The sequence below is a fragment of the Mustela lutreola genome, chromosome 2 (genome assembly GCF_030435805.1).
Source record: "Mustela lutreola isolate mMusLut2 chromosome 2, mMusLut2.pri, whole genome shotgun sequence".
Taxonomy (NCBI): Eukaryota; Metazoa; Chordata; class Mammalia; order Carnivora; family Mustelidae; genus Mustela; species Mustela lutreola.
In genome coordinates, this window is record NC_081291.1 from 24,388,127 (window position 1) to 25,412,055 (window position 1,023,929).

At 40.5% G+C, this 1,023,929-nt stretch overlaps 1 protein-coding gene and 1 long non-coding RNA gene across 10 annotated transcripts; both read right to left on the bottom strand.

Moving 5' to 3' along the window:
- Positions 1-19,859: 19,859 nt before the first annotated feature.
- On the bottom strand, positions 19,860-952,412 carry ERC2 (ELKS/RAB6-interacting/CAST family member 2). 8 transcript variants are annotated; one of them, XM_059161217.1, is made up of 21 exons: positions 951,885-952,412; positions 950,154-950,228; positions 920,135-920,928; positions 768,360-768,383; positions 767,297-767,713; positions 662,940-663,014; positions 633,644-633,799; positions 619,317-619,484; positions 556,514-556,681; positions 508,581-508,718; positions 502,641-502,781; positions 499,132-499,272; positions 494,977-495,012; positions 483,810-484,003; positions 445,879-446,014; positions 374,181-374,341; positions 240,021-240,168; positions 205,918-206,052; positions 190,676-190,741; positions 121,265-121,453; positions 19,860-22,834 (listed from the first exon to the last, which is right to left on the bottom strand). In XM_059161217.1, the coding sequence occupies exons 3-19, from the start codon at positions 920,789-920,791 to the stop codon at positions 190,715-190,717; spliced, it is 2,922 nt and encodes a 973-aa protein (XP_059017200.1). In that variant the 5' UTR covers positions 920,792-920,928; positions 950,154-950,228; positions 951,885-952,412; the 3' UTR covers positions 19,860-22,834; positions 121,265-121,453; positions 190,676-190,714. The 8 variants fall into 8 exon arrangements, with proteins under 8 accessions (XP_059017200.1, XP_059017201.1, XP_059017203.1 ...); XM_059161218.1 differs by having other exon boundaries at positions 121,236-121,453; XM_059161220.1 differs by lacking the exon at positions 951,885-952,412 and adding an exon at positions 950,679-950,759.
- LOC131824049 (uncharacterized) lies at positions 913,851-916,412 on the bottom strand. Of its 2 annotated transcripts, XR_009350738.1 has the most exons (4): positions 915,217-916,412; positions 914,964-915,131; positions 914,612-914,703; positions 913,851-914,052 (listed from the first exon to the last, which is right to left on the bottom strand). It is a non-coding gene; the product is annotated as an uncharacterized LOC131824049 (long non-coding RNA). The 2 variants fall into 2 exon arrangements; XR_009350737.1 differs by having other exon boundaries at positions 914,964-916,412.
- Positions 952,413-1,023,929: the final 71,517 nt, after the last annotated feature.

A 1,023,929-nucleotide genomic window follows, 5' to 3' on the forward strand; every position in this document is an offset into this window, starting at 1 on the left:
GCCTGCGGCCCCAACACGGAACCTCTGGGAGCACCTCCTCCTCATTCTTACCCCGGGAGAGGGTCCCTAAGCCCCGAGGCTGGAGAACAGGGCAGACGCGCACATCCTGCACCGCCCCAGTGTAAAAGATTTGGGGACTGGGGCGCACGATTCAGCCTCTGGCTGCGACCCAGCGCACCCGGATGCGACGTGTGGTGCTGCCGGGTGGATCTAGGTGGTTGCCCTCAGGTGAGAAGCTTGCGAAGTTCCGCAAAACCGTATTCCAGACACTGGAACTTCTGGACACTTACAGACACCTGTGGTCGTCCCTGTAGGGACGCGGTTGGCGGATGTGTGCCCCTGAAGCCCAGCATGCCAGGGAAGCCACCCCCAAACCATGCCTCCCACTGGAGCACAGCTCTTGTTCTCAGTCCTCCCCATCCTCTAGACATCCCAGGTGGAACACACTCACACTCACACACACACACACACACACACACACACACACACACACACGATTCAATTTCCACCATCCAGCAGCATGCATTTGACCTTAAGGCATACACTCCACAGCCTGGGTTCTTGGGGGGAGGGGGTGGCTGTTCTGTTTTGTTCTTCCATCCCTGACTCCCACCTTGGCTGACCACTACATCGCGCAGGGAAAGACTGCTGAGACTCTGTCCCACCCTCTGCAGCCCCTTCCTGGACCTTACTTGTCTCTGCTGACGGGAATCCTCCCCAGCCCTGGCCTCCTTTGGCCACCCGCACCAAAATGGCTGTGTGGGCTTCCCAGGAATTGCAAGAGATGCCCTTTCTCCCTCTGGCCCTGCTCTCTTTAGCCAGGGCTTCAGGAAGCCTTAAGGAGGAGGAGCCCAAGGTCATCAAAGCTCCTCTCGAGACATCTCCTGTTCATCTCCTGAGTTCCTCGTCCCCTTACATTCTTTAGGCCTTGCCCACTTAACAATAATGACTTGTGGGCATTTTCCAGTTTTCCGATCTAGTCTGAAATCTGCCAGTTCCAGGGGAGGGTCTGAACATGAGAGGTCTGTGCCGGGAGAACCGCCCCTTGGCAAGCCCTCCCTGGTTCCCTCTGTCCTTTTTTGCTTTTGACTGCCTCTGCCTCAGGGCCGGCAACCCAGATGCCCAGAGGCACTGGGCAATGGCAGGACAGGAGTTCAAGAATAGAGCTCTCAAAGGGTACTGAAACCCCTCCATACCCAAGTGACCCTGAGTCCCTTTAGATGATCTTACTGCTAAAACAGAAGGGCTAGTCACTTGCTCTCACCCCTGCAGCCTGTCCAGAAACCCTGGCTACCCAACACAAACCTTTTTCTAAAATTTGTCGAATTCTGAGTTATCTGGATTATTGCCTACTTTTCTTCACTTGCCTTTGCTTATGTAGACACAGCCCCAATCGTCTTTATTTCCTGCTTTCTTCTTTTCTCTAGAAGGTGGTGTTAGGTAGTGGTTTAGGGAAGACTGAATTTCCAACCCTCCTGGGTTACTTTCTAACTGTCAGGTCTTGGGCAAGTCATTTAGCCTCTCGGGGCTTCAAAATCTTCTTCAATACACATATAAACTCACAAACAAACAAAACACGGAGAAATACAATAACCTGTGGCAAGGGTGCCGTGAAAAGGAAACAGATGACCTTGAAAATCAGGCAGGAAGCAAGAATGAACAGGGGGGTCATGGAGTACTCAGCGTGGGTCACTTGCCAGGCACTCCATACCCTTGATTTTTTCCAGTCACAGGGAACAGTCACACTTTTCACTGAAGAAATATAAACAGCAGGGAATTGTTGGGTATCTCCCCAGATTTCACTGGCGCCCTTTGCAAATTAAATCATGATATGCCCCCCAATTTTATAATTCCACAAAATCCCCAAACTTCTGACATACCGATCCAGCCCCAAAGATTTCAGAGAGGGGACTGTGAATTTTCTCTGAAGATACTAATATCGGATGTGGTGAGATCTCACCCCACAACGATCCAGGAAGCTCCCTAACAGCATCTTCCATGGCTAGAACACCAGCACTCAGGACAGGCCTTGGCAACTAGTAGGTGCTCAAAAATATCTGTTGAATGACCAGATGAGTACATGAATGGATGAAAGGATTATTTCCAGAGAAAGATGAACCAACTCGAAATCCACTTTGAGTCCTCAGCCAGAGGTGCTTCTCTGGAAAACCAGGCTGGTTTGCAAGAGCCAGTCCACCCTGGTGTTGATGGAATTGGCCAGGAGAAGGGACACTGATGCCTCCCCATCGGTTAAGGAGGCGGAGCCCGAGGTTCTCAAGGGTTCCTGTCCCGCAGACCCCTTGCAAACCGTGTGCATGGGCGCATGCGCGCTCAGATTGAGTCATCTGCAGACACACCGTGGAAGGCATCGCGGAGCTCCACTCATTAGAAATGCTTTTGAGTCCATGGAACCAATAAATCAATATTCTTGGCTGCTCTCCCAACAAGATTATTTCACAAAACAGAGCGCAAGATGAGGAATTTATGAACGATCGCATCCCTGGGCTGCCTTTCCCAGTGGGAGAAAGCAGGGTCTGGGTTGTCATTCTGGGAAAATCTACCCCCCTTTTATGCCCGGCAAATAATATTTTATGGCCCTGGGTTTATGGTGGTGTTTTAATGATCCACCGTAGAAAGCGGTTTTTCTCTCCAGTCGCTAGAATTTGTTAAGAAGGGCTGGAGGCCATAAAAGAGGGATGGGCCCCAGGGACAAACAGGCTCCATCTTCTGAAATAAACTAATAAAGGACCCCGAGATGTTTACTCCTTCACCTCAGAGTCAAGACCAGCCGGGATGCCCGCGAGGGGCCCACAGATGGGGCACTAAACAGGACAAAGAGGCCGGAAGGGGGTTGGGGCTTCCTCACCACCGCGTGGCCACAGTCAAAGTAATTCCGTCAGGTCGTGACTGGGCTGGGAAGGACAGGGCCTCCCTTGCAGGTTGAGGACATTTTTGGACACTGGGCTGACTCAAGCTTTCCTAGCGCTGTATTCCCCTCACTGAGGGCCCTCTTTATTTTTTACCATCAGTGGTGCTTTGGCAGGGGGGGTGGTCTGAATGGATGTCTTTCTTTCTTTCTTTTCTTTTTTTTTTCTCTTTCTCCATTCAGTGTTAGTTTTAAGGGACATCAGGGTCAAAAAGCCTCGAGTCTGCCCCCCAGTTCTACCTCTGGCTGACTGAGTGGTCGCTTCCCCTTCTGAGCCACCCTTTCCTCATTCCTACACTGGAATAGATTAGGGATCTTCTAACAATTGAGATAAGGTTCCAGAGGCCTTGGTCCAGCCTCTGCCCTTGGCAATAAGTGTTGCGATTATTTCAACACTAGGAATGTCTGTGCCTGGGTGCCCGAGTCCAATCCCGAGTCAAATAAGTTGCCTGAGGAGGGTAGGGGCAGGGGTCCAGGGAAAGAAGAGAAAAGAGGGAGGCAGTGTGTGTGTGTGTGATACGGTTTAGTAAGTAGGAGGCTGCGAAGTGCCTGACCTGATGGTGACCAATGAGTAGTAGTAATGATTGCTGTTAACTTTGCTGTCCTTACTAGGAGCCCAATGCCAGCCTGTTTGAACTAATATTCATTGTCGTGTTTCATTCTTACTACTTCATGAGGTAAATCCTTCACTATCTGCATGATAGGGAGACAAGGAGAAGTTCGAAGAGGTCACAATTTCTATAAGCTCAAGCTGTTTTAGTGTCCCAACCCCAGGGTATGAACCCCGATAACCTGACTCATAACCGAGGCTTTATGACCGTCCTCTATCTACCTCTAGAGAAAGACAAAACTCATTTTCAAAAGGGGTCTTCCTGGTTCCTCAACCTTACCACACTTTTCTCCCCGGCTTGTCCCACACAAAGCTTACTTTAAGTGGGAAGAGTCTTTCCCGAAAGCTTGGGAGTTTACTCCACTAACACCGAACACGAAGACCAGACCAGCAGAATCGGCCACACCTACTGGCCTGGTTGACATCTCATTCGACAGAGCCATCGAAGATTTGTCCTTCCTTCCTTATCTGGCTTGCAGGGAAGCCCTCACTCCACCACCACCATCAGGAGCCATGGCCTCTGCACTCAGCAAACCACCTCGAATTCTGAGCTCCTGCGGGACAGCGTCCTCTGACTTTCCAGGCCTCTGAAGAGGTGGGTCTGGGGCTCCCCCCGTGTTATCCCTGACATCATGGTCCATCCCTCAGGAGCACAGCTCAGATTTTATCCCCCTGCCTCAAGTCTTTCAGCGACTCCCTCCGTTATCAGATAAAGTCTAAACTGGCCCCCTCCTGCCTGCAAGGCTCATGAGAATGAACCCTGTGCATTTGCTGTTCCCTCAGCCTGAAAATCTGTTCCTCGGACCTGGGCACTTCCCCCCTGTTCAGGTCACCACCTCCGTGTCCATATTAACTTCATTGAACCCCCGCTCCCCCGGCCGATGAGCCTTGTATGATAGTCTTTCATCCTGATCTAAAATTACCTGATTCTGTTTGCATTCACGTTTATTTACTTTCTGCTTTCCCTTCCCTAGAACGTCCACTCCAGGAGAGCAGGGGTCCCAGCTGTGCGGTTCAGTCCTCTAACCTATAGTAACTGGCATGGAGAAAGTGCTCGATAAACCAACGGAAGATCATACCCTTGGCATATAACTGCTAAGCAAGAGAGCTTGAAAAATGCTGGAATTTTCATTTTGTCTTATTCTGCTTATTTATTGTCCACGATTTTTTAGGCACAATTGGGCCTAAATCTGTGTGTTAGGATTTGGGAATCTGATTTAGTATTCTCATTTAGTAACCTGACTTTAAATAGCAGGGGCTTAACCACCATACTTTAATCTACCTATGAAGAAAGGGAAACTGTTTTTTAAAAAGTGTCTCCTGGGTTCCCTGAATGTGCCCACACTTTTTCCTCTGGCCTCTCCCACAAAAGGCTTACCTTAAGTGGAAAGAGTCTGATAAGAGAAATAGTTTTCCTCTGAAGAAAGACAGTCTTCTGTTCCTCTCCCTTCTTGTCATACTGATTCTTCTGAAAAGTTTTCTCTTACTGGCTTTTTTTTTTTTTTCCATAAAATACAGCTGGTGTACTCAATCTCGTTATCCATCCCACATGTGTTCACTGTGGGTCCCTGCATCTAGATACTGGGTTTAGAAAATAGAGTAAACATTTCTGGGGAGACACAAGTCCAGTTACTAACATGAAAGAAGCTTTCTCATTTGAGAGATGGGGAAAAATGCTGGAATTTTCATTTTGTCTTATTCTGCTTATTTATTGTCCACGATTTTTTAGGCACAATTGGGCCTAAATCTGTGTGTTAGGATTTGGGAATCTGATTTAGTATTCTCATTATTATTTTTGTTCCCAAACAACGCATTATCTAGTCACACTCCTGGGTATATAATAGCATGTCTGTAAGCTCTTTAGCTAAGTTCCTTTCGCTGAAAGGGGGATCTAGAAAAATGTGATTATTTTTCAAAATTTTTCAGACTTAGGCATGCCGTGAAACTGACTGGCAGACAAAATCTCATTAGACAACATCTAGATAATGAGCAGATTTTGTTCTTTGTTTTTAAGATTTTATTTATTTGAGAGAGAGAGAGAGCACACATGCAAACACAAGCAAGGGGGAGGGGCAGAGGGAGAGGGAGAAGCAGACTCCCCACTGAGCAAGGAGCCCAACGTGGGAGTGATCCCAGGACCTGGGATTGTGAGCAGAGCTGAAGGCAGACGCTTAACCAACTGAGCCACCCAGGTGTCCCAAGCAGATTTGGTCCTAACTAGATGCTATTATAGATCAAATCTTTCCTTTCCAGATGAGAAGCAAAGATCAGCCTTCCTTTCATGACAACCTGGAAAGCCTACCATAAGGACACATTTGGGTGAGTGTTAAAAACAGATTTTGCCCAAAGAAGAAAATACATGCTGGTATCTCAAAACCATCTAACAATATGAACACCTTTCTTTGTTAATTTCAGCTCTGTGACACTTGCCATTTTACTATCAAACCAATGGTGGAGAAAAATTTTAAAGGAGAGATATGTTAAACAAAATACCTAATTACAAAAGACAGAGTCTCACCATTACTACTTGTCTTCCTGACCCCAGACTCTGCACAAACCATCTAAGGGCATTTTTAACTTTTCAGAACTGACTTACAGTTCTGACTTACAGTCCACATCTTATTGCATTTTAACTGGAGTGACTCTAATATGATTTTCTTCTTCCATGCAAATATTCTCGACCTCCTTAAAAGAGACCGCAAATAATGCTAAAGAGCAGAATTAAATCCCAAGTCCTTTTAATTTTGTATACTTTGCCAGTATAATCTTCCATGCTTAATAAAGTGACACTGTTATGACTTCCCAAATCTGTCTCAATAAATCAGTGAACTTCAGATAAAAGTTTCTTTACTCAGTTTAATCCTTAATTCAGTGATCTATAAGTGTCCATGAAGGTCAAGTGACAATTCATTGACTTTAAAACGCATGAGAAACACTCCCAGGGCAAAAGATCCCAATGTCGCTGAATGTATTTAAAGTAAGTGGTTTTGACTTAAGCAAAGATTTCTACTTAACCCAGAAGAAAAGCAGTCACTCCTTAGAAATACCACAGAATTCAGGGAACTGAAATGAATAATGGCAAAGGATTAAATTCACCTATTCCAGTCGGTACATATATCTACTGAGTATATACAGGAACATGATGGCTTGACTCACATGTTGTCCATGGACGACCCCCTTCTTCTCAGCCCAGGAGCACAGTCCTCTCTGTCATGCACATATGTCATAACAGAGATTAGTGGGTCCATAAGCACCATCCCTCCCTGGTTCTGCTTGTTCAATTCAAGGATGCTTGAAAAGATCTCTTTGCCACTGAAATGGAATTCCGTCCATACTGATAGCAGGATCTATTTCAAAATTCAACAACAGAAAATAAAAGATCATAAATTTAGAGTCAGTTTGTTGGGACAAAATTACAGCTACAGAACACAAACCAAAGAGCAGCTTACCACATGCCTATGGAATGAATTCATTCATTTGCATTCAATACACATGAATTCATTCATTAATTCATTCACTCGGTTCACTCCTGGAACGCATATCCACGGATTGTCTTCTATGGACCATCCATCATGCGTTTAATAAGCATTTATGGCACACTGTAATCAATTCATTTATCAAATCAGTACTGTATGTGCCAGGTCATGTTGCTTTGTCCAATGTAGCCCAAAGATGATTACTGGGTCCTCACTAAGTGTTAGACCTTTGTAACTTCTAGAAAAAAGGCTCAAATGAATGGGTGAGATGGAAGCCCACACAATGTATAAACATATCCTGGATGATACTGTCACTTGGGCGATGTCGTTGGGCCTGTGGCTTCTTAGTGTGCTGGGAATAAGGCTGAGAGGGCTTAAGGACCAAGTTCAACATGAGGAAGCCCTCCTTGTGCTGGCTGGCCACCCTAGACATCCCAAGGCGGTCCAGCGGGAGAGAGCGGTTGATCCCGGTCTAGCAGGTCGCCAGCAGGAGACAAAACGCTCTGTAGCCACGTCATTGCCAGGGCTCCCAAATATTGTCTTCTCCTAGGAGGCTTTGAGAGCCGAGGCATATTGGCCTGGGTCGGGGAGCCTGGTTTGAAATCAGGTGAACTTGTAAACCAAAATCTCTTCCAGAATCTTGATTACCCCGCAGACACAGAACCTGCTCGGTTCCCTCCCGAAGCACTCACTCCAGTCTGTGTCGAGCATCTTCTAATGCATAATAGCATCGAACTTGCCTGGATAATAGTAAGGGCTGTTATGGTCCTGAGGTCACAGACAGGGAAAGTAAGCTTGGAGAGGACACAGAGCCAGGATTTAAACTCAAGCCTTGATTCCTCAGGGCAAGAGCAGAAGGTAGAGCTGGAAAAAGAGGCAAGAAGGAGGGAGGAAATCAGAGGAGAGGGAGGTGGGAAGGAGAAGAGACAGGGAGGAAGAAGAAAATGACACCGAAAGGTGCTGAGTCAATTCCCCCAGAAGCAGAGAGAAAGGATTATATCTGCTCTCTGTTCTTTGTCTACCGAGGATTAGCCTCAGGATAACAAACCCCCATATGCAAATCAAAATTCTAATCACAGCATGTTGCCATAGACCCCAGGAATCGGTCACAAGGCCAAAGTTGACTGTTTCTTTTTCTGAGCCGTCTCATAATGGTACATTCTTCCGTGGGCTTCCAGACGTCACTGTGTCACTGTTCGTGATAGAGAGGTTTCCCTCGGGCCCTAAAACAATGTCGGTACCTTTGAACGGGATCACCCACCCAGGGGGTTGATTCCCAGAGGGCTCATCATTTTCTTCCTCTTTTGGCAAACTTTCCCCCAGTTACCCACTGTGCACCGGGGATCATGCTAAGCATCGGTGTTGCAGAAATGAATGAGCCACGGTCCCTGTTCTCAAGGGCTCACGATAAAGCCGGATATCCAGGCTCCTGCGATAGTGATGCTGGACGTAATGTTTATTCATGTGACACAATAAGGTATCTGGGAGACAGAACAAGGAGAAACGGCAGGCATAACACTAAAGAGAGGAGACAAGGGCTGTGTCCACAGATAGAGCCCCTAGTCTGGATGCTTAGAGCTTTTGTCTGTCCCACACTGACTTCTCCTTCTCTGACTTCTGATTCTCCTTTAAGGATTCACCTATACTCTCCTTGGAGGCCAGATGAGTCCACCCTCAAACTCAAGGTACGGGCGCGGGCACGTGACTCAAACGTGGCCCAGCCGAGAAGGGTCATGTGACACAGCTGAGACCAATGGGAGATGGACTGTGTTTGGGCAACAATGCAGTAGGGGAACTGACCTTCCCTGGAGGTTGTGACCCAGGTTGGCTCTACCTGTGTTTTCGGGGGAGGAGTTGGGAGGTCCCCCATGACACAAACAGCGTGGAAAATGAGGACAACAAAGAGGTAAGCAGAACCCAGACATGGAGGAAAAACTAAGACATTAGCCTGAGCTGGTTGGAGCCCTTGGGTGCCGTTGTGCCTGAGGTCCTATTACCCTCCTGACTTTTCCTTCGTGAAATCATTTTAAGTTGGGTTGTATCACTCGTAATTCAAAAAGTTCTGACGATACAATCATGTTTGGTTGTTTTAGGGAAATACATGTTTGAGTGAAAAAGGCAAAGTCAATTTTACGGTTAAATGCCAAACACACATTCCATTCACTGCTGGGTTTAGACCAGCCCTCCGGAGCCTACAGGAGACTTGACCTGACACTCTCCTCTGGCTTCTTTGAGACAGAGCAAGTTGTCAGCCTGGAAAAACCACAGGGGGTCACCACTCATGTATGGACAGTGTGGACGGGGAGGTGAATGAGTCTATGAACCAGGCAGAAATCTTGGGAGCGCTTTGAGGATAAGCCAATGAAGTCCAAGCCAGGAAGAGAGCACGTGAGGGGTTTCTCTTGGAGACAGAACACTGCAGCTCAGTGGTGGATGATACAGTCTGTGACCTATACCTGCATCTCTGGGACATCTGGCTTTGACATCCTTGGGACAATCAGTGGGGAAGTCAGCAACTGCCTTTTATTTTATTTTTTTTAGGATTTTATTTATTTGACAGAAAGAGTGAGACACAGTGAGAGAGGAAACACAAGCAGGAGGAGTGGGAGAGGGAGAAGCAGTCTCCCCTCTGAGCAGGGAGCTGATGTGGGGCTCGATTCCAGGACCCTGGGATCCTGACTTGAGCCGAAGGCAGACACCCAAAAACTGAGCCACCCAGGTGCCCAGCAACTGTCCTGGTCTCTCTGATGCTACTTCATTTGGAAACATAAATTAATTGGTTTAAATAAGCTAAATCCATTGGGGTTTGATTTAGGGTCTTAAAATCAAAATACATGGGGTGTAGAAAGGACTTTAGTTTTATGTCCATTAGGAATAAGATTTTAGATACCTACTTTCTCTGTGTGGATTCGTCAATATAGTCCACCAAAAAAATGCTTTTTGCATCTGCCGGCAGGGCTAAACTGCTGGGTCTGAATCAGATAAGGTTCTATACCCTCAGGAAGCCTACACATCTTCCCTGCCTACAAGCCCATCGTCTTCTATGGTAGTGAGTCGATTCGCTCATTCAGTCAGTTAACAGTTTTCCTCTTTGTGTACGCTTGCACACCATACACGGCAGAGATAAAGCTCAGAGAGCAGGGTGTTCCAGGAAAGAGCTCTTCTTTGAGGGGGAATTAACTGTTTGATTAATAGAGAACTAAAAAGTCACCTCCTAGACTCCCGCTACACTTCTAAACCTCCCCTTCTTACTACCTTTGTTCAAACTGGAGAATCTACGATTTGCTTCCTCCGTAAATGCGATTGGATGACCCTGTCGGACACAATCCTCAAAGAGTCAGGCATGATGGTGCAGTGGTTAGCACCCCCCCCCTGTGCGGTGCCGTGACCCTGAGTCCAGGTGGCTGCTGAGTACTCGGAAGACAGCTAGTCCTAATTAAGTCAGGCTGTAAGTGCGAGATACAAATGCATTTCAAAGCCTTATTATGAAAGCAAAAAAAGGTGGTAAATTTTCTTATTAATAATCTTTACATCGGGATGCCTGGGGTCTCAGTGAGTTAAGCTCCTGACTCTTGGTTAGCCTCAGGTCAGGATCTCAGGGTTGCAGGATCGAGCACCTGGTCGGACTCCATTCTTGGTGCAGAGCCTGTTTGAGATTCTCTCTCTCCCTCCCCCTCTTCCCCTCCAGCTGTGACACTTGCTTTCTCTTTGTCTCTGTCTCTCTCTCTCAAAAATAAATAAGTAAATCTTTAAAAAAATGATCTCTATATTGACTGTGTTGAAATGATAGTATTTTCAGACATTTTGGATTATAGACATATCATTGAAATTCATTTCTCCTGCTTTTTTTTTTTCTTTTTGGAGACATATGGCTACAGCAAATTTTGAAATTACCTACAGGGCTCACGATGTTTTCCGTCAAACAGCAGTGGGTCAGAGCAGGACTCTGGAGTCAGAGGGAAGATTAAAATCTGGCTTCTCTGTTTAATAACTGTGTGGCACTGAATAACTTACCTTCACTGGGCCTCAGGCTCCCCCTCTGTAAAAGGGATTTTTGACAGTCCCCACCTTGTGACCATGATGCAAGAAAGGAGATGCGTTGTGTCCACACCAGGCCTGGCACTGAGCTGCTTTCTAGCAAATGCTACCTATTCTGGGCTAACCCTCCAGCATCCCCCCGGGAAAGTCGGGGGACTAAGCTAGATGGGTAGCAAAATATACGATGGGGATTTGGGTAAGTCTATGACAGAGTTGTTCCCTTTTGATTTGCTATTTTCCCAAATCTAAAGTTTGCTCGTAAAACGACAGTATTGTTAGTGGATAGCAGCGGCTGGCTTCCTGAAGAAAGACTAGTCCTCCTGGTCGTTCTTTGTGGCCCCAGAGGGTACATGCGGTTACTGTGACACATACTGTTAATGTAGGTGGTTTTTCCTGCGAGCCGACCATGGATCAGACCTTGTGCTAAGCATATTATCTGCCAGTTGTGTTCCCAACAGCCAGCCCAGAAGCACAGGAGGGCCAAGAGATTTGCTCAGGGTCCCCCAGCCAGGAATTGGCAGAGACGGGACTCGACCCATGTCCGTCGGACCCCAAAAGTCAATTTACATATTGACCGGAGCGGACACATTCTGGGTAATTCCCTGTGGCCGTGAAATCTCAGAGCCTTCCTCAGAGCCTCACAGACTGTTTAGATAGAGGAGCAAATGAGGTTTGCCGCAGGAGTTCCAGATTGTTGCCCCAACAAAAGGGAATCAGAGATTTTATAGGAATGAGAAACTGTGCTTTGGAAAGGTGTCCATTCTTTCATTAGAAGGCAGCAGAGAACCATCTGCTGTCAGGACCCCACTCAAGGCAGTCCTTCCCATCCATGGCTCGAAAAACAGGACCAGCCAGAAACAAGGAAGTAGTAGAACTTTGCCTCTGGAGAATTTTCCGGGACCTTACACACATGACCCCATTAATCCACTCCATACCCGGATGAGATAGGTAGTTGCAAGTTATTACTAGTCTCGCTTTCAAGATAGAAAACCTGAAGCCAAGAGAGATTAAGCAGTTAGTCCAAGGTCAAGTAGTGAGCTAGACCGATCTGGAAAGGAAACAATTATCTTCTAAAATTCCACTCAAATACACGAACCAATTGGCCAGTTCCTATGGCGTGCTGATACCCGCTTAGATGCCCTTGCACTAGAATGACAGGCTTTTGCCTAAGATATCTGCATCTGCCTTTGGTCGAATTTGTATGGATTGGTTTAGTATCAGTGTCCAAACTGACATCAGATTTTTTCCCAAAATATTGGCTCAAGGCAAATACAGCTCCCAGCTCCAAATGTGGTATCCATTTTACCTAGCTCCATTACATTTAATCACACCTACACAGCTTTTGGAACATAAAGGGAGAATTGTTCTACAAAGAAGTCCTTCTTGTGTTTTCTTTTTCTTTAGAGATGATCTGTAGCGCATAAAAAGGTTTAGGGGCTTCTGCAGTTTTACTGTGATGTCTACCCTGGGGAACGAGGAGCATACACTGTCTCCAAATTGTACAAAATCTGGAATCCAGTGTGGCTCACCTTTGAGCTTACTGTCACTCTTCAGTTCAATACCCCTTACTCTTTCAGCTGTGTACCTCTGACAGCAGGTAAAGTTCCATGAACCAAAGTCACGCATGGGCTGGGGAAAGAGGAGACATTCAGGGGAGCTCGGAAGAATCTTTGCTGTGAGCTGACATTGCAAAGGCAGTCCCACGGAGAAAGGGTCCCCTGGAGACAGCACTGGTTGTGATTCCTTGTGTCCAATTTTGCAAAAGGCAACCATTCTGTTATCAGTTTTGACCAGTCTGGGGCAATGTGAGAGAGACATCAATGCACCTGTTGCTGTCCGAAGGAAAACAAGGCCCTGTTTCATGAACGGGGGAGGAGGTCGTCTACATATTTGGAAATGACAACAGGCTGCACTGAGCTCGCTGGTGAAGAATTCACAGTGGTTACTTTGGGATGTGTTGGATTTCAGTTCCTTGGACCAGCCAAATGAGGCACTTAGAGAAATTCCTCTTCCATGACTTCCTAATTTTCCGAGTCCAGGAGATGCGGGATTGGTCATCCTAGGAAATTCCAGTTTGGTCTCCCGAGCTGGCCAACTTGTTCAACCTTTCCCGACCCCTTTGCTCCCGTGCTGGCGTGGACAGCTCCTTCCAGAAGATCGAACTCAATCTAAGCCAGCTTGTTACCTTGCTAATAATGCACAGATACTGCGGGGCCGGTAGAGGGGGGTGGTAATAGCATCATTTACAAACAACCACGCTATAAAAGGAACTAAGAAAGCCAGGGCATTTACCAAAGGAATGCTGAAAACCAAGGCCACAGATTGTGGCCAGAGGCCAAGGTCCTTATTCCCCACCAACCTCAGACTAATCCTAGAGCCTTACCTCTTCTTCCAGCTGTGTGCAACATCTGGGAGGGAAGGAGAAGTGGTCCCTCCCAGTGGTGCTACCTTGCAATTACTCCTTGTTCGTTCTTCATCACTAGGCCCACGTTTCCTATCATATAAGTTGGTCTGCCTGTGCTCGCTCTCTCTCCCTCTCTCTCTCTGATAAATAAATAATAAATAAATAAATAAAAACCCAGGGTTTTATTGTCCCAAACCCTTGCTCTTGACTTGAGTTCATGTGTTTTGTGGAAGTACAAATGGTAATTACACAAGTCTTTCCTGCCCTGTCATTGGCAACAGTCACCAGGAGAATTGAGAGCCCCCAATCTCCAGATCTGGGAGCTGGTTATTAAATAAGGTCGAGGGAAACCCTGATGTGGCAAATGGGATCTGAACGAGGACCTGCTTGGCAGTAATTCCTGCGAGAGAATGGCTGGGAGTTAGGGACCATCAATTTTATTTCATTAAATATTTTTATCATTTCTGACAATATTGCTACTACTAAGAGTTACCATTCCCATTCATGCAGAATCTATTAAGTGGCTGGCATTGTGTTAAGTGCCTGTTTGATCCTTGTTAAAAAGAAGGAAAAAAAAACCCTTCTAGGGGAGGCGCCTGCGGGGCTCAGTGGTTAAGAGTCTGCCTTCGGCTCAGGTCATGATCTCAGGGTCCAGGGATTGAGCCCCGCATCGGGCTCTCTGCTCAGCAGGGAGCCTGCTTCTCCCTCTCCCCTCCCTCTGCTTGTGTCCCCTCTCTCAATGTCTCTCTCTCTGTCAAATGAATAAATAAAATCTTTTAAAAAACAACAACAAAACAAAACAAAACAAAAAAACCAAAACCCTTCTGGGAATGTATTATCCTCTTAGGATGAGAAAACACAGAGAAGCTAAGGAAGTAGGCCAGGGTCACTTCTTAGGATGTGGTGGAGTCAGGGTTTCACATTCCCAGAGCCTGCAAGCCCAAATAGGTCCAGGAGTCAGGCAGGCAACACCCCGGGGTACGGCTGGCCAGGTGTTGCCGTTCAGAGAGGAATGAGGACAGTGGAGAAACGGAACTATGACTAAGCCTTCACCAGAAAACCTTTTTCGTGCCTTACCGGTTACCTACTCCCAAAAGTTAGCCAGTTATCTTGACTCCTAACCCCATAGATGAATTTTGTCTGTTTCTGTGCTTCGTATGAATGAAATCACACAGCCTGTTCGCTTGTGTCCTTCTGCTTTCACCTAATATTCTGTGACATTCATCTGTGTTGTGGCATGTAGCAATACTTAGCATGACTTAACGTGGCAACTTAGATTTTGGTGGAAATGATGATTGGTTGCCCATCTGAGGCTGAACACACATCCTGTGGCTCCTCTCTGGGTCAAAGCTCTATTTGAAGGAAAAATAAACCAGTCTCTAACGTCATTTCATTTCGCTGTACATCCTACTCCCCTGTGCATTTGATGTTTGCCTCCTGTCTTATTTGAAAATTTGCATTCCCTTTGTGACGAAGAGAACATGAGTGCTTCCTCCAGGGAGAGGGATTTAGGTTCTAGGATCTCACTTGCAACCTTGGAAGTCCTCCAGAATGGATGAACACCAAGAACGTGAAACCAAGAGAGGGGGAGTAAGATGTTATTTGAGCCCCTGGAACAAGCCACATCTGAAACCCACTACCTCTAAACCGTTGGTTGCATGAGGCACTTGTGTGTGTGTGTGTGTATCTATATTTATTTTTACTAAAGTTATCTTGTGTTCATTTTTGTTGTTGTTCTTTATTTGGGGGGGGGGGCTACTTGCAAAGGAAAAAAAAATCCTAACTGATAGCTTTATTTGAATAAGCATTCATATTTCTCCTCCCCACCAGCCACACTGCCTTTATCCAGTGAATCGCAGGTATGCGGACATAGAGGTTTTGTCTTGGATGTATGCAAGGGTTTTCTGAGTCCTCTTCATGTGGAATCACAGCAGTTGGCACAGACAACATCTGTTTTTAAACTAGAGTACACCAGGCTTTGCCTTAACCCTGGGAAAGGGTCTTCTCTGCCCACATGGATCATTTCTGCTGTCAATGCCTAAGCCAGTCAACAGGGGGAAGGCAAGGCGAGAGAGAGCAGAGGTACTTTCAAATAGAAGAAAAAAACGGTCCAAAGGTTGAAGCTGCTGATTCAATAATTTTGGTCCAAAAGGCTTTTGGAGCTGTTTTCTTCTCTAGCCTGCGTGTCTTCTACACTGAGACAGAGATCTGATCATCTCTGGACATCTACATTTCAAAGTCTGTCACAAAGAGGCGGGTAAAACGTAACTACTGTGGAGAAACCTGCCAAGCACCACCTCACCCAGGTGATCAAGGTCAACATCGAGAGTGAGAAGTCATGTTGATCATAGGTACCGATGTGGTGAGAATGACATTCTACCTCGGTGGTCTTCCTCCTAAAACCCATACCCCTGGTCTGATCCTGAGGGAAAAAAAAAATACCAGGAGAGGGGCAACCCACAATATATCTGACCCATACTCTTCAAAACTGTCAAGGTCTTTATCAGTGTGAGAAACGCATGGCCAAGAGGTGCCCAAGGAGACCTGACAAGTCATGAAATGCACTGTCTGGATTGCGATCCTGGAACAGGAGAAGGACATCAGGAAAAACTAAGGAAATTGGAATGCAGCACAGACTTTAGTAAATAGAATGACATAGAGATATTTTGTTAATACCATTATATGCATGTTGGTTCAGTTAGTGCACAAGTATACTGTACTAATAAAGTATGTTAATAATAGAAAAACTGTTTGTGGGAAGGAAGTTTATATGGTAACTCATGGTACTATCTGCTCAAGGGTTCTGTAAACCTGAGACTGTTCTAAAAAATAAAATCTATTGGGCTCCTGGGTGGCTCAGTTGGTTGGGCAACTGCCTTCGGCTCAGGTCATGATCCTGGAGTCCCATACTGGGGCGGGGGGGGGGGGGGGCGGTCCATGCTCAGTGGGGAATCTGCTTCTTCTTCTGGACCTCCCCCTCTCATGCTCTCTCTCTCTCTCTCATTCTCTCTCTCTCTCTCAAATAAATAAGATCTTTTAAAAAACTACTAAAAATGATGTTTATCTTAAAAAATCTATTACTGGATTTCTTTTTTTTTTTTTAAGACTTGATTTATTTATTTGACAGAGAGAGAAGTCACAAGTAGGCAGAGCAGTAGGCAGAGAGGGAGGGGGAAGCAGGCTTCCTGCTGAGCAGAGAGCCCAATGCTGGGCTCGATCCCAGGACCCTGAGATCATGACCTGAGCCGAAGGCAGAAGTTTAACCCACTGAGCCACCCAGGCGCCCCCATTACTAGATTTCTGTTGCAGCAGGAGGGTTACCTAAAATTCAGAGCTCAAAAGGGCCCTTGAAATGATTACAGTGGTCCACCCACAACATCTTGAGTAACCATGAGCCATGCAGTTAAATATGCCTTCATTGATCGTTTTTCAGTCCTTCTGATTGGTAACAAAGAGAAACTCTTGGTTTAGCCCTGGAAACACTTCTCCAACCATTGTCTATCTCCCTTTTTAACAAAGAAAGGGAAAGTCCAAGGCTCAGAACTTCATTTTTATTATTTTTACTGTTCTTCTATTTGGTGAGGCCCATAAATAGAAAATGATCCTACTTTTGCCTTTATGATAATGGCATTTTTCTTATACTTATTTATTTACTTACAAGGTTTTTTTTTTTTTTTTTAAGATTTTATTTATTTATTTGACAGAGAGAGAGATCACAAGTAGGCAGGGAGGCGGGTAGAGAGAGAGGAGGAAGCAGGCTCCCTGCGGAGCAGAGAGCCGGATGTGGGGCTTGATCCCAGGACCCTGGGACCATGACCTAAGACGAAGGCAGAGGCTTTAACCCACTGAGCCACCCAGGTGCCCCATATACTTATTTAGATAGAAAAACAAGACCACTTAAATTTAAGAATTACTATGTAATTCTTATTATACTATACTATATAATACTTATATATAATAATACTACATAATATTTAGAATATATATAATAATACTATGTAATACTTACAATTACTATGTAAGAATTACTGTATAAGACCTACTGTCTTTAGCTATAGCAAGGGTCAGGAGAGTGGTATTTACATGACTGACGTTGAGACCCCATGTACTAGTCTATACCCTTCAGCGTCGTGCTCAAGGCCCTCTCCCACTGGGGACACCTGTCCACTGTCTTGTCACCAGATCCCCCACCATGCAAACCCAAAAGCTCCTAGGTCAAGGGTGGTGATGCCCAGACACTTGGGGCATAGAAGAAGTAGAGAGGCCCCTGGATAGCAGGTGTAAATCCAATGTACTGTCGGGGCTCTCTTTTCCCACAAGGTTTGATTTCTACTGGGATCCACGGCCTCGCTGAGCAGCCATCGGTTCTCTCCCAGTATTGGCCAACTGGGGCATTCTTGAAGAACCCAATTCCTTCAGGTCTCTGTGAGCCGAATAGCCACCCTGGAGCCCAAATTTGCAACACAGATTAACTGGCAGGTGGGAACGATTAGGATCTGCATCCAGGCCAGTATGTCCCTGGGGCTTGATGCATCCCTGGAACCAAGGGGCTCGCTAAGTATTGGGTTCAAAGCCCAGCTCTACCACATATAATCAGTGGGACCCTGGGTGAGGTACATAAGCTCCCCGGGGCTCCCCTTCCTTGTCTGAGGAGAATGATGTTTCCTGCCTCATGAGATTACTGGGAGGACAAGTTCCCATGGGCACAGCATTTAGCAACAAGGCCATGCATGTTAGTCTGAGGGCCATGGCCTGGTTCCTAGCAAATGCTCAATCACACCCAATTATTTTGATCTGTGTTCATTTACTAGTAGTACAATCATTATTGTGGATTAGCACTTCTAAGAATTAGAACAGCTCTCCAGTTTTTTGTAAGAGCCATTCACAGATACAGGCAGGGCAGGTTCTTAAGGTCAAAGCCTCACGTATACCCAAATGATGTCATACATATCAGTGGAACTAACGTACAGATTGACCCGCAGAGGAGTCCAGCAGTGCGCGGGCTAGTACCTTTCTTAGCAAAAGGAGTGTTTTGTGAGGAAAGAAGCAGAGGCTCCATCTGGCCGGCTGGGTTTACATAATCAAGCTTGAATGCAAGCCGGCTGCTTCAGGAAGTTCTACGAAAGAAGAAATTCTTGTCCAACAAAAGTTCTTTCTCTACAAAAAGGCAACATAATGAAAAGGGCACGACTGCAGACTGTTCCAAAATGCTCCGGACTGTGGGAGAATTTCACACATAGTGGCCGTAAGCCCATAAAGCAAATGGTATGTCCCCTATGTCATTAGGGGCCAACTGGGGGGATATTCTGTCCGATCATCTCCTCCCCAGAGAATCTTTGGGGATATATATTTCTGTTTTGGAGCCTTGGGGACAGTCTTGGTTTGCAGTGAACTTACCATACATGCTGGAATCGGTCACGTCCTAACTGGGCCTCAGTTTTCCCATCTGCAAAATGAGACTATTGGACACAGGGCATCTAACATACTTTCTAGCTTTGATAATTAGCTACTGTTTGATTTCAATAAGGGTAAGATTTGGTAGTTCATTTCTTGGAATACAATTCAAACCTTTAAAGAAATCAGGAGATGGCTCCCCACCATGATCCCAGTTGGGCTGTGAAGGCTGGTGAGCCCTCACATGGATGATTTGTGTGTTTTTCGGGATGATTTTGTGTGTGCAACCAAGGGTATCCAGGGTTAACTATTATTGCTGCCCGCCCAGCTTTCTTGTCCCTCTCTTCTAGAATAAAGCCCATTTTTTTTTCCCCCTTTGGAGAGTGCCCTGCCCACATCAGTGAGGCTGTCAATCACTGGGCCTCTCCTTCCCAACTGCCTTGAATAAGGTCATTGGAAGCGTGATCCAAGAAGGACAGGAAGATTCCCTTTAGGGACCTAATGTGGAGGCTTGAAAGGAGAGGGTTCCTGCCCTTCAACCCCAGAATGCTCAAAGCTGTTGGGAGTCATCTTGGCCACCAAGTAGAAAGAACCCAGCAGGGACTGACATCAACCCAAGGAAAGTTAAGAGGAAACGGGAAAAAGAGAAAGGGAGGGAGGCAGGAGAGGAAGAAAGGGAAAGAGAAAAGGTGGGAAGGAGGAGAGGAGGGAGGGATAGGAGAGAGAGGCAGGGGGAGGTTGAGAGAGAGAAAACCAAGGGCATGGGATGGTGGGAAGGAAGGAAGAAGGGAGATCCCGCCAGTGACTTAATTTCTTAATATGAACCTCCGGATTCAGCCTCGTGTCAAGGGAAATTTGTGCCTTGCTCCCTCCTGTGAAGTGAGTATACAACTTTCCTCAGCCATCCTTTTTTTCCGCAAGACCTTAGGTTCCTCAAATGAACACCCGTGACCCCCAAAAGATTAGAAACCACCACAATCGGAACATTTATTAGAGATGGAATGAACTCACTTCAGAAAGAAACAAAGTTTATTTGATGAATATAAATAAGGCGATCAGCACAAAGTACTCCTCATACACATGATAACAAAGTTATGAACTGTACATACCTTGTATGCTGTTGTACTTCTACTAGACACGAGGTTACAATGACTGGCTAATACATGCCCACTGGTAGTTTCTGAGGGTTCCTTAGTTTTATGTATTGTTTTCATATCGAAGTCCATAATCACATGGTCAATATTCACAACCCACATGCCACTCACTTGGAGAAAAATTACAAGAAGCACTATCAAACAAGGGTCTCCGGGAATTAGATACACTGACCCCTGGTAGCATTCAAATGTTACTCTACACAAACACATCTCAGAGAGAGCCTATGTCAACACATTTGCGGTCTCATCATAAACACTGTTTAAAAAGTAAATTGAAACCCATTTTCAAATGAAAGTTGACACGCTGTTAACGTGCATACTGGATACACAAAAATCATTAAATACAAAATCGAGACTGTACATCAAAACTAAATGGGGTATAAAGTACAAGCCTGTTTTTGCACAGAGCAAGAAGACCAACTTCTCCTAAATGTTAGCCTCCACTTTTTTTTTTCCAACTTTATTATGATTAGAAGGGTACCTGCTAATGTTTGCGCAAAGGAAATATCTCCCCAACATCACAGTGTTTGTTGTAAACCCAGAGACTCTTTTTGTGAAAAAGGGAATTTTTTTTGGTAACCCCCAAAACATCAGAGAATATTACACGAAATGGGAAAATGTGCTATGTCAGATGGAATTTAATTTTTAAGGGACTAAGTAATATGCCCCCATAATGGTGAGATTGGTAATACTTTAACCCAACAAAAGTAGGGCCAAAAAATGCCCCCTCAAACAACAGCTGTGATAAAATTGGCACATACTGAGTAATAGCTAACTATATGTGGTTGGTTGCTTTTTCTGTTTCGAGGACCCTAGTTTTCCTAGTGGGTTTCCTACACCTGCTTCAAGTATTCAGTCGCAGAGTTCAGGTCAGGATCGGGCTGCAGGAGGCGGGGAGGACCGCCTTTTTGAGGACATCCAAATTGTTCATGGGGACACGCTTACGTGCCCTGGGTTTTCAGTGCGACATCATGTCAAAATGTGCTATAAACGTTTGCAAAGAACTCTGCTCTCTTCTCCAGTCGAGATCCTAAAACTCTTTGATAGTTAAAGGACAAACTTTTTAAACATGAATGTATTTGGATTGTTTATGTGACACGAAAGCTTTACGTAGTTCACTATACTTACTGACGACAAGAATAAAGCCAGAAGCAAGAAACCTGCTTGGATATATTACTCCTAACGCACCAAGGATGAACAGTGCAACTCAGACACAGTTTCATCTTCCCCGACAAATAAGGTGTCTGTCTTTTAAATATCTCTATGGCTCACGGGAGAGGTCTGGAGTTCATTGCACCAACATTTTGAAAAGTGATAATAACAACTAAATTCAATGCAAGACTTCAGGAGCATCTGTGTGGAATCCTTCCCACAGCAGCAAAGAAAGACAACTGTATTTATTAAGGCCACTCATGCTTTACTTCACTGTTTATCCTCGTAAGAATGTAGATTTTCGTCTCCCACTTGCGTACCTGTGGAAGGCTTTCTTCCATTGACGAGAAAGTGGATCAATGCGAGAGTCGCACATGTTTGCCAGACTGGTTGTGAGTTTTATGCAGTTAAAACAACCTTCCTTATTGTTTCATTTTCAGAGAAAGCAGTAGGAGTTAAATCCTCCTTAGTACCATGTAACGTTTGGAAAAGACCTCCAAATTTGGTCTCTTTCCCTGGCATGTGCTTTACATAATGACTCTGTACCCATACACGTGTTGTGTAGAGCTATATACAGATACACAGCTTTTGTGATTATTCCTCATTCATCAATGTTTTCATGTTTGATGCTGAAAATGCTTTGGAATCCATGTTGCAGACATTAAAAAAAAAAAAAAAAAAAAGAGAAATGACCCTTCATTTCCAGAAGATCTAAGCTTACACAGCATTTGAATCTGGAAATGTGAATGAGTCCCAGCTTCTCCATGGAGACCTGCGCGTATGGGAATGGTAAGAGCCTGAGGCTCGGGTACGTCCCCGCCACGGGGATGTGTGGGCCACATGGAATAGAAGGGCGCGGGTGCCTCAGGCTGTTGCCACTCTCCAGCACAGAAACAGGGTAGATAGGATCATGAATGATTGATTTGGACATGCCATGCTTTGTCAGAGACACACACCATGTTCTCATAAGGCGATTTCTTGGCAAGTATTAGTGGTTTAAAAAATTGATTTCATTTCCAACCTGGCCCAGAGGTAACTACTGGTTACACCATCAAAATACGGTTCTTCAAACAGCGGATTAAAGAAATAGAGGAGGATAAAGGCTCACCATTTTTGGTGTTTTGGTTTCTTCGTCAAACACTCCATGCATCCTGGTGTACAAACACTGCCAACACCACTCACTCACAGAATTTACACTTTTTGATAATCTGATGCCTTAGGAATGACCACTTCGACTGAACCAGCAGCAGAACCGGAGATGAAGCAAGTGGTCCAAAAGAAGCTGAAGCCACAGTTAAAATCCCACGGAGTTCAAGTTTATCCCACGATGTTGAAGGAACATAAATAAAATGTATCAAAGAATGACATTCAGAAGAGATGATCACATTTTGAACACCCAAATCCAGACCCCCCTCCCACCCAGAAACGGAGGATCTGTCATTTTCCTCCTCCTCCTCGTTCTTCCTGCCCAACATATCTGAATCCGTGAGAAATGACGTGAGATGATAAAGGAAATAGCAAGTCGAACAGAACTGTGCGCCGTAATGAAAATGAAAAGCTCCGCTTCGGTCCTGATGCACGTTCCAGGTGGTGATGGCCAGTGATGGGAGCCACGCTGCAAGAGATGATCAGAACATTGCTGCAGAGCTGTATTTCCCCTTTAGTTAGCTCTTCTGATAGCTGCAACAAGAAAGCACAACATTTATCAGGGAAAGCAACTGCCACTGAAGAGGAGATTACAGATAGAGCCAGATAGAGCTGATAGGGCCAGCCTTCCCGTACCCCACCCCTGCATGGACCCTCTACTACTCGCTTTGGCTGGGGTTGGTTGGCATGGGGAGGAAGCACAGAGGAAGGACAGAGTGAACACGAAGTTAAATTACGTCTTGTAAACACCTTTGAGAAGAGGCCTCTTTCAAAAGATGTCGCATACAGGTGTAGAAGTCTCTTGATAGGCAACAAGAACGTGAAAGGAAATATACCAGAATGTTCCAGGGATCACTTCTACGTGATCAGAGTATATGTTTGGGTTTTTTCTCTTCACGCTTTTCAACAATGAGTAAGGTTCTTAAACTATTTTTAACTTCATGTTATAGACACCAGAGAGTTAAGGATGGTCAGGACTCCAGAAAACTTAACATTTGCTTCCAAACCAGCTGAGACCAACAGGTTCGAAGAATACTGGACCTAGCCATTTCCACTGCGAGGTGTGATGCAGAGCAATAGGAAACAGGGACTCAGAGACTGGCACACAGATGTTCACAGCAGTGTTGTTCACAATAACCAACAGGGAGAAAAAAAAAAAAAACCCACCAGGCATCTATAACCAAAAAGAATGGATAAACAAATATGGTCTATACATACAGTGGAATATTACTCAGCTCTAAAAAGAAATGAAGTTCTGATTCACGCCACAGTATGAATGACATTGGAAGACATCACAGCAGCGAAATCAGTGAAAGGAGCCAGACACAAAGGGCAAACACTGTGTGATTCCACTTACATGAAATATCTCAAAGAGATACATTTGTGGATGCAGAAAATAGATTAGAAGACTGCCAGGGGCTGGAGGGGAGGAGAAATGGGGAGCTATTGCTTAGTGGGTATAATTAAGCGATCCTTTGGGATAGTGAGAAAGTTCTAGAAATGGACAGTAGGGGTTGTACAATCCTGTGTAGGCACTGAATGCCTCTGAATTATGCTTAAGTTGTACACTTAAATGGTTAAAATGGTGCATTTTAATGTATGTTTTGCTACAGGGAAAACATTTTAAGAAAGGATATTGAATAGAAAAGAACAAAACAACGTTGGCCTCCCCCCTTCCCCCCTGCACGCAAAGACGTGCGTGCTTGACCCTAAACATAAATGGAACAGCCAGCCATCCGCATGCGTCATGCTCTGGGGACAGAGAAGCAGGAGCACCCCATGCTTCCTCACCGCCCCATCAGGAGGGCCAGGGGTGGAACACAAGTGCAGCCTGGGAAGAATCAGTAAAATGGGTGGGAAGAGAGGCCTGGCCCAGAGGACCCTTCAGGAGATGACTGGCTCCCCCGGCCGATACTCATTATCATTCACATATGGCCTTTGAATACTCGGGGAGTTTCCGGGCACATGGCAATAGAGCAGCTCTCTGGGGAATATGGCAGTGAGAGGAAAGATCAAACACACGCACACACACACACACACACTCACACATGTGTGAGCCACCTTTTGTATAGAGCCTGCGCTGTCTGAATTGGTGGTCAATGCACAGAATTTCTTGAGCCACACTGACTAACGAGAGCGCCGGAGACCCCGGTGTCCATATAGGTAGGCGGTTACTCCCAGCCCTGGTTAAACAGTACAAACGAAATATGTGGCTTGGATGAACTCTGCTAATTCATACTCTGAGGAGTTTGGTGTAACCCTTCTGGTTAAGAAACTTGAATCGGGGCAAAAAAAAAAAAAAAAAAAAAAAATGACTTTTGCAGAGCCAGAAAGCTAGGGAGTTCCTAGAGCAGATCATATTACTTATTCTGGCACATAAAATCTCTGCAAACTTTGTATGAAAATTGTAAGTCAGAGCACGCTTTCTGCTTCATGAGCTGTGCATAGCTCTAATTCTTTTGTGCATTAAGCATTTCTTAATCATCCTTTTAAAGGGCTGACCAATATATTAAAAGGCCACATGATTAAAAGGTAAAGAGAAACCCAAAGTAGTACTAAAATGCACCGGTCATATTTTACAGATGGGGAAACGAGTGAAAAATAATTACAGTGAATGCCTGATGTCCTTGATGTTTTTCCAAGATAAAGTAGCAAAGAACAATCATTTATTCAGTTGAGAGAAAGATTTCCAGCTGGGTAGCAGGTCACTAGGCAGAATACAGTGCCTCATTAGGGCCGTGCGCGGCTTTGGGGCGAGGTTTGCACTGTGGAAGAGAGAACACTCAGAAACGGTTTGCCGCTCCTTCCACTGGACAATCCATTCACCGGGAGCCGAAATGGCTTTGAGAGAAAGACTCAGATGACGGTTCCCAGCAGTTAGAAATGCAGATGATCCCTTGCTGGGGGACAAATAAACCTGTGCTTTAAAAAAAAAAAAAAAATGAAAATCAGGAATGAGGCAATCCAGGCAGCCCCCCACGGCGGGATAATCTCTGGCCAGTCCCGCCTCACCCGGAGGGTCACAGCTGCCCACTCTGTTTCCGAGCATCTTCTCCTGAAGCACCCGACTCGGGGTGCTCACCGGTGCCCCCGACAGCCTTGTTTCTAAGGACGTCACCTCCATCTTGGGTTCCCTGCGTGCAACCTGCAATTACCATCCCACTGCCCTCAGGAGGGAGGAAGGATGCTAGCCGGGCCGGCCCCTCTTTCTCCAGCCCCACGCGCCCTGCTCCACCTGTGCTGGACTTGCTTCTGCTCGAAGCTCTCCTTTCTCCTCGCCTCACAGCCCAGCCTGTCTGATGAGCGTTTACACCAACCCTCCATGCGCCTGATGCCCACCCACTCTCTGGTCTCAGTTTAGGCATCACTTCCTCCCTGGAGGCCTTGCCTGACCCTGCTGAGTGTGGGATGTAGCACAAGAAGTCTCACGCACGCTTCACTGTCCCCTTGTGGTGATGTGTCTGGACTTGAACTATCCAGCATGGCAGCCACCAACCACACGTGGGTACCTTGAAATGTGCTGGTTCAAACTGAGATGTGCTCTAAGTGTGAAATATATCCAGATGTCCAAGATTAAGTAAGAACTTATTTTTTTATATTGATTTTAAATGATTATAAATTAATATATTGAATTTTAGATTCAGTATGAATTTAGTTTTTTTAATTTTCCTCTGAGTTTATCTAATTTTTAAGTGTTTCTCAAAATTCCTATTAACACACAGTGTGATATTGGTTAGTATGAATTTCATTTTGTTAATTTTGATTTCATATTAAAATAATACTTTGGACATATTGGATCAAGTTAAGTAGAGTACTATAATTAATTTCTCCTGTTTCTTATTGGTATTTTTTTTTTTTTTTTAGATTTTATTTATTTATTTATTTATTTATTTATTTGTGAGAGAAAGAACGAACACACAGTCACAGGGGGATCAGCAGGCAGAGGGAGAAGCAGGCTCCCTGCTGAGAAAGGAGCCCCATGCGGGACTCGATCTTAGGACTCTGGGATCATGACCTGAGCTGAAGGTAGCAGCTTTATTGACTGAGCCACACAGGCCTCCCTCTTATTACTATTTTTAATGTGGCCACAAGAAAACTGAAAACTCCTGATGTGGCTTCCTTTATATTTCTATCTGAATAACCCTGATCTGGGCTATAAGATCTAGGAGGGAGGGGCCAGGCGGGTCTTGCTCATTTATCATCCCCTGTCCTTTGCACAGTTCATGGAACCAATTGCTTCACTCATGCATCCACAGGTATGAGAGGGCATCCAGAGTAGGCAGAATCCCACCCCCTACCAAGATTTCCTGCTCTGACCAAGACTATGAACATCTCACCCCATGATTATGCCAGCTTGCAGAAGTCCCTGGCCGCTGGTAGCTGGTTTTAAGTTAATGAAGAGGGACGATCTGAGGGGACCTAATGTAATCGCAGGAGCTTTCAATAGCAGAGGCTTTTTCTCTAGCGAGTAGTGGAAGAGAAAGGGAAACTTCAAACATAATTGGGGTTTGCTGTGTGGAGATGGAGGGGAATCATGGGACAAGGACTGAGAGTGTCCCACACAGTCAAAATGCAGCCCGCAGCCGACAGCCAGCGAGAGAACGGGGCCCTCAGTCCTACAACCACAAGGAACAGAATCTGCCGGCAACTTGGATGAACTTGGAGGCGGGTGCTTTCCCCAGGGCCTTGGTTGGGTCAGCGTTGTCCAGCTCGGTCAACACCTTGACTTTGGCCTCATGAGACCCTAAGGGGAGAACCCAGAGGAGCGCGACTTGGCTTCTGATATATAGAAACTGTGGGATAATAAATGGGTGCTGTTTTCATCACTGAGTTTGTGTTAATTTGTTGTGCATGGATAGGAAACGAACACAGCTTCTTTCTGTGTCAGGCAGTGTATCTGGTGCTGAGGGCACAATAGTAACAAAGACTGACGGAATCTGCACCCTCATGAAGCTTGTATTTTTAGGAGTAAGATAGCCAATAAACAGATACACAAATAGATAAGAGAATAAGGATTTAAAAAAAAAAAGTCTGTGGCTCAAAGGAAATGAACAGGGATCTGTGTGACAGGCCTCCTTAAGACTTACTGATCAGGGGTGCCCGGGTGGCTCAGTGGATTAAGGCCTCTGCCTTTGGCTCAGGTCATGGTCCCAGGGTCCTGGGATTGAGCCCCACATGGGGCTCTCTGCTCAGCAGGGAGCCTGCTTCCTCCTCTGTCTCTGCCTGCCTCTCTGCCTACTTGTGATCTCTATCTGTCAAATAAATAAATAAAATCTTAAAAAAAAAAAAAAGACTTACTGATCATATAACAATTATGATATTTTTCTTAACATGGAACGGTGTCCATAATTTTCCAGCAAAGAAAGCAGATTTCAATTCTTCATATGTAGTTCAATCTTATTTTTTGCAGCAACACACTCATAAACATAAACATTTGCAAATGTCTATACCAGCATATTGTTAATAATGATCTCTGGGTGGTGGTTTAAAAGTTTCTTTAGAAACTTTGTTGTTGCTGCCCTTCTTCGATTTTTTTTTAAACCAAAGAATGTGTAACTAGTCTCATAGTAGAAGTCTATTTCCATTGTGAAAAGTCCTGACTTGGCTCTGGGGAGGGAACCAAGCCTGCAGTTGGTGTGCCCGGGTGGGGGGGCCTTCGGGGGTGGGGTGGGGGGCCTGCAGGGGTGGGGCGGGCAGGCTGAGGCCAGCAGTGAGATTCCGGCCCAGGACAAGCGCCCCCAGGAGACCAGGCTATAAACGTGTGGTGTCTCACAAATATTCCTTCAGACTGTTTTTCTTTGGAATAAAGACACCTGCCCGATTATGACTTTCTTCTCCTGCCCTTTCAGTAGTGATTTGCAGAAACTGGCTGGGAGAAAGGGGTCTTTGGTAAACACGGAGGGGTTAAAGGGGAAACTGTTTAATAACAGTAGTAAAACGCAGGCTATTTTTGACATCTGGGTTAATGTCCATTACGCTCCATGTGCTTTCCAAATGTGTGCTGTGCCCCCAGGTACAAAAACAGACACCCATTCACCAGGGCTTTGGACGCCCCTGACATTGCTCACGGTGCCCACGTAACAGCAAGCCTCACAAGCTCATTAACAGCTGCCCAAAGACAAGAGATGCTCATTGTCGGGGGGGGGGGGGAGGGGGTGGGCAGCAGGCATCCTGCAGAATCACTCCACTAAGTAATTCTGCTCACAGGAAAACCCAATAGAGTCGTTTCTGCTCAAAAAAAGAAAAAAAATTCTATAACTACATCTGTGTTATTACTTAACATCTTTTAAAACGGGGCGGAATGGGTTTCCCGTTTTTCTCATGAAGATTTATTTATTATTGTTGTGATCAAAGTGGCAACAAATTATGTTAAATCATTTAATTTTCTTGATAGGAGCAACCACCTTGAAGCCATAATTCAAAAATATGAGTGGAGAGCAACATTTTACCTTGCAAGTGGCCTCCTACAGCTCCACAGGGCAATAAAATGTAACACTTGAGAGCCCGAAGGGCTGGGGGGTGGGGGGCGTGGGCCCAGCCCGCGCTCAGCTCAGAATTGCAAACTGCTGTTCGGGATGGTAGAGCCTTCTGGACAGGGCAACAGAGAGACTCTGGATTTGGATTTCAACGGCTGGTTGTATGTGCTGAGTACGACTCATCCACAGCGTTTTAAAGAAAGGAAATCAAATGCATGGTAGCATAAACTGCTAGGTCTCCTTAGGACTTATTTCTGTAGTTATTATTGTAGTCAGAATTACTCATAGCTAATGTTTGGTGCGCGCCATCTGCCGTGGAGCCCAGTGATTTTGCTCCAACGATATCAAACTAGAGAGTGCCACGGTTCTAACTGGTGGGACAGCCCCTGAAACGGATGAGGAAACCGAGGCCTCCAGGGACTAAATGCTTTAGGTCAAATTCCCACCTCCTGGGGTCTGACTTGAACCTATATCCTTTTTGCTTTTAGAGCCCATTCTCTTTACTATGATGCCAGAATTTTCTAGATCTTGGTCCTTTGTTTTCCATCTTCCCAATTTTTGTAGTCTTCGTAACACCTGTCATGTTTAATTGATAATTTTCCTTAAAATTTTTTCTTTTCTAAAAATTTAAATGTCCCTTTTAAGAAAGGTTTGCTTTTATGTAAGCGCTTGTTTATATCATTCTAACAAATAAAGCTTATGATTGAAAATTTTTTAAAAAAAGATTTATTTTAATACTGTAACAGGGTCAGTATTTGTCTAATACTCCTTATAAGAATTGCCTGTTTAATTAATTCAAGTGTCCAAGAAGTACCTAAAGCTATCTTCTCGGGGACATGCAGGGCCCTGCCTGTGCCTAGCCGGGTCTCAGAGACCATTCCCGCCGCCTAGCAGCGGCCTCCTGCTGGTGGCACCTGGCTCGAGTCATCGGACTCACTCATTCTCATCCCCAGGGCCACCAGCCATTCTCAGCACCGCCTCAGTTGGAATTTTAGGCCAGGCTAGGATGGGCCAGCTTTTCTCTTCTCTTTTCAACGCAGACAGCAGCAGAAGGAAAGGTCAGAAAACTGCCACTCAACACCAGCATTAGGCACTCTGTGCAATTTTTAAAACACTGATTGAATAGAAATGTGCTTTTAGCTGTAAGTTTCCTTAAGATAATACTTCCTCAACCTAAGGCAGTGCCCGTATGCCAAAGGGCTTTGTTACTTTACTCCAGGATTTCCTGATGGGATACCATGGACACTTGGGGCTGAGTCATTCTTTGTAATGGGGATGCTTTCCACTATGGCCTTGACTCCTGACTCCTCCTCGACACTAGGAGCATCACGCACTCTCCCAGGTAGGACCACCAGAAATGGCTCCCAATATTGCCAATTAGCCTCTGGGAGGGCGGTGGAGGCGGGGGCGGAGGGGGGTGGACAAAATCTCTCCCTCTAGATGAGGACCCTGGTCGAATCCATTGTTTTTGTATTTAATGAGTTAACCATGCTGTTTACATACAATTATATTTTTGGTAAGTCACGTACCGCATACGTGCCTCTACCAATGCATATAAGATGGGAACATTTTTGCAGAAATAAACATCTATTCTAAGATGCCCCATATTATTTCAGACACGGTGGACAGATTTAGAAGTCCCGTGGAAGAAGGTACAACCTAAGTAATAAAAATAATGAAAATGTACAACTTATCCGACATAAAGTAGAAATGCCACAATCCTGAGATAGCGAGACACCTAAGTCACTCGCTGAGCTAAGTGAAAAGGTAAAATCTAGTTTAAATTTATAGCATTCCTTCGGTGTCCCTCTAGGAGTTTGGCACCTTGCCAGGGTTCCTTGTTAAAAATTTGTTAAACGTGTTTGGCATTAATGCAAACACAAAGTGGTCATTTGTTACAAATTCTATTGGAATGCATTCATTTAAGGCAATGAAGTAGTTACTAGAAAAGAAAAAAAAAATGTTCATTAAGTAACATTTTAAAAATACAATGATGTATGCAGTGTGCAGCTACGGGCGCCCCGGCGGCTGTACGGTCGCTGACAGAGTAACCACACATTGTGTTTGGTTTGAAATTGGAATCTTTCAAACATAAGTGATAGAACAAAAACTGGTTTTGTTTGTTGTCAAAACCGATGTTAGTCTTTCTTTCCTGAACTAGTTAAAATAACCAGAAGTTTGGCATACGATTTCTAACATCTCAAATCAGCGAAACGTCTAGGTTAAAATAATGCTTTGGGAATCTCTGGGAGTGCCGAGAGTGACATCGGAGACAGGGACTGTTTCAACAAACAGAACCCCCCGGGGCCCGGGGCCCCTGGAGAGAGGGGAGATTGCCCGAGTCATCCCGGAGAAGCCCGCATGGGGAGGGCCACTACCTCCGTGCTTCCCGCCTGTCTGAGGTTATTAGGTTACCTGGAGAGGGAAAACCAGCGGCTTTCATCACGGAGACGATGGAATCCTATGAGCAAATATCCTACGCCTTGTGTCCACCTTCCTGTGCCACCCTGAGCTGCTCACACAAAGGAGTTAGTGCCAAGTAACGGTGACTCCCTAGCTCCCCCAAGAAAGGGCTCTGAAGCTCAGCTCTGGGAGAGAGGGATTATTTGTCACCACAGGACGTTTGGCCCCGCTACACGGCTGGCTGTGGATGTCCGCAGAGAGCACGCCATCTCAGAGTCCCCGGATACTTGCCAGAGCCGGTCCGAAAGGTGAATAGAAAATTCCCACCTCACAAAAGTGTTCAGAAATTATTCACTGCTTTTTTCCCTCCCCCCTCTCTCTCTTCCTCTGACGTGTTTGCTGCCAGGAAAGTGTCCAGATAATAAAATCTCAGTGGTCTGGAGCGTCACGAGCCCAAATCCCCACATCCCCCAAACCTCTCTTTAGGTTGGTCTCCCTTGTGGTCTGAGTTTGGTGTTAGTGAGTCTGCCCTTGAAGGGCATGGATCCAGGGTATCTTGTCCCTAAATTCTTGAAATCTTCTCCTAGATCAAGAATAAACTTAGACAAAATGTAGCATCCTACGTGTGGCATGGAGAAGTTTGCCTTTCCCTTCCCAAGTGCCTCAAGGACCAAGAACCAGCAGGTCTAAGAACAGGGAGAAAATACTTCCAGAAGTCACAAGAGTACCTGATACAAACGGTAAGACACTCGCTCTGAGTACTACTACAGAGCACTTCTTGGTTTCATACCATTCGGCGGGTCCTCTTACAGAGAAAGAATACACAAATAGTCCCCAGCATTAGGGTCTCTCCCAGGGGCTCTGGAAAAGTCTTTCTGCTTGAGGGGGTCCAAAGCTCAAGCCCCATTAGCTTCAGGATAAATTCCTCGGCCTGCAATTAAAACTTGTTTCTGAGATGGCATTTTCAAATTCAATGGAGAATAAAGCAAAACATGTTTTCAAATCCCTTACTGACAAGAATTCAGAACTTGCCCTACCCAACCCAGCAGACCACAGGGAAACGTCTCTTCAGCCTGGGCGCTGAGAAGGCGGTCAAGGGCAGGAAGGAGGCGCTCCTCCTAGAAAGAGGAGCCGCCAAGGCCTTCTGCAGAATTTGAAACATGAAGGAACAATTTGATATCCCAAGTTTGCCGACGAGAAGTGGCTCAGATGACAAGCGTTTACAACAGGATCTTCATAGAGCCAATAATGGCAATTAGTCCCCAGAATTTGAAGGCTCCCTTCCCGCCTCGCTGAGGTGGAATGCCATTTACTCTTGGGCTGGCGACTAATTAGGGGTCTCTTTTGAAGATCAAGGTTTTGTGATCCCTGCTTCTTAATAACATGGTTTGCCTGTCGGCCACCTGGGTCCAGGCGAGACCTCCCTTTCCCCCTCCCCAAACAGCAGGCACTGCCTTAGGCCAGGAGCAAGTGTGGGCCGGAAAACACAGACCCAGCCCGTTGAGCAATTTAACCTCTTCACCGCCGAGGGCCTGCAGCCCAGGGCTTGATTCGGCTGCGTGGAAACAGAGAGCGTGGACCTCGTTTCTCAGACAGGGCGGAAAGGCTGCATGCAGTGCAGAGAACCCCCCTTCGTGGTGCAAACACTAGGCAGCGTGCTTTCTTGCGCAGGAAGAGAGGCAGGAAGACTCCACTTTTCCAAATGAGTGGTAAATCAAGAGGCCCTTTGCATTCGCTTCAGGCAGAGCTGTTTCCAGAACGGATTCTAGAAGTGACTGGCATAAAGGAGGCTGGAGGTTGAGGACCGTCAAGTGCACCTTCTGGAGCTCTAATCTAACCAGTCATCAGGCCCAAGAGGCTGAGGGGTCTGCATCAGCAGAGCTCTTGCCAGGGTCCCCATGGCCTTGCTGTGCGCTCCTGGGCTGGCAGCTTCGCTCTTTAGAGGGAGAAGCAACACTGCAGGAAAAGTAAGCTGCAAAGAATTAAACTTGTAACAACTTGGGCAAAGCACTGGAAGCAAGCAGGGCTGGTCCTTGGGCTGTTGACACACTCTGGCCTGGGTCGGTTGTGGTCACTAAACCCATTAGCGTTCCGATGTGGCAACAGCTAAAGCAGCAAGTTCAATGTGTTTTTGTTTAATTTTTAAATGCTGGGTGCACGCTGGCAACGACAGCCGCCGAAGGCAGTCAACCCCACTGCCATAAACACAGTCGTCATTGTCGCTGATCTGAAATTCACATTTTCAACTATTTATTTTTGGCAGATAGGGGCTGAATGGCGTTTTGCATCTGATTAACTGTGCTTTAATTTCAACTTTCTTCAAACTTTTCTGTGTTTTCGAAGCAACCACCAAATCAGAATTTTCCTGCAACAAAAGGTACTAGCTTTTCATGGGGGTGGGGAAGAACTCTGTGGTAGGTGGAGAGGAAAAGAGGAAATGTATAAACCCAAGCCAGCAACCAGCTGAGCGAAGGTGGACCTTTTGGAGATATGCAGGGGCTCTGAGGGCCCTCAGAGACCTAATCCACAGCCACCTGCCAATAAGGGACTAGACAAAAAGCTACCTCAATTTAGTCGGCAGAATTGGAAGGGATGTGGTCGGCAGAGTTGTGTCTCTTAAATGAGACATGAAGGCAGATTCAGCTTGAATTTGAATTGGTCTTCAAATTATGCTTATGAAAAGTATGAGACTCTTTCCATCCCTTACTCACTCCCTTCATTCCTTCATTCCTTCTCTGCCTCCTACAATTTTTATAAAGTATCTATCAGGAGCCATGTTAAGTCCTGGGGACATGTGGCCAAACGAGATAGATGCTGACTTCAGGGAAGGCACAACTAGTGAGCATGTCAGACATTACGTTCAAAAAATAATTAAAATGAACATACGATTAACTAATTAAAAATTCGGTAAGTACCAAGGAAGAGAATGACTCCCCAAATTCACTGAGCACAGTCACTTTCGATCAGTGGCATCCGGTCCTTACACTGCTGGAGAGTTTGCAATTATTAGCCCATTACACCGCTCCAGAAACAGGAGCAGAGAGGTCAAGTTACATACTCAGTGTGTAACAGCTAGTCAGTGGTGGGGCCCTGGTGCCATTTTGCACACTGAGACATCCAACCCCAATTTATAGGAGCACATCGGGTCTGGTCTGTTGGGAGGGCTGGAGAGACTTTCCAAGGAAGTCACGTAACTAGTGGGTTCAAACATCAGCTGGAAGGGAATGGCTACTTCTCCCTCTCTTCCTCCTCTTCTTCTTCACTGTGCTAACAGAAAAGAAAGTCTGTAGATTTCTATGCATTCCTAGGTTTTGTCCAGACTCTCTGCCCTTTCAAGTTGGTGCTTTTTGTCTCTCACCAAGAGCTCAACTACAGGCTCCTTCAAAAGCCTCCACTTCAGAGGACCGAGGTGCATGCATCATGGCCTTCCAGCGTCATGGCACTGGGGATGATTAATCACTTTTAAATATGAAAAAAATTAACATGTCCGAAGCATTCTTCTCCACTGTCGAATGTTTTGCTTTAACGTAGATCCAGAATGGCTCCCTTTCCCAGCAGTTCCAAAGCAATACATTTTCAGTTGGAAACTCAACTGCAGAAATCCCATCCAGAAGCCCCAAGCCATATATCTTAACATCTTAATTTCATTTAGGAGGAATGCAGTGATTGATCATTTATCATTCTGAGATTGAGTGAACTATCTAGAGGATTCCAATCTATTGCTTCTATGCAACTGATGGGATATTCACATGTCTTCTGTCTGCATGAGGGCTTCGGGGTCCAAGCTGTCTTTGAAGGAGTGGAATGCTAAAAAGATTATTGAGGGAGGGTCTGCCTTTACCGGCAAAGTATAACTCTACGGCTTTACTTCTTCCAAATTAGAGCCTCCCCCAGTGATAGCCAGGATGTCTGCTGCTGAGTTACTCCCACTCCTCCATCCCCACACAGGGAGTCTTGCCTTCCTGACCTTATCCTTTGATAGGTAACTTTGAAAGGCCTGGGGAAAACCTTCCCAGGAAATCCATTGGCAATGGTGGGACTTGACTTGTTTTCCAAGAGATTTCTATTTAACCGAAAGCTGCTTTGTCACAAAGGCATTTTTACTGTGGCATAAACAAAATGGCACCTTCCTGGGGCATCTGGGCCAGGCCATTGGCATCACAGCTGCTATGCTGGCTTCCACTCAGGGTACCATGATAATCTCTTCATGTTGGGTAGGGATGCTTGGACAGCAGGGAAATGGCCAGAATATTATAGAACAAGATTTCTAGAGTGTCTATAGGACCACCGATCTTGAGCTAGATGTGTGGGCAGGAATGAAAACATGGTCCTTAAGCCTGAGCATGTTTTCTATAGTGGTGGATCCCAACTGAGAGCCTACTATGAGTTTCACATGGTGTGAGTTTTAAGAATACACACAGAACATGATGACTCTAAAACTGCAACCCTTCTCTGCAAACATGCACACACAGAGTTTGCTCAGGAAGCCCACTGCTCAATAGACAGTTGCTCAAAGGGAAATGATGATGTCCATGCCCAACAAGGAAAGCAGAGGCGATTTCTGAGGAAATCCAAGGCTGGTCACATTTGCACAGCATTTGAAAAGAGACAGGCTCTCTGGTTTGAATTTACATTTAAAAAAGTGGTACCACCTCACACCAGTTAGAACGTCAAGAATTAACAAAACAGGAAACAACAAATGTTGACGTGGATGTGGAGAAAGGGGAATCCTCTTCCACTATTGGTGGGAATGCAAGCTGGTGCAGCTACTTTGGAAAGCAGTGTGGAGGTTCCTCAAAAAATTAAAAATAGAGCTACTCTGCGACCCAGCAATTACACTACTGGGTATTTACCCCAAAGATACAGATGCAGTCAAAAGAAGGAGAACATGCACCCCAGTGTTCATAGCCGCAATATCCACAGTAGCTAAACTGTGCAAAGAGCTGAGATGCCGTTCAACAGACGAATGGATAAAGAAGATGTGGTCCATATACACACCAGAATATTACTCCGCTATCAGAGAGGATGAACACCCACCATTTACATCAACATGGAGGGAACTGGAGGGGATTATGCTGAATGAAATAAGTCAAGCAGAGAGAGACAATTATCCTATGGTTTCACTCATGTGTGGAACATAAGGAATAGCATGGAGGACCATAAGGGAAGGGAGGGAAATCCAAAGGCGGGGAGAAACCAGACAGGGAGATGAACCATGAGAGACTATGGACTCTGGGAAACAGTCTGAGGGATTCAGAGGGGAGTGGGGTTGGGAGAAGGGGTAAAAGGGTGGTGGGTACTGAGGAGGGCATGTGCTGTGATGAGCACTGGGTGTTACACTTAACTAATGAGTCACCGAACACTCGTCAAATACTAATGATGCACTCTACAGTGGTTAGCTGAACAGAATAAAAAAAAGAAATAGAAAAATATTAAAAAAGATTAAATAGAAGTGTCTGTCTGTCTGTCCTTCCAGGTGTGCATGTAATCCAGGGCCCAGCCCTCGGTCTCACCTCCAGCAACTGCTCAGGGAGTCTGGGAACTCTAGAAGGCCACCGGGACTGATGGGCTCCGGGTAATGGCAAGCTAGTAAATACAGGGCCCTTCAGGCAGACCCACACTCCCACCTGTTAGGGGGCTCCTAGCTATCACAAATGTTTCCAACTTAGATGTGGAAGGGCCCTGAGAGGCAATTCCTGTGCTGCTTTTGTAGCTGGTCACTTTGAAGATTAAAGAGGGAAAAACGCATTTTCATAACATAGGAACTGGCTGGAAATTTCCCTATTAAATTCCACGGTCCTGGCAGGCAGAGGCTGGGTTTAACTCTTCCAAGACAGGCCTGGCAGCCAGAGTGAGGGCCAGGGAATGTCTTGAGGAAGAACTAGGCCAGAAATCAAGGAGTGCGGCACCAAAAAGTGGATACAGTCTGCACCAACGACATTGCAGGGTTCTAGGGGCATTTTTGGAGTCGCTTCCAGAGACCCACACAGTACGCCTTCAAAGTACTCAAGTGGTCCCCGTGTGACCCAGGGGTACATACACCAGTGGCCTTGGCTTTGCTACAGAGACGAATTGCCCGAGGACCCCGTCCTGTGGGATGTGGCAGACCCCTGCAAAAACACTCAGACCTCCTCCCGGGCCGTGCCCAGCTGTGCAGACAGATTTGGGGCGGGGGGGGTAGAAGGAGCCACAGCACTGGGTCCCCATTCAGGGCTTTTGCACCCACAACCCGCTCCTCCTGGAGTACCGTCCCATCACCCTTTACCTGACGGGGCCTTCTGCTGTCCTCAGATGCCGGCTTAAATGCCACTTCTTCTGGGGGGGCCTTCCCTGACTCCTGTTCTTGGTCACATCCCCTTGCCAAACACTCCCTCCACACTCTCTCCCTCCTCCCCCCTACACACTCCTGTCTCGGAACAAGCTGCAGTCCTGCTTTTGTGCTAGCATCTGACTCTCTTCTGACTGCAGCCCTCGCCGCCTTCATGAGGACAGGCTGGGGATGCCTTGCTCACTGCGGTATTTCTTACAGGCCTGCCACACGGTGGGCGCTCGACAAACATGGAAGTGGATTAAGGCGACAGGGGAACCCGTCAATGATAACCAATAAGTACCGGATGCTCGCTATGTGCCAGCAATATTCCTAAATGCTTTGCAGCGGGGATTTTCAACTCATTCTTGTTTGGGGTCTGATAATTCTTTGTTACGGGGACTGTCCTACGCTTGCACGATGTTGAGCAGCAACCCCGGCCCCTCCTCACTGGATGCCGGTGGCACACGCACTCCTCCCCGAGTCACGACAATCAAAACTGTTTCCAGACATTGCCAAACACTCCTAGGGCAGGCAAGCCTCCCCCTCAACCACCCTGCTGAGAAGAACTGATGTACACAGATTAACCCACTCCTGTGCACAACCACCCATGAACTGGAACTGTTCTTTACCTCGTGTCAGAGTTCAGAAAACTGGGGCCCAGAGTGGGTAAGTGACTTGCTCCAAACCTCACATCGGGAGCCCCGGGCGGTTCGGTTTCTCACTCTGAAGAGGTGCTGGAATGAAAAAGGGCTGGCTCCAGGCCATGTGGGTAAAGATGTGGCCAGTGAAGGTCCTGGTCTTTCTCGTCTTTGCTCAGTGAGCTTCCTTGCCATGGCCCTGGGCTGCAATTTCAGATTGTCCCAACCCAGGGCCCTTTACCGGGATTGGGCTGGATTTCTGGAAGGACTCCTCGTAGATCGGAAGTGGCTACACATCTTCTACTCACTGACTGCTTCTCTTTCCTGGGTCAGTGGCCAGGGATGCCCAGACCCTCTGGGAGCAAGGCTGTCAGAAACTAGCAAGGTGAGGCCAAGGGTACCTCACTTAGGCATGCAGAAGGCTCGATGGAATGTTACTGGGAAGGTGGGCCTCAGATCCAAGCCTGTCTGCAACTCACCATGGCAGGTCCTTAAGCCCTGGACCACGGTTCAGCCAAACTTGGTAGCAATCCTAATGTGCGGACCGCCTACCTTTCTGCACCTGCTCAGGTGACTTCATTTGTGGACCCTTGGTCTCTCAGCCAAGAATGGAGGAGGAGGATGACACTGTCCACCCCAGAGGGTTACCATGAGACAGGGCCAAACAGAAGCTCTGCACACGTGAACTACCTATCACTTTTTTCCCTTTCTAGTTTGGCTGCCCTCAAGTAAATCACTTAACCTCTCTGAGCCTCAGTGGTTTTTTTCAGTTTTGCTTTTCATTTACAAAATGAAGGTAATAATCCTAACTTTTCCAGGTGGTTGAGAGGATGAAATAAAATGAGTTTGTTTATAAAACCCTACACCCGTCCCTGACACATAGTAGATGTCCAATTACCAGTACTTCTTTTCACCTCCTCCTCTACATTCACCCATAAAGAGTAAAGAGATGGGCATCAGGACCAGTTTGATCAAGAGGCTGAAAGTTCCAGCATGGGGTGTTTATGCCTAGGTTATTCATGGGCTGGACAAGGGCCTGGTCACCTTCATGAAAGGAAGTATGTAGAACAAAGAGGGAGCACATCACAGGGGTCCGGAAGGAACAGTGCTAGACGAACCCAGAGCATCTCTCAAACTACAAATTCCATGCCTCCAACCTACGGCACCCCTGGCAGCCAGCCTTGTTGGCAGCTCACCCTTTCTCTTTGGGCCCTTCCTGTTGGCACAGCCGACCTGCTTTCCAAAGCTTCGGTAGGACTTTTTTTCATGTCTCCAGCTGGTAGATAAACTTTGAAGGATATTTCTGTGGCAGGTACAAACCTGGACAGGAAGCCTCAGGAAGAAATCCTAAATTAATTATATGTCAACATTTAAGCCACAAGAAGGAGCAGTTGTCATAAATTTTGGGGAGGTTAGAATCCAATTTTAGTTGTAAATGCGAGCGAGCTCACTGACTCACTTGTGAACTGGTGCCAACAAAATGATATATTTTACATTCTTTCACAGCTTGTTTTGGCTAAACACAATGAAGAGAAGGGTGGGGGGCGGATTGCAGTTCTTATTCTTCACCAGGCCGATACGGTCAATCATGCAGAAGAACTACACCACGCATGTGCCAAAGCAGAAGAAATAAGCTCAGTTTATCCACTTTTTCGGTTGCCTTCCACCCTCATTGAGAAAGGAAATGGGGCTGAAAAGTCAAAAGAAGGTCTTAAGGACTGTGGTCACCTTGAGCATGGCCCAAGGCTTGACATTCTTGACAACACATCAGGATGCCCCCCAGGAGTCTTGTCCAATTTCTTCAGCCCTGAGCAAACCCTGGCATGATAATGTCTTCTGAAACATCATTTCTCTGAGCATTGGTCATTAGTTAAATCTGGTGTCAGGTAGTCATTGGAAGAAAGGCAGAAAAGTCTCTCCAATCTTCGTAAAATTTAGAAAGTGGGAGTTTCGGGGTTGGTGACCAAGTGGAGATTTGGGGAGAGCGGCGTGCCTGCGGAGGCCATGGGAGCTCGGAGCCTTTTCCTTCTGCCTTGCCCTACTCATCTCTTCCATCTGGCTGTTGTTGAGTTATTTCCTTTTATAATATCCCTGTCATCTAGTTCAAAAGAACAGGAAGAAGAAAGAGAATGAGGAGGAGGAAGAGGGGGCGAAGGGGAGGCAGTGGCAGCGGAACTTAGGCTAGGCTACTGCTGTGGGTTTTACTTTCTGCTGGCTTTCTCATTCATTCATTCAACTGATTCTTCCAGTAGCATTTATTTTTGCTGAGCTAAGACTGGGGATATGGTGGGGCGTCGGACATGGGCCTTGATCTTAAAGCTGGGCAGCCAAGTCAGAGCCTTAGGTGAGGAAGGAGACAAAGGCAAGACAATGTGATGTGTGAGCTAATGCGGGTAGGTAGGAAGGGTGCCCCAGGAGCCCGGGAGGCACCGGATACAGTCAAGGAGGGTCCACAATGACCCTTAGAGATGACTTCCATGTTGAGACTTGAGGAGTAATAAGCAGGACTTAGCCAGAGAAGGAGGACGGAGAGGAGTTCTCTGATTACAGGAGAAGCCTATGGAAAGGCCTAATAGAAAGCCAGACCAAGGTCCCCTCAGAAGTGCAAGCACTAAGGACAGCTGAACACAAAATGTGAAGGGAGAAGGGTGCTGACAGGGCAGTGAGGAAAGCAAGGCCGGCCACACAAGACTTTTGGCTACACTGAGGAGACTGGATGATTCCCTCAGGGCCGTGGGATACCATGGAAGGGGCGTGATCTGGCCAGATGTGTGGCTGAGGAGCGTCCCTTTGGGGCAGTGTAGAGGCTGGGTAGAGGCAGCTGGTGAAGCTGTGGAGAGGCCTTAAGGGACAGACAACTCCGTGGGTGGTAGTGTGGGCAGAACTGTGCCCCCTAAAAGCAGACATTCAAGTCCTAACCCCTAGGACCGGTGAATGTGACCTTATTTGGCAACGGGGTCTTGGTAGAAGGAATCAAATTAAGAGGAGGTTCAACTGAATTGGGGTGGGCCTTAGTCCAATGTCTGGTGTCGTTCGAAAAGGAGGGACATGTGGACACAGAGACACAGAGAACCCACACAGGGAGAACGCCCAGGGAGGGTGGAAGCAAAGACCGGAGCGACGGCATCTTCAAATTAAAGAACACCAAGGACTACCAGCAACCACCAGAAGCCAGAAAGAGACAAGGAAGCATCCTCCTCTAGAGCATGGCCTTGTGCACACCTTGATCTTGGACTTCTGGACTCCACATGAGAGAAGGCGTTTCTGCCGTTTTAAGCCACCCAGTTCACAGTACTTCGCCATACCGCAGCTCCAGCAGACAAACCCAGGAATTGTCGTGGAGCCTCGCTGCGCTGCTCCCAGCCGCACCGAACCTCCACACGGCCTGTGTGCTGAGCCACCCGCGCCCATCTGGGAGAGGGTCATCTGAGATCCAAGAAACCTCTATCCTTCACGCCGGCTCCCTCTGACCTGGTTGAGCAAGCAGCGCTTCGTGGCCTGCGAGGGGCCTCTCCCAAGCGTGGCCATCCGTGAGAGAGTTAGCACCGAAAGTCAATATTTGTCCCTAGGCAACAGTTGTGTTTGCACTATGAAAGCCTCACCGGGTTTTTTCGGAGATTTCAGTCCGTGTGGTCTTTAGGCCATGAGGTAACCTTGTCCCGAAGAAACCCCTGAAGACGAGCCAGGAGGGATGCGAGTCCCAAACAGTGGGCTTTGGCAGGAGGAGCTCAGGAAGCACGAGGGGACTGGTCCCAGGGCCAGGGGCTTCGGGGGGCTGCAGTACACAATCGCTGTGTTTGTGCTATTAGCAGGACCGATTTCCTCCTGCGGCTCGGTGGAGCCTCCCCAGGCCCTCCCTCAGTCCCGATCAGCTGTTCCCAGCTGGAAGCACTCCTGTCATCTGCTTCCCAGGAACACCAGCTGACACAGCTGATGGGACCGTGGGCTAGGCCGCAGGAGTACACGTGTCCCCACATCTCCTGCACAAGGAGGAGACGACGTGCTACCCAGGTTCTGCCTGGGTAGGGTTGGGGGTTAGGAAGCAGCAACAGGCCCCTCAGGGCCCAGTACAGGGCCTGGCACTAGAGGGGTCTTCATAAATGCACATGCACATACATGAAGACGATAGGCTTTTGATCCAACAGAATCTGAGCTCCATCCCGGCCTGGCCCAGTTGTGCAACCTTGAACACGGAATTGTACTTTTCTGGGCCTCAATGGCCTCGTCTGTGAGAGGGAGACACTAAAAATACAGAGGTGTGGAGAGGATTAAGAGAGATCATACATGTGAGTGCTTAGTAGAGAGTCTGACAGTAATAAGGGCTCCTAAACGTTAGCCATCACAGTCACGTGCCAACATAACAACAGTGTTGATTTTCGCCATTTCGAGACGTAGGGGAAGAGGTAGGGGGAGAGAAGAGAGGGTCAAAAAAACCTCATGAGAATTCTGTTTGCAAATTCCTTCTATTGCTTTGATCACTATTGGCTGCCATGACAGCTCTATGACATAGGTCAAGGGTTGTCATCTCCACTTCTGATAAGAGAATCTGAAGTTCATGGCAGTTCAGTAACTCAGGCAAATGCTTTCTAGTGATAAGTGGCAGAACAAGACCAGGACCCCGAAGTTTTCCCACCACATCTTGACAGGGCACAGAGGCGCTTGACGACCCCTCCTGGAATGAATGAATGAATGAATGAATGGTAGATCCAGTTGGAAAATAATCACAGGTGGGGAAACAGGGGCAGAAAAAGACAGGATGGAAGCATCTGGAGACCTGCTTGGGCACTCATCTCCCCTTCTCCAACCTCTGTCCCGGAACCTCTGCCAATTCTCAAACCCTAGGATGGGTAAAAGGAGGAATGAGAAGCTACTGACTAGCAGTCCTTTAATTTTTTCCCGAGCCTCAGTTTCCCCATCTGTCCGGTGGAGATGACCGCACCCCCACAGTCTTGTTCGGAGGCTCGTTCATGAAAGGGCTCTGTGAGCAGCACCGGTACTTAAAAGGATGAAGCAAAATATGATGGCAGATTGGAAGAGAGAACCGGAAGGAAGTGGCCCAAGATAAAAATGCATTAATATTAACCAACAGGTTCCTTCAGAACAACAAAGCAATAAAACAATAATTTTAGAGAAACAAAACCCAGCCTAGGAAAAGTCTGCCAGAGGGAGCGGAAATGAAGGCACAACCAAGTGGCCCTTGGCTTACCTATCTGGAAAACACAAGATGAAAAAGATTCTTTGTAAACCAATATTTGAAAAAGCCCCACTGGGCTTTCTGCCTGCACAGACTGCCTATTATCTTGGCAAAGGATGAAAACAAGGGAATTCTTATTTAAAATGAGCATGAAACAAATTCAGGTTCATGTTATCGGCATCATCTGGAGCTACCATTTACTGAATACCTACTGTGTGCTGGGCACTGTGCCAGGAACTGTGCCTAGACGCTAGCTTCAGAAGAAAATTGTTTAGCACTCCTACAAAGCAGACATCGCATTCCATCATTCACATATTCATCTATTTTCACAAGTTTATTTGTCGCACAGATATGTCTGGAGTGTCCTGTATGTGCCAGACATAATACTGTTTCAAATAAAATGAGAAACTGGGGCCAGTCGCTTTCTGTAAGTCAAGGCTTCTCAGTGACACCACTTCTGACTTTTTGGGCCAACGCTTTTTGTTTGATAATTCTTGGGGCGGAGGGTGGGGAGGGGGCGCTGTCCTGTGAATCGCATGCTGTCCAGCAGCATCACTGGGCTCTCTTCATAGAGGTGTCCATCTGACAGAAACATCTCCAGAACGTGCTGAATGTACCCCAGCAGGTGAAGAGTACGGTTGCTCCCAGTTTAGAACCACAGCCTTAATAACGTGCTGGAGGGACTCCCAGAGAGTCTAAGTCCAAGGCTGCAGCGTTAGTAAGGGAGCTGTATTAAGCAAAAGCCAGAGCTGATCTTTGCCGACCTTGACTTTGTTTCTGCATGCTGAGATCCTGGAGGTGGGGTTTCCCAAGCCAGAGCCGCTGTGACCTTGTTTACTAACAATGCGCATCTACCCCTCAACTCTCCCTTTGGATTCTTTGACTTTTCTTTCTCTGTCTGCCACATCATATCAGTCACAGACATTTAGTTCCCGAACGTTGGAGGAGACTCTAGGTAACCAATGTGCTGAACCCAAGACATCCCTGAGTATTGTTATCAACATAAGCCAGTTCTCCAGTGAGCCCCTGGCTGGACCTTTGGAGCAAAGTTCATGTTTCAGCTCCTTAAACAGCAACTCCGTGGGGGTGTACAGAAAGTCTCAGGAGAGAATTGGGATTATTATATTCCCAAAATATCTTGAGATTTTTAAACTTCAAAGTTGTATCTCAGTTTCAAGAGTAGCCTAACCTTTGGAAGGGTTACTCTGCAAATATACGCAAGTTAAAGAATTCCCTGGGAGAATGTCTGCCAGGATCCTAAGCCTACATTCATATCTAATTTATAATCGTGCTGAAAAAAACAGGTTCCTTTTTCAAGGAGCTCAGATTACCCCTAGTTTGGCATTGTGCACAAGAGTGACAGGTGCAATTTATGTGAATAATCACTGCAATCAGCTGCCCTTAAGAAGGAACCAAGGACATGCCCTTCAGAGGGAGAAACTGCTGAGTCATACCATCAACCATCGCCCCCCCAAATGGTGCCAAAGCCACTGGTTACTACTGACCCAACTGAGAGGACACTGCTGAAGCAATATAGTCGTCTGTTGTGATCGAAGTTCCCCAGCCTGGGCAACCACGGCTCTGGTTCCAACTCGGCCAGTAAAGCATCCTGTCCCGTGGAGCAAGGCCTCTCCCTTCACTGAGTCTCAGGTTCCTCATCTGTAAAATGATGTCACTGGACCCCATGAGACAAAGGATTCCCCTGGCTTTATCAGTCAATGACTTCCTTCTCCACTGTAGTTGTGGTCTGTGTATAGGCTGGGAGGTCCTCCGGGAAGGAGCCAAGAGATGATGCCTTTGATAATAATAGCTCCCAGCAAAGCAGGGCTTGAATGAATGACTCAGTGAATGAGCGTGGGTGTGGTTTTCCTGCAGCCGGGGCGCTGAGCCTCCACGATCATCATGTGCGATCCCAAACCAAGGATAACTCACTTTGGGACAGAAGCGATTTTCAGGTTTAGGAAAACCATGGTATGGACCAGGGGTTGGCAAGATAGTAAAGGGGCAGAGTCACTACTTGAGGCCTTGCGGGCCTTATGGTGTCTGTCACAACTTCTCCCTTCTGCAATTGTGGCAGGAGAGCGGCCATGGACAATAAGTAAATGAATGGGTGTGGCCGTGATCCAATAAAACAAATATAGGCGGTGGGCTGGATTTGGCCAGGGGCTGTTGTTTCCCCTCTCCCCCACCCCACCCGACCAACCAACTCACACGTGTCCGCTCTGTCTCCAGCAGCCCCCCTGGCTCTCTGGGCCTGGAGAGCTGCACGGCCACTTCCTGACTTAGCTGGCATCACAGCAGCCCCATCCCTCCCTCGGCTCATCTTCCCGGAGTCAGAGCCGACAAAAATCTTGTGAGAGCCAAGTGTTCAGCTGAGGAGCAGAGATCTCCAAGATGATTGGCATCAAAGCCACCCTGTCTCCCTGCATTAGGCTGGGACCTCAAGAGCAGGGAAATGAGACAGAAGGGATGGATGGAAATGCAGCACCCATGCATGGGACCTTGGCTTGTCTTCCCTGGAAAATCAAGTCCAAGTGTTAAAAGAGTTATGATGCCCAATTATCGCAGGCAGCAGTTGAAGGAGGAGTGGGCTTTTTGCTCCCACCAGAACACCTTTCCGGCTCACACATGAGCACAATTTGGATTCTAACAGGACTACGAAGGAATAGTTTGATCGTGAGGTCATCACATGGGGCTCCAGAGCCCAACTGACCTTTTGAAGTCTGCTCAGGGAACCTCATTATGTTGCATTTTTGAGTGATCCCTTCTCTGATTTTTCCAAGTCCCTTTGCCCCTGCATTCCTTTGATTAGATTTTTGCCTCGATAGAGAGGCACAGGATGAGGGGAGGGAGAGCCGTGGAGGGAACCAGGAGGAAAGACCTGATTATTAAGTGAATAATCTCCCCGGGGGCCTTGGCCTGCTACTCCGTGGGCTGGGCTTGCTGGCGAGGATGTCTTTAAGGAGCAGTAATTCTCCAGAAGGCAGGACTCCCATGGCTTACCAACACAATTTGGAATGAATTGATGCAACCCTCGAGTGGCAAGCAGGAGCCCTTGCCAAAGCACACACAAAGTTTCCCAGCTTGTAAAGCAGTCACTGGGAGTAGCTTCTAGAGAAAGGAAGCTGATCCTGCCCCGTGACAAGCCACCCCTTCCTTGCCCCTTGAACATTAATGTGTTTGCTCAGCCCACTGTCTGCCCCTGATGTGCATTTGTGTCCTTGTTGCCATTTTTCATAGTAATGACTCCTGACTTCTTGCTAGCAGAATGTCAGAGCCCAGAGAGGTCCCCGAAGACTCTCGGTTCCCTTTAAGCAGATGATAAAGGGTGGCTTAGTGTATAACCGTGCACAAATCACCGATACTCAGGATCTAGTCAGGAAAGGAGGTGATTCTCCCCCTGATTTCAACCTGCCGACGGGAACTCTCAGCCAGGCCCAAGCTTCCAGCTCAGCGATAGACACAACTTCCCTGGTGTGGCTGCCTTTCTTAGAATGCTGGGCTTTCCCGGGACCACCCCCGGCATTGACAGAGCACGATCCCTACTCTTGTCTCTCCAGCTTCAGCATATTTGAAGTCACCAAGCAAACCTGGGGCACTTCTCTCAGTTGTTTGAATGAGAGGCTTGGAAATTTCACAGTCATTCATCGTGGTTGTAAAAGGTCAGCAAATACAACCCAGGGAACTGTCCTCCAGGCTTCAACCTTTCTGTGCCGACACTGCATCTCCCAGGCTGCTGCTTAACAAGACTCTGGGGCCATACAAGACCTTTGCTTGGATCATATCATTCCTTCCACAGGAGTTCTAGAAACTTTTTTTTTTGTATGGTTTAAAGGTAGTGAGGGCCATTTCAAAGTAACTGACTTGGAGAAGCCCCCATATGAATGGAAAGACCACAGGGCTAACTTGTGGTCCTGCCTGGACCTGTGTGCTTGTCCCAGCTTTCACAGTGACACACAAAGGTGACCTGGATTAAGTCACTCAACTTTCCAGCGCTTTGATCAGGGCCCCTGAGCTGTACAGGTCTCTCCCTCTGACCTATAGACCAACACGGGATGATTACTTTCCCTTTATCAACACAAACCTCACCAGCACTAGGGGCTTCTAGACGTGTGCCAGGCATGGGCGATACTGGGGTACGAAACTCATCCCTGCCCTCAGACAGTCAAGCAGATTAACCTCTCTAAGATGTCAAGTGTGTCATCACAAGGACAATACCTACTACGCACCAACCAGGTGTCGAGTGTAGTTTCTAAGGCCCATTATATACATTAATTCATCACTTCGCCTCAAGTGCTTCTATTTAAAAATTTGTATTTTATTTAAATTCAATTTATTAACATACGGTGTATTATTAGTTTCTGAGGCAGAGTTCAGGCACTCATCAGTTGCATGTAACACTCAGTGCTCCTCCGAGTTTGAGAGGTGAGAATACCACGGACCTAACAGGTCAAGACAATCGCTCAGGGTCACACAGGTACTAAGCGAAGGAGACAGCAGGAGCCTAGACTGACCTGAGGGCCTTCTCAAGCTGCACATCCACCGCAGGGCCATAGACGGGCTGTGGGGCTCCTTCCTCCTCTGTGCCGCGCTCCCAGTGAAGCAAGTCACCTTTCCATTTATTCCAAAACCTTTTAATGAACCTGAGGGAGGAGCCTGACCCTATGCTGGGTGCTGGCATTAGGGGGTAGCTGAGAAAGCTGCTTTCCCCGGGCTCACCGTGGAGCAGGAGAGACCTCCTCCCTGCGCACCTACAATCCTTCCTCACTGGTTAAGACCCTTCGTCCCTAGACCCCTAACTGACCGAACTCACTAAACCTCGGAGATAAGAGTCAATGCTGGAGGAGCTCAGTACATTTTTCACCGAACATGGCATTGTCTCAGTCAGCAAAAGATCTGTCTCTCAGGGGACACTGTGATAATCTGGCAGGTGCATCACAGGCAGGAGTGGCCAAGGTGACACAGAAGCTTTCTGGGCCTCGAGGCTGAGCACAGAGAGAACCTCAGTGCTTTCGTGATCCTGGAGGCCGGGCCGTGGGGGTGGGCAGAGGGAGAAGCATGGGACTGGAGATTATTGCCGGGGCTCATGACTCCTCCCGTGCTCTCTCATTTCCATCTTCCCTCTGTGTCCTTATGATAACGGCAAGATCCGTATTAATCCTGTTAGGACCCACCATTCCTCCAGAGCCCTGTGCCAGGCTAGGGGCTGAGCACACGACTTGGAGTTTGGCATTTGGTCTGCCCAGCCACGCTATAGGTGGGTGATGATAGCCCAATGCCGGCCCTCCTCTCTGCGTGGCCTCTACTGTTGGAGCTGTGGGGTTTGAACCCCAGCTCTGCTGCTTACTGGTCTGGTGCCTGGGGCAAGTTCTATGATATCCCAAGACCCAGTTCCTTCCACTGTTAGAGCGTTAAGAGGAACGCCTTACTGGTTATAGGGAAGGCTTTGGTGAGAACATGTACTAAAAGGACCTGTCACAGGGCCTGGCACAAAGCAGTAGCTCAATAAACAGTAGCAAGTATTTTAGTTTCCTTCAAATTCTGACTCTTATTCTTAGAGTCAGGCAAGTCAGCACCAAACAATGACATGAGGTCCCTCAGTCCTTTCAGAATGGGGACCCAGACCGAAGTGTGTGGTCCTCATGGCTTTGGAAGGAAAACAGGTAAGCAACATGGAAGACAACGGTGGAGAGATGTGGTGTCCCCACAGAACAGTGACTGGAGTGCAGCCCCTGCAACAGTCTGGGGCCATGTGGGGGCATAACTCCCCGCAGGGGGCGAGCAGACCTCAGTATCTCTCCTGTGTGACATCAGCATGTTATTTCGGTGACTCAGCTTCGTTTCCTCACTGCGCTTCAGAACCGGGCTGAGGCACATTCCCTCTCATCTTGCCTGACTGGGTGTTCCACTGGGCCCTGCTTCTAAATGAACTGTCCCCTGGAATATCTGAAAGCAGGAAACTGCAAAAATAGAAGGGTACCCTCCACCAGCCTTCCCGGAATCTACAATACACATCAAAACAAAGCAGTAGTTCTCAGTCCCAAATTCCAGTTTGTTGTCCCCAGTACAGCCAGTGTGAACCTGCTGGAACATAAAAGTGACAAGGCTCTCCCTTGTGCAAGAGCCTTCAGGAACTCCCTGTTGGCTTTTGGGGAAGAGGAAGGTGACCATTCACCTCTTCCTTTGTCCCCACTGCTGCCACGTTCTGATCTAGCTCTCTCCCTTCCCGTCACCTCACCCACACAAACTCACCCTTCAGATCTCAGCTTAGACAGAAGCTCCTCCCTCAGGAAGCCTTCCCGGAGCCCCTGCTCTGAGTCAGAGGACCCTCCCCCTCGTTCGCAAGGCCCCCGCGCCCACCACCCGCTCCTTCCTGGTACTTGTTGCACACGCACACATCTGTCCTCCCCGTCCTGGTCTTCCCGGATACATGGTGAGCTCCGTGGGGACAGAGCACTTGTGCCCAACCAATGTTTGTTGAGCCACTTAGCTGACGATGTTGAGCCTGGAGTAGTCTTATAGAATCCAAATGTATCAGTCTCTGAATTGAAGTCCTAAATGGACAGATTGTGAAATGTAAAAATGGAAACTTTCAAAGGGTTCAACAGTAATGAATCTGAACTTCCTACCATGGAGGGCCCAGCCTAAACATGGGTGGGGGGTGGGCAACGACTGAGGTGGGGGAGGCCCCTACTATCTGATTCGGTTATGGAGAGACACTGCTTGAAGTGGGGGCAGGCCCTAGGTCGCCCTCAGTAACATACTGATGGTCTCCCAGCCCCCTCTGTCAAGCCTCCACTCTGCCCTACAGGAAGGGACTGTGGAACCTCAAGCTTTTGCCTTGAAATTAGAGGCATCTAAACCTCCAGCTTAAGAACTTTTGCCACATGTAATTATTGACCTGAGACATAAGTCACCTTCAAAAACTCTGCGCTGACAGAGGGCAAAAGAAAAGCGTCTAGAATATCAAAAGGTAGAGGGTCCAGATTAAAAAGGGCAACGCAGGGAGGGCTTTTCCCAACTTGTAGCCTTTAATTGACTCCAGTCTCTGCCAAGCACCCTGGCCTCCTTTGTGAGCATGCTGGGAGGTGGGATGGGTTCCCCTGACACCGGAAACGAGTGGCCCGCAGCCACATTTCCCGGAGGAGTCTCTCCTTGCTGTCGCACTGGGTGCCACAAGCCATCAATGTCTGCAACAGACAAGTGTGCTAAAAGAACAGTCTTAGTAGCCAGACTTAGAGCACAGAGGCAGAGGACCGTTCTGCCTGCCGTTCCTAGCCCCACCCCATGGGACAGACTCCAGAAAACCTCTGGAATATCAAAAGGTGAGGTGCCAGGCTTGAGACCTGACCAAGTCTGGGCCAAAGGTAGGCAGGCTGGCTGGCATTTTTAATTCAAAGGTCAGTCGAGGAAATTTCATAGTCAGCTCATTCCTCTGGGTCCAGGCTTACCAATCTGTGAAGTGGTTCTAGAAATCTTCCTGTGCCTCTGCCCCACCCCCTTCCCACCTTAGAGCAGAGGCACACTTTTAGTAAAACAAGGCTCCCCTCTTGTCACAAAGGATGCATGTATCAGCCTCAAGTTCAGTATGAGTGCAGCTTTGCGCTGTCCCAACATAAAGCAATCGTAGGCTGTCTTGGAAAAAAGCTCCAAAGACGAACCGGAGTAATTCGCACAGAAAGCTTTAGAAACCAAAGTCCTGCTTATTCTGCATGGAGAACCCAGGGAATGAGGACACATATTTCAGCCTCTTTTTTTTTTTTCATGTTTCATTAGCATTTTACTTTTCTGCAAAGAAGTCCAAAAATGAACCAAAGGGCTTTTGAACCGTCAAGGAAGGCTGTGCTTTCTGGTCTCTCAGGACACTGCACCCCCGCCCCCAGCCCCTGCCAGACTGGGGATGAGCCCCATCACCTTGCATTTGTCTCTCTGGTAGGCATGGAGGAGGCAGAAAGGAGGAGATGCTCTGTAGGACTGGCCTGTCCAGGCCTTTGAGTTCAGTTAGGATTAAAAACTGATATCAAAAGGAATGTCAAGCAGAGAAATCTAAATATTTCAAACCTGGTTAGTGGCCACAGACAGCCCATCATCTCCTTCTCTTTGGGTTTCTGTCCTTCGCTTTTTCTTTTTCTCTGAATTCCCCACCAACCCGTGGGACTTTGCTGGGTAAAACCCAGCTCTCCTCTGGTTGCTGGGCTGTGCTTATTAAATGGGGATGAATGTCAATGTCACCCAGCTCATTAATAATTGATTTCCAGCCCTGTCTCTATTTGCAGAGCAGAAGCCACTTACAGAGTCTATTATTCCAACTCTGTGTGTGGGTCACAGGGCCAAAGAGGTTCCAGCAGGGGTAACCTTTGTTGACAGCCATCACCATGGCAACTCCACACATCTCCAGCCTCAACCTCGATGCCCAAAAAGGTACTGTGTCTTGCCCTGCACTGGGGACTGGGCTGGAGTTTGCTGAGCTCAAATACTATATGAGCAACTCCGCTGGCAAAATGGGATTTTTCCGTTTTAGTTTTTGGTCTTTGTCGAACAGCATCACATTCTTTAACCACCCCTTTTCGGAATCTGGAATCTGGCTTGGAAAAGGGCATTTTCGAATTTAAAAAAACAAAACCCTGCTTTCCTTTCTGTCTCCTCGGGCAAAAAATAAAGACAAAGTAAATCCCCTCTGGTTGCTTTTAGGTCATTTTAAGTCCAAGAAACCTATATGATCCCAGAATAACCGATTGTTTCGTTTCCACCTTACCAAAGACAGCAAGCTTAGACCAGAAGAATTACTGTTTTGCTTTTAACCACCTATTAATATTTTGTCCTACCAGCCATACTTCCTCTACCCCTCTACCCCTCCTTTGAAGATTCCCCCCCTCCCCGTAAATTAATGTTTAACAATTAAATGAAGCCAACGGAAAGTTTTTGAAAGATCCACACAATTACGGATTGGGTGGGCAGGCAGAGCCTTTAATTTAAGTGGGAAATGTTTCCCAAATTATGGCCTGAGACCTCACAGCTAATTACATAATTTTCTGCATCTGAAAAAACATAAGCTGAGAAAATGCAAACAGAATCACCCTGATAATGAGAGAGAAAAACCTGGAAGTGGGTCCACCTATTATCTTAGAAAACAGAGCTACTAGGTATATCCAGGAAGAGCCCACGAAAGAAGCCCAGCGCTAGACTTGCACATGGTTTGAGATGTCATGTCTCCTGTGTGTCAACCTGAGCCACGGTGCTGGACTCAGAAAGACCAGTGTGGCCAAATGTGTTGGAGAAATAGTAGCTATTCTGTCTGTGCTTGGAGATTTTTCTAAGGCACGTTTTCATACGGAAGGCTCTACTAAGTCCCTCAAGGAAACAACATATTTAACCTTGTTTTGTCCAGAATTGGCCAAATTCATGTGATTTTCTTAAAGGAATGTTTATTGAAGTAAGTGAAAGATATATTTTTTTTTTTTAAAGATTTTATTTATTTATTTGAAAGAGAGACAGTGAAAGAGAACATGAGTGAGGAGAAGGTCAGAGGGAGAAGCAGACTTCCCATGGAGCTGGGAGCCTGATGTGGGACTCGATCCCGGAACTCCAGGATCATGACCTGAGCCGAAGGCAGTCGTCCAACCAACTGAGCCACCCAGGCGCCCAGTGAAAGATATTTTAAAAAGCCATTTTAAATAAATAATGCTGATTTAATTCCTCTTTGGGGGATTTTTTTTTTTTTTTAATAAATGTTTTATGGTCCCATGAACGTGGGAAACTTAGGTCCCATGTTCTCAGAACAGACTTTGGGGGCGCCTGGGTGACTTAGTCGTTAAGCAGCTGCCTTTGGCTCAGGTCATGATCCAGGGATCCGGAGATCAAGCCCCCACGTCAGTCTCCCTGTTCAAGGGGGAGCCTGCTTCTCCCTCTCCCTCTGCCTGCTGCTTCCCCTACTTGTGCTCACTTTCTCCTGTTCAAATAAATAAAATCTTAAAAGGAAAGAAAGAAAGAAAGAAAGGAAGCAAGGAAGGAAGGAAGAACCAAGAGAACACACTTTGGGAGATGCTAATCGAATCCCATACCTCATAAATAAAGATACAGAGTCCCAGAAAAGGATTTGCTCGAGGTCCCAAGGGTGTCTTAGGGTGTTCTTAGAAGAAAAGGACAGTGGATCCCTGCATTCCCAGGCCAATGTCCTGTGGATTAAAGGTGCCCTACCTTGGAGGTGAGAATACAGCATGGAGGCACAGACTGGATGGCCTTCAAGTCCATGATCAGGATAAGCCAATGCACTTCTCTGTGACGTCTCCCAAGAATCACACTTTTAAGTGACAACTCAGAATGCATTTGGGGAACTGGTGCTTTGGGAGACTGGGGGACCTGTTCTTCGGAGGAGGTGCCCACTGAGCATTCCTGTGAATCACTTCACACTTTGCTCTTCTGCTCTGGCTGATGATAGCTTGGTACAGTAGGAATGTTCCAGACCAAGAGCTAGAAGATGAGACTGGTGCTATTTCAGAGGGATCCTTGCTACAAAATGTGCACACTGGGGTGTCTGTGGTTGGGGAGCAGTGGTAGGGGTCAGAGGTAGCCTCTCTTCACTTGAGGGCAGAGACTATAAGATTTCATGAAAGCTGGGTCACTGACTTCATGCTTGAGCTCAGGACATGCCTCCTTATCGGAGGTCTGAGAACCCCCATCTGTAAAACGAGGGAGGGGAACCCCAGTAGTATCCTGAAGTCCCTTCCCAGCTTTCACATTCTTTACCCTATGCTCCCTCCTGGGAGGGAGTGACACTCAAAGCCACATTCACACAATGACTGTATCATGAATAGCCGCTTTTAAAGTCAAAATCCTCTTCTCTGGGAAAGAATCTTCTTTGTTCTTTCAAAAAGCAAGGTCAGTTCAGACCAGCACCCCACAGAACAAATGCTTATGCAAAGCTTGTGCCATTTCTGGGAGGCACCTGGGGTAGTCTTGGGAGGGTTGGCTGTCCTCACTCCCCAGGGCCAGCAAGATCCCAGAGAACAGCTTCTCTTGTCTGGCTCCCACCCCCTAAGAAGCAAGCAGGAGGTACAGATGCGCAGAAGCCAACAAATATATATATATATATATAAAACATATTTTATATATATATAAAACATATTTTATATATATATATATATATATATATATATATATATATATATATATATAATTTTCTTTGGAAGAGAATTTCAGAAACTCCGAAAACTTAGGTCCCATGTTTGGGTTCAGCTCAGGTCTTCCTCCTGATCAAAAGTCTCCATTCCTGAAATGCTATCCGAGTGAAAACAACTTCATTCAGGATATCAAGCCGTGAAGTCATCAAGTTTTGAAAAAGATCAGCCTCCCAGACCACCATCTGTTATGCAAGCTATATGCAATGTACAAAGTTGCTAATTTTTTTGGCCAGGACTTCAAATTCCATGCTTTTAAAAATTAAGATGACAAACAACTTATTTTTACAAAGACCTTGAGCCAGCCAAAAACAGTCCGGCCCCCCCTCAGGTCCCAGAAAAAACACAGTTTTGACAAGAGCTCTTAGATTGTCAAGTCAGGCCACTGGTGTTTGCTGGGATTTGGACCCTGTGTCTTAGCTGACAGGAGCCCTGGGGATGGCGGTCCTAGAGGAAAAGTCATCAGCTTTTCATTGTAAATAAAGGCAAGGAATGGTCGTTCCCATTCTTAACCCTTATCTGGCACGCACATCTGACTATCTCTGGGAAGGAAAAGGTCACAGGACAGTTCAATGATTTATCGAGAGCAGCTTTCATGATCTTTATATTACTTTCTCCAACATAAAATTTGGCCATTTCGCAGCACATAACATCCACAGAATCCAGAAATTGTGCAGCTTTGTGTCTCTGCAAAATGGGTTATCTAGAAAGCCGCACAAGAACTGTCGTTAGATTCTAGATAATCGCACAAACAGGAATGTTTGTGTGCTTCCTGGTTCCAGAGATGTTGAAAGTAGTCAAGTCAATGTGCTAATGAGCTAAGTCACTGTTATTTGAATCAACTCAGTCCCCCACACACTAAGTTGAGGAACAGACTTGAAAGAGTTTTAAGATCTTCCTCACTTTCCAAGCGACCCTTTACTGGACATTGTGAACAAGCACTGTGAACAACAATGACACATAAGGTACCCCCTATAATCTTCCTAGCAATCCTGCATGATTAATAGTATGAAACCCATTTGTAGTTGGGGGAAGTTGAGACTCAGAAAACCTCATAATTTTTCCAAGATCATGGGGTTTGTATATGATGAAGCCGGAGTTTGAATTCAAGTTTGCCAAGCCGGGTTCTCTCCCTCGTCTCCTGTAGAAGACGGCAATTCTGATTCTTTGAGTAAAGCTGTCATGATGGTCACCTTTCCCTTTGCCACCCTGACCCCCAAATTCTAAGACAATGGAAGGTTGTATTAAAAGAGAACATTGCCCAAGATGGCAAGTATGTTTCATCTAGAGGGTTGACTGAGATAAGCCAGCCCTGGCTGCCTGGAGAGCTGTATTTACTATGTATTTACTCTGGACCCATGAGAAGAAAGCTGGGAATCATCACAGTGTCTAGCCATGGGAGAGGAAACATGTGGTGTATTTGTGTATTTTCTGACTCGGGGCTGTAGGATGCTATCATAACCAAAATCCATCTCTCTCTTTCTCTGTGTCTCTCTCTCTTTCTCCCCTCCCGTGCCTTCTCTCATGCTTTGAATAAGCAACACTTAGTGTGACTCCATGACATATGCCACCAAATTTCAGTCCCCCAGGAACTTACTCCTGCAGTGAAATAACCAAGAACAGAAAAAAGAAAATGGCAGGGATGCCTGGGAAGCATCTGCCTTCTGCTCCGGTCATGATCCCATGGAGTCCAGTGTTGGGCTCCCTGCTCAGCAGGGAGTCTACCTCTTTCTCCCCCTCTGCCCCTCCTCTCTGCTCATGCTCGCCCTCTCTGAAATAAATAAAATCTTAAAAAAAAAAAAAAAAGAAAGAAAAAGATAGCACACATCTCCTTTCATGGAAAAATGAAGAGTCCTCAGTGTCCCCCAAACCATTTCTCCTTTTGCCCCTTCTCATTAACAGCAGGTCTGGGTCACTTCTTTCATCCAAATTTTTGTCAGCTTCAGGGTGACCCACAATTTGCCAAAGAGCAGACTAGATAGCTCTTGCCTGACACCAACAGGAATGTTCAAAGTCTTCTCCAAATCTTCTACTGGATTCCACTACGGCTAGTACTTCTATTTCTTTGGTTTCCTACATCCACCCAGAAAGGCATCTGGTTTTCCTACAAAATCATATCTAGTCACACTCAGTTTCTGCCCCTCGGGGAAGGGGAACCTGTGTGGAGATCCCTCCTGGGCTCTGGCTGCTGGGTGGTCTCCGAGGTCCCATATCTGCTCAGAGCTTCTGCAGCCCCAGTATCCTTCTGCAAGCCCCAGAGGACCCCTTCTCCTGGCCTGCCTTCCTGCCTTCCTGCGCCTGCTGTGTTTAATCTGTCCTTCCATCCGTCCCTGAACTCCACTGGACCTCTTCTCTGGGAGGATTGGGAGAGCAGGGCTGAAAAAACACAGGGCTGTTGAGGAGTTGTCTGGGAGAGGAGCAGCAGCGATGGGCTGTCCACGCGTAAGCAGTCAAACATCTGAACTTGGAGGGAGAGCTTCAGGGAGACAGAGCTTCTATCAGCCAGTAATATCGAGGGCCAGAGCTTAGACTAATAGGAAGAAATAAAAAATGAGAATGTTTCGGCTGGACATCAAGAAAAACATCCTGATGAAAAGGGAAGGCTCCCACGTGGGGGCCGTTCTCAGAAAGAGGAGTGAGTGGCCAGGTCACTGCTGTGCTCCCCCAGCTCGGCTCCGGCAAGGTTATAAACAAGGCCGTGCTGCCTCGGGTGGGTTGGAGCCTGGCCCCCTTCCAGTTTGCCTTCCCTTGGAGAAGCCCCCGGAGGTGGGGCATGCAGATGAGGTCAACCTGGGTTGTAAGAATCAAGGAGGCACTTAAGCTACGCCATGACCATGGGAGTTTGGGAAAGTAGTTAGCTGGTCCGGAGGAAATGGGCCAGCTTGAAACTCCTCCCTCCTGCTTGTGTTGTCTCTGCGTGGCACTAGGTTCCCTCTGCTGACCCTCTTCCTCTGGTTCCTTAGGATTTCTTTGTCCTTGCAACTTTTGGTTTGTCTGTCATGGTGGACCTGTCCTCTCTCACCTTGCTAGCCTTGACGCTTTGTCTCTCTCAGCTAACCAGCGCTACCTCTCCACATGGTTCAATTCAGCTTCCTGAGAATAAGAACCCGGCTGACCCGTTTCATCAGTTCCCGGAAGGCCAGGTCACTGGTCACCTTTTGGGCAACAAAGTTGGCTCGTATGGGTTCAGGTGCCTGATCTTTATCCAATCAGCGGTGGCTGGAGCTGGGCTGGGCCGCTGGGGCCTCCCATGGCCATGTCTATAGCAGGAGCTCAGGACTGGTGGAGGTTTCTTTAAAAGTGATGTGAGCCCCAGACCTGTCTGGGCCCTTCCCTCTCCCCTCTGTCACGCACAGAACTCCGTCTTGCAAACTCCATGTTTCAGCCTCCGAGTTAGAGGGCGACCCCCTCCTGAGCTCCAAGGGCCTCCTGCTTGGGTTGGGTGAGTGCTCAGCAGATGGAAAAAAGACGACCTTCCTATTCACACATATGGCCCCGTGACTGACTACCAGGTTTACTGGGCCTCCACAAGGGCCTTTTATCAGTGACTGATGTGCCATTTGTTCCCCTCCTCCCCAACTCCCCCCCCCCCCCTTCCAGTTCTACCACACCCAGCCCCTTTGCTTCTGGCTGTGCAGAGGCCAACCCCTCCCCACCTGTGATGTCCCCCATTGCCCCTTCCCTCCTATCAATGACATGGGGGAAGCGAGGGGCATCCTTCCATGAATTGGCCCCTAGGGGGTTATTTGTTTTCCTCTCACTTATCAGCGTCATTTAGGATAAATCTGAATTCCAAAATGTTTGCCAAATGCCGGCTCCTTGCTTGCTACTCCTTGGATGTGCTGAAGAATTCGGCCTCACACGGGGCAGCTTAAAGTCAAGGGACTACATCTGAGACCCTTACCAGGCCTGGGGTGGGAGTGGGGTGGAGAGACACAACCCGACAATCAGCATCACTCAACACAACAATCTACAAATCCCCACAGTGTGCCAGACCCAGCTATGGCTGTCACCTCACCGGCTCCCCGACCGATCCTGCGAGAGAGGACTCAGCATCTCCATTCGACAGATGAGAAGACATGGTTAACGACGGTGCCCAAGGCCTGGTGACTGGTGCCAGGCATGAGATGCCTGGACACCCAGGGACCGAGAGGCGAATTTTGAAAGGCCCCTCCCTTTGGGGTTGTCCTAGTAAGATGACCACCAGTCAGCACAGAAGATCCCCTGCTTTTCTCCTAGGCCGTGTCACACCCTCACTTGTACCGTTGGTTTTTCTGGCTCTATGAGGGCTTTCACCAAAGGACTTCTCCTTTCCCATTTCATCAGTCATCAAGCCCTGCTGCTTTTTTCTTTAGAATGTCACTGGGAAGTGGCGCCTCTTGCCCATCCTCACTGCCACTGCTGCGACGGTCCCTCTCCCAGATTCCTGCCCTGGGCTCCCCGCCTCCAGTCCTGGCCCCTCCTTAGCCACACTCCAAAGGCCAAATGGCAGCTGAAGGGCTTCTCCTAAGAGTTACCTCAGTTGTGCGACTCCACTGGGGAGGGACTAGAAGGTTGAGTGGTGACAAGCAGCAAGCAGGGCGCCCCGGGCACCCTGGTGTCCTCCTGAACTTCTGCAGAGCACGGGGGTAGGTCACAGAGCACACTGGGCCTGAGGCTCTGAGAAGCAGTTTGCCTTCTCAGGGAGAGCTCCTCGGGAGTCTGCTGCAGTTGGGGACTTTCTTCCCCTAGAAGCGCTCAGTATCAGCAAATCTCTCCTCTCCGGGAAAGAGTTTCTGACTCTGGGGCATGCAGGAGAACTGGATAAAGTGCTGGATGAAGAGGAAAGATTCAAAGGAAGAAAAAATGGAGCTGGGGGTGGGAGTTGGGGTTTGGAAGCTGTGCTCACACCTGCCTCGCCGAGGCAGTGTGGCAGGAACATCCCACTGTTCCTGGAGGGATTCGAAGGGCAAGGGACTTAGAGAAGCCCATTCAGGGGGCCCCGCGTTCTGCCACCCTGTCCTCTAGGGCCCTTTTTAGCCTCTCTGCACTCACTGGCTCAGGGCTCACACGGGGCACTCAGTAGTTCTTTCCTAAGTGAGTAGATAGAAGGAAGGTTCAGCAGGAAGGGAGGACCCGGTGGCCAGGAGCCAGGCGGTACCACCCTGTAAGCAGGTAAGGGGTTGGTTGGGCAGAGCTTCAGACAGGTGTCAGGGGTCCAGATCCCCGGCTCCACTGTTCATTAACACAATGAAAACACGAATAACCAGGGAGCCAGGTGCCGTGCAAGGCACGCCACGGTCGTCTCCCTCCCAGACATCCTGGCCTCACTGCTGCTCCTGCAGACCTGCCTTACTCCCACCTCAGGGCCTGCCCTCCCTGTGCCTCTGCCAGGAACGCTCTTCCTTCATCTCTGTCGACTTGTTGCTCGAAGTCCCATTCCAATGAGAGCTTCCTTGGTCACCCTATTAACCCTGTTCCTCAGCCCTACTCCCTACCCCTTCTGAGCTGTTTTTCTCCAAGCTATTTACGTCATCTTCTGACACATGGCATCATTTCCGTATTTATCATGTTTATTGTCTCTCTCTTCCACCGGAATCCAGGTCCCACGAGGGTGGGATTTTAGCCTACTTTTAATGTAACATTGTTCACGGCTACGTCTCCAAGGCCGAGCAAGCTCGTGTCTGGTACATGGAACTTGCTTGATAAACATTTGTTGAGTGACTCTGAACCATCACAATGACCCTAAACAATGACCCTAATCCAAACTAGGCATTTTGGCTCTTCCCATTTCATTGCTGAGCAAATTGAGGCTCAGCAAGGGTGGGGAACTGGCTAAGAGCCCAGAGCCAGGGTGGGGTGAGGGTGGAAAATGTGTGTGTGTGTGTGTGTGTGTGTGTGTGTTCGCGCGCGTGCCTGGGTGTCTCTGATACCAAGCAGTTTCCTCCCCACCCCATGTCTGTCACTTCCAACTTAGGTGGAAAACAAAGACTGTGTCTGATGCCTTCGGAGGCTCTCCCTCCTGAGTTCTGTAAGTCAGTTTAAGTCCATGACCATTTTCTCAGAGGAGGTGGAGCGGCAGGGGTCTGGAGCGCTGTCTTTGGAGAGCTTGAGCACTGTTTTTTGTCACTCTCGGCCCGCAAGAACGACTCGGAGACTCACGTAGCGGCGAACCTTCTTCTTTAATCGCTTTTTTCTTCTTCTCCCTCTACCCTCGGCGCATGCATGTTTATACAGGCAGTGTTAACCAATCAAAATGCAGTGCTCATGCACCTCCCGGGAGAGTGGACCTAAATGAACAGCCAATCATATTCAGTCCCTTACAGCTCTTAGAGTAGGCCTCCTGTACTGGCTCCCGACAGTTTTTCCCACTCAGCCCTGGGAGCTGAGTGACATCTTGGAGCTCTTCTTGACATCTGAGCCTCTGCCTTCCCTGCTGCAAAATGGGGATGATGACAATGCCTCTCTACAGGGGCATCAGGGAGCCCGCGTGCACGTCAAAGGCTCCTCGGTGCCTGGCCCTCTGTTAACATCGTGGCCGGTTCCGCTGACAGTCAGGACCTTTCCCCTGTTACCCCAGCCCTGCTTCCATCCGGGTCCCCCACCCCTGAGCCTCCTGGGTGGGGAAGCTCCCCTGACTCATGTTATCCTCTAGATCAGCCAGGACCGGCGGTTCCGCCTCAGAGAGGCGGGGTAGGGCCCAGCGGGCCGTGTTTGCAGCCCAGCAAATGTTCCTGGAGCCTTGTTTTTTGTTCTGTTGCTGGGCCATTTGTTTTTATAGCTTATCGTTTCTGCAGGGGGGCTTTGAAAGGCTGCCATTGCTCCAGTGGATGTTTCCGGTTCGCCTCCATCAAGCCACATTTAATGAAAACCAGTTTAAGGTCTTCTTTCTCATAAAATGTCTCATTGTTGCTCCGGCAGCTCCTCTTTGGAAATAATGAAGATGAACGCTCCCTCCGTGGGGTAGCACACAAAACCCCGGGCCGCAGGAGAGCTTTGCTCAGTCCCCGGGAAGTTTTGGAGACTGGAGGAGAAAAGCAAGCCAGCGCAGCCTCTCCTGAGAAGGAGGAGTAGAAGCAGAGGCCTGGGAATTCGGAATGCTGCGGATGGAGGAAATGGAATCTGGGTTCCTTGTCCCCTCGAAAGGAATTGTCAACTAGAGAATTTTTGCCGCGGAAGGGGGCTTTCTACATGCCCTTCAACAAAGGCTTGCGGTCCAGAGAAGTGCCTTTTCTGCCAGGGGACCTCCTTCAGGCTTGCCAGGCCTAGGCCAGGGTCAGGGGTGCCTGATGAGGATCTGATGGTCTGCAGTCAGGAGGTTGGGGGTGAGGGGAGGGGTTGGGGGAAGGGAACAGCTTGTGGCAGTGTCACCGACAGCAGGAGGCTTTCTCAGAATGCAAAACACAAAGGTTTTAGATGTGAGGGCCTGGATGCCCGGGGGTCCGTGGTTACACTGATGGGAACCCCCAACGTCCTCTCCACACACCACAGGGTGGGTCCTACAGAGCGGAGTAATGCTCTTCTGAAGATGCCGCTGGTTTTCTCCCTTCAGGATACCTTTGTGGTAATAAAACATTCTGGAAATCTTCTACCAATTGATTATTTTGTCAGTTGTTGCAGGGGATAATAGGGTTAAGTATAGTCGATCGGCCTGGGTCCTTTGCAAAAGGGACTTTCCCCTCTATGCGTGTTTGCATGCTTACTCCTTACTGACACCTCAAACCACCTGCCTCGCTTGCTCTCACGGAAGCCTTCCTCCTCCGGGCAGGAAGGAGAGCAGAAGTGGCCACGCAGGAGATTTTCTTGTGGACTTGGCTGCCCTGTGTCAGCAAGGAGGTGACGTGAGGCGTAAGCAGGGCAGCCAATCCTCTCTCGCTACCCATGCTTGCCCCCACAAGCTGTGTGTCCTCTGAGAGGTCACCTGGCCTCTCCAGGACTCAGTTTTCCCATTTCAAAAGGAGGAGGTTGGTTTCGAGGAGGGGGTCACAATTGTAGAAGTGTTTACTTGGGCCCCAGGCCAGCCGCAGTCCCATGGCGGGGGCGGAAGGGAGGGAAGCAGACTGGGGACGTCCTCGCCCCGACTCGGGGCAGCCACCATTCCATTCCAGCCGGGGTTGTTTTTCAGAAATGGAGATCCTCAGCAGCCGGATTCTCCATTTCTCAAGAGAACCCGGAACGCTTGGTTTTTATGTGAACCACCAAATTCTTAAATCTTGGCAACGAAATCAGATGTTTAAGACAGTGTGCATGCAGGTAAAAAAAAAAAAAAAAAAATCGATTTGTTGATCCCTAAAGTAACCCCTGGTTTAAAACTCTATGATCCATACTTATTTATGACAGAAGAGCGGAGTGCATGTAAACCAGAGAAGCGCCTGGCTGCCCCAGACAGGAGCCGGGGCCCGGATGCAGCGCTGACTCTCAGTCCCGAACACCAACGCTCTTGCGTCCCTTCGCCTACGAACTGGGAGGAGATCCCAGCGCCGTGTGAGGATTCAGTGGGGTCCCTTTTGCAAAGGGGTACATTGAGGGAGGGTAGAGTGCCATGCCCTGGTTATTCTCATCATGTAAAAATTCTTCTCACCACTGGGGACCCTGAGGCCCAAAACCTGGAACTAAGCTGTCTCACATCTCCGAGGCTGCTCTCCCGAAGCAAATGCCTGAGACGATATGGAAACCAGATGCGGAGCAAACACCGCCTTACCTTTTTTTTTCCCCCCTCAGTGCTTTTGTAACTTTTTAAAGTCGTTCCACGTTCATGAGCTCTGATATCACCGAACTCACAGCTGCCCGGCCAGGCTGTCAGTTCAGGGATTATTATGTTCCATATGGGGAAACTGAGGCTCAGAGAGAAGAACGACTGGGTTGAGGTCCCAGAGAATGTGAGCGGCATGAGACAGAAGCCCTGTGGGCTGCTGCCTGCTGGCAATCCTTTCAGGGTAGCCAGCTGCTTGCAAAGCACATAGGTTTCCAGATACAGGCTTAATGCAGAGGGCCCTGCCGGCAGCCAGCATCAGGACAGCCGGAGCCTCTTGGTCAGTCCCGTTTTCAGTGGCAGTTCTAAGGACAGTAAAAGTGGCAGCTGCTTCTAGCCACTATCACTCCTCCCCGGGGAAAGGCGGCAGTTGCCCACGGGGCTCCCTCTGCGGCTTCACCATCCCACGAAACCATGAAGTCCAGGGTCATCTTTGCAGGAATGCTTGCTTCTTCTCTCCCCTTCAAGGCCTGTGCACAACCTGTTTCCCCTCGGTGCCAGCATCATTGCCCTCCGGGTGCCCTCCAGGAAGCCCCTTTCCAGTTCATATTCCTTTGCTCTCAGGGAATTGTGGTTCTTTACTTCAAAGCCTTTATCTCAATTTGGGATTGTATGTCCTATACGTTCAGAACTGTGATGATCTCATTTAATTCCATCTCCTCCAATGAAGTCAGTTGGAGGAAGAGATCTCATCTCTTTGCATTCAACGTCATTGACTCCAACACCAGAGATGGTAAACAGGAAATATTTGTTCAGTGCATAAACAGATATGGAAAGTACGTGATACCCACCATTTCATGTAATTCCCTCTAAACTCCATGAAGTAGATATTAGGAGGAGTCCCTTGTGGTAGGTGGGGAAACAGAATCTCAGAAGGTCAGTGACTCGCCCAAGGTCACACAGTTAACAAGAGATGGAGCCTGGATTCAGGCACAGGTCTGCCGTATTTCCAAATTTTCAAAAATACACTAAGAAAATAATTGAGTGAACCTCTCTTTTAGTAAATGTTCTCCAGAGAAACAAAACCAACAGGGTGTGTGTGTGTGTGTGTGTGTGTGTGTGAATGTGTGCGCATGCATGTGTATGGAATGAGAAAGAGAGGTGGGGGAGAGAGATTGATTTTAAGGAATTAGCTCAATCAATTCTGGAAGTTTGGTAATTTTACAGTCTGATGGGAAAGGCCAACAGGCTGGAGACTCAGGGAAGAGTTGCAGTTCAAGTCCAAAGGCAGTATGCTGGCAGAATTCCTTCCTGCTCAGTGGAAATCAGTGTTGCGTCTGGAAGTTCTTTGACTGATTAGATGAGGCCCACCTACATTATGGAGGGCAAGTTGCTTTACTCAAAGTCCACAGATTTAACTATTAATCTCATCCAAATAACACCTTCATAGAAACATCCAGAGTAATGTTTGAAAATCCCCAGGCACTATGGCCCAGCCAAGTCAACACACAAAATCAGATGTTACCACCTCCATATACCCATCATTCAGATTCAACAATGATCAAGAAGTTGCTATTTCAGGGCACCTGGGTGGCTCAGTCGGTTAAGTGTCAACTTTGGCTCAGGTCATGATCCCAGGGTCCTGGGATCAAGCCCCACCTTGGGCTCCCTGCTCTGCGGTAAGTGTGCTTTTCCCTTTGCCCATCACCCTGCTTGTGTTCTCTCTCTCTCTCTCTCTCTCTCTCTCTCAAATAAATTAATAAAAATCTTTTTTAAAAAGGAAGTTGTTACCCTGCTTTAACTAACCGCCTTTCTCCTTTTTCCTCTGTTGATGAAGTGTTTTGAAACATACCCCATATTTTCATATACCAACCTACTTTTGAACTCAAGACTACCAACCACAACACACACCCTTAATTCTCCATACCTCTAAGAGCAGACTCCTGCCCCCCACTTGGGAGAAACACAGGCTCTCAAAATGCAGAGAGGGGGCTTCCAGTGCTCAGGGCCCAGCCTCCACTGCCTGAAGGGGAGGTCTGATTTGTGGGACGACTTTCATGGTCTCAGTGAGACATTTCCTCTGCGCTCCAGCAAGTCGGCATCTAAGGTGACCTGCTCCAGGGTGGGGGTGGGGCAAGCCGCAAGGCATGCAGCTTCCACTTCAGAAAATCACTCTCCGTTTTTCCACAGCCATACTTTTGTTTTCATTTTCACGTTGCGCCTGCCTGCTCCCCGTCTGTTTATTGCTCTCTTCTCCCTCTTCCTCCCTGGCCTCCTCCCCCTCATTCTCCATCTCTGCCTTTGAGGGGTCTGGATTTTTGCACACTAGAGAAAGGGACCCATTTAATCTACCATATTTACAAGCTTTGTAAACAAGGTACAGTGAAATCATGGAAAAAATGCATTTTATGTGAAAAAGTTCATTATACGACTTTGTTCTATTAAAATTGCCTGGTAGAACTAACCCCACCCCGTGAATTTGAAAGAAAAAAAAATAAAGAGAGAGAGAGAGAAACAAAAGGACCCCTAAACAAAATGCCCCAGTCGGCATTTATGTCCCGTAATTTCAAATCAATATTCATATCATTTCTGTGTTTCAAAACACTCGAGTGGAATTTTCCTCTAAGCAAAAGGCACAGGGACTCATTTAATGTGGCCTTCCAATAATTTTCCTTTAAAATATTATTTTTTAAGTTGTCCAAATGGATTTAGGAACTAGGATTTAAAAACCAACCAACCGAATAAATTCTCTTTTTGACGGCTGAATAATTTGTAATCACTCTACTTTAGTGTCATTTTTTTTTTTTTTTGGCTTTTGTAACTTAATAATTTTGTGTTGTTATGATTGTGGGGCTTCCAGATTTTTCTATTTTTTCTTATGATGATAATAACAGCCAGCATATTAAAATGTACCAAGCACTCTGCCAAACACACTAGATTAATAATTTTGTTTAATTCTCACAAAAGCCCCACCAGGACGGGAAGGCTTTGTAGCGTTAAGTGACTGGTCCAGGGTCAACGCGAGGAAATGACAGTCCTAAGACTGAAACCTCACAGCCAAATCTCTGCATCATTTAAAGTCTAATTTTTTTTTTAAGATTTTATTTATTTTTCAGAGGCGGGGGGAGAGAGCGAGCACAGGCAGACAGAATGGCAGGCAGAGGCAGAGGGAGAAGCAGGCTCCCTGCTGAGCAAGGAGCCCGATGTGGGACTCGATCCCAGGACGCCGGGATCATGACCTGAGCCGAAGGCAGCTGCTTAACCAACTGAGCCACCCAGGCGTCCCTAAAGTCTAATTTTCTAAGTTAAAAAAAAAAAAAAAAGAGGACAGGAGACCAAGAAATACTAATAGTAATAGAATTGTCTTTAACAGGTAGAGACATGGGTGACTATTAATTTCTTCTTTAAACTTCATTAAAACTTTTAGCTTTTCTATAATGAATCATGGAATAGTGCTTATATAACTGTTTTGTGGGGGAAGAAATGTAAAACCTGCCTAGCCTTATCTCAGGAAGACTGAAGGTCTTTTATGAAGTGTTTAAATACACCGGAGAGTGTCTGAATACAAAATTTGCTTGATACTTTGTATACTGGATAGAATGCAGAGTTCCCAGAGGACCTGGGCTGTGCGGGCTGTCCAGCTCCTCCTCTGTGATTATGTGGGCGAGCCTCTCCCCTTCTCCGGCCTCATTTGTCTCATCTGTAAAATGGGACCAGTAGATTGAAATGCTTTTAAGGGCCCTTCTGGCTGCAAACTCATCTGACCTCTTTGATTGCTTATGAAATAATCTAGATGGCCTCTTTGTCACCAAATATTCAAAGACACTGGTTGGCGCGAGATCATGATATCCTTTAAGAACATAGAAAGGGCTCTTGGGCATTTTCTGTCCTTTTATTAGGGCTTTCAAGACACAGGTGCAGAGAAGGTCTGAAGGGATTAGTAGCCAGGCTGTAGATGGCCTCTTAGGGACTGCGACAGGAGACGTAGGCCTATTTTCAGAACATACCAAATGGGTGATACCCTCTCCTAGGATATGGTGTGTCTCAGGCTGCTATGATCAGCCCTTTTTTCTTCCGTTCCTGAAGGCACAGACTTGGAATTGATATCAAGGACAAAGCAAAGCCACCTGGAAATTGCATGGCTGTGATTTTTTTCTCTGCTGCTTCCCAGGGACTGGGTTTCCATGTATGTGCCCCACATTACAAGCCACCCTTGTTTTCAACCAAGAGTTAGGGCTGAGACCAAGGGCCTGGCCAGCCTCATCTCTGAGCACCTGGGTTCTCGAGGCAGGCAAACATCACTCCGCCTGGGGCCTCTAGAGAGGCCACAGCTGCTCTGTCTGTCTTAAGCCTGCAGCTCACACACATCCCTGGAAAGGAAGGGAGGGAGCCTTGGGCTACACAGAGGTGAAGCCCAAAGCCGGCCCAGAGCCCTGGCTCCCAGACAGAAACTCCACCAGTGATTCTGAGGATCCCATTTCCCACCACCACAGCCAGCCACCGTAGGGAAGGCGGCACCAGGCGCCTTGGACAAGAAATCAAAATGCAGGCACAAAAAAATAGGAATAATCCTAATAATCTGAGACCTGCCGCCCTCGCTAACAGGACCATAAAGGGCATTTGTTTCTAATTAAACACCAAAACCCTAAACCTTTCAACTCTGCATCCACAACTACTGTAAATGTTTATGAAAAACGGGAAATTCTCGTTTAATTCAAACCATGCCAGAAATGCGTTTTCGTTGTCTCAACTGGTGGAGAAATCCTATCGGCCCCAGCTTGAGCACATCTGAGCTTTAAATTAAGAAAGGCAACAGTCCTGGGAGTACAGGGAAGTCCTGGGGAGGACCTATGTGAGGCAGCCATGGGCCTCATCACAGTCAGCTTTTCAAAGGACCCTGGAGCAAAAGCCGAAGTGTCTTCCAGAAAGAGAAATGGGTACCAGAGGTGCAGGGGAGGGTCACAGACACCTCAAAAATGGATCAACCTGCCCAGAGAAATGGTTACAAGTGAAAGCACTAAAATCAGACAACATGGGTCAACTTCTTACCACCCGGGTGCCCCAGGGCAAAGTTGGTCAACTTTCCGAGACTTGGGATTGTCACAGATCCCCATGACAATGAAATGAGAGGAAGTGCTAGGCATGGCAGCTAGCAAATGCCTGGTCCCTGCCCCCAGAGAAGTAGCATTCATGGGGTACTCAGGTCCACCCAGCTCCGGGGGATCTCTGGGCAGCGCTTCCCTACCCTCATCAGTAAACCCTCGGAGTTACTGAAATCGTAGCCCTTGCTGAGCTAGACTGTCGGAGAGCAGAGGTTTCAGCAAGAGACAGCAGCCCTTGCAACAATACCAACACAGCTTGGCCCCAGGACTTGTGGAACCTCTTGAATGCCTCTCCTCCAGATCCCACGATGGAGATCATATCCCCACACAGATAACCCCACGGGGCTGCAGAAATTCCCAGAACGGGAGGAATCTCTGCCTTCTTAATCAGAGGATGAACGTCCTCCCTTGGAGACAAACATTTCATTTTGGCTGGGAGAGCAGGAAAGAAGCCTTGGGGACTTGCTTAACTGCATTTCCTAACGTTTCATCCAGCCTTAAAAATTGGGGGATTTCCTTTGCAGGTCTTTGGGGAGAAGGGTTAGGACCTCAAATCTGGGGCTGAGTCATCCTTTCTCTCACGATGGATACTCCCACTCTAACAACGTCAGCAGTAGCCTTCCCAAAGCAGGGAGGGTCACCCTCCCACATTACTGCCCTTTAGGCAGGACAGAGGAGGCATCGGGTGTTGTCCCACAGTGTCCAGCTACCCTACCTCCGGAAAGGTAGCCCAAATTCCTATGTCCTCCACTTCTGTCCACAAGGTCTACCCCAGGCCCAGCCATAGAGCGCGTGACTCAGCTTGGCCAATCACACTTTCACATCCCCTGGCCACTGGGTCTCAATTGGATCCAATGAGGTATATCAAAGAGTTTTGTGGGACTATTAGAAGAAAGGTACCTTCTCTTTGCCAACAGACCTGAACCTGGAAGGATGACAGATGATAGCCCTTATGTTACCAAGTGGAGCCTGAGGAAATAACCAACCCACAAAGAAGTACAGAGACGGGGTGGAGAGAAATCAAGTCCTTATCCTATATGTTGTTTTAGCCGCTGGGGCCCACCATGCCTGAAGGTAGGATCTCAATCTTCCAATTCCACAAGCCAATACTTTCTCTCATTAGTTTATTTAATTTTGAGCTGCTTTGTCAAAAGACAGCAGCATCCAGCAAGGACTTCCTGAAAGCCTACCATGTGCCTGGATCTGGGCTGGGTACACTACAGGATACCGGGACTCAAATACACACAGAGATCTGGAGCCTCTTAGGAGAGAATGAGACATGAGCTTGAGTGACGGTAATAGTAAAAAACCGCTGTGACAAATGCTGCAAAAGGGGGACATAAAATCCTGATGACATATGAGGAGTGAGGAGAGCCCAAGGGCCAGGAGGAGGTTTATGGAGATGGCATTTTAGCACCATTTTGAAAAGAGTCACACTGACAAGCAGAATTTGAGGTGGAAAGCAGGAAATAGGACCCCCTGGTAGAGGCGACAGTGTGAGCCACGCTGTGGGACACATGTTTTAGAATGAGGGACAAGGAGTGGGGAAAACACTGGGCAGACCCCTGGAATTCTGTGGGGGCGTGGCCAGGACACGCTCCCGCCCCCTACTGCCCCCCACCACCCTTCTGATATCTTCTCCCCGCTCTGAATGGTCTACCATCCCCAATTTGTGTAACAGCTCTCAGCCTGCAAAGAAATCTAGCTTTTGTTTGTTCGGCTTATTCAGGCTACCTCTGGCGGGAATCCTTTATTTACTGAGTCGTTGTCATGTGAGCTCTCCTATCCCCAAAAGTTAGCCAGTTCACTTTGCACTCCCCAAAAGTGCTTCCAGCATCGAGCCGTGTAACGTGGGCAGGAAACCCACTTGGGAGAAGCCTGGGAGGAGCACTCCAGTCAACGCCTTTGCAGAGTCTGGTTCTTGCCAACCTCTTCTCACAGGCCACCAGCCCTTTAGCTTTCCGCATTCCCCATGGCCTCCGGCCACAGAGCCTTTGCATACACTGTTCCCTCCTCCTAGAACACCGTATCCCTACCTAATCAACTCCAACTTCTCCTTCAGATCAAGACTCAATTGCCATTTCAGCATAAAAACCCTCCTGGACTCCCAGGGCTCTACTCCTAGTATATATGGGTTGAGGGCCAGCATTCCAGAGTCAAAATGTCCGGCTTTGACTTTGGCTCCAGTGCCTCCAAAGTGTGTGATGTTTTCATGCCTCTGTTTTCTCATTTGTAATGTCATTATCATGATGGAGAGGCTCAATAACACCAGTAATGTTAGCACATAGACACAGGAAACAAGCACGAGCCATTGTCCTCTAACTTCAAAGCACCACATCCTTCTGCCTCCTACCTCTTCACTGATGTACTTTTATTTATTTGACAGACAGAGATCACAAGTAGGCAGAGAGGCAGGCAGAGAGAGCAGGAAGCAGGCTCCCTGCTGAGCACAGAGCCCGATGTGGGACTCGATCCCAGGACCCTGGGATCATGACCTGAGCCGAAGGCAGAGGCTTTAACCCACTGAGCCACCCAGGCGCCTCACTGATGTACTTTAATGTATTCACGTGATCTTCTGATTGGCATCCGTCATTGCCAATTGACTGAAAGCCCCCCGGGGCAGGGGTGATATCCGGGTTTGCCCATTGTTCTATCTCTAGCACCTTAATACACGCCCTGGCACAAAGTAGATACTTAGTAAACATTTCAGGAATGCAGGGATGAATAAAAGGATAGAGGCAGAAAAAAGTAAGACCTCAAATATTCTCACCATTTTCAGAAACTCTGATCTAAAGATGTCCCTCCAAGTAACTCAGGAGCAAGATCTTGAAGTTGCAAACATCTGTGGTTTCAAAGATGAAGAAAACAGATTCCAGAAGATGCTCCGGCCACTGAATTCCGCTTTAGCTATTCATTTCCTCCTTAAAGAAGGATACGAGGCCCAGAGTAAGCACAGCCAGCCAACCAGATGCAACACTCTGAAGTCAGCAGAAGATTGTCTGATGTGCATCAAATGACTATAATTCCTCTTCTAGCATCCCTAACGGTTCCAGGGAAGTTTCTGCATTTGTGACCTTTGGCCCAGATTTTAAATAATATTATGCTTTCCTCTGCAATGCTATTGTCTGAGAGTTTACATATTTGGGGTATGTTTTTAATATGTGTCTCATACCATATAATGGGCCAAACTCTCCTCCGAGATCCATGCTAGATCTCCAAAGTATGGAATACGTTATAGATTGAGGGGTAAACGGCAGTTTCAATGCCAAACTTTTGATCCCTCATTTTTCTGTGGCCCTCCAGAAAGGACGGCTCAGTTGCGAATGACCAAAAGTGGGCTTGAGGTTTGCGGTAGGGACATTCAGCATTTCTCTCTGCAAAACTCCTCAAATCAGCCCTAAAGAAAGGTTGAAAGAGGTGGATGTGAAGGCTGAGTACTAATGGGAACGGAGGCGGGACAGCCAGACACGGGAGCCTCGCCTCTGCACTGAGCAAGTCATGCAGCTCTGACTGGGTGCTGGTTTCCCTGGAGCAGGGCTCCTGAGGCCTCGCTCCCTTTATCCCACTCACCTGAGCCAGCCTGGCTCACTTAATGTGTCTCTCAACTGGTCTGAACCACAGAGATGTTTTCCTTCCCGGACTGTGGACCCTTCTGAAAGTTTTTCTGCATATTTCTTCCTTCCCCCAAAGAAATGGTTCTCCAACTCTGAAGTTCTGATCCCATGAAGCAACAATGGAGTGTAGTTCTGAGCCAAAATCCTCCCCTCACAATGGCTTCTTACAAGGAGAAAGTGCTAGAGGAACAAAAAAATGCAGGCATATACCCAAAACTCACACCCCTCACACCGGAACTGAAGTCACACCCCTAAAATCCGCCCTCCCACATCTTACCAACCTGAACTCCCACCTTTCTGGGGGTCTTAGCTCAGTACCTCATTTTAGGTCTGAATATCTACTTGTTCAGCAACGAAGTGGCTGGAAATCTATGCTAGAAACCAAACTCGCCTCCTCAAATAAATTTGTGTCCTTGCATGACCCAGCCGGTGAAATGAGGCTGGGTGGAACTCTCCGATGGTTGGGGCCTGAGCATGGCGGTGGGCTAGGTTTTCAGGGTACAACCTAGATCCCTGCAAAACTCTACCCAAAGAGGCCACAGAGGACAACACCCTCAGTCTATTCATCAACGTCCTCCTTGCCCTTGGCCTCTCTCCATTGGAGATGGTGAACAAAGAGAGAACAAGAGAGATTAATCTCTTTTTAATCCTTCCCTCTGAGCGGGGGGCCTGACCCCGGGCTTTGGCCTGTTTCAGCTCCATCCTGGGCAAGGCCATATTTCACACCAAATCATTAGTTTCTAGCGGAACAAGGCACCACCCATGGGGTATGGATGGCTTCCTATCTCGCAGGAGCCCACAGGGGCTGCTCAGACATGATCTCATCCATCCCCACCCTCCAGAGCAAGGTGGGGGCAACGAACATTCTCTTGGCTCTGCTGCTGAAGGAACTCTGGCCCGGAGGTGAGGCGCCTCTCTCCAGCTGTGCGTGACCAGAGGCGATGCCCACGTCAGCCCTCTTTAGCTCCAGGCAAATCCCCCGCAGCCCAGCTCTTCCTGGGACAGCACAGTGGTGACGAAATCTGTACCACAAAGCAAGTCCAGGTAAATGAATGGCCATGGCTGTATTCCAGCAGAACTTTATTTCCCCAGACAAGCAGTGTTTGCTCTATGGGACACAGTTTGCCAACCTCTGTCTTAGTGTAAGGCCTGACAGAGCTTCCTGCTCAAGAAATGATCTTAGAACGTCAGATTGGAGCAGAGTTCCTCAACCTCAGCACTGCTGACATTTTGGGCCCCATCAATGTTGGGGGGCAGTTTGTGTGTTGTCCTGTCCACTGTCTAGCAGCACCCCTGCCCTCCAGCCATTAGATGTCAGTCGCACCACCCCTAAGTCATGACAATCAAAAATGTCCCCAGACGTTGTCAAATATCCTCTGAGGAGGAAAACTGCCGAGAAGTTGAAAAGTACTAGGTTGGAGGGAACTTAAAGAGATTGTGACATTTGTGTCCCCTCAACTGTTGTCCTGGCCCAGGGTTACCCAGCTCAGTTTGCACACCTGCCGACAGGAACACGTGAGGCTCTCAACCTCTTTGGTTCAGATGCTGCAAAGGAGCACTCTCTCTCTTGCTTCCTGGGCATCTCCATGAGCCCCGTTCGCACCCTGCTTCACAGGCATCATCGCAATAACGGCATCATGTGGGCGTTGCCTTACTCCCACAGGAGAGGAAAGCTAGATGGGACCTAGATCTTAGAGCCAACAAGTTCAAAGGCCAGGACTCAAATCCATAGCCCATCTGCCCATGCCGCCAGCCCCTGAATCATTCCCATGCTGATGTCCGCTCTCTTCATCTGCCTTCCTCCCTCAGACTTTCTGACACTGGCCTGTCAGCCCAGAATGGAGACTTTCCCCTCTGTGTCTGGGCAGGGCAGTGTAGAGACTAGAGCTAGACTCCTCCAGGTCCACACTGAGTGGCCTCCTCTCAGCCATGCCCCAACCTCCAACAGCCTCATGTTCCTTGTCAGAGAAGTGGGGATGATAACAGCACCACCTTCAAAAGGCTGCTGGGAGACCAGAAAGATAATGCAGAGGAAAGGCCTGGCAAACCTTGAAGGCCTAAAGAAACATCAGTATTGTTACTGTGACTGGGGCCAATGGTCCTTTGCCAGTCTGCTATTTCCAGACTGGCTCCCTCTCTAGCTTCCTTCTAAGTTTGTAGGTTTCATTTTGGGGTCTGGGCCCCAAGCCCTTCTCGGAGGTTCTCTTGGTCCCCTCTGGAGCATGGCAATTCATCAGGGGTCCCCCCAGGGTACCGGGGGGTCCCCTTGTGCCACTCTCTTCACCCAGAGCACCTACGTTTTTATTTTTGTAAATACTGAGCCTCAGCTCAAGATTCTTTTCGTAAAATGGGCTCAGCTGCAAAATAGAGCTAAAAATCATCACTCAAGGGCTGTTTTCTAAGTGTGACTCTTGAATGAGCCCATCAGCATCAGGCTTTCCTGAGAGATCGTCAGATATGCTGAAGGTCAGGTCTTATCCCAGACTTACTGTCTCAGAATCTGCATTTTCACCATATCCCTCAGAAAAACGATTCCAGGTAAGTCTGAGTAGCTCTGCTCTAGGGATCCTCTGATGCCAAAGTTCCCATTGTTGCACCTTCCTGGGAGTTCCTGCCCTGAAAAGGGGGCACAGCGTTGGCTAAGTCTATTCAGAGCTGCAGTTACAAAATCCTTTGGGAAGGCAGAGCTTTCTGTAAAATGCACCAGGGATTGGATCCACGGTGAATTGCTGCATGGAGTAAAGATGGCCTCAGAAGTGAGTTGTTTTTTTCACCCCTTAAATCTGCTCTAGTCTGTGACTGCTTTGACCAGTAGGGTATGGCAGAAGTGATGCTATCACCCAGCCTCTGCAAGGACTCCCAGCTTCTGACTTGGTCTCCTGGAGCCCTAAGCCACCATGTAAAGAATGGGTCTACCTAGATGGAGAACCCACAGGGAAGGCTCTGAGAGGACGTATATGCAGAAGAGAGGCCCAGCTGAGCCCAACCTGTAGTCGTGACCAGGGCCTTCTTGGACTCTCCAGGCCAGCCCAGCCCAGCCCAACCCAGCAAAGCCACCTGTGGAATATCATCAGGTCACATGGAATCAAAGTGTCCAGGTTGGCCCTGGTGGAATTCCTGACCCACAGAATTGTAAGACATAAGAAAGTGAGTATTTCAGCCACTAAATTTTGGTGTAGTTTGCCATACAACAGGAAATAACTGGAATGATTTCAAAGGAAAATCTGTCATTTGGGTTAAAAGTCTTACCAAGTCAGGTTAGAGGTAGGATCAAGGGGGGAACCAAATGATCAGAAACTCACTCTTGCGGCAGAGTGCTGAGGTCACCATCTTGGCAGACTATCAGACTGTTAGCCCCTCGCCTCCCTCTTCTGAGCGCACTGAATCTTATCTCCCAGCAACACTCATGCACCAAAGGAGGGATGGTGATCCAGACCTCCTCCCCAGGGCTTGGGATGCAAATCTGGGAGATTCGCTCATCCACATTATCAGTGGCTGAAGGCAAATATAGTCTCATCAGAAGGTTTAGATGATGTCAGCATGTTCCCACTAGAAAGTTCACCAAGCTATTGCTTCTTCACTTAAAAAAAAAAAAAAAAAAAAAAAAAAAAAAGAAAAAGAAAAAAATGAGAGAAAGGAACTCTGGGCTAGAAATCAGACACCCTAGGATTTAGAACCGGCTCTGTTACTTTGAACCATCACTGTAAACTTGGAAGGTGACGAGCTTTGCAACCTTGGGCAAAATCCTTTGTATCCCTGGTTTTCAATACTCCTGTATGTCCATTATGGTTCTGTATAAGTTTTCACCCACAGTTCTTAGAAGTTCAAGGATGATCCTAAGAAACTCCACGTGTCCATGGGGGTTAGCAGAGGTAAGAAGGACAACTCAGAAAACTGAATGCTGGGTCCTCCAGCTGCATTTCAACCAGAGGAATTTATTGAAATTTGGCAGAATTCTCAATTTGAAAATGAAAACAAAAAAACATTCCTGAATAACACCCGTCTTCATTATTTGTAAGGCACCTTCTAGAACTCTCATCCCTGAGTTCTCTATTCCTAATTTTGAGGGGGAGTGGATGTGGCAGTCTGTGCATTGATTTCCCCCACTCCATACTTCCGAAAGGTAGGCATGGTGAGTCACTCTTTGTCTTGTTGCATGGTATTCACCCCCCCTTCTTTTAATAATAGCACCCCAAATTCCCTGGGGAAATCATCCCTCCTCTACTCTCAGTCTAGGCCCCATCTTAGTGGGAGCGTATGACCAGACATGGTCAGTCAAAATGCAGTGTCCAAATGCAGGCCAAGACATACTGTTCAGTTATAGATGAGCACAGGTCCCAAACCAGTCCAATGAGAGTCTGCCCTGTCGGAAAAAGTGGCCTTCCCTTTACAGAGTTGTAGAATGCCAGGTGGGAGCTGCCATTAGTTATCTTACCACCTCTGTGTGAAAGCCAGCCAAAGAATGACTCCAAACCAGAGGAGAGCAGAGCCAAGAGATGGAGTGAGACAGGACCTGGATGATATCGTATAAGCTTCTGGATCCAGCTGAACCTGAGGTCAAAAGATCCAGCTGAACCCCTGGACCTTTTAGTTATTTAAGCTGAAAATTCCTCTTTCCCTCTTTCTTTTTTATTTTTTTTCTTTAAAGATTTCATTTATGTATTTGATAGAGATAGCGAGAGAGGGAACACAAGCATGGGGAGTGAGAGGGAGAAGCAGGCCTCCCGCTGAGCAAGGAGCCAGATGTGGGGCCAGATCCCAGGTCCCTGGGATCTGGCAAAGGCAGACGCTTAATGACTGAGCCACCCACACGCCCCTCCCCCTTTCTTTTAATTAAGCCAATCTGAGTTGGGTATTCGTCTCTGAAACCCAGAGTTTCAGCTCACAGAATAGGGGTAAATATAGCTTACTTGAGTCTGGAGATGTCACATGAGAAAAACCTAAGTGTTTTGCATAGCCTGACTGCAGAGAAAGCAACCTCCCAGGTTAGAGGCCTGAGAGTTTGTGCAACACCAAAGAACACCAAGCTCGCCCAACGCAGTCACCCTCCCATCCGTTTTTGTATTTCCTTCCAGCTGCACCTTCTTTTACGGAGCTTATCTTTCTCCGGCCAAGACATCCAAAATGACATGCTATTGGAAGACATTTCTGTCTATGCTAATACCTGTGTTTAAATTTTTTTGTTGTGGTTTAAAAAAAAAAATGATCATGATGTGATAGCAAATGAATGTTGGCAAATTACCAGCTGACAGGCGTAAAATTTTATGAACATGCACATTCCAAAGGAATGTGGAAATAAGCCATCCACTGTAGTCCAGTTTGGCAGAAATATTACAAAAATATAAGTTTGGCATATATTGTAATTCATTTAAAGATGCTTAAAAGCCCATCCATCAACCTTGCATGGAAGGTCAAAGAAACACATGAATCCCAAATAAACAATAACTGATGTATAAGGAAAAGGCCTGAATATCTGCCCCGAATACCAGAGAAAACACACACGTGCGGAAAAGATGGTGGTGAGATTTGAAAGGCTGAGCTTCTAAAACCTTCATCAATGTTTAAAAAAATAATAATCATTTCTTAGCAATAAGGAAGGTGGGCTGTTTCCCCTGAACGGCCATCTGAATTCTGCTCCTCAGAGAGAATTTTGCTAATGGACTGATGGGTATATACCCTTCAACCCTTTACATTCTTGCTTCAAGGACCATGTCTATAAGGAACAGAAAGAGCACAATAGATTGCTCTTGCATATCTGAATCCAGACTCGCTCTATGTCATCAGAAACCCAGAGGGCCTGCTTGACCCCTTCCCAATCCTCAGATGTGGATCTGAGATGTGGATCTGACTGGATCTGGCCAGTCAGATTATTCGTGGTCATAGTGATTGGCTCAAGGATGGCAAGTTCCCCATCTGAGTCTTCCCTAAGATCTGATAAGTGAACATATGAGTGAGAGAGAGAGAGAGAGACCCATGATTTTCCTCCAGGATCCTGGGGAGAACGGACCATGGGATGTGGAGAAATTGCTACTTTACCCCCAGCCTTTTGTAGAAGAAGGGAATGAGGCCAACATGCTCAGAGAAGGAGAGAAGAGAGATATATTCAAGAGAGGTGGGAGAGATAGATAGCTAGATGGATGAATAGAGAGAGAGTGTGTGTGTGTGAGAGAGACGTAGATAGATAGATAGATAGATAGATAGATAGATAGATAATAGATAGATAGATGGATAGATAGGAAGACAGAGGCAGAGAGATATGAGATCTAGCTATGCCTGCAAACAGAACCACCACCCCTGCCTGGACTTCTCAGTAACATGAGCTAATAGATACTCTTTTCCATTTTGGCCAGTTTGAGCTGGGCTCTGCTACTTGGAACTGAACTAATTTTGACTGATACAGTTAGCCACAATATTTGCAGCAGAATCAAGACCATAAAAGAAACTGGACAAAGGAGAAGGATGATATGGTTATTACTTCAAAGAAACTCGCCATTTAATTGTGTTCAGTTTGGTAATGGTTTGCTCATCATCTATTCCATTCCAAAGTCTGTACGAGGTGCTGGGTGATCCTAAGATGACTAGGACGTAAGCCTCACCCTAAAGGATCTCCCTGCTGAGCCAAGCAGTGGGCTTTCTTCTTGGTATTTTGGAGATGGGGAGATGTGTGGCTATTTGGAACTAGGAAGGCACCATTCAGCACTTGAATAAGGTGGACAAAATCTGGGGAGAGATGGAAAGTTTGTACGATATGGACTCAAAAGACCAGTTAGAGTGTTTAGGCACAGTGGAAAATTGTGAAAGGAAGATGCTTCCCTGATGTCCTCCAAACCTCCCATTCTAAGTGGCCTATTTTTTTTTTTCACATTTTAACTATTTGTGAAACTGGCTTATGAGTATGGCTGTATGAGCCATACTCATGAGTATGAGTATGAAACTGGCTCAGGTATTCAAGATGCAGCTTTCCCAATGGTCATGTGGGAATAATACCTAAGTTGCAGAATTCCTGGGACAGAAATACTGCTAGTTGTCTATCTTACATTTTGTTGGCCATTTATCTTAGTCACAGGCTCTCTGACTTTTAAATGGGCCTCTCTTGCAGCTGTGTGACCATTTGTCTAAATTCTGACTGATGAAAATGTAAGCAGACTGCAATTTCTAGGCTGTGTCCATGAAGGGAGAAGAAGGACTCTTCTTTGATCCTTTTTCAGTCCTGTTGCCTAGAATACAGCCATGAAGGCTGGAGCTTTGGCAGCCATTTTGAATTAGAAGGCAGAAGCCATGTCCAAGGACAGGGATCAGCAAATGTTTTCCTTTCAGGGTCAGGTATCAAGTGCTCTTGGCTTTGCAGGCCATATGTTCTCTGTGGCAGCTACTCAACTCTGCTGTAGTGCAGAAGCAGGCACAGACAACACATAAATGAATGATCATGGCTGTGTTCCAATAACACTTTATTTACAAAAACAGGCAGTGGGCTGTAGGCCATAGTTTGCTAGGATAGAAGAGCAGCAAGTTAAAAAAAAAAACAAAACCAGGGTTCCTGATGACATCATGGCACCCATTCCCCAGAACATGGACTGCATCTTCCCAGATTTACTTTATATGAGGAAAAAAAAAAAAAAATTTGTGATTTTTTTTTTTTTAAGAATTTCTGTCATTTGAAGTTCCAACGAAAATAGTTGTTTAGGAATGAATAAACAGTGCATGTGAAATAGCTAGAGTACACATTAAAGACAAGTGCTTATAGCACCAAATAGGTATTCCATAACAACAACCAGATAGCTCTGCTCAAAAAAGCTTTAACCACCTGCAAGTTGTGGATCTGGTGGCCAACAGATCTGAAATTAGCAGGGATGAGAGGGAAAGAGTCTGCTCCACAGGCAGAGAGTATGGATAAACCCTTCCTGACCTTGGCCATGCACCCCTGCTCTGCCTGGGGCCCAGGATCCCACTCTCCTCCTCTGCACAGTCCTCTAATTCTCCTGCACTGGTATTCCTTCCCACTTCTGAGATGTTCCCATCAGCACAACAATAAACCACTCAGAAAAAGAAAACATGCTAACCTTTATTGACTATAATAAAAAAGATGACGGCCTAGGCTCATGTAAGCTGACTTGGGTTAGAGTGCCCAGGCTTGGCCATAAGTCACCTTCTGGCAACTGAAACCACATGAAGCACAGTGTTGAAAACTTGCTAAATCATTTGTCACTCACTTTTAAAGTAAAATACTTTCTGAAATAATCATTTGATTTCAGCCTCAGCTGGATATAAATACTCTCTCTTCACAGGCACATCCAATAGCAACTGAAATCAAGGCCAGTCAAAAGGCTTTTGCTGTCAAGTTTCAAATCCATAAATACACTACTCTCAAATTCCAAATTTCTTCTTCCTTATGCCTCAAGTGAAATTATTACATCCAGTGGGGATGCAGAGGTCTCTAAGCTTGGGGGATAAAAAATGTCCTGGCTACTGAGTTTTCTGGCTCTGGATTTGCGTAAATTTAACTTTCATGCTATGAGATCTACTCATTGAATGTCCTACTGTGTGTCAAGAGCATCTGCTATATTCTGACTGTGTGGGTTCAAATCCCGGCTTCACCACTTAGCAACTGTAAGACTTTGGGCAAAGGTGTAACCTCTCATCTGTAAAATGGGTTACATGAAGAATTAAATTCATTCATTCATCATGAAAAAATTTTTGAGCACCTACTATGTGCTGGGCACTGTTAGATGTACAGGGAACAAAGTAAACAATGCCATGCATATATTTATGCCTTATGCGAAGTAATTATTCAATTAATTCTCATTGTCATTATGTTGATCATTCATATAAAAAACACGAATGTATGTACATTAGACCATATTCTAGATGCTGAAAATCCAGAAGGAAATGAGAGTCCATCTTCTTATAGCACTTAAAGGCAGGCAATATCTAAGTATACAAACAAGATCCTTTACTATGGTTATAGTTGCCATGAAAACTACTAGCTTGGGTTATATGCTAGAGAGTAATCAATGATGTTGTGGGCAGGAGAGGTCAGGGGAAGATTGCTTGAACCACCATCTGCAGATCTGGGAAAAAGCACTCCGGGGAAATAAGGTGGGTCTGTGTAAAGGTCCTGAGGCCAGAAGGGGCTTGATGTGCATGAGGAATAGATAGAAGATAGATAGATAGATAAATAGAAGACCAATTAAGCAAAGGGAAGAGTGGGATAAAGTACAGGTGGAGAGGTGGGCAAATCCCTCATTGTATGGGACTTTGAAGCCCTGCTAAGTCTTTCAGATTTTATCCAAATGAAATTAGATCCTATTGGAGGGTTTTAAGGGAGCACTTAATCTGATTTTCATTTTAAGGCTTGATCCTTTTGAATGTGTAGAGACCAGGGTGGAAGCTGGATGATGGGGGAGGCTGCTGAGGTCCAGCCAGGAGATGATGGGCTGCATGGTGAGATAGTAAGAAATGACATAGTAGGGCCACCACGTTGGCTACATTTGGAGAGAGAGAAGGAAGAGATGACGATGATCCCCATATTTTCAGAAGGAGGTCTAGAGCTGGAACGAGGGTGAGAAGATACTGTGAAGAATTACCACTGGGGACAGAGACAGCAGTCTGGAGGCCTGCTCTAGGCCTCAGAGTCATCACCCATGGATGGAAGATGAAGCCAGAGGGATGGATGAGGTCACCCCAGTGATTAGTGGAGCAACAGACAGCAGCCTGGAAAGTTTCCTTCCGGCCTTGTCCCTCACAACTGTTTTATTGCTATCTGGTGAGTTTCACTTCTGGTGGTGGCTTCCCTCTTTGGGCCCTTCTAATCTGTTTCTCTTTAGAAGGTGGCTGTGTTCAGTGGTTTTTCATTTCTTTCTCTGGACTAATTTTATTGCTCATAGCCCTCTCTTCAGCTGCCTTGGCAGGGGGATGCTGTATATTAAAATAGTTATTATTTTATTTTATAGCTCAGTTGAATCTATATTCAGCTCATTATAAGTGTATGGGTCCCACTAGCCAAATACATTTCATAATGGTAAGCTCTTATTGAGAGAGAAATCTCATGTTTTCTTGGTATCTCCCAAAAGGCTGCCCCTAAATTGTGATGAATCATATGTGGGCATACCATGCTCCTGGTTCAACTTGGCAATATTTATAACACTGGGGCCCATGTGGTCCAAGGTCAGAGTGGCAAGGAGGTGGGAGAAGAATTATACAACATCTCAAAATTAACATTTCCCAAACCGACTCCTGATCATCATTAATTCATTCACTTCCATAATCTTCCCTATTCCAGATGGTGGCAACTCCACTTTTGCAGGCTCTCAGGCTGAAATGCTAGCACCATCTTCAACTTCTGTCTTTCACACTCCGTATCCAATCCTTCAGCAAATGCTGTCATTTCTTCCTTTGAAACCTATCAAAATCTAACCAATTCTTTTCATCTCCATCATAACCATCTTGGTCCAAATCCTCAGTATCTCTTTCCTGGATTATTTTACCAGCCTTCGTGGCCCTTGCCTCCTCCTGTCTATTCTCAAGTGGGCTAGAGAATTCTCATGAAAATAAAGTCAGATCATGACATGCATCTGCCCCAAACCTTCCAATGACTTCCCCTCTCACTCACAGCAAAATTAAGTCCTCACTGTGGCCTATGAGGCCTTACATGGTCTCTCTGACTCCTCCCCTGCTGCTTTCCCAGTGCTCACCATACTCATGTCAAGTGTCATGAACACAGGTCATCCACATTCTACTTTAGGGCCTTTGAATGACTTTTCTGACAACCAGGAATGTTCTTCCCCCAGATATAAGCAAAGGGCACTCTCTTACCTCTTTTAGGACTTCACTCAAATAGGACTTCCCCACTGAGGCCTTTCAAGCATCTTTATCTAAAATTTCAATAACTTGGCCAGAATAGGCCACGTTATACCATAGGAACAAACAAACTGAAATCACAGTGGCTTTACACAGCCAAGTTTATTCCTTTCTCGTTCTATGTGTCTACTGTGGGTCAGCAAGGGATCCTGCTTGCAGTCTTTCCTTGGGCTCCATCTCGGCACATGCTCCCACAGCCAGGAAGGCAAGAGGAGAGAGCAAGGTGAATGACACATGGCTCTAAAAGCTTCTGTCCAGAAGTAACACACATTACCTCTGTTCCTATTTCATTACCCAGAGCAAGACACAAGATCGAGTCTGACTTCAGGAGGAGAGGAGGTAAAATCCTGCCTTGTGCCCAGAGTGGGATTGGGGAAGGGCCCAAATGACCACCTCAGTCCAGAAGAGCAGAGTAAAACCCCCTTCATCTGTCTCTACTTCTCCTTCCCTATAGCTTTCCCAGTTCCTCCCATCCCTTCACTCCCAAATCTCCTTCAAAAAATTCTTCTTCCTTCTTTAAGGAATGCCCCTCTCCAGCCCTAACTCTTCCCTGAACATAGACACATATAATTCCCCAGATGCTGTATCACAGAAGCCAAGGACCCAGTTCTGCCAAGCCAGCCTCCAGAGAGGGTAAAGTCAGTGAGGGTACTTCGGCTGGCAAAGCCAGAACATTTTCAGCAGGCTGACTGAAGGGCAAGGCTGGAAAAGCTCCCAAAGTGATGAAGCTTTGTCCAGTAGCTCAGGGCATGGCACTCTGCCCATTAGACAGAGCACAGCGCTGGCTGATTTCCACGGGGCTGACACCAAGATTTTAGTGATCAGAGGAAGATCCAGGCTTTTGGCATTCTGTGCTTTTAAAAAAAAAAATGTTAGATTTAGACTATATTTAAAAATGTATGGAATCCATGAGGGCTAACAAGACTATTTGGCTTGTCCCTGACAACTCCTTTCAATACAGATTTAATATGTCAATAATTTTGTGAATACTTAAATCTCCATTCATCATTTCAATGATTTCTTTACTGAGTATCTACTATGTGTCAGGCCCATAGTAAGCAAGACAAATTCTCCTTGCCCTCAAGGAGATTAAATTCCTCTGAGGGGCAACAGACAGTGAACGGGATATATGAGTAGTTGATGTGGTACTGGAAGGTATAAAGTGACATGGGGGAAGTTGAGGTGGAGCAGAGGAAGGGGGCTCTGGAATGTGGCTGCAGGTAGATCTGTTGTTTCAGCCCCCTGCTCCAGCAAACACAGTCACTCTGCAAGGAAGTTCATGTGAGATTCTGGTAAACTGTCAGGTCACCTGTAGCCCCCGCAAGCAGAATGGAAAGCTAGTGTCGCAGAGACACTGTGGGTGGCTCTCATCACCCCCTGGTCTGGGGACCATTGCTTCTTTTCCTCCTCTTCTTTGTAGAGTGATGAAAATGGAATGGGTTCTCCATTTTCCTCACCTTCACTCATCTCTCATTGGGACCATTCCAGGAACTTCTGGGTAATGTGATTGAGGGAGAGGAGCGAAAAGTTGCCTCTGGACCCACTTCAAGGAAATGTCACTGAAACCCCAGAATTCATCCCACTTCAGTGAGCAGGTACCCCTGTCTCCAAGGAGCTGAGTTGGCAGCAACTTTCCAACCTAGCTGATTAAACAAATACAAGAGAAGACCACATTTGGCAGCAACAAAGGATTAAAAAAATCCCTCCATGATTATCTTGGGCCAAATCTGAAGAAGGAATCTGCATTCATCCTGATAACACGTTAAAGTTCAGTGGCTGAAAACTGCAGAACAAGTTGGGTCTCGGTGTGGAAGGGGCAGGGCAGGAGCACGCACTCACTAGCTCTGCCAATGAGGAGGAAAAAAATTTTAACGAGGGCAAGATAAGAGCCAGACGTGTGGAAATATTTCTCTTTGAGGATATTCTTTGTACCAATTACTCTTCAAAGATATCACGTTAGCGTTTTTGGCACAACTTGACAATTAAATTAGACGAATGGTTTTCAATGTTTTCGCATCTGATGTGCCTGAAACTCTTCTTAACGCTAACATTTTCAGCCCGTCACACACATTCTTAAAACTTTGGCAACTCGCATAAACACTGATTTCAATCAAGTCAAGAATTCAAAAACATTTCACTATTTGTCTTTTTTAAAAAATGACATGACAAGTAATTAATTGGGCTTGATTATCATTTTGTAGTGTCTGAAGTTTGAAGGAAACACAGGCAATAAATTTCTGCTTTTAGATGATGACTTCCAAGATGGCTTCATTACTTATATTCATGGACTCTCCTTTCCTCCCAAGGATGAAAGGTGCCTTGAATCACACCCTCCCCTGTTCAATTTCATGGTCCCAAGTGATTCTTGTCCTGGTCGGCTGTCATTGTCAGTTGCCCAGGAGAGAAGGAGAATGCTGTGCTGGACACTGGGAAGGAGCAGAGTAACAGTGTGGTCAGAATATGAACCTCAGCCAGAGGAGAAGCAAATTCCAGGTCTTATATCTAGGGTTATGGTTTCCCACTTGCTGATGTGACAATGTAACTTGACGAGATAATGACTTCCAGGTTGGTTCCAAATGGTCTGGGATTGGAAGGTGAATGTGGATGGAGGGCTGGGGGGAGCTGTAGCAACCAGATGATGCATAGATTGAAAGAGGTGGCCATTCCGCAGGACATCTCTCCCGGGAGTTCAAAGAGTCCTGACGATCTTCTCTAGCTGGTTGCTGACATCCCAGGAGAAGCACAGATGGCCGATGGCCAGATAGGCCAGTAGGGCTGGCACATGATAAGGAAGTTCGAGGAAAACTCCGAAACCTTGCAGCTTCCTTTTCTTCTCCGTTCTTCTCTTACTTCCGGTCTTTCCCCTTATGCTGGTCATTTTTTCCCCTTTACTTTTGAGATGCACCAATGTTTAATCGGTTTAGAAGATTTTGATCAACATCAGTAAAGAGAAGTGGTGTGCCCTTTCCATACCCATTCTCTGTGTAGAGGGCTCTTTTAGGCCATCAGGGATATTTTGAAAAATCCCACAGAAACCTGCTCTTTCCCTAATTTATCTCTCAACGCATTTTTTTAATTATTTATTTTTTACAAACATATATTTTTATCCCCAGGGGTACAGGTCTGTGAATCACCAGGTTTACACACTTCACAGCACTCACCAAAGCACATACCCTCCCCAATGTCCATAATCCCACCCCCTTCTCCTAAACTCACTCACCCAGCAACCCTCAGTTTGTTTTGTGAGATTAAGAGTCACTTATGGTTTGTCTCCCTCCCAATCCCATCTTGTTTCATTTATTCTTCTCCTACCCACTTAAGCCCCCATGTTGCATCACCACTTCCTCATATCAGGGAGATCATATGATAGTTGTCTTTCTCTACTTGACTTATTTCGCTAAGCATGATACGCTCTGGTTCCATCCATGTTGTCGCAAATGGCAAGATTTCATTTCTTTTGATGGCTGCATAGTATTCCATTGTGTATATATACCACATCTTCTTGATCCATTCTCTGTTGATGGACATCTAGGTTCTTTCCATAGTTTGGCTATTGTGGACATTGCTGCTATAAACATTCGGGTGCACGTGCCCCTTTGGATCACCACGTTTGTATCTTTAGGGTAAATACCCAATAGTGCAATTGCTGGGTCATAGGGCAGTTCTATTTTCAACATTTTGAGGAACCTCCATGCTGTTTTCCAGAGTGGCTGCACCAGCTTGCATTCCCACCAACAGTGTAGGAGGGTTCCCCTTTCTCCGCATCCTCGCCAGCATCTGTCATTTCCTGACTTGTTGATTTTAGCCATTCTGACTGGTGTGAGGTGATATCTCATTGTGGTTTTGATTTGTATTTCCCTGATGCCGAGTGATATGGAGCACTTTTTCATGTGTCTGTTGGCCATCTGGATGTCTTCTTTGCAGAAATGTCTGTCATGTCCTCTGCCCATTTCTTGATTGGATTATTTGTTCTTTGGGTGTTGAGTTTGCTAAGTTCTTTATAGATTCTGGACACTAGTCCTTTATCTGATATGTCATTTGCAAATATCTTCTCCCATTCTGTCAATTGTCTTTTGATTTTGTTAACTGTTTCCTTTGCTGTGCAAAAGCTTTTGATCTTGACGAAATCCCAATAGTTCATTTTTGCCCTTGCTTCCCTTGCCTTTGGTGTTGTTCCTAGGAAGATGTTGCTGCGGCTGAGGTCGAAGAGGTTGCTGCCTGTGTTCTCCTCAAGGATTTTGATGGATTCCTTTCACACATTGAGGTCCTTCATCCATTTTGAGTCTATTTTTGTGTGTAGTGTAAGGAAATGGTCCAATTTCATTTTTCTGCATGTGGCTGTCCAATTTTCCCAGCACCATTTATTGAAGAGGCTGTCTTTTTTCCATTGGACATTCTTTCCTGCTTTGTCGAAGATTAGTTGACTGTAGAGTTGAGGGTCTATTTCTGGGCTCTCTATTCTGTTTCATTGATCTATGTGTCTGTTTTTGTGCCAGTACCATGCTGTCTTGATGATGACAGCTTTGTAATAGAGCTTGAAGTCTGGAATTGTGATGCCACCAACGTTGGGTTTCTTTTTCAATATCCCTTTGGCTATTCGAGGTCTTTTCTGGTTCCATATAAATTTTAGAATTATTTGTTCCATTTCTTTGAAAAAGATGGATGGTACTTTGATAGGAATTGCATTAAATGTGTAGATTGCTTTAGGTAGCATAGACATTTTCACAATATTTATTCTTCCAATCCAGGAGCATGGAACATTTTTCCATTTCTTTGTGTCTTCCTCAATGTCTTTCATGAGTACTTTATAGTTTTCTGAGTATAGATTCTGTGCCTCTTTGGTTAGGTTTATTCCTAGGTATCTTATGGTTTTGGGTGCAATTGTAAATGGGATGGACTCCTTAATTTCTCTTTCTTCTGTCTTGCTGTTGGTGTAGAGAAATGCAACTGATTTCTGTGCATCCATTTTATATCCTGACACTTTACTGAATTCCTGTATAAGTTCTAGCAGTTTTGGAGTGGAGTCTTTTGGGTTTTCCAACATAGTATCATATCATCTGCAAAGAGTGATAATTTGACTTCTTCTTTGCCGATTTGGATGCCTTTAATTTCCTTTTGTTGTCTGATTGCTGTGGCTAGGACCTCTAGTACTATGTTGAATAGCAGTGGTGATAATGGACATCCCTGCCGTGTTCCTGACCTTAGTGGAAAAGCTTTCAGTTTTTCTCCATTGAGAATGATATTTGTCTCAACGCATTTTGTAACGAATAATCTGATGTCCTCTTCCTTGCTGGATAGAAAATTCCATGAGGACAGGAGTTGGGTCTGTTTTGTGTACCATGTACCTCCTCCCAACCCTAGCTGTATCCAGCATGTCTTTATTCTGATGTCTTGACATCAGGGGGCCTTACTGATCCTTAGGGAGACTGATCATCTGGGGATTCAGCCAGTTCTTAGAGATAGCACATGACTCGCATAGCTTTCATACGCAAACCAATCAACCAAAGCCCAGGCCCATCAACTACTTCCTTTACCAGGCACTCACAAGGCTCTTTAACACTCCAGGCTAATATTCCTCTGCCCTAATCACCCCTGGGCCAGGTTACATCCACCCTCTCCCCACCCAGGGACTGCCAAAGTTATTCAAACTAGTCAATCCTAAGCCTGTTGACTCTCCCTTCTTTTTTTTTCCCCCCAGCGGAAACCATAATAAAGGTTCTTGCCCACTTTCCCCTTATCTCCTCTGCCTCCTGACTGACCCCGCTGCTTTCCTGTGTGGCCCTGAGGGGCATGGCGTGCCTCCTCTTCTGATCTGTTGGTCTCCCCATACCTGAATAGTAGAACCTCTACTCGAACACTAGCGTAGTACCCAGCACACGACAGATGCTCAATCATTATTTGTGGAAGACTGACCAACTAAGTAGATGGCTCTCGCAGCCGTGTCTCCAAACTTCAAAGTCCCCAAAAAACTCCCTGTCCACTGTTTCCTCAACCTTCTTTCCTGGCACCAGCTCACTGCCTTGGCCAAAATTCAGGTGGTCCCTCCCACCCCATGGGGTGCGTTCTTCCTGCCACCAGTAGGGTTAGTGTGGCCCAACAAGGCAAGCCTGATGGTGTTGCTGAAGGGAGAGCGGGTTGGGACATTGTGGGGGCTTTTCTTGGCTGCCTGTCATGATGAGATATTCCAGCTAGCAAAGGAGAACAAAGACAACAGCCAGGAGCCTCGTCTTTTATGGTTCTGTCCTGGCAACATTTCAGGAACAGTCCTGGACTGGGGGCCAGCCAGGCTTTGTCACCTTCCTTACGTGCACCACGGCCACTGGTCCTCTAGCTAGAGGAGTACCAGTGCAGAAGGCACAGGGATCTGAAAGTGAGCATGTGGTGGTGGAGGGGACACCTTCCTCGGGTCCATCCCCAGCATCTCCCATAAACACCTAGGCTGGCATCAGAAAGAAACAACTGAAGTTACCCATGCTGAGATAATACCAGTGGGAAAAAAAAATTTTGGGGGGGGGGGTCTCCTGGGGATATTTGAAAGCTTCTATAAAATAATAAGTAATATTTATTGAGCAGTTACTACATGCTGGGCACCATGCTGGGCAATTTCTATGTGAGAGAGCCATGCCTCACAGTAACCCTGCAAAGGGGTATCACTGTCTCCATTTTCAGATGGGAACACAGAGTTTGAAGTGAAGGGACTTGCCCACAGTCACACAGTGAGAGTTGGGCCAGACTTAGTCTTGAGCATACCTTGCTTGAAAATCTCTCCACTACCCCACATGGCGTCCTTCAAACAGTCAAATTCTGTTAAGCATTCAAAAGCCTCAGCTGGGTGACTACTCAAGGCCTCAGTTTCTCTCCCTCTGTTGTGAAGAGGTCGCTCCAGATAATCTCAGTAAAAGGCTTTCTATGCTTTGTTATTTTGACCCAGCAAGTGATACTTCCAAGCAGTGTAGATGTCCTCTGGGAGCTAAGGAGACTGCAGGGCATCTGAAGCCACTGGTATAGGCTTTGCGACCTTAAGCAAGTTGTTCAACTTCTCTGAGACACAGAGAAGGCAACAAAATGGTCCCGAAGCAGGTTTGACTCCAAACCCCCAAGCTCTTTCCAAGAATTCTCTACCTGTACCACTTCCTTCCTCACCAGTATTCCTGTCTCAAAGCAAATATTTCTGGAATGTGATAGAATTACAGGACACGACACATAAAAGTGTGGGTAAGGAATGAGCTTTGATGTTGGGCAGACTGAATTTTACTGACACTGCTTACCAGGAAATATTTAGCTTTCTCTGTGACTCAATTCTCTTATCTGCAAAATGGTCACCGACAGGTCATGGTTCCATAGACTTATCTGAGACTTGCCCGAGATGATGCATTTTGCATGGAGCTGGGCAGCAGAAGCATCTAGTAAATCTTAGCCATTAATATGATCACTGAACTTTATGATTTACTCTATTCTTTGCCTGCCTCCCACATCTGGAATGGTGACGTGAAGAGCAACAGATGGAAGGGCAGGCAGGACAAGGGGGGGCCAGAGCCGCCATCCGGGTAGCGAGCTGGCAGGCAGCGCCAAGAGGCAACGGACAGCTAGCTGGCGGCATTCTATGAAAGGGAAGGCTGGGGTAACCCGACAACCCACTGGGCTACCCCTTGTGTGAGGAGTCATTGTTCTTCACAGTCTTTACCTCCTCTGTTCGCACAGTCAGTGTCTATCGGTCCTCTGCTTGCCAGAGTCAGCGGCCTGGACCTGCTTGGGTCCATAGGACCCGCCCCATCTTTACTTTGCATGCATCCCAAATTCAGGCACCCAGGAAGCCTGCCACAGGCCATCAGCCTCAGTAACGGTGGTACTGTCCACAGACTTTTTGGCGCGAGGAAGTGCTCTGAATTTCCAGTCCTAAAACGCATAATTTTCCTACCTTTAAGGTTTTCCGAAATGAGAATAGAGTTTACATTTGATGAATGCATTTGATGTAGTGTTTCTCCTCATCACCCAAGAGCTGTTGGTAAATGGGAGGGGTGTTCTAGAATTGAGGGAATACAATCATTTGTCCTCGCATTTTGTGCAGAGATTAAAATACCATCCTGCTAGGGCTGGTAGTAGTAATTATAATAATTATCATTGCTATTAATAGCAGTTACTTTGTGTTGAGTTCTTACAAAGGCCCAGGACTTTGCGTGTACTATTTTCTGTCCCTATAAATAGAGCTCTGAAGAGTAGCTTCAGTTATTCCCATTTGACCAATGAGGGAACTATGGTCCACAGAGGACCTCTAACTCTCTGAAGCAAAGTGACTCTCTCAAGGCTTCAACACTGTGCAGCCAAAGGGCCCAGATTCAAACCCAGACCCAAATGGTTCCCAAATTCTTCCTGTATCATCTATGCTTTTTGGTAGTGTTTCTCTCTCAAATCCCCAATGAAATCTTCGATAGGAAGTTCCTTTGCCAAAGTCCGTTGATGACATACTGCAATAAAGCAAAAATTTCTCTCCCAAATCATTGGGCCAATGTATGAACTGAAGTAAAACAAGGTAGAGGACAGACCATCTTATGGGTGAAGTGGACTATGCTACTGGATATGTCCAAGAGGAAAAAGATGCTTCATGATAGGTGTGTCAAGGAGAATTCCTGTGGTCTTGGTCTGTCACCCATTGCTGTGCAACCTGGAGTGAATCACTGTGCCTCTCTGAGCCTCCACTGCATATACTGTGCATATGTGCAACGAGCACAGGAGTCTTCTAGAGTCATTTGAGGATTTAGGATGTTCACAGGGTGACACTCACAGGAGAGCTCAAATGATGCTGACTTTGTTACCATGACTGTGATCATCAAGTCTGGTCCCTGAAGCTCCAAAGTCCCATAATTCTCTCCAGACAGTCAGACAGAGATTAACTATATTACCAGTCCCTACCAGACATAGGTCAGAATGGGTTCTTATGTTTCCCTGACCAGTTTGAAAGCCCTAGCAGACCCCTACCACCACACAAGCACCACCTTGTCCGTGACAGAGAAACCACACACCAAAGGAGTGGTAGCTTTTGGGGCCCTCTTCTGAACTATTGGCTCATAAAAAGTCAATAAATGGAAGGGCATTTTAGAATTGTGAAAATACACTCATTTATCCCTCAAAAATTGGTACACCTAAAATCCTTCAAGGGAGATATGTCTACATCTATATGTGTATTTATATAGCTAATTTTACAGATGAGGAAACTGAGGCCCAGAGAGGTGAAGGGGTATGCCCAAGGGCAATGATGCAGCAGGCCCAGAATCCAGGTCTGCTGGGCTCTGAGCACTGGCCCTTTGGCATTTTCTATGTCACCACCCTGTATCTCAATCTCCAGAGCAGACACAGGAGATGGGCTTCCGCTCTCGAGCTCTCAGTCAAGATGATACGTAGTGAAATAAGGTTCCCATCTTGTGGGCCTTCCTGCTGGCTGACAGTTCTTTCAGTCAGTCACCTTATAGCTTCAGCCGATAGCCTCATCCTGGTTTCCTGTCCCACTGAACCGTGTTGTAAAAGTACAGCTTCGAAGTGGTGACAAGCATAGTCCCACAGCATGACGGGATGCTCAGGAAGAGAATGTTCTTGGGGCTGATATCACACCCTCAGAGCCCCCTGGCCTTTTCTGACTCTGATTCAGAGTCCCCAGACCATGGCTCTGTTCTCTCTGTCCAGAAGAGGGACTTGTCACACTTGGTCCTAGACATTTCAGGTGATAAAAGATCAAAAGGCGAGCCAAATCTTGTGGCTTGCCAACAGGCCATTGTCTGCCTGGTCTCCAGATCTGTCCTCCAGGCTCAGAGACCAGCAAGCATCCCCTCTCTACCCAGCCACCTTCTCTTTCACAACTGCTTAAAAAAAAAAAAAAAAAATCCCCTCCTGTTCTTAATTGCATGCTGTGTGTTCAGATTTCCTGAAGTTCATGAACTGCTGTGAAATTTAAGACAAGTCTGCATTCCCACTGCTTTGCTACTTTTTAATTCTAAATTCCACCCACCTCCCTAGGAAAAAAAGAAAAAAAAAAAAAAAAAAAAAAAAGCCAAGCTGAGTCAAAGAAAATTTATGCCAGTTGAAAGGAGAAGGCCAGCCCCAAATAATTCTACTAATAAAAGGGCAGTGAGAGACAGGGTAAAAATAATAAGGTTATATCCTCATAAAGTTCCTTTATTTGTGATTCCCAAGGCACTTGGGGAGCACTAGCTCATCGGGGCAGGGTCCCAAATGTAGCATCTCCTCCCAGTGGTTGCCTCCATCACTCCGGGGGGTCCGTAAACACGGGATTGTAGCACTTGAGAGCCTTCGAGGTGGGTTGGTGGGAAGTGCAGACCAGAAAAATTTTATAGCAGGAGAAAGAGGTGCCAAAAACCCTAAAGACTTCCCCATAGTCACTCGATGAATCAGGCTGAACCCCAAACAGAGCCCAGGCACGCACTGTTCTCCAGGCCTTGGAGAGGAACCCATTGGGCGGTGGCCACAGGCCATTAAGAGATGCTTTGCAGTAAAAAGACCATATTCCGGAAGCTTCAGGGGGCCTCCACAGTCCTATGAAAGAGGAAGAGCACCCCTCCCAAGCCATGGAGTGAAAGGAAACAGAAGAGATTGCACAGGACATCAAGCCTGAGTTAGGATCCAACATGCAGAGCAGAGCTTTCCCAAGGCAAGCACTTACTCGGGCCCTACTATGTGTGAGGCACTGGAGATGGGGAAACGAAGGAGCCATGGCCGCCTCATGGAGTTCATCATCGCCCAGTGGTGGCTCCCCTGGGTAAGCAGCAGGCTCTGAACAAGGAAGCCCCTGGTGAGTGCTGTAGCAGACATAAAGGTGGTCTGCCAACTTAAGGCCATCCTCCTCTAAGCCCATCTCCTGTCTGATTCCTGCACTGGTGCCCCCACTGGGTTACTGCAACCAGAGGGTGAGCACAACACCGTCAACCCCCACCCCCCCATCAAAGTCCTCCGTGGCTGCTTCCAGCTAGTGAGCCCAAATCCACACGCCATAGCTTCTAGGCCCTGCCTCTCTCCCAGACCTCCTCTCCTGCCATTTCCTTCCTACTTAATCATTCCCGGAACACCGCCCCACAGCCTTCGTCCCTGCTTCTCTCTGCTCCAGAACAGCTCGTGCCTGAGCTCCTCGCACGGTCAGCATCCTTGCCATCCTTCACGGGTCTGCTCACCTGTGTCCTCCTCAGAAAGGCCTTCACCGGATTCTACAAAGTAGCCTGCATAAGTCCCTCCCCATCATGTACCCTTAGTTTACTTCCTTCAAAGCAGTTGTCTCTTTCTGAAATGAGACACAAGTTGTCTCTATGTATTTGTTCGCATAACATATGGCCAATCTTCCTGTACTACTTAGCCAGGTAACAAAGCACTCCGAAACTCAGTGGCTTAAAATAGCGACCACTTACTCTTACTTACGAGTTTACAGGTCAACTGGATGATTCATCTGGTCCTGTTTAGGCTCACCCATGTGTCTACGTGGGGTTATTAAAGGGCTCTGCTGATCTCAGCTGGGCTATCTCACATGTTCGGAGGTTGGCGGGCTATGACCTAGTATAGGCTGGTCTTGGCTGGGACAACTACACTCTCCTACACTAGGCAGAGCTCCAAGAGGGAGAGAGGGAGGGTGGGAAGTCAGGAGAAAGAGAAGGAGTTCACAAGGCCTCTGAAGTCTTAGGCTCAGAACTGGCATGCTGTCATTTCCACCACACGTTGATCGCTAAAGAAAGTCTCAGGACTAGTCCAGGTTCAAGAGAAGGTGAAACAGAATTCCACTTCTTTATGGGAGGAGCTGCAAAGCCATATTGCAGTGGGTACAGATACATGGATTCTGAAGAACTAGGGACATTTTGGCAGTCTCCTTCTACATTCTCCTTCTACAGTGTAAGTTCCACGAGAGGAAGGACCTCAAGGAATACTCGCCGAGCAGCACACACAGAATTAACTTTCCCCTTGCAGAGTGTACATAATTCACAGTCTGTGTTTGGCATGCTCATCGATTTTTTAAAAAGTGGCACAAACCCCTTTATAACACTGGATTCTGGGAGAGGGTTATATTCTGGCCTAGACAAGCTACAACAGGCATCTGCTGTATGGAGCTGTTCTACACTGGGAGACATACCTGCCCCATGGGATACCCAAATCCACGTAATAACAGGTCACGTTATAATGAGGTTTCGCTGCACATGCCTGCTCTCCATTTAGACAGCAGGCCCTGCCAGGTCTTCCTCCAGCTGCTGGCTTCAGACCTCTCTTTCCAGAAGGATAAGAACTACCTGTCAAAATGCAAAGCTCTAACAATGAAATATACAGCGCACGCTGTGGGAAAGCCCTCGCTTTACTTCCACAGGCTGCAGCTGCTGTGCACGGCTGAAATGATTCATTCCTCCTCCCAGCAAAACAAGTCCGTTTACAGGGTCTCCTAAACAGAACACATCCTCTATCTTTCACATGCTCTACACTCAGCTCATGATTTAACCACCTTTTCACTGAAGAGCGGCAGACTCAGCGCTGAAGCGGGAGGCTCCTTCCTGCATTGCTCGCCACTCCAAGGCAATATACTGTTACATTTCTAGGAAATCAGAATGTCTTCTAAACCCTGCTTCGAGTATCTACACATTCCATGCTAAGCTGCAATGCTTAATTTAATATCTCCACAGCAGTGGTTGGGGTTTCAACCATAGATCCCACTGCCTCAGGGACATAGGAAGAAAACTCAAGACGTGATAGAATAATTTGGAAATGATTGTGCATTTGAGATGAGGCAAAAAGACCAAAAAGCGAGAGGTTTTCACCACAATTGCTAAGAGTGGATGTGAATGCTGCTTGATAGCAACGTCAACAGCATCTTTTTTCTTGGGGAAGCTTGACTCCTAGAGGGTTCCATTTGGGGAGTGGGCAGTGCTGCCGTCACCGGACTCAGAGAGTCCAAAGGGAAGAAAGGATTTCAGTCACAAAAGGAGCAATAGCATTTCAATGTCAGGGAAATATGGAAGAAAAGACAGAGGATGGAGACCAAAAGAGGCTGAATTCATTTCCTTTGGAAATCGCTGCCTGGATCGGGGTTCCTCAGACTGTTACCTACTCCCATGAGAGCCTTGAAATCTCTTCTCCAAATCAAAGGTGCTAATTGCTTTCATAAGGGTGCTGGCTGGAGCAGAACCCAGGAGGTTGGTGAATGTGATTTTCTCATTTCTGGGATTTTCTCATTTCTGGGCCTGAGGAATGCTTCAGTTTGGGAAGGTAGGCCTCTTGATTCACTATATATAATTCTGATCCCTGAGATGCTGGTTTGCCTCAAACCTGCCCAGGACATTAGTGGTCCATTGGTTCATTAAATATGGATTGAATACCCCTAATGTGTGCCATAAACTCTTCCAGGCAGAGCGAACAAAACAGCCTATATGCTTGCCTGTAGGGGGCTCATAAACAAAATCTATGGTGAAACACAACAGTATGTTTGATGATGGTAAGTACCAGATAAACCAGGGAAGGGTTTGTTTGTTTGTTTGTTTGTTTTTAAGTTGGGTGGTCAGATGAGGTTTCATTGAGTAAGTGACATTTGAATAAGGACTTGAATGAAGTGGTGTGTGAACCTGTGGCTATCTGGGGGAAGAGAATTACAGGCAGAGAGAATAAGCTGTGCAAAGATCCTGTGGCAGTAGGTCCCTGGTTTGTTGGAGACGTCTCTATGAGGTCAGTGGTGGAGAGGAGTGATGGCAGTATGAAAGGGATACTTTGTAAAGGGCCTTTTGTAGCACCAGTTTAAGGATGTGTTCCTCTAACTGGGAGGCAGGTCTGCATGATTCCTATCAGCCCTCAAAGGAGTCAACTTCAGGAGGAGCAGGGTAGAGGGGAAACAAAGGTACTATCAGTCTTTCTCTTTTCAATACTTGAGCCTTAGTTCTCCCACTGCCCCTTCCTTTAAAAAGAAAGTAAGTATGGGAAAAGAAATAGCATCTGTAAAAGTAGATGTATAACAACATCATTTAGTCCTGCCATGGGCAAAAGGCGAGATGTTTAGAGTCATCCGTCAGGGTGAGTCTATAGACTGTGTAATCACTGAAGGCTGATTAACCCAGGGAAGTTACCCAGAGGTGGGGACTTTAGATGTGTAAGCAGAAGTCCTGCATGACAGGAAAGATGGCAAGGTTGGACAAAGGACATTCAATGCTTGTATCCAGCATTTGTTTCCAAGCGAAAGTCAAGATGATAGCAGACACAACAGGGTTCCCGGCATCCTTACTTCATGGGGAGGCTTCAGATGGTACCTGTGACCCTTCTGAGATGGTAGACATCTTCTATATGTTTTGTGCTCTTTCCTGGGAAAAGGGTCCAGGGTTTCTCAGAAATTTTCATGACCTCCTCCAAAATGAAGAACCGCTGACTTGGTATAGAGCAACTTCAGTTTTTCTAGGTCAGTAGATGATCCCCCAGGAGAACTCTGTGATCAGGAAGAGCTGAGCCAACATCTTCATATTATACGGGTCTTCATTCAGGGTCATGGGCAGCTCCATTTTGAACTCAATACCCAAGAACTTGGATAGTCACATGCATGTTGTCCCCTCCATACTCCCAAATCCAACTGTCCTAAATAATGTCCAGTCATTCAACTGAACACGGACTCTCACTCCCCTCCTAGCTCTACATATGCTGTTCCCACTGCTTGAAACACTCTTCTCTGCTTTTCATATTAGCCAACTGTCACATCACTCAAGTCTCAGCTAAAATACATCTCCTATGGGAGGCAACTAGATGACATGATGAACCCACATAGCATCCTACATGTCTTCCATCATATCCCATCAGAGCTTATTGTGCGCTCTGGTTTTATAGAAGCTTTCCCAGCTAGAACACAAGCTCTGTGAGGGGAGGAGAGGGGGTTCTCTCCCTCTGCAGAGAGCCCTGGATCTAGTAGGCACCCATTTTTTCTAGATGTTTCTAGATGAATGGATGGATAGGTATGCTGAACAATTACTCTTCTCAGAAAGGCCAGTTCTTCTGGACACTAACTTGCTCCCCTCCCCAACCAGTGGCCAGGCTCCATAGAAGAGTCTATCACAGCCTTCAAATGCCTGTTCTTACAGACCTGAGTAGTTATACCCAAAAGAAGGCTATCAATCCTTTGAGATATATATATATATATATATATATATATATATATATATATACCTCAAAATAAAAATATATATATATTATTTTTATTTTATTATCTATATACATATTTTTATATATATTATTTTTATTTTATTATATATATATATATATATATATTATTTTTTTTTTTTTTTCTTAAGAAAGGGGTAGAGGGGGAGAGGCAGAGGCAGAGGGAAAGAGAGAATCCTAAGCAGGCTCCACACCCAGCATGGAGTCTAAGGAGTGGCTCAATCTCACAACCCTGAAATCATGACCTGAGCTGAAGTCAAGAGTCAGACACTTTACTGACTGATCCATCCACCTCAGAGGCAGAATCTTTAAAAAAAAAAAAAAAAATTACTGGTCTAGCTCAAAAACTGAATTTTACCCAGTTGGATGATTCCCATTTCAGGTGAGGGGTTTTTTGTTTTTTGGTTTTTTTTAATTAATATATAATGTATTCTTTGTTTCAGGGCTACAGATCTGTGAATCATCCATCTTATACTTTTCACAGCATTCATTCAGGTGAGTTTTTAAGCAAGCCAAACTACCGACTGCCTGGCCCCACATCAGTTTTCACAATTCCTTGTGGTGGTCCCTCTGCAGGCTCCACACCAAGCCTTCTCTTGTCTGAAGAAGTGAATGCAGAGCCTGACTTTGAGAGCATTTGTTAGAACAGACAGGATGACCTACGTAACCTGAGTTCAAATTTATACTTTATCACAAACCAGTTAAGGGCCTTGGCAAAACATTGACCATCTCTGGGCCCCAGTTTCCCCACCCTTAATTGACTCAGTGCTCTGAATGGTGGTTAAGAGTAGAGGGCTTCAGAGGCGAAGCCCTGAGTTTGAATTCTGTCTCGACACTTGCCAGCTAAGTGACATTTCACAGGTTATCTTTAGGGGCTTCAGTTTTATCATCTGGCAAAATGGAACTAAGAAAGGTTTATTTGCAAAAATATCAACCAAGGCTCAACATAGTAAGTACTAACTAGGTACTGTACCAATATCATTATTGTATTACCCTCATAGCTATTGTTATGCTATATAGAGCGGAACATAATCGGTACAGCTACTCCTATTGCTAAGCCAGAGGAAGAAGGCTGGAGCCCTTTAGTCAGGCCTACTCAGTCTTTAGAGTCAAAGCAAAATGCTACATTCTTACCCACAAAAAGCTGGACTTTTAGTCTCTTTACCTTAGTGAATATGAATCTAGAGAAAACACATGTGAAGTCAGGCATCTGTTAACTACTGGCTAGTTTCCAATTCATTCATTCATTCATTCATTCAGGGAAGAAGGCAAGAAGTCACCAGGTAATATCAGCTTCCCTAATAGTTAACTGAGAATGGTTCCAAGTCAGCAACTGTGTGGTACTGTGCTGGTGTCAGACAACATGGGCCGGTGGAAACTGGGAGCCATGGGAAATCCTGGCTCTTCTGAGTATCCAAAGATTCACTGAGCTGCTTCTCTCACTGTGGCCCTCAAAGGGCAGCAGAGGGCCAAGTGGGAGTCGTTGCCAGCAAATCCAACCATACTCCCATTCTCTAGCCCCTCCGTCCCAATATAGGCACAGGGATCAGAAGTCCAAACTCTCAAGATCTTCTGGGCTAGAATCTTGACCCCTCCTCATATTAGTTATGCAACTCTGCAAGTCACTTAGCCTCCCCAAACCTTAGTCTTCTTACATGGAAAAGTGTAATAAGCACTGTATCAACCTCAGAGTGACTGCAAGGATTACAGGAGAAAATCCAGGAAACGCATCTCTTTAATCGTGCCTGGCAGAGGGAAAGCACTCAGCAGGCAGTGGTTCTTAGTAGCAGTCACGGGAGCCTCAGAGACCCCATGGTGTAGTCCACCACAGCAGAGGTCACGCCCTGGAGACAGATGACTAGGGTTTGAAGTCTAGGCCCTGTCTCTGGTGGTGCGCCACCTGGGGCAAGGTACTTAACCTCTCACAGACTCAGCTTCCCCATCTGCAAAGTGGAATCAGTAACAGCACCAACCTCCGGGAGCTTTGATAAGGACTCAGTGAGTTAATGGGCAGGAAGCCCTCCAAGCCAGGCCTGCTTTCTATCAATGCTCACTAAAGACGGCTGTGATTACTACTAGCTGGTCGTGCCAGGTGTTCTGGGCTTGGTTCCTGGCTCTCCCCCAGCCTCGCTGAGACTCAAAGGAAAGGCAATTCTCCTCATTTACTTGAGGTTTTAAAAACCACACCTTTCTTACCTTCCCGCTGAATACGAAGACCCTGAGGCCCCAGGCAGACATTGTTTGCAAAAGCCCCAAACTGCCACATGTCACTTAAATGGATGATTTCTGCCCCTACTCTTACCAGTATCCTATCCTGGTGAGTAGAAGCAGCCATGGCCCATCTCTCTCTGCCAAAGCTGGCTTTTTCAGGAGACCCCCAAAGTGGAGTGGGACCGACAGACATGCGAGGGAAGGATGACGTAAGACAGAGCGTGGCGATTCCTTCCTGAAGGAGAATGACTGACAGGAGGAACTCCACCGGCCGACTGGCGTCACTCGGGCATTCCCACCCCAAGAGGTTGGTATCCAAATGAATGGCTTGTCTCAAGCTGAGCAGAGGCCCGGATTTTATCACCCAGTCAGTGGACAACGAGAACCAGACTTGCCTACAAGATGCTCGGGGATTACAAATCCAAATACGGTCTTGTCTTTGCTATTTCGGGAGCCTGATGTGTGTCAGTCCCTATGGTGGGGAGGGGCTCAGGCAAGAACTGGGGTCTTTGGTGCTGGCTGTGCTTCTGCCCGGGTCCCTGAGATTCGGTTATTCGAGGTGACCCCATTTCCTGCAACGCTGAAGTGCTGTCATCTACTTGGTTTAGGTTCTCTAGTTTGTTTGGAGATAAAGAGCTCCCAGTACGGTCTGTTTGTGCGGTCAACCGGGCAGCAGTTGGCAGGATGAAGGAACAGTTTTAGAACTCAGCTTCTAAAAAGAGTCTTCATTGGGTCTCCAGTTTCTCCTGTGTTATGGCTCAGGGTTTTTGGTCCTCTCATGGCCCCTTAAATGGCTAGGCTTACCATCGCTGAACTGGGGCTCCATTCAGCCAAATGCTCCTCCACCAAGCACCTCGACCGTTTGGGACCTTAAATCCAACCAAGGGTCCAGTTATTAAATTTGGAAGAAAATGCCTAGCATACCTGTCTTCTTCCTATAACTGCTAGAGCTCTAGACTTCAAAAAAATGAGATCTTTGTCATAGGGTATTGCTCCAAGATAATAAGTAAGATTTCCACTTGAATTCCCTTGTTAGAGACAGAGCTCCCTGGGGACTTCACCCTGGAAGATAACAAAACCCCAAACTGTATCAGTACATCTAACTTATCCCCAGTCATCCAGGCCAAGGGTAGGGCTACTGAGGGGCCTCTGTGGGTTTGAGGTTTTTTTGACCCCAGTCTTTCCTTTGTGGCCATGTGAACCACCTTCTTGATTATTAAGAACACAGAATGACCTAGAAAAATCCACAGGTTTCATGGAAATGAAAGATCCACAAACAAACACAGCTGGTTTCAGCTTTGATGCTGATAAACAAAGCAAGGCAGAGCAGAACCGCAGAACGAAAATCAAAAAACCAGACTGAAAACAAGAAAAGAAAATCCTTCTTCTCAGCCTGTAGACATGGGAGGGAGACTCGAGGAAGCTTTGCAAAGGGTAGTGTTTGAGAACAGGGCTTCCCGGAGGGGAGTCTGGGAGCCCCCAGGCTGGGCCCTGGTTCACACAGAGGCATTGGCGTCAGGTGCGAAGTCCGGGGCACTGGTGCATCCAAGGTGACCCTGGGCCAGAGAAAGAACAGGATGATGTGGGGGCGGGGGAGGGGTGGGAAGTAGGGGAAGAACCAAGACAAAACTAAGAGGGGGGGGGGGTTGATACTTCCCAAAAGAAAGCAGATCGGGTGGATGGGACCCTATTCTAAAATAGGAGAATAAGGGGCGCCTGGGTGGCTCAGTGGGTTAAAGCCTCTGCCTTCGGCTCAGGTCATGATCCCAGGATCCTGGGATGGAGCCCCATGTCGGGCTCTCTGCTCCGCAGGGAGCCTGCTTCCTCCACTCTCTCTCTCTGCCTGCCTCTCTGCCTACTTGTGGTTTCTCTCTCTGTCAAATAAATAAAATCTTTAAAAATAAATAAATAAATAAATAAAATAGGAGAATAATGTGTTTATAAGAGGGAAAAGCAGATGCCCACAAGCTCTCCTCAGATGCGAGAGGATGATGCTGGGATTTAAATGCCCAGAGAATCTCTAGAAAGCCATGTGTGGACTGGCTCTTGGACTATGGGCATTTCCCTGCATTTTCAATATTAATTCCAAGCCCTTGTAGGCCAGCATGAAGGTGGATTCCAGCCGTGATGCTTAGATAAATGCTTTTTATAGATCCCACTGTACTCTGGGAAAAGATTTATAATTATAGTGTAATTCTATGTTACTGCATTTGACCATCACCACCAAAAACACATTACGAAAAGCATCTTACCAAGAGATTTCCCCATTCTGTGCTCACTAACAGAAACAGTTGGTGACTGAGTTGGTGACCTATTTAGCTGTTAATAATTTTTTTTTAAGTGCATTTAAAACTAATTTGGTTCTGGGGCGCCTGGGTGGCTCAGTGGGTTAAGCCGCTGCCTTCGGCTCAGGTCATGATCTCAGGGTCCTGGGATCGAGTCCCACATCGGGCTCTGCTCAGCAGGGAGCCTGCTTCCTCCTCTCTCTCTCTGCCTGCCTCTCTGCCTACTTGTGATCTCTCTCTGTCAAATAAATAAATAAAATCTTTAAAAAAATTAATTTGGTTCTAACTGCTCTCTAAAAAATCGTATATTTTTAACCAAAACTGAAAATTATACTTAAAACACCTAAATACCCACCATCTAGTGGAGTAAATAAATCTTAACATTTTGCCATATTCCTTTCAAATCTTTTTTTCTTTAATTTAAGCCCTTTTCTTGATTTTCTCCCCCTCCCTCCCCTCTTCTGAAGTAAATACTGAAGTTGGAGAGTGTTATTCTAGTACATGTTTGTTAAATGTTTAATACTATGTGTGCTACATATTCATTCATTAATAAATGTAGAATAAATCTGCAACTTTAAAAGTTCAATGTTATCGTACCACATTTATCACTATCAAACATGCTGCTTTCAGTCAACATTATGTTTTTTGCAATTTATCCACATTAATGTAATTGGTTCGAGGCATTTTAATGCCGTGATGTATGCTAAGGCATAACATACCAAAATTCTACTGATGCATATTTGGATTGTGTCCAGCTTTTTGCCATTACAGAGCTTCAAGGATGCTAATTGCACATGTCCTCTTGTGTGGAGATCCAAGCAGTTCCCAAGGGTCTACACCTACAGGTCGAATTGCTATGTCCTCGTGAATGTCTGACTTAAACTTGACTAGATACTGCCGAGTTGCACTCCAAAATGATTGTAAAATCCACACCAGCAGTCAGGGCAATGTCCTTTCCCTGTGGTGCAGGGTATTATTTACCTTGTCTGCTGAGCTGGTGATAATACTATTCACTGGTTTCTCTTGCCAGGCGTTGGGCTAAGCTATTCACACATATTATTCCATTAACTATCCCACGTAATCCTAGCAATGATCTTATAAAACAGGTTTTATCAATCCCATTTCGCAGACAGGAATCAGAGGCCGGGAGAGGGAAACCACTTAGGGTCAACCTGACAGCGAGTGGTGGGCTGGTAATAACAACCAGCTGTGTCTGGCTCCAGAGCTCTTAAAAAGTAAATATCATTGCCTTCAAAACTGCAAAAACATCCTTTTTCATTGAGCAGACACATGACTTGAAGCCACAGAGACAATAAAGTTCCCCAAGTGCTAAAAAATTGGTACACATCCCTAGGCTGAACCCAGAGCTCCTGATGCTTTACTCTCCAACCTGAAGCTGGCACAAAGGTCAAGGTGGTTTCCTCGGCAGTTTTCCCCAAGGAATCAGCAGAAGGTTCCAAGCTGGGTGGCATCAAGAGCAGACATCCTTGCTTCCGGGCCCGGCTGTAATGGTGTTCACAGACCCCAGCCCCTCCTCCCAGGAGCAGCCCTCCAGCCCTGGACCCCTCACCATCAATCAGGGCTCTGTGGAGCGCCTCAGTCATTTGGAGCATTTGGAGCATTCTTCCAAGAGAGGGAACAACCTCATAAAGCCTCCGCAATTGAATCAGAACAAATGGATCCTAAAGATGGCTTTCGACTCAGGCCCCAGTAAGCCGACGGAATGTTAAAAAGACACATGAACCTCAGAAGTGAAAGCAGAGAGTGCGAGGGAAATCCCCTTGGCCTGATGAATCAATTCCAGAAAAACCCTTTCACCTGGTCCCCATCCATCAGCACCAGAGTCCGGAGATGGGAAATGGTGGCTCTCACTCTTAGCACCCCTGTGTTACAGTTATCCGCACTCTGAGTGTGGTCAAAGAAAACCAACCCTGGGACAGAGACCAGGAAATCCTGACTTAGGATTTAGGAAGAATGTACAGCAAAAAAGAAGTGGGTCTCTCCCTTTCCACAGGAGATCCAGGGATGCTGACCCCCTGCTCAGATTCCCTTGGGGCAGGCACTATTCTCTGATGCTTTTAGTTCACAGAAAGACACTGCTGGGCCATAAGGGTCCCTGGGTGCATCCTGGCTGCAGGAGTAGTGCCCACTGGCCATGTAGCCTTTCCAGAATGTTGTAGGAAGACCGTGGTGGACAGGCTGACCAAACCCGGTGCCTGTACCATCACCATGGCTCAGGCATATGTCAGGGGACTCTTTGGGGACAACTGGATCCCAATACGGAGGAAGGGAAGAGCAAAACCAAGACACAGGCTTTGGGGGCAGCCGGACCCAAGGTTGAATTCATCTATTAACTGTATGACTTGAGCAAGCAATTTGACTTCTTTGAGACTCAGTTTCCTCAGCTTTAGAGAGGGAGGTAAAATCACCAAACTCAGCAGGCTACTGGAATGATTTTTTTTTTTTTTTAATGTGTTCAGGGTGCATAGCACAGTGCCCGGCACATGGTTAAGACTTCTACTTGCAATTATAATGACCCTATTTTATAAATTAGAAGTAAGTACACTTTTTCAAGACAATTGACTGCCATCTGATAAAAATCCTTCCACAGATCTGTGATGACTATGCAGTGAACGGTGCCCCTAGAGGTGTGCAATGGACAGTTCGCACCACACCATAAGTGCTGGCTTTGCAATTGGCAAGCGCTCAATAAGCAGCAATGAATACTTTACCAGTAAGAATAAAAATACCATCACCCACAGACTCCATGAGGAGTCTTTCAAATGGCACTGAAGCAGGTTATAAATGAGTTCCCAGGACCCCAGGAAGTGTGCAGAGCTCATGGGTGGAGGATTTGGGAGGGGTCGTGCGCAGAGGGCAGTGGGAGGCTGTCAGGCAACAGTCCCAGCAGGAGACGAGCAAGTGGAGGCTTCAGAACGCTCAGGTCAACCCTGAGAGGCAAGCCTCATCAGTCAGGGGCAAGTTGAAGGTCTGACAGGCATAAGGTCATCCAGAGCGCAGACTACCTCCCAGAGCGGCACTGGGAGCATCTGGGGGCAATACTACGTGAGAGGAAAAGCCCGTGAGCTGCATGGGACACTGGAGGAGCTCCACCCCCTCTTGCTCACCGATCTCGGCTCCAAGAAACCCTTGTTCTCCCAACAGCCTTGGGCGGGGGGGCTGTCTCATGTTTTCAAAGTACCTTGAAATAGATCACTTTATTGGTTGGTTTGTTTACTAGTTAAAATTTTAAGACCATATAGTTTTTTTTAAAAAGACAACAATTTCACTCAAAAAATGGGCCAAGGACACAAATGGGCAATTCCTAGGACAAAAATGACCCATGAACAAATGGACATAAAATCTGAGAGGAAATATTTTAAAACGAGACAGTTTTCTTCTCATCAGACCAGGGGGTAGAAATGAAGACTGATAATATCCAAAGCTGTTAGGATTACAGGGCAATGGATGCCTTCCCATTCTACCAGTGTGTGTAGAAGGTCCTTTTGAACATTGTGGGAACCAATCTGGAAGTCTTCATTAAAATTTAAAGACCCTCTGGCTCAGAAGTCACCCTTCTAGGAGTTGATTCTACCAAAATAAAAGCGCTAGAACATATAGGAAAGTACACAGTAAGTCTGCAGCAGCCTTCTCGGCAGTACCAAACCCCCCCACCAAACAAAAACAACTGGAAACAACCTATTGCCCAACAGAAGGTTATAACCGAATGACTACAGTTTTTCTATGGTGTGAACATTGGGGTGCATTAAACACAGAAGGTAGATTTATTTATACTGACCTGAAAGGATGCACTCAATAAGCTATCAAGTAAATTGCCAGTTGCAGGTTAAAATTTATGTAAATATGCATGTATATATGTAAATAGGAATATGTGCTATAAACTCAGAGGGAAAAATGGGGAGGACATACACTAAACTATGAACGGTTGGTAGCATCTGGGGCGTGTGATGATATTGCCAAAAGTCGGTGGGTACAGAACACTGACTTTCTACTTTGTATCCTTGCATCTTGAAGGGGTAGCATTGTGAAGATTCTCACTTGAGCATAGCTAATTATATAGCAGTTGGGAAATACGAACAAGAATTTTTTTAAATTTCGGTTCTTTGTTTCTCCTCTTCCTCAGGGTTGCGTTATATCCCGAATGACTGCACCGGGGCACCTTTGAGGGACCCGCCACTGGGAGCGGGTGCAGGACACTCCGGTGCAGAAAGTCTAGTAGAGACTTCTCAGACATCAGAGACAGAACGGCACCCTGAAGCTGGTTCATATTAATCGAAATCAAGTTTGCGCCCCTCGTGTTCCAGGTGCAGACACTGAGATCCAGGGCGCAGGCAGGGCCTGGAAGATGCTGTTAACTCACGCAGGCCAAAAGCTATTTACAGAGGGAATGAGCACTCAAAACACAAGCCTGTGTGTGGTTCTGTTTGAAAAAGCAACTGACCAAGGCCCAAAGCAAACATCCACAACGGTAAACAAACAGGTCTTGAATAGGTCCTAGGGGTCTCTCCAGCCAGGTTCACTGCCCACTGCCGACTTCCTTCTCTTTGCCAGACCCTCTGACAGGCACCTTGTCTTCATTATCCTCGTCTTCCCACACCCTGTGAGGCAAGTTTGACTTACCCCATTTTACCAGTGAGGAAACAGAGGCTCAGAAAAGAAAACTCAAGTTGCATCAGGTCACACAGCATGCAAGTGGCCGAGGCATATTTTAAATCCAACCATGTCTGTCTAATGCTCTGACACATAGCTTCTCAAGAAAAAATGACCCCCCCTCCCCCCGCCAAAGGCCTTTCTGTGAGAAACATTTGTGGACAAGAGCAGTGCCCCCCAAAGACGCTAGCCCGAAGCGGGATTGGTGACGGGCAGCTCTTCAGTCATGCGGGCTGTGAGCCAAGGGATGGCTGGTGAGGCTTCCTCGGGCTGTTCCAATGTGTAGGCAGGGCAGGAAGTTGGGGTTCTAGGTGACCTAGCGGAACGGGAAGGATGGCCAGGCCAGATGCAGCCTTCCTGGAGCTTATGGGGAGCTCGCTGGCGAGTTCTGCTCACACGCAGGCTGCCTGCTGCCTGAGCAAAGAGAACAAAAGCCGCTCTTGCTGACTCAGTAGCTCAGGCCACTGTGGGCATGTCCCGGAGCCCAGGCACAAGCTCTGCTTATTCCATTTTTCTCATCTGTTGAAAAGTACGTGATCAGTAAGCTTTTGTTTTGAAAATAAACACCCTCTTGGATTCCACACTCTCTAGGCCAATCCCTTCAGCCTTTTATTGATGATTCCATCTCTCCCATCTGCCCTCTCCTTCTGAAGAGATATTTTTCTTTTATTCTTTTGGGATTTGGCTGACAATTGATTTCTCCATGCTGGTGGAGTCATGGGGAAAGGTAGAGAAAGATCTTATTTGTGTGTATGTGGTGGGGGGAGGGTAGAAAGAGTGGGTGAGAAGGAGGCTCTGCTTCTTTGTTTAGATCCCATTTTCATCTCTCTTTGCCTCCACCTCAGCTTCTTGTTTGTAATGACAAAGTGTATGCCTGGGTATATATTTATTTTAACAGCAAGAATGAAAAATGACTAATCACCTTGGATCAGATTACTGAAGGGATAGGAGCTAATTTTCTATAAGCCAAACCAATAGATGTAGACATGGAGGTAGTTAAATGTGAGGATTCTGGAAAGCCTCCACCCAGTTCTGCTGGAAGTATTTCCTTTTGCCTGCCTACCAGTGGTGGCTGACAATTCTATTATTAGAGAGTCACTCCTGGGGCTGATACTGTGCTTGTTAAAATGCATGTCAGAATAGTAGTCCCTCACATTTGCATAGAATGATGGGTGTTTGGAGATCTTTTGTATCTTCTCCATTAACCTAGTCAAATAAATTCTACAAGCCCCTACTGTATAGCAGGTGCTAGATAACATGCTGGTGTTGCAATGGCAGGCAAGAATGGCCTGACATTTTGTGCTACAGGAGGGCACAAGAACAGGTTAACCAAATAGACCTGGGACTACACTCCATGCTCTTGACTCCTGATCCCGTGTTCCTTCCATTTGACTACCTGTCACACTAATGCCTGGGGGGGATGAGATACTACACCTTTGCAATCTTGGTGGGAATCAGTCCACCAGTTCATTTCTATGCGATAATCCTCTGAGCATGGGCAGAGGAAAAGGGAAGGCCCCATAATGGGGAGTGGGGATACTGAGGGCCACCTGTGGGATTCCAGGGCACTTATGTTACCCAGAAGATCCTAGGGACAGAAACCAGGGTGAGAATAGTATAGGAAGATCCAGAGACACACCTCCTCCCCTCCATAGGGCTCCCTGGCAAATCTTTTAATCATCACTGGTTGACTTCCCATCCATTTCAGACAGTGGTTCTTTTCAAACTCTCCCCAGCTCCCTATGCCTGCAAAGATCTCTGACTCTCTTTGGAGACCTTACCTTCTTTTAAGAGAAAGTCAAGGTCATTCAACATAAGTCTCCCAGGTTATACTTTTTCTCTCCTATTGCTATCCCCTGAGTGCTCACTGGAGATGTGGCAGGTGGTTCTATGGGCCAATGAATTCTTGCTTCTACTTCTCCCACTTCCTGTAGGACCAAATGCCTGAATCTTTCTGCATTTGTATCTTCACACTCAGCTTCCTCTGGCTCCCTTCTCTTGGTCTACAAATAAGCCTGATTCTCCCTTATCATGCCCTCCCCCCAAAGTCTGTCTACTATACAACCTCCTCTTTCTTTAATTTCTATTTCATTTCTTTAATTTCACCTCGTCACCTCCCAGATATTCCTTTACTTTTCTTCTTTCACCACCTCAGTGATTTTGTGTTCAATGCCAACTCTGAATGTCCAATGCCCAAAGAAGTGGTCTTGCCTGGCCTTCCTCATCCTCTCTATTGCCCTTATATTAAAAAATACTGACCTTTTCCCTCAACCTGGAACTGTCCCCCTACCCTGCTTCTGTGATACGATACTCAGATTCTGTCCCAACGTCACCGTACACCCTTCACTTTCTCCTGCATTGCCTTCTCTGAGTTCCACCCTCATGTATCTCAGTGGCCCCAGAAAGACAAGCTGGCAAAGAGATGACCAAGAAATGCTCAAGGAGACCAAAGAAGAACTCCAAAATATCCAAGGACACAGAAGCCAAGAAACGAACAAGGAAGGAAATGGATACCAACAGCATCAAATTACTCAGGGTAACATTTCTTGGCTTTTTCTAAGACAAATCCAGGTCTGAAAACAGAATTGCATGAATGAAATAGGCTTCTGTGGTTTGCAGTCTACAGTAGGATTTTATTCAGAAAGGACCTTCTAGTGACTGGAACTTCCCAAGTAGAAGGTGGGGGACCATGGGTCAGGTGGGTCAGTATTAGACAACTCTATCTTTTCTCAGATTCTTTGATTATGTGATACCTTCCCTCAGACTTTTTCAGGGGACTTCTTACATCCAGTTATCATGACTACCACTGCCATCATCATCATCTCCACCATTATCACCACCGTCATCAACATCCTTATCACAACCACCACTACTGCCACCATCATCTTTATTATTATTCTTCCCACCACCATTAGCATCACCATTATCAAATATCACTGAATGGTCCCCTGAGTGGTTTTGTGCTGAGGACTTCACACACATTCTCTTATTTGATGACCATATCAACTCTGGAAAATCAATTATTTCAGTTTTATAAAGGAGAAATCCTAAGCTCAGGAAGGTTCAGTAACTCTTCGATTATTACACAGTTAGTATGTCCTAGGAGGAGAATTTAAAGGCTAATCTGCCTGATTCATGCCAGGCTCCCTCTCTTGAAATGTGAAAGAAGACAAACCTGTCAGTGACATATTCAACAAGCTAATACAGAAGAGGGAGTTCTTTTAAAAAATAAGCAAGAAACTTTGCCATAGTTGCAAACATGTTGATTCCAGGAAAGTTAACATTCTCAGGCCCTGGTCATATTAAGACAAGTCTGTCTTTCAACACACACATTTTCCAGCTTGTTAAATTGAGATGACTCTACATTTGTTCATAGAGCTTGGCATCTTCTGCAAAAAATGTTAAAAATCTAATGGAATGATCAGAAGATAAAAGCCCTCTCTTTTCTTATTTGCTTAGAAGGACCCAGCAGTTTAAAATGTTTTCTCTACTAATATACACAAGAGAGTTTATTAATCCAAAATCAAGATATCTGTTTAAATGTAGAGCAAAGAATTGAGGTCAAAAAGACATAGATACAACTTGCTTATCTTTAACAGGATACATTGAAACTAAATAGTGGTTTAATAGCATCTTTCCAACATTTTGTCTCCTAATGGGCTTTGCAGGATTATTTTACACTGCAATTTTTCCTGTCCAATACCAAAGTTCTTCAAAGACTCTATTCCCATCCCTTACCCTTTCGGGAGATGGCAGGAGAAGGAGAGGGGGAGGTGAAAAAAAGCCCTCTTGCAAATCCCTTTCCAAAAATCTTTGGCTGAACAAAGACTTTCCCATTTAAGAGCAGGTGACAGTAAGATCTCTCCCATAGGCAGCACATTAAGACTCTCTGTAGAAGTAAACAAATCTGTTATGATGAAAGCCGGACATTCCTCAGGACCAGGATCTAATGAAAATGTCAGTGTTTTATGCAGTTTAAAAACTGACAATTCAACAGTTTTACAGGAGCTATTTAATGTTTATCATCACTTACAAGAGCTCAAATGCAGACAAGGAGAAGAGCAACAGAAGAAACCAAGTAACTTCTTGCTTAGAAGCTGCTATGTTACCCATAACCCATGAGGGTTTTACAGTTTGTCAAGTACCAGAACCCTCAGGCACTAGGGCACAGGTCTTGGCAAAGGTAAGCTGGAAATCCACACTCTAAGATATAATCATCACAGCGACCATGCTCTGCACTTTCATTTACACCCTTCCCCATTAAAGCCTCAGCCACTGGGGAGTCAGGATACCAGAGAAAGCTGTTAAACCAACACAAGGCAATGCATTAAGAGTCTCTGAATGTTTGCCAAATTCTGCCTTAGATACTATTCAAATCACTGAGAGAAGAGAAATAGAATATGTAACTTCAAAACTAGTAGGGGGGAATGTAAAAAGAAATAAAGAAAGCACAGTCAATTCAAACAGGCCAGTAAGGGAGAGAAAAGGAAGAAGAAGAAGAAAAGAGCACCTATAATAACAGAACATACAAAAAAGAAGACAAAGTTAAGTCAGGTAGATTAGTCACAATAAATATAAATAGTTTAAATTCACCCACCAATGGCAGAGACCCCAGATTTAAAAAAACAAAAAAATCAGCTTTATAGGGCTTATAAAATGGACCAGTGACACACAAAAGCTGAAAATAAAAAGACAGAAAAAGGCTACACTCCCACAAATTAACCAAAAGGATGTTGCATTAGCAATATTATCAGACAACATAGTAAGTAAGTAAGGGTATTAATAGTGATAAAGGGGGTTGTTAATGACAACAAGAACAAACCATCAGTAAGTTATAACATTAGATAAAGAAATTAAATACATTTAAGATCATAGCCTAGAGACACCTAGGTGGCTCCGTCAGTTAAGCATTTGCCTTTGGCTTAGGTCATGATCCCAGGGTTCTGGGATCAAGTCCTACATCACCTTCCTTGCTCAGCAAGGAACCTGCTTCTCTCTCTGCCTGCTGCTCCTCCTGCTTGTGCTCTCTCTCTCTTATTCGTTCTTGATTTATCTCAGGCAAATAAATAAATAAAATATTTTTTAAAAAAAGATCATAGCCTAGCAATAGATAAAACAAAAACTAATAGAATTACTAAGAGAAATGACCAAATCTGTAATCATCAGGAGTATCTGAATGCTTATCTCTCAGAAAATGAGCAGCTAAACAGCTAATAATAGAGGTATACAAGATTTCAGTTACATAATTTATAAGCTTTGTCTAAAAAACATACAAAGAATATGAATTCAAAGAGAAAATATACATTCTTTTCAAATACACATGGAATGTTTACATAAAATTGAGCATGTACTTGGCCATAAAAAAAAAATCTCAACAAATCCCAAGAAGTGATATCACATGCTTGACATCTGAACTTCTCTGTTGAAAGAATACTGAAATTTTGGAACCTTACACATCAAGGCTGTTTCACCCAATTCTTTGCGTAGAACTTTTTTTCTCATTTTCCAAGGCTTTCACCTCCTCAAAGAAGCCTTCTCTGATTAAGCTAGAGTAGTGCTTTCCATCCCCTGTCATTCTATATATCACTCTACTATATATTCTTCATGCTATTAACTGGCCTTTGAAATCACTTTATTTGTTTGTTTACTGGTTTACTGTCTCTCCCCACCCCAGCCCTCCAACTAAAATGGACTGCATTTGCAATCTCTTGCTTCTGGAATGGAGCTAGATACATAGTAGGCACTCAGTAAACACAGGCTGGGGTCAGCATGCCTTGGCAGCCTGCAGTACTCATAGTCTCTCATAGAGTACAGATCTCTCCCCTAGAACAGATCACATTACATTAGAATTATTTGTATGACTGTCTCAGTAAGAGATAGTGAGCTTGTCATCCTATCTGTGTACATAATTGATGCCAAATAAATGGTTGTTGAATAAACTATGACCTCCCTTGTGTGCCAGAAGAAGTTTGAAACCTTGAGAAGCCAAGTGACCTGTTTAAAGCCACATTTTGTGCCTGATTCTTGACTGTGAGCATGTCTCTGATCCCCTCCAAGTGACCTCTGTATCACACCCTATCATGTGTTGAGGCCACAAATGAGGACAAAGGAGAAAAGTTGGAAATACCTTTTTCAACAAACTTGGAGTTTCTGTTACTATTACACATATCTTAGCCTTTGCCAATTCTATTACAATTGACTCAAATCATTTCTTTCTTTCTTTCTTTTTTTTTTTTAAAGATATTATTTATTTCAATCTCAAGTAGGTGGAGAGGCAGGCAGAGAGAGAGAGAGGAGGAGGAAGCAGGCTCCCCACTGAGCAGAGAGCCCGATGCGGGGCTTGATCCCAGGACCCTGAAATCATGACCTGAGCCGAAGGCAGAGGTTTAACCCACTGAACCATCCAGGTGTCCCGACTCAAATCATTTCTTATGATAACTACATATCTCTACAAGGACTGGATTTTCTGATTTAACAAGGGATAGAGCTTAAAATAATGGCTTGTTGACTCAAGATCAATAGTGTGGCTGAATTATCAGCCAGGTGGTTAAAGAAAAAGGAAATACTGTGTGACCTTGGGCACACCATTTAGTGGATCTAAGCTCCAGTTTCCATATCTATGAAATGGTCATAGTATCATTACTTAAATCATAGGTTGCTCTGAAGACTAAAGTAATTCAACTAAGCACTGAACATCTAGTATGTGTCCCAGTGTGCTCAATAAATGTTGCGAAGATTTCAGACCCTTGTGAGTCACCTTGATTACTTGGCATTAGTGGTTTGAGAGTTTTGCTCAAGAAACTGGTTTTTGATAATCCGTCTTTCTGAGCTCTTCCAGAGATGTAAGACTTTTGCAGAATGGGTCTTGAGGTTCTTTTGAATCTTATTAATTCCATTTCTTATTGTGAGAGCTGAGCTAGAGAAGTCCCGGCCAATGCCACATGTATTGGTTGAATGGCCCTTTTACTGAAGATTTCAGGAAGATGAGGCTGCTAGAGGGGCAGCCAAAGCGACAGCATTGGTTAACAAAGGGGCATATTGTCTGGCACATTCTTCTCTGACCTAACTCTCCTCCTGCCTCAGAAGGAACTGTTCTAGAATGGAAAATTCCCACCATGAACATCTGCTTGCCAGATCTGCTCCAACACTGTAGACACTGGAAAAAGCCATCAGACATTAAGGATTTTCCCTTGGATTGGGAGCTACTTGACCAAGGGCACAGCCAAACTTCAAATTTATCATGGAAGACAGGGACAGCATAATTGAGATGAGCATTCCTTTTAAAGATTAAAAAAAAAAATTTTTTTTTACATAGCTCTCCACCTGAGTAATTTTATTCCTCTTATTTTTTGATTCAAAAAAACACTGGTTACAAAAAGCTACTAGGAACTCAGTAAATTTGTAAGTGAATTATTTTAGAAGTCACAGTAGTCTCTAGACATATGTCAGAAATCATCACTTGTATATTTACGAAGCATTCTATTCTGGTCCAGGATTGCTTATGCGTGTGTGCCAGGAGGAAGGGTCAAGGTATGAGGCCTCCTGAGGGGCTTTAGTCCAGGGAAACTGTAGTTCACAGACGGGAGATGTAGAATTTGTTCCCTTGAAATCAGGGTTTTTAAACCTCAGCATTATTGATATTTCAGGCTGAAAAATTCTTGGTTGTAGAGGCTGTTTTCTGCCTTGTGGGATGTCTAGCATGGTCCCTGGCCTCCACCCTCTAGATACCAATACAGCACCCTTCTCCCACCTAACCTGAGCTGTGATAACCAAAAATGTCCCCTGGCGGACAAAAGTGCCCCCGACTGGAAACCACTGCTTTCAACTTTCTCCACATTCTAGCTCTCTCTGATGAAAGTAGCTTATTGAGGCAGGCTCTGCTGTAGAGGAAAAAGACTGAATACGGGGTAAACACTTTTCTTTGGAATACTCACACTTAATAGGTATGAGATTTGGTTAGGCTGAGGATAGTGATGATTTTATCTAAATATTTTGTACCTCAGAATCAATCTTGCTAGTGGAGTCTTGGAAATAAAAAAAGCCCTGGACTGCAGGAAACCGGAGTTCTCTTCCCACCTCCACTGGGAGCCAGCTCTGTGACCTTTGGCAAATCACATCCTTCTCTGGGCCTCAGTTTCCCCGGAAGTCTAACACCTCATAAGGGGCACTGAGGCAGAAGGCCACAGCTAGGATGGAAAATGGAAGGGGGTTCTATCACCCACCACCCACTAAGAATGCAATAATGGACCCACCGTTGACATCAGAAGCAGCTAAGACCTGAGTCACCATTGCAGAAAATACCGTCAGTGAAACAACACATAAATTTGCCAGGTTATCCCAGAAAATAGAGATGTAACCTAGGAGGGACAAAATGAGGGACATGGGCCTTAGATAGTGAAGAGCCTGAGACTAGCAGATGCTCCAGAAGAAAAGGCTAAAACTAAGAAAAGAATCAATACATGCATGCAGATGTAGCAGGCTAAAAGGGCTTAGTGAACACCAGGAATATATAAAGGAAGCAAAAAGTAGACATAGGTTAGCAAAATTATTGGCTTGTCTGTATAAAGAAAAAACAATCCACAAGCATCTCGTAAGAAAATAACAGGTTGCCTTTAAGAAACACACATCAGGCCGGCCTCGGGAACCACTAGACACAGCGGGACCTCCCACGTGTATGCATAAGACAAGGCAAGCATTTGTGTCTACCATCTTCCCCACCCAAGTCCCAATTTTTGTTGATATATCTGGGATTTCAAACAAAAACATTTTTGGTTTTGGCATTATCTCTCTTTTCTTTCAAGAGCCACTTCGGACACGTGTGCTCTGGCTTTGAATCCATGTTTATGACAGTGGTCTGGGATGCTCAAGACTAATTCAGAAAGGAGACAGGGGCTTCCAAGGGGGCTGATGGGAGCAGAACACCTGTCAAGAGAGCAGGTGGGCTGTGCACGGGTCATGCTGTGGGCTCTCCGAAGGTGTCCACGTGGACCCGGCACCAAAGCCCCACCCAGCCCAGAGCAAATGAGTCAGAATCCTGAGGTGGGGCCTGGGTAAGTGCCCACTGCATTCTGACGAGAAGCTCAGGTTGAGGGGTGATCCGCTGACATTGACCCAATAAGCCCTGCCACATTGTGACCTTTGGCAAATCACATCCTTCTCTGGGCCTCAGTTTCCCCAGAAGTCTAACACCTCATACGGGGCACTGAGGCAGAGGGCCACAGCTAGGATGGAAAATGGAAGGGGGTTCTACCACCCACCACCCACTAAGAATGCAATAATGGACCCACCGTTGCTGCCCTTCATGTTGCTGCCCACCGTGAGGCTCTCTTCTTCATGTCCTAATCAGGGTTGTAAACCGTGCTGCCAGGAGCAAGGGAGGTAGCAATGGAGGAGGGATGCGAGCCTGGTATAAGCAAGATATCAGTGGCTGGTAAACCAGATAGGGCAGGCTCGGATGCCGGGGCAGGATTGGGGTGGGGATGGATTTCTGTAGCCATCTGTGGGACTACGGCCCAGGGCAGCGAGATCATCCGATTTTTTCCCCAAATCCAGAATGCTGGATTATATGTGATATTTGCAGGTTTGGGGAGTACCCTGTGTGGGCCAGCCCAACTGCCACCTGGACAGACTTGACTCATAGGCTCTGCTTGGGACTCCAGCCTCAAATTATTCAGGTCTTCAGACATGCTCCCTTCTTTCCACCAAAGAAAACATCTGTCTCCTCAGAAAGAGGCTAATAAGCCTTTTTCAGCAAGTAGAAACTCAGATGCCCCCAAGTAAGTGTCTTCATTAATTTGATAATTTTTTAAAAAAGATTTTATTTACTTATTTGACAGAGAGAGATCACAAGTAGGCAGAGAGGCAGGCAGAGACAGAGAGAGAGGAGGAAGCAGGCTCCCCACTGAGCGGAGAGCCCGATGCGGGGCTCCATCCCAGGATCCTGAGATCATGACCTGAGCTAAAGGCAGAGGCTCAACCCACTGAGCCACCCAGGCGCCCCTGATAATTTTTTTTAAAGCCACTCAGACCACCCTGAAGCTTAACTGCTCTCTGTCACTTCGTGCTTGCAGGCTTTGTCTCAGAGCTCATGCCATGAACTCCCTCCTATGGGAGAGTCCGGTCTCTCTGAAGAGCCGTAGATGCGCTCAGAACCTGGTACGCGGCACTGTCACTCCCAAATGACAGGAGAGGGATGCACAGCTGCAAAATTCAGGGGGACAAGAACGCAAAAGTATTGAGAACCCAGAGTTGGCTTATTACTCCCTCTGTAATAACCAGTATCGACTGTAGGCTTACTGTGCCCCAGGCATCATGTTCCAGACACATAGTCAATGAACAAATGAATGAATCGGTGTCTTTTTTATTTCACACTGCTCAAATCGAGTTTCAGCATTGCAGGGTATTTGGACTGGCAGAATCTATTCTCTCATTTGTCAGTTAGCTCAGAGAGCCAGATCCATGCAAAGTCAGCATGTTGGGCATGTGTGAGTGCGCGCACGCGCACACACACACACACACACACACACACACACACACACCAGACAGAAACCTGCCCTCGAACCGTCCGAAATATCTCCCTTAATGCCACTCAAGAATCTTCCAGAGTATTATAAATGTCCCTGACACTGGTAGGGCTGGAGGCCAGGTGCTGCTGTCAGGTGTAGGCACAGTGGTGTGAGTACTGTCACTGCACCCTTGGAGAGGTCTCTCATCCTTTCAGGAGGAAGAGCTCCTCCCCTGCGGCTCAGTCTTGCAGACAATCTTTGGGTATTTTCACCCAAGTCATTGCTCAGAAGATTCTCTGCTGTGGCAGCCTCTGTGGGCAGAATCCTAGCTAGAATGGGAGGTGGAGCCAGGTCCTCAGGGACACTCCCCCAACCCTCCTGCACCACCTCCCCTCTCAAGGTGCCACCAACCTAGACACCTACCCAAATAAACACCTGCTCATCCTTTGGTTCTCAGCCTCAAACTCGGGTCCAAAGAGAAGGCCTCCCAAGGCTAACCAAGAGGGAACCTGCTTCCCTGCTCTCTGCTCCCCTCGCTCTCTTATCCTGCAGAGCACCTTTCAAAGTGTGAAAACACGCCTTTATTTGAGTAGTTATTTGCTGAAGTCTTCTGGCCTCCAGGCCGAGGGCTCTGGAAGGACAAGGACAGGCTGTGTCTGTCTTGTTCACACGTGCATTGTCAGCCATCTGTGGTAGCCCAGTTTTGCCTTCTAAGCCAGGAAGGGCTTCCTGGTGGGTTGGAGTACTTTTGAGGTAGGAGACTTTCCTCTGTTCTGTGGGAGAACTCCACAAGCCAGGTGAGGCCATAAGGCAGCCAGGAGCACTTTCCACCCCCTCCCCTCCTTGAGGACTCCTGCAAATCCACTTTCCCCTCCTCTGCTGAAGAGCTCAAATGGGAGGTTTTGTAAAAAGCAAGTAATGCACCAAACCAGAGATGCTACGCTTATACTAGTCCGTTACTGTGAAATAGTTTCAGGTCGTCAAAACAAAATCAACACAAAAAGCAAAACTAAAAAAATCACTGCCTTAGTTCCTCATTCTGAGTCCCAAATCTTTAAAAACCCCTTTGCCTCAAATTCAAATAAGTTTTTTAAAACAAATCATATTTAAAATACATCTTTCCCCTCTCTCATTATAAAGAGAATCGTAAGAGAGCACTATTTTTCACATTCAATAAAAATCCAACCTGCTGCTTTGTTCCCAAATCACATGGTATATTGACTACACCAAAGATCAAAATTGGCATTCTCAGATAACTTTATAATTTATAAAGACAAAACCTAACGATCATGGTCACCATCCTTCCTAAATGTGAAGCCAGCAAGATTCATGCCTGGGCTCCAGAATGTTCTGGTGCCATCCAGATGATTTCACACTCAGCACCTTGAGCCTCCAGCCGTGTTTCTTCAGTTCTCAGTGGTTGGCTATGCCCGCTGGGCCAACTCTCAGACAGAGAAATCATTCCAAATACATAACGCTCAGACCAAAGTAAACTACATTTAATGTTTCTTTAATGAATCAGCAACTCCTTTCAGACTTAGCTACACTACAGGATGAGGCTGCTTATATTATTATGTGAAAATATTATCACATGGATACCTACAAATATCAATATATTAATATATTAGCCAAGAGGGACATTGTGTCATATGAAAAAAATACTTCAGTGACCAAACCTATTACTGAGCCTTTGCAATTTTCTCTCTTCCTTCCCCTTCTCCTACCTTCCTGCTGACGTCACACTCAGCAGGTGTGTTTGAGGATTAGAAAGAGGGCCAGTGTGGTGTGGCAGAGCACCAGGGCAGGGAGGGACTGGCATCAGATGAAGCTGACTAGGCAGGGGATGGCGCATGCCAGGCCTTGCAGGTCTTGGCCAAGCATCTAGGTTTATTCCAAGCACAAAGGGAACTGCCTGGAGGCACTTAGGAAGTAAGTGTATGATGTAATTTACAGTTTATAAAGATCATTCTGCCAAACTGTCTGATGAATTTATGCCTTGTGCCCAAAATGTGTGCCCAAAATGGATCACGAGCTCCTGGCTGACAAGGCTAAAGGTTTTCTCCTATTAATGACCTCACCTCATATACGCACAGAACTTTTAAACCGAAAGTTCTTAGACTTTTGTGTGCAGCAGAATCACCAGGAAGTGCATTCAAACCAGCTTGGTGGACCCCACCTGCAGAGTTTCTGATTGAGTAGGTCCCTGTAGGGCTTGGGAATCTGCATTTCTAGCAAGTTCCCAGGTGACAGATGCTGGAGAGCAGGTTGTAGGCAGGGCACTTGGAGGGCCAGTGCTTAAATCTATATGCCGAATAAATCCATCAGTGAAGGGCCATGAAAATATTTTTTCAAACAAAGCAATAGAAACAATTAGTGGTTTGAGTCTGACCTAAAATGGCAGCCATTTATTCTAATTTGTCTTTTTCTGCTCTTAAATTGTTCCCCTTTACCACCTTATGCAATGAGAACCAGAGAACTAAGCCCTGTGTGCAGAAGTATTCTGAAAGGACATAAATTATTGTGATTATACAAGATGAGACACTTCAGAGACAACATCACCAACTTTAATTACAAATCAAATGTCATTAAAAAAAAATTTTTTTAAGGAAAGTATGTGATTTATTTGTGTAGGCAGTAATTATCTGCCTCCATCCAGAAAGGATATGAGGTGGCAAGACATCCGTTGGTACAATTCCAAAACTGAACCTTTTCTTGGAATTCAGGCACAAAACTCACTATGGCCCATCCCTATCTGATTCCAAGCACACAGCACTGGCGAACACACCTACTGTAAGAGGTTGTTCAAACACTCTTCCTTGAAGGGAACCCCCAAAGATACTAACTGAGGTGCTTATTACACCAAAGCAGAAATGTAACTGAAGAATAAAAACTAAATAGAGCCCCAGAACCAACTGAGAGAGAATATGCTTTAGACCTAGGGAGTGTGCCCAGAGCACTGTGGAGGAAGCATCCTGGGGCTCTGAAGGTTACTTTTCCCTGCTACGTGTGACACCACAGTTTCCACAGGCAAATGTCCATTCACCTAGAAATTGTTATCACGGCCCAACCAACAGCAGGCAGACAAACTTAGGAGGTTTAGGTCCTTAATAGGAAGCCCTTTTGCCCAAGGCCTATAAGGTCAGAGGTTCATGTTCTGCCTAGAGGAAAAGCTGGTTAGACAGCCCCCAGGCTGTGAAGGGCTATACTTAAACACTGAGGGGTGGTCTCAATGCCAGCTCATTTCTTTGGTAGTTATTCAGGATCTCATGGTCTAAGAGGATGGGGGGGGAGGGTAGGATTAAAACATCAAAAGCCATAGAATCAAAACGAGAAAAGCTGTTGAAAATCACAGACCTTGAAAAGCAAATAATAAATAGTCATGAAATAGGAACCAATGAATGAACCGTATTCTCTGTCCACATAGCAAGACACAAACAACATGAAGCCGTACGAGAATTCACATCATGTGGTTGATGAGCCTGGATTCTTGTTCTAAGTTGGGCTAATCGTGGAACCGTCTGGCTGTGATTTCAATACAAAAAGAGCCACGTGTACGTGCTAGCAAAATAGAAAGTATGTGTGAGCCCCCAAATCCAAGATCATCGCACAGGTTTCTTATTGAAACCCAGCTCCCCGTGGTGTTTGCAATTACCCACCTCCAAAAGGGTAAAAGTAAACATTGGACCTGCTCTGGTGTCAAACTGCCAGCGGATCCTCCCCGCTGTCTCCCTCCTCCTCTTCTTCTTTACAGACAGGTAAAGTTGGATCTCTTGAAGGAACTGGGGGCTCCCACTCTAGGCAAAGGTTGGACAGGTGATCAATGTACAGCATGAGATTTGACTGTGCCTCCGTGCCTCCGACAGAGCTGGATCATCTGGGGCAATGAAAATTATAAGCAACAAGAAAGCGGTATTAACAGGAAGGGTAGGGAAGCCCAGGCGTCCCACAGCACAATTCTCTAAGACACTCAGCAACCATTCTTCTCCTCATTCAGTCGTTCTGGGCACACTCATCAAGCACGGTGCCAGGCTCTGGGGATACAGGGGTGACAAATATCAACACAAGCCTCGCCCTCATGGAGCTTATGGCTTTTTAGGACAACGACACAAGCAATTAAAGGACAGTGGATAAAGGGACCTAGAGGGTCCCGGGGAGCATAAAGCAAAGGCAGGCAAACCAGATTGGGGTGGGGAGGGGTGGTCATGGAAAGCTTCCTGGAAGAAGTGACATTTAACACTGAGCCTAGAGGACCCATGGAGTTAGCCAGACAAGAGTATGGTGTGTCAGCATGTGCAAGATTCTGAGATGAGAAAGCATGGCTGACCTGAGGAGCTGTTCTCATCACACGGTGCTTCCCCAAACCCCACAATGCAGTCATGATTTGACCTCTTCTGGTGCTATGTCAGGAAAGAAACTAGAAAATAGTTTGTTTCATAAGATGATAGGAAAAAAAAAAAAACAAACCCTAATAATGCAGAGTTGAACTGCTACAGAATAGACTCAACTGCATCTGTCTGTTCTCTACCCAGCAGCATCACAGGCGAGTGAGATGCCGTACTTAGGACCGTCAAAACAAGGAACTGGACTGAAATTTGGCATCACCAAAGTGGGAGCCCCGCGGCCTCTTCCCCTTCCCTTGGGTGCTGTCTCTTTCCTTTCCTCCAAGTTCCTGGGAAATCTCAGAGGGAACACTTTGCTCCTCTTACCCTGGCTGTTGTGATGTCTGAAAGGCTGCCATAGAAATGATACCTCCCACTTGCCTAACACAAGTAAGGAAAACCGGATAGCGTCTGAAGCCAGTCTTGTCAGGGGGCTCCATGCCGGAAAACAAAACAAAATAAACAAACAAACAAACAAAAAAACCCTGTGAAAGCCCCAGTATCTTGAGTGTTGCCCAGCATTCTAGCTGCTTTTGCATTATGAAAGAGACCATTGTGAGGGATGGTTAAAGACATGGCCATAAGCACGTGGTCATTTTACCAAAATGCACAGTCCGAATATTTTCCTATTAGCATATAATTCAAAACCTGCAAACAACATCTCTGACTGAGCATGAAAAGAACAAAACCCTCACTTTTAAAAAGCGGAGCAAGCAGCTATTTTAGAGACAAAGAAAGGATGTCTTTTTAATCTATGACAACACAAATTTGTTTAGGTTTTCCCTCCACTAAGTAAGTAAGCAATTAGGTTTTTTCCAATAAAAATATCCCTGTGCATGAGCAAACACCAGAGGCAATCATATAATTACCCTGCCCAATCACATTCAATTGCTGACAGTTGAGTTCCCACTGCTCATTAACTTCAGATCGCAATGAGGTCTTTACGGAAGCCCTTTCCCGTCTCTTTACAAAGGTTCCTATGATGCTGTGAGCGGCCCCAACACTACCTCATTGCAGGATAATCATCCCAAAATGGCCGGGGCCAAGGCCAGCCTACTCTGACTTCCCCTCTGAAAAAATAAAAAGAGAAATTTGAAGAAACACTGGCTTGAACACCCTTGCTTCATTTGGGGATCTCACCTCTAAATATAATAGTAACCTTTCACCCCCACACTTAAAGTGCCATAATTATATAATTAAAACCAATTATGTCATTTAACAGAGAGACTTTTTCAAGATCCACGGCAAGCCAATTACCTCAATCATTGACCTCAGAAGATTTCCCACACTGACCTGTAACAATGGGGATTGGGATAAATTTAGGCACTGGCTTCTGAAGGCTGGCATAGACTTGCTGGGTGGGTTGTAGCTGGTCTCCTGGACTCTAGAAGCTGAAATGAATCCATTCGAATCTAATGCCACCACCACTACTTGTTTGCACAACGTTTCCAATATCCCAAAGTTGATTTTTCACAACCACCTAATGGTATTATTACTTCCATGTTGTGGATGGGATAAAGGAGGCAGGGAGGGTTATGGAATTATCTCGAGTAATACAGCTAGTTAATGGCAAAAACAGGACATTAAAGGCAAGGGCAGGGTAAGGGCCTGAAGCTTCCACCCCAGAATCCAAAGCCTCAGTGTAGCAAGTAGTGTGTGTGTGTGTGTGTGTGTGTTTACTCTCCTGGACGCCCAACCCTCCTATTTTGATTATCTTACCCCAATTTCCCTTTGATGCAATACATCTAGCCACCTACAGTTCACATGCATCGTGCCAGGCTCAGCTCTAGCTCAGGAGTGTGCTAGAACTGTGGCCTCAGAAAGTCAGCTCCCAGAATTTCCCTAGCCTTCACTGGCTCAGGGATGAGCATGTGACCCAATAAAAGTCCATGAGACACACCGAGGCTTTGCCGAGGATCTTGGGAGAGAGACTCGCTCCTCTTTACTGGGCTTGTCTCTGGGGGGAGGTACTGTCTGGCAGTGGAGCAGCCATCTAGCTATCCCTGAAGGAGTGAGGGAGGCAGGAGATGGAAAGAGAGAAAATGGGTCCAGGAAACATCCCTGGAATCCCAGGGATATTTCATTCAATAGCACATTAGAGAGAATATGAAGAATGCCACCACTTACAGCTTGGGTAGGCTTGATTACAAGGATGGAATTAATTGACCGTGGCTCTGAGCAGCAGTTCTGCCTCCTGCTCACAACACAGTTAAATGCCTCTTATTTTTAAGTTATTTAAAAAACATGCCATTTTATGGGCAGGAGGAAGCACTTTAATCTGCAAAATGATTTTTATCATAAACTAAACATCCTTGTAACTTTTTGGTCCTATGCTTTGGTCTGAGTTGTCTCTCCTTGGAGCTGAGACAGCTGTTGGAGCTGAGAAGACCTGCCTTGACCTTGCTCTTTGCCCTGCTCAGTGGTACCCTTGTGTTCTCCAATTCCTGGATCTGTGTGGGATGTAGGGATATAGGACACTTGCACTCATGAAAATGGGGCATTTTTCTTTCTTTCTTTCTTTCTTTCTTTCTTTCTTTCTTTCTTTCCTTCTTTCTTTCTTTCTTTCTTTCTTTATTTTTCCCCTCTAGTCCCAGGCCTTGAGGGAAAAGAAAAAAAGACCCAGAATTCTTCTAATGTAGGCTTTTCTACTTTGGTATTATTTAAATTTGGGGACAGACCATTCTTTGTCGCTGGGACTGCTCTATGCATTAGAGGATTTGTAGCAGAGTCCTCTGGATGCCAGTAGGCATCCTCTCCCCCCCTCCCCCAAATTGGGACAACCAGAATTGTCTCTTGACATTGTGAAACATCTAGGGGTCATGGTCAAGATGACCACCATTTGAGAACCCCTGCTTTCACAGAACATTTGAGATATTTATTGGATTTTTCTCACAGCATCTCTGAAAATATAATTCCTTGTAGTAGTATGATGTCTTCTACTTAAAGTGTGAGGAATGAGGGAACCACTACACTCCTAGAACTTTCCAAGAACCTGTAAAATACCAGCTGAGGAGAGCTGACTAAACAAAAAGACCCAAGATAACAGTATCCTCTGCTATCAGGGCCATGAAACCACAGGAGATACTGACCCATTATGGACCAAGGCGGGGAAAATTGTATTAAATAGAAATTATTTGGGGGTGCCTGGGTAGCTCAGTCAGTTAAGCATTTGCCTTCATGATCTTGGGTCCTGGGATGGAGCCCCACATCAGCCTCTCTGCTCAGCAAGAAGCCTGCTTTTCCCCCTCCCTCTGTCTGCTGCTCCTCCTACTAATACTCTCTCTCTATCAAATAAATAAATAAAATCTTAAGAAAAGAAAAAAAGAAAGAAAGAAATTATTTTTCCTAAAAACCAGAAAGAGGAAAATGATGTGGAGGAGAAAATTAGAAATGAAGAACAGACATCTACAGGATGAGTTCCAAAGTAGGTATCTGGCTTCTCATTCCCACAGGGAAAAAAATGAACAATCTTAAGATTATTGCTGGGTTTTCTGGATTCAGCTTCAGCCAAAAAGGTGGAAAAGTTTGGGCTCAAACAGAAATGATCTCTCCAACAAAGGCCTTAAACTTCACTCTGCAGAGAAAAAGCCTCAAATGGTCAAGCCTTACTTCTTTGGACAAATGTGGGCAAAGACATTTAAAATAAGAAAAATTGATTGATTCCTATAGTATTTTTTAAAGGAAGGGAATTTACTGACTTTCTTTGAAATGTCCCCCCGTAACTAAGAATGGACTGGCAGAGGTCCTTCCTGTTAGGATTGATTTGAATGAAAAGGTAAGATAAAACTTATGCATTGCTAACCCTTGAAGAAGGGATTTGAATTGGTTTGTCCTCTCAAGAACTAATTGGTTGTATCTTCACACAGGCAGCTAGAGGATGCCAGCCCTAGGCCACAGCAGTGAGGTTCCAATAAGGTTTTGCTCCAAGGCACAGACTTCTGTGAACCTTGAAGTACTGACTTCTGTCCAGAGAACCAGGATTGGTGTATGACTGGTCTTTGATGGGGTTTTGTTGGGTGAAAATGTTTGGATTCTAGCAATTTTTCTCACTGGGAGTTCTAATGCCAGAGAACCAGGATTGGTGTATGACTGGTTGACTGGTCTTTGATGGGGTTTTGTTGGGTGAAAATGTTTGGATTCTAGCAATTTTTCTCACTGGAAGTTCTAATGCCAGAGAACCAGGATTGGTGTATGACTGGTCTTTGATGGGGTTTTGTTGGGTGAAAATGTTTGGATTCTAGCAATTTTTCTCACTGGAAGTTCTAATGCCAGAGAACCAGGATTGGTGTATGACTGGTCTTTGATGGGGTTTTGTTGGGTGAAAATGTTTGGATTCTAGCAATTTTTCTCACTGGAAGTTCTAATGCCATGGGGGATAGAGAAGCGTTATCCGGGGAGTTTAGATGATCAGATCTCGGACACTCCTGCTTCCTCAGTTCCCAGGCAGCCTCCTCCTCCACCTCTCACCATGCTCCACCTGTCCCATTCTTCTGGGACATTCTCTAGTTGCCCTCTACTTCTCTCCTGCAACCAGTGAAACCTGATGGCTGGAGTGTAACCCTGTCTCAAATGGAGGAAAAGCAAAAATAAAGGAGTCCCCAGGCGCCTTGGCCCTCCCTCCCTTTGTGCTTTTAGGCTTATTGTTTTTGTTTTGATAAAGAGGTAAGATCAACAATAATGGAAAAAAATAGAAGTATTTGTCTGGAGGTTCTAGCAGAAGTCTACAAGGGACTCTGACAAGCTATATAAAGAACTATCCTTTACAGAACTTAGTAATGAAATCTCCAGGAGCTAGTCCTCAACTCTTGATACATAAAGTCAGGGCACACTCTTCGCATGGATAAGTATCTCCACCCAGCCCCTCTCTACTGAAATCATTCATCTTGGCCTACCTGTGTTTCTCAGAATACCTGGGAATGTCAACAGAGATAAAAGAGAAGAGTAGCCCATTCCCAATTCTAGCTGGCATTAAAACCACAGGATGAGTCTTGTGGGTCTTGACGAAGGTGCTTCCTGACTAAGTTTACACACTGGCCTGTGAGCATTTTGTTGGTACCAAAGGCGTTAGTCAAGGTGAAAACACAGGTCCGCTTGAGCAAGCATGTGCCTGTTTCCTAAAACAAGCAAAAACCAAGGCTGTACATATACCCTAAGACAAGGTATGCCTTCCCCATGTCCTCCTCAGCATGAAGTAGGAAGCAGGCTCTCTCACTGGGATGGCAGGTGTAACAACAGGTCATTGTCACCCTCAAAGTCAATGACCGAACAAGACTTCTAAGAGCAGCAACTCCTCGTTTTAGCCAGGGATGAACCTTACTCCAAATGTCAAGAAAAGGATCTTAACAGTGTGCAGAATCCGGGTTAAGGTAGGAATTGAGCCTCAGTATATCTAGAAATTTTATACAAAATTTGATCTAGGTGCTTTCATGCATTATTCTGAGGAGTGATTTAAGGGTTTTTTAAAATCATAGTCTTATATTAGTTTGAAACTCAGGATGAAAAATTAAATAATTGCTATAAAGTCCTCCCTTATTTTAAAAAACAACAACAGTTTTCTGAGGTATAATTAATATACTATCAAGTTCATCCATTTTCAGTGTCAATTTCAAATATTTTGATTAAATGTGTGGAGTTGGGCAGCCATCACCACAAATCCGTTTTAGAACATTTCCATCACCTCAGAGAGACCCTGTGCTTTTTTATGGTGAATTTCCTTTAATTTCTGCAACAAAAGCTCTGGAGCTGAAAGAAGGCTCTTTGCTTATCTGAAGAGCTACTCCATTTTTCTCCTTTCTCAGGAGTTCTTCTAAAGCATAAGTTGTTGTTTATCTGAAATTCAAATATAATCAGGTACGCTGTATTTTCACTTGTGAAATCCTACGACACTAATCCAGGATCAAAGCAAATTAAGCAAGTGAATCATTGTTCATATTTAGAAATAAATGTACTTTTCTAGAGCACTGTAAATAAACAGGCATTATTTTATTTACTTTGAGCCATCTAGGTTCAAATATGGCTAGAACCTAGTGCCAATTAGAATCCAGGCTAAGAACTATGGCTACAGAAACACCATAAAGAATTCAGGCCCCAACTACTATTTCCCCGCTATTTCACAAGCAAGTCTGGGACCTCAAGCATCCAAGTGGTTTATGTGCTACATTTGCCAAGAAAGGTTAAAAAAGTGAATGTAATTGTTAATCTTGCAACTTGCAATTAGAAGACTGTTAGGGGTGCAGATGATAAGTAAATCATTCTTAATTCTTTTGAGGTCCACAAACCCCTTTGAGGGAATCTGACAGAAGTTATGGGCCTTCTCCATAGAAACATTCATGCCCTTTTTCAATTGGAAGCGGTGCACAGAGTGGGTTCATAGATTCTGTGACAATGCTCATGGACATTTCAAGGGTCCAAGAATGCCAGAAAGGTGTGGGCAAGTTGACTAAAGCCATCCTGAAGTGTTTGCTATGTCTCTTCTTTTCCTCCCACTTGTATAGGAAGGGAAGACATTGGGGTGTTGATAAATGAACTGGTTAGGGCAAGAAGACACGACCAGGTTGCTCTCAGACATCAATGGTGAGAACTGTAGCATCAATTCAAGGTTCATGGTCAGTAAAATGGACAGATTGGCTTGTTTTCATATTATATCCCACAGATCCAATTGACAGTTATCTGAGAAGGACATTCTTGGATCCTGGAGCACTGCACAAGATTTTGGCATTTTAAAAAATGTTTAAAACCACTGGACTATAATGGCACCTGGGGGCTCAGTTGGTTTAGCGTCCAACTCTTGGTTTTGGCTAGGTCATGATCTTGCAGTCATGAGATCAAGCCCGTGAAGGGCTCTGCACTGAGTGTGGAGTCTGCTTGAGATTCTCTCTCTCTCTCCCTCTTCCTCTACCCCACCCTGCTCCATGTGTGCACTTTTCCCCTCTCTCTCTCAGAAAATCAAAACCAAAACCAAAACAAACAAGCAAAAAAACCTGACTGGACCATATGGTCATCAAAATTATCAAAGTTCCAAGTCATCTGATATCTCTAATTCTAGAAGCTACAGAGTAGAGGTCAGGAGACAGTTAAGGAAGATTGGGAATTCTTTTTTTTTTTTTTTTTAAGTCCAACAGAAAAAGGCAGTTGGCAGGTTTAGGAGAGAAAGACATCTCAGTCCTTACCCCTCCTCAGTTCTGCAACGTGTCTCTCCTCTTTTGTGCTTCTCTCCCTTCCTTCACATGGAAAACCAAGAAACTGCCCAGATTTCCTTTGGTAAAATTAAAAAAAAATTTTTCCCCCAATTACATGAACTTAATCAATTTTTCTTTGGGTAACAAAGATAGCCAACAACCTATTATATCATTGTATAATGTCCCTCACCATAATTGGAGCTCAAATGGATAAAGTACATGTGTGGTTTAGAAACAGTATCTTTGTTGTGCCTTAGAGCACCTACAAGATATTAGCACCCCCATTTTTCAAAAGAGAATACTGAGGGGGGAAAAGTTAAGTGTCTTACACAATTCACCCAGCTAGCCAACAACGAAAAGAGATTTCAAGTCCCAACATCTACATGAGCGACCACCTTACTATGTTAAAAGGTTAATTATATAACCTATGACTTAAAAAGAAATACAGACTTCACTCATTTCTTTTCTCTCAAAAACAATAGACCATTTTAGGGAAGCTTATTATCATGCCCAATGATTTGAACCATAAAACTGTTCTGAATGTTTATTTCATACTTATTGACATCTACGAAGCAGATCTACCATGTGCATGCTTATCATCTCAAAGAAAAATACATTATTTCGTTTTGGGGTTTTATCTTATCCATTCTTGGTCCCTGAAACAGCACAAGAAATGTGTACACTCTGTTCTTATTTGTTGTCATAAGATACTAGCGGCATGCTGGGAAGTAATGTTCCACACTTTGTGTTAAGACTTCTCTTTTTTAAACAGAGCTTGTGTAAATCACAGACAAAGTTGACAAATTTCACGGCTTAGTCATGGCTAGCATATCAGATTTCATGGTTTGACAGAGATTAACAAGAAAATCATATTAGAGTTACAACTATTAGTAGATTCTTAGATATTTGGTAAAGAAACTCCGAGCTCTCCAAACTGCATTGCCCACTGCAGGCCACCGCCATCCCCCCTCCTCTGGCTCCAGAGCTTCCAGGATTCCAGGGATCCACCAAGTCACCTCTGGGCTACAGCAGGGGTGAGCTGATGCCGAATGGGCTCCAGAGAAAGGGCTAGTGGCTTGGAATAAAGCAAGCAATTTACAACCCAATTCCTAAGAGTGCAGGGAGAAACAAACATGTCGTGTTAGTAAATGACACAGGCATTTACTCGCATCGTATGCACTAAGGAGAGGAATGAATGATCATAGTCGTTGAAACGAAGATATTTTAGGTAAAAATTAAGTTTTCACATCTTTATGAGGGGGCAATTCAGCAGAGGCCTTGTTAAAAGTGGTGGCATGCAAGCAGAGACTTCAAAAAGCCTGCTGCCTGCAGAGCCATTTGGCCCGAGGGCTCTGCATATCCTCTTTCTTTGGGGTAAGAGCCCAACTAGCTCGTCAACTTTGCATAAAAGACAGCCAATTTGTCAGCCATTTGCTTTAATTCTCTTTCCTAGTCTTCTAACGATAAACTCCATACACCTTCTGGTCTTCAACATCACGTAGCTGACTGGAGGATGGAAATTCACTTGAGTCTCAGTCCGGTTTCCTTCCCAGGCGATCCTCCTGGGTCTTATAGGATGTCCTTAATCAGAACCACATTACTCGGCTAGAGGAAGTCCTTGCACAGACGCTGGCAAGACACTAGGGCAAATTAGTTTCAGAACACGGAAGGTCAGATTGGGAATAAAAGCTGCAGTCATCTATTGTGTTTTCTTTAGTTGAGAAAATTAAGGCAGGGTGCCTGACTCGTAAGAGACAAAGATTTGGATAAGCAGTAGCCACTCAGGGAAGCAGTTCCCTGGACTGCAGAGCACAATAGTCAGTTGTGGAAAGGCAAAGTCCTCAAACATTCCAGGTATTCTGGACAGAAGCAAGGATTTTCCTCATTTTCTCCAGACAGGTTTTTATATTTCAGGAGCACCGTAGATCGGTAAAATAACACCGGCTAAGGTGTGACAAGTTTTGTCAAGAAATAACTGCCAGCGAAGCATGTGTGTGCATGTGTATGTACACATCTGTACATATATTACATGTATTGTGTCTTGGATGAATAAAGCATATTTTAATAATAGTCATAACAGCTGCTATTTATTGTGCTCTTACGTGACAGGTACTATGCTAAGCAGTTTCCATGAATTATTTCTTTTACTCTCTCAACAAAGTAGCATGGAAGGGGCTATCTTTGTCCCTAATTTACAGTTTTAAAACAAACAAAACAAAACTGAGATCAGAGGGGATTCCAGCCACAAGGTTAGTCACAGAGCCCTGCGTTGATCCCAGGGCTGCCTGACTCACAAGCCTGGGTTTTTAACCACCTCGGGATGCTCAGCCCTGCAAATTCTCATCACTTTCATTGAGATGAGTGCCCAAGCTGACTCTGAACAAAATACAAATTTCCTGGGAAGCAGGGACAGGGGTTGTATTACTGCATGAGCCATGAGGGCAAAAGAGTTCTGCCTGCAAGGCTCCGGGCAGATGGAGGGGAGTGGGGTAAGTAGAGGGAGATGTCATTGCAAAAGCCTAAGACCTGGCTGCCCGGAGAGACGCAGAGAACCAGAAGGACCAGGAGGCTTAGTGGAAATCTGTCCCTCATCCAGTTTCAAACTAGTAGCCTTCCCTTGTCATGAATGGGCTTGCCCTAGAGATTTGGGGCAAGAAGCATTTCTAGTGTGCTTCTACCTTAACTCACACCACGGGGGCAGCTAACAATTACAAAAGGAATGAACTTTTTCATCAAACGCCCTTCCATAAAACCATTTCCCAGGAAATGTAACACAGCATGGAGCTAGCCGACTGCAATTTTCCACCAACAATGAGCATCGTGGGGCACAGGTACTATATTTAAACGATTTTCCTCCAGCTTTTTGGCAAGGCTCTCTCTCAAGGAGACTTAGTCGGGCCCGAGGTCTCATTCCCCTCCGGCCAGCAGGATCGGAATGTTTAATACGACCCTGTCTCTTCAACACCCATGTGTAAAACGCCAATAAACAAGCCGGCAAAGACCTGCAGTTCTAATTGCCTTTTAACTCCGCCAAGATGATAAACTCCCAGAGCAAGGAAGGAAAGACTCCCAGGGATTTAACAAGTTTATCTGCCTGCCACTTGAACATTTTCTGTCTGCCTACACTTCAGTGAATTCACCAATAAAAGGATAAAAGGGCCCCGAACCTCAGACCCCTCAATGGCCAAGAAGCTGCAGATTCAAAACGTATGCCAGCAAAAATCGACTGGTTAACTGAGTTTTGTTTTATGTGTTTGTGAGATCTGGAGCAAGGAAGGTGGGACCACTTGCTCATTTCTTGCACCGGCCACTTTCCTTTTATTGACCGAGGCCTACAAATCTTCACCTACAACAAAGAAAACTGTCCTCACAAGGAAACTGGGAAAGGCGACTCTCTCAGAAACTTCCTACATTCAAGTTACAGGACTGTACCCACAGGGGAAAAGCCAGATGGGCATTGTCCCGTCACTCCCACAAGCACATTCTTCGGCTCTCCCTCCCTACACGGACTTTCAAGTTTAGCATTTTAGCTGTTTTGCTGGGTTTGCAGCCTACCACCCAGAAGAAAAATTCTGACAACTCAGTACCAGTTAGAGATAAATCAGAAAAGCAAAGTAAAACAAGACCGAAAGATTGGCTGGGGGGTGGGGTGGGGAGTGGGGTCCCTACAGCAAGGAGGTGCCATTCAAGACATTAAAGTGCGGTGAGGGGTGCCTGGCTGGCTCAGTCCATGGAGCCGGTGACTCTTGATCTTGGGGTTGTGAGTTCGAGACCCACACTGGGTGCAGAGAATACTTAAAATCTTTAAAAAATAAAAGTAGGGCGAAAGGACATAGACTTTCTAGAAAGCCACGTCATAGTATGTATCAACATAGATATGCAACTTCTCTTTCAGGAATTTAGTCTAAAGAAATTATTAGACAAGTGCATAAAGAGGAAGCTGAAGGAACTATGGTCATTCTAATAGGAAATATTTAAATAGAACTAAGTGTTCATTGTTAAGGACTGGTTAAATAATAAAAAACTCTGTACTCTGAAGCTATGACAATGATGCTGTAAGTATCATTATTAATGTGGAAACATGTCCAGCACACAAGGTTAAGTTCAAATAGCAAGTTATAAAAACATTTATTACATGGTTTTTTGAAGAGGCTAGATATCAAAAAAGGAAGAAAAAAAAAAGACTGGAAAGGCACATAGCTCACCAAAATGTTAGCATTTCTGGATGATGGAATTCTTTTGCAAAGATTTTTGAATTATTTGAAATCTTTAATAAGAAAAAGGCACTGCCTTTAAAATCAGTTTTAAAGTACGAAAGCTACACAATAAAATATCCCACCACCACTATCACCTGATCAATAGCAAGACAGTCACATCTGAAATAACTTATGGAAAGACCCAGCTTTCCTTTCTCAAGCAGACACGAGTACAGAACATTAAAGGATTTGGTCTTCATTTATCAGCACATGTAATTGTTGTTCAAGTGTATTCTTCAATGAGATGAGAATGAATGGCAAACCACAAGTGGGCTCAAAACCCCAGAGGGCCTATTTCCCAGGGGCCCATGCCTGTCCCGTCAGGGTACAAACACTGAGAGCTCCTCTATTAAGCAGACCTGTTCCACTCAATAAAACAACAGCAGCTCTAGAGTAGGGTGCTTGCCAAATGAAAAATCTGAAGCACTATTTTCCTATTAAAATCTCATCCATGTTTTTCCTATTGGAACCTGGAAACTGGACAAATCCTGAAGGAATCCAAAGGAATTTCTTTAGAAAAGAATTCTGTTAACACCAAAAGCTCCCCAAGCACTACACAAAGCAAATGCTAGATTGCATTACGCTGAAATGTAAAAGCAGGGATTCAAACCCAAAATGATGTGTCCTTCGCACCAGGCTTTGTGTATATCGCAGCTCACGCGTTTGTACACTTATCCTCGTACATTTCTGCATCTCCCCTTTTTTGTAATTTCATAATCAGTTCCAGATTTCCTATTTCTTCCATGTTTTAAGGCATGGAATTTTGGATTTGGAAGATGCAAGGTTTAAAGGTATAGAAGTACAGTGGAAAGTATGATAAAAATAAAACCAAAATTGAAGTTTTGTTTCATACCTCCAGAAAGTAACGAATTGGATGTGTGTCTCAGAGCTCATTTGAACCCCAGAAGCAGAACATGAACACAGGCAGAACTTTCATGTGCAAACTGGACCCTTTGATTGAGACTGTCCTTGCTAATGGATGAAGTTCTGGGAAGCAAAATTGTTTCTCCGTGCTGTTCTACACCCGTGATAAGTATGTCTGCCAAATCACTGTAATGCTACTCTCAAAATTCAGAACTCTGTCCCTAATAAACAGAGGAAACTGAAAGATCAGGTTAATCTAGGATAAACTTCATCTCTAGAGTTCAAAGACAACTGGCCTCTCTATGGGTCTTAATCGGAGGCTTCTTTGAAGGATCGTTCTCAAATTCATTAAAGAATTTTCACTGACTTCACAGACTTTGGCATTAAATAGATAACTTGAGCTCTTCATTGCCCTGCAAAATGACTGTTCACCTTTGAAGCTCTGCAAATTGGGATTAAGTTGGCTGTTTGCCTTTTACCTCAAAGATGACTCCAGTCCACTGATCACTGAGTCCAGGGCAATCACCTGGTTGAACAATGATATCAAATTTTTCCCTCCAATGTGTCTTTTTAAAAACACACATCTTCTTGTGGGTTGGTTTTGTTCTGAATTTTGCTTCAGATGTAATAGTACTGCTTGCTATCAATGCCTTCTCTTCATCCAAAACTTCAGGAAATACATAGTGTTTTAAAAACCCAAGTTTCACTTTCAAGTAACTTGAAAGACAGGTGGAGCTTTTAGATGCATAAGTTCATTTTAAAATTCTTCCTGGAATTTCACCTACTCACATGCCATACTGGCCCAGGCGTCTCATCTGATCCTGGTGCGCCCTTCGGTGCAGCATTTACTAGCTTTTCACAATGACTCTGCACATTCCAAGGAGGGCTCAGCATAAACACATACACCAACCAGCCTTCAGCTCCCACCTCTAACCCCACCGTCTGTTTCCTGCACACCCCGTAATCGAAAACATCTCTTCTTCTCAGGTATACGGTCTTGGATTTGTCACGGTGAACGCGAGACTTTACAAGGCCAATAAAATGACAGCTGCACAGAGGGGACGGGGTGGCTTTTACGGACTCTGAAACACCACTGCCTTTAACTCCCAGGGATCAGGAACTTGAAAGCACTCCGATTCACTTAGCTCTGTGTTTGTCATAAAGTTAAGGCTAATCAGATTTCGCCCAACTTGCAGCCCTATCTTAAATCCCCAAGCTTCTCCTATGCAAACTTAACTGATGGAAGATGTGATTATGCCTTCTCAGGTCATAAATTCTAGATATTTATAACATAACTGTTGTCATTTAGGTCAATTAAGATGCTTTTACTGGCTCAGAACAACTACCTATGGGGCTTGTCCAATACCCTGACAGTGGTTTATGACCCTTAGGGTGATTTTATCTCCTAAGGATATGAAAGATGGCTGCATGTGAAAATGTTCAGGAGACTCTGGAAGAATTTTCCCCGTACTGTGATCATACCCATTGCCATTCTGTTCCTGGAAGCTCAGACCCCCCCTGCTTATCCATAAAACTACTCTCTGACTCTAAAACTTCCCCTAGAGTTGGTTTCTTTGATCACCTTTTCTCCCCCAAAAGACCCGAGAGGGGAGATAACACCTCCAGAGACACTCTATGATAAAACTCCCAAGTGGTGGGCTGGCCAAACCCTCAGCTGGGAAATGCCAGACTTTTCTAGATGTATAAAATGTCCCTGAAGACTTGTGGGTTTTACTTTGCACATGGGGCCAACTGCTCCCTCATGAAAGGCAGAATCAGGTGACAATAAAGAAAGAATGGAACATATTTGGGGATTTCATGTAGATAGGTATCAACTTCTTCTTTTACCTTGGGGAGTATCACCTATCTCCCATCATCATTCCCTTGCTGTTTCTTCTTTCAGCAAGGCCCCTGTGCATCCACTATATTTCAGGCACTTACTAGGTGACGCAGAGATCGAGAGACTCCCAGGCTCACTGGAGACACAGGCACATTACTAATTAGAATACAAAGTGTTAACAGGTCAATGTACAGCAAATTCTGGAAAGCACTGAGAAGTGCCATTTCCACTTTTGGAACAAAGGGTGATGGTCAGGGAAGGTTCTTTGGGAAAAAGAATTCCTTGTGTGAGGCTTAGAAAATGCAGGCAGATATTTAAGATCAAATGAGGGGAGAAGGGAGAGCCTTGCCAGCAGGGAAAGCATAAGCAAAGACACAGATTCGAGGAGGGCCTAGGATATGTGAGAATGCCAATCGGGCTGGTGTTCCAGAGCATCTCATGCCCAACAGGCAGTGGTGAGAGCTGAGACTAGGAAGCAAAACCAGGACAAGTCCCTGTGGGGTTTGTGTTCACGTTACATAGCGATCACCTTTCTTGTTCCAAGGAGACCTGGTACAACAGCTCCCTTTTCCCCAAACTAGCTGGACGCAGTTGATTAAGAACCATGTCTTTTCCTTACCCAAATCTCTTTTCTCCACCAGCATCAACGGCTGCCATTGTAAAGTCCCCCAGTCTCATTTGACAGAGTTAACTCTTTAAAATTCTAGTCACACCTCCCTTGGTGGAAAGCACTCTGCTTTTGATTACCACACCAACTTCTGTTTGCAGAAGCCAGGGAAGACATCCAAAATTCTATCTGGTCAACATCTCCTAAGTGCTGACTCCATGACAAGACACTGCCCTGTGGATGATTCAGAAACGTGGTTCAGGAGGCGATACCTCAGCATGCAGTGTGATTTTGACGTACACAGTGACACACCCTGGATCTTAGAATTTAAAGATTTTTTATTAATATGATTTTTTCCTTGCATTTCTGACGATGATAATTTGGTTGAATTTGGCCAAAAAAACCTCACAAAACCAAAAACCATAAATAAATAGTAAAAAAATACCAGAGGACAACATCTACTTGGCAAAAGGAGAGCCCTAATGTGGAATATATGCTATAGCAACAGCATTTGCAAGTTTGTAGTATGGGAAAATGCAAGGTCCCAGCAATTTCCCCAAATTAGCTGCTTAAATGTACTATAGGGACCCACGGTCAGAAAAGACAGCCTTGACCCAGGCAGTCACAGATTTCTCAAAACCAAATTGTACTTCATTTTGAAGAGTCTTATGGAAGTTTTTACTGCTGTTAAAATGTTAAAATACTTTGTTTGTTTGTTTATATTCTACCTTGTCCCCCCAAAGGATTAAAGCATCTAATACCAATTCGAAGAGGCTCTTATTACTGGAGAAGGGGAGTGAGGGCTTGAGTTACATCCGCCATGCAAAGGTCAGGTTGGCTTCAAGTGGGATTGGACAGTGCTGATATACTCGGAATACTTCTCTAACGCAGAACATTCTGATTTAACACACAATCTGCAGCGGCTGGGTGACTGCTGGGTGACAGGGGAAGGACGTGAGAACCCAGTTCTAGAGGGAGTCTGGGAACCATGAGCCTCATTAGTTGCATAAAATCCCAGATAAAAAGTGCACACTCTCTCATTTGTTCTCTATGCCTGGATGTGTGTTTATATTTAGTTGACCCGTCAGACAGCCTAAGATGCACAGTGCTGCATGGAGACCCTGCTTCTCTGCCTGGTTTGCTTTATGATTTCACTGTCTGGGCAAGTCATCTAACCTCTCCGTCCTTTAGTTTCTTCATCTGAAAACGGAGCTACTACTTTACTTCAGAGGATCATTGTGAAGAATAAGAATTAATACATGTAAACATGGCCCGGTGCATATTAAGTGCTCAATAAATGTTAGCTACAATTCTTATTTCCTAGTCCTTGGTTAAGCACAGACAGAACAACAGAAATAAAGACCATTACTTTGTCATAAGGAACTTATGGTGTAGCTGGAGACAAGATGGCCAGAGGGGAAAAATGATCCAGAAAAGGGAATCCTGGGAAAAACTGAGTGAGGACACTCTAAAAGCCCCAGGAGGTTAGGAAAAAGAACGATAATGACATTTTTAAAATTGGGGGGGAGGCTTAAAGGGTTAATCTAGGCTGAATCCAATAAGCAGGCTTCAGACGGAAAGGAGGGCATTTCGGACAATGGCAAACAATACTCAAGAAGACGTGGAAAGAAAAATGAATGCTATATATTTTTAGAAGAGGAAAAAATATCTCATTATCTGGGAGTGGTGGAAAATTCATAAAAACTTCCCCGGGGGACCCACTTGGGAGGAATATGAGGACTGGGTAGAGGTAGTTGAACTTGATGTGGTTGGAAACAAGAGGAGCTGCCAATCTGTCATCATGGGAGGGACACCGAGAAAGCGTTTCAGGAAGGTGAACCTGGCTGAGGCCCTCAGGTTGAGTGGGCTGGGAAAGCTCTGAGTCAGGGAGGCCACCAAGAGGCCACCACAGGGGTGAGGTCCTGTGGGCCACGCCAGAGTGCTGAGAGGACAGAAGGCAGTGGAGAATGAGAAAGGCCCTCTGGTCAGTGACTAAACACCTAGACATGAGGTCTAAATGCAGAGGATGCAGAGTCCCATAGGACGGGTTGGAGGCCCAGCTCTGCCACGTAGCGGCGCTGGGCCCAGGGCACCGACTCTGTAAGTTTAGCTTCCTTCCTTGCCAAATGGAAGCAAAAACGCTTACTTCATATGGATGAAAAGCTAAGGTCCACTTAGCATGACACCTGGCTCCTTCCGAGGTGGTTAAAAATAATAATAATAACCATTTATTTGATGTTGGTGTGCTGAAGAAGGAATTAAAAATGAAAGGCAAGAAAACAGAGGTTCTACACCTGGTTCTTAAGCCACTGAAGAAGACACGGGCCTGACTGCCAGTCTGGTTCACTCTTCAGGAGACCTCATTAACACTTAACATCAGCCTTTACTACCTCAGAAACAAATAGAGGTTTCAATATGAATGGAGACTCCTGTATTGTATCCCCTTTATTATGTACCTAACTCATTTCCATCTCACCATGGAAACCAAGTCTTGCCAAAAATATCAGACCAAAGAAAAATAGTGATAACTTTGCTTCATTTAAAAGAAATAGCTTAAGATTAAAAAAAAAAAAAAGTAAGTATTTTGTACTTTATTTCATAAGAAGAGGGAGGGGAAAAAAGATGACACATTGTACCAGCGATTACCTGCCCATTTTAAGCCCTGTCAGCAGCACAAAGACTTGAAGCAAAGCTAAATCCAGGCGCATTATTCCTTTAAGCCCCTGTGATAACTCAAGGGGACTGAAAGGCATGTCTGTGTTTCTACAGGAGGCTTGTGGTGGGTTCAGAAACTTTTAAAGAAGTGCCCTATTATCTCAGCTAGGTGTGTTCCGAAGAATTTAAACTGAATGTACTTTTGTTTTAGTTCCCAAGAAGTGTTCCTCATCCACCTAACTTTCCCAAAGTCCATCTTGCACAATGCAAATTGCAGAGGTAAGATGTGCTTGACCTAATAAGTCTGGAATGAACAGCTAAGGAAGTGGGTAACACCAGGAAATTCTTCATCAGCATGCCTTTTTGACCCTTGCAGAACTGTCCTTGATGGCCTCGAGCATGCGAGACTTTGCTTCCTTGTTGGGCTGTGAGGTATTTGCCCACAAAGTTTTGAGAAAAGCTACGAAATCAAAGGGGATCAGGCGTGCGAGACTTTGCTTCCTTGTTGGGCTGTGAGGTATTTGCCCACAAAGTTTTGAGAAAAGCTACGAAATCAAAGGGGATCAGGCAAAATGACCTGCTGTTCACCAGTGCTGATGGGCAGCTCTGCTGGTCACCAGAGTAAGGACTTTAGACCCTTCAAGAAATCAGCAGGAGAGAAATGATAGAGTAACTTGCTTAGGTCTGCTAAAGCATACATTCCCTGAGGAATGGACCCGCCAATCCACACACTCTTCTGGACTATGAAATGCAGGAAAAAATGATCCTTTCTTCCATCTTTTATACATGAAACGAACTCATATTATGACACAAATGAACTTATACGACTCAGCCGGCTTCCTTACTGAATACAGCCCGAGTCAGTGTTTGCTTTGATTACGGAAGGAAATAAATGGCTTCTCAAGGTCCTTTGGATAAGGTGGCATTGGGAAAGTAACCTCGACCAGATACGTGGTACAGAAGAATTGCTCCTGCTGAGCAAAGACAGAAAACCAAAAGAGAAATACTTCTGGCTGCCGCAGAAGCTCCACAAGCATGCATGACTTGTTATCTGTGCAGAAGAACAGTACGTACAGTCTCCCAGACCTGCAGTTCTGTTCAACACCTGAGAACTATGCCACCTTGGGTAAGTAACAATATCCCTGGGCCGCTGTTCCTGGCCTTTAAAAGGAAGCCAACAGCTACCTACTTCACAGGATATCATACATGTCAACTGGACTAATGCATATGAAGCATTTAGATTATGCCTGGCATGTGGGAATCATTTTATAATATGAGCTACCACTACTAATGTAAAATCAAGAAATTCACACCTTCTACCCTCACTGAACAATGTTATTATTTAGAGCTATGAGTAAATTCTTTTCAGTGGAGAAATCGTCCCTCAATGAGATAGGAATCAATCATAATTTGGCTTCACCTCCATGATACTACTGAGTCCACAGTTTCTCTAGAAATTTCCCTTTTCTCTGGGTCTACTTTAACAATCATCATTTGCATAGCAAATCAGACTCATCATAAGATGATCTAATACTGTCACTTCAATAATCAGAAGCTGTAAATGTGTAGACAAGATTAGTGGGAGGGCAGGTGATTTAGAATCTGGAATCATAGGGCCATGGAACTGCCTAGGCCCTTGGAAACCTTTTAGTTTAACCACTTTAGGTTAAACAAGGTTAAAAACAAGAAGAAAAATGTCTTGCCTTGGGCCACAGATCATGCAAAGGACGGAGGAAGGACTAACATCCTCAATCCAGGACTACGGTCACTGCCGCTTTTAATTCAAGAGATTAGCTGTTCCTTAGAGTTTTAGTAGAACTTGACTGTAAAATTATCTTGACCTGATTTGAAGAGGAGAAAGAAGGTGCGGTCATATTTTAGCTATGGGTTTAGGTCCTTCAGTGGTTACTGATATATCCAGGCTTGTTTCTCTCTTATTTGGAGTCGGTTTTGGAAATGTTTATTTTTTTCAGGAAATTTTTTAATTGTACCTGGTTTTTAAAATACATTGGCACTAAGTTAACTATAACCCCTTTTATAATAATAAAAAGAGTCCTTACTCTATCTGTAGTTATGTCCTCACATTTCTTCCTAATGAAGCATTTTGTATCATCTCTCCTTTCTTCTTCTTATTTGCCCTGGACTAAGGTGAGACTATAGAAGAGATGTCCAACTGAACTTTCTGCCACAATGGAAATCTTCCTTTATGTGTTTTATACAATATGGAAAGAACTGCGCTACCCCAACACTGTAGCACGAGTCACTAGCTCCATGTGGTTATTGAGCCCTTGAAATAAGACTAGTGTGACTGAGGACATGAATTTAAAATTTTATTTAATTTTAATTAATTTAAATCGTCACATGTGGCTAGTGATTACCATATTGGACAATATATATATTATATAAAATTCAAAGATTCAGCTTTTGTTTTTGTGAATCATTTCTTATTATTATTGTTTTCTATTTTATTTACTTGTGCCTTTGGCTTTTTAAAAAAACTTCTTTTTGTTTACTCCTTTTTTTTTTTTTTTTTAACTCTGATTGTTTTTATGAAGATTAGTCATAGCCAAGAAACAGGCTTATGCAGGGTTCTACTGAGGCCTGAATTCCTTCCTCCCTGGATTCAAGTCCCAGAGGCTTAGTAGGAAGGTCTGCGAAAAAGTGATTGAAGAGAGAACATGAAAAGCTGAAGGCCTCTCAGATGAAAGCTAAGCCAGAAACCTGGCTGTTAAGAATATTTTCTCTCCTCCAAAAAATGAATTAGTTGAATCCAATGTGACACTCAAAGGAAAATCAAAATGCTTGAAGAGCAGGTTGTGGACTTGAACTCCCATGTAACTGGATTCCTCCTTGGGACTTACAGCTCTGACACATGATATTCTGTAGAGAGAGTCCTGTTAGCCTTACTGAAATCTGGATACCATGGGCCTTTTTTATATGGAGAATTTTTAAGATAAATGGAGTTGAGAACTGGGAGCTAAGTTTCCCGGGATTTCTGCCATTTGGGACTATGAAGTAGGGTAGAAGCAGCAGGAACAAGAAGCAGATGAACTACTGTAAAGGGACAAAAAGAAATCTCCTTTTGCCTAGAGAGAGTTAGTCTCCAGGCTTGAAGATGAGAACCACCCTTCATAAAATAAGAATTCATTACACTTCTAGTCCCCTAGGCCTCACTGCACGTTGAGCCAACATGCAATATATATCAGAGAGCTCAATATCAGAAGGGATGCCAGGGTGGTGAGGTGATGGGGAGGTCGAGTCTCCCAGAGATGATCAGAAGCCACTGGGTGAGTGATGAACTCTGGAAGGCTAGGCTGCTTCTGCTTTGATGCCGGGGGTGGGGGAAGGAGAGAGGTTTACCCCAAAGGAACTCTAAAATGCCAGTAATAGAGAGAATGAACCTGAAACACTGAGACTTATGGTGAATTGGAGAGCACTTTAGGTAAAGGTAGCCTATGATTTTGAATTTTCCTGGTGATTTTACTAGAGTATTCAACGTTTCTTATAATATTCCTTGTTTCTTATAACTTTTAGATTGTACTATAATGGAAAAAAAAATTCAAAGAGCACAAAACAGGACAATGTGATAAGGAGGGCAGGAAGGGACTTCTGATGATGTGGTCAGGGAGGGCCTCTTCCAGCTGTAACAGCTAAGCTGAGACCTGTGTGATGGGAAGGAGTTAGTCTTGCAAAGATTCAGGGGAATGGAGACAATAGGTTTGGAGGTCTTGGTGTGGAAATAAGCTTGGGATATCGAAGGGCAGAAGGAAAACCAGGCTCCAGGACCACAGTAAACCAGGGCATGTTGGTGAGAGGGATGTGGGAGAGGTGCATAAGGGCCAAGGCAGAGGGGCCCCTGAGAGTCAGAGTAAGAGTTCTGGACTAATTAAGGTTCATGAAATATTTGAGACTACTTGCCTAAAGCATCCTCAGTGAAAGCAGTTTCTATACTTTCATACTGACTCCCAAAGCACAGTAGATCCTGATGAGCGTGTCTTTTCCCCAAAGAAAGGGTAGATTACATTGGTGCATTTTGCTCAATGGGTTGGGCAAGAAACCAAGGTCTTCCAAGAGCTTTCCATGTGTCTCTGACCATTAAAGCCACTACTGTAGGGGCTTCACAGAGTTCAGGGGCCTCCTGGTGGGCACACAGTCAACTCGGGTAGACCCAAACCCCTTGGCAACCATTCCTGCTTCCGCCTCTGGGTTTTACACAAAGATTTTTTTTTTCCTTCTGCCACTGGGAAAAGTACATAAAAATAGGTGTGCCACTTGAAAATTAAACAGACAGTAAATACCCAGGGCAGCTGGGCTGTGATCTAGATAACACCAGCGAATCTAAGAGTGGGAAGTCACGTAACATAAGAATAAGAAAGAAAGAAAGAATCATGGCAGTAATGATCGGTTTGGAAAAAAAAAATAGATGGAAAGAATTTGGAAGGTAACAACTTCCAGATGGTCCTGGTGGTGAAGATAGCTATATATAGAGAAAGAGGGGCTAATTAGTTCCTGGGCCGAGGCCCCAGTTTCTGTTAAGTGAGTGATTGTTTCGTGGTGGTTTAGTTCAATGCTAGGGGACACACACCACATCGCGAGTAAATTAAGTATTTGGGTTTTTTCCCAAGCAGTGGGAATTGCCTAACCTTAATACAATTAATTAAGACTCAATGAATGTTTAATTTAGTTCTGGTGCTTGTACCAGGGACACAATGGGCTCTTTGTTTTGGCCAAGACTCCTAAATATTGGAAAAAGAGAGGCAGGCTGAAAGAGAGCAAGGGTTAGTCAATAGCTTTCTCCCAAATGCTCAGATGCACAAGTTGGTTTCCAAATGTAACAGCCAATTCAATGAAACCCAAGAGATTGCCCTAGAAGGAGGCTGTGGACCTTCCAGGAGAAAAGAAAAAATATTGCCTCACGCCTCCGGGTTGGCATCAGAAGTTACAAGCTAGTTTTTAAAACACCCTCTCCAAAACTCTCAATCTGCCAACTAAATGGACCATCTTTACAGTGCATGCTCAACTAAATTCTCGCTTGGTTTCTTCCTACTTTCAAGTCAGGAGCCCTCGGCAGTGAAAAGAAGGCTTGAGAAAATTTAGGAGCTAGGAAGAGTGGTTGGAAAGTTGACTGCTTCCAGAAGACTATGACCAAATGGACCACTTTTGGGGGGCTACCAATCACCACCTGACAGGCAGCTAGACAAATGTGGAGCTTTTTATCATTATTGAATTGACACTCATGGCTCCTAAGAGAATTCCATGAAGAATAACAATAACAACAATAACAAGGGCTTCCGTTTACTGCGTGTCTACTTTGTGTCAGCCCCATGTGTGGTGTTCCATGTAGATTATCTCATTCAACTTTCACAATAACAAGTAGTCAGTGTTCTTATCATCCCCTGTGGAACATGTGCAGGAGCTGAAGCTTTGAGATATTAAGTCCTTGCTGAAGGTCTCATAGCTATCAAATGAAGGAACACAGATTACAACCAAGGATGCGTGACCCTCCAGCCTCCACTAACTCTTGCTCACTGCTGATACTGTGCTGAGGCACTCTCTAGGTGAACTCCTATTGGGTGGATGAGCTAGAGGGACTGCCAAACAGCTGGCTCTTGCTATGCACACCAGCAGAGGAAGGTTCAACACTTTAGCGAGAGAACAAATGTGTACTCTGTGCCCATTTACACACCAACTTGCAGAGCTGGCCAGTGGTGAGAACTACTAGTAAGTCCATAGAACAATGACTTCCCATCCCAGTCAAGTCAGACAGAAGAAGTAACTGGTTCGGAATAGAAGAAGCAAAAAAGCCCAAGGCAAAGAAGACTTGAGCCATTTGACTTGACAGAGATGAGGCTCAAGCCATTTTTTCCCCCTTGAATCTGGTCCTTTTCACTTTTAATCCATTGCTGGAAGACTGTCAGGCTCTGGGAGACAGGGTGAGATGAAAGTAAGGAGGTAAGGATTATTGGGCCAAATTCCCATCTCTCTATTCTCTTAAGTCTGGTTTTGGTGGAAGCCCAAGGGTTGGCCCAAAGACATCTAGTTTGGCCATGGATTAATTATCCTTCACTTTTACCTTATCCTATAGGAGCTTTAGCAGCCTGAGATGATTGTAGTCCTAAACTAAAACTTGAATTGCTCAGAAAATGTAATTCATTTAAACTATCACTACATTATAAAACTTAGAGCAGGTAGATAGGGATAAATTAAGGATGATTTAGACCAAGATCACCTCGCTCCCAATGATCAACTGACCTATAGCCAAGACCCTTAATCTAATTCTGTGGAAGAAGGGGAGAAAAGAAAAGATGGCTAGCTAGCTAAGTTTCTAAGAGCTTAAACGACTTACGGAGCATTAGCAGGTTAGTGGCAAAACCAGGACAAGAACAGAAGCACGCAAATAGTACATGACTCTCCCATTATATCATCCTGCCACTATTTTTTCCTGAGTTTCTATAAGTTTTCCATGTGTGCATCCATTCAATCAAGAAAATCCTTATTACCTACTATCTGCTGGGCACTGGGAAATGCAAAGATGAGTAACTCCCCTCTTTTGTGGGCTTTTCTACGATTTAAGGACAAGTAACTGGTGTTTAGAACTGTGCCTGCCTGGCCGACCATTCAATAAATATTTCCTAAAGAGATGCATAAAAGTACCCAGATAACATAATACTGGGCAGACTGTAAGGAGCTAGAAATATCCCAACAGTGGGAAAGAAGAAGGTGCAAAGAAGGCATTCCACAATATTTGTTGAATGAACAAACAGATGAATAAATAAATGAAACAGAGCTGAGTCCAGCATAATCAGCACACTGAGGCTTTATGAACACTAGGTAGTAGGGTATATGGAGAAATTACTCCCTCACATGACCTTTTCTAAGGGGTCTTGTGTTAGTTCAGCACATACCCAGATCCCTGGACTCTGGACTCTTACAGGACTCCGAAAGACTTTCATTAGAATCCAGCTCTGCCACCTACTCATCAGATGTCCACCGACAAGTCAGCACTTATAGCCTCTCGCCTCTCTGATTCTTGCTCTCTAGGAGGGCAAAGCAGGAGAACCCGCCTTGTTGGCTGCTGGGAAGATTAGAACTTGGTACAGTAAAATTCTCAAGAAATACAAGCAGTGGCTACCAGGAATGCTTATCAGTCTCTGTTAAAAGCTTTTTTCTACTACACCCCTGCATCCAGGTATCTGCGTGCACTTGCTGTTTACTAAGCATTATCTTAGCACTCTAGAAATATTAATGCATTCAATCCTCACGACAACGCTAAGGGTCAGGTTTTATTATCTCTCATCTCACATACAAGGAAAACAAGGAGCAGAGAGGTCAAATGACTAGCCAAAGCCACACAGCTAGAAAGCGGACGAACTGGGATTCCCAGGGAGGCCTGGCCCCAGACTACGGGCACTTGGCCCCCATGCTATGTCGCTTGCCAACAGAGGAAGGATGCCCACTTGCTGTCTCCTGAAAACATGATAGTCTTTCCACCACTAGCCCTGCATGGCTCAAAACTCAGGGACGGTGATTTTTAGGAGACTTGTACCTTATACTTAAGAAAAAAAAAGTGATCATCCAAAAGGTCATGCCAGCTTGGCAAGATGTAGCCCTGAACTCACTCGGTGGAGGAATGATGTGGCAGACGTGGCTCACTGAGGCAAATAGCACCAGGACACCGGTGACTAGATGCTCACCTCCTAGAGCTCCAGTGGTACCATTAGACTGTGACAATATGGTTTCCCCTACACAACACAGCTGGCTTGGTCTGGGACATCAATGTGATGCCAGAAGCACAAGATGTCCAGACAACTTTGGTGGCATTTCAATCTTTGGAAGATTCCATCACTGCCTCATGCATCATCGTCTGAATTCTGTTCTATATACTCTAATTCTTCACCTTCCTAATCATATTATAGCAATAATCAAAATAATAGTCCTTATTCTTTAGCACTACAAGCCAGACATTTCACCTATCTCATTTAACCTTGTAATAACCCCATTATTAGGTGTTGCTGTCCACATTTTAAAATGCTGTGCAGAGAGTTTCCTTTATTTCTCAATCCATCCATTTGCCTCGCCCTGTTATAAGGCAGGCCTGTGCCAGGCACTGAGGTTATGAAAACCAGCAAAACCCAACCTGCTCCTGATTTCATGGAGGTAATCCACTAAATTCCACAAATCGTGATAACGTGACAAGAAAAAGATACCATGGGCTATGAGACCCTAGAGTGAAGGGACCTGCCCAGGCTTTATCCAGGGAAAACTTTCCTGAGGAAGCAGAGGGAGGGCATGAGTTGTAATTAATTGGGTCAAGGGGGTAGGAATGGGGTGGTAGATATTATTATAAAATAATTTTAAAGGGTTAATGCATTACTGATCTTTTTTTTTTTTTTTTTGGTCATTGTGTGTGATTTCTCACCCATAAATAGTAAAATTATTATCCTGAGAGGGTCATGGGGCTATGTCCTATACAATGGAGAGGCCAGAACGGCATTGTGGAAAGACTGACCTGCCTGTACTCCTGGAAAGATTAGCTTGTTAACCATGGCCAAGGCAGCAAAGGACCCAACCCTTGAAGGTCTCATGATTCTTTTTATTGCCAAGCCTGTGTGCATGTTCTTCCCATTGTCTGGATCATTCCATGCCATACCACCCCAAAGATGCCAAGCCCGGGAGTCGAGGGTCTCAGATGGGAAAGGCTACATGTTCTGCTCACCTCCCATGTGGTCTGATAGAGTTTCCATTTATGTTCCAGGAACAGGGGACCTGCCCCTCCAAAGAATCCCCTTCAGATGTGGTAAGTTTTTCAGCACTTAATATAGCCAAGATCTCTGTATTAGAACAGTTTGGCACAAAAGGGTCTGGTTCCTTCTTCTACCCAAGTATGTGGTTTTTATGGGAGATTTGAAGGGGTGGTTAGGAATCCCAGACACAAAGACGGTTTATAAGAATCTGCTCATGCTGGGGCACCTGGGTGGCTCAGTCATTAAGTGTCTGCCTTTGGCTCAGGTCATGATCCCAGGATCCTGGGATCGAGCCCCACATGGGGCTCCCTGCTCAGCGGGAAGCCTGCTGAGATTCCCTCTCTTGCTGTCGCATTGTCAAATAAATAAATAAAATCTTAAAAAAAAAAAAAAAAAAAAGAATCTGCTCATGCTGTAAGTTAACTGACAAGACCTGAAGTAATTGATTTTTTTAGAATATTACATTTTATGTATCCATGCATTCTCTCAGGACGCCCAATCCAGACTGCCTGGAAGCTACTTGGGATGTATATACACCATACACCGACGCTCCTACTATTTATTGGGACCAGCCTGCTCTATTTCTATGATCCTGCCTGTATTCTACCTATTAAAGAGCGTCGGTCCTGGCTGTAACATAATCCTGGCTGAGATTCACATGCAAGATGTAATCTTGACAAGCCATTTGGAATCTCTTCTAAAAAAATGTAAAAGCCAGCATTCTTCCAGAGAAATGAATCAGTCTGATAAAAACGTCTACAGGAGAAGCCTAACCAGTTCATATGGGAACTTGTCAGTAGACCCTTTACTTGGACTGTGAGATTAAACCATCTTCATAAATTGTCATTAGAAGCAGGCAGGGTCCCTTCAGCTAAAATGCTTTTCTTTTATTTCCACTTAGAAAACTCTAAGGTTGCATTTCCCCAGTGGAGACACCAGCAAAAGCGACCTCTAGAATGAGCACTGAAAAGATAACAAAATCTCACTTTTTCTCATGAATATGGTCCCTTTCTAACCTGGTGAAGCAGGATACCAGCTCTCTGCTCTCCCTTAGCCATTTAGAGTTCTGAAAGGAAAAACCTGTCTCACTTTACTATTTCTTTTCCCTAAACATCCTTTTTTGACCTCTTATCCAGATAATCACCCACTGATTATTTTAGAGGTATGCTAATATTTAGATGAATCCTCCAAGATGCCTTGGGTTGGAACAGGAAATGCTTTATGTCATTTTAATGTTTATCAACATTAGTGGTGAAATCATATCATTACATGGGAAAACATTTTCAGATGATTTTTTGGATATTATCTAAAGTAATTAGTGTGTGAGTTAAGATCAGGCGCAAAGCAGAACCATCTCAAAAGAGGCTCTGCCAAGTAAGTAGCAACTTCATTCACCCATCTCATTAAATTGCAAGAGTTTCTGTAGGAGATTTTTTTTTAAATAAATTCTTCTCAACATTAATACCTTTACCCCCTTCTCACAGTAATCCATACTAAGAGGAGAGAATAAGGACAAATGTAACTCCAGTCCTGGTTCTGCCTCTTGCTGGCTGAATGATGTTGGAAAAGTCATTCAGCTTTCCCCAGCCTCCATTTCACCATCTGCAAAAGGGGATAATAATATGACTGACTCACACAGCTGTTACAAGAATTAAGCATACCATCTGGGACACTGTGAGCCTAGCATACTATTTAGAGCACTTTAGATGATGGGTAATTATCTGTTTATTGAATGAATGAATGAATGAATGAATGAATCAGTCAATGAACCTATTCTTACTAAAACTGCAATGTCCTAAATCAGGGGTTGGTAGATTTTTCCTGCAAGAGCTAGAGAAGAAATATTTTAGGCATTGGAGGACGAATGGTCTCTGTCATGACTACTGAGCTCTGTGTTGTGGCAGAATCCAGCCATACACTGTAAAGAAATGAATATGGCTGTGTGCCAATAAAACTTTATTTGCAAACACAAGCAGGAGACTGGATTGGAACCACAAGCCATACATTGCAGACCCATGTTCTAAAAGCCTAGCCTGCTAATGACAAACCAGACTGACTCTCAAAATAAGTGCTTAGTCATGATTTATAACTTCAGTGTTAGATTAAGCCCTTTGAAGGCACATTAAGAGGAAGTCAGTCAGTCCCTCCCAGCTTCATTGCAAATATTTGCTGCACCCTGTCACACCCCTCCCACCACTGGCAGGACCCACTGTGGTCCCACAGGTATGCCGGGGCTCTTCTTTCCAGCTGGTGGACTCACTCATGCTCTAAACCAGCCTATTTTACCCAGTTCCTCCTTGAAACCAGGCTTCCAGTGACACCCTGGTAGGCCAAAGGCCCTCCTGGAATGCATCCCTTCTTTTCCTACTCAAACCAATGACAAATCTTCTTACAAAATCCTCAGACACAGAGATAGGAACCTCCTTGTCCATGTCCAAGAAAAGAAATGGAAATGTCCTTCCTTCTCACACTCCTAGTAATCTCAGGAGTATAGAATCATGTCGCAGATGATGGAAAGCCATGGGCCAGGATGAGTGAGGGCTTTGTTGAGATAATGTTTCTCTGCACCGAAAGCCTACTGTGTTCAAGGCTTTGCCTAGAACGTCTCCCTGCCCCCACCCCCGCCACCCCTTGCCCCCAGGGTTCAGAAGAAGTAGAGCTCAGACAGCACAGAGGACTTGCCCAAAGACACAGCCTGGAGAAGAAACTGGCCCCTAAACTGCTCTGACCCAGGTCTGACTGACTCAAAAGACCAAATTATGGAAACCCACTCTTTGCTTCTGCGTACATATGGCAACTCTAACCTACCGAGTACCCATGGGAGCCAGGCTTTCAAATTCAGCACAATTTGCAAGCATTTTACTTACTGATGTGCTCACTTTTTTCTTTTTCTTTTTTTTTTTTTTTTTTGACATCTCCCCAGCTAGATTATAAAATCCAAAGAAACCAATCTGTACCTCCAGCACAGTCCCTGGCACACTGGAAGTGATTACATATGTTAAGAATTAATTAATAAAGAAGAATAATGAAGATATTAGACAGTAGTAATTGTCTATAGGTCAGGCATCAGGCTAAGAATTTGACATACATCATCTCAATGACCACTCCTACTCCATAAGTGGTTACTATTATTTTCCCCATTTTATTGATGATAAAACTAAGGTTCTGAAAGGTTAACCCTTCTAGGCTAAGGTCAGAAAGCTAACAAACGGCAGAAGCAGTAAGTGAAACCAATTCTGTTAGGCTCTTAACCCAGATTCTCCTTCCTCCATTCAGTTTCCCCACACAATGATCGCCCTTGTCCCAACTCAGACAGAGTCCGTTGGCTGAGGGCCCTGTTCCTTCCACAACAAAAAGTCATCTTTTCTCTTTCTCCCTGACCATGTTTGTTCCTAGTGTCTGGAAATTGCTCTCACCTATAAAACCAGGATAATTTTCCATTGTCAACATACATCCCAACCTCCTCCATGGGGTTTTTGTGAGAAATAACTCCATTTGCAGCCATTAATTAAGCTGTTAAAAGTACAAGTAGCTTTTTCTCCATTTTTACATGGCTTCTCAAATGGTTAATGCTGATTTTTTTCTTGGTGCAAACACAAGGAGCTCATAACTTTTCAATGGATTATGAAAGTTATTCCCCCAGGGGCTCGGCAAGGCAGTCATCGCTGGGCATAGCTTTGACATGACGTCAGTGAATTTAGATCCTTCCCATGCTAATGGTGGTTCTTAATAATATTATTGGAATTATTATTACCTTCAATTAAAAGGTTGGCCATGAATGACTTACTACTTCAGAGAGATTCCCCAAAGAATCACATTAGAGTTTGCCGTCTTTTTGCCAAAGGGTACCATAAGAACAGGAACTAGAGTCCTTGCCCATCCCCCACATAAATACATTAATTAATAAATACGCAGTATTCAAATATTTTATGTTTTTGGCTGGTTACCAGGTTTTAAATTGACTTCCTTAAAGGTGGATAGGGCTGGCTAATCAGTACTACTTTGTTTCAAAAACTAAAAGAAAATAAAAAAAACCTGAACATTTTACCCCCCACTTTTACTCACCAAATTACATTAGAATAGTATTAACAGTGCAGCTATAGCCTTCACAAAATGGCCCATCTCTTTCTTATTTTGCCAGAGACTAGGCAGCACAGGGGCTGGTTTCAAAGCAACATAAGGAATGGGTCCCTGGAAAAAGTAATTCTTATTACATCTCTCTTCACAATACCTGGAGAAAGGCCTTCAAAGCCAGGTGAGTTGCTCATTGGATTCAGGGTCACTGAGCTGCCTGACTCTGCAGATGAGAGCTGCAGGTAGTTCTTAAAGAAAAAACTGGAACATGTAAGTTCAGTCAAAAGAGGGCTTTGGCTGTGCCCAGAATCTGATGCTCAATCATCATGGAAATATGTCATCCACCTCTGGGGAAACTAGGTCCAGGTGCTATGACAGAAATACTACCTTCCTCTTCAGAAGCAGTGTTAGCATGTACCTAGACCAAATGGAGAGAGGGGTGCCTGAGTGGCTCAGTGGGTTAAGGCTCTGCCTTCGGCTCAGGTCATGATCTCGGGGTCCTGGGATCAGGCCCCACATCGGGCTCTCTGTTCAGCAGGGAGCCTGCTTCCTCCTCTCTCTCTGCCTACTTGTGATATCTCTCTGAAATAAATAAATAAAATCTTAAAAACAAACAAACAAAACAAAAAAAAACAAATGGAGAGAGATGAGAAGTATCTCAAAGGTAAGAGGATGATTCCTGGGTCCCAGATGCAGAATTTCATGGGAAGGATCTCTGAAGTCATGAAAACCAGTGAATTCATACCCAGGAGAGGAGGAAATCTAGGGTTCCCACAGACAGGAGAGAAAGCATAAGCTGGGACCAGAATAAAAGAAGACACTGGGACACAGTATCTGGTCAACAATGGACACATGCATTTATGTTAAATAAATGATAGGGAGAGACCTAACATTCTGCTTGGCCTGAAAAGCTCTGTCAGCTTAAATCTATAGCAGCCAAGAAAGAATATCTGTGTAGCACCTAGGTTAATTTCAATACATATATTCAAGAATACGCTTCCTTGCTTTTAACCCAACCAAACCGAAGCCTATCAACTTGCATGAATTTATGGTACTTTTGTTCCTGTGGGGTGTGTGCGTATATATGTGTGTGTGTGTGTGTGTGTGTGTGTTTAATCTTTGTTTCTAATAAAATTACTTACTTAACCCCCTGGGCTGCTTATGAGTTTATCAAGGGCAGGAAGCAGATGTTTTCACACTTGGACCCAGGGTGAGAGAGAAGAGGACTCAGATGAGGAGGCAGACCACAGAAGGCCAGAGCCTTAAAGACAGCCGCGTCAAATGGAGAGGAAGCAACTTTAGGAGGGCTGCCTGGGAAGCCCATGCTGCCTGATACTGGAAGATGTCACAACTCACGAGTCCTGTGTCTGCCTTTTACCTCCCTCGGAGAAGAAATCCATGGCTGTGCAGGGGCAGCCAGGACTTGGCTTTGGTTCTCTGTCTGCCTCCTTGGTAACAAACTTGGCCTCCCTGCTTCCTTGACAGCCTGTTCCTCGTCCATCTGTCTTTGTCAATGAATGAAATTCCAGGTTTTTCAACAAGGCTCCCATTCCAGGAATGGCCATGCAGCCTGATTCTGTTCTGGACACATATTATTACTTTTTCTGCCATATCTTTCTAGAGATCCTACCTTATGCATAGCCCTGGAAGGAGGAGCCCCACAAAGAGCTTGATCTGCCCTAACTTGCTAGGGTTGACTGTACCGAGCAAGGAGTCCTGCTTCAGGCACATCCATTGAGAAGGATAGCCAGGGACCTGTAGCTTGTGGCCTAGTTCTGAGATTGACTAATGAGCTGTTTCCCCTATGGATTGAGAAAGAGGGATTCCAATGGACTGAGTCAGTCCATGAAAGGACTGTGGGGACATGCAAACTATGGGGAGAGTACCAAGAAGTTAGAGGAAGTTCCATGAGAGGGGACAGTACTGATGAGAAAGTAGATAGCTATCCTGAGTTTCCACTCTCCAGATCTAGTCCTGTGTGCTTGGCTCCACTGCCAGACCTTCAGCTCTTTGACAGTCTCTTGCAGGTGTTCAATACATCCCCTGGTTTTCTCCAATACATCTCCTGAAGGTTTTCAATACATCCCCTGCACCAGATGCTCTTTTTGCCTGCTCATTACTTGGTACAATTTCTTTTTGTAGCAGTATCTTGACTTTTTTTTTTTTTTTTTTCCTTCAGGGAATCATACTTCACACACTGTAAGACTTCAGGGGAAGGAACATAACATAGGTCTAACCAATCCAAAATATCCTATTTTTTAGCCACACAGTGGTATGTTCATGGAGTGGAATGTGGCAAAAACTGGTGGGATGAGTTTTATCTTGGGACTTTTTTTTTTTAAGATTTTATTTATTTATTCGACAGAGAGACACAGTGAGAGAGGGAACACAAGCGGGTAGTGGGAGAAGGAGAAACAGGCTTCCTGCTGAGCAGGGAGCTGGATATGGGGCTTCATCCCAGGACCTGGAGATCATGACCTGAGCCGAAGGCAGGCGCTTAACGACTGAGCCACCCAGCTGCCCCTCATCTTGGGACTTTTGTTGTAACTAATAAGAGAGTGAGGTTTCCATGCTTCTGGGACATCTATATTATTATGTAAACTTCTGGGGCTGTTAGCAGATGTTTTTCTATCTTTTGGTGAATCCTTTGGTGGAAGTCTGCTAATGAATGAAATATCTCTAGGGGAAAACAGAGCCAAGAGATGGTGAGAGACAGAGTCTTAATGATTTTTTTCTTGACCCCCCTGGATCCAGCCATACCTGAAGATATTGTACCTTGACTTTTCAGATATAAGGGCCAGTATATTCCTTTCTTCCCTTTTAAAAAATAGTTTGAATTGATACAAGATTATTGACTACCACATATTCCTTTTAGATTCAGATAGCCTGGATAGGTCACTCTTCTTTGCAGCATAGGAACCTTCCTTCTTAATCCTGTCCTCTTTTTCCTTCCACTACTTACCTTATCAGGAAAAGCTGTTAAAAGAAGAGCAGAAATTTCTACCTTCCATTAGCTTGGTGACTTTGCAAACTCTATATTCACTATATAGCCATCTTTTCCACCCACTTTTCCGTTCCATTGAGTTTTTCAGTTTGATGTTATCTATACTGTAATTAAATTTTTAAAAAAAAGTTTCTCAAATTGATTCAAGTAGTCTTAAGTGCCTTCTGAGAGCACAAGAGGATCATGAGGGACACTTTATACTGAAGAACAGAAGTAGCGCCCATCACGCCCGTCAAATTTTATTGACCAGAACCCAGCTGCATGTTGGAGAAATAGCACTGGTGATTAGCCACTTTCTGCTGCACTAAAACACCATTGGCCCAGTATTTGTTGAATGAATAAATAATGAGCAATGTGTAGAGTTAGGATTTGCAGATGACTCAGAGATTCCTTTCTATACTATCTGGAAAAAAGAAAACACATGGAACCTGAGAAGTCATATTCCATTGTCATCCACAAGTGTGAACTTTCTCTCTCCTGAGAGGAGCCTCCTGAGTTCTATCTCTCTACACATTCACCTCAATTTTTTTTCTGGCTCTCCTGCTTTCCACAGAACAGAAGATTAATGGATTAACTTTGTTTTCTACCCTGTGTGCACTCCATGAAGTTATATTGCTCCATTCCTCCTGCATCCTGAAGTGTGCCACATAGCTCATCAGATGAGGTGAAGAAGAGCGGGGCGGGGGGTGGTGTTTGCTTGCTAAATTCACATTGCATATGGATTTAGAAGGACCCAGCAGTTCAGAAATATATGAGGGTCAATATTTTCCTTGCCTGGAGAAGAATGATATTTTTGTACAGGAAGTCACATACATACAGGTGTGTGTATGTGCCTAAAGAAGAAATAATTACGAAATCTTGTTACCATTTCAGTTACCTAGGCTTAAGTTTTCAACGGCAAGATTTACTCTTGAAAATTTGGAGAGAGTCGTTGCTCAGATTTAAGAAATCTCTCTGCAGAGATGGTCCGCCTGTGCTCATTGGTGGGTATAATATCCCGATACCATGAGAGTTGGTCAGCAAGTGCACACACTAAGCAAGAAGTTCTTTTTATTACAGGTACAATGCGGGTCTGACGGACAAAGGTTTTTGGCTTTCCCTCTCCATCGATGGATGTCTTTCATTACAGATTAAGCCTTTGAGGTTTTTGGTTTTTATTTAAGAATACCGTATTTATCCCCAAAGTAATACTTGCTCTAAAGATGGCCTTCTTGTGAAGTTACATTTTTAACTTCTCCTTAAATTTTTGTTAGATCAACACAGAAGTCAAAATTATATGTATATTATACAATAAACTATTTTTCAATAGGATCAAGGTGTTTTGTTTAAAGGCATGTTATCAGAGAGACATCACAGAGAATTACCAAAGTAAAATTTAAGATTAGCAATTATCATAATCTTAGAACACATTTTTTTAAAAAAATAAAAAGCCAGGCTAACGTTGCCTCAAATTCTTTCTTGATGACTGAAATTTTTCAAAATCTTATTTTTGACTCAAGGAAATCATGAGCTTCAATTATCATGATGTGGGTACAAAATTCTGGCAAATATAATGTTAGATAAAAGAGCCTCTAATGCCTCCTTTACAGATTCTGTTTTCAGGGGACTTATTATCATATCACTGAGTTGCATTTTATGGGATTTGAAGGAGTTTGCATGCAAATTCCTTATCAGTGCTTCAATCTTGGGCAAATGACTCAATCTCTCTATGCTTCAGTTTCTTCCTTTGTAAAGTGAAGATAATAATAATTCCTACTGCATAGGATTGTTGCAAAGATTAAGCAAGTTGATACACATAAAACACTTAATAGAGAATCTGGCACAGGGTCAACTTTATGGCTATGATTATTTTCTCATTACTTTTCAACACACTCCTGGACAAGTGTATCTTTCTAGAAATTGGTGGCTCCCATTTGTAGTAAAATTAGGCTGTAGTCAGCATCTAATGTTGAAGATAAACTACTTAGAGAAAAATAAGAATGAAATTTTAAATAAAATTGAGATTCTGAATTATTAATGCAAAGCAGTCTTCACCATAAACATTATGGATCTGCGTTTCAGGATACATAGAAAAAATAATGAGAGCCAAACTCACAAATGCCTTCAGACTTTGGGATGCTAGGGTGGGCTAATAAGTGACCGTGGATATCAATGATAAAGGAATCTGTAGGGCCAGGATGAAGGAAGTCAAAGAGATGCCAAAAGTAGGTCAGGGTGAGAGAGGCCAGTGTGGGCCTATTTGTAAGCTCAGGTCTGGGCTAGGCAACCTGAGTGGGAGCATCAATGAGCTGTCAACAGTTGGCTGATCTTGGCAGGTCATTTAAGTCCCCAGTACCTCCACTTTACCACCTGTAAAAACGAGAGGAATAATAACACCTCCTGTTTCTTCAATTTAAAATGAAAAGAAAGAGAGAGAGAGGGAGAGAGACAGAGAGAGAGAATGGGTAGCACTTCCCAAATTAGTAGTTAGAATATGTAACTATTCTACGACAAACACGCATTTCTTGTGCAGTAAAGAAAATACTTTGTAAAAGTTACTTATTAAGGAAAAAGATAGCATAAAATGTGAACACATAGAATTGCCTAATGTTATAGAAAAGGTCAGGGTTTAGGCCTTAGAAAACTCTGGTGTTTGAAATGTAAGACCAGTCACTTACTATGACCTTGAGTGAGTTACCAAACTTTTATTAAGACTCAGTTTTTCCATATGTTAAAATATCATATCCAATGGGGTCACTGTCAGCAATTCAAAAGATGAAAATCTTTTTGTGTACGTGTGTGTGTGTGTGTGTGTGTCTGTGTGTGAGATCAATAAATAATATATGACTGGGAGGAGCCTAGGTGGCTCAGTCAGTTGGGCATCCAACTCTTGATTATGGCTCAGGTCATGATCTGAGGGTTGTGGGATTGATTACACTGGCTGTGGAGCCTGCTTAAGATTTTCTTTCTCCCTCCCTCTCCCTCTGCCCACTCCTTTCCTCTCTGAAATAAATAAATAAATAAATAAATAAATAAATAAGAAAGATTGGGAGACCTTGTATCTATGGATAGACATCAAGAAGGTAGGTGATCCCCTTGAAATTTATTTTGTGCGTGTGCATTTTCTAGAAAGAGAATCCTCAGTTATTATGTTTTCCATCCAAGGGGCACATGATCTTGAAAACATTAAGCATCCCTGTGTAGATAAAGAGTTAGACTGGTAGATACTTTGTTCCCATGTTGCCCACTGCCCCTAATTCAGAGTGCATAAGCAGTGGGTCACCTGGAGAACATCTCTCCCTCGCAAATATACCAGGTTCTCCTTACTGGAGAAAAACTGGGATCTGGAGGAGACTGCCTCTTTGGCAGTGACCAAAATTTCATAGTAAATAGTGGGGAAGAGATTTGGGACTTTATCTTTAAAAACGAGGCTAAAATTTTTAAAATGACTTCACATATCTTATTTTTGATAAAGTTCAGTTTGCAACATCAACAACTTGTTAGTTCTTACAAAGAACACAGAGTGAAATGTGTGGATCTATTTGGCCCATTTATTTTCCTAACCAGGTTGTATGAGTACATGATGTGACCTCCTTCCCTCCTATGAGCAGAGTTATTAGGAGGGTGGCATTCACAAATAAATCTGAGACTTTACCATTTTCCCAAGGATGGATTATAAGCCTCTAACATCCAGTCACTCACTATGAAGCCCTTGGGCTGTGGTCATGCTTATTGACTTTTCCTCTTTTTAACTGATAACACATTATCTTCATTGATTATTAAATTTGCATGTGACACAAACTTGGTTTCCAACATCACTTTCATCAACTTGATAAAATCTTGGGTCTTTTGAAAAGTTAGCTATTTCAATTTCCAGGTGATATAGACTCTATTTTCACTGTACTCCTGGCTGCTAGATAATCCAGAAAAGATAGACATCTAAGGAGCTGACTCAACACAGTGGGAGGCCCGGGCATTATGTGGGGAAGATGTCTGAGTGAGCCTAATTTGATAAGTGGTCAATTAATTCACGAATGTTTTAATGTTATGGTCACTTCGGCTTTCCTACCCTCAGTAAGTGACTTTTTAGATAAAGGGAAATCAAGGAAAACCCTTGTAAAGTTAGTACAAACTGGCAGTGGGTTGGACAAGAGGACCCTTGCAATGCGTTCTCCCAGAAAAGCCATGTTGTGTATAGTGGCTGGCGAGGGGGAAAGAATGCATTTCAGGCAAGTGTATGTTAAATAAGCCCTTTCAAGGGCCAGTCCATGAACTCCAGTCTAGTGGAAAATGAGGCCCACATTCCAAACCAATTTCACAACCAGCCCCCCTTTTTTAATAACAACTCATTTTTATGTAGGGGGTTGCTTATTCTGCAATTCTGTAATAGTGAATTTTTGCTTATTGTGTTTCTGGATAACAAGGTGTGCCTGTGTTTCCTTCTCACATATCAGTTTGCAGAAAGTAATTGGCCTGCAATTTTTAACCCAGCCCCTGCATGCATTCCTTTCTGCATTGTTCCAGTTTGTCGTGTCTGTGTTGTCACCTGAGAGCTGATCTTCCCTGACTGAAGTCTATTCGAGAAGCATCATTACCCTTCAAGGTGTCTGGTGCAAAGATGGGCTGTTTTGACTGAACTAGCAAAACATATACAGAGCATCTTTTCCAAAAGTACTCTTACGTTACTTCCCAAAGAAAATCAGTTTGTAAAATAAAACCAGTGGAATTTAGACTCAAGCCTTTGCTTCTTTTTTGGGGGGATGGGGTGGGGGGTGGGGCGGGAGAGTTGCTTTATAAATATAACCTGAAGAATAATAATATTAATATTTGCTCCTTTTTCACCAAAGTCTTACGATGTGCCAGGTGCTATGTTAGGTATTTCATATACACAATCTATTTTAATCCTTAAATTAATCCTCCCTGCATATTTTTTTTCTCTGTAGAAAGGAAGTTTCATACAGGGAAGTATTTTTCTCTTTTTGTTTATTGTTGCATTCCCTGGTGCCTAGAACAATGCCTGGAATAGGGCGGGCACTAACCCTTATTTGCCAAATAATGAATGGATCCCTATTTTCATACAGGGAAACTGAGGCACAGCGAAGCCAATTACAAGCAATTTGCCTAAGGTCACAGAGGTAGTAAGTGACAAATGGTATTTCAAACAAAATCTAATACAAAATCTACAATCTGAAGCGATACGCTCTCTCCCTCATCTGACCCATGCATGCACCGTGACCCAGTCACACCCACCAACACACAAGGACACACACACACACACACACACACACACACACACAGAGGCTACCCCAGTCCATCTGCTCCCCAGCAAACCATTGGCCAACTGCTGAAAGACAAAACCCATCCCCCCACCCCAAATCCATCTCCAACAAAAGTCCTCCGTGGGCTCTTCTGTCGGCAATTCTCACTAGTATTTGGTGACCTCCTTGCCCAGTTCTCATTGCCTGGGCCACAACCCCTCCCTCCCCAGAAGACTCCTTAATTATAACCACCACACAGTCTATACCATCCGGGAGAGAGGCTGTTTGGCAGCAGCTGCGAAAGCTGAACTAAGTTATTTGCGGATTAATCCGCTGCTGAATGTAGTCTTACAAGTATGGCTTTGGGGGAAAAAAAGATAAAAGGAGCTAATGCCGTTTGTATAAATGTGAACTTACATACAACACAGATGCAGGCACACCCACAAGTACGGGGACTAAAAGTTAAAATATGATTATCAAAGGATAAGAAGGACTTACAACTGTAATGTAAAACATTAAGAAATACGTCCTGGCCTTCTGTGTTCTGCCGGGATACAAGTGAGCTCTGAGCCAAGGAAGGTAGGGAAAAAAGAGAGAGAGCAAATTGAAATATCTTTAGGTAGACTTAAATATAGCTTCGGAGATTATAATTCAGATCAAGGCTAGAGCTCCATTTCAACATTCCTTGACTGCTGGTAATATAACAACGGCCTGCAGATTGGGAGGTACGTCTGCTTGAGGAAGGGATGCTTATCTGATCTCAGCCCATCTTTCTTCATGTTTCAATCCCAGAACAGCTGCCTTCCTCTTGGTGAGAAACTCAGCAGTGGCGGCCTAAAACCCAACTGCGATCCAGATGAGGCTGTCTTACCTCGGGTGGGTGTGCCCACTGCTGAATGGAGCAGACGCGGCTGCTGGTGGGACATCTCGGGGGGCTGCTGGCAGGCAGCTGCCATGCCCCACAATAAGGCAGTGCCCCCCTAGTCCCCTGGTGGGAGGAGGTGGCAGGACAGACAGTAACAACGTGGCCTTGAGAAGGTGGTAGCTCCAAAAGCTGTGTCCCCTCGGTGGCCAATTTCCTGAAGCTGGGAATGGGTGGGGTGTCCCTTCCACTATGCTCATTCATTCACTCACTCACTCACTCACTCACTCATTCATTCACTCACTCATTCATTCATCCACCTTCCATTCATTCAGATATTAAGAAAGCAATGCAGTACAACAATAATATGTACAGACTTGGGGGGCAGATTTGGGTGAGACTTCCAGACTTCACATGCGCTGGCTGTGAGACTCTGGGGGAGTTACCTGACCAAGCTTCAGGATCCTCACCTGTACTGTAGAAACAATAACAGAGCCACACCTCATAGGGCTCCTTCCTGAAGCCAGGAGACTGTGAGTTAGTGCATAGAAAGCTCTTTACATAAGACCTGTAGCATAGTAAGTGCTCAATAAATAGCATAAATAGCAAATCTTAGGATGAGGATGACCGTCATGTCAGAACCATTAGAGGTGTGTCACACAACCTGTGGCCTCCTTGTGCCCCTTGCATGGTTGCGGATGAGCAGAAAAACATAACATATGAACAACAAGATAAAATGTAAAAAGTTAAAAAGTCCCTAGGGAAAGTTCCAGAGAAAGTCCCACAGAGGAAGAGACACCACTGGACTTAGAGTCGATCTACCAAAAGTGGTTATCACTGTCCCACTGCCTCAGCATCAGAGCTGTGGCCGCTGTGATCTGTGATCAGGCAGAGAAGTAACCTTCAAAGGGGCGGGAGCACATAAAGGGCTCCCAGCAGGTTCCAAGGAGAGAAGCTGTATCTGCTGCCATGCTCCTTTGGAGACCGCCTTTGTGGGTCCCTGGGGGACAGCAGAGGTTGGGGAAAGAGGGGTGGAAGGGCACACACCGCAGAGACAATGAATGACCTGTTGCTCTGTGTCTTTCTTGAATGAGGCTGAGCAAGGACATAATGGAGGCTCCCTTTCACCTCTAATGTCTCAGAACTTCAGGCTCATCTGACAGACAGGTCCCCTGACAGCATCCTGAGGAGCACAAGTTCTATGAGATGTCCTCCCCAAAATTCCAGGGCCACATACATAAATGCATTTGGGACATGCATCAGATCGTACCTCCCTGTTAGACTCTGCTGGTGCTCATTAGCTGAGTCAAGGTTCTGAGAAGTCCTACAACATTCTGCTTAGCTGAGTTTAGTTCAAAATTATTCAAAATAGTTATTTAATAGAACCTATGTCCCCATCCTCTTATTTCATACATAAAGAAGGAGTGCAGGCCCACGGTGAAGAAGAGACTTTCTCAAGGTCACACCAAACAGTCGGTCAGGACAGAGCTAAACTTGAACTCGAGCTTTGGTGAACAGTTCTTTGCCTTCCTCCTCTTTTCTCCAGGGAGCAAGGACAGCGGGGGTGTGCGGCACTGCTCCTTGGAGTAGGTGGTGACAATGCTGACACTCCTTTCAAGCACAAGTCATTCAAAGTGACGGCCCTGGAGCACACTGCTAAAAACAAACCCCAAAAGGCCCCTCTGAAATGTCTAACGGAGAACAGATTTGCAAGCCCAGTCCCTGGAAGACACGCTAGAGGGTGAGGAGGCCGGGGAGAAGCACAGCAGCGCATCCCAGCTTCTGGGGGTGCGCCCAGGCCTTCCACTGCCTCAGCCGGCCACACACACCGAGTCCGAGACTTTGTTCCCTCACTGTGAAACAAAGAGGCGGCTTTCAGTTCTGTCGATTTATGAGCCTAGAGAAGAAAGGCTTGGTAGAATCCAGGTGGACTCCTTGGCATTCTGGGGAGCCCCACCTCCACACGGGAACTCACCCCACCTTGGTGATACACTTCTCTGCCTCCTCACACAGCACAGAACCTCCTGCTCCAAACCCTCCCAGGGCTCTCTAGTTCTCCTGGGAGGACACTCCGTCTACTTTCGCTAGCCTGCAAGACTGCAGATGAGCCTCTCCGAAGTCCTCTCACTGCCTTCCCTTCCTCTCTGCCTCACCTCCACCCTGGCTTGCCCTGGCTGGCTTCCTCCCAGCCTGGGGGTCCCATGTCCCCATCAGCCTTCTGGACAACTGCATCTGAGGCAGCAGCCTCCCCCTCAGGCTTTTTCACCACATTACCTCATTTCCCTCTTTGTACCTGTCACTACCTGAAATCATCTTAGGTATTCATTCAATTACTTGCTTAATTTTGACTCCTCCCAAGAGAATGTAAAATGCTTGAGGGCAGAGTAGCGCTGTTTACAGCTCTACAATTGTTTACCTGGCACAAAGACTGGCAAAACGTAGGTGCTCAGTAAACTTCAATGAAGTGAATGAATGAATGAATGAATGAATGAATGCTTTACCAAGAAACAGTTTGCCTAAGACACAGGTCAAACAAAACCGTCTGAGTCATCAGGCAGAATTGAAAAGCCACCTGCTTTGTATTCCCAGAGCCCTTTTTGCCTGCCTCTCAGAGGACAGTGAATGAAACTCTGTCATCACACCTAGAGGGCACACATCTGCTTTCAGGGCAGGGACCTGTGTGTGCTGTCCTGTAGGTCCTAGGGCTGGAGGCCAGTCCCCTGCAGGTCCTCCACAGTGCTTAGAGAATCAATGAACTGTTCTTTTAGAACCCAAACATCTCTGTACTGGCACAACCAGGGATTTGCTTCCTCTCCAGGAAAGATAAGCCACCGGAGTTTTAAAGCCTACATTTAAACTGTTTACATCTCCCTGTCCATGTGTGTCCCCCAAGAGAAAGATCATCTGGAAGCCAGGTGGTTTAGTGGGAAGAGCGTTTGGTGGGAGCCTTGCGTCTTGGGTTCTATTCTCAGGCCTTGCTGAGGCACCATGAGTCGGGTCTTTTCACCTCTCTGAAACCTTGCTACCTTGTTGTTACAGGCAAGGGGTTGAAAAACCTGGAACCTGAGTACTCCCTAGCCTTTCCTTGTCTTGACCTTGTGGCTCAGTCTCCATACTCTCCCTCTAATAGTCCGTACATACAATGTGATAAGAAACGTGTCTGATGTTTGGCCAAACAAGCATTTTGCTAAGAAAAACGTTATGGTCAAACGAACAAACCAAACCAAATCAAAACAACTGAGAGTCATTCGCTGTGCTCTAACTAGTGCTTTAATTCAGGCTGCATCTGCCATGCCCCAGCTTGAACCAAATGAGGGGATTTGCATATCTGTTAAAGGTTCGGGACTTTTCACAGATTGCAAAAAAGTCCGAATCACAGCAGCTCCAAACCCTACTGCGTTTCGTTTTACCCAGCCTTGCAGATTAGCTTCAAAGCCTGCTTGGTCAGCAAACATTTCTGCTGGCCTGGAAAAGCTCTTCAGTTCTTCCCAATCATTCCCTACCAGCCCTGGGACACCAGAGTGATGAGGAGTGGGGATAAGCCATTTTCCATTCCTGTGAACATTTCAGGGCCTGAAGCCTGCCTTCTTTCAGATTCCATGGGCCTTTGCTAATTTGTATGACAGCTTCAATGTAAATAGGACACATCTGCATGGGTTAAAAAAATAGCCACTCATTGCAAAGGGCAGTGCACTGTGTTTATTTATTATCTACAACTGGAAATCAGGTTCTGTTTCTGGTCTAGAACAGCTGATGGTTTGCGACAACCTGCAAGGCATTCTGGAATAGTTTTAGTCAACTATTGACTTTAAAAACCACTTTATACTCATTTTATTTTCCACAATTCTTTCTCAACTACCCAGCTGGGAGAAGAAAATGAGCATCTATAAAGGCGGATATTTACTGTGTATATCTCATGTATCTCAGGAGGCATACACACCTGACAGATGTCAGCTGTCTGCTGGTGATCATGCTGCTCTTCCTATTATTATTAACCCCTATTGACTGAGCAAGTACTTAGTGCCAACTAAGGCCTTCTAGGGCCTTCTCTCTGTTAGTCCTCAACCACCTTAGGAAGTGCATGTCATTATTTTGCTCTAAGAACAGGAGAAAACTGAAGCACAGAGGGAGTTAAGCATACTAAGCCTGTATGCTGGAAAGCACTGGAATTGGGATTTGAGCCCACAGCCTATGCTCTTAACCAACTTAGCACCTTGTGGTAGCCTCATACTTAGTTACCAAGCTGGGCTGCCAGTCAAGGAATACATGCAAGTCTAAGGTTAGACCTGGGTACACGTGTAAAGGAGTTCATTCAGAAAAACGTACTTCAAACTCAAGTTTGAAAAAGACTTCTTTAGTTTTAGTTTAGAAGGACCTCTTTAGTTTTACTCAGACAGTCAATTATCTCTTGAAATCGATTACACTTTATACACACACATCACATATATATGTACACATCCAAAATTGCTATTTCCGTAGTTATTTTTTCATGAATTATTCTATTGTTCACTTTAATTCTATTGAATTCAACAGACAAGATAATAAAAGATTATGCTTACTGGTAAGAATGATAATAGAGTGGCAAGTAACATTTCAGGTTATTTACCAGAGTCTGAAAATTTAGGAAGAAATCTGAGATGTCATCTTGAAAATTGTAACGAATCATTGTAATCTGTCAGCAGAGCACAACGAAGAAATGACAAAGATTCTACTGATGTGGAAAGGTGTCCAGAGTACATGAAGTGCAAAACAGCGAGTTACACAATAATTTATATAATGCAAGCTCATTTCTTATGAAAATGCATGTGTGTGTGTGTGTGTGTGTACATAAGTCTAGAAGAATCTCTGGTAAGACATAGACGGGGTGGAATGGGGGATGTTGAAGAGGAAACTTCTACTTTTCATTTCAAGCATCTCTAGTCTAACTTTCTGTATGCATGTATTTTTAATTTAAATAGAAATCAAGATGACATTTAAAAGCACTCCCAGCCAGCTGACACAGCAGCCCAGGTCACTGGTGCGCTCTACATTGTAATTCCTGCCATCGAGGCCACATCTGCTCTCCTGAGTCATCCGCCCACTAGCCTCACTTGGTCTTGGAAAGCCCACCTCATCTCAGGGTACCAGGGTTGGCTAACCCACCGAAAATAGCTCGAGCATCTTTCTGTGTGATTTGCAGCTATTTAGGTCTCCCTCTTTTTCTTCCTCTTCCTGGCTATCTATTCCCTCTGCATGCAGCAAGGACAAGGTAACCAGGATCTGTTAGCACCCCAGACAAGGGTGCTGAACTTAGTCTTCTGGATGAGTAAGGCTTACTCCAAGCCAGCTGGTCAAGAGGAGATCAAGAGAAACGAACAGGCTTTAGCCCCTCCAGCCAAGCAGCCCCCCAAGCTTACCTACCTCTTTTGCCCTGTCCTGCCCAGGTGGCCTACCTATGCTAAGCTCTCAAACTGGTGAGAAAAACTCACATGTTTGGTTTTTCAGAAGGCGCGCTGCCCGGCTTATCTGCAGGACACACTTCGGGTGCTGGGTGGCAGCACCCGCCAACCGGATGGCTTTGCCCATGAGCCTACTTCCCCCGAGCTTTGAGAACGCGGTTTCCAATCTGACTTTCATGTTTTGGGGCTGAAGTTTCAAGGACGCATCTGGACAAAATATGCTTTCCATGTAGGCCAATTTATTTATTTATTGCTTATGACATTGTACTTGGCAGCTAAGGAGATATAAAACAATTTGAACCACTCTGCAGAAAACGGTTGTAGAGTTGCCACTGGAGACCCCAGTGGAAGATAACGGAGAAGAACGGAATCTTGCAGATCTTTCTGTAATTGACAGGCAGAGCCTCGAGAGGCAAGCGTGGCCAGCGGGCATTCCTGTTAGGAGCTCACTTACATCTCTTTCCAGCCTCAACTCCTACTTTGGCACAAGCAGGAGACCAGAGGCATGTGTTGGAAGCTTCATCTGACAGAACAAATATGCAGGCAATATGAAGGCTTTTGCCATCCACCCCTCATCACGGGGGTAGACAGAATGTTTTGAAGTGTCTTTTGAACACTTGCTAATGCAGTGGCTAATGTTGACTGCTTCCTTCTGCCCTTCCTCTGCTGACGCTGTCTGTGTCCAACTGCTGACCCTCGCCTGCCTTTGACTGAGGAGTTCTAGAGCCCCCAAGGTCCTCCCTACACAAGCTTGTCACAGGGGAGGAGTATGAAGGTATTGATGCCCTGGGGAAGCAGCCCTTGGCCACTGACCACTGGGAAGCAGTGTATACATACCCCGGCTCCCTCTTCTTCCCTCCCAGGCATGTGACCCTAAGGCCTGTGTCCTACACTGGCTCCCGGAGGTCCCTTGCACAATCAAGCTCCAGTTACCAGTTACCCATAGTGGTGACCCCCTTTATGGGCTGCCTTTCCATTCCTGTCCTACTCCTCCATTGCCCTGTTGATGTTTTCCAGGATTTGTTTCTTCCCCTCTCTGTCTCTCTCTCTCTCTCCATCACTTACTCTGCTTTCCCCATGTCCCAAACATCATCATACCAGCTTAGCACTTCTTTTTCCAGAACTGAGACTCATTGTCTATCTGGGTCCTGTGCCCATCCGTGAACCAATCACTGCAACCCAAGTGATAGCTCCCTCCCAGTGATCAAGTCTGGGGGCAGAGAATTCTGAGTAGCTGACTTGAGTCATGTGCCCATTCCCAACACAGTGTGGGCTACTGGTATCAGAAAGGAAGGAGATAGATTATGGGCAGAGGACAGCAGTAGACGGTAACCATACACCACTACCAGGTACTGAACACATTTCACATACTTGCTCGTGAAAAATCTTTTTCCTCTGACACAGTTACAGGAATAAGAAGAGGACTGAAAAACCATCACCTTGGAGGGGGATCTGAGTAACCCTGACTTGTCAGCCTATGACAAGGCTTGGACATGGGGTCATCGTAGCCACAGGTGTTTAACCAAGAAAATGGTGCAAAGTCCCAAATCCATAGGCTTTTTCCAAGGTCCAGTCCCAGCCAGCTGACTGGCAGCCCTGACACAACAAGTCAAAGCCAATTGTCAGGACACCTGTCAGGTATAACAGCACCTCAGGGCATATGGGGGTGGGCAGATAATAGCTGACCCTTCAAGCCACAGAGCAGCATGCGCCCACCACCTTCAACAGAAACGCCATTCTTCCCTACAGCAACCAGGACACGGGAAAGAAAGTGAACATGTGAAACCGTGAATCATTTTCTGTTTATTAGGGGCTGGGACTTTGTTTTCTTAAAAACTTTAGTTCTGTCAGCATTTTCAAAACAACCAACAGGAGTCAGCTGCTCTGAAAGCCCCCAGATGCCCAGCCACAGGGGTGCTCTTGGCTGCCCCATGCAGCGTGGAAAGATATGCTTCCTGGCTGATCCCCCTCCTCCCCAGGCCTTCCACGAGTTACAAATTATAACCCCATCTCACCTCTGCAGACCACAGCTCTGGTCTTGTCAGGCCGGACTGATATTTGGATGATGATTTAGCCAAGTCAGGCCTGGCTGTCATCCTACCTAGACGCCCTCTACTCCACAACCCAATACAGTTGACTCTTGCTCCCAGATAGCTCTGGAATCCAGCTGCCTCTCTCTGTCTCTAATCCCGCCCTTCCTTTATATATACCACACTTCCCTAGCCTCCAACAGCATCGCTGTATTCACTCCCTTTCCCCCATCCATTCTTGGTAATGCCACTAGAGGGATCCTTCTAAAGCATCCGCATCTGATCATGTCCCTGATCAGCTTTTTCTTTCAATGGTTTCCATGTTCCCTTATAATAATAAAGTTCAAACTCCTTAAAGAGTAGAAAGCCTTTCTGACCTCAGTCCTTGTTGAATCTTCAGGCTCATCCTTTCCCATTCCCCCTCTTCGCCTTCTCCACTCCAGATATGCTCATGAACGTATATGTACGTTTCTAGATTAGATCTACATTATGATATTCCTCTGATCTGGGACATTCTCCCCTACCCCATACTGTCCTGGCTAACTCTAACTTTTCCTTTCGGCCCCGGTTTAGAGGCCACTATTTCCGGTTTCTGAAGGCATCTGGTACCTTCTCCATCTCAGCATTTGTTTCACCAGTCCACAGTTGCTTGCTTATCCATTCTCCTTTCTCTAGCCTGGAAGGGTCAATGGACTTGGAATTGGTCTTATTCATCACTGTGCCCTCAGCTTCCAATGCAAACCAGCGCACGATAGACGCGCAGTTCATATTTGTTAAGTATTGGAATATGTGACCGAATCAATGCAAGGGGTCTTGCGTGCTCAGACTTTCCACTGGTTGAATTTGAGGTCACACTTTCTGTACAGACAACTGAGATCGCTTTGGCATACCGCCCCCACCCTCAGATAAAATGTCAGTTATGTCCCACATTTGTTTCACTTAATATTCCTTTGGCTCCTGATGGTATGGTCAAGGTATTAAAATGTGTCCATCACCTCTAGAATGGAATGCCTGATGTGGGGAAGAGAGCACGGTCTTTGACACAATCTAGAGCAAGTGGACCTCCAAGGGTCTGAAGTGAAATACAAGAGTATGCACTGTGCTTCGACCTGAAGAGCCTGGGTGTGGAGCATGGACAGAAGTTCCTGTTTCCTTGATCATCCAACTTGGATTTTTTTTTCTTCCTTGCTTAGCATCTGATAGTGTAGTATTCCGAGGGCATTAAAACCAGGTCAAGAAGGCATTCAGGGATGTAACTGTTTGGCAAGAGTTTAAATATTAGTGATTTTGCCCAAGGAGGCATATAATTGCAGCGTGGTGGTGGTATGCTGTGAGACGCGGTGTTCACACGCACACACTAGGGCATGAGGGCCCGTGGATACGGGTACGGGTTTGAGTCCCGGCCCTACCATTTATAAGCCGTGTGATTCCTGCCCAGGTAGCTAGCCTCTCAGATGCCCAGTTAGCTCATCTATAAACCAGAGATAATAACACCAATCCTTGCAATTTGTAAAGAAGAAAGTAGGGAATGCACATAAAACACCTAGCATAGCACCTATCTTATGCAAACATTTAGAAAATGTGAGCTAGGATGCTAGGAAGTAAGAAACATCAGCCTGACCTATGGATCTATTTCTGCTACATCTAATACACTGACATTGGCTCAGCCCCTGTATTCATTCTCTATTGTTGTCTATGACAAAGTACTATATATTTAGCAGATTAAAAAATCCACCTGGTATCTGTCTGCTCTGGGTCTCCCAAGACCAAAATCAAGGTGTGGGTACAACTGCTGTCTTCTCCAGGGGTCTGGCATTAACCTACTTCCAAGCCCATTCAAGTCATTGGCAGTATTCAGTTCCACAGGATACTTTCCTTTCTGACGATCGGCTAGGAGTCATTCTTAGCTTCTAGAAGACTCAAGCATTCTATGGCTTGTGGAACAGTTCCTCTCTCTTCAAAACCTCTCCTCACACTTAGAATCACTCTGACCTCTCTCTCTGCCCCATCTCTTTGTTCTTTTCTCTATTATACTGTATCTGTCTGACTCTTTTGCTTTCTTCTACTACTTACTTTTAAGGGCCCGTGTCATTGCTTTGGGTCCACTTGGATAACGCAGAATACATTCCCTGCTTCAAGATCTGATGATAAGTAACCTTACTTCCATCTACAAAGCCCCTTCACCCAGAGTCTGGATTAGCTTTTGATTGAATAATGAGGGATAGGAGTCTGGGGGAGAAGTCTTTGGGTTCTGCTTATCCTGTTAGTTTTACTTTAAAATCTGCTATAAAATCCATGTCAACACAGCACACTCCCTGGGTGTTCAGTTTTGGCTGTTTTGTGCAGCTGGCTCAGCTGGGAACAAAAACATGAAAAAGTTCTTTTCAAAAAGAATAGCCCACCTTCTTTCCTGAGAGAGTAACTGCTCTGTTTAATATGGAGTTTTAAATTCACTTATTAGGGAAACTCCCTTCATTCTTCTTGTTTCCACTTTCTGCCTAATAATATCCATACTATTTTAAAGTATTTAAATGTTGCAGCTCTAAGGTTTTTTAATCTAGGAGGCTCAACTCTGGCTTTCAAATATCAACCAGCAGTGTCTAAACATAGAAGACTCTTGGGCAATTCTGAATTAATTCAAATAAGACAGCATGGGCTGAGAAACTTGAGATTCAGGTTGGAAGGTATTTGCCAATTGACCACTGATTCCATTCTCATTAGTTTACCAGACCCATTTGATGTAGAAAATTAAAATTCTGGGCCTCAGAAATACTAACAAATATGTCCTAAGATATAGACACATAACCGTTAACTGCAGCCTTGTTTGTCATAACAAACATGGCAAACAATCTAAATACCCACCAAATGTGACTGGATAAATAAATATTGGCAGGAGAATTCCACGGACTATTCCTATAGCTAACAGAAAAGAATAGAGGTAGATTCATATGTACTTAAATGGAAGGCTTACCACGACATACTGTTAGGTGAAAACTGCAGACCAGAGAAGAATCTGTATAATATGATCCAATTTGTGTTAGAAATGAACTTTGTAAATGCACATATATTTTGCAAATGTACATGAAGGGCATAGCTACCAATTAATTGGTGTATACTGCTTCTGGGGACAAGTGTGGAGTTGGGGGATAGAAGGAAAGGGGCACTGAGGTTTTAAGCTGTTTACCTTAGTATACCTTAAATCTTTGACAATGACAATTGAATCATGAATTAGTTGTAGACTAAGAACATGGGGCAAACTATACCAGGTTGAATATACCACAGAGGAGTAAGGGGCGTGTGGGACTTCTACAAATGTGACTTGAGACATGATCTTATTTGAAAGTGTTCCAGAACTCAAAGGGGTAGGCTAAAACGAATGACTTTGAGCTGAAAAACCCCTGCTTATTAATTGCTGCAGTAGAGCCAAGACTAAAATAGGCTGGACAAGAGAGGGCAGTTTCTAGATAATGCGTAGCCTGCCACAGACCTGGCACATAATAGGTGCTCAATAGAGACTTGAAGAACACAACAGATAGCACTATTCAATTTGTAGAAGTATGGTGCCTGCCTTGGATTAAGGCAAGCATATTAAAATTGTAGTAGACATATATATATAATATTCAAGCCAATCTCAAGAATGGATGGACAGAAGGCAAATGGTTCTGTTATAGAATACAGGCAAGGAAGATCTGGACTATAGGCAATCCTGATGTATTTTTAAATAGAAAGAGACAAAGAAGCCCCTGAAAAACCAGATTCCAACCCTATGCAGCCCCCCAGGAGAAAGTTCTTTTTTTAAAAGATTTTATTTATTTATTTGATAGACAGAGATCACAAGTAGACAGAGAGGCAGGCAGAGAGAGAGGAAAGGAAGCAGGCTCCCTGCTGAGCAGAGAGCCCGATGTGGGGCCTGATCCCTGGACCCTGGGATCATGACCTGAGCTGAAGGCAGAGGCATTAACCCACTGAGCCACCCAGGGGCCCCCAGAAAAAAGTTCTTAACAGGGCGCAGGTCAGAGGAGCCAGAGAAGAAAAAAGGGACTCAGAGGAGGAGGACGTTCTCCACAGTTCCTATCCCTTCATCTGTGGGATTTAGAGGCTGGAATAAATGATTGCTCACCTCCCTCCCAGCAGCAACCTTCCCCTAATCTGTAAATGGCTGCTCTGATGGCCAAGTAGCCTCGAAGGAGTTGGAATCAGTTCCTTCAGCTTCAAAGGAATAGAGGCTTGGGTTTGCTTGTCAAATGTCAGTGTAAACCTAAGCCCAGCCCCTACCTTCTCTACAGATCACCTGTCAGGGGCTAAGCTGCCAGAGTCTATGTGGCCCCTTCATTTTAAAGGGCCAGTTGGGAAGGGAGGCACATGGTGGTGAAATGTTACCCCAATGTCCTCAAGCATAAAACTGTATTATTTTAGCTATTAAAATGCCTTTTTAAAAAAAACCTATATTCTTTTTATTCTATTATGGTCATAACATCACTTTGACTTGACCATCATTGAATATGTGACTAAATAAATCCATAAAGTGAACACGAGTAACACATTGGCTCTTGGACTCAACGCTAGGGAATTCAGGAACCCTGTTTCTGGAGATGGATGCATTCTCTTTGCTGCCGTCGGCCTGTTTCTGCCAACCACTGAACAATATTTTGTAGTGTGACTATCCTGCGAGCCATCAACTTGTTTCTAAATTGTACCAGATGCTCATGCACTAGCTCAGCCTCATGTTTCCATCACATTTTTATGTTTTGATGATGTACACTCTTGCCACTCAAAGTGTGGTCCACACACCAGCAGCATTAACACTGCCTGGGAGCAGAGTTGCCAGATAAAATATAGGAAATTCAAATTTAACTGGGTACCCAGCTTCTCCGCCCGCCCCCCCCACATCTGGCCACCCTACCTGAGAGCCTGTTACAAATGCAGACTCTCAGGCTCCACCCAGAACTGTGGAATCGGAATCTGCATTTAATAAGATTCTGGGTGGTTGTAAAATCCAGGAGGCACTAGTCTACTTGGCTCCTACAATTTTAACCCTTTTACTTTTAAGTCCTGCTGGCAAATTCTGATCTCACATCTGCATCAAATGCAGATGAAAAGAATAATCCGTCAACAAGGTTGGTTCGTGTGTCTCCCTCATTGGACAGTTTTGGAATGTGTTCTATTTGCAAATGTGTGCATTTTTCAACCTGCGCACACAGGGCACCCCACTTTCAACTACTGATCAGCCAGAGCTGGTCCTGCAGGCTGAGTCCCATCACTCCAGAGGAGACGCCAGGCTGTGTTAATTGCTTGCTGGGTGGTGGGGAGGAGGGGAGGGGTTACCATCTCGCCTTTGATCAGGAGGGAGAAGTAATGGTTTTACTTACATCCTGCTTACCCTCTGCACAGGCTGAGAGCCCCAGGATCCATTTCAGGCTCTCTCTTTCTTCCTAGTATTCTGTTACTGCCTACATACCGCGGCCCAGGGCTTCAGGGGGGAAAACCAAACGCTCTTTGTGGTACACCCACATGACAGGCTTCAAAATGGAAACAATATTTAAGTTAAACCTGGAAGATCAAGTTTGCTCAAATCTTGCAACACAGGGAGCTTTTGAAAACTTCAGCAGCAGGTCTGTGTTTGATGGGGAGAGGCGAGCAGGGATGGAGAAGTAAGGCCCTGTTAACAGACAATGAATACACATGGGAACCAACAGTCCCCTTTATTCCTGATAAGTAACGAGGATAACAATAATACTCCTAGACAGAATCTCCAGAGTTTCAAGGTGTCTTTCTAGCCACTCTCTTCCTCAGCCTGTAGAATAATTTTTAGGGAAGGGGTGAAGGCGTAGAACATAGTCATCATTAGTCCCATAGGACAGAGAATGTACGACCAAGTAAACAAATTTTAAAAGTCAAAAAAAAAAAACCAAGACACTTCCCTTAAGTGGCACATTTCTCAATTCTTAAAATAGTTCTTTCCCCCTGTTGATTTATTTGGTCATCCCAAACTACTTGGACTTTCAGATCTGGAAGAAACCTTACAAAGATTCACAGAATCCTGGTATGGGTTGAATCTTGTGCCTTCAAAATTTGTATGTTTAAGTCCTAACCCCCAGTAACTCAGAATGTGACTGTATTTGAAAATAGGGTCATTGCAGATATAATTAGTTAAGGTGATGACATACTGGAACCCAAATCCAACATGACTGCCAGCCTCATGAAAGAATATTGGACATGGACGAACCCACTCAAGGAGCTAGCTATGTGAAGATGGTGCGGAAGATCTGGCGATGCATCTCTGAGCCAAGGAATACCACATGTGTCCAATAAACCAACAGAAGCTGAAGAAGAGTCATGGGACAGTCTGTGTCACAGCCCTCAGAAGGGACCAACCCTGATGGCACCCCGACTTCCAGTTTCCAAACTGTGGAACCATCCATTTCTGTTGTTTAAGCCACCTTGTTACAGCAGCCCTAACAGGATAGTACAGATCCTAGGGTGGAAGGTGCAATCTTGGCAATAATGATGATGTCAGGCAGGGGTTAGAGGGCTTCATGTGCATCGTCCCATCAAATCTGGGAGGTAGGGACTAGAAATGAGGAGGCTAAGGCTTGGAGAGGCTGAGCTGCTCAATCGAGATGACACAGCTAGCACATGGCCATGCTGAATCAACACTTGGGCAGTCTTGAGTCCAGACCCTCTTCTCTCAACCATTAAACAACACAGTCTCAGGTGGAGTGGCCAGAACAACGGACTCACGTCTAATAAGCACTTCCAGTAAGCACAACAGGCACTTTCAGGAACTCCTAACACCACTGTGAGGTAAAAATGAACATTGTCTATGTTTCACAGAGGAGGAAGTAGAAACAATGAGGTTAAAGGACTGACCCAAGGTCACATAGCTCATTGGTAGTGGAGCTGAGGTTTGAGCCAGGTCTGGGAACTCTAGAGAAGCCTAGAGAGCTCATATTTGTTGGGTCTCAGTGGCAGGTATGTGTCCCTTTCCAAATTACCATCTCCTCCCTCCCATGTCTCAGATCCATGCCATCTTTCTGTCTTTCTACCCACCTTGCACATCTTGTGATTCCCTTTTTCTATATCTTAATGCACACACAAGGACATTTTCAGAGAGTTCATTTCTCTTCCCTAACTCTACAAGAGAGCTCTTTTTCTTCTAAGTAGTCCAGAAGATGGCTTCATAGCTATGAAGTCTATGACATTGCTTCAGTCTATGGGTCAAGCTCTGATAATATTCTTAAGTCAATTCCAGGAATTCTCCTGGGCCACACATGTAGAGTGCATCTAGATGCAGAGCAGTGGTTCTTGGCCAAAGGCAATCTTGCCCCCGAGTGGGAACATCTGCAAACGCTAGAGTCCTTTTTGGTTGTCACAGCTGGAGTGCAGGGATGCTACTGGCATCTAGCAAGTAGAGACCAGGGATGCTGCTAAACATCCTACACGGCACAGCTGCACAATAAGGAAGGATTCAGCACCAAATGTCAATACCGCTGGGCTGGAGAAATCCTGACATAGCGTGTGCCCTCCAGAGGCAAATGGCCCATATACAAATTCCAACTCGTTCAACAAATTCAGCTTCCTCGTTTTACAACCAGGGGCAATTTTCTTAACTTTCTAGGGTCCGCTGTTCTTATCTTCAGAAAGAGACAAATAACAGTACTCATCTTACGGGTTTGTTTGGGTCAGGGGAGGGTGCTTGGGTTAGTCCATGATAATGCCCTCAGTCAAGTGACTGGTACAGTGTAAGTGCTCAGGAGAGCCATTCTTTCTATTGCCAAAGCAGGAAGTTAGGTGTCTGTGGGGCTTCCATAGCTCCTGCTCAAATGCGCTATTCTGCAATTTTAGCTGAGATGCGCAGTCTCGTACTTATGTATGCCTGACCCAGGCACTTACCATATGGGGCAAGGTGTGACACAGAAGGAAGTTTGTTTCCAAAGCAAAATCAGGCAGAATAAACAATTTTGGCCATCCCTCTCTAAAACCTTTAAAAGTACTCAGAAATTCCCTTTGGAATCTTCTCAAAGGTTTCCATTTATCTATGTAAGTAGCATTTACGTCACTTTGACAACAGGACAGACACTAAATGGTTTAATGGATTTAATCCTCGAAACATCCCCATGAGATGGGCACTGCCTTTCCTGGCTCTTCGTAAACAAAACCACTTCTGAAGTATCAGGCCCCAAGATCAATCACTGCCTTATTAAGTTTTCATTCAATATTATTGTTTGTTCTACCACATTATGGCTATTGTCTCCTGGTAGGCTCCCCAATACTCAGCACAAGCACAGGAATTTAAGCAGCACAACATCAGGTTTTGGGGGTTAGCACTCCGTAAGCACACTGTTTAACATATACAATACAGGTTTTCCCTGCTATCTGGAAGTTTCTTATGAAAGCTTTCCTAAGCCAAAATGGTATAAAGAAGTAATTACCCTTAATTTTGCAGAAAATTTTTTAGCATTCCCAGACCCCAAAAAATAACCACTCTTAAGCTTTTCTGATACCTTAAGACACATCTTGCAAACAGAGGCACAAAATAAATCAAGACAGATGCTCACAGACCCAAGTCAAAAGTAAGGTGACCTGATATTGGGATGCTGAGTATGGTTCCTGGGGAAGTAGCTGGTGGCTTGCTCTTACTGCACGGGGTACGTGTTGCCCCTATAAGGACTTCCTAAAAAACAAATGCTAAATGCTATTTTTGCTTTTTCTATAAAAGTGAAAATACTTCTTGGATTTCTTTTGGTTAGTGAAAACAGGTAGTAATGTAAGTCTTTTGCGAAAGCAAAGTGGTGAAATGCAAACTTTTGAAAAGTGGGGGATACCTGTATCTATTATATATAATCATGATTTGATTTCCCGACCATGAGTCAGATGACTTACAAACTTTTGGAACTTTACCCACCTGGGTAGAGACTTCCGTATGTGGTTTAAAGAGCTCGGTCGGAACAACCCCATGCTATATATGGTGGCTGGTGTGGTGGTGGATGACGGAACAATGGGGTTCCAGCCTGGGCTCTGCACCTCCCAGATGTGTGACCTCAGAGGTCTCTGGAAAATGGGGCAACCTGAGACCAACATGTTGGGGTTGAAGACTAAGTGGACTTGCACATGGACAAAGGAGATGTTTGATAATGGCTGCTCTCCACCTCTGAACAAATTCTGCCATCGTCATGACTTGGATTCCATGCCTTACTCACTCCCTACTCTGTGGGACCAGTTAACTGACAATGACCCCACACTTCAATGTTGCTGTGTTACTGTCCTATTTCCTTTAGGTCCTTCATGTGTCACCCCTCTCTGCCTCCAGCCCTGGTGTTCAGGGCACATCACACAGCCCTGTATGTCCACCAACTGAATTGTCCATGTTAATCTAATTCTACATGGACTCGATGGCAATACAGACCACACAGTGTGGAGCTGCCCTGTGCTACACTACAGATTTCTTGAGTTCTTCTTATAACTTACCATTGACAGAGACTTAAGAATATGGCTTCCTTGGGTAAAATCACTCAAAGAGAGCAGGAACCTTATTTCTGCTCTTTCCGTTCTATCACACACAGTAGGTACTTACTAAATATACGCTGAACTCATTGCTAAACAGGTGAGCATTAGTTAAGTGCTACCTAATGTGGTATGTGGCATTTTTCCTCCCAGTATCTAGTTTCATTTCTTTTCAAATAATCTGAATAATTTGTAGGCAGGAGCACGGGAGCTTAGTTGCTAATCTCATCAACAAAGAATCATCCATAGAGGAGACATGCCTTTGGCCTTGGTTGTTGGCATTTCAGATGTAATTACATTTTTCACCCTAAAATTTCCCAACAAGATTAAGAGTCACACACAAAGTCTTCTTAACCCTCTGCTCAGAAGTTTGCAAAGGAGTTCTGCCCACTTTTCATGGGGTTTCTGAAAGATGCCAGCTGCTGGCAACCATGAAACATGAAACACAAAGGACCTGTAATCTCCTGGAACACACCCTGCTTACACAATTCCTTGCAAGCCTCTCGAAGAACGTACCACGACCTGCAAGCAGGTACTTGCTTTCCTGCAGGCAAAAAAGATGCAACATGGCCTTTCCCAACAGGCTGTTCCCAAGGTTTCCTTTATCTCTTCTGGATCAGCCAAGATAAGCGAGTGCAAACCTCTAGGAAAAAAAGGCAGCTCTAGCATTTTCTTTGTAATTTCACTTGCTTTATAGTCTCTGTTGGAATGTCTCCTGAAATGTCCTCTCACGGTGGTATTTCTTGTAAGAACTGAAAAGTTTTAAGCTTCTTCATGAATCTGATTCCAGTTGACTACTCACTCCACTAGCTTTTTGGGACTATGAATTGAGGGTTTTTGCATTTGCGGGCACATATTTTTGTTGTTGCCAAGGCTGTTGGCTTGGCCCTAGGAAAATTACATCCAGTCGTTCCAGGCAAGGGACTTTTGGTGTAAAGCATGAAGATCCCAGGGAGACTGGTTCCGTCCACTCCTTTGGTATTGTGTGCTGAGGCCGAGTGATCACAGTGGTCAGACTGGTTCTCAGCACCCAAGCTGATTCAGGATGCATTCATTGAGTAAACATTTAACTCTCTACAACACATAGCAGATATTTGATACATAATTACAGAAATACGGATGCTGCCACACTGTAAGTAGTGATCAGTGAGGAAAATATCAGAGGAGGGGGTGGTGGGGAAAATTAAAAAAAAAAAAAAAAGGCAAAATAAAACAAAAACGAGGGCTAGTATTCACTGAATGCTTACTATGTACCAGCACTGGGCTAGCTAGCATTTTACATCATTGTCTCATTTGATATTCATGAGAACTCCACAAGGGAGGAAAATAAAACCGTATTTTCCCTGTTTTCCAGATGAGGACACTGAGGCTCAGAGAGATTAAATGCGGGCTGCAGGCTATATGGTTGTGTTGGGGCAGATCTGGGACACAGAGCTCCATGTCTGTTCCATGAACTTCTATGTGTGCCAGATGGACAGTTAATTCAATTCAAGGGGAGGAAAAAGAGGAGGAAGATGAGGTGATAGAAGGTATGAACAAAAGGAAAGGAAGAAGTGGTCAATGAAGAAGACTTCTGATGTGGAGGGGGGAAATGGCAGAGCCCTTGCTGGCTAAATTGCTTCCTCTCAGAAGAACAGGCCCACCTTCTCTTCCCCACGGGAGGGCTGGGCAGGGAGCTTGAAGACTGGAGTGGAGATCTGAAAGGGTCTGGGAAGACCTGAAATGAAGAAACCTATTTAATTCTGTTTAGTCTAGTTTTGTTCAAACTTAGTTGAACATACCATGTTTTTATTATAATTTTTGAAAATGGTCTCTTACTGTCCAATGCCATCAATGCTCTAAGGAAAAATTTCGTAGGGAATTGCTACTATGGGGGAAGGAGCTGGTGACTGAGAGCTGACTTTCTTACTTGGTAAAACAGGCACAGTGCTACCTGCCTGCTACCCTCAGAGAGCGGATGAGGGAGTCAGATGGAAATCAGGACGGATGTGGGGGATTTCCTCTAGACTAGGAAGGGAGCTGTGTGAGTGAGAAAGAGGTGGGAAAAGCACTTGGAAAATGTTTCCAGTGATGAGTGGACCAGGCACAAAGCTGCTGGGCCAAAGGACTCCCCTCAGCTGCCCCTGCCTTCTGTCTTTGCTGGGAAAGCAGTGACTGGCCCAGGGGAGATGGAGAGAGCCCATCTTTCCCTGTCCCTGGCCCCTGCCCATGGTGACAGCCTCCTGGTTATATAAAGTTTCCAGAAAACCTCCATGGGTGGAAGATAAGATGCTCACACTCACCCACGAAGCATAGAAACGGCTTACCAAACAGTCTGGCCTCTGCAAACATGTTAGTGCATTCATAATTTTTAAAGATAATAATGTGAAGAAAATTCACCTGGCCCCTCTCAGCCCTGCACCCTCGCAGGCGGTCAGCCATCTTCGCTGAGAGACTGGATTTCCAAGCCCCAAGCCTGTTGTGTAAGGAGGGACAAAGACTGCTCTTTGGCTCTGGAACACTTCCTCATTCTCCCTCATTCCCTTCCACATTCCACGAGCGGGGAAGGACAATGCTTTTCTGTGGCCCATTGTAGTAAATGACCTGTGAGACTGAACCGAACTTCGGATCAGCTGGTGGAGATGCGGTTACCCCAGGTACCCCAGGTAGACTGCACCCCTCGCAGAAGAAAACAGGCAAGCTTCCATTTCCTAGTGTGTCTTTGTCTTGGGACAAAGAGGAGCAACAAGGATTTCCTCTAACGTGACTTCATCATGCTCCCAGGTTGCACCCTGGCGCCAGCAGATACAACTTCAAAAAGTTAGGAAGACCAGAAAGCGACCAACAACAGCAGTAAAAAGCCCAACATGCAGAGCCTGGTCAGAATCCAGTTCCATCAGGCAGCGGCGAGACTCCCTTTTTCCATCACGGAGGGCTTTTGGTCTTCTTTTGTTGTTGAGGGATTTGTATAGAAACTCCTCTCAAATAATGCAGTTACATCAGAGATCAAGGTGCGTTGAAGGAAGAATGGTTGCTGGGGAATCGGCAGGGCTGCTAATTCGGCCACATGCTGACTCAGGGCCACCACACGCATCCGGCTCCTGGGTTGACACGTGAGTGAGGAACAATGAAGCCATATACGCTGCCAAGAACAAATGCGCTGGGAAGTGTTCATGACTCTCACACCCTGCCCCCACTCCTGCAGTGCGCCTACCCCTGCCTGCACAGGTTCTCCCCACAGCCTGGTACAGGGGAGAAATCAAACTTACAGACAGATGTCAGCTGTCTGTATGGAAAGACAGTCATGTGACAATGAGTAAATAACAACAGTTGGCCCAGGGCAGCAGCTAAGAGTGATGGGACCGGTACCTAGTTCAGGTACCAGTTCGGTCAGTGACCGGTTGGGTCAGTGTGCCTGGTGTCCACTCTGGTGCTGGAGTGTTCACCAACCACGTAGGACCGAAGCCTGTGCAAAGTTAGAGTTATCCTCCTCAAGTATACTTTTACATGATCGTATTTGTATATGCATGAAAAGGTACCTAAAAATGATACTTTCTCTCAATGAGGACTTAAATAACTTCTTTCCTGATTCTTCATTAAAAGTTCTAAGTTTTCTACTGTAAACATAAAAATTAAAAATGAGGAAAATGAAGCCATGGCTTTAAGAAGCTCAGATTTTCCAGTGAAAGTGATCTTTGTGATTTTTATTTCAGAGCCTCATTCTGTGTTTCTCTCTGAAGGATGAAGGAATAATGTCTTTCACCATTTGGGCATTTCCTTTTTATTCTGGGTCTAACAGGTTTCTCTGAGAAATGATTTTGCCTCGAACTGATTATAACAGCCTCTCTTCTTCTACATCTTTCTGGAAGCTCTCTTTGCCCCACTTTATGTATACACAGTGACTGAAGCACTAAGGAAATGCTTGGGGACAGGCAGAATCTTGACTACCAACTCAGCCATCACAGGAGGGGCCCAACTCATTTGGGCCCACAGTGGCTGGGTTGAGCCTCAGGCTGTGGAAAGCTCAGGAAGGCTGAAAGAAATGGCAGGGCTCCTCCTTATGCAGATTAAGCCTCTCAGTGATTTTGTCACCATGGAACAGCCCTGTGAGCTGGCTGGTGTGGCCTGGTGTTTGAGAGTATCAGATCTGCATGGGACAGATGGGGGCAGCTTAGACCAGGGTGTGGCAGGATAGAAGTTCTCAGTTGTATGCAATGATTCTTCGCATTTGCCTGACATTTCCTGGAAAATAAGGCTAGAGGGAATGGACATTCCCATCACAAAGTCTCTGATGGACACATTCATGAGGAAGGTATCTTGTAGCCACCCAGGCAAAATGGGTTTCATGAGATCATCTCATAGCCAAGTGGACCAGTACTTCTCTGGCAGGGATCATGTTACCCCAGGGAAGGCATATAGGCAAGAGGCCTGAGGACTGAGTTAAGACCCACTAGACGTGGCCAATACCCTACAGCCAATTGAGTCCTCAATGGCAGAAAAGAAAACAGACATTCTGGTTAATACACTCAGTGGTGGCCATAAATACGCACTCTTGTTCTGAATGTTATTGTCTCATTTTTCCATTTTGTTAGGGCTGTGGAGATGGTTGAAAAGAGATGAGGCTTGGGCCCCTCTCCCTGAACTACCAAGAAAATTCTGGCCCAGCTTTTTACCACCATCTACCAATTGGATAGCTCCCCAAAGTAGGCCTCTGAAAAGTGTCTACCCTGGGTTCCCAAATTTAAGAAAGAGACCTACGAGTCTTCTCAAGTCCACATTTAATATTCCAAGAGAAATCTCTTGTGCTTTCCCTGAAAATACCACTCTGGCCTCGTGTTTGAATGCTGACTCTTGCTGGGAGTTCGGAATCCACGTCCAACATTAAATGGTGCCTTGACCTCATTTAGTGGCTGCATTCTTTAAAAACTCCTTCTACCTTTCTGGTAATAAGGGTGATCCTCTGGAAAAGAGTGTGCACAACATTACAATGTCCCAGATGTAAGACACAATTTATGGGCAGGATTGTCACACATAGTGATGTATGTCCCTCTGGCACCTACTAATATCTGGACTGTGCTAACTGCCATTGGCACCTCTCTCTCTGCTCTTACCCATGGTTGGATTTCCTGATGTCTGCTTGGCTTATTATTTCTCTTTTAGCCTTCAGTTTTCCATAGTCCTCCCACCCATTGATATCTGTGTTTCAGATTAATTTTCGCCAGATGTGAGTGTCTGGACTGCTCCAAGATTTGTTACTCTCCCTCTATGTTCCTAACCTTCTTTGGGCCATTAGTGTAATTTCTCTGACTTTGCTAGTATTCCCAACACCTCCCAAAGTAGTGTCATCTGCAACTTTCTTTCACATGCTCTTCTCTCCCCTTTACAGATCATTAATAAAGAGGTTAAACAAGACCAGACCAGCACCGCACTCTAGAGCAAATGACAACGGGGTGGGAGAGGCCAAAGTGCTCCCTGTGCGCCAGCCCTGGCATAGGAAGGATGTAATGTAATGCAAAAACACTCCACTAGACACCTCCCGCCTCCGGCCCGCGGTCATTTATCACCACTGTTTGTTTACGATTTCTCAGCCAGATTTCAGGTCCTGAGAGTGTGGTCATATCCAAGCCAACACGTACTGCTTTGCCAGGTAACTCTCACAAACTCCAGAAAAACCCACAAGAACTTATTTACTGCATTCGATTTTGCTCAAAAGCTTCTACTCCAGCCCCTGAGTTTCATCATACTTGAGAACAGAAAGAGGTAGACTGAGATATTATTACCCTTCTTTCTCTTCCAAGTCATCAGCTCATAATTGTTTGTCAAATATTTGTTGATTTTTCATGTTATACACTCAATTTTTCTTTGAGCCGAAGGAAATCTTCCTCTAGAAACATGGACTAATCTATAGTCTCCAGCAATCAAAACTTCCTTTGCTATACCAACATGTCATTAAAATCAAAGGTAACTGAAGAGGATTTTTCTGCTTTAAGACCTGCTAGAAAATGTGTAGCTGACTTGGGTAGCTATGATCACAAAAATAGATTTCCCCTTTTGGTTTTCCTTTCTTCTGTCTTTTTTCTTATCCCCTTAATCCACCCATCTCACATTATCAACTACTTTCTTCAGCTGGCTTATAGAGTTTGCACTTCCAAGCCTGGTAATAACAATAGCAATGATATTGTGATGAGGACTGGGCTCTTGCTATGCACCAGACATGGCTAGGTGTCTTACTCACCTCAAGTCATCTAATCCTAACCATAGCCCTGTGAGGTGTACACAGTCTTCCCCAAATAAAGTAACGAAGGGATAGAGGACATTTACCCAAGACCACCTAGCCAAACAGTGCCAAGTCAGGACACAAACCCAGTACAATTTAAATGCAGAGACCACATTATGAGCCACTGTAACACATTGCCACCCAATCTCTCATAGATGAGTGGTTCTCCTTTTCTGAGTTACTGGTCCCATGAGCGTCTGTGGAGAATCATAGGTGTTCTCCTTGGAAGATGTGCACATATCCACAGATGAGTCTGTTAGCCACGTCAAAGGATCTGCAGACTCATAGGGGTTCACGGACACCAGCTTAAGAATCTGTATAGTACTCTAAATTTTTCCAAGGTAGGAAATGTACTTTGTTCACTGCCTCAACACCAGTACTGAGATGGAAGAAATATTTTTTGAATGAATTATTGATTGCAAGGACTTTGGGCAAGACATTCCAGCTGTAGCTCTGTACAACAGCTTTACAACATATCTTCCAGAGTAGCAGAGGAGGAGGAGAAGAAAGGGCGGAGGGGAGAAGAAAGACGGGGAGGAGGAACGAAGAAGAAAGAGAAGGCGAGGGAATAGATAAAGCAAAAACATCTCACTTGGCCCAGGAATGAAGTCTGTACTGGAAAGAGACAGAGTCTTTGTCATGGTCGTTCTGAAACACCTCATAACCACTTCTGGTTATATCTCGTCTAAACTCCTGAAAACAGGTTATTAAAAGTTTCTTCTACCAGAAATAATACACTCAGAATTTTAAGATGGGAATCCAATCCTTAGGAGTAGGCAAATATCCCACAAAATACGCCTTAAGTGACAGAATTCTTGATACCTCAGGGTTTTGGGGGGACTGCAAAAGCCAATGGCATCTTTCCCCCCCATCTGTAGGTCCTTTCATCCTCCTACAACATCGGGAGCTTGGTTTTTCTATAGATCATATACTTCACATTTCTCCCTATTATATGACGGCTGATTTTTCATTGCAGCCTTTGATATTCAAGTTGTCTCCTTGTCTTTGAGAGTTAAGAGGAGCTACACACCCTTGAAGTTGGACTTCAGCTATGCTTTAAACTTAGCAGTCTGCATGTCATTGCAATGAGAGGTCAAAGATTCCCATGTCGATACACAGGCAAATAGAAAAAAGGGAGATCAAAAGTCTGTTTTCCTTTGGCCAGTCTGACTGGACACCTGGGGAAAACAGAAGGGAACAAGACTCGTGCTCAGCCCTCCACCTCCAACAATGGCCTGTCCCAGCTTTGTCACCCAAGGTAGAAATTTGGAGGCAGTCTCAGGCAGTCCTTTCTCTTACCCATCTATCAAAGTCTTGCTGGCTTCATTTCCTAGTCTTATCTCCAATTTATCCACTTGTCCCCACTGGGCATCATCTTTCCCACTACTCCCCTTTGTCAGCACCATCAATTATCTCGCAAATGATGGAACAACCCTTACCTCTGCTCTTCCTGCCATGACAGTTCAGCCTCTATACCTCAGCCAGGCTCATTTTACAACATAAATTAAATTATGTCATGTTCCTGCATAAGATCCTCTAATTTTCTTCTCATGTTTTCATTTTTCTTAGATTAAAACCCAAACTCTCCACCTTGGCCTAAAAAGGCTTTACATGATCTAGCCCCTTCCCATTTCTTCATCTTCATCTCATCGTTTGAATTTTCTACCCTAGGTTATGGTCTTTATGCTCCATCAGCCCAGAAAGCCCTTTCTCACCCTCTGTCATTTGCATGTCTGCCTGGGACTGCTTCCCAAATACACATTCTGGCCTGAATGCCTACTGACTCTCCTGCTTTCAACGCTTTGCATAAAACTCACTTCCTTGGAGATATGCTTGCTGAAATCCCTTCTGAAGTAGATTAACCAAGTAGGTTCCTCTTGTTAATCTTGAGATCTTCCTGGTTTCCATCAAAGCAACAATCAAAATTTATAAGGTTTCCTCTCCCAGGTCATTCTTTATGGTCTGTTTCCAACAATACTGAAAGATCCACAGCATGGCAACCATGTCGGTCTTACTCATTGCTTTCTTAGTATATAACCAAGAATTTAACCATTTAATGAAAGAATGCATGAATAAATGGAAAATGAATGGATAAATAAATGAATGAAAGAAAATGGCACAAGGATGAGATGAACCTAATCCTCAGCCATAGTCTCCTACCAGAGGAGGATATCCCTGTACAGGAGGTATAAAGAAACTTCCATTTTGCAGAGAAAATGGGACTTCAGCTAAAGAGACTGAAAGGCCAAGGCTCTTTCTGTGACTTCTGTCCCCACCACTGGATTTCTCTTGTCCCAGTACAAGCCTAAAGCCTAGCATTTAGACCTTTCCTACTAAGAGAAAGCAAGGGAGAAATAAGCTTCCCAGCCACAATAAAGTATCTCCTTCCTCATTCTTCTGACAAGAGGCACGACAGGGAGTTCCATTGGCCTCTGAGCACTGCTCCTATGTGTAAGAAAAACCCTTCCTTGTGTCTAAGCACGCTGTGATTCATCCTTGCCCTCCATAACAGCGTCCATGTGCTGCTGGCACAGAACTACAATTCTTCATTTTGAACAGGATGCACCTACAAGCATCATGGCCCTTTGCCAAACTTGTTAATGCCCACAGCTGTATTTTTATGAATCAGGTCCTAAAAATTTGCATATGTTTTCAATCTAAAAAGACTTCTTCCTTTCTAGTGGTTTAAGAAATAAACATGATTTTGTGTTCAATGTCTGCTCCACGAAGAGAGCTCACCGTAAAAGCTTAAACGTTCAAAAGCCTTGGCAGGTGTGGCACTGGATCCCCCAAGGTGCCTAGATTTGGTCCCTCCTTGCTCCACCTCATTGAATGTTCACAGAACAAAGTACCTCTTGGGGGTCTAAGGAAAGCCCTTCCATTCAGTGGAAAGGAAGAGTTATTTGCTGACATAAATGAATGCCACTTCAAGTGGATTTTGATCAAGTGGATTTTATTTTCCTGAAGGAAAATAATGAAGACTTAGGCTGCTTGGTTTTTCTGTTTTGCAAAGCCAGATAGAAAATGCTGGAAGGGCTCCCAGAGCACATTTTCACAATCAAAAGTGGGCGGCGAGAGGACAATGATTGACCACACGTTGCAGGGAAACCCATGAGGGCAACAGCTTAGCTGGAGAATGTGACCCTACAGAGTGTCTGCAAGAAAACCAGAAAAAGAAGGCAAGCCAAAGCTCAATTCTAGGCATGGGGAAGTAGGAGTGGGGATGAGCCAGCGGGGAGTGAAAGTAGAGAGAAGCTGGAAGAACACAGGAATGTATGTTGAATTCAAGCAGCACAACTACGTATTTTGTGTGACCCATGACAAAATAAACGGTGGGGCCCCCATGTCCAAAAAATTATTAAGAACTTGAAGACAAGGACAGCAGAGCATTAGACTGAGAGTGCAGCCCTTCTAAGGCTGGGGTTCTGTGGACTATACAGGTTACACGCTGATAAGGCTGGGCTGGGGGAGATGTTTATGGGGAGAAAGCCTAGCGCTAGGGGCTGTCGAAACTCTTTAGAAAAGAAACTTTCCCCAGTTCATTTTGCTCTCAGAAAACACCATCCTTGAATGATCACAGTAAGACAAATAAATCATGCCTGGGCTAGTGTCTGGAAGTGGCAAAAGAAGGAGGAGCTGTCAGCGTTATTATGTTAATTCCAATTTGTTGTAATTTTTGGAGCCACTTTTCCTAAACTGTGATTCATTTCAGCACCAAAACACCAGATTCAAGTCACAGACTTCTGATGCTATTATGAGCATATTACTGATGGCTAGTAAAATAACTTCTTGTGATGTTTCTTTTATAAGGGCCATAAATCAAAATATTCAAAACAGTTAATTTTTAATGTGCCACTATTATCCATCTTTAGTTATAAATTTAATGTCTCCTTAGGCCCCACAGACTGTAATATGACTCAAAACATGCAACGGCTGTTCAAATACGGAAGGTCCCCAGTATCTCATTATTTAAATCCTTAAGATACGGTTTTAAAAGCCTGCGGATATCTGAGCAAACTTGTTTAAAGGAGTCATAAAGGAAGATAGGTAGTTTTCCTCAGAAGTCTATAAAATTTATTAGAACATATTAAAGTAGGATTATATATGGAATAATTTTCAGAAGACATTTGTTTTCTGGGGTACATGGTGCTTGGGGAAATTCATGGAAGAATAAAGGGGGTAAGGGCTTAACACTGTTGTCTCTATTTGCCTTGAGCAAAGCAGTTTCTCTAGGGGCATTGGCACCAATTCTCCCTGAGGATGACAGCACAGGTCCTATCTTAGAGGATGGCAGGGTGGATATCATGAATCTTGTGAAATAGCAATAAAAATCTTTATTATTCAGGAGGAGACATGAATACAGTCCAGCATCCTAATACTTATGATGGCAGAAGAGTGAGCTTCATGGAAGAAACCCAAGTAGGACCTGCTCTTCTCAAGGTAACCCCCAGACTCTTAGAGACTTCCTCTGCCTCCCCGTCTCTGCATGCTGTAGGCATGTTTCACATACTTACTTTTTAACATTATAAAACCTCCATTTCTTATCTAATGCTACTGTAGATCAAGTGACCTGTGTATTAGCCTTTCTGCATGAATAAAGGTGATGTATCCCTTAAAGCTTTTTCTACATAGGGAGAGAGTCTCCCAGATTGGATCTTAGGGATTTTTCTGGTTTCCCCACCTCTTCACACTGACAAGCTTCCCTCTGGAACCACTCTGCTTTTGGAAGAGTTGGTTCCAGAGTTGTTTTCCTCTTTACCCAGGAAAGGGAGAAGAGAGGAAACAGGTCTCATGTGACTGGGAAGCAGGTTCTACTCACAGCAAAGGGATCTAGGAGGTGTTACATCTTTACTGTGGAGAAAGATGTGTCTGAAAATCAACCCCTGTGTATTCTCCATAGGACCAGAGAAAGCCATTGGTGGCACCTGCAAAGGTTTAACTCAGCAGTGAAATGCACCAATGAAACTATCACTTGTGGGCAAAACCCACCAGTTATTGTTTTAAAATTCACCTGAAGCACCACTATCATGTAATATGAATGCAAGGCTTGGGGAACAGCACACCTGCCAAGTTATCCCACGAAATTGCCACTCTAATCACAGACTTGTGACATTTCATATTTGTTCCAGAAAAAGAAATGCACAACGAGTACTTCTTGACCATAAAAAATGACCATAGCACACAATTGACCACATTCCTTGTTCTGAACAAAATGGCATATACAGTGTCATCAGTTCAACAGCATATTCTATGGAACCAAAGGTACAGTCAACTCTGGGGAGTTTATGACTTGTTAAACAACCTGCTGTGTCCTGGGGAGGTGTGATTTGCAGCAGCAAGTCTTCAGGGCTCAGTGTCCCATTTATAACCTTGTGGTAATTACATGAGCCACTATTCAATCATAATGCAGATAACACAGAAATAAAGAGTGGGTTCTTAATGGGTAAAATATCAGCCTTCAAAGGAGCAAAACCCTCTGAAAAATACGCAATGCATGAAATTTATAGTGCAAACCTCCACAGAAACCCAACTTAAAAAAAAAAAAAGGCAACAGATAGAAGACCACTAATCTGCCAGTACTGATATTTCTATTCTAATGCATATAAAGAAATAGTTACCTATTCACCATTACTATGCCTTGGTCCTTGTGTTTTCTTCAAAACTTTGCCATAGAAGAGATAGTACAATCCATTAAATGGGCTTCTTAGAGATGATAGTTTCAGCTCCACGAAGATACACAGTTTATTTTCCTTATTCCTTGCCAAACATTTGACACAACCAGAAGGACAATGAGAGTCACACCACACTGGCATATCTGGTAAAAGCAAGCTCTTGGCTAAAAACCGCTACTGGAGAATTGTGACAATTTCTGAGTCCACAATCATGCCTTTAAAAAGTGTATATAAATCCTAGCAAAGGCACAGTTTACATCTTAAATAACACAGAAACATCTGAATCGTGCTCAACCCAGCCCCAACACGGCAGAGCAATAATGTGGTTGCGGGGAGGGGGAGTAGGAAGGTGGGGACTCTTGGGGGATGGTCACAGAACACAGAAGCAGACACGGGGCACAGTCACAAACACCAGTGAACACAATTGAGCACACATACAATACAATACGAGAATGCAATTTTTAAAGGAAAAATGATATAAAAGATGGTTTCTCACCCCTCAAAACAAAACTGGAACTTTGGTTTACAGGCCCGGCTATGCCCATATGCCCTCCTCGTCATCCTGTGGCCGGCCCGGGTAGGGAGGTGCACGGAGAGGAGAGGAGGGGAGCACCGGAATGAAAGAAGAGAAGGTTAGTTACACCGTGATGCACTGGAAAGGCACACTGATCTTCACTTAGTTTTTCAATCTTAAAGAGTGAGGGAAAAAAAAATATATAGTAACTTAAGTTCCACATCACTGACTTGTCAAATCCGTAACTGTATTTGGCATCTATGGGAACCCCCACACAAAACATCCCACACGCCCAGCTCTGACTCTGTGTCGAGACTGGATTAGAAGATTAAAATTAGTCTACATTAGCAGATGATTATATTTTTGGAAAGCATGCAGTCTGAATTGCATATGCCTAGGAGTAGATTAAACCTTTTTAGTAAGCAGAGAAGTAATTATAATAATCAAATACCCTTAATTTCTCTTAAGCTTAGAGTATCAATAAAGGCTGAAGAAGAATTAAAAAAAAAAAAAAACTCCATTTACTTGGGTGAAACAAAGTTCTGTGGCATGCAATAATTCACATTGGTTATTTCACAAAGGCTCAAACATGCTGTGATCTTCTGGATTTGTCAGGTTCTATTTTGCTCTCAGCATAAAAAAGGATGTGCGCGCCATGGAATGATTATACATTTGCATGGAATGATTGCAATCAAATAAGTTTCAAAGAGAAGAAAGTAAAACTTTCGATTCAGTAGAATGCTTGTAGAAAGAGAGTTTCTGTTTAACTTAGAATTGTGCTCAACTATGGATAAACTGAAACTTATTTGGTCTGAATTCTTGTTGAAAATGTTTCCAGAATGGCTCTGGCCACTTTCCTCACTTAGTGAAGGGCCAATAAGCAGAGCAATTGAATCTTTGAAGACAGAAGTAAATCTCCCATCCCAAGGTACTGTTCTGAACAAGAATTCTCACTTTTTATTGCAAGGATTGAAACAAAGTGTTGAAGATTGAGTGGTTCACATCCTGATCTCAAGCATAATTTGGGAGCTGTGTCTTTCAATAAATCCCCAATGAACTGGGTTTTGCCATGATTTGCTTCTTTGTTTTGAAAACCAGGAACAGGAAACAAAATAACTTGGATCATTTTCTCATCGTTTGGATTCTCATTGCATAAATTGTTGTAATATTTGTTTGAATCATATAAAAATGCCAGTATTTCACCATGTTTGATCTAGAAAAACAGCAATTTCATACAGTTCAATCGAACCTTGCCAATAGGCTATGGTAATTTTCATCTATTCAAGCATTCAGATCTGTGGTTTTTGAAGTGAGTTTTCATGTAACATGCTTCTTTTTATTTCTGTATATTTTATTTTGCTCACTTGAAAATGTTATTCTGAGAAGAGAGCCAGAGTTTACCAGACGGCCACGAGGGAATCTATGGCCCACGAAGGGTTAACAATCGTCAACTGATTTGAGTCTACCAAGGGATTTGCACAGAGTACAAACTGGACAACTCAGTGTGAATATGCATCAACAGTTTAGATAAGAATATTCTAGCAAAAAATAAAGTACAATTGATCATTTTAGCTGGGTCTTTTCATACATAACTTATCTGTGTCTATTAACCACTATAGAATCTAGCACTTGCTCCTGGCAATAAACTTCTTTTTTCCCTTCATAATTTGAGAAATATGTATTTTTATATTCATTAAACTTCCTCTCAGTTCCTGGAGAAAAGCAAAGTTAATGCCCCTTTTTATGCTAATGAAGAAGGAAAATCTACCGCCTGGGACCCTGGGGCATTCACAAATGGGTTTCCAGAGGTCTTGCCATCCCTTGAAATTCAAAGCAGAATGTTGTGGGTATGTGTGTAGTATATTTCTCTGGATGGAAGCCCTAGCTTTCATTATAAGGTTTTTGACCCCCAAAGTCACTGCCATAGGAAAACTCCAGGTGCAGAGCGAAGCTATGATTTGCTAAAGTCACAAAACAAAATAGGAGGTTTTCCCTAAAATGCAGCCCACAGCCCCTGCTGACCGCTTCTAAATGGCTGTAAAATCACTTTCCATGCAGAGCACTCTATTTCATTTTGCATCTAAAACCCAACAACATATATACATTTAGTTTGTTTCAAATCCACTCACAGAGGGTTTTAAATTTTGAAGAAGAAAGGAAGAAAGGAAAGCCACTGCCACCAAAATCTACTACTATTTTCTTAACAGTGAAATGTGGTCTAATGCAAATGACTTTTAGCAAATTAAATATATTAAAAAGTGGTAATTAATTATGATTGAAACAGACAGGAGTTGTAGGTTGAAAATATACACTGCCAATATCACTACTGTGCCTCGTCCACCATAGGAATAAAAAGGAGCTCCCAGATGTCCAGGGTTATTAAAAACCAGATGTTGAGATCGATGTCTTGTATGCTGGTGAATAAAGTAAAGAAATATGACAGTCCAATATAAACTTTGCTAACATTTAACATGGCAGAAATGTGGATAAATTCCTTTAGTGAACTCGGAATATTATGCATTTTTTTCAAGTTTTTTGTTTCTAAAGTTGAAAGTTCTTAACAGAAAATAGAAAGAGAGGTGGTGGCCATTTCTGGTCTCTCTAATCTTCAAAGCTTAAACATGAATTGACCCTAATCACCAAGTGATCTGGGTCAAAGTGAGTGTCCGCTTAGGGAATAAAAAACAAAAATGCAGGAGCTAATCAGAGGGGGAGCTCCAAGTATTTCCAAACGTTCACAGCTGTCTGACTCCTGCATTGCTTACATCTTTGTATGCAAATATTAATTTGTTCAGCAATCTTACTGCACAGAAATGTAAATTTGGGGGCCAAAAAATACGGAACAGATAAATGTCACTTGATCCCTAGCTTCATGCCAAGTTATTTAGAAATTCTTGGGACTTTCAAAATGCATCTATCAGGTCTGGGAGAGTCTATTTCCTTGTTTTTCTGTTTCTAAATCTACTTTGCAGCGGCTTTTCTGGATGTTGTCTGGTGTTACCTCCCTTGTGTGTCCTTCTTGAGTGACTGCTATGCCAGGAGTTGCCCAAATATGGAGGAAGAAAGCCTCTACTCCATCAGGCATCTGCGTGTTTTCTTCCACAGCATCTGGGGATGGGAACATCCAAGGTGGGCTGAAGCCCAGAGCCCAGTGACCACAAAACACAGCAAATTTTGAAGAGCAGGGAGGCTTAGTTATCAAATAACCTCAGGATGAATCTGTAGCTCCAGAGATTATATGAGGCCTTGATGGAAATCCTGCAGTCCCAGATGCTGGATTCTCCAAATACTAAGATAAAACAAAATTCCTCACCGGATGGACCACTCACAGGGCTGTGCTGATGACAAGATCTAAGGGCAAAGGGATGAGGCATCACTGACAAGACAGGTGACTTCCTATTGTGGGGAGGGGGGCATTTGTTAGCCCCAGCAAAGAAGGTCTCAGAAGGAATATGACATATAAGCTCTGGGAAGGAATATAATATGGCATGATAAACAGCCCAGTGCAGACTTTTAATTGGTCTCTATTTTCAAGTATTATCTGTAGTCAGCTGGCTAGCCCCAGCTCATCACTGGCTGTCCCCACCCCCCACCTCCAAAACCCCTGCATTTCTCTTTGAGTTCACAGCCAGAGTTTTTTCTTGAAATTGGAAGGCCAGATTCCTAATGGGGAACTTATCATCACACCTGTCCTAGCTGAAAATGAGAGTGAAATGATGGAAGCATCACCTTCAAATCAGCCCACCGTCACTGTGAAAATTCAGCTAGCCATCTCTGCCAGAAAGTTCACCCTGGCTTCCTTGGGGGAAGGGATGCAAAGAGATTGTCCTGGTTATTACAGCGTCTGGAATAAACAGTCACCAGACTTCTCCCTACCCCCACTTCAGCCCATGCCTGCTCTGACACTTTCTGGAAACATCAAGCTCCAGGACTCCTAACTTTGGCTGCACAATCCTGGAAGGGGGACGGTATGGGATTTATGATGTGCCCTGTGTCTGGGTTCAACCAAAGCAGCTCCTCTTGGCATTTCCAACTGCAGGTTTGGCCAGCGTCGAGGAAGACAAACACACGTGCAAAGGAAAAAAAAAAAAAAATGGGTATGAATCTGGAAAACAGGGGCACCTAGCTTTGTCAGGGCACTAGTAAGTTTACTCTCAGGATCAAGTCCAAATCTTCCCTCTGGAGACCTTCCACCCCTGCTTTTCACCTCCCCTGCCTACTGTAATGCTTAGTCCATGGATGGATGTTTCTGTTCAGGTGATGAGGGCAGGAATGCCTGTGAACTCTTGCATGATCTGTATTGTTACAGCCTTTGCGGCCCATCTGCAGACAAGTTCCCCCCAAAGAAGAAAGTTCAGATACTTCCTTTGTACTCTGTTGAAATATAAATGTTAGTTTATTTCTGACCTGGGCTAGAAATGATCCAGCAGGTATTAGCACCTGTGCAGGGTTAGAGAGTATGATAGCTTTCTGTGTTTCCTCACTGGGTCTCACCACTGCTCCATGACACAGGAGTTGGGAGGCTCTTTGTGCAGATATAAAAGGGAAGTCTCAGGAAAAAAGATCAGGTAGCTCACTGAAGGACACCTGGCCAGGAGCTGTGGAGCCAGGGTCAAATTCCAGTCTACCTGACCACAAAGGTATACCTTTCTGACATGTGAACTCTGAAGCCACAGAAGAAAGAGCTCATGTTGACCCTGAAGGCATTTGTTGGTTCTGCTTTTCTCATCTCTGAAGTACTTTGGACTTTGCATGGCCCTCTTTCCGAGCTGTTGAAGGTCCTTGTTGGAGTTGGGTGGCACAGCTTAGGCTGGGTCTCTCTGGCTCTTGGAAGAAAGAGAACCTCACATGCAAACAGTACCTGTCCTTTATGTGGGCATACATCAGCAGCACCCCAGCGAATTTCATGGTCCCTGAGGGAAAAGGCAGAGCCTTTACTCACTTCACACTGCCTCACAATGCCTCAGATGTGGGAATTTAACAAATTATTTCCAAATGAGTAAGTATACAGGATCAGTTCTTGCTTTTCTGAATGACTCAACTCCTCTGAGACAGAAGGCTGCCTGGAGTCCAGAGTTCCTTAGGGTTGCCAAGATTGTGTTTACTCATTTCTCCCAACGATGGCTCCTTCCCCCTTTGCACTGCATTAGCTACTTCCCTGGTTTATTCTTCTAACCCCAGCTGGCATAACCCTGGCTGGCAAAAAGCTGAATGTCATTGGCTGAGGGGGAATTCGACAGGAGATGTACATATTTAAACAACAACAACAACAAAAAAACAACAACACTGGGGTGTTTCTCAAGGAGGGGGTAGAGACTAGAAGCCCGTGCAGTCTGTGTTGGTTTCTTCTCAGCAAATTCATCTCACAGGGCCTGAGGCAGGGCAATCATCTGAGGCCTTTTTCCAAACCATTGAGAATATTACAGAGGTGTGTGTGGCCGGGGAGGGGGGGGGTTCTCCTTCACATCTAATGAAGTATCTTCAGGCACTTTCTTGATTTTGTGGGGGGCCTTCATTGTGGGGCAACTTGAAGAAAGTAGTTTTCTATTTCCTTCAAGCAAAAGTAATTCTGACAAACCAGTCTTTGGTGCATGGCACCAGATCTCTCAGCTGAAAGAGGCAAGGTACCCAGCTGTAGGTGGAAATGCTGGAAGGCTCTAGGTTGGCCAACAATATTGTTTCAGAGCCCAAAGTCAACATCTGTTAAAAGCTGAGCCATTGCCAGATAGTCATAAAAAAGGGGTGAGGGTGGAGACAGGCTTTATATTTGCTCCCTCATCCATCAGTCATTAACACTTGGCTTTGTTAAATACAGTGAAAACTGTGTTTTTAACATGACTCTGGTTCTGCCATTTTCTGGCTAGTGGGCAAACAAATCCCCTAGCATTTTGACTCATCATTTCCTCAGCTGCCTCAAAAAAGAAAACGGGATCATATCCTGACCCTGATGCTTCATAGGGTGCTGACTGAATTAAAGTAGAGAATGTAAATTAAACCACTGCGTAGTTGTTGCAAACATAAACTAGGCATACCACCGGTTGGTAGCATCTGATGGTTTGCTACTATTGTAACAAATTATTTGACATTGCACTAAGGCCAAAGGCAGAAAGGGTAAAAAGGACCCAAGAGGTGCATAAAATTTCATCCTTAGGCATTTTGGCATCTCTGGGCTGTTCCCAGCTAGAGGTTATTCAGATCATTCATAGAGAGATGCTGAACCAATTTTTAAAGAGCCATTACGGTGTACATAAGGTAGTTTTCAGAATTGTTGTGTGTGTTTAAACGATGTTTCCTGTTCTCTTGCCTGGGCTGCTCCCGTTATCTTCAGGGTGCTGCAACTGCCTGGTGTGCATAAGTCAAACGTGATCCTTATGACATCAGTTCCAGAAGAAAAAGAGGGGCAATGGTGTTTAGCAACAGAAAATGGATCTCTCTGCTTTCAGACGTTTCAAGGTTGGCCACCCCCTTTCCATGGGGAAGCCGAAGTGCTACCATTTCGACAAATGTGACTGGATTAAAGCAGCACGTTGAAAAGGAATCAACCCTCCAGTGTTGCCAAGATGAGTTACACCTGCAAGCTGGGGAGTACAGGCTGTGTCTGAAAACCCTTGTTGACTCAAAAGATATGGCAACAAATCTTTTAATGAAACCCTAATACTGCAAACAAGGTTTAAAAGTAAGAGGAATCAGTAAACCGGGGGACAAAAACTTGACCCAAAATAGAGTAAGACTGAAATCTTCAACAGGCTCAAAGCCTCTGTAAGGCAGAAATCCTTTTCTACCAGGAGGATCCTGCTGCATTAAGCACCTCTCCTTTTTCCCATGCATGAAGACCCTACCTGGCAGGGTTTATCAGACATGCCCTCATGTGCTTACATGTCAGGAATTAACATCACACCCAGATTAAAGAGCTTTGGTAACAACCTGATCATCTGCAAAGCCAGCTTCCCAGCGGCTGTCACCCCGCCTCCCTCTCTCTCCTCCTGTGGCTTGTGATGGTTGGGTGAGCTCGAAACTGCTGGTAGGGGAAGGAGAGTTAAACACTCCCTGAGCAACAGTTCAGACATTTGTTCTCATGTCCTTCTTTACCTGTGGCCACACAGAGAGCCCTGGCAGGGTCATTCCCGAGCTGTTGCTCCTAAAAACAAGCAAACAAATAAACTGCCCCCTTTATTTCCCAACGGTGAGAAACTGCACATTCCTCCGGTTTTAGTAGCTTCAGGGATTTTTAATAGTCTTTGAGGATAGAGAAAAAAGTGACATCTGAGCTATCTTTCTATTTCATCTACTTTTTAAAATCTGTTGGGTTTTAAACACAGCGTCTTCCAATTCACCTGTGACAAAAGGAGTATTGGCAAAGAGGCAAGGAATCCCAAGAAAAGAACTTGTAACTGTGTGGTAGTGGATGTTAACTAAACATATCCTGCTAATCATTTTGCAATATGTACATGTATAAAATTATTATATTATATGCCTAAAACTAATAAAATGTTGCATGCATTATCTATCTCAATTTTAATTTCTAATTATCTTTTTTCAAAAAAAGAAAGAGGCAAATGGCTCACAAAATTTAATTCAAAATGCATCGCAGGATATCTTTGGCTCCAACTGTGAGAAGGCCAGCCCAACAGTGGGGACAGCTGAAATCTCTGAAATCTCTCAACTTCAGCCCAACAGAAGCCTTCTTCATGAGTTTTTGAATTTGAAGCCTTCATCCCTACGCGAAACCAAAACCCAAGGCCTCATCTAAGAAGTGGGCCCAGGAAATTAGGCTTGCAGAGTAAAAAACCTAATTGCTTCTTAATCAGGCCAGCTTCAGACATACTAGCGTGGGTGGGAAACTGATATTAAAAACTGAAGACGTGGAACTTTTCGTATTAGGTTACTGTCATAGGGGACTTAAAATTTGTGCTTTTCTCTCTTGTTCTGTAACTGCACTTTAGTAAGCTCTGATACATGGTAGTTAATTTTTCTTCTATGTAGGAAACATGAAAACATATTTAATGTATTTACACACACACATATATATGTATATATAATATATATTCAAACATGTACTCAGGGGAAGTTAAGGAGAGAAATTTCCAGTTAAACATGATCTTGCGAAATTCTTCCATATGTGGAAAAGTCCTCAGTTCGTCTGACATATAGCGATACATACATATATACACACAGGACACTATGTATACATTTATCCCACATTCATTTAACCTCAAAACATAAAATAAATTCTTTTTTTTTTCCTCCCTAAGCAAAAGCTAGGAATAACAACTCTATATACAGAATCCATCTTCGGAGGCCAATGGAGCAAGTTAAACCCCTTGTCTGTTTGTTAGAATTCAAACGGCTGCACTTTGGCTAATCTGTTGGTGAAAGTACAAGGCAAGCAGGGCATCAATCACAGACCCCGTCTACCATTTCACAGAGAGGGGCTGTGGGCAAGTGGGGAATCCACGGGCCTGGAGTTGGCTTTTTGAGAAGTAACAGGGCCTAGGGAGGGGTTGCTGTGACCGCTTCGTTCCCCTGGTGGACAGTGAGACTCTACGAACTCCTTGCTGACCAAATGGAAAATGCAGGCCTCTGGAAGAAGGAGGAGGTGGAGAGGGAAGAGCAGGGGACTTTGACCCCACAGATCTGGGACGAAGAAACAGCTGCGGTTTAGAAATGTTGTCATCAGCCTCTAGCTACCACCTCAATGAGGACCTAACTGTAGGGGTAGCTAGACATTCCCCTCCTATGGAAAGGCTCTGCAGGACACTCACTAATTCTATCTGAGAGCAGGTACCTAAGGCTCAGGTGTATGTAGCATGGACAGAGGTAAAGGGGCAAGAGGTAAGAACCCCATTTTTATCTTGAGCTATCTTAGGGTCTTTTCGTCTGTAAGAAGAGGGAAGAGGGGAGATGTTTGGAGACCAGAAATCTCAAAACTAAGGTAGCAAGGGTTGCAGCCTCTGTGAAGCAGAGCATAGGTGGAGGTCAACCTCAGTGGGATCACTGAGATCATTTCACAATGTCCTAACACACAATCTGTGTATCTACCCCATATACACAGCTTGAAAAGAAGGCCACATCTAGGCTCATTAGTGACCAAGTCATTTGATGGTTTATGGGAAAATGACATGTGTCTCAAGTAAAATTCAATGGGAATTTTCAGCAGAAAGTCAAAGTGGCCATTTAGTGTTCTAAATATGTCTAGTCATACAAAAACCAGTCTTAGTGGAGAGCCAACATGTGCCAAGACCACCCAGCAACCAGGAGCAATAGAGAAAGAACCAAAGTTCACTATTTACATCTGCAGGCCAATTCTGGAAGTGGCCAAGTGGAGTAAGCAATATTTAGGACTAAGGCAACCAAGTTTCTGGGAACAGATTAACAGAGCAGTCACCCTAAAGTTAAGGATGCAAAATGGAAAATCCAACTTCTGCCACAGTCAGGTCACTACCGTAAAGTATGCCCCAAGCCCTGGCAGATCTGATAGCAGCCCCTGGCCCAGAAGAGGCGTCCTCTGCTTTGATCTGGGAGCCTGGCTTGTCCTAGGACCTGTATGTACAGACTCCTTTGTGAGTAAGCAAGGGGCAGTGGGCCTTGGGAGTCCACTACTAAGGGCCCTCTGTAATCTGGAGCGCTTCCCCTCCCCCTCTGTGCCATGCTCTCACTCTGGTAATTCCATGGAAGCGGGGCAACTGCAGAAAGCTGCATTTTCACTGGCACAGGTTTAGCAAGAATAAAGAGTAAAGGGGAACACCATACAGTACTTCATTAGTAAAATAAATAAATAAATAAATAAATAAACAAATTTAGTTAGTTAAATGTGAGAAATATAATAAAGGATTGATCAAAGAATAAAGAGGAACAGGTGAAATGGGAGGAAATGAAAGGAAAATGTCACATAACAGAAGAATGTAAATAAAGACCATGAGAGTTGGGGGAAATGGAAAGAGAACTGAGGAGATGACATTTTTTTTCAACTTTGGAAAATACATCAAAATAGGATAAAACTTACTATAATTCAATGGGAAAGGGAACAGTACATGTGCACTCTAGAAAAAGTTGGTATTATAGCCATGCAACCATATTTAATACATGTTGTGTAAATACATCCATCCTGACATCCTAAGAGGTTTGCTGACGATGTATAGCACTCGGAGATTCAGGACCTCATCTTGGGTCTGTCGATTTTCAGGTGTGTGCTTCTGAATGATTAACAACATCTCTGAGATTCAGTTTCTTTATATGTACAATGGGGATCCTTCCATCTGCCCAAACTGTTCCCCAAAGGTACTTAGAGAACAGCTCCTTCAACGGACATTTATCGAGTGCCTACTATGAGCCAGATGGGTGTGAATGTGCCTTACAATATGTAACAGGAGTATAAAATTTAACCAGCTATTCCCATAATAATTTAGTAAGTACTAAGCTTCCATGCTCCTGGACTCTGTAGCCCTCCTGTAGAAATAGGATTTCTATAAGAGGAGTATGAAATTTAAATTTTAAACAGGATCTGAAAGTCTTCAAAGTGGTTAAAAGTCTTTGAGCTTCTCAATGCTGTGAGTGAGCACTTCCATTCAAAAACAAGGAAGAGAGAAGAGATGCAAGTTTTGGGCTTGGAAGGTGCCCATGATATGAGGTTTCCAGACAAAAATGTTTAGGATTTTGCCAGTTAGGACCCTACAAATTAGAATCAGAGTGGCAGATGCTTTAACAAATGGAAGCACATTTTTCACAAAAAAGCAGTGAGATCTAGGTCCTTTAAGACCCAAAACGCACCCTAAGACCCAGGCGCAGGAGTGTCAGTCTTGGACGCCCAAGGGCAGCCCGAACAAGGCTTGGCATTTTGAGTTGGCTGAAGTGTGGAGTTCACTCTGATGGTATGCTTTTCTTCATACCTGGAAGCCACTAGGAGATTAATAAAGTGCAATTTTTCTAGGGACTATAAAAATCATTTTATGCCTGGAAAACAATGAAAAGATTTGGCATAATTGATATGACAAAGAAAGATGCTCCCTTGACAAAATAACAGACATCGGTAACAAGTACAGAGGGCATTTAGGAGAAGTTGAGTTTCCACTTAGCTTTTCTAAAATCAATCTTGGTCACTTAACTGAAAATAAAATTACGAGTGTGGTTCCAGCATGTTCCATTTATTCTCTGGTCTTTGTTATTCCTCAAAGCAGCTTATCAGTAGCTAGTGTCATGGGAATTGTTTGTTGTCTCCCCCTGGAAATATCTGTGCCCACCTCCTGGTTTGAAAAATTTCCAAAAGTATTATTACAAGGATTTGTCTGAATGATCTACTTGGACATTGGTATGGCTATGGCCATAATGGGATCATAGGCCTCCAAGTATCACATCTGCTCCTTTCTCAGGTAAGAGTCTAGACTGTTGGACTGCCACATCCCACTGGCTTCTCTTATGTGTTCTCCAGATTGTCCCTTCCCCTCATCATACTCATTTTCAACTTCTGAGGGTCTATGTATTTACAATTATCCTTACTTTCCTGTGTCCTCACTCTCTTAATGGTTTCCTTAGTTCAGATCCACTGGGTTTTTGGTGGGATGACTCATCCTCAGACATTATAGTCTTCAAAATGGTATCCTAAGAAATAAATGAAAGAGGCAATCTCATTTTCTGCTATGCAGAGCGTAGCAGAAATTGCCTCAACACTCCACCTTCTGATGAAAAACACTGCTGGAAACTGGATTAGCTATGTTTTAAACCAGGTAGTCTCTTTCTTCACCTGATACTCTGAGAACAGTATTTCTCAGAGCACAGATGTTTCTAGAAAAGAAAAGAAAAAAAAAGGTTCTATGATCAAATAAGTCTGGGAAATGCTGGATTAAGTAAAACTGGAGAGCTTTCTTTCTTATATGACTATTTTAGATCCTTTGATCTGCTAATTGCACCAAGACTCTCTAAGACTGACTTATAATATGCAGCATTTCCCCAAAATTCTTTATTCATTGAATCTTTGTTTTAAGACTTTCCTCCTGGGACTAATGTTCCAAGAGTTACTTTGGGTAATGCTCGTCTAGACTTATAACCCTTAGATTCAGTTTCTCCTGAGGAGAAAGCAAACTCATAGTAAAGGAGAAAGGGACAGGGAAGAAATGGAAAAAGAATCTAACTCTGCAAGGGCCCAGCAAGACTTAAATCAAATTTACTAAGGAAAAATGAATTTCTCTGGAAAAGTAGCAAAGTGACTGGTTTTCTTACATTTCTTTATTTTCATGTGTTCTGATCTTTTAATAAAGCTCAAGAGACAATGGCAACATTTTGTAGTCCCTTTTCCAGAAGAGGGTTCGCTGGTCAACCATCAGGTCACAGGAAAAGTCAGAGCTGGAACCTTCATGGGAAGGAAATCAGGAATCCCTTGAAAGAGACCTTTCCCCTTTAAGTCAGTTAACACAGGTACACTATGGACATTTAGTTTAAATCCCATCCAAATCAATCCATTTTTCAGACTCTTAATGCTGTCACCATAAGGCTGTCACCTTCTCCTGAGAAGTAGCTCCACCCCACACATATTAGAATATATGCTTTCACAATTATATATAGAATTTGTAATCACCTGGGAAAGATTTTCCAGTCTTCCGATGACTATGACATTCTGGAACTTAGTTTTATAACAATTTATGAGCTATTGGTGATTATAGCAGAGGGTATGGTTGTCCTAGACCTGACACTCCAAGTCAAAAAGGTCACCAGACCAGCCATTTCAATCAATGGAGTCAACCTACTCATGCAGGTCTTCTTAGTCAATTCTATTTTCTCTAATTGAAAGAGTGTAGCCAGGAAGACTTATAGCTTTGCTGACTCCAATTTAAAACCAGAGAGTTATCCTTCTGGCCAATGGTAAGTCACTTTCAAAGTGAACTTTACTGTAGAGTAAGTTCCTAAGTCATGGGCCCCTAGTTAAGTCATAACCATCTTTTCAATGTCATTTTTTGATTGACATGATCCAGGAAAAAACTGAACAAGTCTTGAATTTTTGTCTTCAGGTTAGACAGCAAACTCCCTGAAGGCCAGGGTCTATCTTGTCCTTCATGTTCTTTCCCAAGGCCAATGTAGTGGCTGGCATGGAATATGTACTCCAAGTATTAGTTGAGTGAGCAAATAACCAGAAGCAGGACTCAGATCAGTCCACCACCACCCCTCCCAGGGCCTGAATTTCTCATTTCTCAGATGAGGTTATCTGCCTCTATGTCAATAGGTTGCTTAGAGTGTCACTGGAATGAAGGATGTAAAACTGGAAGACCATCACCATCCTCCCAACAGTAGCAATCACAAAGGTATATTAGAGGTCCTGATGACACACCTCAGCCAGATACTTCTCAAGGCTAACTCTTCTGGGAAGGGCATTTCCCCTGAGCAATGATTTCTGCCCTATGACAACTGCTAGTGTTGGTAGACAAACATAAGAGGGTCAACCAAAACAGGAAGACCTCTATTTTGTGTTTAATAATGATCTCTGGAAAAGTAGCAAGAGACAAGATTTTGTGAGAAATATAACTTACCAGGCAGATAAATTTGATCTGGTATCCAGTTTCTAGCAGGACATATTAGCATATGTGTTTCTGTGATTAGACAAATCCATTTGTTATCTCAGGAGGTCCTTGTGTAAATCCCTTCCCAATTTGGGCTCCTAATCCTTCATTCTGCCTCTCTGATCCTATCTCTCCAGGGGAAAGCCTAGGGTGGCCTTCTAGCACCAATAAAACCTCACATTTACCCTTCCTGTGAGAAGGTCAAGGAACAAAGGGCAGTGTGCCAAAAGGCAGGGACCAAGAACAAGAATGAAGATGTTCGGATAGTAGGATGCCAGGTATACTAGGATGGGTGAGTGTGGAGAGGTGGTGATGGCAAGGGATGAGATTTGAAAAAATAAAGCTAAATCAAAGCAGAACCACAGGCAGACAAGATAATGACAGGAAATTTATATCTATCTCTACTTTGCTGATCGCCAAATGAAGAACCATTTTGAGAGCTAATAACAAGAATTGGTGCCTTTCTGCCCCTGGCTTCAGAAAACTAGATGTCCTAGAAGAACACCTGCAGTGTTGGAGTCTCTGAGGGTACAGAGCAGGGAAAAGCTGGGTGTCAGGGGCTGGGGGCCTCCAGGTTGGAGCTACTTCACTGTGGAGCTCCAGGGAGCACTTCTTGTGTGGCATACTATATAAACGACTCCCCCGGAGTTGTACTCCTGGTAGAACACCTTGGAGACTTGCCATCTTAACTTCTTCTTTGGGATACTAGTGACATGAGGTGCATAGAAAACAGAGCCATCTGAAAAACATCTTAGGAGCACAAAAAGCACCTCCTCCTCCACGGTTAAACCTCTCTTCACACAGGTCATTCCAGTAAGCCCTCCTCCCTCACATACCCAGAAATATATAACAAAGGCATTCACACTTATCCAGATGATTCTATTCCTTATCTTCGGCCTCATCCCTCTGAAATGTATAAGTTATACTAGGATCACACACACAAGAAGCTCACAGTATAATAAAGGAGGAAATACTGCTAATATTGACTGTATTAACTTGCTAGTTTGCATTTAATTTCATAATTTCCATGACGTTCACCTTTAGGAGTTTTAATCCTACATACTATCAACAGTTTTTATATTTGGTGGGTGAAAGCACGTAGCATTGAAGACCACAGGAGATTTTTGTTTTTGTTGATCCATCTTTTCACTTGCTTCATTTAGTCAAGAGAGAAGATAGGATCCAAATCAAATAAACCAGACCCCTTGACTTAACCAGCTAACATGCAAGCAAAACTGATTTCGCTTCATGTTGTTTTACCCCACTGTTAATTTGCATCACTAAGGAATGTTCTAGGAAAGTGCTCAGCAAACTTAAGGCTTCTCTGGTTGCCAAGCTCATGGAAACAAAGTGCTTTCTCTTAAAATTCTGAAAGACACATTCCAAAGTAACCCACCATTAGATACCGAGCCAGCAATAGACTTCATATCTATGAAAGTAAAAGGGAGGGGAGGAAAGAAAATGCATAACATAAACAAGAACAGACAAAACCTTAAAGAGGAAGGAGAAAGGAAAACATTTAGACTCCTTGAGTGATGGAAATAAATACCAAAGCTATTAGTTTCAGTTCAAAGGACGTATCACTTTATGCTGTTTATTATTTCTTGAGGATTATTTATTTTATCTTAAAATATCCAAAGGGTAAAAGGGGTCCTGGAGGTAAGCGGCAATGAAACTGACCTGGTCGGGAGAGGGCCTGTGATTGGAATGCTGCGACCTCCCAGGAGATCGGTGGTGGTGGTGGTGGTGGTGGTGGTGGTAATGGTGGTGGTCCTCATCGTAGTTGTCCGCCATCAGCTTCATTCTATTCTGGGTCTGCAGAGAACAAAAACCAGAGAAGACTCCATTAGGAGCTGGAAGACCAGCCAAAGATATTCAGGGCATAATTATAGCACCTATAGGGCTCCTTTTGTTCCTAACCCAGAAGTTTTCATTTTTAGTCAAATTGAAACTCAATAAAGAATGCACCATGCCATTTAGTAAAAGAGGCTTTGTCACATCCTTGAAGCTATGATGTTCTTGAGCCTACCTGAGATAAATGTACCCCCCCTCCACCATGTGATTTAAAAGGGGGAAAAAATGGAAATACACCCAAAGGTGCTCTGTTTTACATTAGCAAGCGATCACACATATCCAGATAAACTTGCAATCACAAACTGCTGACAGTCACATCCTACACTCTAGAGCAAGCAAGAGAAGGAAGCCCCAGACAAAGAAGATGGGACAGAGCCAAGTGGAGACACAAAACTACAGACAAGTAATGGTCTTGTGAGACAAAGCAGAGGCATCCATTCAAAAACTGCCATATGCAAAAGTAGCAATGGAGAAGGTTTGTAACTCCGATGGCTTCTAGGGAAAGGGCTCTTTGTGGACAATTTAGCTGATGGTGCCCTTTAGGGAAACTGAGCAAAAGGAGCAGAGTTGGTGTGAAAGAGCTGATCATTGTCACTTATGTCCCACTATGTCACACCAGGCAGCTAGGTGTCATGGCTTACATTCCCAGGACAAACAATTCTATTGTTTTGTTAGGTAAGGCAAGAAACAGACCAGCAATGAGTTGACTGAACAAGGTCACAGAATCTAGAAAAATGCCTGAAGACAAGGGGGAAAGACAGAGAAAAATATCCAGCGCAGAAAGCCAGGCAATGTGGAGAGTATCCAGAAAAGGAGGAAATGCAGAGTTACACATGCATATTTGGAGAGAAGACTGTCTGGATTCAAGTCCTGCTCTACCTCTATGCTGGTTACGTGATCTTTTGAGGGGTAACTATTTGTAAGCTTTAATTTCCTGAACTATACAATGGGAGTAATGGTGCCTTCCTCCTTGGGGTCGCCGTGAGGAGCAAGAGATCTGATCGCTTCAAATGTTACCATAAAAATCAAAAACTGTTGTTATTATTATTAATTTTGCTATGTTTACAGTAAGAAAACTCTCCTTCTTTACATGTTGTCTCCTCTGCCTGCGGTACTTCCCCCAACCACTATACCTCACCTCTCCCTTCTGTGTCTGGTTAATTCAGGATTTCTTTTCTCTAAGAAACTTTTCCTGATCCCACCCCTGATGCCAGGACATGCACACCTCCTGCTTATCATATGTAACCTCAGATCTATCTATCCTACTGTTGGTCGACTTGAGGCTGCTTCTTTCACCTGCCTCTCCCCAGAATCTAACAGGGCCTAGTAGATGTAAACGCACTGTGCATGCTGCTGCAGTGAGGCCACTGAAAGAAAGAAGGGCCAGAAGGCTGAGGGATGCTGCCATCCTAGAGGCAACTGCACATTTGTTCTTAGCCAGGGAATGTCACTGAGAGTTGAGGACATCTCATGAGTTGCTACAACCTTCCCACTGGCGGAATGAGATGACAGTGAGCCATCAGCACTTCAAGAAAGCTGGAAATCAAAGGCTGAAGAGCCTCCAACAGGTTGAAATTTTATCATGTAACATAAATAATACTCTGATAATAATTCTGGACCTAACAGTACATTCTTGTAGTATGTATGTTTCATGTACAATCTAAATTATCTTCAAAACTTTCCTGGGAGGAATAATTACTATCCTCCTTGCAGAAAATGAAGGCAGAGATTTCAGCTCCAGAGTCTCCCTCTTTCCACAGAACATGGAGATTTCTGGGGTCTTCCAATTCTCAATCTCAAGCCCTTTCTCTTTGCCATGCTGTCAGCAGAAAAGGCAAAGAGCTAATCAGGTACAAACAGCATTCCTTTAGATGCTTTGGTTCTGCTAAGTATTAGAAACACTTCATATCCCAATTCAATCTGCCAGAGGTTGTCTCATAATGGACTCCATTTTGTGAAATGTGTACAATATTTGAAAGTCCCCACAGTGGGTATAAAAAAATGCATGTATATGGATAAAAACAATAAAAATAGAGAGAAAGATCCATCTAACAATTTAAGAAAAAATCCCAAGCAACCTTTGGCAGCTGATAGCATTTTCATCTTTCTCTTGCCCATTTAAAGCATCGGAAGACCCAACGGACAAGTTATGGCTTGTGAGAAAGAGCAGGTCATGGGAGCTGTTGCCGATCAAGTACTCAAGAGTCCCCTCATTCAGCCTGCCCTTGTGCAAAAGATTCTGAATTCAGTGTTCACACCTAAAACTCCAGTATTGTCAGGAGTTTGTCCTTTTGAACTCGTGAACTAATAAATCTGAAATTGTTTCTTCTAATAGAACTCGGAGAGCCTGAAGGGAGCTGTAAGATCCGCTATGGTCAAGAAGGAAGGGGCTCACCCAAGACTGAACGACGAAGCCTCAATGAACAAATAATAACTCTGCTATTGTAAACATCATGATGTCCTTATCCTTTGGGGAAGCTCTTGTGATTTTATGAGATTATTTTCTTACCAGCAACAAGCCTAAAGTTCCCTACCTTTGAACTGTATCCCATAAAAGAATGTACAAGCTAAATAAGATGCTATATGCAGTCCTAAATGTGTCTGCTGAAATGAGGTGTTGGAGAATAGGCATGTCATGGGATAAAGACTGTAAAGGAATGATGTCATCTTTCCAATTTGGTGCTGAAATATAAATAAACCATGTTGTTCATGTGAATACCAGATCTGGGGGAAATGTACACATAGCAATTGTGAGCGGAAGAGGCTTCTTTTGATTAGTCTGGATTGGAAGAGAAGAGTGTGAAACAGAGATGAATAATGAGAGTTTGGCCTGATACTCTAGACCATTTTTATTTATCTTGCTTGTAACATATCCCCTAAACTGTGACCGATGTCTTACAGGCTGGTGCTAGTTTTCCCTTCTCTAAAAAAAGTTTGACCAATCCAGTCTCCTTAATGGTCAAATTGAAAAATCGATCTCTCTTACATTATTATTATTTTTTTTTTTTTAGATTTTATTTATTTATTTATTTATTTGACAGAGAGAGATCACAAGTAGGCAGAGAGGCAGGCAGAGAGAGAGAGAGAGGAGGAAGCAGGCTCCCCGCTGAGCAGAGAGCCCGACGCGACTCGATCCCAGGACCCTGAGATCATGACCTGAGCCGAAGGCAGCGGCTCAACCCACTGAGCCACCCAGGCGCCCCACATTATTATTTTTTTTTAAATCATCTTTACCTATTCTCCTCCCCACCCAATTATATTGGTTTCCTAACATACCAAGAATAGTCTGCAAGGATGAGAAGCCATGAATATCACTCCTTGAAGATAGAAGAAAAACTGCAGAAATTTGTAACAAGGATAGCATTTGTACACTGAGCAGGTGACTCCACGTATAATGGTTCATATCCCTGTAGTCGTGTGGTTGACATCTATACAAGGTGCCCACTCCAAAGCCTCAAACAGCAGCTCTTCTGGGAAGTCGTACCTGGAGTCCCAGGAAAACTAATATGGAGTTAGAGAGAGGGAGCGCTTTCCACAGCACTACACTTGGGAACTCATGAATTCACTTAGCAATGCACTGAAGCCCATTTTTATTTCCTTTTCAGTGTCTACCAAACTGCTGACCTGACACGTTTGCCTTTGGCTAACTGTGTTATATTCATTTTACTATATTATGTCATGACTGCTGAGACATCTCTAATCAGATTTCATTTTCCACTTCCTCTTTGTTCCAGGGCCACCTTATTTCTCTAGGGCGAAAGACTCCGCTAACAGCTCTCTTGTCACACTCTGGCCTCCCACTGAACACAATCTAGAGCTGGGGTGACATCAGACCCCTGTTAGTCCCTAACATCCAGCTCCTCAGAGACTCCCACTGCCCTCAGGAAAAGAGCCCCAGCTTCTCCAGGCTTATAGAGCTCTTGCAGGGCATTTCCTTGCTGTCTACCTCCCAAACTCACCTCTGATGCTCCCTGTTCCCATCCCTGGGATGTTCTATTCCCTGTTCCTGTCATGTTCTTCATCCTCTCTCCCTTCACCCGAGTTATACCCATTTCATTGTCAACACCATGACCTCAGAAACACCTTTCCTGAGCCTGCCTCGAAGGGATTAGGTGCTCTTCCACTGCCTTCCCCAGGACCCTGTGCCCACCTCCAGGCAAACCCTCTCCCATCATGACACTTATGCCAATGAAAGGTACATAATCACCTGCTTTCTCAGCTTTCTCCAACCACTAGGTTGAAATTCTCTTGAGGGAAGTGCTATGTCTGAATCACCCTTGTACTCACCACCTACACAGAGTCCGGTGCATACATAAGTAGTAAGTAAATGTGTGTCCAATAAATGAATGGATGTATGAAGGAATGAATAAAATACTTTAGAACAGATGAAAGGGAAAAGTACATCATTAGCCGCTATGATGAGTCACTTGAGTATATAACTCTTCGTGGGACAGTTTAACCCTTCCTACTGTGGATTTGTCTTTGGTTGCTGTTCTTGGGAGTGGGAGAGCAGGTTAAATGTATAGTTTTGGAGCTGTTGGAAAAATTGAATTGGTTTTCTTCAAGATATATTCCATTCTTTAGTAGAATGGAACTCGTGAAATATTCCATGTCCCTGGTTCCTTACCTCATTAAGAATAAAAGGTTTGGTGGTGTTATGGGATTCATTTCCTTACTATCCCCTAGACTTTAGAAGAGCAGGGGCCTTTGGAACACTTTTGTTAGCACCAAAAGTCAACCATGGAAAACTGAAACTTTATCCATTAACTAAAATCCCTGATGAACACCATCTGTGAAAAGGTGCCATATACTCCATCTCTTTGACATTTCTGAAGAGTTTATCCAAGGAGCTCTTGAAACAAAATGAAAATCCTTGATTGACTAGTAATAGACTCAATAGCTTAATGGCAATATGTAGCTATAAAAGTGTAATATTAAAACTGCCTTTAAAAATATTTTAGCAAGGTGGCAATAATGAACTATGCTTTGATCAGTCATCTGGATCAAGTTAACAATAAAACCTTCATGAATATGGTTTAAATAAGAAAAAAATATAATAAGATTTGTTGCTATGGGATATGGAGATAATACCATACAATAGCAATTACACTTTCTTCTATCAGAGTTTCTTTTCTCCCTCTTTCCTGCCAGGGAAATCTGAAATAGTCCAGAACTCTTCTACTGGTCTTGTTTCTGCCAAATCAGAGCAAGGTCAACAGTTCTTGTCTCAGAGCAGAAGATGGGGAAACCAGACAACAACTGGACAGTGAGGAGGAGAGGGATTTCCTGTATATCCAGCAGGCCCACATGGCAATGAATCATAATTGAGTGGGGTCTGGGTTCCAATGCTTGGGTCACCCCTGGAGGACAAAATGAAGCAGGAGGATGAAGAAGCTATTAGGGGAGTACACTGCATTGGAGAACGTTATAGGATTAAGCAAGAATCAATGATGGAAAGGCTTCCACCCTGGACATTGCACAGAAATTCATTAAAAACTCACCAACCTTCTGTAACCCTAAAGACAAGAACAGTGATATGCCAGGTGTTTGGCTGGTATGCTTTTGTTGACTCTCTGCTTTTGAAATAGCTTTTCTTATGAGCCTTCTTTTACAGATGAGAAAACCAAGCCCGTGACTGCTCAGTTGGTGAGTGGGGGAACAGGACTGAAACCCAGGTTTCTGACTCCAGAGTCCTATGATAGTGATGGGAAGGGTAAGGTCCTGGGCCAGAGACTGGGGACAAAGCAAAGCGAAACAAGACATGAGGAATTAAAGGACTCACTAAGACACAGTATGGGAAGGAAAATAAAAGTGAAGGGATTGTTTACATAAAAGCCCGGAGGCAAGAAAAGTCCTGTCCAGCTGAGGGCAAGGCCATCAAATAAGGCTCCAATGGTCAGATGCATTGAGCTAAGACTTAAAAGTTGGGGGGCCCCTGGGTGGCTCAGTCAGTTGAGCATCTGCCTTTGGGTCAGGTCATGATTCCAGACTTCTGGGATCCAGCCCTGCATGGGGTTCCCTGCTTGGCGGGAGCCTGCTTCTCCCTCTCCTCCTGGCTTGCGCTCTCTCTTGCTATCTCTGTCACTATCTTCTCTTTCTCTCTCTCTCAAATAAATAAAATCTTTTAAAAAAAAATGTTGGCAGAGTTATGGGTATAAAGAAGTGTAGGCTGGAGAGATTCATGGTAAATTCACCTTGAGAGGAAAAACAGATCAGTGGAGGAACTGGAATCCAAGTTGTGAGGGATGTGTATGTCTGTGTGTGTGTGCATGTATGTACGTGTGCTGCTTTCTTCATTCCTATATTGGAAGTGAGGAGAGCAGGAAACATATTTGAGATGATACTTCATTATTTCTTAAAAGCCCTTATCAACTTGGGACATTTTGGAAGGAATTTAAGACAGAGCCATAGTCATATGCTCATACATGTCAAACTATGGTATCTCTGGGAAGATGGGAAACTACAATAGTCTCCAGAATCTGTTGCTACAACATCAGTCCCTTGGAAACTGGTCTGATAGTCTTCAACCCATTCAGCTGATTGGTCCTTCCTGCCAACCCCCTTGGCTCCCAACTTTGTTGAAGGCCTCCCCTCAGTCTTTATAAATGGAAAGGTAGTAGGTCACTATGAAGACTTTAGAAGCTATTTTTGTTATCCAGTCACTAAATACCCTGGTGTTATTTTATTTTTAATTATTATAGAGAATGTCAGTGCCCATCCCATATCCTCTTGTTCTATCCTAGAAGTCAGGTGCAGCTTGAATGGATAGTCTTGGATGTGCTGTTGTCTTCCCACCTCAAATCCATGGACCTCTCTGCCTAAGATCTTCCTCTGGCCACAGGTGCAGGTCTGGCCAGGGAACAGGGCACTCACATTCTCAGAATAATGGTGTTTCAGTATCTCTCAGTAGGTCCTTAGCAGAGAGCAGTCCTGACTGATAAAAGCTGGAAAGCACACACTAATGCACTTTTTTGGGCATTTTCACTTCCTGTCTCACTTCTCAATTTTTTCATCATGTTTCTTGGGATCACCTCCCAAAGAAACTGTCTGCACCAAATCTTTGTCTCTGGGTCTGTTTTTGTGAGAATCTCAGCAAATGATTAATAAGCCTCTATCTGTCCAACTTTTGCACAGGACTAACATTCTGGTGACTACCATGCCTTTCCATGGATAGCTCTTGAGATTTCTCATTACCTGGGGAGACAGAGCTCTTGTCTTTCTTAGGGAGTAACATAGGCCTGGCACTAATTCTGTTTCTGCCAAATATTCAGCCTGAGACTCAGACTGACTTACTTTTCCATAAGTCTCAATTCCTGAATCTATAAAATGGACAAGGGTGTGTTTAGCATGAACAAAACTCCACATGGGTTGATGCTAGTCTACTGTTCTTGTTGTACATTTATGTCTTATTGTACATTTTGCAGTTTCTCTTTCCTTTTTCACTTCTAAAATCAAGGGAGAGGAGTTATTCTGATAAACTCCTTACTGCTGCCACCTTAAGAACCTGAGGAATTCCTGGATGGGAAAGCATGCTTACCTCTGTTCTACTCTCAGCCAGTGCAGCCCTTGGTGGGGAGAATTACCTCCAGAGAAAGAGTTCTCTGTGCTCTGCTGATAATGGGGAGGTTAGGATCCCTCACAATGGCAGAAATAAGGCCAGTGTTGTGAGAGGGAGCCACCTGTAAATAGCAATGACAACACCCAATGCTTACCTTGGCCGGCTGTGTGCCAAGCTCAGCACTTGGCTCTTGTCAGTTTAGTCAGTTACACCAACAGTGAGGCAGGCAGGAGGTGGAGGGCGTATTCAAAATAGCTGCTGTGACAGGGGCGCAAAGCCTGTAGGAATCAAGGCTGACTCAAATGCAAATGACCTGGGTATCAGTCCTGGTAGAGGATTTTACCATCCCCACTTTACAGAAGAAGAAACCGATGTTTATTTATTTATTTTTTTAAAGATTTATTTATTTATTTCTAGAGAGTGAGAGTGAGCGTATAGGGGTGGGGAAGAGAGAGAGAATCTCAAGCAGACTCCCTGCTGAGCACAAAGCCCCTTGTGGACTCTGACTCTCTGGACGTTGACCCCAGACCTGAGAAGAGAAGCAGTTCACTTTTGATTTTAAAGTTCTCTGAAAAGAATGAAACTCAGGACATACTATAAAATCTTGATCGAGCTTCAAAGCAGTCCATGTTGCTGACTAACCCTAATATAAATTCAAAGTCATAGGCTAACATATTAGCAACTGCAGACAACCAAGGAATTTCTAACATCCCGAGCACCGTTGGAGGTGGTGGGGTCTGGGGGAAGGGGAGGGCCCTAGAAGTTTCCAGCCCCAAGTTACTTAGTTAAGCACAGGTCTGTTTAATTAAGTAGTGGGCAGCACATGCTATACTTAGCTTTTAAACACTTGTAAAGTCCTCTTCATTCATTTATCTTACTTGTCACTGACAAGCTCTTCAAGGACTGTAACAATATGCAGAGCATGAAGAGCCTGGGTAAACAACGCATATTTTATGTGGAGTCTAAACTGCTTCAACTCAGAGAGTCAACAGAGGGTCTCTGGGAAAAAAACCAAAAAAACAAACAAACAAAACCAAAAAAACCCCACCCAGACTGTTCTGCTAACTAAAGATGCATTCTGTGCATATGGTTTAGAAAGTGAGCTTCAAAATCAAATGCTAATTTTTTAACTAAAAAGAAAAAAGTCAGGGGCAGAAAGGAAGGAAAAGGGGAGTGAGAAGAGGGAGAGAGGTAAGACAGAGGAGAAAGGCAAAGAAATGAGGAAGAAGGGAACAGAGGAGGTTCTTTGCAGGCACTGGGGTTCAGACTCTAAAACTGTGCAGAGAAGGGTGGTCAAGGTCTTCATTCAATTCATACTGGCAACCAATATTTATTATCATTGGCCTAGGCAGAACTGGCATCCCCGCATCTTCTCCTCAACTAACGAGTTAAAAAACAAAAAAAGAAAGAAGGAAAAAAAAAACAAACAAACAAACCCAACCCAGGGTCTGGCCTAACAGAATTGGCTGATAGACAGGAAACTGACAGTGAGAGACTCTTCAAAGTAGAACCTGAAGGGCTTGAGTAACCTGGCAGTGCCTCAGGAAGGGACCGAGAGTCTTCCGTGCCGAGGGCTAGGAAGACAGGTATGCACATACCTGGAGATGTGCATGAAGATTCACAGGGAGTAAATGGGCTTTTTTTTTTTTTTTGTCACTAGTTTTTTGTTTGTTTATTTTATTAAATATAATGTATTATTTGCTTCAGAGGTACAGGTCTGTGAATCATCAGTCTTACACTTACTCACATTCTTACATACATCCTTATATACTTACTCACCATAGCTTATACCCTCCCCAGTGTCCATCGTCAGCCACCCTATCCCTCCCCTCCACCCTCAGAACCCTTCGTTTGCTTCCTGAGATGAAGAGTCTCTTATGTTTTGTCTCCCTCCCCGGTCCCACCTTGTTTATGGATTTACTTTACAATGTGTTTCAATAAATTATAACAAGCACATCAAACACAGAAATCATATACATTATATCATAAGACATGGAAAACATTGTGAAGGTGGTTCTCAAAATGACTGAAACTTGAGACACCCCCATCAGAAGGAAAGAGCAAAGCAGCTGAGAATGGATTGGGTTGCAGTCAGCAGAGTCTGGGGATGTGGAGTAGCCCAGGGAGAATGACTAGATCCCCACGAACTGTCAAGAGGACAGCAGGACATTCTCTTCCGGGGGCTTTGACCTTGACGCAGAAATGGGACCAAACGAGATCTGGGCCTACTCCCAGTTCTGAAGCTGAGCAGAGAGGCATAAACCCAAGACCTCCTCTGCACCTCACTCCCTTTGAAACAAAACAAATGACAACAAAAGGCAGAGAAAGGGAGCAACGCAGAACATGTGGCGGGGCTGCTCGCCTGGCTACGCTGCGTCCAGGGAGAGACCCGAGAAGGGCGGTGAGACTAGAGTTTTGGCAAGGCGCAGAGCAGGAGGAAGACAGGGAGAGCCAGCTCAGGTCCTGGACCGAGAACAAACCCCTCTCCCCAGCTGCTCTCACACTTGGGTAAAACAACTGAAGAAAATGTAAACACGCTCATTAGTAGTTTTCCAATCAGTTGGAAAACAAATGAGAGGAGAGAAATGGCAGTGGAGTGTCCCAAATACCAAATCTATGAAACATTCCCTCTGGCGTTTATCTTCTCACTGGGTTGCTCGCTGTTTGGATTTCAGTGCCCTCACTAGCTTTATATGGGATACGCTGAACTTACCCTAGCTAGGACCAATTTACTTCTACGTGGAAAAAAGAGTCTGAGTCACATATTCCACTCCGGGTAGGTCTCTGTGGACACCCCCCACCCAGGGACACGAGACACGATAGGCATATCATTCGCGGGTCCTGTCACATGCTCCTTGAGCTGATATTCCCTCAGCACACAAAAATGAAAACTCATCCACAACCATCACTTCTCCTGTGAAAAATTACCCCCAAAGAAGAGACAAAGTGGAAATCCTGGGTCTGTGGATCTGACAGAAATCCAATTTCCAGAAAGGATGGAATTACGTTCTGATTTCCTCTGGAGATGCCTGGTGTGCTGAATCATGTTTCCTACACCCCCAGCCCCCAACAGGTTAGATGAGATTCATCAAATCGATGCATTTTGAAAATTACTTTTTCTTAGTCACCTGTTTAGGGTAGATCCAAAAAGCCTGATTTTCTATCATCCTGAAGTTGGAAAAGCAAAAAGAGAAAATATCCAAATGTATTTAAACTTGATTCTTAAACAGAATATCTAAGATAATAGAGTATGTAGCGAATGCTTATTTAGAGTACTAGGAGAAGGTGAGTAACTGGAAAGTTGAGGTGATCTTCTCTATGACTCTTTTTATTTATTGTATTTTTTAATGTATTAAATTTTTAAATATTTTTATAAACATATAATGTATTTTTATCCCCAGGGGTATAGGTCTGTGAATAGCCAGGTTTACACACTTCACAGCATTCACCATACATAGCCCATACCCTCCCCTATGTCCATAACTCCAACCCCCTCTCCCTCCCCCCCGCCAGCAACCCTCAATTTGTTTTGTGAGATTAAGAGTCACTTATGGTTTGTCTCCCTCCCGATCCCATCTTGTATCATTTATTCTTTTCCTACCTCCAAACCCCCCATGTTGCATCTCCACTTCCTCATATCAGGGAGATCATATGATAGTTGTCTTTCTCCGATTGACTTATTTCGCTAAGAATTTCAGGAGCTATCTCAAATCCCTCTCCTACAAATGAGGACTTACCAGAATAATTCAGATTCATTTAGTGTTAGTGCTAGGCCACACCTTAAATCAATGAATCCAAGTTTACTCTTTTACTGAAGGAGAGACTGAGGTTCCAAAAGGTTGAAGTAAATCATAAACCCGAGAGAAAGCCCTAGAATACTCAACCGCAGGTCCCAGGCCCTTTCTCTGCCCCGGCTGCCTTCCCATTTGATTTGCATGTGTAGACAAGTCCACCATGCCCATGACCAGTAACAACACAGGACCCCCTTATGTCTTTCGTTTTGCATTCCAAAGTACTATGGTATTAATTTCCATTCTTGCAGTCTGAATAGCATCAAACACCTAATCATTCTGGTCTCAATGTCTACAGATAGGTTAAGGAATTTTCCATTTTCTTTCAGATAGGAGTCTTAGTTCCCTAGCAGAACTACTGATTTAGCTTTATAATTTCTTCTTTTTTATAGCATCTATTAGTTTTTATTATATAAAGCATATATACTAGCTATGAAAAATTAAATAGTACAAAAGACTTTATGAAAAGAAAAGTAATATTCCCTCTCTGCCTACCCCAATATCCATTCCCACTCTTAAGATTTTTTGCCAGTTTTATCAGACAATTTTTATGCATAACGCAAGCCCAGACACTTGCACATACCCTTTAAAAATAAAATGCCCAGTATCTCTTGGCTATCCTTCCATATCAAGATCATGTAGAGTGACCTCATTTCTAATGGTTACATATTATTTTGTTCATGCATGTACTTTTATTTATCAGTCTTTCTGGTGTACTAAAATGGTGGGCAGAACTCTATTTTGTTCAAGATGTAATTCCAGCACCTAAAATATCACATGGCACACAATGATACATATTAAATGTTTGTTGAATGAGTAAATGAATGAATAAGTGAATGAATGAATGAAGGAAGATCATTTGCATAATTTCCAGTTTTTCATTATTTCAACAATGCTTTAAAGAATACTTTTCTAGGGGCACCTGGGTGGTGTAGTTGGTTGAGTGTCCAAATCTGGTTTTGGCTCAGGTTGTGATCTCAGGGTCCTGAGATAGAGCCCTGGTCAGGCTCCGTGAGATAGGCTCCTGGTCAGGCTAAGCATGGACTCTGCTTGAGTTTCTCTCTCCCCCCTCCTCTGCCCCTCCCACTCGTGCTCAATCTCTCTCTTAAGTAAATAAATAAATCTTAAAAAACAAAACAAAACAAAAAATTTTTCCAAAGGGACAGTTTTACCTGTCCTCATGTGCTTGTTCTCAACAAGGACAGATGCTGAAACAGGTTATGAAAGCTGTTTCTGTGATGTGCTGGGAAAAGAGATTCAGAAGAGATTCCCTAGAATAGGGAATGCACATTTGAAACTTTGAAAGGTATCACCAGTCCCACATCAGGCTCCTTGCTCGGCGGGGAGTCTGCTTCTCCCTCTCCCTCTGCCACTCCTGCTCCTCCTGCTTGTGCTCTCTCTCTCTCTGACAAACAAATAAATAAACTCTTAAAAAAAAAGTAATCACCAAATTTCCCTTCAGAAACATTGGCCAAGTTTCAGTCTGTGCCTCTTTCCCCAGACTGTGCCAATACAGAGTCTTTCAAACTCTAATCTTCAAAAATCTGACACATGAAAATTTCATATTTCAAATTTCATATTTCCTTAATTATAACTTGAGGCTGAGCTTCTTTTCATACAATTATTGGCTGTTTCTATTTCACTATTTGTGAGTCTCCTTTTATGTCCTTTTGCCCACTTTTGGAGAAGGGTAGAGAGAAGACTTTCTTCTTATTGATTGTGAGAATAATTATATATACGTATATGTACATAAGGAGCTCTCACTATCTATATGTACATATAAAAAATTCTTCAGAAAGACAAGAACCCAAGTAAAAGTGGGAAGAAAGCAAGTGGGGCAGGCTATGTGAAGAAAGCGAAATGTGCACAGACAGGCTGGATTTGAGGATGCCGGGGAATTTCTTGAGTATTGGAATACATCAGCATCTGGAATGTTCACTTGAGCAGCAGAGAAAAGGGGGAAGTAAGTATTGGGCAGTTGGTGTGCTGGGGTGCAAACAAAGCTGGCCCCTGTCCCTCTGTGCCCCAGGCCCAGCAGGCAGGTGGTGCTTATAGTGGAACATTAGCAGGAGTCCCAGTGTGCTTCACGTCTCTGCAATAAGCTTGTAGGCTTCCTGAAAGTCTGGGCCATCCACAGGAGAGTACAGGGCATGTAAATGCCACTCATCATGCATGTGTTGGTGGCAAGAATCTAATACAACCTTCTTCCCCAAACAAAAATTCCCTGTGTAGCAGTCCTGGTGGATGCATTACTGAGCTGTGGGAAACACAATGCCTTTTGAGAGAATATATTAAATGGCTTAAAGGGGATGTCCTCCCTCCCCCATGCCTGACATATTCTGAGCTTTTTGGTGGCAGATTCAGTCCACTTATCCTAATTCTACTTTTTGGGAGGTCTTTAGACATTTCAATACCGTTATGCCTGCTATCTCTAGCTTACCTAGCCTAATCATGCTTTGCCCTCTCTACTGGCCATTCTCTACTTCTTGTCTCCTCTGTGTATCCCATCACACAAGGGGTCATTATAGTGTGTCAGGGCTCCTCTTAGAGAATAAGTCCCTGAACAGAGCCTGAATAATCCAAGTCTTCACATGTGTCCTTACCTTGTGTTAAACACTATTTAAAAATAATTAATATAATCCCATGTTGCACTGATCTCTGAACATCTGCTCTGCAACAATGACTCATATTCAAATTTGCAATTGATTAAACTTGTATCCTGGTGGCCAGTTTCCTTGCTATTTCACACACACATATAAGACATGTGGCATTGTGCACACCAGAATTTTAATTCTAAGTTTACATTTCATTCTTTTCCTTACTGAATATTTGCTTTGGCTTATCCTAACTGAATTTGTGTCTATCATTTCATCCTGCTGATTTCTCAATTCTAACTATGTCTTCCATTGTTTCAAGTAAACTTCTCAGCTTTGAGCCATCACATTTCCAAAAAGTATGTTTTCAAAGACTGTATAATTAGGTCCAGGTACAAGCCAGAAGGACAGAGCCCAACACTTCTGGTAACCTCTCTTTGGAGGTGACAGGATTCCCGAACCAACCTGCCTAGGGTAGAGTTGTTCAAACAACTATAGATCCATCCAACTGGACCACCATTTAGTCCTTACTTCAATGGTAAAAACAAAACAAAAACCGATACAAATACCTTTCTGGAATCCTGGCATGCTGTGTCTACAGCATTCCCTCAACCTGCCTTTATACTAACCTTATAAAAAAACAAAATGAATTTAACATTACTTAATCTTAATAAACAAATAAAGAATCTTAGTGATTGCTGATTTTATTCCAGGTTTCATAACCATTGATGGAATAACTTGTTCTAGAAATCTGGGTGTGGATGGATATCAAAGTTACAGTACCTTATAAACCCATTTACCTTTTAGGAATTTAGAAGTAAAATTCTGAATGTAGGTAAAATTCAGAAAATCTTAAGAAAATCGGAAATTAGTTTCCCCTGTTCTTGAGGTGCCTTTATCCACTGTTGGCAGGACTGTAAATTAGAATAAGCTTTCTCAAGGGCATTTTGGTGCTATGTATTAAAATTCAAAATATACATGCCCTCGGGTAAAACGGTTTCCTCCTGAAAAGAAAGTCAGACAGGCACACAGGGATGATGAAAGGATATTCACTGGGATATTGATCACAGGAGCAGTTAATGAGAAGGAAACGAAATATTCATCTGTCAGGATTTTGTTAAATTATTGAGTATCCATTATCATATAATGGAATCCTCAGAAACCGTTCACAAGTAACATATATTTATATTCCTCAGAAGGAAAGAGTATTGCAACATAGAGCTGAATGGAAGGAGGAGCAGATGATAAAACAGCATGTTCATATAAAATAATATATAAATATCTATACTTAAGCATATTTGAAGGTTTACATATGTTTGTGTGTACAGCACATACGTACTTGCATCTGTAAGAAAGGCCCAGAAAGATGAGCACAAAATATTAATGGTTATTGCCAAATGCTTGGATTTCAGGGGGTTTACTTATTCCTTTATTCCTTTCTAAATTACTTAAATATTCAGTAAATTATAGGAAATAAGAAATGAAACAACAAGAAATATTTCTCTGTTCCACATGTCAAAATGCTGAGATACAAGCTACTCCTCAGATTAGAAGGAAATCGGAGTTGAAATCATCTTAGTTCGGGGGAAGAGACTCCGGAGACTGGCGCTATTGCCGCTGGTCTCCTGCCATCTTCTGTTTCTGTGACCTTCACAGTCCAGGGTTTAACGGAGTCCTGCCTGCCTTATTGGCCACAGCTCTCCTCCTTTCAGATTCCTTTCCTAGAATCCTTTCAAATTCTAGCAAAATAACATAGCAACTTCCTCCAGAAGAGGTCTTTAACAAACCTGGCCCCTTTTAAACCCCGAAGAATGTGTGCACTTCACAACTGCTACGAGAGGCATGGCTGTGGCTATGCAACACAGCTGGATGGAAGAGGATCGGTTCCCAAGTCCCCGGCAGGCTCTGAACCAGTGCACCACTGCCAAACCCAAGTCCTCCCCCAGGAGCCTCAGAGCCCTCAGCTGGATCAAGTCACTATCCATCTGACTTGTGCCTCATGGGCCAAAGATTGGGTGTATCTCTTTGCTGGGTCCTTTCAAGTTGGGAGAGTTAATAGTACAGCTCCAACTTCAGGAAATTTCTTGTAATAATACGGCATTGCAGTAATGTATAGGGTAAAGTCATGCAAAAAATATTTGTCTCATTCCCACACTCTGTAACTTGGTAATTATATAGGAGCTTGGACATTAAGGACCCAGACATAAAGGAGTGGGTTAAAAAGCATAATTATGGCTCAGAAACAGCATGAGCCTGGGGACATTTCAGGCCAGGTTCTACTCAACAAAACAAAACAAAGCAAAATAAAACAAAACAGCACCCCGAATCAAATAGTGGGCTCTCTCTCTCTCTCTCTCTTTCCTATTTTGGGAAATAACCCCTTAACAAAATAATGTACCTATAATGATTATTTAGAAACAGACATGAGATGGAAATTAGCAGCAAAATAAAGTCTTCTTTATTTATATAAGTCTTCTGGGATTTTAAGGTTAATGGCCCAAGGATCTCTCAGGTCCTGAAGCTTTATAGGACATAATTTGAAATTTGTGCTACAGAGGAAAGACTTCAAATTTCCATGTTTCATAGACTGTGTAATTGAAAGAAGCTGTTGTGTTATACTTTGTATGGTATTGGGGGGCATTAATAAAAGACCCAAGTTATTACTGGCTAACTATTCTTAAGTATGCAGAGAAAAGTATATGTCCAGGGAGTCAACCAAGCTACACTAAACCCAAGGTAAGAGCTCATAGATAGAAATAACCCAGGAACCTAATCTCAAAAGCCACTCTATCATTAATCAAAAATACTGGTTCCAAACTTATTTCATGTGACAGTTCTCATATCATAATCTCCCTTAAGAAAACACAATAGTTCCCCATTGTCTTATGTATCTGATAGAAACAATTCATTTGCTGGGCAAGGCCAACATTTCCCTTTCTTCCTGAGCAATTCCCCTCCTCTCATCTGCATCCACAGAAACTCTTCCCAAAGATGGTCTCTAATACCCTGTACACACAGGTTCATCTCTACCCAGGTACTTCCTTTGCCAGAAATGACCCACCCCTTCCTTCAAAACCAGGTTCTATAGCCTCAATCACAGCTAAGGCTCAAATGTACTTCAATACAACAATCTCCATTACTGAAAGCGTCCTGGAGAGTAAAGAGAATTAGAAGTGGGGTCAGAAAGCCTTAGTCAAATGGCCAAAGTTAAGTCACTTAACAGCTGTTTAACTACCAGCAAGTTATCCAACCACTCTTATTTTGCGCAAAAGGCATCAGGAGACTGCTGGATATCAAAGGAGTTTCCCTGAGCTCAGTCTGTGGCTTCTGATACCTTTTCATAGCCCTGCAGTATGTGAAACAAGGCTTGGATTCTCTTTCTGTTCAGTAAACTCTGCTGAGCAACTCTCTCTTACCAATTACCATCGCGTGCCCTGTGCTGACTGCCTATCTCTAACTCTCATGCTCATTCCTGCTACATGGTCGCCTCCCAGTGCCCAGGTACACTTCTTCTGGTCACAATTACAGCTAAAAACCATCCCAAATCTTGTCATTTATTTTATGTTTACAGTGCTTGAATTTGCAAGGTGATCTATATAAAAAGAGTAAGCATTTGGGTATCATAGGAGTCCCACCTTTGGTGGGTTGCTGATCTCCTTCATTAGATCAATACCTTCTACATGCAGATCTGTCAATCAGATCCATCAGCTTTTAGTGATCCTTCCCTGAGATCCTGAAGATGTGGTTTGGAAGGCTGGTCCTAGAGTCAGTATTTGGTGAAAGTGGACAAGAAGCCCACTGCATGTCAAAACAGCCAGGTTTAGGAAGTGCCATAACCATTTTTAACATTAACACACACACAAATTGTTTTTGAGAATTTTGCCGTGCAATAGCCAGAAGCATTACAGAGAATTGGAAGTTAAAATAATAATCTGTATCATCTTTATAATTTCTCCTTTTATTTTCCACTGTAATTTATGATCTTTATCTATGAGTCACAACACTGAGCCCTTCGGGAGCTCCAAGCTGGGAATCGCTGTATACTTGGAAAAATCCAATACTTCTTACTATCTCCTCTCAATGTGCTACTGCCTATTGAGAAAGGATTCCTTCTTCCTCCTTTTCACTTCAAGTTTTCTCACTTCCTAAGGGATGCTTCCCTGAGGTCCTGGGAAGCCTATATGCCCATAAAGATCTTGGTATCTATCAGTATGAAAGCCAGCATAAGCATATATTAATTCTGTCCCTGAATAAGTGTGTGGTTTTTATTTGGTTTTTTCCAGAAGCTCTTTCTTTGATTTGCATTTCAGCAGTGTGCAAGATCTGAGAAACATCCTAACCTCCTGGCAAAGTATCAGGAGAATATTGCTTTAACTAGAGAATGAGGCCATTGCTTTTCCAGAACTTTTCTTTGCATTGTCTGAGTTTGAGAATAAAATATATATTTGAAAAACAAACGAATAAAGGAATCAACAAATAAACAGTAGAGGTTAGACCCAAGACCTTATCCCAGATGGCTGAAGGTAAGGAGAATAATTGCCTACAAATCAATCAACAGATTGAGCAGAGGGGGGAAAAGATGCTGTGCTGTTTCCTTGATCCCTATCTGGATTCCCAGAGTTCCACGGACATTCCAAAAGTAATTTGGCTTTTATGCACAGTGCACAGGGACTAATGTTTTTCAACAGAATGTCATAAGGAGATGTGGGGATAATTTTGGGCCTTGCTCTCAGCAGAAGCTGAAAATTGGGTGTGGTTAAGAGGACAGAATCAGGCTTTTTTTAATGGGACCACTCTTTTGAAAAATCACCCCAGAGACGAAAAATTGCTTGCCCTTGCCCCACTGAGAATTCATGCTGGATTTGCCCAAGAGAATTCCCGCTCATAAAAATATACAAAACAGATCTATTAATACAAACCTGTAATTATGAACAGAATGAGAATCTCACTTAAATAATTTTGCAGTTTTAATACCAACTGATTCAAAAACCCCAAACCTGATTGGACTAGTCAAACTTGACAAGATTCAAGTCCCCTGAAGGTGATTACTGAGCACGGATGACTGATCATCAAACTATGTGAGATGCTGAAAAAAGAATAAAGAGCAAGACAATGGCTTCCAATCTAAGCAATGTAAAATACTCAACAATGTTTTTCCTTTTTTTTTTTTTTTAATTTATTTATTTGAGAGAGAGTATGTGAGGGGAGAAGGTCAGAGGGGCAATGTCAGATTCCCCGTGGAGCTGGGAGCCCGAAGCAGAACTCGATCCTGGGACTCTGGGATCATGACCTGAGCCAAAGGCAGTTGCTTAACCAACTGAGCCACCCAGGGGCCCAACAATGGTTTTCAGTGTAAAACTGTTTGGCAGCAAACAGAAAGAGTCTATTGGCAAGTATACTTTTTGGACCAAACTCCAGAAATGGAAATTAAGCGACAGGATGTGCCCAAGGTCATGTATATATGGGTGACCTCATAAAGGAATGTGGAATGCTTGACTTCCAGCCAACACCTAGCTCCTTCCGCTATGGAGGAAGGAAGACCGAGAATAAGAGGATGCTCTGTAAGTTCTGTGGCTGTACCTGCAACCTCACAGACTCTTTCCATGCTCAGTGGAGCAAGCATTAAATTAAAGCATCACACACCACTCTAAAATTTTCCTCGGAGAGAAATTGTAGCTTTCTACTTCCTCAATTCTCTTGGTCTTGGTCAGAACATTAATATTTGTTGGACAGCATGTTTTTTAAGTGGGAAGATATTTCAAAAATCAAATATTCTGGTTTGTTTCAAAGAATATGTTCTCAGCTAAAGTCTGAAGCCTTCTTCCTGTGGGGGTGAGCCATAGTTGGCCACAATTCACCAAAGTTTCCACCAGCTAACAATAAAAAATTATGTCCCATTCTAAAGAAACAAAAGAAAAATTATAGTGAAGTTGTGCATTTCCTTTCCAGTCCCCAAAGACAATCTGAAGAACGGGCTCAACATGCCAAATTAAGCCATGAGAATTTATCCATATCTAATAAGGATTAGCAAATGTTACAACATTGAACACGGCCTTGACATAATTTATATTCCAATTTCTAAGGCACTGGGTTCAGCGTGCTCTCATTCCAGCCCTGACATAGGAGGATATGTTGAGCAGTCCTGTGGGGTCCTCTGAGAATCCCAATCATGTGTACGACAAGCAGGAGGGCTCTTCATGTGACAAAAGAAAGTCTTTTTATACAGAAACAGTGCTTTCAGAACCAGAACATGGTAACCAAGCTTACAGAATTAACCACCTAGGGGAAATAGAGGCATTTCTCCCCTCGAGCCCAAGATAATCATTCTGGAAACAGAAAACCTGGTGATGGAACCTGCTTTGCCTCTTTCCAAAGTTGGGTGTCCACCTGCAACTTGGAAAACTTTGGAAACAGTTCTAAGTCACATATTTGGAGTGAAAAAGATTAAGTCTCCTGAACTTTGAGCTAGCCAGCTCTGATTGGGTCTGCTCCATTCCATTTCTCATCCATACTTGCCAAAAGCACAAAGAGGCAACTGGGACATTTGCTCATAGTATCTGCTATTAAGATAAATCAGCAACACTTAAGTGTCTTTTGTTCATAAAAAATAATCCCCTGGAGATGGTTGTTCCCCTTCCAAAATATCAGCTTTTTGTTTCCCTGCCTCACCAAGGATTGCATCACTAGAAAGCTCAAGAACACAGAGGCTCTCTCCCTGGAAGCCCAATGTCATGTCAAGAAGCCTCAGAAGACCTTGGCTCCAGCAGAACTCCAGCAGAACCCCAGCAGCCTAGACAAGAAAGTCTAAGACTGGGAGGTCTAGAAACACCTTTCCTTGGAAGGAAGATGTCTGAACCCGCACCAAACTGGGTTCTTTCAAGTCAGTGTTTCCCCCTCAAGTTTTCTTCAAGGATGAATCAGGGTCTGCCTCCTGAAAATGCAGAAGGCATTTTCATGAACATTGCTACTCAAGTTCTTTTTTCTTCAGCCAGGGGAACAAGTCATGTGAAGTGAGGTTATGTCAATGGATTGTCACCCACCAGAGACAATTTGGGACCATCATTCCTCAGTGCTACCCTGTGGGAAAGAATAAGATAGTCTTGTCTTTGCTCCTCAGAACTGAGATCAATATTGTGCACATCTGTGCAACCCTCAGGGTTTTTTAGGGCCTTGCCCTTCAGAAGATGCTGTATGGTAATGCTTCTCTGTGAGGTAGGTAGGAAACAAAAAATAACAATTTTTATAGGAAGGTAGGCTGACCTGCTCACCATCATCCAAGTAATTAAAGGAAATGAATCAGGATTACACAAGCCAAAGGAGCAAACTTCAGAGACTTCCTTCTTCCCTATTGTCTTTGAAATCTAGAATCCTCAAATATTCCCTAGTGGGAAAGATGGCAAACGCATTGCAATGGGAAAACAAAGAGGCTGAGAGTTCTACCCCCACAGACCGACTTACTGAGGGCATCTTGGCTTGCCCACCCGCTAGTGTGACTTGGTTTCAGCATCTGCAAAGTGGAGGTAAGGATGGTACTACCTCTTCAAGTTTTTGTGAGGATTGTAATGAAACAACAGAAGTACAACACTGTGCTTAGAATATCATTTGTTCAAGAAATGATAGCTGTGTTCATATCCTATGAACAATGCATCTGTCCTACTCAACCACAGGCTCCAAGAAAGCAAATAACTGCCATTTGCCTCAAAAGTCCTTGCTGTAGATCAAGTATTCAACATACCGCATGTGTGAATGTATTGGAATTGTCTCTGACTACCAAAAATGCAAAGAGCCTAGAGGTCTGTTGGTTTATTCCTTTCATTTTATAGATGAGGAAACTGAGACTGTGAGAGAGAAGCAAAATAAGTTGTCCCAGGTTTCTCAGTGTGTTGGGGTCAGGGCTGGATGAGAACTCTGATTCTTTGATCTTACACCTTCTATTACTTGCCAAGTCTTCCTTGCTTGGCGTCATCATACTTTCTAGATGGCTGCTTGTTGTCAGGTATCTCAGACAATACTGGGGCCCCAAACCCAAGAAGACTGACAACAGAATCTGCCTGGCCTTGTGACTCACACGCCTGCTTCCCACCCTAGCACCCAAAGGGGCTTTGGTACACCCAAGGTAGTCCATACCAGTAGGGTTTCTGGTTGGCTTCTTAGCTGTCTTTTTAGACTAGGTATGCTAAAGGAAATAAACCACCCTCAAGACGATTGGCTAATTGGAGATTTCTGGGGAATAAGAACCACCCTGGATTATAGCTTTCTGAATTGTCATTCTTGTTCAGTCAATTTTCATTGTTCTCTGAAATGACAAACTCCCAGTCCAATCTGAACTTATAACCTCTTTGCACAATTCCATTCCCAGACTGCATCAAAGATCATCTGAATAAAGATTTGCTGGCTGTGTCCAACGGGCATTTCCCAATGGTCATATCAGGGCAGAGATAAGAGAGTGGGGTTTTGGTTGTCGTGTGCATATTTTTAAAAAATAATCTCATCTAAACATTGGTGTTGTGGGGTTCTGGCTCCCCCACCTTGTCAACTCAGCAACTGCACTTCAGACTGGGACCTGGGAAGAACAGATTCCTACTCTCCTGGCTGTAGTTTATTCCCTCTGAGGACCCCCTCCCTGGACCATACTCCACATGGATCACCCCCCAATACCCTGCAAGTCCTTGTTCACATGCCTCTTTCTCAAGAAGGCACCCTGGGAACATCCTATTCAAAGTCATCCCCAAACACCTCATAGAGCTCCATCTTCATTTTTCCTCACAGCATTTGTTATTAAACATGATATACATGAGATGTCTTTATTTTGTTTCTTGTTTGTCCCCTCTGCTAGAATACAAGCTCTCTTGGGGCAGGGAGTTGTGTGTTTTGTACATTGTGGTGTCCCCAGTGTCCAGAACAGTGTCTGGCTCATTGTATGTGCTCAGTCAGATTTGCTGAATGAACTGCCCATTTTCCCCCATGCCTTTTCCCCTAAGAAGTTTTAGAAATCTCCCTCTGCCTCTCCCTCTCTTTTACTGGTCACTTGCCCTACTTAGAGTAATATTCTGCTCCAAATCTATGATTGGCATGTTATCAGAGTATGGTCTTGAAAAACTCAACACAAACCATGATATTTTTGTAAAAACTTAGAAATGCCAAGTGTTTTGTAGGAGAGAGCCATTTTATAATTCTCTAAAATCCTTAAAACAACTATAACTCCAATATTTCAACTTTTAGGCAACGAATCTTAAGGAAAATAACAGAAAAAAAGATTTATATACTGAGATGTTCATCAAGTATGATTATAAAAGTGAAAAACTAGAAACAAATTAAAATTCCAATAATAGGAGAATGATAAAATCAATTGTGGCAATGATGGAAATCATACAACAAAGATATATGTTTTTGAAAGCTTTTAAGGACATGGGAAAATGTACAACATTAAATGTTTAAAAGGCTAAAAAAACTTTATTATGTAGTATGTCATGTCTTTGTTCAAATATGTATGTAGACAATGGAATGTAGGAAACTATAAATCTTAATGACAGTTATTTCTGAATGGTGGGATTATGGGTGATTTAAGATTCTTATTTACATTTTCTAAGTTTCTATAATGAGCACATATTATTTTTATGATAAAACATTTATTTATATGCTTTCAACTATAGAAAAGTATCATTTACATAATAAGGATGGTTACAAAATTAAATACTTATTACTTTTTAATATCATGCATTACTTTAGATTAAAAAAAGCACACATGGAAGATTCTAGAAGTTTTCACTTTGACTTTAGTAGCATGTTGCAGAGAATTAAAAAAAAAAAAATGGCATCTTCCCAAAAAGAATATGTCGTTAAGTAAGAGTAAAGATAAACTACTAGAAATGTTAAATTCTGTGTCAGCAATCTGTGAGAGGGGCAGGGGAATATCCCTTTTCCTGCCACATTATTATTTGAAAAAGCCTAAGAAGATGTAATTCTGAAGATAAGGAAGGGCCAACAGTGTGCACACCATTGCTGATCAGTGACAAAACCAGCATGATTTAGATGCAGTTATGCAAGGGGCAGTGTGAACAAAAAGAGAGTGGGAAAGGACTTTTCTTTCATTTTGAAATTCAGCATCAGGAAGACACAAGGGCAGGAAGTCGGATCTTTTTTCAATTCATTTGAAATGATAAGGTGAAGACAGCCTCGAAAGACTTTTAATTATACGATGAGAGGAAGGAAAGCAGGGAGGGAGAGAAAAGAGACCAGGAGAAACCTGTTTTACATGTGAGATGGTGAAGAAGAAAGTGGAAAATGGGGGCTGGGGGGGAGGCTTCCAAGCAGCTATCCTGAGAAGGAAACACAAGAGGCAAATGCCAAGATTTCAAACAGGGAAGCAGAAAACACAGCACACTTGATCAAGCCCATGGCAACCCCTTCCCCATGGCAGTGGGTGATGCCTGGTGATGCAGGAAAAGATAAGTCGCCCTTCCCAGCCAGCACATGACCTCAGCTCCTGGTATGAGCCGGAGGGGGGGCCAGCAGGAGGAGCTGGGAGTGGTGCTCAGGGTCACAGGATAAAGCCTTCTCTTTATGCTACTTGTTATCCCCTTCGCTTGGGGGCTATGACCTAATGAGGTATTGCAGCAACTGGGAACATGAGAAAAGTATGGAAGAGCTTTGGGGTGAGATCCCCTTTACCAGTTATGGTGTCTTTGCCCAGTTCCTGGACCTTAGTTTCCTTATCTCTGAAACAACACCCAGTTTTCAGAGTTGTGAAGATTAAATGAGATAATGTACTTAAAATCCCCCACCCAGTGCCAGGTATCCAGCAAGAGTTCAAAAATTGTTAGCTCCTCCCACTCTAAAAGGTGAGTAGAAAAACTGTAACGAAGAGCAAGAATGATGTACACATTATACCCACACTTAAGTCCTCTTGAAGCAATGTCACTCTAAGATCCCTCCAAATCTACCAAGAGCAATAGTTGGATCCCTCCCTTCCCAAAATACAATGGCTTCTTGGTGGCTGACATTTTGGAAACTTGCCCCATGCACACTCTCTGCTCTGGTGGTGGATCTGAATGTTCTCAGAGGCGGTAATGAACAGGTTAAAATCGAGGGGATTTCAAACATGTCTAATCCAATAAGAGGCTTGGTAAAACATGCGTTATCACTTAAAGAATAAATGTTTAAAAATAGAGCACAGATGTGAAATTTGAATAAAAAAAGAGGGAGACAGCGCGTGAGAGATCTTCTTGGCATTTGTGTGCTATTCTGTTTTGGTCACCTTCAGCTAAGCCCATGATTCTAATGTGCTCTGCCAACTGCTAGATACTGGGGACGGGTGGGGTGGGGGGGGGGGCTTCAAATTACTGAAACAAAGTTGGCAAATCACTCTGAAACTTAAAAGTCAGACCCATCTCTCCCTTTCTGTATTTCTAAAAACGGGGTAACACACTGATGAAGTTGGTCTTTTCAAGTTTTTCTACTCAAAAAGGTATACTTAAGAAATAAAGAGTAAGCTTTTCTAAAACTAGTATTTCTTACCCTAGAATCCTTAAATACTTAAGAGAAAGTATCATGGATAGGCATCTGTCACAAAGGGTAGACTATGGACTGCTAATCATAAAATTCATACGTGATTCCTACTTCTGTAGGAAACATTCTCTGACCTCTCCAGCAAGCAAACATTTTTGAATGTTGATGGCACATCTGCACCAAAAAATGGCAATTTTCCCTGTTATCTGTTTCATGAGTTAACATCTGCCATACTGGTGAAAGAGATGGTAAAAACCCAAGGCTCAAGGGCAAACTCAGTTATGTCCTAGTGTAGCTCAAGAAGGCCGAACGCAATTTCACAAAGGTATTCCATGAATGTTTTGGGTAGGAAAACAAAGTAGCTTTTAAAATATGACTTTATTCAAATGAAAGACTCAGAAAGTGGACCATCAAAGTCAGCTTGAAGTTCTGGAAAAAGGCACCTCTAACAGAGATTTGGGGAAACCCGTGGAATTACTCAGAAAACCTTTGTGTCCATAATCTGAGTGCTGTTTTGTGTTGTAAGTGGTTGGCTGAATGGATACCCTGAGTACTGGGGCCAAGGCATCAGCTACTTAGAGTAGGTTAGTCTAGGTGCAGAGAGCAGTTCAGTGTCCTGACCAATTACTTGGACACAAAGAGGAAGCTTTTCAGTCACCCTTCAAGGAGGTTTTACCTCCTTGAGAATGCACTGCCCTTGGCCTGCCAAGGAGGGATCTGAGTATTTCTTTTTTAAAAGGGGATTCTCTAGAACACACTATACAGACACTTCGCATTGAAATCAGTGATAAATAGAGACGTGCCTAGATCCTACCAGTGGGACATGAACAGCTTAACCCAAAGTAAGTCTGCAGTGCAAACCAATGCATTTGCATTTCAGCAATTCGATCTGGGGCAAGTCTGTGATGCATTACAATGCTGGGATCAAATCAAGCTTTTCTGGAGTTCATCCAACCAAAACTAGAGGCTATGGGAACCCTACTGCATAGAGTTCCTCCACTGCAGTTTAATTGTGCTCACCTCCTGAACCATAAAGCGTAATTAAAAGCCATCTGCATACAATGCAATGAAAGTGTAAATAGGAAGCACAGCCATGTGTGGCCTCAAGCAGGAGGGCTGGAATGCCTGAGCAATCATCCCACTCAGGTGGTTCCCACTTTCCATGACTGGATGGGTCTGTCTCTGCCAAGGTCCAGTTTGACTAGGATTCCAATCCTACAACAAGCTTCCTGAAACACTTTTCAGGGTGGCCTCTGCCATCTCCCATTCTTGGCCACACCTATTCGGCTAATTCTTAGGTATGATTCTGGTGACCTGAGCAATATGAGCTACCCAAACGGATACACTATGCAGACCTAGTATAGCCTCCAGAATGTTGACCTGGACTAGTCTCTCTTGTTCTTCATGCCTTCCTGTTCCGAAATGCCCAGTATGTTTCCTGGTAGCCAAAAGCAATGCCCAGAACTGGTAGGAAAGGGAAAAGAAAACCAAGCACAATTTATCTCTGATCACAGAAGTATTCTAACCAGTTCTGAGAAATAAGCTGGTTCTAATTTTAGCTAAACAATAGTGTCTGGCCCTCATTTTAAGAAGGCATTTTCATCAAGGATGTGCATATCACTACTTCGGCACACAGGGGAGCATTTGGGAATAAGGCTTAGGGGTAAGATTTAGTTTTAAGCTTTCTTCAAAAACCCCTTAGCAGCAGAAAAAAATCCAATGATTTCAGAATTAATTATTTTGATGTCAGTCCTTTCTTTAAGGGTGGAGAAAAAGAGTTGGGGGGAGATTGGATCCAAAACACAGAAGGAAAAATGGTTATTTTTAATAATATTTCCTCCACACAGAAAGAAAAAGAAATTAACTCATTCCCATTTGAGACCTTCTCCCCAAACTGCAAAAATCTGGAAGCCAGATTTTTTTTTTTTTTTTAAAGAGCTAGAGTAAAAGTGTCAGACGTGTGTGCTTATGAAGAAATGCAATTGGGAAGAATACAAAAGTTGGACAGACTTGTCTATCTACAACCAAGCTATGATTTATCCTTTATCTTTTTTTATGCAACAGAAAGTTAATTTGTACTGCTCTCTCAGCTTTATACCTTGTTCAGCATAGAACCAACCCAAATGTCAACACCTGAAGAGCGTCATAAAGATTCTTTTGTTGTTAAGCATAGTTGGAATTTCTGAACTCATTTCATATCACCTTCTCTAGCTCTCTTGACAGATGTTTAACAGGAGTTTAGGTATTTCTAGGCAAACTGATTTATGATACTCAGAAGTTTTCAGGGATGAAGTAGTGGGGCTCCCTTCATAACAACAAGTAACTTTTGCCACATCTGGAAATTCAGTGACATTTTATTTAAGAAGAATCCCCAAATTTAGAGGGAAGTTGAACTAAAATAACAGTGAACAGATTCAGAAGAAAGGTTCAAAATGGCCACCATTGCACATAATTCAAGTATGGGAAAAGGCATCTCTGTAAAATGTCTTCCAATGTGGTAGGACATGACATGACATCATTTGTGTTCATCATTTAGCAAACAAGTCTCATATCTTCTACCAACTCCTATAGGTGGTGGCTGCCTGGAATACTGGGGTGAGAAGAACATAATGCTAAGTTTTGTCTAAAGTTATGATTGATCAATAATGTCTCTTTTTTTAACATGCTGCCTTGGCAATTCACCCACTCATTCATTTACACTTGCAACAAATATTTACTAAATGCCCACTATGTGCTAGCAATTCTGCAAAGCCTGGAGATAAATGGTCAACAAAAAAATAATCACAAAAACAAATGCAAAATTGCATCTGTTACAGTGCAATTAAGTGATGTACATATTCTACAGGCATGCCAAACTGGAGATTTGACACAACTGAGAAAGTTCCAGAAAGCTTCCCTGAAAAAAGTGAAGTTGGATTGCGATTGAATGGGGCATTAACTAGGTGAGGAAAAGAGGGAAATGTATTCCAGGACAAGGGGATTGTGTTGCATGTACAAGGCAGAGCACATATTGGTTTGAATTTGTCTTTATCACTCCAGTAAAGGAAGCCAGGAAAGATTTTTCAGCAGTAAGGGTTGGAGAATGATAAGTGTATCATGAGATTTATCTTTAGAAAAGATCAAGCTTGAGGTTTGAGAATCTCTGCCTTGGCCTGGCCTGGAGGCAAGCTGCACTTTCCCTTGGCACAGATGTCACTCTGAGTAGGCCAATGGCATGGTGGTAGCCATTAATGACCACTGCCTGTCTCCTTAAAACAAGGAGAGTGCAGGATTTAGACTCTAGTGGTATGTTGTTGAGACTGTCAAAAAGTCAGGGAGGGCATTTTGTCAAAGGGCTCTGTTCTCACTCAAAAATCTCACTAGCTATGACAAGTAAATTCTGGTATTAGTTCTTCATGGCTCCAGTGGAAGTGGCAATGCTTTTTACAAACACAAGCTAAGCACCAGGACTCCTTAGAAGCTGAAGGCAGAGGAGACTGGGTTCAAGTAGGGCAATCTTAGACAGAGCACTCCGAGTGGTACCTGAGAGTCCCTCCTGCTCTGAGTTTGCATGGCTAATGTATTTTGTTTTCTAACTGCAGAGAACTTTTGCTCCAGAATGTACCACTCTCAGTAGATCCTGCATAAGAGTCCTACACATCCTATCCCCACCCCATTAATGCTCTGATAGCTCACCTCTTCATCTCCTTGCCTACTCTATTCCAGCCACACTGGTTTCCCTGTTCTTCCCCCAAACACACCAGCCTGTTCCTGCCTTAGGGCTTTGCACTGGTGATTCTCTGTGCCAAAACACTCTTCCCCTAGATATTTAAAGGACTCTCCCTCCCTCACCTCCTTCAAGTCTTTGCTTAAGTGTCTCCTTCCCAATGAGTTCCAGTTGTCTACCCTATTTTACATTGTTACCACGTCCTCAATCCTTCTCTGACACTTCTGTTCTCCCTTATACTGGTCTACATTATTCTTTTTTTTTTTCTTATTTACTTACTTATTATGTTCAGGTTGATTGCCTTTCTCCCATTCTCTACCCCCAAACCATTAAACCATAAGCTCCACTAGGAAGGGGTCTTTATCTATTTTGATCACTGATGTATTTAAAAAATGTTTTAGGGAAGGGACTCAATGAATATTGTTGAGTTGAATTCCAACATGGTACTTGGCCTCAGTGAGTTACCCATACCCATACCTCATCCTTGTACCCCTGGGCAGCTTGGGAGTCAGAGGTTGAGGCACTGGAACTTGATTCCTCTGATAGCATCTATGAGGTGTGGGGGCTAATCCATGGCTCACACTACTGCCTTAAGGATGCAGTATTTAGCCTAGTTAAGAGCAAAGTGTCAGCACTCCTACATCTCAGATGCCCAGCCCTGCACTTCCAGATATAGGTGGTATGTTATAGGTATGGTAGTTGTGTCATATGGTCTTGGTTTGATCAACTCAAAAATAAGAATGATGCCCTCCTCATTGCAGCAGATAAAATAACTGCTATGAAAGAATCCCCAGGACCTGGTAGAGAGACTGGCACAGGCCAGGCATGCAATATGTTAGTTGGTTGATCATGAGGAAAAAGCAAGACAATGTTTGTAAAGGAAGGTATACATAACGCACTTGGCATAGAGCCTGGCATGTGGGAATCATGCATTCATTCACAAAATAAATATTTATCGCGTGTCTACTAAGTTCTAGGCGAAGTGCAACAATCGTGGGGATCGTTGAACAAACTACTAAATGTCATGGGCAGTAGGAAGATCTGCATGAGATAAGCTGAGCGGAAGGCAGCCTGAAGAGGGTGGTATCTCTCATGAGCCAGTCTGCTTCAGTATCCTTACAGAACACTGGGCAGAAGAACACCCAGACTCAGGCCTCTCCCTCCCACTGACCTGGACACGTGAAAGAGTGTCAGTCATACAGGTGTCAGTCATACAAGTGATGACAGCTGAGGTTTGGGACTCTCCCGGTGGCACCCTCTCTGATTGACTCTATGTGACTGCATACACAAACCAAGCAAATTTGATGAGCACTATAAGCCTCTGTAGTGCACCCTGGGTGCTGGGGTCAGTGGTTCCTGATATGACTGCTCACTGCTCCCCAAGTGCTTGGGCTTTAAGGGAGGGGGGACCAGGAACACTTAGGTACTAAAGTCTGTCTGCTCTTTGTCCCACAGTTCAGGGGTGTGTTCTCAATAAGTTATGACTCCCAGGCTTGCAGAAAAATATCAACAATGAAATCAAAATCAAACTACCTCTAAGGGTTGGTGGTAACAAAATCAGTTAGTAATAGCAACAGTAGTAGTTGTAGGAATCATGCCAGCTCACAAATATACAGCACCTATTATGTGCCAGGCACATGCAAAGCTCTGACATTATACTCACAATACTTTGAATTCGATTATTAGCCCAATTTACAGACAAGGAAACTGAAGTTTATGGAGGTTTTGTATTTTGTCCATGATCACACAGCTAGCTAACAAGTGCTCAAGCAAGAGTAACCCTAAGCAGTCCAACTCTAGATGGCATCTGCAAATTCAGTTATGGTTATGTGCTAAAGGGTCTTTTCAAGCATCATGGAAGTCCAGCTTTGATGCCTGAGTAGGGCACCCAACCTCTCTGGACCACCAGTTCCTTCTCCTATAAGAGCATCAGCCCTTCCGTTTCATTAGGAGTCGATGAGTCAGTGCATGTAAAACCTTTACACTGATGCCTGGCATGTGGTGAAAACTCAGAAGTATAAGGAATTATTGACATGATCAAATAGCTTAAGCCTAAGAGCTCTAGGCAGAACCCACCCCTTATGAATAGCCAGAGAACATTCTTACACGCCATCTACTTCAAGCTCAGAAAGATAAGAGGACCTCACAGTTTCTGCAATACACTTCTGCTTGTCACTCCAAATTCCTTTCTGAACCTGGTGAGGTATGTGTGGACTCAGGTGGACTAGCTAAAACCTAAGCTTTACAGCTTACAAGCTGTGTGTTTTAGGCTGGTCATTCACACTCTGAGTCTCAGTTACGCCCCCTGGGAAAGGGAGGTAATCCTGCCACCCACACCACAGGGCTGCCGTGAGGACCAGGGGACAAAGTCCCCGAGGATGCTGGATATATATCCTGGAACAGAGCAAACGCTCAAAAAAAAGGGAGTGCTTTTATAAGCCAATTAATCATTATCCTTAGAATCGTGTCATTTACAAGGATACATCAATTCATGTGCCCCCCCCCGCCCCCCGTTGCCTATAGGGTGTGGGGAAGGATTTCAAACCTAAATCATCAAGGAGCGCATCATTCTCATTTGCTGCCTTTTTTTCCACAACAGCCCTTCAGACCCTGCCTTAGTTCAGGCGGAAGCCTAACTCTGCGTGGCTAGGTTTCCCAAATGTGCCCCATGATACCCAAAACCAAGCCTGTTGTGAATAATGAAGGCTTTGTGCAGTTTCCCAGGAGCAAATTGAAGGGCTACACTCAATCCTTCCTGGAATCCAGGAGTGCATTTTCATGATGCTGAGAAAGAAAGAAAAAAAAAAAAAAAGCCTTAAAAAAATTCTTTATTGGGAAAAGTAGAGGGAGATTTGGGGAGCAAGGTATCTAAGAGACAGAAAGAAAAATATAATCCACTATGCCTGACCATAAGGCCTCGGGCAGTCTTGGCTTTGCAGCAATGCCAGGCCATTTCAGAAGAGCTGGCCCCAGAGGGTAGCCATCAAGTCTGGAACCCTTGGCAAATACAGAATAAATGAAATTACATTACAAATCAAGATATAATGCTATCATCTATGGTCACAGGATTTTTGGCCACTAAGTACTAGAAATCATTAAAAGAGGGAAAGGGCAAGGCAGGATGTAGCTGTTATGCACCCTCACCACCCCCCATGGTGGGGGCAAGTGTCTCCTTAGCTACTGACTGACCTGAGACCTTTGGATCATGTATGCATCGTAGCTGGACCCGTGGTACTTGGCCGTAATATCTGGGCTGTAGCCAGCATCACAAGTGCATGGTATATTCGAGCTCAGGGGCTGTTTCTTAGGTCTATATACCTGTGGGAGAAAGCTACAATGGTTAGGTGCAGGAGGGGAGGGTGCAGGGTTCACAGGAAAGAGTTGGAGAAAGCAAAGAAGGGGGCTTATCTTGACTTTCTGTGGCCAAGTGGGTAGAAACCAATGTAAAAGATGCACAGCCCCAAACAAAGAGGTCAGATGTAAGCGGTTCCCAACCCCCAGGACCAGCGCTAGCGAGGCATGCTGCTCTGTGGAATGACCCCAATGTCTGGCAGTGACTGGGACCCTCCCTCTGCAGGAGAGGGCACCCAGGCGTGGCAGTGGTCTCTCTCTCTCAGCAAGGCAGTCCTATGGGAAATGGACTCTGGTCTGGGGCCAAAGGATGACTTTTCCTTCCTGAGGAGGGAAAGAGTTGGCCCAATTGTGAAGGGAAGGGGCTTATTTCTTTGGGCTTCCTTTCCACTCACCTTGCACTATGTGCTCAGACACCCTAGCAGGCAGAGAACCAGTGCTGGTGGCTGAAATTGAGGTGGACACACTCCTTGTGGTACCATGTGGCATTTAGAGAGTTTCAGAGCCACATGTGGCCTAAGCTAAGATGTGACAGCCACCTTGTGAGACCACAGACCGTTGAGCCATAATATATGCGGAATTGGTTATATAAGGAAGCTAGAATCCAAGGGAATATCTTTAACAATTACTTCCAAAATACCCCAAGTTATATATGGAGAAGAAATAAGGTCTGAAGATTTCAGGAATGATTTTGCAATACGCTACTTCCATTCAAGCCACTTCCAGGAAACTCTCCAAAAAGAAAAGAACTGCTTTCTGTACAAGTTAGGACTTTGCCCCTCCTTCCTTTTCCCTCAGAAGAAATACAGTAGCCTAGAGAGGAGGAAAAAGATGGGATAATTGAGTAAATAGGTGACAAAAAGAATGTATAGCTGAATAAATGGCCAAGGAGGTCTCCAAGTAGTCTGGCAGTGCTGGGGACTGGGAGATGTCCCTTAGTCAAAAGGTCCTAAAGGAACTAGTTGAAGAACCAAGGTTGGAAGTATGGAGAGAAAGAAATCTAAAGAACTGGATGAGGAGAGTCACTGATGGGGCCCAGAAAGAGAGCAAGACAGAAGGTAACACGTCCAATGGGAAAGAAGGTGCCCAGAATTTAATTTGTAGGTTCCAAGAAATAGTCAGAAGTCATACAAAGTCCACTGGAAGGAAGAGACCTGAGAGTTATTTCTGGGGAGATGATGTGAATATAAAGGAAAGGGAAACAGCACTGGCTGCAAACCACACAAGCCCAGGCACATGCACATAAACAGAAAAGCAGTAAAAGGATGTTTCAGCAACAACTTGGGCAGTATCATTCCTACCTGGTTTTAACTGCGTGAGCCGGCACGATGGGTATGGGAGAATGAAGAGCAGCTAAACCCAGAGAAAGCACCCAAGGCCCCCAAACCAGCCAAACACACCTTTCGTGCAGGAGGCCCCACCTGCTGCTTTAACTGATGCACGAGTCGATCTTTTTCCCGCTTCAGGGCCATAACTTCTTCCTGTGTCTTTTTCTTTTTGGAAGCAGACAATTCCAGCAAGGCAATATTTGCATCTTTTTCACTGATTGCCGCAAGCAGAGCTTCCTGTCTGGTAAAATAAAGATTATTGTGATCATTTTTACAAAGTGTAAAAAAAATTGTCATTTATAGTTGAAATGAACCATGGAGCTTTGTCTTCATGGGAAGGAATTATGGACAAAGTTTAAGACAGACGTTGTCTCAGAATGGACATAGTAGTTTGGGTCAGAATCCCTGAGACTCATGCACTGCTTCCTCTGAAGGAGCCATCTTTCATTGGTTTCATAAACAAAGCTGCAAATTAAAAAAGGAGGGAATCAGTCTGAGCATTCACTTCTAGGACGCTTTAATCCATCCATCCATCCATCCATCCACCCATACACCCGTTTGCCAAGTAAAGTTCTCGGTACTCCAAGACAACCCAACAAAACGGGGCAACAACTTAAATATCAAGATCATTTTTTTTCATGTAAGATTTCCTTTCGAAGTCATGCAGAGATATTTAGTAGAGGAGTCCTTTCTATTTTCAACGTAATTAATGATGCTTTCCTGCTATTCTATTTAAAACCATTCCTTCCTCAGTCTTCCTTATTTAGTAATTGTATCACTAACCACTGACGAGTCCAAGCCCCAAACTTAGAAGTCATCCTTAATTCCTTCCCTCTCTTTTTTTCCCAGAGACACCCCATCAACAACTTCAATAGGTTTTACTCCAAAAGACATTCCTTATCTACACATTTTTAAAAGATTTTTATTTATTTTTGAGAGAGAGAGAGAGAGAGAGAGAGCAAGCATGAGCAGGGGGAAAAGCAGAGGGAGAAGCAGGCTCCCTGATGAGCAGGGAGCCCAGTGCGGGGCTCAATCCCATGGCCCTGGGATCATGACCTGAGCCAAAAGGCAGACACTTAGCTGAGTTATCCAAGCACCTGAAAAGACATTCTTTATCTAAACTGATCTACGGCTACCAGACTTGTCCCAACCACCAGCATCTACTCCTGCAGCCCACTGGTCTCCCTAGAACAAAACCCAAAATAATCTTTAAAAACATTATAAATTTTGGGGTGCCTGGGTGGCTCAGTCAGTTGGGTAGCTAACTCTTAATTCTGGCTCAGGTCATCATTTCAGTGCTGTGATATTGAGCCCCAGGGAGTGCTCCATGCTGGGTGTGGAGCCTGCTTGAGATCCTCTCCCTCTGCCTCTCTTCACCCTCTTAAAAAAAAAAAAAAATTACAATGCTTTGACTCATTATCTCTGATTTTTTTTTAAGTTTTTATTTATTTATTTGACAGAGAGACAGTGAGAGAGGAGACACAAGCAGGGGGAGTGGGAGAGGGAGAAGGAGGCTCCCCGCCAAGCAGGGAGCCCAATATGGGGCTCAGTCCCAGCACCCTGGGATCATGACCTGAGCTGCAGGCAAACATTTAACCACTGAGCCACCCAGGCACCCCCTTAATCTCTGATTATAGCTTACTCAAAATAATATTAGAGTTGCCTACTCCCATTTTACAGTTCTTTTTTTCTTGCAACATCTGTTGCAAATTTCGACATGGAATTTTGGGAGACTATTTCTAACTAACTAGACATTGGTTCTCCTAGTACCTTTCATTTAGTCCTTCTCAACACTGAGGAAGTCTTGTCCCAATCTGCGTTACTTCTGCCATATTCTAGATACCTTATAAGACCTCACAACCCTGCGAAAGCCTCTGTACTGGATATTTTCTTTGCATAGAAGACCCAGGACTAAAACTTGGTCATGATCCTGTTTTGTCTTTTTTTTTAATTCCCAGACCAGGCCCACTCCAGACTAGGCCCCCTCCAGATGTCTGAACAAGATGGTCATTATTTGGATCTCAGATTTTCCCCCTTTTCCCTGCAGGGATTTGTATGGACTTTTCTGGGCCCTGCTAAAGGCAGGCAGTAGGAGCTTCTGTTGGAGGCTCAGTCAGACATATGAGCAGCAGAAATGTCAGGGAATATGTCCACTTTCCAGAAGAAAACCAGTGCAGGCTGGACTATCAACAGCGGCATTCAAATCCAGCTTCACACAGCCTGTCTCCTTCTGGATAACATCTTGAGACAATAGACATGCTTACCATTCACAGCTCATGCATATTTGTACATAAAACTAGGCTGAAGAGGCTGTACAGTCTTCAAATCAGGGAGAGCCCATTCGCTACCTACTCCAACTTAACTACCACACACGTAGGGTGACTGTAATATTTTACCCTACTCTGCGCCAAATTAAAATGTCTGTGTGAAACTTTTTTAATGGAAACAACCTAAGAAATTATTAGGAGGAAAATTGGGGATTGATCATGAATTATGCTGTATCTCATATTTCACTCTTCCTTTTAAAAAGATTTTATTCATTTGAGAGAGAGAGCAAGCATGCATGTACCAGCAAGAGTGGGGGGAGGGACAGAGAGAGAGGGAGAAGCAGACTCCCCACTACCTGCAGAGCTCAGTGTGGGGCATGAGGCTTGATCCCAATCCCAGGACTCTGAGATCATGACCTGAGCCAAAGCCAGACACTTAACTGACTGAGCCACCCAGGTGCCCTCCATATTTCAGTCTTTACAGCTAAATGCAGCATTTAAAATGCTGAGGATAAAAGGGGTGCCTGGGTGGCTCAGATGGTTAGGCGTCTGCCTTTGGCTCAGGTGATGATCCCAGAGTCCTGGAATTAAGCCCTGCATTGGGCTCCCTGTTTGCTGGGGAGTCTGCTTCTCCCTCTCTCTCCCCCCTGCCCTCCCCCCGGCTTGTGCTATCTCGCTCTCTCTGTCAAATAAATAAATAAAATCTTCAAAACAGAAAAAAAAAAAAAAAAGAAAAGAAAAAAGATCTGTGAAAACGTTTATTTGTTGAGAGACAATTCTCCACGTGTCTCATATTTCAGCAGGTTTTACAAGCAAAGGCACTATCTTCTTTTCTCACAATCTTTCCAGAATGTTTGTATAGTGAATAACCTTGGAAGACAGAAGTAGTTTCTCCCTTAGGATCAAAGGGTAGACATGCTTACTGCCCTCATATAATAGCATCTCCTTCTAGAGCAAAGGGCAGGCACGTTACTGCCATTATAAAAGATTCAGGTTCTGAAACTTTTCAGTGTTCTTCTCTTGTAATGTAACCCACTGTAAGCCCAGCTATTCATCTGAGCTGCCTGCCTCGCCTCCATGGGACTTGAGGAAAAGAGAACTGACATAAATTCGCTGACACTGCTCTCCGCACCTTAAGCAATGAAGTCCTTTGTTTCTGACCGCAAAGTCTCTGGTCATCTACCTGCATCCATGAAACTGAGGCAGGCTAACCATTAGCATGCCACTAAGGGAAAAATCTCAGAATCCTCACAGTTCTAGATGGGTAGGTATATATTCAATAAGATCCCCCAAACATAAAACTGTATTCATAGAAAAAAAATTGGAAGGAAAGACATCAAAATGTTAATAGTCATTCTCTCATGGTGGTGAAATTGATAGGCTGGTTTTTGCTTTTTTTTCTGCCTGTATCTTTCTGCATTTTTCTTCTTTCTCACAAAATACCATGAGAGTAAAATTAACAAACTGTAAATGAAACTTCACAGTCATTAAATAAACTATAGGTGCACGCTTCAAATACTTGGCATATACGAAAATCTGTTCATTTTCTCATCAACATTTTTATTATGTTCTCTCTGTCCCTCTCACTCTTTATATGCAGGTAAGTGCACACACACACATAGTTTCACGTATACGTATATGGTACAATCTACATCATCTCCCATGTGAACAGTTGTAATCATTGCCTAAGTAGGTTCCCTTTGCCCACTTTTATGTCCCTATGTTCTATGGTCCTTTACAATCCACTTTCCTCTCCCAGGTCAAAGTTCAGAATTACACAGCTTTAATAACTGTTAAAAGTCATTATCAGCTGGGGCACCTGGGTGGCTCAGTGGGTTAGGGCTCTACCTTAGGCTCAAGTCATGGTCTCAGGGTCCTGGAATCAAGCCCTACATCAGGTTCTCTGCTCAGCAGGGAGCCTGCTTCCCCCTCTCTCTCTGCCTGCCTCTCTGCCTACTTATGATCTCTCTCTGTCAAATAAATAAATAAAACCTTTAGAAAAAAAAAGTCTTTATCAACCTAAAGAAGGACACTTCTAAATTCCTTTTACCCTATAATTCTATAATTTAAGCTTTTCATGACTTAACACTTATTTATCCTCTTGTAATATCATTAAAAGTCCCAACAAATTAATTTCTAATTTTCAATTTTCTATTGATTAGAAAACTGCTGATCATAAAACACACATCAATTCCTAATTCTCTACAGATATTATTACTAAATATAGTCCCAAATCCTATTATGCTTAATAATTATATCTCAAGATACATTTAAAATCATTTTTTAAAAAGTACACTTAAAACCACTACTCGTCAACATTATTAAATTGATGCAAAACATCCCATTTTGTTCCTTGTACCATGTTCCTTATTTTTTTAAATTTTGTTCTGTTTGCTTCTGGTTAACAAATATGTTTTATAAATGCTGGTACTATACAATCATAGAAATCTGAACAAAATAAGTGTAACAAGGAATACATACATATATATATATATATATATATAAAATATACCCTCCTTTAAATATTGACCATAAACTAATGATAATTTATCTTAACTTGATTGAAATCTACATTCAATAATTTTAGTCTACTTAAGTCAAAGAGTAATTGGTAGAAAATAAAAGTATATAAAACTCAAAAAACATGAACACTTCACATTTCATACTACGATATCTCGGAAGATGTTCTGAATATGTTAAGGTTGTATCTGGCCACTTACTTAAACAAGGATGCCAGGCAAAGAAAACTCTTAATTGTAGGCTGATAGAACCATTGCATTTGTGGTTTTTTAAACAATAAGCTTTATAAAATGAGTTTTAGATAATTCTTCATCAAGCTGATATATTTCAATTAATAATTTAAATCACTGTGAGCTAATTCTGCAAAGTTATGGGTTTTCCTTATCCCTGCTTCAGAAGTCAGGGGCTTTTTGAGGATGAGAGATACTGAACATAATATTTTTTAAAAGATTAATTTCATTTACCAGACCTATATCAGATTCTATACTTTTTGCAATTCCCATAAGGCAATTTGCTAATACGTCTACTTAAAGCACCGAAGGACAAATACTTTACCGAAAATTAACAGAGGCCTGTTTTGAGAAAATGGCAAACATTATAATAAATTAAGAAGCTTAAATGTTATCACTTCTTTTTTCCAATAGGGAATTTAGATTCAGTCTTTAAAAGTCTGGGAAAACGGAAATATTTGCATTTCTAATGCCCTTTTACATCTACATGTTTTTACATGTTATAATTTTTTTTTTAATGTGTACCTGTGAAAAGACATTTGGATATAAATTGGAAATGCAAAGAAAAATTCTCATTATTTTCCCTATCAAATGACTCATCTAGATTCAAGGACAGATTTACATTGCTTCAGAAATTGTTACGGTCCCAACAACCTGAAGAAAGTTTCTGTAAGTCTGAAATCACCTTCAGCAGTTAATCTGTCCTTTCTGTTCACAGAAAATACGAAAAGACCGTATTTCCTCATCTTTAGATAGTTAGTGGGGTTAAGTATATGCCAAAGGCTTGCATTATTATCTTTAGAACACTGTGATGCTTTAGTATACAATTACTAAGGTGATCTGTCTATGCCCCAAAATGTAGCTTAAAATATGAAAAGGAAGCCCAAATAAGCTAGAAAGGAAGATAAGATAATGCACAGAGAAATAAATCTATAAGAGTCTGCTGAATGCCAAGCTAAGAAAGTGGACCATAGACAGCATTTTATCAAAGTGCAGCCTAAACAAATGTCAAGGGGCATAATTTCTTTAACAAATATGGGCAACAATGAAGTAAAAAGAAGGGGGACTTCTGTGCCCTCACGCACATTTAGTCAGGGTTAACAATGGATAAAAATATGTGCAAGAACACATTTAATAACCCTATGCTGTCATTCAGTTTGTAGGAGGTAGTCAAGATACAGCTAATAAAACACCAAAAAAAATGGTTTGAGCCACCCTGAAAAGAAAAAAAAACCCTCAATGGAATAAAACAAAAGAAGACTGAAGGGCGTCTCCCACCAAGATAAATGCCTTCTTTTGAGTGTTGCCTGTGGCTAACCTTCACAAAGAGAGCTCCAGAATCCTCTGATGGTAATACATCACTACATCACTTATCACAGTCAATTTAAAAGGGAGCTTTATAAACATTTCTATTTCACTCCCTGTTGCTGTCGCTCTATTAATGATGACTTGAGCTCTGAGAGAGGATCCAAAATTAATTTTAGAAATTGTAAATGAGGCAGACCAATTAGGAACTATTATAAATTGGTTGGCGGGTTGGGGCGGGGAGGGGGGTAGTATTAACACATTTTTTTTTTCTTGCAGGCTCTTGTTTTAGTGAGCTGACCCATCTTTAGGAACACACTCAATTACAAAAGCAGATGCTTAAAAAATGCATTCCATTAAGAAATGTTTGGATAATGGCATGCAAGGGAGAACCTACATTATGTACGGTGCTCAGCCCACAGTCATGTTCTAATCATACTGTGGGAAAAAAAAATTCCGCTCAATCAACTTTTCCCAGTTAATTACTGTTTTCTTTCCCTCGTGACCCTGAATCTTCAACCGTAAGTTCAGTAGGAGGTGACTCAAGACAGACGGTGACGAAAGATCCTGTTCAAAACAGCCTCTCTCTCACCCCTGGGGTAAGGATAGGTGGAGGTTTGCTGTGATCAACCCTGGAGATAGATGCTCATTTGCCTCAATTTCAAAAGCAGCATTTTTAAAAAGCATCTTGAGAAAGGAAAGTCTTCTGATATCAATTGATATCAACACTATCCACTAGCAGAATGATGTATTGTGTATGCAGAAGGGCCCACGCAGAAAGCAAAGCTGCTCACATAAGGTGGGGCCCACAGGGTGAGATATATTTGAACAACCACAAGTTCTAGCAAGGACAAAGAACAGACCAGATTTGTAAAGGCCAGGCTTTGGCAGCCCAGACTCCTTAATGCGGTTTGCTCTCTGTCGCCCACCTAAAACTGACCTCAAGAAATAGTTGACTCCAATTACGGAGAATTTTGTCTTTGAAACCTAATAGCACACGATTGGAATTTCCTAACACAGGGGCCATGAAGTCTTGTGGAGGCTCTTTACTCCACACACCAGCTTTTACCCCACTACTTACTCAGGGCATGACCTAAGTAGGCAGCTGAGCCATCCTTGGGTTCCGCCAAGTGCAGCTAGGCTAGGAAGTTCTGTAGGTAAGGGGAACATGGTGTGCTTTCAGGGCACTGAGATGGCAAATGCCGGCCCCCTGGTCATTTTGCTACAAAGGGTGTCAGGGAGTCTGAGGCCAACTGACTTTCCCATATGGAAACGGCCAGAGGAGGATGAGTATTAGGAAGAGCTACTGCCCCCATCCTCAAATGCTCTCTCCATTCCCATCCCTTGGGAGAACTGATTAAAAAAAAAAAGTCAGTGGGGGATGGGAGGAGCCCTTCTCTAAGTCCGGGTAGAAGACGTGTGTGGCATTACTGATTACTGTGTCTGTCTGTCTGTCTGTCTCTCTCTCTCTCTCTCTCACACACACACACACGATAAAAAATTACTTCTTTCAATTTTTAGCCTTTTATGATTTCTTTAAACTTGTCTACTTAAATAAAATACCACTTATGTCCTTAAGACTTGATTAACATACTTGATTAGGATACTAATTTAGTGCCTGAGCTTTGGGACTGAATATACCTGGGTTTGAATCTCACTAATTTATCTATTGTTTCTATGACCCTGGCAGGTTCCATAATGACTCTGAAACTTAGATTTCCTCATGACTGAACTAAGAAGGATGATAGTCACTGTCTCTGAAATCTTTATGAGAGTTAAATGTGACAGTGCCTGTAAAGATTCTGTTCAGTGCCTGATACAACCACACAAATGTTAGCAATTACTTATTTTTACATAACATGGATACCATCAAATGTAAAGATTGAAGTTTTGCCTTATTTTCTACCAGGCTCTCCTTCACAGTAAACATTCTAAACATGCCATTGGGTCACTTATTTTCAAGGCTGACTCTCTGAAATTAGTTTCTGTCTAGTCGCACATTTGACTTTCATGAGGTGATGTCTGTTTTCCCAAATAAACTAAAAGGAGAAAACAGAGCTTGAGTGTGGACACAATGTGTTCATCATAGGAGAGTTGCATCCCAGGCCAGGCAGGTCTGATTTAGTCAGTAACTGTTCAATATCATTCCATCCAAACGGATAGGAAAGGCCACATAAAAGTGGGCAAGACGTGATTTCATGCCACATGAGAAATGGAAAGGTGTTTTAAAAGGTGACCTTTTAAAAGTCAAGGTCAGGGGCGCCTGGGTGGCTCAGTGGGTTAAGCCGCTGCCTTCGGCTCAGGTCATGATCTCAGGGTCCTGGGATCGAGTCCCGTATCGGGCTCTCTGCTCAGCGGGGAGCCTGCTTCCTCCTCTCTCTATCTCTCTGCCTACTTGTGATCTCTCTCTGTCAAATAAATAAATAAAAAATCTTTAAAAAAAAAAAAAAAAAAAAAAAGTCAAGGTCAAGTGCAAAATCTAACCAAGGTCAAACAACTTCAAAACAAAAATTGTTCCATTAAAAAAAAAAAAAACTTAAAAAAATAGTAAATTTGGAAGGCAGGGAGGGCAAGTAAAATAAAGAGCCTCTGACCCTTCACGAGGCACACACGAGCACACCAGGCATTAGTGTGTAATCGCCTGCTATAGTTCTCCTTTGGTTCCATTATTCTAGTTCAGTGATGAGAAAGTTTCTCTGTAGACCACTTCACACCGCCAGTGCAGATTTACACGTGCAGTACACCCAGCCAGACTCCCTGGAAGGGTTATTGATGATTGATAGTAGGAAAACGGAACACATCTGGACTTCACTGTGGGCCAGAGCTTTGCTAAACCTATTGTCCATGGATGATCAGTTACTGTCCAGACACTTGCCTTCTCACATTAACTTTTCGGTTGGAAATTAGTAACTGCCAGAAAATGGGTCACTAACTTCAAGGTTTAGAAGTTTAGAACTCAGGGTATCTGATCAATTATTATTTTTTTCTTATTGGTAAGATATATAGATGTGTATATACGTGCATATATGTATGTATTTATTTTCTCAAAAGATAATATATTTTAACTTTCCCTCTACTGTATATTTAATGCTACTAAGATTTGTTAGTAAGCCTTGCACAGAGCAGCAAATTGCCCTCCTGTATCTTGAACTAAATATTTTCCCTCTTAATTTGACATTTTTGTGTTAAATCAAACCTCCCTTTACTTATGTTTACAGGGAATAGAATATTCCCAGAGGCTAAATTATAATGAAAAACAAAACAGATTGTCATGTCATTGCTGTGAGAGGAATATGAGCAGAAGGGGGCACATTCCAGAATTTTGCTAAACATTTGAAGAAAATTGAATTAAGGTTCTGTAAAGCAGATCTTGTAGAGAGAAATACAAAAAAATAAAGTTGCTGGAAGCAGCTCCTTTGTGACAGTTCCTATTCAGAGGAAAGGAAAAAGGCGGTGGTGTCTACACCGGGAAAAGGAAACACAGTGGTGTGTCTGTGTATGCCAAGCAAAAAGCAGGTTTCCAGAAGGAGCCTGAAGGCATCATATCTGATAGGGAGGAGGGCTAACCAGACTCCCCTCAGCTTGAAGCTGCTCTCCCTTGCTGTGCCTGCCACGAAGAGAACGGCAATTCAGGATAACCTATTGGAGTTTTCCTTCGGGAATCTGATGGCTTTTAAAGCACCCTCAAAGACGTAATTCCTCAAGTAAATCTCTTTGAGAAGTCTGGATTTTAGGTCTGCCATCTCGTGGCCATTGCAATAATTACTGCCCCTTTCCAGTTTTTCCCAAAGTAATTACATCTCTATCATCTATATTCTAAACAGGTACTGCAAAGGGTGCTTATTTAAAAAATGAACGTTAACCACAGAAGAGCTCCATGATGTGTAAGGAGGTAGGACATCTCACATTCTCATCCGCTTTCTGCTCACATTTTTCATGTCTTGATGGAAGCTTAGATTCAAATGATCACTTTACAAATTATCAAATAAACATTCAGTATAGGGTTAGGCCTGTTGAGAGGTGGGATCAGAGGTGAAAGGCATGTTTTCGGTGCCTTTTTTTAAAAAAAGAAAACTTAATGGACACAGAGTTGCATCCAAACGAATGAAAGTATCAGCATTTCTGTACTTGCCACACATGAATTTGCGAGAACATACAGAATAAAGTAGGTTGTAAATCCAAAGGGGCTTCATACCTAAAAATTAAGATGATATGTTTTTCTGAACATGCTTCAACAATGTGAGGGGGAAAAAGTAAGACCAAATTTATAGCAGATATATGTTGGGATGGAAATGCTAAAATGCTGCTATAAAAACATACTGAGTCTGTCTAATGAACACCCACTAGCCACTTGTTGCATGTGTCAACAGGAGAGAAGCAAATGCATGTGGTCACTTCTTAGCAAGATTTCACCAATGTATCATAAGCTCTAAACTAAAGAGAGATGCAAGAGCTTATTCTATGACCATAAATTAATTTCAGAGCCCAAACTACAGAATTATAGAACTATGCATACACATACATACACCAAAAGGATTGCATTGCTAGGCAACGATTTAAAAGATACATATATAATGAAGAGTTACAAAAATCAGCGAGTGAATTCAGAAATAATGAGTTATATCTGTTAGTTACCTGAAATTTCTGGATTTGTGAATATAATATATGGGACAGTATAGCATGCTCCTTCTCGGAGGTTGAGGGAATGTGAAACCAGACAGCGGATGCAGAATGAAAGAGTCTGGTAAACTACCTGAAAACACTCCACATCTGGAAAGAATCGTGGAAAGAACCAGCCCAAGACACAATGGTATAGAAAGCAGTCTCAGATTTACAGTATGGGTGGCCTTGTGGCTCATGGAAGTGAAATTTCCACTCTGGGAGGAGCGATCACTAAGAAGCAGGAATATTTGTGATGTGAAATTAGGAAGTCCACTCCAAAGCAACTGGAGGGAGCATGTTCCTCTGGGGTGGCTGTTTACTGACCATGCAGAGAAGAATAAACTAACCAGATAATCAGAGCCCAGTTCTTCAACTCCTTGAACGCATACTCACTGAGTACCCCCTGCATACCAGGTACCGGGGAGGAAAGGACAAAGAAGACAGGCACAACAACTCCTGCTGCCATACAGCAGACCCTGGAGACTCTCCATGCACACAGTCATAATGGCTAACCCTGCTTTCCACAGAAATACTATTCTATTTCTGTCAGTAACGAATACCAGATCATTAGCAATACCAGGCAAAGAAGATATCCATGAATCCTGTTTACCAACCCAAAGGCTGGGAATAAGAATTCACATGGCACGTTCCCCCACATGCATCAAATAGTGGGATAATTGATCCAAAAGCTCTCTCCCATCCTGTCTTCTTCATTCTGCATGTCCAGCGTGATGCAGCTGCAATCCAGAAGCTCAAAAATGAACAAATAAACAGAAACCTGACACCTCCTATTCATAACTATTGGCTGAATGATTTGAAGAGCACTTTTTTGTGTGTGTTTCAGAAACTGTCAAATATCAGTGATCTCATGTAGTTCGACCTAACAATTTTCTCCCATAAAAAAAAGCAGCTTTACTGGTTTCTTCATCTGCTTGTTTATAATACATGCCCATGGAGAATTATAATTCTTCATCACTTTCTAACCTCAAAGACTTAAAAGACTGAAGCAATTCCCTTTCCACAATATCCAACTACTAATCCTACATGTACCCAAAGACTACCTACTAGAGACATCCCAGTCCATGGGAGAGAGCCTGCTACACATATCAGAGTGGGAAGCAGGCAACTAGAAGCCCTGAAAGGTGACAGATCCCAGTCCCTTAGTGGGTGCCCCCAGACCTGGAAAACCACTTAGTGAGAAACTTCCTGGTGATCAACTCCCAACCTGATACTGATTACCACTCCCTGAGATACTGACCTGTTGACTGATTGCTTTGAGATCAGATCATCTATCTCCCAGGACAGCCTTGAGGCGGCCCCACATCACTGAGCAGCAGTGGAGCACCTTCCTTTAGATTTGAACTTCAAGTCACAGGACAAAGGGCAGGAGTCAGAGAAGAATGTGGCTGCAGAATGCTTAAGGGGTTTTCTAAATTCCCATAAGTGAAAGGACCAAGAAAAAAGCATCCTTGAAGAGGTGACACAATCATGAGTGGTGGCATAAAAGTACTAGCTAATGTCTTAATCTGTGTCTTAATTTCTCCACATATGGACAAACACTGTGCTAGAGAGAAGTTACTGTGGATGAACACTGTGCTAGACATTGTACGGGAACAATAAGAAAGAGGGCTTGCAAACTCTTCTGGTAAAGAAAACAAATGCATATGAAACGTCAAATCACAAAACAAAAGACAAAGTATAGTCTATTAATGCCTCCATTATTAGGATGGAGGATTAGCAATTATTAAGTTATTACTTTGTTTGCTATATGCATATGTGAGGCCTAGGTAAAGCACAGAGTTTCATTTAGTCCCCTCAAATTATCCTCCAAAGAGAAAGTAATTATTATTCATACCATGAAGTTCCATAAACTGAGTCTGTGGAAATTTAAGCAGATGGCCCAAAATCACATTGCTTTTCAATGGTGAAACTGGAATTTGAATCCAGGTCTGTGTGACTTGGTCATTTCACTAAAATGCTTGGTTGTAGGAAGGAAGGAACATCCCTTTGGTTTGGGATAATGGGGGTAGGTTTTCACATACTGCAGAGGTGGTGTATTGGAGGGCTGTACTGGAGGGCTCTAGAAGGAAAAGGGAGGCTTTCAGATGGGGATAAGCTTCTGAGAAAAAACTAAGAGGATTCAGTCATTTAAAATTCTATCTGTCTTGTGTATTTACTTCTATTTCCAGCTATACAACTCCCAGGGATGTTAGAGTACCACCACAGAAAACGCATGGTCAGATTCAGTGCTTCCTAAGTGCCAGATCAAAGACTGGCACTTGGAAGTTCTCATGCATGCACACACTTGCTCATTTACATATGCATATATAAGCGTGTACACTCTCACTTGAGTACACGTGCACACAGGTGCGGACATGGGCAAATACTGTGAGAATAAGATGGCCAAGACCCTTTCCAGGTAATGGCAACTTTTTATTCTGAAATTAGGTAATGTCTTTGCTCAGATGTGGTGTTAAAATGCCCTTTTATCAAATGATGGTGATGGAGTTAACACTTAAATAGCCTTATTTAACTTAATAGCTTAATAAGCTTTATTTTTTTTTTCAAAAATATTTTTTCATAGTATTGGTCCATGACATTCAAAATCTAGAAAGCATTCATTTGATTGCTGAATATTATTATAATTAGGGTGTGCTTGACGGACATCTGGATATTCCTTTTTACTCTGCAGAGATGGGGGCTTGTTGTTCCTTTTGAATGTGCTTGACCTTTCATTAAATACTGCCGAGATTTCCAAGCAGGTTGCCTTAGGAATGTCATGTTGAACCCCAATCATTCTTACTAAGTGACCATTCCTTAGATACCCATTCCAGATATAGTATCCTTAGGATATAGGTGAGGAGTGATCTTTTATTTCACAGATAGTCCCCACTACACATGATGTCTAGGTCCTTCTCAGCACCCTCAGTTACCAGAGAAGGAAAGAAAAGCTGGGTTGGTCTACATTAACCCTTAGGAAAACCACATCTAAAGGTGGCCAGAAAGTCCAGTATGAAATATGAAAATATGACATACTCTGCCTCTCCATGCATTGAATTTTCTAATGTAATATGTATATGTATGGCTACGAATGTCTGAATAATCAGTGTCTGGGAAGACTTAGCAACATGGTACTTATTCCTCCAACTATGGGCTAAAGTGAATACAGATAAGGATTGCCTCCAGGGACCCTAACATTTGAGTTAGGACCTACGGATGGAAATCACAGGTAGATCAGGCTGATGTCAGTCCAGTAACAGAAAGAACTCTGGCTAAGTCACAGCTTCAAACAACCAGCACAAGCTGCCTCCTTCCCATCTCTGAAAGTATCGGTGCAGGCATCAGAGCAATTCATGTCAAGCAATTCCCACAGCAAGAATTCTAACAAAAGAATCAGTTAAGTTTCTTTGGATTGCCTACAGCTACAGTCAGCTACAGAAACTGACTCCAGCTAACTTAGCAAAGAGAGGAAGTATTAGGGGCATATTTGGATAGGTTAAGGGAAAAAAAGAGCTAACACGTGAGTCTTAGGAAAGTCAGTGAGAAAGATGCTCCAGTACCCTGGTAGCAGGAAATTCCAAATCCATCTTGGGAAGACGTACCATTTATATAATAACTCTGCTAAAACCTTCAGACTTAATGGAAAAAGGATATTTGACCTTCCTAGAAAGAAAATTAGCCCAATCCAGGTCAATCAGCCATGGGTGGGGGTCTCCCCCCCCACTCCAGGGAAGGTCCCTATCACTGGGAACCTACCCTAAATAATGGTTTCACATCAAAAGAAAAAGGGGATAGCTAGGGTTTAAGGGCCATTCTCATTGGCAGTTACTCTAATAATCTCGTAGCTTGAAGGGTCTATTTCAGTGGTGTGTTGGAACTGGCTGCTCCTGGCTAGTGAGAGTAAGTTACCTGCATGTCTTTCCAACTCCACTGCCAGTCAGTAACCTTGGCCATGGTAGGAGTATTTATTTACACTATGGAAATTGGCAAATACTACCCATCAGGGCTTCTCCCTGACCTTGCCCTGTTTTACCCGCACACCACTGGCCTATTTCAAGATTGTTAAACACCTCTTGCCAAGACTGTTATCCACCCCAGAGGACTGCCACAGATCCCACAATAGGGAATATTTAGGTAACACTCCCCAGCACTTTTTCTGTGCCAAACACTGTACTATCCTACAGCACAACAGCACTACAGCACTATATGATACACTACACTATTCTAACTCTTCTCTATGTATTAAGCCATTCAATCTGCACAGCCATCTAATGAGGGAGGTGTTATTATTTCCCCATTTACAGATAAATAAGTAGAGACAGACGGGTGAATTAACTTGTGAACTTTGTACACATGGCTAATAAATGGAAAAGCAGAGATTTGGACCCATAAAGTCTATAACTTAATAAGTCTCAGAATATAATAAACATGTAACTGTTGTTCTAAGTAATGATGCCAACAGAAAAAACCAACAACCCAAACAGTTTGAACCCAGGGAGGACTTGCCTGAATTCCAATAAAAGGATCTCTCTTTAGTCACAAAGATGCTGTCAGTGCGAGCAGCCCAGTACCTGGATGTTCATTCCTTTCATTTTCTGGAATGCCTGTGGACTGAAGCCAAATCTAAACCTGCTACAAATCTCAGAGAAGAGAGAGATTTCACTGTGTATAGTGCCAGAATTCCCCAGGTGAGTGGCAAGTGCCTTTCAGGACTCAGTGGGCAGTGAATTGGCCATGATGTCACAAGTCCAGTGAGAAAGGGGAGTGAAGTCTGAATCTTCAACCACCTCCCCCACTGGTACTAATGGGAAAACAGAAAGGAGGAGATTCATAGAAAGACAGTCACCTGGTTTTAGATGTGTGCCGTGAACAAGATACTTAATGCTATGCATCTTTAAATGAAAATGCTGTTACCCACTCCCAAGGTCACTGAGAAGTTCAAATAAGATGACCCATAGGAAAGCATCTTGTAAACTAAAAAATCTTATGAAACTGGCAAGAATTACTATGGGCAGTATCCTTACGCATACAGTTCCTAGAGCCTAAACAGCAATGTGCAGCTGGATTTATCCCAAGCAATATCTGGGATGGACCCACCATGAGCTGGGCACTGCTTCCATCTGTTGAGCCAAAGTTGTTTAGCCCATGTAAAAGCACCAGTCCAAATGGCTGGTGGGAGTTTCACCTGGGACAAATAGTGTAAGACCATAGAGGGAAAATTACTATCTGGAGGAAACATAGCTTTCCTTCTCCAATGATTTCTTGAAAGATGTGACCATAATCCACCAGCACAAAAGACAAAGCCTCTTTCTAAATAGAGTTTAAAAATTATGAATTTTTTAAATCCACTGAACAGTCAATGAATATTTGTTGAATGAATGAATGGGATTCATTGGATTCAATGGGATTCAGTGGGACTCCATGGATCTGGATTCAAATCCTAGCTCAGCACCACTACAATCTGTGTGATTTGGGGGAAACTAATTCTGTGAATCTCGGTTTCTTTATCCATAAGATGAGAAAAATAATATGTACTCTTGTAGAGTATTATAGGAGATAAAATATGTAAACCATTTAGCACATTTAGTTAAGTATAAACAGTTATTACTACTATAAATGCAAGCTGTAGTTATTATTAGTTTAATTTATTAATCCACTATTATTATCAGCTACAAGATAAATATGTTCAAATCTCTAATTGCCAAAGAAATAATATGAGTATTCCCAGCTGCTAGAGACCAGAAGAGAAAACTATTTTTTTTTTAAAAGGAATGTTGAGCAACAATATTCTCAGTTTTCTGTGTTTGTATCTAGAGATTTACTACGTTCCTAGTGTTTACCATGGTATCACAATTCTACTTGCACACACTTCAGCAAATGTAATTTGGAGACTGGAAACAAATTTTTCTGTAAGGGCAAAAAGAAAAACTGAATTCCAAAACTGACAGTGTATCCAAGACAACATTTCCACTCTGGATTCTGCTTCCTTTTTTAAATCACTTAGCAGAACTCTTGAATATCTAAACCCAGTATTTCAATGGATCTTCAGAGCCAAAAAGCTTTCTGCAAAGGATTAAAGAAGTGGCAAAGTGTCATTAAGAATATAAATTTAATTCGCTTGAAGGGAAAAAAAAAAGTGTGGCTGTGACAGTTGCTCATTCTTACACAGAGAATTTTAAAACTCCACAAAATTATAAGGGGAAAAATATCAACGAACTGCTATAGTCAAATAAACGAAAGTCCCATCAATTTATTTGTAGTTTCTCTTTGAACTGCAAATAGACACAGGTGCTAAATGTCTTCCTTTGTTCTGTTAAAGAAGTCTGAAATTCTTAGGCTTTTCTATTCCAAACAGCTCAACCTGAGCTGTGACAATTCTTTGCTCAAATCAAATTAATTTAGCTTCTAGCTTAAAAAAAAAAAAAAGTTGTATAATAAAGCAAATTAACTGCATTGTATTCCTAACTGATAAGTGACTTCCTTAAGTCTTTTCTTGGCTTAGGTGGAGGGTAGAGGAAACACAGCAATTGATCTGTTTTGAAGACCAACCCCCCGCCCCCCAAAAAAAAGAAAAAAAGAAAAATCTATCTCCATTTTAAGACTTTTAAAAACTAATTACAAACAAAATGCTTGCAGTTCTAATGATTGGCTATTAATCTTTTTTTTTTCCGACTTAACCATTTCCTCAAAGATCCATCTGCACTTCATTTATTTATTTCTACATAAAGACAGCTTATAATTCGCTTATCCCAAATTTGAAATACTGGTTTGTCTGTAAATATGGAAGCCTAGAAGAAGCCCCGGTAATTGGTGCTTTTAGCTGCCCACTTAATCTTGCTTAAATTACCAGTGTTCACAATGAGGAATGATCGAGAGGCACAGGTTGAGTAACCATCAGGATAGCAAATGCAGGGTATGAGGTTAATAAAGATTATTGTCAAGAATCTGAATGTTATTCCAAATCACAGTAACCAATGACTCACAAATTAAGAGCACTTGCTAACTAGAAGCAAGGTGACGGCCAAGTGGGGTAGTTAAGGCATTATTGCTTCTGTAAATGCTAAACTAAAAGTAGACGTGTAATCTTCAACTCCCTGAACACCCCAATTTGGCCACTAAAGATGCTGTTTTACATTTCCAAACATTTTCCCCTGTCACTACTTTTTATACTTCAGTTCTCAGGTTGTAAGTATTTGTTACTTGCAAAGCAGCCCCCTTTGAACACCGAATCATGGGAGGCATTTGTAACTAACTGCCAATGCGCCTGCCAAACAAAAACTCCCTGCTGGTGACATGACCACCTAGTGACCTCTAAAAATGTTGTAACAATGTGAAAAATAGCTCCCTCTTGTAGGAAACAGCAATTTTTTAAATTAAACGTACATTGAACGTTCGCTTATATACAGATAAATGGTGTTCAGAGTCACCTTCTCTGTTTCCAATTTCAATCTTTTGAAACCCAGCCTAAACCTAAATAAATAAACGTTGATACTAAGAAGAAACTAAGAGCTCAAGAGCCTTGTGATTTGCAAACAGCTTTTTTCCATTTTCAAAAATCTAAACTCTGGGCCAGACATAGAACAGGTAATGAAAAGGAACAGGCTTGGCAGTCCCTCTGTGGTTCTAAGCTGAAAAATACGTCAGGCAGAAATAAGTGGCTATAATTTGGCAGGCTTAATGTCTTTAAAAGTTTGCAGCTTGCTAGAGAAAAAAAAAATTTTTTTTTGAACAGTTATAACATTTACAAATTGAAACACAATCACTAAGCTAAAAAGCCACCTTGACATAATTTCATTATCCTCAGACTTTTAAGCGTACTTTTATCATCTTCAAGTATTTTTGCACTGAAATAATAGGAGGTGCATACATAATAGCAGGCATACGTAATATTAGGCTACATCATAGTAGGCACTGATAATAATTAAAACTGGGGGCACCAGGAGGCTTTTTGATGCCAACATGATCTTAGATGACTGTAAATATTAATGAACCTGGTTTATGCCATTTGACAACAAAATATTCAAGCCTAGTCTCACTTTAAAAGGTGCAATGAAGCTTCACCTATATGCCCAATGGGACACAAAAAATGGGAAATTGGACTTGACAGTAAGTATTTTTGATGCCGTGGATCACTGTTTTTCCGGTTACCTTATCTTTCTAAAATTTCAAAATTAAGTCTCAGCGCACCAGAGGTATGACATGTCAAAGGCTGTTTCACTTTAATGCGTCTGTTGTTCATCCTGACATCTCTTTCTGATGAATTATTTCCAAACACTGGCCTGAGCCTCGAAAAATCAAATCACTTGAAAACAGAGTGGCACTAGCAACTGTTTGTTTCCAAGCCATTAAAATGCCTGGAAGATCACTTGTTTTAGAAAAGGTAGTCAGTCCTTCTTGCCTCTTTAAGTCTCTCACCCATCACCCCACCTCCCCCTACAAAGGCAAAGAAAACTACTTCAGGATCCCTCCCTCAAACAGGGAGAAAGCCAAAGGACCTTCTCTCAACTCTGATTTAAAAAATAATAAGATACAAAGAAGAAAGAAAAAAAAATGCATACCCAAATCCATGTTAAAATATGCTTCCACCTTTTCAACTTTAAACTTAAAACCTACTTTGTTAATACACGAACGCACCAAATTCAATATGCTTTTGGTAAAAGCGCTCCACATTGAATTAAAAAATTACTCTGCTTGTAAAGTGAATCCTGGCTATCATTTCCAGACAAGTAAGTCTTCCCTTGGTTTTGTGACATTTCCCCCAGCTTTAATTAGCAATTCTGTACTATATAAGTTGTTCCAGAACACTTGCTTCTACAAAAAAGCACTATGATGTAACTGACCATGAAACAAATTTGGATTTTTAAAGAAATTCAAGTGGTAGCAAAGGACTTGCTTTCCAGATTGACCTCTATCTCTCAGACTTTGTGGTGAGACAGTTCACAGTAGTAATATGATTTGACTAATGTTATATCCAAACTCATATGATAATTCTTTTTTTTTTTCTTTTAAAGATTTTATTCATTTATTTGACAGAGAGAGATCACAAGTAGGCAGAGAGGCAGGCAGAGAGAGAGAGAGGAGGAAGCAGGCTCCCTGCTGAGCAGAGAGCCCGACGCAGGACCCGATCTCAGGACCCTGAGATCATGACCTGAGCCGAAGGCAGCGGCCCAACCCCCCGAGCCACCCAGGTGCCCTCATATGATAATTCTAACTATACATATATAATCATTATAATACAGTTATACTTGGTGGATCTATATGAAATTTCTAGTATGCAGGTAGGTTCAACCCACAAGAATGACAATATAGGATTCTGCCTACATGAAATTAGTCTCAGGATAATATTCTCATAGGATTGATGTGGAAGTCAATAAATGCCATCTCTGAAGAACTTAACAGAATGCCTAAAGCATGGTAAGCATTCAAAAAATGTGTGTGGTAGAAGGAGAAGGAATTATAAACCTGTAAATATTGTTCATTTTGAATATTCCAATCATTTAGGCTATTGACGCTTACTGACGTAAACATTGGCTGTGTGTCAAATAGCTTACAATTTAAGAAATTTAATCACAAGTCTTAGTTACTATTGACTAAGTGTTCTCCATCAAATAGTTTTTTAAAAAGTCAATTTATTTTAGGCTCAGGTTATATATCTCTTTTGTAAAAGACCATTCTACCAAATTAAGATAAATATTAGATCAACATAGACACACTATGTCTTTGAGTTCTTATATTTTGTATTCAAGTAACAATAGGGACAATTTTATCACATGGAGAGAATTACATTTGATCACTAGCAGAGTGGCTAAAATACTAACTCTTTTCCAATACCTTGGCTATCCAGTATTTCCCAGCAATTACCTGAGCTGGGCCAGGTGATGCTAGTAATCCACTCCTCTCCCCAAAATATGTGGTGTTCTAAGCTCATGAAGAAGAGACAACTCCATATATTAAATTTGATCTAAAAAATCTTCCAGGTTAAAAACAAAACAAAACAAAACTATATCATACTAAATTACCCATTTCTGAAAGATTAAGGAATTGGAATCTATGGCCAAGATAGTCTAGAATTTCTGAAATGTGTTAAACCACATTAAGTGAATTGGGTTCCCTAACTCCAAACTACCTACACCCACAGCCACTCTGTTAACACCCAGTAAGGTCACAGAAACCTCTGCCTCTTCTTATTGTGTGTTTTTTCCTAGAACTCCATCATCCTTGGACACACTTCTTTGATTTGTATTGTGAAAGGTGAGGGGTGAACTAATAAGGGATGGACACCTGCCATTCTTCAAAGCACCCCCCACCCCCCCCACACACAAGTGGCCCTATACGCCCTTCAAGAATCTTTGGACTTTTAAGACCTCTGCCCCCATTTTACAACGTTCTGAGTTAGGTTTCCTTGTCTCCTAGGACATTGCTGGCCTGCACACTGAGAGCTGGCATTCAGACAAGGTGGGTCATGTCTGTAGCCAAAAGAAATCCAGCCATTTAATCTAAGAAATTGTGAATGCTGGATCTTTCCACTCTTCTTGTTATACATTAAAAGCCAAACCAGCTCAAACTATATAACATTTTCCAAGAATGTTACAGTGGGTTTATGTCAATGAAGGTGAATGGATCAAATATATTCTTCAGTGAGGTCTCTACCAACAAATAAGACTTAAGCATATTAAAAGAGAGTCCATTTTGGAAATTCAAAATACTTGGCTTGCCAAAGTGAGGGCTAACCACCAAATTCCACCAGATAAGGTGGTTTTTCCTTTTTCTTTTTAGATTACAGACTCTGACTAATTCTTAATATTTTTACTTCTTTGCAATGGAATTTCAATTTGGAATAAAATTTTACTCCCTAACAATTAAGCCAAATCTCAAAAGCAACTCTATTTTACAACATCTCAGGCTCCCCCAGTTTACCTATCTGTGGAATTCCTCCTTTTGTACCAATCCAACAGAGAGTATAAATTAAAACACATTGGGAGCAGTATTGTAAAGAAAACAGTCCCGGAGTTGGTGCATTGTTGTGCCACTTCTTTTGAAATTTTGAAAATTATAATTGTATTAAAACTTTAAGAAGCCGCTTCCTAAATTTTTCATGAGTAAAGATGATGACTACTTCACAGTTCACTTAAATCACTCAGGTCTTACTCCATCTTCTGGACATTTACACAGGAAGAAGGGTTCCCTACTATCTCCTCCCCTTCACTGGGAGTTGGACCAGCTGGGACATTTTAAGTCTCTTTCATTAAAAAAAGAAGGTTAAGGTCAAAATAAGTATGATAAACATGGTAGTTTCTATTCTCAATACTCAAGGACGAAAGACTAAACAACAAAAAAATGTGACATTAAAATTCACTACATGTATGATGAAGCTTGTTTTTTCTTTTCGTGCAACATAATCATGGAGGAGAAAAGGGGTTTTGGAAAACAGTAGATTTTACCTTTAGCAAATCTAGCCTTTTAAATGGAACTAGTAGTTATACAGCTGCACATTCCTTTAATTTGTATGTTTCCAATTATCTGCATGACTGACACTTTCAAGTTTTACAGTTGATCTTGAAGAGCAGTGCACTTAATCTTACATAAAGAATATTTTTACACAAAAGAAAAAATAAGGTAACTGTGCTTTACTTAAATGTGTTCGTTTTTGTACATTAGAAGTTTGAGCAGTTTGGTTTAAGGTTCTTTAAAAGTTAGTCAATTGCAATGCTATGACTTTTCATAACATATACTTTGTTATTGGGTTTAACCTTTTTACCTACAGAGTGTCAGCCCCTCTCCCTGACACAAGACCCCTACCAAACAGTAGTCCAGTGTCAAGGTTATCACATGAAAACAGACTGTAGGTTTCAGTCTCATTCTTCTCTAATGGCTGAAAAAAGCAAATTCACAGCCCCGATGGAATAGCATGTTGACATCTGAGAGCTTGCAGTATCATAGGTAAATTATGTGCCTCCCACTGTCCAAAGTCAAGGAGCAGACTGGATTCTTCAGAAACACATTCTGAAGCTGTTTTATCTTCCAATCACCTTCTTCCTTAAAAGTAATAGTCTACTGTCTGTAACGTAAGCCACTATCTTAGTGTGGTTGTAAAAAATTGATTAGGGGCACTGTGGAGATCCCAACCCAGTGTTTTTAATGATTGTTACATGGACCAGCTCTTTACTATTTGCTGTATATAAGGGCAGAAATAATCTTTTACTGTGGCTCAGAAACACTTGAAATAGACTGAGTGGCAAAACTTAGTTATCAAATCTAGTTGTGATTCAATACATTATTAAAGTGTTTTCACATATAAGGTGGGGAGAAAAATAAATGAACTATGATGTACAATGAAGACATCCCTATTAAATGTTCATTCATATAGAACCCGCCTTCCCACAGGGTGTCTCTCCTGGTCTGCCTGGAGGTGGTTCGGTGCATGAGAACGTGCCGTATAAAAACAACCCTCAGATAAAATAATCCAGAAATAATGCTACAATTATTTGACGCGTACAATAAGCATATGGAGTCAGTTAACTGAGGAATGAAATACAGAGAACAGTAGTGGTTCAGGGGTGTCTTGACTTGTTTCTGGAATAGGAGAGCCTAAAAGGTGTGATATAAACCTAGGGGAAAAAACGACGAGAGGCAGACTCAGATCTGTGCAGGGTGGATGGGGACATGGGCAGACAGGAGATGAACCTTTAGCATCACCACATGCTCACTGTGTGATCCAGAACCTCTGCCAACAGTAACGTAGATGCTTTGGGGATTAGATGAGATAGCACACTGAAACTGACCATGCTGCTTTGAGGACTACTGCTGTTCTCTCTCCAGCTATTTCTATCATCATCATTATTATTGCTACAGCTCAACAGCAAACTTCTTCTGTAAAGAGCCAGATAATAAAGATTTTAGGCTTTACAGGTAGGCTTGCCTGATTTAGCAAATAAAAACACAAGAGTCCAGTTAAATTTGAATTGGAGATAAATAGTGAAATACCTGTTTGTTTGTTTTTTTTTGTATTTAAATATGTCGCATGAGATATTTGGGACATGCGTCTAAATGAAGGGGTCAGTGAAAGAATGAACCGTTTCCTAGTTTGAACGAATTAGTGGCAGGTATTCATTTTAGTTAAGTGGAATGTGGCTCAATTTAAGGAAGAGGCATCTAGAATTGATAGGATGCTGTTCATCCACTGAAGTGTCCAAGAAGGGGGAGAATAGCCATTTTGAAGAGATTGTCAAGAGGATTCCTGTTCTAGAGAGGAATTTGTACACGTGAGGATGATATGTGGGGTGTGTCTGGCATTAAACACACCCAGATTCAGAGATAGACTCCACCTCCTACTATTGGGGTGACCCTGGGCTCCGGATCTGCCATCTCTAAATGAGGATGCTTTTATTGCCCTTGCAAAATTGTTGTGAAATTTAGAAAGAACAAACATCTAATAGCAAGTGTAACTGTCCTGCACATAGAAGGTATTCAGCAAATAGCAGAGATAAAGATTTTCTGACTATAAATTACAGACATTTTCAAACACACAGAAGAGGAGAGGAGAAACACCCAAAAGCCCACTGCCAAGACTTAACAAATATGCTATATTTTTTCATTTTTTTATTTCTGAAAAAAATTATTTTCTTTAGAATTTATTTATTTATTTGACAGAGAAAGATCACAAGTAGGCAGAGAGGCAGGCAGAGAGAGAGAGAGGAGGAAGCAGGCTCCCCGCTGAGCAGAGAGCCTGATGCGGGACTCAATCCCAGGACCCTGGGATCATGACCTGAGCCAAAGGCAGTGGCTTAACCCACTGAGCCACCCAGGTGCCCCATATTTCTGAAATATTTTAATTAAGTTGGACAACAAGATATTTCATCCCTAAATATGTCAGCATGTGTTTCTAAAAAATAAGAAATTTCTCCCATATTCCTAAAAAAATAAATATTATTGATACTTAACGCCTCTCTCTTTTTAAAAAAAAATATTGATTCTTGGGGTGCTTCTCTGGTTCAGTTGGTAGAGCATGTGACTCTGGATTTCAGGGTTGTGAGTTCAAGCCCTTACATTGGATGTAGGGATTACTTAAAAAATAGAAACTTAAAAAAGTTGGATTCTCATGATACAGCTTTATGAACATTATTTTACTGTATTCACTAACTCACAAATGCAGACCTATCTTTTTCAATCTTGTAGAGTCCCCAAACCAATGTCTCAAATATTAACATTCTCAGAAATATTTTCACGATTTCCCTTATCCTATTTAGTTTAAAGTTTTGCAATTCGTACTTTGCAATTTTGAGCCCTATAATGTTCTCCAAATTTAGAAAACATGTTTATCTCTGTAACACAGATAGTTCTAACTGAAATTAAGTCTCTGCAAGAGCCATAAGGATTATGAAACAACATTTGTAATTCCTAGCCCCATTTACAAGCAATTTCTTTTTGTTTTCAGGCAATTTTCACTTCCAAGTAAGCACAGACTGCTCCCTCCTCCTTAGCTCTGCTACCCCTTGGAAGAGAACTAAATTTTGCCACATGTACTGCGGCACTTTTACCGTGTTTACTTGTTAATGGATTCTTGTCTGCTGTACTGTATACACCAAGCCTATGGCCATCACAGTGTCTGATACCTGGTCCAGAGCCTGGCAGATGCTAGACCCACAGTAAGTGCTGGCTGAATGTTTATATGAGTGAATGAGCACCTTAAGGCTCTGATCATGCTGTTATTTTGCTCATCAGACTTTGCTATCCTAGACAGAGCGAAAGCAAAACTCAGCTTAGGGCATATGATCTTAAAGTCTGAATTAATGGATTCTAAATGAATAAGGTTTTTAACCCCATTATATTTTGGCAATCACTGAATGAATCCCTACTATTATTTACCCACATATCTCCCTAGGATTCAACTGCAGACTGACTAACACCCAATAAGGTCTAGAAACCTAAGAACAGAGGCATGGGGCCTCCTTTTCCCTGTCTCTTAAATGAGGGGAGTACTTCACTGTATGTAGCTGAATGTGACTATGAACAACGGAATACAAGCCAGGCAGGCTGATTTTTGGTGGGGCTTTCCTTCTTTTTGGCAACACATTGGGTTAGAACTGGCTGCCAAAGTCTAGAGGCCTTCAACTCTGTGCCAAAGTGTCAATTTCAAGAATTACCTATTAGAACAATTTCTAGGACATGGGTTTTAATCCAACTCTAGATAGCTTCTTAGAAGTTGTCAACGTTCTACTGGTTCTTCCAATGGTATAAAAGTAAGTCATAATCAAGTCTCCCTATAAGTCTACATGATCTATTTCTTTACCCTACCCCTTTTTTGACTGAATGAAGATGAAATTCCTAAGATAGAGAATTCAGACCAGGATACATATGTGACCGTACTATCCCCATAAATCAAATTATGTAAAACACATGCAATTACCCACAATATCTGCTTAAATAAAAGACTTTCTTTTTTCCTCTCAAGACACAAGAACAATCTAAAATCTAGTTTTCTTGGCAGATTAAGTTGCCCATCCATCTCCAGCCATTGGTACTTGTTCAAACTAGTGTAATGGCTCTGCACAGGCTGAGCCTCAAGGTCCCCACATCCATATTTAATCTACAGATAAATGCAGCAATCAATCTTTCCCAGGGTCTAAGAGAGCTATTGTATTCTACTCGATGACGTAGCACGTGCAACTATTGTTATGGCTTTCTGCCCTAATGACTCAAAATGAACATTTTTAGACAATCTAAACTGGCAGAGGCATCCTCAACAGAGGAAACGTGCATTAGAGAGTGGGGTGTTCCTTAAGGTTTTACCGGGAGGTTCAGGGAGTAGCTGTCACTGGGGCGATTACATCATGCAGATAGTGCATTAATACAAAACAGCGTGAAGCCTGCTTGAGAGAGGAGGCAGCAGATTAGGGGAAAAGCCTGAGGAAATCCTGCAGGAGTCCACAGAACTGCTATTCCTCGCCTGTTCAGGTGGGTTTGGGTTTTGTGTATTTTGCTGAATAAAATGATTAAATGACCCCACTGTCTCTGTTTTACTTTTCAATCATCTCAGAAAAACATTTTTGTGATAGAATGGGTGTGAGTGGTAGAGTAGTGTGGTCCTTGGAAAAGTGACTCCAGGCCAGACTCCAGACTTAGGGAGGAGTCTGCCAGGGGGCTCAGACCTCTCCACAGGGGTGCCCAGGCTCCGCAGACCAGAACACTAACGGAATAGCAGGAAGCTATTTCTACTGCCCAGGGCAGCAGTAGAAATCAGAGGCTGATTTCAAAGTCCGGTCCACCCCCAGCCAAGCTAAATCCCAGCAGATCACCAAGATCACTGTTGTCACTGGGGGCAATAGGAGAGCTGGGGATGTGGACATTCTGCTCCATTTAAGGTTAGAGCATGATTCCTGGCTCTCTCCACAGGGAAAGGAAACAAAGACCCAAGCAAAATAAAAGAGGACGTGCAACTGTTTGGGTGGATGATTTTAACTGAATCAAATAACAATATGAAAGCTCTCCCTGCCTAGCCTTGGAAGTGACCCAAGGAGGCCAGACAGGGTTGGCATTTCAAGTGGAGATGGAGAAAATCAGAGCGTAGTTCACCCCAGGAACACTGAGGAGGACAGAAGATGAGTGGAGCTTGAGAGATAGGCTGAGATCCCACAAAGGAAGGTGTCCTAGAAGGTAGTGCTCACCCTGGAGTCCCACCTCTTACATCTGGCACAGCTTGGGAGGGGTCGATGGCCCTCTTGGAGACTGCAGGCACGCTTGGATTCGGTTAGTTACAGAACTCTGAGACTACTACCCAGAACTCACCTTCTCTGAAAGGCCAACATCTAGGGAGAGAAAGGGCTGCCAGGAAGCACTTTATATTCCTCCTTTGCCATCTCACCTCCACTTCCTGGAACAGGGTTCCTGTGGGTGAGTCACCCGACAAATCCTCCATGTCGTAGCCCAGGTCACTACCCACCCCCCCCCATCATGTTTGTTCTATCACCCATTTTCTCCAGGTCACTTAGGCAGCAAGTATTCATTTGTTGCATGCCAGGCCCTGGACTGGACATCAAGGATAAAATCATGGGCAAAACCAGGCAGGGGCCCGCTATATTCTGGAGCTATGACTGAATGGGGAGAGGGAGGCAATAATAAGTAAGGAAGTGCTAATTAAACAGTCATACAGATAAAATGTAAACGTTGGTGCTCCAATGGCATAATCAATTGGCATACAGTACTATAAAATGTAAATTACTCAGAGGGCTTTGGTTTTTTTGCCAGGAGTGCCAGCTTCCAAGTCACTAGCACCTTCTTCTATTGCTAACATATCTGCCAGCTCCAAAGTGGCTGGTTCCAGGACCTGTCAAAGACCCCAGAGGCTTCGGTAAGGAGGTTTATTCAATTTTCACTGGCTGTCCTGACTGTGGGCTCCTTGCCTTCAGGCACATGTGTGAGGGAAGTAAAACAGAAAACTCCCTGTGTGATAGATGCCCAGCGCTACTCAAAGTCACTTCTGCCTCCCAGCCCCAGCTTCATTTATGATGTTTTAATTTGCAGGAGACAAGGTGGCCCTTCATGTGTTAGACCTCTAAGGAGTCTGCCTAATCAGACATGCCCAGATGCAAGAAGATGGCTTAAACCAGGAATGGCAAACAGACCTGCTCTTATCTAAGGGTGATGCCCACTGGAATACTAGATTGAAGAGGGTTTTTAAGCTTAGCAAGAAAGGATTGTTTTGAGTGATTACTGGTGTCCTCTCCAGACATGAAAACGAAATATCCTCCCTAGGATAACCAGTCTATGAACACCCCTCACGTTAATTTGACAAATATTTGAGTGCCTACTAAATACCAAATGTAGAAGAATGAGAATAAGGCTGATTTACAAATCAGAACACCAATTCTGGAACAAAGCATTACTAGGTATTCATAAGCCACATTCTTCACTCCATTCCTTCCTTCCTTCCTTCATTCATTCATTCAACAACTAGTAATGATCACAGACTATATCATAGGCATTTTGCTTGGTCCTGGGGACACAGTGATGAAGTTGAAGGACTCGGTTCTGCCCTCCTGAAATTCAAAGTCTATAGTAGAAAAGAAAAATAAACAAGTAAACAAATATCATTTCAGATAAAGATAACCTAAAAGAATTAAATGATAGAGAGGTACAGGGAAGAAGGTAGACTTTAACCAGAGTCTGCTTTGTGAAGAAGACATGTGACTTGAGCCCTAAAGCATGGAGGAGATGGGGTCCCCCGTGGGCAGATCAGAGGGAAGAGCATATGCAGCAAGGGGAACAATAAGTGTAAAAGCTGTGAGCTAGGAATGAGCTTAGAAAAATCAAATCAGTGGGGCTGGAGCTTAGAAGTGAAAAAGGGAGATGGATACCAGATGGGTGTGAGGAAGTAGGCAGTGGGCAGAGACAAGCTGCACATTCTAGTGAGGAGCTTGAACTTTACTGCATTTTTTGTGTTAAGTTTAATTATGTAAATGCAGTGATATGTGTATGAAGAGGTAGTGCAGGAAACGGCATGATCTAACTCATGCCTTAAGACCATGCCTGTGGCTGCTGTGTGGATGGATTTTAGGGTTGGGATAAGAGGAGAACGATGGTTTCCTCATCTAAAATGGGGGTATGGGATGTCACAGGCTCCAATGTCCTTTTGACTCTGAAACTCTAGCATCTGTGATGCACTGGGCTGAGCACCAGGGCCACAGTGAACCTGTCTGCCATGTTCACTGTGATTCTCCTCAAAATTCTGACCAGGGCCACGTGCACAGGGGAGGTCAGGCAATATATCCTGAAAGAATGTCTGCTTTCCACACACAAAAGACCTGTCCTCTTGTCATTTAAGAAGTCTGCCCTTCTGGACCTTAGAGGTTACTATCATTAATAATGCAGTCAAGCCATTCAGTATTTATTCAGGGTGGGTTAGAGGCTAAGTAAGATTCAGTCCAGTCTGGGTTAGGAGCTCTGGGGCACATGAGGCTATCCTCTAATAGTATTGGGATGGCCCCCCTTCCTTCCCTGATGATACTATTCCCAACCACATTTTAGGAGCAAAACCACAGAGTCTCTGTCTGGAGTGGGCAGAGGGTGGAGAAAGTACACACAAGCATAGGGAGTGAAAGGAACAAACGTCTTCAGGTGGAATTACAGAGTATTGTTACGTAATATTGTACAGTCCAGATTTCAGCTCTCAAAGGATAAAAAACTACAAATATATTTGGTTGAGTAATATGAAATTATCATTTTTTAACATTTAAAAAAAGCCGAATATCCGCAATCTCATTCAGTTCAACCTAATAAATAGAAGCCAAATGATGGAAGGCCTGAGTGCCATATTTAGGGATTGGGCATTCATCCCACAAGCCACAAAGAGTTATGCTTGTTTCTATGGAAGTCTATATGCAGTTGCAGCTGGATTTTAGAAGATAACTGGCAACAGCTGAACAAAACCCTGGAAAGACAAGTGAATGGAAAGAGGAGGATTGGGCAGAAGGTTCTTCTGGTAGATTATTTTACCATTTCCAATTATTCGCTCCCTACTTTCCTGTCAGAGCAGCCAATATCCCTTCTCACTGCCAGGTGATTTGCAGGACCTTCCTGTAGGAAGAATGCCCTCTTCTTACCACCTCAGCCTTGGCCATGAGATGTGTTTGACCATTAAGATGCAAGAGGAAGTGATACATGTGGGTTCTAAGCAAAAAGACCAAGACCATTGCATAATCCCTCTCTGTCATGCGAATGGTATGACCCTGGATGCTCAAGTGACAATGAGACAAAGAGCCCCAACTGGCCCATGAGTGATCTGAGCTCACTGAGCTGTGGGGGGTCATTGGTTATACAGCAAAGCTGACTAATACAATGTATTACTCAATACACTGGCACCCTTCAAGCCATTTCTGACCCACAAGAGCATTTTGTTGGACTTTAATGGAATTTTAAAAGGTTTTTGTTGTTGTTGTTGTTTTAAACTAGTTGCCTTTATTTAAAAATCCCAATGTGGGGCTTCCTTTAACAGCAGGAAGAATTAATAATACTGAGACTGTATTCCTACATGACAGAAATCACCTGGAAATGAGCAGGAACTGTCCTTTCAATGGGGCAGGTGTTCTCGAGTCCTCACTCTGTCCCAGTGTCCCTCCGAATCTGGATCTCTGAGTTGGTTGCCAGTTACCACAATTGATAAACTGTTGATTTTCTTATAACCAGCCCAATATGGATTACTAAGATTACCAATGGCCTTGATTATTTGCCTTAAAGATAAAATGAAGAATGACATTAGCAACACCTATCCTGCTATATACTTTCCCTGCGTTATCCTCACTGAGTCTTTGAGTCAACCCTACCATCACTGCACAGATGGGGATAGTGAGGTTTGGAAAAGCGAACAGCTGCTCGGAGTTAGACAGTTCATAAAAAGTGAGGCTGGGACTTGAACCCAGGTCTTTCAGCTGATAAATCCCATGCTGTTAACCTCTCCTATTACTTGTTTATGGTAGAAAAATTTGAAGATAAAAGTAAGTGGAAAGGAGGGCAGGAAAAAAAAAATGACAAACCAGAAGATTATGTAGTTCTTTCTAGAGTCTGCTCTAGAGAGTGCTTTTCCCCCCTTAATAATCTTTCATACAATTTACATATGCCTTTGTGTCCTCAATAATTCCACTTGCTGTGGGATGCCTGGGTGGCTCAGTGGGTTAAGCCGCTGCCTTCCCAGCGTCCTGGGATCGAGTCCCACATCGGGCTCGTTGCTCAGCGGGAGCCTGCTTCTCCGTCTGCCTCTGCCCTCTGCCTGCCCCTCTGTCTGCCTGTGCTCATTCTGACAAATAAATAAAATTAAAAAAAAAAATTTCACTTGCTGTGATATTGTTATCCTGAGCTTCCCTCTTGAATGGTGATGGCTGAAGGAATGGCTTCCCTCTGTGGTAGTTAGAAGCAAATTGTAAGAAAAGCAATAGATTGAGATGATTTAATTACCTAATTTTGGAGTCACAGTTTGGATCCTAGTCTGCCAGTGGCCCTGAACACCAGATCTATCTCTCCAAGTCTCTGTCTTTACCCTTATCTGGATGTTGAGGCATAGATCCTCTTCGGCTGGCTGCATGTAGAGTACAGAGAATGAGCCACCTAAATCAGCCTGGGCTTCTAGCTACCTGGCTTTCAGCTGTTCCAGAGACAGTGATGTCTCTCATTCCCATTGAGCTGAGATGAGACTGTCGACCGTGCACATCTGATGACACTGTGTCCTCTGCAACCCCTCTGTGTTCCACCACATGCCTGTAGGGGCAGGTTCTCCACTTGCTGTGGAAATTCCCATTGGAGCAGGCCACCCAGTATATAGGTAGTTACTGGTTTTCTCAGAAGTCCTAACCATCCTAGTCTTTTGCTCTTACCCACTGGTGAGTCTCACAAATAGCCACTCACTTTGCAGGGGTGAAATCCATCAGCAACCCAGGAACAATTCAGAAAGGCTCTGTACTCCGGAGTCTCACATCTATGGGCTTCTCCACCCGAAAGAGGGGTTGTTGTGTGAATTAGATAGGAAAACCCATGCTCAAAGATGAGGATGGTGCTCTAGGTGTACAGTAAACATTCAACACCTACTCCTAGAATTATCATTTATTTTTATTACCAAAAAGGCTATTGAGGGATATTCCCTTTCCTTTCTCTCCCCTATGCATTTTCACTCATCAGAACTGAGCCCATTATACTGGAGTTATGAAACCAGCTGAGATGGAGAGAGTCCCTTAGGTTTTAACCAGCTCCTGCTACAGTCATCCTCATTTCAGTTCAGGACAATTCATTCTTCCCATTGCTCAGACCCAAAACCTCAGTGTCAACTTTAACACCTACTACACTCTCACATCTGATCCTTCAGCATTTCTGCTTGGCTCTACCTTCAAAACAGACACAGAGGTGAACCACCACGCTATCACCTGTGGCCACCACCATCTGGTCTGGTTCTCCATCATCCCTTGCCTGGGTCATTGCAATGGCCTCCTAGCTGGTCCTTCTGTTTCTGCTTTTGCTCTGCCGCCTTTGCTCAACACAGAAGCCAGGGATCCTGTTGAAATGTTACATTGGAGCAAGTCATTTCTCTGCTCACAAACATCCAAAAGGGCTCCCCATTTTACTGAGTCAAGCCAGAGACATCCTAATGGCACCAGCCCTACATGACCGACCTGATTCCTAATTACTTTTCTAACATCGTTTCTACTCATCATTCACCCAGGTACTCCATTCCTAACACAGAGACCTTTGAACCTGCTATTCCTTCTGCCTAGAATGTTATTCCCCCAGAAATGCATTTGGTTGGCTCCCTTACTCCCATCAACCTTTGTTCAAATTTCACCTTTTCTGTCAGGCATTTCCTTAACAAAAAAAAAAAAAAAACCCTAACCTCAACACTTCATATTCCCCTTTCTCTAATTGTTTTCTTCTTGGCACTCATCACCATCAAAATACTATATGCTAAGTTGAACCTTATGAAATTGTCAGTTTTTAAACTTGCTGACCAATAAAAACAGTACTGTCCTGTGGATCAATCTCATATTTATCTTACCTATCATGTTGATTGTTTTTGTCCCCCTCTAGAACATCAGCTCCACGAGCGAGCGGAGAGATGTTGGTTTTGTTTACTGTATTCTCAGCACCTAGAATAGTACTTGACACCAAAGAGTGTTAGCACCCCCTCCCACCCCCATCAATAGTCATTCAATGAATAATGAATGTGGCTGGGGGCTTCAGTTTCAGTTAACAATGAAAAAAAATCAGACTGCTGACAGGTGTTCCTGGGAAAGGCAATTTTGGTTAAAGTATCCTGGGCTTTTTGAAAGTGCAGTGGGGAAAGCTTTAAGTGTATTTTCCGGTTCACTAAACACCCGGGATATATTGAAAGGAACAGAGATTACAGAGGGAAAGGAGGCTGCTTCTGTATATATATTTATCCAATTTGAGATTCTTGTCATTTTATTCTCCTATCCCCCAAATTTGGACTGCTACCCCTGCCTGATGCCCAAAGGATTCTAACCAGAAGCCCCATAATCACAATTCTAAAAAAAAAAAAAATCCTTCTGGCTGCCCTTAAGTTCAAAGCAGTAATTAACCCCACAGTCTTTTGAGACATGGGGCATCTTCATGCAATGCACTTTCAATATAATACATTTAGTCTCGAACCAAGCTGGGTGAAACATGTCTGTCCTTTAGGGAAAGAGGAGACAATGGGACATAACCGCAACCAGTGCCCCAGTTGTCCAAGAACCACCTAAGCTGAGTTGGAAAGAAAGCCCGTGGTATCTCATGCAGGGAGGCATTATGTCAACATTCGTTCTGCCAGCAAGTTAAGATGAATTCCACAGACTAAGCTTGGACCAAGTGTGCATTTAGACACCAGGGAAGTGAAATTCCCTGAGCTGCGGCTTGGAGCAGAATGACAAAGTGCTCAGGGACTCCCTGACTCTGTGGTCTTTTGTCAATTTTGAGGCTGTGGTATCCCCTTCCTTGGCTCTCCTGTCCCCAGGTTTGGCTCTCCAGGTCCTTCACTCTAGGTGCTCTGATGGTCTTCCATGGACATGGTTTACAGGTGATGATGTTGGTCCACACTCTGCAGGTCTGGCTTTATAAAGCCAGGCCTTTGAAGGTGCACATCTCCCCCAGACCTTCTGTGAGCCTGGGTGGCTGCCACCAGGTAAACAGCACAGTCTGGCTGAGCCACAGGGAACATAATATGCTTTTCCAGTCAATTTGCTTTATTTTCCATTTAAAAAGAAAGACCTTCATCAAAACAGCCATTAATATTAACTAATTACTAATATTTGTTTTAACATGGTTAAGAGAATGGCATGTTTTACAAGTTTTAGAGACATAAAACCCAAGCCCAATTTGGTTCTTGCCTCATTAAATTTTAAATTGTCATAGGTCACTGCTAACACCAACAGTAATTCTAATTCCCTGGTCTAACCAGAGAACAAACTTGAATTCAGTGGACATTTTAGGAGAGTCAGCACCCTCGTGGAGGCCTTTACACAGCTGAAGCAGAAGCCTTGTGTGCCTCAAAAATCCCCGGATACATTCTCCTGCCTTGAACCTCGTTATTCGGCTTTCGTTCTACAAAACGGCAGGGGAAAAGACCTGTGTCTTTTCCCATTTTTTCTTTCCTTCCTCCCTCCTCTCATCCCTCCCTTCCTCTCCATGATGATAAAGAGAGAGAGAAAATAATATAAATAAGTCTGAGAGGATGAGACAGAGAAAAGATGAAAATGCCCTCCCCAAGCTTTACCAGAAAAATTTGATCAGAAAAAGTACTTTCCCCTCCTGATCTTCCAATATTCAGACTAGCAGATAATTAGTAATGAGCCCAAACCAACTTTTCTCTGCCAGTCTCTGCTAGTTTCCAGATAATTTGCTTTGTTCTGTGTAAGGCAGGGCAACTCTAGTTGGATTCCAATTTGCATAGATCCACCTGCCTTTTAATTTTAAAACAAAGAAGGACACCAGAAGAGAAACAAGGATTAGGATGGCAGGTTGGTAGCGCCCACACATCCCCCCCGCCCCGCCCAGCCTCAACTGAGATAAGACTAAGCCTCATTCTACCCCTGACACAGGCCAAAAGGGTCCCCTGGCTGAGGCCCCTGCTCTGAGGGCCTGCATATCAAAACACCGACCCATATATTGTTTTCCTGGCTCTTAAGAAATTTGGTGCTGAAAGTTTACCAACTGACCAAGTGAACTGGAATTACAAAAAAAGGATACACAAACCAAATGGGGCCTCCATTCATTCTCCCATCCGAGGCCCTGGAAATGTCAGAAGCAGGCCTGTTTGAGTCCAGGGAGAGAGGGTACATGTGGAAATTGAAGGAGAGGTTATTGCGCAGAGGGCTAAGGAATAAGAACATACTGATGATTTAATTCTTTGGCACAAAACAAGACGGAGGGCGGAGAGAGAAGGCAAACGCCTTCTGAGGGATGGAGCAAGGAAGCTGACGAGTGGACGTGACAGGGCCAAAGAGGAGATCTGATGGGACAAGGATTCTCCAGGAACATCAACTGAGGATTCTTGAAGCCACAGGAACCTAGGAGCAGAGGGAGAAGTCCTACACAAAGATATGGCGTGAGTCTCCGATGGGCATGCTTGACGGACAAAAGGAACCAGCTCAGGGGCAAGCCAGCCTCGGGTTTGGGTACTGGCTTACAGAGCATTCTAGAGATTGTAAGCTGGAGCTGGTGACCTCAGACGTTTGACCCTGACCTCTCTAACCCTTGAGTTCCTTATTATAAGTGGGGCCCATCCCCCAGGCTTGCTGGGAAAAGAAAATGAGAAAGCACATGCAGAAAGCAATAGCACAGTACTTGACATGTAGCAAATATACATAAATATTAGCCATTAGTGCCATGGTTAGAATTAGCGTTAGTAGTAATTTTTCTGTTTAATGGGATTCCATTTGACTGGTGGGTCCTAAAGAAATACTGTGGACATCTCTAACTCCTTGTCCCCATCTTTTCTGAGACTTTCTTGCAAAGACTTACTTCTTACTTACAGGGCCCGGTGTCTCCCTCTTCTTTTACCCAAGGCCTTTAAAAATACATTAAAAAAAAAACAAAAACAAAACAAAACCAGCAATATGCAGCATCTCAGAAAGGAACATGTCATTTCTCCCCAGGGACAAATGGCCTGCCAGGCAGAAGCACTTGGCACCCTATGGTTCACACCCAGTATCCATGTGCCAGTGTCAGAAGCATGGACTTCAGTGAGGCATCTGAAGGCCCACGCATCACCAGTTTCTGGGGCAACGCCCTGGTGGAAGGTAGAACTCTACCCACCTACAGCAGAAACAGCTGTGGCTGTGTTACAGTAAAAATAAAATTTCCCATGGTATGCTATAGACATGGCTAAAGATGGGTGTCTCTAACCCACACCCAAGGACACACCCTTCAGGCTCTATCTGGATGAAAGTCCAGCAAGAAAAGCAGGCATAGAGACATTGCCCCAGAATGGCAGAAGGGGAAGTGGGGCTTGGAGTCTAATTTGAACTTATTTATAGTAGACCTCCAGCTCCACTGGAAATGTTGCTCATTACCCAGAAAGCCATATTTGTGCAAGTTAATTTACAACTTGAAGACATAATGTTATGGAGTAATCTAGACTTTGATTTATGGTAAATTTCCTACTGGCATGAATTTTTACACACCAGGCTTTAGCTGATCCCCCTAACCGACAAATAATGCTCAGCAATTATACACTATCAGGCAAACATGTTGTAACATACACTTTTACCCTTAATCCTGTATATAAATTTTACTTTTTACACTTGTGTGGTTCTCTTCCACATGTGAATTTCAGAATACTATGCCCATTTAGTGTACTGTTTATCATGGTGAAATGTGACATAATTGACTATTTCCTATATGAGGCAATTTTCAAAAAATCAGCTTTGTGGGGTTTCTTTATGTTTTCTGAAAGAAACAAAACTTTCCGTACATAGGACATTTCCTTGATGATATTTCACATCCGATAAGGTAAGATTATTAATGCTCACTGATGGTCAGTGTGATCCTTTTCCAATGTCATAAATCCAAACACACTTGGGAGAAATACATATCTTCAAGAAGAGATTTTGTTACATGAAAATCCATGTGTGTAAATGCATATGTTTATGCACACCTAAATAGATAGGTGTGAATATGTATATATGTACATGCACACAAGTTAGGCGGAGTGCAGGTGTTCCTTAAATCCCAAGAGGGCTACTGATAGTAATAACTGTGGAGAAAATCAAGGCCTTTGCTTTAGGTAAGTCCTTCCACTCCACTTTGGGCATGTTTACGCCCCATTCAGAGGATGGTGAGGAGGAGGGGAAAAAAAAAAGAGGATGAAGAGGAGGTTGAGGAGGAATATTTTGAGAGCCTACTGTGTTTCATGCACCTCACTGAATATAATGCCCGGCTATTTTATTTCTCAACTTCATTTTCAAAATATTGGCATTAAAAACACTTTTTCAATAGACATGAAATCTGGACATTGTAAAGGAAGAGACTGAGATTCATATAATTATACAAGTTTTGGGGAGCAGAAAACAAACCACCATAATAACAACCCAAAAAAAAGAACAGTAAATGATTTCACATTAGGAAATGTATATGATAAATAACCATTACAGATACACATTTCAGATAGAGAATCTATATCTGTAATATGACACATTAATTTTAAAAAGGTCCAATAGCCCAGGAGAAATAGGGACAAATGTTATGAATAGGCAAAGCACTGAAGAGAGGCACACAAATAACTAAATATAAAATGGTGTTCACACACACCAAAATTAGGAAAATAAAAATTAAAAGAACAGATGACCTCCTTCTTGTGAAGTCTAATCAAGAAAAAAAAAGAAGGCGGAAGAATTCAAGCAACTAACTACAAAATGATCAAAAGGCAAGAGAATAGAACAGATAAAGAAGAGATTGTAATAAGAACAGTGGATATATATGTAAGTGAGCTGTATAATACTCTAGAACAGTAAAGATAATAAAATTCACTGGGAAAAGGGAAGATAATCTAAATGAACTAATACTTCCCAAATCATGAAATAAATGAAAACTACTACAAAATAATTATCTCCAAAATTGGCACTGGGTTTGGGCCACTTAACAGAATACTACTTCCAAACTTTTAGGAACATATCAATTTTTTTCTGGCTGCTTAAATAGTTCTGGAAATATGGATGGCCTCACAATTTAATTTTCAAAGCAGCCATAATTTGGATACATTAAAAAAGAAAGAAAGAAAGAAAGAAAGTATAGGTCACTTCCACTTGTGACTATGACATTAAAAACTGCAAGTCAGGGGCGCCTGGGTGGCTCAGTGGGTTAAAGCCTCTGCCTTCGGCTCAGGTCATGATCCCAGGGTCCTGGGATCGAGCCCACATCGGGCTCTCTGCTTGGTCTGCTTCCTCCTCTCTCTCTGCTTGCTTCTCTGCCTATTTGTGATCTCTTTGTCAAATAAACAAATAAAATCTTAAAAAAAAAAAAACCACTGTAAGTCATAATACTTGCAAAAAAACCCCAGCAGCACATTAAAAGAATAATATAAACATGACCAACTAGTTTTTATTCAAGGAAAGTTGGGATGGTTTAATATTAGGAGTTCTATAATATAGCTCATAACATTAGTTAAGTCAAGGGAGATATATGTAATTATCCAAATCAATGTTTCTTTATCAGTGGTACACACCAGATTCACGGGTCTGATTTCTATCATGGCAAACAATCCTGCAATATATCTGGAGCAAGTCCTGATAGATTTTTTTTTTTTTAAGTGCTCTTTGGGGATTCTTTTGTACCCTATGAGAAGCACTGATTTAGAAAAATGTGTAAGATGTATTTGATAAAAGTTAGAGAATTTTTGATATAAATCATGGGAAATTAGGAATTAATCCCTTTAGTAAGGATGATCTCATCTGAGTAGTAAACATAATAATGGTAAACCACTAGCATCATTCTCATGAAAACCACGTGTAAGACAAGGGTATTTACCACAGTTGCTAATATTTATTATTGTTCCAGATATTCTAAATGAGCAATAAGACAAGAAAAAGATATTAAAACATAGCTATCATAAAGAGAAGCCCAAGTGTGATTATTTACAGATCATATAATTATCTATTCAGAAAGTGCAAAAGTCAACTAAAACTTACTTGAACTGATAAAATAATTCAGAAAGGTGACAAGCTAAAAAAAATTCATGAAGCTCTTCTATAACTTGCACTGCCAGTTCAAAAAGACAATGGGAAAATGTTCCACTCATAATAACCAATATATATATATATATATATATATATATATATATATATATATATAACACCAATAAATAAACCAAAAAATCAATTATGAGTTCCAGTATGAAAAATATTAAAATGGAGGAAACTTGCATCCTTGAATTAGACTTACACAATGAGTGAATATGAATAACATAACAAAATATATTACTACATATTTACTGATATGTGCCAGTTATCGCATGGAGATAAGTGTTTTACATGCATTATTTAATTTCCTACTTAGAACAATTCACTCCTTGTTGGGATATGCCAGCCAAATATTATACCCAGTTTGTTCAAGGGCACAAATCTAGTAGGTGGCAAATCCTGGATTCAAATCCAGCCAAATCTGCCATGCTCCTAATCACAAACTATGACAAAGATCTGCCTCCCACTGGATTGGGAGCATCTTCTTCTGCAGTCCTGTGTTGTATGTCAGTAAATTATATGCTGAGAAGAGCTCATGAGAGTCAAAATCTTTCCACGTCACTATTCACTAAAACTTCTTAAGTGGAGAAATGCAACAAGGGGCTTTGAAGGGAACCACTGGTAAAGTCCAGGGCCTCAGCTTGTGGTATGTCACCCAAATACATTTGGACACTCTGTCGTGGCTGTTGTTTTGGGCTCTCGCCCAAGACTTTGTGTAAGACCTTGGACAAGCAAGTTTGCCTTTGCTGAGTTGAGTACTCTGTCAACATTCAAAATAATGCTGAGGCAGCCACAGCACAGGCCAGGAAGGGATGTCCAGGGCCATGACATTTTACAGAGGACATCCCAAATTCATCACTGTGTTTCAAGTTCAGACCTGCCCTTGGAACCTCTTCCAGAGTCTCCAATTTGAGACTGAAAGCAACACTTGAACTATTGGCAGGAGAAGCACTGAGAAGGGAATGAGACCCCACATTCCTAAAACCACAGGCCTTCCCTGCCAGCCCTGCTCTCCAGGGTAGACACTTAGAAAACATTCCCAGACTTCTCCATATGATCTCAATGGAGGCCTGGGGGTGGGGAGGACCATTTGTTGTCTGCAAATTGTTACGTTTATATAATGTATTCATTTAATGTTTAAAAAACCTTTCTGTCATGCCTTGGCTCCTTGATCCTTTTCTTTCTTTCAGAAGGTCTGAGGAGTGAAATGGCCTCACACACACACACACACACACACACACACAAACACACACACACACACACAGAGGGGGAGGCATACAAAAGATGAAGGATCCTGTTGGGAAAGCAGCCTGTAGGTACCTTCATTTAACTCCCTGTAAAATGGGAATGATGGAGTATAAGAAGGGACCTGAGGAGACATCCCAATACTGTCCCCTTAGCTCCCATGCAGATGTCCCTGGACTGTCAGGGAGGGGCACCCCATATTAGTTCTACTGTGTACTCTGGGAGGCCCTTTAGTGACTGTAAGGCTATCTCACATCTCAACTGGTATTCCTTTCCTTCTCAGCTCTCCAGGAGAGACAGTCCACTGAGGAAAGTCTGCATGTGTCATGCAGACATGTTTGCTGATATCAGAGGCCATAGGGGTCTTACCAAAGAGGCAAGCCAGCATTTTCCTGGGTCCCTTGGGTTGTTCTCTCCACTGGTTTTTCTACCTATTCCTAACTCCCTACACCTTTACCTCTTCTTCCAGCATTCTTTTGTATTTCAGCAAAAGATATCATCATCTGGCCATTTAATCGTAACAGATATCCTAACTTTTCTCTCTTACTCACCAGTTTCACTCCATTTACTCATCCTGAATCAGCACTCTTCTCTCCATTTCCATAGGAAGACTGCTACCATGTTACATGTCACAACCCCAATAAACTCCTTAGTTAATGTCCCACTTTTATTCATTTGTTCAAAAAATACTGAGTCCCTGCTATGTTGTAGGAATTATTCTAGGTGCTGGAACACAGTGGTAAACAAACAAACCAAAACATGGAAACAAAAAACCATCTGGGAAAATGGGATGGGAAACAGAGTACTGCATTCCTATCACAAGTATCAGGAAGCCTCGTGATTAAATGACCAAGAGACTCTTCTGCTCCCACCCCCTCTAATGGCCTCCCCCACCCCACAGGGCAGCCAGAACATCTTTTCAAGACACAAGGCAGACTGCCTTACCTTTCTACTAGGAAACAACCTCTGGCGTTTTGAATAACATTCATCACTCTCATCTTTTTTTGGGGGGGTGGGGGAGATCACTGTAATCAAGGGGCATCAAAAGAGTATTTGACAAGTAAAGAAACAGTTTTACCATCACAGTGAATATTTACCCTATTCTCATTGCATGCTTAGTAGCCCATCTGGTATTATGACTGGAAATGCCAAAAGAATTTATAAGACATATGCCTTAACTCTACGGCTCACAATCCAATCATTGAAGCAACTATGTATTAAGCACCTATTATGCACCAGGAGTTTGATGGCAAAATACAAGCAAATCTCCATTTCATTATAGAATTTTGTCCTCCCAGCTGGCCCACAGCTCCCTTTTGAGTTTGCAATCTTTTTACAGCTATTCGTACGCCGTCTTGTTCATGATGGGTACTTAATAAACGTAATGAATAGACTAACAATGTGTATGTTTATTTGGCAGGATGTTTGCTGCCAAGCCATTCAAAATGTTACATATTTATGTCTTTATGACACAATATCAACCACAGTAAGTACTAGCATTTATTGAGCACTAGATTAACTGTGTTCTTCATGCTCTCTCATCTAATCAGCACTACACCCCTCACATGGAGGCTGTTATTCCCATTTTACAAAGGGGTAAAGAGAGGTTCAGCAGATAGCAAACGGCAGAGTCAGAATTCACACCAAGACTTCAAAGCCAGAAACAGCTGGTGTGGCGAGCCACAGCAGAGGCCACAAAACGGGGGCACTTTCCCCTTTCCTCTAGTCGTATCCTGACATGTCCCACACAGACAGGGCCATACTCTTCACCCACATTATCAACTAATTCCCTCCCAATAGCACCTGGAGGGATACAGTGAATACTACTAAAGCATAAAATGAAAGATTTCTCTTTTTATAAATACTTGTGCTTCACATGTGCACAAGCAAGGAGTCTAGGCTTTGCAGGCTGACTGCTTGAGCTCCAATGCCAGTTTGGCCATTCCCTAACTGAGTCATCAGTCTGGGCCTCCGTCTCCCTAGGGACGAAAAGCAGAAAATATTTTATAGTGCCCTTAGCATTGTGCTGGGTTACTTGTTATTTTTTAAATGATTTTGTAAGCAAATGACATTTTCCTTAATCCAACAGTCTACTTATCGTTGTTGGATTTATTAGTGCTGAACTGATTCCATCTCAAGTAATGAGAAATGTGGAACTTACTTTTTGAAATATTTTGCTCTTTCTCTAGAATGACTGCCTTAAAGAAAAACTTTTCTGGGAGCGTCTGGGTGGCTCAGTCGGTTAAGCATCCAACTCTTGATTTTGGTTCAGATCACGATCTCAGGGTCCTGAGATTGAGCTCCAACCAGTGTGGAACCTGCTTAAGATTTTCTCTTTCCCTCTTCCTCTGCCCCTCCCTCTATTGCTCTTTCTCTCTAAGACAAAACAAAACAAAACAAAACAAAATATCCCACTTTACTGCTGAAGCCATTCAAAAGTATCATTACTACCTACAAACTAAAGTTAGAGGCAGATTGACGGCATACTCTTGATGCACATATCACTTAGATGTGTAGATGGGTTAGAAAATGCCCATCCTTGAGAATACAGGAAACATAATCATCTGCCTTGGGTGACAAAGCATGATAGCTGTCCCTTTAGATGATAACATGAAGACCACCAAACACATTCCCAAAGCAGGGTCCCAACACTGAAAGCCACAGGAAGCCATTAAAAATACGACAGTAACTAAGAAACCAGGGTTAGCTGTCAAAGATCCAAAATGATATTGCCTTTCATGACATCTCTATATCTTTTACCCTCAACTACTATAGGTTACCACATTTTGTGTTTTTAAATAAAAAGATTTAAAACAAATTTTTTTTCATGTGATTAAGATATTAAACTGGGATATTTTCATTCTAGAGGACAAAAGTACTTGTTATAGTACATATAATTCATTTTGGGCTTTTTTTTTCCCCTTAAGATTTTATTTATTATTGACAGAGAGACATGTGAAAGAGGGAACACAAGCAGGGGGCATGAGTGAGGGAGAAGCAGGCTTCCTGCTAAGTAGGGAGCCAGATGTGGGGCTCAATCCCAATATCCTGGGATCATGACCTGAGCCAAAGGCAGATGCTTAACTACTGAGCCACCTAGGCACCCTGATATAATTCATTTTGAACAGACAGATAAAGACCAGGGCCTTTTAGGAGTCATTTCTCATGTAAAAGAAGAAAAATCCCATGTCTTCTGGGATCATGTGGCTTTTCTGTTTGAGAGAGCTCTGGTTTGTCTTCCCAGTCTTTGTAATTTTCCATGTATTTCTACAGAGAATGGAATGAAGCTTGAGAGAGAATGTGACTCGTTTTACAGAAGATTTAAAATTTATAGGTATGCCACAGAAGTTCATCATTTTCCATCCTGTCTGAGAAACGAAGAGTTTCAAGAGTTTTTATAGAGCTTGTCAACTTTCTTCATATTGGTTACCAATTTATAGAACTGTGTAAAAAAGGCTGCCTGGTGAGGTCACAGAGGCCAAGCCAGTCGTATCAACAACAGAACTCCATGAGACTTTGAAATACTTCATAGGAACTTATAAAATAAATTATGTCTATAGGTGAAAAAGCCTCTCATCGTCTGTTCATTGTTTCAAGTCCCTCTCCTAACACAAATGACTTGGAGAGATTTTTTTCACTTTTTATGTTTTAATATCTTCTGTTCTTTTTTTCTCCCACTTTTTCTAGGTTCTGTGAATTCTACTCAAATAAAATAGGTCTATACAAATCATAGTAGCATAGGTGAACTCTCCTTGACTTTCAAAACCTGTTTCACAGGAAGCCAACTGGAAAACATCCCTTTGTCGCTTAGTATTGGTCCTTCACATATGGCTAAAAATTTCAGCCAACACTAGAGTTTCCACAAGTGCCAACAAAAGAAAGCGTTGTTCATTTAGGCTTTCATCAAATATTATTTAGCACTTAATACTGGATAAGAAAGACATTTAAAGGAATAACCAAAGATTCTATGACAAAAAGAATCACAAGGGAGGCAACCATAGCACAATGCTATGGAGGGGTTCCGAAAGAGTAAAGCTTACTTAGATCTTTAGGAAAGACTTCCTGGAAAGTGGTATCATTTGAACTAGGCCTTGAAGGAATGGTAGGGTTATTATACAGGGATAGAGCCCTTGACCCAAACTGAGTAACTAAAACAACCACCTGGAGGTGAGGTCACTTAGGGTACACATGGAGAACCTAGAAATAAGTCCTGGTCAAACTTTCCTGCTTAGCCTGTCAGTGTTTAGATTACAGAAAGGGGCTTCACAAATTAACCAGCACCATCCTCTACCTTCTCACCAGACCTCACTATAAATAATTCTTAAAAAAAAAAAAAAAAAGATGCTATTAAACTTGTGAAGCTTCGAGGTTTCTGCTACCACTTTTTCACAATTTCTTCTTTTGGCTAACCTCCATCCCACTGCTGTAATTTTCAGCCTGTTTCTTCTCCCTGTCTCTCTGGGCAATAGCTGCTTCCTATGGTCTTTACATCAACTGTCTTTCTTCCTTTCCAGACCTTTGCGTTCCTCAACCTCAACTCTTCCCTTCCCATGGATCTCACATGGTACTGAAGTGTGCTCTGCCCTGTGCCAATGAAAAGGCAGTGAGAGATACCTCCTGAGCCCCGTGCAGTCCAAATCTTCTCATTAATGTTGCCTAGGAGTGCCTCTGACTTTCAGCAATGCCTCCACTTGGGGGTAGTTCTCTTAACTGGGGCTACACAAAGCCAGCTCTGCACCACTGGCTGCTCACAGAGTGTGTTTTTCTCGGACTCACTGGCTTCAGTCTGATTGTTTCTGATCACTTCTTTAACATATCAAGGACACAAGGAATTCTAATCCTTTCCTCCAAGGTGCCAGCTACTTCTGAGTGGGTTGCTTTCCAACTCAGTGGTTACAGGGACTTTGAAATCAGCCATGTGTTTAAAATATTGAACAAAGACTCAGATCTTGAAATGTGCACTTATCCTTTCACTTATTTTCTTAATTCATGAATTGACTACCACTTATGGATCCTGTCTATACATCTGTTTTAGATGTGGAAATTTTTTTAAATTCCTTCATCATTTGAGTTAACTCTCCATAGTATGTCCAACTTAGCTTGCAATATGCCAACATACAGTGGAACAATTATCTTTTCTTTTGCAAATCTGATCGAAAATGAGCCAAGTCCTGCCCTTCTGTGCAACGTGTGTGAATGGTAGTAGGGTTGAGAGTAGGGAGTTATTTAGAGAAAGCCATAGGCTGGTTTAGCCATATTTTTTGGAGGGGATTACAGTCTTTTATACATTGACTCTAATGCCCTGAAAATTATTCAAATGCTATCTTGGTGCCAAGGTCCATGACCATTAGTTCATTCTAAAGGGATAAGAGTCTGATCTTTGACTTTCCACACTAGAGTCACACCTCACAATTAATTCCATGTGTGTGACTGTGACTGTGGATGTATGCATGAGGCTTTTTTGTTGCCATTGCTGATTACATATAATCATCTATAATTTTGTGACACTTACTGTGAGTCAGGGACTGTGTCAACTATTTTACATAAATGTCTCATTTAGCCTTCCCAATAAGCCTGCTATATGGTAAGCACTATTATTATCCCAATTTATGAATGAATAAACTGAGTTTTGGAAAAGTAAAGTCACACGAACCAAAATCTGTCCACTCCAAACTTGGTCTCTTGATCAATACCTGCATTGCTGTTTTGAACTGTATATAGCTAAGCCAAAGTCTTCTGGAATGTTGGCTCCAGGTCTTGGCTGTGGCTAGAATAGAGGGTGAGTTGTGTAAGTCCTACCAAGGACAACGGCAGCATCCCCCTCAAGATGCTAAATAATGAAAATTATCCCTGGCCTGCATTCAAAAGGAAAGACCTATTCAGCTAATGCTCCAGCCCTTGGAAAGATCACTCCTAGGAGAGAATATTATGCATTGAGTCCAGAATACATATGGATACAACATAAACTGTAGTATAAGACAGAGCCTCGTTTTAATATCAGGTCCCCTAAAGACTATCTGATCTTAGACAAGACTCTTAGTGTCCCTGAGCATCAGTTTCTTCACCTACAAGATGGAGATAAGAATATTGTATGTCTTTTGATACCTAGTTGGGTTGTTATAAGAAATATGTTAGATAAAGCTCAAAGCCTGATTGCTTAAAAAAAAAAAAAAAAAAAGACTTCTATTTTTATTGTTGTTAGGCACACTCAACAATCTCCATTCAGATATAGAGCTTGACTCGGCATCTTGATTAATTCTTATATAGCAAAATATTTCACTTTTTTATGCATTATACCTGATATAAGATCTTTTTTTAATATTCCATTTATTGTAAATGAGAAATAGGAACAAGGAGGTGAGAAGCATTCATCTCTCCAGCAAATCTACCAAGAAACAAAACAGATAGATCTCCATTAATCATAAGAGCTCACTAGAGAAAATTTACCACACCACATCTGACAATACTACCCCTGCAGGTTCAAAAGATTCTCAAGATCAAATATTCCAAGAAGTAACCACAGCTCAAACGCAAATTAGTCTCCTGAAACACAGAGGCTTTCTAATTCTTTTTTTTTTTTTAAGATTTTATTTATTTATTCAACAGATAGAGATCACAAGTAGTCAGAGAGGCAGACAGAGAGAGAGGAAAGGAAGCAGGCTCCCTGCTCAGAGAGCCTGATGCAGGGCTCGATCCCAGGATCCTGAGATCATGCCCTGTGCCGAAGGCAGAGGCTTAACCCACTGAGCCATCCAGGCACCCTAAGGCTTTCTAATTCTTAAGACCTTCAAATATTTATGAGCAAAAAGCCATGTCTAGAAGATACCTCTCCAACCTTGAGATTTTTCATGCAGACCCAGCCCCCAGTCACTAGTATTATTAACTAAGAAATTGAGAACACATCTATTCTTTCAATTGTTTCTTCATATGAACCACAGAAAATAACCCGAAGCTTCTAGAACTTATGTATTAGACTTACCAGAAAAAAAGGGAGAGGACTTTTTAATTCATACACTGAATTAAACCACTCACCCCAAATATTATTTAGGCCATGTCATATACCGCCTTCCTTCTCTTATCTGAAAGCAAAGAAGAATGTGCCAGGGGTTAGGCCGGTTTCACTTGGGATGATGAGCCATGTGTCTGCCTGAAAAGATGGCCTAGAATCTACCCTGACAATCTCAGAGTTCCTTAAACCCTGGGCAGCAGGAGCCACTCTTCAAAGAGTATCTTAAATCCTGGCCATGTTCTGGGAAAGGGCCCATGAAATCTTTGTTTCTCCCCAGCATGATCATAGCTACCATAGAAGGACAGGAGGAAATTCAAAACAAGCAAACAAAAGCCACACAAAAGTATCTTGATCGTTTTTCCCTGTGCATTCTTTCATTAGAGATTATTTTCCTTAATAACCTTATTAATTCTCAACTCTTTCATTATGAATTCTCACCTGGCTACACTGAGTCCATCATGTAATTAGATGATCCAGAGATAAAAGCAATGGCCTAAGAGACACGTCCCTTTGGGCACCGGATCAATTTTGCAGCTGGGTAGTTGCTCAGAGGCCTTGAACATATCCTACCTCTTCCCAGATGCAGGTATATACGGGCTGGAGCAGATGGTCCTTATGATTAGCTTTGTTCAGTTCTGAGGCCTAAAATTTCCATTTTCATTTTTGTTTTGTTTTAAAATAAGTTTACTTATTTTATATTATATATATATATATATTTTTTAAGATTTTATTTATTTATTTGACACAGAGAGATCACAAATAGGCAGAGAGGCAAGCAGAGAGAGGGGGAGGAAGCAGGCTCCCTGTCGAGCAGAGAGCCCAATGCGAGGCTCGATCCCAGGACCCTGAGACCATGCCTTGAGCCGAAGGCAGAGGCTTTAACCCACTGAGCCACCCAGGTGCCCCAATTTATTTTATTTTAAATAAATGTATAAATTTATATATTGAAGAATAACATGCATATAGAAAATTCCATACATTGTAAATATGCAGCACCATGCATTTCACAAAGTGATTATACCTATGCAACCAGTGGTGATCTCAAGAAATAGAACATAACCAGCACCTACTGTCTTTCTCAGTCACCTCCTAAGAGGGAATAGTCATAATCATAAGTTCTAAGACCATAGATTAGTTTTACTCACTTGAGCTTTATGGGATCATATTTTCTTTTCTCCTTTGTGCTTGGCTTCTTTCCCTCAACATATTGGTGAGATTCGTGTTTGGTGTGAAGGTTACCCTAGGTCACTGTCACTGCTCTAGAGTATTCTACTATACTAATATGCTGCCTAAGGTTTAATATTTGTGGTTACTACTAGATGTCCCAAATCCTGTGCTATAGCTCATGACCAACTGTGACTGCCTTGCAAAAGAAGCAGGCAAACTGAAGAACATGCCTGAACTGACAAAGACTTTGTTTACTGCATCTTGGCGCCATGTATGCTGTGTTCTTTTAAGTCCTCAGAGGTCTTATGCCCCAAGAAGTTGAAAGCAAAATGCCAACAGTATCAAACTTATTTAAGCAGCACCTTTTTGTTCTTGTTACTATTCCATGTGATCTATACAGGTAAAACCCGAGGCCCCTTAGGAGTTTCCAAGATACATAGATACATATGTATCTATATACTGATACATAGAGAGATTATAGAGACAGACAGGAAACCCAATATACAACCTAGTTTAAAGAAAACATATTCAGCATAAATGAAAGAAAATAACTCATGTGCAAGAAGAAAGATAAAGGCATTTTGTGGGGTTATGCCAGGTAAAATCACTACTGTTCTTCCCAAACAATTTAGTCTGAGGAGAGCTCACAAGATCACTCAATGAGAAAGGCACAGGGTTGTTGTAATCTGGGGATAATAAACTGAGTAAAGTTCAAAAAAAAAAAAAAAAACAACGTAGCCATGTTTTTAAAAAATGAAATAAAAACCTTCCTATTGCAGCAAATGATCACAGAGGGTAATGAGCCTACTGGTGCTGCAGAAAGGCAAGAGAAGTTCCAGAGCCATCATCCACAGTGCTTGACAAGGCCAGGAGACCTTCTGGCATCAACATGATTTGATTTGGCAGCTAACGTTGACACTCTTGAGACATGTCAGCCTGAAGACAGGCTGTTCTATTGGCCAGATTTAAGGCAGTGACTTCGCCTGACGAAGCTGGATTATTGCAACCTACTCTTAACTGGGGCTTCCAGTCTCCAGCTGTGACTTTTTTCCCACATTCTCTGAAATGAAGCCCAAAGGATCTCCCCCAAATGCAAACCTGATCATGACAGGCCTCCATTTTAGATCCTTCCACTTAGAGCCTTCTCTATTGCCCACAGGATAAAGTCCAAATTCTCCATTGCGGCTTTGAGTGCTCTTGGAGTGGACCCCTCTCTGCTCACCTTGCTTGCTCTCTTCCCACACACTCCAGACATGTGAAATGCCTTCTAGTTCCCTCTGCCTACACTTTCCCCCTAGGCTTCACCAGACTAATCCTGCTGGTCTCACAGGTCTCAGGGAGCTGCTGATTTCTCTGGAAAGGCTTCCTGGATGGCCTCTTAATGCTCCTGTAGCAGCACCCCACAACACACTAATTACAGACTGCAGCCCTGTTCCTTGCTGCTGCAGCAGTCCTGACCAGTTTCTCACCCTCATCCCCTTGGCAGTCACGAACACAGGATTTGCCAACAGAGTTTTCTTGTGTACACCTGCAACTCCATCTGATTCTTCTTCTTGGTCTGCATTGCACATAGAGGCCATGAGGACCAGAACTTATTGTTCTGGGGAGTATCCCTCAGCTAAGGGCAGAAAGGAGGAGGGTGAAGAGTCCAGCTTTCTCTCCCTACAAATAAGCTACTTGCACTCAAATCTTTGCCTTAAGGCTTGCTTCTGGGCAAACTCAGCCTGAGACAGTGGCCCATTTCCCAGTCAGACCATGACTCAGTGAAGCTAGCAACTGAGGTCTCTCATTTATCAGTGGGCACCATCAGTGCCTACACCACATGCCTGGCACAGAATAGATAGTTATTGAAAAAATGGGGTATGACATTCAGTGAACACTTGTCTCATTGTTGGTTTTCTATTTAAAGGCAATATGCGGCAAAAGCAAACACTTTTGAGTCAAAAGACTTAGGTTCATTTTAAAAAATGGAACTGTCTGCTTCTGATTGGTGTAACCTTGGGCAGGATGAGAGTCGGGGCTAAGACTCCTGAGCCTCAGTGTCCCCTTCTGCCCAAGAGGGGTCTTTATGAGACTCAAGGATTGTTGTTTATTTAAACTGTGGGGAGTTACACAAATGTAAGTTGTCCTTATTTTAGGCAGTAATTCTTTATGCCTAAATAGGGGGAAGGAGATTTCATCTCAGATACCACAAACACTTGTGGCAGGAAGAGGAAGTTGATGAAAACAGGGGCTGGGTAAACAGTTAATTCCATTTGCAGAGTCTTTAGAGGCTGACATCTCTGTTTTGATGGAAATAAGGGAATAAAATAGGCTTTTATCAGTCTAGAAGTAATTGCTAACAGTGAATAGACATAAAGGGTATGTCTGCATCTATCTCTGGGCTCTATTTGACAGGATACTTCTAATGAACCTTTTTTTTTTTTTTTAAGATTTTATTTGTTTATTTGACAGAGAGAGATCACAAGTAGATGGAGAGGCAGGCAGAGAGAGAGAGAGAGAGAGAGAAAGGGAAGCAGGCTCCCTGCTGAGCAGAGAGCCCGAGATCATGACCTGAGCCGAATGCAGAGGCTTAACCCACTGAGTCACCCAGGCGCCCCGAACCATTTTAAATATGGAAAATCTTAGTATTTTTTTTTTCTCCTTTAATAGTTTCAGGATTCCTAAACACAGATACATACATGTTGAAAAATAGCTGAGATTATTTTAGATCAAACTAAAATCAAATGTCATCTTAGTAACTTCATAGTACTGCTTTTATTTTTTGAGACATGCCAAACCCTGTATTAACCCACTAGGCCACTGTTTTGAATATAAGACTTAATAAGAGAATAAGAATGAGAAATTAGAATATAGTCTAAAACACTGAAATTTTTAGTGTGCTTAATACTGATTATCAATATGGACCATCAGCTAATGAACATCTTTTGACATCTTTTTAATTTAAAGACCAGTTTAAATAAGAGCCACAATTTTGAAATAAGGGAAACTTGAACTCATTTTCTTTCCTTCTGTTTAACTGTTTTGTGTTCTAGGTGGATGGGAAAACCCTAATCCATCATCATATTGATCAGCACTATGTAAGAGGGAAGAGTTTGTGCAAATTTTTACCCCAGAGTTCTCAAAGTTAGTGCTTCTAGGGCTGGGCTTTCTCTCCAGACCCTCACCCACGACTGTGTATCTTATGTATCCATGCACATGGAGGACATAAAATACATGTCAAACAAAATAAAGCAAGTTATTAAGTACAACAAAACCCTAAATCTTGGTGGAAGTCAACAGATAAACAGACTATAACAGTAGAATAGTCTAAATACACAATGTATAATTCATGGCTAACCCAAGGCTGTGCTTGTGCAATATTTCACCGGACTCCCCTTGTAGGCTTTGAGGTTAAGACTGGGTAAATTGCACTGCCTTTGCTAACTCAGCAAAACTCTGGACACTCAAAAAGGAAAACCCCATCTTTTCCAATAAGGAGAACAGGCAGGAAGTTCAGAGGGTAAAGAGAGTATTCTCTTAAACCTAGACATTTGAAAGTCGCTGGGTACCAAGCTATGCACTATCTTGTTAATAGGTAATTTCATATGTTTATGTCTTCTTCAGACATTGTGCTGCTAAAATAAAGAGAGTTGACCAACCTCTTTCCCCACACTCCATCATTGGCCCCTGGGCTTAGTTCACAGTAGACATCTGATAGACATTTGCTGAAGGAACTTCTTTTTGATTTCCATTTGTTGTCCACTGGATGCAGCAATGAAATGCACACATGAATATACAATGCCCAATAACAAGAGTAATAGAAACCTGAATAAAATGAAACATCTTTATGCAAATTGGAGTTTTAGACAATTTCTTAATTATCTTTTCCCAAAATATAGGATGAACTCACAAATGAGTATACATGGCTTTCCCAAAGCTGACAAGGCAAAACCAAGTCCTTGGCAGTTCTCCAGTGGCCACAAGTGAGGCTTTGTGCTAAGGACCACCATGGCTTCTGGAGACTAGAAAGCTGAATGGGCTGTGGGATACAGTGTACAGGGCAGTGCCATTTTTGGCAACTAAGAAATAAAAGAGGGAAGACAAATGTCAAGTCATCACCAGCACAAGTTTATGTGCTTACTAATACATGGGAGAACTATGCCTGGTGGAGCTACAAGCCTGGGCTTTGAGCAGTAAATGAATCTGTCCATAAAATAAAAGAATTCAAAAGAATGTTATAAACATAGAAAGGTGAGCACTGGTTTAGTCTTTCTAAACTAATGGATTCAACCAATCAATTGCATCTTCTTTTGAGTGTTTTGCAGTTGATTGTTTGCTGATCAAAAAATCCCAGGTGAGCTTTTCAACTACAGAATGCTGTGATTTATGGTGTCTACCTGATGGTTTCACCTACAAATGAGCAGAGAAGATACGAAGTTTTTTCCCAGTCCTATGGAGAAGGTTTTCTCCACTGCCTTTTTAAATGTTTAGAGAAGTGGTAGGAGACCAAAAAAGTGAATTTTGATTATTACACAAGTTATGTTAGTTTGACATATTGACTATATAAATATAACAAAATAATATTGTTAATCAAAAATTTAAATTTAAAAACAAATAGAGGGGGGCCTGGGTGGCTCAGTGGGTTAAGTCTCTGCCTTCGGCTCAGACCATGATCTCAGGGTCCTGGGATTGGGCCCCACATCGGGCTCTCTGCTCAGTAGGGAGCCTGCTTCACCTCCTCCCCCCGGCACTGCCTGCCTCTCTACCTATGATCCTTGCCTGTCAAATAAATAAGTAAAATTTAAAAAAATAAAAAATTAAAAAATAAAGAAAAACAAATAGAAAAACCTTAAAGAAGCAGAAGTAATTTACACTGAATAGGCTAAAAGGGATAACACTATCCTTCCTGTGAATTACTATAGAGTTTAGGGCCTCCATCTACACTTCACCAAATTACTGAAAACCTTATTACATCATTAATGAATACAGAGAGGCAGACCAACAGAAAAACTCAAGTACTAGCTTATAACTTTCAAAATATTTAGAAGATGGCAGTGAGTGGAAAATTTTTAATGTGTAATATACCCAAGAACAAATCCTCAGGGAAATGCCTAGATAGAGAAATGGTGCCAGATTTCTGCAACATAGGCAAACAAATTAGAATTTTTCTCTGGACCTTTAAAATATGCATTGAAAGTAAAACCATGCACCTTTCAAAATATGGAAATAAAACCCAGTGCTGTTACAAAATGTACCTTCTCTAAGTTGCACTTAATGTTATGGCACTAGCTTTTATTGGGGGTTGTTGCAGGAGACAGCTCTATGAAAACCACATCTGCGTTTGCTGAAAAGGGCTGCTGAGAGTATTATCCATTATGTGGTTCAATATTCCTATAGAAAATCACTCACTGGGGCGCCTGGGTGGCTCAGTGGGTTAAAGCCTCTGCTTTCGGCTCGGGTCATGATCCCAGGGTCCTGGGATCGAGCCCCGCATCGGGCTCTCGGCTCAGCAGGGAGCCTGCTTCCTCCTCTCTCTCTCTCTGCCTGCCTCTCTGCCTACTTGCGATCTCTGTCTGTCAAATAAATAAATAAATCTTTAAAAAAAAAAAAAAAAAAAAAAAAAAAAAAAAAAGAAAATCACTCACAAGAAACTCTTTTTAATATCTGGTGCCAGGAAAATCTCTATCTCCAGGAACTAGTCTGTTTCCTCCTTTCTAATAACAAAAATGGTACAATTTATCCTGTTTCCCTTTTTGCCCTGGCTGCCAGGGAGTTCAGGGCCAAATTTGATGATCAATCATAGTAATTATAATGGACTTCATGGTTAGCAGAGTTACTTCCTCCAGGTTTTCAAGGCTTTTATTTTTATTTTTTATTTTTATTAATCATGTGTGTGTGTGTGTGTGTGTGTGTATGCACACGTTCATTCACACACACTTGTGACATGGGCTTTATTATAACTTCAACACCTTTTTGAAAAATGATGGATTATGTTTCTTGCATAAAAGTAAAAGACCCAGGAAGATGTCAAAATATGCTTTTTCTTGGTACAAATAGTTTTCATATACATGTGTATGAGCTTAAGTATCTTGTCTCTTTGGAAACAACTACTTTTATACAAGTTAAGAGTTTGTCACTGTTATACCCAGACAAGTTTCATTCTGTTTATGGATTATTTCTTTGATAAAATAATGTATCTTTATTTATAGTTGATGCCTTTCAGAACATGAACATCATAATTCTGCAAAACTTTGTTAAGCTCACAGTTATCATGAAGTCCTTAAGTTTGGCTTTAATGGCTTGGCTGAACTCAAAGAATCACTGCAGAGAATTCATTTACACTACGTTTACCAAATATTTGAAATGGACCATCATGTCATTTTCACTTCTCTTCAATGTTTTCTTTTTTCTTAAGTAATACATATGAAATTAATGGTTGATTTGTTTCAAATGATCTATTTTCCTGCCCTGAAACTATTCTATTAGGCAGCTTACATTTAAACATATTTTAGTCTTACAGATTTTCCACTGACTAATAAGCAAAATACGGCTTTTCAAACCTAAGAGAAGTACATTAACTTTCTTTCAAATTGTTGTTTAAAAAAAAATGTTCCACACCGAATTCCCTAACTTGGGACAAACCGGAAAGATCCCATGAGTTTTTAAACCATATTCATTTCCCTGAGCATGGGGGCTCTGCCTCCTGGATGGTACAATGCATTCAGTCCTCCTGTCAGTTAGAATTTAGGAAGTCATTTCTCTTTAATGGTTGCCAGACCTCCTGGATAAGCTGGGGCACTTTGCTTTGCCCTGGATCTCCATTGAGACTGGAACCTTCCTACTTACTTTCCCCTTTACCACCATAAGAACACTGGGATCCTGCTGGCATAAAACTGTTTTGACCCCTGAATCATAAAGCTGTACCTTAACAGTGGGATTGTTTGCAATTAAGTAACTGATCCTTTTCCTATTTAACTTGAGTCAGTTCATTTGATACTAACACCATGCTTCTGTAACCCCACCTCTCCACCCCCCACCTCTCATTCCCTTGACATGTCTCCAAGAATAGCTGGGTGGCTTTGTTCTTTAACTCTGCACATAATCAAAAAAAACCAAAAGGCCACAGAGGGACTGGATATCAGCACAGTGCCTGGAATCAGACAGACCAACCTCACATTAAAGCTGGGGTCTGCCACTTACTGGTTCTATGACTTTAAGTTACTTAATTGTGTGGGATCTAAGCCTCCTCATCTGTAAAATGTGAATACTAATAACAGTACCTCACTCATAAAGTTGCTTCATTCATTCAGGAAATAATCACCCAGAGTACCTCCTATTTGCCAGGAAATGTGCCAGGAACTAGGTACACAGTCAGAATATAGACGGATCCTACCCTCATGGAGCGTTCTTTCATTCTAATTGGGCAATTAGACACTAAATCAACAGATGGAAATACAAACTTAGAAGTTTTGGTAAGTACTCTAAAGGAAATGACAGAACTCTGGAGAGTAACAATGAGAAGTGGAGGGAAATGTCTTTGTAGAGGGAAATCTTCTTAATCAGGAAGCATTTAGGTTATGATCTGAAGGCTAATGTGGAGGAAGCAGACAAGAAAGGGAATAGCATACACAAAGGCCCTAAGCAGGCAAATCTCGGCTTTTTTGAGAAAGAAAATGGACCACTCTGTCTTCAGGAGACTGTGTGAGAAGGGAGAAACTCGGAAACAAGACTGGTGAGTATCAGTGGAGATTCAACATGCAAAAATCAAAAACAAAAACCAAAAAACAAAAATGTGATCTAGGGTTTAGAACAGATCAGATATCAGCAAATTACAGCTCATGGGCCCACTGCCTGCTTCTGTAATAAAAGTTTTATTGGCACACAGCCATTCATTTGTTTATGTATTGTCTATGGCTGCTTTCACACTACAACAACAGAGTTAAGTGGCTGCAACAGACCTAAAAGTCTGAAATATTTACTATATGGCCCTTTAAGAAAAAGTTTGCCAATTCTGAAACAGAGTAACCTCCAATAAATGTTTAAATAAACAACAACAACGAAGTAAGCCAATAGTGTATGATTCCAACTATGACATTCTGGAAAAGGCAAACTGTGGAGAGAGTGAAAAGATCAGTGGTTGCCAGGGGTTATAGAGAGGTAGGAATGAATAGGCAGAGCACAGAGAATTTTTATGGCAGTGTAACTACTGTGTGTGATACTATAATGGTGGATACATGTCGTTATAAATTCGTCCAAACCCAACATGTATACAGCACCAAGAATGAATCCTAATGTAAATTAAAGACTCTGAGTGATAATGATGTGTTAATGCAGGTTTATCAATTATAACAAATGTACCACTCTGGTGGGGATGCTGGTAGTAGGAGAGGTTGTGCATGTGTGAGGGCCAGGGATATATGGAAATTCTCTGTACTTTTCACTCAATTTTGCTGTGAACCAAAGACTGCCTTAAAAAAAAAGACCCTTTTTTTTTTTAAGAGTAATATGATCTTTGGCAACAGATCATATTTCAGCCCCAAATCTGCTTTTTCTTGAATTACATATAAAATGCAGCAACTCGGGACACCTGGGTGGCTCAGTGGGTTAAGCCACTGCCTTCGGCTCAGGTCATGATCTCAGGGTCCTGGGATCGAGCCCCACATCGGGGCTCTCTGATCAGCAGGGAGCCTGCTTCCTCCTCTCTCTCTGCCTGCCTCTCTGCCTGCTTGTGATCTCTGTCTGTCAAATAAATAAATAAAATCTTTTAAAAAAAAAATGCAGCAATTCAAACTGAAGTCTTCCCTGAATTTCAAGATACCTGTGTTCTTACCAAAATGTGGATTGATATAATTTTTTTAATTTAAAAAAAAATGTAAACCATCTTGTATAACCATGGGAATTAGCAAGTAATGGGATTTAACTTGAAAATTTTTGAGAGGTAGGTTAAATTAGAAATTCTGGGATATTCTGGGAATGCAGGAATATTGTAAAACTAAGATGGATAAGCAAAATATTTAAAGATTATTTCTATTAGTAGTGCATGTACACTGATCATATGAAATAAGAAACTTCTGCTTCCAGCATCATGGCAGACTAGGTGCTATGAAGACCTCTTTTAAAACACAATTTTTATTGGATTGTTGAGCTCATGGGAAGTAAGGAAACCTCTAAAGGACTAAAATAAACACACAAAACTCCAGAAGTGAACTGAAACCAGAATATTGTGCTGAAAACCCACATAAATAAGAGGGATTGCTCTGATAGCAAACACCTAGGTCATTTACAGAATTGAGACACTAAGCCGGTGCAAGTTAGAAGAGCTTAACCTGGAAGCTCTGATTAAACAAGGATTCTTGAAAGAACTAAGTGGTCCTAGGTTGGTAGCAGCCTTTTTTGCTTCCAGAAGAAGCAAAATAAATCTCCTCTGTAGAAAAGAATCCCTATTTTAGTCACTTGGGGCTCCCACTAGGATTTGCCAAATATAAATCCTCAAAGATTACCAAGCATAGAAGGAAACCAATTACCAATGAAGGAAAGAGAATATAATAAACAAACAAAGTACACACACATACACACATACCCCTAATGGCTTCAGATACTTGAGATATTAACTATAGCATGTAAAATAGCTAATTCTGAAATCTTATTATTATTTTTTTTTTTAAAGAGAGACACAGAGAGAGAGGGAACAGAAGCAGGGGGAGTGGAAAAGAGACAAACAGGTTTCCAGCCAAGCAGGAAGCCCAGTGCAGGGCTCAATCCCAGGACCCTGGGATCATGACCTGAGCCAAAGGCAGACACTTAACAACTGAGCCACCCAGGTGCCCAAACTATTTATGAAATTTTAAAGAAATCCATGCAACAATAGACTATCAAAAGTGACTAGAAAGATTTGAAAAATCCAAATTAAACTTTGGAGGAAAAATGTATATATATAATAGTTAATCTAAAATAGTCAATGAATGTGTTTAGCCACAGATTAGAGACAGTTGAAGAGAGAACATGTGAACTGGAAGATATCAATGGAAATAATTGCTCAGATGCAGCTGAGAAACTGGAAGAAGGAAAATGAGAATGGGATATTAATTGATACGGAGGGCAAAAAGGGAATATTCAACACATATGGTAAATGGAGTCCCATGAAGAAAGACTAGAGGTGCAGAGGGAAGGTGATATTTAAAGAAACAATGGCTGAGAATTACACAGAATTGGTGAAAGATATGAATTTACATATATAGGAAGTAGAATAAATAAAATAAATTCATACCTATACATCATAGCAAGACTAAAAACAATCAAAGGAAGGCGCCTGGGTGGCTCAGTGGGTTAAGCCACTGCCTTCAGGTCAGGTCATGATCTCAGGGTCCTGGGATCGAGTCCTGCATCGGGCTCTCTGCTCAGCAGGGAGCCTGCTTCCTCCTCTCTCTCTCTCTGCCTGCCTCTCTGCCTACTTGTGATCTCTCTCTGTCAAATAAATAAATAAAATCTTAAAAAAAAAAAAAAACAATCAAAGGAAAGCTAGTTACTTACAATTAGATGGAAAGCAGACTTCTCCACAGCAATAGTGGAAGCCTGAAATCAGTAGAATAATATGTTGCTGAATGAAAACAACTATCATCCTAAAAATGGTTGATTCAGGAATGAGGGTGATAAAAAGATATTTTCAGAAAAAAATTGAAAAGAGTTTATCAGAAATAGATGTACACTAAAAAGAACTGGTAAAAGCATAAGAAGAAAAGTTTGAGATGTAAAAAGAAATGGTAAACAAAGAACACTGGTTTTCAAAAAATAATTTTCTACACAGGTTTGCTTAGAATTGCCAATTTTTTTATTAGTATCTAATCCATTGATCAAAAAAAGGGGCATAATTAAAGTACTAGACAAGAAAATGTAAATAGGAGGGTGATAAACAGAGTTAACATGCTTTATCATGTTTATATTGTCTGGAAGAGGTAAGTGTCACTGGCTCCCTGGCAGGAATATGGGCCATACACAAGTCAGTCACACAATCATCTTATCACCAAAGCTGATCTAATTACCACCACAGCTGAGTACCATATCCGCCCATAGCAGAGGACAATACTGAGCCTTGGGTGGACTAACTAACTACCTAGGGACATACTGATGACATTAGACTTCTCTGACTGTGAAGTGGTCAATGCTTTGACTTAAAAAGGATAGAAACTTCTGCTTATGGATTTCTCTTCTCTTCTCTCCAGGACAATTCTTGGACATACAAAGTGACTTATGTATCATGATATCCTGGGCAACATCACCCCCAACCATGGGACACATTTTAAATCAAAGGAAGTACACTGGTGGTCTTATTACCTAGAAATGCTGGTTTAGTATCTGATGGGGGACAACACCCAAAGAGGCTAGGATACTGTCCTATGGGTATATGTCTTAAATCATAGGCCAATAGATGATGCCAGTCCCCCATAGTAAGAATACATGGATCAGGAAACAGAGGAAGAGGTTGCAGTGGCCCCTCTCACTAAAACACCTGATAACTTACTAGGAGAACATTTGTTTCCACCAAAGAACATAGTCATGGCGTGACAAATTAGAAGCTGAGATTGTCCCTTGGCCATTTTGGGCTCCTCACTCCACTGAACAAACAGATAAGGAAGAAGGTCACCATTACTGCAAGGGGTATAAGAAAAGAGATATGTAGAACCCAGGCATTCACTGAGGTACCCTCAAATGAAAATGTAAAACAGTATGGTAACCCAATAAATTCAAAACCATCAATAACTTAGATCTTGAAAGAAGGTATGTGTAACATTAACAAGTCAAGAACTCTAACTAGCTGAAGTACCAGCAGAAAGTAAAGGGATCACAGAAGAGTTGATGGTAGAGGAAGACCATGATTACCACTGAGGCTTCATGACCAGCTATAGAGAGGCTACAGAAGTTACATTTTGTTTCACTAAGTCACTTCTTTTCCCCCTTTTATCCTTTGGTGCCTTACAAGACTGGTGGTAGCTCAGATTTTAGATACAAATAGGACCAAATTGACATTTTCTCACAATGATGTTGCAGACACTAACTTTTCACCTGAAAAAAGGACACGAGGAGATGCCAAGAGGCAAATGGAGTAAACTGAGCCAGGTATTGTCCATTTGTCCCTATAGATCTACTCCACTCTTCTCTCCTTGGTTTCTTTCTCATTGGCTGATGTACACAGGTGACATCAGTGTGCTCTGTGTCCTTGGGATTCCTGCAGAATTAAGCTAATTGCAGAAGATGGATGTAGGGAGGAGAGTGACATCAAGATGTCTATCCTTCTGGTTCCCTCTCTGTGAATTCACTTCAGGCTCGTTATGTCCCTTTCAAAGCAGCTCCAGTTGACCCTCTTCCACGTTCTGGGAATATCTCCTTCTTTTGTCTACCTGGACTTAGGAGTGGTGACATCTCTGCTGTGGTAGCCCTGGGTTCCTGATAAACCCTAACAGTTCCACCATACTGTACTCATACCTTTGCAGCTAATACCTTTGTAAGTAAATGCTTCTTCAGTTACCTTAATTTGAATAGCTGTTTCTACTGGGGCCCTGACTGACCCACTCACTCTGATTTCATGTTATATAACACAATGTCTATGAACCAACCCCTATTTGGAGGGATTTTCTTTAAACACCCATAAACTCGGAGCTCTGGGTAATTCACTGTGGCATCAAAATTGGTTAACTCTTTGGAACTATGTGACAGGTTCAGAAAAAGTTGTTACAAGAACACTTTCTGGGTAACCAGAAAGAAAAAGGTTCAAGTTGGACATGAAAAGCCAGGAGCTCTCTACCTCTGGCTATAACTGTTGGGCAATTACTATCAAGAGAATGTTAATAGAACCTAGCAGTAACTTCTCTTAGGACCAACTGCCTTAGTACACTTTGGATAGGCTTTAATTTATAATTAAATGACCAACTAGTCAGATATGCAGAGAGAATCTAAATATTTCCCCAAGACAGAAGTCCTCAAACTCTGAGTGTGCATGAGCATCACCTGGAGTCAGGACTGTGTATAGTTTGGCAGGGTTTCAGGGCAAAAATGTGGGCCTGTTGTTAAGAACTTACTAAGAATTCCAAGACAGTGATAGCAGAATCATTAAAGCAAGCACAAGGCTCATTTAAATGCAGAGTCTCCATGTTGCTGCAGAAATTGCACAGCCATGCCCAGCCATTGCAGCCATTGCAGAAGCTGCACTGCTTGGAGAGCTTGTTACAACATAGAAGGCTGCATCCTCCTTCCAGAGACTCTGATTCGGTAGGTTTGGGGTGAGGCCCACGAATCTGCATTCTGAACAAATTCCTGGATAAAGCTGATCCCGCTGGCCTAGGAACCAAACAAAACCTGAGAACCATTACTCTGGAGAATATAAAAGTGGGGAGGGAATCTCAAGATGAAATGAACACACAACAAACCAATTCAGAACCCAATCTGATTATCTGAATAGATTTTATACTGGATATCACAATATATAACTCTGAGTCATAAAAAATTAAATTTATGCATTTGTAAATTTATAGATACAAATTTAATATCTCAAATAATATTAACGCCTATCTCACATTTAGAGATTCCTTTTATCAACAAATACTTATTAAATGTTTACCATATGCTGGGGCACTGTGCTTGCTCATGCATTATCTATGAATAGGTCATAAATAAATGAGGATATTATTTAGAATAGTGATCACAAGTATGGAGAAGTTCAGAGTTGGATGAGTGAGATCCCCCATGTTAGGAAATCCAAATATGGAAAAACTGTATCATTTTTATAAACATATATTTATTACATGTTTATTGAGAAAATATAGCTGAACAAAAGCATCCTGGCTTTAATACAATTGAGACATGATACAAAAAACATATCACAGATGATGTTAAAAGGTAAAGAATGCCTCATTTCAAATAAAGATGAGATATTAGGTGTTCATGGTGACCTATAAGAGTTTATTAAGAATTATGAAGTTTTATCCTATGATGAAATAGTGTATATTTCAGTGTATAAACATACAAACAATACCTTCAGAAATTTTCAAATACTCTCCTTAGAATAACCAAGGTACCAGTTAAGAATATCAGCGAATCTAGGGTGAAATTTTTTTAAGGATTAACAAAAAGACACCTTCTATAAAGATTAAACTACTCCAGGATGCCTGGGTGGCTCAGTTGGTTAAGCAGCTGCCTTCGGCTCAGGTCATGATCCCAGCATCCTGGGATCGAGTCCCACATTGGGCTCCTTGCTCGGCAGGGAGCCTGCTTCTCCCTCTGCCTCTGCCTGCCATTCTGTTTGCCTGTGCTCGCTCTCTCTCCCCCTCTCTCTCTGATAAATAAATAAAATCTTAAAAAAAAAAAAAAAAAGATTAAACTACTCCACTCTCACTTTCAAAGTCGCGCAAAGACACTGCCAATTTATTTCCACAAATGTCCCCTGCAACATAGCCTATAAGAACCTATACCAGCTTCAGAGTTCTGGTTTCTCCTATGCGGTATACAGTCTGGTTGACTATTGACTATTCATCACTGTAATTTCAAAGGATGAAAAGTTTGCTCATGTGGAATGTAGGCATTCTTGACCTTTGAACTCCATTGTTCTGAAGCCAGGAAAAAATATGAGAACTCTGGCAGTATTAAACAAATCTGATAAGGTCATGTCTGCCTTCAAAGAGAGATCAGCAGCCAACTGCACAACGGTCTGCAATTTCCAAAATATTCTTCTTTCTAGGCCTCAAGTGTTGATAATTAACTGCCTATATTCTAGGCCAACTTTATTATTTTTCTATTGTAACTTTAGTAAAATTAAATAATTGTAATTATAAAATTTTTAAATGACACTGAGAAAATAAAATTATATTTTCCCCCACAAACTTTTTATTCCCCCACTTAAACATGAAGAAGATATAAAACCACATTATAAGAGTTTACTGGGAAGAATGTTAATGAAGGATGCTAAGAATACCTTGGGCTAGACTTATAAAACATAAGTTTTATTAAAAAAACATACAAATATAAGAATAAATATGGGAAACTCTAGTTTCTAATAAAAATCTGTGAATCAAAAGTATTTTCAACAGATGAATATTTAGTATGAGATTCTGACAATACATTTTGCAAGGGCCTCTTTTTTTAAAGCAGAGATCAAAGAATATTTTGTATCTGGTCTACTGTTAATTTATATCAATTTAACTGTCAATATTTAAAAATTCACAATGAAATTACATAGGGCTCAATTTATAAATATTTATCTATAAAGTTAACATCTGTGAATTGTGGTGGTGTGTCAAACTGTAAACATATTCATGGAACATTGGTTCATTTTGAGAACAGATGTTGGGCCATCTCTATAATGGGGTTGATTATAGATGGTACAGTAATGATATAGTCTCTTTCTTTCTAGAGACATTTAAAACACACAGGTAAATCCAAGGAAAGCAAAATGTGCCCCTGAGTCCCTACTCTATTTTTGCCACAGTGGCAGGCATTACTAAATGATCCTAGAACCTCTCCAGCCCTCAGGCCAGCCTTTGTATAGCTCTCATCAGAGCACTATGGCAGTCACTGTCGAGTGACTGGAACTAGCACAAGATCAAACTATTTTTTATGCGTTTAACTCTTGTATTCTGCAGTGTTTCTCAAATGCTTTTATGTGCAGCATATTTTCATGTATTTGGAAGTTTGGTAGCACTCTTAAGGATTAAAAAATTAAAAGCAATGATAAATAAATTTCAACAACACTAATGATCTAGTCTGTCAGTACCTTGCAGTGTCTAGTAAAGCAGCCCCAATGATCAGTTATTCATTTTATATCCAGGTTACCCTTTGGGCATAACTATTTATAGCTTTGGTTCCACCTCTGTAGTAAAGCTCTCTTATAGCCATTCGACATGCCATGTTCCTTTAGGCCATTCTGGTATTCTCTATAGGAAAACAGACCTTTCTATCAAGACAAATGTGGTGCGCAACTATTGGTGTGCCTTTAGAAAGAACACTTTGGCCAGTGAGTGCTCACCCAATCCATAGACAGAGAGAATGGTTAAGAGGCCAGCTGGATTTGCCAGATGAAGACAATTAGATCTCCTGTTTTCTGTGCCTTATCTCATTCAATATTCTCAGCATCCCATGAGAAAACTGAGGCTCTGAGAGTTTAGCTCCTTGCCACACCACCCACTGTGAAGAAGTAACAGGGACACAACTCTGGTGAGGAGATATGGCCCACTTCAAAGCCAGTGAACTTAGCCTCTCTGCCAGTCTGCCCTCTGGTGAGCAAACAAATCTAGTCACCTTCAGAAGTAGGAGTGGATCTAAAATATTAACAGCAAATCTGGAAGAATGGAGAAGCCACCATTCTTTCCACTGTTTCAGTCAGAGTTTGTTTTATTAAGACAGGCAATCCACTTCCTCTTTGCACCAAGAGTCTGAAAGCATCAGTTCCTTCTACATCCTTCAGGAGGTCTTCCACTTGAAATGTGATCACTTCTTGAACATAAAGTGGATGGTAGGGCTTTACAAATGTCAAAGGCCACAGACAACACAATGTGAATTATTATCAGGATTGCTTACGCTTTAGCCCCCCACTTTCACACAGGAGCAATATTTTCACCGTCACTTTACAGGGGAGACAATTAAAGAAGAGAGGAAACTTACTAACCTGAATTCAGCACCTACATGCCGATGCTCAGGTGATGTACATGAGCTCATTTAATCCTTACCACAAACACCAAGTATACATTTTCAATTTCCTCTGGTTAATTTTTATTACCATATCACCCTCTATATGTTTTATGTATTTATTTTATTATCTGTGTCCTGCCCACCCCATTAAGCCCTCTTTTCCTTTCTTTTTTTTTTTTTTTTTAAGATTTCATTCATTTATTTGAGAGAGTGAGCAAGCGAGAGAGGGGGGCAAAGCAGGGGGGGAGCAAACCCCCTGCTGAGCAGGGAGCCTGGACACAGACAGGATCCCAGGACCCTGGGATCATGACCTGAGCTGAAGGCAGACCCTTAACCGACTGAGCCACCCAGGCAGGCCTAGGCCTTCCATTCTATAAAGGATTCAGATATTGGTCTGTTTCATTTAGGGTCATATCCCTAACAGTGCATGGCATGTGGCATTAACAATAGTTAATAACTATTAACTATGTAACTGAATACAAGCTCAGCAAGATTCAAAAACTTGCCTAAGATACACATTTTGGAACCAAGCCCTCTATCATCTGTACCCAACTGCTACCCAACACCCCAACTCTGGGCTATTTGAATGACTGAAGAGTCCCACCAGCTGGGGCAGACAGTAGGGATATCACTTGGCAGTGCTTTGTGAATAACAGCACCCTTTGACCAGGGGAGTCCTGATATTATTGCTTCTTCGTTTAAAAAAAAAAAAAAAGAAAGAAAAAAGAAAGAAGCTTAATCTTGAGACAGCAGCTATATCCCCAGACTTAGGAAACACTAAAACAAATGGTGCTGATAGAATTATACTAGCAGTAGACATTGCCCACAATTCCTCCTTGTAGTTCCCCTCCTAGCCTTCAGCCCCTGTCTGGTTCAGGTGGCTACAATTCAACTCAACAAATACTGACTGAGGTCCACTCTGTGTCACCTACAGTTGGTAATTGGGGAAGATGCGTCCTTGTTCTCATGTAACTCACAGTCTCCTGTGAGAAGAAAGGCAGTGAATCACATAGGTTTAATATGAAGCATTATGAAGTGTTAAAAAACAATGTACAGGAGGAGTGCAGAGAAAGGGAAGGCTGGTTATCTGAAGGCTGCATCAAGGAAGACTTCAGGGAGGAAGAGGCATGTGACCTGGGCTAGGAAGAGCATCACTACCCAAGGAAGGAAGAATACCAAAGTCACCACCAAGCTGAAGTAGGGGAGTAGTAGATTCCTAGAGTTGTAAGCAAAACTAAGAAGCAGTAGAATTTAGTCCAGTGGTTCTCATGTGGCCTAAATGGAGTTATTTTGCTCCACAGGGGATATTTGACAGTATTTGTCACAACTGGGGGGGGGGGAGGTTGCTACTGACATTTAGTGGATAGAAGACAGGAATGCTACTGAGTATCCTTACAATACTCTCTATCTCCCCAAAGGATTATCCATTCCAGAATACCAATGCTTACGGATTGGTAAAGGATTATCCATTCCAGAATACCAAGAATGGTAAGGTTGAGAAAGTCTGGCTTAGAGTAAAGAGCATGAACTTTGAAGGCAAAGAGACTTGGTTGCAGTCCCATCTCTACCCCTAAGTAGCCAAGTGACAAATGGCTACTTTGTAGCCAAGAGGCAAATGACACATTCCCTTTGTGCTTAAGTGTATTCATCTGACAAACAGGAAATGCTGGCAGTACCTACTTCACAATGGTCAATGCTTCACTCAACAGATATGTCTAAAGAGTCTCCTATGTGCCAGGTACTACATTAGCTCCCAGGATACTGCAGTGGGTAAAATGAATGTAAACCCCATGTTCATGGAGCTAATCATGGAAATTAGGCATATAAGCAAGCAATAAATAATAAAGAGGTAGGAAGCTACTGTGGAGATGTGTTAGATGTTAAAGAAGCTCCAACAAGGAAGATTTGCCCTAGACAAATGATCAAAGAAGCCTTGTGGGAAGAAATAGCATGTAATTGGAATTGTGAAGGATGGTGAGGGATTGGTCAGGTGAAGAGGAGCAGATTAAATAAGATAACAGATGTGAAACCCTTACTATGGTACCTGATGTAATGTACTCATTCTATAATGGGAATTATTCTGAATGTCCCCAAGAAACCCACTGTGTATATAATGCATTCTGGATTTCAGGAGTTATCATTTTAATATGATGGAGATTGCTGTTAACCAAACTGCGCCTTCTCCTTCCTAGGTTCTTGGCTCCCTGGCTAGATACTTCATAGCCTTCCTTAGTTAGACATGGCCATGAGACTAAGTTCCTGCCAGTAGAATGTGAGAAGTGATGTGCTGATTTTTGAGTGGGCTTTATGTCAAAGAACATGACTTCTCAATGACTTACTTTCGTTTCCCTCTGATTGCTAAATAAGGATGTAGTTGAGACCCAACTTCAGCCAAGCCATGGATGGGTAAGCAAAGTCACTCTGTATAGGGTCAGATAGTAAATATATTCAGCTTTGTGGGTCATATGATCTCTCTCATAATTACTCAACTCTTCTGTTGTAGCACAAAAGTAGCTGTAATGTGGGCATGGCTATGTTCCAATAAAACTTTATTTACAGAAATAGGCAGAAAACTGCATTTGGCTTGCAGACCACAGTTTGCTAACCCCTGTGCTAGGGGATGAGAAAGGAGTAAGATGGAAGGAACCTGGATTTGTGAAGGAACAGAACTGTCCTGTCAACCTGGAACCCTCCCCTTAGAACTGTTAATGAGAAAGATACCCATATATATTCTTTAATCCCTACAGGTAAGCCTTTCCCTAATGAAGACATGAGTTTCTCATGACTCTTTGGGTTTATTTAGATTATCATGGCAATCTAGGAAAAGTGTACATGTAATAAGGTCTTCAGGAGAAATGATGCCTGATCATTCAGCATTTGGAAGGAAGACTGCATTCAGGCTGGCAGGAGCTCATGCTTTAGCAATGAGGAGTCCAGAATTCTCACTCCCCATTCAGCTGAAGGAAGCAAACTGAAGACATTACCACCATTTACAAATTCAAGATTTACAGAAAATCTGACTCCTACTGCTGGATGCCTGTTGGTGTCCTCCCGGAAACGACAGTCTAAGTAAATAGCTCGTATCTTCAATCATGGTAGAAAGCACACAAAAGAGGCCATAAAACAGCAAACTCTGGATGCTTCCAGTGGCAGGCCATGCTGGCTGGAAATGGCCTCAGTGACTTTAAATAAAATGAAGACTGAATTTCCTGTGGGCCTCTGGACCAAGTTCACTGGTGGTTTTCATTATTTCTGGCTTGCTTTATCCCTGCTTTAGTTGGGGAAGTGGGAAAGTTACAGTGTCCTAGAAGACCTCTTTCCAAAAGAGTTCGAAATAAAATTACCATAATCCTTTTTACATTCATAATCCATTTACATTTACAATTATATGTTAGGCAACTCAACCTTCATCAGAAACTAACCATTGCCAACTCTAAATAATCCCTAGACCTTGACAAAATAGAATTAAACCAGCTTGAGGCATGGGAAGAAAGGGTAGCACAGCCAAGATGGCTGAGCTGGAAAGAATTTTAAGTGTCTACTTTAGTCTCCTTTTCTCATTTCTCAGGTGAGAAAACTGAGGTCCAGAGAAGTTAACATTTCAGGTCACAAATCACATTACTGGGTGTTTACCCTAATGATACAAATGTGGTGATCTGAAGGGGCATGTTCACTTGAATGTTTCTAACAGCAATGTCCACAATAGCAAACTATGGAAAGAGCCTAGATGTCCATCAACAGATGAATGGATAAAGAAGACGTGGTCCATATATACAATGGAATACTATGCAACCATTAAAAAAAAACCATGAAATCTTGCCATTTGCAATGACGTGTATAGAACTAGAGAGTATTACGCTAAGCGAAATAAGTCAATCAGAGGAAGACAATTATATTATGATTTCTCTGATATGAGGAATTTGAGAGGCAGGGAGGGGTTCATGGGGGGAAGGGAGGGAAAAATGAAACAAGATGGGACCAGGGAGGGAGACAAACTATAAGAGACTCTTAATCTCAGGAAACAAACTGGAGGGCGGAGGGAGGCATAGGGTGGCTGGCTGATAGACACTGGCTGGTGTCTGGTTAGGGAGGGTATATGCTATGGTGAGAGCTGTGAATTGGTTAAGACTGATGATTCACAGAACTGTACCCCTGATGATTCACAGAACTGTACCCCTGAAACAAATAAGATATCATATGTTAATTTTAAAGAAAAGAGTAAAAAAAAAAAAGACAAAAACATTTCAGGTCACAAAACTAAGAAATAATGTGCTTCTATGGTTTCAGGTAAAAAAAAAAAAAAACTGTGATTTTTTTATATGTGTTTGTGTGAAATTGGGGAGGAAATACAACTCTATTGTCCATTTTCCCTGTTGTTTTCTATATTAGAAAGAAGCAGAGGTAAATGTGGGCCTCAATTTTTAAATCACTTTGCATGACCAAAATTACAAACTCCTACAAAACTTGGAGTTTAAAAAAAAAAACAACTCCAAAATTTTTTTTTTTTTTTTTTTAAAGATTTTATTTATTTATTTGACAGAGAGAAATTACAAGTACATTGAGAGGCAGGCAGAGAGAGAGAGAAGGAAGCAGGCTCCCCGCTGAGCAGAGAGCCCGATGCGGGACTCGATCCCAGGACCCTGAGATCATGACCTGAGCCGAAGGCAGCGGCTTAACCCACTGAGCCACCCAGGCGCCCCAAAAAACTCCAAAATTTTGACTGATTCCTTAACTTCAATTCATTTTCTAGAGAAAAATGTATGAGTAAGTAAGAGATTTACATGTGTTCCTGACAAGTAAGGATAGTTGTGTGCCTCAATGCACACTTTTAAAAATTTTCCTACTAAATCCTGTGGCTTTTAGAAATAAGATGAGGGAAAAGGGGGTTTGCTAGTTGTCTGAATTGAGATGCTAAAGCTCATCATGAGCAAAATTCAGTTTTCTGTTCTCAATTTCCTTGCATCGTTACATAGGTCCTTTTCTGTTTTCTAAAACATCTTACAGCACACCCTAAATGTAGAGAAAGGTAACACAACTCTATGTGGTTGGGGTCCTGGATCAGGCTGCCATTCACTGTGGAGCTATAAGTCTCAGGAGCACTTATTCTCTCTTCCTCAGAATGGCCCAGATACTCAAGAAGTCAGGGAGACCCTGGCCCCCAAATTTGATAAAGCATTGCTTTTTGACAAGATAGAGTTAGGACATGAAAATGTCTAGAATACGGCTGCTGGGCTGTTGACTTTCACATTAGCTATATATTTTATAGTACTTAGTGCAAATATGTATAAAAATTAAATTTGCCAGTGAGATATTCAAAAGAATATGGTTGGCTGTGAATTTCCAGGATTGCAATCCAATATCTGGGAGCTCACACCAGGACCATTTGTCTATCGACAACTCAAGTGTAAAAGTCCCCAATGTGCTTTCTTACGGGTTGGTTGGCATCATTGCCTCAAATCACAGAGGTTTTGTGGTAAGGAAATAACAGGAACAACTGCTGGATGCATTTTTGATCTCCCAACTGCAGGGGAAATGCACGTACAAACCTTTTCAACACATTTTCAGAGACACCAAATATGTTATAATCAAGGGTATCTCAGGTAGAGGATAACAGTTCTGCTAATTCTTAAGCCTAGTGTCAAAGAGACTGGGAATGTTTCCACAGAAAAAGCAAAGATGTATTTCACACTGGATAATCCACGATGACAAGATTTTAAGGAGATAAATCCTCTTCCTCACAAAGTATGTGCAACTCACTTCCATGTCTGCAAATCATCAGGCAACTACTGTACATTTTTAAATCTATCCTGATAGTCTTCTGTTAACTCATGCATTTTCATATTCTGAAATATGCAAAGTTTCATTCCTTTTTTTGTTGTTACATACACAATTCATATCCTAGAGAAAATCGCTAAAGGTATAGATGAGGAAAAATAAACATACAAAACTATGACCTCACTAATTAAGAATAAATAACTTACAGACACTGGTAAATATTCCTCCAAATATTTCTCTGTTTTTCTCTCATGCACTCATTTTTCCTTCCCCTGTCCTTTACATACATAGCACACAGACATAAACATCCTAAAATGACTGCACACTATACATATTAATGTTTTTTTATTCAGAGATATGTGTAGAATCATTTAATGAAAGTAAATGGATATCTGTATTATCTGTTTTAAGAGCTATACAGATTTCCACTATGAGTATTGTAAACATATGTATGTGTACAAACACATCATTATAGGCATACCTGGGAGATACTGTGGGTTCAGTTCCAGACAACCTCAATAAAACGAGTATCAAAATAAAGCGAGTCAAATGAACTTTTTTTGGTTCCTAATGCATATAAAAGTTATGTGTCTATGATACTGTTGTCCATTAAGTGTGTGCAGTATAATTATGTCTAAAAATGTACATACCTTAATTAAAAGTACTTTATAGCTAAAAAATGCTAACCATCATCTGAGCTTTCAGCAAATTGTAGTATTTGGCTGGTGGAGGGTCTTGCCTTAATGTTGATGGCTACTGACTGATCATGGTGGTGGCTGCTGAAGGCTGGGCTGGCTATGACAATTTCTTTGAACAAGACAACAGTGAAGTTTGCTGCACTGAGTAACTCTTACTTTCACAAACAAATTCTCTGTAGCAGTCAATGCTGTTTGATAGCATATTACCTGCAATAGAACTTCTTTGAAAACTTCTCTAATCACGCGGTTTTATCAACTAAGTTTATGTGATATCTTAAATCCTTTGTTTTTATCTCAACAATCATCACAGCATCTTCACTGGAATAGATTCCAACTCAAGAAGCCACTTTTTTGTTTATCCCTAAGAAGCAACTCCTCATCTGTTCAAATTTTATCATGAGATTACAGCAATTCAGTCACATCTTTGGGATCCATATTCTAGTTCTCTTGCTATTTCCACCACATCTTCAGTTACTTCCTCTACTGAAGTCTTGAGCCCCTCAAAATCCTCCATGAGAAGTTCTTCCGAACTTCTGCTCATATTGATGTTTTGACCTCTCCCCATGAATCACAAATGTTCTTAGTGGCATCTGGAATGGTGAATCCTTTCCAGAGGTTTTCAATTTACTGGCCCAGAGTCATCAGGAGAATCACTGTCCATGGCAGCTATAATGCATTTATTTATTTATTTATTTAACAGAGAGAGAGAGAGAGAGAGAGAGAGAGAGAGAGAGATCACAAGTAGGCAGAGAGAAAGGCGGGGGTGTGTGTGTGAAAATAGGCTCCCCGCTGAGCAGAGAGCCCGACAAGGGGCTCAATCCCAGGACCCTGAGACCACAACCTGAGCCAAAGACAGAGGCTTAACCCTCTGAGCCACCTAGGCGCCCCTATAATGCATTCCTTAAATAATAAGACTGTAAAGTCAAAATTTCTCCTTGATTCATGGGCTGAAGAATGGATGTCATATTAGCAAGAATAAAAAGCAACATTAATCTTATTGTACATCTTCATCAGAGCTCCTGGGTGACCAGGTACATTGTCAATGAGAAGCAATCTTTTGGAAAGGAATCTTTTTTCTGAACAGTAGGTCTCAACAGTGAGCTTAAACTATTCAGTAAACCTTGTTGACATGGATGTGCTGTCATCCAGGCTTTGCTGTCTCATTTATCATATAGCATAGGCGGAGTAGTTTTATCATAATTCTTAAGGTAAATGAGCATGGACTTCAACTTAAAATCACCAGCCACATTAGCTTCTAACAAGTGAGTTGCCCTGTTCTTTGATGCTTTGAAGCCAGGTATTGACTTCTCTCTAGCTATGAAAGTACTAGATGGTATCTTTGTGTCATAGGAGACTATTTTGTCTACCTTGAGAATCTGTTGTTTGGTGTAGCCGCCTTTGTGAATTATTTGTCTGAATATTATCTGAATAACTTGCTGCAGCTTTCTACATTAGCAGCTGATCCTTCACCTTGCACTTTTATGTTATGAGATGGCTGCTTTCTTTAAACTTCATGGACCAACTTCTGCTAGCTTCAAACTTTTCTTCTGCAGTTTCCCCACCTCCCTCTCAGCCTTCATAGAATTGAAGAGAGTTAGGGCTTTGATCTGGATTAGGCTTTGGCTAAAGGTAATGTTCTGGCTGATTTGATCTCCTAGCCAGACCAGTAAAATTTTCTCCATATCAGCCATAAGGCTGTTCCACTTTCTTGCTATTTGTGTGTTCACTGGCGTAGCACTTTTAATTTCCTTCAAGAACTTTTCCTTGACCTTCACAGCTTGGCTAATTTTTTGGCTCAAAAGGCCTCGCTTTTGGCCTATTTCAGCTCTTGACATGCCTTTCTCACTAAGCTTAATAATTTTTAGCTTTTGATTTAAAGTGGTCAATGAAGAGGCTGTCATAGGGTTATTAACTGGCCTAATTTCAATATTGTTGTATCTCACAGAATAGGGAGACCCTAGAAAAGGTGGGTGGGGGAATGACAATGCAGTGAAGCAGTCAGAACACACAACATTTGTCAATTAAGTTCACCACTTTATATGGGTATGCTGCCTAGTTCCTTAAAACAATTACAATAGTAACCTCAGGGATCACTGATTACAGATCACATTAGCAAATACAATAATGATGAAAGAATTTGAAATATTACAAGACAAGGCAGAGCATCTCAATACAGACAACTAGCAGCCCCCCTCTTCCCTCATCTTATTTCTAAAAGACACAGAATTCAGTAGGCCTCATGAAATCAATATAAGAAACAAAGACATGGGTGAGATGGTGTTCTATGCCCTTTAAGTGCCAGCGGACTCCAGGAGAGACTCGTGAGGTTGAAGTGATCAGAGGTGAAATGAGGACCATTGGAAAAGACCAAAAGAGGGGTCCTTGGCTCACTTATTATTACAGCATCTGGGTAAAGAGATGAATAGATGTTCAACCTCAAATCAGGAAAATGGAATTCAAGACCACAAGAAGATACCATTTCACATTATTCCAACTGCAAAATTAAGAAGTTGAACATATCAAATGTTGGCAACTATTTGGATCTCCACAGGATCTCACAGATGTCTGGGGGGTATAAACTGTCATAGTGACTTCTGAAATCAACTGAGAATTTATCACATACCCTATGGCCCAGTGATCACATTCCTAAGTACATAACCAAGAGACATTCTTGTACATGTATATGTTTACTTAAACCCTACTTGTAGGAGAAGAAAAACTGCAAGTAGCACCAAGGGCCATTGACAGGATAATGGAAAAATAAATTGTAGAGTACTTACACAGTGGAATATTATGCAGTGGTAAAATTAATAAACCAAAGCCATATACAATAATATGGATAGTTTTGAATAATATCATATTGGCTGGGAAAAATCAAGTGTCAGAAGACCACACGCAATATGCTATCTTTTTTGTAATTTTAAGCAAATAAAACCAAATTACAGTTTAAATATTCATATATATGGGACTACTTTATGAAAAGCATGGTAATAGTAAACACAAAATCCAGGTTCATGGGCATATATTAGGGAAAGGCCATGGATTAGGAGGGGGAAACCCATACAGACATATAGTTATAATTCATGACCTGATGATTCTTGGTGTAAGTGTTAAGTCTGTGAGTGTGCATGTGTGTGTATGCAAGTGTATGAATGTGTCTTGCATGCTACATGGACCGACGATGGTAGTATGTCATAAGTCAAGAATCATGGTTCAACAAATTTTATAATTTGAAATACATTAAAATATATATGAATGAATGTCAGACACTATGTTAAACACTTTACACTGTCTCGTTTGAATTCTCATCACAGTCCAATGAGGTATCTACTTTTTATTCCCATTTTACAGATTAGGCAACTGAGGCATCAACAAACCAAGTACTTTGCCAAGGTCCTGTGGTGAGTGAATGTCAGGATTTGTACCAAAGCAGTTGACTCCAGAGCCATAATCTTCTAAACCACTATGCTACAACCTTTTCAGGCTCTTTATACTTACCTGTGCTGTCCAATATGGTTCTTAGTAGCCACATGTGGCTATCTGAATTGAAATTAAATAAAATTTAAAATTCAATTCCATGTTGCACTTGCCACATTTCAAGTGCTCCATTGTTCAAGAGATAGTGGCCACCGTCCTGGAAAGTGAGATGGAGAATTCATCATCACAGAAAGTTCCATTAGGCAGCCCTGGCTTAGCTGATCGCAGAACCAGGAACATGGTTCAAGTTGACTCATGCCTGGTTCTGTACTCTTTCCACTACTCCACACGGCTGCGCAAACACAGGTCCCTGATGTTGATGCCCCTTACAGAATCTCAACAATTCAGAGATGTTCTTTGATATCTGCTTTGTGATGAGCTGAAAGGACACCAGGGGACCTGGCTGATGAGCTGGCCAGCTTTTGATGCTAGCCTTGCACTCTGCACTGACCATTTTTCTTAAAAAATGAAAAACGAAAACTTATGAAACAGAAATGTTCAGCATGTGTAAATAGTTACATAAGAGAAAATAAAAACTTGCTACAACACCTTCAAAGGGCTGGCCTTATTATAAACACCAAATTTTTATCATTCCTTCAAAATTATTTCTCCTATTAAATGCAAGTTCTTCCATCAAAGCCACATTTGCTCGTTTAGTCAACCGCTCTCCTAGCCTTGGGCTATGCACCCTTTTCCATTTCTTCTCATGTAACCCTCTTGGCTACTGTGAATGCTACAAAACCCACTTCAAAGCACGCGAGAGGCGGGAACAGGATCTACAAGGCCAAGAAGAAAAGATCCCAGGGATGGGATAAGATATGAATTTTGTAGAGCAAGATGAAAGCATTTATGAACATCTTTGCAAATGCACCAGCACAAGCAAATTACAGAAGAAACAATGAAAAACAAAAATCAAAGTGTATCTTTGGCATCCCAATCAAATACCCTTCCCGGAAATCTGATTATTTAAGTGTCTCAAAATTCAGGAAGATGTAAGTTAGAAAAATGCCCTTTGGTTGCGAGAAATGCATCATCAAATCTTCAAGATCACTTCACATACACTTTCTCCTTTTGATTCTCTTGACAACCCTGCAAGGTGCACAAAGCTAGTAATAGTATGTTCATCTTACAGGTAAGAAAACCACAAACCACAATTAGGTTTACAAATTGGAAGAGATATAGGATCAAACAAAGATTTCTTGCTGCCAGTTCTGAAGTTTTTGCTATAGCATGCTGCATTTTACTTAATTTTTTTTGTATTTTGAAATGTGAATCAAATTCTCTTCTATTTCAATTTAAACCTACAGTAGCAAGGCTTCAGTAAAGAAACCTTTTGAAATCTATAGTTAGGGCATGAAATAACTATGAAAAAAGAAAAAAACTGGCTGATGTGGTAACGTTTCTACAAAAGTAGTTATAGTTACATAGCAGATGACAAGGGGTAAGATATATGTAGGCTGGCAAATGTGGGCTACTTATTTATAAGCCTACGTGAAAGCCGGATGAATATACTGCTCTACTCACCTTTCTCTATGTCTCATATGAAGGCATTTTCCCTGGTCCTCTCCTCTCCAACAAACACACAAGCATACAGCTCATGGTAAATTCAATGGATCCTACGCAATGATAGCAAGTCATCTAAAATAGGCATGGTGTTTGTCAAGAGGTCTGCTCTGCCCTTTGCCCCTTTGTCTGGTTAAATCTTTCTCATCCTTTAGGTCTATGTTCTGGGGCTGCCACTCCATCCAGAAGCCTCCATTAACCCCTCAGAGCCCCATAGCAGCTGCCCAACCCATCCTATTGGAAAGATTCACTGTGTTCTAATTCCGTGTTTAGTCTATCTTTGCCACTAGACTGTGAGCTCCTGGAAGGGAGGTTCTTCAAATACTGGAGCTGGATCTAACACAGAACGGTCACCAGTAATGTTTGCTGAACAACTGTTTGCTGAAGTAACGTTTGTTTGTCCATGTCATGGATACATGAACAAATGATCTAACAAGTGGTTCCAGCTTTAATCAGGATTCCAGTATGGTATAGATGTCATCTTAGGCATTTGCTTAAGACACCTGCTCTCTTAGTGGGTGTGATAGGCAGAATTTTGGTTCCCATAACCTTTGTTCTCTGCTATCATACCATGAATATGTTACATTATCTGGCATAAAAACTTGGCAGCTGTAATTAAGGTCATTGATGACTCTAAAATAGATTATCCTGGATTATCACAGTAGGCCTGATTTAGTAACTTGGGCCCCTAAGAGCAGAAAAAGAATTCAGAAGAAAAAATCAGAGAGATTCAAAACATAAGAACTCGACCACCATTGTTGGCTCGAAGACGGAGGGAGCTATGTGAAAAGCATGAGAAGGAAGTTTATTCTGCCAAAATCCCAGGAGCTTGGCAAAGGAGCCAGAGCCCCAGGTAAGAACTGTAGCCACAACTGATATCTTGATGTTTGCCTGGTGAGAGCAGGAGCAGAGAATCCAACTCTGCTGTGCCAGAATTTTAATCAATAGGAACTGTGAGGTAATAAATGCATGACATTTTAAGCTGCTACATTTGTGGTCATTGTTATGGCAACAACAGAATACTAATACAGGGGTTTTCTCCGGAAGTGGCAGACCCTCAGACAGAGTTTGACTCCCAAATTTTTAACTGGGGAGGTAATCACCAAACAGTGGCAAGGGAGTGAAGAAGTGAGTCCATGAAGGGAAGAAAGTCAATACAACACAGGTTACCACTGTGGGGGAACCAGGGCTCAGTACTGCTGGGGACCACTCGGAAACCTACAGAAGCAGCCTCGGTTATCCTCTTTGAGGGCAGCGAGCCAGAGCACTGTCTACCTGCTCCCACCTGGCATGAGTGGGTCTGCTCCCAGAGGCACTAATTCTCTAGAACCTCTTCTCCTTCTCCCTTACAGTCTCTGCTCCAAGAGAGGAAAGCGATCTGATAAATGAACTCCTTAAAAAGCAGTACAGACTCAACTGTGACCCCTTTGGGATTGCTATGCACTTAAAGGGTGACTTGCAGAGAATGGACAGTATTTAAGCCTCTCAACAGTAAACCTCAAAGAAGGATTTGAGGATTGTAAGAAGAGGCTTTCTCAACCTCTCTACTACATCTCCCTGCTACCTCCTCTCCCCACTCCTTTCCCCCCACTACATCCACTGGCAAGGCGTGTCTGTCCTGAACCATTCGGCAAGTGAGTATCTACCGGTGACACAGCTTTGTGAATACAGATGTGAGCCCTATCAGCACCGTGCTCTGTGTGGCCTCTCTCTCTCTCTACCACTGTACACATCTTTAACCACTTTGGACTTCTCAAATTAAAGCCAATACAAGGCATTATTATAAATACAAGGCATTATTCTTATTCACTGGTAATAATGGTAATAAGACTCAAAACCAAAAGTGAAACCTGGTTCTTGGGGACACTGAGGATGCAGGAGACACAGGTAGGAACGTTTTTTTGTTTTGTTTTGTTTTTTTGTTTTTTTTTAAACAGAGGCATAATTGCATCTCTGTCAGATACAATCTCACTCTCCATGTGATTTCCATTATTTCAAGACAATTTAAATCCTACCTTTCCTCAGACAAAAGTCTGTGATTACAAAACAAGGAGCTTTTTACAGCAAGAATAAGTTGTATTGTTCTACAGAACATATTGTATCAGAAAACAGTACCCTGAGCACCAGAGCTGGCCAGGTGGAAATTCCTTATATAAACTGTGAAAGGGAGAGTTGAAAATAGTTTCTGGTGTTCAGTGTGTGAAAGTGCTGGATGAGCAACTTGCTTCTCACGTGTGGCAGGATTCCTCAGAATATGAGGCTGGGGCTAAAGTCTCAGGCATCACTTAACACTGGATGCTCCAACTTCCACTCCTCAGATACAAGGTTTATGCAACACGAGGGGCTTTGCACCTGTGCCCAGTACACACGTGCTGTTTTCTATTTTCTAGGCCCTGAGCTAGGCACCATTTATATAATATTCATAACTGTATTCTGCTGTTTTTATCACCCCTATTTTATAGAGGAGGAAAGCAAGGCCCTCAAAGGCTAGGTCACTTGCCTAAACAAAGGTCACAAAGAGCTAAGATTTGAAGCCCACATCTGACTTGCTTCTCGGGTCCCTGCTTCAAACAATTCCTAACTTTCTGTTTCATACGGTGCCAGTACCAAATGGCGCAGCCTTCAAACAGCCTCCAAGATAAGCTGCCCCCTGCCAGCCCTGGCTGGTGCCCTAACATCCACAACCAGACACTTCTGGGAGCTCACCCAAGGAATGGGTGTATCTGCAGCTTATCAAGTCCAACCTCACCTCTTTCACTCAAGAAAGCACTTCACTTTGCAAATAAGTAACATTTATGTTGTTATAAGGATAACCCTGAATTCACTCTCATATATTTAGAAAAAACTCAACCATTCCCCAACCTTGGTTGAGGCAATGTTGCATAGAGTTTAAGTCCTTGGTCTCTGAAGGCAAAAGAACTTTCGAGTTCACCTACTTGATTCTACCAGTTACTAGCCAAGCAGTGTGTGGAGCAAAAGCAATTAAATCTCAGTTTCCCCATCTATCAAGCGGGCCATTCTATAGTATCTACACATGGGAATGCTGTAAGGATCAAATGCAATTCTATACATAAAGAGCTTTGCATCATGCCTGGACACAACAAGCCCTCAAATGGTCATCCCATCGTCATTGTTATCATACTATTTTCCAGTTTTTTGTTATTAGTGGCAAGCCTCCAGCTGATGAGGACACAGCAACTCCAGCTGAGTCACAAGAGCTGCCTTCCAGTTCTCTAACTGGATAAAGTCCCAGACTTGGCCTCTCCTTATTGACCTTTGAGTCAGCCATCTAACTACTTGTCACCGCCTCTTTCATGGGGCACCACACTTCTGGGGGATCATAAGCAAGATTTAAGATCTGCATGATGGGACTGTCAAGTGGAATTCCTCTTTTCTTCTGGCAAAACTGCCAAAGCTTTCTAAAGCTGCCCTGGAAGGAGACCATACCCTGAATGTTTCAATTCATTACCATGACAGTCATGAAACATACTCTGTGCACCAAGCTCCACATTCAGAATTTGGACTGCACAGAGCCCAATCAACCTGGTCCCCACACTGGAAGAAAGCATGGTGGCATGCTTTCATCTTAACAGCATAGAGCAGGACCTTAAAAGAGCAAATAAGCCCTAGAAATCAGAATTAAAAAGCAGAACTATCAATTTTTATGCCTGGATGAATGCTTTCAACATAAGTTTGTTTCTGGATCAAATAGTGACCAGTCGTCAAATGTTATTACCCTGATAAGATTTCTATGAAACACATAGTACAACAGCATAATAATATTTCTTCTTCCAAAGAAAAAGACAGGAAACAGAGGCTGATCTTTGGCTCAGATGACTCCAGGTTTAAACTCCAGCCGGCTTCTTGCTAGCCAGGCTTCTTAGCAGGTGAGCTAACCATGTAGACCACATTTTCATCTGAACGATGACAATATCAAGAATGCCAGCCTCAAAGGGCTACTGAGTGTATAAATTGTGACAAGGCAGTGAAAGCACTGGCAACGCACCTGTGTTCAGAGAGCATTAGGAATGCTTTTTCTTAGTGAAGTTCCTCAAAACTCACTGTGTAGATTCACTAGCAAAAATTCAGCAAAGAAACTACTAATGAATTTAGAAAAGGAAGGTTTGTATTTCCTAAAGAAAAGCATTTCAGGGGCACCTGGGTGGCTCAGTGGGTTAAGCCGCTGCCTTCGGCTCAGGTCATGATCACAGGGTCCTGGGATCAAGGGGACTTGATCGGGCTCTCTGCTCAGCAGGGAGCCTGCTTCCTCCTCTCTCTCTCTCTGCCTGTCTCTCTGCCTACTTGTGATCTCTCTCTGTCAAATAAATAAATTAAATATTTAAAAAAAAAAGAAAAGCATTTCAAAGTTAATGCACACACGCAAGCTCCTAAGTGTCCCTGTGTCCACTTGGGCTCATGGGAAGAGATGGGTTTTTCAAGGTCGATGCTGGTGCCAGCTCATGTGGGTCACCCGATGGAAATTCAGTTTTCTGCATTAACTTTTAATGGTCCTCCTCTGCTGGGCATTTGGGGCTATGGCTTGAAGTAAATGCACTCAAACAAACATCTTTTGGTGCCAGAACTGCCATGGGCACATACCTTTCTTTCGATGGTCCTGGGAAGTGGTTTGTTAAACTATTGTTCTCGATTAAAAACTCATGTGTTTGTTCAGTCCAATATGGGTCGCTGCTTTGAGTGAAAGATCCCCTTGACATGGCAAAACCCCTACTTGTGACAAGCCAGTGCCAAGTATGTCTTAACCAGATGCAGGCCCGGGTTTGATTAGCAGCCACCGAATTCCATGTAAAATCAGATAATGATGGTTTTTCCCCTCTCTGCTGAGCAAATATCCTCGGCTTTTAATCAAGCCTATATATGAAAAACCTCTATATAAATAACTCCATGCATGACAATGGTTTTAAACCTATGGTTCATCTCAACTTTCCTGACCTCTGACTGTTTAATCTGAAAAGGACCTGTGCAATACCAACTAAAAATAAAGGGACTTCAATATTTATTTTGGCAGATACCAAATAGATATAATAGAGGGACATGTGGTGAATGGAAATTCTCTACCACACATGGAGAGAAGAGAAAGAAAAGGCTCTTGAGTCCATTTTTGTTTTCCCACTTGTGGGATAGCATCTATTGGATAATGATGATATTAAGACTGCAAAGACACGTGCCACTTTGGAACACTGCACCAGACTCCACGGCTTTGCATGGAAACCTCTTTCTCTGCCCCTCTGGATGTTCAAAGGATCCAAACTGCAAACCTGGGAAACATGAGCCTTTTCAGAGGGGCTGAAGTCTCAGCTTGGCTTCCTTTCCTTTCTTGTGGGCACGATTTGGGTGTCTGCTGCTAATTATTTGCAGGTGCATTTTGCTGCATGCAATAGAGTGAGCTCCCAATTAGGCTCTTGCAGGTGTAATTAGCAATTTCCACCTCACTTTGAGGGGGCAAGTGGATAATTGTGCCCACGAGGTAGTAACAGTTCCTGACCAGGTTGAACAGAATGCTCTGCTGCACATTGCTGTCTGGATATCCAACTCTGGGAAATGGAATGCTGAGGATTGGGAGTAAGGGTCAGGTGTGCATCTGGAGTTCAGAAGTGGAGCCCCACACGGAGGGTGGGGTTTGGGGTACTCCGAGACAAAGAGGATAAAAGCTCTGGGCTGATCACGTTGAGTAATTCCATGAAAACTAGCTCCAAGACTATAGCTACAGAACTAACCTATCATAGAACAAGAAAAACAACTCAATGAGAAAAATAAGTCTCTATTAACTTCGCAATGAGCTTTGCACTTAAAGTATTTCCACATAGTCATCTTGTGTGAGCTCACATACTTAAAGTTAGAATATTCAAAATCTTAATAACAGTAACCCTTGCTGAGTGCTTACTGGGCCAGGTGTGTGTGTGTGTGTGTGTGTGTGTGTGTGTGTGTGGATGTGGGTGTTCAATTAATGCTTTTGATATACCACTTTAAAGAATTATTATACCCATTTTAAAGAAGATAAATTGAGGCACAGGGAGGTGAAGTATCATGTCCCAGGTGACAAGCTAGCAAGGAGGGGAGCCAGATCTCAAAGCCAGGCAGGCTGGCTCCAGGGCACTAGCTAGTTTGCCACTTAATATGAGAAAATTTTCAAATGAGAAGACAGAAACAGGTAGGATTTGCTCTGCAAGACACAGGATCATTCATGGGTTCATTTATTTGTGCATGCATTTATTCATCCATGTAACAATTCAAGGGATATGTAATGAGTGCTGTGGTCCAGCACAAATGTCAAGTAAATGTTTTATAACCTAGAAGCTTCCACAGCTGCTTGTTTAATGTAGGGGAATTTCAAAGGTGGCACAAATAAGAATGAAGGAAACAGGGAGCAAGCAAACAAGAGAGGCAGGAAAGGAGTAAGACATGGAAGGAGGGCAGGAGCTAGAGAGTGTGAAGAAAAGGGGGAAAGAGAAGACTTGGAAATGAGTTTGTCTTCTGACAATAAATCCCTCTATGAGAAATGGGGAGAAGTCATGTCAACCAACCAGAAGGATTATACTAAGGAATGTTGAAGAGAGAGACTTGTACCTCCCTCTGTGTATTTCTTACTTTAACAAGAGAAGGTATTCAATGGGACTGCCAAAAATTAGTCCCCACATTGACATCTAAAAACCCAAACAAACCCAAGCCTCCCGACCTCTCTGGCCTACAAAGGGGCTATTTCTGAGCGTTCACATTCTGGGTAGCCCATCCAATGTATGGCAAGGAGCTTAGAGAATCTCAAGATTCAGTGATGGAGCCCAGGGCCACAGATCCACATTCTGCTGACTGACCAGCTGTATTCTGTCATCTTCTTGAAGCACATTTTAATAACAGAAGAATTACATATTAACCGATCATTGGGATGAGTGTCTCAGACTGAAACAGAAGATTAGCAATAATGTTTCCTAAAGGGTGAATAAAACTTGGGAAAGCACCAGAACTAAAACAAAACAAAACAAAAACCCAAACCGTTGTTTCTTGATGAGGCTGGTGGTCATTACAGAGAGGTCAGTGTGCCTGCTAACTTTTTCTCAGGGACAATCATTCAGGCCTCATGGTGAGCCTATGAACTGCTGTAAATCTACGAATCTAATAATCAATACATGTAGAAAGCTTCCATGTGCCTCATACTGTGCAAAGCTCCATATGGAGATTATCTGATGAGGAGGACCATCTCACAGTAATTCTTTGAAGTAGATGCCATAGGCTGAAGCGTAGGAAAGTCCACCACTTGCCCAAGATCACACAGCTGGCAAGTGGCAGAACAGAGGGAATTTGTACATTTGGATGCTTTCACGTTCTGCAGCCAGCGTGCACATGGAGTTGGTTTGAAAATGATCTTTCCTTTGATGTTTCTTAGGACCTCACTTAAAACTTCAAATATATTTTCTTTTTTGAGATGGTGTTAAAGACATTTCCACTATAAAAGTCAGCCTGCTTTACTGGTTTTATTAAATACCTGGGCATTTATTCTACTGGCTTGCTATAAAATCATGAAAAGAGTATGTGTTACTTGTCCTTTCTACAGTGCCCTGAGATCTGAATTTTGCATAGGATGGTCACTCAGGAAAATTTGAACTTGGCATGATGAGAGTCATCATGTTTTGTCATCTTTTGAAGACCCTCACTTATTCTGCAAAGAATTTAGAACCAACCAGTATGTGGGGCCTGCTCCTGAAATTCATACTGTTAAACAAGATAATCTTCAAGTCACTCCATTAGAGCTAAGACTTGTTACAGTCTTAGTTTAGTTAAATCATTGTACCTTACCATGGATTGCATGGCAATGAGAGTAAGACCTGAGTGCCCCTCTCAGTGAACTTTCTAAATTGTTTTTCTCATTCTCATCACTGCCTCTTAGTACCAGTTGGATAGTTCTTGACTTTCAGGAATTGTTCATAGCTATCATGCTGCCCAGAATTTCCATAGCAAACCCCTTCCTGCCTCCCTTCCTGCACCAATCAAACATGGCTTTGCCAGGATCATCTCAGCTAAACTGATGAGGTGAGGCACTGTGCCATTCCTTTCTTTTCCATTTTAAAAGATGTAAAAGAGTGACTTGGCTTCTTTGTGCAGAGTTAGTAGACCAAAACTGGGTCCATTTTAATGAGACATTTTATGCCCATTATAATTGAGCCTGCCTCTTTAGAAAACTGGCCATGGGCAGTTACCCATCTGAGTGATTTCAAGTGACCCTGGAGAGTTCAGGCGAACTGCCCCAGGTCCTTAAATTTCCATCATTCAAGCTGGGCCACATGTGATACTCTCTGAAAATGCCAATATCCTTCCAGAGCAAGCAGAGGCTGCCTTTGTAGTAGACGGCTCTTGTCTTTGCTGGCCCAGCACCCTTCACACTGACAACTGTTGTCTTCATAATATCTCAAGCATGGGTCCGACTTCTCCCTGACCCCAGGCTGGCATTTTACCCAGCCTGTATCATTTGTAGTGCATGCCTTTCCTCCTCCATCCCTGCATAATTGGTTGGATCAGAGGTGTGTCTGAAACCCAAGAGATACCCAGTAAGAGGCAACAGGAATTTGGGGTTGTTGTTACCCACTCATGGAGAAAATTCATCACTAATAGGAAAGAAGAAGGCTGCTATACAGCAGAGGATGGCTAGGGGAAACTAAAGGACCTAAGTGAATGAGAAGAATAACAGGCAAATGTTGACAGGGAAGGCATATGGCAGGTCTAAATGAGGCCTTCCATAAGTCAGTCTGACAGATCTAGGTCTTGGGGATCAGACAGTTCCACAGGGAAGCAGCAGGAAGAATTTTTGGAGAGTGGGACAGAAAGGAAGAACAATATGTGGAACAAAAAGTAAAGTCTTTTGGTACAACCACTTTGGAAAATTGTTTTGCAATATCTACTAAAGCTGTAAAAATATATACCTATAACCAAACACTTCTATCCCAAGAGAAATATACTTATAAGCCCATAAATGAAACATACAACAAATAGCAGTACTGTTTTTAATTGTCTCAAACTAGAAACTGCCTAAGTGCCCATCAAGAAAAAAAGGACACATGAATTATGATATATTCATGCAATGAAATACTACACAACAATAAGAATGCATAGTTTAATAGACTAGATACATACAACATAGGCAAATTATTTAAATATAATGTTGAGTCAAAGAAATGGACACAAAATAGTACATATTATATGGTCTCATTTATATGAAGTTCAACAGGCAAAATTAATCTATGAGGCTGGAAGTCTAGATAGAACCTGGAGCATAATAAATGAAAAGGTATAAAAGGCTGAGGCTGTTCAGTGCTAGTCTTGTTCTAGTTCATCATCTGGTTGCTGGCTTCCTGGGTAAGTTGAGTTTGTATAAAATTCCTCAAGCTGTACCCTTAGGATTCATATTCCTTTTATATGTATGTTAACCTTAAATTAAAAATTGGAAAAATTCCCTTTACTTAACAATGTTGCAGCTAATGGACTTGCTATTGAAACAGACAATCCTCCCATTTTAGGCTCTGGACCACGTAAATGGTTACTACTCTTGGCCTTAAAAGTTCCATCTGGGTTGCTTTCTTCTTTCTGCTTTTCCTCACTTCTAACAATCAGGTATGTTAAGTTCAGGGACATAGTCCAGAAGCTGTCCCTCTGCGGGTATTTCTGATCTTTGCTGGTACCCACCCACTCACCCGCCAACCAAAAGAAGAGCTTTGATAGGGTTGAAGAAGGATGCTGATGATCTGCTCTAGTGAAATTAAGATTTTTCTAGACCCACAGATGAGTGGTCCAAATGCAAAAGAAGAGACAAAATGTGTCACAGACATTATTCACTAAACCCATTTGATCATCTTCTTGGCATGTAGCTGGGTTGTATTCTCCAGACTTCACTGCACTTAGGGAGCCATGTGACTGACTTCTAGTTAATGAAGTGTGAGTGAACATAATGTGTACCACTTCTAGGACAATGCTTAAACCCCTACGTGTATTAGTTTGCTGGGGCTGCCACAACAAAATACCACAGACTGGATGGCCTGAACAATAGAAATTTATCCTCTCCATTCTGAAGACTAGAAGCCTAAGCTCAAGATGTTGGGAGGTTTCCTCTCTCCTCAGATCCCTCTCCCTGGCACATTCTTGCTGCATCTTCACATGGTCTTTTCTCTGTGCACACACATCCCTAATGTCTTTCTGTATGTCCAAATTTCCTCTTCTTATAAAGGCACCAGTCATGTTGGATTAAGGCCAACTCAAAGGCCTCGTTTTAACTTAATAACCTCTTTAAAGGCTTTATTTCCAAATATGGCCATTTTCTGAGGTACTGGGGGTTAGAACTTCAATATATGAATGGGGGCAGGGAGCACAATTCAACGCATAACGCTAGCTTCACATCCAAGTGATGTAGAAGTTATAAGTTAGAGATGGCCAACCTCCATCATCTTAGGACCCAGAATGATTATATTGGAGCAGAGGCCCTGTTAACTTGGACTTTCCTTGGGCTGCTTACATAAGTGAAAATAAGCTTCTGTGTGAGCAAGAAACAAACTCCTCTATATTTAAGCATTTATATATTTTGGGGTCTATGTGTTAAAGCATTAGTTGGCTCCAACTAACATAAAAAGCAATGCATTTCTTGACATTTTGCCAAAAATCAGTCTGAGTGGAATTACTATTAATGCTGAAGATTCTGAGAGCTCCCAAAACACTTTATCATTTCTAGTATTATCACATGGTTTACATCAACATTTCTCAAAGTGTTGTAAAAGTGTGGAATCCTCAGCCTCAACCCACACCTGCTAATCAAAATCTCAGTGCATTTGGGAGCCTCACTTTTTCAATAAGCCTATATGTCACTCAAACACATACTAAAATATAAGAAGTATTGGTTTACCTGGTGAGTCCCTTTCTAATTGAATGGGTACAGCAAAGCCATTCTTGCCTAAATGTGTTTAGATATTGAGATAGGTTTTCAGATTTTCCCAATGGAATTATCAAACATGTTCATTCAATTTTATTTCCTCTCTGTTTTAGGTAAAACTAATAATTCTCTTTCTCCTTTAATCATTACTATTTTATGGTGATTTATCACTGGTTGAGGTCTTTGCTAAAACTATCATTTGTTTTTTTTATTATGACTTATCTTAGTAACTCTCAACTGAAATTACGCTTACAGTTGACAGCTTTACCCAGAGAGTTCTTCCTTGTGTCTTCATTTCAAGCTGTGAGCAGGGTTGCTTAGTTCTCAATGTCACAAATTCAAGTCCACGCTGAGTCACAGAAGGAGTTACTCTGAAAACTACTCCCACTCCATTTTATATATGTGGGTCTTGGATTGGCATCTTAAAAGTCTGACAATGATTTCCCAGATTTTAATATTTGTTAACAAATAAAATGGTTCCATGGCCAAAATTATTGGGAAAAAATGCAAAATTTATCAGCTTTATTTATGTAATGATTTTATTTTGAACCTCTACACTTCCAAGAATAGGATATAATCTACAAATTTTCCCAATTTAGTATGCCACAAAATATGTGTGTGTGTGTGTGTATATGTATCTGTATAACAACTTAAATTATCATTATTTTTCAAAAAACAACATTCAATTAAAAAATCCCTAATAATTATTATTTGAGGTCATATCATGCTGGGGTTCTTTCTGACTAACTTAGTTACTTCTGAATTTTTAAATATTAGGACTAGTAAGTATATATAACGATTCTTTCAGTCCTGCCATAATTTCAGTCCTACGATAACTTACCAAAAGATATTTTAAAGAGAAGAGCTCTTTTCTAGAAAACTAATATTTTATCTGTGGTGGTATTATAAAGTCCTAAATTTAATATAAAATTATAGAAACTAGAAATCTTCCATATTTGTTGGTGTCATTAACTATTTGGCTCAGTGCTTTTATTGAATGGGCCCTCAGTATTTATTTATTGAATGGGCCCTCAGTATTTATTGAATGGGCCATCAGGTATGATGGAGATGGCAAACACTGGGCAAATGTGCCTTCATTTTACCCTCCTGTGCCATGGCAGGCATCAATAATCAAATCAGGGACTATAATAGTATACTTAGCTAGCATGGACCTCAAAATGACAACAAACACGGTGCTCCAGGAAGCCACCACAAAACAATGAAAATTAGGGCTCCAGCTGACCTCCACTACTGAGTAGTTATCAAGTCTACCAGAGCCTAGAGAGAATACATTAATTTGTAGTCAAACTATTTGACTTCAGCAAATCAGTTAGCCGTTCTAACTTCTCTAAGTTTCAGTTCCCTCACCTGGAAAAAGGTAATATCAATAGTGTGTATATTACAGTTATATTAGGGTTAAGTGAGATAAACCATATAATGCATATAGCACAAAGCCTGACAATGACTACTGTTCAATAATTATTTCTTTTTCTTTTTAAAGATTTATTTATTCGAGAGAGAGAGAGAGAGCACATGCAACAATGACAGAGTGTAGGGGGAGGGGCTGAGGGAGAGGGAGAATCTCTATCATGACCTGAACCAAAATCAAGAGCTGGATGCTTAACTGACTGAGACACTCAGGCACTTCTCAATAATCATTTTTAATTACTTGTTTGCTCTGTTAGATATATCCTTCCTCCCTATTACACAAATGGCTGAAACTGAGGCTCAGAGTGTTATAAACTATGTCAAGTTAATAAGTCCACAATTCCTGATTTCTGTTTCATTTTCTCTGTCCTTTGTTTATCCTGTAGAAAGTCTTTATTAAGCTTATTTATCCATTAGCAATGTATGTATTTTCTTATTTATCACTAACTACTTGGGTAGTCCCCAAAAGATTTAAAATAGCTTTCAAATAGAAGGACTGGTAAGGCATATTCTGGGCTGGGAAGTGTTCCAACTCTTCTGCCCAATTTTCCTTGGCGCCAATGGCTATCATGGAAGAGCTGGTTGTAGTGAGAGGTCACAGAGCAAAGCACAGCCTGTTTCATTTTAACAGCCTCACTTTACTTGTTACTGACAATGCCCTCCTTTACATTAGCTATGACCCCAGATGACTACCTTAACAAAAGGAAGTAACATGGTCTAATTGTTCTGGATTCCTCTGTAACAATTCCCTCTTGAGTAAGGAGCATTCCTGGCCCTATTCCAGTATTTTATTCATTCCTTCCATGTGAAAAAAAAAAAATGAAATGAAATGATAGTCACATGGTCATAATTAACCCCTACCTTGTATATAGAAATATTATATTTGATTATTCATAAATGCAATTGCACATGTGGGAAAAGATAGTAACTGAATAATCACTACACAAATTTAATCAGTCGATTTGTCATGGAAAAATCTTGCACATAATATAAATCAAATTGTTGTTTTAATATATCCATTCCCATGTAATAAGCAGAAACATCTCTGAAAGCAAGATACTACCTCTCCCATGGTGGATGGGTCCCTATGAATTTTTCGTCTCTTCCATCTCCCACACTGACCACGTCTGGGCTTAAGCTTGTGAGAAATGCCAGGAATCAAGGGGAGCCATATGACTCATGGATCAAGAATAAGAATTCTCACCAGTAGAAAGTTCCAGAATTCAGGATAAATGCAGATCTCCTCATGAGAGAGCACCACGCATAATGTTTACAAACCTATTCCACTCAGAAGCAGTGGTGGAAGCCATACAACATTGCCTGTGTTCAGTACATCCATTGCTATGGCCAAAACGATTAAAACCAGCTGGAAAGTTGTCAGCCATTTTAAACATTCAGCTTAGATCACAGTTGTGCTACCAACTGTGACTGTTTAGAAAAATCACTTAAGCGGGGCGCCTGGGTGGCTCAGTGGGTTCAAGCCTCTGCCTTCGGTCAGGTCATGATCCCAGGGTCCTGGGATCGAGTCCCACATCGGGCTCTCTGCAGAGAGCCTGCTTCCTCCTTTCTCTCTCTGCCTGCCTCTCTGCTTATTTGTGATCTCTCTCTGTCAAATAAATAAATTTTTTTAAAAATCACTTAAGCAATAAGAGGCAGGAAAGAATTACCAGGTTTACACACTTCACAGCACTCACCAAAGCACATACCCTCCCCAATGTCCGTAATCCCACCCCGTTCTCCCAAACCCCCTCCCCCCAGCAACCCTCAGTTTGTTTTGTGAGATTAAGAGTCACTTATGGTTTGTCTCCCTCCCAATCCCATCTTGTTTCATTGATTCTTCTACCCACTTAAGCCCCCATGTTGCATCACCACTTCCTCATATCAGGGAGATCATATGATAGTTGTCTTTCTCTGCTTGACTTATTTCGCTAAGCATGATACGCTCTAGTTCCATCCATGTTGTTGCAAATGGCAAGATTTCATTTCTTTTGATGGCTGCATAGTATTCCATTGTGTATATATACCACATCTTCTTGATCCATTCATCTGTTGATGGACATCTAGGTTCTTTCCATAGTTTGGCTATTGTGGACATTGCTGCTATAAACATTCGGGTGCATGTGTCCCTTTGGATCACTACATTTGTATCTTTAGGGTAAATACCCAATAGTGCAATTGCTGGGTCATAGGGCAGTTCTATTTTCAACATTTTGAGGAACCTCCATGCTGTTTTCCAGAGTGGCTGCACCAGCTTGCATTCCCACCAACAGTGTAGGAGGGTTCCCCTTTCTCCGCATCCTCGCCAGCATCTGTCTTTTCCTGACTTGTAATTATTAAATTTAAAAAGTCAGAAATGACTAGAACAACATAGTAGCATCATTTTACTGAGCATTTACCATGTTCCAGTTGCTATACTAAATGCTCTTAATAAGTTCTACCACTTAATTGTTTTGAAAAACCTAAGGCACGTATTATTAAAGGGGGTCTGAGACACAGAGAGGCTATACAATTTGCCTAAGGTCACATAATTAGAAAGGGGTAGAACTAAGATTTGTTCCAGAGTCAACGATCTTAGCGACAGTACCATGAGGAAATCGATTCAGAGAAGGTCACACAGACCTAGGGATCCATTCTAGATCAGTCTGATTTCAGAGCACAAGCTCTTCACCACTTCATTACACTGCATGCCTTGCTGGTAATATCTTACCAGAGATATAACAGAAACAAAACCTGTGCTAATTAAATGTGTACTTCCTGGCCTCCACAGTCAGCCCAGATGGGACCCATGTTCACTCTTCCTCAGCATTCACATAACCAACAACTTTCGCATGAATGAAGTGAATTAACTCAAGACTACTAGCAAAATTTCCTAATGTTAAAAAATAGAAGCAGGGGCACCTAAGGTGACTCAGTTGGTTAAGCGGCTGCTTTCAGCTCAGGTCATGATTCCAGGGTCCTAGGATCGAGCCCAGTATTGGGCTCCCTGCTCAGCAGAGAGCCTGCTTCTTTCTCTCTCTCCATCTGCCTGCTGCTCTGCTTGCTTGTGCTCTCTATCTCTCTGTCAAATAAATAAATAAAATATTTTAGAAAATAAAAAAATAAAAATAAATTAAAAATAGAAGCAACTGAAGTTTCAAAGGAGTTTCAGAAATTCACCTAAAACCACCCAACAAATGAGTAGTGGTGAAACTGGAAGTCAAACTCAGGTTGGCGAACTCCAGAGCTGGATGATTTGTGGTTTTCTGAATGCGATGCTCAAAATCTGTCTGTCAGAAAACTACACCCTCTAAGATGACCACAAGTGGTTCAGAGGTGTTGAAGGGCTGCAGATGAGCTGAGACAAGCTTACAAAGGAATGTGGGTGTCCTGTTCCAGGGACACACAATAAATGCTCAGCAATCCTTGTCTCTGAAGACAATGCATTCCAAGCTCCCAGCCCTCTTGAACAGTGGAGGGGCTCTGCTATTCAGCTGTCCAGCACCCCTGTTATCTCAAAGTTAACTATTTTCCTTTATAATTCAGTGGAGACTGATAACTATTATTTCCTTGTCTAACACATACCTACATGTGCTCTGGTTATATATAGGTTGTTAGGAATTAGGATGGACATTTTTTTAGCTCAACTTTACCAAGGGTATTTATACTCGGAATTTTAGAACCATCCCTTCTAATTAACCTCAGAAAAATTAACATATGAATTGGATAAGACAAAGAAAAATTTTTGTTTTCCCAGATTATGATCTGGGAAAGAACAGATAGGATCACAGGGTTTGCTGACCTGATTAACAAGGAAAAGCAAGTTGAGAAGCTTTAAGAGATGAATGCTATGCAAGAAGGAAAACCAGTAAGACAGATAAGAGGTAAGAGAGATGAAGAAGTCAGAGATTGTGAATAAAAATATCTGGTATATTTATAAAATCTCCAAACCCACATAGGACTGCTGGTTGTTCTCCAGTAGCTATTCTCCCCTTCTAAACTTATGGAATTTTCACTGGCCTGTAGCCTTTCAGCTAATGCACATTTTCTAGCCTTGCCACAAACTGGATGTGGCCACATGACTAAGTTTTAGTCAAGGAAATGAGTGCAAGAGTGATATATACAGCATCCAGACTGCTCCCTTGAAGGAAAGGAATATATTCTTCACTTGTCTCCTGTTCTTCTTCTAGTTAAGACATAGACTGGACAGGGAGCTGGAGCAGCCATCCTGAACCACGAGATGGAAACCATCATGTGCTGAGGAGGGCAGTAAGATAAAAGCAGTAAGAGAGAGGAAGCCTGGGTCTCTTTCACTGCCAAACCAGCAAGACAGTTCTCTGTGATCTAAATAGATTTTGTTTTTGTTTGCTATATAGAGTTTGATGTAAGGAAGAAGTAAACTTGTATCTTATTTAAGCTACTAGATTTTGGGATCTCTCTGTTATAGCAGCCTCATCAGAATTCTAACTAATACATCAGATCATATGAGATTGATAATCAGGATAATGATATCAAATATACTGATGGAAAGGAGGATTTTATTTCATTACAACAAAATTTCTGGAAACACCTCCTCCAACTACCACATGGTATAAATTCAAGGAGACATCAAAGTGTCATTTATTGCCATAGACTTAAAATCTAGAAAATTTAGTCAAGTTGGGCTGGCTCAATTATTACTTGCAGCTTCTTTCTGATGGCCTGAAATATTGTGCTTCAAATGTAGAATATTTTGGGGAGGGACTTCCCGATTCTGAAAAGCACAAGTTCCTCTAGTCCCTTAACCCCAATTCAAACATATGTGGCCCCAATACTTCACGTCAGACCTGTTGGCTCCTTCCTTTGCAAAGACTAGTTGTTACCTTAAAATCACACTGGATCGTATCAGTTCTCTCCTCCCAATTTCCTTTCTTAATGCTTGGAGCCTCATCATATCACAATGAAGTATTATAAAAATATAGGATAACAAATGTTTTCCTCTGGGTTTGGTAAACTGGAATGGGGTAAGGATTGTGCATATACACCCAATTTACTTCAGACCATATTACCTATAGAATAACTTGTGAGTTCTCAGATAAAAGCAAATAAAGGAAACTATGCCAAAGTAAATGAACATTTTTCAATTCCTTTCATATATTAAATACTGATATATCCCCCCAGAAATATAAAAATACATAGCATCATAGTCTACCTTCACGCAAAATGCAGTATATACGCTCTTCCATCACGTTAGAATATGCCTCCTACCAGTATTTCTACTCCTGGGAATATAAGCAAGAGAAATGTGTGCAAATGTTCACCAAAACACAATTCATACTATTCACAATAGTCCCTAGATGGAAAAGGCCCAAATGTCCATGAAAAGCAGAATGGATAAAACAAACATTAAATACTCAAACAAGGGAATACTAAAAGGGAATGAGATCGAATTGACTACAAGTACTCAAAACCATACGTCTCACAAAGAAGATGTTGCACACAAAAAAGGAAAAGAATGTATACTTTTTGATGCCACTAACATACGGTTCAAAGCCAGGCAAAATGAATCTATAGTGCGAGAAGTCAAATAGTCACCTTTGGGAGAATTACTGACTGGAAGAAAATGGAAGACTTCTGATACACAACGTATTCTTCTTTTTTGTTTTTGTTTTGTTTTGTTTTTGTTTCAAATATGGGTGCTGGTTTCATGTGTATGTTTACTTTATGAAAATTTACCAACAGAAATCACATGATTTGTATACTTTCAGGCAGGCATGCTATTCATCAATTTTTAAGATTTTTTTAAAATACATGAATCCAAAATACCAAATTGGTTATAATACCAAAAGCAAAGTGAGAAGATTATTGCAAGCCTCCATCTAAAACACTTCTGAGAATAAATACTATGGACATATCTATAAAAATGGGTAAGTTACCTCAAAGGAGCAGTAAGAAATGCTACAGAGAATAGGCAAAAATGGAAAAGCAGGTAGGACTACCTTCTAGGAAAGTCTGCTAACAACATATGGGTCTAATGGCAACAACATAAAATTTTAATATCAATTGTGTTACCTACAAGCAGCAATGTTTACTCTTTCACCATTTGGATGACTTAGACGCCTTTTTTTTTTTTTGCAGTGGATATTAAAAGAAGGTGACATGTATTTTATTCAGATTATCCGTGGAAAACCACATCTATTGGGCTTATCGATGCCCAGCACACTGCATTCAACTTATGTGCCAAGTGATGAAGATGACTCAGTTCACAGGAGCCCAGTTTAATTTCTCTATACAGCAGCCCCCTGTACTAAAGGTTATGCAAATAGAGCGAGTGGCTGGTGAAATTCAGGCTGCCTCTTTGGTGTTAAACACAAATCAATTTGACATAGAAATGCCCCATCCTCTCTGTGTGTCTCTTCCCTCCCCTTCTTCTTCATGAGGCTCCAGCTCCATCACCCCCCACTTGGCTCATCCCTACAGCCTCCTAACTTGTACTGGTGTTTCGAACTGACTTTGGCTGCAATTAATCTTTCACGCTACAGAGCTATCCTCCTATTATGCTGTTAAAAGTATTGCACATTTCCCTCAGGCCCCAAATTCGCACTTCTAGTCTCACCTCCCCTGTACTCACCCCTCTCTATCCTTGAAGCCCCAATAATTGCTTGCCCTTAGGACGACCTGCCATTCTCTACATTCACCACCTGTGTTTATATTTCTATGTCATGGGTCATATTGTCAGCTAAAGAGCAAATGTTCCGTCCATTCCTTGATTATGGAAACCCTGCGTATGTTTCACGATTCAGATCAAATTGAATCTTCTTTATAACCCCCTTACTCATCCCCCAGTTTGGGAAACCAAAACAAAACCAGAAACGATTTCCTTTTTTCATCAATACTTCATCTAAGTGTGCCCAGGTCTTTTTACTAAAATGTGGAGCTTTTGTGAGTGGATACTTTTTTTATTCATCTTTTTATTCCCTGAAGCACCTAGCACAGAGTTTCCTACATCTTAAGTACTTAGAAAAGAAATTTTAAAAGAAAGAAAGAAAGAAAGAAAGAGAGAGAGAAAGAAAGAAAGAAAAACAATGAGCACTTGTTATGTGCCAGGCCCAGTGCTAGGTGAATCTGTGCAGTAGGCATGGTCACTCCCATTTTCTGGAGTCAAAGCTGAGGCCAAGAGATTAAGTAACTTGCCAGAGACCATGTAGTAATGATAGATTGGAGATTAGAGCCCTGCACTGCCATCTGACTCAAGGTTCAGTCCCTCCTTCTGCAAACCAGTGTTCCTGTACAAAGGTATATGGCGCTGGACTAATCTAAATATGCAGGAAGTGCTGGCTCCCAAATTCCAGTTTCTCAAATGAGAAACCAGTTGATGTTTTCTCAAGTTATAAAATTTTCAGTTTGCTTTAGGCTAGTTCAAGTGGCATCTACTCCTTGGGTCTGTGGTCTTTTATTGGCTATCTGCCTGAGAATCTGTCCTCTTTACACACTTTTATTTTTGTTCCAGGGCCCATTTTGCCTAGAATTCAGCTCCCTGTCTTTTTTCAAATTCTGATGTAAGAGTTGGCATATATACCAGAAAGGTTCCTTATCCTCTCCACTGTCAGTCTTTCTACTCCCCTCTCAACAATGGTCTGTTCCTCTCTTCTTTATTTTGTACATTCTGATTACTTCAAATGTAAGCTTTCTCAAAGTCAATGACTGAGAAGGAAAAGGAGCCCACTGACTGGTCACTCACCACCATCAGAGATAATAGTGCTTCTGGGCAGCCTGAGATTCTAGCTGACTTCGTCAATGTGTCAACAAACCTCAGGACTGCCCAGATAACCAAGGACTTACTCTTCACCTTGAAGACAACAGCAGTAATAACACCAACAACCAACTGTATTTGTTTCCCAGGGATGCCATAAAAAATTACCTCTGCAGGGGCTTACAATGACAGAAACTTATTCTCTCCCAGTTCAGGAGGCCAAAAGCCTGAAATCAAAATATTAGCAGGGTTGGTTCTTGTGGAGACCCTGAGAAAAAAATCTATTTCATTCCTGTCTCCTAGTTTCTGGTGATGGCCGACGTCTTTGACATTCCTTGGCTTGCAGATGCATCACTCCAATTCTGCCTCCATCTTCATATGACCTTCTCCCTGGTGTTTCTTCTCCTTTTCTGTCTTTTGTAAGAGCACCAGTCATTGAATTAAGGGTGCACCCTGGCCCAGAACGGTCTCATCTTGAGATCTTCAGCTAAGGGAAAGATGTAAAAACTCTTATCCCAAATAAATTCACATTCTGAGGTTCCAAGTGGATATATTGGTTGGGGGGCCACTATTCAACTCAACACTGGTTGAAAAATACAGTTACTATGTGCCAGGCACTATTTTAAATAATGTGTATTAAGTCATTTTATTTTCATAATAACTAGAAGAAGTAACCATCTTCCCATTTTACAGATGAAAAAGAGAAAGACCTAGAGAGGTCTAGTAGTTGTCCTAAGAACCCACAGGTGGTAAAAAGTAGAATTAGTATTCTAAGTCAGGTAATTTGACTTAGGAATTCATGTTCTTCACACCAGAGTCAACTGCCTCAGATGCATTTACCAGATTCAAAGTGCCTTAATTAACAGAGGGGACCACTTCTACAGATTGCTAATATAAGAGCATTAAAATCACATTGTAAATACAAGAGCCGTATACTAAACAATGTTGGGAAATACATAATGTATTCACTACTGCAGCTTACTTCCAATCAAGACATCACCTAAGTGATCACAGAATTCTTTCCTGTGGAACCTGAAGATAGCTCAAATGTTCCAAATACTGCCTGGCTGGCAGTTCAAGGTGGCACTCAAAATGAAACCTCTTTGCCATCTTGGTTTTAGGATCTCTCATTACAATTAAAAAAAAAAAGAAAGAAAAAATGGAGAGAATGGAGGGATGAGGGGCTTGGTCTCCTTTGTCTCCTTCTAGCCTGCCTTCCCTTTGGACTTTTATCTGCCTTCCAACTCTGACAGTGCAAAACTGGATCAGATCAAACAGCATGGAGAGCCAGACAGAAGCCCAGGCTCAAAATCCAGATCCCACCAGACTTTGTTTGAAATTCAAAGACTGCAGGGGCTGCCAGCAAATTCTTGGAAAAGCTCTGGACTTCGGAAGAAACCTTGCTTCAACCTCTAAGAAAAAATGCTAGATAATGATTTTTTTAAGCCAACAACGGGGGCTGGTGTTGGGATGAAAATGCACGCGGTAACAGGACAGCAGGTGTACTGGACTGGAGGAGCCTCTGTGTGTCTTCCCCAGAGCCCAGGCTTCATTCTCAACCTTTCCTATGATCAAGCTGCTCTTTACATAAACTTTGCTGCAGATAATGGCATTTGCTACAACTCCTTAGAATCAATTCTTTCCCAGTTGTCTTTCACACACACACACACACACACACACACACACGGGAATGCACTGAGAAAAGAAAGACATCATGTGTTCCAAGGAAACACTATTTTCCAGGTTGTGTGCACAACTTAACAAACTTGAGGATCTCCAGAGCTCTATACTTTGCTTCACGCCATCATTATGCAAGGCACACCAATAACTAGACTCCAGAGCTTTGGGTTTAGACAATTTGTAGAGAATGTAGTATTTTCACTGGAAATTAGCTTCAGGTTTAACCTACTCATTTATTAAAACCTACTCCTTTATTAAGCAATGTTTAGTCTTCACTTAAAAATAACAGATATAGGGGCGCCTGGGTGGCTCAGTGGGATAAGCCTCTGCCTTGGGCTCAGGTCATGATCTCAGGGTTCTGAGATAGAGCCCTGCGTTGGGCTCCCTGCTCGGCGGGAAGCCTGCTTCCCCCACACCCCCCACCCCTGCCGCCTGCCTTTCTGCCTACTTGTGATCTCTGTCTGTCAAATAAATAAATAAAATCTTTTTAAAAAATAACTGATATACCAGAATGTACTTTATAGTAATTACATCATAAGAAAAGTTACTGATAAAAATTATCCGCTTTACTTCATAGATACGCATTTTTCATTGAAATACTACTCTCTCCTTTTTTCCAGTGAGAAAAGTAAGGTCCAAATTGATCACACTGCTTAAGGTCACACAGCTACTGAGCCATGGGACAGGGGCAAGAATGAGGTCTCCTAGCTCCAGTTCTATTCCTCGACACCTCAGTGTAGCCACCCAACCTCACTCCAAGATAATCTGCACAGTAAAAAATCCTAAAAGAACCACAGCAGCATTAATGAAGTTTTAAGGATATGGATGCCTTTGAATTCCCTACTTTTTACGGCTGAAGTCTCTGCATGATGTCAGAAATTCAGTCTGCATTTTTGTCTGTATTGAACCCCCAATATTTAATGTTCTATTGAAGTAGTAACAAATTGATGACGGCACAGAAATTAATTTCAAAACTACTCAATAAAAGTAGGTCCTGAATTTTCCTCCAGATTTTTTTTCCTGTAAATGACTGACAAGTTCATGAAACCTTGACAAGATTTCTCAAACTCAGCACTATTGACATTTGGACCTGGTAATTCTTTGTTATGGGGGCTTTCCTGGACATTGCAGGATGTTTGTTAGTGTCCTGGCCTCTTTCTTGTAGATGCCAGTACGATGCCCTCCTGTCCCTCCTCAGTTGTGACAACCAAAAATATGTCCCCAGTTATTGTCAAATGTTCCTGGAGGGACTTATAATAGTACATGAGGAATGCACTGGAGGCATATTAAAAGACAACATCTAGGAAGTTCTCAGAAAATATAAACTGATTTGTTATCATCTGATCTGCTTATATCAAATATTACTAGCATCGAATACATTATACTGTGTGAAATAAGCCTATCACAAAAGGACAGAATGCCGTATGATTCTACTCTTAGGAGGAACCAAGAGTAGTCAAATTCATAGAGACAGGAAGTAGAATGGTGGTTTCCAGGGACCAGGGTGAGAAGGAAGTGAAAGTTATTATTTAATGTTATACAGATTCAGCATGGAAAGATGAAAGGTTTCTGAAAATGGGTGGTGGTGACGGCTGTACAACAATGGGACTGTACTTAATGTCACTGAACTGCATATTTAAAAATGGTTAAAATGGTAAAAATTTTGTGTATTTTACTACAAAATTTTAAAAAATGGTTAAAATTCTTTTTAAAAAGTCATCACAAGGCCCAACTCCATAGAACAAAAACACCTAGACATGCTTCGAAACTCCCATATAAGAACCCTGGGTTTTTTTGTTATTGCCATTGTGTTTCTTCTTATTTGCGGGGGGGGGGGGGAGGGAGGGGGCTGTTTTGTTTTGAAAATAAACCCCATACCTAAGGAATGCAGAAACTAAGACAATCTTCCTCCTAATTCCTGACCAAGCTTTCCCAGCCAGAAGCAAGAGCAGCAAGCAGGGCTCTAGTGCCTTCTGCAGAGCAGTGTATACGCATGCATCAGGCCACAGGCCCTCGGGGAGGCCCCCTGATTTAAGAGCCTTCTTTGTGTGAAACACAGCAAGTCCAGATCCCCGAAGGACTCAGCCTGTGGGCCACGTCAGCCCAGAGCCCTTGCAATTGCCAGGATGCTCTTGACAAAAGACGGTCTGGTACCAAGCGGCAAGGCCATTATTTTCATTTAAACCATACATGTCATGTCCTGTTTGTGAGAAACACGTTAAACAACTCAGAAACACATTCACCATGGGCTCCAAAGTGGGATTCACATTCCTATGGGCTGGCGTACTATAAACTGCAGGGGGAGGCTACTGGGGTGGTAGGACGGCTCATCCACCCTTGTTTTAACAGAGGGCCCGTCCCCAAAACTCAGCTGTCAATGAGGACCTTCTTTTCATTGTTTGATGGGAGTCCTACAGTTTTCTTCAAGTGCCCAAAGCAAAAAAGCCAGGTTATCTGTGGGAGCCCAGAACTTTGGATTCCTTTAAGATTCTCTCCTAGCAATTTTTATTTTCCTTAAAAAAAAAAAAAAAAAGAGTAAGAATCCAGCCCCCCAAAAAAGAATAAGAATTCAGCCCTCAAAAAATATCCCAGAAAAGATGACTTGCCCTATTTCCATCTAAATTGTAACAGCAGACGATACATCTATCATGACTGAAAGACATTTTGGAGATGTAAGCCACTCCTAATAAGCCCAAAATCTGTTCTCCTAACCCACTCCATCACAAGAGCATCTTGGATGGAAATGCACTCACCTATAACACATAAGATGAGAACTACCTCATTCACCGATGAAAGAAATAACTAATAAACATGGAGAAAAATAATTCAATCGAGTGTAATTTCAACTTATCTTGCTGTCACCTAGTTACCAAACATACAGTATTTATATGCAAAACTCTAAGAAATACATTAAAATTAGTACCCAACTCTAGGCCTTTGGCCAAGTCAAATAATAAACAGTGTAATAACTATGTCTGGTTTCATGCCATGACATTTCTTTAGGGGGGAAAATTTATCATTTAAACTATACATATCACATCCTGTGTAAGTTTTTAAAAAATTGAACTATTTTCTTTAAATGTTTAAAGGTAGATTAACTATAAACAAAAACTGAATCAAACATAATCAAAGTCCTGTAGACTCCACGAAGACTATTTTGAAAGGAATCACATTGTTAGTTAGAACAAAGGTGGATCTAGCAGAATTCTTAAAAGCCAAAAGAATACCTTTCCAATTGTGAAGGTGAATGCTAGAATGCCTTATTTCCCTTCCTCAAACTGACAGCTTTCTTGTTGAAGTATACAAAAGTTCTGCAGCAATTTCAATTTTACTCTGGCTTTATGTAAAAAGATGTCCCCTGGCCTTTTAAATGCAAGTAGTCAATAATAATGTACTTGGCCATCACCCCCAGAAGGCTGCAACATCCTGTTCTTGCCTCTCCGGCATGTCTGTCAAAGGAGAGATGGACATCACGCCTCTCAGAAAGATGAAGATCATGCTCTTCTTGGCACTACTAGAAAAGAACTTTATCTTTGCCTTTATTACAAATGCAAGAGGATGTCTGTCATAGGCAGAACTGATTCTCCTGATATCAGTAATCAGCATCAAAACTGAACTTGGGCCTGTGGTTGGTTAAGGCATTCTGGTATTTTGTGTGTGTGTGTCTTTGGATGTCAGCCTAAGGGAAGACTTGGTTGAGGCTAACACAGCTGTGATATTCAGTAACAGCTCTTTTGTTTGAGTGATCTTCTCTGCCATATTCCACCCAAAGAATGGCTTAAAAGACTAAAGAACTCCCTCTGTGGCTCAGGAAGAATTTTGTGGCTCATTCAATACAGAACGCCATTTACTCTTTATCAGCTAATTCATTTAATTGGCATTGTGCTAAGTGCTGAAGATACAGCAAAGAATAAGGAAAGGTCCAGGTTTTCCCAGAGCTTACATTCAAACATAGGGACATTCTGAAGTAGACAATGAACAAATAAAGTACACGTAGACAGATACAGATGTATCCACAGCAATTTCGATTTTACTTTGGCTTTATGTAAAAAAATGTCCCTGGCCATATATGACACGCAAATAGTGGTGGTGAGTGTTACAAAGAAAAATACCTCTACCCTAGAGAAATGAAAACATATATCCACATAAAAACTTGTTCACAAATATTCATAGCATTATTCATAACAGCCAAGGGTGGAAACAACCCAAATGTCTATCAACCGATGAATGGAGAAACAAAATGTGTTATATGACTCAATAGAATATTATTTGGCAATAAAAAGAAATGAAGTATTGATATATGTTACAGTAAAGACGAACCTTGAAAATACCATGCTACAATGAAAAAAGCCAAACACAAAAGGCCACATAGCGTATGAATTCATTTATATGGAATACCCAGAACAGGCAAACCTACAGAGACAGAAAGTAGATTAGTGGCTGCCAGGGGCTGGGGAGAAAAGGTAATAGAGAGTGACTGTTTAAGGAGCATGGGATTTTAGGGGTGGTGAAAATGTTCTGGAATTAGACAATGGTCATGTTTATATAACACTGCAAATATACTGAAAATCACTGAATTGTATGCTTTACTTTGTTAAAATGTTGAATTTTTTGTTATGTGAATTTTATTTGAAGTTTTAAAATATTTTTAAAATATAGGAATAATACAGCAGACTAAGAGTGCAGATAGTGCCAGAAAAAGTGCTATTTTAACTAATTTTATCAGAAACGTCTTCTTAGTGGACTCTCAAGCAGAAACTTGAATATAGTAAGGTTACATGCCAAGCAAATATTTGGGGCCTTTGCTCTCTGCTGTTTCTCTCCTTTTCTTCTCCCTTTTTCCAACACAAGACTTTTCCTTTTAACCATTTTTAATTATAATATTATGTGACTGTCACCGCCATCTACTTCTAAAAAGTTTCATTGTCTCAAACAGAAAAGTGCTATTTTTCTTTTAAGGCTACAATTGGGCCATTGATACAAAAACAAAACAAAACAAAACAAAACAAGAAAAATGGTTTTACAAGAGAAAAGGTGAGCAGAGTGTGTACTTATGTCACTGTTTTGTTTCTCTTCTGTTCAATAAATGATTAATGATGATGGTAGTGGATTTAATATGGGATACTCTGCTGTGTTGAGAAAAAATGGTGGGGAGGTCAGGGAGAAAAGGCTATCTGGCAAGATCAGCCTTTTGGTGGGAAAAGTCCTTCCCTCATCATGCAACATTTGATTTTCAAAAATTTATTGACTCATGGAGACAGTGTGGACTCTCATGTCTGAAATATCCATGTGATGCCCCATATCTGTGTGCTTTACAGAATGAATAGCCACCCAACAAAATGCAGGTCTAAAAAATCAACCTCCCCCCTAAAAAATAAGAAGAAGAAATTTGCAAAAATTAAAAATCCCAACTTCTGTTCCCTGAATAGTATATAACTTCGAAAAATAGAACTATTTTCCCAAATTTTGGCATCAAATCATAATAATTCACAGAAAGGGCAGTGCTTTTTTCACTTAAAACTAATTTGTAATATATGTATGTTCACACGCACACACATGCACACACACACAGTAAATAAACCTCTACTTTAAAAAGGAAAGTCGTGGGGCGTCTGGGTGGTTCATGGGTTAAGCCGCTGCCTTCGGCTTAGGTCACGATCTCAGGGTACTGGGATCGAGTCCCGCATCGGGCTCTCTGCTCAGCAGGGAGCCTGCTTCCTCCTCTCTCTCTCTGCCTGCCTCTCAGCCTACTTGTGATCTCTCTCTCTCTGTCAAATAAATAAATAAATAATCTTAAAAAAAATAAAAAATAAATAAAAAGGAAAGTCGTTACTTTAAAAGATAAAGAAATGTAAAGATGGCTAAAATTGTATTAGCTGAACTAATAAAAGTTGGTTCCTATTAAACATAGCATTCTCAGCTTTATTTTCTCATAATGTCATTCTTATTCTGGTCTGTAATCCAGTTTATATATTATGTGTCTTTGGTACGAAGGAATTTAAATTTATAATGCTGGCAAGAGAAATGGATTTATACACTCAAGAATATAAGCTCCTATTCAACATACTTAAACATACTTAACACACTACTGATAGTCAGCTGCCATGAGGCAAACTGTGAGCTAAACAAGTCTTTGAGCAAAAATATTGAAGGAGGCCGCAGCGCTTGTCATGGAAGCACACCGATGCTCACAACGAAACTGAAGACTGGCCTCTCGGTCCTATGGGAAAGCACCCCAACTCCAACAAACAGTGTGTCCTATTTGAGAGTACTCTGATTCACAAAGTGAGAGAGAACCCTTTCATTCAAAGGACAAATCTCCACATTATGCAACATGACAAAAGTACTCTGCAATACAGCTAGGTCGAAAATACCAGAAATACAATTCCTGCATGTTCTCCTTTAAACCAGGAACATCATATAGCGGTCAGGACAGGTAGAGTTTAGGCCAGCCTCACTACCACTCCGTGCTTCAGAGCTTAGGGGCTGGATCCTGATTTTCTGGCATGCAGGACTACATTCTCAACCCATTCACTTGCTGTGGCCCCATACTGCTAGCTTTCCCGCTGCCCTTCCATTCCCTCTGCCCACTCCAAGCTCCCCTGCTGGCTGCAGTGCTGCATTTCTGGCTTTGCGAAGAACTAGCTTGCTGCTCTTATAGCCCCATGGCGCTCTCAATGCCTTACCATGCTGCACCCAGCAACTCTACTAGTTGGACATGGCCATGCACTTCTTCCAACAAGTCCTCAAGCACTGACCACTCTCCAACTGCCTCGGGCTCTCTCACACTCTCTCTTCTGATTGTCCCTATTTTGAATGGAGACACTTGCCATTCTCTGGGAGTACACCTCCTGGGCTGCTGGAGGAAAGCTGCAGAACCTCTCAGCTGTGTGCTCACTGTGCTTCGCTCTACGGAGTTATTTTACCCATGAAATCATTTCTTTTTATTTTGCTCCCCTCTTCTTTTTCCCTTCCACCCCAGCCCCACTCCCACCCTTGGAGTAACTCGAAACTGTTTTAGAACACCTTCATTCCTGCAGAGCTTCAAACAGCTGTGCGGCAAGGTCTAGAAGTATAGGGGCTGCTGAAGCTGTCTTCGCTGTTGTCCGTGCCATTGGGGCAGGGTGTAGAATGACCTTAAGTCTCCAGGCTCCCTACCACGCCAGCCTAGCCAGGCTGCTCCTAATGAATAACAAATGGGCCTTCCCAATGCATTTGCTCAGGACAAGCTGCCATTACAAGCCCTTTTGTTTTTTTAGTGTTGTGGTAATGTATCATCTTGCTTGGCTGGAAGTCATCTTTGAGAAGGTCACCACAGGTACGTGCGCCCTTCCCTTGGACTCCTCTCCCACCCACTCGCACCCCCCCCACCATCCCCGCTATAAAGGAAGTCTGGTTAATGTGGACAATGCACTCCACACCTTTGTTTTGACCCGGGGAACCAGAAAATCCAGGACTCCACTCGTGGGCCTGCTTATCAGCTATAAATGCTCCCCACTTTGCAAGAGAAGTTTGGCAAAAGATGGTAGATCTTCAGCAAGGTTAAAGGACAAGTCACAGGACTATAGGGGATAGCACTGTGCTTTGGAAATTGACTTGGAAATGGGGCAAGGAGAATGCCCTTTATCATGAAACTGAAAAATCAGATCTCAATTCAGAGTAGGAAAGGTTCTTTTCCAAGCCTCCTACTATTCATCTTCATTTCACAGATATTTAGAGCATGTATTATGTTGCTATGGACAATTAGCCTTTTATCCAATTTTACTTGAGAGTTTAACTCTCCCACCCGAAGGTTTTAATTATACCCTCAGCCCCATACTTGGGCCTCGGTTCCTGCAGCTGGAAATCTGCCCCAGTGATGTTATAACCTTGTTAATGTAACAAAAGAGGAGTTTACTTAAAACTGGACTGACTATGGACTTAAGCCAAATTTACTTGAAAGAGGAAAGAGTCTGTCAAAAATCCTATAGTAAACACGGCAAAGCAGTTCTTTCATTGCCTTCCCTTAATTCATAGCGACAAGCAATTTACATGTAAGTGGATTCATATGCTCTACCGAGAGGCCTCCTCTCGAAGCAGGGGTGGTGTGTGCTCCCCCCCCCCGCCCCCGCCTCCCCTTTTTCTTTTCTTGCCTCCCTTTTAGTTTTTTTCTTTCTTTCTTTCTTGGTATGTGGAGTAGGCTGTTCTCCTTAGTGAAACAGCATAAATCCACAATGTTTTAATCGCCCCAAAGCATAATTAGAGCCCTCTAAACATTTACCAGACCAGTCGCTCTGAATAAAGGCAGTTGAAATTTCCAAAAGCTACTCTTAGACCTGACTGTTGTCCTGTCAAATACACACTTTATATTCTGTTGAAGCCTGCTTATAAAGAACGAAAAACTCTCCTGCTAACGAGGTAAGAGTTGTAAGCTTTAAAGTGGAAGTTGTTGGTCACATACCAGAGCCCACGTTTTTCTCTGTTGCCAAAATCCTGCAGGGCTTCTTACCTTCTGCTGTTAATTAGATTACCTTTTTTAAGTCCACACACTAACAGAAAACATACATTAGACTAAACAAGAAATGACAACAAGGAAGGGCTGAATGGAGAGCCTTCTGAGAAAACATGAAAGAAAAACATCATTCTTAATATCACTGGATGAAGAAAAAAAGAGACTGCAGGTAATTTCAGCTTGCAAGGGGCGGGGGAGGGATCCTTAACATTTTAGAAGCAAAGACCAAAAAATTAATTCCCCCCAAGTAGAACGCCAGGAAGGGGTTTACTTCAGTTACATTATTTTCAACTATGCTCTTTGACAAAATCCATCCATGGCAAACAACTGGCTAGCACTCAAGTTTCTTTCATGCGCACTGAACGTTTAATTAGTTCTAACTAGATCAAAAGTTGTTTTTCCCCCTTTTGGCATGTATCTGTATCATTTCTGTGCTATTTGGAAGCTGCTAGACATCAAAGGCAGACCCATCATTCTTGGGGAACCTCCATTCCTTGGAGGCGATTCTGATGTACCCCCTCCTTCCATGCTACCGGATGTCATGGCAGCCACAGGCCACTCTGGCAGGGCCTGGTGGCACCCCAAGCCATGTACACAGCTCCTTCTCACTCCTCTGAGAGCACCCAGCACCGAATGGACTAAGAATGCCCCTAGATAACTGCAAACAAATCATTGCTATGTGGAATCATGGTAAATCCCTCAAAACGAAGAACCTGTGGAAAAAAATCTATGTCTGAGGGAATCCAGAACTTAGCATCATTTAGGTCATTAACACCCCATGATATCGGGACCTATTTCAAGTACTCCAAAGTTACCCTTTTTTTCCCTTTATTTTATTTTGGAGGGGGGTTCCTTTTTGCCGTTCATTCCAAGACCTTTAGTTTTAACTGGATTAGCAAATTAATAGAAATTAAATTAAACCAACTACCCACTAAGAGCCTTCTACTTAGAGGAGAGCTTTGAGATTATAAAGACACAGGCAGAAGGCAAAGGTTAGCATCCCAGCCCTCCTCCATGATAGCTGTATGGTTTAGGCAAGTTTACTTAGCCTCTTCGACCTTCAGTTTCCTTCTCTGTAACCTGGAAAGAATATCTTCTTCATCAAGTTGTACAAGGAGTAAGTAAGATGGAAAGCACTGAGCTCTGTACCTGTGTTCTATAAGCCACATATGTTTAAAGGACATGCTCAGTAAGTATTTGACACTGCTCTAATCCAAGTAACAACTATTTGTCAGAGATAGAATTGTAGTGTTGCTTGGTCTAGCTTTTTAACTATGAAGGTGAGGCTGTTTCAAGGTCCATTTTTTAATTTATAATATGTGCCAGGAACTCAACTAGGACCTATTTACATAGACTATATCTTCATTTGTCAGAGTGGCACCATCTACGGGCTCTACATTCTAGCTTCTTCTGAAGAATATGAGAGAAGTTGTGTGCCAACCTCAAAGCTACTGACAGAGGCAAAGGTCCTTGGAACGCCATGTCCCTTCACACAGGTGAAGTTGTTTGGCATGTACCCTTCCTTCTGCTAGAACACAGATGTGATGGCTGGAGCAACAGCAGCAAGTTTACAACATGAAGTCAAAAGCTGACCACATCAAAGGTTAAGATAGGATGGCAATAGTAAAAATACCCTATCCTTTCTCCTCCTCCAAACTTACCTTATGTGAAAAAACAAATTATTCAATTTGGGAGTATCCTGTTGGAGCAGGCAAGTACAACTGCAGCTGTTACCTACCCCTGATTTCTCTTTGGCTTAGAAGATGTGGCTACATAGAAAAGAGGATTTCTGGGCACCTGCACATTTGCGTGGGCCTATTTAAGGAGGGATTATATGGCAACCTGAGATGCATAATATCTGCTGCCCAAACTTGTCACGTTTCCCCTTCTAGCGGCCCCACCACATGCTGCAGGATCACACAACACAATTACTAAATCATGGTTTTATCACTGTCTGTGATAGTTTGGCTTCCCTTGGGTTCCAAAATATTATGTTTAAAAATATCCATACTTGCCCTTGGTTGTGTTCCAAAAAGAAAAGACATTATTGGCCAGCATGTGCCTTCCTAAGAAGCACTGACGAGAGTACATCTTGAAGTGAGCACATTAATGGGTGTCCTTTAAACCCTCCGCTTCCCATTTTCCCATTAGAGCCTCCTTAATTTAGCACCCCAGGATTCTACTTAAATTCCCTTCTTAGTCAGGATTAGGGGAGCAAAAGGAGACCACAGGGCCCTGACCCTGACAGTTCAAATTGTCAGCGCCAAGAGACTGACACACTTTTCTCCCCACTAATCCCACATTGCATGGCATGGTCTCAATTTTGGAGAAATCCGAATGCTTATACACTTAGCCAATTCCCAAGTGATTCAGATAAACTTAGTACCAAATAAGTGAGGCATTTATGTATCTTGAATATCTCTACTTGCTCAATGCCAGGCCCTCAATATTTCGATAAAGTGATGACAGGAAGAACACAGAGAACAAAAAGTGAAAGCAAAAAAAAAAAAAAAAAAAAATAGTCTAAGTACATGGGAAAACGATGAGCCTCTAGAATTTATTTTGTATATTTGAGAGGAAATATATGTTCATAATGCAATTTTCAAAATGTAGATTTTAGAGACAAGATTGGTTTTCCTTCCCTTTTTTGAGGAAACCAAAGTAGATTTGGGCTCAGAATATTCAAGGGCAATTTCTAAAAGCCACTTGGAATTGTCTTCTTCCTGAATCTGCCAAAAAAAACTGCACTGAAAAGAACTTTCTGTCTGTAGCAGTGCAGTCAAATAGAAATATAATATAAGCAAAATTTTCTAATAGCCACATTTAATATGTAAGAAAATATAAGTGAAATTAATATTAATATTTTTATTTAAGCCAATATATCTAAAATATTATTACTTGAATATATAATCAATATAAAATGTATTAGAGATAGTTTATATGTTTTTTTTCCACACTAATGTGTTTTTGAAATCAGGTATCTATTTTATACTCACAGCACTCCTCAGTTGGACCTAGTCACATTTCAAATGTTCAATAGCCACATAAGGTTCATGGCTCCTGTACTGGATACTAGTCTATAGTACTTATCCTGTAAACACACACGCACATGGTCAATGGAAAAAGACTGTCATTACAGCAGAGTAACATGTATATTTTTTTGACCCCTCATGCCCATCCCATACAATTAATGAAGGGAGGGAGGAGATGTAAATTAGCACAGCCATTGTATAGCTTAATCCAGATGAAACTGCTGAGGTGCAACCATTCTTAATCTATAAATATGGCAATTTCATATGGTTCAACTTAATATTTTCACCCAAAGAGCTCATGAGAGGATTCATGGTGAGATTCAGAACTTAGGCTTGCAGCAAGCCTCCAATAAAATCACTGTCTTGAGTGGTCACTGATTGCAGAAGTATGGGCCAATGACATTTCAGGTCCAAGTGCAGCAATTCATTAGCTGCTAAGTTGTTTCCTCTTTTCTTGGCCAAAACACAGTTCCTACAAACCTGGCTGAAAGATAATATTTGGTCAAAAAGTAAGGCAGTGGTCACTGATAAGTGTTACTGGCCACCATGCACAGCTCAAGGTCTATGGCTGCAGACTCCTGGAAGCATATCACTTAGAAGCCTCAGAAGCCCCTCAAACTCTGTCTTTGCAAAACCATAACCTCCAAAACCACTACCATCACCATCGTCGTCATCATTGGTACCATCATAATCACCATCATTGTCTTCACCACTACTGTCACCAACACCATGACCATCACCACTGGGTCATCACCCCCCAACAATAACGGTCATCATCATCATCCATCATCACTAACAAGAGCATTATCACCATCATCACCAGGCCTATCTATATAAGTCCTTACTTAGTTCCTTTACCCACTTCCCTAAGACATCTTCACTCTTTCACCCAGGGAACTCCTATTCAATCTTTAAGACCTCGTTTAAATATCACCACCAGAGTTCTTCTCACCTCACAGGCTAAATGAATTGCTCTCTCACTTCTGTGGAACCACTGAAAAAGTCCTTTATCTCGGTTATAACATAATGACACAATTATGCAATCTTCTCTCCCAACTTTCAGTTCCTAGCACTGGGCCAGGTACTAACTCTAAGATTCAAAATAAATATAAACTGGTTGAATTCAGATGAATTACAATACAAGGGCATTCACTATGTAGACATTCCTTGGATGCTGAGCTAAAAAATGATTCTGAGGCTGTAATCTGATATTTCCAATCATTCTATATATATTTTGTCTTCAGACAGATTGTAAATAAATATGGACATGGGCCATAACTTCTGTGTCTTTGTAGATTTCACAGTACTGTGCAGAGTCCCCCACTTTTAATAGCTTTATAAATATAATTCACATATCATACAGTTCACTCATTTAAAGTGTACAGTTAAAAGGGTTTCTGTATATTCAGTTGTGAAACTATCACAGTCAAATTTTAGAAAATTTTCACTATTCCCAATCAAAATGCATACCATTACTAGTCACCTTTCATCTCTTCTCCTAACCTTGGGCTACTATGAAACTAATTTCTACCTCTGTGTATTTGCCTATTTGCATATAGACTGGATCATACAATATGCAATCTTTTGTGACTAACTTCTTTTATTTAGGATGATGTCTTCGAGGCTCTTCCATGTTGTAGCATCCATCAGTACTTCATTTATTTTTATTGTCAAATCATCCCATCTATGGATATACCTCATTTTGTGTATCCATTCAGCAACAATCCACACATTTGGGTTGTTTCCACTTTTATCATATTATGCATAAGATGGCTAAGGATATTAATATACAATTTTTAAATAGATGTTATGTTTTCATTTCTTCTGGGTATTTACCTTGGAGTGGAATATGGATGTCTGTCATATGGAAACTGTGTGTTTAACATTTGAAGGAATTATCAAACTGTTTTCCAAAGTGGCTGCACCACTCTACAATCCCATCAGCAATGTGTGAGGCTTCCAGGTTCTCCACATCCTCAGCAACATTTGTTATTGTCTATTACATTAGTTATCCTTGTGAGTATGAAGTGATAGCTCACTGAAGTTTTGATTTATATTTCCCTAAGATTAATGATGTTGAGCTTCTTTTCATTCATTTAATGGCCATTTGTTTATCTTCTTTGGAGATATGTCTATTCAAATCCCTTGCCTTTTTCTGATTGGGTTGTTTGAATTTTTATTAAGTTGTACAAGTTCTTTATATATTCTGTATACAAGTTCCTTATGAGATATGATAGCAAATATTTTCCTCCCATTTTGTGGACTGTCTTTTCTTGATGGTGTTCTCTGAAGCACAATAGTTTTTCATTTTGATGAAGTCCAATTTATCTATTCCTTTTTTAGTTGCTTGTGGTTTTGGTGTCATATTTAAAAAGGCTTTGTCTAACAAAAGGTCACAAAGATTTATACCTATGTTTTATTGTAGGAAATGTTACAGTTTTAACTCTTACATTTAGATCTGTGATCCATTTTGAGTTAATTTTTGTATATGGTATGAAAGAGCCTTTCACACAGCTTAGGGGTTTTGGAAATAAATAGTCCACACATTTTCTTTTTATGGATCTCATAACACGTTACCAATAGTTCCTCTTCAATGGCAATTAACTCAAGTTTGCTTTATCATGAGCATTTTATAGAGACCTGGCATTCAAGATGTTCTAAGAATTTTGTACAGGAAGAATCTAAGAAAGCTAAAAAGACTATTCATCATTGAAACATTGATAATATTGGTAAAATTCCTCAAATTTTGATTTTATATTGTCCTTTGATATCTTCCTTTCATTGTCTTGAGTGATTTCTATATTCTGAATACTGAAAATTCAGTAGATGTTTATGGTTTCTTGGTTTTTAGTGTTGTTTCTTCTCCTTCCTTCTCTCCCCCCCTACCTCCCTCAGTTCCTTCCTTCTTCCCTTCCTTCCATTTTCTTTCCTCCTTGCCTTTTTCATCCATCCTTCCTTCCTCCTTCTCTCCTTCCCTCTCCCCTTCTTTCCTTCCTCCCTGCTTTCCAACTAAAGTGTAATCTCACTGAAAATACCTTCGACAGATCTTGATTGTTTTCAAAAACATTTATCAGCGACTACCCCCCACCCCATGCCACACACAGTGCCTAGAATAGGTCCTGGCAATAAGTGTTTAAGAGTTTAATTTGAACAGTCAAATCCTATCCCTGAGTTCCAGACCAAACTATAAGGATTCCCTTCACCACAATGACTGTACAGGCACTGTTCTATCCATTATCAATTTAAAAACATTTATTTTATAATAATTGAACAAAAAGCATTACTCCATGTAAATGAAAAATACAAAGAGAAAAAATAATAACTGTACAATCATGACATGTAAATTCATGCATTGGAAAACAGACTAAGAAAAAAAGATAATTCAAAATGTCAAGGCTTTTCCCTGAGCAAATTATTTCTTTTTTCTGTTAGTCAACATTTGTCATAATATGCATATTTAATTTCTATTTTTAAAATTTTTTTTTAAAGATTTTATTTATTTATTTGACAGACAGAGATCACAAGTAGGCAGAGAGGCGGGCAGAGAGAGAGAGGAGGAAGCAGGCTCCCTGCTGAGCAGAGAGCCCGATTCGGGACTCGATCCCAGGACCCTGAGATCATGACCTGAGCCGAAGGCAGCGGCTTAACCCACTGAGCCACCCAGGCGCCCCTAATTTCTATTTTTTAAAAAAGAGCTCTCTTTAAAAAATTATTTATTCTTGATTTTTCAGATATAAGAGGGATGTAACATCATTGCTACCAATCACTTGAAAATGTTATATAAGAGAACGCATTTTTATAATTACAAAGTCTTATACAAATATGACTTACTGTTATTATGTTGAATAATAATAATATAATATAATTCAATCTGTTATACTGTTAAAATATCAAGCACTTATAGAACTTTTGGTCATTTAGCACAGATAATCTTCTGTATTCATTTGGTATGATGATAACATACCTCCTTCTCCCCTGCCTTACTGATCATGGGTGCATTTCTACATACTAAAGATTAATTTACTAGCTCCTAAACCTTTAAATGAAGTAAACTCTACACCTTTAGGGCTTATCAGGAAGCACATGAGTTGTGTGTGGAGGGCATGCACAAACACATGTGCAGAGTCAAGCTCTGCATCTCCAACAGGCAGGCTTTGCTCCTGCTCGTAGGGCAAGATGGCCATAATATAACCTGTGTCTAAGACGCTGGAATCCAGCAGATGTTCATGCATCTTTTTCAGTTTGTTGGCTGGATTTAAGAACCCTGGAACCTGTAGTTGATTAGTTTTGCTCTGGGTGCCACTGAGGCCCAGGGGAATGATGCTAAGAAGGTTTCAGGAGACAAGGGCATAATTCAGTCAGCCTACAAAAAAAAGGAAAAAAGCAATCTTGGCAACAGAAGCCTGCCTGCCTTCCCTCCCAGATGAGTTTGGAGAGCCCTTGTTCTTTGGACTTTGACGTCAGAGGCCGAAGCTTTCCTGGTCCTTCACTGGCTGCTGCTCAATAAAAACACCATCCCATTCCATCATTTTGATCATCATTATTTCCTCAGTTAATAAAACTTAAAGAAAGCATGTTTTCAGAGATAGCTGCGAAGGGGCAGAGGCCCATTTTGGCTGAGGTCAGCCTTGGCAGAAATGAACTTTTTTTTTCCTAAGGTTTTATGCTCTTTTGGTAAAATCATATTGTTTCAAAAATTAAAATAATAAAACAATAGTTATGCAATGGAAAGTGGTTCAAGTTTGCTGCCACAAATTTTCATGTATACACTTTTAGTTGCATTAAAAGCTACACTCCAAGCTGGTGTTTTAAATATTTTTTAAGCTCAATATCTCCCTGAAAAATTCCAGACCAATTCGGGGAGTTCCTTTCATTGTGTATTTTATTTTTTAAAATCCTGTCTTATTATAAATATATGAATTATTACTAATACCATCATCAAGGAAGGGCAAGGCTGAAAATTTCATATCCAATTACAGCTGACCAGTGTGAAGGTAAACCATATGACAACACACTGTGGACACAGCATCTCGAATGGTAGCTTGAAAAACATGACTTAGGTTAGTAACCAACTTTCAATGGCCACATGTTAAGAAGAAAGTGAGAATGAAGGGAAAGTGGGGGCTCTATCCCTGATGGAGGGAAGCTATTTGTTTTGAGGCAAGGATAAGGCTAGGAGTTGAGGATGTTTGGTGGAAGATATGCTATCATTGCAGCCTTATGGGAGTGATAATTTTGAACTCCTTCCCCCCATATAAATGAGCATTTCCAAGAGAATCTCCCAGAGCTGCTTTGGAAGAGAATCCAATATGTTCAACTATTGAGTTGTCTTTATTGGTCATTTGAATATTGTATTTGATTGTGGGTCCCCTGTGAAACACTCCTCCCTTCCCCCTTCTGTATCCCTTAGGTCTTGTGTGTACTGTTCCTCCCAATCGCCATGCTTCCTCCCAGTCTGGATTAGATGTCCCAATACCCCCAGGACCTTCCTTATCAGAGTACTTACTCCATCTTTCCATCCTCCTCATTAGTATGTGAGTTCTCCTAGGCAAGGACCATGTCACTAGGGCCAGACTCAGTGCCCAGCCCATAGATAATGTCCAGTGACTAATTGTGGAAGGCATATATATATATATATATATATAAAGAATATCCGAAGAAGATAGATTAGAATAGTGAGGGCCCTCTAAAGCTGTTACAAGGGGTGCCTCGGTGGCTCAGTGGGTTAAGCCCTTGCCTTCAGCTCAGGTCATGGTCTCAGGGTCCTGGGATCGAGCCCTGCATCGGGCTCTCTGCTCAGCACGGAGCCTGCTTCCTCCTCTCTCTCTGCCTGCCTCTCTGCCTACTTGTGATCTCTTGTCTGTCAAATAAATAAAATCTTTTAAAAAAAAATTTAACTTGTGATCTCTCTCTGTCAAATAAATAAATAAAATCTTAAAAAAAAAATTTAAACCTGTTACAAAAAAGAGGAAAAGAAATAACCGGGTACCTTCAGATGGAGATGAAATGATTCTGCAGTATAAAGGTATGAGAGGGCACCTGGGTGGCTCAGTGGGTTAAAGCCTCTGCCTTCAACTCAGGTCATGATCCCAGGGTCCTGGGATCGAGGCCTGCATCGGGCTCTCTGCTCAGTGGGGAGCCTGCTTCCCCCTCTCTCTCTTCCTACTTGTGATCTCTCTCTCTCTGTCAAATAGATGAATGAAATCTTTAAAAAAAAAAATAAAGGTATGAGAGAGAAGACAGGAGAATAGCTTTAAATAATCAAAGACTATAAAGATGGATTAAATACCTAAGTGGCCTCAAAAAGCAAAATGTAAAAGAACCAAGAGCAAGAGGATAAAATGAAAAAGAAAGTTATTATAGTGGAACAAAGACAAACATTTTAAGAAACAGTTCTCTGAAAAGAGAATGAGTTTCCTTAGAACACTCATGTAGATTTATTAAGACTTACTAAGTAGTATAACAGTTTTATATGTATTAACCCATTTAGCCATTAGAGAAACCCCATAAGGAAGGCAATATCATCTCTATATTTGATCAAGGTCATAGTGCAAGCAGAGTGAGTGGTAGGGGGCAAGATCAAACCTAAGTCATCTGACCCTACAAAGTCCAGGTGCTTGGCCCTTAAGCTAATGCTTTCCTCATCCTCTTTTGACGCTGGGCAGATGCTAAAGGACCCCTTCCCAGAGATGATACAGAGGAGTCAGGGTGCATCACCAGAAGAGATAACAGGCTAGATGATATGAAAGAGTTTGTTTCCATGACAACACTTATTGTCACCACTTGGTCTTACTTGGCTCAAGGTCCACAAAATGTAATGGACATAAAGTCTGTCAACCAAAATGTAGTGGACATAAAGTCTGTTTTCATGTGGGACCCTAGCTTTCACATTTCTCCACCCTTTTGGAACACATTTTCTCCCTGCCTTCTACTGCAGCCAGCATTAGAATGCTGCCAAATCCCTGGCCCAGCTGTCATGACTCCTTGAGTCATTCCCCCCTAGAGCAACCAAATGTGAATGCCAAGCCCAAGACAAAAATCTGGCTCAACATAATGATGTCACATTGTTACCTAGTAGAGGGAGAGAAGGGCACAAGGAATATTTGGATACAGAAGCTATCTCACTGCTCCCTCGAATCACCAAGGTTGGATGTACAATAGATATTCCACCGTTCAAAACATCAAGACTAAGCTAAGCTCCTGGAAATCAGGGACTAGGTCTGAGTCATGACTGGATCAGCATCTAGCACAGTGGGATATCTCTAGTTATTGGTCAATAAATGATGGTTGAATGACGGTTGATGCTTGAACATCATAGGGGCTAAAGCCCCAACTCCCTGAAGAGTCAAAAATCCATGTGCCACCTTTGACTCCCCCAAAACTTAACAACTATTAGCTCACTGTTGACTGGAAGCCTTTCTGGCAACACAGTCAATTAATGCATATTTTCTGTTTTATGTATTATATGCTATATTCTCTCAATAAAGTATGCTAGAGAAAAGAAACTGTTACTTAAAAAATCGTAAGAGAAAACAGTACCATTTATAGTACCATACTGTATTTATATATTAAAAAAATCCAGTTCAAACTATGTTATTCAAGGGTCAACTATAATTAATGAACAAAGACTCTAAAATAACTCTGCAGAAGTTAAATTTTTGTCCCAGTGATATGGGGGCTTCCGGGAACAAGCAGATGTGATCATTAACACAAACAGTGCAAGAAGCTGAATGCTTATCTTCAGGACTCACCAGAGATCCAGGAGTTTAACCTCATTACAAAGAAAGCTTAATTTTAATTTTATTCCCTACAGAAAAGCTACCATTAGTCAAGACCCAAGAACCCTTAGGTGTAAAAGATGTGACCAATCATGTTCATGTTCACACTATGGAAGTTATTATTTCTTTAAAATCCTGGAAAGTTACCTTTCAGTAAAGAAGTTGGAAAAAGACGCAATCAAGTTATGTGTAGAAATGTCAATAACTGCTAAGAGATAACAAATACTCCACCCAACATGTCAGCTCTGGGAACACTAAGACTTATGCATTAGGGAGAATAGAGCTGAAAATCGATTAAGGAATGTGTCAAGTGGTGTAAATCCTTCTGATTTCCCTGTATAATACCACTACATAGTCCACGTTGCTGTTTTATAGCAACATTAAAACAAATTAATTTAAGCCTCTTACATTTGGATCCCAGGGAATTTCAACTTTATGGGGAAAAGCCTTCATTACAATTCTCCTCCACCGTAAAGTACTTGTAATTTGGTGTCAAAAATGTTTATCTGAAAAAATGAAAGTTTATATTGAAATATTTTTTTTCAGATTATTAAACTCTTTTATTACTGTGGCACCTTGTAACAATTATAAATTTGTCAATGCAAGAAATTATAATATCTAAAATTCTGTTTTTTTGTTTTTTGGTTTTTTTTTTTATTTTGTTAATTTTTTATTTTTTATAAACATATATTTTTATCCCCAGGGTTACAGGTCTGTGAATCACCAGGTTTACACACTTCACAGCACTCACCAAAGCACATACCCTCCCCAATGTCCATAATCCCACCCCCTTCTCCCAAACCCCCTCCCCCCAGCAACCCTCAGTTTGTTTTGTGAGATTAAGAGTCACTTATGGTTTGTCTCCCTCCCAATCCCATCTTGTTTCATTGATTCTTCTCCTACCCACTTAAGCCCCCATGTTGCATCACCACTTCCTCATATCAGGGAGATCATATGATAGTTGTCTTTCTCTGCTTGACTTATTTCGCTAAGCATGATACGCTCTAGTTCCATCCATGTTGTCGCAAATGGCAAGATTTCATTTCTTTTGATGGCTGCATAGTATTCCATTGTGTATATATACCACATCTTCTTGATCCATTCATCTGTTGATGGACATCTAGGTTCTTTCCATAGTTTGGCTATTGTGGACATTGCTGCTATAAACATTCGGGTGCACGTGCCCCTTTGGATCACTACGTTTGTATCTTTAGGGTAAATACCCAATAGTGCAATTGCTGGGTCATAGGGCAGTTCTATTTTCAACATTTTGAGGAACCTCCATGCTGTTTTCCAGAGTGGCTGCACCAGCTTGCATTCCCACCAACAGTGTAGGAGGGTTCCCCTTTCTCCGCATCCTCGCCAGCATCTGTCATTTCCTGACTTGTTGATTTTAGCCATTCTGACTGGTGTGAGGTGATATCTCATTGTGGTTTTGATTTGTATTTCCCTGATGCCGAGTGATATGGAGCACTTTTTCATGTGTCTGTTGACCATCTGGATGTCTTCTTTGCAGAAATGTCTGTTCATGTCCTCTGCCCATTTCTTGATTGGATTATTTGTTCTTTGGGTGTTGAGTTTGCTAAGTTCTTTATAGATTCTGGACACTAGTCCTTTATCTGATATGTCGTTTGCAAATATCTTCTCCCATTCTGTCAGTTGTCTTTTGATTTTGTTAACTGTTTCCTTTGCTGTGCAAAAGCTTTTGATCTTGATGAAATCTCCAAAACTGCTAGAACTTATACAGGAATTCAGTAAAGTGTCAGGATATAAAATCAATGCACAGAAATCAGTTGCATTTCTCTACACCAACAGCAAGACAGAAGAAAGAGAAATTAAGGAGTCAGTCCCATTTACAATTGCATCCAAAACCATAAGATACCTAGGAATAAACATAACCAAAGAGACACAGAATCTATACTCAGAAAACTATAAAGTACTCATGAAAGAAATTGAGGAAGACACAAAGAAATGGAAAAATGTTCCATGCTCCTGGATTGGAAGAATAAATATTGTGAAAATGTCTATGCTACCTAAAGCAATCTACACATTTAATGCAATTCCTATCAAAGTACCATCCATCTTTTTCAAAGAAATGGAACAAATAATGCTAAAATTTATATGGAACCAGAAAAGACCTCGAATAGCCAAAGGGATATTGAGAAAGAAAGCCAACGTTGGTGGCATCACAATTCCGGACTTCAAGCTCTATTACAAAGCTGTCATCATCAAGACAGCATGGTACTGGCACAAAAACAGACACATAGATCAATGGAACAGAATAGAGAGCCCAGAAATAGACCCTCAACTCTATGGCCAACTCATCTTCGACAAAGCAGGAAAGAATGTCCAATGGAAAAAAGACAGCCTCTTCAATAAATGGTGCTGGGAAAATTGGACAGCCACATGCAGAAAAATGAAATTGGACCATTTCCTTACACCACACACAAAAATAGACTCAAAATGGATGAAGGACCTCAATGTGCGAAAGGAATCCATCAAAATCCTTGAGGAGAACACAGGCAGCAACCTCTTCGACCTCAGCCGTAGCAACATCTTCCTAGGAACAATGCCAAAGGCAAGGGAAGCAAGGGAAAAAATGAACTATTGGGATTTCATCAAGATATATTGAAATATTTATGGATGAAATAATATAATGTCTTGGATTTGCTTCAAAAAGTACTGGGATAGGGGTGCCTGGGTGGCTCAGCGGGTTAAAGCTGCTGCCTTCGGCTCAGGTCATGACCCCAGGGTCCTGGGATCGAGCCCCACATTGGGCTCTCTGCTCAGTGGGAGCTGCCACTCCCCCTGTTATGCTCGTGCTCTCTCTCTCACTCTCTCTGTCAAATAAATAAATAAAATCTTTTAAAAAGTAAATAAAGACTGTTAGATGACATTGTTGAATGTGGAAAGAACTCCTTTCTAAATCTACCTGGTCTGGTGCCACCTGCCTCCAGATGGGAGAAGGCCTGCATGCTAGACAGCCCAGTGTTACAATGCTACTGGTCCCATTAACACACTGGCTGGAGGTCCATGTATCCCAGAAAGGGACTGAGCTGGTCCACGGTGAGAAAATATAAACATAATGCAGGCTATGACTAGACCAGCTCTTCTCAACCAGGACTGATTTTCCTTTCTAAGCGGCTCTGGCAATATGTCTGGAGACACTTTTTACTGCCAACTGGAGGAGGGGATTGCTCCTGGCATCTAGTAGTTAAAGGCCAGGGATGCTACTAAACACAGGACAATCCCTATAGCAAAGGATCATCCATCCCAGTGTCAATAGGGTTGTTGCAAACCCTCAGATTAGAGCTATAGTTGCTACAGAAATCCTCTCACAGCCCCCATGCTTGCATGGAGGAATGAAGGTGGTAGGGGCGCAGAACACAGAGGAAGCAGGAAGAAGGGAAAGCCAGGGGCACGCATCTCCACCACTCCCAGAGCCAATCTAACCTCCATTGTGTAAATGCAGATTCCTGTGGGTCTGTTGAAATCTTTCACTTCTCTCCTGGGGCTCCACTGCCAAATTCCTAAGACAAGCTCTCTCCCTCTAGAAGACTGCACCACTTCCCAAATAGCATGCCCACACCCAAATCTATCCTCTGTGCAAAAGCTAGAGACAGTATGGTGTGGTGGTCAATCATGTGGCCAGACGACATGACAATCCTTAAGAGGTTCAAAATCACCACTGTTATGTGACCCTGGGCTAGTTACTTAACCCCTCTGTGTCTCTGTTACTTCAAATATAAAATGGAGATGATAACAGCACTTATCTTAGAGGGTCATGTGAAGATAATGATTTGTTTCGTGAGTGAATGAGTCTATGATTGAACAAATGCCTGAGTCCATGAGGAGTGCTTAGTTGTACCTCAGGCTAGAGTGCTACGTTTAGAGCAGTTGCTTCTCAAAGCTGCAATGCCTTTAGCTTTATGGAAACCCCAAATGCTCTGAGCTTAGCTGAAAGGAGGCTACCCATGGCCTGGAGGCAGCTGACTTGTGCTCTGGCCAGGACGTCCTAGAATGCTCTCTTTCCTTCTATCTCAAGAATCTCTTCCCTCCTCAGTCAGGCCAATGGCCCCAAGCCTGAATTGTTTTCCCTTGTACGTGGCAGGAGCGGGAGGCTGTTTTCACTAGTCCTAAGACTAAGGCTGACACTGGGTACATCAGCCCCATGTCCTTCTGGGGCTGGGGCAGCAGCCATCATTCATATTGAAGGGTCATTTGGAAGCCAAGTGTTTTTAGAAAAACCACAGAATGGCAGTTTTGTTTCAGTGTTTTGACTTAAGCATCAAACAATCTGCTTCTTTTTCCAAAATTACTTAATATGGGAAATGTAAACATTTTCTAACAGCACTTTCTCAAATCATCCTAACAAACCTCACACATATGACCATGACACCATGGACTTTCCCACTGTACCAGTCTGGGTCTGGCTGAAAGACAGAATTCACCACAGATGGGTCCAATGAGGAGACTTCAGTGAAAGGTCTACAGAGGAGAGGTGAGCAGGGTTAATAAAACAAACAAGACATGGTGAGGCACCCAGAAACTGGCAACAGTGGGCAGCCATTCCCTTGCCTTGGGCTGAGGGGCAAGAGGAAACATGAGTTAATCCCAGCTAGCAGGAGCCAGGGATGGAGCCGTGCTGAGAGGGAGCTGTAGCCCTGAAGAGAAGTCCCTACCTCCAGAGATATGACCACAAAGCAAGAAGGGAACAGGAAGAAAACTCTAGCTTTTTTCACCTCCCACCCTCCCATTTCCAGCACCTCCTATTGGTCTTTGAACCCAATCAGGAGTTAGCTTGCAAAGGAACTCTAGAAATACATACCCAGGGTGGGTAGCTTCCCAGGGCACAGCCTCCCCTCCCAAACAATGGCAGGAGGTAGGAAAGAGCATGAGGTTGGCCTACCCAACCCCATGTTGCCTTAGAATTAAGCCTTAGATGATGGAAGTCTTAGAAATGCATCAAAGGGAAAGTTTTCCAAGAAAACTTCCAGAGATAGAGCCAAGAGGAGAAAGAAGCTCCAAGCTCAGGGCTCATGAAGTGAACACACAAACACCAATTTCAAAACAGAATGGAAAGATAGCAATTTAACTTTTATCATAACTGCATGCTGGCACTAGCTCCAGTGCCCTCTGCAATCCTCTCCAAGGAAGCAAAGTGCAGGGTATGAGTAATAACAGATTCTCAAAGTTGGCCACAGCCTTCTACAGGTTCGAATTAAGATCCCAGGGATACTGGCTTAACCCAAAGATCAAGTCAAATACTGCACTTCAATTTTCACAATCCGTTGGTTCCCAAATGCCGTGACTGGAAAACCAAAGACCTCGGCCATACTTGATTGGCGGCTTGGCTTCAGGCGAGAGTTCTCAATTGTTTTGCTGCTGGTGAACTGAGTAGTCTCCTCTCAGAATCTCATTCTCCAGGCAAGATTGCCAGAGCCAGGCCCTTATCTCCTCAAAAAATGTATGCACATGTATGTACACAAACACACACACACACACACACACACACACACACTCCTTCCCAGGTGCCTGTTCTGCTTCCTTCCCTAACAGTCAAAATTAGAATCTAGCAAGATAACCATTATGCTGAGAAAATCAGAATATATTTTGAAGCCCAGCATTTTATAGGGTACCAGAACATGGGTAGGAAAGGGAGGGGGAGGAAGGGAGAGGAGAGAGGATGGTGGTTAGAAGAAAAGGAAAGAAGGAAGAGGAAACGGAAAAGAAAGGGGAGGCTGGGTGGAAAAGAAGGCAGGAGTGGCCAAGGTAGAGGGAAAGGAGGAAGAGGCAGCTAGCAGGAGGCAGAGTGTAACTTTCATCAGCATTCTTCATTCCTTCAACACACTTGTATTAAATGCTTTCCAGGGATCCAGAACATTCAAAGCCTTCCCCACCTCCATACAATGCCTTGCCCTATAACCCTTCACTGACTTGGAGCCTTTGTGATGTTCTCTTCCAGTGAGGATGAGGATCTTGATATTTACCTGTTCAACCTCCATATCTTAGGGTTGAGGCTTCCCCGATCATATCTGGACTACATTTTACCTATGCCAAGAAGATACTACAAGAAGGCAGAAATCCTTCTAAGTTGGGAGTCTTTCCAAGTCCTGCCCTTCACAGTTCTGGCAGGCAGCTGACATCTGGGCAACAGTCTATTTCCCACTGATGCCCTTAGTCTCTACTCTGACATACATTCTTTCACCTTTGCAGTGTCTTTCTTTCCTTTTTGCCCTAAACAACCATTGCAAGAAGTGTTCCCTAGCAAAAGACGTAGTGACCCAGAGGGATGTGGTGATGGAGGGAACAAATAGAAGGGAGAAACAAAGGTGAAGAGAAAGGGGCATCAATTTATAGAGCTGACTAGAGGACTAGCCCATTGAAAAATGTCCAATTTCATACCTTCAATTTATAGTTGGGCAAACAGGGGGACAAAAGACAGCCACAGGTTAAGAAATGATGAACACCAGAGCTAGAAGGATTCCATGGTCGGTTGACCAGCTGGCATGGATGGATCAGGTCTTTTGTATCTTAGTGAGGATTTATATTTATAGGGACCACAGTTTCCTAGGCATTTGGATCTGAGACCTGTGCCAATTCCCCTGGCATGAACCTCCATCGTGAGCTGGTCTACAGTCCCAAGAAAGCAAGCCAGAGTCTAAGAATTCAAAGTCATTTACACAAAACAGAAAATCCCCAGGCCCTCTGGGTAAAGATCATGATCCTGAATGGGGAAAACATATCCTGTATGAGTCCCCTTTGAAAATAAGTCAAATTAGGGCACCTGGGTGGCTCAGTGGGTTGGCCTCTGCCTTTGGCTAGGGTCATGATCTCAGGGTCCTGGGTTCGAGTCCCACATCGGGCTTTCTGCACAGCGGGGAGCCTGCTTCCCTCTCTCTCTCTCTGCCTGATTCTCTGCCTACTTGTGATCTCTGTCTGTCGAATAAATAAAGAAAAATCTTAAAAAAAAAAAAAAAGAAAGAAAAGAAGTAAAATTAAATCAGAGATGAGACCCTATAAAGCTTTTCTCTCTTCCCAAATTTAAACACACATTCTTTAAAAAGGGAGGCTAGTTATGGCTTCTCAATGCTCACTATTGGCATGTGGAGGTGGATCATTCTATAATGTTATAGAGGCTGTCCTGTGCACTGTAGAATGTTTAGCAGCATCTCTGGTCTCCAGTAGCAACTCCCCTTTAATTGCGACAACCAAAAATGTCTCCAGACTTTGCTGAATGTCCCCTAGGGGGCAATATTAACCCCATGCTGAAACACACTGCTTAGAGAATCAGACTACTAATGGGGTCATCTGAGTCCAAAGCTCTGTTCACAATGGGAGAGAGTGGGACGGGCTGGCCTCAGCTCACTCAGCTATAACTTGCAGATTCAGGCTGTGAACCTGAGTCCCAAGAGCCCTGCTCACTGGACCAGAGAATTCTCATTGCAGGATCTGATGTATGACCCTGGCTGTACTGTCTGGCCCTTGGTTTTTCTTTGTGTGCTGTAGCTGTCCCATCCATTGCCTCCTGAGGCTAAACCTGGCAGCACCCCCCACAGCATTAGATCAAGTACTTAAAAAATTCCTCCAACAGGATGTTGCTCTTGGATTGCGAGAAGGAACACAACTGTCCCCTTTGACTTGCCATGCTTTATAAGATTGGAAGATCTGTACATTTCTCTTTCCCTGTTCTTAATGGTTGACCTTCCCTAGACCCCATGGAGCTGCTGTGAGGATGGAGATAACATAAAGTATGGTGGCTGGAATTATTTAAGCTCTACAATTCACAAGCATTCAGATTATTTAACTGATGATTATGATTATTTAAGCTGAAAGATTACACCACTTTAGCTCAGAAAATGTTTGTATTTCCATTAAAAACCACCAGGCCAAGGGCCCTTTGACTGACATTTTTCACTATTAAAACTATACATACAGTGCATGTTTTTGGTGAGAAGACAGTGTGTCCCTTATTTTGTTTTAAGATAAGGAAGTTGACTTCAAAGGCCTCTTCCAACTAGCTCTCTTCCAATCCCCCCTCTGAACATCATTCCAGCCTGCTGTCTTGCACCCCAGAAGCAAGTTGGAAGAAGCATCCATCTGCCTATTGCCTTCTACTATTTAATCGAAACCAGTCCTGCAATTCCTACACTTAAAAATTCTTAACAATGACATCTAAGTTCTTCACTCAGAGACGGTGTGCTCAGTGGTAAAGATCATGGACTATAGTGTTAAACAGACTTGCATTTGAGTTCCAGGTGTCTGGGACTCAGCTTCTGCATCTACCTAGTGGGGACAATAACATTCCCTAACTCAGAGGAGGTGGCAGCAATGTGCCCCTGCCTGACAAATAATGAGCACTTAATAAAAGTTTACTGTAATAGTAATTCCATCACCCAAAGTCTTGCGTGCACTGAAGAGTATATATGTCTAGGCTAGTTCAATTCTCTGAAGGCATGTGAATCAGAGATAATATATTCCTTGAGGCAGGGAGAGTGAAGGGCTCTTGATTCTACCCGACATGCAATTTAACCAGTAATTTTTTCCCTGTAATGATTTGTGAAACATGTTTGTGCTTGGCTAATACATTTTACATCTAAAAAGTTTTAAGAAAAATAACACAATGTACAAAACTACAGAAAAATTCTATTGTGGTCCTAATAGAGAAGACTGTGTCCTAAACCAAGCAGTCATTTTTGGCTTTTGGCAAGTTTCTGCATTTAAACACAGTTTCTCAAGGGAAGCACAAAGTAGATTTCGGCATCTCCTAAGTGTCATCCACATTTCAGGTCATTTGTTTAGTGAAATTACGGCTAGAATTCCTCATTGGAAGCACCATGATAACCCTGTTGCTATCTACCTGGGGATGGAAATCCCTTCCATAGCAAGCAGAACAGGTGTTTTTTGGCTAGCACAGGAATTGCTTACACACCTCGGGAGCTGCCTTTAAAGGCTACAGAGTCTTCCTTCCTCCTTTCTCCTTTCTGCTGACTGAATGTGGACAGGATGGTTGCAGCTAAGACAAAAGTCTTGCATCGGGGTGAAAGCTATATGCTGAGAAAGGCAAAGCATCAAGACAGGAGAAGCGGAGGTCCCCAGTGACTATACGGCTACTTGTATGAGCTTCTGGAATGTGAGGTTTTCTGTTCCTTGCATCTAAAGTTAATTAGACCCCTCCACTATTCTAAAGTTATTTTCGTTGCAGTTAAGTTTTACTTATGCACTGTAAGCTTTGTGTACAGGCTCTTTTCCACTAAAGGCACTAACACACCAACTTCAGGGTTACAAGAAAGAAACAGAAATCATGAGTGATAAGCATTTATGTGACTGTCTGAAGCACAAACCTCAATTGATGTTGGATAAGCAGTTCTTTATGACATTTATTTTCCCTCTCTCTGTCACCTGTCCTCAGTCAGAGCAGGTAACCTGGAAAAGCTGTGACGAGCTTCATCCGTGTACTAGCTGATTCAATTTACTTTTCAAACTGAGCAGGTGGTAAATAGAAACAACCAGACAAATTAGGACATTCTACAACACATTACCATGGGTATTTAATATTTTTTTAAATTGGACATGTTGAAGTTTTTCTAAACAGACCATTAGATACAGAAAGGATTTCATTGTAGCTCCCCTCAAAATGTTGAAAGCATTAGGGCTAATTTGGAATTTGGAGATAGGACCAGTATATGTGAACTATGTGTTTATCTAACATATTAACATGCAACATAGCATTATATATTCACTCACATACATACATACATATGCACATACATATATGACATTTTGCCACTTAAAAATCACCTTTTCATAAGTGCATAATTTCATTAAATCCCCATAGCATCTTTGTAAGATGGTGCAACTGAGTTTATTAATTTTAAGTAATGGATGCCTTCAAAAGTCTCCTCCCAGGCTTCATTTATCCTGTCCAAATTGCCAGGCACTTAGGATTCCTCTCTAAAGAAATGTGATTTGTCTTTTCTCATGCTGGCATGAAATAAAGAATAAATTGATTTTATCATTTTCTGCACCCTGCCTCTCCTTTGAAGGGTACTTACCTAATGAGTAGCTCTCTCAAAAAGGATCCTAGATCAAAGAAGCCAACAGGATAATGCCTTGAAATAAGTTGCTGCCTTACCTCACTATGAACTTCCTAAAATAGCTTAGTATACACAAAGGCTTTTGAGGCTATCTGGAGAAGATGCCTAAAATGCAACAATACTGAGTAAATTAAGATGGATCTTACATCATCAGATGAGTTAAAAATATAGAGGTTTTGTTAAAATCTTTATGTAACACAAGCACCAGAAATCACCACAAGTCTGAAATACGCACTTTAAATCATGTAACTATTAACCAGCTCTCAAAACCCTATTCATTCTGTACTTAATACTAAATTAAACTTATCAGTTAGCCTGCCGATCTGCCTATTAAATTACTATGCTAGTTTAAATCTTCTGAGCAGGCACACACAGATAGATTTTAAGTACTATATCTCATGGCCTTCAATTCCTTTTAGCCACAGATATCAAGTTCACCTGTCACAAATTAAATAATTGAGCTTTGGTTATTGAAATGTAAACTTATTAACCAGCATTAATAAAACTAAACATATAGAATGATGTTCTAAGTATTATTTTAATAAAATTCCTTTTAAATAGGAGCAAATGTAACAAAGATGAAGCATTAGGAAATGTTGTAGCAAGAGGTTTAAAATATTTTTTTAAGTAAAAGAATAATCTTATAGGGGCGCCTGGGTGGCTCAGTGGGTTAAAGCCTCTGCCTTCGGCTCAGGTCATGATCCCACGGCCCTGGGATCAAGCCCCACATCGGGCTCTCTACTCGGCAGGGAGCCTGCTTCCCTCTCTCTCTCTGCCTGCCTCTCTCCCTATTTGTGATCTCTGTCAAATAAATAAATAAAATCTTTAAAAAAAAAAAAAAAAGAAGAATCTTATACACAAAGGAAAGTGACTATAGTGCTCTTCTATAGTGCTCTTCTATGAGAAAACAGGGTTGGGGCACCTAGGTGGCTCAGTATGTACAGCAGCTTACTTCTGGTTTCTGCTCAGGTCATGATCTTAGGCTCCTGACATTGAGCCCCACATCAGGCTCCACGCTCAGTGGGAACTCCGATTGAGATTTTCTCTCTCTCTCTCTGCCTCCCCTCCACTGGTGTGCACTCTCTCTATCAAATAAATAAATCTTTAAAAGAAAGAAAATGCAGGTTGGGTTCTGTCCGTTCCTTCCGGTGTCCGGATAAAGACAGGCAATTAGAATACTAACCAATAAAAACCAAACTAAATGGGGAGGTGTTGGGAGGAAGAATCCTATATGAAATACAGTCAAAGGCTCTCCTCTGACTTAGGTCTCTAAAAGGGTTCTCAGTCTAGGAAATTACACTGAATTTTCCATGTTCCTCTTTATCCCAAAGACCTACAAGGGTCCTTACCTTTGGAATAGCTTTCTAAGTGGGATTCCAAATTTCCTTGGTTATAGGAAAAAAAATATTTTTCTCATCTATCTACTCATTTATTTGCTTATTAGTTCATTCATTTCCTCCACTCATTTCACTCAAGTGCAAGCTTGATCAGGTGGGATTTTTCTGTTTGTTCACTTAGAACAATCCTTGCCACATAGTAGGTATTCAACGAATATGAATTTTTGTGCTAATTCATCCTTTCATACCTCAAAAGTTTATAAAATGCCTACCACATGACAGGTTCTAGATACCAACATTAAAAAGAAATTACACTATAAATAAAACCAACTCATGAGAAATCTTTAAATTCGAGGAATCAAGCAATATTTTCTCATTCTAAATTCAGTCTAAATTTAAACTAAGAAGATAATTTCCTGCACTGCTCCAGGAGAATGAGAGGGAAAAATGTAGATATTTATGGCACATGTCCTAAAATGATAAAACACAAAACAAAACTCTGGTTATAAATGAAACAGCTGGGTTGTAGGGGTAGTTATCAAAAGGTAGCGTGAGGGATCTTTGTAATGATGGAATAATTCTATATCTTGACTTTGACAGTGATTACACAAATTTACACATGTGATGAAATTGCATATACTAAATACATACACAAAACAAGTACATTTAGACCCAGAGAAATCTGAATAAAGTTGGTAAATTGTACCAATATCCATTTCTTGGTGTGATCCTATGCTATAATCTATAACTATTCAAAATGTTACTATTGAGGAAAATGATTTCTTATAACTTATAAATGATAAATGATTTCTTAGAATTGCATATCAATTTATAATTACTTAAAATTAAGTTAATAAGATAGAACAGCAGAATGCTTATCAAAACATTCTTTATATTGGCAAAACATTAAAAGAAAAACCATGACAAGTGGGAATATTACACAGAAAGCCATTTAGGTTTCATATAAGTACCAGTGAGGTATCTGCAAGTGCCCATGACTTCTAGTGGGAATGGTGTTCACCAGGGCCTGGTGAATTCCCTAGTAGTAATTACATGGATGGGAGTCTGGTTGATGCATGCTGGGAGGCTGGACCTAGCTGCTTTCCAATTTTAAAACTCTGTGCCATTTGATTTTACAATGAATTTAACAGACACCACCTTTCATTTCAAAAGCCCCTTTTATGTTTCAAAGCACTTTCACATATGCTGATCCATATTCATTTTCAGTTCAGTACTTCAAAAAAAAAAAATCCTGTCTGTACAACAATTCTATAGAGTAGGCAAAGCAGTTATTATCACCTCCATGTTACTGAAGGGAAAACTGAGGTAACCAGGTAGTGATCTCCTTCAATTACAGGTAAGTTAACATATCCCAGCTCCTTTCTCCTGACTCACGGCCCCACCCCTGCATCCTCTAACACCATATAACCTCTCCCTTCCTACATGGATTGGGAATAGATAGATGCTGCCTAAAATTGCTTACAGGATGCCTGCCAAGTTGAAAGAAAACCAATAGGGCACCTGGCTCAGTCAGTTAAGTTAAGCATCTGCCTTCGACTCAGGTCATGATCCCAGGGTCCTGGAATGGAGCCCTGTGTCAGTCTCCCTGCCCGGTGGGAGAATCTGCTTCCCTTTCCCCCTATTCCTACTGATGCGCTCGCCCCCTCTCTCTCTTTCTCTCACTTTCGCTCTCAAATAAATGAAACCTTAAAAAAAGAGAGAGAGAGAGAGACCCAGTAATGCTTGTCACAAGTGATAGTAAATACTGACAGGGGATATACACATCCGAGTTTTTCCACTAACTTATGTTGACTCAGTTAATGTCCAGTAACCAATAAGTCAACTCAGCTTAAAAATCAGGATTGATCAAACCAGTTGGTTGACCTGAACAGCCCAGGAGGCTCCTGAATCCAATTGGGATTTTTGGTCAATATAATTCCCCATACTTGTGTCCCCATAGTCCTGGGAAGGAGCCCATAAGTGGGGCTTCTGGGCCAGTTAAATAGTGAATAGGGTCCATATTGGGCTCAATGAAGCAGGGCTTTGTTACTTTTACCAAAGGAATTAACAGAAGAATTCTGTATTTATTTTGCAGTGGCAGAAGATTAAGCACTTGAGCAATAATGTGGCAATTCACCAAAAGAGGTCTTAGTTAGGTGCTATCTGAAATCATGAAATTAAGTGGGAAAACATACACATGGAAAAGGTTTATATGTTTAAGAAAAATAAATCCAAATTTTAGATAAATGATACTCTTCACAAAGTATACTAAACAAATGACATATTTTCATTGGCTGATAGCATCATTTACACACATATATCATTTTCTGTGTGCCAAGCCCTCCTCAGGGGCTCTCCTCTCAAACACTCCACGAAAGTCGTTATAGAAGGAAACAGAAGGGCCAGCGATGTTAAGGTCATTTCCCCTAAATCACACAGCTGCCAAGTGGAAGCAACAAGATTCCAACCTAGATCTGATGACTCCCAAATCAGTGTGCTTCACTGTTACTCACTCTCTTAAAACGCTGAAAGTATATGTCCTTTTTATAAACAAGACGTAATAGACATTTCCTTTAAAAGCCGTAAAAAATCACTCCAAGAGACACAGAGTTAACTTGGAAATAGCTGGAGAACAATGGAAGAAACTAGGCTGAACTTCACACATCACAACACACAAGGGGGCAGAAGTGGAGCTGGTGAATGGAAGAGAATAAAAAGCCTGAAAGGAATCAATGTATTGCTATTATTAATAGATTATTGTTCAAGCTGGTAATGTCACAGATGTTTGAAATACTCTTCCTCTTAGCTACATAAAATCCAGTCTTTGCATTCAATCTAGTCACTCATTCGATAAACAATTATTGACCATTTACCATATGCTGGGCACTGTTCTAGGCATTATGATAACACAGTGACTCAAACTGATGAAAGTTTCAGGCTTGGTGGAATGCACATAAGCTCCATGAGAAAATAAGACAGTAGAAAGGGAGCTTGATGTAGAAGATTTCAGTTTTAATCCTGGCCAGATGGCCTTAAGCAAATTACCTGAAATCTCTCTGAATCTCAGTTCCCTCACTTCTAAACTGAGGATAATAATATCTGTTTTTAGGGGTGCCTGGATGGCTCAGTAGGTTAAAGCCTCTGCGCTCGGCTTGGGTCATGATCCCAGAGTCCTGAGATCGAGCCCTACATCAGGCTCTCTGCTCCGCGGAAAGCCTGCTTCCCCCTCTTTCTCTGCCTGCCTCTCTGTCTACTTGTGATCTCTGTCTGTCAAATAAATAAAATCTTTAAAAAAATAATAATAATATCTGTTTTTATTATGTATTATTTATTAGGAAAAATGCAAGTTTATGCATTAAAAAAACTACTTATTCTTTGGTCTTGGAGAAACTGAGGTAGTTGACAAGGAATAAAAGTTTTGTCCTCATTATTAAATCCTTCAAAATATTTCATTCCATATTTTCCATGATCTAAGCTTTCTGGGTTTAATGTTAACCATGTGTAAGACTTATGGGGTCAGGATAAGGTCATGCTTCCATACATAGCCACCAATTTCAAAGTCTATGTTACAGGCTTAAAATGCCATAATTATGTACATTTCCCTTACTCTGGAAGGAAGTTAAATTATATCTTAGTGATTATTTCATCTTAACTTATAGAGAGAGATGCTGCTTCTTGCCTACTTCTTTAGGAACAGATCCATAGCCAAGTGATTATTTCTAAAATCTTTGAGTAATTTTCTTTCCTATGTTCTTCCATGGTGATATTATTTTGTTTTAAGAATGAAATAAGAGCTAGGTGGAGATGGGTGTGTCACAGGGCCACAGGAAGTATCATTGCCCAGCATGAGGTCACACTTTATTGATTAAATCAAAGAAAAAGATTGGTTCCTGTCTCTCCCTACCCCTCGCCTACCCTACCCTGGGGTGAGGGGGAAGAGGTAGCAGGGGGATTTCCAAGTCTGTTTTTATCAGCCCAGCAAATCAGAGTCCTTGCTTTCTAAACAAAGAGGTGCCAACCTTGAGACTCTATGAAAGCCAGCACAAGCTACGCATTGTACACATGTGAAAAGAATATAATTAACAAAGTTATAGTCACAATTAGGAAATACCTCCTCAGAAAAGTTTCCACTTAACTCTGAGCAGCACTCAAATTACTATTGTGCTTAACGAGGCTTCTGTCTCTTGGCCAGCTCAGACCTTTGAGACAAATCTAAGAATAACAGGGCCGTCCGCAAAACACAGAAGCACAAAATTTAACGCTGAATTTTTTTTTTTTTTTTTTGAATAACAGATACGAAAAATGTGCAAATGGGGAACACGGAAGCTATGACTAAAATAAATAAATAAATAAGAAGCATAGTCCCGGAAATGAATAGTTAAGTGCTGGGCAGATTATTCTTTCTTCAAATTCTTTGTCTTTTCTCGCCTTCCTTTCCCCATCCCTGAAGAAAAGTTAGAAAAGAAAACCCAGGAAAACAAAAATGGGTACTCACTTCATCTCCAGGATCTCCTCCAGCTGTTTTCTCCTTTCTATCCGGAGGTTGGCCAAATGGGCTTCTTTTTCAGCTAGAGACTGCTGCGTGGAGGCCAGGCGGGCCTTGGTGGCATCCAGTTCCTGTCTGGTCTTCTCCAATGCACTCATCAGTTCCTCTATCTGAAAGGCACAGGGAACATGGTGTTATTTATCCTTCATTCAAGCACCAGGCCTTCCTTGCTAGCCTGTATTCTGATAGACACAAACGAATCATAGCCATCCTTGAACTGGGCACTGTCTCTTGGAATCCAATCTTTCTTTGTCACTGGTTGAAGATAAATGTTTCAACACAAGAAATGTCCAAATTTCTCCAGGGCCCTCATTCAATTGGATTATCCGATAACCTTTATAGAAACTATTTAATATATTTATTGGTAGTGGAAGGTAACTGGCTTGACCCAATTTCAACCTGTGTTTGGCAAAAATCTCAGATACTGCCTCACAGTTGGCGGAAGGCGATGCTCAAAAGGCATTTGCGCAGCACAATATACTTTTGTGTGTAGGCCCCAGAGTATTCTGACAGGAAGTTAATCTACGTGTTTCAGATTCATTCATGTTTTAACCTATCAAAGTGTTGTTTGGCAAAAGCAATTTGATGTCCAAGGGGCCTCAGGAGCCCCCTCTCACCTCACCTCCCTGACTCACATTCAGGAAGCAAGGTTTGGCCAAAGGTAAACAGAATTCCAGCCACAAAAGGTTCAAGTTTGGTTTGCCCCTGAAGTTTGAGAGGGTTCTAAACTTGAAATAAATGACATGTAACTTTTATAGGGTGCTAATACACCATAGAAATAAGCCAGACTATCAGATATCTAGGATTTTTAGCCAGGTCCCAAAAAATTGGACTAGGGAGCCCCAAGGCAAGGCCTTATTCTCCCTAAACCATTGGGGGCTTTTAAAAGCCAACACACAACAAAGAGAGCTGGTGTTTACGGTTCTGTTCCAGAGACTTCCGTGGAGTGAGCCAGTGAAATGCCATCCTTTGCACAGATGCAGGCCGCATCCACCCTGCTGATTTAAAACCATGGTTCCAGGAAGTTTCTAGATTGATATTTGGGTTTCTAAGCCACCCTCCCACTTCCAGCTGAACTTGGCAGAATGGGATCATCCATCACTAAAGTCAACAGAACACCCTTCAAAATGTGTCAATGACATGTTAGGTTCCAATTCATAAAGACTTTCTACACAATTTCTTCAGTTTTCCATGGAATTTTTTCAGAATAAGCATTATAGTTCACATCCAAGGTAAATTATATGCTTTTAAGATGCAGAAAACCCTCCATTTTTCCCTGATAAAAAGAGGAATTTGATGACCATATAATGTAAATCAAAGCCAAAGCCAAAAACAGTTTAAAAAGCAAGGAATATGAAGGTTAACCATGAAAGTCCCAGAACCACACCTGCCTAACTGTAGAATAAATAGTATTATTTAACTTTAGAAATATACAAAATTTTAAAAGCAATTGTAATATTTATATCTCATATAAATTTATAGAATATTTTAAATATGACTAGCAGCCCTTCGACAAAGCAATGCTGGGTGAGTCTGAAACAGGTATCTTCCCTCCTCTCCCCCTGCCTATTTTTGATAGCAGCATAAAAAAAGATCAGAATTATGGTCATTCTAAGGGCCAACTCGGATTCAGTTTGCCTAGCCTTCTATGATATGGACTGTGTCCTCATGACTCCATTTCCTTTCGTAAATTGCTCTCTGTTCCAAATGCACTATTGATCTCAGAGAAGAGGGAGACTATCCAGGATTCTCACCTGCTAAATCTCTCTCATTAAGTTGACGCTGACCTGTCTGTAATCCACAGATACAGAGCCACTCAACTGGCTTTCCCAGTGCTTAGTTCACACACCACTTTACTGCTTGGGGCCTGCCCCAGCTAGTTTTATATTAACCCAACTTTAACAATTACACTTTAGAGTTTAATGACTTGTAGTCTTCCCTGGTCATTTCAGCAATAACCACATACAAAAACCTGGGTGCCTAAGAAATACGGTCCAGAGTTTTTACTGATGGAGATGACAATGGCTTCTAGCATCAGTAACTCCTAATATGAGGTAAGACTACTATTCTCAACACCTAGCAAGCAAAGCCTCCAGTAGTTTCCTAGGCCAAGGCCTACGACTTCTCCAAATTCACATACCCTAGGCCAGTGAGTATTGTATACTGTGGACCACTGAGGTCACTGGCCTCAGATACATAGTTCTAGTCTTCACAAAGCCACTGTTTCTCTCTGTGACTTTGTACTAATGATCACTTGATTCTTTGAGTCTCAGTTTCCTACTGAGGACCATGATACTTCCAGGTTAAACACCTAGAGTTCTGAAAACTATTTCCTTCGCTACCAAAGCAGGACCATTAAAAAACAAGAAATGTTTTCTCTCTTGTGGTGGCCATCAGGGTGGATTAACAATATTCCAGTTCTCCTCCGTAGGGGCACACGGTAGGGCCACACTTCCCCACTCTGTTTTAATTGGGGTGAGGCTTTGGTCAATAAAATCATTGTCATTTTCAGGTAGAAGCATTTAAGTGCTAGTACTTAAGCCCAACCTTCCCTTTTCCCTGTGATAACAGAAGTGTGTTTCAGATGATGTCTCCTTCAGCCTGAGTTTCCCAGTGACCACAGTGAAGCTCAAGGTCAACCCACATCACATAAGCAAGGCATAAATCTCTCTTGCAACAACTACACCATGAGATGATGGACTGTCTGGCTGTTACCCCAGCCTGGCCTGGGCTGTCTTGACTGGTAAACTGTACACTTATTATCAAGTGCCCTAAGTCTGCCTCCATCTCCCCACCAGTTCCCTCTCATCAAGAAAGAAAATTGCTTTTCACTTTTGCTATCCTGTGGAAACTCTTGCAAGCCATTGGTACTTTCCTTCTTGCCACATGTTTTTTTTTTTTTTTTTTAAAGAAAGATTTTGTTTATTGATTAGAGAGAGGGAAAACATGAGCAGAGGGCGGAGTAGAGGGAGAGATACAGGCAAACTCCCAGCTGAGCAGGGTGCCTGAACGGAGCTCAATCCCAGGACCCTAAGATCATAACCTGAGCTGAAGGTAGATAGATGCCTAAGCCACTGAGCCACCTAGGCACCTCCCACATGTCTTTTCTTAATGTACTGGTTTGCACAGCCAAATTATTTCCCTCACTTGACATAACATTTTAGCTGATTGTGTATATGTACCTTCTACCTTAAAACACAACAGATTAGAATCTCAGCTCCATCACTTACTATGTGACTCACACAAGTTCCTATACCTCTTTCAGAGTCACTTTCCTCACCAGGAAACAGGGGACCATGCTGCTTATTCTGTTCCATATTTATGGGCATTAAGTGAGATGTTGTAGCCCTCTATTTATATATATCATTTATTCTTCTTCTAACTGATGTTAATAAAATGATTTTTCTTCTGATAATGAGAATAAAGTACACTCATCATACAAATTATAAAAGACACAGATATAAAAATTTAAAATTTCTCTTCTTATTTAAGATTAAATAATGACATTCTTTTTCATTAAGACCACCCAAAATTCTACCACCTGGAAATAAACCCTATACACATTTGGTTATAATTTCTCCTCCTCTCTCACTCTCCGCCGGCCCCACACTGTGTGTGTGTGTGTGTGTGTGTGTGAGAGAGAGAGAGAGAGAGAGAGAGAGAGGGAGAGAGAGAGACTGGGACGCTATACACAATTTTCTAAATAATTTTTGATAAATGTATCATGAGAATTTTCCCCTTGTCATTAAATAGTCATTTGTAAACACAGTTTAATGCGTAAGTAGGGTTGTATCCACCCACCATTTTCCTAAAACCAACTCTTCCCTTGAAGACCTGAAAGGTTTCCCTGAAAACCTAGTACCCGTGTTTCTTTAGTAAATTCTTCATCTTCCTGCAGTCTATAATTGGATTCTTCCTCTTATTACTCTGTCCTAAAGACGTTTTCTTCATCCATGTGGATTCTTAGCAGGAAAATGAGGTCTGTCTCCACACTTCTCACCTATATACAGATAGCTTTCAAACTTTATCTTTTACTAATTTGACCTCTTCCACATATACCTAACCACCTGTTGATCACTTCCATTTGGATGTCCCAATATCACTTTGAATGTAAGATAACCAAAGCCAACTCATGATCCATATACAGCCACCTAGACCAAATCCCTACCACCCACTCCTTGTTCTCCCAACCTGTCACTCCCTACACTCCCTAACACATCTACAGGGCCAACACCCTGACCTTTACTCAGGTACTCATGTTTTAGACCTCGGAACCTCATCTGTCTCCTCTCCTTCCTCTTTTATTTTCTATTCATCATCAAGTCTTATAGCTCTATTTTGGAAATACTTCTCAGATCCAAATTCGTTTTTAAGATTTTATTTATTTATTTATTTGAGAGAGAGTGAGAGAGTTCAAGTGGGGGGTGAGAGGAGAGGAAGAAACAGACTCCCCACTGAGCAGTGAATCTGATGCAGGGCTCAACCCCAGAACCCTGGGATCACAACCTGAGCTGAAGGCAGACCCTTAACTGACTGAGCCACCTAGGCATCCCCATCATTCTTTTCTATCATTACTATTGACACTTAAGCTTAGGTCCCTTTCTCTCCCAGATTTCTGATGGGGTTGAAAGTGTGTGTGTGTGTGTGTGTGTGTGTGTGTATCCCTAGCCTTTCCCTGTACCCCCTACCCTAAATAAAGACATAGCTTTGCTTGATCAGCTTCTCCCCATCATAGTGTCTCTCTCAGGTCCACTCCTGGATTTTAGGACATGGAATTAACCAATGGGTAGCAAAGTGAACCTGAGAAGCCAAGTACAGAACTTTGAAGCACAGGCTATGATGATCTATGTGACAAAAAGTGGGAAGTCAGAAGGGAAAGAGGAAAAATGAGCCCTGAGACTGGGGACAAGAGACAGGTTTTTTTTGTTGTTGTTGTTTTTTTAAGATTTTATTTATTTATTTGACAGAGAGAAATCACAAGTAGACGGAGAGGCAGGCAGAGAGAGAGAGAGGGAAGAGGCTCCCTGCTGAGCAGAGAGCCCGATGCGGGGCTCGATCCCAGAACCCTGAGATCATGACCCGAGCCGAAGGCAGAAGCTTAACCCACTGAGCCACCCAGGCGCCCCAAGAGACAGGTTTTTGTTTTAAGGGCAGGATAAGGAAAATGAGAAGAAGAGAAAAGGGGGAGGCGGAAAAAGTTGAGAGGGACTATTCCTGGGGCCCCTTCAATGTTTTCCTAAAACACAAATTGAAGAATTAGACTACCCTTTTGATTTTTTTTAGCTGTTTGGACTATGTGTGTTTGAAAGTATATTTAAACTGGGCCCTATGGGTCTGGGATTCAAAGATGTCCCATAGGATTCATTGTCATACCTTATCTCTACTGCCAAGACACTACACCTAAACCACCAATATTTTGTTAAAAATATCACTGGCTTAGCTCCAATATCTCACAGAGCTCCCAATTACCAACAGTAGTAGTTTTCAAAATGTGTTCCTTGAGCACCAGATGTTCCCGAGTGCATCTAAGGGCTGATAAATAGGTCAGTGGCATGGAACAAAGAGTGTGAATCAGCAGAGAACTTTTTCACCACCCCACACTCACAAAGAGTTGTTCTACTTCTGTTTGACATATAGAATTCTACTCAGGATTTTGAAGTTTTTAAAAGAAATTAACATATTTTAAAATTCTGAGAATGATTAAAGCATGATTATGAAGCCAGACTGTACTAATAACACCTGTTTTACCACATATTAGTCATAGAACCTGGGAAAGGGTCTGAATTGTCTCAACTGGAGAATGGTACTTCTCATAAGAGTTACTGCAAGCATTAAATGAAGCAATTAAATTAAATTAAATTAAATAATTGAGTGTACAGTTCTTAATGCAGATACTGGCAAATATGAAAACAGAAGAGGCAGCACAGCATAGTGGTTACAAAACAGAATTCGGGAGCTAGCTTACCACTTACAATCTGTGCCACTCTGATTGAGTTACAAAAGTTCACTAAGGCTCAGGTTCCTCATATGTGATGGGAGAGCAATAACAGAGCTTAGCTCACAGTGTTTCTGTAAAGATTCAATGGGTTAACATCTGTGACCCTCTCAAAACAATGCCTAGGACTTGGTGCCATAGAAATGTCAGCTCTTATTTATACAGTGCCTGGTAAGTATTCAACCCATTTCATGTTTATTACTGAATTCAAATATTGTGCTTCTTGTCACCTATCTGCAAATGCATTTGCATGCATACACAAACACACATACGCATGCACAGCCTTGGATTGCCCCAAATGACCCCCCTTGAGTTACCAAAATCACCGCACCTTTAAGGCTCTGTCACAGAACCCTGGATTCCTTCACAGCCCTGACACTCCTTCCAGTGTCCATACTCAATAAATAGCTGCAGGATGGCAGGAAGGGTACAGTGATTAAAAGCTGGAAAAGCACATCCCTGGATCAAGTTTTGGTTTCCCAATAGGATCTCTATGACCTGAGGCCAAGCTTACCACAGTGCTTTTTAAACCTGGTTGCACATTAGAATCCTTTGGAAAGATAGTAAGAATTCCGATGCCATGGTTGCATCTCCACCAATTAAATCAAAATGCTGGAGGGTGGGAGTCAGGCTTTTGTATTTTATTAAAGATGCAGATGATTCTTAAGTGATTCCAAAGTGAAGCCTAGGGTAGGATCCCTGGACATTACTGACCTTTCTCTAAGCTTGCAGTCCCTTCCCTATAAAATGGGGAGGAGATAGAAACTACTGCACAGCACTGGCACAAGCATAAAGGGAAACAATACACATAAAGCATCCAGCCCTTTCTGCTGGACACCCTGGAAGTGTCTATGACAGTTACCATTGTCCCTGGGAGTGGTTTCTAGCCACACTACCTCCATCCAACCTAAGTACCAAGCACCAATTCTAAATGTCTACTCTTGACTTTCTACCATTTAATTAAATACCACTTTACATTTCTGCACAACTTTTCACGTGGATGCTAAGTTGCTACAACTGGATCGTAATCCCCTGGAGGGCAAGGACCACACCTCCATCCTCTTTGGAAGCCCCTTCGGCCCTTGACTCAGTAAATAAATGCAGGATGGCAGGAAGGGGAGTGCAAAGGCGCGATTCTGAAACACCCTCCTTTGACTCACTTAGTGAAATGACAGATGAAGTGTGAGTCCGAACCTGATACTTTCCTACCCCATAAATCAGTGGTTACCTTGCCATCCTCACCAAACACCCTTCAAGGTCTTGCTCTCTGCTTGCCTCAAGCACCTTCTCCTTGGTATGAAGATGAGGGGGCTCAGTTACCCAGCTCCTGAATGCAAGGGGGCCCTACATTCACTGCCAGCCCCAGCCACTAACAGCACCCAGAAACCGTGAGTTTCAGGATGGCACAATAAAAATGTCCCAAGCTTTGATCTGGGGTATAAGCAAGGAGCTTTTAATCCTACTCTGCATTCCACATGCTCTGCCCTGGGACCTGGGAAATAGGAACCCCCTCCTCCTTTAGCCGCTACTTCACAGGACATCTCCTATGTGTCAGGTACTCTGCTGGACACTTGCAGTAGGCTCATCCTCAGAAGCTTTCTGGTTTGGCAGATAAGTTTAAATCAAAAAACTATTTACTCACAATTGTAATTAAAAAAAAAAAAAAAAAGGCTAGGAATGCCTGGGTGGCTCAATCAGTTAAGTTGTTGATGCTTGATTTTGGCTTGGATCATGATCTCAGGGTCCTGGGATCCAGTCCCACATCAGGCTCTGTGCTCAGCAAAGTCTGCTTGAGGATTTCTCTCTCTCTCCCTCTGCCCCTCTCTCCACTCTCTGTCTCCCTGTCTCTCTCAAATCAATCAATTTTTTTAAGCTATTAAAGAAAAGTACTGAGTAATGAGCAAGAGTGAAACAAGACCCAGTCCTGCCCTAGACCCCATGGTCCAACTCCCTAAATCAGTTCAGTGGAGTAGCTTGTTGAAGAGAAAGGAAAAAATGAGTGCTGTGGGGACTGTGGGGACCTGTGGTCCTGTGCATTAGAGAATTGCTACTTGGAGAATCACAATGATTATGAGTCAAAAACCATTTTTGAGAAGCTCAGCAAGAAATCAACATATTTGTCTTGATTTAACATAGCATTTGCTTCTTTCAGAGGTATATCTATTGGTAATTTACCAGACAATAATATTTCCTGAGGGGGAAAAATTTTAGAAAACCGTTTAATTCTTAAAATGTCACCTTCAATGAAAACAGAATTCACAGCAACCTCAGAAGTCTTTTATAAGACTTAAAATAATTTTCTAAAGGTCCCCAAATACATTAAAACTAAAATTCTGATAAGCTAAGATTACATTTTAAAATACATCAGCTTGTTGTTACAAATACAGAACATAATAATTAAAGGTTTCTTCAAGCTAGATGTCTATTAGGCCACACAAATTTAAAAAACAAATAATTGTGTGTCATTTCTGATTTTATAAGTCATTCCATGTGGCAGATCATAAAAATTGTCTTATAAAATGGTTAAATTACCAGGACTATTCTATTGCATTTGAATAATTCATAACTCCATACACTTTAAGAATAATGAAGCTGTTAAATGAATTTCTAAAGAGTTTAGTGCTTACACCCAGCTCTGGAGAAACTTACAGAACTTTTAAAGTGAACAGCAGAGCCTTAAAACAATAAAATAAAAAAACCTGTTTAAGACCTTAAATCATTAACATGTGTCGACTTAAACTTACACATACATTTGTGTTGTTTAACTAAATATTTGAAAACCAGCTTCTCTCTCAGTTATCTGCCAAGAGCCCTACTCCAGGTTCTGCGTGTCTCTTCCTGACACATGGCAACGTCCTGTGCTTTTCATGAGGCTTGCTTGGCAAGAACTGATCTTCAAATATTTTGATAAAACAATTTTTTTCTTAAATCGTATGTCAGTATTGAGTTAGTGTTATTCTGTGTTAATGATTTGGAATTTTTAAACAGTTTTATAAACCGTGTTTTTAAAAATGCATGATTCCTTCTTTCTTAGCCTTCACCATCCATCCTGGTTTTCTGTCTTTACTCATCCTGCGTGCAAGAGAACGGTAGTTTTCAGTCTGCACCAGAACACACAGCCAATGAAATCCCCATATCCCAGGTTATAGCCAAACTGGAATGCGAATTGGTCCTGTGGGAATAGCTGGGACCTGGCCCAGGTCTGCTTTGGGCACAGAGAAGGTCACCCAGAGATCAGAGGGTGAAGATAAACGCTGAAACCCTCCCTCCTCAACAGCAAGAACTTCGAACTTCGCAGACAGTGATGCTTATGGCAAAGAATCTGTTAAAACGAGGGCTACTAATCTTATTTTTCCAATTACTCTTATCTGACATTTCTAGCTGTACCTCCTTCCCACCTTCCCACTGCTGCCTTAGAGTGACACCTTTTGGAAAGGTTGAAACTGAAAATGCCCAGACTGCTTTCTGCCTGGACCTGACCACCCTTAAGATTGTGTTTGGGATTTGCTCCCTCCTCACTAAAGTTTAAGCATCTAGGAGATTTGCTTCAATATGTCACCTCTGATCCTTCAGCAGCAAACAAATACCTACATCAAGTGAGTGTATTTGGGCTCAAGCTCTTTGATTTTGACTACATTTTAAATTCCCCCTTTTCCTTCCTTTCTTCTCAGGCTTATTAACAAAACTTCAGACCATAATAGAAGATGGATAGTGAAGAAATGTATAAACTACATACATCTGACTTAGATTTTGTTAAATCAAATAGTGTTGGAACACAAATGAATAAAAGTTTCCCCACAATGCCCTGAGCACTCTTTATTCCAGATCAGACTGGGCTCAATGGAAACTCCTTGACAAAAAGGCTATGTGGATGACCTTCTGTGTATGTTTGCTGTAGGTACTTCTTGAACAATTGGGAAGCATTCTTTACTTTGCCTGTGCATGGCAAAGAGCTAGTCTTTTCCCTAACAGTCTAGGAAATTCTTGGAAACAGGATAGCTAGTGGTTAAGACTATGGACCCTGAAGCCAAAAGGCTTAGTTCCCAATCAGGATCCAGCCATGTGCGGGCTATGTGACTCTGTAAAAGATTCTTGACCTCTATTTACATGAGTTCATTTTCTGTAAACTCTGGATAATGACTGCAGTTCCTGGGCTCCTTGCAAAGAACCCCTGAGTGCAGCAGTTACACACTGGCAGACAGCAAGCACGCAGTAACCTGTCATCATTATCAACAGTGATGTTAGCTGACACACCGGCGCTTAGCCTTCAGCCTAGGAGAGGATAGGTAAGCAAGACAAAGTTACAATTTCCATTTTCTTCCACTTCTCAGAGATACATATTTTTCATTTTCAAAGGAAAGGTGAAACTTTTTACTACGGAATCAATAACAAACCAAATAAATCACTCTCAAGTATGTGTTGTTTGTATTTTAGTCTAACTTAACTGAATTCCAAACACAACCATGAAGGAACTCGTTAAGACATTAGAGCAGTAATATTCAATAGAACTTCCTATGATGATGGCAAGGTTCTAACTCGTTCTGTCCTATACACCTGTCACTAACTACATGTGGCTATAGAGCACTGGAGATATTACTGGTACAACTGAGGAACTGAATTTTTAATGTAGTTTAATTTTTTTAAACAATTTTATAGGATTGTAAATTTGACAGGGATCACAAGTAGGCAGAGAGGCAGGGATCACAAGTAGGCAGAGAGGCAGGCAGAGAGAGAGGAGGAAGCAGGCTCTCTGCTGAGCAGAGAGCCTGATGTGGAGCTTGATCCCAGGACTGTGAGATCATGACCTGAGCCGAAGACAGAGGCTTTAACCCACTGAGCCACCCAGGTGCCCCAATGTAGTTTAATCTTAATCAAAATTAAAACGTAGGGCACCTGGGTGACTGTTGGTTAAGAGTCTGCCTTCAGCTCAGGTCATGACCCCAGGGTCCTGGGATGGAGTCCCACATTGGGCTCTCTGCTCAGCAGGGAGTCTGCTTCTCCCTCTGCCTGCCACTGCCCCTGCTAGTGCTCATGCTCTCTCTCTCTCTCTCAAACAAGTAAAGTTTTAAGAAATTAAAATATAAATAGCCAATTCTAGTGGCTACTATACTGGAAAGAGCCAGAACATCTAAATTTTACAACTTTATTGTCCAATAGCGTTTAGAAATTATTTCAATCGTTAGGGCGACTAGGTGGTGCAGTCAATTAAGTGCCTGAATCCTGGTTTTGGCTCAGGTGGTAATCTCAGGATCGTGAGATCGAGCCCCGTTCAGGCTCCACACTCAGTGCCAAGTCTGCTTAGGATTCTTGCTCCCTCTGTGCCCCACTTCCCCTTCCCACCACTCTCTCACTCTCTCTCAAATAATAAATAAAGTCTTAAAAAAATTATTTTCAATCTTTGTGGAAAGTTTATCTCTTTTGAATATATGAGGAAAAACTTTTTAATTTCTTTAATTTCATTATAGTTCATGAACTACCATTTTATCCATGATTCCACTTTAGGAATTTATTCTAATGCTATCATAAGGTTTGTTGCCAGAGGAAATTATTCTGAGGACATGTTCATCATAGCCTTGTTTATAAAAATCAGAATAAAAATTTTGTTAGTGTGGATATATATAAACAAATGTATATATATATACACAAATATGTACACTCAACTTTCACATAAATGAGTTAAATAAATTATAATGTGTATGTGTAAGTGTTGCAAAGAAATTGGATAGTAAATTAGAGGCATCCAATTGTTGAGATGTTGGACAGATATTAAACACTAAGTAGAAAGACAGATTGTAAAAGAAAGAAGATCATGAAATCCCAAGTGAGAAAAGCAAGCTAGTAAATAGGAAATACAATATAATCCCATCTATATGTGGGTTTTTAAATGTATATTCACAGAATACAAAAAGATTAGAAGGAAACATCAAAGGAAAAATAACAAAATATTAGCAATGTGTTTGCTTCTAGGCATGTTATTTCAGGTAATCTATTCTATTTTTCTTTGCACTTTTGCTGCAAATATGAATTATTAATGTAAAAAAAAAAAGAACCTTTAAAAAATTATAACCAAGGAAAGTCTGCATAGGGTGTATGTACTTCTGCTCCCATGGAACAAGGGGGTGCTGGTAAACCAGCCTCCAAAGGAGAGTTACAAAGCACAAGTCCAGAGCAGAGCAGGGCCCTCTGGTGGCAGTTACAGTGGCAGCTACCCTCAGCCAAAATAATTTTAACTCAGGCCACACTTCCAGGCATGGCTGCTTTGCTCCTGACACTCATTTAGATTTATGCTGATTATAATCCCCGGTCACCAGGGAGTGTTTGAGTGTTGGTGACTCCAGAGCTGTCAACAGTCATTCCTGCCACCTCACCCTCCCCCACAATGCACTTGAATGTTGCTCGTTTCATTACTGTTCCTTGATAAAGTTCCTATGGGTTTTGGAAGTCCAGTATGGTTGTTTGTTTATTTGTTTTGTGTTTGTGTTTGGGTAGCATTTTATGATTTTGTTATTATTATTTTGTTTCTACACCTCTCAAAATTAGTTGTCAGGCCCTAAAAAGTCACAACCATTTGTTCGTGCCACTAAAGTCACCTCTATTAACAAGGTATATTCATTCCCATTCAACGAATCGGGGCAATGATCTCAAACAGGCTACTTTCTTGTGATGTAAGGGACAGTTCTGGGGCATTTCCAAGGAGGAAAGATGAAAGAAGGAGACTTTTTTTACTTTGAATTCTCCTATTGGCTTGGCTTTGCAGAGGACACTTATTGATTATGACGAATTTCAATCAGCCCACATTAAGCCTGACTCCAAACATTTTCCCGAGGCCCTCAGGACCCTTGCATCAAAGTTCCATCAGCCTTGAGCAATAGGGAGGGGCCTCTCTGTATGTCAATTTGGCCTTGATCATATGGAGTCTAATGCATCCTTGATCCAACCACCAGACCCAGTATCTTCTCAAGCACACAGTATATGTTCAGGAAATAATTATGGGACTTGATGCCAAGAAGGAGAAAAGAAGAGTTGGAACTATACTGTAGAAAGGTAATCATTATGTCAATCAATATGGTTTCCTGTAACATACTTGGTCCTCACATACTTCCAAAGAATCAGGCCATTTAACTCAAGCTCAGAAAAGGTAAGGGATTTACCTAAGAACTGCAGATGGCTTACTCTTTACCAGAATGTGAGTGTGACTGTTGAGTACAAATATAATGTGACAATTGTTAGAGGCGGCTATCCTGAGATGATGTGGGCCATGAGACCCTCAACAGTAAACAAAACAAAACCTTGCTCGTTCTCCTCAGTGTCCCCAGGCCTGAACACAACACCTAGCATACAACCAGCCCCACAGGTACATGGATGAAAATAATTTAATGACTAGACCTGGGTCCCATTTGAATCACTGGAGTAGAGTATTCACTACAGGCTTTGATTTCAGCACTGTTCCAAAATATCTTACTGGATTTTTACATTAATTTTCTATTACTATGTAACAAATTGCCACCAACTTGACAGCTGAAAGTTCTATAGGTCAGAAGTCCAGGCAGAAAGTATGGTATGACTGGTTTCTCCACTCGGGGTCTCACAGAATTGAAACTGAGATATGGCATCTGGAGATCAAGCCTCTCTTCCAAGCTTATGCAGTTGGAATAGAATCCAGTTCCCTAAAGTTGTAGATGTGAGGCCCTCTTATCCTTACAACTTCTAGCTCCTAGAGACCACTTGAATTTCTTGTCTCATGGCCCACTCAAATCTTTAAAGCCAGTAATAGAAAAATGTCCCTTACATCAAATTTTTCTCATGCCTTGACTCTTTCTCTTCAGGAATAGCCCGGTCCCTTTTAAGGGTCTCCTAATTAGATCAGGCCCATCAAGAATAATCTCCCTTTCCCAAACTCCGCTATGTCATACAGCATACCTAATCACTGTAAAAATATAAAATTGCGTTTCAAAATATATATGTCAGATATGGGGAACTTCTTTAACATGATAAAGAACATTTACCAAAAATAATCCACAGTTACCACCGTACTTAATGGTGGAAGACTGAATGCTTTCCTCTAACATCAGGAGCAAGACAAGGTATTTTCTCTCAACCCTCTTATTCAGCATAATTCTTGGAGTTCTAGCCACTGCACTAGCAAGAAAAAGAAATAAAAGATATCATAATTGGAAAGAAAATAATAAAACTGTCATTACTTGTTAATGAAATAATTATCTATGCAGAAAATCCTGAGGAGTCTACCAAAAAAAAGCCTAGAACTAACAAATGTGTCCAACAATGTTGCAGAATAAAAGATCAATACACACAAGTCAATTGCATTTCTATATAATAGTAGACTGTAGAAACCATAATTAAAAAGCTAAATACCACTTATAATCACCTTAAAAAATGAAATATTTAAGTATTAAGTTAAAACAGGTATAGGTTTTCTGGGGGTGTCTGAGTGACACAGTCTGTTAAGTGTCCAACTCTTGATTTCAGCTCAGGTCATGATCTCAGGGTTGTGAGATCAAGCCCCGTACTGGGGTCTGTGCTGGGCATGGACCCTGCTTAAGATTCTCTCTCCCCCTCTCCCTCTCCCCTTTCTCCCTACTTGCATGCACGAGTACTTTCTTTCTCTAAAAAACAAAGGTAAAAACCCCCAAATAACAACAACAACAAAAAACATGTACCAGATCTATATGCTGGAAATTGCAAAATTCTGATGATAGAAATCAAAGAAAATTTAGATAAACAGAGTATCGATGGATTATAAGACTAAACATAGTATGTCAACTTTTCCAAGACTGATGTGTAAGTTTAACGTAATTCTAACAAAATCTCAGCAAGTTTTTTTTAAAGATATAGACATGTTTATTCTAACATTTATATGGAAACACACAGATTCTAGAACAGCTAGACAAAGAAGAATGAAGTAGGAAGAATCACTCCACCTAATATCAAGGCAACTGTACAGTAACAGTAACGAGCATGGGTAATATTGGCACAGGGATAGAACAGAACACACAAACAGACATACATGAAAATGCTCAAATGGTGTTTGATAGAGGAGCAAAACCAATTCAATGCAGTAAACATAGATAGGCTTTTCAACAAACAGGGCTGGAATAATTGGACATCCAGAGACAAAAAAAAAAAAAAGAAGAAGAAGAAGAATATTGAACTAAACTACACTATTCAACAGTAAAATTTCTAATACAATTTAAAAATAGATAAAAGACATGAACAGACATTTTGCTGAAGCAAATATAGAGATGGCAAATAAACACACACAAAAATGTTCTACATCATTAGCCATTAGAGAATTGCAAATTAAAACCCCAATGAAATGCTGCTATATACCTATTTGAATGGCTAAAATAAAAAGTAGTGACAATATCCAATGCTGGTGAGGACACAGAGAAGGTTGATCCCTTGTACATTGCTGGTGGGAATGTGAAGTGGTGCAACCACTTGGGAAAACAATTTCACAGTTGTTTTTTTTTTTTTTTTTTAATTGGCATACAACTACCATGTGACCCAGGAATTGCATTCTTTTCATTATTTACTTCAGAGAAATAAAAACTTATGTCCATATAGAAACCTATATATGACTATGCATGGGAGCTGTATTACTAATAGCCCAAAACTGAAAACAACCCAGATGTCCTTTAACTGGTAAATAGTTAAACTGTGGTACAGCCATACTGCGGAAAACTACTCACCGATAAAAAGGAATGAAGTACTGATACAACCAACAATCCGGAGGAACCGCCAGTTAATTATGTTAATTGAAAAGAGCCAATCCCTAAAGGCCACATCCTATATGATTCCATTTACTCAAGGTCCTTTAGATGACAAAATTACAGAAACAGAAAACAGATTAATTCTTGCCAGGGTTAAGGGATGGGAAAAGGGGATAAGTTGAATAAAGGTATAAAAGGACAGGGTGAGGGATCCTTGTGGTGTTGGAAGTGTTCTGTAACTTGCTTGGATTCGCGTCAGTATCTTGGTTGTGATATTACACTACAGTTTTGCAAAATGTTATCACTGGGGGAAAACTGGGTAAAGGATATAAAAGATCTCTTTCTATTATTTCCTAAAACTGTATATGATCCTACAATTATCTAAAAATTAACGGCTAAGACTTTTTAAGTGCCTGTCCTATATATTAGGCTCCCACTTCAGCTGAGAAAAGGACAGCAAGAGCAAATACTGGAGGAGGCAGGAAATGCTCCCATAAGGTCACGAAGCCATTCCCATCATCCTGAGGAAGAATAGTCTCCAAAATGTCATAACTATGAGGACGTTGGCAGAGAATGCTCTTGTCCTCCATGTCTTCCAGTCCTGAGGACAACTACATATGCAGGCACAATCTTAAGCATTCAAATCAATGGCTTGACACTTAACTGACTCAGGATGTGAAAGTGACTTCCCCTAAGAGTCAAGTGATAAAAATGTCGTAACTGTGGTCCCCTTTTTATAAAAGAAACAAACCATCATACACACACACACACACACACACACACACACACACACACACATCTGTACAGCAAAGGAAACAGTCAAGAAAACAAAGAAGCAACCCACGGAATGGGAGAAGATATTTGCAAATGACAGTACAGACAAAAGGTTGATATCTAGGATCTATAAAGAACACACACAAACAATTTTAAAATACTATGTTCAACAACAACTATCAGTGCATCATAAACTAACCCATAAAGGCCATCAACAGGTACCGGTTTCCTTATAATTATAATCTAGGTAAGTTTTTTAAACAGTCATAGTAAAGCCTCATTATCCTCAAACTAAATACATCCTCCAGACTTCTGGCTTGGTTAGCTCCTCAGTGGGAGGAAAGCAAAAACCAGACATGAAGTGCCAGAATGAAATCTTCCGCTTCAATTTCTTCTTTATTTAAAACATTTTATAGGGCTTTATGTTGACCCTGTGGCTTCAGGAGAAGGAAATCCTCCCAAATGTGTCCCTGGGGCACAGCATCCCCCACAGCGACTTGGCTCCCCCCTCTCAGAGCGATTACTGCTACATGGAAAAAAAAAAAAAAAATTCTTAATTGGTTAACTTCGGGAAAACTGCTTCATAAAGGGAAGACTTGGAACAAAGACGCCCACCCAAACAGCCAGTTCTCTCCACATACAAAGTGACTGGGGATGAGTTTGAGAGACACCACGTAAGCAGGGCTGACAGACAGAACAAAACTGCACTTTCAAGCTGGATGGAGGGTTTCTCCACTTTCTTCCCATCTCTAAATGGAATTACGTATCCACCGAGTCATAAGAGCAGATCTGCTCAACTGTGCCCCTCTTCCACTCCTAGCAGTCATCCATGTACAGCTCAGCCTCCTCCGCGCACTCCAGAGACTGAGACTCTACTTTCTGGCCATCCAGCTGAACTAATGAGAGTGGGGTTATGACACTGGACTCCCAGGACCAGTTACTCTGCTTCTCACCTGGCTCTGCACCGGAAATTGCCCCACAGCCCCAGCTAGGAGCTGTGTATGGGTCCCAAGGGAGCCCCGCAGACAGTGGGTGGATGGCAAGGGTCAAATCCAGTCCATTCCTATAAAAACAACCAAAGTACACATCCTGCCGAGCATAATTTTCATGCTTAAAAGCAGCAACTTTTGTTTTTCTCGATTACCCGGACACAAGGGAGCATTCACTGTTAATCTGAGCAGGGACAAAAACTACTTAAATCTCAATGTGTGACACTTTGTTCTTCAAAACTTCACAGTTGTGATGGAAATTGCTCTGTTGACAGGACAATTTATACCCCTATATTAAATGCCAGGCTCCGCCAAGTACTTGTACCAAGTTTTGGAAGTAGATGTCTATGCTTTCCCCATAAGATGTTTTCTTTAATTTATGCCTTTGAACTCTATTTTCAAAATAAGTGATTCTCCAAGTAGCTCTTTTCAGATTAAAAACAAAAAAACAAAAAAACAAAAAACACCCTTTTCATTACCAATATGAGATTACAGTCTAGTTCCATATAAAATGATTAAACATAACCCTGAATCAAACATAATCCCGGTATTAAATAGTCTCAGGACAAACATAAGTGAAAACATTGGGTTCCTTGCTTGAATGCCAAATATTCACTCAAAGGCCTGACTGCTTCAGCTGGGACTTTTTCTCCCCTGTACGATTTCTCAAATATGTAAATTACTTTGTTTATGAGACTGACGCGCTGCCTACTGCGCTAAGAAGGCACTATAAATTACTTTGTTTAAAAACTATTTCTCCTCTCTTTTCTTGCAGAATTAGTACTGTTATAATTATCTATAAGGAGATCATGGTATCTCGACTTCACAAGGAGAAACAGCCTTGGTATTTAAAATATCTAACAACTATACATATATGGAAACGAATACCCCATTTTGATGGGTCACACTCAGTAACCTTAGAGGCGCCTCTATCTGGGCAATAGTTCCTTTTGGACGAAACACAATTAGGCTGTGTAATGTGCTGAATCCCTTCAGATAAATCGTTGTGCGCACAGCCGGGCCACTCTAGTTGGCTTTAAGGCTGGGGCTGTCAGGCCCACTTCTCTGGTTAATGTCAGTAGCACTATGTATAAAAGGTGACTCCAGTGTGTACAAATGTTGATCTTTAGAGAAGTCATGCCTAGACTCATACACACATCCCCTCTTTCGTCCACTAGGTCAACGGCAGGAACAGAGGGCGACCCCGCAAGGGGCTTGCCAGGAGCAGAGTCTTACTTGTCAGGTTACATTTCCCCCAGGGACTCCCCTGCCTGAGATTAATCCATAATCCTGTTTCGTGTTTTAAAAACTCAGGTTCTAAAAGCCTTGCCTCTGAGACAGTTTCAGAGGCGACGGGGAAATGTTCTAATACACGGTAACAAATTAAGTGCCAATGCAAGTAAGCATAGAAAAGAAAGGGACTGTGTGGAGTAGGTGCCACAAAATGTTTGGCCCTGTCCAAAACCATTTCTTTAAGGTTCCAGAATAGACACTAAAAACATATCTGAATGGCTGGAGTACCTGTAGGTTAAAAAAAAAAAAAACAAAAAACAAAGTTGAAACCATCTATGGTTTTTCAGCTTGCTGCTCAAGTTAAGTGAAATAAAGATGCCCCCTGATGGAAAACACAGCCGAGGTTCTGAAGAAATATAATATTCGCTGATGTGACTTCCAAATTAAATTTCATCTGAATACCAAACAGTAAGAAAGCTCTCATCTCAGCTCTGAATAATCCTATTTTTATTACATCAAAATTGTTTCTTCCCTTGCCAACCTCATTCTACCCCTTTTTGCTACAAAGTTAATGTCCAGAAAGAGTCCTTTTCCAACTCTAGCAGACCTGACCAAAAAAAGCAGCAATTCCCAGTGCTGTAGAAACCATCACAAACATGTTCTCATCTGGATGATTCGAAGAAGTAGAACTCACTCCATGCTATCGCAAAGAAAGAGAACATCCAGGTGAACACAGCTCTGGACGAGATGGCCCTGTGTGAACTCCCTGACACTTAGGAGCACTGAAATGTGGACAGAGACAGCTGGTTTGGTGGCATCTTCTGTTCTGATTCAGAGATAAGAAAAGGCACGGTACCTAATAATGTAAGTTCCCATTTTAATTTGTGACTCAGTCTTTGATTAATTCCTGCTAAGGTTTAACTTACAATGTTTGACAACAATGCTGACCTCGTCAAAGGCAAAGGTGAGGGTGGAAAGATCATTTTCTACCCAGATGCAACCTCTCTAATGTAAGAAAAGCAGCTCCGGTTTCCAAAGGTTAAAAAGGGGAGACAAATCACCAACCTTGTTGCTCAGTTTGTTGCTGCCTGTGTTGGTATGCATGTGCGTGCGTGCGTGCGTGCGTGCGTGCGTGCGTGTAGCATCCCTCCTGCCCAACCCCATCAGTCCCCCACTGCATGTTCGTACCTTCAGGGATCAGTGAGGGTGAATTACCACTTCCATTTTTTGTACCGTGGGTGGAAAGAGCCCAAACCCTACAATTGAGCAAAGGAATTTTTACGCGTACAAGCACTGACTTCCAAAATCAAAATATAGTTTTAAAAGAGGCAGTGTGGTTTCTATTCCCTTGCAAATAAAACTCCTTCTCCTGACCGACAAGGGCCCTGTTTTATCCAGCCCTTGCCCGCCTTCTTAACGACATCCCATGGCACTCTGGCCTGCCCTGGAACTTGTAGAATCTGGTCTTTCTCCTCTACCATGCCTTGTTTCTCCCCCACCCCTTCCAAACCCTTCAACCGACAGGCATCTTCTCATCGATCCGGTCTCAACATCAATGTCGCCACCTCCCCAAAGCAAAGGCCCTTCTGAATCCCCTTAGATAAAGGTAGTTGCCTTCCTCCCACCTGTCCCTGGTATTCCTCATCTCAGCTTCAAGTTTGTTTCCTTCCAGCATGTATTACAATAAATTCCTCTATTTAATAATTCCTTTGTACGTATCGTCCCATTTCCCCTCACGAGGGTCTTTGCCTCACGTCTACCTTATTCACCAAGTTATCTGTAATTCCCAACTGGGGTCCAGCACATGGCTGGCACTTAATAAATAATCACCTAACTCATAACTCAAATTAGTAACTCATAACTAGAATTGGTAAAAACAGTAACACTTGACGATCACACCAGTGGTTTGGAAAGAGGGTTCCCCAACCAGCAGCAGCAGCTTCATTGGGGAATTTGTGCGTAGGCACACTTAATAGCATCCTTTTCCCTGTCCCCCTGCCTCCACCTATGGAATCAGAAACTGTGGGGTATGGCCTAGCTATCTGTGTACAGCAACCCCGAGGATAGATTCTGGTGCAACTTCAAGTCTGAGAACTACTGGTTCACACAATATTCCCCATTTTCCAAAGAGCATTTAAGAACCGAAGGACCTCAATGTACGAAAGGAATCCATCAAAATCCTTGAGGAGAACACGGGCAGCAACCTCTTCGACCTCTGCCGCAGCAACATCTTCCTAGGAACAACGCAAAAGGCAAGGGAAGCAAGGGAAAAAATGAACTACTGGGATTTCATCAAGATCAAAAGCTTTTGCACAGCAAAGGAAACAGTTAACAAAATCAAAAGACAACTGACAGAATGGGAGAAGATATTTGCAAACGACATATCAGATAAAGGACTAGTGTCCAGAATCTATAAAGAACTTAGCAAACTCAACACCCAAAGAACAAATAATCCAATCAAGAAATGGGCAGAAGACATGAACAGACATTTCTGCAAAGAAGACATCCAGATGGCGAACAGACACATGAAAAAGTGCTCCATATCACTCGGCATCAGGGAAATACAAATCAAAACCACAATGAGATATCACCTCACACCAGTCAGAATGGCTAAAATCAACAAGTCAGGAAATGACAGATGCTGGCGAGGATGCGGAGAAAGGGGAACCCTCCTACACTGTTGGTGGGAATGCAAGCTGGTGCAGCCACTCTGGAAAACAGCATGGAGGTTCCTCAAAATGTTGAAAATAGAACTGCCCTATGACCCAGCAATTGCACTATTGGGTATTTACCCTAAAGATACAAATGTAGTGATCCAAAGGGACACATGCACCCGAATGTTTATAGCAGCAATGTCCACAATAGCCAAACTATGGAAAGAACCTAGATGTCCATCAACAGATGAATGGATCAAGAAGATGTGGTATATATACACAATGGAATACTATGCAGCCATCAAAAGAAATGAAATCTTGCCATTTGCAACAACATGGATGGAACTAGAGCGTATCATGCTTAGCGAAATAAGTCAAGCAGAGAAAGACAACTATCATATGATCTCCCTGATATGAGGAAGTGGTGATGCAACATGGAGGCTTAAGTGGGTAGAAGAATAAATGAAACAAGATGGGATTGGGAGGGAGACAAACCATAAGTGACTCTTAATCTCACAAAACAAACTGAGGGTTGCCGGGGGGAGGGGGTTGGGGAGAAGGGGGTGGGATTATAGACATTGGGGAGGGTATGTGATTTGGTGAGTGCTGTGAAGTGTGTAAACCTGGTGATTCACAGACCTGGGGATAAAAATATATGTATATAAAAAATATATGTTTATAAAAAATAAAAAATTAAAAAAAAAAAAAAAAGAACCGATGTCACTGACTTGCCTCTATTTGAGAAAGAAAGAATTAGCACGTTTTCACAGGAGATAAATCTTTTGTAAGCAAACGGTGACTATAATCATTCAACCCAGAAGAATCTCTAAATTCACAAGTAGCTCTCTGTTTAGGAGAAAGTCAGTAAAAAAAAAACCAATGCATTTGCAGGATATCCTTCCTCTTTTCTGTTCATACAGACAGAGTGGTCAGGCTGAATGTCAGGATGCTGCAGGCAAACCAAGGGTATGGGACTTCTGCCTTATCCATAGTGATGGCCCAGAAAGGGGCCCAGATGGTAAGGACTCTTGCCTCTCAAACTCCACCTTGATGGTAAGGCCCTTGACACAGACCTTGCTTTGTCATCTTTGCACCGTGGCCTGACCTACTATCTAACACACAGTGGTCACTCAGAAAGTGTCTGCAGAAAAATCAGTGATTCTCATGTCATCTGCATATCTGGGGAGAACAAACAAGAAGGCTTTGCTTATTGAATTTACTAATGGGCTAATTGCCTTTATATAAGAAAAGTGGTTCACAAACACAAGAGAGCTGGTGGAGGATGAAGAACAAAATATGAGACTCAGAGTCAAGAAAGATCCAGGTTTAGGGGTGCCCAGGTGGTTCAGTCAGCTACCCATCCAAGCCTTTATTTCAGCTCAGGTCATGATCTCAGGGTTGTGAGACTGAGCCCCACATCAGTCTCTGTGCTAGGCATAGAGCCTGCTTAAGATTCTCTCTCTCTCTCTTCCTCTGCCTCTGCCCCCACTCCCCTTATCTTAAAAAAAAAAAAAAAAAAAAAAAAAATCCAGGTTCAAATCCTGACCACTTGATGCTGTATGTCTTTGACCAAGGTACCTGACCTTACTGAGCTTCCCATTCCTTAACTGGACATAGAGATACACACCCTGCCACACCGGACAGTTGTGGGTTTTATATGAGGTTGCAGGGTAAATGTCCAGCACAATATTAGGCATCATCGGGGAAGGCCGGGGAGATTTCAGAAAGCATTGTCATGACCCATAATATCACTATCGCTTACTTGTTTAATTGGGGAACATGGATCAGAATTCTGTGCCTCTGATATAGTGTGTATTCTGGAAACATTTAATGTAAGGGAGTTAGAGAATTATATTCTTGCCTATCCCATAGCTTTCAATGTGTAGGGAGAGATCCATCAGTATAAAACAGGAGGCAACACAGGCACTGAGGTTGGGTCGTTAATGGCCTGAATCCTTTCTCTGCCACTTACCAGCTGTGTGACCTTGAGTAAGCCACTTACCCTCTCTGGGCTTCTGCCTTTGTAGATTAGAGATAATAATATACATCACACAAGGTCGTAATGAGGCCTGGAGATTAAAATGTCCATGAAACACTCAGCCCTGTGACCTGTCCTTAGTAAGCACTAGGTAGATGATAAGTATTATTCACTGAAACAACAATAAGCAGGACAGAATTCCATATCTGCTATAGAGAAGGCATGAGCAGAGTGTTAGAGGCATAAACAAGGAGAAGATACATTTGGTAAAGCAAGACAGGGGAAAGAGAAGCTTCTCGGAAGTGATGGTATTTAGACAACGTCTTAAAACAGGAGTCACAAACCTAAACATCAGCAGGGCAGAGCAGTTATTAACAAGGAGTGATACTGGCCAGGCAGGGAAAATGCTCCTTAGCTGCCACTAATTTCCACCAGGCAAAAACACAGGTTCTATGTGCTAGATCCTCTAAACCAAAGAAGAAAAAGTATCTGAATTTTTCTTGTGAGATGATATTTTTTAAATGGTGCCTCAATTCAAAAAAAAAAAAAAAAAAAAAAAAACTATCTGAATTCACAAAATACATTTGTTGGCCCCGTGTAGATCACTGGCTACCAGTTTTTATTTTCTATTTTAAAGGTCAGGAAGAATTTTGTCTAGCAGGGAGAGTGGCGAGAGATCAACCTAGGAAGAAAATAGTCCGAGCTAAGGCGGGGCGGTGGGGGGAGGAGAGGGTGGAGTGGAGGAAGCCGGGAAGGCCGGGGAGATTTCAGAAAGCAGAATGCTGCTCCAGGAGACTGAAAGCAAGAGGATGAGGAAAAGAAGTGCCAGGAAACAAAAAGCAGGTGGAATTGTTCAGGGAGAGGTAAGGGCCGGATTGACAGGGTAGGTCTTAGAATACAGACGTGGAGAAGGAAGGACTTTGAAACGAAGAATAGCAAACTTACCAGGCCACTGTCTTCCTTTCTTTGGGCTTCAATCTTCCCTTTTATATGATGAGCTCCTGAATCAGATGAGTTCTAAGCTCCCTTCTGGCCCTCTCTGCACCACTCAGGGTCACCACTGCAATTTCCCCACCTGGGGGACACCATATGCATCTTCTGTGATCTTGGCTATAGGGGATGTGGCTGTAGATCACCACCAAGAGGAAGAGGTTCAAGGTCTGCCCAAGCATCACCTTTATTAGCCATAGAGGACAAGCTGTCCTGAGCAACGCAGAAGGAACAAGAGGCCTTACGTGTAAGACCAAATCCCTAGATAAAGCAGTAATTCAAATAGCAACACAGTCACCTTCACTAAATAAATATCTGCTTTGGGCCAGATGCTGGTCTAGTTACTGAACAGAATTATCTCATTGAATGAAACAGGTCCACTACTATTCCCATGTTACAGGCCTAGAATAGTTAAACAGACCCAAGGTCCAATAGCTAGAAGTTGCAAGACTAGCGGTCAGGCCAGGGGGTCAATCTGGCCCAGTGCCCTCAGTCAAACTGACTGCCTTCTAGAGTCTTTCAAATCTCTAACTTTGTCCTGTGTTCCTTTCAAAATGGTGCCAAAATTCTGTGGCAGGATAATCCAAACAGGAATGTTCATGAGTGATGCATGCACTGAGAAAGGTTTAGGACTAGGATTCCTTCTCCTGCTCCAGAGAGGGTGGCCCAGGAGGGTTTGAGCCCTGGCGAGTTTTGTACTTCTCCTGACAGAGGTGACGTAAGAGATTTAGTTTCCAAAAACCTGGATCCTCAGTCTGAGAAGTCAAGTTATCACAATGAGTTTGAATGCTTGGCTGGTCTTAAGAGATGTGGGTTCTACCTTGGGTGACTGAGGGGGTACCAGATTTCACAAGGCAAGGTAAAGGCCTGCATCATACCCAAGAAGCTCTCTAAAGGAAGGAGACAAGAAGCCCAGCACCAAATGCTAAGGGAAGGGTTCAGGTGGCCATGGGAAGGAACTATTAGCAACTACCTTTGGCATGGCCCCTGAACACCCCAGAGGCAGTCACCTGAACCAAAGAACAGAAGCCTTGCCTCAAGCACTTTGGGTGTATAAGTTCAGAGTTATTATTAGAACCCTGAAGGAGAGAGAGGAGCCCTTTATTGCCTGAGATTTTATTTTCTGCTAAGCATGGCTATGGGGAAGAGTTTGTGACCTAACAATTAATTTGACTAGAAAAAATAAAATATTATTTTTTGTACCCAAAGGTTATGAGGTTAATTTGGCCACTTATATTTATTTACATGGAAAATACTTATATTGAGAGGTCTTCGTATGTTTAATAATTTTGCCCATCTGACTATAGAAAGCCTTCTCTCTCTTATGGACGTATACACTATGTATTTTTACTGTTTCCGCTTTAAATACTCTATTTTTAGATTGGATCAACAGCTAGTCCAAAAGATAAATATAAAAACATATTTCAAAAAAATTAATGTATTTTTCTATAATTAGATACATAAATATTTGTTTCTATCTTCACTTAAAACAAGAGACAAACCAAATATTCTAGTATTTTTCCTAAACTCTAATACCAATACTCAATAACAAATTAATAAGTACTAATACGAATTAATAATTACATGGCTTTTACCCTGTACTATGCATTGATCTAAGGTATATATGAATACTTTTTTTGCCATTCCATTTATTTCTTGTGACACTCTTGAGTTATCATTCCCATTTTATAGATAGAGATATTGAGGCACAGAGAGGTTAAATAATTTGCCCGTAGTCACACAGCTAGTAAATGGCAGAGCTGGGATTTGAACTCAGGCCATGATGTCCCAGAGTCTATGATGACCACTAAAGTAATTTGCTTCCTAGCTTCTGTTATAAGAATTGAAGGTAGACTATTAAGCATGTTTCAAGCTCTCTATAAATTCATTCATTAACTCAAAAGCACTTATTATGGCACTATGCCAGGTATGAGGGATTCATTCCCTGCACAGTCTAGCAAGGAACTTGCTCTTAATTTTCTCACTCCTACCATCCCTCATGTCCCTAGGAAATTACTACAGACTTGGTTTCACAACTTCCTCCAAAAGCTCACACGTACCTACCCCAGTGATGTAGCTGAGTCTAATACACGACATAATGGGTCTAAAAGAAAGCTAAATTTTACAAATTTAGCAAAGCAAATCACAGATATTGATCTCAAAACCCAAAGATAGCAGGAGTTCGTCCAATTAGAAATAAATACAAATTGCTGACATGGAAGCATGGAGATCTAGAAGGCTTGAAAGATAACATTTGCCACTATGAAGGGATTTCTTTTGCATTCATAGTTCCCAAGCTGAGTGTGGTTTACAAACATCCTGGGGTTAGAGACCTAACTGTAATATTCCAGTAAGGGAAAGAGGGTTGACTTCATCACAAGGCAGGCCCTGCTGATGGCAGCCTAAGACTGGAATGTGCAGATAATTATCTTTAAAGCTAGTCAACGGCTATATGTCTCCTATAATATCACCTTTAAGATCAAGCCAAGACATTCCAGTCTGAATCAAGGTTTATTTATAAAAGGATTTAACACTTTTAGATCCCATATTGCTTGGAGGACCACCAATTTCCATTCCCAAATATCCAATTTCTTCAATTTCACAGAGCATGAATGAGATTTCAGGTTACCATATGTGGAGGGAAAAATTTAAGACACTAAAATTCCTTTTCTTCAATGAGGTGAATTTCTTTGCTAATGCCTCCACAAAATAAAATCACCATTAGGGGACTGAAAGCAGAGAATACCATACGTCATAATGCCACATTCATGTAGATACAACCAAATTTTCAGGTAATTCTAGCTGAATGGTCTCTCTTGTTCCCCTCAAACTTGAAAGGTCAAAGGAGCAATTTGATTGTGGGTGTCCTATATTGGCCACAGACAGGAGAAAGAATGGACCTTCTACCAGCAAGGACACAGAATTTAGAGGAATGCACAGATATCTAAGGAAAGAAAATGGACCCTCCATAAATTAGAGTGACCTGCTGGAGGGAACCACTTAATCTGGAAGATTGTAGAAGGTCCTTCATTGGTGGTGTTAGGGAATAATCAGATATCCTTTTTGAAGAACTAGCATAAACTGGCTTAAACTACATCAGAGTTGGCACAGTATGTGGTGTGTACTGAAAAGTGATAGTACCCAGTAGGGACAAGAGAGACAAGCAACCTCAGAGGAGATAGCCCAGAGCTCAGTATTTCAGCCCTACAAAGTTATTTGATAATTGCGCATACTGGAAAGAAAGAAAGACAATGATAACCAGGAAGGCCACCAACATAAAACTCAATGTAATTTTTTATAAACATAGGATTAGTTATTTGTTGACATTAAATAATTTTAGTTATTTCATGACGAAAAATAACTCGGAGATTAAGCAAGAAAGAAGTGAAAACCATTTAGGTTGAAGAATGATCAAATATCTTAACTTCATTACCACTGATAGGTATTAATAATTATCTACTTATTAATAATAGAATATTACAATCACCTGTTAATAAATACCTATTAGTGAGTAGTAATATATATGCATGTGTGAGTGTATATCTATTTTTTATATGAGACTCCAACCCTCCTGATGGTCATATCTATCATTCTCAATTAATAAAGGGACATTCTGGTTTTCGAAAACAAAATTATGTACACATATATAGATATCATACACACAGCTAGAGAAGGCTATTTAGAAAACTGTGTCAGAGAATTAAAAGTAGTTTTCTTCAGCTGTGAATCATGGGTACTTTTTTTTTCTAATTCTCATTATCAAAATCCAAAATAGCTTTATCAATTCTTTGACCTTAATTTTGTCAAATAATACATGATTAGACATTTTTAATTCTGGAGGGAAAGTATGAGACAGAAATAAAAGCAAAATTAAAAAAAACGCAACTCCAGGAGCACCTGGGTGGCTCAGTGGGTTAAAGACTTTGCCTTCGGCTCAGGTCACGATCCCAGGGTCCCGGGATTGAGCCCCGCATCGGGCTCTCCTGCTCAGCAGGGAGTGCTTCCTCCTCTCTCTCTGCCTGCCTCTCTGCCTACTTGGGATCTCTGTCTGTCAAATAAATAAATAAAATCTTAAACACACACACACACACACACACACACACACACACACACACACACACCTCTCTCCAGGACCCAGAGAACCACTGATGATCATATTTATGGCTTTCCAAATGTCCTTCCATCTATGCCCACGGTTTCAACAATAATCAGTCATACCATACATATTGCTTTGTGGCCTTCCTTTTAACTAAACAAAATACAATTGACATCTTCCTATCAGTAAATATTGATCTAGTTCATTCTCTAGTGGCCACAGTGTAATCTATCATAATCCCCTCTCAATGGCCCTTGAGTTTGTTTCCAGGTTTTCAAATTATATAAATAACTGTACAGAAATGATCTCTGAACATTTTCTTGACTCACGATTCAGTTATTACTTAAGGTAAGTTCCTGGAAGTGCACTTGCTAGGTCAAAGCCCTTGCCATATCTGTAAGATTTAGAATACACACCAACAAATTGGCCTCCTAAAAGACTATACATATCCTGCATGAGGGGCATATTTTATTTTCCTCTTTCTCTGTATTTTCTGCTAATATTTTCTGTAACTTACATTTTGCTATAAAATCCCTTGTGCAAAGGGAAAAAAAAGTAATTTATTAAAAAAAATAAATAAAAGGAAAAGGGACAATTGGGAGGTGACTTTTTCCAACAGAGAACTGTGAACCATAGGACAGGTGTTGCCTAGAAAGAAGATGGGGACACAGGACTCCGACTTGACACTACTGTCCATTAAACTCCTCCAGCTCACTTCCCTTGCTCGTGCCCACAATGCTGTCTCCTTTCTGTAGGGGAGAGCAAAGTAATCTGCAAGCCTGAGTGTCCAGTGCTTTTAAACGATCCTAGTCATCACTTCATTTTAGGTTTTCAAAACCAAGACAATGGCTCTCCATTTTTCCTGGAATATTTCCCTTCAAGGCAGAGATTTAGAAGAATCCTCCTTAGGTTGAGTCAAGACTTTCCAATTCCCTTCCCTCATCCTGAAACCAATAATGCACTTGCTTTTTTCTGTTACCTGATTGGTTTTTTTTTTTTTTTTTTGAAGAATTTATTTATTTCTTTGACAGACAGAAATCCCAAGTAGGCAGAGAGGCAGGCAGAGAGAGAGGGGAAGCAGGCTCCCCACTGAGCAGAGAGCCCAATGCAGGGCTCCATCCCAGGACCCTGAGATCATGACCTAAGCCGAAGGCAGAGGCTTAACCCACTGAGCCACCCAGCTGCCCCCTAATTGGATTTTTTTTGTTTTTTTTTTTTTTTAAAGAAGAATCAGACCACTGAACCTAGTGGCGGGGGAGTAAGAAGACTGGATACTCATCTAAGCAAAGTCTCCAAAAGTGATACATTTAAAAAACACATTCCCGTGTGCTCGCTTAGGCAGCACATATACTAAAAAACACATTCCCTTAATACTTTGTCATAAAGTTTGTTCACTGTATGATACAGAGAAGATACAGCAGGAGAAGAAATCTTGAAATACATGCAGAAATTATTCCACAACTGAGAGTCCTTTTTATGGACTAGCTTCTTACCAACAGAACCTTGGGCTCCAAACTCCCTATTTTAAGTCTCATCTAGGGAGAAAAGGAGACAGGGACTAGGTCTCTTCTCTTTGAATAATAAATTATTCTTAACACCCTTTACTGGTTAACAGTAAAATAGAAGATCAGAGAGCTCAGAGGTCATGAATACCTGTTTGCTTCAGAAGTAATCTTTAACATTTGAAAATATCATCAGCTTTTCTCTTTAGAGTGGAAACTACGTGTGCCAAAATCTTCTTTCTGCTGATACATACCTGAATCTCTTACCACTTCTAGAAAGCCATCACCCTATAGTTCTTTCCTTCAGACATGAGGTCCAAGAAGATCATGAATTCCCCTGCAAGTGACTTGTTGACTAAGCTTTACCTCAGGCCAGGAGACATGACTGAAGCATTTGCCAACCTGGAGTTGTAAAACTTACAAATCTAGACTCACAAAGGAAGCAGCTACATGTTAAGATGATTTTGAGGACTCTCTCCAAGTTCATCTAAAAAAAACTAGATACCCATCATTGGAAGGAGAAAGGAAAGGAACCAGATAACATACTTCCTTCCTGGAGGTGCTTTCTTCTAAGCCCTACCAGTACCTGCAGTCTTCTATTTGGGAATATGATCCATTTTTGGACATATATATGAAAATAAAACAGGTAAGATAGAACCAAAAACAATTAAAATATCTAATGACATCTTGTTGTCATTAGGTCCAGATCCAGTTTCTTACGAAACATATACAGCTGTGCCATATTTCAAAAATGCTTTCACCTTCAAATTGTTCCTGATTAAGTCCCATGGGCAATTTCAAGACATTAGTAATTTCCATATTTGTCTTAACTATATCAAGGATATAACACGCCATGCTCTTTACTATTATTTTTAGCACTTTTTAAAATAAAAATAAAATGAGATTAGGAATTTCATATAATAAGGCAATCATTGCTGTACCAGCAAAGATTGTGATGCTCTTGTCAGCTTACAGAAGACATTCTCAGAGAACAGACAAAAAAGATCATTTCAGCTAATCTAAAAGGAACAAGTCTAAAAGCGGTACATAAAAGGCGGTTGTAGAGGAATATAAGGTAAAAAATCAAACACAAAACCAGGAACTACTCATATAAATTTATAAAATGTCTTGGTTTTATGAAATAAATTACTAAATTTAAATAGTTTAGGCCTTTTGTTAAATTTTGTCACTTCTGTAATTTTGATTCTGAGTTGAATTGGTTTGGATTAATAAAAGACACACAATACTTGAGCTTATAAGGATGTGTGATAAGATTTCACTTATTCTTACTGATGTCAATATACCTAGTTATAGGTTTACATCTTACCTATTTTTGGATTGGCTGAGGGGGTGGAAACAAGATAATAACTCTCATTAGAAATATATGTACTCAGAAAGACATTAAGCTTTAATGAAGTTATTAGAGAGAACTGATTTTTAATTTACTGGGCCTATCCAGAGGCTTGGTGTTTACTTCTTTCCTCATTGCTGTAATGCAGATAGGAAAAATGCTAGATAAGTAAATTCATAAAAAATCAGAAGTTGGGGTGCCTAGGTGGCTCAGTGGATTAAGCCTCTGCCTTTGGCTCAGGTCATGTTCTCAGGGTCCTGGGATTGAGCCCTGCATCAGGCTCTCTGCTCAGTGGGGAGCCTGCTTCCCCCTCTCTCTTTGCCTACCTCTCTGCCTACTTGTGATTTCTGTGTCCCATACATAAATAAAATATTTTTTTAAATAATCGGAAGTTATAGATTATTCCAAAAATCATTTGACTATTTTTTTTAAAAAATCATGACATTTTAGATTATAGGATAAAAATAAATTATCACCAAATTTCTTCCAAATAGTTCATGTCTTCTAAATAAGACACACATATTCAACGTATTTGCATAAGAACATCTCAACCCACTCACAGCCACTGACCCAGAGCATGAATTCCACCTTAAGGTCAAGCCAGGCAATTCTGAAAGAAGTGCTAAATCCTCTAACCACTGCAAACCCATTCCACTAGCTGTGGCAACAGCGCGGTGAGTATTTCGGTCCCAGTGGCCTAGAAGAATGAGTGTACTTCATAAAGCACCCAATTTATTCCCATAAAATGCTTGACATGCCAGTTGACTTTGGGCTCATTTTACACAAAAATCCAGGTTTTTGGAAAGATTTACTCTAGGGTTTCCAAATGTTTATTGCCTTGCTGACAGATTTTTAGACTGACACTTGTAACAGGTGATTTTTCACACCACTAGAAATCCAGAATATGATTCCAGAACATTGGGCAAAAACTGTCTCTAAGACTTGATATTAAATCACACTAATTCTAGAATCTATGAAAGCAGAGAAATACTTCTTAAACTAATAATCAGATGTGAGATAGTACAATATCATCAAAAGTTATACCCTTTATAAAGTCTATGCCTCTAGTATTTCTCTGTTCCTCAGGTATACTGAGCTTGTTCCCCTTGGTGACCTTGCACTTGCTGTTCTTGATGCCTGGAGTCTACGCATCCCAGTGCTTTGCAAGGTTGCTTTCTGCTCATCATTCACCTTCAGAAGGTAGTCCTCCTCCCTCTCCACACCACATTGTATATAATATTGTCTCGTGATTTCCTTCATAGTAAATATTATAATTTCCAGTTGTCTTGTTCATTTTTAATATATATCTTATTAATGAGAGCAGGGCCTTTCCTTCCTTATTCACAGTCACTTCCCTAGTACCTGGACAGGTACATACTACACACACACACACGTATATGTATATATGTATACACATACTCAATCAATGTATGCTAAATAAATAAGTAAAAAGTTTAATCCAAAGTACTAAGGCTTTTCATGGAACTATAGTTCAAAGCCATAGGTTTGGCTTCTAAGTACTTCATTATTGTAAAAACAAGCTATATTCCAGACAAGACATATTAAGATTAGGTTCATAGCCTGCAGAATGAAGGTGATTATATTAATTTACTAATTTCCAAAGTTCCATCATGAAGATACCTTGCTGTATTTTTTCTTCCATGATGTCAATGCTTTAAAAATTGTTTGCTTTTCAGGGCACCTGGGTGGCTCAGTTGTTAAGTGTCTGTCTTGGGCTCAGGTCATGATCCCACTGGGATCAAGCCCCACATTGGGCTCCCTGCTTGGCGGAAAACCTACTTCTTCCTCTCCCACTCCCCCTGCTCGTGTTCCCTCTCTTGCTATGTCTGTCTCTGTCAAATAAATAAATAAAATCTCAAAAAAATTAAAATAAATAAAAATATCTTGCTTTTCAAAATTAAATTAAATTGGAAATACGCCCTTATGAACTTTATATCAGGATTTTTGAAAGATAAAGAATGACATGTAGAAAAAAGTGTATAATGAACGTTCACAGCAATATTATTCATAATAGCCAAAATGTGAAAACAACCCATATGTCATCAACTAATGAACAGATTTTAAAATGTGGCATATCCAAATATCTATATAATAAAATTATTATTTATTCATAAAATTAATGAAATAGTGACATATGCCATAACATGGATGAACTTTGAAAATACTGTCCTAAGTAGAAGAATCCAGACACAAAAGGCCACATAGAATATAAATCCATTTATATCAAATGTCCAAAACAGGTAAATCCATGGAGACAGAAAGCAGATTGGTAGCTACCAAGGACTGGAGTTTGGGAGTGGAAATATGTAGTAATTGTTTAAACTGTACAGTGTTTCCTTTTGGGGTGATAAAAATGTTCTAAAATTGATTGCAATAATGGTTGCACAACTCTGTAAATATACTGAAAATCACTTAATGGCATACTTTGAATGGGTGAACTGGATGGTATGTGAATCATAGCTCAATAAAGTGTCATATATATACATATACATATATGTGTATACATACTTGGCATGTAGGTACCAATTATATCTTTGTAGATGAAGCTGGATGATTAATTCTCATCTAGACCTGAAGTCTACAAAAATACATATTATCTGCTTATCCTGGGATGCATTGCTTAAGGAAATGTCAGCTAAACAGATAAACTGAAGTTTCAGTGACCCATTATGAGATTATTTTTAGCTCAAATAGATTCCAGTCAACAGTGGGAATGGCATGTGTATGTGATGTTTACTGTGAGCAATCATTTAGGTTGTTATATAGTAGCTTCACCATCTTTTAGTCCAGGCCTCACAGTTCCAGTGGATCTTCTGTATCTGGACAAGAAGATAGAGTAAATTATACTTTGGCAATAAACTATAAGAGTAATTTATATGCCAAGTCTGAAATTGGCAATAATCACTTTCATTGACCAAAACTCAGCAATATGGGACATCCCTAACTACAATGGAATGTGGAAAATGTAACCTATCTGTGTGTGCAGAAGGAAAAGGATTCAGGTTTTGTTGAGATGTGCATCAGAGACTTAGCAGAGTTTACTACCTAAAGGAAAAACAGATTTGGGAGAAGCCTAGGAGCATCTATTTTGTCACACACACTGTTTCTCCAAAGATAGTCCCTCTTAATAAATATTAGCTACCAATTAGAGAATAAATTGGTAAAACTTACTTTAGAAAGAAACTTGGCAACATCCAGGAAAGTTGAAGATATGTGAAACCCATGATCCAATGCAGAAGATGAGAAAGACCTGGCCAGAATATTCCGCAACTTCTTTTATCCTGTGAACCTAGACTGGCTTTGTGACTTGTTTTGACCAACACACTAAGGTGGAAGTGATGCTGAGTGCACTCCAGGGCCTAGGACTTAAAAAGCCTTGCATCTTCTGCTTGGATAGATGCCTCAAGAATGCTGTGCTGTGAGGAAGCTTGTCTGTTCCACTGGAGGATGAGAAGCCAAATGAAAGTCTGAGGTACTGTTGCCCATAGATGGCCGGACATGTGAGGCCATGCTGGATTTTTCAGCCATTCCAGTCATCATCTGATCACAATCAGATAAGAAAAACTAACAGAACCACCCTGTCTACCCTTAGACTTGTGTAAATCATTATTTTAAGCCAGTAAGTTTGGGGTGCTTTGTGACACAGCAATAGATAACTGATACAGCCAGGAATTTCATCTCTTTATAGTATCAATAAGCTCTCACACTTTAACCCAAAGAGAAATGCTAGGAAATGTCCACATGGTACTGTTTGATAAAGAAAAAAAAATGGAAAAAAATAATATGTCAACAGTTACCCAACAATGTATATTTAATGTATGGTTTAGACATCCAATGGAATGCTATATAGCAATGAAAAAGAAACAGAGCTACCACTATTAACTTGGAATAAACTTCAAAACATACTGGGGTGTCTGGGTGGCTCAGTCAGTTAAGCGTCTACCTTGACTCAGGTCATGAGCTTGGAGCCCCAGGACAGAGCCCTGAGTTGGGCTTCTTGCTCAGCGGGGAGTGCGCTTCTCCCTCTGCCCCCCACCTGCTCATTCTCTCTCTCTCTCTCAAATAAATAAATAAAATCTTAAAAAACTAAAACAAAACTATTTTTCCCCAAAACATACTATTGAGAAAAGAAAGTGAATTACCCAATGATACACATTTATTCAATCTTCCAGAATTTATAGAACACTATGTAAGCTACTGTGATAAAGCAGTTATGAAAACAGACCCAAAAATAGAAAAAACAAAAGAAAACAAATGAGCAAAATCCCTGTCTTCAATGAATTTGCATTCTACCAGAGGTATACCAACAATAAAAAAGAAAATAAATCAGATGTTTAGTAACCTATATGGCAAAAAGTACAAAGAAAATAATGACAAAGGGAAAGGAGATAAAGATTAGAAGCGTTTACAGTTTTTGATGGAGTAGCCCAGGAAGGGCCTAAGGCAGTCATTTAAATAAAAACATGAGGGAAGTAGGAAACTGGCCATCTGGATGTTAGGGGAAGGGCAATCTAGGCAAAACTGCAAGGGCAAAGACCGTGATGCAGAAGTAAGGCTGGTATTTGCAAGGAATACGGAGGAGGACAATGCATGATTGGCCTAATAAGTAAAGAGAAAAGTATGAAACAATTCATGTTGCATTTTAAGGATGCACAAAATAATGTCACTTACTATTTATGAATTCATAATGTCTAGTAAAATTATAAAAAAGTCTATTTTGCTTAGAAATAGGTACATATGTCAAGTAAGTATAAAAATAAGCCTGAAAAGATACACATTGAAATAAGGATAGGATTCCTTTTGGGGAACATGAGGTAAATGGGATCAAGACAGGCTATAACAGTATATCTCTTTAAAAACTGTTAAGCAAATACGGTAAATTTTATTTATATACTCATTTATTAAGTAAAATATATTTAGTGTGGAAGTTGGGTAAATGCATTTTAATTACAATATTCTTTGTATTTTCTAGGATGTTTGAAATATTTCATAATTGGCTTTAAAAGGAAATAAAATAATAAATATTTAATCAACAATCAGTAATTACTTAAAGGAGACATAGTTGGGGACACACACACATACACATAATAAGTGAGAAGGATATTTGCAAACTGTCCAAAAACTCACCAGGTATCTGGGTATGGATTTCACTAAGAAGGACATCATATCTATCTCAAGGTAATAGCTACCACATACTTCTCATACAGTATTATGTAGGACTTATTTAGGGACTGTAGTTCTGTTTTAATGATGGCAAACATGGCTTCTGCTTTAATCATTCAGTTTCTCTGTATCTGCTTCTAATATAATCTCAAGGAGCAGATGCTTGTACAAAACTGGACAGGAAGAGAAGTTAATAATGATAGTAATAATGACAATAATAGCACTGACATTTACTGAGTACTCAGTACTCTCCTCATTCTTTGAGGTAGGCATTGTTTACTACTTCCATCTGAGCACCAAAGAACAGAGGTACAGAGAGGTGACTGACTTGCCCAAGGTCACATGGCTGGGCTGTGAAGTGATGAGCCAGTCTTAAAACAGAGCAGCCTGTCTAATGGCAGAGGCAGAACTTTAACCATTAAACTCTGCTGGTAATGAAGAAACCTTGAGCACACCCTAAAACTTCTCCCACAGCTGGCCACTTGTATATTAAAGTTAAAACCAACTGTGAATATGTTTGTGTGCCTGGGTAATAAATTACTAACTGTATGGTTCATATTTGCTTAACTGATGGGATTATAGGCTTCAGTTGAATCAATGTGAACCTTGATTACCCACCAACATGAATTTGAAATCTTGCAGACTCTTGTAAATAAAATTGCATCCAAAGTAGTTGTGACCTTTTAAACTCTTACAAACACTGTCATCCTTAAGATGGTGTTTGCAGAAGTTGGAGGCAGAATCCAACTTAGCTCTGAGAAATGTGTCCTGATTTTCACTGAAAACCATAATCATTTCCCTAAAGGCTTTCTTACCACATGTGTCAGTCCTATAGAGTTGTGTAGGCAAAGTTTGGAGGTTGCCTCTCAATCAACAATTCTCAAGATGGAAGGCCCAAATTCTCTGTTATTGCGAACTGAATGATCAAAACTGAATATGGTTTGTTTTTCTTCTTTCTTTCTTTTTTAGATTTACTTATTTATTTGGCGGGGGGCGGAGGAGACAGGGAAGGGGCAGAGAGAGAGAGAAACTCAAGCAGACTCCATGTTGACCATGGAGTCCAACATAGGGCTCAATTTCAGGACCCTGAAATCAAACCTGAGCTGAAACCATGAGTTGGATGCTTAACCGACTGCATCATCCAGGTACCTCTGAATATGGTTTTTTTAAAAAGCCACATGCTAAGACCAAATGAATACAACACAAAGTCATCTAAGATCATGAAAATCAAGCCTGAAAAATGTAAATAATTATGCCTTATCTTTAGCCACAAAAAAGAAAAAAACTAGCATACCACTTTTCTACTGGTTTTGTTTAATAATGGGAGATTAAGTATGTATGCAGCTCATATATGGAGAAGACTATTCTTCATAAATGGAAATAACTGGAAAATCATGTCTGCTAGGAATTATATGCAATGGGGAACATCAACAGTATTTGGTGGGATATCGAAAAAACAAATTCAGTGATGGCTAATCACATATTTCAGAAAATTTTTATTATTAATTCACTTAAGATTTTCTCTCATTAAAGCAAAGCTCTGTTAAATAAGATAAAAAAAAAACCACACCTCTGTCCATCTCCTTGCTAAATTCTAACAATTGTATAGTACCAATTCAAAGGTATTGTCTCATTCTACACATTAGCTCACACAAAGAACATTTATTCACAAGCCTTCCCAAACACACCTCATTTACTCAAGTTAAATAAATGAACTAAGATCTTCTGTTAACTGTCCCAGAATGTTTCTGATCCATATAGTTCAAATCAGTGACTTTCAGATTAAAGCTGTATTTAAATTATTTCTATTACTAGAGGCAAAGTAAATTCAATGCCCCCAGAGTGATGTTTCTAACAAAACCAACTCAAACTTTGCTTCACTAAAATATAGCCAACAGGGAGAAAAACATCGTAAACATAGTAATTATGGTAAGATAATCAAAGGCCTCCACACAGAAAAAAAAAATTGTCCTAAAAATGTCACTTGTGGGTTTTGAGGCTTTGGAGCCTTGAAAGAGACTTATTTTAAACAGAAGTTGAGAGGAAGCAACACATTTTGGATCTTTCTCTGTCTCCTCTCCCCTTTTTCTCACTCTTGGGAAGGAGAGAAGATAGAAGATTTAAAAAAAAAAAAAAAAATCAAGCAGCTCTTCTTTGACACAACCACCCACAACACCCCATTTTGTGTCGTCTTTTCTACTGTGGCATCAAAACATTCCCATTTTACTGAGAGTTTCTTTCCCCTCAGATTTCCCTGGCTTGTAATTATAGTCCCAGGGAGCTCCTGCAAGGCTGTCTTCAGGATCTTTCAGCCCTCATACATGGAAATTTCTGGCTGAAATTGACTCTATCCTCTGCTCTTTAAAGAAACCAGCAGTATGAACTAAATAAAAAGATTCAATTTAAATAGACATTTCTCCAAATAAGATGTACAATGGGCACATGAAAAGATGAGCTAAATCACTAGCCTTAGGGAAGAGCAAATCAACACAATGAGAGGCCACTTTCCAAAGACTGAAAGTATTCAAGAAATCGTGGGGAAACTGGAGCCCTTGTTAATTGTTGGTAGGAATGTACAATGGTGTAGCCACTGTGGAAAAGTGTGTCAGTTCCTTAAAACATTGATTCTTGAATTGCCATACAGAAATTCCACTTTTGGGGATATGCCCAAAGACCTGAAAGCAGAGACTCAAACAGTGTTCATGACAGCATTATTTATAATAGCCAAAAGGTAGAAACAACCCAAATAGATAAATAAAAAATATGTTCATATATGCAATGGAATAGTATTCATCCTTAAAAAGGAGGGAAATTCTGACACACATTACAACATGGGTGAATTCCCAAAGACATTACACTAAGTGAAATAGGCCAGACACAAAAAAAGACAAATATGATTTGATTCTGCTCATATGAAGTACTTAGAGTAGTCAAAATCATAGAGACAGAAAGTAGAATGGTGGTTGCCAGAGGCAGGAAGAAGAGGGAAATGAGGAGTTATTGTTTAATGGGTGCATGCAGAGTTTCAGGTCAGGAGATGAAAAAAGTTCCAGAGATGGATGGCAGTGATGGTTGCACATCAAAGTGAATACACAAAACTAAAGTCACAAAACTGTACACTTAAAAATGGTTGAAGTGGCAAATTTCATGATATATTTTACCACAGTATAAGAAAGTTGACTCAGAGGATATAATTATAAACAGAATGGTTTTCAGTCAACCATTACTTTTATGAATCAACAAGCTGCCATTTTGCATTTCCACAGTAGGCTATAAATATGATGGTTCTGGCTTGCAAAGGCTCTCCTTTAGTGGCCATCAGTTCAGAGGCTAGACTGTGGTATACTGAACCACAATCATTCATGCCTTTACATTCTCTACTGCTTTAGGAAGAAGGCACTACCTCAAGACAAATGAATCACATTCCCCTGATGCACTGATCTTAGCAGACATCACTAATCAATCATAGCACTGCTCTGTGCAATTTCATAACCCTTCCTAAAATGGGGTTCAGGAAGAACTACCTGTCAAAATGAAATCTATTTGCCATAGTGGTCTAGATGGCAATCTAGCTATTTTTGCCCAAACTAAAATCTTACACGTTAAAAAACAAAACAAAACAGTTACTATTAAGCTAAGGATGCCAAATAACAGATGTAAGAAGACAACTTTGCCCCATTCTCTGCCCATGTCTTTTCACTCTCCCAGACTCTGAAACATATAGGACCAGGTACAAGAAAAGCAACTCAATACAAGCAACTCAAGTGACCAGAGAAAACGAGATTCTTATAGCCTAATAATAAAAAGGGGTTATGTCAGTATAATAAAATCTTTCATTATGAAAGCCCTCATTACTTTCTAGAGCAAAGGTTGGCAAACTTCTTCTGTAAAGGGATAGACAGTAAATATTTTAGACTTTGCTGGCCATGCAGTCTCTGTTGCAACTACTCAACTCTGCCCTGTACATAAAGGAATGTGCATGGCTATGTTTACAAAAACAGGTGGCAAGTGGGATTTGGCCTGTGAGCCATAGCTTGCCAACCTGTATTTTAGATTACTTTATCTTCGGTACAGATGTCATTAGGGCCCTCTTTCTCCTTTCCTTTTATCCACTTTCAGAATTTAAAGTCATTTCTATCCTGACCTGAGCACTGCCCCTTCTCCCCACAAATAGCTGAATGAAGGAAAACTGGCACAGAAAGCACAGAAGTAAGCAGGAAGTGGAAAGGAGCAGAGAGAGAGAATACAAGAAGTGTGCTATCTTGTGTGGGTGGGGGGTATGTAGAATTGGGAACTAAAAGTAACTAAGGCCCTTCTCCCAGTGGAAGGCTGGGGGTAGATCAGTAGAAGGGAGAAGCCATTCCCCAATTTCCATCCAACCACAAAAGACAGATGTATTAGAACATGGGATTCAAATCCACCCAAAGCAAATCCTCTCTGGATGTGGTCTTGGATTCTACGTGTAAGCCTGACATGACTAGGACCCCGTTTGGTTATGGTCGCTACTACCTTGCTAAGGGTCATACAAAAAAGTGATGTCCTTATGTCTTCACTCTGGAGACTGGTGCAAAGCAAGTTCAAAGCTAACACAAACTTACTGCATTCCTTGCCACTTCCAACAAATTCTGCTCAATAACAAGCAAATACAGCAGGATAAGTATGGAGCAGGTCAGAGCCAGGACAGCTCATTCTTGGACCAGTTACTGTAGTTCACTGATCTTCAGCAAGCCACTTAAGGTCTGTTTTTTAAATCTGAGTGGGAATCCAAATGCTGGTTCCATACAAGGATAAACAAAGAAACGTATTCCAGGTGATCTGTGGTTCAGACGGAAAGATAACGTCTAGAAAAAAGAAGAAAAATCCCTAGTCCAGCAAATATCTCGTGATCTGTCTTCAATACAGGGTGGGACTGAAAGAGATAAAGATACTTGGTTGAGAAAGACAAGAATGCAGGGGAAGAGTTAGGGAGAAAAACTGTGACTTGAAAATGGAATTACGGAAGCAAAAAGATCGAACATCTAAGTCAGTCTGCGGGAAAAACATAGTTTCTTGGAGAATGTGGCGCATAAGCGGAGGAATGTGAGAATAAACAGGAGGTTGTTGGGGAAGGTAAGTGGGAGAAGGGACATTCTAAACATGAAGAGCCACAGAGACCAAAGCTCAGGGAAGAGAAAAAAGATTAACTGTATGTAGGGAGTAGATCTGTGCAGTGTTACCAGACTCTAAAACTGCATGCAGGTTCTGGTACAAAAATGAGGCTGAGGCTTGGGCAAGACAAGGGAGGGCCTTAAATGTCCCAATAAAAAGCAGGGAGTGTATTCTGCAAGATGACCAAGATGTTGAAGGGATCAGCTAAGGCGGTGATGAGGAAGTATAGAAAGTTAATCAGACCATAGTGAGGCTGGACACAGAGGGGTCAGTCAGGAAGCCATTGCGTACTTCATGCAAGAGAAGATCAGAACAAAGGCAGGAGCTAGCAGGGATGTAGAGGAGGATAGATTCAAAAAATATTTACAGGCTAAACTCAGCAGGACCTGGCGATCAATTAGAAGTAAGGATAGGGGTATACAAGGAAAGGGAGGACTCTGAGTAAAAGGCTGACCCTCAGATTTCTGGTCTGGACAGGCCAGACCATACCACACCCCAATATGATCTTTCCCACTACAGAGAGTGTTACTCTCCCAGGAAACAGGCAATCTGGGAAGAGTTCACCAGAAAAAAAGATATAAGGACAAAGCCAAGTTTGGAAATATCCTGGTAACAAGTACTGGAAATCATAATTACACACATATAAATAAAAGGCCAGTAGAGATGAAGGGCTAAAGGAGTCACCATTAAATCAGGTTTCACTGTACACAGTAGTATTTCTCCAATGTTTCTTCAATATGTTGTCTGAAAAATACACAAAGCTATAAAATGTATATCACATGTGTGTCTGTGTGTTTTACAACCATACCATGCCTCAGAAGAACACTTTCTGTCCTGTACTATTTCATTAGACAGTGTGTGTAAATAGTAGAGGACATTTTAGTAAGTATATATTTCAAACTACTTATACACAAAAAAGATTTGAGTAGGTGGGCATCCATTTACCATTTAGGTTTACAAATTATTGTTATTCTTGTAACTTTAAAAATATTTTCAAGTAATCTTAAATAGTGTACATATCATTAAACAGATGCCAAATTATTAAGGAAAAATGACATGGGGAATTGCTGGACACTTAAGGTACCACAAGTATTAGGTAACTAAATCCAAAAGGGCATGTAGGGTGAGAAAAAACAAAAATGAGCAGTGAAAGGTCCAGAGGCTTAGCAAAAACTGTTCCCTGAGAGTAATTCAAGGACTATAAGCTGTGTCTAAATTCAAACCTCAAACTGGAGGATACACAAGGATTTTAAGTCATTTTTCAGGGATTGAGATAAATTACTCTCACAACAGACTCCCGATCTTCTAGTTCCATATTGTGGATACAAGCAAAATTCAAGGTTGAATTCTGACTCTACCACTAGTTAATCACATTACCACTAATTAATCATACTGCCTTGAATAAGGCATTCCCTTTTACTCTCTTACTTTCCATCTCTACATCTGAAATATGAAGAGGGTGGATGAGATCACCATGGGGTGCACAGAGCCCATGGTAAGTCCTCCCACATGTTTCTCCTCCATAGTATTCAACAAGCTTATGGTTATTCTCTTGCTCAGTGTTGGTCTTCACACCTAGAAGACAGCTCTATGAGGATGGGACTCTTACCATCTTATTGATTCCAATGCTTAGTGCAGTGCCTGGCACTCAGGAGAAGTTCAAAAAATATTTTCAAGTAACTAACGCCAGGAAACTCCCCCATTCTCTTTAAAAAAAAAAAAAAAAAAGTTTATAGGGGAACCTGGGTGGCACAGTCAGTTAAGCGACCTACCCTCGGTTATGGATCTCAGATCCTGATCTCAGGATCTGTGAGATCTGGCCCACACTCAACATGGAGTCTGCTTGAGATTCTCTGTCCTCCCTCTGCCCCTCCCACTAGTGCTCTCACTCTCTCCAAAATAAATAAATAAATCTTTTAAAAAATTAAATTAAAAAAAATGTTTATGCCAGATTAAAATCCAGATCTCCCTAATACAACCCTAAGGAATGGAGGACAACACAGTTCCAAGCTGGATCCCTGTTCATCCTCTCTTTGCTGTCAGATCAGTGGGGGACCTGTCTCATCATAAGCTGGTTCCTCTCTTACCAGACCTTCAAGGGCCACGTTCCTAAACTGCTCTCCAGATCTTCCTAGTTCTTTAAAAAGGAACTATCCCATTTATGTTTGTCTCAGAGTTTACATGAATAACTATAAAGAGGTTGAGACTGGCTTTCAAATACGGCACTTAATAGGGAAGTTAGAAAGGTAAGGACAATCTCCAAGTAGCGTCTCAGAATTAGACCTTGTCTCTCCCAATTCCTCCCCCTTCTTAAAGATCCTTATGGAATGACAGACCTCAGGGAGTTCCACCATCCCCTTGTTCCTGTGGTTGAGAATCAACCTCTGGTTCTCTTCCCATCTCCTTGTCTAGGGCCCCTCTTCCTTGGCCAGCAGAGGGAGGCTTCCACTCTCATCTTCTTGCATTATTCCTATCCACTGATCCTTGATCTCTTTCCCCTGAGCCTCAGGCCCTGCGCAAATGACTGTGGCTCTTTCAAAGGGGAGCTCCAGATTAGAATAAACAAACAACTCATCCTAAAACTCCCTGCTCAGAGCTGGCATCCCACTGTACACATTCTCCAAGTCTCCAAGGCAAGAATTCTGCACCTGGCAAAAGGCACTGTCCTGGTAAGGGGCTCCAAGCCAGCCCTGCCCAGGCATCTCCACTCCCTCCCCAGTTTCTCCTAGAATTTTCCTCTTCTGACTAACCCTGGTTGAGCTGAAGTTTTGCCTACTTTTTTCTGCTGACTTTGGGTCTTCGCTATATGGCCACTTTTATTTCACTCCAGTTCCTCCAGTGTGGAATTCTTAAATCTTGCTTTCAAATAGGCAAACAAAAAACTGGACAAATCTAATAAATAATACATAGGGATACAAAATTGGGCAAAAAAAAAATATAAAGGAAAGAAATTAAGAGAGTGGGTATTTTGGGGGGAAGAAATGAGTTGTTTTGAAAAGGATGAGGGCTTCTGGGGTAACTAGAAAGTTCTGGGTTCTTTCATGAGTGGTGGATTTAAAGGTATTATAAATTCATTAGCTATACATGTACGTGTTGTAGCTGTTTTCTGTATTTGCTTTATACCTAATAAAACTTGTTGCTTCCTTTTTTAAACTCTCAACCTCTTTAATTCTACAAACTAAGGATCAACTGGATTTCTGTAAATAGAGAAACATCGGAGTCTCTTTCCATGTTCCTGTGAGTTCTCATCACTGCAATAAATGTTTCCTACCCAACTTCCATCTGCTCTTCCATCTGCTTGTCTCCATTCATGAATCAAAGCAGATCTGTTTGAAGACAGAGAGTATGTCTAAGGAAAGCTAGGCCTCAGAAAACTTTGGATGATGAACAACCTAAGGGAAAAAAGAGGCCTGAGTTGTTCCTAGAAATATAATGCTCCTTTTCTTTTAAGTCTGTTAGAGGTTTTTTTTTTTGTTTTGTTTTTTTTTTTTTTTTACATTTTACTCCTTTATTAACATATAATGTATTATTAGCCCCAGGGGTACAGGTCTGTGAACCGCCAGGGTTACACACTTCACAGCACTCACCATAGCACATACCTTCCCCAGTGTCCATAACCCAACCACCCTCTCCCTACCCCTACCCCCAGCAACCCTCAGTTTGTTTTATGAGATTAAGAGTCTCTTATGGTTTGTCTCCCTCCTGATCCCATCTTGTTTCATTTTTTCCTTCCCTACCCTCCAAAACTGCTAAGAATTACTATGTGCAGAGAAGAAATTTTTAAAGCAGACGGGGGCAAAATGATATTATTATTATGATATCTATTGTTACCGTGTGCCTAGGACTAAGTATTTAGTGAACTTCATCAGATTTAATCCTTACTGCAGAGAAAGGGGAACCCTCCTACTACCCTGTTGGTGTGAGTGCAAGCTGGTGCACCCACTCTGGAAAACAGCATGGAGTTTCCTCAAAAAGCTGAAAATAGAGTTACCCTTTGACCCAGCAATCCCACTACTGGGTATTTATCCTAAGATGCAAAGGTAGTGATCTGAAGGGGCATGTGCACCCGAATGTTTATAGCAACAATGTCCACAGTAGCCAAAGCATGGAAGGAACCTAGATGTCCATCAACAGATGAATGGATAAAGAAGGTGTGGTATATTTATGTGTGTGTGTGTGTGTGTGTGTGTGTGCGCGCACACATATCTACAATGGAACACTATGCAGCCCTCAAAAGAAATGAAATCTTGCCATTTGCAATGACATGGATGGAACTAGAGGGTATTATGCTGAGCAAAATAAATCAGAGAAAGACAATTATCATATGATCTCTCTAATATGAAGAATTTGAGAGACAAAGAGGGAGATTGTGGGGGGTAGGAAGGAAAAAATGAAACAAGATGGGATTAGGAGGGAGACAAAGCATAAGAGGCTCTTAATCTCACAAAACAAACTGAGGGCTGCCGGGGGGAAGGGGGTAAGGATAGGGTGGCTGGGTTATGGGCATTGGGGAGGGTATGTGCTATGGGGAGTGCTGTGAAATGTATAAGCCTGGTGATTCACAGACCTGTACCCCTGGGGCAAATAATACATTGTATGTTAATAAAAATAATTTTTTAAAAAGATTTAATGCTTACAATAGCCCAAGGAGATAGATATGATTTTTCTTAATAATTCTATATGATATGTAGTGCTCTTCCTCTGAAAAGCCAACTGATGCTCAACTCTGGATCTTTCCACATGCTATTCTCTCTACCGACAATGCTCTTTCCCCCAACATTTTACCTGACTGGCTCCAGCTCCTCCTTCAGGTCTTATCTTAAATGTTACACATTCCTCACACACTCCTGGTCTTCTTTCACTTTCTGGTACCCTTTAAAAAATATTTCTAACACATTCAGCATTCATAAAAGCAACTGTCCAGTTCCTCATTTCCTGATCACAACTGTGGTAAAATCTTCCAAAAGTGATAGATTATCTGGATGACTGAGCCATCCTGGAATTCTTTTCAATAAATACCCAGCTGGAATAAGGCAATCTATCTTGAAACAAACATATATTTTGACAAGGAACCATGAAAAAGCAAGTAATTGATACATAGACCTGGCCAGAAAAAAAATTACTCTTGTTAATTACTATAAAGAATAAAGAAAATAATGGTGCCAAATCCCAAGTGCCAACCTTCAGGCTGGGAAGGGAAAAAACTTGCCGTCTGTGCAAAGATAAAGCCAAAGAAAAGAATCTTAATTTCTCAGCAAAACAGCTATACATGGGTTTTGGTCAGGTCATGTTTTATTTGCAATCTTTAAGCAACAGTAAAGATGGCAAACAAAATGCTTCAGACCAGAGAAGAAAGAATAATACTAGCTGCACGCACTTAGTCCAGTGAGGAAGCATACAGAGCATTTCTAGAATTTATTTCATAGTTAAAATTTATGTTTAGCTTGGTTTTGTGGCTGCCTCTGTAGCCTGTATGTGCAAGGCATTATAAATACTATTCAGGGGTCCTGCCTCCCTCCCACACCCCATAGCATCAATCAAATTAACCAAGTAGCCATCAAAGTACTTTTGGAGGGTGCTCTGTGGCCCAAACCAGCTGCAGGTAAACCACTTGGCCACAGGAGCCATTCCATTTCCTCCTTAGTCTCCTCACTCCCATGGCCTCCAGTCTGGAGACAGCATCCAGCCTCTCGATTTACGGGAACCCCTTGCCCACCTCCTGCGCATGGGTATGCAAGGCCATATTTAGCTCAACCTACCCAACCAGGTGAAGCCAGACACCAATGGAGCACAAAGAAGAAAAGGCTTTCTGTCTCAAGTATCTGTCTGTGTGAAGTTAGTGGCTTTTTAAAGGTTACCACTTTGGTGCCTACACGTCAGATTCTTTGGGTGTTTAATTTAGAGGTGGAAAATATAGTCATCTAATGCCAGCAAGCAGAATTAAGAAGGCTATGATGTTTCAAGTAGAAAATAAAACAATTTGGGAATGGATATACATGTGTGTGTATATATATCTATAGGCATGCATATATACCATATGTGTGTGTGTGCTCAAACAATGAGGATATGGCTTCCTGCCAAACATTAAGAAAAGTTTTAAAAATTTATGATGCTTGGAAAAAGCATACAAAGACATAAATCTTAGATTTTTCTCCCAATCAAAGCTAAACTACCAGAACAGGCATGCAAAACTTTAATAAAGTATAACCCAAGGAAATGAGAGTTTAACAGAAAACCTAAAATTAACAACGGCCTCAACAATCATATCAGAAAATGACTATTTAGTCAATGTTAACTACAGTATTGGTGACAATGGCAAAAGTGATTTTGTCTGTCACTTCCTGAGCACATTCCATGCATAAAGAACTGAGTGATGACCTTACACTGAGATGTCACTGATTCATTCAAACGTGTGAGGTCATCAGTCTTCTTGTCCTCTTTTTAAAGAGGAGAAAATCGAGGCACAGCAACATTAAGAAATCTCAGTGTCACCCAGCCATAAAGTGGATGGAGAAGGCCTAGATTACAGGCCCGTGTAACTACAGATTACAGAATGAAAAGTGATGGCCATCGATACGCAGCCTCCCTATGAAATGGGAAGTGGGAAAGGAACAAAATCTAGAATAAGAAAGAAAACTAGGAAGAACTCAGGGAATTTTCTAGATAATTTAGGCCTCCAAGGAGTCCATGTAAGCCACAATTACGGCATAATCCATAATTATGGCAACATACAGTTTTTGTGTAGTTGTAAATGATTTAGCATCTTTCATTGTACAGAAGCAGTCATTTGAGAAGTTGGAAACTCAATCAGTGTATTAGGCCTATGATTCCTAAAAACTAGCTTGCTTCATTTCAAAATTGAAAACTGTGGCCTCAGAAAAAAAGGTCAGTTGAAAAATACACCAAAACCTTCCCATCTCCACGCAAATTGCACATTATCCCTAGTCTAAGGAGTCACCTTGGAGGCTGTTACTTATTCCAAAGAGCCAAGCTTTTCTCCAAGACAATTGGGAAACTAACCTTTGGAATCATTTCCAAAGTCTGGCATATTCTTGTGACAAAGCAGCATAACTTGCCAGCAGCATAACTTAATAGTCTAAAATTGTCTTTTAGAACCAAGTGTGGGGAATAAGGCTGCTGATATAGCAAACTCTGGTTTTAGGAAAGAAACTTGTACTGTGATTACAAAAGACTAAGGTCTCTTGTGTGGCTTTTTAAATGGCCAGGGGAGCTCCAGAAAGCTTTTGAGTAATCACTGCCATGCAGGGAAATACACACAAGTTCCACTGGGTGATGGCTGAGAAGGGAAGTATGGATTTGGAGATGACAGTGTCAAAACTAGCCTATTTAAGATGGTGGCAGTGATGCAGCCATCACACTCACACTGACTCAGTGCTCCCTCCAGGGTGCCTGGCTCAGAGCAGGTGCCCACTGAACAGTTATGAATGACTCCAAGACTCCACTCATGTGTCAGTTAAACAATAAGCAAACTCATACCTAATGAGAAAATTCTCCACTCTTTACAACAGTTATCAGATCAAAGACCTGAACACTCACAATGGTATGGCTTCACTGCAGAACTAAACTAGGAAGAAAAACCTGCTCTAAGGGTCTGCTGCTCATTTCGCCACCTTTTTCCAGATGTTTCCAGTCTGCAGGCTGTGTTTCCTAAATGTGTGCATACAGGGTGCCTGCCACACAAGGCAGTCGCTCTGAGGGCAGGGTAGAATGAGGTTTCCTCTGGCCCCTCACTATGCTGTCCAAGCTGCTCTCAGGGCAGCCACTTCAAGCAGCTTCCAATGAGGACGGCTCCCCTCTGCAGCGGAAGGAAGGAAGAAAAAATAACCAGGGCACATCTTCACGTGCCAATAAGAATGCCTCTTGCAGGAAAACCCTGCTCAAAGAGACCTCATGATAAGATCTAGATGATACATCCTCTATGGACTGATTATTCAGCCATTTATTTATCTCACAGTTATTAATAATTAATAAATGATTATTATCTTATTATCTATTGGCACTGAGATAGCAGCATTAAAATACAGACCATCACTTCCAAGGAGGTCACTCTCAGTTGGAACACACTCCCCCTGCTCTCTCTGAGCTCCCAGCATGCACTGCTGCCTGGGTGGGCAACTCTCTTTCCTCCTGGGCACAGCTCCCCAGTCCCTCACTCTCTGTGCCAGGCAGCCTCCCAATCCACAGAAATGCTATGGGAGTTTATTTTCCATTCTGCTTACTTACCATAATTCATTTATTCAGTTAGTCAAAAATATTTATTAAATGCCTATGGAGGGCCAACCCTGTTCTAGTTGCTTTCACCTCTGAGCAGTTTGACCCCAGTACTTCAGGAATCCATGTATGAACCACTCAGTGGAGCCCTACCTGAAGTCACAGGCGTCCATTCACATAACATTAGCGGTGTTTGCTTTATAATTTGGGGGCACATGTGAGTATTTTTTATCTCTTTGTCACACAGAACGATAACTGTACCAGATGATGGAAAAGCCCTTGCAGAGGGTCACTGCCTCTTACATAAAGAACGCTTGTGAACAGTTCGGGGGAAATTCTGCCAATAAATGCAACAGTGGCAAAAAATGGTAAGTGATTTCAGATATAAGTAATTAAACAAAATAAACATCATAAGTAGACATCTTGGCTATTTTATCTATACCTCCTGTAAGTTTATATATTCAAACTTGAAAAATTTTTGTGAAATTTTTCTTTGAGAAACAGTAGATGGCTATATAATCAGGGTACTTATATTTGAGTATATACAGTAACATTTCCTGGCTCATAAATGATGGAAGAAAGTGCTCATCAGAACCAGAGAAAGGGCCCAGCCCATAACCTGAAGACATTTGCAGGGAATGCCAACAAAGCTGCAGGAACTGGCTTAGGTAGAAAAAGTCAGGCTGCCTTTGCTTAGAATGTTCATCTTCTGAACTTATACTGCTGCCTAGTCCAACCTATTTTTTAAAAAAAAAATCTCTTTGGGTTATATTCCCCCATCTCTTAGTATGCCTTACATTATGATTATGTCTTTATGATTTTTTTCTATCTGGTGAGGGAGAAACAAGAACCTGGTCCTAGAAACCCAAAGGTTTAGTATAAAACCTGACACAAATGGCTGTGGAGTGAATGAATACGTAAGTGAAATTTGGCTTTCATAAGCATAGAAAACACAGAGATATGTATGATCTTATTTTTATTTTTCTGTGGGATAAACAAGCCTAAAGAATTAAAAACATTATAAACCCTGTTAAAACTGAAAAGAGAGTCCTCCTATTACCTATAATATACCTCCTAGACTTCCTAGCTCCTAAAGATGCACTTTTAACTACCACCCTGTGTCAACACATTGGATTCTAGTGTACCTGTGGCAATTCCTGTGAAGTGAAACTTTACCCAGGTTACCAAGCCACAGGCTAATATGTTTCTTTTTTTTTTTTTTTTTTAAATATTTTATTTATTTATTTGAGAGAGAGACAGTGAGAGAGAGCATGAGCGAGGAGAAGGTCAGAGAGAGAAGCAGACTCCCCATGGAGCTGGGAGCCTGATGCGGGACTCGATCCCAGGAATCCAGGATCATGACCTGAGCCGAAGGCAGTCGTCCAACCAACTGAGCCACCCAGGCGTCCCGGCTAATATGTTTCTAATCCCTCTTTAGAGTAAGGGGCAAAATAACCTTGAAAGATGACTAAAAGGGCAAAGCCATCATTAAGCCAGGTTAAGAGAGGTGCACTATGGACTCTGAAAAACAATCTGAGGGGTTTGAAGTGGCGGGGGTTGGGAAGTTGGGGTACCAGGTGGTGGGTATTATAGAGGCCACGGATTGCATGGAGCACTGGGTGTGGTGAAAAAATAATGATACTGTTATGCCAAAAATAAATAAATAAAAAAAAAAAAAAAGAGAGAGGTGCAGTTCATTCAGAAATTACAGGCCCATTTATGATCAGACTCAGGCATGCAGGAGACATACATGCATTTCAAGGTTATATTGTTCAACTGTTAACATGTTCAAATTTGAGGTTTTCTAATTTCTCATAAGGATCCTTTCACAGACAAAAACGTACAAGCAAAATAAAAACAAGCCTGCTGGTGATGACACAGGGACACTCTGTGCTTCATTTTCAACCTGTATAACTGATTTTGACAGCACAGCAGGAACCTAAAGCGCTATAGTCCACACTGCCCAAGAATGGCTTTAGCAGGAAAAGGGCAAAACTGTGTCCAAATGAGAACTAACAATGGATACCTGAAAAAAAATGCAACTTTATATTTAAGGCTAGAATAATTTTCACATATTCCTCTAAAACATTCTTCATCTAACTTGGATTTGGGGCATAGCATTATGTGAGTTTATAACCAGAAGTCAGTGTAGATTCCAAAGTCAAAAAGTGATAAAAGGAAATAGCACTATACCTTTCATAAACATTTTTCAAGTTTGATTCACATCAACTTTTTTAATGAGGTGCAATTTTTAAAAGGTATACCAGAAGTAGAATTTTCTTGGTCAATCATTCTAATACAACTGCTATTTAATCAAGTGACAGGCACAAACCCATTGCAAGATGTTCAGGTGAATTCTTATTCAGCAAGGATAATTTTATGCTTAATAAATTGTCACTGCAGAGTTTTTTCAACCTCAAACTGTAATCAAAGAGCTGATTGCATATCTCAGTTATTAGCACTGTGAATTGTCTAGATCAGCATTTACCCAAGTTTTGCAAAATACTAACTCTTTGCAATGTTAATAGATGTTCCAGGAAAAAAATCTTTCTGTTAAATGATTTGGAGAAATTTTGGATTAAAGAACATTAAACATGACTACAGAACTTCTCAGAGTTTTACCATGCTAATATGCATGGTAGCTCTCCAAGTGAGGAATAGAGTACATATTATTTTCCAGAAGCATTTGACAAATGGAACCCTTTCTTCTAATGGTATCTCATAGAACTTCACTTTGATAAACATGCTTTGGGAAATGCGAACCTAGATAGTATCAACCCAGTTTTTGTCAAATTAGTCTCTTTGCATTTTCCCACAGTTCATTATGACCCACATAGTTGGGGAAGGGGGGAAAATAGCCTCTATGACACAGTGGCTTATTAAAATAATAGTCTATTTCACCAACAATTACAGTTAAAAACCACAAAGCTTCTGCCATTGAGAAAGAAGTCTGTAGCCCAGGTGGCTCAATTCTGAGGAGTTCCTGCATTGTGTATCTTATATCCAGGCTGTCACTGTTCTAATCTTTACCTTTTACTTAAAAAGTAGCAACTGGTGGATGTGTTATTATAACCGACTACTCTGAAGAAAGAAAACACAATGTTTTAGTGCACAGTAAAAAGTCTTCTCAAAATGGCAGGCATGGCACTTCAGATGGAGAACAGAGAGAGTTTAGAATAAATGATACTTAGAGCCAAATAACATATTACAAGGCTGGTACTGAAGAAGACCAATGGATTCCCAACTGGAGGATGTCCTTGACACTGAAATGAATGCTCCATTAGGGTAGCAGTTGGCCCTCTTGGATGGTACCTTTAATCATCACAGGCAGGCACCCTCCAGTTAGTCTCAGGATGCCAGGATTTCAGAGTTGAAAGGGATCTTACCCCTTGTACAAATCCCTTGTTTTATAAAAGAGAAAACAGGCTCAAACAGGAAAAACAACAAAAACAAAAAACTATGTGCCAAAGGTCACATGGCTAAATTAGTGATTTAGCCTAGCCTACAACCCAGATCCCCAATTCCCTGGGTACTCTCATCCCCACTCACTCAGAACCTTGTATTCCATGGAAGAGCTATGATTCAGGTAGCCCTCTGGAAGCTTCTGCTCTGGCTTGCCAGAGCCAAGGCTCTAGCTGTAGACACATCCTCATGGTTTCCTCTTCCCAATGGTCTTCTTCTATTCCAGAGCAAGCAGCCACCAAGGAACACATGATCTGGACTTGCAGAGCTACTACAAGTCAGATATGCCAGGGAAGGACATCTTTGCTCAGAAGAAAAGATATTGAAATATTCAAGGGTAAAGAATCTTGTCTTACCAACAGTTAAATCCCAGCCATAGCACAGTACCTGGTATAGCGAAGTGCTCAAAAAATATCAGTGGGACTACTCCAGAACTCAGGACAGACTTCTGCATGACTTGAAGAAATATTTTAGTCTATTTCATTAGTTAAAAGAAACTTATCCACTATCTCATAAAATTCATGTGAAGCTTCTTTGCCCAAGTTTATACAACCTAATTTTTTTCCATTTTTGGAATGGCTTGACCACCATTTTCACTGTTGCCATAGTTACTGGGGCTAGTGAGCATACAAAGAGACAGTTTGCACAGGAGAGAGGGGTTTCCCACTCAAGACTGAGAGCTGGGAAAGAATGCCAGTTCTTTCTCTTGTTCACATCACCAAGTCTCAATCTTCTCAACTGTACAATAGTTCCAAAGATGATAGCTACCTCATTCATTTCTTGGGAAGACTGAACAAGTCGATATATATACAGAGCTACTTGGCCAACTAAGATTGGTTTTTAACAGCTGTTTGTATTTTTCTTAAGGTTTTATTTATTTATCTTCACACAGAGAGAGAAAGAGACAGTGAATGTACAAGTAGAGCGAGAGGGAGAAACAGGCTCCACACTGATCAGAGAGCCTGAAGTGGGGCTCCATCCTAAGATTCTGGGATCATGATCTGAGCTGAAGGCAGACATTTAACCAACTGAGACACCCAGGCACACCAACAGCTGCTTGGATTGAAGAGAAGTATGAAGCTGGGTAGGTAAGAGTCCTGAGATCGGTGGCATGTGCCTGCCATGATAATCAAAGAGAGCACCACATGCTTATCACTCACTGGAGATGACATGGTATGCTGCCCAGATTCATTTTCAGGACTAAGGCATTCCTTCCCCTGCTGCTGTCATGGATGCACTTTCCAAGGTTTTGCCCTCCCCTGGGGTTGACCATATCCACTCACTTGTTGATGAGAGGTAACAAAGGCTCAGCCTTCTTATCTCAATTGGGGTCAGCTCCCTCCAAATGGCCACCCCAACTCCATAGGGTATGGATGGGAACTGCGGAGTCTCCCTTACAACTATGTTGCAGTTTAACTTCTCCAGTGCCTCTAGCTTCTCTCCCTTCCTGAGAGTACCCCCCACCACAGTAGGTCTCCTGCATGTTAATCTCACTCTCAGTTTCTTAGGAACTCAACCAAAGAAGAGTTCTTTGCTCAATAAAAAACAGCAGCTAGTATTCTAATTGTTTTTTTTTTTTTAATGATTTTATTTATTTATTTAACAGACAGAGATCACAAGTAGGCAGAGAGGCAGGCGGGTGGAGGAGAATCAGGCTCCCTGATGAGCAGAGAGCCCGATATTTTTGAACAATTTTAGAGATACAACAAAGTTACAAAGATAGTACAAAGTCCTGTATACCCTTCTTTCTTATTCCATATTAACACCTTTTGTAACCATAGCATATTTATTCAATTTAAAAAATAAATATTATTGTGATACTATTAACTAGACTGTCTTTATTTAGATTTTTTTCTGTTTTTCCTACTGATGTCCTTCATCTACTCCCAGATTGAGTCTAGGTCACTCCAAACTATTACTGTTTCTATTACCCTTGTTTTTCTTTTCTTTTCTTTTTTTTTTTATGAACGCATCTTTTTGAATTGTGTTGGCCAGCTGGTTTGTAGACTCTCCTTAAATTGCGGTTTGTCTAATATTTTTTTTTTTAAATTTTTTATTTTTTATAAACATATATTTTTATCCCCAGGGGTACAGGTCTGTGAATTACCAGGTTTACACACTTCACAGCACTCACCAAAGCACATACCCTCCCCAATGTCCATAATCCCACCCCCTTCTCCCAAACCCCCTCCCCCCAGCAACCCTCAGTTTGTTTTGTGAGATTAAGAGTCACTTATGGTTTGTCTCCCTCCCAATCCCATCTTGTTTCATTGATTCTTCTCCTACCCACTTAAGCCCCCATGTTGCATCACCACTTCCTCATATCAGGGAGATCATATGATAGTTGTCTTTCTCTGCTTGACTTATTTCGCTAAGCATGATACGCTCTAGTTCCATCCATGTTGTCGCAAATGGCAAGATTTCATTTCTTTTGATGGCTGCATAGTATTCCATTGTATATATATACCACATCTTCTTGATCCATTCATCTGTTGATGGACATCTAGGTTCTTTCCATAGTTTGGCTATTGTGGACATTGCTGCTATAAACATTCGGGTGCATGTGTCCCTTTGGATCACTACATTTGTATCTTTAGGGTAAATACCCAATAGTGCAATTGCTGGGTCATAGGGCAGTTCTATTTTCAACATTTTGAGGAACCTCCATGCTGTTTTCCAGAGTGGCTGCACCAGCTTGCATTCCCACCAACAGTGTAGGAGGGTTCCCCTTTCTCCGCATCCTCGCCAGCATCTGTCATTTCCTGACTTGTTGATTTTAGCCATTCTGATTGGTGTGAGGTGATATCTCATTGTGGTTTTGATTTGTATTTCCCTGATGCCGAGTGATATGGAGCACTTTTTCATGTGTCCGTTGGCCATCTGGATGTCGTCTTTGCAGAAATGTCTGTTCATGTCCTCTGCCCATTTCTTGATTGGATTATTTGTTCTTTGGGTGTTGAGTTTGCTAAGTTCTTTATAGATTCTGGACACTAGTCCTTTATCTGATATGTCGTTTGCAAATATCTTCTCCCATTCTGTCAGTTGTCTTTTGATTTTGTTAACTGTTTCCTTTGCTGTGCAAAAGCTTTTGATCTTGATGAAATCCCAATAGTTCATTTTTTCCCTTGCTTCCCTTGCCTTTTGCGTTGTTCCTAGGAAGATGTTGCTGCGGCAGAGGTCGAAGAGGTTGCTGCCCGTGTTCTCCTCAAGGATTTTGATGGATTCCTTTCGCACATTGAGGTCCTTCATCCATTTTGAGTCTATTTTTGTGTGTGGTGTAAGGAAATGGTCCAATTTCATTTTTCTGCATGTGGCTGTCCAATTTTCCCAGCACCATTTATTGAAGAGGCTGTCTTTTTTCCATTGGACATTCTTTCCTGCTTTGTCGAAGATTAGTTGACCATAGATTTGAGGGTCTATTTCTGGGCTCTCTATTCTGTTCCATTGATCTATGTGTCTGTTTTTGTGCCAGTACCATGCTGTCTTGATGATGACAGCTTTGTAATAGAGCTTGAAGTCCGGAATTGTGATGCCACCAACGTTGGCTTTCTTTTTCAATATCCCTTTGGCTATCCGAGGTCTTTTCTGGTTCCATATAAATTTTAGCATTATTTGTTCCATTTCTTTGAAAAAGATGGATGGTACTTTGATAGGAATTGCATTAAATGTGTAGATTGCTTTAGGTAGCATAGACATTTTCACAATATTTATTCTTCCAATCCAGGAGCATGGAACATTTTTCCATTTCTTTGTGTCTTCCTCAATTTCTTTCATGAGTACTTTATAGTTTTCTGAGTATAGATTCTGTGTCTCTTTGGTTAGGTTTATTCCTAGGTATCTTATGGTTTTGGATGCAATTGTAAATGGGATTGACTCCTTAATATCTCTTTCTTCTGTCTTGCTGTTGGTGTAGAGAAATGCAACTGATTTCTGTGCATTGATTTTATATCCTGACACTTTACTGAATTCCTGTATAAGTTCTAGCAGTTTTGGAGTGGAGTCTTTTGGGTTTTCCACATATAGTATCATATCATCTGCGAAGAGTGATAATTTGACTTCTTCTTTGCCGATTTGGATGCCTTTAATTTCCTTTTGTTGTCTGATTGCTGAGGCTAGGACCTCTAGTACGATGTTGAATAGCAGTGGTGATAATGGACATCCCTGCCGTGTTCCTGACCTTAGCGGAAAAGCTTTCAGTTTTTCTCCATTGAGAATGATATTTGCGGTGGGTTTTTCATAGATGGCTTTGATGATATTGAGGTATGTGCCCTCTATCCCTACACTTTGAAGAGTTTTGATCAGGAAGGGATGCTGTACTTTGTCAAATGCTTTTTCAGCATCTATTGAGAGTATCATATGGTTCTTGTTCTTTCTTTTATTGATGTGTTGTATCACATTGACTGATTTGCGGATGTTGAACCAACCTTGCAGCCCTGGAATAAATCCCACTTGGTCGTGGTGAATAATCTTTTTAATGTACTGTTGAATCCTATTGGCTAGTATTTTGTTGAGTATTTTCGCATCTGTGTTCATCAAGGATATCGGTCTATAGCTCTCTTTTTTGGTGGGATCCTTGTCTGGTTTTGGGATCAAGGTGATGCTGGCCTCATAAAATGAGTTTGGAAGTTTTCCTTCCATTTCTATTTTTTGGAACAGTTTCAGGAGAATAGGAATTAGTTCTTCTTTAAATGTTTGGTAGAATTCCCCCGGAAAGCCGTCTGGCCCTGGGCTTTTGTTTGTTTGGAGATTTTTAATGACTGTTTCAATCTCCTTACTGGTTATGGGTCTGTTCAGGCTTTCTATTTCTTCCTGGTTCAGTTGTGGTAGTTTATATGTTTCTAGGAATGCATCCATTTCTTCCAGATTGTCAAATTTATTGCCGTAGAGTTGCTCATAGTATGTTCTTATAATAGTTTGTATTTCTTTGGTGTTAGTTGTGATCTCTCCTCTTTCATTCATGATTTTATTTATTTGGGTCCTTTCTTTTTTCTTTTTGATAAGTCGGGCCAGGGGTTTATCAATTTTATTAATTCTTTCAAAGAACCAGCTCCTAGTTTCGTTGATTTGTTCTATTGTTTTTTTGGTTTCTATTTCATTGATTTCTGCTCTGATCTTTATGATTTCTCTTCTCCTGCTGGGCTTAGGGTTTCTTTCTTGTTCTTTCTCCAGCTCCTTTAGGTGTAGGGTTAGGTTGTGTACCTGAGACTTTTCTTGTTTCTTGAAAAAGGCTTGTACCGCTATATATTTTCCTCTCAGGACTGCCTTTGTTGTGTCCCACAGATTTTGAACCATTGTATTTTCATTATCATTTGTTTCCATGATTTTTTTCAATTCTTCTTTAATTTCCCGGTTGACCCATTCATTCTTTAGAAGGATACTGTTTAGTCTCCATGTATTTGGGTTCTTTCCAAACTTCCTTTTGTGGTTGAGTTCTAGCTTTAGAGCATTGTGGTCTGAAAATATGCAGGGAATGATCCCAATCTTTTGATACCGGTTGAGTCCTGATTTAGGACCGAGGATGTGATCTATTCTGGAGAATGTTCCATGTGCACTAGAGAAGAATGTGTATTCTGTTGCTTTGGGATGAAATATTCTGAATATATCTGTGATGTCCATCTGGTCCAGTGTGTCGTTTAAGGCCTTTATTTCCTTGCTGATCTTTTGCTTGGATGACCTGTCCATTTCAGTGAGGGGAGTGTTAAAGTCCCCTACTATTATTGTATTATTGTTGATGTGTTTCTTTGATTTTGTTATTAATTGGTTTATATAGTTGGCTGCTCCCACGTTGGGGGCATAGATATTGAAAATTGTTAGATCTTCTTGTTGGACAGACCCTTTGAGTATGATATAGTGTCCTTCCTCATCTCTTATTATAGGGAGGAGTCAAGATGGCGGAGAAGTAGCAAGCTGAGACCGCTTCAGCTAGCCGGAGATCAGCTAGATAGCTTATCTAAAGATTGCAAACACCTGAAAATCCATTGGCAGATCGAAGAGAAGAAGAACAGCAATTCTGGAAACAGAAAAACAACCACTTTCTGAAAGGTAGGACCGGAGGAGAAGTGAATCCAAAGCGACGGGAAGATAGACCCCGGGGGGAGGGGCCGGCTCCGGGCAAGTGGCGGAGCAACCGCGCACAAAATCAGGACTTTTAAAAGTCTGTTCTGCTGAGGGACATCGCTCCAGAGGCTAAACCGGGGCGAAGCCCACGCGGGGTCAGCGTGGCCTCAGGTCCCGCAGGGTCACAGAAGGATCGGGGGTGTCTGAGTGTCGCAGAGCTTGCGGCTATTGGAACGGGAAAGCCGGCTACAGAGACAGAGCCGACAGTAAGCTCACAGCTCGGTGTTACCTTGAACCGGTCGGTCGCAGGCTCGGTGAGCTCGGAGCGCGGCCGGAGGTCAGGCAGACGGGAGTAACTGGGCGCTGTTCTCTGAGGGCGCACTGAGGAGTGGGGCCCTGGGCTCTCGGCTCCTGCGGGCCGGAGACCAGGAGGCCACCATTTGTATTCCCGTCCCCCGGAACTCTACGGAAAGCGCTCAGGGAACAAAAGCTCCTGAAAGCAAACCCGAGCAGATTACTCACCCCGGCCCCGGGTAAGGGCGGTGTAATTCTGCCTGGGGCAAAGACACTTGAGAATCACTACAACAGGCCCCTCCCCCAGAAGATCAAAAAGAAATCCAGCGGAGACCAAGTTCACCTACCAAGGAGTGCGGTTTCAATACCAAGGAGAGCAGCAGAATTCCAGAGGAGGAGAAAGCCAAGCACGGAACTCATGGCTTTTTTCCTGTGATTTTTTTTTAGTCTTGCAGTTAACTTAATTTTTTCTTTTTCATTTTTTGTTTTTTTTTTTTTTATTCTCGCCTTCGGGTAAAAATTTTTTTTTTAACTGTTACCTTTTTCTTTTTTAACGATTTTTTACTAGTTTATCTAATATATATATTTTTTCTTTTTTACATTTTTCTTAGGTGTTTTCTTTTTTAAAAAATTTTTTTCTTTTCTTTTTTTTTTTCTTTTTTCTTTTTTTTTCTTTCTTCCTTTTTGAACCTCTTTTTATCCCCTTTCTCCCCACTCACGATTTTGGATCTCTTCTAATTTGGTTAAAGCATATTTTCCTGGGGTTGTTGCCACCCTTTTAGTATTTTACTCGCCCCTTCATTTACTTTTATCTGGACAAAATGACAAGACGTAAAAATTCAACACAAAAAAAAGAACAAGAGGCAGTACCGAAGGCTAGGGACCTAATCAATACAGACATTGGTAATATGTCAGATCTAGAGTTCAGAATGACAATTCTCAAGGTTCTAGCCGGGCTCGAAAAAGGCATGGAAGATATTAGAGAAACCCTCTCGAGAGATATAAAAGCCCTTTCTGGAGAAATAAAAGAACTAAAATCTAACCAAATTGAAATCAAAAAAGCTATTAATGAGGTGCAATCAAAAATGGAGGCTCTAACTGCTAGGATAAATGAGGCAGAAGAAAGAATTAGTGATATAGAAGACCAAATGACAGAAAATAAAGAAGCTGAGCAAAAGAGGGACAAACAGCTACTGGACCACGAGGGGAGAATTCGAGAGATAAGTGACACCATAAGACGAAACAACATTAGAATAATTGGGATTCCAGAAGAAGAAGAAAGAGAGAGGGGAGCAGAAGGTATACTGGAGAGAATTATTGGGGAGAATTTCCCCAATATGGCAAAGGGAATGAGCATCAAAATTCAGGAGGTTCAGAGAACGCCCCTCAAAATCAATAAGAATAGGCCGACACCCCGTCACCTAATAGTAAAATTTACAAGTCTCAGTGACAAAGAGAAAATCCTGAAAGCAGCCCGGGAAAAGAAGTCTGTAACATACAAAGGTAAAAATATTAGATTGGCAGCTGACTTATCCACAGAGACCTGGCAGGCCAGAAAGAGCTGGCATGATATTTTCAGAGCACTAAACGAGAAAAACATGCAGCCAAGAATACTATATCCAGCTAGGCTATCATTGAAAATAGAAGGAGAGATTAAAAGCTTCCAGGACAAACAACAACTGAAAGAATTTGCAAATACCAAACCAGCTCTACAGGAAATATTGAAAGGGGTCCTCTAAGCAAAGAGAGAGCCTACAAGTGGTAGATCAGAAAGGAACAGAGACCATATACAGTAACAGTCACCTTACAGGCAATACAATGGCACTAAATTCATATCTCTCAATAGTTACCCTGAATGTGAATGGGCTAAATGCCTCTGTCAAAAGACACAGGGTATCAGAATGGATAAAAAAACAAAACCCATCTATATGTTGCCTCCAAGAAACTCATTTTAAGCCCGAAGACACCTCCAGATTTAAAGTGAGGGGGTGGAAAAGAATTTACCATGCTAATGGACATCAGAAGAAAGCAGGAGTGGCAATCCTTATATCAGATCAATTAGATTTTAAGCCAAAGTCTAATTGTTGATATATTTAAGCAACCTATACTTCTTTTCCATGAAAGGAGAATTTCTGAGTTCCTTTACAGGTGACATCGTTTTATTGGATGAGGAAAGTGGCAAAGGGATAAAGAACTTAAACTGATCTTTATTTAGCATTTAAAAAGTCCTAGGCTACGTGGTCTGTTCTCACAATTTTCTTCACCACCGATTTGCTACTTTTTTAGTTATTCTAATTGTAAAGACATAAAAGAGTCATAGAAGATGATAGAATACCCTGTTCATTAGCTTTGCAGAAAGCTTAGTTGATTGTGAGGAATCATTTCATGTCATCTTAAATGGCCAATCTAATATCCATTGCTGAAAGAGCATAGGCCCAAACTTGGGGCTTATGGGTTAATGGTTCAAATCCTACTGAAAGTAGACATATCTTATGGAAACAGGGGGCTATACAAAGCACACTGGACAGGGAGGCAAAAGGCCTGGGATCTGGTCTCCCCTCTGCCAATAACTCCCTCTGGAAACTTGGGCAGTTCACGTGTCTTTTCTGGGCCCTCCTTTCCTCATCAGCAAAGCAAGGGGCTTGTATTAAATAAAATCTAAGGTCCTTTCTAGTAAGAAAAACTTACGACTGCTTAACCTTGCAGGGTTTTTCCAGGCAGCATAAATAAGATGTAGAGAGAAAGTTTAATACCAGAGATGAAATTAAAAGTGTCATAAATTCAAATTACTAACTTCCCAAATGTGTATTACAGAAGAGACTATTAAATGACTAGGAACAGATTTTTATAGTTTTATTTTCCTTTTGCAAGATTTCCAACTAAATCATTGCCCATGTCATTGATTGTCATTTCCGTAATCTGGAGTGTTTGAATATACAGCTTAGCAATGCTTTGGACAAGCCATAAGTCAAAGTTAACATTTTTTAAAAATTAACCATGCCCAGGTCTCTACCTTGCATAGAGACATGCTGAAATACCAACATCCATTAGAAAGAGGTTATTGATGTTGGGGTGACATGCACTGTGATTTGCAGGTGCCCCCCTGGCTAACCTCTGGTAGCCATATCTCAGGGTAAACGTGCCATAATTACCCTGGCCAGGAAGAGCTGGTTTAACTGTACTGGCTCTTTAGATGTATGTTGAACATGACTGCCCTTTAGGGATTTCCAGAGTCCATGTGTATGAGTTATCATGTGAATTCTACCTTTGAAAAAAAAGTAAGGTATGCTATCAGAATTATTTTTTTTTTTCAATCCCCTTGCCTTCAAAGTGTGGGTTCCTCAGTAATACCTTCATTGTATCTATTTTGAAAATTATACCACACCACTCTAGATTAAAGTAGAATGGAAAGACATACAGATGCTCCCAAGCACACAACCTAAAGGTCAGATTTCTCAGTGGCTTTTAAAGCACAACTTCTGGTCCAGAAACTTTTGCCTGGGGAAGCAATTTTTTCAGTTTCCAAAAGCTGAGCTTTAGTCTGTTCTTCACAGGAAAGCTTTGCCTCCCCAAAGCTTTGCCTTTAATGAGACCTAAGATTTCAGATGAGTCAATGGACCACTGTCTGAGGCTCAGTTTCCCCATCTATAATACAAAAACACACAAACTTGCCTCACCCAATCCTCAAGGTCAATGGGAGGATCCAGTCTGAAGATCATCCCATGGAAGCACTTTGAGAAGCACCCAATGCTCTAGCTAAAATGTGTGGTTGTTGTTATTGTCTAACCTGATCATCTGCAGTATATTTTTAAAAACATATTAAAATGATGTCTCCAGTTTATAGCCCAAGCCTCACCTCAAAGTAAGCCCAAAGGTCAGAGTTAAAGGTAAACAGAGGGGGTGCCTGGTGGCTCAGTTGGTTAAGCATCTGCCTTCGGCTCAGGTCATGATCCCAGGGTCCTGGGAGGGAGTCCCACTTGGCATTCTCTGTTCAGTGAGGAGCCTGCTTCTCCCTCTCCCTCTGCCTGATGCTCCCCCCTGCTTGTGCTCTCTCTCAAATATATAGGTAAAATCTTTAAAAAAAAAAAAAAGAGAGAGAGAGAGAGAAAGAAAGAAAGTAAGTAAACAGAGGAAAGGCAGGTTCTACAAAGCAAGTCCCTGCTCTTGCCCTAGAGCCGAGGCATGCCGATAAACACTTCTAAATCTCACTAGAGAACACAGGGGTGTGCACGCTGCCTTTCCCTCATCAATTTATATTTCAGGGACCAAAAAGAGAAAATGGAATTATATCTAAAAACTAGTCTGATCCTCTTTAGGAATCTCCTTTGAAATGAACAAAAAATTACCATATTACTCCAGCAAGATTTCTTTCTCCATCCTCCATCCCCTCAAGCTTTGTCATTTCAGAGCATTCAGGATTCTGCTTCCATAATAACAATGATTTCATTTGACAAATATGTCACATTTCATTCTGTAGGATCTTCAGCCTTCGACAAACAAACATTCACTTTGCTGAGGACTAAGAGCCACTAATGGAGTGAAACCTGAAAACCCTTCAGAAAAGAATAATGAACCTCACTCTGTCTCCAGGGGGTAATTTAGTAGGTAGATTAGGCAACACTTGATTAAGGGTAAACCTCTCCTTTCCATAGAAATATATTGTGTTTGTATAGAGGGGCTGTATGAAGTGGAGGATTAGGTCACAAATCCTCAAGAAAAAGCAGAAGACGTTTCTCAGAAGAAACATGCGAGTTACGGCACATTTGGAAAAACAAGTAATACTTTATTGGAAGGAAAGAAGAAAAACCCCACATACAACAGTTTTATTTACACGATTTCACTTAGCTTCTTGGAATGTTTCTAACAAATGGTTAGTTCTCAAATACATTGCGCAGGATGCCTTGTCACCCCTGACAGTCTGTGAGTTACTACAAAGAGTAACGACTCAACTCAAGGCTACCAGAACTGATTGTCAATTAAGAATTTCTGAAACTGCCTATAGGGAGCTGCTACAACAAAAAGTCGTCTTTGGCTCATGAGGGATGAGAGTGTGAAAGAAAAACAAATGTCAACATAAATCCCCAAGGAAAGAAAGCACTTCTGTACTAAACCTCAGTCCTACCCTCCAATGTTCTGTGTCCTCTGCAGACCTGCAAATACTTGAGTATTTCTTGTTGTCTGAAACAATGCTCTTGTTGTCTTGTTGTCTGAAACCGTGAACAGAATCTGGAAATGTTGGATGTAGCTCCATCCACATTTCAACAACACGACAGAATTTATTCACAGTTTAATGGAACATCCTAATCTCTACCCATCAACATAGAAAATGGCAAGGCAAACAAAACATCTCACAGTGTTAAAAAGATCATAATAAATTCTAAAGCAAATTTGAACAAATGTGGATCTTTCTTTTAAACCTGTGTTCAGATGACTTTTCCCATCTTTCCATATGTTAAATAAGATGGCTGAAATGGAGCCTCCCTAAATCACTCTACACTGTGCCTACTGAACAGCCATGAAAAACCAGGTACTAAACAAACGTGTTTTGACAATGATGAATCTCTTAACTCAGCTGGTCAGGTTTCTTCTAATGGCAGTACTTAGAAGTGTACCATAACACATGAACATAGATCACAGTCTGAGTAACAATTTTAAGCTTAGGGAACTGAAAGAGAAATGAACTTAACTCAATGACTTGGAGAGATGAACATAGAGATATGAGGCTTAAAAACTGCTGCTTAGGTCACTCGTGTCCCTCTGCAAAGAAACAACTTATCAAGGCTTAGGAACTTCATAATGAACTATATGTTTTGCTGAAAGCAATATATATATATGTATATATATTGAGGTTTATATTGTTTGTTACATTTACTCAGTTAGCTGCCTCCAACTCCAATTGGAGAAACAAAGTAAAGGAAGTCCCTTTGGAAAAAAGATATGAACATATAGACTTGTACAAATTGAAAAATAAAATGGTCTTTCTAGCTTTTCTTATTTTTTAGAACTATACTAAAAGGACAAAAATAAATGGGAACATTCATTTGCTTTTTAAACTGATCACACTCGGGTTTAACCACTGGCAGAGAAGAAACTTTACAGTTCCCTGGGAACCTATAATTTGGAAACGGAAGCACACAAGAACAGACTTTAGTTTTCAGGCAATAAATTGAAGAGAATTCTGCAGACATACAACAGAAAAAGAGCATAAAATATTGGCTTGTGCATTTCTTAGAATGTTAGTTCATTAACTCGATAACTGCACAGGGAAAAATGCAGCCAAAATCTACAACGATGTCCAATGGGATTTCAAATTGGCATATTTACGCAGCAAGAAATAACTGGAGGTTGGGGGTTGGGAGTGGGAAAGCATCCCATTCTGGTAATGACGATTTAGTGTGAATCTCCGGAAAGACACCTTGTTGAAAAATCCCCATGCAGTCTCTAATGGGACACACAGAAGCCCAAAGCCCCAAGGCCAGACATAAATATCATCCTCCATAATCTGTGTCGTGGGGAATAGTTCTATAGAATTATACAAAAAAACATGATCTTTTACATTTACCTTTCACACACAATTCAACATAAACTTGAAAAATGTTTTACTTTTTCCTCCTTATTGCCCAATATGTTGTTTAATGCTTTATTGGAAACTTTCATTTACTGGTGTGTGCTCTGTATCTGTATTACTCATCAGTATAAAATAGTTGCAAAGGAATTGTTGGACGATACTCCCCATGGTCACTGTCTTCTATGGTTAAATGCTCATTATCAGTCTCTCTGGAGGAAAGCTCTAGTAACTGAACCCCACATAGATCAGGTATAGCAGAAGGCCCTTTCATAAAGCTCATCTTATTCAACACTCTCAAGGCAATAGAGATGGTAATTCCTTCTTATAGATGAAAAAATAGTGAGAGTCAGAGAGGTTCCCTACCTTACTGAAATCATGAGCTAATAATACTAAGGGCCAATATTTGAAAACTGGACAGTTTAGCTCCATGGTTCTTGATCTTTCCCTTCCTGCTCTCCTTGCCAAATTCTCCAAAGTATGATGCAAGAAGTTAATTCAAGAAATTCTTTATTCTTATAGATTGTGAGCATTTCCTCTGAGGAATAATAATTCAAGGTATTCGAGGTATTTTCAGACAAAAAAAGGACTCAGGACAATTACATTAAACTGCTCTCTTGAATGGATCAAGTTGAGCTAGCCAGGGTGCTAGTCTCTTTACTTACATCATGTGAAACCAGTGGGACCAGAGTACAGGGATGCACAGTAGAGGCTACAAGCCAATGGTCAATTCATCTGTCCATATGTTTCACTAGATCCAGAGTGTTTTTTAAAAATGCACCAAATCTATAGATTTCACATTAAAAAATGTATATTTCATGGCAATCAGATGGCCCCTCAACCCTAGGCTCACCTTTCTGGCAGCATTCAGTCAAAGCTTAGTGGTCTCAATCCCTTTGATGAGCCTTGGGTCCTTGGGTTCCTCACAGTCCCTACCACCCTCTATCAGATCCATATAGTAACGCCCCTGTAGCTGTAACTTTTCATTATGTTTATGTTACTGTTTTTTCTTATGTAGAGAAATGTTTCTCCAAATGTTGTCCCTTTTGATAGTTTCAATGACTGGTCTCCAGTCCTTATCCTTCCTTGTACTTCCTCCCTTTAAAATGGTCTCTTCATGGGTAGAGTATACTTCCCTAATCCCCATTAATTTGCTCACCCATGTGCCTTGCTTTGGCGAGTGGTGGGGCCATGGTGTGAAAATCACAGCGTCAGTTTAGGTCTAGGTTGTCTGAGACCTTGAGAGTTTCTGCTTACTCTCTCGTGCCCTGCTACTGTCATCAGAAGAGTTGCCCCAGTGGCACTGACCCCCTTCAGGCTGAGTCTCGGGATAAACATTTGTAGAATGGGACTGCCCCAGCCACCCAAAGACCTGCAGTGAGAAACAGAAATGCCCACTTAAGCCCACTCTAGAGAAGCAGAGCCACTTGGTCAATCTGAAAAATCTGTGACAATAACTATTGATGCTTTAAAGTCACTGAGCTTTGGGATGATTTGCTACAGAGCATTATTATGGCAATTGCTAACTGATACATCTCTACCAAAAATTTAAATTAAGACACGCTGAAAGAATGAAACATCATAATTTTTTCTTACATGAAAACCTGTTTCCTATTTACTCTAATAGCCTAGACCCTGGATGCATCTGAGTTTGCAATTCCTTCCATAAAACTATAAACCTAAGAACTAAAGAAGGTTGGGTTTGTGAAATGTTTCTTAGCATGATTGCATATCCAGACTGGACTGAAATAGCCCAGTTTTTGCCTGTTGCTGTTATGTCCTGGTTTGAATACATTCATTCAACTTTGTCTCCAATTTTCATAACTAGTTGAATCTCTTCAATTTCTCCTTTGGAACCTCATCCAACAGCTATTATTGTTGCAGAAAATACTATACCTGAAATTTTTTTTGATATGATAGTTATTTGGTTGATCAAAATCATTAAGTCAGCATGTCCAACCCTTACAAAAAACTAGAATAGAATGAACCAAATTTAGTAGGTGCCAATCCTACTACTAACAACTACTAACTATAACTACTAACCAATCCCACAACTACTAACTAATCAACCAACTTTCCAAACAACCAAACTGGATCCCAGTTGACAGATATTTATTAAAAGGCTGAAGAAGCTAACTCATAAACAGGAAATACTTAAAACAACAGTGATATTAAAAAAGCAAATGCCCTGAGAAAGTATAGTTCTGTCTTCAGAAGGCAGTAATTACTGCATCTGAGTACATCTGCTTAACAATCCAAGAAAGTGGGAGTTTCACTCTCTATTAACCTTAACCAAAGACATTTTCATCAAAATTAATCGTGATTAGTTTTTATTGCATTTCAAATGCTTAACCAAAGACATTTTCATCAAAATTAATCGTGATTAGTTTTTATTGCATTTCAAATGCTATCCTTTATTTGGGGTGGTCAGGAATGCAACTAAGCAATTCCAGACCATGCTATCTTTTATGAATAGGTCTATGAGGTAGTTATCAAGAGGCCCCTTATAAAAATATTGCTATGCAAAAGTTCATGAGTCAAAGCAAGACATTAATTTCCATAACTAGATGTGTCCTTAGAAAAGAAATGACTATATATAGAAAAGACAGCAAGTCTGATGCTCAGAACATATCAAGAGTAGAACTGTATAAATGCACATGTGTATCATAGACAAAAATTTCACAAAATGTTCCTTTTACCTTTTCTTTGTTATCATAATAACAATTAATCATGAATACTTGTGAGCATAGCTTGTGCCAAGTATAATTCTAAATTCTTTATATGCATTGACTCTTTAATCCTCAGAGCAACTCTGAAGTAGATGCAATTATTATTATTCCCATATTATAGATGAGGAAACTGAAATGAGGAAGAGTAAGTCACTTGCCCAAGGATATTTAGTGAGTAAATTCTGAGGCTTGGAAAGAATTCTGGGCATTCAAGCCCCAGAGTCAGTTAAAGAAAGATGGTAACACTAACCTCACCAAACACTGACACCACAGTCAATTAGTCTGTTATGTTCTGTGCCCTCCTGTAGCTTGCTCTATGCAGACTCTATACCTTTGTTGACAGTTCTCTTGCCTGGAGTGCCTTCCCTCTGGCTGTGTCCCTCCCAGGTCAGCTCTAATCCCACCTGCTCCATGAAGACTCTCTGCCACTCCACAGTTTTCTTGTCACCCTCTTAGAACTCTGTTTCCGAACTCTCATCACCATCTACAGATGGTCAGAAATAAGTTTTTGAGTCCTGGCTCTGCCACTTACTAGTTAAGTAATTTGGGGCAAGTTATGGAACCTCTCAGAGCCTCCTTCTTCTCATACATCAAATGGGATAACAGGTTATCTATCCCATAAGATGGCTGTAGTGGATCTCTACGGATTTACTGTGCAGCACACCTTCTAGTAACACACTCCTTTCTTTCTTGTGTGAGGTCACCAGTTCCCACCTTCAGCCCATAGGATTTGGGTGTGGCTAACCTGTGTCCCCTAGGCTCCAGGTGATCACACCCTGGCCTGGCCAATATACCCCTTCTTTCAGTTTGAACTTTTGCTAGAATCACTAAGAAAGAACGTTTCTCCTCTCTGAGCATGACTATACTCACATTGGAGGCTGGCTGCTGGTGGCCATGACTGGCATCACTGTGGACAGCTCTCTTAAGAATCAAAGCAACAAAGAGCCGAGCACACCTATAGTAGGATGGAGACAGATTCCTGACGCCAGTGTGGGAATATCTGAGTGTAGCCTGCAGTCCACCTGGCCTTTTCAGTTAATTGATTCCTTTCTTGCTTACTTCAGATTGACTTGTGTTCCTATCAGTTAGAACTAAAGGTCCCAACTAATCCAGCTCTTAAGAATTAAATAGGTGCTGGAGCACCTGGGTGGTTCAGTCAGTTAAGCATCTGCCTTTCTGCTCACGTCATGATACTGGGGTCCTGAGATCGAGTCCCACCTCGGGCTCCCTCTCAGCAGAAGTCTGCTTCTCCCTCTCCTGCTTGTGCTCTTTCTCACTTGCTCTGCTCTCTCTCTCAAATAAATGAAATCTTTTTTTAAAAAAAGAATTAAATAGGTGCTGTAAGTTACATAGCACCTACTATACTGAAAAGTTCAGTAAATGATAACTACTACAGTGATTATTCCTCTACATTAGTTTCTCGAAGGCTGATCCAGTTTACCAAATGTAAAATCACCAACACTGTGGTGAGGAACAAATAAGAATATTTGCCTGGCAAAGCAATAAAATGTTCTATAGGTTTTAGTTCTTGTGATCTCAGTCTCCAGGCTCCAATCTAATATGTTGTATGATTGGTGGGAAAACTAAGACCCAAATCCTGGGACAAGAATATTGAGAAAGCTGTGGATTTGAATAAGCTACCAGTCCATGCTCAGGTGTTCCCAAGCCTGAACAAAGGACCTGATGCTACTATTGTTCTAACCAAACCAACCATCCGTGCAAATGGCCTTGATTGAAACCATTAAGGTACCTCTAGGACACAGAGAAAAAAAAACTAATATTGACTAAGTAACCTCCATGTGCCAAGCTCTGTGCAAGACATTTCCTTGCATTTCCTACTCTAGAATAATTATTTATTTCCCTTTTGGTCAATTAAAAAGATGAACTGAATTCATACTGAAACTATCTAACTCCTTCTATCTCCAAGGAGGAAACCTAATATATAACTGGAGAAAGACACTAATTAATAAGCAAAATTTAACATGAACTCCGGCCAAGTTGAACTTGAACTGTTCTGTTTAAAGGCACACTGGAATAAATAAAGGAACTTCAAAGCAAATGCCCTGTTTTAGCTTGAATGTTTTATTGAGCACATGAGGAGAGCTCCTTTGCCAAAAATAGGGATGGTTAATGAGGAAAAATTGGTGTTTTCAGTCAGCCAGTTGGTTTCTAAGATAGGGCTGTCCATTCAGAGATAACTATATTACACAGGGAAGACAGAATAATGATCTGTCTGAGAGCCTCAGAGTTTTGAACAAAACAAAACCAGTTTTGTAAACTGAGATCAACTTAATGCATCCTTTTTCAAATACCTTCTGTGATAATATACATACATTTCCCTTCTACTAACACCAAAACTACTGAAATATAATTCTAAAAGGAGGACATTTCTATGTTTTGAGCTTCTTGCCAACTATATAAACGAAGCCCTTACCTTTTAAAGCGAGGTATAGAAACCAACAGACTGTGCAGTATTATAGTTTCCACCATAATCAGCTCTTATTGGGCACCATTCCACAGCTATAAAGACCTATTGGGTTCTCTGGGAGCACACTGCTACTACTGGACTCAAAGCTAAGGCAAGTCCCCCATTTTTGTTCTTATTTTTCCACAGCAATGGGTATATGTCAGAGACAGTCAATCTTCAATTATTTAGGTTTTAAGAGGAGAAGCCTGAGCTCACCTGCAAGTGTTGTGAGTTGTCAGCCATGCTATCTTCTCGCCTGCGGACTTCTTCCAGTAATTGGGCATTTTTCTTCTTTTCCAACTGTTGGTTGTGCTTGAGGTTGGCCACCTTCTTATTCTGATCCTTCATATGCCTGAGAAAAGTCAGCAGAGTGTGGTTAAATTCAACCACTGGAAGATCATAAGTTATCACAACAGAATTACTACAGATAGAATATATTGATATGGATTCAGAAAAAATTGGAACGTCAGTATATTCCATTAATTCAACCACAAGTATGTATTGAGCACCCACTTAAAGCCAAGTGCCAAGATGGCACTGGGGCTGCCATGGTGAATGAGACATGTATAGTCTTCACCCAACTCATGGAGCTTGAAGTCCAGTGGGAGTGACAGACCAGTATCAAGGAGACACAACTTAGGTTTCCTAAAGGAAAGGAAATAAATCACATGCTGTGACAGATGATGATGTGCATTGTATGTGTGGACAGACATGGGACAGGAAGATGACTTTAGGTACTGTGGCCAGGAAACCTCCCTAAGGAGGCAAGACAGTGGGAAACACTCCAAGTGACCAGCCAAGAAATCACCAGTGGAGGTGCTCCCCAAGTGGAAGGAGCAGCAAGTGAAATTCCCCAGGCAAGAAGGGACCAACTACTTCTAGGAACTGGAAGGCTGCAGTGAGGCTAGCCCAGGGCAAGGGGGATAAGAACCCACTCTCCCTGGGAACTTGGGATTGCAAAGGTAAGCAGTACTCAGGGAACACAGGGCCCCTGGTCTGTGACGGGGCATTTATTTTCTTCTAAGTGGTTGCTCATCTAATTATTATTATTCTTTTGGATCATGTTCCCATTCTGAGATCATAATCCATTACTTTGATTTTAAAATAACAATTACAAGGCTCCAATCAAATACATTGTCATCACTTAGCTCAAACAGAATAACACTTTGGCTAATCATCGTGTTATGTAAAGCCCTGGTGCTTGGAATAAAAGTTCTTAATGAATCTATAGGATGTCAAAGTGCAAAATCATAAAGTGATCAAGTGAGTAAAAGACTAAGGACAAAGGATGGGTTAAAAGAGTGGGAGGAGGAGTTCTAGGTTTAATGTGGACTATTTCACCAGCAGCGTTTAGCAAAACATTCCACAGATTTAGGCAACCATGTCCATGGCAGCTGGTATAAATCTAATCTCACACGTGAGGAGGCAGGAGGGCAGTACAGAGGGCTTGGGAGCATGATTCCAAAAGAGGAGGGCCACAAAACAGAATCTTCTGGGATCCTTCGAACTCTCCCCCGCCCCCAATCCCCAGGCATTCCTAAGTCAGCCTCTGTCACTAGGCTCTGACTCCCAAAGCAAGAGAAAATCACTGTTCTCAAGGAAATGTGCACGAGATGAGAACTACATGATACACAGCAAACATGTCAAATTAAAACAATTACTAATCAAATGAAAGCCATGCTTAAGAAGAAATGTTTATTTGTTGTCCTCATAAAATTATATAGTCCCCTACTCCCTCTCACTCCAAGAAAATGAACGTCGAAAGAACTTATTAAGCTGAATGATCTTCTAAAAGAAATCCTGCTGATGAAAATATTCTGAACATTTTGGTCCTTATGAAAACTTACAGTACTGGCTGAAGCAGTGATTTAACAATTTCTGGTGACATTTATTATGAGGATTGTGGTGAGAGAGAACAGCCATCTACTTGGTCAACATTTGGATTGGATAATTTTTATCCGACATTTCCTCTTTTTTACCCAATACAGTATATATCCACATCTGAAACTATCAACTCAAGTCTACATGCTAATCTTCTTTTAGAAAATTATCTTTTGGTTCCTACAAAGATGTTGAGAACAACCTCTTGCTTCCTAACTAAACAAGGATATAGTATTTCTAAAACTCATACTAACCCGAGGCAAGCACATTTCTCAGCTCAGGAAATAAGGTCCATGTCCAGTAATAGGATATGATGGAGAGGTCAGTGCTATTAATGAGATTGTATAAGTAGAGGACACTTTTTATAAAGAAATACTTTTTATAACTTTGAAGCACACACTTAAATAAAACCAACTGCTAAAACGTTTTGTTCCCAAGTACCACTGAAAAAAAAAAAAAAAGATTATTGTTGCAAATATCATTTGCATAAAGAACTCTCCCAAAGCAGTCTGAAAATACATAGATCTTACTTTCAGGGATACTGCAGTATTTTTCAATCCGAAATTTAAAAAATAAACTTCCAAATCCATGCATCCTTTAAAGCTTCTCTGAATTATAAATGAGCGACTAAGAATAATGGATAACTGAAGTTTGGACATTATGATGGAGGCCTATTCTCCATTTTCTCCAATCATTCCTTCAAATGCAGCCTGAAGTAGGACACTAGTGATTGGAAAAGAAAAGCTGAGTTTTGAATGGCACTGTTCAGGATTTTGCCAATTAGGTGGATACAGAGCAAGGTGATGAAAATAATCATCTTGTCTTTGTACACAAGAATATCAACAGATACCTATATATACACACTCCTTTGCAGGAGTGCTATGGCTTTCAAATATATTTCTAGCAGCAGAACTCTTTCTTCTAGTAAAAACTTACATGAAAACCAAAAAAGGAGAAGTATAGCACTGGCAGAGGTAGGAAAAAGACAATGGGTGGGGGAGATAGGGAAGCCGAGCCTCACCTCTAGACACTCTCTCAGGTACCCCTCAGAGAAGCCCCAGGGCTACCTGAAGCATAAGCTGAAACAGCAATTTATGAGGTAGGAAGAGAGAGAGAGGCAGGTACAGAAGTCATGAAATTTTAAAATACAAGATTTCCTGGTGAAGAAAAAGTCCCCCCCACCCCCGCAGAAGCTCACTAGACACTTCTTGAAGGAATGACCATTGTGATTTTTGCTAGTAGTAATTACAGCATCTCCAAGAATAAAATCTGTCAGTGACCTATCACTCCCTGCATTTCATGCAAGCTCAGTCCAGCTCTCAATTGTGCTAAACTCAGCAAGGCAGAACCCCTGGGGGTGCAGAATGCAAAGCCCTCTGGCAATACTGTCTCAGAGGAGAATTATCACTGATAGCCTCTTCCCAAATTCCCACCTACTAGGCAACTCAGATTCCAAAGCTCTGCCAGAAACTGACCTGCTCCATGTTCCGAAATAAAGTCTCCTTGGGATGGCACTTTTTCTTCAGGGAAACACCACTACAAATATATTCAATATGCAAATTATTAAGAAAGCCATTATGGAGGAGGGGCAAATGGAGATGAGTTAGAGAGTCCAGTGGTAGGATCAGTTTTCATCATTCAGCTTAGACTGACGAGTTTCATAAAGTAAGTCATGTCACTTTTCAAAATTCAACCATCACTAAGGAGCTTGGATTAAATTAAAAAAAAAAATTCCAATACATATCAAGATTAACAACTATGGCTACTACATTAAGAAAGAATGTCAGAGAGGACAGAATCCTAATCTTCACTAGAACAGTCCATCAAATTAAAATTAAAATTAGGAAGTATTCCCTAACTTGCTGGTGAAAAAGTATCAGGCTTTGAGGCCTCCAGAATTACAGAGGTGGGAAGGAGTGTGGAGCAGGAAGTACATACATGCAAGTGTATATTTTACATAAAGAAGAAAATAAAAACTTCTCTTTTTTTAAATCTCAGCAGAAAAGGATACCATTTTTTTAACCTATGTGCTCTCAAAAACATTAAAAGATTCATAATGTCTATTGTTAAAGAGAAGGCCAGAATCTAGCTCTGTCATATGTGGTTAGAAAGAGTATAATTGACAAAAATTGGTTGCAAAATTATAAACCAATTTGGCAGTATCCACCAAAATGTCCATACCTCTTGCCCAAGCAAACCCACTTCTAGGAAAGTAGTCTACAAAAATGCTTGCACAAATGCACAAATATTTATGTATAAAATTTTCATTCTAGCACTGTCAAAGTGAAAACAGAAAATTGCCAAATTGTCAAGCAGGAGAATGGCTGAAGAAATCAAGTGTATTCATACTCTGGAACTCCAAGCTAACCTAAAAAATTAAGACAAAACTTAAGTATGGACATGGAAAACCCTTCAAGACATATCACTAATCAAAAATGAAAGCAGGTAGCAGAATAATCCATATAGTCTGATCTTATTTATGTTAAAATATAAAAACCTATTTGGATGTATATATACACACATCCACTGAAATGAAAACTGATGGAAACTCCACACCAGTCTGTAAACAGTGGTTACCACACTGAGGAAGGGAATAGATCAGGGAAAAAGGGGGTGTTTTCATGTGTTACTGTATGCATTTGTGTGTGTATGTGTGTGCAAGTGAGGCATAAATATGTATAAGAAAATGCACAGATATTAAGTGTAAAACTCAATTATTTTTGACCAATCAAAATATAGAACATTGCCATCGTCCAGCCGCATGTCCCTGTCCCCAGACTGGAAGAAAATGCTATCCCAACTTTTATCTGCATGCATTTGTCTGTTCTTGAAATTTGTATACATGGAATTATACAGTAAATGCCCTTTTGTGTTTGACTTCTTTGACTCAGCATAAAGTTTTTGAGACTCATTCATATTGTCCCTAAACTCCTTTTTTTGCTGAAATCAAGTGGTATTCCATTATATGAATATACTACAGCTTGTTTAGCCATTCCCTTGTTGAATGAATATTTGGACTGTTTACAGTTTTTTTTTTTTTTTACTGTTAAGAATAAGGTTGCAATATAAGACAAAATCGGAGAGGGAGATAAGCCATAAGAAGCCCTTAACTATGAGAAACAAACTGAGGGTTGATGGAGGAGAGATGGATGGGGAAGCAGGGTAACTGGGTGATGGGTGTTAAGTACAGCACGTGATGCAATAAGCACTGGGTGTTACATGCAACTGATGAGTCCCTGAAATCTACCTCTGAAACTAATAATACACTAGATGTTAATTTATTGAATTCAAATAAAATAAAACTATAAAAAGAATAAAGTTACAATGAACATTCTTGTATTAATTTTTTTGTGGACATATGTTTCATATTTCTTGGTTATATAACCAGATGTAAGTATAACTGAGTGTAAAATGGCATAACCCTCCTGGAAAACAATTCTGGGTTTTAAGAATCTTCCAGGAACCAGGAGCAGGAGCTAGTGGCATAAACTCTGGAGCCAGGCTTCCTGGGCTCTCATCAGAAGTCCATCACCCTCTAGCCATGTGACCATGGGTGAGTTTCTTAACCTCTCAGCAACTTAGCTTCTTCATATATAAAATGGAAATAATTGTATATAACTCATAGTGTTACTGTGAAGAGTTGATAGGTTAGTACAGGTAAAATGCTTAGAACAGATTCCAGCATGTTCCCTCTCTGTTTCACTCTTAGCTTGCAATATAAATATGATCATGTGTTGTGTAATGTTATGAATACATATTTACTGTCTTGCTTCCCACACCAGAATGGCAGGTATTCAAAATGCCTCAAACAATGGACTTTGGAATGCATTATCAAACCCTTTGTGTCATACTTTTAGCTTCCAGTATGCTTTCCTTAGTAATAAGATGAGTTGCATTCCTGGAAGGCATTAGGATACTAATGGGAAGTGTTGCAGGAAGGTCACGACAAGAATGGGTAAGTGAGCTGGGATCCTAAAGTGACTGCACAAGTAGATGGGCCACACACACACAATGGGAGCTGACAATGAGTATTGCATGCAGAATTTCTGATAATAAAGGCTTTTACTTCTAACCACTGAAACGATTCCACTTTTTTAAAGCTTGTAAATACCATTCAGTATTCCAGCATACCTATAAATTTTAGAAAGACATATTAACTATTCTAAGGATACTTTTAGAGCACATAAAGATGTGCTAAGTGTCACGACCACAATACTCCTTCCTGCAAGAAAAAGGGTCAGGATCTGGCCAGCCGTGCCTACTTGAAAGCATCTCTCCTCCTGGCAAAGAGCAACAAGTAGGGCCAAGGTCTTAGGACTTAGCTCCAACATGACTTAGGACTAAATTCCCCCAACCCAAACCCTCTTCTAGAGGCCATATGCACCCTCCTGTTACACATGCACCCTTCACTGTTGACTTTCCCGCCCAAGCTGGGAAACCCTACGAAGCAGGTCACACAGCAGAAGGTAGTCACAATCACAAGAAAAGGGTTTGTTTTACTTGTAGATAGTGCACTCTGGAGAAGTTCTAAAGAGCTGGCTTCCTTCAACTCTTCTCCATTATTCTGGCCCTGAAGAATCTCCTCCCCCAGACAACAATAGAGCATCACCCTAACTATAAGTGGAACCCAAGAGCTGAGGGGCTATGTTGAAGAGAGTAGATGGTGGGGGTCTCCTATAGAAGACCCCAAGGAGAAAGTCAGGTGCTCTCTGATGTCCCCTGTCCTCCTCAGATGCTTTTGGTAGGACTGGCACACACCCACAGGAAACTCAAAGGGAAATGGGAAAAGGCCGGCCTCTTTTTTCACCCTCTTCAGGACTTGATGTTCAATCCAGAGGCACCTAATAACAAAACACTCTTCCTGGCTAGCAGATCATACACAGTCACAAGGGTCACATAACTAACAAGTCTGGCTCCCATTTACTAATCATCAAATAAACTTTTTATATGTTGGCCTCTCATGTAGGTCTGGTGACCCAGAGAGCACAGACTGGTCATATAGGTCTGTCTGTCTATGAATGGTAGCCCAAGAATGACTATTTTTCCTCAATGTCAAACAATAAATGTACTGTGATGCTCTAGATTCCTCTCACTGTAGACTGGACAGTATATTCAGGCCTCCCAGTCCATATGGTCAGAGTTGGCAGCAGATTCACCATCAGGAAAACCCAACGCAGGATCCCCTGCCATCTTGACCTGCCTCACAAACATTCTCTACTTCAGTATACCATGACTCCATCTATCCCATGGTATTTTGATGCCTGGCTGAGAGCTGACTGTGCAGAAATGCAGATAGGGAAACAGAGTGAGCAGACCCCTTCTCTCCATCACTCCTGCTACCACAGCACTTCAAGTCACCATCATTTTCTGCCCTAAACCATGACGCTCCTCTCTCCTCACCAGTCTCCTGCTTCTGCTCTTGTGTCCCTTTTAAGTCACTCTCCACCCAGCAGCAAGAGTGAGTGTTTCAGAACAAGTGAGGTCATGCCCTCGAATCCTCCAGTGGTTTCCATTTCCCAGAGAACCAAATCACACATCTATGGATCTCAGCAGCGCCCTCCCAAACCATTTTCACCTTTAGCCCCAGAATCCAGAATCCAGTCTTCTTTCAGTTCCAAATAATGCTAGCTGCTTTCCACTAGAGGGCACAGACATGTGCAGTCCTCTCTGTCTGCCCCCCACCTGTCTTTCATCTCAGAGCCACCACTCCTCCTACATGTCTGAATGATGGTTCAAGTCTCAGCTTAAATGTCGTCTCTGCAGAGGGACTTTTCTGGGCATCAAATCCAACAAAATCCCCTCTAACCAAAACTGCTATGACCACACTCCATGCACCTCCTCGACTGACTGCTCCGCAACTTGTAATGATTCATATATTTGCATTTTTAATTATTAGCTATTCTATCACCAGACAGGTATTACTGCCATCACAGGGTCCAATCTGGAGGTATTGACAAGACTGAAGGAACAACTTCCAACCACATCCTCCTTGGCCCAAGCTACCATCACCTCAAAGTTGGGCGAGGATGCCAGCTCCAACTGGTCCATTTAATTCATTCTCCACAGGACAGGGGACAGAGTGCCTGGTACACAAACGGGATCATATTTCTCTCCTGCTTAAAACTTCTCACTGGATATCTATTCCATGTGGAAAAGGCCATGCATGCTTCTTCCCATGACTCCTATCAGGTCTACCTCTTGCCTCTCAAAGTCTTATCTCATCCTGCTACTCCCAGCCACACTGGCCTTTCATTTACACCCTCAATATACAAAGTCCTACCATCCTGAGGACGCCTGCACATTATTTTCCTCTTCTAGAAACCTCTCCACCTAATTCTTATCTCAGCCCTTTCATCACAGATAATTCATATGTATCCCTCTTAGGATATCCTCCTAGAAGCCTTGGTCAATATAGAAGGTTGGATCCTCATGTCATAAATTCCCAAATTACACTGTATGCCTTGCTCAGAATGCAACACATTTCTGATCCTTGAATGTCTTCCTTGTTCTGCTTTAAGTATCATCTGAAGAGTGATCCCAACTGTCTTGTTCTCTTCTCTAAGAACGTAGCACAATTCCTACTCCACGGTCACCAACAGATTTCTGTTGGATTGAATTTAACTGTAAAACCTGAAGCTACTTGGTCAAAGGATGAAACAGGTTCCCTTGTGTTTTATGTGAACCCATAAAATTATTTAGGAATGTGTATCTAGGGATTTACATGAATTAATATTGCCCTCTTATATTTAAGAAAGACACTTTCTATAAAGAGGAATTTAATCTTGTATAATGAATATCAGCTTTTTGTCAATGAAATGGTACCAAGTCAAAGTGAAAAGAAATAAAACTGGACTGCTGGTGAGTACAACTGGGCATTATTACCTGATGCCAACACAATAACAATCCAGATACTCCTATATTCCGACAACGGTCATTTTTTTAAAATTAAACTGAAGATCTACAGGGCTACACACGAAAGAAATGACCCAGTTATCTCTTTTGTAACTTAATTCATATTCAACAGATGGTTTTTAAAAGTCTACATAGTTTAGTGCAGACTGATGGCTTTTCTCATTTACACTTTCTGAAGTCTAAAAACAGGGATCGCTAAATCTTTTCTCTGAAGATATAGCTGGTAAATATCTTAGGCTTTGTGAACCATGTGGAAAGAGTGAGGGAACAAGTGGAAAGTATTCAACTTTGCTTCAATTTTGTCATTGTACCATAAAAGCAGCCTAAGCATGCTATAAAAATGGGCATGGCTGTGTTCCAATAAAACTTTATTTACATAAACAGGTGGCAGAGCTGGATTTGACTCATGGTCCAGAGTTTGCTGAACGCTGGTCTAGACATGTTCCAATACTGCTATGTAGTAATGATAACCATAGGCAGAAAATGCTCACATCACATGATGTGCTCTAAGCATCTTGTACTTACAAGCTCATTAATCCTCACAACAACCTTATTAAGCAGGCCTTTTGATTATTCCTCCTACAGATGAGGAAACTGCCCAAAGTTACAGCATGAGTGAGTACTGAGGCAGGATTCTCAATCAGTCTGGCTCCAGAGACCACCACCACGCTCTTAACCTCTGAGCTGTGCCACCCAATTGTGGAGAATGTTTCAGAGCTCCTTCACACAACTCTCACATTCTCTTCTCCAAGGCTGTCCCAGAAAGGCCGAGGGAACAGCAATGCAGATTCTCAGGATACAATCTCTGTTCTGTAGCCCAGCCACTATAAGGCACAACACTCCAAACTTTAGAGGATGCCCAGAGCAGGAATTTGGTTGGCTATTAGAGAACTAGATATACATGAGGTAATTACCCAAGAATATTGGCTTTCCACAGGGGAGCCTTGGAATGGAAGGTGGGAGTTTAACAGCTTCAAACTTCATGGCGGCAGCCACAGTTACTGAAATGAAGACCCAGCTACGAAGCAGAACACAAAACCAACAAGGACGCCATGCAATTTCCCTATTAATTTCCGTTCTCTGAACCCGTTAACCTCAATGTGACCACTTTCTGAACGGATTATTTGGTTTTATGGGTGAATCTACACAGAGAAATATTTAGCATATTTCAAATCCTGGAACTTCGCTGCATCATAATGAATTTGGCTCTTCTTCCTGAACAGACAGATTTAATCAGAGACAAAGGATTTGGAGATGATAAAATGAGGGAAGATAAAAATAAGTAGACGCTCAACAAAAAGGGAAAGTAAGAGGAAAACAAAAGGGCAAGAACAATAATAGATAACAGGTAACAGATCTTAGGACAGAACTTCTGGAATCATGGAGGCAAACCCAAGACAGGGCTAAGACATAAGGTTAAAACTCTTGCCCTGTTCCCACTCATATCTTCTTGCACATCATTTGCTTCTCCTCAAAAAAAAAAAAAAAAAAAAATCTAAACACTTTAAAAACAAAACATTCCTATAATTGCCACAATTCCAGGGAGTATTGTATTCCTCTAAAAGCCTACGACTCCACTGTTAGACACAGGCACATTAGGGCCAATTTGGTAGGGTGTAAGTTGTATTTACAGTTTGGGGTAATATAAAAACATATGGAAACTGTGAAAATTGACCCCCAGGGGGCTAATGTTGGAGGAAACCAACATTCCACAGTCTGGCCAGAGGTTGGGGGCGATTTGCCCAGATAATATACAGCCAAAGCAACCTATGAGCACAGGGGCACTGGTTGTATGCGAGACCTATTTTTATTGCATCCAATCTGGAATGGGTCTGCAGCAACCCAGACGTAAAACAAAGCAGAGGTATAAGAAGATAAAAATCTTATATGTTGGTTTTCCAAATTAAAGTACAGAAATAATGTGTCAGAGTCTATATTATTTCATATCAGAAATCAATGTTAAAATATTGCTAAGTAATGAAACATACTCTGTCTTTGGATGTCATATTAAGGGTCAGGAACTACGCTGAAGCACTGTACATATACAGCCTCAGTTAAACAAAACCAAATCCTTACATGGAGAGTAATTTTATCCCCATTCCACAGATGAAGAAACTGAGGCTTAGAGAGGTTAACATCATACATTGTACATTAATAAGTGGAAGACTCAGAATTTGAACTCCCATTTCTATGATGCCAAAGCTCATGGGCTTATCTATTATGCCATATGAAAATAAGATAGTTTTATTTTACATTATTATGAGATCTTTGTCACAAAAGTAAATGGAGCATTCTAGCCAAACCTACATGTTCTTTTTTGAGAGTTACAATCTTCTTCTTTTCTCTAAGAGGGAGGCAAAACACTAACATCAATAAGTTATATTCTCGGGATGCCTGGGTGGCTCAGTTGGTTGGACGACTGCCTTCGGCTCAGGTCATGATCCTGGAGTCCCGCGATCGAGTCCCACATCGGGCTCCCAGCTCCACGAGGAGTCTGCTTCTCTCTCTGACCTTCTCCTAGCTCATGCTCTCTCTCACTGTCCTCTCTCTCTCAAATAAATAAATAAAATCTTTAAAAAAAAAGTTATATTCTCTTTAGGATCTGGTCTGAGGTATGGATTATCAAACTAAATGAAAGATAACTCAGACTTAAGACTGAACCAGTTTTGCATTGCTGAACAGCAACTTAACACAAACTTAGCAGCCTAAAATAACACTCATTTATTATCTCACAGCTTCTGTGAGTCAGAAGTCCAGGCACAGCTTGGTTGGTCCCTTAGATCCCAGCCTTACCAGGCTGAAATTAAGATGTTAGCCAGAAGGCATTTTTTATCCATTGGCTTAAGTGGGAAAGGATGTGCTTCCAAGTTCATTCAGGTTGTTGGAAGAATTCCTTTCCTTGCAACTGAATGAAGGAGGTTCCTATCTTTTACTGGCTATTGGCTGGAGCTGGAGACTGCCCTCAGGTGCTGGAGGTTGCTCTTAGCTCCTTGCCACGTGGCCCTCTCCATTGGCAAATCACAGTACAGCTATCTGATTCTTCAAGGCCAGCAAGAAAGTCCCTCCAGTCTGCTAAAATCGAATCTTATATAATGTAAAGTAATCATGGGAGTGCCATCCACCACCTCTGCCTTATGACATACCCTATTCAAGGGAGTGGCACCCATCACCTTAGTCACATTCTATTGGCCAGATTCAAGTCACAACTCATGCCCACATTCAAGTGGAGGGGCCTATATAAGGGAGTGAAAACCAGGGAACAGAACAAAAATAGAATTAATTTTAATTATTTAAAACTTTATTTTATCTGTGCTAATCTTTCAAAAATATTTCACAATCCTTTTACTGTCCATTTCAAACTGTTTACCTTGGTATCTACCGAACAGACTTCATTTTTCCATTTCCCAAACTTCCTCCAACCCACTTTCACCAGTGCAACCCAAGGCACTTGGAAGGCATAACTTACGGCCAAGGAGGGGTTATGGAAATTTATGCATCCTTACACTTTCCCAAGTATTTATCCCCATGACAACACACTGCAAAAATAAATGCCTGTTCTTTCCACTCTTCTTCTCATAACTCAAATCTCTTCTCTTAGTCAAATGACGATGAGTAAAACAGAATTAGTGGTGGGTGGCAGATGAAATGAAAATCAGTGAAGGGTAACAAAGGGGCAGAATTATTGGCAAAAAGGGTGTAAGCCACTTCCCTCCAATTATGTGAGGAGACAGAACAAACCACTTCCCCAAAAAATTGCCTCAACAAAATTAACCACTTCCAAAGTCCATTACTGAGATGCCACCTGTTTCAATTCCATTTGGTGATATTTGCCTAAATCAGTGGTTTGCAACAGTGTTCTGCCAGCACTGGCTGTGCAGGATGTGATTAATTGTTGCAAAAACAAACAAACAGGGGCGTCTGGGTGGCTCAGTGGGTTAAACCTCTGCCTTCAGCTCAGAACATGATCCCAGGGTCCTGGGATCGAGCTCTGCATTGGGCTCTCTGCTAAGCAGGGAGCCTGCTTCCCCCTCTCTCTCTGCCTGCCTCTCTGCCTACTTGTGATCTCTCTCTCTGTGTCAAATAAATAAATAAAATCTTAAAAAAAAAACAAGCAAAAAAGGGTTAAGATCAAATAAGTCTCGTGGATATACAAAAATGTGAGGTTTCGTATATTGCAGAAATTTACACAGCCTTTATTATTATGAAGTACACTATAAATCTCTAAAAAGGGACATGGTAGGATGTATTCATTAAATTTATTTGACCCAAACCTTTTTCCCCTCCAAGGATGATCCCACTGAATTATTGTTTTGAGGTATAAAGTCCAAGGAATAATAGTGTTAATCAGTTTTTCAAGTTTTAGTTATTAGTGTATCATCTCAATGACTTTTGCTATACCATGCACTACCTGTGTTTCTTAATATTTTTCTTTAAATGTTTTTACTTTATATACCTTTTAGTCTTAGATTCTTTCTAGGCAATTTCTAATGAAATCATGTTTATGTTTGATCTGCAAGTTGTGGGTGTTCTAATACAAAGAGGCATAATGAATAAAATATGTAAGTGTTCACTATACCACCTGAAAGTATCCTAATTTTTAAATACATAAATAACAACAACAAAGATTCCTGGATACCACCAAAGCCATGACTAGAAATGACAGAGATAGCACTGAAGAACGAGGAGGAACAAGAGCCACGTCCTGATCTTCCATGGATGACTGATGATTGCTCAGAGCAGTTTAGTGGCTTGCACAGACATACTCAGATGGTATGTCCAAAACCCTGGGCATCACTATGAAGTGCCAGGTAAGCTGGAAGGTATAAGCAGTTGTCTCTGGTTGCCCCTGAGCCAGTCCCCAAGTTTCATGAGTTAGAGCTGCTTAAAGTGTCTCCTTTCATTCAGTACTAGAGAAAGTCAACCTTTCTGCTGTAGTTCAGCAACTTCACTAATCCCATTAATCCATTAATCCTTCGCTCTCTCCTTGAGAAATTTCAGCCTTGACCAACCTGAGGATTCTACTTGGAAGCAGAACAATGTCCTTCCTTTGCTTTTCACCAATGGACCATCCAAGCTGAATCAGGATAGCCCTGAATCAGCTTTTGGTTTCAAGTTAGGAACAGGTCAAAAGTAACAGTGGGACAAAGTGACCTTAAGAGTAGTGACGTGGAGCCTGATTGCATGGGTTCAAACCTCAGATCAACCATTTCTTCACTGAAGGACCTGGGACAGGTGAATCCATTTTTTTAAATATCAGTTTCCTTATCTGTACAACAGGATATTAACAGTAAAATAATACTTACTCAAAGGAGAAATAAATGGGATAATACAAGAAGGGTACCAGCATATAGTAAAGGATCTATCAATGCCACCTTACAACCATTTTAATGATAAGGAAAAGAATGGCTTCTGTCCTTCATGAATCCAAGCTGGCTCACTGTGGGGTATAGACATCTGTCTTTATTTAATGACAAATGGAAAAAGCTTTAAAAGGAAGGTTCCCATGCCCTCAATCTCACATCCCAGGACTCACGAAGTGCCATGAAGATGGTACCTATCTGAAGTCCTGGGTTATCTCAGCTCCACGGTTAAAATCTCAAACCTTAGGAGGCAGTGTGACAGGCTGACTAAGGGGTTCTGGAGGTGATACCTGGATCACATGTCTGCCTCTGCCTCTACTAGTTGTGTGGCCTCCAATCTGAGGTCCAATCTAAGTGGCTTTAAATAAAGATGTGGCATTTCTTGTCCTCCTGGGTTTGTGAAGCAGGACTTAGCTCCACAGTATAAGGTGTGAAAACTCGTAGCCACCTCTCATTCATAAGATATATTGGGCAGCTCTACTTCTTCTTGTGAATCGATAGATTCCTGGTCTCTGGATTGCCCCCAAGGTCTTCTACTTGACAACAGTTACTCAAACCAAAATAATCAGTGAATACCAAGAACCAGCTTAGACCTCTGTCCATTTCAGGAAGATTCTGAAACATACAGTGAACGCTGAGGCCTCCTCCAGAGCCTATCTGTAGACTCCCTACCCTTCTCATGCTTCCTTCTTCCCGGCCCAGACTATTTCCGGAAAGGACCCAGTGTTTCACACTGGAGTCATGATAGGATCTTTTTTTTTTTTTTTTTTAAAGATTTTATTTATTTATTTATTTGTTTGTTTGTTTGTTTGCTAGAGAGAGCACGAGAGGGAACAGAAGCAGAGGGAGTGGGAGAGGGAGAAGCAGGCCTCCTGCTGAGCAGGGAGCCTGATGCAGGACTCGATCCCAGGACACTGGGATCACGACCTGAGCCAAAGCCAGACACTTAAAGACTGAGCCACCCAGGTACCCCTCATGACAGGATCTTTACCTGGAGGGATGCAGTAAAATCCTAAACATCCACAGGCGTTCTTTTCATGTTTTTTTTTCATGTCCTTTCTAATTTCCACCTAGATGGCAATGCTTCTGAAGCTCCCAAGGGCAAGGTGGCCCAACTTTAAGGAACTGTAATCCCATCTAAAATCCAGAGCAGCCACCAGGACTGAGATTCCTAAGCAGGCATGCTATAGAAAGTAGAATTTTATCAGCATCTCTCTGCATTGCACAAGGTACATGTTTACTCCTAACAACCACTGCATGATACAGGTGTTGTTATCCCCATTATAGACCAGAAATATGAGGATGAGAAAGCAAGCAACTTGCTTAGAGGGCTCTTAAAATTAGAAGGAGGCTGATCTGGGTTCTATTTCAACACATTAAACACTACAACTCAGGCCATTTTCCTAACCTATCATTGCTACTCTTGGATTTACCTCACTTGCCAATTTCTTATCAGAGCTAACCACAATAATCCTCCCACCTAGACAAGAACAAAAACAAGAACAAAACCAAAAACAAAAACAAAAACAACTCCACCATTATTTGGCTGTAAGATTGTTTTCCCAAAGCTATATCACAACCACTCCCTGTCAGCAGCTCCAAGGACCCTCTCTTCTTACCACAGAAAACTCAGCAAATACTCTGTTTCTTACATCTGGAGATACACACACACACACACACACACACACACACACATATTTAGTTCACACACACATACTACTTATCCTTACTACACACAAAAACATACATGTATACATATATATTTATCTTTCTTTCACACACACACGTGAGCAGTACCTATGAGAGCATCTCTCCCTTAGGCAAAGGCTCTATCCATTATATAAAACAGATACCACAGGAGGCTAAATATCACCTGAGATTCTGTGAAGACAGACAGACAGACAAGAGGAAGCCTGCTCTCACATTCTTCACACAGCATTCAAGGAAACCATTTACCCAGTAAACAGCTGAGGTTTGGGGAATAGTAGAAGTTGAATAAAGTTCCTAAAGGATGATGACGAATGACTCTATTAAATGTAGCGGTCATGTAATTTAGAAATGAGAAACAATTTAAACTCACATCGTATAGACTAATTCTCCTATACTATTAGGTGATAACTCATATTAAAATTTTTTCACTTTCATGAGAAAAACATCATCAATATTAATTAGATCAATATGAAAAATATTTAAGATTCAAGATAAAGCAGAACAAAAGGAATCCAAGTGCAAAAACTAAGTGTTTTGCTCTATTAGTGTCTCAACTTCATATTTTTCACTTTAGGCAATGTTTCCTATTACTAGTAAGCTCATTTGCTAGTATAAATACCAAATTCTTTCTGGCTGCATCTTATAAAACGAGAATTCTTCATCATCCAAAGAAGAAATTGGAAGCAAGAAAGATTTCCCCCTTTCCCAACTGAAGAAACTGAAAACCCCTAAAAATTTAACATATCCAAGGCAAGCCCATTCGAAAAGCAACATTCTATTAGAAAACAATGCATCAGGGTGCCTGAGTGGCTTAGTGGGTTAAGTATCTGTCTTTGGCTCAGGTCATGATCCCAAGGTCCTGGGACCCAGTCCCGTGTTGGGCTCTCTGCTCAGTGGAGAGCCTGCTTCTCCCTCTGCCTCTGCCCCTTGTCCCTGCTCATGCTGTCTCTTGCACTCTCATGCACTCTCTCAAATATATAAAAAAAAATCCTTAAAAAAAAATAATGTGTCAAATTCTTATTAATTTTGGTACCACTGAACCCAAGTCCTGTTTTTTTAATTAACTGATTTTTTTTCCATTTTATCTTTTTTTTATTTAAAAATTTACATTTTAATTTAAATCTTCCAGAAAATCGGACTATTTGTTTATGTATTGTCCTAAATGTAGAAGGGAAATAAAGAACTTTAGTTTTCCTGGCTGTTGAGATTTATTTTCTGTATTGTTGTTTGGTGGAAACTGATTAAAAGAAAAGTCCTGGCAACACCTGAACACATGATGGTTTTAAAAAAATCACAAATTACTCACTGAACGGTTGGGAATGGAATATTTTATGATACAGATTTACAAATCTCTATGAACTGGAAGCATTTCCTGGGCAATTAATCAAGGGGAACTTTTATGTAAAAACACATCTCGATTGAGCTATTCACAAAAGATCCCACAAGCTGCAATGACTAATTGTAAGTCTCAGACCTGGGCAGTTTGTTGAAATGCTTTTCTTCAGGCCATTAAAAATACCATGACAACATACAAATTCAGCAAGAAGAATAAACTAACTAAGGAAAGTTACAATTACAGCAAGGAATTATTCAAAGTATGTGACCCTTGTACAAAAAATGATGCACGTTTATTTGATACTGCAGACTCTCTGCTATTTTTTCCCCTTTGATAGGTCTGTTGTAATTCCCCCTAACATTAATGAGAGATATGTGCTAAAAATGAATAGCTGCTAACTCTAGCCATCTGTGCATTCCTGGTACAAATAAAATTGAATGTCATCACTACCCTATTGGATTTCTTGGTAATGCTCTTTGCTGATAAGAACTTTGAAAAAATACCAATGGCTTTTTTTTCTTTTTCTTACTCATACAAAGAGTAAGTAAGTAAGTAAGTAAGTATGCCCATTCCCCTTGCTACATAAAGGGGTCTATTCTACTCCGAATCCAGGCAGCCACTGAGAGGTGGGGTGAGATAAATCTCTGCTTATCAAGATAACTGTTTCCCCACTTGGTATAAATGGAGACAAAGTATAGCCAGACTCAAATGATTAAAATGGCCAAATTCTTAGCAGGTTAACTCATTACTTTTCATCCTTCTCTTGCCAGCCCTGAAAGCTAAGTAGCTGTCTTAACAGCCTGCAGCAATCACTTCCAAACAACTCTCCTTGTCCTACAGCTATGCTAAAATGGAGTTAATTCATTTTCCCTTTATGAATTACTGGCTGTCAAGAATTTGAGAAAGATCCCAGGCTTTAATGGAGACCTCCGAAAAGAGAGACCATGAGCTGGAGAACCCAAGAAGGCATGCTGAGGAGCCAGAAAAGCAGGAAGATTGGAAAGGCACTGGTCAGGAACTGGAATACACACACATATATGTATGTATCAGAACAGAGGCTCGTGGGACCATCTCCAAACACAGCCAGGTATATCCTCCATGAGAACCAGGAACATACAGCCCCACAGGCCAGGCCGTTACAGCGTCACTTCCCTGAGCAGCCAGCCAGGTGATGCTCAGCAAGCCAAACCCCTTTAAGGGCCTCTTCGTCTACACTTCTGAGAGCTGTGTGTTAAGTCTTGCTTCAGAAGACCCAAGGGTCTAATGATCAGGTGGATCACTTCTTCCTCTCAAGCTGTACAGAAAGCCATGGTGCTTGGGATCCTCTCATAGATTTGATCATTAGATCTAGTTTTATGGGACATACGATGACAGAACTGCTAAGAATATTTATTGGGTTGGCTAACAACTAAAGAAAAAAATGGTAAGCACAGCTCTCTGGAGAGGCTTTTTAAATTTCATTTTATGGCACTATAAAATGAGGCCATACCCTGAGCATTTGAATGGGCAAATTATTTGGCTGAAAGGGGCTCAAGTTTTGAAGTTCAGTCATATCAACAGACAAAAGCTAAGAGAATATTCAAAGCAAAGTCCATTTCCAAGATGGCTAAGATATCACCAAAAGAGAGTAAGCATCCATTTGATCAAGTGACCATATGTGTGTTTAGAGAATATAGTGTATGTTTCTGGTGTTAAGATTACATTTTGAAAAAGTCCTAAATATTTCCAAACTGTTCCTAATCCTACCTCAATGCACCCCCCGCAAAAAGTAATGTCAATGTAAAACTCTCAACTGGTAATTTATTCATAAGCTACGTATTTAATTATAATAATACAAAATCACGTACTTTTCCTGAGACATAGTTTTGTTAAATCTTATCATCCTTCCAACTTACTAAAAAATGTCAACTGTTCTGTTTTTAATAGAACACAGCAAATGCAAGTGTAAAATTACTTGTACACAAGAGAACATAAGAAATCATATATCTAACAAAGGTCTAGTATCCATAATATATAAATAACTTTTACAACTCAATAATAAAGACTAATAACATAATTAAAAATGGCCAAAGGCTCTGAATAGACATTTCTCCATGGAAGATACACAAATGGCCAATAAGCACACGAAAAGATGTTCGTTATCACTAGTCTTTAGGAAAATGCAAATCAAAATCGTAATGGGATACTACTTCATATTTCCAGGATGGCTATGATCAGAAAGACAGGCCATAACAAATCTGTGAGAATGTAGAGAAACCAGGACAATTACATGGTACTGGTGGGAATGTAAAAGAACACAGCCACCATGAAAAACAACTGGGCAGTTTCTCCAGAACTTAAACGGAATTACCACATGCCATAGCAATTCCCCTCCTAGGTATATACCCAAGAGAATGAACAACAACAACTTGATTGTTGAGAATAGCTAAAAAGCACAAATAGCCCAAAACTTGATCAACTAATGAATATATGAACAAAATATGGTAATATTCACATAATGGAATATTATTCAGCAATAAAAAGGAACAAAATACTGACACATGCCACAATATCAATGAACCCAAACACATCATGCTAAGTGCAAGAATCCAATCACAAAAGACCACATATTATATGATCCCATTTATATGAAATGTCCCAAACATGCAAATCCATAGAGATGGAAAGTAGCTTAGGGGGTAGGGTAGGGTAGGGGGATGATTGGAGAAATGAGTGTGAGTGCTAATGAGTATGGTGTTTTTTCTGGGGTGATTAAAATTTAATTCTGGAAATAGTGGTGATGGTTGCACAACCTTGTGACTACACTGACAACAATTAAATTATACACCATAAAAGGGTATGTTATTATAGATGAATTATATCTTAATTTTCAAAATTATACACGCTCATAATAAAAAATTAAACAGTACAAAAGAGTTTGTAAAAACAAAGGTTTTATTTTCCCTTCCACCTCTGCAATAACCACTCTTACACGTAAGTGTTTTTTGTCAATCTTTCCAGAGATTTTCTTTGCCCTTATTACAAAGTTTTTGGGATTAGAAAAAATATTTCACATTAGTGTTTTATACACAGAGGCTGGCCCATGGAAAGTACTTAATGAATGGCAGCAAAGTTTTCTAATTCCTTAGAAATTTGGAAATTCAGAATTATCTAAATTATTAAAAAAATTGGGTCTTCAGAAAAGTCTTGTGTGCTTTTTACACTTCACAAAACTTAGTTGATTGATAAAAAATAATCTACAAACAACACTTAAAATGTAGAGAAGTTGAGGAAAGCTATGCTAATCATTCCACCCAAAACATCTTCATTTTAGAGGACTGAACAAAAGTAAAACATCTATGAGAGATGAGAAGGTAAACCAAAGTGGCAAACAACAAACAAAAAAGAAATACTGCTCTCCCCAGCAGCCCTAAAAACTGAAAAGCTAACACAGATCCTTTCTATCAGGCACACAGACGAAGTTGTTAAATCTTAAGAATTTAAAGTTTAAAAGTTTAAAAACAAAACAAAACAAACCCACCCAAACTCTGTAGGAGGAAGACACTACATTTTGATGGCATGATACCTGCCCTCTGACCTAGCCATAATGATGAGGAAGAAATGATTCCATAGTATGATGACTGCCTGCATTAGTACACGGGTTTGAATTCTCAGCCTCTGTTATGTGCTGCCAACCCTCCCACATGCCTCAGACAAGATCAAGGGAGATACAGATCCTGTGCTCCAGAGAAGACCCTCTCTCTATCAGAGAGATGTTTTGTTTGTGCTGTTTTTTTCCTTTATTCCAAAAGGAAACCCATCATTTATCACAAAAAAAGGCCTTCATTGCTTTTCAGCTTTTATGCTGCTGGGATTCTCTGATCACACTGTGTGGGGCCATGAAGAACTGTCCCAAGAATGATTCCTGGAAGAAGCAGAAAACCCCTCCTGGAAGTACATCTTTTCTCTTGGCTGCTTCCCCAGAATTCCCCACCGGGAACTGTCTTCAGCAGGCAGGAGGATGGATGGCCTGAGGACTTCCCCCACCTTTGCCGTGCAGGTTTCCTGAAGCCCATCCAGAGCTGATGACTGTCTCTAGCCTACAAAGGCACTGCCTCCACGGAGGCCCACTCACCAAGCCCACTCCAAGTCACTTCAAAAAGAGGAATTCCACATTCCTGTTCAAGAGAGGGTGAAGACTCAGACCAGCAGCTCAAAAAAAGGCTGCTGAAACGGCCAACACAAACAGCTTCTCAACTTCCATTATAAGAGGTTTTCATCAGCGCTTGGAATCCTTTGTGTTATAGAAATAGTTTTCCACCCCCAAAAGAAGCACATTAGAGAGTGGTCCCTATGGTATCAGGAGTTAGTGCGCCAAACCAATTTATCCCAGCACAAAACTTCTCACTGTGGAATAGGATACAGTCGTTGATTCTGGGTTCTGGAGTCAGAACAGCTGAGTTTGAATCCTGGTTCCACTAATTAATAGCTGTGTGACAATGGGCAAGTTACTTAACTTTTCTGAGCCTGGCTGTTCTCTTTTCACAAATGGGACCAATAATAGCACCCACAGTTTTGGAGCTGGCATAAAGAAGATGTGTGATCAGCTCTAAAAAATACAGCATCATGTAGAGCACTAGATACGCACTTAACTAAGTCTTTTGGTTTCTCTGCTACTGAAACGGCAACAATAACTACAGACCTGTTGTGCAAAAAAATCTCTGCCACCACACCTTTATTTTCTTGCTGCTATTAAAGTGGCTAGGTTTTATTTGTTTTTCCCGTCCTGCTGGCTCTAGTTAATTTTCTGTTAGTTTCTTCTAGAAACTAAAGGACAGATATATAGGCTGATGATTTTTGTGTTTTGTCTGTCTGCTTGTTTTATTAACTATCCTTGCATCTCTTAAGCCTGTTCTTCCCCCTTCAACCTCTAGTACAACCATCCTCTTTTAGCACCATTGTTCCTCCTAGCTTGGGCTACTGCCTACCTCTCTAGCCCTGCAGTGCTACAGAGCTCATCCTCCTGGAAGATACTCTTGCCTGCTCTTCCCAGACTCAACAAGTTCAAGATCTTGAGCTAAGCACTCAAGGCTTTCCCTGTCCTGACAAACCCTTAACTGCCCATGCTTCTCCTTATTCTAGAACTTAAGCTACAGAATCCCTTACCCTCTCTCCTAGGCATTGTACCTTCTTACTTCTGTTGCCCTTGCTCATGCTCCTCACCTAGTTCTACATCTGATAAAATTCTTTCCACTTTTCTTGTCCAGTGCAAATACCATCACATTCATAGAAACTTCCCTGAACCCTCCACCTTCTGAATGCCCATGACATTCATACTGAATCTGGCACACTCTGTCATGAGTAATGCCTCTTTGTCCAATTCCAGATTTTCATTCCTATATGCCTATTAGGAAAGAGCTACCTAGTTGTCCCAAAGCATCTAACACACAGCTCGGACAAAACCTCTCTGTTCTTAGCTCCTGCCATACTTTTCACACCTGCTCCTACATCCTGCAACGGTTAGGCAGGGATCTCAATCATGTAGGCAGGTCTCACTAAACCCAGGGAAAGCTGAGGTATTTCTGCTGAGAAAGCTCAGGTATTTCTGCTGAGTCTCACAGTGAAGGGTATGGGAAAGCCATCCAGAGTCCAAGGTAACTCTAAACACGGGCTGTTTTATTGTCCTATATAACAATAGCTATCTAATCTTCCACCACTGTGTTGACTTGGTTCCCCTCTATGTCAGCTTTGATGGCTCACATGCTACCTGCGCATCTTTCCGTAGCTTCTGGTTATTCATAATTTCTACCCTCTCATAACTTCAGTTCTTTACAAGTCATGTTATTAATTCATTATACAAATATTTATTAAGTGTCTACTATTTTACAGGCACTGGGTAGATAAGACAGGTCCTCTCCAGATGGAAGTTCCACTCTAGACTAGAGGATAGACATTGAACAAGAATTAAGACTGTGCTTCATGTTCTAGTGGGAAGTTACATAAATTTATAAAAGACAAACCTAACTGGGCTGGGCTAGCTCCAGTGAAAGGCAAACAGAGGAAGTGACATTTAAACTTCACTTGACCTGGAAAAAAGTAAAGTTATATCCATACTTCATACCTTATAGTAAGATAAATTCCAGATGGTTCAAAGACCAAATGCAGAAAATCAAACCATAAAAATACCCCCCCCAAAATTACAAGACAACTGTTCTTATAGTATGAAAGAGGTTTCTAACTATGACACAAAATTGAAAAGCTATAATAGGAAAGACTGAATATGTTTGACTATAAAATGGTAATTTTTATAAATTTCTATATAACCATTCGCAAAATTTAGAAAAAGTATATTGGCAGGAAGGAGCATTTTAAACTCAAATCAGACAAATGGGTAATCAATCTAATATAGAAAGAACTTCTAAAAACAAATAAGAAAAAACAACAAAAGATTATGACAAATTATGTACATATTTAAAGATGCCTCATCTTCACCTGTAATGAGATAAAAGCAAATGAAAACTATATTTAAATACCTTTGTTCTCCTTCCATATTGACAAAGATAAAAACTACACTGCTTTGAAAGAGTTAATGGGGAAAGAGGCACTCATATATTACTGATAGGACTATAAATGGATTAGTCTCTGTAAATGGCAACTAGAAAAATTAGAAAGGTATTGTCCTAGCAATTCCACATCTAGAAATTTATCCTATACCACTGTCATATACATATGAAATTAAGCCTATTCAAAGTTATGAATTATAGCAGTCTACATGAGAGGAAAAAATCTGAAACACCTCAAAGTCCTTCAGGAGGAGACAGGTACAATGGAACTGTATGCAAAAGTAAAAAGTAATGGAGAGGTATATATGGATATGGAAAGATCTCAAAGACATCAAAAAAAAAAAAAGAAAGAAAATCAAGATGCAGAACAGTGTGTATTTCATTATACCACTTGCATTAGTATCATACTATAAATCCTATCAATTTGCTTCCATCTTTCTAGATGCTGCTTCTAGGAATAGTTCAAGTTCCACCACAAGGCCTCATACAGATCATGCATACAATTACTATTCGATGAAGGGGAGTAAGTTAATAAATAAAGTAAATAAATGGCTAAAGGAACAAACTTGGGTACTTGGACTAAACTCAACATAAGGTCCTTATATACACAGATATGGAAAACTTGTGGCTGAAGTAATCTTATTGAAAAAACTATTTTTCAATAAACACAAGGATGGAATTTTCTAGATTTAATTATTCATATCCCTCAGGAAAGAAGCATTAAGCAGACTAAGGTTCTTTTCAACCTTTCCCTCAAAGTCTCTAAATGGCTTAAGAGGAAAAAGCCTTAAAAATCATTATTCCAGCAACTGAATTTTCTAGAATTTTCTAGGAAAGCCAAGGAGGCTGTCTGAACAGATCACCTCCCACTTCTCCCTTGCATGAACCCCATACTCTCACCCACTATTCTTGTCATGAAACCCTTCATCACAACATCATCACTTAATGAACATCTGCTGTGGGTCAGACTGTGCTCCATGCCCAACAGTTCATGTGCCCACAAGCTTTCTGAGGGATCAGTATAATACATTGTCTCCATATTATAAACACAGGGAGAGGCTTAAAGACCTCTGGATGTGTACCCAACATGCCACAGCCATGAGGGTGTTCCTTTTAAAGATGGAGTTTAATTTTCTACATGTAACATTCTGACAATAGCAGTTTGAATAACCTGGATTATAAGTGAAATACTAATATAAAGTAGTAACAGGTCTGGGATAGACAACACATATGAAATCCAAGAGCACTGCTATTTTATCTACTCAGGAATCCCTAAAAAGCCCCCTGCTTTGCATGTATAGGTGGTAGAAGAGCACCCACACTCACCAGCATGATAGGACACCTATGTGCCAATTGCCCGGTGAGTGTTTCTCACCAAGGCCCACTCATCACAGGTTATCAGAAGATTCTCCAGCTATTCATTATTATAACCAACTCATTCTCTCCACGGTAATTATCTGTGAGCAACATATCATGCTGTCCTTGGAACCATCAAACTGACATATGATTAAATAGCAGAGGGCTCTGAAGTTAAATTTAAAACCACTCTCTTACACTTCAACTCACACATCACATCGAGATCTGTCCAGTCATGGGAATATTCCAGTTGACCAACACCAAAGGCCACTGAGAGACTATTCCATGACTTCACGTTCCCATCTGGGAGAAGTAATGGTTATGTTCTCCAAGCTATCTAAAGAGATTTTCCCAGGATCTGAAGTAAAATTTTGCAAAGCAATTCACTGCCTGAAGTTCTGCTTCTCCCACACATTAAAATGTCTCAAGAGTTGCTTATGCTCACGGTGTCTCTTTACAATTACGTGTGGGGGTCTCACAAGAAATTAGTATAATTCATCCACACATGGTGAGGATCACATACTCTTCAACTATCACTGGAAAAATTACTGCAAAAATAAATTATTATACACTCTGCTCTGTGTATACCAATAAGAATAATTCTTATATTAACAATGTTACCAATTAGGGGAAAAAAAACCTGAAGAGAAGGTCAATGGGCAAGCTAAAGTTAAAAGACAAGTCTCACTGCTCTTGGACTATAAATAAATAAATAAATGCAACAAGAGATTCTTCAAAGGGAAATCTCTTTCCATTCCCTGACTCACTCTATAATTTCTAGAATTAAAGCTTTCTATTTCTATTTTCTAAAATAATTCTATACAGTTTATTTTTACAGAAACTGTAAATTAGAAAAAAAAAAAACAAATTTTCCCTCCTCAATAAAATAGTTGCACCCAAAGCAAAATCAGCCAATTTCTGTCTTCTTATTCTAGTTTTCATATTTCTTTAGCTTGATATTGCAATTAATCTTCACCTGTATTATATTCATTGAATTTAGAGTAAAGTTTTAAAAAAGAGCAAACTTTAAAATTATCAAAATTTCTTACAAAGAAATTTCCAAAATTTATTGAAATTTCCAAAGCCTTTGTTAGATATATCAACAATAAGGTATTTTGTTCAGAGAAACATACACAGTACCCACTCATTTTTAAATAGGTCGCTCCAAAATGTAGGCTTCGCAAAAATGTGAAATTACACAGTGTGAAAATTCCAAGTACCTTTACCCAATACGGAAGAGAGTCCCAGTCACTAGTTGGATAAATTTTCCCTACAATTTGAGCTGGTATTGTGGGTAATGAAGTGACAGAATTCACATTTCATAAGAAAAGCCATATAAAGGAAATAGATATTATTTTTCTAGAAAGTGATTTATAATAATACTGAAAAACTATTTTTTTAAAAAATTCCTTCCCCTTCTCAACATTTACAGAAAAGGCTAACATATCTTGAGAGATTTACTATTTGCTGATATTCATCCATATGGCAGTACCAACCAAAAGCCAGGAGTAGGTGAGAAATAGGGGGTGGGTTGGGGGTGGGGGTGGGGGGAAAGGAATGGTTAACCCTACCACCTTGGCATCTCTTCTTCTGGAGCCAAGACTTATTAGGCCCACCTGGGACTCTCTCTTGATTTTGCTGTTGTTGTCACTGTTTTAACAGATCTGCAAGTTCAGAATGGTTTTACTCATCTCCAAGGAACCTCAGAAGCATTCTGTACCAGAAAGCATTTCAACTACAATGCAAACTGTATTCCTCTATCTTCTTCACATTCTAGAGAATGCAGAGAGAGAGCCAGAGCAGGCACTCAAGCAAATGTTAAAAAGTAAAAATAATACAGAGCATAAAGACCTAGTTCTACAAATTGGAGCTGGCTCAGCAAAACATTAGCCATGGCAAGTCTTACCAAGGCCAGGTCAGAAAGGTGCAAGAACCAACCCCTGGCTACACCTCAAAGGTTCAAAAACATTTCCAAATATAGAATCCACTTTATGTTTGCAGGAGTTGTAAATCAGGGAAAACAACTTTTTCCATCCCCAATAAAATATTTGCACCCAAAGCAAAATCAACTGATTTCTGGCTTTCTACCAGTTCTGCTTGGGCATAAAATTTTCTGACACTTCACCAGAAATGTCAGCATTAGTGTAAGGCAGCTAAAAGAGGGAAATAATTTTCTGACCTGTGGATAACCCCTTCAACCCCAACAGGAAAAGGAATTTTAAAAAACACCTGAAACCCAGCTTTTCCAGTTATTAGTATAAATGGGACAAACTATTTTTCTTAGTGGCCAAATCCTTCCTTATAGGAAGTGCTGGTCTTTGAATTCATGAGGGGAGGGGTCTTGTCTGTTTTACTGCTATATTCCCAACACCCAGCTCTAACTCCCACATGCAGAAGGATTTCAATGAACAGCCAAGAAAAGAGGGGGAAGGGGAGGGAGGGAGAGAGAAAGCAAAGGGAAGGAAAAGAAAGGGAGGTGGAAAGAAGGAATGAAAGACAGTAGAGAAGTAGGGAGATAAGAAAGGGAGGAAAAAGGGAAGGAAGAAGGAGCAGAAGAGGGAAAGAGAGAGAGAGGGAGAGAGGGAGGAAGAAAATGAAATAAATTCAGAAGATCTCTTCACCTTTCCTTTTATCTGTGTCTTTATGTTTCTTGAACTTTCAAGCATCTGGCTCAATAAAAAACTGATCATAGCTTTTCTTAGGGCTTCCTGTCTGAAGCTGTAAGATCACCAGTGCAGTCAACTCTACTACCAGCAACTCTCCATGGGGACCAAGTAGAGGGTGGGAGGGGTGAGATGAAGTTAATGGAAGTTCCTCTCTTCAAGAGTCATTTGTTCAGCACACCGGAGTGTGACTGCCAGCCACCTCCAGTTTGTGGCACAACACCCCATGGAGCTGGAGACCCAGACAGTGCTCAAGGAGGCCACCATCTACTAGCCTAATTCAAGGTAGGCTTGAACATAGGCCAGGGAAAGGGTCAGATAAAGCTCTAAGAAGATCAAGGCAAAGGAAATTGCACCCGTCTGAGGAGTTCAGGGAAGGTTGGAGAAGTGACACCTGAGAAGAAATCAGCCCAAAGAGGGAAAAGGGAGGGAGGACATGAATCTCAGGGCAAAGACAGAGGCTAACAGCACAGCAGGCAGGACAGTATTTCCCCAAGTGCTTCATGGGTATATTCTATGAACCTCATATGTGGGAAACCTTGGATCCCACACAATTGCACAGGTGTCCCTACTGTGAGTCTTCTCAAAGATTTTAATGCAATTGGAGCAGAAGTGGCAAAAGATTCCATTTGCATATCAGAAAGGACTGGCTTTTAGGTGAAAAAAAAAAAAAAAACCAATCTATTCACTTACTAGCTGTATTACCTTGAGCATAATATTCAACTTTGGTGAACTCCAGTTTTCTATTCTCCAACATGGAAGAATTGGTGGGCCCAATATCATACAGTTGTTTTGAGTAAATACTATATAGAAAGTGATTAATTCAGTGCTGGCACTTAGTTAACGCCCAGTATTATTTCTACTGCTTCTACTTCTATTTTTGTTATTTCCATTATTATTAAGATGGATGTGCATCATGAATGTAAAAATTAAGAATGTCATATACATTATTTCTTCAAAGAATTTGGCAGTTTTTCATCAGCTATTTTTTCAGAAATGCCAGGTCAGCATATAGTACCAGGCCAAGCACACAGTAGGTGCCTACTAGGTGTCTATGGAGAGAACAGGGCAAGAACTGACCCTAGCAAAGAGCAAATTGCAGGACAGCAAAGGAAGGCCCTAAGCAAGTTGTTTCTCATTATTTCTTTGGGCAACAGGCCTCTGAGGTCCAAGAGTAATGACTTCATCCTTTGCTAGAAGAATGAGAGATTAAAGTACAGTACTGAACTTTGGGGAAACATCACAAAGAGTTTATTTTGGTGGAAATGTTTGAAGTGACTCTGTAACAATGAGCTCATGCCTGCTGCCAGACCCCAGCCATGAGCTGGAGCCTGCTTGCCAGGGAGATGCACACAGTCCATCACCAATTCCACTTCTGTGGGACATAAAAAGGGAGGATCCCAGAAGCCCTACTCCAAAAACAGCTCCTTCCTCTCCAAGGGTGGATATTGAGGCACAAACAAGGAAGTAGCTGACCGAGGATCCAAAGCAAATCAGAGCCTGGAAGAGCCCAGAAAGGCCCGAGCCTTCTAGTTTTACTTGGTCAACTCTCTGGCAGGATTTTGAAGTGAATCCCAAAAGATACTTTTTATTTATTTATTTGTTTGTTTGTTTGTTTAGTCAATTGCTGTATACATTTATCTAGATGACTTCATCTGTCATAAATCACATGCTAATCTCACAGATACTTCCTAGAAATGAGCAAACTTCACATAAGCCCTCCCCTCAGAGTGCAATGCAGGGATCTATTATATCCCTACAGCTTCCCACTGGTTTTTGTGCAAAGAGATTCTTGACAGAAGTGGAGTTTTCTGGAGTGAGAACGTGAACAGGTCTGGAATATGACATTTGCATTTTACCAAACCAGATCCTTATTATATGTCCACCTGATTTCAAGTACAAAGTTTGTAAAGGAAATGAGGCCATTTAAAAAGGTAGCTGGAAGGGAAGATTTCCTATAGAGTCTAGTACAGAATAGAAGACCCAAGAGTTAGTCAAGTTTTCAAACTTCAGATTGGGAGGTAGGGAGGTGCAGGACAGACTACAAAATTCTATAGTAAGTAAGACCATACATTTTTAAAATATATATATATGTGTTATGTGTATACACACATATATGTATATGCATACACACACAAATATATATATCTCAACTGTGAGCCATATAAAGAAAGTGCATGTGCCAGAGATCCTGTATTCAATTCAATTCTTACATTGTTTTCCCTTATTCTTTTCTTTTTCAAGTTTTTATTAAATTCCAGTAACTTAACATACAGTATAATATTAGTCTTAAGTGTAGAACTTAGTGACTGATTCATCACTTACATACAACTTCCAGTATTCATCACAAGTGTCTTCCTTAATACCCATCACCTAGTTAGCCCATCCCCTCCATCCATCTCCTCTCCAGAATTGGTCCATTTCATTTTATTTTATTTATTATTATTTTTTAAAGATTTTATTTATTTATTTGACAGAGAGAGAGATCACAAGTAGGCGGAGAGTCAGAAGCAGGCACCCGCTGAGCAAAGAGCCCGATGTGGGGCTCGATCCCAGGACACTGAGATCATGACCTGAGCCGAAGGCAGCGGCTTAATCCACTGAGCCACCCAGGCGCCCCCATTTCATTTTATTTTAACTGGTAAACTTGGAAGTGGTGGGAAAAAAGCAGAGTTAACTCTGGAAGCTTGTCAAAGCTCAAGAAAGCTTCTAAGACCTATAGACATTTTTGTTCCAGGAAAGTAGGGTTGCCCCATTTGTCTTACACTAAAAATATAACAAGAGGCCATTGACAAGGATTGCACATTTTCTCCATTGTGTTCATTTGGGGAAAGATGCTAAACGATATTGAAATGATCTGAATCTTAATTTGACCATATAGTTCACGCAACTAGACTTGGACTGAACCTAATCGACATACGAAACCTAATCGACATACCAAGCCCCTTGTAGAAAGACCCCTTGGTACCCACAACCTCTCCTAGCCCTAATACTGCATCCTGTCTTCTGAGAGTCACAGTTCATGTTCAATTGCCATGAAACTGAAAAAAGCTAAATACTACACAGTACAGCTTTCTGACACATAAGACACAGCAGAATGCCTATAGAACAAATGTAAAGGTCCTGGTAGGGAGCTTTAGTGTGGGAGCCAAAGTGGTCCCTGGTCTCCAGGGCTTCAATATCAACAGGAGCAGCAGAGGGAAGGCAAAATGAGAAAGAAAACAAAAAATACAGGCAAGGAGAAAAGCTTAAAGCTTCATTAAAGGAGTGCATCCAAAGCTTGGAGGAAAGATTTGGATGTGATGTGGCCAACCTCCTCCTCTCCAACCTTCATTATGATGTCTGTATCTCCACATAGGGGCACCAGAAAGTGAATTAATAGTTCTTAGATTTTGAGTGAGAGCAGTTCTGTAGGACCATGATTTTGACCCCTGTTTAGATCACAGGAGAACTCTTGAGAATGGGCTTCCTTCAGTGAGATGATGTTTGTGGGACACCCACTGTGGTATGTGGAAATAGCAGAGATTTGGTTTCATTTTCAGGGACTATATGCCATAGGGATTGGGAATAGGCAGTGGGACAAAACTGATATATGGGCAGGAGGACTCACTTTGCAATTATCTGCTGCTGGCATAAATGAATTGGTCTGGTGGCTTAGGTGCTGAGCAGTGGATAGACACACAGGTACAGATACTGAATAAAGAGAAGGAAATAACATTGCTTGCCTCTCAAAGAGCAACTGCACTGGCTATCAGTTTGAGTCTTTTTTTTTTTTTTCCAAGACTTGGTAGCCCAAATCATACCATGCGCACTATCTGGTAAATGCATTGATTAAATGAAGAAATCACTAGATAGTACTGCATATTATTATAAGGAGAAGATTTGCTTGACTTAAAGGAGAACCAGTTACTGACTTGGACTCCTATCTAAGAGGAGTCAAATCTGGGATGCATTTCTAAAACAAAATATTCATTTTGCTTCTTAATATCAGGATGCACATAGTCAATGCTGAATCTAGTTTTACATTTGGTCCCATATGCTATGCCCTACGTAATTAAAGTACGTCTTACGGCTAATAAAAATGAAGTTAAAAAGTTAAAAACCAAAACAATGACAGGAAATAACATGTGTGTACAATATGTTACCAACACACTGATAATTTTCAAAAGTGACCTTAAAAAAGTATCATAAATCTTTCAAAACATAGTGATTTATTAACCAAAAAGTCTGAGTGGTTTGCACTATTAAATTTAGCTTTTGAGTTTCTGTGTCACAGGCAGGTCTTTTGTTCTCCTAGGTTAAATTTAGCATCCTGGATTTTGTTTTTTTCCACTGCAACATGTTTTATCATCACACAGTCAATTTTCTGAGCTGCTTGGGAGAAATGCTCTAGAATTTCACTCGGATTTCTCTTAGTCGTATAATCTGGGAATCAAAGGTATCGAATAATCCAACAGTGATTTACTTCCCATCTTCTTCTTTGCCCTTTCCCACCTATATGGCTTTCTCATAAAACAAACCTTCCCTAGGCATGGGATGAAATGGAAAAAAAAAAAAAAAAATGCAGTGGCCAGAGGAAAACCATTTCAGAAATGTGTTTGTTAAACAAGTGCAAGCAATAAATTGAGCTTAGGAGGGAAAGGCGGTTAGAAGAAAAACTGAAAGTACTGACCTGAGAGTCAAGCTGATTGGAGCAAGGGTGAAAGCAGCAATTTGGAGGATAAGCAGAAAAGAAAAGGGATAGCAAAAGAGAATAAAAGGAAGGAAATGCATTAGTTTTAAACATACAGCCAACAGATGTTATATTAGCAGGTTTTATAACCAAATGAAGGACAATAAAGCAACTTTTATCTGTTATAACCCCCAAAAGCCCTGGGCACACACTGTAAACTGTTCTATTAAATATTACACATAGGAAACCAGTATCTGCTCTCATGCATTATCACTGTGAGCACTGGTGTGAACCAGAGGTGTGCTGTAGCAATGCAACAGCAGAATTTGCCCTCTTCTGGTGGAATATTCATAGGGACCGTTCCTATCTGTGTCCATACAAAATTCTATTATTTAATAAACTGAAATGGAAGTTACTAAGGTATTAGAGCTAGTGGTAAGCACTGATGTCAGAAAGATTTTATTTGAACCAGTAAGTTGGATGGTTGCATCTTATGAGATGTTCTTCCTTCCTCTTTGAAAATCAAAAGGAGCTGAACAATTTGGCTTTCCATTCAAAGATTTACATTTTACATGCTCACAAAACACTGCACCTAGCAATGATCAAAAGACACTGTGAGCAGGGCTTTGGGTGAGGAGCTGCCCGCTCATCAGCCTCCCAAGAGAGGACAGAGCAACTTCCAAAGTTGAGAGTAATTATTTTTCAGTTGTAAAAATGAGGATCATACTTCCATCCCTGAAAATATCCAGATGCTTGATAACTTATTTGTGCAAAAATATTTAAGATGCTCTTCCTATTGATCAAAATAATAAAGTCCCAAATCCAAGCAAAAGTTAAAAGAAAAAAAAAAGTGATGATCTTCAAGCTACCACAGGAGCATACAGTGGACATTTATTTTATGAATCTATTTAATGCTCTTTGTAAAACAACAAAGTGAATGAACAAATATGATACCAGTGATCTACTCAAGGGGACCCCACCATTCCATACTATTGAAAAGTAATTTTAGGAGCACCTGGCTGGTTCAGTGAAAAGAACATGTGATTCTTGATCTTGGGGTTGTAAGTTTGAGACCCATGTTGCATGCAGAGATTGCTTAAATACATGAAACTTTTAAAAATTTAAAATAAATAAGTAGTTTTAAGCATTTCACAGAGGAAGGAAAAACAAAATAAATCCTCAGACGAAAGCTTAAACAAGAACATTTCAAATGAAAATAGTGTTGATCAAAATGATAAAAATCAAAGAGAAAATTCAGGATTAAACACACGGTGCAAGCATTGGTCCAATAATCCCTCATATCTGAAATACCCCTGTACAGTATTTTGTAATCATGAACACACAACTGATTAAAAATAAGTTAGATCAAGCCATGATCACTGTGGGAACTTTGGCCCCAGCTGTTGCTTCAAATTCTTCTGTATCAGAGAAGTATATCAAACTGAGGTCTATGGCCAAGCTTTAGAGCATCCTAAATTGAAATAGCAAGCAAACATTTGAAATTAGTTGACTTTTCCAAGCATTCCTAGTTTCCATCAAATTCTCAAAGGCATCCATGACCTTCCCCAAAGGGTTGGTAGGGAAGGTGCAAAACTATCTGCCACTTGTTTCATTGAAATTTCTTCAAACACTTTATCAAATATAAATGGATATTTCTCAGCAAGAAGAGTTTATATCAAAACAAAGAGAACTGGTACAAGGTTTCTTCAATGTATCATGAGACTTCTACATGAGACATCTAGCATGAGACTTTACACAGTATCCCATTTTTCTAAATAAAGCTTTAGTTTACATTTTGTTAAAAGTGTTCTGAAAGGCATCAAAGAAATTATGTCATCACATTATTGAAAAAATTCAGAAGGAAAAATAACAGTCTGCTTCTCAACCTTAGATAAGGTGCTTTTAGGAATCTAAGATGATTTCTCAAGTGTCTGAATGTCTGATGGCTTTAGTCAGTGATCCAGATAATTAAGTGCTACCTGTTTTCTATTCTGACATTACGTGTTATGAGCAGAACCCCAAAGGACACATGCTGTTCTCCACAGTGGGGAGGGATGTGATCAAGGGCTTGATTTGGCCATTTCCTGTCCCCTAGACAAATAACAACAAACCCCCACTATATTTAGGATAGTTACATGAATGGTCACCTGACTGATACCTTTCGGTGGCTGAGATGCAGAAACCTAGTGGCAGCAGACCTTGTTTGACAAGAGATCTGTTAGCCTCTCTCTTTCCCCTAAGGCAGAACTAATTCTGAAACTCTAAATGAAACTCAGAGCCGTTGATGGGCACTGACACAGAAAGACCACATATTTCAGTCCCTTTAATGTTTGATTACCTATCCGATCATACAGCAGATGTGGTATCTAGCACCAGCGATCAAATAAAGACTTCAGCTTGATTTGGACCAATACTTAGGGGTGTGTTCAAGGCCCTTCACCCACTTTGTGTCAACCTTCCCCAGAGTCCATTCACTTGCTGTCCAAGGCAGAAGCTCCCTGCTGAGCCATCAGCATCAAGTGCAAAAGTTTATAGGAAAAACTGCACATGGGGACCACACTGGAGCAATATGCATTTTGAAAAGCAAAATCGTTAATGGCTGATGTAAAACATCCTTCACGTGGAATTTAAGAGGTAAATGCATCCTTGTAAGTGCCAGGCATATGTGATTTGGAATGTATACATTGTGAAAAAAAAATTAAAAATGGGAAGATTAGCAGAGCAGAAAGCAAACAAGAACTGCCCTCTGAGAGAGAAGTAGGCCAGCGTCAGTGTCATTTGAGTTATGCTATTCCTAACCCTGAACCTTTTGTTGCACATGACTGAAGTTCTGGAATATTTTAGAACACTCATTGCTTTTAAAAAGAAGTCTTTTCACTCTGGTAGGTCACGTTACAGACCAGAGACCACAAATTTATTTCAAGTTCAATTTTTTGGTTTTCAAAATCACAAACTTAATTGCACACAACTCCCCTATGAGTCCAAAATGGAGATATATGTCACACTGCTAAGAAATCTTTAGTTCCCCACATTACGAGGTAGGAATTTCGTAGTTTAAGCCGGAAAATGGAGATATTGCCCAATTTGAAAAGGGCTGCCTGACAAACAAGAATTGGTCAGAATACACATGGAGCCCAGCAGATAATGATTCAGAAAGCCAGGCCGAGGCTGAGCTCTTCTTTTCCCAAGAAACTTCCCCTTACTTTCCACCCCCGCCCCCAACTTCCTTCAGGCCTGGGCTGGGGCTGGATCTCAGACATTTCCCAGACTATGTTCTGCTGCTGGACCCAAGACACAGGCAGGCAGAGAACTGGGACAGACTCAAGTCTCACCACACGTTTTATGAATTACAGTGCCTGGGAGGCATCAGCTTTAAGGAAAGGCAAAGGCAGAGATAAAGAAAATGTGCAGAAAGTACATAAAGATAAATGCCTGTAAAATCACTGTTGTTTTAATACATTCCATATTGAGGATATAAAAATGTGAATATTCTTGATGATTTAATGGCACTAGTGTCCAGCTAAGACCTGTTTGTCTAACTGAATGACTACACTATTTTTATGCAAATATTTATAGTAGCTGATCCTGATTTTTCAGTTACAGTTCTGGGGAGCTTCAAAATGTGGGGCACATCACTTTCTCTCATGAAAGCTAATAAAGATGAGACAGATCTCCTGTGGCCCAGCAGCAATGCCTCTCTCTCTCTCTCTCTCTGCAGGCTATGTGGCTGTTCAGTGCTACTGGACTACCTTCTTCCTTCTGGCTCACTGTTGGACAGGATTGTTCTCAGTCACTAACCTGTTAGACCTGGGTTCAAATTCTGACTTTGAATCTTATAAGCTCTGAAAGCTTTAGGAAGTTACATATAGTTAATTAATCTGTGTGAGTCATTCATGTTATGTAGTTTTCTCATCTATGCAATGAAGAAAATGATACTTCCTGTGTTGTTGGTAAGATTAAATGGTATACAGTATTACAGGTCAACTGCTCAGCAGAGCAGTGAGCACAAAAAATACATTATTATTATCATAATTACTATTCTAATATTATTAAGGCATAGATAATATTATGCTCTTCAGAGGCTCACAGCTTCTCAGAACAAGAGACTAGGAGTCAGGAAACATACATTAGAGTTTTGCCTATTTCTGACCACAGGACCAATCTCCAAGAGGTAATTCAACCTTTCAGGGTCTTAGTTTTCTCACCAATAAAAGAGATGCAATGGTAACGTCCCTGTGATTTAACATCAGCTTTTCAGGAAAAATTCTGGTCCTAATATACAATTCCAAAGTAGACATATAGATATATCTAAAGTTAACTGTGTTTTTAAGAACCAATAAACTGGCAGAACATTCCCACATTTTAAAATTAATATTAAGCCTTTAAGGATTTTAATTTGTACACTTATCTCGGGAAAAGAAATTTCTGACTTAATCACTAAAATTGGTCACACTGTATAAAAATCCTGTTATCATCAAACTAATACTAAGGTTTTTAAGTGAAATATTAATTGATTTAGAGTTTGAATATATTAAATAGTATACTTGAAAATGTTGAAAATTTGAGAATTGACCTATCCATTTAATACCTGGCCACTTAATACTGAGAATTTATTTGTTTTAGCATTCAATTATTCCTAATGATGTAACTATCCCACAAGGACTTGGCACCTGAAAAGTATAATACATTTTAAGGTCACATGGCTGGTACAAAGCAGAAGCAAAATTTGAACCCCAATCCTTCTGTCAGTAGAGCCTATGATCTATCCACAGGCCATAGGGAGCTATTCTGCATATGTCTTAAAGTCCTGTCAGGACTCACAAGTGCCTTGATCAGAGCTAGCAAACATTCACTGATTTATTCAAAATTTGTTCATCTCTCCCATATGGACTGAATCTAGGAAAGACAAATTCTGCCTTATTGCTGAACCAATAAGAAATCCTCAGAGGTAATGGAGTTACATAAGATTATTCAGAAATTCTTTTCTTTTACGAAATATAGGAAAACGCATTGATAGAAAGCGTATTTTTAGAGTCTATCTTATATATAAATACAATATGGATATGATTTATCTGAAACTCTAAATACTCTGGAACCCTGATATAACCTTCTTTGTTTTTAGACAGAATTTGCTATCAGGTAGGTCTGCCTTAGACCCTATTCAAACATATTTATTTAACAAATGTTGTAAGGTCCTCTTAAAAGATACATCCCAGATGAATTTGTTGTGGTGTGCCAAAAAACATCGAAAGGATATGAGCTCCTTTCCCTTTCTCCTATCTTGAATGAATTGCCAAATACATTTTTTGCTTGAAACAAACCTAAACCACAAATGCTTGTCTTTCACGGGTAAAAACAAAACAAAACAAAACTAAACTAAACTAAACTAAACTAAGCTTCCAAGTAGTCAGAGCCTCAATTTCTCACACACTTTGTTGGCACACATGTTAGATGAGGGACATCACTCAAGAAACTTGGCCATTACTTTCTTAAACACTTAAGAAGTACACAAGCCCTCAAAAGATAAGCCAATTGCCTTCTTGAGTATCCCACAGAAACATAACGTCATCCCTAACAGGCCTATTCCTCACACATCACTCGTTTCCAATTTGAAATATGCATGTGCATTCCAAATCCACTACAACCTGTGATGGACAACTAAGCAAATCATGTTCACTCACTGCTGAGAACACACAACATGGCTGCAAAACTTACCTCTCAAGTTCTGCAATCTTCTTGTCCTTGTCATTCTTTTCATTCTCCACCTCCTTGAGGATCTCCAGCAATCGGTCAACTTCCGCTTGGGCCTTGCCGCACTCATCACGGTAGTAAGAGGCCTCTTTATCAAGTTGTTTTATTCGGTCTGCAAACTCGGGATTCATCCTGGAGTCATCTTCAATATTATGAGCCTTCAATATTATATTTTTAAAGAATGTAGTTAAGACAACAATTTAGAACAATAGGTAGTGCAGTCACCAATGGTCCAGAAATTATCAATGGAGAAAAAATAATCATCATCAAGAATTATGGGTATACTGTCAGTTAAAAGGCAAAATGGAAAATCACACAATTCAGCTACTTCAGAACAATACTGATTTTAAATTATATTACAGTTTCACAGGAGAGGGGTTTTTTTATTGTTAATATTTTGTTGCATTAATGTTACTACTTTTGTTTTTTTTTCCCCCACCAAGAAATGGGGGATGAGTGTGGGGAGAGACTGTGACATCTTTATGCCCATGCTTTGGCAAGCAGAACTAACACAATTCAACTCCTCACAGTTAAGGAGGTGATTCATACCAACAGCTTCCTTTTCCCGTAGAGAAACTGAGGATAAAACAATATTAAATTATTTTTCCAAAAACTATCAAGGATATATGTAAAGCCAGGTTAACATGTAAGAGACTGGTTGACTGATGACTGAGTACTTCATCCCACTGAGAAATTTCAGCAGAAGATGTGGATTGAAAGAAAGACTCACAAGTGAGGAAGGGCTTTCCAGCTAACAGTCATACCCATAAATTCTTGTTCTCTTAAGTAAATTTAACCTGAACCAGGAGGAGGATGAGCTAATTCATGAACAAGCACACAGACGAGAATCTGCAAACACATGCATGGGTGGGTGGCAGCTTCTCACACAAGAACATACACAGGCAACAACACAGCAACAACACTGCAGAATAATTTGCAGCCAAAGTATTTGTGGTTTTGTGTGTCTGAAAGTGTGTTATGGCTTTTTTTTTTCCCAAAATAAACTTTTGGCTGAAATATTCTCAGACAGATGAAAATAACACTGCACTGCAATGTTTTGCCTACCCCTTGTTTCCCATTATTCCTAAATGACTTCTTCAAAGAGTAGGCAGGGAAAAAACAAGTAGTTTAACAACAGTGCACATTCAACAGAGAAAGTTCAGAGAAGTCATATATGTATGTATCTCCAAAATCCATGTGTGAAATCATACAATGTTAATAATTTATTGGGACTTAGGTTGTTCTGCTGTCTTGCTATATAGAACAGATGTTCATTGTGTTTTTATATCTTTTTGTTTAATTTCAGGGAAAAAACAGGCAAGCAAGCTACAGCTACTGTGGGGTTAAATGAATCATGCATGGTTAGAAAAATTAATACTAATAAGAACTACTATTACAAGGTTGACAGTTTTTGCAATGATTTAGTTGAAAAAATTAAAAAATTAGTATAAAAATAAATTTATTTATGACAAAATCATTTTTAGAATAATATTCTTGCATGTAACATATTATTTAAGCATGAGGATAGGAGGAAAATAATTTGTTTTCATGTTCTTTATCCTAAGATTTCTTTATCCAAGAAATAAACTCAAGTATGCAAAAAGAACTTGGAGAAATTTATCAATTCAACATACTACTATCAGGTACTAGTTTATTCCCTTTTACCAATATTTCTCGGAAAGCATTTATTTTTTATTTACTTAGTATGTACATTAGACTTCATTCTAATAGATTAGTGAGCCTTTTCAGTATAATTAAAATAATCTGAAAGAGAATCCTGAGCTAATATGCCTTTAGAAGTTTATTCATCTAACAATTTTATTTTAAATTGAAGTAATGAAAATTTTAATTTGTTAATTGCCACTTTTAAAATATAGAGTTGATATTCTAATTTAAAAGGAAATACTTCTATACCTATTTATATTTGTGATAAGAATCAATTCACTACTCTTGTATCAGAAAAGCACTGAAAATATAGTTTTAAAATTCCAGAGAAAAAGAAAACAAAATATTGATGTTAATTCTTTTCCACTTTTATGCCATATTACCATTATTTTATGGCAGCTGAGGAACATTTCATGACATTATTTCAAACAACCTGACCAACAATACTAAGATCTTAAAAAAAAATAATTCAGGAACTGAACTAGAAACACACAAAACAAATATAAATATGCTTTCATTGCATGTCTCTGATTTAAGATTCCTTTCTGGACTCTGACTTAAAGATTCACAAAAAGCTAGCAGTTCAGTTAGCCACTGTGCTTTATTTTGTTTTTTTTTTCTTATGATTATGACTATTAATAAATGGGTACATAATTAATATTCATGAGACCTAGATTCTAAATTTAGCCCTGTGTCTTATGACTACTGTGGGCAAAGGAGTTGGCCTCTCCGAGGGCAGAAAAAGCTACCTTACAACAAACGTGGGGAAGGTATTATTCATTTGTGTTCTTATTATGAGTATTATTTTATGATATGCACCCCGCTACTGGGGCTTGTTATACAGCTAAGTTAATAGGTTTATTTAGTTTCTCATCAAGATACTACATATGTCTTAGAGAAGCCTCCTTGCTAAGCTTACAGAAAAAGCAGTCTGCTGGTAAATGGGTATCTAAGCACATTCTTTATTTTAGCTCTATGAAGAGAAGATAACCCAAGGCAGCTTTTGACACTGGGTGAAATTAGATGGGTTAGTAGTCTTCAATCGAACAAATGACTCATGGGATGTTTACAAGTACAGAAAGCCTAGGAAAAGACATGCCTGAATCTAGGCCACTGTTGGCCTCATATGATATTAAAGTTAGATCATATTATTAAAAGAGATCATAGCCACCTTTACGGTTAGCCTGGTATCTTTTAGGTAATACTTGTAGGTGCTAATGATTCTTCCTCTTAAAACAAGAATACCTTTGAGTTAAATAGATCTCCGTATCAATGATAAGTGTCAGAATTCCCTGAAGAGTTATTAAATAAACGTGTAAATAGATACCATTTAAAAACTGTTAAGTCAACAGAAAGCTTTAAGAAAGAGTCATACAGAGGTGGATGAGTAACAGCTACTTCTGGGTCATCACTAGTGTCCAAGCGAAGACTCAGGAGAGGAGAGTTTGGTGAATCCCTGATCCAACCTGAGTAGTGGGGGCAAAAGTCTCCACAGAATTTATAAAAGATATTGCAAGTAACCACTTCTATTCAGCTTGAATCAATACTTTTCAGAGGATGGGCTGAAATTGTTAGGCAGTGTAGCATGAGTGTGATATACTATGATCTACGAACATGAGGATTATACTATACTAAAGAAATACAGGAGGAAATTGAGCTTATAAAGCAACACTTCCTTCCAAGTTATAAGGTCAGAGCCTCCTCAAAAAATGAAGTGAAGGAAGCACTTTATTTGCATTTAGCAATGCTCTTGGCTTTTCAAATTATAACAATGGGTTCTTTAACCTAGAATGGCAGCTCTTAATAGGGATTAAAAGTAGATAACAGAATTGGACCTAATATACTTTAGACACTGCAGAAAAAATATAGATATATATTTGAATAATCATTATCTGAACAAATTCCTACCATGGCATTCTCACCCATTCAAGGTCTAAACTAAAAATACACAGCAATTATTTCCCCTTATGGATCTGTTGATTTGAATTAGCTCTCCCAAAAGGTGAGGAAGCGACTGCCCACTTCATTCTAAGACACATCAGCTTTGTCCCCTCTCTTCATTAGTCAGGAATCTAATGCTTGAAAATGCAGATTGGTGTGGATTTAATGGTTTTAGAAGCTACTTATTATAAATATAAGGTAGAACACTGTCACTTTCAAAGACATCCACCAGTCATAAAATGAATAACAAAAAAATGTCAATGAACATTCTTTTCTTAATGTAGAGATTCAATTTTGCTGATTAAACCAATCAGTTTAAAGGCAAATCCATATATCTGGTTCTGCCTCAACATTATTTCTGTTTAACTTTTAGAGCAACTCTCAAGCATCTCACAGAAACACAGAAAGTTGGGAAAAAAATATTTCAGAAATGACTGTACTGCATATTAGATCAGTAAGTTCTAAGGATCCTCCAATTATGTTTTCCTACATTTATAAGGAAATTTCTCCCATAAATGGGAATAATCAAAACAAACTTTGGAGATTCATTGATGTGGGCAAGCCTTGGAATTTTGACATGAACAAAAGCCTGAAATCAAGCACAAAAGAGGAATTTAGCCATGACTTAGGACAAGTAGTACATAACAATACCTAGGGGCTATTTTAATTATAGAATTTAGAACTATTTCAGGAAACAAAGCAAAGTTTCAAGTTAATATTATATTTCAATTAAAGTTAAGAGCAAAAAGTGATTTAAGCCAAACCAGGGATTGATAGTATCAATATGAAAAATCACAAGTTTATTAATAATTTTCTTATAAATTTTGGACATTGATTATTTTCAATAAAATTCTAGTTCATCATTCCAAGTGCCTAGAAAGGAAAGCATTAACTTTGGCCCTGAAACCTACTGTGAAACTGGGCAGGGAATATCCAATTATAATATTATATAGCATTCTTTCTTTGAAATGGGGCCTGACAATTTAAAAAAATCATTTCTTTTAAAATAAACGAATGATTAGTCATGATCTTAAAGCACAAGCAGAACACTAACTAATGAGCCTGATGGTTTTTCTTCCCTGTGCTTATGGGTTTTAGCAATAATTTGTTAAATTTATGCACAGTGAAAATATGATTCTTAATTGCAGCACTTTGGGGGGTTTAAACATTCCTTTCATATCTGAGCAGCAGAAGAGGGCATATAAACTACTTTAAACATTGTATTTTATTTCAGTCTTCTAAAAGAAGTTTCAACCTTCACATAATTCTGAGTTATGAACAAACCTTACTTTTTAAAAATAAAGGTTTGAAGGGTAATTATAGAACTGCGATATATTATAAAATTTACATTTTATTTTAAATCTAATTAATTAATACCAAATATAAAAGCTGAGCCTAAATAATACATTCAAAATCTAATAATGATATATCTTTGAATCTTAGCCTACTTAGTTCTAAAGGAAACTTCTTTTACAACTCTAGCTAAGTACATCCAGAATACTCACAATTTTCATATTATAACTATTCCAAAATAAAACTTTTCTTATAGATGGAATAAATAGGATATTTTTAGTATATGTGCTGCTGAAGCAAGCACCAAATAGGATATTTTTAAATAAATGAACAAATGTTCAAAATAATTTTTCTTATATCACACATATACAAAATAAAAAGAACCAACTGTATGCTTAACAGTTTTTAAGACCATTTAAACAAAACTACAATTATAATGTACTCCCTATTAACTATGGAATTTCATAAAATTAGCAAAGTAAAGAATCAAACTAATTATCTGGATGTTCTGAAACAAAACATGTGACTTCAAATCTTAAATGTCATTACAAATATTACCTGAGTTCTTTAGCTACTAAAAGCCTGGAGCAAGCATGGCGTGTGTGTGTTCGTGTGTGTGTATATGTTTGTACATGCTGTGTGCATGCTGTGAATTCTCTCTTAATATTTGCAATTTTCCATTGTGTTGGGGGAACTAGTCTATGAGTGAATCAAATAATTTTCATAAATAGTCCCCGAAAACCACAAAAATAAACCACTGTACCTAAACAGTGACTACGAAAGCATTTATAATGCAGTGTGCACCATGTCCTTTGGATTGCAGAGTCCTATGATGACCTATAAATCAGAGACCTCACTGAACATTAACAAGTCTTTTTTTTCTCACTACAGTGGAAAAATGCTTGGTCTTTTTTCTTGTAAACTGTTACATAAAATGTGAGCCCTGCAAAAGATGCTGTTTGCAGAAAAGACAGGATTTCAATGGATAGTGACCAGGCAAGAGGCGGGGAGACTCACATGTGTGGAAGTACATTAGAATGTTCTCAATTATCCCCTGGCCAGTCACAAAGTTGTCCTCGGTGTGTCCAAATCAGTCATTTGCCTTGCAGCAACAAGGATATTATACAATGCACTAAATTTAGGAGCCAGAAGCGCTAAAGTTTTATTAAAAATTACTAAGAGACCTCTGGATACCATCTCTGGGCATAATAATTACTAGAGCTACGGCAAAGACGGTATTTGAGACTGGTGAATAAACCATATTATTTGTCTGGAATTAAGAACTAAGGGAAGAAAAAAAAAATTCAACTGAAGATAACCTGCATAGTATTTATAATGACAAGACAAAACTCCTCCAGGAGTAGAGACTGGTAGTTAAGCTGCAGAAAGGTTATTATTATGAAAAATAATAAGGATACAAAGACAAAATTTTAGATTCCTAAGAAATGGCATTACAGCATCCCTTAGTACCTGGTAACTAAAGTACAAGTAAAGGAGTTTCAAAAATAGGTTTATTTCTACTCCAGGAAAAAAAATGTTCCCAGGAAGACTTCAAAGGTCAATCTTTATTTACTCTCATTTGGTTTAGATTAATGGATATAGATCTGAGTGTAAAATGATGTTATTTAACAAAAACAATGAATTCACCAAAATTTATACAGGGGCCGTATTCAACATAAACATACAATAATAAGAAGAAATTTCCTAGGTACCAATAACTGGTTAGAAAATGAAAGGAGAAATATAGCATTAACCAAAAATTACCTCACATAAATTTTTAGTAACCTAAAAATCATATATATATATGTACACATATCTATATAGATAGATATAGATATATCTATATAGATAGATATAGTAATATATATATTAATACTTAGAACTATCCTTAAAATATCACATGTCTATTAACAGGAAAATGTCAAACCTTTACTGTAAAAGATCTATGAAATAAAGAAAACTACATCAAGTTCATGAATTGGAAGAAATAATACTGGAAAAATATCACTCTAAAAATTATTTTATAGGTTGAATATTATTCAAATTAAAATCACCAACAGTTGTGCTTTTTATTTGACAAGGTGATCCTGAAGTTTACTTGGAATAATAGAAAATTAAAGGCTAAGAACACTACAACAAAATGAAATAAAAAATAGAAAAGATTAGGGTGGAATTTGCCTCACTAGATAATTAAAAATATTGTAAAGCCACAATACTTAAAATTCTGACCCAAAAAGCAACAGACACTGATAAAACTGAATAGCTCAGAAATGAAGAAATTCATCCAGATGAGAACTTAGTATATAATGAAACAGTATGAAGAAAAGTTGTTAAAGAATTATTTGATAAATGGTGCTGGGAAAATTAGTTGATCATTTGAAAATATATAATGTTAAAACTTCACCTCTCCACAGGAATAAAAATACACTAAACACGGATAAAGGTGTTAAACTGATGTAAAAGGTAACATTTAAAAGATTTGGGGCACAGCTCAGTGGGTTAAAGCCTCTGCCTTCAGCTCAGGTCATGGTCCCGGGGTCCTGGGATCGAGCCCCACATCGGGCTCTCTGCTTGACAGGGAGCCTGCTTCCTCCTCTCTCTCCGCCTGCTTCTCTACCTACTTGTGATCTCTGTCTGTCAAATAAACAAATAAAATCTTTAAAAATAAATAAATAAATAAAAGTTTTAAATGTAAGTGAGTGCCTATTCTTCAAATCAGAGAATGGCTTCTAAGCCTAAAGAAAACGAGAAAATTCTAAAGGGAAACACAGGTCAAGAAACCTAAAAATACACAGACCTGTACCCCTGGGGATAAAAATATATGTTTATAAAAAATAAAAAATTAATTTTAAAAAAAAGAAACCTAAAAATAGTTAGTTTTCTTTACTAAAAAAAAATTTAGGGGCACCTGGGTGGCTCAGTTGTTAAGCGCCTGCCTTCGGCTCAGGTCTTGATTTCAGAGTCCTGGGATCAAGCCCGGCCATCGGGCTCCATGCTTGGTGGGAAGCCTGCTTCTCCCTTTCTCTCTCCCCCTGCCTATGTTCCCTTTCTCTGTGTGTCTCTCTCTGTCAAATAAATAAAATCTTTTTTAAAAAATTTAAATGAGGTGTGCCTGGATGGCTCAGTCAGATAAGCATCTGCCTTTGGCTTAAGTTATGATCCCAGGGTCCTAGGATCAAGCCCTGAATCTGGCTCCCTACTCAGTGGGGAGCCTGCTTCTCCTTATCCTTCTGTCCCTCTCCTCTCTAGTGCTTCCTCTCTTGCTCTCTCTCAAATAAATAAAAATTTTCTTAAAAAATTTAAATGAAATGAAATATTGCCACAAATCTGACAGTTTCCATATAAAGTACAGAACGATTCATTCTAACCAATGAACAAAACAGCAAACTCAAAAGCAAGTGCTTACATGACCAAAAGAAACAATTTGCAGAAGAAAAATACAAGCAGCTAGAAAATGTTTTAAAAACCCCAACCACTCCAGTGATTGAAGAAAATAAAGTTAATGACCAAAAAATTCCACCTGTGCACTTGTTCAAGTTATGAAAAATGACATTTCTTGGTATTGGTCAGGGTGTGGCAGAAAGGCTACCTTTATTCAGTGCTGGAAGAAAAGTGTCATGGTAGAACTTCTCTTAAATGCAACACAGTAAGAACTACTGGGAGCTTTTAAAAATCATTGGCCAGAATTCATTCCATGACAAACATACAAATGTGGGGACATTAACATGGGAAATGTTTTTCAGAGCATTATATACTGGCAAAAAAAAGTTGGGGAGAGATGAGCCACATTTGGGGAATGAGTAAATATAGTGACATATCACATAATCAATAAGATAGTGTTTTGGAAGAATAGTTACTGGAGAAAATGCTGATGATACCTTATAAAAACAGAATATACAATTCAATAAACACTGACACAATTCGGTGAAAAGAAAAGAAGAGCATTAGATGAGGAAAAAAAGGAGAGAGAGGGAAGGAAAAATGAAAGACGGGGGAAGGGAGGGAAGAGGGAAAAAGGAAAAAGAGAAATAAAGAAAGGAGAGGATAAAAATAACAAAAAAGATGTCTGGGTAGGGAACCCCCCAAATGCTCTTAGTGATTATCTTTGTGCCAGGCAATGTTCTGTCATTTTATTTTCTCCTATACTTCCCTACTTGTGCAAAGTCTCCACTGTGACCATAAGTTATTTTTATAACCAGAATAACATGATTTAAAAAAAAAAACTATTAAGAAGAGAAAATCCATCAAGCTGCATCCCTATCAGTCCAAAAAAGAACTAGACTCTGAGAATATCTCCAGACAGGGAAAGTCAAAATAATGAGAGGCTGGCTATACTCCCAGATGCCAAACCAGTGGGTTAGCTTAATTAATTCAAGGAGAAAAGTTTGTTTTTGCTTCCTGGAGACCCACCACTGTGGTTGAAAAGTCCAATAAGTGCCACATTACCAATATTTCTGGAAATGGTCTTAAAGTTAACGGAGCTGTTTCTTTGGTCCTACCTACTCTGACAGAGATGCTGAAATCCTGTTGTGGTTCTGGTAACTCTTTGCTGTTACAGGAAAAAAAGCCCTCCCCAGTTGTCCTGCACATACCCAAAATGTGACATACTTAGGTTTTCTGCCTGTCCCCAACTAGTAAATGTGAAACAACTTCACTGGGTTTATTTTACACCTTTTAAAAATGATCTACTCATTTTTCCAGGGTCAATTTTCAAGCTTAAAGATAGTCTAATCTTATCTTTCTTCACATACCCATTGTCTAGACCCTGCTTATGAACATTCCCATTCAAGGGAATGCCTGTGTGGCTCAATGGGTTAAGCGATTAATTCTTGACTTCAGTTCAGGTCGTATCTCGGGGTTGTGAGATCAGGCCCTAGTCCAGCTCATGTACTAGACGTGGAGCCCGCATAGGATTCTCTCTCTCCCTCTCCCTCCCCCCACCCTCCAACAAACCTAAATAATAATAAAGAGCACTCCCAGACAAATGTTAACGGATAGGAAATTTAGATTATTTTTCCTGCTCTGCTAAAAATCATATTTGGGGAAAGAGGTTAATAAAGATGCACCAAAGGAAATTGAGAAATTCAGTTTGTAAAAATAAAATGTTTTAAAGAATGGAATGTAGAGGTTGAATCTATATATACTTTAAAAAAATTTTTTTAATAAACATATAATGTATTTTTAGCCCCAGGGGTACAGGTCTGTGAATTGCCAGGTTTACACACTTCACAGCACTCATCAACCTAATTAAATACACCCAAGCATCTTGTGTATCATGCTGTATGTATCCTGGAATAGCAGGTTAACAAAAAGTTGTTGGCTGAATTGTTTCCTTTATCTATGCTCTTCCATTTTCCCATGATGGGAATTCTTAAATAGGACATAATTAGAATGCATGATAGCACGGATCACATCTGCCAAATGACAAATTCTGGTCACCTTGAGGTAATATTTCACCCAGTTAAGCCAGTTGAGTTGACAAAACAAAAAGGTCTTTCTTCTTTAATAAGTTAAAGAAGCAAATAAACTGCTTCATATAAATGCACACCTGTCATTAGGATAAAAAAAAAAGTCAGTGGTGGCATCTGGGCCAGCCATTTTACATATATTTTTACTAGTTACCTGTTTTGTGTACCATTAAGCTATAATCAGAATTGTTACTATCTGTTATTAGGAGGCTATATTTTAGTTTGTCCTCAGCCAAATGACATGTTTTTAACTCTTACAAAACCCACAATAATGTTAGGCATTTACCAATCTCAAAGAGCATAGCCCTATTTTTAAATCTAAGCCTATTTTAACTTCTATCTATCTTATATCTATTCTATCTATATCTATGACATTCTATTTGAATGTCATTTACATCGACTTACTTGCTACTTTACAAATGCTATCCTTTTTCACACAGATATCTCTGAGTTAGAAGGAACTAAGAAAAAGTTCTAAGAGCCTAGATCTGCAGCTGATCTCTACTTTTCCATAGCCTTAAAGCTGAAGTTAAGAAGGAGGCAATATCAGACCTGGCATTATTTTCTTGAGTTCTTAATTTTTAAATTTCACATTCAAAAGAAATGGCAGTGGCCTTTGCACAGGTCATTTCTTTTGAAGAACAGAAATGGGAAGAGACTCATATATATTTTTGAATCCTCCCCAGTATGGCACACCGTGACATGTGATCAATGGATCCTCATGCTTTGATATGTTACAGTGGCAACTTTCAGAAATGACTTACTGGGTTGTACATCTGATTGAACAACTGCTCAGCTTGCTACATTGCAAAGTTGGGGAGGCATTGAAGCACAGACAGGGAAAGAAGGAAAGATCCGGAAAAACAGCATTAGCTCAACAAATCCAGTGCATTTGCACAGACGAACTGGTTGTTAAAAAAGAAGAAATTTCAGTTTTTAAACATTCCACAGTGAAAGTGAGAGGCTCTAGGGAAATAGAAATGTTGACTTTGGCTCCTAAAAAAGAATAGCTGGAATAAGAAATTTAAGGTTTGTGTTACTTTCCCTTTCTCAAGTTAAATAGCCCATGAAATAAAGAAAGCTGTCCACTTTTGATGATACATGAAGTGCTGGCCTCTAGCAATGAATCAGAAGAAGTACTTCTGGCCAAGCTGGCAATTTATTACCTGAACTTCAAAGATGGTAATAATAAAAGATTAATTAAATCTTATCATTGAATTTATAGCTCTTCTTTTATATTAACACAAGCCTGAAGTTTCTATTCAGTCTAATTTTAGGAAAATATAGATCAGCAAACAGCAGGTTAGCAATAGCAAAATATCAGTAAGCAAGACATTCCAAGATTAACAGTAAATGGGGAGAAGAAAAAAATTAAGTCATCGGGAAGAAAAAAGGAACCAAAATAAACTGTTATCCATTGCCCATTACCAGTTCCTACTATTAGTTCATAATTAATAAAAATGTAATTTTTAGTGACTATCCCATTATGTTCCAAGGGCTTCAGAATTTGTAAAGTTCTCCAGTCTATTTTGTGTTGAAGATTTCAATTTTTTGTGGATTTAAATGTACTGAATATTATCTAAAATATCAGTTTCAGGTTCTACTTCTTAAATAACTACATCATTAACTTGGGGTTCAATGTCAAGTTGTAGAAGGTGAAATACTGTAGGAACTTTCACTTTGCTTTAAGCTGAGTCATGTGCCTTTAAAGAGCCTGAATTTTTCATATGCTCAGCTTTGATGAAGTAAATGATAATTTTACCATGGTTTAAAAAAACCCACTTTCCTCAAAGATGATATTAATTGGAAAACTACCAAATCATAACATTTTGATTTGTTGCTTCTCAATTGATTTCTAGTTAGATAAGGTAAAATTATTTCTACATATTGAACGACACATATTTTTTTGAAAGACAAAATTATCCACATGTCACTAATGAGGTTCTTCTCAACCTCTGAGTGTCTACTTAAGATTAATGAATGCAGTAATTGGTAAAGCACACTCATAACTCGTTGGGCTATGTGGTTACTATCATTCTATCAACCTCATTAATATCAGGAAAACTTTCCTCACATATGAATATTTGATGGCACTGTTTTTAAGATGTGGGATGCAAAGTTTAAGGAACAGTTCCTTTTCTGCCTATAACCATTTTTCATCCTGAAGTATTTGGAGACTTAAATTAACAGTATAATAGTTAAAAGTAACTAGGCATGTGAAAGTTCTCCACAAACTTTTATGTAACAACTCTCCTTACCAATGTCAAGAATTGTTCATAAGACAAAAATAAATTTAAATCTAATGTGGATCTCATTGTCACTGGCAAAACAAGGTTTCTGTTCAGCTAAACACATCTACGATGTTGTGTATATTTTATGGCAAAAATACATGGACGCTCACAAATCTTGAGCAAAATTCCATAGGGAATTCATGGTTTATTTATGACATAATAAAACTATTATGTTTTCAGCTTTCATTTAGTAAACCTTTATATTTTATTCACAAGTCACATACCCTTTTATTTAAAAGGAGGCCCAGACACTCCTTAAGCTTTTATAGCTGCTTATTTTTCCATGAGTAAATGATGTGTTTATATGTATATTCACATACTGTTGGCTTATATTTTCAAATATTTCATGTAGATCTCAATTCTTTTTAAGGTGATGGGTACTTGAGGTTTTTACGGAACTATTTATTAGCAGAAATTAAAGACTACTAGAGAAGTATTTAAAACTTTTGAATTTAGTTGATGCTAGAAAGCCAAAAATAACAAAATAGCATCTGCAGGTTAGGTATGAAAATATTTAAATTATAATTAGCTTATTTAATTTCACTGTACTATGCATTTAGGAGATAATATAAGCAAACATTATTTATATACTTAGAAATAAGTTATCTTTTCATAAATTAAATAGATCCCTACAGCAAGACAACCATTTTTGTTACTTTAACCCTGGTGATGTGGCAGAATGTTAAAATATTGTCAGGAATAATGCTAAAATGTTTGCAGGATTTGCTCTGTGAGTTTTAGCACACAATGTCAACTGAGAGTTGGAAATGACACCCTCTGAGTGACTCTTTGGGCAAATCAGAGCTACATTGAAAGAAACTAAATTGAAATGAATAGACATTCACTTATTAAACCAGTCAAGTCATATACATAGAAACCGTAAGGGTCAGTATGGGAAACTTCTCCTTTTAATTACTAGAGGGTTTCAAATTCTATAGGTGACCTACACTAAAAGGGAGTATATCAAGTATGTATCTGAAGAAATAATATATGTGGTGGCCTCAGCTCCACAATGGCCACAGAGAGTTGATGAACGTATCTTTCATGGCCAGGTCTAATTGAGGTCCTCCTTCAGGACTCAGCACAATGCAATTGAGGTAAACTAATGTAAAGCAAGTCAATCAAGTCTTCTCACAGTTATCTTAGAGCTGCCTTGTGATCACGAAAGTGTTCATTAAACTAAAAGTACCTTCCCTAGGTTCATTTCTTGAGATGTACATGTATGCATAACATATCACAGAACACATTCATGTATGTGTCAGGCATGTATTATCATACACCCAATGCATAAATAGCCAAGTCAACTGCCACTTAAGCACCCTCAGATGGGCCATTTAAATTCTTCTATTTATTGTTTGAGGTTTTTGCGTAAATAGATACTGCTTGAAAAAAGTGAGACAGAGAGTGGATTGAAAAGTAAATTTTTCAATACAGAGATTTTTCTTGCTGTTTTGCTGTACAGGGATTTGATCTCTATCTTTTTCAGTAAGGAGACTTTCTTTACTAGTGTGAAATTTCTCAAGACAATTCCCTAAAATTCTGTGAACAGAGTATATCACATTTCAGTTATATATTGTACCATACAAAATAGTAATATTCAATTTTTAAATATTCAGAAAAATTTCTCTACAGATATATGATGCTTTAACATCCTTATCATCCACATCATGTATTTTCATAACTTTAGCAAATAAATCCCCATTCCAGTGTGCTATAAATTATACATAGTCAAATTTTATTATATGCTTTGCTTGATTATTTAGATTCTTATTATCTCTTTTGAATTAACTTTATAAGTTGTCAAAGGGAAACAAAATGCTTAAACTCATAAAATTATGAGTTTTATATGAACAATGAGTGCAGACGTACCAAACAACACAGGGAAAAAGTCAAAGGAATGATGCATGACTAGAAAGGTACTCCACAAAAATGTCCAGTTCAGAGAAAACATGTTAATGCTGCAATGTAAAGATCCTGTTTTCTTTTACAAAGTCTTCTACATTCAACAAGCTTTCTAAGATATTAAGGTCATTTTTGGTTAAGTACAAATAGTCATCCCACAGATATTCTAGGGACTTGGACTATTTGGGTGGACTTCTAGAAATTTAATATTGTCAAGTAAACTTTTACAAAGCTCCAATACAAAAATTAACCTCTTCTGAAAGTAGTAAAAGTTTATCAACATATAATGGGAACCCAGATTCTTTGATTTGTTACAAACATTTTCACTTTTGTTTTTATAGTTAAGATTTACCCAGAGAGTAGCAGCTTATTTTTATAAAATATATTTTTTTTACTTCCACTACTATTTTCATCTGTTTTTCAAGTTCTTTTTCAGACAGGAAACCTAAGATATTTTTTCAGGTTCACTGGCCAATTTGATGCAGACTTCATGAGTTAAGAGTGCCTAAGTCTCTTATCACCAGACAGCAAAAGATAAGGGGTTTGTTTCTTTGCAAAATATCTCTTCCTTTTCCATTTTATAAATTCATTGTAAAATGAGCATTTATTTCCTTGGATTTCACTTACCTTTTTTTTTTTTTTTTTTTTTTTTTTTTTTTTTTTTTTTTTTTTTATTTTTTATAAACATATATTTTTTATATACATATATTTTTATCTTTCACTTACCTTTTTTAACTGTGCTTCCAATTTGCTACATTCTTCTTTCTTTTGTTCAATGGCTATTTCTAGAGATTTTAATTTGGAGTCCCTTTTCAGCCCTGCTGAGGCTAATGAAGATGCATGTTCCTTGAGGTCAATTAAACTAGACTGAAAGGAAAGAACACTAGTAAGTAAAACACTGCAATTTCTACTAGTCTTCAATTTGATTACATTGATTCTCTGCATAGTAGTAAAGTGTGCATTATACAGAAAGGGTAAATATAGTCTTACTAAGGTAACAATAGCTGGCTCTGGCCAGGAAATTAAAATTGGCCAGCTTACAGAATCGAGCAGGATCTAATTGCAGTAGAATCAAACGTGACCAAATGGTGTGGTCAGTAAATGCATGTTTCATGTCTCAAAGTCATGCTGATGATGTAAGTCCCAAGGTGGTCTTTACATGTCATGGCAAAACAGACACCCCGAAACTTCCATTTACATTTATTGCTGTCAAGTCGTGCAGACTCTAAGATAAATATGAAAGAAAATACTAACTCTAATGCTTTCCCCCACAAAGGGCAAATTAAATATAAAAGAAGCATCTTGTTAATTTTTATCAAATTCCATTTCTTTAATAGAAAAATAACCAACGGTTTCTAAGATATCTTCCATAGAATCAAAGATAAAATTATTTTAAAATTTAGAGTAGACTTTACGTCCCAGTCCTTTGTAAATCCTAATTCAACAGAGATAGTGAATCTCCCCATTTCAGATATGGGTTTGCCTACATTGTTCCACTCATCAATCACGCCCAGAAACCAAGAGTTCCCTTGGATAGTCTGAATTTCAAAAAGTAAAGTAAATATGTGCTTATATCATGGAACATAAATTTGCTTAGCCAAGAAGGCAATGTCTGTTATCAAACATGAAATGATTAGCAGCATCTAATACTGTATCCAAAATATTCAGATATTATCCAAAATCAGACTTTGTGAGATTCCTTTATATCCCTTTGCAGCATCTAGAAGGACACTAAGCACACAGTGGCCACTCAGTAAATGATATTACCTAATATTTTGTGTCTGAGCTACTTCCTGGGCCCTGGAATAATCTTGTTGATGATAATATCACCATCACTCAGCAAACTATCCAGTTCCTAACAACCCTCTGAAGGACAGAGCAGCCACTCTCATCTTTCAGATCAAGAAACTGAGGGTCATAAGAACTATCTTTTCTAAGGTTCCTGACCTATTAAAGGAAGACAGAGGTCTCAAACCCAGAACTCTGACTCCAATTTCAATGTTCTTTATCATACTACTCCCACAAAAATAATAATAGACCTTGCAATCTAGGCATTTTGTCATGACGAAGATGATTATTACTGCAAATAAATTATAAGCTGACAACAATTATATGTTGTTTTTCTCCATACATTTTAAATTGCTAGGTCTGATAGCTTTATGTGTCAACTTGGCTAGGCTATATAGTCCCCAGTTACTCAATCAAACACTAATAGGTGTTTCTATGGAGGTATTTGGTAGATGTAACTAAAAACTATCATCAGTTGATTTTAAATAAAGGATATTATTCTCCAAATCTGGGTGGGCCTGAGCCTATCAGTTGAAAGGCCTTAAGAGCAGGACTGAGATTTCCCTGGGAAGGAAGAAATCCACCTGTGGACTGCTGTGCCAGTTCCTGTCTGGAGTGTTTCCAGCCTGCCCTTCCTGATGGCCTACCCTATGAATTTCAGACTTGCCTAGCCAGCCCCCATAACTATGTAAGCCAATTCCTTGCAATAAACTTCTTAACATGGTTAAATTTCTTAATACAGTTCTGTCTTTCTGCTAGAACCCTGACTGACACACCCATCCCACTGGCAGGAACATTACTATACAGGAACAATAAATGTTTGCTGAAATGCTTGTCTGAAATCATACAAGGTAGGCATTGTTTACAAAATTATTTTCTTTTAAAGCTATGCTCCACAACATCATCAAGATCTCTTTTCAATGATATATACATAGTTGAGATTATATATATATAATATGATATATATATATATAGTTGAGATTACATATATATTTTTTTAAGGTCCAGATCCATGAATAACACAATCAGTTATTCAAATTGCAAATGAGATCAAAGCTTCTGTGCATTCCGTTATATACCAACTACAGTAATTACAGATCCCCTAAGTCAGATTTAGCAGTGAAATAGTAGGAAGAGAATTTACATTCTTCATTTTCCTATCAAAGAAATAATCTCTTTTGTAAAAAAACAAAAACAAAACACAGCGCACTTAGATTTTAGGGAACTTACATTTTGTTTCTATTACTCATCAAATCTCCAAACTTAGATTCCTCATTTAGACAGTACTTTAATTTGAAGAGAATTACCAAAACCAAAGGCTGAGGTATTAATCTGGTGCTGGAAAACGGACACTTATGCGTGATACAGTCCAATAGGAGGAAAGAATCTGTGATAGCCCTAAAGGAGATGGACATTTCCTATGGACAAAAATAAGTGTGAAGGGGGCAATTGCGGACAATAGCACATATCTCAGAGTTCTGGAGACTGAATAAAATAACATGCAATGCTGCTTCTCAAACTTCTCCATCAACGTATCCCTAAGTAAATTAAAGGAGGTAGAGGTATCTATCCCTCAGAGCGTGGGGAGTAGCCTTACCCATCCTCTCCATAACCCCCAAGCAAATAATTTCTTTTAAGTATATTGTTTTACTTAAAAAATTCAGGTAGGAGGGGCGCCTGGGTGGCCCAGTGGGTTAAGCCGCTGCCTTCGGCTCAGGTCATGATCTCAGGGTCCTGGGATCGAGTCCCGCGTCAGGCTCTCTGCTCAGCAGGGAGCCTGCTTCCCTCTCTCTCTCTGCCTGCCTCTCCATCTACTTGTGATTTCTCTCTGTCAAATAAATACATAAAATCTTTAAAAAAAAAAATTCAGGTAGGATTTGTATTCTGCATTCATGTTTGCTCTAGCATGAAAACATTGTTCTAAATTATTTATCATAATGTAAAATCGGTATTCCAGAAGAATCGTCACATTTAACATATACTTTGTGTCTAGCATGGTACTGTATCCCCTAACTTGGAAGTATTCAGTGATCTGGTTGAGTAGCACAGATCAATGTAAAGCACGCAACACAAGGACTGGCATGTAATAGACCCTCAGTAAGTGCAGATGTTGTTGTTATTATTATTATTGTTATTGTTGTTATCTCAAGCAAAACATCATGGCACAGTAAAAAATTATAGAATCCTCTAAGCCACACAAATGTGGTAAAACATCAAGAAAACTTTCAAGGAGCTACATTGTATGCAGTGACAGTAGAGACGAGGGCATAAGGCATCCTGATAAAGGGAGTTACGGTAAATATTTTCCTTTGAACTCCAATGGCTTTGACAAGGAAAGGTAACTATGTCCCCAAACCTTCACACAGACCCTCAAACCCACTCTCTAGTCTCTTGAGGCTCCTGAGAATGGGACTATCAGCATGGTTCATTTGTTTTTCCAGACTCACCTCTTTTTCAGTCAGTTCAGCTTGTAAAGCATTGACCTTCTCTTTCAGATCTTTGTTCTCTTTTCGGAAAGATTCTATCTCTTCTAGTCTTTCCCGATCATCTCTCTCCCGCTGTTCTTTCAAACGCTCAATTATTCTCTCCTGTGAGGCAATTATCAAAAGAGAAGTGAGAAGCCATCAGTTGTATGTCAAGGCACACTACAAAAGGAAATGGGAGGCAATAAATGTATGAAATGCTCTACATGAGTCAACAGACGCAAGACAGTTAAACTTGGGTTTCTGAAGACAGGCTGTGCATAACAGCATTTGGGAAAGACAATCAATATGGCTTTTGGCTTACTAATAGAAGTCAGCATCACAGCATTGCAAGGGATCTTAATGTTCAAGGTGTGAGGCTGTTCTTGGTTCATGGTGGTACTTGGGAAATTCCAAAAGCAGTTCCAGAAGGTTTAGGCACCAAGACTCTAGGTTTATGAAAGACTTTAATGGATGAGTGGAAGAAGGACAATTAACCTCTTGGCTTTCCTATTCCTTTGCTTGGTTTCCAAAAAAACTTCCTTGGTTTCTGAAGATTCTGCTCTGGCTAGAAAGGGGATCTAAGTGGGGCAAGACGTAGGCCCTTCAGGACTTAGGTCTGAACTACTAGTGAGAACTTGAAACAAAATAAAGAATGAGCTCATTGGATAAGTGATTTGCCAATGTACCTAGAGATGACCATTTTTCCTCCATATTTTTCCAATGGCTTCTTGGCAATCAGTAGAGACTCCAACAAAACTTTGCTTTAATTTTACAAAGTTCAAATAGCAGCTTTCCTTTACTGAGAGTTTCTTACATGCTAGGCGCTACAGTGTGCCTTTCTTCATCTAGACTCCATCACAACTGCATGGTCTGAGCCAGTGCTATTAGTAACAGTATGGTAGGAACCCCAGGCCCAAAGACCAGCTAACTCATCCAAGGTGACCCAGCACATAAACAGAAGGCACAGCCTAGCATCCAGGGCTCTCTGAGTCTTAGCCATGTGCATGAGACCACACTGACAAAAACAGATGCATGGTGCCAGTTAAGGAGATCGGAGAACCTTGCGTCCCCTGACTTACATGCTGAAATGAAAGCACTGGTCTGGTAGACATGTTCTCCAAAAACATGAAATCTAACCAATGTCAAAATAAAAGCCTTCTTCTTTTTAAGTAAAATTGTACTAGGGTGAAGTTCGAGCTAGATTTCTAAAATTTGTTTCAAATTACCCAACACATATTTGAACTTTCTTTAGGATGGCAAAATAAAAAAATACTGGTGCAACAATTACTCTTAAGGATCCTGATATTATCTTTTATATTCTTATAAGTATGTAGTATGAGACAAGGCCTGATATGTAAGAAACATAAAACAGTATATGATTCAGAGGGAGGTTAGTTTGAACACTTAGCCTGTGATTTAAGTCCCCCCAGGGAAGCAACTGTTCTACCCCAATGACAGTAATTTATGTATCTAATGCTCTCAAGGAAAAAAAGAAGTATCATTATTGTTTTGTAATTAGCTAAAAACACTTTAAAATGAAGTATATTATTACAACAGTCGGGGTGGAAACAGAACAAATCAGTCTACTAATTGTCTACATTTATTTCTTCTTGATTCCGGTTATAGTCCTATTTGACTCTGCTTGTGACACTGGTGAGTGGATAATTATGCCATCTACAAAAAAAGAAAATGGCCTCAGTGCACAGGAAGTCTCTCAAGGGCTTTTAAAATTTTCAGCAGCTAAACCCTCACTGCCTTATGCCTACACTCATTGCAAAAGCATCACAATTGGTCACCCGGCCACCAGGCCCTATTCATGCCATCACTGCCACCACATGAGCTGTTGGAGTGACATTTTTTTAAGTCCCAAACTGTGTCACCTCACTGCTTGGAAACTTTCCCAGGAATTGGTCTAGCTGGATTATGTGGCCTTTATTCCCACTCAGTGCCCTTCTTATGGTTTTACTGTATATCTATCCTCCCAGCCTAGTTTTCCAAAGGGCAGCACTCAAATCCTAAGACTCTTAACTCAGGGCTGAGCAAACTGTCTGGCATACAACAGGCAATTAAAGAAGCTGAAGGAAGGAATAAGAGGAGTGAGAACTCAACTTAGGGACTGTCTTAGCTTCAAAGGAAGGGAAATAAAATTAAGTATGCGTGTTAACATCCAGAAGGTGTCAGAGTCATTTGGTAAATAGGTTGATTTGCTCTAAGCACTTGTACTATTGACTGGGCATCGATGACAAAAAAAATCAGCAAGCACTACAATGTTTTTAAGTGTTATTGATGATTCAATACTACAAAATATTTCTCCGTCAATCACAAAACTAATTTAACTGTCAGCCATGCAGAGCCAGATGTCAAAAACATGTGTTAAAAGGCTCTAATATGCCATGATCTACTTGATTAACAACTAACTTGCAGAAATTCCAACAACGTGTTCTTGTTTTAGTCTTATTTGCATTGGCAAGTATTTCTTGCGCACTCATCTGGCTCTGCACAGGTCTAATCTATTTGTGCTTTATCACTGAGCGGGAACTGAATTACAGCAGCCTCCGGCTCTGCTATCTGCCTTTCTCAACTGCTTATCTGCTATGCGGCTACAGCAACGCTTGGCGAGACCAGCTTTATAAATCTGTGGGTTCCGTCTCTTGAGCTTCTGTGTGTCAATCCTAGAACAAAGTCATACTCAATCTTAACTTGCTAAGTGGCATTAGTTTTTGCACTGTGAATATGTATATAAATTCTCAGAAACTAAAATGAATAACACACTCCCCAAAGGTCATAATTCAAGTGGAATGGTGAATAGTGCCTAATAGGTTCCATTCATCAGCCAAATGACAGCAAATAATTAGATGTTCTTATGAGTCCATGATTTTTAATTAATCATTTTATTTTTTGTACCATATCTTGTTCCAGGGGATCTGTTCAATTAAATGTGGATAAAACTGGAACTTGTGAGGGAAGGGTGACTAAAGGTGATCATGATGTTGTTAAAACAGCAATTACTAGAAGGTTTGAGTTTCAGTCACATTCCATGACGGGTGACCTCAGTAGCCTTGGGACAGTCCAGGAAGGCAACAAAGTCCCAACAAAGGGGCAACTTAGACAGATAAGAAGTGGCTTCCTGGAGCACTCGGTTGAGAAGTTAGCATGCACCACAGTCTATCCATGACATTACCTAGCACCCAGAAACAGGGAATTGTGCTGCATCTGTCGAAAATTTTCAGTTCTTCAAAATGGAAGAGTATAGGTTTGGTATTTCTCAAAGTGTGGTCATTTGACCACTTTCAATAGAATCACTGGCATACTTTAAAAAAAATCACAGGTTCTGGGGCGCCTAGGTGGCTCAGTCTTTGGCTGGGGTGCCTTCGGCTCAGGTCATGATCCCATAGTCCTAGGAATGAGCACCACATCGGGTTACCTGTTCAGTGGAGACCCTGCTTCTCTCTCTCCTCCCCGCTTGTGTACTCTCTCGCTATCTCTGTCTCTCTCTCAAATAAATACATAAAAAATCCTTTTAAAAAAAGTCACAAATTCCTTGGACCCATGGAAAAGCAACTGAATCAGAATCACTAGGAAATGGGACCCAGAAAACCGTATTTTATGAAGCTCCCTAGATGGTAAGATTATTTGGATACACCCAAAAGTTTGATACGGGAATAAATACTTACAATGAATCTACTATTCTCCCATGATGAAGAACCTTGCCAGTTCCTATCCAATGTTTTTGTCTGTGCTTTTCAAATACACTAACATCCTGATTTTGTTACCTTTTGAAAATTCCCTTCAAATGAATTGATCTGTATTTGCTTTTAATCTTCATTTCTGTGAAAGGTAAAAAGTCAGATGCAAATAAAGTTTGAAAACTAAGAACTCCAGGACAAAGCTGGCCTACCTCACATTTGGTTTGAGCATCTGCCTTTATGATATTTTAAAACCAGAACTTGAATGGCTTGAGGTAGGTCAAGGACTCTGCCACTTGTCACAATTGCCAGCAGTACCTACTGCCTCACACCAAGCTCACTTCCCTCATTTTTGTTCTCTGCCTGGCTCTTAAAGGTATCTAACTACTCAACTCCTCATCTACTGCCCAATTCAGATTTCATGCACCTGAGATTGTGGATCAGCAAACTGAATAATTACTCTCAAGGTGGTTCCAAAGAGAAATGGAACTTGGATGTCAGCTAATTTAAATGTGCATTTTGAAAATAATGTACTAAGAGAAGAGGCTTGCCGCACGTGATGCAACTCTCTCAAGTGGTGGCGTGAGTATAGCAGAGGCAGAATCCCACAGACCTCAGTCTTCCTTCCCAGTCATCCTCTCAGTCTCAAAGGAAGTACTTAAATAAAAGAAATAGTTTCATATTTGGGAATTGTTCGGGGATTTAAACAAGAATAAATCAAATCTTAATAGGGCCAGAGGAAAAAAAAGATAAAATCCTGCCAAGTAATCCATGACATGGAAAAACTATATGGTATATGTTTACTTCCGTAAAGTTGCAGAAAGAAATTGAGAGGTAGTAATGCACTGACATCATATCACTCAAAAACTGCAAACAGGACACATAATCCTTAATATTTTTGAACGAACATTCCATCATTCAAATTTTTACAAGCAAAATTACTACAGAGAATTTTGGTAGTAAATTCTTAAGAATTTTTAAGATTATTTTCCCAAAAGAATCATCTTATTTATTCTTTTATGTTTTCAAGTAAAATATCATATCTTAATAATTTAATATTAAAGTTATAATGTTATCATTTCTATCTAGACATAGACTTATGGCTCTTCCTTTTAGCATCTCTATTTTTTAATGTACTGCTGTGGCTCTCAGACTAGAGTGAACAATCACCAATGACTGGATGTTCACTCCTGGAACTTGCTAAAGTATAAAATCCCAGACCCTCTCAAAGTTCTGGTTTAGTAGGTATAGATGGAGCCTAATGATTTAGATTTCCAACAGGCACCTTCTGGTGATTCTGACACAGAAGTCAAAAAAGCCTTCTTTAAGATACACTGGCTTAAAAAAAAAAAAAAAATCTGCGGGCCATTTAATTTAATACATTTCTTTCCACAAATTTGAAGTGCTGGGAAAGAGAATTACTTGCCAAGGCCATCCAGTTAGTGGCAGGGCTGGGACTAGCTCCTACCCAGGTTTCCTTCCACTTGACTTCATTACTACAGTTCATGGACTATGATAATGGGGAATATAGGAGACAGACAGTATCGCTCCCAAGTCCACATCCTTGACTACTGTGTAATACTGCTTCTCAGGAAGCTGAATTCCTAGAAGAAGAGGAATTAAATCTGCAGAAAGTAAAGAACATTCCAGGCTAGGTGTGGGCAAAGGGTCTGAGAAAGGAAGGAACGTGGCAAACTTGAAGATCTAGGCCAGCGTAGCTAGAATACGGAAAATGAAGGCAGAGAGATGGGGGATGGGGCTGGGAAAGAAGGAAGGAAAGACAGAAAAAGAGGGAAGGTAGAGGAAGGGAGGGAGAGAAAAGCAAAGAAGGTAAGGAAGGAAAATAAGAAGGAGAAAGGGAAGGAGGCTGGGAAGATGGGAAGGGAGAGGAGTAAGGCAGGCAGGCAGAGAGATAGCTGATCGGATACCAGCCAGATCGGATGAAGGGGTGGATCGTATGTGCCAGGTTAAGGATTCCAGTTGTCATCATCCTAAGAACAGTAACAAGCTAATGAAGGTTTTTAAGCAGGGCCAAATATGATGGGATCAATTTTGCATTTCAAGGCTCTCCTGGCTTATTTAATGTGCCAAGTATACTGAGGAAGGCTAACGTGGGAGTGGGAGGTCCAGCTGGGAAGGCAGGTAGGGTGAGCGCAAAAGCGGGCACATTTAGATCATCTCCTCCCAACCATGCTTCCCTAAATCCTAACACCCCTGTTGTTCAGCCCAAGCTCACCTTTTCTGACAGAGCCTCTTCGAGTGTTGCTAGCGCAGTATCTGTATTACTGGAATCCGTCTGCAAGGACTTCACTCTGTCTTTCAAATTGGTTAGTTGTTTGTCTTTATCCCTAAGTTGTTCTTGTAAGTTTTCAATCTGAAAATAAAGATCACCATACTTAATGCATATTTTATAACATATCCAAGGCCAAGGTTCCTGAACTGGACCTTTTTTAAAAACATAGACCCCAGGCTACAGACATTGTCAGCACTGAAGTTACAGAGACTTAGAATCAAGACCATTTTGATGAGACCTCATCCTTCCATGTAATTAAACTTTGTATTTAAATGGTGATACAGATGAGAAGACTACCTCTTTCCATACTGATGCAAGCCCTTCAGGCATGTAAACGTTGCTATTTCTACCTATTTCTGTCCTTCCTACCAGACCGGTCCCTAATCTAATCTCCATTACAGTGAATCAGAGAAATACATTAGCGGGACTTTTTCATTCAATGAAAAGACATGCATTGGGTGCTCATTCTGCATCAAGCACCATATCAGTATATGGCAGAACCTATGTAGTCATTCACTCACTCCTTTATTCAGTAGTAAATTTTGTGATATGCCAAATGTTGTCAAGTGGCTGTTTCAAAGTAACCACATGAAAAGCCAAGTAGGTTATCATCAGTAGACTGTTAATGGGAAGAACTTGTGATATAAATCAAATGTAACAAGTACTAAACACTCCATTTGGCAACTAAGTCATGTGCTGGCAACCAACCAGCCACTTTTATCCACTATCTGCAGCCTGAAATAAACACACCAAATAGCTGATTATAACGCCTGCCCATGAGCAGCAGCAAGGACCTTTCCTGGGCATTGCGTACATTACCATTCATTTTTTTTTATTCTCTGCTTTCAAACCATGTATTTCTTATCTAAAGATTAAAAAAATCCCACTATACAAACAATTTATTCATATTAAGGGTTTTAAAGTGACAAGTAAAAAAAGCAGTACAACTCTAAGATAAGTCCATTTAAAATATTTGTATTCTGTACCCAGGCTTTCGCAGGATATCATTCCAAATTCATGTTTAACAACGTGTGACTTAAACAAATTTTTGGATTATTTGACTCATTTAGCATAAACCTGAAATGCAACACAAATAATGACAGCAATGCAGCAAAAATGAGGAGGAGAAGAAGGTGACAATTGAGGTGGCAGTAGTAGCAGCAGCAAAATGAACATAAAAGCAATGACCCCGCTGACCCTCAAATGGCAGAACATGGGACTTGGCCAATTTTTCCAATGGCTACAAGCAATTTGAACTAACAGAGATGGCCTTTTTCTCTCCCCTCCTTTCTTCTCCCTTCCCTCTTCCTTCCTCCCTTTCTTTTTCCCAACAATGTATCTTTTTAATAAGACATGTTTTTTGCCTTGAGACAGACATCCTGGAAACTCAAGTTATACATCAAATAATTAGCTTTCTCCTTCAACAAAATGCAATGTATTCCTGCCCACCTACTTCTGTGAGAATTCACTCAAAAGACACATAATCAAAACAAAGGCTTTCTCTATTGCAGACAAGCAGTTCACATGGATACACAACACCATAAATACATATATGGGTGAACAAGAATATGGATGGTTACATGTCAGAATGATACTCGTTATATAAAAGAAGCCAACAGCTGAAAGGACTGGCTCTTTAAGGAGAGGGTGTCCCATTATTTTGAGTACACCCACACCCACAGATACATTTATGTACACGAATATATGTAAATCCATGGTGGTTCCAAGCAAACTCATTAGGCACCCCCTGTCACCCTAGGAGACAGTGCCCTGGAAAGGACAAAGGATACCTTCTCTCAGGGTATCAGCCCTGGGTCAGTGGTAGGCCCTGATTTCAAGGGATTTTGGGGACTGGAAATAGGGGCTAAAGTAGACTATAAGCCTGTGAGAGACTCCTTGGGACCTCCCCAAGTCACTGAGGACTGAAGAAGTTTAGGGCCAGGGTCCTACCGGGTAATATAACACTTTGTATTTTCTGATTTTCTGATAGTAGCCATCCTAATGGGTATGAGATGGTGTCTCCTTATAGTTGATTTGTCTCTTTATAGTCTCCTTATACCTTGATTTTCATTTCCCTAATGACTAATGATATTAAGTGATCTTTTCATGTGCTTACTAACAATCTGTATATCTTCTTGAGAGAAATGCCTATTCAAGCCCTTTGCCCATTTCTGAACCACATTGTTTGATTTTGTTGTTGTTGCTATTGAGTTTTAGGAATTCTCTATATATTCTGCATATTAATTGCTTCTCACATATATAATTTATAAATATTTTCTCCAATTTTGTGGCTTGCCTTTTAATCTGCTGATATTCTTCTGATGTGTAAATTCCCCCATTAATACTGCTTTCTCTACATGCAGTAAGTTTTGGTACATTGCACTTTTGTTTTCATTCAACTTTAAGTATTTTTTCATTTCTCTTGTGATTTGTTTTGATCAAGGCATTTTTTTAAAAGTGTTGTTTCTGACTTGGAAGTCTGTTTTGTCTCTTTCAGTTATGACTCGCATAGAACATATTTCTCCATCCTCTCACTTTCATTCTATTTGTGTCTTTGGATCTATAGTGACTCTCTTACAGATGGCATATAGTTGGATCATGGTACAGGTGGTGGGGAGGGGTTGTTTCCTTGTTCTTACTCCATTCTTCCAATCTCTGTTTTTCAATTACATTTTAATCCACTTACATTTAAAGTAATTACTGAAAAGAAGGGGTTTATATCTGTCATTTTCCTATTTGTTTCTGTAGACCTTATAATGTTTTTGTTCTTCATTTCCTGCATTACTCTCTTCTTTCATATTTAGTCAATTCTTTGTAGTAAAATGAGTAAATCTATAATCATTTTGTGTATGTGTATATTATTCTACAGCTATTTTCTTTGTGGTTACCATGGGAATTACTTGTAACATCCTGAACTTGTAACACTTAATTTTAACACTTTGAATTTATACCAGCTTCGCTTCAGTAACACACAAAAATTCTCCTATTTTACAGCTCCATCTCTAGCCCTTTTGGCTGGTGATGTCACAAAATTCTGTCTTTATACACTGTGGGTTCGCAAACACAAATAATAAATTCTTTTAAATACACTGACATCTTACCTAATGTAGAAAATGAAGCATGAAGTTACAAACCAAAGTTCCAATAATACTAGTTTTTAGACTAATAAATTTTGTAAATATATTACTCTCTTAGGTCATGTAGAAAACAGAAAATGGAATCACAAACCATTATTACAATAATACTAGCTTTTGTAATTGCCCATGTACTTACCTTTATTGAGATATTTTTCTTTTCACATTACTTTGGGTTATCATCTAGTGTCTTTTCATTTTACCCTCAGTGACTCCCATGAGCATTTCCTGTAGGACAGTTCTAGTGGTAACAAACTCCTAAGCTTTTATTTAACTGGGAGTATCTTAATTCTTCCCTCACTGCTTTTTTTAAAATTTTTTATTTAAGATCAATTTAATTACATATAGTATATTATTAGTTTTCAGGGTAGAATTTAGAGATCCACCAGTTGCATATAAAACCCAGTGCTCATTACATCAGGTGCCCTCCTTAAAGCCCATCACCTAATTATACCTATACATCCCCCTTCCAGCAATCCCAGTTTGTTTCCTATAGTTAAAGAGTCTTTTATGGTTTGCCTTCTTGAACAGCTTTGCTGGATATAGGATTCTTGATTGACAGAAGTTTTTGTTTTTGTTTTTGTTTTTTCTTTTAGCACTCTGATTATATCAAACCACTGTCTTCTGGCCTCCAAAGTTTCTGATCAGAAGTCTGCTTATAATCTTATTTAGGATCACTCATGACACTTTCTTAATGTTTTCAAGTGTATCTCTTTGTCTCTAGATTTCAAAAGTTTGGTTATAATGGATCTTGGTGTGGGTCCCTTTGAATTTATCTTTCTGGGAGCTTACTGAGCTTCCTGGATGTTTATATTCATATCAAATTTGCAAAGTATCAACCATTATTTCTTCAAATATTCTTTTTGGCTTTTTATCTCACTTCTCTTTCTAGGACTCTATAATATGTGTATTGGTCCATTTCATGATGTCCTGCAGATCTTTTAGGTTCTGTTCATTTTTCTTCAATCCTATTTCTTTGTTTCAAGTTCACTGATTCTTCAGGCTGTTCAAAGTTGCCTTTAATTCCTTCTAGTAAATTTTTCATTTCAGTTATTATATTTTCCAGCTCCAGAATTTCCTTTTGGTTTCTTTTGAGTTTACTATCTTTACACTGATATTTCCATTTTGCTCATACATTCTTTTATTTACTTCTCCCACATATCCTTTTTGTTCTCTGAGCATCTTTAAGAGTGTTGTTTTAAAATCTTTGTCTATGGGGCACCTGGGTGGTTCAGTGGGTTAAGCCTCTGCCTTTGACTCAGGTCATGGTCTCAGGGTCCTGGGATCCAACCCCACATTGGCTCTCTGCTCAGTGAGGAGTCTGCTTCTCCCTCTCTCTGGCTGCCTCTCTGCCTACTTGTGATCTCACTCTCCATCAAATAAATAAATAAATAAATAATCTTTTAAAAAATAAAATAAAATCTTTGTCTAGTAGATCTGCCATCAGGTCTCAGGGCCAGTTTCTGTTTATTTTTTTTCCCCCCGTTGATTCCTACTTTCTGTATGCCTTGTGATTTTTGTTGTTGTTGAAAACTGGATGTGGTAACTCTGGAAATCAGATTCTCCCAATTTCCCAGGGTTTGTTGTTTTTTCTTACTGTTTTTATTGTTTCAGTTCGTTGTTGTCATTGTTGTTGTAGGGTATCTCTGTGGCAAAGATCAATCTGAGGTATAAAAATATAAGGTCTTTTCAAGTCTTTCCTGAGCCCATGTCTTTTCCCAAATATGTGTCATCATTTTCTAATTTTCCTTATATATGCAGCTGCTCATGAATGTCTTAATTTTCAATGTATGGCTCTCAAAAGAGAAGAAGAGAAAATGAATGAAGAGGAAAAGGACTGCCATTCCTTTTAGTCCCCTGGAAGTCAGTTCAGCAGAGGAGCAGGAGCTTGCCCTAACATGGGGAGGTACAACAACAATGGCTGCTGACTCTGACGGTACCTCAAGATCAGAAGCAGTAAAGATCAGAACACAGAACCTTGATAATTGAAAGGTGGGGTTTTTTGTTTGTTTGTTTGTTTTTATTTGTTTTTGTTTTTTGCTTACCCTGGCTCTTCCAAGCTGTGTGTAGGCTGCTTCAGGCACACATGTTCGGCTGCTTGTCACTTGGCTAAAGGGTGGGAAATGGTTAGCTTCCACTGTGCTAACAACTAATATTGACCAAAATTAACGCATTTTACTATCTCAGCCTTCCTCTGGAACTTGCAAGCCTTCAATAGACTCTAGAGTTCCAACATAATTACATCAGTCAGATTCTGACAGTGCAATCATTGTCTAGATGGAGAGAGACATTCCTGGTGCCTCTGACTCCTCCATCTTCCCAGAATCCTCCGCCAGAAATACTCTTTACACACCAAGGAAAAGGCAAAACTGGTTGCTAGTATAGGACCCACTAAATCATGGATTTAAATACAAAGATTTAGGGGCACCTGGGTACCTCGGTCAATTAAGCATCTGCCTTCGGCTCAGGTCATGACCCCAGGGTCCTGGGATGGAGCCCCATGTCAGGCTTCCCTGCTCAGTAGGGAGTCTGCTTCTCCCTCTACCTCTGTCCCTCCCCCTGCTTGTGTGCCCTCTCACTCTCTCTCTCTCAAATAAATAAATAAAATAAAATCTTTAAAAATAAAAATAAAATAAATACAAAGCTTTAAATTAACCCATTGTATTGGGTTTCTATTACTCCATGAAATATTAGCATAAATTTTGTGGGTAAAAGCAACATGAATTTACTGCCCCACAATCTATAGAGCACAAGTCCAAGCATGGCATAATTGGTTTCTCTGCTTATGGTCTCAGAAAGCTGATATCAAAAGATCAATCAGGCTGAGCTCTCATCTGGAACTCGGGGTCCTCTTTCAAGATAATTCACATTGTTGGCATTACTCAGTTCATTGCTGGCTATTAACTAACAGATGCTCTCAGCAGCTAAACCTGTCTTAGATCCTTGCTACATGACCCTCTCCATCTTCGAAGCTAGCAACAGAGCACTTTTTACATGTCAAATTCCCTCCTCCATGCTCTAAGTTTTTCTGACTTTTCGTCTCTGACCTCTAGACTCAGATTTGCAATGCTCAAGTGATTAGTTCAAGCCCACCCAGATAATGTCCCTTTTGGTTAACTCAAGGTCAACTGAATAGCAACCTTAATTACATCTGCAAATTCCCTTTTGCATAAAACGTAATCCAAACATTGACATAACACCAGGGAGCCCATGTCATGAGCGCCATCCTAGAATTCTGGGTACTATATCCATATATTTCATCTATACTAAAAAAACATAGTAGTCTTTTAAAAGATTCCTTAAACAAAGAATTCTACAAGAGAAATTTATACAGATCTGAAGAATTAATTATAATGGGATGTGTGACATTTTAACATGGCTTTTCTGCTGCAGCCATTTTTACATGGCCTAAAGTTAAAATAAAAATAAACTTTAAGCTTATAAAATAGTTAGGTACTATATGTACCAGACCTCTTCACTACAAGCCAGGCATTGTCCTAAATACTTAGGGATTTTTTAGAACATTTTATAATGAGATAATTGAGATTTCCATGCAGTTGTAAGAAATGATATAAAGAAATCCCTTATATTTGTTAGCCAGTTTCCTCTAGTGGTAAAATCTAGCATAGCTATAGCACAGTATCACAACCTGGAAATTGATGTACATATAATCCATTGATCTTACTCAGTTATCACAATTTTTTTTTAAGATTTTATTTATTTATTTGACAGAGAGAAATCACAAGTAGTCGGAGAGGCAGGCAGAGAGAGAGAGAGGGTAGCAGGCTCCCTGCTGAGCAGAGAGTCCGATGCGGGACTCGATCCCAGGACCCTGAGATCATGACCTGAGCCGAAGGCAGCGGCTTAACCCACTGAGCCACCCAGGCACCCTATCACAATTTTTATACACACTCATTTATGTGTATGGGTGTATGTCTGTGTGTGTGTCTGTATACTTAGTTCTATGCAATTTTATCACTTGTACAGATTCATGTGACCACACCAGAGTCAGGATACAGAACGATTCCATCCCCCAAAAGATTCCTTGTGTTGTCCTTTTATAACTATACCTACTTATCTCTGTCTCTGTCCCCATCTCTAACCCCTGCCAACAATAAATCAGTCCTCTTCATTCTATAACTTTATCCTTTCATAAATGTTACATAAATATAGGCACATGGTATATAATATAACCTTTGGCATTGTTTGTCTTTCCCACTCAGTATGATTCTCTGGAAACCCATCCAAGTTGTTATGTCTATCAATAATTTTTTTTTTTAATTACTAAGTAGTAGTCCATGGTATGTATCTACCAGCCTGTTTAACCATTTACCTGTTAAAGGGTATTTGGGTTGTTTCTGGTTTGGGGCTATTACAGGTAGGTTACTATGAACATTCATGTGTAAGTGTTTTCTGTGAACATAAGTTTTCATTTCTCTGAGATAAATGCCACCAGAGTAAAATTTCTGGGTCTAGGGACTTGCAATTTGGCTATATAAGAAATTGCTAAACTGTTTTCCAGAGTGAATGTACCATTTTACATTCCCACCAGCAACGTAGGAATGATCTAGTTTTTCTACATTCCCACCAACACTTTTGGTGTTGTCATTACTTTTTGTTTTAGTAATTCTGACAGATGTACAGTGACATCTCATTGCAGTTTTATTTTGCATTTCCCTAAAGGTTAATGATTTTGAACAACTTTTCATTTGCTTATTTTTCATCTGTACATCCTCTTCAGTAAATACCTGCTCATGACTTTCAGCCATTTTCTAACTGGATTGTTTTGGTTTTGTTTTACTGTTGACTTTTCAGAGTTCTTTTGAGAGTATTCTAGATACCAATCCCTTGTAAGATATATGGTTTACACAATGATTTTCTCCCAGTCTTGTCTTTTCATCCACTTAACAGGATGTTTCACAGAGCAGAAAGTCCAATTTATATTTCATGATTTTTTAAATTTTTTTTAATTTTTTATTTTTTATAAACATATATTCCCCTGGGGATAAAAATATATTTCATGATTTTAATGTCAATTCTATGAAATCATTACTTAGCCTTAGATCCTGAAGATTTTATCCTATTTTTCTAATACATTTATAGGTTCATGTTTTACATTTCAATCCATGGTTTACTTTGAGTTAATTTTTTGTATAAGATGTGAGGTTTAGGTCAATGTTCAATTTTATTTCCTATAAATGTCCAGTTGATCAAACATTATTAATAAAAAACAAAAAAAATTTTATAAAAAGCTTTTCTTCCTCCATTAAAATGTCTTTGCACCATTGCAAAATATGAATTAAGCATATTTGTATATCTAGATTCTTTATTCTGTTCCATTCACCTACCTATCACTCAAATAATAGGAGATTGTCTTGATTACAATAGCTATATAGTAAGTGTTAATATCCCCTTTTTTTCAAGAATGTTTTAAGTTAATCTAGGGCTTGTACATTTCCATACAAAAAAATTACAATAAGCCTATATATGTTCACCAAAAACCCTTGGGATTTTGAAAGGAATTTCATTAAACCTATAGCTCAGTTTGGGGAGAAATGACACCTTTAATATGCTGAGTTTTTCAAACCATGAATACAGTGCATATCTCAAGTTGGTTAGGTCCTCTTTGATTTGTTTTATTAAGATTTTATAAATTTCAGCATATAGATCCTATACATGTTTTGGTAAATTTATTTCTAAGTATTTCACTTCTTTGGGAGTTATAAATGAAATTCTGTCTTTAATTTCCGTTTCCACATATTCATTTTAGTATATAGAAATGTAATTAATTTTTGTTTGCTGATCCTATATCCTCAAATTTTACTGAACTTACTTTATGAACTCACTAGGAAGTTTTACATTTTTTTCTTTTTAAAGACACTTTGTGATATTCTATATAGACAATCATGTCATATGCAAAAAAGGATGGTTTTATTTTTCAATTATTTTTCTGGTCACAGTGGTGAGAACTTTGGAGTACTGTGTCACAACCTTGCTTTTTACCTGAATTTAGTCTTTAGTAGTGAAAGACAGATGTTAGCTGTAGATTTTTTTGTATAAGTTGCTGACAAGCTAAGATGGTTCTCCTCTATTCCGAACTTGCTTAGGGTTTTTAATCATAAATGGGTATTGAATTTTATCAAATGCATTTTCTATGTTAAATAATATGATCATATTATTTATTCTTTATTCTGTTCATATGGTGGATTACAATGATTGCTTTTTTTCAAGGACTGATTTTTAAATGTTGAACCAACCTTGTGTACCTGAAATAAATCCCACTGAAATAAATCACTTAGTCATGATATAGTATTCTTTTTATACATTTTTGCATTTGATTTTCTAATATTTTGTTGAGAATTTTTTATTTAAGTTTATGAGACATGGTGGTCTGTGGTTTTGGTTTTGGGAGATTTTGCTTTTGGGTTTTTTTTTTTAATTGTATTTTTCTATTTTGGTATCAAGGTCATACTAGCCTCATAAAGTAGTTGAAAAATATTCTCTCTTCCATTTTCAGGAAGGATCTGAGTATAATTGGTGTTAATTCTTTAGCTGTTTGGTAAAATTATCCACTGAAGGTATCTGGGCATGGAAATATCTCTTATATGAGCTTTTAAATTGAATGGTCAATTTATCTTATGGTCATAAGATTATTCAGGTTATGTATGTCATCTTGGTTCAAGTTTTGATAGTTTGTGGCTTTTGAGGAATTGAACCATTTCTATTAAGATGTCAAATTTATGAGTATAAAGCTGTTTGTAATAGTCTTCCATCAACTTTTTTTTAAAAAGATTTATTTATTTATTTATTTTTAAAAGAGAGGGAGAACACACATGTCTGTAAATTGGGGGAGGGGCAGAGTAAGCGGACTCCTCACTAAGCGTGGAACATAATACAGGTCTCATCTCAGGAGCCATGAAATCATGACCTGAGCCAAAACCAAGAGTCAGACGCTTAACTGACTGAGCCACCCAGAATCCCCTCCTCTATCAACTTTGTAATGGGTACACAATCTGTAATATTTCTTGCTTCTTTTCTGATATTGATGATTTTTATCTTTTCTATCTTTTTCATTATTGCTAGATTTTCCTGATTTTCTCTATTATTTCCATGTTTTCAATTTTATTGATTTCTGCTCTACTATTATTCTTCCTTATACTTGCTTTGGGTTTATTTTGTTCTTTTTCTGGTTTATTGAAGTAGAAACCTTGATTATTCATTTGCAACATTTCCTCTTTTCTAATGTAACCATTTTAATGCTACAAATTTCCCTCTCAGCACTGCATTAGCTGCATCCCACAAATTTTAATATGTTGTATTTTCATTTTCATTCAGCTATATATATATATTTTCCTTTTTACTTTATCTTTGAGGCATGGATTAATATTCACTGAGAATCTTTGTGTCTTTTAAAGATTTTTATTTTTTTTAAGTTATCTCTAAACCAAACATGGGGCTCAAACCCACAACCCCAAGATCAACAGTCACACAATTTACCAAAAGAGCCAGCCAGGCATCCCTACTTAGTATCTCTGAATCATGGATTACCTGTAAATCTCATATCCTTCTATTATTGAGTTCTAATTCTATGATCATTATGATCATAGAATATACTGTATGAATTCAATTCTTTTAACTATGTTCAGTTTTGTTCTACAACCCTGAATATGCTCTATCTTAATGAACATTACATGAGCACTTGAAAAAAAAGTATAGTTCACAATTGTTGGGCAGAGTGTTCTACAAATGTCAATTAGCTCTTGCTAGTCTGTATTCAGTTCATCTGTATCTTTGCTCATTTTCTATATTTAGTTCTTTTAATTGCTGATAGTAAGGTGTGGAAGTCCCATCTATAATCATGAATTTGTGCATTTCTCTTTTCAATTCTATCAGTTTTTATTTCATATATTTTGTTTGGTGCATACACACTGAGAATCACTATGTATTCTTGGTGGATTACTTCTTTTCCTATATAATTTTCCTATTGTTCCTAGTAATTTTCTTTGCTCTATAGTCTGCCTAATCTGATATTAATATAGCCATTTCTCTTTTTTAAAAATTAATGTTAGGAGCACCTGGGTGGCTCAGCTGGTTAAATGTCCAACTCTCGATTTTGGATTAGATCAAATATGTAAGATTTAGCCCTGTGTTGGGTTCCATGCTAGGCATCCATCAGCTTAAGATTCTCTCTTCCTCTCCCTGTGCCCCTCTCCCTCACACTCTTTCTCCTTCACACTCTCTCTTAAAAAAATAAGTAAGTTAACAGGATATATCTTTTTCCATTCTTTTATTTTCAACCTACAATGTCATTGTGTCTGAAGTAAATTTCTTATAGACAGCATATAATTATTCAGGGTTTTGGAGAGTTTTTGTTTGTTTTAGAGTTTTTCTACATCCAGTTGGATAATTTCTTTTAATTGGTATATCTTGGCCATTTACATAAAGTAATTATTGATACATTAAAGTTTAAGCCTGCCATTTTATTATTTGTTTTATGTTGATTTCCTCCATTTCTTTTTTTGCCTTCCTGAGGGTTACTGGATAAATTTTTATCCAGTAAATGAAGATTCCATCTTCATTTACTTATACTATTTTTGACCATATGGTTTTGCATATTTTCTTAGCAACTGCTGTATGTAGTACAATTTACATATGAAACATGTCATAACCTACTAATATAAATGTTTCATCACTTCCAGTGAAGTACCAAAATAGCACTTTCTTAAGGTCCTTTTTATCTTCATCACTTTCTTAATCCAATTGTCTCATTATTTCCTCTACATACACTGGGCACAATATTGCTATAATTTTTGTTTCAAATGTCAAATGTGATTTTTTAAAATTATAAGGATGAAGATAGTTTAAAATATTTAGCCATATTTTTTCCATTCCACTCTTCTTTCTTCTTTTCTGAAGTAAAATCCTGCTTTACCATTTCTGGGCTGTTTAGAGAGAGTTTCCCTCAGCAATTGTTCAAGGGTAGAAAGGTTAGTGACAAATACTCTTAGTTTTCCTTTGCCTAAAAATGTCTTTATTTCCCTCTTCATTTCCAAACGATAGTTTCACCAGATAGAGAATTTACGGCTGGCAGTTTTTTCTTCTGTACTTGAATAATATGCCAATTCTGTCTGGCCTCCATGGTTTCAGATGAGAAATCCAGTCATTTGAATTGGTATCCATCCCCCTATAAATACTGAGTAGTTTCTTTCTGGTTGCTCAAAGATTTTTTTCTTTGTCTTAGTTTTTAGAGGTTTGTGATGTGTCTTTGGGCTTATACCATCTGGGGTTCACTTATCTTTTTAAATCTGTAGGTTTATATCTTTTGCCAAATTTGGGGAGTTTATAGACATTCTTCAATATTTATTAGCACCATATTCTTTCTAATCTCTTTCTGGGGCTCTGATGATATGTTAGATCTGTTATTATAGAATCACAGTTCCCTGAGCTCTATTCTTTTATTTTCCAGTCTAGTTTTCTTCTGTTGTTTAGATTAAGTTCTACAAATCTGTCCTCAAGTTCACAGACTCTATCTTCTGTCATTTCCACTCTACTATGGAATCCTTCCAGTAAGGCTTTCTATTTTTTCAAAGGAATTTGTAATTACTTGTTCAATCAATTTTATGATAATTGCTTGAAAATTTTTGTCAGATAATTCCAATACTTGATTCATCTTCATGTTGGCATTAGTTGTCTTCTCTCGTTCAAATTGTAACTTTTCTGGTCTTGGTATAAAAGTAATATTCTATTGTATCCTGGACATTTTGAATATATGTTAGAAGAATTGTTTTGTTTTGTTTTCCTATTTATATCTTCTGTTTTAGGAAGCAGTCACCTTGTTTCAGTTTAGCATGTGGGTGCTAGCTGACCTCTCTGGTTTGCTGACATTGCCGCTAGGGACAGGGCAGCTCACTGCTACCAGGGACTTGGGGGCTGGGACTAGGTTGACCTGCCTTGACTCCACTGATGAAACTGCTGTGGGCAGCTTGAGCCTGCCACTGCTGGCAGGTGGGAGATGGGGAAATGTGTTGATTCAATGGACTCTGCTAGCAATGTGATTGTGGGCAGACTGGCCCAGTGCTAAGTCACAGCTGGGCTTCCCTTTTCCAGTCCTTTGTCCAGAGAGAACAGGCATTTCCTTCTTCTCTTCATCCCTTCTTCCTTCTCTCATTCTAATCTCTCTCTCTTCCTTCATCCTTCCTTCTTTCCATCTAATTTCTCTTGGCAGTTCAGGATTACAGGGCTCTCCAAGTTCCAGGCAGGGACATATAAAGAATAGGAACAAACCCCAGGGAACTCATCCTGGTGCTCTTCAAATCCCGAGGCCCCTACCCAATCGTCCTTCTTTCCCAACTTTCAGAGTTCTTTTATGACGGTCTGTTGAATTATGTCCAGACAATCTAAATTAAGTTATATTTAGAGAGAAGAAGAAGGGAAATGTGAGTTTATGGCTACCTTTTCCCAAAACTGGAAGCCACTAAACACTTTTTAGAAATGAACTGTTTAATTTGCTCTTCAAAATCCAATCACAGATTTAGAAATGAAAAGAAGCAAACAAACCTGTTAAGCTGACCCAGACAATGAGTGATGAAGGAAGGGGGAATTCATATTCAAACTGTCCAACTCGGGCCCAGCCCTGCTTCAGCCTCCCCATGGCTATCTCAGAAGCCTTTACAGCAGTAACTCTCAGCTCCCTTCCTGCACTGTGACCCCTAGGGATCTATTCCCACCAGATGATACAAGGAAGGGAGCCAGAAGCTGGCTGGGCAGTTGAGTAGTTTCCAAACCTGAATCCTCCATTTGAGATTCATTCCCAAATGACATGAAGCTACATAGCATATACATTCAAACAAACTCAAACAAACTCACTATGTTGGTAAATACTCTCTTGGCCAAAATGACAAACACAAAGTGAAGAAAAGGATTACATGATACCATTAACAGCTACATTTCTTATCATGGAGCTCTCACATAGTCGGTCCTCCATAAATAATTCTTGACTATAACCAAAATGAACCAGCCCTTTAAATACTGGATGAGGCTTGGCTCAAGCTACCTCCCATTAGACACTGTTCCTCAGAACAAACAACCATATCATGACACCCTGTGGAATATTTGAGATACTGCATGCTGCAAGTTCTACCAAAGTCCAAATTCAAAAGGATAGAGAGAAAGCAGGAAAGAAAACAGCTCTCTAAAATGCATAATCAATATTAAAGGTCTAGGATGCTTTTTTATCATCAGCCGTCTGACCCCAAAGGATAAGCCCTCTAAAATAAAAGTGTCTGCTTCCCAAGCTTGGTGCTTATCTGAATTCCAAAGCATTTATATGATTTCCTTTCCTTTAAAACTAATTTTAAAATGTGATCCAAACCTTAACCAAGACAGCATGTTCCCAAATAATATGGAATTTTGTGTAATTTTTCCTTTAGACATAAAATGAATAGGCAGCAAATTTAAAACATCCCCAAATTGTTCTAAAATGGAACATCCTGAAAATGTTCAATGATAAAATGACAGGCAAGATCCTAGGTTGCATCTAGAAATTCTCATGATGTAAAAATACTAATAAGTCATTACTATGGACAAGATCTCCATGGTTTGCTAATCATGGCTAAATCTACTGAGAGGACAGCAGGGTGGTGAAGAGTTCTGGAGCCTCCTAAACAGAAAAAAATTCTCATACTGTGCAAACTCGTTTCTGCTGAATGTCATCATGGTCAGAAAGAAGATTTTACTTTTGTTTTCCACATTAAAAAAAAACCCTGAAAACCCATCAAATTTAGAGTCAAAATATTCCAATGTTTTAATATTTTGTACTCCCTCAAATAAAAGAAAAAGCAAAGCATAAACAAGGGAATCATTATATGTAGCAAAAGTACATTTGCACACACAATGAACAGGAAACAATTAAGAATTTTTTTATGACACTAATTTTATCTGAAAGTCATAGCTATACACATTATATAGCTTTTGTATCAAGTTTCAACCATGCATATACCTTTCATATTTATGGACTTTTTTATTTATTCAAATAGTAGCTGACATCAGAAAAATTGGTCTGCTTCTTAGAACACACAAAACACTCATAGAAAACAGGAATTAAAGAGGAAATAATGGGACAAATAAAAAATTTTATGAAATCTTTAAACTCTCATGAAAACCATATATAGATGATTCTGATTCAGAGAAAGACACAATAGATCTTCCATAGACTTCCATTTACTCATTTTCATTAATACTTATAGATTCATTTTCCACTCTCTAACTCTGTTCTAAACTTAAAATTCAGTTACCAAGATATTACCTGCCTATGATGCTTGCTTTGTTGCTTTTTTAAATCCTAGGCTACAATTCAACTGCAAATAAATTTAAATTTTAAGTATATCATATAATCTTTGGCTATTTAAGTAATTAATATTTTAGTAATTAAAAATTGCCATTAAGATCACCAAAAAATCGTTAAACTCTTTGGGATAAAAGTCTTTTCCTGTCCACACACTGTCAATAAACAAAGTGCTAATCTTGTCACATTTTTGGCCACTGTCTCAGGAATGCTTCTTAAGTACTCAAAGGATTAAATTAAATCTCACCTGCAGACAGGCTTTTCAATTCAGCTGAAAACCTAGTTCTCAAAGGAAAATTACTTTCATCATCTTAAGTTTAAACCAAAGGTTCCATCCTTTGGAATTTGCAAGAAAATAGCAGCATCAAAGAAAATAATTCACTTCAAGAGAGTTTGTTCTTCAAGACTCTGTCTAAACGAATTATTTCAGAGAGAATTCATTTTAAGAAATATTTTCTCAAGGCCATTCTATGAGAGCCATAACATTGTGTCATTTAAATTACTTCAAGTTGACGTCTTTCCACAATTTTGACTGCCTTCTTGGGGTTTTAGGAAGCTATTTTTTTTTTAAAAGAATTATTTTATTTATAGTCTTTGTTTTGAATTCTAAATTTGGTTTATGGTCTTTTGTTTTTTTAAGAGATTATAGAATTTTATGAGTTAAACATTTGAAACCCATGAAGGGAATTAAAAAAAAAAAAAAAAAGATTTATTTCCTTTGAGCTCAAAAATGAAATAATAGAAGAAACTGAATTTGAGATTAAAAGTATGTATACATTTGGGGGGGAAATGACAGCACTCTACCTAGTACTCAAGCAACTATTTTCCAATGTAAAATATTCTATGTTCTTTAATTTAATTTAAGAGATACTTAATAGGATAAAATACTCACATTGCAGAAAATTTCTTCCTAAGAAGATGTAGCATTTCAAAAAGTTCCCCCACCATGTTGTTATAAGAGCCACTGGGGGGAAGATTAGGATGCAGTTCATTTTTGGACTCTTGCATCTACTTCCTAAATAAACAAATCCTGGCTCTTTCTCCCCAAATCAAATACAAACTCAGAGGAAGCACAAGGAGATGAACCACTACACTGAAAAATAGAAACATTATGTCAAAGCACCCTATATCATTATTTGCAGACAATTTATTTTGTTATTGGTTAGTATACTCCATGCTAAATGTTCTGTCCCCTACAGCAAATGTTCCATTTCAAAAACATAGTAACATGTGCTGGAAATAGAAACCACCAAAAGCAATAGTTCTGGTAGCTAGAGAATGTATTTATCGTAGATTAGAAAAATGAACATTAATCCTGAAGCTCAGTATGTATGAATCTTAGTATCAATATAATTTGTAAAATAACCCAATTGTCTACCAGAATTCTTTTTGAATTGGAATAAAAGTTTTGTGAAACAAATTAAAGGGCTATCCCTAAAACAGGTCTCTGTTAAATACAGGTACTAAAGGCAAGATGGGTAAATTCAATATTTATTTTCATCTTAGAAACAACAAGAAATATAAAGAAATATAACATTTCTGCAATTAGGCACATAAACACGACCAATTGGATGATTGTTGTGTAACTTAGTATTTTTCCTTTGATTTTTACAATTGGTTCTTTAAACAACGTGCTTTATCTGTACTTGGCAAGAGCTGCCCTACCCTAAACCTTCCACAGCCCAGTCTTAAATGGCCCTGGCAGGACCTGAAAGATATATCTTACTTGCTCCCCCGCTCCTCTTCACTTTAGGTGTATTTCTTTAGGGACATAAAATTTTATGTGTCTAACCAGTATCCTTCCTGAGCTTCACAAATGTTATACAGTAATTCTGGGCATCTTTAAAATTTATCTCAAATATTTTGGAAGCTAATCATGAAAGGATCTCTGGAAATGAAGAGTTTTTATGAGGTTAAGACCAAATTCCTTCTCAAGAATTTCTTGTGATACAATGACTTATGCTCTTCACTAGACCAAAGGGATGGTGGACAGAAGTCCCCAAGAATGTAATTCAGCAATCTCTGAGAGATACCACCAGCATCCTAATAATTTATACACTAAATACAGTCAGGGATCCAAAAGGGATCATCTGTTCCTATCACTCATTATGTTGTGATGAATCAATCATACATCTGCAAAAATGTACTCAACTATTAAACTATAAAAATGATCCAAAATCGTGTGGCTTCCAACTTGGCCACATACAATAATCCTCTGGATAGCTTATAACACCGATTCCTGGGCTGCAGGACCATAAGTTCTGACTCATCAGGTCTAGAGGTAGATTTGGTAACCCACATATTTAACAAGAGCTGCAGGTCACTTTGATCAAATAGTCGGTGACCAGAGTTTTAAAAAATACCGGCACTGAAACATTGTACACCAAACTTCATATGGAAAATAATTTCTCCCTCAATCACCATTCTTCTCCAAAAAACCAAAAAAGTGGGTAAAGGGTGCCTGGGTGGCTCAGTCAGTTAAGCGTCTGACTCTTGATTTCAGCTCAGTCACAGTCTCAGGGTGGTGAGCTCAAGCCCTGCCAGACTGGCAATATTTTCCCTCAGTCTCTCATAACTGAAGTTTTTTTCAAAGACCTGAGAATTTTAAAATCATCTCTAGAACATGGATCCAGGCAGAGGCTTGGAAGGGTAGGAGGAGGGGAAAGAACCTCTTCCCTCGGACCTTCCTTCTCTCAAACAGAATATACATCAGTGGCGGTTGCATTTGATAGGATCATCTTCTATGAGAAAGTAAGGGACCAAAAAGATCTAATCTCCCTATTTGGCTCTCTAAAGGGGAAGTCATCAGCTACTTAAAACAAATCCTATCCAGGGGCACCTGAGTGGCTCAGTCAGTTAAGCTGCTGACTCTTGATTTCAGCTCTCGTCATTATCTCAGGGTCCTATAATTAAGCTCTGAGTCTGCACACGCATTGTGATAAGCACTGGGTGTTACATGCAACTAATGAATTGTTGAACACTGTATCAAAAACTAACAATGCATATTATATGTTAGCTAACTGAACATAAAAAACAAAAACAAAAAACCATGATTGACACCTCCTTAGAAATAAACCTGGCTGGCTCTAACAGAAATAAATACATACGTGTGTGTGTGTGTGTATTTTTTTTTAAAAGAGAGCTATATATCTCTCTTTTAAAAAAAAATAAAATAAAGGCCCCGAGTCCAGCTTTGCATTCACTGGGGAGTCTGCTTGAGGATTCTCTCTTTCCCTCTTCCTCTGCCCCCCCCCCCCCGGTCTCGCTCATTCGCTTTCTACAATAAATAATTTTTTTTAAAAATCCTATCCATAGCTCATTAAAGGTTAAAGACAAGACAAAGAGGCTGAAGATATAATAAGTCCCCATAAAAATAACAGGACTTGGTAAATGCCACTGGACAGAGCTTCAGCATAAAGGAAGCAGCTTCTGTATATTCTCTTTCTCTCAAATTGCTGGTAAAATAACTTCACGGGATCTTAAAGGCACTGGGAGGAAAAAAACACAAAAAGATTATGCCTGTGATTTAAACACTGGGGCTGGAGAGAGGAGCTGAAATGGTTAAGCAGGCCTTACATTTTTCTTCTTTTGAAAGTTTAACTTCGTTCATTCCTTCCAGCAGTAACCATCTGCATTTGAGTGGTCTGATTATAGCACATGCAGAATTTACAAAATAAAATAATGACGCAGGCCCCGGATTCATTCGGCTAATGGAAAGAAGTCTGTCTTCTGCAAAGTGTCAAAAATTCAATCTCATCTGCTAGCCTGACACTAAAGAAAATGTAAACCCACTTCTTTTCCCAATTAAATTCAGGGTTCCTTAAACTTTCCTGGGAGGTTAGTCTTGTTCTGAAATCGGATATTTAAAGAAGCAGTCTGTTTTTGTTTATGCACTTTTGTTTCCTATTAAGATCTCAAATGTGTTTTGTTCTTTTATTGTCCAAGGCAGCTTCCCCTCATGTAATTTCTGAATCTCACAGATCAGATCAATGTTTCAAGATGGTCATCGACAACTTCTATCCTTTGTTAACAAACTCCTCTGGTTCCCTAATACCACTGGATGCTTTCCTTAATCATAGAACACCTTCAGGGTAAGTGATTCACATCCAGATGTATCCTAAGGTACCACAGAGCAGATCACTGCAAAATTCCCTGCAAACATATATTAAAATGCAAGGGGCTGCTGCAAGTCAGCAAGGGATCTTCCCAGAGGAAGATGGATCAGGGTTCATGAGTCAGATACTTTTTCAGTAATTAGTTAATGTGTAGCATAAACCAAATGTGAAACCAAATGCAGCACATAAAACACACAGCATATTTAAATAAGCCCTTAGAATAAAATCAATAGGAAAACGGGGAAATATTTGAAGTGTTCCACCCCAGGAAGGGTACATAGAGTTGCTGACAGGTCCATTCCAAGGTGGCTCACATACTTTCAGATGCTTTTTTAAGAAGAAGATAGCTGTAACTTTTACAATATAAAAGCAATTGGCCCTCATGCTTAAATTTCCACAGGCTCTCCCCTAAGGCTTACTCTTGCGTGATTCCATAATTGCTGGCAAGAGGGGCCACTTGCACCTCAAAATAAGGGGTAAGTGGCTAATTATTTCTGTACGGACCCATCTGCAATCTCAATCAGTTGCAGATGTAGAATTGAACCCAAAAAAGGAAGCAGCTTCCACACCATAGGGCCCTAGATGCAGTGGAACTCCAAGAAAGGGAACACAATAACCTGGCAACTCATGGATGAATCCCTACTTAGTCACCCAGATGAGCTGCCTTGGTGATTTTCTTTGAGGCAAATTAACAAGAACAGCCAAAACAACAGGATTTAAATATATGCAGGTGATATTCTTTTTTTTTTTTAAAGATTTTATTTATTTATTTAACAGACGGAGATCACAAGCAGGCAGAGAGGCAGGCAGAGAGAGAGGAGGAAGCAGGCTCCTCACTGAGCAGTGAGCCCGATGTGGGACTCGATCCCAGGACCCTGAGATCATGATCTGAACCTAAAGCAGCGGCTTAACCCACTGAGCCACCCAGGCGCCCCTGCAGGTGATATTCTGATGAGCAAGTCCAATCAGCTCTCAATAGTTATCTTGGTTTAAGTATGAAGGCTTAATCTTCTTCAGTGTTGTGCCCAGCTCTACCTCAGTCTTCCTTTAACTTAGAGGAATGCAACAAGGAGGAAACCATATCCAGAGGGAAGCATCCCATGCCAGGTACTGTGTTTTTTGACTGAATCCTCATGATGACCCTATGATTTGGTGACAATGATCCCTATTTCACAGACAAGAAAACAATCACATTTCTACTAGATAGAAAAGTAGGACATGAACCCAAATCTGACAGCTTCTAAACACTGTGCTTTCATTCTTCTTCTTCTTTTTTTTAACCACTGTCATCTAGCTACTACTTTAATGTTTATTGTTTTAGCATTCAATATAGATTGGACACAGCATGCTCAAGAATAGCTTTTCTATAATCGTTTGTTCTTCACTGATCTGACTACATACTACTTTGCCCACCTCCCACAGGTAGTCTCAGTAAAAATCAAACATGTATAAGACAGTAAATTGTTCATTAATAAGAAAATCAAGGCATCCTTTTTGCCCAATATGTCTGGATAGATAGACAGATAGAGATATATACATTTTTTAAATTTGTTTTTTGTATATTTTAATTTTTTCAGTATTAAGCTAATATTTGTATGCCAGGTACCCTTGCAGATGTAGTAAAGAGGCCAGAGAAGCTGTCAGCCTCCAAAAGAGTTTATGTACATTAGGGGATAAGTTAATAAACCAGTCAACAAAGTATCATAAACATAGTCCCTTTGGATAGTAACAAGTACAAAGTATATTTGAAAAATTTAATCAGATCAGGGAATAAAGAGTAGCAGAAGTCAGAACAGCACTTTCAGATGGGGTGCTTATGAAGACTTCTTGGAGGAGGTGACATCTGAGCGGGGACTCAGATGTCTCAGATACTACGAAGAACCAACTGGGGAGAGATGCAGTGCAAAGGCTCTGAGGCAAAAAGGAGAAGGGGGAGCTCAGGAACAGCAAGAAGGCTTCACAAACCCAGACCAACAGACAGCCTCATATCACCTGGTAACAAAGCTTTTAACTTACAAAGAGATTAAAATGTGATTAAAATCTCTATTAAGAACTGAGGCAGTCACCCATTCTTCCATTATTTATTTATTCACTCATTAATTTAACAGATAATTACTGACTGCCTACTGCACAAGGGATATCTAATTAGATGATTTACAGAGCCATGCTCCCTTGGGAACTCCCAATGTAGAGGTCAATTCAGCAATACCTTGATCAGAACAGACTCCACAGAAAGAGAAGAGAAACAAAACCTCATGCCTAGAGACCCAGACAGAACCTTACCCTAAAATCCAGAGAGTGCCAAGATGAACTCAGTATTAGATTGGCAACCCTCCAGGATCCAGCTGATCAAGGGGTGTTCAGTCTTACCCACTCCAGTTGGGATGCGGGAACACATTCCTGAACCTCGGAGAAGCTAGAGTTCTATTTCTAGGGGCACTACAAGGTTTCAACCAAGGTTGAAAGGAGTGGGGGAAGTACATGCAGCAATAAGATTGTGTAATGCAGAAAATTACAGGGAATTACAAAACACTGTGATGTTATGAATAAGTATACAACTATCACGACACTTAGGAAAAGAGCACCATCTCATTCTGTGGGGTCAAGTAAGATGTCCTACAGAAAGTGATAGCTAAGCTGACCACCCAAGGGAGAAGTAAGAGTTAACAAGGTGAGAAATGAGGAAGGAGGAGAAGGGACTCTTCCAGTTAGAGTGGGAGAGTGTTCAAAGGGTCAGAAGCAAGAGAGAGCAGAGTGTGGTTCTGGGACCTAGAAGTAGCTCTAAATGGCTAAAAGAGAGAGTGAAAGGGGAAAATGGTACAGATGAGGCCTCGATTACAAAAGACTGTGAGAATGTTAAGTACCATTATCCTGAGGCAATGGGAGCCTTTAAAGTTTGGAGCATGGGATGGCATGACTCAACTTGTGTTTGAACAAGATGATGCTGGCTACCGCGGTTGAATGTATAGGAGGAGAGGGTGAAAGCAGCAAGGGCAGGAAGTTCCCACAACCATGCAGGCAACATGACTGTGAAAGGGCACCTGATATGGCAGTGACTGGACAACTTCAAGGACAAACAACCACAGGTCATCCACACAATGGAATACTATTTGGCAATAAAATGGAATGGACTGCTGGTGCCCACGACTACACAGATGAACCTCAAATGTATTATGTCAAGTGAAAGAAGCCAGATCCAAAGGGTTGTTAAGTATGATTCTACTTACATGATATTCTGCAAAAGGCAAAATTACAAGGACAAAGCAGCAGATTAGTGGTTGCCAGGGGCTAAGGCTGACTCCAAAGGGGCACAAAGGAATTTTGCAGGATGATGAGACTGTTGTATATCTTTTTTTTTTTCCTTAAGATTTTATTTATTTATTTGACAGACAGAGAGAGATCACAAGTAGACAGAGGAGGGTTGGGGGAAGCAGGTTCCCTGCTGAGCAGAGACCCCATTTCAGGGATTGATCCCAGGACCCCGAGATCAAGACCTGAGCCAAAGACAGAGGCTTAATCCACTGAGCCACCCAGGCACGCTGAAACTGATATACAACAGGTAACATGACTAAATGCATTTTAAAAATATTTTTAAGACTTTAATTTTTTTTTTAAGATTTTTTATTTATTTATTTGACAGAGATCACAAGTAGGCAGAAAGGCAGGCAGAGAGAGAGAGAGGAGGAAGCAGGCTTCCCGCTGAGCAGAGAGCCCGATGAAGGGCTTGATCCCAGGACCCTGGGATCATGACCCGAGACAAAGGCACAGGCTTTAACCCACTGAGCCACCCAGGCACCCCAAAACTTTACTTTTTTAAGAGCAGATTTACTCCAGCACTTTCCCACCTCTTTTTTAGGTGCACAGCAAAACGGAAAGGAAGGTACAGCGATTTCCCACATATCCCCTGTATTCAAGCCTCCCTGTTATCAACATCACTCACCAGAGGGTCCATTTGTTACAACTGATGAAGGTACACTGACATATTATTGTCATCCAAAAGTCCATAGTTTGCATTATGGTTCATTCTTGGTGTTGCACATCCTATATGTATAATGATGTATATCTACCATTATAGTATCATACAGAGTATTTTCACCATCCTAAAAATCCTCTGTGCTCTGCCTATTCATCCTTCTCCCCCACAACTTTGGCAACCACTAGTCTTTTCACTGTCTCCGTATTTTTGCTATATGCACTTCTTAAAATGCATGTTATACACCACCTATGTACCCCAAAGAGGGCAATTTTACCACATATAAATCATATATCATATTTTTTAAGTGACTGGACTAGTAAAATGTACTTATATATCTAAAGTTTGAACCACTAAAACTCAAATGAGAGTCAGAGTTCATGGCCTCCACCGGATGTTTCTGCACAATGTCCTCAGTGTGGAATACTCTCCAGATGGTTTTGGGATCTTGAGGGGATGAGAAGCCAGCTGGTGGATTGTTGAGGCTCCCTTGCCTTAGTCTCACATGTAAAAAGAGGTGGGAAAGTGCTGGAGTAAAGTGTGAAATCCATGCATGCGTACAAGATCCACTGCCACCACTACCACCACCACCAACTGACCCTGCTTACCTGCCCAGCCTCCTCTCAACCGTGCCCCACTAAAGTCTTCGAGTTGATAAGCTTCCCCAACTCTACACTCTCTAGCTTGGCAAACATTTTGTCTTTCTTCCCCTTGCTGTGAAATGTCACAGGTTTTCCTAAGACCATCCCATCCCTGTCAAAGGAGCGAGCGCCTTCCCCTGCTCAGCTCCTGCTCTTCTGCTCTGGGCACCTACACTTCTTCATGACACTCCCTACAACTATAGTCAGGTCATTAACTCCCTAATCATAATCACAGCTTGACTTTTGTTTATTGACTGTCATTTTCCACTGAGGCTCCCTGGGGTCAGGGACTCCATCTCTCTCATCTCCTGCTATATCCCCAGCTCCTAGCACATCGTAGGCCTCAATACATATATGTTAAATAAATCTCAGTAATTAGTCATTAAAATTATCAAGTTTATAAAAGATATTTTGGAACATTTTCTTGATTCTTCTAAATGAGTAATTAATAGGGTAAGCAGTTGAGAAACTTCTGTAAGGCTTTGCAGAGAAGAAAACCCCTTCCACACTCATTTCCCTAACGCATGCAGCTGAAGTACTCAAGATAAGACCCATGCAGGCAGGACCTATTTACGGTTCAGAATGAGGTACTTCTCTAGGCTGTAGGCTTCACAGGAACTTTGCTCTGCAATGAATGCAATTCATGATTCGTAGATTCAGTAAGAGGCCCAGGAATAATTTTCCAAGGGCCTGTTGGAACTCAGATAAGTGCTAGAATGAAAACATTTACCAACAGATTAAGGTGGTTTCAGCATTTCCATTATAAACCCCTATTTTCAGGGGCTTACACGATAAGCCAGCAGTAAAACCTAATTCTAAACTGAAACTTGCCAAATAATGATGGACTGTCTTCACAATTCTTTTTCTTTTTTAAAGAAAGAGAGAGAAAAAGAGAGAGAGACAGAGAGAGAGAGAGAGAGAGTACAACCCTTAGCCACGTGTAAGTTACTAAATTGCCAAAAAAGAAAAACTGAAAAGCAGTTTGGGTGTTTCTTTAAATCATCCTTATAGAGAGAAAAAGTCTTTGTTTTCAAAATTAATCTTGAGGACCAGTGATCAGAGATGAAACCACTACACAAACATGGGAAATATTTTTATGGGTAAGTTGACTCAGGCAAAAAAGGGTGTCGACTTCTATCACCACAGTACACTGGGCATTTAAAAACAAGACAATTTAAAAACAAGACAATTTAAAAACAAGACAAATTTAACTTGGTCACATTTATTTGTCAGACTTAGTGTCCCAAGATGTAGGAAAACAGCAACTCCTGCTGTTCTTTAGACACAATAAATTGAGCATAAACTATGTTCTCTTAGGTCTCTCAAGGCCCCAGAGAGAAAACCAGACTTTGAGAAATATGGGCAGTGCATGCACTGTCCATTTTGCTTAAAAGAAAGTATAAATAACTGCCACACAATTCTAGCAATGTGCCCTTGGCCCAGACTGTAAAATCCCAGCATGTCTCCATCCAAGTTCAGAGGCAGCACCATTATGGATGCCCTATGGATAGTTTAATGATCACCACAAACTTGTTCACTCTACAAAGCTACAGATTTGCTTTCAGCAAGAAAAAGAAAAGGAGCTTGAAACGATGTGGCCATATGGATTCTGTTCTCAATCCACTTTAGGCTTTAAATTAGAGACATTAAATAAAGAGCCGGTATTATGGGAAAAGGCAGTACAGTAAAGTGCAGGGTCAGCAAACTCTGGTCCGCAGGCCAGTTTCCAGCCCACCACCTGTTTTTGTAAACAAAATTTACTGAAACCCAGCCATGTCCATTTGTGTACAGAATGTCTATACCTGCTTTACTGCTTTGCTACAAATGCCAGGATTGCAGAGTTGCAACAGAGACCATCTGGCGCTTTAAGAAAATACTTGTTGACCCCTGAAGCTGTGGATATGAGATTAGATCTCTGTGTGACCTCAGGCAGTAGCTAATCTCTTTGAGCCTTGGGTTTATCAACTGTAAAATGGGATAATAATAATAATAATAACCACACATATCCCACAGCGTAATTATGGTGGCTATGGGAGTTAATGCATCTAAAGAAACCTGGAAGGGGAATGGAATTTTAAGAGCTGGCACCTGAATTTTATTTGGAGGTAAAAATTGGCCTTGCCTGGGGAAATGGGAAATTAGTGCATGTCCTTTTCATATAGGAAAGACAAAGGGTTGGAGGTGTTGTCCACAGGGAGACAGGGAAGGACACTGAGACCTGAACTCCACTATACTCCGGCGGGCTGGGGCAAAGGTGTAAAGGAAGCTAGTTAAGTGAGCCAGGAAGAGAAACAGGCAGGAAACAGGGATAAGCAGATTGGCAAGCTGCTGAAATGAGCAGACAAAGGTTACCAGTCAGAAACTCCACAGGGTTAGGCAGCACACATTTCATGAAGAATCAGGAAGACCGATGCTCAGTTATCTCAAGTCTGGCCTATTGAGGCCGGTCCTCCCACCTCAAAGCTTCAGGAAGCGCTGCTCACCCATCACATGCCTTGTGTGAGTGGTTAAGAGTGGAAATTAAGTGGCAGGGTCGGGATAGGCAAGCTGTGTTCCACGACAGGTAGACAGAATAACCAGACCCATCAGAGGAAGCAGGTGTGGGCAAGCTCAGCAGTGCCACAGGGGTGGAAATTCACAACTGAAGGGCATCCTTAGAATAGGAGGCTGTGGGGGATGTTGAGGGCGCTTAAAGAGGGATGGGCTTCTTACTGATGTGGAATAGGGCAAGCAAGTTGTATTAACTCATCTCAGAGGACAGGGTGACCGCAGATGGCATGTGAGTTACACACATCAGGAACTGAGCATGGAGGCTGACACATAAAACATTTCCCTCATCTTTCATATGCCTTTGCCAGTATGATTACTATTGTTGGTACAACTTATTGTCAATCAGAAAACTTGATTCATATTGCTTTTCTGTCTCATGATCTCAAACTATCTAACTACTTCTAGATCTCAGCTTCCTCATCTATAAAAATAGGCATGATAATAGCTGTTCTGACCCCACAGGATTATGGAAGGGATCAAATGGGATATGTGCCCCATGAACATTGTAAAGCCCCATCCCAGTGTAATGTGGCTTCATTAAGAAACAGTTGACTTTTTGGTAAAACATTAACCAGTCTGACCCCTTAAAACCAAAACTTCAAAGATCCTGAAGCAGTTCACATTTTCTCCCCTCTTAATTCCAGGCAATAAAACTGCTGACTCCCTCAGAGCTGCATTAGGAGATATGAAGAGGTAGACAGGCCAACTGCAGCTCATGGTCCCCCTTTTCCAATAGGCTGAGAATAAATGAGACCATTTATTTTTAACCTTTAAACCATCTTGAACCTTTCCTTCAAGTTCCTATTAAGTTAAACTTTGCTAACAGCTTTCAAGTATATCACTTTGTTTTTAGAATTAAAATCATACTCCTTTAGGAAAACAGATGAGAATAATATAAAGTCATCCTTGAAATAAAGTTGTAAACAGGACCTGCATCTGGGGATGTAGGCTCGTTCTTTAGGGGATGTCAGCTAGTGCTTAAAGAGAAAGAGCAGGGCTATGCTCACCCATGGTCCAAAGTGATGACCCTGCCTTGAATTGGAATAAGCAAAGCAAACACTACTGGGCACGAGAAAGTGACTTCAAGGGTGTCAAAAGAAAAATTCAAGAGAAACTCCATTTCAAACCATAATAGCCAACTTTATTTTGAGATAACAAATGAGTAAAGCCCCGACATGGATTATGGTAGGTGAACAATACCATGGAGTAAATGACCAAATAAATGCCATTCATACACCCCTCCTCTCATTACACTCTCATCACAGTCCTATGGGGAAAAAAAATCCTATGGGGATAAAAGTGCTTTTATTTTTTCATGGAGAAAACTGAGGCCCGAAGCAGTAAAATAACTGGACTAAGTCCACATAGCTAGTAGGTCACTGGTTCAAAATAGAATCTGTCGATAAAAACAGCCCAGCTCCTTCAGAACAATGGTTAAAATCAAATGATTTTGCCGACACCCAAGCAAGCAAGTAGGAAAAATGGGTGCAATGACATAATCAAAAGCCTGTTTCCAAGATGTTTCGATTTTTATTAAGTCATTCAAAATTGCCCTCATGCTTAGTATTTATACTTTTACACCAAAAAGCAATTAAGATCTGACGTGGACCAAATGTTGGTCTTCAGAAGTTCACAGCCTTCACCGCAGTGCGATGTAATCCAATACTCCAAGGCAGTGGCTCCTAAAGACAATGCTAGTGTTGAGTTACAGAATTTGTTACCTCGGGCAGGCGAGACACAAGCCCTCTGTGTATAAGCTATCAAAGCCCTACTAAACTTACACCGAAATGCCGAACACAGCAACCCGGGCCCCTCTACTCAACATCTGCTCAACAGTTTGCCTCTCCACGAGCCAGCAAAGGCAATGTGATATGACCTTCTTGCTATAAAGCCTGACTAGGCTGAGGGAAGAACCTGAGCTGGTGTGTTCTAGATGAGATGGCAGTGTTCCCTGATGGGAAGGGCAGACCTGGGGACAAAAGACAGGCATTGGTTGCCTTCAAGGTTCAGAGATTTTCTCTCCCAGCAGAATAGCATATGAAGCAAATCATCTTCCTCCCTTCCACGGAGTGATTTCACTTTTTTCAGACAATAAAATTCATGGAAAGTGAAATGGTTTGATTATCTTTAGCACCAGTAAATTTTATTTTAATCCATGGCCAAATATATTTATGTCTGGTTCTGATATACAACCTTAGTGTCTATTGTTCAGAGGAAACTTGACTTAAAAGACATTAGTCATCAAGTCTTCCCCAAAGAGGTCAAGCAGTACTTTTCCTACTAGAATGTCCTGCAGAAGAGGTGAGGCAGACAGACTGCAAAGGTAATGAAGACTGGCTTCCAAATCTGCCACTCTCCAGGGGCCCATCAGCCCCATCATTAGAGTACAACCCAGCTGCAGAGTCTTCTTTTTTTCAGCAAATTCATTCCATTTCCATCTCTTGGCCCACCCTGCTCTGAGTCTCCCCTCTCTTTACCTGCGTTTGTCCTTGTGTGTTGAGAACTACCATATTATGGTTGGTACTGTCTGCCTAGATTTCAATAACAATGACAACAGAGGTAGATCCAGATTTTGTAGGGACTGAATTGGATGGGGGTAGAGGAGGTTCTTTCAAAAAAAAAAAATACAGAAATATCTTAATTTTGTGACACTTACAAAAACATACAAATATGAGCACACACTGCCAGGGCTTTGAAAGAGACTTGCAGAAGGAGGGGGCCATGAACTCGACTCACTAGTTTTCCATAAGTAATAATGTGTGCTTATCGAGCAATGTCCAGAAAACCCTCAGATCATCCTGTCTAGTCTTCTGAGGTTTCTCTTAGGAAACAGGAGAAATCTACTTCTCAATGCCTCAAATAAGAAAGGAAGAATTACAACTCAGTGGCCCCACTGTCCACCATCTTGGAAAGAAGAGAGAGATGCAAATTAACAGCACTGACCAGATAATGACCTTGAGGCTAACTTGGAATAAATCTGTGCACTTGGGCTACATCAGTACATAAAACAGACAATGATCCCTGCCACTGTGGAGCTTCAACTCCAGCAAAGGCATAAAGGACAATAAACATAATAAGGAAAGGATAAGAGTATATGGATTGGTGAAATATGACCAGTAAAAAAGAACAAGTAGACCAAGGTAAGAAGGATAGACTGTTGGATGGAACAAGCAGGCTGCACTGTTGCATGGGGTGATCAGGCGGCCTCACTGAGAAAGTGACAGTAGAGGAAATACTTGGAGCTGGTTAGGAAGTCCCCCTTCTAATATGTGAAGTACCTAACACCCAGCAAAGGAGCTGCTTAATAAATATTAGCTGCTGTTGTAAAATAAAATAATAATCACAATGATGTTATCATTGTTATCACAAATACCTTCTTGATCTTGCCCCCAGGAGGTCTGGGAAAGCTATAGAAGTAAACAATAAAGCTAAATATCTTTTACTTTTCTTTCTAAATTCTCCTCTAAAGACTGATTTCTAGTTATCAGATATCTTCAAAGTGATGTGATCAACGTGATTTTCAAAGAAGTTCTTGTAAAACAAATCATCAATTCAGATTACAAATTTCTGTATTAAGATATCCTGGACTTGATAATGCACTGTCCTTCGATCATAATTTCCAATACTCAAACATATTCTATAAAGTGGAGATTATCCAGAAATCCAAATTGAACCCACACTTCTCTTTCACACCTAAAGAGACACATACCCTGGCAAGGCATAGGTACAGACCTGTGACTGGCGTCCATTAAGTGTTGTGACCTATGAACTTGGCTCTTGGGAAACTCGTGATGTTGGAAAAATTCTACCTGCAGATTCACAATCTTGCTATTGCTCACCATACCACCAAGGTATCCACCAAGTGCTTGACACCTCTGCCATCACCCCTTATCACCTTTTTGTACAGGGGAAGCTGCTCAGTGCTCTGATTTGATGTGAGGATCAAGTGATGTGATGTCACCTTGGCTAGACCACAATCTCCAGATATATGGGCATACTTGACCATACTCTGGATGTTTCTTTGAGAGTGTTTCTGAATGAAATTTACATTTAAGTCAGTGGTCTTTGGTCCGTAATGTGGGTGTACCTCACCTAATCAGTTAAAGGCCTGAATTGAACAAAGAGTTGATCTCCCCCAAGCAAGAGAAAATTCTCTAGTAGACTTCAGACTTTTGCAACTTTAGCTCTTCCTGGTTCAATAGCACATTGCCTTGGACTCAAATGGAAATTCCTTCCTGAGATTCTAGCTGCCACCTCTTCCATCAGATTTTGAACTCACCAAGTCTCTACAATCACATGAGGTGATTCCTTAAAATCTCGTTCTCTCTCTCAGTGTCTCTCTTTCTCGTGTGTGTGTGTGTGTGTGTGTGTGTGTGTGTCCCCTCTTGGTTCTGCTTCTCTGGAGACACTCAGCTAACACATTTGGTCATTCTTTCTCCACATAGACACTTGGGTCTGGGGCCTTCCTACCCTGCTCTAGCCAAAACTGTTTCCTAAATGATAGAAAACTATTATTTAGATCATACGCTTTCACATTTTGTGATACTAGTCTTTCATTGTCTTTGAGCTCTTTTAAATTGTAGATAACTCATAGCAATGAAAATAATTCTTGCTTATAATCATAAAAATTCTGACCTGTGTGGTAGAGGCTATATTCGCTTCCCTCCACACTTGGGGAAAACCAGTTTTATCCCCATCTGCTTATCCATTTCAATATTTTTGATCTACAAATATTTCTGGCTCTCCAGGTTCTCTAGATGGTTCTAACATCTGCCTGGTTCCTTCACTGATTAATAAGTAAAATCTTTAATGTATATTCATTTTATATCTGTACCAGAATCATTACATTACCATTTTTTATTGTGTTATGCTAGTCATCATGCAATACATCATTAGTTTTTGATGTAGTGTCCCAAGATTCACTGTTTACGTATAACACCCAGTGTTCCATGCAGTACGTGCCCTCCTTAATACCCACCACCAGGCTTTGAAAATTGTCTTTGAATAGGTTCTATCTCTTCTGCTATACCAGGAATTTCTTAAGCGTATTTAAGATGTTTACTGAATGAATGAATGAACTAATGATTAATCATGTTTTTTCCTTGAGTACATAGGGATACTATATGCATAGACAGTAATTAATAGTAAAAATCAGACTACTTCAGTTCATGACCTATTGCGGCTACTAATCAGCTACATCACCTACTGTAATTCTCTATACCTCACTTTTACCATCTTGAAAATGGAGGGAAAAGGCTCCCCTCAAGTGTTGTCAATAGGATTAAAATAAATAATCCATGAACAAGGCTTAGCACTATGCATGGCAGCTCTGTAAGTATTCAATAAATTGTACCAATTATCATCATTTTTTAAGCAGGTTGACCATTTGGACAATTGTACACAGTCTATCTTCTAACAGTCCCCAGAGTGCCCCATGCCCAACAGGTGCTTCATAAAGGCTAATGACAGTGGTGATGACCACAACAGTACCAAAGCCTCCCAGCCTGCCAAGCTTAATAAAGTGTGTTATCCATTCTTCCAGACCACTGCTGGAGATGTTACAGCCTGACCTTCTATTGATCCCAACATCGTCCCAATGGACCTTGTTCCATTGTAATTTATTACAACAGCCAAATTGAATCCACATGACAGTGCTCAGAGCCAATTCTCATTGAGGTTCTCTCCATCCCCTGCCCCCACCCTCACAGCCCCCAAAGATTTGTGGAGACACTGAATTAGATGATTTACTCAATTCCAGATATTACAGCTATTGAATTCCTTTCTTTAATCTTGCACGTCCACCTAGAAAACGATAAAGATGGCCTGGCATGATTTGTTCTGTACTCTCGTAAATTTATTATTAATGTGGAGTCAGTAACCTTTACTTGCCTGCTCAATTCTTCCCAGCCATGGTCTTTATCTTGAGGAATTCAAGTTGCTTGTTGCTACTGACATCTCTTATATTCCTCAAGCCTTTACTCTCAGTTAGAAAGAGGCAAGTCCAGAAAGATAGCTCTCTGGCAGCAGGCATTACTTTACATAAATAACAACAGGATTGAGCAGATCTTATATGCAAGTTTGCCAAAAGATGTCTGAGCAAATTAGTGCCTCCCATGTACTGTGCGGCAATTTTAATAGCTAAAGTTGACGTTCTTGATTTTTCTTTCAATGCAACAGACGGATGGTGTCTCAAGCCCTCTCCCTGTCACAGCTCATCACTTTTGTAAGCATTTCGGACATTATTTTCTACCTTCTTCCTCTCTCCCTGGGCTAGACTAATCCACCCTGACACTCCAATTGGGAGACTTATCTAACTAAAATAGTTTGTCAACTACCATAACACTTAGTACAGTCTCTGCTTAGTTCCCACATCCTTGATCGTAGAGACTCTACAGAAGGAGGGAAGGGGCTTTCGGAAATGAGTTATTCAAAGAAAAAAAGGCATTCAGTTTAAAATTCTAAGGAAGGGGTGGTGGTACTGATGTGAAAAAATACATAAACTACACAGAAATGTGTAACAAATGCTTGAACTATAAACAGAAATGAAATACTAAACCAAAGACACAATTATAGTTCCTCAAGAACAGTTTCCAAAGAGTTTAGATTTGAACATGGCAAATAGCATGTATTTCCTTGTGACAACTGCCATGTTTACCATAGACTTAAGTCAAAGTTAGTGTAAACAGAGCAAATATATACATTACTTTGGACACGGAACTACATTCTATATCTGTGATATTCAGTCAACTGCTACGCAAATTTTTCTAAAGAAAGGTTTAAAATAAGACAAAGAAAAATATACTGATATGCATATAGACATGGATTACTGTGAACACCATAAATTAGTGAATAAATGTTTCATGTTAGTTACAGAAAGATTTTTTTCATATTATAAGCCATAAATCTAAATTTTCCTTAAGGATAAATATTCATTTTAGTTATTGCATTATGTAATAAAAATGGATAAATATTCTCTATAGATTTAAGAGATTCCATTTTTTCCATTTTTTCAGTTTTTATTTAAATTCCAGTTAACATACAGCGTCACATCAGTTTCAGGTGTACAATAGAGTGATTCGATCCATCCACACATCACCCCATGCTTATCACAAGTACACTCCTTAAAACCTATCACCTATTTAAAAGCCTAATTTGACTTTTAAGAAAGAAAAACCTATTTTGTTATTTCTTTAAAGATATAAATATAGTACTTACATGTAAACTAATGATTTAAAAATAAAGCAGTACTGTGCATTTACAAATAAAAGACAGACAAGATAAAAAATTAAAAAAAAAAAAGGATAAAAGGACTCTTTCTAATTCAGGCTTGAAAGCAAACCATATACCTCCACACACTTCAGAATCTAGTGTGAGCTTTCTGTGGGAATCTGGTGCTCACCAAACTCACATGTTTAAAGGAACTGGCCATGAAAGCAACACCTATGACACCTGCTGGCCAAACCAGTGCTTATTATGAATGCTATAGTAGAGGTAGGTTAACACAAACTCACCCCTATTGCAAAATAATAATGATAGAAGACCCTCTTTTCTCATTCTAAACACAAAAAAGTGCTAGTTTGCTTTCCTTCTGAAAATAATTTAATGTCACCCTTTCAACACAACATAGCAGACCATACACACGCACATGTGCACACACACACAAACTCCACACCCCTTTCTCTATTCTTCAGGGACTTTTCCTTTAGTCCATCACCAGAAGGATTGATCCTTTCTGACTTCCAATGTAACTACTAGTTTAGCATCAAGGCTCTGGATTCTGTTCTTAACTCTGACTGGAGCTCACCTGGGCAAATGCATGTCATTTCTGGCTCTCAAAATCCTCAGCTTCTTAACTGAAGCTAAGTTGGACTAGGCTGTCTCTCAAGTGTTCTTGCAAATCTGACTTCAGCACAACTTCCCAGATAAAAGGCCTGGGTGGTTATGATACAAAATGTTTCATAAATAATAGCACTTATCTTTAGAATGAACTATTGATAAAGACTATAACATGAATGAATTTCAAACACATTATGCTAAGTGAAAGAAGCCAGATCCAAAAGGCTCCAACTGTGTAATTCCATTTCTATGACATTCTAGAAAAAAGCAGAACTATAGGGATGAGGAACAAATTGGTGGCAAGGGCTGACTACAGAGGAGGCACCAGGAGAGAGGTTTCTGAGGTGACAGACCTGTCCTTTATCATGATTATGAAGGTGGTCACACAACTCTATGCTTTTGTCAAAACCCACAGAACCATACAATACAAAGAGTGAATTTTACTGCAGGTAACTTAAAAATCAATTTAAAATGGTTTTTATAAAGTAAGTCCACTTTCTTTCCAAGTTCTTTGGAAGAGTTGATGGATCTAGTATTAAACTCTGATTTTTACATAAAATAATAATTTTGTTATGTACCAGCAGGGCCGGGCACTTTAGCCACTCAACAAATACCTCTTGAACACATAGTATGTTGAAAAGAATTGAGACTGAAATCGAGATGTAAGCTTATCCTCATTCTAAAGATAAGGAAAATGAAGCAGAGAAAAATGTAAGTAACTTGCCTAAGTTTAAAAAGCCCATAAGCTGAGACTCAAAAACCAGTCCTATCACAGTCCATGTTCTTAACAAACTAATTCTGCAATGCATGCATGTATATGTACATGTATATGTAGTATATGCTTATGCATAAATTTTAAAAACAAAAATAGAATCATACTGTGGTAGTGAAGGTATAAGAAAACAGGCATTCTCTGATCATCTGCTGTATATATGTATCAGAAACAGTTTATCTCAATTAACAAATTAATGTGAATATCTTTCTATGTCCTTAAATATCCTCCTATAATATAATTTCCATTGGCTAAATTTCCATGTAGGTATATGCCACCATTTATTTAGCCACACAGACCTCTACTTTATATTTTCACTGATTACCAGAAAAAAATAAAAATAGAGAACTAGCTATGAACAAAGCTGTGGTTAAAATCTATGCCAACCTCCTTAATTTTTCCTTAGGATGAATTCCTAGGTGAAGAATCAGTAAATGGTAGCTTTGGTCAACTGCCCCACATTTGTGCTCCCCAAGCTACCTGACATTTCATACCTGCTTCTATCTCTTTCAAAGAACATTCTCCTGCAACCTCTAAAGAAAAGTTGGTAACATGGAATGGTAGCAAAGGATCCTTGCCTCTGCTCCCACCTGGCCAACCTTGTCTATGTTTCTACCTATTCACAAGTTCACAAATATTCATAATTTGGAGAAAGCCTTAACGTACGTATGATACTCTTCACACACTTTTCTAAGTCTGAGTATCATTTGCAACCTAAAGAATATAACTTCACATTTCAATACTACAGAAAGACATATCTCTACCACAAATCATATGACTTCTTCCAAGTCATTCAGTACTATTCATTTGAGCACATCCTGTTTGCTTAGCTTTGCCCTATTCAAAATTTATTCACAAAAAACTACCAGAATGCAGTAAAACTGGGAAGACCTCACCCTTTGGAGCAACTTATTTACTACCTACCTAGACAAGAGGAATGTCTAAGGCAAACAGTAAATAAAGCCTAGAAAAGAAGTATCCTTTGTTCACCTCCATCAAATATTTGGAATATATTTCTTAAAAATTTCAGTTGCCATGTAGATTGTTAAATGGTAGAATTGCTGCTAAGCTATAATAACTTATGATCTACAGCAGAGCTCATCAAACTATAACTCATGGGCCAAATCTGGTGCACACCCTGTTTTTGTAAATAAAGTTCTATTGGAACACAACCATTCCTATTTGTTTACTTGCTCTGAACTGTACCAGAATTTTGGACAGATTTGTTCTCCCATTACATTTCAATTTTCCAAATAACACATACGAAGCACCTGCCACATGCCAAGCACTGTGCTTGGTACTAGTAATAAAAAGAAGAGTATGTTCTGTTACTTCCTTTGCTGAGCTCAGGGTTTAATAAGGAAATAGACACGAACATAAAACATTTTTAAAATCTTGGTTATGCAATCTGACATAGCACAATCTAAAAACCAATAAGGGCTCACGCCTATACATTTTGAAATAATGCAAATCCCCCTACAATTATAAAAACTCATCAAAACTCCCATGGTTTCTAAGCTAAGCAGTTAAAGGCATCGGAAACTACTTTTATTATAGTTACAAGCCACACCACTTTAGTGGGCCAGCACTCCTTATCAGGATCCTATGAAGTCCACTACTGTTTACTTGCCTCTGGATTTCTGTAAGAGATTTGTTACTACTGAACAGTTATATTAATATGCACTCGTATTGGTTTTCTCTTGCTGTGTAACAGAATATCGATTTAATGGCTTAAAACAATTTCCACTTATCAGCTCACAGTTCTGTGGGTCAGCAATCCAGAAGTCCAGCACAGTCTGGTTGGGGTCTCTGTTCAGGATATCACAAGGGTGAAATCAGGGTGTCACCCAGAATGAGTATTTTTCCAGAAACTCTACAGAAATTTCTACTTCCAAGCAAAATTTAGTCTCTTATGGTTTCAGGATTGAGGTCCTTGCTTCCTTGCTGGATGTCAGCAGGAACACTCTCAGCCCAAGGGCTGCCCAAATTCCTTGCCACATGGCCCTCTCTATCTTCAAGCCAAAGAACTTTTTACACAGTGAATCCCCCTCATATTTTGAATCTCTGACTTTCCCATCTCTGAGCATAGGACCAGATTTAAGGGGTACATGTGATTAGGTCAAACCCACTTAAATAATATCCCTTTCTTAAAGTCATATGGCACCATCTAATCATTGGTGTTGAATCCACCATATTCACAGTTCTAGGCATTATTCAGGAAATGCATACCAGAGAGGTAGGAAATCCTGGGGACCATCTTAGAATTCTACCTACCATAACACTTATGTTAGAATTGTAAATTACTTTTGTAAACTATATTATACAAGAGCTGATTACACGTTGGTGTTATTGCTCATTCTCAAAAATCAGCAATCTAAAAAGGAGGTAAGTGTGATAAAATACTATGATGAAGGCCGCAAAACGCCATAAACTGTGCCATTAGTTTAAAATTCAGTTTCTGTGAAAACAGTCTTTTTAAAGCAGTTAGATCTTTCAGTTTGCAAACGGTACAGTATAATCAGGTAAGGATAAAGCAAAAACAAAAAAAAAAAAAAAAACCAAAAAACGGCAAGGAGACTGCAATATCAGAACAGTATTAAGGTGCCCTTTACCACAATGACTGTGGCATCATATGCCCCAAGAACACATCATCCCTAATTTACATTTATTCCTATGGGAATAATTTCCTATGGGAAACTTTTTATATATTATAAAAAGTTGTGAATTAGGAACTTCTCCCTACAATACAACATGATAAATGCTAATACTGATATGTGCAAACTCTTCACAGCAAAATAGAATCCACTGCCAAACACAGGATAAGTAAAAAAGACAGACAAGAAAATTTTTCTTCCCACATAAATAAGGTTGATTTAAATCAAATGGCCTGGGGAGTATGTGGGAAGACAAACGGAATCATCTCCAGACTGAAATATGCGAAGGCTCAACTACCTCTAATCCCGTATCACAAAACAACAACAGCTGGTAGCTGAGATTGACAGATGTGTCAAGATGCCTGTACCCAGGAGCAGCCACTGTCAGGGCACTCTGAGCATTTTTATTTTAAATCTTCAAGGGATTTTGCAGGTAATTATAAACAAACCTTTAAAAAAAAAATCCATCATGCTGAAATTAAGTACAGAAATAAGATCTTAACCCAGAAGCAAATATTTATTTAAAAGAGAATTTGCCTCCCCTGGCTCAGGATCAGCTCTTTCATTGAATAAGAATCAGTTCTCAGCATGATCTGGCCCTGAACTGCATTTTGAAATAACACAGATAATCGCTCCTGCCACTTGCAAGTCACAAGGGACAGGAAGAGAATATTTATAATCTGGAAGTCAAAGTGACTCTCAAACCTTAATTATAAAATATATTTTATTGCAAGAAGACATAAAGAATAGAAAAACATCTAACTGTAAAAATTTTTCCTCAAATGGGGCAGGGGAGTGTGGTCCATTTATATTAAATTACTTTTGCTTCTAATTCCACCAAATGCACTGTATTGCCTCTTCCACTCAAATCTTTGCAAATCTTATCCTCACTGCTTTGATGGACAACATCTTGTAATACCTCAGCTCTTGATTTAGTCATCAACTTTTCCAGAAGTCCTCCTTGACCATTTCTACTCCCAATACGTGGGGAACCCCTCCTATGTATACCATGTACCTGGCTGGCATCGCACAGAGCACACACTGCCCTGTAATTGAATCTTTGGTGTGTTTTGTTTTGTTTTCTGAGTGTGAGCTCCTAAAAGGCAGAAATTATATTTTCTCCAGTAGCTTATGTAATCCCCAGTGCCCCTGCCTGTAGGGCATCCCAGTCATTACAGATGTTGAATATATTCTGTTGGATGACTGGATGATACAAGGGGAGGGAAAGCAAGATGGCCAGAATAAAACAATGGTACCCAAGGCCTCAGCTGTCACAGGGGAATGAAGAGAAGAAGAAGGAAAACTGTCATCAGAGCCCAGCCCTGTCACTAATTAGCATTGTGACCCTAAACAAGTCACTGTATCTCTCAGGACCTCTGAGTCCTGAGTGGAAAAATGAAAACACCAGACCAGAAGGTCCCAGGTTTTCTGCTCTCTCATATCTTTCTGTCTTTAGTGTTGTCCATGCTTCATCAGCATCCCTACTTTTACATATCTTTTTAAAGTCCAATAATATTGGGTTGTGTTCAGTAGAGCCAGTGGGTAGTGGTACCTGGCTGACTCAGTCAGTTAGGCATCTGACTCCTGATTTTGGCTCAAGTCATGATCTCAGGATCCTGGGATCAAGCCCCATGTCAGGCTCAATAGGATTCTCTCTCCCCTCTCCTTCTGCCCTCCCTCACCCCACTCATGCTCTCTATTTCTTTTAAGATAGATAGATAGAGAGATCAAACCAACAAGCCAGGGAGTAGAAAGATCCACCTAATTGAGGACAGTGACTGTAGTTGATGAAGGAATGCCTGAATGAATTAGCAGGCTTCCTTAAATTTTTTTACTTGCTTCTTCAGAAAGATAACTTCCTGGTTCGTTTGCTAGCAAAATATTATTTCATCAATGTCATCACTAAGAGAGGGCAACTTCAAATCCCTTAGCAATCCATATGAAAAAGAAGGCTGGTAAATTTACTGCTTCATACAGAGGCATAGGTTTACCAAAGAGGCCAGCCACATCTCTACTCAAGAGTTGCAAAGTGATCTTCAAAACATAACTTCATTGGGACAAAATAGACTTCCTTTTTTTCTTTTTTAAGGTATTTATTTATTTGTTTGTTTATTTGACAGAGAGATCACAAGTAGGCAGAGCAACAGGCAGAGAGAGAGGGGGAAGCAAGCTCCCTGCTGAGCAGAGAGCCCAATGTAGGGCTCCATCCCAGGACCCCCAGACCATGACCTGAGCCAAAGGCCAAGGTTTAACCCACTGAGCCACCCAGGTGCCCCTGGACTCCTTGCCAATAGAATCAATTGGTTAAAACCACCAACCTGGTTTTTGCCTAGGTCATTGCTAACCTTGGGCAAATAATTCCAACCAAGAATAGGAGGCACACATGCTTTCTGATTCCTTGTTCTGTGAAATTTAATTAGTACTAGAAACTTTGTCACCAACTTCAAACCATGATAAAAATGCAATATATTAAATGATGCCAGAACAAAGATGTTCTGCTGAGACCCACCAACATGTAAACACCAGTAACCATACAAACACAGAATACATGTAGAGGTTTTGTTACATAATGCAGTAAGTTAGGATTTTCTTATATTTTCTAGACTGAGGAGGTACTTTTCAAAAAAATTGGCAAATCACAAACACTAATCTAGACAATACATTTTAGCTACAAATATTTAAGCAACATATTAGTTAAAACTACATTCAGCCCACAATGAATAATATTTTCTCATCTCAAATTACTAGATAAAATATATTAAAGAAAATAGTAAAATGTGAATAGATACATCAGATTTTTAGCACCCAAGGCAACTAAAATCAAGCACATTTAAAAAGAAGATTAGCCTTAAGGGGCACTTTTCCAAATGACTAGAACACTGGCATTAAGCCAAAGAAATTTAAATGGGGTGATACCTGCTGGGTGACCCAACACTGCTCTGTCCAAATAAGATGTTTTATTTCTATTATATATTCCCTAGACCATAGCTGACCAGCACCTCTCCCTAAATTAGTTGATATGATCAGTGTAGTCAAAACAGTTTTAATAATTCTAATAATTTTAATAGTTCAAGAATGTTATATATACATTAAAAATATAAAAGGAGAAAGTAATAGTAATAGTTCAAATATTATACATGCTCATATACACACATACAAGATGTCTACCTCTGTAAACTTCTTATAATGATGCCAGAGAAAAAGTATAGCTAAAAATGTTAATTAGAGTAGCTGAGATAATATTCAGAAATACTAGAGAGAAAAATGTCCATTAAACAAAGTAAAAATCATTTTAAGAGAGAGCCAAGATAAGTTGGACAGTCCATACATGGGAAGAAATAGATTCCTGTAGAGTCCTTTTTGGAGTGGATAAAATTATTTGCTTTGGAGGGCAGATGTCTCTTGTGCTTTGCAGGATGTTTAGCAGCACCCCTGGACTCTACCCACCAGATGCTTGCAGCAATCCCCCCTCTGCTGTGACAACCAAAACTATGCCCAGACATTGCCAAGTGTTCCTGGGGGTGGGAAGTTTGTAAAGGGTCTCCCAGCTGAGAACCTTGCCTTAGAACCACAAGGACCCTAGTTGCAGCTCCAACACTTGGATGCCAGCCCAGTTCCTGGCTTTAGATGCAAAGTGAGCCCACCTACACCAAGGTCAGATGGTAGGTGAACAGCTCACTGCAAAATGGAGCAGCCTCCCAGACTACTTCCTCTTGGGACTAAGTGAGGAGTCTCTCAAATCATGAATTCATCTGTGACTCATCCTAGAAAGCTGCTTAGAAGCCTCTAATCACCTTTTGGGTTCTTGTTCCTTTAAGCCAACTACCAAAACAAAGTGAAACTACTATGATGGCAAAAATGGTGCAATCCTTTGAAAACAAAGCAGCAAAAAAAAAATCCAATGGCTTAAAATGGTACGTAAAGAATCTCATGGGGGAAAAATAAACAGAAACTGAAAGTCATCACAATCTTTTTTCTAAAATATAGCTTAACATATATATTAACATATATTTTTAAATTCCTGAACTGATGTTTTATTTTATTAATTTAGTTGATTTCCTATTTTTCATCATACTACTTAGTAATTTCATCTCTGTTTGTTTGGTATTAAATATAGGCATCCTTGTATGTTAACCTCAGGTAAATTGCTCAAATTATAGTTTAGCTAATCTCTAAAAGTTAATGATTTCACTTGCTTCATGAGTGGGGCAGGATCATAAAATAGAAACAGTGTGGTGGTTAAGAATAGCTCCATCGGGGCACCTGGGTGGCTCAGTGGGTTAAGCCTCTGCCTTTGGCTCAGGTCATGATCCCAGGGTCCTGGGATAGAGCCCCACATTGGGCTCTCTGCTCAGCAGGGATCCTGCTTCCCCCTCTCTCTCTGCCTGCCTCTCTGCCTACTTGTGATATCTGTCTGTCAAATAAATAAATAAATAAAATCTTAAAAAAAAAAAAAAAAAGAATAGCTCCATCACTTCCTTGCCGTGTGACTTTGGACAAGGTACTCTTTAAACCAGTCTCTCATTTTATTTTTTTATTTTTTTAAAGATTTTATTTATTTATTTGACAGAGAGAGATCACAAGTAGGCAGAGAGGCAGGCAGAGAGAAATGAAGGGAAGCAGGCCCCCTGCTGAGCAGAGAGCCCAATGCGGGACTCGATCCCAGGATTCTGAGATCATGACCTGAGCTGAAGGCAAGTGGCTTAACCCACTGAGCCACCCAGGCGCCCACCAGTCTCTCATTTTAAAAATAGGGAGTATGATAGTACCTATTTGCCATTAGGTTTGTTATAAGGACTTATAAGCTAAGGGTACAAAACTCTCAGGACAGTGTTTGATGTATAGTAAGGGCTCAAACAGCAGCAAATAATCCCTTTGTTATAAAAAATTATCATTTGCATGGTCATAATTAACAATGATCGTGAATAATCAATACCTTCATTTTTTCACTCTCACCAGAATACCATGCCTCTAACAATCCAGTAAGTTAGAAGTGAGAACTGGAGGAAGAAGCAGTATTCTCTGCAAAACAAGACAGTATTCTTCATAAATGCTACATTTTCTTTTTATTAAAAAGGAAAAGGAAGCAAGAGTAGCTAAGTTCCCTTACTCAAGCCTTAACACCTTGTTTTATCTTGTCAGGGTAATGGAACCAAGGTTTGCGATGTGGATAGGACACCAGTCATTTCCCCATCTTGTTTTATTATAAATGGGATGGTTCCGTCTTGTAGCCTACATAGAACATACTGTCCTGGAAACAAGGAGTGAGTCTGACATTTCACTGGGACAAAAGACTCCTCTCACAGCTAACAATATTCGTGGGTCAGGAGTGGATCTCAAAGTAATTTCTCTTTTCCCAAGTCCTCATTCATTAAGAACTTGCTGATATAATTTTCACACAATGTGTGTTGATTGAGGACCATAACCTGCCAAGAACTCTGCAAGAAGCTGGAGGTATCTTGATGACTACAGTTGGGGCACTCACAGAGATTAGCCATGGAGTGAGGCCAACATTCAGTAAAGGGATGCAGAATTTCAAACTGAGCCAAGAAACAGTTCTTTAAAAGTATAAAACCTCTCCCCAGCCTGCAATGTCAGCAAAGACTTCCCTGAGTAAGTGACACAAGAACTGAGTGGAAATCTCTTGGAACCACATTCCCAGATTCCTTTTATGGCAGGTCTGGTTAGATCCTGCCAATGAGAGACACCTGTGTGAAATCTAGAGCTCTCTCCCAGGACTTTAATCTTAATCAACAGTGTGATGTAAGAGCATTGGGAGGAGGGTGAAAGGGGAGCCATCAGCAGAGAAGATGCCTAACCAGACATTTCTGGTTATGAGATCATGGCACTCTCTCCTTTCTCTTGGTCTCCTACCAAGGTTGTCCTGATTCTTTATCATTCCTAATCTGGTTCTACGGACCAGATACTGGGGCTCTGGATACCCTTGCCATAAATTCCCTTTTGCTCAAGGTAGTCAGAATTAGCTTTTACTATTTGCATCCATTAAGCAATTTGCTTCCAGAAATACACCATGTTGCTCTCCATTATGCATGTCTATCTCCCCAACCACACTGTCAGGTTCCTGAAAACTGGAGAATGTCTTATTTCCCTTCGAGCTTCTATGATGTAGAGTACTGACTGCTTGACACATAAGAAACACTCAGTAAATGCAAAAAGAACACAATTTTCCATATGTTCAAAAAATAAGTGGTTTGCCAATAATAAATATAAAAGTGCAACTGGATGTTTAAACACCAAGAAAGAGCTCAGTTCAGTTAAAAAGTCCTCTATAACTTACATCAACTTTACACTAACATGGAAATCTCAACGTTCTAGAATCATCTCTTCAGATACTGTTTTTTTATAAACTTCATGAAGAAACCCAGTATGCTAATAACCATACTCCTGTAGCATCCTTGCCTCTGAGCCTATCATTATTCAGAATTTTCACTGCCATTCTTCCAAAATGGCAGACTAAAGCTGCTGAAGTGGGCAAGTCCATAGACACCACCCCAGAAGCCAATTCCACTCACCTTTCCCTGCCCTTTCCAACCCACAGGGCAATCTATGAAGCCACATGGGCAGCTAGTGAACTTGGCTTCCAGAGAAATCACCATCTGTTTTTCTACTAATAAAGTACCTCTGCTCTATAAAATGGGACTGAAACCTAGAATGAAAATGGGGATAGAATTTTTGTCCAATTTAATGGCTTTTTAAAAATTTCTTGGGTAGTAAGTTAATGTTGCATGAGCTACGTAACAGTCTGTATTTGATCTGGTTCAAATAATGCTACCATGTCCTATAATCCTGGGCACTATACACTTTCCAAATGTACAATGTCATCAAGGTTTTATGATATTTCCTACAAAATCTCAATAGCCAGGTAGCACTTCATCAGCTGAAGTTTGAATTCAGGTATGAGAACAGAATACAAAGGCTGCAGCTTGAAAACTGTACTGCTCCTCTGACTTCAGCATCACAGCCATAAGAGGATACTCTACTGAACAATTTTCATACCTGTACATTTTTGTCCCTTACTAAAATAACTCCATGGCTGGGAATTATGGAGTAGAGCCAAAAGTATGGCAGTAAAACCAAAATCCATGCTCAATGACTGCTCTTTTCCTACAAACCCTTGCTCAGAGATACTCTGTCACCTGGTTCTCTGTTTATTCAACTTCACTTCCTTCTTTAAGTAACAAAATGCTCTGAGCACTGTGTTCATGCCTGCTGCCTAGACATGTGACCTATTCACGTGGCTTATGGAGGACACAAGATTTCTGAGACCCAGGACTCTAAAGGCAAGACTGACAGATACGAGGTGCAAGCCTAGCTTCGCCAGGTTAAACATGGCTATGAAAGGAGCATACCCATTTCTATTGGCATCAAAACACAGTGCTGGTTGCCAAAGAGTCTATAAGAAAGAAATATTAAGTAATACTACATGTCTGACATTGACATAAGTTTATTATTTCTTCCATGCCAACACACCCTAATCCAAAGCTTATGCTGTTCCAATCCAGGCCTGCCCTAAAACAGCCAATTATGCTGAATGTGGTCAAAACTCGAAGGAGTCTCCAGTCCCAAAGACAATGTTTCATTGGCCCATTAGCTTCTGTATTAGTTTCACATTTTGAGTTGGTTTCTGAATCCTGTGCATTACTTCTTTGGGGATTATCTCTCCTTTACATGGCAAGTATAATAGAACTCCCTCCCCCACACTAGGTTGCCAGTGGTATTACTTCCTCCTCAAATGGATTGGTTAACACTCAGTGGGGGGGAAAAAAAAAAACGAAGCTAAAGAACTGCTCTGAATACACATGAAATATTTCCTAATCCATTATCTACATGGTTTAAATAAGTGGGATTATAATCATGTTCCAAAAGAGCCATAATATACCATTGGCTTTGTTCTAGAACTTCCAAACTAGCCCCACACCTTTGAGCCTTGCTTTTGGAGCAAAGTATAAAATTTTGCAAAATGTGCACATCAGAAATGTCATTTGCCACTTTTGCATTGAAAGTACCCTCCCAAATTCTTTACCAAGAACATCAATGTCATTTATTCCTCAAGAATAAGAGCACTTAGTCTCAACTCCTTGTAAAACAAGCAATTGTGATGTTCTTCATTGATTGACACCTGGTATCATCATAAAACTTGAGGTCCAAAGGAAAATTAGGCTTATTTTCTCAACTTGTTATAACCACTTTTTTCTATTTTCTCAAAGACAAAAAACCAAAAACTTGCATCTAGGTTGCATGACCTTGGGCAAGCCTACCATAGGCTTCAGTGTCCTTCAGTTTCCTGGGGTTAATAACTATACACACCTCAAAGGATTATGGTTAAAAAAAAATAAGTCAACATTGCATATAATGAGCATAGCAAGTATCCAGCATACAGTGTTCAACGTAAGTTCAATAAATGTCAGCTTTCATCATTATTCACTGTTGGGGATTTTAAATGAAAAGTTTTCTTTTGAATCCTTAGTACCTGCCCCAAGAATGGCCCTTCTGTCTCTCTGTTAGTCCTATCTGCCTTTGACAGCCCCATTGATTCAAGGGTCCTTGGTCATGTCTTCTGAGCTCTCTTCTACACATCTGTACCAATTAGCTGGAGCTGCAAAGGGAAGATCAAATTACCAAGCCTTGTCTGTAAAGATTTCAACAGAAATGAATTAATAATATGATCCATCAGATCACCAATACCCTGAGAGTGAGGATGGAAGCCACAGGGGCTGGGGGTTGCTTCAGGGGCATGTGACTTCTATAGCAGCACAGGGAAGACCCCATGCTCAGAAGAGCCCTGGGCTTGGTTTCATGCTCATCCAGAAATTCTCAATAAAGTGTGAATGATTTTCATTTTCCAAAATTATGTAGGTGGTTACTATGACTGGAGAGTTTTGATCAGACTGATAGAAACTGTTTTAAAGGCCTACTCTAGCTTTTATGTTCAGAACAGCCTATAGGAAAGGTACGAGTGGAAACAAAAAATGGCTAGGATGTTGCTAGTATAAACAAGGTGGGAGATGATAGTGGCAAATAACACCAGAAGGAGGGGCCAGTTAGAGTTCATTTGTCAGCAGCCGTAGCCTGGGTGCCCAGCAACATGCCTGTTTATGGCAGTGTCCCAGCCAGCTGGCTCCTCCTGCCCACCACCGGTTCCTACCCCGTTTCAATGCTGGTAGAAAATGGGAATAAAAAAAAAAATCAGGGTGTATTCCCCAAATCTGGATCCCTTACAACAGAGAAAATGAGTTGCTGAGGGAAAAAAGGAAAGAAGGGCCCTAGCTAGATCAAACGTCTTCTGTGTTAGGTGACTGTACTCAGGAGCTTATTATATATTGTCTCACTGATTCCAATTAAGTAATAGAGGTAAACAATAGTCATCACTCACACACACACACACACACATACAAATCAGTATGGGTTCAACAAGAGTAAGATGTACTAAAACATACATAAATAAAAAAATGCATCTACAATATCTTAACGACCCACAGAATACATTGCTCAACTCTCCATAAGGAAAAAAATAACTAACTTTTCAGACTTGTAATTATTTTAGATGTATATCTAAATTTGTATAATTATCTCTATATTTAAGCTGGAAAATATAGAAAGAATCATCATTATTTAGTTTTCAGGTAATCAAATAGAAAATTCATCAGGCTATGCTAAAAATGGCATGATACAACAAACAGTAAGTTAAATACCAGTAAGTGAAAAGTTTATATTTCCTAATCTAAAACTTGAAAAAAAAATAGTTTCTTCTCTTCCATGTGCTCAAAAATTTCTCTGAAATGACAGAACATGGATGATTCCAATTCCCAAGCTAGAGGGCTTATGTGAACTACTCACCTTCTTCTGAAGAACATTGATTTTTCTTTCCTTCACTTCTAACATATCCTTCATGTCTCGAATCTCTCCAGCCAGTGTCCCCTTCTCTTCCGTGAGGTCCTGTAGCTGTTTTGTTTTTTTATTGAGAAAAGATTCTTTCTCCTCCAGTCGTAACCTCAGCGCATCTACCTGAAGTCAGGAAAAGGAAAGAAGGGGGCAGTTTTACACAGTGGTCATCAGTAACCATCAGTCATGCCCTGGGAGGGAGCGGGGCAGCAGTGTGGCCTTTTCAGCCCAGCATGGTCCTACCATTGCTCATGCTTATCTCAATGCCATGTGTTTTAACAGCCTGTATTTACCTTAAAGTCCCATTGTGTGTGTATCTGAACAGTGATGCTTTTTTTAAAATCAAAAGTTCTTATGAAATAGTAGTATGTCTCCCTGTTAAGGAAAACAAAGCACATTGATAATCCATTGTACGGGGAGGGCACAACCCTGCTCGGGCTCTGCAGCACCCTCCAAGAATATGGAGAACACAATGAGCCATGCCACAGACATCTGGAAGAACAAGACTGACAAGTAGAGAAAGACTCCTGCATTAGAAAAATACAGGTTGCCAAGAGGAAGGAAATGCTATGGAAGTGACCATTCTCCAGTGTTATGAAAGACTGCTTTCCAAATATTAAAGAAACAAAAAAGAGACAAAAATTCCTATTTCTATCTTAGCTCAAAAATTCGATTATTACAATTTCTGCTTTTCAAATTCAGTAATAAAATGAGGAAACATAAGCTTTATTTTTCACACTTAATATTCCAAAGACCAAGTGCAAAAAAAGTTTATGTGGGTAATGTGAGATTTGGGGGTGATGGGAGAATTTAATCCTCACCGTCCATACCAGCAATTTGATGGATAGTAGCTACAGCAACAATCAAGAAGTAGTGAGTTGGCTAACTGAACATAATGAAAACAAACAAACACAATAATAATAATTTAATTATGTTGGGTGGGGGGAGAAGAAGAAGAAGTAGTGAGGCAAGCATGTTACTTAGAAATACCAAAATAACCAGGCAAAAAGAGTTGAAATAGGTTGTCTTGGGGAAGAAGAAACGGGATAGGGGTAAGTAGGAGTCTGCTGCATCTTGTCACAAGTCTTGTTGAGAATTTGTCTCTTATGCTACCAGCAAATAAAATTTGGACCACAAAAAAAAAAAAAAAGACAAAAATTTTAAAAAGAAAAAAGAGGCAGGAATACCATAATAAGCCAAAATAAATAGATATATAAATTCTATCAGGACACAAATTCAAAAGGCAACTTGGCACACTGGAATGGAGACCTTGGTTTTAGGCTGGGTTCTGCTTCTATCTAGCTATGAGAATCAGGACAAATAACTCCCCTACCAGCCCTCCAGCCTCAGTTTCCCTATCTATGAACAAAAAGGTTGGAACCCCCTAAGTGCCTGTCATTTTTTTTATGTTAAAGGCAAGAATCAGTCTTAGGTAGAATACATTAGGAAAGAACAATGATATTAGAAATAAAGTTATCAGGGGCGCCTGGGTGGCTCAGTTGGTTAAAGCCTCTGCCTTCAGCTCAGGTCATGATCTCAGGGTCCTGGGATCGAGCCCCACATTAGGGCTTTCTGCTTAGCAGGGAGCCTGCTTCCTTCTCTCTCTTTCTCTGCCTGCCTCCCTGCCTACTTGTGATCTGTCACTGTCAAATAAATAAATAAAATATTTTTAAAAAATAAAAATTTTTTTAAAAAAAGAAATAAAGTTATCAGAGTAGAAGCTCCCTTTTTTACCCCTTTCCAAGAAAGAAGCACTGAAGTTGTGTTTCTTTTTTTTTTTTAATTTAAGATTTTATTTAGTTATTTGACAGAGATCACAAGCAGGCAGAGGCAGGCGGAGAGAGAGGAGGAAGCAGGCTCCCTGCCGAGAAGAAAATAGAGAAGAGAGCCTGCCGAGAAGAGAGCCCGATGCGGGGCTCGATCCCAGGACTCCGAGACCACGACCCGAGCCGAAGGCAGCAGCTTAACCCACTGAACCACCCAGGTGCCCCTAAAGTTGTGTTTCTAAAGGTCAAGGGTGATGGGAAGTTGATGAGTAGAGAGTTTTTCCAGGTTTTTTTCCTAGAAAGGAGATCCCAGCAAGGGAAGGGGTGAAACAAATGCTTGAAGCCCGGTTGGTAGAAGGACCCTGACCACATTATGAGACAAGATGGACATTCTGTGACCACACAAGGTGGAAACAGCAGATTCCTTAAACATCTGATGGCCATGCCTCTTCTTAGATAAGAACCATAAAAATCTAGGGGCTGGGAAGTGAAGGGGATATAGCCACTACTATAATCTGGAGGCCATCTTTTATGTATAAACTAAAAATCGCATTTCTTTTTTTTTGCCAGATAGGATGAAACCCCAAAGAGATGTTATTCTAGTTTGGTAGATGGAGAGGACTTGAAACAAAGATAGGTCATTTGAGAATCTGGGATGCTTAAGCTTTAGTGCAGCTGGCGTGAATTTTCATTTAGTCAAGGGAAGATCCCCAGGACATGAATATCCCCTTCACTTCCCAGCCCCTAGATTTCTATGGCCCTTACATAAGAAGAGGCATGGCCATCAGATGTTTAAGGAATCTGCTGTAGTGGCTATAAGGGGTTACATTCAATTGTAGAGACTTCCACAGGCTGACCAGGACTCAATGTGAATCTGAGAAGAAACTGTGGTCCCATTAGTCCTGCATTCTAGCTGTCAAAAATGGGTGGTCTATATCTGGAGTAGAGGAAACACTCAACATTCAAAACTGGGATATAAATAAATTACAACACGGGAGGTAGTAAAAGGTGCTGGAGAGAGTTTAGAAAAAGACACTCTGTATGATAAATAATATGCTTAACATTTACTGTGCCTTCTCGCCACAAGTGATCTATTAGTGTCCTGCCACATCTTTCTGAGCCTAGAAGAGACACAACGCTAGGTGTAAGAATGTTTCTCCAGAGTAAGATGGAAAGTAAGGATGGCCACAATCAACACATTGTTCACAACACCCAAACTCTACATGGTAGGAAACAGCCTGTGCCAGCTAAGGTTTTTCTGTTTGGGAATTTATTTTCCATGCACCCAAATGCATTTATTAGCTTCAGAGGAATTTTAATCATGACCTTCAATCACTTCAGCCTACCCTTATAGCTTTGCAGTCTCTTAGAATCAAGACATGAGGTTTAAGGGTCTATTTTTTTAAAAATAAAACTTTGACCTGAAGTGCATCCAATTCTAAACCAACATTAGCCCAGTTTGCAGTAAGCAAGTATGACATCATTTCTAAAAATCAAATTTTAACTTCCAGATGGTGCAAAACCAAAAGCAGGCACACAGGCCTCCTGATACACAGAAGTTTAAATACAGGGAAGATTAGGAAAGAAAGAATACAGTCAATTAAAAATTTGAATATGTATTTCCAAATTGGGTTCTCCTCACAAATATCTGGACTTCACTCAACAGTGTACATCATTTATAAAAGAATCAGAAAAGCCTTGATGGTTAGATTATATTCCAACATCAGGTAGAGACATAAAAGTTAAAATGTTTGGGAATATGAAATACCTTTCTCTGTCTCTTCACTCAACACCAAATAATTTTAAGGGCCTTGACTCTCTCTCTCTTAAACTTTGGCAGTTGACTCAATAATAAAACTTGGCAAGGCAAAGAGCACCATCATTTCCCAGAAAAACAAAAGAAAATTAGAACTATATGATATAGTCAGCACACAAAGACCCATAGGCTGAATTTCCAATTTTTACATATGACTTAACCACATGGGAACTAGTCACCTAAAGTTAAAACTAGGACAATCTTTTCATTTTAGGAGAATTACTCATTTCCTTCTGATCCAGTTGAATGTGTATTTGTGTGTGTGTGTGTGTGTGTGTGTGTGTGTGTGTAAGCACTTGTAACTTATAAAAATTTAACCTTTTATCCGGCAGTATAAAAAATGAAATATTTGTTATCACTTCAGCTCCAGGTACTAACTTGAAAGAAAAGGGCCATGGTAATAAAATGGGCAAAAATTGCCAAAATCAGAGTTAAATATTATTAATCTTTATGTCAGCACCCAGGAATTATAAGCAGTTCCAATAGTGAGGTATGTTTCTAGAAGTGCTATACATAAGCTTCCCGACCTTTCTGCTGTATTTTGCATAGGCTTCGGAAACAGTTTCAATGTTGTGACCAAAAACCAAGTGCTACTTGATGTGCCATAAATAATTTTTAAAAAATCAAACGGTTCATTTCAATCGTAAAATACTATAGCAAAACTTGAGAAAATTAAAAAAAAAAAATTTTTTTTAAACCCTTGAGAGGGGAAAGGAGCCACTTGAAAATTTTCGCAAATTAAATACAACTTACTTGACAACACTTCAGGAATTGAATAAACACACTATCACAAAGAACAATTTTAAAAGAAAATGAAACTGGAACACTCACAAAACTCCCAATATAGTTTTATTTCACATTCAAAATTTCGATTGTTTGTTTTTCCTAATAGCAGACTTGGATTAAGGGTATATTTGAATTTGATTCAACTTGCAATCATTCAAATGGGGAGACAGTTGTACACAGCCTCCAATGACCCAAACACTAAAAATAACCTAAAATCGAAAACTTGTTATTGTGGTAACCACTAGTTCTCACTCATATCCAATTCTCCTTTCCTTCCTGAACCCAGGGAAGATCTCCCTTCCCAGCCCCTTGCAGGAAGATAGGGGTATGTGTTTTATTCATGAAATGTAAGCAGAAGTGACATATGTCACTTCCTGTCCATCCATCCCCACATTCTTTCCCTTACTCAGAGATCTTGAAAGCTACATTTTCCAGATGGTAGAGCTGTAAGATGGTAGAACCCCCATAAATCTAGATCCAAGTGACCATGAGAAGCAGGGTCACTCCCTACCTTCTGTTGTTGTAATCCCCAACCCTTAACATGGGCTGGATTTACAGTATCATATGTCAAACTACTCAGAAATTATTATAATTTCCACTGGTTTTGCTAAGGAGTGGGTACCCTAAAACTAGAAAGGTCTTAGAAATTGCTATAAACCTAAAAGAAACCTCAAAATCTACTTTCCCCTAGGCTTTCACCCCAAATCCAAAGAAGAGGGATAAAAACAGAAAGCAAGGACAGAACTAAATGGAGCAAGTAGCGGAACCCTGGGGAGTGGACGCTAGGGTCAAATGTCAAGATCTTGGGAACAGAGAGAAAAAGATCAAAGAGGAAGAATACTCTGAAGCACATTGGTTTGAACTTCCATTTGTATAGTCAAGTGGCCCAAGTGGACAACTCTGTTTTGCAAAAGTCTCTGCATTACAAATATATATGTTCAAGCAACCCATGGTAATGGCCACGGACTTACCCATAGGCCTTCCAAATTTCAGGAACACAGGTGTTAGAAGCAAAATGAGGATAATAACAATACCTCCTTCATCAAGTTATTTTGAAGATTAAATTAAATTAAATGTACTGCACTTAGCACAGTGCCTGGCACCTAGAAACACTCAATAAATCTTCGCTATTGTTATTATACTATTCTGCTTTCTACAACTACTAACCCAGTGATTTATATACTGTAGGAATGCAATAAAGATTGCTAATCAGCAGTCCTCAGGAAAAGTGGAGACTCAGCAAATAAGATTTTGTGCTCTGACAAGTAGCATGGTGTTATATTGTCTGTCATTTACTTTAAAATATTTCAGCATACACTGTATAATGTGTGTGTGTGTGCGCGCGCGCATGCATGTGTGTGTGTGTGTGTGTAGAGGCTTAAGGGTGGGTGGATGGATGGGTGTATTTCCCAACTGGAAATAAATTCTCTAGGGGTAGTTAATTAGCCTATGAAAGACTTTAATTAAAAGCTGGCATGCCATAGTCAGCTACCAAAAGTTTCAAGATACTCTTTATATTTGATGAACACCTGAAATTTGGTCAATTAACATAATTGATGTGAGGAGTGATTTTTCCTTGGTGATGTGAGTGGTGTTTGAGATGTGTAGATTGGCTAGAAATGCTACACAAGTACTCCTACTCTTCCAGGAACAAGATTTGAGATGGTTTGTCCAATGTAGATATGATGTAAGCCACATTTGTAATTTTAAATTTTCTAGTAGCCCTGGAAAAAAATAATGAAAATAAACAGGTAAAATCACTTTTAATAATGTATTTAATTTGGCCCACTATATCCAAAACATTATTTGACCTCTAATCAATATGAAAAATATTAATGAGGTATTTTACATTCTTTTTTCTTCAAAATCCAACATTTATTTTACCCTTTCAACATATCTGAATTAGGACAAGCCACAATTCAGGTGTTCAATAGCCACATATGGCTCATAGCTATCACTTTGGACAGTGCAAGTCTATGACTAGTAAGCACAAAAGTTTCAACCTTTAGATTTCAATATCTCCTGCATAAAAATGCTTTAGGGTGGATTCTGGACCAAACAAGGTTGGCTGAACTCTACCCAGAAAATATCATCACATTGACCCAGCTAGTGTAAACCATTTTTGGCCTCAAAAGGATGGACCTTAGGAACCTGAAGAAGCACTTTGAGAGGTTGTGAAGTACTACATAAAGGCAAGGTCATGGGGCATGAATCCTACAGTTCTCTTGTCTAACCACCCCTGATCCTGAGATCAGGAGAACCCTGAGAACCACGTAACTGTCAATGACCTAACTGGTTGGTGATTCTGTTAGCACAGTCTTCCTGGAGTCTTGTTGAAGAGAAGAATTTAGAATAATCATTGCTTTCTAAAAACTCTTTTTATACCAATCCTAATTATAGCAAAAGTTACCTTTCAGAAAAAATGTCCTTCAGCAGCTGTACCACCAAACACCAGCTATATAGATGAGGTTATATCTATCTCTTACACTATGCTTGGCTGGGTTATCCTCCTCTGTAGGAGCTTTTTAAAAAAATATCTAATAACTAGAATACACATTCACTTAATAACTATTAAGAATTGATTTTGTATCAGGCATTGTTCTAGCTTAGACATACAACTTTTTAATAAGGCCATCAGGTCTATGACTTATTGAACCATAGATTCGTAAAGTTGGAGGTGAGGGAGCACAAACAATTATTATGTCAATATCATCAGTAAACACAATTTTTAGAATAAGTGGGAAGTAATACAAATATAAAATCTAAAAGCTTACATAAAATACTTATAAAAATGGAATGACAAAAGGCTGATTTGTGAATATTTGTGTTTATTGGTAAAAATGTATATGTTTGTGCTTGTATGCGCACAAAATAATAAAAATTCATGATTCAGCAAATATCGGCTAATGTAAATCAAACCTGGAAAGACACTTTGGTATTCAGTAAAATGGTATATTTAACCAATAGCTGCTCTTTACTATGCAATCTTAGAACACTAAATGGTCTTCACTGATCTTTATGAACAGATGATGTATTTTCTCTTTTAAAAAATTATTTTCTAGGGGCGCCTGGGTGTCTCAGCAGGTTAAAGCCTCTGCCTTTGGCCCAGGTCATGATCCCAGGACCCTGGGATCGAGCCTCGCATCGGGCTCTCTGCTCAGTGCAGAGCCTGCTTCTGTCTCTCTCTCTCTCTCTGCCTGCCTCTCTGCCTACTTGTGTTCTCTGTCAAATAAATAAATAAAATCTTTAAAAAAAAATTATTTTCTAGCTCTGTCCATTAAAGAGGCTTCTTTAAGAAAGGAGAGACTGGGTGACTCAGTCAGCTGAGCATCTGCCTTTGGCTCTGATCATGATCCTGGGGTCCTGGGATCGAGTCCCAGACTGGGTTTCCTGTTTAGCAGGGAGTCTGCTTCTCCCTTTTGCCCCTTATTCTACTCATGCTTCTCCCTCTCTCTCACTCTGTTTCTTTCTCTAATAAGTAAGTAAATAAATAATCTTAAAACAAAAACAGCTTAGAAAAAGTGACTACTTCTGTGTCAATGAACACCTACCCAAAATGCCCAGACTGTGGTCTCTAAAAACCATACCTCACTAAAAGAAATCAGTTTCATGGTAGAAATGATTAATTTTAGATCTGTAGCGAGAAATATACAAGGTAAATATAGTGTACTTTGTTGAACCAGAAAGCATGGAAATTATTAAAGGCCAAACAGTCTTGTTATTGGTCATGCATGGAACAATTGGATGCTGTTATATGAACAGACAGGAGGCAGGAATGGAGTCTGGGAACAGGTAGGGAGCTACAGCAGTCAACCAGAGGAGAGACAGTAGCTGCCACAACCAGGATGGAGGTGATAGAGAGGAAGTCATAGCCTGTACTTGAGACATATTTTGAGTTACAATCAGAAGGCAGCTGGCAGAACTAAGGGTTTATATGTATAGGGATGAAAGGAAGGAAGGAATCAAAAATAATTCCTGGCTGAAGCAACTCTTTGGATAATGCAACTATTGCCTGTGCAGGGAAAGATTAGGGAGAATCAGACTTAGGGATGGGAAAACAAGAGTCTGAGATTAAGTTACACATAGTTTGAGATGCAAGGAAACATCCAAAAGGTAAGTGGCTATATAATTTGGAAGACCCTGACAAAAATAAACCTGAACTACAGTCTAACTTATGTATGGATAAGCAGTCCTGTACTTTTATTTATATTCCTCCCGAAGACTAATTAGGACATCTACTACCCATTTAAACTTAACTCCCACTTAAAAGCAACAGTTTGAAATCAAGTTAATAAACACTTGTAAAATGATGACATCAATACCACTGAAAACCAAGAGATATCCCTTTCCTAAAAATATTCCTTGTTTTTTATCTTTATTTTTAAGGTCTCTCTTCTCCACACAGTTATGAGTAGCAAGAGATTTGGTCATTTCTACTATGCCCTTAAGCTCCTCAAGGGGAATGTCAATGATGTATTTACTGTCATATTGATCACTCAGTCAGTAGATTGATAATGACTGGGAATAATTGGACTACATGGTTCTGCTTCTGTGGGCTGGCTTATCTTTAGCAATCAAAAGCTTATGCATTTGACGAAGGCAAAAAACCTATATTATATTTTAAGATATTTAGATAGCACAAAAAGAAACAATAATGGCTATACTATAAAGTGCTTCATAATTTACAATATACCTTTCTCCTAAATTATAAGTCTGTGCCCTTATACTATTTCAATAGAAAAAACTAAAATTCAGGGATATTTAGTATTGTATAACCACATGCTGTAGTTATAAAAGTTAAGTTACAATCACCAGCTTGTTAATAACACAGCTGAGATTTTCAGGTTGTAAAGATGCATTTAGTCTTACCTACCTGTCAAAAAATTTTACTCAAGACCCACATGCCACCTACTTGAAGAAAACAATGCTTGGTTAAGAGTGCTTCGTATCACCCACATGGAAGAATTTGTATCATATGTGGGTTAATAATCCAGCCAACTTTATAAAGCTGTTTTCATACTTAAGTTTTTGGCTACTTCTTACACTAAAATAAGGTGGTTTTAAGTGACTAGTCCAAAGTTCAAAATTTAATGTTCGGTTCAGTTCCAGCAAATTTCTGAAAACACATGGGAATTGTAACTCATGTGTTAATACTTAAAGTTTTTGTTAATAAAACTTCCAACACTAACCTTACCTCATTGAACTTACCTCACTGGTTTTTATGCTCACTATAAAACTATAGCTGTCATAATATTTTTGAATTACTACAAAAGGAAGTAAGCCACTCCAAAGTCAATGTTATTTTGCAACATGATGATAGTTATAAATTCAAAATACTTAAAACCAATTTGCAAAGCTATCAATCTTAGTACCTCCTAACATTTAAAAACCCCATCTTCAAAACATTCACTATTATCAAAAAAACAAGTTTAAGAAAACACCATGTATCATTCATATTGCACCTTCCCTTCAAGTAAGCACTTTATATTTAAACAAGAAGATGCATTTTAACATGAAATTTTAAAATACTGTTTCTATTTAAATATGCCATGAACTTTGTAAACTATCACTGAAGACCAAAGAACTAAAATCACTGATAATTTAGTACCTAGATTAAGTAATAATTTTATGATCGCAAAGTCAGTGCTTTTCAATGAATCCAGATAAGTAATCACCTTCTAGGTATGCTTGACATGTTTGTCAATGACTGAGAAATTAGGAACTGTAGTCATTTTATTTATAGGATAATTAAACCCATATTTTAAAGTCATATTGCTCAAATCAAGACCCAGACTCCAGAAGGATGGGCACTTATGATCAAGGATACATTAGTTTGCTACAAGAAAGAATTGTTTTATGTTGTCTTTTCTTTTTGGTGATTATGTCAAAAGTTAAATTAATTTATTCTGGATCAAAAAATAACTCCTTATAAGCAAGAATTGTTAAAAGATTTCAGTATCTGCCTTTGTGTTTGCATTTAAGATTCCTTTGGGGGTAAAATGGAGAAAGCACAGAAGGACTTCTTATTTCTCTGATATGTTCCCTTAAAATCCTTGCCATCAGACATCATGGTGGCCATGCAAACAAGAGGTTCATCAGAACTACAGAAACAGCAATCTGAGAAAACAGGGTATCACACAGAACACCACTATGCTGACCTCCTTTACTAGCACCGGAGCCATAGTGGTTGGCACCATATTCATATCAAGTATAAATTAATGTCTAGCAAATAATCTTTTTCCAAATAAACTTAATATCATTAGTTTAAATTTTATACACTTTGGCCCTATATTTTCATTTCATTTGATTTTGATTTGGCTTCATAGATCTGTAAGTTATAGGCATGCCTAGTCTTCTCTCTGTGCCTAATTAAGTAACAAAAGTAATAATTATTACATTAAGCAATACTGAGTGTCAACAGCATTCTTTTCATTTTTTTTCTTTTAAAAGAAATTTATTTTTCTTCTCAAGTGTAAAACAAACTGCTCTAAGTAAATAGTATTTATTCTTTGAAATCTTCCTGGCTGATGTGCAAATATTAAATGGAGGAGTAGAGATGTGTTCCATGATCAAGCTAACTGGGGAAATGTGGCTAGCTTTCCTAATTTATGGTAAAAATTAATCTACTAAAGTTTTGACATCCCATAACTAAGATCTTACCTAACTTGCCTTTTCCTGCATCTATTTCAGCACAAAAACCTTGATTTTCTAAGAACACATAATATCTTTCAGAAGTGTTTAGGAAAGATTGTTCTTGAGTATCTTTTAGCCATGAAATTTTAAGTCATGGCATAGATATGAAATGTTTGAGTGTGGTGAGTTGAGGACACACCACTGAATTAGACTCAGAAGGCCCTGGCTCAGAGTCAACTGAATATTTTCAAGTTGTATATACCTCATAGTGTGATGCACCAGGGTGTCTTGTGCATTCCTCAGGGCCACCTGTGAAGGAGTTATTGTTTACAAGTAATAACACTGAAGCTCTGAGGGCCTGTAGAGCTATCTCAGTAGATTGCATTAAAGTCCCATCTTCTGATTCAACATCCACTCCACCAGGCTGCTTCTAGGTTCATTTATGGCTCTGCTAGCACTTGAAGGTGGGGCCTTTGCAGAAATCACTTGCTTCTCAGGGACTCAGGTACCACCTCTATAAACCAATACAATTTTGTTCAATGGCCTCTAAAGTCATTACCAACCCCAAACTTTTATGATGTCTGAAAGTGAGTGATCCAGATACGAAAACATATTGACTCCTCAAACTCAACAGCCAAAAAACAGATAACCATGTCAAAAAATGGGCAGAAGACATGAACAGACACTTCTCCAAAGCCATACAAATGACTAACAAACACATGAAAAAAATGTTCATCATCATTAGCCATCAGGGAAACTCAAATCAAAACCACACTGAGATACTACCTTACACCAGTTAGAATGGCCAAAATTAACAAGACAGTAAACAGCAAGTGTTAGAGGGGATGTGGAGAAAGGGGAACCCTCTTACACTGTTGGTGGGAATGCAAGTTGGTACAGCCACTTTGGAAAACAGTGTGGAGATTCCTTAAGAAATTGAAAATAGAGCTATCCTATGACCCTGCAATTGTACTACTGGGTATTTACCCCAAAGATACAGATGTAGTGAAAAGAAGGGTTGTCTGTACACCAATGTTCATGGCAACCATGGCCACAATCACCAAACTGTGGAAAGAGCCAAGATGCCCTTCAACAGATGAATGGATAAGGAAGATAAGGAAGATATGGTTCATATATACAATGGAATATTCTTCCATCAGAAAGGATGAATACCCAACTTTTATATCAACATGGACGGGACTGGAGGAGATTATACTGAGTGAAATAAGTCAAGCAGAGAGAGTCAATTATTATATGGTTTCACTTACTTGTGGAGCATAAGGAGTAACATGGAGGACATAAGGAGAAGGAAAGGAAACATGAATTGGGGGAAATCTGAGCAGGAGATGAACCATGAGAGACTGTGAACTCTGAGACACAAACTGAGGGTTTGGGAAGGAAGGGGTGGGGAGATGGGTGAGCCTGGAGGTGAGTATTTAGGAGGGCACATATTGCATGGAGCACTGGGTGTGGTGCATAAACAATGAATCTTGGAGCACTGAAAAAAACTAAGTTAAATTTAAAAGAAAAAACTTTGGTAATTAAATGAGTTTTGCATTGACGCAGAAAGACAAAGAGGAAATCCAAAATAGATTCACACACTTCTGGAAATTCAAAGATTTATTTATTTATTTGAAAGAGAGACAGAGAAGATCAGGGGGAGGGCAGAGGGAGAAAGAGAACCTCAAGCAGACTATGCAGGGCTCAATTTCATGACCCTGAGATCATGACCTGAGCCAAAATCAAGAGTTGGACACTCAACCAACTGAACTACCCAGGCACCCCATACTTATGGAAATTTACTATATGATGAAAGTGAGATTTGAATTCAATAAAGAAAATATGGATTATTTAATTAATAGACTGAAAACTGACTATCAACTTATAAAAATAATAAAAATAAAGACTTAACTAACTCCTAATCACAAAAATAAATTCCTAATAAAGAGTTAGATGTAAAAAACTTAAACCATGAAAATTCTACAAAAAATTATGGGGGCTCTTCTTTTTATTTCCAAAGTATAGTAGTCCCCTCTGATCCGCAGAGATTTGTTCCAAAACCTCCAGTAGATGCTTAAAACCACAGATAGTACCAAATTCTATATATACTATGCTTTTTTCTATACATAGATACCTATGATAAAGTTTATAAAATTTATAAACTAGGCACAGTAAGAGATTAACAACAATAACTAATGTCAAAATGTAATAATTATAACAATATACAATAATAAAACTGATGTGAATGTGGTCTCTCTCCTTTTCCCTCTCTCAAAATATTTTTTCTATCATACTCACCCCCTTCTGTTTGTGATGATATGAAATGATAAGATGCCTACATAATGACATGAAATGAGGTGAATGACATAGGCATTCTGACACAGCATTAGGCTCCTACTGAATTTCTGAAACCATGGGAAGGAAAACTGCAGATAAGTGGGGGAATACTCTATAGAAGTACTTCCTAAGCAAGAGAAAAAGCCATAAAGGAAAGCAAGAGAAAAATACCATAAAGGAAAAGATATACAAATAAGACTAAATAAAAATGAAAATGACTTCATGAAAAAAGACAAAAGGCAAACGAGAAAATATTTGCAAAAACCAAATATAAAATGCAATGTGAGTTCCAGTATAATGTTTCCAACTTAGAATGACAGAATATGTGCTTATGTGTACATAGAATATTTCCAGAAGAACACATAAGCAAATAAGTAAGAGTTTGTTGAATATCTACAATATGCTCAGTTACATAAGTGATAAAAACAAGGATTAAATTAAGATTAGTCAAGTACAGTTTTAAGTTAACTAGGGCATCCCACTGACTATTCTGGGGAGCTCAGAGTAACATAAATACAATCAGGCCCAGAGTTCCCAGGAAATCAACTGGTCATCTGCCTTTCCAATTGACCACTTCTCAGGGCAGAAATGCTGCAGTTAGGAGAAGGCAGGGGCACAATCTTTCCTGAAGAATTATTTATGGTGGTACATATTATAAATGCCAAGACTCTTTATCTAATATATTATTAATACATTGTTCAAAGCCAATTAAGAGTAATAGCTATACAGAGAGGCTCTTAAGCTAGACTCCTCAAATTCATATCTTAGCCTATTAATTATATATAGTATACACTTACATATAAATAATGATATATGATAAAAAATAAGATACATTATTTGCAGCCATATATTATATTACACAGTGGCAAACAGCAACTCTATTCTCTGTCCAATTCTAAAATGCTCTGAACACTGGATCACATCCAGAGAGACAGCACTCAGAGACACCGCTGGGAACAAAGGAACTGGCTGATACCATTTCCCTCCTCTGCTCCTCAGCATTACTATAGGCCCACTTGTGGGAACCAGTTCAGTACAGATACTCTCTACTTAATACAACAAGCCCCACTCTCTACATTCAGTGGAACCACACCTCCTAGGCACGCTTGCCTCAGTCCCAGCACACCAGGTTCCCTCCCCAAGAAGATAAGCCTAAACCCTTACTCAGACCAAATCTCTCTATGGGGAAGTTCCAGCAGTGATGGCAACAGGTCTCATTTCACAAGTAGACCAGACCACACCTGGTTAAAACATGTCATTCAGACCAGTAACCAAACATTGCCCACAACCAGCAAAAAGAGCCTCTGCAGATGACTGGCTTGGAGGAAAAAGTGGCCAGGATAAAACAGCAGAACACAAGCAGCACACATTAGAAACATTCCCAGAAGTGCCACACCCTGGGGAAGAGGGGACACCACATGGCAGGACACTACTTCATAAGGCTATCACTCTCAAGAACAGGAAATGTAGATGACTTTCTTAACACAGTAAACAGGCACAGAGACTTAGACAAAATGAGAAGACAGGGAAATTTATCCTAAATGTAGGAACAGGACAAGGTCATGGCCAGAGATCTAAGCAAAACAGATATATGTAACATGTCTGATAGAGAATTTAAAGTAATGATCATAAGAACGCTCACTGAACTTAAGAAAGAGTGGAAGACATGAGTGAGATACAGAACAAGAGATAAAGAATAACCTATCAGAGTTAAATGGCTCAATAAAGACATGAGAAACAGATTGGGAGGGAGGCAAATGATAAGAGACTCTTAATTCTCACAAAACAAACTGAGGGTTGCTGGGGTGAGGGGATAGGGAGAGGGTGGTTGGGTTGCGAATATTGGGGAGGGTATGTGCTATGGTGAGTGCTATGAAGTGTGTAAATCTGGCGATTCACAGACCTGTACCCCTGGGGCTAATAAGACATTATATGTTAATTAAAAAAAAAAAAAAAGACATGATAAACATGCCTGATAGAATGAATCACAAGGCAGAAGAAGCAAAGAATGAATTAGTGACCTGACCTAGGAGACAGAGTAATGGAAAGTACTCAAGCTGAACAAAAAAGGAAAAAAATAGAATTATGAAAAATAAGAACAGACTTAGGGAACCCAGTGACTTCATCAAACACAGTAACATTCATATTATACGTGTGCCAGAGAAGAAGAGAGAGAAAGGGGGAAGAAAACTTATTGAAAGAAATAATAGCTGAAAACTCCCTTAATCTGGGGAAGGAAACAGATATTCAGATCCAGGAAGCAGAGAGAACTCTCATCAAAATCAACAAAGGCAGATCCACACCAAGACATCTGCAATGAAACTGGCAAAATACAGTGATAAAGAAAAATTATGAAAGCAGCATGAAAAAACAAACAACAAACAAACAAACAAACAAAAACAGACAGTAACTTACAAAGGAAAACCCACAAAGCTAGCAAGGGATTTTTCAGCAGAAACTTTCCAAGACAGAAGGTAATGGCGTGATATATTCAAAGTGCTGAAGTGCTGAATGGGAAAAATCTGCAGCCAATAATACTCTAGCCAGGTATTATTTAGAATAGAAGGAGAAATAAAGAGTTTCTCAGACAAACAAAAATTAAAGCAGTTCAAGACCACTAAACCAGTCCTGCAAGAAATATTAAAGGGGACTCTCTGAGTGGAAAGAATAGACCAAAAGTGACAGGACTAGACGGCTTTATAGACAAATTCTAGAAAACACTTGAAGAAGAATTAATATCTATTCTTCTCCAACTATCCCTCCCCCCCCAAAAAAAAAGATAAAAGAAGGAAAACTTCCAAATTCATATTTGGCAGCATTACCCTGACACCAAAACCAGAAAAGACACCACTGAAAAAAGAGAACTACAGGCCAGAATCTCTGATGAACATAGATTCAAAATCTTTAACAAAATACTTATAAACAGAACTCAATAATACATAAAAAAATCATTCATTGTGATCAAGTGGGATTTATTCCTGGGTTGCAAGGGTGGTTCAATATTCACAAATCAATCAACATAATATATCACATCAATAAGAGAAAGGATAAGAACCATATTTTCAAATAAAATCTTTGAAAAAAAGTGGGGGGAGGTGTCTGGGTGGCTCAGTGGGTTAAGCCTCTGCCTTTGGCTCTGGTCATGATCCCAGGGTCTTGGGATCAAGCCCCTCATTGGTCTCTCTGCTCAGTGGGGAGCCTGCTTCCTTCTCTCTCTCTCTGCCTGTCTTTCTGTCAAATAAATAAATAAAATATTTTTTTAAAGAACCATATTTTCATTTCAGCAGATGCAGAAAAAGCAACTGACAAAGTTAATATCCACTTGTGATAAAACCCTCATTGAAGTAGGTTTAGAGGTAACACACCTCAACATAATAAAGGCCATATATGAAAAACCCACATCTAATATCATCCTTAATGGGGAAAATCTGAGAGCTTTTGTTCCTGAGGTCAGGAACAAGACTGGAATGTCCAATCTTACCACTTTTATTCAATATAGTACTAGAGATCCTAGCCACAGCAGTTAGACAACAACAAAAAAATAAAATAAAAGGAATCCAAATCAGTAAAGAAGTAAAATTTTCACTATTTGCAGATGACAAGATACTATATATAAAAAACCCAAAAGACTCCATCAAAAACTGCTAGAGCTGATAAAGGAACTCAGTAAAGTCTCAGGATACAAAATCACTATACAAAAATCTATTGCATTTCTATACACCAATAATGAAGCAGCAGAAAGAGAAATTAAAAAAACAACCCCATTTACAACTGCACCAAAAATAGTAAGATACTTAAAAATAAACCCAAACCAAAGAGGTGAAGGACATGTACTCTGAAAACTACAAAACATGATGAAAGAAATTAAAGAGGACACAAAGAAATGAAAAGACATTCCATGCTCACGGATTTGGAGAACTAATATTGTTAAATATTGTTAAACTGACTATAGTACCCAAAGCAGTCTATATATTTAATGCAATCCCTACCAAAATATCAACAATATGTTTCATAGAACTAGAAAAAACAAACTTGAAATTTGTATGGAACCACAAAAGATCTTGAATAGCCAAAGTAATCGTGAAAATAGAAATGCAAAGCTGGAGGGTTCACAATTCTGGACTTTAAGTTATATTACAAAACTGTGTAATCAAAACAGTACAGTACTGGCACAAAAATGGACACATAGATCAATTTAACAGAACAGAAAAACCCAGAAATAAAACTGCAACTATATGCTCAATTAATCTTTGACAAAGCAGGAAATAATATTCAATGGGAAAAGAACAGTCTCTTAAACAAATGGTACTGACAAAACTGGACATCAACACCCAAAAAAAAAGAAACTGGACCACTTTATTACACCATACACAAAAATAAATTCAAACTGAATTAAAGACCTAAATGTGAGATCTGAAACCATAAAAATCCAAGAAGGAACATAAGCAGTAACCTCTTTAGCATCAGTCATAGCCGTTTCTTTCTAGATATGTCTCCCGAGGCAAGGGAAACAAAAGCAAATATAAACAATTGGGACTACATCAAGACAAAAAGCTTCTACGTAGCAAAGGAAACAATCAGCAAGACTAAAAGGCAACCTATGTAATGAAAGAAGATATTTGTATATAAAATACATAAAGAACTTGGGGTGCCTGGGTGGCTCAGGGGGTTAAGACCCTGCCTTCACCTCGGGTCATGATCTCAGGGTCCTGGGATCGAGCCCCACACTGGGCTCTCTGCTCGCCAGGGAGCCTGCTTCTCCCTCTCTCTCTGCCTGCCTCTCTGCCTACTTGTGATCTCTCTTTCTGTCAAATAAATAAAAGAAATCTTAAAAACATACATAAAGAACTTATAATACAACTCAATACCCTAAAAATAAGCAATCTAATTAAAAATGGCAGAAGACATGAACATACATTTCTCCAAAGAAGACATCCAGATCACCAACAAATACATGACAAGATGCTCAACATCACTAATCATCAGGGAAATACAAATCAAAACTATAATGAGATATCACAATCACACCTGTCAGAATGACTAAAATCAGTAAGAAATCAACAGGAAACAATAGGTATTGGCAAGCTTGCTGAGAAAAAGAAACATTGTGCACTGTTGTTGGGAATAAAAATTAGTGCAGCCACTGTGGAAAACAGTATGGAGTTTCCTCAGAAAGTTAAAAACAAAACTACCCTATGATCCAGCAATGGCACTACTGAATATTTATCCAAAGAATGCAAAAGCGCTAATTCAAAGGGATATATGCACCCATTTTCACAGCAGCATTATTTACAATAGCCAAGATATGGAAGCAGCCCAAGTGTTTACTGATAGAAGAACGAATAAAGAAAATGTACACACACACACACACACACACACACACACAGAGGATATTATTCAGCCATAAAAAAGAATGAAACCTTGCCATTTGAAATAACATGGATGAAGCTAGAGTACATTATGCTAAATGAAATCAGTCAGAGAAAGGCAATTACCATATGCTTTCACTCATATGAGGAATTAAAAAAAAAAAGAATAAAGAGGGGGAAAGGAGATAAATTAAGAAACAGACTCCAATTAAAGAAGACAAACTGATGGTTACCATAGGGGCAAGGGTAGGGAGATGGGTTAAATGGGTGATGGGGATTAAGGTGATGAGCACTGGGTAATGTATGAAATTATTGAATCACTATATTGTATACGTAAAACTAATATAACACTGTCTATTAACTGACTGAAGTGAATGAATGAACGAACGGATGAATAAATGAATTACCCTGAATAAAATGTCATCAAGAAGAAAATTCTGCAAAATGTCTACAGGTATATACTATTTACTCTATATATTCTTATTTTGCAATGTTTCAAATTCAGCCAAATATTTACTACTGAAATAGTTTTCACAGATTTGCTTTTCAAAATATGAAAATTCATCCTAAGATACTCAGAAACATGTTTTACACACACAAATAAATGAAGGAAAGGAAGATTCACTACTCTAGCTCCATTGTAACACACCCCACTAAAGTGTATACTGAATTTACGAACACATTTTCACTTTTAAGCCAAGTTGAAGTTTCACATCATTGACTTTTAGGAAAAGCATAAATGATTCTGAAATGGGTGTTAACACCAAACCCTGTGCAAATTACTTTGGCCAGAGCAAGCAACTGTTTCTCTGTTGGGACTTTATACAGAGTCTTCCAATTTACAAGAGTTTTGTTACTAAGGAACATGGAGTTGGAAATAAACACAGCTCCAGGAGTGAAGAAGACAATTGATCAATCATTATAAAAACCAATTAAGCTAGAAACAAGAACTGCCATAACATTTAAAAAATTCAAGTCATGCTAAATAAATATATTCTTTGCTCATTTTTTTTTCATAAAGAGAAACAAACAGCCATCTCTTTCTAGGTTCTTCACCATCATTGCTCCTGAAAATATTTACCATGATCACAGCATTATTACAGCAGGAAACATTTTGGTATGGAAAATGTTTCAATCCTGCAAATTTTCTGTGTGTGTACGTGTGTGTGCATGTGTGTGTGTGTGTGCGCGCGCGCACGCATGCACACATGAGCATGTGTTGTATGCATGTAAATCAATTTATTCATGTGAGCAATAAGTCAACAATATTTCATTGCTTTATTCTTGCAGCAGTGCTTTCTTTGTTGAGAGTCCTAGGATTTTAAGAGAGAAATCAGAAGTGACCTGCTCAAAAGTAACAATTGGTGATTAGAAGTTCCCATCATTTTCAGATCTGTAAAATGAGGAGGTGGAACTTACAGTTCCAATTCTGACATTCTGTGATTTTATGATTCTATTGTGTTAGTTCATATTCTACAATACTGGAACTCATCAAACTACCCATAAACGAGATTGTTGTTTCTAAGTAGCCTGATACCCTATAAGCAAACCCAGTTACGAGGCATTTACCCATTTAAACAGTAAGCATTTTCAGCGCAATCTAAGGGAGGAATACAGGCAGCACTTTGCATCACATTTATCTTGCAAACAAAGTATCTGGGAGAGAAAACAACTAAAAATCATAGCCCTACCTTTCACAATTACCAATTTTACAAAGAGGGAGGGTAAATGTGCTGACAGCACTGTATCTAAGTGAAACAAGAAATAGCCAGAAATGAGAGAAGTAATCTAAAACGAAATACCGCCTGAGAAAGAAGGGGGAAAAAATATGTCTAGAAGCTACTACCTTCTGATGATGGAAAAACCAAATGCACCAAGCAAGCTTGCCACTCTACTGCATCTCAAATAGAAGTAAGTTTATACAAAAGATAAGATGACTAAAGATGTTGCCAGGACAAACACACTGCCAGACTCCTTCATATTCATATCCAGGGAGAATTTGGGTCTTTTAGAAACTGTCAACATTAACCAGATTAGTCCCAATTTCCCCTGTAAATTAAGAAGTGGAACACAGAGGGCATTTCTTCCCTTCTGAATTTCTTCACACCAGGCATTGTGGGGAAGCATACAAAGGACTAGAGGCATGTACAAATACCCTCACCCTATTCCTGAAGCATTCCCTAGAAGAAATACATGCTTCATGGATAAAATAATATGCTTGTGTCCCATTTCCTTGATCTCTTTGGAACTCTTTCAACAAGACTGCCCATGGCTCTCAGAAAGTCTGCTCTGTTCATCATCTCAAAGTTCTGTTTGTACACCTCACAGGGCCACTCTGGGCAACTAGAAGTAGCTTTATAGAGCCTGGTGTTAAGAAGGATCCTAAGGCCACACCCAGACTTGGTAAGAAGGTTGGCAGAATGAAGAGGTAATGAGTTGTTAGATACAGAGCTATAGAGTCTCTCTGGATCTAGAACACTCAACCCTGAATCTTCATCTTTACATGCATGGCTGACCTCCTGTTCTTGGAATAGGCTTTTCTTATGCATCTTCTGATCTTGAAAAACCTACTTCATATCTGTAGTGAGTTTTGGTGTCCCCCCCCCCTCAAAAATATGTCCCTCTTACAGAATTTGTGAATGTGAACATATTTGGGGGAGGGGGAAGATCTTCTAGATGTAATTAGGGATTTATAGATGAGATCATCCTGGATTATTTCTGGATGGGCCCTAATTGCAATGATAAAGATCCTCATAAGAGACACATGGAGCAGAGACATAGACAGAAGAGAAGAAACCACACAAAGATGGAGGCAGAGGTTGCAGGTATACAGTCTGAGTGAAGACATGCCTAGAGCCACCAGAAGCTAGAATAGACAAGGGAAGATTCTCCTGTAGAGCCTCTGGAGGGAGTGCAGCCTTGCCAATACCTTGATTTTGGATAACTGGTTTCCAGAACTGTCAGACAGTATTTTGTTATTGTAGCTTTAAGCCACCAAGGTTGTTGTAATTTATTACAGTATCCTTAGAAAACTAATACAGTATCCTCTTTTATTCATCCACTCACTACCAACAACAAATGTTCATTATTTTTTATGGGAATCCAAAGATAAATACTACCCTTGCTCGCCAGAGCCCCATGTTCTAGAGGAGTGGCATATAAAATAACAACCATGACAGAGAAGTGCAGAACTCTCCCAAACAAGTACTGAAAGTGTTCTCAGAGGATGTAACTTCTGACCTGAGCTCTGGGAGAATAGGTTCACAGGGGAGAAGGGGCTACACAGAATGTCCATGGGGTGGGCCAGCAGGGCAGAGAGGAAGTCACCAGAGATTGAAGCCATGCAGTAAGATAGCCAGATCCTAAAAACTGTATACCATGTTAATGAGCTTGGCATGTTTTCCTGTAGGAAAGACAGGAAATCTGTAGAAAATGCCTTTCCTGACCATGTAAAAGATATATGAAGGTTTCTTTTCCTATCTTGGTCACACTCAAGAATTCAGAGTTCAAACTCATTCCCAATATAAACACAGCCTTTCTGTTCCAGACCCTGGATTGCCATTCCACCTTGCTAGTGATGTTTGTTTGTAAGAAGTTTTCTTCCCCTTAAAACACTCTGCTATGTGCAATCCTAGGATTCCTAAAAGAATTTCTAGAGCAAACCAGTTCTACAAGTACTCTTCTTGGGGGTAAAAAGGGCTGGAAGTGAGGTGGGGTCAAATGTTCCTCCATAAAAAAATTATGGGAAATGTTTATCCAAGAATTTATAAAATGCTCTGAGAAGTCCACTTTAATTCTGGTTAATCAGCATTACCCAAGCTTACTTATCTCTAACACTCTCTTTCTTATAACAGCCTATTAATATCAAAGGAACATACTATAGAAAATGTTATACTAGAATGTTATTTTTCAAATGTAAGTTTAATATTATATTCTATACTCAGCAGGTTCTCAATGTACATTGTTAGGCTCACACCTACCCAGAACTCAACACCTTTATCAGAAAACATGGACCAAATAAATGCCCTCTAGACCACTGAGCAATCACAGACTAAGCACCCATCTCCAGAACACAGTGGTAGGCCCTGGAAACATAACATGTAGGGGATGGAGTCTGTCCCTCAGAAGTTTGACATAGCCACACATTAAGCAATAAGATTTAATTCTATACCTGACAAAATAACCACACAATAAAAGTGGGTTAGAGTAACCCCAATGGAAGGAAACTTTTTTTTTTTAAGATTCTGTTTATTTATTTGACAGAGATCACAAGCAGGCAGAGAAGCAGGCAGAAAAAAAGGAGGAAGCAGGCTCCCTGCTGAGCAGAGAGCCTGATGTGGGGCTAGATCCCCGGAGTCAAAAGCAGAGGTTATAACCCACTGAGCCACCCAGGCGCCCTGGAAGGAGATTTTTCATTTTAATAACTAACAATTCTAAGTATTGTTTGCACAAAGGGGCAAAATAGTCTATAAAATTACCATTTTCAAATGCTGAATTTTGTCAGACTCATAAGAATCCCCACGAATTTGAAAAAAGACCTTTTCTGAAGTATCTCTCTTCAGAAGACCAGGGCTGAAGTTTACTCCCATGCCATTTCTATATATCCCCTGTCATCATTAGTTACTTTCATTAGTATTACTAAGTTGCAATGTATTTATGCTTGTACCACATACAATAAAAGCTGTTAAAATAATCTCTTGGTTATTTCATGACTACACATGCTATAAAAATTATAAGGAAGATGGAATTACAAGGAAAGGAGCCTAAAAACACATTCTCTTACCTCTGACAATAGTTCTCAATATAGAAATTTTGGAGTAAGTCAAATTAAGGATGGGGGGCGGGGGGGTGGGGAGAAGCTTCCTCTGTTTTTCTCTTCTGGGTTTAATTCTGAATGCAAATTTATTTTCCAGGCAAAGATGAACGGAATTCTGCTCTTTCTAATCTTTATAAAAATTGTGAAAATAAAGATCCATTTCATTGGATAGGACAATGCCTGCTCTGAAAAGCAGCCATTTTCTGACATGTTTGGAGATGAGTGGGCAGGCTCTGCACTCTTGGAACTGTGGGCATGTGGACCTCCATTCTGCACCTCCATAATCCTTTTCACACCTCAGGAAAACAGATCCTGCTAAAGGGCTTTCTGTCGCCAATGAAGACAAGAGTGCTTACAAGTTAGACGATAACAACATTATAACCAAAAAAGAAAATGAGACTATTTTCCTTCAGAGAAATTCTATTATTCATATACACATGGTCATTATTCCTATAAGTTTCTGAGGGGCTCCATTCTAGTCTCTCTTTAAAACAACATTGTGATAGTAACAAAACCTGCTGCTATTTATTGAATGCCTGAAGTACTAGATGCCAGCCTAAGGGTGTGATGATGAGGTGGAAAGCATCATTCCTCCTGATTCCAGAGAAGGGAAGTGAGCCACAGGAAAGGGAAGAACCCAGTCCATGATCCCACATCCACTCAAAGTCAGAACTGAGGCTCAATCTGTCCATCAGAGTAGCCCAAACACTGGGAGACATAATGATAGATAAACAGGATCCAAGAACTCAGTTTTTCTGCCTCCCAAATCAAGGCCCAGAGAAGTCATTATAGTTTTAGTGTCCCGATAATGTAGGGGAGGAAGTCATTCATTAGAGAAGAAAAGGTACTAGGTTGGAAATACTCTAACCAGCAGAAGGAAATTGGGTTGCCCTAAGCCTCAGAGGAAAGAATCAAGATGTTTGTGTTCAGATCTGCTGAGCTGAGGAAAGTAGACTGTTCATGGCTCAGCCAAGGAGCATCACATCGTCCCCTCAACCTCTGCAACCTGTATTAGTATTAGAAGCATAAAAATGGATTTTGATTGGGCTTCTTTTCAGAATAAAGTTTAAATCCAGTAAAACAAGGCTAGTAAATGTTAACAGATCCTTGTCACCTGGATGTTCTTACGCTCATATTTTATTCAAATGTTCACTGGCTAACCTTTCTCTCCCTTAACTTCACTGACACAGCAGAGTAAACACTGGGACTGCAAACTAAATGCCAAGGAGGTCAGGCTAATGACACTAAAGTGTAAATGGTTAGGTGGGGACTGGGCAAACTGGGAAGCACACATCTCATCCTAAGGGGCAGCCAGCCACTGCCTCGGTGCCCACCCAAAGACACTGAGAGGAAACTATGGCGCTGCTGAGAGCTTTACCTTACTCAAGAGAAGCTAGAAATCTACATTATTATGTGACATGGCATGATTTTTTCACGTCTAGCAACTTTTTTTATTTCCGAAAGGGGGGAAAAAAAGCCAACACTAAAGAAAGGACATTGGGTGAGCCCAGAAAACTAAGTCTGGATTAGATTCACCTTGTGGGTTCCCAGCTTATAAAACTTCTACTAAACATAAGAGTGAAAGAATGAGGAATAAGTTAAGATCATTTCCTTGTTAAGCAGAGACAGCTTAATGGAGTTATGTTTTCCAAAGAAAAGGTTTACTCTGAATTTACAATGAGACAAAGACATATGTAACTTATGTTCTTTCTATTGATATTTTGATATTCTAAACTTCTAAAAGGTTCAGGGGAAAGGTTAGGTTGAATTTCTTCCAAAGAAACTGTTAATATTGCTAAAAACCTATGTATTATTCACTAAATTGTTACATTAATACTATTTTCAAAAATTAATTTTATAACTTTTTTTTATCAATATTGACCAAGTTCCAGGCTTTATGCTGAGTCTTAAAGAAACAAACAATGGAATGAGATAGTCCTATCTTTTTCACTAGGCTGATAACCTATCAAGAATGACAATTTAAATAGCAATCCCAATAAAGTCTGGCTACCTCTTATGATAAGGAAGGTAGACAGTGCTCTGGGACCACTTAGGTTAGGATAATTAGTTAGTTAGGATAAATTAGGGAGAGCTGCCTGGAAGAGGAAATTGAAGCTGAGACCAAAGGGATAAAGGTCAGTGAAAAGAAAGAAATAATTTGAGATGGAAAAGGCTTCAAATCTAGAGGCAGAAAATAGTGTTACTGGTTGGGGAACGCAAAAAGGGCTTGATGTGCCCACAGAGTTCAATTGACAGGGTTGAGCTGGGGCCAGTGGAGAGATGAGAAAGGTAAACAGAGCCATGCTATGGATTTGGGGTTTTTATCCTGATGGCAATGGAAATGGCATAATGATACATTCCCTTAAGAAGGAGCACTCAGGGGGCACCTGGGTGGCTCAGTGGTTAAGCCTCTGCCTTCAGCTCAAGTCATGATCCCAGGGTCCTGGGATGGAGCCCCTCAGCAGGGAGCCTGCTCTCCCTCCCCCCGCCTGCCTCTCCCTACTTGTGATCTCTGTCTGTCAAATAAATAAGTAAAATCTTAAAAAAAAAAAAAAAGAAAGAAGAAGGAGCACTCAGTAAAGATGTACTGGTGCCAAAGTATCCTGTGTGCATAGATGTACAGTTCCCTCCTCTAAAGGGGATAAATTCTCACTTGCTGGGTCAGCTCTCAGGCTCCTGTTTATTGTACAAAATCCATACAATGAAGCAAGCTAAAGGCTCTCAACCATGACAATCTTGCCTTCCAGGGGACATTTGATAAAGTTTGGAGACAAGTGGGGATACAAGGGCATACCTAGTAGGTAGAAATCAGCAGCCCAAAGTATCAATAGTTTCAAGGTTGAAAAATTCTGAAATAAGCTACTAAAAAAAATAAAAAATAAAACAAGTCAATCTATATATATTTTATAAAGGCGCAGGAGGAGAGAGGGGAAGAGATCCTAAAAAGCTGCATGACTTTGATATCAACATTAAGTTTACAGGGATATTAGATAAGTGAAAGATTCAGAATAGCTGAATGTTAAAGAAGGAAACTGAGATAAGAAGAATGGTCGATAGGAAGCTCTGTTGCACTACTAGCCTCATATTGGCTCACTGCAGAAAACCAATAAGTATTTTTCAAATGTATGAATTAATGAATGAACAAATAGGTGAATGAATGAGTTGGATCTTTTTAAAGAGTCATAAGAATTGTGGATTGAGACTATGTTTGTCATTATGACTCTGAAATGACAGTAGAACCCATGTCAACACCTTAGCTGTTTGTTCCAGAAATCTTGTTCCTGTAAGGCTATAACCCAAAAAATTGACTATTAGCTTCAGGAATTCCCATTGATCATCTTACTGGGGACAATAATCTACAAACCTGGTCAAATGATTTATTTATCAACCAGACATTTACCATCATTCTCTTCAAGACCCTCACTTTGCTGCATTGATCAATCTTATAATATCCTGAATTTTGGACAATTCCAATTAGTTCTCCCTAAAAGGTCCATCTTAAACCATTTGAGTTCAAACCTCAATATTCCATTTCTAATTTCCCCTTCTGAGACACTGCAAAGGCTTTCTTTGTCAAGGTGGTGTGCTTCCTCCCTAAAATAAGTTGTAATAAATTTAGCTGGTGATATTTTGGGGAGTTCAACAGAATGGAACTACTTTTTTTAATTACTTAAGTTATTGGGCTATGTATCTTTGAATGTGACAGGGCTGGATCACACGAGATCCTAGATTTTTTTTAATTGTATTATATGACCTGTTTGAAATTTTGACCCAAAGCTTAAGTACCCAGCTGCGCCATATCTTCAAACATCCCCATAGAATTCCATCGGTTTATTTCAAAATATTCATAGAGTACCTACTGTTTTCTAGGTCTTATGTGAACAAAATAGCTGTCAGTCTAGTAGGAGGAGGGAAGATGACAGGCGAAAGACAATAAATGGAAAAACATAGCAAATAATTAAAATTATAGAATGCTAGAAAATTATATAGAGCAGGGCAAGGGGAATAATTAAAGAGGGTGGCCAATGCAGGCTTCACTGAGAAGGTGGAGAGAGTTGGCAATGTGGCAAGGCAAAGGAAAAGAGTGCTAGGTAGAGGAAACCAGTATAAAAGACCATGGGCAGGCACATACCTGGCGTTCTGGAACAGCAGCAAGGAGGCCAGTGTGGCTGGAATTGGGTGAATCAGGGAACAAAGGCTAAAAGACAAAGTCATAAGGCAAAGGGAATGGTGTAGAGCAGGGGTGAAGAGAGATCACATTGGCCTGGATGTCACCGTGAGAACTTTGGGCGAAACAGGGAGCCGCTGGAGGGTCAGAGCTGAAGAGAGACAGAACTGGACTTACATGTTAACAGCTTCATTGTGGGGAGGCACTGGGAAAGGCAGAAAGCAGTTAAGAGGCAACTGCAACAATCCAGAAGAGAGATGATATGACAATAAGAATGGTGGACCAAATCCAGGAAGAGCCAAGAGGACTGACAGGTTGGTTGAGGGATGTATTAAATAAAGAGCAGTCAGCACTTAAGCTAAGCAGATACTTCAGCATGACAGCTGGACTGGTGGATTGATGGTATGTAGGAGTCAGGGTCAGTCCGACAAAGCAATCCTATCCTTATAGTACAACCTCAAAGAGAAATGGGGAAATGATTAAAAAAAAAAAATTGGCACATAATTTTAGAATGTTCAATCCAGAACTGGGTGTTTCTGAGACATAAAGAAATGGACAAGGCAGTTCACTGACTGAGACAATTTTTCAAAAGACCTTTATGAAATTCCAAAGTATATTTAATTTTTACTATAATACTTATGGGCATCCAGTTTCTTAAGAAAGTAAGGTCCCTTTTACAGTAGGGGTAGGTGGGACCCTTGAGAAGGGCCTGTTGTCTAGGTGCAAAGTTCCTAAGGAGGAATCACAGCAATCACAGCCAAGCTCAACCTGGCAATGCCTTCAGGTGCACAGGAAAATTACACTGGCCCCTGCAGAAAGAGGAAAAAAACATATGTCCACCTGTAACCAGAATGACACATTATTTATCAGATCTCTCCTGTGGGGAGGTCTACAACTGGGAAGAAGGGACCAAAATTATTAATGTTTCACATGAATAAAATAGTAAATGTGTTTATTCTTTACTTCTCCTCCCTTACCCCAGGCATTGAAGGGGGATTATACTCTACAAAACAGAGGGAACATAAAACCAGTCCCAGGTATTAGATCCATGGTTGGTTGTTTTTTTTTGTTTTTTGTTTTTTGTTTTTTGTTTTTAATGCTACAAGGGCAAAGAGAGGAAGAAAAGCCACATAGTTTAGAGAGTAATAAGGAGAGAGTAAAAGTAGTCCTGAGTCTCCTTTTAAAATGGGAGAAATATTGCTATTGTTTGTAAACTGGTGAGCTTGTTATACTCTTTAGAATATAAAAGAAAAGATTAGTTTTTTAATAACTTTGGTTGTTAGAAGTGTTTCATTGACTATGACTGAATCAACACAATAATCTGGTCAGAGATGCTCTGGTAATTAAGCCAAACCAATTATAGTGCTTCTTAGAACCATTCAGTGCACCTACATTTATTCTGTTGAAGTTGCAAAAATGGGAGGATGTGATTCTGGGTCTGCTGGTGGCTCCAAATTCACACAGGATATAGCCAAAAAACAAAAGGTCAAGAGGCTAAAGGGAAAAATGAATGAAGAACAATGATGATGTCTCATTCCCTGAATCCAGCACTGCCTAAAGTCAGTATAATCCTGAAATTCTCAATAGTACAAATCACTAAGTCCCATTTTGCCTAAACTAATTTGAAATGGGTTCTAGCGCTAACTGGTAGAAACTGCAGGCCATTAAACTTCCCAACCCTTCTTTAAAATCCTCAAGCTTAATACAATAATTTCTGACTCATAGGTTATGCTTCCAGGGTCATTATGGGATTCTGATTCACTCTCACTACATCCTGCCTGGTAGCCCATATAGCCAACTTCGTATTTCCTCCATTCATAAAAGATAATAGATTATAATAAAAAGAAATCTAGATGAGGACCAAGGGACTTTGGGTCCGGGTCCCAGTTTTCCCATGATAGACAACTGCTGATTTGCTCTGATCAAGCCATATTAACCTATCTGTGCTTCAGTTTCCTCATCTGAAAAATAAGGGGTTTTTAAGGACACTGTCTACCTCCAGTACACTGCTTTTACCTTAAAAAATATGCAGGCAGCTAAATACCAAAAAAATACTCCCTATCACCAAAGCCACCTATTTGATTTTTTAACTACACCAAAAAATTTTTACCTAAATAAAGTATAATTAAGAAAATTAAACACATGCTAAAAAAAAAGCCATTGTCCAAACTTCTCATTCTAACAAAGTAAGAGTGAAACTTGAGATGTAATTCACCCAGAGAGAAAAACCTAAACTGATAGAAAGTTATTCCTTCAAAGATGGCAACTGGAGATTTTTTTTCAAACTTTCAAGGATAAAATAATTTCCATATTAAATTAAATTTTTAAAAAGCCTATTCAAGAACATAAGGAAAAAACATTAATTTATACTACCAAAAGACCCCACTAATTTTTACTACCAAGAAATAGATTCTGATTTTAAAACCAAGCTAGTAATATGTATAAAATCTTCCTTGTTAGTATAGATACAAAAGTTCTAAATAAAACTAGCATATGTAATTTAAAATACTTTACCTGCCTCCTTCACCATGAGAACTTTTGTTAATAGAAATACCAAAAAGTAGAAAAAGACAATGAGCACTTTAATTGTTGTTAAATCACCATTTACTAAAATGCAACTTTCATTCCAATAACCTTTTTAAAGGAAATAAAAGGTCTTTCAACATTAGAAAATGCAAAGCATAGCGAAGAATCCATATTGCCATTACTAGAGAAACTCTAGGCTTTTTTATAGAAAACAAAACAAAAGGATTTAAAATTATCTTGAAGTATGACTATTGCATAAGGATCCTCAGAAAAGGCTTTTCAAAGTATAAATACTAACAACAAAGGGGATAAAATATTATTTGCCTTAACACTATAATATGAAAACTGAAATGACCACTAATTTTTCATAATTCTTCTTTTAATTTTTCATAATTATTAAAGTAAAAGAGTAAGTGATCTGAATACAAATCTATATATACACACACATACATACTTCACATAAGTATATTTGCATAATAACATCATGAAAGATAAAGCACATAGAAATAAACTTAATAAGGTTCATAAAAACCACTAAAAGTAGGGAAATAGTTGATCAAATACTTATTTACTTAATTTAATTAATTTGATCAATTCTCACCAAGTTAATTTGCAAGTAAGTACATTTACATATAGGTTTTTAGATGACTCTTCTTAGAAATACATAAACAAAACAGTTCTAGAAATAAATGGGGGAAAAAATCAGGTAAGCATATCAAATATCATTCTGAAAAAGCCTGGATTGAAAACAGTCTCCCTTCCTTTCTAGAACACAAAGTAGGGGAGCTTGATGCAAGACACAGCAGTAATCATCAGGCTGACAGGACAGTGAGGCTCAGAACAGCTAATTATATCTAGGAAATAAGATGAAGATAGAATCAAAAACAAAGAGGAAAGACCATTAAATGAGTATAATTAGCCAAATGAAAAGATTTTACTTAGATTTATACTTTGAAAGATATGCTAAAATAGACTGTACATAGATTCTACAGAATAAGTTTTTTTCAAATAAAGGGAAACTGGTTACTTAATTATATTCTATGCACCTAAGGGAATATGATGCAATAGTGAAAAGCATGAGAACAACTCTTTTTTGGGGCGTGGATGAGTCCTTGGGCATATCGCTAACTGAAGTACATGAAGGTACACAACTACTGACATAGGACACTTCAAAAATTTGATGTTTAAATTACCTTGACCTTATACTTGTACCCTGCTTTCAATCAATTTAGATGTACACATAAAATTCCATAAAAATCATTATAGTCTTTGATCCAGCAATCCAAGTGTTCAAAGACATTCACAATGAAATATTACCTTTACCAGTAAAAGTTTTAAAAACAACTGCAATGACCAAAAGTGGGAGTATGGCTGGGGAAATCACAGCATCCAATATGGTTAAGAATAAAAATCACAAGGCTGGGCGCCTGGGTGGCTCAGTGGGTTGAGCCGCTGCCTTCGGCTCAGGTCATGATCTCAGGGTCCTGGGATCGAGGCCCGCATCGGGTTCTCTGCTCGGCGGGGAGCCTGCTTCCCTCTCTCTCTCTCTCTGCCTGCCTCTCTGTCTACTTGTGATCTCTCTCTGTCAAATAAATAAATAAAATCTTAAAAAAAAAAAAATCACAAGGCTTATCATCACACAGGCATACTTCTAATGACATTATATTAAATTTTTTTTTAAAAACTAAATTTTAAGTAAATTATAAAAACAACTATGCCAAATGTAATATGAACACAGTATAACAAGGATGAGGAGGGAATATGGGAAAAACTTTTTAAATTCTGTCATAATGTTAAAATTGTGATTGATTTAAACATTAATAAGATCATCAGAATGTATTAATAAGACATCAAAAGTGGGAAGAAGAAGGAGTTCTGGTAAGTGGCCAGTAAGTAGTATTAAAACACATAAGCATTTTTCAAAACCTTCCCCAGAAGGATATGATATATCAAATACAGTTTTGACTCTACAAATCTAAATGAATAACCAGAGATTTATCCAGAAGAAAAGCCTATGGAAAAGCCTTTGAACTCATATCTGCCAAAGTCACCTCTGGAGTTCCAGGACACATACCTGCCCATGCTAGGATCTCCATGTGTTCATGTGGAATAGCCCTGCCTCTTTGGATTATTGAACTGATCATTACCATCAGATGCTTTCACAGGGGTGGTGGGGGGAGCCCACAGCCTTACAAGGACTCTAGGACTCCAACACTCTCTCCAATTGAGAGCAAATGGTCTCTACAACCCCATTACAGACCCAGGAACATAACACATTACACCTTTAACTACTAGAAAAATCAACCAATAAAGGGAGGCATGTGCCATTCTCCCACATACAACTTATAAAATGTCCCAACAAAGAAACGTAGGTGTTGCATTTGAAAATATTTTTATAGGAAAAATTTGTTTTTCTGTCACAAAGCCCAACCCAGAGCCCATGCTAAAGGAACAGGCCGCTGAGCATCCTCTGACCAGTCCCCGTTGAACATCTCCTTGAGGATCTGTCCCAACTGGAGTCCCGTGTTTCAGCCCTAGTGTCCGAAAGAGATTCACTATCAGTTAAGACCAGGAGGTGGTTTTGACAAAAACAAGAAGGCAAGCAATCAGCTCGTTCTCTCCCTCTATTTCAATAACTCCAAGAGTGTACCTTCTTCTGGCTTTGGTATTGATAATGTCCAAAAGCACCAAATAAGGGGGAATCATAAAAACAGCAGCTGGTTCAGAAAGAGGACCAGCATGTCTCACAGAGCAAACCCCTCTCAGCAGCACCCACACAAGAAGACTTAGTAAGTCAGCCATACTCATCATTAAACCATCTAAGCCAAGAAGAAACAAAGATGATGGTCTAAAATCCATTCATAGGATTTCAAGACAAAGATGGTTTTACCTAACTTTACAACAGCCAGTCTCCACTGAACCATGTCATGGCTCCACAAGAAAGGCCAAATGGTTCATTACAAGGAAAGTTCCAATGACTGTTACTTAATGTTTAGCAGCGGTTGCTTGGCTTGGCCACTGCAACAAATATTGCTGAACTGTTTAACTTATAAGAGACATTTAAAAGCTAAAAAGCCCAAATTCTAAATATGTAATTCATAAAACAGCATATTTTCTTTAATTCATTTTCTCAAAGTTTACAATATCTGTACTAATTCTCTGTAACTAGATATGTTCTGGATACATTCTCAGAGAATCTGTGCAGAATAAAAATTTGAAACATCTTAAAACTAACTAAAAACATCTTTCCAGTATGCTGCAAGGCAAATGCTTTTTAGATGTTTTGCATTTTTATGCTAAACAGCGCAGCTGCAATTGATAAAAAGCAATCAAGCTAATTTAAGTCAATCAACTCCAGGAGGTTCTCATCACTTGGATAAAAATGCTCTCTCACTCCCTAGAAAATAAATAAAGATTTAACAGAATGAATGTATTTTTTTGACTCTGTTTTCTTGCCATTCCAAAGACAGCATATAACCAAGAAATCATGTTAAGCAATTTCTGTCACTAGTTTAAAGCATAATGCAAACTTTTAAGTCATGTTTAATTAAGCAATCCTGGGCAATAGCATATTAGCAGAGAGTAACAAACTTTGGGTGATAGAATAAAACACAGACACACACACACACGCACACAGACACACACACACACACTATGAAAGGTACAAAACTGCTGTTAGAGAGGCTATCAATTCCTCTGTAGTCTCTAAGGAGAATATCATATTAGATGATTTAGTTCTGGCTGGTTGTCATTATTAAAAGATGATCCTGGAGCTTTAAAATCACAATTTAAAATATGTAAGTTCAGGGATAAACTGGAAAGCAGAGTTCATGCATTTAACTAACTTCATATATTATGAGAAAACCAGTAGGGATGGTTACAAAGGACTTTACCATGATAAAGATAATACACATTTAAGATTCAGGACTGGAAGGGGAGGAGAAAGTCTAAATTTCCCATTTCCACTAACAGCTCAACACCACACTCCTCTGACTGCTAAATTCTAAGATGCCTGCAAAAGTGACCCAACAAGTAAACCCAAAACGGTATCTGATAAAAGACCCATCATCAGAATAGTAGCTACCTGAGCAGGAAAAATAGACCAAAGTCATTTTCTCTTTCAGTGGTACCCAAAAGACAACATGAAAAAATCAGAAAAAGCTTCTCTCCCTCTCCTTGGTATAAAACCTGGAAAGTTATGGGGCAACCCCAAATGTGTACTTCTCCATTTTATAGAGGGGATGCTAAAAACTGTTTTGAGAATTAAACAACTTGACATGGCCCAGCATACAAGCTCTAGCTCACAGGAGACACCAGCTGCTGTACGAAAGCCTCATGTGGACACAAGTTTTCTTTATTAGTTTCTTGAATATACGAATAGGGGTGCATTAAGGAAAAGGCAATGATGATTAAAGAAATGAAGTTGAAAACATTATTCTAAAAATCTTCTATGAAATTAATTGTGCAATAATACCAAAAAGATGAATCAGATTTTTTTTATGGTGCTTCAGAGGATCAGTCCCTTCTGCCCATGAAATGCCTCATGCCTGATTCTGAGCAAGCAGGTAAGAAGATGTTTTCCTGGAAAAGCTCTCTGCAATGGAATGCCCCTATCCTGAAACCACACTTTTCGGTGCTGTGTGTATATGTGTGTGTGTTCTCTTTAGGAATGTCAGTTTCTTTAAACTCCTAAAGAACACAATTTCCTTGCATTGACAAGGACATAAGTATATTAATTATACCTTTTCACTTTCTGGATGCTGATGTTTTGACACCTGTGGCCTTGCTGATCCCAAGAGACTGTCCCTCCCAGAGCAGGCCAATTCTTTAAGATTTTATTTACTTATTTGACAGAGAGAAATCACAAGTAGGCAGAGAGGCAGAGAGAGAGAGGAGGAAGCAGGCTCCCTGCTGAGCAGAGAGCCCGACGCGGGACTCGATCCCAGGACCCCGAGATCATGACCTGAGCTGAAGGCAGCGGCTTAACCCACTGAGCCACCCAGGCGCCCCCAGAGCAGGCCAATTCTTAAAGACAGTAAAAGACTCAACCTACAACTGTGACTTTCATGTGCAAACCAACCAATCCAGAGCCCATACTCCTACCCCACCCCCTCCATTAGACTCTCATACTCAGCACCACTCTTCTCCCAATCCAATCATCCCAGGCAAGGTACCAGGTAATTAGGGACAGCCCCTATGCCCCCAGACACCTCTGAAATTATTCTCACCAGTAATCCTAAAACTGCTTACCCTGCCTTATCCACTCCTTCCATGAAAACCACAATAAAACCTCTTGCCCATGTTTTCCCCTCATTCCTTCTATCTCCTGACCAACTTTGGTGCTTCGTTGTGTGGCCCCCACAGCACGGCATGGCTCCTCCTTTTAGGAACTGTAACAAACTATCTATCCAACGGCAATTGTCTCCCAACCTGTTGGCCTCACCAGACCTAAATAAAAATAAGATCTACATTTTAAAACAATTTTAAAAAGCCATGCTTCACTCTGTTTTACCCTCACCTAAGCAAGTATGGCCCATAAGCCTGACTTTAGGAACATTTATAGTCATGGGGGTGGGGTGGAGGGGTGATACAGTCTCCTTCCATGTTGTAAAAGCATTATCTCTGGTATTGGTCTTGGAAGGGACAAACTTGTCCTGCCACATGTGATGTTCAAGGCATTAATGTCTTGAGAGCAGAATAGCAAGCTTTAATATCTTCTTTCAGGAAAAGGAGATCACTTTGCAGCCTCTAGGAATGGCAGGCATCCACAGAAGAACAATTGCACATTCACTGGGACAACACCACATGCTTGCAATCATGTGCTCCAGAAATATTTCATTCAATATTCATAAAGCCAAACTCGCCACATCTTTCCATTTGCCTTTCCATTTCCAGCCACACAACACCATGAAGAATTCCCTGAACACACCTTTTCTATTGTCTCTAGACAATAGAAATAGTTCCCTCTTCCTGGAATGCCATCTCCTCTGCTAGCCATTTTCCCAACCAGAATTCTCTTATCCTTCCATTTTAGTTTGCCTCCATGATGGAGCTTTCCTCCATGCCCCTCAGCCCCTCGGGATTCCTTCTCCTCCTCTCTGACATCTCTTTCATGTTGCCTTGTTTGGTCCTTCTTGGAGGACCATGTTTATCTCTATTATAGATAATATGTAGTGATAGCTAAGACTTTACTAGTGTACTGTATGTGATGGGCACTGCACTAAATGTTTTACTGCATCTTATCACTGTATGCTTATCCTAATGTTTTCATACAGGTATTCCTTTTGTTCTACAGTTGAGAAAACTAAGTTTCTGGGAAGTTAGGTGAATTACCCATGATCAGAACATTTATTTGTCAAGCAATAGAGTCTGAATTGGAACCTGGGTCCCTAAGACATAAAGCCTATGCTCTTAATAGGTGGTATTGCCTTTTTCTGGGCTACAATCTGCCGGGGAGGGTAAGACTGCCCCAGGCATTTGCAAATACCCTAAGCTCAGCTCAATGTTTACTCACAGTGAATAATGGGTACTTACTCCCTGTTAAATAAATAATTCTAGTTATGTTTGAAAACCATAAATTGCAATTGTTCATCCTTTATGCTTTGTCACTTAATTTGGTAATGGGCCATTGCCTGGATTCTTTATGTCAATGTGAAATGATATAATCCTCAGATGGGAACCAATTGGACTCCATTCCATTTATGAAGTTGTTAAGTCAAAGACAACAGGCCATACAGACCTGTACCCCTGAAACAAATAATATACTGTATGTTAATTAAAAAAAAAACACACAACTGGTCCAATGGACATTTTCTTCCTTAGTGGATATCCTCAACAGTCATGGGATGCAACAGTAAAAAGGTCAGCCAGGGGTATGCTCCTATACTTTACACCCATTTCACCCCTCCCTAGAGAGTAAGCTTGGGCCAGCCTCAATTTCTACATCTGTAAGCCAGGATAGGGAGGGAACCCTCTTGCAGAGGTGCTATGAAAATGCCATGAAGCCTGACACATATAAAGTGCTAGCACACTGTTCAAAAGGAAGGAGGATGAAGAGAACGATAACTGCAGCTCACTGAGTACACAGGAAAAACCACAGTAAATGAGTGCTTGCTCTGTGCAAGAGGCTCATCTTAGTGTACGCTGCATTGTCATTTCAGCATCCAATGAGCAACTCAAATGTTCAACACAGGCTGGAGGAAGGACAGGTCACTACGGCAATGAGAACTTCTCCAAGACACAGGGGTTTTGAGGTGAGCAGATTTCAGACACTGGGAAGCCTAAAGGAAGACTACTCTGAGCAGAGGAAATGCAATAAGGAAACTGTCTCGGGCGCCTGGGTGGCTCAGTGGGTTAAGCTGCTGCCTTCGGCTCAGGTCATGATCTCAGGGTCCTGGGATCGAGTCCCGCATCGGGCTCTCGAGCTCAGCAGGGAGCCTGCTTCCTCCTCTCTCTCTGCCTGCCTCTCTGCCTACTTGTGATCTCTCTCTCTCTCTCTCTGTCAAATAAATAAATAAATAAATAATCTTTAAAAAAAAAAAAAAAAAAGAAAGAAAGAAAGAAACTGTCTCAAGGACAGTTGTCCCAGCCTGGTGACAAGAGTGACTGAAGCAGTCCTTTCACACTGTACCTGGACTACCCATGGTAACATAGTAATGGAGAGTATGTTCAAGGGCTCTGGTACTAGACAAGCTGAAGTTAGAATCAGAGCCCTGCCACTTCAGAGTGGGGCTCAGAGCAGGTAACCTACCTTTCTAGGGCTCAGCTTCCCATTCTGTCAGATGGTATGGTTTTGCAGGGACCTATGACTTATATGAGCACCATGCTTGGGCATGGGGTAAATATTCAGCCAACTTTGTTTCATTTATGTTACTTTTTGCTTGTTACTTATATGAGCAGGGCCTGTAAAAGTGGGATACTTCTATTTAAGAGAACCATTGTAAAGGTTCAAGGAGATGATACACAATGCTCCCAGGCACAGCTTAAAACACTATAGGTGAGCAATAATTGCAAGGTATTATTGTTAGTATTGGCAGCTATAATATGTATAAGGCTCAGCATTAAGAGCAGAGATTTCTGAAAAGAGAACAACAAGAAAGAAGATAAAGTTAAGAATAATAGGGTCACCTGGATGGCTCAGTGGGTTAAAGTCTCTGCCTTCAGCTCAGGTTGTGATCTCAGGGTCCTGGAATCGAACCCCGCATTGGGCTCTCTGCTCAGCGAAGAGCCTGCTTCCCCCTCTCTCTCTGCCTGCCTCAATGCCTACTTGTGATCTCTCACTGTCGAATAAATAAATAAAATCGTAAAAAAAAAAAGAATAATAAATAGTAACAGTAGTATATTACATGCCAAGCACGAAGCTAGGTCTTTTCCATGCACTAATTTGTTCATTTTATACAGTCTCATGCACAGGTAGTATAATTTCCTGCTTTCCCTTGAGGAAACTCGTACCAATACTCTTAAGCAGGAATTGGAAATTCGGGGGAGTAAAGGGCAAGGCTAGTAAATATGTTTGGCTTTGCAGGCTGTGTAGTCTCTTTTGCAACGAATCAATTTTACCCTTGTAGTGCGAAAACAACCATAATAATATATAAATGAGCAGGCATGGCTGTGTTCCAATAAAAATTTATTATAAAATCTGAAACTAATGTAACCTGTGTGTCAACTGTACTTCAATTAAAAGAAAAGGGGGGGGGGCGGCGCCTGGGTGGCTCAGTGGGTTAAACCTCTGTCTTCAGCTTGGGTCATAATCTCAGGGTCCTAGGATCGAGCCCTGCATCAGGCTCTCTGCTCAGCAGGGAGTCTGCTTCCCCTTCTCTCTCTGCCAGCCTCTCTGCGTACTTGTGATCTCTCTCTCTCTCTCTTTCAAATAAATAAATAGAATCTTTAAAAAAAAATAAAATAAAAATAAAATAAAGTTTAAAAAGCTGACAGCAGCAAGAGCTGGCCTGTGGGTCATGGTTTGTTGACCTCTGCTTGTAGCCACTGAGATTTTTGAGGTTGTTACAGCAGCATAACCTGGACCATACTATCTGATATAAACACCACTATACTTGACAAAGGGAATCCTGCTGGAGAACAGCAGAGAAATAATGGCACTTTTATGTTTCTCTGAAAGAACATTTGTTAAAACAGAACGATGTACAACTGACTTGAGTTCAGATTGTTATTTAAACTGGTTGAAGAACATCAGTGTGATTTTTAATGCCTTGGGAAGAAGGCACACATTGGACCTTTGGTCAGAAATGCTATTCCATCCCCTTCTCACTTGGTTTACTCCATCTCATCTTTCAGATCTCAGATCAAGTATCTCTTCCTCCAGGAAGCCCCACCAAAAACCAGCTTAGGCTTTTGCAGAACACTTGGGCTCCTTTTCTCACTATAACTGTATTACTGAAATTATTTGAATAATATCTTTCTCTTCCACTAGCTTCAAAAATGCCAGAGCCATGTCTGGTTTTGTTCACTGTGGCATCCCCAATCCCTAACCTAGTGTTTGGTACATAGTCGATACTCAATAAGTATTTGTTGTGCTGCAGAGCAGTTAAGCAGAACATTAATGGTCACCTTCTACTGATGACTCACAGAGTGGCAATGACCCATCCAAGGTAACAAAATTATTACATGATAGACCTATAATTCAATCCAGATTCAGCAGAAACTCAAGCCTTGATCTTAAGCAGAACACCCCCCACTGACTGCCAGGGATCTTGGGATAACATATGTGGTAAATAAAAGTACTAAAGAAAAAATCACCTTGACCAAAAGGTAGGAAAGTATGGAGGGAGTTGATTGAATACCTTCAAAATAAGAAAGTTCAAAATTTTTCTTTGGTTTATTAAGAGATTCCAAGTGATATCTAACAGATGTGTTTTGTTTGCCCACATGCTACTGCAAAATAATTTTATAATTAGTTGCCAGCATTGCAAAGAGAGAGATTCCACCCAAAACTCTGGATTTCCCACTTTTCTTAAAGTCAGAGATATGGCAACTCTGGACCTCTAATTCCTGAGGGCAAGAACTAACTCTAGATGGAGCTGCTCCTCTCCAGTTACAGCAGTCACCACTCAGCCAACCTCTCCACATCAAAATCCTACCTGGACCCTCTCACACTGATATGCGTAACCCTGGGTTATATGGAGACTCAGCAGAAGTGATTTAGAGGAGGAGGGCTACAAGTAGAAATCAATTATTTCATTTCCTTTGGAAAGGTTATCAAAAGGCAGGAAGGAAGGAATGGAGAGGAGAGAGCCGAGGAGAGAGGCGAGAGGAGAGGGGAAGAGAGAAATTGTACTGGTGAAATTAGAAGCCGAAATAGAAATACTGAAGAAGTGGGAAGTTTTCACTTTCGCTGCAATATTTTAACTGTCTAAAAACAGGACCTGGGTGGAGAGAGAACTCAGCTCCTGGAGTACATGGCAGTGATGGAGGGAACATCCACAATGTCCTGCCAGAATGATCTGATTTAGTATCATATGATACAAGGGCTTGTGAATACCTAAGAGTTATCCAGTTGCAAAATCCTAGAAACTATTTCATTCAAACCTACCACATCTGGGAGCTGTGTTTATGTGTGGGGATTGGCAAATTACTCTATAAAAAGGTGTTCACCATTTTGCTTACCAAGTCCTCTGATACCCTCAGGAGTTAACCTAAGACCTACGGGACACAAAGGTCTATTTTATAGCCAAGGTTGGCCAGTGAATTCAACAATCATGATACTTGATATACCACAAGGAAGGAGAGCTATTTCAGTTCCAGAGAATAAAAGCACTGATTAAACCCAAAAAAGATAGGGGGGATGACCCCAGAATCACACAGCTGAAAAAGTATTAGAAATAGGTCAGCCCGAGGTTAAAATGCTACAATACTATCTTTTAGTGATGTGTCTTTGGGACACTTACTTTACTTCTCTGGGCCTCAGTCTTATTATCTGGAAAATGGGGATAGCACCATCTGTTGTACATTCTACACTAAGACTAGGTTTATAAAGTCTGTAACATACACAGGTTACTCCTTCTCAGCCCTTGCATCTCCCAGAAACAGGTATAGGAACATTTACCATTTGTATCATCTTACTGTCCTTACTTTTGAGAGTACTAGCAAAATGTATCATTATGATATAAGAACAATGAGAACACTCACTATCTTTCAGCAAGTACAATGTCTTTCTGTAAAACAAAAGTGTATTCCTTCAAAGAAACCATGGCTTCTGGGATGCCTGGGTGGCTCAGTCGATTAAGCATTTGACTCTTGATTTTGGCTCAGGTTGTGGTCTCAGAGTCTTGATATTAAGCTCTACATTGGGTCTCATGCTGGGCATGAGACTCTCTGTTTCTTTCTCCCTCTGTCCTTCCCTCCCTGCTCACTCATGGGCTCCTGCTCACTCTCCCTCTCTCAGGAAGGAAGGAAGGAAGGAAGGAAAGAAGATCATAAGAAAGAAGAAAGGAAAAGTAGGGAAATGAAGGGAAGGGAAGCGAGGAAGGAAGGAAAGGGGGGGAGGAAAGAAGGAAGGGAAAGAGGGAGAGAAGGAGAGAAAGAAGAAATCCTGACCTCCATTAACCTATCTGGAGAAAGCATATAAAGTAAGACTGCCTAAAAGACTTAAGTTACTTCATATTTTTAGATTAATTTTCAAAAACAAGAATGCTCTAACTCTTAAAGATCAAACATCCAGGCATGCAATGCAGTTAAATATTTTTTTCCTTCTTAAGAAATAGTTATTGCTTCTTAAGGCTGAACTTTGAAGATACTGTTTATCCTCTGCATGTTTAATTAAAATTCTTAAATTTAATTCAGATATTCTCATTAAACTTGTCTCTTTAGAAGATTATTTTAGCAAAGTTAATATTTTCTTTTACTAGGTGTTAATATAAACAGGGTAGTTTACTTCGAGCTCTCCTTGAGGAGACTGCAACATTGGAGTCTCACACTGCCACCCCACCCCTGTCCTAATTCCTCCCCGCAGCAACAGAATTTGAAGAAAATTGCTGCCACATGTGCCTGACTTACAACTCACACAAGCTCCATGGACTCTGCCCGCAACTCAGCACAACCCTGAGCTACAATGAACTGCACAGCCACCTAATGGCAAAGAACTTCACCCAGAAGACTACTCTGGTTTTGCCCAAATGGTGAAAGGTCACAGAGTATCACAGCCCACCTCTTAAAAATAAGTCTGTAAAGGAGAGGAGAGGAGAAGGGAATTGAGGGAAATGGGAAGGGGAGGTGAACCATGAGAGACTATGGACTCTGAAAAACAATCTGAGGGTTTTGAAGGGGTGGGGGGGTGGGAGGTTGGGGGAACCAGGTGGTGGGTATTAGGGAGGGCACGGATTGCATGGAGCACTGGGTGTGGTGCAAAAACAACGAACACTTTTACCCTGAAAAGAAATAAAAAATTTAAAAAATAAATAAATAAACAATTCATTCTGTTCTAACAAAAAAAAAAAAGTCTGTAAAAGCAGAAACATTGAAAACAATCTAATTGGTCATCTATAAGGGAATGATTGACTAAAGCATGGTCAGTGGAGTAATGGGAAGCCATGGACAGTGAGACAGATCTGTGCACTAACACAGAAGAAACTCTAAGAAACAGTAAATGAGAAAAGACAATGATTGTTTTCATATCCAATATGATCTCATTTATGTTTAGAAATCCTAAAATAATTATAAATACATACATATATATACACACATATTTGGAGAATATACCCCTAAATGATAAGGGTGTTACCAATGTGGGGGACATACTTCAGTGTGTCCAGAAAGACAGAAGTGGAATTTATTGTTTTCATTGTTTATTCTACATTTTAAATTGACAATACAAATGTATTTTTACATTACTTTATAAATTAGAAATAAAAATCCATTTGTAATAAAAAGTATAGGATCCCCGGATGGTTCAATTGGTTAAGCATCCAAGTCTTGATTTGGCTCAGGTCATGACCTCAGGGTCATGAGTTCAATCCCCACAAGGGGCTTTGGGCTGAGCGCAAAGTCTGCTTGAGATTCTCTGCCTCTTCCTCTCCCTCTGCCCTCCCCCTGCTCTCTCTAATAAATAAAGAGGGGTTCTAGAGGTGCCTGGGTAGCAAAATTGGTTAAGGGGCTGACTCTTGGTTTTGGTTCAGGTGGTGCCCTCAGGGTCATGGAATCCAGCACTGGGATGGACTCCACACTCAGCATGGAGTCTGCTTGGGTTTCTTTCTTCCTCTGCCTTTGCACCTCCCCCTGCTCCCAGTGTGCTCACTCTCTCAAATAAATAAATAAATCTAAAAATCAATCAATCAAACAATCAAATCTTTTTAAAAAGAAAGAAAATATGTGCCTTCCAACATAAATAAAGAGAAGTAATTGTACTATTTTGGCACATCAGGTTTAATGAGTAGACAACTCTGGGGTTTTCCAGGTAGAAAAAGCTCATGGGGAGGAAAGAAGGGCCCAAAATTGGTAAGCAACAGGACAGCCAGGTTTTGGGGGTAATGGAAATTCCTTTCTTGATATCCAAGGAGAAGGGGTGGCTCAAGAGTGATGCCAAAACACCCACTGCTCTTGTAATTCAATCTCTTCGCCACTGCTTCTTCTACTGTTACCAACACCCTCCTTTTCTCTCCACCTCATAGCTTCTCATTGCTCTTAGGTTCGGCTGCCTCATGGCTTCTGGTAAGTTCCTTTTCTTTAGCCTTCTCTCAACAACTCTGCCACTCTATGGGCTCTGTGTCTTTTTACCTTGGGTTCAAACACCCCCAGAGAGCACAGAGCATATTTAAAGAACTCATCTACCATTCCACATACCTCTCCCACCACATTTAATCCTTGGAACAGCTCTCTAGAATTCAAGGAGACAAGTGACTTGCCCATCCAGTTAGTCCAATCTCAAATCTCACAGTTTGTCCTTAATTCCTCTCATTCTTCACCTCTGCCTCCATATCCAATTTTCACATGTCCTGACAACTATCCCTCCAAAATGGATGGCAAAACCATCCTCTTTTCTTCACCTCCACACCGTCACTGGACCCAGGCCACCATCACTCCTCACCAGGTTGTGTGCAGTAGCCTCTCAGGCCATTCCCACACAGCAGGCAGGATGGTCTTCTAGGAATGAAAACCAGACCACCTACCACCTTGTTTAAATCCTGCCAGTGGCTTCCCATTGCACTGTGAACCCAATCTTATTTCTTTGCTGTGGCCAACAAGAACTTCTTTGATTGGCCATCTCTCCAAGTTCACCTTCTCCTACTCTCCTCTCATGCATTCTACTTGGGCCTCACTGGTTTCTCTTTGTTCTGTATACACAAAGCTCACTTCTGACTGAGGGCCTGGGCACATGTGCCTCCCTCCTTCTGGGATCACTATCTGATTTAGCATACTTACTGTTAAATGGGCCTTTTCATATGTGTTTCTTTTCTCTACCATCATCCCCCAAATTTACATTCGAATGTAAGCTCCATGGTAGCAGGGATTTTTGCCTATTATGTTCACTGCTCTGTCCCTAGTACACAGGGTAATGTCAGAAGACATCAATGAATATTTGTTGAATGAATAAATGGGTAAATTTTTAGTTGACACAGCACTAGGAAGACACAAGTTTGGAACTCTAAAGCAGTCTTTTCTCTGACCCCAGAACTGATGAGCTTATCCCCTATGTCCTACAGCCAAACCACCCATCCCATCCCATCCCTATTTCTCTTCCCTACACACCAACACACACATACACACACACACACACAGCAAATAGGATATACCAGTCACAAATAATTATTCACTGTTCCTTATACATACAGGCTACACTTTCACCCTCTGCACTATTTCTCCTGCTTCAAACACCCTTTCTGTCACCCCTTATCCATCACAGTAAACACAGATCTTCCTTCTGGGTCCATCTGAAAGTCCTCTCCTCATTAACACCTGTCCTGACTCCCTCCCCCACAGACACGTGAATTCCTGGTGTTTTACACTTCTCTGTTTCTGCCTTTATTATTGAACACATTCCAAGATACTATTTTGACCTTAAGGACAAGGGAATGTCCTTAATCTAACTAACTTACCCTGAGGTTTCTCAGTCAATATGTATTATAGATAATTATTAAAACCCACTCTAACTATGGCCATTTTGCACACATAAAAGTTTTATAAAATAAAAAAGGCTATAAGAAGTACCAGGTAGTACCAACTTCATAAGACTACTATAAGGATTACATCACAAATGGGTTCCACATCTGGGAGGTTTAATAAATATGATATCCTACTGTTGTTTTGGTTAATAATACATAAGACTTCTTGTTAGCAAAATGTGTCAAACTGCATTAGTCACTTCATTCTACTGATTTAACCAAGTGTAAGCACCTTGGGGAAAAGCATTTTAATTACATTTATCATCAGTATAAAGCATTAAATGGCCAATAAAAATAAGAACTATGTGCTTTAGAATTGTTGCTAATGTGAATTATAAATTTCAGCTTAGGAAATAGTGCAATGTCCAGGATAAGACTTGGCATAATAATCTCTTTCAGGGGGCGCCTGGGTGGCTCAGTGGGTTAAGCCGCTGCCTTCGGCTCAGGTCATGATCTCAGGGTCCTGGGATCGAGTCCCACATCGGGTTCTCTGCTCAGCGGGGAGCCTGCTTCCTCCTCCCTCTCTGCCTGCCTCTCTGCCTACTTGTGATCTCTGTCAAATAAATAAATAAAATCTTTAAAAATAATAATAATAATCTCTCTCAGGAAGATTGGCATTATAGCCAAGTACTATAAAAATGAAAATAAAGGCAAAGTTACATTCACTTTCCCATAGTGGTCACTCAAAGCAACATCTTCCCAGGCTGGGAGACTTTCCCAAACCTTGTCAAGATTCTTTGATAAAACCCACACCTACAGTTGCTAAAGAGAGGGAACTGAACAAAACTAGATTTTGCAGAAGCAGGAAAACAAATAAGTTAGGATGGCTCCATCCTCAAGAAACTCACAGTCAAGTCAAAAAGCAATTCTGAAGACTCACTGGCAAGTACTATGCTAAGAGAGAGCAGAGAAAGCGATCAAGGCCACAGCATTCAGGATCATGAGCAGGAACAGACTTCTGCCAGCCCCGAAAGATACATGGAGAAAGGAAGATGAGAAATTTGTCCAAAACCAAAGAAGAAGGGAGAAAAAAAAAAAAAAATGGAAATGAGCTTGCCAGAACTTATCTATACAAGTTCTAAAACTGAAGAAAAGACATATTTCAAAGTGCCCATGTCTTAATTCTCTCTCAAAATTTCCCTAGATTAAGGAGCATTCTTTTCTTCTTTTATGTTCTCAAATTCACTCTACAATACATCGAGATATCTTGGTAGCAATCTTAGCTCTATTGTATTGCACCCAACATGTGGTGTCACTTGGAAATTCACTTTTTTTTTAAATGATATTTTTTATTTTGTTCATTTATTTATCTGAGAGAGAACAAGAATGAGAGGGTACCAGCAAGGAGAGGGAGAAGTGGGCTCTTAGGGCTTGATCCTGGACCCTGGGATTAGGACCTGAGCCAAAGGCAGATCTTTAACCCACTGAGCCACACAGGCACCCCTAAAACTCACTTTCTAGAGAAAGACTGGTGAGAGCTGGTTCAGTTCGTCTAGACTGGGATTTAGATAAACTCAATTTACAAAACACACACCAGCACACTCTAACAATTCATTCCATAGTAAATGTTCTCCTTTTGTAGTATTTGAGAGGTTTCAAAAGCAGGACAAAGAATAAAATTTATAAGGTTTTACTATCTGTATTTCATTTCTGATATACTTTCTCTTTCTAAAATATGTAAGATGAATATTTAGAATTCCTTGAACTAGACTTATGTTTTACTAATAAGAAAACACTGAGACTGTAAGATGAATAGAAGAATCCAAGCAGGCAAAATAATGTCTTCTAAACTTCTAGACTGAGTGTGAAATAGTAATTAGATCCTCTGATGACTGATACCCACCAATGTGGGTAAAAGAAATGATGTCAAGCACAAATCATGTGGCCATGGTCTGTCCCTGGCAACCCAAACCATTCCAGGGAAGTTCTGGGGAACGGACCCTGCCTAAATGGAGTGAGTCATCAGCAGGTCCCTGACATCAGCCAGCTGCACTCTCACAGCAACTGCCTGACTGAAAAAAGATTTCCAAACCTTCCACATAAAAAAGCTCAACCAATTCAGCTCTCCTATCATATTTCCCAATGCCTTCCTCTAGGTCTTTTACATCCAAATTAACTTTTCATAAAAACAAAGACTTAGAAAAACTAAAAAAAGTTAAAAGAAGGGGTGCCTGGGTGGCTCAGTGGATTAAAGCCTCTACATTCGGCTTGGGTCATAATCCCAGGGTCCTGGGATCGAGCCCCACATCGGGCTCTCTGCTCAGAGGCAAGCTTGCTTCTCCCCTCTTACTCTGCCTGCCTCTCTGCCTACTTGTGATCTCTCTCTGTCAAATAAATAAATAAAATCTTTAAAAAAAAAAAAAGTTAAAAGAAGACTTTTTCCTTCTCAAATGTTTAATTTCATTGATTCAGTAAAAGGTCTACAATCAATTTCATTGATTCAGTAAAAGGTCTACAATCATAACAGAAAAAGCATCTGTGTACATAAAGACATAATGTGCCAGGGTAGGTAGATAGAAGACATCTTATACCATGTCGCTGGGAATGAAATTCAAAGAGCCTATGCAGGCCACTACTCATATATTTTTATTTTGTTTTTAATGTTTTCGTACATAAATTTCAAACATATACAAAAACACAGAAAATAGCACAATGAATCTCCAGGCACCCACTTCTCACTTTACATGTACCCACTCATGGCTCCTACTCCCATTTCTTCTATGCACGCCAATCACACACCTTTCCCAGTTCCCTTATTATTTAAAATCAAATACCACACATTGTATCATTTCATCTATAAATGCTTTAGTACGTATCTTTTTAAAGATTTTATTGATTTGTCAGAGAGAAAGAGCACAAGCATAAGCAGGGGGAGCAGCAAGCAGAGGGAGAAGCAGGCTCCCCACTGAGCAAGAAGCCCAATGCAGGGCTCAATCCCAGGACTCTGTGGTCATAACCTAAGCCTAAGTCAGATATTAAACAGACTGAGCCACCCAGGTACCCCTTTATTATGTATTTTTAAAAAGACCTCTACATTAAATTTTAAAAATTCCATCATCACACTTAGACAAATTCACCAGTGATTCTTTACTATCATCAGTTTAACTTAAAAACTCCCCCAGCGACTCACAATTTTACCATTTTACTTATTTGAATCAAGATCCAAACAAGGTTCATACATTATGATTGGGTGATATGTCTCTTAAGTCTTTCTTGATCTACAGTTTCCCTCTCCTACCTCTTTCTCTTTTTCCTTGAAAACTTTTTTGTTGTTTTAAAACAAAAACAGAGTCATCTGTCCTATAGGAGTTTCCCATGATGGGGAACTTGCCCACTGCAGTCCTTGGAGCTGTTTCCCAAATTCCTCTCTGTTCTATTTCCATGAAATTTTGGTTTCATTTTTCTGACAAGACTCTAATTGCAATAGAGAGTACTTCCATCTGGAGGCATGTACTATTTGATGTGACATCCATTAAAACTTAATCACCAGGATCCACTAATTAAACATTAGAGGATGCAAAATGGTGAGATTCTAGCATTCTTCATTTATTAGCTGGAATACCTTGAGAATCTTCTCTTTGTCAACTCTTGACTACTCTGAGACACAATTTATATAAGAGTTACAATAAATGCTCATTTCTTTCCCTTTATTTGCCTGGTTCAGAAATAATGAACTGGTTCCCCAAAATCTACAAGAGTGCTTTTTTTTTTTTTTAAAGAGTTATCATTCTGAGGGATGTCTGGATGGCTCAGTCATTAAGCGTCTGCCTTCAGCTCAGGTCATGATCCCAGGGTCCTAGGATTGAGCCCCTGCATTGGTCTCCCTGCTCAGCGAGAAACCTACTTCTCCCTCTCCTATTCCTGCTGCTTGTGTTCCCTCTCGCTGTGTCTCTCTCTGTCAAATACATAAACAAAATTTTAAAAAAATAAAAAAAAAGAGTTAACATTCTGAACTCATGGATTTAAGCATATCTTGTGCGTTATTAATGTTCAAATTCTTTGTCCAGTGGGCACTTTTTTTTTAATATTTTATTTATTTATTTGACAGAAATCAGAAGTAGGCAGAGAGGCAGGCAGAAGAGAGGGTGGGGGGAAGCAGGCTCCCTGATGAGCAGAGAGCCCGATGTGGGGCTCAATCCCAGGACCCTGGGACCACCACCTGAGCCGAAGGCAGAGGCCTTAACCCACTGAGCCACCCAGGTGCCCCACATTTTTTTTTTTTTTAATTTGCTCCTGAGTCTTTTTGACATGCCCTGTCTTTGATATCTTCCTCACTTTCTGATTTGACAAGCTGGTCTAGGCATCACTCCCTGCCCCAGACATAGACTTTTCCATTTCTACAAAGGCTTTTCATGGGAAAACAGTAAATCTGACACTAAGAATGTTCATTGCTACCAGATTGGTCCTTGTTTCTAGGGCTTTACGGAGCCATGGCTAGAATATAAATATAAAGCACTAATTTATATAAGTTTATATGCTGTTAAAGAGGAAACAGAACTTAAGACTACAGTCACCTCTTTTCTTAACTTCATCAGTCTTGCATTGTATTTTTTTTCCTCCTAAGCTCTTAATGAACAAACAGAAATACTCATTTGTTTTATCCCAGTTTTCACACACACACCAGCTTTAGAATAATAATACCCACATTACAATCAATAATATAATTACTGAAAAAGGTTTCAGATTCTTTGCATATTTTTTTGTCCTGTGTACTAGAAATGTACACTCAAAGTACTCTATTTTAAAGCCACTTGGAATAGATCCTCTCTGTGTGGTTATGCTGTTCCTCAGAGACATAGATAGGTTTGTTTCATTTTTCCTTTTAACTTTCTAGGGATTGCCTTTTTGGATTCAATTTTGCTTTTTAATTATGTATTTACATGGCTCCAAAGTCAAATCTATAAAATAAAATATATTCAAAGTCTGGGTTCTCTCAATGTCCACTCATTCCACTATAAAACAAGTAATATTATGGCTTGTCCATCAATTTCTTTAAAATATAAGCAAATACATACATTCATATATATATTTGCATTCCCCTAATCTCTTAGGTAAACAGTAGCATACCCTATACACTTCTTACCTTCTTTTTTCTTTTTTTTATGTAATATATTCTAGAGGTCACTCCATATCAGTATATAGAGATATTCTTCATCTTTTACACAGCTATAAGTAATCCATTTTGTGGATCACAATGAGTTATTCAATCAGTCCCCTCCTCGTAGTCATTTTGGTGGTTCCCACTCTTTTGCTATTACAAATGGTGTTGCAATGAACAGTCTCCAGTATTTTGTCTTTCTACTAGTGTATCTTTGGGATCTAGAGATTCTAGGAAGAATTGAGATTGCAGTCAAAAGTAAACGTGTTATTTGCTAAATGTTGCCAAATTCCTCTCTAAAAGAAGATATGCCATTTTGCATTTTTTTACCAGCACTATTATTAGAAGACTATTTACTTCCACAGTATTACCAAGAGATAGAATACATTTCAAGTCTTTGGATATTTTTGCCATTCTAGTAAGTGAAAATTATTTTTCAATGTAGATTTAATATGCACTTCTCTCATCCTGTGTCAGGTTGAGCATCATAAATTAGGCACCATTTACATTTATTTTTCTTTGTACTATCTATGTATCAGGTCCATGATTCTGTATGGTTATTGGTTCTTCAGTTCTGTTTTTAAAAACCTTATTTATTGGGTATATGAATCCTTTATTTGTAGCACAGCTTGTAAGTATGGAGCCCAGGTTGTTATCTGTCTTTTACCCTGATATTTTTTGTCATACAAAAATTCTTTACCTTGTCATCAAATTTATCAATCTTAAACATAGTTAGGAAAGCTTTCCCCATACCTAAGTTATAGTGCAGTTCAATCAGTGTTTTCTCCTACTACTAATATCAAAGCATCATCTGAGACTGGATACTTTCATTGCTACTGTGATGTGATTTCTAATTCTCTCACTACACTGCCAGTGATATAGGAGAGCAACAATAGATCCAACGAACAGTTTTGGAGTTCCTATATTATGCTAGGCACTGCTCTCAGAGCTCATAAGCGTCAGTTTAAAAAAAAAAAAAAAAAGGTCCTTTTCCTATAAAAAGTTTATAATGTGATGAAATTTTCCTTCTATAAAAATATTAGGTTAATAAACGGATAAAATAAAGTGCAGCACAGTAACGAAAAGCCCATCTAGGCCACAATGTTCCTGAGGAATAGGATTATATTTTGTGTCCTATACAACCTATATCAAGAGACTTTATCCAACAACATGACCATTGAAAATTTAAGGATTTTTGAATGAAAAAGCTCTAAGCATTAAAACAATTTCTCTTTGTAGTTAGATATTTTCATAGACTTACACTACTGTATGCCCAAGGTCTTTATGGGTTCTGTCAAGCAATCAACAATTCACTAAATTGAATCTTTCATGAATCAACCCTAGTGAATCCTCAAGGACAAAAAGAACTACAAATAATATTAAATTTTTTCAATAATCACATAATGGGTGATAATGATGGCAACACTTATTTACTTCCTTATTCCTGGCACCTAGCCCTAAGTCTAACACATAGTAGGTACTTTATAAATAACCTACTGGTAGGTGTTAGTGATGATGCAGAGAAAAGAGGAATCCTCCTACACTGTTGGTGGGAATGCAAGCTGGTGCAGCCACTCTGGAAAACAGAATGGAGGCGCCTCAAAAAGGTGAAAATAGAGCTACCCTATGACTTAGCAATCGCACTACTGGGTATTTACCCTAAAGATACAAATGCAGTGATCTGAAGGGGCACATGCACCTGAATGTTTATAGCAGCAATGTCCACAATAGCCAAACTATGGAAAGAGCCTAGATGCCCAACTGATGAATGGATAAAGAAGATGCAGTATACATATACAATGGAATACTATGGAGCCATCAAAAATGATATCTTGCCATTTGCAACAACGTGGGTGCAACTAGAGGCTATTATGCTAAGCAAAAGAAGTCAATCAGAGATAGACAATTATCATATGATCTCTCTGATATGAGGAATTTGAGAAATAAGACAGAAGATCATAGAGGAAGGGAGGGAAAAATGAAACAAGATAAAACCAGAGAGGGAGACAAAGCCTAAGAGACTCTTTATCTCAGGAAACAAACTGAGGGTTGCTAGAGTGGAGGGAGGTGGGAAGGATAGGGTGCCTGGGTGATGGACATTGGGGAGGGTGTGTGCTATGGTGAGTGTTTTGAATTGTGTAAGACTGATAAAGGACAGACCTCTACCCCTGAAACAAAGAATACGTTATATGCCAATGGAAAAAAAAAAAAAAAAAAAAAAAAAACCTCCTTGGACAGAAGAAAAAAAATAATAATTAAGTTTAAAAAATAAAAAATAAATAACCTACTGGAGATCCACAATAAAGGTTACCAAAATAATACTGTACACCTAAATTTCGTCTTAGTGTTCTGTCTCTCTCTTTTACTCATACATACATGCATGAACAGCAAGGTGCAAGTGATTAAATTTTTCCAAATTTAAATCTTTAAAATTCATGTACATTTTTCCACAAATGCACACCTTGGTTTTGGATGGGAGTGAGGATGAAGAGTTGACAAAGCCTAAGCTCTAGATCTCTGGCAATTCCAAACTGTTCTCCAAGTCACACCATTCCCTTCTTCCTGTACTGCCCTCAGAAGAGCTGTCAAAGGTAGTCATCACTATGGAGAGAGCGGACACCCAGCTTTGCTGGCACTAGGTTAAAGAGTCACACTCAGTTAAAGAGAAGTTAGATCTTCTCTTTTCCTTCACATTTGGCAAGATCTTAAGGACAGAACTTAGGATTTGTCCAGTTTCAAATTAGTAACTGCCAAGTAGTATTTTATCATAATTCTGTTATAATCATAAGGATTTAAGAAATCACTACATTTGAAAATAAGAAAACAAAATACAGGGGAACCTGGGTGGCTCAGCGGGTTAAGCCTCTGCCTTGGGCTCAGGTCATAATCTCAGGGTCCTGGGATCGAGCCCCGCATTGGTCTCTCTGCTCAGCTGGGAGCCTGCTTCCCCCTCTCTCTCTGCCTGCCTCTCTGCCTACTTGTGATCTCTCCATCTCTGTCAAATAAATAAATTTTAAAAAATTAAAAAAGAAAAAAAGAAAGATAACAAAATACAAAATAATTGCAAGAAAATAAATTTCATACATTTCAAAACAGAAATGCTTACAATAAAAACAAACTTCTAGGGTTAAAGTGATCCTCAACTACACAACTTTTTACTTCAAATTGTATTCTCTCTCTTTTTTAATAAAACAAGAGAGGGAAAGTTAGTGTCTGTATGGAATAAGTATCTGTATTTCATTTAAAAAGAAAAAAGTTCATATGAAAATGGGTAAAAGATTCTTGCAGAAGCCCTGAAATTTAACTTCACTCTTTACATTTTGGTTTGATATGTAAATATACACATAAAGAAACCTAACCACAGCAAATGTTAGACTTTTTCAGAGGAATAGAGGTAAGTGTTATAAACGTGGGTCCAGTGTCAAGAGAACATAATCATAATGTAAACTGGTTATTTCTAAATGGTGCCCCCAAAAGGAAGAAAATGAATGGAAGTACTTAATAAATTCTGTTTTCCATAAAATTCATACCAAAAAAAAAAAAAAAAAAAAAAAAGATAGAGAGAGAGAGAAAGAATGTGAGCTTGGAGGTCAGTGAGAGTTTTGTTGAATTTCCCTCCTCCTAACTTCTGTCATCTCCTTTTTAAAGAGGCAAGTCAGCTTCCCACAGACATGACAGAAATACATTCTTTTTTTTCCTACAAACTATTCATCAGTAAGTAACACTTACCAGAGGACATGTACTTTCCCATAGATGATTAGTTAATTGGATATTGTTTCTTCCAGTTGCAGCTTAATATAGTATAGACAATGCCTTTTTTAAATAAAAATATAACCAAACAAAAGTAATAAGGATCTCTTTTTTTGTTGTTTCAAAGAATATAAAGGGCTTTGACTCCGTACCTCTACATTCCAAAATAACAGATGCAGATTATAAAGGGATCTAATGTAGAAATTAAAGTGATTCAGTTATCTTAATTGCATGTTTAGCCACACAGGTCAAATAACATCCCAATGAACTCAAAAAGAGGAGCCAAATTCTTTTGTTTCACTAGAAAAATAAGTTGCTCAAAATAAGTTGACAATGGGCTAAGGATTGGAAAGTTTTTGATTAAAAAGGAATTTTTGTTGGAACACATAATGAGATTTGAGTTGCAGTAACAATATAAAATTGAAGGCAGAATTACATAAAAAATGAGTACTGTAAAATATCATTATTTTAGTACAATGGAAAATAAGGTGTTTGTGGTTTTACTCTATAAATTCTGTGTTGTCTGCTCGAATGTATCCCTCCTTGGCCATCCTCTCAATAGCCATTCTGATTTCAGAGCCTTCTGCATCAACATTCATTTGTGGTAGGGGGAAGCCACACAATCAGCATCTCCTAGGCTCTACTTTTTCCCTCCATTTTATTGGCTTTTCAGGACTGATTCATGCCCACGCATCACATTGCTGTTCAGTTACAAGGCAGACAGTGAATTTTCCTAATCCATTTAGCGTGCTGACAGAGCCATGTTCACAATTTATAGAATTTCCTTTTAGACATCTACCTATTTCACAGTTCATTAAGATTCAAACTGAACACCTGTGTTTATGAAGTCAAAAGCAATTTTGTACTAACAAGGTGTTAAATAAGGCATTCTCTGAAAGCCTGAACAACAGTAACAACAACAGAAGTACTAGACTCTTGACCTATGGAATGAAATAATGTCTGTAGCTACCTGCATCATCTTTTAATAGGCCAGAAATTGCTATGGAACTGCAGCCAACAACCATAACACATTTTAATTCCTCCACCACAGGTCTTTTATGTTTTACCTTAAGAAAGCAAGAGTATGAGTCTGCCTTGTACATTTCACCCGGATATCTAAAATCTGCAAAACAGTTCAAAATCATAGGAAGTAAAATGTGGCCCCTTTCAACAATGTCTTGATACAAGCTAGATACAAGGACATTTTCAGCATTCTGGGGCCCACAAAGCCTGACCTTGGCTCATTTTTACATAACCCCAAAGTTTTCACATCATTAATAAAGAGAGAATCAAAACAAAGCCCACAGACATTAGGGGAGGGAAAAGTGTGTAGTTTGGCACTGCCATCATAAATACCCTCAAAATGAAAAGGGAAAAAAATAAAATGCACGTAACAGAGGTGGCGACCCCTATAATGACTGTGGTTCCCAAACAGCTTTTTTTCTACTGGTAATAAACCATTTTGCAGACCTCCCAATTGTGGCCACCATGATAGTTACAGCTTTGCAGGTTTATGTCTTTTTCTTGCAGTTAAGAGTGTTATCAATAAAAATTTCAAATGATGCCTTTCCCACATTTCAAATAAAAACATTTTAAAATGTGAAGCCAACAACAGGATTAGAATGGAAAAATACAAGTGACACCAGGATTTTCTTTTGTATATTTTTTTCACTAAATCCCTTAATTTATTAATTCTAAAGACATTCCTCGCAAGTCTTGAAAGTGAAACAACGCACCCTAATGCAGCACTGGGGTAATTTGACAGTCCTAAAAATTGGTTTTTATCATATACTAATGACTTTTTAGAAGAAACATCTCACTTTGAATGCCATGATGATGACGTTTACTTAACAAAAGTCTATCTCAAAAAGGTTATTTCAAATACCCTTTGAAGCCTGGACAGAAGCAATTAAAAAAGGACTTCACTGCCTGCCAGTCAACTGCGACAGGAGGCAGAAGGAAAACTGAAATTACTGGTTAAAAGTAAAGAAGCACTGTGTAATGGGCACTTGAGGGAATGAGCCCTGGATATTATATGCAACTGAGGAATCACTAAATTCTACCTCTGAAACTAATAATATACTCTATGTTAATTAAATTGAATTTAAATTTTAAAAAGGTAAAAAAAAATAAAGGACGGCTTATAAATCCCATCTTATATATTGTGGCAAATATTATTTCTACACACTTAAAAAAAAAACTCCTTTGCTCAAAACATGTGAGTTCAGAAGAAAGAGTGGTTCCTTAAGTATCTGGAATAGTTTGCAAAACCCTGTATGAATGCATGTAGTCCCAAGGTCCCTGGAGGCCTGAAAGCATCCCCAATACCTGTCACAGTGACCTGTATAACCAAGAGTCTGGGCCTCAACATGAAAATGAGGCAGAGGGCCCACCTCAGTGCAGAAAACCAAGAAACAAGGAGTCATAAATTGTGTTCTTTTCTCCATGTAACAACAACATTTTCATTGTCAAAAGCTTGATTTTTATGATCCACCTTGAATCTGACAGCCAGAAAGTCTGCTTTCTGGTTGTGTTATCACACTGAAACATCCATGACTCACTCAGAAAAACATGCCACCACAGAACCCAGAAAACATCTCCTCTTACTCCGCCAGCAGCTCCTTACTAAGGAAACAATCTCCCTGAAGAAGTGATCAACACCCCTTCTGTTAAAATGCATTTAATTTTTTACCTTGCAATTGTATACAACATATGTATATCACAGACAATTTAAAGATCATTTGAGTTTCCAACACAAAGGGAAAAACAGCAAAGGTACTGTTGTCCATTCTTTCACTTTTTTTTTTAACAAAATATGCAGGCATGCATAAGTATAGGTATGCACCTTTAAAGAAATAAAAAGTAAATATATAATAAATTTTTCTTAATACACAAGAATTCTAGACTTCATGAAAAATGGTTCACACCCCAGAGTTTGGGCAATATCCTTCATTATTATGGCCAATATGTAATGGTTAATAAAGCTATAGTAATACTAGGAGGATTTAAGTCACAGAATTATTCGTTCTTAACTCTTCATAGCCAATACAGGGTTTTACCCATTAAGCATTGAACAGCAGTGAACTCAGCTATTAAGACAGAATTATAAAACTTGCCATGAAGATTAAATGAGACAATGTATGTCAGCTCCTTGACACAAAGAAAACACTTATTCCACAGGGGCTGTTATGGAAAGCACTAGATTTCTGGTTAAGAGCTCAGGTTTTGCAATTCAAGCCCCTGTCACTCACCACTATATGACCTTAAACAAGTTCTAAGGCTCTATCTCCTCATCTTGAAAATGGGGTTAATAATACCAGCCTCGCAAGTTGTGAGTCAAGTTTAAGATAAAGTGTCACATGGGAAACATTAAGCTGTATCTCCTGAAACTCAATATAGCAGCCACAAGACACTCAGTAGCCATTTGAGCAATAGAATTAAATTAAGAAGTCTAAGACCAATAGCCCACCTCGTTCAGAACCTCGCACATGATAGATACTCAATAAAATATTATCAAATGACACCTCATTCATCTAGACAAGTCTAGGGAAGTGTCTGAAGTACAGCAGATTGAAGCATGTCTAAGTAAATGCAGTAACTCCTGAAATAATCCAGCAGAGTGTCTGTAACCCTATAAATACCATTCCCTTTCTCAAAGAAAGCCAAGTTGCCCGAGTGTGGATTCAAAAAGGACAAGCTTTAGTGAAAACATAAAATCTTAACATTATCAGAGTAATCACCTTGGCAACATTAGCCTTCAATTATATGAGATATAAATGGACATTTCATACAGCTTGCACGCTTTATCTCCAAAGGAGCTAAACATGTATTTCCTTCTATCTTCTTTCCTTCCTTTCCTTATCTGCTTTTAAACAATAAAAGGAAAATAAAATCCAATTAAGATTTTGTGTGGAATTATTATCAACCAGTGATAACGAAATCACTGAGCATTCATGGTACTATAAATCAGTTAGTTGTCTATCATATATCTATATGCCCAGTGAAGTGTTGGCTGGCATCATATCCAGCAATAGTAGTCATTCAAAAATTATGTGTTGAATGAAAAAAATCCATGGAATCTACAGAGCAGGAATCTTTAATGTGAAATTCTTGGAAATGCTTCAGGGCATCCGTAAACTGCCTAAAACTATATACATGATTGCAAGTGAATATAAATGTATGTATGCCAAGGTAAATTTTTCTAGTAAGTGAGCTTATAGATTGCATGAAGTTCTCTTCCATACTGATTACATTTTAAAAACAAAAGCAAGGGATGCTTGGGTGCCTGAGTCAGTTAAATCTCCAGCTTCTGATTTGGGGTAGGTCATAATCTCAGGGTGATGAGATCAAGCTCTGTATCAGCTTTACCGTCAGTGGGGAGTCTACTTGAGATTCTTTCCCTCTGCTCTTCCCCCTCTCCCTGCTCTCTCATTCTCTCTATCTCAAATAAATAAATCTTTAAAAAGCAAAAACAAAAATGTTATGGACCTTTGTTATGGAGATGTGACTAACTTATCCTACATTTGCTGCTCCTTGCCTTTATGAACACAAACCCCTACATATTTATTAGTAAGTTCTCAAGTATTTATTTTTAAACAAGTAGAACTCCTCCCTCATCTATTTGGAACAGAAATGAGTATAAGAGCAAGCATTATATGCCACTGTCATATAACACATCTTCCAGAAAACATGCAAAAGGGTTGTCATGCCTGGCAGTTTGGGAGTCATGCTAGGCAGGGGAAAGTGGACCTGCCAGAAAACTGAAGGAAGTCTCTTAATTTGGGGACACAACAAAATAGATGACACTTTCATATTTTCTTCATTTCTCTGTATCATTCTAAGACACAAAAATGTAAGTCAATTAAAAAATAAAAAGTCTTGGCCTGATAAATGCAGACACACAAATTCAAGAGACCCACAGAGGCAGAACACACAGAATGCATGTTAAGAAAAGAAGTAACATAGAGGATTCCCTAAACATCCTGATATACAATAGTAATAATAATAACAACAGCAATGATGATAGCACAATTTACAACTAGAACCCCCGCACCCCCCCGCACTCAAAGCACTTTTCAGACAGATGCATCAGCCTGGCACAGTGACTGACATTTCATACATCAAGACATGGCGACTCAGAAAGGTTTAAGTCTTATTCATGTTGCAGTTACATAATGGGGAAGCAAAGGCATGTCCATACATCTCCCACTTCTAAATGCTGTGTTCTTCATACATTTTATTTAAGATCATAGAATAATAGCTAGGCCTTTCTTCTTCCTAATTTCTGAATATGTTGGTAATTATTCATTGAAATCTAGAAAAATCAAGGTGCTAAAAAAGCCAATTCATGATTACCACTACTGCCACTGAATTAATGTGTTGGCAGATGGGGCTAAGTTAGTACATAGAAAACAGCAAGGAGAGTAGCAAAATAAGAAACTTGGCCTTGGGTCCTTTGAAGCTATTTTAAAAAGCAAAATGTTATGTTAAGAGCTATGTGGTGTATCTCTGTGTATGTGTAATTATTATTCCATTGATTTACTGCACACATGTCAAAAAGCGTCTGGGCATTTGTACAAGTTAAAACAAACCAACCCAGGAGCCAAGCCACATAGCCACAAACCCAGACAACTTGCCTTCCACCCCTCATCCCACCCTTCATCCTACTACCTCCTAAACCCAAATACCCTGGTAAGCAAATGCTTCCTTGCAGTGATGAGCCTTTATGCCGGAAGTATCTGTCCTTTATACCATATTCTAAGAGTAGCCAAACCCAGTTGATGGTACAAATTTTCCAAAGAAGCCAACATGCTCTTCCCATTCTAGGGACAGCCCTCTCCTGTTTTAGCAAGAGCTTACAGGAATGACTCGGGAATCTAACTGGAAGGAACTATCAGGTATAACCCCCTCCAAGAATGAGCACCATATCTTTCATATGAGTATAAACTCAGGTCTTTCATTATAGGGCACAACAAAACATAAAATATCTCACTCACTGACTCACTCACTAATCTACCACATGTTAGGCAGGGAAATTCTTACTTCTGTCTGTTTCTCCAAGAAGCAGGAAAATTTCTTTAATGGACTTTACCCTGCTGCCAAAAATCCTTTGCTTATAATCCAACAATTAGAGCTAATTTCAACTTCAACTGCTTCCCCTAAGAGATGGAGATCATTAGATAACATTCTCCATTTCGATTTACAAAGATTTTAAAAGAAAAAAAAAGGCAAAAGAAATTTCCTTGGATGTTTCCAGTTGATAAGATCATTAATCTCACACTCCCAACTTCAAAGCAGGAAACTAGAAAATCACCTCACTTTCTCTGCACACAGAGAATAATTTTTTTCTACTTCAAAGCACCATCTCTTTATTGGGTCATTTTAATTATTGAACATGGGTTAGAAGCTATTCACATAATGCTACCACTGTCTTTTTCATGAAAAATGTATAGGTCTGATTTAGACTACATTAACTTGAGAAGAGTAAGATACAGGGGAAAGGAAAAGAGGAAAAAGGGAAAGAGGCCAGGGGATACAGCACTCATCAGTATAAGGTAATGAGAGGAAGGTAGTAAGACTTTTTGAGCTGACGTTTCTTTCTTTCCTGCTGGAAAGGAACCATCAAGACGCCTGATTCCCAGTTCAAGTAATACCACAACAGATCGCCTTGCTTCTCAAATTACCTTCTACCTAATACACAGCAGCAGAATTACACAGCATTATTAGTAATGCTTGTGTCGTTGCCAACCCAAGACAACCAAGTGTTGTGAATAATCACTGTGAAAACAAATTGACCCTTGTTCTACAACAGGGCTCAGCAAACTATCTGGTCCTGTTCAGACTACAACTGGTAGGAAGAGGACATTTCAATTCCCACTCAACCTTCTTCCCACAAAATCACAATCCCATGGCTTGGCAAACTTTCTCTATAAAGGGCTGGAAAGTAAATATTTTCAACTTTAAGGACCAGATGGCCTCTGCCACTATTAAATTCTGCTGCTGATGCCCCAAAAGAGCCAAAGGCAACACACAGATGACGGGGTATGGCTGTGTTCTAATAAACCTTTATTGATAAAGAAATGCAGTAAGTGGGCTTTGTCCCATAAGCCATAGTTTTTAACCCCTATTTAGATAAGTGCCAGATAGCAGAAATGTTGTATGGCTTACTTTCTCATACACAAGTCACTAGCCACATGTGACTATTAAATACTTCAAATATGGCTAGTGTGTCTAAGAAACTACATTTTAAATTTTACATAATTTCAGTTAAGTTTGATTGGCCACCTGTGGCTAGTGGCTACAGTATTGGCACAGTTCTGGACTAGATACACTGTAGCTTCTTCAAGAGAGATACAAGCTGTCTTCCAATTTATGGCAGAGCTCAAATTTTAACCGTGTAAAATAAAATATCCGTGCTTCTAATTTCCCAATGAAACCACACAGAACTGAAAATGATGTTTCTTAAATGTGAAATATCTACATCACTGAGGTCAATGTGACCATTTTGGTTTACAGTGATCAAACAACGGCCTACGAGCCAGGGTCAAGTGCACAGGGGCTGAGTCACACACATGCCAAGACCCATCCAATCTGGAGGTTGTTTCCTTTCACCTCAAGACACTCTGCTGCACCTTGACTGAGGGCATAGGCCTACTCAATGGCCCCCTTAAATCCAAGGAAAATCTAAACCTCCCCACACACAATTATGAAGGCATGGCTTAAAGAGCACAAGTGCAACTCAATTAGACTGCCTTCCCCCACAGAAACCACAAATCAGCCTTAACCCCCCAAATCAGGGAGATTCACCACATTCTTTGCTATTGTCCACATGCAATAATTTATTTTCTGGCAGCTGTTTTACTTACATAACTAGCTTGTGTTTTGCTTTTCTTAGCAAGCCCAAAGATATAACTCAATGAAGAGAAGCAAGGAAATAGGATAGTAACATGTATTTGGTTTTCTTCTAAGTATGAATAAGAAGTAACAAACCAATATTTCTTTTAAAAAAACTCAACACAAATATCAACTTTCTTCAATAGGTAAAAGAATCTTTAAAATTGAGGATACTCTTTAGGAAGTAAGAAACCCCTCGAATCACAGAGAGGGACCTATACAGATACACAGCAAGTAAGGCAAATGACATTGCAACTTTTTCATGATTTTGATAATACCATTATAGATCCAACCATTTATTTATGGTTCCCAAATCCAAAAACTCTGAAAAATGAAAAAAAAAAAAAAATCCAGTGTAAAACAAACTCTTTTGGGGTGGCACAACCTGACATGAACTAATAGGATGCTACTCACACAGTTTTTATTTACCCTACTTTAGTGTGAGCAATTTTTTTTTCTGCAGAAATAGTCATTTGTTTGTTATAGGGTGTTGCTATATCCCCACTGCGAGTGTTATGCAATCTGTGATATGGATCTTACCTTTCCAAAATCCCTGGAACATCTGATATCCAAAACACATCTGGCCCCAGGGGGTTGGATAAGGGATCTTCTAAAGAAAGCTGTCCAGGTAGGATATTTTCTATCAACTCAACGTCTGCTGCCTGGAATCCTGAAACAGTGCCTTACCTCGGTCTGAAGGATGGCAGCCCTCTGTTCTTTGGCAGTAAGCGACTCTTTAAGCACTTCAATGTGTTGCTTGCAATCTGAATTTTGATTGCTAAGGGTTTCAAGCTTTGTTTGTAAGGCAAGAAGTTCTGACTCCTTCTTTGAAAGTTCCTGCTTCAGCTGATCAATCTGTGAAACAACAATATTGCAAGAAATTAGAAGCCACATTGCTACTCTTTACATTTGTGAGCTGCTGATTTCTCTTAATTTTCAACAGCTAATGATCATTAATTCAACAAGGCAAACCAACAAGTTTGCCTGAAAAGAAGGCCTTGGAAGTTCTTAGAGGCTGCAGAGGCTCTATAAAGGTAGTCAAGAGCATAATAAACAGAAAAGTAAGGTCAGCAAACTGTCTTCCACCTTCCATCTCACTGTGGACCAAGAGTCACAGTGGAATGAAGGCTTCCTAGCCAGATCCACTCCTCATCCATGAAGCAATATAAATTATTCACCAAGATCCTCAGAAGGGGCAACAGGTTGCTAAATAAGGTAACTAACCCGAGACATACCCTGGTCCTTCTCTGCTACTCAACAGTGGAAATGATCATTCAAAGCAATCATTTGGCAAAAAAAAAAAAAAAAAAAAAAAAAAGAATCCTCACTCCCACCTCCAAAAAAGTATTAAAGGTTTTTTGTTTATATTAAATACTGAAAAGACACAAAAGAACATAAAATTATAGAAAGTATAAGGAAAAATAATATGAGAAACATTCATCATTCAAATCACCAAAAAAGATCATTAGGATTATCTATATCCTAACCCATTTCTTTCTTCTCTCTTAATGCAGAAATAATTACCACCCTAAATTGTGTGTTTGTCATTCCCTTGCTTGTTATTACATATGTTTTTTGTCTTTAAACTTCATTTGTTCTGTGTATTTTTTTAGTACCTAGCTTTTTTCTACTCAATCTTATGTCCTAAAGATTAAATCATGTTATTGTACATACAATTTGCTCATTTTCCCTGAAGTACAGAATTCTGTTATAAGACTGCACCACAATTTGTTTGCCCATTCTGCTGTTAATAGACATTTTGGTTGGTTTCCAGGTGTTTTGCTAGAACAAAAATTGCTATTCTGAATGTTCTTATATATATATCACCTGGTACACATAGAAAAATGATCTAGGAGTTAAATTGCTGGACTACATAGTATGCACATCTTTAACCTTACTAGATAACACTAAAATGTTTACCAATGCTGTTATACTCATATTGAGATCACAAGGAGTGTGTAAGTGTGCCAATCACTCCACATCGTTGTCAACATCTTGTGTCACCAGACTTCTACATTTTTACCAGGCTGATAGTTATGGTAGATGATCTCCAAAGAGGACTGCCACCAAGCTCTTCCTGCTTATACACACATGTTTTACTCACAACTAAAGGTGGAGTCTGTTTACTCTCCTCTTGAACCTAGGCTAAACTGTGGATTGCTTCAACCAGTAAATGCAGCCAAAGTGTTAGTTCTGGTCCTTGTCTGTAGGAGAACAGGCACATTTAGTCTCCTCCAGCTGGAAGCCGGCCACCATGTTAGAAATCCAGCCACCCTCTGACCATGATGCTATAAAGGCCATACCAGCCACATGGACAGGCCATGTAGAAAGACAGAGAGATCTAGAAGAAACTGTGGCTCCTTTTCACCTTGTTCCTGGTCTTGAAGGCAAGAATTTCAGTGTTTCATCATTAAGTTTGATGTTTGCTTTAGCTTTTTATAGGCACTCTTAAGTTACAGGAAGTTCCCTTTTATTACAACTTTGCCAAGAGTTGTTTTTTTTAATCATTAAGGAATGCTTAATATTAATAAACATTTTTTCTGCTTCTCATGATTTATCACATTTTTTCACCTTTAATATGTTATTGAAATGAATTACATTAATGAATTTTTAAAATACTCAGCTCTCCTTGCACAACTATGAAAAATCCCACTTGGTCATGATGTATTATATTTTTATATGTTACTGGATTCAGTTTACTAATATTTTGTCAGGATCTTTCATCTATGTTTATGGATAAGACTGGTTTGTAATTTTCCCATTTTGTGCTGTCCTCATCAGGTTTTAGTACCAAGTTTGCCTTCTAAATGGAGTGCTCACTCTTTTAATGTGTTCCGAAATCGTTTGTGTAAAACTGAAATTTTCTTACTGTTAACTTTCATTTAGAAATCACCAGAAAAGCTGGTATTTTCTTTCTCCGAAGACTGTTACATACTTCATCTATTTTTTTTTTTTAAGATTTTATTTATTTATTTGACAGAGAGCGAGATCACAAGTAGCCAGAGAGGCAGGCAGAGAGTGAGAGAGGAGGAAGCAGGCTCCCTGCCGAGCAGAGAGCCCGATGTGGGGCTCGATCCCAGAACCCTGGGATCATGACCTGAGCCGAAGGCAGAGGCTTTAACCCACTGAGCCACCCAGGCGCCCCGTTACTTCATCTATTTAATGGTTATAGAAATATTTGTGTTTCTAATTATTTGAGTCAATTTTGATAATAAGTTTTTTCTCCTAAGAATTTTTCATTTTATCTAAATATTCACCATTACTTAGCAGAAAAATTTTCATAAAACCCATTTATCTTTCAATACCTATGGCATCTATGACTCTTCTATTTCATTCCTAATATTCTTTAATTTTACTCTTTTCTTTGATGCGGCTCTGCAGAGGCATGTCACATTAAATAATCTCTTCAAAGAGCCAATTTTGGCTGTGTCGATCATCCAACATTATTCTTTCCTTTTCTTTCTTTCTTTCTTTTTTTTTTTTTAAGATTGTATTTATTTATCTGGGAGAGAGAACACATGAGAGAGAGAGAGAGAGAGAGATCACAAGCAGGGGGAAGGGGAGGCAGAGGGAAAAGCAGACTCCCTGCCAAAAAGGAAGCCCTACCTGGGACTCAATCCCGGGGCCCTAGGAACATGACCTGAGCAGAAGGCAGACACTTAATGACTGAGCCACCCAGGCACCCCGAACATTCTTATTTTCTATTTCATTAATTTGAGTGCTTATTTTTTTAATTTCCTTCCTACTGCTTTCTTTGGTTGGATACTTATCTCACTAATTTTCACTCCTTTTTCTTTCCATATATGTGTTTTAAAACTATAAATTTCCCTGTAACATTTTAGCTTGATATGTAGTATTGACATTTTTATTCCATCATAAATATTTTCTGACTTCCGTTATTATTTATTCTTCAACTCACAAATAATTCAGAAATTTGCTTCTTACTCTAAAAATATATGGATGTTGGGGTGCCTGGATGGTTCAGTGGGTTAAATAAAGCCTCTGCCTTCGGCTCAGGTTATGATCCCAGAGTCCTAGGATCGAGCCCCGAGTCAGGCTCTCTGCTCAGCAGGAAGCCTGCTTCCCTCCCTCTCTCTCTGCCTGCCTCTCTGCCTACTTGTGATCTCTGTCAAATAAATAAATAAAATCTTTAAAATATATATATATTTTTTTATATATGGATGTTTCCTAGTTATCTTTGTGTTTTTTCTTGCTTGTTTGCTTTGTGAATAGAGGATAAGGTCTGTTTGATACTAATCATTTGAAATTGGTGTGATTGCTTTATGACAGAGTATGTGATCAGTTATCATAAATGTGCTTTGTATACTGTCTACTAGAAAAGAATCTGTATCTAAAAAATTACTGAGTGCAATAATCTATATTTATTGGCTTGAAAATGGTTTCCTTGCTATATTTATTGGCTTGAAAATGGTTTCCTTGCCATAAAGTCTATGACACCTTTCTTAAGTTAATATTCGGTTGGTGTATCTTTTTTTCACTTTCAATGTATCATTAACTTTATGTTGTAGATGTCTCTTGTAATAGCATATACCCAGATTCTTTTATCCTGATAAAATTAAATGGAGCATTTATTATCATTACAGATATATGTGATTTTATTTCAACCATCTTACCTTGTGCTTTCTAAATATACTGCCATTTCTATTACTTCTCTTTTAATTCTTGCCTTTTGAAAGAATTTTTTTCCAATTCCATTTTTTATTCTTTTTTTGCCTCTACTCATTTAAAAGTTATACCTTTATTTATATTTATTTTATGTTTATTTCATTTATTTCTAATCCTTAGGTTACTACCCTAGAAAGTATAGCATACTTACATTTTTTATTCACTCATCATATTTAATATTTTAAGTCCAGTAGATTTTCTGATACATGGTTTACCTAAGTCTAAAGTCAACCTATGCTTACATTCTTTCTGAATAACAGAAGGATCTTAAGACGCTTTAAGTTCAGCCACCATCCCCTTGACAGTAATGTAGTAATCTACATTACTGTCATGTATTTCAGTTCTTCCCTATTTTGTTTTTAATTCATCATTACTTTTTTACAGTCTGTGTTTGTTTAGATTTACCCCCACATTCATCACTAACTTTATTTGTTACTTGTTCCTGCATCTCAGATACTGTCAGAAATCTCCTTTTGCCTAAAATCCAACATTTAAAATTCTTTTAATAGGATTTTATTGGTGGCAAACTCAATTTTTATCTAAAAATATCCCAACAACTTTTTAAAATATTATTGCTCATTATTAAAAGAAATTTTCTAGGTTAAGAGATACTTTTCTCAGCCATCTTCTGGCTAACAAAAGCTATTAAGAAGTCAAGCTATCACTCCAAATTCATTGCTTTATAGGTATTGGGACTTTCTTCCATTAGCTGCCTTTTTAAATAGTTTTATTGAAATATAATTTATATGCTATACAGTTCAACTGCTTCAAGAGTAGAAATGATGGTTTTTAGTATATCAACAGAATTGTGCAACCATCATAATCACAATTTAGATCATTTGCTTCATCCCAAAATGAAACCTAGTAACAATTAGAAGTCACTCTCCATATTTTCCACCTTCCAACCCCAGACCTAGGCAACTAATAATCTACTTTCTGTCTATTCTAGGAATTTTATATAAATGGAATCTTACAATATACATACTTTGTGACTGCCTTCTCTCACATAGCACAATGTTTCAAGATTCATCCATGTTGGAGTATGTATCTGTACTTCATTCCTTTTTATTGTTGAGTAATAAATATTATACTGAATGAATATACCACATTTTGTCTATCCATTTACCAGCTGAGGGGGACACTCAGGTTGTTTCCATGTTCTGGTTATTATGAATAATGCTCCTAAGAATATTCATATGCAAGTCTGTGTGAACATAACATTTTTATTTCTCTTGGGTGTATATATAGGTGTGGAATTGCTGGGTCATATGATATGTTTTCCAAAATGTACCATTTTATGTTCCCACTAGCAATATATGAGGGTTCTAATTTCATCATATTCTCACCAACACTTGTTAGTACGTCTTTTTAATTATTGCCATTCCAGTGGGTATGAAGTAATACCTCATTGTGGTTTTGATTTCTCTAATGACTAATGATATTAAGCATGTTTTAATTTACTCATAAGTCATTACTGTATCTTCTTCAGACAGGTGTTCTGTTTTTAAAAACCTTTTTATTTTTGCATCTGAGATTTGATGGCTTTACTCTCATGCAAACAGATTTCTTTTTATTTATCCTCTCTGGGGTACTCTGAGCTTCCTGATTTTATGGACTGGTACCTGTAGCAGTTTTGGAAAATTCTCTGCTTTCTGTTCTTCAAATATGTCTTCAGTGTAGTGACTCTGTCCCCACTCCCCACCTCTCTTTCCTTCTGAACTCTGATTAAACATATGCCAGACCTTCTTATTCTGTCTTCTATGTATCTTAACATATGTTTCATGTATTTCTTTTTATTTACTTTATTCTACTCTATTTTCTAGTTCATTACAAGTCTTCTCTGCTACGATCACCCTGAAATTAAACCTAGTCATTAAACTTAAATTTCCATTTTTATATTTTCCCATATCTAGACATATTGGGGGGTTCTCTTTAAATATGCTTGGCATTCTTGTAGTTTCTTGACCCTTATTCATGTTTTCAATCCTCTATTTTATTTACTTAAACATATTAAACATACTTATTTCATAGTGTGTGTCTTGAAATTCCCATTTCTGACGTCCTTGCCTTTTAGTTCGGCTGTTTATTCTTTGTACCAGCTATCAATTATGACAGTTTGGTTTCTGTCCGGTTTTGTGATTTTTAAAAAATTTTTTCTGTGACTCATGTTTTTTAGAACTTTATCTGGAGAAAAACTTTGAGGTCTAAGTTGAACTTGTGGCCCTTCAGAGCTTTTGTCTCTGCCAGTACCTGGGGCACTATCCACTAAGGGCCCCATTAAACTCCATTCTTTACTTGAAGTTTTTGGATCACCTTATTCTGCACATCTGTGCAAGAGCCCTCTGTGGTTATGGATTCTTAAAGCTCGTTTTTTTTTAACTTTCACTTGGCTCAAAGTCTTAAAATAGGTCATTTTCCCTGGATTCCCCTAATATAGGTGGGAGGAAAGCACACTGGGAAGGTTTTTAGTTTATCCTGTAATAAGAGTCTCTGGGACCCCAGTTTAATGTGATAGTGGTAGTGGAATTCCTATTTGACTCTTCATCTTCAACAGACTCAGGCTTCTATCTCTTTCCTTCAATGTTCCCATAACTGTAGAAACGAATGCTTAAGTTCACCTGTCTAGGAAATGCCAATAAGAAGATAGAACCAGTGTTCTGTTATCACTCCAGCCCCCTGCTTTGGCTTAGTTTGGCTCTTGAGATTTTTTTCTGACTTGAGAGTTCATAAGTACATTTTATTAAGATTTCATTTATTTATTTGATAATGAGAGAGAGAGAAAGAGCATGAGAAGTGGGAGGGTCAGGGGGAGAAGCAGACTTCCTGCTGAGCAGGGAGCCCGATGCGAGACTCAATCCCAGGACTCCAGGATCATGACCTGAGCCGAAGGCAGTTACCTAACCAACTGAACCACCCAGGCATCCCTATAAGTACATTTTAAAATATATGTTTTAGGGGCACCTGGGTGGCTCAGTGGGTTAAGGCCTCTGCCTTCAGCTCAGGTCATAATCTCAGGGTCCTGGGATCCAGCCTGGTGGCAGGCTCTCTGCTCAGCAGGGAGCCTGCTTCCCTTCCTCTTTCTCTGCCTGCTTGTGATTTCTGTCTGTCAAATGAATTTTTTAAAAAATCTTAAAATAAAATAAAATATATGTTTTGAAAATATATTTTATCCAACATTTTTTGTTCTTTTCAAAACTAAATGTGGCATAAAAAAGAACAAATTTGCTGACAATAACTGCTGAGAATGAACAGAGTAGGATGCTTACAAATAAATAGGACCCCCTTTTTTGGAATTGTTCAGGTTGTGCAACTCACTAGAAAGGTTGAGGTGGAATCCCATTTGCAGGATGAAGTCAGACTAGAGCAGGGGAGAAATGGGTTTTATCTTACTTGCCAAATATAGAGATTTGGTAGTGACCAGCAGTCTTGAGAAGGATTCTGAATATGTTTAAAGATGCACTGAAAAAGAGTTGTGATTGATTATCAATATGCTCTGGGTATGTGTGAACAGATGGTGGCACGGATCAGGTAGATGAAATCCATGAAACACATTTCTTCTTTATAATTTAATGAATCATGAGTCTATGATCATTTTCACCTGTAATAAAAGTAATTTCTCTCTTTCCCTCTTTCTCTCTCTCTCTCATACAACAAGAACAGAGTATAAATTAAAAAGGGGGAAAATCTGGATTAAGATTAACTAAAATTATAAAGGAAATAAAATCTGTTGTGATCAGCAAGATCAGCATTCTTCACGTGGGGTATGGTTCTAAATCACATGCAGTTGTAGCTGCCAGCACAGTATAGAGTTGATTCCACATATGAAACTGATTCATCTTAAAATAAAGCTTAAAAAAAAACTTTGAACTTTATATGCTTAAGCAAAGATGATGTTTATAGTATAAAAAAATGATTTGAGCTAACTTCTACAAGTATCAGGGTAGAAATTTAGTGTGGGAATGGGGTATTAAGAGAGGAATTTGAATGAAATTAAGTTGATCAACAGAGTGGTATTTAATAGGAAGGAAGAACATGACAAGTTCTACATACACCTACTTTATTCAATAAAAATAGACTGATAATGATAGAACTATTTCAGCCTATAAATATTAAATAGACAGTTGCTTTAAATAGTTTTCAGACCATCACTGCCATGAGGTAAATTTCAAATAAATATTTTACACAGACAATAACAGAAAAGGGCTTTTCTAAGGGGAATATAGTTACAGGGTAGAAAATCATATTCGTCCATAAAAATATGCTTTTTGCTTCTTTTATAGCCATAAACTCAATAAAAATGGAAAGTGATGCAATCGAACATACATGAGAACTGAGGCTGGGGAAGGTCTGTCTCAGTGATGGCAAGAAGAAAAGCCAATAGGAATTACATCACACGCTTTATATGAAGTCCATGTGGACATCAGGAACACTTCATCTCGTCTGAAAGTTCTTCCACCGCTTACGTCTGTGACACAACCAACACCCTTAAAACACTCCCTTGCCAAGGAAAACAGCTTCTTTTTCACTGCAGATATGGCCCTCATGTCTAGAAAGTGATATGCTTATTATCATGCAGTTTGGGTTATGAGGTTTGTAATCCTTCAGAGGTTAATAAGAAAATGTGTTACAAATTCAGAATAAAAGAGGAGCTCTAGGACAGCAGAGTGGTGTCAAACTCCTAAAACAGAGGGAGTGACTAATACAGAAGTACTGAGATCAGTAGATGAAAAATGTGTTACATTAGGAACAAAGCCTTGTATGGAATAGGGGATGCCATCATTCTTTCCCTACAGAAAAACAATTATTTATATGGTACATTCCATTCTTAAAGGCTTAACAGTGCTCTGAAGGTAACTCATGGCCTCATAGATTCTGTCTGCACAGTCTGAGTCCTCCAAGTTTTCAGGATTGAATCTCAGTTCTCAGGGAAAACGTGCATGTGCCAAAGGGATTAAAGATTTCCATCCTGGCCAACTATGTCTTGTATTTGTGCCTGTGCACAAGTTGAGACTCTAAACTATACTTTTACATTTTTGCAATTCACCTTCCACCTTTGCAAACATGTTATGTCACAGTTTTTCTATGACATCATATTTATAAAAGCAATTTGGGTCTTCACTTCTACTTAATTTAATCACAAAGCTTTCAAGAGGTCCTACCAGTCCTAGTCATCTGTTCAGCATCAAAATGGAGGTGCATGCCATTTCACAGGGCCATTTAAAACACTTCCTTTCCCTCCAAACCTACATGCTTTACTCATTTTAATAACTAATGCAAGCAGCACTCCCTTCACATTTCACAACACTGTTTCTATTTTAATTTTTCATTGAAACATTTAAAATTATCTATTTCAACAAACTTTTATATCTAGAAATGACTTCACATACATAATTATTATTAGCTACATTTATTACCTACTTGGAACAATTATATATTGAGATTGATTTGAGGTCATGCTCTGTCAATGAAGAGCAATCAAATTTTAAGTCAATTTTATCAGTCAATGGGTTATAAAAACAATTTTTGATTAAAATTTCAAAAAAAAAGTCAAATGAGAATGTAAATATGTGTTTATCTAATTTTAGGAGCTTTTTTCATGATCAAGTTGGATGTTTTTTTTACTTATTTTTTATTTTTATTTAGAACCATGATAGAAATCATTTTAGACCTCTATTGAGAAATACTCAGATGAAAGACCACCTCCAAGGCTGCTGCCTTTGCAAACAGTTATCACTCTGAAGGCACCCTTCCAAAACACCAAGTAAAAAAGAAGTTCTCCAGGCTCTTTTAAAAGCTTTCTACATATTCATCACAAACAGCAAGAAGAAGTAACAATATTTTGCTGTAATTTCAGATTTGGTTCCTAGATTTCCATTCCCCTCCTTAGGCAGGATCTCAGAAGAATTTCTGAAATGTTCTACCAGGACTCTGAGTCTGTATAAACTGTAACAATTTCTAAAGTCAACTATGCCTGCATTTTTTTTGCTAGTCCAGATCCAAAGTCGCTTTCTAATTTCCACTTCTATCACTGCCTCACTAAACCCTTGAGTTTCACAATTACATTTCTATTTCCCCCAGGTAAGCTTCCGAGCCTCTAGGTGTTTGCATTTGAAATCTAACATTTCCTTCCTTTTTTGGAAAACCTGCCATTTCCATTGAATGGAGTTCTTCCCACTTCCTCTTCTGTGTGGGGTTGGGGTGGGACAGTATTTTTACTTACCCTTCTTGGTTTGCTCAGTCACTGATTTGAGTTTGCATTCCTCAACCAGACCTGTCATTGCTATTTTGCCAATCTGGTTATTTAGACCAAAAAAACCCACAAAAAACAAAAACAACAAACAAACAAACAAAAAAAAAAACAAAAACAAAAAACCACTAAGCAAACTTAAACTACTTGTATTACTCCATCCAGAAGTAAACTCTCCTCTCATCAAATCTTCAGGGTAGTTTGTCCAGGACATTTCTTACTTTCCCAATTAAGTGGTCAGAATTGGCTTTGAAGTGAGAAACATTTTGAATATGCACTACTTTTAGAGCCCTTCAGTAGCTACCTCAATGTCATGTGCTAAAAACAAGGTTTAATAAGTCTTTGGGAACCACAGAGCTCAAAAATCCACCATTAAAAGCTTTATCCATACAATTCTGTGCAAGTGAAAGAGTTCAAAGACTGTAATGATGAACTAAACAATTATTCTATCAGTGTGTACAACCAACTATTGCAAAAATTAACCCTTCAGTTATCTCTAATAATGTTGACAAGCAACATATTCATATAAATCTTGTAGAAAAGTTATCCAGGTGTGCCTGGGTGGCTCAGTTGCTTATGTGTCTGCTCTTGGCTCAGGTTATGATCCAGGGTCCTGGGATTGAGCCATTCACCAGGGTCCCTGCTCACCAGAGAACCTGCTTCTCCCTCTGCCTGCTGCTCCCCCTTCTTGTTCTCTCTCTCTCTCTCTGTGTCAAATAAATAAAATATTTTTTTAAAAAAGTTATCCAGATAGGCCACAACAGACCATAAACTATGTTAATAATCTAATTTTAGAGGACATCAATCCATGCCTCTAAAATTTAATAAATTCCATGACAAGTGATTCACCTGACTGGAATCAGTTCACACAGCCTCCAGGATCCCAAAAATCACAAAACACAAGCACTCAGGACTAAAATGTTTAGCAGTAGCTATGTTTTTTGTTTTGTTTTTATTTTTTTTAAGTAGCTATGTCTTCAGAGACCGGCTCAACCATATCCATCCTCTCCTCTCAAAGCAGAAATAAGAAAAATAAGCAATTGAAGTAATGATAGAAAGTATAAACAATGAATGTTAAGAGTTAATCCAATAAGAACATTCTTTCAATGGAAAAGATATAAAAAATTAATTCTGACTAATACTTTTTGCTATCTTTATCAGTCTGTACGGGACTTCTGCATGACTTTATAAAATCTTGTTTTTATTTGTATTCTTAGAAATCAATTTTCCCCATTAATCAAGTCAAATACAACATTTATTATTATTATTATTATTATTGATATTATTATTATTGTTTGCTTATACTTCTTTAATAAAAATGGGGATAATTATTAGCTACTTTTTTGAACCAAGCATTTTAGTTACATTATTTCATTTAAGCCTGTGAGTCTCCCACTAAGGTTTGTCATGTTGCCCCATTTTGTAGAAGAACAAAGTGGCTGAGTAACATAAGTTACTCTTCAAGACCATGCAACTAGCAATGACAGGCTAGAGATTGGCCAGAGTCCACTTTATGTGTCTATACTCTTCCATCTTACTCCATTTCTCTCCTCAAACATCCTTCTGACCTGACAACTTTTGGAATTCTAAAAAGTAACCAAACATTAAAAGTTAAAACAAACTCAAAGACCAATGGTCTCTCAGACACCTGGCAGGTAATAAAGGCCTATTTGCTGAATGTTTTATTTACCTAAATAAATTTCATGGTATTTTTAGCTGTAAAAGAACTATCTCCCACTGTTGAATGACAGGACAGGGAGGAAAAGTTTAAGCCAAAACAATAATTCTGCCCAAACGTTATGAGTTCACGCTTATCTTCATAGCTTAATCCCAGAATGAATGGTCATTGTTTGGTCAACAGGCCACCCTACCACTGGTCTTGCTACACCTCAGCTCAACTTTCTGAGGGGGAAGGACTACAAAAAAGAAATTGGAAGAGAGGGCTGAACAGGGAAGCCCCCTTTGCATCTTGTGGAACTCCCTGAAAGGAAAGGAAAAGGTGACATTCAAACCCAATGGACATTCTCCTCAGATCTCACTCTACTCCTTCATCTAAACTTTTGACATAATCTCAACATCAATTTACAAATGTAAAGGTAGCAAAAGTAAGCAAAATTTTTGTTTTTCCTCTAGAGAAATGCACATACACACACACATAGACATGGTGAAGTAGATGTTATGTATTACTTCTTCTCTGTGATTTGCAAATTCTCTGCAATGAGTATGCATGTATATCACAATGATAAAAATCATACCACCATTTCAATATTTCCTCTCTCCACTTCTACTACTTCCTCATAGAACTCTTACCCCTTCTGCATTTTATAAGGCAATAAACAAAAGTCAAACCTGGAACAATAACAGGGTGTTTAAGAGTACATGGTAGAAACAAGAAAAAAGAATTTTAATTGTTGCGATTATTATTTCAAAAGCAAAATAATTTCAATCCAGGGATAAATAAAAGCTTCCCAAAGTCTCAAAAGACCTACTTGGGGCTATTCAAAAATTAAGTAATTATGCATGTATCAAAATAATAGATATTTAGATGTTCAGTTCATTTGTAGCCCAAAGTTTGTTTAATTTGAAAGTAACAAACTAAATTCTTTAAAACTGGCAATACCAATAGAAATTAATGGACTAGGTTACAATAATTATGTTGTATAAATATTCCACAGCTAAAGATACCAATAATAATAACACTATGAGGGCGCCTGGATGGTTCAGTTGATTAAGAATCTGCCTTTGGAGAAGAATAAATGAAACAAGATGGGATTGGGAGGGAGACAAACCATAAGTGACTCTTAATCTCACAAAACAAACTGAGGGTTGCTGGGGGGAGGGAGGTTGAGGGAAGGGAGTGGGGTTATGGACATTGGGGAGGGTATGTGCTATGGTGAGTGCTATGAAGTGTGTAAACCTGGTGATTCACATACCCGTACCCCGGGGGATAAAAATATATTATATGTTTAATAAAAATAAAAAATTAAAAAGAAAAAAAAAAGACTCTGTCTTTGGCTCAGGTTGTGATCTCAGGTCCTAGGATCAAGCCCTTCATCAGGCTGCCTGTTCAGCCTCACTCTGTTTTTCCCTCTCCTTTTGCTCTCTCCATCTACTTTCAAATGAATAAATAAAATCTTTAAAAATAATAATAATATAAAAATAATAATAACAGTATCAATAACAATGCCTGGCATTTATTGAATGCTTTCTAGGGATTAGTCAGGGACTAAGTGCTTTAAATGCATCATCCCTTGGAATTGTCAAACCAACCTAATGATAAATGTACTTTCCTATATCCTATGCCTATTTCATGGATGATAAAACTAAGGCTTAAAGAAGTTGAATAATTTAAGCAAACAGTAGTATTACAATGCAAAGTCAGTTCTACCTTAAGCACTATACTAAAACCAAACTGTCTTCATACCATTGAAATCAGTTACATTAACTTCCAAGATCAATACCTTTGGAGACAGTCATCTTCTTAGGGATGGGCCAAAATTTGGCAATGATGCAAACTTCGCAAAATAGCAAACTTATGAAAACTTGGGAAATTTGGAAGAGAGGAAACTACTAAAAATAAATGTTAACTCCCAAGACACCAAACTGACTCATTAGAAAATTTTGAACAGAGATGCCTGGGTGGTTCAGTTGGTTAAGCAGCTGCCTTCAGCTCAGGTCATGATCCCAGCGTCCTGGGATTGAGTCCCACATTGGGCTCCTTCCTCCGCAGGGAGACTGCTTCTCCCTCTGACTCTGCCTGCCACTCTGTCTGCCTGTGCTCGCTCTTGCTCTCTCTCTCTCTGACAAATAAATAAATAAAATCTTAAAAAAAAAAAAAAAGAAAGAAAGAAAAAAGAAATCTTGAACACCTTAGTAAGTAGAAATTTGACAAAGATGTTCCCTGATCTCATATTGGAATCTATGCTTCTGAACGAAAAATCTTCTGTGTTCTTCTTTATTGTCCATATATTAGATGATATCATATAAAACAGGTTATGTGGGTATTTGGGGAAAGTATGTATGTAAATCATTGATTTTCAGTCACATTAAGAGTATAAAAGTTTATAACTTTGGACCATACCTTGGTTTTCATGAACTTGGAGTGACTTTTGTAAACCTCTATTTGTTTGATCTCTTCTTCACGGTCCTCAGTGTTCAGCACACCATTGGCTTTTAACATCTGGATCTCATCCTCCAGATCCCTTATGTTTCTCTCCAATGAAGCAATTTTTGTGTCCTGTTGTTCAAAAAAAAAAAGTTAAAAAAAAAGAAAGAAAATTGTTTTTTCAGTATCATCAAAACAGAATTTCAGAAAGTTTTTTGGGGGTAGTAATACGTTGATTATGGTATAGTCATAACCCTAAATTCAGAACAGTTTATATTTTTAACTTCTGTGAGGATCATTTGTGAGATTATTTTTTAAGCTCCCAATAAAGATCAAGTGTCGATATTTTTATCTAATATCTGGAAATCAAATTACTAAAGAAACAGTGATGAAAGTGTTAAAAAACACCACTTAAGTGGACAAATTTGTAATTTCAGATATAGCTTGCCAGCATACAATTTCTAGTCTACTTGTAAACAAAAAACTTTGTTCATATGTATACTCTGTGCCTGGTTTTATAAGGCAAACTTGTAACTGGACTCTAAGAGACAAGGAAACTAAAATCTACTGAGGAAAAGGACTCTTATCTAGAATACATACATCAATGAAATTAAATAACTGAATCCTGATTTAGTATGACTGATACACTAAATATTGAAAATTTAGAGCAACTGAAAATAAAATATCACAATGTCATGGTTTATTTTACAAGCAGCTCCCTTCGTGACAAAAAAACATTTCTACCTTGCAGGGCATTTCTAATCCACATGACTTACAGAGTTGAATAAACTAAAAATATTACACTCAAATGTGGGATTGAGAGGGGGTAAAAAAAACAATCGTAGAGTTTTTTTAAGGAAATGACAGACATTACACACAAGATAGAGCACTGAAAGAAATGATGCATTGAAAAGAAGAGAAGAGGGCGCCTGGGTGGCTCAGTGGGTTAAAGCCTCTGCCTTTGGCTCAGGTCATGATCCCAGAGTTCTGGGATCGAGGCCCACATCAGGCTCTCTGCTTGGCGGGGAGCCTGCTTCCTCCTCTCCCTCTGCCTGCCTCTCTGCCTACTTGTGATCTCTGTCTGTCAAATAAATAAATAAATAACCTTAAAAAAAAAGAAAAGAAAAGAAGAGAAGAAAGAGAGTTCTTATAGGGGAGAAAACCTATCCCTGACCTGAGATGTTAAACCCCAACCAGTCTTTGAACTAAAACAATGAAAGTTTGAATGTAAGTTTGCTCCCTGACACCCTATACCTACCCTTTTATTATAAAAATCCAAAGAGCTGATAGTACATTTGTAATTGAATGCTAACTAAAAACAAACTAACTCATTTTTTTAACCAATTCATTATCAAGAATCTAAGACTATTCTCTCTCTGTCAAATAAATAAATAAAATCTTTTCTAAAAAAAATCTAAAAGACTAAATAAAGAGTTCCAAAACTAAAGACAATGAATGGCCTATTCCACTTAAACCTAACTCATAGGAAATACTTTCTAAAAAATACATCTGTCCGAAATTTTGTGCATATGTCCCATTTTAATTTCCTATATTCTATGGCATATATTTCCTATATTCTATACTCTATTTGATGGTATGATTCACAGGGCAATATAATCATCATTAATATTATGATTTAACATTGTCATCATCATTAAATGAAGGAAAATGAGGAGAAACAATTTATTATTGAGTGCCATTACATGTGAACATTCAAGTGCTCCAAGTATTGAAGACGTTTTCATTAATTCTGAGGAAACCCCAAAAAGATGAAATAAAAAATTCTGAAATCTGCAAGATTACTATGGAAGGTTATAGTCTCTAGTACTTCATTTTCCTTTAAAAATAATATTTACTGTTATTTTTTTCAGGTATAAAAGTAATGCATCTTAAATTCCTAAAAAATGGAGAAAATCCCGTCTAATCCTACTATCAAGATATAAACATCACTCATGTTTTATGTACAGCCTGCCAGTCTTTTTCTATTCTAGGAGCAATTTGAGCAAATTTGCCAGTTTGAGTGAAAAGAGTATCCAGACTAAATGTTTTTATGCCTCTAAAATTCCTATGTTGAAGCTCTAACTCCTAATGTGATGGAGATGAGATGGTATTTGGAGATGAGACTTTTAGGAGTGATCAGGGTTACATGGGGTCATGAGGATGAAGCCCTCATAAGAAGAGACACTAGACCTTATTCTCTCTTGCTCTTGACCATGTGATGACACAGCAAGGAGGTGGCAATCTGCAAGCCAGGAAAAGAGCTCTCACCAGAACCCAAACTCTCTCTCACCCTGATCTGGAACTTCCAACCTCCAAAACTGTGAGAAAATGCATTTCTGTTTTTGAAGCCATCCAGAGGTGGTATTTGTTATAGCAGCCAAAAAAGAAGGACAAATGTATGGAGGCATCTTTAGTTACTCTTTTGAGCTCTGAGCTATGAGAACTCTGTAGATAAAAAGAGCAGCCATAATCAAAAGTATGCAGAAAAAGAACTTCTAAACATTCATAAGAGCCTCTTAAATAAATGGCAGTCATTTTAAATCATTTTTTTTACTATCAAATTAAGACATGCACACTATAGAATGCTTGGGTGACTCAACCAGTCAATCATCTGCCTTCATCTCAGGTGATGATCCCAGGATCCTGGGATCAAGCCCCACATTGGGCTCCCTGCAGAGGCTTCTCCCTCTCCTTCTGCCTCTGCCTGCTGCTCTCCCTGCTTGTGCACACTCTCTATCAAATAAATAAAATCTAAGAACAACAACAAAAAAGACACGCTCACTATAGGAAACTTAAAAAGCTATGTGGGGGGGGGGGGGGAGCAAGATAGCGCAGGAGTAAGAGACCTAAATTTCATCTGGTCCCAGGAGTTAAGCTAGATATTATTAAACAATTCTGAACACCTACAAACTCAACAGGAAATCGAAGAGAGGAAGAGGAGCAATTCTAGAAACAGAAAACAGACCACATTCTGGAAGGCAGGACATGCAGAGAAGTGAATCCAAAGTGATATATGGGAAGAGAGTCCACAGGGGGAGGGGCCAGCTCCTGGCAAGTAAGAGAGCAATGGAGCACAAAATTAAAACTTTTGGAAGTGTGCTCCACTAAGGGACGTCAATCCATAGGCTGAGTGAGGGGTGGACCCCTCACAGGGATAGTGTGGTCTCAGGACTCACGGGGTAACAGAAAGACCAGGGGTGTCTGCAATGGAGATTCCAGGTATCAGAACTGGGAAGATCGAGACAGAGAGAGAGCTGAGGAGTGGGCTCACAGCTCAGGGATACCTTAAACCGTGACCCGAAGCACAGCTGGACTACTGCTTTTCAAGCAGGGACCCCATAAGTAGCATATCTGGGGATACCTCTCCTTCCTCCCCTGGGAAGAGTGGCAGGGGAAGCACATTGCAGGAATCTGCTGGGTTTGGAGACTCCAAACAGAGCCATGTACTAGAGATAGAAATGCTTGGTCACAGAGGGGTGAGCTTGGAGATGGCTGGAGACAGGAAGACAGGAGGGACTGATAACTTTTCTCTGAGGGTATACTAAGGAGTGGGGCCACAAGTGGCCAGAGATTGGGAGGCTGCCATTTTTGTTTCCATCCTCCAAAGCTCTACGGAAAGTGTTGAGGGAACAAAAACTATGAGAGCAAACTGAAGCATATTACTTAGCCCGGCCCCCAGCAAGGGCAGTGCAATTATGCCCCAGGCAAAGACATTTGGATCATGGCAATGGGCCTCACCTCCACAAGATTAGCAAGAACACCCAGCCAAGACCAAGTTCACTGATCAATGAAAACTGTGGAACTCCAGAGCTAGGAGAATGGAATACATAGAACTCACAGCTTTTTTCCCATGATTATTTAGTCTTTCAAAGTTAAATTTTTTAAATTTTATTTTTTTCTAATTCTATTTTTAAAATTTTTCCTCTTTTCTATTTTAATCTTCTTAAACTATTTTACCTTATCAAACCCATTTTTAAAATTTTTTTAATTTTAATTGTTATAGTCATATTCTATCCCTTCATTGTACATAAACTTATTTTCTGTGTACATACAGGTTTTGCTTCCTTTAAAATTTTGGGATACAGTTTCTTCTAACCGATCAAAATATACCTAAATCTAGTGCATGGTTTTGTTCTAGTGTCCAGCTTGAACACATTCATTCCTCTTTTTTTTTTCTTTTTTCAACCAACTTTTTAACTTATTTCCTTTTTTAAACTCCTTTCAGGGATGCCTGGGTGGTTCAATGGGTTGAGCATCTGCCTTCGGCTCAGGTCATGATCTCAGGGTCCAGGGATCAAGCCCCGCATCGGGCTCTCTACTCAGCAGGGACCCTGCTTCCCCCTCTCTCTCTCTGCCTCCCTCTCTGCCTACTTGTGATCTCTGTCAAATAAATAAATAAATTCTTTTTTTTAAAACTCCTTTTAAATTTCATCTCCACCATCATATTCCATCCCTTCATCGAGTTTACCATGATTTCTTTTGTGTGTACACACACACACACACACACACACACATATATGTATATATGAGATTTCCTTTCCGGAAGATTATGGGAGACAATTTCTTCTAACAGACTGAAATCCACCCAGTATCAGGTGTGTGGCTCTGTTCTATTCGCCAGTCTTTTTTTTTTCTTTAAAGATTTTTATTTATTTATTTGACAGACAGAGATTACAAGTAGACAGAGAAGCAGGCAGAGAGAGAGGAAGGGAAGCAGGCTCCTTGCTGAGCAGAGAGCCCGATGTGGGGCTCAAGCCCAGGAAGCTGGGATCATGACCTGAGCCAAAGGCAGCGGCCCAACCCACTGAGCCACCCAGGCGCCCCTCGCCAGTCTTTTTTTTTAATCCTCCTTTCTTCTCTCCCTAGTTTCTGGTGTCTTCCAAACTGACTAGTGTATCTTTATCTGGGATCATTGTTACTCTTTTAGTATTTTATTCTTTCATTCACCTATTCTTTTTTTTTTTTTTAAAGATTTTATTTATTTATTTGACAGAGAGAGATCACAGGTACGCAGACAGACAGGCAGAGAGAGAGAGAGAGGGAAGCAGGCTCCCCACTGAGCAGAGAGCCCGATGCGGGACTCGATCGCAAGACCCTGAGATCATGACCTGAGCCGAAGGCAGCAGCTTAACCCACTGAGCCACCCAGGAGCCCCTCATTCACCTATTCTTATCTGGATAAAATAGCAAGGTGGAAAAACTCACCTCAGAAAAAAAGAACAAGAAGCAGTACCAATGGCTAGGGACTTAATCAATACGGACATTAGTAAGATGTCAGAACTACAGATCAGAATGACAATTATCAAGGTGCTAGCTGGACCCAAAAAAGTATGGAAGATACCAGAGAATCATCCCTTTCTGGAGAAATAAAATCCCTTTCTGCAGGAATAAAAGAACTAAAATCTAGCCAAGTTGAAATCAAAAAAGCTATTAATGAGATGCAATAAAAACTGGAGGCTCTTATTATGAGGATAAATGAGGCAGAAGAGAGAATTAGGGATATGGAAGATCAAAGATAGAGAATAAAGACGCTGAGGAAAAGAGAGATAAACAACTACTGGAGAATTCGAGAGATAAGTGATAGCATAAGACAAAACAATATTAGAATAGTTGGGATCCCAGAAGAAGAAAAAGAGAGCAGGGAAGAAGGTATATTGGACCAAATTATAGCAGAGAATTGCCATAATCCAGTGAAGGGAACAAGCATCAAAATCCAGGAGGCACATAGAATCCACCTAAAAGTCAATAAAAATAGGTCAACACCCCGTCATCTAATAGTAAAACTTCTTCTTTTTTTTAATTAATTTATTTATTTTATAAACATATAATGTATTTTTATCCCTAGGGGTACAGGTCTATGAATCGTCAGATTTACACACTTCACAGCACTCACCATAGCACATACCCTCCCCAATGTCCATAAACCCACACCCCTCTCCCGACCCTCCTACCCCCAGCAACCCTCAGTTTGTTTTGTGAGATTAAAAGTCACTTATGGTTTGTCTCCCTCCTGATCCCATCTTGTTTCATTTATTCTTCTCCTACCCCACTAACCTCCCATGTTGCATCTCCACTTCCTCATATCAGGGAGATCATATGATAGTTGTCTTTCTCCAATTGACTTATTTCACTAAGCATGATACCCTCTAGTGACAAACAGAAAATCCTGAAAGCAGCTTGGGACAAGAGGTCTATAACATATAATGGTAGAAATATTAGATTGGCAGCAGACCTATCCACAGAGACCCAGCAGGTGAGAAAGGACTGGCATGATATATTCAGAGCACTAAACGAGAAAAACAGCCAAAAATACTATATCCAGGTAGGCTGTCACTGAAAACAGAAGGAGAAATTAAAAAGCTTCCAGGACAAAACAAAACAAACAAAAAAACAAACAAAAAAACTAAAAGAATTTGCAAACACCAAAGGGCCCTACAGAAAATCTTGAAAGTGGTCCTCTAAGAAAAGAGAGAGCCTAAAAGTAACAGATTACAAAGGAACCAAGGCAATATTCAGTAACAGTCATCTTACAGGCAATACAATGGCACTAAATTCAAATATTTCAATAGTTACCCTGAATGTACATGGGCTATAAATACCCATTTAAAAGACACAGGGTATCAGAATAGATTAAAAGAAAAAACAAGACCCATCGATATGCAGTCTGCAAGAAATTCATTTTAGACCCAAAGACACCTCCAGATTAAAAGTGAGGGGTGGAAAACAATTTACCATGCTAATGGGCATCAAAAGAAAACTGGGGTGGCAATCCCAGTTAAAGGGTCTGTCCAACAAGAACATCTAACTATTTTAAATATCTATGTCCCTAACATGGGAGCAACCAATTATATAAACCAATTAATAACAAAATCAAAGAAACACATCAACAATAATACAGTAATAGTAGGGGACTTTAACAACCCCCCACTGAAATGGACAGATCATCTAAGCAAAAGATCAACAAGGAAATAAGGGCCTTAAATGACATACTGGACCAGATGGACATCACAGATATATTCAGAACATTCCCTCCCAGAGAAACAGAATACACATTCTTCTCTAGTGCACATGGAACATTCTCCAGAATAAATCACATCCTGGGTCACAAAGCAGGTCTCAACCAGAACCAAAAGATTGGGGTCATTCCCTGCATATTTTCATACTACAATGCTCTGAAACTAGAACTCCATCACAAAAGAAAAGTTGGAATGAACTCAAATACATGGAGGCTAAAGAGCATCCTACTATAGAATGAATGGGTCAACCAAGAAATTAAAGAATTGAAAAAATTCATGGAAACAAATAAAAATGAAAACACAACAGTTCAAACTCTTTGAGACAAAATGTTCCTGAGAGGAATATATACAGCAATACAAACACTTCTCAAGAAACAAGAAAGGAATCAAATACACAACCTGACCCTACACCTAAAGGATCTGGAGAAAGAACAGCAAAGAAAGCCTAAACCCAGCAGAAGAAGACAAATAGCAAAGATCAGAGCAGAAATCAATGAAATAGAAACCAAAAGAACAGTAGAACGTATCAACGAAACTAGGAGCTGGTTCTTTGAAAGAATGAAAAAGACTGGTAAACCCCTGGCCAGATTTATCAAAAAGAAAAAAGACCCAAATTAATAAAATCATAAATGAAAGAGGAGAGATCACAACGAACACCTAAGAAATACAAACAAGTATAAGAACATATTATGAGCAACTATACACCAGCAAATTTGATAATCTGGAAGAAATGGATGCATTCCTAGAGACACATAAACTACAAAACTGCACCACGAATAAATAGAAAACCTGAACAGACCCATAACCAGTAAGGAGACTGAAGCAGTCATCAAAAATCTCTGCCCCCCCCACCCCGGCCAAAAAAAAGAGCCCAGGGCCAGATGGATTCCCAGGGGAATTCTACCAAACATTTAAAGAAGAAATAATACCTATTCTCCTGAAACTATTCAAAAAAATAGAAATGGAAAGAAAACTTTCAGACTCATTTTAGGAGGCCAGCATTACCTTGCTCCTAAGACCAGACAAAGACCCCATCAAAAAGGAGAATTACAGATGAATATCCTTCATGAATGCGGATGCAAAAATTCTCACCAAAATAACAGCCAATAGGATCGAACAGTAATTACAAGGATTATTCACCATGACCACATGGGATATATTCCTGGGCTGCAAGTTTGGTTCAACATCCACAAACCAATCAATGTGATACAATATATTAATAAAATAAAGAACAAGAATCATATGATACTCTCAATAGATGCTGAAAAAGCATTTGACAAAGTACAGCATACTTTCTTGATCAAAACTCTTCAAAGTGTAGAGATAGAGGGTACATACCTCAATATCATAAAAGCCAGCTATGAAAAACTCACAGCAAATATCATTCTCAATGGGAAAAAACTGACAGCTTTTCCCCTAAGGTCAGGAACACGGTGGGACTGTCCATTATCACCACTGCTATACAACATAGTACAAGAAGTCCTAGCCTCAGCATCACACAACAAAAAGAAATAAAAAGACATCCGAATTCGCAAAGAAGTCAAACTCTCATTCTTTGCAGATGATATGATACTTTATGTGGAAAACCCAAAAGCCCCAACCCCAAAACTGCTAGAACTTATACAGGAATTTAGTAAAGTGTTCAGATATAAAAATCAATGCACAGAAATCAGTTGTATTTCTATACACCAACAACAACACAGAAGAAAGAGAAATTAAGGAGTTGATCCCATTCACAATTGCACCCAAAACCATAAGATACCTAGGAATAAACCTAACCAAAGAGGCAAAGAATCTGTACTCAGAGAACTATAAAGTACTCATGAAAGAAATTGAGGAAGACACAAAGAAATGGAAAAATGCTCTATGCTCATGGATTAGAAGAACAAATATTGTGAAAATGTCTATGCTACCTAGAGAAATCTACACATTTAATGCAATCCCTATCAAAATACCATCAATTTTTTTCAAAGAAATGGAACAAATAATCTTAAAATTTATATGGAAGCAGAAAAGACCCCGAATAGCTAGAGGAACATTGAAAAAGAAAACCAAAGCTGGCAGCATCACAATTCCACACTTCAAACTCTAATACAAAGCTATAGTCATCAAGATAGAAAGGTACTGGCACAAAAACAGACACATAGATCAATAGAATAGAATAGAGAGCCCAGAAATCGACCCGGAACTCTATAGTAGCTAATCTTCAACAAAGCAGGAAAGAAAGTCCAGTGGAAAAAACTCTCTTCAAAAAATGGTGCTGAGAGAATTTGACAGCCACACGCAGAAGAATGAAACTGGACCATATTCTATACCACACACAAAAAAAACAGACTCAAAATGGATGAAAGACCTCAATGTGAGACAGGAACCCACCAAAATCCGTGAGGAGAACACAGGCAGCAACCTCTTCGACCTCAGTTGCAACAACTTTTTCCAAGAAACATCGCCGAAGTCAAGGGAAACAAGGGCAAAAATGAACTATTGGAACCTCATCAAGATCAAAAGCTTTTGTACAGCAAAAGAAACAGGGAACAAAACCAAAAGACAACCAACAGAATAAGAGAAGATATTTGCAAATGACATATCAGATAAAGGGCTAGTATCCAAAATCCAGAAAGAACTTATCAAACTCAACACCCAAAGAACAAACAATACAATCAAGAAATGGGCAAAAGACATGAACAGACGTCTCTGCAAAGAAGACATCCAAATGGCCAATGGATACATGAAAAAGTGCTCAACAGCACTCAGCATCAGGGAAACACAAATCAAAACTACAATGAGGTACCACCTCACACCAATCAGAATGGTTAAAATTAACCAGTCAGGAAACGACACTTGTTGGCGAAGATACGGAGAAAGGGGACCTCTCCTACACTGTTAGTGAGAATGCAAGCTAGAGCAGCCACTCTAGAAAACAGTATGGAGCTTCCTCAAAAAGCTGAAAATAGAGCTACCCTACAACCCAGCAATTACACTATTGGCTATTTACCCTAAAGATACAAATGTAGTGATCTGAAGGAGCATGTGCACCCCAATGTTTATAGCAGCAATGTCCACAATGGCCAAACTGTGGAAAGAGCCTAGATGTCCATCAACAGATGAATGGATAAAGAAGAGGTGGTATATATATACAATGAAATACTATGCAGTCATCAAAAAATGAAATCTTGCCATTTACAATGACACAGATGGAACTAGAGGGTATTATGCTAAGCAAAATGAGTCAATCAGAAAAAGACAATTATCATGTGATCTCTCTGATATGAGCAATTTGAGAGGCAGGGAGGGAAAAAATGAAACAAGAAGAAACCAGAGAGGGAGACAAATCATAAGAGACTCTTCATCTCAGTAAACAAACTGAGGGTTGCTGGAGGGGAGAAGGGTAGGAGGAAGGGGGTGGCTGGGTTATAGACACTGGGGAGGGTATGTGCTATGGTGAGTGCTGTGAATTGTGTAAGACTGATGAATCACAGACCTGTATCCCTGAAACAAATAATACATTATATGTTAATAATTTTTTAAAAAGCTATGCAGATAATTGTGATAATCTCATCACCCAGATATACCCACTATTAACACTTTTATCTATCCACATGAAAGCCTTAAGATTATATTACTACTTTAAAACATATACAGACAGTTATCAATTAAAACTCTAATTAATATGACAGAGATTTCCTCTTTTTGAGATAAAATCTTTCAGCATTTACAAAGATCTAAGTACAATCTTACAAGAGTTTAACTGTAAGCTAAGTGTAAAAGGCAGGGTCTACATCCGGGCTATTCTAATACAAAATCTTCTGGGATTTCAGACCCAAGTCTAAAGTGAGCATATTCATATGTATATATGTATACACACATATATACCTATAAAGACGTTTGTGTATACAATACACTTTGTGGTCCTTGTGTCTTACACCTTAATTTTTGATACACTTAGAATTTCAGGTCTCAATCACATAGGCGGAGGTGGGGGTGGGTGGGTAGGCGTGTATCTTCAGCTTTCCCCTCAGTCAAATCCTGAGGCTTTCGTTAGCAATAACCACAATCACCAGCTTCTAACTGGGTTAGGAGTTTTTTTACTGTACTTTAAAAAATTACATACTGCTAAAGAAAGATCAGAACAGGGTCAAGATAGAAATTTCATGACATAAAAAAATTAACCTATATACATCTGAGTTAAAATTTCACCAAACAGTGAAACACATTTTAAAAATAATATTTTTAACTTTAACTAATTTCCTTAAATTAATCAACTTCTCTTTTTCCTCACAAGCTTTGTTTTCCCTTGAGCCACAAGTATCCCAAAATACTAAAAAGAAAAAAAGAAAGAAAGAAAGAAAGGGGGGTTGTTGTGAAGTCAGTTTAATAATTACCTATTTTTTTCCTATCCTGATTTGTTTCTGTTATTTAAGAAGTGAACTTTAAGGACAACAGAACTCATACATGAAACTTTAAGCATAGAGAAAAGGAGATAGGAGAGTATCATGAAGCTCTAGAGAAAAGAACAGATACAAAATACATAGATATATCCGATGGTGTATTGACTGTGCCCAAGAAGATACTCAAAATGCTGAGGCAGAGAAAGACATTAGGAAGTCTGGTATGAAATATAAAGGTAAATAAAATGACTGCCCTGTTCACAGATGCTCTATTGCCTCAGTCTGAGGAATTCAGGGAGAAGAAATTTCATCTTTTTCCTTTTTTTTTTCAAATCTCAAAAACTAAGATTAATTACTCTAAACTTCTAGATTTAAGGAGAACTATGGAAGGAAACTGCCTCACAGTTCCTAATGTGGTGCAATGTGGTATATGGATGCTGCCCTTCAAAACCGAGGCTCACTGCAGATCTCAAGAACTCTAAGCACTGATTTGAAGTGAAGACATAATGCTGTAACATCCTGAAAGGTGAAGTTCCAGGGCGCCTGGGTGGCTCAGTGGGTTAAGCCACTGTCTTCGGCTGAGGTCATGGTCTCAGGGTCCTGGGATTGAGTCGGGCATCGGGCTCTCTGCTCAGCAGGGAGCCTGCTTCCCTCTCTCTCTCTCTGCCTGCCTCTGTCTACTGTGATCTCTCTCTGTCAAATAAATAAATAAAATCTTAAAAAAAAAAAAAAAGGTGAAGTTCCAAAAGGCAGAGCAATATTTACCTCCAATCACCAGAATTTTCTTCATCTAAACATCTTCACATGTTACTTACCACTGATACTTCAAAATAATGTATGTTCTGACTTTCAAGTATTCATTTTGATTATGTTTCAGAAATAAACTCTCAAAGCAGATCATTGTGGGCCTTCCTTGGAGATGGAGAAAATGAAATTCAACATACAATAGCTTTTCCCAAAATCCACAGAACACAAAAGCTCTGTGAAAAGGGCATTTCAAGGTCAAATAAATCTGAGAAATGCTTACTGGGGATTCCCTATGCACATTAGCATTAATGACTCTGGGGAAGTCCTAAAGCAAAGTATTCTATTTAATTTCATTTTTCCCAGTATTATTCCTCTAGAAGTCAAGTCTTAAAAAAAAAAAAAAAAGACTTTAATGACCACATTAAGCATTAAGCTCAGGGTTATATACATAAGTGAAGACCCCAAACAGTGATTTAGATTTTTCAAGGGGAAACTTACCATTATTACCCTCCATTTAAAATAATTAGGTGCTTAAATATCTAGATCACCTTGTTGGCTTCTGTAACTCAAAGTGGTTTGCTGAGAGCTTTCTCTGAGCTCAGAGCAGTGAAATAACATACACCCCCATGCCCTCAGACCCTACCACTCATGTCTCAGGTAACATTTTTCAAATTGTCTTGAGATAGGTCAACCATTAAATTGTTTTGTTTTATACCATATTTTCATTAAGGACTGTAAGAATGTGGGACATAAAGTTTCAGGAAGGAAAAAAACAGATGAAATGTGTTTGCTCATTCTTCATTAGTTAGAAAAAAATATCTGAATCAAATATCTTTTAAATCATTTCTTTTTGGGGGTGCCTGGGCAGAGGCTTAAACCTCTGCCTTCTATTCAGGTTGTGGTCTCGGGGTCCTAGGATTGAGCCCTGCATGGGGCTCTCTGCTCGGTGGGGAGCCTGCTTCCCCCCTCTCTCTGCCTGCCTCTCTGCTTACTTGTGGTCTCTGTCAAATAAATAAAATCTTTTAAAATAATAATAATTAAATAATCATTTTTATACTTCATTAATTATTTTATTAACATATAATGTATTATTTGCCCCAGGGGTACAGGTCTATGAATCATCAGGCTTACACATTTCACAGCACTCACCATATCACATACCCTCTCCAATGTCCATAACCCAACCATCCTCTCCCTACCCTCCCTCCCTCCAGCAACCTTCAGTTTGTTTTGTGAGATTAAGAGTCTCTTCAGGGGCACCTGGGTGGCTCAGTCACAAAGCTTCGGCCTTCAGCTCAGGTCATGATGTCAGGGTCCTGGGATGGAGCCCTGCATGGGGCTCCCTGCTCAGTAGGAAGCCTGCTTCTCCCTCTCCCACTCCCTCTGTTTGTGTTCCCTCTCTCACTGTGTCCCTATCAAATAAATAAATAAAATCTTAAAAAAAAAAAGTCTCTTCAAATCATTTCTTTCCACACATTCATAAAATAATACTTGTAAAAATTTTATACATCAATTGCAGATCATCACTCCTACTTAAAGATTCATACTCAAGACTGTTTTACATTTATCATTCAAAAGACATAAAAGTTATCTGATGGGCAATTAATAAATAAACTACTGGAATTGAATCCCTAGCAGCCATCCAGCCTACAGATCCACCTGCTGATTCTTAAACCAGCCATAAATATTAGTACAGGTGCTGGACTACAGCAATGAAAATAAAAGTCAGAGGGAGGACTGAAATAAGTATATCTCTGCTTTATCCTTTTTTTTTCTTTATTAATTTCTGAGTTTATCTAAGACATGTCTGCTACAGTTGATAATAAACTTAGGCACAGGGAGTTTCCTCATTCATTCTACAAATATGTACTGAGCATCTATAGGATATCAGTCACATAGCCAGGTACGTGAGATAGTAGGTAGATCTCAACAAGATTCATGGGTACCCTTCTTTCTCTAACATGGAGTACAATCTAGATCACTGTTACTCCAAGTGTGGTCCACAGACCAGTGGCACAAATATCACTGGAGAGAGTTTTAGAAATGCAGAATCTCAAGCCCCAACCCAGACCTACTGAATCTGAATCTGCATTTTCACAAGGTTCTCAGGTGATGTGGGCGTTTTAAATGACTACAGGTGTACAGCATATACGAGGGAGAAGACTGACCAGTGCAGAAGAGACCAAGACAACTTTGCAAGCCAAGTGCATTTAGAAAAACACTAACCTACTCTCAAGAGCTAACCATCTTGGCCTAACTGTACACCAACCCTGGGAGTAAATTATCTGGAGCATCTTTTCCAGTCCAGATGCCTTTATTAACCTTTTTGTATTTACTGAACATTATGTTCCCCCTTAAATAGCAAGAAAAAGATTTCAATTCCTCTCTAGGAACTGTGAACACTGAAATGATGAGTAGGTGGACCATCAAAAAAGCAGTATCATTTAGTCCAAAAAGAAAAACTATCTTATTGCTAAGTGTCATAATGTGATTTTTTTTCCAAATACAGTAAGAATTACTGGTTTCATTAATATCAGACCAAGAAGAAAATACAAGTAGTTTTTACAGAGCTTAGAACTCACCATGATCATGTATTGGTCTACGGACATTGATCATGTCACTTAGGGCAAATTTGGTTTAAGGAAGAAGCCGTGATCTAATGTTCAGGAAACATCCCAACCTAATTACACTTTATTCAGAATAAAATTCTGGACTATTATTACTGGATGCCATAGAGGATTCTGAAGGCTTAACTTTTAAAACTCATCTAGTTTTAGTTGCAAACATAACTGAGCTTCTCTTGGTCTTAGGCTATCTGAGGAACGCCCTGATTTTGGAAGGGTTTACTGTGTGGGATTAACCGCGATTTTGTAAGCCCAAACCGAGCACTCCAGAAAGAAGTCGACATGGTCCTAAAGCATGTTAGAAGGAAAAACTAAAAACAAAAAAAAAAATTAGTGACTCAACTTCTTGGGCCTTATCAAACTGTAAAAAGATGGTGACCTAGATGAGAAGATGACAGAGGACATGCTGTTTTTTGGTGAAAGTATTGATTTTTGTTCATACAGTACCTAATTCTTTATGGCAAAATGTACAAGCACAGAATCAAGTCAAATTCAAAGCAACTAGGGTGCTTCAGTGTTTCTTTCCATGGCTTCATTTGCCTACTTCTGACTCATTTTTCATGAAGCCCATGCCTCAGGAATGCATCCTTCCAGTCATCCTGTCTCTGTGCACATTGCTAATGACCCATGGGCAGAAGGTATGTTTCTTTCAGGACACTACACAACCTGAGGTTTTGGTCTCCATATATGAATTTGTTGTTGTTGTTGTTAATAGATTCTAGTCAGGGGAAAAAAAAAGAAAGAAAGAAAGAAAGAAAAAACACCTGAAGATAAAACAATCTTCCTGACCCTTCAAGAGTCACAAACCTGGATGTAAAACCTGGTTCAGGCATTTACGTCTTTGGGCAAAATGCTGACGCTCTCTGAAATAAGACTATGCTCAAGAGCATGTCATGAAAATCACAATATATGCATGCATATGTTGCATACAAAGTACCTGTCATGGAACCTCCCCCAGAAGAGTAAAAGAGTATATCATCATTATTATTAGCCAAGAACAGTATAGTACATTCCCACCCATTCCCCAGTTCTGTGAGGTGACCATGTAGAGGACAGTAGCTTCCACTTTTAGTCTACCCCATCTATGTGAACATGTTCCTTAGGTTGCTAACCCTATAACCTCAGGTTGTTATAAGAATTACATGAATGAGAACACGTATGCCTTCTAGAATAATAGTCAACACACAGCAGGTGCTCTACAAATATTACCTTCTTCCCATTTCTAGCTGTAGAATTTATCAATTGCTTTTTTATTTGTCTGCTCAGCTTCTTTTCTTTTTGGGAACTACATCTCTCCAGTTGCCTGTGGTTTTAGTGGGGTTTTCCTGTGTGCCCCTGCTCTGTGGCAAGAACCATGGATTCTCTGGATGCAGATTGATCTGCAGTGAATTCCTTATGCCATCAAGGCCAATCAAGAGTTCTTTTAGGGGACTAACATAAATTCAGAGGCCTCTCCTTTTCTGACCCTATGTTTCTCCTTTTGATATTATGAATGATAAGGAAAAGATGGGCCTATGGCTGGTTATGGCCTTCTTTGATACTATGACTAAGAATGTGCCTGAATGATGGGGCACCTAAGTGTCCCAGTCATTAAGAGTCTATCTTCAGCTCACATCATGATCCCAGAGTCCTGGGATTGAGCCCCACATCAGGCTCCCTGCTCAGCGGGAAGCCTGCTTCTCCCTCTCCCACTCCTCCTGCTTGTGTTCCCTCTCTCGTTGTGTCTCTCTGTCAAATAAATAAATAAGATCTTAAAAAAAGAAAGAAAGAAAGAATCTGCCTGAATGACTGGGTCCTTACAGCATCATTTGACCAGCTAGGTACAGCTATATCTGAACCACCCACTCCCCCAGAATACCAAAATACAATAGCAGGGTTTCAGCCACTTGCAATCACAAGAGTAAGCCACAGAAGTAATAGCATGAAAGGTAACACCAAAATACAGTTAGATACAATAGTCTACAAATCTACAAAGAGAGGTCAGCAATGGGTAAGACGACCATAGAGTATTCAATCTCCAGAAAGCACAGGGGCCTAATACAGGGTCTCAAGATGAATAAAAATAAGATTATTATAGGGAAGATGAAATTCTTTCCAGCCAGAAATAATAACACATACAAAGTCAAGAGTACTTACTCAGCATGGTATCCAGCACATAATCTTTAATTAATATAAGTTGAAAGAATAAGATAATAAGCATGAATTATGTATGAAGAGGAGTAAGAAGACAGGACTAATTGAAAAGTGTAGATCACTTTTTGTTGCAGAAGAGTTGGGGAAAAAAGAAGGGGCTGAATGATAAGCACTCTTCAGAATCCAGCTAGGAGTTGCTTATAAGCTGGTCAAGAGAAGGCAACAAGATGACCTTTGAAAAGTTAATAATAAAAACAGAAGCCAAAATGGGAGTTGAGAGAGTAGAGATGATAGATCATCAGCCTAGTGGTGAAGGAATTCTCAGACACAGTTAAGAAAGGGGTATAGAGAAAACAGCACAGGAATCACCAAAACGAAGAGGTGTAAAATTGATGGAGATCATGAAAAGGTCACAAAAAATAAAAGAGTAATGTTTCAAGAAAGGAAGAGAGTCAGAAAATATTTAAGCATACTTTAAATCCCATAGAATCAGAATGATTGCTGAGTCACTCAACAACCAGTACAGCACAGGACAAGAACCAACCAGAATAGATACCACCAGAGCAATGGAACCAGGTCTGGGAAGTCCCTGAGAGGCCAGGGGTTAACTCCTTAGTTGCTGGAGTAGGGGAGGATAGTCTGGGGATTTGAGATAACCACAGAAATATTTCAATATTTTAACAACCAGTGTAGTTACACCTGTGCCTCTCAGCTAACTATTGGCCCTTCATAGAAAGTTGCTTCCGTTAATACTGATGGTTTTCTACATTTCCAATGCACAGAAGGGTGCACTGGCTAATCCAAAATCAATTCCATTTGCCTTGGTAACACACTAAAGCAGAAGCTCCCCAGTGCCAGTCTGTGGACTAGGTGCATCAGATTCATCTAGGGAGTGAATAAAAAGTACATGACTTGGTGTCACCCAAGGACATTTCCTTTCAGAATACAGGTGAGCAAAAAAATCTATATTTATTTGTAAACTCCTCGGGGGGAATGAAGCCTCATCAAAAGATTTCTTTTTTAGACGTATGTTTTCTCCCTTGTTTATGTTGAAGATACAAACATATTTGCATTATCTGAAAATATAGAAAAGAATAGTATAGGACAGAAGCAATGCTTCCCCATTCCAGCATTAAAAATGCAGTTAATAACAACAACAGCTAATGTGTACTGATTACAATGCAAACACTGTGCTAGAAAATCTCATTTAATCTTCCCTATAACCCTCTGAATTAAGTACTTATTTTACTCATTTTATAGGTCAGGAGATTTTTAGAAGGTAAATAACTTGCCAAAGATTTTCCCTTTTTTGCAATAACTTTCTAGGCCCAAGATGGCTCAACTTCTGCTTGAGGTTCCTTGTCAGCAAACAAATACTTAGATAACTTTCATGCCCTGTAAACGCTCCATTTGACCAGAAATGCAGTCACTTTTTAACACCTTTAATACACTGGAATGGTCGCCTCCACATGTAGAAGAGAGGAAGTCAGTCACACAGTAGGATCTTGCTGTCTCCAGGAAAACCTCAGGAGAACTGGCTTCAGAGAAGGTGTGCCACCTAGCAGCTAGGTTATTTTGATCCTTTCTTCCACACAGTATGATTAGCCTTTAAAGATCACAGAGCAAGGTCAAAAGAAAATAGTGAAGAGGTTGGGAAGAGAGGACAGGGAGGAAGAAATTTCAGAAAGTGTTTCCGAATGAAAGGGTAGCCCCTCAGTGTGTACTGTGTGCAGCCCCACCCTCCATAAGGCTTGGTCAAAGTCATCTTTCACATGTACATATAAATACAAAGAGAGTTTGAATTCCCAGAGATTCAGAGAAAGACTACTTCGCAAAAACAGTGAGAGCATTTCAAAAAGTAATGAAAAGGTGGACATCTGACACCTCTATTCTCTTGCAGTGCTCTTTAAGAAATGATCAGGTGAGGAAGCTCTTTTCACTGGACTCTAGCAACCTGAACTTGCTCTTCCCACTCCTTTTAAACCATCCCCACAATGCCTTCAACAACCCTGGTTTGGAGCCTCATTCTTAAGATCTCCAAAACATACCACAAATCCTTCTATGCGCAACCAGTTTGTCTCATGGAAAAAGCAACAGGCGGCAGAGGAATTCAGGCCACCCCAAGTCACCAGCACAGCCTGATGGATGTGGAAACTGGACCATGCCTTAGGGATGAGGCATGTGACAGCCAGTACACTGTCATTACTGAAACTTGAAAGGGGAAGTTCACATGAGGCCTGTGGTTGACTTCTCAACCCTGCTGGCGGAGGCGCACGCCAGTAAGGAAATTGCGATCCCTAAATAAACAATAGACTGGGAACCTGAGCACCAACAAGGGAGAATGCAGGGGCTGCTGGCCTGGGCAGGGCTGGCCAAAATGGAGCAAACAAAGCAAAGATTTAAACTTTGCAAGAATGTCATGTCAATTCAGACTCCGCAGGCAGGCCCTTTGAGACTCCAAATTGCCAGTCACCTACCCTCAAAACTTGGTAGAACTTTTAAAGCAGGACTCTTGGTCCAATCTCTTCATTTGCCAAATGAGAACAGTGAGAGCCAGAAAAGACAAGTGACTTGCCAAAGGCCCAACAGCCAGAAAGCCAGGTCCCTAGGTCATTTATTATGCCACAGGCCTACTGGCAGTCGCTATTTTTTTCTCTACTTGTTTCTCCTTTCAAAGATGCTTTTAAAATCTTTCCACTGCCACCTATATGTATTCTGAGCTAAGACTGCCTGAAGTAAACTTCTTACATTCCTTCTCTATCCTTGCTCAAAGGTACCATCTCTTTTTCATAGGTAAAACTCAATTTCCAGACAGAAAGGGAATGGATAGAGAAGCAAAGAATTCTGTGAGCACTTATTATGTACCAGGACTTTCCCATGCCTTAATTCATTTTAATATTCTCCACAACCCTATGCAGACTGGTATCATGGTCCCATTTCACAGATGGGAAACTCAGAGCAGCAGAGCCAAATTATCAATTTCGTAAATAACCTAACCTTCTCTTCTAACCATAAATAAATATTCTAGCCTTCCCCTCTTTGGAGCCTTCTCTGTTCAGCAAAAGAAAATCAGAAAGAAGAAACTATACTGCTTTAAGCTTTTTTCAATGAACGTACTGCTGTTTTTCCCAATAATTCCTGATCATTCTTGTGTAATGAATGCACATTATTGAAAATATAAAAATTTGGAAAGAAAAAAAAAAGAGAAAAAATTTCTTTATAATCAACTCATTCAGAATTAGTGTCAACATCTTGGTACATTTTTTTCCTCAAGCTTTTATTCCACGTTGATAAATCTATCTTCTTTTATATTAAGAATATTAAGTCTCTAACTACTATTAACCTTAGAAATACATCTCCTGATTATACTTCTGTTTATATTTTTAGTTTTTAAGTAATCAAAGTCATTGATCCTTTCCTTTGGAATATCTTTATTTCTGAATAACAGCTTTACTTATATACATTACATGTGCCATAAAATTTATCCTTTGACAGTGTGCTATGCAGTGGTTTGTGCAACAAACACCACTATCTAATTCCACAGTATTTTCACCACCCAAAAGCCCTGCACCCATCAGCAGTCACTCCTTTTTCTCCTCTCCCCCATTTCCTAACAACCACTAATCTACTTGCTATTTCTACAGACATACCTATATTGGACATTTCATATAAATGGAATCATTTAGCACAATGTTTTCAAGGTTCACCCAGGTTATAGCATGTATCAGTACTTCACTTCTTTTCATGGCTAAATAATGCTCCACTGTGTGCATATACCATATTTTGTTTATTCATATAGGATAATGGACGTTTGGATTTCTTTTTAGTTTTTTGGCTATTATTAATAATGGTGTATGAGCATTTGTGTACAGGTTTTTACATATGTTTTCAGTATGGTTGGGTGTACACCTAGGAGGAGAACAGCTGAGTCATACAGTAATCCTACATTTAACATTTTGAAGAACTTCCAAATGGTCTTCCAAAGTGGACTGAACCATTTTACATTCCCACCATCAATATGAGAGTACGGTTTTCCACATCTTCCCCAACACTTGTTAGTTACTGTCTTTTTTTTTCTTTTTCTTTTTTTTTTTTTAAGCCATCCTAGAGGAGGATAAGTCGTATCAAATTGAGGGTTCAATTTGCATTTCCTCTTGGAATATCTTTTCATATCTTATTGGCCATTTGTACATTTTCATTGGGAAAATACCTATTCAAATCCTTTGCTCAATTTTTAATAAGATTATTTGGGTTTTTCTACTGTTGAGTTTTTCTTCCTTTACATTTAAATGAACTTTTTACTTAAAGTATATTATACAAAGAAATTAGCCAAATCATAGGTTCTCAGCATGATGAATTATGACAAAGTAAACACACCTGGACACAAGCAAACCAGATCATAAAGCAGAATACTACTCGTACTCCAGAAGCTTCCTTCATGGCCCCACCCAGCCTCCATAACCCCGCATTCCTCCAAATTATACACTGTCCAGACATCTAACATTATTCATTATTTTTTAATCTTTTTTTAAAAGATTTTATTCATTTACTTGACAAGACACAGCAAGAAAGGAAACACAAGCAGGGGGAGTGGGAGAGGGAGAAGCAGGCTTCCCGCCAAGCAGGGAGACCAATGTGGGGCTCAATCCCAGGACCCTGGGATCATGACCTGAGCCAAAAGCAGACACGTAAAAACTGAGCCAGCCAGGCACCCTATTATTCATTATTTATGTCTATTTTTGGAATACACACATATAAACAGAATCAGATTGTTTGTGTTCTTTTGTCTCTAAATTCTTTCAATGCTGTTTTGGGGGTATTGAATTATGTTGTTACATGAAGCAATAGCTTGGTCCTTCTCATTGCCATATAGCATTTCATTGCATGAATATTTCACTATTTATCCACTCCATTGTTGATAGCTATTTCTTCTTTTTTTCCCAAGGTTTTGTTTATTCCACATTTAATTATGTTTTAAATCTTTTATTTAAATTGGGTCATGTACTACCATTGTTAGATTTCCTTCTAGATATTTTGGATTTTTTAATGCCATCGTAAAGGATATTGTTTTCAAAATTTCTTTTTGTAAATGTGTGTTACTGGCACGTAGAACTTTGATTCATTTTTTAAATACTGACTAGTGATCTGGCTAAATTCATTTATTAACCTAATTGTTTATATATGAATTCACTGAAATTTTTTTTTACATGTATAATTATGGTGCCTGAGAATAAAAGTGCTTTTATTTGTTTCTTTGTAATTCTTATACTTAGGATGTCCAGAACATTATGGAATAGAAGTGAGAGTAATAAGCAGTTTTGTCTTATCTTTTATATCATAAGGAAAACTTTTAACATTTTACCATTAAATATGATGTTGATTATAGTTTTCTTATAGCTGCTTCTTATTAAATTAAAAAAATCCTCTCCTAATCTGAGTTTGCAAAAAAAGCATTTTTTTTTTACATGGATGGATGTTGCATTTATCAAATGTTTTTCTGCATTTATTGAAATTACATTTATGTTTCTCCTTTATCCTATTAATGCAGTAAATAACATTGCCTGGTGTTGTGTTTATCTCGCCGGAAAAACTTTACAATTGGTATCCAAATATTAGTCCAAACTTGCTTTTTTGTAATAAGCACAACTTGGTCATGTCATTTGTTACTTGGTCATATCATTTAACTTTCAGTTCAGTAGGATAATTTACATCAACATTTATGAAATTTTCCTTTCATGTAATGACTTTGTTGGGTACTAATACCAAGTTACACTGGCCTCATAAAATAAAATGGGAAGTGTTCCCTCTTTTTCTATTCTGTGGAATAGTTTATGACTAATGATAATTTTTCTCCAAATCTTCAGTAAAATTCACTGAGAAGGCATCTGGGGCTGCAGGCTTTTTCTTCCAGTTGGTTTTTGGATTTGGGGATTGCTTCTTTTGGTGGTAAGATTTTAAATATAGAATCATTGTCTTTAATATTTGGTACTACTCAGATATTCTATTTCTTCCCATGCAGTTTTGACAAGTTGTATTTTTAAAAGAAATTACCTAAAATTTCAACTTTATAATCATAATGTTATTAATAAAATTTCTTCATATTTTTAACATCAATAAAATTGACAGTGATATCTCCTTTCAGTGCTGATACTGGCTATTTTTCCCAATAATTCTACACAGGATTTGTCATTTTTGTTAATCTCTTCAAAGAATCAGTGTTTGGCTTTGGTATTCCCTTCCAGTATATGTTTGATTTCTATTTCATTGATTTCAACTTTTTTATTATTTCTTTTCTCCCACATTCTTATGGTTTTATTTGATCTTCTATTGTTTTTTGAACTTAAGTCTTTTCTCAACCAAACTGAAAGACTTGCTCTTCCCCAGGTATTCCTAATGCTTTCCAGCCTCCTTGCCTTTGCTCCTACAGTTTCCGCTGTTTATAAACCACCCATTTCCCCTTTACTAAAATCATGCCAACTATTCAAGGCCCTCCTCAAATGTTACCTCCTCTAGGAATCATTTCCTGCCCCTCTCTCATTTGATATCCTCTGAGTCCCTGCAGTCCAGTTTGCCATTCTTAGATCCTGAGTTATGTACTTCCTACCATTATCCCCTTAAAAACTGAGTGCTCAGTTTTTCCGAAAGATCTACCATGGTGCTGTGCACAAAATAGCTACTCTGTCCACACAGGTGTTCGTGATTCAATTTCAAGAGTTAAATTCTCACAAACTAAACCTGTTCATAGCAGGAATCCTTGAATGGCAAGTCAAATATTCAAATAGATCATAAGAAGAGTTTGGGTAAAAAAAGGAAAGAAGTCTCATTTTTTTTTAAAGTCTTCCTTGCTTCCAAATAACAACTATATATCATCCAGAGCTAACATTTAACTTGACATTTTGCTTTTTCTGGCTATCACTTAAAACCCACATTTTTCCCCTTATTTAAGGAAAATAGTTAAATGGGACAGTTTTTTTTTTTTTTTATGTTGAAAGATGAGAAGATGAAGAAATTTCTCAAGAAAAAAAAATAAGCTAAAGGATAATTTCTGGTATCGTAAATGGATAGCACAAATCAAAAACACAGGGCTTTGCAAGTTTGAATGAGTTATGCTCCAACTGTTATAAAGACTTAAGGGCAAGACTTAAAACTCAGGGGGGAAATATAGGGCATACATTGGCAGTAGAGTACATATTTGGGGCCCTACTTGGAGGTCTGGTAACACTTACATGTAAAAAGGATCACCCTTATCTTGTAGCACAAAGCACATACACCTTCCCAAAAATCCCAGAGATCTCTCCAACTCTCAAGAGCTGCCTCAACCTGTTCTATGATACAAACTCCAGGGCATAATTTCCAATATAAGTTTTGAAAGAAAAACCAATTGACCCTATGGGCTGTCTTCAGTAAAAGCAGACTGAAGGAATAGAAAGTATAGGAATTCTGGAGGAAAAACCTGTATTCAGATCTCAGTTGCTAAGTGCCTAGCTGTCTATCCTCCCTAAAACACTACTTTCTCATCTGTGAAATGGAGCCAATTAGGCCTATTTGCAGGTCATTATATGTCAGGTGGGCTGTGTCTGGTTTCATGCATAATTAGTGGTGTTCGGGTTGTGGGGTGTCACCAAAGGTGCAAGGTGCTATTTTTATTATTATTGCTCATACTGTTTCTAACGGCCACAGAGTGAGGCATAGTCTTAAGGCCTATCAGCAATCATAATGGCTTGGCTAGAAAACTAGGCTTGAAACCAATTTTCTATGAACATCTCATCATAAGAGAAGAAATCATTCTAAGTAGAGTGCGGTGTTTAGACTCAAATAGGTAAGAGTTTTAAAAATGGAAGAAATAAATATAGGGAGGCCTTATAGCCAAAGAAAACATTTCAGCCACAAAGTGGTATTCTTGACTAGATTCCAATACTTGAATTAAGTTCATACTGGGAATTAGGATGCATTCAGTGGCCTAGGTTTGAACTTGAAATCCCTCCTTTCCTAGATGTGTGACCTTGGGAAAAGTTGCCACTGTAGCTCTCACCTTCTGCATGTTCCAGTGCATCCTTTCCATACCTGGTGCAACTGAATTGCCTGAACTTGACGAAGTATCAGCCTATCTTTTAAGAGAAACTTAACCCAACTGCAGCTCACCTCCACCCCATGTGGAAGAACAGCAGTTATCTGCTGGAGCAGGAAAACAAGGCTTGGTCTTTAGTTTTAATAACAAAAGATCAGCCTCACTACTGGAGTTTAGCACCTGAATGCAAAGTCCTGTTCTTTGGTCAACAGCAAAATGACAAGTCAGCAACTTAGTTAAGCTCAATGCTTAATTGCTCAATGCTCATTTCCCAGAGAAAAGCCTGGTGGGAACAAATGTTACTCAAAAAGCACCACTCATGACACACAAGTGCCTGGCTGGTCATGTGACCAGAAAGCTAAACACCCACAATCCCCACGTTACTTACCACAGAAATACTGTCACCTAGTGACATTACACTCCTAGCTTCTTAATTCACTTTAGATAACAAGTTTACCAGATCAAATACATTTACTGCAATTTTTACCAAATCCCTTATGGCACTTACTAGCATAGTTTGTTTTTCTTCATGAATGAGTGCCATTTAATTTATTAAGCAAATGAGAACTAGGAAACTTTGTGTATTTTCTTTTTAGCCTGGGCTGTTAAGTTTAGAGTGAAGTTTACACCCCATTTCAGTAATTATCATTATTCTGGGGTTGGTTTCTTTTTTGCCTTTTCTTAAAACACAAATTTCTTCCTATCCCTTCTTCTTGTGATTATTAGAGCTTAAAAGCCATCTTACTCAGATGGGCAGACAGCAGCTGTCTGAAAATAGAGTTTACATGAAGGAAGTCAAACTAGAATGGAATGAGAGAAAATGGGATCATTAACAACTTTTGAGCCCCTGGATCAAGCTGTGCCTGAAGAAATATCCTGTTTTTCTCTAGTTGAGTGAGCCAATAAATTTCCTTTTGGTTTTAGCCATTTTGAATTAGATTTTCATTCACCTGGAAGATTTAACTAGCAAAGAAAACAATTTTAAGATTATCTGACTAGTACCATTGTTATTGTAATTCATTTTCTTAAAAAGAAACTAGGTACAGCTTTATGAATGAACCTGAGAAAGTGAAATTTTGGACATTATCTTTATGTCAAATCAAATTTATAATAAAAGTAGGTTAAAACATTCTTTCAAAGGAATTAACATTAAAGAAGAAAAAAGGGAAAAACCTGTTTAACTACCATTTTTGTTGACAGAAAAGAGGAGCTAGTAAAGAATCTTTGGACACAAAAGTAAGAGAAGGAAGAGCACTGCACCATCTACAAGAAAACTAATTTCTGTGAGAAATACACACAATGTTCTAGTGCAAACCTGGAACATACCTGCCAGAGCAAATCGGGATCAAAATTAAAACTTGGAGCTTCCTGCAAGAAGATAAATCATAAATAACTTCATTCACTTTGCTTCCTTTCATTGTCATTCAGATGACCTTAAGCCCCCTGCTCAACTGGCTGAGGTAGATTTGATGGCTGCAAGAGAATTACTCCCGCTTTGATGCTGGCAGATGGCCCTCCCCAATGCTTGCCCACAGACATATTTTCAGAGGTGCCCACAGAGATCTACAGAAACTACCAAACCAAGTTTCTAAAGCTGCTTGAATTAAGGCAAGTTTTCACAGATTTTCACAATTAACAACTTTCTCAAATTGATGCAAAAGTGTATGTGTGGAGAAAATGAGGGCTCAGAAGTTGACCCTCAGTTTCTCTCTTAGAAGCAAGGGACTAGTAGAGGTAATTTATAAGCCCTTAATTCACGTCATCTCCCTGAAACTACAGGTCAAATTTTCTCTAGGAAAGTTCCTTTTAACTTTAGATTTTGCCAAGGAACCAGATGATACCAATGTTTATCCAAAGGTATTTAAGTTAAAACACAACAATGTCTTAAGTTCCACCCACCAGGTTTAAGGGTCAATTGTATTTGAGAGTCAACCCTAAAGCTTGTAAAATATGGATTTCTAAAATTCCCTCCAAATTCGCAGGAGTGTAATATACAAAACTGGATAAGATCACAGCCTCTGTCACAAGCTACAGACATAGCTGAAAAGATGAGCCTCTACCATCTGCCCCCATAACTCAATTTTTACATAGTGAGTAAAGATGCTAATGGGACCCAGACTTCTCCACTGACAAAACAGAAGGCTGTGGTTTGTAAATTAATACACATCCAAAAACAACAGAAAAATTCCAGGTTCAATTCCCTGACAAGTATATTGATCATCATTTTTCCTAAAAACATATTCTATAAACCACCATCTTTGGCATCCATAAAAGAAAAACTCCAGTCTCAATTTACTGATAATATATGAATGTGAAATTTGCCCTAAAAGTCATGTTTTATGCCTTCCCATACAGATAGCCTAAATGAGTGTATTATTTGTTTCTTTTCTAACAAAACATCTGATACTAGAAACTGTTATAAGTAAGCAGATTTTTTTTTCCTTCTAAAAGTCACCAAAAGGTATTAATTGTATTTGAATAGAGACCTTTACATGAAAAATGTCCACTGCTCTGGGAGAGAGTCACTCCTGGTTTCTCCAAAGATTGCTGGAATTCACAATTACTCTTGTTTTTTTTTTTTTAAAGAAAGGATAGTTTGGAAATTGATTTTATGTACATCCTCTTCTCCATTAGTAAGTGCCAGAGACTGGGGTAGTAGGCATGGAAGTGGGTAGAAGAAAGACTGACTCTGCAAAAAAGTAAAATAAAATAAAATCTTTAAGATAAAATATTTTGTCTTTTTTCTTTTCTTAAGAAAGAAAGAAAGAGAAAGACAGAAAGGAAGAAAGAAAGGAAGGAAGGAAGGGAGAGTGAAAGAAAGAAAGAAAGAAAAAAGTGAAAAGAAAAGAAGAGAAAAGAAAAAAGAAAAGAGCCCCAACCAAGTCTCAAGTTTGGCTACACTATAAAGTAAGAAAGAAATCTGTTATGAAATACTCCCCCACAAGTGTAGAATGGTAAGTTTCTTTCAAAACAAGTTCAAATTACATAAATTCAAAATGAATTGATGAGGCAAGATTAGCAATGATTATTTAATCTTATTGGCATTTGGTTCCTTTGACAATATTTTTCAACCAATTTGCTGCAAATGCATTATGAGTGCCTCAACTCATGTAACCTCATTTGGGGGACACAGTTTTAAAAGCAAATGCTCTACATTATTTCCACAAAAATTCACTAGGATGAAGACATTGTCATGACCAAAAAAAAAAAAAAAATTATCCCAAATCAGAATTGTGCATGCCAAATATTCAATAGCTGGTGTTACTTTCTTTATCCCCAGGACTTGGGAATTTTTTGGCAGACAGTTCAAAATCATGTGCTATAATAAAGACAGAAAAATCTTTATCCTATCCTATCAGCAAGCTACAGAATTCTCTTGTAGGCTAATGGTGATCAGAAAATTCTCAAGTGTTAAACTCTGGAATACCAGATTGCAAACATCATTGTTATGAATTGTTTTTCTTCATGAAACAATTTAAATCAAGAATTATTTACTCTTACGATAAACACTATTTACTTCCTTCTGGCAAGCACTGAAAGCAAAAAAAAAAAAAAAAAAAAAAAAAACCTTTATTTACATTTCTAGATACTAACAAAGCAATTGGGTTTCATTTAGATTTATTTCTTAATCATACATCATGGCTTAACCATCCTCATTTATTTCATTATTCTTTAAATCCTCTAAATCTATCCAGGAGGATCTCTGATTCTTTTAAATAGCATGTTCGATGCTTCCACAGCTAACTAAGATAACATATGAGTATTTAATAAGTTATTATTACTTCCAGACTTGGTTAGGAGAAAATAGTGAAGTCCTAGGAAAGTATTATTCTTTGAAAAGTACATTTTGCTGATAGCATAATTTTAATTATATAACAACTTCGCTGCATATAAGGCAACTTCTCTCTGCCAAGTCCTAGTTTTTTAAAAGTGTCTTTTCATTGTAATGTGAATGAAAAGGAGAAAAGAATTATTCGAGCTTTAGAAATATCCTTTTAAAGCACACACAAAACCTCCCCTAGGGTTGAAAGCATTGGCCATGCTCTGGAAATGAACCCAGCTCCTTTCAGCCAAGGGATACTTGAGCCCTTTATTCTTTTGCCCAGAACAGACATCCTAATTAAAGGGCCAATAAATTAAATGTACCCAAGAAGGAAAAAAGATCCAGAAGAAAAGTACCCACCAGGGTGCCTAGAGAAAAACACAAGGTTCATTTCAAGTGTTTATGTTAGGCAACAACAAGTTAGAACAAACTCCGGAGGCACAGCTGTTTTTGAAAAATGTGAACAGCTCCTACCTTCATTTCAATGACAGTCTGGAGAGCCTTCGTCTTGGCTGGCTCCGGCTGAAGTTGGCTCCTTCGGTGCAATTCCTGGGGAGGAACACGATAGAAATAAGCCTGACGGTTCATCCTTCCGTCACACCATGACCTTTACACAGGTACCACACAGCCCACTGGGTGCAGGCTCGCTGTGCACAGACATAAACAAGCCACAGGTGACTCTTCCCCCACCCTCTTTAGCATCCCTCCTGCCTGGAGCCTGCGTTCCGGTGAAAAGCTCCTGGCACATGCGCTATTTCTGAAACTTCCATCAATAATTAATGTCAACTGTGACAAAGCCAGCAAGTAATCATAGTCCAAATACTGTTCAACACTGGGGCTGTTGCCCAGCCATCAAATCATAATTTACTAAATTACATTACTCTGTGTTCCCAATACAAACACAGCATGGAAACGGAGGAAAGAAAATGACTAACGTGGTTGCAAATCCACTGCACGCATGGCATTTTGCTACTGAGGTAGGTTTGAAATGAGCAATTTAAGACCTTTTCAGTACCACTGTGTCACTTTTGGAGTGAATAGATGTGATGAAACCCTGTGAATATCTTGCTTCCTAATTTACAGTTTCTGTCCTTATTCAAAATCACATCTGTGTGTGATATGTTTATGCACTCATGATGCCAAGAAATTAAAATTGGCATTAATATCAACAGTGTTAGAAAGGAGACAAAAATGGTTAAAGCCAGATGTAGACCCAAGACCTCTGGAATATGACAAATACAACTTCAAGTAAAACACAAATAACATAATTACAATTTTAAGCTGAAAAGCTCACTTTTTGCATGCCTCATCTCTAAAGAACAGTTCTATTAAGACTTTGAAAGTTTCCTTGGCTGAAGAGAAAAAGATAAGATTTGTTCATTTATGCTTTGATTTTCTTAATAATTAGCAACAGTTTTTGTGAAAGTAGCCAATGAGAGGAATAAACAGAAGTACTCACGTATGTCCATGCTGCTGAAACAAATCACCTATGGAATAATACTATAAGACTTATTTGCTTGCAGGAAAATCATTTAAATTCAACATGAAGTAGTTCTAGCCCTTCGCATTCCATCGGGCCACAAACATTAAAAACAAAAAAATAAACACACAAACAAAAAACCACTTTGGGCTTTATAAAAAGAGAACCAACATGACTTCTAGCTCTTTTCAAGTAGAGATATTAAAATGAACTCTCATCCCACCACTATCATCTGCTACCATCACCATTTCATAAAGACAGAACAGATCAATGCAAATATTGCCAGAAAAACACAGTCCCACAATAAAAGAGAATTCTTCTCAGGATCATAAACAAATATTCGTTTGCCCATATTCTATTAACATTGTTCTTACCTGCCGGCAGCCCAAGATTTGGTCATGGGAGGCTATGTACATGTCTAGGGCCCAGCACTGGAGAATCACCCCTACAGTTCTGGAATATAGCATATTTTCTTCCCAAAGTCATCACTGGCACAAACCAGCAAACCTGTGCTAAACCACTTACCAACCTCCAATTTGAGAAGAATTTGAATTCGTACTTCCAAATTATTCAAAGTAGTCTCACATCACTTAAAATTTTTTTTTCCCTAATATATCCTTGGAAGAGATGGAGTCAATTATTTCTGAATCCATTTGAGGAACAGAGAGACAGAAAGAGATCTTCCGTCCTTTTGGAGGCCCTAGACTACAATAAAATATTCCAGCAACATTGGTCATTTTGGGGCTCCACGGAAATGGCAGAAATTTTCTAAAGGAAGGACCTTAAAAGCAGCTTCCCTTTCCTGACTATCTACAATGTCCCTGGCACAATACTACCCTATGAAGAATATGACCTGTGTGGTGATCAGTGGGCTACTGGTAAACATTTAACAACCAGCACCCACGATGGCCAAGTTCAAGCTACCTTAAGTGGTATCACTGAATGCAGAGTTGGGAAGAGAGGCACCATATCACCCCATTGTATAGTATTTCTATCATCTGAAAAAAATAAATGTAATAACCTCAAGAACATTAATAATAGTAAAATGTAACCCAAAAAATTAGCAAATTATGAGGTTGTTTTTTTTTTTAAGATTTTATTTATTTATTTATTTGACAGACAGAGATCACAAGTAAGCAGAGAGGCAGGCAGAGAGAGTGGAGGAAGCAGGCTCCCTGCTGAGCAGAGAGCCCGATGTGGGGCTTGATCCCAGGACCTGGGATCATAACCTGAGCTGAAGGCAGCGGCTTTAACCCACTGAGCCACCCAGGTGCCCCAAATTATGAGTTTTAATACAATGTCTTTAATCATGAGTTTGTATATTTAATTTGTAACATTAGCTGTTAGAACAAGTTTCCAATTTTGACTTTCATGGACCAGTACAATCCAGTTCCAACGCACCATTGGGTCAATCACGTAAAAACTTCAACCTCCAAAGAAAGCTACGTAGCCTTCAATGTACTTTCAAGATTGTTGGAGTTCACTGGACAAATAAAATTTCATAGATTAAAAAATGGAAAGTAAGTCACTTGTCAGAGTTGCTCCATGGTAGGTGGTAGAAGAAATACATTTCATGTCACCAATTCTGATACCATGTGGCATCAAAAGCATCTTAATGAAAAAAGCTGAGAATTGAATTAATGGTAATTTTATACCATAGCCAAACCCACTTCCAGAATAAAAATCATAAAATAATTTGAGGAGAGAGGTTAAGCTTCCATAAACAAACACAAATAATTAAGAAGCAACTAAGTAACACAAATAGAAAATAAAAACCATAGGGTAAAGGCATGTACTATTATAATTTCTGCCAAGCACAAAAACATTTTGAAGGGCATACATGCAATAGCAAAGCTAAACTTGTAGTAATAGTTTTACAAAAAAGGAAAGAGAGTTTTCTTTGCCATAATTATGCAAGTTCCATTATAGTGTAAACCAGCCAAAAATCCAGATTGGGCCCTTAGACTCTGTGTCACTCCTTAAAAAATAAAATAAAATAACATCTCCAATTACCTGAAAATTGCAATTTTCCTGCCTTCGCTACACTATATTTCAATCAATCCTGACTAAACAGTTACTGAGGAATACCTTAATTCCTAAGGTATCAGGTAAGTGAAGATCGTAATCCACATATAGATATCACGGACAGTCTGAAAGTTCTATCTCAAACACTTTATCCATTTCTGAGATTTAGGATCCTTAAAATGCTCAATCTGATTGTGGCAGACAGGAGAAGTTGCCTGACCAAGATTTGTACTCCTCTTCTTTAATGTACAGTGTTGTTAGGAAGCACCACCACTACTGACGTTGTATCAAGATGGTGCCAATGTGACTTATTTCTGGGCCACTGGGATATGGTCAGAAATGGAGAACTCAACTTCCATAAAAATCTCTTATTCTGTCCTCAATTTTTCCTTGTTTCCTGTCTGCTGACTAAAAGTAAAGAACTCTAAGACCCAAGAAGATGGTAGAACTCCAAGATAAAAGGAGCCCAGGTTCCTGAAATGTCATATAATAAAAAAGGCCAGTGAACACCCCCATGGGCTGGTCTAAAACTGCCGGCAACTCCAGGTGACCAATACAGAAATATATCAGGAACCCAGAATTTTAGGCATGAAATCTCAAGTGGTTCACTGGAATGACATTTCTGGGAAGTTAATGAGTACCTAGAGTCTAGTGAGTTAATGTGGAGGGACACTACCTTCCAGGATGAGCCTGGCAGAGTAATGTTTGCACATACCATCTCTTCATCTCTTCAGTAGGAAACACGCATACATGCACACACACGCACACACACACACACACACACACACACACACACCAAAATAATCCTCAAAACGTAACTCTATATTCAAAGGTAATTCATTATATCTGACCTTTTCCCTTTACTATTCTGGTAATCTACTGCTATGGAACAAACCACCCCTAATTTAGTGGTGTCAGACCACCACCATTTGATTATGTTCATGAATTCTAGATCAGGAATTTATAAAGGATAGACTGGGCAAGGCTTGTTTCTAAAGCATGTCGGAGACTAGAACAGCTGGGACTGGTGGATCCACTTCCAAGAAGGCTTCTTCACTCATGTACCTGGTGTGTTGGCCAGAAGAAGACTTGAAAGCTGGGTTTCACTAGAATATCACCTATATACAGTGACACCTGTATATGGCCTCTCCATGTGACTTCGGTTTCTTCACAACATGGCAGCCTCACGATGTCAACCTCTCACATTTAGGTGTAAAGACTCCAAGAGCAAGCACTCCAGCAAATAACCCAAAGACGGTACAGCCCTTTATTACCTAACCTCAGAAGTCCCATAGCATAACCTCTGCCATGCTCCGTTGGTTGAAGCAGTTACAAGCCTGCTCAGATTCCAGGGAAGAGTGCCAAAGAATCTGAAGCCATATTTTTAAATTACCACTTTTGAGGAACAAAACCAGTTGAAGAAACTGACAGGAAAGTAACACTAGAATCTCAAACATCAACTCACATCAGTCTTAAGATATGGCAGATTCAAATATTCAAATAATAATTTGATGCAGAGCATATAGGAAATACAGCAGTGCACTAAGTAGACAAATACTCCAGCCCTTATGGGTTTTTTAATTTTAAATTCCAGTAAGAAAGACACACAATAGTTTTAAAAGGAGACCAAACTAGTTTGTTAAGTGTTTTAAAGGAAAATAAGTCAGAAAAGTGGACCAGGACACATTGTATAAGGGGACCAATTGCAACTTTAAGAAGAGTGATCCGGGAAAGTTTCATGCAAAGGCAACATTTGAACAAAAATCTGCAGGAAATGGAGGAACCAGTTGTACAGACATTCCAAGCAGAGGGAATAGCAAATGTTTAAGAACCAGGTTAGCACTAAATAAGGGGTGGGGAAAATAGCAGGTCAGAGAAGTACAAGGGTGCAGGCTGACACACTGGGCCCAAATTTGGAGTCATTGTTTGGACAATGGTTTTACTCCGAGGAAAATGGGGAGCCACTGGAAGGTTCTGAGCAAAGAGAAACCATGATATACCACACATCCTTAAAAGATTGCTCTGGCTGCTGGACTGCAGTATGATTTGGGTTGAGGAAGGAGGTAAGGGCAGAACTACAGAGACTAGTAATAAGCAACTGGAATAACCCCAACAAGGGATGATAGAGTCTGGGACCAGGGTGACAGAGTGAAGGTGATGAGCAGGAACTGAGTTTGGATATGTTTTGAAGGTGAGGTTGACCTGACTTTCCTGACAGAGTGCCTGGAGACAATAGAAAAAGAGAAGTAAAAGATGGCTTCATGGTATTTGGCCTAGACAACAGAAGGAATGCAGGTGGAAAACCAAGATCGGGAAGATGGGGAAGGATAAGTGAGAGTTATGGGAAGCAAATGTTTGGTTTTGCATATGTTAAGTTTTCGATGCTGTAAGACATTCAAGTGGAGTTGCTGAGTGGGCAGGTGGATAGAAGAATTGGATTTGAGGGGAGAATTAATAGCTACAAATAAAAAATTTAGGATCAGCCAATAAATAGCTTTTAGCTAAAGTGATAAGCCCAGATGAGATCAACTGGGATTGCACACAAAGAAAAGGAGACCAAAGAGGACTGAGCCCAGGGATGACCTAACATTAAGGGGTCTGAGAAGTAAGGAGGAAGCAATAAAAGAAACTGAGAAGGAATAACCTGTGAAGTAGAAAGAGAACTAAGAGTGCAGTATCCCAGAAATCAAATGAAAAAAAAAAAAAAAATGAGTCCAGGATACAGGAATGACCACCTTATCAACTGCTGCTGAGAAGTTAATAGGGTGAAACCAGAGGACGGACCACAGCACTTAGGAGCATGGCAGGCCATTAGTAACATTGACTAGAGCAGTCCTGGTGGAGTATATGAGTGAAGTTTGATTGGAATGTGCTGTGGGAGAATGGAAGGAGGAAAGAGCCTCAGGCTACTATATTTCCACAGGATACTATTTAACTGATCATTTATTTCATCAAAACTGTGATCTAGATTTGTACACCCATATTTATAGAAACATTATCGCAATAGCCAAAGTGTGGAAACAACTGAAATGTCCATCAACGGATGGATAAATAAAATGTAGTATATAATTATTGTGGAATATTACCCAGCCTTCAAAAAGGACAAAATTCTAACATGAGCTGCAATATGAATGAACCCTGAGGGCATTATGTTTAACAAAATACAGCAGTCACAAAAAGACAAATACTGAAAGTTCTTACTTATATGATTTATCTAGCATAGCCAAACTCAGAGAAACCGAAAATAGAATTGATTGCCAGAGACTAAATGTAAGGAATGCAGAGCTGTTGTTTAATGGATACAGAGTTTCGGTTTGAAAGATAAGAAATTTCTAGAGGGGTGCCTGGGAAGCTCAGTCAGTTAAGTGTCTGCCTTCGGCTCAGGTCATGGTCCCAGGGTCCTGGGATCAAGCCCCCTTTGGGCTCCCTGCTCAGTGGGGAACCTGCTTCTCCCTCTCCCTCTGCAGCTCCCCCTGCTTGAGCTCTCTGTCAAATAAATAAAATCTTTAAGAAAAAAAAAAATTTCTATAGATTGCTTGCATGATGACCTGAACATAGTTAACATTACTGAACCGTATGCTTAAAAGTGCTTAAGATGGTAAAGTTTATGTTGTATGTATTTTACAATTTAAAAAATTTGCAAGCCATAAACATAACTCGTTTAAGTCCCACAACCCTCACCATCTCCATTCTTCTAGAAAGAAACTATTACCTTAACATTTTCTCATGCATGCTTTTGTGCTTTGATTACATATGTATGCCTTTATAAATAGTATAAATTCAATAACAGAGCACATTCTTTTTTAATTTACATAAATGCCAGCTGTCTTCCCTACACAAAGCTTTTGCATTTTGGGTTTTACCTCAACAATACTTATGTTTTTAGAATTTATCTGTATAAATGTTTCCCCACTCTTTTTATTCACTATAAACAATGTTCCAATAAACATAGTATATTAAAAAAATATGATTTAGGTACCTTTCATTCTTAACTGTGTAACAACTCTTCTTCCTGAAGCAGTCAGTTTCTTCTGCTTGGAATAGTCCTCTACCATTTTTGTTCCCTTTTTGCCTACAAGGATCAGCAAACTACAGCCCACAGGCCAAAAACAGCCCACCACCTGTTTTGGTAAATAAAGTTTTATTGAAACACTGTTATATCCACTAATTTACATATTGTCTATTGTTGTTTTCATGCTACAGCGACAGAGTTTTGTAGTTGTAACAGAGACCATATGGCCTTGCAAAAAAGCTAGAAATATTTACTATCTAAGAGCCTTTTTTATAGGAAAAGTTTGTCAATTCTGGTCCAGAACATCTTCAATATTCATCCTAGCCATCTCAGAAAAAAATGCCAATTCTTCATATGGCTGTTTCAAATCTGTCCACAAATTCTTTGACATTCCCTTTATAGGATGAAACCTAAATATCTTCCCCTTGAAAATTGACTGAGCTTAGTAACTCAATCTAACAAACAGAATATGGTAGAAATGGCATCTGCAACTTCAGAGGCTTGGTCATAATGACATTATGGCTTCCTTCTTGCTCACATTCTTAGGTCACCTGTTCTAGAAGAAGACAGCTGACACATCATGAAGATACCTCCCGCTACCCTATGGAGAGGCCCATGTGGCATGAAACAGGCCTTCTGCCAAAAACCATGTGAGTCAGCCATAGCAGAAGTGGGTCATCCAGCCTCTGCGAGGTCTCCAGATTCCTGCAGCCCTGCCCAACAGCTTGATGGCAACCTCATGAGGAACTCTGGACCAGAACCATCCAGCTAAGTGACTCACACATTCCTGACATACAGAATTTGTGTGATAATAAGTGTTCATTGTTTTAAGCCGTTAGTGTTTGGGGTATTTGTTACAAAGACATAGATTACAAATATGTCATAGAAGGGCCATTAATTGACTCCAGACTAGTCTACATCCTGCACCACCATATATATTCTCATAGCATTGTGTAACTTTCCTTCATATCACTGAAAATGGCTGCAATTTTTCACTAACTTATGAAGTCAATGGATTCATGTCTGTGTTCACCATTGGGTGGTATACTCCATGAGCACAGGGACTCCATACGGCCATTGTATTCCCAGTAACTAACACACTGCCTGCCAAGAATATGTGCTCAATATTGCCTAATAGAATGAAACAGGCCAAATGACACTGTAAGTTCTATAATACCTTTAGACCAAAAAGGATTTTTGTGTGAAGGATGGCAATAGCTAATAGTTATTTATACATGTGCTAAGCACTTTGTAAATATTAAGTTATTTAATCATCACAATAACCTTTTTTAAATTAATTAATTTATTTGACATAAAGAGAGAGATTACAAGTAGGCAGAGAGGCAGGCGGGGGGCGGGGGGGGAGCAGGCTCCCCACTGAGCAGAGAGCCTGATGCAGGGCTCAATCCCAGGACCCTGAGACCATGACCTGAGCCGAAGGCAGAGGCCTAACCCACTGAGCTATCCAGGCACCCCGACAATAACCTCTTTAGGTAGATACTATTATTATCATCATTTTTCATTCAAGGACATGGAAGCATAGAGAAGTTAGTGACTTGCACAATCTACTGAATTGCACTACTAGGTAGTCTGGTCCCAGGGCCTCTGCTCCTGACCACTGTGCTAAACTGCCCTTGTTTCACCATGTAGCTTTGATTTGATATTTGAAGCTGACACCTAGCTCTCCATTGGCTTCTTTCATTGTAGTCACCTCCTATTTCTCCTTTGATCCTATCTTCCATTTCTCACTCCTTTTTTGAGGACTTGGAAATTTCAAGAGACTTCTCTCAACAGCAGTTCTCTGGTACTGATAACCGTATTAGATATTAAAACTTAAACGGCAAACATGGTTAAGCGTACAGAAATAGAGGGAAAAAAATGATTACTTTCAAATATTAATATCCTTCTCAATCTTTGACAGATCAAACATTAAAGAGTGACCTAAAAGATTTAAATGATATAAGTAAGACTAAATTAATAGACAATTACAGTGAACTTTAGATTACACCCCCATTTCAAGACTCCATGGAATATTTAAACAGAATGATCACCATACCATACCACCAAGAAAAACCTTAATCAGATTCCAAAAGGCAGAAGTGATACAGGCCACATTCTTCGTCCACACATAATAAAACAAATTAAGAACAAAAGTTAAAAAATGAAACCTTACTATTTGGAAGGTAAAGCTCAGAAAGTCTTAAAATTCATCCTATATAGTTAAACAGATCCTATCCTCACATATCTACCAGGTGTGTGACCTTGGGCAATTCCTGAATTTTCTCTGATCCTCAGGGTAGTAAAGTTGAAGAGAGATAAGCATGTGAAGTATTTAGCTGGGCTGGCACACAGTACACTCTCAATAACTGAAACTTATCCTTATTATTGTTGTTGCTCCTGAATGATTATTAGTATTCCTGAAAGTATATCAGAGAATGCAGCCTGGCAGAATGCATTCCCTGCCCACCTACTCTACAGTCTGATACTGGCTACCATCAAAGCATTGCCACTAGGTCTGCCTGAATAAAATTCAAAAAATACTGGGGCGCCTGGGTGGCCCAGTGGGTTGGGCCGCTGCCTTCGGCTCGGGTCATGATCTCGGTCGGGGTCCTGGGATCGAGCCCCGCATCGGGTTCTCTGCTCAGCATGGAGCCTGCTTCCTCCTCTCTCTCTGCCTGCCTCTCTGTTTACTTGTGATCTCTGTCAAATAAATAAATAAAATCTTTAAAAAAAAAAAAAATACTTGCTGGAGGCCCACTATATTACAGGGAAAACACACACAGAATCCCTGTTTTTGTGAAGCTTACATTCTAGTGCAGGTATTCTCAATGGAGGTGGTACTATGCTCACAGGACTCCAGGGACAGTTAGTTTCCCAGTGCTGCTGGAGTGTAGGAAGTGATGGATACAGTATAAGGAAATGAGACCCAAAGGGTAACGGCTAGGGAGAAGACAGAGTGTATAAGGCCACGTAGGCCCTCATTAAAATCCTGGTCTTAGTAAACCTGGTAATTCACAGACCTGTACCCCTGGGGATAAAAATATATTATATGTTTATAAAAAATTAAAAATTTAAAATTTAAAAAAAAATCCTGGTCTTATACAGAAGCCTTCAAATTCTAGAGATGTGGGAAAACAGTTTCTATGGAAATACATAAATATAAACAGCATTAAATTATTTTTTTAGTCTTCACCAAAAAACAGACATTTGGGAACACATACACACATTTCCCTTAGTTTGTTTTAATCCATAACCTACTCCTTTTCCTTTTTCCTAAATTTGCATTAAAGATTGTTCGGCAGATTTATCTTGGTCTTTTGGATGATATGATCCTGGGAACCATAGAAAGTAATAGAATAAGATGCCGGGTTCCAAATATTTGGCCAGTGGCAATAACAATGGCCTAGGAGTAACAACAGAGTTTAGTTATTTAATTCAACAATTACTAAGTGCCTAATAATGCTAGACAATGCAGCAATAACAAAGATAAATGAAATACCATGCCAGGTCTCAAGGAACTTGATTTTTCTGGTGGAAGAGCAGAATATAACTAGGATACAAGACTGCAGTTAATAACAGCAGCCACCACTTACAAAGTGCTTACCATATGCCAAGCCCCATGCTTCCCGTCTAGCCCCTGACTGGATCTCTACAGCATCCCTACAGGTAGGAGTTACCACCCCCATGGGAAATCAGCAAGCAGTCAGACTCAGAGGGGTAAGTAACATGTCGAAGATTACAGTGTAGTAAGACTTGAGAGTGTCACAACGGTGTCTGATACCTAAACTCACATCCTTAATCACTAACATAACACTTGGTCTATTTTGTTATTTGTGGCCCCTTCATGCTCTACAAACATCTAAGATTTTAACAGGTAAGTAAATCTGACTTCTGGTTTGTTTCTTAGTTCCCTGTTAGGACCCCACCAGTTCTGAACAATATGTTGTGGGGGAGAATGAGAGGCAATCATCTACTTCCTGAGGAGGGAAGGATGAGGTGTGGAAAACTTCATGGAAGAGTACACGTGGGTGGTCCCAAGTCTTTCGCTATAAGCAGTCATTATGCTGTCCACTATGTATATGGCACAGTGTTAGGTGCTATCAGCAGCATCCTGGTCATTCAGCCCAGCCTCCACACCTGATCTTTTCTGCTCTTGGAAGCTAAGCAAGTTTGGGCCTGGTTAGTACTTGGATGGAAGAGCACCTGAGAAAATTGGACACTATAATCTTTTAGTGTGGAGCCAAGAACCATAGATTATTCCCAGGCCTCAATATCTAGTGCAGTTTGGCCAGCTGGATTTTGAAACTGCATTAGGCTACTGACTCCATTTTACCTTCCATTTCTCCCATCTGAACTGGAGTGACTGTAACTCTTATACTTGCCTGCCCCATCATTGTCTATTGGGAGCAGATAAATTATTTCTTCAGTGTCACAAGCCCATTGATAACAAGAAATTGTGCTCAGGAGTTGTACTTAATAGATTACACCCAGAGCCTCATCCATACATAATTTAAATGATTTAGATGATGAGATTTTTGAAATGATGAGATTTAGATGAGTTTGGGGCTTTGAGTTGATGCTGTCATGGGATAAGAATTTTGGAGACCGTGGAACAGGGAGAATGAATTTTTTTTTTTTATTTCGGAGAGCTATGCATCTGTGGGGGCCAGGTGGTAGACTGTAGCCAGCAGAATAATGCCCTCTACCAAAGATATCCACTCCTATTTCCTATGAATATGTTATATTGCATGGCAAAGCGAATTTGCAGATTTAATTAGGGTTAAATATGTTAAAACAGTTATATATGTTAAAAATTATCCTGGATAATTTGGGTGGGTACAACTTAATCATTTGAGCCCCTTCAAAGTTCAAAAGCTCCTGTGACTAGAGGCAGAAGAAAGATGCAACAGATGGGGAAGTCAGAGATCCTAAGGATGAGAAGGTATCAATGTGCCGTTGCTGGTTCTGAGACACAAAGGTCATGTGCAAGCACCAGAGGAGGCCTCTCGGGAATAAGGATGGTCCTCTAATGATAGTCAACACAGAAATGGGGACTTTAATCCTACAAATACAAGGAACTAAATTTGGTCAACAACCTGAGTGAACTTGGAAGCAGACTGATCTCAAGAGCCTCTGGAAAGGAGCAGAGACCTAACAACAGCTTGGTTTTGGCCTCAGGGGCCTCAAAACAAAGAATCCAATTAAGCCATGCTGTACCAGGACTGCTGATCTGTGAACTCATAAATTTGTGTTGTTTTAAGCTGTTAAATGTGCAATCATTTGTTATGACAGCAATAGAAAACTAATATAAGGTGGTTAATCTTTCACTAACCTTTGGACTCCCCTATTACACAGCTCTTCCTGCACTGAGGTGACACACATGCCCCTGAAGCTACTATATACAGATCTTCATTCTATTCATTCAAGGACAAAAGAACAAATCATGTTCTCACATGATGACAGCTTCATGGTTCAAAGTCTTTCTTACTAAAGAATCCTATTCACTCCACTGTTTCTTACAAGGCATGGTATCAGGTGCTACTTCTATGTCTTTGGTCATATTCCTGTGAGGCCAAGCCGGAGACGAGGACGTTTATGCAAGTAATTTATTAATGGAAGGCTCACAGGAGAACCCATACGAGAAGAAAACAAATCATATAAAGAAGAGAAGAAGTTAAGCAAGGATGTTGTTGCATAGAAAATTTAGCCTGAGCCTGCAGGGAGCTCTAGGGGCTAAACTTGCCGCAGAATCTGTCCCACTAGAGGCACAGGGGTCAGCTCCCTATATTCCTGTTCTAGTCAGTCACTACCTGTGGGTTGCCTGGCACTTCTGGGCAAGAAGTTTGGCAACCCCAGTCACTCAAAAGCACACCTCCCAATAAAGATCACAAATGTGAGTTGTTAGCAGCAGCACCCACAGCCACTGGAAGATGGGTACACCTGCCCAGTTACCCACAGGGGCATTCCTGGATCTTTACACATTTTTCCTCATGTCCCTTTCTCTCTCGAGTACTTGGAGAAGGTGTGGGAGAGGGAGGGCTTGGCTGCTTCACACCTCCAGCCAGAGGGCCCATTTTAGAGATGCCAGCAGGGGATGGCATATGAATCAACAGTGTGTTCCCTGCACACCCCCACAGTCCAGATGGCTACACATCCCAGAAGCGGAGGGTGGCTCCTACGCAGACAACTTCCCTGGCTGAAGATATGCACCACACTTTAGACCATGAAGGAACACACTGCAGTAGTCATGGTGACATTTTCACCAAAAAAAAAAAAAAAAAAAAAAAGGGCCATGGTCTTTCTTTTGCTGCAGATTTTCATTTCAAGCACCCATCTGTAGTAAAATCTTAGAGTGTAAAATACCAAAGGCTTTCCATAAAAATGGAAAGCCCAAAGGACTAGTTGCTGCAGCTTCTCACTCACAGGGTGAATTCCTTCCTTTCCGTGATGTAGGTCACTGAGCTGAAGTGTGAACAATCTCAGATCTGGGCAGTCAACCTCCAAGAAGCAATTCTGATAGTTGGGAAGTTCTCTCCTTCCAGAAGTTATATCAAAATCTGCTCCCTCTAACTCCTCTACTAGGTCTGCTCTGCATTACACAGAATTTGATAACACCTATGCTGACCATTCACTGAGGCTTTGCCATGTTGCAAGCATTATGCTAAGTACCTGATATGAAATATCTCATCTAATCCCCCACACTTGGGAGGCAAGGACTAATCTCCACTTATCAGGAGACCTAAGTCTGAGAGTGGATAACGGAGCAGCCCAAGACCAAACCACTGAGAAGCAAAGCTGAGATTTGGATCCTTAGCTGTCATTCTCCAAAAGTTCAGTCAAACTCTTGACGTGCAGCCTCCACTCAACAAATTCACCTCTTTGTCATAAGATGGTACTCCAAGTATCAGAATCCTCTCTCCCATGGACTTTTCTTTCTACCTGAAATATGTCCAGGTCCTTCAACCATTCTTGATAGAACATAAGAGCCAAAATAAGAACCACCTTGGTGGCTCTTCTCTGAAAAGTTTCCAGGTTCTAATTTCTTTTCTAAAATGTGGTGCAGAGAACTGGCCATTCCACACACAGCCTCTACAATAGCAACAGTAGATCCATCCTTACACATATTATTAAGCAGACAAAAATTGTGTCACCCATTTTGGCAGCAGCAAGCTGACAACTTTTTTTTTTTTTTAAGATTTTATTTATTTATTTGACAGAGAGAGAGAGAGTGAAAGAGAGCATGAGAGGAGAGAAGGTCAGGAGGAGATGCAGACTCCCTGCAGAGCTGGGAGCCCAATGCGGGACTTGATCCCAGGAGTCTGGGATCATGACATGAGCTGAAGGCAGTCACTTAACCACCCAAGCCACCCAGGCACCTGCAAGCTGATACTTTTCTGCATCAAATGAAGATGCTTGTGAATTAAAAATGGTGTGACCATAAAGCTGTGGGACAAGGAAGGGGTCTCACATGCTGAGCCTGGGACCAATCTCCCAGAGAAGTGCACTATACATAGGTAGTCCTTGCAAACATCTGGCTTTTGGGAACCACAGCCACATCCATGGGGCCTTTTAAAACCATCATCCATACAGTGAACTGTAATTTTAAGGTTCCAGATGGTAAAAAAAAAAAACCTGTTGGTGCTATTTGCAAGCCAGTCCTAAACTTGCTCAAAATCCTTACCATCTAATCCTTACAGCAGAGTCTATGAAACTCTGGAATGTTCTTGTTGCATTTGCCCTTATTATTTTACTAAAATTAGTGGGAAACTGAAGCAAAAGGACTGACAAAAGTGAAAATAAGCAAAAGCCAAAGGACTAAGAGAGGTGGCACCAGTGCATTTTGCAGCTCAAAATGGCTCATCTTTACCAGGAATCAGACACTTTAGCCAGAAAATTCCCTTTTGAATGTGAGGCTGAGTAATAAAACCATTAATGCCACCAGAAAGAGATCCCTATAGATTGTATCTAAAAAATGAAAAATAAGATTTTAAAATTATTTTCACATTTATGGGAACAGTGATCTCCTCCTCCTGTACACATTTAAGTGTAATCTGATTTGCAAATTACTTTTGGCTTTACCAGCAGCCAGCTGGGAAACACTGGACAAGGCGCTAGATCTCTCTGTGCCTCATAGTCTCATCTGTAAATGGGGACCCCAATTGTTATAAGGACATGAAATGGTTAACAGATATAAAGCCAGTATGCAATGGTTCCTAAATAGTACCTGGGATGTAGTTCAATAAATGCTGGTTATTTAACATTTATTTAATAGTGTTACTCAAGTGAAGAGCTTGTACCCTCGTATCTGGAATTTGGAGGGCATTTAAGACAAGCCACTGCAGAAGAGCAGGGACATGGAAAAGGGTCATGTACTCTGGAGGGAGGCAGGAATGGTCACAAAAAGAGAATGCTCTCAGGATAGCAGATTGTCCCTTTGTAAAACTGTAATAGGTGAGAGGCAGTCTAGGCAGAAGGGCAGTGATGGGTCTCGTGTGGAGTTCAGACACAGGCAGAACTGGTCAATGGGAGGTCTTGGCAGAGACCTGGTTGGTCAAGCTAGCAGCAGGGGGAAGCCCTGGGATAAGATCTAGTCCTCAGGAGGTCCAGGGGAAGGGGAAAAAAAAACAAAAAACAAAACAAAACAAACAAACAAAAATACCCACCCAGGTCCCAGTCTAGGAGCAAAGAGGGATAGGATGCCAAGCCAGGAACTATACTATGAACTGTCTGTGGGCAAGCTCTGAGTCACTCTCTAGCCCCTCAGCAGTGAGGACACCCTTCGGCACATGGCTAAAACAAGAGAACCTAACATCCACTGCAAAGTGCTTTCTCTGTACCTGACCCAGTTTAGACCCTCTTCAAGGTCTCTCTCACCCAACCGTCTCCCACAGCTCCCAAGATCCTATAATTCTTCTCATTTTACAGATAAGGGAACTAAGGCCCAGTAAGGTGAAATGAATAGCCTCAGTGCTCAGATGAGGAAGGGATGATGGATAGACAGATAAAATTTAAGTTGGCAATGGTCTCCCACCTAAGACAAAAAGCATTTCCTAGAAAAAAGTTTCACCTCACGCCCCCAATCTCATCCCCCACTATAGGTCACGCTCATCCATCCACACTCCCCAAACAACACAGTCCCCAGACTGTCCTTACTATTACATTCCCTTATTCATTGCAGTCTCTCAGAAGCCCAGTTCAAATCTCATCTACTGCAAAAGGCTCACACACACACACACACACACACACACACACACACACACACACACCTACTGATTCTTCCCTCTCATCCTGCACTTTGCTTTAATTTCCATTAGAACACTGACCATGACAGCCAACATTTTAGTGTAGTCTCTAAACCTGTACAGGTTCTACATCCTTCAATCCTCACAAGTGTTTCCATCATATAGGTCAGGAAACTAAGGAACCAAGTGGCCTAAGAGAATACAATTCTGATCCAATCCATAGCCTGTGCTCTTAGCCATTAGTATCCAGATCTTTCCAAAAGTCTTCATGCATGTATATGTGTATGTCTTCCACAGAGAGTCATGGAGGGTGGGGTAGAGTGTGGCATCCCAACCCCTAACACAACTTCATAGCATGTGCCCACTGTTGACACTCACCACTGTTTGCTAAATCTAGTTGACTTATTTAAATTCCAACTATGTTTAAAATGAGGTTAAGATCTATAAAGAACTTCTCAAACTCAACACCCAAAAAACAAAATCAAGTCCAACAATGGGTAGAAGACATGAACAGCACTTCTCAAAAGAAGACATACAAATGGCTAACAGACACATGAAAAAATGTTCATCATTATTAGCCACCAGGGAAATTCAAATCAAAACCAACTGAGATACCACCTTACACCAGTTAGAATGGCAAAAATTGACAAGCCAAGAAAGAGAAAGTATTGAGAGGTTGTGGAGAAACCTCTTATACTATTGGTGGGAATGCAAGATGGTGTAGCCACTTTGGAAAGCAGTATGGAGGTTCTTCAAAAAAATTAAAAATAGAACTACCCTATGACTCAGTAATTGCACTACTGGGTATTTACTCCCAAGATAGAGATGTAGTGAAAAGAAGTGCCATATGCACCCCCAATGTTCATAGCAGCAATATCCACAATAACCAAATTGTGGAAAGAGCCGAGATGTCCTTCAACAGATGAATGGATAAAGAAGATGTGGTTCATATACACAATGGAATATTACTCAGCTATCAAAAAGGATAAATAAGGCACCAATTGTATAAACATGGATAGGACTGGAGATTATGCTAAGTGAAATAAGTCAAGCAGAGAAAGGCAATTATCATATGGTTTCACTTACTTGTAGAACATAAGAAATAGCATGGAGAACATTAGGAGAAGGAAAGGAAAAATGAAAGGTGAGGGGTGATTGGAAGGGGAGACAAAACATGGAGACAAACCAAGGAGAGACTATGGACACTGGGAAATAATTTAGGGGTTTTAGAAGGGAGGGGTGTGGAGAGGATGGGAGAACCCTATGATGGGTATTAAGAAAGGCATGGATTGCATGGAGCACTGGGTGTTATAGGCAAACAGTGAATCACAGAACACTTGTCAAAAACTAATGATGTACTGAAAAATTTAAAAAAAAAAAAAAAAAAAAAAAACTAATGATGTACTGTATGGTGACTAACAAAATAATTTTTTAAAAAGGTTAATATTTGTAACAGGACCTGGTATGTGGTAAGATATAATATGCATAAATAAATAAGCAAAATTACTCCATGAGAGATATACATAATCTCATTTATAATCTATCCATTGTTTCTACTCAGTGTAGTTCTAGGAAGATTTAAGGCAACATTTAACCCTTATATCAATGCTATGAGGGGTGCATTATTATTTCCATCTAACAACTAAGGAAACTGAGGATCAGAGAATTCATGAACCATTACTCAAGTCATGGGGCTGGTGAGCAGCTGAGATAATTTGAATCCAGGCCTCCCTAAATGCATACACCATGCTTTTCTGCTATATGGTGCTCAGGCTTCAGACAGGAGAGGGAACCACTTCAAGGTGGACTTGATAGTGTGTTACTTGAATCAGATGACTTCCCTTCAATGAAAGGGACTATGAGGTCTTAACTTGGGATGATGCTGAGCCTGAAGAAGGTGACCTACTGGCCTCAGCAATGGCTCAATGAGGGAATTGGAGAGCTTTAGAAACTGGGATACAGGCAGACCCCAAACCTAGACTCCAGGAAACACACTCATTTGACATTGGGTGTCAGATAGTTTCCTATAAGGTCTCCCTCCCACTAAGCAGTACAGCCAATGTCAGTAGCTACCTCCCAAAAGAAGGGGCCCAAGCGGCAAGGATATCATTTGAGCTGTTTGTAGAACCCCATTTTTAGCTACCTCGGTGTATAATTATTTAATTAATTTACAAAACTAGGTATGTAATTTACAAAACTGGTATATGACAGTTGGCAGCATATATATATATTTTAAAGATTTTATTTTTATTTATTTGACAGACAGAGATCACAAGTAGGCAGAGAGGCAAGCAGAGAGAGAGGAGGAAGCAGGCTCCCTGCTGAGCAGAGAACCCAATGCGGGGCTCGATCCCAGGAGCCTGGGATCATGACCTGAGCTGAAGGCAGAGGCTTTAACCACTGAGCCACCCAGGCGCCCCAGTTGGCAGCCTATATTAATGATATTGGGGAAGAAAATTTATTAATACAGGAAAATGTTCACAATAAATTAAATGAAAAGAGTTGTTTACAAAACAGTACATATTTTTATAAATCTACACTTTCTAAATTGCCTAAGAATAAGAATTTTTACATACTTATCTTTAAACTGCCAATGTATAAGCTCATTTTATGGGAACAAGAACTCAGTATGGCACTATTATTACCCCCATTTTGTAGCTTAGGAAAGTGAGGCTCAGAGAGGTTAAGTCATTTGCCCAGAGTCCCAGAATCTTATGATAACACAGAAAGAATTTGAATCTAGGACCCAAAATCCAGATGCCAAATTTTGGGGCTCAGAGGAATAGCATGAGCAAAGCCATAGCAATAAAATAGCCAAGTCAAGACAATTCCACACCTATGGTCTTCTTTGATCTTAATAATTTTCTTATGAATTAGGCTGGGCTACCACCTTTGTCCCCATTATGTAGACCAATAAACTGAGACTCCAGGAGCTTAATTACCTTGGGAAGAGCACCCAAGAAGGTAGCCATCAGGTCTGGTCAAATTATTAATTTCCCAGTCTCTACATCTTTTACCGGGTCCATATGGTTCCTAAGGTAAGTGAAGCATCAGTCATGGTCACAGCTATATTCTAACACATAGTAAGTGCACAGCAAACAGTAGGCATCCAATAAAGATTTGTTTAAAGAGTGAAAGAATAAAGTTCAGAAATGGCATATGGTAGGTTAGCCCCGAACCCCAAGAAAAGGTATTATCTCCTTGGAACCTGCAAATATTACACCATATGGGAAAAGTATCCTTGCAGATGTAATTAAGTTAAGGATCTTGAGATGAGATCATCCTGGATTACCTGGCTGGGCCCTAAATCCAATGAGAAGTGTCAGTGTCCTTATAAGAGAAAAGACAGAGGGAGATTTAGAACAGAGAGAAGAAGGAAAGACACAGACACACAGAGGAGAAAGCAATATAAAGATGCCCAAAGAGACTGGAGGGAGTATGACCACTAGCCAAGGAACACCTGGAGCTACCAGAGGCTGAAAGAATCAAGAAACAAATGCTCCCCTAAAGCCTCCAGAGGGAGCACAGTCCTGCTGACACCTTGATTTCAGACTTCTGCCCTCCAGAACTGCCAAAGAATAAATTTCTGTCATTTTAAGCCACCCAGTTTGTGGCAATTTATTATATCAGCCCTAGAAAATTAATACACAGCACCACCAATAGCAATCTGGGTGTATAATACACCTGCATAACCATTACTTCACCTGGCCTTCACAACAGCTGCAGGGAAATGCAAAGTTGTTTGACCCGTGTTTCAGATCAGCACAATGAACGACTAGTAGTTGGAATTATCCTGGCACGGGGGAAAATGAAGGGGTGCAGTGAAGGTAAAGGGGTAACCAACTGACTGACTTGCTCAAGCTTGGCTGATGGGTTTCAGGAATCACAAGATCAGAAATATGCTCAATGAAGATGAATCAGTCCATACTCTAAAGACCATCAGGAGCTCTTTCAATAACCAAGGACATGGAGGCCGAAGGGACTGGACAAAGGAGAGGGACAAGCAGCCACACTGACGTGCCCAGAAAAGTAACAACAGCTGCTACTTACTGAGTGCCTACTCTGGCCAGGTCCTATGCTAACTGCTGACAGACATTACTGTATTTCTAATCCTCACAAGGTAACAGGCATCACTTCCATTTTAAAATGAGAATTTGGAGATTAAGGAGCTTGCCTAAGGTTACCCAGCTTGGAGCAGAAAAGGCAGGCCTTGAACACCTGACTTGGGCACCCACATGTCCCAATAGAAGGTGTGGCTACATATACAATAGTTGGTAAGCAGCTTCCAGAGGAGGGAGCATAAGTTAAAAAAATGCGGATCAGAAGAGACACCATCAAAAATAGTGGGTGGTTTCTTTTTTTTTTTTTTTCAATAATGAAAAATAAATTATAAAAAAAATTTTTTTTTCAAAAATGCTTAGAAAAAAGTGAATTTTTACCTATAATCCTGCTATGAGAGACAATTGCTTTCAACAGTCTGGTATAAACATGCTTTCCAGACTTTTTCTTCATGAATGTGTATACATGTGTATATGTAGGTATGTATATGTGTGCACACATGCTCATGCACGCATGTGTTCTCTTTAATTAAAAAAGGACAATACTATACATGCTGTGGGGAAGTCTGCTATATGCACTTAATGTAAAATCCTAATTACCTGGTCTTTTATATAAATTTACCAGCAGAATGATAATGAGTAAAGGCAGCCTGGGAAGGCAGTGAGAGTAGTCCAGCCTATGGGTAAGACAATTTAACTCTAGTATTGTTTATGAACACCATATCATTGTGAATAATAGCACACTGAATTTTAGTCCACTTATTATTGTTTCTAAATCCTCCACAAACGACTCTGCTATCACCTGTGCCTAGAAGGGGCAGTATCTACTGTCCTGCCCCCTTTGGCAAGCTGCTGCACTAGGGAAGATGGGGACTTGGTGAGGAATGGGGGTTCTCAGAAACAGGGATGGCTCATTGGCTGTGCCACACATTGAAAGGCACACACCATGCTCTTGTTAGATAAGTAGGGAAACTATCCCCTCTCGCTCCTCATGTAGATCTTGAGGAAACCTACTAGCAATACCCACCATCTTCTTTGTGATCTTGAGAGAAAATTATAAGGAAAGGTCAATTTAAAGTATATTAAAAAGACAGCCTATATTCAGTGGAGTCTGGCAACTCATCCACCATCGGGCATTTCCCTTCTAAATTCACTACTGAGTAGCAGGACAGATGACTTTCTTTCTTCTCCTTCTTTACTCTTTCTTTCTTTTTTAACACATCAGAGATCAAAACTACTTGAGATGAGTTATTGAGAAGATATAAAAGAAACAGAATAAACTGCTCTAAAAACAATCCAGCTGTCCACACAGACACAACTGGAGTTTAGTTTCTAAAAACTATAATGGTATAATTTTCCTGTTGGCCATTCCCTTAAAATAATAATTGAACTGGCAAATCCATTCCTCATAAACACTCTCATCATCTCTGGCTTGATGAGGGCTAGCTACTGAGCCACAGATAAAAGTTTCTTCAAGATAGTAAATCATGAGCCATATGTTAGAAATTACCCTACGCCCCTATAAATGGGACTATACCCCCCTTTGTCTTTTCCAAAACAGTGGAAGGGATTTTTGGCAGCCAGACACACATTAGAATCCTTGGGAATAACACTGCTAATCCCCAACATGACACTTTGAAAACTTCAGGGTCATATTTCACAATGGTATTTTCACAGTGTCTGGAGAGATCACATTTCTAAAAACAGATTCAAAAAAACAACAAAAAGATAACCAAAAACTGAGCTCCAGCCACTCAGGTGTGAGAATAACTCTTGATATTGGCTCTGTCTGTGCATAAAACACAGGCATCATCATGAGAGATAGCAAAATGTCACAATGGACAACCCGGGCTCTGCAGCCCAGTGGCCTGGATTCAAATCCTGACTCCACTAGTTGCTAGCTGTATGACCTCGGACAAATAACTTCACCTCTCTGTATATCAGCTTTGGTATCTGTGCAGTGGGAATGGTAATAGTACTTGTTTCACGTAGTTATGAGAATTAAATGTAAAAATATAAAGGCTTCCAACAATTTTCTGAAACATCCTTTAGAATAGGCCTCCTACTATAACAAACAACTTGAGTGATAAGTTGAGTTGAGGTTTTCGCAGGCCATGCCTAAAAGGGGAATATTCACTTTTGCTCATAGTGGCCAGAACCTGGTCATATGGCTGGCTATACATGAAAGGCACCTAGAAAATGTAGTCCAGTAGTGTGCCCATGAAGAACAGAGGAATGGAGTACTGGTGACAACAGCAGTCTATACAGCATGGGTTTCACAGAAATGAAAATTTCATGAAACATTTCCTGTACTTACTAAACATGAGAAACTCTGATATTTCTATTCCATTCCATTCAATTCTAATCTTTTTCATTTAAAACATGTTGGTCATGGCCCAATCAGTTGATTGTCACAATCCACTAAATCCACAAATATTCTGTTCAGTATAAGTGTTAGTTGCTGTTATGGTAGTGGCAGTGGCAGTGAGCAAAACGGCAAACTAGATGCTGTTGAATTTTTTCAGAAAATTCTTGGTATTTGGGTCCACAAGACTACAGTGATGACATGCTTACATTCTGACTTCAGGTACGAGGAGTCTGAAACATACATCTAGAAACATTGGTCAACAAGCCCAGGCTGCCTCTGGAACACTTAACTAATTACAATCATACATTGCAGAAACTAACAGAAATAAACACTTATACATACACATACATGTGCACATAGAAATGAGAAATGACCACTAGAGATGGGATAATACATAACGAAAAAAGAGCCTGACAAGAAAAAGAGATATTTGTCCTCTGAATACACAAAAGCAAGGACAGAGCCCGGGTACTGCTTTATCAATGAGTATACAAGTGGTACACTAGGTTTTGCTCTTCATATCCTTGCCCTATAAAGTCCTCGCAGGTTGTGCATAAGTTAGTACTATGTTCTCCCCCAGCCCTTATAATGTGCTCAGGGATTTCAACTTCCTCTCAAGAGTCATGGGAATCTATATAAGAAGTCAAGAAAGGTATGACATAATCAGATACGTATTTCAAATGACTACCTTGGGATATACTGGTGTTAGCCTGACTTGAAGCAGGGAGACAGTGAAGAGGTTGCTGTAGTCAGAGAAGGCAATGGCCTGAGCTAAGGTAGAGATGATAGGTAGAGAAAGAAGGGCCCTGAATCAGAGGATACACAGGGGTTCAAACTGGTAAATTCTGTGACTGATTTACAAATAAGAAAAGTCTCCAAAGAGGAAGCACAAGTTTCTGACTTGGACAACTGAGTAGATCAAGTGCTGTTTGGTGAGATGAAGAACACAGAAAGAAAATAGGGAATGTGATAAATTCAACTTCGCACAAGTTATGTTTGAAGCACCTGAGGCTCAATCAAAAGATGCCCAATCAGCACTGGAAATGTGAGCTAAAAGTGAGATAAGACTGCTGTGGAGACCCAGACTTGGGAATTAACAGCACATGAATGATGGTTAAAGTCAGGGGTCATCCTGGGACTGGATCTGACTATAAGACACCATAGACCAACCCCCCACCCTCAGTGCCACCAGCCCACCACCACAGAAGGTGGGGGTTGGGATGGGGAATGGGAAGGAACTTGAGTGCTTACTAGACAGAAGAGGCAATAACATAACACCCAAGTGACCATGGACTATGGCTCAGTTTCTTTATTCATTCACCAGCTATTTATTGAGCCTCTACTATATGAGAGGCACTGTGCCAGGGACTGAAGAAACCATGATAAACAACAGAGACCAGGTACGTACCCATGGTCTCATGGGCAAGGAAGCTGAAAACAAGGAAGCAGATAAAAAAAAAACAATAGAGCATGCCATGAAGAAAACAGGATACTGAAACGGAGAATATCAGGGAAGGGGAAGGACCTACTTGAATTATAAGATCAGAGAAGTCTTCTCTTGGTAGGTAACATTTAAATGGAGACCTCAAGAATGAGAAAGAACCCAGTGGGGAGAAGGTAACAGAGGGAACTGGGCTTTAGACAAGGGCAAAGCAAAGATATTGGAAGTTTGAAAAACTGACAGATCAGGGTTCTGAAGCTTGGGAAAAAAGGGAGCACGATGAATAAGGGTTAGATCATGGGAAAGAGTTTGGATTTCACTCTAAATGTAATAGAGCGCTATCAAAGTTGTTTTAAGCAGGAGAATAACATGAAAGATAAGACCCATACTTTTAAAAGCATCACTATAGCTGCCATGTAGGAAATGGATGAAGGAGGAACTGTGGACTCAGGGGAACCAGATCAGAAGTGAACACCAATGGTGGCCTAGACTATGGGGTTAGTTGGGAACATGAGGAGGAGTCAAATGGCTTTGAAATATAATTGGAGGGATAATCATCAGGACTTGGTTATAAATAGGATAGAGTGGGTGAGTGGAACAATCAAAGATGTTTCCTAAGTTTCCAGCTTGAGCAGCTGAGTGGATTTTAGTATTTCTCTCTCAAGTTTATTATGAGGGATGAAGAAATAACATGTGTCCATCACTCAGCACCAAGGCCAGCACAATAGGTGAGCAGCTGTAAACAGGTATCTTCCACATCATTATTACTCTTCCCACATAACAGACCCCTACCCAAAACCAGATTTCAGAATTGCCCTGGCTTCAAGTCCTTCATTTCCTACTCTCCTCCACCACGCCAAACCCTGGACCCTGGAACCCTTAAGTTCTTTCCCATACATTTTACTTATTCAAACCCTCATCAGGAGAGAAAAAAAATATTTAGTATATTTTGCTCACAAAAATATCTTTCCTCACAGCTTAACTTTCTTCCCAGCTCTAACAAATGACTCACATTAGTCAGTTCCTCCCACCAGGGCCACCCTCATCCAGCTGAGAATCAAAAATCATTCCTATTCTCATGTCTGAAACTCTAAGTGGCTCTTGGCCAAAGATGTGAATCTAGAAATGCCCCCAAACAAAATTCATATCCCAGAGCCTACTAATTACTTCCTGTAAAACAGCTCACATTAATACCATTTGTCTTTTAGGGGTGCCTGGGTGGCTCAGTGGGTTAAGCCTCTCTGCCTTCGGCTCAGGTCATGACCTGGGATCAAGCCCCACATCGGGCTCTTTGCTCAGCAGAGAGCCTGATTCCCCCTCTCTCTCTGCCTGCCTCTCTACCTACTTGTGATCTCTCTCAAATAAATAAATAAAATCTTTAAAAAAAAATTGTCTTTTAGTAGCTGAATTAACTTTCTGCTGCTTAGGCCAAGATTAATGAGCGAATACCCTTCATATAGAAAATAGGGACTGCAAAGATCTCAACCATTACACATAAGAAGGAATAAGTCAGGGGCACCTGGGTGACTCAGTAGGTTAAGTATCCACCTTCAACTCCAGTCATGATCTCGGGATCCTGGGATAGAACCCCAGATTGGGCACCTGCTTGGTGGGGAGTATGCTTCTCCCTCGGCCCCTCCTCTTACCCCCGATCACCCACCTCCACCCAGGTTCTCTCTCTCTCAAAGAAATAAATAAAATCTTAAAAAGAAGAAGTAGAAGGAAGCCGTCAGTTGTGTACTAGAATCGGCTTGTTACCAGCTTGAAAGAGCTGATTGCACATCTCCTCTCAACTCCGAATTCAAAGACATCACACTGGTAGACTGAAATCAGCCACAGTGAAGGTAATTACACCACAGACCCCTGCAAATGATACAAATCAGGAGTTTCCCTCCCTTTTAAAAGTCAGTTGTTAAACATTGACCAGCACACTGCTGGAAGCAGCTTTTGTTTTTAAGTTACCATTTAATAGGCACTTGCTCTGTACCAGCAGGCACTGTGCTAAGTGCCTTCTCTAGTTACTTCAGTCGGCTCAGCAACCCTCAGACAGGACACTGAACTTGTCCTGTCACTCATCTTGCTGCCTCATTCCTCCTGGCCTAAACTGCCCTCAGTCCTTCTGTCTCCTTTCCCTTCTCACTTCACCCCACTTTCACTACCATCTACCTAACATCTGGCTCAGTAATCCTCATGAAACCTTTGCTGGATCACTCAGGAATTAAATTCAGCAAACCACCTACCATGAAGCAAGCAAATGGAATTGTTACTCCTTCTGTGTTCCTTCTGTGCCATGTACAGACTTCTCTCATGGAAGTTTATATTTTGGAAATTCATCACTATTATTATTTGAATATATGAAAATGCTCATATTCTTTTTTTTTTAACCTACAAAATATTGGATAGAGTCATTTTGAGTCAGTCTGCTCTTCTTGGGAGAACTAGATATAAATCAGAACTTTATTCCAGAAGTATGAGAAATTAGCACACTCCAACACCTTTTTCCTTAATTTTTAAGGAACTAGAAAAGTAGAATCAGTAAAAGAGAATGAAGCAATTCTAAGCATCCCATTAAAATACAAATTTAAAAAAAAAAAAAAACACACAAATTTAGCAAAGTATCCATTCCCAACTCTATAATCCTCTATCTAACCATACACAGCCCAGCCACTGGGAAGGATTGATGAAAAGCCATTTGCTTCAGTGCATGCAATAGGTTATACCTTCAGTAGAAGCCCAGTTTATTAAGTGACTTCTTTGAAGCAAAACAAAACAAAAACACTACGAGAATATCTAAGCATCAGATACATACTTTGTTATCAAAAGTATGTACTTTGTTATCAGCAAAGAATAAAAGTTTAAGAACATGCTTTATTCATAATAAATTAGTTCTTGTGGAAAAATTTCTCCTTTTCAACACCAGAAATATAATGCCTTAATATGTTTCTAGAGAGTTCCTCCTTGCTTCTGGAGGCCTGTTCTCGGGACTGCTCTCAGAATGGATGCTATAGTAACATGTTTGACTACACAAGAAGCAAATGTTGCCATTAACTCAGTCAAATTACAAAAACATAAATGCTTCCAGTGCCTGGATCAAAATAGTCATCAGAATGTTGGTTTGGTATTCCATCATTAGGCAGGATACCACAGGCCATATGAGTGAAGAAGAAGGTTTTAGCCTCCTGGCAATATCCAAAGTCTGTAGTCACTTTCCCTAATAACCACTTGTAACCAAGAATGTCCTTAGGTGAAAACTCCCTTTGGGTTTTGAACCCTCAAGTTACTTATCCATGACTTGCACTGCATTTTAGGGGGTCATAAAATGATTCATACGGATGATCAAAATTGCTTTCTCTTAATTATCCCAAACACATTATATACTCTTATAAATAGCTGTAAAGCTAAATTAAAATTATAAAATCTGATTTATAATGATTTTATGTCTGTATAAAGCCTCAAGAAATGTCCTAATTGAAGAGCTCATATGTAATATGTAAGAGTGAAAAACAGTTGACAACCATAATAGAGAATTTTGACTATCTCTAAACTCAAGCCCTTAATAGGCAATCGAGCCTAGGCTACTAATTGGTTTAGAAAAATAAAATGCATTTCTCAACTACTGACATTGAAATCACACATGTTTTTTAGGTCCAAATTATCTTAGGCCTTCAAGGAAAGAAAGCACTTGAGCATAAGACAAGATGATATTGCACCTGGGCTCATATTTCCTGAAAGACAGTGTGTAAGTTTCTTTGTACAGCTGAAACCTAAACTTCTTTGGGAAAACTTTTCTGGCCATTACCAGCTTATCAGAGTCCATCAAGAATGGAATCACCCAGCTTCTCCTTCTTGACTTGATTCAACTATGATTAAGTGCCTGAGAAAAGAGGAATAGCCTAACAGCCTCTGACCTTAAGTAACTCTAAGAGCTATTTGTAGTAGCTGGAGAAGGCCAGATTTTTCTGGCCACTTTTGTATTTCTTGACTTCTAGCTTAAAAGAGGTACAATTAAGTCCTATTCATCCTAATTAGGACAAAAAGAGGAATTATTTCTTACTTGAGGAAAACCCAATTATCAAGTTATGGTATACTCTTGAATTATACATAATTTTACAGCAATTCCTTTTTTTTTTTTTTTCCATTTTGGAGAGGAGCAGAGAGAGAGAATCTCAAGCAGGCTCCACACCTAGCATGGAGCCTGATGAAGGGCTTGATCCCACAATCCTGAGATCATGACCTGAGCTAAAACCAAGAGTCAGACATTAACCAATGATTGAGCCACCCAGGCACCCCTTTACAGCAATTTCTTCCTTTCTTAAAATCTGCATCAGGACTTTTTTTTTTCAATGATTTAATAAGTAAAGTACGAACTGAAAATGTTCCAGATATGAGAAAAAGACACATTTTTCTATCTATACTGTGTCTATAACACATCAAGAATGAGCAACCCCTGAATCATCCCAATTACTTTGTGACTATCCTCCAAGAAAAACATTGAGACTGTGGGAATAAGAGTTATAATATTTATTTACAATGAGCTTGCTAAGTGCTAAGTAAATTCCATCTCATGATAAGCTCATAGACTAACCTAAAGAAGAACCTTGTCTAGAGGACCTGATGGGAGATATTTTTATTGTCTGGAAGAAACACTCACAATGCAAACTTGGGTGTATTAATCAGATTGTTCTAAGTTCATGAGGGCAACAGTGGTCTCTGAAAATTGTTTACACCATTATGCCCCATCTCCCAAAATGGGGTATGGCACAGAGTCAGCATTCAAAATATATTTGTGTAGTGGAGGCATGATTTAATTTTACTTTTGCTCTGCTAACTCCACTTAAAGTCTCATTTTTATTAAGAGACATGCAAACACTTGTAACTAGATTCCCTGAAGCTTTTAAAGTGACATATACATTTAATCAGATATATATTTAGAAACCATTGAAAAATCTTACATTTACAGTTTAAAAAAAAAAACATAATATGGCCCCCAACTTCACTCAGCAAAACAGGTTTTTTTTTTTTTTGAAGAATGGCGTGTGTGTTCATGTGCATGTGCTTATGCATGTGTGTGTGTGTGTGTGTGTGTGCGGGCACATGTGTGCGTGTGTGTGTGTGTGTCATTATGAAGCCACTAAGTCAGATTGAGGTTGTCTTTGAATTCTGTTCCTTCAAAAGTATTTGCGCATAATTTTTTAAACACTCCATAATACCTTGCCCTCTCTTAACATAACTGCTTGTCTCTTATAGAATTCCCCATTTCTCTGAACAACAGCAGCAACAAAAAAGAAAACCCAATCCTTACTATCTGCCACCCAGGCATCAACATCTCCTCCATTGAAGAAATTATCAGGGAATATGGTAACCAGGTTCCATCTGCCCTCAGATTTTATTTTTCAGACTGCAGATAACTAAATACTTAATTAAAGCAAGCAGGAGCCTTTGTTCCATAGCTGTGTATGACAATACTTAAAATTGCTATGGAAATTTTCCTCATTAAGCCCATCTCCAAATCCTTGTCCCCACATACAGGGTGCTCTCTTAGAAAAGGGGAGTATCTTCTTACAATTTGAGTCATTTGGAGTACATTGTATTCTGAGCAGGACCCCAATTACCCAGCATCTGATTAATGTCTGTCCAAACTCTTGCCCAGTAACAAGACCCTCTGTAACTCAGCTAACCACCTAACAACCCACATCATTAGGGCCCATTATCTTTTATAATGTTGATTTTTGGTATCCAAGGACTGTGGTTCAGACAGACTATTTAAAGGCATTAAAATAACAACAGCCTTGCCAGCTGTGGGCAGGGCCACCAAAACTACCATCAGGTCACAAGGCCAGATACGACAGATGCCAGAAGCAAGACTAAGGCAGAGGGAGCACACATTTAAGAAAACAGATCCACTTTCCCAAAGGACACCATATTCCATGGGTATGGAAAATCAATAGCTGGCAATACAGATGACGGAACCCCAACTTCCTTGCCTAGCTCTAGTTAATATCTTAAATTTTATCTCCTTTCTTGTCAAATTTCACCTTGGATAAGGCTTAAAGCTTTCAAATCTTGGATAAATTTTATTTCCTTTTTTCTAGCCATAATAGTCAACTCTATAAAAATAACCTATGCAGTTTCTTACAGAAACTGCCACTTGATGCTGTTCTTTCAAGTTAACCCATGACTATACACTTGTTATGAAACAGGTATCATCATTAAGCCCTCTCTACTTTTCAGGCACTGTGAGGGATATTGCCTGTATTATTTAATCTCATAACAATAATTTGTTTCACAAATGTGGAATGATGTCAAAAGATGTTAAATCACTTTCTCAAAGTCACGCAGCCAGAAAATGACAGAGCCAGGGTTTGAACCCAGGTCTCTCTGACACTAGGATTCAGGTTCTTTTTTTTTTTTTTTATGTTCAGTTAGTCAACATATAGTATGTCATTAGTTTTGATGTAGTGCTCAGCAATTCATTAGTTGCATATGCTCATCATCACACGTGCCCTTCTTAATACCCATCATCTGGCTACCTTCTCCCATCCCTCTCCCTTCTGTAACCCTCGGGTTTTTTCCCAGAGTCCAGAGTCTCTCGTGGTTTGTCTCCCTCTCTGATTTCCTCCCATTCAGTTTTCACTCCCTTCCCCTGCAGTCCTCTGCACTATTCCTTATGTTCCACATATGAGTGAAAGCATACGAAAATTGTCTTTCTCAGCTTAAGTTATTTCGCTCAGCATAATCCCCTCCAGTCCCATCTATATTGATGCAAATGGTGCTTATTCATCCTTTCTGATGGCTGAGTAATATTCCATTGTATATATGGAATACATACAATCTTCTTTATAGGATTCGGGTTCTTAACCATGACACTACACTGCCTCAAAAACTTTTGGATCTTAGAACTTATACTAGACAATTTCAGCCAGCAGTTCCCAATTATCCAAGAATGAAGACACCTTTCTGATGACAAAATAACATTTCATAAGGTTAATATGTAATGAAGAGCTTAGAGTAGAGTTTGACACATACTAAACACCCAAGAAATGTTAGGTGTGTTATGACTGTTAGTATTATTATGAAGGACTCGATAGTAACTACTTTTTGGATGCACTGATGGTGATGCTAATGAATAAATTTCATATTCATTATAACAGCATTTACATTTACTTGAAAAAGTACTGATATATAAAAGATATGATTTGTAAGTATAAATAATACCTATAAAAACATAAAAAATACACAGCACATATGTATACACAGAACACACACACATGCAAAAACACACAGGCATATATGCAAATGTGCCAGATTCAGAACACTTCTTGAGATCCCTACTTTTCTCTAAGTGGCATTCTAGAATCCTCTGGCAATCCTCTCCCTCCCGTTAGTGAACAGTGTATTCATGGTATCCTATGCCTCCGAAGACACCAAGTGAATTTTCACATCATGCCTTATCTTTACTTACTTTCACCACTTTTAACTGATGTTAAGTTCTTCCCTAGGCTTGGTTTAAGTGCATGCAATTCAGCAGATAAGTCAGCCTATACCCAAACCATAATAATTTCTCCCATATACCAATAATAATCCAGTTAAATAAAATCAGAAGAACTGAATGAAGATAAGCAAAATGAAGGGCAGCTTCGAGAAGGGAAGTATAGTGTTTAGAATACAAGCAATAGGAGACAGGAGAATTCTCATCAGTTGCTATTCTCCCTGTTACAAAAAACCCGAAGATGTTTGCTGCAGGCATCTTGATGACAATAAAATGTCTATTTCATCGTAATTCAAGACTAAGATTATTTTTAATAATTTTTTGCCTGGTTATAAAAGATGTTATTTTCAAAAATAGGAAAAACACAGAATAAGCTTAGGAAAAAAAGTAATCACTATGCCAATGCCTACACATTTTTCTGTATTTCCACCTATCCTCTTATCTATATATTCATTTATTTTTAGAATTATAAATCTATTTATATATCTATAGTTTTTTATAAAATGAAACTGGGATCATATTATATTAAGCTTATATTCTGCTTCTTTCATTTAGCATTATGTCCTAAGGTATTTTCCATTAAGTATTCTTCAAAAATATTATATGCAATAGCATTAGAATGTTCCATTTTACAGACATAAAAGATCTTAAAGATCACAATTACCTTTTATTAAACTTTAGAAATTTGATTATAGGGTTGGAAGAATGTAAATTTTCTCAAAGAAAAAAGCTTTTAAAAAATGATTTTTACATTTAGCAGGGGCCAAATACAACATAAATAAATATGAGAGGGGGAAAAAATGATTTTTACGGGTGCCTGGGTGACTCAGCGGGTTAAAGCCTCTGTCTTCGACTTGGGTCATGAGCCCCACATTGGGCTCTCTGCTCGGCAGGAAGCCTGCTTCCTCCTTTCTCTCTGGTTGCCTCTCTGCCTACTTGTGCTGTCTATCAAATAAATAAAATCTTTAAAAAAATGATTTTTATGGTGTTCAGTTACTTGGTAAACAGCAAACAAAAGGATACATCCTGACCAAGGCACTATGAGATTAGGGACATTTCTGTCTTACCCACATCATGATATCTTCAGGGCATAGAAAAGTACCTGGCACAATAAATATTAATTTAAAGGGAGGAAAAATGCTGGGGGCTAGGTATTAGAGCCTGGAGGTTATACTTACAGAGTCATATACTTGGAGTTTCTAAAAAACTCAATTCCTCAATCACTGTGAGCCCCCGATGGATTAAGTGAAGCTCAGGAAGTAAAGACCTTGCACACATAATTATGTTTTACTGTTTCATAGATGGCATTTTTAGTAAGTATAAACTGCTTCCATTTTGCAGCATGCAAACTAGCTGGCAACACAGCAAAGTCAACTGTAGTAATTTGATTCCAAAATGCATAAAGGTTTATCAGATCCAGACAATGTGGGAATAAACTGACGCATCTTCAAGCAGATTTTCCAATCAATCTCTTTGGGATGTCAGCTTGGGCAGGATAGAATTTCCATGATTCGGCCTATCAAATCATAAAGATGTCAGAGGGACTGCCACAAATGGATCATTAACTGTTGTCAGGAATACTAAGTTCATTTTTTCTGACTGAAAAGATGGCAATTCCAAAATTCATAGGGAGATTCTGAACAAATATTTAAAACTAAGATTGATTGTTGCCCACAATTTAAACAAAGTTAATTCTAGCAAGTTCTGCCTCACTCAACAGGTCAGGAATTCAGGATACCTGCTCATTTTACCTATACTTGTCTCAAATTGTAGTTTTAATGCACTGATTTACTGTATTTTATCATTTTGCAAATGTAATGTCAAACACAGTGCATTTTAAAATGTTATAAATTGGGGCACCTGGGTGGCTCAGTGGGTCAAGCCTTTGCCTTCAGCTAAGGTCATGATCTCCGGGTCCTGGGATGGAGTCCTGCATCCAGCTCTCTGCTTGGCAGGGAGCCTGCTTCCTCCTCCTCTCTCTCTCTCTGCCTACTTGTGATCTCTCTCTGTCAAATAAATAAATAATATCTTTTAAAAAATAAGATAAAGTAAAATGTTACAAATCCCCAATGTTCAGAGTAGCTAACAAGGAAGAGCAACATCTGAGGAAAGGGGAAATATGTGCTGTTCTTCACCCTTAAAAACTCTCTTGTCCTTAGACTCTGTGACCAGGAACTGACAACTATTCAGAAGTTGACTCAGTAAAGGACATTAGAAACAGGCGAACAGTAGATTCTAAGCTCTCAGGCAGGAAAGAAATATGGGGCATAAGAATGTATACAAGCCCAGCTTAGTGGTACAGGGCAGGAGCCGTTCTGTAGATAAGGGGGACATCTATTAGATAAAGCAAAGAACTGGAATGTTGCAAAGGACATTGGGGCCTCTCTGCAAAAACTGAAGTTACAACAGCTTCCACTGAAGTTGCCAGGGGAAACAGGGTCTAGAATAGACAGGCTAGGAAATTATAGGATGGCCACAGCCACAGCTACCTTAGGAACTCAGGCTCAGAAAATGAGGTGCTTGGTGATGGAGCTGGGCCCCAGAGTCCACAATCACCCTCCATCCAGTTTCCAGAGGGCAGCCATAGGGGTGACTTGATCACTCATCCTTCCCTGCTTAAACCCTTCAAAGGCTCCCCAGTGCTCAATGGGTGCTTGATGTACATTTGATGAACATTTGAGGCCTTTTGCTGACCTACTGAGCCTCCTCTCCAACCACCACCAACAACAACCCTACTCCCAACCCCACCAGCACCACCACCCCTCCCTGACACCCTGACCTTCTGTCTCATTAGAAAAAAGAACCTGACTGATTTCAGTACCTGGAGAACATCATTCATGCTCTTCCTTGTCTCAGACCTTGACTCCTGTGCTGCCTCCCTCCTATACACGTCTCCCCTTCTCTACCCGGCCTACTTCCAGTCTCTGCTCAGATCTTCAAGATGCTTTGTCAAGCATCCCAAACTAGGCTGTGAAGTGCTATCCAGCACACTTCCTCTTGAAGTCATTCCTCATTCTGGAAGTTTCCTTTGAGATGCCTTTTAGACTGTCCCATGAGGACCTAGACAACTTCTGTCAATTCACTGCTCTATTTCCAATTCCTAGCAGAGTATGCAGTACATAACTAGTGTTCAGGAAATATTCTTTTAAAAAGTGGACAAATCGGGGCGCCTGGGTGGCTCAGTGGGTTAAGCCGCTGCCTTCGGCTCAGGTCATGATCTCAGGGTCCTGGGATCGAGCCCCACATCGGGCTCTTTGCTCAGCAGGGAGCCTGCTTCCTCCTCTCTCTCTCTCTCTGCCTGCCTCTCTGTCTACTTGTGATCTCTCTCTGTCAAATAAATAAATAAAATCTTTAAAAAAAAAAAAAAAAGTGGACAAATAAACTATGTTGTTCCTCTTTCAAAGGTACTCAAAAGGAAGACTATGGAGTCTTGCCTGGTGAGGGTAGCCCCAAAATCCTCTCATAGGCAGAAACAAGGTAAGTCTGTCTGGGGGCCCAGGCCCACCTTGGTGGCTGACTCTTACCATAATGAATGGAGTCAGTAAGCCCAAGGATCATCCTCCTTATTTTCAACCTATATACAAGCACCAGTTCCAGGCCTCAGAGAATTCTCAAGTGAGCTGACCATGAAAAAATACAACAGAAATTTTCATAAAGTCATGCAATAAGTCCCTTCAGACAGAGGAGCGCTGTTCTGTGAAGTTGAGGGGGAGTATTTCCCTTCTTTACTTCATTCTTAACAACATACTGCAGCATAAAAACATATACTTTAGGCACAAATTCCAAGCACAAACTTTAAGAGTAGTTTTAGAATCAATAGACATTTTTCCAATATCATCAGGAGGACATATGTAAACACGTATTATTGCTAATTAAATTGCAAGTTCCTGATCTTATTTCTTTCTCCTAATTAACTGACAATAGTTTTCTTTTGTGTAAGAATAAACTACCTGGGGGCTGATAAATCAGACATCTAAGAAGAGAACTTGGCAAGGGATTCTAATCAGTTGCCATGGAGATGTGCATTTGTGGTGTTTCCTTTACTAAAAGTTATTATCTATGGGAAAGATAATTTGTTGAAGCTATCTAAGTGAAAGGAAGGGAACATGCCAAAAATGGCACATTTTAGTATTTATGACTCAAAATCTGTTTTGAAGCCTGAAGAATGCATATATAATAGGGTTAAACTGTTTTTTTACATAATTTAATTATTGCCTGATAGCATATTCTTGAGAGAATTCATGTAGGTGTGCTTTGTACTAAACATTACATTTTATCTTCTAAAATGAATAATGCATCCACATTGTAGGTGTGGGCTTTTACTTTGTGCTTAAGTTACACTATCAGACATTCCTTAGGAAATTCCACAACTGAAGATACAAAATTGAATTAAGTAAAGGCCAGAAATCTCCATTAAATAAAGAAATCTTGGACAAACCTATGTCTTTTCAGTGATTACTATTTTGTTTATATCTCATCTTGCAGATTTACGTATTATATACACTGTAACATTAACATGAAAATTATTTGACCAACTGAAGTCATTCTTGATATTCAATTAACATTTAATAGAAGATACCCTGAACCCATATTTGAGCATCTATAATAAAACAAGTACTTTACATACTAATGCTTTAATCTTCACGGAAACCCTATAAATTAGATATTCCTAGTTCTACTTTATAGAAGTTGAAACCAAGAAGCCAAAGGCTTAACCCATCCATTCTTGATGGGTCGATAATGTCACCAAAGGGGTAAAAATCTGTTCTTAGGTGGTTAGAAAAACCTATATATTACAATGGTCAATGGCCCTCCAAACCCCAACCCTACCCCATAAAATCTTATTCACTATTATTTGATTTCTCTCATTAGGGAGAATTTAAATTTAATTTTTCTTCTTAGGTGGGGCTATAAAGAAAAGAAGAAGATAGAAAAACACTGGCATAACCTTTAGTAAGTGATAAGCCATTCATTTATCAGGTGCTATTTAGGAAATATCTATGGGTCAGGCACTGTGCAAGGACTAGGATAACAGTGGTGAACAGAGCAGACACAGACTCAAGGTTACCAAAGCTTACAGCCCCATGAGGGATATGCAATATCCCCCATGGGGGATATTATGAATGCAAACCAAGTAAACCACACAAGTAAAGATAACATTAAAAACCATAAAGAGTACTCTGATAGAAAAGGGGTTCTGGGAACATGACTGGAAGACCAGGAACTGTGTCTTTTCAGAAGTGACTTCAGGTTGAGACCTAAGAGGCAAGAAAACTCAAGTGAGGCAAAGGGCATTGAGATAGAGTGCTGGGCTTACAGAATCATCCAGAACAACCACCATAAAATGCCTGGAAAACAAGTGAGGTAAGAGAATCTATGCTCCCTGATTTGAGAGACACTTCAAGCTTAAGGGTCAAAGAGTATGGACTCCACAGCTTTACTTCTGATAATCTTGGACAGTTTACTTAATCTTGTTGTGCCTCCTTTTTTGTGATTGAAAAACGAGGATAACATTGCCCACACATGATGATTATGAGGATTAAAATGCAAAATATGGAAAGTGCCTGGCTTATGGTACGAGCATAAAAAAATTGGTTGTCTACTATGATTATTTATTATTACTATTATAAATAGAATAATATAACAAACAAAAGCAGACTCCTCTGGATGGCACAAAGAACAAAACTGGGTCTGGCATCAATTTGCAGATCCTAGTAATTGCCTACCTACATACCCCCTACAATACCTTAAATTGTGATTATAAAACTTTATGCAGGTATGACTAGCTACAGACACACATAAGGACTTTCTAATCATAGTCCTTTTCATAATTTGGCACTATCCCCAGGTTTTGCCATATCATGCAATTCTACATTTCCCAATATGTTTTCCAACATAGTAATCCAATGAAATGCTCAATGACAAACAGGTTTATGGACAAATGGTTTTGGAAATACTCTCTACAATACAGGTCACGTGTGGTTTAGGTTGTAAGCCAAATACTGGTTCACTGGGTGGAAATGTATTGAAAAGTTATATGGGGCAGCTCCAGGATCACTGGGATGCCTCACAGCTAGGATCTCAACCCAATGTACCACCATATATTTAGCATAGTGGTCCCAACCATGACTATGCACTGGCCACTACACATTGCCATTGGCTTCCTGATAATTATCCCCAGAGCCTATATGCATCAGACTTTACCCTGCCATAGAAAGTATCTGACCCTAGCTTCTTTTCCAATTCCAGAATTAATGCAACTGATTAGCTGAGTCACTTGCTTGTACATGTATATATAAATTAATTTATATAATACTCTAATATTATGTTGGCTAAGCAACCTGTTGGAAGTCACACACATAAACAAGTATCTATTAGAGATACTCAGAGAGGTAAGGAACTGCAAAGCCCATAATTTATTTTGGCAATTTGGCAGCTGTTACTAAGATTCTCTTTTTTTCTGCTTCTTATCAGGCTAACATTAGGTACTGACTAAGCATTAGCAACTGACAATAACAAAGAAACCACCCACTTCTGCAAAACTGAAAAGTGATTTCAAACAATGTTATTCTGCTGGCTTTGGTTACAGAAGTCAAGGGATATTATTTCAGAGCCTACAAAATTAACAGCTCATCAAAAAAAAAAAAAAAAAAAAAAACAATGGTGACTCTTATTTATTGAGAACCTACTATGTAGCATTCCCTGTGGAATATTAAGCATCTTACATTGAGTTCAGCTCAGCTGCTTCACATTCTGTTAAAGAAGAGAAAACCAAGAGCCAGCCATCAGGTTTGAACTTGCCAAAAGCCACGCTCCATTCCAAGGCTTGCTACCTACCCCTGTGGCAATATCCCATCATTTTTGCCAAAAATCTAAGAGGTATTTCAAAATTCCTGGAACAATCCACACATAGTTTAGTGAGAAGTTCTGGAATCTTCTGATTAAAAAAAAAAAAAAAATGAGAACACAAAAAGTTATGATGAATCACAGAGGAAGCTTAGAAAATTCACTCACTGATACAAGGAGAGGTACCATATTATTTTGTTATTTACTGTCAACAGCATACTGAAATGTTTTAGTAATCAAAGACAGTGTTACTAACAACCCATGGTGGTACTGGAAAGGCTAAAGATTATTGAGGATGCCAAACCCAATAAAACCTCTCTGTGCTGAAAATTGCAGATAATATAAAAGGGATCCTGGTTTATTGGAAGAATATATCAGGTTATGGTTACAGATTATATCCTCTGTTTCATATTTGTGAGAAATGTGCACAATGTATAGTTTAAACCAGGGACCTGAGTTCTCTTAAGCTACAGCCAAGAATTTTCTACATAAATAATTTCTCTCCTTTTCCCTGACTTTTTGCAGATGATGCCACTCTGCATGAAACACTATGGACACATAGACCACTGCCACCACCAGTGTCCTCCATCATTCACTGGCCAACCGCAATTCCTCCCTCAGTTTTCAACTGCAGCATCACTTGCTCTGGAAGGCATTGCCTGACCATTTAAAATAACTTTAGGTGCCTTCACATAACTCTCCCCATATACTCTGTCCTTCCCATTTCTGAACCAACACCACACTTTTAACTATTTATTCAGTTTTTGGCTCCCCCTAGAATGGGAGGTCAAAGTTCAGGTACCATGTAGCTCTTCTTCAGCAATAAATTCTCTATACCTCACCTATAACTAATGATCAACAAATACTGAGTAGATGGATGAATGGACGGATGGATGGATGGATAACAGCTAGAGAGGAATGCAAAATACATCACAGTCATATTGTTTCTGTGGTTCAAATAACCAAACAAAAGCCCCCTGGTCTGACATGTCAAATGGAAAAAGCGAGACCTAAAGACAGACTCCTTCAAGAGACTAAGAAAGACTTCTCCCTAACTGAGCTGCAGTAAATGCCTAAACCTTTCTTCATCTTGGGAACAACCAGTTCCCAGAACAAGCTGGCTTCTGACTGAGGCCACCGTACTTCTCCTCTCCTTCATATTTTTCCAGTGAGCAGCCATCTCCCAATTGGGTGCATTTTGCCATGCTAGGAATGAAGACACACAGTGCACCACCACAGACCAAGCTCAGAGAGAGGAATTTAACTGGTTCCCTCCCAAACACAAGGCAGCTGTCCATGTCTGTTGACAAATGGGGCTCTGTGGAATCTGGACTGTCCTCACCTCTTCGCATTTTATTTTTCAAAGAAATCTTTGTGACTAAATTGAATATTTTGGAAACCAGAAATAGAGCATCCAAGTAGGTCAGGATGAATGATCCCATTTGAGGAGATTCCTTTGCTTGGAGGGCAAGACTTGTCAGCATTGTGGTGGGACTCCTGTTAACCACTGTCCCCATTTCGCACCACACCAACTAAATTATGCTTCTTGGATGGGAAAACATTTTCTCCAAAACCAAGATGGCACACAAATATGCTAGGAAATGCTCTCCATGTTTGTCAAATATACAGGAGCCAAATTAAGAGAGGGACAACAAACCCAAAGGCCATCAAAGAAAAATAGTTGAAAAATGACCACCAATAGTTGATTTGGCAGGATAACCATACTTATTTCTGCTGACATTTGAACGCAATTTATGTAAATCTCTCTCTCTTTTTTTCAATCCACTGTTTCTTGGCACCTGCACCTTATCTACTAAAGCCCTTTTTGGGATCTCCCTGTAATAACTAATCATGTCCCAGCCCCAGTAGTTGACTTCTCTAAGAGTCTTGACCCCTTGAGTGACCATTTCTATGTTAAGTTTCCTCTCCCCCAAATACCTTCTTAAAAGAATTCTATAAAATGTCATCACTAAAGGTTAAAAGCTTCCAAATATACATGTTAATTCACCCATATATTTTGGTACTATGTTTTTAAATAGCCTTATGTCAATAGTATTTAAAAAGATATCCATAGGAACTTAGAATATGAAGAATGGAAAGTGATACATAGATTTAAAGCTTTTGTATATTCACTACATGTCAATTATACTTACGGGGTCATATATACTTATACATACAAAGGGTTGCATATAATCATATTTTTAGATTCAGATCAGCAAACATGTCAAGGTTTCCCTGGCCAACACTGGCCAGAGTGTGGTAAGACAGGCCTTCTCAGATCCTGTTGGTGAGTGTCTAAACAGGCACAACTCATTTATAAGGTAATGTGGCAAAATTTTAATTGACTTACCCACCAATCCCTCTGCTAGGAATTTGCCCAACGGATTTATTTACACAAGGACCTTACTGTTTTTGTAAAAGGACATCTGAGGTAGCATTATTTATGACCAAAAAAAAATTTTTTTTAACACCCAAATGTCCAAATCCAGAATAAAGAGGAAATAAGAAAGGTAAAAAAAGATCAGAAATCTTAGAGCTATGGCTTGGCTTGTGTAGGGATGAGGGGGTTTTCATGGTATTAGGAATAGGGATAGTAAGAGAAACAAAAACGAGGCAGTAGGTGTGAAGTGGTATCTCACTTGATTTTTATAAGGAAAGTATTGCTGTAATCTTGTGCTTCTTATCATATTTGAGAGATTTAACTACAAAACTTTGAGCTACTTTGAAATTATTATTGTAGTTACTAGACAGAGTTACCATGCAAAGACTGGACCACACAGGCCCGGGCCCTTTAAAAAGATAAAAAGAAAGAAAAACAAAACAGGCACATGCACACACACACACACACACACACACACACACACACACACACCATACATACACAAACACGCAGAGGTTTTAAGATGTATATATACCCAAGATTACAAACTACTAATCCACAGACACACATGTGTTCTTCATACAAACTATGTGGGAAACCTTCTTACATCATTCTCTATGGGTGGCCCAAAGATACTAAAAAAATAAGAAGAATTTGTGCACTCACTATGAGCCAGGTACAAGCTAAGGGCTTTACATGGCCACCATCACAATGGCCAGCAGGCCACCCAGAGAATTAACTCAATATATATTTCTTAATCATCACCTCTTTTTGTGGCCTCTGGTGGGAAGGAAAATGCAAGCTTTCCTTTCACTCTTCCCTGTCTGTCCCTTATGTATCCCATTAATCTCTCCACAGACAATCTTTCTCTCATGATCACCAGATCTTTCCATTCCTCCATCTTCTTGTCAGTCTTCCACTCTCTACCGAGGTTCTTTAGTAAAATGTCTCTCTTCAGATTCAGACCCTCTTCCTGCACACCCCCCTCTTTTTTCCCCACTTATTAGCTAGCTGCTCCCAAAGGAAATCTGAAATTATTAGCATGCTAATAAGAGGGAAAAAGCATTGTCTGACATCCAGAAGCTGGCCTGGCACTTGTAGCTGGACCAGATTAACCTCCTGTTGGACATAAATGACCTCATAGAACACCAATGCCAGGCAAGCTTACTCTGAGACCATGATAGAGAGAGACAAGGGGAGCCTGGGTGGTTCAGTCATTGAGTATCTGCCTTTGGCTCAGGTCATGATCTCAGGGTCCTGGGATCCAGTCCCGCATCAGACTCCCTACACCATGCGGAGCCTGCTTCTCCCTCTCCCACTCCCCCTGCTTGTGTTCCCTCTCATGCTATCTCTCTCTCTCTCTGTGTCAAATAAATAAAATGTTTAAAAAAGAAAGAGAAAGATAGAGAAAGAGACAAAAGACCATGTTATAATTTTGCCTAAGCACAGATAATAATGTCACTATGCTACTAACAAAATACCAGATACCTTCTCTTGGCTAAAATGAGTGACTGTTTGCTTATTTACCAAAGACAATTTTATCTTTGTTCTAGTCTGCCCTCCCTAGAAATAAGATTTATTGAGCTACTCAGTCACAGCATTGCACCCACTTTCTTGTGGCATTCAATCTAAAGCAAAATCTCCTTCCCTGAATCACCCATCCAAAGCCCAAATCCTATAATGTTTTTTCTCTAACACCCTAGTATTGAAACACACCAAGTTTCTTTATAGTGCCTATTCTCCCTTGCTGCAATGAATAATAAATCCAGTTATGTTCAACAAGTGTATTCCTCGTGGTCACTGGCTAGATAGCACTGACACTAATATCAAAGGAAACCAAGCTCTGTGTTCTGAAAGGAAGTAAGATATCATCCTATTGATGCTTCCAGCCCATCAACTACTGGGCAGACAGGCCCTGCTACCTAACTCACTGGGCTCTGGCCAGAATTTCACCTCCTTGGATCCAGCAATCTGCCTCCTCAAGCACCAGCATTTATGAAAAATGGAAACTATGTCTCATACAACTGCATCAACTTTCTGTTTATTGAACAACAACTACAACTGAGATGCTTTCTACTGTTTTTCAATGAAAATATATCACTATTTCAGCTACATTAATAAAGAGGAGCTGAAGTGCCTAGGATCCTAATCAAGAGATATATTAATTTGCTCCAAGATAAAGTTACTACCTACAAAAGATTTCATGATCTGTATTTCACTTATGATTGCACCAATGAGCAATTAAGTCTCACATGCTAAATTAAAGCAAATACCTCCAGCCCACATGCAAGAAGACTGTTTCTGTTTTGTTTAGTTTTAACTTAATCCTCTGCAAGATCCCTGGAAGTTTGTTTTGTTTACTGTCATTTCCCCAGGACCTAACACCATACTTAGAACATAATGGAGGCTGAAAATATTTCTAACATTTTGTAGTTATATAAAATTAAAAGTTTATGGGGAGTGGTTATTTTTTAAGACAGAAAAGAGATATGAAAAGGTGGAAGTCCGCAGGAATGAGAAGATAGCCTCAGGCACTGTGAGAATGTGAAAAGGGTCTCCATTCCACTCTCAGGCCACTCTCCCAGCTGGTGGTCAGGGAGAGTTTACTCCTCACATACTTTCTGGCAACTCCCATCTTCTTGTGGACTCATCCAAATGCCCTGGCCTCTTATTCAGCACATCCTCATCTCCAAAAATCTTTCCATTTGTTCTATGGCAACATGCCTATGATTACTCTCCAGACCTAGTGAGCACCCAAAACTGCCCCCTTTTAAAATCTCTATGGTATGTGCCTGGGTGGCTCAGTGGGTTAAAGCCTCTGCCTTTGGCTCAGGTCATGATCTCAGGGTCCTGGAATCGAACCCCACATCGGGCTCTCTCTGCTCAGCAGAGAGCCTGCTTCCCCATCCCCCTTTGCCTGCTGCTCTGCCTACTTGTGATGTCTCTCTCTCTCTGTCCAATATAAATAAATAAATAAATAAATAAATAAATAAATAAAATCTTAAAATCTTTATGGTAACATCCTGCTCTTTCCACCTCACCTCCCACCCTCCATCTTCCTTGCTCAATTACTTTCACCTCATCCTAATCACTAATCTATAGGATTCCCCACTCTGTCATTAGCCCTCCATGGTCATTTCCCTTCCCCTGTGCTCAGGTTGTAGCAAGCTGTACTCTTTCCTATACCCTACTTAACAGAAGCCCCAACTCAGCTCCATTTCCATGGCACAATTCAGCACTGAAAAATATGTCTTTCCACCCTAGTCTTTTATGTATTTTTTATTTCCTGAGTCCTCAACAATACTAAGAGTTGGTGAGGAGGTGGCCGGCCCAGTTGGAAGTTCCTACAATACTGATGGGAGTACAAACTGATAAAAACCACTTTGGAAAATTATTGGGCAGTATCTACTAAACTACCTTGTGATCAAGCAAGTCTACTCAAGAGAAATGAGCGAAGACATCCACCATAAGATATATATAAGGATGCTCATAGCAGTTTGCTTATAATAAACAAAAGCTGAAAACAATGAAAATGTTATCAACAACAGACTGGGTAAACATGTATATTCATATAATGGAATATTACACAACAATGAAACAGAACAAACTACTAATAGGTACAACGATATGGAAGAATTGTACGGACACATAAAGTACATAAAAATTAAGTCCATTTACATGAGCTTTACTGACTGACAGAATAGGGATTACCTCAAGGGGACACAGCTGAAAGGGAGAGGCACAAGGGGTCTTCTGGAGGCAGGACATATATCTTGACTTGAGTGGTGATAATATGAGTATAAACATTTTCCTTTTTTTTTAATTGTGGTAAATACACATAACATAAAATTTTACCCTCTTAACCATTTTAAGTGTACAGTTAGGTGGCATTAAGTCCATTCACACGACTGTACCACCATCACCATCCATTTTCAGAACTTTTTTTAATCAACCCAAATTGAAATTCCAACTCATTAAACAAAAACTCCCATAACTCCACACCCTGAGCCCATGGCACCCACCATTCTACTTTCTGCCTCTGTGAAATGGACTATCCTAGGTACTTCATATAAGTAGAATCGCATAGGAATTGTCTTTTTGTAACTGGTTTATGTCACTTAGCTCAGTGTCTTCAAGGTTTGCCCATGCTATAGTATGTATTAGTTGTCCCTTACTTTTTAAGGTTGAATAATATCCACTATGTATACTCCACATTTGTCTGTCCATTTATCTGTCAATAGATACTTGTGCTGTTTCTACTTTTGTCTGTGAATAATGTGAATAATGCTGCTATGAACATGGTATACAAATATCTGTTTGAGATCCTCCTTTCAATTCTTTTAGGTATACACACAAAGGGTACAGACACTTTTAAAAATCCATCAAACTGTATGTCTAAGATGTGTACCCCTGATTTGTGCATTCTACATTAATGAAAGTGTAAAAGAACCCAAACGTCACAAAAAGACATCTCCTGAAACAAGCTCCAGCAAGACTTAGATGGTCTGCTGGCACTATGTTTTCCTGAGATGGGGAAAGGTGACAACAACTACTGGTTTTTTCAGTGCTCTGACTACAAATGTGCATAGGTATTGAAGAATCTATATCAAACCTATTTTTCCCACAAATATTCCCACAAATATTCCCAAATTAATGTATAATTTTACAAAGTGCAATTTTTTAAGACTGTATATATTTGTTATATGGCTTGACAATATGTGTAACATGTTTATGTAACATGTGCTTACCACGTGCCTACCATGTACCAGGGATTGTTTCCATTTTTTGAGGAGACAGCAGTGAACAAAACAGACCCAAAAAGGTCCCTGCCTTTCAGGAGCTCACATATTAATATACAAATAGATTGTTTTAAATGGGACAATTGGTGGAGATATTCATGTATTGATTTATCACCAGTTCCCCACTGGTAATATGATATGACAATAGCCTCCCAAGTGACACTGTTAATATTAAACTTAACAGAATTTGGGTCTCCTTGTCCTCCTCTAGAAGTTTTTCAGTACAGGACAAACTATAAGAATGAAAGGTACTTGAGTACAATATTTAGGTACAAAGTCTGAAGTGGTTTGTCTTTGCCAAAGAATCACCTAAGAAGAAAAACCAAAAACAATAACAAGCTAAAACATTCAAGAAAGATGAGGCAGTCCTTGCCATTTCCCCAGAATATTCCTAATCTTATTATAATACTTATTAATAACTTAAGCAGAACACATGATACTGAGACATCTCCAATGACAAATAGAAAATGAGAATAAGCTTCATCATTTTAAATAGTTCTTATCACACTGTTAAGCCTTGCTTTTGTTAAATAAAATAATTTATCATACCCACCATTTGAAAGGGTGATAAAGGCAATGTAAATAAGGCAAGACATCAGCCATAAGTCCCCATAGTAAAGTGGTTTAAAATCATCCAAATTATGATACAGTAATAGGATGTTCCCTTAGGATCCTGGAATTCAAAGTCATTAAGGCAGGAAAAAGAAAAGACTTCATAAATTATGTATGCCACAATTATAAATGTCAGAAAATATTGGCTTCTTTAGAAATCTAAAATAATTGATATTTGTGATTTTTAAGCATCTTATCGCTAAAGTAGGAAAAGAAAGGTGAACTAAAGATTGTGTCATAAAATTAAAATAGCCCAGGTAGCTCAGTTAGTTGAGTATCCAACTCTTGACTTTGGCTCAGGACATGATCTCAGAACCTGGGTCCCTGCTTGGTGGGGAGTGGGCTTGTCTCCCTCTCTCTCTGCCCTTCCCCCTTCTCATTCTCTGTGTGTTTCTCTCTCAAATAAATAAAAATCTTCTTTAAAAAATTAAAATGCAGGGCACCTGGGTGGCTCAGTCATTAAGCGCCTAACTTCAGCTCCGGTCATGAACCCAGGGTCCTGGGATTGAGCCCCACATTGAGCTCTCTGCTTGGCAGGAAGCCTGCTTCTCCCACTTCCACTCCCCCTGCTTGTGTTCCCTCTCTCGCTGTCTTGGTCGCTCTCTGTCAAATAAATAAACAAAATCTTTAAAAATAAAATGAATCTTGGAACGCTGAAAAAACTAAATTTAAAAAAGGGAAATAAATAAATATTAAAAAATTACAATAGTACCAATGGCATTCAAATGTTCTTTACCAGTTCTCCCGGCATCTTCAGGACATATACTACCTATTACATCAATTATCACAATAGATTTTAGGCATATTTTACCCAAATGATAAGACCAAAATTAAAATTAAGATAACAACATGTGTTGCTTGATGACTAAAGGCAAACCACTGTGACATGAGTTTTGTTTATCTTCTTTTAATCCTCAAGACAACTTTAAGAGGTAGGAAGTATTACTAATCCCATTTTATAGATGTAGAAACTGAGTTTTAGGCATACTTAAGTTATTTGCAATTCAAATCAGGACAGTCCGATTTCAGGGTTCACACCATTGAGCATCATACTATATTTTACATACACTCTGAATTCAAATTCAAAGCTTTTTTTAAAAAATTACTTAATTTTTTAATAAACATATAACGTATTTTTATCCCCAAAGGTACAGGTCTGCAAATTCAAAGCTTTTTAAAGCCTGGTGCTCCAATAACTTGACTGTCACCTTCTGTATTAAGAAAAAAATTATTTTATTAAGGCTTCAAAGCCCTTCCTGCCCTGACCCGATACCTATCTTTTAAGACCTGTCTCTCACACTTCAGTCACTGAACTGAACATTCTTTCCTCAATACATAACAGATTTTCAAGCCCTTCACCTGTGTACACACTCTTCTCTTAGGAATGCCCCACCAATTAATCTGTTCCAGTCAAAAAACTCCATGAGAGTCTATGTGTAAATCTGTACACAATACATTATAAATCAAATAGGTTGAGCTTGAGGTAATTATGCAGGGGTTACAATTATGACACATTTATCTGCATTTGACATATTTCTCTACCTTTTTTGAACCACAGAGAACCAGGTCAGACCTGACAGCCTGAATTTTGCAGTCAATCCCCACCATTAGCTGTTCTCTTCAAGAACAATATTATTCAAATTGTCAACAGTGTCCTCACTAACAGACACATGGACTAGTTACTGCAAATCAGACCATTTCTCTCAGAGAATACTTAAATAATGAAGGGAAAATAATTCTAAATAAATTAACTTTTCACTCTAAAAATACCCTTTGGCCACACAAAATAAGCCTTATACAACATACACTAGAGAAAAGTTTCTTTATAGAATATAAGATCTAGACATACTCCTTAATTGTAAACCAAGACAACCAAAATAAGAAACAAAAATTCTCTCTAATCTAGATACATGAGATTAAAAAGACGAGTTTCAGGATTGTTTCCCAAATCAAGCAGGGTCTCTCTCAGAGGGCTTTCTCCTAACAATCTAGAATTTCCCTCCTTTTATCTTCCAGGAAACATCTTCCCATGCTCCTATGACCTCCATTCCAGAGAAGCCATGTGCAATTATCAGTTCTATGGATGCTTGAGACTTTACACTCGCACAAGTCACAATCCCAATGGAGCGCAAGCATAGATAAAATGCTCACCCATTGTACAGTCTTGTCTCCTTTGCCACTGACTAATTGACCATATACATGTAGGTTTATTTCTGAACTTTGTTCTGTTTCATTGATCTGTATGTCTATTTTTTTGTGCCGGTACCATACTGTTTTGATCACTACAGCTTTGTAGTATATCTTGAAATCTGGGATTGTGATACCTCCAGCTTTGTTCCTCTCTCTCAGGATTGCTTTGTCTCTTTGGGGTCTTTTGTGGTTCCATACAAATTTTCATGTTATTTGTCCTAGTTCTGTGAAAAATGCTGCTGGTATTTTAACAGGGACTGCATTCAATATGTAGATTGCTTTGGGTAGTATAGACATCTTAACAATATTAATTCTTCCAATCCATAAGCATGGAATACCTTTCCATTTGTTTGTGTCATCTTTTTTTTTTTTTTAATCAGTGTTTTATAGTTTTTAGGGTACAGGTCTTCCAACTCCTTGGCTAAGTTTATTCTTAGGTATCTTACCCTTTTTAGTGTAATAATAAATGGAATTGTTTTCTTAATTTCCCTTTCTGCTAGCTTGTTATTAGTATATAGAAACAGTACTGATATCTGGGTATTAATTTTATATCCAACAATACAGCTTCTCTAAACTTTATAACTTTACTGAATTCATTAATTACTTCTAGTAGTTTTTTAATGGAATCTTCAATGATATTGTAATAGCATTATATAATAACAGATGGTAGTTATATTTGTGGTGAGCACAGCACAACATTTAGAGAAGCTGCATTGTTGGACACCTGAAACTACTGTAACATCGTGTATCAACTAACTCAAATAAAACGTTTTTTTAAAGTACTCAACCAGCAACCCAAAGAGAAAAATGAAATTGAAATCACCAAGGCTATCCTTTATCACGCATTGCAAGGAGGACCTCTATCCATCAGTAGTGAGCAGTGTCTACAACCAACATTTACAATGGACGTAGGGGACAGATACTTGCAAAATGAGAGTGGTGAGGAGACATTTAGGAATAAACTTTAGACTGCAGAATAAAACTGAAGTTTACTGATGAGATTGCAAAGAAAAGAAAGGAAGAAACACGCTGCCTGACAATGAGAGAAGGTAATCCAAAGACACACCACGACAGAGTAATGCTACATGGTTGTGAACATTGCTCCTCTGAATCACAGTGTTTGCAGATCTTACTTTGGTAGCAGTCTTCAGTTTGAAACCTGGCTTACCAGCTCTGTGGCCTGGGAACCTTACTTTCTCTCCTTGACCTTCAACCTTGACCTTGACCTTCAACTCCCTCATCTAAAACATAAAAATAACACCTCTTTCAAGGATCCGGGGATTGAGAGAACACTTAGAATGCAGATAGCACAGTGACTGCCACATAGCAAATGCCAAAAACTATAGCTGCTGCTATCATCATTTGATTTTTATTATGTGAAGACATTAAAACAAAGACTTATTTGTCTAAAGCTATGCTGCCAACACATTTTGTAATGACTGAAATGTTCTATAGCTGTGCTGTCCAATGTGGTAGTTACTAGCCACATGTGGCTACTGAGCACTTGGAATAAAGCTAGTCCAATGGCAGAACTAGATTTTTAATTTTACCTAACTCTGATTAATTTAAATGTAAATTGTCACAAGTGGCTAGTGCCTACTGTATTGGATAGCATGGGTTTAGCATAACTATAATACCACTTTCCTTTGAAGAGAGAATGACCTAACTCTACGGGTCTAAAAATCCTAGCTCAAAGACCAGTGCCAATCTGCTCTCAAATGTTCACTAGTCTACAGCAAAACAAACCAGAAAAGTTTAAGTTTATGAATTTTTCATAAAGCCAAATCCATTCCAACTAAAGAACTATGGCTCCTTTCGAAATTGATGATTCAATCTAAATTTTTTATGAAATTTAGTTATTCATTCAACAATGTCTATTGTAAGTTCTCCCTATATGTCAGGCATTATTCTAGAGATAGACAATAAATAAAAGATTCTCTGCCTCATGGAGCTTACATCCTAGGGGAGGGAGAAAGACCATAAACCCCCACACACATACACACACACACCCCTACAAGGAAAAAGAAAGCAAGATGATAGAGAATAGGACAGGGGGAGGAAAAGGGTCAGGGAAGCCCTTTCCCCTACTGTACCATTTGAGTAAATTCCTAAAGGAGGTGAGAGAGCTAACCATGTACTAAAGAAAGAACACTCCATGCATAAGACACAGCCAGTACAAAGACTGGGAAGCCAAAACAAATTTGGCAGATCCAAGAGAGAGTTTAGTGTAGCTGATGCAGGTAAATTACAGAAGACAGGGACAGAGAATTTATCTGAACTAGTTTACATAGGGCTTAATAGGCCACTGTAAAGACTTTGGCTTTTATTTCTTAATTAAAATTTTAATTAGGTTTGTAGAATAGTTTTAAAAATAGTTCAGAAAGAATCTCAGCCAATGGTAAGTGCTGTGAGGTGTGTAAACCTGGCGATTCACAGACCTGTACCCCTAGGGCTAATAATACATTATATGTTAATGGGGAAAAAAAATCGCTCAGCCAGTTTCCCTAAATGTTGAACATCTTACATAACTATGGTATACTTATCAAAACTAAGAAAATAACATCTATACAATAGTATTCATTAAACTCTAGACTTCATTCAGATGTTGCCAGTTTTCCCACCAATGTCTTGTTTTGTTTCAAGATACCATCCAGGATCCCACATTGTATGCAGATATGTGTTATTAGTCTCTTCCCCTCTGTGACAATGTCTCTGTCCTTCCTTGTTCCTTGTACACTTGCTCTTTTGAAGAGTACTGATCAGGTGTTTTGTAGATTGTCCCCAATATAGATTTCTCTGATATTTTCCTCATGTTTAGCCTAGGGTTATAGGTTTGGAGAAGAATACCACAGAGTTGGAGTGTCCTTGTCATCACATCCTATCAGGTGATGATATCATATACACATGGTTTATCACTGGTAAAGAACGCTGGCTTTTACTCTGAATGATATGGGAGCCATGGGAGAGTTTCGAGCAGAGGAGGTACATGTACTCGATTTTAAAAAGATCATTCTGGAGCTGTGTGGAGAATAAGCTAGGCAAGAAGCATGGAGACCAATAAGGAGGCTACTGAATTGGATTCAGGTGAGAAGTGACCATGGTATTTTAGGCTCGATTAGTGGCAGGTGAGGTGGTAAGAAAGGAATGCATTCAGACATACACTGAAAGTAGAATCAACAAGATTTGCTCATGAATTAGATGTGAGATGTGAGAGAGAGGCCAAACGATAAGGATAAGGGGTTTGTACTGCACATCAGATGGGAAATACTGAAAGAAGACCAAGGGGATGGAGGGAACTAAGAATCTAGGCGGGAGTCCCTGCATTTGCAATGCCTACTAGACATACAACCAGAGAGGTGGAGCAGTGATTGAACAGATGATTCTAGAATTCAAAGGTGAGACTAAGGTCAAAGATATAAATTTGAAAATCATCAATAAACACATGGTATCTAGAACCATAAACAGGATGAAATCATGGGACTGAATGCTGAGAAAAGAAAAAAAAATCTGAGGTTGAAAATGATAATGGTAGCTGATGATGGCTCTGATTTTTTTGTTCAATTTCCTATATTTGAAAAGTTAAAAGCTAGCAACCCCACAGCCACCATCAAAGGCTTGGTGGTATACATGTGAGTAAATATACACATATTTGCTCATTTTAGTGTATCTAGTTTTTTATTCTAAAGTTCTGAGAATCTCAAGTCTAAATAATATCTCCAGCTCCCTTTGCTATCCTTAGCAATTTTTCAAAGATTTTCCTGGAAAGCAGTCTTTTCTTGGACTGGAAGTTTATACTCTGGAGAGGAGAGGGGAGGTATGATTTTAAAGAGTTCAAGAGCATGGATCCTCTGACAGCAAAGAGGTCCAGAAAGCAGTAATTACTTGGTGCTGTCTCATGACACTGGTGAGGCAAACATGTGGTGGTTAAAAGCAGGGGTGTGGGTGTGCCCCAGCTCAGCCACTTACTAGCTACAGAGCCCATGAGTGGCTCCCCACCCTAACCTCTGCTTGCTTCTCAGCACAAGGGGTTTCTCTTCTAAAGCACTGAAGCCCTATGCACAGTGCTATGCCCAAGATTCTTGGCCAGCTGCAATTTTAATGCAATGCTATCCAACACAGAACAAAAATAAATCTTCCTACAAGCAAATCTCTTTCAATTAGGGAAGGAGGTGTGAGAGAACTAATTCATGTCACAAGCAACCATTTATAATAATTTGTTCAAATGCCTGTATTCTATGAGCTGCCTTCCTAATAAAGAATAAAATCTTTCAGATATAGCATTGAGATATGCAACTCTCAGATTCAAAATAAACAAATAAATAAATGAACAAAATCCCAGAAAGATGACCTTCTTAGAGGAAGCTCAGAAAAGGAGCTAAGGAGAAAACCAAGGTTTATTCCAGGTCTTAAATAACAAGCACATACAGGAGGCAGGGCAATTTCAAAGATTATTTTCCTCCATCTTCTTAAGCAGTGGCTATCAAGCTTTGATGTATATAAATCAGAATTAACTGGATGACTTGTTAAAAGGCAGATTACTGGGCCCTACCTCAGAGTTTCTGATTCAGTAGGTCCAGGGTGGGCCCTGCAACTTTGGATTTCTAACAAGTTCCTAAGCAATGCTGATGCTGCTTGTCTGTGGACCACACTTTGATAACCACTACCCTAATGAATGCCTATTATGTCAAAGCCACAGCTGAGATTTGTATGGATATTAATCTCTTTTATTTATTTCCAGCAGGGTAATGATTGATAGCCAATGATGCCTGCAAGATTTTAGCATATGATTTTAGCATATGATTTGCAAATCCAGCCTGAGATATTTATTGTGTGAATCATTTTCCAACCATCCAGAACTTCCAGGAATTCATGGACACCAAACCACACACTTCTAAAAGCCTTCCCTAAAAGGAAAGCTTAAGAGAAGCCCAGAGGATGTGAAGTAAAGACATTCAAAAATAAATTCAACAATTACTTCATAGCAATATTATCAAACCTTGACATAACCGAAGGCCATATGAAATACACTAGAAATTGACTACACAGCAAAATCAAAGTAATTCAGGAAAAAGTAAGATAACCCAGCCAAACTGTGGGGGGGAAAATTTTAAGTAAATCTTAGTACTCTTTATAAAAACTATACCACAAGTGAGGACTGATAGGGAAAAGGAGGAAAATTCAGTTAAAATTGCTCCACATTATAAAACTATATATAAATATATATAAATATAAATATATTATAAAATATAAATAAAAATTCAGAATTATATCACCTACTCAAAAAGATTTGCATTCACAATTCAATGAATTAAATATCTGTTTAAAATATAGTCTGGGCAAGGCACTATTGGAATGAAATATACCCCTCATGGACTCAAGGATGTCCACGGCATGAGCTGATAAGTATCATAATAGGAAAATAAATATCATACGGAACGCAGAGGGAAAACAGACCATACATTGGGGAAGTTAATTCTGAGATGGACCTGTAAGAATGGAAGGGCATCCCAGGTGAGAGCATGGAAAACACCAAGTTCTAGAAACAGAAATAGTTCAGAGAATATGGGGGAAAGCTTGTAAAATGTGCCAACAACAGAAAAGGCCCTTGGGATCATAGTGAAGGGTGAGACTACAAAAGTGAAGGTGGGAAGGCATGACCATGTGAGACGCCCCAAAGGTAGCCTATAAGAGTTTGGCCTTTGCATCACATTTAACAGCACTAAATGAACAAAGCTTTATCCTAGACAGGAACCAGAGCAACCCTGTCAGAATGCAAAATGTAGGCATAAATATAGTAATACCAGACGTAAAGTATAAAAACTTTCTTGAGGTTCACTCAAAAAGGTAGAACAGGTAGCAACAGAAATCACGTTTTTTATTGCAAATATTCTTACTCTTTCCCCATAATCAGGCACTAGGTAAGAGTCCGAGGAGGATCCGCAGGTAAGATCCTCTGGCATGAGTTACAGGGGATTTTAACATGGTGCCCCCTATCAGAAATCACTGTCAAAACCAGCAAACAGGGGCGCCTGGGTGGCTCAGTTAAATTGAGTTAATCGAGCCCCACATCGGGCTCTCTGCTCAGTGGGAAACTGTTTCTCCCTCCCTCCCTCTCTCTCTCTCTCTGCCTGCCTCTCTGTCTACTTGTGATCTATGTCTGTCAAATAAATAAATAAAATCTTTAAAAAAAAAAAAAAAAAAGAAAGAAAACAGCAAACAGCTCAACATTATCCAGTACTCGTGGGAAAGGCAATGAAAACTTAGGCATAAGTTTAAGAAATCACAGCTTTCACCCAGGAAACCAGGTTGTCGAGTTCCATGGCATATACCTTTGCTGTTATTTTGTGGCCTGCTTGCACATGGTGTCTCTTCAGAGGTGAGACCCCTGTATTCTGTGGCGGTAGGAAGAAGAAAACAGGTGGGTGGAAACAAGCTTGTTTACAGAGGCCAATGTACAAAACAACAACACCTGTTTAAAATTATTTATCTACAAGGTTTTTTTAAACATTTATTTTTAAGACTTTATATATTTATTTGACAGAGAGAGATCACAAGTAGGCAGAGAGGCAGGCAGAGAGAGAGAGAGAGGAGGAAGCAGTCTCCCTGCCAAGCAGAGCCCGATGCGGGACTCCATCACAGGACCCTGAGATCATGACCCGAGCCGAAGGCAGAGGCTTTAACCCACTGAGCCACCCAGGTGCTCCATTTATCTACAAGTTTTATTCTAGTATCAAATGAACATAAAAGGCCAAAGAAAAAATAAAGTATATTCTAATGAGGTTCTCAAGGGCCCATCTTCATGACCTGGTCTAGGCTACCACCAACTATGGTTCACCTTGAGTCTACAATATCCTCCTAGTGCCCAGTTTGCTTGGGTCAGCCCTTATTGATGTTGTCCCAGCAAGTATTAAAAGCACTTCCTCTCACTCTTGGAAATGTCCAGTTTGGATGAAGTATGGTCACTTCTCATTTATTCCCACCTCACTTCGATTCTTTCTCCGCATTACAGACAAAATGATACTACATTACTACAGCCCTTGATTCCTTCCAGTTTAAAAACCTTCCCGGGGGCACCTGGGTGGCTCAGTGGGTTAAGCCGCTGCCTTCGGCTCAGGTCATGATCTCAGGGTCCTGGGATCGAGTCCCACATCGGGCTCTGCTCAGCAGGGAGCCTGCTTCCTCCTCTCTCTCTCTGCCTGCCTCTCTGCCTACTTGTGATCTCTCTCTCTGTCAAATAAATAAATAAATAAAATCTTTAAAAAAAAAAATAAAATAAATAAAAATAAAAAATAAAAAAAATAAAAAAATAAAAACCTTCCCGGGCTTCCACTGTGTAGATGTCCAAGGCCTACCCTGCTAGGCTCATTCCTGCATCTGCCTTCTATCCACACCAAAATTCTTTTGTTCCCCAAGGACACTGGAGACTTCTGCCTGGGATCCTCACACATGCTGTTCCTGCTACCAGGAATCCTCTTCCCCATCACCTCCCTTTCCTTGCCAATTCTCACTCAGTGTTGGGCGCTCAACCAAAAAAATCACTTCCTCTGAAAACCCCTTCCTGATTATCTATTCAGATTACTCACTTGCACTTCTATTTATAACACTGTATGACTAAATACTTGCATGTCTTGTTTAATGTCTGTCTCCAGAGAACACAGGTCTCTGAGGGCAGGGTCTATGATGGGATTTGCTCATCACTGAATCCCCAAGTGCCTAGAATAGTGTCCTCCATATGGCAGGTGCTTAGTTAATACCACTGGATAAATGAATTCACTTATCAAGATCACAAGTCACAATTACTATTGTGGAAAATAAAGCTATCACTTGTAAACAGACTGCATTTTGTGCACTGGTATAGTAATTTCCCATTGCTACTGCTACCAGTTCTCACAAATATAATGGACTAAAAAAACAATACAAATTTTCTATACTATTTTAGAGGTAAGAAATCCAAAATGGACTTCATTAAAGGAAGGTGTCAGCAGAACCACATTTCATCTGAACACTCTGAGAGAGAATGCCTTTCTTTGCCTTTCCAGCTTCTAGAGGCTACCTGGATTCCTAGGCTCATAGGCACATTCCATCTTCAAAGCCAGGAATCACATTACTCATCAAAATGGTTCATCAAACCATCTCCTCTGACTCTAACTCTCTTGCCTCCTTGTGATTACAGTGGGCTCACCCAGATAATCTAGGATAATCACCCCATCCCAAGACCCTTATTCAGTCATACCTGCAAGAAAGATCCTTTTGCCATGTAAGGCAACATAGTCACAGGTTTCAGGGATTAGGATATTCACATCTTGGAGGCAGTAGGCATTAATCAACCTATAATTGGCTTTAAATGTACCTCTTTCCTTGTAAGAATATTAATAACAAAAACAATAACAGGAATGAAAGTCTATTACAGCTCTATATCTTAGAGAATCTTTATGAAAAGTCATCTATAGACAAAGAAAAAAGTAGCAGCATGAAAATAAACACAATTTGCTCTCTTGGAATAATTTCTTATCTCAATTGATTTGCTCAATTTAAAGCAACTACCTTAATAGCCAAATGTGGGATGTAGGAAAATGGCACACACAACTGAAGAGGATACTTTCCTTTGAGTGGGCTTTTTTATAAACTCAACCGGATAACTGGATAGCAGATACTTTAATTCAGTTAAACTTCCTATGTTTTGTACCAACACTGCACAAATGCCAATTCCATGAGATAGACTATTACTAACATCAAAGGTCTTGATCCATGGTTCTTAATAAATTTTAGACCATGAACCCTGGAATTTCTAGGATATTCAGGTAGTTTGAGATATGAAGACAGAATAGTTTCAGTTGGGATACAGACGCCAAGACACAGCAGCAAAAGCAGTATTTTCCCATTGGTCTTGAAACAATTGATTCTTCCTGTTGTCCTTTAGAGTTTACATTAGAGTAAGTGCTTTCACAAAGAGCCTCCCCTGCCCAGAGTCTTTTGGTCTATTCCACTCCTCCCCTCTTCTCAAGCAACAAGGCAGACTCAAGTCACATACTGTGTTCTAGTAAGATCTCATCTCTTTCCTTAAACCCACTGCCATGTAGTGAGTTATATCCAGAAGACCTTCTCCCATCCAGGCAATTGCTTATCCATGCAGAAAAGCAAGCTGGACTTCATCCAGAGACTACATTCCCTGTCTTTTATTTCTTAGGTTTGATTTTTTTCCTTCTGATTTAATTTATTTTTACCTTATGCATCCAAAAATCATTCAACAAGTGTTACTTGAGTGCCTATTCAATACCAAACTGAATATTGAGTCATAATAGTGAATAAGATAGGTATGGCCCCTGTCTACATGGAGTTTACAGTCTATTAAGGAGACAAAATTAAGCAAAAATGATACTCACAACTGTAATAATAATACTTGCCATGGAGAAACCCGAAGTCACAAAATGGCTACACCTGGGCAAATTCTGACCAAGAATTTTGGACAGCTGCCAACATTTTTTTTTTAAATAAGGAAATTTCACAATAAAATAAGGATTTTCTGTTATACTTCTTAAAAATTAGCTAGAGCTCTTCGGCTCAGGTCATGATCTCAGGGTCCTGGGATCGAGTCCCGCATCGGGCTCTCTGCTCAGCAGGGAACCTGCTTCCTCCTCTCTCTTTGCCTGCCTCTCTGCCTACTTGTGATCTCTCTCTCTCTGTCAAATAAATAAATAAAATCTTAAAAAAAAATTAGCTAGAGCTGAGAAATAGCTATCCTTTTTTGATAAGGTACATGGTTTTTGGTTTTCCACATTCTCAGGACTCCTTTCTGTCTCCCTGACACTGAACCCAAGGTTCTAGTCACTGTCATCATATTTGTGCTGCCTTTTTTTTTCCCTATAGATCTGCCTGTGCTAGTCTATTGGAGTAGTCACTAGCTACATGCAATTATTTAAATTTAAATTTAAATTAATTGAAAACTAAATAATAACTAAAAGTCCAGGTCTTCAGTTGCACTAGCCACATTAAGTACTCAAAAGCCACATGTGGCTAGTAGCTACCATAATAAACTAGGCATATACAGAACACACCCATCATCACAGAAGATTCTGCTATCAACAATCCATTTCATCCTTGGCTCCTACAGGCATAGCAATTTGCAAGCCCTGCTACAGGATGAGGAGAACCGGGGTGCCTGGGTGGCACAGTCAGTTAAGCATCCAACTCTTGGTTTGGCACGGGTCATGATCTCAGGGTCATCAGATCATGCCCCATGTTGGGCACCACAATCAGTGTGGAGTCTACTTGAGACTCTCTCTCCCTCTGCCCTTCTCCCCAACCCCCCAAATAAATAAATCCTAAAAAAAAAAAAAGGAAAAAGAGGAGAACCAAATTGGATCTAAGAATTCAAGGAAGGCTCCCCAGTGGAAGTGACCACAAAGCTGGGATATGTAAAATGTACCAACATTACAACATTGGAAGAAAAGTGATCTGGGCAGAGAGGACAGTGTGTAAGGAAATGTAAGGTGGGCATTTATCCTTATAGAAATCTTTCCTAATGATCTCAGCTCACTTCATGTATCCATACTAAAAAATATCCTTGATTAGCACATATCTAAGCAATAGAGGGTCATATATAAATTCAGAGCTTCAGGTAATATTGCCATACTTTTTCCCCACCTAGTAACACTCAAGAAATCATCTTCATTTGAAGAGCACATACCCAGAAAATCAAATTTTCTTCCTCTCTGTTTCAGGATGATCGTTTCCAAACCTGAGACTATCAAGGCCCTAAATGTAAAGGCCATCTGCTGAGCAGGCTGTTTCCAAGGGAACAGAAAATGTTTCTCTCAAGTGGATTGCACTGTGATGCTTTTCTGTTCTAAAGGACAGTGACTTCTCTGCAGAGGAAGGCATCCTCGATTTCCTTAGAACTTGCATCTTGCATTTTTTTTAAGAATTTGCATTGAGAAAGAAAATTATGTGCTTTGGGAGTTGTTTTAGATCTCCCACTGCTAAAGGCCAAGTTTTTGCCAACAGCTTCTCAAGTGCTGGGGTCTATTTATTATTCGAGGAATTTCTGGACCCTTGGTTGATAAGAATATAGATCTTTCCACTGAGGGAGACCTTGCCTTTCTGGATCCATGCAACCAACCTCTACTAAATAACAACTGGTCCAAAGTTTCCTTAGTTCTTTTGGGAACAGGGAGAAAAACAGATGACTAAGCTGTCCTAAAAAGCTCACAGCCCAGGGGTAAAGCCAGACATGTAAAAAGCATAATCCCTCCAATCAATGAAAAAATAGACATATGTTACAGGTGTTAAATGAACGAACAACACACATGTTGGTAAAAACATGAAGGTGAGTCAACATACGAAACCTCCAGGGGAACAATCTCTTAGACAGTTCTACTGGCCCTCTCACAGAATATCCAGGTGCAGTTATTTGAAGCAAAAAGCAAACCCAACCTGTCACTCCCCAGTGTAAGTCCTTCTGCCCACTTGCTTCTCCCAGATCCTTCAGACCAACAGGATTTAAGATTTTATTCCCCTCAACATACTCCCAAACCCACAAAATACCTGCCTGTGCCTAACGCTACATTTCATACTTCATTAACCTGGTATTTTTCCAGCGTCAGTGGGGATCTCCATCACCCCACCAGATGACGGCATCACCCTTCCTGGCCTCCATATGTGTTTATTGCAAGAAGAAATATAAAATCCTCCACACTCGAGCCCTTCCAGTTGGCCTGTCTAATACTTGTTTGTACTTTCATCTTTACTGTGAAGCAACCTTGTTAAAAAATTTATTTTTCAGGTGCCACCATGGATAAATCAGCCTTTTGATCAAGGAGAAAGCATACGTGAAATTGAGAAAGGACACGTTTTCCGTTTTCTGGGAAGGTTTTGGGGATGTCAGTCACTGTAAAAATCTTTTCTTGGGAATGCCGTCTACATCTGCAAACTGTTCCTGTAAAGTCTATGCAGAAATCCATTTCAGTATATAGCTTTGCTCCATGATAAGCAGTCTTCCCTGGAAAACGCCAACCCTGGCCGCCTCAGCTGAACTATAAAGTCATGTTGCTTTTTTTTCCTTCTATGACAGGACAGAAGGAAGTGATTCACACACCTGAATTCCCTGAAATGGAAAATTTCTCACAGGAGAGTGTTTTGATAGCCTTTGTTTCTTTCGAAGTCACAATGTACGTGTGAGTTTTTAAAGGTTCCCTAACTGAGAAAGAAAACTTGAAACGGGGTAATGATAATGTGAGTAATACATTATTTAAATGATTTCTGTCTTTTTCTGTCTTTCCATTTTTCCTCTTTTTTGTACTTTTTCAGAAGCAAGCATGTTTGTAAGTCATAAGGTTGATGGAAAAAATTTGTAGTTTCTAAAAAAGATCGTAATACCACAATAACCACTAGTTAGCTATGTAATGTTGTCCAAGCCCCTAGATCTCTCTTAGACCTAGGACAGAGGGGCCCTTTTTCTGGGCCGCACACTAGAGGACTCCACACAGGAGAAACTCCAAAATGCAAATTTTTTTCTTTTCAAAATTATAAGAAAGTTTTGTTTGTTTGTTTGTTTTAATTTGGTAACTGCCCAAGCCTATAGGAGGGACTCCTTAGCTGAACTTGGCCCCCAGGATACTGAGGCCAAAGGATACTGAGATGAGAGCCCATGAGAGGATGAACCACAGATTCTGCCCTTGGAAACCAAGGACAAAATAAGTATCTCCCAGATAACTCTGTTCCCTCCGTTCCCCTTGCTCAGAGGATGTATGAGAGGCACGTAGAAACCCCGGGAAGGCCTGATCCGACAAGTAAGGCCTGGAGGTAGAATAGCTGCCCAGCACACCTCCCTGGAGAGCTCAAGCAGATCATCCCCATTTGTGGATCAGAGGGTCCAGGAGACTTAGGCCTGACCCCAGCTCTTACCCTATCATGCTCTTGCAGATCCACAGGGCTGCCCTAGAGTGACTGAGGTCCCTGCTGCCTCCAAGCAGCACTGGATTGTAGCCCTCAAGGCAGAAAGCAGGCAGAGCTTGATTAGACCTTTACCATATTTAGACATTTGGTCTGTGGGTCTCAATTAGCATTTGCCCTGGCCCCACAAAGGGTAGGGGCTGCCTGACTCTGGTTCCTGTGTAAAAATAAGAGGACTCAACAAAATTGCTCCTTAGTTTGGGCCTTTTCTACAAAGTCTTTATATTTTTCACTTAAGTACTTTAAGGTAAAGCAAGGTAAAAAAGGCAATTCAAGATGTCAGGGGGAAAAAAATAATAAAATTTATTTTTCCGAAGTTATTTCAAGAAGAAATCTTTGAATGAATTGTAGCCTCTGGCTTGCTCTTTCCTACCTCTCAGGTTGCATGCCTTATGCAAAGAATGTCATTAAGTAAAACTAGTTTGAAATGCCTCAGAATACACACACACACACACACACACACACACACACGAAATACCACAAATACCACACTGTAAAATTCTCCATGTGGTATAAGAATTACAGTTTATCTCTCTCTAATGACCAACTGGCAATTAATATTTAACCACCTTCTTGCACTGAAGACCTTTTCTAAAATACACAAGAAGAAAAAACTACATAGAGATTATTTCAAGACTCAGCATTCAAATAATAACTTTAAAGAGGACAAATAAATGAAAACCATGCCAAAAGGAGCCAAAGACCACTAAAACTGAAGAGTATTTACTATTATTACTTAGGAGGATTAACTTAGAAATATTTACATATGTCAATTGTGAAATACTAATCTGAATTTTAATTTTTCTGATTTTTTTTATACTAATTACAAAGACAGATGTGCTTACTATCCACACTGACTAAACTATAAGCACAGTATAAGAAACAGCTTTCCTCTTCTGATAGGGGCAATAAATAATGTTTCTATATTATGTTGTGTTCCCGTATATCACAAAACTGGTTGAAATGTATCTCTAGCTACCGTAAATCATAAATACAGTTGAGCGGAACCTCTTCCCTGAATGTACAAAATAAGCACACAGCAATAAAATCCAGAGTTACACATGATTTGAGTGTGAGTTTCTTCATAGTCCATTTTAATTGATTTATACAGACAGGAAAGAGAGGGAACATTAAGCCTTTTACAAACCTTCCCAAGCTCTCCTAATTAGGCCAGTCCTGCATAAAGAACTTCGTAGTTTTAGAGAATCTGAGAGCAATGAAATAAAAATGAGATAAATTGGGGAAAAACACATATATTCCAACACCTGTTCTCAAATTCTGTGCTTCTAACAAAGCGAATGTTATAGGTAATAGACACAGTGGGCTATGACCAGGTTCCTCACTAGTCCACAGAATGTATTTCTGAAATTTTGGTCCATATTTTACCTTTATGAAGGGAATCTGAATCTGTGAAACAAGTCAAAGCTATCAAAGAGCACAGGGAAAGCTGTGCTTGACATGAGAAGTTTATTTAATAGAACGTTAACTAAGACATGTGAAGTAGCCAATCTCTTTAAAAATGCATTTCAGTCTTTATTTGAAATGTTCTCAGAATCTTTGTGTCTAAAAAGTTGCTGAGTAAACGTAAAAGTAAAAACTAAGATATATATAGTAAATGACCTTGTTTAAGAAAACACTAAAAAGCAGTGCTAAAGCAGCTACCATATTTCTTCTCAACACAAGCCACCAATAATTGTAAGGCACATCTTAATTTATACCTTCAGAGAAAGGAAAATCTTATAATAACACCATCAACTGTGAGATGCATCCCAATTTCAGAGATGCTAACGTGTAAAATAAGTCATTAAAATATGGAAAATACATCCAACTCTTATACTGGACAAAGTGAAAAGGAACATTTGTCTATAATGACCACTTAGCAAATACTTGTAAAATACATGAGAAAATTAATAACTTCAAAAACAACTTTCTTGGGGCACCTGGTTGGCTCAGTGGGTTAAGCCTCTGCCTTCAGCTCAGGTCATGATCTCAGAGTCCTGGGATAAGCCCTACATTGGGCTCTCTGCTCAGTAGGGAACCTGCTTCCCCCTCTCTCTCTGCCTGCCTCTCTGCCTACTTGTGATCTCTCACTCTGTGTCAAATAAATAAATAAAACCTTTTAAAAAAACAAAACTTTGGGCGCCTGGGTGGCTCAGTGGGTTAAGCCGCTGCCTTCGGCTCAGGTCGTGATCTCAGGGTCCTGGGATCGAGTCCCACGTCGGGCTCTCTGCTCAGCGGGGAGCCTGCTTCCTTCTCTCTCTCTGCCTGCCTCTCTGACTACTTGTGATCTCTCTCTCTGTCAAATAAATAAATAAAATATTTTAATAAATAAATAAATAAATAAAAATTTTAGAACAAAACTTTCTTGATAGGAAAATGGAACAAAGAACAGTTCTATATATGTGACCATAGAGACAAACAGGTAACTTTCTGTCATCAAGCCTCTCCCCTACTACCCTGGCCAGCCTTCCCTCCCACCTCAGTTCCTATAATATTAACAGTAAAAAGCACATACCTGAACAACTAGTTTTATATGCATACACACATCCACATATATATACACTCACCCACACTCTAGACCAGGGGTCGGTCAGCAAACTGTGACACACAAGCTAAACCAGGCCATCAGCTCTGTTAATAAAGTTTTATTTGAACAGTCATGCTTATTTATGTATCGGCTATGGCTGCTACAACCACATAACAATGGCAGAACTGTTTAACTAAAAGAGACTGAATGGCCAGCAAAGCCTAAAATATTTGTCATCTGCCCCTATAAGAAAAAGTTTGCTTCACCGTGCACTAGAGCACATGGCCCTAGAAGACAGGGGCTATATTATAAATTGGTCTTACTCTCCCAGTACCCTCTGGCACCAAGTGAAAAAGAGTTAATGTATGCTAAGTGTCAGAGATTTTAGAAATCTAAGGGGAGCATACCTCTAAATCAAGCTAAAAGGTCTTCTAAAGGCTAATTTCTCTCTATAGAGGAATCTTTTACCTCCATCTTACTCTTTCTTTACAAGTTAAGATCTAGTCTATAAATCAGTCCCATACTATCTATATGACTAATAGAGTAACTCCATTTACCTCCCTAATTAAGTTCATCACACAGACGCTAGGAAGACCATCAGCTGCCTTTCACACAGCAAACAATATATAACAAAAAAGCATTTAGCCACCCAACAGCAATTCAAGGCATCAATCATTTCTGAGACATCTATTGGAGCATGCTCTTTATGCTACTCTAGATAAGAAACTACCAAATAGAATTAGACACAACCCTACCCTCAGGGAGCTAAAGTCTACTGAGACTTTATCTCCTTAGTCTTATTTCAAAGTAAACACATCGTAATAGCATGATAGCAAACAGAACCTCAAGGTCCTGACAAGGGGAAGACCCACTGAGTAATTAATCAGAACTTGGGTACATTGTGCAAAAGCCCTGTGGCTGATATAAGAATGTACAGTCATGGCTTCTTACCCTGAGCTATATACAATACAAGGACAAGGGTACTGATGTGACCAGACCCAACAAATGGAAGAACACAGTCTTCTGGGCCACTCAAGAGGGAGAGATTAATTCTGATAGAACCGGGTTGAGGAAAACAAATAAGAGAAGATCTTGTGAAGAAAATTTTTGAGTAGATTTTAAAAGCGAAGATATATTTCCATAAGAAAATCTTTTTGGATGAGGAAGGAATAAACACACAAAAGGCACAGCGCTAGTATTCTGTACTTTGTCAACAGAGATTTATTATATGTATTAATCAAATGTTTACTTATTGAGTGATCACTCTGTGCTAAGTGATATATCTGGGAGCAAAACAAGTTCTCTTTAGGGTCAAAGAAAAAAAAACCCTGCCCCTAAAGTTTGACTTCCTATTATCATCACTCTGGTATAAGGAGTGCACAGTGGGGGTGAGGAATATGGTGAGAGACAAAGTTCAACAGATAGGTTGGAGATCACTGCAAAATACCTGGGATGCCACGTCAAAGAGGTTGGATTCTATTTTAAAGAATATAAGATTTTTAAAATATTTATATAATAAGGGGAGCGTGGGTGACTCAGTGGGGCCTCTGCCTTCGGCTCAAGTCATGATTTCAGGGTCCCGGAATCCAGACCTGCAACAGGCTCCCTGCTCAGCAGTAAGCCTGCTTCTCCCCCTCAGACTGCCCCTCTCCTCTGCTTGTGCTCTCTCACACGCGAGCACTCTCTATCTCAAGCAAATAAAGTCTTCTTTAAAAATGATTAAAAACATATAATAAATTAAATAAATATATATTCAATACATTATAAATTTTGCCTATGTTCTAGGTCACTAGAGATTATTCCAACACTAGATTAGTCTTCTAAACCAATTGTATTCATAGTGAAGTACATAGCAGAATGTGAATTCAATTCATAAAAAAAAAAAAAACTACTCATTTTCAAATGTTTGAACCTGATTGTTTAAAGATATACAGAAGGGACCTAGTATATGTCAGTACACAGCCAATGTACTGCTGGCTATGAATTAGAGGTTATTTCCAAATAACCTTAATTTAATACTCCACATAATTTACTAGCCATATATTCATGTGTGTGCACATTTGTGTGTATTAATGAACACATTACTTTTAGTTTTATTTTAAAAGCAACAAAAGTTCCTCCACTACCTGAATGCTTCTTTATAAGACAGCTCCAGAAGTAGCAGGAAGAACATGCCTTTTAGCAGCTTAATCCCTAAATAGTGTCCCCATGTATTTCTCAAGCTTATTTCACCATTGTCTTGTGGCCTGTTTCCTAAAAGCAAACATCCCTTACTGTTCCTGAGTGACATTTCTTCCCTAGCCATCACAGTAAATCTATTCCCTAGAGTCTTTTTTTTTTTTTTTAAGATTTTATTTATTAATTTGAAAGAGAGAGAGAGACAGCGAGAGAGCACAAGCAGGGGGAGTGGCACAGGGAGAAAGAGAAGCCGACTCCCCACTGAGCAGTGACCTTGAGAGGGGCTTAATCCCAGCATCCTGGGATCACAACCTGAGCCAAAGACAGATGCTTAACATGGAGCCACGCTGGCGCCCCATACCCTGATTTTTTTTTTTTTTAAGATTTTACTTATTTATTTGACAAGACAGATCACAAGTAGGCAGAGAGGCGGCAGAGATAGAGAGAGGAGGAAGCAGGCTCCCACTGAGCAGAGAGCCTGATGCAAGGCTGGATCCCAGGACCCTGGATCATGACCTGAGCCAAAGGCAGAGGCTTTAACCCACTGAGCCACCCAGGCGTCCCTATTCCCTAGATTCTGAAATGAAACATTTATCTTCATGAATTGCCTCCTCTTAATATACCAGGGTATTTTAATATTTCAACTCTTCTTGGCTAATTTATCTTCACTTACTTGTGCTTATTAGGCTCTAAACTAGGATTTCTCAACCTTGACATTATTGACATTGGAGGTTAAATGATTTTGTATTGTAGGAGCTGCCCTGTGTATTGTAGGACATTTAGTAGTACCCCTAACCGATACCCACTAAACGCCAGTAGTACACACACACCCACACCTGCCACATTGTGATAACCAACACTATCTCCAGTCATTGCCAAATCCTCCTGGGAGGCAGAATCATTCACTGCTAATAGCTACTGCTTTAAATCTATTAGTTCCATTTGATACTAATACTAAGAGGTAATCTATACTGACATTTACATTTGGCCTTCCACTATTCCAATCATGTTTATAAGTTAACTCACTCAGTCTTCACAACATCCTATTTTAAGGTGAGGAAATACTCACAGAAGATAAGTTGCTTGTCTTGTCTAAGGCCACACTGTTACTAAATGGAATAACCTTTCATTGAACCTGTGTCCACTGATGTCAGACCCTTAGCTCTTAACTACTACTGCACCATTTTGCCTTTCTGAAAATGCACAAAATTGACAGTAGACCAGGTACAGTCTCTCTCCATGACTTCCCTATTTTATGATCTAGAGCCATTGAAGAGATCTACCACACATTTAGGAATATATCATTTGCATAGCAGGAGCTCTTGCATCTTCCCAGGAGTAAAAATTCAACAACAACTGGTGTGGCTTGGGCAGGACCAATCCCACAGGTGTGGATCATAAATAACCTATATGAATATGACTAGCCATCTGATGTCTACAGGATGAATGTGAGCTCTACATTTTCCTCAACTGAAGTTTTGTTTTGCCCTAGGAGGCACTGCCTTAGTCAAAAGCATGCATTCAGAGAGCACCTGAAAGGTGAAAGGCACTAAGAAATGGGCATGAGTAGAGGCGCTTGGGTGGTACAGTCAGTTAAGTGTCCAACTCTAGGTTTCGGTTCAGGTGGTGATATCAGGGTTGTTAGATCTAGCCCTGCATTGGGTTCCATGCAGAGTGCAGAGTCTGCCTAAGACTCTCTCTTCCTTGCCCTCTGCCCCTCCCCCACCCCACTCTCTATAAAATAAATAAATAAATATTCAGGAAAAAATGGGCATAAGTACCCCCAAAAAGTAAGAGATGAGATCTTTAAGAAATATGAAATCTCATGGGTTAGGCAAAACACCTAGCTACAAAATGACATCATAGTGTATCACACAGCAAAAGCTAATTTCAACTAAAGGTGAGAAAAATCTCAAGTTGACTACATCAAAAGTTACAATGACAGTATTTTTCTTAAAAACATTTTTCTAAAGCAAATAATCAGGTTCATAAAATGTAGTAGATGAAGAGTGTTTAAGTTTATTTAACAGACATTACAATGACGTGAAATTCACCTATCAATTTGTTTATAATGAATACAGTTTTCAATTATGCATGAAAGCTATTTGTGCTCTTTAATAGGATAAATGTTTCCTTTATGCTCCAGAGTCATCTATTAATTCACTTAGCAAATCCTTCGCAAAGGGAAACTTTGGCTCAGCCCATACAAACTGGTACGAATTTTAAGTGAGTAGGTTATGAATTAATTAAGCTTTTACATGAGAAATAATTGACCTCACAACTATAAAAGCTGACCAGGAATAAAGTGTGTGTGGGAGACGGTTCTCGGCCCATCTTCTCTGCAGAGTAAAATCATCTGGGCCTCATTTCCAGTGATTCTGACTTAATTGATCTGGGTGGGACTTGCATGTCTGCATTTTTAAGCTCCTTGGCTTGTTCTAATAAGCCCCAAGGCTGAGAACAACCATGTTAAAGGAATGTCAGTGAAAAGGGAGAATCAGAAAACATGAGGCACACTGCAGTACAGACTACAGGCTCTTGCACCCCAGAATCTATCAGCTCTTCTATCAACTCCTACTCTGTGATCTTGAGCTGGTTACTGCATCTCTCTGATCTCTGGTTTCTTCATCTGTAAAATAAAGATGTCCAATGGAATAAATGAGAAAGCAAATGTAAAGAGCTTCGTGCACTTCCTTAAAGTGCTCGGTATATTTTAGAAATTATTGCGGCTTTCCAAAGAAGGGACTTTTGAGTTGAGTCTTGGCCTTAAAATAAAAACAAATTTATATGCCTCTAATAATGCACTCATTCTACCAATTAATTTCTTTAAAAAGAGAGAGATTCACAGAATTCAGTGCTATGCCATATGGACTGCCTGTTTATAACTGACATACAAGTTAATGGTCAAACTTTGTATTTGCCCTTCAGACAACCAGAATCCAACTGATGTGTTACTGTTTGCCACTTGAATCTTTGAGGTCCCTGAAATACTTCCAGCATCCCTCCCGTCCTTCACAACAATTACAAAAATATTTGCACCACCTCCAACTGCTAAGACAAAGACGCGTTCTCATCTACATGCTTCCTTGCAATAACTAATTCTGCAAACACAATAAAGTAAGTTCCAGGCAGGGCTGAATTTTTTACAGTATTAGTTATAAACCCCTAAAATAATTTATAATGGAAATTATGAGATGTCCTTCGCTATGGAGGATATTGGTCGTAGGCCCAACGACAGAACATGTGTTCATGGGGCACACAACTGTATGTACGCAATACACATACACAGAAAAGGGTTCTGTTCACTTAACTCAAATTTATTCAGAACAGTTTTATGTTATTTATTTTCATGAGTTTTAGACAAGATCTTTTTTAGCACATTACAGAGGCCTGGAGGGGCTTTCTGCATAAAAGACAAAGCCAAGCACTGTTAATGCAAAGTATAGTAACTCAGTGTTTTGAGAAACATGGCCAAACATATTTGAATATGAAGCCATCAGGCCAAGAAATCTTGGTGTCTAGAGCTGAGAACAAAATTGGCAGTTGAATTCTCATTATCAGGAGATTCTTACTAACTTGTGGCCAGTTGGCCCAACCTATCTCTACCTTACAAAGACTCATACACACTTTCCACAAAATATTTGGACAAGAATATTTCATATCTTTCATGTGATGGTAAAACATAAGCCATGAGAAAATGCCATAGAAAGGACATCTGTCCCCCACTTTCATCTGAAAATGCCACAGAAAAGACATCTGTCCCTCTCAGTTTGCTCTGAAGATTAAATGAGCTAATACACGTAAAATGCTTGCCTGGCACAGTGCCTGGAACAATAAGCACTCAATACACACCAACTATGATTATTATTTTTTTATTTTATTATTTTTTTAACTATGATTATTATGTTTAACTGACATTTTCATTATAAACCACACTCACAAAATCTGCATCAAAATGCTCAAAAGATACTGTAACAAAATAAGAGTGCAACACACAAATTATGCTAAAAATCGAAGACCCAAAGATTAGCTAAAAACTAGGGCCTATGCCATGCTGACCACGGTGGAGGAAAAGGAAAACACAAAACATGAAGCAAGAGATGATAGCAGGTCTGAGAGCAGAGCTAAGAAAATCCCAGTGCAGACAACTTACCTTTGGGAAGTGTAAGAATTTTAATGTCTTCAGGGTGCTATTTGGGGTTCAGAAAGAATCTTTCACTGTAATAAGATCTAACAGGCCGTACAAAGATTTCACCTTCAAAAAGTAGCATTGAAAGAGCAAGATAAAACTCCAGTCAGAGTTTGGGTTGTCACCCCTACCCCCAATATACACTTATATTTCAGGTAATTCAGGAAGCTGTTTGGGAAGCCTCTTCATTATACTTTTAAAAGCTCCCTTTCCATCATTAAAAAGGCACACATTTCTAATAGGTAAACATCCTCCAGTTGAACAGACTCGAAGCATGACTATTCCTAAGTAAAGCTGCTTTCATTTTCCAAAACTCCTGGGCACCCTTAAACCAACGTGTGAAATTCCATGAACTCCAGGGAAGGGGTTGGGGGCTGGATACTAATATGCTTAACCTTACAACAGTGAGACCCAGTGAAAGACAGACTAACTGACTAACCCACAGACCAGCAAAATCTTAATGCCTAATAGCAAATCATTTTTAATAAAGAACCAATCAAAAATTTACTAGAACATGAAGCAGACTTTAAGAGACCACTTACCACAGCCTGCCTAGAGAGTCAGACCTTCTGATGTTGGACTGCCATTTAAGCACAATAATATTTCCGTAATCTCTAACAAAACATACACGTGTAACAGCTGAAGACACTTCTTACCCATCATAGTAACTAAAGAAAGTCCCCAACTGCCACCAGATTCCCTGACAGTCTCACAATTCCAGATTTCAAGTTGATCGGTAGAACAACCCAAATGTCTAACTAAATTTTGTCTGGCTAAAGTCTGACTTAAAATGTGAAAAAATAAGACACATCAGTATTGTTCAAGTCATATATTTTTTTTACAAAGTTATTTGCTCTATGTTGTGAATTGTATTAAGACTAATGAGTCACAGACCTGCACCCCTAAAAGAAATATGTTAATTAAAAAAATAATAATAATAGTAAAGTTACTTGCTCTAGTGAGATAAAAAACATATATTATTTCAAACTTGGTTGTTATTTATCCCTACAGTTGACACAACTGTTTTATCTTAAATAGCTGGTAAAATGTTACCAGAATGGCCTTAAAATCAATTTCATAACTCTTCTCTCCTATTACATGGGAACAGCGATGTCCAGAAAGGTCCACAGAGAAAACTAGTTGAAAATAAAAAGTAAATCTCATTCAAGGGTGCCATCTAGTGGGAAAATCAAGTGGTTGTCATGTTGCTAAGCAACCTTTGGATGGCATGTTTAAAACCCCAGAATCTTGAAGCTTGGAAAAAAACGTAGTTCAGTGTTTCCCAAAATATGTTCCTTGCTAACAGGATTCTGTCATCAAATGTATTTAAGTCATGCTGGGTGAAACATTGGAAAATATGTCTTTACTACAGAGTATCTCACAGCCTAGAATAAACTCACATACACTGGGAATCTCCAAAGGGAAATGTGGCATTTGTCCTATGTATTTGATCAGGGAAACTCTTTACTTGTGGTCACCTCTGAACTCCTCAGAGAGCACTGGAGTTTCTCAAAACAATGTTTAGGAAATGCTGATTTAATCCAACTCCTGCCTCCACATTTTACACATAAGGTTTCCAGCAATTTAAGTAACTGGTTCCCAGTACTGCCTGTAGCCTGTCAAGCAGAAGTGACCTGAAGGAGGTAGACTATAGGACATTTTCCTCTGCCCCTCTCCTCTAGCATTAAAATTCTACTGTGGAAGGTCTACAGGCTTCATTTTAAGTGCCTATGAGGCTGAAGGACACCCTACTGCACTTAGATAATACTAAATATTGATTAAAAATTCTAAAATAATATTCTCCTTTCATGTTCTCATGGTTATTATTTTTAAAATCTGGCTATGGATTGATCCTAATGTTATGTATCAACATGGGTGGTAGTTCATCTTTATTATAGTTATATTTTTTCAGAAACAATTTCAGAGTATAAAAGTTATGTCTGATGTCTTCCATATATGTCCCATTTGAGTGTGAGCCTAAAGGATAACCACAATACCTAGTAGTGTTATGGAGACAAAAATCAAAGAATTAGAGGCTAGAAAAATAAACTCAAAGAAAGGCAGACTTTATATAGCAACCCCTCCCCAAATACAGCAAATATTACATAGGGTAGTAAATATTACATAGTAAATATTACATAGGATTACAAAAGCAGCTTCCAAGGATTGTTGCTACAATTTATGCTGAAAAATTAAAATATATTTTCATTTATAAATAAATTTAAAATTTCAAGAGCAACAAGAAAACAACTGTAGCTGTTATGTTTATGGGCATCCCAAGGAATCAATGAAGTGTCAGCCTCACAGCTCCTCTCAGAGTACTTCATTCACCTGCTTCACTATTTGTCACTGCTATACCTTATAAGCTGGTTATTCTAAGAAGGAATTATGTGTTCACAAGACTGAAAAATGGGGATAATAATAACTTGAATGAAGATTATAACGTATACACAAGTAGTAAGAAATAAAGTACCTTTGGTACTGTCGTTTTTTAAGTAAGGGTCAAGCCTAGCATGGAGTCCAGTGAAGGGCTTGAATTCATGACCCTGAGATCAAGATCTGAGCTTAGATCAAGAGTCAGACACTTAACCAACTGAGTCACCCAGGCGTTTCTTATTTGGTAATATTCAAATCATTGTGGTGGTTGTATAACATCACTACTAGTTTCATATTTGTCATATTTGTCAATAAAATAAGTTTTATCTTATTTAAAAGTTTTCTTTTATTGGGGCACCTGGCTGGCTCAGTTTGTTAAGCATCTGCCTTCAGCTCAGGTCATGATCCTGGGGTCCTGGGATCAAGCCTCACATAGGGCTCCCTGCTCAACAGGGAGTCTGCTTGTCCCTCTCCCCCTGCTCTTTCTCTCTTGCTAACTCTCTCTCAAATAAATAAAATCTTTTAAAAAATAAAAGTAAAAAAAATTTTAAAAGAGGGAAATTGCTCTCAATATCTTTGGGCATAAAACTGTTTCTGTACTAAGAATTATCTCTAAAGGATAGATTCCAGAAGTAGAATTACAGAATCAAAGGATAAGACTCATTTACGTTGACAAGCTTTTTTCCCCAATATGATTGTCTTAGTAATTTATACCAAATATGAGACTTCTTATCACTCAATTAAAAATAAGAGGCTTGAGAGATAACTGTAGGGGTGCAGACCACTCTCAAAGTCCAGGTGGAATGTACACAGCATTTGGAAGGCTCTGGAAATGCTCAGTTGTTCCCACACACACTCAGACTTGAGAACCCTCTCCCATACATGAAACACAAATTCTAAAAATTCCCAAAACTCAAAAACCATAAGTTTTCAAAAGGACTTAAGCTTCTGGTAGGTAAAAAAAAAAAGCTCTCAATTAGGACCTCAACCTTAAGATATTAACAAGAGATTTAGCACCTACATATAGAATTGGTGTCTTAATCAAATTAACAGAAACCTACATGCAAAGTGGAAAAAGACAAAAGTATTGTCAGTTTGGTTGGACAGGTTGGGAGAAGCCTGGTGCCCAAGTTTGAAACTGGTACTACTCTGCACCAGAGAACTAGCCGTAATTTCTTTATATCTGCTCTGGAAGCTATCCACTCTGATTCTGCTCATGGATTACAGTAACATGATGGGATGTTGTAAAGCAATTCTAAGAGGCATGAATTGATATGAAATATTTTCTTGGCCCTTCATATATTTCCCCCATACTGTACTCAGCCTGAGTTAACGTTCCTCGGGAGTCTCTAAACCACAAAACTTTTTTTTTTTTTTTTCACTTCTAAAACTCTTTTGCTTTCCGTATATTTTCTGACAGGACCCATGAGTATTTCCAAAGGCTTGGCTTGGAGTTAGAATGCACAGCACATTAGGGACTGAGAGGAAGATCCAGCTCTGATTAACTTTTCTTTCCCTGCTTTGTTCCAAACAGGATTCCCAACATACCAACTGGCCAACTGACTCTGCCACACAACAGAGTAATCATTCATTCATTCAAATATTTATTGTGTTCTTATTATGTGTCAAGCCCCTTGCCAGGTTCTGAAAGTCCAAAATGGATGTTGAATCAATAATTCTAGCTTCACTCATTTACCAGCTGTGTGACCTTGGCCAAGTAAGCTCCTTTCTCTGAGCCTCAGTTTCCTTAACTATAAAATGTGGGATAATAAGGGCCTGTCTCACAATATTAAATAATTGTACATGGTTTCCAACCCCATTAAATATTCAAAAACTACAATTTAGTCGTTAATGTGAACAAAATTAAAAGCATAATTAATTTAGTTGATTTTGGTTAAAAATCATAATGGCAACTAAGAGACAATGTGCAAATATAATCTTATATTTGATGTACAAAGATATATTATATCTTTATATCTGAATTTTGAAGTAGCCTCCAAATTCCTAGTTATAACCCCTAGTAAAGAACAAAGGTACAGTAACTTAACCTGGGCAATTAGAAGTAACCCAGTCACCACTACTTAAACATAAGTCTTTAAAAATTCTCTTCTTTCCCCATCTTCTCATTTATCCTTAACTTCCTAAATGGGAAAGTAGCCTCTGGGGCATATTTGCCACCTACAGGTAGTGTCTGAATAGCTGTGTCACCTTGGATTGGGTGTTGATGTCTGGCATCAACTGATGACTGGAGCCCCTGCCATGGACTTCAACAAAGTCCATGTACTCTGAGCCCTTCTCATCCCTACCCCAGGATTCCCCAAGTCTTCCAGTGCTCTCAGCATCTGACATGGCTTCCCAAGACAGTGCAGGATTTCTCTGCTGCTTTTCCCATACCACACTAGAGCTTGGGTCTCATAGGGCTGTCCTCAGCCCACTGTCACATTTCCACCCACAAGTCCAGTTGAATGTGCATCATCGAGTCTCCTGCTGCTCTGGGAATCAAGCTAAGTTCCTCCACTGCTTTAAACGCTTCCTGAATTATCCTCTGAAACTTCTGGATTTGAGGAGACCATATCTAATTCTCCCTTCCTTCACATGAAATGGGGCTGGGTGCAAGGGAGTTCTTCCCAGACACCCACTCACCTTCTAATTCAAACCACAACCCCTTGGAAAAACATTGGGCCGACATGCTTAAGGACTTGCTGGTTGTGTGACCTCAAGAAGTGCTTAATTAATAGTTTCCATATCTGTAAAATAGGGATAATAGTAGCCATCCCACAGGAATACTATGAAGATTAAATGAGATAATAATATATGCAAAACCTCTGGAATGAACTAAGTACTACCCAACCCCTACCACCCATTCTAGACTTTCCCTTCTACATGACTTCTGGTCACTGCACCACATGTATAAATAATAAATTCCACCCTCCTTGATCTAACACCTTGACAATTCATTTGCAAACATATGCCCCAAGTTTCTGCCCATATAAATTGGCAAAACTTTGCAATTGTTTTAGCATATCATATACCTTAATGCATCAGTTTAAAACCTTCATCAAGCATGGCAAGCTTGATAAACAACTGCAGTTCATGTGGTTTAATCTAAACTAAACCAAATGGCCTTACCCTTATTGCCCCAATCCCAAGGCTCCATTTCTCACCCTGAGTAACTCTTGCAACTCATATTTAGATTTTCACCTAAGTTACAAAAATAGAAACACTTGAGGAAATTAGCTAAGTTAAAGGCTATTTTCCATGGCATCAAGTTCAAGGCCAAATTAATATGTTGATGCTTTAAGAATAAGAGCCAAAGTTGAGGATCTGGCACATTTTACTTTTAAGCCATAGCTGTGTGAGTATGAACTTCATTCCTTCATCAGCTCTAGTCATATCTTCTTTTTAAAATATGATTGCAGCACAGAAAGAGGGTTAGCATCTCTGCCTATAAAAAGGGAAAACACCCTGCCTGAGACTGAAAAGCAATTTCCAACAAGTCAGTAATTACAGAGGTCCGAGTCAGTGTCCAAATTCCTATCAAGGGTTTGGTTTTGTTTTTTGTTTTGTTTTGTTTTAAGTTGAAGACATCTTTTCAAGGCAACAATCAACTCAGCTCACAATGAAATAATCAGACATTCTCAGAGAGACCCTCTCTCTGTTCTGAATGCCTTCCTGGGCTTTCAGCTCAGTAGCTTTGATAGCATTTTGAAGTAAGACAATCCTTTCTTTCTCCATATCACATCTTACACAGAAGCCCAACAAAGCCAAACAACTCTGGATGAAAACAGGACTAGGGGCCCAGATTCCTTGCTCTGCTAGGTCTTACCTCTTGGCTGATCGCAGCCTGCCTCACAGAACTCTAAGACCCCTCATTGCCACTTTAAAAGCCACTGCCTCAGATGATCTAAACCAGGGGTCAGCAAACTTTCTCTGTAAAAGGCCAGATAACACACGTTTTCTGCTTTGCAGGCCATAAATGTTCTCCTGTTGGAACTACTCAACTCTGCTATTGTAGCATAAAAGCAGCCACAGACAATATGCAAACAAATGGCCATGCCAGTCCTCTGACAAAAGTTTATCTAAAAAAAGAAGTGACCAGCTAGATTTGGCCCATGGGCTGTAGTTTGGCAACCCTAAACTAGAGACGTATCTTTTAACTGTCTCTTGGTTCAACATGTTATTCAAAATGGAGAAGTGGAATATATCACAGAAAGCACCAGAAACTCCACTTTGTACAACTTGAATGATGATTTATTTTCCATTTACCTCTAATATTTACCAAAGTTGTTAAAACAAAAATTCTGTCTTAGGGGGAGGTGGCTCAGTCAGTTAATTGTCCAACTCTTGGTTTGGGCTCAGGATATGATCTCAGGGTTGTGAGACTGAGTCCCAAGTCTGGCCACACTGCTTAAGATTCTCTCTCTTTCTCTCCCTCTGCCCATCTACTCTCTCCCCATCCCTTTAAAAAAAAAAAAAAATCTGTCACATTCATTTATTGCATAGCTGTTGAGGGCTTTAAAACTATTTTTTAATTCTATGAATCACAATCATCTCAAATGTGATCTTTCATACACAGTAAATTTTAATTCTTGAAAGATGTTCCCTGAAATTCTTCCTCTCCCCAAAATTACATTCAATATAAGCATCATTATAAAATAAGGTTTTGTCCTTCCCCCCTTGTGTATAAATAACTGATATCAAGAAAAACAAGGCAAAATCAAGAGTTTTTTCATAATAAGCATTATACCACAGTGGCTAAGGATGTAACAGACATAGGGGGAAAATGGGTTTTGGAGTAATTTTTAATATAATATCTAAGGCACAGCTTAGAAAACTATTACTTATATATGTATGTATATTATATACTTATTATATGATATGATACTATACTAACACCATTCTGACAACAACCAAGCAGAACTGCTGTCCTAAGTATCAGGAAAAGAATGCCCAGAAGCTATACTTGTTCCAGGGGGTCATTCCTAGCAAGTCAGGCTTCAACAGGAGCAAGGATGAACAAACTGAGGGTTTCAGAGGGGAGGGGGCTGGAGGGCTGGAGGTTGGGTGAGCCTGGTGGTGGATATTAAGGAGGGCACATATTGCATGGGGCACCGGGGGTGGTGCCTAAACAATGAACCTTGGAACACTAAAAGAAAATGAAATAGAATTAAAAAAAAAAATGACCCAAGCTGGGCCCTCTCACAGGTTCCAGTTTTATCTATAAAAGATAAGTTAAAAGGCTTAGCATTGGCTAACTGACCATGTGGACCAAGATGCAGGACAGATAAAGCCTGTGCTCAGAAGAACTGGATCATCCTTTCAACCCTCAGGTCCCCTCACCCCACTCCTACTGCCAGCCCTTCCTCACAATCAGTAGCAACCAGCACTTGGATTCCACACATTGCCCTTTCAGTAAAGACTCCTTTTCTAATTGTGCTAGCTCAAGATTTTGCAACAGAATCTTAATTTCCACTTATGCTATCTGCTCCAATTCTCATTCTACCTTCCCAGCCACACCTCTCAGTCTGCTCCAGAGAGAAAACAAATTTGCTCCATCAGTCTATTTGGTCTGCAACTGGGGAAAGCAAGCTCTATGCGAATATTGTGGGGGACCTTCAGGAAACCACGCCTCTCCAGTAAGTCCTGGGACTCTCTGCCACTGCCAAATACCTCTTATGGGAAGCAGATGAGAATAACAGACTTTCCATAAAAGTTTAGTGAAAAGCTTACCAAATAAGGTAAAATAAGATTGAATAAGATGTCACCAAGGGCCCTTAATTTCTGCACCAAGTGAAACAAAAAAACAGGAGAACATCACCCCTGAGCTCCACGCCCAGAATGGCAACTCACAATGGCTCCCAGAGGCTTACTGCAAGCTCAAATAGTCCCCATTCTAATCTCCCTATAGCTGTCTGACAGAGGCCAGCTCCAGTGCCAAGTACTGCTCACAGAGTTGAGGCAACCTTGTGAAATCAAAGATGGCAGACCCAGATTTTAGCTCTGGCAATTAGGCTCTAGAGGCTGCATTATTATTATTTTTTTTATTATTTGACAAATACAGATCACAAGAAGGCAGAGAAGCAGGCAGAGAGAGAGAGAGGAAGAAACAGGCTCCCTGCTGAGCAGAGAGCCTGATGTGGGGCTGGATGCCAGGACCGGGAGATCATGATCTGAGCCAAAGGCAGAGGCTTTAACCCACTGAGCCACCCAGGCGCCCCTAGAGGCCGCGTTATTAACCACTATACTGTACCTGTTCCCCCTCTGACCTTGGCAGCTCCCTCCCTCCTGTCTAGTCCATCCCACACTCGAGTCCAGATCAGTTTTCCTTAGGAACAACTTTATTACTACCACTTCCTTGCTCAAATCTAGCAGCAGCATCTTGTTCTCAGGCCAACTACAGAATGTTAATTTGATTATGTCCCACCCTTACATAAAATCTTTTAGTGATTCCTTAAAGCTCTAGAGTAAAGTCGACTGCTCACCATAGTTTACCATACTCATAAAATCCCTCCCTGATGGTCCTCTTCAGCATGAAAACCTTCCTCTCTCATCCCCTCTGTTACAGGTATTCTAGACCTCTACTGTCCACTATGGTAACTGCCAGCCAGGAATGGCTAATTAATTCAGTCCCTTGGTTTCAAGAGCCACATTGCAAGTTACATTTCATAGTAACATGTGACTATGGCTACTATAGCAGACAGCACAACTCTAGGGAGCCTCCAGATTTGACTTAACTATGCTCTTTGCCTCCAATTCATGCCCACCATGCCCTCCCGACCCTCTCTTTGACTTTCTTTTGATCCTTCAAGGCTCAGCTTAAACACCACTGACCCAGAGTCCTTCTTCGCCTCCTCTGAGTAACTGTTAAACATTCCCAGGAATATTTAATAATTGAAATGATTTAACCATGTGTAACCTGTTGTTTCCCATAAGGATCATCACTGTCTATCTTATGAACAGCTGTATCTACAGTGTCTGGTGGGCAGTCGGTAATGACTTCCACCTAGTAACCTCATTCTAGCATATAATACCTTGCAAGAAGGGGAAGCCTCACCAACCTTCCCTCCCAAACTGCCTCTGATTCTCAATGCCTTTGCTAGCCAAATTACACAACCCACTGCCCTGTGGACGTGTCCTGCGTGTTCCTACCCTTGAGCTTTTGCTTGGTTGCGCCCTATCTTGCTATTCCATCCCATTTCATTCCCTGAAATCTGTCCCCTTTCAAATTTTACTTCCTATAGGAGTTCTCAATACTTAATGGAAACTGATTCATTCTTTGTGCCTTTTGTAGACCATGTTTGGTATTACTACTCTTTAAGTGTCTGCTGTATGACTAGAAAGGCTACATCATCCCAACACCCACTACTGTGTCTGGTACACATCTTACACTCAGTGAAGGTAAGGCGGTAGGGAAATATCGAATCTCAGAGCCACCAACAAGTGACACTCTATGAGCTGGGATGATTAATAAGGACAATAGCAGGATAGGAACTTCAAAAGAAAATTATCTGAACAACAACAGATTAAACAGTCCGCTGGGAAATGTGAAGAAGCTCTTTAACATACTTTTGGCAAAATGACTGTTTTTTTTAAAAATAGCAGTATGAAGGTCAAATTTTGACTGACAGATACTGTATCATACTAGTTGTTGATTCCATCAGAAAAATTTCATACCAAATCAGAATTGATATTTGGATTTCAACCTTTGTTTTTCTAAAAATTACCTACACTTGTTACCTACATTTTGTCAAGTGAGACTCAAAAATTTCCTTTAATTAAATACCATTTTATTCCAATTGCAAGATGAAACTCCATTTAAATTTATTAACTTTACTCATTATTTTTATAAATTTTGATCCTAATTTGGTCTCAATATGGACATCCTCATGTAAGGAGAACCTCCTTCATGGAAATTATAACCCCGTAAATATCTTCCCAGCCATGAGCTAATTTATCCTAAAACAAAATAATCCTATTACTACCCACAAGGAGACTAACTAGAGAAGGCATTTTCAGAGCAACAACAACAACAAATCATGGTACCAAAAAGAAAAATACAACAATACTAGCCCATTTCCATTCATTTTATGGTCTTTCAGGCAGAGAAGCCTTTAACCTTTTACTCTTGGGCTTTGTGTAATTTATAAGACACTACCAAGTTCAAAGTGATTTTTATTTTTTGCCTATTAATCCAATCAGCTTTTGATTTTCTCACTGACTCAGAAATACAAGAGATTTCTAACATGCATTTTTGTTCTAGCCCCCTACACACTCACAGAAAGGGAAAACTTGAGAAATTTTCAGTAGGCCAGAATAATACAGAATTTTTAGTTTGTAATTGAAAACTAAAACAGCTTTAAATTTGTTATATTATATTAAGCCTAACTTGTATAAATGACTTAACTTTCCCACTTAATCCAAAGGAACTCTAATTACTTTTAAATTTCAAACAAACATTGAAAGACCAAAATGGACAGGCTGGCAACTTGATAAAATTTACTCTCATAGTGTAATAAAACAAGCTGAGGGAAACATACTGCTTAAAAAGTTTGATTTTGGGGCACCTGGGTGGCTCAGTGGGTTAAGCCTCTGCTTTCGGCCCGTTCCAAGGACAGGCTCCCTGCTCAGGGGGAGCCTGATTCTCCCTCCGTCCCTACCTCACTGCTTATGCACTCCCAACCTCGCTTTCTTTTGCTCCCTCCCTCTCAAATAAATAAATGAAATATTTATTTATTTTTTATTTATTTTTAAAGATTTTATTTATTTATTTGACAGAGAGAGAGAGATCACAAGTAGGCAGAGAGGCAGGCAGAGAGAGAGGGGGAAGCAGGCTCCCTGATGAGCAGAGAGCCTGATATAGGGCTTGATCTCAGGACCCTGAGATCATGACCTGAGCCAAAGGCAGAGGCTTAACCAACTGAGCCACCCAGGCACCCCATAAATGAAATATTTTTTTTTAAAAAATGAAGAGTTGAGAGTTCCCAGCACCATCTTCACTAGAAAGTAGTGAAATCAAGTTAACATTCTGACACATGAGAACCTTCCTGGATGTGGTCTCAAGTTCTCCACAAGCTTTATTTCACCATTGTCAAAACCCACAGGAGATATCAAAACATACTTGCACTAAAATGATCTACAAGTTCAACACACTAAGATACTCAACTTACTCATAGGAGAATCTATTCAAGTCCTACTTACTCTGCACTTCTAACAAGCTTGGCATTCTAATTCCCATTCTCCAGATAATTAACAATAAAAAGATGGAATGTGAATGAAGTGCTAGAGACACCAATATTGTTAACAAGGATAGATGTCCTCTAGCACCACAAGAGGAACTCTAAAAAACACCAAAGTAAACACGAAAATGAGATAATCTAAGACCACTTAGGAGAGTGGCAAATAACCCTATATTCCCAAGGCCATCCCAAGGCAAGCACCCCTTCACAGGAAAGAATAATAATAATAGACACTGCTAATCTTGACCCTAAGCTATGAAGAAAAGTCTCCAATCTGCTGGGGACATTCTGTATAAGAAAGCCAAGAAGTATTCAAATAGCCGTAATCTATAAAGACTTTCCTCAAAGTGGTTAATCATTTTTGAAAGTGTTGACACATAGAGGGCGAGGCTCTGGTCACTTGGGGAGCTGTCTTATAAGAAAGCTCCCTTCTCCCACACCATCAGTTAATGAAGCACTGCATATATACACTCCATGTCGGAAGCCGTTCCAAGGACAGCATTCCAAAGTCAGCTATAATAACAAACAACAGATGTCCTGAAAAGGCACAGATATTTCTTCCCCACACCCAAAGTGTTTAAGGAGGGGGGAATAAAGAGACAAAAAAAAAAAAAAAAAAAAAAAAAAAAAAAAAAAAAAAAGTGTGTGACCAGATAAGCAAACTATCAGGAAGTTGAAAAACAAAATTTCAAGTTTCCAATGAGGGCAAAAGAGCACCAAAAAAAGAAGAAGCAATCATTCTCATTTTTTTTCATTTTTACAAAGAAGGAACCAAATAAAATTCCCTTTGTATAAATGCCAGGTCCAGAGACAGCTCTTCCACCATGAGATGATGAAACCTGAAGAACTTCCTCAAGGGAGTAGACACTTCCAAGTAGCAAATTTCCATTTTAAAATAAGCATATTTAATGCTATTTTCCCCAGTTACAACAATGTAAATGGCTGTTAAATACTAGTTTCTAAATTCTGTAATGGAGGCAAAACAGTCCACATTCAGGGTAGGGTCAGGTGAGGGTATGAATCCTCCACTTCCAGCCCCTAGTACCAAATTACTAAAACCCATCAACTTAGTGCAAAACAGGACCGAGACATCTGGCGGAAATGCAACCACTGTGGCCAACTCTGAAGTGTCATAAGTGTGTTTCCCACCATCATAGCAGGCTATTTACTTATGCATGTATTTATAACTTCTTCTTCACCTGCTTCTAGAAAGACCCTGAGGATCCTGGCTGATGAATGGCCTAAAAGACCAGCCCTGCAATTTCTTCACACGTTTACTTTACAACTGAAAAAGTTTAATGGAAAAACCACACCCTCATCCAAACTGTCCGGAATACATGTAATGATAGCAAGAAGGATGAAGCAATCCAGTGATTCCTACCTTATCCTCACCTTGTCCCTACCATGGCATACATGAATAGGGTGGCCAACTCCTCCTGATTTGCCCAGCACTTTTCCAGTTTAAAAACTGGAAGTCCTGGGGCGCCTGGGTGGCTCAGTGGGTTAAAGCCTCTGCCTTCGGCTTGGGTCGTGATCCCAGGGTCCTGGGATTGAGCCCCACATTGGACTCTCTGCTCGGCAGGGAGCCTGCTTCCGCCTCTCTCTCTGCCTGCCTCTGCCTACTTGTGATCTCTCTCTCTCTCTGTCAAATAAATAAATAAAATATTTAAAAAAAAAAAAAAAAAACTGAAAGTCCCACAGCCTGGACCCCACCACTCATGGGCAACTGGAGCAGTCAGTCATCCTACATGAAAACAGTAACATTCATACATCCCATACCAGTCCAGAAATGTGGTTACACACAACCCCTTGACTTTTTAGTTCAGGGACATTGAACTGTGCATGGGAGTCTATCAGTCAGACTTGGGTTCAAATCCCATTCCCTCTACTTTCCAGCATTGTGAAATTAACCTAATCCCCAGTTTCTACACTTACAGGATACAGATAATAATGGAAACATCCTCAGAGAACTGTGGGCCCAAACTAAGCTTTCTACTATATAAGGAATCTAATATTGCATCTCTTAGTTATATGATCATTTTATCTTATATCATAACCAGGCAATTTAAACACATTATTTGCAAATTTCATGATCCTGACTACCAAGAACAAATCATTTCCCACAAGGCTCACAACTCAGACACACAGTTAATAATTCTAGCATTAGGGATGTCTGACTGGCCCAATCACTTAAACATCTGCCTTAGGCTCAGGTCATGATCCCAGGGTCCTGGAATCAAGTCTTGCATTTAGGCCCCTTGCTCAGCGGGAACCCTGCCTCTCCCCGTCCTCTCCTCTTTCTTATATTCTCTCTCTCTTTTTTAAAAAATCTTTAAAAAAAAAAATGCTAGCACTAATAAACAAAAACATGACATCACCACCAGAAAATCCAGGTGAGGCCCTTCTTTGCACTCCAGTCAAACTGACCAAGAAAAATAACCCAGAAGTTTACCACTTGAACAAGAAAGTAAATTTTCTTCCACTGGTTCCCTGTCAATAACTGCATTCTCTCTTTTCTGCTCTGCACATCCAGAAGAGCTCTCTGTTTGTTATCTGCATCACCAACACTGCTGCCAAGATATGAAGGCATAGAAGCAACCTAAGTGTTTATCCACAGATGAATGGATAAAGAAAATGTAGTGGGCGCCTGGGTGGCTCAGTGGGTTAAGCTTTGTCTTCGGCTCAGGTCATGGTCTTGGGGTCCTGGGATCGAGCCCCTCATCGGGCTCTCTGCTCAGCGGGGAGCCTGCTTCCCTTCCTCTCTCTGCCTGACTCTCTGCCTACTTGTGATCTGTCTGTCAAATAAATAAATAAGATCTTTAAAAAAAAAAAAGAAAAGAAAAGAAAGATAGATCAATAGATAATAGAGTTTTACTCAGCCATAAAAGAGAATAAGATCTTGCCCTTTGGGACAACCTAGAGGGTACAATGCTAAGTGAAATAAGTCAGTCAGAGAAAGACAAATTCCATATGATTTCACTCATATGTGGAATTTCAGAAACAAAACACACAAATAAAAAAAGAGGGGGAAAAATGGACACCTAAATACAGAGAACAAACTGGGATTTACCAGAGGGGAGGCAGGCATATGGGGATGGGTGAAACAGGTGAAGGGGCTTAGGAGTACACTCATCTTGATATGTACTGAGTAATATAGAGAATTGCTGAATCATTATACTGTACACCCGAAACTAATATAATACTGTATGTCAAGTATACTTGAACAAATAAATGAAGAGGCCAAGTTAAACAGACATTTTTCCCTCTTCCCTGTTCATATAAAACAGCAGACTATCTCTGGATGGTGATAAAAGTAGAATGAAATAAACAGAATAAATAGAAAAGTAGAATAAAAAGTATTAATTCAAGGCATGACACTAGATAGCCAACAATGCTCACATGACCAGTGCCAAGTTATGTGAACAGCCCCGAAGTCCAAGAAGCAAAGCACTGAAGAAAAACATACACTACGTATAGTCTCATGTATGAGAGGAGACTCGAGTATCCCTGTTCCCATCTTTCTAGCACAAACACTGTGTCACACCTTCCTTAACTCCTTAAATTATTTCTCCTTCACATGGTAAGGATGGCAACATACACACAGGCATTCGTGCTAGCTTCAAGATGAAAGTGATGTTCAAAGACCTCATTTATGGAGAGATTCTTTTTTTCATATGCATGATATGTGGAAATTAAACAAGTTGTACTTTTCTTATGGCTCTCAGTCACATTATGACTTCTGAGATAATTATTTATATTGTTTTGCACACCAGAGCAGATGCTTCCAAAGAAAGGTGAGAGGGCAGGGCTGTCATTAGCTTATATGGTACCTTTGTATAAATTATAAAAGGAAATCCCCTTGGAACTAGAGGGTATCATGCTTAACGAAATAAGTCAATCGGAGAAAGACAACTATCATATGATCTCCCTGATATGAGGAAGTGGAGATGAAACATGGGGGGTTAAGGCGGTAGGAGAAGAATAAATGAAACAAGATGGGATTGGGAGGGAGACAAACCATAAGTGATCTCACAAAACAAACTAAGGGTTGCTGGGGGGAGGGGGGGTTGGGAGAAGAGGGGTGGGGTTATGGACATTGGGGAGGGTTTTTGCTATGGTGAATGCTGTGAAGTGTGTAAACCTGGCGATTCACAGACCTGTACCCCTGGGGATAAAAATATATTATATGTTTATAAAAAATTAAAAAAATTTAAAAAAAGGAAATCCTTTCCTCAAGACACTTTACTTCTGATTGCCAGAAAACTGTTGCAATATGCTTTTATTGGAACAAAGAGCTGTGCTGCCATCTTTTAACAAACTCATAATATATATGCAAATCTATACTGTCCATGATATACATGGTACCCCCAGAGTTGTGCTGTACCTAATCTATACAACTATACATTGATTCTGGACAATGTCCCTTCATCTTCGCTAAATCAGAGTACTTCAGATAAACTACTTGTAATCTGCCTAAAAATTGTCCTGACAAGTCAGATTTATATATTGCTTGTGTGGGTGTGTGATTGCATGTGTGCATGTATGTACCCATGTTATATATTATTTTTTAATGAATTTTGCAAAAAACAAAAAAAGAGAGAGAGAGAGAAGTGTCTGTCAGGTTAGATTACTGGCCCAAAGCTATGAGAACAGCTATTCTTGATATATCAGGATAAGAAATTTAAAAATACATGCTTTTTTATATGGCAGTGTCAGAGTGGGAGAAAGAGGAAAGGGGAAAAATCAGGAGTCCCATAGCAATCAATTTATTCCCAAGGCAAAAATATTTGTTCTTACCATGAATGATCAAAAATTTTACTAACGGTCATAAAAATAATTGCCCCATTTCAAAATATACTCGCTATACAGCACAGGAATAAAGTTTACCTTGTAAGCTTCTTTAAATAGTTTTGCATTAAGCTGCCACCAACTTCATCTTTCCCACCTTTAGATTCTGGCCTCTAAGTGAGACCATTAAGAGTTCGCAAGGTCCAGGGTAATGGGTTTTCCAGAAATGGGATCCCAGCTTCCCAAGCAACAAGAAGGCCAGACCACAAGAGCCACCACAGCTTAAAGAAGGTAAATAATTCAAAAATGAAAATCTGTAAACAGGCAGGTTTTTTATGGACCACTCTACTTACAGAGCACGGACTCAGACATATTGCTTTTCCTCATCCTCTTATATCATCACTACAAGTAACAGTAAGTACAACAAGGCCAAGAAAAACAGCTTTTTAAAGAAAGGGAAAGAAAGCAGCCCAATGAGATTCTAGTAATGGCCAGGTGCCCTTTTCCCTGCTTCAGCTGGATTCTCTCCCTTTATTCTCACAACACAGGTTTTTCTCAGTCCCAATTTACAGAAGAGCAAGCTGAGTCTCAGAGAGATTGAACAGCTTGCCCAAGGTCACACAGCTAATAACGATAAGCCATGTCTGACTCCACAGCTCTTGCCTTCCCGCTATACCACACTGCCCTGAGCAGAGTTTTAGGTCAGCACTTCTCAAAATCTTCATGTGCTCATAGGTCTCCTGCAGATTTTGTTATAGAACAGATTCTGATTCCAGAGGCCTGGACCAGAGCCTGAAATGCTATATTTCTAATTGTGGTGGTTGGGCCACATTTTGAGTAGCAAGGTTTTTGACCAGTAGTTCTCAAGTAGGGAGATGCCCCCCAGGGGACATCTGGCAATGTCTGGGGACATTTTTGATTGTCACAGCTGGGGGTGGTGATGCTACTGAATTTTGTAGGTGGAGGACAGGGATGTTGCTAAACATTCTACAACATACAGGATCCCCTCCCTCCCAGCAAATTATCATCCATCCCAGAATGTCAACAGTAACTCAGTTGAGAATCTCTGCTTTAGAGGTCCTAAGCTCATTTAAACTTCTTCCAGAGCTGCTGTAGTTTTGCAAACTTGCACTGGCGTCAAAGGTTCCTCCAGTATTTCATAAATTCTCCTTGAAGCCTGATAGAAAAGTTGATACCATGCAACTGATGGCTAGAGTCTGACGAAGTTTAATTTCCTCACAAATATTCCGCCATCACACTGAAGAAAATCAAGTCAGCTGATTACAAAGAAGGGTTTCACAGACTGCCTGGAGTTTCTGTAAAGGTCCTTGTTTCATAGCACTAGAGTTCACAATTGAAAAACTGAAAGATAAGGTTATTTTTAGGTGCAACTTTTACAATTTCCTGTTCTGACAGTTCAAACATTTACTCTGTTGACAAGGATCACACGAAACCATCTCTTATTATTCAGCATTAGTTATTGCGACTGACCATCAGTATTGCTGGGACACATTCAACTCCCAAAACTCAGTAAAGAAATCAGTCATTCATCTCGATCTTTAATATTTATGGCACAAAAAAACTAGTTCAATTTTAATTTTTGTTTACTGAAATAATCATACTTTATTGTCTTTGAATGTCATTTTGTTTGATTATGGCATATGCTTTAAGAAAATTGCACATTTGAATATAATGGGGTGTTGAATATAAATTAAGGTGTGGTTAAAATCATATAGCTTTTTGGAGGAGGCAGGGGAGGTCTAAGAAAGAATATGATATGTGTAACATTTTATGGGGTTCCTCCCATATGCTGAGGGCAGTGCTAGATCCTATGGATGTTCTTCATCTGGATATTTACAGTCAAGTAAATGGATATTTAATAATTTCTATAAGAAATAAGCAGAGGCAGGGACCCTAATTCAGTCTAGGGTGAGAGAGAGTAAAAGTGAGGACTTTTGAGAAGATAATGCCTGGGCTGAATAATGCAGGACAAATAAAGGTTGGTCAGGTAAAGGTGGAGGAGGAAAGGTGCCCCAGACACTAAGAGGAGCTGCACAAACACAAGCACAGAGCCCAGAGGCCAGTTATTGAGCAAAGCAGCTGGAGTTTGAGGTGAATGGAGCAGAAGAGAGAGAAAGAACAAGAAGATGGGGAAAACAGGGAAGGGCCTTATGAGCCAAGTTCAAAAAGTTTGTACTTTGTCCTCCTGGCAATGGAGGATATGGAAAGGATAGACTTGCAATTGACAAAGATGATTATGATAGCAGTGTGAAGAACGAACTGCAACAGGTACAAAGCAAGGAGACTAGTGAAGAGGACCAGACCAAAGGTAAGAACAATGTTAAAGAAAAGCAACAGGCAGATCTAAAAGTCTGTAGCGAGATAAATAAGACTTAGTGATATAATATATATAGGGGATGTGGTGGGCTGAATAAGAGTCCCCCAAAGATGGCCATATCCTAATCCCCCAAACTTGTGTATATGTTACCTTATATGGCAAGAAGGACTCTAAAGATATAATTGTTAAGGATCTTGGGAGGGGAAGATTATCCCAGATTATCTGGCTGGACCCAATGTAAGCACAAGGATCCTCCTAAGAGGGAAGTGGGAGGGTCAATCAGGGGAAGGAAATGTAACAACAGAAGCAGAGGTCATAGAGAGAAAGATTTAAGGCTCTAGGAAGAGGCCATGAGCCAAAGACTGCAGCTGGCCTCTAAAGGTTGTGAAAGGCAAGGAAATGAATTCTCCCCTAGAGCCTTCAGAAAGGACACAGACTTGCCAACACACTGATCTGAACATAGTGAAATTGATTTCAGACTTCTGACCCCCAGAACTGTATGAGAATAAATTTTTGTTGTAAACCACTAATTTTGTGATAATATGTTACAGCAGCAATAGGAAACTAATACAGGAGTGATGGAGAAAGAGAAATTGATGAAAACTCCCAGTATCTAGATTGGGTAGGGAGCTAAAGAGTGGGGGGCGTCAGCAAGACAGAGACACAGGGGGAACATCAGTTGGGAGGAAGCAAGTAGTTCCATTCTGGACAAGCTAAATTTAAGATGTCTCTGCAACCCACAAGATGCTCACTAGAAAGTTACACATATGGCCCTGATACTTGGGAAAGGGGTCCAGATTGGGGATGGAATTTTCCACCAACTTGGTACTCAGTATATGTTCAATAAAATCTACTGTATTTTCATCTTCTTTTGAGATAAAGGTTGCAGGAAAATTACCACTCCTACTGTAATGAATATAAAACACACTATGAAGAGTAATTATTTCTACAGGCAAGAATAGGATAGTGGGGGAAAAAAAAAGAATAGGATAGTGGAAAGACCTCTATTCAAACTCTAACTCTAACATGGTAGCTATGTGACCCTGCAAAAGTCACACCTCTTCTGTGCCTAAGTTTCCTCATCTATAAAGGGAGAATAAGCCCTAACTGTGATTGAATATATAATGAGTGACCGGCACTTAGTTGAGTGTCAAGTACAAAGTAAGTGCTTGATAAAGGGCAGCAATTATAAGTACTACATATGCATAACTCGTTAAAGATATTTTGATGAGGGGCACCTGGGTAGCTCAGTGGGTTAAAGCCTCTGCCTTTGGCTCGGGTCATGATCTTGGGGTCCTGGGATCGAGCCCCGCATCAGGCTCTCTGCTCAGTGGGGAGCCTGCTTCCCCTCTCTGTCTCAGCCTGCCTCTCTGCCTACTTGTGATCTCTGTCTGTCAAATAAATAAATAAATAAATAAATAGAATTAAAAAAAATATTTTGATGAATCATAAGAATTGTTGTGTCCTCCCAAAAGTTGTAAAACTTCTAATTATTTCATGCTTTATTTCCCCAGTCATTTTCTAGATACATCAAACACTTTGGTCATCTATTATATTAAAAATGTGTAAGAGGATCTCTTCTCCCAAGAGGGAGATGTATATCAATAATGATAAACCTGATCTGTCAGCATCTACTGTGTGCCAGGTGCTTATAATACTAAAGATGAGTAAGATGTGATTCCTGCTATCAAGGAATACCCAGTCTTGAGATATAGGTAGGTGGATAGACATATAGATATATAGAGATAAATATATAACCATAAGTAAACTAACATTCATTGAGCACCTACTATGTGCCAGCCCTTATACGTATTCATGCATTACATGTAAGTTATCTATTACATGTATTACATTTAAGTTTATTCAAACCCTCTGAACTAGATGTTTACCACACAATATAATCTACTCTTAACATTCTGGAGCAATTACAAAGTGAACCTGGGATGGTGGAGAGAAGGTCACTCTGGAGTTTGCACAGCTTGTTACAAAAACCTGTGCCCCAACAAGTGACCTCTAAAATGCCACCAAGTGAGGCTTAATTCTGAAGAGAGAACTCAATGATTTGTAAAGGGAGTAAGGACTTGCTTTACAAGGAGACCAGCTGATATGACCCTAACTCCATAATTCCTGCTTATCCTCTCCTCACCTTTCTTCAAAGAAACATAAATGACATTTGTTGAGCCAAGCCTTGTGCAAAGTGCTTTGTATAGGTCATTTCATTTGAGACCAAAGAATAAACTTGCACAGGTGGATGAAAAGGTTTTACAGGAAGCAAAGAAAACTGCTGATTAAAATTATATTAGGCCAGAAGTCTCCTGTAAATTTCACTAGCATTCTTAGGTCTCTTGCAAAAGCCCAGAACTTCTACTTGGAACACAACAAGAAAGACAATTAACCCCATAAAACAAAGCAGATAAAAACAAAAAGGGAAGAAAATGATTGAGGTTAAAATAAAAGAGAAGGAAACTGACATATTAAGAGAAAGCGTTCATATGAGGATTATAAATGAAATCATAATATGAGTCAGATCAGAAATCTAAATAGAAAAGGAAAGTTTCAAAGAAAACAAATCAGAGATAGAGAGGAACTGGGTGGGAAGAAATGACTAGAAGCTAGTTTGACTTTCTACAGAACAGTAGATACAATGGTTCTCAACTCTGAGGTCAAGTCCCCTGTGAGGTCTTAGGCAAGCTACTTAGCTGCCCTGATGAAGTAATGGGACAATGTCAGCACCTACACCTCACAGGGTTGCTCTGAGGACTAACTAAGTACAGCACTCAGCTCTGTGCCTGCACCAGACAGTCTTCTATTTTTCACAGTGGCGGCAACAATGATTTATGCTGTTTACAGCACCCTGCCGAGGCCTCCCATGACACTCCATCAGCCTTTCTCCATGTGATAGCCCAGACCATGCCACACAGATTTCTCAAGAGGTTGCCGTGATTTCAGGAAATGTGGTCCTTTTAGACCATGCTCCTTAAGTCCTCTCACATTCGTGTCTGTGAGGCAACCAAGCAAAAAACGAGCATGCAAAGATAACCACAGCCTACAAAAAGGGAAAAACATAGAGTTCTTCAAAGAGATTTCATGTATTCTGGAGAATCCTGTGTCATCATGTGTCAGAAGTCCCCATTCAGCATAAGCATCCTCAAATCTCGACTAAACTCCCGTGATCCCTCTCCCTGTAACAGTTGCTCAAGAGGCAGCCTAAGAATATCCATCGAGGTTAGCACCTGGCAGGTTTTTCAGGCGTCTCAAGCTTCCAGTGTGGAACTGGCAAAGATCCAGTCATGTGCAACATTCTGTCTTTTAAAGAAACTAAAGCTTGAGTCCTTAAAACCAGCTAAATCTTGACATGCCTCATAAAAAGTATTGCAACAGAGACTGTTGGCAGGAATACCATTGGGTATCATGAAGCCATGGTGGGATACCTACATTAAGTGTGATTTCTGCTGTCTCAGGCACAATCAGGTTCTGCCTCTTCCTTGCTGTATGGACTCTGACAGAAGGAAAAAGATCTCCACTGCCCTTTAAAAGAAAATCACCCAGTAATGCATTCCTATTTGGATGTGGATGGAAAAAGCAATGCTTTAAAGATCATTTGTCTGAACCAGGATTAATCTTCAGCATGCTAAAAAGTGCTCACAGGTGGTGAGGGAGCTCTTGATTTCAGGTTCAAGTGATTAAATCTAAAGAGGTGTTCTTTTTAGCAACTATTTAGAGAAAGATGTTTAAGTCTGGCCAAGAAATATAAAAAGAAAGTGGCACTAATAAACCCAAAAGAACCTAAGGTTAGAGAAGCAGCTAATCTCCATAAATGGGTTTCTGAGTGGGGGAGGTGTTGAGTGGTGATAAAGCATTTCCTTTGTATATGATCACTGGACCCAACGTGGGGCACTTAGAGAACACAGAAACTCTGCCACTCATCAGTGGAATTCTCTGGGAGAAGAGAACTTTCCCCCATTAATAACTTTTAAAAACATGCACTAATTCATGCTGACAGTCCAAATCCTCCCATCAAATTTCATTAAGTGATCAGGCTGAGTTCAAACATATATGCAGGATAAAGAGAAAAACTCAAGTCTAGAGAAAACTGGGGAAGGGGGAAGGATAGTGAACAAAATCCTATAGTCTAAACTTAAAGTTTTAGAGTCAGAAAAAGAGGGCAAAACTAGAGAACTTGGTCAAGTGGGTCAAAACATAAAGGTTTCAGTGCCCAAGAAAGCCAAATATGAGTTCAGACTCTGTAGTGTGATATACATAAATACTTGCTGCTATTTTAATATTTGCCTTTACTTGAGATTTAGTAAGAATCTGCCTGAGGCAAGATTTTTTAATAGTAATAATAAAAATACTTAGTAGTACTTATAGCAAAGCATGTGTGGTCATGATGTTTTAAAGGAAAGAAAGAAAAGGTAATTCTGAACATCTGCACTACATTTCCACATGATAAAACTACCACACTCCAAAATTATTCTGAAGTTTTGTGGAGCTAGGGTAGGGGTGGAGAGCAGTTCATGTAGAGAAATGTTTCTTGAAAAAACAGAAAGGGAGACTCGGAGGCCATTTGGGGGAAAGCAGAGGCGACAACCTTTACCGTAAAATAGAACCGCTAATTAATAGTGAGAGTCCAGTAGTCAACAAAGTGAAGTTACGTGACTTCTCAGATCCATAATTTTTACCTCCATAAATACTCCTGAGAATCAAACATCTTTTATTTTCACAAAATCCGGCTTTCCCACTTGGTATCTAAGATCAGAACACCACACCCAACCCCTCCCTTAGATTTATTTTCAAGGACTTTGCCTAATTCCCAGCCCTACTTTTCCTGAGAGGGAAGAGGGGGTAGTCAGAGATAGCTTCTCTTTCCATTTCTCTTTCTCTCTCTCACATACACACACACACACACACCCCACTTCTGTTTATTTTCAGACTCAAGCCCCCACCTCCCCTCAGCACATCTGTTTCCTAGCTCAATCCCCTGCAGGCAGTCTTTGGGTCAAGAATTATCATGACTGAGCTGCCCTTCCTCAGTAAAACAGAGCTTCAAGCAGGTGGGGCTGGGAATTACTGTATTTTACCACAGCCACAGGCCAACCACCAGAAGGATGTGTCAATCACTTTACACCAGCAGTTCGACCTGTGTGATTTTGCCCCCCAACCCCAGGAGACATTTTGCAATTCTGGAGACATTCTGCATTGTCACAACTGGGAGAAGGGGAAAGGTACTACTTGTACCTAGTGGATAGAAGCCCAGGGTACTGCTACACATCCTACAATGCACAGGAGAGCCCCTGCAACCAAGACACATCCTGTCCCAAATGCCAATAGTGCTGAGATTGAGAGACCCTGAGCTACAACAAGGAAGCAAAATTTCAAAAACAGACTGGGTCATCCCCCAACACTAAATATACTCAAACAGCTGACAATCCAACCCCCATTACCCAAACGGATATTACTGCCTTAGAGGCTGAAATAAGGGCAGAGGGTGGTAAGGGGATTTCTCAATTGTCATCCTGACCAGGCCCTGGCTTTATCTGATTAAGAATACTTTCCATAGGAAAACCTAGCAAATCTATGGTACGCCAATGATTACTACATGTAAGTACCTTTTAACATAATTTATATATACACTAGACAGTTTCTTTTTCAGGCCAATTCCTTCAAAGCAGCCACAGATTTAATAAAGAATTGCATAGGCCTAAAAAGTGTCAGAAAGCACAGGCATTTAAAAAAGAGGAGGAGGACTTGGAAGCTGTGTTTTAATTAAGTCAGGAATTCCTAGTTCTTTCTCGGAGTTTGAATGGCAATCTCCATTTCTCTGGCATCTTAATAGGTTAGTGAATTCTTCCCACACAGTCCCTTTGTAACCCACAGGTTACCTCCCCAACACCCACCGCTCTCGAAAGAGCTGCAGACTTTCATGATAACCGGCAATGCCCAAGGTGCTACAACTCTGAAGATGAAAATCACCAGCCTAATCGCTGTAAAGGAAATATGAGCAGAAATGACAGAAAAATATATTGTCTCCTCATTTAAGAAAAATCATATTCAAAAGCTATACAAAAATAGTCAGATTTGATGCTCTAAATATAACTAATTGCATATATGCTTTTTACCAAACATCTTGATTCAAAAACTGTTTACTTATCATCTACTTCAGGAGTCACCACACTTTTTCTTAAAGGACCAAGTAGTAAATATTTTAGGCTTTGAGGCCCAGGAGGCAAAATCGAAAGAGGTTTTCTTTTTACCAATTATTTAGATATTACATATATACGTATACATACTTAGGATATTATATACATACATAACCATTTCAAATATAACCATCTAAAAAGGTAAAAACCCATTCTTAGTTCCCAGGCCATAAAAAAACAGATGGTGAGCCACGTTTGCCCCACAAGCTCTAGTGTGCTCACTCTTGATCTAATTGAGTAGTAAGTCTTTATGTTTATTCTAAAGGCTCACTCATCTTTCTTTCTTTTTCCTTTCTCTATAAACCATTTATATGTAATTATCTTTCCTTTATTAAGGAGGAGTTGATTCCTTCTTTGTTGAAGTCACAACTGCTGTAACTATAAGCCAATATAGGAATCACCCAGCAAGCATTCACATTGCCTTATTAAACTCTCTACCCAAAACATTTAAAACACTCTTAACATATGGCCAGACTAAAAACACAAAGTTTCCCCTTTCACATCCAAGCCGGAGTGGGTGGGAAACTTTTCCAAAGTTTAGCCACCTAGAAGAACAATGAAATGGAGTACTTATCGGAGGCTATAAATACAGTTTTAATGTCTCACACTGACATAGAGAGAAACCCAAAATACCCAACAAAAACTAAATAAAAAGAAAGTAAATTTGGGAAAACAAAGCATTTCTTTTAGGCAATGAAATAATGACAGAGCTAAAAAATTGAAAAAGAAAGCTAACTTTGAACAGACAAAATGGGGAAGGGCCAGCTCTTAGCACCTCCTGTTTTCCTTACTCTCTGTTCACAAAAAGTCATCTATTTCCTAGGAATTCATGGAGGGCCTAGATGTACAGTACCATTTTTTTGTATTTTAATCTAGTACTTTAACTTTCATGAGCAACAAATGGGCTAAGGAGATCCAGCTGTGATATTACATTCTGCATGGCACGGTTTAAGCCTTCTACTGCTCAGTGACCTCATACATAGACTTATAGTCCTGGATTCAACAAGACTAAGATATAGCAAGGGGAAAAACAAAACAAAACAAAACAAAACAAAAAAAACAAATAACAGAGCCTTTTGCATTATTTTTCTCCTTTTTCCCATTGATTTAGGAAATATCCCTAAGCAAGAAGTCAGAAGACCAGAATTCTAATCCCTGCTCTACTCAGGCATCATCCCTGGCAATGTCAGCGAGTGGTTAGGATCAGGTGCCTGGAAACAGCAGGCCTAAATTTGAATCCCAGATCCATCACCACTTGCCCTAAGAAGCTGGACCAGACACATCACCCCTTTCGGCCATAGCTTCCTCATCCAAGAGACAGGAAACCACCATCAACCCCAGAGTATTGTTGAGAGGATTAAATGGCACTCCCTAGAAACTGATTAGCACAGCCTGATGATGCTCTTGAGTGCCCAGTAAATGTTATTTGTCATTACTTCTTAATCTCTCTGACCCTGTTTCCTCACAGGGTTACCAGAAGCATCAGAGGAAAGCATTAAAACAGTGTACTCTATAAACTATGAAGCCTCCTTCATATGTAAGGTATTAGCTGATGTTCCATCCAAGACAGGTAGGCCCTTGGTATAGCTAAGCTGTCTCAACTTCCCAATTGCCATAGTTTGTGATATACTGAAGTAGCCACAGTCCTGGTAGTTGGAGAACTTCCTCGACACTGAGGTTTCATTTGTGGTGCATGGTTTTACCAAACGTGATAATAATAAATCAGGTCAGCTACCAAAAGAATATTTTTCGAAAAGCAGTAACACCTAAGGTAGACCAAGAGGACAAGGCAGTGAGGACAGTAATGAGAGTCTCTCCCAGCGTAACCACCTGACATTCTCTAGCCCCTCCCCTCACCTCCCTCTACCCTGCCACTTTCTTTTCTCAGCAGGTTCCAAAATGCCTTTTGCCTAATGGCTCCCTGGGGCTCCACCAGTCTCTTTTACTATAAAAAGCAATCAATGACACTCATTAAAATCAATATGGGGTAAAACCTGAACCATTTCAAATTAGCATGCAGTGTTCAAACTTTAAAGAGTGTATTCAAATTTAAAGATAAGGCAAATGATACTAAACATAAACACAAACATAAACATAAACAGGAATAGGTGCATTCCCTTTGCCATCAGAAATGTGTGGGTAAAAGTTATGAAATCCTGGTTTTGAAAGTATTGTTAATAGGGGTTCAGAGAGAGTACTTTCCTGTAAAGGTGCTTCATTGGCATTCATCCTGTACAGAGTGCTTGGAGAAAATGGAACTTGGGGAGAACAAAGGGAACCTGTATCAAGTTGGCATTAGTCAGTGAAAATTCTAAGTAATTTCAAAGGATATACCCAAGTCAAAATGACATGCTTACTCAGAAAAGAGGCATCAAAGAGAAGTATGCAGTCCCTACGGTCACTTTTTAGACAATAGTAGGGGTGAGTGACAAGGCAAACTTCGGAATGATCACACAAACTGGGGGCTTGGTAGCCACAAATGATCAGGTATGTATGCAAACAATAGCAACAACAATGTGCCTTCTGCACTTGGGCAGAACTTCATAGTCATTTCCTCAGCCATGTTCTCAACCCTGGCTGGACAGCTCCACTAGGATTTCATCAAACTCAACACATCCAAAGTCTTTCCTCAAGCCTCTTACCACTTGGGCTGGCCCACTATCCGACCATCTGTCTGCGCCAGGCCCAAAGAAGCTGTCTGCTCCTCGCAGCTCCCAGCACTCAGTTCCCAGGCTGTCAAGGTCAAGGTAGAGATGAACTTTCCCTTCAATTCCTGTGGCTACCACCCAGATTCAGACTCTTGGTGACCTGAACAACCACAGTGTCCTTCTAACTTGTCTCCAGGCCTCCTCCTCCCAATCCACTACCAATTAGCACTAACAATCTTTTCTGATCATGCCATTTTCCTGGGAAAATGCCTTCAAAGGCTGCCCAGAGCCTACAGAGTAAAATTCAATCCCCTGTGTCACATGATCCGGGCCTTGAGTGACCTGATCCCAAATCACCTTTTCAGCCTTATTTCCTTTCCTCCTGGCAGGTGGAGTTTCAACTGCTCCAAACTCATGGCACCCCCTCAACACATCACAGTTCCCACCTCTGAGATTTGGCTCAGCTGCCTCTTTTCTAATCATACTTCACCATTATTACTGTGTGTTAAAATTCTTCTTGCCTTTGAAGACCAGCTCTGTCATGGATGAATTCAGTGGTCAGCCTCCTAACTCTAAGCTGTACACCATTTTAGTGCTATTCGATGTTCTCTTAGTACACCATCCTGAGAAGTAGTAGCATGTGATAGTGACAGGTATAGACTCTGCACCCAGATTTCCCAGGTTCTGATCTTCACTCCAGCATTTGCTTTGTGTGACTGGAAATAATTACTTGCTTCTTTGTGCCTCAGTTTCTTTATCTGTGTGATGGGGATGATAGCAACAGTATTTATGTAGTACAGAACCTGACACAAAATAAGCCTCAGTAAATGTGAACTGTTTCTCCTACTGCCCCACCTGAATCCTTGAACAAGACCACAAACTTGCCAAGAGTGCTCCCACAGCATCCTGCATATGGAAGTTTAGCTTGTGTTCTATGACATCTAACATGGTTTCAAGAAAATGAAAGAAAAGTTCCAATTAGGGTTACACTCAAGTTCCTGCTCCACAGCAAACACAGAGCAAACATAAGAGAAAACATAAAAGAGCATGGCACTATAATCACTATGAACCACCCCTCGAAGATTGACAAAATAAATCACAGAAAAACTCTCTATTGTTTTTTATCTCTTTTTTCACTCTCAAATATTTACTGAACACCTTCAGGCAATATATGAGGCCTGGGAATATGGTTGGAATGTACTAACCAGGTAAGAAACTTACTTTATTAAAAAGAAGCAGCAATTGTTAGGTTCTATAATATATTAGGAAATAACTCTTGCAAGAGAGAATTTGTAACGTTATATTAATGTGGTCACTCGTGTTTAGGAATATTTTCCATGATAAGTTTTGTTGGTAGAAATAGACAGGTTAAATCTGTAGCATCAGAATTAGAAATGCCTCCCTCAGCAAAATCATGGTTCAGCCAGCAGAACTGGAGGCAAATTCATGTTACACAGAGAGAGGCCATTTGGTTTTGAGAAGGGGGAACTATGCTGGAGTTTAAAAGTTTGGGCAAAGAGCTATAGTAGAGGCTTGAGCCATCAGTAAAAGGTTTATGAGCTCAAGAACTTCTAGGTCCCCAACTCTGCGTTGGTGGATCTTGGTAAATAAATGAGGAAAGTAAGAATTCATGTTGCCTTTCCCTCCTCCTCCCTGCCCCAACCATAGCATAGTGGGAACCCCAGGCCCAGTCTCCTGGGTTAATAGCAACTGAGGCCCCCAATGCCTTGATTGCTCTTCAGCCCTTGCTACCAAAGATGGGCAAGCTACCCAACGTTTTAGCATAGAAAAATCAATAGTCATGTCAGCAGAACATATACCCTTCCCTTCAAACATCCTACAGTGCTGAGTCCAGAGACTCCTGACTCTCCAGCCACGAAAATACTAAGGAGAGTGAATATAGGAGGATCTGGTATATAAACCCACCTTTTCTATAATGAAATCAATAGCATTTTAGGTACGTGATTACCAAAACCTTTACAGAGAACAATAAGTTCTGTGCAGAAAAAGCTAGAGAACAAGGTAAACTATTACCACATCCAATAATGTCTTATCAAATCAACCAGTATCCAAAAGCATCCCCCGACACTAGTGAGTAATGTTCTGTTGCAGCCAACACTTTGGCTCACATTAGCACATCCGCTGTAGTTCTTGGGCAGTGGTTTTGGTCTTCCAAATAAGTTGAGATCATAGTCTTTTTGTTGCTGTTTCCTGCCAGGCAAAGAAGTGGTTTCGCCCTCAGCCTTTTCCAGACCACCGAAAGATAACAGAACACTAAAGCAACCCGACCCTCCCCATGTGCAACTCCTGCCAACTCAAAATCTCCTCAAACAATAGGCTAAACAAGACCAGTATTCCAGGAGATGGGGTTTATGAGGCCCAACACCTCTGCCTGAGAATGAATCATAAAACCACTAGCACTCTATTCTCCAACATTACGCCATCTAGCCCCAAACTGGGTTGAACCGTGCAAAATGAAAAAGAAATCAGGAACACAATGAACTTAAAACCTCAAGTACATTTTAAATCCTGTTTTAGATTCATTTAAATTAACAGAGGTCAGGCTACTTCTTTATTCAAGCTGGGCTATTCTTACTTCTTTAATATCAAAAGCAGTCAGCCACATTTTTCCACTAAAAAAGTTAAAAAAAAAAAAATACCCTGACAGAAGAACATTCTAAAACTCAGTAGAGAATACAGAAACAGCTTACAATAAACTTTGCCTTCTAGAATAACTAATGTAGGAAATTACCCAGTTATTTGGCCATGGGAAACAACTATTTATATATTTTTACATATTTTACAGGTCACAAGTTAAAAGCACACTTTTTATTTCCTAGCACAGCTTTTTTCCAAAGTATTTTATGAAGAGCACCAGTGCAGCAAGACAAAAGCAAGTTAAATAAGCTTGAGAACCTTCCCCTTCCTGGGAATGACTGATGCACACTTGCGTATTAAGGAGTCTGAGGAGTCCTACAGTAAACTCTGTGGAATCCAGCATTTTCCCAAGTTCATTGGCCCTGTAGCCCTTTTTCTCTCATAGCACTTTATTAGCATCCCACAAAATGGCTGTTCTGCAGAGCACATTTTGGGAAAGATTCCTCTAGAAAAGGGACTTCCTGAAATGATTTAATGGCTGAAAGTCTAGTCACCCCAATTCCAATACCAGTTTCACCACTGGGAGGCTGAACAAGATTCTTAGTGTCACCTCTTCTTCAGTTTCCCCAGGTAAATGGGCCAAAATAATAGCACCTACCTCCCAGGCCTGGGTCTTTCCACATGACTGGAACAGTCTTCTGAAAGCTTCACGTAGCCGGTTCCTTCTTATCATTCAGATCTCAGTTCACAATATCACCCCCTCCAAAGAGGCCTTCCCTGACCACCCAATATCAAGTTGGCCCCACCCAGGTCACTAGTTCTTCCTTCTCTTCTTTTCTTCATGTTACTTCTCTGTTTAACTATGAAATTATGTTTCACCCCTACAGAATACAAATGTGATGAAGTCAAACTTTATTAGCTATGATTGCTTTATCCCAAAGCAGATCCTCAGTAAGTGCTCACTGAATGGATGGAAAACCGAATGCACCAGGTAGTTTTGAAAGTTAAATAAATATGAATCAATGAAAGTATTCTTTGAAGTGTCTGACACATAAGCATCTATCCAGATGCTGTTATGAAAACTTCTAATGAATGATGAGTGGTTAAGATACTCATAATTCTTGCATTATTTAACTTTCCTCTTCCTGCTGTATTGTGGGTAAACATTTCATGGCATTTATTCAGAGTCGTGTTGGTAAATGGGGTTCAGGGATGGGGTGGCAGGGGTGTAGGCCCTCAGGGTAGCATTTGCTGATTTCCATGGTATAAATACTCCCACCATGACTCATTTCAAGTTATCAATGGTTTAAAAGCAGGCTCACAAAATTCCTGAAAATGTAACAAATGGCTCTCAGAAGACAGTACAATCCTTCTCTTGGGGAACATCCTTTCAGGCCTCCAAAGTCTTTTTGTTTAGTTAAGTTTAAAATAAGATTTTTTTTTTTTTTTTGAGAGACACCTTTTCCACATTCACCTTCTTGATAAGCCAAGAAAAAGGCAATCCACTGACTTTCATTTGATGCCCAAGGAAACTAGCTGAATATGTTGGGCTGCATTTTCTGTACCACTCTCTGTGGGCTCTCAGACTGATGGTTAAGGCTCCAAACATGATCTATTTCCAGGCCAGACCACTGTGAGGGCAAACTAATCTTGTAAAACACAAACTGAATTTTGTTTAGATTCATTTAAGTGGAGGCATCCACACAACAGAATCAAGGCACCATCTACTTAGTGCTACCAGTGAGCAGAATCTAACAACAGGAAAAGAGTGACTCTGCCGTGACCACAAGACCCCAACATGGAGTGAAGGTCAATGCTACAGATGGAGGTTTCTCTGGCATCGCTGCCCTGCTATACATGCAACATGATTGCCTTGGCACCCAAAATAAAGCAGCAGATTTTTTCAACTATGGTAATCTCCAGCCACAGTTCTAAGATAACACAACCAAAATTTCCAAATCCACAGCGGCTTTACATGCAAGTGACTACTGCCAGTAGTTACTGTTTCTCTTCAGAAAACTCAATGTGAAGTCTATGGAGTGAGGCAGGAAGAGATTCTCTGCTCCACTCTATTGGTTATTTATTGCTGTGTAACAAATTACCCCCAATTCAGCAGCTTAAAACAACACACATTTATTATCTCACAGATTCTGTGGGTCAGGAATCCAGGCACAGCTTAGCTGGGTCCTTTGCTTCAGTCTCTCACAAAGCTGCAGCCAAGGTATCAGCTGAGGGCCTGTCATATTATTTGAAGGTTGCACTGTGGAAGGATCCACTTCCAAGCACACTAAGTGGTTTCTGGCAGTTTTCAGTTCATTGTGGCTGTTTGAGTGAGGGTCTCAGTTCCTCACTGGGTGTTGACTGGAGGCTACTCTCAGTCCCTTACCACACGGGCCTCTCTCACATGAGCTTACTTCATCAAAGCAGGCAAGTTGAGAATAAAATAGAGTGTGCTAACAAGATGAAAAGAACAGTCTTATATAACCTAATCATGGAAGTCACACTGGCATCCCATTACCTGCACCGTATTTTGTTGTTTAGAATCAAGTCGCTAGGTTCAGCCTATACTCGAGGACATGGATTTACACAAGGGTATGATTTCCAAGAAGTGTACATCATTAGGGGCCACCTTAGAAGCCTAAGATGACATTCAGCCTCTTGGAATATGGATGGGAAGACTCAGTCCCAGCAAAACATCTCTTTAAGCATCTCAATCCAAAACCAAGCCATGTGGCTTCCCAAGCATGCTGTTAATGTCTCATGAAAATAAAACAAAGGAGAATAAGCATGGAGGACACTAAGTCTTAAGATACAAAAGTCCGTTCAAATTTTCTAAGCAAATACAATCTATATCAGAGGAAACTCCGGGGAGCATCAAGCCCCATCATGGAAGCCATGTTTTCTGAACCACCAAAAAAATGACTCACAAGAATTGCCCATCTGAAAAGGTATATAATGCCAAGAAATCTAATTCTGAAAGCAAACATCTTTTAGAATGTTTATTTATTGCTATAGAAAACTTTTAAAATAAACTTAATGCCATTTTATTGCTTCCTATTTTCTGTGAAATCTGTACCTCCCTCAACATTTTGCATACAGGGTACTTTTGAGATCCACATCCTCCATAGCGGCAAGGAACTGCTGTAAAAGTTTCAAACCTTGGCTATCACCCACATTTTTTTCTAAGCTCTATCCAACTATATATCCTCAGATATCTGAGCATCCCAATATTCAATAGTGGTGGCAGGCCAGAGAGCCTCTGAAGTACTTCAAATTATTTAATCCCCTAAGTGCCAAAATGCATATTCAAGAAACCTGGGACAGATTTTCCTAGCCAAAAGAAAATGCAGATGAAGATTATCTTAAGCCTAAATGTTCAAAACTGGTCTGCACATTTTATCGCTCTTCCCAGAAATATCCATATGCTTTACTTTCTTCAAATGCTGCCCCAATTCAGCTATAAAAATATTTAGATTCATTGTTTTGCTAATCACCTATTTGTTTTGCTCCTATAGAGAGATGTATTTGATAAACATCTAAAACTTAGTACTGTACTTAAAAAACCCTGAAACTGGCCATCTGTGGGAAAGTAATTGTAAACCACCTTAGAGCTGGCATGTGCTGCACAGACTTGGATCCTGAATATATGTCAAATAACAATGGAACATATGTGTAGTGAGCAAAGAAAAAAATCTAATGCAAAATTCCAGTTTAAAGGTGATAAGCAGACAGGAAGATTATAAAACAGATGCCAGGAAATTTTGTTAAGGCTGCAGATATCTTCCAACCTGTGAAAATAACTTGGTAACATATTTTAACTTATAAAATATGGTTTGGGGCAATAGAGGGAATGTCCTTACCTCTCTAAGATGTATGTTTTCCTTCTCTTTCTGGTCTAAAATCACTTCTAAGTGACTGACTTGAGACTCAGCCTCTGCCATCCGTCGTGTTCGTTCATTGTCATCCTCAAGACTTTTAGAAGGCAACCCTTTACTTTGCAACATCTCAAGAAGCTTTTTAATCGACTCATCTCGGGCATTGAGGGTCTGTTTCTGTGTTTCAATTCTCAATTCCATTTCCTCCAAGGTCTTCCTTAAAAGGAACAGCTCTTTAGCTTGTCTGTCATGTTCAGCTTGGAGCCGCCGGAAGTTCTCCTCAGTCAGCTCAATGGTGAAGTGCTCAGCTCCACGGTTGCCACTCTCTTGCTGCAGGAGGTGATTGAGGTCTCTCTGGGTCCGAAGCTCATCCTGAAGGGCTTGGATTGTCAACTGCAGGTGCTGTGATAAGAAAGATGGAGCAGGAGAGGAGAAAGAAGGGGAAAAAGTCAATGGAAATGCCAAGCGCTATTTGCTACTACCAGACTATGAAGATGGAATGTTAATTATGAGGTAGGTCCAGAGGGCCAGCCGTTAAGTGCTCCAGGGTGACTTCAGAAGCATGGGACAGCACATGGAGAGGGGGAAATTAATTCAGTGATGCTTTCTGAATGTCTCAGGAGAAGAGAAATGTACACATACACAGAAACAATATATTAGTGTCAGTCACAAGGGAAATTATACATCTACAGAGTTTTAATTGAGGAAGTGGAAAGGGTTAGAAGGGAAAGTCTCACAAACACACCTTCTTTAGGCCCGCAATGCTCCAGACTCAGTATTCCTTGTTTCCTAAGGTGTTCTTTATTCTACTATCCATACTTTCGATGATAAATGCATTTCCATTTAAAAAATGAAAATAATAGCATCCACTACAAGTAGACACAAACAAGGACTTTATTTTTTTACAAATAAAGCTGTGAACAGGTTTAGTAAACAGGATTACTGCATCTGCAAGCAAAAGGGAATAAATGCAGACAGACAGACACAAACACACAAGGAGGTGATGCTGTGCAGAGCAAAACAAACAAGCTGCAAAGAGTGGACAAACCTTGGTTCTTCTGGCATCCAGTAACTGAACAGCATGGGAAATGGAAAAAAAAAAAAAAATGAAGCAAAAAATCAACACAAAGAAAAGTCCAGAGCAAGCAAAGGATATTTAACAGAAAGAATCAACATAAAGTACCTTCACAGAGGAAAAAGAAAAAAGAAAAACAAATTCTTATTACAGCAAAGATCCATAAGCTACACAAAATCTATAGCACTGCTGTTTGATAAACATGATCAAAAGAAAAAAGAAGAAGAAGAAGAAGAAAGTGAGGTTAATTCCAGCTTTTGTTTTCTTAAATCTCACTGACCCAGGAACCCAAAGTCTTCAGTATACTACCAGGGAAGAAAAAACAACACTCCAGAAGTATCCACATATTCCAAGTCACCATTTCAGCCAAAATAAGAGTGAAAACACCAAAGAAACAAAACAGTTACCAGTTATGAGAAAAGAAACATTGCATGAGGACAGTTGGTGAATTCTGCAACACCTTCCCCACAGGGTCAACCCTCAGGCTGGTCAGAACAGATAGTCATAAGCTGGAAGGCATTTTTGTCCTAGGAACAAAGCAGGGCACTTCCAAAACAGTTCATTCAATCACCAGACACACACTTCTGCCAGCAGACCAGACATAACACTCAGCAAGGGACTCAAAATGAACACAAGGCATAGCTCCTGCCCCCAGGTACCTCACAGTACTGTAAGCCATAAATAATACTATGTCTACATTACATAAATATTGGAGTGGCCCACATTTTGAAATCTTTCTGAATTCCTATAGCTGGCACCCAGAGGTGTTGAGATCTTTCTGAGTCTGGTCTATGCCCAGAGGTTAGCACTGAGTATTGCAATATGTTGATTAAACTATTTGTGGATCTATTTCATCTTCCATTTAAGAACATCCACTGAGACATTCCCAGAGCACAAAGAAGAAGTATTCTCTTTCTCATCCATGTGCCACAGTGTTTCACAGGACAGTGACTGCAAGTGAGCAACTGGTATGTATTTAATGATGGTAATTATGAATTTTTTAAACAAAATTCACTCCGGTAAAGTGTAAAATTCAGTAGTTTTTAGTTGTGCAACCATCCACACAATACATTTTACAACATTTTCATTATTCCAAAAGAAGGTGCAGGATACAAAATTAATATAAAGAAATCTGTTGTGGGGCGCCTGGGTGGCTGTTGGTTAAGCATCTGACTCTTGATTTTGGCTCAAGTCATGATCTCGGAGTCTTGAGATCAAGTCCCACATCAGGCACTGTGCTGGAAGTGGAACCTACTTAAGATTCTCTCTCTCCTTCTCTCTCTTTTTCTCCCCCCACAACCCTCCTCACTCTCTCTTACTCTCTCCCTCCCAAAAAAGAAAGAAATCTGTTGCATTTCTTTAGACTAATAATGAAACAGAAGAAGGAGAAATTAAGAAAACAATCTCATTTACAATTTCACCGAGAATAAAATACCTAGGAATAAGTTTGACCAAGAAAGTAAAAGCTCTCTACACTGAACACTCTAAGACACTGATGAAAGAAACTGAAGACAACACAAAGAAACAGAAAGATAGTCCATGCCCATGGATTGGAAGATTTAATATTGTTTGTTCATTTGTTTGTTTTAGAGAGGAAGGGAATCTTTTTTTTTTTTTAATTTTTAAAGACTTTATTTATTTGAGAAAGAGAGATAAGAAGCAGGAGCAGGGGGGAGGGGCAGAGGGAGAAGGAGAAGCAGATTCCCTGCTGAGCAGGGAGCCTGATGCCAGTCTTGATCCCAGGGGCTCCATGCCAGGACCCTGAGATCATGAACTAAGCTGAAGGCAAACATTTAACCAGCTGAGCCACCCAGACACCCCTATTTTTACTGAGGTATAATTAATGTGTAGTGTTATATTAGTTTTAGGTGTAAAAGAGGAAGAGAATCTTAAGCAGTCTCCACACCCAATGCGGAGCCAACACAAGGAAGGATCTCATAACCTTGAGATCACAACCTGAGCCAAAATCAAGAGTTGGACACTTAACTGACTAGACCACCAAGGTGCCCCAGAATAATTATTGTTAAAATGTCCTCTCCACCCAAAGCAATCTAGATTCAGTGCAATCCCTATCAAAACATCAACAGTACTTTTTTCTCAGAACTAGAACAAATTATTCTAAAATTCATGTGGAACCACAAAATACCCCAAATAGCCAAAGCAATCTTGAAAAAGATGAACAAAACTAGAAGTATCAAAATCCCAGATTTCAAGATATACTACAAAGCTATAGTAATCAAAACAGTATGGTACTGGCACAAAAGTAGCCATATAGATCAACTGAATAAGATAGAGAGCTCAGAAATAAACCCATGCTTATATGGTCAACTAATCTATAACAAAGGAGGCAAGAATTTAAAATGGAGAAAAGACAGACTCTTCAATAAATGGTGTTGGGAAAATTGGACACCTATATGCAGAAGAATGAAACTGAAGAACTTCCATACTGTTTCCCATAGTGGTTGCATCAATTTACATTCCCACCAACAGAGTAGAAGGGTTCCCTTTTCTCCATATCCTCAGCAACACTTATTTTATTCGTCTTTCTGATAATAGCCTGTCTGACTGGAATGAGGTGGTATCTCAATGTGGTTTTGATTTGCATTTCCCTGACAATCAGTGACTTTGAGCATCTTCTCAAGTGCTATTGACTATCTATATGTCTTCCTTAGAAAAATCTTTATTCGTGTCTTCTGCCTATTTTTAAAATCAAGTTGTTTGGGTTTTTTTGGCTAGTAATTTATGTAAGTTATCTATATATTTTGATATTAACCCCCTATCAGATATATGATTTGCAAAATATCTTCTCCCACGAAGTAGGTTGCCTTTTCATTTTGTTGCTGGAATCTTTTGCTGTGCAAAAGCTTTTTATTGTGATATAATCCCATTTGTTTATTTTAGCTTTTGTTGCCCGTGTCTAAGGAGACTGACTAAAAAAATACTGCTAAGACTGATGTCAAAGAGCTTATTGCCTATGTCTTCTTCTAAGAGTTTTATGATTTTAGGCCTTACATTCAAGGCTTTAACCCACTTTGAATTTATTTTTTTATATGCTGTAAGATAGTGGTCTAGTATCACTCTGGCATGTAGCTGTCCAGTTTTCCCAACATCGTTCATTGAAGTGTTTGTCTCTTCCCCATTTTATATTCTTGCCTCCTTTGGAATAGATTAGCTGATCATACATGTGTGGGTTTATTTCTAGACTCCATTCTATTCTATTAATTTATGTGTCTGCTTCCATGTCAGTACCATATAGTTTTGATTACTATAGCTTTGCAATATAGTTTGAAATCAGGAAGTATGACCCCTCCAGCTTTGTTCTTTCTCAAGACTGTTTTGGCTATTTGGGGTCTCCTGTGGTTCCACACAAATTTTAGGATTCTTTGTTCTATTTCTGTGGAAAATGCAATTGGTATTGTGTTGGAGACTGCACTGAATCTGTAGATCGCTTTGGGTATGGACATTTGAACAATATTAATTTAACAATATTAATTCTTCCAATCCATGAGCATCTTTCCATTTGCTGGTGTCATCTGAAATATCCTTCATCAGTGCCTTACAGTTTTCAGACTACAGGACTTTCACTACCTTAATTAAATTTTATCCTAGGTATTTTATTATTTTTGATGCAATTATAAATGGAATTATTCTCTTAATTTCTCTTTCTGATAGATTATTAGTATATAGAAAAGCAACTGATTTCTGCATGTTAATTTTGTATCCTGCAGCTTCACTGAATTAATTTATTAGTTCTAATAGGTTTTTCTCTTTTTCTATTTGTAATATCACATCATCTACAAATGATGACTGTTTTACCTACGCCTTACCAATTTGGATGCCTTTTATCTCTTTTTCTTACCTACTTACTATGGTAATTATATGTTAAATATATGTTCTAATAATATGTTGAATAAAAGTAGCAAGAGTGGGCATTTTTGCATAGGCTTCGACAATTGTTTTCTTTCTTTTTTGCAGTGAAAGTGCCTAACTTAAGATTTGATTGCCAAGACATTCACTCTAAAGAGGCATCCACTTCAATGATGGCTACCTTGAATAAACATATTATCAACCACAGGACTAGATAAGAGACTGCCCCAACTGAGGCTCCTTTGTTTTAGAAATTTTGGTTGATTTCAATAACTGACCTTTTGAGGCACTTGTTTTTTTCTCTTCCCACACTTTAAATCTCCCCTTATGTTTTAAATTCACCAATAAAGAATAAGCCCACAAAACCCCCCATCCTTGACCCCAATAAAAGCAGAACCAGGCCCATGCACTCTCTACCCATGACCTCACTGTATGTCCCACCTCTGCTACACAATTTCCAGGTTCTTTAAATGATAAACCTCTATTTTTTTTTTTTCAAAATTTCTTGATGGCTATTGCTGAAGGGCATCTTGCAATCATACTAAGAACCACAAGGGATAATCCAACCACAATACTGGTTATTGATAAACTGAGATCAGTTCAAAACAGATTTATGAGATGATCTAGGTTTACTTGGAAACAAACATGAATTGGGATGATCAGACTGGAAATCTTCCTTTCTGAGAGTGACCAAAACTGTTTTTCTTTTGTGGTTCACAAACTGGCCAAAAGGGAATTCCAAGGGAAAATTGCCAAAATGTTTTGAGCACAGACAGCAACATTGGACGACAACTCTGTAAGCGGTCTGCCCCTTTGGATGGGCAAGTTGCCTATCACCCTGATCCTGTTTCCACACCGCAAAATGGGGATAATCATGTTTATCTCACAGAGTTCCTGCAAGGAATAACTAAGATAATACATCAAGGGCCAGGTTTGAGAGTGAAGGAAGAGAGGAACTTTGGTAGAAAGGAAGGAAGAAGGAAAGAAAGTAGAAAAGAATGGGAGGGAAGAAAGAAGAAAGAAAGAAGAGAGAAATGGAGGAAAATTGATCCATTTATCTGTTCAATATATATTTACCTAGTATCTCCCTTAGACTCACAAAATTAGAAAGAAAAGAAAGGAAGAAAGATCCATGTACATGGTCCATGTAGATAAGTAAACTGATAGTAGCTTTACTATGTTATGAGGGCTGTAACAGAAGTCACAGACAGATGACTAGAAATTCAGAAAGGATGTCACCCAGCCTGGAGATATGTGGGAAAACATCCCAAAGAGCCACCACTGAGCTGCACCTTGAAGAGCAGTTGAGAACCAGCCCCATGAAGAATGATGGGAAGAGAAGAGAACGTATAAAAACCCAGAAGCAAAGACAGAACAAACCTATCAAGGAATAGTAATAGCAAAAACCTAATTAGAGCTTGCCCCATGCCACACAATGTTCTAAGCTTTGCTAATCCTCACAACCACCTTGTGAGGTAGCCACTGTTTAAGACCTCCATTTAATTGATGAGAAAATGGAGATGCAAAGTGGTTAAGTAACTTGCTCCAGGTCATCCAGCTAGGGAAGCGGCACAACCAGATGTTCATCTAGGTTGTCTGATACCAACTACCCTGCTGAAACCACTATACCATCTAGCCTCTGAACCAGCACAAATACTTCAGGATGTTGGAAGAAAAGGATGTAGGTAAGGGGGTAGATGCTGTGAGAGGAGACAGGCAGGCAATTATGACAGTTACAGCAATTCCTAAAACTTAAAGTTAGCCATCTAGGCTGTTCCTCATTCAAAGGTTGTAACGACTGATGCTTCCAGGTTGTATATTTATTCATAAGCAAAATCTACTTTCTAGGTAGCCATTTTATTAGTAAATAAATGACTTTGGCATGACCAAGGACAATCTGATAATCAAACTAAAATTTAATTTTCAAATCTTTCTCAAGTTCATGTGTCATTTAGTTTTCATTCTTTTTTAAAATATTTAAAATTAAGCAGAGATCTGTTCCTAAATAGGAATTACTGAGCTAAATGCATGTACCTTAAAGAGTCCTGATCATCTTTCTGCATCATATATACAGGAGGATAGGGAGGGGATCTGAAGCAACCTCTCCCTCTGTCTCTCTCCTCCCTCACTATTCTACTTCTAAGAAATTCAAATCAATCAAGTTTCAAAATTCATTTACCAGATAGCCATTTCTAGTTAGATATTTAACAAAGGCAATTTCTATTTTAAAATATAAAACCACATGTAATAATTTATTGAAAAGAATATCCTCTCCCTGTCTCAGTTTCCTCATTTGTAAAAGGGGGAGGAGAGTAATAATTCCTCATACACAAGATTGTTGTGAAAATTAAATGAGTTAACACATACCTAGCTGTAGAATGTACCAAGTACAGAGTAATCACTTATATCAGTCAGGATAAGCTAGGATATGCTGCCTTGACAATAGCAACAAAAAGTCATATTCTGAAAGACATAATCCACTTGACACACTGATGACATGGAATCAGAACTTGAAGATCTCAAAGAGACCTTAAAGGTTAGCCTGTTAACCTCATTTTACAAACAAGAAGATCAAATCATACAGGTTAAATGACAGACCCAAAAGAGCAATCACATTGTCAAAGCCAGAATTTCAGTTTCTGGGAGCATGAAATCTTGGTTTCTAGGATCCTGAACTCCAACCTTATATATATTATAGTAACCCTAAGAGTAGACCAAAAGGGGGTGCCTCTCTAATTTAATAGCTTAGGAAATGGCAATGGTATCTCCTACAGGGAGGCTGAAAGATTACCTAAATCATTTTACCGGGTCCCACCCAATAGTTTAATAGCATGGGACCTCCAAGAATAATTTACTGAGACTTCCTTTCTACATCTTTGAAATTAGACTGTTAGCTAATTAAAATTGGCTAATAGTATGCAAGCTCAATAAAAACTAGCTCTAAAAGATCCAGATAAAATACAAATGAAATCTCTAGCAAAGCCAAACACCTTCTCTAAGGGCCAAAAATTAAGAAAAAAATGCACAGTTTTCAATTCCGCCCTTCCAGATTATTCAGTTCCTTCAGACTGAATCACCTTCCCCTTCTCAACCATGAAAGCACATTTCTTTTAAGGCTGTAACCCAAACCCTACTGGATCAATAATCAAGAACATTCATTTTAGTTTGTTACCTACATCAGATAGCTACCTACAGACCAGCAACCTGTAAGGCTGTATTCTAGGGCCATCTCTTCGGAAACTCCCAGTGATCATTATGGTCTCAGTTTCCCAAAGCTTCAACCTCTCCTTCTGTAACTTCCATTCTACTGCATCTGGAGAGAAAAGCCCTTCCAATGTCCACCTGCACTGGGATAAAACATTAGCACGTGATCCAAACTCATACCTGGGTCCCACTCAAACTGCTATCAACTTAGCACTTATGGCACATGTGCAACAGGTGGCAAAACTGTTAATTCCCTTTAAGTACAAAAATCAGTCTGTAAGTGGAAGGGCATTCAGAAAACTTTTTACGGCCTACTCTACACTCTTAATTCTGGGATCATTCTCCAGTTGTTCTCAAAGAATCAAAGCTCAAAAGGCAAACTCCCTTCTCCACAGCCTGCCACTGAGGACACCACAGAAAGAAGCAAAGCAGGTGTCACAATGTCATCCAGACTATCTTCATAGTCACTCTGCTAGGAGTACAACTAGTACAAACAGAACTGTATTTATCCTGATACCTGGCCTTCAACCCAGTTCTTTTTAACCTTTTCCCCTGACACTTAACTGCATACTTTGAAATCTGCCCTGGACAGTAAAGACTATCCCCATCTCCAGTCCACAAAAGGAAAAGAAGTTTAGAATCATTAGTCTATCCTATTTAAAAACAACAACAACAACAACAGGTAAACAAAATGGAAGCTTAAAAAGATTAGTCTGTCTAATTGATAGACAATAAAGGAGGACATAATGACTTCTGTTTCTGGCATCATGAAAGGTAATGTCTTCTGATAAGCCCGCCCCTACAAAACAGCTAGACAAAAGCAAATAGATCTTTCAGAGCATTGCTGTGCTTACAAGAAAGTAAAGAATATCTCCAAGAAAGAGAAAGATTGAGAGAAAGAAAGTGAGCTTTTCAAGGGCACATTCTGGGCCAAATTTGCATTATACCCCCCAAATCTAGCACATAATAGGTATTCGATAAACAGTGAAATATGGACAGAAAAATGAGAGGACCAGAAGACCAGAAGGGAAATTGTCTCACCAGATGGTCGGCACAGGGGAACACTGTGAGAGTGAATATGTTTCCATTCCTCTTTGCTTTGCTGTACTTAGACTAGGAGTGGGAGAGTGTGAGGCAGGCAGGGAGGGAAGGGGTGTCCTTGACCTCAGATTACTCTGTCCTGCTCTCTCCTCCAAAACTCAAAATGCCTCACGTCCACCAACTCACTCATCTGACAAGACTGCTTTGACGCTGCCAGCACTATGTCCACTTCACAAGAGGATAAATTGAACTGGCTTAAGAGATTTGACTACAATCACATTGTTAGCAGATATGGGCCAGTGTCTAAAACTGAGCTTTCCTCCAGCCAATTCTAAAGTCACCCCTGTTATAAAAAATACAGAGAACTTCATTATGCACAACTCTCATAAGTTCCCATAGTCACTTAATCTTGAAAAAAAAGTAGACAATAAAAATATAAGAAACTAAGCCATACTTGAGTTTATATGGAAAAGGGGGTAAAATATACTTTGCCTTAGCCAACATTCAGAAGAATAACTTCCAATAGCTACTGGAGTCAGAATCTAATCCAGATTTCTGAATGTCTAAAACACAAAAAGGTAAATAGAATGAAAATATAATTATATATGTATGATGTGCATGGAACACACAATTATTTAAATAGGGACTAGCCAGATGTTTAGAATCTACTGTGTCTTATCCCCAAACATGGAAAATATGAGTTCCTGGCAAATTTGAAAAAATTTGTGACCTTAAGCTCTTTTCCACACTATGGGAAAAAAAAAAAAAAAAAGATAAAGTTTTGTACTATAAAGCAGTTTAGGGTTTCATTGCTATGAAAACCATCTCTGAGCTATATAAAAATATGAATTGGCTTATATCCAAAAGTCTTGAACTTTCTTTAATAAATCCATACTCCTTCTCAAGCAAGGGCTTAACATAACTCTTTCAAAGAAAACAGAATCTCTTTGCAGACAACTTGGCCTGCTCTGCTTCTCCTGTGACTTTATTTCCCTATTTATCATTTTTTAGTTTGTCTCTAATCAAATTTTAAGGGGTTCTCTGATCCCTGTTTCCATAATCCCATGTGCAGGATGTACAGCACTCCTCATGGCTTCAAACCTTCCATAGACTGTGTCATGTGTGTGAAAAGACAAACAGCAGATGCTGGCTAAAAACATGTGGCCCCAGTGGGCTGTGGAAAGGTTGCTGTACTTAAGAAAAGTATAAAAAGATTAATATTTAGACACATGGTCCTAGGCTTTCTCCTTTAGGATAGATGGAATAAGCATATACAGCTAATTGAGAATATTGATAGGCAATTTTTTAAAATCACCAAAGCGTGAGGACCCTGAAATCCTCAGACACATCAGTGAGAACTGCAGAATCCACTTTGGTCAGTAACATGACATTTTGCCAAATTCATAACACTAGTGTGATAAAGACCCATTGGCATTTGCTTTTGTAAGCAAGGAGTTCTGGTTCTCATACAGAACAATACTATAGGATGGCACAGTATTGGAATATCGTACCAAGCTAAGAGTTAAGGACTTAGCTTTGCTAAGTAGCTTTGCTACTAACCAATTATATGATCTGGGGGAAATCAGTAAATTTGTCTGGGCTTCCAAGAACAGTGGTGATGAGCTGGGTTTTGAATCCTGATCTACCTATTATAGCCTATGTCACCTTGGACAAATTATTAAAGTACTTAAAGCACTGAATTATTCATCCATAAACAGGAAATAATAATTGTAACTAAGGTACAGGGTTCACACAAAGACCACATGAGATGTTCCTCACATAGGTGAATAGGTTCCCATAAAGCATAAAGCACTGGGCCTGGCACATAATGAACATTCAGTAAATGTTCACTATTATTACTATTGACATAGTGGTGGTGGCTAGAGGCCCAGAATTAAAATTTCTCTCCTTCCTCCCATTTGAGCAGGGAAAAGAAATGAGTATAATGAACATAAATTTTTGATCATCAAATAAATGCAACAGTGGGAAACAAAATGCTAAGCACTTTGGCATTTTTTAAATAAGGGAAACAGGAAACATTTGTTTTAAGACCAACTTAAAGATGGCTAAAATTGATTTCCCATTAACTGGTCTATAAATAACTCTACAAGGGGCTCTCAGGAATAGTAACATTTCTGTTTTGAAAGTCAGGGTTTTTTCCCTACTGGTAGCCAGTAATACACGAGCAACTACAGGATAGTGGCATGCCCTGCTGTTGACACCATTCAACCTGTTACAGGATGAATGGATGGATTAATTAATTAATTGATTGATTTAAAAAACAACTTTAACAAATATTGATATTTTTAAATATGTCTAAAGAAGCAACCCAAAATAGGTAATCATGGAAATGATAGTTAAAATTGGAGCTTTTCTATTATTAATAACTACACACAATGAGAGGACAGCTCATTCATTTTAAGCAAATCTTTAGTGTAAATGACATTTTAGAATCTTGATTACAATTTCCTTCTCTGTCCACAACATGTTTATTTAGCAAAACTGCTAACCATCTAAATCTTTTTAAGACAGGTAAGAGGTTTTACCTAAATTATTATCACCTCAAATGGCTGAGTGGCATGCACTGAACTATTAATTTTTCCCTACTGTGAGCTACATGGTTCCCTCAGCCAAACTGTAGTCCTTTTTATTAAAACTTTTCACAATAAGAGATTTTTCCTAAATACTTTACTCTCCTGCTTCTCTTTGCTTCTTGTGTCACTCCTGGGAAGGGGGATAACTGACCTCCACAAAATTCAGAAAGTGGTCCTTGGACTAGCAGCATTAGCATCTTATAAGAAAGGTGGGATCTCAGATCCCACCTGAACCCTGCAGTATCAGAATCTGCAATTTCAGCAACACTGCCAGCTAATGTGAGGCACATAAAGGTTTGAGAAGCACTTCTCTAGACTTAAAAAAAAAAAAAGAAGAAGAAGAAGAAGAGGAAGTTTCAGCCTTACTACTGTTTTAAGAAATAATTATTTGGAAATAGAAAGGTGGGGAAGGAAAACATCATGAAAAGAGTATTGTGGTATAGTCCTCAGAAGTACATTGAAAACTTAGTTTGTGTGAGTCATAAAATCTCAGTAAACTATGAGTAGTGCTCCCCAATATAAGACACTTCTAGGCTTTACAATCAACTGTTTTATTCATTTTCAGTCTTTTTAAAAAATATTTTACTTATTTATTTGACAGAGATAGAGACAGTGAGAGGGAATACAAGCAGGGGAAGGGGGAGAGAGAAGCAGGCTTCCTGCTGAGCCTGGGGCTTGATCCCAGGATACCGGGATCATAACCTGAGCCGAAGGCACACGCTTAACAACTGAGCCACCCAGGCACCCCTCATTTTCAGTCTTAAATAGCATTTCCGTATGCATGTCTGCGCTCTTGGTGAAATTTTAAATGACTGGGGAAAAAAAACCATGAGGAGTCTGAGATTAATCTTTTTTTTTTTTTAAAGATTTTATTTATTTATTTGACAGAGATCACAAGTAAGCAGAGAGGCAGGCAGAGAGAGAGGAGGAAGCAGGCTCCCTGCCGGGCTCGATCCCAGGACCCCTAGGACCCCGGTATCATGACCTGAGCCAAAGGCAGAGGCTTTAACCCACTGAGCCACCCAGGTGCCCCTCATTTTCAGTCTTAAATAGCATTTCCGTATGCCTGTCTGCGCTCTTGGTGAAATTTTAAAAGACTGGGAAAACCATGAGGAGTCTGAGATGAATCTTCTTTTTCATATTATAACTTGAACAATATAGGGAACTTGTACACTATAGAGAAAATATTAATATATTGCTTCCTAAGTATCCTAATCACTCAAATTCTCTAAGTGTTTCCATTTTATCAGTGCACTAGAATCAAGAGTCTGAACCTTCATTTCTTTCTCTGGTGTGAAGCTGAGATACCTACAGGATCTATGGTCTTTAATATTCTACATGTAATATAAATATATATGTAAAAAATGTGTGTGTGTGTGTGTATATATATATATATATAGAGAGAGAGAGAGAGAGAGATAATGAATGAATGAATGAATGAATGAATATTCCATGATCCACAAACAAAAAAAATGGCCAACATAATATAGGAAAATAGTATGACTAGACAAGGAAAAAAAAAAAAAACTAGGGAATACATCATAATGGTCATTGCTAAGGAGAGGGGGATGGGGAATTACTGCTAAAGAATAATGAGGTTTCTTTAAGAGGTGATGAAAGTGTTTTAAATGTATATACTAAAAATCACTGAATTGTACACTTTTAAAGGGTAAATTCTATGACACGTGAGTTACACCTCCATCAAATATTAAAAATGATAGGAAGTGGGAGCATTAAGATGCCTTTCTTGGGGCACCTGAATGGCTCAGTCAGTTAAGCGTCTGCCTCTTGATTTCGGCTCGGGTCATGATCTCTGGGTCATGGAATCAAGTCCCGTGTCAGGCTCCACACTCAGTGAAGAGTTGCCTTGGAATTTTCTCTCCCTCTCCCACCCCCTCTGCTGCTTCCCCCACTCATGTTCACTTGTCCTCTCTCTCTCTAAAAAAATACATAAATCTTTTTTAAAAATCTCGCTTTAAAGATGCCTTTCTTTGTATTTCCCATTTTCATTTACCAAATACTTTTTCCAAGAATAATTTTTGAATTCCTACTGCTATGTTTATGTCTCCCAAAAATGCATATGTTGAAACCTAGTCCCCACTGTGATGATATTTGAAGGTGTTACCTTTAAGAGGTGGTTAAGTCATGAAAGTGGAGACTTTGGGAATGGGAATGATGCCCTTATAAAACAAGCCCCAGAAAACTGCTTTGCCCCTTCCACCATGAGGACACAGTGAGAAAACAGTTCTCTGTGAACTAGGAAGTAGGCCCTCATTAGACACCAAATCTGCCAGCACCCTAATCTTGGACTCCAGACTCCAGAACTGTGAGAAATAAATGTTGGTTGTTTATAAGCCATACAGACTATGATTTTTTTTTTCTAATAGCAGCCTTAATGGACAAAGACACAGGCCTCATCACTTCTAGGCTAGTTAATATTCTTTGAATTGCAAGCAACAGAAATTGACTTGACCTGTCTTAAGCCAAAAAAACAAAAAGGACTGCATGACAAGATATCAGGGTATCTCCCTGCATCAAAACAGCAATTATAAAAACAAAACCCAGAAAAAAAGGGAGCAGGACACAGCAGGAAACTTTGTGAAAAGTCTGCAACTCAATTTCAACAACTCCCTGATCAAAACTGTAAATATCCAAGAGCCAGGTATCCACCATGAATCAATCAGTTGTGGCAGCTAATCCTGCCCACCAGGAGCTACTCCAAGGGAAATTTTCTTTAAAGGTAAGTAGAGATCCCAAGAAGAATCTGCTACAATTGCTGTTATAATTAAAGATTTGAAAAGAAGCAACATATGAAAATATAAAAGTGCTATAGTTATGTTTATTCAGGGTAAGGGATTCCAAAAGAGCAATATATACAAGACGCGGGTGAACTTCATGGTATAGACATAACCATGCAAATTCAAGTTTCTAATATCCAGCAATGAACATTGGGAAACTTAAAGAGTATTAGAGATTAACAAGACTTTGGAAATACAAAAATAATTACTTTGACAATGAAAGTCCTAAATATTTTATTGAGAATAATATCTCCAATTGAAAACCCTCTATTTGATGTCAGAGGCCTTGAGCTGATCTCCAACTCGATCTGATCACAAACTAGCTGCAGGGTCCCACAGCCTTGGGAGGGCTGTATGACACTAACAGGTTACTTCTGTTTTCTAGGTCTCAGTTTCCAGCTCTTTTAAAAGCTGCTAAGAATACAAACATCTTATAAAACCATAGTAAGGTTAAACAGATAATGCATATCAGATATTTAGCAAGTCCCATTTTAGCCCACAGGAAGTCATCATTTTTAAAAGCTACTGTTATGAATATACAAACCCAGATGGCAAACCCTCCCCAAATGCCCGGAAAGAAATAAAAGTAGAGTAGGGGGAAAAAATGTAAAATTATGTTTGCCTGTATAATATACAGAAAAATCCTTCCACCCAGAGGAACTTTCTGGCTTGGCCACTTTATATTCTAACCTTTTAACAGCAAATAAAATACTTTGAAAGAACCACCCAAGATTTTCTACAAGCTCACATATGCATTTTAAAGACATAGCAAATATTGAACAGCAGAAATTGCTGAACACTGGTGATGAAAGGGATCAGAAAGATAATCATCTTTGCTACTTTTTACAGGAGGATAAACTGAGGCCCAAAGAGGGGGCCTCTTGTCACTTGAAGCCACAGCAGAGATGGCAGCACTGCCAGTAGTGAAGCCTAGACACCAAACTCTCAGCACACTGCTGTGTCCTGGACTTTCCCTTCTAATCCTATGCACCAGTTTTATTTGGTCACTGAACTGCAAAAGGATTCTGTTACCACATAATTAGTGTCAGGGTATGTGCAACAGCTGCCACAAGCCAGATTTCCACATTGGAGTCAAACATCTTTGGCCCAGACGCATCTCTTCCACCACACACCACCGATGGTACAGCTGCTATAACCACAGTCCATACCCCAGCGGCTCCAATACTTCGGGAGTTGGAACAAATGATTAATTCCAACTAGGATGAAGTAACTCTTCTCTCTGAAAGGACTTCTTAAAGAACACCTTTAGCAAACTTTGAAAGATTTACCATTCTCCAACCTGAGAGCTTAAAGACTTTGAAAAGGGTTTAGAGGAATTTTTTCCCAAAAAATGTATGTGGGATAAATGTCAAGAATGGAGGGGGCCACTCAGAAACCTGGAAAAGATAATGATAAGTCACAGGAGATCCATGCTATCGTTGGGCAAGCCAAAGTAAAAACCAGAAAGAAGGACTAGTTCTTTTGCAGACACCATCATTGGAAGAACATGTTATATGGCTGAGAAATAAGATCCCTTGATACCAATCCGCAATAATATCAATTTGAGATTATTTTTATTTCTCTGGATAATTTTGGATGTAAGAATAAGAGTTTTCCTTAGCAAAGACTCAGAAACCCACATACACTTTCATGAGCATACAGATACATTTCATATGCTTTAAGATTCTTTCTCAAATCCTTAAACCAGTGAAAGAGAATAGAGTTTTCTCCAAAAGAACAGTAAAAAGTATTTTTAAACAAGGACTGCAAAGTGCTTTTTTCATCCCTGGATATTTATTTTGTTTTATAATTCATTTGAGACTTTTAAAGTCAGGAAGGGGAAAAAAAAAATGGCTTTCAAATTTGAGTCTGGAACAGAGCTAACCTATCAAGTCCAACAGGGATATAAAGAAAGTATCTAACAGCACAGACACTGCTGGTGCCCGGAACAAAAGCATTATTGAATGGAAGAAGAATTTAAATTGAAGTAAACCCTAAGATACCTTAGTAGCTCTAGGTCTTACTGTCATTTTTCCTAATAAGATGAACTATTAGTCTTGGTTTACATAAATTTCATAATACAGGGCCCTCAGCAAGCTACAGGGAAGCCAACGGCCCTCTTGAGTCCATACATCTGTAACACTATTTAAAACATGATTGTCCCTCTCACCATCATCTGGGTCCTTAACTGTGAACCATACAAAACCAATGGAGACTGGGCCCCACAAAATGATTGGAGTCTCTTGCTGTATCTTTGAAGGTTTTCTTTCTTTAGTTTAAGAATTCAAAGGGAAGGGGCACCTGGGTGGCTCAGTCAATTAAGCATCTGCCTTCAGCTCACGTCGTGATCCCAGGGTCCTGGGATCGAGCCCCGCATCAGGCTCCCTATTCCGCAGACAGCCTGCTTCTCCCTCTCCCTCTGCCTGTCCATCTGCCTACTTATGTTCTCTATCTCCCTGTCAAATCAATAAATAAAATCTTTAAAACTTTTTTTAATTAAAAAAAAGAATTCAAAGGTAAATAAGAGTGGAAAGAATTACAAACGGGCTTTATGGTTTTATAAAGAAGGAAAAAATAAACCTAGGATTAGTTTAGAGTTTACAGTCTGTGAAGAGCCTCCTCCACCATTTATTCCTTTAAATAAACTTTTCAATCACCTTTTAAAGGGACAAAGAAAACTCTGTTATTATAGGAATTGCTGAAATTCAGGATGGGAGACTAGTTTAAGAGCTGAATCCTAGGGTGCCTGGGTGGCTCAGTTGCTTAAGCGACTGCCTTTGGCTCAGGTCACGATCCTGGAGTCCCAGGATCAAGTCCCACATCAGGCTCAGCAGGGAATCTCCTTCTCCCTCTGACCCTGGCCCCTCTCATGCTCTCTCTCTCAAATAAATAAATAAAATCTTTTAAAAAAAAGAAAAAAGAGCTGAGTCCTATACTCAAGCAAGAATTGGTCATACCACCATTTGTCTATACTGTTTAACCCCTGGCAAATTATTTGCCCTCAATTTCTTCCACTGTAAAATGAGGATGATCCAATTATAAGTAAACACATTTAGGAATATATAAAAATATACTTATAAATAGACACATAGCTTATTATAATCTATGAATCCAATAAACAACTTCTCTTAATGTTATAATTAGTATTAGTAAAAGCACATTATGCTGGCATATATCTTTAAAGGTTATTTAGCAACTCACTCAATGAACTCTAGGCCAGATAATATTTGCTTGCTTCCTCAGAAAGAAGGCTTTTTCCTTTTTTTGAAAGAAGTTTTATTAAGGATATGACTCAATCTCCCATCAAACCCCCTATCATACAACCATTATGCTACAAAGAATTCTTTCATTTGAGGTCACTCGGAGAGTTTGAAAGTATAAACTAGTCATTCATTTCTGCCATAGTGCTCCCAGGCAACATTCACTCAGCTCATCACATGCTAAGCACTTTGATAAAGCATCAAGGATATAAGGTAAGAAAAAGCATGAGACATTGTCCTTGGCCTTGGGATGCTCTTAGTTAAGAGAAAGTGACAAATGTGAAGGCCAATAATCACAACAGAAAGGAATGTGAACATAAGGAAGCATGTACAATGTGCTGAGGCAGCAGAGAGGAAGGAGGTATCAGTCTGGTCTGTGCACAAGCAACAACTCCACAGAGTATGCAGGCTTTGAGAGGGGGCCTAGAACAAAGAATTTCCTAAAGACAAAAAGGGAAGGTATTCCAGGCAAGATGAAGGGAATGGCCAAAGGCACAGAAGTGTGAGAAAATCGTGACATGATAGGTGGGAAAATAATATAGAGCCTAGGGGTGCCTGGGTGGCTCAGTGGGTTAAAGCCTCTGCCTTCGGCTCAAGTCATGATCCCAGAGCCCTGGGATCCAGCCCCACATCTGGCTTCTGCTCAGCAGGGAGCCTGCTTCCCCCTCTCTCTCTCTGTCTACCTCTCTGCCTACTTGTGATCTCTGTCTGTCAAAAAAATAAATGAAATCTTAAAAAAAAAAAATGAATTCCCTGTTTAAAAAAAGAAGAAGAAAAGAATAGAGACCTTATCCAAAGGAATAGAAGTCTGAAAAAATCATGACATGTTGGGTGGGAAAAGAATATGAAGCTTAAGAGCCAAATGTAAGATCAAGAGTGGCAGGAGACAGCTTCAAAGGTGGTAATGCTCATCACAAAAGGACCCAAGTGCCATAGAAAGGATGTGAACTTCATTAAGCAGAGAGTGATGTAAATGGAGTGTTTGGTACTGTACGTTCCAAACTGGACTTATGAATACATTCTGAGAGGTCTTCAAGTTTTATAAACATTTGAAATTTCTTTTTAAAATTTTAATGATAATTTAAAAACAAAATTATCTGGAAGTTAAGATACAACTTTTATTTGTACTAATAATTTATATTTCATTAATTTTTTCAAAAAATATCTACTACTGGATATCTACTATATGCTAGGTACAATCCTAAGCATTGGGGATATACCAATGAACAAAAGAGAGTACCTGACCTTGACGAACTTAGAATCTCATAAGGGGAGACAATCAATAAACAAAAGTATAGCATATCAGGAAACAGTGTTACACAGATTAATAAAACATAAACATGGTGAGATGGTGTTAATTTTATACAGGGCAGACCAAACTAAGGTTTGGTAGAAAAATAAAGAAAGGGAAGGATGCCTGGGTGGTTAAATGGGTTAAGCCTTTGCCTTCGGCTCAGGTCATGATTTCACGGTCCTGGGATGGAGCCCCACATCAGGCTCTCTGCTCAGCAGGGAGCCTGTTTCCCCCTCCCCCTCTGCCTGCCTCTCTGCCTACTTGTGATCTCTCCCTCTCTCTATCAAATAAATAAATAAAATCTTAAAAAATAAATAGAGAAAGGGTATTTTAGAACTGGAAGATAGCATAAAAGGCCAGGCAATTAGAGGCAGAGAAATGAAACAAATGAAAAAGGTATTAGAATAATCCAAGGGACATAAAAGACTGTGAGGGCCCAGAATGTAATCTGCACTTTGTTTTCTAGCAATATGGAAAAAGATAACTATAATCACCTGGAAATGTTGAGAAAATACAACAATATCACTTCATATGCATAGATGAACATGCATGAAAATAAGAAAGATTCTCAAGTGCCAAAAACAAAAAGGAAAACTAAAAATCAGAGAGGTAAGAAGAGCTGAGGGTTTGGCTATCAAGATTCCAGATGGGGGTGGAGGGACATAGCTAAGGTTAATAGCCTTGGAAGTGGGTCAGAACAGGCTCTAAGCAAGTTAGAGCTAGACCTTTCCATAAAACCAAATCAGTGAAATGGTAGACACAAAAAGATGACAGCCTGAACTCTGGGCTCAGGATAAGATAAAACTAGTTTCTCCAAGGATCTACCTTCATGTGAATTTCGGATTCATTGTATAGTGCCTAAAGGTCTGAGAACATCCAAAAAGAGAAATGAAATTATATATAAAAATGATCCCCAAAATGCCAATGATACCTGGCAAAAACAAGCACAAAAGTGCTCCAAAGGAAGTCTCCCAACCCAGACCACGTGGAATGCCAGAAATCAAATGATATTTAATCAGAGAATGTCAAAAAAATCTCTAAAACTCATTAAGGGGTACAAAATGGATAAGTAAAATTAAACTCATGCCTAAGTATAGCAAAGTAAAACTACAAAATGCTAAATGCAAAGAGAGAATTTTAAAAGCAACCAGGGAAACAGATTCACTACAAAAGAACAACATACAATGACAATGGACTTCTCAAGGAATCAACAGTATTATTTCAACAACAATAGCTTGAAAGTGCTAAAAGAAAGTATCTCTCAACCTCAGAATTTTATTCCCAGTTAATCTGCCATTCAAGACAGAGGAAACTATACCTGGTGCTACACTTTAGCCCTCTTGATATGAAGAAGCTCAAGCTACCCTATTTGAAGACAACAGACCATGAGAAGAGAGACCCATCCAAAACCCAACACCAACCATCCCTAGAAGAGATTAGCAGAAGAACAGCCCAGCTGAACCCAGCCAAGGCCAGACAAAACTAATGATTCAGAATTAGGAGCAAATAAAAAGTTGGATTAAGTCACCAAGTTTTGAGCTGATATATTACACTACAATAGAGAGTTGATACGTAAGATGCCTAAAACAATGCTGTATAATAGAAAATGAGCAATAAATATTCAGTAAATGACCCATCCCTACCCCACCAGAAAAAACAATACCTAAGGGCAGCCAATGCCAATGTAGCAAGAGTCACAACCTTCTTCACTTGCAGAAGTTAGAACCATTGTGGAAACATGTTTTGAATCAGAGAATCCTGAAATATCAAAGCTCAAATGTCACAACCACTGTGAAACATTCCCAAGATTCTGCTGAGGGAAATACCCTCTTCTTCTTGCTTGCTTCTATGGAACACTGAGGATCGCCCTGATATGGCACCTATGTCAGTATATATATATATATATATATATATATATTTTTTTTTTTTTTTTGACAGAGAGAGATCACAAGTAGGCAGAGAGGCAGGCAGAGAGAGAGGGGGAAGCAGGCTCCCCGCTGAGCAGAGAGCCCGACGTGGGGCTCGATCCCAGGACCCTGAGATCATGACCTGAGCCGAAGGCAGAGGCTTAAACCACTGAGCCACCCAGGCGCCCCTGTCAGTAGATTTTAAGGATATCCTATCCTGAGTAGCACCTGGTCCCAGGCACAGCTAAGCAGTTCACCTCTTACTCCGTGATGATTCATTCATCCCAGTTTCTGCCCCTAAACATAACTACACTGGATGCAGCATGCTGGGCTATTTTAATCCTGGAGAAAGAGGTCAGAACACAGAGATAGGATTAAAGGATGACTAAGGAAGCAGCTCTATAGTAGTGATGACAGAGGGAGCTGGCTATAACTTTATCAGATCCCCCTCCATGCATGACTCACTCTACCCTGGTGGGGAGAAATGCCAAGCACAGTCTCAAGTCTCAAGAGCCAATAACCTACAACACAGTCAAGCTGCTTCAAAATGAACATCTGTCTGCTGTCCTTGATCATAGAGGAAACCGAGAAGCCAGGAGGTCAGGCTGATCCGAGAAAATGAAATGAGCCACAGATACCAGATATACCAGATATAACAGATACCTGATACCAGATATATAACCTGATGGAAGTCACCTCTGCCTTCCTTGGAGACCTCAATTCCCATTGCTCTCACCTTTACTCACTAGGCTCCAGTCACCCCAGCATTCTCATTGTTCCTCAAGAATACCAAGTACATGCCTGTTTAGGAGCTATTGCCTTTACTCTTCCCTCTGGAATGCTCTTCTGCCAGACATTTAAATGGGTTCTTCCCTCACTTTATGTAGTTCTCTGCTCAAACATCACTTCCTCAGAGAGGTCATCCTGGGCCACTCCATCTAAATTAGTTTCCTATATACACTCTGTCATTCTCTATCACCTTACTCTGCTTTTTTTCCTCATAGTTCATAGCACCACCAAACATTATATAGATATATTTATCTATCTATCTATATCTATCTATCTATTTATCTATCATCATATAGCTCTATCTATCTTTAATTAGTGTGTGTTTATCTTCTAACTATAATGTGAGCTCCAGAAGGGCAAGAATTTGACTATTTGTTAAAAAACTGGACACTCAGTATTAATACCTAGTAGATGATCAATAAACATTTATTCAATAAATTAGTTTCCTAACTATAAGAGGTCTTCTATGAATTGTAAATGTGTTAACAAGAGTGTTCTATGTGACCAGCTCATGAAAATTATTTCCTTGTTAGACTGAAATCTCTATAAAGACAGATACTTTTTATGTCTTATTTATTTATGGACCATATGTAAAAATAATTAACATTTGCAAAGTGTTTACTCTACAATGACACTATGCTAAGTGTTCATATGCATTTCTCATGTCTCCTTTGAAACAGCTTCATAAGCTGGGTACAATTACCATTCCTTTTTCACTAATGAGGACAGTAAGTCTCAGAGAAAGGTCATTGGCTCAAGGTCAAGCCAAGATTTGAGTCTGACTCTGGAAACTGGGCTTTTAACCCTAATCTACACTACCAAGTAAGAAATGGAAAGAGTAAATGAGTGGATTATGAGCTAGAGATGTCCATCAGGATTTGTTCCGGTTGCAGCCTACTCCAAGCCACTCTATCCACAGCCAAGTTCCATGTCAAAAGGCCCTGCTCCTGGTTCTCCCCATTCCAGGGGCCAAATAGACCAAGAGATGAACCTTTTACCCATGGCCTGGCTGGGCTGTCAGATGCCTCTCTCAGAAAATTTGAATTGGAAACTGAGAACCTGAGCCAGTCAATAGAGGAAGCAAAGTAGCAAAGAATTCCTCAGGAGGATATAGGCCTTGGCAAATCAAAACCTCAGGGAACCCCAAGTTCTGAGGAAGCAAAATGGACATGGAGAAGGCTGTCGAGTAGATCATGAAGAGAGAGCAAAACAGAAAAGCTACAGAAATGCCCTAACAGTGCAGCTGACTTAGATCACAATAGTGTGTCAGTTTCATTTCCAGTGAACCCCTGGCCTTCTCAACCCACACAATCAACCATACTGCAATAGATTGATTAGACCAAAACAAAGTATAGGATGAGATATTCCTATCCAATAGGACCTATCTGGACCTGTTATTCAGAATGACCTTGAATTACTAATCCTGGACATGCAGGAATGAGTGTTGAGATCCAGATTTCAGGTTTTTCTCTCTCTACCACCACTGACTTTCCCCAGGTCACCAACTTCTGCTCCTCCTGGCCATTTCCTCAGCAGGACTGGTGGGCTCCAAGTGACTCATTTATCCTTCTTTATCCCCAGTCCTCTCATTCTCAGGAAGCAGCATGCTAGATGCTATCTTGGCCACAGTTAGTACCTGCCCCGCCACTCCTCTACTCCTTTGGTCTCTGTGAATTTTCCCCATTCTTAGTTTCTTTTCTCAAAAGTCTCACGATCTCTTTCAGAAAGATCTGTCAGATACCTCTCAGAAAGCAATCTGGCTTTCTCTGGGGATCCTTGGTTCATCAAAACAGAGCTACCTATGCCTGGATTACACTTACACTCATTAAGAAGAGCTCAAGTTCTTTCCCACAAATGTTCCATGACACCTGAAGGCCTAGGAGCATACAAAGGGGGTGCTGCTACCCAACTGCACCTGCTGAGCACTCAACCCAGTTCCAATCAAAATACACCCTTAGAAGACCACTGAAAGATAATGGACCCATATTTACACACCACTACTATAAGCATCCATTCATGCTGACATCTATGCAATATATATCTTCCTCCAGATTTCCTCAAGGGAATCACAGAAATCCTAACTAGAAGGACCCTAATTCAATCCTTCCAATTTGCATATGATGAAGCCAAGTCACAAGGCAAAGAGGAAACTTAGACTCAAATGAGTGAAGTGTGAGTAAGGAGAATTCCTTTGTAGGATCTACCCTCCTCAAAGCACAATTGGTCATTTGGAAAACACTAACTGAAGAGACATTCGAAGAGTGTTATATAGGAAGCACTGACCACACAAAGATAATAAGGTCTAATTTTCTTCTTCAAAGTATTTGCAACTCAGTGGGAAAGAGACTGACCCACATGTTTACATGATAAGACATGCATTTGCACATGCTCTACTTCAGGCAAAAATAAAGTGCTACAGTTACCTAGGTCAGGGGTGTCAAAGAAAAAAATGTGATCAGGAAGGGCTCCAGGGAGAAGACAGAATTTTGGTTAATCCTTCAAGGCCCTCCTCATGCCTCGGGTTTCACCTAAAATGTTCCATCCTCACAGAGCCTTCCATAACATCACAGGCTGGGTTTGTGCCCTAGCTATACAATCCCACAGCACCCTGAACTGTCTTCCACTTTCATAACTGACTCATTTTCTTCCATGTTTTTCTCACAAGATGCAAATGTCATAAAATCAGGAATCTCACCTTCAGTACCTACCAGAGTGCTTTTCACACTCCAGGTAACTAGTAAAGAAATATGTGTGTGAGCATGTGGTGTGTGTATTGAATGAAACTGAGCTAGAAATCAGTAGGCTACCCTATACTCACACCAGGAAGGAGAAGGTACAAATGGGAATTTTCAGAATAGTCTACTTCTAAAAGCAAAGAAGGAAGAAAGAAGGGACAAAGGAAAGGGTAACATAATAATAACATCAACTAACATTCACCAAATCCTCTCAACAAGGCCTGCACCTAGATTACCCTATTTAATCCTCCCAACCACTCAAGGAGGAAGGTAATATAATTGTACCCGTTTTAGTGACAAGGAAACCAGGGTATAGAAAGGTCAAGGAATCACCCAGGGTCATATGCTGAAGAGTAAGAGCCAGGCTGAAACCCAGCAAGTCTGATCTCAGAAACTGAACTCTTCTTCAACATCTGACACCGAAGTTGGAAAAGAATAAGTAGACTTTGTGAGATGAGAGAGAAAGAAGCCTAGATTTGGTGTTTGGAGGGTACAGGATTATCTTCTCTGAGAGCTGCTTCTTTAAAGATGCAGCCCCAGCCATCAGCACCCTAAAAGTAATCCAAGAATAGGTGAAAGAGAGGAGCAACAGACAAGTCCATGGACACTGAAGCTTAGATACTCTCCTGTTTCTTCCCACTGTGCCCCACCCTCCCCACTCTTGGTCACCTTCTTTTATTTTCCAATAACAGGACACTTATGGATCCTGCAAATAATTAAAAGCAAAATCTTTTTGCAAATTACAACATGGGGACATGGACTTCTAATGTTTAAAAGACTTTATTAAAGGGGTGCCTGAATGGCTCAGTCAGTCAAGCCTCTGCCTTCAGCTCAGGTCATGATCCAGGGGTCCTGGGATCAAATTCCACGTCAGGCTCCAATCCTGAGCGGGGCTCCAACCTTGTTTGGGCTCTCTGCTGAGCAGGGAAGTCTGCTTATCCCTTTCCCTCTGCCCCTCACCCTACTTGGGGTCTCTTTCTCTCTCTCTCTTCACTCACTCAAATAAAATCTTTAAAAAATAAATTAAAAAATAAAATATTTCAGTATAAGCAGATTAAGTATAAATTGGGGAGACTTACAAATTTATCTTTTACTCTTTTAACTTAACTTTATTTAGAACATAAATCAGAAATAAATCCAGTTATACAAAATGCCCAGCAATTAGGGCTGCCTGGGTGACACAGTCAGTTAATTAGCGTCTAAACTCTTGATTTCAGGTAAGGTCAAAATCAAAGGGTCGTGAGGGGCGCCTGGGTGGCTCAGTGGGTTAAAGCCGCTGCCTTCGGCTCAGGTCATGATCTCAGGGTCCTGGGATCGAGTCCCGCATCCGGCTCTCTGCTCAGCAGGGAGCCTGCTTCCTCCTCTCTCTCTGCCTGCCTCTCTGCCTGCTTGTGATCTCTGTCAAACAATTAAATAAAATATTAAAAAAAAAAAATCAAAGGGTCGTGAGATCAAGCCCCAGGTAGGTCTCTGTGCTCAACAGGGAGTCTGCTTGAGATTCTCTCCCCCTCTCGCTGCCTCTCCCTCCTACTCTCCTGCATGTGGGTGTTTGTGCACTCTCTCTCTCAAATAAGTAATCTTTAAAATGTCCAACAATTAAAATCATTCACCACAGTGGTACTTCTAAGAAATAATTTAAAGAACCTTCCAAAACAATGACTGCTTAAATAATTGCCTGATATTTAAAGTATAACAATGGCTTCTATGACTTTCCAGCTTTTGATGGATTTTTGAAGAGTCAACTACTCACAGGTTTCTGTTTAGTAAAATATCTACTGTTTTATTATCTGGATCATTTCAAAAAAAAAAAAAAAACAAAAACAAAGGTGGTTTGGTCTTTTTATCCCCACCCTTTTCCTTTTCTATCACACTTCTGATAGACGCATCTGACTATAACCACAAAACGGTGATACTTTTGCTGCCAGCTAGGATCAGCTATTATTCATTCTAAAGCCTCTTCCTATGTCCAATCTATAAATGGACAGAACAAAGAAAGAAAAATATTACTATTTTTATCTTAATTTTTTAAAAGTTAGTTTTTAAAAACTCCATGGGGGGGGGGTGGCGTGTTGGTATGCCCTCCCCAAACACACACACATTCATGTGTTTTATCTTCAGGAAGCCTACCAGGCTTTCACTGGAGATGCGAGAAAAATCTCTTGATTTTTCCCACAGGGGTATGGGCAAAGCAGCCACTTTGAAATATTCCCAGAGCATTCTGTTCTTTTTAGCAAGGTCTGCCTTCAAAAGAAACTATTTTACCAGAACCTAACTGACTGCAAGAAGGGAAATACCCAACTCCAGCTCTCCTCGGACTTCTTGTCTCTCCTAAGGGGGAAAAGTGAAAAAAAACTGAAAAGCACCTGTAAAGGTAAAAGCCCGAGGGCACAGGCTCACTCACAGAAGGAGACTTAGCCATTGGACTATTAAGAAACAACATTAGGGACGCCTGGGTGGCTCAGTGGGTTAAGCGGCTGCCTTCGGCTCAGGTCATGATCTCAGGGTCCTGGGATCGAGTCCCACATCGGGCTCCTTGCTCGGCGGGGAGCCTGCCTCTCCCTCTGCCTCTGCCTGCCTCTCTGTCTGCCTGTGCTCACTCGCTTTCTCTCCCTCTATCACTGGCAAATAAATAAATAAATAATCTTTTAAAAAATTAAAAAAAAAAAAAAGAAACAACATTAGACAAATAGTAGTTAAGTGCCAAATACAGTCCTTTCTAAGTTTTCCAGGTACTTTCACATATCTTTTCTCACTTCATTCAACCTGTGGGACAGGAAAGGAAGAGAATGTTGTCCCATTTTATAGATAAGAATCTAAAGCTCTAAAGGGATATTAAACTTCAGTGGACCCAGATCTTCTATCTAGCTCTTCAGACATTCAGGCCAAATCATATCTAAACCATATCTTTTGTATTACTTAATTAGAAAGTTTCATTAAATTAAGTTTACTGAATCAAAACTTACAGTCCCCAACTTAAAATGTTAATTCCATTTATTGAGCCTTTACTTTAGGACAGACATTGGGACAGCCTTTCCTGTGCATTATCTCATTGAGTTCTCACCGCTTTCCTTATAAGCGAGGTACCATTTGGTCCATTTTCTGGAAAGGGATTCAGGATCTAGAAGCCAAGTAACTTGCCTAAGAATGAACATCAAGCAAGAAAGGAATCTTTGGAAGAATTCATGTGTCCATTTCTCACTTGCCATTTGTGCTTCATTCTAATCATGGCAGGTGACAAAGACTGTCACCTAGACCAAACTTTACTTATGGTCTTCTGAGCCCTCTTGTTCACCAGACCTTCACCTTGTCATCTTCTCTCTCCTTGCCAAGCTTACAGAGCCCTGTCTTAGCAAGTATCTTGTCAGTTCAGGGCAAATCCCCAACCCTAAATATGTGATGATGTTCTTCACCCCTCACTTTTAACGCCTAACTCCTTGCCCTACTTTTCACAAGAATCCTGTTAGGTCAGTTTAGCAAGAACTCTCCATGCTTGATGTCTTTCTTTGGTAATTTTCCATTCACTGAGCCCTCACTCTGCTCATTGGCTATAATTCCCAGCTGTCTTTGCTATAATCGGAGTTGAATTCGAATTTCTCTCCTCTATTACAATGCCTCTACCGAAATAATCCTGAATTAAGTCCTCCTTACTATTTTAACAGCTATCAATAATCTTTTCCTTGAACATAGGAATGATACTCCAACAAATTAACAGTTCTTGGGCTTAGGAGCCTCTAGAACTAAGTTTCTATCACCCGGAAAGCTCTGAGGACTGTACATACAAGGATATTCAAACATATTTTAAATCACTATTTGATCTGATGGGGGGAAGAAGTGCAAGAGACTATAAGAGCACCAAGAACCTAACCATGGGAGGTCATAGCTGGTGGATGCACATGGAATCAATCACACTCCAGTAGCCATCCCACTGCCTCCGCCAACCCAGCTAGTGTTTTGTGGGCATGTCGCTTTGAGGGACATCACCTCCTCTCTCTCCCTTATCATCAAGGCTTGCCTTCTGGACCCAAGAAGTCATGAGGATGAAAAAGAAAAGGCTTCAAATCTAGATTTTCGGAGCCAGGAACCCTACTCCTCACCACTATATGTCAAAGCACAGATTATGCAAGGCCTGATCTCATGCTAAATGTTCACTGAGGACCTCTCACTCTCATGTGTCTCCACCCTGAGGAGCTTTGAGGGTTCGGAACATAGAACAGGGAGGATGAGAATTGAACAGCTGCCTATAAGAATTCTTCTGATACAGGGTCTGAGGAGTGATTCCAAGGGAGAGACTTGCCATATTGCACACACAAGCACACATATATGCAAGCACATACATTAATGAACAGAGATGCTTTTGCTCTACGAGGAAAGGTGCTTAGAAAGGTATTAGGAACTACTGTCAAAGCATCCAAGTTCATATAACACCTGAGTCATCATCATAACAATAATAATCATAACAAAAATAAGAGCAGCCGCCAGTTACTGAACACCTACTGATGCCATCAATGTACTAGTAAATTGAATCATTGTATGTACTCCTCACGCCCCTCTGAGTTGGCTAGATTTCCCAAATGAGGAAACTGGGAGTTAATGTGTGCAACTGCACCCAGCACAGCCAGGATTTCTACCCAGATCTATCTGATTCCAAGGCAGTGTTCCTACCACTTCACCTATAACTTCACACCAGTAATCATTTCCATCAAATAAGTGGGCAGAACGCAATACCTACTATCTCAGAGTCCAATCCTTTCATGGGCCAATTAATTTCACATGGCAACATACTACAGCCACAGAGTAGGTGCTCAATAAATATTTGCTGAATTAAAAAATCGTTTTTATTTCTCAAACCACATTTCCAGTTTATTGAGGGCTATAACTTTCACTTCAGGGTCCTTACCAGATTTCACTGCTTTTGTTGGTCAACAGTGGAAACTACTGCATCCTTATGTTATGGACTGATGTCTGTGTCTCCCCAAAATTTATATGTTGAAATTTAACCCTCAATATGATAGCATTAGGAGGAAGGGCCTTTAGGTGACGATTAGGTCATGGAAGGGGAACACTCATGAATGGGAACTGATAAAAGAGACCCCAGAGATCTCTCCTGTTCTCTCTTTCTCTCTTGCTCTCTCGCTCTCTCTCTCTCTGCCATGTAAGGATAAAACAAGAAAACAGCCATCTACAACCTAGAAGACGGTCCTCACTAAACCCTGACATGCCAGTACCCTGATCTCAGACTTCCAGCTTCCAGACCTATGAGAGATAAATTTCTGTTGTTTATAAGCCACCCAGTCTGTAGTATTCTGTTATAGCAGCCTCAACCTTGATCCCATAATTGCACTTCTAGGAATCAGACCCAAGAGGATAATCAAGAGGCTCCTTTATTTTGACAGGGAGACAGAGACAAAGAAGAAGAAAAAAAAGAGGAGGAAAAGAAAAGAAAAATGTGGACATTGGACTTTTCATTTACTTGGCTTTAACAGTAAAAATACAGTACTTTTCAATAAGAAATGATTCATTTGGAGGAATTAATATTTTCATTTCTCACTTAAAGGTTAAGATCTTCATTTCATGCTGCCAGAGCCTTTTCCAGTATCCAACACGTGATCACACTTGGTTCACACGTAGTAGCTCCTCATAGACAGGATAAAATCAGTTAACCAGATAAATGAGCTAATTGTTAAAGATAGGCCATTACATTCGTAGGCTCTCTCTCCTCTACAGCTGGTAAGAACATAAACTGAAAAAAACCTCTCAAAGTACATAGTGGCCATGTGGTTCCAGAGACTTAAATGTGCGTCTTTCCTTTGATCTCCTGCACCCACTTCTAGGAATGAAACCCAAGGAAGTCATCTGAAAGGCAGACAAGAATTTAGGTGCCAGCACATTCTTCGCATTTCTCATGCTGATAAAATTCAGCAAACAACTTCAATGTGCAATACTGGAAAAATGATTAAATAAACCGTGTTTCTGCCACTTGGTGGACCATGAAGCAAAGAATAATAAAAATCCTCTCTAACAAATATTTCATGGTAAGGGAAAATGTTCATAAAAATTAAATAAAAAGCCAGATTCAAAACTGCATAAACAGTATTAAGCCAGTTTGTCTAAAAAAGTAACAAATGATTTTATCTTTACATATATGCATATAAAAGACATAAGGATATATATGCTCCAAAATGCTAAGTAATTAACCATGCTATCTCCAGATATAAGATTTTTCATTTTCTTCCACATACCTTATCTTTTACAAATGGACATATATTCTTTTCATCATCAGAAGAAAAGGAACTTCTGCAAAGAATAAATTTTATGTGGAAAACCTGAAAGACTCCACTCCAAAATTACTAGAACTCATAAAGGAATTCAGCAAAGTGGTAGGATATAAAATCAATGCACAGAAATCAGTTGCATTTCTATACACTAACCATGAGACAAAAGAAAGAGAAGTTAAAGAATCAATCCCATTTACAATTACACCAAAACCTATAAGAGACATAGGAATAAATATAACCAAAGAGGTAAAGGATCCACTGGACATTATATGCAACTAATGAATCACTGAGATATATATATACATATATATATGAAAAAAACAATAAATTATATTTTTTAAATGTTTAAAAAAATGTAAAGTATCTGTACTCTAAAACTACAGAAGACTTAATGAAAGAAATTGAGGAAGACACAAAGAAATGGAAAAATATCCATGCTCATAGATTGGAAGAATAAATACTGTTAAAATGTCTGTGCTACCCAGAGCAACCTACACATTTGATGCCAATCCCTATCAAAATACCATTGACATTTTTCACAGAACTGGAACAAATAATCCTAAAATTTGTATGGAACCAGAAAAGATCCCAAATACTCAGAGGAATGTTAAAAAAGAAAATCAAAGCTGGTGGCATTACAATGCTAGACTTCAAGCTCTATTACAAACCTGTAATCATCAAGATAGTATGGTACTAGCACAAAACAGACACATAGATAAATAGAACAGAATAGAGAAGCCAGAAATGGACCCTCAACTCTATTGCCAACTAGTCTTCAACAAAGCAGAAAAGAATATCCAATGGAAAAAGGAGAGTCTCTTCAATAAATGGAGCTGGGAAAATTGGACAGCTACATATAGAAGAATGAAACTGGACCATTTTCTTACACCAAACACAAAGATAAACTCAAAATGGATGAAAGACCTAAATGTGAGACAGGAATCTATCAAAATCCTAGAGGTAAGCACAGGCGGCAACCTCTTCGACCTCAGCTGCAGCAACCTCTTGCAAGACATGTCTCCAAAAGCAAGAGTTAAAAGGCAAAAATGAACTTTTGGGACTTAATCAAAATAAAAAGCTTTTGCACAGCAAAGGAAACAGTCAACAAAACTAAAAGGCAACCTACAGAATGGTAGAAGATATTTGTAAACGACATCAGATAAAGGGCTAGTTCCCAAGACCTATAAAAAACTTACCAACTCAACACCCAAAAAACCAAATAATCCAATAAAAAATTGGGCAGAAACATGAACGGACATTTCTCAAAAAAAAAAAAAAAAAAAGATACACAAATGGCCAACAGACCATGAAAAAAGACTCCATATCACCTGGCTTCAGGGAAATACAAATCAGTCACAAAGAGATACCACCTCACACCAGTCAGAATGGCTAAAATTAACAAGACAGTAAACAACAAATGTTAGCCAGGATGCGGAAAAAGGGTGGGACTCCTGGTGGGAATGCAAGCTGGTACAGCCACTCTGAAAACATTATGAAGTTTCCTCAAGAAGTTAAAAATAGAGCTACCCTAGGATTCCAGCAATTTCACTATGAGGTATTTACCCCAAAGATATAAAAGAAGTGATATGAAGGGGCAGCACCGGCACCCTCATATTCATAGCAACAATGTCCACGAGAGCCAAAATGTGGAAAGAGCTAAGATGTCCATCAATAGATAAATGGATAAAGAAAATGTGATATATACATATATATATACACATATACAATGGAATATTACTCAGCCATCAGAAAAGACGGATATTTACCATTTATATTGATGTGGATGGTACTGCAGGGTATTATACTGAGCGAAATAAGTCAATCAGGGAAAGACAATTATATGGTTTCACTCATGTGGAATACACAAAACAGCAAAGAGGATCATAGGGGAAGGGAGGGAAAATTGAATAGGAAGTCATCAGAAAGGGAGAAAAAACATGAAAGAATCTTAACTATAGAAAGCAAACTGAGGGTTGCTGGCGGGGTGGTGCATGGGATGGGGTGGGGTAACTAGGTGATGGACACTAAGGACAGCACGTGATACGATGAGCACTGGGTGTTATACACAATTGGTGAATTATTGAACACTACATCTGAAACCAATGATGTGCCGTATGTTGGCTAACTGAATTTAATTAAAAACAAGAATAAATTTTAAAATCTATGTTCACCTTTCAGGAAATTGATTTGTGATATCTATAATAGTCAAATCACCCCAAAGAAGCGACAATTCATTAAAACACAACAAAACAGGGGCGCCTGGGTGGCTCAGTGGGTTAAAGCCTCTGCCTCCGGCTCAGGTCATAATCTCAGGGTCCTGGGATCAAGCCCCACATCGGGCTCTCTGCTCAGTGGGGAGCCTGCTTCCCTCTCTCTCTCTCTGCCTGCCTCTCTGCCTGCTTATGATCTCTGTCAAATAAATAAATAAAATCTTTTAAAAATAAAACACAACAAAACAATAAATTCTAAAGAATAAGATGACTAAACTCTACCTCTGAAACTAATAATACACTAAATGTTAATTAAATTTAATTTTAAAAGAATAAAGAAAATGTATATATAATAAAACTAAATAATTAATAAATAAATAAATAAATATTTTTTTAAATGCTAAGATAACACATATTCCAAAATATAACTCCAAGCACTGTCAGGAGACTTTCCATACATTTAACCCATTCCCTCCCACTGTAATTTATGCCATTGTAACTTGGTTTATAATCTCATTATTAGTCTTTGAACCCCTAGAGGATAGCAGTGTCTGACACAGAGGTAAGGACTTGACACAGAGACAATAAATGTTTATTTAATCATAAGAACAACCACCAGTGAAGTGTGAAAATCATGGTTTCATCATTCCCTCCAACGTTTTTATCCTCCTTCTTCAAGAAATGGTGCCCCTTTGTTCTGGCTAGTTCATGGTCCTTCTTCCAGGCTCTGATGGGGCTATCAGTTATTCATAGCCCCCTAACCAGACATTGGGACTGTTCAGGAAGAGGGAATATGGGCCAAGCAGCATCAAATTCTTCCCTAAATATACACATGGGAATTCTAGGGGAGGAACGTACTACCTCCCAACATGCCACAGGTGCCGAAGTGTGAGAAGGTGCCTGGAGCCTCGGGGGGGACACCTTCTCCAGCCACACGAAGGAAGCCATGTCCACAGGAAAACAAAAGGAGGCCAAATGGCAGAGGGAAGGAGGGCCATAAATGAAGAGAGACAAGGGAAGAGCTGGACAATGATGCCATAGGCCAAGAAGAACTGAGACCAATCATGGCACAAAGAGAGAGAGAGTTCTGAAAGTCTTGAGAACACAGTTCCAGGCCTGATGACCCCATTCCTGCAATTTAACTTCAATTCTGCCTTTGCCAGCTATGGCAAGACAATAAATTCCCATTTTTCATAAGCTGATTTGGTTTAGGTGTCTGTGTTTGCAACTAAAACTAGCCTGACTTCTTTGTGTCTCTGATAGCCACAAACATGTAACATTAACAAATGGCTATCAGACACATGAAAAAATGTTCATCATCACTAGCCATCAGGGAGATTCAAATTAAAACCACATTGAGATACCACCTTACACCAGTTAGAATGGCCAAAATTAGCAAGACAGGAAACAACATGTGTTGGAGGGGATGTGGAGAAAGGGGAACCCTCTTACACTGTTGGTGGGAATGCAAGTTGGTGCAGCCACTTTGGAGAACAGTGTGGAGATTCTCAAAAAATTAAAAATAGAGCTTCCCTATGACCCTGCAATTGCACTACTGGGTATTTACCCCAAAGATACAGATGTAGTGAAAAGAAGGACCATCTGTACCCCAATGTTTGTAGCAGCAAGGCCACGGTCGCCAAACTGTGGAAAGAACCAAAATGCCCTTCAACAGATGGATGGATAAAGAAGATGTGGTCCATACACACTATGGAGTATTATGCCTCCATCAGAAAGGATGAATACCCAACTTTTGTAGCAACAAGGACTGGACTGAAAGAGATTATGCTGAGTGAAATAAGTCAAGCAGAGAGAGTCAATTATCATACGGTTTCACTTATTTGTGGAGCATAACAAATAGCATGGAGGACAACGGGAGTTAGAGAGGAGAAGGGAGTTGAGGGAAATTGGAAGGGGAGGTGAACCATGAGAGACTACGGACTCTGAAAAACAATCTGAGGGTTTTGAAGGGGTGTGGGGTGGGAGGTTGGGGGAACCAGGTGGTGGGTATTGGAGAGGGCACGTATTGCATGGAGCACTGGGTGTGGTGCAAAAACAATGAATACTGTTATGCTGAAAATAAATTTAAAAATTTAAAAAAAAAAGAAACCTTGAGAAATATTACATAGAAAAAAAATATTGCTTTGTTTCTAAGAGACTAGGGAAAGGCGATGTCTGATAAACTTACTTATTAAAATAACTGAGGGGCGCCTGGGTGGCTCAGTGGGTTAAGCCGCTGCCTTCGGCTCAGGTTATGATCTCGGGGTCCTGGGATCGAGCCCCGTGTCGGGCTCTCTGCTCAGCAGGGAGCCTGCTTCCTCCTCTCTCTCTCTCTGCCTGCCTCTCTGCCTACTTGATCTCTCTCTGTCAAATATATAAATAAAAAAAAAAATCTTTAAAAAAATAAAAAATAAAAAAATAAAATAAAATAACTGAAAACATTTGAAAAGTTGCCAAGCTGATTAATACTGATTATAAAGATGATAAAAATCTCTCATAAAAAAATTTAAATGTAAGGCAAAGCTTATAGGATTGGAATACAAAAACCTACATATTTATAGATGGATGGCATTTATATTAGCATGTTAGATTACAATGTGATTTCTAAAAGGCTGGTAGATTCTCTATTGAATTAGTTAATTTAAGAAGACCAGTTAACATGCTCACAATTAAAGAACCAACTGAAAGCTCATTTCATCCCAGGGTCGCATCTTTTCTCAAGTTAGCATATAAAGGCCCACATGGGACATATAGATGTCAGTTGCAATTCTTCCACGATTTCTCCTCTAAGAGGTCAGGATTTTCACAGTACATAACTAAAAGGATTGTTTTAAATCAACTGAGAAAGTTGTCATTTAAAAAAAAAAAAAAAAAAAAAAGGCGCCTGGGTGGCTCAGTGGGTTAAGCCACTGCCTTCGGCTCAGGTCATGATCTTATAGTCCTGGGATCGAGTCCCACATCGGGCTCCCTGCTCAGCAGAGAGCCTGCTTCCCTCTCTCTCTCTCTGCCTGCCTCTCCATCTACTTGTGATTTCTCTCTGTCAAATAAATAAATAAAATCTTTAAAAAAAAAAAAAAAAGTGGGAGGATATCCTGATAGGCAGAAACTCCAGTGTGCACTATATACAGATTAGAACATTCTGCCTAAGTGTTATTAATGACCCATAAACCATAAGATGAAACACAAAACCATGGGCAGGACACCTTAAGCTAATGGAGCCTTGTAAACTAGAAGTAAACTAGAAGGCACCACCTGAAGGAAAGTAGATTGATAACTAAATCTACATATTAAAAAGTATTTTTAATTTATATATATAAATATATATATACATATTAAATACATATATACATATTAAATATATACATATATATACATATATATGTAGAAGACATACATATATACATATTAAAAATTCAGATCTGAGCTTTAGGCTCAGTGGGTTAAAGCCTCTGCTTTCAGCTCAGGTCATGATCTCAGGTTCCTGGGATCAAGCCCTGCATCAGGCTCTCTGCTCAGCAGGGAGCCTGCTTCCTCCTCTCTCTCTGCCTGCCTCTCTGCCTACCTGTGATCTCTCTCTGTCAAATAAATAAATAAAATCTTTAAAAAAAAAATTTCAGATCAATCGGGCATCAGACAAAAAAGGCATCTAAACAATAATTAGAAGCTGTGTTCGTTTAAGTCAGGGCTTATTTGAAAACTGTATCTGGGAATAGAAAAACAACTCTGTCTTTGTTACTCTGCCGTGAGCCATGCTTCCATTCATTCATTCTTCCACTCACTGAATGAACACCTCCAGTATGCAGTTGTGTGCTCAGCATGGGAGACCTGGGGATAAACACTGTGAGTGGGCCTCAGCACTCACGGAGCTTATAGTCTACAAGGGAAAGCAAAACAGTTGACAAGTAATTATAACGGCACAAAGTATTTCTTTAAAAAAAGAAGCATTTACCTTAGCTCATAGACAATTCAAGCAAGTACACTGAAGCTGGGTTCTTGAGGAGAAGAAATATTAGGTAAGGAAGGGTGAGGGAAGAGCAGCTCAGATAAAAGGAATACCAAGTGCAAAATCCCTGACGAGAGGAATAGGGTGTACTAAAGGTACTTAGAGAAGTTTACGAAAGAGAGACAACATAGAGCAGTGGATGAGATTGTAGACTCTGGAGCCAGTACATGTGGTTTGAATCCCAGCTCTGCATGACATTTACTAGCTGTGTGACCCTGCACAAGTAACTGAACCTCTATGCTATATAAAACAGGAATAACAATTTCTATACAATAGAACTATTGGAACAGGGCCTTCCACATGGCAAAGTGTTGAGTATTGTGGTTGGAACACAGACAAAACAGGAGCATGGCATGAGGCTAGAGAAGGATAGCTGGGGCCAAGGTGAGCCTTGGTGAGAAGAAACATAAGCAGACTAGATCTTTGTAAAGATCCCATTGGCTGTAAAAAGGATGACTGGTGGGGGTGTGATGATGAATGAAGACCTACCAGCCAGCCAGTAAGAAAGCTTCTGTGGAATGTGCCTTTAAAAAAAAAGAAAAGGTCAATGTAAACAGTGCTGAAGCTTTAGATAATGTTTGTACAACATCATTACTCTACATGTCTAAGCTTTCGATTTTATCACTAATTTTAAAAACTTAATAAAAAAGCCAAATACTGAACCACTGATCATTTACTTTTTTTTAAAAGCTTTTATTTATTTATTTATTTTAATCTCTTTGAGAGAGAGAGAGAGAGAGCTCAACAGGGTGAGGGGCAGAGGGGGAAAATCTGAAGCAGACTACATGCTGAGTGGTAAGCCTGATAGAGGGCTCGATATCGGGACCTGAGGCAAAATCAAGTGTCAGACACCTAACCAACTGAGCACCCAGGAGCCTCCCATCAATCATTTATTGCTCTAATTCCTGTTAGAAAATTTCATGGATATTTTATAACCTCAGAATCTTAATAGGGCCCTGGGAGGTACGATCAAGGCATAGTCTTATGACACTCCAAAAAACCAAAACAAAACAAATTTGAATGGATTAATACTTGAGGCAAAGTCTGAGGCCCAAGCCCAGCTGAGCCTGGCCCTAATGGTGCCTAAACTGAAGACAATAAATGCTTCAAACTCCCAGCTATCTCATTTTCTCCCATATTTTTTCCTTCTGGAACTACTGCCAACAGGCTTGATCCACATCTGTAGACCAGGAAGGCACATGTCCAAAGTGCCAAACCATAGTTCCCACATTCTCACTACCAGGTAAACGCCAGTCTTTCAGCATAGAGATAAGTGCTCAGGTTTTGGAGTCAAGGAGCTCAGAACAAGGTTTAGGTCCTGGCTCTACCACACACTGTTATATGACCCTAAATAAATTACTTAACCTCTCTCTAATCCTCAGGGTCCTCATCTGCAAAATGGAGAAAGCAATTTCACTTGTCTTCAAGGACTGTTGTGAGGATGATTTCATATACTATTTATAAGGCACTTGGCATAGATTCTCACACAGAGTAAGCACTTACTAAATGGCAGTTGTGATTATTATCCATCTGTGGTTCCTGTGATGCCACCAAAATTGGGGATTAGAAGAGGTAGAGAAAGAAAACACTGCTGGTAAATTGGTCATCTGTTTTGGAAAAGTGGCATATCGACTAATGGTGAAGATATACCTAACCCCATGCCCCAGTACTTCCATTCCTAAGTGGGCATCCAAATGAAGAGCATCCCATGTGCACTAAGAGAAGAATGAGAAAGTTCACAGGAGTATCATTCACAATAGCCCAAAGCTGGAAACAATTCAAATGTCCATCAACAGTAAAATGGAAAAATAAATTATAAAATGATGGTATATTTATATAACAGAATATCATATGGTGCCAAAAATGAAGAAGTTACAGCTATACTCAACAAAAGGAGGACTCTTTCAAATCCTATCCTAAATGAAAGAAGCCAAACACAAAAGAATCAGACTAGATAAGATATATTTGTAAAAGTTCAAAAACAAGTAAATTATTAACTCTAGAGTTTAAGGACACATACGAAGGTGGTAAAAGAATAAAGAAAAGAAGGAGATGACCATGAAGTCAGGGTAATGGTTGGCTTTAGGGAAACATGGGGCTTATGACTGGGAAGGAGAACATAGAGCCTCTGAGGTTCTATTTCTTGACCTGGATGATGGTTATGTGCATGTTATACTGACTCATCAAGCTGTATGTTTAGGTTTTATATACTTCCTATATGTTTTTAATATTGTACAATAGCTGAAAAACTAATCTGCCTGCTCTATCTAATCCACGTCTTCTTTTCAGGAGTATCAGAAGACTGGGGACTGTGATATATGGAGCTAGTTCTGACTTTCTGAATCCTATCTATTTGAGCCCAAGTCTTAGTGGGGGTTGATAGGCAGGGAAGATGCAAGAGAAGTGAGGAGGTGAGCCCACCACCAATGACTACCTTGATAGAACTGTCTAACTTTTCCAACCCAGTCTCTAGGAATACTCCCAGGATCAGCCCCTGTCCTGTGTTATGTCAGTGTTAAGATGGGAAACAACGAAAAGTGATTGAGGAAGCTTACAATCAGCATAAGCGAGGAATTAGGGACACAAGGAGTAATGCCACATGAACTATTCATTCAACACTTACAAAGTGTCACGCCGCAGTCATTATTCCAGGAGTGGGCATATTACCCAAGCAGAGCCAAAGTCCCCTAAAATTCACATAGACATATTGTGGGAAAGCAGCACCTTTCTCCCTGAGGCTACAAAGTTGCCAGAATGCAGAATGAGCTTAAAGATTCTAAAGGCCACTTTCCCCAACCTTGTAGGGGAAACCATGTCTGCAAATAGAAAAATAATGCTCAAAGAGGGAAGGAGGGCTGAGAGCTGGAGAGAGATAAGTCAAGGCCCTGAGAATGAGGCCTCATCCCAAGAAGAACAGAGGCCAGCAGAAGCTGAGACCATTTGGAAACCTTGAGTCCCCAGTTCCACCACTGATGCCGATTTCTGCAAACTAACCTCAATTCTATCCTTCCCAGCTACAGAGCCAACATGGGTCAGCTCTTGTGCTCATTTCTCATAACACAGAGGTAAGTAATAGACAGGAATTCCTCTTAAGGATGTCTCAGTTTAATTAGGAAAATAGATATCAACAGTCCAATAGCACTGTGAGAGTCATATGGATGTGGAACATCTTAACCAGATTGGGAAAGGAGAGGGAAGGGTCAAGGGAAGATTTTTTTTTTTTTTAATTTTTTATTTTTTATAAACATATATTTTTATCCCCAGGGGTACAGGTCTGTGAATCACCAGGTTTACACACTTCACAGCACTCACTAAATCACATACCCTCCCCAATGTCCATAATCCCACCCCCTTCTCCCAAACCCCCTCCCCCCGGCAACCCTCAGTTTGTTTTGTGAGATTAAGAGTCACTTATGGTTTGTCTCCCTCCCAATCCCATCTTGTTTCATTTATTCTTCTTCTACCCACTTAAGCCTCCATGTTGCATCACCACTTCCTCATATCAGGGAGATCATATGATAGTTGTCTTTCTCTGCTTGACTTATTTCGCTAAGCATGATACGCTCTAGTTCCATCCATGTTGTTGCAAATGGCAAGATTTCATTTCTTTTGATGGCTGCATAGTACTCCATTGTGTATATATACCACATCTTCTTGATCCATTCATCTGTTGATGGACATCTAGGTTCTTTCCATAGTTTGGCTATTGTGGACATTGCTGCTATAAACATTCGGGTGCATGTGTCCCTTTGGATCACTACATTTGTATCTTTAGGGTAAATACCCAATAGTGCAATTGCTGGGTCATAGGGCAGTTCTATTTTCAACATTTTGAGGAACCTCCATGCTGTTTTCCAGAGTGGCTGCACCAGCTTGCATTCCCACCAACAGTGTAGGAGGGTTCCCCTTTCTCCGCATCCTCGCCAGCATCTGTCATTTCCTGACTTGTTGATTTTAGCCATTCTGACTGGTGTGAGGTGATATCTCATTGTGGTTTTGATTTGTATTTCCCTGATGCCGAGTGATATGGAGCACTTTTTCATGTGTCTGTTCGCCATCTGGATGTCTTCTTTGCAGAAATGTCTGTTCATGTCTTCTGCCCATTTCTTGATTGGATTATTTGTTCTTTGGGTGTTGAGTTTGCTAAGTTCTTTATAGATTCTGGACACTAGTCCTTTATCTGATATGTCGTTTGCAAATATCTTCTCCCATTCTGTCAGTTGTCTTTTGATTTTGTTAACTGTTTCCTTTGCTGTGCAAAAGCTTTTGATCTTGATGAAATCCCAGTAGTTCATTTTTTCCCTTGCTTCCCTTGCCTTTTGCGTTGTTCCTAGGAAGATGTTGCTGCGGCAGAGGTCGAAGAGGTTGCTGCCCGTGTTCTCCTCAAGGATTTTGATGGATTCCTTTCGTACATTGAGGTCCTTCATCCATTTTGAGTCTATTTTTGTGTGTGGTGTAAGGAAATGGTCCAATTTCATTTTTCTGCATGTGGCTGTCCAATTTTCCCAGCACCATTTATTGAAAAGGCTGTCTTTTTTCCATTGGACATTCTTTCCTGCTTTGTCGAAGATTAGTTGACCATAGATTTGAGGGTCTATTTCTGGGCTCTCTATTCTGTTCCATTGATCTATGGGTCTGTTTTTGTGCCAGTACCATGCTGTCTTGATGATGACAGCTTTGTAATAGAGCTTGAAGTCCGGAATTGTGATGCCACCAACGTTGGCTTTCTTTTTCAATATCCCTTTGGCTATTCGAGGTCTTTTCTGGTTCCATATAAATTTTAGCATTATTTGTTCCATTTCTTTGAAAAAGATGGATGGTACTTTGATAGGAATTGCATTAAATGTGTAGATTGCTTTAGGTAGCATAGACATTTTCACAATATTTATTCTTCCAATCCAGGAGCATGGAACATTGTTCCATTTCTTTGTGTCTTCCTCAATTTCTTTCATGAGTACTTTATAGTTTTCTGAGTATAGATTCTGTGTCTCTTTGGTTAGGTTTATTCCTAGGTATCTTATGGTTTTGGATGCAATTGTAAATGGGATTGACTCCTTGATATCTCTTTCTTCTGTCTTGCTGTTGGTGTAGAGAAATGCAACTGATTTCTGTGCATTGATTTTATATCCTGACACTTTACTGAATTCCTGTATAAGTTCTAGCAGTTTTGGAGTGGAGTCTTTTGGGTTTTCCACATATAGTATCATATCATCTGCGAAGAGTGATAATTTGACTTCTTCTTTGCCGATTTGGATGCCTTTAATTTCCTTTTGTTGTCTGATTGCTGAGGCTAGGACCTCTAGTACGATGTTGAATAGCAGTGGTGATAATGGACATCCCTGCCGTGTTCCTGACCTTAGCGGAAAAGCTTTCAGTTTTTCTCCATTGAGAATGATATTTGCGGTGGGTTTTTCATAGATGGCTTTGATGATATTGAGGTATGTGCCCTCTATCCCTACACTTTGAAGAGTTTTGATCAGGAAGGGATGTTGTACTTTGTCAAATGCTTTTTCAGCATCTATTGAGAGTATCATATGGTTCTTGTTCTTTCTTTTATTGATGTGTTGTATCACATTGACTGATTTGCGGATGTTGAACCAACCTTGCAGCCCTGGAATAAATCCCACTTGGTCGTGGTGAATAATCCTTTTAATGTACTGTTGAATCCTATTGGCTAGTATTTTGTTGAGTATTTTCGCATCTGTGTTCATCAAGGATATCGGTCTATAGCTCTCTTTTTTGGTGAGATCCTTGTCTGGTTTTGGGATCAAGGTGATGCTGGCCTCATAAAATGAGTTTGGAAGTTTTCCTTCCATTTCTATTTTTTGGAACAGTTTCAGGAGAATAGGAATTAGTTCTTCTTTAAATGTTTGGTAGAATTCCCCCGGGAAGCCGTCTGGCCCTGGGCTTTTGTTTGTTTGGAGATTTTTAATGACTGTTTCAATCTCCTTACTGGTTATGGGTCTGTTCAGGCTTTCTATTTCTTCCTGGTTCAGTTGTGGTAGTTTATATGTTTCTAGGAATGCATCCATTTCTTCCAGATTGTCAAATTTATTGCCGTAGAGTTGCTCATAGTATGTTCTTATAATAGTTTGTATTTCTTTGGTGTTAGTTGTGATCTCTCCTCTTTCATTCATGATTTTATTTATTTGGGTCCTTTCTCTTTTCTTTTTGATAAGTCGGGCCAGGGGTTTATCAATTTTATTAATTCTTTCAAAGAACCAGCTCCTAGTTTCGTTGATTTGTTCTATTGTTTTTTTGGTTTCTATTTCATTGATTTCTGCTCTGATCTTTATGATTTCTCTTCTCCTGCTGGGCTTAGGGTTTCTTTCTTGTTCTTTCTCCAGCTCCTTTAGGTGTAGGGTTAGGTTGTGTACCTGAGACCTTTCTTGTTTCTTGAGAAAGGCTTGTACCGCTATATATTTTCCTCTCAGGACTGCCTTTGTTGTGTCCCACAGATTTTGAACCGTTGTATTTTCATTATCATTTGTTTCCATGATTTTTTTCAATTCTTCTTTAATTTCCCGGTTGACCCATTCATTCTTTAGAAGGATACTGTTTAGTCTCCATGTATTTGGGTTCTTTCCAAACTTCCTTTTGTGGTTGAGTTCTAGCTTTAGAGCATTGTGGTCTGAAAATATGCAGGGAATGATCCCAATCTTTTGATACCGGTTGAGTCCTGATTTAGGACCGAGGATGTGATCTATTCTGGAGAATGTTCCATGTGCACTAGAGAAGAATGTGTATTCTGTTGCTTTGGGATGAAATATTCTGAATATATCTGTGATGTCCATCTGGTCCAGTGTGTCGTTTAAGGCCTTTATTTCCTTGCTGATCTTTTGCTTGGATGACCTGTCCATTTCAGTGAGGGGAGTGTTAAAGTCCCCTACTATTATTGTATTATTGTTGATGTGTTTCTTTGATTTTGTTATTAATTGGTTTATATAGTTGGCTGCTCCCACATTGGGGGCATAGATATTTAAAATTGTTAAATCTTCTTGTTGGACAGACCCTTTGAGTATGATATAGTGTCCTTCCTCATCTCTTATTATAGTCTTTGGCTTAAAATCTAATTGATCTGATATAAGGATTGCCACTCCTGCTTTCTTCTGATGTCCATTAGCATGGTAAATTCTTTTCCACCCCCTCACTTTAAATCTGGAGGTGTCTTCGGGCTTAAAATGTGTTTCTTGGAGGCAACATATAGATGGGTTTTGTTTTTTTATCCATTCTGATACCCTGTGTCTTTTGACAGGGGCATTTAGCCCATTCACATTCAGGGTAACTATTGAGAGATATGAATTTAGTGCCATTGTATTGCCTGTAAGGTGACTGTTACTGTATATGGTCTCTCTTCCTTTCTGATCTACCACTTGTAGGCTCTCTCTTTGCTTAGAGGACCCCTTTCAAGATTTCCTGTAGAGCTGGTTTGGTATTTGCAAATTCTTTCAGTTGTTGTTTGTCCTGGAAGCTTTTAATCTCTCCTTCTATTTTCAATGATAGCCTAGCTGGATATAGTATTCTTGGCTGCATGTTTTTCTCGTTTAGTGCTCTGAAAATATCATGCCAGCTCTTTCTGGCCTGCCAGGTCTCTGTGGATAAGTCAGCTGCCAATCTAATATTTTTACCATTGTATGTTACAGACTTCTTTTCCCGGGCTGCTTTCAGGATTTTCTCTTTGTCATTGAGACTTGTAAATTTTACTATTAGGTGACGGGGTGTGGGTCTATTCTTATTGATTTTGAGGGGCGTTCTCTGAACCTCCTGAATTTTGATGCTCGTTCCCTTTGCCATATTGGGGAAATTCTCCCCAATAATTCTCTCCAGTATACCTTCTGCTCCCCTCTCACTTTCTACTTCTTCTGGAATCCCAATTATTCTAATGTTGTTTCGTCTTATGGTGTCACTTATCTCTCGAATTCTCCCCTCGTGGTCCAGTAGCTGTTTGTCCCTCTTTTGCTCAGCTTCTTTATTCTCTGTCATTTGGTCTTCTATATCACTAATTCTTTCTTCTGCCTCATTTATCCTAGCAGTTAGAGCCTCCATTTTTGATTGCACCTCATTAATAGCTTTTTTGATTTCACCTTGGTTAGATTTTAGTTCTTTTATTTCTCCAGAAAGGGCTTTTATATCTCTCGAGAGGGTTTCTCTAATATCTTCCATGCCTTTTTCGAGCCCGGCTAGAACCTTGAGAATTGTCATTCTGAACTCTAGATCTGACATATTACCGATGTCTGTATTGATTAGGTCCCTAGCCTTCGGTACTGCCTCTTGTTCTTTTTTTTGTGTTGAATTTTTACGTCTTGTCATTTTGTCCAGATAAGAGTAAATGAAGGGGCAAGTAAAATACTAAAAGGGTGGCAACAACCCCAGGAAAATATGCTTTAACCAAATTAGAAGAGATCCAAAATCGTGAGTGGGGAGAAAGGGGATAAAAAGAGGTTCAAAAAGGAAGAAAGAAAAAAAAAACAAAAAGAAAAGAAAAAGAAAAAAAAAAAGAAAAGAAAAGAAAAGAATTTTTAAAAAAAGAAAACACCTAAGAAAAATGTAAAAATATATATATATATATATTAGATAAACTAGTAAAAAGTCGTTAAAAAAGAAAAAGGTAACAGTTAAAAAAAAAATTTTACCCGAAGGCGAGAAAAAAAAAAAAAATGAAAAAGAAAAAATTAAATTAACTGCAAGACTAAAAAAAATCACAGGAAAAAAGCCATGAGTTCCGTGCTTGGCTTTCTCCTCCTCTGGAATTCTGCTGCTCTCCTTGGTATTGAAACCGCACTCCTTGGTAGGTGAACTTGGTCTCAGCTGGATTTCTTGTTGATCTTCTGGGGGAGGGGCCTGTTGTAGTGATTCTCAAGTGTCTTTGCCCCAGGCGGAATTACACCGCCCTTACCCGGGGCCGGGGTGAGTAATCCGCTCGGGTTTGCTTTCAGTAGCTTTTGTTCCCTGAGCGCTTTCCGTAGAGTTCCAGAGGACGGGAATACAAATGGCGGCCTCCTGGTCTCCGGCCCGGAGGAGCCGAGAGCCCAGGGCCCCACTCCTCAGTGCGCCCTCAGAGAACCGCGCCCAGTTACTCCCGTCTGCCTGACCTCCGGCCGCGCTCCGAGCTCACCGAGCCTGCGACCGGTTCAAGGTAACACGGAGCTGCGAGCTTACTGTCAGCTCTGTCTCTGCAGCCGGCTTTCCCGTTCCAATACCCGCAAGCTCTGCGACACTCAGACACCCCCGATCCTTCTGTGACCCTGCGGGACCTGAGGCCACGCTGACCCCGCGTGGGCTTCGCCCCGGTTTAGCCTCTGGAGCGATGTCCCTCAGCGGAACAGACTTTTAAAAGTCCTGATTTTGTGCGCGGTTGCTCCGCCGCTTGCCGGGAGCCGGCCCCTCCCCCCGGGGTCTATCTTCCCGTCGCTTTGGATTCACTTCTCCGCCGGTCCTACCTTTCAGAAAGTGGTTGTTTTTCTGTTTCCAGAATTGCTGTTCTTCTTCTCTTCGATCTGCCGATGGATTTTCAGGTGTTTGCAATCTTTAGATAAGCTATCTAGCTGATCTCCGGCTAGCTGAAGCAGTCTCAGCTTGCTACTTCTCCGCCATCTTGACTCCTCCCAAGGGAAGATTTTAAAGGCAGTGACCTATTGACTGAGAATGCTTTGGGTTCATTAGGGAAAAGAGGGGAGAAAAGATGGTCAAGGCAATGGGAAAGGGGCAGGGGTACAGCTTGAGCAAAGGGAAGGAGTAAGAAAAGGAGTTTAGGGGTACACCAAGAGCACTTCGGTATTGCTGGAGCGAGGTGAGGTCTGTAGGAGAAGCCAGAGAGATGGATCATAAGGGAGCTGAGAGCACTTAACAGAGTCTGAACTTTGTCATATGGAAAAGGAAGCCTTTGAAAAACTTTAATAGGAGGAAAATGGAGTTCAATTTCCCTTTTAGAAAGAGCAAGATTTTTCCTAAGGCCACTGAGAGCAAGAAAATGTCTCCCTCCCTCTCTCTCTTCCTCTCACTCTCCACTCTATCTCAACCTCTCTCTCTCTCCTCCCTCACACCTTCCTTCTTCCTTCCTTCCCTCTCCCCTCCCCAGTGTCCCAAATCTCTAAAACCCCCATCGGTCAAAATGTATATTTCTTGCAATTGTCACCCTATTATGTAAGCAATGAGGACGGCATCAGCTAATAATAAGAGCATCAGACCAACTGTCTTGAGAGCTGGGTTCTAAGCCTGCTACCAGGATTCTAACCACTACCAGGCCTTATGAGCTAGAGCGAGCCACCCATGCCTTTGGTGCCATCTTCTGCATGGGCAAAATGAGAAGTAATGAAATCAGCTGTACACACCTCAAAGGGCTATTATGAGAAGTGTAAATGAGGCAGGTCAAAAATCACATCCCCAGCATCTCTGAATCTGCCAAAGGACTTTGATGCAGAATAGCATTACATCACATAATCTGTTTTCTTATTAAGAAAAAGTAAATCCTTCCACTTGGTAAATCTGTACAAACACGGCACCTAGATTTTATTTAAAATAACTTAACAAAGACTTCTCAGACCTGTAAGTACCCAATATTATATTTGTAGCAATCTATTTTGACTTTATTATTTTCTCTCTAAAGGACAGCATTAAATACTCCCACTAAGCAAACTGACAGATACCTAATATTTAGCTCAAGGTGAAAAAAAAAAAAAAAAAAAGAAAAAATATGTTAATATATGATGACAGAAGTCCTAATAAAAGAACACAGATAACCAAAGTTCTCCACAGGTAATAAAACACTGGTACCTCAGCAGGGTATCAAAATCCCTTAGGAAGAACAAAATGCTTCCTGAAATTAGGTAGCAATTTTGCCTCTAAGATGAAGCTTCAGAAACCTAGTGGGAGAATCACTGAGGCTTTGGGTTTTTTAAATCTAATTTACAGAGCATATTTCCCAAGCATTATTAATTGCCTAGGGGCAAGTTTTCTTTTAATGGTATGCATAATAGTCTGACAATTGCCCACAAGGTGGCACCAAATTCATGTTCAGAAGACAACTAAGGGAATTTTTTTTTTAATTGTAAAGTAGGTGTTCCAAATACTCAACAGACGGTTTCCTTTATAGCTTATGCTCAAACAATGAGCCAGATTTATAAGTATTAGCTTCCCCTTATCCCTATATGATACAAAAGTTAAAACTACTGACAACTATAAGAAAACTTTAAAAGTAGACAGACCTCCTCCTTTCAAGATAGAACTGTTCTACTTCTGTGCAGTTTTAAACAGGAAAAAAAAATTTTAAAAAGTATTTAAGTCCTAAAAATCAATGTCCCACTTCTTAGTGGGGACAAAATCCTAAAGCTAATTTAATACACTGAGAGATACCCAGAAGTTGATCGTTCTCTCCTTTGTTTTACATTTTATTTGATTGAGCTTAGATGAGCCAGTGTAAATCTTTAAAGAGTTGAATGTCATTTAAAAATTGAAACAGGTCTGCAATTAATACTTAATGTAACAGGTCATGGTTATTTTAAAACGATGAGATCTAGTATAGGAGACTTTCTCCTTCCTATACCCTCCATCCTCTTCCATCTTACGAAGGCTGAACTAAGGTGAACCGGCCCAGGCTGACATGAGCTCTGGGAACCTATAATGAAAGTCATTCTAGGAACAGACACAGTGCATCACTGTTGGGTTAAGGGATATTTCTGCCAATTAAAATGGAGTGCTCTGAGCCTAAGCCCCAGGAAGCCAAACCTTTCATTTTGAAAAAGCAGAGATTGCACAGAGCTATAGAGAATCCTCAAAGGGCCCCGCTCCCTGTTAGCATGAGAAGACAGAGCTACCTGTAAGGAAAAATTTATTTATTCCCATTTGCAACACCCACCACAGGTAAGAGTGACCTTTTGCAAAGGGCTTGTGACCTGAGGTCATCCACTTTTCAGAAGAAAAACCTGAAAGAAAAGAACAAGGTAGACAAATCCTATCCTGAGGCCACCTAGATACCTATCAAGAAGTATCATCCCACTAGCCAAGCCCAAGAAGGTTCTCTAATCCCATTAGCAATCCCGAATCATTTGTTCAGCCCCCAGAACATTGTCCCACGAAGGAAAACATCCTCAACTGCAACCTCTTGGCTTCTAATTAATTGTGATCCCTGAAATCAAAATGTAAACTTCCTGTTAATTCATTTATTTCCTAAGCAAGTCATCACACACCCCTACACCATACACAAGTGGTTTGAGATCTCAGTGACAAGGCCATCCGGGATGCTTATGAAGGTGCTTTCTGCAGGTCCTTTGCCCACCTAGGCAGACACTCCCACAGACTGGCTGGAAGGCAGAGAAACAAAGGGTAAAAAGGGTATGGTCACATGAACAGTAATCATAAAGCTGCTCATTTGTCACTCTGCATTCTACAAACCTGCAGTCCTGACTCTGCCGCCCTTCCCTATCCCTCTATGTGAGGAACACAGAACCTCAGCTTCTCAGGGATACAATACTCGTCCAGTCTGAGCTCAGAGCAACCTGACAGACATTTTAGGTCAAATGTCCCAGACCATTTTTAAGATGCTGCACAAGCCCTTTCTTGCTCTGATTTTTAAGCCAACAATACTACTAACTGACATTACAGAATTTAGAAGAAATTCACACAATAAAATACTATAACCACAAAAGCATGTATCACTTCTCTTAATTCACTAAGCAATGTAAGAACTATAAGACTAAGACTTTAACAGGGGAGCGGTGTAATGAAGCTTCAGTGTTAGAATCCATAATAATATTAAACAGCCTTAGTGAGGCAGCATTTAATTAAAATAGGTAGGAAACTGGTATTCATTAGACATTTTTAATTTGCTGGCTACTGTGCTAAGCATGTGTTAATTTCCATTTAAAACTGATTTCATAACTGCAAACTTCCAAAAAACTCATGGCAAATCCTTGGGTGTGTCCCCGAGAGCACTCAACACACATTAATCAACAGGCTGTGTCAAGTACTACGATGAACACCCAGGTGAAGTGGTTCTGGTCTCCTGTCTCAGAGGACTGACACTGCACTAGGGGAGGATAACTATCACAGCACACCTGTGAGGTATGTGTCAGGTACTACTAAGGAGGGACAGATTATGCATCCATGTATTCTAGACCTCATCTTTATTAGAACAATCCTTAATTGAAGAAAGAGGAGTTAATGGAATGCAAAATTGATTAGAGGTGAGTAGAGAGATGTCATTATGAAGCCGAAGAAATGATTATCCATGGGATGAGGAAATGATCTCCGAGGATTTTCTTTTAGATCACAAGGAAAAATAAGTTCTCCAAGAAAGGAAGAGTTGACTCCGATGAAGTTCAAGACCCTTGGCGTGTCTGGGCTTGATCTTCCCTCCGTTCTCATTCAGGCCCTGGGGCTGCTCACACCCTTTCCTTTTGAAATTTACCACAGCTAAGCACCTGCCAGGCCATCCCAGGCTTTCTTCCCTTCATGCCACATGCTCCTTCTCCACCAGGTTCATCTTTTCTTTTTTTTTTTTTAATTGTGTTATGTTAGTCACCATACAATACATCATTAGTGTTTGATGTAGTGTTCCAAGATTCATTGTTTATGCACTATACCCAGTGCTCCATACAATATGTGCCCTCCTTAATACCCACCACCAGGCTCACCCATCCCCCCACCCCCTCCCCTCTAAAACCCTCTAGTTTGTTTCTCGGAGTCCACAGTCTCTCATGGTTCATCTCCCTCTCTGATTGCCCCCCCCCCCGCCTTTATTCTTCCCTTCCTTCTCCTAATGTTCTCCATTCTATTTCTTATTTTCCACAAGTAAGTGAAACCATTTGATAATTGACTTTCTCTGCTTGACTTATTTCACTCAGCATAATCTCCTCCAGTCCCATCCATGTTGATGCAAAAGTTAGACATTCATCCTTTCTGATGGCTGAATAATATTATATTGTGTATATGGACCACATCTTCTTTATCCATTTGTCTATTGAAGGGCATCTCAGCTCTTACCACAATTTGGCTATTGTGGACATTGCTGCTCTGAACAGCGGGGTGCATATGGCCCTTCTTTTCACTGCATCTGTATCGTTGGGGTAAATACCTAGTAGTGCAATTGCTGGGTCATAGGGTAGCTCTGTTTTTAATTTGGGCGGGAACCTCCACACTGCTTTCCAAAGTGGCTCCATCAACTTGCATTCCCACCAATACTGTAAGAGGGTTCCCTTTTCTCCACAACCTCTCCAACACTTGCTGTTTCTTGCTTGTTAATTTTTGTCATTCTGACTGGTGTAAGGTGGTACCTCAATGTGGTTTTGATTTGAATTTCCCTGACGGCTAATGATGAACATTTTTTCATGTGTCTGTTAGCCATTTGTATGTCTTCTTTTGAGAAGTGTCTGTTCATGTCTTCTGTCCATTTTTTGACTTGATTATTTGTTTTTTGGATGTTGAGTTTGAGAAGTTCTTTATAAATCTTGGATATCAGCCTTCTGTCTGTAGTGTCATTTGCAAATATTTTCTCCCATTTTGTGGGTTGTCTCTTTGTTGACTGTTTCCTTTGCTGTGCAGAAGCTTTTCATCTTGATGAAATCCCAAAAGTTCATTTTTGCTTGCCTTGGAGATGTGTCTTGAGAGACGTTGCTGTGGCCAATATTGAAGAAGGTACTGCCTATGCTTTCTTCTAGGATTTTGACGGATTTCTGTCTCACACTGAGGTCTTTCATCCATTCTGAGTTTATCTTTGCGTATTTCATCAGGTTCATCTTTCTGTCCTTGAGGTACCACCTCCTTTGGGCAGCCTTCCTAGATCACACACAAACATACACATACACACACACACATACACACACACACCATAGCCAACATTTCCCCCACTAGAGTGTAAACTCCATGACAGCAGGGACTGCTGCTGCTAATCATTGTGTCTCCAATGCCTGCCACATAATAAGCACTTAATAAATAATTGTTCAGATTACAGAATTTTAAGTTTTAGATAATTTTCTCTCCCAAGTGCCTATAAGCTCATGAAAGACCAAAAGTGTCTGGCTTCCAGAAAGTGCACCAGAAGTGTTCACTGAATAAATAAACAGCAAATATTCAACCAAAACAGAGCTTTCTAAATTAAATTATTGCTCCTTATTGTAAAGTTGGGTTTTTAATCATAAATTTCCTTCCCTCACAAAGTCTTACAGTCGTTAGCTTTGCAAATTCTGTTTGTATTCAAAAGCCACAATATAATGCCAGACTGAAGTTTCAATAACAACAAAGAAAGGATTATTTATTTCAATAATCCTATCTGTTGAACTTTAACATTCTTTTTTCCCCAGAGAATACACAGCATGATCTCTGGCTCCTAACCCAGCTACACCTGTGTTACTAAGACTTATCAGAGTAAAAAAAGAGAGAGGTAGATGGGTATTTCAAATACCACATAAAATAAAATATCCTTTCACATTTGTAAAATAAATACAATTTCATTGCTCATATATCCTAGATAAAGCAGCAAGAAAAAAAACGGCAAAAAAAAAAAAAAAACAAATGTAAGAAAAGGACCTAAGGCCTCTCAAATTATCTAATAACCTGGGTTGAGCTGACCATTTGAGCCTTCAAGACCTTTAACACAATCAGGCCTCCATTGCCCAGGGAAGAGCTCTTCCTTCATCCTCCTTCTCTTCTCTTGCACCCTCCCTGATTAGCACACTGAGGATCTCTGACAGCAACATGACTTCCTATGGTCTATTGAGCAAAAAGCTCACAATTACTGTAACCAAGTGCCCGAACATTTGCCTCCAGTCAATGTCTGCACCATCAGTCAGAATGAAGAGCCAGGAGCTTCTCCCTACACCAAGCCCTCCACACCAAATCTTAAGAAGTGAGAAGGACAAAAATACCATCCTTTAATAAAGTATTTTGGAAATGGGTTAGAGTTATTTTCTCAGTAGCTTTTTTTCTGTTACCAAGCCACCTATCACAACAATAACCCCAAACAAGTAAGCAGTCAGAACTGGAACATTTTCACTAATGGCACATCAGTTGATTTCATCATGTCCTGGTTACAGTGGGTCCTCCACTCCACAGCAACTGAATGCCTACTATGTGCCAAAGGTCATACTGTATCTTCTATTCAACAGTTGGATATTTCAAGGCCAGAGCCCTGTATTCCCAGATCTAAGCACAGTACCTGTTATTCAAGAAGTAAAGAGATGTACAACAAATCTTTGTTGGATGTGTTGAAATCCTTGAGGGATGTGTTCATGGAAAGCCAACATACCAGTTCCCAGTGTGCAGGTACATTCTCATCAAGGCCACTTAAAGCATCAATCCACGCTTTGAGGACCCAGTTTACATTCTCCATAAACAATTAAATCTGAATATAGGCTTGACTCTAATGTCCTTTGTTCAATCATTCATTCAACAACTTTTATTGAACATCTACTTTATGTCAGCCCATGGAGACACAAACACTAAGAAAGAAGGGCACAGCACAGTCCTCATGGAGTTCACAATCTAACTCAACAGGCAAGCAGTCAGCCAAATGTTACTCAAAGAAGTTGCAGGGGCTGTGAGGTTAAAACACAGGTGCTCGCAAGATGGCGGAGAAGTAGCAAGCTGAGACTACTTCAGCTAGCCGGAGATCAGCTAGATAGCTTATCTAAAGATTGCAAACACCTGAAAATCCATCGGCAGATCGAAGAGAAGAAGAACAGCAATTCTGGAAACAGAAAATCAACCACTTTCTGAAAGGTGTTTTCTTTTTTAAAAAATTCTTTTCTATTCTTTTCTTTTTTTTCTTTTTCTTTTTTCTTTTTTTTTTTTTTTCTTTCTTCCTTTTTGAACCTCTTTTTATCCCCTTTCTCCCCACTCACGATTTTGGATCTCTTCTAATTTGGTTAAAGCATATTTTCCTGGGATTGTTGCCACCCTTTTAGTATTTTACTTGCCCCTTCATTTACTCTTATCTGGACAAAATGACAAGACGTAAAAATTCAACACACAAAAAAAGAACAAGAGGCAGTACCGAAGGCTAGGGACCTAATCAATACAGACATCGGTAATATGTCAGATCTAGAGTTCAGAATGACAATTCTCAAGGTTCTAGCCGGGCTCGAAAAAGGCATGGAAGATATTAGAGAAACCCTCTCGAGAGATATAAAAGCCCTTTCTGGAGAAATAAAAGAACTAAAATCTAACCAAGTTGAAATCAAAAAAGCTATTAATGAGGTGCAATCAAAAATGGAGGCTCTAACTGCTAGGGTAAATGAGGCAGAAGAAAGAATTAGTGATATAGAAGACCAAATGACAGAGAATAAAGAAGCTGAGCAAAAGAGAGACAAACAGCTACTGGACCACGAGGGGAGAATTCAAGAGATAAGTGACACCATAAGACGAAACAACATTAGAATAATTGGGATTCCAGAAGAAGAAGAAAGAGAGAGGGGAGCAGAAGGTATACTGGAGAGAATTATTGGGGAGAATTTCCCCAATATGGCAAAGGGAATGAGCATCAAAATTCAGGAGGTTCAGAGAATGCCCCTCAAAATCAATAAGAATAGGCCCACACCCTGTCACCTAATAGTAAAATTTACAAATCTCAGTGACAAAGAGAAAATCCTGAAAGCAGCCCGGGAAAAGAGGTCTGTAACATACAATGGTAAAAATATTAGATTGGCAGCTGACTTATCCACAGAGACCTGGCAGGCCAGAAAGAGCTGGCATGATATTTTCAGAGCACTAAACGAGAAAAACATGCAGCCAAGAATACTATATCCAGCTAGGCTATCATTGAAAATAGAAGGAGAGATTAAAAGCTTCCAGGACAAACAACAACTGAAAGAATTTGCAAACACCAAACCAGCTCTACAGGAAATATTGAAAGGGGTCCTCTGAGCAAAGAGAGAGCCTACAAGTGGTAGATCAGAAAGGAACAGAGACCATATACAGTAACAGTTACCTTACGGGCAATACAATGGCACTAAATTCATATCTCTCAATAGTTACCCTGAATGTGAATGGGCTAAATGCCCCTGTCAAAAGATGCAGGGTATCAGAATGGATAAAAAAACAAAACCCATCTATATGTTGCCTCCAAGAAACTCATTTTAAGCCCGAAGACACCTCCAGATTTAAAGTGAGGGGGTGGAAAAGAATTTACCATGCTAATGGACATCAGAAGAAAGCAGGAGTGGCAATCCTTATATCAGATCAATAAGATTTTAAGCCAAAGACTATAATAAGAGATGAGGAAGGACACTATATCATACTCAAAGGGTCTGTTCAACAAGAAGATTTAACAATTTTAAATATCTATGCCCCCAACGTGGGAGCAGCCAACTATATAAACCAATTAATAACAAAATCAAAAAAACACATCAACAATAATACAATAATAGTAGGGGACTTTAACACTCCCCTCACTGAAAAGGACAGGTCATCCAAGCAAAAGATCAGCAAGGAAATAAAGGCCTTAAACGACACACTGGACCAGATGGACATCACAGATATATTCAGAATATTTCATCCCAAAGCAACAGAATACACATTCTTCTCTAGTGCACATGGAACATTCTCCAGAATAGATCACATCCTTGGTCCTAAATCAGGACTCAACCGGTATCAAAAGATTGGGATCATTCCCTGCATATTTTCAGACCACAATGCTCTAAAGCTAGAACTCAACCACAAAAGGAAGTTTGGAAAGAACCCAAATACATGGAGACTAAATAGTATCCTTCTAAAGAATGAATGGGTCAACCGGGAAATTAAAGAAGAATTGAAAAAAATCATGGAAACAAATGATAATGAAAATACAACGGTTCAAAATCTGTGGGATACAACAAAGGCAGTCCTGAGAGGAAAATATATAGCGGTACAAGCCTTTCTCAAGAAACAAGAAAGGTCTCAGGTACACAACCTAACCCTACACCTAAAGGAGCTGGAGAAAGAACAAGAAAGAAACCCTAAGCCCAGCAGGAGAAGAGAAATCATAAAGATCAGAGCAGAAATCAATGAAATAGAAACCAAAAAAACAATAGAACAAATCAACGAAAGTAGGAGCTGGTTCTTTGAAAGAATTAATAAAATTGATAAACCCCTGGCCAGACTTATCAAAAAGAAAAGAGAAAGGACCCAAATAAATAAAATCATGAATGAAAGAGGAGAGATCACAACTAACACCAAAGAAATACAAACTATTATAAGAACATACTATGAGCAACTCTACGGCAATAAATTTGACAATCTGAAAGAAATGGATGCATTCCTAGAAACATATAAACTACCACAACTGAACCAGGAAGAAATAGAAAGCCTGAACAGACCCATAACCAGTAAGGAGATTGAAACAGTCATTAAAAATCTCCAAACAAACAAAAGCCCAGGGCCAGACGGCTTCCCGGGGGAATTCTACCAAACATTTAAAGAAGAACTAATTCCTATTCTCCTGAAACTGTTCCAAAAAATAGAAATAGAAGGAAAACTTCCAAACTCATTTTATGAGGCCAGCATCACCTTGATCCCAAAACCAGACAAGGATCCCACCAAAAAAGAGAGCTATAGACCGATATCCTTGATGAACACAGATGCGAAAATACTCAACAAAATACTAGCCAATAGGATTCAACAGTACATTAAAAAGATCATTCACCACAACCAAGTGGGATTTATTCCAGGGCTGCAAGGTTGGTTCAACATCCGCAAATCAGTCAATGTGATACAACACATCAATAAAAGAAAGAACAAGAACCATATGATACTCTCAATAGATGCTGAAAAAGCATTTGACAAAGTACAGCATCCCTTCCTGATCAAAACTCTTCAAAGTGTAGGGATAGAGGGCACATACCTCAATATCATCAAAGCCATCTATGAAAAACCCACCGCAAATATCATTCTCAATGGAGAAAAACTGAAAGCTTTTCCGCTAAGGTCAGGAACACGGCAGGGATGTCCATTATCACCACTGCTATTCAACATTGTACTAGAGGTCCTAGCCTCAGCAATCAGACAACAAAAGGAAATTAAAGGCATCCAAATTGGCAAAGAAGAAGTCAAATTATCACTCTTCACAGATGATATGATACTCTATGTGGAAAACCCAAAAGACTCCACTCCAAAACTGCTAGAACTTATACAGGAATTCAGTAAAGTGTCAGGATATAAAATCAATGCACAGAAATCAGTTGCATTTCTCTACACCAACAGTAAGACAGAAGAAAGAGATATTAAGGAGTCAATCCCATTTACAATTGCATCCAAAACCATAAGATACCTAGGAATAAACCTAACCAAAGAGACACAGAATCTATACTCAGAAAACTATAAAGTACTCATGAAAGAAATTGAGGAAGACACAAAGAAATGGAAAAATGTTCCATGCTCCTGGATTGGAAGAATAAATATTGTGAAAATGTCTATGCTACCTAAAGCAATCTACACATTTAATGCAATTCCTATCAAAGTACCATCCATCTTTTTCAAAGAAATGGAACAAATAATGCTAAAATTTATATGGAACCAGAAAAGACCTCGAATAGCCAAAGGGATATTGAAAAAGAAAGCCAACGTTGGTGGCATCACAATTCCGGACTTCAAGCTCTATTACAAAGCTGTCATCATCAAGACAGCATGGTACTGGCACAAAAACAGACCCATAGATCAATGGAACAGAATAGAGAGCCCAGAAATAGACCCTCAAATCTATGGTCAACTAATCTTCGACAAAGCAGGAAAGAATGTCCAATGGAAAAAAGACAGCCTTTTCAATAAATGGTGCTGGGAAAATTGGACAGCCACATGCAGAAAAATGAAATTGGACCATTTCCTTACACCACACACAAAAATAGACTCAAAATGGATGAAGGACCTCAATGTACGAAAGGAATCCATCAAAATCCTTGAGGAGAACACGGGCAGCAACCTCTTCGACCTCTGCCGCAGCAACATCTTCCTAGGAACAACGCAAAAGGCAAGGGAAGCAAGGGAAAAAATGAACTACTGGGATTTCATCAAGATCAAAAGCTTTTGCACAGCAAAGGAAACAGTTAACAAAATCAAAAGACAATTGACAGAATGGGAGAAGATATTTGCAAACGACATATCAGATAAAGGACTAGTGTCCAGAATCTATAAAGAACTTAGCAAACTCAACACCCAAAGAACAAATAATCCAATCAAGAAATGGGCAGAAGACATGAACAGACATTTCTGCAAAGAAGACATCCAGATGGCGAACAGACACATGAAAAAGTGCTCCATATCACTCGGCATCAGGGAAATACAAATCAAAACCACAATGAGATATCACCTCACACCAGTCAGAATGGCTAAAATCAACAAATCAGGAAATGACAGATGCTGGCGAGGATGCGGAGAAAGGGGAACCCTCCTACACTGTTGGTGGGAATGCAAGCTGGTGCAGCCACTCTGGAAAACAGCATGGAGGTTCCTCAAAATGTTGAAAATAGAACTGCCCTATGACCCAGCAATTGCACTATTGGGTATTTACCCTAAAGATACAAATGTAGTGATCCAAAGGGACACATGCACCCGAATGTTTATAGCAGCAATGTCCACAATAGCCAAACTATGGAAAGAACCTAGATGTCCATCAACAGATGAATGGATCAAGAAGATGTGGTATATATACACAATGGAATACTATGCAGCCATCAAAAGAAATGAAATCTTGCCATTTGCAACAACATGGATGGAACTAGAGCGTATCATGCTTAGCGAAATAAGTCAAGCAGAGAAAGACAACTATCATATGATCTCCCTGATATGAGGAAGTGGTGATGCAACATGGAGGCTTAAGTGGGTAGAAGAAGAATAAATGAAACAAGATGGGATTGGGAGGGAGACAAACCATAAGTGACTCTTAATCTCACGAACCAAACTGAGGGTTGCCGGAGGGAGGGGGTTTGGGAGAAGGGGGTGGGATTATGGACATTGGGGAGGGTATGTGCTTTGGTGAGTGCTGTGAAGTGTGTAAACCTGGTGATTCACAGACCTGTACCCCTGGGGATAAAAATATATGTTTATAAAAAATAAAAAATTAAAAAAAAAAAACACAGGTGCTCTGGTTCCACTGAGGCAGGGACATGAAAACAATATATCTATAGAAATAATCAATTGTAGGATAAAAGAGAAAACTACACCGGGCTAGTACAGAGGTGAGGCAAATTGTCTAACAATAACAAGACATTTATAAAAAGAGGAAGATTGCATACTCACACTTGGGAGTGCTATGAGATAGCTGAGCACACACAGGATAGTCATCGGTAAGTACATATCATGGCGCTTAGAGGGTTTCTTAGGTATATGAGGCCCTGAGTGGCCTCTGGGTAGCTGGGAATTCAGCATCACTCGCTTCTCACCCTGCCTACTGTCTCTGCCAGTCCAAGAGGAGAAAGTAATCTCACACAGCTTTCAAAGCCTCATTCTCTTTATTATTTAGAGACCTGCCTCTCATCCCATAGAGGAAGGCCAAATCCACCCAAAGGGTTATCATCTCATAGGAGGAATCACTGAGTCATAGAATATGAATATTTCTGTGACTTTTGATACATTCTGTCCATTTCATTTTGGCTCCTTATATTACTAAAAATCTCTGTAGAACAGAATTTAGTGAAACACTTGGAATAAAAAAAATTACTGTGTATATTAAAAGAACTACCCTTTCTGAATTTGCTGACGCAGTTTTAGAGTCTAAAATGTTGTCTTCATGACTATGTCAGGCATTTTTAAGCTCCTACTTGGTAACTAGAACACTTTTTAAAGTGGCATTGGTCAATTACATGTGATTATTAAAATAATATCCCTCACCCTTTTATAAGACCATGACAATAAAAAATAATTAACTTTTCACTGACACTGAATAAAGAGTATTTTAATCACCTAAATCTTTGCTAAAATATAAAGTCTTTGATGTGAAGCATGCCATCCTCTCCAAAAAGAATGACAAACATAATCTTAGTAAATTTTGCTACTAAACTAAAATTGTTTGTCATATCTCATTGCTCTCTCTCTCTCTCTCTCTATATATATATATATATTTTAGTACAGGGGACATACAATGTTACATTAGTTTCAGATATACAACACAATGATTCAGCAAGTTTATACATTGTATCTTGTTCATCACAAGTGTAGCCACCATCTATCCTTTATATCACTATTACACTACCACTGACTATATTCCTTATGTTATGCCTTTTATTCCCATGACTTATTCATTTCATAACTACAAGCCTGTTTTTCCCACTACCCTTGATTCATTTTGCCCCACCCACTTCCCCTCCCCATGGCAACCATCAGTTTGTTCTCAGTATTTATAGGTCTTATTCTGCTTTTTGTTTATTTGGATTTTTTTATTTTTTTTTTTTTGGTTGGTTTTTTTTAGCTTCCACATATAAGTGAAATTGTCTTTCTTGGTCTTTATAAGTGTCTCTAATTGTCTTCATGTTGTCTCAAATGGCATGACCTCATCTTTTTTTATGGCTATGTAATCTTCCATTTTGTGTATCCCCATCTTCTTTATCCATTTGTCTATTGAAGGACACTTGGGTTGCTTCCATACATGGTTATTGTAAATAATGTTGCAATAAACATAGAGGTGCAGATATCTTTTCAAATTACTGTTTTTGTTTTCTTTGGGTGAATACCCAATACTAGAATTATTGGATCATAAGGTATTTCTATTTTTAATTTTTTTTTTAATTTTATTCATTTGACAGCGAGACAGCAAGAGAAGGAATACAAGCAGAAGTGGGAGAGGGAGAAGCAGGCTTCCTGCTGAGCAGGGAGCCCAATGTGGGGCTTGATCCCAGGACTCTGGGATCATGACCTGAGCTGAAGGCAGACACTTAACAACTGAACCACCCCAGAGCCCCAACTATTTTTAATTTTTTGAGGAATCTCATACTGTTTCCACAGTGGCTGTACCAATATACATTTCCACCAATAGTGCGTGAGGATTCCTTTTTCTCCACATCCTCACCAATACTTCTCATTTTTTGCCTTTTTTATTTCAGCTATTCTAACAGGTAAAAGGTGATATCTCACTGTGGTTTTGATATGCATTTCCACAATGATTACTGATGTTGATCATCTTTTCATGTGTCTGTTGACCCCCTGTGTGCCTTCTTTGGAAAATGTCTATTTAGGTCCTCTACCCATTTTTTAATCAATTTATTTGGGGGTTTTGCTGTTAAGTTGTATAAGTTATGTTTGTCTTTATTTTATAAAAACATTTATTCCTTATTTTAAAATAAAATAAATGATTCATTCAACAATTACTAACCACCTATATGCTAGACATCCTGCTTATTACTTGGGCCAAAGTGGAAACAAAATTCAAAAGTTGCCCTCCAGGGGTGCATGTGTGGCTCAGTTGGTTACGCTACTGCCTTCAGCTCAGGTCATGATCTCTGGGTCCTGGGATGGAGCCCTGTACTGGGCTCCCTGCTTGGTGGGAAGTCTGCTTCTGCCCCTCCCTCTTGCTCAGTCTCTCTCTTTCTCTCTCTCTCTAATAAATAAATAAAATCTTTTTTAAAAAGAAAGAAAGAAACTGTCCTCCAGAAGATAACAATCTAGTAAGAGAATCAGGCCTGCGAGCAATTATGTCTAATATGTTAATATATGTAAAGAAGTTTGTACAAAAAAACAAAGAATCTTGAAAAAGGAACATCTAAGTACATTTGGGAAATTCAGAAAGGCTTCATAGAAGAGGTAAGTTTTGCGTTAAAACTTGGAAGACACAGGGATTGGAAAGCAGACAAAAATAAACAGAGGACACTAAAGGTAGTCAGGGAGGCCAGCAAACAGAGGGTATATCAGGGTCCTGGGCAGATCATGGAGAGGCTCACCCACCATGCTGAGGAGTCTGACTTTCTCCCGGGTATAGCATAGAACCCATCCTTGAGAAATGAAGGGACAAGATCTAATGTAGGTATCCTATAGGAGATGGGATAGACTGGGATAAGATGATAAAAAGAGCAAGTAGTTAAAAAATAGTAGTTCAGGAGAGAAGTTATACAACCGTGAAATAAGACAATAGTGGTGGGAATCAAAAGAGATGTATAATACATGTGGAATTAAGGAAATAGAAGCTAAGGGATCTGATAATAGATTGGATATTAAGAGCAAAGGAAGAAAGAAAAGAAAAAGATAATTCCCAGGCTTCTGGCAAGTAAACTTAACAGTTGTACCATCCCATGACCTAAGAAATATAGAGGTGGCAGACATGGAAAGTAAAATAGTAAGTTCTGATTAGACATGTATTGGTCAAGACAGATTAGGATAAACAATGGTAACAGATAATCCCCAAATCTCAGTGATTTAAACAACAGACTAAATTGTCACTCATGCTACATGTTTCTTATGCTCCAACAGGCTTCCTCCTTCTGGGGTCCAGACTGATGGAGGCCCTACGATCTGGACAGTGCTGCATGGAAAAGCAGGAGAAGGAAGCACTAAAGAATCACACCCTGACAATTGCATTCTGGCCCAGAATTATCACACATCACTTCCACTAACAATCTATTGGCCAGAAATAGACATAAGATTGTGTCTAACTTCAGGAGGCAGAAAGGCTGCAATTCTTTTAGAAATAGCCCAGAAGTAGATGAGAACCAAATATTAGTGGTCAGCAGATGGATTTAACAGATATATTCAGAACATTCCATCCTAAAGCAGCAGAATACACATTCTTCCCAAGTACACATGGAACATTCACCAGAATATATCAAGTATTAGGTCACAAATTAGGCCCCAAGAGGTACAAATAGACTGAGATCATACCATGCACCTAACCACAATGCTATGAAACCACAGGAAAAATCTGTAAAGTCCACAAATACATGGAGGTTAAGTAACATGCTATTAAACAATGACTGGGCCAACTAGGAAATCAATGAAAAATTTTAAAAATATATGGAAACAAAAGAAAATGAAAACACAATGGTCCAAACCTTTGGGATACAGCAAAAGTGGTCCTAAGCAGGAATTAAATAGCAATACAGGCTTACCTCAAGAAGCAAGAAAAATCTCAAGTACATAACCTAACCCTATACCTAAAGGACCTAGAAAAAGAAACACAAATGAAGCCTAGAGTCAGCAGAGAAGGAATGAAATAATAAAGATCAGAAGAGAAGTAAATGAAAATAGAAATGAAAAAAAAAAAAAACAATAGAACATATCAATGAAACGAGGAGCTGCTTCTTTGAAAAAATTAATGAAACTGATAAATCTCTATTCAGACTTACCAAAAAGAAAAGAGAAAGGACCCAAATAAATAAAATCACAAATGGGAGAGGAGAAATAACAACAAACTCCAAAGAAATACAAACATAGAAACTACCAAAACTGAAACAGGAATAGGAAATTTGAACAGACTGATAACCAGCTAAGAAATTGAATTAGTAATCAAAGAACTCCCTATAAAGAAAAGTCTAGAACCAGTTGGCTTTACAGGAGAATTCTACCAAATATTTAAAGAGTTAATACCTATTCTTTTCAAGCAATTAAAAAAAAAAAAAAAACAGAAAAGAAAAGAAAACTTCCAAATTCATTCTATGAGGCCAGCATTACCCTGATACCAAAACCAGACTCCACTAAAAAACAGAACTACAAAACCAAACAAACAAACAAACAAAAAGAAACTGCACTACAGGCTAGTATATCTGATGAACATGGATGCAAAAATTTTCAGTAAAATACTAGCAAACCAAATCCAGCAATACATTAAAAAAAATTAAAATAATAAATAAAAAATAATTCACAAAAATCAATTAGGATTTATTCCTGGGTTGCAAGGGTGATTCAATATTCCAAATTAAATTAACGTGATACACCACATTAATAATCAATTAATGTGATACATCACATTAATAAAAGAAAGGATAAGAACCATATGATCATTTCAATAGATGCAGAAAAAGTATTTGACAAAGAACAACATTCATTCATGATAAAAACCCTCAACAAAGTAGGTTTTGGGTTTTTTTAGATTTTATTTATTTAATTGACAGACAGAGATCACTAGTAGGCAGAGAGGCAGACAGAGAGAGAGGGGGAAGCAGGCTCCCCACTGAGCAAAGAGCCTGACACGGAGCTAGATCCCAGGCGTCCCAACAAAGTAGGTTTAGAGGGAACATACGTCAATCTAATAAAGGCCATCTATGAAAAACTGACAGCTAATATCCTCTTCAATGGGGAAAAACTGACAGCTTTTCCTCTATGGTCAGGAAAAAGATAGGGATGCCCACCCTCTCCACTGTTATTTAACATACTGAAGTTCTAGTCACACCAATCAGACAACAGAAAGAAATAAAAGGCATCCAAATCAGCAAGGAAGAAGTAAAACTTTCACCATTTGCAGATGACATGATACTCTATATAGAAAACCCAAAAGACTCCCCCAAAAAGCTGCTAGAGCTAATAAACAAATTCAGTAAGGTCTCAGGATACAAAATCAATGTACAGAAATCTGCTGCATTTCTATACACCAATAATGAAGCATCTGAAAGAGAAATTAAGGATTCAACCCCATTTACAGTTACACCAAAAACAATAAAATACCTAGGAATAAACCTAACCAAAGAGGTGAAAGACCTGTATTCTGAAAGCTATAAAACACTGAGGAAAGAAATTAAAGATGACACAAAGAAATGGAAAGACATTCATTGCTCATGAATTGGAAGAACAAATATTGTTAAAATGTCTATACTACCCAAAGCAGTCTTTACATTTAATGCAATCCCTATCAAAATACCAACAGTATTTTTCACAGAGCTAGAACAAACAATCCCAAAATTTGTATGCAACCACAAAAGATCCTGAATAGTCAGAGGAATATTGAAAAAGAAAAAACAAACCTGGAGGTATCACAATTCCAGACTTCAAGTTATATTACAAAGCTGTAATGTCCAAAATAGTATTGTTCTAGCACAAAAATAGACACAGTTCAATGCAATAGAATGGAAAACCCAGAAATGAACCCACAACTGTATGGTCAATTAATCTTTAACAAAGCAGGACAGAATATCCAATGAAAAAGAGACAGTCTCTTCAACAAATGGTGTTAGGAAAACTGGACAGCAACAGACAAAAAAATGAAACTAGACCACTTTCTTACACTGTGCACAAAAATAAATTCAAAATGGATGGAAGACCTAAATGTGAGACAGGAAATCATAAAAATCCTAGAGGAGAACACAGTAACGTCTTTGAGAATGGCTGTAACAACTTCTTTCTAGATATGTCTCCTGAGACAAAGGAAACAAAAGCAAAAATGAACTACTATTACTCCATCAAAATAAAAAACTTCTGCACAATAAAAGAAACAATCAACAAAATTAAAAGGCAACCTATGGAATAGGAGAAGATATCTGCAAAGGACATATCTGATAAAGGATTAGTATCCAACATATATAAGGAACTTTAAAAATTTAACACCCAAAAATTAAATAATCCAAACCAAAATGGGCAGAAAACATGAAGACATTTTTCCAAAGTAGACACAGAGATGGTCAATAGACATATGAGAAGATGGTTCAATATCACTTACCATCAGAGAAATACAAATCAAAACCACAATGAGATATCACCTCATACCTGTCAGATGTCTAAAATCAACAACAAAATAAACAACAGGTGTTAGCAAGGATGTAGAGAAAAGGGAACCCTCTTGCACTATTGGTGGGAATGCAAACTGGTACAGCAACTCTGGAAAACAGTATGGAGGTTCCTCAGAAAGTTAAAAATAGAACTACTCTATAATCCACCAATTGCACTACTAGGTATTTATCCAAAAAAAAAAAATTAATTCTAAGGTATATGTGCACCCTGATATTTATTGCAGCATTATTTACAATAGCCGAATTATGGAAACAGCAGAACTGTCCAATAACTTGTTAGTGTCCAATCACAAAACAACACAAATGTGGTGTAACAGGCCTCTAACAGTCTGAATCTGAACTCAATATTCTTTTCACTCCATTGCAGGTGCTTCTAATGAAATGCCCAATTTGGACAGATTCTGTCTAAACAGCTATTATCTGTTCAAGAAAGATGGCATTATCAAGTCAAAAAACTGGCTGTTCTCTGAGAAAGTCAAGGTAAATTTTGGTGGTACACACTCACATTTGGACAATGTCTTCATTTTTTCAAATAAAGACCTAACCTGTGTGTTTGGTTTTGACAGTGTGATAATTACTTTTCTAAACTTAGGTATCACAGTTCTCTGTTTTAAATCAGAACTAAGGAAAAACTGAAATTTACACTAGAGGAGTGTGCAAAGAGTATGTATTTTCCCAGTAAACAAACAGACATGGCTGTATTTCAGTAAAATTTAATTTATTAAAACAGACAGTGAGCCATATCAGTTTGCCAAACCCCTCACTAAAGGACAAAATCAATTAGTAACAATACTACCTTGGGATACATCATAAAAAGATCAGTAATTAAATGCCAAGTTGGAAACCAGTCTCATACAAGATGAAGACATAGAGATCACAAGAACAGTGAAACTCTCCAAAACTACATTTATGAAACTGGAACCATGGGTTTTTGTGTGGTACTTATAAAGCCCTCCAAGTTCAATCTCAAAATTCCTTATTGGTTTAAGGGACACTGAACCTGTAATTAAGCCACTGTTTCTCAACTCCATACTCAGCTTTTCATACCACCTCTGTGAGGCTAGGGCTGGGGCTCTGTGAACCACATTTCCATTTTGCCAGCTACTGCCTGTCAAGCTGTGCCCATAGGGGTGCTAGATGAAAGCCATGGGACTGGAGGAGAGGTGGAGCCTAGTCCTTCCTGTCTGCTTCCTATTGGCTTCCAGCTCCTATCAATGTATTCCTTCACTCTAACAGAAGCGCTTCCTTCCTGTGGCAACTGCTGAATTCAGTTTTCTGTCTCTCTGGAACCACCCTCATTGTGCGCCCTCAGGGACCACAGTCCCAGCCTCCCCACTCCAGGTCTCAGTCCTAGCCTGCTGCCCCACTCCTGAGCTCAGGGACTCCAATACCAAAGTAGTACCACCTCTTCAGAGTTCTGGATACAAGGACCTCAGCTTTCCTCCTCCTTTGCTCAGAGGCCCCAGCACCAAGCATCATCTTAGAGATGGGAGTTCAGCCCCACAAGGCCCCTCCTGCAAGCTTCTAAATCTTAACAACCCTAATCCCGGTAGTGGTAAATGGCTCCTTCACACCTTAGTGTTCTCTTGTTGCCTTTTCAGTTCTTCAGTATCAAGTGGATAACTTTTAATATTAAATTCTCTTGGTGAAAATAATTGGGTATGGTTTCTGTCTCTGACTCAACCTAGATTGACAGAAACACAACCCAGCAATTTCAAAATAACTCAAATCCTAATCTGTTTTTCTTAAGCACTATGAAGTAGACACATGATTCTGAACTTTACTTAAAATCGCATCTGTCAGTCTCAAAGACTACAGCTGCTCCCGGGCTGGCTCCTAGGGAGTCTCCCCTTCCCCTGAAATTCCTTCTATCCTTTGCTTCTTCTTGGCCTCTTGTCTTCTCCCTCAACCCTTTTCCTCCTAATTCCCCATCACAAATCCGGAAGGACCAGTCTTCCACAAAGGATGAGCTTTGGAGGGTGGAAGAGCCAAGAAGTCTAGAGTCTAGAGTCCAGGGCACTTGAGCCCCTTTCCTCACAGCAGAGATTATAAATGGAAATGTCCACCCCAGACTGAAATGGGAAGGTGGGGGAACACAGGAGATAAGCCTGCCATGCATATGAACTCTGGGACGCCAACACTGCTATAATGAAAGTACATTCAGCCTCACAGAGAAAGAGGCAGTTGTGGGGACTGCAAAGTATGTGTTCTGTGTATATGTCAGAGCTTCAGTTTTTCAAAGGAGGCTGAAAAAAAAAAAAAAATCAAGATTCTTATGTGAAATCTCTAAGTCTCTAAACATTGGTTCAGTTTTCTTTAACACTCTGTGCAGATTAAATGAAACTTGCCCAATCCCACCTATTTGCCCTAATTCCTAATACTACCCCATGTTGGCCCTAAATCCATCCAATATATTCCATTTTCTTTACAAAGATTTGATGATTAAAACCGTTTATTTTTAATAGTTACCTACAGAACTCTAAGCCATAACAGCAAACCAAAACCAGGATTCTTTTCCCTGCCACTTTTCCAAGTTACCACGAAAATGAAAGCAAGAAAGAATTGAGTAACAGAAGACACGACTTGATGTAAACCCTCAGAAAACATGGGATTCAATTCTAAAAAAAAAAATTTTTTTTAAAGCTCTCTAAAGTAAAGCTTTTAAAGTTTATTTTAGAAGACGATAACAGTGCACATTATTTTTTAAGTAATATTTACAGAACAGTTTGTTCTAGTGTTCTAAATGACACAAATAGAGTAGGCCTGGTATACACACACCAAAATGGTGACAATGAAATTAGAGCTTGATCTAGTGGTAAATTACCCTTTGCTCATCTCACCAACACCTAAGGCTCCAAAATGGAGAAGGTGTCATTTGAATAAGTCGACCACTTGGGTACATATGAGGCCACACACCCACTTACCTCCCAACACCACCCCCCCACAAGTACAATTACCCAATCTGCAAAAGAAAGACACACTGGCTCTATAATTACGAGAGATCCGAACAAAAAAACCATGCCCTTTTAAAAGCTTAGCTACATTTCCCAGTCACACTTTATCTGCCTCAGAGCAAACTCCAAAGCAGTATGAAGCCTGCTGCCTAAAATGTCAAACAGCAAAGAACAATGTGAAATCCACCATTTGAGGGACAAAGCAATGCCAGTAATGCTAGAGTTGGGGAGAGAGGTGGAGAGAATGGGTTAATTTTTTATTTCTTACTCCAACATGTCTCCATGTGTTATTGCTACAGAAGGAAAAAAACACAATTTCCCACAGTCAACTTATGTTGCTTCACCTCCACGGGTGCTTATTGTCAACTACAATGAGAACCAACCTATCTAAAATCCACAACCTCACTCTCCAAGAGCCATAATGGAGTAATAAAAGGCCTCTACAGAGCTCAGATGGTTGGCACAAAGGCCATACCCTAAAGACTCCTTGGAGACCCATTATATCTTCAGTCCATTAACTTTTACTTGACACAAAATTCTAACTAACGTGTGTGACTTCAAAGTTCACAGATCAGACTCAGGAAATTTCAGTCTGAAGACAAATCAAAGGTACTTGGGAAAGAAAAGGACATGTATACTGTGAGATGCCAGAACACATGGGATAGACACCAAATGCAGGAAAGAAAGGGAGGTGTGTGAAAGAAAAGAAAAGGAGTACACAGCCGAAGAGGAGTACAGAGTCCTTTGCTCAAAGTGGGTCTTAAAGTGACACTGTCACTTGTAGAAAGGCTGGAAGAGACTACGAAAAAGGAGAGGACAAAAACAGGCAGTACACTGGAATCAATGGGAAGGAACCAATTTGAAACAGCCAGAGGCACAAAAATATCATGAGTCTCATAGTTGTCAGAGTAGCATCTGACATTTATTGTGGATTTAGGCATTCAGGCTCAATGCCAAGTACTTCTCCTGCTTTTTCTTACCCCAACCCTCTCAGCAACCCCATTTAGTAGGTATTACATCCATTTTTACGGATGAAGCTACAAAGGCTTAGAGAGTTCAAGCCCAATGTCACCTAACTATGAAAGGGCATAGTGGAAGTGAATTCTGGGTCTGTCTACTTCAAAAGCCTGCCCTGGGGAGAAGAGGCAGGGGTAAGGGGAGAAAAAAAGAATGATACTCTTCAATGATCCCCCTGGCCCACTGTATTCTGCAGTCACCACATGAGGGGAGAGACCATTATCTCTCTAGCACAGCGTCTGGCACATGGCCTGTGCTCTTGGTATCTGATGAATGAGGGTATGATTATTTTCATAGGACAACTCTATAATGTAGGTATTCATATCCCCCATTTAACCATTAAAGAAAACAAGCAATTCTTTAAAGCATTCATTCTAAAAGAGAAGAAAAAACTTTCCTGCTGAAAGATAAAACCAGGAGTTGACAGGCCAAATGATTGCCCTTGTCCAAACAACTGACAGAATACTGGGATGGAAAATAAAGCAAAACTAGTAGGAGATGGAAAATAATAGACATCTTGACTATTCCTTTTTCTTTACTTCAATATTTGAGATAACATAACTCGCAGTAAGACCAATAAAGGAAATAGCTCTCTTTGCAACAGAATTTCGTTTATAAACCATACCCCTAAAATGTTTGCCCATGACAATTCTTCAGGACACGATGACTTGAAACAAAGGAAAGGAAAAAAAAAGAGAGACAGAAAACTAACAACCCAGAAAACTAGACAGCTCATCACGTGTTTTCTTCCAAATTCTGCAGAATCACACTTGAAGTGACAGATGTGAAGAGGAAGAAGGTTCACACCCAGAAAGGCAGGAGAACTATTTTGGGGAGGTTAGAGGAGGTGGCAGGGTGCCTGGAGAACTAGTGCACAGATGTAGCTCTGGCATGTATATTCATTCATTCATGCATGCAACATTTACCAAACCCCTACTATGAGCCTGGCTCATCAGCAGAAGCTGGAGATACTGTGGGGAACCAGAGATAGTCCCTACCCTTAAGAATCTCGCAATCTGTTAGAAAATTTCAGGCTAGTAATAAATCAATTAATACTACCCATGATGGAGAATGTCCCAGGGATTCTAGAAACTCAATATGGAAGACTCAGGACAATTCAGGAGGAGGAGTTGAGAAAGTCTTCTCAGAGGTGACACATAGTCCTGAAGTGAAGGACAGCCAAGGAAAGAAGAAGGAGGGTCAGAGAGGTTATCAGGGATAGAGCTTTGCCTATCATGGGGAATGGAAAGCCATTCAGTGTTCCATTATCAGGGGGATTATGTGTCCAGATTGGCATTAAAAATAAAAAAATCTGGAGACAATGTGGGAAACAGATTAGAAAGAGATATAGACTAGAGGCAAAGAGGTAGTAAGTCAAGAGACTATTGCTATTGTTCAGGCTAGAAATACTCAAATCGAAACTAGCATAAGGGATGGGGAAAATGAAAGGAGGGAGCGGAGTCAAGAGACACTTGGGGGAGAGAATAAGTAGGAATTGGGGACCAACCTGAATAGAGTTTATGACTGGGGAAAAAGGAATCAAGGATAGCTTCACAGTGTGCAGCTCGGTCGTACTGGGGTTGGGATGCTAGAAATATACGCTAAGAAAGGGATAAGATTGGGGGAAAGTGGCAAGTTCAGACATGGACATATTGAGTCTGAAGGGTCTTTGTCTAGTGAGAGTTCCATCCATCTCTATATCCATTCACTGTATTAGTTATCTATTATTACATAACAATAGTCACACAAATTTAGCAGCTTCAAGCAACACATATTCATCTCATAGTTTCTGTGTGTCAGGAATCCAGGTATGACTAAACTCGTTCTTCTGCAAGACTGCAATCAACATGCCAGCCAGGGCTGGGTGCTCATCTGAAGCTCAGCTGGGGGAAGACTCCATTTCTTAGCTCAGATGTCTATTGTCAGCATTCAGTTCATTGCAGAGACTTCCAGAGTGAGGGCCTCTATTTCTTACTGGCAGCAAGTGGTACACAGCCCTTTCCACAGGCACCTAACAACATAACAGTGTTCTTCAAAGCTACCAAAAATGACCGTCTCCTTTTAATACAGGCATTACAATCTTATATAGCATAATCACATACACACGGTTGCATACATACTATCACCTTTGCTGTATTTTATTGGTTAGAAACAAGTCACAGATCCGCCCCCCCACCCCGGTCAACCTTATTCAGAGGTTGAAAACACAAAGGCATGGATCCAGGAAGTGGGGATCATGAGGACCACCTTAGAGTCTATACAACCCCCTGCAATTTCAATTGATCTCCACAAGATGGAAACTCCTAGACCCACCCTCTTACCTCCTACGGCCCCATGTCCTAAGCAAGCAAGTAGATACTGAGTGCTATGCAAATACAGTTCTATAACCCTCTGTCTCTCTCAATTTGATTTCCTTCATGAAAGCTTCCCAAAGAGGCTATCCCCCCCTCCCTTCCCATTCTGGTCTCATAGCACTTAAGATCTAAACTAATGGTTTCCAGAATTTGAGAGTCAAAACACTGCGTATCTCCTAAAATATAGAATAGCTACCATTTCCTAAATGCCTACTCATTATACTGTAAACTATATATGAAATATCTCATTTAATCTTCTCAATGATACTAAACTAAAAGCAAATATTACTCCTTTTGTACAGATGGGAACATCGAGACACAGGCTAAGACACTTATTCCAAGTTGGGGCTAATTAAGTGGCAGGTACTGGGCAGTCTGACTCTGGAGCCCACAGTCAAAGCCAGACTAGACACTTAAACATCACCAGCTACATTTTTAGTATCTTCCAAGTGAGAAAATATGAAATAGCCAAAAGCTACTTTGAGTTCAGTAACAGTTTTAAATACATTTGCAATTTTTTCCCACAATAGAATCTACAAATATTTGCAGAACACAGTACATACATGTGCAAACATTTATTCTCTCCACAGATAATGTGGATTGGCAACCATTGCAGAGCTTCACAGCCCTCCCCATATGGCTCCTCAGCTGGGCATCAGTGGTCCACGTCACGTTGCTTGGTACTTGGATTCTAATCTTCGTCAGCAGTTCTCAACCAGGGGTGATTCTGCCCTCTGAAGGGCATTTGGCAATGTTTGGAGACATTTTAATTGTCATGACTAGGGAGGGGGTGTTGCTGGCATCTAGTGGGTATAGGCCAGGGTTGCTGTTAGATCTTACAATGCACAGGGCAGCCCCCACAACAAGGAATTATGCAGCCCAAAGTATCCGTAGTGTGTCAAGTTTAAGATGCCCTGATGTGTATCAAAGATAAAAGTCTCTAATTATTTTGTATGTATTTGTCCTAACTCTCCAAAGATAGGCCTATATGCCATCAGAGTAAAGCTTCATGAGCTCCTCATCACCCTACCTTTCCCAGCCTATGCCTAAGATCCAAATATGGTGAGGTCCTAGAAATGCTTCTTGAATCTAAATTTATTTCAAAGACATAGCAGGCCATATTCTACAAGAGTTATTTATTCAACGATTAACACATTCTGTCCAAATTAAGAGCTTCTACTTTGAATTTGCTGAAGGCTAATTTACTTCTGAAATTAATACAGCCCTACACAGAGCAGCCTCTAGCACCCATATAGTTGAATTAGCAAACAAATCTTTGGTTTAGAAAAATTAGATAAACAAAACCATATGCAAGATCAGGACAAATAGACCCAGAAGCTTCATCAAATGCCAAGGACTAGAAGGTGTTTATTACCTTATACAAACACTCACCCTTAAACAAATGAAGGTTTACTTGTGGAGCATAAGGAATAACATGGAGGACATTAGGAGAAAGAAAGGAAAAGAGAATTGGGGGAAATCAGAGGGGGAGAAGAAGCATGAGAGACTGTGGACCCTGAGAAACAAACTGAGGGTTTTGGAGGGGAAGGGGGTAGGGGGTTGGGTGAGCCTGGTGGTGTGTATTAAGGAGGGCACATATTGCATGGAGCACTGGGTGTGGTGCATAAACAGTGAATCTTGGAACACTGAAAAAAATAAAATAAAATTTTTAAAAAAGGAAAAAAGTGAAAGCCAAGGATGTACAAATGGACTAGATTCCAAAATGATCCTTTTTTTTTTTTTAAATCACAAGTCATCATGAGGGAAGAGAATATTATTCTATAGCATGTCAGATGCATTTACTGAATAATGAAAGAGTCCCTACGGTTTGTTAGCACAAGCAGGAGCTGTGTGTATATAATTCTAGGAAGGAGTTATTATTTCATTTTTCAACATAGAAATCTAAACCTTCAATCCAGACAGTGAAATGACCATCCCAATGAATTTTCTACCAAGTAGGGAAATGCCGCATTTTATATTTCCATGCCTCTGTGACCCAATCTCAGGGTACAGTCTGGTTCTTCTTTCACTCTCAAATAAACAAAAACACAAGTCCACTGAATCCCAAAATAACCTAAAACCTTTGGGACCACGCCTACACTGCTAAGAGGGCTCCAAAATTGTTCTGTCTGCTCCAGCAATATACTTTCCATGGGGAGATGAATCAGACTGGACAGGACAATGGCGTCTCTGAAATTCCTCAGGAGTGTCTTGATTACACCCAATTAGTGAGGCCATACACAAAAGCCCAGTGAATCAGACAGCCTCGCAACCCAACAGAGTCAGCAGGGCCGGAAAACCAAAGCCATTAGCTCCTGCTGTTTCCCACCTTTCAGAGAATCAAATCCACGCTGGATGGGAAAGACAATGGCTGCTTTGTACAATCAGACAGATTATTTTTAATGGGGGCATGAGAAATTCAAAGCAGTAGGGAAATCCAAAATCACTAATAGTCATATTTGGAATTCTCTGAAGATTGTTATTTGAAAGAACAGACCTACCTTCACAAATACAATTTTCCTAGACTAATTTGAACATTACCCCTGAGTTCCCTGAGCACATGACAAACAGCATCAGAAAACAGCAATACAGGTATGTACCAGGGCCTGGAGTAAGGTTGCCTGGGGGTAAAGTTCATGTGAGCATTAGCCTGGTTCTGTGGAGATAGGTGAGCTTAAATGGGTGGACTGAGCCCTGGGCTATGATCTGGTCTGGAGTGTGGGTAGGCATCTAGTTGGCATCTGTCTATACCCTTTCATTCGCTCACTCACATCTGACTCCTCAGCCCAGACCTCAAAACCTACCAAGATCTACCGCTCTCTTTATTCATTCCACCTACACTGGCTTAGCATTTACTCTTACTGAAAGGTCCCCCAGTAACAGGTCCGTGATCAAAGGAGCAAGACTGATACAAAGCGAAAGTCAAGCAAAGCTTTATTTCGTGCTAAGCCTTAAGAATCAACCCCACCGTTGGGGCCACGCCTCTTACAGAGAGGGTGATCTGCCTCACAGATCAACTTTTAAAGAGCAAAGGCCATGTGGTTGACCCTGGCCACACACAGGTGGCCAATGAGATTGCAACACACAGAGAAAATGGCACAGTCATGCTAGGTCACACACAGGTGGTGTGGTGAATTGAATTACAATTCACCCCACAGTAGCTATTTGAATTAGCCTATCACCTTGGTCAGAATTGGCGCCCAAAAGGCAGGGCCCACGCTCCTTGGTAGCTAGGGAGACAGTATGCGCGCCCCACTGATTGGATGTCTCCACCCGGCCCGACTCTTCCCTGCATCCGACTCATCCCTGGATCCGGGCTCTGTTATCTCTACCTGACCTGACCCACCCTTGTATTTGGGCTCTGTTACCAGGGCCTGGTGGATCATATTTTACTACATAAACAACACAATGCTATTTAATCTGAGAGATGGAATCACTCTGGCAAAGTAGACCCTTACACTCACATGCGGGGTTTATGACCTTCCCTTTCTTCCTTGGTGTCTGCTTATCCAGATTTTGTACATTCTCCAAAACCTAGTGGCCTAAATCAAGCTCTGCCTCCTCAAAGATGCCAACCCCGACCAAATTCAGTATTCTCTGAATAGTAAGTATCAGGGCAGTGTTTGTTAAGCTCTTATGATGCTCCAGAAACCATGCCCAAATCTTTATAGAACTGACTGGATTTAACCCCTATGCCATATCATTACCCCCACATTACCTATGAGAAAATTGAGGTTAAGAGAGAAGAAGTTAAAACAACAACAACAACAACAAAACAGAGCAAGACAGACAGACAGACTGAGAAAGAGGAAAAGTAACTTGACCCAGATCACACAGCTAGGAAATGGTGGAGCTGGATCTTATGCCTATGTCTTTCTTAGGCACTAAATCAGGTCTCAGTGAACTTTTTGGTAAATGGCCACATAGTAAATATTTCAGGCCTTAAAAGCCACACATTCTTTGTCTCAACCTCTCAACTCTGCCTGCAATTATAATTTGAAAGCAGTCATTTATAAATGAAAAGAAAAAAAATTTAGCTCATCAGCAGTTATGAAAACAGGTTGCCCACAGGCCTGTATGAAACTGTATATAGTCAATGGGCTACAAGACCATGGCAATGCCCTTCCCCACACTGTATACAATCTAGACCTACCCACGGTAACAGCAACCTGTATCAGGAGCTTGTCAGAAGCCAGACTCTGTCTATGTTTCCTGAAGATCTTACAATATTCCTCCCACAAGGCAGAGGCCAATATTATTCCTATTTGAGTAGAACTCTTTGAGAAGTGAAGAATTTCACAAAGTTACCTTGCGGTTTACCTTGGCTTGTAGGCTAAGATTTAAACCCAGGCTGACTCCAGAGATGCAGTTTTCCACCTGCACAACCTGTATATGATTAGATAACTAAGCTGGAGCCAATACCTTTCCAGTATGAGCACCCAGGTTGTAGTCCTGGTATCTTGGCTGCTCTGCTACTCATATGTGTCCATGGAGGTATTTACAAAGCTACAGCAGCTTCCCAATGGAAGTCTCATAGAGAGTGTTGCCTCTCACTGCTTTGAGCAGAGAGAAACATTTCAGCAAACTAAAGATCAAGGGTCATTTCAGAAAGCCTGATTTTATATTTCATTGTTAAACTTTAATGAGGCATGACATTCAGCAGAATGAACGATCCAAGGGATCCAATATATCATGTCCCATAATGTAATTTTTTAAATTATAGATAAATATTGCAAGCACCAAGGAAATCACTTGCCCAAACCCATTTCATTTATAGCCCTCACTCCAGGTGTGCCTGATTCTATTCTGAGGCACCAGCCTGCCATATTATACCACATACTCATACATTCCATCCTCCATAAGACTTCTTTTGCCCTAATTCTGCAAATACTAGACAAAGACAAGGCCCACGCTAGATGAGCAGAGAAAAGGGGAAAACAGGTCCTGATTAAAAAGGAATAAATCCTGGGACGCCTGGGTGGCTCAGTTGGTTAAGCAGCTGCCTTCGGTTCAGGTCATGATCCCAGGGTCCTGGGATTGAGTCCCACATGGGGCTCCTTGCTCAGCAGGGAGCCTGCTTCTCCCTCTGCCTCTGCCTGCCTCTCTGTCTGCCTGTGCTCACTCGCTCTCTCTCCCTCTTTCTCTGACAAATAAATAAAATCTTAAAAAAAAAAAAAAAAAGGAATAAATCCTTGTTCTACTATGGCTGAACATGAGTTTTAGAGCCAGAAAACTAGTTTACTGTTGGAGTGACCTTGAACTTCACTAATCCTCAAGTTTACTTCTAGAACATGAGAACAAAAATGACTTTGGCACCAGTCCTTGATTAAATGAATTTAATATTTCTTTTTTTTTTTTTTTAAAGATTATTTATTTATTTGCCAGTGATAGAGAAAGAGAAAGCGAGCAAGCACAGGCAGACAGAGAGGCAGGCAGAGGCAGAGGAAGAAGCAGGCTCCCTGCCGAGCAAGGAGCCCGATGTGGGACTCGATCCCAGGACGCTGGGATCATGACCTGAGCCGAAGGCAGCCGCTTAACCAACTGAGCCACCCAGGCGTCCCAGATGAATTTAATATTTCTAAAGCGACCAGACTAAACACTAGTCTAGTCCTCACCCTCTTCTTCCCTTCTATATAAGGATTTTTTAAACCACATGAAACAGAATACCTGCCATAGTGTCTATTGTTTTGCTTCACATACACATTCTTTAAAAGTTCCAAATAGTTATTAGCATAAGGTAAAAGACACTGTGACACATTTAAATTGGAATTCTCTGAAGTGGTAGTCTTTTTAGATTTGTTTTTGATCCAAAACCAAGTGTACGAAATAGTTAATAGATCAAAAGCATACTTCAATCTAGCTTACCTACTCAGTGGAGGTAATATAATACAACTAGCACCTAATTGGACAGACACAGCTCAGTTTTCAAAAAGCAATTACATCCAAAATTGTGCAGTAAATGTGCCCTCAAACTAATGGCATGAGCCAATGGCAACTAAAGCCAGGTTCCTTGGGTCCCCTCTCAACTCTGACACTTAGTAAGTGTGGATGTGGGCAAGCCACTAGCCTCTCAGAGACTTGTTACCCTGATCTACAATATAGCAGGAAGATGCCCATCCCATGAGCTTGTTACGAGGGTGGAAGAAGATAATACATTTACATGTATTATCTCATGTATTATAACACATGTAAATGTATTATCTCCTTCCACCCTCGTAACAATATATATTAAACAATATATATTAAATCTATGTAAAATCATATTAATGTAATGTATACATTACATTAAATGTAATTTAATATGCTGCCTTGTTCCTTGTAAGGATTCAATACCTATACTGGGCGCCTGGGTGGCTCAGTGGGTTAAAGCCTCTGCCTTCGGCTCAGGTCATGATCTCAGGATCCTGGGATCAAGCCCCGCATCAGGCTCTCTGCTCAGCGGGAAGCCTGCTTCCTCCTCTCTCTCTCTCTGCCTGCCTTTCCACCTATGTGATCTCTCTTTCTCTCAAACAAATAAATAAAATATTTTTTTAAAAAAGGATTCAATACCTATAGGTTATGATATTATTATTAATGTTAGCTTGTTGTCATTGAGAAGATTCTAAAGAACATGCAGCTCTGAAAGGAGAACTCAAAGAGAATGCTGAGCAGCATGGACCAGAAGAATAAACATTGTTAAAATGTCTATGCTGCCCAGAGCAATCCATACTTTCAATGGCATCCCAATCAAAATACCAACAGCATTATTCAAAGTGCTGGAACAAACAATCCTAAAATTTGTATGGAACCAGAAAAGACCCCAAACTGCCAACAAAACATTGAAAAAGAAAAACAAAGCTGAGGGCATCACATTGTCTGATTTCAAGCTGTATTACAAAGCTGTGTTCACTAAGACAACATGGTACTGGCACAGAATCAGACACATAGACCAATGGAACAGAACAGAGAGCCCAGATATGGACCCTCAACTCTATGGTCAATTAATCTTCAACAAAACAGGAAAAAATATCCAATGGAAAAAAGATAGTTTCTTCAATAAATGGTGCTGGGAAAATTGGACAGCTATATACAGAAAAATGAAAAAGTTGGCCATTCTCTTACACCATATACAAAGAAAAACACAGAATGGATGAAAGACCTCAATGTGAGACAGAAATCCATCAAAATCCTAGAGAAGAACATAGGCAGTACCCTTTTGATATCAGCCACAGCAATTTCTTTCAAGACACGTCTCCAAGGCAAAGGAAACAAAAGCATAAATGAACTTTTGGGACTTCATCAAGATGAAAAGCTTCTGCACAGCAAAGGAAACAGTCAACAAAACAAAGAGGCAACCCACAGAATGGTAGTTGATATTTGCAAATGACACTAGAGACAAAGGGTTGATATCCAAGATCTATAAGGAACTTCCTAAACTCAACACCCAAAAAACAAATAATCAAGTCAAAAAATGGGCAGAAGATATGAACAGACACTTCTCAAAAGAAGACATACAGATGGCTAACAGACATGAAAAAAATGTTCATCATCATTAGCCATCAGGGAAATTCAAATCAAAACCACATTGAGATACCACCGTACACCAGTCAGAATGACAAGTTAACAAGGCAAGAAACAGCAAGTTTTGGAGAGGTTGTGGAGAAAAGGGAACCCTCTTACACTATTGGTGGGAATGCAAGTTGGTGCAGCCACTTTGGAAAGCAATGTGGAGGTTCCCCCAAAAATTAAAAACAGAGCTACCCTATGACCCAGCAATTGCACTACTAGGTATTTACCCCAAAGATACAGATGCAGTGAAAAGAAGGGCCATATGCACCCCGCTGTTCAGAGCAGCAATGTCCACAATAGCCAAATTGTGGAAAGAGCTGAGATGCCCTTCAACAGATGAATGGATAAAGAAGATGTGGTCCATATACACAATGGAATATTACTCAGCCATCAGAAAGGATGAATACCCAACTTTTGCATCAACATATATGGGACTGAAGGAGATTATCTAAGTGAAGTCAGTCAAGCAGAGAAAGTCAATTATCAAATGGCTTCACTTACTTGTGGAACATAAGGAATAGCATGGAGGACAACAGGAAAAGGAAGGGAAAAGTGAAGGGGGCGGGAATCAGAAGGGGAAATAAACTACAACAGACTATAGACTCTGGGAAACAAACTGAGGGTTTTAGAGGGGAGAGGTGTGGGGGGATGGGTGAGCCTGGTGGTGGGTATTAAGAAGGACACATATTGCATGGAGCACTGGGTGTTATACGCAAACAATGAATCATGGAACACTTGTCAAAAACAATTGATGTACTGTATAGTGACTAATATAATATTAAAAAAAAGAATGCTAAGTAGTAAAATTACTGGGATGATCTAAGGTGACATCCTGACAAGAGGTTGACTGATGATCTAAGGTGACATCCTGACAAGAGGTTGACTCGGCAGAAATTCATTTCAACACGCACACGTACATGAATTTGCAAAGATGTGTGTATGTGCAAATTCTGGCATAATTCCTAAAAACAACCACATGATCATCATGCCTCATGCATCTAACCAGACTGGGGAGTCTATCACAGAACAACTGTCAAGTTAAAATTAGATTATCACTGCCCAAATGAGGGCAGTTTCTCAATTTCCTTTTTTCTTTCTCCACTTCTCATCACCCTCCCACAAACGAACCTGCTTACCCATGCCAAGAATATACAGCTCAGAAATGAGTTCAGGGAAAAAAGTAAAAATAAAAAAGAAAGACCTAAGAGAATGAAGATGTAAGGGAAAGTGTCAAAGAGCAGCATCATTTGATTATTCACACAACAGAACTGTGTGCTGCCCTACACCAGATACACTTACTATCTGCTTAGTGGTGTTGTTTCTAATCTGTTAATCAACATGTAAAATACATATCTTTATTCCCATTTCACAAATCAGGCCAGGCTTTTACAGATGAAGTGACTTGCCCAAGGCCACAAAGCTGGTAAATGTAGTCAGAATCTAGACCCTATCCTTGCTGGTAACAAAACTCTTACTAATAGCCCTTGCCACTTCTTCAAGCTCTGTGACACACTGGTGGGCCCTCTATAAAGAAACTAAGGTTTGTTCTTGTCCTCAGAGAGATATCGTCTAATGGGAAGGAAAGATAGAAGCAAGTAATAATGATACAATGTGAAAAGGTGTTTTCCAGGACTAAAACCAATGTGTTATGGGAGATTCAAGGAGCAAAGGATTCAGTCCAGGAGTGAATATGCAATGTTAAGAGTTGGGTATTAAAGAGTTTGTCAGCCAAAAAAAGGAAACATGCATCCAGATTTGGGGTTGTCATGCAAACAGAAGCACAGACATAGGAAAGATCCTTGCATGTTGAAAGTAGTAAGGTAAGCGGTATATAACTGAGCTGTGAGGGAAATGGGAGCAACCTGGAAGGGAAACCTAGGGGCTGATAGTGAAGTCTTGTCAGCCATGCTATAGAATATGGAATGGATTCTGTAGACCAGTTGCAGGCAAAAGGAGACCAGCAAGGGAGCTACTGTACAAAGACAGAGTAGAGAGGGACCTGCTTGCTGTATAAGGGCAGAGTAGAACTGCTGTACAAGGACAATGGGGTGAATTTAAGGCACACTCATGGGGTGGAGAAAAGAAGATAAGGATATCAAAGGCTGATATGAAACACATGGTAAAAAGATGATGCCTTCTCAAAGGAAGTCTAACCAGGCAAAAATACCCCACAAAAGAAATAACAGCAGTATAGGATTCTTGATATTTAGAATACGGAATTGAAAACAAAACAAGCCAATAGCATATTTGGTTTAGACCCTTAAGGAAAAGAGAAAGTTTCAAAAGTGAAAGTGATGGAGATTAGCACAAGGTCTCTAACAGACATTAATAGAAACCAAAAATGTAAAAGATAAGTCTCAATACTCCATGTATTAAAAGGAACTTAACTACATGGAATAAGAAGTTTCATTGAAAGTGACCAAAAAATAAAAACAAACACAATTGGTTTGGTTTGGAGGTGATACCACTGGACCACAGGATATTCGTGTGCAGGATATCAAGAAATGATCCAGCACTTTCAGAGCAACCATGGTCAGTCAAGACAACACGAGTAGTAAAAATGGTACATATTGCTACAGGGACAAAGGTCATTCACACAGGGTCTGTTTTCCATATTTTCCTCATAAATCATAAATCATATATAGATGAGAAGCATGGGCTCCCCGGTACAACCCAGAAAACAGTAAGACCTAAAATAACAGCACAACTTCCTTGTTATCCTCAAGAATGCTCTCGTGATGCTGGCTGCAAGTCATGACTCATACTCAGAAATTAAAGGTCTCAAAGAAAAAAAAAAAACTTCTCCTTCAATTATACAGACCACTTCTATAAAAAGGAAGGTGATATATTTCTCCTGATGCAGAGAGAACTTTAAAGTCCAGCTAATCCTCTGTCAGAAGGATTTAGGAGAGTTCTTATTCCTAACTCCTTTAGTTCCTAAGACTAAACATTCTTCTCTCCTGCCAAATAGAAGGAAGGACACTGGTCAACCAAAACCAGAGAGAACACAGAAAGAAAGGTCTGGTCCACAAGCTACCAGGAAACCAAGGAGGGATTCGTGTTAAAGCTGCCAGATTCCTCAGAGACCATATTGCCCAATCTCCTCCTGCTTTATTGATCAGAAAAATAAAGATGGGAGATACTCACAGACTCATACAGCACTTTGGAATTGGGGTGGCAAGGGAGGGAGAATGGGGGAGGGGACTGGGAAACAGGACTTCTTACACCTTTCATTCCAAGATGCTGCTTTTCCCAAGGTCCAGAACCCAAGTCCTCAGGTAAATGAGCCCCTTCCACATCAGTAGGCTCAAACCCCTCTTGAGGAAAGAAAGATGAGAGATAAACCAGCCACACTCTAGCTCTGGACCACTCTAAATCACTGATTTGGGTGATGGATGGTTCTTACAGTGCCATTCTCAGAGCTCCTGTTGTGTGTCTCCAGTGTGCCTTGAATTATCTTTTCTCCTACAAAAATTCAGAAATAGTTACATACAAGCCTATTTGGAAGGGGTGAGTTATTTAGACTGTAAATTAGGTATTTACATCTGTAAGGAGGTGACAGTGGGCTCTTCCTAACAGATGCCATCCTCCGCCCATGAGAACGCTTGCCCCATTGGAACAGAGGGATCCTGCTCTGGAAGCTCCACCCAACAGCTGGGAAAACCCTTTCTTACAGTATGGGTTTTCTTAGGGTATCGAGCCTGAGCTTTCTAGGTGTCTCAAGACTCTGCCCAGCTATTGGCAGACCCACCTAATGGAGGATGTTGTTCTTCAAAGCCTGGTCTCCTTTGCAAAAGAAAAACAGGATAATTGCAATTGGTTTTTAGGACAGCCACATATAGAAACAAACAGTAGTTAGTCTATATGGCAGTATAATGAATATCATTTCTCCATGATAATTTTATGATACAGGAAAAAAAGGAATTGAATTTGTGGATGGTGTTTCAAAGGAGTAGAAAGAAGAGCAGAATAGGATGAACGATAATGGGAGAAATAGTTTAAATGAGTAATCAAACCTTGGGAATAAACTCCTCATGAATAAAAATGGCCATTTTTAAAAAAAGATTTGCTGAATTTCAATTTGAACAAGCCATCCACAGCAGAAAAAATAAATATACAATATTTCAACCTTAGAATTTAAATCCCTTGTTTTCAAGTTACTTAATTAAATACTCATGACTGTCAACTCCAGCACCAAATACCAGGACATAGGAAGGAATGGTAAAGCAGGCTCCTTACACAAAGTAGCGTGAATCCCATTTGTTACAAGCAAGATGTCGATGACTGAATTAATGAAAAAGAGAATTTATACAATTGGAGGCAGAAGTCATCAGGCAGTGACACTAAAGCATCATGTGTTTCTTCCACTCAAAATAAATCACCAAGTGCTAATATTCTTACCTTAAAAATAAGCCACAGAGTGGCTTTTGCTTCACTTTAAATAGAAAAGCATTTTATCTATCACCGAAATTTTTTAAAAATTGCGGAAAAACTACAAATTAGTCTTCCAACCTTTAGTCCAGTAGTTCTCAAAATTAAGTCCAGGAACATCTGCATAACAACCAACCAAGACACAGGTTTAAAATGCAGGTTCCCACACTCAGTCCATGGAGTGAGGACTCTAAAGTGCGGCCAGTGAATCTGCACATTTAGAAATAGAATGAGCAACTCTGTTTATTTAACTTTGAGAACTAAGGCTTCCAAAATCACCAAGTCCCAGGCCTCTTCCATACCTGTGCCGGGGTTCTCCTTCTGAAACAGAAATCTCATCGTGTCATCCCCCTGCTTAAGAAAAGAATGAGAAAAAAACTTTTGCCATTCCTTCACTGCCCACAGGAGGAAATCCAAACTCTACAGCATGGCTTATAAAACTCAGCCCACTCCTCTACTGTCTAGTCCCTGCCTAACCAGGAACATTTTCACAGCATGCTGTTAAATTAAAAAGTAGGCTACAAAGCAATATGTACATCTGACACATGCTACAATATGGATGAAACTTGAAAACATTATGCTAAGTGAATAAGCCAGACACAAAAGGACAAATTATATGATTCCCTCTATATGAAATATCTAGAATATGCAAATCCATAAAGACAGAAGGTAGATTGGAGGCGAGTAGAAGCTAGGGAGACGGGAAGTAAAGTTATTGGGGAATGGTTACAGAGTTTCAGTTTGGGGCAATGAAAACGTTTGGAAAATTGTGCCAATGGCTGCATAACACTGTGAATATAATTAACACCATTGAATTATACACTTAAAAAAGGTTAAAATGACAAATTTTGTATTATATATATTTTACCATGATTTTTAAAATTTAACAATGTAACATACCAAAACCCACTGAATTGTATACTTTAAATGGGTGAACTGTATTGTATGTATATCACAGTAAAGCTATTAAAAAGATGTACAATATGTACCTAAAATACTTATGTGAGAGAAAGACCGGAATGAAATATCCTAACTACTAACAGGAATTAATTCTGGATGGCAAGATGCAGGCAATCCTAATTTCTTTTCTGAGATTTTCTACATTCTCTCCATTTTTCATAATGAGCTTGTGTCATGCTGGCTTTATATCCAGAAAAGGAAGAATAATTGTCATTAAAAAAAAAAAAAAAAAAAACTTTAGGGGTCCCTAAGTGGCTCAGTCAGTTGAGCACTGGACTCTTGAATTAGGCTCAGATCATGATATCGGGGCTGTGGAATCAAACCCAGAATCAGGCTCTGCACTCAGGGTGGTCTGTCTGTCCCTCTCCTTCCCTGCTACTTGCACAGCCTCTCTCTTGCTCTTGCTCTCTTTCTTGATCTCTATCTCACCCTAAAATAAATAAATAAAATTAAAAAAAAAAAAACTAAAACTTTAAACAAGATAAAAATAAGATATAAGCAGCGATCTTCTCCTGTTGGGAGTCAGGGCAGATTGTGGTAGCATGGCAGAGGGGGTCCCTAGACACATAGTGCTGCCTGCACCCTCCTTCACTGAGTGAGCCCCTGACCACTTAAATGTGTCTGTTGATGACGGTGTCTCTTCGTGGCCAATAGAGCTAATAATGCAGTTAAGGATCTGGAGGAAGACTCCCAGGGTTCCACCACTCACTGAGCCCCTCTCTGAGCCTCTGTTTCCTCGCTGGAACAATGGGAGTAATAATGGTACTACTTCATAATGTTATCAAGAGAATAAATGAGATCATTTATATGAAATGCTTAAAACCACAGTTGACACCGAGGACGTTGACCGAAGTGTTTAGTCAACTACTGGCTGCTTTTATTTTTACTATTACTATTGCTCTATTACATCCATGTGAGTATTTATCCATTCCCTACTAAGCAGTTTTCTATTCCAGAAAACTATGTATGGCCCAAGGACCAAATCCAACCTGAATGGCCCATAAGCCAAGAACAGTTTTTACATTTTTTAGTGGTTGAAAAAAAAAAAAAATCAAAGGAACAGTGAAATTTTATGACATGGGAAATTCATATAAAATTTAAACTCCAGCATGCATAAATCAAATGTTACTGGAACACAGGCTCTCCTATACATTTATATATTATCTGTATCTGTTTTCATACATTTGCAACAGAGATTGTCTGGCCTGAAAAGCCTAAAATACTTACTATCTGCGCCTGTACAGAAAATGTTTGCTGGCCTCAAGGTGTGATACCCAAGGATGTCCCTTGTGCCTGCTATTCAAGGTTGTCAATGTGGTGAACCAGCACTCGGTCTGAACACCACTTTCTTTGCATTGAGTTCTTGGCTATTTATTCTTCATTTGGTAATACGCAGATTTTGTTATTGGTTCCCATTTGTTTTGAGGAATCAGGCCATTCTTTTTTTTTCTCTTTCATCCTTCTATTCTGTATTGTGCTATCTAAAAGTATTGTTTGTCATAAAAAAAAATCACAGTGTAGAAGACAGGCACTAGGCCCTATAAACCTGTTATCTGAGTCAGTCTCACAGACTGGTGATTGTGTGGTTCTCACCAGACCAGTGTCCATTTGGACAAGCTCTTCTGTAAGTCAGCAATGAAACTGGATTCTCCTTCCATCTCCATTTTTGGTCCTAAGAGTTTGGTTTTAATACAGAAAGATCATTCTTCTCTAGTCTTCCTACTAGGGAGGCATACACTATCAGGCATACACTATCAGGTCTGCAATGGAAGGCAGACAACTATCAGTTTGAGGTCCAAGACACTAAGTACACAGGCACCACTTTCAACCAACTATTGCCAGCTCTCATGGGGTCATCAAAATCGAATTCCTTTCTTCATCCAGGAAAAGCTCCTGCTTCTTACATGAATTTCCTTACAATTCTAATTCTTGCACCCATCTTAACTCCTTTCACCAATGTACTTCTTTTTTTTTTTTTTTTTAAGATTTTATTTCTTTGACAGACAGAGGGACCACAAGCAGATAGAGAGATGGAATAGCAGGCAGAGGGAGAGGGAGAAGCAGGCTCCCCACCAAGCAAGTAGCCTGATGCAGGGCCTGAACCCAGGACCCTGGGATTATGACCTGAGCCGAGGGCAGACGCCCAACCAACTGAGCCACCCAGGTGCCTCCACCAATGCACTTCTAATGGACAATCTAGAAAGTATATGATAAATAAATAAAAGTATGTATTTATTTGAGAGGTGCCACGGGAAAAAAAAAAGGGGGGAAGAGAATAAGATATTTCAGGCCCAATGGGCAGCAGTTTTTTTAATGAGCTGACAGAGAAGAAAAAAAAGTTCTGAGTGATCACTAAGGTTGAACAACACTTACTCTACAGTTCCAAAGAGAACTTATGGTTGTTGAGCAGTTAATATACATCAGGTGCTACACTGTATGCATGTTACCTTATGTAATCTTCTAAATAGAGCTGGGTGGTAGGGATTAGAATTCTCCATTTAAGGGATTTAGAAACTAAAACTTCCCCCAGATTACAGGATCCAGTATTTGTTGGGTTTTTGAGGACCTCCTACATTTGAAGCCTTTGTTAGTGTGTATGTGTGTATATGCTGTACATGAATGCATGTGTGTTGGTGCACTTGTGTTTACATGTGAACATGAAAGAGACTAGAAAGAAAAATATACATACCTATTTTGGGCTCTAACATACAGATTTGTTCCTCTTTCTTAGTCCTCATCTCAGTGAAGGCAACAGAGGTTCCAGTCGACCTTTTCTCCTCTTACCCCAAGGTCTAACTAGTCACTAAGTGTTCCTGCTCACTTGGCTTCTTAGGCCCTCCATGGACCTCTGCCCTCACTGGCCCATCTAATAACATCTTCTGGGGCTCTTCCTGCCCCACCCAGTCCACCCCATTGAGCGACCCTCCCACATGCTCCCACAGCACTAGAAGCCATCCTTACACAGCAGCATTTTTTATTGGCAGGCGGAGCCCTCCAAACAAAATTCTGATATAAAAATTGCCACTAGGGGCACCCTGGTGGCTCAGTTTGTTAAGCAACTGCCTTCACGTCATGATCCTAGAGTCCCAGGATGGAGCTCTGCAGGGAGTCTGCTTCTCCCTCTGACCCTACCCCGGCTCCATGCTCTCTCTCATTCTCTCTCTCTCAAATAATAAATAAATACAAATCTTTAAAAAATAAAAATTGCCACTAAAAGATTTTTGGGCCAAAGTTAATTAATAATTTAATAATATTAAGCAACAACAAACTAGATTCGTGTCCCTAGCAAACCTCCGTCCCCAGTTCTCCACATGTCTCCCTACATCCAGCTTGTCCTCTTGCCCCTTACTCTTCTGCTCTATCTGCACCTTTGTTATTTCTCTTCCCCTTATCCAGACTCCCTACCTTTTCCCAATGACCCCAAGATGCCAGGTGTGTCTAAAGAGCCATTCCATCCAAGAAGTTGGTATTTAGGCAACTACAGAATTTAAACCTCAGACCTAAGCTGAATAAGAATCGTAACTAAGGGCTTTCCTAAATCTAGACAAGATCACCAACTATTCACAGAAGAATTTAGAATTCTTTTGAGTACATATGAGCCAGGGTTACCAGGCTTTTATCAACTTGTACACATGTTTGTTGGAATCTAAATTCTGAGTAGCAAAATTAAATTGGACTGTCCCAGGAAAAGACCCACAGGATCTCTCTTTTCACAATAAACTTAAGGGTAAAAAATATATATAACAAAAGGCCTGAAAAATAGGGCAAAATCTTCTAAAAAGCCATACCCAAAATGTTTTGAATAAAAATAGACTGGACTATAGTTCAATCATGCTAAAGATGAAAAAAAGATGAAACTACAGGAGACTTTCAAAATAGGCTATAAAATAACTGTCGACAACATCCAGGAGTTAAAGAAGGTGCTGATCTAATAGTGGCTTTTTCATCTTGGCCAAAGATACTCCCAGTAACACTTATGGCAATGTGGTCCACTTCCTTAGGGACACATTATTCTCCTATGAATGAATAACTAAAAGGCCCACCATTTAGGAATCTTACTTCAAATACTAGATTCTGTCCTGCTGCTCGCAGACATGGCAAAATCACAAGAGACTCATGTACTATAGCCAGCCCTGTGTCCAACAGATGAAGGCCTCCTTTCTACATCTTCCTAAATGGCCTCTCCATGATCTTCAACAAGAAGATTTCTCAATTGGAAGAAACATCAGAGAAAAACTGCTCTTGAACCTTGTTGGAGAAGACATTATCTGGTACTATAAACAACAAATACAGCAGTGAAACTGCAAGGAGTCCCTGGATTCATGCTTCATAACTAGAGACACAGAATTCCACAGAATTAGGATGCTACTCCAACATGGGGACCTCAAGTTCAGAATTCTCTAGGACCCTCTAGAAGTAGCTGAATTTTAGAAGCAGACAGCTGACCTGAAAGGTCTACAACAAGCTTACAGTCTCAAATAGGGGGCATCTTCTATTCAAGGCTACTTCCAGAACCTATCTAATTCCTGCTTTGTTTTTCACCTGACTCCTTACAATCATTTTTCCTTCTCTAAAGACCCCTAGTTGTTTTCCACACATGATAGCATTTTTTCTCTTCTCTTTCCTCTCTATTGTAACTGTTAGGAAAGAAAATATTCATTCTTAGATAATCTTATACAGTAGCCACTGCCTCAGTGTTACTAACTGCCATCCATCACTAGATATGCATGATATAATCCTCTGGACAATTTCAGTTTCATCAAATTAAACCCCTGGGAGTTACAGTCAGTGGCATTTCCACTTACAATTATGTGGCCAAATGACCTTAAACAAACCACTCTGTGATTCTACTAGTACCCCTTCTCCCGAGGCAGGGTGGGTAAACGGAGAACCAATTATTACAATTTGTTGTTCCAATCTTAGGTAATTTCATATTTGAAATCAACAAATTTCCCATAGTAAGTGTCCAAATACTTGCCACCTGAAGGAAACTCTTAGAATTCAAATATCTAACCCAACTAATACAATGCTTCATGTTATAAACAACTCCTTTTATCTTGTATCTTCACAGACACCTGCCACTCCTTCCGCAAGCCAAAAGGCCTGATCCTGTTTGCCTCAGACTAATACCTCATGCACTTTAGGAATAATATTCCAAGACCTGTCCATGCATAGAGCCTCTAATTCTATGTATCACCAAGGCTGGACATGAGCTCCAAAATGAGGCCACCCTTGATTATTCAGGCACTCTACCTGGGAAAATGACTGACTCATTGTTTATGCAAACAATCAGAGCAATGCTCCCAATGATGGGAATCCTACAAATAGAAACATCTGTAAGAAATTAATGACTAACATTAATTATAGACATTATTAATAATACCACTCCTACCCCAGATGGATACAGATCAGTCTCAACTCAACGGCATAAACAGTGATGAAATTGCATTGCTCTAGATTTCTTTTCGGCTGAGTGATGGTGGTGTCTGTGCCATTGCCAATGCTGCTTGCTACACATGGATCAATGAAACAGAAAAGGCAAAGCAGGCTAAACATTGCCATAAGGAAACAGTTACTTGCTTTTCTAAAATTGATTCTCCTAACCTATGGAATTTGTTCTCTTGACCTGGGTTGAGCAATCAGTGTTTCTGGTTCTGAAGCAACGTACAGGGACTATTAAGTGTTTTCATTCTAATCCCAGTGGTCAAATGACTGCTCTAAAAAATGCAATTGTCTATGGGGACAACTGGACCATCTCTGACAGGGGAAGGTCTGAATCTCTAGCCTCCCCTGAATTGTCAGCAACTCACAAGCAAAAGAATGACGAAAGAGAGAAATGAAAGACTGAATATACAAATGGACACGGGTGTGGCCATGACAATAAAATTCTGACTCAAAAACTCTGTTGCAACCACCCTGCAACAGTCAGGCTTGGTCAATGACTGCCAACTTCCTTATTTTTTATTCTGGCTTCTAACTCAGGACCAACCAAAGAACCAAATATTCTCCCCAAAACAAATCACATAGGATGCCTTGCTTCTAGTTAGCCTGCCTGCAGCTTCCCCATGCCAACATGCTTCAATCAAACCATATATAACTGAAGTCTCCCCTTCTTTCACTGTTGAGATTTTCCATTCTACCCACTGCCTCTAAGAATCTTTACCAAATGCAAATGATGGTGACTCCATTCCTTGTTATAGCCAGCTCTGAATACACAGCCTCTGTTTGCTCTCATTTAGGTCATCTTTTATTTCCACACAAACCAAGCCCCATACACACATACACAGCAGGAACATGTGCAAGACACTAGAAATCCCAGCAACCGTGTAAGGACAGACACTCTTCTATGACTCTTCTTTCTCCACTCTACCCACCAAAATTTCAGGTCCAATTGCAACCACCCACAAATACACCCTTATCCTGAGGCAAAATTGGCTTCCTTTGATAGCCTGACATCCTATTGCTACATCCAGACTATGCTCAGAGATGGAGCTTCCTAACCACACACCATGGCAAAACCATGTGGTTGTGGGTTACCAGTGTATTGAGAAGTCATTGATTCTCACACCACCACCCCAAGGAATTTTCAGCCATGGACAACATTAGCTTCTCACTCTAAAATGACAGGGAAAAATTACAATTTTCTGAATGTGCAATGGCCTCAGAAAACTAGAAAGGCACTCAGAAGTTTCCATACTACACAGCCCTTGGATCTCTTGTGCTGTATGCTAGCTTTTGCCCTGGGAGGGAATCCATATGGCTGATGATGGGGCTTTGGCAAGATGCCCAAAATGAGAGAAACATGAACAGGATGCTTTTGATGGGTGAGAGAGTCACTCCCCAAGGAAATGAGCTGAAGAGTTCTGTACCTAGGAGGTATTCCATGCTTTTAAATTCTAAGAGCTATACAAACTAAAAGCTACAACATGGCTCCAAACAGGGAGGGCCCATAATATTCTCACATTCCCACTAATGGCAGAACATCTAAATTACATTGATTAACATCAGCAACATTGAATAAGATTATTTCATAACAATACATGCAACACTCAAACTTTCACTATATTCCATGCACTGTTACCAAGTACTTCCCATGTTTTTTCTCTACCTCACAACAGTTTGAGGACATAATTCCATGACTGAATCCATTTTACAGATAGGGGACCTGAAGCTAAGAAAATTGGAGCAAGGTCACAAAGCAGAACATAAGCTAGTCCCAACTATAATCTGTTAGACTTCATACCCTGAGCTATTAACCTGTAATTTAAAAGGCTACATATAACCCATACTTGATGGACCACAAAGCAGCAACCCAGGAATGACTGCTTAATATGAAGGAAAACACATGCATAATTCATCATTACTCAGCAACTAGAAATTAATATATAAAATCAAATTTATATCCAGTCACCTATTACTATTATGTCAATTCTAATTAGACATTTGTGTCACACTTCCACAAATACAGATATAAATTCCTATAGTGTTTAATTTCCTATAGTTTTAAAATAGACTTTGTGTCAGCAATTGTCTCCCAAATTACTTGAGATGATAACAACTAAGGTAATTTCATACATTGTAATGGTTTATTTTATGCACCAGGCTAGCACTTAGTTTGCATTTTTCAACCTAATGTTAATGGAAATTTAACTAATAAATTTAAATCATAACAATCTCATAAACTTACATGGAAACCAAGCTAGTATCAACAATAACAAAAAACTATCTATCATACAAATGTGTGTGCTATTTCAAAAGCTATTTCAAAAGCAGATTCAATAACTTGATAGAGTCCATTTCTATAAACTAAAAAGAGGAGGGAATTTGAAACTCATTTAGTCTATTCAACTTCAGGATGTGTTACTTCCTAAATCTGAATATGATATGTGACTAATCTGGGACATCACCATATCATGAAAGCATACTTAAGATTCAATAAGGGATTAGTTGTAGAGCTTTTTGGCTTCCCCATCTCACCAGCTCCATCCCTTCCAACTTTATGCTAGAAATAGACAGCAGCATATTGGTCTAAAGCAAGGGTCGGCAAACTTTTACTGTAAAGGGATAGATAGTAAATACTTTAGTCATTGCCAACCATAGTCTCTGTTACAACTACTGCAACTCTGCCAATGTGGTAAAAAATCAGCCTGACACAATGCTGAAATGAATGAATGTGGCCATTAAATAAACTTTATTTTATTTTTAATCAATTTTTTATTTTTTTAATTTTATTTGTTTTTAATTTATTTTATAAACTTTATTTTTGGACATGGGCATAGACATTAGTGTTTCATATGCTCTGAAATGTCCTTTTGATTTTTTTCAACCATTTAAAAATGAAAATTCATTCTTGCTCATGGGCTTTACAAAAACAGAAAGTAGAACTGACTTGGTCCTCAGGTCTTAGTTTGCCAACCACTGGTCTAAAGCAGAATTGCCTGATTTTGTTTTGTTTTTTTATAGTCACATCCTCAATCAAGTTCACACATCGCATCTGCACCTCCATACAGAGAGGTCATCCAGTAGTTGTTTTCAAACAATGAATACAGCTAATGCCTATCAAGTACTTACTATATGCCTGGCCATATATGAAGCCCTTGGAGTGTAACATTTCATTCATTCCTCTCCCTAACGTTAAAGGTAGCTTCCATCATTATTTTCATTTTACAGATAAGAAGACTTAGAGAAGTTAAGTAACTTGCCCAAGGTCATGAGACTGGTAAGTGGTTGAGCTAAGAAGACTAACTCCCCTGCTAGTATTACCCCATCATTATACACCTTCCTAAAAAGGTTTCTGTGGGCCAAAAGGCAGGAGAAAAAAAGTAAAAGTCAACCAGGAAGCTTTTAATATGAACAATAACATACAGGAGACATTAACAGGTCAGAGGTCACAACCACCAACATATTAAGAAAAGCTTCTATTTCTAAATTTCTTTTGAAAATAACTAGTCTCTGGGACACCTGGGTGGCTCAGTTGGTTAAGCAGCTGCCTTCGGTTCAGGTCATGATCCCAGCATCCTGGGATCGAGTCCCACATCGGGCTCCTTGCTCCACAGGGAGCCTGCTTCTCCCTCTGCCTCTTCCTTCCACTCTGTCTGCCTGTGCTCGCTCTCACTCTCTCTCTCTCTGACAAATAAATAAATAAAATCTTTTAAAAAAAAAAAAAAGAAAAGAAAGAAAGAAAATAACTAGTCTCTGCTATTTATTTAATGGTGAACACTATCAGTTTCAATGTGGCAATATTTATCCCTGAGTGGGAATATGAAGAACTAGGGTCTGCCAAATCTAATGATCCAGAAAGGCCACCTTCATATTTTAGCTTTTTGAAATGGATGAGAGCAGCCATCCCTGTATGTTCTTCCTTGGTATTTGCATCAAAGGAGAGACCCAGGATGCTCCTAAGGTTACCAATCATACCTTACCAGGTTACAACCCATAACAAGGGAGATTTGCATAGTAATCACTCATCAAAATCTTTCCCTCTGGGAAAGAAACTCCATACTTCTCTTCCTGGAATGAGAAGGCCAGGACCCTGGAGACTGGATTAGTATGGGTGAAGGGCAGGAAAGGGAGAATAGAGGTAAGAATTAGGGAGCTCTGGGGCCAAAGGAGCTCCCAAAAAAATCGGATCTGAGGAGATGTAAAGAGATGCAAAATTAGGTCTAAAGTCAAGGTTGACACTTGTGGCCAAGCAAACAGGGTGGGTCCAGGAAACCCAGCAGAAGCAAGGAGCTGACACTGGTGGGAAGTAAAAGTTTTTATTGAACTTATGGCCTCTTCCACTCCTTCATACTGAACATCACTTTGTGCCACAAACTTAAACCTTGGGGGTATAATTCACGAACAACACAGACATAGTCCCTGCCCTTACTAGGTTACAGGCTATTGATGGAAGGCAATCCACTAAAATAAAGATAGGGGAGCTGACAATGAGGAAACACTGAGTCCTATGTGAATACTAACTGGGAGAGAACCATTAAGGATGCTGCACTAGGCAGCTTCTTAACATGGTTTCCAGTGATCCCCCTCTCCTGATACGCATGCCTTTCAGAGTGGCCTGGACCTAGCAACTTGCTTCAATTGAACAAATTGCAAAAATATTGCAAAAAAGATGGAATGTCACTTCTGAGATTAGGTAATTAAACACTGTGACTAAAGCCTTCCTTACATTCTTTCTCTTTCTTGCTCTCTCTTACACATTCACTCTGAGAAAAGCCAGCTGCCATGCGTGAGCTGCCCTCCAGAGAGGCCCAAGTGGCAAGGAACTGAGGACAGCCTCCAACAACAGTCCATGAGGAACTGGGGCCCTCAGTCCAATAGACTGCAAAGAACTTAATCCTTCAACAAGCTCATAGATAAAGTTGGAAGCAGATCCTCCCCCAGTCAAGCCTTCAGATAAGACTGAAGATTCAGCTGCACACTGATTCCATGATTGAGCCCATGAGCCACAGGACCCAACTAAGCTGCTCCCAAATTCCTGACGCATAGAAAGTGTGAGATAATAAATATCATTGTTTAAAGCACTAAATTTTAGAGAAATCTATTATATAGCAACAAATAAACTAATACATACAGTAGATCAGGTTGCCCAGAAAATATCTACCAAACTCTTCTTTTCAAACTTCTCATTTCCCACAAAAGAAACATTTTATAGTGTATTTACTGTCAAAGTCCAGAAACTCTGATATGGTAATACTGATATTACAAATGGAAACCATCCCTCCCAATGGGATGGGCTAAAATGGCTCCAACAATTCCAAAGAGAATCTTACTTGCTCCCAGAGAAGAAATGGGAACAAAGAAAGTTCCTCTTTTGCCAACGGACTGGGTATAAGAACTGGAGCAGAGTAGGGAGATTCTAGTAGAACCAGAACGCTAGAAAAGGACAGTAAACAAAGAAGTTGTAATGAATAGGAGGAGGCTGTTTCTAACATATCATTCAGGAGGCAACAGATAACTAGCTTCCCCTAGATTTATTTTTTCATGTGTAAGATGCACATATGATTATAAGACAGTATTTCGGTGCTCCCACAGCACCCCATATTTCCCCCAACAAATCCCTTAAATGGGGAACTCAACCTAAGTGCTTCCTGTCTAGTTTCTCCCATTAGAGTGGCAAGCCAACATCACTCTCAGTCACCACTGTATCCTCAGTGCCTAGAACAATGCCTGCCACACAGTAAGAATTTAAAATATGCTTTTTAAAGATTTCATTTATTTGAGAGGAGAAAGAAAGAGCACAAGCAGGGGGAGGGCCAGGAGAAGGGACAGCGGGGATGCAGACTCCCACGGAGCAGGGAGCTGAACCAAAGGCACATGCTTAATTGACTGAGCCACCCAGGTGCCCCATGAATTCAACATATTTTTGCCAAATAAGTAAAACATGATCTCATTTCCATAGTAGGATATATGCATAGAAGAAGACTGGAAAGAAATACATTGAAACATAAGAAATCATGGAATTTCACTAAATGGAAGAATATAATCCCTTTTTTATTTTCTTTGATAAACTTGTCTGCATTTTCCAGAATGTCTTTAATGCAGAAAGAAAGACCAGAGACCACATAAGACAGACTTGTTGGACCCTATGCTGTTCACTTTTACAATTTTATAATATTGAGACTGCTGCCATAACTTTCCAAGTTTGAAGAATTATTTATAATATATTGTCACCTCATTTGTCAACTTTTCAACCTAACAACTGAATTCTTAAGCACCATGTAGAAAAAATATAAATTAAGAAATCAACACCTGGAGAGCAATATTATGCATAGAGTTACCACTGATTTTTCATCTTTGAGTAGAATTAATCATTTCACACTTTAGGCCCCTAAACAGATATAAAATGAGAGAAAATACTGTATTTCAAATAACCACATGAGAATCTTCGGATTGTGCAGCACATTAGATACAACCAGTCCTTAAAATGCATTAGAGCATCCAACTTACAAGACAATTACCCCCAAATGTAGTCTATTAAGTAGAAAGAGATTTTGCACATATGTGTGTAAACTTCACATTTTTATCATGAATCGCTGGACTAAGTCACAAAAGTAGCAGAGGGACACCTGGGTGGCTCAGTGGGTTAAAGCCACTGCCTTTGGCTCAGGTCATGATCTCAGGGTCCAGGGATCAAGCCCCACATGGGGCTCTCTGTTCAGCGGGGAGCCTGCTTCCTCCTCTTTCTCTCTCTCTCTCTCTCTGCCTGCCTCTCTGCCTACTTGAGATCTCTGTCAAATAAATAAATAAACAAACAAATAAATAATCCTGCGTTTTAGGTTAGCTCTGCACAGTCTAATGGAAATATAAAGAAAGCTGCATACATAATTTTATATTTTCTAGTAGCCACATTTTTTTAAAAGATTTTATTTATTTATTTGACAGAGATCACAAGTAGGCAGAGAGGCAGCGGAGAGAAAGGAAGGGAAGCAGGCTCTCTGCTGAGCAGAGAGACGGATGCGGGGCTTGACCCTAAATGAGCCACCCAGGTGACCCAAGTAGCCACATTTTTAAGATGTAAACACAAACAGGTGAAATTAATTTCAATATTTTTTATTTAACCCAATATATCAAAAGTAATATCGTTTCAACATGTAACCAACATTAAAAGTTGCTGACATACTTTACAATCCTTTTCTGTACTTTACTTTTTTATTTTTTCCCGTTTTATTGAGAAATAATTGATATACATCACTACATAAGTGTAAGGCATACAAAACACTGGTTTGATTTGCATATATTGTGAAATGATTGCTGCAGTAAGTTCAGCTGACAACTATCTTCCCATATAGATACAATTAAAAAGGAAGAAGAAAGACTAAAGGAAAAAAAAAGAAATTTCTCCTTGTGATGAGAATTCTTAGGATTTACTCTCTTAACTTTCATATACATCATACAGCAGTGTTAGCTATCTCCTTGTAGATTACGTTCCTGGTAATTAATTATCTTATAGCTGGAAGTTCATATCTTTCTTAAAATTTTATTTTTTCGGTGTTCCAAAATTCATTGTTTATGCACCACACCCAGTGCTCCATGCAATATGTGCCCTCCTTAATATCCACCGCCAGGCTCACATAACCGCCCACCCTCTGTACTGTCTTTTGACCCCACATGCACATGTACTGTCTTTTAACCGCACATGTATGTCAGACTTAAAGCACATCTCAATTTGGATAGCCCACATTTCAAATTCTCAGTCACCACATGTGACCCATAACTACTGTATTGGACAGTGCGGGGTTAGTGCATTTCTTCTATCTTATTAATCTGCAGAGAACTTTTTTCATGCTGTTATTGCTTACCAAGATAGCTCATCTATCCTGAATTTAAACTAAAGCCCAACCACATAGAGATGAAAAAGCAAAATAACCTGGTGCAGCTTCTATTCACTCATGAAATAACAGAAATAGTGAGCACTTTCTTCAGGCAGACATTGAGCCAAGTACTTTACATAGCTCATTTCATTTCATGCTCACAACAACCAAATAGGAAGGTTCAATGTAATCCCCATTTTACAGAAGAGAAAACGGAAACACAGAAAATTAATAATTTGCCTAAAGCACTTTTCTAGCAAGTGGTATTCCTTGGATTTCAACGCAAAAATGCTGACTCTAGAATGTACACTCTTATTCATCATACTTACTTAATCAGAGGGACAGGAGATAAATGGTTAAGAAAACTTAGTCTGATGTGAGTGTGAATAACAGAAAAGATTCAGGAAGTATTTGAAAATGCTGGGACAGAAATCTAGGCTTGAGGTACAGGGATAAATTCATCTACAAGGTAAGGAAAGGAGAGCAAAAACTACGCAACCGACTGAAAACTCTTGTATCGACAACGATGATGACAATAATAATGACAATGATGTTAATGATAAGAGCCACCATTTTTGGAGCCTCTGTTCTGGGCCAGACATTGTGCTAAAATCAGAGTTTCTCAACCCCAGTACTACTGACATTTGTAACTAAATAAAGGTTGTGGGGGCTATCCTCATACTATAGGACATGTAACAGTATCCCTGGCTTCTACCAGTAATCGCCTTCCACTCTCACCAGGCATGTCAATCAAAAATGTTTTTAGACATTGACAAATGTCCCCTGGCAGGCAAAACTGCCCCCAGTTGAGAACCCTGGATTAAGTGCTTCCCATACATTATTTTACTTAATTTCTTCACAGCTGCCCACAGGAAAGAAATATTATTGCTTAGTCCCCACTACTAATTAAAAAAAAGACCTGGGACTAGAACCCAGGTTTGTCTAATTCTAAGGCATATTTTTACTACTGGTCAATACAAGTTCCCCTCTTGTCTCTGATTCATGCATGGGTTTGCACGCTCTCCCACTCCCTCATCAGATTCCAAAGAGGAATATAAACAAAGCATCTTCAAGGCTCATTGCTGAGAAGTTCTCCTCCTACTACAATCACCTTTAGCTTCCCTTTTCATTTTAAGCTCTTTGAGCTCTACTTGTACCCATGTTTTCATGGCTAATTACCCTTTAGGTCAGCTTGGCATGAATGAACAAATAAATGTTTATAGCCTGAATACCTCCTTCTGGAGAATGTGTGTTCATGTCCTTCATACAAAAACCTAACCAACAGCAATTAAAAGCCACAAATATGTTTTTATAAAGAAATTGAGCTATCAGCATATCACCTTTGATATAAAGTGAGATGTGACTAAAAATGTAAACTTGACAAATGGAGCTTAAGTTCAAATTGATACAAGTTGTAAATTTGTTCTTGAAATATTAAACACATGGGAAACAGAAGCTAATTATTTTGTCCTATTTTGGTATGTGAAAATTACTTATAATCTGCCTGTTAAACAATTCAAAATGATTTTAAATGATAATTGACTATAAAAGTAGGCCAATTTACACCTACAATCCCTCTGAAACCACCTAAAATGGGGACAAAGCAAAAGAAAAGAAAAACACTTCCATGTGTGTCAATTTCTTTCTGTTTCTTAACCATCAGTCCCCAAGGCTAAAAGAAGGAAAATCAGAAAAGTTTAACTAAACACAACTGATTAATAAGGTAGCACTTTTCAAGCTTTGCAAGTTTCACATTATTTGACTTGACTACACCAAGGAAAATCCTATGACTCACACTTAAAACAAGTCATTATTCCAATGTGGTTCATGGGAAATTTCAGGTTTTTTTAAGTAAGAAAAAATGAGAATTTCTTCTAACCACATCATCAACAGTATTTTTAAAGAACTGCATGATTTTTTTAATGCCTTTATCCCATCCCAAAGAAGGAAAATGTATTTGCATTCATATTATTTAGTTTTTCATCAAAATGCTCAACATCAGTCAGGGAAATACAAATCAAAACCACAATGAGCTACCACCTCATACCAGTCAGTATTGCTAAAATAAACTCAGGAAACAATAGATGTTGGCAGGATGTGGAGAAAGGGGAACCCTCTTACACAGTTGGTGGGAATACAAACTGGTGCACCCACTCTGGAAAACAGTATGGAGGTTCTCAAAAACTTAAAAATAGAACTACCCTATGACCCAGCAATTGTACTCCTAAGTATTTATCCGAAGGATACAAACATAGTGATTTGAAAGGGCACACACACCCCAATGTTTAAAGCAGCAATATCCACAATAGCCAAAATATGGAAAGAGCCCAGATGTCCATTGACAGAAGAATGGATAAAGAGGATATGATATATATGTATATATCATAGTGATGGAGATAGATACATATATATATACATACACACACATACATACATATATCATGGAATATTACTCAGTGATCAAAAAGAATGAAATCTTGCCATTTGCAATGACATAGATGGAACTAGAGGGTATTGTGCTAAGGGAAGGAAGTCAGTCAGAGAAAGACAAATACCACATGATTTCACTCATATGTGGAATTTAAGAAACAAAAGATGAACATAAAGGGAAAGAAAAATAAAATAAGGCAAAAAAAAAAAAAAAAAAAGAGGGGCACCTGGGTGGCTCAGTGGGTTAAGCCTCTGCCTTCAGCTCAGGTCATGATCTCAGGGTCCTGCAATCGAGCTCCGCATCAGGCTCTCTGCTCAGCAGGGAGTCTGCTTTCCCTGTCTCTCTCTGCCTGCCCCTGCCTACTTGTGATCTGTGTCAAATAAATAAATAAAATCTTAAAAAAAAAAAACAGAGGGAGGTAAACAATAAGAGACTCTTAACTCTAGGAAGTAAACAGGGTTGCTGGAGGGGAAGTGGGTGGAGGGGTGGGATAATTGGGTGACCGGCATTAAGGAGGGCACCTGATGTAATGAGCACTGGGTGTTATATGCAATAGATGAATCACTAAATTCTACCCCTGAAACTAATAATATAACATACATTAACTAAATTGTATTTAAATTATAAAAATTTTCCACCATTTCCCCAAAAAAGCTCTTAGCAATTTTGGGGTCCTCGTGCTCTTTATAAGTCAACAGTCAATTTTCAGTTCCCAAATAATCTGATCTGAAGCATCTGAAACAACTGATTATGTCCTGCATTATGAAATACTTTTCTGCACTTGACTTCAAAGATACCATATTCCTTATTTTCATTCCAGCGCAACTACTTGACCTCTTAATGTTACAATATCTGAGGGCTCAATTCTTGGCCATCTTCTCTTCTCTGTTTATACTATATAGTTTATTTTGTACTCGCACTTTTGGTGATCTGATCCAGACTTCTACCCAAGTTTATGTCTTGAGCCTGACTGTCTCTCCCTTGAATTCCTAACTTACAGAGCCTAGCCATCTCCACTTAGAAGTCTAACAGACATCCCAAGTTTCACATTGCCAAAACCAAATACCTGGTTTTACCTTCCAAACTTGCTTCCCTGAAATATCCCCCTCAGTAAATAACAACTCCATCTTACTGAGTGCCCAAGACCCAAACCTTGGAATCATTCTCAATATGATATACATACACAATGGAATATTATTCAGCTGTAAAAATGAATGAAATATTGCCATTTGTGACAACATGGATGGAACTACAGAGTACAGAGCAAGTGAAATAAGTCATTTAGAGAAAGACAAATACCATAGGATTTCATTTATATGTGAAATCTAAAAAACAAACAAAATGAACAAACAATAGACAAATGGATTCATAAATATAGAGAAAAAACTGGTAGTTGCCAGAGAGGAGAGGTAAGGGAATAGGCAAAATAGGTGATGGGGATTAAGAGGTACAAGCTTCCAATTATAAAGTAAATAAGTAAGTAACGGGGATGAAATTTATAGCATAGGGAATATACTCAGTAGTATTATAATAACTTTTTATGGTGACAGATGGTAACTACACTTACCATGGTGAGCATTTCATAATGTATATAATTATCAAATCATTATGTTAAAATTATGTATTATATGTATTATATGTATTATATAAAATACACTTCAATTAAAATTTTTTATAAGGGTCACCTGGGTGGCTCAGTGGGTTAAAGCCTCTCTGCCTTTGGCTCAGGTCATGATCCCAGAGTCCTGGAGTCGAGCCCCACATCAGGCTCTCTACTTAGCGAGGAGCCTACTCCCCCGCCCCCGTGCCTGCCTGCCTACTTGTGATCTCTGTCTGTCAAATAAATAAATAAATAAATAAATAAATAATAAATAATTCTTTCAAAAAAATTTTTTTATAAAAGAGGAGAAAAAAGAGAAAATGGGAAGGGTTGTTTATTTTGACTAAATGAAGACTCCAAACTACATCGTAAGAGTGAACATAGCTCCACAAAAATTAGAAACCTACTGGAAATAATTAGGAAAGTAGTCAAACCATAGGTGAAAAATCAAGATATCCCAAATTCAATAACAGAAAAAAAAAAAAGATGATTTCAAATTCAGAATATTCTAGAGTAAATAAAATATTAATGCTTAAGTCAGAGTGAAACTCTCAAGCATTCCAGATTCCTATGACTCTTGTTCCTGGTTCAATGCTCATAGAAAGCAGCTCTGATTATAATTTTCTCTTATTTTATATATTTTTTAAAGACTTATTTATTTAAGGGGCACCTGGTGGCTCAGTCGGTTAAGAGACCAGTTCTTCCGAGATCAGACGAGATCGGGCGCGTTCAGGGTGGTATGGCCGTAGACAAGAGACCAGTTCTTGATATGACTCAGATCATGATCTCAGTGCCCTTCAACAGACAAATGGATAATGAAGATGTGACCCATATACACATAGAATATTACTCAGCCATCAGAAAGGAAGAATACCCAACTTTTGCATCAACATGGATGGGACTGGAGGAGATTATGCTAAGTGAAATAAGTAGAGAAAGTTAATTATCATATGGTTTCACTTATTTGGGTAACATAAGGAATAGCATGGAGGATATTAGGAGAAGGAAGGTAAAAATGAAGGGGTGGAAATCAGAGCGGGAAACGAACCATGAGAGACCGTGGACTCTGAGAAACAAACTGAGGGTTTTAGAGGGGAGAGGGTTTGGGGGATGGCTTAGTCCAGTGACGGGTATTAAGGAGGGCATATATTGCATGGAAAAGTGGGTATTATTCGCAAACAATGAATCATGGAACACTACATCAAAAACTAATAATGTACTGTATGGTGACTAACATAACATAATAAAAAATTTAAAAATTTAAAAAAACAAAATAAATTTTAAAAAAGAAAGATCATGATCTTGGTGGGCAGGGATGGGTGGGGGGGGGCGCCTCAGGCTCCTTGATCATAAGGGAGTCTGCTTCTCTCCCTCTCCTCCCTATGCCCTCCCCCTATTGATGCACTCTCTTGTCTAAAATAAATACTTATGTTATAAATAAATAGAAAGAGAGAGAGAGCATCTGTGTGAGAACAGGACAGAGGGGCAAGAGGGATAGGGAAAGAAAATTTGAAGCAAACTCCATGCTGAATGTGGAGCCAGCTATTTCATTCAGTTTCACAGCACTGAGTTCATGACCTAAGCTGAAATCAAGAGTTGGACACTCAACCAACTATGCTACCCAGGCGCCCCAGCTTAGTTTATTTTAATAGAAAGACCCAGATTACAGAATTATCCTCAGAGCTTCCCAACTCTGGAGATCCTCCACACCTTCTGGAGATATTTTAGAAATACAGGCTCCAGTCCAGACACTAAATCAGAATCTCTACTGTTGGGTGTTGTTACCTGTTTTCTTCTTATTGTTTTTTAAACTCCTCCCCACCCCCGGCCCCAGCTGATTCTAATGATAAGTGGAGCTTGGGAACTGTTGGTCCAGACCCCACACCTCTACTGGTTTCCCATGCTGGAGAGATAGCAATAGTAATTGGCTGGGTCAATGAACAGGGCACCACTGTCACTGGGAGATAGCTACTGCTATTAAAGATGATGAATTCTAGACCACACAGAAACGTGGAGAAGTGCATATAATATAATGCTAATTATAAAACAAACACCAAATATAAACAGTTTACATAATTTAAAGTTGTGGCCTGGTAAAATAATAGGCACAATATAAGCTCTTTTATCCAACATGAACAGCATATAAAGGTGATTACAACAGAGCCTAAAGCCTTCTGTTGGTAGCAAGGAGTTGTCTAGAACCACCTATGAGAAGGATTCAGGTGGTTTTCAAGTGCTCTCCTATCACAGATATCCCTTAAATGAATAGAAGTTCTGCCACAGGCATTCTCCATCAGTATATCATCCTTAACTTCAATTCAATAGCATCAGACATCCAACTGCACTGGTCACAATGAACAAGTCTTTTTTTGTTGTTTGTTTACAAAATAAGAAGTCTTGAGGTAGGTGGCTGCTGGCATTAGTTATGCCATTTAATGATGCCATCCAAAACCCTGATTCTTTCCATCGTTTTTCATTCTTACCTTCATACTTCTATCACCAGAACAAAATAGCCACTTCAGTTCCAGCATCAAGTCCAGGTTCAAAGCAAAGGAAGAGGAAAATGGGAAGGCATCAGCTTTCCCAGATGCTCCCTCCAGCCTTTTTCCTCTTATGTGTCAGTAGTCCTTGGGTTACATGACCACTCCTAACTATAAGGGATGCCAGGAAATAAAAATTCTATCAAAGAAAGTAGGATTATCTTTACCAATTTATATCAATCCTGGTTCATCTTCTGGGCATGGATTTTGTTTGGTGATCCAATCAAAATCAACTTCTGTTACCAAGAAAGATGAGTAGTAATTGTTGAGTAGAAATAGTTTCTACTACAACTTTCTTGCCTCGGTTTTGAAATAAATATTACAACAACAAAAGAATTAACGTGCTTTGCTTTAGAACTATAACAGGCCAACCATCACGCTAGTCACATCAAGGGCTAAATCTGGATCAGACAATGGTTCTGTCTGAAACTTAACCTAGCTGGGACTTACAGTAAAGCCACAGAGATAAGGCTTGACCATAGACAACCAGAATCAAGGTATGTTAAGATTCCTAAATATGTATTATTAAAAATGTGCTATAGCGAAATAGTATCCAAAGTCCCTAATCTATAATAATTTATTACTATATTAAAATTTTAAGTATGTGCAAATTTCAGGTAAATTAGAAATACAATAGAGACATTAAGGAATGTCAAATTAACTTTAAAAAATGCAAAAGTGCTATGAATTGAAATCATTTACAATTCCTGTGGAAGATTTAACAATTGTTATTATGACTATAGAGAAATCTCTACTATGATATTCAATAGTTTTGACCTCCATCTAATTTTGCCTAAGCCTCAAGAATTCTCATCACACTGTGGATGTTCTTGGTTTCTTTAACCCACACAATGTAAAGTGATTTTTTTAAATCCTCTAAAATGGACATGCCAGTAAAATGGGCAGTGGACCATACTAAAGATAACTTCCCTGCTGTCCCTCCCTTGTTTGACTATTCAGTCTCAACCATTTTGTGTCCGTGAAACCTGGGATCAGGTCAGGCAGGTGCAGGATAATATTCTTTCACCATGACAACACCATCACCTCTGCTAATGCATCCAAGCCTTCAAAAATGATGAGAAGATTTTAAAACCTCTCTAGTTGGGCTCTTCTCACTGCCTGAACAGAGGAGAGGCTAATCAAATTCCATTTCAAAGAAAAATATCATTGCCCTTCTGCCACCTCTTTCCTTTCCAGGAGAGTCCTCACAAAAAGTTTATGACCCAGCCATCAATGCTAAAGAGAAATGATTGATTGGGTAAAAGGACAGAGAGAGTATCGCATTTCTGTCTCTAACTCTCTTTTTCAAGAAAGGCTGTCTGCCTGTGACTAGAATCATTTGTTATGTAGACAAAACTGGAATTAACAGATGAATACCACATCTTCTTATACATTTGTAGATGTAGACGTGATCCTCATAGATGATTCCTGTTTTCGTCCTCCAATCTTATTCCTTCCATGATCACTCCTTTCCTTTGAGTAAAACTTTTCCAATGTCATATTTACACATCCAAACCTCAACTCATGATTTTCATAATAAAATATTTATGGAGTACCTACTGTGCGCTAAGGATTATGTTCAGCCCTAAGCATACAATGGGACACAAGAGTCCACAGAACTTGCCCTCACAGAGCTTAAAGTCTGAATTTCCCATGGCTATTTCAAATGTCACCTCCTCCAGGCCTTCTACGGTTACCTTCCTTATTCTACATCCCCACATCTATATCATTTTCTACTTTATACAGCAATTGTATATACATCTCATCTCCTCTGTTCATCTGGAAGAAGCTGAAGCGCGCATTCATTTTTTTAACCCCCAAAAGCACCTCACCTAATAGCTTGCTTATAAGTGGAATCCCCCCCAAATTATAAACTGGATAAAAAACACAAGGAAAAAGAAATGTGGCAACCTTCAAAATCAGCACTAATTACATTTCCAGAGTTCAAAGAGAAATTACAGATAAGAAAAGAAACTTATGAAAATTATGAGGCAATAGAACATTCATAGTATTGGGAAACACAGAGTATAAAAATTATAGTGCACATATTATAAGTCTTCTTATAAGGATGGAGAAGGAATAGCTCACTTTCTGGTCTGACCACACTCTACCTGGGGAAAACAAAAAATAAAAGCCAGTTAAGCAATAGATGTTAGGTGTTGAATATTGATCACAGGACAAACAATGAAAGGGAGGAAAGAAATATATCAAGGAGTTCATTAACAAATACAGAAGAATCTATGCCAGTCATCCAGAGGCGAGAGTCATACTTCATAGAGAAAGAGAGCTAACAAAATACAGAGAAAAAGCAGGTGTCAGTGTGGAATGATCTGTGTTCATTTTACCAGAAGAGTAAGTGAGGCACAGAGAAGTAGCCTGACTGAGCAGTGTTCATGATCTCTAGACCCATATACATATTATTCAGCTATGCTGACAGGGGTACCCTAGTTCATGTCAATGGCACAACAATGAGATAAATCACCTCCAAATGAAATGAAATCAACTCACCTACAATCTCTGGTGAGGCCCACACATGTTCTTTCTAGTGCCATCTCAGAAGTTGTGCTACAGAAAGAACAATGTCCCAGAAAGAAAGACCAGACATTAGGTTGAGCCTGTGCTCTCTACAGCACTGGTCTGTTGTTTCTCCAGTTGACTTTGGCTGGAATCAACAGAGATAATAACTCATGTCTTTGTCTAGTCCCTTTATCTCACTCTGCTACTCTTTGATGTTGTGCTTGAAACAAAACCCTAGAAATCAGGAAGCCTAAGCAGAAAACCAACAGATGTCATTCTGTGGGTAAAGAAAGGTTCAAAGCATTCAAGAAATCTGCAGAAATCTATTGTCTCTTGACCTAGAAGTGCTAGACCCATCTAGATGGAGGTTAAGAACAGGAAGTTAACAACAACTAACCACAGCTCCAAAAATCCAACTTCACAAAGCCTGCTAAGTTTTGTAGTTAAATCTACAGGTGACTCTGAAAGGGAGCCTAAAATAAGGCTGAAATTTTAACAATGAAAAATGATCTTAGTTAGTAATTCCTTTTTCCATTCAAAACCAGTGACAGTGAATAAATAAATGCCCATGTTGAACTCAGGAATGGAATAAAGTGTTCTTACAATGAAAAATGTAATCCTTTTCTCAGAACCTCTTTCAACAGGATAAAATGCCCTGATTAGTAACTTTGTTAATTAGCTTTTCCATCAAGTGTATTTTACCCTCCTCAAAAGATCTATCATTCAACTTCTTGGAAATCCTCCTGCTGAGTTTCAGGGAAAAAGATTACAACCAACTCAACACTAGGTTTCTAATAACTTTCTTATTCATACAACAAAAATAGAATTTAGTGACTTTCTTCTCATAGCTTGCTTTTCAAACTAAAAAGCAAGTTTGACTCTATGTGATTAAGTAATGAGAATATTATAAGCTACATTAACAATGAAAAGCAAAAGAAAAAAAAGAAAGAATGAAGGAAAGAAAGAAAGAAAGAAAGAAAATAGCAAATGATAGTGACTGGTTACCTTGGCATCCTGGGTTTAGAGGGATTCCAAAGCCAAAACTAGTTTTAGTGTAGTGGGAAAAGTGTTATGACTGATTAGTGATTTCTGCCATTGGAGCCAAAATAGAGAGCAGCAGTACATTTATCACTGGGGCAATCTATATACACACTACTTAGAAATAAGAGGAAAAAATTGAGAAATATTTTCAATAGGAAGAAGATTATTGAGTTTTATTTTTAGGATTCAGCTAGTTCACATGCCACATAAAGAGTTCAAAGATCTGGGGCGCCTGGGTGGCTCAGTGGGTTAAGCTGCTGCCTTCGGCTCAGGTCATGATCTCAGGGTCCTGGGATCAAATCCCGCATTGGGCTCTCTGCTCGGCAGGGAGCCTACTTCCTCCTCTCTCTCTCTCTCTCTGCCTGCCTCTCTGCCTACTTGTGATCTCTCTCTGTCAAATAAATAAATAAAATCTTTAAAAAAAGAAAAGAGTTCAAAGATCTGATCTGATGAAAGTGGGGGATTATCATGCCACAGGATGTAATCTTAACACTTGCTTGCTTCCGGCCTAGGTCACATCCAGGACTAGCAAAGTACTATTCACAAGGACCCCTCCCAGTTACAAGAGTCCATTCATTCTGTTTTACTCCAACATCCTAATAGAGCTATGGGCAAAAGGGTATGAAGGAAAAGCACTGAACTTAGAGCACCTTTTCAATTCCTAAATGTGACTCAGACTACATCAGACTGACCCCTGAGCCTTAGTTTTGTCATCAGTTAAATGATGATAATGGTTCTTGCACCCATCTCATCCCTTATGGAAATTAAAATGAGAACCTGAATGAAGCATTCCGACCACAACATGCTTTAAAAACTTTTTGATCTCACATCTAAAAGACATTCCAAAAATAAGTGTTAAATTAGATTCCCAAATACAATACCAACACTGCAAATTACTCTCCACCAAAAGATTACTATAAGGAATAGGAGGCTGAGTCCCCTGCTGTCCCCTGGATGAAAGCCACAGTGTCACTCCACCTAAGCAGCCTATTCCCAGCTTGCAATGCACAACACTGACTATACACCCCTCATCAGTGAGGGGTTAAGAACAAAATAATGTCAGAGATTAATGTCCATCTAGAACTTCAAAGTTTATCAATCACTGACCACATACACTAGAGATATTACCATCATTCCCATTTTTGGAATAAGGAGCCTGAGAAAGAGAAAGATTAAAGGACTAGGGATTGGGGGGCAGGGAGAGAGTTGTAGTCTTGATTCTAAATGTCATGCCATGTCTACTGTTTAAGGTAAGAAGTAGCAACTTTAGTGGCTCCTGGGTGGTTCATTGGGTTAAAGCCTCTGCCTTTGGCTCAGGTCATGATCCAAACGTCCTGGGATCAGCCCCGCCATAGGGCTCTCTGCTCAGCAGGGAGCCTGCTTCCCTTCCTCTCTCTCTCTGCCTGCCTCTCTGCCTACCTGTGATCTCTGTCTGTCAAATAAATAAATAAAATCTTAAAAAAAAAAAGTACCAACTCTAGTAAGTAGGTATATGGTGACAGCTGAGTGATGACCCCACATTCCTTCTTATCACTTAGAAAGAGACAGAAAAAATTAGTTATTTATAGAGGTAAAAACAGGTTTCATGTAAGGTAGAGTGTACTGACTCATGCACAGGAATGGGTTACTAATGACACTGTGGAGAACATCTCTCCAGGGTGCAGAAAAATATGGCTGTAATTAGATACTTTTTTTATTTGCCAAATTAAAATAGGCCTATGGGCTTTAGAAAAAATACTAAAAATAACCTCTCTATCCCCTGGGCATCATACTATCCCAAATCATATCTGATGGAAGATTAATTTTTCCATTCCATGAATGCTATCCAATTTTAAGTCAAATCAAATACGTATCATGCATCTACTGTGTACAAAGCAGTCTAGCAGATTACATATTATGCAATGTATTCAAGTAAACATATTAGAACCATGTACTAAAACCATTAGCAAAGATACTACCTACCCTCTGCTAGATAAAGGTGAAGAAACTTCAAAGAAACAATTTTAAAGAAATGGTTTTAAAGAAATGTTTCAAATATCAGTATTATCAAGATGCAAGCAAATTCCTCCAAGAAAGAGTATGTATGCGTGTATATACGAATGTCCATGTAACATTTGATTCCACCACAGAGTTTTATTTCCTTTATGTTTTCTGGCCATAAACTATGGAAATATTTCACTTATATCTTGGTTCTCCATCTTGAACCAAGTTAACCTCATGGAATGTTTATGTCATCATGATATTTGCTACCAACAAAAGCATCCTCTATCAATACCATTGAGTCTTATAACATGACAATTTCAAAAAGCAGCTGTGGGCATGTATACAGTGACTCAAAAATCACTGCTTCTACAGGGAGATGAAAAATATTTATGTTGACTCCCTTACTGAAATTCATTTTGCCCAAAGGTACTTAAATTCATTAACGGATGGCAATCGTCCTTCCTTGACCATTATGCTAGGATTCACCAAAGTATAAAGTCCTCTTTCAGTACAAAGTAACAGAATAGGAAAAAGTTAACTAGCTTTCCATGGAGGTGAGAAGGAGGAAATAAAATCCTTGAATACATTTCATTTTTTTAATATGTATTTTAAAGTATGCATTTTAAAATATGTATTTTAAATATGAGACTTTTATACAAAGTTCAAAAGTAAATGGCTTCCAATAAAGACAGTGGTGGTTATAATGAAAGAATGTCAATGACCAAGGACCTCAAATTTGTGAACCTTTCCTCACTAGTCCCTCACTGTGACTAGAAAAGCCCAAACAAGCTTCCCTGGCCCAGGAAGTCCTACCTAACAGTACTACTATCAACCTTCATAAACTCACCTAAAACCACCCTCCCTTTAGCTCGCTCTTCTCCAAAATTCCCTTTCATTTCCTCCCACTTGCCACTTTCTCAAGGTCTCCACACCTGCTATTCCCTTTGCCTGGAACATCCTATACCTTCACCCTCCCCCAGTGACCCTTTATATTACAGCTAAAATGTCATTCCCTCAGAGAAGCTTTCTCTGTATCCTACACGGATAAGACTTCCATTATGGTCCCTAGTTATGCCCTCTTTACATGCCACTTAACATTACTGTAATTCATTATTTGTACAGCTGTTTAGGAACTATCAGGCTGGACTATTAGATCTTGAAACCATGGATTAAGTCTGGTTTTTTCACCTCCGTATCCTTAATAGTCAAGCCAGTTTCTGGCACAGAACCTAATAAATTCATAGATTAAATGAATGAACTGAATTAAATAACTAGAAAGTTCTCTAACCAAGAAACCTTCTCCTTTCATTTTTTCTCTAAATCAAACACCATCTACTTAACTGAAAGCCAGGATCAGCAAACCATGGGCTATACCACCATAAACCTCAGTAAAGACCATAAAAGCATCATAGCACAAAGTTCAGTAAGCCATCAAACAAAATTTCTTTTTCAGGAGATGAAACATTCTAAAATAAACTGTGGTGATGTTTGTTCATCTCTTTGAATACACTAAAAAAATCACTGAATTGTCCACTTTAAATGGGTGAATTGTATGGTATGTAAATTACATCTCAATAAAACTGTTATTTTTTAAAAATTTCATGATTTACGCTATAAAAACCAAAGTGCCAGCGTCTTTAAGTACTTTATTTCAAACCTTAAGTTCATTAAGTTGTCTCTGGATTCAGTCTTCAATTGTTAAAAGAAAAACTGGAGTTTTTTATGGCTTGAGAAATCCAGCTGGAGACTGCTGTATTTTGAATGGGAAGTTCATGAAAGAATACTTTTTACCAGTGGGCTAAGGGTCTCTCCTTTCATAGAATGGACAGTTCACTAAGGAGAAACTCCAAATGGATGCTAAACTAATTGGCTTACAAAGATTTTTTTAAATGTAAATTAAAATGAAATCTTATTTTTTTGCTTATAATTCAGTAAAAGGCTCGGGATTGGAAAATGTGTAGTTAACAAGGAATTCATACTCACTGTTGGAGAGAGTAGAAATTTGCCTAACCATCTGAGGGATAATTTGGCAAGAGCTATTAAAATTGTACATGTTCATATCATTTTACCTTGATACTCTCTCCTATTAGCTCATTCTTCAGAAACACTTGCTCAATTGAGAAATTATTTGTAATACTGAAAAACTAGAAACAAACTGGATGTCCATGGTAAGGACAAGGTAAGGTAGATAAAATAGTCTGTCTACTCAAAATTGAGTATTAAAAAGAATGAGGTAGGGGTGCCTGGAAGGCTCAGTAAGTTAAGCATCTGCTTTCGGCTCAGATCATTTTCCCAGGGTCCTGGGATTGAGCCCCATGTTGGAACCCCTGCTCTGTGGGGAGCTTGCTTCTCCCCCTCCTTCTGCAGCTTCCTCTACTTGTGTGTGCAAGCTCTCTCTCTTTCTTTCTAAGAAATAAATAAAATCTTTAAAAAAAAAAAAAAGCAAAGAGGTAGGGGTGCCTGGCTGGCTCAGTTGGTGGAGTGCGCAACTCCTGATCTCAAGGTTGTAAGTTCGAGCCCCACATTGGTTGTACAGATTACTTACAAATAAAATCTTTTGAACAATACAAATGAACATAGGATAGCAAAGGTAAAATATAATAAGATAAAAAGAGGGAGGCAAACTGTAAGAGACTCTTAACTATAGAGAACAAACTGAGGGTTGCTACAGGGGCTGTGGGTAGAGAGATAGGTTAAATGGGTGACAGACATTAAGGAGGGCACTTGTTGGGATGGGCACTGGGTGTTGTAAGTGATGAATCACTAAATTCTACTCCTAAAACCAATACTACACTATATATTAACTAATTTGAATTCAAATAAAAACTTAGAATAAAAAATAATTTTTTAAAAAAATTAAAAAATAAAAAGAATGAGGTGGTTTGACATGTACTTACATATTAAAGTGTCCAAGATGTATCATTAAACAAACAAAAAAGAAAGCTCGACTATAAATGCCTTTATAATGTTAATACATGCATAGGAAAAATATGAAGGAATATACTCCAAATTTAATGGTAGTTATCTTAGAGTGATGGTATTTCATATTCTACCTTAAATATTTCTATCAACTTTGAATTTTTTACAATTCAAGTCTTAATCGTATTACTCTTGCAAGCAGAAAACAGAAAGTTGTTCTTTGTTTTGTTTTATTTTAATTTTCCCTTTCCTTTGGCTCTCTGGAGAATGGGGGCGAGGGGAACTAAGAGAGGCAAAAATTGCAACTAATTCCAATAACTAGGAAGAGGGGCAATTTTCTAACTTCCATTGTGATAAATCATTCCCTTCCCCTTTTCTTATTCTCCTATAGCCCTTCCTTTCTGGATTCTGGCACTTAACAACTTTTTACCTCAAACTGAATGGATCAATCAATTCTCATGCCTTTATCCTCCTGTTGGAACACAAGCTCCTAGAAAACAGAGGACTCAATTCATCTCTAGGCCTCCACAGCACAAAGGATAATGCCTGTACACAGTGTTCTGGGGAGCTTCAGCAAGCGTATCAGAACTTTTAAAAAAACATTTTTTATCGTTAAAGTTTTTTAAATGGCTTGGGTTTTAAAATTCAATCAGTACAAAAAAAATTAAAAATGTCTGTCTTCCTCTCATTCTGGATTCTCAGTTCCCCAGAAAATTATTTATTTATTATGTTCTTTATTATTATTTATCACAAAGTGCCTGGAAGTCAGTATTATACGGCTGTTCTGGTACTCTACTATGTCAGGCACCCATGTCTCTCTTCTCTTATTATTCTACTAGACATGGCCTCATTCCAACCAAGTCCACTGCATAGTCCAAGATGGTGGCTCCAACTCCAGCTACTGTGTCCATATTCCAGTCAATAAGAAGAAAAAGAAAGGAGAAAGGCGCACCTTCCCTTTAAGTGCACTTCCCAGAAACAGTACGTACTACTTACACTTACAACTTAGTCATACGTTGTTCCAAAGAAAGTTAAGAAATGCAGTTTTTACTCCAGGCAACCACGTGCTCACCATAAATTACCAATTCTTTTACTACAGAGTATGGGAGAAAAGAGTGTTGGAAATAACAGTCTCTACCATATCTTCCAATCTTTAGAAAGTCAAACAAAACCACAAAGAACATCGTTATGTATCTGCCTATATACACTTATGTGAGAGTGTCTTTGCACAAATTATAAGAGCAACATTAGAGACCCTATTCCAGCTCCCTCATTTTACAGATGAGGATTAAGACTCAAAGAGGTGAAGTAACTAGCCAAAAGTCATATAACTAGCTCCCAGCAGAGTAGGGATGCCAGATAAAATTTAGAACACACAGTAAAACTTGAATTTCAGGTAAACAATATTTTAGTATAATGTCATATGTAATATTTGGGACATACTTACACTGAAAAATTATCCCGTGCTTATCTGAAATTCAAATTGAACTGGACATCCTGTATTTTTATTTGCTAATGCTAGCAACTCTATAGCAGAGCTTTAGAATTTAAATCTCTTGACTTTAGCCGACCAGTTCTCCTATATATAATGTGGCTATGTCACACGGACACTCAGTTAATAAATGAAGTAGAGTACACCAATAATTCACAGACAAAGAATATACCTTCCCATCAAAGATTAGCCTTTATAAAGGATCAGACATGGTATTCATGCAATATGCTTAAATTAACTGAGTTTTTCTATGTCATCAATACAGAGATAACAGAACAACTGTTCCACGGAGGTTACAATAAATCCAACAGCCATTAGAGCATACATGCTCCTATTCAAAATAAAATTAGCCTTAAATTAATGCAGATATCCAAAAGCTGAAAGTAGGCAAATCTTGTCAGAGTTCTGCTTTTTACACATATAGAGAAGAACACAAGGATGGAATACAGACATGCTACAGCACTCAGAACTCCTTTGAAATACAGTAGTCACTTCATAGTAGTGATAATGACTGGGAATGGGGAACTAAGCCGAAAATTACAATTATGCCAGCAAATATATTTCATTCTCTATATATGGTTTAAAATTTTTAAACCTAACAAATTAAGACCTCTGCATATTCTCTTCCTGATTGCAAATAAACAGTACTGCAAAGTTTTTCATCACAAGATTTTACAGGCACACCCCCACATTTTATAACAAAGAAATCAAGAACTGTAGCTCTAAGCGTATTTTTCATGCTAAGTTAGTATATCATTTCCCTAAAAGAGAATCACCTGAAAACTTAACTTCCCAAAATTTAGCAAACTGTATTTAAAAAAAAAAAAAAAAGAACCTGATTGTTACCCAGTCTCTATATTCAGCTACCAATTTCCAGAAAACACAAAAAGAATAGCATTTTAAACTCTGCAGGGATGCAATCAACAAAATCCAGGCCACAGGAATCTCAACAGGACAAACAACCTGGTCTCTTCAGTTTCTAAATAACAAATGGAAAAAAAGTAAATGACACTTAAAAAGCATCATCCAATCACAAAGTGTGATCCTTATTTAAACCCTGATTCAAACTGTTTTTAAGAAACAAATCAGGGGCACCTGGGTGGCTCAGTCAGTTAAACAACTGACTCTTGTTTTCAGCTCAGATCATGATCTCAGGGTCTTGAGATCAAGCTCAGTGTGGGACTCTGCTTAGCACAGAAGCTGCTAGAGATTCTCTCTTTCTCTCCCTTCTCCTCTGCCCATCCCCACCCCAGTATGTGCACACTTGCTCTGTCTCTCAAATAAATAAATACCTTTAAAAACAAAACTATGGCACCAATGAGAAGATTAAAAATGTGGACACTGCCTGGATATTTGGTAGTAGTAAAAAAGTATTGTTGGGGCTCCTGGGAGGCTCAGTGGGTTAAGCTTCTGCCTTCATCTCAGGTCATGATCTCAGGGTCCTGGGATTGAGCCCTGCATTGGGCTCTCTGCTCATCGTGAAGCCTGCTTCCCCTTCTCTCTCTGCCAGCCTCTCTGCCTATTTGTGATCTCTCTCTCTCTGTGTCAAATAAATAAATAAAATCTCAAAAAAGAGAAGTATTGTTAATTTTTCAGTGCATGTGATAGTGTTACAGGATTTCTATTCCCTTAGAGCCAGCAGTTCCTGGTCACACCACTTCAAAGAATGAGGAGGTAGACCAGACAAAGAGTAGTGGGCAGCAAGGCAAAGTTCACTGATAAATAGGACAAAGCCCCCAGAGAGGGAGAGGACCCAAGAGGGTCGCCGTTTTGCCATTCACATCTAAGGGGGTTCATAAGCTTTTTTGCAGAACTATCTTGAGCATCCTGAGTGTGGGCCTCCTGTGGATTGGCTGCGAAGCTGTGCCAGTCAAGGCTTTGATCATGTCTACCTATCGGGTTATTGTTCATGCGCTGACAGCCTCTTGAGCTGACATTTGAAGACTAATTGCCTCAACTTGTGATAGGGACCAATGTTTTATGGATAACTGTTTTGTTTCAGGATGTTTTGCAAAAGCCACTTCTGTAAAGGCTAATAAATAGAAATGTTATTGTGGTCTTGTCTAAGCTGTAAAACAGGCTGCTAGTGTGATTTTCTTAGCTGTCCTAGCTCCCTGTTTTCTTGTTGGGGACTCTGGCCTTGACTACCTAATTGTCCAATAAACTCTTAACAATAATAGCATTATATTAGAACTTGTTTAAGATCCTTATCTTTTAGAGATAAAACTAAAATATTTACGTATGAACTGATAGAATGTCTGCTTCAAACTAACAGAGAAGGAGGAAGTAGGTGGGCGGGGGGGGGGGGGGAAGCAGGCAGGAGTGTGCACAGGTTGATGGATTAGGAAAAGATGATAAGTACACAGGGAGTCATTATGCTATTTTCTGTTTATATTTCTGCATGTTTGAGATTCTCCATAATTTTTTTAAAATGTCTAGTACATGCCAAAAAAATTAAACTAAAATCTGAGGATAGTTGCAAATATCTGAAATATGATAATGTTCCATCAGAAAAAATAACTTAGGGGCGCCTGGGTGGCTCAGTCGGATAAATCCTCTGCCTTCAGCTCAGGTCATGATCCCAGGGTCCTGGGATCAAGCCCGCATCCGTCTCTCTGCTCAGCGGGGAGCCTGCTTCCCTTCCTTTCTCTCTACCTGCCTCTGCTTACTTGTGATCTTTGTCTGTCAAATAAATAAATAAAATCTTTAAAAAAAAAAAAAGAAAGAAAGAAAAAATAACTTAAACAATCCGCTATTTCAGATCTTATTGTGGATAATGCATTAATTCAGATAAAAAGCTTGTCTTTAATAGTTTTCAGAAGGGCTTGACTCACCAGTTATGAATTAAATGAAGAAAAATACAAGTTAAGGTAATTTCAAACATACAAATTTCCCACAAGCCAGCAAAATCAAGACTCTCTCCTAAAAAAGCAATTATTATTTTCCACCAAAAAAACTGTAAACAAAACCCTAACAAATAATTTTTTAATATTTGTTTTTACTATGTTCAGTACTCTGTGATCCAATTTCTAGTCTGATATATAATTAGAACATCTATCAAATATCAAGAGAAGGATAAGTTAGTCTGATTTTTTTTTTAAGATTTTATTTATTTATTTCAGAGAGATCACAAGTAGTCAGAGAGGCAGGTGGGTGGGGCGGGGGGCAGCGTGGAAAGCAGAGAGCCTGATGCGGGGCTCAATCCCAGGACCCTGAGATCATGACTAGAGCTGAAGGCAGAGGCTTAACTACTGAGCCACACAGATGCCCCAGTTAGTCTAATTTTAATAGAAGCTAAGAAACCTAAGCTCCAAGCACTTTTTTAAAAAAAGGTTCCAAGTGAGAAACCTCAACAGCCATACCCTGAAATAATTTTTAACAGCCTTATCAGCCATAACCTTGAAAAAAATAAATAAATAAAAGCTGCCCTCCTCTTGCATGTTCTTTCAGTTTGTTTTCTCTCCCTTGCAATTACCTGAAAAGAGGGAAGAAGGCAAGTCCCAAGGTTGTGCAATCTAAACAATGCCTGGGGGAAACAGCCTGGGAATTCTTCTAGCTCGCTTAAACTTTTATATCACAAAAGCTCAAATAATTTTAAATTAGGCCAGTGCCAACCTGGAGGCATTAAAACACAGAGTGCCTTTTTGCAAACAAAGCATCAATTTCAGTCTAAGCATCTTGTAAAATGAGTAGACTGCTCAGGAATTACTCTCACTTTACACATGAAGAAACTGCAACACTGAATTAACAGATTTGTCAAATGAGAAGAGTCAAGGAGTAGCTGACTTAAACTCGAAATCCCCTGACAACTAGTCCTAATTTTTCCCCATTCCTCCCAAATGTAAACACATGGTCATACGTGCATATCTTTTGCAAAATAAAATACTATTCCATAACCTGGCCAATATTTTTTTTCTATCATCAAATTCCTTCCATTGATCAAGGTCCACCTTACTATATGAATGATTGCAGAATATTCCATGGCAGAAAAGTACCATGATTAATTTAGCCAATCCTTTAAATTGGACATTTAGTTTCTTATCAGTCTTTGCCATAATAAACAATGCTATATAATGCATGTCCAAATATGCATATCTACATGAATCTGTTCCATTATTTCTCCAGGATAAATTCTTAGAAGTAGCTTGTGGGCAAAGGGTATGCCCTTTTAAAATACGGATTTTAACAGCAAATTGTTCCCAGGAGGGCTGGGGTAACTTAGAGCCCCCACTAACAGTGATTAAGGTCCATTTTACCACTCTGCCCACTACTGCCCATTTTTTCCTTTAAACTTTAGCAATTTGAGGGGCACCTGGGTGGCTCAGTGGGTTATGCTCAGGTCATGACCGCATTGGGCTCTCTCTCTCCCTGCCTGCCTCTCTGTCTACTTGTGATCTGTCAAACAAATAAATAAAATCTTTTTTAAAAAATAATAAAAATAATAAACTTTGGCAATATGATAACTGAAAATAATCTCATTATTTTAGCCTGCATTTGTTTTTATCAGTAGTAAGGTTACTATCTCTCCCTGAATCTTCTTCCCTCCTGGGAATTGCCTATCCATGCTTTTCATTAATTTCTCTGCTTCATTATTAAAATTATTATTGATTTATAAAAGCTCTCTATATATTAAGGCAAGGTTCCTTCACCTCAGCATTATTGACATTTGGGGCTGGATAATTCTTTGTTGTGGAGAACTGTCCTGAGTTTTGCAGGATGCTTAGCAGCATCTACCCACTAAATGCCAGCAGCATTCCCTCCAGCTGTGACAACCAAAAATGTCTCCAGGTGTTGCCTCTGGAATGCAAAACAGCCCCTGGCTGAGAACCACAGTATTATATAGATTAACTCTCTGTTCCAATTACACGCTATAGCCTCTTGGGTACTAGTACTCCCCAACACCCGTCCCATAGGAGTATCCCTTCTTCAGTATTCTTTGAAGATTCTTTACAGACTTGATTACTAATTTTCCAGGAAGCTGTCTCAATACTGAATTACTACAATTGCTCCAAAACTCATAAAACTAAAATGAAGTCTAAATCCCTTTAAGCTCCAGTCATTAATTTTAGTTATACTACCAAGAACTGTACTGTTTAATACAGCAGCTACAAAAAAAAAAAAAAAAAGCAGCTACTAGCCATCTATAACTATTTAAATTTAAATTAAGTAAAATTAAATAAAATTTAAAATTCAGTTCCTCACACCAGCCATATTTCAAAAGCTCAATAGCACATGTGGCAGGTGGCTATCATATTGGACAGCACAGATATAGAACACTCCCATCATCTTAGAATGTTCCACTGTACAGAGCTGCTCTAGAACATTTGCCACTCCAAGTGTGGTCCAAGGACAAGCAGCACTAGCATCATGTAGATGCTTTTTAGAAATATAAAATCTTGGACCCCACCCCAGACCTACTAAATCAAATCAGGATCTTCATTTTAACAAAATCCTCAGGTGATTTACATACACTCGTAAGTATGAAAAGTACTGCATTAGGAGACTGAAACATCTGATGTCAGTTATCAAAAGTGCTTTCATTCCACAAATGTTTACTTCTCCAGACTCAACAACCTCAGCTTTTCATCATAGGACCTAGTTTCCAAATTTCTACTGATCCAACTATTGATTGGCTTCTATAATCTTCTTGTCTATAAATGACAGAAGGTAAGGCTATGCTTCAGGAGAGGTCAGAAAATGAAACGTGGCCTTCTTCAAGGTGAGTATCAGGTTCCTTTCAATGTTGTCTTAGTGCACATTAGTTTTGTCCTTATTTAGTAATTTCCCATTAGTTAGATCACACTAGAGGCATGTAATAAACTTATGGCCAACAGGTTCCTTGCCTTCTTCACGGAACTGCAGTGAAGTCACACATTTCAGAAACCTTTACAGATGCTTGTTTAAATTGATGTTCAGAAAGTACAATTATCTGTATTAAATTTAACCTTGTTGGCTTCTTTTGGTTTCATCTGCCAAGTTCCCAATGTGTCCCAATTCTTTCATCCAAATTTGAAAACTTGACGAGCATACCTATTTCTTCTTCCAAACACTCAAAAATGTCAAGCAGAAGGAAATCCTGAATAGTGATCTAGAGTCCCACAGAATCTTCTCCCCACTGCCTTTGTGAATCTACTGAGATTCTTCGGTGTATTTCTAGACCAGTCATTAATCTGCCTAACTGACCTGATACTTGAAATCACTTCCTAACTCCAAAGTGCGTTGCTTCAAAAACCAATAGAATTCTTCTAGCAAAAGAAAAAAATTATGATGTTAGATTTATAGGTTTTAAAGACTGAAAACCAGGTGATATTTCCCAAGTCCTCTCTCACTACCAATACTTTATAATAAAAGCATGACACTCTCTTTTCTATCCAGTCCCCAAATTAGGTTGACCAAAACGACGCCTTTTCATTAAGATATCTTCATTTACAATGAAATAAATAATCAAAAGTAATCTTAACACTTAACTTGTATCTGTGATGGGATCAACTCTCCACTGCACAGATGTGGTTTACCCAGAGACTCTCTCATTACTTACATCAATGACTCAGTTGTCTTTACGTCTTATAATGTTCTCCTCATTATTTTTACAAATACATTCCACATAGATTAATGAATGATGTACCAGTGAAGAAAAACACTAGATATATGAAAACCTGTGAGATGGCCTCTTATTTTCAAATATGATAAAATTATTTTTATTCTTCCACTAATTTAATTTTAGACTTTTAAAGTTTGTATATCCCTAAACTTTTATCCTTTTCTCATTTTGCTGTATCTTTTCTTTGTCATCCTTAGAAATTTCCTACTCATGTTGCCCTCATCATGCAATTAATTGAACATATGCACTAGGAGATTATATATCAAATGACTCCTACAAGGGAGATGACTTGGGTGATTCAAAGATTCAAATATAAGAATTCCTCCTTGAAGGACTAATAATCCAGTGGGGGGGGAGACTTGGCACCAATAATTATGATAGAAAGCAATATACAGGGTGCCTGGGTGGCTCAGTGGGTTGAGCCGCTGCCTTCGGCTCAGGTCATGATCTCAGGGTCCTGGGATCGAGTCCCGCATCGGGCTCTCTGCTCAGCGGAGAGCCTGCTTCCTCCTCTCTCTCTCTCTCTGCCTGCCTCTCTGCCTACTGTGATGTCTCTCTGTCAAATAAATAAATAAATAAAATCTTTAAAAAAAAAAAAAAGAAAGCAATATACAGAGCATGCCATATAAGTAATACAATCAATAAGCTATTTAAAAAATGAGAGGAAGAACCACTCAATGTCTGGCTAGGATAATTAGAAGGGGCTTAGAACTTCTCAGAGAGAATAGAATTGGTAATTCTATTTGAAAGATGGATAGGATTTCAAGATGTAGATGAGGAGATCTAGAGATTAGTCCTGGCCAACCAAGCAAAGGTGCAGAACAACAGAGGTGTAAATACAAATGCATCTACTTTGGCCAAAGTAATGGATAGATGGTGGAAACAAGGCAAAAAAGGCCACAGTTCAAGTGGTGGACACAGCTGATGATTAGAAAAGAATGAATCAATCTTGACTGGGCAGTAGCCCTGAGCAATGTCACTGTCCCTACAATATCTAAGCGTGTCTATTATCAGGAGTGACTGGAGGGGAAGAATCAAGGACCATTTATTTATAATATATGGCATAAGATACAGCAACTCCCATGTCATTAAAAATTCTTCAGCTTTTAAATGTCCGGTGGGCATTTAGTAATATGATAACACGGATATCCTTTATTGCTGGATATTTAGGTTAGTTCCAATGTTTTGTTAATAGAACAATTGTGATGAATATCTTTTTATTTTGTGTGCATATAATTCCTAGAAGAGGAATTACTGGTAGAAGGATAAGAATATTTTTAAGAATCTCAATACACATTTACTAATTCCATATCACAAAACAGGTATCCATTTAAATCTCTAATACTGGTATGTATTTTTGTTCAGTATATGTGACTATATCCATCTCACCAAAAAAAAGTAGATTTCTGAATACTCTGCCTTCTTCCTCAATGGTGTGAGGAATCAAACCAGAGAGAAGAGGGTCTACTGCCCCAGCCCCAGGGAGGTGCAAAAAGGAGCCAAGTTACAGTTGATTCTGCTCTCTCCATATGACTGTGACTCCTCAGTGGGCACTGCAGAACCCCACACCCAGGCTGACTTCATGGGTATAACCTGTGGAGCCTCATAGGGCCCCAGGCTTAGAAGATCCCATGCTGGAGGTTCCTCAAAATGTTGAAAATAGAACTACCCTATGACCCAGCAATTGCACTACTGGGTATTTACCCTAAAGATACAAACGTAGTGATCCGAAGGGGCACGTGCACCCGAATGTTTATAGCAGCAATGTCTACAATAGCCAAACTATGGAAAAAACCTAGATGTCCATCAACAGATGAATGGATAAAGAAGATGTGGTATATATACACAATGGAATATTATGCAGCCATCAAAAGAAATGAAATCTTGCCATTTGTGACCATGTGGATGGAACTAGAGAGTATCATGCTTAGCGAAATAAGTCAAGCAGACAAAGACAACTATCATATGATCTTCCTGATATGAGGAAGTGGAGATGCAACATGGGGGGTTTGAGGGGTAGGAAAAGAATAAATGAAACAAGATGGGATCAGGAGGGAGACAAACCATAAGTGACTCTTAATCTCACAAAACAAATTGAGGATTGCTGGGGAGAGGGGAGTTGGGAGAAGCGGGGTGGGGTTATGGACATTGGGGAGGGTATGTGCTATGGTGAGTGCTGTGAAGTGTGTAAACCTGGCGATTCACAGACCCATACCCCTGGGGATAAAAATATGTTTATAAAAAATAAAAAAATAAAAATAAAAAAATCTTAAAAAAAAAAAAAGATCCCATGCTTAGTTTAATGTCTGTTGTCCAATAATTTTTAACAAGGCCCTGAATTTTCATTCTGAGCCCCCAAGATTAGCCAGTCTTGTTGCTACCCCCACAGTGCCTAAGAGGGTGTGTTGCACATAAGAGACATTCAAAATTTCACCCAATTAGCACAATATTACTGTGTTTATGGGAAAGGGGGAGGAGAAAAATCAAACTAAATCCACATTAATCGCATCTCTAAAGAGTATGCATTTTTCAAAAAAGTCATTTTCAAATTACCTTTTAATTTCATTAGTTACACAGTTCAAAGGAACAATTAAGTTAAATCAAAGTCACAGAAATTCAGAAGAGTCATGAAAAGAAAAAGTAAACAAAGTTTTAAAAACCTAGAGAGACAATAATTCAGAAAAACATTAAATTCAAAGTCAATGAGACTTTGGCATTTGCTATAACTATATCATCTTCCCAGTAGGTTCTTGAACTAAATAAATGTGATTTCTGCTTGGAAATTTTCCTGGAGGCCATCTGGAAAATTAAGACAGACAGGATAAGTGTCTTTTTATTATTCTGAGCCACATAAAACAATTGGTCTCAGGAGCTGACAAAAACTATTCCAGAGGAACCCAGACCACTAATCTTGCTACCCTCAACAACTTTCCCCAACTTCCAAATTTAATAGGCCATTAGTATCCCTAGTGTGAACATTGCCCTTTTCCAAAGTTTTATTTAAAGCTTAGATGATCAAAAAGTATTTGAAATCTGCAGATGGATTCACCAAAGGGAGGCCCCAGACTTCAGAAGGCCAGAAGCAGTTTCAAGTTTAAGTTCAAGTCCATATCCTTCTCCCCTCCTTAATTCTATCCCAACTCCCATCCTGACAGTCAAAAGCGTGTTCTTAAATCTGGTCTTTGATCAATTGCTTCTGAACTACATTCTTAAGAATGCAGATTTCTGGGCCCTATGACTGACCTTCTGAAACAACATATCTGAGATAGAATGAAGAAACCGACTGATTCTTTTGACCAACATTAGGTGAATCTATGGGCAAACCAGAGCTTCTCCCTTCATTGCGCACACATGTCACCTGGAGATCTTGTTAAAATGCAAATTGTCTGATTCACTAGATCTAGGTAGAGGTTTGAGAGTCTGTATGTCTAATAACCCAAGAGCAGTAGTTCCCACCCCAGTTGCACATTAGAGTGTAGAGCCCAATTCTAATTCCCAGATGAATCAGAATCCCTATAATGGAGCCCAGGCAACACTCTGGAATGAAATTCTGGGTAGATAAACCCTGAACCTCAGTTTCCCGCTCTACAAAATGAGAATAATACCCACATGAGATATCACTCATCGCTAGTCATCTCACAAACTCCCTGCTCCCCCATCATGCTGTCCTTCACTTTGGAGCCTTTGCAGACACGATTCCTCCACCGCCAGCTACCCCCTCATTGTGGGCCTCATTAAACCGTACTCTCTGTCTTCACACTGAAGCTCAAATGTCACCTCTGCTGGGAAGACTTCCTGACCAGCCCCCAGTGCAAATCTAAATGAGGTTCCTGCATTTGTACTGTTCACAGCACCTTGAACATCCTTCAGAGCCCCACATATTTCATAACGATGTACTTTCATGCAAGGAATAATACCCACCTCATCCCACTAGTCTTAGTGGGTCCCAGATCCCAGTCCTTGATTCGTCACTGTAACCTCCACAGCTCCCCAGCACTTCACCCTAACAAATGTTAATGTAGGTTGAGCTACCTTACTCTGTGCCAGCTTCTGCTCTCAGCATTTTACAAGATTCAATTAACTTCATCTTCACACACTCATACAGGACAGGTGCCATTATTATCCCTATTTTATGGACGAAAAACAAGCATAGGTTGCTCGCCCAAGGAGTCACAACTGGAGGCCCCTAGTGGAGGAAACACGATTTGAACCCAAGTAATCTGGGTTAAGAAAGGTAAAAAGGGGGCGCCTGGGTGGCTCAGTGGGTTAAGCCGCTGCCTTCGGCTCGGGTCATGATCTCAGTGTCCTGGGATCGAGTTCCGAGTCGGGCTCTCTGCTCAGCGGGGAGCCTGCTTCCCTCTCTCTCTCTTTCTGCCTGCCTCTCTGCCTACTTGTGATCTCTCTCTGTCAAATAAATAAATAAAAATATTAAAAAAAAAAAAGAAAGAAAGGTAAAAAGGCACAATGAGGGACTAGAGAGGTTCCCTGGAGATTCTTCCTCTTCTTCCTTTCTTTTTCTTTCTTGCTTCCTTCCCTCCCTCCTTCCTTCTCTCTCTCTTCTCTCTCTCTCATACACACACACTTTATAATGGTCACTATGCAGGGGCAGCCACAGCTCATTTATTCTATTTGCATCGCAGATACCTTAGTTCATGCTCCTTCTTTGAAAGCAAAGGTACTAACAAGTCCCTGCTCCGATGGAGGTATTCCAGAAACATGTAACACACTCGATGTACCTTTACCAGACAGCTAACGGGAATAAGCAACCAACGAAACTGGTCAAATGCACGGCCGAACTAAATGGGGTTGTGAGGTGGGGTCAGCAGGCTCCTTGGCACACCGTCAGGAAGGCAGGCCTCTCGGAGGAGGGCCGGTCGAGCTGGAACCTGGAGGGAACAGAAGCCAGCTCTTCCCCCGAGAGGAGAGGGCAAGGTGGGAGAAGCAATGCAGGCAAAGGCCCAAAGCACCACACTGCGGCCATGCCTGAGAAGCGAGAGCCGTCAGTGTGACGGTCGCTGAGGGACGGACAAACGTGCTTGGAGAAGAGACGTTAATAAGAGAACTCGGGTCAATATTTAAAACCCTCATTCCGGGGCGCCTGGGTGGCTCAGTGGGTTAAAGCCTCTGCCTTTGGCTCAGGTCATGATCTCAGGGTCCTGGGATCGAGCCCCGCATCGGGCTCTCCGCTCAGTGGGGAGCCTGCTTCCTTCTCTCTCTCTGCCTGCCTCTCTGCCTGCTTGTGATCTCTCTCTGTCAAATAAATAAATAAAATTTAAAAATAAATAAATAAATAAAACCCTCATTCCTCTGCCTCTCGTGTGGCCATGTATTCTCAACTCCAAGCCCCAGCTAGACGTCGGTTCTTATCATCAGATTTCTGGAAGAAGCTAGACATCTTAATACCACTTGAGTAATAATAGCACTTATTAAACACTTACTCTGTGCTTTGCTTTAGGGACTTTCCATGCTAGCTCACATAGTCTTGCTAGCAGGTACTGAAGCCAGAATCACTATCCCTGTGCTTATACCTAAAGAGTCATCTCCAAGAAGTTGAGTTACTTACCCAAAGTCATAAGAAAGCTGTAATGGGCAGACCTGGGACTCCAACAGTCTGTTCTATTAACCACTATGATTAACTGATTCTTATTTTTCTTAAAACAGAGCCTCATTTACTGGAGGTGGTCTGAGTGAGGCTCTGTTCCCTATAGATGGAACACAATATCCTTTTCAAGTGTACAAGTATCTATTGGTGCTTGTAATTAGAGTGACAGTTTTTTTTTTTAATTATGTACAACGCTGTATCCAAAATGTCAAATTTCAGGATATATATATAGCAAACTGATTTTAATTTGTGTCCATGCGATATAGAATGTCAATTAGTAAATGGGCTTTGGCCAAAGATTTAAAGACGGATAATAGAGCATTCACTCATTAAATGTACCATGCAATGTGACGCATAAGTAAATATCAAGCCATATGAATATATTAACAAAATTACTCCATAAACAGCTCTTCCCATGATTCTTTATTCCTATTGTAATAACGACTAACATTTACTGGACACTTGCTATGTGCCAAGTTTCATGATTAAGTACTCTGTATATTATCTCATTTAAACCTCACTATTGGGAAAATAGTAAAATAACCCCAGTTTACAGATGTGAAAATAGAAACTCAAATACAGACCAAGTGTCCAATTTTGATTTTAGAGAGGCAAATTTAAATGCAGGTATATCCCCCTCCAGAAGACTTGTCCTTGACTACTTCAAGCAATTAGCACACCTCAATCAGAGCACCTATCACATACTATGCTTTGGTGGTTTATCTGAAGATCTGTCCTCCACTAAGAATCCACCTTTGAAGAGTTTATGGACTCTCCTATTCACCTCTATCTCCTCCTTGATTAAAACAGAAGAGAAATATATTATTTTTTAAAAGATTTTATTTATTTATTTGACAGAGAGATAGAGAGAGAGAGATCACAAGTAGGCAGAGAGGCAGGCAGAGGTAGGGTGGGGAGCAGGCTCCCTGCTGAGCAGAGAGCCCAATGCGGGGCTCAATCCCAGGACCCTGAGATCATGACCTGAGCCAAAGGCAGAGGCTTAACCCACTGAGCCACCAAGGTGCCCCGAGAAATATAATATTAATACAAAGCAATTAGCTCATCTGTTTTTAAAACAAAACTTAGTCCAATAATCACTCCTGCTGACTCTAGGCTACTGGATGAATTTTGCAAGGCACTGAATTATCACAGAAAATAAAATCAGGACCAGAAAACTAAATTTCATTTTAGATACAAAACTGAACGGCAGCCAGTCTCCACACAGGAGACTGCTAAGTTCTTCAGCTTTTTATTAACAGATTGATTTGTGACAACTCTGCGCCACTCAGAGATGAGGGAAAAAACTGAGCATCTCTGAAAATTTCTCATAAAAATTATCTGTAAATAACGAGAAAGATGTTGAAATATTAACGCCTCCTCCATGAGCACATCAAAATGCTCCCTCAGCCACCTTCCATCTGCTTGCCCGCCTCTTCCAACGTGAGCACAGCCACGCTCCGTTTTCAGCTTATTTGATGTCTAAAAAGATTAGCCAAAAATTGTTTCAGGAAAAAAAAAATTGTTTCAGCATGCTGGAAAGTATAATCCTCACATTTCAGACATATTTGGACATCCTAATTTAAAATATGGTGGAAAAATAGCATACTTGTGGGTTGTTCCTTGTCATATTTTAAATGCATTCCTGTAAAATATATTTCTCTATTAAAACCATGGGCATAAACTTAACTTCTAAATGGATGTAACAACAGCAACAATAATAATGGCAGCTAACACCAACATAATATTGTTCTAAATACTTTATGGTCATTCACTTAATGATCCTGAAATGTTTCTATTACTAGCTCCATTTTACAGAGTAGAAATCAGAGGCCCAGAAGCATTCAGTGACTTGTTCAAGGTCACAGGGCTGACGGTAGCAGAGCCACTGCTTGAAACAGGGGTCTTGACATACTATGTTCTTACCCACTGTATCAATCTATCCAGGAGGCATTAGCCACTACCTAGCTTTAATCCTTCTTTTCTAATATCTTTTGTCATTGTCATATTGCAGCAGATAAAAAGCTGGATCATGTGATTTGGTGAGTGCTGTGAAGTGTGTAAACCTGGTGATTCACAGACCTGGGGATAAAAATATATGTATATAAAAAATATATGTTTATAAAAAATAAAAAATTAAAAAAAAAAAAAAAAAAAAAAAAAAAAAAAAAAAAGCTGGATCATGACTGTCGTGGGTTAAATAGTGTCCTCAAAAAAGATATGCCTATGTCCTTACCTCCCAAATCTGTGAATGTGAACTTATTTGGAAAAAAGAGTCTTTCAAGATATAATTAAAGTTAAAAATCTTGAGATGAGATCTTCCCAGATTTAGGACAAGCCCTAAATCCAAAGACAAGTGTCCTCATAAGAGGAAGACAGACAGAAATTTGAGACACAGAGACACAGGGGAGAAGGTGATGTGAAAATCAGAGGCAAAGACTTCAGTGATGTGTCTACAAGCCAAGGAATGCCAAGGGTTACCAACAGAAACTAAGAGAAAGGCATGGTATGCATTCTCCCTCCAAGCCTCCAGAGGAAACCAACCCTGCATATACCTTGATTTCAGAATTCTGGGTCCTACAGGTGTGAGAGAATAAATTTCTGCCGTGAAATTAAGTGAAGTTAGTAGTCATTTATTACAGTAGCCCCAGGAAGCTGATACAGTGAGTCTTGGGCCCAAAAACCCTGAACAAAAATCACATCCTCACTTGGTAGATCAGGGAAATAGGTTCAGAATGAGGAATACATTAGCATGCTGTCAATCATACAACAGGTTTGTGGCAGAGCCAACCCAGGCTGTAAGGTACATGCTGGTCTCCCAATTCCTGGGCCAGCTCCCTCTTCTTAACCCACCTCTTTGAGAGACAGAATTATACATGCACTTTAGAACCTGACCACCTACGTGGTGTCCTTGTTCTACCATTTGCTAGCTGTGTACCTCTATTTTCTCATCTGTAAAATGAGAATAGAAATGACAACTACATCACTGTGTTATTTGGGGAACAAGTGAGTCAATATATGTGAATAGTATGCAGTAGCTCTCAATAAATGTTAGTTATTACTCTTATTTTATTCCAATATCTATTTAGCTATTGATAAAGGGCAAATTATGAAATCAAGAATATGGGAGTACCTAGGAAAAAAAGAAACCTGATAGACACATGATCAGGGCTTATCATTATGTGTGGAAATTTGTGACAAACCTTATTTCCCAATTTCTTATGAAGATGTTGGACATCAAAAGGTAATGCCCATCACCCTTGACTTATACCTCTCTGACAGTCTTCACTGGCCCCACTCCCAATGTGATTGACCAGTGACCAGGACATTGACTAGAATGTGGTGCTAGCAAAAGGAACACAGGCATGCCCCCACATCCTCTTTCCCACTTGTGCAGCCCCGAAAGAGCAAGTGGCCCCGCGCCTCCCATCTGCTTCCTGCTCTCCCGCGGTGACCACTCCTGAAAACACTGCTTTCTTAGGCAGTTCTGCCATCCACCCAACTTTCCAGCTATGGGGACCCGCCCACCTTCCTTAACCCTTTCACTTCTGGGTATCCATGTAGTAAGCACAGCAGAACCTCCTCCTTTCGCTAACCTTGATTTCCCCCTGAACATCGTGGCTACCTGGAGTCAACATGCAGCAGGCATGGCCATCTGGAGGTCTGATGGGGACGGAACGGCAAGGTCTCTCACCTAGTCAAAAAATCCCTGCATGAGGGATACTGAGCCCATCCTTGGGCATTGATAAAGACTTACTATGTTTCTCTTTTGACTTCTAGTCCTCAGGTGTATATTCCTTTTTGGTCAGACCCTGGATAGGGGCAGAAAGAACAGTAGCACTCAGACACCAAAACCCCATCCAAACTCCTAACAACCTCTTATTATCTTCTGATGGAACTGTACAATAAGCTCACTTTTTTCCAAGAATAATGTTCATTATAAAGTGTCCTCCAATGTATTGAACTTCCTACTAGTCATCTGAATGATAATGCACACTTGCAGAATACCAAGAAAATGAAACACTTGGGGAAATTAAAGCCATTTCACCCCCAAATCAAATAACCATCAGTTTTTTGTAATAGTTATCCTGCTCTAATTATAGTGCTGGATCTAAACACACACACACACACACACACACACACACGAACACTCTACACTCCTTGTCATATCTATCCCTATATAAAATCTAAGCCAGCTGCTGGAATTAAGCTAAATAGTATTGGAATCAACAGTGTCCTTAGGAAACATAGGGCTGGGATGCTGATTTCATCACAATTCTATCGCCTGTACTTTTTCCAGGAAGTTCAAGAACCATGAGCAGCTGTAGAAATCCAAGTCATCAGAAAAGCAAACAAAGGCAGTGCCTCTCCTGCAAAGCAAGTTCCCTCAAAGGGCCTTAGCGTCTGCCTTCTTAGCCTAAAAGCCAAGCCCTTGATCTATGGTGAATTTTTAATACTTCTCTCTTTTTGTTTCAGTCATTTGGGAAACATGATCCCCTTTTCTCCAGGGCTGGTACCAGACTTCCACCATCACCCATAATCATGTCATTTGCCTCCAACTCTCAAGAATTAACCAATGCCTGACACACCTTACCCATTTCTCCTTCCCCCAATAGCAAAAGGAGGTCCTGTCCCATTCCCAAGCCTGGGTGGAGATTACCATGATGCTGTCACCTCTTTCACAGGAGGGTTAGGATTTCATCTAAGTCTCTGAGACCAAAAGATGCTTATATCTTATTAATATCTCAAATTTGAAAACATTCTCTATTTCACCTTCAAACTAAGAATCTGTCAACCAAGGGGTAGACCAGAGCAAACTGGAGATACAACACCCCGCTAAGGCAAGCAGTAACTCACTTAATCCCAGCTCACTCAGTTCAGGGCTACCAGATATGCCCAGCATTGAAAAAAATCAGAAATCCAGGCTTTTCATAAAGTCTCCCAGTTTTACAATGCTGGCAACTAGTTCCCAAGGTCACACGGCCAAATTATGGCCGAGTGAGGACTAGATCCAGGCCGCCTAACTTCACAAAGCCCAAGAGGTCTTGACTCAGTATATACTTCTGTATTTTACTCAACAGCTATTTATTAAACAATTACTATATTGAGGGATATTATTTTAATAAGTAGATGAATGGATGGAGGGACACCCAGATATTTATTAAGGAACTAAAGAATAAGGGAAATAAAGAAAGAAGGAAGAAGGAAGAAGAAGAAGAGGGAGAAAGCAAAACTTAATTCCCAAGTTTACAACATACCTTTTTAAAAAACTGAGATACCCGGGGCAGCTGGGTGGCTCAGTTGGTTATCAGCTCAGGTCATGATCCTGGAGTCCCAGAGTCCCCGGATCAAGCCCTGCACTGGGCTCCCTGCTCAGCAGGGAGTCTGCTTCTCCCTCTACCCCTCACCCTGCTCATGCCCTCTCTCTCAAATAAATAAATGAAATCTTAAAAAAAAAAAAAAAACTAAGAATACAACATTTAATTCATAACTATCATTTTCCTTCCAACAATAATTATATTTGAGAGTAATGCTGAATAGGGAATAGATCACATAGTCTGAAATCTTAGAGTAAGGCAAACATAGAAATTCTGTTTAAGCCAGAGCATCTTCCACTAAGAAAACCATGACTGTGGGCTGTAGCTTTAATCCACAGGTAAAACCTCTTCTTGGATTATTTAAGAACAACCTCTTTACTCCTCTGCACTATTGGGAGCACAGGGTATATTTCTGCAGTGTTTCTATCAGGATGGTAATTAGTATAGCTGAGAAATGCCATCAACAGCAAAAGTAAAATTAGCCTTTACTTGTAAAATGTCTCCTGGGGCATACTGGTGGCTCCTGTCTCAACCAAGCAGAGTTTTGGGCTTGCTGTGTCATCCCGCAGCAAGCAAATTGCCCCATTAGCAGCACCTGAATAAAACCACCAACACATCATACTGACCACCAACATGTCTTCCTTTGCCTATTTTTTTTTTTAAGATTCACCCATTTATTAGAGAGTGAGAGAGAGAGAGAGAGCGTACAGGAGACAGGGACAGAGGGAGAGAAAGAGAGATAATCTCATACAGACTGCCCACTGAGTGTGGAACCCAAACTGGGACTCAATCTGATGACCTTGAGATCACCAAGTGAGCCGAAACCAAGAGCTGGATGCTTAAAACACTGCACCACCCAGACACCCTTTCCTTTGCCTATTTCAACCACACGTGCCTCATCCTAGCCACAGACTTCCATCAAATTGCACACATGACCTTTTTTTGCCACTGGGGCACTCCTAATTTCCCTGAAAATTAGCTTAGACCTGTAGCATGTGTTAGCCAACATGAGTTTTTGAGACCATTTTATTCAACATAGTGATGCAACAGGGAAAACAGGGACTCAGGGAGCGGAGATGATTTGGCCAATATCACATCCTGTTTGGCATTAAAGTGAAATGTAAACTAATTCCTAGTCTGGAGCATTCTCTTTTCACTGAGCCAAGCAATCTCTTTAGGTTTAATCTTTTTACTCCACACCCACCATCTCTTTATCTGAACCTTTCCTGACCACCTCTTCCCTGGGTTTGAGGAAACCTCAACATCCTTTCTCTCTCTCTTTCTCTCTCTCACTATCTCTACTGGCCCACTCCCTACATGGTAAGAATATGGTCAAATGTGTCACATATTGGTAAGAGAAGATTCCCCAAACTCCGCATCTCCTCCAGTTACCATATTCAAAGCCAAGCTACCTGCAGAAAGAATACAAAAATCAACATTACCACTTCTAACCCACTACAGCCCAATATCTATTCTCACCACCTTCATAATGTTCTAGCAGAGGCCACAAGACAGCCAGCTCCACCAAACCCACATCTCTACTTAGTGTCACCACTTGGATGAATGAGGTTTTGCAATAAAATGTGATCAAAGAACAAACTCCTGATCTACCCTCCTACTAAGCCTGTTTGGCCTCAATCTTCCCTAGGGGCTCAAGCCCCAAACTTAACTCCTTTTGTTTCCCCCACTAGAATGGAAGCTCCAAAGAGGCAGGAATTTTTGTCTATTATTATACACTCAGCACCTAGCCTAACACATGGTAGAAGTTCCATATTGGTTGACTTGATCCATTTCAGCCATTCAATCATTATCTTGCTTGACCCTCTTGGGGATACCAGTGACACCTCTAGTGGAAAATGAGTAAACACATCTAAGGCCAATGGAGAGATTTGGGTTAGAGAACTTTGTCTGATAGATCATTCCTTTGGTACAAACTGTTAAAGTGTCATTGTAAGAGTTTTAGTTGGCCAGAGATAATGCAGCAGATGGATTTAGTAGACAAAGATTAGCAAAACAGGCCAAAGTTTACAAAAATCAATCAGTCAAACACTTCCTATGAGTCCTCAGCTTTCTAACTGGTTGGATTAATGTGTGGAATTATCTAGATGGAAGCCATGTGAACTTTCTTGGGCGACTTGAGTCTGTCTTTCCCAAGGGATCAGACAACATCTTTTACTAGGAAGTTTTCTTCATCTTTTTTTCTCTATTACTCCCTATAGCGATACAAAAATTTACAGTTTCCATCTTATGCTGCAAAAAATATTTCAATTCAGCCTACCAGGAAAATGTAATGTGATTCTCTTTTTTTTTTTAAAGCATGAGAAAAGTCTGGCTATGGCCCAAAATTTTCCAGAGCAGCCATCTGCAAAACAACATGAACTGGCTTGGATTCAGCTAAAAAGGTCAATACCTAGGTCAAGAAAACTCTCCTAGCCACCCCTAAGAACAGAACAACAACAACAAAACTGTTCCCAAGATTGTGATTTGGTATTTCCTTGGAATATAACAATACTTACACATCCAACAATGATAATCTGGAGACCTTCTCTCTCTCTCTCACACACACACACACACATATTAATAATAGAAAAGGGATATCAAAGAATTAAGTCAAGGAAAATTAAACTATTCTCAACCCAATAGACCCATAACTTCTGCTGTGTATAATAAGCACCTTTCCCTTTTGACCTTTGGTATATTACAGTGGAGCTCTTAAAGTCATCCTGGTGCTGTACCATGGCAGTCCCAGAGGATTTCACAGAACCAGAAACATATAGGAAAAACCATAGAAACAAAATACAGTTTGTCCCAACATATGCCTCTGTGCCTATTATGTGCCATAGTAACATCTCTTAAATTAGAAAAATTTAAAAAGTGATCTCCAAGGGCCAAACTCTCTTTCTCCTCTTTAGATAGAAGTGTAATACTTGGGCCACTACTTTGCCCTATCTCCATATCTAGGCTTTATGAATAAATCTCTAGTCATCTAGTTTTTCTTGGCAATTCCCTCCATTGAGCACTTGGACCTCTACAACCAACCCCTGCTCCCACCTACCATTTTGAATAGTTGTTCATCCTCAGGGACTATCTCTAATGTCACCTTCTCTATATAAAGTCTTCCTTCATCTTTTCCTTCTCTGGACTCCTAATCAACTTAATTATATTTTTGAATGGCAGGGACAAATTTCTTCCTTTTTTATGGGTCTTTTTTTATAAGTTTTTATGAGTACAGCATTTTCTCTGTAGACTAGGTTCTCATGGCAGGAACTGGGACTTCCTCATTTTTGTAACTATAAAGCTTCTAAACAGAGAGCCCTAAATATTCATAGCTCTATCAGTCAAGATGCATTGAGCTATTAGTAACAAAGCCTGAACTCAAATTGGCTTATACAAATTAAAGGAAAATCAGAGACAAGACAATCTTCAGGTGTGGCTTTGATTTCATTTCTCTACCATTCTTTTAGCACTCTACTTCCCCCATCTGACGACTTTGTCCTCAGATTGGTTTCCCTCATGGTTATCATCATCATCTATTATTTGGATATTTACCCATGTTGACATGGTGCTAAATATTTTTTACCTGAACTCTCTCATTTAATCCAATGAAACTTAAGTCCTATTAAATTTACTCCACTAGCAGTAAATTTACCCCTAGAGCAGGTACTATTATTACACTTATTTCACAAGTGGGGAAACAGTTTCAGAAAGATAAGGTTGCCTGAAATCCCACAGATGGAAATGAAACCCAAGCAATCCACCTCCAAACCTGGTGCTCTCAACCACTGTCAAAGACAGTCATGCAAGACCCAAGAAGACAGCCCCCACTAAGACCACATTACCAGACTGCTCACAGAAACTCTAAACAGACAGCGTTATCAGATACAAAGAGTAAAACTGGGGCTGCCAGATTATGATATAAGCATCGTTTAGGAATGTCACTCCACATCCTACAGTAAGGACAGGAAACACCTAACAGGTATTAGGAAGGTGATCAAGACTGGTAAGAAGTTGAGACTTTCTCACTGAAGTTCATCAGAAGTACTAGATGAGATTTAGAAAGGCAATGACTTTCTCATTGTAAAGCCCAGTGGCTTGGGCCTCTAAGTTGTGTAATGCAGAGTCCATACCTGTACTAAGATCACCTTGTGTACACACGACTGGCCACTCCATATTACAATTAGGGTTGACTGACTGGAGACCAAATTTGGAGTTAATTTGGCTGGGCTCAATTCCCTCTCTGCCACTTACTAACTGCAGCCTTGGACAAGTGATCTCTCCTCTAGCTTTGCCTTACATCCAAATGAAATAGTGATTTTTTTAAAAAACAATTTTGTTTATTTATTTGTCAGAGAGAGAGAGAGAGCACAAGCAGGGGAAGCAGCAGGCAGAGGAAGAAGCAGGCTCCTGCTGAGCAAGGAAACCATGCAAGACTCAATCCCAGGACCCCAGGATCATGACCTGAGCTGACTGAGTTGCTTAACCGACTGAGCCACACAGGCATCCCAAAATAGTGATATTATTAACAGTACCTACTTCACAGGATCATCATGAGGATTAAATGAGATACCATATGTGAGCCCATCAGCACAGTGTTTGAAATATCATTATTTCATTTAGGGTATACGTAGGAAGTGCTTTACGAGCTATACTGATCATCTTTATTCTTATCAAGGGAACATATTGTAGTCAGGTGGGTGTGCTAGATGGGAAAGTGATTCACAGGCTCACATGCTCGCCTGAGAAAGGCAGGAGCCCAGACTTTCTCCAACTTCCCCTCCCCAACCCCTTCCAGAAGCCCTACAATATCCGGGTGTTGGAAAGCTGCTGTGCCCACTCTCCTGGACTCTGGCTAGGCTTCTACAGAAGAGAAAGCTCACATCAAGGGCTCTTCTCATAAAGAGAACTGAGAAAGAAGCTTCCTTCCCTAACCCAAATGTCATGCTCAAGTAAAGTTCCAAGGTAGAGTAAACTGTCAAGGTACATCACTGCTGTTTCTTAGTTATGTTCCACATAGGAAAAAAAAAAAAAAAAAGGTCCTCTAATGATTTTCCAAGATAGTAAGAGTGTCTTACACTTTATAGCCTTCCTCAGCCCTTAGTCTTTACTGGAAACACAGTAGGTATCCAATGATCCTTACTTGGTAACTTCCAAAATTCCTTTTTTTCCTTGCGCTATCACAAATGTCTACAGCACAATTTATCTACAGTTTAATTTTACCTGCAATCACACACACACACAAAAAAAAAAAGTGAAACAATTATCGGCAGTGAACTGGGAATTTTGGAACCCCAAGAAAAACATAATGAACTAAAAGTCCTTAATGAAAATATGTGAACATATATTCAGTATGACACCCAACCCCATACAAACTCTTCAGTCATAACTTATTCCTGAGTGTAGACTAAAATCTATCACCTCTAGGATATTGTACTTGAATACGTTTAGTGAATGTAGTGCTGTCCATCTATCAGTTTCCACCCTACCAATGTACACACCTTTTAACTCATCAAAATCCTGGCACATGTCCTCTACTTCTCAGCAAAAATTGAAGAGCAGTGAGCTGAAGACATGTCTCACATTACCAAGAGCTCATTCATTTCATTAACTACCAGGAACTACTTACTCCTAATACATGTGCAATACGTAATATTAAGTGGCATTATCTAGAGAGAGGTTGTACCTAAATATCCTCAGATGCCCTTGGGGTTAGAGTGGGGATAAGGAAGTGAAATGCTGTGCACAATTCAGGTTATACACATTTTTCTAGAAAAGATATAAAAGTTTTCTTCTAAAAGAGTACATGGCTCACCAAAGTTAAAAATCACAAACAGAAGTTTAAAAAATTTGAGAAAGCAAACTTTATTATTTGCTACATTTCTAAATTTGAGCAATTTCTAAATTTGGTCATCATGTGCACTGTCCAACTATCCACCTCATATATTTACTTATTTCTCTGGTTCTAAAACTCCTTGGGAACTTGTATATTATTTTACATGGATATTTCAGAAAGCTCACCCAAGGGACAAATCAGTGAATTTTAATTTTATTCAATTCCTTTTTAGATAATATATGCTCAGGAGACAATACTTTTTAGAACTCAAGCTAACTGTTATAACTTAAAATAGAAGACGCCAGATTATAACACGCCTAGTTCTGAAAGTTTATAACTGGCATCCTAGTCTCATCCACTTTGGAGACCCAATTCTTTAATAAGACTAAAGGAGTTTATTAAAAGTGGAGAATGTTTTAGAGTTCCATAGAGGATGTGATCTGACATTATATTAAAAAAAAAAAAAAAAAAAACATATGGGTCCACTAAGATAAGACAGCATGATTTGATCCTGCTGTCAGTTAATACCATCTCTAGACTTTCTCCAGTGGGCACCATCAGAGGTAGGGATTGACAACGTGGGTGTGAAGGTCAGGAGATCCCAAAAGGCTACTGATGTTGCTCTTGAAACAGCTGTCTACAGACAGAGGTGAGAGTAGTTACCTTTCTTTGCTTGTGGCCTTCTTAAGAACTGAAAAAGGTAAGCTCCCACAGAGGTATTTCCCAGCAAGGGCTATCCTTTCCTCCTTACCAAAACTTATCCTTATGTTTCCTCCTTAGAGAATCTACCCATCATGATCCTTTCTCAGAAAGATTCTTTCCATAATTCTGCTGAGAGACTATGCTTCTCCTGACTCCCTTGGGCACAGCTGACTGGACCTAGCACAAACTCTGGATTCACACTGGGCCAATGAGATTTTTGGTTCTCTGAATTTGAAACTGAAACTCTAGGCAGTCTCAGTTAAGCACTTGAATGGAGAAGATGCTTTCCTTAAGTGGCTACTTTTTCATAAGCAGCATATAAAAACAGGCATCAAGAAAGAAAGTAGTGAGACAGGAGGGAAAAATAATGAGCAACTGACTTCGTCCTTTTATTCCTGATTATTTTCCAACTATCTTTATTCCAACCCCCAGGGACACCTGACTGCCCTATCTACATTTAGAGCCTGAAAATAACTCTTCTATGTCCCTAGTAAATCTTTCTTTTCCCCTTCAACATGTTTGAATGGGCCTCTGCTAATTGGAACTACATTTTCCCTTAAATAAGTGGTGACTGAATCAATTATTAAAAAAAAAAAAAAAATAAGCTGGATTCTCAAAGAAGACAAAGAAGAGGTTTCATAGGAGAAAGTTGCTGGGAGAAGTGGAAACCAGGAACGCTGGGACCCAAGAGGGCAAGATCTGACTTGGAGACACAAGATTGAGAACAATCCGAAGACAAATTCTGAATAAGTGTAACCATTCCCTGAAGTCAGACAGAAACCACCTGAAAAGGATGCCTAGAGCCCCAGTTGAAGGGAATACTGGGTCAGGAAGCTATCCATGTCCCTTTAAATTCCTGTAGAGAGAGGCAAGTTCAGGAAGAATTCTATCTAGATTAATGAGACCATCCTCACTGGATACAATAATCCATAATAAAGAATTTCCCCATTCCTGAAGCCCTGCCCTTATGGATCCAGTGAATTTGTCAAAGTCATAACCACCTCAGCAGATCTGCCAGAACGTTAATGAGCATTCTGAGAGATGATCTCTCTCATTCTTCTGCCACCTGCAGTTTTAATTTTCCAGCCAGTCCCTGGAGTTGCTACTTCCCATCCTTCTGGGTGGGCTTCCAAGATAGGAGTTTTCCTCTGGCATTCTCCTCTGCACATGTAATTGACAAGAATGCATTTGGTCTTTCCTGCTTCCCTCTCTCCTCTGTTGTTCTCGAAAACATGCTCCCTTCCTTGCTCTGGCTTTCTGTTCTTCCTGTATAACTTCTTGACAGCATCCTTAAGATACCTTCAAGCAGTACATTCCTACTTCCACTCTATATTAGGGCTTCCATTTCCACACCAAATTCCCTGGTTTTCAAGCAATCTGTTGTTTTTCTCATTAAGACAATAGAAAGAACACACTTGTGAAGCTAAAGCATACCTCAGATTCAAATTCCAGCTCCACCTAAGGGTGAGGGCTCTGGCAGGCCATTTAATCTCTCCATCTTGTTTCTCATCTATAAAATGGGGGTACCATGTTTCGCAGGGCTGTTGAGCTCACGCACATGGAAAGCAACTACTAAATTCCTGATACACAGTAGGAGCTAAAAAATGCTTATTCTCTCTCCCTTTCCTTTCCAAGATCAGTATCAGACATAGTCAAAAAACACCATTAAAAAGCCAGTAAAGGGGCACCTGGGTGGCTCAGTGGGTTAAAGCCTCTGCCTTCGGCTCAGGTCATGATCCCAGGGTCCTGGGATCGAGGCCCGCATCAGGTTCTCTGCTCAGTGAGAAGCCTGCCCCCTCCTCTCTCTCTCTGCCTGCCTCTCCGCCAACTTGTGATCTCCCTCTCTCTGTGAAATAAATAAATGAAATCTTTAAAAAAAAAAAAAAAAAAGAAAAAGCCAGTAAAGTTATAAAGAAATGATGGTTTAAAAAATGGGTTTCACGGTGCCTGAGTGGCTCAGTCGGTTAAAGTGTCTGGCTCTTGATTTCAGCTCAGGTCATGAACTTGGGGTTGTGAGATCGAGCCCTGTGTAGGAGGACTCTGCATTGGGTGTGGAGTCTGCTTAAGATTCTCTATCTCTTCTTCTGCCCCTCCCACCTCTCTCTCACTCTCTCTCTCTCTTTAAGAAAAAAAAAAAAAAAGTTCATTTCCTTAAAGGGTTGTCTATTTCCTTAAAAGATTAATCTCTATTTACCAAATATCCACCTCCAAAAGAATCAAGGTATTTGAAGATTCATGGTTACTAGTCCAGGTCATTATTTTTTTTAAAAAAGAAAAAAAAAAGATATAATTTACAATTAATTCCTTCCCATACAATGTTGAATCAGGTTTTACCTTTTATATGAATATTTTTGCATAAATACATACATTTTGATCACCACTCCACAAAGTGAAAGAATTGAGTGTAGGCAAGGTATTAAGAAAAATGAAGATACAGTAATCACCCAATTAACTCAAGGTTTCTCATCATTGTAGGTATAGACATTCTTGGCCGGATAATGTAGAGCTCAATTCTATGCACTTTCGGCTATTTAGCAACACCCCTAGCCTCTACCCACTGGATGTCACCTCTTCCAGTAGTGACAACGAAAAACGTCTCCAGACATTGCCAAATATCCCTTGGGAGGCAAACTGCCCTCACCTGAGAACAGGTAAGTTAACATAAGCAGTGTACAGAGCCAAACCAGACAGTACAAGCCCAGCCATTGGTTTATAAGACAGGAAGTAGCTGTACTTTTTCTCTCCAGAATGTTCCCACTGAAAACAAAATCGCTGCACATCACTTCCAAGATATAAACAAATGCTGGCTTCACAGAGAAACAGAACGTGCCAGAGTTCTATTTGTTGAGCTGCCCTAGCTCTTGGCTACATGCCCACACTCTGCCTAAAACCTACTTCCCAAACTTTTTGAAAATGCTTTCCACAGCTTTCAGAATCTGACCTTTAGAGCAGCTGTGTGTGTGTGTGCATGTGTGTGTGCATGCGTGTATGAAATAGATTTACAATTTTCTATATTCTTGCAAAGCCAAAAACCACTTAGTGAGTCCAAATGCCAACTGGGGGTGGTGGGAATTTGCACACAGATGTCAGTGGACTCCTAAACAGCAACACAAGAGCTCCACCTGCAACTAATTATAGAAACTGAAATTGCACTCTGGCCAGAGGAGGCTAGGTTCAGAAACCACCCCATCTGCTTTGGCTAATAAAATCACTCTGTTACTTTTCTCCTGTCAACATAGACTTGCTTCTTAAAATCCTCTGAGGATGTTGTCTGTAGGGAAATTTATTAGGCAGTGAATTTTTTGAGGGTGACCGCTCCCTCTGCCTTCTCCCCCTAGAGCTTGGTTTCAAAAAGTGCCTTGGCACAAGTGAGACTAAAATAATCTATCCATTGAAATATTCCAAAATGTTTTCTTTAGTTCCTGGTGTGCTGTTGCTACCCCTTTGCCAAAATAAAATGATCCAGAGAGAAAATGGAAGAGGGAAGTCATTTAGCTCTCCCAAGGTCCAGCATACAGGAATGTTTATATTCCTCCCCCCATTAGCCATGTCTTTCATAAAATAAAACCTGGGAATAAAAATTTGTAAGGCTACTAATGCAGTGCACATGGCTGATCCTAGGGCTGACTATAAGAGATTACAGAGGCAAAACAGCAGACATCTGTGACAAAGATGTGTGTAGCTCACTTCAAATCATTCTCCTACATTCTAGCAAACAAAGAAATCAACTGTTGGCTCTGTGCCATGTCATCTATCTTCAGAACCAAAGGAAGTTTTCACCTACCCAGGAAATCTATTTAAAATCGTGGTTTCAGACTAAGTAGGTCATTGCCTAAGTCTGGACCAGAGTTTTTCCACCTTTCTGGAAAGGTAGACAAAAGCTACACTTCTCTGAAGAGCTGAAGACTATTTCAAGATGAGAAAGGTGAACTTTTGTTGTTGTTGTCCTTGTAAAATTCAGGACATGTCCTTCCAAAATTCAAGTTATGCTGTGGTGCTAAACTGGTTTATATTATGCAGTTCTAAATCTGTGTGCCTATGCAACATTGAGGAAGGCATACATGAACACTCATACTTTAAATCAGAGTTAAAATGAAAAAAAGTTATATACCTATACAACATTTGATTGACTTAATTTCTCAGGTCTCTTTTCTTTTTTTTTTTTTTTTTTACTTATTTATTTGACAGAGAGAGTGAGATCACAAGTAGGCAGGGAGGCAGGCAGAGAGAGAGGGGGAGGCAGGCTCCCCGCTGAGCAGAGAGCCCAATGCAGGACTCGATCCCCGGACCCTGAGATCATGACCTGAGCCAAAGGCAGAGGCTTAACCCACTGAGCCACCCAGGAGCCCCAGGTCTCTTTTTTTAAAAAAGATTTATCTAGGGCGCCTGGGTGGCTCAGTGGGTTGAGCCGCTGCCTTCGGCTCAGGTCATGATCTCAGGGTCCTGGGATCGAGTCCCGCATCGGGCTCTCTGCTCGGCAGGGAGCCTGCTTCCCTCTCTCTCTCTCTCTCTCTCTCTGCCTACTTGTAATCTCTCTCTGTCAAATAAATAAAATCTTAAAAAAAAAAAAAAAAGATTTATCTATTTGCTTGAGAGAGAGAGAGAGAGAACACAGTGTGGGAGGGGCAGAGGAAGGAGGGAGAGAATCTCAAGTAGACTCCCCACTGAGTAAGAAAACTGACACAGGGCTTAGTCCCATGACCCTGAGATCAAGACGTGAGCAGAAATCAAGAATCAGACTTAACCGACTGAGTCACTCAGGCACCCCTCAGTCTCTTAATATGACTTATGAACCCTTAAGATATTTGAAGAAAGAAGGTGACTAAGGACAACTCAAGCCAGTGCAATAAAAGTCTGTTTTTTTCCTACAGCATCCCTTTGTCCTTCATCTCAGTTCCTGTAAAGAACCTACCTTCTCCCAATGCCTGCAATCTAAAGGGCTCACCAGTCACAGTAACCCCTTCTCACATACCTATCCTTTGCCCCAGCTGTACACACTCACCAAGTCCTGGAGCAGGATATGACTAAGGTGAGACAAAGTCCTGCAAATTTTCCAAATGGGAAGTAAAGACATAGGGATCCCTTAAACCTTCAGTTATGACCCTGGGGTACAGGCAGCCAAGACCACCCACCACATCAAAGACAAAAATGAGGCTTACACGTAGATGGAGGCAGATATCAAGAACCAGAGATGAACAATAGTGAGAGACAAAATCCTGCTACAGTTTGACGCACTGGATCTAGTCAACCCCAAGTTCCACATCCAAGCCTTCCTGCCATTTCATTACAGGAACTAATAAGTCTCCATTTTTCGTCTACATAGGCTTTTTTTTTTTTTTAAGATTTTATTTATTTATTTGACAGAGAGAGAGACCACAAGTAGGCAGAGAGGAAGGCAGACAGAGAGGAAGCAGCTCCCTGCTGAGCAGAGAGCCCCATGTGGGACTCGATCCCATGACCCCGGCATCATGACTTGAGCCAAAGGCAGAGGCTTAACCCACTGAGCCATCCAGGCACCCCACATCTATATAAGCTTAAAAACTTTTCTGTCACTACTTTGGAGTGTTGCCCAATACTATTAGTAAGTAGGTTTTTTCATTCTAATGTGTAAGGTCCTTTAAGATCTCATTTCAGGGGCGCCTGGGTGGCTCAGTTGGTTGGACGACTGCTTTCAGCTCAGGTCATGATCCTGGAGTTCTGGGATCGAGTCCCGCATCGGGCTCCCAGCTCCATGGGGAGTCTGCTTCTCCCTCTGACCTTCTCCTTGCTCATGCTCTCTCTCACTGTCTCTCTCTCAAGTAAATAAATAAAATCTTTAAAAAAAAAAAAAAAAGATTCATTTCATTCCACTGAAATGCACCTATTTTTCTGGTTATCATGACTTATAATTATTATGAAAAATATTATCAATTAATAATTTTTTATTTTATCAGTTAGGAAGGTATTGAGCTGCCCAACTAACAATGACTTAAACCACTAGTGGTATTTTCTCATATGACTAGAGGGCTGGAGACCAGCCCCTGTGGGTGCTGCTGCAAGTGCTCAGTGAACATAGGACATAGGACATAGTCTCTGTTTTTGGCATGGCCTTTCTTTCATGGTTACTACACAGCTGTCACAGCCCCAGGCAACAAATCAACACTTATGACAAGAAAAAGGGGGAAGGAACATTGCTGGTGACATTTACAAAAAAAAAACTTTCCCAGAATCTCTCACTTGGGTTTCATTGGCCAGTTACATGAGGCAAAAAGGGAGAAGTCTGATGCTGAGACATTAAATAGGCATCACAAGGGCACTCTGGAAGGCCCAGCCACTGAAGGAATTGGTTACACTGAAAGTGCCATCTGCCTTCACAGGTTTCAAACTTTAATACCTTGCTTCTAGAGCTACTCCTGAGCCAGTCTTTTCCAAAGTGTGGCCTTTATTTGCTTAGTTTAGAAAATATTTATAGTTTATGACAAATAAAATTATTAAAAATATATATTAAACTGTGTGTGTGTTGTATAAAATAACATCCATATGATAACCTATATAACTATATATATATGAGACTTGGAAGGAAGTATATTCCCCTGACCCCACTGACTTTGGGCTTGGCCATGTAACATGCTTTGGGCAATACGTGAGTTGACTTGATGATATAAGCAGAGGCTTTAAAAGTGTCTGTGTGGGGGCGCCTGGGTGGCTCAGTGGTTTGGGCTGCTGCCTTCGGCTCGGGTCATGATCTCAGGGTCCTGGGATCGAGCCCCACATCGGGCTCCCTGCTCCGCAGGAAGCCTGCTTCCCTCTCTCTCTCTCTCTGCCTGCCTCTCTGCCTATTTGTGATCTCTGTCTGTCAAATAAATAAATAAAATCTTTAAAAAAAAAAAAAAAGTGTCTGTGTGGGTTGGTTGGACTCTTGGCATCTATGATCTACCATAAGAGGAATTACTGAATAGATTCTGTCCCAAGGAGAATGTGGACAATGTAAAACATATTTAAAGCCAACTTTCAACCTCCAGCCTGGTGCCAAAAGTCCAGCCCTGCCCAACTAAGTAGCACCCAACCTGCAGATACATGAGGGAGAGGTAAATGCTTATCTTTTTAAGCCAATTAGGTTTTGGAAAGGCTTGTTACACAGCATTACTATAGCAACAGCTGCTCAATATATAGATGCTTGGTTTAAGATAGGGTTTCATGGTCTTTGCTGGGGTTAAGCAAACTTAATAGATTTTTTTTTCCTTTTTTTAAAAATTTATTTTGGAGGGGTGCAGCAGAGAAAGAATCTCAAGCAGACTCTCCACTGAGCATGCAGCTTGATGCATGGTTCAATCTCACGACCCCAAGATCAGGATATAAGCCAAAATCAAGAGTCGGACGCTCAACTGCTCAACCAACTGAGCCACCCAACTGTCCCCTTAATAATCATTTTTTAGGGGCACCTGGGTGGCTCAGTGGGTTAAGCCTCTGCCGTCAGCTCAGGTGATGATCTCAAGGTTCTGGGATCAAGCCCCACATCAGGCTCTCTGCTTGAGCGGAGCCTGCTTTCCCCTCTCTCTCTCTGCCTGCCTCTCTGCCTACTTGTGATCTCCTTCTCTTTCTGTGTGTCAAGTAAATAAATAAGCAAATAAAATCTTTTTAAAAAAATCATCATCATCATTTTTTTAACTGCAAGAGTTAGAGCATTTCATTTCACATGCTGATATATCATATGTGTTTGTTAGGGCTGCCATAACAAAGAATCACGAACCAGGTGGCTTAAACAACAGAAATTTATTGCCTCATAGTTCTGGAGGCTAGAAGATCCAGATAAAGGTATCACTGGGGTTGCTTCCTTCTGAGAACTGTGAAGGAAGAATCCAGGCCTCTTTCCTTGGATGGTAGATAGCCATCTTCTCCCTGTGTCTTCACGTGGTCTTCCCTCTGTTCATGTTTATGTCTGTGTCCAACTTTCCCCTTTTGGTAAGGACATCAGACATATTGGGTTAGTGCCCACGCAAATGACCTCATTTTAACTTGATTACCTCTCAAAAGGCCTTATCTCCAAATAAAATCACATTCTGAGTTACAGGAAATTAAGATTCTAACATATCATTTAGGGGGGAACATAATTCAACCCATAACATTATGCATTATGGATTTCCGGGATAAGAGTATCTAGTATGTCATGCCTCAAGTTTATTTGACTGGGAAATCCCCTCTGGAAAGTATTGTTTCCCTGGAAATACTTTGGAAAGGTGGCTTTGATGGCTCCATGGATCTCAGATTCAAAGTAGCAGGAGGAATGGAGTCTGAAAGAAGGCACAGGGATAAAACGGGTCTATCTGAACAGTGAATATATTTAAGTCCCATTGACAGACTAGATGGACCTGGGCACTGCAAGGCTGAGTCCTTGATTTCACAAAAACCCAGGGCTCAAGGGGACTGCAGCTGCATTTAACAGTTAGTGGATGCCCCCTTCACAATGCAGCTACCTCCCCATCTTCCCAAAAGGAAACAGAATGAATTCTACCACCTTTTTCCAACTGGCACAGCTCTTCGTATCTGGATACTCCCAGTGACAGCAGTATTTTAGAACAGAGTTTAATAACCCCTGTTGAAATGGCCCTAGAGTTAATCGAATAAAACAAAAAATAATGATAAAAGAAACATGGAAACGTGACCTATCTCGACCTGTTCAAGTTACAGGCTCAGAATGAGAACCAAAAAAAATCATACGTTGAAACTAGCTTTAAAAAAAAATCATCAAAACCCCATACGAATATTGATTTAGAGTAGATTATTTCCTATTGTGTTAAGCCAGAAATAGAAATGATCACATAACCATTGCTTCAAAGCCATAAAACTCCCCAGGCAGGTTTACTTACACTTCTTAGGTTACGTTTCCCAGTGACCTTGTCCCACTTCTTCGTGCAAGATGGGTAAATATTAGATCGAGTACAATCTCCCAGCGTGTGATGCTATTTATATTCAAGCAGATCCTTGGCTAGCCATGCACAAGTTAGGAAAACATCTCAAAACTGCTTAATACACATCTAATTTAGAAAAATTAATCTATTAGAAATATAAAGTTAATAACGACCCCCAAAAATCCAGGAATATGAAAAGTCAATAACTTACATGCATCAAACTGCAAGACATAAGTCCTTATGAACTTTCTGAAAATTTCTTCTCTATCATGTTTTCCCTCTCTGATCTCTATCATGCAGGTAAATAGAATGAAGGGGTAAAAAAAAGACAATAGTATAAACTTTAAGAGAAAATTAGGTCACTTAACCTTCCAGGATTTGGATTCTCCTGCCCTCAACATCCACCCCAACTCCACAGGCTATTACAAATAATAAGGGGGCTATCTCAAGTGGTAGCCAAACACCCATTCCAAATCTTTTCTTCTCACCTCTCCCCAAATCAGTCTACAGGGGTGACATTGAGAGCAGAGGCTATGGGTTCACACCATTTCAAAGAATTAGCCGTCATAATACTCCACCACCCTCTTCCTCCATTCCAGAAAGTACATCATGAAGCAGAAAGCGCAAGTGATAACATAAGGGTAACTGCATCCATGCATTCCAGTGATTTCACATGCCAATACTACAACTCTTAGTAGTCCCAAATTTATTTCTATTCATGCAGACCTACGTGGCTGAGAAGTAGCACCTTGGAGAGAGACTAGGAGATGGAAGTGAGGAGTCTGGATAGGTGTCTGGTGTGGAATACCCATCCAGGAATCTGAGTATCTATCCTTTGCCTGTATGATATTTGGTCACAGCCCCCTACCCAATTGCCTCCAAGGTTGCAAATGTCCTGCCCTTCCTGTAACACAGGAAAGGTGTTCAACATCCTCTCTTAGATCTGGAGCTGGATTCACCTCCCCTGGACAGAATCACTAGAACTTCAAAATATAGTGCAAAAGAACTGATGAGTGATTTCCCTCTTCAACACTGCACATAAGAGTGAAAGGTCTATATTAGTGACCATAAGTACACAGAACCATGAATCTCATACACAAGAGCACTTGAGCTTCCTGACCTCTAGCCTATGATGGACCTGCTTCCCATTTGTATTCACGTAGTATAGTTCAAATTGTTTTAGATCACCTGAATTTATGCTAGCAAACTTCTAATTATCCAAACAGACAGTGGTTGAACTTCATTTGTAGATGCAGTCTCTGGTTGTTGTGCATAAGAAACCACAGTCAAATGTTCCCCATCTGCTTTACATTTTTTTCTTTCATATAGAAAAATTTTCCATGATTTTTTCCTCTAAAGGGAAATTACAGTCAGTAATGGTAAATGGTTGAAATTCTAAACAGCACAAAAAACCACTTCTACGAAAATGAAATAAATTCCTAATTAAGAATAAAAATCCCCCCCCCCAAAAAAAAGAATAAAAATCCCCAGGGATGCCTGGGTGGTTCAGTTGGTTAAGCTGCTGCGTTCGGCTCAGGTCAGGATCTCAGGATCCCAGGGGCTCCCATCAAGGAATCCTGCATTGGGTTCATTGCTCAGCAGGGAGCCTTCTTCTCTCTGCCTCTGCCTGCTGCTCTGCCTACTTGTGTTCTCCCCCTCCCTCTCTCTCTGACAAATAAATAAATAAATAACATCTTTAAAAAAAAAAAAAAAAAAAAGAATAAAAATCCCAGGGCACCTGAGTGGCTCAGTGGGTTAAACCTCTGCCTTCGGCTTGGGTCAGGATCTCAGGGTCCTGGGATTGAGCCCTGCATCAGGCTCTCTGCTCAGCAGGGAGCCTGCTTCCCACGATCTCTCTGCCTGCCTCTCTGCATATTTGTGATCTGTCTGTCAAATAAATAAATAAAATCTTAAAAAAAAAAAAAATAGAAATCCGTTAAACTAAATCACATTCTTAGTCACTCTATCAGAACAAGTCATTTTTCTCATCTAACATATATGATCTTCCCATTAAACTAAGATTACAGTCACAGTTCAATGTTCCTGTAAGGAGTTACTGAACATAAGTCCTAGACATTTCCATGAACTAGACCAAAGCATTGAAGACCAGCTCTCATTAACTAGCTGTGTGAACTTAGGCAAACTGCTCATTCTTTCTACATTTATTTTTCATGTGCAAAACAAGAAAAAGTCTAGCACCTACTCAAGGTGACTAATGCAAACAGTAAATAAGCTAATACACACAAAGCTCCAAGAACAATGATTGGCACATAGTAAGCCCCCAACAGAGGTCTACTGGTCACAGTAGTAGTAATAATAGAAACAGCAGCAACAGCAGGAGTCTAGATTGTTCCCCAAGCTTTATTTCATCTTGCTCCACTTTTTGACGAACACCAAAACCCCACTGGTAGAAATTTCTAGATGTCCTTCGTATCTTACTCTCCTCCCTGGAAAGAAGAAAGGACTATACTATAACTCCCAATCCCTTGCAATTGGGTCACTTCCAGCCCAAGGAACTGAGGAGCCAATGTGCCATCTCCACACACCCCCTTCCTCTGGTGTGACAACTCCTGAAGCCATGTGCCAAGATGCAGAAAGCTTGAATCCTGAGTCACTGCCTGGAGGAGGGCTGCCCTGGAGTCACCTGACCTACTTCATATTTCCAGTGAATCTTGATGTGTTAAGCCACTGAGATTTGATTGCTGCAGAAGGATCTATCCTATCCTGACCAATAGGTACTCACATACTCCTAAAACAGATGCTGGCATAATTCCTACAGGAGAAGGAGAAGTGCTTCAATTTTTTAAAAATGACTTGCTTTTTGTCAATCTTTATATTCTTTACTTTGTAATACTACCTCATACTGTAAGTAAATTGACTTTTCAAACACTCCATGCTGCTTCCTCCTTTTGCATTTTTAGCCTAAAAAAGAAAATGTTCACATTTTAATCATATTTAATAGAAAGATTAACACTGGAGCTTTTACTGGATCATATGTCACATGATCACAGGGCACCCATAGTACCTAAGGTAGCCTATGATCATAGTATTTTCCAGAACTAAGAAGGGGTAGTAGGAGCCCCCTCAAGTATTCACTTCTTTCTGACTTATAGCAACTTGGGACAGTTAAGTAGGATTATGGATATTTAAACTAAACTAACGCTAACAAAATAGACAAGGGGTTTTAAATGCTTTTACAACAGCATGAAGGTTTTGTGTGTCATTAAAATGTACCTCAATATGTCATTTATTTTATTTTGTCAACAACTTCCATACATATTTAATTCTGTGTGAATGTCGGAAAAGACACATAATAGATTGGCATAATAGCACATCACGTAATTTATAAGTAAACATACATGTGTGTAAGTGAGAGTCTGTGCTCAAAAAAAAATTTAATGATAGCAACATAAGATAAAAGTAATTTTTGAGCTGACAGTTTAAAGAATGGATTTCAAACTTTTTTGTCATTATTTGCATGATTCCTAAATAGCTGTAACCGTTTTTCCAAAACAACTAAATAAGAAAACCAGTACAGAATTAGGGAAATACACATAGCAGTGACAGGTTCATAAAGACATCACGAACCAGGAAAGTCAGGGGAAAAAAGCAGAAATGATAGTAAAGAGCATTAATTTGATTTAGGACTGAAGAACAAAACTTTCTGTTCCAACTAAAAATCACACTTTCACATCTGAAAACCAGCAAAGACTCTGTCAGATAGTCAAAAGGATAAGGTGATTGCTTTCTACACATAGAAGAGAATGAAGAACAGATTCTCACAAAGATCAGAAATGCTTCTAAAGATACTTGGACTCCAAGGGGTGGTATCCAGGGCAACAGATAGGAGGGCCAGCAGATAACCCCAAGAAAGGCAGAGAGCTTCGTGAGGCCAACATCAAGACCAATTATCAAAGAATCACAAGGTCAGCCAAGTTAGAATTATCTCAAATTTCTACACAAAGTTAAGTGATACCCAGAAATTTTTCCACCAAATGCCACAGCACTCTACTCCCCATCTCCTAGCACTTATCTCACTACTCATAAGAGGTGAAGCTGGGATTTAAACCCAGGAATGTCAGACTCCAAAGCCCTTATGAAAACAGGAGCAGATGAATGAGCCCCACAGAATAGGTAGGATTTGGAAATGGGAGACTAGCCAACTATAAAAGGGAAAAGGAAGGGAGAGGCTTCCAGAGAAGGGAAACCTTTCTCTGGCAGAAAGCTACCAGAGAAAGGGAACAGAAAGAGTAAAGAACTGAAGGGGTAAAACCCTGAGTAAGTGCAGCAATCACCAAGTTGGAGTGCAGGTAACACAGGAGATGCGCAGGGAGGGGGTATGAGATAAGGCTGGAAAGCCTGGCTCAGGCCTTCCAAAGTAAGGTGCTAATGGCTCAGCCAAAATGCCAAATTCACTCTGAAGCCAATAAGTAATTATTGAGGGCTGTAAAGCAGAGAAATGGTATAACTGAAAGTAGACACAGGGAAAACTAATCTTGCTATAACATGGAAGATAGATCAAAGAGTAAGAAGGTGTCTTGCACATAGTACATGCTTATTTAATATGAATGGATAAAGGAAAGATCAGGTTACAAATTTTTTTGTTTCTCCAACCTGGTATCAAACCCATTCCACCCAGTGTTACTTAATATTATTTGGTTTGCTGTTTAGAGTATAAACTCCACTCATTCTAGAAAGAAATAAACTTGCTCTCACTTCAAAAATAAATCAATTCATCAGTCAAATGTGGCTCTTTAAATGTTGCTGTTAAAGTGTCTACTCTTGCAAAAATTAACATTTTCCTCTTCCATGCAGAAGGAAGTACATCTGAGCTGCTGTTGTTACCACTGGAAAAAGAAAAAAAATAACCAAGTATAAAAGTTAGGCAATAAAGAATGATTCCCCCTCTTCTGCAACAGTGTGAAAAAGTTAATGGAAAATAAATCAGAAGTTATAATTTCATATTGCTTATATGACCTTTTGTAGTCTCTAAGTCAAACACGTCCTAAACCATAGCTTTCTTGATGATGCTGAACTTTCTTCCACATAGGTCGTGGTGCCATCTGCAAAGCATCAACTACTCAGTGAAAAGCCAAGGCTGAAAAACACAGAGATGAGTCATAACCTACCTGATTTTCTTCATGGGACACCCTCATCTGTTCCTTGAGAACGGACATTCGGGCTGCCTCTTCTTTCCTCAAGACTCTCTCCTTTTTGAGCTCAGGACTCCAGAAGGTCTTGATACTGTTCATGGAAGATCCTAACTTGCTGTCTTTGATGTCTAGTTCTTTCCGGAGGAGGTCATTCTCTCTCTGAAGTTCTTTGAGCTGAGCTTGAAGGTCTAACATTGTGCTGTCCCTTACCTGCCTCAACATGGAAGGGACCTGATGGTGGTGGTGATGGGATGAGCTAGTCAGACCACCATGTTGATCTGTGTATGAAAGAACATCTGTGTGGGAAAGTCCAGCAGAAGCAATATTGGGACTACTCCCCATGGCTGTGACTCGGCCTCCATAAACAGCTCGATTTGTGGCTCTTCCCAGAGTCATGGTGCCCTTTGGGTAAGTTGTCGAAGCCACCCCTTCATGATCACTCAGGTACATAGGTCCAGATGTTGCATAGGCTGCATTTAGGGACTGGATGTTCTCCATGGACAGTGTCTTGCCTGTTCCTCCACCTCCCCCACTGCTTGTTCTTCTGTGGCCCAAACGAGGAGACCTTGGCAAACGAGGAGATCTGGAAGGACTGCCTTCCAGATTGGTGATTGTTCTTGCACTTCCATACATTTTTCTTCTATTATGAGGTGCTATTGAAGAGAAGGAATGTTATACTAAGTTGGGGGTTAAGCCAGTATTTCCACTATTGGCCAGAATTTTCAATGCATTCTTTTCACACTCTGTTCCAGAAAATGACTCCAGAGGATCTGAAAAATGAGAAGAAGAAAAAAAAAATCAAAAACAAACTTCTTTAGAACTCTGACTACATTATATTTTTTAAAATGTATCAATAGGTTAATGATGATAATGACAGATACAAGAACAATAGTCACACCCATATTCTTTTTTTTAAGTAGTCCCAAACTTTATTTACTACATGTAAATATTTTGTCTATTTCCCACACCCAAATCCCAAGCAAGCTCAAAAGTTCTCAGAGCAAAGAAGCAGCTCATTTTTCTTCAGGAAAATGATGCTCTGCATTTTGGTTTGTGCTAAGTGACAGCTGGGACTTCCAGAAAATTCACCATAGAATTCCTCATCATAGGGAAATTTGCTATAAAATACTCCATCCTAGGGGCATGGCCCCCATACACAAGTGGCTTGACAGTGACTCTGAGAAGCTTTTTCTTCCTAGGACGTCACATAATAGTCAGGCATGTTGTTACTTCCCACCCCTGTACACATTCCAGTCATCACTAATCCACCACAGTCCTCATTTCCACTAAGGCTGGAACTCTTCTCAACATAACACTCTAGAGGGTTTACCACCAATCAACTTGCACTGGCTCAGGAGTGAAACTATTGGCCATTTTGGAGCTAGAAGAAAAAAAGGAGGCTCAACATCAAGATTCCTGTACATCTAGCCAGATCCTAAATGCTATTACCAGAGAAAATGGTAGTCCTGTCTTTTTCTCCCGTCACACACTTCTTTCAGGCTGGTGTTTTGGGACTTCCTTTTCCAATTCTGGTTGACCTAAATAATTACTCCACACTAATTCACACCTGAAGAGAAATGGCACAAGGGAATAGTAGACCATGTTAGAGCTCCTGGGCTGATACCCCCTGGAGAAGAGTAGTAGAAGCTCCCTGTCATAGTCACTCAAGAACTTTGTTGTAGAATTTTATGTAGCTGGGATACAGGGTTGTGATTATCCCTTCAATGTTGGGCCCAAATGGCCTTATTGTGGTGCATAATGGCCTCCCGCTCTTCCTTTGAGGATATGTTTAGTATACTTTATTTTTCTTCACGTTTTAGACACTAAGAACACAGATTTTGGAGAAGGGCAAACCAGGGTTCAAATTTCTATTCTAACACTGACTACCTTAGTGACCTTAGGTTAGGGATAGGCATGTGGTCCACATTGGCCCAAAAAGAGTTACATCATACTTTAGTTGGAACAATTGGGAAAGGCAAGCTCTTTTGCAGCTAGAATTACTTGCTTTTGAGATGGAGCTTCAGAGGACCTCCACATGGAAATGGCTGTCTTAGGAGTGAAGCTAATGCAAAGGAAAGCAGAGCCAAACTTTTTGTTTCCCCCAAGATTTTATTTATCTATTTGACAGAGAGAGAGAGAGAGAGAGCGCACAAGCAAGGGGAGTGGCAGGCAGAGGGAGAAGGAGAAGCAGACTCTCCATTGAGCAAGGAGATACATGTGGGGCTCCATCCCAGGACCTGGGGTAATGACCAGAGCTGAAGGCAGTTACTTAACCAATTGAGCCTCCCAGGCACCCCAGAGCCAAACTTTAGATAGTATGAAATCAAACCAAGTGACATAACTTGATACCCTGGATCCAGCACTCACTGAAGGTACATCTACTCCAGACCATTTTGGCTACACATGCCAGGCAGACTGACTGAATTATTGACCCCAATTCATCACTCCTTCTTGCACCTATGTCCTTGGCAGTGCCCTCCCAATCTGACTCTGAGTTCACTCATATGATTTGTTCTGGCCAATAAGGTGGTAGCATATGTGAAGGAAGCAGAGGCCTAAAGCAGCTCTTGTGTATCTATTTTCTTGCTCATTTTCCTCTGCAACAGTAATTAGAATATGCCCAGTCTTGCTTGCTGGAAGATGAGAAATATGAAATAGAGTCAAGGTGTCCTGGCCAACAGCCAACCAACCCCAAGACATTTAAGCAAGCCCACTCAAGATGAGCAGAGCTGCCTAGCCAACCTGCAGCTGACCACAGAGGCATAAGCAAGTGCAGCTGATATCCAATGAGCCCCATACACCAATGGACAAAACAAATCCTTATTATGTCAATGATGTTTTGCAGCTGGATGTTCTGCAGCATTACTAGAGCAACAGACAATGGATACCTTCACTCATATGTTTCTTTTTTCATTACGTTCAATTCTAGTTGGGGTATCTGTGTTTTACATCCTAAAAAGTCCTCATATACAGTATGAATAAATATTTTCCATAAAGTCTCCTCCTTTCCCTAAAAAGTCCCAAGAGTTACACTCATTTCTAACTAAGGAACTTCGTTTCAAATGTTTACATTACTTAGAGCTATATTTTATTCTACTTGAAAATACACAAAAATCATTTTGTATCTAAGATTTTTGCATGATAATCTGTTCTGTAGAAAAGGCAAATCAACAGTTCCAACAATAGGATTCAGTTACATAAATGATGAAAGAGACAGACCGACAGTGGATAGAATAATGTAACCATAACATGAATAGTTAATGAGATGGAAAGATATTCGTGACACACTAGTCGGGAACGACTACAAAACATTTTTTGACTTACATAAAACACGCATACATACACACTACTTAAAGAGAAGACTGGGACAACACACATAAAACGTTATCAAGTGGTGGGGTTCCACATGGTTTTCATTTTCTTTTGTTTATATGTATGTGTGAAAATTTCTATAATAAAGATCTTTTAGATTGTGTTTTTAGTCTCTATTTCATTTGTTTGGCCTTGTGACTACTTAGACCAGCATCTCCTACAGAAGTGACACTGTTCCAGCTCTGAGCCTGGCTCTAAAAGGCCTAGCAGCCCTAAAAAAACAGAGATTTAAGGTCCAAGCTATCTTACTGGAAAGAGAGTCACACAAGAAGATCCCAGAAGAGAACACTCCTACACTGTTGGTGGGAATGCAAGCTAGTGCAGCCACTCTGGAAAACAGCATGGAGGTTCCTCAAAAAGTTGAAAATAGAGCTACCCTACGACCCAGTGATTGCACTACTGGGTACTTACCCTAAAGATACAAAAGTAGTGATCCGAAGGGGCATGTGCACCCAAACATTTATAGCAGCAATGTCACAATAGCCAAACTATAGAAAAAGCCTAGATGTCCATCAACAGATGAATGGATAAGGAAGACGGGGTATGTGTGTATGTATATATGCATATGTGTGTACACACACACACACACACACACACACACACAGGAATACTATGCAGCCATCAAAAAGAAATCTTGCCATTAGCAATGATGTAAATGGAACTAGAGGATATTATGCTAAGCGAAATAAGTCAATCAGAGAAACAATTATCATATGATCTGTCTGATATAAGGAATTTTGAGAGGCAAGGTTGGGGGGTTCATGAAGGGAAGGGAGGTAAAAAATGAAACAAGATGGGACCGGGGAAGGAGACAAAGCATAAGACAATCTTAATTTCAGGAAACAAACTGAGGGTTGCTGGAGGGCAGGGGGGTGGGAGGGGTAGGGTGGCTGGGTGATAGGACACTGGGGAGGGCATGTGCTATGGTGAGTGCATTGTGTAAGACTAATGATTCAGACCCGTACCCCTGAAAAAATATATTATATATTATATGTTAATTTTTTTTAAATCCCAGAAGATGAGACATCACATGAAGAGAGCTTCAAGGAGAACCAAAACATCCCAGCTAAAAGCCAGCACCAAGACACCAGACTGGTGAGACAGGCCTCTTAGACCGTCCAATCCAGCTGCCATCTAAAATTAGGTATGTGAGTGACAGCCAACACTGTGTAATAGAAGGACCACCCAATCAACCCGAAGAGTGATAGGAAATATAGGAGATCAAAATAATGACTGGTTGGAATTCTGACCCTATTAGAATAAGAAAGAAATATAATTCTGTATTTATTTTGCAAACACTTAACAGAGAAGTCAGAATGTCAAAAGGAATACAGGTCCATCATCATCAGTCTGGGTGTCTAAGAAATGAAGAAACAGGTGGAAATTGGTTACTCCCAGAGCACACCAGACAAGAGTTATGTACGATTCCACAGAACTTATTAAATCAAAGAGGAATTTCAGGGACCATCAAAATGGTTAACAGAATAATTTCTTTACCAGTACACATCTTCTTAACAATAAATCATCATTAGCAACCTAGGCCTAAAACTTTATTTGGAAATTACTCTCTTCCGCCACATTCGCAAAGAGTGGGATGGTTTCCTGGAACAACATTGCCCTTATAGCTAGCTGCAGCACACACGGTGATGTTCTTCTCCCAGATGAGGCAGGCCCAGTTGACAAGGTAAGCCAAGGCGAGTTCCCATGGCTGTCATGTCCTCCTAAGCCTCATGATTCTTATTTGTTCTACTGAGACACTCACAAACCCCCCACCCCCAGCTGTGTTTAAGTCTCCTGATATATTTTTAGGTACTTTGTTTTGACACTCGGGCTTTTTTGGGTTGTAGTCTCCTAATTCTCGTCTATCCTAATTCTCGTCTAATTTTTTTCTTTCGTTCTGTAAAATGAATATCACAGCAAAGAGATCAACTTTATTCAGCAATCAATACTGCAATAACGCCTTCTATTTCCAATCACTGACTTCAAGGTAACCATTTCTGAGCTTTTCCCCCTACCTATGAATGCATTACAGAAAATAAGGTCAAAGTTAAGATCTTACTGTTTCAAATACTATGATGAAGCCAAGATAGGCTCAGTCATTGAGCTTTCTTGTAAACTCTTAAAAACACCTGCTTTCTTATATAGTTGGATATAAGGATAAATTATTAATTAGATTAAACCAAGCACAGAAAAACAGACAAATACTGCTGAATACAATACCAAAGAAATTAATTGCATGACACCTTTCACTTTAAAAGGACCTCATGAAAAAAATTCAAAGTTTGAGGGTAAATTCCATTTAAGGCTCAAAAACAAAATCAAGTCAAGGATGCTATTATAAACCTATATGAATACTTTCTCTAATTGCATATGGATTCATAAATAAAATATACACTCATCCACTCATTCTTTAAAAGGTTTATGGACTCTTGATCTCTAAGCTCAGGGGGAAACAAGGTGGAGAGAGCCTTGATTTCTGTCTACCTCAAGTGTCTCAGACTATCATGGTCTGGAATGGTCTATTTTAAGACGAAAGCACTTCCTGCTATCTGCTCTAAATTAGGTTAAGTTTATTTCCACAGATCTCAGCCTCAGCCCATCACCTGAGCCCTGCTGACAGACCGTGTGAGCTGAGATCATCAGTATCTCCCAAGATTTAGCCCAAATTAACATATCCTTTTTTTTCTTCTCAGCATCCCTAAATTTTAAAATATTTTGTGTCACAGAGTACAGTAACTTCTGAAATTCTTCTAGAGGAAGACAGAGTGTAGGAAAAAATCTCAAGCAAGAAGCAGCTGCCCAGGAGCCAGATGCTGCCTGCAGATGTGTTATATATGGCTAGCCCTGTGTTCTTTAGGATTTTGATCTAGTTGCCAACAGGGAGAGATACGGACATTTCACATTAAAACACAGACTGCGGCATCTCCTGAAAAGCCAGAAAATCTGACACCATGAAACCCATTTCACCGCATGACAACAACTGGTTAGAGCCAGCCAGCAGCTACCCCCTCAAGAGAGACCATGCCACCTACAGTTTGCCACAGTCCCCTCCACTCCTAATGGCCTTATATTAAGTCTGACTCCCTCTTTTCATGTTTGTCCCTCTAGGCATTTACATTTTACCAATCTTACCCATATAAAATATCTTTTTTTTTTTAAGAGTTTTAAAATTTATTTTAGAGAGAGTGAATGGGGGCGAGGGGATGGAGCAGAAGAAAGGGAGGGAGGGGGGAATATCAATCAGACTCTGCACTGAGTGGGAAGCCTGACATGTGGCACAAACTCAGAACCCTGAGATCATGACCTGGACCGAAACCAAGAGTCAGACACTTAACTGACTGAGCCCCTAAAATATTTTAGAAAATAATTCATTCTCCTTCACCACCCAGTTTGAGTCTGTTACCAAATTCTATCAATTTTGCCTCCAAAATCTGTCTTTTTTTTTTTTAAGATTTTATTTATTTGTCAGAGAGAGGGGGAGAGAGCGAGCACAGGCAGAAGAATGGCAGGCAGAGGCAGAGGGAGAAGCAGGCTCCCTGCCGAGCAAGGAGCCCGATGTGGGACTCGATCCCAGGACGCTGGGATCATGACCTGAGCCGAAGGCAGCTGCTCAACCAACTGAGCCACCCAGGTGTCCCATCCAAAATCTGTCTTGATCGATTGGCTCTCTTGTTTCCACTTCTACTGTCTTCACTCTATTGCTTCAATGTGACTGGCTTCAGCTCTCCCATACACCCCACACACACACACACACCCCGCAAAAGCATCTCTCCTTTTCTATTCCTCCTTCTGTCTCACATTGCATTCTAAAGTGCAATTCTCAATCACAAAATACCTCCCCCGAACCTGACCCTCTTAAAGCCCTTCAAAGCATCTCATTGCTCTTTGGACAAAGACGAAAATCCTTTCCATGGCTGGAGGCCCTACCGGATTTGGCCAATGCCAACAGTTCTAGCCTCCTTTCTTGCCATTCTAATTGCTGACTCTGCCTGAGTCTTCTCTCTGATGTTCAGTTGCATCAAGTCCCTTCCTGACTCAGAGCTTCAGATCTCATTCCTAGTCATCACTTTAGATCACAACATCCAATAGCACACTCTCTACGAGTCTATCCCATCCAAATCAGGTCTCTTGGCTACATTCTCCCAAAGCATAATGTGGGTTTTTTTTTTTTCATGGTAATGGAAGACCCAATCAAGGCTGTACCTCCTCAGACTCTTGGTTTGCAAAATAGGAAACCGTGCAGAAGAGTAATCAGTATGCACAAAGGATTCTGGGAGGAAAGTCAGTGACACTCTAGTCACAAAGACCAAAATCCAGAGTAAGGAGATGAACATGCTTACAAGCAACACTACAGCTTCCAGAAACAAAATCATTACCTCAAGATAAGAAGGTATCCAGGCTGGTGATGGGGACTCAAGACAAGTGACCAAGGAGTCATGGAGAAGCCTGTATGGGCAAAGCATGTGGGTGAGGTGGGAAACTCCCAGGCACCATGCTATACTGTGTGGAGCCTATGCAGTGGGGCACAATGCTATGTAGAAGGATATGAGCCACGAGGAGGTCCAAGTGTTCCAGAGAGGGTTCCCCACAACCAGACACTGAGACAAGGATTTGAGTATAGGTGGTTCACTTAGAAAGTAATTCCAGGAAGCACTTAGGGGAGATTTGACACTAAAACATGGAAGTGAAAGAAGTCAATATGGGGTACATTTTCAAGGGAGTTTCTGCTCCAGAAAACTGGTTTCGGTCCTGCTGAAGGATCTCTGAGAAACAGTGTAAAGCCTGCCTCACAGTTATCCCTCCATAAGAGTAAGATACCCAAAGACCGCTGGCAGACATCTGCTCCCCTGGCATTTCCAGCCGGCACTGCATGGAGGCCATGAGAAAGCCTTCATGTTCCAAGTACAGTCCGTAAGCACTGCGATGTGGGCGAGGCACCAACAGCACCTGCTGCACCATGCAAGGCACACCAGTGGCTGATCTGGCCACTGAGAAATGGGTTGGCCTTCCCTCGCTGGACCATATAGCAAGGACCATAGCATCTTTCTGTCTGAAGACCAGTCTCCATGGCAACACCTGGTGGCTCAAAGATGCAATCATATAGCAGGACAGCTGGACAGAAACCATCTCTGAACTTGGGTAAGGGATTTAGAGCCATACCCCCCTCACTTTGGGGCAGTGTAATTCTGGGGTAGGGAGTCAGGGGAGAAGAAAGGGAGATGTAGAGAGGTAGGGGAATGAAAGATCTGGAACTTCCTACAAAGCTGGCAGGTGTGTTCCAGCATTTTGGGTTTAATTTGGACAAGTGAAATTTGGAGCAAGTTTTTGTTTGTTTGTTTGTTTGTTTTTAAAGATTTTATTTATTTCTTTGTCAGTGATAGAGGGAGAGAGAGTGAGCAAGCACAGGCAGACAGAGAGGCAGGCAGAGGCAGAGGGAGAAGCAGGCTCCCTGCCGAGCAAGGAGCCCGATGTGGGTCATGATCCCAGGACGCTGGGATCATGACCTGAGCCGAAGGCAGCCGCTTAACCAACTGAGCCACCCAGGTGTCCCTGGAGCAAGGTTTTTAAACAATCCATATAAGACCCAAAAACACTTCTATACTTTATAATTCTATATTAATTTATGTGATTATTTACTGGGGCCTTGGTGGCCTCCTACTTTAAACCCTAACCCTGTACCCCAGGGTTTAACATTTCTTCTAACATTTGTAGGGCCCAGGGGAAGGGTACAAAGAGACACCCAAGTACGGTATGTCCATATGTTTTACAGTCATAAACAAGCTAACAAACTGGTAAATAAAATATATTCTATCTTCCTTCTTTGACAAACATAAAAATGTGGAAGGTGAAGTTTGAATTTTAAACTGAGAATTCTTGGATTCTTCAAAGTCCTAGCCAAAATATTGTGGCAAGAGGCAGGCCTGTCTCCAGCCAACATCCTCCTCTCCACACCCCTGGCTTAGACACACCTCAGAGGGTCTCACACACAGGAATTCTGCAGTCTGCACACGAGGCTAGCTCTGTCTAGACCAGAGGTCAGCCAACTTTCTCTATAAAATACCAGACAGTAAATATTTCAGGTTTTGTGGGTCATCAGTCTTCATCACAACTACTCAACTCTGCATTTCAGCACAAAGGCAGCCATAGACAATCTGCAATCAGATGAGTGTGGCTGTGTTTCAATAAAACTTTATTTATAGAAACAAGTGTTAGCTGGATTCAGCCCACAGGCAGTAGTTTGCTGACACTTGGTCTATTCTATTATAAACAGGCGCCCCTCAGCAACTCCAGGCCTAAGGGTATACACACAGGTAGCATGATTTCTCCTCAGGAGGACAGACCTGGCAAAAAAGCCCAAACAGACATTGGAAGACAGCTCAAGGTCATTTAGGAAGGGAAGTCTCAGGCCTGTGGGTACCGAGTAGACCCTAGAAAGCCGACAGGTGGGCACCACCTCTCAGCAGTGCAGACTCCTCCCCCACGGGGAAGACCCAGTCAGATGAGGGCCAGAGTGGGCCCTCTAGAGCCTGAGGCCCTGTGCAAGGACTCTTCTGACCAGACCTAAGGGTACACAGGAGATTCAAACCAGTTTTGAATATTTGAAAGAACATGTTTAATATTATGACATTTTCATCATTTCACTGAAATCCCTTCCATGACAACTGATACAATTTCGTTATCACAGTCAGAAAGGTGAAACACAGTGTTTGCTTTTTATTTTTATCTATTTATTTTTAAATATTTTATTCTTTATTTGAGAAAGAGTGAGCAAGAGACAGAAAGACAGAACAGAAGCAGGGTTGGAGGGTGCATAGGGAAAAGCAGGCTCCACACTGAGCAGCGAGCCAGATACAGGAGGCTGGGATAATGACCTGAGCTGAAAGCAGATGCTCAACTGACTGAGCCACCTAGTGTGTTTGTTTAAAAAAAAAAAAAAAAAATTTAAGATTTATTTATTTATTTGAGAAAGAGAGTGCACCCACCTGTGCATGGGATGGGAGAGGGGCAGAGGGAGAGAGAATGCCAAGCAGACGTCATGCTGAGCATGGAACCCAATGTGGGGATTGATCTCACAAACCTGAGATCACGACCTCAGCTGAAATCAAGAGTCAGATGCTTAACCGACTGTGCCACCCAGGTGCCCTGACATAGTATTTTTTTAAAAACTTTATTTATTTATTTGACAGAGATCACAAGTAGGCAGAGAACGAGGGGTAAGCAGGCTCCACCCTGAGCAGAGAGCCCGGTGCGGGGCTCAATCCCAGAACCCTGGGATCACGACCTGAGCCAAAGGCAGAGGCTTTAACCCACTGAGCCCCCACAGGTACCCCCTAAAATAGTATTTCTTTTTTAAGATTTTATTTATTTATTTGACAGATGGAGAACACAAGTAGGCAGAGAGGCAGGCAGAGAGGGAGGGGAAAGTAGGCTCCCTGCTGAGCAGAGAGCCCGATGTGGGGCTCGATCCCAGGACCCTGAGATCATGACCTGAGCCAAAGGCAGAGGCTTTAACCCACTGAGCCACGCAGGCGCCCCCCAACATAGTATTTTTTTAAAGGAAAGAAAAGACCTCAAAATCAGATCTGATTGGAGAGACATCTTTAATTTCTTGATGTGCAGCCTTAAGCAAATTATTTAACTTCTCCAATTCTCACTTTTCTCAGCTACAAATGGGGATAATGGCAGTCCTTTTCATAGTGATTTGGGAAAGAGTAAATAAGATAATAAAAGAAAAGTAATTAGCAGAATGCCCAGCACACAGCCAATGCTCAAATAAAGCTGACTGTCATAAGCTCAAGGCTACCAGAACAGGGCACACTGGTTCCAAAATTCCAAGGTGTCAGAATTCTCTCATTCCACAAAGCTTGCCTCGTCAGACACTGCTAAGACAAACTCAGCCTACTATTCAAAACGGCTCAATCAAGATATCAGCCATTTTTTAAAACTGGAAAAAAAAATCTACAGATGTGGAATATTGTAGTCTTCAAGCTACAATATTCCACATCTAGATACTGAAAGTCCCAATAATAAGCCATTTCATTTTAAATTCCACAATGATACAAATCAGGGGGGAAAAACGTCAAGCTTGATGTGGCAGAGATTTTTTTTTTTAATATTTTTATTTATTTACCAGAGAGAGCGTCCACACATCAGGCTAAGAGGCAGGCAGAGGCAGCGAGAGAAGCAGGCTCCCGGCTTCTCTCTGCAAGGAGCCTGATGCGGGACTGGATCCCAGGACCCCGGGGTCATGACCTGAGCTGAAGGCAGCCACTTAACCAACTGAGCCACCCAGGCGTCCCAATGTGGCAGAGATTTTAAAAAATGCTTTCCCATCATTCTCCAAGAAGCGCTGCAACTCAAACGCATACATCCACACATCACTACTCTCTCCTTTGGTTCCCTCAAACTCGTTTTATAATTACTGTTTTCCATACGCAGATTTAGCATGATTACATGTTCAGCTGCCTTGGCTCTATTTTATGGTAAGGTACTTACGTGAAGAGGCTGACTGTATTCTGTACTACAAGGTAAAGACTCTGTATATCCATGTATTAGTTAACTGCACTTTCCATTAACCATTTCTGTAGTTTTAATTTCAAACTCTGTCAATTTATTCTAAAGGATTAAATTTAAAACCTGAAACACCTAAAAACTTTTGTTAAAGGAATAGACCACAATCTAGTACACAGCTAAATCCCCAAGTTAAAAATACAGCAAAATTTCAAACAATAAAAACAGTAAAAATAGAAAAGCTGAGATGCTAAATCAAAATAAAAAGGCAATTATGGTTAATATAATATACTGACTATAACAACATTATTTATTGCCTCATAAAGTTTCATAAATGTAACAAATTAAGCTGGTTGCACCGAAGAGATAAATAAGGTTTTTAGATTCATTTTTAAAACATCTGTGCATTTTCTTTAATCTGCAAACATAAAATGTCAATTGGCAAAGCTTTAGCTATAATGAACTTGCAAAAAAAGAATAGTCAGGAATTATTGGGTTCACACTAAAAAATTCTCCATCTGTCAACAGATGTTCCAGAGAAAGTGACAGAAAGGTAAAAGAATAACAACTCTACCCCTACGTCCTTAAAAACTCAATCACACAAAATTTTTTTACATTTAAAATCAACATGAAGGATTATGTCTAAATAGGCTTTGACTAGAAAAGAATATATACATAATCATGCACATAAGGAAAAATTCTGGCAAAGATTTAAGCTATTCCCAAAAAAGAAGGGAAAAAAAGGACCACCATCAACAGCAAGAGATGGGAAATGGCTTCAATGTGCACATTCTGGAGACAAGCATTCATCTATGTATTCTGCAAAGAAGAGAAAGAATAAATGCAGTATCTTAATTCTGGGGTCTCTCAAAAAATATGACTGATTACCATGAAGGAGTCACATGAGACTTTAGCAAGGGCCGAGTGCAAGGCAGTGCTGAATGGTACTCAGAAATGCCTCAAAAAAAACTGAAATTACAGTGAATGAGAGTCAATATCTACATTAAGTCATCAAGAAACTCAGTTAAATCTCTAAGTGCACAGATAAGGGTGAATTATCAAATATAAAAATATATTAGAAGGGAAATTACAGCACATAGTTAAAATCTCTTCAACAATATTTCTAGAGAACAAGTCTGTAATATGGTTTCTGACCTTCCAGAGACCCAAAGTCCTCCATTTCAAAGGGGAAGCCACAGCCCCTTTATTCAGGTACCATGAGCAATAACTCTAGTTACTGTGCAGGGCTGCCAGGTGTTGGGAACACTGGAAATAGATGAGAGCCTCTCTAGGAGTACAGGGTGCTGCCACAGATGGAGAGTCTTATGACAGAAGACGGAGTAGTGCTAGAGAGACAAAACCCAGTTTTTTAACCTGGTCAAGTACTGAGAGGAGGCAGATTCACAGCTGTGTATAAAGAATTTATAGGGGCGGGACGCCTGGGTGGCTCAGTGGGTTAAAGCCTCTGCCTTCGGCCAGGGTCGTGATCTCGGGGTCCTGGGATCGAGCCCCGCATCGGGCTCTCTGCTCAGCGGGGAACCTGTTCCCCCCACCCCCCGCCTGCCTCTCTGCCTACTTGTGATCTCTGTCTGTCAAATAAATAAATAAAATCTTTGGGGAAAAAAAAAAAGGATTTATAGGGGCTCCTGGGTGGCTCAGTCATTAAGCGTCTGCCTTCGGCTCAGGTCATGATACCAGGGTCCTGGAACTGAGTCCATCATGGGTTCCTTGCTCAGCTCAGCGGGGAGCCTGCTTCTCCTCTGCCTGCGATCCCCCTGCTTATGCATGCTCGCTCTCTCTCTGTCTCTCTGGTAAATAAATAAATTCTTTTAAAAAATTATCGGTGTTCCTGGGTGTCTCAGTCAGTTTAGCGTCTGCCTTCAGCTCAGGTCTTAATCTCCTGGTCCTGGGAGGGAGCCCTGAATCAGGCTCTCTGCTCAGTGGGAAGCCCGATTCTCCCTCTCCCTCTGCCTGCCACTCCCCCTGCTTGTGCACTGTGTGTGTGTCAAATAGATAAATAAAATCTTTAAAAAAAAAATTCTAAAACTCGTGACAATTTCAGGTTGTTTTTATTTCAATACTCTAAAAACAAATAATGTAAGGATACCCTTGATCATCAAAGCAGCTATGCCCACTGTGTTTGAGCAACAAGCCCTACCCTCAGGAATCACCTTGGGTCATTGAGAAAGGAAAAAAGATGGACTTGGGAATCTAAATGATGTGTTCTTACTCAGTGAAAGGTAAGGGAGGTCAAGCTCCTTGGCGTGAATCGGAGTTTCCCAGAAGTTGCATATTGCGAATGTGATGGGAGAACTAAGTTACCACCCAGTACATGGCAGGGTAGAGCAGCTGACTGCCAAAGAACCCACCCAGAAGAGGAAGCAGATTTTTATATGTTTATCACACTTATTACAAGCAGTAATTTAGTTATTGTGGTTAAATTAATTTTCTCTATTTGAATTAGTAATATGAAGTGTACTTAATTTCTTTTGTTAAGTTTATTTATTTTTAGTAATCTCTACACCCAGTGCGGGTCTCAAACCCACCACCTCAAAATCAAGAGTTACATGCTCCATGGATTGAGCCAGTCGCGTGTCCTGAAGTATATTTAATTTCCAAATTGACTAAGGTTTTATAAAGGAGAAGGAACTAAAAACAAAAAACAAAACCAAAAAAACCTCACCTGCAATTACATTACATCTTAACATTACAATCATTAAACATTACGTAGTCTAATAATTACAATACAATGATTTAAGTCAACCCTGGGGTGCTATAAATCATTTCTTTATAAGGTATCTCATCTCAGCACCTAGGTGGCGCCTTCAGCTCAGGTGAAGATCCAGGGTTCTGGGATGGAGCCACTAGTTGGGCTCCTGGCTCAGAGGGGAGCCTGCTTCTCTCTCTGTTCCCTCCTTCCTTTCCCTCAACCAGCTCCTGTGCATGTGTGTGTGCCTGCCCCCTCTCAAAAATAAACAAAATATTTTTAAAAAGCGGGGGGGGGGGGGGGGGGTAAGGATCTCATCCAACTTTTAAGAAATTCTGTTTAAGTCCTGAATCCCATATTCATTAGCTGTTTGAGTTCTGAATCCACATTTATTATCTTTTTAACCTTGAGCAAGTTAACAAACCTCTCTGAGCCTCAGTGAATAACAATGGCCTCTGGAGTAATGGCTCCATTACTCCATGGAGTAATGGAAGATTGCCTACTTCACAAAACTAAGGTGAGTCCTGATTAAATCAGAGAAAGTGCAAGTGCTCAGCACAGTGACTGAAGCTTAGTAAATACCAGTACAACCTCATCTTCATCAATATTCTTGTTGTTAATATTTAGTTCTTTGCTTTCTATTAATTTCACATATGATACGAAAATCATTCGAATTTTGAGCCTTATGTTCTCTTTAATCTCTATAATCAGTTCTTGAAAGACAGTAAATTGACTGAATTATTAGAAATAATACTACTACTTATGTGTGTGGTTTTACATGGATTCCAGGAAGAGAGCTAGACCTTTAAGCACAATGTATTATGTATAAAAGAGGAATAATAATATTAAATATGTTGCAATGGCTCTACAAAGATTGGCTGATTAAAAAGGTTGCTAAGCAATTTGCTCATGAAGGTAAAATTTTTGCCAGTGCAGCAAATTGCCTCATTTGTTCAAAATATTCACTGTCCCTCTCTAGTTAGTTCATTCCCACAGTCTGTTTTCCGTAAGAGGAGAATCCGTCCTGCCCCTCTGACATCGGCCTTGGCCATGTGTCTTGTTTCACCAAATGCAATGCGAGCTGAGGTAACACATGCCAGATCCAAACAGAAGCTGTAAGAGCCATCTTATGCGCCATCCATTGGTTTCTTCTTCTTCACAGTAAGACTGGCTCATCCAAGAAAGAGACCACTCCTTCAGCCCGAGAACCAGAATAAAGACAATGTAGGGCAGCACCACAGACAACCCATGAGAGAGAAATAAACCACTGAGATTTGAAGGTTGTTATCTCAGCATAACCTAGCAGTATCTGATTAATACACTCAGCTCCCACAACTGCAGTCCTAAAACAAAATATTTAACATTTAGGTTAAAATATAGAGCAGAATTTTCTCGCTGATTTATTTCTCATATCTTTCCTCCTATTGCCACAATATCAATCTGGTAATGTCATTCCTTCAGGGATAAAATATCTTATGTTAGGTTTCTAAATAAATGCAAATCACTTGTAAATGATGTATTTTGAGGCAGAGATATACATACATAACCAACCGTTTTAACTGCCTCCAAATGTATTCTTTTTATCATTCCTGGGCTCTGATTTCTTTCCTAACAAATAGCTATTCCTAATGCTTGGACATCTAGAGGAAGATAATGGTTGGAAAGACTTAAAGGAGGATAAACCCTGCAAAGATAATATAGTTATGCAAACAGCTCAAGTGAATAGCAGGAAACATCAATGCGTGTAGGCTGCAACTCATAACACCAATGGTCTCCACATGTGTGAGTGCCTGCCCTGGAACACAGTCCCATGAAGCGTCCAGTCATGTCTGGTCCAAGCATGCCTCACCATAGGATGTCAAGAAAAAGGGATCCCATGCACCTGTTATCTGTGATTCCATCTTACAGTGACTGGTTCTGTAAGTTCCAGATTGTACTAAATAATGCCACCGTCTTCCTGGGAACCTTTTGCAGACAGAGGATTCAACCCTGACAGATCTCTTAAAGGCGATAACCATGTCTCATTCATCTTCATACCCCAGTGCTATTATACTTGTAATTAAAGGGAGCTCAGTGCAGAGCAATGAAAAGAATGGGCTTTTAGTCAACAGCTCAAGATTCAACTACTAGCTTCTCCATTTCCTTGTATAACAACCTTATGAGCAGATGCTGTTAAGTGCCCTACTAATGTCCCTCTGACTTGAAAATTCTAGAGTGCTCCAAAGGACTTCATATCACCAACATCAGCATCTTTACCGAGGACTTCTTTTGAACCTTGGAAAACTACTCTGCTCTTGCAGGGTTCCAAATAGAGTGCAAGGGGAATTAATCACCCTCAAAAACAACTGGCACAGATGCTTATACATCAATGTCTACAGAAGCATTATTCACAATAGCCAAAAAATAGAAACCAGATTCCCATCAATGGATGAATGGGTAAACAAAATGTGGTATATAAATACAATGGAGTCTTATTCATCCTTAAGAAGGAATGAAATTCTCACTCATGCTATATCAAAGATGAGCCTTGAAAATATTATGCTGAGTGAATTAAGCCAGACAAAAGGGGACAAATATTGCATGATTCCACTTGCATGAGGTACCTAGATTAGTCAAATCTGTAGAAACAGAAAGTGGAATCATGGCTGCCAAGGAACTGGGGGCAGGAAGGAATGGGGAGTCATTGTTTAATGGGTGTAGAGTTTCCATGTGGGATGATGCAAAAATTCTGGAGATGGAATACCTGAGTGGCTCAGTCGGTTAAGCATCCAACTCTTGATTTTGGCTCAGGTCATGATTTCAGGATTGTGAGATCCAACCCCACACTGGGTCCTATGCTGCGTGTGGAGCCTGCTTAAGATTCTCTCTCTCATTCTTAATCTCTCCCTCTCTCTCTCTCTCTCTTTCTCACTCTCCCTCACCAAAAAATTAAAATAAAAAAAAATTAAAAATTCTGGAGATGGATGGTCATAATGGTTTCACAACATTGTGAATGTACTTAATACCACAAAAGTATAATTTAAAAATGGTTAAAACTGTAAATATTATGTTATATATATTTTACCACAATAAAAAAAATAAAGTTAACAATAAAAATAAGTTTAAAAAAATAAAAGAAAAAAACAACTGACAGAAGCGGGTGGTTACACATCCCTGTTCCCTCACCACTCATATGAGATCATCTAAGGGAGGTGTTTTACACCATCTCCAGAACTTCCTTGTGAACTTAAACTCTAGCCACCACTGTAGCAGCTTACTGAATAAGCTACTGCCTGTTGCCTGCCTTCTCCTCCTTCACACCCTTGTTCACCTACTGGTGATACCTGTATGCCCCCAAATAATTACGTTCACAAGTATGCTTGTCTCAGGGTTTGCTACTGAAGGCAAGTTTCTTAACTTCTCTAAATATGAATTTCCTCATCATGAGAAATAATACTTGGATCATGGACTTATTGTAAAGATTAAATGAGATAAGTCTTGTACATGCTTAGCAAAGTGCCTGACACATAGTAGCTACCTGTAAATTTCTTGAACTTCTAATCCAATAGTTACTTGCCTTTTTAACTGAAGATAAAGTAAGTCTCTCAGTTTCAGAAGAGACTGAAAGTGCAAGAGCTATTGTATCCCATCTTCTACCTAATTAGCACCTTCCATGATTTATCATTCACCCTTTAAACACAAGAGGCATCAAAAGGAACTGGAATTTTGCATTCCATCCAATCCTTCGCTTGGAAGTGGGCTAGGACCACAAAGTAAGTTAGATAAGTTCCCAGATATCAACCAGATTTTCCAAAACAGACAGAGCACCACCATATCCTTCCGTCCTAAAGAATTAGGGTGAGGTTAACTACACACAAACCTTAATGCCTACCCTTGCTCTTTGCCTCCGAATATCCCATCTTAGCATCATTATGGCTTATGATGAAAACTTAAGATGCACTTTAGTCCTTTTCTGTTCTACAGTATACCAAGTGAAACCACAGAATCATGAAAATCCATTGAAGTGTATCCTTTGCTAAGTACCATTTTATTTGCTTTGGTTTCTCTTTACTTGCTTGCCAAAACACACAGAGAATTTTGTTAGCACAGCGATCACCTATGCCCATTAGCAAACCAGAAAAATAGGTTACTGACTCTGGTGGACATTCCTAAATAAGACTGGTGAGATATTCAGTTTCTGTCCCCAGTTTTTATAGAAAATGGCTCTAAGAATATGTTAAAAAAAAAAAAAAAGCTGAACAAATTTGCTAAACTTACATGTTAAAAAGGGAAGCTCTGTTACCCAATTAATAATAAAACCCCAAATTACAACTTGCCCTTTATCATAATCCCCAAAGCTTGTTTCTAATATCTCATATATGCATAGCCTTTAACTTTGTTCTTATCTTTCACAGGTATACAGGGGTGACCAACTTACATCCAAAGCGTCTGACCAAAGGTAAACCATCCATACTGGACATGTCTAATGGTTTCCATCTTTGCCTCAATTACATTAAGTTTATGAGGTTCAAACTTCTCCCTACATTATTATATTTTTCCTTTTCACTTACTTTTTATAAAACAATGACAAGATTCAAGAAATATTCAAATAATCACACAAACTCTGCTACACAAATATGATGATGGTGCTGGTGAACTAAAACGTTTGTTATGAGTTGAGGTCAGGATTACAATAGCTTAGAATGCTGGTTCACCAGCTGAAGCATCAAAGTCAAGATTAGTGTATAAAAGGCAGTTTAGCCATGTTACCATCTGATGTACGAAAGTGGTGTAAGTCACATCAAAGTCAAGTCACAGGAGTATGGCTGGGATGCATGGGACACTGGTCGTGGCTACAGCACACTCAATCTTGTAAATTTCAGGAAGTAAATCATTTCCCTCCATGAGCTTTCTCACACCACTTTCAGAAGCTTCACATTACGAATTGCCTTCTGTTAGTCTAACAAAGGCGGTTTAATGCCATCCATTAACTGCAAACATTTGCAAGGATTTTAAAACAAGCGCCATACTCTCTGGCTCTGCTCAAAACTCACTGAAAAGAACTTGGTCCCTGGAGACATTTGGAGAGATTCTCAAAATCAACAAGCAGTGTGGAGTCCCACTACAGATCAGGAGCAACTTCACTTGGAAAGCGGTCTTTTAAAGGGAGGAAAGTTGCGTAAATTGTGTTTGGTCAATGGAATCGAAATGGGCGCCGCTAGGATTTCCAAGGCCATATTCATAATCTTCCTATTGCTTTCCAGGCCATTCTTCCACTCGCCCACCCCAAACCCCATGTCCTCCCACAAACACCAAAAGCAGGTGTTATTGCCATGAACGTGGAATGGAAGAATATAGAGAATTCAGCATCTCGGTTTATGTCAGCCTCCGACTGAAACCGCTTAGTGATTAAGTTCAAACCTCATCTCCTTAGTGGATCATAGGGTCTTCACACCTGCCACTCTGTCTAGCCCCTTTCATCAGCCCCCATCCCAGCCAAGCGAATATCCAGTTCCACAGGTCTTTCATTCTCCCAAATCCCAAATCTCCCATTCTCTTGCTCACCTTGGGACCTAGACCGTCCCCTCTGTTATTTGTACCGTCAAAACCAAGAGCACCCAGCTAACACCACTTAATGCTCTGCCTCTCCCTAGGTGTCACCCTCTTCAAGAAGACCTCCTCATCCTTCATCCATGAATCTCCTAAGTCCTCCATGACAGCCTGGGTGCCCCGCCATAAGAGTTCCCATTACAACAGCCTGCTTACTTGTCTAGTGCTCCACTAAAGGCTACATACAACCCCTGAGCCCCTAAAAATCACTTGCTCGGTTTATAATTGCACCCCCATTGTGCCCAGCAGAGGACTGGCAAGGAGCACACACACATTTGGTGACTATATAATACAAACACTTAACTCTTTGTTAATTAAGTCCATCATGAAAGCACACTGGCCATTCTTGTTTTCCAGGATAAAACAGCTAATACAATGACAGTTCCTCCATCGATTCTTTGCAAGAAGAAACTGTTGTAAAAAATATATATATATATCACTTTAGATCTGGAAAAGGACCAGCCTGATTTTGACATATACCAAGAGATTCCCCAAATAAGGAGAAAGCTAGTGGCAAAGCCAAAAATGGAACTTGGGTCTTTTGACTCACAGGTCAGTGCTCACATCTCTTTATCCAAAAGAATCTGCTCTGAAGTTATTCTAAGCAACTATTTGTGTAACTGAATTCAAGATGGGCTGTCAAAGTATTTGAAGCCTGTGTATGAAAAGATAGCTTTTCCCTGGACTTTACAAAAAAGGTAAAGAATTTCCCTGTGTACCCCGCTAACTGCTCTGTGCTTGCCAGCCTGAAGAACAGCAGTCCCTGAAACTCAGCTGCCTTTGTATCCACCCAGCATCAAACAAGATCTATTTTCAAAGAGTCCCTAAGAATGCCAAGCTATCATCCCATTCACAACCAAACCTCCTGCATCTCCCCCATGGAGAGGTTCCAGGGACAAGATGGTTAAAAGGCCAAAATGCAAAAGAGGGGGTGGGAGGGAATTTTACCTAGAAGGAAAAAGACACACGCATCATGGGAAAGAAAGAAAATACATCAAAAGCCGTCTCCTGAGAGCCAAATGTGAGTCAACCACACTGCTCCCAGGATCCTGCCCTTTTAAACCACGGTCTTGCTCCTCCAGGTGGTAAGAGTTAATGTTAAGAGGGCTGGCAGGAAGGCTAACCTGCCTGAAACCAGGCTTAAGAAAGCCATCTTGGGGGGCGCCTGTGTGGCTCAGTGGGTTAGAGCCTTTGCCTTCGGCTTGGGTCATGGTCCCAGGGTCCTGGGATGGAGCCCCGCATCCGCTCTCTGCTCTGCAGGGAGCCTGCTTCCTCCTCTCTCTCTCTCTGCCTGCCTCTCTGCCTACTTGTGATCTCTGTCAAATAAATGGATAAAATCTTTAAAAAAAAAAAAAAAAAAAAAAAAAAGAAAGCCATCTTGGTGGCCACCAGGATCACCAAGAAAATAACAAGATCACGGTACCAATCCAACCACATATCTTGCAGAGTTCAAGCTCAAACCTCCACCTTCAAAGCAGAGTTCACCCCCAAAGCAACTCCCAGACCTCACCTTCAGTCACCTTGGACCCACAGAAGATGAACCCCCCCACCCACAACCACACCCACCTTGTTTCAGAGAAACTTGATACAAAGGAGCTAGTAACTGCAATGCACAACTAGGTTTAGTTTGTTCTCTAAAACCCTGCCCTTTCTTACTATAATTAGCCACACTGCTTTAGGGGAAAGTCTCTCTCAGTCTGTATAAGGATCCGAGCATATTCCTACAGAACAGAAACATTGCTTAATTCCCACTCAAGCTCCTGTCTTCTGAGCCACTAAGGAGTTTCCTTGAATTAATAGTTTGCTCTTAATACATTTACGGGGAAGGCACTTTGCTGCCTGTAATTCATTCATACTCTGAAATCATGTAATGACAACTACCGTTTAGGGGTGGAAAGCTGTAAGGCAAGGGGGAAAAAAAGAAACACTATCAGACACCCCCCCACACACACACACATGCACGCGCAAACACGCTGCATACATACAAGAGAATCAAATGAGCAAAACGTACACTCTAAAGAATAAGCCACGGCAAAGTAAAGCTGCTTCTGCAAGGCACCAATGACTAGCGTCTCACTGGCCTTCCATCTACAGGGATATCCCAGGGATGCCCTCTGACCCAACCCATATTTTTCATCTGCTGGGGCCACAATCTCACTACTGACTTCCAGGAAAAAGTAATCCCTTAGTTTCTTCCTGAAAGTGCTGGCAGCCTTTCCTTCCTTCTCTCTTTTTAATTTTGTTGAGTGCCCACTAGGTGCCAGCAACCAGAGATTTCCTGGACCTTCAAAGCAATAAATCTGAAAGATGGAAGTGGAAAAGGAATACCCAAAAAGTTAAATGCAGAACTCTGAAGCACAACACTGGGAAACAGAGCCAGCCAAGAGCTAAGAAAATCGGACTACAGCAGAAGTTGAACTGGCCCAAGAGAGGGGTGACCAATTATATCAGCAATTAAGTCACTGAGGTTGTAGCCTTGAGCTTCCACAGCTGAGGCAGAATTAATAGCAAATCACACAGAGGACTCAGCCCTAGCTGTGGAAGAAAAACAGCTTGCCTCTTCGTGATGCCTTCCCACTGACAACAGGGGCTACTTGTTGCTTCTATTGCAATCATGGGGCCACACACTGCTCTTTCTACAGCAAGCAATAATTTACGACCTTGAGAATCAGGCAGATGGGGGTTCAAATTCCAGATCTGCCACGGCATTAGCTTTGAGCGAGTTCTTCCGTTCATTCGTTCAATCAACAGATATTTATTTGAGCATCTACTACGTGTTAAAAACTCTTCTTGAGGGTGGGTGCCTGGGCGCCTCTGCCAATTAAGTGTCTGACTCTTGATCTCAGCTCAGGTCTTGATCTCAGGGTCGTGAGTTCAAGCCCCACATTGGGCTCCATACTGGGCATGGAGTCTACTTTATAAAAAACAAAAACAAAAACCCTCCTCTTGGCACTGGGGATACAGCAAAAAGCAAAAGCAACTGCCTTCATAGAACTTAACAAATTCTTCGAGCCTCAGTTTCCTCATCTATAAAATAAGAATAATATTACCTACCATTATAGGTAGTTTGAAATGAGGAATACAAAGCACCTAGCACCTAGTAAATGCTCAGTAAATGGTATCCTTCACAGAACAGAGTTAACTTACCTACAGTTTCTAACTAGAGTGTAAGCTCCAAGTAAAGAACTATCTATGGCTCACCTCTATACCTCCCCAGTACCTATCACCATAGTAGATGCTCAATAAATATTTCAATGAATAAGTACTCAATCAATAGTAGCCATTATTATGGTAACTGATATTCATTATTCTTCTCCAAGACACTGAGCTCTATTACTTAAAAAAGCAAAAGGTCATTAAATTAAAGTCCCCCCCCACTTTTTTTAAGGAAAGTAAGGTACACTACATAATATATCTTCAGAGGTTTTTTTGTTTTTTGTTTTTAATTTGAAAGTGAATGTTACTAAGCATAAGTATTTCAATCCAAGGACTCTCTTAATACAGAGACCTGCATGGACAGCTAATATAGATGCCTACCCCCTGCTTTCCTAACCACAAAGTAAGGACAAGTTGGACAAGCTTCAGGTTGATCCAGGAGACATGTAAAAAGTAAGTTAAAAGATGGGGCACCTGGCTAGCTCAGTTGGTGGAGACTACAACTCTTGATCTCAGGTAGTGAGTTTGAGTCCCACACTGTGTATAGCAATTACTTAAAAATAAAATTTTTAGGGGTCCCTGCATGGTTCAGTCAGTCGATTAACCATCCAACTCTTGATTTTTGGCTCAGGTCATTTTCTCAGGTTTGTGAGATCATGCTCTGCACTGGGTATGGAACCTGTTTAAGACTCTCTCCCTCTCCCTCTGATCCTCCCCTCTTCTCTCTCCCTCTCCCCTGTCCCTCCCTCCCTCACTTTAAAAAATAATAGTAAAACCAAAATAAAATAAATTATTTAAAAATAAAAGTAAAGTAAATGAAGTTTGTCACATGTACTAAACGATAATCAGAAAGGTTAAGGTTTTTAAAAAATGCCACATAAACAAACAATCACAAAATCTCAATGGCTTAAAACAACAAAGGTTTCTTTCTTGGTCACATTGTAGATCCAATGCCAGTTGCTCATTCACTGACTCAGGGACCCAGGCAAACGGAGGCTCCATCTCAACACATGCTTCCATGACCATCAGAGCAGAAGTGAGCACTGTAGGGTCTCACACCGGAAATTAAATATTGTAGCATGGAAGTGGCTTGTGTCACTTCTATGTGGAAGGAAAGAGAGAAACGTAGCTAGGGAGAATATGAATGATCTCCAACAAAGGTGATACAAAGACCAACAAGCTGTGGAATAACAAAGGGATTGGTTAAAGAAGATGCTCCAAAAACACAACTCCATCACTCTAAGGTTCTCAAATTCTAGACCTGGGAAGGTGTTTAGGGAGCATTTGAGAGCAGCAACCTCAATATGAAGGCATCTCAAACAACATAAACCTAGACTCTGACTTTTCAGAGCAGCTCTGCTTTTTTCTCTAACTGTATGGAGGGGCCAGATAAGTTTTTTTGTTTTTTTTAGGAAACACGAGATAAGTTTCTACAGCTGAAAAACCTATGAAAACCACTAATGTAAACCAAATCCTTTGTTTTACAGATTTTTTAAAAAAAGCAGAGGGGCACCTGGGTGGCTCAGTGGGGAGGGCCTCTGCCTTCAGCTTGGGTCAGGATCCCAGAATCTGGGATAGAGCCCCATGTCCAGCTCTCTACTCAGCGGGGAGCCTGCTTCCTTCTTTCTTTCTCTCTGCCTGCCTCTCTGCCTACTAGTGATCTCTGTCTGTCAAATAAATAAATAAAATCTTTTAAAAAAGAAATGTAGAGAGAGAGGAGGGAAAGAAGAGAGACCCAGGAAGTTCAAGTGACCCCGCCCCACCCCAGCCACAGGAAAGTTCCGGAATACTTAGCCGCTGTCCTTTGATGGATTTGTTGTACCGCTGCACCACCCTCTGGTCTTACCCTTCTTCTCTGCTCCCTTTAACTGGCACAAGAGAGCCAGACCCAGACCAAGATCATGTCACACAACGAATGGTATGGACGATAAGTAGTCCCCACTCTACTGCACTAAATAATGATTCACAACCCATTAGCAATTCTCTACATTACTCATTCCCCACTTCCTGGCAAATGTGAAGCCATTAGTAGACGTTAATACTAACCTTCAGAAGACTTTCATTTTGTTCTCAGAACAGGTTAACAGCCACCTATGATTTGCATTCACTCAATTCCATTCTCTTCTCATGTTCCCAGCTCTGCTTTGTGCCCAGCTTTTCCTCTACCTTCATTCACACTAAAGCACTGGGTGTCACATACTTAAACCTCAATGGTCTTCTAACCTCCAGTCTCTGCCTTTTTCAAATCATCTTATACTTGCTAGCCCATGAAACAAAACTCACACTTTTCAACTGGGAATCCAGTTACCTCTTCAATTTTCCCCCAGCCTATTTTCCCAACATCATCTCCGCTGTAGTACTTATCCTGCCCAGCCAAAAGCAAGATGATGAGCCTGGAAGTCGAAACGACATAGTAATCAATCCTAGATTTTGTGCTAGTTCTTAATCTGAGTTTCAATGTTCTCTCCTACAAAATTGGTATGATGATGTCTACTTTGAGAGGCACTTAAGCGAGTGTAACAGTGAGGATTATGTTTGACTGCAAGCAACAAATAGTGGCTTGCAAGTAAGAAGGTTATTGGTTTTGGGCAATAGGAAGTATAAGGAAGGGGGTGCTGGGTGGCTCAGAAGATTAAGTGTCTGACTCTTTATTTTGGCTCAGGTCATGATCTCAGAGTTTTGGGATAGAGCCCGGTGTTGGGCTCCGTGCTGGGCATGGAGCCTGCTTAAGATTCTCTTTCCTGGGGCGCCTGGGTGGCTCATTGGGTTAAACCTCTGCCTTCGGCTCAGGTCATGATCCCAGAGTCCTGGGATCAAGCCCCGCCTCGGGCTCTCTGCTCAGCGGGGAGCCTGCTTCCCCCTCTTGCTCTCTGCTTGCTTCTCTGCCTACTTGTGATCTCTCTCTCTGTCAAATAAATAAAATCTTTAAAAAAAAAAAATTCTCTTTCCTTCTCCCTCTGCCCTCCCCCTCCAAAAAAAAAAAAAAAAAGGAAAGAAGAAGAAGTTTGGGAAAAGTCAGTTTAGGCTGGTACTATGGCTCAACAAGGTCATCAAGATCAAGACCCTTCCAAGTTCCAACTTGGCCATTTTTAATACATGGTCCTATTTCTGTTGCTGTAGCTGGCTGCTGTCCTTTCAGGCACTGCACCTAGGTCCCCAGCACCAAGAAGCAGAAAGGGGCCAAAGCTGTTGGGGTGTACTAGCCAAGTGTGTCCTCCTCATTTAGCTTTCAGGAAAGCCCCCATCCAACAACATCTACTTATATCATTGTAAGACCTGAGTCTCATGACTGCTGTGGGCTGTTACGGGAGTCTTGGAAAGTGAGATGGGCATATTCCCACCTCAAGCAAAATTGGAGTTCTTCTAGTTAGAAAAGAGATGAGGAATATTGGATAAGCAATCAGTAATGTCTATCTCAGTATTAAAGTACATATTTTATATAAAGTGCTAAGCACAGTAGTTAGCTGCTCAATCAAAATTGAGCTGTAATTACTGCTATTATTATGATTACTGTTGTTATTATCACCATTTACCTATCTTACCCTCTGGCCAAATGGAATAACTCATTATATCTAGATTTTTTTTTACATTTCTACTATATAGCATCTGTATATGCTATATGTATCTCCCACAGTATCTCTGCTTCAAGGTCCAGGAAAATGCCATTTAATCCAAGAAGTCTTTCCTGACACCTACTCCTAATAGTAAGTTCTATGAACCCACATCAGACAAAAACTCCTGCGTTCATTATTCCATTGAGCATAGTCTCTTGGAACACGGTAGTTCTAATAAAGAGTGCCTTGATAATTTAAGTAATTAATGTACTTATTTTTCTTTAAGATTATATTTATTTGAGAGAGAGAGAGTGAGAGAGAGCATAAGAGGGGAGAGGATCAGAGGGAGAAGCAGACTCCCCACTGAGCTGGGAGCCCAATGTGGGACTCAGTCCTGGGATTCCAGGATCATGACCTAAGCCAAAGGCAGTTTAACCAACTGAGCCACCCAGCCACCCAGCATGTACATATTCATATCCACATTTACAGTCAGTCTTTTAGAATCAAATATGGTATATTCCTGAAATGTCAAAGTAAAACACTAGCTTTATATGTCATAAAGTTAGTTGTGGGAGTGAGGGGATGAAGACTGTATTCCCCAAGAATAAGAAGAAAAAAGTAAAAAATTCTCTAAAACACCATGCGTTCTACATGTTGTCGGAGTTCAGATTATAGTTCATCACATATCCCCTCCTCTACTATGGGCAGAGTCTACTTTTATCCATGGATGTTGATCTTCACCATGTGACATGCTATGTCCAAAAAGGCTGTTTGTGAAGATGACATTGCTTGTGCAGTTTGACTCAGCTATCAAATCCAGTTATCCACCATGAGAAGGATATGCCTCAAGTAGCTGCTATCCCTTCCACTTCGGCCCCAGAACACATAGCAGACCAAAACCAAGTGCAGCCAGCAGCAAAGCCACCCGGGAACCCAGCCTAGATCAGTCAAATTAGAGTCAACCTAAAAACTCAGCAGAGTGAGGGACATCTGGGTGGCTCAGCGGGTTAAACCTCTGCCTTCAGCTCAGGTCATGATCTCAGGGTTCTGGGACTGAGCCCCACACGGGCTCTCTGCTCAGCGGGGAGCCTGCTCCCCCCACCCTTCTGCATGCCTCTCTGCCTACTTGTGATCTCTGTCTGTCAAATAAATAAATAAATCTTTAAAAAAAAAAAAAGAAAAGAAAACTCAGGAGAGTGAGAATTAATACCTGTTGCTGTAAATCCAAGAAGTTTTGATACACAACTAATATAACTTTATCAATTGACATATCTTAGCATTTCTTACATATTAATTTACTTTTTTTTCCTTTTATTCACACACACACACACAAAAAAAAAAAACCAGACTGAAGAATCTCTGTGTTTGGTACACCCAATGATGATTGGATCATTTGGATCAACTGTTTTAGATATAGGACCTACAACTATCATTAATATCAGTCCTTTTCCATTTCCCATTTGTTCTATTTTTCTAAAATAAGGAAAATCACAATAAAGTATCAAGGAATAATTGCTGAAATTAAACCACTGGCTGGCAAGTAGTTCTCCCATATAACAGCCAAAATGTTAACTTCTTTTTTTTTATTAAGATTTTATTTATTTATTTGACAGAGAGAGAGAGAGAGAGAGAAAGAGCACAAGCAGGAGGAGCAGCAGGAAGAGGGAGAAGCAGACTCCTCACAGAGCAAGGAGCCCAATGGAAAACTGGATCCCAGGACCATGGGATCATGACCTGAGCCAAAGGCAGACACTAAACCAAGAGACACCCAGGCATCCCCAAAATGTTAACTTTTTAGCTGATAAAAGAGGTTAAAGATTGTCCCTAGTAAGATAAACAAAAATGTAGATTATACAAAATTAACCTCACCGAACTCAAAGACTATCTGTTGAGGTGAATTTATGGATTCCAACACCATTCATTCAAACTAATATTTGAGTATATGTCTTTCGGCAAATCACGATCATTGAATTTCACCAAAGGGAAAACACTGATAAGGCTTAAGTCTTGTGGCTTTTCCAACATAATAAAACAAGAGGGCCACACTACTTCAATAGGATAATTTTAAATACAATTATATTTTATCCCTAATGAAAAAGAGTCTCTTTGAAGGTGAAAGAGAAAATAAAAGTCTAATCCCTTAGCAAAAGAAAAAAAAAAGCCAAATGAATGATAAGAGCCCATATTCAACCTATACCTATTCAGAACTCCAACTGGAAATATAAGGTATCAGTAAAAATAGAAGAGTAAGGATTTTGTTTTGTTTTACCTTCTTTTAAATAATCATCATTACATTCGGAACCAAATTTCCACTGGGCCAAAGCTGACTTACTAGAAATATACACGAAGTTACTAAATTTATCTACTGGTGAAGTGATGGCGTTCAGAGAGTCAAGGCACACATTAACATCACAGTGGATTCTAAACGAAATAGAACTTATGTATGCTGGAAAAGTCCATACTTCAGAATGGACACATAGACGGCACAGCCAAAATTTGAATTCAAGGCCATAGCCAAGGTCACAGGCTCTGGGTCAGAGAAATGTGCACTCAAGTGCTCACTCTTACCCTAAACTGTGGCAAGATACATAATCCCTTTTAGCTTCCTTACCTATAATTTGAGGGTAATAATAACCCCTACCTCATAGGAGCTCTGAAAGTTTTTAAAAAGATAATGGCATGTAAAATACTCCACAAAGTGCTAACATTTACAAAGTGCTAGCCTTCACAATAGTAATAATACTACCTTGACAAACCTGGCTTGGACATGAAAACCATCCTAATCAGTGCACTCTGGCTTACAATCTGTTCACGAAACAGCGAAGGCACAGCTTTATATTCACATCCACATACAGCTTCTATAAGGTAACAGGATCAACCAGTAATTTTTCTACTGAATTCAGAGAGAAGGGCACTGAAAAAAATAAGCCTTTCATTTATAGAGAATGAGGAGGAGCTGGTCCTGCTGCCCACACTCCAGCCACCCATGAAAAGTCTTGCTGATGAAACCATCACCATCCACACACCGCCCTCCCAAACTGTGCAGGGTTTTTATTTAAGCACAGAGGCAGACAGACAAGATGGCTCACCTTAGAAGCAAACTCACCTTAAAGGCAAACTCTTCTACCCTCCGGAAGGGATCTTTCTTGACCTCACTGCCACCTCCAAACTGACAGCCAAACTGTAAGTGAAGAAGGCAAGCCCTCACTTTCAGAAGTTGAGTCACACTGTCAAAAACTACAGGAACCCCTTCTATTCATGGTAATCCTAATAAAGTATGCCTGTCTGCTTCAAAAATATCTTATAAATCCATTAATAGAGCCAAGAGCCAATTACAACTGTATACTGAGAAAACGATGTGACTTTACAAGGACAAGAGTGACCATTGGAGACAAAGTGCCACACCCTTTTCCCAGAGAGCTCAACAGTAAATGGTGTCTCTTATAAAGGAGCCTGCAATTCCAGAGAAATAGGTGGACGATTCTAAACCCCCAATACGTACCCCCATCATTGCATTTTTTTTACACAGATCCATTTCATTTTCATTTTTAAGCCAATGGCCTGAACATCCCCAACTACAACTAGTGAGGAGAGAAAGAGGAAAGAAAAAACAAACACGAGTCAAGCATACTTGCTTCTAAGCCCATTTTCCAAGAGTTTCCTTCCCGCTCGTCTTGCCTCTCACAGCTGGAGCCTCATACCTGATGGAAACCAATGGTTAAGTAAAACCACTGATTTAAAAAGCCAACCAGGAAACTAACCATGACAAGTGGGAGCTGCCCTCCTCTCCCGAGCGTTGATTGGCTCTTGAGGTTTTACCGGTCCCCGTTCTGCCCACATAAGTGGCAGGTGTGACTGTCAATCACAGAGGGACCTGACAATTCACCACTCCGGGAGTAAACTGCCTTTCATCCAGCAAAGGCAGGTAGCCGCCTAAAATCGATCCGCTCCTAACAGAGCAGACCCTCCCTCTTTGGCAAGAACAGAGACCCTTAAGTACAAAATAAATAAGGCCGGGCCGATCCGCGAGTTTATGAGCGCTGTTTTATTATCCCGCACCAAAGCAGCCCTTAATCTTCACTGTCCTAAGATGATCTTTCAAAGGCTCGGGCGAATTTTTTTTAAATGAGAATAAAAAATTAGGTACCACCTTCTAAGTACGCCTTTTCTTGTAAAATTCGGAGATGGGGAGGGAGAGGAAAGGAATGTCGTTCCATTTAATGTCACGTCGTATTCGTTTTCATACACCACCACACTCTACCCCTCCCCAATAAAGCCGGCTTCATTTTCCCTGACACGGATTTTTTTTTTTTTTTTTTTTTTCTTAACACGCTCCCCTCGGAGCCCACCGAGGCAGCCAGGCACCCCACCCCCCTGGACTGGGGCTCCACCTTTCAACACTTTGTTCTGCTTGGGGTTCCCGAGACCCTTGCCCCTGAGAACACCCACCCTCGAGGCAAGAGGGGGAAAGCCAGGAGAAAGAGGGGAAGCTGGAGAGAAGAAAGGCGATGGCAGTGAGGGTGGCAGCCGGAGAGGGACTGCGGGAGGTGGCCCGGGCCGCTGGGGCGAGCGAGCGGCGCCCGCGCGCCAGAGCAAGCCGTGCACTTGTTCCAATCCGGGGGTTTCTACATCAAGGCAAATCCGCCCTTAGGCCGCCCCATCCTTTCCTCCGCCCCAGAAAGCCCCGGTGGAGGCGGATGGTTCACCCCTCGGCTCCCCGCGATAACGCATTGCAGCTCCCCACGAGTGAGGGGGACCCGGCACGAGGGATGCCCGGCACGCGCGCCCCGAGGGAGCCAGGCGCCCAGCGGCCCCAGCCCCGGCGTCGACGTCTCACCTTTCTGATGCTCGCCCCGGGGCCGTCCCACATGGATTTTTACAACCTCACGTCGCCCTGGCCCCGGGCGGCCGGGAGGAGCCGGAGCCGGCGCCGAAGCCGGAGCCCGAGCGAGCCGAAGAGGGAGGAGGAGGAGGAGGTGGAGCGGGGCTGGGAGGGAGGGCACGGCTCGGAGGGCCGGGGCCGGGCGCGGGGCCGGGCGGGGCTGACGGCCGAGGGGGCGGCACCCGCCGCAGTCCTGAGACGCGCGCTCGCGCGGCGCTGCCAGAGCTGCGCTCTGCCGGGCCCCCCGCCCGGCCGCTCCGCGCGCTCGCCCGCTCGCCCTGACTCACATTCCCAGCATTCCCGAGGAGCCGCTGGGGGGGCCGGGGCTGGGACGCGGGCGCCTCCGCGGGGGGCAGCAGAGAGCGCCTGGCCCCGCGCCGCGGGGGGTCTTCGAAGCGCCTCCTCCCAGGTAGCTGCCTTCTCAAAGCACCTGGTCCTCATCTCCTCTCCCGGACTCCTCTTCTCGGGTACCCTCCAAAGGCTGCCAGGCACTCCTGGGACTGGTCAGGTGGCTTTGGCGACAGGGACAGGGAAGGCACTCGATAGAGGGGATGCAACTGTCTTGTAAGTTAAGCTTGGGGGGTGGGGGGGGGGGGGGGGTCGGGGTTCCCATACCCTGGCACCCTCCTGTTAGCTTAATCTTGTTTAGGAGAGTGAAGGGATTTCGTAAGGTTTTCACTTCCCCGTTCCCTAAGGAAAAGAGAGAATGGAAGATGAAAAAAAAAAAAAATCATCATCAACCTCATAGTTATCGTTCATTGAATGCCTTCTCTGTGCCCTCCAATGTGTGTGCATCGTCCCATTTAAGGTAGAAAGATGGCGTCAGAGTTCATTCACACACACACACCTCAAAATAATGTGCAGCAAGAGTTAGACACGTTTTTCATTGGAAAAAGCTACCATCCAACAAGTCTGGAGCCCCTGCCACTACCATTTTATATTGGGGAGAAGACCTTACTGGAATCTCCAGATTTGGTCTCACACTGAGTAGTCAATTTGCAAGACTAAAGCAGTGATTTCCTTCCTGTCCTGATGAGTCTGCTGCTGGCAATGTCAGCGACCAAACCTAAATGTCTCCTGCTCTAACAAATGAAGCTGAATCCAGCCTTGGATGTCTGGACCAGCAGAGATACAGAATCAGCACAATGATTAGGGATGACTCCTTCCTTCCTCCCACAATGGGAATTGAAATATTAAATGAAGGAAGTAGACTCGAGTCAAATGCCCTGTTCCTTAAGCCTTCCTTTTACACCTCTGTGTTCACTGACTCACGGCCCCTGAAGCCTCTTTGCCCTTACCCTCTTCTTTCTCTCAGCCACCAAGAAACCAGCACTCATCATTCTGTTGACCTGGCTGCTCCAGGGTAAAAGCAAGCTACACCTGTTGTGTTTAGTTCTCTTTGTACCTCCTTGACTGCCTCTGCTAAAACAGCCTGTTAAATAGATGGATGGATGGATAGACAGATAGATGTACTTTGTTGAGAGGGCTTTAAGAAGTCCTAAAATCCCTTATCTTTTGAAATGTGACCAGCTTATTGACTCCCTCCTATGTGCACCACTTACATTTCCTCCACTACTCTCACAAAAACTTCATAAGATATTTACTCTCTTTCAGAAAGTCATGTAACATATCCAGCTGAGAATGTATTTAAATCTATGCCTAAAGCTCACCACTCTTGGCCATCCATTCTCTATCCCTTTGATCCATAGGTTCTAAACAAGAATCGCTGGACTTCGTGGGGACAATTTCCTGTTTGTATGCCTAGGTGCATTTTTCCCCCAGAGAGAAGATCTATGGTTCTCAACAGATTTCTTTGCATTGGGTCCTTGAAAAAGTTAAGAATAACCACTTTAAACAGAAAACAACTTCATGTAGTAAAACAAGGACTGGAAGTTTAGGGATCTTAAGTCATCTTTATCCTCTCTGGGACTTAGTTTTTGTTGGGCTGGCAGGAAGGGCTACCAAAGATGGCGAAAATTCCCGCCACAAGACCTGAACTCGGACAGGAGAACAAAGGACCAAGATGGCGAAAGTTCCCGCCACACGAAACTTCACCGGAGAGAACCTTTAATAAACCTTGCCTTACACTCACTTTGCCTGGTGTTGTGTTTATCTCGCCGGAAAAACCTTACAGTTTTCTCATCCGAAAAATTTAAAAGCTGACCTAAAGGATCTTAAGTACACTACAGTAAGGGAGACAGGCAAGAAAACAGGCCATTACAATATGGCTTATGAAGGAACAATGCTGGGGTGCCTGGGTGGCTTAGTTGGTTAAGCATCTGCCTTCGGCTCAGGTCATGATCCTGGAGTTCCAAGATCAAGCCCTGTGCCAGGCTCCCTGCTCAGCCGAGAGCCTGCTTCTCCTTCTGCACCTTGTCCTCCGTGTAAGGGAGCCAGTTTGTGAATTATGAATTGTGATTTGAATCTCTTGCTCTCTCTCTCTCTCTCAAATAAATAAATAGAATCTTAACCACCACCACCACCACCACCCCAAAAAGGAGCAATGCTCTAGGTACTCTAGGAGCATATGGAAAAGACAGAGAGCCCTTACCCTGGGGCTCAGAAATGGATTCCCAGGAAAATGTCATCAAATTTGCTTGCTATATTCACACTCCCTGTCCCCACCCTGTGCTCAGCCCAGAGTAGCAGCCTGCATACTCTGTGAAGCCAACCATAGGAGACTGAATCTTTGGAGAACACCTGCCCCTGGGTGGGCTGTCACAAGCTCTCCTCACAGTATTTGAAACTAGGCCATTGGAATGAGTCAGCCAGTGGGTACTGAGTGAGCTTGTAGCCCAAATCAGAACTAGGACACCCAAAACCATGGTGCCAAAGTCACCAAAAAATGAGCTCTAAGACCTTGGTTCATTGGCAGAAAGGAGAATAGACAGCCAAGTAGACGGAAACTGAGATTCCTAAAGGTCTGAAAGATTTGAATATCTACCTGCTTACCTGATAATACTGATGTGGGTATCTAACTGGCATCTCAAACTTGATCTGTTCTAACAGGACTCTGGATTTGTGTGTACCACATCTCTTCTCTCCCAAGGTCACCCATCAGATTAATGACACCACCCTTTAACCAGTTGCTCATGTACAAACCTAGAAGCATCTTTGATTCCCCCTTTTGCTTATACTACACCTTTATCTCATCAACCAATTTTATCAGCTATGCCCAGGACCATATTGGAGCTTGAGACCAAAAGAAAACTGTGTACTCCTATGTATATATACATATATATGTATATATATGTATGTATATATATACATATATGGATATATATGTATATGTATATATATATGCATATATACATATATATACATTATATATATATAAGCTCAAATATATATATATATATATATATTTTTTTTTTTTTAACTAAGTAGAAAAAGTTAACAAAATCTCCACACTGAAAAAAACACAACTGTATCTAAAGCCCCATGTTGCCTAATATGTTTGGTCACTACTGCCAACCCTCATAAACCCAGCCAGTAGGTAAACACAATGGCCAAGTGGCCCAGGAACTGAGCACTTGTTAGAAATGATTATTCTTGTTGCACGATGATACAGAGTCATAAAACACAGCAACAGCAACCTCTCTCTCTTTTATATACACAACTAGGAAGTTTCAGGACTGAGATTCAAATCACAATTCACAATTCACAAACTGGCTCCCTTATATGGAGGGCCAGGAGAGACCAAGAAAGAAGCAGACCACTCCAGATAGGTAGGTGGCAGGTTTAATAAGAAAAGGAAGGCTTATCTCCAGTGATTCCAAGATGAATAGATCTCTGCACCTGCCCATCAGAATCTTAAAGTTTATATAAAGGCCCTAACTGCATTCAGTCATGTGTACTATCCAGATGGTCTCAACGACACCTTACTCTCTCAAGGCTACGTCCTTAAATGGTTCCCCCTATGGGAACGGTGAGCAGAGTGTACATTCTAAGGACTGGGGAGTGGATGAGGAGCTTCAAATTCCCCACCTCCAGCTCGTGGCTAACTGGTGAACACATTCTCTCAATTACCTGCTCCAACACAAGGCAGTCACAATCAACACAGCAAAATCAACTAAACTTGGTGAGTACTTGGATATGGGACATGAGGGAGGAGCCAAGAGTGCTCCCAGGAGTCTGGTTCCAGCAAATGGTTAATGTGCCATTCACTAAGACCAGAAATAAAGTTGGGGGGAGGTGATAAAGATTTATAGAAAATTTATGAATAATTTATGGGTTCATTTGGAGCTTTCTGAATTTTCAGTGCCAGGGACCTCAAGGTAGAAATATCCAGAAGGTGACTATTTCAGTGTGCTCTGAAGTCTGTTGAAAGATTCCACACACTGAAGACAGGAAAAATATTTAAAGATTTTAAAGATTTTATTTTTTCATTTGACAGACAGAGATCACAAGCAGGCAGAGAGAGAGAGGAAAGCAGGCTCCCTGCTGAGCCCCATGTGAGACTCTATCCCAGGATCCTGAGGTCATGACCTGAGCTGAAGGCAGAGGCTTAACCCACTGAGCCACCCAGGTACCCGGAAATTTTTTTTTTTTAAGATTTTATTTATTTGACAGAGAGATCACAAGTAGGTAGAGAACCCGGCAGAGAGAGAGGAGGGAAGTAGGCTCCCCGCTGAGCAGAGAGCCCCATGCGGGACTCAATCCCAGGAACCTGAGATCATGACCTGAGCTGAAGGCAGAGGCTTAACCCACTGAGCCACCCAGGCACCCCTCCCCATGGAAATTTTTGAAAGTTTTTTGGCTTTGCTTTTACAATTATTTAGCTAATTTATTAAATTCACTGTGGCTATGATTTGTCCGTAATCATAGAGCATACGCAAGAATTATTGTGAAATGAGGAGAAAATCTAAACCTACAATTATTTTCAAATGGAATGAAATGTTTGTAAATATGAAAAACCATAAAGTTATGTTTTGTACACATTTATAAAATTAAACATTTATTAATTCCCCATTTGCAGTTTCCTATAAATCAGTAATCTCAAGGTATACAAGGCTTTCAGGGGCTTGCAAAAATGTTGGTTAAATGTCTATATAATGTAAAATTACATCAATTGCTTTAGTTCCTCAGTTTCCAATAACTTTCCATTTCCACAATTCTAACCACTCATGAAATCTGGCCACCCTTGCTGTCCTTGGGTTCCATGAGGTGCTCTGTGTCCTTCCAATAGATACATACCGTTATTTTTTTGCCTCAGGTATCTTAAGCAATTTTCTCTTCCTCATAGCCACAATTACTCCCTGAGTTGGAAAGCTAGCTTCCTTAGCTTAAACAAAGCCCTTCCCAGTCCACTAGAATCCAAATCCCGAATCTGGCCTAGCTAGCTACCAGATTCCCCAAAGAAAACAAACCTGGGAGAAACCGCATAAGTGGATATTGTTATAGTTATTGGGTATTCCTTACTCTGCTTCTGGAAAGATACGGCAGATGGCCATGCCAAGCCCTGAGCCTGGACTGTGTCTGTTTCTTTATGGTATTTTCCATGATCTACTGCCCATTCCATAGGCCTCCACTTCTTTCTGCAGTCCCTGGTTTGGCTATTTAAAGGTAGTTCATTAACACATTTTAAATTATGCTAAAAGCTGTAAAATTAAAAGGACTTTTTGCCATGCTCATTTTTCAAGAACAATTTCAAGGTGGAAAAGGTCTCTTGGAAGCCCCTAAGGAGAGAAATAACTACAGATGCAGGGTTTAAACCCTTCCAAATGCTGCAGGCTCACATATTCTTTTGGCTTCACCCAAACCCTGGCTCCTTCACACTTGTGCTTTTTGCTACTAAAGAAATTACATTCAGACACCACCATGTTCTCTTTCTGAAAAGCTAAAGGCCTTATGGAGAGTTAAGCTATTCTAAAAACCCATAAAAATTTCTTACCTTGAATCCTCTCTGCATTTCCATCCATGCAGATGCTGGAAAGACCCAGCAAAACTTTTAAGGGCGCTAATAATGGATTCATTACATGAGAGAAAAATAATTTTTAAAAATGGGGATGAGGGAGTTGAAACATGAAAGATGTTTAAAATATCAATAACATAGCAAAGCCACCCATTTTTCTGTTTTTCTCCCTAGTGGCAAAAGTTCAGCATTTAAAAAGCTATGTGTCTTCAGACAAGTTACTTACTTTGAGATTCAGTCTCCTTATTTATAAAAGGGGAGTAGTTCACAGTCTCTTCTGTACATGGCTATGACAAGGGTAAAATAAAATCATGCAGGTAAAGTCCTTAGAAGCTTCAAGGAATGGGGGTGCCTGGGTGGCTCAGTGGGTTAAGCCACTGCCTTCAGCTCAAGTCATGATCTCAGGGTCCTGGGATCGAGTCCCACATCTGGCTTCTGCTCAGCAGGGAGCCTGCTTCCTCCTCTCTCTCTGCCTGCCTCTCTGCCTGCCTCTCTGCCTGCTTGTGATCTCTGTCTGTCAAATAAATAAATAAAATCCTAAAAAAAAAAAAAAAAAAAAAAAAAAAAAAAGATTCAAGGAATGGTGGCTTCTGTACCCATAATGCTTATCCTGTTAAGGAAGAGAGTAAAACTTACATTAATATTGTCAGGAGTTTTAAACAAATTTGTGAATCTCCATGCTAAATGGTCAGGACCAGGATAGATGCTGGGCTTGGGTGCAAAATTAGAGGCATCAAAATCTCAGCAATCAAGGTAAATCTTACTTTTTAAAAAGATTTTATTTATTTATTTGACAGAGAGAGATCACAAGTAGACTGAGAGGCATGTGGAGAGAAGGGAGGAAGCAGGCTTCTTGCGAAGCAGAGAGCCCGATGTGGGCCTCGATCCCAGGACCCTGAGATCACGACCCGAGCTGAAGGCAGAGGCTTAACCCACTGAGCCACCCAGGCACCTGGTAAATCTTATCTTAATACAGTATTTTTTGAAAAAACAAATCAGCAAACTACAGCCCAGGGGCTGACTGCCTGTTTTTGTAAATGAAGTTTTATTGGAACTTTTAGGAACCAAAACCAAAACCAAATGAAAACAAACAAACAAATAAACAAACAAAACCACAAAAAAACTTTAAAAGAAACATCGAGAAAAAGAGGCTGGAGCTTCAGTTATAGGCATTTTACACTCTGGCATTCCAAAAAAGAATTTCTTACGCTCGGGCTTTTAACCAACAGCCTGATGTGCTTCCAGTATATTGTTCCTGTGAGAACGCCTGTATTCATCTAGTGTCTTTACCGCCTGGAGTCTCTCCGGGAGAGAGAAAAACAACTGCCCTAAAAGGTGGATTCTTGTGAGAAAAAGGGTTAACATGATGCCTAGAAATGTTTCTTGGGACCAAAATGGACTTGTTTACCCAACTTAACCAAGAACCCAAGGTCTTCAAGATAACAGCTTCGGGCTACATATTTGAAAAGTCACTGAGACAAATGTCTGAATAAACACTCTGAGAACTCCATAAACATGAGTTGTTTTTTTAGTAACTGGAGAATCGTTAATGTAATATGAAGAGTGGAATCCACAGTCGCACTGCAAAGATAAAAGTGATCGGCTCATTAATCAGCCTGCCCCAGGGCAGGGGTTGATGCTAGATAAAGGTAGACATGCGTGTGAACGCAGAAAACAGAAGAGGGAGCTCCTTCCAATCATAGGTATCTATCCTACCACCTACAAAAATAGCTCTGATTACTGAGTGTTCTATCACCAAGCAATTCATATAGACAGTAAAAAGCTTCATAACTTACATTGCCAAAAATTCATCCATTTCTTGAAACAGGCTTTGGATCAGCTCTGAGAAACAGAGTTCTTTTCCAAACAAAAGCCTTAACTACACAATTAAATGAAAGGGAACTAATTTGCTTGGAGGAGAATAATAAAAGAAAACAAGCTATTCTGAATGATAAAAATATGTACCAAATTGGCAACAGCTTTAGAATGATGCTCCTGGGTTTGATTAATGAGATATATTATCAACTGAACAAACAAAGAGCATACGGGTTTACGACCTTTTCTGCTTAACTTTTTTTTTTTTTTTAAGATTTTATTTATTTTATTTGACGCAGAGAGAGAGAGAGATCACAAGCAAGTAGAGAGGCAGGCAGAGGGGGTGGGAGGAACTGGCTCCCTGCTGAGCAGAGAGCATGATTCGGGGCTCCATCCCAGGATCCTGAGATTATGACCTGAGCCAAAGGCAGAGGCTTAACCCACTGAGCCACCCAGGTGCCCCTTCTGCTTAACTTTTTTTTTTTTTTTTAAGATTTTATTTATTTTATTTGACAGACAGAGATCACAAGTAGGCAGAGAGGCAGGCAGAGAGAGAGGGATGAGGAAGCAGGCTCCCTGCCGAGCAGAGAGCCCGATGCGGGGCTCGATTCCAGGACCCCGGGATCACGACCCTAGCCGAAGGCAGAGGCCTTAATCCACTGAGCCACCCAGGGGCCCCTCTGCTTAACTTTTTAATAAAAATCTTTAAAAGAATTTTTGAGTTACAAAAGTTAGAAGAATGGATTATAAAATAAAATTCAAACATTCCAGGGGCACCTGAGTGGCTCAGTTGGTTAAGCATCTTCCTTCGGCTCAGATCAGGGAACTGGATTGAGCCCCACATGGATCCCCACTTCAGGCTCCCTGCTCAGTGGGGAGCCTGCTTCTCCCTCTCCCTCTGCCTGCTGCTCCCTCTGCTTGTGCCCACCCCCGATCAAATAAATAAATAAATAATTTTTTAAAAGTTTAAAACAAATCAAACATTCCAGAAAAAGTGAAAATCTACCCTCAGAGACAACCAATCACTTTTAAAAAATTTTTTTTTAATTTTTATTTATTTAGGGCACCTGGGTGGCTCATTTGGTTAAGCAACTGCCTTTGTTCAGCTCAGGTCATGATCCCAGAGTCCTGGGATGGAGTCCCACAATAGGTTCCCTGCTCAGCAGGGAGTCTGCTTCTCCTTCTGATCTTCCCCCTCTCATGCTCTCTCTCTCTCTCTCATTCTCTTTCTCTCTCAAAAAAATAAATACATAAATAAAAACTTTTAAAATTTTTTTAAAAAGATTTTATTAATTTTTTTAAAAGATTTTTTTAAAAAAGATCTTTTTTTAAAGATTTTATTAATTTATTTGAGAGACCACAAGCAGAAGGAGGGGCAGAGAGAGAGGGAGAAGCAGAGCAGGGAAGGCTCAGGGAGTCCAACTCACAGTTTGGCAGGGAAACTCCATCCCAGGACACTGGGATCATGACCTGAGTCGAAGGCAGAGGCTTAACTGACTGAGCCACCCAGGCACCCCAACAACCAATCTCATTTAACACGGGCTGGTATATATTCCCTTGGATTTTTAAAATGTATATTTTAACAAAAATTGGGCCAAATTGCGTTTTTTTCTCTCAGTATCCTTTATCTTCTCCTCTGAGGTTTAGACCTTGTCTTTCTGGTTTCAGGGATTTTCATATCACCTTTCTTCTTTGGCCACAGTGATTGCTCCAAGAGCTGGACATATGACCACAGTCAGACCAGTCAGAATCTTTCCCTGGGATTTTTCAACTGGCTCTCTGTTCTTTAGTCAAAGAGCTCTAAGAAGGTAATTACAGAGTTGGTGGCATCCATGGCTCCACTCTTATGGAAAATTTGCAAACTCTGAGAAGCAGAGATAAGAGGCAGAGAGGACCTCAGCTCTAAGAACATTCAGGTCCCTGATTCCATTGCTAAGGACCACAAAGCTCCCATGATTCCAAAAGCTCTTTTGTGCAACATTGTCTCCAACTCTCTGAGCTACTCTATCATCCTTCTAGTTCTTGTGACTGTGCTAGACCCACAGTAAGTTCTATTTCTCCCTGAAGCTATTTCCCATGGTCATCTGCCACTTGCAACCAAGAGAGTCCTAAGACACATTTACTTCCGCGATTTGATTTTGTTCAGCTGAAATTCTGTAAATCATGGACAATTTCATGTTAGTACACATCTCCCTTTTCTCTTTTAATGGCTGAATCATTGTCCATTGTATGGATGAATGTTTCTGATCTTCTAGAGCCAGGAACACAAGATAGTTTAAAAAGTGATAAACACAAGATTCTCAAACTCACATATCAGGAAAATACAAATCAAAACCACAGTGGTATATTTTCTTACACTAGTCAGAATGGCTAATATCAAAAAGACAAGAAATAACAAATGTTGGCATGGATGTGGAGAAAAGAGACAGACCCCTCATGCACTGTTGGTGAAAATGTGAATTGGTGCAGCCACTATGGAAAATGGTATGGAGGTTTCTCAAAAAATTAAAAATAGAAATATCATACAACCCAGTAATTCCACTTCTGGGTGATTTACCCAAAGAAAAAAAATAAGGTCAATTTAAAAAGATAAATGCACCCCTATGTTTATCCCAGCATTATTTATAATAGCCAAAATATGGAAGCATCCAAAGTGTCCATTGATAGCTGAATGGATAAAGTTTTACCACTGGATAAATGTAACACACACACACACACATACACACACACACACACACACTGAAATATTACTCAGCCATAAAGAATTAAATCTTGTCCATGGTGACAACACAGATGGATCTCGAGGTTATTACATATGCTAAGTGAAATAAGTCAGACAGAAAAAGACAAATACAATATGATTCCACTTATATATGGAATCTAAAAACAAACAAAAAACAGAACAGAAATAGATTCATAAATACCAAAAACAAACTGGTGGCTGCCAGGGGGGGTGGATAAATAGATAACAGGGATAAAAAGTTACAAACGTCCAGTTATAAAACAAATTAAGTCCCAGAGATGAAAACTACAGCATAAGGAATAGAGTCATCAATATTGTAATAACTTCGTATGTGGCGAGTGGTGTCTACACTGACTGTGGTGAGCATTGCATAAGGGACATAATTGTTGAATCACTACGCTGTACCCCTGAAACCAGTATAATATCATATGTCAACTATTTCAGTAAAAATAAGAATTTAAAAAATTAATTAAAAATAAGTAAAGGAAAGGAAAATTTAAAACAAAAAGAAGAAGAAGAAGAAAGAAAAGAAAAGAAAACTGCTCCAGAAATAAAAGTGGGGGGAGTCGAAGAAGGATGGATGTCAAGCAATGGTGAAGCTGAATTCGTTTTCACTTTTTTCTCTACTTTCATGTATGCTGGAAAACTTGCAAAATGAAAAGTTAAGAAGAAGGGGGGAAAGGAAACAAGGGAAAAGAAAGAGAGAGAGAGAGAGAGTGGTAAAACTTGGTGGAAATTTGTTCCTAAATGAAATAAAGTCTACAAAGTACCATTCTTTTAAACAAGAAAAAGCGATAAGCATGGAGAATTATATTCAGCTTGAAGAGCAGCATGTACAGCTCTGCGTGGGGACGATTGTCTTGTAAATGACAGGCCAGCCCAGATGTAGGTCAAGTGTGGGTGTTCCCCAACCGCCCCGCCCACGCAGTACTTATCACACCTGCCTCTGGGAGAGTCCCTCCAGGCTTGTATTACCTCGCCTTTTGCATCTCAAGTTTCTCCATCACACCTAGTAGTGAACTTGTCCATTCAGAGGGTCTTTAAACCTCTGTTTGTCAGAGGAACTTTGTGAGTCTCGTGGAGCGAGGGGAGGTTGTGCTTGTAGATGTGGTAAACAAAGACAGAAGAATACTTTGATTTCCTTACTACCTAGAGCCTACAGACAAGTCCTTGAGAAAGGCAGAGTGTCATTCCTCTAAGGACTCAACTGCCTTGCTGTTAATACTTTGTGGAGGGCCAAAGGCAATCAAAGCCTAGCCCTCTAGCCACCACCACCACTCCCAGCCACCACCACCGCTCCCCATCCCCCCTTCATCCCCAGGATCCTGTAAGTCTAATGTATAAAAATTCCTTTAGAGGGCGTCTGGGTGGCTCAGTCGGCTGGGCGACTGCCTTCTGCTCAGGTCCTGATCCTGGAACCCCGGAATCAAGTCCCGCATCGGGCTCCCAGCTCCATGGGGAGTCTGCTTCTCCCTCTGATCTTCTTCTCTATCAAGCTCTCTCTCACTGTCTCTCTCTCAAATAAATAAATAAAATATTTTTTTAAAAAATTCCTTTAGAAATTTATCTCTAACCTCCCAAGAAACGTGCTATCAGTCATCCCCCAAGCATATGGCCCACCAAAGTGTCTCATGACTAAGGTTTTACTAGCTGGTAATAAATGACACTTTCCCAACAATAGCTATCCTGGAGACCTTGCTTCCAAAATTCCTTAGAAATTTACACCATCCCTAACTCCCTCTCAACTTGAAATTATATGACGGGTCACTCCTCATGACCCCGGTGCAGCTCCTTCTGCCCACGGGTCCTGTCTCCGTACTTTAATAAAACCACCTTTTTTGCACCAAAAAAATCTCAAGAGTTCTTTCTTGGATGTTGGCTTCGAACCCTAACATTCTTTCCTACCTCGCTTGCATTAGTTGTTGAGGCCCAGAACCCTAAGTACAATTGAGTTTGAATTTGTCTGAAGATCTAACACCCCGTGTTTCTGTATTTCCACTGTGCAGTTTCCAAGACATGGAGCAACTGTAAAAGACCTGAACTTGGGCTTTGTGGCCACACAATTATGTGTTCAAGTCCCAGTCCCTCCATTGATGAGTTGTGTGATCTTGGGCAATTTACTTATCCCATCTAAGCCTGTTCCTCATTAGAAAAAAAAGGGGTGAGGTGAGTTGATGAATAGTACTTGCCCCATAGGCATTTTGAGAGAATTAAATACGAAATTGCGTGGAAAGTTTCTATGACTGTGCTAAGCTTGTAGTAAATGCTCCGTAAATAGGGAGGAACATCATCTTCGTGCTCTACAGTAAATTCCATTGTCGGGCTGTATGCTGTTTTCACTTTCTGAGTTTCTCCGTTGCCAGTCTAACTTTCAAAAACTATTCTTTCCAAACTTTCAGAACACACATAAAAAGCTGGGTGCTGGGACGCCTGGGTGGCTCAGTTGGTTAAGCAGCTGCCTTCGGCTCAGGTCATGATCCCAGCGTCCTGGGATCATGTCCCACATCGGGCTCCTTGCTCCGCAGGGAGCCTGCTTCTCCCTCTGCCTCTGCCTTCCACTCTGTCTGCCTGTGCTCGCTCTCACTCTCTCTCTCTCACAAATAAATAAATAAAATCTTTAAAAAAAAAAAAAAAAAAAAAGCCGGGTGCTAGCCAGAACACATCTGAAAGCAAAACAGTCCTAAAAATAAGAAAAGGATGCATGACTTTTTAATGCTGGGTTTCTCTTTAAGAGAGAAATTAAACTGTGAGTAAAGACCAAAATTCATTCTTTCTGTGACCTTGTTCAAAAACAGAGCTTATTGGAACATCATGTATGTCAGATGTTGTTTAGAGTGGCATATGCCCTTCTCAGGACATTCTGAACATGCATTGTATGTCTGCATTTATCGCTAGTGGGTATTTCTGGGCCGAAGAGGGAAGAAGGGTCCTACACTGGACTACAGTATCCACAGTGCTCAGGGTTGCCCTGGATTATGTTCCGCAAAATACGAACAGGTACAAAAAAGATAATTTCCTATAGTCTTAAGACAAACAGTCTGGGAGATAAAATTCAAGGGCTTTTCCCATATAGGTTTTGAGGTGCCTTGGGAATTCAGACTGATATTCACAGAAAATCCACCAGGGGAAAAAATGCAACCTGATTCTGGATGCAAATGAATGCTTTCCCAGAAACAAACTCCTTTTTGCTTTATCCTCTGCTTAACACCCTCCTCTCTCACCACTCACCTAGTTAACTTTTATTCAGCTTTCAGCCTCAACTCAGATGGCATCTTCTCCAGAAGCTCTCCCCAAGCCATCTGTGGGATGCCCACGCAACCAAATCTCATTGCCCCCTGCAATTCTCTTTCACGGTTCCCATCATGACTATGCTGGGATAACCACATTATTCGTGGTCCAGCCAGTGCTGTCCAGCATCTACATGCTCCAGCTCCACCAGGAACAGGATCACCTCTATTACATGGACACCAACATCAGTGATATAATAAATATATATATAATATATATTATATATGGTATATATAATATAATGTGTAATAGTGATATAATAAATATCTGTTGAAAATTCCAGAATAAATTTTTTTATTCTGTGAATTTAGACTTAAGTTTTAGAAACTCAAAGAGTACCTAATTTGCTAAGAAGCTTTCCTTATGAAAGTCAGAAGAATGCCTTTATTCCATGTAACCAAACAAAACAAAACCAAATAAAAACAAAAACTCTAGCTATTTGATGTCATATCATCTACATTCTATGAAATTAATTGGTTATCAGCTTCACGAAAAAGTGATAATTAAAACAATTAGCACTAATTGGATGTGTAACTGGTTAGATCCAAAAAGGAATTGAGAAAGACTCAGATAAGAGGGGGGTTTAGAAGCCATACCTTACCTCCCTGTTCGGGCATACTTGAAAATGAGGGTTCTAGAAAAAAGAGCTAACAGGTTGCTAATGATACCACTCACCTTCTCAGAGCACCTGCAACATTAGGCTTTAGCACAATATTGAAAAGAAAGCAATTCTGACACAGCTGCTGCTTCTCAGAGCCTACCCTCTGCTTGGATCTTCCCTGTGAGACAGGACTCACTCACACCACAAAGCGGTCCTTTCCATTATTGAATGGTTCAAAGGGTTAAGCAATTTCTTCCTATATTAAGACCAACGTGTGTCTGACTTTAATTCTGCTCCTCAAAGGCAAAACAAATGGATGTGTCAATAAACTAATATTTACTAATTTGGAAAATGAGGCTTATGGCTGTGTTTAAAAATATAATAAACCTCCGAGTTTATTCATTCTGTGTGTAAATCGTGAGCAAGCATGTGTGTGACTGTGTGCATGTGTGTGCAGATATATATGCGCAAGCATAATTGTTTTTTGTCACATCAGCATAAACAGTTGTAGGTTTATAAGATTCTGGAGGGTTACTCCACTGTAGTTATTTTATAGCCTTCTTTGTTAATTCTCAAAACTATTAAAAATCAAAAGCATCTAAATAAGGCAAATTTAATTATGGACTAAACACATAGATCTGCCTCATTTTTAATACAAGACGAGAAATGGAATAGAGTCAAATGTTTTGTCTGTTTTGCCAAAGCCCAAAACCTTTCTTCTTTGGGCAAGGAAATACTTACACCATAAGGAGTAATTCTTTAATTGCTACTAATTAGAATAAATGGCCAATGCATGCTGGGTCTCAGGGAACATGACTAACACTTGCCTCACCTTGCAATAACTGCAGATGAAGTGTGGGTGAGGGCGTGAAAATGGGGGGCATCGCCTCGACTCCACCTCCTCCTCTATCCTTGTAGCTGAAATCAGGCACCCGTTAATATCAGAGCCTGGAGGCTCTTTCCGACAAGTGTGTGAAATATTAGGGGAGCTCAGATGCTGAGTCATTCTTGAAACAGTTTTTGGGAAGAAGTAGCTGGGTCGTTCGTCTAGCCTTTGGAGACCAAGAGACACCGCACCGCCCCCCTGCAAGTTCCACCCAGGCTCAACCTCAAACTCAGCCCCGAGCAGCTTACGTAGGCTCTCAGTAGAATGGGGATAACACCTCATATGGTTGTTATGAGGATTCCATGAGCTAATTCATAGAAAGCTCTTAGCACAGTGCCTGGAATAAACACTCAAAACCATATATATATATATATATATATATATATATATATATATATATGGCTATCTATATATAGGGCTATCTATAGATATCTATAAATATCTATCTCTATAAATAGATATCTATAGATAGCCCTATATATATATATATATATATATATATATATAGGGTTTTGAATGTTTATTCCAGTTTATCCATATATATGTGTATATATATATATGGATATATATAGATATCTATATATATCCCAGATATATAGGACCAGTCCCACACAGTGATTTAACTGTCAACAGTGTGGCACCTATATGTTCTAGAAGCCCCCCACCAGACAATCTAATGTGTAGCCAGGACTGAGAAGCCCTGCATCAGTTTTAACCCAAACATTGATGAAGACTGAGTGAGGGCACCCGCTATATCCATGATTGAGCTCCAGTGGCAAGTCAGTTACGTGTTTCAGAAGGAGCAATAATAAATTTTTCCTGAGGAACTTCTGGATTTGCTTGAGGGTTTGGAGGCATTTGGTGTGTGGGGGTGGGGGGTGTTGAGAGGGAGAGGAAGAGGGTCATGATAGTCTTAGGCAGACAGAAGGATGAGGACAGCTGAGAGATACTTGAGATACTGCCCCAGGGAGTCAAATCTCGGTTCTGTGCCGAGGGAGCCTGCAAGCCAGAAATGATGGGACCGCTTCCATTGCATAAGGGTCTGTGAGACCAGGGGGCTGAAGCAAAGCCGGTTCAAGGTCCAGGTGACAAGGGACAACACTCACAATAATTATGGTATAGCAGCCACCCTTAATATACATATTTGTGCCAAGCACTTTGCATGTATTGATAACACTAGCCCATATCCATTGAGTGCCTACTACTTATCAGACATTACTCTAAGAGCTTTATAGGGTTCATTTCATTTAACCTTCATTTCATTTAACCTTCAGAGCAACACTCTGGAACGGTTACCATTCTAGGTACACTATAAAAGAAAACAGAAGCTCAGAGAGGTGAAGTGACTTCCCCAAGCTCACACAGTTAACAAGGTCAGGCTCTAACCTGGTCATGTTCATCCCAAGTCCAAGCTCCCAACTAACCACTAGACTACTAAGACTCTCTCCACCGAACACATCTGTGACAGTTCCTGAATGCCTGTCCTAACCTTCAAATAAACAATTACCTCTTTAGAAGATGCTCTCCACACAACCAGAGGATATAAATTGGTACCAGCCTTCTCAGAGTGGTCTGTGGTTGGGTTTCTTAATTGTCCAAGGAGCTCTGGCTATTCAGTCCACTTTGAGGAAAGACAGCTGGTGATCTGTCAAAGGGAACACTGCAAAATATTTAAAAGGCAGGAGGTAGGGGAACAGATGTAGTCTCAAGTAGGAAGGAAGGTTAAACAACGCATTTCTTCCATGAGACTGGCTTCTAAAACGTAAAATGACAAACGAACCTCAGCTTCTGGGCAATGGAAATGTCTCCCAGGATATCAGCAGTAAGTGTGATTTTTTTAGTATCTCTATGGTTCTTCCTTGTCTCAACCCATTGACTGAGAAAGTAGACCTTCACAGCACCTTCACCTCAAGGAGCTGAAACACTTCCATGTCAGAAGTAAATCAGAGAGGACAGTATTTCTGCCCCATCTCTGCCTTTAAGACTTGGCTTTTGACCTTAGGTAAGGGATAGTACCACAGGGAGTTCATTAGAGGAAGTAGAAAACAGGATAGCCGACCCTCTCACATTGGCAGTCCACAGAGGGAGACCAAATACAAACAAATAAGGCTTTATTCTGTCACTGGGTTTCTTTATGGGTTTGGGCTGTTTCCTGTTGCAGAACATACCCTTTGTGGCATTTCCAAGGTCTTTAGAAGCTGATAGTAAGGACTGCTGGTAGTACATTTTAGCTTTCCATTTGTTGGATTTGTCAGCCGACTAAAGACCATTTGGGGAACAGAGTACCAATTTTATCCCTGCTGAAAAGTAAGGAAACTAAGGCACAGGGCTTGTCTAATTTTACACAGCTGAGATTAGTATTATGGCCTCTGACTTCTCCAATTAACTTGGACCCAAGCATGCTTATACGGAGATTGACTCAGAGCCTCTATCTTGAACACTCTTTGACAGTAGGTATAACGTGAACCTTAAATAATGAAGATATGGGGCGCCTGGGTGGCTCAGTGGGTTAGAGCCTCTGCCTTCAGCTCAGGTCATGATCCCTGGGTCCTGGGATTGAGCCCTGAATTGGGCTCTCAGCTCTGCGGGGAGTCTGCTTCCTCCTCTCTCTGCCTGACTCTCTGCCTACTTGTGATCGCTGTCTGTCAAATAAATAAATAAAATCTTAAAAAAAAATAATGAAGATGCAAATGAAGGCTACGGAGTCAGGAACGTGGAAGAGAAAATAGAGGAGGCCACTAGAGCTGAACTCGAAGGACTCCCTGAATAACAACAGAATCAGCTTCCACTCAGGGAGCACTTGCGTGTGCCAGACACAGGACCAAGAGCTTCACAGACATACACTCCTCTCTCAGCACTCACCACAATTCTGGGAGGTGCAATTTAGTACTCCCCACTTGCAAGATAAGGGACCGTGTCCCAAAAAGTAATTCTCCCCCTATTGGGACTCTTCTCACACCAAAGGTGTGACTGCTCACTGACACCATGATGTCTCCTGTAACTAGTGGATTGGGCAGAAGAAAGACATTTCTTAAAAGTAATTCAGTGGTTCAATTCTTAAAAGTACATTATCTTAAGATTTTGTATGCCAAAAAGAAAAGAAGGCAAGTGTTTCTAAGGAACATTTAAATTATTTCTAAGCTTTCCGTTGCTATATATAGCATGGGAGAATGGTTAAGCAGCCTGGCTGGCTTTGAAGCGGGAGAACTTTGTTAAGCCTCAGTTTCCTTCTTAGTAAAATGGGAATAATATAGCACCTCGTTGTGTTGCTGTGAGAACTCGATGATGTATGTAGCGTTTGGCACAGCTGTTGTTCCATAGTAGGCACTGTATGAAAAACTGCTGCTGATACGTCATGGTAATATGACAATATTGTCGATAATAGATTGGTGATAATTATCCGTGATAAGCAAAATATTCTGACTTAAGACTACCACTTTTTTTTCTTTTTTGCTAATAACTATTTCTCATTGATGGGTATTTTGTCGGTGTTTATTCATAGAAGCTTAGATTTGTGGCTTTGTTTGGTGGGGAAGGTTCTGGAATCATTATAGAGTGATGGTTGCTTCTGCTTGGAGAACAGCCAGAATAGCACCAACAGCGGGGTGGAAAGATGTGATTTATTAGTTCTTCTCCTATTGCAAAACCAGCAGTGCAGATTCACCAGATAAGAGCCAAGCAGGAGACTCCAGGTTTTAAGAAAATGATATTGGGGCATCCACCATCTGGCCTCCAAGTATGCATGGAGGATGGCCTTTCTTGTTTAAGGTGAGGAACAGTGGTAAAGGCAGTACCAGGAGCATCCCAAGTGTCTAAGTTCCTCACCTTGTGGGAAAAAACAGCTGTAGCTCCATGGCTGGCTCCCTGTAGAGGCTCAATGCCATCTGAAATGTCCTCAATCCCAAGGGCTAATTGACACTCTTCAAGAAGTCAGACAGGAAAATTCTTTTTTTTTTTAAGATTTTATTTATTTATTTGACAGACAGAGATCATAAGTAGGCAGAGAGAGGCAGGAGGGGGGTCGGGGTGGGGGGCAAGCAGGCTCCCCATTGAGCAGGGAGCCCAATATGGGGGCTCGATCTCAGGACCCTGAAATTATGACCTGAATGGAAGGCAGAGGCTTTAACCCCCTGAGCTACCCAGGCGCCCCTGAGCTCCCAGTTTCATACTCATCATCTTCATGACCCCAAGCATATTCTTGCCCTCTCTGAGCCTTGATTTCCTCATCTGTAAATTGGTTATAATCACAGAAAACCTGGATTTAGTTTAGCAACAATACAATTTTGGGGCACCTGAGTGGCTCAGTTGGTTGAGTGTCTAACTCTTGGTTTCAGCTCAGGTCTTGACATCATGCATTATGGCTCAAACTCTGCAACAGGCCCTGCCTTCAGCAGGGAGTCTGCTTGGGGATTCTCTCCCTCTGCCCCTCCCAACCCCCACTCATGAACGCGCTTTCTCTCTCCATCTCTCACTCTCTAAAATAATTAAGTAAATCTTAACCAAAAAAAGAAACAATGCGACTTTGAAAATAACATTTCAGTAGGTTTTACCTAACAAACTAAATGATGCACTGTCACACAAAATTGTGACTTACACCCAAAAGGTCCTTTATAACTGGATCAACTACAAAATTCTTTTTCTTTTTTTTTTTTCTTTAAGATTTTATTTATTTATTTGACAGAGAGAAATCACAAGTAGACGGAAAGGCAGGCAGAGAGAGAGAGGGAAGCAGGCTCCCCGCTGAGCAGAGAACCCGATGCGGGACTCGATCCCAGGACCCTGAGATCATGACCTGAGCCGAAGGCAGCGGCTCAACCCACTGAGCCACCCAGGCGCCCTACAAAATTCTTTTTCAATAGATAATTCTCAGCTGTAATTTTTTTTTGTCAGTTTTTATATCCTGCTTCTAATTTACAGTAGTATTTCTCCCAAGAGTCAAAGTGCATTCCATTCCCTTGAGATGCTTCTAGAAGAGAAATTGGACACTAGAAACCTCTCTCAGAAATTCCCATTACAGGGTGGCTCAATGGGTTAAGCATTGGGCTCTCTGCTCAGCAGGCAGCCTGCTCCCCCCCGCCAACACCGACTGCTTCTTGCCTACTTGTAATCTCTCTCTCTCTGTCAAATAAATAAAATAGTTTTTAAAAAATTCCCTTTACAAATTAACAAAGTAAAGGTTCTGAGCAAGTGCAGTATAGAAACCTACCTGTATTTAAGTCAGTGTTTCCCGGGGTGCCTGGGTGGCTCAGTGGGTTAAAGCCTCTGCCTTCGGCTCAGGTCATGATCTCAGGGTCCTGGGATCAAGCCCTGCATCAGGCTCTTTGCTCAGTGAGGAGCCTGCTTCCTCCTCTCTCTCTCTGCCTACTTGTGATCTCTGTCTGTCAAATAAATAAATAAATAAAATCTTAAAAAAAAAAAAAGATCAGTGTTTCCCAGTCATTGGTCCCTTGAATGCTTTTATCCTTTAACACTCATTTAAATCCCATTTAAAATCCAAGGAACATACCTTGGGACAATGGTTCCTAAATTTTTTATGTTCCTTAGAATCACCTATACAGCTCAATAAAACACAGGTTCCCAGTCATGTCCCCAGAGTTTCTGATTTAGTAGGAGCCCCAAGAATTTGCATTTCTGGGATGCCTGAGTGGCTCAGTGGGTTAAGCTGATGCCTTCTGCTCAGGTCATAATCCTAGGGTCCTGGGATCAAGTCCCTCATCGGGCTCCTTGCTCAGTGGGGAGACTGTTTCTCTCTCTGCCTCTGCCTGCCTTTCTGCCTGCTTGTGCACACTCTCTTTCTCTGACAAATAAATAAATAAAATCTTTTAAAAAAAAGAAAATAATTTGCATTTCTAATAAGTTTCTATGGGATACAAATGCTGCTGACTCAGGGACCATAGTTTGAGAACCACTACTTTGAGACAGGCAGAATTAAACCAAGTTTCAGGCTGTTTTATAATAACTCTGGGCTGTTAAAATCCACAGCAATCAATAGAATATCAGATCTGAGCTGGAACTTGCATTCACTTATTCAACCAATATTAATTGAGCACCAACTATTTGTGGTTTTTTAGGAGGGTGGGCTGGAGTTTTTTTTTTTTAAAGATTTTATTTATTTGAGAGAGAGAAAGAGCACAAGCTGGGGTGGGTGGGGTAGAGGGAGAGGGAGAAGCGGATTGCCCCCTGAGGAGGAAACCCGACATGGAGCTTGACCCCAGGACCCTGGGATCATGACCTGAGCTGAAGGCAGATGCTTAGCCAATTGAGCCACCCAAGCACCTGGACACCAACTATTTATAAGGCACTAGGGTAGGCAGTTGGGATAAGTAGAGAAACACTGGCATGCTATCTATCCTCTCAGAGCTCACAGCATAGCAGAGAAAAATTAAGACAGAAATAAACCTGATTGTCAGTTGTGGTTAGAAGAACAATGAAGGAAAATCAGGGCATGGACAGGGAGAGATAAGCATGAGAATTTAGGTTAGTTTGCTCAGATAGATCCAATATGACTACAAAGTCATTGTAGCTCTTTCCACAAAAGGCAGATCTGTTTTCCTACCCGTGAATCTGGGCTGCCTGTGTGACCTGCTTTGACCAACAGAATACAGCAGGAGTGGTGATATGCATGTTCCAGGGCCTAGGCATCAAGAGGCTTTCAGCTTCCGTTCTCAGCCTCTTGGAACCCTGAAACCCCCATACCATGACAAAGCCAAAATGAAAGACCAGAGGAGAAAGGGAGACTCCCTGTCCCAGCGGAGCCCAGCCCCAAGTCAACCTGCCAGCTGACTACTACCCCATGAATGAGCCCAGGCAACACCAGCAGAAGACCCAGTCCACCCATTCACATGATCATAAATAATATTGTTACGCCACTACGTTTTATGGTGTTTGGTACAAAACAGTAGAAGCAATCGAGGATCATGCAAGAGCTCTGTGAGTGGGTCATTTAGGCTGATGAACGCATAGAAGTTGCCGGGGGCAGCTGGGTGGCTCAGTCGGCTGAGCAGCTTGATTTCTCTTGATTTCGGCTCAGGTTGTGATCCCAGGGTCCTGGGAGGGAGGGTGTATCAGACTCCCTGCTTGGCGGGGAGTCTGCTTGTCTGTCTCCTCCCTGCTTGTGCTTTCCCTTGCTATCTCTCTCTTTTTCTCAAATAAATAAATAAATAAAATCTTTAAAAAATAAAAAAAGTAAAATCTTGGTATTTTTTCCATTATGAGTATTTTACATAATTTTGATTTTTAATATTATTTATCTTTGTCACTGAATTTTTTGGTCACGCCCCTAACTTTTGTACCTCCCTCCCTCTCTCTTGTCTCAGTCCTGAAAATGTTTGCTGTCCCAAGAGACTAAGTTTGAAATAATTCATTATACAGCAAAAGTTAACTAGTATGCTATCAGTCCTTTGGAAATTTATCTGATCTCTCCAAGCCTCAGTTTCTTACCTGTGAAATAGGGATAACATCGTATTTCTCATAGTTATAAGTGAAAAGTAAATGAAATATTTCAGGAAAAGCCCTTAGTGTATTGACTGCTACATAGCATTTCAATGCAAACATAATTATCATCAATAGAATCTTAAGAGTTTGATCCTGGTTTTAAGATCTCAGAGTAATATTGATCTTTTTTTTTTCCAGACCACTGATGAGAATTCCCTGTTCTGTTTCTTAAATAAGTTTTCTAATTTTCTCCATTTACTTCTTAAAAAATAATTTTTATAAGCCTAAGTCTGGACGTTTAAAAATGGGAGGTAAAATCTAGTTGCTTAAGAGCAACGGGTAAATCATCCCGAGGTACTATCTTTTTTTTTTTTAATATTTTATTTATTTGATAGAGAGAGATTACAAGTAGACAGAGAGGCAGGCAGAGAGAGAGGAGGAAGCAGGCTCCCCGCTGAGCAGAGAGCCTGATGTGGGCTCGATCCCAGGACCCTGAGACCATGACCCTATCGGAAGGCAGAGGCTTCAACCCACTGAGCCACCCAGGAGCCCCCTGAGGTACTATCTTAATTACTGTTAGCGTTTATGGAGTACTCATGAAGTGTGAGAACACTAAGGCAAGAATGTCACATACATTATGTCACTTAACCCTCCAGGACCACCTACAAAGAAAGCATTCCTCCGCTCCCCCCAAGATATTCCCCATTTTACATAGCGAAGGTAAGCCCTATGCCCAAGGGTACAGCTAGAAGGAATTTGCCTCCAGCACTAGGGCTCCCAAGCGCTCCACAGCTTGTGTACAGTTCACAAATGGAAGCATTTCTCTCAATTCCAGCTGTGCCCTTGACTGGGCAAATCACCTTTCCGTTGCCCGTTGCATCGGGTCATGCTCGCCCAAAATAATATGGGTTTTCATCCCTTAGGAGTTAGCCCTTTCAAGGATTTCTCTATTCATAATACGAATTGTAGGCTGATGCTGAGTTAGCACGTTGAGTCTTACTGGTATCCCCGCTTCTGCATGAATATCAGCATGTGCTGAGTAAGAGGTCTGGCCTTGCTTTAATTCCCTCCCCGTGGCTTTTGCCTCAAGAATTGGCTTACTCCGCTGCTGGGGCCCGATATGCCAGCACGACACAGCAGCCTTCTTGGGTTGCAGGACTCTTCGTTTTTTCAGTGCCTTATGGTCTCTTTTGCCCTTGAACTACAGATATTGACTTTTCACTTTAATGCACATTACCTCGAGAAATTCAAGGCCAAAGACAAACATTCCACAAGACCTGCCTCTGTAGGAACTGGAATTGAGTAGGAATTGGGAGAGATGGCGCAGAGGCCACATTTGTGCCCACAAGTCCGGATTGCCCGAGCAACACTGAACAACTCCCCTCACCAGGGAGGGCTTATCTTGGGGAGACTCAACATACTCAGAAACAACTGGATTTCTTATCTTTTTGAAAAAAAAAAAATGAAGTTTGACATCCAGAAGGCAAAGTATTGCATTTTTATTCTTTATATTTACTTTAAAAAAACATCTCTTGGTAGGAAGGATCATAGTATTAGTGCAGGTGTTATGTATTTGCCAAGCCCACATTAGATTGCTAAGCACTTAAATTTATCTTGTGTCCTAAAGTTTTGAGAAGTTTAAATCAGATCCAACTGAAAATGGATGTCCCTCTAAAGAAGGTATAAATATCTTAATCCCAGAAAATAAAACCCTTGACCTTCTGAGTTATAGAAATCCTAGAAAATGACAGAGGCTTATGTACTACACTATCTACATAAAAAAGGGAAAAGGAATTATTTATTTATGCACATTGAGGATCAATTTAACTTCATCAGTTCATTACATATTGTCAGGAGTGTTTATCAGGCACTCTTCCCGAAAGGTCTCTGCCAGCTGGAGAATTCTCTGACCTAATATTCACAGAATCTTATACTTGGACAGGCTTTTTGAGGTCACCTCATCAAACACTTTCCTAGTGCAGAGTTTCCTCCCTGACATTCCTGATGGTTTGCAGATGCAGGTCCTCCTCTGGCATCATCTTCCCCTGCAAGCTTCCCTGACCTCAGTCAGAATTCACTGCTGCCCCCGCGGAGTCTCTGTGTGCCACTTCATACATCACAAATGGGATCATTATTCGATCATCAGAATAATTGCAACTTCCTGAGCACCTACTATACCCCAGGCAGTATAGGACCTAATATTCTATAATAACCCTGCATAATAGATATGATCATCCCCATATTTCACATAGGAGATGGGGTAAATGTGCACTCCCATGTGACTGTATTTAGAGATAGAGCCTTCATAGAGGTAATTAAGAGGGTGCCTGGGTCTCTCAGACAGTTAATCACCCAGCTCTTGAGTTCAGCTCCAACCATGATCTCAGGGTCCTGGGATTGAGCCCTGAGTCAGGCTCCATCCACACTCAGTGAGGAGTCTGCTTGGGATTCTCTCTCCCTCTCCCTCTGACTCCCCCACTTCCCTGGCTTTGTGTTCTCTTTCTATTAAATAAATAAAGTAAAATATTTTTTAAAAAATAAATTAAATAGGGGCACCTGGGTGGCTCAGTGGGGTAAAGCCTCTGCCTTTGGCTCAGGTCATGATCTCAGGGTCCTGGGATCGAGTCCCGCATTGGGCTCTGTGCTCAGCAGGGAGCCTGCTTCCCCCCAGCCTCCTGCCTCCCTGCCTACTTGTGATCTCCATCTGTCAAATAAATAAATTTTAAAAATTAATTAAATAAAGAGGTAATTAAGGTTAAATGAAGTCATAAGGTTGGGGTCCTAATCCAACAGGACTGATGTCATTGTAAGAGGAGGAGTAGGGCGCACAGAAGAAAAGCCATGTGAGGACGTAGAGACAATATGGCCATGGGCAAGCCAGTGAGAGTCCTTCAGACAATCCGACCCTGTCAATACCTTGATCTTGGCCTTCCGGCCTGCAGAATTGTATGAAAATAAATTTATGCTTTTTAAGCCACCCAGTCTTCAATATTTTGTTATGGCAGCCTGAGCAGACTAAGACATTTCTCTCTGGAGATTTTTGGCCTTTTGTGTAGCCTCTTTGGTAGTTTACACTGTCTTGTTTTCAGTCTTCGTATCAGATTTAAACCTGTTCTATTTACTGCTCCCTTGTTCACACATTACTTCATCAAAATGTGTCTTATCTCCCAAAGCACATTATCAACTCACAGGGAGAAAAAAAAATCAGGTTACATAAGCATCTTTTATTCTAAAAGGCCCAGAAAGAAGGTATAAACTCTGGACATTCAACAAATCTAAACTGCTTAAGTAAATGGCAGTTAAATTACTCCTCTTCGTTACCTGCCATGCAACCTGGGGTAAATTAATCCTGTTTTCACAGCTATAAATGGGAAATAAATTATCTCTTTAACAGAATTTTTCTGAGACAGCAGCGGGGATTAAATGAGATAAAACTATTTGGCACATAGTAAGTATTTCATTATAAAAGAACTATTATCCTCTTATTGTTTCGTTCTAAAGCCACATCTGGGAAAGGGAAAATGATCTCACCTAGAAGGCGCAAAGTCACTGCTGATTCAGTTTTCTCCAGTGGGCAAAGAAGTCCATGTCTCTTGCCTTTCACTTTTTCTTGTTTTGAGATGAGCCAGACTGAAGTTTACTGGTTGAAAGAAATAAATAATGGAACCCAGGTTCCCTTTTTTCTCCGCTGGTACTCCAAACTGGAATGCTCTTTGCCTCAGTAAAGTTTTCTGTTTCAGTTTAAATCACAATTTGATATGGCCAAAGCATCAACTGTAATATGCTTTATTTATGGAACATATAAATGTAAGGATGAGGAAATGTTAAAAGCCAGACCTACCAGTCCCTAGTTGTGAAGGGCCTGGTTTGACTTTTTAACTTTCTAACAACTCCAATGTCCTCAAGATGATTCTGAACAGATTGTACAGAAAAGACAGCTTAACTGTATTAAGATCTTATTAGAAAATTTCTAATTACCCACATGCAGATGGAAGTGTAATCTGTTTTAGGATTTCAGCCTTCGTGGTGACTCACTCCACCCCACCCCACTGACACAAGTCAAAGGAATTATCCTACGACTATACAATTTGCAAACTGGATAAATCTGAAGACCTAGATTGTTTTTATGAAGGATCTATTGCAATATTCACCTTTAAATTAGAATCTTTACAGAGATTCCTTCTATGGCTAGTTCAGAAATCTTTCTAATACTAAACAGACTTCCTACTCCCCCCTTCCTCACTGCCCCTTCCAAAGTCAAAGAGTTTAATCATTACTAATTGAGCTTGGCATAAGGCACTTAAAAATTATCCTTATAAGCTGGCATGGATCCAAACCATGTTTTGCCAGATCGTTGGATTCAAAAGAGCAGCACCTGAAACCTCACAGCCAAGAAGCCTTGGTGAGTGGCTTATATAGCCTTAGCTATCTGCTGCTATAAGACACGAAGAAGAGACATGTGAGCTGATCTACTGAGCTGCCAATGGACTTTGTGATTTGATTTTTGGTGAGGAATTTTTAGTGTAATAGCAATCTCACTTTTAAAGAGGTTTCTGATAAAGGTTCTTGCTGGGGACCAAAAGGGGGAAAGAGAGACTAAGGAGTATCAAATTTCCTAGTGGCATTAATTATAAAATTGCAAAGAATAAAATTTTAGGAGATATGGACATAGGAATGGTTATACATTCTACCTCAATATTTTTGTTTAAATAATTCCTTTTTATCTTTTAAAAATATACAATGGTATGTGCTAATTGTATATATGAATAATATATATATGCACAAAACAAGTGAAAAATCCCTCACCTTTCCCCTGGCATCCCATTTATTTGACATTAATATTTCAGTGGATGGCCTTCTAGATTCTTCTACACATACATATGCAAATTTCTTCACCTTAATAAATTATACTATGTATATCATTCTCTACTCTGTATTTTTTTAATCCAACAAAATGTTGTTAATTGTTAATTCATATAAATCAACCTTCTTAGTGTCTGTATCTTAATTGCTGAGGCGTAATTTCACCTCTCTCTTGCTAATAACATTTAGGTTGGTTTCAACTTTTTTACCACAAGAAACAATGGTATAATGTCTGTATGACTGCAATATGAAGATACTGCATGCTTACTAATATTTCTCTAGGTTAAATACTTAATGTGGAATTATTGGGCCAAAAAAAAATACTCACTGATATTTTAATGGGTTCTGCCACATTGCCCTCTAAAGGGCTGTAGCAATTTAAATATTTTGTTTTTAACTAATCTCTACACCTAACATGGGGCTTGAACTCACAAATCCAAGATCAAGAGTTGCATGCTGTACTGATGGAACCACTCAGGCACCCCAAGAGCTGCAACAATTTAAACTCTCAGGAACATTATACATCTATACTTATTTTCTCAATCCCTCACCAACTTTGAGCACTGTAGACAGTTTTCATTTTTATGAAGTTTTCATTTCCACAATTACTTACAATCTTTACAGTGTAGGGCTTAGTTATCATTTACAAACTGTGTGACAAAAGAGTTCAAAGTTTGGGCTCTTTAAGTTAAAGACAATGAAATCTTTGGGGTGCCTGGGTGGCTCAGTCAATTAAGCACCTGGCTCTTGATTTTGGCTGAGGTCATGGTCTCATGGTCATAGGATTGAGACTGTCATCTGGCTCTGTGCTCAGTGGGAAGTCTGCGTGAGATTCTCTCTCTGCCCCTCTCCTTCCTCAGTCTCTACCTCTCTCTAAAATAAATAAATAAACCTTTATTAAAAAAAAAAAAAGACAAACTGGCTGTGGTGCATAAACAATGAATTCTGGAACATTGAAAAGATATTTTAAAAAGTAAATAAAAATTTTAAAAAATAAAATAAAATAAAATTTAAAAAGACAATATAGTCTTTAAAAAAACTTATCTTCTTTTCCTAGGCCATATCCTCTCCCAATTTTTGAGAAGTAGGCTAAAATTCATAATCTCTTTTACTAGATGAACTTTATACTCCAAGTTTCTGGGCTGTCAATCTCACCAGAATTCCTGATGACAAAGAGTCCTCTCTTTTCTTGAGTGAGGAGCATATTGAAAGACAATCACTTGGGGTGCCTGTGTGTCTCAGTTGGCTGGGTGACAGACTTGATTTTTGGCTCAGGTCATGATCTAAGGGTCGTGAGATCGAGCCCTGCATCAGACTCCATGATCAGCATGTAGTCTGCATAGTCTGCTTGTCCCTTTCCCTCGGTTCTCCCCTCACCTTACTGTCTCTCTTTCTTAAACAAACAAACAAACAAACAAAATCTAAAATTAAAAAAAAAAGTACAGTCACTTGCTTACCCTTCTCTGACATGCCAGAGCTGACTCGTGCTGGAATGACAGAGAGGGCTAAAGAATTTAGTGCAATCCATACTCTAGCCTAACACCCAACACCAATTGACTCTCAGCTGCAGAACTTGGTAGTGGAGGCTCCAAAGGGCTTTCTAAATGTTCCTGTGTCACTCCAGTGAGCTACCCAGCCTACACACTTCAGCACCTGGACAGCTCTCTCAGCACGACCTCTAGAGGGAGATCATGCTAAGCAGCTTGCCGAGCCCTCTAGTGGTTGCTTTAGTTGTTGCACAACCGTTGTTTAATAACACAGATAACAAATGAAGGCATTACCGTTAGAAAAGACCTAAGCATTTTAAGAATACAGAAAGTAAATATGAAAAATGTTCATTATCCTTTCCACTCCACTCCCCTTCTCAGAGGAAAGTACTGATAATACACAACACACACATATACTTACCCACATCTTTTTTTGTGTGAACGGATTCATCAGAGACCCATTTCCTTTTATCTCCAATAATACAATTCCTAGTTGTTGTTGTTTTTTTTTTAAGATTTTATTTTATTTATCAGAGAGAGAGCGAGCGCGAGCGAGCACAGGCAGACAGAGTGGAAGGCAGAGTCACAGGGAGAAGCAGGCTCCCTGGGGAGCAAGGATCCCAATGTGGGACTCGATCCCAGGACGCCGGGACCATGACCTGAGCTGAAGGCAGCTGCTTAACCAATTGAGCCACCCAGGCGTCCCTGTTGTTTTGCTTTTAATCTGAGCACACATGTCTCCTCATATTCGCGGAAGACAGTATAAAAGAGTGGTTGAAAGTATGTGTGTTAGCAACACACGGGCTGTGAACCCTAATTCTGCCACTTCCTAATTGTCTAACCTTGGCCAAATCATTCAAATTCTATGTGCCTCAGTTCATTCATCTGTAAAGTAGGGATAATAAAAAATGATACCTTACAGGGATTTTAGGGGAGATCAATGATAAAATACAGGTAAGCATTCAATAACTCTTAGCTCCTATTGTTATTACTACTGTTAATTACAAATTAACTGGTACAATAGAATTCCATAGTGTGGTTGCATCATAAATTATGTAACGGCCCTCTTACTGATGGACATTTCCATTGTTTTCTAGTTTTCCTCTGTTGCAAACAATGCTGTTAAGAACCACTCCCGTATATATGTCTTTATGTCCACATGTATGTGATTCTTTAAGATCTATTCCCAGCATGAGAGTGAAATTTTTTCAATTAACTTCCAAAGACTCTGAGAGTCCACATCATCGAATGATTTGCAAAGTTCTACTGACAGAGAGAGACACTGAGAGACAATTTCCCCAAGAAAGATGGTATCGTTATAGGTCTAAGTGCTGTGAAGAAAAACAAAGCAGGGTCAGGCATAGAAGAGACTAGGGATGATAGATCGGGCACCCTATTCAGATGGGGTGGTGCACAATGACTTCAAGGACCTGAACAAAGTAAAAAACTAAACATAGCAAATGGTTTATAAATATGTGGGTCCAGAAAACAGTCCTGACTTTCTGGTCCTTTCCTCCCCTTTTCCAGTGAAAGCAAACCTTATATCCACCCCTCCATCCCTCCTACCAACCCCCATACATTGTCTCTATTTATCTTAGGGTTCTCCCCCATTCATCTTCCCCTACCTTGAACTTAAGCATTTAGCAGACAGGACTTAATTTCTAATATGTTTCATATTTTCTCATCTCCCCACCAGAATAGGATCCTGGGTTATGTAGTCTGTGGGCACACCAATGTTAACTGGCGGGGATGAGGCTGCTGTTAAATTTAAGTAATCCCTAAGGTTGCTATGCAACACGGCCCTTGGCCACTAGAACACACTCTACCCAGTGACATGAGCACATGGATGGGGAGGCATTCGAATGTGTATTCTACGGGTGTCAATATTCTGAACAAAATGAGTCCTTCACCAAGACCTTGGGCTTTAGTCAAAAGAAAGCTATTTTTTGCCGGAGCTGTGTATTAGATGTGGAGTTAGTGTTTTTTGTATAGTCCTAAAGGTATCCGAGGGTTTATAGAACTTACTTTGTTCTAATGTGTTTTGTTCTGGGTTTCAATTGTACCAATTAGGATGCTTTTGGCTGCAAGAAAGAGAAAACACATTTCAACTGGCTTAAAAATAAAGAAAATATGTAACTTTATTAAACTAGTCAGAGGTGGTTGACCCCAGGATGATTTATTCAGGGATTAAATAGCATTATTAAGGATTCCGATTCTTTCTGTTTTTCTGCTTTCCTATCCTCAGCAAGGCAGAGTGACTCCTTGGACTGCCTTCTCTCATCCCAACACGGCTATGGAGTTCCAGACACCATTGCAACTAAAACTGAAAAGGGGACTGTGCCTTACTATATGTCTCACAACCTAGGAAAATGCAGAAACACTCTGAACTTTTCATCTCTCTCTCTTTTTTTAAAATTTATTTATTTGACAGACAGAGATCACAAGTAGGCAGAGAGGCAGGCAGAGAGAGAGGAAGGGGGGCTCCCTGCTGAGCAGAGAGCCCGATGCTGGGCTGATCCCAGGACTTTGGGATCATGACCTGAGCCGAAGGCAGAGACTTTAACCCACTGAGCCACCCAGGCGCCCTGGACTTTTCATCTTTTAAAAATTTATTTGGTTGGGACGCCTGGGTGGCTCAGTTGGTTGGACGACTGCCTTTGGCTCAGGTCATGATCCTGGAGTCCCGGGATTGAGTCCCGCATCTGGCTCCAAGCTCCACGGGGAGTCTGCTTCTCCCTCTGACCTTCTCCTCGCTCATGCTCTCTCTCACTGTCTCTCTCTCAAATAAATAAATAAAATCTTTAAAAAATTATTTTGTTTATTTATTTATTTGAGAGAAAGACAGAGTGAGCACAGGCAGGGGGAGGGGCAAAGGGAGAAGGACAAGAAGACTGCCTCCCTGTAGGGAGCCTAATGTGGGACTCAATACCCAGACCCTGACATCTTTACTGGAGTTGAAGTCAGATGCTCAACCAACTGAGCCACCCAGGTGCCCCTTTTCACTTATCATTGGCTAGAACTGAGTCACATGTGCATTTCGAAATCAATAACCGATGCAAGAAGGGACCTACCAGTCCCTTTCAGCACCCTTCAGGTGTTGCTGGCATCTACTGGCACAAACATGAATTGGGCCCATTTCTCACAAAGAAAAGTGGACATTTAAACCAAGTTAAGTTTCTATTGGAGAGGAAGAGGGGATGAAGATTGTTGGGGTTTGGGTACTATATTAATTTGTGAAGGCTGCTGTAACTAAATACTGTCAACTGGGCAGCTTAAATAACATAAATTTGTTTTCTCACTGTTCTAGAAGCTGGAAGTCCAAGATCAAGGTGTTGATGGGATCAGTTTCTTCTGAGTTTCTTCTTGTGGCCTGTACATGGCCGTCTGTTCCCTATGTCATCATATGGTATTCTCTGAACACGTCTATGTCCAGATTTGCACTCCTTATGAGTATACCAGTCCTATTAGATTAGGGCCCTTCTAATGACATCTTTTAAACTTAATTATTTCTGCAAAGACTCAGTCTCCAACTATAATCACATCCTGAGGTACTGGGGGTTAGGATTTGACCTTATGAATTTTGGTGGGGACATAATTCAGCCCATAACAGTTACCAACAATGACTGCCACTAGTTATTTGCAGAATATATAGAGAACCAAAAAGAAGGAAATCTAAAGTACTCATATTTTCACTATCCCTAGGGACCCACTGTGTATATCTTTCTAATCTTTTCTTATACAGATGCACATACCATAAAGATATGTTCTTTTTTCTGAAATGGCATCTAACTGTGCCTACAGTTTGCAGTCTGCTTTTTTGGTCTTACCGTATCTTGAATATCTTTCTATGTCAACTTTTTTTTTTTTTTAAACAGGTGCAGAATATTCCACTTTTAAGGTACTTAGGAAATCTCCACTTTTTTTATTAGAAACAACACTGCAGTGAACATCTTTATAGTTAGATCATACCTATTCCTATCATCTTTTAAAGATAGGTTTCTAGAAGCAGAATTGCTCACTTAATCTTTCCGGAAATGCTAAGTCAAGAAGCCCTGGGCCTTTCAGTTGTCATGTCATTACTGTCACTGTCATTGTAGAGTTGAGAAACAGCCCAAAGAAAGCAGAGAAGGGAACTTCTCCTCTGCTCCTCAGAATTCTTGTAGCCCCAGAGAATGTGTGATCAACCATTCATTATTCTATTTCATGATTTGTTTTACAAACAATTGGAGGCAACATGACAAGGATGTATGTTTTAGGGGCCAGAAAGCAAAGAACTTCATATTCATGCCACTCAGATCAGTTATAAAATCCCCCTAAAGGTTTTGAGTGATAATTACAAAGTGAAGCTGAGAAGTGCAGAGAAAATGCATTACTTTCTAATCGTGCTTTTGAAAATTGGTTTCTAAATCTAAAAAGAAAATGAGGGGCACCTGGGTGGCTCAGTTAGTTAAGCATCTGTCTTTGGCTCAGGTCATGATCTTGGGGTCCTGGGATTGAGCCCCGTGTCTGGCTCCCTGCTCAGTGGGGAGTCTGCTTCTCCCTCTGCCTGCTGCTCCCCCTACTCATGCTTGCTCTCTATATATCAAATAATAAGTAAAATTTTAAATAAATAAATAAACAAATAAATAGAAAATGAACTATACACAATGTCCCCATGGAAAGTCTCCCATGCCCAGGATGTAATATGAACAACTGAGTGGGGTTGAAGGTAGACCAGGCAGGATATGGGATCATTTAAGTCCCCGGTGTTGGCACTCTGGTTCTGTGAACAGGTTTTCTCATGTGTCACTGCAAACCACACCAGCTATTCTTATTTTCAACAACAACAAAAATGATACTTGATTTAAGAGGCTTTCTGGAAGGTTAAGACTCTACATTCGTATCAAGCTTATTTCTAAGCATTGAAAATGACCATAGAATAACATTGTAAAATTATCAAGTCTCTTCCTAATAATTCCTATTTGAACTTTTTGATCAATTTTCAAAGTAATTTTTCTAATAGGGCTTTTACCTTCACTTAATCAAAAGAACCTTCCATTTAAATCTATCTACCGTACTCAAAATGATAAAAACTGGACTGTAAGCTCTATGAAGGCAGGACTGTTTCTTTTTCTTTTCTTCTCCTTTCTTTCTCCCTTTTTATTCCCTCCCTCCCTTCCTTCCTTTCTTTCTTCCTTCCTTCTTGTTATTGTCTACCACCTGGACCATAGCTGGTGTTTGATAAATATTGTAGAGAGAAAAAAAAATCAATGGTTGGATAGCTAACATTTACTGTACACTTGCCATGTGCCGGAAACAATGCTAAAAGCAGTATATCATGTGAGTCCATGAAGAAGGTGCTATTCTTTCTCCACTTTACAAAGCAAGAAACAGGCTTTAAAAAGTTTTACCTTTTTTCAAATCAAACTGCTAGTATGCAGCAGAACTGGAATTACAATCATGGTCTGAATTTTACTTGTGCTCTTAACTATGACACTATGGAGGAGAAATTCAAACTACTAGCAACATCCAGCATCTTAACAAAAGAAGATCCCAAAGGGAAATCATGGAACTGAATCTTTTGAGTGCCATGATTTCCATCTGTATTTCAAAGAGCACTATGAAATGCATCATCCTCACTGATCATTCTGATAATCCATCATTTCAGCCATTGCCACAGAGCAGCAACTGACTGGTGGTATTTGTTTATTTTGAAAGTAATCAAGGTGATAAGCCTAGAGCTTCTGAAATTCATTTCAGAGGAAAGAATGGTTAAGGAAGTGGGTGATGTCCATGAGTCTGTGTCATAGCAATGCAGTAATTGTGTACAGCAGCATTTCCTCTTATGCAGCCAATCATACCTATTGAGCATCAAGAAAGGATCTGTCTCTGGCAAGACAGGGGAGAAATTTAACACAAAATCCCCTTCTTTAACTAAGTTCATTCTGTTTGGACAGTTAAGATAAACATACCTGAAACAACTCAAAAGTCAAAAAGAGCCTATATACTAAAGATGCCATCTCAATCACTTGCAAAGGAGAGATTGTGGTCTCCATTATGCTAATGAGGAGACAAGGCACAGAGAGGCTAAACAGAGAGTTGTCCAAGTCACACAGCTTATATGTATGAATGTCGGGGTTATCCCCACATTCACCTGATTCTGAAGTCCATCCACTTAAACCACTTGAATTCACTGCCTCCAAAGAATGACACAGTTACTGGTTGAAATCATCAGAAAATGTTGTATGAAGAAATGGGACTTGAGTCTGACCTTGAAGAGCAAACAGGAGGGCAGGCAAACAGAAACAGATAAATCACTGTAAGATGCTGAAAAGCATGCACGAAGCCCAGAGGCGAGAATGAGCCTAACACAGAGGGCAGAGGAACAGGAAGGGAGGTAGGTCTCCCTGACTGATGGGAAGAAGTGAGAAATAAATAGGAATTGAGGGCAGATTATGACAAGTCCTGAAAGTACGTGGGGGTAAGAGGAGGTGAAGGAAGAGTTTGAGTGTATCGTGTCAGGCACATGGGAGGCTATTGGAGCCTTGAAGCAATATCAAAAGTCAGTTAGGATGGTGGTTCTTAAGTAGGGTGACATTGCCCTCCAGGGGCGTGGCAATGTCCAGAGACATTTTTAGTTGTCACCACTGGGGAAGGTGCTCCTGGCATCTAGTGTGTAAAGGATAGGGGTGATATGCAACATCATTCAATGCAAAGAAGAGCTATCCACCCAAAATTCTCAGTTGTGCCAAGCTGAGAAACCCTGGTGTAGGCAGATAGTATGATGGTAGCTGTCAAGATAGGACAGAGAGGAGGGGATGGAAGCCAAGAGTCCAGGGAAGACAGTCATTCAGGGAGATAGAAGTTAGACCAGGTTTAAGGGGGGTGGAGGAGGATGAACAGGAAATAGGAAATCCTCCAAGTAGTTGAAAAGAAAAAGAAAGATGCAATGTGTTAATCCCTCTTACAGGTTGTTTGCTACAAAATGTGGGAAAACTAAACAAAACTTTTTTCTTTTAAATCATCTAAGGGCATCTTATTATATGATCTAAAAACTTGTAAATGATATACAACTGCAAGAAAATTGCCACCATGAGGGTATAGGGCATAGAGCTTTAACTGTAGCATAACATTTTCATTCTTTTTTTAAAGCAAAAGCTGAAGCAAATTTGACAAAATGTTAACATCTGTTACATTTGGATGGTGGATACATGAGTATCTGTTATATTATTTTCTGTACCTTATGTATACTTGAAAATGTTCGTGATTAACAAAAAACAGGGTGGAGAAAGAAAGAAAAAAAAGTCTTGGAGTGGTAGTTGATAGCTTTCATTAGAACTTATATTAATATTGACAAATGTCATTTTTTAAGTCCAGAAGTTATATGTGAATATGTGTACATTGAAGAAGCTGTCCAACCATACAAAAAAAAAGAAACAAAAAATAGAAATTTCTCTTTCATTCTTCTTCAATGCTTTTCCTTTTTCCTTAGTTAACCACTGCTAAACGTTCATGTGTATGTATATATCCAGATTTCTTTCTATACATTTATAGAAAGATGGGGAAGGAGCTTGAGAGGCAGGGAGAAGAGGGATATGTTGCTTCTAGATACAGATATAAATTTATAGATCTTTCTATCCATCTGTCTTATGGGACCACAGCACTCATAAAGCATGCTTTTGAAAAAGAATTTATTTATTTATTTGAGAAAGAGAGAGAACAGGAGGGAGGAGTGAGGGGCAGGGGGAGAGGGAGAAGCAGACTTCCCACTGAGTAGGGATCACGATGAGGGACTTGATCCCAGACCCTGAGATCATGACCTGAACTGAAGGAGATGCTTAACTGAATGAGCCACCCAGGTGCCCATAACGTGCTTTTCTTATTAACACATCTTATAGGGCTGTCTTTCCAAGTCAATTCATAAAGATTCCTCTCTTTCTTTTTACCTTGTCATAATATGTCATAGTATAGATATACCATAATTTATTTACTAAGATTGCTGTATATTTAGGTTGATTTCAGTGTTTTGCCATCTCAAACAATGTTGGAATGTATAACTTCATGTTCATTTGTAAGGATTTCTATAGGGAGGATTCCTAAAAATAGAACTTCTGGATCAAAGGGTAAGCATGTTTCTAATCGTGATGCAGCACAACTGCGCCCCTCAGACAGTGTATGAGCTACCCACTTCCCAGAACCCTCACTGACGCTATATACAATCAACCTTTAAAAGTGTTGCCATTTTTTTACTTCTGTTTGGTTCTGGGAGCAGCAGGAAATTTATTTAGTCTCTTGTGACTAGTTGCCAATGGTGATTGACGTCTGGATTACCTCTTGTCCTACACGCTCCTCCTTTAGTCTGGCATAGACATTGTAGAACTTCTGGTAGCCAAGATTGGAAGGGGAGGTAGAAAGGGAGAGAGAGACCTTTATGCAGGCTCCACCTGCGGTGCAGAGCATGATACATGCCAGGGGCTCGATCTCATAACCCTGATATCAGGATCTCAGCGAAAATCAAGAGTTTGTCCCTTAAATAAAAGAACCATACAGGCAAAAAAAAAAAAAAAAAAAAAAAAAAAGTGTTGCCATTTTTATCAAAACTGTGTGTAGGAATCTACTCCAGACATATATAAAGTGATGAATGTCCAGGGCAATGTAAATGGGAAAATGCTGAAAAAACATTCACACCAATAGGGAACATTTAAATAAACTGTGGTATATCTGCACATGACATTCTATACAGCTTTAAAAAAAATTGGGGCGGCTGGCTGGCTCACTCGGTTAAGTGTCTGTCTTGGGCTCAAGTCATGATCTCAGGGATTGAGTCCTGTATCAGCTCCTTGCTCAGTGGGGAGCCTGCTTCTCCCTTTCCCTCTTTCTGCTGCTCCCCCTGCTTGTGCTCTCTCTCTCTCTGGCAAATAAATAAAATCTTTAAAAAACAATAACAATGAGGACACTATCCAGGGACTCACTGGGGTAGCTCTTGAAAGGGAGAGGACAGAGCAATGTGCGCAGCAGCATAAACAGGGGCAAAATATCTGTGCATAAAATGGTGGTGGTAGATACACAGATTTCCCCCAACATACATTAAGGATCTCTGTAAAATTCACAGGAGCCTGGTAACACTGGTCGCAGTGAGGGAAAAGACATTAGATGTCTGGGAGAAAGAACCAGAAAGGGGACCTTCACTGTCCATTTTTACATCCTTTTCCATTTTTATCTTTGAATGTTTTAGATGTATTCCCTACTCAAATAATGTATACAATTTGAATTAAAATGCTAAAAAATTGCCAAACGATTTACGACAAGTATACTTATTGCTGCTTTACAATGTAGTTCCCTTACTGCTAGTGAAATTGAGCTTATTTATATCTTTATTAGCCATCTGTACTTGCTTTCCTGCAAACTTCCTGCTTATATCTCTTTCACATTTTGCTGTTGACCTGTTTCCCCAAAACAAAAAATTGTTTTGTAGTTCTTTGTGCATCGAGGACTTTTTTATGTAGTTATATTGAGGTATATTTTACATACCACCAAACTCACCCATTGTAAGCTATTCAACAATTTTAAGCGAATTTATAAAGTTGTGCCACCGTTATTGTATATGAAGGATATTAATTCATTGTTACAGAGTTCTTTGATGCCTCTTGATTACATAATCCCCTTTTGCAAACATAACTAGAGGAAATGTTTTCTCTCAATCTGATGTTTATCTTCTAGTTCAGACTCTGATATGAATATTTTAAAATTTATCTAGTCAAATTTGAATACAGAAAGACAAAAAGAGACAAAAACAAGGAGAAAATGCCAGTCATATTGGGTCTCAAGAAGAAAAAAAGGCCTCATTATCCAAGCAGACCAAATGGAATATACTTGATTTTGTCATTAATTTCATTTATAAAAAATAAATTTAAACTGAGCGTAGCCGAGAACATGTATCACTACCAAAGCAACTATGTAGTTAAATGTAGTACATGAAAAGAGCTACTTTTGAAAACATACACAGTTCTATGTAACTTACACAGTTTAAGAATAACTGAAAAAAAAAAAAAAACCCAAACCCTCCATATTCCTCAAACAGTACCTTGAAGCTATCTGTGAAAAAGGACACTCTCAATCAGAAGGATGACACCGCCTTCCCCACCACCACCTCCAATGCAGGAGCTTCCTGGGATGGGTTGATTCTTTCTGCTTTCAATGACAGCTCTGAGTCTCCTGTCAACTGCACAGGCCTTAGAATTTTAAAAATGGGGCGCCTGGGTGGCTCAATGGGTTAAGCCATTGCCTTCGGCTCAGGTCATGATCTCAGGGTCCTGGGATCGAGTCCCGCATCGGGCTCTTTGCTCAGCAGGGAGCCTGCTTCCCTCTCTCTCTCTCTCTCTCTCTCTGCCTGCCTCTCTGCCTACTTGTGATCTCTCTCTGTCAAATAAATAAATAAAATCTTAAAAAAAAAAAAAAAAGAATTTTAAAAATGACCAAGGCTAACATTACTGACCTTTTTTTGTAGAAAGCCCCATGGTGAGCACTTTACAATTAGTGTCTTGCTTAATTCTCACAGCAACAGTGACACCTGAGAGCCGCGTTATTGTGGATTTACAGATGGTGAACCCGAGACCTGAAGAAAGAAGTAGCTTCCCCAAACTCACAGAGCTGGGAGGTTGTGAGGATTTGCACCCAGGTGTGCTAGCCTTCCAAGTCCAACTTTTGTAACCACTGAATTCTATTGCATCTCAAGACAGAAATGCTATTTTTTTAAAAGATTTTATTTATGTGACAGAGATCACAAGCAGGCAGAGAGACAGGCAGAGAGAGAGGGGGAAGCAGGCTCCCTGCTGAGCAGAGAGCCTGATGTGGGGCTTGGTCCCAGTACCCTGTGATCTTGACCTGAGCTGAAAGCAGAGGCTTTAACCCACTGAGCCACCCAGGCGCCCCAAGACAGAAATGCTACTAAATAAATCTTTAAAAATCTCATATTTCTACATAACTTACTTTCTTATTTTTTAAAGATTTTATTTATTTATTTGACAGAGAGAGAGGAGACAGTGAGAGCAGGAACACAAGCAGGGGGAGTGGGAGAGGGAAAGCAGGCTTCCCACCAAGCAGGGAGCCCGATGTGGGGCTTGATCCCAGGACCCTGGGATCATAACCTGAGCCAAAGGCAGATGCTTAACCATCTGATCCAGCCAGGTACCCCTCTACATAACTAACTTTCTCTTCTCAGATGTAGGTGTATACCATTTCTCAACAATCGGCAGTGTGTACGTGTGTGTTTTATTTTTTACTTTTTCCATAATAAATATTTTTAGATTGTCCAAATAACACAAAATGGGACTGTCCTATTCAGTCTTTCAGATCTTCCTTTAACCAAGTGGGTTTTTTTTTTTTAAAGCAGCTTTTACCTTTCCGGCCCAGCTGGAATTTTGTTTATATTTTAAAACCATGAACAAATGACAAAAATTTTGCCTGCTGCCTGACTTTCTCTCCCTGTGGAGTCCAGGCGAGATACTCCTACAGACAAGCAAATACAGATAAAATCTCTTTGTTGACATACCATTATGGTAATGATAATTTCCTACCTGAATTTTCATCTTTGAAATTCTAAGGGAATTAGGGAATACTTCCATTCAATAAACAATGTTTGCATAGTTCTTGTTAAGACTCCTCAGTCTAAGCCTAAACTGGGATTTAAAAAGTAACTTTCCCTTAAAGAGCTCTCTAAGAGTGCCCCAAATTACAAGTCATGTGAAAGAGTGCTGAAAACACCATCTTTCCCTGAACACAGAGTTTGTCTATTTTCCTAGTTATGCATCTGTTCTGAATAATTTCTTCTGATCTGCGATTTCCACTGCCATGGCCGTTTAAAGAGATGGTAAAGGCAATTTGAATTGGACAGTGAAAGCATCAATAGGTAGCTTGTATCTAGTCGTGAGGATAAAAATGAGTAGATTCAGACTCACTGGTAATTTGTCTTAAATCCAAATTGCCCTCTTAACAGAGGTGCCAGATAAGATGCAAGCCAGCCCCTGCATGGGAGTGATGTTGCTTTATTTAAGTATTCATAAAGTGACCAATATCTGGCACACTCATTGATCTTGTAGAACAGGAACTTTCCCAAAAGCATGCTTGAAACATAAACACATTACCAAGCTAGTTTAAAGGATAATTTCCCCCAAAATCCAGCCATTTACATTTCTGTGGCAAAAAGGACTACTGTTGGGGCTCCTGGGTGGCTCAGTGGGTTAAAGCCTCTGCCTTCGTCTCAGGTCGTGATCCCAGGGTCCTGGAATCGAGCCCAGCATAGGGCTCTCTGCTCAGCAGGGAGTCTGCTTCCACCTCTCTCTCTGTCTGCCTCCCTGCCTACTTGTTATCTCTGTCTGTCAAATAAATAAATGTTTAAAAAATCTAAAAAAAAAAAAAAGACTACTGTTTGAGTTGTTCTCTGTGCCAAGCCCTTTTTATATATGTCTGTTATCAACTGCAGAGTAGATATTATTATCCACATCTTAGAGAGGAGGACACAATCCTAGAGAGAGAGGCTGCATTGCCCAAAGGCACACAGCTGAGCATTAGCTGCTGAACTGTAGCTATGTGACACCAATTCCTGGGCTATTTTTATGCCCACCAGCCTTGATTAACCCTTTTTCCAGGTTCAGCAGATTCATCAGTGACTTCTTGGACTTCACAACTTTGTGTTCTTTTAGGTCTTCCTCTTTCTAGCAACAGACCCGACTCCCTCAATAATTTCATCTCAGGGCATTTGCCATCGAGCTACAAAATGACTGTCCTTCGAGATGGAACTATGCTGATGTATCTAGCAGTCACCACCACCCTGGTTTGCAGATCATGACCGCATTCGGTTTCTGGTTGCAGAAGAGGTACTTCAGATCTTGCATTATAGTTTACAGAATGGGGATGGAAATTATGGGACATGTGGTATCCCCCGCCCCCCACCTGTATCAGCCAAGGAAGACATTAATAATCTATCATGTGAAGTAGCCTTCTCTAGAGGGTTCAGGATTGGCCTCAGAATCCTTCTCAGTCTGGAACTCCAGGCAAACCAATCAATCAAAATCAGCAAGTGAGATGAAATCCATTCGCCATCACTGATATAAGAAAACCTCCTTTAAGCTTACATGATGCAGAAATCTTTCTTAATTAGTGAAATGTCTGAGATACCAAAAATCATCCCCAAATAATAACTTCTAAGTATATGCATCTGGAATTCAAATTGTCTTATGTAAATCAAAATGTAACCCCTAATCTTCAAGAATTTGTAATTAAATCAGAGCGCTGGCCAAATAGGCATTGATGCCTACTTTAAATGTAATCATAGAAGCACCTGGTGCTCCTCCCCAAAAAGCTGAGGTCTCTGGGAACCCACATTCCTTGTGTGCTTCTACTGGGCCTTGGGTCTTTGGTATATCAAGTGTAATTCCCAATCAACTAATCAAAGGAGCTATAAAAATCATCTGACTAAGAATTCAAGGAGATTTAATTTTGTCTTCTCTTGCTCAAAGCATCTTTTCTTTTTTTCATGTTTATTCATTCAGGTAACAAATACTTACTGAGTGTCAACCCTACCAGCTAGTGCTTTGTGCTGGGGATGCCAATAAGATCATGGCAGAAGGCATCTCTGTCCTCCCAGAGTTGTGCTCTCCAAGGCAGCCCTTGTGGACAATGCAATTGAGGGGCATGGGGGGTGCTGAAGGGAGGAGGCCTACAGACCTCTGATTTTGCTTGCTACAGACCCTGCTCCAAATAGCTTCCAAAGCTTCCTGATACCTCTTTTTAAACCACATGGAGCATTTGACAGTCAACCTTATCTATCTCAAGAAACACACACGCGCACATGTGCGCGCGCGCACACCACACACACACACACCCCTTAAGCACAAGTATGTTCTTTCAGGTTTGGGGAAAAGCTGCTTTTTCTTTTTTCACGGAGAGTTCCAAGATAATTCCTTGAAAGATTTATGTACTATAAGTTGAAGGTCACAGATCAAATTTGTGGAGAATCTTGCCTCTCCCTAATTGCTCCATTTTGTTTTAAAGAAAAAGAAATGAAATTAGGGGAAGTGGGCATATATGTTAAAGATAGAAGGTAGAGAAATAAATACTGTATCTCCATTCCCAAATATGAAGGGTGAGTATTCTTTTTGGACTCTCCAGTGCATTTTGGCATAGTTGTATGACTTGGGTATTTGGAATAGTTGCATATTCAAGCTATAAATTTTCTTCTAAATTAACATAACAGTAGAATGTGATACTCACTAGAGTTCAGACTCTACACGGGTAGGTATTGTCCCCATCCCTGGTGCCTAGTACAGCACTTGGCATAGAGTAGATACTTGATAAATAATTAAGGATAAATGGGTAAGACAGCTGCTTAGGAGACTAGTGAATTATAATTACTGAATTCCATTTTATGTATATATCATTTCCATTTTACCTTTCTATCTTTTTAAAAAGTTTTTATTTAAATTGCAGTTAACATACAGTGTGATATTAGTTTCAGGTGTACAACTTATCTGATTTAAAACTGCATTGCAGGGGCACCTGGGTAGCTCAGTGTGTTAAAGCTTCTGCCTTCAGCTCAGGTCATGATCCCAGAGTCCTGGGATCGAGCGCCGCATCAGGCTTTCTGCTTAGCAGGAGCCTTCTTCCTCCTCTCTCTCTCTGCCTGCCTCTCTGCCTACTTGTGATCTCTGTCTGTCAAATGAATAAATAAAATTTTTTTAAAAAAATGAAACACTTCAATAATTAAAATAAATAGATTTGAAAAAAAAACTGCATTGCAAATAAATAAAGTTGTATTGCACCAATGCTAGCTATAATACTGTGTGCATAATCACTTCTGTGGGCATTACTGAGATTAGGAAATTTTCTTTCTAACATATTCTAGTGCTCTGATCTGGAAAAAAATAAAACAAAACAAAGCACCTTATGTGCAGCTTTGAAGGGTACAATCACCCTGAAAATAAATGTCAACATATTGGTTTTACATTTCAGATCTACAATAAATAAGACTGAGTTTACAGGATGTAGAGTAATCAAGAAGAATATGATAGACAATATATTTTTGACCAAACCCTGGGACAAAATGTATTCTGGCCACCTTTCTCCTGACACGTTGACCCTCAAATCAGAAAGCTGGTGGGGAAGGAATTATACCAAATTCCTGGGCCCATCCATTTTCCTTAGAATCTTCAGAACCCATTGAAAGTAGTCTTGGTAGATGGTCCATCACAGCCCCACCTAGCCTGGATAGGGTCACGTGACTCAAGCAAGACCAGTCAAATAATCTCTTTAGCACCTGAATCGTGAACTGAAAAACACAGAAAAAAATTAAAGCCTAATCATTCCAGCTGCACCCTTTAACCCTCACTGGTTCTTGATCCCTAGATTCCCATACCTGTCTAAATTAATATTTTTCAAACTATCTGATATCTTTCCATTAAATTCTGGTTTGTTTTTGTTCTGTGTTTTGCTTAGATTGGGCAGAATCAGTTGTTTTGTTGCTTATAACCAGAGAAATCCTGCTCGGGCTGGAACAAAGTTTCCTACCCTTTCAAGTTCAAAGTTATTGAGACTTTTTTGGTAGCCCTGGGTTAAAATAGGGGATGGTTAGACCTACTGGGGGCCCAATGGCCCAAAAAGCATTAGAATGGGGAAGTACGTAACTCATACAGAAGGAACTTCTCTATATGGTAAGGGTAGACATTTCAGAGGTGACATGGCCCCACTCTAAGCTAAAGGATAAAAGACAGTGAACCCACATATCAAGATTCTTCCCACCGCAGATTTCTTACTCCATGCAAATGCTAAGATCTCCACTTTTAAGGGGTACCTCTATGAGATGGAATAGACACTGAGAAGCTGTGTCCACTCACTGGGTCCTGCACGTGTGTCCTTTGCACCGAGTATGTGCTGGCTCAGTGGTACAACAAAGAGAGGACAATTTTAAATCAAGTCCAAGTCCTTCTTTTCTCCAGGATCCAAGTTTGGTCTATTTTTTTATTACCTGGTCCAGTTCAGGGATCACCCTGATCAAGGCAATAGAGATGGGAAGCTAGATCAGTAAGGACACAAGGAAGAAATACGAAAATGCAGAGTCATGTATGCTGTCCTCCACACCAGGAATCAGGTGGAAGGAAACCTTCAAAATAGGTTTTGAAGAGGCAGATCCTAGCCCATGCCTCCATCTTTCTTAGTGCAAGACTGGCAATATATGAGAATGTAGAGAGCTATAACACTGGGACCCAGCAATGCAGCACAGAGAACGTTCCCTAAATGTGAATCATAGAAAATGCATGTTCTCCTTCAAGATGCCTCTGAGGCCTTAGTTGGGGTCAGCAGCAGCAGCAGCAACAGCAAAAGCCAATAGGCCAGCAGCTCGGTTCAAGCCATCTCTATTCCAACTGCAAATAGACATATCAAATCTTGGCTTTGGCAGCATGAATGAGTGTCATAAAGAACAGGTATATGTAGCCACTCTTGTGTATCTTTTCCAAAGGCAAAGGTTTCATTAGGAGATAATGTCCGGTCTTTGATTCTGAAAGGAGCAGCATGCTCTGGATCAAGCAGCATCCTGTGATGTGGCTTGGGAGTCCTCAAGCCTGAGAGGCACACCCAAATTCCACACATGATCAAGAGCCAAGAGCCCCTCAGAACCAACGCTAGAGATCTTGGAGTGACTAAAAGAAACCCTACAGGGGAAAAAGAATAACGGAAGATGTGAGGAGAAGACAATCGCCAAATTTTCAGGGTCTGCAGGATATAGAAGCAGAGACATCACTTGGAAGTTGCTTAAGAGTTTGGAGTTCAAGGTGAACATTAGAACTGAAGGCATGGGTACAGCAGGAATAGAAGCTTCTTCCAATGGAAATGGTTGGTGTGGCTCAGAGAGAGTACATGAGGAGAACAAAACTAAAAGGGTAAGTAAGGAGAGCTGGGCAATTCCAAAATTTTGGGGGGTTGTAAGAAGAAAAAGGGGTGCCTGGGTGGCTCAGTCTGTTGAGTGTCTGACTCTTGGTTTCAGTGTAGGTCATCTCAGGGTCATGAGATCAAGCCACACATCTGGCTCTGAGCTCAACCCAGAGTCTGCTTGAGAATCTCTCTCTCTCTCTTTCTCTCTGCCCCTCCCACTTTCTCTCTCTCTCTCTCAAATAAATAAATAAATCTTTTTAAAAAAATAAGTAGAGCATACCTGGGTGGCTCAGTTGGTTGAGCCACTGCCTTCGGCTCAGGTCATGATCCCGGAATCCGGGGATCGAGTCCCACATCGGGCTCCAGCTCCACAGGGAGTCTGCTTCTCCTTCTGACCTTCTCCCCTCTCGTGCTCTCTCTCACTTTCTCTCTCTCTCTCAAATGAATAAATAAATAAATAAATCTTTAAAAAAGAAGAAGAAGAAAGGGATCCCATGAAGGAGACAGAAAAAGAATGGTCAAGGATAAGGATTTCTCAAACTTGGCATGATTGACATTTGGGCCCAAATAATTCTTTGTCACAAGAGCTGTCTTATGCATTTGTTTAACATCCCTGGCCTCTACCCATGAGATGCCAATAATACCCTTTGCCCCTTGTAACAACCAAAAAATGTCTCCAAACATTCCTATATGTCCTCTGCAGGGAAAGACTGTCCCTGACTAAAAACCATTGGTCAAAGATGTAGGAGAAAAATTAGAAGCAAATTATGTCCCAGAAGGCACAGACTTGCAAAGTAATTAATAACAATAAATGTCTAAAAGATATTGAGTTATATGAGGGCTGAAGGGTCTAGTGCTTTGTCACTAGAAGTCATTAATGAACCAGCAGAGAGCAGTTTCAATGGGACAATTGAGGATGTCCAGTCTAGCTGAATATCCGTATAAGAAATACATAGTAGGGACTCCTGGGTGCCTCAGTCAGTTAAGCACCTGACTCTTGATTTCAGCTCAGGTCCTGATCTCAGGATCATGAGATCGAGGCCCATGTGGGGCTCTGCATTGAGCATGGATCCCGCTTAAGATTCTCTCTCTTCCTCTCCATCTGCCCTTCCCCACCCCTTTCTCTCTCTCTCAAAAAAAAAAAAATATATATATATATATATATATATATATATAAACAAAGAGAAAAGAAAAAAAAAAACATAGTAAAGGATATTCAAGAGTTAAAAGGGTGTTTGTTGAACTAGGTGACTCTTTTAAGGGTCCTTCCAACCCTGAAACTGTGTGATTCCAGATGACCTCCAAGGAAGATCTTTTGAGATCCCTCAAGTTCTCATCTGCTGGTGGCTATTTTGTTTGCATGTAAAACCGGCCGTATCTCTGCTTGCCCTACTCATGTCACATGAAATAAAAATCCAAAGAACCACCAGCTGCTATGTGGTTTGGCCCCAGTGCATGTTGAAAACTAAAATATGTTTGTTTTTTATGTCATCACATAACTAACAGTTAAGCAATAAAAATTTGCCAGGCAGCTGTGGGTTAGAGAGAGATTGAATTGATAAGTCAGTCTGAAGGTGTCAGGCTTAAGCTTGGTCTGAGAAGAAAGAAGTGGGGTTGAAGTCACCCAAGGTCTGCTAGAAGCCTTTGTGCACCATCCAACCGCTCCAGACTTCATCCCATGTTTGGCTCAGATGAAGAAAGTCTTAGTCACAGGTCAGACTAGCAGGGGCTGGCACGTCCTGAGAGTGCCACGGGAAGCCTGCGTGGCAATTTGCCTACACAATTGCTAGCACTCTTCTCCACTTTTTGAACAATCGAACCAACTTCAATGTAAGCTGAAAAGGAATCCAAAGCAAGATGAGGTTTTCCAACTAAAGCAGAAAGAAAGCATAGCAGAGAGGTTGTTCTTTTTTCCTTTTTGTTTATGTATTTTAATGCTGAATTGAGAAATAAGACACAAAACAAAAGTTTTAGTCCTGGTTTAATTACTAACAAAAGGTAGGTCACTTCCCATGGGTTCCCATTTAAACTAGATGCTAAGCAAAGTACTTTTTGCTTCTCTAGGCAAGTAAAAGAGTTCATGGCATGTGTTTCCACTGTTGAGGTTCTTCTTACACTTTAGAGTCATAATATGTTGTGTTTATTTAGATGTTCTCCCACCAGCCTATCAGATCCTCCAGAGAATGCACCAAGCTTCTCTGATTCACCACTGAGTCCGTACCCTGCAGTTCTTGATAAATATCAAAGCATATCAAAGGCTAGCTCCAGATGACTCTAAGAGGCAACTCTAAGAAAAGGTGATTTGGTATAAATCTTTGGTGCCTGGGTGGCTCAGTGGGTTAAAGCCTCTGCCTTTGGCTCAGGTCATGACCCCAGGGTCCTGGGATCGAGCCCCAAATCGGGTTGTCTTCTCGGTGGGGAGCCTGCTTCCCCCTCTCTCTCTGCCTGCCTCTCTGCCTACTTGTGATCTCTGTCTGTCAAATAAATAAATAAAATCTTAAAAAAAAAAAAAAAGTGAGCCAAGATCAGAGCCTCTCTCTTCACTTTGCTTCCTCAAGTTTTTATAAAAGTCCAACAATGATATACAATTAGTGACAACATCCAAAGCTATTTCCCACACCTCTGACATGGATACCACTACCAGACTGTCTTATAACTTCTAATTAAACTAAAATTTTTGAAACTGTATCCCATGTCAGCTATTTTGAAAGAAAAAGAAAATCCAGTATTACCAATCCTGTTATTTACGTGTCTGTCCTTCTTTAAGGCAGTTAATTTGCCTTGAGAGTAATAAGCAGACTGTGTGGCCAGAAGAACAAAAAATAAAATATATATATTTTTAAGGATTTTATTTATTGGGGCGCCTGGGTGGCTCAGTGGGTTAAGTGCCTTCGGCTCGGGTCATGATCCCGGGTCCTGGGATGGAGCCCCACATCAGGATCTCTGATTGGTGGGGAGCCTGTTTCCCCCTCCCTCTCTGCCTGCCTCTCTGCCTACTTGTGATCTCTGTCAAATAAATAAATAAAAATCCTTAAAAAAAAATACAATGAAAACTGAACATTCACAAATATGTAGAAATAAAACAACATATTCTTAAACAACCAACGGGTCAAAGATGAAATCAAAACAGAAATTAGAAAATACTTGAGAAAATGAAATGAAAACACAAAATATGTATGGAATGTAGTCAAGGCAGTGGTCAGAAAGAAATTTTATATCAGTAAATGCCTTTATTAAAAATCAGGAAAGATGTCAAATCAAAAATCTAACTTTACAACTTGAACCAGAAAAAGAGCAAACTAAACCTAAAGCAAGCAGGAAAAAAAAAGGAAATAATAAAGATTAGAGAGAAATAAATGAAATAGAGAATTTAAAAAATAGAATTAACAAAATCAAAAGCTTCTTCTTTAAAAAGATCAACAAAACTGACAAACTTTAGCTAGGCTGACAAAGACAAAAAGATAGAAGATGCAAATAACTAAATCGGAAATGAAGACGGACGGGCACCTGGGAGGGGCACCTGGGTGGCTCACTCAGCTGGGCATCTACCTTTGGCTTGGGACATGGTCTCAGCGTCCTGTGATCAAGCCCTGCATCAGGCTCCCTGCTCAGTGGGGAGTCTGCTTCTCCCTCTGCTTCTGCTGCTTCTCCTGCTTGTGCTCTCTCTCTGTCTGTGTCAAATTAATAAATAAAATCTTTAAATTTAAAAGAAAGAAATGAAAATGGAGACATTACTACTGAGCTGACAGAGAAAAGGGGGTTATAAGATAATATTATGAATATTTATTTATGAATATTTATTGTGAATATTTTAATATTCACAGTATTATATACTGTGTTTTTACAATAAAGTAATCTAGAAAAAAAGAAGATGTTATTAAGAAAATCACAAGAGGGGCACCTGGGTGGCTCAGTGGGTTAAGCCTCTGCCTTTTGCTCAGGTCATGATCTCAGAGTCCTGGGAAGGAGCTCTCTGCTCTCTGGGCTCTCTGCTCAGCTGGGATCCTGCTTCCCCCTTTCTGTCTGTCTGCCTCTCTGCCTACTTGTGATCTCTGTCTGTCAAATAAAAATAAAATCTTAAAAAAAAAATTAGCAAAAAGGATTGAATAGACATTTCTCCAAAGAAGATCGACAAATGACCAATAAGCATATGAAAAGATGATTAATATCAGTAGTCATTAAGTAAACGCAAATCAAAACCGCAAAGAGATATTGCTGCACACCCCCTGGAATGGCTCTGTGAGTGTGTGTGTGTGTGTGTGTGTGTATTTAAAGGAAAATAACAAAAACTATAATTTTTTAAAGGGGTTGGAGAGGATATGGAGAAATTGGAACATTCACATGTTGCTGGTGGAAATGTAAAATGGTCAGCTGTTGTGTAAAACAGTTTGGTGGTTCCTCAAAAAGCTAAATGTAGAATTACCATATGACCTAGCAATTCTACTCCAAGGTTTATACATAGAAGAATTGAAAACAGCTATTCAAACAAGTACATATACATATAGGTTCATAGCAGAACTATCCACAGTAGCCAAAAGGTAAAAATAGTCCAAATGTCTATCAACAAATGAATGGATAAGCCAAATGTGGTATTTCTGTACAATGGAATATTATTCAGCCTTCAAATGGAATCCAGCACTGGCACCTTCTGCAACATGAAAGAATCTCGAAAACATTGTGCTAAGAAAGAAGTCAGACATAAAAAAAACAAATGTTGTATGATTCCATTATGTGAAATATCCAGAACGGATAAATCCATGGTGACAGAACACAGACTGGTTGTTGCTAGGAGCTGAGGGGCGGGGGAGATGACAATGGGCAGAAATCTTTAATGGTTAAAGGGTTTTACTATGGAGTGATATGAGTGTTTTTTAACTACGTAGAAGTGGAGGTTGCACAACATTGTGAATATAATTAATACCGTTGAATTGTTTACTTTAAACTGGTTAATTTTGTATTATGGGAATTCCACCTCAACAAACTATTTTTTAAAGATAGCACCTAAAATAAGTCTTTCCTACAAATGTGCTATTTAAAAAAAAAAAAAAAACCACTTTATTAAACACTTATTTGAATACAAAAATTAATTCCAAATTAAATAATTCCTTCTGGAGAAAGGCCCAGAAAAAGAATATAGAGCTGTTTATAGCTTATTGTTAACTTGCAAATGCTGCTGAATCCTTGCCATGCTTTTTGCATAATATGGTTCCGTCAAGTGTTGGGTAATGAGCAGTTCATTTGGAGCCATTTTTCCAAAATAGAGGATGCTATTCATGAAATGATTCTTAGAGTATTTATAGTTAGATGCCAATCTTTGTTTTTCAGTTTACGGGAAGACTCCTTTTTAAAAGCTCTTATTTGTGACTTGAGTAACTAAAGGAGCACTGGGATGCTTCTCATTGATAATGGATACTTTCCCCTCCTCAGAGCTATTGTTTTTAGGCCAATGTCATAGTTTGCTAGGGCTGCTATAACTGAACACCACACACTGCGTGGCTTAAACAGCAGAAATTAATTTTCTCACAGTTCTGGAGGCTAGAAATCCAAGATCAAGGTGTTGGCAGATTTTGCTTGCAGATGGCATCTTTTCAGTATGACCTCACGTGGTCTTTTCTCTCTGTGCGTGCCCATCCCTGGTGTGTCTCTGTGTGTCCACATTCCCCTTGTTGTAAGGACACCAGTCATATCTGAGTAGAGCCCAGCCTCACAGCCCCATTTTAAATTATTCACCTCTTTTAAAAGCCTTGTCTCCAAATATAGTCACATTCTGAATTTGAGGGGAACACAATTTAGCCCCTAAGATGACATATCCACATTGACCCAACAAATTACAAATGTTTCAAATAATCCTGCCATATTAAAGTAGACTCAATCTCACGACTCGCAAAGGCAGTTTTTCATGATGCTTTTCTCATGTTGTTTCTGTGGCCAAGAGAAAAAATTATTCTCAGTAACATAAAAATGTTTTTGCTCTTCAAAGATCAAACTTTTTCCTTTTTGTAAAGCAAGGAGTAGTTATCAATGAAGGGATCTTAATCAAGCTCTGATAATACCCTTTCTAAGTACTTGGTGCTTTAATATTCCCAATGGGAAATACGTGATTATTCCCATTTGTAAAATAGGAATGATACCTATCTTGCAGATATCACTGTCCAGTTTTGGAAAGACATAGAGATGATATTTAACAATAGTAGTTTTAATCTATGAAATGCAACATTAATGCAAAGTGAAACTATTAATAATGCCATTCAGTGCAACAAATGGGGAATGAGGAAATTTGTGACAAAAATTCTCAGTTAATTTTTATGCAGCCTTTATTTTTTTGGCTAAGGTTTATTTCAAGAACTATTGAATGAGTTTAGAAGGAGTAGTGAAATGTATGTATATGCCATTAAGCAAGCTGCTCTTTCCATTAACTAAGAAAAGAATCCGAAGGTGGGGATTTAGGAAGGGAAGAAACTCAGCCAGATTCTAATTTCGTTTCCCTTCTATGTATACTTTTTTTTTTTTTTTTTTTTTTTTTTTTTTTTTTTTTTTTTTTTTGCAAACATAAATTTGTTTGAACTCACTCAGCACTCCTTTTGTGAAGGAAGTGTATGAAATGAAGGGAGTTTCAGAACTGGCCCAGTGTCTATGGCAACACAACATTCTAAGGAATGGCAATGCTCATCAATCTTTCCTATCTGATAGCACAAGAGAGGAGCTAGATGCACGTCTGGGGAAAGGTGGCAATCAGCTTCAATTCGTCTTGTGTAAATAAGGATTCTCTTTCTTTCAATGGAAGTTCAAAGCTTTTCATTTTTGTCTTTCCTGTCTACATAAATGCTCACCAAGGAAGCATTAGGCTTAGAGAAGATTCTCAAAATTTGTAATTGCTTTATCTTTTCTCTCTTGTTAGTTACCTGTGGTGAATACTGCAGGAAGGTTGAGATGTTAACACTAATTATTTCAATTCTGATTTGTTATTCAGCTTTGCAAGTGTCAGTCCCCATATGTTTCTGTTTCTATACCTAGCTTTGAAGGTTATAGATAAGATAAAGATACTTATATCAAAATTTTCAGGTAATAAGCTATTCCAATCTTATGCAGACTCTCCAGAAAATAAAAAGAAAATGAAGAATAAGACTCAGGTTATTTCATAAACTTAATATAACCTTGATATCAAAACAAAACAAGGAATATTCAGGAAAAGAAAGTTTCAGGCCAATTTTACTCACTTATGCACCAAAACAAGAATCCTGAACAAAATATTGGTAGACTAAATTATATACTATTATCACACCAAGTTTAATTTATCCAAGTAATGTACTGTTGGTCTAACACTAGAATAATTCGCTAGTGTACTTAATGATATTTAGAGGCTAAAGGGAAAAAAATCATATAATCAACTGGGTAGGATCAGAAAAAATATTTGATAAAATTTAACACACTCTTTCAGGATCAAAGTGAGCTTCCTTAACCTATAAAAGAATAACTACAAAATGTTGACAGCAAATGTCCTTCATAATGGCAAGATTTTGAGCAATCTTATTAAAATAATAATAAGACAAGCCTACCTTCTATCATCATGTCTCTTTAGCATTACACCAGAGCTTTTAACCAGATGAGTTCTAAGAGATTAAAAAGAAATAAAGTGTATTGGGACTAGATAGTTAAAAAAAAAAAATTGTATTTATTTGAAAATGATCTAATTGTTTACACAGAAAACCAAAAGAACCTGTAAATTACTGAAATAAATAGTTATGATATGTTAACATAAGATTAATAAACATATATGAGTAATAAACAGTCAATATTCTTTTTTTTAGTCAATATTCTTTTTGTTTTATTTTTTATTTTTTTAAAGATTTTATTTATTTATTTGACAGAGACAGAGAGATCACAAGTAGGCAGAGAGAGAGAGAGAGGAGGAAGCAGACTCCCTGTGGAGCAGAGAGCCCGATGAGGGGCTTGATCCCAGGACCCTGGGATCACAACCTGAGCCGAAGGCAGAGGCTCAACCCAATGAGCCACCCAGGCGCCCTCAATATTCTTTTTAAAAAAATACTATTTACAGACACAAAACAGCTATAAAGATACCATTTGCAAAGCCAAAAACTGTGAGATACTTTTAAATTAATCTAACAAGTATGTTGAAGACTTCTATGAAGAAAATTGTAAATTTTTTTTTTAAGATTGTATTTATTTATTCGACAGACAGAGATCACAAGTAGGCAGAGAAGCAGGCCGAGAGAGAGATAGAGGGAAGCAGGCTCCCCGCTGAGCAGAGAGCCCGATGCGGGACTCGATCCCAGGACCCTGAGATCATGACCTGAGCCGAAGGCAGCGGCCTAACCCACTGAGCCACCCAGGCGCCTGAAAATTGTAAATTTTTTGAAAGACATTAAAAAGTAACTCAGACAAAGAGATATGTCCTGTTCTGGCTAGGAAACATCGATATCATAAAGATTTCAGTTCTTCCTGAGCTGACCTATAGTATAGGTTCAGTGCAATTCCTACCCAGGAACTTGACAAGCTAATGTTACAATATATATGGAAGGTGTGTTGAAATATGTATCAGAGAAAAGACCTCCCAAGATGAAAATCAGAGTGGAAAGACTTGCCATCCTGGAAATCAAGATTTATTTTCAAGCTTTAGTAATTAAGGTATTAAGATAAGCAAATATACTGATGGGGGAAAAGAAAAAAGCAAATAGGCCCAATACATACAGAACCTTGATATAGGAGAGGAGTAGCATCGTAAAGCGGTGGAGGAGGATCCCAAACTCATCCCTCACACAAAAAATCAATTACTGAGGGATTAGGGACTTTAACATGAGAAACACAACTTTTAGGGCATGGAGAGATGACTAGGTGGAACACAGAGGGTTTTTTAAGCGGTGAAAATATTCTGTAGGTTATAATCATGGTTTTATGTCATTATACATTTGTCTGAATGCACGGAATGTGCGTTCACCAAGAGTGAACCCTACTGTCATCTGCGGCTTTGGGTAATTATAATGTGTGAATGTACTTCTTCAGTTATAACACATGTACGGCTCTGGTGGGGGATAGTGACAGTGGGAGAGACTCTATATGTGTGAGGACAAGGTGTATATGGGAAATCTCTGTACCTTCCTCTCAATTTTGTTATAAACATAAAACTCTCTTTAAAAAAAATTGTCTTTATTTATTTATTTATTTTTAGGCATGGAGCACAATGCAGGGCTTAAACTCATGACCCTGAGATCAAGACCTGAGCTGGGATCAAGAGTCAGACACTTAACTGATGGAGCTACCCAGGTGCCTCCCCAAAACTAACTTTAAACAAAACTGAATTGGGGGAAACTGGAAGGGGAGAAGAACCATGAGAGACTGTGGACTCCGAGAAACAAAGTGGGGTTTTGGAGGGGAGGTGGGGTGGGGGGATGAGTGAGCCTGGTGGTGGGTATTGAGGGCATGTATGGCATGGAGCACTGGGTATGGTGCATAAACAACGAATCTTAGAACACTGTATCAAAAGCTAATGATGTATTTTTTTTCCCCAAGATTTTATTTATTTATTTGATAGAGAGACACACACAGCAAGAAAGGGAACACAGGCAGGGGAAGTGGGAGAGTGGGAGAGGGAGAAGCAGGTTTCTCACCAAGCCGGGAGCCCAATGTGGGGCTCGATCCCAGGACCCTGGGATCACGACCTGATCCAATGGCAGGAGCCATCCGTATTTAAGCAATCTTGATTTCTATCTTTCTCAGACAGTAAGCCAACAATTTCCCTTTGCACATGAGCTAATTTGGTTGGATTTCCGTTGCATGCAACCAGAACCTCCTGACGTGTATGTTATATTTTTCTTTTTTTAAGAATTTTAAAAAAATTATTTCATTCATTTGACAGAGAGAGAGAATGTGTGCACAAGCAGGGGGAGAGACAGAGGGAAAGGGAGAAGCAGGCTCCTTGCTTGGCAAGGAGCCTGACACAGGGCTCGATCCTAGGACCCTGAAATCATGACCTAAGCTGAAGGCAAATGCCCAACCGACTGAGCCACCCAGGCAGCCCCCCCATTTTTCTTTTTTTAGAAGAAGTTGATTTTATGAAATTTTCAATCACATACAAGAACATATGTAATAGATACAATAGGAGATATCAAAGTATTCACACAAGAAACAAATTTTCACAAAGACCACTGGCATCTCTGGTGTGCTTCCTCCTGGGCTCATCCCTCTCCTAGCCACCAAAAAGACCCACTGTTTTGATTAGGTATCTTTTTTTTTTTTTTTTTTGCTTTCCATTGTAGTTTTGCTTATATGTAGATATCTGTTATAGGCTGAATTCTATTTCCCCAAATTCATACGTTGAAGTCCTATGTAGCTAAATCTACAAAAGATGGAAAGTAAAATTCCTGAATATGTTAATTGTGAAAGTTCCATATTAGTTCATCTTCAAAAAATGAGTGCTTTACCATAATTACATAACAAGTTTTAAAATTTACATGTGTTTCTTTTTTGAAACATCCATAACCTGGAAAAATGTAATTATGTGTACATGACTACATGGTAAAATGTTTACTCTTGAATCCGCAAGCCAATCAATCCCCAAAAACCGATCTCAAAGGGTGTCAAATTCTTGCACTCAGAAGAGAAACATTTATCAAGAAAAGAAAAATAAGGACATTTCATATGACAAAATGAAACTACTTTTGTTTGTTGTTGCAATGAATGACATTAAAACCAAATAGGCTCATGAAAACCTGAAGAGAGATTATGGCTTTACTACTCTCTAAACTGATGGTATTTATATCTCTAAGAAAGGACACTAAATGATGTGACAATTACACAGGGCTCTCATTGGCAGTGGAAACATTATTCAAGAAGATGTGAATAAAGCATCAAGTGGATAGAATTGGATTATGTTTCTCCCCTTTGCAATTCTTCTTTTTTTTTTTTTTAATTTTAAGATTTTATTTATTTGACAGAGATCACAAGTAGGTAGAGAGGCAAGCAGAGAGAGGGGGGAAGCAGGCTCCCTGCTGAGCAGAGAGCCAGATGTGGGCCTTGATCCCAGGACCCTGGGATCATGACCTGAGCTGAAGGCAGAGGCTTTAACCCACTGAGCCACCCAGGGCACCCTCCCCTTTGCAATTCTTGAGGAGGCAGTGTTTTGCACACTGGTGGGAGGAGGAAAGAAATATTAAAAAGTCATCACAGTACATTCAGCATTTACACGTTGCATGTACCAAGGACTCCATTTACTAAGCACCTACTATGAGCCATGAACTACATGTTGAATCACATTACATGCAGTTTCTTCCACATTTTTCTCTGGCTTAATTGAATTTAACCAGGTCAAAAGCTTCTCTATAGAGACAAAAAAAATAGATCAGGAGTTGCCTGGGGGTAAAGGAGGGAGTGTGGGTTGAATGTCATTTGTTTTCTAAATTGGATTTTTGAGGTTGATTGGCTTATCTAATCAACAACAAACTTTAACATATAATTACAGTCGAACCTTGAACAACACGGTTGGAACTGCTTGGATCCACTTATACATGAATTTTTTTTATATAAATATAGTTTAGTACTGCAAGTGTATTTCTTTTTTTTTTTTTTTAACACATTCTAAATTTTATTTATTTATTTGAGAGAAACAGTGAGAGAGAGTATGAGCGAGAAGGTCAGAGGGAGAAGCAGACTCCCCATGGAGCTGGGAGCCCGATATGGGACTCGATCCCAGAACTCCAGGATCATGACCTGAGCCGAAGGCAGTCGTCCAACCAACTGAGCCACCCAGGCATCTCCTGCAAGTGTATTTTCTCATTCTTGTGGTTTTCAAGATTTTATTTATTTATTTATTTATTTATTTGACAGAGAGAGAGAGAGAGATCACAAGGAGGCGGAGAGGCAGGTAGAGAGAGGAAGGGAAGCAGGCTTCCCACCAAGCAGAGAGCCTGATGTGGGGCTCGATCTCAGGACCCTGGGATCATGACCTGAGCCAAAGGCAGAGGCCTTAACCCACTGAGTCACCCAGGCGCCCCTCTTATGATTTTCTTAATAACACCTTCTTTTTTCCTAGACTACTTTATTGTATAAGCACAGTATATAATACACCTGACATACAAAATATGTGTTAATCAACTGCTTATGTTCTCTGTAAGGTTTCCAGTCAACAGTACATTATTAGTAGTTAAGTTTAGGGAAGTCAAAATTTGTATGTGGATTTTCAACTGTGCGGAGGTTCAGCACCCCGATCCCTGTGTTGTTTGTTCAAGGGTTAACAGTACTGATTCTTTCAGGTTACAGTTGTTTCAAAAGATGTGCATATAAATCATAATGGGAACTTTTGGAGTGATGGTGGTGCTCTAGAACTAGATGGTGGTGATGGATGACTTCTCAAAAGATTTTTTTTCCCCCCAAATGCTACTCATTTAAAAATAAGACCCAAGGTGATATTGAAATTTGGTACTAAGAGTAAAAACACTTAAGTGTATCAACTATTATGTGAAATAAGTATTTGTGTCACCAGCTAGTTCCCCAAGACCTGGCCTTTACAACTCAGTTGCTTGTGCTCACTAACCTTTGTCTTACACATTTCCCCAAAATCTTTTTTTCTGGCTTCCTCTACACTCAGGCCAATGAAACCCCAGAGCAACCCCCAGGTGATGGAAACCAGCCTCACCAGGTCCAGGCCCAGAACTCCCACACCTTTTGAGCTAAACCTGAGCTGCACCTGCACAGATGGACCATGGAGTTATCTCATTATAATACTAATATCCTCTCAAGGAGGAGCCTTAGCCTCATTTACATAACACACAATGTATGTATAGGCATGTTTCCTTAAGGCATATCTGTGACTGTATGCCCCTCTCTACAGAGGATGGCAGGTTTCCTTACCTAAATATTCATCCTAACCCTAAACTAAAGGAACCCAATCAGCCTCTCTCAGGGCGTCAAAGCTTTGGAAGCTATTCCCTGTGATCTCCTGATTTGCTACAAATAGAAGTTTTATTTGTTGGACAACTCAACCTCACACAGTTTCAGACTCACCAAGGAGTGAACTCATTTTGGTTAGGTTACATTTGTGTATGAGAAATGCTTCTAAAGAACGATTACAAAATTTGATCTGGGTTTTCATGACTATTTTATCTTACAGTTAATGATGTATTGCTAGAATTTTTAAAGCTCAAGCAATAATTATGCCCATGATCAACATTTAATTCTATTTAGTAGACAAGTTTTAAGGTGTCATATTTAATTAATGATTACACACACAGCTATGAAAACATCTATCTTGGCTCTTGTAGTTTATGCAAATTTTACATAATTATTCCCCAGAGAGAATAGTCCACTTAATGTAAAACTCTTAAACTTGATTTAAATTGCTTTTTCTTTATCATGAGTGATATAACAACATCCTTATTATCATACTGTAGAAAACTACATCTCGATAAAATTTGACTTAATTTTGACTCCAAACTTGTTCAACCTTTAGATATGGATCAGCTGAAATACACAAAAAATACAATTATTTGTGTCCTCAGAAAAGTAGGTGACCTCATTAAATCCACATTTGAAATTTTCTGTTATTAACTGAAGTACACTAATATCACAAATAGGAACAGGTGGAATCATCTATAAACCTGTACTTGTGTCCAAGTTGTCAGATGTTAAAAGCAAAGAAGTCATTTTCAGAGTGTGCTGCCATTAGGGTGTATCACAGGTTCCCTCCAGCCACAGACCCTTTGCACACACTGTTTGCATGTTTGCCATGCTCTTCATTCACCCCTCATATCTGAGTTCTGGCATTTCTTCCTGTAGGAAGTCTATCCCCAGCCCCCAAGTCAGATCAGACTCCCTTGTTAAACACTCTCCCCCTCCAAGAGGCATTCATTTCCTTCTAGAGCATTTCCTTGGATTGCAATTGCATAATCATTAAGTCAAAAGTTGAATTAATGCTGATCTCCCACAGTTCTACCCACCAGGGGAACAGAGTCCTTATCTTGTTTTGCTCCTTATTGACTGTATCTCTTTCTACTAACAAGTGCCTGGCACAGAACAAACACATAAAGTATTATTCCTTGAAGGAGGAAAGAAAGAAAAGAAAAACAGCATGCTAGAATATTTTCCTGGAGCCATCCTGCTTGAGGTCCAGCCAACCTCACCAAAGAGGGAAAGCGGGTGATTGGAGTCACACTTTGGGAAAGCAATATGATTGTGACCATGTGCCTCCAGGCAAGCCAATCAGACCTGTTCTCTCCCAGGAATTTAAATCTTGAGGGGATTATATAGGACAAACCCTTAGAGGTAAAACCTTATCTGGAGTGCCCAACGTCCTACAAAGACAAGCTGTCAGCTTTTGTTCCATTGGGCCCGGGAGCAGCCTTTTGGCTTTGCTCTCTGAGACATGGTTCTTCAACTTTCATTTACATCCTGTGAGTTACTCCAGAATTTTTTATTTTTGCTCAAATTTGCCGAAGTTCCTTTCTTTTGCTCATAGCCAAAGAATTCCAACTGTTACATTTTCCTATCTCCTTTATACTGATCGGATGTAGACTTCTATATTGCAATACTTCTCAAGTCTAGGGACTCATGCTTTAAATTGTAGCTAAAGGAGTATGCTTCATTTAACCTACACAAGTGCTCAAACACAATGATTGCCTGGACCTGTTGTTTTAAATTGACCCAGACAACCCCGCTTCCCAGCCCTCCTCCTGCTGGTGCATTTCTAACACACCTTCTGCAAGACCCTGTCTATTTTCTACCTCCAAACTGTGATGTGTGGGGTGCTTTTTTTTTTTACATCCAAGTAACCTTTCTCAAAATTCAATCAGCTCTTTAAGTTCCACCTCCCTAAAACATAAAACTTCAGCTCCGTGGACTCCTTCATTTCTCTGGAGCTCGCCTACCTCTACCCAACCTTCTTCCTTCCTTCCTGTCTCTGAATGAGAGACTTCTTCCTCCAGAAACCTGGGCAGCTCAGTCAGTTGGTTGTCTTCGGCTATAAAGACCCTGATCCCAGGGTCCTTCCTGAGTCTCACAACAGGCTCTTTGCTCAGCAGGGATCCTGCTTCTCCCTCTCCCTGCTGCTCCTTCTGCCTGCTGCTCCCCCTGCTTAGGCTCTCTCTCTCTCTCTCTGACAAATGTGTACATAAAATCTTTAAAAAGAAAATAAAAAAAAAAGAGGGGCGCCTGGGTGGCTCAGTGGGTTAAAGCCTCTGCCTTCGGCTCAGGTCATGATCTCAGGGTCCTGGGATGGAGCCCTGCATCCGGCTCTCTGCTCAGCAGGGAGCCTGCTTCCTCCTCTCTCTCTGCCTGCCTTTCTGCCTACTTGTGATCTCTGTCTGTCAAATAAATAAATAAAAATCTTAAAAAAAAAAAAGAAAAAGAAAAAAAAGAGAGAGACTCCTTCCTCATTAAGGCAATCTTCCACCTGTGCCCACCTGTCTGTCTCTTCCGGTGCCATCCTCTTGGCAGTCCCAGCGAGCATTCGCTGAACTTGGGACAGCTCCAAATACTTTGCCTGCATTACCTCATTAAATCCTGACAACAGCCTTAGGAGGCGGGGAGTACTATTGCAGACCCAGGAGATAAGGCTCAGAGCAGTTAATTAACTCTAGATGAGTTCAGGATACAACATTTGGCCCATACAATTCAACACCTGAACGTGCGTGTGCTCTGAAACACTATGTTTTTCTGCCTCAATATTGTGCAAATCCACAGCCCCTCCCCAAATTAGTTTTACTGGATCCTGCATCTTCCCATGGCCTTCTCTTCAATTTCCAGTCACTAAATGCACTATAGTCTAGCTTCTGGCCTTTAAAAAAGAAAAAAAAAAAAAGAAAGATTTATTTTATTTATTTATTTTACAGACAGAGAGAGTAAGCATGCTTGTGCCCACGAGCACATGTAAACACACGCACTCAGGTATTAGACAGGGAGGAGGAAGGAGATCAGAGGGAGAGGATTCCCCGCTGAGCACAGACCTCAATGTGGGGCTCCATTCTACAACCCTGAGATCATGACCTGAGCCAAAATCAAGAGTCAGAAGCCTAACCGACTGAGCCACCCTAGCTTCTGAGCATCCCTAGCTTCTGCCCTTTTGATCCCACTAAATCTGCTACAGTTCTCATCACAAAAGAGATCTTCCACACACAGAGTATCTCGTAACTATTGAATTGATCCATCCATTCACCAAATTATTTTGAGCACCCATTCTGTTCCAGACACTGCAGGATATGCACTGGGTGAGCAAAACAGATGGGATCCCTTCCATCACATATGTGAGATATCAGTGACCTCCTACTTGCCAGGTCCAGAGACCACTCTGGCCACTTCTCATTTTTTTTCCAGTTGATCTCTGTAGTGCTGGTCATGCCAACCATGTCCTTCTTGAAATTTGGGGCTTTGGCTTCCACGAGCCTCTTATCCCTGCTCTCCCTCTCCTAGGACCACATCTTCTCAACTGCTTTGATAAGTTCCTCCTTTTTTTGTCAATCCCTTAAATGATTGAGTTCCTCAGAGTTCTATCACGAAGCACTTCAAAGTCATTAAGCTGCAAACTCAGTTTTCCCCACACCCCATTCTCATCTTTCCCTCCTTATTCCCTTGTTCTTGCTAACGTCAGCATTTGATATCTAATCTCTCTTTCTCTTTCTGCCCCTACACTCTCATACAACGGTCAAAAAATTCTCATAGTATTTTTCATCTTTAGAAGTTCAATTTGGAAAAAAAAAAAGAGAGAGAAGTTCAATTTGGGAGGTCCCTGGTTGGCTCAGTTGGTAGGGCATTCAACTCTTGATCTTGGGGTTGCACTTGGCTTTTTAAATATGCGCAATATAGTTATAACAGTTATTTTCATGTTTTTTTTTTCTCTGCTAATTCTAATATCCGTGTGGGTTTTTAGTCAGTTTCAATTGATTGATTCTTCTTCTTCTTCTGGACCACGTTTTTCTACTTCTTTGTATGTGTGGTAATCTTTGATTGGATGCCAGACAGCCGAGTACTGAATGTTTTGTAATCCTATAACTCTTCTTGAGCTTGCTCCAGGAGGCAGTTAAGTAAATTGGGAACAGTTTTATCCTTTCTAGTTTTTCATGATTTGTTAGCGAGGTCCAGAGCTGTGCTCAGTCTAGGAAAAATTATTCCTCAATACTGGGGGGTAAAAAAAAAAAGGAAAACCTTCCTGATTGATCTACCCAACACCATACATCATTGGTTTTTCCATTCTGGCTGGTGGAAATTGTTACTGCTTCTGGCCCTGCATGGGTGTCAGGTACTATTCTTTCTAATCCTTTTGAATGGTTCTTTCCCTGGTGTCATACACAAGCTGGTCAGTACTCTGCTGAATACTGGAGGGGATGTCTGCAAATCTACAGGCTCTCCCTCTCCATTACTCTCTTGTCTCCAATGCTCTGTTCAATGAACTCAACTGTCCTGGTCTCCCCAGACTCTTAACTCTTTCTCTTTGATCAGGGAGACCTCTGGACTCCATATGTTCTCCTCTCCCTGCATTACAGTCTAGAAACTCTCTTAAGGCAGTAAGTTGGGGCGACCAATCAGAGCATTCATCCCACTTGTTTACTGTTTCACAGGGATCTCTGTTCTTTGTTGTCTGATGTCCAGTGTTTTGAAAAAATATAAATATAAATAAATATATAAAAATATACATATATATGTGTGTATATATGTATATGCAGTTTCAGGAAGGAGGGTAAATCCAGCCCTATTATTCCATACTGATCAGAAGAGGAAATCTTGTAGTGAAATCTTAACAGATCACCTTGCCTCAAACTTCTGTAATCTGTTCTCACTTCACCAGAGTTATTTATTTTTTTTCCTGAAACATCAATCTCTTAGTATCCCCCTGCTTAAAGGTCTTTTATGGCATTCTCATTACTTACAGAGTAAAACTTAAGCTGCTTAGTGTGGTATATTTCATGTCTCCATGATGAGATCCCTTCCCAAACCTCCACCTTCATCCCTTGCCATTCCCCCATAGGTACTGTTGCTTCTAACCATTTCAAGGCATTAATTGTTGTCTTCTCCATCCCACCAACAAGCGCTTACCAGCACCTACTTCCCTGTCTTTGAACACATTGTTTCTTCTACCTGGAATATTCTTTTCCTCTTCCACGTGGTGAAATCTTCTTTAACCTAGAAGATCTTTTTAAGCATCTGTAAACTTTCCCCAGACCTGCCCATCCTTACCAGGTAGAATCACTCCCTTGCCTTTTTGCACCATTATGAACTAAATCTTGTATATGTCCCTTTAACCGCATTTGTCACACTATATTACGTTGTATGCATTTGCTTATATGTCTGTTCCCAGTAATATCTAATATACTCCATGAGGGCAAAGAATGCACTTCCTTCATCTTTTTTTAAAAAAAGATTTTATTTATTTATTTATTTATATTTTATTTATTTATTTGACAGAGATCACAAGTACGCAGAGAGGCAGGCAGAGAGAGAGGGGGAACCAGGCTCCCCGCTGAGCAGAGAGCCCGATGTGGGGCTCGATCCCAGGACCCTGGGATCATGACCTGAGCTGAAAGCAGAGGCTTTAACCCACTGAACCACCCAGGCGCCCCTTATTTATTTATTTTAGAGAGAAAGAGAGTGTGCATGCACACGTGAGATGGGAGGCAGAGAGATAAAGAATCTCAAGTAGACTCTGTGCTGAATGCAGAGTCCTATGCAGAGCTCAGTCTCATGACCCCAAGATTATGACCTAAGCTGAAATCAAGAGTTGGACACTTAACCAACTGAGCCACCCAGGTACCCCCACTTCCTTCATCTTTGTATGCCTGGTGTTAAATTCATCCAACCAATGAACATTTCCTGAGTTCTAGGTCCTGGAGGCACAGCATTAAACAACACAGGGTCTTTGCCTTTATGCAGTTTATATGGGCGTGAAAGAGGCAGCTAATAAACAAATAAAAGTAGGGCATATTTAGAGAACAGAGAAGAGAGCCCGATTAAAAGGCTGTTCCAGCCATCTAGAGAACAGAGATGATACTAGCTTGGAATAGGGTGTGGGAAGGGAGGAGAAAGGGGAGAGAACTGGATCCACTTGAGACACATTTCTGAGATAAAGTCAGAAGGGTTTGTAGATGGATTTTTTGTGGGTGGGAAGGGAAGGGGAAAAAATTAGGAATGACTTTTAAAGGATAGGTACCTAGTAAATTGTGTATGAATAAGCTCCTTGATAATTAAAAACTGGTTTTAAAAAGATGAAACTAAAGGGGCTCCTGGGTGGCTCAGTCGGTTAAGCGTCTGACTTGATTTTGGCTCAGGTCATGATCTCAGGGTTGTGGGACTGAGCCGCACATCATACTTCATGCTCAGCAGAGAGTCTGCTTGAGATTCTCACCCTCTCCCTCTGCCCCTCACCTGCTCATGCACATGTTCTCTCTCTCTCTCTCTCAAGTTAATAAATAAATGAATCTAAAAAAAAAAAAGATGAACCTATAGAATTGATTCAGCATCCAACTGGCCAATTTCACTGGGAAAACTTGCCTTGTACTGACTAGTTACCATAGAATAGAAACATTGAGCAAAATGGGTGAAGGTGGTAAAAAGGTACAAAATTCTAGGTGTAAGATAAATAACTCCTGGGATGTAATATATAGCATGATGACTTAGCTAACTATACTGTATTGTATATGTGAAAGTTGCTAAGAGGTAGATCTTTTTTTTTTTTTTTTAAAGATTTTATTTATTTATTTGACAGGGAGAAATCACAAGTAGATGGAGAGGCAGGCAGAGAGAGAGGGAAGCAGGCTCCCTGCTGAGCAGAGAGCCCGATGCGGGACTCGATCCCAGGACCCTGAGATCATGACCTGAGCCGAAGGCAGCGGCTTAACCCACTGAGCCACCCAGGCGCCCCGATAAGAGGTAGATCTTAAAAGTACTCATCACAAGAAAAAATTATAACTATGTATGATGATGGATATTAACTAGACTTATTGTGGTGATCATTTTGCAATATATACACATATAAAAAATTATTATGTGGCCCACCTGAAACTAATTTAATGGTATACATCAATTATATCTCAATAATAATACAAATTAATTTTACATTAAGGTTAAACTCCAGAGTTGAACTAATTAAGCTTTATAGTTGCTTATGGTCTGAACTTACTCAAGTTATAGAAATTTTCAGGGTTTTAATTTTATCAACTGTATCATGGAGGTAATATTAGTAAGTATAGTTTAGGGGTTTTTTTAAAGAATAAACTGAGGAAAAAAGAATAAATTGAAATGCTTTTAAAGCCCTCAGTACTATGTCTAATATAGTAGGTATCCAATAAAAGGGAGCTAATTTCAAGAAAGTACTAGTGAAACAACCAATTAATTAGTTATTTTGTTGTTCTGTGTTCAAGAAGAATATCATGATTAAAATTTTTGTTCCTATCCAGTGATTCTCTGTAGAAATAAAGTTGGGTAATTTTTGCTGTGATGTATTTTGTGTTCTGTTAAAATTAAAGAAGCTTTCAAAAATACATACGAAATAAGATACAAAATTTAACTAGAATGAAAAAATTTAACAGAATGAAAATTTTATAATGATTTAATACCTTCAAGTATCTTTCTAAAGTGGCCCATTTCCATATATTTCTAACATTGAAAGAAGAACCTGTTGGTGCATTTTTTAGCTGAGGCAAGAAGTTCTTAGTTCTCCTGAGCCTTTCTTGGGGAAATGTGGGTGGACCCTGAAGAGAAGAAGTTTGTGTCCCCAGCAGGGAAGCAGTAGACAAGGTTTGTTGCTAAGTTCTTTAGAAATTAGGAATGAATGAGATGAACATTGGTTTATCATGAGTGAAAGGAGAGGCAAGTGGGATTTCAGAATGGTAATGACGATGAGAAGGAGGGAAGAAAAATATCAGGGCCCAGTGAAGAGCAGCACCTTAGAAAGACACATTACTCCAAAGGCTAGCAAGGAAAGACATCAGGTGATGGGTGTTTTTACATAATCTATAGAAAGGAAGAGAGAGAGGGAGAGAATATATACAAGAGGATAATAGTAGGAGTGAAGGCTGGCAATCCTTTTTTTTTTTTTTTTAAGATTTTATTTATTTATTTGTCAGAGAGAGAGATTGCACAAGCAGGCAAAGTGGCAGGCAGAGGAAGAGAGAGAAGGAGCTCCCCACTGAGCAAGGAGCCCTATGTGGGATCATGACCTGAGCGAAAGGCAGCAGCTTAACCGACTGAGCCACCCAGGTATCCCAAGGCTGGCAATCCTTAAGAGCAATTATCTGTGGTAATACTGTGAACATATTATCACCATAATCCTAAAAGCTAACATCTGTTGTTATCTTCATTTACAGGGAAAGAAACTGAGGCTCAGAGTGGCAAATTAACGCCCCCCCCCAACATGTCATAGGTGGTTAGCAGCAAAGCAGAGATTTGTTTTTCTTTTTTCAAATTTTATTTATTTATTTATTTGACAGACAGAGATCACAAGCAGGCAGAGGGGAGGGGGAAGCAGGCTCCCTGCTGAGCAGAAAGCCAGATGTCGGGCTCAATCCCAGGACCCTGGGATCATGACCCAAGCCAGAGACAGACGCTTTAACCCACTGAGCCACCCAGGTGCCCTTAAAGCAGAGATTTGAATCTGGTTCTGTTTAACCAGAGACTTTTCTTTCCTGCATCTTCCCATTTTGTCCTTGAAGTTCTAGCTAATGGGAGGAAAGCTGCAGATTCAGTAGAACCTGGGAGGGAAACCAAGGTGGTGGGGGAGAGGGGATGCCAAGAAAATGTACTGGCAAAATCTCTTATCTTCAGTTCTTTTTTTTTTTTTTAAAGATTTTATTTGACAGAAAGAGATCACAAGTAGACAGAGAGGCAGGCAGAGGGAGAGGGAAAAGCAGGCTCCCTGCTGAACAGAGAGCCCGACGCGGGACTCGATCCCAGGACTCTGGGATCATGACCCGAGCTGAAGGCAGACACTTAACCACTGAGCCACCCAGGCATCCCTTATCTTCAGTTCTTAAATAAAAATCAATTTAACTCTCTTTGCATTTGATTTTTTTTAAGTCTTGCAAAAAAGTGTAATCTTACATCATGGTAATGAAACATGAAGATTCCCAAGTAATTTTCTGTAAGGAGGTTTATTTTCCAAAGTTAAACTTGAAGTACCAACGAGTTCAGACAATCACTCAAATCTTGTGAGAATGAGAGTCTCTCAGTGTCTCTTTGGAGGTGATGATTCCTATTTCTGCTTAAGAATTAACTTTTCCTTTATTAACGAAGTATTTTTAATGAGCTTAATATAATTAGAAAATGTGTCTCTAAATCCCCAGGAAGGGAGTCATGACTTTCTATGATTTTATATTTTCTATGTTAACTATTTAAAACCACAAATTTTCAGCTTAAGTAAGTTTCATTGTGAATATGTCCATGTTATTATTGCATAGGAAACTGGACCTATGCTGCCATCTGCTGTGTCAAGATTAGGTGAAAAATCATCCTCATAAACTATGATTGAGGAATACAAAATATACCTGTATTATTGCACTTTATAGAAAACGAGTGCAAGGGAAAAGAAATGCCTACAGTTATATATTTCAAACTGTATTGAAAGTGTGAGGAGGGATTTATGTGTGTTTTGAATATGACATGAAAAAGATAATAAAGAATAATATAACAAAACTTATGTCCCCACCATCTATATGTAAAAAATGAATATTACCAGAGTGCCTGGGGGGCTCAGTGGGTTGAGTGACCGACTCTTGATTTCGGCTCAGGTCATGATCTCAGGGTTGTAAGATCAAGACCTGAGTAAGGTTCCACATTCAGAGCAGAGTCTGCTTGAGATTCTCTCCTCTGCCCAGCCCCCAACCCCATGGGCTCTCTCTTTTTCTCTCCCTCAAATAAATACATAAATACATAAATAAATAAAATCTTATAAGAAGAAAGAGGGCGCCTGGGTGGCTCAGTGGGTTAAGCCGCTGCCTTCGGCTCAGGTCATGATCTCAGGGTCCTGGGATCGAGGCCCGCGGCGGGCTCTCTGCTCAGCGGGGAGCCTGCTTCCCTTCCTCTCTCTCTCTGCGTGCCTCTCCATCTACTTGTGATTTTTCTCTGCAAATAAATAAATAAAATCTTTAAAAAAAAAAAAGATTTAATTAATTTATTTGACAGACAGAGATCATAAGTAGACAGAGAGGCAGGAAATGTTTTAATAAGCAAATGTATACATTTATTTTTTATAAGATATTTTATTTATTTGACAGAGAGATCACAAGTGGGCAGAGAGAGGAGGAAGCAGGCTTCCTGCTGAGCCAAAAGCCCGATTCAGAGCTTGATCCCAGGACCCTAAGATCAGGACCTGAGCAGTGGCTCAGTGGCTTAACCAACTGAGCCACCCAGGCATCCCTCTCTCTGGGTATTTCTTACTATCTTTCTCAGATTTGCCGACCTTTCTCAGATTTGCGCAATTAAGACCTTCATCCTTCACACCTGAAAAACTTACTTAAGTTAATTTTGCTTTTGCCTAATATATTGTTGGTCCTTTGATCTATATCATCTGCTCCTAGTGTTATATTTAGGGCAGCAAGTTATACAGATGGATGCCACATTCAGTAGGCCAAATTGAGGAGTCTTTATTAAAAAGTCGGCGGCTGCGAGATGGCTTATACACTCCAAAATCTCACAGCTCCAAATGAGCTCAGGGGTAGACTTATAAAGGCATAAGTTACAACCTGTTTCCAGTTTCTAAAAATTGCCAAGCACAGTACAGAAGCAAAAATGCTGGGTTAAGGAGATATTTAGGGTAGGGGTATATTTCCTGAAATTGTTATGTCTGGAGTATTTTGAGGTTTTTTGTAGTTAAGGTTGCAATAACACAGGTATAATAATATGACTGTGTTATAAAATGCCCCCTTTTATAAAGATGGCTTGATTTTACCAGGTTCATTTCCTAGGTGTCTCACTAGAGACAGAGAAGACAGCTAATTACTGGTTCTGCAGAGTGGTGGTCACCAATGAATCACAAACCCTGCTTCACAGTAATGCTGTTTAAGGAGGAAAAGTGAATTCCACAAATGGAGGATGCAGGAAGGTCTTCCCAATTGTGTATTTCTGAAAGGCTTTTGAACAATTTCAAGCAAAACTGCAGAAATCAGCCTAGGATGCAACTTTCCAAGGTAGGGTTTTAATGATTGTGTATCATACAAAGGTGGGTGTGCTCATGTGCTCTAGGAAGAAAACCACAGAAGTAGACAGCAGGTGGGGCACCTAGGTGGCTCAGTGGGTTAAAGCCTCTGCCTTCAGCTCAGGTCATGATCCCAGGATCCTGGGATCAAGCCCTGCATCCGGCTCTCTGCTCGGCAGGGAGCCTGCTTCTTCTTCTCTCTCTCTGCCTGCCTCTCTGCCTACTTGTGATCTGTCTGTCAAATGAATAAATAAAATCTTAAAAAAAAAAAAAAAGAAGTAGACAGCAGGGTCCTTATTCACTGACAGTGAAAAGGGTTTTAGGTAGTCCTGATAGTAAAAGACTTCACAGTTTTACAGTTCTACCATCAATCCAAATGCCCCTGCACCAACTGCTGATGCTTGAGATACATGATATAATCATGTTGTAAGTGTGCCTCGGTGGCTCAGTGGGTTGAACCTCTGCCTTTGGCTTGGGTCATGATCTTGGGGTCCTGGGATCGAGCCCCATGTTGGGCTCTCTGCTCAGTGGGGGGCCTGCTTCCCCCTCTCTCGCTGCCTGCTACTCTGCCTACTTGTGATCTCTCTCTCTCTGTGTCAAATAAATAAACAAACAAACAAAAATTAAAAAAAAATCAGGTTGCAATATAAATTAAGACCGATTGATACACTGCCACAACTGCCAGTAAGAAATGTTGAAGGGTATCTGATACACTGGTAGAGTGGAACTGTGGAAGTGATTTTTTTTCAAAAAACCCTTTATTAATTTGAGAGAGAGAGTGGTATTAGTGAAAACCTTGATAGATATCAAAAATATATGTCAGTTATCATCTTACTGGTTCACTTCAGATTCATCCTTTACATCTCTGTGAAAATGGGCCCTTTAAGTATTTTTCTTTGTAGCTGACAGCATGTTAAGCTTTCTTAGTAGAGGGGGCTGGAGAGACACTGCAGGAGGAAAGGGTCCTGTCCTTGCTTCCAGTGTTTTCACTTGGCAGGCTCCTTGACATCCACCATCTTTGTGGAAGAGGCTTCGCACACTTTCCAGCTTCTGCAGCACTGGCAGCTTCTCCAACATCAGGCTCATGGAGCATAGGCAGTATCTCCAGGGTCCAGCCCCCAGCACACAAGTCCTCAGCATTTAACTCTTGTACAGCATAGTGGCCAGTAGCACCCAGCCATCAGCAACTTCCCCCAGCAACCCTCTCAGGCAGTACTGTAGTGGCATGCCCCTGGTGCCATACCTCCTCCAAAATATTGCCCCAGGAACCTAGAGGATGGATTTCTGGCAAGATCCTCCAGTAAGTTCTGGATCTCTGTCCTGTGGGATAAGGGAGCTATTCTTCGAGGGCTCTATCTAAGCGGCTCCTTGTATCTGTTATTCCCATATTTTTTAGAGTTCTCTTTATTTCTTTTTTTTTTTAAAGATTTTATTTATTTATTTGACACAGAGAGAGAGATCACAAGTAGGCAGAGAGGCAAGCAGAGAGCGAGAAGAAGAAGCAGAGAGGGAGAGAGGAGGAAGCAGGCTCTCCACTGAGCAGAGAGCCCGATGCGGGGCTCGATCCCAAGACCCCGAGACCATGGCCTGAGCCGAAGGCAGAGGCTTTAACCCACTAAGCCACCCAGGTGCCCCAAGTTCTCCTTATTTCTTAGAGGCAATCTCTCATTATGCCAAACCCCTACTAACTATTATCATAGTTAATAATTCTCCATATTAAATTTTCCCTGTTCAAATTGCCACGTGGCTTCTCTCTCTTGACTGGACCCAGACTGTTACAAACTCCTGGAAACAAAATAAACAGAAAACACCTTTTCAACTTGAAGGTAGCTTACTGGGCACTTGAGAAAGGCAGAAGTTTCCATGACAAAAAAGTGTTTACTCATACAGGAATAAAATATAGGGGCACCTGGGTGATACAGTTGGTTAAGTGTCTA

Coding starts and splice junctions, on each gene's coding strand:
- ERC2 (XM_059161221.1), bottom strand. CDS start 920,791: ATGTATGGAAGTGCAAGAACAATCACCAATCTGGAAGGCAGTCCTTCC. Junction 502,782..508,580: donor AAGAGGCTCTGTCAGAAAAG/GTGAGCTTGGGC, acceptor ATTGCCTCACAG/GAGAGAATAATTGAGCGTTT. Junction 240,169..374,180: donor GAGGAGATCCTGGAGATGAA/GTGAGTACCCAT, acceptor TTATTTTACCAG/ACAGGAAGCTCTGCTTGCGG.